This window comes from Ceratotherium simum, chromosome 10, assembly GCF_057802395.1.
Source record: "Ceratotherium simum simum isolate JZ-2026a chromosome 10, ASM5780239v1, whole genome shotgun sequence".
NCBI classification, from domain to species: domain Eukaryota; kingdom Metazoa; phylum Chordata; class Mammalia; order Perissodactyla; family Rhinocerotidae; genus Ceratotherium; species Ceratotherium simum.
The window spans coordinates 4,026,641-5,180,073 of NC_141909.1; the positions used below are offsets into that span (position 1 = coordinate 4,026,641).

The window sequence follows — 1,153,433 nt, forward strand, 5'->3', positions numbered from 1 at the left end:
GTAGTTTTTAAAAGTACCTATCTGTAAAGATTGTTTAGATTAAAAAGTGAGATCATTCGTATAAGTGCTTAGAATAGAGACTAGCTCTCTGAAAGCTGTTAATAAATATTACCTATTGTTCTCTGTGTTATTTTATTTAATTTGGTCATTATTTGATAGAGTTTTTGTTGATCCTCTGCTCCATCTTTCTCCTCCTTGCACCTACCTAAGGGCCTTTTATAACTTTATAAAAATAGATCTTGACTATTTTGATTCTTCTTCTGGATCAAGATGAAGTTACAGGGACTGGATTTCTCTCCTACCTGAAGCAACAGAAGAAATAGTCAAAAATATGAAACAGGGTTTTCTGACATTGACTATCAGTCAGCACAGGACAGTGACTCTTAGAGATGGATAACAGACAGGGTACACTCTGTACTTGCCACACTGACTGCCAGGAGAGAGCTCCAGCTGCAGAGGAAGACAGCGAGTGCCAAGAGGAACCTGGCCGTTTCCCTGAGTTGAAGAGATGGAGCTGAGGATCCGTAGGACCCAAAGTGGATGGAGTCCCCCCTGTAAGGTACAGGGAGAAGAGAGCTGCAGAGAAAGAGAGAGGAGAGAGAGAGAGCTCCGAAGATCTGCAGACGGCTCCCCTCAAGTCTTCAGCTGAGGGTCATTGTGTGCTCATAAGGAGACTACCCCCAGCTGGGGAAAGAGCTTCCTGAAGGGATCAGGGAACGGTCCCTGGAGCTCACACAAGGCTGGGAATAGCATGTGCTCCCACCGGCCAGAGAGAAAAGTGCTTAAATTCCTGGGGCATCAATAGGGGACTCAGAGGGGTCTTGCTTGAATAGTCCTTAGCCCTGGACTAAAGGCTGCTTTGGTCCCACTGAAAGCAAGACCTGAAAAGATCAAACTTCCTAAGTAGCTTGATCATGTCCTAAAACGAAGCCCAAGGACATTTATAGGAATATAGAAATATCCATCACAGACAAGATACATGATATCTGCCATCCAATACAAAACTATGTAAAGAAGCAAACAAACAGAAACAGATTGAAAGCAGATCTGAAACGGACACAGATGACAGAATTAGTAGATAAGGACGTTAAAAGAGTTGTTATAACTGCGTTCTATATGTTTAAGAAACAGGACAAATGGAGCATGTGAGAGGCAGAGACTCAGAAGATATAAAAATGACTCAGATCAAACTTCTAGTGATGAAAACTACAATGGCTGAGGAGAAAAATATACTAGATGAGATTAGTACCAGAGGAAAAGATTAGTGAACTTGAAAACATAGCAAAAGAAACTACCCACAATGAAACACAGAGAGAAAAAAGACTGACAAAAAATGAACAGAGCATCGTTGATCTGTTGGACAATTTCAAGCAGCCTCACATATGTATAATTGGAGCCCCCGAAGGAGAGAAGAGAAGAGGAAGAGCAAAACTATTTGAAAAAATAATGTGCAAAAATTTCCCAAATTTGGTGAAAAACTATAAAATCGCTGGTCCAAGCAGTGCAACCAACGCAAGCACAACAAAGCATGAAGAAAGACACCAAGACACATCGCAATGAAATTGCACCAAGAGCTCTCTTAGCCAAATTTTCAAAGTTTTGGCACGACCTCAAATAAATATTTCAGTTTTGTTCCCTGAAGGCAGCTGGTTCTCTTTGTTTATTTAAGCCCGTTGTGAGGAACTTGCGTCAGGTCCCAAGGCTTGATTGGGAAGGTCATTCATTGTCCTCAGTGCTCTTTGGGCTGAACACAAACTAGCCCCGGACATGTCTGCAGGCATTTCAAGTCTCTTCCTCCTTCGTTTGGGGTTCTAGGACTATCCATGTCATTCCTCCATCTCTTCTGGCTTCCTTCCGCCTGCCTGGGGCAACTTTGACCAAGTCTCTGTCTGGATGTCTTCTACAAACTGAATTCCAAAGGGCCTGTTCTGATATTCCTGCTTGCCTGAGGTGGGCAATCGTACACACCAACCCTTCCTGTCTACGCTCCATAGAAATTTGCATTACTTTTTATTTTCACTTTCCTGCTCCTGGCTGACTCACCTTTTTCTCCTGGCTGTTGACAGACATTGTGAGGTCAAAAGAAAATCTACAGTCACCTTAACTCTACTCAGGGTCGAGCCTGTAAAGATCATCATTTTTTTTCCTTGGACATGATGAGTTTTATTTCATAAGAAGACTTTGCATCCGCTTTTCCCTTCATGTGGAACCCTCCCCTCTGCATTTTATGGGACTGTGGCCTTTTCATCCCTCACATTTCAGCTTCAATGGCCTCCTTATATCAAGTAGATTCCACTGTTATTCTCCATCACAGCACCATTCTTTCCTTTGAAAACCTTATCACGTCTTGTAGTAAGGCCCAGTTTTGATGGAATGGTATCTTTCTCTTTCTCTCTGATACGTAAGAAGTGGTAGCAGGGATCAAAAAGTCGGGGGAATGGGGCCAGGCCAGTGGCGTAGTGTTAAGTTCACAGGCTCAGCTTTGGCAGCCCATGGTTCGCTGGTTCAAATCCTGGGCACAGACACACACGACGCTCCTCAAGCCATGCAGTGGCAGCATTCCACATACAAAATAGAGGACAATGGGCACAGATGTTAGCTCAGAGCCAGTTTTCCTCACCAAAAAAAAAAAAAAAAAAAAAGTCATGAGCCCAGAATGCTGCACGTCAGTGTGTGACTTCACACCACCAACTGATATTGCCCCGTTAGCCCTGGGAGGGTATGCTGAGAGAACTGCCTTCCTTGCACCTTCTGAAGCACAGAATGGGAAACTCTCGTCAATGACACAGATCACTGTCACACCACCGCCTCGTATTTTACCCTAGATGCAAACCAGTGAATATGTTAGGAGGCCCTCAGCAGCATGCACGGAAGTAATGGCCAGGTGGAGGGCTGCAGGGCTGTTCGTGCCCTTTTGAAGGTTTTATAAGTAAATAAAGTTGCTTTAATGATAAAAAGACAGGATGAGGCTTGCTGTTCCTGGAATTACTCCCAGAACACACTATATAATGGAATGAATGAGTTTGTGAGTTAAATGGAGGAGCCATGAAATTCTTGGATAAAAATGAAATGTGTCTTGGTCTAAAAAGGGGGGAAATGCCCTTTCCATGGTGCCATAAAGGAATAAAGTTTTGGCATAACTAATGAAAATAAATTGTAGTCTTAGAGAACATAAAGAAAAATATATGTGATTAGTAAACTTAAGAAAATACTGTCAGTGAAAGAAATTTTCATATACTCATGATTTTAAAATGCAATAAAGAATGATTTGGTTATGAGGTGCAGGTAATTTGGTAATGATAGAATGTGCTAGGTGGGTGATTTATTTTGCATTAATTAGAAGTTAGGGATTATAAAAAGACATTATTATAAACAAAGTGCTACTTTAAAAATAGCTCAGTCATATAGTTCATTACTTAACTATAGATTAAGAACTATTTTCATTGCACTTATGCGCTCCTGGACACAGACAGTAGATATGTTTTTGGCTTCATGAATTTTATGAGGATATTTTACTCATCAATTCTGTTTTATTATCTTCAACATATACATGTACATTGAACAATCTGTACGTGTTCAAGCAGTCTGCTATTAGGCCTCTCATCTTCTGTAAGGGGCATTTAAATGTGTTTTCTTTCCTTTCTTCTTCCCTTCCTCCCTCCATCTCCCCTCCCCCCCCCCTCCCTCCCTCCCTACTCCCTCTCACCCTCTCTTCCTTCCTTCCTTCCTTCTTTCCTTCCACCCTTTTTCTTCCCTCCTTCCTTCCTTCTCTTTCTCTCTTTCTGTGTCTCAAGCAAATTTGTCCTCCTCTGTAGTGAAATAATGTAAAACACTTAGATAACTTCAGAAACACAAGAACATTATATTTTGGAGGCAGGCGTGTGAAAGCACATGCTTCCCTACGCTGAGGAATTCTTCGAAAGAGAAAGAAAAATCCCAAGAGTGAAAGAGGTTCATTTAACAGTAAATTTAATCAAGAATAAAGATCAATAGTGGTGAATGTAAAAAGAAAAAGATCACTTATTGCTTATAATTTACAAAACTACACAGATGAAGCATATTAATAAGATTCCTCATAAAATAACACAGAAAAACCATGGAAGAGATTTTCAAACCCTTTGAAATCCCTAATTGGTTAATCCCTGAGAGTTTAGGGCTATTTTTCCAAGTTAGATAGATGAGGAAATTGAGGGCTTCTATGACTCGAGGCCATGAAAGGAGCCAATAAAGGGTAGAACTTGTAGTCAACAGAGCTGTGCTCAGACCCCAGAGAGAGACAGCTTTCCCAGTTTACAGAAAACAAAACAGAACAAACCCATTGCTGTTTGCTGAATGACGGGTTCAGCTGACATAAGTATTTGCATCAGACAGAGTCTGTTTTTGCTCCCTCCACTTTCTCCCACACAAAGCACAGTGCTTGGCACAATAAGTGTTTGTTGAAGGAATGAATGAAGAGAACAAACAGATAAACAAATAGGCCTCTGAGAGAATATCCTTGTGTGTTGTGTACACTCGGTTACCAAATGTTCCACCACAGTGTTCCCAAAGAGAACCTGATCACGTAGGCAAAATCAGAAGACCAGGAAATGAGTTCTTTGACAGATTAGCACTGTGGCCCATTCGAATGATCACTTCTGATACTAAGCCAGAAGGAGCTGGCGATTCTACTGGAAAAAGGGTATGCCAGTGAACACAGCACTGAATCTGGGCTTCTCATTCTTCCCTACTCTACTTAATAAAAATCATTGTATTCTGTGTTTATGGACTAAGCAATAACACTGCTTAATAGCAAACATTTCCCATTTGTTTCTGCTTTTCAACCTCTCAAAGTGACACCGGCAGCAAAGAGCTGGGGACTCCTCTTCACTTGGATCTGTGGGTTTTATAGTTAAGGTTGCAACACATGAAAATTTTTGTAAACAGCAAAAGTTTAATCATTGAATACACTGATCCCCTGCTCCCTTTGCCTGACTTTCCTGTCTACTGCCTGGCATGGCCAAGTACGCTGAATATGAGCATTTCACACAACATTATTTTGTCAACCTAACGATGAATGCACAAAAGACATTACCCATGCCCCTAGATGTCTCTGTCTCTGAATGTTACCCTGATCCAGCCATCTTCATCTTGCTGCGTTCTTCAGATAGGATTAGCTGCTGCATTAGAATTGAGTAAAGCCAGATGGAATTGGACTGAACAGATATGCTTCAATTATGTGAGCTGGCACCATGCTTAAGCTTCAGACTGGTGAGACCAAGGAAATACTTGAAGGGCATTCTTCCTCAACATCTCTGGGTGAAATACTTTGAATAAGAAGAACTTTATGGTTGGTTGCAAATCAGAAAATATACTTGGAGATCAACAGAAAAGCCAATAGCGAGCCACAGAATTATGAAAAGCGTGGTAAGTCTGCCAAAAATCGAAATTCTCTCAACAAGATCTCCTACTTCCTTTGTCAAGTGTGAGAGTTTCTTTGGCTATTAAGATCAGGAAGAAAGCCTTCAGCACCAGCGTTTTTTGTCTTCAGGAAAGAAAAAAAGAGAGAAAAACTTCAGTCAAGATAATGCCCCTTTCTGGGTTGAGAGTGCACAATGTTGATGAAGGGCGTTTCATTTTATTTTTAAAAGTTTTCAAATGTGAGTAGGAAATTTTCAGCCCGTCAGCTTGAATTGTTCTACTTATTTACAGCAGCATTAAATTGGTACATTAGTGATTTCCATTCTTGCTTTGCAATAGCAGAGTACATTTCCAATTATATTTGTTGTAAACATCTCAATCTATTATTACTAAAATGTTTTTTAATGCAATTTAATTTTTAAAAAGTCCACTCAACCATGATGGAAGAGGTTTATGCAGGGGAGGGGGCGTGTTGAAAAACCAGACAATGAGAGGGTCATACAACCCCCGAAGGAGAATCGCAGTCCTAGATCCCTCTCCTGAAGCTTCCTCCAGTTCTTTCCCTTCATCCACTGGCCTCTGACCTCAGAAATATGCCATCATCAGTCACAAGAACAGCTTAAGAAAATCTGTCCAAACTTCCAACACCCCTCCCAATTACTACAGAATTTCTCCCTTGTGGTTCCACATACGAGAACTTGCTCCCACCCCTGGAGCTCATTTGGTGACCTGGGCTGGTTCTAGCACAACCAAGGCTGCCCATCAGGGTCTAGTCAACATCGATTCTCACTCTACTTTAGTTAGATGGAAGCTAAGCACGATAGCCCCGGTTTCATGTAGGGATCCCATTTCAACAGATCTGGGCTTGAATGTCGACTCTGTTCTTTCCCAGCCTCAGTCAACTTCCATCAATCACCAACAATTACTGAACACACTTAAGGCTTCTCTCTTCAGGTCCAGAACCAATGACTGGATATTAGTTTTTACCCCACAGAAAATGAGGTTTGAAAATAGTCTTTTGCTATTTCAGGTCTCGGGCTGAAGTGCCATGCAGAGGCTGTCAGAAAGTCCCTCACTTGTCCAGGCACAGCGTGTCCGAGGCTTCTGTCTTTCTGGTTCTTGGAGCCCTGCAGGTCTGACCTTGTCCCCAGGCACAGGCTTGCTGCCTACCGTCATCCCATTCTTGCCAGATCTGCTGGCAAGGGCTGCGCCCTGTTTCTGAGTGTGCTCCTCATGACAGTCACAGGCACAAAGTGATAACTCTGATGAGGCCACCACTCCCTTTTCTCTTCTGCTGTTGTTCTGTCTTCTTCTCATAACCTGAGCCTGAAGTTGGATTTCAGTTTGATCCTCACCTTTGAGTTCATGTGTTGGGGATTTGCAGCCCTCCCCTGGATCCACCGGGAGAGAAAGGCTCCACTCCCAATCATGATTACCCACAGGGCCAGTTCTCCTCTTCCCTGGCCTTGTCCTTGCGGGAATCCATAATGACCCTTAGTATATGGGTTTTAGTCAAAGTCTCCTCAAGTGTAAAAAAAATAATCTATTCTCAATGGTGGTTGTAATAATTAAATTTGGTAGCACGTGTGAATGGGCCTAACACAGGCCTGGTAAATGCTGCACGATTGTTTTCTTATTTTGTTTCTGAGCACAAATTGATTAATCGCTAAAACACTTAAATGCTAGACGTGGCAATATTTGACTCATTGTAGACACTAGATTATCAAAGATGATTTTTTTAAGAAAAAGGATGTTTACATGAGCACAAACTGTGACTTGCAGGTCCGAAAGCAATATGTGTTCTCCCTTTGTAGAAATTCAGAGGACACCATGGTGCCTTGAGCGTCCGGTGCAGGGACACCAACTTAGCTGCATTTTAAACACTGCGACATTTTCTGGGAACAGCCTGGGTCTCAGGATATCTTTTTACCCTGTTTCAATTTTACACACCATTAAAATTGTCCCCAAAAAGGCTGGGAAGAAGGAAAATAAACATGATATCAGGATAGCTACGGAAACAGAACATCAGACGGGTACATGTGGCAGATCCCAACTGCTGAGTGTCCAAAATTCAGACAAAGGGGCAGGGATTTCTGTCTGTTTTATTCAATGCTGTAATGCCAAAACCTATTATGGGAACTGGCATAATCAACAAAGATTTGTTGAATGAATGATATGCATTTTACAAGGGGTCAAGCAAGCCTTGGGGGACATATTTTAAAAGCACGATTCAATATTGCCTGAGTCTGACCTTCAGGTTACAATGAATTAATTACTCAAAAATGTTCCCCTTAAATCTTAAAAAAAAAAAAAAGAAGCAAGCAAAAACTGATATTTTTTTCTTTTTACGATTTCTATTTTCATGTTCAAGGCTGGTACTTTGTAACACTATCTGAATGAAGTCACCGCCACATTTAAAGGACAAGGTCAATTGAAGGGAGAAAGCAGCACAACAATATTCATAAAAGAAAATAGCAGTATTCGTATCCATAAAAGCAAATTTTAATCCAATAACTGACAAGGGAGTTGGAAATGCAATGGCTATATGGTGGCTAATGGAGAATTCCTATCTCCATTCTTTGCTGAATGAACACATGGATGCATTCATCATTTTTTCCCTCAAAAATGAATGCAATAAAACAAATGAGAGACCTAATCTTTATTTCAAGTAAATGAAAAGAAATAGGCTGAAATCTACTTGGTTCTCTGAGAAAAACAAAAAATACAAATGAGGTTTATTATGAGGCTTTTGGAAACTAATGATTGAAAGTCAGCTATAGGAATGCCCTTTGACTGCATACAGTTTACCAATGCCATTAGCAGAAAGCTCAACCTTGTGTTAAGTTTCAACTTGGTCTAAAAGGGGGTACATTTTCTGCAAAGATTTGAATATGCTGCACATTGAGTAAAAGTGTGTGTAGTTTCAACTGCCTGTGGCTTTATCCTACCCCACTCCCATCTGTTTTTTGTAAACATCTCTGAGCCACCATTTTGGTTCAGTTGGATCAGCTGCTGTGAATAAGGGTGGATATTCCTCTGAGCCATGAGCACAGACTGCACCCCAGATACCAATATCCTTCTTCTAAATGCATGCATATCCTCACAAGGATGTGTGTGCAAATCTAGGAAGGTATCAACAAATATAAAGAAAATAAATGAAAAGACGTGACTTAGAAGAATGTCAGACCTCTATTGTCATCTTTGACTTCCATCTGAAGTCCAGATGGAAAGAAACATCTGTTTTAGTGCTTACAATTTCCCTTCCCACCTGCCTCTCCTCTGCCCTCACCAGGCTGAGACTTTGTCTACCAGCGGCTGTGGGCAAATCATGTTGCTAAGGATCAGATTCCTCGTTATGCAGCATTCAGTAGAATGACCATCTTGTGTACAAGGAAAAGCCGCCCCAATTCCATGTGTTACTCACGTGAATCCCACACCATACTTTCTTGCTGTCCTACAGAACACTTTTGATTTAAAGAACTTCATGCAGCCTCACACAAAGAGAGACCATTGAGGTCCATAGATGTTCATACACACACCATAAGCCACAAGATTGGCCTGTGCGCACCTTCCGAGATTCCCAGGCTGCCCTTCCCAGGGACTTATCTCATTATGCTCCCATCCTCCTCATGATAGTATTTGCATGCACAACAGCATCTCAGGACTTTGCATGTGTTATTACTGTTCTGAATTAGAAGTAACTGAACTAAAGCTTATCTGTAACTAGATTTTTTTTTAAGTTATTATGTAGCCAAAGAGAAGGGAGAGAGAATTATTTAAATCCACAGTATAAATCATATGTCTACAGAATCTTTGGCTAAGAGCTAAAAATCAATGAAGAATTTATGAAAAACCAGAAAAAAAATTAAAAAAACACTTCTCACACTTTTGGAATAAGTATGCCAGACAAGAAATACAATTATGAAAGAAATGGTTGGAAGACTTTTTACTACAAAAATGTTATTCATATAAAAGATGAAAAGCAACATAAATGAAAGAGAAAGAAAAAAATAATAAGAAGGATGTTTACATCAAATAAACCGTATAGAGGATGAATACCTATAATAAATAAAATTGTTCACAGATACAATAACATTACAAAGACCACAGTAAATGAAAAAGCCAAGGATATGAATGGAAAATTCACAATGGAATATAAATAGTAAGGAGAAAATGTCTATCTTCCTAGTTATCAAACAAATGTAAGTCAAAGCAAGACCTGCAACTATTTTGTCCCTGTTTTTTTTTGCAAGATAAAATTGCACACTGTTTGCTCTATTGGAGTATTGTTATCAACATTAGGTGGTAGTACAAACTGACACTACTTCCCTGGTGAAAGTAATTGGATAATATTTCAGTGCCCCAATTTTTCAGCCAATCTCTCATTCATTCAAGAAATATTGAGCATCTATGGTGTGTCAATGATTCTACCATGTGCTGAGGATTCAATGATGGACACAATAGATATATTACTGCCTTCATAGTTCTTACAGTTGTTTTAAGGAAACATATTAAAAAATAAAATAACGTTTTCAAGAGTTAGGGAAGCACAAGTACAGTGTGTAATTAAACTGGATTGCAGGTTGGGGGAACAGATGCCTTAAATCAGCGAATGAGATGGGGCCATAAGCAGATAACTGGTGAAAACCTGCATTACCCGGATAAACCAGGACACATGGTCACCTCTGTCATAGAGGATTTAACCTGTCTGGGATCTGGAAAAGTTTCCCAAAAAAGCAATATTTCAGCTGAAGACCAAAAATTTGTGTAGAGCACAGCAGGTGAAGAGGCAAGGGAGAAAGAACATTCCAGAAGGAGAGCAGTGGGATGGAGGCACTAAGGTAGAAGGAAGCGAGCTGCAGGTCCAGGAGGCTCATCCATGATGAGTGCGGGGGAGACTGCAGAGTCCAGGAGGGTCTGGGTCATGCAAGGCCTGTAGGCAACGCTGAGAATTTGCTACTTTATCCCAAGAACAATGGGAATTCATCTGGAGGGGATTAGCAGAGAAGAGGCAAGACTTCAGTTTATAAAATGTCTCTCTGGCTTCAATAAATATAATATTGGGGGCAAGGAGGGAAGGAAGAAAGTCTATACCAGGATTCCAAGAAGGATATTTTTGTAATATTCCAGATGAGACCAGATGATGATGAGAGGTAGTCTTAAACTGAAGTATAAATACCCTTTGAGGTTCACAAAAGTTTTTCATGTGGTTTGGGACCATATGGCCAGCTATAAGAAAACCATTTTCAAGATTCTCAAATTCTTGATGTAATCCTTCCTAAAACTGACCCGCCTCAAAACAGGCCCACAGTTTGTGGAGAACAGAACCTAGTTCTCCTTTCCCACCTCCCCTTCAGCCAAGGCCATTTCTCAGAGAGGAACTTGGCTGGTAACTCTTCTGGCAGCTGGGGAAATGAGTGCCCCTGCCCAGAAGGGAAGCCTGGGAGGCACTCGACATCATCCATTGCAATCCACTCCTTGCACCACTTGATCTGCTCTCCTAGCCTCATCAGTTCACCCCACTGGGAAAGCTCCTCCAAGGTTCTGGCTGGGCTTTGCCTTGGAAATCTATCAAGAATCAGGTTTGTGACAACATGGATGGACATTGAGGGCATGATGCAAAGTGAAATAAGTCAGAGGGAGAAGGTCAAATACCGTATGATTTCCTTCATTAAGTAGTAGATAATAACAACAATAAACAAACACATATGGACAGAGATTGGATTGGTGGTTACCAGAGGGGAAGGGGGGAGGGAGGAGGGTGAAAGGGATAATTGGGTTCATGTGTGTGGTGATGGGTTGTAATTAGTATTTTGGTGGTGAACATGATGTAATCTATGCAGAAGTAGAAGTACAATGATGTACACCTGAAATTTTTACAATGTTATAAACCAATGTTACTGCAATAAACAAAAAATTTAAAAAAAAAAAAAAAAAAGAATCAGGTTAGTGTTATAAAATACAGGTCACGTCACTATAGCTGGTCATAGGGCTTCAACTAATACAAATCACCTCCCTCCTTTACTACTCATTCTAGATTCTCTTTAATCTTGGCCAGCATCTCTTCCCCTTCAAGCAGCTTACCTGTGGACCCAACCATCGTTCCTAAGGAGCTCCAGCCCCTTGTCACCATTCTTTTCTTAGGCTGTGGCTGCTGTCTTTGTTCAGTTACCATCAAAATTGGAAAGGGGTCTAGCAAGACATGCACCAGTGGATCACCTGGTACCAAATATATTTTTTACCTACTTCCATTTGTGATAGGAGCCCTAGTTCCCCCTGATGATCATGGTCAATTAACTTAATGAAGATGGTGGCTCTTTTCCCTGCCTGCTGGTCTTTTGGCACAAGGAGCTTGAAGCGACTGGGCAGGAGGCATAGCTGAAAGTTTAATGGGACTCGTTATGTGGATCATGATGGAAATATTCCACCTCTAAACCCACAGAGACTAGAGTATCAGGGGCAAGAACAAATTCTCCAAGAAAGTCACTGGGAGTAAGAGAAAATGGGGCTACTCCAGTTTCCACACTTTGGTTCTTGGACTCATGTATTCTACCTATTGGGGACATAACACCTTATAGTGGTATTTGATTTGGAGAGTATGATATGTAATGGAGAATGGTGTCCCATTATCACACGGTATTATCTCTAAGTGTGCACATTAGCTCTGCCTTCAAGAGGTCCCCCCATTGCCCTATCAGGTCAGCAACCTTGTGGGTGGTGTGGTACATGAGAGGACCACTGGATCCCATTGTACATGTTCACTCCTCAGCAGTTTTGCTGTAATGTGGGTCTCTTGGTCTGACACAATGTGGTCAGATGACTAAGCTTCTGCAAGTCCTTGGAGGGTGGTGTTGGCTGAGGTCCTGCAAGGTAGGAAAGGCAAACTCATAGCCAGAATATATATCAATGCCAGGCAATACAAACTGCTGTTGCTTGCAGAGGAATCAACTTTCTACTAAGAAGCTAGTCATCCTCCTCATGGGTTGGTGCCATACTAGGGAAAGTTGACATCAGTCTCCATTGCTGTCAGGCTGGCACTCTGCAGCAGCAGTAGTCAGTTAGCCATGGAGAAGGGAAGACTTTGCTGGTGGGCCCAATGAAGCCTCAATTCCTGACACCATGGTACTTCATTCATGAGCTCATTGTGTCAAAGTTAAGCTAGCCAAAGATAGCTGCTGGCTGATGTCACCTGGCCAAGCCGTTCTGTCTACGTGGCTGTTCGGTATTTCTTCCATGCTGGCTAGTCTCTGGTGGACATTAATGTGCAATGAGAAGATTTGCTTAGTCTGTGACCATTCCCTTAGATATATCTTCTGGCGTCTTCCCTGGACCTCCTTATATGCAATATTCCTATCTTTTTCTTCCAGGTCCCTGGTGCAGTAGCCAAGCTACTTGCCACTGCCGATGAGTCCCTATAAATTCTTGCCTTGCCCACTTCTCTTTCTACACAATGTGGATAACCAGGTAAAGTACCTGAAATTCTGCCCATTGCAGGAGTTTTCCCTCACCATTGACTTCTAGTGCCATGCTAAAAGGGCTGTACTTCAGTAGCAGTTCATTTTCAGCCTGTGCCCATGTACTGAGCTGACTCATTTTCCTCCCAAACAAGTTATATAATATTTAACATTCTCAATATCTAGTTATTAAAGGTACTTTGTTGGCCAATTCTTTGCTAACTTAATTATCATGCATTTATTGCATTATGATAAAATTTTACTTCTTAAAAATTCTAGAATTCATATTTTGAGCAAATTTTAGTCTTTATTATTCAACAGAGACTTCACATTCTGTTCAAGTATAGTGCCTTTTGGTGAACTTTGGGGAAGAAAAGCGAATTCATTCAGATCTGTCTAGATGCAGACTCCATGACAGGATTAGACATGCGAGAGATTGATTGGGGGCGGTGCAGGAAGGGGTAGGGGGGAGGGAGAGCACACAGACTGTGACACAGGCCTGATACCTGTGAAAGGAGAAAGGAAAGGAAGAGGGATTGGGTAGGAAGAGTCTTGGACTACAGTGCAGTTCCAAGAGAGGGTTGGCCAGGTCAGTGGGGAGCCCTGAACCTTCCCAAACTGGGCAATTGGAGGAGTCTGCCATCATTATGGGAAGAGCCTTCCGGGTTTACTCGTTGTCTGTGAACAGCCTGTGAGAAGTGACTGTGCTGGTGGATCCAGAAAGGCAGCAGCTGGGAGCATAGATTATTCAAGCTCCCCGCAGCAGGAGACCAGAGGGGCGCGTTTTCACGGCGACCACCCTGCTGTCCTGCAGCAGGACGCCTTCACTGTGGCCTGCATGTGGACTGACACCAGGAGAAACAGCTGTGCTGAAGTCAGGCATCAAAATCAGACACACCAAAGCTTCGCAGATTACAGAAATGCTTTCTTATTCTTACCAAAACATGAAAATTAAAATTGAATTTCAGTGAATGTTAAGATTTCAGGGAAGATTTTCCCAGAATCATGTGATGCAGAACCTAGTACTATACTTTCCTAGTGATTATAGGCAATATTAGCACAAAACATTTGTTTAATTTCTGAAAGACTCCTAGCTTCCCATGAATTATTTGTGCAAACCCACAACTGTTCTGCCTGCATATGAGATCTTTGCTGTGTCCTGCCCCAGATCCTCTTCCTAAGTTGATCAAAGCATCCTATGATTGGAGAAAGTGCATGTCCTGTGTTCTGTTGACTTCAAAAGGGTAAGATTGTCCTCTAATCACTGGGGTATCTGTTAAAGACTCATTGTAAGTAAACATTTATGAAGGTACCTTGGCATGTAAGTTGCTAATTTTAGCCCAAACAGAGTTTCATTCTTTTTTTTTTTTTAAAGCAGTAGAAACTTTCACTCTGCTACACACATTTTCAGCATTCAAAAATTATTTTTGAAGGAAGGAGTAGAGCTCAGGGGTAGAGCATTTGACTGCAAAAAACTATTTTTGTGATCTATTATTCAGAAGAAAGTGGGATTTTTCTCACAGAATTATTGAGGGGTACATCTTATATGTCTTGCTTTAGGGCATTTGTTTTGTGCTCATAAAGACTCCTATTGCTCGGCTCACAATCTTCCAGTTGATGGTAATGGAAAGTCTTCCTATGTTTTAAGTGGAGACTAAGTGCTTCCTCTGAATAGATAATAACAGTGTAGGTCAGAAAGAAGAATTATGCCCACAATAAAACACTAATAAGCCTCAGGAACTATTTGCCTTTACTTTTTCAAGTTGAAATTGCCTTTTTGCATCAAATACCTGGTGGCAGGTACACGTTTTAAGCTTGAATTAAAAATAATAAAGAACTACAGAGTTTTGTAAACACATTTAGAAAAGTCAGCATAAATTCAAAACATAAGTCCAAAAACAAGCAGAACAGAAAAATAAATAAATAAACTAGCCCCAGACTGAGGTTTCTTTATTTGAAGTTCTAGCTTCTAGCTGAAATAGTACATTTGGTGGATGCAGAAAAAATTAGACGTGGGAAGAAGGTCCTGGCACTTTTCTAAATCTTCTCATGAATTATAACTATAACACTTGAAATGGTACTAAATTATGTTGGATGTTGTACTTTCCAAATATGAAGGAGATGATCTTTACGTCATCTAGAAAGAAAGGTTGGTGTGATGGAAGGATCGGGTCACCTTATTCCCAAGGGGCTTAGAATACTTTTCCAGTTGTAAGCTCCTTGACTATATCATACCTTACACCTTCTTGAATCTGTTCCGCCTCCCGGCCACGGCCAGTTCTCCTTCCTAAGAAGGTACACACTCTCTTTACTGTGGCCACGAATTTAGGGCAGGTTGGGTCCAACTGCAGTTCTTGTGGTGGCTCTTTCTCAAATTAAGCCAACCCAGGGGGCTGACTCCCTTCTTTAGAATTGAGTTTAGACCAGGGCATGTGGTCCAATTGCATCCAATGATGTTGAAGACACATCTGCTGGAAGATTTGGGAAATATTTCTTTGATCCTAAAACAAAACCATCAGGGAAGTAAAAAACGATTATAATCATGCTTGTGATGCTTGGGTTCATGGCAGCTACCTTGTAATCATAAGGAATACTAAGCTGAGGAACAAAACGAAGAACGAGAAAAGCCCAAGAAAGTGATGCAAAAAGAAGAAGGGAATCTGGGTCCTTTTTGACCCGGAGGAACTCATTAGACTGTTGAGCGATGGCTTTCATATCAAAAGCAGGAGTCAACACTATAGGTCAGTGAGCTAGATTCTGCTATTTCCCACTTCTGCTATTTTAAGAACTTTCAACAGTTCTTAAAATAACCCCGTCTATGGAGAGGCACTACTAAATCCTGATGATGAAACATCCCGGGGACCCCAGGATCCTTTTAGGGGTTCTGAGAGTACAAAACTACTTTCATAATAATGCTAAGACAGCATTTGCCTTTCACTCTCCTTGTATCACAGGGCACAGGTGGAGTTTCCCAAAGTTTGCATGACTTGCAACATCACAACAGATCCAGCGCAGAAGCGGATAGGAGAATCCAGCTGCCTTTCATTCTGCCAATCATCTAAGAGATTTTTTTAAATGTCAAACACTGTCATTCTTATCAGGAAATATTTTTGCTTTTAAGTTATTTTTCATAAAGATGTATTATTTATGTTACCATGTAGTGGATTTCTAACTAATTGTAAATAAGTTCATAAATATTTAAAATTTTTTCTAAGCCCTGATTTCTAATACAATAAATATCAGTAGATACAGTCCACATAAACAAGAGCTTTTTGGAGTTCTCAATAATTTTTTAAGGGTGTAAAAGAATCTTTAGACAAAAATATTTGAGAATTGTAGACCAGATGTAACCTTTTGTTGTTGTTGTTGTGAGGAAGATAAGCCCTGTGCTAACACTTGCCAATCCTCCTCTTTTTTTGCTGAGGAAGACTGGCCCTGGGCTAACATCCGTGCCCAACTTCCTCCACTTTATGTGGGACACCGCTGCAGCATGGCCTGCCAAGCAGTCTGTCGGTGCGCGCCCGGGATCCAAACCCGCGAACCCTGGGCCGCCACAGCAGAGCGCGCGCGCCTAACTGCTTGCGCCACGGGCCGGCCCCCAGATATAACCTTTTTAAATGAAAAAAACAATCTTAGAGGTCATCTATAGCAGCTCAAGACCCTCATTTGACAAACAAATACTGGCACCAAAATTAAGATGCTCAGGTTCTAATGGGTACTTACTGCTGCCTAGGACCCAAACTGGGCTGCTCCAACCTCCTTGTCTCTCTTCTCCCCGGTGCCCCTGTTATTTGTGGTAAAGATGTTGGCGTTATTGTTGGCTTGTGTTTGGGGTGACATTGGTTGAATTTTGTCTAACCTCCTGGTCATGCATAGAACCTGGTGTGTCTTTGCTCCAACATATAACAATCACTTCTGTTTCTTTTTTTTTTATTTATTTATTTTTCCCCCCAAAGCCCCAGCAGATAGTTGTAGGTCATAGCTGCACATCCTTCTAGTTGCTGTATGTGGGACGCAGCCTCAGCATGGCCAGAGAAGTGGTGTGTCGGTGGGTGCCCGGGATCGAACCCGGGACCGCCAGCAGCGGAGCGCGCGCACTTAACCGCTAAGCCACCGGGCCAGCCCAATCACTTCTGTTTCTAATGACTCCAAAACCTATGGGAGTTCTGATAATTGACTTGATTTCACTTGAAAGCCCAGAATTTGGTGAGGATTCTCTTTTTACTAAAGTTTAGCCTCCAGATCTGTTCCATTTCTAGCTCCAACATTTGAGGCCATCTCAAAGACAACAGCTTTCAGAAAAAAGGAAAGCTTGCCAGTGCCAGCATCTGCCTCCTTCTGGAACTAGAACTGACCTGTAACTAGCATCATTATAAAATTCATACCAATTTATTCCTAGCTATGAAGCTAATACAGAGCTGTAATTTGGATAAGTTTGTCTGGTATTAATTAAACTAATTAATGTGATTATTAGACTCAGTTAAAATACTTTTTAATTTTACCACACTGTGACTTCCTATAGATTTAGAAGGAAAAAAGAAATAAACTGATTAACACAAAGAAAACAATAAGGAGGAAAAATGCTAGGCCCCAAACCCCAGTGCTTGGATTCCATTCCCGGTCTTGCGCACAGACACCTCAGTAGCCACCAGTCTGCAGTCACCACTGCATACTCAGCATGTGTCCACACTGATTGCATGGGACTGAGAGAGAGGAACACTGGTAGAGAGGCTGATTTGAAAATAAAAGAGATACAAGAAGTATGAGGTGGAGCAAGCTTCAGAAGAAGAAACAGGACCAAAGTGACACAGTGACTGTTGGAGAAGTACAGAGAATCTCTTTTTCTCTTTATCTGAGCAAAAGAGTGAGTGGGAAAAAAAATTTGGAGGTAGAAGAAATTTGCAGGATTTTATTTTTGAAAAATGAAACAGTGCATAGTTCCAGGCCTCATGAATAGATACTTACTTTGATTACGAATACTTAAACCATGATTAGTTATTTCAGTCTTGGGATCTAGTATCATTCTATTCATCTGCTCAGCTGTATTGAACACACAGTAGGTATTCAAGAAGCGTTTTTTGAAAGAATAAACCAGTGCTTGTGGTAGGCAGAATGATTGCCCTCCTCTCCGAAGATGTCCACGTCCCAGTCACCAGAACCTGTGGATCTGTTATCTCAATGGCAAAAGAGACTCTGCAGATGTGATCAAGATAAGGGCCTTGAGATGGAGAGGTTACCCCGGATTATCCAGGGGGCCCAGTATAATCACAAGGGTCTTGATAGGAAGGAGAGGGAGACATAAGAGAGTGGAAAGGAGACGTGAGGATGGAAGAAGTCAGAGTGATGTGACTTGAGAAGGACTCACCCCGCCATTGCTGGTTTTGCAGATGGAGGAAGGGGACAATAGGCCAAGGAATGTGGGTGTCTCTAGAAGCTGGAGAGATACGGAAATGGATTCTCCCCTAGAGCCTCCTGAAGGAATGCAGCCTTGCCGACACCTTGATTTTAGCCCAGTGAGACCACGTCAGACTTCTGACTTACAGAACTGTTAGATCATAAATTTAGCCACTAAATTGGTAGTAATTTGCTATAGCCACCATAGAAAACTAATACGGCGTTCAATAAATATTTATTGAAATTGAACCAAATGAACTCTCAAATATGTAATATATGATACATTAAATATATACGGAGAGAGAAGAATGTTAATGCTGGAGGTTCTGGTTATTAAGTTCCTGAACTTCGTGTTTCAGGGAAAAGACAAAAGATGGGACTCGATTTTAAGATTCAGAAAGGAAAATTTTCCCAATTATGAAACACTGCAACCAAGCTGAAGAAACATTATGTACCAACTTCTTTGAAGCATCTCGTGGAACAATGTTCAGAAAAGACAAAATATTAGATGGGACATAAAAATTACCACATTTCCATTGCTTTAATATCTTTTTTGAACTTGCATTTTATGCAGCACATTACAGTGATTTAGAGTCCATTTAGTGGCTTTTCTTTTGTAATATATTCCTTAGGAATCCTGACTCCCCTTTTCTGGTTCCTGACTCCTCTGACTAGGTAAGCCTTTGCTCTCAAAAGCTGTGTGTGAGAAATAATGGTTTTCATTAATAAAATTATTTCATAAAATAGAAGGCATATCTGTCCTCCCAATTTATGTGTCTGACAAGATAATGGAGGGACACTACATTTTTTTTCCAAGATAATTTTTATAAATCTAATTCTGATACACGGTCATAGAAACTCAATTAAACATTGAAATCTATATTATTGTAAATGCTTTCCTTAAACTCCTGAGAATAGGATATTACTAAAAACCCTTAATTTTTTCTAATAGCCAAATAGCTCTACTGCTCTATGACTAGATTTGGAAAAGTAGTACAATTATTTCTTTCTGAAAAAACAAAGGTATTTTCCTTTATTATCCTTTAGTTTCTAAAAATAGACTGGAATTAAATGTCATGTACCTTTGGAATTCACTTTATAAATACACTTGGTAACTAGGAAACTCACATTGTCATTATTTATAATCTAGGAATTCTTTCCATGGTAACTATTATAAGGTCACAATTATGGAGCTGCAATGGAGGCTAAGAAGCTATGTAAGAATTCACCAAAAAAAGCCAATTCACAGGAGGTGGTGATGCCTGATGTCTCCATTACCCAGATTAATGAGGTGAGGCTTGGATTTAAGCAAGGGGCTGCACCTACAGTTCAGCTTGGTCTTCTCTGCCACAGACCTTCTTTCGGCCAAGAAATGTTGTCAGCAGTACCAACCCTTTCATTTCACAGCCCTTGGAGACTCTGCGTACCATTATTTATAGTGTTTTCTCCTCCTTGAGACATCATGTGTAGGTTAATTACATTGGCACACAGTAGGGCTGCCAAAGCCCAAGAGGTCAAGGAGAAGTGGGAGGCGGCCTCCGCCTGAGGCTTGGGCTGCGCAAGTTCATGTACCGTCTTCACCACGTCCCAGAGCCTTGCTAGGCAGCTCCCCAGGGAGCCCAGGTAGGGTTTTAGGTATTTCGCCTTGAGCATCTTTACCATAAACATTTTCGCCACATAACTAATTGGCCCTAAGGCAATTTTGCTGTAAAAGATAAAATAACTGGTTGACAGTTTGGTTTGACAGTTTGGTTTCAACTAGAAAATACAGTGATAAAACTTACTGGAAGTGTGAAATAAGAGAGTGAAAGGCAGATTGCACCCTATGCTAGAAAATGATAACATAGTTTGCAAATCCTTCGGTAAGCACAGCCATCCTTGCCTGGCAAAACCAAAAGTTTACCAACTATGGCAGATACAAAAGGTGGCTAGTCATTTACAACAGTCTTCGAGAGCGTTGGTTATCGATTCTTAGCTAATTTAGGTACAACAGCTTGTGCTCTGATGCCCTCTTTACCAAGTTTACTGGCAATGTTAGAAATTTGAGGCAAAAAAAGAATCAAGCTCCTCCTCCTATCCCCACACCGCCCCCTGGCAAGAAGAAATGGTTACGTGATTCCTGATGAGTGTAAATTTCTTGAAAATGGTAAAAATTTTTTGCTGTTTGATAGTGTAGAACATGATGTGGACAGAATTTTGGTATTTGGCACAGAATCTGGCTTAGATGATTTGGTGAAATGTAAGGACTCGGCATGTGATGGGACATTTAAGTGTAGTCCAGATATACACTACATGTTTCATTATGTCCCTTTTAATGTCTCTCTTTTATTTTATTTTTCACTAGTTTATCTTTTAAGACAAAATCGTCTTATAACAATTAGTTATACGGCAAAAATGTTTGCAGCAAAAATTCTCGCAGCAAAGACGTCTATAGCAAAGATGCTCAGGGTGAAATTACGGACACACCTCGGGAACGGGTCCCAAGGAACAAGGCCTTATAGTCAGCTTTTACTCAAACCCCACAAGAGGTGGAATCAGCCCTAAGTAGCCACACAAATAACACTTGCTCCGAGATGCCTTCTTAGTTTGTACTAATGAGGGACACGACCTCCTATCATTAAGCTGACAATCTTTACAGTGTGTCGACATCTACCCTAACCCATCCTGAAAGTGGAAAGAAAGTTGAATTAGGACAATACAGTGATGACAGACAACAGTCGAGGAAGATCCAGGTGTCTAAAAATGATAGAAGAGTTCTGCTTTTCTTACACCCAGATTTGTTAGGAAGGACTTAACCCCCATTTTTTGTATAATAGTAAGGAGAAACAATGGTGTAATCAAACACTATAAAGAGAAATGATGTGAATTAAGAATTTAGAGAATAAAATTCATTAAAATAAAGCTCTCATAAATGCCAGAAAAACATATAACCTCAGAGACGTCTTCTTGGGGTGAATCACATGTTCACGAGATTCGTTCACAGAATTCCATAAAATCCACAGTAGCCACCTGGTCCAGGTTGGCCTCACTAAAGTCTGTTACTCAAAGGACAAGAACCAGCAGCTTAAATAAATACTAACATGAAGAAAGGGAAATAAGCACCACTTTACTCATGATTAAATAGTAACAAATGGAAATGAGATGCTATTTTTTTTAACCTATCAGATTGGCAAAGACTGGAAAGTCAATATTTCAGAGTGTACAGAAGATGTGGGCCAACAGATGGTCTCACTTGCTCTTGGTAGGAGTGAAAATGGGTGGAATCTCTTTGGAGAGCATTTTGGTAATATTCAACAAAATGAAATGAATATTTACTTTGACCTAGCAATTTTGCTTTGGGAAGTTACGTTAGAGGCATATTCTCATATCTGCATGAAGGCCTGCACAAGAATTTTCCTTATAGCATTGTATGAAGTACTAAAAGTAGAAACACTGTAAATGTCCATCAATAGGGAATTGATTAATTAAATTATGGTTTATCTAGAAAGTAGAGCTATTTTTAACAACAAGATAGATAAATCTGTGCAAATATGGAAATATGTTCAAGCTACGTTAATTTTTTAAAAGATGCACAACAATGTAAAGGATATATTCCCATCAATGTCACAAAACAAAGGAAAGGAAAAAAATATATACGTACAGATATTCATTTGTTATTGGTAATGTTTTTGAGTGGATTCCGACTCCTAGCAGCCCTGTGTAGAGCAGAGCAGAACCCTGCCTGGTCTCTTTGCACCATCCTCTCACCTTCCGGCGCTGTATCAGACAATGCTCCACTGCTATTCACAGGGATTTCATGGCCAGTTTTTTCTGAAGTGGGTGGCCGGGTCTTTCTTTCTAGTCTGTCTTAGTCTGGAAGCTCTCCTGAAACCTGTCCACCATGGGTCACCCTGCCGGTTTCTAACATACCAGTAAGTGTAGCTTTCAGCATCACAGCAACATGCAGCCGCCACAGTATGACAACCGACAGATGGGTGGTGTGGCTACCTGACCGGGAAATAAACCCGGGCCACGGCAGTGAGAGCACTGAATCTTAACCGCTAGACTACCAGGGCTGGCTATAGGTGTTTATAGACCTAGAAAATTCTGAAAGATACATAAGAAACTGTTAACGTTGATTTCTTTGAAGATGATGATTACAGATCCATGAGAAAGATTTCTATTTCATTATAGTTCTACTTGACTCTGTGGGGGGAAAAAGTGTGCAATATACATGTGTTTCTTTGCATTGTAAAACTAATTAATTAAAATTCCCCACTTACTGATGAAGCATGCCAGCGTATAGCTAAAAGGAATAGTACAGTTAGGGGGCAAATTTCAAAAACTGTATATCTTGACTCATTATTATTAATTTTAATAAGTAGCCAAAGAAAATTATTTGGGGTATCTGTTATAGAAAGTTATACATATGTCCACCGAAGATTTGTTTTTAATAGCAGAATAACTTTACAAATGAAACAAGACAATTACTTTTGGCCATGATGAAGTAACCAGGACCAGAACATCCCGCTGGTATAAGTAACAACAAAACTGCGCAAAATAGAGGAAGCAACCATTCCCAGCTGTCAGACAACAGGAAGTGTGAGGCTGTGTTCCCAGGGAGAAGAGACGCACACGTTCGTCCCAATCACCCTAGTTGTCTGCCTAGAGGCCCTTTGTGGACCAAAGGCAGAGGCGTGGAGCCAAGTGAAGCGGGGTGGGGGCTGCTGAGTGGCTGGAATTTGTGGGCAGAACACGAGAGAGAAGGAAGCTATGCAGTGAAAGAGCTCTGGAAAATGCCCAGGATCCCCGCAAGTCTTTGGGCAAATCTGAAGCTGTCTTTGTGTAGGGTGGGACTCCCTGGGGCCTGGGAAAGGACAGCTCCGGGAAGCTGGGAGCTGCAGCATGCTGGAGACAGAGGTTCCAGCCAGCCAGAGAGAAGATGCAGAATATCCAGGGCATTCCATCCTAGAAAGACCGCGTCTTAGGAGAGGCTACTCTGGCTCTGTCCTACCACATTTTAAAACAAACCTTGAAAGGATCAATGTGCTGGGAAACACCAGAGATTATTCCTACAATATGCTACTATAAAGCTGTTAACATGATGTTGAAGAAGAATATTCAATAATGTGAAAAGATACTGTCTTAGTCAGTTTGGGCTGCTATAATGAAATACCGTAGACTGGGTGGTTTAAAGAACAAACATTTATTCCTCAATTTCTGGAGGCTGGAAGTCCGAGATCAGGGTGCCAGCACGGTCGGGTTCTTGGTGAGGGCCTTCTTCCTGGTTTCGTCCTCATATTGCCTATCCTTGGTGTGTGCACATAGAGAGAGGGATCTTGAATCTCTTCCTCTTCTCATAAGGGCATTAATCCCATCAGAGGATCCCACCCTCATGATCTCATTTAAACATAATTACCTCCCAACACCCCATCTCCAAATACCATCACATTGGGAATTAGGGCTTCAACATGTGAATTTTGAGAGAATCTATTCAGTCCATAGCAGATATTCACCATATTATATTAAATAAAATGTGTGTGTGTGTGATAGAGAGCTGGAAATACATAATCTGAAATGCTAATAATATTTATGTCCGTATTTTCTATAAGGTCATGTATAAGAATTTTACAAAAAAGCACCTGTTTTCTGCTTTAGAGTCTTCACAAATGTTATTTCTTCTCCCTGAAATACCTCGTCCTCATTAGTCAGTAGAAAATGCACATTAAAACCATGTTCCAATCATTAGAATAGCTACTTCAAGTCTGTCAACAAATAATTGTGAGTATGTTGATTCATTGAAATTCTCATGCATTGCTGGTGGGAGCATAAAACGGTGGAACCTCTGTAGAAAATGATTTGGTAGTTACTTAAAAAGTTGAACATACATCTGCTCTATAACCGAACAATTCCACTCCCAAAAGAAAGGAAACAAATGGCCACAGTAAGAGTTATAGAAAAATGTTTGCAGAAGATTTCTCCATAACAGCCCAGACCTGGAAACAGTGCAATATCCATCACCCTCTAGACACCACATCAACATCGAGGGAGGGCGACTCTGGGCCTCAGAAGCCTGGGGGCGGGAGGGTGGGGGGTGAGGTAGGACTTGTCATTATCTAATTTTTTGCACTATTAAAATTGTTTACCACGTGCACATATTTAATTTGAAAATATTCAACTGAATATAAATTGCCCACAGCATGATGAAGCATATGCCAGAGTTCAAGTGCGGAAAATCGTACACTTTTACACTATGTTTTGAAGACAGTTTTAAATTCTCATTGGGTCAGCAAATTTATGTCTAGAAATGTATCTGAAGGATAACAAGAATGTCCTTTAGAGAGCTATTTATAATAGCGAAAAATTAGAGGCAATTTAAATACCTCAAAATAGGGGTTTGGTTGTGTCAATTATAGCAAATCCATATGTGTACTACCAGGAGCCACTCAGATAACGTTGAAGAAGAACATTCAACAACATTCACCATCTAGTGTTAAATAAAGACGCGCACACGTGTGTGAGGTCAGGAACGTCATGCTGTGAAATGCTAACAATGAATATGTCTTTATCTTCTGTAAGAACATCTCAACTTTCCAAAAGGCTTGTCTTTTCTGCCTTAGAGAGTTCTTGGAAAGCTGTGTCCTGATGACGATACACAGCACTGGCTCCCACTCAACCTTCAAACTCTCAGCCTCAGTTATCTGCATCCAGGCCTTTTCTGGAGTGGTCCCCAGCCCTGTGCTGCCCCCAGCAATGTCCTCAGTGGCAGCTCTGTGTTCCTCACCCACATACCACTTCTTTCCATTTCCAATTCTGCAATGACTTATTTAGTGTCTGATTCCCTCCCCACTCTCTTTTTTTTTCTTTCTTTCTTTTTTTTTTTTTTTGAGGAAGATCAGCCCTGAGCTAACATCCGTGCTAATCCTCCTCTTTTTGCTGAGGAAGACCGGCTCTGAGCTAACATCTATTGCCAATCCTCCTCCTTTTGTTTTTTCCCCCAAAGGCCCAGTAGATAGTTGTATGTCATAGTTGGACATCATTCTAGTTGCTGTATGTGGGACGCCGCCTCAGCATGGCGGGAGAAGCAGTGCGTCGGTGCGCACCCGGGATCCGGGCCGGGCCGCCAGTAGCGGAGCGTGTGCAGTTAACCGCTAAGCCACGGGGCCACCGCCCCTCCCCACTCTCTTTAGGCAGAGGGTGGGGACTGCATCTATTTGATCACCACTTGTGTACCCAATATTCAGATTCATGCCTGGCGCACAACAAACACACAACACAGACTAGTCGGGTGACTGAAGGAAGAGACAAGAGAACAAAGCTCTGTGTAGTGGGGTTGGGGGTGGGGTGGTCACAGTTACCCATACTGAAACTCACATATGTCAAAAAGAAAAAAGCAACTTTATTTTATCTGTAGCAAATCTGTCTTTTTCACAAATTCTTCCCACTTTGGAGACAGGTGGGTGAATATAATCCAGTTTGCTGTACTCAGAATGATCTGACAATTTGACCAGACTCTCTGGGCCCCAGCGCCCCTAGAACACTGACTGGCCTATCTTTGATGTTCAGTAAATGTTCGTGAAGAACTGCAATTAGCCTGTTTTGAGCAATTGCTCAGTTTTTCCAACTTCCTCCTCTTCCTCAGGTTGAATTCCCAGAAGATGGTGGGATGCTGATGTAACTTGTGGTGTTTGGTAATGGGGTCACTGGTCCTTGCACTGTCTCCTGTCCCCTCATTTCTACAGAAATGTTGCTTGTCCCCTCAAATGATTGGGGTTCTGGGGAAGCCTACAGCCGTAGGCTTGGTTTCAAGCCTGGTTTCTCCTCTTGCAGCACTGGGTCCAGGTCTTTGTGTGATGAATTGGCTCCACCTTGACCCTTGCTAGACTACACATTCCTTGAGGACAGGCAGTGCTGTGCCTGGAGCCCTCGGCTGGAGATCTGTTGTGTAGCTCCAGGCTGCAGGCTTATTTCACTTCAGGGCAGGCTCCTCTGATAGACTCAACTTTCTCAACACTGCCCAGGAGCATATAGGGACTTCTGGTCCCTTCCTTTCTTGGGAGTGCTAGTCCAGTCTCTGTCTCTGACTAACTATGATGAAGCCCCACGCAATCAGTGCATGGGTACCTTACAGCATAATCTTCTTGTTAGGTCCTGCGGTGAGCCCACTCAGTGGTCGTTTTCTCAGTGTTTGAATGTATAACAGGACTGACATTTTTAGTATTTGGTAACACCCCACGTCAGGTCCTCGTCCTGTAGGATAAGGACTATCAGTGGGGATGCTCTGAAAGTGCATCCCTGGTGAACGATATCACCTCCTAGGGTGGGGATAGGACAAGTCAATGACACTCTGAGGATACTTTGTACCCATTTAACTTACCAGGCTGGCTCCCAAAAATCCCACAGCCTGGAGGTCCTGGAGTATGCCGGTAGACTATCACAAACTCAATCCCATATTAGCCATAGTTGCAGCTGTAATTTCATATGTGGTAACTTGCTGTGCAGTTCAAGAAGACCTGAGGTATGTGACCCTCAGGGCCTCAGCCAGCACATACAGTGCCTGACCTCCAGCAGAGATTTCCACACAGTATCACGTTGGCAGAGGGGCCCACATTAGGAAAGGAGGTGTGATAGTGGGACTGCAACCACGGGACCCACTGCTCATACCACATAATGCCCACAAGAAGCTACCGGTCAAATGGAAGGTTGGAATGGCCTGCTTAAGGTACAGTTGGAGAACCAGATTGGAGGCCATACTTTTTGAGAACAGAGCACCATCTTCCAGGATGCACTGTATATATTTAACCAAAGGCCTTTCAATGATGTCATGTCTTCTGCTGGAAGACTATCTGGCCCTGAGAAGCAAAGATTGGAAGTGGAGTGGCCTCAACTGTCGTCCTTCTGAACAGCCATCTGAGAGTGTTGTGGTTCCTGTCCCACCAATCCTGGCTCAGCAAAGTTAAGGTCCTGATCCCTATTGGAGTCTCCCTTGGTCTGGGGATAGACCACGATTCTGTTGGACTACAGGCTCTGGCTGCTGCCAGGACACCTTGGTCTCCTTGTGTCCAAAGACCAGCAGGTGTGAAGCGAACTCACCATCTTGTCAGGGGGGTTGCACCTGACCACTGGGGGAGGCAGGGCTGCTATTAGGCTAAGGAGGCAGGGAGAATATGCACGGCACCCAACCAGCAATTGCCCAGTTTTGACAGTCAGTGGTGAAGCAAAACCACCCTTTCTGAGGAAGGGAATAATAACCAGGGGTTCACAGCTTTCAGGCATGAGGATGAGAGTCATGTCCCCACAGAAGCCACTGAGACCAGTGGAAGTGGTAGCTGACATGAGGAGAATCTAGAATGGATAATGGAGAAGGAAGATACAAGTATCAATTGTGGCCTTGTGGTGGTGAGGCCTGTAGGTCTTCCAACCTCCTTCTCCTAAGTTTCTCAGGAGAGGAGAGTCTTGTTGGGATCTTGGTATGAATGCAGAACGTATGGGAAAAACTGGACCTCAGGAGCGTAGGGGTGGACAGAAGTGGACACACAGCTGCACCATCTAGATCTCTTTTCAAGGAAGGACTTCTTGCCACTAGTTGACAGACAGCCTTCGGCTGTCAGCTCAGAGCTGCCTCACTCAAAAGCCCAGCCCTCCTAGGACAACTGACATCAACCAGCTGATCTTGGTGGGGAATAACAGCCTGTCTACCTCCGTTCAACGTGGGAAGACTGATGTGCCATATACATTCCAGTTCCCATGAACGCAGCTGAGGCTCTGCTGGGGTGCCTTGGAATTCAACATCTCATTCCGCCACACTCCTGCTTCTCCTCCTCTCTTCACAATTGTTGATCCCCAATAAATAACTGACATCTCAAACTCCATCTCAGCATCTGCTTCCAGAGGACCCAAATTATAAATCCTAGCCAGGAAGCAGAGCAAATGGCTTTCTGCTTTCAACTGCCCTTGTCCTAACTCCCAAGATTGGGACTCCAGGGAGGTCAGGACACACATGTCTCATCACCTACTCTCCTTACCTGTTGACTTCTTTCTTCTTTCAACCCCTGGGAAGCTAGAAGAGATGGCTTCACTCCTTCTACCTGCCCCACTGACATTCCTCTATGTCCCAACTTCCTCCTTCCTGAGGTGGCAGCAGCCACTTTCTGCTTTCTCTGGTGCTATCGTGGTAGAAATCAGGCCAGGAGATACTATTTACAAGGAAAAGGAATTTGCTAAGTATTTTGAAAATGTTATACTTGTTACACAAAAGATGAGGAAAATGAAGAATGCCCCTAGTGGGAGACATGTTTCTCCATATTGTATGAGCAGGGCCACTGATAGCTCAGTTCTGGATTCTGTCTTGAGGCGTGTTTGTGTAACAAATAGCCTTGGAAGATAGAGGTAGTACCTCCTTCCAGAGCAAAGGGTAGGCTTGCTAACAGCCTTGGAAGACGGAGATATTGTCTCTCTCTGGAGCAAAGTGAAGACTGGCTTGTTGTCCAATGTAATAGATTTGGGCTCCTCTCCTTAATAAGGGCACCTGCTGTGAGTGCCCATCTGTATTGCCCCTGTGGGACATGGGGGCAAAGGAAACTGATGCCAATAGGTGAATGCTCAAGCTGCTTGCTGTGCTATGAATAACAAAATCTTCTGCCTCTGACCCAGGAGTCTTGAACCTTTTGCCAACGTCCATGACACTGTGCCATTCTAACTCGATGGCTTGTAAATACAGTGGAATCTCAGGCCCTTCACGGTTCTTAGCAGCTCTGACGGAGCCCAGAGGCCAGCAATTTTGGAAATAGACACTGAGCCACCTGTTTCATCAAGTGTGGACACACTCTGTTCTTCTCAACTTCCTTCGATCTTGAGCATCACTTTATTATGGCTCATCTTGAGTGTGGCTGGTTATTTCATGGCTTCTGAGGCTAGCTGTTGTTCTGTGAGCTCCGTGAGTCTTCCTGTTTGTCAGAGCAGACCCCCATTCCAAGAACCACCTTGCTTGTGCATGGCTCTGCTGGCAGCTCCACATGAGGGCTTCAGCCAAGTAGCAGCAATTCAGTGGAAGATTACACGGAGTGGGGAGAAAGGCAGCCCCAAGTCAGCTCTTTGATCCAAGCATAGATCAAATAAGTTTTCAGGACTCTGCCAGGGTTGGTCAAAAGGAGAATATCTCAAAGGGATCTGAAGTCTAGGAATATTTGTCTGAATCTCACAAATAGAACATGTTCAATAAGAATTTGTTGAATTAATGAATGAATTAAAGCCAATTATTGTCTTTAGACATAACACAATTTTAGTCTCTCAGCAATTTTATGGAGAAGAACAAAGGCAACCTAAAGGAAAGTGAAACTTTAGTCTATAATATAGAGTGTGAGTTGGTACATGATCAACAAGCAACTAGGATCACTGTAAGGCAAAAGGATACAACCAGTCTGTGGTCTCCAATTTAAAAGTTAGGACAACATGAGGACACGAGAACTGCGTTGGCTTCTCTGTTCCTTTGATGGTGTTGAAAATTGTATCTTTTTTTTACATTTTTTTTAAAGATTTTATTTATTTATTTATTTTTCTCCCCCAAAGCCCCAGTAGATAGTTGTATGTCATAGCTGCACATCCCTCTAGTTGCTGTATGTGGGACACGGCCTCAGCATGGCCGGAGAAGCGGTGCGTTGGTGCGTGCCCGGGATTCGAATCCAGACTGCCAGCAGCGGAGCGTGCACACTTAACCACTAAGCCACGGGGCCGGCCCCTTTTTTTTACATTAACATTAACTTTCCATGACTAGTAATTTGACTTTAAAATAACATCCTTAAAATAATTAAAAGAGTGATTATAAACTAAAGCATTATATGGATGTGTATCTGAATATTTTTGTAATGAGAAGGTTTACTAAGTTGCAGTATCAGATTGGCTAGTGAAAAAACTGTGGATAGAAATCACCTGTTAGAAAAACAAATGATACAATGAAAAAAGAATGGGAAGGATTATTGTCTTTTACTTAAAAATGAGCTATTATAATACACAACTTCCTAACATAAAATTTATTAAATTAATGAAACAATTGTGACCTAATTACCTTATTGATGACTGAACAATCTTCTCCTGTAAACTCATCCTGCTTAAATTTTGGTTGTTTCCCTATTTGCAAATAGGTAGAGGATACGCTATTCCAATGCCTGGGTCACAGTGTATAACATTTTAGAGAATAAAGTCCTTATGATGGTCCCTATTCAATCTAGCAAGGAGAGAAGATACAATAGATGCATTGTAGGAGGAAAAACAGATGTTAGAAGATATACCTTATTTTTTCCTTATGTGTTAAATTTAGATTATAAATTATATGTACAGTACAAATTCCAATGGCATGTAAGCTTTGATACAGTCACAGACTTTATCTTAAGGCTTAATTGCACTGGATAAAATGAATGGAAGGAAAGATGAACTGAACTCACCATGTGCGTGTGTGTGTGTGTTTGTGTCTATGTGAGTGCTGTGGTATGACTGAGTCCTCCCCACAGTTGTGGAACCAGGTCAAAAAACTTTTTTAGATGTTCACTTTTTAAAGCATTCCTCTATGAAGGCCAAAGATATGAAGGGCTACATCTTCAAAAAACACCTGAACACAAACTATCAAACAGCAGAAAATTAAATTAATCCAACAGGGGAGACACTAGTGTCCCCCCCACACAAAAAATGTCATTTAGTATGCATCTCACCAACAAACCCTAATCTCTTATTAAGTTACAGATTTAACTTATAATAGGTAAAACTACTTGAGAAATTACAGAAGATGTCGTGCTGCCATTCAGAGGCGCCTGATTGCTTTATTTAATCAACTCATCTAGTGAAACTGAAGAACTCGTGGAATACAAAGGTAATAGATACCCTGGTGGTCAGCCAAGTAAGGAGACCTTCCCATGTGCCCTTGGGCATGAAGCCCAACTCCCTCCAACACAGTCCAATCAAGACTGTTTCCTGCGGCCCCTCTGTTTGCCAGGATGGATAAGTTGGACAGGGAGGATGTGAGCTCATGGCCAGAATGGAAATAAAGGACGACAGTGTTTCTTTTGTTGTCTCTGCTGGACTTTCCTTGGTAACATCTCTCTCTCTCTTGCTCTCAGTATGTACACATGCACACAGGCATATGTATATATATTATACATACATATATATGTATTATATATACATGCATATGTATTGTATATGTCTACATACATGTATGTATATATTATCTGTATACATACCTATATATGCATTATATATAGCTTATAGTATTATATAATATAGTATAGTATTATATAGTATTATATAATATGTATATATACATATATATGTACATATACGTACACACATATGTATTATATATAGCTATTTTGTATCTGTGCTTTACAATTCCAAAACATCTTCACATATATTACTTAGTTTATATTTTTGTAGACACCTGATTTGGAGGATGAGACAGACATCATTTTATTTGTTATTTATAATTCACCCACTAACAAAAGCAAAAACCCCAGGAACATGTTACATGCCATAAAAAACTTAGCAATAAGACTGAAAATAATAAGACAGAATGCAAAGATAATCAAAAATTTTATTGGATAAACAAGACTGAGGATGTCAAAAGGATTGAGTACAAAACTTAATAGCCAAGAATTTTAAGGTTTTTAAATTCTCACTGCCTAATGAGAGGAGACCATAGGAAATTTTGGTTTGGTTTGGTTTTCCAGACAGAAAACTGAGACACAGGGTGGTTTAGAGATATTTTAAGGTCCCACAACCAGCAGGCATCTGACTCTCAGTTCTAACCTGGGTCTCCAGATTACAATGTTTGTGCTCTTTCCACCAGATCCTGTAGGAAGACAGGCTTACTCAATGCTGAACAACTAGTTACTAGTTTAGGTGAGTCTACTCCGCCCAAAAGAGCAACCATCTGAGTCTTGACTTTATCACAGTCATTCCAATCGTTTAGAACGTCTGCTAGCTCAAAGACAATCTTTATACAATTGAGTTGGCCAGGGTAACAAGCATCGATTGTGATGATGGCCAAAACGGTGATTGGGTTGGGAGAGCCACGTTCCAATTCGTGGTTGATGAATAGACAGACAATATGTCTACACTGAGGAAAATTTAAATGTTTTAGTGGCAAGAAATGCTTATTCTCTCTGGGCATTGCTGATACCCAAGTAGCTACTGAAGAATTCGCTAGCAGGAAGTCAGCAAACGGCAGCCACCTGTCTAGTAGACAGGTGATCTACCTCGAGCATTGCTGCATGTGGCTTTACGTGGGATAAACATGATGTTCCACACATGCATAAAGAACAGCCCCATTGGAGTATGTCCGTTCATTCTGCAGAAACTGGTACAGGTGACAGGGACCTGTGGCGTGCCACATACCAGGATGCTGGTTTGGATGCGCCGGATATGTGTTGGTTTGGAAAACCAAAGCACAGAAAACTTAACTTGCTCACCCAAGGGCTGAACACTTTCAGACTGGGATGTAGCCAACAACACAAAGCAGCTTCCAGCTCATTCTCCTCTGCTGCAAGCACTCGGCAAACCACACACTCCCTCCACAGCTGGTGACGGGTTTCCATCAGGAATGATTTATCACTGACAGCACTCAGGTTTTCCTGCTGTCAGAGTACTTCCCCAAGCCTAGAGCAGGCAACCAACCTTCCTATTAGCAGCCCTAACTCAACTATCTTTCTATGCCTCTCCATATCTTTCAATTAACTCCAACCGAATTCCTCCCAGAGGATCTGACTTCAACTGATGTGTGGCAGAGCCACTCTTTCCCTGAAAATACATTTTTATTCCTAGCTCACTAGAAGTCGATTCTTATTTGGTTTGTTATTTTGTTCAACACAAATTAGAAGGAGTCCTTGCATGCATGAAACCAATTTCCACTGGACATCGAAATTGTCCTCTTTAAGAGGCAGCCACCATTAAGAGTTCAGCAGCTATCATCATTCTCTTGAAAGGAGAGCAGTTTTGTTGTAAAAATCCCTTTTTTCATCTTTTAAGAACTGTATAATTTTTATCATCTACAGAAAGACTCTTGTTGATTGTGCATTTTTCTCCTTATGCATTTACAGCATTGAAAATCAAATTATATCCCTCTTTTACCTTACAAATAATCATAATTTATTTTTGTATTAATAACAAAACCCTTAACAGTGTTTACTTAAGTGTATTAAGAATTTATTTCAATATGTTGATACAATTTTAAATAATAATTGTTCCTATAATAACCTGGTGTTATTTTATAAAGAAAATAATAAACTTTATTGTTACAATATTTATTGGCATTTATCCTGTAATTCTTTCTCCAGGTGACATCATGGTATGTTAGGGCAGGATATGGGAACAAGGGCGTAAAATGAGGTCACAGCTCTGAACATAAAATCAGAGAAAAAAATATAGAGGGAAAGAATCCAAAAATTAATCTTGTTTGTGTCAAATAGTGTGAATAGTAAGTGACTCGTGTTCTTTTTTCTCTTCTGATTTTTCAGTGAGAGGATATTTTATGGTGAGAGAAAAGTCTTCTTAAAAATTATGCTTCGTTTGTCACCAATGAGAGCGTGTCAGTAGACGCAGGACCATGTAAAACTGACAACACATTTTGGGGAAACCCTTCAATAATGTAGCTGTAATTATCCACAGAATTTTGTATTACAGGTTATGCACTCAAACATTTATGCTCTTTGGTCTCCGTGCCAACGTGCCTGAAAGTCAGCCACTCCCGCTCGGGATCTGCTCTACCCAGTCCCAAGTCACCACCCCTTAAAGTTTTCCCAACTGCAGGCAAAGGAGCGGTCATGCAGCTTCGCCACCAGAAATGTCTTCACTGTCCTGAGCTCCAACGTCTCCCCATTTCCATTTTGTGTTCACGTGGCCACAGAAGACAAGCCCAAACCACCGCCACCTCAGAGCTGTTCGCATCTCTGAAGATAACCTCCAGTTCCCCAATTCCTTCTCTCTGTGTATTGAATGATTCAAAACTTCCCCACTACACTTTAGTCTCTAATCTGAACATGCATCTACAGAAGCTTAAAATGCATGAAATTCCCTTTTATACTTCCATCGTAGGTAGGCAAAGGCATGCAATTTAGTCTCTGCCAATCAGATGTGGCTGCCTGGGATTTGACGTGGAAGCAGACGGTGGGAGAGGCAACATGGTAGAGCTGTCTCCCTCTTTCAGTATTTCTCTCTCTCTCTCTCTCTCTCTCTCTAAATCTCTCCATCTCTCTCAATCTCTCGTTCTCAATATCTCTCTGTCTGTCTCTTTCCTCTCTATCTCTGCAGAGGTAGTATCGAGTTTCCAGCAGAGAGAAACACTATTACAACTGCTCTCCTGACCTGCGCTGGAAGGTGTAGTTTTAGGAATTGTTTCTGGAAGCTTTAGCCTCAAGCCTGGCTTAAAGCTATTCCAATGATTCTGTAAACTGCACAATACGCTCTCACTAAATTGATTTATTTTACTGAAATCAGCAGTAATCAGTTTCTATTGCTTACAAATGAGGACTCTAATCAGTAATTCTCTAAGGAAGAGCTTCCCAAATTTTCTGTATTCATGGCACCCTAAATGCCTCAGTATTTTTTTCACAGCACGCCTAGGCCAAAAGAAATATCTAATAGTATTTATTTATTAAATATTTACTTACACTTAATATTTATTAAGCAGTTAGGTTCAAACATCTTAAGTATTTTTATCCTAACAGCTTAGTTGTCATTCAAAAAGATAATAGACATATATTGAAACAAATCTATTTCACTCTCAAAGAATCGCAGTTACTAAGAGATGTGTATGCCTCTTGGGCACTCACAACTTGTCTAATCTTGGACTGGGTTGAAAGAACATTCTCTTTTCCTGTTCACATTGATGTTCATGTAGAAATTTCTTTTTATCACAGCAATAGCCAAAAATCCAGCTTTACCAAGATGTGATGCCGTTAAATGAAGTATAACATGATCTAATGTTGAAACTGAATTACTTCAAGCTGGTAATTCTTGAGATGGCCAACAGATGTGAAATATGGCTGTATTTCCCTCATATGTGCAAAATATTCTGTGTTTCCCTGGGTTCACTGTGACTCCCTGGGGACACCTAAGCACACAGTTTGAGAACCACGGCTCCAGGGTAATTTTACATTTCATCAAAATGCGTGATACAAGATAATATACAAAGTAAGATTCGTTCATGTATTCAGTAAGCATTTATTGAGTGCTGCTCTCTGCCCGATGCTGTACAACAGCCCAGGATGTGAAGATGCATAGTTCCTGCAGTCAAGGATCTTAGAGGCCATTGAGAAAACAAACATTTGCAGACTCTCTAATACAGTTAAATTTTTATTTTTATGGAAGTATGTGAAAAATGTATTGGGAACACAGGAAAAAGAGAACCAAACTCTACATGAGAATCAGAAAAGGATTTATCAAAAAGTCGACATGGGTTGAGACACGAAGGGCGGGGAGAACATTTGCCTGTTGGAAAGCTGGAATGAGGGCATTCAGGCCTGGGAAAAGCTACACAAAAGCCAGCAATCATAGGAAGCTGGTCTGCCATGTTCAGGGATCACAGTTGGAAGAGGGAGAGGCAGCCCTGAGACTGAATGCCAAATGGGGGCCCCGGCAGGACTGGTCATGCGACAGGTTTCAGACGATAATCTGTGGATGATGGTGCCACAAGAAACTGTGAGCAGGACAATGCTATCTGGTTCTCATGATGGAATGATGATTAGAGACATTTTGGCATTTGGGAGTTAGATTGGGAAAGAAGGGACATGGGGAGGTGATACCAAAGCCAAGAGACTACTAAGGAGGCATAATGTGGTTAAATCACAAAAAAAAAGAGACACGAATGGGGCTTTCTTTTTATGATGGAGGAAGAGAGACAGATACTAAAGAAGTAAGAGAGGTAAAATACATCAGGTGGTGATAAGTGCTAAGGAGAAGAATACAGGAGATAAAAGAGATACAGATGCTGGGCGGGAGTCCAGAATGGGTGCAGGGTGAGTTGCAGTTTTAATAGGATAGCCAGTGGTCCTCACCAACACTGTGACATCGGAGTGAAGATCTGAGGAGATCGACTGAACAGAAGATGCGTGGAACATGGGAAGAGCATCGCAGTGGTTCTTAACTGAGCATGATTTTGCTCCCGAGGGGACTTCCAGCTGTGTCTGCAGACATTTCTGGTTGTCACAACTAGGAGAGGGGTAGCTGCTGATACCTAGTGGGTAGATCCCAGAGATGCTGCTAAACATCCTACAATGCCCAACAAAGAAGCATCCGGCCCAATTTGTCAATAGTGCTGAGGTTGAGAAACCCTAGTTAGAGGGAGAAATTAGTGGTGTCAAGTCTTGAGTCATTCCAATAGTTGAGAGAGGATGAGTGTCTGAACTGAAAATGTGACAAGGAGATAAAAAGCAAAGGCTGTATTCGCAAAAATGTTTACAGAGTAAAAATCCACAGAATTAGGAGGTGGTTAGACTCGAGCTATACAGAGAAGGCTGGGTTTGGGATATGACTCAGGTTTCTGAGAAGAGCAGCTAAGCAAATGGCGGTGGTGTTCATCACAGCAGGGAGCATGCGAGGGGACTACCTAGGGTAGGGGTACTAATAAACTTGACCCTCTTGCAATTCCTTATGCCTGGTAGGAGTTCAATATCTGCTGAACGACTGAAAATTGATTTTGAAGGTGTTCGAAAGTCCCAGGTGGAGATATTGAGTGGCGCTGCCCTCGGAATCCACCACATCACAACGTTTTCTTTCTTCATATCAGTGATTAAAGGAGATTTTTTTTTAATACATTTGTTCACTTGTTTATCGTCTCCCTTCCTTCTAGAATGTAAGCTCCATGGATGTGGGAATGTCTACCTTCTTGGTTACCACGTCCCCAAATCCTAGAACTGTGCTTATTACACAGTGGGTGTTCAACACATAAGTATAGAATGAATGAATGGATGGATGGGTGCGTATATACATACCTATATACATACATGCATGCACGCATAAAAACATGTGTATGGAACTCAGCAAAGTTCTAGCATGGAAATAGAAATGTTGGAGTAGGTATTGCATGTGCTTTGGTTATGGTGATGATTATCTTGGGAAAACATTAGCTCGTTGAAATGAGAACCAAGCAGGGAAACCAAACCAAAACTGGGAAACACCCATTTGAAGTCAAGGGAAGGAAATGTTTGGAAAGGAGTTAAAGAAGGAGCAGTCAGAGAGGTAGGGATAAAACAAAACAAAACAGCTGGAGAGTGAGGAAAGCACCCTGGGAAGGAGAAAGCATTGGAAAGGGAGTGAACTCACGGTAGTGATGCCATAAAACATTACAGTACAAGGAGGCATGAGAGACGCCTGTTTAACCTGGCCAAGAGGAGACCATCGGTCACATGAGAAAACATTATTCTAAGCCTGTGACCCTCCTGTATACGCAGCTCCCTAACCATGAGCACAGCCCCGACCGGAGCCCGACCCTACAAGGCCCTGTCCGACTCCAGCCCCATCTCACACTCTCCTCCCCACTCTCCCCGCTGCAGGGTCTTGGCCTCTTTCATCCCCCACCCTGGCCCACATTCTACTGCATTTGCACAGGTTCCGTCCTCTGTCTAGGGTGCTGCTCCTTTGCCCAGGAGATTCCATTCATCACCCTCAATGATCCCCTCTCAGAGATTCCTGACCCCCTATTGCAGTTTCTCACATCACCATCGTACCTGGCATTCAGTAGGCCCACAATAAGTAATTGTGAAATAATTTAGTGGTGCACAGGGAACCCAGATCATGATGGGTTAAGGACATAAAGACAAGGGAAGGAATTCGAGAAGGCAAAGTGAACCATTCTTTCCGGAAGTCTGATTCTTTAAGAAAACGAAAGTGTGAAGATGCTAATCCTCCAAATATGTCTTCATACAGTGCATCTTCCTTCATCTTGTCCTCAGAGATAAGCATCAAGAAATGCTGTAGAACTGCCTCACCCAGTCCCAGAGATTAACCAGCAGTGAAGCCTATTCGCTGAGCGCTTTCCATCCCAGTCCCAGAGAATAACGAGCAGTTAAGTCCTATTCGCTGAGCACTTTCCATCCCAGTCCCAGAGATTAACCAGCAGTTAAGTCCTATTCGCTGAGCACTTTCCATCCCAGTCCCAGAGATTAACCAGCAGTTAAGTCCTATTCGCTGAGCGCTTTCCATCCCAGTCCCAGAGATTAACCAGCAGTGACGCCTATTCGCTGAGCGCTTTCCATCCCAGTCCCAGAGATTAACCAGCAGTGACGCCTATTCGCTGAGCGCTTTCCATGTGCCGGGCAACCAGCTGCACAGCACGACGTGACCTCGTCTCCACCGCAGCCCTGACGCCGCAGCCTTGCTGCGTTTCTGAAAGGAGATGCTGTCGGATCTGTGTGCCATTGTCTTCTCGGCACCTGGGAGAGGGGCTGGCACAGACTAGATGCTTAAGAAGCATTTGTCAAAAGGAAAAATAAATGACGTGAACAAATGAAGAAATGTGGCTCTCAAGAGATTGAGCAATTTGCTGAAGGTCTCGCAGCCAGTCAGTAAGACAGCATCTACACCGTGTCTCCACGAGGCTGCTGGGACACCAGCTCTGATTTCTTTACCCGCTGTCGACTGCTGGTGGTCTGGCCTGAGGCATTCTAAGCTTCCAGGGATCGTGCTCCCTGTGTGAGGGCTCCCCACCCGCCCCTTTCCTAATGTATTGTAAGATTTCACCTATAATCTCCTCCCCATTCTCCAGCTCCCGTGACTGTAGAAGATCCGTGTTCTCTCTGTAGGTGACATGAGGGCAACTGAGCAAGAACCAAGGGTTCCTTTTAAACCTAATGAGTCAGGCGCTGCCATCTTCAGGGGGAGAAACTAGACCCACCCCTTCTGCAGGCTGCCTCTTTTGTTCTTTCTCAAGAATTCTGGGATCAATAATTCAAGGAAGTCATCTCCGATCCATCACCGGTTTTCACCTTCTCACAGATAAGAGATTATTTCCGGGGACTATTGATTTCAGGATGCTTGAAGAAAGACCGAGTGTTCCCCTGTGTGTGGGGGTGGAGGGCTGTGATTGTGAGATGGCTATGTATGTAGGGAAGTTTCAGAGCACTTGAAAATATAAGCATTCACATCACCCTGTTTTCATATATGCCTTGCAAGCATTAACTCTATATTAAAATTTCAGTGCTCAAACTGGTAAGATCAAAGGTTCCTTGTTATGTAACCACAGCAAAGCTCTTGTCCAGGCAGTTAGTGAAAGCACGTCATCCTATAAGCCTGTTAAATATGATATAGACAAAGTATAGAAAATGCTCTGCAGGGAACGGTCTTATGCTGATCCCTTTAGGGATGATTGAGATGAACTAATAGGTCTCTTTCATGTCTAATTTATATGATTCTAATTATAGAGTCATTTTCATTCCTGTGGTTACTCTCATCTGCCAACATAAATGTGCTATACTTGTGACCCAGCCAGCCCTTCCTCTACACTGCAACTCTCTCTTGGGTCTTTTCTCAAACTTTGATATCAATCCTTTTAGGAGACATTTTGTAAATCGCAGACTTCTCCAAAGCAACACTGTACATTTAATAGAAAAGGAAGAAATCCATGAGAGAACTCTCTGTCTGCGACAAGCGTGAAAAATGCTTATTATGGGTAAATAGAAGGAAATGATACAGAACCTCAAGCCAAAGGAATGTGGTGATTTCCCCATGGAGTCTACGATCTTGTTCACTGGTCATGACTGGATATGATGTATCAAATTCACATTAAATATTTATGCAAACACCTAGTATTATTGCAGAGAGGATGGAGTATGTTCCAGATCTAAGACTTTTGGTGGCCTTTGCCTCTCCTGAAATTCAGCTGATTTCAAAATGGTTGCAAAAGAGCTCCAGAAAGAACCATGCAAACCATGGAATCCTCTTGCTTGCCCTTAGGTTGGGGCAAGCATGTGAGGAATGCACGTGCAAATTTTGGATCCTCTTAGGGCAGATATGCTTAACCCACAATAGCAGACTGTGAAGAGAACTTCTGAAGCCTGCAGAGTTTGCTCTTTGCTCTCTCTAATCAAACAGTAGAGGAGAGAACAGGGCTGACAGATAAAAGAGCTCAGAGCAGGCTGCAGACCTCCTGGACGTCTTATTCCAGACGCTGGATCCCTGGGAATGTGCTTCCCAGTGTCCTGCAGGGCCTTGTGGGAGAGCCCTGTGTGCGAGGAGGAGAGAAAGGGATGAGCTGAACAAGGCGGTGGGCATTTCTGCAACGGGTTTCCCTTGATTTTGTCCCATTTTAACTTAGTGGAGTATTGAAATCCATCACTAAGGTGACCACATGCATATTTACCCACATTGTCTTTGTTTTATTTACCCTTCCGTAGTGCTGTTGTCTTTATTCTCCCTGCAGAGGCTACACCATGTTTCACTGTGTTTGATTTTCTCAAAAGACTTAAGCAGTGGTGGTGGTGGGGGGCTCGCAGACATAAATATTCAGCCTTGAAAATCCGCACTAATCAATTTCCCTATGTCGTCTGCACATTTTGGTTAGTAACAGATGAAATTAACTCACCAGGCAATCTTTACAGACACACTTTCATCACTGGAGAAATTTAAAACAGTATCTTGAATGCTATACATTTTATTACACAAAGGCACTACATCCAGATGGGTATTTCTGTCTAAAGTGTAGCCTGACCTATTGAAAAAGGAAAGAAAACAAAACACTCCAGCAAAATAGTTTTAAGTGTGGCGGGGTTCCTGGGGCCCATTAAAGCAGTCTGTCTCAGCAACAAAAGATGGAATCAACACAGAACAGGATTGGAATTATGCATGTCATTTATAATGAACCTCATTATACAAGGGGGCCTCGTGCTATCATGAAGCCCGGCAGTTTACAATCTTATTGCTATTCAGCTTTGAACAACGACAAAGAAAAAACCCCACCCCATGTCAGAGCTAATCTTTTTTAATGCTCACAATTTTGTATTGTTTGTATATTTCCCTCAAAGAGAATTTTCCTGCCATGTTCATTGCACTCAGCAGCTTTGCATCCTTCACCTCACCCACGTCTAGTGTCTCACTTCCACTTTTCTTAAGAAACACTAAAGAATTCCACACACCGTTTTGCTTCTGAGAAGTAAGGGCACAATGGCCACCCCCACAGTTCTAATCTGGCATTATATTTAGAAACAATAAGGTCCATTTACCATTCCACATAAGCCTCTAATTCCAGCAGGGGTGTTTATGTGACTCTCCTTGACAGAATTACAGCTGGTGCACATTATTTGGCCCAATGCTACGTCGTAGCTGTTTGCATGGCTCCTAGGTTTAATAAGACTATTCACCATCAAACCCTTTTTCTACACATTTTTATTACTCCTCAATAAATACAGAGGGAGATTCTGTTTGGGGCACGCATATTTCGAGGCATTTTGGGGCTATTATTTTTAAGCATCAACTCATAAATTCCAGAATATTGTTTTAAATGCCTGAGCATTTCATCCTGGTGTGGCCCTCCATTCTAATATAACACCCTGGAGACTACACATGTCTACTTCGAACTGTTTACCTGAGATATTTGTCAACATCATTTATTTATCTGCACAGAGAAGAGTGTCATGTTAGGGCCTGTGAAGAGACTGCGAAGAAATAGAAAAAATAACCTTTGTTCTGGAAGAGGTATTTGTCTGTTGTGTGTTTAGGAAGGGGGAGAATCTACCCGGGGATCTCAGGCAAAGACACTTAAAAAGCCAGGAACCATGAACTGAAGATGAATACAGTGAAGGGGGAACCTAGATTTCCTCTGTTCTTTCTCCTGCCCTTTCTTCTTTCCTCTCCTCTCCCTTCTATTCTTTTTAGGCAGAGAGTCTGTGATATGTAGGTTTGGATTCCAGCTCCATTATTCACTAGCTGACTTTGGGCGCGGTGTTTAATACCACTAAGCCTCGTTTCCCTCAGCTGTGGAATAAAGATAATAACAGTTCCTACTTCATATGTACGTTGTTAAAATATCGTTCACGTGAGCCGTGTACATAAATCACAGTGATTTGCTTCGTAACAACCACTTCATAAATGTTAGCTATTATTTACATTACAGCTTTTCTTTTCAACTTATACCCACTTTAATGGAATCAATGAGAGCACTAAATTGAAACTTGTGTGTTGTGGTAAGCAAGGCAAGAAGGAAAACTATGTGTTACAAGGTTCTTATTATCTGAATCATTATTGCAACAGTGATCAGAGACAAATTAGAGATCAATTTGGAGACAAGTCAGCAATCACTGAAACACTTATGAAAACACAGGAGGATATTAGGTCATAAAAAGGAATGAAGTACCAATACATGCCACAGCTTGGAGGAAACTTGAAAACATGATGCTACACGGAAGAAGCTGGTCAGAAAGACCACATATCGCATGATCCCATTTATGTGAAATATCCGGAGTCGGCAAATCCATAGACAGAACGCAGATTAGTGGTTGCCAGGAGCTGAAGACAGGGAGACTGAGGAGTGAGTGCTACTGGCTTCAGGGTTTCTTTTTGTAGTGATGAAAATTAGATAGCTGTGATAGTCACACAACTCTGTGATTATACTGAGAACCAGAACTGTACATTTCAAAAGACTAGATTTTATGGTATATGAATTATATATCCAATAAATCTGCTATAGAAAATGTATATTGGACAGAAGAGGGCCAAATTCAGAATTCTGAGACTCTTACTAAAGATCTTTTCGTGGTTTGTTAGCTAATGAAATATTTAATGTTTTTTTGGTGTGGAATTTATTCAACAGAAATAAATCCAAACAGCAACCAGCACACACACACACACAGAGGACATGTGAGGTTGCAATATTTCTGGAAATGCAGGAAGTGTCTGCTAACCCAAAGCTAATACGTCTCTAGGGTAGAAATGTGAACTAAATCTGAGAGTAGATGATTCTTGCCTACCCTTTTCTCAGAAACTACCCTTCACCTTTATTTGCTAGCAAAATTCTCCCAGTAAAGCAAGACATCTAAATAAGAAAAATCAAGATAATATCATGAATCATTTTAATAATGTAAAGCGTTTGAATATCGAGTGTTCATAAAGCAAATGAAAATATTTAGAATTAATCACCACAATTTTTAGCACTATTTAACAGTTAGAAATTATTATTTTAGAAACTAAATATTAAATAGAATTTAAAAAAAGATTAATAACAATAGGAGTGTTTCATTGAAAGTTAGAGTTATGAGACTTGTTATCACAAAACTTTTATCTACTCAAATAAGATCATAACTTTTTTGGAAAAATGTAAAAATCAAGGCAGTAAGATTTCAATCATTATTGATGACAAGGGTTTCACATAAAATTGTTTTAATAACTTCATTCGAAATTCAATATTTTTGAACTTAGTAATGTTTTCTGGTGATGTTGGGGAGCTGCAAGGAATGTCATCTGAAAAAAAAATCAAACCTTATTCTTGGAAATGGGAAAAATATTTTAAAGGGAAAGATTTACAATAAAATCATATTGGATTTTGTATAGATGATATCAAAATAAAAGTATGGAGAAAATCTGAAGTTTCAGCCAAAATTTAGAAATACTTGTACACATTAAAATTCGACAACATCAAAGTCATGATAACTACTCCTGGCTGTGCCGTAAAAGATACAAATTAAGTCAGTCACTTTACTGTTAGTCCAGGTGAATCTCATATTTCTACCGTATGCCAAATGAAGACCTGAGAAAATTAAGTATTATCTGAAGAGATAAGAATTTAAATAAGCAAAACTGGGAGAATATTTGGATGTCGACAGTAGTACAGTAGGGCTGGAGGTGCAAAAACTGTTTGAAAGTTATATCAAAATTTGTGCATTCCCTTTAACAGTAATTGAATGTGGAAACAGTTAAACATTAGAAAATAACTCTTTTTGAAATTTGACTGTAATAAAACTCATTCTGAAAAAGATGTTACTTTCTTTGGTATAACGAGAAAGACATGTTTTCAGTTATAAGGCTAATCTATCTATTCCTGCAAATCTCCTAGGATTGAGAGTGATCTAATTGATAAATTAAGTCTACAAATGAACAGGACATACCAATGAACGATGTTTGTGACTTTGATAACAGAGCTATTTAATACGTGTAACCATTAACTATATAACTGAGGCCAGAACATATTTTGAGAGTAATTGCCATTTGCGCAAAAGGATCTGAGAGAGTATTCGACAGCAGGACAAATAACATGGATGATAATATAGATTGTCTACTTCCTCAGGCTACAAGTCATCTAATGACCATCAATTCAACAGAGTTGTCTTTGGGAGAGCTTGATACAAGTGCCTATGTCAAATCATGACAAAAACTGGGTCATCATTTACCTGGTGATAATAGTGTCGACAAGATTACAGAAACAATTCCTGAATTATCAACAAATAATTTGGAAGTTAAGATGATTTTAGAGAAAGTTATGGTAAATATCACATGGAAAACATTTTTTAAAATATGTGTAATTTAATTCAATTAGTTAATGGATAAAGGAGGATATATTTCTACTTTTTGGTTCATATATTGATTCATATACATATATGATTTATATGATCAGAACAGTTATTAAAATTTTTAATATCACAAAAAAACACCACTTTTTCCAAAGGGATATAAAACAACTGAAGTAAATGAGAGCTAAAAATTAAAAAAACCAAAATTAGCTTACATTGTAGATTTAGTACAGTTCCAATCAAAATGCCCATGGGAAATGTTTGGGGGTGGGGTTATTGAACTGAGGTTTATCAGAAAGATCAACCATATGAAATTGGAGAGTAAAATTTTGAGAAAGAAGAGTAACAAAGGGCATTTTTCTCTGTACGCACAGCTTTAATAAATAGTCAAATCACTTTGGTCCTGGTGAATGGATCAGTGGGTTAAATAAATGAATTAGAAACACACCGACATATTGCAAAAACAGTAAATAATAAGGACTACAACATGAAGTTATGAAAAACAGCAGAATTACATATTACATTTTTCTGAAACAATGTATTATTTTTTTGAAGGGAAAATAAAACACAGAAGCAAATTGGAGTCTATCATTACATACGGTGGAAAATTCAGGGGGAATATTTCTCTGTTCTCAAGATGGTTGAGAATTTTATAATCACAAAGCGATGGAAGAGAGTGTGATGGATCAATCAATACAATCAACTACATAAAAAGCTCCTCTATTTCATAAATAGCATAAATAATATTAATAGGTAAACAACAACTTAGGAAGAACTGCAACAAATAAGGCAAACAGTAGCTTAACGTCCTTCATACATAAAAATGGGTATAAATCAATAGATGAGACAATAATACGTCTAGGAAAAAAGTTGGTAAAGCCTGTGAACAGGCAGTTTATTAAAGAAAAAGCGTGTAACCAGTATATGTTAAAACATATTACCTTTGCTTTCAAATTAAACAACTTTTTCTATCATGTTAATGACATTTTTTCCCTGAGGATGCTTATAAAAATATAGTGTGGTTTACTATGTCTTCCCACTGCAAAGTTACCATTTTCCCCTTTGTAAAAAATAACATCCAGAGATAATTTGAGATTATGTAAACGCCTTGTATCTCACCATATTTGGGGTTCTACTTTTAGCGTCCAGTGATGATTTTTGCTTGAAACAATGTTTACTGTGGTCTCTGCCAAATGAGGATTTTCTATGTTCATCATTCTTTCTATATTTATTAATTGGAATTCTACTGAAAGGTCAGATTTCTCCATTAATAGAGAAACCTGGCAGACACCACCACCTATGGTGTCTACCAAATGGTGATTTTCTATTTCTATCTTGCCTGCTACATGTATTAATTGGGACTCTACTGTGAAGACAGATTTCTCCATCAGTGGAGAAACCAGGCAGAAGCCACATTAACCAAATGATCAAAGCTAACATCATCAGTAATGAGGAAAATTTGCGTATGTTTCTAGGTGTGTTGCACCAAGAACCTAACATCTCTTTTGTCAAGAATACAAAACTGAAATTTAGTTATGAGAGAATATCGGGCAAACCAAAATGGAGGGATATTATATAAAATAACTGGCCAGTAGTTCCTCCGAAGTGTCAAGGTTTCGAAAGACAGATGGAGGAAATATCTAGATTAAAGGAGATGAACAAAACGGGGCAACTAAATGCAGCCAACATGTGATCTTGAGTTATATTCTGGACAAGAACATGGACCTTAGTGCAACAGTTGGTGAAATATGAATGAAATGTGTAGGTTAGATCACAGTATTGTACCAACATTAGCTTTTTTTTTTTTAATTTTTCTATGTTTACTGTGGCCACCTAAGATGTTATCATGGAGGGAATTGGGGTGAAGGATATACAGGAATTCTTTCTAGTAGTTTTGAAACTTTTAAAGTGAGCAATTATTTCAAAATTAAAAATAAAAACAAAATTTTAAGTGGAAATGAATGTATATCATGGGTGTGGTGGGGCTCTTTAATTACACGATTTTTGAAAACATTCTGTTGACATACTTGAAGACACTTATACTGCTTCACTGTTCCTCCACTTCACACCTCTGGAAAACTGTCCTAAAGAAATAACCAGAATTGCAGGCAAAAAATATATATACATGACAAAAATGTTCATAATGGCATTCTAATTTTCATATAAATGCAATATACTTATATAAAGGCTGCCTTAGAAGCAACAAAAATTGTTTACCTGTTATTTGAGGGCGCGATATTTGGGAGCTTGGTGGGATTTCATACACAGGGAGATCCCAAACTAGACCAAGAGCTTCAAAATAACACTGATCCAAAGATAAAAATAAGTTGAAAGTGTTCAGATACATTTCATAATTAAATAGATCTACTGTGAAGTTAATGTGTTTAGATGAGTCTTGTTACTTTAAAAAATATTACACACCTGGAAGAGGGAAAAGATAGCTGCTCAGACTTCATGATGACTATTTGCGGCTTTCAGAGCTTCTTGGGCTCCTCTGAACGTTAGAAGGACTGATGTTAGAAACAGAAAAACAACAGGGTCCGGCCTGGTGGCTTAGTGGTTAAGTGCTTGCGCTCCACTGCTGGCAGCCCGGGTTCGGATCCCGGGCGCGCACTGACGCACCGCTTCTCCGGCCATGCTGAGGCCGCATCCCACATACAGCAACTAGTAGGATGCGCAACTATGACATACAACTATCTACTGGGGCTTTGGGGGAAAAAAAAAAGGAGGAGGGTTGGCAATAGATGTTAGCTCAGAGCCGGTCTTCCATAGTAAAAAGAGGAGGATTAGCACGGATGTTAGCTCAGGGCTGATCTTCCTCACACACACACACACACACACACACAAAAACAAAAACAAAAAAACCTGCATATTTTTTACATAGCCTCTAAGCAAAGTAACTGCTAATTATGACTATGCTGTCCAAGAAATTGAACCACTTCATAGTCATGATACATGGAAAAGGTTCATGATACAAATGCAGGTTACGACATACACTATACTTAAATATTTGGTGTGGACGCATAGATAGACTTATTAAGGAGAGATAGATAGATAGATAGATAGATAGACAGACAGAGATAAATAGATAGATAGATAGACAGAGACAGCCACACCACACTGCAGTGGGGGTTGGGGATCCAGGAAGGCTTGAGAGTGAAAACTAATTCCTATGGCGATCTGAGCCCAATTTTTTGACTTCTTATCTAGGTCATGTTGACTGCGGGTCCTCTGCACACAGGTGTCTTTCAAGAAGTTCATTCAGGGAGGTGGACAAGGTCTGCTTGCCTTTGATATCCCCCCTTTTCCTGTTACATTGCCCCCTCCGTAGGATTCACATATTGTAGAGGAAATTGGGACTCGTGTGTCTGCTCTGTGTAGGTCAAGCTCTTCCCCAGGAAACAAACGACTTACTCAAATGGTGAAATTGAAGGGAGTTGAACAGAGCGACTCTTTTCAAACATGAAGCTGAAAACACGTTGGTTTAGAGAAACCACCCAAGGATGGGAAGTCATTCTGGTGTTAACAATTGCAGAACACCCTTACAGTCCCCTGGATTGACGGGCTCAGAGGAGGGAGTGGTGTCCAGCACCCGAGAAGGTAACTCCGTGAAGCCGACAGGAGCCGTGGTCTGCAGTGGAGGGACGCCCCAGCTCTCCCAGATCCGCAGGTAGGGCACGAGGAGCAAGAGCTGTGCCTCCCTCTCCACCCCCCCTCACTTCCCACTTGAGAAGTAGCTGACCCACTGGGCGAGGAAGCACTCCCATGGCTCCATCCAGGTCAACCTCCAGGCAGAGGGTGGGGCGGAGGAACGCAGAGAGGAGGTGTCCTGCTCAAGGCTGCACCTACTTCTAATCCTTTTGATTTTCCTCTCTCCCCACCTCTGCCAGAGAAAACGGGATCCTCACCTTTTTTTTCCTGATTATCTGGAGAACCTTAACCCACCAAGGCACTGGGTGTTAAAGGAGAAGATGGTGGAATTTAGAAAACTCTTCTCAGGGCAAAACAATTATGAAAATGCCCCAAGGAACCGAGAAGCGGGAATCACGGACCCCTCTGAGCCTGAGATGAAGACAAACAAAATCCTTCTCTTTCTCAGCAGTGTCTTATGGGGCACAGATTCCCATTTTGAATGTCAGAAGCTGAATCTTTCTCTGGGCATCTCTGATATAAAATCTTAACTTCCTCGGGGCAGCCGTGTACTTGGAGACTACAGAGACTGTCTCATAGACGAAAAGGAAAGAAACCCAACACATTCATATTCGTGTGGTTTCAGACTGTTCCTCCTGTTTCTCTTACAAAGGAAAAGAAAGAACTAGAAATAAAATCGACAAATTTATATTGGTTCTATCTAACTGATGGCATTGTGAGAAATTCTTACTTTCTTGTTTTATGCTTTTCTTTTTTTCCAAAATTTTCACAGGGAATATTATTTACTTTTATAATCAGAAAAAAACATCTTTTTTTCAAAGTGATCAGAGTCACCTGGGGTGATAGAACACTGAGTTAGAGAGGGTATATTGGGGGAAAATGAAGTAAGTCTAAGTAAGAGGCACATTACCTCAAAATTCTTTTCATTGATAAATTTTGATCTTTAGAGGCACACATAATTATATTATACTAGCTTTTTGCAGATTCACGTTTTCCGAATTCTGTTATAGCTTTACCTTTTATTCAGCGTTGCTAGTCTTCAACAATTTATGAGACTTCACATGCATATGTTAAAACATATCTTATAAAATAAAATTGCTCTTTTCTTTGGAACATCTGTCTCCCTTATGTGGCAGTTATAGGGCAATTTCCTGGGAAATTTATTATTAGAACAGGAGAAAAAAAGGAATCTCAGGATAAACTATGGAAATTATGATGTGTAAGGCATGATTAAGAGATAATATGCCCTCCAATGCTGGAATTCTGAAAAGGCTTTTTTAAAAATTTTCTTTGCTTTTATGCAAATAATTTGAGCTCACCTTTTGCCTCAGTTTCTCAGGATGTGAGTTCGAATACATGTTCTAAGACAGACAAGCATGAGATAATATTTGGAAATTTAAAAATATTATGATATCCACTTTCTTTCAAAAACTGTCAGTTAAATTGATATTTTCTTCAAGACACCATAACAGGCACCAAATTAAAAGGCAGTTTCTGCAAGAAATTGCTCTGTATCCTTGAGCTTTCACTTTATTAGACAGCAATTATAGCAACTACCCAAGAATTTACTTCTTGGAAGAACTGAGAGGCCTGGCCAGCAATTGTTGTTAAATACTCTTCCTCCCTCCCTCCCTCCCTCCCTCCCTCCCTCCTCTCTCCCTCCCTCCCTTCCTTCCTCCCTCCCTCCCCTCTCCCTCCCTCCCTTCCTTCCTCCCTCCTCTCTCCCTCCCTCCCTTCCTCCCTCCTTCCTCCCTCCCTCCTCTCTCCCTCCCTCCCTTCCTCCCTCCCTCCTCCCTCCCTCCCTTCCTTCCTCCCTCCCTCCCTCCTCCCTCCCTTCCTTCCTCCCTTCCTCCCTCTCTCCCTCCCTCTATCCCTTCCTTCCTTCCTTCCTTCTTTCCATCTCTTTCTCTCTCTCTCTCATACACACACACACACACACACACACACACACACACAATTTAATGCCAGCAAAGTGCAAGGCACTATTCATGATAAGAATTATACTTTTGAATATGCCTATTAATCAGATTTGATAGAAACAAGGACATATAAGTTTAGAGCCTGAACAAAAAAGTTAAAATTTTTCTGATTCTTCCTAACATGCTACATGATCTTGAGTACGAGCCATACATCTCTCTACATTATTATTATTATTATTATTACTACTACTCAGATGGAAGCCAAAAAATCAAATGACTTCACTTTAGTGTCTCCAAGGATCAAATATTTAATAAAAGTAGAATATATGGTCAAACCTGTGGTGACACACTTACCTATGTGAAGGGGACAAGCTGCAGAGATGAGAAAACAGGAGGGATCAGCAGAGGGACATTTCCTACTACCGAGGAGCAGGTAAGGGTACTGAAGCTTATCACACGAACCGCTAGTGAAACCAGTCTGGATTTTCAAAATTAATTTTGCAAATGTAGATAAGGAATTATATATCCAGATTAGATTGGGCCACACTTTTTATATTTTCCTGACACAGAGGGATATACTTGGCTATTTTTTCTAGATAAAATTTTTAGAAATCCATATCTCTTTAAAATTTATCTTCTGAGAAAATAAATGAGTTCTATGTAGTAGGGTTTTATTTTTAGTTCACTCTGAACTATAGTAAAACCTTTTATGCAAAATATATCTTCAAAATGTACCTTTTTGGGAATATTAGTTAGTTCTTTGAAATGGGAATTTATGATTAGTTCAAAGTGAACAGGCTATAGTTTCTTTTTCCTGAGAGATCCTTTAAAAAGCCTGAGAAAAGGAGTTCTGGATTTTTGTCTAAGTACAATGAAAAACAAAATAAAACTTCTTTCACTATGTACAATCAAAAAATGCAAGTTATTTGTCCCATGGTGTCTGATCTGGAAAATCCGTTAGCCGCGGGGCATTTTCGTTCTTTGAAGTTCATTACACCAGTAGAATAACACATAATGTAAGGAATGCGCGTACAATGTGGAGAACACGCGCATATAAACTTTTATTGAGCTAATTCCCTTCATTAAATAGAAGGCGCTTTGAACCGCTGGGTTGACACCTGCGGAGTAATAAGCTTCGCGTGGACTGTATTATTTCTATTTGATGTTTAATGTTTCTTGGAATCAGTGTGCATTTCTGAGGTTTTGACTTTTGAGGTTAAACCTAGTGCATTTACAGCGAGCTGAACTGGGAACTAGGAACGACCGAGCTGTTTTAAAGCAGCAGTGTTTCAGACCCCGCCTGTCTTTCTGGACAGTCAGGCTCGCTCCCCTTCCCACCCAGGGAAATTGTGTTCCTCATGTGCAAGCACACTGCTCTCTTCCACAGATAACTGCGGCGGGCGGCCTGGAGAGCCTCTGCTCGCAGCCAGCCGCACGCTGTGGAGCGGGCCACCTGCCCTGCAGAATTAGGGACAGCCGCCCTGCCAGGGAATCTGTTTGATCCTTCCAGCATCTCTGCGACGAGCACTTTTGAAATATAAACATTCTTAAAGGAAGCCTCTGCGAAGGCCTGGAGGAGCGTACTTTTAGTGTTGAGAATCAAAAAAAAACTAAGACCTCTCCCTGTCTAGACAGAATGGTACTGTCCCAGACAGAGAGGTCTCCACAGGCCAGACAGGCCATGTAGCACCGCAGTGCGGGGAGTGCCGCCACGCCCCGGCGTGAGGGAGCGAGACGCCGAAACAGCTGCAGAGTCCTCGGGTCATCAGCAGGACCCGGCCGGGCGGACAGCGTGTGTGTGCGCGTGTCTGTGTCTGTGTGTCTGTGTGTGTGTGCGCGCGTGTGTAGTTCTCTGCGTGAGGCTCCTTTCTTGTACACAAATTTAGACACAAGCCGGATGCAATAGCAATCCACGTGGATTTTTAAATCCTATAACTGCAAAGAGCAAATTTTTTTGAGCCCTAGATTATTTACAATGGAAAACAAAATGATGTTTTGATATTTTATTTTAAAATCCATTTTCAAATGGAGAATTCAAAAACTCAGAATTCAAACAATTATGTAGGCAACACTTAAGTTTCCTTGGATTTTGTGTTCTAAAGAAAAATGATTCAGAATAAATGTTATTGGGAGGGAGTATATTTTTAAATCATGCCTTGATAAATTTCACACACACACGAAAACAGTTCTCCTCATTTTTATACCTGGTTCACTGCTACAAAAGATGGTGATTACCTGGGTTCTCTGTGGGGGTGCCCTGTCTCTCCTGTGTCACGGGCACCCATTTGTCATTCCAAGCAAGTGTTGGGCATTAGTAGACCCGAGAAAAAAACCTGTACAGATTTTGGGTACATTTAGTTCTTAAGGGTCTTACTTTGCTACTAGACACATCCCTTATTGAAGACCACAGGAAAAAGCAGTTAGTCCCTTTTCTGATATTTTTCTGCTCTAAAGAACACAGCAAAATGACTTGGCTTTAACCAGCTTGTACTACGTGCAGGTTTGGACATGGAGAAAAAAAGTCACAGTGTATCTCAGCATTTATTCTGATTGGTGCCTATTAAATGATGCAAATTGCTTCCTCTGCTTACAGACTAGTGGAATTAACTGCCTTTGTCTAGAGGTGACACAGATTAGAGAAACACTGCCTGAGATCAGGCTATGGACTTCAGCCAGAGTCCCCAAGATGTTCACTGCTTCGCTTGAAACATTGTAGAATTTTAAAATATAAGATTGTAGATATTTCTGTCACTGTTATTTCAAGGTTCAATCTTTAAACTTGATGGGTAGGTGAATTTTACGAAAGATACCTCATAGGAAATTTTTCAGAACTTGTCCTTGTTTAAAATAGTTATTGTGTTGCCAAAAGTGTGAGCAGGAACAGAGCAGTCAGCCCATCCGCCATCCTACTGCTCTGTCCTTGTGTCCACGGACAGGAGATAGACCAGAGTCGGCTTTGGTGGGAAGGTTACCTGCCCCCCAGCAGAGCTGGAGGCAGTGAATGAGCCCATCTTCAGGCAAACACAGGTTATCCAATGCAAAACATGGAGAAACTGGTCACTGAGGTTTGAGAGCCATGTGGGGTCCCAGACTTTAGCCCACCAGCAAGGTGGCCTCTCAAGGTTCTAGAGGCGGTGATCAGTGAGAGGGTGAGCAGAGATTCCACACCGCATGCCAGAAAGCTGCCTCAGCTGGACCTTAGTCCTGAGGAACATGCTCCTCCTGTCCTTCCTCAGCCTCCTTCCACTCCCGCCCCACGTGGCAATCTGTGTTTTCCCATGCATTGTGGCTGGTAGCCTGCCAGTGGGGTCTACGTCTGTCATTTTTCACCTGCCCTTGCGGAATCTAGCCGAGGAGGAGCCAAGAATTTGCTTGCAGATAGCCAAACGTACTAAGGGCTCCCCAAACTACAGATGGCCGCAAACAGCCCAGAGTCCATTTTAGCCTGTTTTGTGGAGTCTGGATATCTGGGCCAGCACTTAATTGTATGCCTGATACATAACCTAAAAAGTATTCTTGCCTAGAGATAGGTTACCAGAATGGGGAAAAATGTGAAAACAAACAAAATGATAAAAATAATGAAAGACCCCAAATAATAGCTACATTACACAAATCACAAGGCAAGTCGTTATATTGAAATTGGTCCTCCAAATACTGGTTTGAAAGGTATAGAAAGGTGATACTTGACTTAGAAAAGCTGAAAAATTGGTTTCTTTGAATTTTGGTCAACAAAATTTAAAATTATATTTTTTGATGTTTAAATATTTAAGAAGGATATTTAAAAATATTTTAGTAGAAAAATATCCATTGTAAAAATAATTTTCCACAGACAGGAAACAATTCATCTACCAGGTAGTTCTGTGGAAATGTTCTTCAATACTCTCTATATAACATTAATAAATATTTTTCAACTTTCAAAGCTGAATTCATCAGCTTCGCCCAACCTTCTTTCTATTCTATATTCTCAGTCTTCACTCATTGAAGTCACCATCCAGTGGGGGACGTACACAAGAAACCTAAGGCATTCCTTGATTGCCCCTCTGCATCTGCTCTCTGTAATGTCATCGATTTTGGCTAGTTCCAACACTAAATATCTGTATCGTGCTTTCCCTCCTCACCATTTCCAAGAGCCTTTTGATTGGTTTTCCTAGACCTCATTCTCCTCTTCATTCCCTGACAATTTATCTTCTCTCAAGGCTACCAGAGTGAATTTTTTTTAAACCAAATCTAATCATGTCATTCCTCTGCTTCAGATCTTTCAATGGCTCCAGATTGCCCTGAGATGAATTCAGACCTTATAGCAGAGCCAGCGAATTTCATGATCTGCAACCTCATCTCCTAACACTAGACCTCCTGAGCTGCCGGGTTACAAAAATACTTGCTATTTATTAAATGAGCCCCATTTTTTCAAGTGTCTGAGAATGAACATGCAGCTCTTATTTCCCAGAATGTGCTGCTTCCATTATCCACCTGACAAAACTCCCACCTCTTATTTCAAAACTCGGATCTGCTATCACCTCCTCCAAAAAGACTCCTTCACCTCTGCAAACTGAGTCAGGGACCTACCCGAGTTCGTCACACTGAGCATAGTCTCCTTCAGCCATCATTGTCTGCCCTTCCTTTGGAGCGCTGTAAAAGTAGGCATGTTTGTATTCATTGTGATCTTCCTGGTGTTCTGCACAGTGCCTGGCACATAGCAGATCCTCAGTAAATATGAGTTGAGTGAATGAATGGACAGGGGCTCTCTCAATAAATGGTTATGACTATATGAACATGGATTTTGGAACCATTAAGGTGCCAAATATGATTCATCATTGTACAGTTCAGGTTAGGCCATGTGATCCTAAGGTTTTGATTTTTTTTCCAAGCAGTTATTCTGTATTTAAAGAGTCTCAGGCCTAAGATAATAAATGATATGGAAGTGCAAATGAATTTTAGATAGAGTTGCTGGACAGGGAGGCCTCATACTGAAGTTGAAAAACATAGGCCTGGAGAATAACATAAGACGGGCCTCACACAGCAGCCTTGGCCAACTAGATGACTTTAGTCAGATCAGTCAACCCCTTTGAGCCTCCGTTTCTTCATCTATGAAACGTGTCTGTAAAGTTTATATATACAATACCTACACTATATGGCCATCTCCTCAGGTAACAGTGAGAGTGCTTTAAAGAAATCAATATCCAGCTGTAGCTATTCTCAGCTTAAAAATTTCTCATTCCCAACAAATCGTTCACTGGATCTCAACTTTTTCCTTTAGATTCTCAGTTTCACCGAGTATGTTTTGTTGGATGTTATTCTTCAAATAGCTAAGCATCTTTATGTCTCTCTTACTTTTTGTCTAAATCTGGCATAGTTTTATATTGTTATAATGAGTATTTTATTTTTCTTAACTTCATATTAATTATCTATGATGTCTACATACACATTTTGAAACTAAGTCAATGTTTATAAGCAATAACCAATAATATTGAACCAGCGCGTATCTCATAAAATCTTAAGACTCATTGAAACAGTCACCAACATACGAAATGTCTCAATCTAACAATTTAACATTTCTTTTCCTTTGAGGCTGATCTACTATGCATTTAATTACCAATAATTGCCCACCAGGTATAATATGATGAGGTAAATATCAATAATTAGTAATTGTGTAAGACAGGTTAATTTTTTCTTCGGAGAGATTTATTTCTAACTGTTTCTCCAGTGTGTAGCAGTTGAAATATTACATAATGGATTTTTATTGATTTTTAGCTGAACATTGAAGATGTACAAAATACATTTCCATAACTTTGATTGTCATGAGTTTCAGAGCGTATTGATTGGATTGATGTAATATGTTTGTTTAGAATATTAATGTCATGAGAAGAGAAAATGCATTCCAGCAGATAGATGTGACACACTGCATTGAAGAAGAAGGAGGAGAAGAAGGAGGAGGAGAAGAAACGTTGGAGTTCTAATGCCAGACATCAGCCTGATTTATGTTGTGGTTCAAAGAACCACTCATCTCATACCCTCCTGCATGCTTCTATGTAACAAGGGCGCATCACGCCAATGCTGAATAGCCTTATCCTTCTTCCCTTTTAAATGAGTGAGACCATAAAGCAGCAATTGCCTCTTAATGTGTTTGTGGAAAGAGGACTTAGGAAAACAGAAGATAAAGCTCTGATTTTCACAACAATTAGGTAAATGATGCCTTTTCACCAGGGTCACTTGCAGAGAAATGAGTCTTAGAAGTGAGTTGCAAAAGGGGTCCCAGAGGCCGAGTTATGTATGGCATCCTTTTTTCTTCCTGAGAGAGGTCTGGAAAGTTCATTCAAATGCAAATGGCATTAGTGACAAATGTAGTGTTAATTTATCGCAGAGACAATTCTGGCTAGATAATTCAGTCCTAGGGACTGTGTTTATATCTGAAATAACTCCACCTCGGCAGAATCAATCCAGTTACTATAGCCATTTCGGAAAATAAATCAAATTGAATATCGTCAATCCAGTCAGTTGCCTGCCTATTGATCTGGAGGGTTGGAAACACAGAACTGATGGTGCACAGCCCGTAGGACTGCAGCTTGGAGTCTTGGTGGAAGTAGGTTTTAAACTAAACCCTAGTGAATAAGCACTACCTGTTTCCCCTACATAGTGCACAGGGAATAGGCAAAAGGCAAGAGTTTTGGAGTCAGATAAGATGAGAGTTTGAATTCTCCCTCTTCCATTTATTAAATATATGACCACAGGCAAGTTGGTTTATTCTCTTACTCTCATGATCTATAAAGTGGGATAAAGAGACCTAGCTCACAGGATTGCTGTGAGGAACAAGTGTGCCAAGTTACACTATCGCTGTTCACTACCTGAGGACTTCCGCCCCCCTTTTCCCCAACTGGGGGCTCTTCTTCACTTACTGTTGTTCTGTCAGGAAGGGGGAGTGCTGTAGAGATTTTAAGGATTATTTTTAGGTAATTAATTGTGGATCTTAAACAGTGGCCAAACAAATCTTGACTCTTAACTCCCATTACATACAAATATTAATTCCTGGTGGATAATATATCTAAACGTGAAAGGTAAAATAAATACACTTTTTAGAATACAACATAAGAAGATATCTTCATGACCTTGACTAGGAAAAGACTTCTTAAAGGGGCCCACCAAAACACTAATCATTAAAAAATGATAAATTATACCACATTCAAATTAATAAATTCAGTTCACAAAAGAAACCATTAAGAGAGTGAAAATGTCATCTGCAGAGTAGAGAAAGATATTTTTAATTACATATGTTACACAAAAGACTTGTATCTGGAAGGTGTAAATAACTCCCACAAATCAATAAGACACTGACAAATAATCCAAGAGAAAGATTGGTTAGAAAAGTCCCAAAAGTCACATCTCGAAAGAGAATATCCAAATAGCTGTCGCACATGTGAAAATGTGCAGAACTTCATGATTGACGAGGGAAATGCAAAGTGGAGCCACGGTGCAATGCCGTTACACGCCCACCAGACGACCAAGTGTCGGTGAGGAGCCGGAGCAAGCAGTGTGCAGACACAGTTAGGGAGAGGGTAGAAGACGTAATCACTCAGGAGACTCTTTGCAACTCCTGCCAAAGTACAGTATGTGCATCACCAGCAATTCCACACCTAGAGATGTACCCAAAGAAATGCATGGGTAAGTTGACCAAAAAGTATATACAAGAATGTTCATAGCAGCACTGTTTCTAACAGCTCCCAATTGGAAACAATCCCAATGTGGCATATTCACAGAATGGATATGCTGTAGCAAAGAGAATGAAAATTCATTGCTACATGCAGGGCCACGGATACATTCTCATAAGCATAGTGTTGATCTAAAATAAGCCACAGCAAGAGTATACACTGTACTTCACTCCATGTATATAAAATTCAGAAACAAGCAAACTATTCTATGGTGTTAGAATTTATCTTTGAAGGGGAGCAATGAGTGGAGGGGGCATGAGAGAGACGTCTGGAAATGCTGGTAATGTTCTCTTTCTTGATCTGGGTGCTGGTGACATAGACATGTCTACTCTGGGAACTTAACCAGCTGTACATTATGATTTGTGCACTTTTTTTAACGTGTACTCCAATAAAAAGGTATTTTTGTAAGTTTTTGGTGACAACTTCTTGATGAAAAAAATCCCTGAACATAAAACACAATGCATGTTCATTATCAAGAATTTGGAAAATGTAGAGAAAAAAGTTAAATTCATCTCAACATCTACTACTCTGTGTGTATACAGTTTGTATTTTGACATATTCCTTTCCAGTGTTTCTCCTCCTGTTCATACGTGTGTGTCTGTGTAAAGCATAATATCCAATATACAGCGTATCAGTTTTTAACACCTGCTTTTCTTACCTAACAGTGTGTCCAGGGCACTCTCTCCTGCCATTAAATATTCTTCAGGATACTTCAAAAGCCTCCCCTCTCCAGACTTGGCCTGCTGCTGCGCTTAGTCCATAGGCTTGACTATATGTGCTTTCGTCTCATCATTGCTTAAACTACACAGCTGCTGGAGCCTGGAGCTAAAACTGCGTCATTAAAAACAGATCAATTTAGACCTAACAGGATCTTACCAACAGTCTTTGGCAGTGGGTGGCCCTGAACCCAGTATTACTTAATATTGTCATTGTTGGCCTGGATTAGGGGGCCCCTGCAGCATCATCCTCAGCAAGGAGCAGCATCAATTGCATGCAGATTGCATCCCACACCCGGGTCCAGTTGCTTGCTCGTGTGCAGCAGTTGGCATGATTGTGCAACAGGGACGCTCCACGGTCAGGGAGACATAGGTCAGGGCACTAACTCCGTGACTACCGGCTGTGTGACTCTGGCTAAGTGATCTGAGAGTCAGGGACTCTTTACCCTCCGGAAAATGATAATAAGTCCTACCTTGTAGTACAATGTATGTATTTACAATAGTACAGAGCAGAGTGGGCATATAAAAAATGATGGAGACATTAAAAGAAGTAATGATCAAGTCACTTCCTTGCTTACAAACCTTAGAATCAGCTCCCTAGCACGGCAGTGAGGTCTTCACACTGTGTGTTCAGCCTCCTCTTTCACTAGTCTATGGCACCAAGACTTGTGTACCAACCGCCCAGGGTGATCTGCGGGTTCCTGAACACATAATGGCTCACATGTTTGTTTTCTATCTGGAAGCCACTTTGCGCTATTCCCTGCCCCCCTGACACCAATCCTCACCCATTTGCTTCACTAATTTATACTCACCCATATGTTTTTATCCAGATTTGCTCTCTCATCATAGAAATGTTCTCTGATGCTGCCCCGATCTCAAGCCTTGTAAGAGACCCCTCCCATGGATTCCTATGGCCCCCTGGATTTAGCCACATCGCAGGAGTTATCACATTGTACTAATGTCGCCTGTTTACCCTCCCGGCTCTCTTTCAGACAGTAAGCTCCCCAGGGTAAGGTATATCTCGCTCATCCTTATGTCCCCAGGGCCTGGCACAAGACCTGGCAAATAGCTGCTGCGCACAAAATATTTGCTAAGTGCTTGACTATATGTTGCATCTTAATTTCAGTGAGAAATAGCCTCACAAGGTCAAAGAGCCTGGAAATCAGAACAGCCAAGTTTTCTCTCCCCTGGGCACCTACATGGGAAACCAAGTCACGTCAGAAGGATTCTGGAAGACCTAGAAAAGTCAGAAGAATCTAGCATTTAGAGCCCAGACTGAGGCTTCTCATGCCCCCATCTGACTACATGGACGGGATAGTTTTCTTTTTCTGATATTTTGTTGTTAGTGTATAGAAACACAACTGATTTCTGCATGTTGATTTTATATCCTGCAACTTTACTGAATACATTGATTAGTTCCAAAAGGTTTTGGTTGAGTCTCTAGGATTTTCTATACGTAAGATCATATCATCTGCAAATAACGGCACTTTTACTTCTCCTTTCCGATTTGGATGCCTTTTATTTCTTTGTCTTGCCTAATTGCTATGGCTAGGTCTTCTAGTACTATGTTGAATAAGAGAGGTGAGGGTGGGCACCCTTGTCTTACTCCTGATCTTAGAGAAAAAGCTTCCAATCTTTCACTGTTGAGTGTGATGTTAGCTGTGAGCTTCTCGTGTACAGCTTTTATTATGTCAAGGACATTTCTATACCCAATTTGTTGAGAGTTTTTATCATGAAGGCATATTGTATTTTGTCAAATGCCTTTTCTGCATCTACTGAGATGATCATATGATTTTTATCTTTCATTCCATTAATGTGATGCATCACATATATTGATTTGCATATGTTGAACCATCCTTGCATCCCAAGGGTAAATCCCACTTGGTCATGGTGTGTGATCCTTTTAATGTGTTGTTGAACTTGGTTTGCTAATATTTTGTTGAGAATTTCTGCATCCATATTCAACAAGGATATTGCTCTATAATTTTCTTTTCTTGTAGTCTTATCTGTCTTTGGTATCAAGGTAATGCTGGCCTTGTAAATTGAGTTTGGAATTGTTCCCTCCTCTTCAATTTTGGAAGAGTTTGAGGAGGATTGGAATTAATTATTCTTTAAATGAGATGATTTTGCTCACAGGGAAAAGAATGCTTTGAAGTATTTGAATAAAGCTCTGACTCTCTAAACAATGAAGAAGCAGTGTCTACCTTTGTGTCAGTTACTATAATTTTGTCTGTGTGTTGATAGCCCCATCCCTCCCCTACCATCATCCTGACAAGTTTTCTTCGGTCATGTGATCTTCTACTACTTTGAAGTTAAGTTTTGTAGGCATGAGAGCTGGTCCGTTTCTTTAAATTGACTTTCTATCTCTGCTCTGATATGTGTTTATTTCATAGCTGGACTCTCTAAGAAAAATATTCATTCTTTAAGGTCCAAGTTATTGAAAGGCACCTTCTTGAGAGGTACCCATTATAGAATACAGCTTATCACTGATTTTATAGTATGAATATTATATGGTATAGTTGTGATATATGTTATGGTTTCCAGCCTGAAAAACTTGCAATCTGACTAAGGTCTGAACACATGAATTAAAAAAAAAATTAGTAGTAATTTATTATAAGACTTAATCGTGAAGCAAAGAGCTATTACAAGGGTGTTTGTCACAGTGTTAGTTATTTTAGTAAAAAATATAGAAATAACCAATACTTAAATTTTTAAATTATAATGAAGTCTTTTGCTGCTACTGAAATTATACTTTCGAAGATACTTACTAATGTTTCTAAGGATAATTTATTTGAAGAAGAAAAGTAAAGAGGACAAATTCAAAATAGAAGGTCATTATCTGCTATTACTGTGTGAGAAAAATGACATGGATATTGGAAAAGAAGGTGTGCTTATGCTAGAAAATTTGTGTTTAAAAAATTAATCACAGATCTCTTCTCATTTTATTTATTATCCTTATCAAGGTTTATCTTATATCTTTAATACTGGTGAGATTTTTCCTAGCCTGTTATATCTAATTCTGGGTTCCCTGGCAATTTCAAGAATTTGGAATCGATTCAGAGAAGGGCCAGTATGGTGGGTGGGAGAGCAGGTTGTAGAGTCCCACTTTCTACAGGTCTTAAAAATATGACTATATATTTGGTTTCTCTCTGTCCTGCTCTTAGGTTTGACCTTCTCTCAGTATATGAAAATTCCTCAGTATATGAAGATTTATGCGTTGTCCATTTGTGAAACTTTTCTAGGAAAAAGTGCTTTCTAGGCAACTTCCAGAAGGCATTAAACAATAACAGGATTTGGTTTTGCAAAGAATCTTGAAGGTCTAGTGCAACTGCTGTCATTATAAATGGGGAAACCGAGGCACAGAGAGTCTAGGGACTTGCTTGGTACTTGATGGCAGAACTGTTTATTCTGAGTGTCCTTTTCTGTTTGCCTCTGCCGATGATGGCTTCCCTTGTGTTTGACATTTAACCTGCAGGGCTGTTTGGGATAAGGCTCTGCCATTTTCTGCCTCCTTGCTGAGTGATGCTGGAAGGCACACAAGACAGCAAGAGCTGACCGATGAGAGACGGACGCAGCTAATTCTCAGTGGGGTCGAGCAAGGTGGGCCTTCCCAGGGCACATTCCTGGGCAGAGATTTAGGAAGCAACACAGAAAACTTCATGGAAAGTGTATGTCATTCTTAAAGCATCAGGTTTAGCTCTGACTTGCCTGCATTTTTGATGATTTATATTTATTTTTTTAGAATTCTGTTTATTAATTTGACAGGCTTTAGGAGGAGACAGTATAATAAATATAGAAATAATAAAAATATATTTAGAAACATAAATTGACCAAAATTTATCATGTTTTGGTCATTTCAGGGGAATATTTTCAAGAAATTCAGTTCAGAATTAAATTTGGGAAATAAAAATATTACGCTAAACATTTTTGTTTGACCAGGGGATATAATATGATTGTTAAGACAGCTTGACTAAAGAAAGACTATCTCTACTTTGCTTTGTGTTAACTACCATACATTTGATATTTTTCCTTACGAGTCTCTAAATCACAGTGCACACCGTAAAACAGGCATCACAACACTCTCCCCGACTCCCTGTATCCTTCTCTCACCATTAGTAAAATAAAACTCACAGTCGAGTCTTGGATCTTCAAAGGCTGGGTGTGGCTATTGGGTGAAATTGAATGTCATGTTATTTGTGGGAGAAAATTGCCGTTTTCCTAATGAAAACTTGGGAAGGGACTCTATCACCTGCTGTCCCCACCCTCCTGATGGCGGCAAAGCGGCGGGAGGCTTCGCTGGACCCACTGCAGTGTGGGGCCCGGGACACCCTTCACCAGCTCCAGGGTTGCACGCTTCCCTTTCTTTCTCTGGAAAACCCATTTTTGAGGAGTTCAAACGACTGCCGCTTCTCAAGGCTCAAAAGGAGCGATGCAGGTATAACTTACCTATGTTACTGCGTGAAAGGACCACGTGCTCACCTGCGCATCAAATAAAATGGGCCCTAACGGATTTAGCTCAAAACAAAGATCAAGAAAAAAATCTGTTGGAGTCCTTCCCTTCACCTTTCTTCAGTTTTTATATTTGAGTGGAAAAATCAATACAGCTGAGGGCAGCAGGCTGGAATTATAGCTCATCCACCCTCCTTTGCTATATGCAAGATGTCATATGACTTCTATATTTGCTTTGCAATTTCCTATCATTAATCATTGATTCCTTGTTTATGTGATCTTACTGTGATCCACATCTTTGTAAGCTCTTTGTTATTTTATATCTGAGTTGACTTAAGTGAATAATCAGAAAACAAATTGCTGCCTAATATTGTCTCAAGATGAACTGAGAATTAAGGTCTGGAAAGAATGGTCCCTGGTGCGGCTGGGATATCTTCCATCCTGTTGTTTGTATAAATGCGTGAGTCCTTCATGCTGAGATGATGCTCATGGTTGTTTGAATAAATTACTCTGAACCTGTTGTCCTTTCTACCATGAGGATACATGCAATTTTTTTGCTTGTGTGTTTTTCTGCCCTGTGGTTCCAGCAGTGGCCTCTTTAGAGAGATGTCTACTATTTCCCACGCTGGCCCTTTCCTTGGTCTTGTTCTTGTTTTTACTCCAAATTTTTTTAATGTGTTTTAGTCTGTCTGCTACATACTAATATGTGTGTCCACTGGCTGTTTCATTGTAACATTATTTCAAGATGTTTCACCATATCCTTGTCTTTCTGTTCTCTGCCCATATTGTTTCTAATTTCCCTACTGGAACTTTCCATGGTGTCCAGGATAGTCCTGGTTCTCCACCTGTTGTCCTATTATCATTACCTATAGTTCCCCCTTTCACGCTGAAAAGTGAAGGCAGTGAAAATTACAGTGGTCTCTTTACCCATAAAGTCATTACTTGTCCCGGATTTCATATCCACCTTTGGAGAATATTTCAGGGAAAGCCTGATTGGGTAGGTACCTAATTTAGATCCATCTTCTCCTGTCATGTATGAAGTCATAAAACAGGGCCAGATCCTGAACCTAACACCAATCAGGATGCGTCTAAATGACAGACAGAGTGGCAAAAATATTTTAAAGTCCTCTAAACTCTTCTGGTCATTGCTATTTACTCAGAAGCTGCATATGATTCTGCACTTGTCAGCAATGATTACTGTAGTCTTTATTTTCCTCCTTTCCCCAATGCATATTTATGATGTCTGCACATACTGTGTACTAAGCACTGTTTTAAGCATAAGTCTGTCTCAGTGACTGTACTGGATAAACTCCCTACAGTCATGGTGCTTATTCCAGGGGTTGGAGGTAGAGCCACAAAATGAAAAGTTAAATAACGAAACAGAAAATCAGATAACGTTAAGTCTTGTTTAAAAAAAGAAAGAGTGATGCGATAGAAACTGAAAGTTGTCACTGAGAGTATCTTAGAATGGAAGACCAGAAAAGTGTCCTCAAAGAAGGGGGCATTTAAGAAGAGAACCAAATGGTATGTGGGTGCCAGTCATGGGAAGATGTGTGGAAAACACATTCCAGGCCGAGGGAACCCTGAAAGCAAATGTCCTAAGGAGGAAGGAGCTTAGCATGTTTGGGGAACAGGAAGAAGACCAGTGAAGCTGGACGTCACAGCAAAGAGGACTAGCGTAAGGGATAAAACTAGAGAGAGACAGGGGCCAGGTCACTAGGGGGTAGGTCACGGCAAAGAGCTCAGATGCATCTCTAAGTGGGTGTTTCACATGGTCTCGATATGCCATGATATACATTAAAAAATATTCTCACCAGTACATGTAGAACAGAGTGAGGAGGGCAATTAGAGAAGTAGGGAGGCCAGTTAGAAGTCTCCTATACTCTCCAAGGGTAAAATAAAAAAGCCTGGGGCTGGGGTGGATATAGCAGAGATAGGAGAAGGGAACTTATTTGCTGTGTCTTTGGGACGTAGAGTCATCATGACTTGCTGAAGAATTGGATGGAGGAGGTGAGAAAGGACGATGAATCAATGATGCATCCTAAGAACTGGCTGTAGCAACTGGATAAGAGAGTAGGTATCTAGAGTAGTAGATAATGGTTGGAAGAAAATGAAGAGTTTTATGTTGTTATGATAAGTTTTGAAGCCATGAGATTTACAAGTGGGGATGTCAAATGGAAAGTTGGCTGTTGGTCCACAAGCCTGGAGTTCAGGGCAGAAGAAAAAGCCAGAGATATAAATTTGAGAGTCATCGGTATATTTGTTGTTAGTGCCACTGAGTGGATTCTGACTCCTGGTGACCCCGTCTACAGCAGAGCTGAACCATACCCAGTCTTTTTGTGCCAGTCTCTTACCTTCCAGCAGTGTATCCCAGGATTTTCATGGCCAATTTTTCAGAAGTTGCTGGCCAGGTCCTTCTTCCTAGTCTGTCTTAGTCTGGAAGCTCTGCTGAAGTCTGTCTATCATGACTCACCCTGCTAGTATTTGAAATACGGTGGTGGTGGCATAGCTTTCAGCATCACAGCAACATGCAGCCACCACAGTATGACAAGCAACAGGCGGGTGGTGTGGTTCCCTGACTGGGGAAGGAACCCAGGCTGCAGAGGTGAGAGTGCCAAATCTTAACCACTAGGCCACCAGGGCTGGCTCATTGGTATATACATTGTGTTTTAAAAAGTCACTTCACAAAATTGGATAATCTAGAAAGAAAGCATAGTGAAGAAATCTCGTCCAGACTCAGCATTTAGAATTTGAACAAAGGAGACTGTGATGCAGAAAAAACATGACAGCAGGTGTCACAGAAGCTGAGAGAAGACATGTTTCAAGAGGTACAGGGTATTCATATGTGCTGAAAGCTTCTGAGAGGCCTGGAGAGACAAGAAGGAGGTGAGACCTCTGGATCTGGCAGCACCGCCACCAGTGGTTACGAGGGAAAGAACAGCTTCCAGGTAGAGGCCAGAGCCCTGATGGGAGGGAGTTCGAGGCAGAACAATAGGTGAGGAAGTAGAAACAGTGGCTCCAGCTTCCTTCAGGAAGCTTTGCTGTCTGGGGGAACAGAGAAATGGGGTTTTTATTAGATGGAAACAGGAAATGAAAAGAGGTTTTCTGTTTTTTAATAAAAGAAGCCAGAACACATTTGTGTGTAGATGATAAAAATGATCCAGTAGAAAGAGAAACTGATGGTAAAGGAGGAGAGATGATGGGGTAGAGAAGAAATAGGCAATTGGCCTTTGAAAGGAAAAAGGACACTTCATCCTTTGAAACCTAAGAGAAAGCAGAGAGATGGGAAAACTCCAAGCTGTTAGGCTGCCAGAGTTGGTGGTAGTAAGAGGGAGTTCCTTTCCATTTCCTTTTATTTTATTAATGAAGTATGAGGCAAGATCAGCAGATGTAAGGTTTGGGAGGATGTTGTAGGGTGCAGGTTCAGTATGGACTATTTTGATCTGACTGTGACTTCTGAGATGACCTTGTGCCTGTACTCAGGACTGGTTGGACCAGGAGCCATGTGTGCTATGATTATACCATCAGGGTCTCTCCCAGTCACGGAGCTTAATGGTGCTTTGCCCAGAGGCTTGTGTGCTCGAGAACAACTCTCTGCAGTCTTGGCCCAGTCTCCATTTCCAATATTTTCTCACATTTCTCTATTTCACTGTGTCTTTCTTATTGTTCTTTCCTCTTCTTTTCAGCCTTACTTTTTCTGGGCCTTTATTCCCATCATTTTCCTGGTTTGAATATTCAAATCCTACTTCTGCAAGGGAAGTGGGCCAATTCTTTTCATCCCAGTTAAAACCATACCTTCAAGATGACACCTTCCTGATCACATCCATCTCCTTCTCCAATCTGAAATGAGTGAGTTCTGTCTTGGGACACTCATAGAACATTCATTCATTTATTCATCTATCTATTCATTCATTCAACAACATGTATGGATCATCTACAATGTACTAGAAGTATGCCAGGTAGGCTCCAGGAATATAGTGGTGAGCAAATTGACCTAGTCTTTGTCTTCACGCAGTTTACAATCTAGAAAAGGTGCTATGGTGGAGAAGGTACCCTCAGTAACTTTATCCCCTTATTTTTACCTGGGTGAGCACCATCCATTGTCGACTTCAGTTTTTAAACTTCCTTGCAGCTCGGTTTGGCATGTGAATAAGTTCTAGCCAATAGTTTATAAATTGAAGTGTCCTGTACCATTTATGGGATGCAATCTTAAAGTGAGGGAGCATGCTTCTTTTTGTTTTTTTTTTTCTTTTCTGTTTCCTCATTCTGCTGCTTGGAATGTAGTGTCGACTCCTGGAGTCGACAATACGATGGAAGCCAAATGTTGAGTTTGATTAGCATAAGATTCTAGAAGAACACTAGGTCCCTGGCACCTTCAGATTCCATTTGCCTCTATCCAGCTCTGCACTTTTAGAATAAGAAAGTACAGCCTTGTTGATTTAAACCACTGGAATTTCAAGTTTTCTGTCACACACAGTTGTGTTGAATTAAAATAAGGTCTAACGACTAAAAACTGCAGGATGCTCCAAGAACGTATAATATAATCCAGTCTAGTGACTTAGAGGTGTTTTTCCAGAGTAGTAGACTTGGAGTTGAGATCAGAAGAAAGATCTGGAGTTTAATACAGCTGTGGAAGAACAGTATTCCAGGTGGCGGGAATAGTACCAAAAGACGCTAAAACAAGACAGAACGCAGCGTGTTTAAAGATCCAAAGATTGTGGCGTTAACTGAGTAAAAGAGCAAACGAGTGGCTCAGTGTGAGCCTGGAGTGGTGGGCAGAGGCCAGATTACTCATGACGTAGCTACAGTGAAAGTTTTGGTCTTTATTCTAAAAAGAAATGGGAAACTACTTAGAGTTTTATGCAGATATTTCAATGATCAAATCTGTGGAGCTTTAAAAATATCTCACTGGGGCCGGCCTGGTGGCTCAAGCGGTTAAGTCTGTGCGCTCCGCTGCAGCGGCCTGGGGTTCGCCAGTTCTGATCCCGGGCGTGCACCGACGCACCGCTTGTCAGGCCATGCCGTGGCGGCGTCCCATATAAAGTGAAGGAAGATGGGGACGGATGTTAGCCCAGGGACAGTCTTCCTCAGCAAAAAAAAAGAGGAGGATTGGCAGATGTTAGCTCAGGGCCGATCTTCCTCACACACACACAAAAATATCGCACTGATTGCAGTAGGGAGAACTTACTGGAGACGAACAACAGAAGGTGCAGGCAGAGCGTCTGGGAGGCCAGCATCACGCTATTCGCTCCGTTTGGGAGGAGGAAGCAACGTCCAGAAAGAGTGCACACCCTTGAGTAGAATACGAAGGGTCAGAGGCTTCTGGCTTCATCTGGGTTCCCCTTAGATATCTGCATGCATAATTTACCTCGTCTGCTACATTACGGGCTGTATTTTATACATCTTTGTGTATTCTCTCCCACCCAGCAGAATGCCTTGCTCACAGTAGGTTCTCAATACGTATTTATTGATTTAGTTAACGGATGGATGAATAAACAATGGTTGTATAATTCTTCCCAAAGGAATCCAATGATGCTAGCAGAACTTGCTAGAAAGATCCTTTGAGACTTGTTTATTTGCCAACTTTGTTGATGTTTGTAGCTAAGGCAGCATAATCTGGAAGAATAGGTCTGATTTTGTAAATTGATTTGCCTGTGAAAATAGCCCATCTTACGGAGTTACCAGTATGAGCAACAGGGATGGTGCAAGCTGTTTTCTGGCAAACAAAGCTTCTGAAGAAAAAAAATATAACTTTAACCTATTTGCTCTTTTGCAACCATGTAGCAATAACTGTAGGAAGCCGTGGCTTTTTCTCCTTTGTAATAATGTAGGCTTGAGTAACAAGTTTTGAGTAACAAATGATTTCACTATGTCTGGTTAATTCTTAAGTGTGGTTTATCAGTTGATTTAATGCTTTTTACAAGCATCAGGAAATGAATAGAGAAACAGAGAACCATCTCCATCACATATTCCCGGAATTGATAGTGACTAGGAGAATCAAATGTTCTGTGCTTAGCAATAACATTCCTGAGCAGTGCTCTAACCTCAGGGTGAAACATTCCATGGAGGCTCAGAAGCCCTGAGTGGGACAGAGCCACGTTCAGAAGAGCACATGGCTCCAAGGTCAGGGAGACCCAGATGACAAATGGAAACAAGAATACATGCAGACCACCATTCAGGAGCTGCTGAAAACAATGCTTTTTAAAACAATTCATAGTTTACTCCAAATTTTAAGAGCTCATTCAGCATTTTGAATGATGGTGTTCTCACCACCATGTTCGTAAAGAAACGGGAAAAGCCAGGGAACCAACCAAAGATCTCCAGTAACCATGAAAATATGCGTGAGTCGTAGTACTTCAAGTTCAACAGTTAAAGATCAGGAGGAGTTGAAAGATACACCAGGTGGTTTCCTGAGAGGTGTGGAGGGATGGTGTTCTTCTCCAGCAGGTCACTTTATTTTCCACTTACATATAATTATTGACAGCCTATCAAGAATCAATTTGTCTTCAAAACTTCCTGCAACATGGTAAAATACACGATTTGAAAAGAAATTGCATTAATGTATACATCCTCTCCATCTCTCTCACTTACTCTCTCTTTCTCACACACGCACACACACACACTCTCAACAAATAAAATTTAGAAAGTCAAAACTTTATTAACCATTAAGCTCCCAGTTATTAATCAGCAAATTTAAATAATATACTAAAAATTATCAGAATAATTGTCATCCAATAAAACTAATAAATACTTCTTAAAACTATAGGTCAATTTGGAGGCTATATCATGGTTTTTTTCATTGCACGATTGCTTTAGCTCTCCATCTTACTTTGTGAATGTCAGAATTAACTCTTAGCCATTTTTTAAAAAATTTGTGACTACACAGATGTGGTTTTCCTCCTTTCTGTAAATAATTTTGTTTTAATTCTGAATGCATTATAAAGTCATTGTAGATACTTTAGAACAATACATAAGGATATTAAGAATAAAATTACCTGAAATCCTATTTTGAAGACTTTCTTCTATATTCCGGAATTTTTTTAGTATCCAGATGTATATTAGTTGAGATAACAGTGAGCACTGATTGCACACTGTATGTCAGGCACTGTGGGATAGACTGTACTGGTATCAGTTGATTATTCATTCAATTCTGCATGAATTTTGCAATTTTTATTGTGATTTTTTAAGATTATACCATATATTCTTTTCCATATCTCTAAAAATTCCTAGTAAACATGATTTTTAATGCCTGTTGCTTTTATGGGATGGATATACCATGGCAGGCTTATGTAACTGAAACATTTGGATGTTTCCAATTTTTCCTTAGTGTAAATAATGTAAATGTTTTCATTTACTGTAATTGTATTACAATATTACTATGATAATGAAATCAAAAGAGTTACATCTTTGATATAAATCCTCATATGTGTTTCTGATGGCAGAGCTAAGATAGATTCCCAGAAATGAAACTTTGCTGGGTGGAAGACTTGGAACATTTTCTATACACAGCATTTTTTAAAGGGGAATTTTCATAGCAAAAGATATGTTACTTTGACCAGATTTGCCTTGTTGAAATGCAAGTTAAGGACTGAAAATCAGTTAATTATTCAGACCTCCCCGAACAGGCGAGCTGAGTGATTTGGAGCCCCTAGCCCATTGGATATTTGCTTCTAAGCCTGCTCTGGTTTTATTCAAATTTCCTACGGGAAGTGAGAAAGATCAAAAATAGTGCTCACCATTTGATGATCATTGATGACCGAGGCATACAAATGCTGTGACAATCTTCAATAACCAAGGCCCACGAATGCTGTGCTGCTCATGAGTTGAGTGGAAAAGTGGTGAGCCAAGCCTTCCTGTTCAGCAGCAGCTTGAATGGTGCCAATGGCAGCAGGAGTTTGTCAGGAGACCCCTGCTGAGAGGGAGGCAGGCATGAGCCGGGGACTGGATGCCTGTGAGCCAAAGCCACGGAGTCTAGTACCTAACAATGCTCTGCTTTCACTCACTAGTCAAGAGGACGATGTTTCCAGGTCCATTCCCATCAAAGCAAACTAATGCCCACAGCATTTGGTCAATATCCAGAGAATATCTCTCTGACTCCCCCATTGAAATCTCATGAGTACCTTCCATGGAGAGAGCCAATTTGGGGGCCATGTGGAAAGCCCCCGGCTTAGTAAATTGCCGACAACATCATCTTCCTTCTCTCCTTTCTTCCTTGAAAGTAAGAACTCTGGTGTTTAATATAGGACCACTCTGGGCCTTGACCAATGGCCTGTGTGCTAATCTGCACATTTAGGATATCTATTGGGTCCAGAGAGAGCACAGGAGCAATGGGCCACTTTAACAGCTTGCGGATTCTCTGGCACCGTCGGAACTTGGCCAATTTGCGTTGATGTAGCAGTAAATAACTCACCCTGAGAAAGGGTTATGAAGAACACGTCCAGGTTTCTGAGTAGTTCAGACTAGATTTGGGGTCTGTGGTTGCCTGCCTCAGGAAGATAATCCGATCCTCCTGTGTTACATCATCAAACACTCCCAGGAGCTCAAATAATGCTATTGATTTGAAGGATCTACTCCAGGTAGAAGTTTAAGACTTACCATAAGCCCACAAAAGGATCTATTGGAAAGTTTACTTTGTGAGGAGATAGACAAGAAATGACTTTCCATTCTGCCTTGGAGAACATGCACGGTGCTAGTGCGACAGAGGCATCGCAGGCCCGTAGTACCACGGCCTCACTGGAGGAGAAGGACGGGTGTAATGGACCAGGAGTAGGCAATGTGTCTCCAAGACCCAGGTTGGGCCATGATCTTGGGAAGGAGACAACCGGGAAATCTCAGGTCTACTCTGTGCAAATGTCTGCTCCAAGAAAGTGACGCTCCACGCAGCACCCGATGCTGAGATTCCCTCTACCTTTTCCTTGCTAATTATTCAAACTGCTTATCTTAACCCCTGAGTCGTGAATCCCCAGCTCTGAGATCAAACTTTTCCACACAGTATTTGGAGATCTGAGCGGGCCCCAAGGGTCTTGTTGTAGCCATGCTTCTTTGTTTCCTCTTGTTTTTTCTCCAGCTGGAATCTCTATGCCTGGAGTTTCCAGGCATTGGTCTAAGTGTTACACCCTAGAGTCTTGTAAATCCTATGTCGTCTACCTTCCTATCTTGTTATTAGGCTAACCATTCTGAGCTCCGCTTCACTGTACTAGTCAAGTCCTCCTTACATCCCCTCCAGTTTCCAACATATTCCTCAGGTTGTGATGTCTCACACCCCCCACACTCCCTCCAGCGTGGCCTGAGCAGCAGGGAGGGTGGTTCCTTTCTCTCTCAGTTACTGTCCAGGTCAGAGACAGAGCAGCTCAGAGCCTGTGCTGAGGTCTGTTAGCCTAGACAGTCCCTTGTTGCCAAGCGGGATCCTCCCCATCCCGTAGGTGCCAAATGCCCAACCCAGGCCTTCCTATTCCAGACGTGGACTTCACACTCCTTCATGTTAAACCACAGCTTGCTGCATAGGGCCCAACGCTGCAGTGCATTGAGGACTTTTTTGGATCCTGATTCTGCCACCCAGTGTATTTGCCGTCCCTGTACTTTTGGGACTTGCATCTTTGATTAATATTTTCCCTCTTTGCATTAAGTCATTGATTAAAATGTCAAATAGAGCACAAACTAAAGACTGTGAACTTCCCTCCCTACCCACATTAGTTCATTAACCAGTGACTTTTGGGTATGGTTATTTAACACGTTACTGATTCTCTTCCTCAGCCAAAGCTGCAGTCACCATGGGGTGGAAGCCACATCCTCCATCTTTGTATTCCTAGTACTCAGGAGAGTGCCAAGCATGTGGCAGTCACTTACAAATAGATGTTGGTTGGATAAGATGCTTGTCAAAATGTTTTATTTTAAATTTCATCTAGTCTGTCAGGATCTTAGAAAAGACCCTGTTCTAGCTGACTGAAGTCCCACATAATTGCTCATTAAAACATTTGCATGAAATTTGAGTCTAGTAATCCTGTCCAGGAAAGAAACCATGCTATCACGGCTGGTTCTTCTTGACCCTCCCTGGGTCGTAGTTATCGGTGTTTTCTCTTTAGGTGCTCTCAGACCGTTATTTTAATAATCTGTTCCAGGGATGTACTTTAAATTCACCAACCTATAGTTTGCCTTAAGTGAATCTTCTTCTTTGCTGTGGTTATTGAAATGCCATTTAACCACTTTTGTTTTCTGCAGTCTTTCCTTCCTCTCTCTGCTTTTCAAAGATCACAAAGGTGTTTCAGCAATCACATTCATGAAGGTCTTCCGGGCCCTGAGATTTTGTTTAGGGCACTCAGACAGTCTACCGGCTTTACGCACGTCGGGTTTCTCGTCTCCTGACCTTTACCCCGAGCTGACCTCCCATTTGTATCAGTATATCATTACTTCTAAGATTATACTCACGATAAAAAAGAGAATGAGAGAGAGAGAAGGAAGGAGGGAAGGAAGGAAGGAGGGAAGGAAGGAAGCCTTTTTGTCTCAGCATTATCTTGTCTCTGAAAAGCAGAAATTTGTATTGGGGTTATTGGCTCGAAAGGGGTGGAGGGAGGCCTGTGGGGAGTGAGGAGTGGAGTCAAGTGTTGTGAGGTTTGGGCCCAGAAGAAAGGATATTATGCAGCTAGTGCCAAGCTCCTTTTCCACCAGACAGGGACTAGGTTTCATTTTACAGAGGGAAACATTTAACAAAGACTGCATTCTTCCGGTCACATGGGCATACTTTAAAACTCACATTTATTTCTTACCACAGCCACCCAAGCAATCTGGGATCCCACACAAACGTGCAGTGCCTTCTGGAGAGGAAGTTTCTATGAATATTTTAGAAACAACAACAACAAAAACAAGAACAAAAACAAAACCGGCTGGAAGAGTCTGAATCTCAAAAATCTCAAAATTCTGATAAATTTTGAGACCTTCTAGAACAATACGAACATTCTCCTTGGTAGGTCAATAAGATAACTCACTCTTTGAAACAATAATGCTCTGTTTTTCTCAAGTTGAGGAACTAAAATAATGGAGAAAGTCCCTGGTCCTAATTTCTCTAAACAGACAAAATCTAAAAAGCATGTGGCTGGAGTCATAGTCGGGTAAACATAAGCAGGATTGTGGAACACACAGGAACCTCCAACTTGCTGGGCACTCATATTTTCCTTCATTCCCTGAAGAATTGCTAAACCCAGCAATTAAGAAGAGTAAACACCAATACTTTGCCTTGAGGGGAATTGGGGGTTCAAGCTAAAATATCTAAGAGATTTGAAATCTGTGATTAAATACAGTCTTGGTCTTAAATGTCCACAATTTTGTCTTTGTCATCGACTTTCCACAGTAACTTCTTTCTGAATAGCTCTACCTCAGGTTACCGATTTAGCTTTCTTATGTAATAACCCCCATAAACGACCACTTGATCAACTGCTCTTCATTCATGTTTTGTTTTTCCAGTCTTCTCAATTGGAATAAATGAACATATGACTTGACTTTAACCTATTTTTCCTTGTGCTTAAAACAAAAGAGCACAATGTTACGTATGGATGCATGCATTTGTTTAATTTCAATCCCAAGGACCTCACCAATGGGAAGTAGGAGGTTAATCAAAGTAGAAAAAAATTCTTCTCACCCTTTGCTGTACCTATAGTCAATGTGCAGCAAAAATAAAAATGGAACAGTGATATTTTGGATAGTATTGTCTTTACTGAAAGGCTAATTGTGGTTGTATTTCAGAGAAAGGGAGATTACTAACAATATGTTTCATAGTACAGTTGATTCTCATTATTAGCAGCACTTACATTCTATAAAGTCACCATGAACACAGAACTAGCCAATTCTGAACTATTGCTCCTAGAGGAAATACAAGGTTACGTTCCTGCGAGACTTTGGTTAGGACGTTTTCACCAACCGATCAATTCATACTTTTGTTGTATGTGTGTTTCTGTTTCAAGACACCCTATGTAATATATGTTGTTGACTCATTAACATTGAGCTCACTGCCATCAGCACTGTAACTCAGCCTGGAGGAAGCTTGTCTCACACATGTCTGCTCCGTGAGGCACGGCACAGCCTTCTCACACTTGGGAGCATGGACAGCACTTCAGCACTACACTTTCGGGCCATTTTAAACAGCGAAATCAACAACAAAAAGCACAAAATGTGAAAAAAGCACCAAATACCACAGAAAGGACCCTTGTTTACAGCATGAGAGCTGAAACAGGAAGGCAGAGTGTCACCTTGTTAGACCTCAGCTGGGAACATGCACATTGGGTGGCTCACATTTTTGGCCACTCTGCAAATGTCCACAAATACCAAGAAAGCACCATGAATATGGATGAGGTTACAAATAAATTTTAACAAGCAGGTAAATTTGCAAATATGGAATCTGTGAATAACGAGGATCAATTGTACTTCTGAAAGAGTCATCTAAAGCATTTATATCCTATATTGATATATTCTTTTCCCAATACTGACACTGTCACTTCTGAATATTCACAGCTTCTTACTTAACTTTCTCTTCCTAGACAATCCTTTGGAATTAAAAAAAAATTTTCATTCCCACGAGCAGTGAATGAGGGTTCCCTTTTCTCCACATCCTCTCCACCAGTAGTTATTTTTTATCTTCTTAATTATAGCCATTCTGACTGGCATGAGGTGATATCTCATCATGGTTTTGATTTGCATTTCCCTAGTAATTAATGATGTTGAACATCTTTTCATGTGCCTGTTGGCCATCTGTCTTCTTTGGAAAAATGTCTGTTTGTATCCTCTGCCCATATTTTGACCTAGTTGTTCATTTATTTGTTGTTGAGTTGTATGAGTTCTTTATATATTTTGGAAATTAACCCCTTGTCAGATATCTGATTTGCAAATATTTTCTCCCAGTTGGTGGGTTGTCTTTTCATTTTGTTGATGGTTTCCTTTGCCATGCAGAAGTTTTTTAATCTGATGTAGTCCCATTTGTTTATTTTTTCTTTTGTTTCCATTGCCTGAGTAGACATGGTATTCAAAAAGATACTGCTAAGACCGATGTCAAAGAGTGTACTGCCTATATTTTCTTCTAAGAGTTTTACGGTTTTGGGTCTTACATTCAAGACTTTAATCTACTTTGAGTTAAGTTTTGTTTATGGTATAAGATAATTATCTACTTTCATTCTTTTGCATGTGGCTGTACAGTTTTCCCAACACCATTTATTGAAGAGACTTTCCTTTCTTCATTGTATGTTGGCTCCTTCGTCAAAGATTAGCCATCCATAGATGTGTGGGTTTATTTCTGGGGTCTCAATTCTGTTCCATTGATCTCTATGTCTGTTTTTGTGCCAGTACCATGCTGTTTTGATTACTATAGCTTCGTGGCATATTTTGAATTCAAGGAGTGTGATGCAACCTGGTGCAGCCACTATGGAAAACAGTATGGAGATTTCTCAAAAAATTAAAAATAGAAATACCATATGATCTAGCTATTCCACTACTGGGTATTTATCCAAAGAACATGAAATCAATAATTCAAAAAGATTTATGCACCCCTATGTTCATTGCAACATTACTCACAATAGCCAAGACATGGAAGCAACCCAAGTGCCCATCAATGGATGAATGGATAAAGAAGATGTGGTATATTTATACAATGGAATACTACTCAGCCATAAAAAAGACAAAATCATGCCTTTTGCAACAACATGAATGGACCTCGAGGGTATCATGCTAAGTGAAATAAGCCAGACAGAGAAAGACAAGCACTGTATGATTTCTCTCATATGTGGAAGATAAACAAACACATAGATAAGGAGAACAGATTAACGGTTACTAGAGGAGAAGGGGTAGGGGGTTGGGGCAATAGGGGTAAAGAGGAAGATATGTATGGTGACAGATAAAAACTAGACTATTGGTGGTGAACACGATGGAGTTTATACAGAAACTGAAATATAATAATGCACACCTGAAATTACACAATATTATAAACCAATGTGACCTCAATTAAAAAAAAAATTTCCTGGGGCTGGCCCAGTGGTGCAGCGGTTAAGTGCGCGCGCTCCACTGCTGGCGGCCCAGGGTTCGCAGGCCCGGATCCCAGGTGCGCACCGACGCACCGCTTGTCAAGCCATGCTGTGGTGGTGTCCCATATAAAGTAGAGGAGGATGAGCACAAGTGTTAGCCCAGGGCTGGTCTTTCTCAGCAAAAGGATGAGGATTGGCATCGGATGTTAGCTCAGGGCTGATCTTCCTCACACACACAAAAAAATCCCTGGTTATTACTTTCCACACCCAGCCTCTAATTCACTAGGGACTGTGTTTTTTTTTTGTTTGTTTATAATGAGTAAATTCCATGATGGGAAAGGAAGCTGTGGCAGATGTTGTCAGTGCCCCCTACTCATATCTCCTCAGCCCACCCCAAATACAACACGCAGACATGCTTGTGGCTTTCTTCGACTTTTTGCCTGAGGACATTCTCTGTCCAGAGGAATATGCTAGACCCATAGAGGGCAGACCATGCCTCAAAAGTAGTTGAATACGGCTGCAACTCACCCCTTGGTGGAACGATTCCAGGGTGGCTTCTCAGCGGAGTGTGCCCTGATGCCCACAGCACTCACCTGCGTGATAGACCCTCCCACCTTTCCTGTCTCAACACCCCAATCTCTGGATCACCTCTCACATTAACTACTTTTATTCAAATCCTAGAATCAGGTTCTGCTTTTATGGCAACGCACGCTAAGGTAGAAATAGTTTTTCTGTGAACCCTGATGGAACAATTTGCATTTCTGCAGAACAGTTTGAGCTCTAAGCTTAGAGACACAGCAGAGCCTTCTGAAATGGGGTCCCCTGGACACCAGCCTTGCTTCTGTCCCTGCCTAATTCCTTGGCGCCTGTGTTCGTTTCCTAGGACTCCTGTAACAGATAGCTGCAACCTGGGCCACTTAAAGCCACAGAAATGTATTCTTTCACCATTCTGGAGGCCAGAAGTCTAAAATCCAGGAGTCAGCAGGGCCAGACTCCCTCTGAAGACTCTAACGGAGAACGTGTTCCAGGCCTTTCTCTCAGTCTCCAGTGTTGCCAGCAGTCTTCGCTGTTCCTTGGCCTGTAGACGCATCACTCCAGTCTCTGTCCCCATCATTACGTGTGTGTGTCTGTATCTTTCCCCCCCTTCTCATAAGGACTCCAATCACTGGATTAGGGCCCACCCTACGACTGCGTGTTAACCTGATTACATCAGCAAAGACCACATTTCCAAATAAGATCACATACACAAGTGGTTGGGACATGAACATATTATTTTGGGGACACAGTTCAACCCACAACTGTTCCCTAGGTCCCTTTTCTGCAAAATGCAAGGGTTTGGTGAAGAAGCTGGTGTCTGAGGTGCCTTTAGCTCCTGAGTTCTCTAATTTAGACTGCAAAGATGAGTGTGACTTTCATTGCTGTTGTTCTTTTACTCTTTACTCTCTTATCTTCCCATTATCACCACAGTATAAGTCCAGTTATGGTTCGTCTAAAAAGAAATACACATATAATCACATAGTAAAATATAGATAAAATAAAGCATAAATCAAATTGATGTCTCTTAAAATAATTATTTTCTCAACCCTAAGCATGTAACTTTCTAACTCAATCTAATAGACTCATTTAACATTTGTAAAATATTTTGAAAGCGCTGGGTGAAAGTAACAATTACTAATGACACAAATTTCCTCAAGGACAGTTATGTTGCTGAAGATGTCTTGCTCAGGTGCAATCAAATGAAAAATTCACATCAGAATTTTATCTGCCCGGGACTAGAGGTGGGTTTGCAAGGTTCAGAGTGCCTTCCACACCGTTTAATTTCTCCTGCCAGGGCACATGTACTAATAGGGCCTACGGTCTTTTATTTTTCTCTAAGCTATAACGTATTCTGTACAACTACAGTACTGTTGACTGGAAATTAAAACAACAGGTATAAATCATATCATTTACCCTGAGGAGCTAAGCTTTAGAAAGGCCAGTCTCCTTGAAGGTTGTTTTTTTTCTGATTGCTTATTTTGTAAGACTTACTTTTTTTTTTGTTCAATGTTCTGTTTATGCTACAGCAGCCAATGGAAATGAAAGCAGATTACCCTTGGAAGGAGGTACACAAGTTGTTTACTGTGCTGTGCAGCACAGCCTTGCGAATATCCACTGAAAGGCAAGAAGAGGCTGACGGGGAAAGAGCTGGACCCCCTGAGCCCGGCCCCAGCAAAGTCTGTGAGACTTTGGTGACAGGAAGTCACATGTGGTGTCATTTTCAGCTGCTGTGAGAGACAGATGCACCCAGATCAATATCACTGTCCAGTATCAAAGACGTATTGTTGTCTCATCAGGCATTTTTAACCAAGGAGAACAACACAGCTCTTATTCCAGGGGACTGGTAGGGGCCTCCAGAGTCTTCCCCCTTTTCCTGGTCAGAGGGGAGGATACAGGCTTACAGGTGATTGAGATTCTTATATTTGGAAACCTCCTTCAGCTAAGAGACATTACGGTCATTTTGATCTAGTCGTATTGCTTGCTGGTGTCAGCGTAGAGTCCGTAAATGAGCCAATGACGGCAGTAACCCTTCCGACAGTTTCCGACTTTAAAGAATAGTGAAATGGTTCATCTGTTCTACGTATTGTTGAAGAAACTTGTCATCATCCCACCTGTAGCATTCGTGCACAATTTCAAAATGCTCATGAACTTTTTTCTCAAGATAGACAATTAAATATTAGGCCCCTCGATGCTGGGGAGAGTAGAGGGATGAACGAGACGCCTGCTCTCAGAAGTCACCCAGGCAAAGTCAGGGGGAGAATTGAGGTGATCTACTCTGAAAGAAAAAGAGAGATTGGTTTTGTTTTTCTTTTTGCATCAGCAGGATAATCGGCCCCATTTTCTGCTTCACGCTGTGGGTGAACATGCAGTTGGACACTGCCATCAGGACGCTTTGCCACGGCTTTTGTATTTGTCACCAGGTGCCTCTCCTGTCAGACCGCGTGGTATTAGAATGCGCATGCAAAAGGAATGGGATGTTATAAGAGCATTTCATGGTGCCTCCAACATCATTTGTACAGGTATTTCCACAGGTGGTAGGAAGAGTCGTATTGCCACATGCCTGGAAAGTGGGAAAGCAGCAAAAATTTTTATATGCATTTTAAGAGCTGGAGATTAAATGACATCACTGAGGTCATCCCAGGGTGGACACAGTGAATGTTTGCGAAGTTCCTACTCACTCTACTGCCCACACTGTGAACCAAACAGGTATGGGGCCAGCCCAGTGGCATAGTGGTTCAATTTGGTGTGCTCTGCTTCAGCGGCCCGGGTTCATGGGTTTGGATCCCAGACACGGACCTACACCACTCATCAAGTCATGCTGTGGTGGTGATCCACATACAAAATAGAGGAAAGATTGGCACAGACGTTATCTCAGGGGCAAGCTCCCTCACCAAAAAAAAAAAAAAACACTATGGTCATAAGGCAACTAGATTCAGATAGAGGACAGCTAGCTCTTGAAAGATCTGGGCTCCAGAATCAAAAATAGACATATTTTTCTTATGCAATTGGAAACTTTTCAGTAACTCACATTATGTTCCTTAATACGTATCTTTTCATGACCTACCTAGGCTGTTGACTTATTTTGGTGAAGAACAAATTTAGAAAGCAAAACTGTGCAGGAAACATTATATCTGAGAGCGATACCCATGTGCTGAGGTATTGGCTTTTACTGCCTTTCTCCTGGTGTCATCACACTCTGCAGAGTGCTCATTATCATAATGTTTCCATTTTATTACAAGAAGAATTTCTGGTAAGAGAAAAGAGGCCAACAGTTTATTTAATAAGTAATAAAAATACATTCTTAAGGACTGACTTTGAGTAGTTCAAGGTTTCCAACCTGAACTAGAAAATGGGCTTACATCCAGCACCTGCTAATAATGTCCCCAAAGCCTAAGGCTCTAGTGAACAGATATGCCCAGGACATAAATTTGGGTGCCCATTAAAATATTTTAAATTCCCCAAATCTGGAGTTTAACCGTTGACATACTCTCATATCACATCGTCCGTCCAGTGACTTCTTCTTCAGAGAGCCTTTAAATGTTAGTTAATTAATTAGATAATGTGTTTGTGCTGTACCTTTAAGTCCAATTCACAGTTGCATCTGGCATATGGTGCCGAAGGAACTGTCCCAAGACACTGCTGAAATGCACAGAGCAGCACGGAGGAGACCTTCCCATGTGACCCCGTTCCCTGCAGCGAATTAGCAGAAGCACAGAGGGAGTGCTGTCTAGAAAGGAGAGATGCCACATGTGCCTCTGAGCTCAGGAGAGACTTGACAAAAGGAGAAAATGTGTTTTTCGTCTTTCATAATTAGCCTTTGTAAATAGGTAAGGAGTTGTTTTATTTTGCTTGAAAAACCATACTGTTAATTGGTTCATTCACTTATTCGTGAAACAAACACAAACTGAGTTGAACAAGGGCCGGAGATCATGCTGGCGGCTGAGAGCCCGAGGTGGGGAAGCCCAGCCCCTGCTTGCCACAGAGAGGCCAGGGAGAGGGACGACCAGGGAGCCATCTGAACAGAGCTGGGTCTGTTTTAACAGACCTGATACAGTTAGACATACAGACGGACGCCATGGAGAGCTGCCCAGGGCGCCCCACAGGACAGGATCCTTCCCCCATCGCTGGGAGTCCTTCAGCTGGAGAGAGCTGCTTTGGCGAGATTTTAGCCCTGTCCTGTGGCAGCCTCTGTCTTAGTCCATTCTGGCTGCTGTGATAAAAATACCAGAAACTGGGGGCTTAAACCACAAACATTTATTTCTCACCATTCTGGAGGCTGGAAGTCTAAGATCAGGGGGCCAGCCTGTTCAGGTTCTGGTGAGGACCCCCTTCCGGGTTGCAGACTGCCACCTTCTCATTGTGTTCTTTTGGTGGAAAGAGGATGAGGGAGCCTTCTGGGGTCCCTTCTGTAAGGGCACTAATCTTGTTCAAGAGGCTTCCACCCTTATGACCTAATTACCTCCCCAAGGCCCCACCTCCTAACACCATCACACTGAGGGTTAGGACTTCAACATATGAATTTGGGGGGGACACAAACATTCAGTCCATGGCACCTCTGTCCAGTGACTGGGCAATGAAGGCATACGATGACTCAGCCCCCAGCTCTAATTCCCAACAACCGTCAAGGACCGTTCCGGCTCCAAACCTCCCTGTGAGATCAGTGAAGTCTCTATTGCAGTGGCATTGCAGTTCAACATCTGCACAATCCTGCCTCCTGACTCCCTGGTGGATGCTGTTCCCAACTGCTCTCCCCAGTATACTTTCTATATGCAAATGTGTGTCTCAGAGTCGGCTTCCTGGGGAACTTAACCTATAAGAGTCGCATCCAAGTGCAGCCCGAGAATGCAGCAGGCCGGCCAGCTATGAGGGCCATCACTCATGGGACACAGAGGACAGACAGCCTATGGCAGGCAGCAGTGCTGCAGCTGTGAAAACTGTCACCACAGGTGATCTGGGCTGGAGCCATGGTGGGAGGGAAGTCACGGGCAGGTGCATTATCTTAGGTGTTTCAGAGGTTCCTGGGAGTGGTAATCATAAGGACTATGGAATCCAGTGTTCCCTGCTGAGGGCTGTTGGCGTGTCAGAGCAGTGGTTCTCATCAAGGGTGTATTTTGCTCCCCAGGGGATATTTGGGAACATAAGGAAACTTTTCAGTTGTCACAACTGAGGGGAGAGAATTGCTACTGACTGACATTTGGCGGGTAGACACTGACATTTGCTGCTAAACACCCTCCTGTACACAGGACAGTCCCCCAAAACAAAGAATGATCAGGCCTCAAATGTCAATAGTGCCAACATTGAGAAACCTTGCATTAGAGAAAGACAATGAAAGGCTAAGAGTGGGTAATTTAAGGCAAGAGTGGAAGTTAGAGGGCCTCTGTTACGGACTGAATGCTTGTGTCCCCCAAAATTTGTGTGTTGAAGCTGTAACTCCCAATGTGATGGTATTAGGAGGTGAGGCCTTTGCGAGGTGATTAGGTTTAGATGAGACCATAAGAGGGGAGCTATGATGGGATTAATGCCCTTGTAAGAAAAGGAAGAAACACTGGAGCTCTCGTTCTGTCATGAGAAGGCAGCTGTCAGCAAGCCAGGAAGAGAGCCCTTGCCAGGAACCCAGTCTGCCTGCACCTTGATCTTGGCCTTCTAGCCTCCAGAACTGTGAGAAATAAGTGCTGTTGTTTAAGCCCCCAGTCTATGGTATTTTGTTGTAGCAGCCTGAGCTGACTCAGACAGCCTTCTCAGCAAAATATAAAGAGATTATCCTCTTCTTTAGCTGGCCAGCAGAAGAAGCTGAGAACTGAGAATCAGACAGCACCTTGTTGTTAGGGTAGTGGGCCCAAAGGAGACTGAATTCTCAATCCCAGTAAATCTCCTACACCATGCTTACGATGCAGATTTCAAAACAGTGGAGCCCGGAAAACTGGGTCAATGAACTTGGAAATCTTGACTCCCTGGGCACCTGCCAACCCTCTATACCTGCAGAAGTGGCCATTGCGTCTCTGTGAAAGGCTAACATTCTCACGTTGCTTGAAGACTGTGCAGTGTCCTCTGTCTTGCAGACACGCCCACCAAGTACTCTCAGAATGTGTCCCCACCTCTCCAAATCATAGTATAGCCCCACTAGGGAAGGGTAGCCTCTGCTGAGGGAGGAAAGGGACTTTACAGGGAGCGAGCCACAGGATCTGGCCAACATTTTCAGCAGAAGCTAGAAGATATGTAGGGATGGATTCTGAGGATGCTAAACATGGTGGGGGCAGAACATTGAAAAGGAGAAGGGAAAGTCTACTGATTTGGAGACTTCTATAATACAAGATGTAAGGCCTTAGCGAGGACCACGGGAAATGGTGCTAAAGCTGTGAGGGCTCTTGGACGCTTGGAGAAAGTGATGGTTCCCACTAAGTAAATTTGAATGCTGGAACTTCCATGGAAGATGATGGGAGCAGGGGAAAAGTTTCAGAGAAGGGGCTGGGCTGTGTACGACCAGCTGACTGAAGTCTGGGAACCAAGTGTCAGAAGTAGGAGTGACTGGCTTACCACTGTCCCCAGTGCGTCCTGGGAAGTTGTGTGTTCCATTCCTGTGACTCACTCTGTGAGTCTGGACACCCCTGACCTCAGAGGGTGTTTCCACTCGAAGGTAGCCTTATTCCATTTTAATCGCTGACTGCTGCCCAGTCCCATCCAGTTCCCCACGCTAAGATGCCCTGGTTTTCAGCTCTAAATGTTGCAACAGAGATTATAGAGTGTGTAGGAGCTCAGAGGGAAGTGAAGTCACTTCAGCAGGGGGACTCTTGTGTCTTGGGGTAGGGTGGCCATATAGACTAGGCAATACATGTGCAAAATCATTGAGTCATTAAAAAATGAAAGCCTGTGATTGATTTTTTTTTTTTTAAATGGCTCAATATACACCTGTGGTGGGGACGGAGGCACGGATTATACACAAAGTGAAAATACTACAGGTAAGCAACGATCTGAGAAGAAGTCAAGTTCATGTGTTGAATAAATGAAAACAAACAATGAAGGAATATTTTTTTCACGTATCAAATGGCAAAATTTTAAAAATGAAAAAACTCAATACAGATAAGAGTTCTGTGACATAAGGTTCTCATCCACTCCTGGGACATGACTGGTATAAGCTTTAAGGCAGCAATCTAGTACAGATATCCTTTGATTCAATAATTACTTAGCTGGGAACTCATCCTATTGCAATACATCTAAATATGAAAAAAAAGCTGATGAAGAAATATGTTTATTGGAGTTGTTTACAAGATGACAAGGGAGAACAGTAGAGGAAATATTGACACCATATTCATCTATCTATTAAGCAAAATACTGCACCGTCTGTTTAATGACTATGTAAATGTTATAATAATATGGAAATATAGGTAGAAAAATATTGAAATAATATGGTAAGTGCTTGAAATGCAATATCAAATGTAAAAAGTAATACAATGTGGAGACAGTGATTAAAATTATATAAAATATTTGCTTAAAGATAGGTAATTTGTATCAAAATAGATACTGTTTTTCTGTTATGTTAGTGTTAGAACTGGTTTCCCTGCAGAATAGTTAAATATTGCCCAGCACACAACTGACCCAATAAAACACTATTTCTAAAATATTTTTCTCAATAAAATATGAATATAAATTAATAAGCACACTATCCCCTTGCTGTATATATAATTTATATAGTTATATGCCCTATACAAAGGCTCCTGGCTTTGGGGACTTACATCCAGCCCAGAGGAGGGTGCCTGATTCTATTTCCTCCTGCCCAGTGGGAGGAATTTACTGGAAGGCAGGCTCTGGGAAGGAACACAGTGGGGGTTTCAGGCTGCTGCTCACCCAGGGGACAGGCCTGCATTTATTTGCTTTGCAAAGGAATTCCATGAATAAAGTGATTTGACCCCTACCCGTAGATGACTGTGTAGTCAGACAGATCCCCCTCTCCTGGATATGGGGCTTGAGTAACTGCCTTACCTGCTGTAAAATGGGGATGTGTACATAAATCAGACGTGGCACAGGGTAGCCTTTCTGGCTGGACTTCTCTGTCTCTTCTCTTTCCCCAGCTTGCCAGCAAAGATCCTGTTTCCCTGCTCCAGTTCTTGGGTGAACAAGCCATGGAGTACAAACGCTGAGGGCAGGTGTTGGGAAGCTGATAGCATAGATCTTCCCAGGTGCCATGACCTATGAGAGTAGGGGCGGGAAATGGGAAAGAACAGGATGCAGTGATGTTGAGACTGTGTATCCACCTGCTGCCTTGGAGAAAGAAGGAAACTAATGAACATTGTTGTGTTTAGCAAGCACTGACTACTCTTTAGCTGCCTTTGGAGATGCAGCTTGATGACATAGTAACAGGACATGGACCTCACGGAGTTGTGGTGAAGATGGGGAAACAATGCACATGGCACCTGTTAGGTGCCTGGCACCTGGCAGCCGCTCCACAGATGTCAGTTTCCTTCCCCATCCCCTTTCCTGTGAGACGGACAGGAAATAGGGAAACACGGGTGGGCTGGTGATGAGCTGCGAGATTGAGAGTGGGTGTGGATTGGAGCAGTTTTCACTTGCTGGACTCCCATCGTGCTAGGAGGTCATTTTTGGAGGAAAATGCTAGGAGGTCATTTTTGGAGGAAAATGGTAGAGCGAGGATGCTGAGGAAAGGGTGGAAGTTGCAGAAGCAGCCTAGGAACGGGGAAAGGTTGCTGACCAGGGTCACAGAAGGACAAGGGATGACAGGCAGGATGGTGAGGAGCTGAGGATGAGAGCAGTGGGGTCGCATCCCTTCTCACTCGAGCCCCTGTATTTTCCTCCATTTTGAGGGGCTCTCTGGGAGCCCCACTGGGAACCCTGTGTTGGTTTGTGCCTGTGCCGTGCTTTCGTGCATTCGTGGCTGCTTCTCCATAACTGTACAGGAGGTTTCTCTTTAAGGAGATGACAAACGGGGTCCTGAGCCAGCCTCTGACTTGCAGGCTGAGGCATCATTTCAGCAAAGAGTTGAATGAGCAGGACCAAGTGCTGTTTGTGCCCAGGACGCCAACTGGAGGCAGCGTTTGCCCCTGAATTAAGCACAGAAAAGTGAGGGCTTTTCCCTCCAGGTTAGGAGAGGAACAGGAAGCTCTTTTCTGGGCTGGCACATGAGGTGTCTCGGGGGATCCTGTCATGGGTTCAGGTGCCTGGAAGAGATAGGGCCATGCTACCTGATAAGGCAGTGCAGCCAGCAGCCCACTCGGATCCCCTGGGCTGGGAGGCTGCAAAATAAACAAGCCGTGGAATAAACAAGCAATGAGAGCTCATCAAGGGGCTGCAAACTCCAGACAGTCAGAGGCAGCCCTGCCTCCCACATACTGCGGGGAGAAGGCTACAGGCTTTGCCTGAATCCCTCCCTTCAGCCAGCTCCAATTTAGGCATTCTGAGACTGGTGACCCACATGCTTTGAATGGATTTTTCTATTTTTGCCACTGCCTCTGCTGCTGCCAACAGATTCTAGCATTTTCTACTCTTTTTACATCTCTTGCTGCCTGGATGGAGATGAAAACATAATACCCCAGGCCCAGGCTGTTCAAAATCAGGGCACAGGAGAAATTGGAAGAACAAAGAAACAACATATTTTTGCAGTGTGTTATCCTTTCTCTGCCAGCCAACGACACTTTGTTATGTCACTTCGGGAGGGGGGTTATTTACTATAAATTAGCATTTTGGTGACATTACTATTTCAGTGGTCTTTAAAAAATTAACCTGCCTCTTGCCCTGAAACATCAGCTGTAGAGGTATTGTATACAGGACAAATGTACAAGGACACACACGGAGGCTTTTCCTTCGTGAAGGCGACTTTTAATATGTCTAACTAAAGTTGACTTAAAGAGGAATATTAACACTTTACAGCAAAGCTTAGAACAGACATAAGGATTAGAAAACAGACACTATTTGATGAATCTGATCAAGGAGGTAATGAGTCAAGATCATTTTTCAGTAGGACCATCGCTTATTTGGCAGGAATGTCCAAAACATGACATCAGGGCTCCACGCCCTTCAGCTGATGCAGGTCAACTTGAGGGGTCAGGGCAACGGGGTCCAGAGGGAATCAAGACACCTTTTTAATGTCCCCAGGGAGCTGCTGTGCATCAGAAGCCATCTACACACTAAATGATGGAGAAGACAAAACAAATCAGAAGTGTTCAACTTAGAATTTGTGAATTTTTTCCTGCCTTCCTTTTTTCCTACCTAGCTTGATATCTGGCCAAAAATATGTGCTGGAAATTTGCTTCTCCAGTGAGTGGATAAACAAGGGAATGCGTAACTTTGTATTTTCCCGTCTTTCTCTTCTTCCTTGTTGGTCTTGTTTGTCTGTTATGACATAGATGCAAACATCTGCACAAGGTTGCTCTTTTCACTCCATCTTTATGTCACTTACGGCATGGAGAGCAAGACCTACTATTTTGATAAATCTCTTCGTCTGGGGTTCTCCTAACACCAACGTTGCTGTTATTTAATATGTTTAGCATCTAAGTAAGAAGGTGAAGGCAGAAATTATACAAGTGAGCTGGTGAAAAGGGCCCATTTGGAGGCCAAATCCTGGGAGATTCTGGGAATGAAACAGCATGATGAGATGACGGTTCACACTGGGGTCTGCAGATGGGGTCTGTGAGGTTAACAACTGGAGGAGGAGTCACCGGGTTGAAGAAATTGTTCCAAAGTAAGTTTGGCTCTCAATTCCAGAGCCTTGGCCATTGGCTAATAAGAAGAGGTACCGTATTAGTTTCTGGGGCTGCTGTGACAAAGTACCACAGACTGGGCAGCTTAAAATAACAGAATTTATTCTCTCACAGTTCTGGAAGCCAGAAGTCCGAGGTGAGGGTGTCAGCAGGGTTGGTTCCTTCCGAGGCTGTGAGGGAGAATCTGGTCCTCCTAGCTTCTCTCTCCTAGCTTCCGGTAGTTTGCTGGTAATCTTTGGTGTTCCTTGGCTTGTACACGGTCCCTCTCATTTCTGCCGCCATCTTCACATAGCGTTCTCCCTGTGTGTGCATCTATGTCCAAATTTCCCCTTTTTAAATGATGTCAGTCATATTGGATTAGGGCCCACCCTAATGGCCTCACCTTAACTTGATATCCTCTGTAAAGACAATCTCCAAATAAGATCACTTTCTGAGGTTTTGGGAGTTAGGACTTCAACATGTCTTTTTTTGAGGGAGCACAATTCACCCCATAACAGGTGCCAATGAAAACTCGGCTCTGCCAATTTATGCTTTGCCCTAGTGACATAGTCTGTGTCACTTGTTTATTGTGAAGAAGCTGCTAAGGCCACTGGATAGAGCTTACTGTATAATCAAGAAGAGCTTAAAAACAGCATTAAAATGAATTATTTATTCCGATCTTTCATAACCCTACTTACACGAGGGGCATCTATTGTGATGCTAATTAGTTTTACCGGCATATAGTTCTTGGCAATAAAAGGTCTTGTACGTAATTAGTTTGCATGAAAAAAACAACCCTGGCAAATATTAAATATTTAATAACGAATATTTAATAATTCAAAATGACTAAATATCATACTTGACCAGAGAACGTACAATCCTCGATTCAGAGTGTGCCAACGGTATTCAGGATTCATAAAGCAAACGTGAATCTGTTGCTGTAAGTCTTACCTGGAACAGGCTGACTGGCCCTCTGCAGTCCAGCTGCGGGGAACCGCCTGGTCCCCTGAGTGGCTCCTCCCTAAAGCCGCCTCAGAGCCTGCTCCTCACAGCCTGTGCGCACGCAGCATGAGAGGAGAACGACTCTGGTGCTGCTTCAACCTGATGGCAGGTGTGAGAGCTGCTCGCACAAACCTGATCAGCATTTTCAGTTTCACTCAGGGCCCCTGAGACAGAGGCGACGTGTTCTGCCAAAAGTTCAATTTCCTAGAAATAATCTTTAGGAAAGTACTTTGTACATTTTAAGCCGTGACACAGATGGAATTATTTTACTATGATTATTGTCATCATCATCATGATTACTTCTTCCAACATGACGAGCTTTACCTCCCCGTGTTTGCGTGTTGCCGTGTTCCAGGCCTGGGCTGGCAGACAGCTGTGCAGACACCATATCCACACGACTCCCAATGACCCCTGTCCCTGCATTCCTGCCTCTGTAGCCCCCTGCCCTGAATGTGGCTGGGCTTAGCCACATCTCCGAATCAGTAGCACGTACAGCAGGAGTGTTGCCTGCCACCCCTGGGGTCAGGTTATAAACGGTGGGACTCTCTGTTGCTGCCTCTCTCTCTTCTCTCTCTCTCTGTCTCTTCTCAAGTACTTGCTCTCATGAAGCTAGAAAGGCCCATAGGACAAGGGGCTGAGGGCAGCCTCTGGCCAACTGCCCTCGGGGACCTGAGGCCTTTGATCCCGCACCCTTGAGAGTGAGTTTACCACATAAGTGAGGTTAGAAGAGATCTTCCCAGGTGAGCTTTGAGATGCCTGCAGATCTGGGTGGTGACTTGACTGTAGCCTGAGAGACAGCCTGAGCCAGAGGACCCGGTGAGGCCATGCCGGGGTTCCTGCCCATAGGAACTGTGAGTAATGTACGCTGTTTAAGCTGTGTGAGGGACTGAATTGTGTCCCCGAAATTTGTATGTTGAAATCCTAACCCCCATGTGACTATTTGGAGATAGGACCTTTAAGGAGGTAATTAAGGTTAAATGAGGTCATAAGGGAGGGTCTCTGATCTGATAAGACTGGTGTCCTTCTAAGAAGAGAGAAAGACAGCAGGGATGAGCATGCACAGAGTAAGGGCCATCTGAGGACACTGTAAGAAGGTGACTGTCTACAAACTAAGGAGAGAGGCCTCGGGAGAAAGCGAACTAGCCAACATCTTGATCTCAGACTTCTGGCCTCCAGAACTGTGAGATAACAAATTTCTGTTGTTTAAGCCACACAGTTTATGGTATTTTGTTATGGACACCCCAGCAGACCAATACGAGCTGCTATGTTTTGCGTGATTTGTTATGCAGCAATAGATAACTAATAGAAGAGTCAACACACAGTGGATTCGCATTCACTCTGGACTGGGAACAAGATAGCACAAGACAAAATCTCTGGCGCTTAAGAATCTCACAGTCTGTGGAGGGAGACCAAAAAGTAGGATAAAGTAAAAGAGCTCAAAACCAATGAAACAATCGCGTTACTGGGGAGAGGGGCAGAGTGTAATTGGAAATCTGGGTAGGAGATGCTTCACCCTGCCATGAAAGAGGAGGGGAAGATGAATCCCACCTCCCTTAGGAATGGCAGCTGAGAGGTCATGTGAAGGATGAGTAGAAGTTCCAGGAGCTGAGCGGGGCGGAGAGGACAGTTTCTGAAGCAGGAGCTGCTTGTGAAGGCCTGAATGCAAGAGAGAACATCGTACCTCTCCCCTGCCTGCTCTGTGCTCCACAACATGCTCAGCATTACACAGCCTTTGCTGTTTTGATCCTCCTAGTAGCCCACTGCAGTTGGTTCTGAAATTATCTCCATTTTGTATTTGAATACGAGGTGGCTGAAAGAAGTTGGCTCAGTTGCCTAACATCATAGAGCTCATCACATAGTTGCCAAGATCCACACTCAGGTCTGCAAGATGAGAAGAGAAGCCATCCTTGGAGGATACCAACTTCTCAGAAGTCAGATGAAGGAAAAACCTCGGAGAGAAACTGAGAAGGGGCAGTATGAGTGATGAGAGGAAAGTTAATGTTGTCCCAGATTCAAAGGAGAATTGCTCTAGGTTGGAGTAGTATTCGTGGCCAAAGGCAGGAGAGCTATCAGGTAAATTATGGGCTTTGGGAAGTGTTCGGTGATGAGCTTCAATGGTTTAATAAGAACAGAAAAGAGATTCCTATCCAAAGAGTGGGAGGTGAGAAGTGGAGACCTTGACCCCTCCTTCAAGAGGTTCAGTTGTAAAGTGAAGGGGGAAAATAGGGCAATAGCTAGGTCACTTTGTGGTAAATTCTGCTGTGCAGACCCTTCCTTACCTGATTCCTTCCCGTCTGATGTTAGAAATTTAAGTCAGCTGGGTTTTGAATGTCCAGACATCTGCATGCTGCTCTCTTTGAACGTTTTCTTCCTTTTTAATTGAGCCAGAATATCTCTGTGAAGCATGCCATCAGACTTTGACTGTTAACTAGCCTATACATGGGAAAAGTGCTAAAATTTAATGGGGAGCATCGAGAGATCTGATTATAGTCTGTCTGTATATGCAAAAGATACCTCAGAGCACATGCTCCCTCCAGCAAGGTCCTCCCAGCCCCACCCAGCCCACATGTGGGGGAATTCGACCCTTGTGCCAAAAAGATGGTTGAACTGGAAAAGACAGACTTCAGAATTTCTTGAGATTTTGATTTTTGTAAAATCCTATGAAGACTCACTGAGCCAATCTTGGCCCAGGTGTTACTTAACCCCCTTACCTTGGAGAGCACCTATGAAGCCAATGACCTTTCCTAGGATTCTCCAAGCTAACAGTATCTTTGTTTATAATTTGCCTTACCTTGGTATCCCAGGGGGTCATGCTTATAGGGGACAATGATTTCTGGAAAATGGCATATGCATATGCCCACACACTCAATTTGTTGGACAGTGAGAGATTGAATCAGTGCGTGGAGCAATCACCGAGGTAAGGTCTTAAAGGAGAGGAAGAGGGCTAAGGAACAGAGCAGGAGGCATGACTAGCCTTGGACAGGAAGCAGGAGACCAGAGAGATCATGAGAGGAGCAGGAGGGAATGACTGATGCAGACACGTCTGTGCTGGAGTGGGTCATAGTTAGGGGTCCTGCTCCATCTCCGTTTGGTAAAAGACACACAGATTTAGGTGATGTTGAGCTCAGTTGTTAATTTTCCAATCGTGAAATGTGGAAATTCAGCAAGGATCCTGGAACATTTGCACACCTTCTACAACAGAATGTGCCATGCTGTGGGGGCACTGGGCTGACAGTCCAAATGCAGCACAACCTTGGGCGGATGCTGTTGGCTGTGGAGAGGGGACTGAAATATAGCCACTACAATATAATGTTGAAGCAGTGAGGGGAATTTTGTAACTATCAGAACGGTCAAAAGAGACATAAGATCTTCTATTTGTAAATTGTGACAACATAAAACTGGCAAACTGCCCTGAGAAAGTTAGAGAGAGCTTGTGTGTGCAATCTGACCGAGAGACCTGCAGTGACCCCAAATTAGCTCAGCCCAGACTGCCCAGGCAAAAGTAGCCACGGGGTTTGCCCAATCACATAAGGCTGTTATTTCTCTACATAGTGTTTTTCATGAACCAACACTTCTCCAATAATTCATATTTCTATTTACTGTCTGATGGATCGGCTGTTTGTTTTGTTGGTCTCTGTCCCCAAGAAAATGTAATCTATGTGACATCAGGGCATTGTTCCTCTCATTCCCTGTTGTCTCTCTCACTCTCAGAACTCTGCCTGAACTGTTTGGTGCTGGTCTGTGGTAAAATGCGTGAATGTGCCCCCTATCCCTTCCCACCTGCCTATTCCCAAATATTTTTTCTGTTCTGCCTGTGGAAAGGGTGCAGGGATAATAAGGCAGATCGAACTTCTAATTATACCATTAATTTGCTTGATTATTTTAGGTAAGTGTTATAGGTTGAATTGTATCCCCCCACAAAAAACATACGTTGAAGTCCTAACCCCCAGTACCTTAGAGTGTGACCTTAGTTGGAAATGGGGTCATTGCAGACAGTTAGCTAAGATGATGTCATACTGGAGTAGGATGAGCCTCTAATGCAATGTGACTCTTCTTATAAGAAGATGGCCATGTGAAGACGGATGCAGAGAGAAGCCACCTGATGATGAAGAGAGAGGCTGGAGTGAGGCAGCTGCAAGCCTAGGAATGTCTGGGGCTTCCAGGAGCTGGGAGAGGCCAAGGATTCTGCCACAGACTTCAGTGGGAGCATGGCCCTGCTGATGCCCTGATTTTGGACTTCTGGCCTCCAAACACGTGAGCGAATACACTTCTGCTGTGTTAAGCCCCCAGTTTGTGGGACTTGGCTCCAGCAGCCCTCAACACTCACACAGCAAGTCTCCTGACTTCTCTAAGCCTCAAATTCCTCACCTCAAAAATGACGCTGATAACTGTGTTGCTAAAAGAAAACAATGAATCAAAATTGAAAGAAGACCTTCATTAAATTAATGCATATACCACACTATGTTTCATCTTTAAATTTCAGCCAATTTGCCTCTTAAAACAGTGATAGATTGATCCTTGCAACAATTTTGCCACTAACTGGTGCCCAGCGTTCTTGTCTTTAAAACTAGTGCCGGGACGCCGACCCTGCTCATCTTCATTCACCCACACAAAGATGCAACAGCTCTTACATATTTCATTTATTTTTGATTGATATCCCATCTACTTCCAAAATGGATTTAAGGCAGCTTACCATCAAAATACGGATACAGGTTTTATGCATTCCAAGCCTGATAGCACTGCACTGACAAGACAGTAAAACACATGATAAAATATGGTGATGTGGGATACTACATGCAGAAAGGGTGATAAATTTTTGTGACTCATCTATGAAGACGTATCTTTCTAATACTATGTGACTTGGGTTCTTTTATTTATTTCATCAATTTTGTTCTCTTGTTTTCCTAGCGATTTCTAGGAATGACAAACTGATCATGGTTTAATACAAACTGTGAATCTTGTAGTCCCCTGTGTGTGACTTATAGGGTAATGAACGCTGGGGGTGGGGTGCATTTTGAAGACACTCTCAGTTTTTTCTGTCTTCAGGCAGTATTTTGTTTGATTGATCGGTTACAGGTCACTCATCAATTTCTGTTTGGTAACGCAGGCGGCATGCATAGTTCTGTGTCTGTAGATCCACGCTGCAGCACTGCTCTGTAAAGCAAGACAGGGGAAGGCTGATAACTAAGAGTTTGGGCCTGAAGGAGTAAGGGCATTCCCCTCTTTATTCCCTCTTTTCCTCCAATGCCTTCAAGGCCAACTTCAAGTCAATTGTCATTGATCGTTTCACATTTTTTGCTTTCAAATTTTTCAACTAATTAACCAAACATTACTTTAAATTGGCATAATACCTTATAGTTAATAAATTGTTTTCATTTTTAAGTAATTATCTTTTTGTATGTGTGTGCAGTTGATCATTTCAACAACTAGAAGACCACTGACTTCTCCCAGCCGGCTCTTTCAGGAAGTGGAAAAGCTGACTCCGGGGGCCCACTCCTGACTTTGCCCACTCTATCCGGACACCAGGACCCACGGGGGAGATCTTTGACTTCTCCTTGGATCTATCGTGATGTGTATGGGGAATGGTTTGGGGGCAAGGATCTCTTACACGCTCATTAGCTTCAGGAGACAACCTTGTTGGGTGTTCAGTAAGTGGAAAATTCACCTCAATGAACCATCTCTTCAACAATAAGTTTTTTAGAAACATGTCAAAATCTCTCAGGTTAAGGGAAGATGACAGAGAGAACCCCAGGAAGCAGCATGTTTGTCTGTTATGGGGAAAGAATGCTGAGTTATGGACTTAGGTGGCACAAGGGGTGGCAGTAACCTTTCCCCGAGGACAAGAGGAGCAGGGCAGTGTAGGGGAGGCAGACGTGCTTCCCTTGGATGAAAGTGGCAAGATATGTGATTTGATTCTTCCCTCCCTTTTCTCAAAAATCAACAGATTTTAGAGCCTGTTTGTTATCAACTGACTCTGCTAAATGGAATGCACAGATTAAAAATAAAAAGGCAGGAGAGACTGCATCTGGTACTTTCACTGTGAGCATCTTTGCTGTAGATTTCCTTCCTCAAACGTTTTTAACCACATAAGTAATTGGCCATAAGACAATTTTGCCATAAAAGATAAAATAACGGGTTAATACAGCCAGTTATGTCTATCTGCTTGATAGAAAATACAGTGATAAAACTTCCCGGAAGTGTGAAACAAGAGAATGTCAAGGCAGATTGCAAACTATACTAGAAAATGATAACATAGTTTGCAAATCCTTCGGTGAGCAATCGTTCCTCCCACTCACCAAACCAAAACTTTGCCAAGCTATGACAAATATAAACGAGGCAGCTAGTCATTCACAACAGTCTTCAGGAACATTAATTATCAATTCTTAGCTAATTTAGATACAACGGCTTGTTCTATAATGCAAATTTGTCAGCTATATTAAAAGTTGGAGGCAAAAGAAGAATCAAGTTCCTCCTCCTGTCCCCTCCAAAAAGAAACGGTTATGTGATTCCTGATAAGTATAAGTTCCTTGAAAATGGTAAAAAAAATTTTGCAATTTGATAGTGGAGAACATGACGTGGACAGAATTTTGGTATTTGGCACAGAATCTGGCTTAGATGATTGGGTGAAATGTAAGGGCTGGGCGTGTGATGGGACATTTAAATGTAGTCCAGACTTGTACTATATGTTTGATTATGTCTTTTTAACATCCCTTTTTAATTTTATTTTTGTTATTTTATCTTTTATGGCAAAATTGCCTTACGGCCAATTAGTTATGTGGTAAAAATATTTGCAATAAAGCTGTCGACAGCAAAGACGTATCCGGTGAAAGTACCGAGAACCCTGATCTGCCTTCCTGTTGCATCATCTCTGATTTCTGCTTTCTGTCATGAACTCCTCTATCTCCCAGTGTCAATCTTAATGGATCATCTCGAATATATCTTTCTTTAGTCTCTTGAGGGAAGTGCCAGACATGTTTTCCCATTTTAGGCTGTTAGTGGGATTGATTGACCTTGCTGCCACAAGCGTTGTATCCAGTGTGCTTGGGGTAAATATGGGTGCCAGACTGGCCTTGTAGCATCAGACATTTCCTTACCACTGTGTGAAATATAGACTTAATGGGACTGGGCAGAAATAGGAGGCCAGACACAGGTGAGCCAAAAATTGATACAGGGATCAGGGACAGGGCAAAGGAGAATTAGACCTAATGAGTACCTGGCAGCGTAGGGGATATTTTATGACTAATGCTAAACTTCAATTCCATCTGTCATTACAGGACTTCAGATTATTTTTTCTCCTGTGAATGTGTCTATATGTTGTGTTGGGGGAAGTATGTCTGTACGTCTATGTGTCCTGAATGATTGGGAGACCTGAATCGACTCTCATATTCACTTTTCACAGGTACAGTAACTAGTTCATTTCAACTGGGTGAGTGCCAGCACCTGGGATATGAAGGTATAACTATCACAGAGTCTGTGCCTTAACTAATATTTTGCCTATTGGGCATGGCTATAGTTATTTGTTACCGAGAGCAGTTTAGGTCTGCAAATGAAGGGAAAAACTCTTATGAATCTGGGTCATGTTAATTACGTAGACAGTAGCATCTAAGACTTCTACTGAAAGTATGTTAGAATTCTGTGGCCAGGTAAGTAGTTTGGGTTGGAGTATATTGCAAGAGAGTCTATAATGAAACGTGAATTAAAGAACAGTGGCCTCTTATAGTGATGAAGAATTATGTAAAGTAGAAATGTAAGAAGGATTATGGAAGTAATTGCATTTCTCTTTTTAGTTTTCTTGACACCCCTGTGTCATATGGTCATAGCACTCTTCCTCATTTACCTACCTCTGAGTAGACAGAGGGGTCTGGATCTACCTAAGTACAGTAGCGACTAGATATATCAACAAGCTATCCATTGCCAGCTAGTGAGCAAGTCATATTTCATAGCTCTAATGTGATCAGAGGCTACAAAATTTAATCAAGGGCTACACTATTTCATGCTTGTGAGGCCATTACTTTGAAATATTTTTTTTCTTTTGAGCACAAGAAAAGACCAGTACTTACATTGGATTTTAAACCAATAATATTGAAATATTTAAAAGAACGTAGATGAATCTTGTAATATTGATTGGAAATCTTAATCTTAAACCTGAAAAAATTTTGCAAATGGCAAGTGAAGAACGAAGTTGTAATTAGTGTGTTTTCTCTGCTTTCTCAAATAGAAGATTGCTAGCGGGTGGCAAATGCATCGTGCCAAGTCAAAGAAAGAAAAATATTTCAATTATAATTATTACCTTAAAATTTTATTTTTCTGAATTATTTTTAAAGCCAAAATATCAGAGTGATACTAGATTTAGTGTAAGGTAATGAAGTGTGATAAAACTGTCCAATATCCTGTATCATGTACATTTTGCAATGGAATTTTCCAATTTAGTGCTTATAGACCTCATCTTTATAACGGAGAATACCTAAAGGGGTTCCATGATCAAGTAATTAGAGGAAACACTACGTGTCATGTCTTATTTCCCTTTTGGAAAGTCATTAAATATATTTGCAAGTTAAAGATTAATAATTCCTTTAGTAAAGAGTCATTAAAAATGGAATCATTGCAATTAGGCCATCATCACACAAAAGGCCAAAGGCATGTCTCTATATCTTTTTGTTATGAAACTTGAATTGGCACACAGATTATTGAACTGCATTGTAAAGGGAAACAAGATATCCTCAGATACTCAGAAAATGATGCCTATGTAGTAGAACTGTTTAATTTATACATATTAAAACAGCTTTGTCACCATGTCATACAGAAATCCTAAAATTGCTTTTAAAACAATCTCTTTGGTTTGTAATAGAATCCATAATTTCTAGGTGTTGCACTCCCATGGTGCATGATTTGGCACTCTTCAAAATTGGATTAATTTTCCCCTTTATGATATCACTTCAGATGAAAAAGCAACGGCATTTACCCACGGGACGCAGTAATGCAGGTGGTGAGTTTCTCTTTTCTCACCACCTTATTGGGGACCCCAGTGATCACAGGGAGAAAGCAGGTTAGACCCGGTGTTTCATGTTAGGCTGTGGTTCATTTAGCCTCATGACACCCTACAGTGGAGTGAAGAAGGAAGGCAGTGTGGGAGAAGATATAAAATACTCGCATTTTATGTTCCTCGATTTCATGAATAGTAATAGTGTTATGGGTTGAATTATGTCCCCCAAACAGATATGTTCAAATCCTAATCCTCTGTACATGTGAATATGACCTTATTTAAAACTGGGGTCTTTGCAGAAGCAATCATGGTAAGACGAGGTCATTAGGGACCAGTGTTGTAGAAGAAGAAAACGCCATGTGAAGGCAAATTGAAAACGAAGATCATATTAGCTTGAAGAATCCCAGGAAAGTCTATTGGCCAGGGAGAACACCGTGTGACGACAGAGGCAGAAGTTGGAGTGAGGCAGCTGCAAGCTAAACAACACCAAAGATTCCTGGCAAGAACTAGAAGTTCGGAGAGGCACCATGGCCCTGCAGACACCTTGAGCTAGGACTCCTGGCCTCCAGAACTATGAGTTGATAAATTTCTGTTATTTTAAGCCGTTCAGTTTGTGGTAGTTTGTTAACAGCAGCCGTAGGGAACCAACACAAGTAGCTAGTGGTTATCTTTTTTACTATTTTAGGCCAGTTGCTAGGCAATTTCCATGCTTTATTCCTTACATCTGCTCTGGCAATAGGTCTATTATCTCCCACTGTACGGATAACAGAAAGTTTTGATTGTCCTGGAGCAGCAGCATTAACATTACCTGGGAAACTGCCAGAGATTCAAGTTCTCAGGCCCACCCCAGACATATGAATCAGAAACTCCAGGGGTGGGCCCAGCGCTCTGAGCTTAACAAGATTTCCAGATGATGCTGGTGCACGATCAGGTGTGAGTGCTGAAGGTCTGAATGTTCCAGAAGGGACAGAGGAAAGATTTGGATTCAAGTCTCTGTAACTCAACAGCCCGTGTTCCTCTTGACAAACTGGGTACACACACACACTCACACACGCCCACACACTTGCATGCAACTTCACATTCATACACACTCACACACTCAAATGCAACCACACACAGCCAAACACACTCACATACACATAAACACACACACTCACACACAACCACACACTAATACATAAACACACACACACTCATACCTAAACGCGCACACAGCCACACACACACAACCACACACACACCATCACACACACTCACACAGAACCACACACTCACACATAAACATGTCTGAACACACATTTCTTTAAAAAAAAAAAAAGAGAGAAAGAAGGAAAGGAAACACTCGGAAACAGAGAAGAAGGAACAGCTTTGGTGGCTTGTTCATTTTCTCCTCCAAAACAGCAGAAGGCCAGGAGGACCTCCACTAGTTTCTACTGTGTCCTAGAGGGTCGGGCACTCTGTTATGGCTTCAAAAGAGTTTGTAGTGATCACCGTTGTTTCTGCTCTTGTATATGGCAAGGCCAAAGGCTAAACGACAAAGTCCAAGCAGCCTCTTCCTCTGAGAAGAAGAATGAATTCATTTACGATAATTTGTTTGCCTTTCTGTACTTTCCTCAAGGATCTTTGTTTATTAACATGTCGACTTTATTTTGCCTAATACAAGCTTTCTTTCAGAATATTTTCACCTGCTACCGTATGAAATATTTAATGATCCTGACTCCATCTTGTGAAGTTTAAAGCATTTGCAAGACAAACAATTCTCGTTTTCTAAAGTCTTAGCACCAAGGTAAAGCAGCCAATATCACTTGCTGACCTGGGAACAGAATTGGAGGTAGAGCACATTTTGTGACTCAAATAAGGTCTTTTTTCTTCTGCTACAGGCATCAGATAACAGTGTTCAGCTAATACGCTACAGACTTTGATATAATATTGGTAATATGATAATTATATCAGAAAAGCCAATTCTCTCCCCTGTGAAAGGAGCTGAGTGTACTGCTTGGGAGTTTTCCTGCCATAAAACTTGTGGGAGCTTCCAGGGACCCAGGGAGCCCCAACTTTATCTGGTTTACAGGATCACCTCTGCTCGGATGTATTTGTAGTTCAGGAGTAAGCATTTCAATATCCCTGACTGGATGATTTCTAAGATTTCTTTCAGTCCTTAATGCTTTATAATTTTGTTCCCTAATCAGGGACTTGGAAGAACCGAGAGTTCTGTTTTCCTAGCTTTTGGCTTTGCCAATATCTTCCCCAGCCAACACCCATCTAAGAAACATTTATTAGGAGGGATTTAGGTGGAAGTATTATAAGAAAGACATGTTTTTGTAAAGATTGTCTTTGACAATACATTGACCCAAAGCACAAAAATTCTTTTGACTCTCAAGTTGAATCAAAACTGTGCCTCCCTCCCTCCCACCTCAGGACTATCTTCCGAGAGTTCACAAGATTTCCAGTAGTGGGTCCCTGGAAGTGCAGAGAACAACTGCCCTTAAATAGCTGCTGATCTTTGTATCATTAATTTCCTGCTCCAAAAACTGAAATGCCTTATAATTATCCAGCTGTAGGAATACATAAGATGGTACTAAATTTTGCTTAAGTACAGCTTATTGCTAAAACGGAAGCCAAAATATATAATTAGGTTGGCATTAACATTCAATAGCTGTGCGATCTCAGAGTGGCACAATGGCTGGGACGTTCGTGAAGGAGAGGCAGTCTGGATAATGTAGCAGAAACACTTATCTAACAGTGTGCCCTCCCATGCCCCTGTCATAGCGCCAGCATATTAGTCCTATTACCAGTCTGCGAGTATAGTAGGATTCCACTTTGCAGCCCCTGCCAAAAGAAACAGCCTTCCCCATCTTAGGAGCAAGTGTCTGCACACGTATATGAAAGAGAAAAGTAATGAGATTACAGTGTTTCAGGCTGAACTCAGTGCAAAAAAATAGCCCATCTTGCCCATTTACATGAATAAACATCCCACTATTCTTCCCAGAGGATGTTCACAGGGCAAGGGTCACGATTTTCCATAACGAATTCCAAGAGAACTCTTTAGACCAGGAAAGCAAAGTGGTTGCTTTGACCTATCGCCTACCCATAATCGTGATGAAAAGTCGCTGGTGGTTTTGTGATGAGGATGTGTTTCCCTTTCCAGTCATGATTTTTAAAACTCTGCGGTGTGGCTGTCAGGCCAGTTTAGACACTCCAGCAAGAAGAAAGTAAACATTTTCTGCTTAGAAGTTGCTTAAAGCACAGGGCATATTCTTAAGAAACAAAATGTTATTGTTAGTTGTTAGAGGCTGTCCAGTATTTAAGCTCTTTTGATCTATAAAAGGGAGGGTTTCAGCCATGGTAGCTTGGGAGGAAAAAATCCTAATTACTATTAATGAGATTCATTATCATATGGAGTCTCCCAGCAATGAATTTTAAATGTCCCTTGTCAGTTTTTCCATCAACATGGCAGGGAAGAAAACATCTGCTCCAGGATGCCCATGGAGTTGCATTCTTATTAGCTGATATGGATAATCTATTTACTTTTGGACTTGTCATGTTGGTGAACAAGGGATCAATCCTTCCTTCAGATCAATTTTTCCACGAAAAGCTAAAAGCTAGGATATTTGTGTGGTATGTTTTTAAAATCATATATTAAAAATAATTGAAAGGATTTAACTCTAATTGCTTTTTTCTTCTTTTTTCAATTTTTTCCTGTTTGGGCTAATACAAGTTACCCTCATTGTTTCTTGTTATCGGATGGGGGAAAACCCTACGCTGGTATATTTCAGAAAAATCAAGTCTTTCTGTGAACAACATAATTCCAACTCTTTATTGGAGGCTTAATAAAATCTTCCTAGAAGTTACTATGTGGAAAAGTGATGCCCAATAGAAATAGAATGTGAGCCATATACACAATTCTAAATTTTCTAGTAGCTACATGTTAAAAAATAAAAAGAAATGTGTGAAATCAGCTTTAATAATATATTTTATTTAAGCCAATAGATCCAAAATATTATGTCAACATATAATCAACATAAAAATTATAAATGACTTATTTTACTTTCTCTTTTTGTATTCTGCACTTACACAGCCCTTCACTACCCACATTTCAAGAACTTGACAGACTAATGTGGCTTCCACAATGGACGGCGCTACACTCCTGAGGAAACGCTTTTCTCTGACTCTCGTTTGAGAAACTGGAAGGCAATGATTAATTATACCTCTTTAGATGAAATGTTGTTTGCAATTATACTTCTCTAGAATAGGTTAAATATCTTACAGCTTTTAAGTCTAACTTTTCTAGAGTTTAAATGATGTGGCATTGCTAAAATACAAACATATTTTTTAAAAGATAAGGCAACTAAATGCATTAGAGATGAATTTCAATAGTCAAAATGGCTTCCACTCTTTAGAAATACCTATATCTGGCCAAAGGTTTCAGTAGATGTAAGACAATTTAAATTTTTCACGTGTAGAGACAAATGATTTTTCACTATTTATTTATATTGCATATGGAAATAAAACAATTTAAAACAGTAAAATGAAGTGTTATTTACAGTACTTTTAATTAGCAAACATCTGAAAACATGTTCATAGGAAAAGTACAATAGCTTTTACTGCTCTTTATTTTCATCTAAAGCCAATGTAATTTTTTAGTATTGTTTGAGTAGACTGCACAGAATCATTGCCCACTCTGGTGACCCGACAATTTCACTGTCTGTAGTTCTTGTTGGCAATGGCCAACTGTTTACACAACCAAAGGAAGCATTTTCAATCAGTGTAAACATTTTGACTATCTTGTTTATGTTCCATATTATTCCCAGCTGTGTGGGAATCAAGAGTATGTTGCATGTGAAGAAATATGTGACAGTCTACCTGGAGATGTAAGGGATATGAAAAGTTGCTTTTGACCACAAGGCAGAGAATGGCCCATCCCCAGTGACATCCGCATAGAGCACACGGTCAATGCTGGCAGGTCCAGAGAGGGCAGCAGTCTCTCCCTCTGTGGGTGATTGGAAAAGACTTTTGGGAGAAAATATGATTCGATGATGAACAGGTCTTGGTAACCTGGAAAGGAACAGCCTCCAGGCAAGGGGAACATTTGAGGAAAAGCAAATGAACATCTGTTGCCACATAATTTTAATAAAAAGATAAATAAGGTAAAACAGTGATAGTCTCCTTAAGATACGGATTCATAGGAAATTTCCGTATACTTATTTAGGCAGCGATACAGTAAGAAGACTGGTTCCAAGATACAGTAGGACGGCCTCTCCTCAGGATGCCTGAGTATTGAAAGAGGAATCAAAGAAACAGGAAAAAAAAAGTTGCAAAAGCTTAAAAATCTCCTTCTTTATCCTTTGTCTTTAAAACAAGGGTCTTTTACTTGGCATTCATTCGTGAACTGTAGAAGTTCAAGACCAATATTCAGTAACCCCTAGGCATCATTTTTTATCGCCAACATCTTCATTATTTTTAAAGCAAACACAGAAAGGAAGAGAGTAGTGATGTAGATTTTTAAAAATTGGAATAAGTGGCTACTTGTACTTGATACAGATCAGTGTGGGCTCTGGAGCTGGGTATATGAATTTGAATCTTATCTCTGCCACCTACTTGGTGTATGAACACAGGGGAGATGCTGGAGATTCCCGTGACTCTTCTTTTCTTATCTGTAAAATGGGGGTGATGATAGTATCTACCTCAGGGTTTTTTTAATAGACTTTTTTTGTGTGTGTATGAGGAAGATCAGCCCTGAGCTAATATCCGTGCTAATCCTCCTCTTTTTGCTGAGGAAGACCGGCTCTGAGCTAACATCTATTGCCAATCTTCCTCCCTTTTTTTCCCCAAAGCCCCAGTAGATAGTTGTATGTCATAGTTGCACATCCTTCTAGTTGCTGTATGTGGGACGCTGCCTCAGCATGGCCGGAGAAGCGGTGCATCGGTGCGCACCTGGGATCCAAACCCAGTCCGCCAGTAAGCGGAGCTTGCAAACTTAACCGCTAAGCCACGGGGCCGGCCCTAGACGTTGTTTTTTTTAGAGACGTTTCAGGTTCACAACAAAATTGAGCAGAAAGTACAGAGAGTCCCCATATGCCCCTGCCCCCACATAGACACAGCCTCCCCCACTATAACAGAGTGGTACTTTATTACATTTGATGTGTCTACAGTGACACAACTTTATCACCCAAAACCCATAGTTTATGTTAGGGTTCACTCTCGGTGTTGTCCACTCTATAGGTTTTGACAAACGTATATAGATTTATTTTTAAGATGAAAAGAAAATATGCAGGCCCGGCCCTGTGGCTTAGCAGTTAAGTGCGCACTCCGCTACCGGTGGCCTGGGTTCGGATCCCGGGCGCGCACTGACACACCACTTCTCCAGCCATACTGAGGCAGCATCCCACATACAGCAGCTAGAAGGATGTGCAACTATGACATACAACTATCTGCTGGGGCTTTGGGGGAAAAAAGGAGGAAGATTGGCAATAGATGTTAGGTCAGAGCGGGTCTTCAGCAAAAGAGGAGGATTGGCATGGATGTTAGCTCAGGGCTGATCTTCCTGGGGAAAAAAAAAAGAAAATGCAACAAGCTTAGAAAACTACATGGCAGAGATTAAAAACTTAAAATGTTGGGACCAGCCCGGTTGTGTAGTGTTTAACTTCGGGCACTCCACTTTGGCAGCCTGGGGTTTGCAGGTTCGGATCTCAGGTGTAGATCTACACACTGCTTATCAAGCCATGCTGTGGCAGCATCCCATATAAAGTAGAGGAAGATGGGCGAGGATGTTAGGCCAGGGCCAATCTCTTTCAGCAAAAAGAGGAGGATTGGCAACAGATGTTGGCTCATGGCTAATTTTCCTCACACACACACAAAAATAACTCAAAATGGTGTCTATTATTATTGATATTATTAATTATAGCAATATATTTTTAAATCATCTTTTGAGATTGATATAATGTATAGTATTATATATGTATTATATAATACTATATGATATATTATACATTTTATATATGTCTTCAGAAACTGATAAACAGAGTCTCTGAACTCAGCCAGACACCGAACACTTTTTCACATAGAGCATCCTAGGGGATTGGATTTGGGAATACACGCTCTGGGAAATAGCATATATTAGGTATGACTCCAAGGTCTGAAGTTTCTAATATTCTGGCTGACTTTCTGTGTGAAGGGCTTATATTTTGGGGTCAAGGATTTGTATGTCTTTTCAATCACACAGAAAGTATGATTTGCCTCCTCTGGGTAATCGTAGCTTCACAAGGAAGGATATAATCCCACAACTGGAAGAGGTCTTGAACAGACAGAGTTGACTCCCAGGGACACACACCAATATTTGTTGGACTAAGATTCCGAGCAGTTAAGAGTTTCATTGTGCTGGTCTACATCCGTGGGACAACCCCTGAGAACATAAGCTGACTAATGATGTTAGCCTAGATCATAAAAACAAAGCTTCAGAGTTGGGTCGTACATCTCCCCACACCCACCACTCAGGCAGCCCCACAAGGACATCCCATCTCTGGATTCTGGTCCATTATTCTTGAACAGATACACATGCCCAGTCTCCCGTAGTCCAAGGGCAGTGCCTACTCTTGACCTTCTAGGACTGAGCCTACTGCATTCTTACTGTTTTTTCAAATCAAGTGTTTCTTAGAAATGTACTAAATTTTCTTATGCTGGCTCTCACATGCTTTAATTATGGGGGTACTAGGGAAAATCATGGATCCATTGGAATTTTTCAGGCATGTGGGGTATGACCCAGGGTCCCTGGTTGTACCTGATGAGAGAGAGCATCTACCCAGCCCCTTAATTTGAGGACACAGAGAACCAGCAGTGGGCCCTTTATGGTTATTCTCTAGAAGGCAACCGGCCAAGATCTGAACCCAGCTCTTCTAACTTTTGGTCAGGAGCACTTTCTCCTCCATGTTCTCTGACCATGGTCCAGTAGAAGCAGTGAGTGCATGAACCTGTATTAGCTTTCAGTTGTGTGTAGTATATTTTATGGTAGTCTAGTAGTTAAGATTCAGCTCTTTCACCCCTGGGGCCTGGGTTCCTTTCCCGGTCAGGGAACCACATGACCCGCCTGTTGGTTGTCATTCTGTGGTGGCTTCATATTGTGATGCTGAAAGCTATGCCACCAGGATTTCAGATACCAGCAGGGTCACCCGTGGTGGACAGGTTTCAGCAGAGCTTCCAGGCTAAGACAGACTAGGAAGAAGGAAGTGGCCACTCACTTCCTAAAAAATTGGCCATGAAAACCCTGTGAACAGCAGTGGAGCATTATCTGATGTAGCACCGGAAGGTGAGAGGATGGTGCAAAAAGACTGGGCAGAGTTCCCTCTGCAGTACACAGGGGCCATGGGAGTCAGATCAGCTCCATGGCACCAACAGGGTATATTTTAAAAATTTGTTATAACTATTCCTTTGTAGGCCTTTAAACATTCTCTACGTATGATGTTAAACACTACCTCATCATTAGAAATGGCAGAACTATCCAGATTTGCCAATATTGAGGTGATTACTCTTGCAAATATCTTTACAGAACCATAATTATGTGCCTAGCATTTAAGTGATTTTAACAAGTTTATAATCATTATTGGTTTCTGCAGAGAGCCTGTGACCTACAGAGAATATGAAAGCAATAACTTTTGTCAGGTGTGCCCAGGTTTCAGTGGCAGGATTGGGACAGAATGCAGGTCACAGCCCAAGAGAAAGCTGTTAGCTGTGCCATCCTTTCCCATTCTGGATGCATATTTTCTCATTCAGGGTTTAATGTGTATTTGTAAATACTAATATGTATTTACTGGCTTCAGGTAAGTTTTTCTTTTAACCTTAGAATTTCTGTGCCTCACTGAGGGAAGCCCTAATGTATCACAGAGGCTTGATTGAAGTAACCTTCTCTACCAAATATGATGCATTCTTATTTTTCCTGTGTGACTGTCAGCTTCAATCCTTACTTCCCGACTCTACACTCCATCAATTCCAAACGGTTGCAGTTTGCTGAATAGCCTGTGCTGTTGCTGCTTCTGACATTTGTATCTGCTGTTCTCACTGCCTGAGACCCTCTCCAGACCCTTTGTCCACACAGAATACTCTGCTCATCCCTAAGACAGAGCTCAGCACAATCTCCTCATTTCCTCTTCTCTGAAAACCTCTCTCCTCCCACCCTGCGATTGTTAGCCACTCATCTTTTGTGCTACACCAATAGGGTAGATATTTCTGTTGATTTTTCTGTTATATAATGTCCCCTGAATTTTGAGTCTGTTTCTTAGTCATCATGAGGAGAGAACTTTGTTTGAAAACACCATCAAGATACACACAATCAGAAGTGACAAACTGAGTGACACCTACACACGTTTGGTGCAGTGCCAGAAGTACATGCTTTACCATTTCTTGGGTAAATTAAAGAGATTCACTCTCATCACATGCACTTCTATGGTTGGATATTTTCGTGTTGTTTCGGGTACTTCTATCTTCTTCACTGCCTTTGTTTTTTTTCCTGGTTCATTTTCACATTAATAGTTTAATTTTTAAGAGTTCTGAAACAAATGCATACAATCAGTGTGTTACTATTCAAAGCATAAGACCAACTTGTAGATAGTTCTCCCAGGAAATTTTAACTCTAGGAGGTACTCTGCTTCTTCCATCCACAAGGCTGCTTCTAGTCACATACATTATTAGCTTGACGGAAATTTATCTAGTGACCTGTTGGGCACCAGGCACTGTGGCTTTACATCACGTAGGGAATTAGAATCTTGTTAGTAATGATTCTAAAGTATTTTTTCAAGTCAATGAAATGACAACAGCATTGATAAAGTTAAAAGAACATTGAGAGCAGTGATTATACCTCAAACATGTGCTATAAAAAAAATCTTTGTGAGTTAGAATATAATGTAGTAGATTTGTCATTCATTTCCATTCAGTTATTTGGAAGTGAAGCACTTTATATATATCTCTATCTCTATCTATCTATCTATCTATCTATCTGTCCATCCGTCTATCTATCTATCTACTATCTATCATATCTATCATTATCTATCTATCTATCATCTCTTTATCTGAAACAAAAGATCATTTGTGATCTTTTGAAGTATTCAGAACTTTCACTATGTTACAAATGGCAATTTATCTGTGTATTTAAACTCAAACTTCTCTGGACAAACATTGTAATTTTTTTCTTACATATAGTAGATTTTATTTAAATGAAAGTAAACACTTTAAAACCTTTGCTGGTAGGATTAGAAAATACCAATGACTGATAGTTCTATTCAGCATTTTTCTTCCCTCACTTATTTTCTCGCCCATTTGGAGTCTCATCTTTGCTGCTCTTAAGGCTACACCAACATAGCTCTATTAGAGATGTTCATGCTGTCACAGCAGGAAGAAATCTCACCCACAGATGTTCAGGTAGATCAATACTCAGAAATTAAGGCAACTCCAAGAAACATTAATAGGTAACAAATTTGTTCCCTTTCTACATGATGATGATAATTATTGATTAGGCTCATTGTCCTCCAAAGTTCTAAATTCAGTTGAGAACAAATAGTGAAAGCTTTTAGAAGAGTGGGCTTGTCAAATTTCTCTTTTTTGTATATTTAATGCTGATATGTGACACAAATCTTAACATTATATATTTGACCACAATCTTTGCTGATTATTTTTATTGGTGTTTCCATTTCTTGATTATTGATTTGGAAGAGGTTTCAATATGTTACAGAATTTTTAGCAAGCTGGTATCATTATCAAATTAATGCCAGATACCCATCTGGCAGCAGAGGGCAGATCTGGTTTCAGGGAAACTGGCATGAAACATGTTGAACTAATAAAAAGGCAAAATGCCAAAAAATAGTGTAAGAAAGATAGCAAGAGACATGAGGAGAAGGAGGTAGAGTCAGTAAATTTATGGAGGTAAAATTAGCAGAAATTGGTAGATCTATTGGGTACACAGAGAAAGGGAAAGGAAAGAGAAAATAAAGGTTGACTTGGTGAGTCCTGGGCCATGTCCTGCCTTAATGGAATTCTAGGAAGAGTGGGCTAGGGAAGGCTCAGAAGGAAAGGAAGAAAACGATGAGATGGATATAACTCATGGTCAGAGACTCTAAAAGAAGCAACCATTTAAGACAGATGGGTAATTTTTTAAAATCCTATTATATCACCAGTGAACTTGGTGAGAAAGAAAATTGGGGAGGCTGATGATAAAATTATTTCTCTAAAGAGTTCAGTTTTTAAAAGTCAGATATAAAAAGTAAAAAGAGGGACACATAATTGAGAACTGTTGTAGAAATGTGGCAACCAGCACTTACTGCTAGGAAGGGAAAGATAATGGCAGTGAGCTCGCCTGTTGAAACGCCATGGATAATGATGACAACAATGAGATAACATTGACTCTGCACTTACAAGGTGCCAGGCACCATTCCGAATGTGTGAAATGCATATTCTCCATCCTTGAAGAGCCCTATCAGGTAGCGCTGTGCTTATCCCTAATTTACAAGGATGAAATAGAGCTGCTGGTGGAGAAATGATCTGCCAAAGGACTAACAGCCAGAGGAACTTTGTAAGAATGCTCAGAACAAGAAGTGCTATCAAGATCTGCAAAAGCCCACAGTTTCGGTCAATGTTCATAGATGACAGAAGGCAAAACTGCTCCTCTGCTACTTTTTGCTTCAACCTTCTCTGATGGCAAGACCAATCTTTCAAGTGAAGCCGGGAGAGCTGACATGGAGCAATGGGAAGCGGAGTCGCAGATAACTGAGCAGGTGATAGGAGAGCGCAGCTCTCGACAGGGATTGAGTCTCCAGGTCCAGACGAATTTTATCCCAAGGTGGTCAGAACTTCAATGTGTGATTACAAAAGCAATTTCAGCTATCTTCAAAGAATCTCAGAGGAAGCGAAAGGGCGAAGCCATGAGTGCTGGAAACTTCAAATAGACATACTTGGTGACATGTCCTGGTAACACTGTAGAATGAATTATTAGAGGATAGATTTATAAGCCCTTGGAAAAAGAAGGAATGATTTTTAGGAGTTAGCGTGATTCATTGCCAACAAGTCATACCTCATCTGCTTTCTGACGCTTTCACTAGACTGGCAGCTTCTGGAATGACACGGACACAGTGGATCTGGGTCTCATCAAAGCAAGTGACAGAGCCTTCTTTAATATGTTTGTGGAAACACAACAGGATGACATGAACTGACTGAAAGTTAAATTAGATGAAATGTAAAGTAGTGAATAACTATAAAAAAAGAGTGGTGATTAATGTGCTGATACCAACCTGACAGGAAATTATTAGCAGCAAGCCAAAAGGTTCTGATATGATTAAGTCCAGTCAAAGGCTTTTATCGCTCACTTACTTGAAGGCACAGAAAACATGCTTGTCAAATTAGTAAGTGATCTAATGATGGGGGAGGCGGAAATCTACTATAGCAGATCTGCATCAAGATTCAAATAATCCAGACGTGCCACTATGAGGCTAAAAAGAAAATGTCAGAAACTTCTTCCACAGAAATCTTTCAAAGCAAGGTAGATACCCATCAGTTCAAAGTTGGTAAGGATTTCTGCTTTTACCATGGTGAAGTGAAGCTTGCGTTCCTCTTCTAAGAAAAAACTCCAAAATAAGAAGCAAAACAGAAACAAGTGAATCTCATCTTTGATGAAACAGAAAGAAAGAAAGACAGAAAGAAAGAGAGAGAGAGAGAGAAAGAGAGAGAGGAAGGAAGGAAGGAAGGAAGGAAGGAGGAAGGAAGGAAGGAAGGAACGAAGGAGGAAGGAAGGAAGGGAGGAAGGAAGGGAGGAAGGAAGGAAGGAGCAAGGAAGGGAGGAAGGAAGGAAGGAGGAAGGAAGGAAGGGAGGAAGGAAGGAAGGAGGAAGGAAGGAAGGAAGGAAGGAAGGAAGGAGGAAGGGAGGGAGCGAGGAAGGAAGGAAGGAAGGAAGGAAAGAAAGAAAGAAAGTAAGAAAGAAAGAAAGAAAGAAAGAAAGAAAGAAAGAAAGAAAGAAAGAAAGAAAGAAAGAAAGAAGGAAACAAGAAAGAAAGAAGGAAAGAAGGAAGGAAGGAAGGAAAGAAGGAAGGAAGGAAGGAAAGAAGGAAGGAAGGAAGGAAGGAAAGAGAGAGAAAGAAAGAAAGAAAGAAAGAAAGAAAGAAAGAAAGAAAGAAGGAAACAAGAAAGAAAGAAGGAAAGAAGGAAGGAAGGAAGGAAAGAAGGAAGGAAGGAAGGAAAGAAGGAAGGAAGGAAGGAAGGAAAGAGAGAGAGAAAGAAAGAAAGAAAGAAACAAGAAAGAAAGAAGGAAAGAGGGAAGGAAAGAAGGAAAGAAAGAAAGAAGGAAAGAAGGAAGGAAGGAAGGAAGGAAGGAAAGAGAGAGAAAGAAAGAAAGAAAGAAAGAAAGAAAGAAAGAAAGAGAAAAGAAAGAAAGAAAGGAAGAGAGAGAGAGAAAGAAAGAGAGAAAGAAAGAAAGTAGGAGGATAGTCTGTCAAAACTAATGGATATTAAACATGGAAGGTGGACACCTGTGGTCTCAGATCCCAGAAAAGATCTCAAAGTCCCTTTCTTCAAAGTAAATGGCCATCATGAGGGCCAGGAGCAAACTCAGGTTCACAAGGTGGGATGAAGGTGCTTGGGCTGGCCCTGGGAGCTTCCCCAAAATGAGTTTGGTTCTGAGGAAAAGTAGCTGAGAGAGGGACCACACAAACACATCATGGTGATTTAGATCTAACTAATTAATAGCAAACACACGAAAACCATCATGAGGTTCTGTTTTTGGCAAAGTCCGGATTGGCAAAGTTCAATACATTTTGTTAGCTAACACACTGTGGTGGCAATGGTGTCATGAAACAGTTGTTTCATACTTTACTGGATGGAGTATAAATGTCAATAACATTTAAGGAGGGCAATTTGATCATGTATCAAAATTTGAAGTACACATAATCTTTGATTCAACAATTTCATTTATAGAAACTTATTCTACTAATATATTTACATGTGATGTGAAAAACATAGCATATAAAGTATAGTTAGTTCATAACCCGAATATAAGATAAATATCCATTAGTCCATACTGATATAAATAAGTGATTAACAAATAAATAAATAAAGAAATAGGAGAGAATAGACAAATCTATCATGCAGAAGGATTCCAAATAATTTATGCAGCTTCTTCATCCTCAAGGAGCATTCCTCTCCATTTTACAGTGGAGGAACCTAACACTACCTGAACCAGGTGATCAAGGTCACCATCAACAGTGGTAAGTCATGTGGATAGTATGTGCCTGTGACACAATGTAATAAAAATGGCACTTTCTCTCTGATGTAATCCTCCTGAAAACCCATAACCCCAGTCTAATCATGAGAAAAACATCAGACAAATTCCACACAGAGGGTTTCTACAAAATACCTGACGAGTAGTCCTCAAAATTGTCATAGCCAAATACAAGGAAAGTCTGAGAAACTGTCACAGCCAAGAGGAGCCTCAGAAGACATGACAGCTAAAAGTAATGTGGGATCCAGAATGGGATACCAAAATAGATAAGGACATTACGTAAGACTAAGGAAATCTGAATAAACGTTTTGGGCTTAGTTAATAACAAAGAATTAATATTAGTTCATTAGTTGTAACAAGTGCACCGTACCTAGCATAGGTGTTATTAACAAGGGAAGCTGAGTGTGCTGGTATATGGGAGCTGTCTAGTATCTTCTTAATTTTCCTGTATTTCTAAAACCTTTATAAATATAAAATTTATTAAAATTAAGGAGATGGGAAAAAAGAGAAATCACAACATAACAAAACCTGTGAGATGCAGCTAACTCAATGCTTAGGAGGAAGATTTTAGCTTTAAAAAGTTACATAAGAATGAAAGAAAACTTCAAAGTCAGTGATCTAAACTTCCACCTTAAGAAGATAGAAAGAAGATCAAATCCAAACCAAGATAGTAGAATTAAGGAAAAAGAAAGAATGAAAATCAATAAAATACAAAAAGAACAAACAATCGAGAAAATCATCATTGAAACAAAAGCTGGCTTTTTGAAAAGATAAATATGATTGACAAACCTCTATCTAGATTATAAAGAGAGGGATAGAGAGGTCTTTTCATGTCTTTTTCACGTTTATCTGCCATATTTTGCCCTTTGTCCCTCGATGTTTAAGAGATTTTTATGTATTAGGGATATCAGCTCTTTGTCTGAGTTATTTGTTTAGAATATTTTCTCCTAGTTTTCAATAACCTTTGCTTATGGTGAGTTTTTGTCATGAATTTTTTTTTATATTTTATGTAGTCAAATTTATCAATATTTTCTTTTATTGTATCTGAATTTTGAGTCACAGAAAGCTTTTCTCTACACCAAGTTTAAAGAAAATTTACCCATTTTTCTTCTAGTACTTGTATAATTACTTTCATTATATTTAGTTTCCTAATCAATTTGGAGTATATTCTTAAGTATAGTGTGAGAAATGAATCTAATTTTATCTTTTTCCAAACGGCTACTCATTTGTCCTAGCTCTATTTATTAAGTTCATCTTTTCTCCAGCAATGTGAGAAGCCCTCTTTGTCATATACTGAATTTCCAAATGTGGTTGATCTAATTCTATACTTTATATATTTTTTCCACTGATCGATCTGTCTATTCGTGTGTCAATACCATACTGTTTTAATTATAAGAGATATATTGTATGCTTTAATATCTAATAAAGCAAGCCCCCCTCACAGTATTTGTTTTTCAGTGTTTTTGTAGGAATATGTGCATGTCAGTTTTTCCATATGAATTTTATCAAGTTGTCTAACTATAAAATAGCATGTTGGTATTTTTACTGATACTTCATTGTTTTTATAAATCAACCTAGAGAGAACATACATCTCTATAGTGTTGAGTCTTCCTATCCAAAAACAGGACTGACTTTCCATTTGGTCATGTCAACTTTTGCAAATTTCATGAACGCTTTCAAATTTTTCTCATATACGCTTTGCATATTTCTTGTTACACTTGCTTCTAAGTATTAAATTCTTTATTGCTTTTGTAAATGGAACTTTCTCTAACTGCTTATTATTTGTATATATGAAGGCTATTGAAGTTTGTATGTTAACTTTATATCCTACTACATCACTGAATTCTTTTGGTTTTGAATGTCTTTTTGTTCGAGTTAGTTTTATCATTGATTCTCTGAGGTTTTACAAGTATACTGGTATTTCATCTGTAAATAGAGAAAATTTTACTCTTTTTTTTACTCATTCTCCTGCCTCTGATTGATTTCTCTTGCACGATTGGTTGGTTAATACCTCTAGTAAGATATCAAACAGTAGTGGACATAGTGGGCATCCTTACCTTGTTCCTAATCCTAGGGGAAATGTCTCTAGTATTTCTGGAATTCTCCCCATTAAATAATGGTGGATTTGGGACTATATCCACATCTATCTCTATATCTATCTGTGTGTGTGTGTGCATGGTATGTGTATCCTTATTAAGAAAACATCTTTCTATTTTCTTGAGTATTTTTACATGAATGGGTGTTGAATTTTGTTAAAGACTTTTCAGCATCTATGGAGATTGAGAAGAAAAATGAGTTAGAATTAAACAAATATTTTAACTGAAGGCATCTCATATCTTTTAATTTAAAAAGAATCACTGAAATCACTAAGAAAATACAATAAACTGTTTCTAATTTAAGAAAAAGAATTTTTTTTTCAAAAATGATCTTCCAGAAGTGTGCCAGTGAACACACTTTGGGAAACAACGACCTTGTTGATCCCTGTCCTCCTTCCTTTACTTTATGTGTGGATAAAGGTTGTCCTGCAAAGGTTAACACAATCACTAGTTAATGTTGGTCAGAATGGAAGCCTGCACCTCAGGACAGTTATTCTCCTGGTAGGCTACCTCTCAAAGCCATTTCCAGGAATTTTATTATGAGGTCCCCTCAACCGACCTCTCACATCACAGGCCCAGCCAATTGGTATGACTATCTTCAAGATCAAGCTATCTGGAGAAGGCAGCACATCATTATGGAGGTACTGAGCAGGAGAAAGGAAAGAAAGGAAGACTTCGGAAATACAGAGAGTACTGACGTTTTGACAAATTATTTTGCATGTGTTTTCTTTATTCCTTGTGTGTTACCAAGATTTATATATAGAAGTTAGAATATGTGAGAGAAGGAATTTTTTGGTTTGTTTCTTTATTTTTCTTCTTCCCAGTGGTAAAAGAAGCAGTATAGAGGATAAAAATTCCATAGTCAAGAGTGTGACTTTTTATGAATTGAATTCCAAGAATAGAATCCCCACAACTGGAATTGAACAAAAGGAGCCACAGGAAGAGAAGGAGGCACATTGGCAGTGGCTCCCATCAGTGTCTGTCTGGGCTTTTAGCCCACTGTTGGCACATCTTCAAGGCCAACTTTGCATAGCCTTCAAGTCAACAGGTATGTTAAAGCTGCAAGCACCATGATTTGCTTTTTCCTGGGAGGATTTGTTTGCATTGTCCTTCACTCTCCAAATAGACATCGACATTTTTACTGTCAAAGCTAAAAACCCAGTTTTCCTTGTCATTTGGTAATATCCCCCAGCTTGTATCAGTTGTCTTAGGAAATGCCACTAAAAAGTGCCAGACCAGGTATGCAGTAATGAGCAACGTCAAATAAAGGCAAAGCCGCCCCATATCTGCCATTTTTGTCTTTGCCATGTATCATTGACCTTGCATTTTCATGCACACAGAAATAAATTTGATTTGATCTTCTACAGATTTGATCTTCATCTATTCAGAAGAGCTCCAGGATTTAACCATGGTGCACAAAGGGCGTACTTTACAGAGGTATAAAGATAACATATTTACCTTATTATGGCACAAAAATGGCCATTTTATATTGTGGGTTTTGTTACTTTTTTATTGCAGCAAAATCAAACATTTTGTTAAGCGTCCACCTCTGGTCTTCAAGGTTTGCTCCTCTCCTCATCCGCCCTTCTCTGCATAGAGACCTGCCTGTAGAACATTTTGCCATTGACTCAAGGTCCCAAAGTTTCCCCTGACGCCTTGGACTCTGGCTCCAATGCGGTCTCTGCGGTCTTTCAAATCCCTTTGGACTAAGTTTGTGTCCACTGTCTGCTGGCAGATTTATTCTGAACCTTTAGGCTTAAATGTATTTTCTCAGGAAAAGTCAGCCATAATGTTGCATTAATGGAGATTATTCGTTTAGGTTGTGCAGGATTCTTTTCTTCCATTGATGTGCATATTTAGTTCCCAGTAATGGTGAATTATGTGGACAGATTGACATAAGAATAGATCCCTTGGGCTCTATGTGTAGAGTACATTTGTTAATTGTACTTTAAAAAAAAAACAAACGAATATCCCGCAAATCACAAAAAAGTTAAAATTACTTTGGAAAGAAAGGAAAGATTTTTTGCTGATGTGGGAAGGATCTGGTTTGAGAGGATGCCAAACTATAGTTCTCGAGTATTATGGAATGTTTTTTCCTGTAAGAAGCATTCAGGAAGAATTGCAACATTAGTTGTTCCAGCCTCCTCGTTTCTCTCCCAGCCCCTTCTTGCCATGATCTCCTCAAGAAAACACCGGTCTCTTTGTAGCTACACTGCTTGTGACGGGAAAAGGTGGGTCTCCTCCACCCGCCATAGGGCGCCCGTTTGCAGACACAAATGTACACTAGCTGTGAGCTTACCTCAGTGGAGCCTCCTTTGGGAAGATTTCTCTTGTGTCCTTTAATTGACTCCAGTGACTGTTCCAACCAAGGATCTTGGCTAATTTAAGATACCTTCCCTCATATTTCCTAAAATTTGTTAGTTCTCAGCAAATGGCCAAGCCTCCAGACTTCCCCTGGACAGCTTGTTTACCTGCCCCATGCTGCCTTATTGTCATTCTGATAAACTTGAGCTTGTGAGTGACAATTTTACATAGCACCATACATACAACATAGAAACAATTTTTGACCAGAGTCCAGTCAGCATCATCCTGTTCTTTGTATGGCACATTATGTTACGTTGCAGTTGGCTTGCATCTCATACTCTTTGGCTCAGTTAAAACACATGAATAATTTCCATCACCAAGTGAATGAGCACTATGAGAGTCAGGTCTGCTCTGAGAAGGTGCACTATCTCACGGAGGCTTCCTCAGGACTAGATAACCTGAACCGGGGTGACAACCTGCACAGATGGTATTGGCAGCTGTGGGAACCAGGTGCAGATTTGGATGGGCTTCAGGAGGTTGACCGTATTGTTATGACAGTGTGCACACTCTCCAGAGAGGGGCACGGAGGAAAGAGGAGTGGGCAGGAGTGCCAGCTGTCCCTCTGGTGTGCCTGGGTTGGCACACCCCTGATGTGACCTTCATGTCACCTATATAAAAGGCTGGCTCTGTTAACATCTCTCCCAGCCATGAGATGTCACAGGAGCTACACAGGCACAGAAAGTTAAATAATCATCAGAAGCACAGGAAATAGTAAACAAATGCTCTTCTCTCCCCCTCCCTGCCCCCGTTTCAATTAGAGATGTAAATATATTCAAATACTCTGCCTGATACACCCTAGGGTGGTGCTAAGAATTTGCTGCCCTAGGCAAGATGTGGAAAAAGAGCCCCAAACTCACCTACCCCCTCACAGCTTACAGACCCTCCCATAAGAGTCACTAAAACATTTTGCTGCCCTAGGCAACCACCTGCTCTTCCTGTAAAATCCCTCCCTGGCACCACTTAATTCATCTCTGCCGGTAGATCCATATCACACACAGACAATCTGTGGTCAGGAAAAAACAATCCAAATGCATTCTGATATAAAACAGAGCATCTACCCCAAACTGCACTGCCCCTGTGCTCCTCTTGTTAAACCATGCATGTTTAGTTCTTTGCATTACTATTATATTTTCTTTGGGATTACAGTTCTAGATAACTGGTTAGGAAGAAGGAAAGAAGGATGCTTAAATTAGATTTTTACCAGGAACAAATTTTATCTGTTTCCCTTCCCATCTGACCCCTTCCCCAGTTTTCTTATTATTGTGTGTGTCACATATCCACTCCAATTTACCTGGTCAATCACTACACAATTAAAAAAAAATCCTTTTGAAAAAGGACAAAAATAATCAAATGGTAGTGATTGCTGCATAGACTAGTCTCTTGGTGTTAATGTACACGCTATGCGTCTGTGATGCGTATACAGTGTTTGTAATGCCCACCACAGACATTTCTGGGGTCCAACTCAATAATGCAAACTGAGCCTTCACATCATTTGTATAAATATTATAAAGTTATAAGTCAAGCCAGTGAACAATTAAATAAGACATATTCTGTCTGCCTGCCTTGACATATATCAAAATAATGACCTGAAAGGCCAAGTTTGAATTTAGAATTCTCAGATTCCTTGAACATCTGAGCTAAACCGGAAGAAGCGTGGATCCATGGCCTAGCCCCTCGCCTCCCTTCCTACAATTGGGCCTGGGTGTGTGCAGGTGGGCACCCAGCCCCCAAATCCAGGTTCCATCCACTTCCCACAAACAGCACTCCGTTGGCTTCCCGAGGTCATGAGGGCCCCTCAGCAAGATGGACGGGAATGTGCTCACGGCCTCTGATATAAACTCAAGACTGTTTCCTCAGGAGTCGCAGGCTCCTGGGTGTGCAGTGTGGACTAACAAGGGAAGCGTGGCTTCAGAGGGCGTGTCCCTCTGGTCCATTAGGCATCTTGCCCCTTTAGAAGGGCAAGGCCAGAGGACGAGCAGAAGCAGGACTGTAGAGGTTAAGGCCCAGGACAGGAGGCTCCCTTGCCCAGGTGTGAAAGTGACACCCATGTGGCCGGTCGTCTTGGGTTGATCTTATGAACTTGGCTCTAAAAACAACACTGGCCACACACTTCACATTCATTATTCACTTAGTCTTTACAATCCCTGCCAGGTGGGTGTTGTGCCAAGCAAGGAAACGGACCTCGGAGGAATTAGTTCATACAACTAGTTAGTACAGAGTAAGGACGTCCCCCAGCCTCGTTTGAGAGAGACCTGTGTGCCTCCCTCTCCACCACACCCCGTACGTATGTCAGGGACTTGGAACACATCCTATAAAGATGAAAGGGGCACGAACGAAAGCCTGCAGTTGATTCTGATAATGGTCCAGGAAGGAAGATAAAGTATTGGAGAGTCGGGAACAATAGATGAAGGAGGGGTTTGTAAATGAAGACAGAAGAGTAGGCGATTAACTGTGGGCATCCTCTCCCAACAGTGAAGCTGTGTGGCTGGAGTGAAGGAGATACCCAGCCCTCCTTTGAAGGCAGGGCCAGTTCTGTCGCTCCACCAAGTGTCCTCAAAGGGGCCCTCGCATCAGCATGAGCACGACTCGGCTTGACCCGTCCCCTGCTTTCTGCTCCCAAACTCCTCTAGCCTGTGCTTTCGAGGGGTTTAGGAAGCCAGGTCAGACACTTGTTTTACAAATGATGATGGCTTCAGAAAGCGGTTTATGACCTCTGTGATGAGCTGATTTATACAGGAGGCTTCTCTTGTCTGGAAACTTAACACCCCGAAGCTCCATGCCTTTCTGAAACGCCCTTGCCTTGTATTCTGATATGGCTGTTCAGAGTCATGTTCCAAACCCTGGAAGTCAGGGGTTGAAATGACATTTCCCAGTCCAGGAGCCTCCTTCATCACGTCGTTTGGGCAGCGTTGCTATAGTAACCTCTAGCCTGTTTTATGATGCCCTGATGGTTACCCAGCGCATGACAATGGAGAAAAGGTCAGGTTACAAGGCCAACTGCCACTGTCCAACATCCTGGGTGACAAACACCTGATTTCCCAGCACAGAGTGGTTTCAGTTGCTCGGGAAGGGGGGAGAAGCACAACGTCACAAGGCAACACAGGTTTGCAAATATCTATTGCAAACATCATCAAACAATCGTGTCTGAATTGTGCTTTTGTCTTCCTGAGGTGTTGAGTCAGTTCCCTATTCTTCACAACCATTATCCTAAACTGTAAATGTCGGAAAGAAGAAATACAATCTGTGAAATTATTCTTTAGTGTTTAGATGGAAAAATAGACACAGTGGCTGAAAAACACCACCTTCGTTTTCCATCTGCCTTTTTGCATAGCAGTATCTCCCGTGCAGCAGGAAGCAGCTCGACCAGCACCAGTTGGTGGAGCTGCGGGCAGACGGCTCAGAGTTCCAGGGAGGTGGGGGCAGGAGAAGTGAAAAGCACTTAGAGGTGCAGACTGGTGCGAGGGCATCCAACAGCATTTTAATTGCCACAAACAATATTTGAATCAAAGAAAAAGTTTGCATTGCTTCTTTAAAGTTTAGTTGACTCAGAGAAATTAAGAATATTACAGTTATGGTCGAACCATCTGGTTCAGAAATAGATCCATTCTTTGATTTTAAAAGACCACAAATACTCCATACTTGAAGTGTAATATTTATGCCATTATTATTGTGCTGTACAACACAAACAGGAAAGAATCCTGATTAAATTTAATGTGAAAAAGATGACCTGTTTGTTTGTTGCTTACATCGTTTTTACGTCAACAGTTTGATATCATGCAAGACGAGCAGTTTTGTACATTAAAAAAATCTAGGATCGTTGTGAAAGCAAAGTGATTGTTAATTAAGGGTTGAAGCAACAACAGAGACACATGCTTATGACTCACGCAGGTCAAAAACAGATTATGAATCTTGAAACTATGCATTGATTATTTGATTTTATATGATAATACAGCACACACTGTCTCCTAAATGCTCCACCGACGATTCCCTATGATTGCGTAGGAGCTAACTAGCTGTAGGCTCTCAGGGCTGCTTCCTATGTATCAAGAAAATGAGGCATTGGGCATCGGTGATTTTTAGCCTCCACTGCATTTTAGGGTATATTTACACAAAATACACATCTTAATGTATAACACAAAACAATTTTACAATTTAATACTATATATGATAGTTTGGTGTTGTAATTTTGCAACCGAATGACTTCCCATCACAGAATCCTCCCATCAAATGGTTGCATTTTTATAGTTGGTTAATGATGACACAGCCCAGGTGGCAGGAAGGTGTTGTGAAGGCTCCTGAGGGTCTACTTTCTGGAGGTGTCTGGCAGGCAGCCCTTAAGCTTCACTGCTCAGCCTTCAATTTCTGATCAACTTGGAAACATGCCCAGTGAGTGACAATGGTGAACAGAAGTTCAATGCTAGGAGTAGTTTGAGCCACACCGAGGTGATTTCCACGCTCTAAGTCGACCATTGTTAGCGCTGTTTTCTTGTTATGACAGTTGTCCAGGACTGATGTGTCTCTATGGATCCAAGGCACGGGGATCATTTACCTTCCCCCGGTGCTGCTCAGCTAGCACCATCTCCAAAAAAGAGGAGTCATCCATCCACAACTGTAGAACCCTCGGATCTTTTCCATGATGCCCATGTCCATACACTGAGGCTTTGAATTACAGCTGCTGCAAGTCTTAACCAAAAACTGGTGGAGGCATTTGGTTTTCCTACCATGATCTCTGCTCTTGCTCCTCTTCACCCATTAGCCTATGGCACTGGCTTTGAGGCTGGCATAAACATAATAAAGAAAGATGGTGTAACCTCATTTGTGCTGTCTGCCAAATCTCTCTGGTACCCCCACTTCTGAGTACCTGGAAGCATCACACTTTCCAGATGGAGTGGCCATGTGACAGTGGTGGCTGGTGAGTTATGAGTTATGTGTCCTTGTCCTTATCAGGCTGAGCATTCAGTCACTGTAATGAAACACCCAGAAGAACACACCTCCGTCTGCCACCTTCACAAGCAGTGTTCCTGCTCTCCGCCTCAGTTGCAGAATGAGGACTATGCTCGTATGAGAGGACAGCCCCAGATAGCAGGTGACAGACATGTGGAAGGAGAAATAAACTGCTGTCATTAAGTCTCAGACTCCTGGGTTGTTTGTTACTGCAGCAGAACCAAGCATTACCCTGACATAGACTCTATGAGGTCGTGTCTCCTGTGCACACATTCACGCTAGTGATGAGCTACTCCATTCCTATGAAAGTCTTGTTGGCTATCAGTCTCTGCTCTCATCTCTTCTTTTGGTAAGAATTTCTGCCTGTTTTGACCAGGACTTCAATATTCACTACTCTAAAAATCTTAACACAAATTGGAGCTCTTTAGGTTTAAAACTATTTAATGTCAACATGAGAACATACAACTCAAGTTGTGGCTTAGTTTTCACAGTTAATTTTTCTTCAAGACAGTTTCACGTGATAATAAATACAGAAGAGATCTTAAAAAGACTGGTGGCTTTTGATTTCGAAGATGTCTAAGAGTTTTGGTGGATTGTCAGATTCCAAATCGGCCCATTCCCTTGACTCGGTACATTTCATGCTTTCTGGTATGTGCTGAAGACACCTTCTCATGGTGGTAAACATTCACCTGGTGTCCTCTCCCCTGCAGCCCCTTTCTATAAGGCTACTTCACTTACTGCAGCTGGTTCTCTGAAGAAGAACTAGTTTGGAGGATGAATGAAGTATTTTTATTTCAAGGCATCAAGGATAAAACTTGTACATTTTATATGGAGTTCATCTAAATGTCCTGATGGCATCATTTCCTGAGCGTCTCCTGTGTTCTAGGAGCTGAATTAAGAGCTTTATATGGGCCATTGAACCTTCACAGCACTCTGTGAGACAGGAGTCAGCACTGTTCCCCATTTCACAGATGAGGAAAGAGCCTCAGAAAGAACAGGCACGTTGTCCAAGGTTCTATACCTGGTAGCACCAGGGGAGGATGTTTGGAATCCAGGTCCATTTGGACGCAATCCGTTACTTTTCTAAGGACCTGTGTGGGGACCTGACAATTCACAGAGGTGGGAAAGCGAAGACCACCTGGAGACCTAACCGTTGGGAGAGTTTCCGTAGTTATCCAACCCAAACTACAAGGATGGAGGATTGCTTTTCTCCCTCTCCATCACCAGGAAATTTAATTCAGAGATAATGGCGGGGAGGGCGTGACTGGGCAGTGAGAAGAAAAGTTTATCCAATTGCTTTTATATTCAAAATGGATTATTACAGACAATGGGAGAGGAATGTGCCAAATTGAACCAAGTGGCAGAGTTGGCTCCTTTTAAACATACAGACATTGAACCAAAACCGGCACTATCTTGCTCTATTTCTGAATTTGAAGGTGCACATATGTAGCTGACATTTAAGCCACGTTTTTGTTTTTTTATTTCACCAAGAGTTGAGTTTTTCCCATAAATTTACAAATAAATGGAGAATTCTTAATAAACTATAAAATCCAATTACTGCAAGAGGTTTTAAAAGTGCAAAATGTAGTCCTGAGTATGAGAATTTAATGTTCTTTCCAAGGGCTGGAATGATTTTAGACTCACCCCAAGCAGTTCTCAAAAATAATAGCCCATCTGACTATTCTTGTTAGTGACCATCAGTGGCATATTATTTTCTCTGAAGTCATTCTGTCTAATTCACTTTAGGTATCAGTAATGGGCACTTTCAAACTGTAGCCCAAATGGAAATGATGATCCGCTCAGCCATGCCATAGTGGGAGCAAGACAGAGCAGCCTGGCTAAAGTACAATTATCTAAATACACTCCTGATCCTAGTCTAATTTGCAGGGGCATATGTCTATTTTCATTTTCTCCCGAGATAATCCCGTAAGACAAAGCTTCTACACTGAAGGAAAATTCTACAGTGGAGGATGAAGGGGCCCAGCTGGGCACTCAGGATTCGCCTATGGGGTAGCAGGCTCCATGTCAGGGCTCCGCTCTCCTAAGCCCCCAAATCCTGCAAAGGAGAGAAGGAAGCCCAAACGCTCTTTATCTAGCTCCTACTCAGAGTAGGAGGTGTCTAGCTAATTATCAGCTTCCTTTTGACTAATTCATTAGAGAAACAAAGTAACGCTTGCGAAATCTGGGAGGCAGCTTTGTTATGCTCTAAGAGGACTTGCTCATCAAGACAATTTCTACAAGGTAGAAATAAATACAGATAGACCTAAGACCTTCAAAATAATAAGGAAAAAAAAAGATTGGGGTAGGGGTTTGGAGAAAGGAGAAGAAATCGATTCCTTTGTACTGAAACAAAGCAGAAAAAAAATTGTTTTGAATTTTCATCTCTGCACAGTTGAGTTCTACATAACAGTTTTGGTTTATTTCGCAAAAGGGATCACTTCTCGAGCTTCTGCTACGTTTTGGAAGTGAAGGAAACAGCCCTAAGTGAGAGGATGACATTCATTTGTGTGAATGGTAACAATTGGCATCCGATTCTCCAACGCAAAGAAAAACCATCTCTTTACTGAGGCTCTAGTTGACTAACCAGAGGTGAGGTTGAGAAGATACCGTACTTTTCTCACTAAAATGTATTGCAATTTAAAATTATGTTTAGTGATGCAGAAGTGCAACCCAAGTAAGTATGAGCCAGGTGGCTTATGAGAGAAAACCTTGTGGCCATCCTCGTTTCCAGAGGCTGTTCTGCAGGTCCCCCCACACGGGCTATTTCTGCTAATGCTGTGTTCTCTTTGACTGACTTCTTTATGCAAGCGGAGTGGCAGAGACGCCAGCGTGACTCACACCAAGCTCAGCAGGGGATTTGCCATTCACGGGGTGAAAATTTAGGTCACTACAGCTACCTGTGCCGCCTACAACCAGCTGCCACCCAACAAACATTTAAAGAGATAATAGTTTCCAAATACATACAAAGTTGAGTTTTCTACCTTCTACCAACAGAATATGCAGCACAGATAGCCAATAGCCAGCCACACACACACACACACACACACACACACACACAAATTAGAGGATGGGTAAGTGCATCACAATTTCCCTTTACTTTTCAAATCTTTCCAATTCAGTATTATTTTCCATTGCTACATAACCAAAGGACAAAACACACATCTATCACGAACAACTTCTTATGGCCTTGCCTCTCGCTAGAACTCACATGCTGGGAGTGGACAATCTGGGAAGGACATAGGGGATAGAGTTTGAAAACCTTTGAGATAATTCTGATATTCCAGCCTCTCAGCCATTGGTGATTCTTTGTCTTGTAAGAATTAGTGTTCTAAGTGAATAGCTCCCTAATACATTGAAATATATACTGACGAACTGATGCAGACGTCCCCTCCTCTTTCTTTTTGGTGATGAATGAAGCACTGCTGGGTGCAAAGCAATCCCCCAGACTAAATCTACACGGCAGCAGACAAATTTTTGGCACTTCTGTTAAGACAAACCACTTCGTGTTCTGACACGAAGTGCATTGGTTTTATTTTCCACCTGAAATTCCTCGCTTTCAGAACATTGTCTTCTACCAAATAGAAAAGAGTTTTGGTTTTTAAATCCTTTTATTAGTCCTTAGTGGAATAGTACACAGGATAGCTTATTTTGATCATCTTGATTGCCTTGATCTAGTCATCCTAAATGCCTTCCTCAGTGATAGGAAGGAAGAACACCTAGAGACACGGGTGTTCTACACGAGCTAGAAAAAGAAAGAAGGGAATTAGGGAATCAATTCCACCTTGATTCCCAGGCCTGAATCCTGGCAAAAAGAGAAAGATCACCATATTTTGATTGCCAACAGAGAGCACGTGCCACATCTGTAGGACGGGGCCCAGCACCACACCGTGTGGCCACCCCATTCCACCATAACTAACTCTTCCACAGGCTCTTGAACTGTCCTATCAGGTCAGCAGCTTCAAGGTGAGCGGGTATGTGATAAGACGAGTGAATTCTATGAGCGAGAGAAAATTGCTGCACTTCGTTTGTGGTAAAATGAGTTTCCTAATCAGAAGCAGTGTTGGGAAGTGAACAAGGACCCTGCTGACCAGAATAGGACGTAGTCCTGAGGTATGATGGGGAGGTAGACTGCCAGCCCTACTAACTGAAAGTGAACAACCTCTTGTGGTCCTTATCTGCAGGTTTGGAGGAAAAAAATGCATCTGTCATGCCAATAACTGTATACGAGGTGCCCGGGGTGTGCTGATTTGCTCTGACGATGAAACCACATCTGGAACAGCAGTGGTGGTTGGAGTCACCATTTGACTAAATTTAGGATAGTCTGGCGTCAGTTTCCAAGATATGCACAAGCCAAAGAGGAGAGGTGAATAAGCATCTGGTAGGAATCGCTGTCCCTGCTTCCTTCCAGTCTTTGATCATGGTACTAATCTCTGCAACTGTGGCAGAAGAGTGATCTTGCATTCTTTTCCTTTTCTTTCTTTCTTTTTTTTTTTTTTGTGAGGAAGATTGGTCCTGAGCTGACATCTGTGCCAATCTTCCCCTATTTTTGTATGAGGAACATTGCCACAGCATGGCTGATGAGCAGTGTGTAAGTCCACACCCGGGATCCGAACCTGTCAACTCTGGGCTACTGAAGTGGAGTGCACGAACTTAACCACTACACCACCAGACCTGCCCCTGTTTTCCTATTTTATTTAGTAGAGGAAGAGACCTTAATCATCAAGTTGAAATTAATCTTCCAGGGTTTAAAATATAGCTACTTGAAGGATATGTGGTTTTTAGAAACATTTACTTTCTTTATAAAATGTCTTTTCCTTGACACTTTTCAGTTTTTTGATGTGAAAGTTTTTTGATAAATCTTTCTTCAAGTCTGAGACCTTTTCTATTACTATGCCTCCAAATATTTCCTTAGCCCTATATTCTCTTAATCTCCATTTGTAGTTTATGCTGGACTTTTCAAATCTATCCTCCATGATTTTAGCAGTTTTTTTGTCTTGTGTTCTGGGTGATTTTTCCAACTCTATTATCCATTTTAATAATTCCCTTTTCAGCAGGATCTGTTCTATTACTTATCTCCTCTGTTGAATTTTCATATCAATTACTATATTTCATTTCCAATATTTTTCACTCAGCTATTTTTCATATATCTGTTTTTATTTAACAATTTTCTCTTCTTGTTTTAGCAATATTATTCCCTCCCACAACATTTTATATATTTATTTTAAATATCTTTTTTAGGTTGACTCGTTATTTCTATTTTCTTTGGTGTGAATTCTCCCAATAATCAAGTCTGATGACTGACCTTCATAACAGTGGGCTTCCTTGTGCTCCTCGTCAATTCTGCCTGAGAGTCCTGTCTACACAGCAGATTTTTCCTGCTCACGTCCTTTGCTCCTCAGCCTGTTTCCCCTGCTTATTGTACACCCTGAACCATATCTTCTTTTAGGAATTCTCAGCCAAATTGCAGGTTTCCTCACCTATCTGCAATGCTGCCTAGTTTCCGTTATTGCACGGTTGTCTCTTATTTTTCCATGAGACATAGACAGTATCAAGTTTCTATCTGCGATGTCGGATATACAGGCAGAGCTACTCCAACCCCAATTCACTCTCATGGAGCTTATTTCCCACCCTTTGGCTTCACACAGGGAGCTTGGTCCTGGTCTTCCACGGTGCTTATCACCAGCTCTTGCCCAACACTGAAGCTCCAGCCCCCAGTGTTCATATCTAGACCTTGCTTGCATGGATGACATGCTTCAGGTCCTGCTCACCTCTCTCTCTGGTCCTGATCCATGGGGATTTTGCTCTTGTTTTGGAGTAGAGATGGGCACAACTGTATATTTCATTTATCCTTGTTTTTTACATTTGGAGAGGAACTGGGAAAAATGGCCCCAAAATGTCATTTTGTATCTATCCAGTTTTCATTTATTTTGAATCAAGGAAACATTGAACCAACTAAAGTGAGTTGTATAAGTGGCTGACTCTATGAGGTAAATTGAAGTCAATTAATTTATTTATTTATATGGTATATTTTTCAGCACCCATGATATGCCAGACACTTATTATTCTTCAGGTAACAAAGATTCAACAGACTGTAATCAATAAACACAATTCAAACTGACTTAAGCCAAAAAGAAAATATTCCATTTATATCATTGAACGTCTTTAGGAATGGCTGGATCCAGAAACTCAATCAAAGTCCTCAAGTCTCTGTTTTGCATATTGGCTTTGTTCTTGCATGTTTGACTTTCTCTAGCATAGCAGGAAAGACCTCCTGGGAATTCCAGAAATACATGGCTTTATTGCACAGAAAGAGAGAGAGATTCTCTTTCCTAGAGCAATCACTGTGTTCAGGGGTGTGCAGTACTCAGTTGGCCTGGGTTATTTTATTCTCTCAATCTCATACTCTCTTCGTCCTTCTGAACAAATACGCTTTCTCCGAAAATGCATTTCTACATCTCCTTTCGGGTATATACCTTACCTAGTTTATTGTCCTATGCTTATTTTCAAAATGTATTTTTGAACTTCTTTTCAAATATGTATTTTATTTTGTTTACAGTTTTTTCCTTATATTTCAAAGTGTATACTCGGATCACTTGCTAAATGAATATTATCAGTCTTTGCTTTTAGTATAAGGTTCTCCTGCCCTACAATCCCACAGTAATTCCTGGAAAGATAAGGGCTGGAGGGTGGTGGTCTTAAGCTGTGTTGAGGTATAAAGAGAATTTGAAAACTCGATGTGTTAAGAACTGAGGACCTGAGGTGTGAGAATCCCCTCTTTTCGGTGGGGGGTGAGTCACCCTCACTTCTTCCTGTGTGCGGACAAGTAAACCACAAAGCAATGATTCCGAGTTTCTAGGACTGTGGTCTTTTCCACATTAATGGAGCCCTGTGATACACAGATCTATTAGGTACACAGCGGGCAATTCCTGACAGTCTCTAGGCAGACTTAAGAAGTAGCATCTGACTCAAAAGGCAGAGTCACTTGTCACCTGGAGCGTCAATTACAAATCATCGCAGGGCAGGGTGCAAGTGCAGTGACACACATTCGGAGAGCTGGGAAGACGAGAAGAGCCAAAGCAGGCACCAGGAGGGGCGACCTACTCCACTTCTGCAATGTCAGGGGCGGCTTTTGGAGGAGGGGGCTCTCAGCCCCTCAGAGTTTCCATCTGTGATTGTTGCCAGATGCAAGGAAAACGTAAGACATTTGCAAAGCACATCCCTGGCACATCCTAAGTCCTCAATTTATGGTTGTAGACATTAATGAAATATTCTTTAAAACACTGGGCATATTTGTGGTAGTTATATGGGAGAATTTCTCACACTTTATCCCGAAGATGAATCAGAGCTTTTCTCTAATATACAATCTGGTCTCATTTCTATTTGTTTTATTCTCAACAGGCCTGTGTTGTGGGGAAGGGGAGGTTTGCTTAATTAGAGAGACGTGTGCAATTTTGGCTAGTGGTTAAACATGCCCTACAGTGGGGCTCATTCCAAAGTTAACAATTATCTCAGCACAATATTTACCTTATCAGGGGGAGTTGCACTGTCTGCTGGTTCCTTCAGTGAGATCTCCTACTGAGCCGAACTCAAAACAGTTGAGCAAATGTTAGCTCTTCAGAGAGCAGTGCTCCTGAGCTGGAAAGTGATGGAAATCAAGGTCGTGTCCTGTGATCCTTGGATCTTCACAACGACACCATCTCATCCCAGCTCTTCAGGTGCATGTCTCATCTTTCCAGTAGGTTGTGTGTACACCTACATGTTTTTTGTCCAATTGTGCCAGGCAATATGGTAAAGCCCTGGTCAATTTCCTCTGCTAAGAACAAGTGAAATTTTTTGAAAACATTACCAAGAGGTGACTACATTGACTATTTTTATTGATTATTTTATCCAAGTATTTGCCCAACTTATACTTAATTTAGTTCAATGTAATCACAGTCCTAGGATGTGGGGCATATGGCAGATCATAATTGAGATCACTGTGAAGCTACCAGAGAAAGTACTTGACAAAATCATAGCCACGGCTGTGTCTTTAACACTGATCCTATAAGCAGGATCAGTGTTATACCTATTATACAAAAGCAACTAAGACCTATAACTTTCCACCTGACTTCTGAATTATTTTAAGATGAAGGAGGCCAATCATCAAATTGCTGTCCCCTGTTTCTAAAACGTTGAGATTTCTTATTTCACTACGATACGCTGAATTACAGACTGAATGGTGACCATGAAATCTTATGTAGATCTACAAGCTGTCAGCCCCTCCACTGACCCCCCGAAGAATGAACCTCTCTCTCCCCCCGGTGAGGGCCCAGCTGTGGAGGATACAAGAAAGTATGGCAGCATAATACTTCTCCGGAAGAACTGAAAACCTAGATGAGAGATTTATGGGCAAGAAGTAATTAGAGAATAATACAATTTAGTAGACAGTCAAGCACTTAACCGACTATAAATATGACCAGATTTATGAGAAGAGGTGTTTAATGATTGCTGAATAAGAGAATAGCCTTTTTGAAAGAAGGCAAAATTGAGTTGGATGTGAAATACTTCTGTTCCATATATATTATTGGGCAAATAATTTTTGGCAAAGCTATGCATATTTTTAATATTAATATTAAATATTTGCTAAAAATTTATATAGAGTCATGCATTTCTTAACTACAGGGGATATGTTCTGAGAAATGCATTGACAGGCGATTTCATAGTTGTGTGAACACCACAGAGTGTACTTACACAAAACTAGATGGTGTAGCCTACTACACACCTAGGCTCTATGGTACTAATCTTATGGGACCACCATTGTATACGTGGTCCATCGTTGACCAAAACGTCATTATGTGGCACATGACTGTACATAGGTGTAGCTTTGCCAACAATTATTTATGTACAAAATGCAACAGAATAAAACCCTGCCATACAAGATAACTTTGTTACTCACACATACACATGCATACACACTGACACAGTGCTGTATGTTCCAACAACACTGAACTATTTGAGCACTCAAAAAAATGATGTGTTGCTTCAGAGTTTTATTGTACTAATCCTCAACCTTCACTGCACAGATACATCACTGGGGAGCTTTAAAAGTTACTGCTGTCTGAAACAATGAAATTCCAAATTTTAGTGGCGGGGGTTAGGACCTGTATTTTTAGGGCTTCCAGATGATTTTAATGTGCAGCCAGGGTTGAAACACATTGTTTTGGGCAAGCTCCTGCCATGCTCTCTCTCTCAAATGCCCTCTGTCAAAGTTTTATTTTCTAGGCGAGCCCCTATTGACCCTTCAAAGCCTGTCACAGGGTTAATCTTTGCAATAAAATCTCTGCTCTTTCCATCTTCCAAGCTGCTAGTGAAGAGAACCACTCTTTCCTCTGAATCTTCAGCGAGAGGAAACAACAGGTGTATAGATTGTCACCACCAAATCAAAGTAGGTGAAATCCATGGAGCTCTGGCTGTGTAAGAGCTGGGACAACTTGGAGGCCTATCTCGAATTTCTGAGTCATTCTTGGGACCCGGCTGAAGCAACGCTTTGCCAGACTTTCTGCACTCACACCTCTGCTGACCTTCTTACTCATCTCTCTCCCACTTTCCTTCCTTCCATGTCTCCCATGGGAGTGCATCCTTAATAAATCACATGCATCCAGATCCTCGACAAAGGGTTGATTCTACAAGAACCTGACCTAAGACATACATTCATAATAAGTATTACTTATTCCAAGGGTGTGTTGGAGCTGGCTTTCACCAGCTCCCAAAGCAAATTGTGTACATCTTGTCTCAATTCTTCATTCAGTGAAGTCTTGTTGGTAGGTTGAAACCAGCCATGGTGGAAGTGGTTATACCATAGAAATTAGCAACTGCTATAAATCAGGGCTGTTGTTTTTTTCTGGAGAGCTACTTGTTAAACAGGTACTAGTATACCACTGGTTTTTACCGTGGCTTTATTACCAATGAGTAAGTGAATAAGTAAAGCATATTTGAACTGGGTTCCCCAAATTCTTTTTTACTTACCTTTTCTCTTTTCAATAAATATCTGGTTCTACAGCAAATTCCTAAATTGTTTCTGCCTTCCAAGCTTACCTCATCTTCCTCACAGATTTTATTCAGCTGGTTCCCTCCGTCTTCCCCGCATCCAACTTTCCTGGGATCCAAGTTCTAATCTTTGGCTATCCACATGGGTCCTCAAGAAATAGCAAATAATGCTAATTTAGCATCCAGGACATGTAGAATTCAGTTATGCTTTGAGAATGCCTGGCCAGATGAAGACAGATATTCCATGGAGGCTCGAGCTGTGCTTTAGACCCTTTCCACAGGATCCTGTAGAGGTGGCTGAGGACAAAGGAGTTCTCCTTACAGGCACTGCTTGCCTCATGCACCACAAGGAGCCATGCCCCAGGAGAGTCAGCTCCTCCTCAGATGGCTACCTGTTTACGTATTGGATCCCTGAGAAAGGTTCGTGTGCTCCTATGGAGTGTAAGAGCATGGTGGGCTGAGCATAACAGAAAATAGATGAAACTGTGCCTGAAAACTCAGCTGTATTCAGAAAAGCAAGGGTTAGGGACCTCAGCCATCTGCAGGATTCTACACGAATGTGGCATGTATATGTGTCCATAAGAGCTCTGTGCCATCTCCTCTTGATAAAACTTCCCAACACTGGCAACGCCTTCTCTGTATCCTGTGCTACAGAGCTTCCAGAAAGTTCTTCATGACAATAGGATATGAATGGCACAGAGAGAGTGAGGGTCTAAAGAATAATATGAGTAGAAGCCATGAGAATAGGTGTTTGGTAAAGGAATAGGTGAAATAAGTGGTTCAGTCATCCTTTTGGTAGCAGATGCAGAATAGAAATGCAATTCGTGAATCCAGAAGATAAACCAGAGCTCCCACTTCCCAGATGGAAGGCTCAGCACAGAAGGTCAGGGCCAGAGGTGGAAAGATCCTTGTATCATGGGGGAGGGACTTTGGGACTTTTTAAAAGGCCTAAGGCCTTAGTCAGAGGTAGGAAGTGACCTATCAAGAGCAGAAAACCAGCCCACTCCCTAGGACCTTCCTACAACGAATTAGAAGCTTGTTTTCCCACATCATCATTTCTCCCTCTCTGCCGGATCATTCTTATCACCATCCAAACATGAAATTATTTCCTCCAGTTTACCGCTCTGGCTACTTCCCAGGAGACAAAGCTTCCTGCATTTTCTCTGTTATTGTCTCCCATGCCCCTTCTGTTCTCTCTTGAACTCTCTCCAGTCGGGCTCTGACCCCACCACTCCACTAAAAGCACTCGGGGAGTTGCTCAGGGCTTCCACACTGCTGCTCACAATGAACAATTTGTGGTCTTGGTCTCTTTCAGTTTCCAGCAGTATTTGACACACGTAATTATGCCATCCATGGAAAAAGACGTGCTGGTTTTTCTCCCACTTCCAAGGTTTCTGCCTCACAGTCTCCTTTGCTGGCTGTTCCACGTCACTCCAACCTCCTACTATTGAGGTGTCCCAGGATTTTGTTCGTGGTCCCCTTCTCTTCCCTATATGAATACCTTGATGACCTCAACCAGGTGCACACCTTTAAATACCACACATACCCTGAGGACTTCCAAATGCCTGTCTTCAGTCCAGACCTCTCCCCTAAACCCAAGACTCACGTGCCGCTCAGTATTTCCACTTGGATGCCTAAGAGGCATCTTGAATTTAACACGTCCCAAAAGGAATCACTGCCTCCCAACACACACACAGACACACACACACACACACACACCCCTTTCCCTTACTTTGGTCTTTCTCATCTCAGAACACCATCTTTCCAATCTTTCTATTTTCTCATCTTTGACCTCTCCTTTTGTCGCACTCCGTAACCTGATCCATTATGAAATCGTGCTGGCTTTACCTTTAAAATATGTCCAGAATCTGACCTCATCATCTTCACTGTGACCGCCCAGATCTAATCCACCATCACGTCACGTGAAGATTATTATGGCAGCCTCCTAACTTGGCTTCCAGTGTACTTTCTTACCCTCCTACAGTACATTCTCAACACAGTGATCAGCACACGTGTCATTCCTCTGCTCAAAACCCTCCAATGGGTGTCCATTTCTCTCTGAAACCAAAGTCCATGCCACGGCCGACAAAGCCTTTCACGATCCACCGTCGTATTTCCCTGATCTGATCAGTCTCCCTCACCTACTGCAAACCTCACCAGCTTCTTTGTGGGTCTTCAAACCCAGCAGCAGGCTCCCTCCTGAAGCTTTTGCCCTTCTCTCTGTGCTTGGAACCTCTCCCAAGTATCACCTTTTTGGTTAGGTTTCCCACACTATTTAAAGTTGCAATCCTTCCCCATTGGGACTGTCACTATCACTCTCTGGTTCTCTCTTCTCCCTGGGATTTATTGCCATCTGACAAATTGTATAAAAGTTCCCTTTGATTCCTGAGTTGGGGTGCTGAGTTTGAACAGCAGGAGATAATGCATTTATTTGGTGTTTTTATTTGGTGTATTTATTTGGTGCCTGAATTTCAGATAGCAAGTAACAACAATTTAGATAAGAGATTTATCCAGTTATCTACTTGTGTATGTATAGTTTCCAAGTTTGAATAGCCAGGGATGCTTACTAAGTTTGTTTACTTATTTTGTTTATTTCTCTCCCCAAATTTGAATATAAATGCATGGATTTGCCTGTTTTGCTCACCGCAGAATCCTCTAGAACAGTGTCTGGCACAAAGCAGACATTCAATGAGTATTTGTTGACTGATGGAAGGAAGGAAGCAAGGAAGGAACAAGAAAAAACGAGACATAAACTGAACAGAGATGGAGGTGGGGGTTGGGGTGGAGAGGGAGTGTAGTCAGAATAGATAATACATTATATCTCCTCCAACCCTGAAATACTGGGATTCAATGATTCTACCCCATTATTTCCAAAAACAAACAACAATTCTGGCCCCAAGAGCAGGTATGAAACACAAATGTCCTTTACAGCCACAGGTCATCTCTGCACAACTCCATGCGCTTTGATGGATTCCCATACCATGAGCTCTACCTTCTGAAAGTGACATTTTCTTCTGCAGCCACCCTTGAAGCAGGGTGGCTGTGTATGCCGTGGGTCCTCCATAGGCTTACCTGTCCAGACCCTGATTGTAAAGCTTGTGAATGGAGAAAACAGCCCCTGCAAAGTTCTCCTTTCTCTGGGTGATGACAGAGGCTGCATCCCCAGGTTCACTGGCAGCAGGGGAAGCAGAGTTCCTGCATCAGGCCATTTCTGTGATGTGGTTCCAGGAAGTGATGGGAAGTTTAGTGTTTTCCTCTTAAAGCAGTCTTCACGATGATTTTTGATCTACCTGCTTTTCTTTAATAAACTTCTTTCTTTTTTGCCTAAAATAGCCAGAGAGGGTTTTGGCTTTTTGCGGGTTAGCACCAGCTCTCAGAGGGAAAAGTTTTAGTTTCTGTGATACTTCCTGATTCCTCTGGTGAAAAAGGAAGGGAAGTAAAGTTCCTGGTCATTAGGGCTTTTAATTTTGCTTTGAAACTTTAGAGATTGAAATGTTTGAGTTCCTTTATAAATTATTTAACTGCAAAGCGCGTCATCTAGACCAAGCTTTCTCAGCCTTGTCGCATTGACATCTTGGGCTGGGTCATCCTCTGCATGGGCTGTCCTGGACACTGGACGATGTTTCCCAGCATCCCTGGTTTCTACCCACAGAGGCCAGTAGCACCCTTCCCCCATCTGGGACAACCAAAATGCCTCCAGATGTTGGCCAATGTCTCCCCAGGGGCAAATCGCCCCCAGTTGAGAACCACTAATCTGGAGACAGTTGAACACAATCTCCGTATTTTCCCTTGCCATGGTAGGAATCCAGAGGACGGGGACAGAACCAGGTACCTCATTCCTTAGATGTTCAGAAAGAATAATTTTAGTCCAGGGCCTTCTTTTTTTGACATATTAAAAATAAAACAAAACACTTGCTATGAATCATATATATTCTAAATTGTTTTATTGCTTAAATTGGTATGATTTAGTTAGTCATCTTTCTGCTGTAAGAAATGTCACACTTTAATGTTGCACATCATTTCTTGAAAGGCTTAGTTGGCTGTCTAAGGCTAAAATCAGTGGTGACACATCTGGAAAAGTATATACCTGTGGGAAGGTGGTTATATAGTATGGGTTTTTTCTCCCAAATCAAACTTTGTTTCTATCAACCTAGTTTTCCTTGGGCCATGAAGCTCTGTTAGTTTCAAGTTCACGTTGTGCTCTGCAGTATTGATCATTCTACACTTTACATTTCTATAGTTTTATTAAAGCCATTTATTTGTAATAGTAAGGTAGATGAGATATTTACAGCAGTTTCATTTTTGAAAATACTATGAACACGTATTACAAATCTAATAGACCATAACTAGAATGTTGATTTGTGGAAAATCTGTCATTAACACAACAGAATTACTAATTTTCCATCATAGCTGCTGAGATAAGCTAGGGCTACCAGCAATTTTTAAAGGTAAAAAGAAAAAAATTAAGAAAACTATTGTTACTATTATAAATAATTGATTATCATTTATTACAAAATAATTACCTTTAGGCAATTATCACTGTTAACAAGTGATTGCTTTGGGATTATTGCTTAATTACTATTAAATAGCAAAGTACATATGGCATATGAAATTCATTGTTTATTATTATTTTTACAAGCACAGATGGCTTAGTACAATCAGGAAGACTAATGGAAAGTAATCTTTTTTTAATGTAATTACCACATGAATATGTCAAATGAATTTTTTGCTTTGTTAACATTATAATATTATTTAATTAAGATGCTAAGGACAGTATTTTTTCCCACCTAACTAGACAAAAAGGAAAAGGAAAAGATATATTAAAGATATTTTTAAAACTTTATTATAAAAAAATTTCTATTTCATTCACATATAAATCACATTGGTGCATCTAACCTTGCTTTTATCTTAGCTGAAAAAAATGTGTTTAAAAAATCTTATAACTCAGTGACAGTTCAGTATATTGTACAACTCTAACGGTCTGTATCAAAATAATAAAATACATATTGTGGATATGTGTATAGTTTTGGAAAGAATGGTGATGAGAAGGAACAAGGATAACTGTGATGATTGCCAATGCAGCAGAGAATTCAGATTTCTGCAGGTCTTTTTTTTGTGTGTGTGTGAGGAGATCAGCCCTGTGCTAACATCTGCCAATCCTCCTCTTTCTTTTTCTTTTTTTTTTGCTGAGGAAGACTGGCCCTATGTTAACATCCATGCCCATCTTCCTCCACTTTATATGGGACTCTGCCACAGCATGGCTTGCCAAGCAGTGCGTCGGTGCGCACCCGGGATCTGAACCAGCGAACCCCGGGCTACCACAGCAGAGCACGCGCACTTAACCGCTTGCTCACCAGGCTGGCCCTCTGCAGGTCTTTATTAGACCAATATGGCTACTCACAAAGATAACATACGATTCCACATCTCCTTTTTTTGTTGTTTTTTTCCATGAGCCAATCTTCCTCCTTTTGCTGAGGAAGATCATCCCTGAGCTAACATCCATCCCAGTCTTCCTCTATTTTATATGTGGGACACTGCCACAGCATGGCTTGATGAGCAGCGCATAGGTCCACGCCCGGGATTCGAACCTGTGAACCCTGGGCCACCAAAGTGGAGCATGCAAACTTAACCACTACACCACTGGGCTGGCCCCTCGACATCATTTTTGTAAATAAAGAACTGATAGTATAGAAACATAGTTGTTAGATGGACAGATGAAATTTTTTAGTTTTTTTGGTGAGGAAGATTAGCCCTGAGCTGACATCTGTTGCCAATCCTCCTCCCTTTTGCTGAGGAAGAGCAGGACTGAGCTAACATCTGTAACCATCTTCCTCTATTTAATGTGGGATGCCGCCACAGCATGGCTTGATAAGTGGTGCGTAGGTCTGCGCTCAGGATCCGAACCTGCTAACCCTGGGCCACCAAAGTGGAGCGTGAGAACTTAACCACTACACCACTGGGCTGGCCCTGGACAGATGACTTTTTATAGGGGGATTTCTGTACCACCAATATCTGCTTTCCAGAGACTCTGAAACCCTCCTTGCATTCCTCGTGATAAAGCCCAACTTGAGCTTTGTCCAGATCCAAACAAAACCACATGTGGGCAGAAAATAAACTGGCACAGATGTGGAGGCCTGAGGGGTCTAGGGAGGATCAGGATTTCCCAGAAGGGCTGATTCACAGCAAATCTGGGGGACTTAGGGACTTAGCTAAAATTTCTGTGCAGACCTGTGTCATCTTGGGCACAAAGTGGCCTTGTGTGAAAACACAAATGGTCAGCTGACTTCCTGTAGGTTGTAGGAGGATGCATTTGGTCAAAACTGAATAGTTGGCTGGAAGTATGGATATCATATCTGGTCAGAATTATTGCTTTTGGCCACAGATGACTGCAAGATGATGATACATATGGTTATTTCCAACTCTAACACCATCAGTATTGTCATCCCCTAATATGAAGCTCAGATCACAAACAACATTTCATGACTCCCCAAGCAGATCCTGAATGATGCCGAGGGTTCTCCCTGGGGACACACACACCATCCATCCCAGCCACGCAGGGAGGGGCCGCTCAAGAGGAGCTCTCCAGTTCCAGCACCCAGCTGGGTTGGGATCCAAAGCCTGATTTCCAGCTCACAGTTGTGACCTTGTTGGGATTTGTGGAGTTTTCTCTCCCTGTTGGACACATGCACTTCCCTCTACTAAGGCAGTGCCCAATTGCCAAAAATGGTGTTCTCTGGGGGAACCCATCCTTCCTGCTTAGAGGCAAAACACATACACTACTTTCAGAAAATGAGAGAACTCACAGCTGTGTGGCCCTCATGGCCTGTCCCCAGGGTGTTGCTACCCTCCACCAATTCACCACTAGGTCCCCCAAGCTAGCCGCTAGCTCACCACCAACCCACATCTCCAAGAGGAAGGACTGCAGCATTCACCAAGATTCGCTTCTCAGAAGATCCAGCTTCTGGGACAAGTTGGAGCTCACTTCTTTCCCCCATGCATAGCTTTGTTTGCCCAAGGAATAATTTAAAGTCTCATATGATTCTAGCTCAGGCCCTTGTCAATAATTATAGGCAAGTCACAAGATTCTACCTGCTTTTGTTCTTTCCTCCACTCTACCATGAGAATCAACTTTCTCAAGTGCACCTTGAAAGACGTCATGATCCTGCTCGCAGATCTCCAACAATCCCCATGCTACTCCTCGGTGGTTCTCAAACCTGCCCGCACATTAGAGTCATCTGGGGGTCTTTTAAAAACTACCTAAACCCAGGTCACATGCACATTCTCACATATCTAAGGACAAGACAGCATTCATTCTGTCTGACTTTAAGCCCTACGATTTATTCAGAAAGTCCCACTAAACAAATAAAACTTTTTTTTTAACCTATAACTGTCTATTAGAGAAATGATAAAGAAGAACCAGGCAGAATAACCAAGGTTGTTTTCTTGATTCAGGAAATAAAAAAAAGGAAAAGAGAAGAAAGGAAGAAAGAGAGAGAGAGACAGAGAGAAAGAGAAAGCAAGTAAGCTACTAATGACTATTGGGTCATTTAGGCTGCTCTGCCAAAAGTCATCCATTCCAATTAAGCAACTTTATTATACTATTCTAAAGAAAATTATGAATTGTTAACTTCAATAATGCAAAAAGGCCTTCAAATAGACGGGTTTTGGTCAAGAAGAATAAGTGAGAAGCCCCATATACCAGACTTCACTGTGCTTTGACTATAAAATGAGTGTGTCTATACTTTATATCCAAGTTTTCGTTGTGTGAAACGTTAAGAGGCCCACCTGGTAGATATTAGCCCAACTCAAAATGTTTCCCAGTTATTTTTGCAAGTTTTTTGAGAACTTGTTGTTGTCCAGAAGCAGCCCTCCATGGTCTTCCCTTCCCAGCTTCTGGTCACCCTGTCGCTGCATCTGTGGCTGATGATTCTCTGAGTGCTCCTCTGCTATGTGTGGCTGTGTGATGAGGCAGGGACCAGTACAGTCACACAGGACCTCAAAAAGTGTATCCTACTGCCCTTGATGACATGACATGCATCCTTATTGCCATACTGATTGCAAGAATTCATTCACAACTCAGATGTACCCACCCAAGCCTGGAAGTCTCCCCCACTGTTGTCTTGGATATTGGCTGTCCTTGAAAATGCCTGGCTCACAGGCTCCCTTGAGAGGTCCGAGCTAGGGCCAATGGCAGCAGCATTGACCTGGATTTAGCCCTCACCCTCAGTCTGAGCCCACAGGGTTAGGGCCAAACACTCCATCGTTAGACCCACTCCAGGCTACGCCGTGTGGTAGAGTCTGGGCTGAAGCCATAGGTCTCACAGAGAAGAAGAATTTCCATCCTTGTTTAATCCAATAGCCTCTCTCATTGCCTACAAAAATTTATCAAATCTCTAGAACCATTGACCCCAATCAATTATAAAATGTTATTAAATTGTGTATTTTCCAAAGTGTAGTCAGCACTATCCAATAGAACTTTATGTAATAATAGAAATATCCTATATCTGTGCTGTCCAATATGGTAATGACCAGCCATATGTGGATACTGAGCACTTGAAGTGTGGCCAGTGTAACTGAGGAATTATTGTTAATTTAAGTTAATTTAATTTAAATTTAAATGGCCTCAGTGTCTCGTGGCTACTATATTGACAAATAGGTCTAGGTTATTCAGTGGTCACTTTTTGATAGATAGGTTATTTGTCATCTATAGAATTAGGATTATCAAATCAAACCCATCATCCAAACGTGCTCAAACTGTCTTTCTAAACCATGGAGCTGATTGCCATCAGACCATCTTAGGAGTTTTCCTCAGATTCTGCAGTGAGCCCTCTTCTGTGAAGTCCAAACTTCTTAACATAACATTCAAAGACTCCAGAGGCTGGCCCCAACTCCACCTTGCCTACTTCACTTCGCAAGACTCGTCTACGCAACACAATTGACCCTAAATTAAATTCTTTGTTGAATGAGTTGACCCTGAAATAATATAATCTTTCATCCACCTATTTATTGAGAGTAAGACCAAAATAATTAATATTTATTGAGGTATTTCTTTGTGCCAGGCACTGTGTTAAGTAATTTCATATATTTTCTCTTGTAATCTTCATAGTAATTCTACAAATTAGGTACTCGGAGCCTACTCTTACTACTAAGGACACTGATCCTCAGAGAAATGACTTTCCCCTAGTTTCCACTATTAACTGATGGGACGATGAGAATGTAAGGTCCTTGGAGGGGAGGGTCCTGCCTCCTTCCCTCTTTCTTCCTCATCACCTAGAATAGTATCTGACGCAGAGTGGACATTCCATTGATGTTTGTTGTTGAAGATGTGAATCAGGTTTCAAATCAGCTCCATCTTCCTCTAATATACACGTGTTCTTGACCACAACCATACTGCCCCACAATCAATTGTTTTGAGTCATTTGGAATTTAAGTCTCTTTAGAGCAGAGATTGGCAAATTTTTCTGTACAGGGCCAGATATCAAACATTTTAGGCTTTGCAGTTTATAAGGTCTCTGTCACAACTGCTCGACTCTGCCATTGCAGTGCAAAAGCAGGCATAGACAACAGGTAAATGAGTGAGTAGGGCTGCATTTCAACAAAGCTTTATCTGCGAAAACATTTTGCAATCAAATCCTGGCAGCGGCTGGCTTTCACCAGCAGGCTGTAAGTTGCTGACCCCTGCTAACTATTAGCAAGCGGAAAAGTTACATTGCTTATTTAACATGAAGCTGATCACATACTTTGCAAAATCACATCCAATAATCTTGCATGGCAACCTCAGCCTGACGTTCTTCTCCTCTTTGTCATCAAAATGTCATCAGTGAAGTATTTTGTATTATTTCTTCTTCATTTACATGACTAGAATAAGGATCTTTTATTCTCCTGCATAATTCCCTTGCAATCCCGTTGGTGATAAATACCCCAGAGGCCAGGTTGAAAGTCACATCCATTAATAAGGGTAATCATGTCTAATAGGAGCTCTGAATCATTTCCCAGAAGCAAGGACACAAACGGAATTTCTGCTTGCTCCAGATCTCAGATGCATGCATTCCATAGCTGGGCTGTATTTTGCCAGTGAGATGAATAAGTGATATCCAGACTTTAGAAATATGGAATCCGAGGATGACTTTTAAGATTAATTTGAACAATGAATGAAAATCAGAAGTTCACACTGGATATGGGAAGGAAGCAAGAAGACTGTTTCTAAGTGTGGTTGGATGTTGACATGATATCAGCTAGATCTTATAATAATACTTTAGTGTGGCCATTTCAATTTTTCATTTTTTCCTACATTATTTTATTCATGTTGTTGGAGTTGACCTTGAACTGATGGGAACTAAGTTCAGGTTTCAAAAATAGATTCAGTTGTTAACCTGCTTTTGTTTCAGCTTGGTGAACTTCTACCGGGATCTGTCCACACCTCTGAGTACCTGTGCAGATGTTGTCTATGATGTGAATCGGAGCTCTCAGGAATCAGCGAATTCCAGCAGGATGTGTCCCAAGTATGGTGACCAGGCTGTTCCAAGTCCACTCTCCTGCAAGCTTGTTCCTGGTCTAAAGCAGTCATTTGTGACTGCAGGCTCGAATGCCCCTGGTCAGGCAGGTATGTGAATGAAAGAGTGGACCTGGCCTTTGCTGAACAACAAGGAAGAATGGCGGTGAAGGGAAGCAGCTGCCTCAGGCTCTGGGTTAAGGAGCGGTGGAGTCCTCGACAAGAAGCCAACAGAGGCCACTGGAACGCAGCTCCTGCTCATTGCTGCCTTGAAGAAATGTGGGCCCTGGGGTTTCAGATCTAATTTTTGAGAATTGTTGTGACAGTTCCCAATTTGTAAGTATCGGTAACTCTTCCCGTTTTTCTCTCCACGAGGAAAGGGCCAGCCGCATCTGGTCCCATGGTCATCTGCTTATGGTGTCTACTTTAGTTCTTTGAAGGCTGCTGAAGTTTTAGGGGTCTTCCCTCAATTACAGAGAAAATAATTCTGGGATGTGGTAATAAAGTCATTATCAACAGCTATCTTAAGGGTAAGAGCAAATTAAGAGGCTCTAGCAGTAAAAACTGTAAGCAGAGAGGAGGGAAAGCCCCAGTTATGGGTGTCACCATCCTCACAGAGAGGCCTCGCTGGTCCAGGGCGGAAGTACGAGGGGGGGCCCTCACAGCCTGTGTCTCAATATCGTCAAGTGATGCACCAAGATGGCATTGAATAAAAAATGTTCTATCCTGGCTTCCCTCACAAATATACCTACAGAGAGGCAAAGTGAACAACATGCGCAAATCTACAGTTTTAGGGAAGGAACGTCAGCAAGCTATCAAAGACGAGGTAATTTAATCAGTCTTGTGAATGTTGGAGTAGCTTTCTTCTGATACGGAGACATCTTTACTAATGGAAATTTCCTTTACAAAAAGGTAAAATTTATGCTCTATTTTTAGGCAGTTAGTGGGAGGTAAAGAGCTTCTCATGTGTCTGCTGGTTCTCAATTGCCTTTAGCTCAAAATAATCCATAAGCCAATGAGGCATATTTGGGGTGGCATATTCTGGTACCCATCATGAGCAATGTCAGCCGAGGGGGTGTTTTAGGGATGGAATGTTGTCTTAACAAGCTCCTTCTAATCATAAAACCGGACTAGTTAAAGTTGGTTTTACAACAAAATTCTAAATATAGGAGTTAGTTTCACACAGAATAGTTTGATCTAGTCTTTAATGCATTGTTTTCTACTTATTATACCCACAAAGGACAAAATAACTATGAATGGGAGATGTGGAAAGCAGGTTGTAAGTTTGGGGTGTCCTTCAATGGGGGCAGTGGGCCCTTGCATGTTCTCACAACGAGGCATTTATCGCAGTGGATTCATTCCAGTCCAGGGATTGGCACTCAGTTTTCCAGGGGGCCCTGAAAATTTAATTTGGCAGCACATGAAAACTCAAAGCGCTGATAACTGTGGTCTTGTAGGAGGGAGAACTTGTTGGCTGGGAGACAAGGGGCAAATGAAAATTATTCACTTTTTGGATTGTGGCCCTGTGTGAGTTAATTACCTATTTTATAGATAAGTAATGGAATGACTAAATGAATGAAAACAGGCCCAGCAAAGAGACTGATGTGTAGCAAGCCAATTTAATATCTTAGCAGAAAAGCATTGGTAATACCAGAAATCACATACCCTGCCCTGTTACCACAACTCCACAGGCCTCCTTGGATTCCTAGCTAAATGGGAAACCAGATGACAGGAGAAACTCTCTAGCAATTTTCGCTAGAGAGTTCTCTTAAATACAGTATCTGGCGCCTTGCTATGATCAATGCTGTGCTGGTGCCTCCTAGTCAGTGAACGTGCTCAGCTTCTGCCTCTTCCTGTCCACGTGTGTGTTTACCAGGAATCGCGTGTGTTTCTGCCCACACCTCTCGGTGTCAGTTGTACTTTCACTACAATTATATAATGTAATTAACTATTGTGAGATTACATTCAGTGAAATAGAAGTATAAATAGTTGTTTCTGTGAAAAATGAAGTTAAATTATTTGGGAGGATTTGATAAAAGCAAGCTTTTCTCTTTTTTTAGACTGTTTTTCCTAATGGACGTAGATTATGCAGCTGTAAATGCTAAGGAAAAAATTCTAGTGCTAAGTTACCTGAATTAAATTGTTTCATCAGAACTAATAAGTTCTTGATCTGACTTCAGGAAATAAAAACAGGAATTAACAGACAGTCCACTGTTTGTTATCTGTGTGTTAATGCAAGAAACACCATGGGGGTCCAATTAGTGGAGCCATTAGCAAAAACATCCACGTGACTGAATGTATATTTATATGTTTTAATAAATTTAAATAAAATATTTGAAGTATGTATGATTCATTTGTATAATTTTCTGAGTTAATCTTTTTTTTTTTTCAATTAACCAGCAACCAGTCACATTTTGGAAGGATGGTAGGATTTCCAATGTATCGTCTCAAACTTGCATAGTGACCATACAATTAGGAAAAGAAGGTTTCCCTGGACGTTGACAGAAGTTGGAGGGTACCAGCTTCACATGTGGGAACCACATCCTTTCCTCAGATGGGGTTTGGGTGCGGCTGTACTTGTCAGCTCTGTCTTCTCACTTGTCTTTAACCTTTCCTCACTTCCATCTCTTTTTCAAAGACACGTGCCTTCTTCAAATAATCTAATTCCTTCAGTTCAGTTAAGGGAGCCCTCTCATTTTCTTAAAGACACTTTGAACTAATTCTGCTCTGAACCATCAAGTCGGTGTAAAATTTCACTCTAGAAAGGCGATCTTTACCTCACTCATCTGTTGAGTTCTCAGAGATGATGCCTCAATGTAATCTTTCCTGTATCCTACAGATGTCAGTGCATCAGTGATGTGCAAAAACCAATAACTTAATGTAAGATGTTCTTCATGTGACTTGCCCATGTATTTGACCTCTTTTCCTAGCCCACTTTTTGAGTTAATATCATAATTATCTTAATTTTTAAAAATCACCAATATATAGTTTGGTATCCCTTACCAAAATCTTAAAGACTTAGGAATCCCATATGGTGAGTGTGTCTAATTTCAAAGATAGAACAAGAAAGAAAAAAACAGAACTACAGCAACAAAAGAGTTTTCTTATCCTCATCACCAGTATAGGATGTTTCCAGTTACAAAAGACTTCTCGTATGTGGAAATCTTTATATGAAACTCGGATGGGAGGCCAGAGCCCAGGTGCAAAGCTAACACTTCCCCTCAGTGTCAGTTGACTTTGGACGAGTTATTTTATGGCTCTGAAAATTGGCATTTGATCTGTAAAGTTTTTAACCATGCTGTATCTCAGAAAGAGAACCGAGTAGTCAAAACTAGCTTTTAGAAAAGGCAGACTCTCATACTGGCTTCCCATCTTCCCTCTTCCAAGGCATTTGATCGTGCCTATCACCCAGGAAGATATTACGTGAACAGGTCACTCCACCCCTGACAACACACTAATTTTAATATCACAAAACAACTGAATAGTGGGGCCATCTTTTCTAGGCCACAGGAACTTGCCCTGCAAATGGCCCCATAATTAATTTGCCTGCAGTACACCCGTTTGGAACAGGAAAGCTGCCTGCCTAGTGCAAAAACTTGCCTGCCCCTGGTGTGATGACAGCCACTTGTTTCAGCCTTAGAAATGTGCCTGGAATTTAGAAGATTTAGTGACAAAAATAGTTAGCTATCAGAATGGATTCAAAAGTTTCCTTTTCATAAAACCAATTCATTTAAGGCACTTATTTATGAGCATGTCTACACTAGCATTCTTTTTTTACTATAATGTCAATTTTAATCTATTGTTAATCCAATGAGCACTAAAGAATATACTCAATTCAGCAGACATTTATTGATGACTTTACTGTCTGCCAGGCACGCCGCTAGGTGCTGCTGAGAAGCGCAGGATGCATTCAAACGGCAGCCAATCTAGGGTGAGAGGTGCCAGACCTGTGACTGGACAGGTGCACAAATTCCTTCCTCCTGTCCTCCTCCCTCCCTCCTTCTGTCCCTTCCTCCTTCCTCAACTTTTTGTTTAGTATCTACTGTGCGGCAAACGCTGAGTATATGCTGGTGAATCTGTTAGATATACTCTGTTTCGTAGAGTTCACAGTCTGATGGAAGAGACAAACAATGAATAAGTAAAGAAAATTTAAAGTGCCCTTTTAGGCTATTACATACAAGGAGAATATTGAACGCCAGCAGAATGACACTGTGTTCTGCAGGCAGATGCTAATTGCACAGGAGCTGAAAGTCGTGTTGTGTCCCCTTCACCTTTGTTCGATGGCCTCAGATCCCTCTTATGCTGAAGCGTGGCCCATCACAATGGCTCTTGGTGTGGTGTAGTTGGCACTTTCTCTTACACATTCTGTTGCTTCAAACAGAAACACTACTATCTTTCTCACCCCTTTCAGGGGAAAGTTTTTTTTCATTTGACCTTCCAAAGCATTCTATTCTGTGCAGATGTTGGTGGCAGGATGTTAGAGAGTTCCCTGGCAAAAGAACAAGTCTGTCTTTCTAACAAAAATAAACAAACAGCCAAATGTGTAGGAGAGGCAGGGTTGAAAATAGCCCAGGAATTTAGTCTATCTGGCTTTTATTAGAAACCTAGCCTTCCTTTCAGGACGGAGTCGGTATTATTACATGTTGGAATATAGTTCTTCTCTTTCTGATGCCATGGGTTTGGGGGCAGAATGGTTTTTCTCTGGGACACAGGCCCCCTCAGGGGCCCTTGTTGACCTATCAACAGTGTGAGACCAAAACAGGCAGCATCTGAGAAAAAATCTTATACATTAGGCCCTATAAGTCTTTCGTATTTGGGTTGTTTTTCTCCGAGTGATAACCTCAGAAACCAATCCAGAATAGATTTTGGAAACAGTATGAAAAAGTCTAACAGAAATCCATCACCCCTTTCCACTCAAATAAGAGAGTAACACTCACAGTTGTGATTTACTGAAATGGCAGTAACGAAGGTGACCATAAGTTGTATTCGGAATGACCCAGGTCTTAGGTTATAGGAATTGAGGGAACCATCTGTCTATCACCTCTGACCACAAGAAAATGACAGCAGTCTCTGGCATTTGTCACTGCAGAGTTTCTCAGTGTTTTCATGTAGACTATCTCATTTTCTCAGTGTTTTCATGTAGACTATCTCATTTTGTGCTTCGAGATGAATTTTCACTGTGCTCCTGGTGACATATGTCAACAGTTTGAATTCAGATACTTTGAAAAACAAACTGGGCTGAATCGCACCGGAAGATGTGTCCTTGCTCGCCCACTTTCTCTTCTCTCTCTCCCTTTCCTCCTCCTTCTTTTTCTCTCCCCTCCCTTCCCTTTTGAATGATGACAGGTTCCCATCTGTCAAGACAAATCAATACTGAAGAGGGGGATGACCAGGGTGGGGAGATGACTGGTGAACCCCCACTTAGGGACCTGAGGCTATCATGAAAAACTCTCTGGACCCCCCAAAACGGGGTGACAACTTAAGGACAGACAAGGCATGGTGAGGTTAGACCCTAAGTTTTCCAAGATTAAGAGAGCTTATTTTATTATAAGAGTGATAAGATGACCATTGTAAAAACCAGACTATACTATAAATTATAAAGAAGGAAAAATCACTAGTAATCTCTTAGGAAAAAACACTGCTAACATTTTGATATTCGCTTCCAGATTTTTTCTGTTTGCATGTTTATATGTATAATTTTTAAACAGTTATGTTATAATTTAAAAAATTCTGTCTTTTTAATTTTTTCCATGCCAATAAATGTACATGTGTTATAATTTAAAAAATTCTGTCTTTTTAATTTTTTCCATGCCAATAAATGTACATGTGCTTCCATCATTTTTAATGCACACATATTGTACATATCTACAATAATTTATTTAATAATGCCTCAATTAATGGTCAGTTAGGTTTCTGATATCTCTATTAAAAAGTGATATTGTGAACATTCTCGCATATATATTTGTACATTTGTCCTCATTCATTTGGATCGATTTCTGCCGATGCAGTTGCTGGGTCAAAAGTTGCTGACAATTTAGATTCCTCTGGCCAGATGGCCATCAGAGAAGTTGACAAACTTATAGCCTCACAAGAGGAACATGTGCTGTGCTCATCCCAGGCGGGTGGGAGAAGAAGATTTGAAGGGAAAGACGAGGAGCAGCGTGGATCTTCTAAGTGCTCTTCTGACTCAGTGGCCTTTCTTCTGCCTTCTCAGGACACATCTAACACTAGTTTTTCTTCAGGACTGGCCTCATCCAGAGTTGCCACCAACGAAAGAAGTCTACTCTGTTCCCCCCAACTTTTCACAGATTTAGTTATTATCGAGAAAAGACTACTGAGAGATAAAGTGGAGGTGGAAAGGTGTAAATGACTTTCAAGTGCTAGCTGTGTGTGAGCAGGGAGAGGGTCATGGGAGTGATTGGGTTAAAATAGGAAGCTGTGCAAGAAGTCAGGACATAGACCCTGGGATGGGAAACTGGGAAAGGTTGCCTCTGGCCCGGTGGGATTTAGTCCTATTTTTGTTTGTGAAATTGCTCAGTTCATCTCAAGCAACTTGTCCAACAATCACTATTTTACTCAGCTCATATAATTTGCATTGAAAAAGAGTCTGGAAAGATCCACACTAAACTTCATGATTTTCTTTTGAAGGGTGAAATGGGAAGGACAAGTGTGAACTTTTCTCATATTTAAATTTTTAAAAGTGCTATTAGAACTATTTTAAAATTTATTTTGAATTTTATGATTTTATATATTAGAGTAAATAATTCTTGATTGAGTAGATGGAATTTTAGCTGGAGGAGTTATTCTAGGTCTACCATAGTGAAACCTTGTGTTGGAAAGAACAAGAATACCAACAAAAAGGATCTCTTGTTGAAAAGAACAGAAATAAAAATAAGTCACTGAGGTAGAGATGAACATGTGTGTTCATTTTTTCCCTCATATATCCCACAATAAACAAATATATAGTAAGCACCAAGATTGGCCAGGTATCTAGGGACACAGGGGAATAAACATATGAAGTTCCTACACCATCCATTGAGAAAGGTCAGATATTATTCAAATCATTACATATCCTTCAGTATTACAAAAGGCGATGATTATGGCTAATGTTTTTTGAGCAATATGACTATATGTCAGACACATCTTTTTAAGTGCTTTGTGTGTATCATTTTTCTTTATCACAACCACCTAAAGATTTGGGTATGACCACACTGTACAGATGAAGGGGCTTAGGCAGTAAAAGGTTAAGTAATTTGCTCAAGGTCACATGACATAGTTAATCAAATCTGATATACTATCAATTGTAAGATATATCATGATTTTATGTACTATTAAAAAAAGTGCTACCTATTAACAAGAAAAAATGTCATGGATTAAAAGGCTGATTTTAGAGATATTAGCATAGGGAAAAATGTGCATCTTACGTCCGATGAAATATGGGAGTTAGCAAGTGTTTAGAACTGTAATTTGAATACCGGGTCTCCCGTTCCACAACATAGACACTTTTGAAATTATACCATTAGATTATTGACCACTACTCAACATTGAGCAAATGATGCTTGGTACTATAGGAGTGCCTAAGAATATTATTGTATAGGAACTTTCACTGAGGATGAGTCTGGGAGCAAGGACAGGGTGAGTTAGAGAGGTACTCTTACAGAAACCCATCATTGACCTAAACCCAAAGATTGAATAAAAATAAGCTAGGAAGAAAAATTAATAACATTCTCTTTATGGACAGGAATATTGTGCTTTAGAAGAAACAGAAGTAATCCAGACAGGTGAAAACTGAGAAATGGGGTGGGGATGTGTGAATATGAGAGTGGGGAGGTTGGGAGAGATGCCATGGGGGGATTCTGGGAGAAGATTCTGAAGAGGAAATTAGGGGTCAGAGCCTGCAAGGCTCAGTGGAACAAGGTTAGGATTTTAGTCATATTCTGAGATAATGGGAAGGTGTTTAAAATTTTGAGAATGGCATAATCAGATTTGTGTTTGAAGAGAACAGTCATTTCCGGTAAGTGGTAAATTTCTGGTAAATTCCTTCTCCGGTAAGAAGGAATTTTGGGGGCTGGAATGGATATGGGCAGAGCAGTGAAGAAGCTATTATGTCCTTAGAACTGTGAAGAGAATGCCTCACCCAACAAATGGCACGGTGATTCCACTATCAGGACTGGGGAGTCTGCACTGCTGAGTGGTGGAGCTAAGATCAACTCAAAGAATGAAGACAAATATGGAGGATTTTAAAATCCAAGCCAAGGAGTTTAGACATTGTTCATTCACTCCACAACTGCAAGAGTCATCTTGAAACCATGAAGGGAAGGCCAAGAAAACTGAAGACATCTCAGCCCAGATACCTCTGAGCCTCCACACCCGGTCAGTAACTGCCCATCTCAAAACTTCTTCCCTTTTTGGTGAAGCTACTGAAGTGCTGTTGCTGTTGCATGAACCCTACAGTTTGACCTGCAGAACTGGATGAAAGATAGAGTCATTCGCTGAGAGAAGAACATTGGAAAGTGTATCAGCGTGGTCATGTAGAGGAGGGCGAGCATGCCAGAGACAGAGCAGGAACAGCCAAAGAAGTGGGAGAAGTCCCAGGAGACTGTAGTGTCATGGAAGCCACCGGAAGAAATTCTTTCAAGAAGGAGGGAGAAGGTCAACTTCTTCTGGGCTTCTAAGAAGTCAAGTTCATTAGTTTTTGAAGAGTAGAGGATCCTGGTAACTGCTGAAAATATGCCTATTCCATATTCATCTCCTCCTTCTTTCCTAACAGAATCCACTTTCATCTGAGTAGGTATTATGCCCCCCTGGCACCCGGGAGTGGCCATGTGATGAGGCCTGGTGACAGAGTCTCCCTGTCCATGCAGTTTTCCAAAGATTTTAAAGGCCACACTCGGCGTTTGCCCTTGTCTCTTTCCCTTGCTCCTAGAAGCCAGATGCATGGCTGACAGTGGAACAACGATCTTGCAACTGGCAGATGATCATGAAGACGAAAGCGACACTCAAAGAATGGCATCACAGCAAGATGGAGTCGCCTGGGTCTCTGATAGTATCATGTAGCCAGGCACATGTCAGCCCTGGACTTCTTCCTACATAAAAATAATTCCATAACAATTGATAATTCCTTTAGGCCAGTATTTACTCTGGTTTTCTGCCATTCTCAACCCTGCACCATCTTAAGCGACGCGGTCACCTTAGTGAGAACAGTTTTGTTGTGATGGGGTGACACCCGACTGGTGGACTGAAGAGTGAGTTGACAGAGGTTACATGTTCGTGGGAAGATGGTCAAAGAGAAATAGCTGAGGAGACCAAGGGGCCCAAGGGAGTTTTGGAAGGATATTTTTTAAATGAGAAACTTGGGAATATTTAAATGAAGATGAAAAGGGCCCAGCAGTGAGGAAGAGGATGAATACATAAGACAGAACTGATAATCATACTCTGTGATTACTAAGTAGGTAAGAAGAAATGAAATCCAAAGTGCAGGGGATAGGCTTTAAATTCAGTAGAACAATTCTTCTGTGTAACCAGAGAGAAGCAGGAGGGAAGGTGCGACGCTTACAACAGTCTTTACAAATAAACAATAAATTATGACTATCCCTGAGGGAAGGGATGTCCTGAGCATCACTGGCAGCATGCTGCATAAGGAGAAGAGCCTGGAGTTTTGGTGATTGCCTGGGAGGCCATGGAATTACTGCAAGCAACAGTGATAAAAGCCTGCACCAAGGTGGTCATGGTGTAACCAGAGAGGAATAAGAATGAGATTTTAAAGAAATTTTAGCTTTATGACCTAGTTTCTTCAGATCTCTTTTATTTCCCTCTAAAAATCAGCCAAAAGGTAATATTAATTGCTCTTTACTCCCACTCCGACTTCTGGGCACCAACCTTACCCCTATTTTTGTAGGTTCTCAGTCATTCAAGTCTCAGCTCAAATGCTACCTGACTTCTCTGTCTTGGCCACTTGGGGGTGAGCGTGTCCTCCTCTGAGACCCTCACCTTATCAGTAAGAATCTGTTTTACATTACCTCTCTTGTGTCCCTATAATTTCTTTCTTGAATTATAGATCTATGTTCCAATTTCATCTCCTCCATGAGATTATAAAACCATTACCTCCACGTGCCATCTTTCTTCTCCATCACATGCCCCTGATCATAGCCCATTGTGGTACTGCTGGGTTAGCACTGTTCCGACAATTGGACATGTGCTTTTCAAAGGGCATGTTGACTGCGTGGTTTGGATGTGAGAGGAGAGAGATTATCCAAGATGATTCTTAGATTTTGAAACTGGGACATCAGAAGATAGTTGATCATCACTGACAAGAGGGAGAGAATTGGGAGTATGGTTTATGGAGGGAAGATAATGAGTTTCTTTTCGGCTTGGCTGAGTTTGGGAAGACTTTGATGCTAAGCAGAAAACTAGAATTCTGACACTGCATTGGATGACTGCAGGCAGGGGGACCAGCTCCCGGGCAGACAGAGTACCTGGTTTCCAGCCAGACAGCTTACCTGCAAATCCAGGTGAGGCCAGGCTGATCTCACAACATTTCCCAGTCTGATCTCTCTCACCCTTCAAATGGAGATGATCAGGAGGGTAAGAAAACAAAACCTTATCTCACAGGTAGAAATGAAGAGGAAATAAGATGAGTTCTGTAAAAACACTTTTAAAGCTTTATAAAACTTTTCGTATGTCAGTCGTTACTATTATGAAATGTAAAAAAAAAAAAAAGATTTCCCATGAGAAACAAAGTGAGCTCTGAAGCCAGGTGCCATCTGTAGTGCCCACCTCACAGGCTTGTCCTTAGGATTAATAAGTTAATGCATGTAAATTCCTTAGACAGTATCTGGCACATGATGAATACTCAACAAATAAGAACAAAAGACCTCCCACCATGCCCGTTGTTATTCTAATACGGGTCTATGAATTGAGTAAGAATGTGGTGGGGAGTGTCATTGTATAAAGTCTGCTGATTAAATAAGACAATAAACATGATCTGATGGGAAATTTCCTCAAGTGAGTTATTTGGGAAGAAGCAGATCTCACCCACATGGTGTGTTTTCTTAGAGCCAGCCTTAATTAGAGTTCAAAATCTCCCATTTCCCTCATATGGCTCATGGAAATATGGCCCTGTTGTCTCTCTCTGAAGCTAAGGAAAATGTTTTTCTCAATCTACAAAGAAGGCAAATAAAAGAAAAGCTGGGGTGTGGCAGAAGTTCTCTGTGCTCACTGTTCACACTCGTAATTCCCTCGTGGAAGAGAGAATTCAGAGGAAAGGGCCTTCCTTTTTGGTTTCTGATTCTATTTTCCAGAATCAATTTATTTTACTATAGGCAGATCCCTGAGAAAGCACGCAGGGGCTATGAGCCAAGGGGGTGCAGGGAGAGGACTGGAGAGGAGGCTTCAGGATACTGAATGCCAGGGATTATGGCCAGCCCGCCCTCCCCATTCTCCCATTCCGCAGTGACAGGTCACCTGTAGAAAAGTTCTCCTCTGCACACTGAGAGTTTGCCAGATTCAAATCTTCAAATTAATAACAATTTAGATGCTTCCAACATGAAACCTCTCATACTGAAGCAGTAAGTGAAGATCAACTTGGAGTTAGCTGTCCTTGCGAGCTCTCACCTTCAAACCAGAGAGTTGGCCCAGAGATGTTCTGCTAAATTCAGCCTTTGAACGGGAGGCCAACCAAGTTCCTATGTGGCCAGATGAGTAAGTGTTGGCTGCAATGACTTGTTTTGCCTGTAGTGATCTAGAGAGACTTCAAATTTCGATTGGCTTCAGAAAGCTCTGCCCTTTCAAATTCACTATTTCTTTCACAGCCTTTCTGTTGTGAGCAGGAGATAAAACAAATAGTAACCTTTGCTCCCTTCATCTGAGGATCAATGTTGCTAAAAAAGACAAAAAGCAAAGCAAAGCAAAACAAAACAACTCTAGGCAACCAGTTCTTAAAAGAAAAAAAACAAGATTTCCCTGTTAGCAAGGCATCTGCCCAGAACACTTGATCGTTGCAGTGTATGTGTTTGCTGCTTTGCGTTATGACTCAACACATGCTTCTGGGATGAGATTCCTGTGAATGTGATAATTGCCTCAAAGTCACCAGATTTTCAAATACAATGCCACCCTGCCAGTTGCCTTCCCTAATGTGATAGTTAATTTTATGTGTCAATTTAGCTGGGCCACAGTGCCCAGATCTTTGGTCAAATATTATTCTGGATGTTTCTGTGAAGATATTTTTTAAGATAAGATTAGCATTTAAATCACTTTGCGTAAAGTAGGTTACCCTCCATAATGTCAGTGGACTTCATCTAGTCCGTTGAAGGCCTTAACAGAAAAGAGACTGACCTCTCCAGAGTGGGAGGGAGTTCTACCAACATCCAGACTTTGGACTCGAACTACAACATCAACAATTCCCTGGTCTCCAGTCTGCTGATTTTGGACATGTCAGCCTCCACAATCACTCACATTAGCCAATTCCTTAAGATAAATCTCTCTCTCCCTCTGTGTCTCTCTCTACATGTGTATATACATATATATATGCACACACACATCTTATTGGTTCTGTTTCTCCGGAGAACCCTGACTAATATACCAACCATGCTATGATCCTCTATTTCTTGCTTTCACCTTAAAGACTCAAGGTAGACATACTGGGTAGGGTGGCCAAACCAGATTTAACAAATACAAATACAGGCTGCCCAGTTAAATTCGAATTTCAGATATACAAGAAATAAATTCCTAGTATAAAAATATCACATGCAATACTTGGGACCTACTTATGTTAAAAAATCATTTGTTGTGTATCTGAAATTCAAATTTAACTATTGTCCCGTATTTTCTCTGGAAGACTTCATCTGAGCATCGCTATGGATGGAAGGAGGGCCTGGTTTGTTCCTCTCTGTGTTTACAGTGTTGTAATCTCAGCTCTTTCCTCCAGTCTTTGGGCTTCCTCTTTGGGTTTCAACCCTGGGATGAAGCCACCACCCTCCTTGTTAGCCCCTCCATGTGCCAGCCCACTCACTCTTGTTGCCTCAAAAGAATGAAGCTCTGGAATGGTTTCATCATATATTCTATAAATTAAGATCAGGAGGACCACTTTCGTTACAATAGCGTTGTGGATAAGCTGTCACTCTATTTCTAAGTTTGGGGAATCCTTTCTTAATCTGAATAAACCTGTGCTGTATCATTTTCCTTTTATTTCTAAATGTCTACCTGCCTCAGTTCTGCCCCCATATGACTGATAGATCCTTTTGCTCTCTCCTGGGAATGTCAGTGGTGTTTTTCTGGTATCAAAATCATAATAGAAGAGGAGTTATGACTCAGATCTATTACTAGAGGTCATCTCGTCTCATCCTAGACCATGAGTAAATGTGTGTGGAACGAATAAGGGAATGACATTATTTAATTTTGTAGGTAAAAATAATCATAAATCTTGGAGTTAAAAAGTCCCAAGGCATTATTTATGATAACTACTTGTCTAATGTTCATTCAGCCCTTTCACTATCCTCTCATCTGAGTAGTAGTGAGCCATTAATGACAGCTGATAATTATGACAGTTATTGTCTATTGGTATTTACCGTGTTCGAGGCACAGCAATGTTAAGCAGGAGGTACTAATTTTATGGCAAGTTTATATGTGAAAAAACTGGTGTGTACAGGACTCAAAGCTTCTTCAAGCAACTCAGTGAGTCCCGGGTACTGGGACTCAGGCCACTTTGACTCCATGCCCCTGCAGTTCCCATCAGCTTCTCTAAGTCGTGTGCCTGAGCTCTTCCTGAGCTGAGAAATCCTTATTAATGGGCATTTTTGTTTTTAAAGTTCTTCTCGAAGAGTGGTTCTCAAATTCTCCTTGATTTATAGACTGGAGATTGAAGAGTTGGTGAGCAGTTTTCTCAGATGTATGCATTTGGACAGGTGAAGCATCCTCAAAGTACAAGTGTCTATGAAATCAGTCAGTCAAGGGCACTGAATTTACATAAGGGTCCCATTGCCTGCTTGGGTCTGAGGTGGGTGTGGGGTTAGAGAAGCACACTACGTGCTTCCACTCCATCAGGAGCCTACAGTTGATGGAAACAATTCTCATTCACTGAATCATTTATTCACAAGTAATTATTGATCACCTATGATGTAGCATCTGTCAGCTAAAAGCATGGACTCTGGACCCAAATCTCTTGTGTCTGAATCTTGGCTCAGCTACATACTAGCAGTGTGAGTCTAGGCAAGCGGTTTATCCTCCTGTGACTGAGTCCCTATCTGTCAAGGGTGTGATAACTTCACTTACCTCATCAGATTACTGTGAGGATTAAATTAGCAAGCATATGCAAAGCACTTGGTGTGGCCCATAGGGAGAGCTATGGAAATATCTGTGGTTGTGGTTGTGTTGTTGTGTTCCACATGTAGTCCTAGACAATGGGGACACATCTTGTTTACAAGATAGACAAGGTACAGGCCACTACGGGATTTATTTATTGCTAGGAGGACAGGCAAACCGTTAAACAAACGACTATGCAATGTAATTCAGGTAATGATAAATGCTATGAAGACAGATAGACCAAGGTGAGGTAAAGAGACGGTGGGCAGGGTCTTCTTTATAAAAGGATCAAGGGGCCTGCCCGGTGGCACAAGCGGTTAAGAGCGTGCCCTCCGCTGCGGCGGCCCAGGGTTCACACGTTCAGATCCCAGGCGCCCACCGATGCACAGCTTGTCAAGCCATGCTGTGGCGGCATCCCATATAAAGTGGAGGAACATGGGCATGGATGTTAGCCCAGGGCCAGTCTTCCTCAGCAAAAAAAAAAAAAAAAAAAGAGGAGGATTGGCAGATGTTAGCACAGGGCTGATCTCCTCACAAAAAAAAAAGGATCAGGAAAGACAGTGACTTCGAGATAATCTCTGTAGTCAAACATATAAATGGCCCAGAAGTCCCATGCCAGGGCACTTCCACAATTCATGGAAAAGTCAGCAAGGGTCTTCTGGAGGGATTTAGATGGGTGAAGAGGACACAGCTGATCTGCTTGGGAAAGGCAAGCTGAGGGACATGTGGGCAGTGTGTTGTCTAGGGGCCATCACAGGGAAAGCAAGCAGGCTGCCCGGCCCAGTGGCCCCAGTGCACTTTGTAAAATAATGGAAAATACTTCCAAGTAGGCAGTGCAGAGCTAGGTTATAAACAGTCTTTTATGGGGCCGGCCCCGTGGCTTAGCGGTTAAGCGCCTGCACTCCACTACTGGCGGCCCGGGTTCAGATCCCGGGCGTGCACCGACACACTGCTTCTCCGGCCATGCTGAGGCCGCGTCCCACATACAGCAACTAGAAGGATGTGCAACTACGACATACAACTATCTACTGGGGCTTTGGGGGCGGGGGGGTGGGGAGGAGGAGGATTGGCAATAGATGTTAGCTCAGAGCCGGTCTTCCTCAGCAAAAATGGGAGGATTAGCATGGATGTTAGCTCAGGGCTGATCTTCCTCACAAAAAAAAAAAAGAAAGAAAGAAAAATAAACAGTCTTTTGTGAAACATTCATGTACGAAGCAAGTGAGTACAGACTTGCTGTGGTGGGACACAGTAAGGGTGTTGAGGACTTTATGTGGTACCTTAATGTTGTTCTCTAAGGCACAAGACTGGGGGCGTGCAGCCTGCAGTCACAGGGACAGCCAGGAGGACGTGGCCCTGGGAGCCCCAAGCTTCCAATTTTGAGAGAAATATGGAGCCTGGGAGATCCGAGAGGGAGCATCTCACATACATCGTATTTCGTATGATGAGTGGCGGGTGTAGGAGAGGAGAAAGTTTTCTTCGACCTCTTAGGATACCTGGCTGGATCTGAAAATTAAACCAACAAAGATAGATTAACAGGATAAAAGCATACAAATTCATTTAATATAGGTTTGACAAGAAATTTTCACATATTGAAGTGCATGGAGTAGCTACTCTGGTTCAAACCTGATCCAGCTTGAACTAAAGAAACCTGACCTAGGGCCTATCAAACATGTATCATATATCTGCTGTAACCATTAAAGTAAAGAGTGCCTTAAACATTATCCTGAAGTAAAACAATGCGCTCTTTTAAGACAAGAGTGCATACTTCCTCTCCCATGCCCACCAGTATCCCACCAGTATTGGTAACACCTATATTAGCACTCCTGAAGATAAGTTCCCTTTCTGGGACATCAGGGTCATGTTGATCTGCTAATTTGCAACTGAATACCTCTTTGGAACTTTGATGAATATGTATCCTGGGTATGTTTAATGTATGTTGTTTCTTCTAAAGACGTACGAAACTGTACTGGAAACCATGCTTCTCCGGAGGCTTTCTTCCTTCATGGAAACGGCCTTCCCAGGTTATAATGCTCAGCTTGGGTCAAGTAAAAGTCACTTTATCTCTCTTATCTACAGAGTGGTTATTGGTTATTTTGCACTGATGGGTTTTACATGACACGGGAGCCTTCATAAGGAAAGAAGATATGAGGAAACAGACTTAAGTATTTTATGCTAAATTTGATGAAAAGTGGACAGTCGTGGAGGAATATGAAAGGTGAAGGAGTGTGAGGGACATGTAAGCTGTTTGTTAGGAGTCTTCTGGTGTTTCTTTGTCTTCCATGCTAAGGATGCTCTTTCCTCTGGGAATAGAGGAGGCGTGTCTTACTGGAGGGTTTTACGACCTACCACAGGGAAGAAGGCCAGGAAGGAGGTCAGAGTGACCTCAAACTCCTTCAGTTTAAGTTATTCAATATGCCACAGTGCCACATCGTGGGGTAGCCTGTCCTGACCCCATCATGAGGTTGGTGCTTACTTGGATGTGGGCGGATGTCTGTTTTCCTTTTCCCGTCATTGATCAGCAACAGGCCAGTGATGAAGGAGAGGATGGACTAGAAGAAGTGGAGATGAGTGAGCAGAGAAGGGAAGAATGAGAAAGAGGCTAGGGAAGGATGGGAGGGGAGAGAAGAGGGGATGCAGATCCCAGAGACCCCAGGAGAGCCTGAACACTTTCTACAGGGTCTACAACAACCAACCACTCTGTTTACTTTTGTACCATCAACACTGTCCCATCATCACCCCCGCTTCCTTCTTCAGAGACTGATTTTTTTTTTTTTGGTGAGAAAGATTGGCCCTTAGCTAACATCTGCTGCCATTCTCCCTTTTTTTGCTAGGAAGATTGGCTCTGAGCTAACATCTGTGCCCATCTTCCTCTATTTTGTATGTGGGATGCCACTGCAGCATGGCTTGATGAGTGGTGTGTGGGTCTGCACCGGGGATTTGAACCTGTGAACCCTAGGCCGCCGAAGCGGAGTGCGCGAACCTAACCACTGTGCAATCGGGCCAGCCTCAGACTAATTTTTTTTAAGTATTTAAATTTTTATTCTCTGGTTTTGCAGAGCTGGAAGGAGGGAGGGAGCATTTAAATGTGGCTTCAGATCCTTCCCTGAAAGTCAACCTTCCTGGAGGAATCTCTCTCCAGGTTGCTTCAAGTCCTGAGACACAAAAGCCTCCTTCAAAGCTGATCAACAAGGCCTCAGTTACCCTAAACAGACAGTTGAGTCCCCCTCCTGGCCCCCAACAACTGTCAGGATATAGCAGCCCAAGACACAGAAGTTCCAAGACCAGAGAGAAAACAAAATAAACTGCAGCTCTGTCTTCTTACTGCTGGTGGTAGTAATCCTGAGAGGTGAGTCGTTTCTCTCCAGAGAGCCCTCAGGTGCAGAGGCAGCATGTCCCCTTCATGAGAACGGTGTCAGGCCCAGGGTCTGCCTTCCCCGAGATCTCTCTGTTAGGAGACCATTGTGTACCTTCCAACTGTGAGGATTACGTGGAAGAATGCCCGCTCTAGAAGGATGCTGCTGCCTGTGACCAGCTCAACACTGTGATGAGCAGTCAAATACTTTGCAAAGAGCTCTGAATTCCTGCTAAAACCAGTGAAATGGATAGAAAGGAGATGCTTTTATTCTCCTGGGAACGGTTTCTTCCTGCTTCAGTTCTTAGTCCTGCCTCAGTTACAGCTTCTTCTCACCTCCCTCTCACGCTCTTTTCTTCCTCTCCTAGGAGGGGGATGCTCTGGGCAAGCTGGAAGTGCAGCAGCCCTTCAGGGCGTGACCGGCCACTGGAATATTGCTCTTCACGCTGATTGTCTTTATTGAGCTCTATTCCAGCAGGCCCCTGCTGTGTTACCGCCCAAAGGGGGGGTCGTCTGCCTGCCTCAGACATGCCAATAGTCAAGAGGCAAGATGGTAGGGGGCAAAGGGCTTTATTACAGCTTGCTAGCAAGGGGGAAGATGGCCGCCTAATGTGGCAAAGAACCATCCTACAGAACAAACACTACAGGCCAGTTATATAGGGGGCTGGTCTCCGGGTCGGGGAGGCATCTGGTCTCTGGGTGCGGGCATCCAGCTGATCTCCCGGTGGGGGCAGACATCTGTTCTTAGCTCCTGATAGTTTTTTGTTTTCCTGGATATGCATCCGAGGCTGGACCAACACCATACACCCTAATCTTTCAGTTGCCATTGATGATGGCTATCAGCATAGACTCTCTGCCCAGAGGTCATCACATTCCTAAGGAACTCAAGAAAACAAAGTTTGTCACCTTAAAGCAGCTGGGAGGGGCCGTAAAACCTACAGAGCATGTCTGTGGTTAGTTAATCAGAGGTCATTCAAAGTTATAATGAGGTTTCTTTTCTACAATATGGCTTCCCTTATGTCAACCTTGTGTTGAGCTGGTATCTATTGGAACTGGTTAGAGGTATCCGGATTTTAAGTGCATCTGATCAACTTCAGGCTTTGGACTCCACTGGGGCAGAGAGGTAGGAGCCAGCCTAGGAACGCTGTACTTTGGATCTGTATCAATACCCCTCCCCACTTCTTACAACCCTCATAAAATTCACCCTCAGAAGATACCTACCTTTAATAGGAAGACAAATATCTCATTTCCTTCCAGAACTTTCCCCACTGGTTTGTATTCATCTGGGCTTCTCTTGCAAAGCTGAACTGTGCTTTGAAAATTCCCGGAGACCTATTCATTCTGCTCTGTGTACCTCACATTTGTTCCTTCCGTGGTAGGCTGAGGACTCCCCTGGGGTCCTCCGGGAATGTTATTCTGTTTCTTGCTAGACTCCTTATTTGGTTGTGTGAGTGTGTGTGGGTGTGTGCGTGCGCGCGCGCGTGCGCGTCCACGCGCATGCATGTGAGGTTTCACACAGCAGGTACTGTTTGAGTACTGGATGGAACACTTCCATGAAAGGATTCCTGAAGGAGTACTAATTGTTCTCTTCCTTTTAATTTTTTTTAAAAGAATCTTTGTTTCTGACATAATAAGAATTAGAAGATTTCATTTTTCACTGAAAAAAAAAAACCCTTCCTGCTCCAAACTACCTGCTTTGGGTTTCTAAAAGAGATTGGAAAGGCCAGGAAGCACGGTCCAGTTAGATTTGATGCTGGAGGGCCCAGTCCTCCTTCAGAACAAAGGAGCCTTCGATTTATACCTCTGTAGGCTGATTTTAGCAAGTTCAATCTTTCCATTAACCCCTGGTAGCCATAATGACTTCCTAATACCGGTTAATTAACAAATACTGGTGTGCCACCAAATGGATTCCTGGGAATGTCTTTGGTGTGGTCCCTAGTCTGCTAAAATGAAGTGCAGGCCCCTCCTTTGTTTTCCCCACCACTTTCCTTGTGGGCTCACAGCACTCTGAATCTCAAATGAGCTGCCTAATTAATCTCCATGACTCTCCTGTGGGATGGGAAGGGCCTGTCCATTATCTTCACTTTGCAGATAGCAACAATTTACAGGGCTTGGCCGAGGTCACAGGAGAATTAGCATCTGAGCCATAATAAAATTCCCAGTTCCTAAACCCCTCTCCTCTTATCCTGTTCCCTAGACAACATCGTTTCATCCTCTTGGTATAAAATCAGTAAATGCAGCCGGACCATTTTGTGTAGTAATGAACTACTGTTTGGTACATGTGACCTAGCGGCCATGGGGGCTTTTAGAAATGCACAACCTGGAAAGGCACTAAAACATGTTTATTTTTGGAATATATCTACAGAACGGCTTTTAGACCCTATGCACGAATCCATCTCCATGAAAGCAAAGTCATTCACACAAATCACCAAACATCCCGCTCAGGTATTCCCACGCCAGGTTCAAGAGAACATGTTGTCCCTCAGGTGTTTTCTTGCTAATAAAGTGTGGGTGAAATGTTTTGAACTCATTGTGTGCTGCAATGATTGCAAACGAGGTGACCTGCACATGTGTTTTCTTATGTAATTTTGTTTGATGTCTTTCTCAGTGTGGTTAATGGTTACATTGTGGTAAGAGACATCTTTCCCCACATCACAGTAGGAGACATCTTAATAGCATTGCATCCCTGCAGTACAGCTCTGTATTTTTTTAGAACTAGATATCTGACAGGAAAGGATATAAATCCAAGTTGTATTCATTCAATTCAACGAGCATTCATTAAGCACCATCTAATGACAAGCCAGTGCCAGGGGCTGTGAATGGGATCAGAGGGAGGCAAATTTCCCAGGGTGACTTTCAGGTGACCTTTCCTGTATGCTCATTTGAAAAATCAGAAGGTGATAATGATCTCTTGATTCCCTCCAGCTCAAATGTTCAGGAACACTGTGATCACTTCAGATACGTTTATCTTATTTTGATGTTCAATTGACGGAGACTCCTAGGGCTAGACTCCCCACTCTCCTGTTAACAAGTAAACAAGTTCTTAAGCAGATTATGGGAACTAACTAATGAGTAATTAGACGCCTTTCGTAAAGTCACTAGAATGGAATCCCAGGGTGGACCCTGGGTGAAGAGAGAGTTCTTTGATAATGCAAACACATTCTTTGGATTGCAGGTTCCAGCTGGGCTTCTGGATGGCAGAGCAGGGAGCTTGCTTTAGAGATGGAGCTGGCGGGAGGAGGGCGTGTTGGACCCCATGGGCTGTTATCAGTTAGGACTATCCAGGTGGGATCACTGGAAACACCGAGGGAAAATTCTGATTCTTCTCGCATCTGCTTCAAGAATGACAGCAATTTTAATATAGAGATTATATTATTCTATACCTTCAGGCTTATTATCAACTTGCAGCACTGAAAATCTTTAAAATTATTATTAATGCATTTGCGTCAATTATGAAAGAAATATGCATTCTTTACATGTAGAAAATTGCAACCAATAAGCGGCATTCCATTTATCATGCATTTAAATTCTAAGACATAATGAATAGTTCTCCTGATAATTATCAAAGCTGAATGTTTATGGAAGAAACACCCTCTCTATAAATCTTAAAAATTGCATATCCTTACAAGTGAATCACATCTCAAAATTTGGAAATCATTGCAAACATTTATTGACTATTTAAAGCTGACAAATGGTAAACAGAAATGTCATTTCTTTCATTAGTACTAGAAAAAGCACCCGCGTCCCCCCCACCAAAGTCTGCTGTTCCCTTTGATGAATTGGTCGATTATTTCAAACAATATCATTGCACAAATAGACATTAACATGAATGATGGCGGCATGTCACTTCTTCGGAATTGCATCAGGAGGTATGTGTATGACAGCTCACACGTAGCTCAGGCCTATATTTATGCAACAAGAAAATAGGATTTCTTCAATGGATCACTTCATCACAGGTGACGTACCTATCTGAAAGACATCCTCATGTCGGAATTGGCAGACTTTCTCATGCATAACTAACCCGTATTCCCACGAGTACTGAAGGGCATGATTAATCAGTTGAAAACAATTAATTTGTTTAGTATGTCAAACTCAAGAACAAGCCACAAGATTTATGTTTTACAGGAGACTGCACTTTTTCAACGTTTAAGAGAAAAACAAGAAAGAAAAGAAAAACGAGAAAAGAAAAGAAAAAAAAAAGAGAGGAAAGAAAGTCAACGATGTTTTCGATGGAGAGACTCACAGAGACCAAAAGTTCTCAAAGAACATCAAGGCCAACCCATTATTTTACATACGAGAAAAGTGAAGCCCAGAGGTGATAATAACTGGCACATTTACAGAGTGAAAATGACACCTAACAGACTCTTAATAATACTCGTTCCTGCTGGGGGAGACTGTGGTGAGGGGTTGTCACCCAGGCATCTCAGGTGGCATCAGATGGTGGCACTACTCGGATGAAGTCACCATGGTCAGGGTCTTGCCCTAAGCTTTGAACTCCTTCAAAAGCAAATCTGTCAATATTTCCACGATTATTTGGATTCAGGGAAACTGATATAAATGCCAAAATATTAATTCAAAAAGGGAAATATTGGGGCCGGCAAAGTGGCATAGTGGTTAAGTTCACGCGCTCCACTCTAGTGGCCCAGGGTTTGCAGGTTCGGATTCTGGGCACGGACCTACGCACCGCTCATCAAGCCATGCTGTGGCAGGTGTCCCACATAAAGTAGAGGAAGATGGGCACAGATGTTAGTCCAGGGCCAATCTTCCTCAGCACAAAGAGGAGGTTTGGCAACAGTTGTTAGCTCAGGACTAATCTTCCTCACAAAAAAAAAAAAGAGAGAGAGAGAGAAATATTGTGACTTTTCATGTCCTCTACACAGAGTACTCCCATTCTTATATCACCCTTATGACAGGAGGCCTCCTTATAATGCCTGAGACATTGAGTGAATTGGAAGGCTGTATGTGAGCATAGAAAGGGCCAAGGAAGGGAATGGTCTTAAGGTGGTGACGTCTGGTCATGTCAGTTTTACCACTGAGGGCACTGCTTTAGTCATGAGTTAAATCTGATCACATCACTGCCTCTTTTCCCTGAATAATCATAGCAAAACTCTGGCTCTCTGGACTTCCTTTATCAATAATCCAGGCTGGTTTTTTCACAGGTGATTTCCAGAAAAGGTTAAATAAAATAGATTTGGTTTCACTTGATTGGATTTTATTTACAATTTAATTCTCCTCCTTGAACCAATCACCTTGGTTGGAGTTCTGGGTGTTGTCTTGATAAGGATTCTTATGGGACCTTGTCTCTTCTGCTTGTTTGCCACTTCCCAAAGAAGAGGCTCTGAGGGCCCACCTTCCTCAAAATCCTGGGGTATCAGACCTTCCCCCAGCAAACACGACTGCTGTTGTACCTGCTGGGAACAGACGACAGGAGTGTTGCCCTCTGTCTACATGAGAGGGGACTCTCCTAGGACCCATGCTTGCCAGGTAAGGCCAACATCTTTCTCAACTGTTGGCATGTACTGTGCCCTGCTGGGGTGGGAGAAGCTCCCCAACTCTGCACCCCTCTTGGCTACAGATGCTTTCCTTTCTTCCCCACAGGGTTGCTGGACAACAGGAGGCAGAATTAAATCTTGGTGGTATTTTTACTCAGACTCAACGTGTTTTACTCCCTCACTGGACTTAGAAATATAATCAGTCATCAGAATTATGCAAGCATGTGTTAAACATTTTGGTCACTTATTAGCAGATAATTTCTTAGTTTATTATCAAATATAGCAAATAGTATTTGTCACATCTGTTTTTGGTTATTTTTTCTTAGCGGCAGCCTTAGGCCAATTCCTAGGGTAATGGAGAATGAAGAATACCTGACCACTTCTCCTGGGAGGGCCCAAATGAACCTAGTGTCATTGGGAATGGAAAAGAAGAGAAGGCAAGAGATTATATGGGCAGAATTCCGACAGTAACTAATTGGACGTAGCAGACAAGTGAGAAGACCATATCAACCTGATTATGGAAACAATGATCAAGAGAAGGGTTTTATGGTTAAAGAAAGCTTTGGGAATTGGGATAATTGTTAGGTGTTTATGATTATTTCCTGAACTAGACTGCAATTTCTCTCATAGCAAGAAACCTGTCTTTTGAGCCACATAAAGGGGACATCAAGTGGGTCATTGCCCATGATGGCAATTTATAAGGAATGCCAAAACATCCCTGGGAGATAGTGAGATGGAGACATTTTACTCTCTACAACTTCTCTTTGAAAGATTCCTGTACATGATTAGAAATAATATTTTGATAAAGTTCCTTGGATTGGTTATGGGAGTGATTTCTTCAAGGGGAATGCTAGCGTAATAACATATAATTGCTCAACACTCTCGTAACTTCAGGGCTTTTGTTCTGTTAAGTGGGCTTACAGGTGTGAGGGTTTCAGGCGCTTGGCCACAGCCCATGCACCATCTCAGTGGTCCTTTCTTTTTCCATTTCTGTCGTCCCTGTTCAGTACTCAGCCTCTCTTAACATGTGTCTAACAAACATTTTTAGCCTGAGGGACCAAATTGTTAGCCTAACAGGTGCTCAAATGTTTCCATCTGGACTTGTTTGTCCCTTTATCTGTCCTACCAGAGCTTCCAAATAAATATCAATAATCAATATGATTTATAATAAATATCAATCATCAAAAAATACATCAAATAACTAAGAACACAGGCTGCCTGGCTAGGAATCCTGACCCTACCACTTGCTGGTGATAACGGTTGTGGAATGTTGGGCAATTTAATCAAACTTTCATTGTCTCAGTATTCTCATCTTTGTAAGGAGATGTTCAAACTCATCTCACGGGGTCGCATGAGGATTAAACGAGGTAGTGCACATAAAGCCCTGCTAATAATTCCTGCCACATAGTAATTGCTCAATAATGTTAGTTGTCAAATGTGCTCATTAATAACAACTGGATACCTATCATTCTCCCGTCATCTATCCTCAACACTGTGGACATTGATAGTATTTCAGAGTTCACATGATCACATTTCCTCATTGCAGTAGTCTTAACAAATAGACAAGGGATTATGATTCTTTTTTAACAACAGACCAAATTGGTGATAGGAAAGGTTGAATGACTTGCCCAAGGTATATGTGGTTTGGTCTTCTATAAATGAGCCAAGTGATATTTTTCCCCATTATATTTTTTAAAATAGCTGTTCATCAATCTGCATAAATATCTAATCCATAGAACTTCAGAAAGTACAACAAAACAGGGTAAAAAAGTTTAAGACTAGGGGCCGGCCTGGTGGTGTGGTGGTTAAGTTCTTATGCTCTGCTTCGGGGGCCCAGGGTTCACGGGTTTGGATCCCAGGCGCAGACCCATGCACCACTTATCAAGCCATGCTGTGGCAGCGTCCTATACGAAGTAGAGGAAGATGGGCACATATGTTAGCCCAGGGCCAATCTTCCTCAGCAAAAAAAAAGAGGAGGATTGGCAACAGACATTAGATCAGGGCTAATCTTCCTTGGAAAAAAAAAAGTTTAAGACTGAACACTTCATGTTGATATACAAACCGAGGTCTGTGAGATTAAAAAACCTCTATTCTTAAAAATGAAGGGATATGGTAAAAACTGCCAAACTTTTAGAGATTCTCTCACAAGAGAAGCCAGCTTGTCTTAGGGAGCATTTATGCACATTAGGAAAAGGCATCCCCCAAGACATCTTATGATTTTGTTATAAGATGACACTACTACCCTACACTGAGAAACGTGGCAATGAATATGCCAATCTATAGTGTTTATAATGGGAACCCTGTCCCGTGGAATGTGGTCCGACGATGTGCTGCCCAGCACACACCACTGCAGGCAGCAGCCCTGAGTCCATGCCCATATAGATCTGCAAAGGCAGGAGCCACCAAGAGGAGCTGCCCACACCCGAAGACCACAATCCCATATGAAAATGGGCCTACCAATTTCTAGTTGTGGCTGCACAATGGCAAAGTGCTTATTAAAAGTTATTCAGTGGGTTATTCTTCCTCCTGCATGTGAATTCTTGGTTACATCTCTTGGGGCATCTTAGCAAAGCATCTCTTGGGGCATCTTAGCAAAGGTATAAGTAAAAATGATTTTTTTTTTTTCTTGTGAGGAGGATCGGCCCTGAGCTAACATCTGCCAATCCTCCTCTTTTTGCTGAGGAAGACTGGTCCTGGGCTAACATCCATGCCCATTTTGCTCCACTTTATATAGGATGCCGCCACAGCATGGCTTGCCAAGCGGTGCGTCCGTCGGTGCACGCCCGGGATCCGAACCGGCGAATCCCGGGCCGCTGCAACGGAAGGCCCAAACTTAACCGCTTGTGCCACGGGGCCGGCCCCAGCAAAGGTATAAGTAAAAATGCTTTAAAATCAACCTTATCTTATAGTAATTTTGGGTGACCTAGACTTATTATTTTCATGACTTGTTCAAACTCTGTACAAACACTGGAAATATTTTTGTAATGACCATGGTTTTTCTTTCTATCTTTGCTTCCTTCTTTCCTTCCTTCTTTCTTCCTTCCTTCCTTTCTTCTGGAATTTAGAGAACGTTGACTTTTGTCTACCTTTTTAATCTCAAGAGATCCATTATATTGTTAGAGATCCCAAAACTTCTTTTAGTTAAACTAATATCATGGCAAGGTGCTTTTAAAGACCTTACTTAAAGAGTTATTATGGAAATTTCAAAACTATGAGAAGTAGAGAGAGAAGATAGCATAATAATTTCATATACTGATCACCTAGCTTCAGAAATTAACTTGAGGACAGTCTTACTTCCTCTATAACCCTACCTTACCATCTATAACCACCCATCCTCCCTGATCATTTTGAAGCAAATCCCATACATCATACAATTTCTGCCATGAATATTTCAATATGTATCTCTGAAAGACAAGGACTCTTTCAAAATGTAACCTCAATACTATTATCATACTCAAAAATTAACAGTAATTCCTTACTATTATTAAATATCCAGTGTTAAATTTTTCTGATTCCCTTTTTCCATCTTACAGTTTCTTTGATTCAGAATTTCCATAAAGGTCGATACATTGAATTAGTTGACTTATCTTTTAAATCTCTTTTAATAAATATGTGACCTCTCCTTTTTTCCTTGCATTTTATTTGTTGAAGGAACTAGCATGTTTATCTTGAAGAAGTGTTTACAGTCCACATTTTGCTCTGTACCTATTGTGTAATTTCTTTGAATCCTGTATTTTCTGTAAATTGGTATTTAGACCTAGAGTTTTTTGTTTTTGTTTTTGTGAGGAAGATCAGCCCTGAGCTAACATCTGATGCCAATCCTCCTCTTTTTGCTGAGGAAGACTGGCCCTGGGCTAACATCCATGCCCATCTTCCTTTACTTTATATGGGACTCTGCCACAGCATGGCTTGACAGGCGGTGCAACGGTGTGCACCCCGGATCCGAACCAGTGAACCCCGGGCCGCCGCAGCAGAGCGTGAGCACTTAACTTCTACGCCACCGGGCCAGCCCCCTAGACCTAGATTTTTAATGAGATTTGGATTATGGTTTTATTTTATTTTACTTTTTATGCAAAAATTCCTCATAAGCAGTATTTCCTATTTCTATCAGGAAGTACATGATGTCCAGCCATTTTCTTTTTGTAAAAATCGCTGCCATTGATAATCTGCCTAGAATTGATCAAAAATAACTCAGGGGCTGCAAAATGGTGATATTTTAATGTGATCATTCCTTTTTTATTTATTGTCTATAAAAAATAACTTTCTCTCATCTATTATTCAATTACCCTGAGGTAAAATTCTTACAGAAAAGGCAATGTAAGTGCTTGATTATGTCTTCTTATTCACCACTTTTCAAAATGTTGAGTTATTTTCTTAACATCCTCTAAATATGACCGATGAGATTTAAGTATTATTATAAACACATGAATTAACATCTTTGATGTATTTCAATTTATTGCATTTATCAATCTTAAATTTACATTCAAATTTACACATTGTCGGCTAGTGGGAGCCTCTTGAAGGTGGCTCCTGAATTCTTTGGTCGTGGTGCAGTAGTCTTTGCCAGCATCTTGATTTCCAGTACTTGACTAGCCCTCTAGCCATAAATAGCTAGAAAAACTGTACAAAATATATGGTTTTTCAGATACGTTGCAGACAAAAGGTAGCACAGGAATATAATCCTTGACAGGGATATAGTCCACATAATGAGGTGATCCCTCGATTCCTTGGCTTTCTGCCTGGGTGATTCTTCTGGATCATGGCCCACGAATGGGGAGCCCAAACAGAGCATGGGGCCTCACTAAGGCGAGGTGATAGAGATCAGAGTTCAGAGAGGCTGAGGTTGCTGGCTCAAAGGCAATTTCATAGGCAATGCACACTGGGAATTTGTGGGACAGAATACTGGAGAGCAAGGTGCTACATAGAGAAAGAGCTCCAGAATCACCTCTGAGTATCCCCCGAGTCTTTGTCTGAATATTAGTCTGAACTAATAATAGGGTAAAGAACAACTATTAAGGAAAGATAACTATCAGGGAACTACAAACTGAAAAAGTTATGAGGTTTCACATAGAGCTGGGAGATATTTCAGTTCTGTCTAGCCTGAGTGGAAAGACCTTACTGCAGACCCAGGACATTCAGTACAGGCAGACCTTGGAGACTGTCTTGGAGACATGCCGGTTCCATTCCAAGGTCCGTGCGGGACCTTGGAGAATGCGGGTTCCATTCCAGACCGTCGCAATAAAGTGAATATCGCAATAAAGTGAGTCACACGAAGTTTTTGGTTTCCCAATGCATAGAAAAGTTATGTTTACACTACATTGTAGTCCATTAAGTGTGAAATAGCATTATGTCTAAAAAAACAATGGGCATACCTTAATTAAAAAATACTTTATTGCTAAAATATGCTAACCATCATCTGAGCCTTCAGTGAGTCATAATCTTTTTGCTGGTGGAGGGTCTTATAAAAAACGCAGTATCTGTGAAGCACAATAAAGTGAAGCACAATAAAACGAGGAACAGCTGTAGAGGCTCCAGAGAGGCCATACCTTAGGAGTGAGGCTGAAGGAGCCCTGGAGAAAAGCTAGTCTAAATCCACTCTGACAAAGCCTAAAAATACCCTAACAAAGACTTATAAGGGTTGCTGGGCTCAAATAAATTACCTTCCAGAACAAAGCCCAGTGCTCTTGAAAGGAAGGCAGGAATCTAGACACTGAACAATATTGATGATGTCAAGCATCCAGTTAAAATTACTAGACATGTAGAGAAGCAGGACATGTGGCCCACGACCAGGAGAAAAATCAAGTTAACAGAAACAGAGCTGTGCCTTCCTCATTATCAAACCTGAAGATTCAATTTAGTTGCGATCTTCATACTTGCCATTGTGTTGCATGAGGCCTATGACCTCTCCACTCCATCCTTGGCTCCTGTAACACCAGACATGCCTAGTTACCCACTACTTCTACCATCCTTTCTTATTCCCCTTTGCTGGCTTTTGAGTAGGCCTTATTCCTAAATGTTAGTCTTTGTGTTTTTTACTTCTTTTGCCTCTTTCTGACTGACACTACAAGTTCTCTTGGACAGTCTCATCTACTCCTATTCCTTCAACTAAAAATTTGTTTTTCAGAAGCTTCTACTTTTATAATAATAAAAATATTATACTAATTATTATACTGTCTACATGCCTTAGACTTCATCAAACATTGTTAAGTACATTATTTCCTTTGATTTTCATGCAACTCCTGTGTGATGGAAAATTCAAGAACTCCTTAACAAAGAATGACTTGAAAGGTCAGTGAGATTAAAGTATTTGCTCAAGGTCACCTGTCCGGGAAGTGGTTTGGCACAACCTAGAATCTAGGATTTCTGACTCCTTATACTATTCTCTTTGCAAATCTGTATTTTCCTAGAGTGTATCCTTCATAACCCACAAGGACTGAACACACGGTAGATTATTAGGTATTCAATAGTCATGACACTTGCTGCTAAGAAATTGGCTGAGGCATTCATTTAATTTTAAATAGGAAAGTCTCCTTTTTGGGCAGTGATGTGTAGACAGAGTTTCTTTGAATAATGTCTGTAAATGGACTGAGGCAAAGCCTGTCAGGTGATTCATGCATCACATTGACATTCTTGCGAGTCAGATTGCACAACATGCTTTTGACTTTCTCCCTCTGAGCAATTTGAACTATTTGTGCTCACATGTCCCATCATGGAGCTATGTGCCCATGTGGATGTTCAGTTTCATTATAGACTAGGGTTCTTATCTGTGTGGAAACAGGCAGGAAAGTCTAGGGTAACTCCAATATCAGGCGTTGGGTTGCTTACATTTTGAATTCATTGGTATTCACTTTCTTTATAGGGAGCCCAGTGCCTTACATAACAAGCATTTGCCAACGGTGATGATAGCTTCCTTATATAGTTCATGCCCCATCACGGTAGTTAGGAATGTTACACACATTTTCTTCCCTCATCCCAGGAATTTCTAATATGCTCTTTGATGTAATCCCATAGTTTTTGTTTTGATATCTGACCTGGAAAATCAAATGGTTGGACACATTCTGACTTTTCTCAGTTTCCCTAGCACATTCAAATACGGGTCAAACTCAGTGGTCCTCAGGAAATAAATATCCCTCCTCCCACCTTCTACACACACATACACACACACACACACACACTCAACAATGAAAACTAAAACACAAACACACACACAAATAAAAATGAAAAACACCCTGAGAAAACTAAGTGTTCATCGAAGCTCCTTTCTGTCCAGATCTATTTTATCATTCACAGTTTAAAGGCAGTAAGGCAAACCTTATGTCAAACTAGTCTAATAGCAATATTTTAATGACTGCCTCTGTTATGTGTGTGAATCTAACACACATCTTTTATCTTCTTCAGAGTAGCACATATGATTGCTTACTTAAATTCTGAATAATAACAAAATTAAACTTGTGTTGTTTTCAGAGGAGAAACAAATTTCATATTTATAGGTATTAGCATTTTAAAATACTGTAAAACTTAAGTATTAGTGTCCTGTGCATATAGTGTTTATTTTAGTGGGGATGAAATAGTATTTTGTAACTTTATGTTTTTCCTTCTATGTAAAAAATATATACTTGTCAACAGAAAGTGAAAGTAACAGTTAAATGAGGAAGGATCAGAGAAAGAGTAAGTTGGTGGTGTCATTTCCGAATTCCGTTCACCTTGTGCCTGTATTGTATAGATAGCTCACTACAGTCAAAGTGTTGGTTTCTATTGGCTGTTGAGTTCCCTGTTACATTGGTCTCACACTTCATCACACCAGGGCCGTGCTCAGTGCTACCCAATTTTAAGTGTTTCTGTTTTCCTAATGTACAATCACATACCATGTCAATAGAATGTGCCTGGTGACAGGCTGTATTTCCTTTTGCAAATAGCCTAGACAAATGCAGTTCTATATGTTTCTTGCCACCTTGAAGCAATTAGATTTAAAATGGAATATTAGAGCTAGTTGTGTCAATTAAGTTGGCATGAGAGCAAGATAGGGTTTTGTTGACTCTTGTTTCTAGAAAATACACAGAGTTGATTTCACTAGAAAAAGCATTTACATCAGCGGTTTAATAAATAGATTATTGTGGGTTTGTTTGCCAGGATGCTCAAAATTTAAAGTGGAAACGGGTAATAAAATAGCACTATATGAGTCCCCAGATCTTTAATCGGGATTTTCCATGACCTTTGGCAGCACACACAGAAACTTTTCATTCTGCAACACTGTAGTGACTGCACTGTTTTATCCATCTACTTAGAGCTAAGGACTTGATAACTGTCCCAGGAATTCTTCATGGGGGTATTATTATCGCCATCTTATAAGTGAGGAAACTGAGGTTCATATAATGCAAGTAATTTTTCCAAAGTTAGAAAGTGAGAAAGCAACAGAGATGACTCATTTCTTCAAAACTCATTTGTTCCTGTTTTAACAATCTGCCTCTCACTAGGTTATTCTACATTTTTAAAAGATGGTCTCCTATGTTCATTAGTGATAAGAATGCTTATTCTAAGTCACATGAATATTTACATCAGGTTTATAATAAGTCAGTTTATTTAGCATGTGTGAGTTCTGTTGAAATGATTCTCCATTCAAAGGGAGACTGAAGGGCTCAGAACCAGGAGTCAGAAAACTGGGTACAGAGCTGTCAGTGGCCATCACTGCCTGATGGTGTTCTGTCCTTGTATAAGCCTCTTAGGTTGCTTCGACATAGTTTCTTCATCTGTGTAATGAAGGAATTAGATAACATAATCTCTATGATCTTCCATTGCTACATTTCTGTGATTCCATATTGTATCTCTTGACTAAAATGCATATTCTCTTTCTAGCTCTACTGCTTGTCTACTTCACAATTAACCAGATAGAATAGACACAGGTTTTGGTTAAGTAAGGTAGTATGATCTATGGGGATTTACCCCTGGTGGGCACAAGAATTGACTTTTAAGGGTGGCCCCAGAGAGACCTCCACGTGTCCCAGAGAATCCCCAATCCAAGGATGACAGATGGCCCACGGTCATATGGATGTTGCTTCGCTGCCTCCAAAACTCCACCAAAATGGATTATGTAAGTTTTTCTTTCTGATTTTCTGAAGAACTTACATAATGAAAACTTGGTTTTAGCTGTCTATTTCAAAGTAATAGATTATTTGGCTGAAAACTTCCCTCAATGCTGAAAAATAATTGCATTCAAATCAAACATTTAAAAGAAACAAAATGTTTTCTTCTACGCTGATCTGATATCAACCAAAGGAGCAGTGGCTCCTGTTTCCAGTACCCATTTTATTTCCTTTCAATATATTGATGTCAAATAAATATGTGGATTTTAAAGTAAATGTGATGAAAATGTTTAAGTATTTTATTGCTTTCTAAAAATATGTATATAACTCTATAGACTATATGTATTGTTCAATTTCAAAATCTGTCTTGATTCATTTATTTAATAAATATATGAGTAAATAAGTAAATTTATTATACAAGTGGGGAGTCTCACTCAAATAGGGGTTTCATAATGTTCTCAGCCAGATTGCGAATTATAGACTGCAAACATTTCAGTCTCCAAATTCTAGTATCAGTCAGGATAGAGGAGGTTAGACTACACTGTGGTAACAGACCCAAAAATTTCAGCTCATGTGACACAAAGTTTTGTGTCTCAGTCATGTCCCAATCTGTCTTCCAAATGTGTATACCCAGGATTCTGTTACCTTAAACACGTGGGAAGGCAAAAACAGAGAAATGTACAGAGATTTTTATAGTCAGGCTACGAAGTGGCTTCTGCACGTATCCCATGGGCCAGGATCTGGTCACATGGCATCACCCAATAAGAGAGGCTGGACAACGTAGTTTTTGGTGTGCCCAGGGAGGGAAAATGAGATGGGATTTGGTGAAAACACTAGCATTATGTCTGCTAAAATTCCTTATTCCAATTTAGCATGATACTCCTTGGCAATAACTCTCGAGAAAAAACAGACAAATATATTTTCTTCATGGCCCACAAAACCAAAGGAAAACTGAAGAACTGAAATTGCTTAAGAAGATGGCAAGACTGCTGAAAAAAAAAATTGTTGAACGACCACAAAAATTTTTCTTAAAAAGTTACCGTTTGTGAACTCAAAGTAACTGGCTCCTGAAAGTCAACAGAGGGCACCAACATTGATGCTTCTTCAGGTGTACTCCTTTAAAAGCAGTTATGCTCCAGACTGGGGAAAACTTCAAAAGGCAAATGACTTTGCATCTTCTAAATATAGTTTACAAGGAAAAACTGATAGATAGTGAGGGGAGGGGACACCAATACATCATACAATATTTAAGTGATATATCAACCAATTGAAATTGTGGATCTCATTTGGATTCTGATTCAAACTATAAAAAATGTGACATTTATGAGAAAAGTAAAAGTTCATACACTAACAGGATATTTGATGACATTAGGAATTATTAATTTTTAGATGTGATATTATGATTGTTTCTTTTAAATAAGCTTTTATTTATTTTAGAGATACATACTGAAATATTTAAACATGAAATGATTTGGTGTCTAGGATTTTCTTCAAAATAGTAGGGGAGAGGACTGGGCGGGGGCAGAAATGAAACCAGACTGACCTTGCATTGGTAATTTTTGAAGCTGGGGTGTGGATACGGGTACATGAGGATGTGTTTTATCATTCTGTCTACTTTGTTAATGTTTATTATTTCCCACAATAAAAAATTTAAAATAAACCCCCCCCAAAACATAGTATTTTATTATTAGAGGATTAATTTTTTTACTCCTGATTGATTGGCTCTTTTTTTATATCTCTATTTCTCTTCCTGCGTACTTTGCTTTTTTTTAAAAGTGTTTCACTCCTTTCACGTTGACTATGGTTTTATCAGACTCATCTTTAATGATTTTGGTAGAGAATGAAGATGTTTCAAAATGAGTGCGTGCAGCAGAACAACATACAGGATTTACCCGTCCTGAAGCTGCCCGACATAAAGAATGAACACTGTCCCAAGAATCCAGGATGTGAAAGTGAGGCGCTAATTGATTACCAGGGTGGACTCAGTGGCCATGGCCAATTAAAGACTGTTTCCCTCTTGCATCACTTCCTGAGCATCTCCCTTGAATTTTCATGATTGCTTGGAAAAGATTAAGTTCCCTAGCAACAAAGGGTCACTTTCTGGAAAGAGTATTAAACTACTTAGTTTAGCAAACTTGAGAGAACCTCCCTACCAAAAACGAACTTTTATTCCCGACCTAGCAAATTGTGCCAATTCAATTATGTTGAGAAATAGTCTTCTCAGGTTATTTTGGGTCTTGCTTCCAGTCCTGAAGTTCTTGAGATTAGCTGCTGACTATCACCTAGAACATTCTCAGGACAAGATTCAGCCATCTTGCCAGTAGTCCCAATAGTCTCTCTTGGTTGTCCCAATTAGGCCCAACTGTTGACTTTCTAAAGAAACAACATTGCTTTTTTTTTTGGTTCAGCACTCTTTATCAAAGGAATAAATCTTTATTTTTGGCACTTTGAGTGAAGGAGGAAGATTTATGAAGTTACAGCTCACAGTTTAAATCAAACCAAATGCTACCTGTTTTCCTTTCCAAGTCAAATTTCTCTCTCTCTGTCCTAAATCTGATCACATTCCTAAAGGATAGCACCTAATCATTGTATTGTATTTCAAGCCCTTTAATTGAACCACAAATTATTCTTTGAATATGAGGAAAGCTATTTTGATGACATTTCAGTATAGGGAATATGTCTTTCAATGTTCTGTGATCCTTTCTGATTGAATTTCCACTGTATCTTCAATATGATTTTTTAAAAACCTGTTGTCAGAGAAGAAAATCCTCCATGATCTGGTCATTCTGAATGTCCAGGCTTTTCTTGTTACATCCTTCCACTCATTTAAATGACTTCTAATGTGTTGTTAGATGTCTTGTAACGAGCTCATAAAATGCCCTTGTGAACTATTAAGGTTGGAGTTTCACTTGAAAATAATGCCAGAATTAATTCAAGGAACTTGGAAGAAACCAATTAGCTTCCTCAAATCAACAATCCAGATTTGCAGGTAGTGTTCGGGGGATTCTTGATAATGAACACTTAGCAATATTGATCTAGAAAACTCTTTGTATTACTTTGAATAAATCCCATTGGCTCCATAGACAAGGAAGTCAAACTAAATTTGGCAACTACTCAAACAATAGGAAAGGAGATTGTTCTGTAAACCTACTAGACTTTTCATACCCTTTAGTCAATCAGTCACATAGAACGTGTCTACTGAGTTTTCACTTTCTAAATAATACGTAGAACAAAATGACATTATTCTGGCTCCAAAGGACTTTAAGCATTCTATATAGAATATAAAAAGTTGCAAAATCAGATTATACTGTGCCTGGAGACTTACATGCAGAAGGAGTATTGGAGTTAAGCTTTGGAAGAGTTGAGAATAATGGATGATGAGAAAAGTAGTGGAGTAAAAGATCTATGTTGGGCGGTAATTAGATAGAAATGTTGATAGATGAGAGTATTTTTTAAAACTTTGCAAGTGAAACTTTGCAAACTGAATGTGTGAATCAGATGATCATCATCACCTTTCTTTTCTTCTATACGACAAAGGCGTCAGTTTCTCCTGAAGGACATCCGCATCATTAAAGGTAGAGAACCAGAAACAGTGAGAAACTGAAAGATTCTCGTCGATCCTTGTGGGGTCCACTCACTCTAGCTGGTTCCCATTGGTCCCATCTTCCCCACTCCATTTCATTTTTCTCTCCCAACTGTCTGCTCTGCTAACTTCAAGCTGCAGCATCAGATCTTGGGGAAACGGTCGCCCATGGAAAGTTTCACCAGCACCCATAGTTGCCTGAGGTTAAATATCTAAAATAAATCCTTTGTTATATATAGTGGTTTATTATATCCTAGTGACTCTGCCTCCTTGACCGAACACTGACTCATTGAATCTCCAGGTCTCTTCTACAACCCTGCATTCACTTTCCACCTGGCGTTGTCGCGTGACCTTGGATACCACCCAGAGACTAAGCATTGCTTTCTTTGATCAGCCAGTTGGGAGAACTAACTGAACAATTGTCTTGTGACAGTCGCTCTGCTAGGCACAGGGATACAAAGATGAATCTTTAAGGAGCTCTAGTAAGAGAGACAGAGATGTAAAGAGAAATATTTACTATGGAACTTCTAAATCTTGAGCTTTATACCTCTTCACCTTGAGAGAGCCTCTCCCAACGCTATAATTTGTGTTTCTCCTTACTTTTTTAAACAGCTTTATTTAGGTATAATTGACATGTAATAAACTACATACATTTAAAGTGTATAATTTGATAAGTTTTGACGTGTGTATGTATCTGTGAAACTATCAAAACAATCAAAATAATGAGCACACCCCTCAGCTCCTAAAGTTTCCTCACGTTCCATTGTAATTCTATCTGCCCCTCCCTGAGTCCTCAGGCAATCACTGGTCCACTGTGTGTCACTATGGATTAGTTTGCATTTTCTAAAAAGGTAAATAAATAGAATAATACATTTTGTACGTTTTTGCCTATCTTCCCTCAGCATAATTATTTTGAAAGTTATTCATATGGTAATGTGTATCAATAGTTTATTCCTTTTTATTGCTGAGTAGTACCCCATTGTATGGATATACTGCCATTTGTTTATCCATTCACCTGTTGATGGGCATTTGGGTTGTTTCCGGTGTCGGGCTATTGCAAATAAAGCTACTATGAACATTCATGTACGAGTCTCTGTAGGGACATCTGCTTTCATTTCTCTCGGATAAATATAGAGGAGTGGAATGGTTGGATTATATGATAGATGTATGTTTACATTTTTCAGAAACTTTCAAATTTTTTTCCAAAATGATTATATCATTTTACATCCCCAACAGCAGGGTATGAAAGTTCAAGTTCCTCTGCATCCCCACCAATACTTGATATTATCAAGCTCTGTAATTTTAGCCATTAAATTAGGTGTGTAGTGGCATAATATTGTGGTTTTAATTTACCTTTTCCTAATAACTAATTATGTTGAGCATCTTTTCATGTACTTATTTGCCATTCATATATCTTCTTTGATGAAGTATCTGTTTAAATTTTTTTCCCCCATTTTTTATTGGGTTATTTGGTTTCTGATTACTGAGTTTGAGAGTTTCTTGTATATTCTGGGTATACATCCTTTATTAATTTGTGATTTGTACCTCTTTTGTATTTATAATCTCTATTGTTCTGTGGGATAAACTTAGGATTATTATATACTCTTAATGAATTGAGCCTTTAGAGAAATGACTTTCTTTATCTCTGGTATTCTTTGCTCTGAAATCTACTTTGTCTGATATTAATGCAGTTACTTTATTTTTATTTTTATTAGTTTTAGCATAATGTATTTTACATACTTTTAATCTATTTTGCATCTGTACTTAAAGTTCATTTCTTTTATGCAGTTTAGAGTTGGGTCTTGGTTTTTTGTCTAATCTGACAATCTCTATGTTTTCCTTCCTCTTTTTGTTTTTTCTCCCCAATGCCCCAGTACGTAGTTGTATATCCTGGTTGTAGGTCCTTCTAGTTCTTCTATGTGGGACACTGGCTCAGCATGGCTTGATGAGGGGTGAGTAAGTCCATGCCCAGGACCTGAACCAGCGAATCCCAGGCCATTGAAGTGGAATGTGTGAACTTAGTTACTACCCCAAGAGGCTGGCCCCCAATCTCTATCTTTTAATTGGGGTATTTAGAGCATTTACATTTAGTGTGATTATTGACATGGTTTAAGCTAACCATTATGTTACTCGTTTTCTATTAGTTTCGTCTGTTCTTTTATCCATTTTTCTTTTTTTTTTTTTTTCCTCTTTTGGATTGAGTATTTTTTAGACTTCTACTTCATCTCTTATGTTGGCTTATCAGATAACATTTATATTCAATTTGTTATTTTAGTGGTTTCTTTAGGGTATATAGTATACATATTAAGCTTATCACAATAAAACATCCATGATATCATACCACTTTACACATGCTACAAGAATCTCACAATAGTATACTTCCATTTTTCCTCTCACAATTTTTGTGCTATTGTTGTTATACATTATATTTATATCAATGTTATGAACCCCACAATACTTTGTTAATTTTTTGTTTATTTAATTTTCTTTTAAAAAGATATTTGAAATAATAAAAATATATTCTGTACTTATCCATTTAATTTTAATTTCTGGTGCTATTTATTTATTTATGTAGATCCACATGTCAGTCTGGTATCAGTTTCCTTCAACATTTCTTTTAGGAAGGATCTGCCAGTGACAGATTCTTTCAGCTGCTTTTTTTTTTTTTTTTTTTTTTTTTAAAGATTTTATTTATTCAGTTTTTTCCCCCCAAAGCCCCAGTAGATAGTTGTATGTCACAGGTTCACATCCTTCTAGTTGCTGTACGTGGGACTCGGCCTCACGTTGGCCGGAGAAGTGGTGCCTCGGGGCGCTCCCGGGATCCGAACCCGGGCCGCCAGCATCAGAGCGTGCGCACTTAACCGCTAAGCCACGGAGCCGGCCCTCTTTCAGCTTCTATATGACTGAAAACGTCTTTATTTCAGCTTCATTTTTGATAGATATTTCAATCATTATTGAATTCTAGATAGATAGTTTCTTTTTCTTTCAGTACTTTAAAGATGTTGCCCAGCTGTTTTGCCACTTGCATTGTTTCTGATAAAAAATCTGCTATCATTGTTTGTTTTTCTCTGAATAATTTGTCTTTTTTCTCTGGTTGCTATTACACTTTAAAAAAATCACTGTTTTTGTACAATTTGATTATGATGTGCCTTGGTACAGTTTTCATCATGTTTCTTGTACTTGGGTATGCTCATTATTTTGATTGTGTCTGTAGGTTTCTTATCTTCATCAAATTTGGAGAATTTTTAGGCATTGTATCTCCAATTTTTTTTTCTTCTTTCCCTTCTTCTCCTTCAGGGAGTCCAATTACACATATTTTAGGCTGTTTGAAGTTTCACAGCTCAGAGATACTCTTTATATGTATTTTTAAATTCTCTTTTCTGTGTTTCATTTTGGATGGTTTCTATTTCTAGGTCTTAAATTTCGCTAAACTTTCTTCTTTATATCTAATCTGCCATTTATCCCATCCAGTATGTTTTTCATTCCACACAGAGTAGTTTTCATCCCTAAAATTTAGATTTTGTTCTTTTTTATATTTCAAATACATGTACTTAACTTTTTGAATATATGTAATACAGGTATAATAATTGTATTAATGTCCTTGCCTGCTAATTCTTGGATCTGTGTCATTTCTCAGTCAATTTCAGTTAATTGATTTTTCTCTTCTTTATGGATTGTATTTTCCTACCTGGTAATTTTTAACTGAATGTCAGATATTGTGAATTTTATCTTGTTGGGTGTTATAAATTTGTGTATTCCTATAAATATTTTTCAGCTTACTTCAGGGATACAGATAAATTGTCTAGGAAACCATTTGACCCCTCCTTTTACAATTTGTCAGACAGGATTGTAGTAGTCTTCAATTTAGCCTAATTATTCCCCTTTACTCAGGCAAAACTCTTCTAAGTACCCTACCCAATGCCCTGAGGATCACGAGGTTTCTAGTCTGGCTGATGGCAACAGGCATTGCTCCTGGTCCTTTGTGAGTGCCAGATACTGTTACCTCTAATCTTTGGGGGATTCCTTCCCAGCCTTGGGGAGTTTTGTCACATGCATGTGAGAAATTACTCATTAATCAGCTGAATCTCTGAGGTGGGCTTTCTGCAGATCTCCAGAGTTCTCTCTCTTTGCAGACCCCTTCCATTACTGTGTCCTGTAAACTGTGGTCACTTTGGTCTCCCAGCTCCTTTTCCTCAACTCAGAAACCATCTAGATCCACCTCAGCTCCCAATTCCTGATTTGTGGCTTGGAAACTCTCTCAAGGCAGTAAGCTAGGCAACTTTAGAGCTTATGTCATTTGTTTCCCATCTCTCAGGGATAACTGTCCTTCATTTTCTGATATCCTGTGTCTTGAAAACAATTGTTTCATATATTTTGTCCATTTTTTGTTTGTTTTAGGTAAATCCAGACCTTGTCCTTCCATCTTGGACAGAAGCAGAAGTCCCATTGGGTACTTAATGTTGTATTAATAAAATTGTATTCATTTTCTTAAAAGTCCACCTCTATCCTAATGCATTAGCCTCCATCCCCACAAACCAGCCCCCCCCCCAAAAAAAAAACCTACAAAACCAGTGAATAGACTGTGATCTAACATGCTAAGTATAGTAATGGATGAATATCTTGGTAGCCTCTCAGACTGTTCGGAAATGGATGACAAGGGCACGGTGTTGGAAAACTTCCCAGAGAAGGTCACCCTGGAGTTGTTTCCAAAGAGCAAATAAGAGCGAAGATGGATGAGGAAAAGAGAGTAAGAGGCAGAAGGGAAAGCTAAGGAGAACCTAATACTGCCCTCCGAGGCCTTATTTCCTAAGAGGCAAATGCAGTTTATTGTAAAAAAGAACATAAGAAAATAAACATGTCGTGTATAGCCTGGCATCTTTGTCAGGGAAAAAGGAAGGGGAAGGAGACAGTTCACTTTAATTCAATTGACCTTTCCAATTCTTGAAACTATAGGTCATTTTGAATTAATGTTATGTGGCAGACAACCACTTAACTCCTATTTTATACAGTAGGAAGAAGAAGGAGAAGGAAAAGGAGGAAGAAAAGTAGGAGAAAGATGAAGAAGAGAAGGGAGAGAAAGTAAAAACCTCAGCCTAATTTAGAGCACACGAATGAAACTGTTCCTTAAATATGAGAATTGTTCTCCATCAGAACCAACTTTCCCACAGACTCTGCTCCAAGTCATGAAAAGACAGTGAATTTGCCTCCCTCAGTCTTGCCTGTCTATAGGCTTTTCCCTCAAATACCACCTGGGTTACTGTCAGGTTGTGTTACCTGGTCTCCCCATCGTTTTTCTCAAAGACTTTGCACACCTTCCCTTAGCACAGAATTGGAGTCTCTGAAACAAAGTGAGTCCCATTGACTGGGGACGTTCCGCTCCTCACTCACTTTGCTCTCGCTGTTCTGTAGCAGAAACAGATTTTCTCTTTCCTGTTGACAAATGAACTCTTTTTGCTTTTCTGATGTTGGTTTACATGGTGGTTGCTGTGTGCTGACTCCTTTTATAGAAGCAGGAACAGAAGAGAACAAGGGGAAAGAGTTGTAGGAAAGAAGCCCCCAAGAGAATAATCACCTGTCCCCTTTCATGCTGTGCCATGTTTGATGCTCCTGGCTTCCTGCTATCTAAGGCCCAGAGGAAAATGCAGACATAAGGTGTCAGCCTCCTTATTTCAGAAAAAAAATCCCAGGGCATCGCAGTGTAATAATAGGTCTTATTATTCCTTAACATTTAATAAAGCCCACAGTAATGGATGCTGAACATATAAGAAGCTGGTGTGGTGTCTGCTTTTTGAAAAGCTGAAACTCAAAAGAGACCAGAGCAGGCAAATTATACAGATGGACAAAGGATTGAAGAAAATAGGAAGGAAGGGAACAGAGACAGATGGCCAACTCCTCGGATCTTTTTTTCCTGCAAGACAATTCTTCTGGTTAAGGACCCCAGGACATTCTGAAAGGGATTTTTTTCCTTCTTTTTTTTTTATTCCATGTGCTTGTTTGTATTTAATCAAGGTTTGCCGTAAACAGTGAAGCCAAGCTTCTCTTAATCATGCTGGCCATTAGGGGGTATAAATACAAAACTCCTACTTAAAATTACAACTCTACTTTGATGAAAAACCTTCCCAACCCACTCCATTTTACATTTTTCCCATTGGTTTTCTAAAATAGGACTGGAAAGTGCTAATAGACTGTTTTGGAACTCAGAGTTCTTTGTGGTTTTCTAAGTCTCTTTAAAAAAATCAGTGCTCCTTACAGCCTTATCACCACTAATCAGGGCTTATGTGTGACTGGAAAATTAGAACCTTCACACGTGGCAGGCAGGAGACACAGAGGCAGGTCTCAAAGAGAAAACATCTAAACAGTGATGTGATTACCAGGGACAGAATATTCCCCTGTACCCGTGTGGTTCTGGAAGTCATCCAAGTTATTAATAGCTGTGGTGACAGGACTGTACATTATATTGTTTCCTCATCGAAGAGAACGGAATGTTAGGCGGTGGGGATTGTGACATGGAAACTATGTGGCTTGGCTCTGTTGTGTTTTATTTTCTCCTTTTGAGGGCTTTCTGCCCTCTGTACTTTTTACCAGTGCTTGTGGGCAAATATCTTCGTGGATGATGAACAAGAAATGACCTCATGGAAACAGTCTGGTGACCCACAACTGATTTAAGGTGCATGCGATTTGATCACCCTCCAATGTATACAGAGGGTTGTGAAGTGGCTTGGTTCCCCTAGTGCTGGGTTGATTCACTGAGAGAACAAATCTGGACCTCTTTACTCTGAATCATTGAGTTGAAATGCCTGTCCCATCCTAGGCTGGCCTCAGATTTCCATCTGGTCAAAAAGAGGGCTTCTTCGCTGCTACTGAGGTTGACATTAACTCAAAAAAGGGAGCACAGATCTGGATGGCCCCAGATCCCACTCAGCCTCTCAGACAAAAGCCAACTCTGGGCACAGACACACAGTTAGTGCTCTGGGCCAGGTCAAATGAAGGGATGAAGGGCACCACTACATAAATATATATATATTTTTAAGTCTGAGCTGGCATAAAATAATTCACTCCTTCATTAGTTGTTAGTGCATTTCTTCATTGTTTGTTCAAAGGGACATTACCTTTTGCATCCAGCACACAAAATTTGAGAATTTTTGCAGACATTGTATAAGACTCTACATGAAGCTATCTCATGAGCCTTCATTTCCTTCCGCTTCTCTCAAGATTTGAATGGCACATGGCAAGCTGGGGAGGCACTCTTCTCTCCTCTAGTTTTAGAATTAATTTATTGTTCTCTCCAAGTAACCTATTCTCAAATGGCTAGATTTTGATGCTTTAAGCACCAATGCTGCTGTTCTCTCACTCAACAAGCCAGTTATGTACTCAAGACCTGGAGGTCTGGGTTTTTTTGTTTTTATAAACCCTGGGGCCACCATAAGCTTACCTTAGCAAATGCTCAAAAATGTCATTGATTGAGCTAAGGCATTCTCTTTGGAATTATTATGTATGAATTCATTCACTTTGGGTTTTTTTTTCTCTCAGAATAATCAGGAGGAAAATATTATTACCGACAAAACAAACATAATAAATTAACTTGAAAAAAGTTATACTGTCCAGCTAGTTCAATTTCAATTTTAATAATAGTGTGCGTATTTAAGATATGCAATGGGACAGTAGCTGAGGGTCTTTGCAATTGCTTTGATTTCAGGATCCTCCTAGATTCCACAGAGACTCGTACACTAATTCTTTAAATTTTCACTTTACAGTTCTTGCCAGAGTTTTAGATTTCAAAGTAGCCTTCACAAGTGTGGCCCCATCCTAAAAGAAATGTGCATTTAAGAGCCATCGTATCCTCCTAAGTTCCCCACATGGTCCAGTTAAATATTCTTTTCTATTCAATCGTATTTTAAACCCTACTTGCAGTTTTGAAAAGATACTGTTTGACTTTGACAAGCTCTGGCACTCTGAATTCCTTGTATATCTTTGTCTTTTTCCTTGGGCTTGCTTGAGGCAAGGTCTAAAACTGTCAAATCAGTAGGGGGAGGGCTTCATTTCCAATTTCAAATCATTTTATTTTCATCACTCAAAGAGAAACGCCATGTCTTGGGGATAAGTGTCAGTGACTACTTTGAAGAGGGTAAACTCATGTTTCTAGCAAAGTTAATCCTTGAAGTCACTTTCATGTTGTTGATTTTTTAAACTTATATATATATATTCTTAAAACTGACTATTACCTTGAATGAGTTTCATTCTTCTCTGACTAGAGACATGCCTTTTCCTCCTTTAGGATCTACCATCACTTTTATGCTTTCTGCTTGGGAGAAAACAATCTTTTGGCTATTATATCCCATTTTTTAAAAAATGTCAGTTATTCTATTATGATAAGAATCGCAACATTTTAGAATTATCGTTTAGGAATTTACTATACATCCTCTCACCTCTCTGTCCCCAACACACACACACACACACACACACACACACACACACACACAAAAAAAAACGCAAGCTAACTACTAAGCCAGGACTATCACCTAGATTCCTATAGTTCCAGGCCGGTGCTCCTTAAGAATGCATGGATATCAGACCCTTCCACTCTGCACATCATAGTGGCTGGCCTATTAATTTTATCTTTCCTAAGGTAAAATAGAATAACAAATAGGACACATAGTTATTCTTTTTCTTTCTTTACCTCAGGGCTGTCTGAAATCACTTAAGAAAAGCAAAAGTTAAGTATTCTTTTGCCATTTAAAGAGCCACTGATAGTTAAGTAACAAAGCAGTAACTCTAGATGAAAGAACTAATATTTTCACAGTTCACAAACTACTTTCACATGTACCATCTCATTTAATGTTCACTCTGACTGTGTATGGTAGATGGAAATATTACCCCTCTTTTATTGTTGAGCATGTTGAGGATCATGACAGTTGAAAGAGTTTTTGTGTTGAAACACTTGTACATGGGAAGGCAGTATATTCTGACACCAAATTCTACTTCAGTTAACTGGATTTATTTTCTTCTTTCTCTTTCCTTCCTTACTTTCCTTCTTGTTTTTAAAACATAATTTGAATTTCACCATCTTTTCATAAGTCAACATAATCTACTCACATTACTGTGATTTTGTATGTGTTTGGAAACATCTGATATTCTTAACTTATGCTTTTAATCTACCGTGCTTCCTAATTGTTTATTGATGTTTTATGTCCTGCCTGTCTGTTATTTAGTTGGATTAGTTTTCCTTTCCAGGTTTGAAATTTTTCTTCTATTTGTTTGAAGTGTAGACTGTCTATATGATTTCTTGTAGTGTTTCTCTTAAAATTTTAATAGAAAAGCCCCAAATTTGGTCAATGGGAGCCCTTTCAAGCCAGCTCCGGTTTTGTGTTGACATGAGAACTTCCTTGCATCTGATCCAAGAAGCTGTTCCAGGCTCACCACCTAGTTTCTCTGCCTCGCTTGGAAACCTAGCTCTGTGTGCTAGGAGTACTTGCTGCTAATAGAGTTTATTATGTCTAGGCCCTTTCAGGGGATAGAGCTGGGGATTTCTTTTATGTTTTATTCTGAAACCTCCCAATCAAACCTGAAACCACAGAACTCTTTCTCCTCTTTCCTCATTCTGCATTTGTATCTTCCTTCTCATCTGGTTCCCAACAACATGAACACGTTGCCCCATTTGATCAATCCTACCACAAAAACAAAACAGTTCAGAATTATTTTAATAATATCATGTTATCAACAGAGTTGCTAAGTAAAGTTCAAGACTTCTCTGAAGTTCTTTCTGTATTCAGACTATATTCTAGTAAAGATGTACAGTTAAAATACTTGTTCACAAGTTACCGGAATTAATTCCTTGATTGTATATGTTTGATTGGTATTTCAATATGCATCTTTGTTGATTTGTACCTGTTTGTATTTAATTTTAGAGTTTACTTTTTATTATCTTCATTACATTTTACTTTTTAGTATGTAAAGCACTTAGATGTGTCAAAATTATATAAAAAGGATACTCAGAGATTTATTATTCCCAATTCTATCCTTTCAACCCATTTCAACCAATCTTCTATCACATTTTATTAGGTTTAAATTTATCTTATTCTTATTTCCCTTTTGTTTCTGACATAAAATATAGCCTACCTCATATTTTTTTTGCAGTTTGCTTTTTTCATTAAATGGTGACTTTTGAAATAATTCATACCAGTTGGTAGAGATCTTTCTCATTTTTGTATAGATGCATTTTTATAACTTTTTAGTAACTTTTGAATGTTTGAAAATCTGATAAGTAGAAATTGTATTCTTTTTCCATTCTTAAACTTGAAGCAACAGTAGTAACAATAGCATGCTCCTGCTGAAGTGACCAGTTCTCTCTCTCCACAAAGTAGATCCAACCTTTCCTGAACCTTGTGTCCACCTCTGGATGATTTTTATTCCTTTTCTAGTTCGGTCACAACATGATTCAATATCCTGTAACCTATGAACTCAATTTTAAAATTCATTGCCACCGCTACACTCTACATAACTGAGTAAGGGAAAGAAGATAGGAAAAATATGAAAAATTGGAAACTCCAAATTTTCTTATTTTCCTATCTATCTATATTCGTATATCTATTCATCTGTCATTACTTTCTTTCCCTTCCTTCCTTCCTCCCTCCCTCCCTGCCTTCTTCCTCCCTCCCTGCCTTCTTCCTTCCTCCCTCCCTTCCTTCCTTCCTTCCTTTTTTTTCTTTCTTTCTTCCTTCCTTCCTTCTTTCCTTCCTTCCTTCCTTCCTTTCTTTCTTTCTTCCTTCCTTTCTTCCTTTCCTTTCCTTTCCAGCTATCATCTTCCACTAATATACATAGATATATACATAGTAAAGCAAGCAAGATCTGTGGATAGCAAATTTAGTCCTCATTCTAAGCTAATTTGATATTTCTGAACTGAGTTTTATAGCTTGCCTTTTCTATGACCTCCCTTGTGTTCCATTTGCCCCCAGCCAATCCCATAAGTAGCCAGGACTCTTTGCTAGTGGAGCACCCAGCTCTCAATTTTTGAAAGGTCTTAGAATCCTGTATGTATAGTGTTGTTGCACTCTATAATCTATCTTACACCACTGGAAATGCCTATAGTAGGATATGACCTATAAGAGTCCTCTGACTCCAGACATTCTTATTCCTACACCATTGTGTTTTCCCATGATGATAAGGACCAATGATTGCACTTGTACAGAATCCATTGTTGGTCTGGTTGTATAAAGAATCTGCCATAGTCATGTGACGTGCATTAGTGGAAAAGTTTCTTCCTTGCATCTAAGACCACTAAATTCCTGGAGCCCAATGTTGACATCACAAGAACTTTGTGTGTATGCTATTAGGTGTAAGGGTAAGTTCCCATTCCCATTTTCAATCTGTGGATTCTTTACCCATGTGTTCTGGCTGTGGGAGAACTGGCATCACATATTGGTCTCTGTTTTAGGAATTTAATTGCATTTTATAGGACAACACTCTTTCCTCACATGCTGCATATCAGTTGGTGTCATGACTAGATTTCCAATAGAACATCTCATCATTCTTCAAGGAGGTGCTGCTTCTGGGTGATGAACGCCAGTAAATCCCATCAGTGTCAGTCAATTGCCTTATTTACTTTCCTGTAAATTGAGGTTTTGGGTCAATAGTATTTTACGTGACACCATGATGCCTATAAGGCATTCTGTAACCTCATGCACGGTGTTGCTGGGAGAAGCTTGACAAGAAAGGACAACAAATCCGTAAACAGAATAAATGTCAGTTCCAGGGAGGATAAATCTCATCCTCCATGACAGAAGAGTTCCATTTTAACTGAGTTTCCACAGATAAGTGGCTGCTGCCTAGGGGATCATACTGAGTGCTCAGTGTTGGTATCACCTTCTGGCAGATTGGGCATTCAGAAGTGCCAGTAACCAGATAAGGCTTGGCGAGAAGTCCATATATCAAGCCATGCTTAATAGCCATCATTACTGCCGTGGCCATTTTGCTCAAATGTCCTTGGAGATAGTCCTTGGGATGGCTGAGAAATGAGGTTGACTGACATTCATAGGGTGATCTCAATTTATGTAACACCTTCCAAAGTGAGTTATTTTGGTAAATATTCACTAAGCGGCTCAATTCTGAAAGTTCAACTTTGTAATTCTGTCACTAACCTCCTTGTCACCAAACCTCCTGATTTTATGTTTTCCAAGTCCCAGACTATCTAGCCAAAACATTAGCCCTTGCCCATGAATTCATATAGATCCCTACCTCTCACTAGCTCACCTTCTAGGATATGGACAAGATTTGTCTGTCCACTAGGATGATTTCACTAATCCTTGTCCTTTTATATTCTAATATGGAGACAGAAGATAAACTAAATAAAGAGGCACGATAAAACATGTGTCAGATGGTGATAAATGTTACAGAGAAAAATAACACATAAAGGCAAATGGAGAGTGTGGAGACATGGCAGTTATGATCAGGTTGGTCAGAGAAGGCCACCAAGGAAAGCAGAAAGAAACAAGAGTTGGTAGAGGAGGGTGTAAGATTAACTTGAATCCCCTTACAGCAGTGGTTCTCAATCTTGGCTGCATCTTGTAATTTTCTGGGAAGCTATACAAATTCTGATGCCTGGGTTCCACATTTAGAGACTCTGATTTGATTAGTCTGAGATGTAGTCTTGGTGTTAGGACGTTTGAAAGATCCCAGGTGATCTTAATATGCTGCCACAATTTTGAAACACTGCATTACAGGGAAACTCCCTGAGGTGAGTTTATCCTAAGGTCTTTAGGTGGGATAGGAACAGTCTCACGATAAAGGATAGAAAGAACATATCTTGCTAGCAGGGGATGTTCAAGGGTTTGGGGTCTTTGGGTACACAGAATAACTAATTTCTCCCATTAATCTCAGTTCAAATTCTTTGAATCTCATGTTTTTGCAACCAATGCCTTAGTCTTAAGAGTGCTGTGAGTCTGCAAACTCCAGACTTATGACCAAATGCTGACTTTTTACTGCGTCTGCCTCACAGCCATAAAAGATAAGAATTCTTGAAGACGTAGAAGCTCCCCGGTCTCCTGACTATGCCATGAGCTGAGAATGAACAGCCCTGAGCTTTTCGTTTTCTACGTTGTGATCACTAATACACTTGAAAACAACCAAAGAATCCACAGCTATCTTATTCCTCATCTTGCCATGCTGATCTATGACAGCAGCCATGTAGCCCACCAAAGCTTTTCCTTCATTGGGCACTTTATTTCTCACAATTCCAGGGGATAATTTAAGTATCTCCTTCACCACTGGATACCATGGACTACCAGTATCCCATCCTTTAATGCCAGCAGAATCTTTGCTGCTTTCAAATCTAACTAGGTCAGAAAAAACATTTCAAACTCTCATTTCCCTGCAAGTCTGTTGTCTGCAGCTACCTCTGGTACCAATTACTGTATTGAAGGAGGTTCAGGTGAAGAAACAGCCAACTGTAGCTAGTTTCCCCCAGATTTTTTTACAGGATATTAAATGGCTTACAGAATCTTTGGGTGGGCCAGAGAATAGTCTCTAGATCATGCATTAAAGATTTCTGCACTCCAAAACTAGGCTGCGGGGGAGATGCTGAATTTGACAAAATCAGGAAGATGCCTGCAGAATCAAAAAGTAGCTCCAGAGCCATCTCCCCACCTGCCAAGTTGGAAAGCGGTCCCTAAATTACCTACTAAATACTTATGTCAACATAGTTCTACTTGCTTCAATGACTGTTCTTCGGGCATAATTTCTTTCTTTTGTTGAAGTCACTGTCTTTCTTTTCTCTGATACTCTGTGATCCTTGATTGTGCTTTCCTCTTACGCTGAGGCAGGTAGATGTTCTGCTGAATTTGTTTGTGCTGCCACCTTAGGGAAGGTGTGAAATGTGCAACTATGGTTTCCATTTGAGATTATTTTCATGGGCAGCTGGGAGGCTGAATGTATGACCAGATGATGCTCCTTCTTGACTAGTCTGAGTGGCCCCAGGATTCCTGATACCCAGGGCGCTGTCTTTCTCTCTGAATGAGCCTTTACTTGCGCTGATCCTATCAATTCTGCATGGCCAATAGTATACAAAAGGGAGATGTCTTGCATTGTTTTGCCTGGCTTCTCCTGCTGGGCTATCCCAGTTAACCCCTTCCAGGTGGTCCTGGACCGTATGTGTGTCCATGGAGTGCTGTGGAATCTGCTCCCGCCGTTGGCAGTGACGCTCTCCTGCATACAGTTTAGGCTGTGGTTTCCTTTTGCAACTCCATTATTACTCTGTTCTCCTTTTCAGGGATTTCTCACATTTCCTGGTCCAACAAAAGCCCTAAATCGTGATTTAAGTATTAAAAAATGTTTTTTATATTATTTTTAGGGATTTGGGATGGGAGCAGAATGATACCATAAGCGCTGTAGTCTGATACCTTGAAAACTCTTTCATTCATTTATGTGTTATTTCATTTGTTCATCCATTAGTAGTAGGTTGCTACATTCTGTGTGCCAAAGATTATTCTAGAGTCTGAGTAATACCAAGATCTCTTAAGTCCTCATAGTTTAGTGGTAATGACAGATATTAGGATACCAGTTGACAGGTGCTGTAGTGAAGGTATATGCGGAAGACTTGGAGCCCTTGAAAAGGAAGAGTCATTTAGAAGAATACAGATCATCTGAGTTTATTTCCCATTTCTGGGACTTTCTACATTCTACACAGCAAACAAGACATATACTTTTCTCTTCATCCTATACCTGCCCGTTTATGTCTCAGTATAAACACTATTTTATAAAATACTTCCATCACTCCTTTAAGTAAATTAGGTTTGTCTTTAGATTTTTGTAATACCATGCTCTTTGCCGTCATAGCACTTGGCAAGATCTCTCTCTCTTTTTTTTTTTTTGTGAGGAAGACCAGCCCTGAGCTAACATCCATGCCAATCCTCCTCTTCCTTTGCTGAGGAAGACTGAACAGGACCACGTATCCAATGCCAAATATGCTGAGGAGGAGCTTCAGAAATATATGTTTAATTTTGAATAAATGAACCTGGTGTTAGGTGTTCTATCCATAAAATAAAAGCATCTTCACAGAGAAAATTTCAGTGGGCTTCTCTGTGAATTTGGTACCAAAATATAGATAATAACAACAATAAACAAATACATAGGGACAGAGATTGGATTGGTGGTTACCAGAGGGGAAGGGGGGAGGGAGGAGGGTGAAAGGGATAATTCGGTGCATGTGTGTGGTGATGGGTTGTAATTAGTATTTTGGTGGTGAACATGATGTAGTCCATGCAGAAATAGAAGTACAATGATGTACACCTGAAATTTTTACAATGTTATAAACCAATGTTACTGCAATAAACAAAATATAAGTTTTATTTTCCGGTTGAAAAAATACAAGTAGCAGGTGTTAACTAACTGGGTCTCATTCTCTGCTCACGACTAGTCCAAGGTGAGAATGCAATGGTACTCTTCCCACTGCTCTCTCTTTGCCTTCCTCACTGGCTGAAGAGAGGAAGAGGAGGCTCAGCTCTTTGTCAGCTCTACACGTCCAAGCAGACCCGGGGACAGCCATGCAGCAGGAGGGGGAGACACTGCCTTCACACACTGCTGTCAGTGCTGTGGTATCACCTCTCATCAATGAATTATCCACTTCACAGTCTGGAGTGAGCAGTGAGCGGAAGCGTGGTGTCTGACCTGTTTTCTTGTAAAGGCCGTAAAGAGGAGAGGATAGAAAGAGACTGTAGGTAGAGGTAAAATAAAAACCACAGGAAGGAGAAAGTATTCAAGAAGTAAACATTGGTCGGATCCTTGGAGGCGTGGCTTTCAATTTTGGAATATTTGTCACACTGATTTATTTTCTACTGGTATGTTTCTCGGGGTAAAAGATTCCATTATGTTTTCTCATTTAGAGATGGTACCAAAGCAGAGACCACATGTCAACTGAATTCATCCAGAGCAAATTTGTTTTCGCTTCATTTCAGCTGGCATTAATGGCTTGACAGGAGCCATGGGAAGACTTGTTCTTGATTAAGAGATGAAAATTCAAACCAATTCAGTGTTAGGTATAACATAAACACCTGTAAACAAATTTTAGTTAGAAGTTTTGAACCAGGAATAGTTATAAATGAAAATATCAGTATGACTTGAAACTAGCACAAAGCAAACTACTACTTAAATACTGAGAGTTGTGCTGAAAACCAAAAACTAGTGACATATAAGTTATATCTGTAAAAATTATCACGTGTCAGACTGTCACAGCCCCCCAAAATCAGAGTGGGAGTGCAAGCATGGGAGACGGAGCACAGTGATGACTAGAAATTCTCCTGCAAAACCCAAGCTGTTGTGAATGTGTTTTCTCATGAGTGTCCCTCTCTGAAGTTGGACTTAAAGTGTATAGAAATTCAAAGTTTTGGTGGATACTTCTGCCTAGAAAGACGTTTGGAATTAAGAAGGGGCGCTTCCTATGGGAGCAGGGGGAGTGAGTTATGGGTTTCCTGGTCTAATGCAGATTATAACTCTCTGCACTCAGTTTTACCCACAGGAAAACTTTTGGTGACATCGTTCTGCCAAGTGAGCATAGAAGATGGTTTGAAACCTGTGAGTCATGATTTCTTTAGCTTCAGAATGATAAAAATGGAGACATCTTTAAGGAGGCATATACACTGCAATTAATAGCAAAAACCTGTAAGCAATACAACTGGGGTGAGGCTGTCAGAGCCATGGGGACTTGGTTAAGGAAATTTCATATTTCACATACTTTTAAGGATGTATCTATTACAGGGTATTAGATTGTGACTCTTTCTGCCTCAGTTTCCACTAAAAGCCCAGAGTGACAGTGTTGGGGCACCACAGTGAGTCTGAGACCCTCTCTATAACCTGCTTCCTGTCACCTGGGCCCCTCAACAAGATTAAAGGTACAATGAGGGGTCTTAGAGAGGATCCATCAGGAAAGACTGATGGAAGTCCCCATCCCCACCTTTGGGAGGGGTTTGGGATGCCTGTAGCTTTCCGTGCTGAGTCTAGTGAGAGGAGCTTCTCGAAGATCCCCAGGGAGCAGGGGGAAATATGTCTCTGCAGTGGGGAGACGCAGAGCCAGTGCCTGGCTCATGCCTAATGGAACTCTGGCGGGGGTGTGACACCCCTGGGGAAGCCTAAGGGGCTGGAGTTTACCGGTGCATGCTTTAGAGATGGGGCCAAAGAGTGTTTCTGCTCCCGGGCCGGCCTGCCCTGCTGGGGTCGGTGCTGTATGGGGGTTCCCCCAACACTAGGTGTGGGCCACGCGGAGGGAGCCGGCATAGGGCACATCCAGAGCAGCGCTGCTCACATTTCTGCGTGCACATGAATCACCTGCAGGTCGTGCTAAAACGCAGACTCGGCCTCAGCAGGTCTGGGAATGGGCCCCCAGGTGACGTCATTGCCGCTGAGGGGCCGAGAGCACTGTCTGATGGAGTCTCCCGTAGAGAGCAGAGAGATCTCAGGGAAGAGAGGCATTCCTCCCGATGCCTCAGTCACACAGCTGAGTTCTGGCCAGTGGAATGCGAGCAGAAGGGACCTGAGCCACTTCCAGGCGGTGGAGACTGCCCCGTGTACGGCTCCCTGCGTTGGTATTTCCATCCACTGGCCAAACAGGAACATTCCAAGGACCAGGAGGAGGTTGGGGTCAGGAGATGGAAGGACCCTCAGTCCCTGGATGACTGCTTGGGGTCAACATGCACAGGACTGTGACTCAGGGGAGAAAACTAAATAGAAATCTAGGTTTATTGTGTTAAGTCACTAGATTCTGTGGTGTTTATTAACACAGCCTACTTGAGTTATACAGGTAGGCAGCGTAGGAGACTCAAGACAGTAAGACAATTGCTCACCTGGGCCCAGTGCCAACTGTCAGGAGTAAAACTGGGAGATGTAGCAACTTGTACCTCTAATGAGTTTTTCCTGTGGGTTACTGCGGGCAAACTGCTGGCTCTTGAATGCTCTGAGCACCAATATTCTGTCTTTGTAGGATTTACCTTTTCATCTGGGGCTGAAAGGTGAGTGTTCCTGGTGATCAGTAATGAGACAATGTCACCTCCAATTCCCTACTTCCTTACCCTTGATGCCTTCAGTAGCCGAGGCCATTACCATGTGGATTTCCTGTGGCCTCTCTTCCCTTTTCCTAGGGAAATTTTCTGGCTTTTTGAAATATGGAATGTTACCTTTTTACAACAGCTTCTAAGCCCAAGGGAACGACAACAGGTCTCCAATTGCAAAATTTTCTGAAGAACTGTTTCCCCTACAATGCACATGTATGTACAGCATACTTACATGAAAGCATGTCCAAAAAGTTATTTTTGTAACATTAAGATTGATTATTCTGTTCAAAAATAATGTCGATGAACCATAATAAGGACTCTGTTGGGTGGACCTGCCCTTTTTGTTATCACACAAGACCCAGTTTGATTGAATTCAGTTTAATAGATCCCCCAAAATAGGTTCAGTAAGGAAGCGCCTCTTCAGAATGTGACAGAATTTATATACTTTTCAACCAATTGTTTTAGATCATGGACCTCCAGCCCCTTTGTTTGCTGAAATCTTAAAAGATCAAAACCTCAAATTGAATTTGGTTTTATTCCATTTTTCTTTAGAGCTTTGATCTCCCCCTTGGAATTTATCAATAGTTTCATTCTTTTCCATTTTCTTTAGACTTTTAAAAACTAAGTGGTGACATCAGGAAAATGTCATCTGGGCCAGCTCACAAGCCTTCCTTTGAAGCAGCACATGTTCCCCGGGGCTATAGCAAAAGGCAAGCTAGCAGATACGCCAGGAAGTCTGTCGATGACTAACTCAAAGGAAAGAAAAGACACATTTGATGCATTCCTATTATAAAACAACAATTGAAATGAATGCATAGATTTATTCACCTTTAACATTTTCTTACGAGAAGACATCCAGATTTTCTTCTGCCATTGTAATGATCTGCTAAACTACATAAAATCCGGATTATATTGTGTTGATGTCAAAGCATACAAAAATGATATTTTAGGTATAAACAGATTTTTTAAAAATCTGAGAAGTGATCTGAAAAATTAGAACAAGTGATAGAGATGTACCATAGGCATCTAATAAGACTTACCCTTTGAAAAAGTCATCTTTAAAGTTTTACAAAGCATCCTGGATTTTAGAGAAACTTACTGAAACCACAATAATGGAGCATCCCAGGGGTCTGCAGTACTTAGGTAAAGCGAGAAACTACAAAGGTAATTCTTTCCAGTCTGTAACTCAGCATGCTACAACCGTTTGCTATATGGGTATCTTTGTAACTCACATGGGTAGAACATTGTAGTAGAATTTATTTGATAAAGTCACTACTTATGAATAAGATGTAAAGGAAGGAGAATGGGGGTGGAGAATATATTTTCAGTTTTTTGATAGCAGTGCTGCTGTTTTGGGAAACCATGAGCATCGTAGAGAATTTACCATTGTACAATAAATAGAAATATAATTGCTTCCATCTTCATTACATGGATTTTTATGTGCAGCTAAAAACGAATTGAAAAATGTAATGAAATTACACTAAACTTTTACTTGGAACACAGGCTTTTTTTTTTTTTTTTTCCAGCTAATTTAAGAATGTTTTTTGTTGAAAATTTCCTGATGAGAATTAAAGTAAAAATAAATCCTACTAACGTCTAACTAAAGACATACATTTAAAAGTTGGAAAAAAATTAGCAGTGCTGAGTAATAGGCAGTGGGTGAAATGTGTCCCACTGTAGAATGTTATTATATAATAACCTCATGCCCTTTATTGTGATGTAAATTGAGTTTGATGTCTGGCTAGAAACTGACAGCAATAGAACTTTGACAGAAATTTATCCATCCTTCTAGACGACGAAATTCCTAGTATATTTTTTTGTCCAAGTTATGTAATGTTCATATGTGAAGTTCATTTCAAATCTAAGATTTTAATTGGTTGTTGCTTTTATTGGATAGATTTATGTAAGCATAATTCTACTAAATTAGATACCACTCTTTAAGAATAGTAACGATATATTTTTCCACAGTAGAAAATATATTTTAAATCATTTTAACCCACTATAAGTATTTTGATGGTAGTTTTTAGAGACCTCTCATAAAGCATTTTTTAAAAAAAGCAGCAAGGTTGGGCAGTGTTGGAACATAGGGTAATAATTCATACCAATTATATTGCTAAACATAAAGTCTCAGGCTCCATAATATATCATAATTCATACCTATGGTTTGATAGCAATTAAAATACCATCATTAAATATATTGCAAACATACATAATTGTTGAAATCTTGCTTATGTGGAATAACATTCAGTGCTTTATTATCCAGAACAGTACCTCTGTTCATTTTCTTGACAATGTTGTAACCATTAGAGAACTGTTCTGAGAGTACCTTTACTACACACAGACTCAGACATTCTCTCCTATTATTAGGACTGTTCAGGCTGTTACTACTTTCATGGCTATTAATGCTTTTGAGTCTCTGCTGATTTTTCTATCATGTAAGTAGAACAGATACAATCACGTGGTCCTAGAGTAGTGATTAACAGAGACCTGAAATCTCTCTGCACTGTGGAGAAAACCAACAACTGAACACTAAGACCTTACTTAGGACTTAGGAGACTCTGTTCTAGAAAATATTCAAGGGATTTGGCTTCTAGCTCCAGAAGGTCGACACACATAAGATGAGACAAAGGGACTACTAGACAGATTATTCACCATTGATGAGGCTCATGGTACTTCCAGCAGGTGATGGTCAGATTTGGCTGATGACCATACAAACCCTAAACTGTGACCAGGTTAACAGAGTAGAGAGGGGTGTAGGCTGGACCCACTTGTGCTCAGATGCTTCCTTCATGGGAGCTTTCCCTGTAATAGCCTTCCATCACAGTTTCACACAACTATGTATCCCCAAAAAGGTCACTGAATTCGAAGTTTTTGAAGATATATTTTGATAAAATAAGTGGAAAATTTCTGTGTATCAAGTTAAAATGGCATGGACTTTGGAACTGTAAATATGACGGTTCATATTCTGATGGGCTACTTAAAGCTCTGAGCTTCCATTTCAGGATCAGTACACAGATGATAGTAATTACCATGGAGGTATGAGTTAGTGTTAGGATAATATGTGCAGAGCACCCAGAACAGTCACAGCAAGTGCTTAGTGCACATTTGAAACAAGTTCTCACCAGGTGCCATGCTTGAACAGTTCACTTCTCACTCTGGAATAAATAAATATCCTGTGTGTGTATTGGGGGGGAATCCAGTTCAAACTTTTAATTCAGCCAAGGTCATTAAGTGCTTACAATGTGCCAGGCATGGCCGAGGAAGCCATGTGTGCTGAGGAAAGTTGATTTCTTCTGTTTAGTGGCTGAGGTTAAGAGGTCAGAGGTCAGGGAGATAGGGGAGAAAGAGGCAGGAGTGGGGCCTGGTATCGGTCATGTTGCCAGTTAACCAGCATTAACTGTGTCTTCTTATTTTCTGTATCCTGATGCTTTGGCATCTGAGCCTTGCTGATCCTGGAGGAACTGCCCCTCCCAGGACTAGTCAAGTCCTAGGGATAGTGAACAACTCCAATCAACCCAGAGCCCACACCTCAACCACCCCCTTTATTGGTTTCTTCCACTCCAGGCCACTATCCCCCTGCCCAGGGCCAGGAACCAGATAAGCAGAGACAGCCCCTGCACCCCAATGTCCTCTGAAGTTATTCAAAGCTGCCAATTCTATGCCTGGATACCCTGCCTTGCCCATTCCTTCCCATGGAAACCACAAAAGAAGCTTCAGCCCACTGGTTCCCTCACTCTTTCTGCTTCATGACCCACCCAGGTGCTTCTCACGTGGCTTCCCCCTGGCCTGGCATGGGACTTGTGAGTTTAACAAACTATCTTTTCTTTTTTTTTTTTCCTTCTAGGAGGCTCCTGCCTCCTTCTTCTTTTTTTTTTTTTTGTGAGGAAGCTCAGCCCTGAGCTAACATCCATGCTAATCCTCTTTTTGCTGAGGAAGACCGGCTCTGAGCTAACATCTCTCCTTTTTTTTCCCCAAAGCCCCAGTAGATAGTTGCACGTCATAGTTGCACATCCTTCTAGTGGCTGTATGTGGGACGCGGCCTCAGCATGGCCGGAGAAGCGGTGCGTCGGTGCGTGCCCGGGATCCGAACCCGGGCCGCCAGTAGCGGAGCGCGTGCACTTAACTGCTAAGCCACAGGGCTGGTCCCACAAACTATCTTTTCAATAGCAGTCATCGCTTGATCTGTTGGCCTATTATTATTCCTAAATAATAAACATGTTATTCCTAAAAGTCACACATGCATACATGGTAATTATATCTGAATAACCAAAAAACCCTTATTTTAAAGCAAATTACCAGAGCCTAAAGCTTGCAAATTGCCGTGAAAAGAACATATGAAGGGAGGCTGGATGAATGAGATTGTTCACCCCTCTATTTATCTGACCAGTACAGAAGCATTCATGGAAAGCAACAACAAAAATAAATAAAACCACAGAAGAACATAGTTGTACCCTTTTATTGGCACAGTAATTTTTCAAAGGCTGGTATGAATAACAAATTCCAAGTAGCAAGATGCGATGGTCTGATGCCACAGCTCAGAACTTCCCAACAGCCAACAGAAGCACATCAATAAACAAGGCGGTTGCATTACAGGAGGGCTGAGGATATACAGCAGGTGAGCCATGCAGTGGAGCTCTGAGAGGACAGTCGTCTTGGAATGCAGCATTGCTGCTGGAACCAGTAAATCTGAGCGTGCTTATTTGTACTGTGTAGACCTTTGAATAGATATGACCCTTGCACACCACCCGCTATGAATTTGAAGTTGTACGTGTTTAAGTGAGTGCCACATAATTTCCTGTAACCTATGCTGAAGCCAGAGATGAGATTTAACTAAAGAGCTCACAATCCATGTATCCAGAAATACAGGGCATAGGAAGGAATTGCCTCCTAACCAATGAATGAAATATCAAACACGGGACTCAATCCACACGTTTGCAGGGTTGACACTGGCGAAGCTAAAACAGCAGCATAGACTTGAGAGCTTTAGGTACTTTAGGTTAAAAAAAAGAAGTATGCAGGGAAAAAATTGTAGAAACGATTTTTTTAAATCTGTATTTTGAAGAAAGGGAGCACCACCAATTGCGTAAAGTTATAAAATACAGTAATAAACATGTAAGTAATGACTGGGTTTGCAATTCCAATAAAACACACATCCCTGCAGAGACATGAAACATACAACCTGTAGAGTGTATCAGACTAAAATGACTGCAGTACTACAACAGACATGTGGTGGGACCATATAAAACCCACTGTACAGTGTGGATCCCTCCCTCCTCCACCAGTCTCTTTCCCTCTCTCGCCTCATCCCACAATTTTCCCAGCCTTTCTCTTGCTCCCCAGGGGTAGCATGGCCCTATAACCATGGAGCCTGAAAATCAGAGTGTATCCCCACAGAATGGGTAAGAAAGAGCACACACACACACACGGAATCTCATGTATTTAACTTCATTGTCCTGTGCTTGTTTGTGTAAATGTGTGGCGAGAGCACCCAGCCATATCAGAGGCAGCCTTCTGTCAATGCAGCCTGGAATCGCTAGACAGTCCTATTCTGCGAGTCTGCAGTCCGGGCCACATCAAATGGTGGTGTCCCAGAACTCAGAAGGCAGCCGGCTGCAGGAGGCCCCCTCAGGCTTCTTCAGAAGAGTCGGCTTCTTGCAAGGAGGTGGGGGAGGCGCCCTGGGCTCCGGGTGGTGCAGGATTTGCTGCCAGTCTTCTCTCTCCTCGCAGAGCTTCCGCCTCCAGTCCAGGAGCTCCTGCAGGGCTACACTTTCATTCTGCGAGAGCCTCAGCTGATGGATTACCTGCGGGAGGAAAGAGGGAAAAGAGCGGCACCAAATATTGTGAACAAGAGAGAAACATAATAGCAACACCTGGATGCCAAGGCGCTGGACCAGTGGAAAGAGAGAACACATGTTCGCTATAAAACCTCCCGGCTTTACTCCTCGGGAAATGGCAGCCACCTAGGTCAGCTGTGAACTGCTGAATTAAGATGATGAATGGAACAAAACACTCAGGATGGCTACACCAGTTAACATATGATATACCTCCAGGGAATACAAGAAAGAATCAGATGTCCGTTTGCCCTTTGCCCTCTGTTATTACAGATATTCTCATGACATCTTGCACTTTCTCTTCATTTATCACAATTGTAATTCTGCATGTAATAGATGCTTCTGGATTTCTCACTCCATTCTAGGATCACTCCTCCATCTACGCACAGTTACTAGTCAACGTCTCTTAAGGTAATGTGACCCCACTCTGACCACCATGCATTCACCCAAGGCTGGACCCCTACTCAGGAGGGCCCACTCACATTAGTGTTAGCAGAGGACCACAGTAACATCGAAACTGTCTCCAAGAGTTAGGTGTGGCAGGGACAGCCAGTGAAATTTCAAACAAGCTCAGTGGAGGCAGGGTAGCCACCGCACTGGGGTGTCAGTGCACGCTCGGTTTTGCAGCAGGATCTAAACTAGCAGCTGGTGTGCTCTCTCAGACCTTGAGCTGGCAGAGATGGGAACTTTAAGGGTCTTTGCAGGAGAGCATCAAAACGTGCAACTGGGGCCGGTCTCGGGGCCTAGTGGATAAGTTTGGCGCACTCCACTTTAGTGGTCTGTGTTTGGTTTCCGGGCGCAGACCTACACCACTCGTCAGCTGCCATGCTTTGGTGGTGACCCACATACAAAATAGAGGAAGATGGGCACAGATGTTAGCTCAGGGTGAATCTTCCTCAGCAAAAAAAGAAAAAGAAAACCATGCAACTGTTTCAGCTACTTCCTCTCCCTTTCTTAGGGTACCCAAAGACAGACACCCTGAAGACTGAGCTTGTCCCCCCACGGCAGCTGGGGCACTTCAGGACAAGCAGGTTGCATTGCTGTGGGCTCCCCCTTCTGCCAGCAGCCTGTATTCTGTAACAGCTGGACGTTGCAAAAACCAATTTTTCTGTCAATTCTAAAGTGAGTATGCTGGTTTAACAAAATGAGATTCTGGACATCAAAATGGGAATACCAGGGAGAATTCCGAGGAATCAAGATGGCTCATCCCACCCCCAAAGCACACACTGCTGTGTCCAGTGCCCCTTCCATCCTCTCCATCGAAACAAAGAGAATAAAATAAAGCAGGACAGAGCGGTTGGCTCTAATATGAGAAAAGTCACTTGAAGGCAGACAGGGTAGCCAGTGTTCCAGGAAAATTCTAAAACCGACACCCTCACCTGGACGCCCGAGCCTATTGTTTACTCCAGAAAGAAGATGTTAAAGCCTAGAATCAAGGAGATGGGCAGAAGGTTGAGACACTGTGTTAAAACACAGAAGCCGTGGAGGTCAAATCCATGTCCAGAGTGTATAAGTAGATTTCTGGAGCTGGTTATTAGCAAAAGAAGTTCTCCCAAATTGAGTTTATAGACAACCAGAAAAAAGCCCTCAGTGTGATTGTCCAACCTCTGCAGTGACCTCCAGGCATCCGCAGAAAGTGGGCTGCTAACACGGGACGCCCCCTTAAAGGGAACTCCTCTAGTCTCTAGGACTGTGGCAGAAGGACCTGGGGATGAGACATCCTCCTGCTGGGCAGACTCTTGTGAAAGCCAGATTGCCTCTACTGTCAGGGAAGTGAGCCAAGAGAGGGAAGTGGAGGGTGTGCATAAAAGTTACTTACTTAAGTCAACACTTGAGAGTGCTAAATACGCACCAGGTACTTCTCTAAGCACCTTACAAACATTAAGTCATGCAATCCTCCTAAGGACTCTATAAGGCAGTGTTAGCATTTTACAGATGAGGAAACAGAGAGGTTAAGTAATTTGCCCGAAGTCACATGGAAAACGGTGGAACCAGGCCGTCTGGCTCCAGAATCCGTCTTCTTAACTATTACTCTACAGTGATCATCATTTACTGAACAACTGCTGTCCAGGATCTGATGTAGGCTAAAGACCAAGGTCCCTACATCATCTTCCTTTTTCTTTTTCTAAATGAGATTTGGTGAAATCTTTATGTTTCTTCCACTAATATATTTCAGCTCTTCTATTTTCTCCACTAGTGTATGTTGTGGTGATTACATTTAGCTTCAGTCTCATTTACTCTACGGATATTCAATATCTGTACATACGTTTCTTGGCAAACATTCAGCATATAGGAGCAATCTCTGAAAAATACTGTCACTGGATTTATTCTTATGAGAGAATATTTAATTGATTGAAGAATACTTCTATCATCTCAGTTGATCATATCCCCAAAACTTCCTTGAGATACCACCTTTTTTTCCTTTTATTTATTTTTTTTTTTGGTGAGGAAGATTGGCTCTGAGCTAACGTCTGTGCCAGTCTTCCTCTATTTTTTTTGTATGTGGGATGCCACCACAGCATGGCTTGATGAGCAGTGTGTGGGTCTGCGTCCGGGATCTGAACCTGCGAACCTTGGGCTGACAAAGAGGAGTGCATGAACTCATCCATTATGCCTGGCCCCCCATCTTTCTTAAGTAACACAACTTCATATTGATCTATTGAGAAAGAAAACAGGGAACTTCCATATCTGCAAAGGATGTTGAAGGTCATGGCAGGTTACTGCTCCCACTGTAAAAATGAGAAAAAGGGATAAATTACAAAAATCATATATTTAAAACATCAGACAGCTCTGGCAAAATTCTGGATGGAGAGAATCTTTCTGAGTGAACAGATAATTGCCAGTTGCTTTTTTTTTTCTCCAGGGGACTGGTGCCAATTCTGAGTTCTACTGTAGGTGTAGAGGGCCCTTTCTAGAAGAAAGAAAAACCATACAATATTTTGCAGTTGCATGAGACTAGAGACACAAACTGGAAACTTGAGGACCCTCAAAGGCACGGTCATTTTCCCCAAGAGACATTTGTTAAGTTCCTCAGCTATCTGAATGATAGTGCCTTAGGCCAAAAGCCTATAAAACCCAAGTGGAATCTCCTACAATGACACAGGTGCTTCAGAACAAAAGTCTGACAGGGGAGATGATAGTCGCAAGCACCTAACTAGTCTCGTCTTCCAGACGTGCAGATTCTGAAAAGCTACCACACAGCGGGACAGCGGGGCCAGGAGCCCTGAAATGCAGAGCTGGAGCCACTGTAACCTTCAGTCAGAGGAGCAAGGACCTGACAGGCTCTCAGTCACAGTGCAGCAGGGCGCAGCCTGAGGATCAGAGAACTGGGGGTGGACTGGTTCTCCAACGCAGCTCAATTTGTGATGGGACTGAGGTGGTCATCCCTGGCCTTCGCCTCCTAACAGAGGACGGTAGAATCCTCTTGGGGAGAAACCATCACCTATAGCGTCTGTAGTTTGTTTACACACAATGCTGACCATGTAATCAGAAATTACTAACCATGTGAAGATACAAGGAAATTTACCAAAAGATAAAACAGATTCACAGAGGATTCAGATTTAGAGTTAGCAGGTAAAGACTTTAAAATACCTATGATTAAATGTTTAAGAGAATAGAGAAAAAGATGGGCAAATAGAAGAAATAGTGGAATAGACATAATCATGAGAGCAGTATGAGAAGTGGAAACAAGATACAGGACGTGGCAAAGCAATCTTGTAAGAGGTAAGCTTCCAAAACTCGTGAATGCCATCAATACGCACATTTCACAAGCTCAGCAAACCACACAGAAGACAAACACACACACCACCACCACCTACAGGAAGACACAAGGTAGATCACATTAAAAATGCCCAAGGCCGAAGACAAAGAAAAAAGTTTTAAAAATCCAGAGCAAAAAGACACATTACCATCAAGGGACAACAAGGAGAATGACATTTGACTTCTAAACTGAAACACTGGAGGCCAGAAAACAACGAATCACAGGTTAAAGTACTAAAAGAAAGGAATTCAACCTAGAACTCTATACTCAATAAAAAAACCCTCAAAAATGAAAGTGAAATAAAAAATTCTTGGACAAACAAAAATGACGAAATTTGCCATCAGATGTCTTGAGTCTCTTGTTTCAGAGTGAATGAAAATGATCCTGGATGGAAAACTGGAAATTTAAGAGAGAATTAAGGACACCAGAATTAACTCCATGGCAATATAAATTACATGCTTAAATGTCTTATAGACTTTAAATCATGTGTGGAACAAGAATGCATGCCAACAGCAACTGTGAAAGCTAGGAGGGGTTTATGGAGTTTAGAGGTTCTAAGGTCCTAGCAGTATTAGAAAATGGTAAAAGTAATAAAATCTGTAAAGATATAATAAGGCAGGGATGCACGTTTTATTCTTTAGTGAAACGATGAATAGAATAGTGAGAGAATGTATAATTAACAAGTTAATATGAGGGAAACGTGACCTAATAAATATTCAATTAATCTACAAGAAAGCAAGAAGGGTACAAAACAGAATATAAAAATAGAGGGCAATTCCTAGCAAAACAGAGTAAAGCATAAAATAAAAAAATAAAACAGACTCCAGATCTCCTCCCGGAAGTTGGTGTGGCTCTTCTACAGATGGACGGCACGTGCTGGATTGATTTTCGTGCTGGGGTGTTCAACAGACAGTACAGCTCTGTCCTCATTCCAAGCACAAATACATCCATTCTCTACTTCTTCCCAATCCTAAACTCTCTGCAGCAGCTTTTCATAACCACCAAAAGCATACACCAGGTGTGACCCTCTGCTAAGACCTTCATGATAGGAACAGATTTACAGATTGAGTCGCTTCACAGAAGCAGTGCCAATCTGCTGAGCGACTTTCAGCGGCTGCTGATCTGAATTAGGCTTGTAGGGAGGGATTTTGACACAAAATGTCCCAAATCCCCTGAGTCATTGCTTTACTGTTTGAAAAAAATACTCTCTACCCTTTCAAATATTCTCAATGTTTACTAAAAATATCTGAATTCTCAAGTACATTATGAAAGGTGAAACTTATACTCACAAACCATTAGGAAGCACTTTCTTAATGAGGATATCGATGTCTTGAATAATGTGGTGAGTACAGAAGAAGGCCATCTTTGAATCAACAACCAAGAGCTCTCTCTGCTTCCTTGATGAGCAAAAATGTGACTGATGTTTGCAATAATCAACTAATGCTCAGAATAAACCCTTTCATTGACAGATCCCATAGAACTTTATTGTCTATTATGTAGATTAATAGGTATTGAGCAAAATCTAATAGGTGCATAAGGATGGTTGCCAAAATGACATAAATGAGATGCTAAAATATTAACATTATGATCTTCATTTTAAAAAAACAAAGTATCTTCACAGGTTATGTCTTAAATGAACATTAGAATTCTGTGTAAGGATATATGATAGGTTATGTTCAACATAATGAAGTTCAGAGGGCATTTTAAAATTATGATCTGTGAGACAATAAATAGAAGATCAGAAGATGAGGACAGTACGCCCTGACTAATGATGTTTAATCTGCTTGATTTAGATTTATTCAATTTATTAGACTGTGCGGCACAAGAATCATATTTGTCACAGATAGTTAAAGAACTTTAATATTTTAGAACAGCAAACAAATGCAACTATGGGTGTTATTTCAATGGTGGTCAAGTAATATATAAGCAATAAAAATAAAAAGTCTTTACAATACTATTCAACACTCTAAAAACATCTAAATCAGTGTTTCTCCATTTTTAAATTTTGTGTCCTATTGGTAACAACAATAACCCTCCCAGCTTCCTTTACCATTATTAGATATTTCACAATAAATTAAATATTATCATTAAAAAGGCAATAATGATTTTGTAACAAAAATTTTAGTTTTCGTATTGAAAGGGAACCATTTCTTTTCAGAAAGAGAAGAAATGACCCTGGGGATTAGGGATGCTCCTGGAAATGTGAGCTTGGGGTCAGCTGGCTTCACACCAGGACTCATTTACCCTGATTTGTTTGTAGGATAAAAGATGTCATTTTGGTGTCTTTTAACTTAAAGCTTATTTTCCATTGCTTTGAAAGATATAACTCCACCCCATGTCACCACTTCAGATAGCTAGTCACTTATTCATTTTCTTTTCTGGCATGTTTTATATGGCAGTGTTTGCACACAAAATCATTATCGTTCAGAACCAGAAGGCAAGTAAGTGTTCAAGTGGAAAAGTAAAAAGTGTCTGCACCTATGAACATTGGGATGCCTACACCGTACCCTCTGTGCTCCTTGAATCTGACAGATGTCCCGCTTTGAAAGCAGCTGTTGGACGTGCAAAACACATAAGTATCTTAATCTGCTGCACATGGAATAGACATGGAGCAGGTCAAAAAGTTTTTTTTTTTTAACCTTTTTCTTCTTTTTAGCCATTTACTTGGGAAAGGGGGCTATATGGAGGAAGGTCTGGAAAGACTTCATAGAGGAGGTAAACTTTTGATCTGAATTTTGAAAAATGAGATGGTCCTCAGTTGGAAAAGGGGGAAAAGTAGGTGGAGAGACGGGTTTCCACAGGGCTTGATGTAGACAAGTGCCAGTGATGACATTAAACTTTTTTTTTTTTTTGTGAGGAAGGTCGGCCCTGAGCTAACATCTGCCAATCCTCCTCTTTTTGCTGAGAAGGACTGGCCCTGGGCTAACATCCATGCCCATCTTCCTCCACTTTATGTGGGACGCCGCCACAGCATGGCTTGACAAGCGGTGCGTCGAGTGTGCGCCCAGGATCTGAACCGGCGAACCCTGGGCCGCCGCAGCGTAGCACGCGCACTTAATCACTTGCACCACCCGGCGGGCCTCGACATTAAACTTCTGTAACAGAGAATCACAACAGAGAACCACAAGGACTTTGACGCTGGTCTAGGCAGACACAGTTGAAAACTCTGCACTCTGAAGTCGGAGTGCCTGGATTGGAATCCTCAAGTTGCCACCTAATGGTTGTGTAACCTTGAGCAAGTCTATCAGCCTCCTCATCTGTGAAGTGGGATCACGGTAATAATCTACCTCAAAGGGACAGGCGAGGATTACTTGAGTAACATGCGTGGCTACCGGAAAGAGTACGTTAAAAAAGGAGTGACTGCCGTATAAATGTGGGCTATTAGGATTTTGTTAGTGTTAGCTCTTTGACTTGAGAAAATCCCTACACATTGCTGAATTATGATTATCCTGATGACTAAATCAGATAATGTTAGATGAAAGCACTTCTCACAAGTTACGGCCCTATATAAATATAACATCGTCTCTTCCTTCATTATTAAAAAGAGGCTCGCAAAATACTGAGCAACACACTGGATTTATAACATAACTGATCTATACATGATTTAAAACTAAAGAAAGCTAAACAGGAAGGAAATGATGGAAGGTCTGGAGGTTGTTTTGAATTTTAGGAGTAGGATAAAAAAGGGCATACACAGATTTTAGTGAGTAATTTAAACAACTCTTAAATGCAAGTTTCTGAGATTAAGATTTGTATAACATATTTTCAGGGGTCCTCAAGTTCTTGGGACAATCAAAAATTTTTTGCATTTTTATTTTCATAGTATTTTTTAAAGTAATGTAATCATGCTTTGGATCATTTGAATACCGACTTTTTAAGCTAGTGCTCAGCGAGACTTCATTTTCTGCCTTTGTATTTTATTTACAAGCAGATTGATACAAGTAGTATTATTTATATTGTTATAAGTTAATGAGAAAAGAGTAGGTGGATTTACTATGCAAATAAGGCATTCTCCTCCAAGAAAATGCTCAGCGGTATTACAGCACAGGGTAGCTTCAAAGCTTGCTCAGCAGTTCAAATAGAAAAAGTCGATTCTCACCACATGAAAAAACAATTCTGAACTACGTGTGCTGATGAAAGTTAACTAGACTTATTGTGGTGATCATTTCGCAATATATACAAATATCGAATCATTACGTTGTACACCTGAAACTAATATGATTATATCTCAATAAAAACAAATAAACAATCAAAAACAAAGTTCTGTGTCCCTGAAAAAAAAAGTGGTAGAGACTTGGGTTTAACGAAGGGCTCAAGATGGCAGAAACGAACCGAAGCTCATGGAATCTGCCTGAGCCAGTACCACAGTCAAATGTTCAACAGTAATTTCATTTCAGCTAAACAAAATTATGCATAGCATGAATGCTGTAAATTTTATTTTTGCTTTTGTAGTTTTTTTGTTCTGCTGTATTTGTAAATTTGCTTTGGTTTACAGCTGTAATGAGAGCTAAAAAGATAAAGAGATTTTATGTAAAAATGTGTGTATATAGTTATTAACATTATAATGAAATAATTAAAGAAATGTGAAGGGTCAAGGAGAATTTCTTTTTCATTTAAAAAGCATCATATGTATTATGCAAGCGGGAAAAATGTTGATCTATGTGGGTAAAATTCCCTGTGGGTAGAATAGTTACTGCTTGACAAAACTAAGGGTGTCCTTTAGAGTGCAAAATGAGTAAATTAATCTCTACCCAGCACAAAGCATACAGAGCATGCACTTAGAGAATTTAAATCGAGCTGGTATGTGAATACCTGGTTGCACATTTGAAAGAGGGGAGAAATGTCTTCACAACTATTAGACTTGTAGTTTTATTTTTTGTAAACTCAGAGGCAATTGGGCACCTCACCTTTATCAAGGTCAGGGAAGGGAAACTAAGAGAGTACCTTTATATAATGCCAGACTGACCTGAACAAATTCTTATACTTGAGATGTAGTTCACACTTCACAAATTCAGGTAAGGCCCTTTCAAAAACTATAAAGCATTGGGGACTTGCTAAAAATGCTCTGCTGCTCTGAAATCACATAGGGTATGGGTAGTCCCACATGCATTAGTTACTCTGAATTCAGACATGCCTTGGTGGGTTTGAATGGCTAGTGAGTGGGGCCATTGAAAGAGAGTGGGACAGTCACCATAGACTTGGGGATGGCCAAAGACTGCAATGTTTTAGGTAATCAAATGAACTTATCCTATGCAATGGCCCACATGTTTGTGTCCCCCCCGAATTCACATGTTGGAATCCTAACATCCAATGTGGTGTTACCTGTAGTTGAGGTTTTGGGGAGATGATTAGGTCATGGGGTGGAGCCCTCTTGAATGGGATTAGTGCCCTTATAATAGAGACCCCAGAGAGCTCCCTCACTCTTTACATCATGTGAAGACATAACAAGAAGTTTGTGACCTGGAAGAGAGCTCTCTCCTGACCATGCTGGCATCTTGATCTCAGACTTTCAGATTCCAGAACTGTGAGAAATAAATTTCTCTTGTTTACAAGCCACCCAGTCTGTGGTGTTTTGTTATAGCAGCCGAACGGACTAAGAGATCCTATACCCAGAATTATTATTTTTGGATGGCATGGGAAAAAATGGTACTATTCTATAAAAGATACAAGACCCAGGCTTCTAGCAAAGGGCACAGGCTATCGCACCCGGGATCCGAACCTGCGAGCCCTGGGCCGCAGAAGCAGAGCGCGTGCACTTAACCGCTACACCACTGGGCCAGCTCCTATTCTGTGATTTTTATTTTTAAACTTGACATTCAAAAGAGATCTGAAAGCTTCAGAGCTTAGGGGCAACTTGTGATTCAGTATGAGAAAGCAGAAAGTCACAGTCCACAGTGAGCTGGCACAACCTGACCCTTCAAAGAAATTGACAAACGAATCCATTCCACAACCACGCAAGAACAGGTAGTATCACTCGAGCCACCCCGACGTGGGCTGCACTGAACAGGAGCTCAGCAGTTTTAATTTACCACTTCCTGTCAGTCTAGACCACCTAAAACGTGGCCTGGGTTGCACCTATTGCCCCACGTTCTCTTTCCTGCTCTTAAGGAAGGTTTACCGAAGGGAGAAGCTCAGCCTTCTATGTTCAGTAAATAGGTATGCCTCTGAACAACCCACTCAAGCTCCCAGCACGTGTGAGCAGATACATAAATGACTGTGGTCCAAATTCAGTTCCCTGTGGGCTGGAGCACTCATCCTTGAACAAAACTCCTGCAGGTTTGTAACAAGAAGATTCCTTCATTGAAACAGGAATCCTTAGAAAATAGTGCTACTTAAGACACTGGCGATTACTACCCAGACAACTCAGTACGGGGGCTAAAAAAATAGTTTATTCTGTTACTGAGACAAACTTGCTGATTTGATATTTAGAAATTCAATGCATGAATCACGTTTCCATTTCCCCACCTGGGTTTGTAAGGTATTTTGTGTCCTCTAACCTCCAGGAGGTATCAGTTACATATGAAGACAGAGTTTGATAAAGGGATGTAAAGACTGAGTTCATGCAAGCTCTATATCTAAAGGGGGACATTTATAATCAGTTTGCTTACTTTCAGGGGTTAAAATCCACTAAATCTTTCACAACCTAGAGAGAAATACAACATGAAGTAAAGGCTTAATGAGGTTTATTACTTATATATCTATTGACTAATTTTCAATAGTTTCCTATGGTGTCATTAATAGAGTTCTAGGAGATGAACTAATTAAAAAATGAGAGATAAATTTTCTTCACTTCCTGTGGCTATGCATTTCTATGAATAGTATTAATAAATGTAAATTAATAATTTGCTGCTGATTTTACCTTAAGTCTTTCCCTTCTAGGATAAAAATAGCCTTTGTTAAATAATTCATATGTAAAATCATGTTGCTGTGCATTTGTCACAGAATTGATTTTTCTATTGACTATTCACCCAAAGGTGAAAAGAGCCATTTACTGACATTTATGGAAATTAAAAGAGAGAAGTGTCTTGGCTGACTGAATAGTGAATATTAGTGTTTCAAATGCAAATACCATTTCCACTCAATGCTAACAAGATGTTGAAGGAAAAAATATTAAAAAACGAAATTTTAAAATCACAGTTTGTAAAACCAAAGTCTACCTAAATAGATGCTAAAGATGTGGCATAAAATAAAATGTGGTTCAAACAAGTCTTTGATTAAAGGGTTGTATACTTTCATACTTCTAAAAAAAAAAAAAAATCAAAATGATCTGAAAATGAAAACAGCATTTCTGGTTTGGACAGAAAAGAGTTGATCCTTCCTAATTCAGAAATAGTCATGTATATAGCAATCCGGTTAAGTTCATTCTTGCTATTTTGTTTCCTTTGTTGCAAAGGATTAAATAAAGGGAAAAATATCCCTTCAAAGGCAATTAAAAGTTCTGTTGGAAACAAGAGTAGCTATACCTGGACAGCAGGCAGGGAGGGAGAGGAGGGAGGATTTTAATTTACCTTATCTGTACACTTTGATTTCTTTAAAAAATTAACAACGGCTCTTTACTTTTATAATAAGTAATATTATATTGGAACACATTTAATATAATTTAAATGGACATTTATTTGCATTTTGCAGCTGATTTTAAGTTCATAGCTATGAATAAAAATAGACTCTGGTGAGTGAATGTGTTTCTTCCTATTAATGGAGAGTTATAAAATAGAAATTTATGATTGTACTGCACTTCATGCAATATAATTAATTTGTGACATTTTAGGATATGGATTTTGTATGAGCTCTGGTCTCTCACCTCAATTCATTTTAAAAACATGGCAGTATCAGTATAAGTGACTAGTAGATTGTAACTGATAACATATATTTAGAGTATGTTTATAGTAATGACACATTATAGTAATAGGAACATATGGAAAAATAAATCTATTACATTGGAAACAAAGAAAGTAAGAATATTATAATTCCTCTTAAAATATTTTTCTTGGGATTATATGGGAGACTCACTGCAAATACCATGAGGTATTATTGAGGACAATTAATCTACTAGATTTTATCTCTCCAAAGAATAAATCTGTTCATCTAATTTACTTGTTCAAAAATCTTCAATGCCAACACCTTGTCCTGGCCTAAACAATTAAGTCCACACACCTTAGCATGTTACAGAAAGTCCTATATTTTCTAGCCACACGAATTATTCCAGCTTCATCATCATACATTCTCAAGTACAGTCTATATGTCAGTCCAATCAGATGGACCCAGGACGCCCTGTGTAATTATATTTATCTTCTCTACAACAGTCCCAGTTTGTACACCCAAATATAGAACCACCTGAGGTTTCCAAGGCTCATTTCTAGCATCATCTTCATGATATTATTTTATACTCTTAAAGCATTTTCATATGTTCTTATTCAGTAGATTCTCATAACCATGTGAAATAAGCAAGTTAAGTATTCTTAGCCTCGTTTAATAGAAGCCTAAATTCATCTTTAAAGCCTAAACTCGCTTGCTGATAAGTGATACAGTCAGAATGCAAATTCAAGTACATTGAGTTTAGTTGACCTTATTAGGTACTAATTACATTACCTTCCACGAAGTTTTCCTTGTCTGCTGATCAATTAACTAATGTGCTTTACACCATTATGAAATGGAAGATGCTGTGATGAGTTCTACAGAACTTAGAAAGAATCACACAACATGACCTGCTCCTTCAAGAGGCTTCCATTCAAATTGAGCAACAAGACATAAAAGCATAAAGAGTTAGATAAGTAAAGAAGCTTAAACAGGACATGAACACAAAAATGTCACAAGGCAGCACAGCTTTAACTGACGAATGAGCTATATACATAATTACTGTTGTTGGAGTACAGAGGAGACACGAGTCAGTTCCAAACAATATGACCAAGAAATTCATATTGGTTGTGGATTTGTTCTGGATGAAAAAGATGAGCAAGACACAAAGAGAAGAAAGGACATTTGGGTGGAGCGGTATAAGGAATGGTGTTCATACTTTTGTTCACATCTATATTTACAATTACAAAAAATACAAGAGAAAGAAAATCACCATGCGATGGGGTATAGGATTTGAACTTGCAGCAGAGCTGTGACTAAGTCAGAAAGGTGGGAGGCATGGGTATGAAAGTGAGGGAAGCCAGGATCAAAACCATGGTAGCCAAGTAGTCCACAGCCTTCGGAGAATGGAGGATCCTAGTGGAAGGACATTTCCCCCACTTGTTCAGTTAGCTAGTGTCTTAATTTGCATTGTGATGTAGGACACAGTTTACCTGCTAATTTATTAATTTCTCAAACTATTTTTTCCAGAAACAACTACAATCTGTGTGTTATGGTGTTAAATATAACTAAATAAGAATGAGGAAAATTCATTTTATGAAACTGGATTCTAATAAAACTATTAACCCAAATCCAAATAGATTTTAAAAATCAGCTATGATCAGCAAGGCGTAGAGTTTAGCGACTCCTCTGGCCATGGAATTTACTGCATGGGGGAAAGCATCTTCTTTGTCATCAACCTTGATTCTCCCTCTAAAATTTAGTTACCAGTTAGAGTCACCCACTTGAGAATTAGAGGTAAGAGAGGCAATTCTTCATAATCATTAAATGCACCAAAAAGGGCCTAAAAGTACGAAAACATTTCTCAGGGTCCCCAACTTGTTATAGGGGACTGACTTTGTCCCTGAGGAAAATTAAGTCCATTGATTTTGAGGAATTTCTGAGAGACCAGTTGTTAAGAGTTACAAGCTTTGGTTTTACATAAATATGGCTTAGCTGGAGTGCTATTGGTCATTATTTTGTATCAGAATGTCTGATAAGCAATATTCCAATAATTCTATCATTAGAAAATATGAACAGGCATGATTTTTGCTATTTTAAAGAATAAAGATTGCTAAATAATGGAGGCTAAACTTAGTTAATTAAGTACTATAAATAATAATGCTCAGCAGCAACATGTAAAATATTAATCCAAATAAATAATGAAGAGGTACTAGTTAGGGTTTTCCAAGATGCTATAACAGGAAAACCACAAATACCAGTGGCTTGACACAAAAGAAGTATATTGCTCACATTGAGGCCAAAATGGGTGTTTCTGATCAGTAGATGATCTTCCATGTGTCATGAGTGTATCTTGCACCTTCTTGGGTCTTAGAGTATTCTGTTTCCAGCTTTTGGATGGGAAAGGGCATAGGAGATCAAGCAAAGGGAGGTTTATAGGGATCAAGCTTAGAAGTGGCTCACATCACTCTAGCTCCCGTTCTATTGGCTATATCTCAGTCACATGACCACTCCTCATCACAAGGGAAGCTGGGAAATGTAGTCTAGCTATGTGCTTAAGAAAAAGAAATGGATTTGGTGGCCACTGTGACCCTGGGATCATTTACAGTGTCTTCAAGACATAGTCATCAAATTGTGCAAAATACAAGTGCTGGACAAAATAGCAAAGAGGAAACATGTCAGGAAGGGTTAGGATGGAAAAGAGACAAGATTTTGCCAAAGTAGGCAACATATGAGAACAAACTTTTTAATCAAAACTTCTTTCCAAAAATAGATAATAAAAATCACCTGCAAGTGTATAAAATTAATTTAAATCCACTTGGGCTTCAAAAATCTAGGCTTTTTATATCATTGACTTCATGACACTTCTTTCCAATATCATAGTTCATCTCTTTTAGAACCTATTTCTGACAGAGTTAGTAATACAAAATGACAGTTTCAAATAATAACATAATCAGAGAAATCAGAGAAGAATCAGGTCTACGAGATCTGCTAAGGTCATAAAATAAATTCCTTCACCAATGTTAGCTGATTACATTTCAGCACAATGGAAAACTTTCTGTGCGTCTAGACTGAATTTTGCTTTCACAATTGTCAGGCCACATTAGTGTCCAGAGCACTATATTAACAAGTCAGGATATGGGGGGCCCAGGTCCCAGGTGTCTCTCTTCCAATGCTCTGTTTTCTTGAGCAGGAAAATAGCTATTTGTCTCATATTTTCCACTTACAGAAAAGGCAAACATTTACCCTTTAATTCGATTCTGAGTTGACCAAAGTTTCCAAACCTGGTAAATGGTTTTGAAGAAAGATAATACAATAGAGTCATAATTGATATTTCACATTCAGCCTCCTGCTGCAGTTTGTAAGGTAAAAGTCTCCCTTTTCTAGAATTAACACATAACTAATGCTAATTTCAGCTTCTCTTCATCTAAACACCTAGTAATATGTAGGGTTTCCCCATTCCAGCCACACGGGCCATCTCGCAATTCAGGTGTGCTCCTGTCTCAGGGCCTTTGCTGTCCCCCACCTGGAATGCCCTCCCCTAACATCAACATAGCTACCTCCCTGACTTCCTTACTCTGTCTTTGCTTAATGAGGCTTTCGTTGACTGCCTGATTGAAAATTGCAACCCAATCCAACCTTCCTCCGCATCGATCTTGTCACTCCCAGCCCTGCTTAACATTTTTATATGATTTATTTCTTCTCAGGATATTACACATTTTACTTTAATATTGTTTGTTGTTTGCTTTCTCATGCTAGAATTTAACTTCCACTAGAGCAAGGATGTTTGTTTTATAGACCAAGGTGCCTAGACCCGTGTTTCACACAGGAAGGTCCTCAATAAATGTTTGTTGAATGAATGAATGAACGAACCTCAGAAAATTCAATTTTATGCAATACACTTTCTTAGAATTCAAAATACTATACATATATTATTATATGCTTTAAGTTGTTTTACACATTATGCATAAATACTTGTATATAATTGTAGAGCTGTATACATTAAAATCATGTATATTGTTCTTTACAGGCAATATAAGAGATCATATGCAGTCATTTTCATTGCGTGTGACTTTCATATTACATGCCAACTTTAGAAACTATCATCATACAAAATGTGACTTTAACACCCTTCAAGCAGTGATGCAATTGCCTGCAACCCTATTGACTAAGTTTGTTGGTATATACACACATATTCTTTTTTTTTGGCTGAGGAAGATTTGCCCTAAGCTAACATCCGCTTCCAATCTTCCTCTTTTTTTTGTATGTGGGCTGCTGCCACAGCATGGCCACGGACAGACAACTGGTGTAGGTCCACGCCTGGGAACCAAACCCGGGCCACCGAAGCGGAGTGCTCCAAGCTTAACCACTGGCCCACTGGGGCTTGCCCTATTGGTCCATTGTTAACACGGGGCTGAATGAAAATATTTGACAGAGTTAGGAAATATTTTATCAATCTGCTTCTCTTTATTCATCTGAGGCTGCTACTGGTTGTTAATTACATTGAGCTGGCAATTTATTGAGTGCTTGGTGTTTGGAATATGAAAATGATTAAAATGCATTCAATGCACCCTCTTTGCCCTTGAAAGTCTACCAGGGTCTGCACACACACATGATTATAACACAACAAAATAAGTTGTATAAAAGAGACATGCATTATAGACTTATAGGAATCAATTTACAGAGGCCACTATTCTGCTTGGAAGTGGTGCTCAAGGAAGGCCATCAAGAGGAAAGTAATATTAAGGAAGCGTGTGGAAGGCCAGAGATAAATGTGAACAGTCCACCTCTGGCAATGTACTCAGCATTAGAAGGAAGTCAGAAGCATGGTCCTACGTTGTAAACGGTGTGGAACAATTGTTATCAGCCCAGAAAAATGTGAAATTACACTTCTAATTTACACTACTCTCAAAAATAAAGTCCAGGTAGCTTAAACTTCTAAATGTGAAAACCAAACCTAAACTTTAAAATAAAAACTGTGTGGGAAGATATCTTTGTGACAGCGGGGTAAGAGAGAACTTTTATTTTTTTTAATAAGAAAGATTTTCTTGAACAGGACAACAAAAGCACAACCCATAAAGGTAAGGATCAATCAGTTTCACTATATTAACATTACAAATTTACGTGTGATAAATACATAAGGTGGGCCAAGATGAAGTAAGCCCACTACAGCCTATTTCTCTCACTGATTATAATTAAAACTTTGGATAAAATACACAAATGTCTATCTGAGGACTCAGAAAAGTAAACAAAAGGAGGTGAATTGTGGAGGGAATCAAAACTTGGAGAATGAAGGCAGAGTAAAGTGCTCAGATTAGAGAAAATGAGGGGAATTCAGTGACCTGCTGTGAATGAGCTGCTAAAGGAAGTGCTTCAGGCTGAAGGAAATGATACTAGAAGGAAACTCAGAACTCTAGGAATGAAGGAGAGCCAAAGAAATGGTGAGTACTGGTATAACAAAAAGGACAATTTTTCTCCACTGAAGTTGTCTAAAACATGCATGACTGTTGAAGGTGAAAGCTACAACATGGCCCAGGAGAAGATATTCAATGTATGTAGATGCAACAGATGTGACAAGTATGTAGATGTATGTAGATGCAATGGATGTGACAACTATGTAGACGTATGTAGATGTAATATATGTGACAACTATAAAGTATGTAAGATCAATAGTGGAGGATAAGGGAACAATATGGTTGACTATAAACAGACTGAAAGCTAGGTGTGCATATATTACAATCATTAAATCAACCACCACAAGATAAGACATATAGCCAAAATACCAACAGATAAATTAAAATGGAATCCAAAAAAATATTCAAACAATCCAAGAGAAAGCATCATAGGGAAACAGAATAATGAAAGTGGTGATAACAAACTAGAAAAAAAAAAAATAAAACTGCTAGACCTAAATCCAATCACATCAATAATTATACGAAATGTAAATGGTCTGAACACACCAAAGAGAACACAGAGACTGTCAGACAGGGTGAAATAAAGAAAGACTCATGGAAGGCTCATCTATCTGCCGTCTGCAAAAATCCCACGTTAAACATCGAGACACACAGGGTAAAAGTAAAGGGAAAGATTTCTTTGAACAGGAGAGGGTAAACAAGTTCTAAAAAGTTCTAAATTGTGGTGATAGTTGTACAACCCTAAGAACTTACCAAAAAAAGTGGTATTGTACACCTTAAAGGTGTGAATTGTGTGGTGTATGAATTATATCTTAATAAAGCTATTTAAAAAAATTAAAATGATGGAAAAAATATACCTTTTAGACAATGATCAAAAGAAGATTGGAGTGGCTATATTAATTTCAGACAAAGTAAACGTCAGAAAAAGGAATATCATCAAGAATAAAAAAGAAAATTACATAATGATAAATGGATCTACTTTTCCAAGAAGGTGCAATAATCTTAAAGGTCTGTGTACCTAACAATAGAACTTCCAAGTATATGAAACAAAACCTGACAAAAATTGAAAGGAAAAGTAGATAAAGTCACAATTATAACTGGAGACTTTGGTGCTCTTCTCTCAGTATTCAATAGGAAAAGTAGACAGAAAATTAGCCAGGATATAGAGAAGTGAACAATACTATCAACCAACTTGACCTAACAGATATTTCCAGACCACTCAACGCAACAACGGCAGAATACAGATTCTTTTCAAGTGCACATGGAAATTTCACCAAGATAGACCATATCCTGGGCCATAAAACAAATCCTAATATATTTAAGAGAATTGAAATCATATAAAGTATATTCTCAGATCATAATGGTATTAAACTAGAAAGCAATATCAGAAAGATATTTGAAAAATTCCCATGTATTTGGAAGGTAACAACATTGATCAAAGAGAAGGTCCTAAGAGAAATTAGAAAATATTTTCAATTGAATGAAAATGGAGGCAAAACATATCAAAATTTGTAAGATGTAGCTAACACAGATATAGATAGAAATTTATAGCATTAAATACTCTTGTTAGAAAAACAGGAAGGTATCAAATCAATGATCTATGCTTGCTATTTAAGAACTAGAAAAAGAGCAAATTAAACACAAAGCAAGCAAAAGGAAGTAAATAAAAAGAAGAGAAATCAATGAAACTGAAAATTAATAGAGGAAATCAATAAAATCAAAGCTATTTTTTAAAAGATCAATGAAGTTGATAAACTTCTAGCTAGAATGATTAAGAAAACACCATAAGCAAAGTGTTTGCCGTGTATGCAACTGGAAGGAATATTACCTAGAATGTGTAAAGAATTCCTACAAATCATCAAGAAAGTTTCGAAAACCAGTCAGGAAATAGCAAAAGGATGCATTGGACTACCAGGTCTGAGAATGTGGGAAAGCATTCCACACACCAGGGAAATGTCAACGAAAATCACAATAAGATCCGTGTTACCCTTATCATATTGGTAAACAAATAAAATGACTCATTAAACCAAGTGTCTACCAGAAAAAAATGGGAAACATTCCCTTCTAGAGGTGTATAAATTGATTCGACCATTTTGGGGAGTAACTTGGCAAAGACTGCAATGGTAGAAAATGGTGCATACCCAGAAACTCAGCATTTTCATTTCTAGGGGAAACCTCTGGCAATTTTCTTTTTTTCTAATTACGAGTTGGGGGCATGTGCAGTGGTTTTCATTGCAGCATTGTTTGTAACAGTGATAACTTGGAAACTTGATTTTGATAGCTTTCTATCCCATTTTATCACACTGTAAACATATTTTTCTTAAGAAATGTCATGAACATACATAAAACTTACTTCTGAGAAAAGTTTAAAATGGAGGCAGCATGTTTACACCTAAAGAATGGGTAATATAATTGTGTGTGTGTGTGTGTGTGTGTGTGTGTGTTGAAAGAGAGTTTATAGAGACACCAGCAGGCATCTATGCTAATCCCCTGGCTGCTGTAACCTGTAGCCCTCTTGTGCAAGTTTGAACATAAACGCTGTATTGTCGACGAGCGTCCAGCATCATCTCCCTGCATCTCCCCTGGAGATGGCTGGATTAGGTTTTCTGTGGACCAAGCGAGACAACTCCAACTGCCTTGCGCAGATCTGGAGGAAGACAATCCAGCTGCCAGAGGCACTGCTGCCCCCTGGGGCCAGAGGCAGCAGGTAGGGTGGTACCCGCCCTTCTAAATGGGCTGGTGAGTCCCTACTGCCCTTCCTCTTCCAAGCGGCTTGCTTCCTGTTGAGTTTGCTGAAGGAATATGAATGATTGGGGCCTCAGTCCGTGCCTGTGCCTGTCATCCGGAATCTCCCTTCTTACTGCTCCCTTGGTCATCTCGACCTTCGGGCTTTTACATTTAACCTTGAGCTAATACTCAAAAGAAAACAACCAATAAGACTGAGATGTATTAAAATGGAAAAAAAGAATCCCACTTCAACAACAAGAAAACAATTTGCAGAATAATCTGCACGGAGTGATACATTTATTACGCTTTAAAACCATGCAAAGCATCAGTTATTATTTATGGACATTATATAATTTCAGGGTACAACTGTACTCGGTAAAGGTGCAAAATGGATGGAGGGTTATGCACTAACTTCAGGATGAGGTCCAGCTCGGCATGGCAGGCAGGGATGGGATCAGGAATTGGAATATATACTTCTCTAAAAATATGGTGCCAGAGTAAATATGGTAAAATGTAAGATTTATTGATGTTGGGTGTTTAGGAATCACTGTGCTTTTTTCCCTAAGTTCATAATATTCCATAACAAAATATTTTTGAAAATCACGTACATGACATACTTTATCAAAATCTCAGATAAGTGTTGGGTCCTGCTGATTCAATCTAATCTCCAACATATTACAGATAGCATCTACTATGTTCGAATCAGAATTGAGGTTCAGAATATGGACCTTGAAAAAAAGAGTACTATAATAATAACAGCAAGCAGTTTTTTGAGCACTTATTATATTGCAGGCAGCATGCTTGATGTGTCACATATATTTTTTTTAATCAATCTGAAAAATAATTACTACTTTCTATACCCACATGTTAAATAACAGATATGGGATTCAAACCTAGTTCTTTTCTTTTTTCTTTTCTTTCTTTAATTTTAAAAATTAAATTACATTAATTCATATTGAAATGCTTAAGTCAACTAGAATTTATAGTTCACCCCATTTTGTCAGTTGCATTGCCACTCCCTCCCTACATAAGAGTGTTGGCTGACTGCAGCTTTCCCACCTGGGAGGGGAGTATGCAGTCATCACAGAACCTTTTTCCTCTTTAAAAATACAGCCGCAATTCTGGTTTCTCATTCTTTTAATATTTCTTAAAGTTGAATTCTCCTCATTGATAATAGTCAATGTCTTCACTAGAAAAATACTATGCATTTGAATAAATTTAGAATATACATACAGTGCAATTTTGTGAAGGAAAAAAATACAAAATATAGAATTTGTTTTTTATTTTCCAAGTTTCTATATATCGATATAGGCTATGTCCCTTTTCTGTTGAAAACACTGCCATTTAACTCACACCATCAAATTAATTTACTGCCTTCATTTCTTGCACATAATATGGAAGTCACGAGTGGTGCATACTGATTTCCTGAAACCTCAGCTGTGTGAAAGAGCATTCTGTGCTAGATCTCCTTCTGTTTGTAGCCTATAAATGAAATACATATATATTCCTTTTGAAATAGTTATCTAGTTTCTATTTTCTACCATGTGGTTTAGAATTATCCCTCAATGATTAAACTAAATGTGTCTACATTTCGTTATTTTATCTGACACACTGTTTCTACTCTGTGCCACAATATATTTTAAGCAGTCCATGTGACAAATAAAATGAATATAGAAAGAAGGCATTGGGTTTATTTGGTGTACTGCAACTCTTCATTTTGTTGGTATGTGACATTACAAACAGGTTTCTTTGATGGTTCAGTAAAACAAACCACATAACAATTTGTTTCTTGATGTGGATCAATTGCATATGGATTAGGTTTATGGTTTTCATTGATGGCTGGGTTAGGAGTGGGCTAGGTATTTATTAAGCTCTCAGGTGCTGGATTTCCACTATTTTATCAGAGACCATCAATGATTTCTTACAATAAATAGTTGAATATGATATATTAATAATAACTTTTGATGCTCTTAAAAAAAACAAAGAATGTAAAAAGAAGTTTGCCAAGAAATATGACAAACGCCCACACTGAAACTCAAAGATCGTAAACCACACAATATTATTGTGGAGAACAGACAGCTGAGAGGAATAGAATGGCATCAATGAAAGCTGAGAAAGCTAAAATGAGAATGTAAACACAAATAAGCCGTGCGCAAATGAAAAGGAAACATCTCATTTCTCAATGTCAAGAGTGGACCCCAAAACAGATGTGTAACTAGCAATTTTATGCCAAGGGCAAGCTCTAAGCATTCTATTTCATCCAGCCCCTCCTGGTACCCTCCTGCCTTCAGGACCCGCCCTCCTGCTCTGTCCATGTTTTTGCTCTATTTATAATCCATGGGCTCTCTGTGTCAGGTTACCCAGCCTTCTGAGTCAGCAGAGGATTGCAAATACAGCAAAACCCTAAGAAGTTCATTCTGGGCTGGAAGATGTTCTCAGTGTTTCATTCACTGCGGAGTCTTTCTCCACTGACTTACTTCTAAGGTATCTCATCATGCCAAGTGATCAAAATAATAATCAAAATGATTTTACATCTCATAAAATGGCAAGTTGATAAATGGCATATTATTTTTATAAATGCTGTCTAATTCCAAAACCAATCTGACATCGCTTCTATAATCTAAGAAATTCCAGATTTGAGTGCTGGGAGGTGCCACAAAGCCCCCCTCCAGGGCCAGTGTGTGGAATCCCAGGATGTCACACATTCACTGCTGATTGTATTCATGCCTGAGGGCTGCAGAAGGTCATGAATATTTGATCTTGGTTCACAGCAGGGACCTACCAAGCCTTCTATATAAGGACCATAAATAAACACAGTCACATACACGATATGGCTAGTGTCTCAGCTGTCACTATTTTCAAATATTTTGAGTGAAATTAATTTTTACTACTTTCATGTAAAGTCACTATATCTTGCAAATTAATACAACATTATGATGGAGTATAACACAAACTACATTTTCTATATTTTGTACTTTGAGGAAAGAAACAACTACTATTTATCGAAGTGCTTCCCCTATTAGAAAATGTTTTACATCTATATTAAGAACAGTTTGTACATTTTATGTAAAAAATATTTGTTCAGATATAATGTGAATTTTATGGATAATAACAGTAAAATCAGATTAGTGTGTCAGTTAAAATTCTTATTTGCCCAGTAATGGAAGCTAACTCTGGACATCTTAACAGGTAGAATCTTTGTTGGAAGGCAAAAGAAAGACATGAAGTTGGAAGGAAAGATGTGGCATGGGAGGAACCAAGGAGGAGGTAGTGGCTGGCAGTAGATATTTGCTGATGGTGGTGCTCAGGGCAAGCTACCCCAGGAGGCACCACTCTGATATGCGGATTATTTCGAGCAATAAGGACTCAGAGAACTCAGGAAGAATATTTGAGTTTCCCCTCCCAAACTGCCTAAAGAATTTAAAACAAAAGATCTGTTTCAGGAAGGAGTTATTATCATGATGGCTGTAAAGATAATGTAGGATAGAAGTTACAATGGGAAAGGCACCAAGCCCCTTTTATCAAAAACTCTATCTCTCCCTGACCACATTATCTATAGATGACCCTGAGAAGAGTTGTGAGGCAAACATTTGCATTTCTATCTCCATGTGAGTTGTCTTCTTGCCCTCTGAGGTCCCAGACCACTACCCACCCCCAACACCTTCCTGGCCTTTAGCTACAATACTTAAGCAGGCAGCTTAGACAGAGGGACGAGTTGCTCATTTCTGAGTTTCTCCCATGTATACATGTTATTAAACTTGGTATGATTTTCTCCTGCTAACCTGTCTTGTTGATTATTTGGCCAGCCATAAGAACCTTAAGGAAAAGGGCAGAGGGAGATTCTTCCTCTCTCCCGACACTGACTAACATCTACTGCAGCTGGAGGGAGCCACCAGTGCCAGATGCCTTCTCTATGGTGACAGCTATTCTTCTTGTCCCTTCCATTACACGTCTCTCACTCCATAATCCATGGTTGATAGACTGAGCCCACCTCACATACATGTGTCTAGCTCTCAAAGGAGGGGAGGATAGGGAGTCTCTCCCCTCATATTTTCACTGTGGTAGGTGAGAAACTTAAATATGTGGCTGGCAGTTAGAAAACCAAATCATAAATGTCCACTATGGCTACTTAGATTTTTGTCTTGACCAAAAATTCTTCAAATTTTATGAAAAAGTTGGATCACTCCTCCATTCCTTTTAAGGAGTTATGCTAAGTTTATTTTCAGAAACAGGACATACGATCTTGACATCCATTCAAAGAGTGGACTCTGAATTTTCCCTATGATCTTTGGCAAATTACTATATCTATTTCTTATTTTCTTTATCTACAATAATATCCATTCATTTTTATCTTCCTTAAAGGGATTTTAATAAAATCGCTGATGATGCTAATTAAAATATAGACATCTTCAGAGAGGGTTTCAATTTTTAGTCAATATTTAATTTTACTGCTACATGCCCAATCAGTCCAGAACTGATTTTATAGAATTTCTATTTAATTGCATTAGTAGAAAATCTAAAATGCGATATGCCTGTATGTGTCCATACTTCCTCTATAAATGTCACACAAGAGGCATTTATGCTGAAAGTCGTGTGGCCATCAAATGCAGAGTTTCACATAACTCTTATGGCTTCTCAGCAGCGAGGAATGTGTCGTACCATGAGAATGCCCACACTTTTGCGTGGAAGAAAATGAGTCTGGTTTTCCACTTCCTTCAAAAAGTGCACCATGAGATAATGGGAGGCAGGGATTGTCTGCATTTGAAAACAAGACCCTATTGAAAACTGGGAACAGAAAATTATTCCTGATGACCTTTCCCATCACTCCTTGCTTCTTGGCCAAATCCATGAAAGATCAGAGGAAAAGTTACAGAGACGCCTATTTTATGCATCGTCTTTCAAAGTTAACCCTATTCTCTATGAGCCACATTGTAGTGGCACCCCTGGAAAGGCTGTCAGACAGCCTATCATTAGAACGTACAGGAGTCAACCCTGTAATAAAGATCAAACCAGTGTTCATCACAAGTAGGTTCCCCTGTGAATTATCTTAGATAGAGCGTCTGTAATGCTTACAAGGTAGAGTAAATGCATCTCTAAGGAACAGAGGGGAGATGAGGACAATCTATTATCGCAACCAATCAGCGTTTTCTTTCTATTTCAGTGTAGATATATCAGTCTAAGTGATTTCAGCAGATTGCTTCCTGTAAGATTTAGTTTTAAGATTAAAATTATTGATTTTTCTTACTACCTCATCAGTGTTATTTAGAAAAACCTCAGCTGATAATACGGCCACGCCTACATAATGCCAAATATTCAGGTGAAAGCTGATCGTTAGCTGGATAGTTGATTTCATGGAAACATCTGGATACTTGACTGAGTTTTTAAAAGATTTTTATGTAGATATTTGACATAACGAAAGTTGTACCGTAACTTCATACAAAATAAGAATTCTGTTGCTATACTTTGAATATACTGATGATCAAGTCTTCGATGTATTGTTGTTTGTGCACCATCTTGAACGCAAAGTCAAATCTTGTTGAAGATAATTATTGAAAACAGTACTTCAAAATTCAACATAAAACGAATACTAAATTATATGATATAAATCCTTTTTCTTTCTAAAAACACTAGTGTTTTTTTTCTTGAAGTGATAATCTTTTTCATTTTGGTGAACTTTTTAAGGCCAACTACAGAAAGCATATACGCAAAATCACAGAAACACATCGAAACACAGCTTTGCGAACTGTCATCTCACTTTGATTCTACAGTGCTCTGATCAGATGTTACATTTTGCATGAATCTGGACTACATGGAATTTGGAGGTAGTAACTGCTATGTAATGGTCTACAATAAAACCACAGGTGCTTCAAGCGTTTTACCCCCACATTGTCGTCACTTCAAGTCCTCCTAGCTTAGCTGAGGTCAAAGTGGAAAACATATTAACACCATTCAGTAGATTTAATATCATCGCCACCAGACAGTGATTTTAAAATATCACATCATAAATTGTCTACAATATTCTATTTAAAACCACTTATTAATTTTTATTTGTTTTGGACATTCTTCTTCTTTGTTTTTTTAAACCAGCAGAAAACTGGAGTCAGCTAAGACAGAGGAGAGAGAAGAAGGTCAACCTGGAGAAACTTAAGGCAGAGATGAGAACAACTGCCTTCTCTAGTCCAATAAGAAAAGACATTCTTGGTCAGACCCGAATGAATCTCTTGTCCCCGTTTAATTTCAGTTATTACTGCATTTGTGAACTTCTAGGGTCATTACCTGAGTGGTGTGACTCTCCCTGTGTCTCTGAAATGATGAGGTCCCTGTGCCACTCACAGACAGCCTGGAGCATCCCTCCTCTTCAGGTAAACCTATTGAGGTCAACACAAAGTAGCAGTTCAGTTGTGTGTCCTTTCCCCCGAATGAAATAAGTTGTGTACTTATTGTGATAAACTAAAATTGTTGTATTTCATGGATTGAAATGATCATAAATAAACACAAATAATAAATTTTCTAAGGAAATATAGGACTGTAAAGTATTGCTGCAGCTCCATTTAATAAAAGAAGAAATATACTGACAAAAGAGATAAAATGATGGTGAAGAAATACATCATAACAGCACAAAAGTGAGCACAGGAGTATTGGAGGGGAGAAGGGAAACTCTTCTAGAAACCGAAAATTATTTGACGAAGCATTGATGGTGGAAAGGGAAGCATGTGGACAAAGGAGAGAAATGGGTTCCCTGAGTGGCCACAAAAGACAGAGTTTGTATTCTATTTTTGGGTAGCAGGGAGGCAAAGAAGGGATTAGAGGACAGATAAGACATAACTAAGTATATGTGTCCAATGAATTCTATTGACTCTAGTTCACTTCACAGACAAAGGGAGGGAAGAGATTGGGTGGACTTTCATGAGGAAAATGTCGGGGTAGCTGCCCATTCACAACAGACCAATTCATAACCAACTATATAGGATAAATGGTGGGTTTGAGGAAATTTACACCCCCTCCCAATAACATAGAAGTACCTACGAGGCACCAAAGGATTTTATTAATTATCCCTCATTATAGAAGCAGGGTTTGTCAACCCCAGCACTGCTGGCATCTTGGGCTATATAATCCTCTGCTGTGTGCCGTGTGGCAGTCCTGTGCATTGTAAGATGTTGAGCAGCATCCCTGGTCTCCACTCTAGATGCCAGGAGCACCCCCCAGTTGTGACAACCAAAAATGTCCCCATACTTTACTCAATATCCCCTGGGAAGCAAAATCACCCCTGGCCGAGAACCATTGTGAGAGAGGGATCAAGTGGCTTATTAATAAAAATGGAGAGATAAAAAAATAACTACCCACTGGAACGAGTTCAACTCGGAGAACTTTCAATCCTGAAGTGATTGCTACTCTCATCTGAAATCATAATTAGCCAGCATGGTGTAATTGATTAAACATATACATGATTTGTAAATTAAAAATCATTAGAAATCACTGCACGCTTTTCAAATTATAGGAGAGAGTGAGTTCCTCAGGGAAGTCCACAAAATCCTTCTCAACATAACAAGGCCTCCCAATTGATTTTCCTGTTACATATACAAATACCTTGGTACGGAGAGGATGGCTTCATCGAGACGGGGCAGACTGGGGCCAGCACCTGGAAACTCACACCTACAGATGGGGGTCACGTGCTGGAGAACGGGTCATAAGCAATAGCAATGTCTAAAGTCGGCTAGGGGAATATTGAACTAGAGACTGTGGTGGAAGGTGAACGAAAGGTTCCAATCAAGCAGTCAGTGTCAGAGTGATCTAGAGTCTAAACAGGTGGAAGGGAGCAGGGAAATCTAAGATCAGGCACAAGGTGGAATTCCAGGCAACTAGATCAGCAGATAGTCAGCAAAAAAATGGGGATCCGGGTAGCAGGGCATGGCAAAGGGTTTGGGATTCACAAGGAGGGGTGTCAAAGGTGTGGGAGGGACAAAGGGTGATTGACAAGCAAGACGAATGTCCACTTCCAGAGAATGTGGTTCACTGGACCTCTTACTGAAACTAGGAATCTGAGAAGGGGAAGAAAATTGCGATCCGTTTTTCAAAATGAAATTATAAATTAGAAGTTTGCTCTCTGAATCAAAACAGAAACTTCCTTGAGTGAGGATACACACTCAGAGCCGAATCAATAGCATATGGTATCAATTAAATAGGTTAAGAAATATTTATGGTCACCCTCTCAATAAGGCACTGGATAATACAATGAAGAATAAAGAAAAGTCTCTACTCTCGAGGAGCTCAAATTTAACGGGGATGACACTTAACCAGAACACATGACAGAACGATTTAAGGGAGTACAGGTGACACTGAGCAGTATCTTGGAGAAAGCAGGGATTAATTCTGATTGAAGGGGTTAGAGGAAATGTGATAGTGGAGATGCCAAAGGATCTGGGCCTTCTAGGATGAGAGGGGTTTTGAAAGGTGAAGAGGGTTGGAAAGGGCCAGCGTGGCTGAGAGAACAAATAAGATAAGGCAATGATGCGAGATTGCTCCTCATCCAGGGTCCAGGGGAGGGGCCTGTATGAAGGTACAGCCAGAGGGAACCTGAGGATGTGTTGGAAGGTAAAGCAGACCAGGTGTTAAAGCACTTTACATAACATTTCACAGCAATTTGACAATATTTTGTAGGCAATGGGGAGCACCATAGATTTCTGAGAAGGGCTGTGACACCATTTAACCTACCTGGTAAGCTAAAAGGCATTTCTTATCTGTTGACTAAAGAAATCACCGGACCACAGAACCTGTGGCAGGGTCAACAGGATAGGGACAGATGGCCTCCCTTTGGGGGAGGTGAATGTGTGGGATGGAGAGCCAGGTGATGACAGCGGGGAGTGAGACGGAAGAAAGGGGTAGCAGAGAAACTGCATGAATAGTCCCTCCTCCTGTGAAGGAGGAGGTGAGGGGAGTAGCTGGGATGGGAAGTCTGCGGTGGACTACATCCTTCATGGCGTAGCAAACAGGTGCGGGAGCTCATCATGGCTAATATGCCAAGGGGGTGTGAACTGGAGGGAGTAAAGTAACAGCAGGAGGCATCGAAATGGTAAGGAGGTTAGAGGGCAGGATATTTTTTTTACCAACAAAATATTTTATTTTGCTGCCATATTGAAAATAGTACTTTTTAAAGGCAAATGATCTAAAAATGACACCAAAGGCACAAACTGTGAAAGAAAAAAAATGGATGAATGCCTCTACTTGAACATTAAAGATAAATATATGTTAAAAATATCATAAAAATAAAATTCAAATTAAAAAAGAACAATACAGAACATTTAAACACACTGAATAAAAGGCTTTTTTATTTTTGAAACATCCTACAAATCAAAATAAAGGACTTACCCTCAGATTTTAAAACATGGGCAAAGGATATGTTTAGAAAGTTAAGAGAATATAAATGACCACTAAATAATAAACATGTTCATTTTCATTAAATATTCAAAGAAATGTACATAAGACTACAATGACTTACCCATCTTACCTATCAGGGTAACAAATATTTCAAACCTTTTTATTTCAGAAATTTCATACACATATAAAAGTAAAGAGAATGTGTAGTGAAACACTGTATACCCAGCACCGGGCTTCGGGATTTTCATTATTCCAATCTTGTTTTATCTATTTCTCATTATCCTTTTAAAAAATTCCAGCAACTATGTCATTTCACCTGCAAATTATTGAGCATGTGTTTCTCATGCAGCTGAGGGATTTCCTCATGCTGCTAAGGGGAACACTGTTATGCAAAGACCTCAGAAAAGCCCCAAAGTCTTGGGGTAGAGAATTCCACTGTGCATTGCCACAGGGTTGAAGATTCCAGACAACGGGGAGACATTTAAGGTTAACCTGGAGGCCCCTATTTGTTGACTTCCATTGGAAGGTAGGTTTCCATCACTGAATGATTGCTGGCACATAATCATGAACTTGCTCTAGTTTTCTCACCGCCACTGCCTTCCTCCCAGACCAGACTCTGAGGTGACACTTCCCAGCTTACACAGTTCTGTGCCCCTTCCTCAACATATTCTTTCTATGGCACCAACAGTGTGCCTCAAAGTGCTAAGCAGGTCCATTTGATAAGAAACCTTCATTTGAAAAAGCCACACTTGCCCAAATTACAGCAAGGGCCAAGGTCTTCTGAAACAGTACCCACCCTTCCTACCCCCAGATACCCAGCTCTTCTGCTCAAAGAAAGCATGCCGAGGCTTGGGGAAAGTCATTCCCCACATGATGATCTGAGTCACATAATTGATACCGACACTCCATAGAACGGGCTGCTCTTCGCTGGAGCTTGGCAGAGTGGCAGTCAGGAAGTTGTCAGCCTTGAGCGAAGGTCCAGGCAGAGGGAGGAGGCTCTGCGCTCCCCTTGTGTAGTGGGTGCTGCTGAGAGCTTTAAACTAACCCTTCCCCAGGACGCTCAGGAGGAATGGCTTCAGGACATTCTCCTCATTGGTTATGGTGTGGATCCAGCCCCTGAAGGTCCGTGAGATTTGTAAAGTGATTTTTTTTTTTTTTTTTTTTTTTTGGTGGCAGAGAGGCCGAGCCCCCCCTCTACATCGTGTCTCCATGGTGGATCTCTGGGGGGGGACCCGGGGTGTAAAGTGATTTTGAAAAGTAAAACTCTGAGATCATGAAGTCTACAAGAAGAGCCCAATGTGTTTATTTAAAGTCTTCTAAGAAGAGAAGAGTGGTGCAGACTGTGAAAGGTGGGAGACACTACATTTTAGGTGGTTAACCAGGTCCTCAAACTCCCTGTCATTTCGTAGGGACCCAAATTTGTTTACCCAATAGCAACGAGATCTGGATTCTCTTTTCATGTCCTCCCAGCTTACCAAGTGCTCCCTAATCTTTAAATCCATGCCTCCCCTGGTTTCTAGGAACTTGGACCTCTGTATCCTCCTAGGTCTTTGACTGTCTATTCTGTAGCTCCACGTCTGCCCTTCTCAAGGTTTATTTCTCAAAGTTTGGCACTCTACACGGTTTTGTGGTCAGATTTTTTTTCCCTCATTTACCTTTATACTTTTTTCTCTGATGCTATAAATGATCCCCATTTCTCCAGTTTTCTTGAAACTTCTGCCTCTTCTGTCTTTCCATCCTGGAACCCTTGCCTAAACCCCAAAACTATAATCGTCATTTCTGTAGCAATCATCTGTAGCCAGACATCCTTCTGGGCTCTTGAACTCCAAATCCAACCCAGGAATTGACCTCCTCTTAGAACTTCCATCTCTCTGTTAAACGGTGAATGCTTCTCCCATCTTTAGTCTCAAGTTCTTGGAGCCATCTTTCACTCCCTTTCTCTTGTCTTTATACCAATACACTCTTGCTGGGTGTACACACACTGCGAAGGCTCAAGTGGAGGAACATAAAATTGGAACTCCCAACTTAAGTTTTTTTCCATTGTTCACTTTAAATAATGCAATCAGGTAAATTTATCCAAAATAGTAGATAGTGCCCCCTCCTAACAAGGACAGCCCTTTCAGAGACATTTTGTCTTGGCATTCAATGCCCTGTACACTCTTAACACTTTCTTTCCTGTCTTATTTACTTACCCATTCCATGAAAGCAGCCCATTCACACTCCTGCCACAAAGACATGGTACGGTAAATTTTCTTTGGGGAAAGATGTACCCTTCTTGTCTGAATCCTACTCGTTTTGAAAATCCCAACCTCCACCATGAAGTTTCCTTAACTACCCCAGCCCACAGGAATCTCCTCTTCTATATGGAGGCAATAGAGAATCATTATTTAGGTGGTTGGTTTGACATCTGTCACTGGCTGCCCTATTTGTGACCTCTCAATATGAATTGTCAACATTCTATGTATTTTCCCTGTTCACACAAAGAGCATACCATGAGTTGCTTAGATTTCCTATTACTCCCCATGCATTGCACATTGCCTGCATGCAACTGGTGCTTAATAAATGCTTTGATTGACAGATGTGCACCTGGTTTTCACTAGGCTTCCTCCTGCCATTCTGCCCTTTATATTATTTTGAATCCTCCAACCTAGGGATAAAACAGATCCTTCACCTGAACTCACACATATATCCTGAGTTCCATTCACCCCAGAGGCTCCAAACTGTAATGTCTGTCATCACCCTGAATACCAGTGTAGGCTATCAAAATCATACACATGTTTGACTATACACATGTGTGTATTTGGGTCTATGTGTAAATAACTCATAAGGCATTGATTCTAGCATTACAGCCTCTATGGTCTTGGAGAAAATTCACTGCCTTGCACTTCACCTACCTCATATATATGATTTTGGGGGTTTTTTGGATAAATCCTCAGGGATCTTCTGGCTCTAAAATATCTAAGATTTTTATGACAGCTGCGTATAGGTAATGTTTATTGGGCACTAGTCTTGTCATACTAAATCCTCAATCAAAGGTAAGTCCTTTGATTATGCCCATTTAACTAAATCAAAGGTAAGTCCTTTGATTATGCCCATTTTTCAGATGAGAAAACTGAGAACCTGAGAGGTTAAGTAACTTTCTCATGGTCATGGGGTTAGTAAGCATCACAGTTGGAGTCTGAACCCAGGAAAACAGGAGTAATGTAACACTGCTGGGAAATTCAAGTTGGGAGTACCAATGTGGTGTTCCTCCACTTGAGCCTTTGAAGGAGGCTGTGTACATCCAGAAAGAGAATTGGAGAATGTATTGGTATAAGAGGCAAGAAAAAGGGAGTGAAAGATGACTCCAAGAACTCAAGACAAAGGATGGGGGAATGGTACATTGTTTTTTTTTTTTTTGGTGAGGGAGATCAGCCCTGAGCTAACATCCGTGCTAATCCTATTTTTGTTAAGGAAGACCGGCTCTGAGCTAACATCTATTGCCAATCCTCCTCCTTTTTTTCTTTCCCAAAGCCCCAGTAGATAGTTGTATGTCATAGTTGCACATCCTTCTAGTGGCTGTATGTGGGACGTGGCCTCAGCATGGCGGGAGAAACAGTGCGTCAGTGCGCGCCCGGGACCGAACCCGGGCCGCCAGTAGCGGAGCGCACGCACTTAACCGCTAAGCCACGGGGCTGGCCCGGAATGGTACATTCTTTAACAGAGATAAGGAAATGCAAAGTCTGCACTTCAATCCAGCCATTTTCAACCCTGACTTCTCAACTACAGTGGAGGAAATTTAATTAAATGAAGTCCAAATTAGAAATTATTTAATATGGCTTTAAAATATTTTTTTGTGTGTGAGGAAGACCAGCCCTGAGCTAACATCCGATACCAATCCTCCTCTTTTTTGCTGAGGAAGACTGGCCCTGGGCTTATATCCATGCCCATCTTCCTCTACTTTATATGAGATGCTGCCACAGCATGGTTTAAGAAGCGGTGCGTAGGTGTGCACCCAGGATCCCAACCGGTGAACCCCAGGCCTCTGCAGTGGAGTGTGCACACTTAACCGCTTGCGCCACCGGGCCAGCCCCTTTAAAATATTTTTAACTAGAAGGAGGAGTGGGGAAGGGCTTTCTAAATGCCTGGGGAGCTAGTTTTATTTGCAAAACTACCTTCTGTTGCTTAAAATAGATAATTGCTCAATATTCCATATTGTCTAGTGAGGGCTTGCTTCCTCTGGCAGGTAGCCTTTGAGTCAGACAACAGTGTGAATTCCAAAGAAGCTAGACAATTCCCATAAACAAAGTGATGTGGTAAAACACACATTTGAATATATTTCATGGGGTCCAACCAGAGGTTCCAACCATTACCAATGGTCTGGATCTATCTTGAGCCATGGCTGATGAAAGCCATTCTTTGATGTTCCCCAAATCAGTGTGGTTTGGTGTTCCAATGGTGCTAAGTTCAATAGGGCGCTGGAGTCTATGCAGAGCTCCTGGTTGCAGATGGTTTCACTCAATCCTTCCCTGTGAAAAGCCCTTTATCTCCACAGATAATCCTTACTGTGCACTGAGGATAAACATAATGCAAATAAAAAGAAACAGTCTTCACAGAAGATAAATGTAAAATCAAATATAATGACTGTATTCTTTAATTGCCATTTTTCCTGATGCCCAGCAATAAAATGTATATTCATTGAGCAGTAAGAAAGAAATCATCCTGAACATAAAATGGCCTAGTTGGAATCTTTTATATCTATATTTTCCACAAAATAAACATCTTTATATTCACAATATTTTGTTTGATATAACTAAAACGTTCTTACACTAAAAACTGTTCTCTAGTCTAATGATAAATAACCACAAGTCCAAGGAATAATTAAGTATACAAAAAAAGATCTAAGTCTGTGTTCACATCAGTAAAAGGATGGCAATTAAAGTAAGTGATAGCTATAATTACCCACATATAACTATATTTCAGCAAATGAACAAACAGATAATTATTTCTGGGAAGCAGAGGTAGCATGCAGATACTGGCATTCAAGAGAGAAATCGTTTCCTAGAAAATAACACTATTTCTGATTCAATTAGAACTTCAAGTTATTTTAAATATTTATTTCCATCTTGTGCCTTCATTTAGAAAGCACATTGAGTGTACGTTGTGAATTATGAATCAGGACTAATAACTGCTTTAAGAATTATAATGATCATGTATCCCTCATATGCTGCACATGTGTAATATTTGTTCAATTTTTAACATACTGACTGGGAAAAATTTTCTGACTTGGCCCCCTACATAGGACTTACCGGTTCATATGTAATATGCAACATTGTTTCAATCAGTAAATATTTACCTAGTGCCTAAGAGTCGAGGGCATTGTGCTGGATATTTTAATAATCTTGGGAAGGTTTCAGGAACCCAGAAGTTTATGGTATTCACAAAGTAGATCAACATAAACATGTCAAGTTGCTTTGAAAGATTGAAATCCCAATTGAAATAATTTTCCTTTTATGTGCATAACTCTTGAGATTTTCAAGTTGCCTTCAATGAATGACAACAAAGAACCAGCTTTATTTTAAAATCTGTTCCCTAAAAGCATTTAAGGGACAACGTATGTTGTAAATCTGTGTTCTAGGATTTGAACGTACACTATTTGTTACATGCAGAAGTTTAGAAGCCCAATATTCCCAGAGACGTCATTTTATTATTAATTTCAGGGTCGTATTCCACAGAAATTTCCATTTTGGCCCAGAGGATTTTTTTGTTTGTTCTGTTGGTTTTTGGTTTTATTTTGATTTTTAGAGTAAGACTCACAGTTTTTGTATTAAGTTTGCTAGGACCATTTCCCAAGTCATAGCTTTTGCCTTTTGACTCAAAACACAAACAAATTAAATATTTTGGTGAGGGAACTTTCTATTTTCTCTTTCTTTGTGGTAGGATATACGTCATCCAAGGTGAGAGGCCTGTCAGGTGGCATAGTGGTTAAGTGCGTGCACTCCCGCTGCGGCGGCCTGGGGTTCAGATGCCGGCATGCACTGATGCACTACTTGTCAAGCCACGCTGTGACAGCGTCCCATATAAAGTGGAGGAAGATGGGCGCGGATGTTAGCCCAGGGCCAATCTTCCTCAGCAAAATGAGGAGGATTGGCATGGATGTTAGCTGAGAGCTAATCTTCTTCACACACACAAATCCAAGGTGAGCTAGGGAGGATGGCATGGAGTGAAATTTTAGCAAAAGTGCTGGGTATACAGCCATTTTTCTAAAATATTTGTGTATTCAGTTTTGATCATTCTAATACATTTTAAATTCCCTTTTCTGTTTAGTGTTTATCCTTAAATATCCCCAAATTGCAACTAAAAAAGGAATTAATTACCTTCTTACTAGATATATGCAACCTTTGTGAAATATTCTTCTATTACACACTTGATGGCTATTGCTGTTACTCAAGTTCTATTTTTATTATTTTAGGAATATTCAATTTGAATATAAGGGCATACAATGTTTTTCTTATTTTTACCTCCTTGCAAAGGATTATTATCAGAGATTTCAGAAGGCAATCTTTTTTTTTTTTGCAAGGAATATTTGTCCTGAGCTAACATCCGTACCAATATTCCTCTATTTTGTATGTGAGTCGCCACCACAGCATGGCTGCCAATGAGTGGTGCAGGTCCGTGTCCGGGAACTGAACCCAGGCCACTGAAGTAGAACGTGCCGAACTTAACCACTAGGCCACAGGGCTGGCCCCAGAAAGCAATCATTTTTAAAAAAAGATTATATCTCTGTATTTCTAACCATACACATACATCTGAACATTACACATTAACATGGAAAGTTTTACAAAATGCCTATTTTAATCAAGTTGGGACAATATATCATAAACAGTGTTATTTTAAGGGTGGAAAATTGGGAGATAATTTTAATATCTAAAAAACAGGGCTTGGTTATTTTAAATCATGGTAGTCCTATATGATGGCACACTATGCACTGAGTACAATTAATGGCTAGCTGTAAACAATGCAGATCTATATTTGTTGACTAGAGATAAATTACACGATATTTCCAAGGGGAAAAAAAGCAGATTATTAAAACTATATGTACAATATAACTCAAACTTTATGAAAATAAAACCAAATATATAAACTATGCACAGAATATTTGTATGAAAAATTAAAATTCTACACTGTGGAATATTAGACATATTTAGAGTATTTCTAGGTAATAGAATTGACGGTAGTTTTTATTCTTTCTTTATCCTTTCCTATGTTTTTCAAATTGTCACATAGAGCATGTGTAATTTTTATAACCTGAATAAAATTATAAATGTCATATGAATAACAATATATTTTTTAAGAAAGCTGCTAAAGTCAGTGAAGAGAAAATGTTAAGAAAGGACAATATTTTGGGATCCTGGGAGCCCATATCACTCTTTGCTGAACTTTTGTGTGTTCTTAGTAGTAATAAATATTGGGTAACTGCAGTTCCTTTTTCTAGATGTCTCTCTTGCTGGTTTAGAAAAGTTTCTGCATCTTACCTGTGTCATTACTTTCCCTTACCCTGCACCAAAAAGCCTCCGCCTTGTGAGTGGAATACTTGTAATCATAACATGTAATCCCTGCTTATATGGGGGGTAAGCTTCAGAAATACTTTTGGGATTTTTCCTGTGTGTGTGTGATTAAAACAATCTTTTTTTCTGAGTGCCGACAGAACATTCCCACATGACTCGAGAGACTTTAATGCTAAGCTTGAACAAACCCTGCCCCCACCAACTACCCACCTCCAGACTCATCCCAAATAAAGTGTGACTTATGATTAAAATTCCCTGGGCTAGTTTTTATCCTATATCCATTCTCCTCTTCCTCCTTGATAAATCAGCAATGGACACCTTTGGTCAGCAGTATGCTTAGCTGAAAACCTACATCAGCACTGACGTTGAGGGCGGCCAGAGACAGGATGGTGAAGCCCAAGTCTCTGATGGCCATGAAGTTCCACAGTCCAGGATGCCTAACATCCATTCTGAAACCTCCCTTCCTCTCTCTTCCTCTATTTTCCCCAATATTTTTAAATTGTAACTACCACATAAATCAAGGAATAGAACATTGTCAGCTACGCAGAAGTCCTATCATTCTGTCTCCAAATCACTGTTGGCTCTTTCTCCCCCAAATGAAGTCACTGTCCTGACTTTTGTGGTAATCCTTTCACACAGCTCCTCATCCTTGCCAGCCAGTCTGTGATTCTATAGGGCCTGTAGTAGAATCACGTTGTGGTTTTAATGTTCATTTCTCTAATTACTAATGAGGTTGGACTCTATTAAAAACTTTTATTTTGTTGCTTATTCATGTATCCTGTCCAATTTTCTATTCAGTTGTCTTTTTTTGTTTTGAATTTAAGGAAATTCTGAATATAACCCTTTGTTGGTTAAATGTGTGAAAAGTATTTTCTCCCTATATATATATTCTCCTTTATGGTTAGCACTCTTTTGCATCCTGTCAAGAACTACTTCTTTCTTTTTCCACCTCTGAGGTAAAAAAGACATTCTCCTGTGTTTTCTTCTATAAATTTTATTACTTTACTTTTGACATTTAGATCTATAATCTACCAGGAATTGTTTTGAGTGTAAAACATAAGGTAGTTTCATTTTTTACTCACTTAGATAGCAATCAATTACCCTTCCCCCAGTGCCCTACAATGCCAATGTTGTCATAGAGTAAGTGGCTATTTATGCAAGCTGGGAGAGTTTTAGTTCTTTTTTTCTCCTTTTTTTTTCATTTCTATTCTCTGGAAGACTTCATGTAACATGGGCATTATTTCATCCTTAGAATTTTGAGAAAACTTACCAGTAAGCCATTTGGGCATAGAGTTTTCCTTGTAGGAAAGTATTCAATTACAATTTAAAATAACTTAATATTTATGTTACTATTTAGCTTTCCTATTTCTTTTCTCCACTTTTGTTAGTGGTGTTTTTTTTTTTTTTTTGAGAAATGTGTCTGTTCATCTAGATTTACAAATTTATTTTGGCATAAAACTGTTCATAATATACTCATTATTTTTTAATTTCTGCAAGGTCTGTGGTGGATCCCCTTTTCCATCCCTAAAATTGGTTATTTGTGTACACTTTTTTTATTTCTCTATCAACTTTGCAAGAGAATTATCAATTTATTAATGACTCAAAGATGAAGTTTTTCAAAGAACCAACTTTTGGCTTTGTTGCTTGTTTTATATTTTAATTACTCACGTTCTTATTTTTATTTCATCTTTCCTTCTATTTTCTTGGTGTTCAATTTGTGGTTCTGTTTCTAATTTGTCGACACTTTTAGCACCAATTTTTAGCCTTTCTTCTTTTGAAATAGTATATTTAAAGGTATAAATCTCCATGATTTAATATATAAGCAGTTTCCCATAGTTCTATCATATTTTGATTGACATTAAAAAGTTTTTTTTGTGATTTCTTCATGCAACTATTGATGACTTAGAGATGTCATTTTTATCTTCCAAATAGATGAGAATTGTTGTTGTTTTTAAATACTTGCATGCTATATCTTTTCCTTTTCTATTCCTTTATATTCAAACTTTCAGTATCCTCATGGTTTACTTGTTCTTTAGAAAGATTAGGCTTTAAAATATTGTGTTAATCAATTTATCTTTAATGTGAACTTACACTAGATGAGAGTCTTTTAAAGTTTAATGTAATTCAATTAAGTTTAATTATTTTCATGTATGCTTTTACATCTACCATCTAAGACCTTTCTATTTGTCTTACCTTTCAGACAGTCCTATTTTTTTCCTTTTTTGCCATCTTTTGGGTTGATTGACTCATTATTTTATTCTACTGTTTCTATTAGTTTGGATATTATACACCCCACTACTATTCTTTCAGTGGTTACCTTTGAAATTATAACCTGCTGGTTTGATTTATCAGTGTATAATATCAAATATCGTTTTTGCCCTCTCCTGACTTCACTACTTTTTAAAAATTGTTCTTTATTCCTTCTTGTATCTCTGAGCATTCTGGGTCTGCCCATGTTTAATTCTTTCAGTTTTTATTTTTTCTAAAAATATCCCTAACTCCCCTTCATTCTTTTTTTTTTGTGAGGAAGATCAGCCCTGAGCTAACATCCATGCCAATCCTCCTCTTTTTGCTGAGGAAAACTGGCCCTGAGCTAACATCCATGCCCATCTTCCTCCACTTTATGTGGGATGCTGCCACAGCATGGCCTGACAAGCAGTGCATCGGGGAGCACCCAGGATCCGAACCCGGGCCCCCAGCAGCAAAGTGCGCACTTAACTGCTATGCCATGGGCCGCCCCCCACTTCATTCTTACAGGAGTTTCCTTTTATTGTTTATAAAATTCTAAAGTGGCAGTTATTTTAGTTGAGCATGTTAAATATGCACGCTTGGTTTTTATTTTACCAGTGTTTCACTATGATATGCCTGGGAGTGGTTTTCTTTTTATTTATTCTACTCAGCCTTTGCAGTTTTTTTTTTTTTTTCCACAAAAGTCACATTTACAGACAGAAAGAGTCACTCTTATTAAATGTGCACACCTATGAATCTACAGGAGCACATGACACATGTATTCCTGTTTGTCAATAGTACCACATGCCCCTTTCCAGTGTACTGTAGTCTGAATGTTTGTGTCCCCCCAAAATTCATATGTTGAAATCCTAATCCCCAAGGTGATGGTATTAGGAGGTGGCACCTTTAGGAGGAGATTAGGCCATGAGGGCTGCGCCCTCATGAATGGGATTCATGCCCTTATGAGAGAGACCCCAGAGAGCCTCTTCTGCCATGTGAGGACACAGTGAGAAGTTGGTAGTCAGCAGTCTGCAATCAGGAAGAAAGCCCTCACCAGAACCTGACCATGCTGGCACCATGATCTTGAACTTACAGGCTCCAGAACTGTGAGCAATGAATTTCTGCTGTTTATCAGTCACCCAGTCTATGGCATCTTGGTACAGCAGCACGAACGGACTAAGACAACAGTCCATCCCCTGCCCCTGTAGCCAGCCTCTGGCAACCACGTATCTGCTGTCTGTCCCTACAGTTTTGCCTATTCTAAAATGTCATATAAGTGGAATCATACCTACAGTCTTTTGATTCTAACGTTTTTCACTTAGTGTGATGTGTTTGAGATTTACCCATTTTGTCATGTGCAATTGTAGTTCATCATTTTTTATTGCAGAGTTTTTCCATGTGCTAGACAGCCTGCAAAATGGCCCCTGATGAGTCCACCTCTAGGCACTCACTGCATGTGATCCCCTCCCATCGAGTGGACCAGATGAATAACTCGATTCCAACAAATGGAATGTGACAGAATTGCTGGATGTCTCTTCTGAGACTGGTCTGTGTAAAGATTGTGACTTCCATCGTGAGTGCTCCTCCTTGCTCTCTTGTGGATTGCTTGCTCTGGGGGAAGCCAGCTGTTCCACTGTGAGGCCACCCTTATGGAGAAACCCATGTGAGTGAGCTGGGAAGCGGATCTTCTGAAGGCTGCCAGAAGCCACGTGAGTGGTCCTGAAAATAGACCGTCTTCATCAAGTGTCAAGATGACTATAGTTTTGGCCAACAGTTGACTGCTGCCTCATAAGGGACCTTGAACCAAAGGGCACGCAGCTCAGCCACCCCCAGATTTCTGACCCACAGAAACTACAAATTAATAGCCATTTGTTGTATAGTATTCCGTCTCTAAGTTCTGGGTGTAATTGTTACACAGCAGTAGATAACTAATACAACCCATTTGCCAGGTGAAAGACACTTTATTATTTCCAGTCTTAGGTGATTATGAATAAAGGCACCATAAGCATTTGCATACAGTTGTTTGTGTGGACACCATTTTCACTTCTCTTGGGTAAATAGCTAGGAGTGGGATTGCTGGGTAATACGGAAAGTGTATGTTGACCTTTATAAGAAACCGCCAACTGAAATCTGTTTCTTGATGCTTGCATCAGTATTGGAAAATTCTCTAACATTTCTCACCAAATCTTTTCTCTTGCTCATCTAGTCTCTCTTCTTTCTCTAGGATTCTAAGAACCCTTTTCACTGTATCCTTTCTGAATCTAAAGCATTTTCTGGAATTTCTATTCTTCTCTTTGGCTTCTTTGTGTCTCATCCTGGATATTTTCTGATTTATCTTTCACTTTTCTCATTTTTTTTAAATGACTGTCTAATTAAATTTAAACTCATCCTCTATTGTACTTAATTTTATGACTGTATTCTTCAATTTCAGAATTTCCATTTGACACGTTTTTATGGTTTCCCATTTCTGCTGAGATTCTCATTCTTTTATCTCCTTGGGCATAGTAAACATACTTTAAAAGTACGTGCTTTTGAACGCCAATCTTTTGAGCTCCCATGGATATATTGCAATTGACCGCTATTTCTGCTTGTAAGTTTTCATCTTATTTTGTGTTCTCATGTGCCTGGTTCTTTTGGACTATGTGTTGAACATTGTATTTGCAAAATGGTTTCTTAGAATATTTTGAAGCCTTGGATGCCGTGATTGTCCTTCAGGATAGATTTATATAAACATATATACATACTTCTCCTAGGTACCTGTGGGCCTGTCTATCCTAGAGGACCTCAGTCCAACTTCAGGGAGTGAGATGATTCACAGATGAGCTGTGGTTTCTGGTTCTGTTTCATCTGACCCTGAGGATGGATACGTCAAGCCTCACCTCCAGCCTTGGCAGCCCTAGACTCTGTCCCCACAATCCTAGCAGGCCGTCAGAAGCACAGCCTGGCCTCTCAGCTGCCTTCTGTGGACTAGGCAAGTGCCCTGAACATCCATCAGAGAAAAGCCTAGAATATAGGCTTCCTTGCTTCACCTCCATTGCCTAACATACCCCTCCTTCAGTCCCTTCCCAGTATTTCGTGGTTTTGATAGTTTTCCAGTGCTTTAAATCAGATTAAACAAACAAAAAGAAATGTCTTGTCCAGCTCTTCTGGATATTCTCTGAAGAAGATTGGTCCGAATCTTCCTGTCAGCCATTACTACAAACTCTGGGCTTCTCTTATGTGTGAGAGAAGTAAGCTAATTGTGTAAGCCACTATTAGTTTTTGGAGACACATGATCAAGCCAATTTCTAAATGATACATTCATTGATACACTCAAATTAAATACTTAAAACCAGTTTGGTGCTTACCATGCCTTCAATATTATTTTCCTTCACATTTTTTAGGTATGAGAAGAAAAAGATTTTTTTTAAATTAAAAATATTGTTAGAGTATCCATCTCCTCCTTCTACTCAGTATAAATCTCATTTTATACTGGTTCTCATTTTATACTAGACCAAATACCTCAGAAAAAGTCAGCTAACACCGAACACAATTTTAATTCTTTAACTTAACCAATAGTATGTTGACAATGTGCTCTACAGTGAAGTTTCATAGTTTATATTCTATTTTCCAGTTTTTAAGCCTACTTCATTTTTATGTTTTAAATTCTTTCTCTCTTAGAAAGTTGATACAACTTAAAACTTCTGTCTATTTACTTCTGAGTTTAAAAAGTGCTTACCATTTGAGAAGGAATTTCCATTTTCAGCAGTGATGGCACTAGAGAGTGAATTAGATAATTGAATTCCATGGTTATTTGCATTTCTATCTTGAGTCTCTGATGCAATTTCTGATGTACCAGGATCATCTCGGCTAGTTAGGTTCATGTTAGTTTCAAAACCTAAAATAAATTTTAGAAAAGATTATTCTTTTCTGATAAAATGTACTGAATAAGTTGAATAAAATATTAGAAGGAAATAACACAACTTATCAAATTAAACACTAATTACATTTGAAATAATAATAATCCTTAATCAAATCTATGGCCTACAAAATATTCACCAAGTTTTGCCACAAAATTGTTAAACATAATAAAAAATACTAAGTGGTGATAATCAATTTCATAATTTGTTATTTTCAAACATATCTATACAAAATTTTTGATGTCACAGGTCAAATAGCTTGCTATTATAGTACTGTCCATCTTGAGAAGGCTACTTCCTAAAAGAAGTGTGGCAATAAGTATGTTTCAGAAGTTTTCTGAATTATTAAATTAAGCAGAGCTGAGGCAATCTTATAGCTTTGAAAAAAAAAGAAATATATTTCCAACATTAGTATAAAATGTATTCTCTATTTAGGAATGCTAAACTTCAAAACTCTACTTCCACATTCTATACACTAACAAAATTACCAAAATGTGTACTACATGTCCCACATCGAGTGCTTTGAGATATACGAACATAGAAGCCATTGTCCAAATTAACCTGAAGAGCAAAATGAAGACTTTTTAAAACTATGTGGTAGTAATAAAGTAAAATATAGTGAATGCTTGGGTTTGGAACGATGTCTAACTGAGGTAGATTTTTCCATAATCGCTGCATCCCCCCAGGCAGGGTCTACAAGTGACCAGAGTGTGCAAAGCAGGCACAGCTGTCCATCCAGTGTCAGGCAGGGCCCTCTCCACCCCCTTCCCCCGTCTCCCGCTACTTGAGTCAGGCTCCCCCTCCACCTGAGTCTGGTTCCCCCTCCACCTGAGTCAGGCTCCTTCTCCACCTGAGTCTGGTTCCCCCTCCACCTGAGTCAGGTTCCCCCCTACCTGAGTCAGGTCCCCCTACCTGAGTCACATTCCTCCTCTACCTGAGTCAGCTTCCCCTTCCACCTGAGTCAGGCTTCCCTCTCTGCCTGAGTCAGGTCCCCCTCTATCTGAGTCACATTCCTCCTCTACCTGAGTCAGGTCCCCCTCTCAGTCTGGCTGGGCATACCTAGCATTGGCTCTTGCTTCCCTAGGGACCTCAAAAACAGCTCTAAACTACTGGGGGATTTTGCTCTATGTCAAGGCTACGCCTGGTGCTCTGCTCTTGGTCTGTTGGTACAGAGCGGATTCTGGCTGTTGTTAAGTTAGGCCTTTTTGAAGTTTTAGGCTAACGAATATTCAAAAGAGATAATAGGCGTAATTGGTTTCCTTATACTTTACATGTGGCAGAACAGTGTATCTGTGATTCCAAGTAGGGGAGGAAGGAGAGAGAAGGCCAGTCAGCCCTCCAGAGCTTGTCTCCCAAGGCTGGTCTTGACGTGAGCCTTTCTAACACTTCCTCCTGGACTTTCTCACTCCTTGCCCTTGAGACTTACACTCAGAGAGCACGACAGGCCATGGGTATTTATCTGGATGCTCCATATTGACTCCAGTGCCGTGGTATGTGCATGCCCTCTGCCTGCAATGTCCTCTTCTCTTATCAACCTGCCTCTTCCTACCCGCAGTGGGGGATCTTGTTCAAATCACCGCAGTGCAGTGACCACTCATTTACGAGCAAAGCACGAACATCATAGAGAGGAGCCGGGTTTGCCCAGACAGGAAGGTGTGATAAGGTTTAGCAGTAGAAGATGCTAGATAGTTAGAATGAAGGCAAAATGAGCAGGGCTTTGAAAACCAGGTGGAAGAGTTCTATTTAAATGTTCTAGTTGTATCCACTGTAGCTCCTGACTCCTTGCACTTAAAAAACAAGCAAAGAGTGGGCCGGCCTGGTGGTGTAGCAGTTAGGTTCGCATGACCCGCTGCGGCGGCCCGGGGTTCGCAGGTTCGGATCCCCGGCCTAGGCAGATGCACTGCTTATCAAGCCATGCTGTGGCGGCGTCCCATATAAAGTAGAGGAAGATGGGCACGGATGTTAGCCCAGGGCCAGTCTTCCTCAGCAAAAAGAGGACGATTGGCAACAGATGTTAGCTCCGGGCTAATCTTCCTCACAAAAAAACAAAAAAAACAAGCAAAGAGGCTTTGGCAAAGCCAGCATACATAAGAACAGTGGCCACAGCGAGGTCAGTGATCTTAACCACCTTGGCTCTTGACAATGAGCAATTAGCCCACAGCCTGGAATGGAAAGAATGTCTGTTCTCCTTGGTCAAGTCTATTTTGCCTTTTTTAATCTTCTGAAAATTAGAAAAACAGGTTTGATTTTAAAGCTGTCTAAAGACACAGTCAGCTGCTTTTATTTCTTTAAGATTTTTTTCATTCTTTAATTCAGTTGTTAATCGAGTGCATACTATGCGCCAGACGTTGTCCAGGTGTGGGAGGTGTAATAATCAGTACAACGGACAGGCAGCTTGGAGCCGACCTCTTGGGAACATGATTGACAACAGATGAAAAGCGGATAACTGGAAGAGGAGGAATCCCAGCTGGGTGGGCAGCAGGGCTGGGCAGCCAAGGTTTTCAGGCAGTGTGAGTCAGGGAAACATCTCTAGGGGGTCGCATTTAGGCTCAGAGAAGAAAGAGGGAAAGAAGGGGCTGTGTAGAAAGAGACCTCCCCACATGGGTGAAGACCCTGAAGCAGGAAAGGGCTTGCCTTTTTCAAGGAGCTGGTTAGGAGCATCCTAATAAGTCAGGCATGCGGAAGCAGGGGGCAGGTGAGAAAGGGGAGCGGGCATATGGCCCAGGGCCCGGGGGGCCACCGTAGGGGGAGGTGGTGTTTTGTTTTCAGCGCAATGGGAGGTGTGAGAAGCAGGGCATACGGGGACAGTCCTCTTTTGTCTGGTGCTACAAGACTCAACCCTCTGAGACATTTGTTGACTCTTGGTATGAATATTTGAAGCTAGCTTCCCTCATAACTGATTTCTATCTCTTAAACAATTGATGCATTTAAATTATAGTCAAAACCTCCATTTTTGCTGTTAAAGTTTATAAAATATTCTCATATTTCCAATCAACAAATTAGAGCCAAGAAATGTTTTTAAATTGGTCATAGAAGTAAGGCTGTGATCCTTACATTATCCACTAAAATTTTCTCTCTGTTTTTATCTTAAAAGCGTATGTCTACTCAAGGATGGCTCTGGATTGGAATAAGGGAACAAGACCTTCTTAACATAAGACATAAGAATTAATGGCCAACCTAATGATAATTATTCACATTGCTCCTACAATAATTACCACCTCCTCAGTGTTTATTACTTGCTAACACCCGGCTAGATGTGGGAGTTGTCTTAGCTCTTGTTTTCATAACATTCTGAATAGTTGTCACGATTACGCCTATTTTCGAGACGAGGTCATTGAGGCTTGGTGAAGTTAATCTACGTGCAAACATTTCACAATGAGGTGGTGTTGCACCTGGATTCAGCCGGTCTCCACTGTCCACCCACAGTCACCCCTACGCTTGGCCCCTCTACGTAGCCTTCCCTTCTTATTTCACTTGCTGATATAAAGGAGAAGGCAGCTTTTTTTCTGTGGCTCTATTTTATCACCCGAGCCTCGGTGGTAATGAACTGGGAACCACAGGTTGAAAATTGTACTCTAGCCACTGAAACAGAGTTGTGAAATCAATATTGGTGTCCCCAGTTTGGAGTTATCCTTATTCACAACTATTAACCGGCGGCTACTTGGCTTACTAAATGCTGTGTCAGCCTCTGCTCATAAACGCCCTTCCTCCAAGTTAAATGCAAACACGTAAAAGTGTCTGTGCCCCAACTTGTTAATTTCTCTATTCAGCCCCAATGAGAGTTAAATGTAAAAACTCAATAATTTGATTTTGCTGTAAAGTGTCAGTTTAGTGCACAAATGGTTGCAATGTTGTCAAAAATACACCCATTACCCTGTTCATAGGTATTGAGGAAATTACAAGAACAAGTCAAGAGGACACTGGCATTAAGTCTGAAGATGCCTTAGTTATAAAAGTGTATGTGCAAGATGCATACTTTATGGAGAATTTCAAAAGGAATTATTCAGAGCAAATAAAGTATCAAGCCTGTTCATGCCTCCAAGCAGTGGCCATCAGGGTTCTGAAGGCAAAGAAAAGTCAGTCACACCAAAAGGAAATATTTGAGACTCGCAACAAATCTAAGCAACCAGCAGAGCAGTGAGTACTGTAAAATCCAGTATGACGATTCAAGGTGTGTCGGAGTCATTTTGTATCCTGCATCTTGTGAAATCAGTGGTTTGTGCAGCTCAGTGGCATCCTCTTGTTGGGTGCTTCCTAACACCAGTTCAGTCAAATACCCGGGATGTTTTCTTTTAGCCTGTAAACAGGATTTCTCTGTGCCCCCTGCCTGGAGCTGTTTTTACAGGTACGGGAGAAATGAATCACACTGGAATCTGACTCAAAGAGAAAGTCTTGGCCTTTGCATTAGGATATGATTATTAAATACAAGTATGCAATGTAGGCACATTTAAGTTGAATCTTAGTCTACTGAGAGAGTTCTAGCAAATATCTAAATGTGAATACAAAAAAAGAAAAATTCAGTTGTCCTGTGTTAGTTTTTATATAACTAAAATATCACACTGGGGGGGTGTGATCCTCTGAAAACTGGTTTTCAATAGAAGGAGCTATTGCCCACCAGAGGACATTTGGCAATGTTTGGAGACATTTTTGGCTGTCACACTGGGGAAGGGGGTGCTCCTGGCATCTAGCCAGTAGAGGTCAGGGATGCTGCAAACACCCTGCAGTGCACAAGACAGCCCCCCACAACGAAGAATGATCTGGCTCAGAATGTCAACAGTGCCAAGGTTGAGAAACCTGTTTTTTTTTTAATTGAAGAATAATTGACATACAACATCCTGTTAGTTTCAGGTGTACATAAGCTAGGTCAGATCACGCCGTTTCTCCACGACCCTCCAAGACCTGCCTCCCTGCTCGTCTCGGCCTCATTTCCAACTACCCCCTTTCCACATGCTGCCTCCGCGTCCTCCCGCTCAGCCTCTCCTTCTCCTGGGGAGAGCACGGGGGCTCTGCACTTTGTCCAGGCTCCACTCACACCTCCCCTCACAGCAAGGCCTTCCAGACCACCTTCTGGAAAACAACTCCCCTCTCCCCGCCCCAGGGCAACGTCTGTCCCCAATCCCTGCTTTAGTTCTTCTGCCTGGTCCTTCTCACCACGTGACACACTGCATTTCACTCATTGGTTTATTTTCTCTCTGATCCCTCTAGAATCTTGGCCCCAGGAGCTCAATGAAGTCAGTGCCCAGAACTGTGCCCATACAGAGTAGGTCCTCAATAAATGTTTGTTGAAAGAAAGAGAAAAATAGAATTTTTAGAATTAATGAATAACAGAATAATTGTACTCTAGTCTATAAAATAGAATTCATGAATGATAAATGAATTATTACAACAACATTGCTATAGAAATTTTGTTTTCTAAAAGGAGCTACCGTTTTTGTAACTAAAAGAGTTGACAAGTTTACTAACTAAAAAATTCATGTGAATGACTATGGAGAAATCAAGTATCACATTAATAGTTTTTCCCCATTCACGTGAGATTACTGGAAACATACGAAAGGATTTTCAGTGTTAATAATATGCCTTTGAGTTCTAATCATTACTTATTTAAAATTACAAGGTAAGGAAAATTTCACATTGTGTGAGGTGAAAATTTTCTACTTATTCAAAGGGTCAGAGCTGTTTGCTTCCCACCCGAGTGTTAACTCGTGGAAGAAGGGACTTAGGGATGTTTGAATTGTATTCCTCACCCATGATGTGAGATTCACATGTTCACTGTTGTCCTACCAATTATCATCGATAAATATTTCCTTATTGTTCTACCACTATGCAAGCTCCATACGTATTTAGTTTTTTAAAATCTGACTTTACATGGCTTTACAATCTCTAATGCCAGGAAACTATAATCAGTTTGGTAACCGCTAGCTCTGGAATCTTGTGGCTGGAGATGAGCAGAGGCAGGCTGACCAGGAGTCTAGTGAGTGGAGGTCCAGCCCCCACCTCCACTTGCAAAGGCCACTTCCAAGGCCCGAGAGGGAGTCAGTCAATGCACGCGCAGTTAATGCTTGTGTACCTGGCAGCTTTTCTAAATGCATACTTTGCTTTGATTTATTTTCTCATTTTAAATAAATGTTCACTTTATTCCCTAAATTTTTGTCATTTTTATTCTTTTTCTTAAAGAAGCCCCCCCACCCCCCCGCTGGGACCCCAGTTGCATAAGCTTCAATATCTGGATAAAATGGAACTTGTCCCAGGCATAGAGGGGTCTAGCAGAAATCTGTCTGATCAAATACCGCTGGGGAGTCCGCACTCTCTGGGAAATGAACCCAGTGAGAAACCACAGAAGAAGGCTACGAGGCAACATAACCTGGGGCTCTCATTGATACTGTTCCCGATGGCCACAGTTGTTTCACACAGATCCTCAGGGTGATGTCCAAGGGGGAGAATCTGAACTCCCTCCTAGTCACAGGTTTTGCAAGTTCACCCAGATAAGAGAGGTGTGAATACGTTCCTGTAAGGTCATGTGTCTAGAAGAGGAAACGGAGGTAGGATTCTGTTGAGGGAGAGGAGAGGTGAAACAGAGGCTAAGAAAAGAATGCAGATTCCTCAGGGGAGGAAAGAAGCTTCTTACTAGGAAGAGGGAAGTTTCCTTGAATAAGTTTGGGCGAGCTAGAGAAACACAGTGAGCATAATGAGTGACTTCGAGAAGTGCTCACTCCAAATCAACAACTAGAAGAAATGTGGCAAAGGGCATCGTGGTTGGTCCCTCCCTGGGAAAGAGTAAGATGTCCTCGAGTTGGTGGCCACTCTGGGGGACGCATGAGAGCTGGACGTAGAAGGGAGAGTGGTGAAAAGAGAGCAGACCACAGTCCTCCTCCAAACGGGGAGATTCCTGCATTAATTCAACAAGTATTTATTAAGTCCTACAAGGTCTAAACTTTATGCTAAGATTTAGCTGAGAGCTTTGAGAAATGTATATCTAAAAGAAATGATCCCTCAAATGCTTACATTCTAGAGGGGTGATAAGACACAATAAATGACAGGAATGTATGGTACAAACTGATAAGCACGAGAAGAAAAATCACAGATGACTGTACAATTATCTTGGGGGATTTAGGAATGAATAATCTGGAAGAGTCATTGTGGGATTCTCATCCTACTCAGTTGAGTTAATGTTGGCTGTTTTTGTATGTTAACGCCTTCAACACATAAAATGCCAACACGTGTGGGAGCCACAGCCAGGGTGCATTCTAACGGGTGCCTTTTCTCAGGCTTCTGGGTGGTGACTCAACTCAAAAGGTGATTGCATTCAAGGTGCCTTCAATGCAAATGCTAAGGCAGCAGAAGACCAGGGGCTGAAAGGAAAACTGCAAAATGCCCCAGGAATCTACAGGAGAGTGGGGGTTGGGGGTGGAGTAGCAAGGTGAGCCTTTGGGGTGTGGGCAGGAGGAGAAAACACCGGATTCTAAAGCAGGGACAGAGTGTGGAGAGGAGGACGGAAAAGGAAGCACAAAGTGTAAAGCAACAGAATCAGAACTGAGTGAGAGAGAGAGAGAGAGAGACACGGGGGCGGGGAGAGAGACACGGAGAGAGAGAGAGAGAGAGAGAGGAGGGAGAGGGAGAGAGAAAGGGAGGGGAGGGAGAGGGGAGAGAGAGAGACACAGAGAGAGAGAGGGAGAGAGAGACAGAGAGAGAGAGGGAGAGGGAGAGAGGGAGAGGGAGAGGGAGAGGGAGAGGGAGAGGGAGAGAGAGGAGAGGGAGGGAGGGAGAGGGAGAGAGAGAGAGAAAGAGAGAGGGAGAGGGAGAGAGAGAGGAGGCTGGCTCTGCCCACAGCTCTGCCCTGGGAAGTGGGAGACATTTGGAGCTTATGCAGCATCACACGAGTGGGTTCCAGCAAGTATTCTGAGTAAGGGCATGACATGAAGAAGACTGTATTTTTAAAATGTTATCAATCTAGCAAAAAAGGGTACAGCTGGATTCGCTTGGAAGAGAGATTAGAAACAAGAGCAGAGAGAGTTTAGCCTGAGGCAGTGACAGAAGGAATGGGGAGTGAGGGCGTCAGCTCAGTTAAAGACCTTAGAGCTGAGGGATTAGGAGTAAATTGGGACCAGCTAGGTGCCAGAGATGAGGGTGAGTTTGAGGCTGTGCATGTTGACTTTGAAGTGACAGCCACATACACAAGGGTTAAACTGAGTGAGAATTATTTGAACAAGAACATTTCTTAGGACTGAAAAGAAAATGTCTAGGAGAGACCTGAGAATCTACTTCTTCCAGAAAAGTGATGTTCCTATGGGTAAGGAGTCAGAAGGCTAAGCACAAGAGATAGTGGATACAAACGGGAGGAGCCTTGGAGGGGGCAGCACGTGTGGCTGGGGGTGGTGGCAGAAGGGAAGGGCTTCTCAAAGCAGAGGGAGGCTGACAGTACCAAATGCCACAGAAAGGTCAAGGAGAATGAGGAAGGCATGAGCCATGGAGTGTTTCTTTAAGAAGAATGCTTAAAAACATCATGTCTTTCTTAGTTACCTTAACTTGAGATAATTTTAGAGTGTATTTTGGAAATGTATGAGAGAGAATCCAGGTTTCAGTAATGCAGGAGAAAAACAAACTATAGCTGTTGGACTGATTTAATACCAAGAGTGCTATGCAAGGCATAAAAAATGTGAAAATACATTTTAAACTCATTACTCATGCTGGCTATAATTCATTCTGCAACTCTATAGGAAAATTCCTCTTCAGAAAGGCTACTGCAGTGGGGAATGTGCTTGTTTTTTCCTATTTGGCTTTAAGGAAAAGTACAAACGCTGAGAGGGGTGCCTGGCATGGTCCTGCTACTTCTCAAGCTCTCGTTTCTGAAATTTAGAAGTTACAGCTAGACTGTGCTCGCAGATACACAGAGACAGTGTGTAATTAAACTTGGATGGGATCTCTTAGACCCGAAATCAGCATCTAGTCTGTGTTAAACCAAATCTAGTTTATGTTACAAAGAAAAAGGCCTTTTAAATCTCTGATTTTTCTAAAATCTATCATTGAACATGAGGAAGAAACACAAATAAGGACTTAGAAAGCACTCCCAAGTCCCCCTGCATTCTGTAATCACAAGCTTCTAGGCAGCGAATTCAGCTTTTTTCTCATATGTGATAGCATTACCCAAACATTCCGCATATTGCCTCTGAGAAAGACAAACATCAACTGTAAGGATTCACATAGACCCAGTGGCTGATCCTCAACTCAAATAAGAAGAGGATTTCACATGCTGGGTTGTGTAACGAGATACAAGATGTGAGTAGAGTGCTGTATTATTAAAGAAGAGATGTGTATGCTCACGAAAGGTGCATGCTGGATTTGTGTATTTTTTGAACAACACAGGTCTAATTGACCCTAAATCACGTGAACTTGACTTTACCATCCCTTTCCAGTAGTCGCAGAAATGTATCAAAAGAGGGCTTCACTGTCTATTAGTAACAGAGAACTGGAAACAGAACACTTGGTTCCCACGCGATTACTCCTGTGACACAGCCGCGTCCCACGATTACACTTCTCTAAGAACTGATGACTTGAGAAACAGAAAAATATAACACTGTAGCAATTGGAAAGGATGGGTGGGTTGAGAAAACACAATTGTCCAACGTCCTATCACCTTAAAAGGCTGGAGCTGGCCCCCCACATTCCTTCCTACTTTTTAATAACCACTATGAAACAGCCGCTCTTGATTAGATCAAAATTCCTCTTGAACTTGTGTTTTAAGCATCCTTCTGTGGCAGAAAGTGCCACACACACATATCCTCTGGGTTAAGTAGGGTAGAATGGAAATGCTTCCTTGTCCCCTCCTCTTAGCTCTTGCCACCCACTCCCCTGCCAAGTCTAAGGAGAGGGTTTGCACTTGAAAACACCAACTGAAGCAGGAAATAGAGTGATATCTTCAACAACATATGTGCTGAGCACGGGAAGAATGTATTGATAGTAAAGCTAAAAAATGACTGTCAGTATAAATAAGGTTTTCAGAACCTAAAAATGCACAGAAAATTATGCTGTGCCAATTTTCTTCTAAATTTAACTAACTGGATCCTTTTGTGCCCATCTAGTCTGTCCCTGCCATAATGGGAAAAAATCATGTCAATTCCTTTCCTTTGCCTGTACTTGGGTAGCTTGTCTTTCCTATAATTAGCTGAATATGCACACCTAAACAACAAGCGGGCTGGGCCCAGAGACCCTTTCCTCATGTAGAATTTCACAGGTCATGCGCTTATTTATGTTGCTGTTATTTTTGTATTTTTGCATGTCCTACATGCCAGGCAGTAATGTAAACCCAGGAGCCCTGGAACGCAGCACCTGCAGAGCAGCACTGTTGGTCTGGGCAGCATAGGCTTCAGTGTAGGTCAATGGTTCCTCTTCACTATCTCTGGAAAGCAAAGGCGGAGAGGATAATATTCCTGCTTTTTCTTGGGGAGCATTTAGTATCTGTGACACCTGCATGGTGTCACGTGGATGGTAAGCTAGTGATGTCTATCATGTGAAAAAAACAAGACAGGGTGGCCCCTATAACACTTTTACCAGTTCACACATCCTTTCTCAAGTGAACAACCAATGCCCAGCAGCAGATCCCTTTAGAACAAAAGAGTATTTATTTATTTTTTTATTTTCATGAGATTGTATTGACTTTATTTTGTATCTTTGTATTTAACCACTTTTATAGATAGCTAGTCATAGAGTCCCTCTTGGACTTTTAATAGATAAATTGCTTTAAGAATAACTACTTCAGTCCATAAGAAAAATATAAGCTATGGTTGCACCATTTCAGCGACACTAGCTTCTGCTCCAGTCTCAGCATGCTGTTCTGGTGCCTTCTGGCCATCTCCATCTCCACCACCAAAACCCCAGCACAACTAGAGGTGTGGCTGAATCCCCGGCGTGTCATACAGGACAGTAAACCTCTAGCCGTCAGCATTAATTTCACTGATGCACTTGCAGCAGAGAAAGTCAGAGAGAACCAGTAAAATCAGCAAAACTGAAAAAACAAAAAGCAGTGGTGTGTGTTGAGTCTTTTCAAAATCCTTGTTCAGAACTAAGCACAAAATTTACCCACTGAAAATATTTAAACCCAAGGGCACAGGCCAGAACCAAGTGGAGCAGGTGGGAGCCACACACCTTATTAAGCCTCTTGCCCTGTCAACACTTGACGGAGAAGAAACAGGGCAGCCCTGGGGCCAGGACGGCCAAGACAGAGGGTGGGCTTGGGGACTGTGGAGGACTTCAGGCAGCAGTCGTTTCCAACCGGCAGGGAGATACTTCAATATCGTAACAACCGTGTGGCGGTGCCCTGCACCAGCCCCCCCGCCCTCAGAGCTGGCTACTAGCCGGCAGCTCTGAGGCCTGAAAGAATAAATAAAAAACATCCATGTAGACTTAAATCCTTGTCAGAATTCTCCTCCAGCCACACGGACTGTTTCTTTGACAGCTCCCGTGATTGCGTCCTTCACCGGGAGAGGTAGGTGGGTGGGCGTGACTAATGCCTTGTGCCTCCAAATCAATCGCATGTGCGTGTGACTGACTTTCCCTTGAGCCGTGGCAGTGACAAATCTCAGAGTTGATGTCAGTGACTCAGAGAGGATGAGCAGCTGGGACATTGCAGGCAAGGCCACACCTGTGTCTCAAGTGGGTTCTCCAGTCACCCAGTACAGCAGGAAAAAACCGCCCAATGGCCACCAGGTGGGGGGCTCCGCTTCTCATACACCCCACAACTAAGCATTTCTCATGCATCCTTTTTAAAGTATGTATGTTTACATGTCAGTGAACATAGAAAAATTTTTCCAAGTACCCTGGTGTAGTTATTCCAAAACGTACCCTGATTATGGCCTCACACCCTGGAATCACAGACAGTGCAGGCTGGAGCACGCACTGGCCTCCAGCAAGGGGAAGGGCCTCCACGCACGCTACTCTCTCTATCCTGTCGCTTTCGTCTCATCTCACCCATCCCTCCACATAAATCCTACCTTCTAGACCAGTGTTTTAAAGGACATATTTATGGGCTAGGAGATCAATTTAGTGGGCCACGATAAACATTTAAAAATGAAAGAGAGCAGAATGAATTGAATAAAAACGCGGGGTTTCACAAGCATTAAGGGAAGGTCGTTTTTTGTGAAACCCGAATATTATCTTCATGTAAAACGTGTTTCTCGTTGCCTGCATACGCTGGATTTCTCGTGTTTCTCTGATGTGCGCTGCTTATGAGCAAACCCCACATTTTATTTTTAAAATCCATGCAACTTAATACAATGCCTGGCACAAAACAGATCCTTAATGCATCTTTTGAATAAACGAATAAATGAGTGAAGCTTGCCCTTCTAATTTAAGGATTTTTCCAAACCTCTTTGAAAACTTGAGGCAAATAGAAACACAAAATATTATTGCTAGTTTAAGCACTTTGCCTGAAGTTAACCTCTGATGTTTTACGCCCTGAAAAGAACCACATGTCTTGGGGCCATGTCATAGAAGGACTGTATTATCTGAAAAATGGAATATTTCTTCTAGAACCATTACAGACAGTTCCTAGGATGGATTCAATCTTCACAGCAATGGAAATGCTCTCTGATTAGCAGGTGGACCACCTCGCTGGGTTTTCTAAAGGCCATCAGATTAAAAAGACATTTGTATGATCCCTCACCACTGTACACAGGCACAGTGCCTCCGTCCTGAGTCACTATCCCCGCCTCTGTAAATCAGACGAGATTTCAAGTCTGGGGAAGTGAGCAGAGGAGACCCCCCACCCACACATCTGCAACAACACCCATGAAATTAGACAATTTAGACAATTAGAGTTTACTGTCCTGCGTGACCTATAAGTGACTCAAGCACATCTCTGGTTGTGCTGGAGTTTCTGTGGTGGAGAAGGGTATGGCCAGAAGGCACTAGAACAGCATGCTCAGACTCAAGCACAAGCTAACGTCCCTGAAATGGAGCAGCAAAGATTATATTTTTCTTAAGGACTGAGGATTCTTAAAGCAATGCATCTATTAAAAATCCAAGAGAGACTCTATTACTAGCTATCTGTAAAGGGGGTTAAATACCAAGAGACAAAATAGAGACAAGACAATTCTCATGCATATAAATAAATCAATCAATACTCTTTTGCTCTATAGGATCTGCTGCTGGACATTGCCTGTTTACCCAAGAAAGGATGTGTGAACTAGCAGAAGTGTTATGAGGGCTAATGTACTTTAAATTAGTCTTTTGGACTCCTAGATGTGCCCTCCATCCTGCTGTTAAACCCAACTGGGGTGGGCATGATGTAGTCCATGCAGAAATAGAACTACAATGATGTACACCTGAAATTTTTACAATGTTGTAAACCAATGTTACTGCAATAAACAAAAAATTGAAAAATAAAATAAAATAAAATAAAATAAAGCAAAAAAAAAAAACCCAACTGGGCCCTATCCAGTTGGTGATCTCACCTGAGAACTGGAATTAAGCATAAGTAACTTCAACAAATGCATGTGACTTCAGGAAGTAATTTAATGGCTGCGAGCTTTGGTTTGCTTTTGGGTAACGTGGAAATGCCTGGGTAGCGATAATTTTCACCATTGCTTTTCTCAAGTCTTCTCTCTCTCACTCACTTCTTCCTGGATCATCCATCTTTCCACATCAAAGGAGAATAATAAAACCAAAATCCAAAACATGCATATTTGCCTGGGAAATACCCCGATGTTCCCATTGTGCATATGTCAGTTGTCCTTTTTTATAAAGTGAATATTTCTTCTGGAAGAGTATGTTCTATTATGAACCAGAGTTTTGGGTGCGAAGAAGCTTTTTTGTAGGTTTTTCAGGAACTTTGGGTAACGCACAAATTCTCAGGTGTCATGGTACCGTGAGGGTTGCCTTGTAAATCTCGGTAATCGCAGATCTAGCTCATGCCTGTCATGGTTTGGGCCCTGCACATTTTAGGACCTAGTCATCTATGTGAGGAGCACAATGAACAACATTGTTTACTTTATTATTATAATTAACATGTATTATTAAATTGCAATTGGCCAGTAATTGCAAAGGTACAGTGCCTAAGTATGAACATTGCAGATTTCAAGAAGAAACCAGAAAAAGAAAGAAATGAAAACCGGAGTAGAAAAAGGCCTGAGAAGCTTCCCACACAGTGGATGCCAGGCGACTGATGGTGACTCATGGAATGAAGCACTGAGTAAAGTGATATTGAATATAACTAGCTCTTGGGTGGTGTGAAATTTTCTAGGCTAATCTGAGGATTAATCATAAAAATGATTCAAGTCGGCATAAAGGACCTAAACACTGGTACGTAATTAAGAAATAGGTTTTTCTCTTCCAAGACTCTTAAAGAGGGAGAGAACACAGCACCCATCCAGCCCGTCTTGAGGAAAACATTGCATGCACCACGTCGCTTCTAAGCGTTTCTTCACAAAAGGAAGAAAACCCTAGGATACTGTATTATATGGCAATAATGAGATGCAGATAGTCAGGAAGGTCTTTATTAACTTGCTTAAGGAGAGCTGCTGAGTGGCTTACAGGATAAAGCAGTGCATTTCTCTCTGGAGCCCCCAGTGGGAGTTTCATTCACAATCCAGTATAGAGACACACGATACACAATGGGTGCCTGCTTTAACGGGTTGATAGTAGGAACAATATTTACTGGTTATGAAAGATAATCCACTTCTGAAAAGACTGCCTTTTTTTCAGAATCCCAGGTACACTAGATTCTTCTTCTGCTGGTGGTGCCTTATAGAACATCCCCCGGGCCTCTCTGCCACAGTTAGCTCATCTCAAAGATGATGAACTACACAAGACACATATCTCTTGTCTGACTGGCATGCTAGCGGCTGTAGATTTACAGCCAATATCTTAAGGTAATTTCCCAAGATAATTCATACTATTCAAAGGGTAACTTTTTGATCAGGTTGATCTAAATATTTAATTGTCACAACTCTCTGCTTGGTTTTGCTCCTGGGTTTCAAAGAATAATGAAGAAGCACGGCACGGTAGAGGCACCGTGGTCACGAAAACAATGAGTTTAAATTCTCCTAACAAATGTTTATTGAGGGGCTCTGAGTATGGATCCTTCACTAGTTTTTTATTCAGCCATGTTTCTAACTTTGCCATTATCTATAGCTCTGTTTCTATAATCACATAGTTTATAAAATCATGAATTTCTGCCTTTTTTTTTTTAGGAAGTTGCTATAGAGACACATGATGAGGGCTTTTCTGAGTGTGTGTCTTTCTCCTGTCCCCATCACGGTGGCTGTTGAAAACCCCTGCTGACCATCTGTGCAGCTCTTCGCATTGTCCCTGGGACAAGGTGAGAAGTCACGACACCTTTACTCTCTGGCTGGTACTGAACAGGCGTCTGACACCACATTAATAAGGCTGGAGCTCATATCCTACAGAAGTAACTGCTTCCTTAAGGAAAAATGAGCAATTTGCAAGTGAATACAACTTCAGTGTGTGTTTATCAGTAATTAGGAACTCAGTTCCCAAGAAAACCTTAGAAAAGACAAAGTAAAGGAAGATCGAAAATGAGGCCACACTGTTTTGAATGTGAGGAGTTATCCTGGCCCCACCTGTGTGCTGTGGGTCCCTGTCATTAGAGAAGACACATTGTGGGACAGGTGAGCAGAAGGGTTTTGTAGAGAAGGTGAGGACAAGAGGAGGAACAGGTGGAGAGGCACAAAAGGACTATCCTCTCAGCTTAAAAAGAACGCATGGATGTCCCTCAGGAACATTTACGGCACAGGAATAAAGCTTTAGCTATACCTTTTTCCCATATCTTTTCCTGGTAACGAGTTTATATTTAACTTCAGAAAAGAATTACTCTCTGAGACAGGGACTTTGTATCATTTTAAAATTTTAATTGTTTTTGGAGACAGAGAATGGCATACGAGAGAATCTGGGGTTTGGGAGAAAGGGGATGTGTTTGATTCCTGACTCTGGGACTGATTAGTTTCTGTGATTATAAGAAAATCTTTTAATCCCTCAAAGTCTCAGATTGCTCATTAGCAAATGGGGATGCTAACACCTGCTTCCCTCATCCTGCGTGACGAAGAGAAACAATGGAGATGATTCAGGGCCCTGTCATGAAGCTTCCAGGTGGAAAGCTTATCCTGCTCTCATTCCATGCAAGCCAAGTAGTGCCTTCTGTTCTCTTTCCTTTTCCTTCAACATTAAAGGCGTTATTCTAAAAGGACCAGGTACCCTGAACTTGCGTGTCTTACCACACATTGCTTCTTCTGGCTGCCACGCCCATCCTCCTACCTCTGCACCTGGGACCTCCCTCCACGCGTCCTCCTCTGCCACTCTTCCTGCTCACCTGCCAGTCAGCCCAGCGGGAAGCTCTCCTAGACTCTGTGCAGTAACTCACTCCTTTTCTGGGCCACTACCCATACCATCTCGTTGCAGTGTGCACACCTCGCTGCAGTGTGCACATCTTGTTGCAGTGTGCACATCTTGTTGCAGTCCCTTCGCTTTTCCCAAGTCACTGACATTTTGTGAGAACCTGACAGTCTACGAAGCCTCTCTCCGCAACGAGGTCCACGCATACCCCTGGGGTTCAAGTGCCACTTAAAGCTCAGTTATGGCTCCACCAACGGTGTATGATTCCAGGCTAAAGCCTCTCTCCTCTCTTAGAATTTCATTCATTGGAATTGGGTGGCCCTGTCTGCCTCCTACACTGTCTGCGAGAGGGCAGGGGCAACCTCAGAGTTCGTTCTTTCTTTTTTGATTCCCAGGAGCGAGCCCTGTGCTTACATTAAGCAAATGCTTATTGGATGACTATATGGGAGTCAGCCCTACAAGTTAATGCAAGTCCAGTTTACAGGTCCCTGGTTGCACAATTTCCCTGGGTGAATTCTTAGGCAGAGAGAAGGTGCTGCACCAATTGTGAGCAAAATGTCCCAAACATTCACAACAAATATTAGGCATTTTTTAAAAGTGTCCAATTAATATAGAAGACAAAGAGCTTTATGCTCTTAACATAGGTAAGCTTGGCTACTGATCAATTTATTAACATTGAAAGCTTATTTCTAAGTGGAGATGAACTAAGGATTATTTCCATTGGACATTTAGGGAATTAGAAACACTGCAACGTATGGCTGCAAGTTCTAAACACAGATACTCTCTGTTACCGCAGAATGACCAAGAACTTGGTAAAAAAAATCCTTTTCTCCAGAGAGAAATAGTCTCCTTATGTCAAAGCTCGGGGTCATTGGCATGGCAAGGGAAAAAACTTTACACAGCTTGTCCTTGCCCAATATCCACTTAGTGATAAATGGGAAACTTGCTTCTCTGGGGATGTTAAGCTTGTCTTCCCAAAGGACTTACTCATTTGGAAAATGAGAGAAATTTAGTGTGGATTCAAAATGGTTCCAGAATGCAGAGGAATGCCTTACTTTCACAGGAGGGAGACTTTTCTGTGAGGCAGGAATGCAGACAGCAACACATCAGTAAACTATGTGCTTGTTCTGTCCACACCCTTTATAATTTTCATGGAGCCTCAGGCCACCACCCCCTACAAATAAATCACCACAGAGAGAAAGCGTGTGTGTGTGTGTGGGGAGTGAGAAAGATTAACAGCTCTGCACAGGATAAAGTACTAATGAGCCTGCATATAGGCAAGAAGCCTATGGCATGTCATGTTGAGATTTGCATAAAGCAGACCAATTTCTGATCCTGCAACCTCATTAGAATGCGTCAGAGATTAAACAAAGATAGTGTCGAAACTTCTGTTTCCAACACAAGGAGCAGAGGAGGGCGATTTACAAACACTGTCCTTGAGTAAATCACAGATTTCTGCCAGTAATTCCATGATATTGCAGTGATGTTAAAGCATTCTTCTTGTTACTAAACAATGTATAAGTAACTGTACTTAATTTGGCATAGAAGTGTTTAAACCTTGTAACATATTGACTTAAAATGCAATTGTATGTCTTTTGGAATGTTTATCTTTCATAATTAGTTCTCTTTGGATGTAATATTTAGACATTCACACCTCTTTTTGTAGTAGAAGCAGTTGTTCCACCAGCCACCCAGGTCAGGGGCTGTCCTCAAAGCCCATGTGCAAGATCTTGCAGGCCAGTGTTGTTCTGGTGGAATGCTAACCCCTGAGAATTATTTTGCTTATATCATGAAAAATGATGCCCTGATTTCCAGAAGCAGGCTCCTGTCATGAGCAGCAGTCTCATGTTGGTGAAGGCTGAAATGGATGGACTGATTTGTACTAATAAAAGCAACTTAAGAATAAATATTTTATTTCTTCTAAAGGACTTCTATAACAGAATATTTATAAATATTTACTAATAAATTGATTTGACATGGGGATATACTTCAAAATAATCCAATGGTGGAGGAGGACACTGGGAGGGAGAGCAGACAAAATAGGATTGGCCATGGAGAGAGTTCATTAATCTATTCTCTCTACTTTTGTATATGTTTGAAATTTTCCATAAGGCCAACCTTAAAAAGAATTTTTTTAAACAAATGGCCTCATGTAATAAAAATATCATATTGTAAAAATTAATTTATATAACATGCTGATTTAAAAACTCAAAATATTCTTATTTAGAATGTTTATGCAATCAAATAAAATATTTATAATTAACAGTAATTTCCATTTGGCTTAAAGTGGTTCTTATTAAGTACAAATGCCACAAGGGCTAAATCTATCAAATATATATATACATCAAACTGATTTTTTTTAGGTAGGTTTTCCATCAAATAAGTATTTAATAAATCCCTACTATATGGAAAGAAATATTGTACATTATTTTTGTTGATATCATTTTTAAGTATCTATTTATATCTTATAAACTAAGGATGCAGAGTAGCAGAAAATAATGAAACAATTTTTTGTAAAAATATTCTGAAAATCAGACTTTTCCTTAATTCAGCCTGCTCTCCTCCACTTTCTTCTTCAGATTTCTGAGGTGTACTGCATTTTTGTCAATGTCCTATCATTCTGATCTTTTTCAATGAATGAAGAATAACATGCTCATTTTATTTCATGTTCTAGGTAAACTCAACCAGACGCTGTGATGTCATTTGGAGCAATGGAGCACCCTAGTGGCCTAAACAAGCCAATGAATCTCCCCTTTCATTGGAGTTAGGTCTCAAAATTTTGAAACTAAGCAACTAGAAATAATCAGCACAATAATATTAGTCATATTATAACATCAGATAAAAAACATTTTGTGAATGAATGGGATAACTGTATCTAGAAAGGCATAGACAATTAAACACTTAGTCATTCTTAATTTTAAGGATCAAGTGGCCTCCATTTGGTATTCCAAAATTATATATATATTCCTATGATCTGTAAAGTACGTTTGGCATTTTTGAGATTATGGAACAGTTTTCTCCAACCAAACTGTATGACTCTTACTTGTTGCAGCTCAGGTGAGCAAATATGAATTTTTAAAACTTTCTCCTCTTTGGTTTTTTTCCTTCCTGTCCTAGGCACCATTGTGTAGGTGTCCCTCTGGTGACAGAATTACTGCATTCAAGCCATTCTCTGTCTCTCATGAGCAGGGTGACTTTGAGTAAGTCGATTAACCTCTCTGTGTCTTGGCTTTCCCATCTGTAAAATGGGGATAATAGTAGCAGATACCTTTTAGTCTTGTGAGAATTAAACAGATGATTAAAACAATGCCTGGGGCATAGCAAGCACTTAGTAAGTTACTTGCTGCTAATGTTACTCCTCTCAGGCTGCAGTCACATCCATCATCTGCATGAGCACATTTGGCCTACACGTGCATCCCAGACTCGGAGAATTTGTGTAGCTTTTATGCCACAAATTGAATATCCAAGAGTCTACAGAAAATGAACTGTTTTGAGGAATGTAATATTTATAAAATGCTACATCTATGTAGCATTTTATATATATGTATCACTATGGAATAGTGATGGGGTAATTACACGCCAAAGGACCTCATTTCTTATGCACACCTCACCGTACTTTATATTTTAACTGGAAATACCTACAGCAGGGTAATAATGAGCAGTTTAATCTCCTCAAGGTCACTTTCCAAACAAGCGAGGGGAATATTTTGCGCCCTTCTGCAAAATTTGCAGTACGATTTCCCCACATCACAACCGTACAAGAAATGATCTGTAATTAATTTAGGAGCCTTGAGGGTGAATTGGCCACCCTCTGGATTATTTGGTAAGAAAGCTATTTCAAGCGAAAATAGGAATATCTTTAAATACAAAGAAGGTAAAGCAGAAAATTTTTCAAGTTAAAAGGAAGAAGTCTCAAGATTATAATAAATCGTTAATAACAGTCATTTAATTCATTCAGAAGGAAATGGATTATTGGCTTCAGGATCAAACTGTGTAAACCTTAGTAATCATGTAAGCAGCTCCAGTGCTGAGCTCCAGCGTGAAGACTCCTTTTCCTTTCTCATCTTATCTTTAGCCCGCATTACATTCTAAAAGAGTAACCCGTGTGATCCCATGAGAACATGTCGTTCACTCTTGTAAACTTATTTCCCACGTCAGAGACCATCAAGAGTCACACAGTTCTCAACTGCAGAGTCAGAACTCCTGGCATCTGGTGTGTGGGGATGACCTGGTCTCATATTGCTAAGTTTTCTGTTATTACAGCTACTATGTTGGGGCATAAGTTGCCAATTCATGTATTTATGAGAAAGTCATAAGTGGCTCAAACCAATCTTTTCAAATTAAAAAGTGTTTTGTAAAAGCCCACAGTAGCAAAATAGAAGTTTTATAATTTTAGAGTTGAATTAACAAGGTAATACTTGAGGTTTTGATATGTGTTTTCAAATGGTCCTGGTTAAGGCCACCATAGGGAAATATAATTAGCAAATTCCTGCACCATGCCTGGAGGCCTCACTGTAATTCTCAGGATGCTCTGAATCCTAGACTTAGGGATTTCCAAATGATGAGGCCTGTCCAGAAATTCATTTCCTTCACTTTCTTGAATACAGCTAGGAAGAACTCACCCAATTCCCATCTATAGTAAAATGAAGTTTATGAGGTTTTAATAAACTTCGAGTTCTAACAGCAAATATTAATTTGTTCATTTAATGCTTTTCTCTTAGATTCTGCTTTGTTTCTTTGAATGAAACATATGACTTGTGAAATTCAAACATTCTCCTACTTACAAGCACAATTTCATTTATTAAATTAAGAAGACATTGTTAGCTAAACAAATAATTAGCTTATTTGTCTGAAGAATAAATAGGGAGTAGGTTATTCATTCACTTGCTAAGTGTTCTTCGTCTTGACCTACTTTTCACTTATTCAGATGGCTTTCTAGATTTTCTAGAGTTTTTGTACCTAAAGTAATTCTCCTAATCAAAAGATGACAGCTAACGTATTTATGTATTTTCTTTAGGAGAAAGAGCAGGTTAATGAGTACATAAAATGTTATATTACACGTGAAAATTTTATTGCCAGTCCTACCACCTGCCCCTAAGGAAGGTATTTAACCTCTTGAAGTTTCCTGTCTCTGTACAGTGAAGATGTTAATAGTTGCCATCTACCTCAGGTTAATGACATCATGACTGAAGGGACCAGTTACAATGTCCTTAAAGAGAGGATGATTTATATTAGTGTAATTCTTCCCCCAAATACAGAACATTGGGAAATATCTTGGTTTAGTAGAAAAGCCTTAAAATCCTTTATGGAAGATGACTGTATTCTTTGTGATTATTAAGAGAATCTGCCAAAATAGCACCTTTGGCACAAAGGCGACCTCATCTGAACGAAACAGCATGTGGTTAGCTACTTACAAGAGATTAGTAAAAATTCTTAATGAGGATTTTTTTGCTTGCTGCTTTCTGCTTCTATAGGGACACAGAAATACATACATTTTTATACAGGCAACAGTCTCTGGCTGCAGCAGCCTCAGGCTGAGCTCACTTGAGTGGACTAACTGCAAACCGTGCCTTAGGCTGAGTTGCTCAATGAGGAGACACAAATAGAACAGAACAGAGTTACAAGGTTCCTTGGGTGGTGTAGGGACAGAAGAAAAACCATTTATTCAAAACAATATAAAGGTGAGTGGTAATAAGTGTAAGGTGGTAACTGAATAGGTAATCTTCCTAGATACCAGGAGTGGAAGTGAGATGGACAGCAAGACAGAAGAACACTCAGGGCTTAATGGTGAACTGTAAATCAAATAGGAATCACAACGCAATGCTACAAAAATACCATTTCATGTTCTAAGGAAGTATTATTAGGAAAAAGAAATCAGTAGCTAAAATTAAATCTTGCTCTATCTTATGACTTATTGTCATAAGAATTTATTAAACCCAGTTTTAGTGCTATGCATTTTTATATCATAAGCCTTTATCTGCAAAATGGAAATATTCTTATCCACTTGGCCACATTGGTTGCATAAGATTTTATTTTAAGTTATCGCCTCTGAATGACCACTACAATCACCTCAAACATTATTTTAATTATACATAGTTATATGTGTATACGTCTACGTCCATCCAGTGATCGATTGCTCTATCTATCCATCTATCTTTCCTTCCTTCCTTCCTTCCTTTCTTCCTTCCTTCCTTCACCTACATATCTATCCAATTATCCATCCAACTATCCATCCATCTATCCATCCAACTATCCATCCATCTACCCATCCATCTACCTATCCACTTACCTATCTATCCATCCATCCATCCATCCATCCATCCAACCATCTACGTCTCTCTCCATCTATCTACGTATCTATCTGTCTATCTCAATGTGCAGAAGGGGCATAAGTGTCGATTCTGCTTACCTTCCGGTTCCCTGATTCTTCTCCCCACCGCCGACTTCCGGAGCACGCTCCTTCCCGAGTTAAAGAGACTGGTTAGCTCGTCCAGAGGGCTGCCGATTGGTCTGGAGTTTGGGGGGCTGTAGGGGACTGGAGAGGAGGAGTTGGAGTTGGCCTTCCTATGGTCGGCTCTAGCTGCCTTCCCGGGGGAGTAAGGAACCTTGGAGAAAGAGCTGCACGGCCCCCCGGCTGGAGCAGAGTTGGGCTTCTGCTGCCCCTTGGGCAGATCTGGGTTGGCCGCCCCTTTCCCCGCGGTGGGCGCGCCGGGCTCTGGCGGGAAGGTGAAGTGTGCGGGCGGCCGGGGGGCGGCGGCCGGGGGCGCGGGCGGGGGCGTGGGCGGCGGAGAGACCTTGTGGGCCCCGTTAAATACCGGGAGGCCGGGGGACGCGGGCCTGTCTCCGTCCCCTTTTTGGTTTTTGGAATACTGCGGAGACAGAGGGCTCGAGCCCTCGGACTGCACAGGGTACTTGAGGTTGGTTTCCAGGACGGGCAGCTTTTTCACCTCCAGGGGCGTCAGGGGCGACTCGTCGGACGCGGGGGAGCAGGTGACCGGGGTGGGCGGGAACACCAGGAGCGGGGGCCGGTGAGGGAGCAGGTTGGGGAAGGGCGCGGGAATGTCGCACGCGTCCTTGCAGGGCCCGGGCGCCTGGCCGCTCCCGTCGCCGTCCTCCAGGGAGATGGGGTTCCGACCGTCACCCAGCAGAGGGGGCGACGCGGACGCCGAGGCGCCCACCCCCGCGCCGCCGTCCTCGGGGGGCACGAAGTACTTCATCTCCTCGTACACGGCCTCGGCCTGCTCGGGGCTGCCGGCGCGGCCCAGCATCTCAATGTAGACGGGCTCGGCCTCGGCCTGGGGCGCGGGGCGCGCGGGGACCCCCGGCACGGTCCCCGGGGCGCGCTGCGGGCCGGCTCTGCGCCGCGCGCCCGCGACCCCCGCCGCCCCCGGCCGGCCGCCCGAGATCTCCTCCGAGGAGCCGCTGAGCTTGGTGGTGGGGCTTCGTTTTGGCTTTCGAGGAGGAACCTTTTTCACGGTGCTGTAGTCATCACTGTGCGGTCGGGGCCGCGTGAGAACTGAGGAGGGCACAAAGAAGTGATGGGAGGTGTTAGCGAGACCCCAGGGCCGCACAGCCACGAGGACCGGCGGGCTCGGGCGGCCCTTCCCCGCGCGGCTCCTGCGCGTCCCCACGGCGAGGACCAGGCCTGCATCCCCCCGCCCTCCAGGATCCCGGCCCACCCTACACTTCACAGGTCTGCCAACAAGAAAACGAGCTTTGATCTAGGAGCTGGAGGACAACTTCCAGCACTTAAGGAAGACGTAAAGGGGACAGCGAGGTGGCCCAGGGTTTTCAGACACCTGCAGAGGGGAAGGGCCTGGCCATGCAGCGGGAGGGGGCGCTTCAGATCAGCTGCAGGAAACTCTTAGACTTGCACGCTTGGGGCCTGACACAGGTGTGAAGTGTGTATTTGCTGAACTGATCCCAGGCTTTTACAAAGGAGAAAACAGAAAGCTAGGGAGAGCAAGCAGGTTAGCTAATTTGTGGCATATGCATGCTTCCTGTAGGAAATGCATAAGCTTGATTATTAAGATAATATAAAATGAACAAAACAAAATATCAACAAAAGCACCTCCATGCATAGAGAGATTTTTTTTTTTAAAGAACTTTGTTAAAATGATGCTAAGGGTGAGTTTTACAATTAATCAGTATATTTGGATCCTTAACAGAAACATGTATTTAACAGGGAAATCAAGAGTGTAACATTTCACTAAGAACTTCTTAAGTGGAAAGCTCTTAAATTGAAAAAAGGGAGATATTTAGAAAAACAAATATAATATTAGTAAGAACTAGTTTTGAAAGAGGGAGAAAAAACTACTTAAATATGACTCTAAAACAATTATTAAAGGTTAGGTTTAAAAGAAAGAAATTCCAAAAGACGTCTTTTTCTAATATATTTTTACTGTAAATTGTAATAGTGTTTTTATTAAAAAATAATTTCTCTGGAAACTGAGATGTTAGTTTTAGAAAATTGCATAGTTTTACTGAAATATCTAAACTTCTCAAAAATCTTGACCTATTTTACTAATTTGGCATTTTACTAATCTGTAGGAATTCTTGATATAAACACATCTAAATTTGTTGAGTTCCTGGGTTAACTAAGGTAGCCAGGTTTTTGTCTCACTATGGCTGCATATATGACAGCAGTGTCTGTTCCCAGTTTTGGGGAGACAATGAAGTCTAATGGTTAAAATTGAGGCTGTGGAGCCAGATAGACTTGGATTCAGATTTTAGCATGACCATTCATTCATTCATTCATTCAACCATTCATTTAGTAGTGCAGTCAACCAGTCTTCACTGAGACACGTTTGTGAACACTAAGAAAATGTATTTCTCTGTATACCTTCCTCTGCCCTAGTGGGGAGTGTCAGACAATAAAAAAAAGTAAATAAAACAAATGAGTAAATTCTAGGGCATGTTTCAAAGTGATACATGTGATGAGGATCAGGAACAACAGACCACAAGGAGGGGTCACAGAATTGTGTGTGTGTGTTTGTGGGAGTGGCAGGGGTGCAAATTGTAATTTTAAAAGAAATCTTGGTCAGATCTCACTCAGCTTCAGTACAGTCGTGCAGAAAATGGTGACGTCAGTGATTATCTCGGGGAATGAAATAGATGTTGTATGCAAAGTGCTCAGCTCAGATTCTGGACGATTGTAAACGTGAAACAAACGGGAGACATCCAAATGAGAATGGAAAAGAACAAAGTTAATTTTCTAACTCAATGGGCATCTTTGTAAGCCAGTATTATACAGGGTTCCCAAAAGCAGCCAACTTTTAAGAATAGAAAATACCAAAAATGCACAAGTCTGTAATTAATAAGCATTATTCCAAAGGCTTTCCAGGTGCTGAAACACAGCCGCTCATAAGCTTCTCCTAAAAAGTTAATGAACCAGGGCCGGCCCTGTGGCTTGGCGGTTGGGTGCGCGCGCCCTGCTGCTGGCGGCCCGGGTTCGATCCAGGGTGCGCACTGACGCACCGCTTCTCCGGCCGTGCTGAGGCTGTGTCCCACATACAGCAACTGGAAGGCTGTGCAACTATGACATGCAACTATCTACTGGGGCTTTGGGGGGAAAAATAAATAAATAAAAATTAAAAAAAAAAAAAGTTAATGAACCAAACAAATTTTTAACATTAGTATTATAGAGATGTTCTGAAGATTTGAATAATTTAAAGGATTTGTGGCAGATTGTATTTTCCAAAACTGGCTTCAACAATATTTTCAGTCCCACATGCTCTTCCAGAACCTGGAAACTGGGAGGGTCTCTGAGACTGCTTCCAGTGAAAAAAATATGGCAAAGCGGATGCCGCCTACCTTCTGAGGCTGGATCATAGGCAGTACAGCTTTTGCCTGGCTCTCACTGTCTTGGGACACGTCTTGGTGGCCCTGATCTCTACGGGAGAGTTCTGTTTACCCTGAAGCAGCCAGGCTGTGGAGAACATGTGGAGGGGCCACACAGAGGTGAGAGAGATGACAGGGGATCCCATCTGCTCCAGCCTTCAGCTGTCTGGGTTTTCCCAGCTCAGACACCAGAAACGTAGTGAACTGAGTCTTCAGATGATTCCAGCTCCAGCCACTCTCTGACTACAGCTGTGTGAGAGCCTGCATGAGAAGGGTGTAGCACAGCCAACTAGAGCCCAGCCAACTACTAGAACGTAAGAGAGAGATAATGATAAAATCATCATTGTTATTATAAGCCACAAAATTTTGGAGAGGTTTGTTGTATAGCAATAGACAGCTCATACAGATATTGGTACCTGGAAATAGAGTGCTCCTACAAAAAACTTTGAAAGTGTGGCAGTGACTTTGGGAAATTGGAGGAGTCTTGAAGAGGCTGTTAGCAGAAATAAGGTGATCTTCAAGAAAGCTCTTGGTGAGGTTTAAAGGAAAGTGAGGAAGATGTTGGAAACTAGAGGAAACATGGCCCTTTTTCTGCCATTGTGGAAAGTTTAGCAACACTGTCACCTGCAGTAATGTGGAAAATAGAAGATACACTTAAGGAACTGGATGATCTAGCTAAGGAGATTTTTCAGGCAGAGTGTAATAGCTGCTTGTTGGATTCTTCTAGCTGCCTATAGTAAGATGTGAGAGTAAAGAGATAAGCTAAAGAAAGAACTATTAACTGTAAAGAAGCCAGAACTTTCTGGGTTTGAAAAGGAAATGGTTTCTCACTGCTAGACTCCAGATGGCAAATAATTCTCAAGTTGAGAAATGACTTCCAAGCCAAGATGGAATCGGGGGCATTTCCAGGAAAACATTATCTAATGATGAAGCCAAGATCATGACTATGAAACCCTGTACTTAGACTTCAGTAAGATTTAAGGTGGTGCTTCATGGACCCTTTCAAGGCAACAAAACCACAAGACTCCTAATAATATCAAGAGTATTTCTCCACAGAAATATTGCAGAAAGCCCAAAGTAGAGAAGAGATTATATTAAAGAGATCTGTGGATATGGCTTTTGACTAATGGAGTGGGTTATAAATTGATTCACAAGAAACTCACAAAGCTTTTAAAGGAAGTGTATCAGCTTGCACTGAAAGGGGCAGAGTCAGTACAAAATGAAGAGGCTTTGGTGCCTAAAAATGTTATGAGCAGGAAGCAGGCTGAGAAAACTACCAGCCCCAAACATGTCACCTCTTGTAGATTAGGAATTATAATTCAAAGGTGAGTCAGGATTCCAGAACATGCACCTAGAAGCCATGGAAAATCATTTCTAGGCACCAGAACTAAATCCTAATCAAGGCACAAGCAACACTTGCCCAGGTGTGTTCAGAACTGCTCTGTGTTACTGCCTGCTGTATGAAACCTGACTTCTCCCATTTCAAACAGGAGCATCCTACACCTGTCCTTCCAGGGTATGTTGTCTGTGTGCGGAATAGGTAACCTGTCTTCAGAGAGAAAGGGACATACTTGAGGAGCTGTCCACCTAAGGAGCCTTACCTGAGCAGCCAGGATACCTGGATCTGACTCAGATGATGAGATTTAGAGCTTGGGCCTGAGCCTGATGTGATGATAGGATGAGGCTTTGGGGAGTTTGGAGGAGGGGTGAGTGTATCTTGTTAGTGGGAAGGAAGTGGATTGTTTTTCCCAGAATGTGGACTGAGACAGATGGCATTTTTCAAAAATTGGCCACAACAGTATTTCCATCCAATCAAGAGGTGGAGTCTATTTCTCCTTCCTAAACTTGGATGTGCCTTTGGGACTGCCTGACGGATAGACTGTGGTGGGAGTGATGCTGCATGACTTCCAAGGCTGGCTCATAAAAGGTAACACAGCGTCCATCTGGTGTTCTTTTTCCTGGAGCATGTGCCTTTGACACATTCATTCTCCATGTAAGATTCTCCAGCTACCCTGAGGTTGCCATGCTGCACAAACCATGTGGAGAGACCACCTAGAAATAGAGATGCCCAAGCAGTCCCAGTCCTCAGATGTCTGAGGCACCAGACATGTGAGTGACCAGCTTTCAGATGATTCCAGCCACCACTTGCAGCTTCATGAAAGATGTTCAGTGAGAACCACCCAGATGAGCCCAGTTGATAACCAGAACCCTAAAGATAATAACAAAATGACTGCATTTTATTTAAATCACTAAGTTTTAGATGAGTTGTTAAGCAACAGTACATAACTTATATGATAGTCCCTCAAGGTTTGCTTTAGATGCAATGAAAACCTTTTTTGTATTAAACTATTATAAATAAAAGTAGCATGGCTTGCTAGGCGGCAGTTGAGAGACTGGCCTCTAGTGTCTGACTGCTGGGTTGAAAGCTTGGGTATGTGACATGGGACAGTTACACCACTGCTCCCTAAAACTCAATGTCTTCTCTATAGAAGAGTCATGATGATAGTCCCAATCTATTGGGTAGTTCTAAAGATTGAAGATACTTAGCATAATGCCCAGCACATAATAAACACTTGATACATGTCAGCTATTATCATCATCATCTTGTTATTACTACGCAACTGGAAATTAATTATGAGTGATAGGGTTTCTTAGAGTGTGGTCTGGGGTTCAGTAATATCAGATCACCTGGGGTGCTTTACTAAGAATGTGGATAGTGCAGTTTCCTGTCATACTCCATAAGTGCTAAATTAGAATCTCTCAGGGTGGGAACTAGGAAGCTTAATTCTTCATAAACTAAAATTAGAAAACTACAGTAGGAGAATTAAAGTCTAATTTGATTTTATGGCTATTTCTTTGTGTGTGTGTGTGTGCGTGTGTGTGTATCCACACAAGCACTTGATAATAGTTCATTTTCAAATATGGATTTAAGAGCTATTAAAAATGAATTTACAATTTCTTCTAAAAATAACAGAGAAAATCAATGAAACTAAAAGCTGGTTCTTTGAAAAGATAAACAAAATCAATAAACCTTTAACCAGACTCATCAAGATAAAAAGAGAGAGGGTCCAAATAAATAAAATCAGAAATAAAAGAGCAGTTACAACTGACACCACAGAAATACAAAGGATCATACAAGACTACCACAAACACTTATATGCCAACAAATTGGAAAACCTAGATGAAATGGATAAATTCCTAGAAACACATAACCTTTCAAGACTGAATCATGAAAAAATAGAAAATCTGAATAAACTGATTATAAAGTAATGAAATTGAACCAGTAATTTAAAAACTCCCAAAAAACAAAAGTCCAGGATCAGATGGCTTCACAGGTGAATTCTACCAAGCATTTAAAGAAGAGTTAACACCTATTCTTCTTAAATTATTCCAAAAAATTGAAGAGGAAAGAACATTTCCAAACTCATTTTATGAGGCCAGCATTACCTTGATACCAAAACCAGATGAAGATATCACAATAAAAGAAAATTATAGGCCAATATCCCTGATGAACATAGATGTAAAAATCCTCAACAAAATATTTGTAATATGAATTCAACAATACATTAAAAGTATAATACACCATGATCAAGTGGGGTTTATTCTAGGGATGCAAGGATGGTTCAATATCTGCAAATGAATCAATGTGATATACCACATTAACAAAACAAAGGATAGAAAATCACATGATCATCTTGATAGATGCAGAAAAAGCATCTGAGAAAATTCATCATCCAATTATGATAAAAACTCTCAACAAAGTGAGTATGGAAGAAACGTACCTCAGCATAATAAAGGCCATATAAGACAAGCCCACAGCTAACATCATGCTCAGTGGTGAAAAGCTGAAAGCTTCTCCTCTAAGATCAGGAACAAGACAAGGATGCCCACTCTCACAGCTTTTATTCAGCATAGTATCGGAAGTCCTAGCCACAGCAATTAGGAGGGAAAAGGAAATAAAAAAGCATCCAAATTGAAAAGAAAGAAGTAAAACTGTCACTATTTGCGGATGACATGATACCATATATAGAAAACTCTAAAGACTCCACCAAAAAATCTATTAGAAGTAATAAATAAATTCAGTAAAGTTGCAGGATACAAAATTAATATACAGAAGTCAGTTGCATTTCTATACAGTAAAAAGAGCTATCAGAAAGGGAAATTAAGAAAACAATCCCACTTACAATTGCATCAAAAAATGATAAAATACCTAAGAATAAATTTAGCTAAGGAAGTGAAAGACCTATATTCTGAAAACTATAAGACAATGATGAAAGAAATTGAAGATGACACAAATAAATGGAAAGATAAACCATGCTCATGGATTGGAAGAATCAATATTGTTAAAATGTCCATACTACCCAAAGCAATCTACAGATTCAATGTAATCCCCATCAAAATACCAATGACATTTTTCACAGAACTAGAGCAAAGAATCCTAAAATTTGTATGGAACCACAAAAGACCCTGAATGGGCAAAGCAATCTTGAGAAAGAAGAACAAAGCTGGAGGTATCATGTTCCCTGATTTCAAACTATATTACAAAGCTATAGTAATCAAAATAGTATGGTACTGGCATGAAAAACAGACTTACAGATCAATGGAACAGAATAGACAGCCCAGAAATAAATCCATGCATATATCCTCAGTTAATTTATGACAAAGGAGGCAAGACTATACAATGGGAAAAAGACAGTCTCTTTAATAAAAGGTGTTGGGAAAACCAGACAGCTACAGGCAAAAGAATGAAACTAGACCACTATCTTACACCATACACAGAAATAAATTCAAATGGATTAAAGACTTGAATGTAAGACCTGAAACCATAAAACTCCTGGAAGAAAACATAGGCAGTCAGTTCTTTGACATTGGTCTTAGCAATATTTCTTTGGACCAGTCTCCTCAGGCAAGGGAAACAAAAGCAAAAATAAACAAATGGGATTACATCAAACTAAAAAGTTTTGCACAGCAAAAGAAACCATAAACAAAATGAAAGGCAACCTACTGAAAGGGAGAAGATATTTGCAAATCATACATGCAATTTGCAAAGATTATATCCAAAATATATAAAGAACTTACATAACTTAATATCAAAAAGACAAACAACATGATTAAAAAATGGGCAGAGGACTTGAATAGATATTTTCCCAAAGAAGACATACTAATGGCCAAGAGGCACATGAAAATATACTCAACATCACTAATCATCAGGAAAATGCAAATCAAAACCACAATGAGATACCACCTCACACCTGTTAGAATGGTTATTATCCAAATACAAAGAAATAACAAGTGTTGGTTGGAGGTGGAGAAAAGGGACCCCTTGTGCACTGTTCATAGGAATGTGAATTCGTGCAGACACTATGGAAAACAGTATGCAGGTTCCTCCAAAAATTATAAATAGAACCACTATATGATCCAGCAATTCCACTTCTGGGTATTTATCCAAAGAACATGAAAACACTACTTCAAAGAAATATGTACACACCCATGTTCATTGAAGCATTATTTACAGTAGCCAAGATATGGAAGCAACCTAAGTGTCCATCAATAGTTGAATGGATCAAAAAGAGTCTTACTCAGCCATAAAAAAAGATGAAATCATGCAATTTATGATAACATGGATGGACCTAGAAGATATTATGCAGAGTAAAATAAGTCAGACAAATACAAATACCATATGATTTCACTTATATGTGGAATCTAAAAACCAAAACAAAAGAACAGACCCAGCCCTGATGGCCTAGTGGTTAAACCTAGGTATTATGCGGAGTAAAATAAGTCAGACAAATACAAATATCATATGATTTCACTTATATGTGGAATCTAAAAACCAAAACAAAAGAACAGAGCCAGCCCTGATGGCCTAGTGGTTAAACCTATCACCGGGTTCATTTCCCAGTCACAGAACCACACCACCCATCTGTCAGTTGCCATGCTGTGGCAGCAGCTCGTATAGAAGAACTAGAAGGACTTACAACTAGGATATACAACCATGTACTGGGGCTTTGGGGAGGGGAAAAAAAAGGAAGATAGGCAACAGATGTTAGCTCAGGGAGAATCTTTCTCTGCAAAAAATAAAAAAAGTTCTCATCACAAGAAAAAAAAATGCATAAAGAAAAACCAAATGAACAAACAAAATAAAACAGAAACATACTCATAGATACAGGAAACAAACTAAACTGGTGGTTACCTGTGGGAGGAGGGGTTGGGAGGGCAGGTAAAATTGTTGAAGGGGATTAAGAGGTACAGACTTCCAGTTATAAAATTAGTAAGTCATGGGGATGTAATAATGTACAGCATAGGGAATATAGTCAATAATGGTGTAATAACTTTGTATGGTGACAGATAGTAACTAGTCTTATTGTGGTGATAATTTCATTATGTATATAGATATTGAATCACTGTGATATACGCCTGAAACTAATAGAATATTGTATGTCAATTATACTTCAATAAAAAAAGAAATTAAAAAAATAAGGAAAGAATAGTCTTGCTGGATATGGAAAAAAAAGAATTTTCTTAATTTTTTTTAGTCATAAGATATATGGGTAAAACATTTGTGACTAATTGAAAATGTGAATGAGATGGGTTCAGGTAGACAGTTCATGGTCACAGGACACATTTAGGGCAGGTCCTGGTGGCATAACAGTAACTTAAGGGTTAAACCCCTCATTCTCAAGCCACCACTATTTCATAAACTTGACTCTTATCTGAGCTACTATGCAATATCTAGTGTCATCTTTAGCTTCCGTTAGGAGATAAAAATTTTCTTGTACAAAACTAAGGAATGTCGAGTGCCTTTTAAGTCACCATTTTCACCAGGACACAAGTTATTTGGCCCCATTCTCACTGAGAACAAGATACATACATATGTAATTTATGAGAAATAAGAAATGAAAAGCTCGCTCATCAAGAAAATATTTGTATCTGTGTGTGTATGTTTCCTTTGTATTCCAGTTCCTCTGGTGTGATTTTGCCTAGTTTCAGAGCAAACGTAGGGCCCAGCACAGGACCTTGGACATAAAGGATGCCTAAATAAACGCCAGCTGGCTGGAGCTACATACACGAGTGCATGTAGTGTCGATTTACGACCAGCTACAAATTGGACAAAGGGTTTCTACTGAGCTGTGATATATTTCAAGCTTGTTATAACATTTTTTTTGGTGGGAGGAGTCCATTACCTTTGCTCCCACCCCATCGTTACCCATTGGATGGCACCCCACATGCCTAATGGCGCTGAAATGTTCTTCTCGACCCTTCCCTGGTTCCCAACAGGGGTGAACCCTCTTCTCTGTTCCACACCCACCCGTTCTCTTGGCTATCACTCTGCTTTTCTCATAATGTTTGCCCATTTTTCTCCCCCACTGGTCTCCAAAGCCCTCAGGGAGGAGCCAGGATCATGGAATACACTTAATTTGTGCTGAATGGATGTATGTGTTGTAAGATGAGAAACATGCCATGGTGTTCTCCTGATATGTCCAACGTGTGCCTGTTGGCCATCTATATATGGCCAACAATCTCAGGACAGCATTCATGGGAGACCTAATTTCTGCCAAATTTCAGGTGATAGAAAAAAATATTATAAAGGGACTTCTGCTAAACATATGCTGGCAAACCAAGTCTGGCAAATCTCAAGTGTCTATTTTGAACCCGGCAAATTGTGCTCATTTTTGATTTATTGATAAGAAGCTCATTCTGCTTTAATGGAAGCAGCATAAAGAAATATATTTCTATAATATGTATTTACTTGTCCAATAAATATTTACTGAGTGCCTACTATGTGCCAAGGGCTGTTCTAGAATAAAGATATAAACAAGACAGTAAAAAAAAAAAAAGAAAAAAACAGAACGTTGTTTCCAAATTAGGCACAGAGCTGACCATTCTTGTATTTGTACCTATAAACTATGTTTTGTTGAGAATGGAGTTGTACTGTAATTTTTTAAAAATAATTATGGGATTCCCCTAAAATTTATATGGAGCAACAAAAGACCCCGAATAGCCAAAGAAATCCTGAGGAAAAAAAGACCAAAGCTGGAGGTATCACACTCCCTGTTTCAAAATATACTACAAAGCCATAGTAATCAACACAGCATGGTACTGGCACAAAAACAGACACACAAATCAATGTAACAGAATCAAGAGCCCATAAATAAACCCACACATTTATGGACAGCTAATTTTTGACAAAGGAGCCAAGAACATACAATGGAGAAAGGACAGTCTCTTCAATAAATGGTGCTGGAAAAACTGGACAGCCACATGCAAAAGAATGAAAGTAGACCATTGTCTTACACCATACACAAAAATTAACTCAAAATGTATTAAAGACTTGAATTTAAGACCTGAAACCATGAGACTTCTAGAAGAAAACATAGGCAGTATGCTCTTTGACATTGGTCTTAGCAACATATTTTCAAGTACCATGTCTGACCGGGCAAGGGAAACAATAGAAAAAATAAACAAATGGGACTACATCAAACTAAAAAGCTTCTGCACAGCAAAGGAAACTTATCAACAAAATGAAAAGACAACCTAACAATTGGGAGAAGATATTTGCAAACCATATATCTGATAAAGGGTTAATCTCAAAAATATATAAAGAACACATACATCTCAACAACAAAAAAACTAATAACCTGATTAAAAAATGGGCAAAAGACCTGACCAGACGTTTCTCCAAAGAAGATATACAGACGGCCACTAGACACATGAAAAGATGTTCAACATCATCAACTATCAGGGAAATGCAAATCAAAACTATAATGAGATATCACCTCATGCCCGTCAGAATGGCTATAATTAACAACACAGGAAACAACAAGTGTTGGAGAGGATGTGGAAAGAAGGGAAATCTCATACATTGCTGGTGGGAGTGCAAACTGGTGCAGCCACTATGGAAAACAGTATGGAGATTCCTCGAAAAATTAAGAATAGAACTACCATATGATCCAGCTATCCCACTGCTGGGTATTTATCCAAAGAACATGAAATCACAAATGTGTAAAGATACATGCACCCCTGTATCGGCTTGGCTTGGCTATTATTGCTTGGCTATTATGCACAATAGCCAAGACTTAAAAGCAACTTAAATGCCCATCAAGGGACGAACGGATAAAGAAGATGTGGTATATATAAACAATGGAATACTACTCAGCCATAAGCAACGATGAAATCCAGCTATTTGTGACAACATGGATGGACCTTGAGGGTATTATGTTAAGTGAAATAAGTCAGAGGGAGAAAATCAAATACCATATGATCTCACTCATAAGTAGAAGACAAAAACAACAATAAACAAACACATAGAGACAGAGATTGGATTGGTGGTTACCAGAGGGGAACAGGGGAGGGAGGAGGGCAAAAGGGATGATTAGGCACGTGTGTGTGGTGATGGACTGTAATTAGTCTTTGGGTCGTGAACATGATGTAATCTACGCAGAAGCAGAAGTATAAAGATGTACACCTGAAATTTATATAATGCTATAAACCAATGTTACTACAATAAAAAAAATTATGGATTCCTTAAGATGTTGCTTCTAAGGGATGGGCTGCTGGAGTCTGAAGGAGGATGAGTGTGGAAGTCACATCACAGAAGGGGGAAATGATGGAGCCTAGAGTGTCCGAGAGAAACCTGTCCTCAACCACTTCACCGTCCAGTCATCACTGGGTTGGGAGACAGCCTGCACCTTGAGCAGAGAATCAGCTCTCCAGAGGGACACTCAAGCGGGGAGCGCTCCAGCAAAGAGCAAGTGAAGCCAGGGCCCTGTTCTTCCTTTCCTAGTCACTATTTGCACAGAGCAACCCCAGACTTTTAAAAAATAGTACTTTCAAATAGTTGGCTCTACTTTGTTAATAGTTTGCAAACAATTGTTAACATTTACTGGCCCATAAAATTGTTTCCAGCTTTTGAGGCACAAAAAGTAGTGAAAAAAATGAGCCTTCCATCCTGCCTCTCTTTACTACGACCATGTTTATTGGATGAAAACCTATAGGAAGGGCACGTGTTCATAAGAACAGGACTGGGCTCAAAGATACCAACTGTAATGTGACCCAATTATTGGTTTCTCTAAGATCCTTGGTCCCCATTCTCCAATCCGATCTCCTGTCACTCTATAACCTCTGAATCGATTAGCAGCTTTATTTGTAAAAGAAAAGAATCGGAACTCGATTTTTCAATCGGTCACAAGGAATGGCTCAGATAATAAACTGAACTCAGCTGTGGTCCTTTTTCTTATGAAATCAAGGTTCACAGAGCATTTTAAATAGTGATGCAATTTTCTTCCTATCTTTTGCAGAAGAAGGATAATTTTGTGACATGTAATATTTAGTGCAAAAAGCTGAGTATTGCTCCTGTGGCAAAAACATGAAGCATTTAGAATCACTGCTGTCTGGGAGAACTTCCTGTTATGACAGGAAATTCCACGCCTGTGGCTGTTGAGCACCTGGAATGTGACTAATTTCTGAGGAACTGAATTTTAAATTTAAATTTAAATTATTTTAAATTTAAGTAGGCACACATGGCTAGTGGCTACTGTACTGGACAACACAAGTTGAGAATGTACTAGAATGGTGTAGTGCTGAGAGAAATGTCTAAGGTGCTACAACTGATTTCGCTTCTATTCTCCTCGGCCACCTTCTGCTCCTGTCACAAAGCCATAAATGGGACCAGTGCCACTGCTGATGGCTAGATTGTCACATATGGGTGTAGCCATCTTTGTCACATTACGGGTTAGAAATCTTGAGCACTGACGACCTGAGAGAGTAAGTCTCTTCACTGGCTCCTGATTCCTAATGCTACAAGACTAACCAGCACATCTATCCAACTAAGCAGATTAATTTGCTGATTCTTAAAGACGCGACGTAGAGCACACTCCCGAATGCAGGAGTTCATCTCCAGCGCAGGAGATGTGGTGCTGGTTGTGCAGCCATCAGGATGTAGGAATCCTGTATTGTGAGAACGAACGCATAATGCAGACTGTAAAAAAGGAACTAATTTATCCACTCACCCTTTCACAAGCTTCCAAAATATGAGTTCCCTGGGGTGGGACTCAGTGGGGGAGACACCTACAGACAACTTAGAGTCACATGTGAGCTGAAATTAGCTTCCAAGAACCTAAATTTTTCACAAAAATCTTGCAAGTCTAAAGATACCACCTCATGTGTTTCAAACAGTGGGCCTTGTGATTCCCCATAGTAAGGAATCTAAAACTTTTACATCTGCGGTCTTTCTTACTTCCTCTTCATTAATCTTTTTTTTCTGTCATTTTCTTTGGTATATATTTTTATCTCCTTTGGTTCTTGAGTAACTTTTTTTTTAATTGACATTTTTTTTGCTGCCCATCTGAGAGAGCCCAATTTTATTCTCAATATTTTGTCTCCATTCACAACGTGTGACTAGTTGGCACCTGATAACCCCCAAATCTCAACTCCAGGGCAGTGAGTCTTTTGAGGTGCACACCAACAGAAAGTGTTTTCAGACTTTACAGGCTATTTTGAGGCCTAGTTATCTAAATTTACAGAGCTCGTTCAAATTTGGATGGGGCTCCATCTCATGTACACTGCAGTTTTCAGTCTTGTTTCGTATTGGTTTTTCAATCTATGATGCTATCTTGAGTCTTTGTTTCACATTCTCCACATCTCATTAGTCTTAGCCTTTTAGATACTATTCTTCCTCCTCCCGCATGCCAAAAAAATCTTTCTTCTTATTTCAGTCACCCCTTTTTCAGATCTGTACCATAAATCTAATACAGAGTTCTAAAAGTAATAATGAGGGAAATGCTGTTTATTCTACTTTCTCGGGGAGTGTATTTATGATCTGTGTAGACTGTCAGCCTCTTTAAGTTTGCACAGTCCATTGGGAGGGTGCCATGTTTCTCTGGAGCCCTGTTCTAGCTTTGTCTCTATGTTCACATTTACATCCACCTGAAGACCCTCCTCTAGATGATTTCCCTATTGTCAGTTCTCACCTTTCATTGTCATCCTTATTACCATGACACTAAAAACACACACTTGGACTCTTCTCCCCCAAATTATGAATTTCTCCTACATCTCCATCTAAGTATTATTGTAACATGACACATATCTTACAACAGTAACACTGTTTTTAGTAAAAATTCTCCTAAAGATCTATTCTTTCTTAAAGATACCAATAAAAAGCATTTTTGAAGATATCTGGGGTCTACTCATTGTTCCAGGCTTCTGGCCCATGGTCTTTCCATGTCTCCATGGTGTCAGCCATCTTTTCCCAAAGGTGAGCTGATCGCTTTGCTGTGCATTTGCATTTTTGGTTCACTTATTTACCAAAGGAATAGTGTTCCATCCTACGTTCAGAAAATATTTTCTAGCGAAACCTATGCAGCCATTTCTTTAGAATTTCAACCCTCCCACCCTTCACTACCACCTCCTACCACATGTATTTTTCTCTGTGACAATGATCCTCTAAAATACAACCTGTGTCTACTTGTTTATTGTGTTAACTAACATCTGTCTTCTCCACTAGAATGTAAAGCCCATGAGGGAAGATAGCTTTGTTTGTTTGGAAGTACTTCCTCTATTTTTCATAATTCTAGAAATTAATAATTAAGCAATAATAGTCACATGAACTAATCTATGAGAGCTCTGATTGAGAATAAGCTGTGATTTACTCTTTTTGGCATAAATATTTGTAGACCACCAGTGCAGAAACTTTTGTTGTCTGGTCCCAAAAGTTTCACGGACTGAATTTCACCATGACCTGATTCTCCTCTGCATGAATCGTTTCACTTACCGCATGATAAAGCAGCTTTACTTTTTTTTTTTTATAATTTTATTTATTTATTTTTTTCCCCGAAAGCCCCAGTAGATAGCCGCATGTCATAGCTGCACATCCTTCTAGTTGCTGTATGTGGGACGCGGCCTCAGCATGGCCGGAGAAGTGGTGTGTCAGTGCACGCCCAGGATCCGAACCCGGGGCCGCCAGCAGCAGAGCGCACGCACTTAACCGCTAAGCCATGCGGCCGGCCCAAGCAGCTTTAATTTTTAATTAGATTGTGATAACAGGGAAGCCTGATAAAATTTTTTAGCTTTTTAATTAGTGAAAATTTACATGGATTAGCGACTGACTTGCTGAATTGTTCTGGTTTGAGGCTCCTCATTGAATGTTGAAGTTGGGATGGGAGTTAAGGAAATAATATGTAAGTAGCTTTTCCCTAAGAGGCTTAGAGAGTTGAATAAATATTATTTATATTTAATGATTAAAGAGCTGTCAGAAAGCCAACAATTGGATTTATTTCTTTTAAAAATATATTAGGGCAATCATACTCCCATGGGGCCCTCAAAGACCAAAGTCAGAGCACCAATAACCCAACAGCTTCCTCCTTCCCAGTGGCTAACCTTCACTCGCGGATTCCTTAGCTGCGGCCCACAGGCAGGCGCTCACTGCCTCATAGGAGGCGCTCAGCCGCGTGGTGGGGTCCCTCTTTGGCTTGGGTGGAGGCTGTTTCCGTGGTGACGGGAGGCCACTGCTGTCATCCAGGCTGAACACCGAGTGCAGAGAAGGAGACCGGGTGGATGGGCCAGCCAGGGACTGGACCAGGCCGTCCACTGCCATGGGGACTGGGACGGAGCTGCAGTGAAAATGCCTGGGTCCACCCTTGTCTTCAGCTCTTGGGGGGAACAAAACACAAACAACACTCCACCAGAGAGGCCCAGATGCATTATTCAGGTGGTAACAATGAACCTGCTGAAGCGGACATCATCACAGCTTTTTGGTAAACAGCCTTCCCTGCCCAGCTGGAGGATGTGTATGCAGCTCTCTGGTGCCTGGCGCATCCAGAGAGAGCTGCCTATCCTTCCAGCTCCCGCTTTATGATATATAAGCACGTTGGAGATTCATCATTATGATTTTTTAAAAATCTCACACAAACGCAACACTTCTTAAGGAGTGCCACATTTTCTACCAGGCATTCACTGAATGAATTTTTCACACTCTGATTATTAAGCAAATCAAGAAACCAGAATTTCAATCTGAATGATAATTTCTGGGAAATCCATCTTAATAGAGAGGTACTGATGCATCAGATGCTGGGAGTTCATCATCATTTCCCCTTGCAAAAGAGTATATACTCCACTTAAAACTATCAGAAATTTACATTTTGGATCTTTCTCTCTCCTCTTTTTCCCCTGCCATTTAAATTCCATCAGCAACTATTTAATTATGTGCAGAATTATTATTTTTCTTCTGTTGCTCCATCTGGTTGCCCAATGCCAAGTGAACTGCTGCTATTCAATAAACAAATACACAAATACTTCTTCACTTAATTTTATATTAGGCAAATGAATACATAATCAAATTGAGAAATTGGGGTGGCTGTTTAGCTCCAGCAGAGAAAATAATAAATATTATTCTGGAATTCATATAAAATTAATAGTTATCTGGTTTGAAAAATGCCTTCTGGCTTCACATGTCAATGTAATCATGTACTAGCGAGATGCCAATGCAGTCACGTTACAAGGAGTCTCCGAGCATTTGTCTTTATAATTATATCTTTGCGTGGCAGAGCAGCAACAGGGCTGGGATCTACCACAAGGCAGAGCCAGACACCCATGTAGAAAATGAACTAGCTGAAGATGAAAGCATGGCACTCAGTGGATAATTTGTTTTCCCTGTAATGTTTAATTACAGTTTTCTGTACAAAGGGAATTTTTCAGTGTTTAATCACTGAGATATCTGAAGTTAATTAGTGAGAGACACATCACCATTTCCACTTTAATAAAAAATCTTTTGACATAGGCAGTCAAGGTGCAGGGAAGTCATTTTCAGTGAGAAACAACTAGATATTACCAAGTTCCTATGGAAAAACAAACATCTTCCTGGCAGCAAATTAGGATTCAAAAGACCTGGGTTCCTGCCCTTCTGGAGAGGGGTGTGAATCATAGGTGTTCTCATCATTCACAGAGAGGAAAGAGCCATAAAATGGAGAAGGACCAGGTTGCGCTCACGTTTCTATTTCAAACTCAGCATCCAAAGTAAACTTTAAAGTAAAAAGCTTTTCCCAAAGGTATCCTAATTGGCAAAGAAAATGTGACAGTATACTAAAGGAAATATAATATATAAAACCATTTATTGATTTCGCTACTTTTATGTTTCCAGAGTGGCTTCTCCATTTTTTTCAAATTTCCAGAAGTTTCTTTGACTTAGCCTTATATACATGACATTTGTATAAAGATGTCAAGAACCTAGCTATATATTTTTGCTAAGACAGAAATACTAGATGCCTTAAAACTTCATGCTTGAGCTGGTAAATGATGCAAGCATTGTAGGTGAAGCAATAATTATTTCATATAACTAAACTAACACAGAGAGCACCTATTTCATGAAAAGGAAGCACAGGAAAAGCATCCTTTTAGACTGCTAGGAGGTTTCAAGTAACAAACCACGCATGCATACATGCTTGTTCCCATAACTACTGTCATATTTGATTGAACTTTGCATTATGGGCTGTCAGAATTTTCTTGACTTCATTAGATCAATTACAGAGGTAATTAAAATTGCAGACTATCTGTCTTTACCTTCTGTTTCCTTCCTCTGGCTTGTTCCTGGCCTCCAGCTTCTCTTTGTGGTAAGTAGCATTCATTTCGTTCCTGAGCCGGTCATTTTCCCGGGCAATGTCCGAAGCGTTCTGAATGACCAGGGCATCATAGGTCTTCAGCCCCATGTCCTCTGTAATCTGCAGAAAGCTGTTGATGGACGTGACCTCTTGTTGTCTGATGCTCCTTTTCTGAAGCAAGTGCTGGCGTGCTAGAAATCCTCTTATAACTTCCACAAAAGAACACAAGCTTGAGTCAGTAAGAGGAGCAAGAGGGAAAAACGCAGGCACACACAAGCAAAAGTCACAATACATATATGTCTGAGCAGCTATAAAAGAAGACACATTTAACCCAGAATAAGAATTTACTAAAGCCTTCTAATCTTGTGTTAACAAAGATATCTAAATTCAGTAATAATAACACTAGAGTCAAAAATCTTTAACCTGAATGAGATTGTCCAGGTAACATTTATAATAAAGCTTCCACGCTTCTTTTGGTAACACAGGCTGGACATTGATGGACTGGAATAAAATCAATGGGAAAGAACTAGGTTCAAGCACCAGAGAATTCTGGGATGTGGCTGCAACTGGACCATTTTGGGATGCACAGATCAACTTTCATTCTATCAGATTACAACAGAAACATCTGAGGCTCCTGGAGTTAGTCTTCGAAAACATCATGCTTGTATTGTTAATAAGACTGTGATTCAACTCCTAGAAAAACTAACATTGCATTTAAGACTGTGATAAGAGATTGTGTAGAAGTATAGAACATCCTTCCTGCTCTCCCGGGAAGTAGGGCTAGAAAAATGTGTAAGAACCGGGGAAACAAGTAAGTGAACACACTTTGAAACTGCTATTATGTCAGTAACAAATGTGAGGCTTGAGAATAAAAATAATGACCACCATTTAAAGGCACTTCCATATGTTAGGCACTTTATTCTATCATTTAATGCCAAAACTAAATGATAATTAATATATCATTATCTCCATTTTGTACCCAAAGAAAGAGAAGCTTAGTGAGGCTAAGAAAATTCCTCCAGGTAAACACAACCAATGAACGGTAGAGCCAGGATTCAAATCTCTACGCTTATGAGGCCAAACTCATTGCCGCAGCCTCCGACCATATAGATGTGGTCTCAGCTCTCCAGAGAGCAGACCACCAACAGGGAAATCCTACGGAGGCATATTTGTGATCAATGTGAGGAAGAATTTTATTTGATTTATCTTTCATTGAGGTAACATTGGTTTATAACATTATATAAATTTCAGGTGTACATCATCATATTTGGATTTCTGTATAGACTACATCATGTTCACCACCCAAAGACTAATTGCCATCCATCACTGTACACATATGTCCTATTACCCCTCTCACCCTCCTCCCTCCCCCCTTCCCCTCTGGTAACCAACAATCTAATCTCTGTATCTATTTCTATGTTTGTTGTTGCTGTTGTTTTTATCTCCTACTTATGAGGGAAATCATACGGTATTTGACTTTCTCCATCTGACTTATTTCGCTTAGCATAATACCCTCAAGATCCATCCATGTTGTCGCAAATGGCAAGGTTTCATGTTTTTTATAGCTGAGTAGTATTCCATTGTATATATATATACCACATCTTCTTTATCCATTCATCCGTTGATGGGCACTTAGGTTGTTTCCAAGTCTTGGCTATTGTGAATAATGCTGCAATGAATGTAGGGGTGCGTGTATTTTGACGCATTTGTGTTTTTGTGTTCTTTGGATAAATACCCAGCAGTGGAATAGCTGGATCATATGGTAGTTCTATTCTTAATTTTTTGAGGAATCTCCATACTGTTTTCCATAGTGGCTGCACCAGTTTACATTCCCACCAGCAGTGTATGAGAGTTCCCTTTTCTCCACATCCTCTCCAATGCTTGTTATTTCTTGTCTTGTTAATTATAGCCATTCTGACGGGCATGAGGTGATGTCTCATTGTAGTTTTGATTTGTATTTCCCTAATAATTATCTGTATATCTTCTTTGGAAAAGTGTCTGTTCAGATCTTTTGCCCATTTTTTAACTGGATTGTTTTTTTATTGTTGAGATGTATGAGTTTTTATATATTTTGGAGATTAACCCCTTATCAGATATATGGTTTGTAAATATCTTCTCCCAATTGTTAGGTTGTCTTTTCACTTTGTTGATGGTTTCTTTTGCTGTGCAGAAGCTTTTTAGTTTGATGTAGTCCCATTTATTTATTTTTTCTTTAGTTTCCCTTGCCTGATGAGACATGGTGTTCGAAAAGATGCTGATAAAACCTATGTCGAAGAGTGTACTGCTTATGTTTTCTTCTAGAAGTTTTATAGTTTCAGATCTTACATTCAAGTCTTTAATCCATTTTGAGTTAATTTTTGTGTATGGTGTAAGATAATGGTCTACTTTCATTCTTTTGCATGTGGCTGTTCAGTTTTCCCAGCACCATTTATTGAAGAGACTTTCCTTAATCCATTGTATGTTCTTGGTTCACTTGTCAAAAATTAGCTTTCCATAGATGTGTGGGTTTATTTGTGGTTATTTATTTGATTCTATTCCATTGATCTGTGTGTCTGTTTTTGTGCCAGTACCATGCCGTTTTGATTACTATAGCTTTGTAGTATATTTTGAAATCAGGGAGGGTGATACCTCCAGCTTTGTGCTTTTTTCTCAACATTCCTCTGGCTATTTGGAGTCTTTTGTTGTTCCAAACAATTTTAGGATTCTTTGCTCTATTTCTGTGAAAAATGTTGGGACTCTGATAGGGATTGCATTGAATCTATAGATTGCTTTAGGAAGTATGGACATTTTAACTATATTAATTCTTCTAATCCATGAGCACGGAATATCTTTCCATTTCTTTGTGTCATCTTCGATTTCTTTCAATAATTTTGTTTTATAGTTCTCAGTGTACGAGTCTTTCACCTCTTTGGTTAAATTTATTCCTAGGTATTTTATTCTTTTTGTTGCAATTGTAAATGGGATGGTATTCTCAATTTCTCTTTCTGCTATTTCATTGTTAGTATATAGAAATGCAACGGATTTTTCTATGTTGATTTTGTATCCTGCAACTTTACTGTATTCATTTATTAATTCTAATAGTTTTTTGGTGGGTTCTTTAGGATTTTCTATATATAAAATCATGTCATCTGCAAATAGTGACAGTTTTACTTCTTCCTTTCCAACTTGGATCCCTTTTATATCTCTTAGGAAGAACTTTCTAACAATGAGCACAGGGTATAAATGGATCAGGGCATGTTCTGAGAAAAGGAGTTGGCTCCCCATCCCTGAGCATGTTCCAGAGGGGAAAATGGACCCCTTTCATGGATACTGTGGACAGGTGCAGGCAGAGGAATTCCCATGTGGGCCTTTGCACTCTAAGAGCCTTCCCTTCCAACTCCAAGTTTCTAAGATTAGAAGGAGTTGTTTGCTTTATAACAAGATCTATAATTTCAATGTGTATAGCAAAGACACTTTATTCTTGTCTGTAGGGAGGAGGGGCATCCTGTAAAACATTAAGTGCCTTAAAATATTCCACGGCTATAGAAGAATAAATGTGGGTTACCTACAATATTCACTTTGATGCCTTTACTTGATTACAAGGTGGAAAGCTGAACACAACTCTCCACAATTATGGCTTCAGAGGCAAATAATACGCAGACATCTAAAATGCTTAAGGTTCTTTTTTTTTTTTTTTTCAGATGGCAATACTAAATGTTTAGTTACTCTGAAATGCGGTTGTATTAAGTTAACTGTAAAACAGTCATGCTGAACTAATCTTTTTTTTTTTTGTGAGGAAGATCAGCCCTGTGCTAACATCTGCCAATCCTCCTCTTTTTTTTTGCTGAGGAAGACTGGCCTTGGGCTAACATCCATACCCATCTTCCTCCATTTTATATGGGATGTTGCCACAGCATGGCTTGCCAAGCAGGGCGTCGGTGTGCGCCCGGGATCCGTACCGGTGAAGCCCAGGCCACCGCAGCGGAGCGCATACACTTAACTGCTTGCGCCACCAGGCTGGCCCCTGCACTAATCTTAAGGGGAAAAAATTAAACAGTAAAAGGTACAATCAGACCTCCAGAAGTATAAAACGTGGAATAAAATGCAGACGTGTTAACCATGTGGCCGGCACATTGAGAGAAAGAGGCAGAACAACTGAAATCAGCCTTCTCACTTGTTCATTCTTGTTACATTAAAGAAATTGAGACACTGATTTTGGAAGGGTGAGGTGAGGGTATATTCAAGATGTTTAATCTCTCGGAATAAAGGGAAGATTAATGTGGCTGTGCCAGACTCTCGAGACCTCTTCCTCCAGCAGAGCTACCCCTGCATTCACATGCACCCGGGCATCTGTGGTCCCGGGGGACTCCACTTACTCACATTTCCTACAGGCAGCCTTTTAAAACTCTTTAAAAATGTTACACCAGTTGCTAAAAATTGATATCTTTAATAAGAGACAACTAATAGAAATAAATTTGCTTCCAACAGATATTGATACTTGTTCTCTTTCTCATGATTTCAACAGACTGCTTTTATAAAACTCACAGCATTCAGGTTTTAACAGACAGTTTTCATCCAGGACAAAATAAACATATATGGTCGGAGAGAAACTCTGTTAGGAATAACTTGAAATTAAAATGATTAAATTTAAGACTAAAAGTTACAGCTTTTGTCCCCCCAACATTTACAAAGAAAAAATGAGAACTCTTAAAAAACTGGAAATGACTCCAGATTATTTAAATTTTGAGTAAATTTCATACTAGCAGAAAGTATTGAAGGAACTGTTTCAAGAGACGTAAAAATAAAAATCAATAATGACTGCTTTGCATTTAAGAGCCTGTAATTTAAAAAATGCTTTTATGTCCATTATTTCATTTGTGCAATATGAAATTATGGTTTTCAACTTAATGTCATGTTTTTTAGACCAGTCTCCATTTTATCTTTAGAGGTGAAGAGATCACTAGAGTTCTGCTCATTTCTTCTGTTTCAGGTCAGTAGGACACAGCAACTTAATCTTCGTGAATAAATAGAAGAGAAATGTCTAATGAGCACCCGTGATGGAAGATGGGGCACATATTCTTCTAATTAGAGCTAAGGAGAATTTCTGGGAGAATCTGATGCCCTGTTCTGCGTCCCCGTAACATGACGTTAAGTGGGACTCGCAGTTGGCCCCACAGCTCCGGCGCTAGAGCACTGGTCTTGCGAGTGGGACCCTCCGTCCCACGTTCAGCTGAGGCTGCAAATGCAGATTCTGATTCCGGAGGTCTGGGGCGTGGCCTGCGACCCTGCATTTCTATCCAGCTCTCAGGGGACACTGAGGCTGCAGGTGCTCAGATCACAAGGCGGTGTGTCGGGCTGACCACACACATAGGAATTGCAAAGGCAGTGGTCCTAAACAGACCTGTGAGCCCAGCCTCTCCCTACACTGATGAAGGACGAAGTTAAGGAGGCCAGATCATCACAAGCCAGAGAGAAGCAAGAGTTGCCGAGAGGTGGGGGTGGGCCCCCTCTGTCACTTGAGCCTCCCCAACCGCCCCTGACCTCCACGCTGGTGAAGGGCTGCAGGAGACCATGCAGAGCCACATGAGTCTGGAGTTTGGAGGACACGGTGGACAGTGAGGCCTGAGAAGGCCGATGCTGCGCCGTCAGTGGCTGCTGGGCGCCGAATGCATGGCGGCTCTGCTGGGAGAAGCTGCACCTCTCAGGGTCCCAGAGGGTGGTTTTTTGGCACCAGATGTGGTTTTCAAGAAAGAGATGCCTGCTTGGAGTCATATAAAGAGACTTCTTCTTAGAGAGCACCCCCGCCCAGGCACGGAGTGTTCGTGGGTGCCCAGTGACTGACTGGAAATTATAAGCGACTGTCCCAAGGATAGGTCTTGCCAGTTCTCAGGTGGGAGCCCAGGGGAGCACTGAAATGCTCCCGCATATGCACAGAGCCATTTAACACCTGTCCGCCCACTGGAGAAACCCAATGCCAGGTCACACTGGTGCCAGTCAGACAGAAGAGCTGCCCTGCCCCCTCCCTTCTCCGGCATCAGCCCTGGAGGGTCTGGGGGCACCTGAGTAGGTAGGGGTGAGAACCACGTGCACTCCCCACCCGTGGGCCTGAGACGGCGAAGAGGGACGCTTTAACTGGGCATGAAGTTCTGAATTTTGAGCTTTACTTGGACTGGACTTGCTAAATTCTGAATGGACTGTCTGAGGGACTAGCCTATAGCAGGACTTTTTATCATCAGAAAACGATGAGACCTCTGGAGATTTCACAAGGGGCCCGCCTGGACAGGTCCCACAGGGGCTCAAATGGACAGAGGCTTAAACCGATTTCTGCATCCTATGAGGTGCTCTTGTTTTGTAACAGTTTCAAATATCCCAGAGGGCTAAGCTCATTACAGTAGGTCCCATCTAAAACTAGCGTGAGGATGAATTTCTCCTTATTTTACCTTTCCTTAAATATTTTATTCATTATATATATGTAATCTAATTAAATTATTAAGCAAATTAAAAATCTATTAAGTATATATGTTTTATGTGGGGCATAGTTATGATTTTTTAAATGTACCCATTTTTGACAGTCACTTGGGTTTTTATAGGAAAAAAAATTCTAAATGGAATCTCTCCCCTAGTTAAAAAGAAGTAGATGCTATCTGCTATCAAAGATAATTCTCCAAATATTAGTATCACTTCACAAAGGAAAAACAAAGTCAAGGATTTTTCCTAGGCGTATGTAGAATTATATAAAATGTGGTCTGGCTCATTGGCCGTTCCAGTCCTCCAGACCCTAGCACACCAGTGGTGCCGACCGAACTGGCCCAGTTGCTGCACCTCCGTGCCGCATGGGGTTTTCCCACTGAGGCTTCAAAGGTGCACTCTGCTTGTCCTGTGCTCCTTGAAAGGATCAACAAGCATGAATATCTGCAAGGTGGGGGGTGCATAAATTGTAAGATATGAATATCCCCTCTTCCAAATTGTGGTTTAGGTGGAAATTTGCTATAAAATTCCAGATAGAAAGACTGCCCAGTAACGCAAGCGCAGTGTCTGCACACGGAGATTTAGAGACGGGTAAAGAGCAAACTAGGCCACGGTGCTTCCTCAACTCCCAAAGCTGGTTGCCTGGATGCGGGGTTGTGGAACGGAGGCAGCGGTCCACGATAATGTAGAGCCCATTGACGTTAAACGTGGGGATGCGCTAACTGATTCTGTATTTACAACTCAAAAAAGCTCAGAAATGTTGGTGTGTAATGGTTACCTTTTTGGCAGGTGATAATTTTTCTCTGCAGCTGTAGGCACAAATCATTGAGCTGGCCGGCATGCCAGTATTTTAGAAACACTTTTCGGACACCCATCTACAACACAAACAGCAGGAAAACATTTAACAGCGTGAAGATACCAAAATAATGATGAGAAAATCATCAGGTAAGAGATAGTTCCAGAAGAGGATTAGAAGGAACAAAGCTAACAAAATGAATTCCAGTACATCTTCCTTATCTTTTTTTAACACCATTACATGTAATCACAATCCCGAAGGTTTTGTTCTAATAAGTATGTTTGCTGTGTGTACACATGGTCACTAAAGTTTGCAAACGCCTACATACTATAGCTGAAGAGGTTGCACCATGCAGTGCAGAAGAGAAACATGGGCCTCAACTCTTCGTGGGAAGATAAAACCACCCCATCAGAGAACTCTCTATTCCAGAGCTGGACTCTCATCTTTAATTGGTGATCCTTTTGTTTCCTCAACTCAAAGCAGGGAGGATGAGTCAACAAAAAGGAAAACAAACAAAAAGACCAACAATAACCATAAAGCTGACCCACAAAATTGCTTCAATTATTTTTTCCACTACACCATATATTATTATAAATTGAATGTTTATACAGCTGCAATTATGGAACTGTAGCACAAAAGAAAAACACCTGAATAAAGTTGTCCATGAGCAAAAATCTTCCAGATGCTTGCGTAAACAGTGCTGTGCAATGAACACTCCTCTCTAGAATTTTTTAAAGGGAATGTCAACAGGTTACCAAATCAGTTTCTACGAAAGGCTCTAGTGGCATGCATCTAGTCTACACGTGCTGCTGCTGAGGAAGACGGCTGCCAAAGAAACGCTTAAAAACACATAACAATAAGCCATATCCACGCATTTTAAAAATAATTTTCTTGTGTGTTCTAAGTATTCACAGAACTGTGGTAGGTGTGAGGAATGCCCTTCACAATGTAAGTGCTCACAGTCTCTTAGGGGAAGCAAACATAAATAAGTTCAGAAAGCCTGGTAAATACAAACATAAAGTGCTGGGGAAGCTCTGAGGTGATATTCTGTTAGAAAAGAAAAAATACTGCTTAGGCAAACCTTGTGATATGTTCATAATTATATTCTTAGCACTTGAGACAAACACCATTAAGATGAGAGGAAGACTAACAGGTGTGCTCCCAAGCATGAGCTGGGGACATTAAAACGATAACACCCCACAGCCTGTGTGATACATCACAATGACACCCGAAGCTTGCCTGCATGTACACACCATTAGGTACTGGAAAGGTTTATAGGTTAGACTTGCCTTGTCTTCAGAGTACTTGGCCAAAGGTGGTTTATGAACCTTTTCACATGGAAACTGAGTTTACTCCAAACATATTTCATCACTTCCCATCTTTCTATCTAACTCTTCCCTTAGCCATGATCTGTTGTCTTAATGAAACACACAGTTTTGTAAGAGATTGGGACCTGAGTCTTGCATTATGGCAGTCAGCCTAGTTAGATCAATGGGGAAGCTCTCAACTACTGTCCTGGTCCAGAGACCCCTGGTTGACTAGATGTCCTGCCTCATTTAGTTTTCTTTTAGTTGGTTGAAATTTGAGACAGTTCCCTGGGTGGGTGGCTGTAGAGAGTTGTTACTTTTTTTCTCATCGTATTGCCATTCTCTGTCTCTAGTTATTTTCCATAATTCATAGTCTTTTTTTTCTCCCTTCCCAACTGCTGACTTCTTTTGGCAGTCAACAGGAAGAACAGTTGGTACTGTCTGTGAGCGCTGCAGAACAAATCTGTGAGACAGGCACTGGGAAGGAGGGAGCATGTCATCTCTCTGTTCATCACTGACTGTGGTATGTAACTCATTGTGGGAAACTAAATCCCAAAGGCAAAATTCATGCAAATCTGGGTTCCCAAATGAAACTCCAAAGGAGTGATAGCCAACAAGACTACACAGTGCCTGGAATCAGTAATGATCATTGGGGGAGCTAATACATAGAAGGAGCCCGACATGGGGAGAAAAGAGCTGGATTCGAGTTCCACTCCCTTAAGTAAATGGAGACGCTGGCCAGAAAGGGAGTCGGATAGGATGATCTCTTACAGTGACATTTCTAACGGCCATTCAAAAAACCAAAGTAGGTTTATCTTCAGAATTGTGCTAGATTTTGGGGATACAAAGGAGGACTCTCTCCTCAAGGAGCTCATAGTTTACTGGGGAAGATCAGCAGTGAGCAAATGCAGCAAGAATACTTGCTCAGTGCGACGACAGAGTTACACCCAAGGACCATCAGAGAGGAGGGGGTGATCAAGGTGGGATCAGGTAGGATTCACTGAGAAGTATGTTATCTAAGCCATTTAGTCTTGATGGATAAGCAGGAGTTTTCCAGGGTGTCTAGGGACAGTGGGAGAAGATGAATGTGGGGTAGAAAAGCTAGCACGTGAAAGGCAAGGAGCAGAAAACAACAAACTGCCTTGGAGCACAGCTGTGGGGAGTGACGAGGAAGAGTGACGGGGAGGGAGAAGGCTGCGCATGTACCTGGTGGCAAATTCGTGCAGAGAATTCCAGGAAAAACGTGGACATTGCCCTACGAACAACGTGGATACACTGGAAGATTTAAAGAAGATCTGACTCAAATTTTACAAAAACAATTTTTGAAATTATATTTAAAATTTACAAAGCTGCTTCTTAAAACTGTCTGGAGAATGGATTTTTGGGTTTGGCTTTGGGAGGTAGTTGGGGAGGCAGGAAAATATAATCAATCAACAATTTGGGTTTGGAAGATTCTACAACTGCTGCTTGTCTGCTGGCCAACTCCTATTTATCTCTTATGACTGAAATCAAACCCCATCTCCATTATTAAATTTTTATACCCATTTCTCCACTTCCGGTAGGGCTTTGATGACTTTCATTTGTGTTCCCAGAGCACCCTATGAATGATTCCTTATTATTCTTATATTGCATGGCATATTTGCCATTATACATATATATAAAATTATATTAATATTACTATATATTATATATGTAAACACACACACACATCTTCTGAAGAATACGAAGATATATTCTTAAACTTCACAAGTGGTAGGGATGTGGGGAGAGGTGATTCAGATTAGAGACAGAAGATGAGGTATTGGGAAGTCCTGGTATAAGATGAGTCATAGAAACAGATAATAATGTCTTCAAGGATGAAAATAACGTATGATGACAATGAAAACATAGGCCAGACCCTGAAGTTATTCAGCAAGCTGGGCATAAGTCATGGAAGTCTGTAGGTGATAGAATAAATGATGGAGGGAGTAAATGTAAAAAGAAAAGTGGAATGAAATTGGTCCATGAATGATGTAGACATAAAACTTAAGGTTGGGGAGCGATGATTCAGCTGACCCCCTCCCCCACCAAGACAAAGAAAGTGAGAAAAAGTGAAACCTCATAATAGAGTATTTTCAGGAAATAGCCAATTTTCAGTTCATCTATGGAGGCTAAATTAGAAGAGGGGTAAATATGGATGAAGTGGATTTTTTTCACGATATATTAGAGATCTCATAGGAGTCGATAGTGGGTAGTTAAGAAGTGATCTGAGTGTTGCACGCTGATTTGCATGTCAGGCCAGACTTGGAGATAGAAAAAAGGAGTTCTGCTGGGAGCCATGGATTGGGATAATGACAGAGGAGGAGCAGGGTGGGAGCACGAAACATAGGACGTGTGCAAGGGAAGGTGGAATGCAGGCAGACACATGTCACGGTGGGAGCCAGAAGATAGGCCAACTCCCAAAGCTGCTGGAGAGCTTTTGGTGTGGCTGTGCCCATGAAAACTCCCCCTGTGGAGGTAAAATCAAGGGCTTTATAAGTGGGGAGGGCTTCCGGGCTTCTGATTCATTGGACGTAGGAAAGGCTGGAAGTATGAATCTCCATTGTAAGTATCCCGCTAAGACAAAACTAAAAACTTCATGGAAATGACTCGTTATTGTGCTACCATCACATTCAGATGATTAAAAATTTTTTTTCATTCCACTATTTGGTTTTACTTTACAGTTATCCAATGGACTAATTTATTTATTTATTTATTTATTTTTTTGTGAGGAGATCAGCCCTGTGCTAACATCTGCCAATCCTCCCCTTTTTTTGCTGAGGAAGACTGGCCCTGGGATAACATCCGTGCCCATCTTCCTCCACTTTATATGGGACTTCGCCACAGCATGGCTCACCAAGTGGTGCTTCGGTGTGCGCCCGGGACCTGAACCAGCGAATTTATTTGTTTTATTTTTTATCATACAATTTATTTGTGGATTGGCAATATTTGGAGATGCCCATTGGAAATTTTAACATTTGACTTTGCAGGTCTTTTAGAGATGTCATGTGTGTAGTAAATGTTTCTTCTCTCCTTAAAGATCGAAATTAGCCATTTAGTAGTATTTTGAATTTATTCCTCAGAAAATATTCTGGATAATGCATTTTAGTCCTCAAGTCCTCTGCTATCACTGACACTAAGGACTAGTGGGGGCTTAAATCTGGGAATCTTTCTTTATCAGGAAAACTCAGACAAGATCAGATGAATTCTAAATTTTCAGGGATTTCCATTGTCTGTTAATGATGTTGATCAGGAGAAAAGTGTTGGCCATTTTAATTTTTTCTATGGAATGAATTCATGTGAAGTTACTCAGTAATCAATGCCTTAGTGTGCTATATCAAATCCAACAAATTAGGGTTCATCCAAATGAGACCAAATGTTCAAATCACCTACATTCTTGATTTTAGCTGCATTCTGTTATGAAAAGAGTTTCTCACAATGAGAGAAAAGGAGAGGTTGAGACGTTCTCCTACTAAGCCCTCTCCCGGTGCGCTCTCTAGGCGCAGAGTGTTCTGATCTGATATTAAAATGTTAATGTCATTCTGACTCCTGTAAAAGTAAACCATCTGTGAATTATAGTCATTGCTATTTTTATTAGAAAACCAGTAGGATTTTTTTTTTGAGGTGACAGATTTTAAAAGATTAAACAGAATTGTCATTGATGACTTCCAAAGCTTCAATTACCGCCACAGTTTTCAGACTTTTTTAGAGGAGTAGGCTGCGGGAGCACAGACAGCTGCTGGAATGGCGGTTGAGATGGAGTTTAGACGGCCTGAGGCTGTACTAGAGAGAAAGAGCAAGTCACCTGTGAAGCTGCTCTCTTCTCCTTCTCCTCCCCTTCCTCCTCCTTCTCCTCCTCCTCCTCCTCCTCCTCTCTGATTGCTGCTTCCAACCGCAGAGATGCAGAGACAGAGGAGGGTGGCCAAGTTTGCATATAGAGGTTGCCCTCCTGTAGAGAGGTAGGGGGACCTGCACTCCTGGTTTCCATGGCAATCCTGGGATCTTGCAGGAGTTACACACTACTGGCCTCGCCTTTTCAGGAACATCCCCCATTCAACCACCCCTCACTGTCTGGGAGACCATGGGCAAAACTATCTTCAGAGTGATCTTTCTAAATATCAATCTCATTCTGTTACTTTCGTGCTTAAAATTATTTAATGGCAGGTCATGATTTTCAGGATAATGTTCAAACTCTTGAAATATTTACTAGACTTTTTATAGTATGGGTCTTTTTCAATCATTCAGTTTTATCTATTCTCAAATCATATAATATTTCTTGCTGTTCCAAAATAGGAACTTGTTTTTCTCCTCTGGCTTAACATATACTGTTTCTTTTTTCTTCAATACCTTTCTCTAAATCATCTACTGGATAAACTCCTATTCAACCTGTAAAACACAGATGGCTTGGTGAACTCTCAGTTTAGTGTGTACCTTATAATAATGAATTCATTATAATAGCATATCTATGTCAATAATGTACCTTAGATATCTCTCTATAATACCACTGATTTCTTGGTTTTGTCATTATTTGCATACCTGTCTGAATACTCAACTTTGCTGTGAGATATTTGTAGGCTGGGATAATGTTGGAAAAATATGAAGTCATAAGTTACATGCATTAAGTTGAAGGAAATGAAAGTAAATGACATGATAAAATGGAGAAGGCAGAATTTCAAAGAAAGAGATTATAATGGACACTAGCTATAACATGAACTCAGATGTTAAAAAATTAATCCACTTTAAATAATTAAATCTTAAAGAATTAAATCTGTTTAAACCACTTGAATTCATTCATTTTATAAAAATGCACCTAATGCAGTTCAAGAAAACAGGTGTTAAATTTTGTACTTCTGGTGCCACCACATTTCTGGTATATGATTATCACAAACCAAAAGCTAGAACTCACCTCGTCCTCTAATTCTTCACCTGCTCTTTGACTCACCTTGCACATTGCCTCCAATCTATCAATCTTCCAGAAACTTTCAATGATTCCATGTTGCCCATAAGCTAAAATGCATACTTTTGGGTTAAGCATTCAAAGCCCTCCATAATATGATCTTTATTGATCTCTGAAGAGCTAACACTTTTACTCCTCTAAAAGAGATGCTATTTACTGTTATTTTAACTCCCCACACACTCCCCGAGAACAGAAAACCAATGTGAGACTTCTATAGACACCAGCAAGGGCCTAGAGCATTCTTATGCAGAGAGTTCTCATTGACTGATGTCAGTGTTATGTTGACTACTATCCCTTTATATCCATGTCTATAATTATTGGAATGTTTCATTAATAATTACCATAGATTCTATTTTAATGAGAAATAGTTTACAGTAAATGAGTATTTTTTTGCTGCAAAAAATTTTATTATTACTGAGAAGAAATTAATCTTTAAAAATTTTCATCTCTCTTGATCTAAAAAAATTATCTTTGTTCTAATAAATACTTCCCATTTAAAGACAAAATACATAATATCATAGTTGCATTAAAAGTAGTCATCTTCCTTCACTATAATACTAGCGTTCCAAAAAAAAGCCCTGGTATCTCTTAAAGTGCCCTACCCATGTAAATCTGCTCCCAGTTTTTTAAATCTCTTTATTGATGATGATGTGAACGATATATTGTTATGTGTTTTGATGTCTTCATCACTCTCCCACCTGACTTGTTTTCCTTCCTGCTGTTCTGAGAATGTCACTGTACTCCTTTAAAACACTGTTCTTTCTACTTTTACCATGCAAAGAGCTTTCTGTAGCTACCACGTAATCTCTTCCAAACAGAAACAGCCCCCGAACTCCAGCATTTCCACATGAGTGCTATGAACAGTCCTTCACTCATTCCTGGTTCTATATATTTTCAGATAGCTCTCAGGTACATCCTATCTTAAATCATTCCTGATTTTCCTTGTCTCACATTTATTCATCCATCTATCCTATCATGTGGCTGTCTTTTCCATCTATTCACTCATCAGTCATTCATCTGCCCACCCATCTACCCATCCATCCATCCATCCATCCATCCATCCATTCATAAATCGAACATTTGCCAAAGGCCTTCCTGATACCAGGCACTGTGCCAGGCTTTAGGACCTCAAGGATGAATAGAATGCGGTCTGTCCTTTCAAGAAGCTCAGTAAAACAACCATTTAACTAAAATTTATCTTCTCCAGGCTGAATTCCCATATTTCCCCCATTTGCTTGTTTCTTTCATTAAGTTTCTAAGGATGATCATTATTGTGTGTGTATATTTTATTATTAATATTTCAATATTTTACATTTTCATGGTAGTTTTAAAAAACTACTAAATAGAAATATTCTAATGTTCAGCCTGGCTCTGAATGTACTTTTAAATATCCTCTAAGGGTACATTTATACTAAAATACAAGTTCTCTTTGTTATAAATAGACTGTTCTTGAAGTTTAACTTCAACACAGAAGAGATAATTACAGCCACACAGATCTAACAGAGTACCGCATATTCTGGTATTTGAAGAAGGTGGTTTGGCTCAAATTACATATAATTACAGGTTAAGAAAAATTCATTACTCTTACCTAGAACAGTATGACCCATACAGCAAGCAGTGATGAATAAAAACTACTATTTTGAGCTTACTAGTAAATTACTCACTATGTGATTCTATATATTATTTCATTATGGAAATCATATCGATACGGTCAAGAGTGCTTAAAGAGCAAATCTCTTCCTCTCAAAGTGACACATTGTGAAAAGCAAACCAAAACCAAACCCAAGCAAGGCTGATTGGCCTCAAAACCAGAGAGGAAAGTGCATTGGATAAGTCAATGTATTCATTTAAGGAGCACCTTTATTCTCTCTTCTTTATAAAATAGCCTCGATAATGTCAATAATAATCACCTGCCCCATGGAATGTGTATGTTATAAATGATTAAAAGCAGCATAAACATAATCACAGCTCATTGTACCTACTGGGGCGTGTACAGACACATACACTGGTGGCCCTTCCACCACCAGCATCTGCCAACTTACTGCCAGATATGTATTTTGATGTTTGCTTTACTTCTAAAAATAGGTATACTAATGGCACCTCATCCTGGGTGTCTGATCTTATACTGTTCATGATACTAAAAAATACTTACATAGCTTTCCTAATTTTTCCAAATATTTGTTCTGTGGTGTGTTCATGTTCGCTTTGAGACTTATCTACATTTATTTTTGTGAACCATCTTCTGCTTTCAACAACTAGAGGACTGGGTCTTTTCCATGTTTTAGAGTTCCACACATATTTTGTGCAGCAAATTCACACTTGTTCATAAGAGCTTGAGCATAGTCCTGACCTAAACTAATAGGTTGGTTTTATAGGAGATTCCACTCTTCAAGTCAATACAACTTAATAGGCCCACTTGTCAAAGGCCACCATGAGGTTCTCTCCTGTCCCTTCACTGCCTCAGCTACCCTCTTTGTTCCGTCTCCCAGGGCTCTGTCTCATGTGGGCTACTATATCAGTTTGCTAACTGGTTTCCCAGCTCTATTCTTACTCTTCAACAATACATTTTTTCATATTTAAAGCATGAATCAGATCATGTTCCACCTCCTTTCCACTGTACTGATAGCCTCCCATTGAACTTAAACTAGAATGTTGAGCTTTGACTTACACCAGGTCCTGCTGACTCTGGCCCCTGCTTGCCTCTCAGTACCCATTCTCAATGTGGTGATTCTGCCCCCAGAGGGTGAAATTGATTCCTGATCAGCAAAAACACCTTTAGCTATTACAAGGTTTGTGGCATATAATGGTGCTTAATAAAGGCTTGTTGAATGACTAAATAAATCAGGAATTGGGGAAAATTAGATTGATAAATAAGAGATGGAAATGGATTACGCACAGGCATAACCACCCTTTTTTCAGTCATTGTTAAGAGACACATTTTGCCAAGGAGGATTGATCATTGAAGGGCCACAACCATTGTAATAGCTAAGACACTTTTTTGCCCCCCAGTACTAAATTCTTTAGCGATTCTCTCATTAATTTTTCTCCTTAGTGGAGCAATAATGAAATAATAAACGTTGACAAACACAGCCCTACAGCACCACATCTCGCCTTCTCACCAGGTTCTCAGGGCTCCAGCCACCCTGCTCCCATCAGTTCCCTCAGGCTGCCTTCCTCTCAGGGTCTTGGCACACACTGCTCCTGCCCCCAGACCCCACCTCCCTGCCCATCACATAACTGGCTCCTTCTTGTCCTTCAGATCTCAATCTACATGTGTTTGTCTTGGAGATGCCCTTCATGACCACTGCCCTGTCTAAACTAGTGTTCCTGTTGGTTCCCTCCCAGGGAGGATCCTAACCTGTAATTATTAGTTGACTGTTGCTTCTTCCCACTGGACCGTAAGGCCTGTGGAAGTGGGATGTGCCATTAGTTCTTAATATCGCATCACAACTGCCTTGTGTAACTTCAGGGACATAAAGGGGCTCCATAAATGCTTGTTAACTCCATCAATCAACCAACCTGGAGTTACAGGAAATTAGGCTGATTTCTAAGACACGAAAGTCAGATTAGGAATAGGCATAGCCAGTTTTCACTTAGCAATTTTTAAGTGCCAGATATTATACTAAGCCTTTTGCATAATGAAACCGAGAGGAAAAATATAAAATTACTTTACAGGAGAAACTATCACACATGTCAGCAAGGCTTGACTGTGGATACTTTCATTTCCAAAGAGAAAATGTGACAACAAGTGGGAGGTTTGTTCATTCATTCATCCAACAAACGCGGGTAGAGTGTCTACTCTGTGCCAGACCCTGCAGGGATGTGATACTGAAACACACACACACACGTGTGTGAAAACATATAAGAAAAAAAGGGATGAAATATTTGCCCTCAATGAGGTTCAGAGTGAAAAGGGAGTGAGACACACTGACCAAGAATCAAATGTCTGTAATGTTATTTTTAAAAACTGAGTGAGTGAATACACATCAGACATTTGGAGTCATTCTCTCCGGGGAGTTCAATTATGGGTGATCTATTTTCTTCTTTAATCTTCCTTATTTTTCAAGTTTCTCATCAAGAATGAATACTACTTTTATGACAAAAATGTGTTAAAATATATGTGTATGTAAATGTTTAGTACAAGAGAAAAAAGGAAATGAATATATATGCATATATATAGTAATTCCCAGTTACAATGCACATAGTACCAAGAGATACTCTTAGATCCCTAATTTTTATTATTTTCAACATTAATAATTCCAGAGAAAGAGAAGCAATATGAGAATTTTATAGGCTATTTTCTGGCTGGTACTTACAGTTGATTTATGAAGTGCTCCTTGAGTAATAAAACAAAGGTTATAAACCATTAGTTTATTGTACTAATAAGAGCCAAGGGCTCTAATACAATTGTCTTACCTTAGAAGGTGTAAAAAAAGGTGGAGGGTGCTTAAAACTGTAACAGTTTCTTGCTCTTACTTTTATTATCTTTTCTCTACTGTACTATTTTAGATTAATGAAATAGTAAATCCTTTATCCAGCTGATTTTATTTAATGTTATGGTAAAAATGTTAATCTTGCAATTCTTAGCACTGTAAGAGTGAATCCTTCGAAGACCATATATTTTACAAAGACATACAATGAAATCTAGGCCATTCTTTGAAAATTATGGTAGAAGATGATATAGAAAATAATTATTGTAAATATTTTTTGTTAGTGAATAAACACAAATAGGAAAAGTATATTTCGTCAAAATTTGGGGTTTGTCTTTTGTGAGTCACACGCACATGCACACAGGAGAGTATGCCCACATGAAATATGTGGGTAGTTGAGATGAAGTTGAAGTTCTAATTTCATTTCTAAATCCTGTCTGTATAATCGTGAATAAGTCACCCAAATCTTCCTATGTCTGACTCCTCATCCTTAAAATGTTAGAGGAGATGTCAAATCTCTCTAAGGTTATAATCTAAATTTCTCCTTCCACGATTTCCAGTAACAGATATCGTGAGCACCTTCTCCAAAGGGTCCTCACAGGACACTCTCCTTCCTGCCCACTGAGCTCCCCCAACCCCAAAGTTCTAGAAATCTGTTAGAAATGGCAATGCAACTGTCGCTGTGAAAACTTTCCTAAGTGGGGCCAGCCGTCCCCAGCGCTGACTTTCCTGGGCTCGCTGCGAGCCTGTGTTCTGAAGCGGCACCCCTGGCATCGCAGGAACTGACTCCGACAGATTTGTGTCTCCATTCGTCATCCCTCCAGATGGCTCCAAAATGAATATAGCATTCAAATAACTACACAGAAGAAACCGTCCTATAACCAGTTGATTCATATAAAATGTGTGAAAATCAGATTATACCATTTATTTTTCCACTTAGAATTAGTTTCAAAAGTTTTCACTTTACATAAATGACATAACAAGGCAAAGCACGCATGTTCCACGGGCCGAAGTACCTGCCAGTCGCTTTCTGTAGCTTCAAGAATTCGGGGCAGAAAGAGATTGATTAAATGCTCATAGTTCTGGAGGGATTATTTTCAGTTACCTTAAACTAGGACTGAATGAAAAATGTATATATTTAGATAAATAAAATACCTGAATAATTAAAAAACAAATATCAGAAGGTTAATAACTAGTGGCTTGGGGCCAGCCCGGTGGTGTAGTGGTTAAGTTTGTGTGCTCCACTTCAGCGGCCTGGGGTTCTGGGGTTCGCAGGTTAGGATCCCGGGGATGGACCTACACACTGCTTATCAAGCCATGCTGTGGCAGCATCCCATATAAAGTAGAGGAAGATGGGCACGGATATTAGCCCAGGACCAATCTTCCTCAGCAACAAAAAACAAAAACAAAAAAACCCAAAAAACTAGTGGCTTAATTAGTTTGTTTTCAAACTATGACTTAATTCAAACCATTTGGATTTTTTTCCACATACGAAGTAATTCACAGACTCTTTGTTTCATCAAGAAAAATATCTGGTGAGACAGAAAACAATAATGGAAGTTAGTCATGTACAGTCTACTCAAATCATCTCAAGAACCTTCCATTCCTCTTCAAACAACTTACTTAAATTCTGCCTTGAAATAAGGACAAAGCCCTGACTAGTCCACCATATTTTTAAATATGTTATTTCACAAACATAAACTAGAAACCACCACCAAGTGGGACTCCTTTCCAGCCACCACCTCGTCCTAATCTTACTTCACTTTTCTTCAACATAAGACCACCTTATGTCAAAGCAGCAATGCTGAGTACGTTAAGCAAATAGCAACACGGATGAGTCTTCCAGTGGTTACCAGTTCGAATCACGTGAAAGAAGTCTGCAGATTCCTTTGAGAAGTAAGGGCTAGTGGTGTAAAATACACAATAGGTGAAGTATTATTTGAAAGCAAAATAGCTTTAGACAAAAACAGCCAGTGTAATTTACAGTTTTTTCACAAATGCTTAAAATAATTAATTTCACCTTATATAATATTCTACTTAAAGTATTTATGTAGCAGTCACAAATTCTAAAAATCATTTTTAGTTACAGAAGTAATGTATGAATACATTTGTCTTCTAAACATAGATATAAGCTAAAATTCCATTTGACTATCATCTCAAAACAATTAACTAGATATTACCACTGTTAGGTTTTTGTTGTGAATTATTCCAGATCTTAAAGATTCTTAAATGTCTATGTCCCCATGTGAAATATATACTATGGTTTGGTGGTTTCTTACTGACAAAGACTCATTTACTGGCCCAGCATATACACACGGAGTGTCCACCATGCATGTTTCTCTGTCCTCTCTGTTGGAGACACAGCAGTAAACTCGACAGATGCAAATCCCTTCTGAAGGAGCTCACATGCTAGTGGAGGAGAGATAATCAACAACTCTGTAGAATATGTGCAAGCTAAGGAATAAGAATAAACCAGAGAGAAGGAGCAAATGCTGCAGGGAGGTGGGGGTGCTGGAAATTTAAAATATGGTGCAAAAGCATATTGAGCAAAAGCATACTCATCCCCCGTTCCCTCCTCCCCTTGGCAAAATATGTGTACTTCAGTCAAGTGAGTGTAACCTCATGTCCACCGAAGACACTTTGAGCTAGTCCCCAGGAGCAAGCTTCGGACCCACAATTTCAAACTATTTATTCTCTGAGCACGAGGGAGTTGGTTAATTATGTTTTCAACTCTCCTCGTTGTTGTATGTGTGCACTCGCTGCAAGGAACTTATGTCTTTTTATCTGAATGTATTTTAAAGCAGTAGGTAGAATAACGAAAGAATAAATCATGGACTGAATGGGCCACTTTATGTATTCAGAGAGAGGAGCCATCCATCATCACAAAGGAAATACCAGTGTGAGCAATATGGTAATAAATACCAATATGAGCAAAGACTGGCATACTGCAAACTGGGTGGATTTACTAAAATAGCTTAGTAAGACTGTTCTCAAACCGCCTTTGCTCAAGTGGGGAATGTGAAGCGAGTATTACCCCGACTCGCATCTCAACCAGCACCACCCATGAGTTGTCTCCACCCGGGTAAAAACCAGCTCTCAGCTCTCAGAGCTAGGATACATATCAACACTATAGAAAGTCAAACCCTTCTTCACTCCATTCCAGTTCTTTTTCTCCCTCTTCTCTTCCTTTTCCTTCCCTCCCCTTTCTCCTTCTCCCTTTCTTTTCACGATGCAGTTAGGAACTGGAGACCAAAGGTGCTGTGCTATTTAAGGGTCAGTTGGCTGACAGTTTGGGTGAGAAAGATTCTGATGAGCATCGGCCTGGGCCTGCAACAGGAAGCAGTCAGCTTTGCTTTTCCTTCATCTACCGGGTAAATGATAGACATAAAAAAGACACTCACTACAACAAGTAATCTGCTCCGACTAATAAAGGAATATGTAAGTGCCTTTGATCAAAGCTCCCACTGTGAGGCATAATCTGTGCCTTTCAAGTTCTGTAATCCGAAGAAAAGGAGTTTAGATGCTTACATTAAAAGATATAGATCAAGTTAAATGCAGTGGAAAGAACATGGCACAGCAAGACCCAGATGCTGGTCTCGGCAAAGTGGCCTTCTATTGAAACTAAATATTAACTGCAGCCAGTATTTTGATCAGTATGCTGATCTCTAAGACTCTATTGACTCATGTCTAAAATGAGGTCATTACTGCCCACCCTGCCTACTTTCCTTTTTCTGCAGAGTTGTTATGGGGCTCAAATGGAATAAAGCAAAAAAAAAAAAAAAAAACTATGAATGTTGTAACACATTCTGTAGACAAGAGAAATCATTATTCCTGACATATTAAAAGTTGTAGTGCCTCACATACGGACTCCAAACCCACAACTCCATAAAGAATAAATAGCTCGCCTGGATTGGTAAACAAACACAACAGCAGGGAAGATCAAATGTCTCCCCTCATCTGAAACAGGGAATGCGGGTGTTCCCCACCACTCACAGCACTGCCACAGCGTACAAAAGTATGGCAACTATGGACTTAGAGTACCACACTGATGACTCAAAGGCTTTCCTGCACAGGGGCTGATTAATGCTAAGGAGAGAGGGAGAAATCTCACATGATTGCCAAGACTCATCAGAGCAACAATAAAAGGAATATATTTTTAGTTAAGAGAACTGATATCCTAGCTAACACTCTATGCACGTTCACACAGCAAGAGATGACTCCAATCCCTTCTGTCTTCTAGCATTGCTTTTAAAAATACGGAAAAGAATAACGATTAATTCACGCTAACCATTCAAAGCCAAAGGATGAACATCGACTGCTTAATAGAAACATACTTCGTAACTCTTAGCAATTTGGGAATCACGCTACAGACACAATAACCATCCACTAGGTCCTTACTGTTGCTTCAGTCAGACATCTATTTAATCCTTGTCCTGACTAAACACCCAGAAGAGAGTAATAGCAACTCTTCCTGTAACCATCGACACATTTCAAACTAACGCTGTGCTTTTAAAACTGAAGAGTCTAACTTTCTAGGACAGGAATACATGATTTTTTTAAAAATTCTTTTTCTGTCTGACTTGCAAAAATAAAGTGAAATATAAGTAAGCCTTATTTCTATGAATTCAATGATTTCCCTTACAGGATAAAGTATACGAAAGGTTACATCTTGGAGAAGCTGAGCACAGCAGCCTTTCCTAGACTGCTGGATATGGAACACACAAGCACACATGCTCAGTGAATGAATGAATTTCTCTTTTTGGTCTCATATTTTCAGCCTCCTTTGGGGAGTGAAAACATGAGGGCAAATGGACTTAGTGCAATGAAATAGTAGTCCTGTCCCATTTTTTATTTTGATGCACTTTTTCAAAAAGTCTCAATGTGTGTTTCAATTTAAAACCACCTTCAGTTGCAATTTCAGGTTACCTAGCACGCACAGAAATGGGGAAGGAATGACGGCCAGTGGGCACCAGCTTGTCTCCCAGCCACCTCCCACGTTCGACCCCATACTCTACCCAGGTGTCTCGGAGGACTGACAGCTGGTCAGGTATTGTGGTTGCTGCCAGGCACTTTCTTAGTGGAAGAATTATTCCAGATTCTCTCACTTTTTTCCTACAACTCAAGCTTCTTTCTCAACATTAATAGAAAAATTATTCTCATCTGAGTATTCTTTAAAGGAAAAAATACAAGAAAATCTTAGTGTTACGTATTCATGAACCACTACTATCCAAATATTTACTTGAAAATTCCAGCAATGATTCATTAGAAATGACTTCGGTTACCTACAAGCTCGATTAACAGTTCTATACGTGAACCTACATCTTATGTCACTGACCGAGAGTGGTTAGCTGACATCATTCTGAGTTAGTAATTCCTCCTTCTTCCTTCTTTTTTTATCCAATCTTTCAGCACGGATGTGCATCCATGACCACACAGACTGTGGGAGCCTCCTCCTTCAGACTGTTACTTAAAGTTCAACTCCATTATTAGTTAAAGAAAAAAAAAGAAAGAAAAGGGGGAAAAGATAATAAAGAAAGAGATTGGGTGGCACAGACAATTAAATCATTACTCATCAATGCTGAAATTCTACGTTTTTAGTTCTCTGTCAAAAAGGATGAGCGAGCTAGTGTCAATCCAGTATTCTCTACCTGTGTCATCTAGATTGGGCCACTTTCAGACAGATTCAGCAATTCTGAACATTCTGTTTGTGTCATTTCTGACGTGAAGCCCTTGTTTTTGGCCTCTCCAATTGTCATACATTTTCACTTACAGATGTTCTCCCTATCATTTTTTAAAATAAGATTCACGTCTGCTTTCCAGTAATTATTCTGTCTTGCCAAAGCTATAAGCCACCATGCTCTTTGCTGCCTTTTGGTTGTTTTATAGGTAGACACTTCCAATAATTCCTGGTGTTGTGGACTTCATTGTTTCTCATTATTGTTCCAAGATTACCTTCTCAATTCTTTTAAGTTTCAAATCTCCTCTTCCTAACACTAGTCTCAGAGGGCGTTCTGATGTTGTTTGAGGTAATAAACAAAATCCACAACTGCGCCCCACTGTTTGTGGGGAGCATTTATCTCCCTTGTGATTTGTCTTGTGTTACTTCTTCCTTCTGGAAGTCCCGCTATCCCTCGGGTGGGTCCCTGGACTCTGCTAACCAAGAAGATCACAGAACGTAATTCAACGTTTCCAATTATGAAGCTTTTGCCATTGAATGAGGTTGAAAGCACAGTGACATTTTCAGTGTGTGGTAGGAGAGAAGCAAAAGAGAAACAGAAAAAGGGGCCTAAACAAGACGTGGCGGGCCCGGGAAGTCCTAGTCTGGGAACACGTGTGCGATCTAGCTAGGAGCCAAGAAATCAACGCTCAGTCCTCATATTTTGGTTTCTCTGACATCAGCTACCTTTCAGATACTTCAAAAAGCTTTATGACAAAGTTGAATCTGAGACATGGGAAAACTGAATGCCCCTTCAGGATTTTCGTCAGCACCGTGAAAGGAGCCATGGCTTCCCTCACCTGTTAGCTGTACGCTCCTAAAGCCAGTAAATTAGAAAGACTGATGTGTTTCCAGGGAGAACACTCAGTGTCTCACCCTGCCAAACACATCAAAGCAATCTGTTTTTGCCAGGGAGACTGGCGGCTCCCCACAATGACTCAGCCACTTACCTAAAATCCTAACCCGGTCTGTTCGTAGCCCGTAGGTCACTAACCTGCCAGCCTTGTAATTTACACTGCTGGAGGACAAGTCGACATTTCTCCTCGGCAGACAGTTTCTTCTTCTCACCCCGGAGTGTATCGGCCAGTGGTTTATACCTGTGAAAAGCAGCAGGGACACAGAAGCCATGACTGAATTTGTCAAGCAAATGATTATAGTCCACAAGGTCATCTTTTTTACACTGTTTCTTAAATTTTCCTCCAGTCTCACTTTATCCCGCGAGTCACCAAATCTCCATCCATTGTGCATTTAACATTGTACAACTGTGAAACAACCATTATCTTGTACAGGAGAAATTATTTTAAAAATGAGTCAAATATATTTTTCAATCCTTTAACGTATGTTTAACACTGTCATGGTGTGATGCAAACCGTTTATCAAAAGAAACTTTGAAGAGAAAGAAAATCTATTAGTTTACATTTAAATACTTAGAATGCTCTTAAAAATACACCTTTTAACAAATTACAGCATTCTTTATTACCATGTGAGAGTGAATCTAGATGAGTTAGAATCTATAACAAATATAAAAATATCCATAAGTTTTGCTCAAGTGGAGGCAGAGCAGCTTCCTCCTCATATATTAGACATTGAGTATTTTAAATCTTCTAGAAGGAAATTTTACTTTTTTGGAAAATTTCTCTGAATAATTAACTTCCATTCCCTAGCTGATATTCATGGCAACATAATGGTTTCCTATGGATTTTTAAAACATGCCTTTCAAAATTACATCACTCATTTTAAAAAATCTGCGTCAAATTTCCCTTTACACTTATGTATTTAACCTGACATATAAGCAAAACCGCATTAGAAGGAGAAGAAAGAGGAGGAGGAGGGGGAGAGAAAGGAGTAAAAGAAGGAAACAGCAAAGGTCTATGCAGCTCTGTCTGGTTGCATTGTGTGTTTACGGTTCTCACGTTGGGCTGCTCTGGGAACTCAACATCAAAAGTTAAATCACCTAAGTTTCCTGTAAAATATCTTAGCTTTTCATCTAAAGTTTGTTGCAGCACATTTGGCACCTTCTAAAATGAATTCCTTGTTTACTTAGGGCAATGAAGGAAGGAAGTGCATTGCCTGCACATCTTTATTTTCCACCCTCCCTCCGAGCAACCACTGAGAGTACTGGACATGTCCCACTGACAGCCACACCGGATTTACACACACTTCTTTATTTCTGCAAGTGCTGCAGAGAAATGTGGTGCCCGGCACGTGGGCCAATGCAGCAGTAACTGTGGGCGAATAACATAGACTGAGAAAATATACCTTGTTGACTTTTTCAGTAGCAGACATTTATTTCCTTTCTTAAATCCTTAGCATTGTCACTGAAAATTTAGCATATTATTTTTCCTGGATTGAGAGCTGTCATAATCTTGCTAGCCATGAGTCAGACAAAATAAATACATCAGCATCAGCAACAACCCTTCCTTCTCATATATAGATTTTTGCTCACGTATCAAACTCAGGGTACAGGAGGGTGTAAAAATAGCAAGTAACAGAGACTGAACATGAAATTGTAGTGCCGGAGGCGAGGATATGAAAAATCTTGCTCATCATTTTGATCACACCGAATGGACTGAAATGATCTATGGTGACTGAAGTATTCAGTGATTTCACTCTTGGTTATAAGAGGCAAGATTGTGATTTCCTACCCAGCAGGCACAAGTTGGTATCTATTTGTTTTTACTGGTCATATTGTAGTTGCTGCAGTAAAAAAAAAGGTATTTCCAGGGTAGAACAGCGCAGACCAAATGGGTGTAATGGAGTATGTGTGTGTGGAGGGTCAGGAACTGGGAGTAAAGTGTGCAGGGGGCAGTGGGGTGGACTGCCTAAAAGGTTATGGGCATCCCCAAAAGATGCTGGTGCATGGCCTCAGTGCATCGGTGAGCAAACAGGGATTATGTTTTATAATGTTTGAGTGGTTCAAAGGTGGCAAACTGTACAATGTCTTCGAATAGGAAAGGACCTGGATTAGGGATCCAAACACAGCTTCAGGTTCCAACTTTGCAGCAAATTTGCCATGAGGCCCTTGGCAAGCCACTCAGCAGGTAATTCTCCCCTCTCTCAGTACTGCATGTTTGTGTTTCTCTAGATGTGACACAAATTCTATGTTGTATCATAAATACTAGTTTACTTCCTATCTGTCCTCAAAGTGTGTGAGCTTCCCCAGGGCATGGAGTCAACTTTGCATGTTCCATGGAGTCTGCTGGATTGCCTTTGTATGGAGCAAGTACAAATAAACGGTGGGAGGCCAGGAAATTGGGCTAGGGGGATGAGAAGTAACATTTCTCGAGCATTGAATGAGAGCAGGAATGTTTCAGATGTCGCTTCCTAGGCTCCTCACAGATGTAGGAGGTCTGTATGATAATCTTCTTTTAATAGTGAAAAACCGGATGGTCACAGAAACTAAGTCACTTGTTCAAGTCCACACAGATGGTGTTATGGGTTGAATTGTGTCCCCTCAAAAGAAAAGTGAATGTGACCTCATTTGGAAATAGGGTCTTTGCAGATGTAATGCAGTTCGGATGAGGTCATCAGAGTGGGCCCTAATCCAGTACGACTGGTGTCCTTATTTGAAGAGGATAATGCCATATGAAGACAGAGACACTCAAAAAAATGTCAGGCGACAACAGAGACAGAGAGTAGAGAGATGTGGCTGTAAAGGAAGGAACAGCAAGGATTGCGGGGTACCATCAGAAGCTAGAAAGAGGCAAAGAAGGATTCCACCAGTCTCAGAGGGGCATGGCCCTGCTGACACCTTGATTTTGAACTTCTGGCCTCCTGAACTGTGAGAGAGTAAATTTCTGTTGTTTTGAGCGTCTTGGTTTGTGGTACTTTGTTAGGGCAGCCCTGGGCCACTCATACAGATGGTAAACGTGGCTGAGCTGAAATTTGAACCCAGGGCAATCAGACACCAGAGGCAATCTCTCCATCACCATCGCTATGGAACTAAAAAGCCCCCTCCCCCAATGGTCGCACAATGGAAAAGGAAGAGATTGAACACGAAAGACTGAAAAGGTAAAACATCAGCAAATCAGACATGCAGAGAGAAGTCCTGGTTCTCTGACCTTTGGGTGACTGGGCCTCTCTTTACCAGCGAACTAGAACTCCTAATGAAACAGACTCATTCAAGCACTGGGGAAATCAATGCCGTTCTACCACTTAGCCAGAGTCACACGATGAAGTGAAATCACTCAAATTATCTTTTTATTCTCTTATAATTGTCTCATTCTGGAACCTTGTTAATTATCATGGCGAATTGAATTGACATAATTCACATATCTGAATACAGTATTAACAAGTCAGAACAAAAATCTTACACTTGGTGTTTTTCTCATTTTATATTGTTCTTTCGACACCTAAAATGGTATAATTCTGACATTTCAACCGAAAAGACAAAAACGTCAGCTTAGACAGGGTGAGGTACTCTATTTTAGTGTAATTAAAAACATCTTGTCTTTTGGAATGTGAGTGTCACCTATAGGTGGTGTCCCTGGTCTATCACTGCACTAAAACACGATCCCACAGAAACTTCAATCTGAGACCAAATGGTAATAATGAGCCTGGAGCAGTACACGGGTCCTGAGCACAGGTGTGACTGAGAATGGGACTTCTCACCTCTCATTCTCCATACCCTCCCAGCCTCTGTTGTCCAAGACCAGGTCTCCTGGATCCACTGAAGATCCCTATATTCAGGCTGACACCTGCCCTGCATCTGAGATAAACCAACCGACTGTAAGAAGTAAATGTTCACTCTTACAGCTAACCCACTCTCATCTCATCCTGGTTTGACATGAGGGAATGAATGGGATCTAGTTCCATGTCCAGAATTGGAGTCCTGTGGCTTATTTATTTGGACTCATTCAATCCATCAACTGATACTGACTAAGGAATATTGACTGAGCACAAAATATGTACCGGCAATGCAGCAGGGAACAAAACAGGTGAAATTCTTATATTCTATGATGGGGATAGAGAGACCAAAGTGTAAATGAGGAAGGATGTCAGATATGACAAGAGATAGAGAAAAACAAAGCAGGAAAGGTTTCACTGTGAGCAATAGCTGATGGCGAGGAAGGAAGTAGTGGCAACCTCTGGGGAACAGGAATCCAAGTGGAGGGAACAGCAGGTCCAGAAGCCCTGAGTGGGGGGGGGGGTGCATGCCTGTTTGAGGAATATCAAGGAGGGGAGTGTGGCAGGAGCAGAGCAGGTGAGAGGAAAGGTGGAGGAGATGGATTCACACAGCTAAGCACAACAGGGTAAGGGGGTGGATCATGCAGGTGACTCCAAGGACTTTGGCTTTGACTCTGAGAGTCCTGGGGGCAAGAGTTGCTAGGTTGAGAGCGGGCAGTAGCGGAACAAGCCAGAGAGACTCTCTGGAGGCTCCTCCGACAGCCCAGGACCGAGCAATGGAAGTGATAGGAATTCGTTGAACTCTGTCCATATTTGGAGGTAGACCCAACAGGGTAGACCCAACAGGATTTTCTGATGGATTGACGTGAATGTGAAGGGAAGAGATGACGACTCCATGGTTTTTAACCTAAGAGACTGAGGATGAAGCTGACATTTACTGAGATGGAGTAGACCGGGAAGAGTAGTTATTTCCCAGACTAACACTGCACAAACAGAAGGGAAATAGTCAGTGCACCCGCAGAGAAGCAAAAAGGAGAAATGCAGGTGGCGCTCCTGAAGGAGGTATCGAGTACATGTCGCTGATGCCCCCAAACCAGACTTACTGCCTCCCGGTTGCCAATGACTCAGCTGTGGTCAGTTTCTTCTCTGCCATGACCTTCTGCCTGACTGGATACCACAGTACCTACCATTTAGGAAGGGGGGTCTATTTCCATTACGGTGCTGAATATTCAGTGCTCTCTCGGGGTTAAACCTAAAGCTGCGTTAGATGCTCCATTTGCCTCACTTTTCCTGTGAATGTGTCTCTGATGGCTTTCCACTTCCCCTTCTTCTTGCCAGTCTGCAGCTTAAATTGCCAATATATAAATGTGGGGTTTCTATCACAGTTACTGAAAAATTCTTTAAGATGCACACTGTTCATTAAGTACTTTCTCTACATCAAAGATTCAAATACAAAAACTCTCCTCATTACACTCACAGCATCGGGAGTACAATGACACAAAAATAACAGCAGACATCACGATACCTTACAAAATTATAAGTGAAAGAACCACATCAAAGGTTGTATTCATTTTGGGGTCTCTATACTCTCTCTCCTTTTTTTTTTTTTTTTTTTGTGAGGAAGATCAGCCTTGAGCTAACATCCGATGCCAATCCTCCTCTTTTTGCTGAGGAAGACCAGCCCTGGGCTAACATCCATGCCTATCCTCCTCCACCTTATATGGGATGCCGCCACAGCACAGCTTGACAAGTGGTGTGTCGGTGTGTGCCCGGGATCTGGGCCTGCGAACCCCGGGCCGCCAAAGTGGAGCGTACGCACCTAACTGCTGTGCCACCTGGCCGGCCCCGGGGTCTCTATATTTTAAGAGTGATAGAGTGAAGTAGAAGAAGAAGAGAAAAGCTAACAATTGAGAAATGTAAAGTAAAACCTAAGGAAAGGGATGAAATAAATATTTCTCTTTTCAAAAGTGATTGTTCCTCCTAGTTTTAAGGAGAACTTTACATCCTATTGCTTGTAAAAGAGCTTATGCAGTGACCATATAATTCAGGTTAAACATAGTAATGACTCAATTAACTACTTTCAGAAGACTACCATGAAATAGTAGAATCATTTCCTTAGAAAAAGACAGTTATATATGTCAAGCTAATATTTAAAAAAAAAGACAAAACTCAGATGCAGTTTCTCTGGAATTGTTTGTTTGCTGAATATTGACTTCACCTCTTCATTCTCAAAGAAAATTCTGTTGTGAAAGTTTCAGTCCCGAAATCCCTTAAAATTTAATTCTATTCAACAAATATCTATTGAGCACATATTATGAGTGAGGTATGCTGCAAAAAAATGCGTAGCTTACCAAGATGTGTTCTAATTTCACCGCATATACTCATATATAAAGCATGACTTTTTTTTGGCCAAAATTAGATCTCAGAAAAGATATGATTTTCTTATTGCAAGACCTTATGAAATTTCTCTTATTATGGACAATTTTGATTACCTGGTTGAGAACAACAAAATAATTTTTGGGGAGAACCATTAACCTCCTCATCCCTCAGGAGGGAGTGGATAATCCACAGCAAGAGGAAAACAGGATGTGGCGGGAGCTCTCTGTTGGAGGACTGATGGAGAAAGACAGGCTGGGAGGGCGGAGGAAGGAGGACCAGGACAGAGGATCGGGACTGCGCCTGCGCAATTTCGGAGCAGCCGAGGGAAGACAGAGTTTGAAAGGTGGTCAGCAGTGCTAAACGTTGCCGAGAAGTTAAAGCATGTCAACATTGAGAAGGGGCTGCTGGATTGGTGGTTGGGGAACCAAGGGCTATGCCAGAGACCCAGAAGAAACCAGGTTACCAGGGCATCAAGACATTGGCAGAGGGCGGAGAGGCACAAGTGCTGGGCTCTGGTGGTTCACGACGTAAGTAAAGGAAAAAGTCAAAGGCTTGTGGGTGAGACAGAATCAAGAAAGTTTTTTGGGTGTTTTGTTTTTCAGAGGCAAGGAAGAAGCGACAGAGCTTCCAGGCAACATTTGTAGAAATATACAAACCCTGCATTCTATTCATGCTTATTTTTGTGTATTTCCATTTTTTTCCAGATTATTTTGTTCATTGCTTTGTAGCTCCAATAGGATGAGGATGCAGTTTCTTCTATAACCATTTCCTTGATATTTTCTCCCAGGGCACCGCATGGCTTCTCTACCTGGCATGTACGTCACCGACGGAGCTGTCTGGCCATGGTTAAATAGGGATGCATTTTACTCGTTCTATGAACTTGCCTGGATTTTTCATTTTGCTCATCATATTCATGATCTCACAGTAACCACAGTGCAGGTGCAGAAGGGTGATTTTCTAGCTATTTGGGGCTAATTTCCAGCATTCAGAATGCTGAGTGGTGGGTTGATCGTAACAGCTGCCTAGCAACGGGACTGACATACATCATGAAAATAGTGAGAAGTACGAAGAAAAGGAGCATAAGTGGGCTTGAGAGAGGAATAAAATCTATTTCCACATAGAGAGTGGGGGAGGATAAGAAGGAGAAATGAGACACAGAGAGAGGATTTGCAGAAGAGCTTTTCAACTAAAGAGGAGCACTTTTTTTTTTTTAAAGAAAAAGACGTGAAAGCAAAGAGATAAATTTGTCAAAAATCTTCTAGTTCACACAAAAATCTATTGCGTTCTCTAAGTGCGCACATTCTTTCTCTTCTTCCGTGACTTTTAGGGCTTAAAAATCCCATCCACCATCGCAGGTTTCTCCAGCTTTCGCCACCTGAACTGTCTGTCCTCTAGTGCATTGGCTCTGCTACCACACAACCTCCCCATGCCCACACAGCGGAATAACCCGCACTGCTCAGCGTACCACATGGAACCTTTATCCTGTGTACCTGCCCACTGTTCTGTCTTCTACCAGCTTCCTACAGGTCCTCTGCATCAAGCCAATCAAACCACTTCTGATCTTCTCACATTTCTTTGCACCTGCTGTGCCCTCTGCCTGGAGCTCCTCAGCCTGAAACCACTGGAACACACCCTGGTGTGTTCCCTTATCTCCACCACCTCTTCCTGTATATTTACAGGAAGGGGGCATTAGCTATACTTTGCAGTGGCTTTTGGGTCTCCTGGAGTGTTCAGGCCTAGAATTTGGTCTTGAGTTTATTTTTACATCTATTGGAACTAATATTCGGCCAATCAGTGCTCATCAGGGTCTCCATGTAGCTCTGTTAAGGGAAAAAGAAGTCTTTACATCAATACTGTGACAATTGCAGGCCTACTGCTTGTGCCGCTGGTCAAGACTGATTTCTCTTCTCTTTCCAAATTATGGAGAATAGGCTGCTGCCATCTTTAGAAACATGGGAACAGCATTCAAAGACACTGTGGCATGTCACATTCCCATGTACTTCCTGGTTAAGAGCCCCTAGGAGTGAAATCCTTGGGATGAACAAGGCAGACAGTGACAGAAGAGCTGCCCCCGTGACATCCCTCCATAGCCCCACGCAGGTTCTGTTGGGGGCTCAGTGACGGGCATAGTTAATGACATCCCTAACATCTATGTGCAATTCTCTAGAGTTGAAAATGAAGCAGAGAAGATGAAAGGGAGAGAGGGAGAGAGGGAAGGAAGAAGGAAGGAAGAAAAACCAGGAAGATTTCTAAAGTGCCTGTAAATTCCAGGTATGATGTCATGTTAATGTTACTCCATATCATCCCTGAACGCTCACAACAACCACAGAATGACATTTAAGGAAGTTAGGTGATAACTTCAGAGTTAGCTTATAGTAGAGCTAGAATCTTAATCCAGGCAGTAGATTCTGAGACTAAAATGGCTTCTACTAAATTAATATGGGGATAAAAACAGACATTTGTTTTTGAGCTTGAAAGGATAAAGGAAACCATCATCCAGAACCACATATAAATGAGGAATATTAATAAGACAGGAAATGGAAAGAGCGACGCCATGCTATTCCCTTAAATTCCATCTTCTAAATCAAGGTTATTTTCTCTCTCTCTTATTGCAGTGGTGGTTGTTGCTTTTGTTACTATTATTTTAATACCTTATTATGTTATTGTTTTAATGCCATCACAGCTGTATTTATTAGGCATTTATCTATTAAGACTCTAAAACATAGAATCCAAAATTGAAACTCCATGTCTGACTTTTACACCACCCCTGGTAGAGACCCAGAGGAAGAGAAAGGAACTAACATGGAGGAGTAAAGGGAATTCCAGAATTCCTGAGTAATTACTGGGCCAGCTGAGAGTGCTTCACGGAACCCCTTGCCCTCCATCTAAAATCCCCAGGATGATTTTTCAGCTTTCACTGTGTGAGTTCCACTGGAGGTGTGGTGTTTTCGGCCAGCACAGCGAAGGTGGGGGGTATGAATGACCACATCCGAAATTCGTCCACTTTCACCACAGCCACTTCCTTGAAAGCCTCTCATTTCTAAGCCCATGGCAAAGCAGACCGCCTGGAGATGCAGCCTTAATCCTATGGCATTCATTCATGCACTTCGTGTAATTAAGCCAGGGGGCTCTCATCCCAGACAATATGGGAGCTGAATAATAAGAAAGAATGCTAAATTATACCTCAGCTCCTGGGATTAGCCAGTACCACCATGCAGATAAAAAATGAATTCAGAGCATCTGCTAAGAATTTACATGACAATGCTCTCAAGTTCTCTTAAAGCCCATCCCAACATTTCATTTTAATTGTGCAATGTAACAACATTCTATTTATTCAATAAATGGATGAAAGTGAAACACTAAATTAGAAACGTCCCAGCATGAAATATGCCAAGTTCCATGTCCTGAGTGGCCTTTGCAACACGTACCATTTATTTTAGCCAGGTTTGTACTGGCTTCTAATTCAGCCCTAGGATATTTTTCTACACAGAAACTCCCTCTGTGCATGCAGAGCACTCCAGAGCCATCTACCATAGGGGACATTTAAAACTGTGCCCTCTTGAGGAACTGAATACGTGATGGGGCTGAAATAAAAGTCTCAGGCAAAGGAGCCAATCCTGCTGCTTTCTGATCTCGTTACACACGCCCAGGAGGATGCTGAGCGCAATCAGTGCGTATGTTCAAACTGATGTGCTCTCGTCCTTCCTCCTCCATGCTTTGCAGAATATACTGGCTGAGCCACAGCCTCTATTTATCAGGTACAAGAAGAGCTTGTTTAGCTAAACTGAAAAGAACAGATGTTCATTTGTTGTTTGGCCTAAATAAGAGACTTCTTCAAGCTATGCGGTTTAAGTAAAATTATCCCATTCCTAAAGCAATTTGCTCCTTAACCAAATAGTCACCAGGGTCAGTCTGACCTCCTATCTTAGAGTAGGGACAGGAAACCAAGGCAGATCAATTTATTTGTTAGAAATATTTTTTATTAGTGTTTTTTCTCTCTGTTAAATAGAGAAGGAAATTCTTCTCCTTGGAAACAACTAAAAAGTTTTATGGAGATTGGTGGCTAATGCCAGTTTTTTTTATTATTTCAACAAGTTTATGTCTATTTCAGATATTGAATTAAGTCACTTACCACCATGTGAATCTGCCATTCAGAATATCATTGTCATTACAACTGGTTAGCAAATCACGACAAAGTTGAGAATGAAATTACTGTGACCTCCAAAGGAACAGGCTGGTACCGGACCTGGATCATACTATTTCACAGGAATGAAACTTTCTTTTGCACGTCTATGTTTGAAAGTGTGGGACAAGGGTTGAATCAAGACTTAGGGTTTGGCATCTGAACCTAATTATGTTTTTTAATTTTGGAAAGTATTAATTATTTTTTTAAAAAAACACTTTATTAAGGTATAATTGACAAACAAAAAGCTGTACATATTTAATGTATTGAACTAGATGCCTTCAGAAATAAGTATACATCTGTGAAACCATCACCACAATCAATGCCATAAATGTAACTATCACCTCTAAAAGCTTCCTCCTGCTCTCTTTATTTTTGTTTATTTTTTTGTGATAAGAACACTTAACATAAGACGTACCCTTTTATCAAATTTTTAAGATTACAATACACTATTGTTAGCTATAGGCACTAGGCTGTATAGCAGATCTCCAGAACTTACTTTTCTTGCAGAACTGAAACTTTGTACCCTTTGACTTTCACCTCCCCATTTCCCATTCCACCCAGGCCCTGGTAACCCCCATTCCATTCTCTGCTTCTATGAGTTTGATTATTTTAGATCAAGATTCTACATATAAGTGCGATCATGCAGTATTTGTCTTTCTCTGTCTGGCTTATTTCACTTAACATGAGGCCCTCCAGATTTATCCAAGTTGTCACAAATGGCAGAATTTCCTTCATTTTTAAGGCTGAATAATAGTCCATTATAGGGCCGGCCCGGTGGCTTAGCGGTTAAGTGCACGCGCTCCGCTGCTGGCGCCCCGGGTTCGGATCCCGGGCGTGCACCGACTCACCGCTTCTCCGGCCATGCTGAGGCCGCGTCCCACATACAGCAACTAGAAGGATGTGCAGCTATGACATACAACTATCTGCTGGGGCTTTGGGGGAAAAAATAAAAAAAAAAAATAGTCCATTATACATAAATACCACATGGGAAGTATTAATTTTAAAATACAGTCAGTCATTACTTATAAAGACAAAATGGACATTTGTGTGGTGAGTCGTTAAACATTAGCAGTAGTGAATTCTAACATCACTTAACTGAATTATGTCATCCGAGCCAAGAAATGCAAGAAACATGGACATTTTAAGAACATATTATCTTAATGAAAAATTTAATGTAAAGAATGAAATTTCTATTTTTCTTCAATGAAACACGTTAAATATAGATACATTACTTTTGAGGAATATAACAGAGATGCTTTGATAATAGCGAGGGATAATTAACATTAAGAATTAGAATCTGGGGCTGGCCCGGTGGTGCAAGCAGTTAAGTGCACGTGCTCCACTTCGGCGGCCGGGGGTTCGAAGGTTCGGATCCTGGGCGCGCACCGATGTACCACTTGGTAAGCCATGCTGTGGCAGCGTCCCATATAAAGTAGAGGAAGATGGGCATGGATGTTAGCTCAGGGCCACTGTTCCTCAAGAAAAATAAAAGGGGAGGATTGGCATAGGATGTTAGCTCAGGGCTAGTCCTCCTCACAAAAAAAAAAAAAAAAAGAATTAGAATCCACTACACTTATATTAAGAGGGAAAATAACACATGCACCTAATCGTCCTACCAAATATTGATTTCTTTGTGTGCATTTTATTTTTTTGGGGGGGGAAGATTAGCCCTGAGCTAACACCTGTTGCCAATCCTCCTCTTTTGCTGAGGAAGATTGGCCCTGGGCTAACATCCGTGCCTATCTTCCTCTAATTTACGTGGGACACATGCCACAGTGTGGCTTGATGATCCGTGTGTAAGTCCACGCCCAGGATTTGAACCCACGACCTCCGGGCCACCAGGAAAGGAGAGTGTGAACTCAACCACTACGCCACCAGATCAGCCCCAAAATATTGATTTCTTATTGTCGCTATTTGAAAATATTGTCTGTACAGGTGCAAATGAGAAAAGAAGCATGATATTTGAAATATGTTGGAAATTTACTAAGTATATTATCACTCACTGATAGGTACTAATATCTCTAATGAAAGTTTTAATTAAAAGAAAGTCATCATTAAAATTGACATTAACTAGAATCCTAAAGGAATAAATAATATGCAAAATGCTCTTTCTCTTAATGTCCATTAACACACCATACACCTTTGACAGAGCACACACTTCAAAGTTCTGGTTCCTGTTTATTGTTTCTAGCTCTCACATGACTTCATTTGATAATCACCCATTAAGATTAACACATGTACAACACTCTGCTTGGTACTGGAAGCAGTGGTGAACAAGACATCATCTTGCCTTTGCACGTCCTTTCAACAGAATGTTGAACATTGTCTGGCGGACCCTTGGGGATTACCTACTTCGATAGAGGTGTGATCTTTGATTACTTTGACTAAGCTATTTTACAGCCCTGTAGGAAGAGAACTTAAGCGGTAGAAAACTGCGAACAATGCAGATGATTCCTAGCCAAAGCAACACCAATGATGTTTGTCATGGCGGTGCAAATAAATTTTGTCAGTAGAGAATATAAATCTCTGCAAATCAAATTTTCATTTGAACTAGTTTTAACACCTTATTAGTTTCCTCTTTTCATAAAGAGCTGAATAAAATCTTTGATATGTATTCATAATATATTTGTATGATAGTCATGATTTTACTTTTTTGAAAATTATATTTTACCATAATATGATGTGGAAATCGAGAATTAGTAAGGGATAACTTAGCATTCTAGCAATAACCTAATCCAATATACCCTTCAACTTCTGCAATCCAGTTTTTGTTTTTTGTGCACACAACTTTATCAAACATCACGTCATGATAGTTAACAACACTTTATGTGTCAAATCCAATAACTACATTTCATGGCTTTTCCTCCTGCCACGTGTTTGTGTTTTCATATAACTTGATGCTTCTGTAGCAAATGAAACCATTGACTCATCCCTCCTTGAACAGCCTTCTCCCTGGTTGCTGTCCCATTCTTCATGTTTCCCTCTCACCTGTCTCACGGCTTCTCAGTCTCCATTACAGACGTCATTGCCTCCATCCTTCTACTAAATCTATGTGCTTTTCAGCATTTGCTTCTTGCTCTCCTGGAATGTCTTCTCTGAGCAACCTCAAACACACTTAAGGCTATAACTATCATTTATAATTAGTGATTTTAAAACTTTCTGTATGTGAAACACAATAATCACTTTCCTGAGCTTCACACCAGTACATTGAACTGCCTCCCGGACAGCACAGTTTGGATCTCCCAAGCACACCTCAAGACCAACATGATCCACCCACCTCCTCCTACATACTCTCCCTTCAGTCCTACTCCATGGGCTCTACCATCTATCCACCTCCCTACCTGGAAACCTGGGAGTCTGTCAAGACTAGTTCACCAACACATCTTGATCATTTTACATCCTATCCATCTCTAAAGTTTATATCCTTTTCTTCATCTCAATTAAGTTCCGTCCATAAACCCTCAGCCACTTCTTTCTTGATTAGTATAATCAATAGTCTCCTAAATATACCTGCCTTACCCTAACTAGTCAAATTTTTCACACTGTTTTGTTCAACATCCTTCAGGGATTCCCCATCTTCAGCATATGGTCCTAGTTTTTTATGGACTACGGGCTCCGTCAGGCAGTCCTCACTTTGTCTTTTCTTAGTTAAACGTCTCCCAGCCATGAGGATCACGAACTCCTGCCATGCTGTAATTTACTGAACTCACCATTCTCCCCATTGTTGTGCTTCTGCACGTACTTGTGTGAACAACCGTTCTTTGATTTCTTTTCTGGTTAACTCTAAGTGGTCTTCAAGCCTCAGTTGCATGTCATCTACTCCAGGAAACCTTATAAATCCCTTCCCTGGGAGCCTACACTGCCTGATCTAGACACTGCCTGCATCCTCTTCTGTCTCAGCATGCCACCTTGTCATTTTCTATTTTCCCAGCTTCTGAGACAGAGAATAGTCTATACATTCCATATTTTTATCCCTAAAGTACCCCACGGTATCTGGCGTGTTGAAAACATTCAACAAGCTCTTGTTGAGTGAGTACATAAAAGAAGGAAGAGAAGAAAGGAGGTATAAGAGGAGGCGGGAGAAAAAATTTTAATGATTATTTAAATATTGTTTTATATGTGAATATAATTCAATCAATAATATTTATATTTATTTATAAGGCAAACATAATTAAATAACATTATTTAATATTTAATATTATTTTAGCAATAACTGAGGGACATTGTTTTGCTGATGACCATCCACTTATACAAACATGAAAACTAGTGATCATACCCTCACATAGCATATTTTATTAGCCATCAAGGAAAAGCACAGCAATTTCATAGCAGTTAATTTCTTATTTTTATTTCTAACTTATATTAATGGGTACTGGCCATTTTTGTACACTGGCACCTGGTGGCTGCCTCTGAGGTCAGAGTTGGCGTCAGGTTTCTCACTGACCCCCTCACAGCGGTGAAGAGGCTTGGTTGTGTTAGTGCCCTCAGTCCCCAGTGAAGGGAGCAGACGGGTCACGAGGAGAAATTGGCAAGGCTGTCTTTCCTTCTCCAGGGCACAGTGCCCTGCCAATTGTTACCTAATAGCACTCTTTTCCTCCTATTCATCTGGATTGTTTAAAAACTTTTACAAGTACCCATTTTTCTTCAGATGTGTCTTCCTTTATACTTTCAGATTGGGTGATATTAAAAGAAGCCTGTGGCCAATTTATTTAAAACCACTTTTAAACCAACTAAAAGCCATCTAAAAACAGGACTGCTGAGTAGATCAACTTCAGTGAAAATGACAAAACGGATCCAGTTTTTTGCCCAATGTGTAGTCGTCACTCAGCTAGCATTTAGGTTTTTATAAGAGGAAAGTATTCCATATGTGGCTGTGGACTCAGTGTGTCTGGTGGGATGAGGTGAGTTCAGGATCTTCCTACATCCTCATTGTGAACAGGAACCCAAACCTATGTTTATATGTAATGCATAATATATGTGTTGCTATAGAAAGATATATCCTGCATACGACCGTAGATCTGTATTATGAAAGGAGAAGGAGATGCAAGCTATGACTTCACAACAGTTTAATCCCCAGACTTCCATCTCATTCACAGACTGTTGCAAAGATTTGGTGTGATGCTGATGCCCTTGACAATCCTCTCACACTGTCATAAATGCCACCCACCAAGTGCGAGATCTGTACCCTCTAGAGGTTTCTCAGGAACCTGCCCTCATCAAACATTTACGTGCTCACCCACACCGTTGTGAAAATGACTCTGGCCAGCATTAAGTGGTGACTCTCCTTTCAGTATTCTTCAGAGGGCATGGTGTTCTTGACCTTTCCCTTGTCTCTTCTTGTTTGTCTTCTTCTTAATGTATTTTTCAAAAGTTATCGACTATCATTCACGCCTCAATCTACAGTTTTTCTCCTACCCTCAGTGAGTCATTCCCTAATTTAGAGATACAGTGGACAACTTGTATTCCCTATCTCTGGTTCTTTCTGATGCAGAAACCCTTTTGGTCACAGTTTCCACAGCCTTCATATTCCCATGACTTTTCTGACACTGTACTCTTTGGTTTTCATCTACAATCCCAGCCATAATCTAGTGACAAGCCAATATACATCTTCTGCCAGAATTTTCTCATATTCAATAGCTTATTAGCCTTCTCTACCTCAGCATATCATAGGTACCTGAACCACCATGTCCAAAACCAAACTCATTTTCTGCCCTTTGACAACTGTTTCTCTGCCACTATTATTTATCTCAGTTAAGGACACCTAATAGTGACCTCAGGCACTATAGTGAAACTCAAGCTCGACCTCTGGAAGTCATCTCCAGTTTTCATCTGTCTGAAGCCTCGTGTTTATAATCACTAAGTGATGCTATTTTCACATTCAAAATGTCTCTTTTTTCCACATCTGTCTTTTCAGTCCATCCAAATTCACACTGTTTTAACTTTAGCTAAGATCATGTTCACTTAAAACCTAATTCCACTTAGCTGCTAGAAGTAGTTCTTAACCAGAGGAGATTTTGCCCTCCTAGGAGACATTTGGCAAAGTCTGGAGACATTTTGGGTTGTCATGATGTAGGGGAGCTCCTGGAATCTAGTGGGTAGAGGCTACACATGCTGCTAAATATTCTACAATGCATAGGTTAGCCCACCATGACAAAGAATCATCTGGCCCCAAATGTCAAGTGTCAAGGTTGAGAATCTCTGTGCTAGAGACATCTAGCTCAGGGGTCAGCTACTTTTTTCTGTAAAGAGCCAGAGAGTAAATATTTTAGGGTTTGTGGGCACAACTACTCAACTCTGCCTTCGTAACACGAAAGTAGCCGTAGACGACATGTAAACACATGACCGTGCTGTGTGCCCATGAAGCTTTATTTAATAAACAGGCTGCTGACTGTTTTTGACCCCACAGGCCGTAGCTTTCTGACCCCTCATCTAGCTTAAAGGAAAACAAAACCACACTATTATACTGTTTTAAAAATTTATTGCTTATTAGCGACAGGATAAATTCCAAGTTTTGTATCCTAAAACACACAGGTCTTGCCTTCTCTCTCCTCTCATTTTCTTTGCTTGTTCTCATGCTCTTGCAATGAGCACACCTCATGGTGCTTCTCACCTCCTTCCCTTTGTTTGTACTAGCCTTAACTGACCTCATCCTGGAGTCTGATTCTAAGTCTGGGATTTCCTCCATCATCTCCTTCAACGAGCGTATTTCTCATCATTGCTCAAGACTCCTCTAGGAATTTCTTTTGAGCAAATTCCATGAGGTGAGATAACAGGCCTGACTTCTAGGCTCTGATGACAGCCGCAGTACTATCATCTTACGCGTCTATTTCTCCAACTTAACTGGGAGTTACTTCAGACTTGGGCAAGACTTATTCATCTTTGTATCCTGGACACTTAGAATGGCCTCGGGTAGTTTGTAGGAACTCAGTATTAATTCCAATGAATAGCTTTGATAGAGATGTCTTTGAGCTTTCAAGCTTTAGGTCTTTAGAGAACACTTAGGTAAGATTTAGGGCAAGAAATAAAATACCCCGTAGAGGTAAATAGACTACAGGCATAATATAACATTTTACTTTGCTAGATTTTATTTGTGATTGCTACTTTCCCTAATTTTACATACTTCAATGAACGATGCCAAGCAAGTGTTTCTGTAGCTTCATATGAAGACTTTATATTTTTAACTAAATGAATAAATAATGTATGAGAATCCTGAGGAGAGAATGTACAAGAATGATATATATGGCTTATACTTTCCAAGGCCTGTCTCAATTGGGACTTTTGTTTTGTTGTTTCTTTGACACAGATCAGTTATTGCTAGTGTGATATTATATATCCCTTGACCACTGAAATGAAATGGAAATTGTACACAGTAAAGGCCAGAGATTTAAGCCAGATTTAAGCAATTAAGATTGTTTAAATCTTAATTTTTTGAGCCTTATTCCCGACATGATAAATGTCTGATAAATGGTTACAGCAATACTTGCAGGTAATGGTTGCTGTAAAGGTTTCTGAGACAACATATGAGAAATGTAAGTGAAGAGTACTTTTTAAAAGCGTATCCCTCTATCCCCGTTACTTATAAATTTTGGAAGTACCTTAAGACTTATTTTATGTCTCAGGGTTTTCCCGGGTTAAAGCACTGATCAATAAGAGAATGGGAGATTTCCTGCCAGCTCTGAAAATTCTACTTTGGGTAAAGCAGGTGGCATTTTTTTCTTGAGCCAAAGAATTTTTTGTTTTTTGGTCCAGGGTCGGGGGCAGAATGTTCATAAGTCTGTTCAGAACTCTGCACATAAATATGCATTTGTGACCATTTCGGTCATAGAAGCTTCCAACCCATGAATTCCCTAAGAATAAGAATGAAAGTTATCAGCTTCCTGGACAATTTCTAACGTGCTTAATTTTAGCTTATTTAAAATCCCATGCACATTCAAACAAATATAGTATTCGCCTCCACTTCCTATCCAAAACTCTTGTCTAGCATCATCATTTTATGAAATACCAGCTGCTCTATGTTAATTTTTATACAGAGATACAAGTGTGTTTAGGAAAAGTTGGTATACATAATCTGAATAATCAAAAGAAAAAAGTGTACCATTATCCAAACTATCAAAATTCATCTTTAAAAAATACGAGCTTTCAAACAATACTATCATTTTAGGAAGTTCTCTGTTGTAAGAATAGATTATAGGTGCTCACAGGATAACCCAGGAACAATTTAATAGATAAAGTACCCACCTACCAGGAAACCAATAAAAAATAAATTCACAGATTTCTACGTTCAGTCAAGATGGAGGAATAGCAACTGGTTTTACCCTCCATGCTCAAACAACTTAAAACTGGACAACATATGTGAAGCAATGGTTCTCAGGGCACTGGACACCAGACAATGGAGGTCAGTGACCCCTGAAGGACAGGAAGCAAATGAGTTAAGCCCTAAGACTGCCTCAGCTTACTTCATGGGTGGAGTTCCAGGCTGTGGCCCAAAGAGGGATCCCAAGTGAAGCCTGAGGATCTCCCCAAGTTAAGGAGGTGGCACTGGGAGATGCGAGATAACAAGGTAGCTTGAGGTCACAGAGCAGAAAATCTGAGAAGAGAGAGCTGCACCCAGAGAAAATTCCGTAGATCTCCAGAGCCCCCCTCAAGTCTCCAGCAGAATATTGATCAGCATATGCATGTGAATGAACTACCTAAGTCCCAGAAAAGAATCACCCAAATGGAGGAGAGGTAACTATACCTAGGGCAAAGACAGGAAGGAATTAGGGTGTTCCCATCAGCCAGAGTGAAAAATTCCACAATTCATGGGGCATTGCTCTATATTAGTACTATGAAACAATTAACCCTAGACTACACACTGGGCTGGTTCCATCTAACAAAGTATGAAAGCAAAACCTCAAAACAACAAACTATTTCCAAACAACTTAATTGTTTTCTAGACCACATTAAGGAATATTTATAGAAATACAAAAATATGTACTACCTGAAAACATAAAGTTCATAATGTCGGGTATCCAATTAAAAATTCCCAGGCATGCAAAGAAGCAGAACAATATGATCTATAATAAAGAGAAAAATTAATCAATCAACATTGACCCAGAAATGACAGATAATGGGATCAGTAGACTAATAGATACTAAAAGAAAGATAAAATATGTTAAAGACATGAAGCATTTTTAAAAGATCCAAACTGAACTTCTAGAGATGAAAACTACAGTAACTAAAGCAAAAAACACATTGGATTTGATTAAGTGTAGATTAGACATTGCAGAAGAAAAGATTAACAAACCTGAAGACATAGCAATAGAAACTATCCCAACTGAAACACAGACTAAAAAGACTGAACAAAAGATGAACATCAGTGATCTGCACTGATCAGTGACGAGCATCAGTGACCTGTGGGACAACTTCAAGTATCTAATATACACATAATTGTGGTTTCTATATGAGAGGAGATAGAGAGGAGGATAGAAAAAAATACTTGATGAAATTATGGACAAATTTTTTACAAATTTGATGAAAGCTGTAAACTCACAGATCCAAGAAACTCATAGATCCAAGAGGCTTGATGAACCCTAAGTACAAGAAACATGAAGAAAACTACACCAAGGTGCATCGTACTCATATTACTCAAAAACAATAAAAAAGAGAAAACCCTAAAAGTACACAGGAAAAAAAAAGACAAATTGTGTACAGAAGAACAAAGTTACCCCCAGCAACTGATTTTTTCTTGGAAAAAATGCAAGACAGAGGAGTAATATCTTTAAAATACTAGAAGAAAAATATGTCAACCTAAAATACCTTAACTCATAAAAATATCTTTCAAAAATGAAGGTGAGAATGTCCAACATCAAGAGTGATCTGTAATGTAAACTATGGACTTCAGGTGATTATGATGTGTCAATGCAGGTTCATCAGCGGTGATAAATGTTCCACTCTGCTGGGGGATGTTGATAATGGGGGAGGCTGCACATGTGTAGGAGCAGACGCTACATGAGAAATCTCTTTATCTTCCAATCAATTTTGCTGTGAACCTAAAAGTGCTCTAAAAATAGACTATAAAAAATAAATAAATTGAATTGAAAAAAAAATGAAGGTGAAATAAGCATAAGATCCACACGCGCACAGCTTGGAGGTGAGCCATGGGTTCATGGAAAGCTTTACTGCATCACTTTCCAGAGCTCCTCCTCCTTCCCAGTTTCACAGCACTTTCTTCTTGCCTGGTCTCTCCTTTCCTATCCTCCAGCCTGAAGTCTGGGGCTTTATTTACCCCTCTTCACTGTGCAACCCCATGACTGCGTCTGCATCCGGGGTGGAGCTACAGGCTGACAGGAAAGAGAGAAGGTCATTAGGGGTTCACCTTGCCCTCTTGGGACCACTACTCTTCTGACTGGGGAGGAAGGCTCTGCTCCCTCAGAGAAGGAGGTGCCTGTGGACCTTCTGCCACAGGACTGCTTGGGATGGGGCATGAGAGAATGGAGCAAATGAAAAACAGTGTATTTCCACACGCTTGGAGATTTACGAGGTTCATGTCCTGCCCCTGGAGCCTGAAGCAGAGAGCTTCCCCTGGAGCTGATTCTGTTTGCACCAACACCCGCTGCTGGGTTTAGAGCTGCCTGGATTCCAGGCCAGGGGATACGGGGAAAAAAATGGCAAACTCACCATCAGCTCAATGGTGCTGTTTAAACAAATAGAGGGAAATTTATATTAAATTTATATGCTTATATTAGAAAAATATAAAAAATATATGTGCTTATATTAGAAAAGAAGAAAGGTTTCATATTGCTAATTGAAACTTCCACCTTAAGATTGTAAAAAGAAGAACTAAATAAACCTAAAGCAAGCAGAAGGAAAGAAGTAATAAAGACAACAGCTGAAATCAATGAAATTATTAGAACAATTGTTTGAACAGAAAACAATCGAGATAATCAAAATCAAAAGTTGGTTCTTTGAATAAATAAACAAAATTGATAAAACTCTAGCAAGACTGGTAAAGAAAAAAAAGAAGACACAGATATTAGTATCAGAAACAAAAAAGGAGATATTATCATAGACCCTGTAGATATTAAAAGATAACAAGGGAATGCTACAAACAACTCTGTAGAGATAAATTTGTTAATTTGGATGAAATAGAGAAATTCCTCAAAAACCACAAATTACTAAAATCCAACCAAGATGAAATAGGCGACATGAATATCCCTAGAACTACTAAAGAAATTGAATTCATACTTAAAATCCCTCATATAAGAAATCTCCACACCCAAATGGTGTCACTAGCAAATTCTAACAAATATTTAAAGAAGAATTAACACCAATTCTACACAATCTTTTCCACAACATAGAAGACGGGACACAGTCTTAAAAAAAAGTTTGGCAATTAAATATTTAATATATATGTGTCTTCAGAATCTATAAAGAACTCTAAAAAATAATCAACCCAATGAGAAATTAGGCAAGACGTTTGAATAGAAAATTTACCAAAAAAGACATATGGCTAGCTAATAAGCCCATGGAAAGATGCTCAACATCATTAGTCACTAGGGGAACGCAAAGTAAAATCAACTGAGATACTAGCACACATCCATCAGAATGTCAGAAATGAAATGACTGGTCAAACCAAGCATTGGAGAGGATATAACTGGAACTGTCCTAGCCTGCTGGTGGGAATACAAAATGGTTATGACCATTTTGGAAAACAGCTTGAAGGTTTTTAAAAAAGTTAAACATACACTAAACACATGCCTCAGCCATTCCACTCCTATATTTTTACCCCCAACTCCACCCACAAATGAAAACATGTCCATAGAAAGACTGGTACCCAAATGTTCATAGTAGCTCTGCTTGTAATAACCAAATACTAAGAGAACCTAAATATCTATCAACAGGTGAGTAAATGTATAAAAGTAATACTACTCATTAAACTATAGATATCCCCAACTATATGGCTGAATGTCAAAATTATTATGCTGAGTGAAAGAAGCCAGACAAAATAGTATACAATTTATGATTCCATTTGTAAAATATTTTAGAAAATGAAACTAATTTACAATAAACAAAAGCATATCATTGTTTGTTTGGGGATGAAAAAGCAGGAATGTATAAGAAGGTGAGATTACAAAAGGGCCTGAGGAATCTTTTGGGAGTGATGGATATGCTCACTTCTTGACTGGTGGAATGGTTTCTAGAATGTAGGTTTATGTCAAAATTTGTCATTTTTTTATAATTAAAAAACAGGTGCAGTTTATTGTGTGCCAATTATATTTTATTAAAACTGTTAAAATTTTTAGAAATAAATTCACATTCATAAAAATAAATTAGGGTACCTTAACAAAAAATCTGTTCTGCATGCCTACAATAGAAACCAAAGTTCTCGCTCCTTCTGATGTTTAGTTTGCACATTAAGTAAACACCAGAGGAGTATCTCCTTTCGGTGGAAAAAAGCAAGGGAGATGGATTCAGATGAATTGAGTTGGAGATTTTGATGGGAATCACAATGTAGCTTGCATAACTGCTAGAAGATAAGATTACCTAATTCATGGTTTGACACTGTCTGGTCAACAGCAAAAACTATTAAATAGTAGTCATTTGTATTTGAAAAGTGTTACTCTTTTTTTGTTGTTGTTGTTTTTGAGGAAGATTGGCCCTGCGATAACATCTTTGCCAATCTTCCTCCTTTTTTTTTTTTCTCCCCAAAGCCCCAGTACATAGTTGTGTATCATAGTTGTAGAGTTGTAGCTCCTCTATGTGGGAGGCCACCTCAGCATGGCTTGATGAGTGGTAAGTCTGCGCCCAGGATCCGAACTGGCGAACCCTGGGCCACCGAAGCAGAGTGCGCGAAATTAACCACTACACCTGGGCCGGGCCCAAAAGGTGTTACATTTTTGATGTTACAGTTATAAAAATATTTAATGGGTCAAGATTATTCTCAATAGGATATACTGAAGGGTAGAAAAAACAATGCCTGTTATTTGGTCAGTGGGTTCGTAGCTTTTCAGTGAAATTTGGTCATAATACAGTTTAGTCAGTTGGTGTCCTAAGAGTCAACTCATGTCCGAAATGGCCACGTTTCTACACATGCCTGCAGTTGTGTATTGGTTTAAAGTACATGAAAATATGTATCTCTATATCAAAATTTGTATCTCTATATTTTTTCCTTCCAGGCTTAAGTAGATACCCCTTACATCTGAATAATGGGACAGAGATTAAAATGTATCCTAGTGGAAATAACTTAATCTTTTTCTTAGTATTTTTGAGTAATTTTAGTAAAGATCACCAAATTTAGATTCCATACTATGATATAAAGATGTTCCATTCTTTTACCCAATACTAGTACTCAACATTTAGCAATCATTAATGTAAAACAAATAGAAAACAGAAATATGTAAAAATAATGCATTTGCATACCCTGGTCTACAAGAATTGCAAAAGCACTCAATTAGCTAGTGTAGTTAAGAATTCCTTGTACACAGTAGGTAATCCAAAAATATTTGTGGAAGAAAGGAAGGAAAGAAGGTGAGACTAAGGGAAGGAAGGCAAGCGAAGAGAAGAGAAAAGGGAATGTGTGTGTGTGTGTGTTTAATGACACAGATTTTATAAACATTAACAGAGGCATAAGGAGGAATAGTAGTCCCTGGAAAATGGCCAGCGATAATTGGAATTTTTATTCATTATTTCAAGAACAACAACATAATTATTAGGCACCAATCTTGTACCAGGACGTGTGTTAGGTACTGGGATCACAATCTGAAATAGGAGACTGGTATGTATCATTAAGGTTGCATCTAGATAAGATTGTGAGAAGATACTGTAGTATTGTGGGAAGAGCAAGCTCTTTATTCCAATAAAGATCTTTTCTATTCCAGTAAGAATGAGCTGGAATGGGAAAGATACCTTTAACGTTGCATTTCTAAGGTGCATTGTAGCATGGCATATAGAAATTAAGCATTCTCAGTGAACATGCACCATGAGAGTACTGACCAAGAGGATCCTGTATTGTGAAGTTAGTGAGTCTGAGAAACAGGAAACAGGACTGGAACACAGCAGCTGCTGTGAGATGAGACCTTCAATCAATCGCCATCAATAAGGGTACTGGCTTGGCTTTGGGGGAAATGTGTGTCCTGTTACCAGAATGTGTATGATTGCTTTGGAGTAATGTTCAAAGCATAATAGAGGATTAGAAGTCAACATATAAAAGTATCTAATTAAACGGTGCTGAACTAACTCAAGTGTGGGAAGATGATTATGGCATCGATGTTGGTCTTAACAATGGGGTGTATCAGGCGTAGAAAATAGTTTATCTTGTTTCTATCCTATATCCTGCTCCAAATACATCTTTCACTGGGACAAGACCAGTAGCATTTTTAATAGCTCTTGTAATGACTCCTTTTAAAAAGTCTCTTCCTGATAATTCTATAAAAGTCAATCTTGAAATCATGTGTAGATCATCTCTAATGGAAAATGTATAAATATAACTTTCTTTTTTACTATCTTGTTAAATAATCATTGCTTTACTAAATCTAATGTATAAACAATTACTTCCATTTATTGGCTTTGTAGAGATCTAATAGAAGTTCCTTCACAAAAGCGAGAACTTGATTTTGATGAATGCCACGTTTGGTATTTTAGTTCTTGAATGTTCTTGAAAGTTCTAGTTCTAGAGTCTTGAATTCATTGTTTTGAATATATTAAAAGTTTCTTCCTAATATAAGTTAGTCCATTTTTGACAGCAGTGGAGAAAATAGCTGAGATCCTGTACAGAAATATGTTGGGATTTTTTTTGTCATAAATGGAGAGAGATTTGTAGGAATATTCATTTAAAGTTTAAAAATATGTTGTCATCACCATATTTTTAAAACTGGATTTTTTTTTTTTTTGGTGAGGAAGATTAGCCTTGAGCTAACATCCAACGCCAATCTTCCTCTTTTTGCTGAGGAAGATTGGCCCTGAGCTAACATCCATGCCCATCTTCCCCTATTTTAAATGTGGGACGCCTGCCACAGCATGGCTTGATAAGTGGTGTGTAGGTCCATGCCCAGGATCCGAACCCATGAACCCTGGGCCGCCAAAGCAGGGCATGCACTTAACCACTACGCCACTGGGCAATAAAACAAATTACTTTTATTCCAAAATTGAATTCTGCTAAATGTAGAAATCTCTCTTTCATATAATATAAATATATACTTATTAAATTGCCACAAAAGTAAGTTTTCAACTTTAAGTAGTAGGGTCTTACAATAACATAGTTGTGGTAGAGGATTCAATGAGTTTATTGTCGAAATACTGTAAAGTGGTCAGCTCTAACTGTAAACTATTCTTAGTTAAAAAGAGCTTCTCCCCTAAACACAGATCATCAATACAGTGTCTATTGTGATTTGATGTTTTTATTCCCAAAAATATTTCTACCACATAAATTGATCCTCCACCTTTGCCATACCATATCACAGAGAGTGTTTTTAGTTAAGACATCATTTCAAAGAACAAAGAAAGAAACACCACATGATGCCATTTTTAAAAATCAGTATAAGAGTACTAATCCATGCATTGTTGTATAGTTATCAAATTACTAGAGATTTCAGAGTATGGCTGAAGAGTGTTCAGTGTTTTTGGGGAGTGAGAATATTATTATACTGTGGCAAAGGCAAGACTGAGATTATCTTACACTAAAGTCTAAATGGCTACCCTAAAATGGAAATATTTAGGCATAATTAAACCAAACATTTTAAGCTGGCTAGATAATGACAACTATTTTGGCCCACTAATGCATCTTGTATAGGATATCAATGAATACTACATCTTGGACACAAAATTTAGAGCTCAACTATGAAACTACACAGAAAACTAAAACATTATTCATCCATGTCTTAGTTCATCCAACAAATGAACCTACTATGTGCATACAGTAAGAAGTTTTCCTTCACAGAGCTTATAGTCTATTGGAAAAGACAGAGATGAAAGATTCCTGGTAATGAAATGCAATGAGACTCACAAGAAGAGAAGCGCAGGGTGAAGACAGTTAGAGTGACCAACGTCCTGGTTTGCCAGGGACAGTTCCAGTTTATTCCCATATTTTTGTCAAAATTATTAATAGTGCCCCATTTCATTATAAATCATGCTCTGGTTTGGTCAATATACTCTACAGTCACCCTTGTCATTGGCAACATAAAATGTTAGATGCTAGAATAATTCTGCCTGTAACATACTGCTCCAGAGACTAGGGATAGTTTTCTAAATTTAGTGTATATAAAGTTAGTACCCAAATAACCTTATGTCTATGATTTACTCATTGGATCCTCAATGTCAAGATGATGAGAGACTTAGCACTGAATTAGTGCAACATATGAGGTCTGAATTAGTCACATCCATTAAGACAACTACTATGGACTGAATGTTTGGTTCCTCCCCCCTTCCCCCCAAAATTCATATTTTGAAGCCCTAATACTCAATGTGACTATATTTGTCAATAGGACATTTGGGAGGTAACTAAAGTTAAGGAAGTCATAAAGGTGGGGCCCTAATTCAATAAGACTAGTGGCCTTATAAGTAGAGACACCAGAGAATGCTCTCTCTTTCTCTCCCTCTCTCTCATTCTCACGCCTGCTCTCACTCTCTTGCTCTGTTTGTGTGCATGCATGGAGGAAAGCCTATGGGAGCTCACAGTGAGAAGGCAGTCATCTTCAATCCAAGGGGAGAGCGCTCACCAGACACCAACCCTGTTGGCACCTTGATCTTGGACTTCCAGTCTCCGAAACTGTGAGAAAATAACTGTGTGTTGTTTAAGCCCCCAGTCTATGGTCTTTTGTTATGGAAGCCCAAACAGACTAATACAATGACTGACTGCTCATACTGTTATGCTGAAGAGTCCCCAGCTCAACCAAGATGTCTGGAACCTCTTTAGCTAAATCTGAGCCAAGTAAGAAAATGGAAAGAAGGATTCAGAAATAGTAATTTAACTTATGCATATGGAATTTTGGACATTTAACTTAGAAAGGCAAGATAATCAGATTTGGTATTTCAATTCCTTTGGAATTGAATATCTCTGGACTTTAATTTAGAAGACGTATTAATCTTTGAACTTTCAGTTTTCGCTGGGAACTTAATAATGAAGAAGATTTATAGCCAAATCTGAGGAATATCTAGGCTACTGGGATTTTATTATTTGAATTGCTCTTTTGCTTTATTTTAACATTTTCATTTATTCTGCTTGCAGAATCCCTGATGGACTCAGTTGGACAATGTGTCAGGACAGGGTCTGGGATAGGAAATAGAAGGCATTTACAGCCCTGAATACAGAGTGGCCTTGAAATCAATTAAAGTAATGCATTGTCGGCCCACTTCAGAATCTTTGGGTGCAAAATCTATACTGCTTATCAGTGTTCCCAGAAGGATACACAAAGAAGCAGTGCAGTGCTCAAGACAATGGCATAAAGAATGTTCTGAAAGACTACAGTTATGGTCTTTGACATCTGTAGACCTGAGGGGGACATCAGGGGTATAGCCACCCCCTCTTGTTATTTATAGGTTCACTGGATGACTCCTTTGGTTCCAGAACACAAAACACTGCAGAGAGTTAGCCGAGGAAACTTCCTTTTTTTCTTTCTGATGTTTCCTTAGAGATGGAGGTAGGCTGACACTTGGGGTCACCGTTTAATCCTCACACTTCATAAGGGAAGATGAAGTGACTGACTAATTGACAATTTTGGTGTGAAAAACAGAGCATTCTCAGCTGTTTATTAACAAACTGCTTGCAAAGAAACAGTTGTTTCCTCTGCTCTTCCGGGCTCCGTGCCTTACCTGCACAGTCTCCCCCATGGGGCTGGCTACCTGAGTCCAAACTGTCTGTAACTGGGGTGTAAGTCTGCCCAATTCTGAGGTTTTTGCAGGCACTTTTGCCTCTTATACCAAGCAATGCCCTTCAACCTAGACTTTATGTGCAAGAAAGGTCACATTTTGATCATTTTTGTCTTCTCACTTTGGTCAAAAATTGGATAAGGAAAAAAATGATATCGATTAGGTTTCCTCAAAGATACCAATGATGACCTGAGGTTCTTTGTAGACTCTGGAATTATTAAGATCATTTAGATATAATGAGTGAAAACTATCACATACTATTGGTCACATTAAGTAACATTGTTCTTCTATAAACAAAATTAAATAATTTATAAGTAATGAAACAAACGACCTATAGGTAATTGTTTAAAATTGGCTTGGCCCTGAAAGCAAGGTCATTTTGCAATTATGTTTTGCTTGACATAACTTACAATTAAAAACATTAAGACACATCACTGGAGGGAAGCCCAGATAAATCAAATGATAAATAATAAGATTCAGAATTCTGGGATTGAATTTTTCAATACCCTAAAAATTGTATTAAAAATACAATGCAACTGTCAAAATATTGACTTCACTTGGAAAATAGCTTTCTGCCTATTTTCCTGGAATAGCATTAGTCACCCTGATTTCATTTGTTTCATCTTGAATGCTTACTCAGCTGGAATTATATATTCGTTTTAAATCATTTAGACTGGTCAGTTTTGGGTATTGCTTCCAAGGTTGTTAGAAAGTTATTAAAGCCTTTTTTTGTTTCCATTTTTTACATTATTTTAAATGAAAATGTGCAGTTCTCCACTTTCAAGGATCACTTTTCTTACTCTTCTCTGAGCTAAGTTTTCAGAGGTCATGATTGGTCCATCTGCATTCCATCGCCCAGCTGCGTTGTTGCCGTGGCATAAATTGAGAAGATTGAGTATGGGAACAGCTGCAGTCTATGAAACTCAGTAAAATGAACAGGACCGTTTTTCACGGAACAGAACAAAGATAATCCAGAGGGACGGGTTCAGCGCTGAGTTTTAGGAATGTCCAGGGATTTCTTTTCCCCATTGATGACAGTGCTGTTGTGGCATTCCTGTGCCTGCGGATGCCAGTGACAATCAAGCATGAAGAGATTGCACATCAGAGTGAAAAAAGTAGAACGGTGCCAATATCAGTAAGAATCTTGCCATGTGGAGGGGTTAAGAACAGCCCCAGGGAGGGGATGGGAGACTGTGGACCAGTACCTGACTCCTTGGGACCTCAGCGTTCTCAACTATGCAACAGGAACGCTACTAACAATAAACTCACGGGAGCGTTATGAGGATGAAATGAGATAATGCCTATGAAGAGCTCAGCGCAGTGCCCAGGCTTAGTCAGTACTGATAAATGTTATTTAAGGCAAATTGAAATCAAAGCTCTGGGAATTATTAATTAAATAATAACTAATAGCTGTATAATGAGAGTAGTTACCTAAAAAGGTTATTCTGAGGAATAGAATATAAGTACAAAGTGTAGATTTAGAGCTCGACCCACGGCGGGTACACAATGATCGCCAATGATGATGCCCCTGCTGCTGCTGCTGACAGGGACTTCCCCAGTCATAATGGCACTTCAATTCAGTACAATGCTTGTATAAAATAAGAGTGAATGCATGAAGAGTGAAGAAATGGATGTGAATGAATGAGTGAATAATTGACCATGGGAGATCATATAGTTTGTTAGAGAAGAAACTAGGATCTAAGCCAGATTATGAAACTACAAAAGCAAATATCAAAGTCATCTTTCATTATCTGTGGATTTTTTTTTCCAACTCTGTCAGAAAGGGGGTGAATGAGGGCCGGCCCCGCGGCTTAGCAGTTCGGATCCCGGGCGCGCACCGACACACCGCTTCTCCGGCCATGCTGAGGCTGCGTCCCACATACAGCAACTAGAAGGATGTGCAACTATGACACAGCTACCTACTGGGGCTTTGGGGGAAAAAAGATACAAGGAGGAGGATTGGCAATAGATGTTAGCTCAGAGCCGGTCTTCCTCAGCAAAAAAGAGGAGGATTAGCACGGATGTTAGCTCAGGGCTGACCTTCCTCACAAAAAAAATAAATAAAAAGAAAAAATAAAAAAATAAAAGAAAGGGAGTGAATGAGACTACATAAAGGGTTAGCTGCCCTTGGGTCAAAATTACCCCCCTTCTGTTTATGCCAATAAAGTGTATTGGAACATTGCCTCACTCATTCATTTATATACTCTCTATGGCTGCTTTCTGCCACCAGGCAGAGATGGCCGGTTGCATCAGAGACATTATAGCCTGCAAGCCTACAGTAGTCACCATTTGGCCCTTTATGGAGCGAGTCTGCAGATTTCCAGAGTAAATTATGGGGGAATTTATGATTCATATTCCACTGGGCAGTGTAACAAATTCCCAATAAAAATATACTTAATAATGTTTAAGTTGAAATGACTTCCAGAATTATTACTTATGTCTCTCTCTCCTTATATTTAATTGAAAAGTAACAACTCCTCTTCCTATCCTAACATCATTAAACTTTAGACAATCAGACAATCCTGCAGAAGGGTTTTAGCAGAAAGAATATGGTTAGACTTCGCAAAGTTACCCTGAAGAAAACTTATGCTTTGCCAATTAAAGGTTTTAGAATATTTAATAGCTCCTGAACTTCTTCACTCACATTTCTCTTAAAGCTGTATTGACAGTAACTGGCCTCACTCCCATGTAACAAGGAAAACTTTTAGAAGATTCCAACCCAGATCTGTAACTCTGCAGATTCCGCTTCGTCGGGCGGCCGCTGCCCGTTAGTTTAATCCAATAAGCTGAAGTACGTCTTCTTTCATCCCTCTCTGCACACCCAATTTAATATCCTGGCCGTGTTCTTTCACAGCTTGACCTTTCAGCAACAACCGTGTCATTTAAACAAGCTCAATGATTCTGACTATTTCTAACAGGGATCTCATCCAGTAGCAATCTCAAAACACAGATCATGCTCCTTCACCATGCCAAGCATAACACCAATCCCTGGGGTGATTTTACTGGACAAGCCCTTCTGTCTTCTCCAAATAAGGTCACCTCATTAGAGGGTCAACCTCTCCCTGTAGTGATGTTGTCCTACTCTCCCCTGCCAACCATAAATAAGCCCGTAGATGAATGATGATGGGCATGACCCCTAAAAGCTTGCCACCCAGGATCCAGAGTTAGAGTCCAAAAGATTTCCCCCCTAAATCTGGAAGAGGATGAAAACTTAGAGGGTTAGCACCCCGAGAAGAGTAGAGATACACATCACTAAAATCTGGCACAGATTACCATTGAACATCTGTGTTAATTATAATGTCACAAGCCTACAAGGTATTAAAAAAAGCTTTGGAAAATGATGGTATGGTACCCTACAAGTTACAAGGCATGGTACCAACCTTTAAGGACTCCTCAAAAGCATTTCTTCACTATTGACTCATATTATTCTTTCCTTCAACTCTATAATTTGGAAAAAAATTGTGATGGTATTATATTATTCGACACATTGAACTCACATACACTTACTGGGGAGAGATGAAATAATAGCAATTGATATGAATAGGCATGGCTGTGGAAGATTATTGTTCTCAATTACTTGCATATTCCCCCTTTAAAAGGATGTGGTAGCTTGTCCCAAAGTTGGCCACTGTCAATTGCTTCCTTCTCACTGAAAAGATCTGGGCTGATCTGCAACTACTTTGACCAATAGAATATAGGGAAAGTGATGCTGTATTAGTACCAGGCCCAGCTTTCAAGAGGACTGCAAGTTTCCTTTCTTGCCCCTTGGAACCATGAGCCGCCAGGTAAGAAATACAGGCTACTCTGCTGGAGAGAGATGCCATATGCAGGAACACTGAGGCACCAGACATGTGCGTGAAGAAGCCATCTTGTACATCCAGCCCAGCTAACACCAACCTCTTCTTCTATATGACTGCAACTGTTGGAGAAACCTCAAGGAAGAATTGCCCAACTAAGCTCAGTTAACCCAGAACTGGGATAAATAATAAATTTCTGTTTTATGCCACTAAGTTTTGGGGTGGCCTGATACACAGCAACAGATAACTGAGCCAAAAGTGTACACATTGCACTCTTTGTTATGTGTTTTCCAGTACCTCCTGTGAGTAGGGCACTGCTCTACTCTATTGATGTTGGTCTTGGCCAAGTGACTGCCTTTAACCAATGGGACAGAAGGGAGCGACACACGCCACATCTCAGCGGAAGCTGTAACAACCATTGCCATTTCTCCTCTCCCTCTTTCACAGAAAGGGCATGCCCTAGATCTGGGCTCTTTAACTCTGGGGCCCATTATGAAAAGAGACCCAGATCAGAGCTGATTCCAGCTTAGGTGTGCTACTTCTCAACCACAGTCAAATGTAATGTAAGAGACAAATAAGCCTTTGCTGTTGCAAGCCACTGACTTGGGATTTTATATTCTACAGAATATATTGGTGAGAACTGTCTTTACAACACCATCAGAAAAATCTCACAAACTGAAGCATCAAATCAACATTAGAGAAAGTTATTGAAATGGGGAGCATATCAGATCTTTCCTGTTGAGTTTCAGAGTCTGGATCCAGAAGCATGATGGGTGACTGGCATTCTGCTGGAGGCCAGGCATGCAGTAATACCTGTCCCCTGTGCCAGGAGCCCATCATCTAGTGTGGGGGAAGCACATTTTTTCTGTAAACGGCCAGAGAGTAAATACTTTGGGCTTTGTATGCCAAGAGGAAACATTGAGGGTATTACATATGTACTTATATAACCAGTTAAAATGTAACAACTTAAAAATGTAAAAAACATTCTTACCTCTCAGGTCATACGAAAGCAGGGGGTGGGCCAGATTTGCCCTGTGGGCTGTGGTTTGCTATCCTCTGGTCTAGTGGTTGAGATTGGCACAATAAATGAGTATTTCTGGTGTGATCTAATGAGCATATAATGAGTGCATTACACAAGGCCTTTTTGAAGCTTAGAGAAGAGACACAAACCAATTTGGAATTTTATGAAAGATTTTCCAAAGGAGAAGATGCCTCAGTGAATCCTGAATATCAAGTAAATGTCACCAAGTAAATGGAGAAAAAGGTGGAAGGGATGACATAATTACACGAACAAAGCCACAGAGTTTTTTAAACCACATGATATGTACATGTAAACTACATTTCCTTCCATTAGCACAAGATATCAAATAACATGAACACAGCACCAAAAACTTCCCAACATAACTTGTCCCGTTTTGCTACTTATTGACACCTATAAACACATATCTACAGACACAGGTATCTTAGCCAGCTCAGGTTGCCATAACAAAATACCACACGCTGTGTGGTTGAAACAACAGGAATTTATCTTCTCACAGTTCTGGAGGCGGGGAAGTCGAAGACCAAGGTGATGGCCAATTAGTTTCTACTGAGATCTCTCTTCCCAGCTTGCAGATGGCCAGGATCTGGCAGTGTCCTCATATGGCAGAGACAGATAACATGCTCTCCGGTGTCTCTTCTTATAAGGACACTAATCCTATTGCATCAGGGCTCCACCCTTATGACCTCATTTAACCTTAATTACCTCCTTATAGGCCTAATCTCCAAAGACAGTCACATTGGGGGTTAGGGCTTCAACATATGAGTTTTAGGGGGACACAATTCAGACTATAGCAACAGGTCATCCAATTACGTATCACGATTTTTACATAACAATTTAGTTCCATTGTTCCTCTCCTTCTTCCTTATATATCCAAATTTGTGAAGTCTCTCACCATGGGAGACAGGATCTTACATCTTTATCATTTCACTTGGAAGCTATTGACGCTATTAGGAAAAAAATTCAACAAGCATACTTCTACATTTAATCAAAATAGGATCCTCTCAACTAAGGAAATTCTCTAGTTTCAATTAGGAAGACTCAGAATGATCGACAGTTATTAAAGCCAGGATACCACGAAATAAATTTGCAATATCATCACGTCCGCCTACAGAATCCACAGAAATACCCATTATTCACATTTACTGTCATGTTGGATTTCAGAAAAAACAAATGCTACAAATATGTAGGTGCTTGTTTCAAAACTGGTCATCTTTTGCTTCTTTGTCCACTATTTTTGTGGTAACCATATTCCTTTTTGTGTACTAAACGAAGTAATTTGTTTTGACAGGTTTTTATCCTCTAACAGTTAAGACAAGGTGATATAAATAGAAAATAAATATTTTCCATAGGAACAATACATTCTGTTATCTAATATTTTGGCAACCAAAATTTCTATTAAATTGCACCTCTAGGCTTTGTTTATATAATGATGCTTGATTGGCTGGGGTAATTTCAAAGTTCTGATCAGCTTTCTGAATAAATATCAAATTATGTTATTTCTTGATGTGACAATATGTGGATTGTGTTTTATTCAAATTCTATAGAAACTGGTAATCTCTCTATGGATTGGTATTTTTTATGATAATATTCCAGACTGGCGTTTTTCATTTAAGAGAGAGGGTGACAAATTTCCATTGAAATAAATTAATAATTTCATTTCTACTGATATGTCATTGCAAATAAGGATGATAAGTAGAAATCACATCTCCTTTCAAGTAAGGGGCTAGTGAAAGAAATGGAAATATTTACCAAAAAGTATCATTTCCCATCTCCACTACTCTTTTAAACAAATAAAGTACAGCTATGGTCTCTGTTATGCAGAAACATTACTTTAAATTGAAGAACCATTAATCTCCCAATGCCGGCTTCATTCTGAAAACACTGATTAAATACCTACAATGCACAGGCATTGTGACTGAATAAGAGATGGTCCCTGCCTGGAAGTCATAGTCTAGGAAGAGAGGCATACATATGAAAAATTGTACTTAATTTTAAAAGACATTCATTGCATATACTATTTTAACACAGGTTAGTCCTGGTAGAGTATATATATTAAGCTAGACTTGGAAAAATACAAAAAACAAAGGTTAAAATAATTTTCTAATCATTATCATATAATATTGTATACATACATACACATGCACACACTCACACAGCCATGTTCACCACCCTTTCCTGGGAATAGAGCAATTCAGATAACTGCTTGTAGTAGTCGGGAAGATTCACGTAGCTACCAAAAATTATACTAGAGAAACATTGATGGACCCTTTAATGCAACGCTTCTTTGATTCCACGATTTTAGGACATTGACAAAATAATGAAACAGAAGAAAATGCATTAAATGCACTTTAAAAAAATATTCATACAGAAAGATCAATCCTGTTTCACACCCAATACAGGAATCCATTAACAGTGCTTCTCAAACTTCAAGTGCATACAGATAACTTAGGAATCTCAATAAATTTGTAGATTTTAAGTCAGTAAATCAGTAAACGCCTGAGATTCTGCATTCTCAACAAAGTTACTTTGATTAACAAGCATCCACACACTTTCAACCCTTGGCTGGGAAGAAACAAAACAAAACAAAGACATTGTCCCCAAGGGACTAGATATTCTAGGTCAGTGGTTCTCGAAGGGTTCACATGCCAGCGATGTCAACATCACCTGGGGACTCATTGGAAAGGCTAACTCACGGGCCTCTCCTAGACCTACTGAATCTGAAACTCTGGGGGTGCTGCCCAGGATTCTGTATTTTAACAAGTCTACAGTGATTCAGGTGGGCACTAATGTTGGAGAACCTCTATTCTCAGCGATGCTTGGGAAAGGAGCTACTACTGCTGACCGAACTATAATTGATCCAGGCCTGTGACCTTCTGAGACCATATGCTACTAGCAGATGACATCACCTGACCCCTCACCACAAGCGAAATCGGGGCAGGGGTGGGTCCATGGATCCCACTCCCTGTTGACTGTCACTTAGAAGGTCTGGGGTGAATCTGGGAATCTGTTATTTTAAACTTGTATATGGGTAGTTTTTAAACTCATTGATGCAAAGACCACTTGTACTTAAATGGGCGAGAGGCATGACTCTAATACCCAAACTATAATGTGTGGGAAATATGTATACTCTTTAATAGGCCAAACCTTTCTAAAGACCACAAACGGATTTCCACCACGGGAACAGAAAGAGGCAGATCCTTGTCTGATGCCTCTTGATGTACAATAAGCAGTGATGGGACACTACTCTCCTAACCAACAAAAGCACACAGGAATTCTTATATTCAGGCTTAATGTATCCCTACGTAATGCCCAATTTTGCAGTTCTTCCCTACAAATAGGAGACAGTCTGTCTGTTACCTCATTAATAAGCATCTTTGAAGTTTTTAAACACAAATATTTTGTCTATCTGAAATATATATTCTGCAGGTTAAACAAATCCATTCTCCAAATAATTTATCCTGATATGTGGCTGGTTTTATCTTCTCTCTTCTGAAGATCATCTGTCAGTCCTTTTAAAACGGATGGGTCAAATGAACTCAAATGATGTTTATTTTCTTATTTTGTATCTTTGTGAAATTTACCAAAATACACAATAAAAAAATGCTACTCCTTTATTCTGGAAAAAATTGTTATAAAAATTGAATGTAGAATTTTAGCTATAATTTAAATATTATATCCTGTGTTCTGAACTAAATATTTCCAACTTAGTGATTTAAGTTTTTTGGTTGGTTTGCTTTATTTTAGTTTTGCAGCTCCTTCACACTAGTGGTTCAAATTGAACTTCCAGTCAACGAAAGTCTTAAAATCTCTTTTTTTAGATGAATGATTTGTCAGATTTTTTCCATACTATTGTTGTACAGTTAGTTTTTAACCATAAATGCTAGTTTTTGTACTTGTAATACTGATATTATTTTATATCGATATTATTTTTAAATTTCATATTTTTTTTCTAAGATTGCCAAATACTTTCTGGTTTTCTTTTTGCCCACCCATTTTCACTTTTTGATTGCCCAAAAACAGACATTCTCATTATTTTCAATAGTGGCTGTATTCTAATAAAACTTTATTTACAAAACCAAGCAGTGGGCTGCAGTTTGGCAACCCCTGATCTAAAAAAGATTTTGTTCTTAGATATATAGGAGAAAATAAACAATATATATATTATTCTGTTAAATTACAACTTTTATGTAAACATTATATGCAACAATTTTGTAAATCTTCAAATGCAAGGAAGTCCACAAATTTAAAGGAATATGAAAATGGTTTTCTAGCTCTCATCTTCAGTAAAGTTTAGTAATTTTTTGCATAAGCTTTATCAGTGCATTTCATTGTTTCCCAGAGTATTTTGTTTACTCAAGACAGAAAAATATGAACGATAAAGGCAATGCCAGAGAAGAAAACAGAAGATCCTTGTTACAATATCATCAGTCTGCTACACCAAACAGTGGACACACTGTTTCAAGAGCAGAATTTACCTTGACAGAAAATCCGAGAAGGAAAGCCGAACAGGGTATCCGTATCGGATGATCTTCACCATCTCCAGGACCCCAATATATTGTAGCTGAGCAGACACATAAAAATTATCAAAGGTATCTGGCAGCTTTGAGTTATTGGGCTTGATGCAATGAATAAAGTGTGGAGTGCACTTCTGAAGTTTTCCAATAATATCCGTTAGAGATTTCTAAGGAGAGAAGTAAAACCAAAATGAGTCTCCAAAGAAGACACTGACTGAAAATAAAAGGGAGTTTTTTAATAAAAATATTTATCTTCAATCCATGACTCTTTTATTTATCATACATTCTGTGCGTGTGTGTGTGTGTGTGTGTGAGTGCGTGCACACGTTTACTTTTCTCTGAAGTTACTCAGGTCGTCAAAAACAGGGAGAAATTCTATGTAAACCCTCCACAGTTGATATAATCTAAGTTTAAGTTTTTGAAATCTGAAAACTTCACTAACCCTGAGTTGCGATGCAATGGTGACCGGGCCTCCCCGTTCCAGTCTTTCAAGAAATGTAGAAGTTCCTTTCTTTTTTAATAACTGTAATGGAAACAAAAAGAAAAAAAAAAAGTGAGAAGATTTATTTCACTAAATTCCATTTAGAAGAAAAAAATTAACCCTCTCATCCATGTAAATTCACTTACTGGCAGATATAGATTTAAAACAGAGTATAAAAATCACTACCAAATGATTTTCTGTAATGGTGCTGTAAGTTGGGGAAATGGACATGTAAAATATCAACCATTACCGCGACCTTTTGAGTGCATGGCTATCCCCATCAGGTAACCAGTGTAATTTGAGAATAGACCCAGATCTGGGCTCTTGGCGGTACAGTAACTCACCCTGGAATCCTGGTTGTGTCACTCATTGTAATGTAGCTTACTCTGGGGCAAAAGGATACTATTTTATGTTACAAAGATTGTTCTTTTAACAATCATTGTTTTGTTCTCTTAACTACAGTAAATTTCTTATCCAGTTTTTTCTTTCCTCTCCTTTTCTTCTTCTTTTCTTTTTTTAACTACTAAAAGGGGTTAGAAAATTACCTGTCTGAAAAATTACAACAAACTGTTTTCTTCGATAAGTAATTATGTACAGCTCTTAAAAAAATTCATGTGTAGCAAAGATTAAATGATAATGGAGATAAAAGAATTCGGTGGAAATGAGCCGATGGGTAAAGAAATAAAGGGCAGAAGGTAATTAATTAAATTCCACCAGAGGTTAAAAGGACCTCAGCCACTAATGTACTGTTACATTTCACAAAATCATACAGACTTAGACCAACATATCTATTGATCCAAAATCATTTATGTTAAAATAAAAAGGTCTTGATAGAAGAAAAAATTCTGATGAAATATTCTTGTCAATTTGATGCTATTGCTATCATGGCAAGAGCTCATTTCCTTCCATTAAGATGAGCTGTCAAACTGAAATGATGAATTGTAACTGACAAGAGAATGTCAAATGAAGCAATTAGTCCAAGATCAACCTGTTTTCTACAAACACAAAGCCAAGTGTGCTGCTAAGTTACAGTGTGGGTAGACTTCAACCTGCTGGGCACAGGGGTGGATGAGCAGGGATGAGTGCAGTTTGAAGAGAAGCAAGGAATGGGACATTCAAGGAATAATAAAAATAAATAAATCTCCATCCCTTGAAACTGAACACTCAATTTCCCTTTCTGGGTGGAGGAACTACTGTGAATTATCTCCCCTTTGCAGCCCTTTAGGGAAAAGACTAATGGCATCTGTGCCTGGTAATGTTTAATAATTAAGGTTAAAAATTACAGTTTAGAGGTGTGTGGTGATTTCTTGCTCTTGATTTCCAGGATGATTGAGAAAGAAAGGGCCACAAGCTTCAGAGAAACCCTCTGGAATAGAGATCTTCCTTACAAAGGGTAACCCTTTGTCTTTTTTATGTAAAATATGCCATTTTGTATGCAATGAGATTGAATTCCTGTGACCATCCAGTGCTGGAGGGTCTACTGGCTAAATACACACACAAACACACTCACACACACTTATTTCTAATATGTTATACACATTTCTACACTCTTCTAAAATAGAGCTGATTTTAATTATGCTTTTATTTTAATTGGTAAGCTAAAATGCATTCCAGCAAGCTACAACAACTGAATTCCTAAAGTTGATTGTCTTGGATACCGTCCCAATCATATTTCTCATCTTGTGTGGTTTGAATAGAGGCAAGCAAAACAAACTGGGTTACAATCAGGCACTGAATTCTTAAATTTAAAACACTTCGGTTTGAAACAACTCTTTACTGAATTTTTAGTTCTATTTTACAAATAGTCAGAACCTTTAGGTTGTAAGTACAACCATACTTGTGGGGGACAAACACACATTTAAAAATTAGTATAATACAAAAGTAAGTTAAAAATACACAAAATACACAGTGAAAACATTCTAGCATCTGAAAAATACACTATGTCTCTAAGAGGAACTACAATGTATTGTTTAGAGCCCTAACTTCTGAAGTGATCAATGTCAACAGAATAAGGTGGTGAAGGTTATTCCCTCCACACCTACTGTCTGTGAAGTTACTTCCCATTCATCACCAAGACAGTCACGGAGATGAAACACAAACAGGATGCCGCACAGACAACCAATAAAATTGCTCATACTGTATTTGCTGCTGTATGTTCATGCTGCTGTACTTTCCTGTATGGTTCCCTCTCTCTTATGGTTATACTTCAGGTAGGGCTCCTTTTCATTAATTTTTTAAATTAAAATATCAACTTTTCATTCGTATTCAGAATTGTGCTTTTCTTTTTTTAAAAAAAGAAGCAAACGTGCTAAGCAAACTTAAAAACAACCATAAAAGAATCATAAAAACTCCTACCTTGCCAAGTTCTAGGTAATTCCTGTTTTCTCCAATAATTGAAGAAGCTGTCATTTTCTTACTGAGCAGGGCAGATTTACGTCCTCTGAATTTAAAAGAAGGATAGGGAGAGACGAGGGATCCCGTTTGTGACAGTTTTGATTGGAACAAATGATTGATCACGACATTTTCACTAGCTAGGAAATAAATAAATGAATATGGTAAGTGGCATTAAAATCATTATTTACATGAGCATTAGACTTACTCCTCATCTAAGTGCTTCAACCACTAAACGCTCTGAGTGGAAGATATAATTGAGGGGTCTATCTTTCTCTAGGCCCCTCTTTTATTTTCCCCACTATTAATCATACCATGTGATGAATTCTGATCTTCCTCGCCCTTGGCAGAGAGTCCTGATCCCAGGTGCGCCTGTCCTCCACCTGAGCACTCGGCCCTTGGCTCTCTGAGCGGCACTTCCTACTCTTCTGGTAGTCGGAACCAAATCTTACCTGCTCAGGCCTAAGGGGCTTCAGTGCATGTGACCAAGTCATGAAGACATGGTTTCTGTGAGCAACTCCCCACTCCAGCAAAATAACTACCCGGGCACACACCTCCCCAGGATCTAACCTGCCTCAGGGCAGCATGTAAAGATCTGGGGGAGAGCCTGTATCATGTGGCTGTCTCGGTTGTTAGGGCCAAGAAGTGCCTCTTTCTGACCCAGTTAAGCCACAAAGGTAAAAGCAAGCTGATATATTTTAGATGTTAGGTTACACAAATTCTAATAATCCTGGGCCCATATTCGTCTCTTGACACCTCCAGAAAGAAACTGGAGCATGGATGAATGGATTTTTGGTTACAAATCTGAACAGCATAGTGAAAACTATATGGTGGTTAAGGATCTAGATGGCACATTTCTTGTGTTACCTACATCTGGATGTAGACATTTTTTTTTTTTCCAGGAAGATTAGCCCTGAGCTAACACCTGTTGCCAATCCTCCTCTTTTTTGCTGAGGAAGATTGGCCCTGGGCTAACATCTGTGTCCATATTCCTCTACTTTACGTGGGACGCCTGCCACAGCCTGGCACGATGAGCAGTGTATAGGTCTGCACCCAGGATCCGAACCTGCGAACGTCAGGCCGCCAGGAGTGGAGAGCGTAAACTTAACCACTATGCCACAGGGCCGGGCCCCCGGATGTAGACAGTTTTTAAGCCTCGGTCTCTTTTTCTATAAAATGACCATGACAGTACCTACTCTGAGGATGACTACACGATTGAAATGTGAAATAACGTGCATAAATCCTTTAGGATCATGCTTAGTCCACCAGATAGTTCGCATTGTTTACTAGCAAAGCAGTTTCGTTTTTACCTTTTCCACACGCAGATTATTTTGCTTGCCCAGGCTAATATATTTAGTAGCTAAGCAGACAAGGAAAAGTCACTACCCTAATGAACAAACAGGGAACTAGGGAGAAGTGTCAGAAAAGGGAGACACAATTATGGAACGCAGGTAGGCAAAAAGGAGCTCTGTGTTGGGTTGAAATTAGAGGTATCAAAGTAAATTCATGATTTTTAATCTATAGCTACAAATATATATATATATTATTTATATCCATATCTTAAATTTTCTAGTTCTGAAAAAGCCTAAAAGCAATGACACCCCAGTAGAAATGAGCTTTCCAAGCCCAATGAGCTTACTGTTTCTTAGATCACGCTCCTGTAAATGAATCAAGCCTTCTTGGACACATGGCCTAGTCTAAATCGGAGGCAAGGTAGACGATCCCAGAACATTTGGGAAGGCCGTAATGTAAGGAAATGCTAAAAAAGATCATGAGAACCTGTCAAGAGGACATAGGAGCTATTTGAAGGGCTCTCACTGGCCACGTCTTGGGCAATTTTAGCATCAAAATAACGATAGTAGAGGGGCTGTCCCAGGGGCATAGTGGTTAAGTTCACGGGCTCCACTTCAGCGGCCCAGGGTTTGGAGGTTCGGATCTCAGGTGCAGACCTATGCACCGCTTATCAAGCCATGCTGCAGCAGTGTCCCATATATAAAAAGTAGAGGAAGGTTGGCACAGGTGTTAGCTCAGTGACAATCTTCGTCACCAAAAAAAAAAAAAAAAAGATAAAAAAAAACGATAGTAATGGATTATGATTCACTGAATAAAATAAGAATCCACGAGTCCATACTGGTAACAAATTAATTAATTAATTAATGAGAAAGGGGAGTTCTTATAGTAGAATGTCACTGTAGAAATGTCACCGTTGATGGGAAAATGGGGTTAGAAAATCACAGTTTTGCAACCGTGAGAGAAATCAGTGATTTAGGCAAGAATCATTCATGTATGCAAAACTAATGGGCGAAAGTTTGATGAGGAAGAGAATATTTACATTGTCTCAAAGTACTTCCTTACAAATTACTTATCAACGACAAAGAAAGAACAGTGACTTTCGACTAGGGACGCCCAAAAGATGCCACCCTAACAAAATGATCACAGTTAATGTCACCAGTGATGTTTCAAAGGGTCATCAGGTACCTCTGAACATGATGAGCTGAGGACACTCCATCATGTTGTGGGACTCCTGCCAAGAACATGAAACCTGATGCCAATGTGAGGAGAGAGCAAATAAACCCAGACCGAGGAACATTCCTCCAAATAATGGACCTTCAGTATTTGAAGATATTAATGTCATGAAAGAAAAAGAAAAGTCGAGGAAATGTCCCAGATTAAAGAAGACTAAAGGGGAATGGCAACTAAATGCAGCAAATGAAGCTGAACTGGGGGAAAATCACTACGAAAGGCATCAGTGGTATAAGTGGCCAAGTTTTATAGGAACTCTGGATTAGACATTAGTATTGTCTCAATGTTAAATATTCTGATAATTTTTTTTGAGTTTGCCCCTATTGCTTTATTTGTGTTTTAAACAAGTGACTAAAATAAATAGAGTAACAAAAGCAGCTACACTGCCCCCAAATACCAAATACCCCAGCTTCCGTGGACTGCTGTCTATGGCGGCCAACCCCTTCCTCCTCCTGGTACCACTGACCACCCCCCACCCCACACAGGACAGAGCTGATCGGGTGAATGGAGGAGGGAGTCACATTGGGGGTTAGAAGAAGGGGCCTGGGAGATGGGGATTCTTTATATAAAGAAGAAACGCCTACTAAAAAAATAGTCCAAAAAGTGTAAGAAAGTCTATTTTAATCCCCCAAAAGGCTTACAAAAAACAATAAAGCTAAAAATAACCAAAGATCCCTTGTACAATCCCGAGGGAAGGGGCAGGAACCGGGCATTGCTGGTGAGAGTCACAGTGGCAACAACCTCACAGCAGGCAGCAGCCCACAGGACAGGCTGAGCCCAGGCACCAGAGGAGAGATGAGCACATGATGGACAGGACATGTTATGTAAGATATGTTATATAAGATAATGTCCTTGATCTTAGGATACATATACCAAAGTATTTACACATAAAGACGCAGGTGACATTCTCGAATGGTTCAGAAAATATACGTGCACACACACACATGTGCACACACATAGATGGAAGGAAGGAAGGGCAGAGGAAGAGAGAAGGGCAGGGAGGGAGAGAAAATGATAGAGTAAAAGAAAGGAAATGAAAAAAATGAGTCTGGAGAAAGGACACACTGGAGTTCTTTGTATTAATTTTGCAACTTTTCTTTACGTTTGAAATCATTTCAAGACAAACAGTTAAACAATAAATATATAATACCATGGCCCATTTCAAGAAATAAAAAGTAATTATATTTATAGCAAGTAAATCTATGGATGGAACCACAGATAAATAGTGTAACATGTTATTCCTATAATTGGGAAAAAAGCCTTCAATAAATCTATAGGCACTAGACATAAATATGGACCAAAACATGTAACTGACTGGTTTCTATCTTGTCTCAGAATCATATGGTCAGGCTGCATGAAGATATAGGACTAGTGTCATCCTGCTGCCACAGGGAGATGCCATCATGCACTGAGAACCTAACATTAGAGCCCTGACCACAAGCTGAGCAAATGGGAGGTGACAGCAGGTTCCCCGGGACATAAAAAGAGAAATTCAGCCATCCTTTTGCCTCTTAGAACCTGATAAAGAACCCCTCATTTTGCCTTTCTTTCCTATTACAAAGAGTCACTTACTGCCACCCATTTCTTCATGCCACAATCTATACATGTTGAAATGGGAAGCATCCCTCTTGGGGGTCTATAAACATGGCATCAGGTGGGTGTCTTTCAGCCAGTAAAACGGGATAAGCTAACTTAGGTGTGCACAGTTTATGAGCAGGTATGCAGAGAGGTGTGGAGACAAAAGACTCAACAGCTAACAACATTACTGACAGGAAATCTTAAATCTTCCTATTCTTATAAGCGGACTTAATAGTCTGAATTCTGACTCTCTTTGCCTCTTTCTGAGTCGAGTAGACTCTATTCCTGGTCTCAGGCACAGATGAGAGCCCTTGCTGCATCTCTGCACGAGCCGCGTCTCCAGCTACCTGCTCTCGCTCGCTCAGGCGTCTCGCAGACACACCTATGCTTGTTCGGATCCTACAACAGACACAACCACCTTCCTCAGCTGGAACTTTTTGATGATATGATGATTGAATTACATACTGTAAGCAAAGTACTGAGCAAACTACCCTAAAATAGAAATTATTATTATTACCTATAAGTTAACACTTACTTTTAATAACTATTTACAGCATCAAAACAGGCCACATATTCGTAAAATACTATTACAACTTATGCATCTTTTTCTTACATGATAGAATGGGTGAGCAACTACGGCCCATGGGCCAAATTCAGCCCACTGCCTCTTTTTATGAATAAAGTTTGATTGGAACACAGCCAGGTCCATTTGTATTGTCTAAGGCTGCTTTCTCATTATAACAGCAGAGCTGAGTAGTAGCAACAGAGACCTTATAACTCGCAAAGCCTAGAGTATTTATTCTCTGCCCTTTATAGAAAATGTTTGTCATCTCTGGTGTAAACATATAAAGCCACATTGTAAATTCTGTTCTCTTGCTCAGATGTACCTATAACCTAAGGTATTTAGAATAAAACAAGATTCACTTGTTTTCTCTTGGAACTTGTTAGCAAGTGTACATGAAAGAATGACTTCTAAAACACAGGGCCTCTATTAAGATAAGCAGAATTGCAATATCGCTAGCCATCATATTCTCATTCAAAATATATATTCTATCACCATGAATACAAAAATAAAGAAAAAGGCATTGCACCAACTTCAAAAACATGCTATATGTTAGATCTTCATAAAATATATATTAAATGGAAGTACATTATAAATGAAAGTTCAAATAATTGAAAACTAGAAGGAAGATATTTCTAATGATAATCAGTAGGATCAATTATTTCAATTCTTTCTTTCTATGTGATATTATTCCAAGTCCATGTTTTTATCATTAGTCTCAGGGTTTAAGAGAACTCGATAACCGTAAGTTCTGAGAGGCAAACAGAGTAATTCCTCGTGAAAAACAATGTATTGCAACTGTGCTGCTTGATTTAAGGTAAATATGTTCCTCAAACCAGAAGAGATACAGATGTCTTATTTCCAGCTCAAAGGCATCCGACTATTTCACGAAGGGCTATCATATGCTTCTTTTCCCGGGAAAGATAAATGACTCTATCTCGTTTACAGCAACTTGAAGCACAAAAGATGATACGTTATAATTCACTGAAAAGGTTATTAGGAAAATTAGAATCACTGCAGAATTGCTATTAAGAAAATAATTACTAGAAAAGATAGAAATATATATACTGATATATATACATAATTATACTAGATATAAGTGTAGTATATAGTTTTACATATAGTATGGAATTATAGATATATGTATATAAAGTCCTATGGTTCACTAAGTAGATGAAGCCTATAAATTTATATTGATATATACATATATGCATGTAGGTGTGTATATATAAATTTGTATGCTCCTTCTACTTCGTGAGCATTAGTAGTACATAAGAATAAAATACCACCCTTAGGTGTGCTCCAGAGTCATCTTAAGTAATGAAATTCACCCTGCTGTGGCCTAAATAACTTTGGAAGCCATATTCATCTTCCTTAGTCTTCACAAAAGAGCTTTTTTATATTCATATCACTAGAGTGGTAAAGGTGTTTTGTATTTCTATCTGCTAAAAGCTTAGCTAAATTACGGTTTCTACTAGACTCCAAATTAAATTGTAACCAATGTACAGCGTGGCAAGATCCATTCCCTATTCTTCTGGGCATTAGAATGCAAAAGATACTTCAATTATCCCTTAGCTGGTGGCATATTTTATAGGACAACTTTCAGAGATAGAGAAATAAGGAATGTGTGACATTTTAACCATGGGAGGGAAAAACTCACTTTTCATTACAAATAGAAGATTCTGTGAAAGAGAGTCTTTATTTTTTTCAATTGATCCAACCGTTTCATACATTACCTATAATAAAAGAAAATAGCATAATTACTAATGATTAAACATGACCACAAAATGAATTTCCTTTATAGGATAACTTGACTCATCAGAAGTTTTAAATTATTCATAAAAGAAGCATCTTTAGGTCTTACAGTTCACACGGCATGCAAATTCAAAGCGCCATCTGCGTGCTTTCATTCTGCACATTAAACAGGGGACACTTCTCCTGTTCTAATGTGTGAAGCCCTCCCCTGATGGTGAGGTTAAGAGAAAATGGTGGGGACTCACATTCATGTAGCCCCTTTATTCTTAAGGACGCTAACCTGCTCAGAAAACTCACCAACTCAAGTAGAAAGACTGTGACACCTTGGGAAGGAAGGGCGATTTCAGTTTGAGAAATTCAATGGTCTCTCTCTTAAAAGGGACCTTTTGGATCTTTTAAACAGTTACTCTGAAGTCTTTAAAATGAAGAAAACATGTGAAACAATTAATTCTGGATTATTCACAGGACAGTTTTCTTCCCTATAATTTACTGACCAATACATTTAAATGACTTTATTGCCTGATGTTCTGGTATTCCAGTCTGGCCTGGGAGACTTGATCTTTGAAGACAGACATGTCTTACTGCCTCTCTTGGTCTCAGCTAAGCGTGAACTCCCAATGTGGTCCTGAGAAGTCGGATCAGCCCTAAGGTTTATCCACTTGATTACATATTCATTGTTAAATATGAACCATTTTTACATACTCTGGCACAGTTGTTCTCAACCAGGGCCAATGGTGATCCCCAGGGGACACTTGCCAGTGATAGAGACATGTTTGTTTGTCACAACTGGGGAGTGGGTGCAGGGGGATGCTACTAAACATCCTACAGTGCACTGGACAGCTCCACCATGAAAAATTACCCGGCCCCAAATGTCCATAGTTTTGGGGGTGAGAAACCTTAATCTAAAGATTTGGCTTCTCTGTGTCTTCTTATAAAGGGACAACGGTGCCCATCGAAACCACGGAAGAGAAGTCAGAACACATTCTTCTAAGCCACTCTGGATCTATGTGGACTTTGGCAAGTCGTTTCATGTCTCAGAGGTGATCTTGTCATGCAGAGTCCTCCTCTATATGGCTCCATTCTACAATTCTAGCCTACTCTCTGCATGGGAATCTGATGATTCTGAATCACACACACACACACATGCACACACACACGAATGGACTACCTGCTTTTCTCCTAATACGTTCCTTCCTTGTCTGTCTTTGCTCCTGGTATGGCCTTGTTGTGGGATGGCCCTTCCTAACCCTGCAGTAAAATTCTTATGGTTCCTTGAGGGCAGTGACTATGTATTGCTCAGCTCTGTCTCCCTGCAGCAACTAGCAAAATGCCTTGTCCATTGGGCACATTCAATAAATATTTGGTGAAATGAACAGAAAGGTTTTGTTATATTGTCACCACACAGAGCATAACATTGTGCTGTCCTTTTTTATTTTTCCTCAAGGAAGATTCGCCCTAAGCTAACATTGCGCCAATCTTCCTCTATTTTGTATGTTGGTCACCGCCACAGCATGGCTGACAAGTGGTGTAGGTCTGTGACTGTGACCCAAACCTGTGAACTTGGGCTGCCAAAGCGGAGTGCACCAAACCCAACCACCACACCACCAGGCTGGTGTCTGTGCTGTCCTTTTCAATTTAAGATCATGCTGATGAGGCTTTCATTATCACAAAATCATGTGTTTTGGAAAGTTCTCATGAACGGCACCCTGATTGTACTTGGGTACCTAGAGAAAAAGCTGAAAGTCTCCAATTAAAACTAAAGTTCAAAACTTCCCAGTGGGAGACTCCAACTGGCCAAGTTACCTAGAAAAAGATATTTAACACAGACACACAAGTGCAAATATTCAACGAGGGCAATTTGATGTTTGTAGAAAGCACAGAATTTAGCAAACATTATTTTGTATAAAATTACTGGATCCTGAAGCAGGTCAGCTTATTTTCGGGACAGCGGGCACACTACTTGAGCTCTGTGAGTCTTTCATCATGTGTTAAACAACATTCTGCAAGGCCCTCCAACTGTAAGAGCTTCTGACCCTCTTCATCAGATATGCATGACTACAGTATTGACACGATCTGAGTTGACAGCTCAACACAAGTATTAAAAACTACCCAAGGGGCTGGCCTGGTGGCATAGTGGTTAAGTTTGCATGCTCCGCTTCAGCAGCCTGGGGTTTGCAGGTTTGGATCCCGGGTGTGGACCGACACACCACTTGTCAAGCCATGCTATGGCAGCGTCCCATATAAAGTAGCGGAAGATGGGCACAGATGTCAGCCCAGGGCCAATCTTCCTGAGCAAAAAGAGGAGGATTGGCATCGGATGTTGGCTCAGGGCTAATCTTCCTCAACAACAACAACAAAAAAAGACTACTCAAAATAACTTAGTTATTTTATCATAATTAGTATAATAATGCAAATGACTGAGGATGTGTTATATAAAATTGGCATTAGTGGAATGTCAACACATGGTTCCAGATGTTTTTGTTTTTCCAGGTCCCAAATGTGGAATCAAGTATTTCTTCAAGGAGCTCTTGCATATTTTAGTGACAAATTGAAATTAGAGACCACCATCTAGACCCCAGAGGTACATAATAGCACATTATTATTCGGTTAGCCAATGTTTATGGGAGTATTCAATGGACAGAGCTGAGAGACACACACACACAACACACACACGCATGTGTGTAGACATACATACACACAAATACTCATGCACATATTTTTTTAATTTTGTTTTTAATTTTAAAGATAAAATACAACCTGATTCCAAATTTGGGTTTTTTAACCATTATAACTTCCTCAATCCAATGAAGTTTGATATTGGCCTTGTTACAGGCAATTTGAAAATCTAAATATATGATATCCACTCATGCCCATTTATTATATCCATATATAACCTGCTCCCATCACCTTTAAATATTTCTTAAACTTTTAGAAAGTTTAAGAGAGATCCTGTGGACCCTTTACCAAGTTCCCTCCAATAGTAATATCCTGCAAAACCATCACAACCTGGATGCTGACACTGACAGAGTGAAGATGCTGGATATTCACATCACCATGTGGATCCAGCATGTTGCCAATTTATGGACACTCTCACGTCCCCAAAATCAGTTGAACATATGGGTGGGAGTCTGTCTGCATTTTCTAATCTGTCCCCTTGATGTATGCGTCTACCCCTTCACCTCTGTCTTGATTACTAAGGCGTTATAATAAGAATTTAAATTAAGTAGACTAATTCCCCCCACATTATTCTTCTTTATAAAAATTCTTTTAAGTTTTCTAATTTCTTCACCTTTTCATATAAATTTTAGAATAATATAGTCTGTATCTCTATATCTAAACAAAACTTGGCTGTGATTTTGATTAAACCTGTGTAGCAAGTTGAGGAGAAATGACTATTTTACTCTGCTGATTATTAGTTGACTATTCACTGTGTTGTTAATCTACGAACATGACATATGTCTCTCTTTATTTAGATTTTTGATTTCTTTCATCAGCATTTTGTGGTTTTCAGCATACAGATCCTATACATGTTTTGTTAGATTTTTACCTTTTTGCATTTTTACAAGGGATTGGAAATATTAATTTCAGTGCCCAATACTAGTACATAGAAATACAATTGATTATTTTGTGTTCACATTGTATTTTGTGACCTTGCTGAACTCACTTATTAGTTCTATGAGTTTTTTCTTTTCTTTTTTACTTTTTTTGGTAGATCTTTGGGATTTTACACATAGGCAATCGTGTCATCCACAAATAGGGACAGATTTATTCTTCCTTTCGAATATGTCTGCTTTGTATTTCGTTTCTTGCCTTCTTGCACTTGCTAGAACTTCCAGCACTACGTTTAATAGCAGTGGTGAAAGCAGACATCCTTGCCTTGTTTCTGATCTTATGAGCAAAACATTCAGTCTTTCACTATTAAACATAATGTTAACTGTAGGATTTTTGTAGATACTCTTCATCAAATTGAAGATGTCCCCTCTATTCTTATTTTTCTGAGTGTTTTTGCCATGAACAGATTTTGAATTTTATCAAATGCTTTTTCTGCATCAATTGATATGATTATGTGATTTTTTTTTTCCTTCTTTGGCCTGTTAATATGGTGGATTACTTTGATTGGTTTTCAAATATTGAACCAACTTTGCATACCCAGAAAAAAAACAAATTATTCATGGTGGATAATTCTTTTTACATATTGTTGAATTATATTTGCTAATATTTAAAAGTATTTTTGCATCTGTATTCATGAGGGATATTGATTTTTAATTTTCTTTCTTGTGTGTGTATATACTGTTTTTGTCTGGGTTTGGTATAGGGGTAATACTAGCTTCATAAAATGAATTGGGAATTGTTCTATTTTCTATTTTCAGAAAAGATTGTGTAAAGTCAGTGTTAATTTTCCTTTAAATATTTGGTGTAATTCTCCAATGAAAACCATCGGGGACTGGAGTTTTTCTTTTGGGGGGATTTAAATTACAAATTCGTTTGTAATAGGTTATAGGTCTATTCAAATGATCTATTTCATATTGGGTGAATTGAGGTAGTCTGTGTTTTTTGAGGAATTGATCCACTTCATCTAAGTTGTCAAATCTCTATGTGACAGTTATTTGTAGTATTCCCTCTGATCTTTTTGTTGTCTGCAGGGTCTGTAGTGATATTCTCTGTTTTATTCCTGATATTAGCAATTTGTGTCTTTTTTTTCTTTGTCATTCTTACTAGAAGTTTTTCATTTTTATGGTTATTTTAAAAGAACCAGCTCTTTCTTTCATCTATTTTCTCTATTTTTTCTGCTCTTTGTTATTGCCTTCTGTTGGCTGGCTTTGGGTTTATTCTGTTCTCCTTTTTCTAAGTTCTTGAGGTGGGAGCTTAGATTATGATTTCAGACTTTCCTCTTTCCTAATATATGCATTTGGTGCTAGAAATTTTCCTCTTGGCACCATTTTAGCTGTGTCTCGCAAATTTGATATGTTGTACTTTCATTTTCATTCAGTTTGACATTTTTTTTGCATTTCCGTGAGACTTCCTTTTTGATTCATGGATTTTTTAGAAGGGCATTGTTTAGTTTCCAAGTATTTGGAGATTTTCCTCTTACCTTTCAGGTATTAATTTCTAGTTTGATTCCATTATGGTAGGCAAGCCCCCTCTGTAGAATTTTAATCCATCTGAATTTGTTTAGTTTTGATTTATGGTCCAGCATATGGTCTTTCTTGATACATGTTCTGTGGGTACTTGAAAAGAATACGTATTCTGCTTTTGTTGGTTTAAGTGTTCTATAAATGAGTAGGTCCTGTTGGCTGATGGTGTTGAGTTCTTCTATATTCTTGCTGGTTTCCTATGTAGTTAGTCTATCAGTTGAGAGGAGGCTGTTGAAGTTTCCAACTTAACCTTTTGTTTTAACTGGCTTCCTCTGATGCTACTCAGCAGGGGAGGGAGGCACACAGCTTCGTTACCGCCTGGGGGGGGGCTGGCGGGGGGGAGTCAGGTTCCCTGCCCAACCTCCTCTGACATAAAAGAAGTGGGCATTCCCATTACTGCTGGGTGGGGGCAAGAGTTCTGGGTCTCCACTGGGCCTCCAGTGACACTTTCCTGGCTGCAGGGTGAGCAGGTGGAAGGGGTTGACATGCTGTTTGTACTGCATCCTAAGTGGCCTCCACCAACTGGCTGTGGGGACAGGGGAGCTGTGGCCAGGTTCCCTCTGGGCAGTGGCGAAAGTCCTTACCCCCCACTAGGCCTCCTCTGACATCCTGCTGCAGCAGGGAGGTAGGGTCATGATAAAAATTCAGAAACTTAGCACAATATTAAAATCTGAAACATGTCTAAGTGTTTCAAAATTGTACACACTAAAAGGAAAACTAATTTTAATGAATGTAATTAAAATTTTTTTTTGTTTTCACTTTTTAAAAAAAATTTATAGCAAATGAGGGGGCCACGGCTAAAAAAATATTATAATCTGGACTATGATAACTCACGTTTTCTTTTTGTCCTACATGAACAGGAGAGCTTGAAGTCAATTTTGAGAAAAAGATGGAAATAGAAAATCAAAACTCTAACTCAATGGTTGCTCATGTTGAATTCTTGATAAATCCTCACTGTTTATGGAAAGATGTCCACCTCATCCAAGAAAATCCTTCTATATATGGCAAATTTCCAGGTGCTTCCCACTGTACTTTTCTCCTCACTTTCTGCCACTCTGCTCCCAAATTCCTCTCTTGACATCAATCCTGTCTTTCCTTTTAGTAAATTTCTTTCCAACTTCTCCAGCTGCCAATGCCAAGTCTGTTTTTCAAGGCCCAACTCTCTGGGAGGCATCAAGCCATAGTGGAAAGAGCACCAGTTCGCATGGCTGGGTTCCTTGTGGGTTCCAGCTTCAACAAGTCCCAGCGCCAGGTAGGTAACGTGGGTCAAGATACTGAGACTTCATGACTTCTCATCTACAGAACATAGGAGGTAATGTCGTCCTCTCTGTCTCTCTCTGTCACCATCTCTCTCTCCATCTCTCTCTCTCTGTCTGTCTCTCTCAAGATAATTTTGAAGATAAATGAAAAAGTTTGTTAGTACCTAGCTTTGCATAGCACCCATAGTTTTCTAATCAATGTACCTGCTTCTAATGCTTACTTGTACCTTCTTCTCAGACCTGTTCGAGAATTTTTTTACATTATTGACTTGAGAAGAACGCATGGAGTCACCTTTCTCAACAATTTTGAGGCTGCTAAATGGGCTGCCCATCCGAAAAGGAGACTCTCATCCTGTACCTGTAATTTTATCCGCAAAAACTCATTTATTACTTTACGAAGGAATTGCTTCCACATAAAATTAGCCTCCCTGGAAAGGTAAGCACATGACCTTCATCAGCCATCTATACCTAAGCATCTGGACTTCACCTAGAGCAATGGCCTCTAGGAGGCGGAGGAGGCGATAACTCCATAGGAAAGAAACCACAGGAGCTACAAAACTTAGTGGGATGAGGCCACCGGGTTCCCAGGCAATTCAGAGGGAAGTGAGCCTCAGAGCCTAGTTAAACGGATAGGAGAGACATGACTGGCGCTGCTGGAGCAAGAGGAAGCAGATTTAGGCAGAGTCCTTTCTAGGTCATTCCGGACAGCTGTCTGCTCACAGCCCCATCCTTCCTTTCCTTGCTGTTTTGTTATCGGGGGATGAAAGGAGAAAAACATGAAAGTCACAAAAGATAGAGGCTAAGGTAAATGCTTTCCATTTCCCCTCTGTCTTTACAGAACTGAACCTCAGATGTTGGTTTTCTTTTCCCTCTTAAGGATTAGAAGATAGGATTCACACTATAAGTGACAGCATTCCTCATGCATGTAATAGAGAAATTTATATGCATACAGCCCAATACAACTCTTTAAGGAAACTGTCACGTATTCAAAGATTTACTTGGGAATGATTCTGTTCAATAAAATGACTCCAAAAGAAACTTAGCATTTTGCTTATGTTTCAGCGGTTAGCAGTAACATCTGAGCGCTTCAATGTGGTGCCAAATGAGGAGAGCAGCATAAACTAGGGAGTAGGGCAGCAGCCTGCTTCTTTAGAAGAACTTGCTGTGACACTCCAGTACTGCAATAAATACAATTATAAGATAAATTATGTTAGCTATATACAAAAAGGGATTATAAAACTTTCACCGTGGCTGTGAATCACATTTCATGAATTTCATGAAGATACCTATTTTCCTGGGTCCACAAAGAAAAGTTGCAAAATACCAAACCACATGCATTTTCTTCCGAACTGAAGGCTGTCAAGCTCATGCTTGGCTAATCACCAAGGAAACCGAAATCCGAAGGTGAGAGAGCGCCACAGAAATAGCGCTATCCACCATTACTGATTTTAATTCCCTGAATTCAGAGCAAGAGCAATTGGCTTCCTCCACCTCGATAAAGAAGGTGCTGTCATCTTCCAGAGCTGGGGGCTTGGTATCTGCAGTCTCAGCCCCCTCCAGGAGCCTGGCACACAGTAGGAGGGCAGCGAGAGGTTGTGGAATGTGTGCTAAACTGAGCACCTACTCTGCAGCTGATACCTTTAGTGTTTCTGAAAACATGGTTCGCAGATTACCTGCAGGACGTTCTCTGGTGCTTAATAAGCATACACACACCTTAGACCTCGCTCAGACCCCTTTGTTCATCACTTATAGGAGTGGGGCCAAGGAACCTGCATTTTTAACTTGCTCCCCAGTTGATTCTGGTGCACATTCAAGTTTGAGAATAATGGCTCAGGTACTAGTGACTTATGATGCTCTGTGAACTCTGTCCTTCTCTGTCATACTGGCAGGGAATAGGGGAGCCCAGGGACAGAATTTGCAGAGGATAAATATTTCTTGGACATTTTATATATAGAACAACTATTAGAGCAGATATTGGCATATACTAAAATTGATGATAAGTTTAAAATGAGAATACATTATAATTATATGGTTTCCTATAGGCAAAGGTGTCAGACAAGGGTGTATTTTGTCTCATCTGTTTAATCTGTACGCAGAACATATCACATGAAAAGCTGGGCTAGACTCAGATGAAGGAGGAGTGAAAATTGGTGAAAGAAATATCAACAATCTAAGAGATGCAGGTGACACCATCCTATAGGCAGAAACCGGCAATGATTTGAAACCACTTCTGATGAAAGTGAAAGAAGAAAGAACCAAAGCAGGACTGGATTTGAGCATCAAGAAGACAAAAATCATGACTACAGAAGAACTACACAACTTTAATGCAGACAATGAAGACACTGAAATTGTTAAAGATTTTGTTTACCTTGGTTCAGTCACCAATTTAAATGGAGACTGCAGCCAAGAAATCAAGAGATGATTGAGACTTGACATGGGGGGAGTAAGGAAAGAACCTAGAGACCAAGGCCAAGATTATCCATGCCCTCATATTCTCCATCACTGTATACTGGTGCAAAAGCTAGACAGTGAAGAGAGCTGACAGGAAAAAAACTGATTCATTTGAAATATGGGGGTTGGATGAAAGCTCTAAGGATATCCTGGGCTGCCAGAAAGACGAACGACTGGGTCCTAGAGCAAATTAAGCCTGAACTATTGTTGGAGGGAAAAATGATAAACCGAGGCTGTCCTGCTTCAGGCACATCATGAGAAGGCAGGATTTTTTGGAAAAGACAATAATGCTGGGACAAGTAGAAGGCAGCAGGAAAAGAGGAAGACCAAATATGAGGTGGATTGACTCCATAAAGGAGGCCACAGGCGTGAGTCTACAGGAGCTGAGTAGGGCTGCTGAGGACAGGATATTGCAGACATCACTTCTTCATAGGGTCGCCAGGAGTCAGAGGCCACTTCATGGCATGTAACAACACTATAATTATTCTTAGGCTAAACTTTCTTTCTTAGGATAGTTAGCATTTTGTAAAAAGCTGTAGAGAAAGAATTTTCAAATAATTTTATCTAAGACCATAGCAATAGAACCCAGTACTTTTCAAACAACTCCAATTATTGTGCTGCCCTATATAAGCCAAATATAGTGCCAGAAACTTTAGGAAAATAAAATGAATAAAAGTGTGCTAATGTAGAAAGGGCAATGGGCCAAGGGTTATGAAGAGGGCTTTATTTTAGTGTCCACCTATCAACCTACACAACACTTAAGGGACCCAGGCTGCCATAATTAACTGTGGGAGCATGAGATGTCAGCGTCTCTGAACCTCAGTTTATTTATTCAATCGAATATTGAGCTGGTGCCAGTTCACACTAAAGTTTAATGATTTTACTAGCACTGCCCATCAATAAAAAATTATTTTAAGGGATGGGAACAGGCTACAGATGGACATAGTAAATGGGCATGAGTGGATACCATCTATTTAGATTTTCAAATTGCCTGTGATATGACTAATAGCAAAAGTTAATAAATACAGTCTTCATCAAATTGAGGACGTTATCAGATTTAAAGACTACATTTGGAAAAATATCAAGGAAAACAGCTAGGACTGATCTTTTAAAAATATTTCATAAAATATAATGCATGTGCATTTATAAAATTTTGAAAATACTAAAAATGATAAAATAAAAATTACCTCTAATTCCTTTTCCCAGAAAAAGCCAATATTTTCTCTACCTACCTACCTACCTACATACCTATCTATCTATCTATCTATAATCTATCTATCAAATCTATTTTTGTATATGTGTGTACTTTCCAAAGAACAGGCCTCTGCTGCACAGTGTGCTGGGTAATGCCTGTCCCATTTACATACAGCGTCGGCTCTCTGATGAATCCCTGCCCTTGTCCGCGCCACGGTCCCTAACCTGGGCCTCCAGCTAGGGCTGCCCCAGGAGGCACTGGCAGAAGACTGGAGGGCAGGAGGCGGGCAGAAGAAAGGTAATTCCCTTCTTCCCCAACAGCGCCGAGTCTCCTCCCTGGCTCCACCCTCATCCTACAGCCCACCCTTCGTGGCCCCAGTTCTCCTGGGGCAGGCTGCCCTGGTTCCAGCCCCCACCTGCTGCCCTCAGCTCCCAGTCCATTAGTACTGACTCCTCTGTGCCTCTCTCCAGCCTCAGAGGAGGGGGCTGCTGACACTGGGGACATGTCATTCTCTGTCCCCTGTCTGTCTCAACTGTTCCTGTGGAGCCCATTCCCCACACTCCCTTCCTTCTTGAAAATTTGGTGTAGCTTCTTTTTCAGGCTGCATCCTGACCGAGCTCCACCATTCCCAACTTCTCGCTTTGTCTATTCTGGTCTTGGTGCCGACAGCTCTGATGCTTCTACCGCTCCATCGCTCAAAAAAGGACAAGGGCAGATACCGTGTTCACCACTGTTCCAGACACCCGAAGAAAGATAAGGAAGCTCTTGAAAGCATAAAGGAAAGCTAGGAGGAGGACGCAGGGCTTATGGCTGGAGACAGACAAAGTGATAAGAACTATTCATTCTAGAAAGACTGAGTGTGAAAGAAGATATCATCGAAGCCTATAAATTGAATCCCGGGGAGAGAGCAGAATGGATCTCAGCATACTTGCAGATGCACTGCCTTACAGGTTAGAGGAAGAAGAAATGAAAACAAATAGAGCATTGCACCCTAGGCTAGAAACGTAGATATTACAGCTCTTCAATTCTTCATTCAGGCCAGAATCAGGAAGCGAACAGAAAAATGTCTGAGTGGTAGAACCACGGTCTTATATTAGTAGGAGAGCCTCTTGCGGCACCACTCAGAGATTCACTGCTTTGACTTCATATGTCTTACCCTTACCTTGCTAAGACATTATCCACAATTTACATATAAAACACTCTGTTAGAATGAGGCCATTTCCTACGGCATGCACGCTCTACCGTACAATGCAATATGTTAAGGACAAACCAAATTGCTAACTATATTATCACATCATTAATGTAGTTCTTATATGGAAATCTATATTTCCATGTGTTTGAAGTGCTAAAAGTTAGAGTTTCTCTAAGGAAGCCACCCTCAATGATACTTTAGGCATTTCAGGATATCCCAGATTACAGCACAAGTAATTTACATGTGTTTCTGGCAGTATTGATATTTGATTTATATATACGTGTGTGTGTTTATCTATCTATCTCTATCTATCTATCTATCTATCTATCTATCTATCTATCTATCTATCTACCTACCTACCTACCTACCTATCTATCATCTCTGTATCTATCCTCTGTCAATCCTGGTCATCTAGTGGTTAAGATTCAGCACTCTCACCAGAGGCCCAGGTTCATTTCCTGGTCAGGGAACCACATCCCACACTCCCTCGTCTTTTGGTTGTTATACTGTGGTGGCTGCATGTTGCTGGGATGCTGAAAGCTTTGTCACTAGGATTTCAAACACCAGCAGGGTCACCCAGGGTGGACGGGTTTCAGCAGAGCTTCCAGACTAAGACAGACTAGGAAGAAGGACCTGGCCACTCACTTCCAAAAAATTTGGAGGATGGTGCAAAAAGACTGGGCAGGGTTCTGCTCTGCTGTGCACAGGGTTGCCAGGAGTCAGAATCCAGTCAACTGCACCAACGACAACATATCTATCTATCTACTGTATTTGATTTATACACCTACGTCTATATCTATGGATCAATTGATTTATTACTCTCACACCAATCTGAGCACACAGTAATGACTGCTTTATACAGCAGGCAAACACAGCTATAAGCACTTTTACGTAGCTTCTTTCACCATCCACCAAGGCAAGAGGCAGGAGGCTTCATAGGACCTCTCACACACTTTGACATTGTCCCACCAGTTAGAGAGACTGTGAACTGGTGATTGACCCCCAGTAAGTAGCACAAGGGCAGAAACAGGCAATATGATGGGGGCGGGAGGGAAGAACAGCCCCCGCTGCAATGGAATGGACTGTTGGGCTGTTCTGTGCCAGCTCTTGAAAGTGGAGAGCAGAGAACATATTATTTTTGGTGAACTGCAAAGGGTGTGTTTCTCGTCTGGTCCACAAACCAGAGTTATGTTACATCCTGCCCAAGAGGATGCGTGGGAGGCTGGAAGTAATGGAGCCCAGTGGAGAGAGTCTATGTGGAATGAAGACCAGGAACCAGGGTCCTGGGGGGAGCAGCCAGCCAGGCGAATCAGCATCACCTAGGTCATAAGAAGGACGTCGTAGGTTCCCAGGGGAGGAGTGTCTCAGGGGTACGTGGAAGCACCCAAGCGAGAGTCTGCCCCAGACATCGAAAAGCGTGGTGTTCATGAAACCAAATCGTGACAACACGAGAGGAGTCAGCACAGAAAAGAAAGAAAACAGGACGCCCAGGCCACTGTACAGTGTCTTGTCTGTGGCTGAGGCATGAGAGGACTTAACATCCAGTTAAGTTTGTAGTTCTCATTATTATATAGGACTAGAAATTCCTCACTACTGCATTGAGTCTGTGAGTGCCGATGAACGCAAATAAAGCACTTTCTCTCACTGGAGAGACCAGAAATATCCCCGGAGCTGCCTGAGTGTTTATCTGGTTACCAGGAAAGGACCGTCCGTGCTGAATATATTTTAAAAAGCAGTGCAAGCCAAAAATAAAATTGAATCCTGATTACATCCCCTGAGTTGTGCATGTTCAACTACCAGGTACATGAAGAACAAGGGCGTTAAAACAATCTGGAAGATCTGATTTTTAAAAGAGAAAGCAAAGTTTATTCTTCTACCAAGGAGAGATAAGCTGGAAGGCAAAAATGTTTAAAAGAATGGTTTATGAACAAGTGACAGAGAAAGCAGCCATCACTGCCACTAGTTTAGGTCTACTGCGAACAAGTCAAATCAGAATAATCACACAATTTTGAGGAGTGTTATCAGAGAAGCAAAAAGATAAATGAAGTAGAGGGAGTTAGCATTCCTTTAAGTAAAAAGTCATTCATTCCTTTGTTGGTAACTAGTACTTATTCCATCAGTTAGAGTTGGGAGACTATTGGAGTAACCCAAGAGAGTGAGGGGGCGATGTGAATGAGCGCGCTGGGATAAGAACAGGAGTATTTGGGTTTGAGAGATAAATAGGGGATAGAGTAGCTTGTATTTGGTAATTAATTGGGTTTCTGATTTTACCATGAGTTGAAAAGGGGGACAAATATGGAAAATCAGTTGTATTTATTGATTTACTTCTTAAAGTAAGTTGAGAGGGAGAGAGTGTGTGGAGGTAACTAGGGAACTTAGTTTAGGTAGCATCTGAACCTGTCGAATTTAAGATGTCACCCAAGTAGAGACATTAGAAAGTGGATGTGCAGGTATGAAGCTCGCAGGAGAAATAGTTAGACTGGACATTCGGGAATCATCTCATACACGAAACTGAATCACAAGAGGATATAAACTCCTAGGAGGAGACGTAAAATATTATTCTGAGAAACATCAATATTTATGGAATGGAGGTAAATTCACTTAGTCAAATTTATAATCCCTTTCTCCCCTATGTTATTTACATGATGCAAAATACAATCCCTAGAAAAGAGGCAGTTGGGATTAATGGGTGATAAAAATGCAAAACTTTTGAGATACACTCTTGAATTCAATAGGTCACATCTATGATGGATGTAAAGATTGGACTTGAGCAAAAGAAATGAGATCATTTTCAGCAAACATAAATGGGTCTGATAATTTTCCTTGCCTGGTTTCAGCTTTCTGTCTGAGGTTTGCTGTAAAGAGTCTCAATTTCATGAGTAGTGGTAAATTGATCTCTATAGCATCAGTATTTATAAGCAGAGGCTTCTATCTTTTTACTTTTCCATTAAGTGATTCCATCTAATAGCTTTGCTTGCTTTCATTTTGATTCACTTAAAGTTGATAAACACTAATTAACAAAGAAAGTTATTATGAGTACATAGTATTATTGCTAAGAGTTCTTATCTAGATATTAAGAATCTGGATGTGGACATTGCCTTGAAATGTACATATCTGAAATTTATGAATACACCTCGTTGGCCCTTTTAAGGAAAAAAATACCAAACAACTAACTATCAATATTCTAGGAAATCTGAAGTTCCTTATTTACAACTTTCTTTCAGTCCATGAAGATACCAGAACCTATTACAAATTTAAAGAAACAGTAAGATTCCCTAAATGAGATCCTGCATTTTCTCTTCCTAACAAAAGCATGGGTAAGAAAACGTTCATCATATCTCCTACAAAAATTTATGCCAAAGGTGAAACTGACATAAGCAACAGAGTACCAGGAGCCTGCCGGAGTTACTTCTTATTTTTCTAAAAGTCTGCCCAAGAGGTGAACAAACACAGATGTAAATTAAATTCTTTCTGTATGGGTCAAAATATCTTTGCCAAATAACCTTTATTAGTATCAGCTTGGCTTAGACCAGACAGATTTCATTGTCGTGTCTGGGGTGTTTGCCTGGAGAAAAGAAAGAGAACTAGATGGAAGGCTCCCTATCGATTAGTCCATCTCTTTTTTCTTTTGATTTGAAGGTTTACTTTCAGAGTCTTCTTGGGCACCTGGTGTCTCCCGCAGATCTCCGGGGGTGAAGGCCAGCTGACAAGCTAGAGAAAGCGTTCCTGACACAGGTGGAACTGGGAAATTGAACTGGCCAAGATGTACCCACTGCATACATGTTACGTAAACATGTCTAAGGGCAAAGAGGCTGGCTTTCATCTGCATGTCACCTAGAGTCTATCACACTATCAATGAGATAAATATCTCTACTTCTCAAAGGTCTGGGCGACAGCATAAATCTAAACAGATGCATTTCAAACTTTATCCAACAATAAGGGTAGATCATTTTCAAGGAAAGGAAAAAATATCAGGTATTTTATAGACTGGCCACAAATCAGTAACATCATTCTTTTCTCCACATCACTTCTATCAGCAACATTTTAGTAACATAGTTTCTGTATAGGCCTGTGGAAATCACTGACATGAACCACAATGATGAGGGTTTCGGTGTCTGGGATTACAATTTATCCACAAGGATTGGTTTAGGAGGGTGGAAAAGGAATCCTGATGAATACAATCAAAATCTACCCACAGAAAGACATCTAGGAGCACATTATATAAAAGGGCTATAAATTTCATTCTGTCATAAAATTACATGTAAGAACATGTATATAAATTGCAGAGAATGCTTTAATTTTCTTAATGGAAGTAATATTTAAAGGATCTTTTAAAATCTGCAGTAAAATTTCACACACCTGTATATTCGATTAAAATATTAGTCATAAAGCTAAATGGTAAAGAACATAATTTTCTGCAAAAATGCTCTTTAATCAAGGTAGAGCTACTCATCACAAAAACAACCTGTATATTCAGTGAAAAACAGAATGTCACATTAACATAAGTTAAAACATTTATCTAAATGTTTTCTCTTTTAGTATCATAGTTTCCACAGATGGAGAAATATCTCAATTATCTGCATTTATCTTCCACTGAAGTCTTTCAAGTGTGATAGGAAGAGCAAGAAAATATCATACTGTAGCTTCAGTAGTTGCACCTTCCCTGTCATCTGCTGAAGCGATATTAATAACATTGTGATAAATAAAAGTAAATATTCTAACGTGACTGATAAAACACTGCTTTATGCAATGTGAGCACATTTATAAGAGATAAGAATTAACAAATTCTTATCTCTTATAAGATATAAAATATCTTCTATATCTTAAAATATAAGATATTTAAATCTTATATTGTTAAATGTGAGATTTCAGCACCAGCTTAATTTGAGCAAGTCAATTGGGTTCCTAATATTCTCATCTGAAAATCTAGCCAGTTGATTAGATAATTCCCAAAATATTTTCTGGTCTTCAATATCTGCGATTGATGAGTTCAAAATTTTGCTAAATACGGTGGTATTCCTGCACTGAAAGACCTTCAGCCACTGTTGGGCAAATATGACTCACACATTTGCAGCAACATCTCAAAATAATCGTTACTTGCATTTATTGCCTGCCCACCACTTAACCCTCAGAACAAGTTTATGAGGTTCATAATTATATTCTTCTTAATTACAAACCTCATGAGTGTGTCAACTGAGGGTCAGTGTCCTCCTCAAAGTCACATCAATGGAGCCCCAGTGTGCCCCAGCACATCTTCTCTTTCCATACAACACATGGATTCTATGACTATAAACAATAAACACTAAGAATTTCACCACAAACCGTGGTAGAGAGAGAAAAACATATGGGACTTGAGGAAAATGAAGCATGGTATTGTGACCTACTAGCCTGTAGTGGGTTGAATAGTGTACCCCCAAAATTCATGTCCACCCAGAACCACAGAATGTGACCTTATTTGGAAATAATATCTTTGCAGATGTAATCAATTAAGTTAGGATGAGCTCATACTGGATAGGGTGGGCCCTAAATCCAATGTCTGGTGTCCTTGAAGAAGAGGAGAGGACACACAGAGACACACAAGGAGAAGACCATGTGAAGACTGGGCAGAGATTGGGGTGCTGTGTCTACAAGCCAGGGGATGCCGATTGCTGGCAACCCCCGGAAGCTAGGAGAGAGGCTAGGAGAGGAACAGATTTGTCTCAGAGCCTGCAGAAGGAACCAGCCCTGCTGACACTTGATTTTGGACTCTGGCCTCCAGAACCGTGAGAGAATCAAGTTCTGCTGTTTTAAGCCACCCAGTGTGTGGGACTTCGTTATGGCCACTCCAGGAGATTCACACATAGCTGTACAATCTTTGGTGAATCATTGAACTTCACCAAGGCTTACTTACCTCGAAAACTGACATAGTAACTTTTATACACAAGGTTGTGGCGACACTTTGTGAATCAGAAAATGCTATGCAGGCATCAGGCATCATGACTGATCAGGGATGGCAGGGATCAATACAATCTGGATTAGGTCGAGAACTTGATCCTTGGGCAGGTGGATAAGACTTGGAAAGAAAGAGGAAAGCAGCATTCTGGGTGAGGAAAACCACCTGAGCACAGACAGAGACGAGAAATTGCAGGGGCCACTCTCAAATGCATGAAACGTGGAAAAGAAATTCTACCATGTTATAAGTTAAAACTACTCACTTCTCTTCTAATCCGTAAATGCCAAAGCAATGAGCATTTACATTAGTTTCCTAGGGGGCTGCTGTCACCATCAACTGGGTCCATCAAAACAAGAGAAACATATTCTCTCCCAGTCGTGGAGGCCAGAACCCCTGCACTCCTGGAGGCTCTAGGGGACACTCCTTCCTGCCTCTTCTGGCGTCTGGGGGCTCCCGGCATTCCTTGGCCTGTGGCTGCATCACTCGGATCCCTGCCTCCAGGTCACACAGCCTCCTTTTCTCTCTGGAACCTCCCTCTGCCTCCCTCTTACAAGGATACTTGTTTTTGGACTGAGAGCTAACCCAGATAATCCAGGATGACCTCCTCATCTCAAGATCCTGACACTAGTTACATAAGCAAAGACGCTTTTTCCAAATAAGACCCAATTCAAAGGTTCTGGGGATAAGCATGTGGCCGTATCTTTTTGGACCCACCACAATACTTAAGTGTTTGAGATGAGAAGGAGGCTAAAATATAGACACATCATCTTAGGTAAGAACAATATTGTCAACTGATATGTGTAAACCATCAAAGCCGGTCATACAATGGGACACTTATCTGAGATCCAAAAAGAATCACTTCATGATAAAATAATCAAACAGCTTTTTGACAAAGATACGAGTAGACAACAAAGGTCAGATATGTATGTCATATATTTTATAACTATTAATTTTGACCTATATTTTCATTAATTTAATTTGTATTACTTCAGATTGCTTTACTATCTCCTAATCTATTCCCTTTTCTCACATTAAAATTTAAGAACTTCAAAATACTATTTCCCATTAGAGTTAATTCAGAATCACCTTAATGAAAATTCAACTTTCCTAAGAGCCACTAAGGTCTTTTTCCAAATCATAATTCTTCTTTCCTTTGAGATTCTTAATTTTAAAAGCCAATAAAATCAGATAAACTTCTGAATTTAACGCTTATCCGTCATTTAAATCATCAGTAGAAGTTAAAAGCAATTCCTAAAACAGGTAATCCCATATATGATTTAAAACAAATAATAACAACAACAAAACACAACTCACAGCCTTCTTTAATTCAGTTTCATGCTCATTAATGAGACTCTGTTAATATTTCATGCACAGCCTCTTCCCATTTGCTTTAAAATATTTCTGTAATGGAGATTGAAAAATATACCAGGCTCCTATGAGTAATGAAAAATTCAAATGTGTTTAGGAAAGATCTTCAGCTATAATTCAAATAACGTTGCTTAAACATTTCTAAAAGGACCTCTGAGCCTCTGCTCCAAAGCAGATTCAGAAGCATGGCAGGGTCTTACAGTCAGAGTAGAAGAGTCCGATGGGAGAGTCCATCCTGGTAGGGCTGGATGTCAGTATCACCAGCAGTAATGAGCATCCTTCCTATGAGATGTAGTAAGTTTTCACTAACAAAACCAGGTAAACCAGTCACAGAGGAGCAAGTGGTCGTGAGAGAGACTCTCCAGCCCACCCATCTGGCCAAAGAAGAGGCTACAAATCAACCCAAGAACCCCAGAGCCATTGAGCTCTCCTTTGGGTTCAACTTTATCATCAAAGAGCTATTCAAGAATGCTCATCCTACTGTCCAAAATAGACCCTGTATGCTGATTTTAAACCAATTAACTCTTTGCTACATCTCTTGATTTATAAAATGCAGAATGTGCTGCTTTTCTTGAAAATACAATAGTTCAAAATTTAAGTATATGTAGCTACAAGTGATGATTAGAATGGCATATGGCTTGACATATTGCCACAAATTACAGATAATCTATACTGTAACATGTGAATGAGTCCTTAGGGAGTCCTTGGGCTAAGACTCATTAGTATATCTCAGTGAAATGAAAGATTTTTATAAAACCACAAAATTGACTCCAGTTATGGAAAATCCTGCTTAAAATATAAAGATGCTTTTATAGGAAAATTCATGATTCCACAGGGTTTTGGTGCAGTGGCAACTAGTCAAGTGGCTTTCTCTGCTTTGCTTTATTGCTGTCAGAACTCATTGAAATAATTATATTCATCCAAACTATTAGTGGTTTTTTTCCCCAAATTTCTTAAAACAATTGAAATTGACATTTTATTAAGTGCCTGTAGCACAATTTTTTAAAGTAATCATAAGTAATTAACAACCAAAATATTATTCCAAAGCTCAGCCTCTTTCAGTTTAACACAATTAGCATTTATTGAACATCTAATGCATCTCCAAGATATAACACAAACAGACTTATAAGGTAAGTCAGGTTTATACTGACTTAAGAGAGCTTCCATGAAACTTATACCTTATTATAATTTTCAACTAAATTCTATGAATACAATAAATGCTTAATGTGAAGAAAATATAAATTTAAAAATCTGAATACAGGACTAAAAGATTGCTACTCTTATAAAGGATTTGTAAAGGCTAAATCTCTCAAATATAAACGATAGTAATGCTTTGGGAAAATACATGTATTTTTAGATTTATATATCTATATGTGTAAAAAATCTTCCACGACTTCGTCTCCACATCCATTAGCCACTCAACCCATGACATGGCACCACCTACTGTCACTTCTCACAAGGTGCCCTCTGGCCTAACCGTCCCATGCAGGTGCACGTCCTGTTGACCCTGCCTCTTCCTCCTTTTCTATTGGTTTCCATGATTCTTGTCTTTCTTACTAACTTCTTTTCTCCCTCTTCTCCATGCTCTTTCTGGGTGAAATTATCAAGATACACATTTCCAAAAATATGACTATGTATCTAAAAGCAACCAACCTCTTCTAGCCCAGCATCAAGCATTTTAGCATCCTCTTGGGATTTCCATTAAAAACTTCAAATCCAAAACACCTAAAACTGAATACCTTTCCTTCCAAACTGCCCCATTCTGCAGGATTTCCTCTCTTGGTTGGCAAAAAAACCATCCATTGCTCAGTGTGGTGAGAAACCTTAGTGTCATCTCAAGCTCTGCCTCCTCCCTGGCTCTGCACGCCTGGTCAGTCACGGTCCCCAGTCCTCTGCCTTATGACGCCTCCTCTGCACTCCACGGCTACCGCTCAGATGCAGTCCTGGCCTGAGGGTTTGCACAGCCCTCTTACTTCTTTCCCAATGCATCCTATGTCATGTCATCTTGTTTCTTACTTCACCCCCCCACCCTGTCTAAAAACATCTGATAAGTTAAACTGTCGAGAGGACGAAGTCTTGAGAAGCATCTGTGTATTTATTCATGTTTTGGCCAAAAACAACCTTTTTAGACTTTTTGCCCACCATTCTCTATAGTTTTAACTGAACTTCTTGTCCGATTTCCCCAGTACAATGTGGGTGGATAGGGCGGAATGGTATGGAGCGTTCACCTTAGTTACCTTCCGGTACTTAGCTGTTGGGAAGTGGGAAAGTTATCTTTCCCAGGCTCCTCTGCAGCTAGGGTCTGATTGCTCCGTAGCTCCCATCTGTCTGGCACTATTGCACAAAATGTAGCGGGTGGAAGTGGTGGGGGCCCCACTCTGCTGTTTCTGTGTTTTCCCTCTTGAGCATGTCATGAAGGTGTTTGTTTTTCTCCGGCAGTGGAGATCTCCAGGCCCAAGCACCGACTTCTTCCATGTTGAGTGCCAGCGCACTGGCATTTTACTGCTAGAGGTGGTAGCAGTAACTGACAGTCAGTACCTACGGCAGCAGCTTGTCAATTTGGCTGTAGGTTTCTTTCTTTCTTTTTTGTTGAGGAAGATTGGCCCTGAGCTAACATCTGTTGCCAATCTTCCTCTCTTTTGCTTGAGGAAGATTGTTGCTGAGCTAACATCTGTGCCAGTCTCCCTCTATTTTTTGTATGTGGGATGCCACTACCGCATGGCCTGATGAGCAGCATGTAGGTCTGCACTCGGGATCCGAACCTGCAAAATCTGGGCCACCGAAGCAGAGCACGCAAACTTAACCACTTTGCCACGGGGCTGGTCCCTGATGGTTGGAGGCTTCTTGATCAAAGACGAGGCCCTAACTATGTTGGCAGCCCTGTCCTTTGGTGTGATTTTAAGGTCACTTTGGAAGGTTCAACATAGAGGTTCTCAACAGTTACTTTCCTGCACTAAAGATATTTTCTGCTCAAACAGCTTTGGTGGATTCTGGCTTATGCAACTGAATCCTGAGGGACACACACACCAATCACTTCCTGAAGTCCATGTCTTTACTGGAGGCCTGTTCCTTTCATCCTTACTGAGTTCTGACTCATCTTTGAAGGCCTAGGTCACATTTTACCTCCTCTATAAAACATTTCTACACTTTTTTTGGAGCCAAATAATTGCTTCCTTCTCTGTGGTAACATAGAAGTTTATTAATATTACTAATGTTTTTATAAGAAAATTATATAATAACTATTTGTCAATTCACCTTTTCCTTATTTGAAACTGAGATATTTGAGGGTAAGGAATATGTTTTGCTCACCTTTGATTCGCTAGAGCTCTGGCTTTGGCATATAGCAGAGACTCAGTAAACATGGGTTGAAATGAACTGAAATACACCAAGCGTGAGAGAGTGACTAGAGATTTCACCCTTGAATATGTAATTTGTACTAAATGCCAAATGGGGGAAAAATCCAAGGGCTAAAAATTCAAAGGTGGAAGATATTAACTGTAGATGGGAGAAGGATTGAGGACAAGTGGGATGTGGATTTAAGCATTAAAAGATGGATCAACATTCACTTTGTGAAGAAGACAAGGAGGATATTTCAAGCTTGAGTGTGAGGGGCTTTACGTGGGGTGGGAGGAGATGCAGGAAAACAGTGAGTGGATTAGAAAAAACGACTTGAACGGAGGTTTTGTATAGGGGGGATTGTGCAGATAAGTCATGGAAAAAATGATTGAGATCAGCTTGGAGAAGCCCAATCTGAGCCTAGCCTGAGGAGTGCGGAAACATTAACAGGTAAGAGTTGGTCCTTGAAGGTTTTGAGAAAGAAGCACCTTTGACAAAGCTGGTTAGGGAATCGACAGAGATCTGACAGTAGCTTTCTTTTCTTGGGTTGATATCCTTTAAGAAAAATAATTTAATACTAAAAACTATATTGAGGGTAAGCAAACTCAGGTGTCCAATGTTTCTTTAGGTGATGAAAATGTCTCAAAGTTCATAGCAGAGCTCTTTGTATTAAATCCGGATCTCTTTTCCTCATATGAAGTTAAAATTCTCAGAATATTATGAGAAGGATCATACTGCATGCTTCACCACCCACATTCTGAAGATGTGAAGCCCTTACCAGGCTAAAAGAAGATAGCTTAGAAAAGTAAACTTTGTGGGCTGTTCACCCAGCTTTCATTTATTAAAATAATAAACTCTAAAATACTGAAACTTTAAAGCTTGTCCCTAAGACCTTCGGTCCATTAGTGCATATCATAAATTATGTAGTTCCTTTAACTCACCCTTCCTGCGTAGTGCATAACAGTGAATGCTGTGCCTTGATCTTTGAGGGTGACGTTCCCATTCCCATCCTTCATGGGGGAATACACTGCATTTGTGTTGGAGGATTCTAGGAGACTTTGTAGCTTTTTAGGAAGATTTGGTTCCACTGACCAAATCATTTGAGTTTCTTCATCCAATAAAGAGAGAAATCCAGATGGCTTCTGAAAGTTAAGAAGAGAGAGTTTTTTTCTTCTATTACTCAATTTAGTATTTTTGTTATTGTTCATGCATTTATTTTTTCATTATGTTCATACAAGCATTCGGAAAATGAATGTCTTTACTTTTACTACACACCTATTTTTGCTCACTGTTGTGTGCCCACCACCTAGCAAAACCCCGATGTAAAGTAGGCCCTCAACAGTGTTTATTGATTAGAGGACTGAATAAATAAATGAAAGAGTCTACTTGAATGTCATTAAAACACTGGAGTTATTAAGAAGTATATGGTCATCTTAACAAGAAAAATAAAATTTCTGACTACAGAAAAGTTGTAATTTTTCTTGACCTAAAACTCATATTGAACACTTTATACTTATGGTGGGATAAGTAACTTATCAAGAAACAAATGATGCTGTGTCATAAAAATTGCGGCAAAATCCCACTCGGCAAGAGGTAGAAATGACTCTATGATATTCCAATATTGAGACTGAGGAAAAAGAAAGTTTGAAGCTATAACTTGTAAAATTCAAATTAGAAGTCTGATAGTTTATAGCTGCCAAACAGGGAAAGTAAACTTATATAGGAAGCAACAATGTAAAATTAATCTCATGTGAAGAACTTCCCACCCTCTGACACTGCATCCCCTGACATGGAACATCATTCTGCCCACAGCATTTACACATCAGGTGAATAACTTTTTACCCAGTGTTGTGTGGTTTATCTTCTCTTTCCTAGGAATGCTTTTCTGTTGACACATCAAATCTACCTTGTAAACTAAGGCAACATATTATTTGTTTACATTATTCTGTCATATATCTTAATTCTTCACATAGACTCTATACTTTCAAAAGTGTGAATACCATAAGAATAATTCTTCTCAGGAAGTGAAGAGCTGTATACTGGCCCCTATAGTGATGTCACTTTGTATTTTGACCTGAGGTCACCAAACCTGACCACCAGAGGCCTTTCACGATGTCATTTATTTGGCCAATCGAAAGTCATTGCTTCGTGCTAGTTGTTTTAAGCCTTTTGGAGACTCCTGCTCCTATTAAAGAAAACTCAAAGACTATATACACTTGTCTGAGGGCTGCAAAAGTTTAATCATTCTGGTGTCAGCCCAGAGAACAAAGGTTGAAAGAGCCAGCCACGGGGAGGACCTCCACCTGGTGGGGGCTCACGCACCAGAGGGTGCCCTACTGGAAACACTTGGCAACTATGGTGGCCATCTCCAGAATGAGCAACCTGATAGCCTCCTTTGCGAGGAAAAGGAAGAAGAACTAATGAGGTGGAGAATGGCACTAGGAAGGAATTGGGAACGCCTGCAAAAAGTGAGTTCATCCATCTCAGCAAATTACTGAGATCAGTAATACCTGGAGATACTTTGTCTTACCAACACAAAAATGTTTTTCGATAAGGAAATCTGGAGAACAAAGTCCAATCCGGGGAATGTTAGCCCAGCAAGCAGTTCTTCTTGGTACATCACAAGACTCTCAGTGTGGCCAGGAACCCCACAATGAGGCCCCATGAAGAGCCCAGAGGTGAGAAAGTAAAAAAATATATAGGTATGCTAAATGGATGGGAGAGGCCCTACAAGAAAACAGTCAATGTAAGAAGTTTGCTGAGGACTGGTCCAGTCTGGGATGCTTTAAAAATCAGAAATTCTTTATTTCAATTTATAGCAACCTATTTGTTGAAGAGTAAGTAAAACATTGATATTATAAGACCAGAAGTTGTTCCTTCATCTGTCAATTTGATCATGATGTCATGACACTTCTCTAGATGCTGTTACCCTTACACACATCCATATGCAAATATACAGACACGTGGTAGAGATAAATGGGGTATTTAAAGGCTGTATGCAAGCGTGTCCGTATTTCAGGGGCAGTGACAGACCCCCTCTTTGGAGATGAGCATTTTTGATGAGGCCTTTAATGGATGTTTCAATAATTCAAAGACAAGGCCCCAATTAGTATAAGAGAAGGGATCTATTCCAAAAAGAGCTAAACCACCCTGCTCCAAAAGCAAGATGACATTTTCCAAGGATGGGGTGGTTGGTTACCAACAAGATATTTTTTAAAGCATTATAATTTGTATTGTCTCCAAAATTTTTAAAATTCATGTGTGTAATGCTTTCTGGATGTTTGATATAAAGCCAGGAAGGAATGGTGGTAGACTTGGAAAACTTACTGAGTGTCTGAAGGAGGAAGTAGACTTGGAGAAATAAGACATAAAAAAGGATTATTGGCCTTCAATTCCTTCGGAAGTGAGGGCTTTGAAGAGACTGAGTTGTTCTCCTGTATGTGAAAGGTTATCACGTGCAGTTTTACCTTAACAACAAAACGTAGCAATGTTGAGAGCGCAACACAACGTACTAGACGCCTGGAGAATCTGGTAAGGATCTGGATTGACGCCCCTTCAGGGAGCTAAGGCAATTATATGTTCACTGAAACATAAATACGGCCTATGCAAAAATGACAAACGTTTGTGTGTAGTAGAGGGTTATGGGTGCCGGACAGGAAACAATCAACTTGTTTTGTTTTGTAGGGTACACGCTTGCCTGGTATACAGACCTACATCTTTCACCCTATACTTGATATGTCTTTTCATTCCATTTTTATGGATATCAAAGAGAAGTAGCAGCCAAAAACGTCCACTCTCAGTTCCAGCTCATACTGATAAGGGTCCTACTACTGAAATGACGATTCCTAAGAGGAACCTTCAAGGATGACAGCCACAGAGACAGACGTAACTTCATCCTGCTGACCCCTGTGTAGCAGTCAAGACATCACAGCCAGAACCAGGGCGGAGGCGGCTGAAGCTCCCTGTATACAGTTAAGTATATATTAGCGTCAGTTTAAAGGCATTTTTAAACTCTAAATAGATAAATTATATACTATATGTGTATGATGAGCGAGGGCTTTCTGGAGGAAGAGGGCTTACTTTGTAAATGAAAAAAGGAACGTTGAACACTTGGTAGCAAGAAGAAGAGTATTTTACAATATTAGGAAAATGCATGAAATAAAGTAATTTGTAAGTCTATATTTATAGAAATAAAGGGTATAAAATTAAGTACTATGCTCTCAATAGCTGAATGGTATCAGTTTTAAATCATGTTCAAGTGTTTGAGACATCATGGGTAAATCTATACACAGTCATGCGTTGCTTAACAGCGGGGATACATTCTGAGGAATGCATTGTTAGGGGACTTTGTTGCTGCGCTGACACCATAGGGTGAACTTACACAAACCTAGATGGTGTAGCCTCCTGCACACCTAGGCTATATGGTACAATCTTGTGGGACCACCATTGTATATTCAGTCTGTCGTTGATCAAAACATTATGTGGCACACGCCTGCAATGTCTTCATGTATATCAGTAGGTTGAGATTGCTGTTTACTTGAGAGATTTTTGCTTATACGATAGAGGTATTGAGGCAAAGATTCTTGCATTGTGAAGTAGAGGCAAAGACAAGTATGAAGACCTGCAGATCCCTAAAATTATATGTATGTATATATATTTTTCTGCCAATTTTTCCATACTTAAATTTAGAAACTTTGAAGATAAGTAAAAAATATTCTGTTGAATTTGTTTTATGACATTTTTAGCCTTAGATATTATTTTATAAAATACTAATTTTGTACATTGGGCATTTGTAACCATGCCAAAAGGAGAGTTTTAGCAAATAATAAATGCTGAATTTTTTTTTACAACAAAATGATCTGATATTTCTTGTCCTTTCAGTGAATTGGTAATCCTTCAGATGCCCCTTCAGAAAAAGGTAACTTGTGCTCCTCAACCAACTTTGAAAGATTATAAATACATTGCAGAGTCTCATATATAAAGATATCTCAAAAACAAGGCCCTTGAAAGGAATTCTTTGTCTTCTGTATATTTAAACGCATGCATCCTGCAAAGTATCTAATTATGGTATATGAATACCTGGAAAAAAAAATCCAAAACTCCAGTCTGGTTACCAGGAGAATAAGCTGTTTCCATGGTAACTCCCTCTTGTACACATTCTGTTTGCTCCTGTAGAAAAAGCACTTCATTGATATAGTGGTGCATCTTCTCATTGGTCATGTTGACACAAAGCTGTTGTGAGGAAAAAAGAAAACAATTCACAAGATAACTTGGCCGTGCAGATCCATTCATATGACACAGATTCAGATTGGTGAAATACTGACTCAAGAACATTCGACACCAATTAGTCTGCTGAGATAAAGCATGACAGTATTGCCTGAGAAGTCAAAGTAAAGTTTCACTTGATATTGTTGACTTCATATGGTCTGATTATTCAATTTAAAATGAGTATGTTAAAAACAACAAGAAGCATAATTACAACATTGACTTACAAATTTGGAGTCTAAAATATATTTGAGTATTTAAATAATATTTCCAAAAGGAATTTAGAGTTGGGCTCTAGTCAACAAGCAAAGGTAAAAGCTGGGTTTACCATGAGATCCCAGAGAAAGGACAAGCACTTCTTGCCACCTCATTTCTGTTGCACACCCATGATGGGCAAGGGAACACGGGGCTTCTTTTAGAAAAATAACTGGTCTAAGCATCACATTGCAGAAAATATTTTCTTTATCAGAAAATTTTTTACATTCTTCCAACTGTCAACTTTTCTCTTTTCACAAGACATTCCCATCAGGAAACAAATATACTGATTTCTTAATCTCAAAGTTTTAATTTCTTAATCTTAAAAATTATCTTAAAATATTAAAAAAGGAAATAACCCTAATCTAACGAAAATGAAGTCTTACTTCCACTCTATGCTACTCTCCTACTTTTCGGCTTTCTTTTCTAACAAAAAAACTCAGAGAGATGTCTTATTATCTCAAATTCCTCTCCTCCTCACTATTGAAACCACTCCAGTAAAATTTTGCCCCCTCTGCTCCACTAAAATTGCTCTTGTGGAAGTCACTGCGACGTGATGTGTGCATTTCTAAATCCAGTGTTCAGTTCTCAGGGTTCATTTTCCTTGACCTCCCAGTGATATCTGACAGCCGATCCCTCTGCTTCCCTGGGGCACTGCCTCTACCGTCTTCCAAGACATCACACCCTCTTGGCCTCCTACCTCCCTGGCCACTCTTCTATCTCCTTCTCTGACTCCATGCTGAGCGGTCCAAGGCTCAGTCCTTGGTCCTCACATCTTCTCTATCTGCTCCCTTTCTTCATGAGCTCCTTCAGTCTCACAGACCATCATGTTCTCCCAGCTGCACCTAACCACTATGTTATTCTAGGTAAAATCCAAAAAGCATTTTGAAATATTTAGAATTCAGTAACTCACTGAAAATAATTAAAGATGAATAATTTATATAAATCAAAATAACCAACAACAGTTTTTAAAAGAAAATCAGATCTCATTTGCAAAGGGAACAATATCTAGGATTATATTTAATGTAAAATGTGCTGTATTTATATAAAGAAAATGCCAAAGCTTTTGTAAATCATGCAAGACTGAAAAAGTCACAAGAGAAGAGAAAGACCACCCTAGGTTCCTCTTTTCCAGGTACCCACATTCTTCTCCAAGCCCCGTGTCATCATAATACCTGCTAACTAAGAGCTCCTCCCAGACATTCTTGTTCCTCTAATAGGAGCTCATGACTTCTCTCTAGCTCATGTAAGAGCATCCTTTATGCTCCAGCTTCCAATCAGAGAGACAAGTAACCTTCTCAAACGACCAAGACCAGAAATGCTTTAATCCTCTATCCAGGTGTCTGTGCTTGCCCATAACGGTGTCGCTATTAAGGAATTAAGAATAACATGCACATAGAAGGAAAGAGCCATTTTCTCACAGATCCAGCTATTTGGGAAGATGGAAGTTTATGGGATGCTAGGGACATGAAGAATTCTCAGAGGGAAACATTTTCAGGGAAGAAGCACACATATCAGAGTGCAGGGCAACGATCAGAACACAGAGGGAGTTCATCCTGAGACGAGGTTGGCTTGCTGTGAAGTCCAGTTCTCACTTCTTGACAGGGCCAGAATTTTGTGGGTAGGTGCAGACAGCTCAAACGTCTTCAGAAAGGGGGTGACTGGAGAGTGACAGGACTGCGAGCACGGGCTACTTTGACCGAAGCAGGGGTTGGAGAGCTGAAAATGTAGAGGCTCTTAGGACCTAATCTAGTCAAGTTATTTCAACGACGAACATATAACAATATTTCATTATTAATATAACAGAGAATAATCGATATAGTAGAGATATACCAAATAAAATATTTAAATAATAACTATATTAAAAATAAGATCTAAATACTACATATTGACAGCCAAAAAAATAATTCTTAGATCCAGGTCAGAAAATGATGGTCTAATAGTTTTCCTCGAATCTCTGCTTCATAATAAAAAACGGTTTCTGTAAATGCAGTGATAAATGAATGTCTGTAGATTGAATATGCTTCCTTACTGCATTCTATTACAAAATAAAATCTAAATTAAAAATAAAATATGAACCCCGGCATATTGCTGCTATCTTAGAAGTCACTTTAAAACCTAAAGAATTTGAGAGAATTTGTTTAAACTTGGAATCCCTCTTTGAATCATCTTCTTTTTCCTACCACTCCATCCATGATCTCTGGAATTGCTTGAATTTTCTTCCTTCTATCTGATTTGGCCAGTAGTTAACTAGAACTTTTCCTCTCTGCCCCTTAACAACTAGATTTCATGAGATATACACAAAGCTGGAAGTTCTTTAAATTTAAAGCTAAATGTTTGTTGAACTTGCACTTTTGTTGATTAATTCTTTAAATACAAAAATATTAAAACTATAGTCACTTCAGTTGAGAACATATCATATAGGATATCTCTTTACATGCTTGTTTGTTAAGGCAAAAATAATTTGAATGTGGATACAGACCAATAAGTTCTGCACATTATAGTTGGCAAAGGGAAGGATGGAATTCAGTATTTACATATCATGTGAAAAATATTTCCTCCTTGTAACTGAGAAGTCTAGTACATTCATCTCCTTGTATCCTTCCATCAAAACTAAATGATACCAGCAGATCAATATCTGTGTTTGTCTTCTTCTTCAGTGTATAAATCTCCAGGAATAATTCTGGAAAGACAAACCATTTTCTATAAAACGGTGTAGCATCTGTCCACAGTAGTATCCCCACTGTGAAAGGAATACATTTATAGCCACCCTCATTTTAATCATAAATGACACTTATTTTTCCCCTCATTTTAGGATTATCTAATTGAAAATACTTAGATGTGGATGTCTCAGACCTACCTAATATAATTCTCTTACCATTTTCTTTCAGAATAGATTGCAGCTCTGTAGTTACAAAAATTCCTTCCGATGACAGTCTAAGTCCTCTTGCTCGATTCTCCTGCTCTCGACTGGGGTGTAGCTGACCATCTCCATATATATACACCCAGCTGCAGTGTTTTGACTGACTCGAGCGTTTTTATAACAGAAAATAGGTATTGTAATTGTTTTTGTTTACTGATATTTTATTGAACTGAACATTGGCTTCACTGAGTTGATCCTCTGTTTTAGTCAAAATGGTGATACCAACTGCGAATGTGGACAAAGCCACCAGTGTATTAGAAAGAGTAGGAAGGGGTTAGAATATCAGTCCTCTTTTTCTTCCTTTTTTTTTCCAGGAAGGTCTAAAGCAATCTGCCAAACTTCAGCTAACAGAAAAAGGATTTGGCCTGTGCTTTTGACAGAACAACTCAATTTGTTCCTCTCCTGGTCAAAACGATCGTAAAACATACAGCTTCTCCAGTGAGCTTTACATGTTTAAGCTGCAGGATTGGATGGTACTTTGTGACATGGGGTGATCCTTACAATATATCTGAATCTTGTATTGTACATCATACTCTTTTTATTCTGGAGGAAAAAAAGAAGTAATTTATCAAAATCCCAGAGGGAAAATTCCAGCTTGATGTGTAACACTGAGTAGCCTGTGCAGTGATTTTTGACTCGTAGCTTTCACGACAGTGGTGCTTTCTGAAACGGAATGTGTATTTGTATTTCTAACAGCGGAGAGCCATGCTGAGTGGTAAAGGGAACCACTGGGAGCTTATGCAGTTCGAAGGAGAATGTTTTTCTAACTCATTTTGAAGTAATTGTGTACGTTAACATTTTTGTACCAAAACAGTTTGCCTTTCCCTATTCTAAATTGTTCAAAGCACTCACTACTTTAACCAAAGTTAAAATATAAAAGTGTGCTCTAGCATGAACTTCAAAATTGCCAGCAAATGCAGCCAAGGAGACTAATACAATCACCCTATGTCAGGATGAAAATCAGAAAAATGTGTCCCACCTACCAAATAGCCAAAATCATGGCAAGAACATGCTTATTCATGATGTATTTTCACTGAACTGTCTGTGTTGTGTGTACAGATGTGAGTGTGTGTGAAACACAATCAGAGAAAGACACAGTGAAAGATTCTTATCGGCAAATTAGTTTATATATCTAGAAGCATAAATCTACAATAATCGAGAATATCATCAACTTCAATGCAAAATAATCACTATTTTTACTTTTTAACTCTACTCATCAGAATCATGCTGGGGTTTCATTAAATTTCCAGGTATTTCTTGGAGAGACTTGAATGTGGGTAAAAGGCGAGTATTCATAGACGATAATGAACAATTATTAAGTACTGCTTAATTAGCATGCACCCTTCTCTGATTAAAATACATGCTTTGTACATTAAGCGCTGTGGCTAAACGGTTTAATAATAAAAATTGAGCACTCCTTGAAAGCACTCTTTAGTAACAGAACGTGATTGCTTATCCAGATGGCCTATCATTTGTATTAATGACAAACTTAATTTCTTGAGTAAATTTTCACCAACTGTTCTCCCTTTATTTTTATTACTCAGTGAAATGTATCCGAAGCAAAAATATAACAGAGCATGACATATACATCACAGAATTAAAGGAGGAGATTAATTAAAGCTGACTCCAGTCGAAGGCAGAGCCCCAGGCGTTAGACAGTGATTCGCAAGCCTCCTGCATGTTGAAATTAACTGGGGGCTTTTTAAAAAAGGCTGATGTCTGATCCTGACCCCAAACCAATTAAATCAGAGTGGGGCCCAGGCGTTGATATATTTTAAAAGCTTTCCAGCTGATTCTAATATGTAGACATGTCTAATAGGTAGACAATGAGATAGATGGTGGAATAGAGCATACACAATCGATTAACTGATTTGCTCATCAACTAACATATGTATATATGTATTTATGTCATACATTTATAAACGCATGAGAGAACAAGAGTGATGTTCAGACATTCAGTATTTCTCAAATATGTTCAGCAGAACACTCAATGTGTGAGATGCCAATTACTATGGTCTAAAAAACAATAAAACAGAAGCCTGCTGGAGAAACACTGATCTAAGCTAAGCTAACGGGCTTCTCTGCAGGACTTCTCTGGGCCTTTACCATGCCAAGTGTACTGTGAATCTCCAACTTACCTTTTTGAAGAATGCCTATGAAACTGCTATATATAGTTTTGGGCAACAAATCAATTATTCCTGATTTGAGCCCATATTCTGTAAAACGGCAGGTGCAGGGGGTTGGTGAGGGGACAGTATCTCTCTAATCTGTTTCAGCTTTAAAATTCTAGAATTTATTTTGCCTTCTTTGAATTTCTTATTACTGTGGAGCCTTGCTTCTCTCTACCCTTGTTTAGGAAATGTTGTGTTTACTTTCTCTTAGCACCATTTATCTCAACCTGGATAGTCAGACACCACTATCTCTGCCAACAATCTGATATTATTTAATAGAGGATGCTGGTGCCCTGGTGCAGTGTGGGTGGACTGCTGCCCTTGCTGACTCCTACATCAGGAGCCTCTGTGGGCACACTGCACTGAGTGCCCACCCGGAGCCGGGCCCGTGGTCCCGCAGGCTTCTGTTTTCCTCTGTTTATTGGCTTTGTGGGTTTCACACTTTCTACTCCCCTCTCTTCCCCCCTCCCTTTTTTGGTGGATTATCACTTCTTAAAGGAACCAAACATACTTTCCTCCTCTGGTTTCCCTTTGGGATTTTAAAAGCAAACTCTAAGTAATAGGTTTTAAGCAAATATAGATGGTAGTAACTTCACAGGCATAAAGACATCGTTTTTGTACAGATAAACACTTTCTCTCTAGACAACCTTTCTTTTAGTGATTCTGTTACTCAGAGCACATAGATTCATAAAGTAAATCCAATATTTTAATGGGTTTAATTCATGTCTATAATCTCCTTTAACATACATAATCACTACTTTGGGATTTGAGGGATTGACCGAAGGGATCAGCCAACAATAAACCTATTGGCTAAATTTATTGCTCTATTCTACATAATAATATGCTAACATCAGGATTGGAAAATACAAATGAAAAGAAAAAAATTTTAAAAATATTTTGGATGACATCTTGTACATAAAATATATCCTTAGGTTAATACAGAAGCCATGCCCAGGAGTTGGAAACATAACTTCTGGTCAAAATACTCTAACTTTAAACTTTGGGCACTATACCATATTGTTCATCACTTTTTAAGGAAAAATGAGTTTGTTTTTTCAGCAACAAACCCCAGCTTAATCAATATGCTTCCTTTTTTTCATATTATTTATTAATGTAAGCCTAAAAACAATGATTAATATAAAATTTCTATTGAAATAATTATTCTTTTTTAAATAGTTGTCTTTATCCAGGATTAAACATGAAATCTGGAGGTACTGAATAAACCACTGACCCTGGAGGGCCATGGTCAGCAGGAGATAGAAACTGCACAGCACGGAGAGTGCTGGGCTCAGGTGCCCGAGGGTATGCATCCAAATTTCCACTTGGCCACACAAAGGTTTCTGGGATATCCCTTCACTTTCTGAGAGAGGTGCTGCAGGAGTTAGAGATCATATAGGGAAATCATCTCACTCCTAGTCGGGCTCAAGAAATTGTAGCCATTACTGATTATTAACAGAAAACTAAATAAAACCATATTCCTAGTTAGCACATTTGGGACTTTATATCTGGACAGCCACTCTTGCAAATTTGAGCTTTTTCCTGGTTAGCCGCCATTAATTCAATTCACTCTTTTCTAAAGTGACCTGAAGTATATTTTCAAATCCATTAATTCTTCTTATTACTTCTGTAACATTTCCTTTCAATCACCCTGGTACTCTACAACGAACAAGATAAACCTGCATTCTCTAACTTATTTATTCATACTTAAGCCGATTTGGTGAAATGCTCTGCTATGGAAAAGATAATTAATAGAATAAATAACGTTTGTCCTACAAGAAATACAAGCAAACATACTCCTGAATGGACAGTAGTTTAAATTTATAAAGTGTATACTAATAAAAATTAAAGTCTAGCTTTCAAAGAATGCTTGGTACTGGAAATAGCACAGATCATTGGCTCTGGGACCAGATTCAGGTGTTGTGTTCTCCTCTGTGAATTTCTTTAGCTCTAAAATAGTGATTAACTTATAAGGGTTTGAGGAAAAAATGTCATGCAATGTACAGTTTACATGCTCAAAATTGCTTTCCTCTGTCTCATTTTTTTATTTCCTAAAGTTTTCAAAGCTTGTTACCTGAAGAAGATCTCGAAGCATACTATTTTAAAACATAGAATCCAATATTATTGTAAGAAGTACATTAAAATGGCAACTCATTATTTACTTGCTCTGTTTGTTTTTCTTTAGAAACATGAGTAGCACTATACTAGGGTTCTGCTATGTAATGAAAATAACTTTCCACATTCAAATTTTTCTTAAACTGTGCTATCAATAGCTTGATGAGTTCCTGAAATGATTTCAGAGAATTCAATACCATAGAGCAGAAAATATTTTAAGATAGGGTTAGATATTTAATGTATGTATGATTTTGGAATTTAAATGTGAAACAACTTAAAATAGCAAAGAAATATTTTATTATATTCCTAGATCAATTCAGTGAGCAGTAAATAGATCAATTTTGATACCTAATAGCTATTAGAACATACACTATGATTAAAATGATGTCAGTCCTTTTATACTTAGGGCAAAAAGAGCAACCTTTTCCTCATTAAGTCTTTCCCAATCCTTCTCGCAGGATATCCAATTAGAACTGGTCCTTCCTACTTCTGCACCCTACCTATCACACCATAATGTCTGGGTATTTCTTAGTGCCTAGTACAGGGTCTGGAACTTGGTACACATACAAAAACATTTGTTGAATGGATGAACCACAGTTTACCCTGACGCAAATGAGCCAGAAAAATAGATCTTCTAGGCACTGCTAATATACTCTCTTACCAAGCAGACTGGAGCACTCTCAGTTTTCCCATCTGTAAAATGGGATAATCCATGTGAAGAGTACATGGTATGAATTAAATTAATGGTTGCTAATAGATTATTTGATTTATCTTTGTATCATACCTAGGCTGGTGATTTCACAACTAAGGATTTTATGGTATTTTTTGAAGTTGAGGTTGCCATTTTATAATCCCATTTCATAACACTTTAGAAGTCAAGGTGTCTGGCTTTTCCCAAATTCTTTGAACACTTAGCCCAGCCTGACTGAGCTGTTGTTCATCTGAACTTTCTAATAAATCTCACTTTTTATAAAAGAGTTTGTAAGCAGAGAAACATTTTCTTGACAATTCTTCTGAAATCAGCTCAGATGGAGCCTAGCTTGAAGCTAGGTCATACATCACAATTTTGTCTTCCACAACAGAAGCTTTGACTTTGAACAAATGTGTTCTCCCTCCAAATTCTCTATATTCTTATAGCAGATTGTTGATATATAATTTTACTAGACTCCATAGCTTCAAGGATTTCATTACACATAGCCGCATGTTATGTGTCTAGTGGGGAATTTGGGAAGATTATTGGACATTAAATCACTAGTTTCCACTATTTTGTTCTTTGTGCCTTTGGTAGAGATCTGTAGCATGCAGAGCTTTGCAATAACATGTTGGGAGAGGAAATATGCTTATATTTATTAATATAATATTTACATAACCTCAATTTTCATATTCATTTAAAATAGTATATTATATAAAATTTTAAACATATTCAACAGTGAAGAGAATAATGTAATGAGACCCCACCTGCCATCAACCAACTTCAACAATTATCAACAATTACTAACTCATGGCCAATTCTGCTTTATCCATTTCCCTCTTACCCTCAAAGCTAGACTCATTTGAAGCAATTCTCAGACATTCTGTCATTTCATTGGCAAATATCTTAGTATAATTCTCTAAGATGTAAGGACTTAGAAAATACACCCACAATACCTTTATCATGTATAATTTCTATCAACAATAATTTTTTAATTTCAGCAAATATTCAGATTTCACATTATCCTAATTAACTCATAATTTTTTTATACTTAGTTTAACAAATTAGGATCTACATGCCCTATATTTAACTGATTTACGTATCTCTTAGATCTCTTTTAATCTCCTTCTTTTACATTTTTACCATTGTATTTTATATGTTAAAGAAATCAGGTCCTTTGTCCAGTTTCCCACATTCTGGATTTTGCAGAGTACAGCCTCATGGTTTATTTTATCATGTTCCTCTGTCCTCAGTTCCTGTAATTAGCTCAAGAAATTTCATTATATTCAGGTTTTCTCTCTTCCCTTCCTTCCTTCCTTCCTCCCTCCCTCCCTCCTTCCCTCCCTTGCGCTTCCTTCCTTCTCTCCTTCCTTCCTCCCTCCCTCTGTCCCTCTCTCTTCCCTTCTTTCTTTCTTGGCAAGAACACTTGATATGCATCTTGTGTACGTTGTCTCTCTTTTCGTAATGTTAGCAGTCATTGATACTTGTTGCCTAGATTCATTAGCTATTAGAAGCCATAAAATTGATTTGTTCTAATTTCATCATTCATTCTTCATTTATTTGTAGTGATACAATATCAAATTATATTCATAAATTAACTAGAGAGGATCGGCACCTATTTAATATCAAGCCTTTCTGTCTAGGAATGCAGAATGTCTTCCCATTTGTTTAAGTGTAATTCTGTGACTTTCAGGAGCACTTTGCAGTATTCCTCACAAGTTGTTTAGTTTTGACAATGTAAATGTTGTCTTCTTTTCCAGTACATTTTCTGAAAAGCTATTTTTAAATTATAGAAAAGTCATTGGTTTTACAGGCTGATTTTACAACTTGCTCCTTTTTCAAGTTATCTCATTGTTCATAGTAATATTTTCATTCTTTCTTTTGAATTTTCTAAATATGAAATCATCTCTGGAAGTAGAAATATTTTTACCTCTCCTTTCCAATTTTTATGCCTTGAATTGCTTTCTCTTTCCTAACACCACTGGCATTGCACTGTATAAGGGGGACCTTTGTCTTGGCTGTTATCTTCCTACTTAGCGAGCCTTATATACTTGGAACTCACGGACTGTTTAATGCTGGAGAGTAGACTGGAGAGGCTTCCTTTCCTTTCAACGCGTTAGGAGATATCTTTACAGTGCTGGAGAGATAAACTTTACATAATGAAGGAAATGAGAGTTTATGAATTTAGGTATTACATTACAGAGAGTGAGTTGGTAATAATATAATTAATTCATTAATCAGAGTGGTAAACTCACAGCCTCCCAAATTGTACTTTGGGACTCACATTATTTAGTATGCCTTTTCCATTGAAGCATCAAATTACTACTGTTTAGAGTAAATATTTTTTACTCTATAAATGGTCTTTATTATAATATATGAAATAGTCCTGAATATAAATGATTCATTAAAAGTCAGAGAAAACAGGATTAGCATTTCCTATTAGCTGAAACAAACTCTTATTTAAAATATCACAAGCACCCATCTAATCTTTTAGAGTTACTTGAGGATTTTGAGGTTGGAGATGCTGATGTTTTGAAGTGCTTCTTAGTATCTTCTCAAATTGTCCCTATTCTCAACATCTGTCAAGCTTCTTACGGACGGACAATTGTCAAGAAACACATACATTTATTCCCAACTAAGGAGAAGCACTAGGAAACCCACTATGAAGTGTTTTTCTTAAGAGTTTATTCTTTAAATTTCAATTGAAAACACGTGTTAAGCTTTTGTTATATACAAAATGCTGTACTAGACAATTTCAACCCTGCAGGAGTTGACATTCTAGCAAACAGCTAATAGATGGGTCAATGAACTCAAAACAGAATAAAATAAATACTTATAAAGTCACTAATATTCTTTGGGGTTTGACTTTGAACACAATTTGCTACACATTTTGTTGAAAATTTGCAACAATAAAAAATGAGGAAGTTCACATTCTGTTAGCAACTCAAGAATCTAGAATATATATCATTCAAACCAAAGGCCTTTAAAAAGTTCACATTCAAATTTAGGAATTTGCTAAATCCACTGTAAAATAAGATTTAGATTAATCACAAAGAAAATAATTTTATTCTTTAAAATAACTTCTAGTTCCTATGTGCACAATAGCCAAGCAAACCTACTAAGAAAAAGGTATATCTTTAAAAATGTATACTTTTTTCATAATTTAAGTCTAAGAATTGATTTGAGATTTTACCCACAAATATCTAAAATGAGTTTTGGTATTTTCTAGAGACTCATTCTTCAGATTTGAAGAAATGTCATTCTTTGTTATATAGAAATCTCAGGCTGTGAATATATTCTAAAATATATAATTAAAATATTTAGCAGAAAGAAAGAATAATAAGGGATATACGTAATTGTAGTAAAATAAGTAAGTTCGAATAAGAAAATAACATGAATGTTTCACAGATGTCAGCTGTCAGCACAGACATGATAGATAACTGTGCCCCGTGTGGAGCAGAGGGTTGGGAGGCTGGCCATAGTAGAGGGCTCCACAAGACACCATTCCACCTGTGATTGCTGCCCGTCACTCACCAGGAGAGGGAGAAACCAGTCAGACTCATTACAGACACGAAAGCACACATGTTTTCTCAGGCAAAAATGTAAGGAATCAATACCGCGGCCAGACAACATTCAAACACTCGCGCTGAGAAATACATCACAAGTTGCCGCCGGCAGACCTGTGCGTGTTGTTGTACATCCCACTGGTCACTCTTTTAACTGATCTCTTCCTTATGTCCATCACTATTTTTCTTATAATAAGCAATAAATAAATAAAACCACGAAGTCCTCCTTTTTCCATTAATCCATGGACACAAAAGTATAAAAGGAGGAGAAATCTATGGTCTCCTTGGTTTTATTTCATACTAGACTTTTGGTAAAGTTTTGTAAAGAACATGATTCATGATAATTCACTCTGGATTAGGTGAGTCAGCATGATTTAGCATCTATTCACAGGGCTGTACCACATTTTTAGAAAAAAATAAGGCTGAATTTTACAAGGTTTTCAAGTGTTCCAATTTACAACAGTAACAGCAGCTATCTGCCATTTCTTAAACGTGTACAGTGAGCTAGAAATTGACACAAGAACCTCTATAGTAGTAATCTTGTTCAATCTCACAACCCTTTAAATCTATTGTTAACCCGATTTTACAGACAAGGAAACCAAATCTCATTACAGAGTCTTCATCTCGGCCCAGACAGCTCTGCTAGTAAAAGTCACAGAACTGGGTTTCAAGTTCATTCTATTTATGACATTCTCAAGGCCTCAATTTACAATGACGCCTTACCTGGTGTCATTAACCACCACGTTATCTGCATTAAAATAGAGCTAAGCAAGTTACGTAATTATTAAAAGTTCTCCCTGAATACTGCGTAGTTGTAATTCTTTATGTAATAAAGTGCAATTAGATTTTCTGTCTTTCCATCTGTACCTTTTTACAGGTTTATTTTTCGTTCTCTGCTTGCTAAGGCAAGTTCTATTTCTACTCTCTTCTTTAACACTTACTTTTTAGATGTATTTAACTTGATTAAACTATTCATATAGTACTATTAAGATACCTAAAGAATTTAGTACTTTTCAAAGTGCCTTAAATTGTAAATGGATTAAAAATAATCAATGCCTCTTCAATCTATCAATGATCTATCAGTCATGAATTTCCCATGGTTACAGGTATGAATGTCATATAAAGATGAATCTACAAATAACAGCATTTAGCATAAGAGAGAATTTCCATTCTGGTTTTGGGCCAAGGATTCTGAAGACTTTTGCCCTGATTTCAAATACAGATGCTCTCCGTCTGTCTGACCCAGTTGAAATAATATTTCCACAAGCACGATTCACGTCTTCATCTAACATTATCTTTTAAAACAAGTGCCTCTGTTTAAAAAAAATGATTATGCCAGTTGTTTACAAGACCACATAAAAATGAATATGTCCACAAACTAGGTACATTAATTTTAAAACAGAATGGCAAAGTACTTATTTTAATTCTGTGATTGTAAGTAATTATGCAAATAATCTCTATTGAATCAAAAAGATCTAACTTACTAGTTGAATAAAATCCATCAAAATTTACAAAATTTCAAAAGAAACCCACTTACTTGTTCAAATTCATTCTTTTGAAATTCTTCAAAACCAAAGATGTCCAATATTCCAATATCCCACGTCTGTGTGCTGAAATGGAACAATAAAACAGTGAACAGACATACTTGAAGTTCTTACATGACCCCCTGCCCATTGCTACTTCAGGTCAGAGAAATCCAGCCACTTAGCATGTCACTGCCCATCTGAAGTAAAAACATGGAAATAATTATCTTAGAGTCTGATGAAAAACTCTGAAAATAAGGAGAAAAGTGTCCTTTTAATGCTTTGATTCAAACACAGATACATTAACAAAAACACATTGATTTATAAGTTTAAAATGGAACAATACATGGGTGATTTAAGATACGCCTCTCCAAAACAGTCCTTGTGTCTGTCTCCTTCAACTACACTTGCTTTCTCTGAAGGAATCTGCACTGACCAGTTAGTGGTTCTCACTAGATAATTGAGCTACACAAGCAGTAAGTCAAGCAATTCCTTCATCACACATAAGTACAATACAAGTAAATCACAACTAAACCATGTGCATGTTCTTTGATAGATCAAATTGAGCTGCTTCAAAAACTACATTGTAATCTTCCTAAAGGAATTCTTATAAATAAAGAAGAATGAAGACTGTGAAGCTTGCATGTGAAATTGGAGACGTCAATCTAAGTACATACTTCTTTTTTCAATGTAAACTATCACTCTTGGAATCTGCCACAGTCTTGGATGGTCAGATTACAGATGTCAGAACCCTCATAGTGAGTGAGGAAAGGAGGAAGAAAGCCTGGTCTGTGACAGCAGCCCTGACAACCTGGGTTCTGTGGGGATGGGGGGGCAGCAGGAGGAATGTGCAAGAGGGTGCCCCTGTAAAGAAAGCCCCAGATGATTCCGGAATGCTGGTCGCCAGGAGGGCGCACATCCCACCCCTTCCACATTGCGCGTCTACATCATCAGCAAGACAACTACCGTCCTCATTTTCTGCCAGTGGGTGTGACTGTGACGTTCCATTGTCATTATGGTGCTTAGGGTTTCAAAGCCACTGTTCCTCTTGATGAAGACGTTTCGTTGTTCTTGTTTCTTCTCTACTCAATTTGTGCAAAGTGCAGAACCACATTGGCAACCAACTCCCTTTTTGTACCTGTATTTTGTTTTCACAATTGGTACATAATCATAATACTTTAGGGTCTTTAATATGTCACTTAAATGACCTTTTTTTTTAAAGGTAAGAGTAACGATTCTATGATATGCTATCTCTAAGATTCTTTGCTGTAGATGCTACAAATATGAGCTTCATAAGTAGGAGGAAGAGTATTTTAAGAGCCTTTAATGTAAACGTCACACGGCAAAGAATATACAGCAGGGAGGGAAAGGCAGAATCAGCCAATGGATATCTCCAGGTAACTGATTCAGTGTTTTAGAAGAAAAAATAAAGTCTCACCCTGTGTGCCCAAATGAACTCTATGTGGATTAGAAAGTTGAATGTTAGGACAAGAAACAATAAAAATGTACAAGAAAACAAATGTGACCATTTTTTCTGCTTTCAGTTCTAGGAAAAAATTTTAAAAAATTTTAAAAGTATGATTACCCAAATACAAAATTCTTTCGAAGAATAAATAGTACAAATAAAATTAAATTCTGTTAGAGGTATTATTTTAAACTGCATTTCCACATTCATTTCTTTTTTCTTTTCTTTTTTTGTTTTGTGAGGAAGATCAGCCCTGAGCTAAAATTCGTTGCCAATCCTCCTTTTGTTTTTTGTTTTTTTGCTGAGGAAGATTGGCCCTGAGCTAACATCCATGCCCATCTTCCTCTACTTTATACGGGATGCCGCCACAGCATGGCTTGACAAGCGGTGCGTCGGTGTGCGCCCGGGATCTGAACCTGCAAACCCCGGGCCACTGAAGCGGAGCCCATGCACTTAACCACTTGTGCCACTGGGTCAGCCCCTGCCACATTCATTTTTAGAGATTTTTTTCAGCCTATTGTTGAAAAACCTGTACGTCCAGTTATACATCATCTTCCATTCATCTGTGCATCCTTCCAGCCTGCTGTCTTTATAATGGGCACAGAAATGTTGGGAATGATGTTCACTCTGTGGTAACAATGGTGCTGAGGTTTAGGATGATTTGCTGCTTTGTTTTGAGAGGGGTGTGTGTGTTTCCCATGGAATGAGCCGCATCGTTTCTCTTGTAGGAGCTTTAGTGACGAAGCTTGCCAGGTTTTGGAGTTGTTCAGTCTTGGGTAGGAATCCTGGTTCAAATAATTCTCAGTTGGATAACTTTGGGCAAGTTACTTAGAGATTTTCTGAGCTGCAGTCTCAACATCTATAAAAGTAAGATGAGTAATATTTGTCCACCTAGATGGTTGTTACAATTAGAGGTGATGTAAATGAAGTTCTAGGATAATAGCTGGTATAGTATACAGTGTTGACACTTGTATACACATTATTATACATATACAGACTCAGCTGGTATACATATTCAATCACTGGAACTTGCCTTCTTGAAAAAATAGTTGTTTAAACTTGCTAGAGAAATCAAGAGGATGGCTATTAGCAGAAATATAAATGGCTAATAGGCATATTAAAAATGTCAATCTCTGGGCCAGCCCAGTGGCATAGTGGTTAAGTTCTCATGCTCCACTTCGGTGGCCCAGGGTTGGCAGGTTTGGATCCCTGGCACAGACCTACACACCGCTCATCAAGCCATGCTGTGGCGGCGTTCCACATACAAAATAGAGGAAGATGGGCACAATGTTAGCTCAGAGCTAATCTTCCTCAGCAAAAAGAGGAAGGTTGGCAATGGATGTTAGCTCAGAGCCAGTCTCACAAAAAATAAAAAAATTAATTAAGAAAATGTCAATCTCATTAAAATTGCAAGCGAAATAAAAATTTTAAAAATTAGGGCGAAAAAGATATTTCCATACACTTTTGTTGGAAGTTTAAATTGGTAGAGCTTTCTTAAAAAACAATTTGGTTATGTGGCATAAAGCTTTGAAATGTTCATATCACTTGAACCAATAATTCCATATATAGGAATATATACTAAGACAATTACCAGAAATGTCATTAAAGAGTTATGAACAAGGATGATCATTGCTATCTTAATTACAGTAACAACAGCAAAAATTACAAATATTCCACACTAAAGACACAATTAAATAGCATGCACCCTATGATGGATTAATTTAGTGAAACTGCCCAATATATAAGGTCTGTATAAAGAATAACCCCAACAATATATCCAGAAGACCTACAAAGAAACACAGTCAGCCTGAGAAGAGGAAAGAGAGAGAGTTTTGTTTACTTCTTTTTATTGTTCTGCATTTTCTAAGGTTTCTATAGTGAAACACTATTATTTTTATGAGCAGTAAATATTCAATTGATGTTTATAAAGACACTATGAAAGCATGGGGAATGTCCTTGAATAACAATAAGTGAAAAACTAAGGCTGGAAACAAAATTTATACCTTTCATATACTTATGGTTACTTATAGTATAATTTTAACCATGTTAAAAAATGAATCCATGACACAGAAAAAGTACACCGTATGTTAACAGTAGGTGTCCTGAAGGGTAGACCGAGAGGTGATTTCTTAATTTTTTAAATGTTCTATACTGGGTATTATAATACTCTTTACCATTAACCTCTCTTTAAGAGATACATGATTAAGTACATGTTTTCTCTGAGTTGGTGGAGGAGAGGACAAGATAAACTTCAGTGCTGAGAGGAGAGTGGAGCCCAGCAGAGAGGGCGGAGAAGGTGTCTGGTTTTCCAGGGACGGAGGGTGCAGCAGAGACCTCGAGAGTCAGGAGAGAAAGAGCAGAGCTGCTTCCTGACGGCCACTTGCTGGTCCCAAGTATGCAAGCTTCCCGCCAACTCATCTCAGGATCTCCCTCTCAGCCTCCCCTCTCCGACGCCCTGCCTGAACCCCAGCTGGCCTTGGCGGCAGCGCCCCTATAATTACAGCACATAATGTTGGTAGAAGTCAGGAAAAAGGGCAAGAGCTATCGGTGACACGACGTCACCGCATACGTCCTTCCCCTTCTCATAAGGATGGCGACTTTGTGTTGACCAGCTGAGGAAGGATGCTGAGGCTACCCAGGCATTTGTGGGTTAGCACAATATGTTAAAAAGATTCTGGTTCAGATTGGGGAAAGTAAATTATTAATTAGTAATTTAGAGTAGCATAAATTTGCTTGAAAGAGCACTCCTTTTAAATGATTTTTTTTCACATTTTATAGATACTGGTTTCCAAACTATATCTGGTTACAAAATAAAAATGCTATTAAAAAAAAAAAACAAAGAGGGGCCAGCCCTGTGGCACAGCGGTCAAGTGCGTGCGCTCCGCTGCTGGAGGCCTGGGTTCGGATCCCAGGCGCACACCAACGCACTGCTTGTCAGGCCATGCTGTGGCGGTGTCCCACATAAACTGGAGGAAGATGGGCACGGATGTTAGCCCAGGGCCAGTCTTCCTCAGCAAAAAGAGGAGGGAGGATTGGCATTGATGTTAGCTCAGGGCTGATCTTCCTCACACACACACAAAAAAAAAGAATGGGAAGGAAGGAAAAACTATTGTCAGGAAACAAATTAAATTCAGGTTTAATGCATTTTAAGGATTACTTTTGCAACTAATGACAAACATAATGTGTTCATTTTTTCAAAAATCTCTTTCTTCATTTATGATGGAATGAAATATGCGTCTATTATTGCAATAGCAACCTTGGCAGGAGGGTTACAAGAACTTGCAGCCAGCAAAATGCCCACATCGTATAGCAGTCAGCATCGCTGTCATTTCTCTTATCGATATCTTGACTGACATTACACAGGCATTTAACTCAACATCCAATTTCTAGCAAGGAGGATCAGAGGTCATCTGATCAACCATGATTCAATCCTATAGGCAAAATTAACATATTAATGAGATGGTCTGTTTTACTTCAAATTCTGCCTTAGAATTCTTCTGTGGGCTTCCCTGATAGTTAACAAAACTGTCTAACTTGCATTATTTTATTAGTAAAATACAACACCTTTTACATTAGACAGAATATTAAATGCCAAGGCATCTGTCTGGTTCTGATTTTGTCTTCCATGTGTGTAGGTATGGATAGGGGAAACGTCCATGTTAAAGAGAAGGTCTACCCTAGAACATGGATGAACTAAATTTATTTGGGCAGAGAGGTCCAGTGGTATGTAGAAGTCAGGTTCTGTCCTCAGTCATCCTGAAGCATGGAAGTTAATTAGAGAGTATTTACTTAGTTTAGGAAATAGCTGAATCCTACTTGGCACAAAACCCTTAGATTGAGCCAGAGACGAATCAGCCTCTTCAGTGGATTATTGACTGGTAAGAACCCAGACAGGATAAGAACAAAATATGAAAGCATTCCAGACTTGAGCAATCTGGCTGTCCAGACACACTGCCCTGGGATCAGGTGGACTTACACAGAGGCTAGCAGTGAAAAGTCCCTGGAGTTGCTGGGCTATGCTATGTCATTCACCAACCCTTCTACCAATACACTGTAGAATTTAGTTAAAATAAGTTTTGTTTTTGATTGGCAAGGTGCACACCTATGGAGGCTCACTCTGCCCATCCCATATCTGAATCTCACAGGGTTTTCTCTGGTCTGTGAGAGGAACTTGGGATGGAGAGGTGTGACTCAGGATTGCGTACTTCTGGGAGTTCCTTCCTTTCATTCTTTGACCAAAGACAGTACCTGAGGGTTATTGCTTTCTGACAACAGGTGAGAAATTAGGGACAGAGTTTGCAGTTGCTGACAAGGTGAGCTAGAAGCTGAGTGAAGGGAGAGGGTGATGGCTACCGAAGCAGCCGCTGCCTCCTTCCATCCTCATGATATCATGCATATTGACTTCGTTCCTAAATGCAATCCTTTGTTGCACTTCTTCCCCACTGGAAATATAAGTTAGGAAGTGAAAAACTGGAGAACCCCTTGAGATGAAAATTGCAGTTAATTAACCTGGATATACAAGAAAATCCTGGGATGAGGGTGAAAACAACAGCTAACATTTTATTGAGCACCGTGTACCAAGCACTTTTAGAAGCATTTAAAATGCCTCACCACATTTAGCCTTAACTATCCTACGAGATAAGAACAATAACCACCTCCATTGTACGGAGGAGAATACTGAGACAGAGGTTTTAAGTTTCCAAGGGCACATAGTGGCATGAGATGGATCTGGGACTGAACCCAGGCTGTCTGACACCAGCCCTGTGTCCGCGGGCCCTGTGAAGTCCTGCATAAAGCTGTTTCCAATTACTGGTCCTGTAAACAAGTCTAATTCTGAACTACAGAGGAACCAGGAAGGGAACTCTCCCTAGGAGTCATAGGAGTATAAATAATACAAGATCCCTTAAACCCTTCTTATCAGTGAAGGCTAAAACTCACAGCTGAAAAGCATTAATACTCGGTACTTTTAATAAACATATGTCCTTAGTCATCATGAGCCGCATTTATAACAGTGATGTATATGTATGTTTTGTTACCAAAAGCATCTTAGAAACAAGAATCAACCTACCACACAATTTATTTTTTTAAAACCATAAATAATATTTAGTTTATATGAACTTTTACATTCCTAGTTTAAAACAGCCCTCATTTCAGAACAATAGCAGACTATTTAATGACATCACTGCTCCACCAAGTATTTTGCGGTTATTAAAAGTGATCGTTCTGAAGAACAGATGGAAATATGGATAAATAGCTATCGCAATGAAAAGAGGCAGATAGCAAACTGCACGCACTGGAGGTGGAGCAACTGGAACCCTCTTACGCTGCTGCCGGCACCGTAAATTCGAAATTTGGAACATGGTTTGGCTTCATCTCTTAAAGCTAAACACCCGCCTGCTGAATGACCCAGAAATTCCACTCCTAGTACATTCCATGCACCCAGGGGAGTGAGGGCGTGGGTCCACTAAAAGACACGCACGGGATATTCACGGCTGCTTTATTTATAAAATCAAAGACTGGAGACAACCCAGTGCCCATCGATAGTTACATAACTAACTAACTGGTGGTATGCCCGTACATGTTTTTACAAAGGAGTATCACTCAGGAATAGAATAAGAACGAATTACTGCTGCACTCAACATTCTAGATACATCTCACATACAAAGCATTGAGGAAAAGAAGCCAGGCATATAAACGGTGCAGTGCGGGAAGGTCGCCTTCCAGAGTCCTGGATAGATTCTACATCTCAGTCCATGTGGAAGTTATGTAGTCATGTTGCGTATGTAAAATCCATTGAACTGTGTACAAAATACGTGCATGTCAGCTATGTTATACCTCAATAAAACAGTAAAAAAAATGTATGCTCACTGGGATCACAACTATGCATAGGGACAGAGAGATTATTAGTTGAATATTTGTTACATGAGAAGCACTCAAATGCATTGTTTACTTTGGTACCGCTGAGTCTAACATGATGTTAGAATAGTGACCCTTCTTACGGTTGACCTTGGCTATTGCAAGAGGCTCAAGCCCGTTATTAATATAAAGACATCACTAAGAAAGACAATTATAAACAAGATATTTGAGTGATCCAGAGGTTAAGGAAGAGATGGAAATGCAGTCCTCAAACAGTCGAACATAATTACAGCAGTATTTATCCCATTATTGTTTTCATTTATGTTTGAGATTTACATCTATCCTCCTCCCACATTTGCTGACTCTTGGCAACCACCTACTGCTCTTTGAAAGCAGAGCTGCCTTTCTTGGGAACGCCTTCAGACCAGTGACTTTAGTCTCTCCAACAAAAATAAAGAGAAGTAAGTTCTTGTGTTCAACCAGTTATCTGGATAACTGAGTCAGAGAGAAACTAGGGGGAGGCTCCTCCTTGTTGACATGTGTCAGTATAAAGAGGGGTGATGGATTTCCTTCAGAGCGCACAGCAACTACAGAAGCACACCATGTCTGAAAGCTTTCTGAAAAAGCAAAACACAACAACCACAACAAAATGAAATCAACTCAGCTGTAGGTTACTCGTGGTTTATCTTGCTGTCGAAAGTCAGCGACCAACTATATTATTCTATATGCCATACAGTAACAAGTAGTGTTATATCTATATGCCTCTAGACTAGGATCCTGTATCATTGCATTTGGACTATCTTTTATAAATCAGCAACTGTCAAAATAAAAACCTATATGAATATGCAGGAATTCTGTAGCTTATTTGTCTTTTCAAGAAAATGTTTATTTCAGTCTTATATCAAGAAGATACCCCTCCTTTCCTTTTGGTCTGTGTCAGCTGGTAGATGACTGCGAGACAAAGTGCAGCAGCAGGATTCAGGACTTGGGTCAGGCTGATCCAGTGTGTTTGGGAGATCCATGCCATGAAAGGATCCATGCACATCAAACAGAAGACAGGCTTGAAAGCAGAGTGAACTGTGAAGGTGCATTTCCAGTTCATATTTGGCTTTCAACAAGCCCGAGGTTCAACAAGCCCGAGGTTCAAAGAGAAAATGGTGAGTTGGGGTGTACGGCCAAGGACAGTCAGGGAATGCTCAGGACAAAATGGGGGGAAAGTCAAAACATCTGAAACCCTATTAGGTGGATCTGGTCTGGAAGGCAGAGTAAAGGCAAGATCCCAACATGGGTGGGTAATCCAGGTGGGTTGGATGGGCATAGTTTTCAGGACGCCATCAAAACACTTCATCTGCAATTTTCTGTGATATTCAGAGAAGAGATTTTTGTTATGATACTAATTATGAGGAAGGCAGTTTCCCCTATGTGCGAATGCCCTATGTGAATGGGTGGACGAGTGCCAGCAGGCACATGCTACTCTGCACAGAAGGCCAGGCATGGCAAACGCTTGTGGATGGTGATGGCGACGGCGACAAGGCAGAAATCAAGACTCTTCGTGGAGTTCTAGACCTTATCCGGAGCTTGGACTTGTCAGTGTAGAGCCAACGAAAGAGGTGAGCTAACCTAGGTCAAGGTTATGAGGATTTACAGGTATTATCTGATCTGCAGCCTTTAAAATTCACCTGTTAATAATGGTACTACCAGTTCTACTAAGACTCAAGGATCCATTGAATTTGACACATTTTAGAATAATTTGGGCTGGGAAGGACCAATTTAGAGCTCACCCATTATGTCATAAAGTAGTGAGGCTGCATTTGCAGAGAGAGAGTTTCCATGATAAAGCATGGTGAAGACACGTGGAGCTGCCAGCTGAGCCTTAAGAACAGGTCATTCAACTTAGTAGGTATTTAAGAGAATTCCTAGAACAACTAACTCCTGGTGGTGAAAACGTGCATGGGCTGATTAATCCTCTTTTGTCTTTTCTTGATGTTAGACCAGTGCAGTAAGAATGCTATGACCTGAAACCATGAAAATTCTAGAAGAAAACATAGGCAAACTGCTCTTTGACATCAGTCTTAGCAATGTATTTTCAAGTACCATGTCTGACTGGGCAAGAGAAACAACAGAAAAAATAAACAAATGGGACTACATCAAACTAAAAAGCTTCTGCACGGCAAAGGAAATCATCAACAAAACAAAAAGGCAACCTAACAATTGGGAGAAGGTATTTGCAAACCATACATCTGATAGGGGGTTAATCTCCAAAATATATAAAGAACTCATACATCTCAATGACAAAAAAAAATCCAGTTAAAAAGTGGTCAAAAGACCTGAACAGACATTTCTCCAAAGGAGACATACAGATGGCCAACAGGCACATGAAAAGATGTTCAACATCATTAACTATCAGGGAAATGCAAATCAAAACTACAATAAGATATCTCCTCACGCCTGTCAGAATGGCTATAATTAACAAGACAAGAAACAACAATTGTTGGAGAGGATGTGGAGAGAAGGGAACTCTTATACACTGATGGTGGGAGTGCAAACTGGTGCAGCCACTATGGAAAACAGTATGGAGATTCCTCAAAAAATCAAGAATAGAACTACCATATGATCCAGCTATTCCACTACTGGGTATATACCCAAAGAACATGAAAACAGGTATGCATAAAGATACATGCACCCCTGTGTTCACTGCAAGATTATTCACAATAGCCAAGACTTGGAAGCAACCTAAGTGTCCATCAAGGGACGAATGGATAAAGAAGATGTGGTATATACACACAATGGAATACTACTCAGCCATAAGAAATGATGAAATCCAGCCATTTGTGACAACATGGATGGACCTTGAAGGTACTATGTTAAGTGAAATAAGTCAGAGGGAGAAGGTCAAATACCATAGATCTCACTCATAAGTGGGAGATAAAAACAACAACAAACAAACACATAGCGACAGAGATCGGATTGGTGGTTACAGGAGGGGAAGGGAGGAGGGAGGAGGATGAAAGGGATGATTAGGCACGTGTGTGTGGTGATGGACTGTAATTAGTCTTTGTGTGGTGAACATGATGTAGTCTACGCAGAAATAGAAGTATAATGATGTACACCTGAAATTTATATAATGTTATAAACCATTGTTACCACAATAAAAAAAAATTACAAGGAAAAAAAAAAAGAATGCTATGGGTAGTTGTGTCAACTGCTGGCAATAAGAAGTGACGAAAGACTCAAAACAATTGCTTTGCAAATTGAAGAAGTCTATGGATAGTTTCTCACTATTTCAATCTGTCAATTGAAAAGTACAGTGAAGCTTCACCACACCCTTCAGTCTGTCAACAGTTAGGAGTGTAAGACATGGTGCCTGTCCTAAGCAGCTTTCAGTCTATTTGGGAAGCACCGAGCCGGGAGGGGTCATCCTCCGTTTTCGCAACAGTGAATTACTTGCAAACCAATCCTTGCAGAAGATCACTAGCCCATCAAGGCAGGCAGCTTTGGATCCTGTGCTCCTTCAGCTTTTTACATTGGCTGTGGAAGAGTTTCTCAAGGGCATTCTCAGGTCTATGGTCAACTAGACCTGGATGCTCTTATCTTTGGTTCAAAGCTTCTCAGAACAGTGTGCTTTGTGCCTCTCCAAGGCAATGTACAGCTCTTTCTTGACCATAGGAAGCCCTTTCTTGAAAGTTTTTATTTGTTTTATGAACTTCTTGGACTAATATTCCACAGAACATACTCTGGAAAACATGTCCTAGTGTAAAACACCTTATTCCTTCCGTGGTTCTGATGCAAGATTCAGATGGAGAAATGTAGTGGAGGAAAGGAGAAGGAGGGGGGAGAGAGAGGGAGAGAATGGAGAGAAAATCAATAGTATATTTGGCATTTGTTTCTAGAAAAATGATATTGATATTTCTCTGCATGGCTTCTTTATTCCATACTTGAAACCAATTTAGAAAATTACAATTTACCTTTATTGTTCTGATTTAGTCTTTGGACTTCAGATACACACAATTTTCAATAAAAGTCCAAATATTACTGGCAGTCTGGAGGAGAATATCAACGAAAAAGGGTTTTTTTTTAAATTGTCAAAACAAAAATCAAAGAACATATGACATTAAATCATTTTGACTTCAGCTACCCCAATCAGAAAACTGTGTTCTGGGGTAAACTACCAATTGGTCCAATTTACCCAACAAAATATATTTCAAGAGCACCAGATATTTGGGTGTGATTGAGGTTTTCCAATGTACCCTGACTAGGAATCACAGACTCCTAGTTCTTGAAGCCAAAACTAAGCCAGAGAGATACGTAAGCCAGGCCTCCATCTGTAGGAAAAATGAAATGAGATTACCACAGTTTTAGAGATTGAGAGAATTAAAATTCACAGGACACAAATGTCTTACTAAAGATTTCGTTAAGGATAAGTGTCAGGCTTAGAATAGGACTCCAGATCTCCTGCTTCCTATTACCCTTTTAAAAAATTAAAACCTAGCTAAAAGACAAAATTACAATATGCATAAATTAACTACCATGTACTTGAACATACACATACACACACACACACACAAAATATGAAATACATAACCCACTAGCTATAGACTACAGGAAAAAGTGCTGGTCCATTGTTCACTTATCATGCTTCTCTCTTTTTCCAGATTTATTGAGATATAATTGACATACAACATTGTGTATGTTTAAGGTGTACAACACGAGGATTTGATACTTGTATATATCGCAAAATTATCCCACTTTTCTTAATAGAGTTCCTTTTCTCTCTTCATAGTAACTCTCTTCGAACCCAAACTCCCCTTTTTATGAGGTTCTGACTATTTAGGATTGTAAAGAGTACTTCTGGATATCTTTGCAATTTAATAGGAAGTTTTGAAAAACATAAATCTTTATTACCCAAAGGTTTAAGTATTTACTACCCAGAAGATGATGGAGCAGAGAGTTTGAAGACATGGGAAGGGGCGATCATCTCAGAATCTCTCAAGTCACTTGTGAAATGGAGAGCCATTTTTGTAACAATCACCTTCAAATGGACATATTCATGATTTGTGGCTCAAAACAGCAGCAATGGAAATCACGTTACTTAGATAACGACTCGTAGCAAGTGGATGTTGCTGGGTAACCAACCACCCCAAAATTCAGTGACTAAAAACAATAAGTACTTATTATGGTCCATGAGTCCTTTTGTTGGCTTGGGTGGCTTGGCTGGGGGTTGGCAGGTCTAGGATGACGTCACCCAAATGCCGTGGGGTTGGCTGGCCATTGGCAAGCTAACAGAGTGTCCCTCATCTTCCACAGGTGAGCCTGGGCTTATGCACGTGGCCATGAGAGGGATCTGTGACAGGAGATTCATGCCAGGCCTTGGCATTGGCACCTCATCATTTTTGCTGTATTTTCTTGGCTAGAACAAGTCACAAGGGCAGCTCAAATTCAAAGGGAGGGGAAACAGACCTCTTAATCTCTTGATAAGAGAAGTGTCAAAGCTGTATTGTGTTGGGCATGGATTCAGAGAAGAATAAACGATTGGGACCATTTTTGTAAGCTACTAACACCTCTCCTCTTGAGAGTGGCTTTTAAATAATTCACTTACTGGTTCATTCACCTTTTCAATGAATATATACTGAGCACCTAGTTTTGCAAAGCACTGTGCTAGGTGCTAGAGACCCAGATACAAAGAACAGAGAACAGTCTTGCCCTCAGGGACATATCCATAGATTGAAATCAAGAAATCACATATATTTTAAACAGTTAATTTTTTCAATTTAGCTTTAAAACTATGCTTTTTAAAATCACTCTTCTGACAGTTTCAATGTGGGAGGCATTTTTGGAAAAACTCAGGTTTTAAGTCTGACATAGTGGAGTTCATACTCCAATCCATCACTTCCTGGCTCTGTGACTTGGGCCACTTGCTCTGAACTCCAGTTTCTTTATCTGAAAAAGGGAGAAAATAATACCTACCTCTTGGTATTAACTGCAATATTAACTGAAACAACCCCTGGCTCAAAGCCTCTTTCATTTATAGGTAACATCTAATAAATGATAACCACAATAACTGCACCCTTACCACGTATCACATCTGCACACATACAGAAGCCAGGCTTGGAAAATGCATTTTTAATAAGACAGTATGTGAAGCAAGAAAAGTTAAAAGCATGGAGCTGAGAAAAACTAAAAACGTCCTTTAGTTGCAAAGCACATCCACCTCTATTAGAAAATTATATGCGAAAAAGGCAAACAATATTCAAATTAAGGTTCTGACATTTCCCTCCTGGTGTTTTCTTCAGGGAGGAGCAGGGTCACCAGGAGCCAGAAGGGGACATTCTGCTCTCATTTCTGAACGGCACTGCAGCATTATTTATTCTGGCAGAACTGTCACTGTGCTCCAATGACAGGCACAGAGGAGCATAATAAATACAGATTTGGTTAACTCTATTGAGCAGGACAGGTTATCAGCGGGTTGAAAAGAGGCCAAATACATTTCCCCAGTTAGAAATGAAACAAGACAGTGGGCATGGCCAGCAGGGCAAAGAATTTTAACCTTTGTGTAAAATACACAAGCTTCAGCCTCTGTACTCTGGGGTCAAGACAGAGCTGGAGAAGCAGAACGCTAGAAGGTTTTTATTAGCCTTATAAATCACTGAATTTCTTACACATTTTATTGAATCTATTTGGCTCTCAAATAATATTTGCAAATCGCATTATAGTCATTATCAAAAAGGAAAAACAACTACTGTTTGATACTAAAAACATCATATTCTCATAGATCTGACAAATCTCTTTTTTCTTCCATCTCCTAAAAACACATACTTACTGGAAAAGTTCTTTACTGGAAATAGTTCTTTATTGGTTCAATAAGCTGCACTATTCTTGAAACAATTTCTCACATTATCATGATTAATATTTGAATTTAACCATTATTGTGTGCATAATATATGGTAATTTTTATAATAAGGGGTAGTAAATTTTAACCATTATTTTGTATTTATTGTGTAGTAATTTAAAATTATTTTTCAGTATTATAATATACACGATGCTTTGGTAAAACTCTAATATTTTTTATTCCTCTGGATGCTTCTATTTGAAAAAAATAGATCTCACAAAATAATGAAAAACAAATGTACAATTACAGAGAAAAGGTTCTTAGCTCTTTAGGAAATTATTATACATATGGATGTTTTGGTAAGGAAATGGAGCAGAAGGAGAATTATTTAGAAAGCAGGTTTTGTCTCAGATATTTTACTAAATTGTGTAGTTTTGGTTGTCATGGCAATAAGCACCATGATTTAAATGTCTATGCAGAAATAGAAGTCACTCATACTATATTCATAAGAATCAAAGACATCTCATTATTTAATGGGAAAAAACTCCCCAGTTTAGATGAAGCAGGGAAATACATGGTGTGTCAAATTTATTTTTCTGACAAACTGCTTGTTATTTTATCTCTGACACAACATAAAGACAAAATATTTAGAACTAAACAACAAAGGAAGAGCTACACATATAACGTTTAGAATGTGCTAAGAAGTACTTAGGAGACACTTTATAGACTTGGGGTCAGCAAAATCACTGGAAAATATGAAACAAACATTCTACTCAGAAAGTCAGAATAAAAGATAAAAGAAAAAAAATCAAAGAAAGTCAAAATAGGGATATAATAAAACTGTAGAAATTAGTACAACAAATAACATAAATGTGAGAAATGACAACAAAACAAAAAAATTGATCTTTGAAAATAATTCTTATAGGCAAGTTTCAAGGAAGACTTATTAATGACACTGCGTCAAAAGCCTAAAGAAAGAATACCAGGAATGTAAAGTTGTCAAACTACAGCTACAAGAGAGATCAAGGGATTATAAAACAAAGCTGTGATTTAGTTGGTGAATACAGTTAAAATCTTCAAGTGGACAATTTTCTAGAAAATATAAATGACTCAAAAAAGAAACAAAATAATCTGATTAGACTTATAAACTTTAAAATAATTAATATTCAAAAGTCAACCCTCCCTCTATCTCCCCCAAAGATTTTAGGGATTTCACCAGACATTCAAGGCACCTATCATTTTCATTTAGCATAAGCAATTTTAGAGAGAAGTAAAACAGAGAAAGCAACCCAATTTACTCTTAACATAAACTTGACAGCAAAGGATTATATAAGAAGACAAGAAATAAAATCTCATCTCACTAATGAAAATAAATGCAAACATCCTTTATAAAGACTAGAAAATTGAATCTAGTACATCATGACCAAATAGAGTTTTTGCACTATAAACGAAAAATTATTCAACATTAAAAAATGTACATCAATACAATTTACCACATGAATAAAGAAAAGGAGAGAATTGCTACAATAATCCTTACTTATTAAGGTAAAGGAAAAACAGATAAAACTTAGCATCCATCCATGGTTGAAAACACTCAGTAAAGATTGTGCACTGGAACTCGAAGTAAGCAGACTACTTAATGCAAATATTTAGAGATATTACATGAATTTGGAAACAAGACAAGAATACCCACTATTACCATTGTACTGGCAGTGCTAGCCAATGCAATAAAATAAGAAGAAGAAATAAGAGATATAAGAGACAAGGAAGAGAAAAAAGACAATTATGATTATTTACATTACAAAATAGTAAGATATTCCACAGGAAAATTATTAGAACTAATAAGAAAAGTCAGCAGGGTTTTTAGATATAAGATCAACATATGAAACTCAACACTGAGTGTCCCAATAAACAAATTAAAATGTAATAGAAAAATATCACTCATTATAGCAACAAAAAGTACAAAGAACATAGAAAAAAAATCAAATAAAAATGTGCAAAGAAATTGATAAAAAATACAAACATTATTTAAGGAATTAAAAAAATACCTGAATAAATAGAAATATAGATCATATTTTTGGAAGAATTAATAGCCTAAAAGCACCATTTTTCCCCATATTAATCTATAACTGTATTTCTAGTAAAAATCCCCAAAGAATTTCTTTCTATGGACTAGTCAAAGTGGTGATAAAATTCATATGCAAAAATAAAGACCCTGGGACAACCAAAACAAATATGAAAAATAAGAACTTATTATGAGAACTTATTAAAACAATATATTATGGATATAGTTTTAGTCAGACAGATTAAAAATCAGGAGGGGGTGAAAAAGCATTTCTAATAAATGGGGTATGGATAATTGAATATTTGACTAAAACTATAAAATTATATCAATTCCTCATATAAACAAAAATAAATTCAAATGTATTGAAAATCTAAGGGTTTTAGGAAAAAGTGTAAGATGGCCTTGGAGGAGGAAAACAATGTCTGTGACGAGGCCCTGAAGTCAGAGTGCTCTGTATAACTGAACAGATCTCACTGTCCAGCTATAGGCACATCACCACCACGGTGGTCAGAACCTGTTTCACCACGTTCAACCTCACTCGTAACCAGGGAAATGCAGATTAATACTCTCCCTATAATTCTGCCACTAAATACACACCCCAGGGAAAATTCTAAACATGTATCTCAGGAGACATGTACAAGGATGCAACACTCTGTAATTGAGAAAAAATGGAAAGAGTCTTAACTATCCATCAAAAGGGAAGTAGATGAGGATATTGTGGTTTCTTCGTCCAGGGGAATTAATGCTGCAGTGACAAAGAATGAATTCGCTCTTCAGGTATCAATATAGTTAAATCTCAAAAACCATGTGGAGGTAAAAAGAGAAGTGCAGGATAAGATGTTTTATCATAGCATTTCTTTAATTCTTAATGACTCACAACGTTATCTACTTGTTACGAAAAACTTTTATACAGACAAATAAAAAACCAATTTTAGAACATTTATACAGAATTAATGATATTTTTGGCTATCAGGAGTGAAGGAGAGGAATCCACCTATGTTGATGAACAAAAGCAGCTTTAGCTTTTGGCTGCAATTGTCTATTTCTTTTATGTTAATAAAAATCTGAAGCAAAAGTGACAAATGTTAATGATGTTAATTCTAGATAGTAGATAAGTGAGTGACTTGACTATAACTCTTTGTACTCTTCTTGACTATGAAATCTTTTCCCCCAAAAGAAAGATAGTTAATGAAGAAAGACATCATACATTAAGCGGGAAACAAAAAAACCCGGGATAATAAGTCTATTTTCATTTTCCCACAAATGCACAGCAGGTGTTTTAGTATTTCTATGAGGCATTTGGGAATTAACAATATAATTCACTTATTAAGAATTAAATACTTTACACTATAATTAATAAGATAATGTACAAAATATCGTTTTTACAACTCTTAATGACTTACAAACTGATGATCTAGAGTTTTAGATTATCTTTCTTGAGGATATGTTTTTGATTTGTAATATTCATTAAAGAGCTTAAGTCTTCATAATCATTTCAATAAGGTCTGAAGGGACAAAGTCGAAACGAATAAGTAAACATTTGGTTTTTAACTGGACTCATTTAAGTGTTCAATTTATGCTAGAGAAGCAAGTTTCACTTCGTTCCCAGTTTTGCATCTGGTCAGTAGAGACAGATAATTTCTATTACCTTTTTTGAACTTGAACAGCAATTTATAAAGTACATACCAAATGAGAGAGAGAGGGAATGAGATTTTACTTAGGATTCTCAAATGATGTTAAATACATCATATGGTCAGATGTTTTCTTGGGGAAATTAATTTCCAATTTTATTATCAAAATAACAGTGAAAAAACATTTAATTTCTAGATGTTTTCTTCTTAATTTGCTTTCCTATCACCTAGTTTACCAGTTAGATCATTTCCTAACTTATTTCAGTCTTGAAAATCTGAGGGGCATTGAAAACTCTCTCTCAATGTGAGTCCTTGAGTGTTATGGGTGAGATGTGTGTGGTCTGGCAAAGATATTTACATGAATTTTAATATTCTTCTGCTTTGCAACAGTCACTGAGCCCCGCCCTACCCCCCGCTGTTGAGAATCACCACAGATCATCTCGTGAATGATGCCGGTAGTCTCAAAGACCATACAACACTTAAATCTGGAGTTAGGTAACAATTATAAAGTTCCGTTCTGTATTTGGGGGGTGGGGGGCATATATTCTGAATGCATACGTTCTGAAAAATCATGTTGCTTCCTTTCAATAAAATCTTTCCCAACCATCTGACTCAGGAAGGAGGGGAACGTTGCCTACTTTAACCCTTCCTGTTGGAGGGGATGATGGCAAGCCCTCCTCCAAAGCGGAGGTGACCTGTCTGTAAGGCAGCACAGCAGGGGGTAACTAAGTTGTTATGCCCTTTTCAGATTTTCAAGTCCCAGCAATGGACAATTCTCATCATCTGGGATGCTCCCAATGGTTGCCACCCTTGGAGGAGATCAGTCTTCAAACTTTTAACTCACAGAGTTAACCTGCCCAATTGATTTCACTTCCTCGCAAAAGATAAGACAAATTATACTTTTTAAAGAATGATTTGCAACTTTTATGGCTACATTTCAGTCCTTTTAAAAAGTCATAAGTTGCATGCATCTGACATTTAAAAAAGAAGCCCCATGGTTAAATAATTTAAGAGCAAAATAATCACACACACCCATGCATACACACACACACCTGATTTGAATTTTAGGCTTAAGCATCCTGTGAAACACGAGGAGATGGTGAACCCCTGAAAGGGCCACAACAGTGCTATGGGCCCCTGAACCTCTAGGCACACAATGCATTGCTAAAAATTGATTACACTTTGATAAAAAAATAGTATCCTAAAGTCTAAAGCATATTAATACACGTCCAATTGTTACTGTATTTAGTAAGCATACCAAGGGTTTCACGGTAAAGATGGGTAACCTTTGCTGTAGAAGTAATGACAAATGCACAGAAAGCAAAAAAACAGCCTATGGATGGAATTTGAAAACTTTCGTAGGATGTTAGGTGAAGTATTTATAGGTGATCTGTGCAAATAGTGTAGGTACAAATCATAATCCCGAAGATGTTTTTAACAGCTTGCCTGCAGTGCAGCAGAAAGATGGTCCTCCCTAGTTCCATCATCAGGTCCCCTAGAGCACTATAAACTAAGTTTCTGATTTTCTGTTGCTAATGGACAAGACCCTTGAAAAAGACCTGGTTATACCTGATAATCTACTAAAAATAATCTTACAAAATAGATTAACATGCTTATCATCATATTAGTGTTTTAAAAGTTATGTTATTTATCTATTAAGAGGCACCTCAGAGTTTGTTTTTAAGAATTATAGATTTTATTTAAATTTAGAAAGAATTTCTAGTTAAAAAAACATCAACAACAAAATGATTACAAAAGAATACTCTGACTTAAAAATCCTCAAGAACTACCAGGAGACTATGAGTCACATTGAAGGTATTAATTCAGAATTTATTAATTTCTTTAATCAACAAATTAGAGTCCAGGTACATGGACTTTTTTTTTTTGGAGGGAGGTCTATTAATCTTCATAAGTTATATGGAAAACTGTGTGTCTGTGTGTTTATGCCATTTATTGGATTCTCAGATTGGACCTTGACCTAAAGAAGGTGGAGGTACACTACAACATTTCCTAAGTATATTACATACTACCTGACAGCATCAACGAGAGACAAATGGAAAGAAGAAATTTGGCTATCACTTCAATATAAACAGCAAAAATATTCTCCTCTGTTTAAAATCCTTGGAAATTCAACAAACGTGTGCATATACACCACTAAATATTCAAAACTAACAGTATACGAACTGAATTCTCAGTAGAACAAAATTGAGAATTATCAAATGAAAACGTAAATCCTATATGCACTTAACCCAGTAAATTCACTGCACTTTCCTTTCAGAGCATCAAGTTAAGCCTTAGCCTCTCTGCCACTCATTAAGACAGTCTTCACACCATACAGATTCCCCAAAATTCTGATGTGGGGTTTCTTTTGTAAACCAGCCTGCAGGATTCTTCAATGCTATCATTATCTTTTCTCTGTATGAAATATTTGTTCCCTCTAATTAAGAAAGAATAGCAAGTTTCACCTAATGAAGGAGTGCAATTTTTCTGAAGATGAATATTAAATTGCTTGTTGTGATCTTATTAGTGCAGATCTTCTATATTCACTGAGATGCTAACATTCTTTTAAACGTTGTCAGATGCTGGAGAGGAATGTGCTCGCCTGATACACTGATGGGACCTTAAATTGATTTCTTACTGGACATGTTCTTTTTTCTCATTTCAGAGAGTTAGTCATTAGTTGTGAGACACTGGGAAGCTGCTTCCACTGTTAACATCGCCATCTTTACAATGACCTCAACAAGACGGTTGGGGAACACATGGGCCATTTGGTAAATGTGCTGATAGAAATCTTTCTGGACACCTAGGACATTCCATACTGATTTACAAAACCATTTTCCTTATAATCAAACTATGTGAGTTTAGAAACAGGATAAGATGTAAAAAATATCCTACTGATGATTTCAGAAATTAAATCATTGAGTTGATATGTGAATTAAAAAAAAAAACTTTTAAGGAAAATAACTTCAACCTCTCTTTAAAACAGTCCAGGTTTCTCCCTGATATATCTGTTTACTACTTCCTCCTGTTATTTAAACCTTATTGTGGTCATACTGGATGGGAGAGGGAAGATTTTAATAGTCTGATAAATTTCATAAGCGATATTTTTTTCAACAGCCTTCTTTCCTCTCTCCATAATCAACCTCAACCTATAGATTGAAGGACAAAGACTCTACACAGTGCCTCTGGCATGGTGACCCCATGCCTCCCCGGATCACTTTCATATTTAAAGCCTGAAGCCTTCATTCCAATTTGACATCCTTCTCACACATGTTCCCAGATGCCCACAGTCCCCATCTCTACAGAGCATCTCTGTTCATCCAACGCTTCCTCCACTTCATAGCTGGTCTCTTGGTACAGGTACCACTTACTCACCTGTCCCGTTAGGATCTGGTATCCTTCCATGGGATTTTTCCTCAGGGAGCCCCTACTGATCAGGAAATATGTTTTCCAATGCATGGGGACCTTATTTTTGCAATTATCAAAGACCACAACCTGTGCTCTGGACCCTAGTCAGGCACTCTGCAAACCGGTCACAGGTGTGTCATAAGAGAAAGGGAAAGAGCACAGAAATTGATCAATTCGAATCCATTATCGCTGCTTATCACAAAGCAAAACTGAGCAAATGTAGGAAGCGCCCCTTATGTCTTGGTGGTGTAGGTGAAGAGCAACATTTCTATTTCGAAAGAACAAAATATTTCCTCTATTTGCTACTCTCCAATTCAAACAAGATTACTGAATCAAAATTAAATGGAAGTGACGGACTACATCTCGGGTTCCCAGCATTTTGTCCCCTTGCACTTTTTACAGCCCTCCCTCTCCTTGGATACACTACCATGGACCAAGAAGCCTTCTCTCCAGCCACAGCCACCATAATTTTCCTGGAGCAACCATCCTCATTGAGTCAGGCACTGTGCTGACAACTTCACGTACAGCATGTCATTTATCCTCAGGGAACCCCGGAAACAAACCGAAGTTCTCCAACCAGGTGTCAAAGGAATAGGCGGGGATACATGAGAACTCACAATGAAAATGAGCTGAAATAAACTGTAGGTTTTGGTGTCAGAAGACATTTGGAGAACTATCCTAAAGTCTCTACGACTCACTGAACTCGAATGTAATTAATCACACAGTTTTTAAATGTTTATGTTTAGGTCAACTAGAATATTATAAGAATGTAATACAATATAAGCAACTGAAGGCTCAGTGATGAACCAAAAAACATCCATATGTATGCTTGAAACTTAATTTATTTACTGTATTACACTTGCATGTCAAATTGTGCCTTCCAAAAATGTGGATTTCAGAACATGCAGACAGAAACAAATAAATGAATGAAGGAATGAATGAATGAATAAAGTATTTATTCAATACCCCTCTATTGGGTTATCTCTTAAACTTAATCTTTTTATAACTCTCAATCTACTTATTCTTGGGGTGTTTCTAACAGTAAAAAGGGAAATGTTAAACAGGTTATATTTCTCAGATGTCCCCATATATAAACCATTGTATTCAGAGCTCATGATGAAAATGAGTTGAAATAAACTCTAGGTTTTGGTGTCTGAAGACATTTGGAGAACTCCCCGAAAGTTTCTATAACCTTTCTGCCTGCTCAAGACTGTATTAACTTGTGAGTGCCTCTGCAGTAGTCAAGTCTGCACCAAAATTCTGATGAAGGTGTCAATTCAGGAAAAATAATAATTTTAAATTTAACTTTGATAATTAAATCTTGGGGATATAAGTGTTGCATTACGAAACAGGTCAAATTTTAGAAGTTGCAAAAATTATTTATCATTTTTTTGAAAACAAAGTATTATTCATTATACTTTAATAAGAATCTCTAACCATTTATCTTATTTCAGAATCACACAGATAATATCCTTTATAAAAGTTAAGTACAGCTTAGAGCATATCTTTTGTTCAACAATTATAAAAAGTGAGTAACTGAAATGTCCAATACGCCTCAACTCACTGTCCCATTCCCAATTCCTTCTCGCCCTCAACCCAGAGACTCCTGCTCAAGAGGCACACCTGGGAAGGTGTGGGGTCTCAACCCATCTATGCTGTGAGCCTATGTCTAACGCGCTGCCCAGAGCCATGGGTGAAGGTGGGAGCAATGAGTGCAGGAACGAACGCCCTTCTCACATCTCGGGACTGCAGGAGGAGAGGGCCAGCAGAGGGCATCCACGAGGGAGCCACGAGGGAGCCGAGAGAAAGGGTCGGGATGGCTCTTTTCCTCCCCGGGAAAGCCTCCGGGTATCACGACGCTGAAACATCCCTCTCTTTGTTGTTCCTGCCCCCATTTCCCACGGGAGCTGAAGGCACAGTCTGCAAGCTGAGTGCAGAAGCCCACCTCACTCCCTTCCTGGAAGGCAGTCCGCTGCCACCACAGGCCTAACTGGGGGAGACAGAGGGGAACTCTTACCTTTGGACAATCTCTGTTCAAATACTGGATATGTAGGGACTTAAAGATTCATAGAATTGTAATGTATTTAAAACCTAATAAAAAAGTCTTGGGACCAACATATGTTTTCTCCCAGGGCCAAAAAAATACTATCCTCATTGAACACATTTTAAAGGAAAGTGAAACAGAAAAATACGTGTTTTCATCACACTGCAAATCATACTTGATTAATATAGTGGTTTCTTCAAAATAAGTAATAATACCATTACACTTTTGAAAAGTTGTGCACAATCCTACTTATAAGGTTGATGCAACAACAACAAAAAAACACTTTTCTCGTGGCCAACATGATCTTGTTCATAATGCTGCCTTTTCAGATCAAAGGTAAATTTAATCTCTCCCTAAACTACCTTTTTCAAGGGTTTGTTTAGTTTATTAAGGAAAAGAACAACAAATACTTAAGAGCAAGCCTTTCCATTTTGAATGTTATATTAAAAACAGCCAACCAATATCACAAAATTATTTCTATAATAATGAGGCAAAATAAACCATGGAAGAGTAGAGACATTAAGGAAAATTTTTCAGAATCCTCTCCATGTCACAAAATTTGTTTTTAAGGTGATGTTCTGAGACACAGTGCCTAGACCCTGGAAAGGATCGTATTTAGAGCTATCGAGAGGTGCTTTGATAGAGAGAAAGGAGTTGCCAGTCCTGCAGTTCCTACATTATATCTGCTCTCACAGACAGACAGGTGATTGAATTCGCTTGGGAAGCAGGGAAATCGTAAAGCCCAGGATATTGCTCTTTCCTGATCAAATAGGCTAACTCAGTGAGGAGAAGACATGCTGGCAATCATCTTAACGATTCCTGAAAGGAGTGATCAGACCACAACCCCAACGTTGTCTGACTGCAATGTATGGAACGTCCGAGGGACGATGTCTCCTTGGGGAGATGGGCTGTATCCCCAGGAAGGGCCTGGACAGCACACCTCTGGATTCACTGAGGAAACATGGGCCAGTGAAGAAAGGAAGAGGAGGTCAGCGCCTCCAGTGTCCTTAGTGGCTGCCAATTTCCCACATACGAAGTTACAGGAATCTGTGCATGGACCTCCGCATGGTTTAAACATGGAGTATGGTGACGCCTCTGCTCATCATTAGGTGTCAGCTGACAATTCACAGAGGAGTTGGGGCCAAAAAATACTAGTAAAATCAGATCAAACTTAACCGCTTTATTAGTTTTTCTCTAGAAATGATTTGATATTATTTAAAATCATATTTTAATAGTTAAATATTATCAATTTAATGTGAACTGATAGCAAGTTAAATAAACTACGAAGGTATCCCGGGTATGGATGGGTTCAGCTCTACTTTCTGGAAACACTAGGAAAAAAGACCCAAATCACTCAGAATAGGAATCCCAAAGCCTACATACTTTCTTGCATCTGATGGGCCTTTGTCTTTCAAGTCTGTTGACTCTAAATAGCATTTGTTAGGTGGAGATGCTCATTCGCAGTCTGGGGGTTTCCTTTCATGGAGACAAGCTCCACCAGCTGTAACTGTCCTGGCCCCTGCTAGGGTGACCTGTTCCACAGGGGAGTGTGGGAGGAGACGGGGCAGGCTGGCCCAGAGCTGCCCTTTGCTGGCTCTCACAGAGATGGAGGCCACCCCTGCTCCTCCAGGCTGTGCACGGGCCCTGCCCACCTCAGTGCTGACTGGGACTTGTGCAAGACAGTCTAACTCTGAGAGCAGTAGTCAGAAGCAGCTCCCTCTGAGTAAAGCTGTGTCCTCTTGTGGCTGCTGTATCACTCAGGGAATTGGTATATTGGCTCCCATGCGCCTTACCCTCGGTCTTATTTCTCAACTGATTAAGAATCAGACACGTGAGTGCTATTGGGTAATCCCCCCAAAAGCCCATGCAAGCATTGAGCAAAGTTGAACACGTGGGTATTGGAGGCGGTGGGAAGGTAATGGCAGCAAAGGAGGTGAGGAGATGGGGACGAGACAGACCAAGAGTGCCGCGGAGGCGGCTGGCAATCTGTCAGGGAGCCAGGAGGCCAAGGTGAGGTCAGAAAGAGCGGAACTGTGCTTGCGTTACAGTAGATTATAAAAATGCTTTATAGTGGTGACATTGTTACACAAAGTTAAAGGATATACAACACCCTTTGCTTTAGAAGTCAGAAGATTATAGTTTAGGAAAAAAAAGGCTCAGAAAATAGTTAACACTATAACTGATTCTCATGGAGATTCTCCAAGGGAAGAACATTGAAAGGGAGACTGAGGGAGCAGCCTACGGTCCACGCTTCAGTTTCCTAGAGTCGTTGTTTCTTCAACAATAAAACATGTCGTTTTTAGCTGTTGAACAAGATTTCTTCTGAAGGTAATTAATATGCACACACTTTGTGAACAATAAACTTTTAAACAAATAGAAGGCATTATATTATTATTATTATCATTATTCCTTTTACCTGATTGTACCAAATCATTCTCAACTAAGCGTCATAAATAAAGTTTTAGTGTATTTCAATTTCTGCAGCGCCCTGACCACTAAGTGTGGCCCTTGAATAAAAGCTGCCTTGCTGGTTGGTCTCCAGCCTGCGGCATCAGCACAGGCAGCCTTCACAGAAACCAAGACCACGATGGGCAGCAGGCTGGTAGAGGTCCACACATTAACCTTACTGACTCGATTCTGGCTAGGCCAACACGGCCAACGCTTTTGCTCATCTTAATTAACTAATGGTCAGCTTCTCTTGCATTATATGCCAAGATTTTCATTTAGAAGTGACCCTATTTGGAATCTAGATATAAAAAAGTAAAATCTTTTTAAATCCAGGAAATGAATGCAGCATTCCAAGAACAAATATTTCATCTGCTTCAATTTCACTTGTTATCCCTTTATAACTTGTTAGTGTATATCTTATTCACATTTATTCTCTCCTCCAAAATTTACAAAAAAAATATAATGTGAAAAATAATTCCTATCAACATCAAGAGTGCCTGCCAAACTAAACCATAGGGATATATATTTTTAAAATAATCCTTTTTTGACATGATTACAAAATTTTGAAAAAAGTAAGAATTCATAAGCAATAAAAGCCTATTCTAAGTTTATCCAAATTTTGAGACCTTTCTATGACTTAGGAAATGGGTCTGTAAATCTACAAAACCTTAAGCTTTCCATGAATTTTGATGAGTTAGAAATATTGCAAACATAACCTTTCTTTGCGTTATTTTAGAATTTAAATTCAGGTTTGGGTGACCTACGGGAGAAATAGAGAGGAAAAAATGGGAGTTACAACTCAAATAAAAATACTGTCTCTCAGAATTTAAACTTATAATACATCAACTCACTTCTAGTTTCCCGTTAATACTTACCCTTATTCATTTACTTAGTAAAGAATTTTAAAAGATGAGACTAACATCATGAATTTATACATTGACACAGTGGCAATATTCTCACTGAAAGGGAAATAATGTGTTTCCCAAGGTTTATGTTTGTATTTTTTTCTATGTGTGTGTTTAGTCAAAAATCTAGACTATGCATAAGTTTTTCCAATTATATCAAGTTAAGGCTCTGTAAGATTTAAATGTCAACTGGAAATTTTCTAAAAGTTTGTATGTGCAGCTAGATTTATATATTAATTTTTTTACCGTCAACTTCAGCAGACCTGCCAATAATTTTATACAATATTAATGTGGTAGATTTAGCATATTAGTGTCATTCTGTGAATATTCTTAATATTTAAAGAAAAATCACAAATTAACTGATAATAAGAAATAATAAGAAAATCAAGAATCTTCACCATAGCAAATACTAAAGTATATCTTCTAAAATATAGATAATGCTATACCTACCCTCAGAAAACAGACTGTATATTGAATATGCTGATCAATGTGCTGTGAGATTTTATGTGTATATTTTAATGAGAATTATAGTATCTCTTTGTCCTTGAGATCTTCTGAGATGTCTATATTTATTTAAAAATTTTCCCATTAATACATGTTAGTTCTAATGTTTTCCAAGAAACCTCTAAAGGCAGCAATTTTCAGGAATTTGGTGAAGAATTCTATACGGACAACAAAGAAATTCTCAAAAGGTTTCATTCAAAGACAAGCATACGTGTGAAGACTTCTGGATGCGATTTTGCTTTCAATGGCTTGCTCAAGGTCATTATTAGTGACAAGAATATTAACAAAGTTTTCCATTCACAAGACGCTATGGAGATCTATAATTTTTAGATGATCAAATAGCCCTGAAAAGCTACTGCTTAAAGATGATTAAGGCCACATGTCAAAACAATTACCATAGAGACCCTTCATCAAATAATCGACAAAATAGGTGAAGAAAACAGAAAGAATTACTGATCTGAAACACATCATCAAATTGGTTCTAAGAGAGACATGGGCTTCTCAACAAACTTAAGTGCTTTAGATATTCTTGGACTGTCTTCTTCCTGATTTATAAATTTTTTATACTCCTTGGTACTCAAAAAGCCATATATACCTCCAGTCCAGAGAGAATACATTTGCATTTCTATGCATGAGAGATGATTTGATTAATTCATCAATGTGTGTGTGTGTGTGTATGTGTGGAAGAGGGGTCTAAATCTCTAAAAAATAGTCAATAAAACTCACAAGTAAAATCACCTTGTTAAAATGAAATGCTATAATGATAGTTTAACTTATGGGTCAGTCTGCACTGTGAAGCATCTTTAAGAGGTGAGCCTTTTTAAGTCGGCCATGATAGGAATAACATTGAGGACCAGGGTCCATCCATCCTACCTGCTGTGCTCATCTTGACTGTGGAGGCAACAATTCACAGTATTCACCAAAAAGCTAAACAAACGACTGTACAGGGACTTGGCCAGGAGATCCCGGTAAAATTCAGCCATCTCTATAGTGTGTCGTCGTGTGATCATATCTCCTGGAATAGTAGAAAGGAGAGGAGGCATAAGAACAAGGTTTCCTTCATTTAGATGCAAACAAAACTGCACGTCCTACTTATCCTCACACATCCATATACACCAAAAGATGTTAACAAATATATTGTGGCTATAATAAATGAGGTCTCTGTCAGTTATTACATAAAATGTTTCCCTCACATGAGTGCCGTATACATTGCAATTTTATTTGCTACAAATGTTGACCACAGCTTTTAACCTCAAGCAGGCTGTGTAATTTCCTTTCAGTTGGGGAACCAACTCTTTGTAGGGCCCTCTTAAAAAGTTTTCTGATAACAGCTCACTAGCTTAGATATTGAATCATCCCCAAGGCATTGGCTAAACCTGACCATCTGGAAAATTAGTCATATTTTAAATATTTTCAAAGAAATGGTTTAGCTAACCAAAACGTGAGTCTGGAGTTTGGGAACAAGATCAAGACTTAAGGTGGAAATTTTTATGTTATTATCAAAGAGATGGTGGTTGAAATCTTGAGTGATAAGATACTTAGGAGAGAATAGACTAGAGAAGAAACCAAGGAAAAAATATGTGAGGATGATTTGGAGTTGAACTTATGACAGCATTTATGCTAGAGAGTCAAGAGGAAATGGGAATCTAGTATTCATATTCTATGGCCTTGGCCAACCTGGCTAACCATTGCAACTCAGGCTGAGCAGGGAGTTAAGTAATAGGATGATGACCATGTGAAATGAGGGTTGAGTCAGTTGTCATTTAGTGGAGGTACAGATAAGGGAGAACTGCTTCTGAGACAGGCTGAGATAAAAGGAAAAAACAAAAACAGCAGGTAATGAAGAGTCAGGGAGCTATAAGTTCAAGGCCATCAGGATCAACAACACACGGTGGCAGTGAAAGCAGGTGTGCCATTCATGATATTCCAATTGAGGTCTCTAGAGTCAAGAAGATTGAAGGGTTTTAATGGGTCACGGACAGGGCGGGTGAGTAAGGAGTTGAGGGCAGTGTAAACAAAAAGACCTGCATATATTAAATTATGGATATTAATGCTGAGTTCAACTGTTCTTTAAAAAGTCATGAGATATCATAATGCATTTGGAGAACCTCAAGAAATGTAATGTGGTTGGATGCAAAGGCAGTGATGGGAAAATGGCTAAGAATGAAGCATAAAAGATAGGTATGGCTCGAATAATAAAGGACCCCCTATGCGATCCTAAAGTGATGAGATTTACTCTAAAGGAGTTGGAATATCTTTGAAAGATTGTTATCCATGGAGGAAAATCATATTTGCACTTCAGAAAGATTATTCCTGAAGCAGTGCGGAAAAAAGGTAAAATGAGATAAGGCCAGAAAAAGATTAATGAGGATGTTCTTGCCATAATCTAGGGAAGGAATGATAATTAAGGCAGGGGCGATGGAAGTGACGAGAAGGCGGTGAGAATGAGAGAGATTTATGGAGTAGAGCTGGCGGGTGTCTGATCTACTCAACGCAGAAGGAGCAAGAGGCATCAAGAGTGACTTTCGGGCAGCTGAGTGGATGATGGGGGATTCATGAAGTTCAGGCACACGGAAGAGAACTCTAGAGATGAGGCAGAAATGACAAACCACACACCTGCAAGTAGGTCCAATAGAAACAGCAGGCAAGAATAGTGGTGATTTCAAGAAAAAAGATCAGATAGATGGTGAGTCTTCAAAATTACAATAAAGAAGAAGGTTGGTAAGACAAGGATTTACAGTGAATAACTGAAGAGCATGTAGGAAAACCACCCTCCTTGCCCATTGAGTAGAGATGTGCATAGGATAGGGATGCATCTTGGGAGCCAAGTAGCATTAGATTCTAACTCCAAACATGCCATTTGCTAGCGATTTGATATTCAAAGTTACTTAACCTCTTTGAATCTTAGTTTTCTCATCTGTTTAAATGGAAATAGTTATGCCCGCTTCATAGCGATTTGTGAGAATTTAAAAATTCCAACGTTTATGGCACTTGGCACAATTCCCATCAGTTCATAAGTGCCCAATAAATGGCAGCTATGATTATGACGGATGAGGTAGAGGGAAAAGGACGCTCTTTGTTGAAGAGGGCAGCACGGCACCACAGACGCAAGGGACCAATGTTTTAGTTGAATAAATCCTCTCAGATTGATGATTTTATTTGTCTAAAATGACTGATTAGCTAGAAAAGGGTGACCAGTTAATCAAAATGGTCTCTCAAGAGTATAAAGAGTTTACAATTAGAGTCATATCAAGTGACCAAATGAGTTCATAATGCTTTTCTCATTTGGCATTCAATTCATAGAAATAGCTTCACTAGGTGGGGAAAGGTGAGGTTGTATTTATTTTCCATATTTCAAAGAAGACCACAAATTGTGCAAAGGTGAAAGTCAGAGTGTAGAAACACTTACCTTTAAAATATTGGCTATCGGTTGTTAAAGCAGACACCAGTTCATCAGCTGATACTTGTAACCATCCAGCCACTAAAATTAAAGCAGCATTGAAAACATAAAGTTAGTATATATTTTTTGACAGTGAGAACATTGTATTTCATGATTATAATTTACAAGTTTATATAGACCCATTAGAAAAAGTGTGTATTAAAGAAAACTAAACTACCACCTTAATTGTCAAATTCAACTAGAGAAATAGCTTTAGTAATTAAATGGTCAATGAGCTCGTGGGGCTCCTGCATTAAATAAAAAGAGGGCTTTTTCCCTCCTTGCCCACACTCCTTGCCCATACACATGGCCCTGCATGTTTTTTCCCAGTCCTTGGTTAAATTACTTTGATATGAGGTGAAGATATGCTGGTCATTGACAGTCTGTGGTTTTAAGGTATTTTGAAAAAAATCCGGCGGTGACTAACAAGGCAACTTCAAAGAAGAGAGAGATTTTTGGCAAGATCTTTGAAGGGAAGTAAGTATATTCTGTTTAAAACGTTCAGCTAATAACATGCCCCGAAAATATATCGGGTGGCGGGGGTGGGGGCGGAGAATACTTAGAACAATATAAATAAACCCAAGAATGTGCTGAAGAATCAACGCTGTTAACGTGGTGGGCAGCATGAGAACATAAATGCACATCTTGTTATTCATTTCCATAACCATTTATAAGAAGGAAGAACAAAGTGGATACAGCTCTTTTTTTCCCCACCGCTCTCACTGAATTCTGCTCCGGAAGAGTTTATGCCACTTGGCTTTTCTGTACTGTGTCTCCATCTACTGGCAGATCTGCAAAACTGCACATCCATGAGATGAACGTTAAAAGGTCTGTTCCACTGACCTTGTCCCAGAAGCTGGAGGTCAGAAACGAACGCAGAGTCGGCCTCAGTCAGAGCAGTGAACCGAACGTCTCCGATGTGTAATATCGCTGCTAGAATCACAAACAGATTCTCCACCTCCTACGCATTTTACAAATAGAGAAGATGAATAGGATGGCTTACAAGAAAGATTAAAAGACAAATCCTTCAAAAACCTAAAAGTAGGTTAAAAAACTGATGTGCGCCCCATTAGTGAGGCTGTGATTTTTCAGATACCAAATGTTAGAAAAGAGAACTACCAATCTCCAGCTCAAAATCAAAATCTCATAATTCAATGCACATTTCCTCTAAATCAGTTGTTCTGTTCCTCAAACAAAAGAGAGTAAGGAAGTGATGTTCTGATATAAATTAACAGTTTCTAGGTAATTGTCATAATGAAAAGTGAATCATTGTGTGATGATGGTCAGACTGCCTGGACGTCATTTGTGAGGTCAGACTTCACATGTGTCCTCCCAGGGCTAACACAGACGTCACAGCTGCTGTGTCTGCTTCATTAGAGAACGTATGTGATGGTTTCCATCATCCACTTATCTCTCTCATGAGATAAACTGATGTTACAATTATAGAATTTTTCACTTCTGCTGGCAAATTAAGGGAGGTGTAATACAAACAACTATGCCTAGATAAACAAGATGTTAATTGTTTTTTTTTTTAAGGTATTTTAAGGACAACAGAAAAAAATGGATATTGGCAAGAGCTATCTTTGAGTGGAAAGTAGCAGGAAGTATGAGAATGTTTGCTGAAAGAATATCAGAGAATCTGGAACTCAGCATAAAGAAAGAAATTAGAAGCTTCTGCACAGCAAAGGAAACCATCAACAAAATGAGACAAACTGGAAGAAAATATTTCCAAATCATTTACCGACAAGGGGTTAATTTCCAAAATACATAAAGAACTCGTACAATTCAACAACAAAAAAATGAACAACCCAACCAAAAAGTGGGCAGAAGATATAAATAGACATTTTTCCAAAGAGGATATATAGATGGCCAACAGGCACATGAAAAGATGTTCAACATCATTAACTATGAGGGAAATGCAAATCAAAACTACAATGAGATATCACCTCATGCCCATAAGAATGGCTATAATGAACAAGACAAGAAATAACAAGTGTTGGAGAGGATGCAGAGAAAAGAGAACTCTCATGCACTGCTGGTGGAAATGCAACCTCGTACAGCTGCTATGGAAAACAGTATGAAGACTTCTCAAAAAATTAAAAATAGAAATACCATATGATCAATCTACTGCACTACTGGGTATTTATCCAAAGAACATGAAATCAATAATTCAAAAAGATTTATGCACCCCTACGTTCACTGCAGCATTGTTCACGATAGCAAAGATGTGGAAGCAACTCAAGTGCCCATCAAGGGATAAATGGATAAAGAAGAGGTGGTATATATACATACATTGGAATACTACTCAGCCATAAAAAAGGCAAAATCGTGCCATTTGCAACAACATGGATGGACCTTGAGGGTATTATGCTAAGCAAAATAAGTCAGAGAAAGACAAATACCATATGATTTCAATCATATGTAGAAGATAAACAAACAAACGAGCATACTGTTCTCACATAAGGAGAACAGATTGGTGGTTGCCAGAGGAGAAGGGGGTGGGGGGAGGGTGAAAAGGGTAAAGGGGCACATATGTATGGTGATGGATAAAAACTAGACTATTGGTGGTGAACACAATGCAGTCTACACAGAAACTGAAATATAATGATGTACACATGAAATTTACACAATGTTATAAGCCAATATGACCTCAGTAAAATAATTTTTTAAAAAAGAAAGAAATTAGACCTTAAATTTGGTTTTGGACAGTCATTTTGTGCCAAGAAAGAAAAGTCAAGAAAAAGCGGTAAGTTAAAAAGTATACTCCTCTAGAATCACAAATATTTAGTATGATGATATCAGTAGTAAAATTGGTTAAGTTCCATATAGGGCAAGTGATATAACCTTTTAAATTCTCATTTTCCTAATACATAATTTGGGAATAAAAAGTTCCTGCTTGTGGAATTTTTACTAAGAACAACTGTTATTTGCTTTATAAAAATACAGTTGAAACAATATGGTCATTGAGACTTCCATGAATTTCCTGCAGAACCTCTAGTTTTCATTATAAGGTATGATTTTACTATCTTTAAAATAAGAGCATTGAAAAGGATGATCTCTACAATTTTCAGGTATAACACTCTATGATTGTGGCATTACTTAAAAATGTTTTGGGTAACCCCTAAATCACAAATTAGTGCTTCAAATTTATGCTTGTTTGAATAATATTTTATCTCTTACACTACTTGACAACATTTTCCCCCCTTTTGAATAAATCCAGTAACTCCTTATTAAATCTTCTAGCACCCTATGAGATAGGTACTTCTGGATACACAGCCAGGAAGACTTGTTCCATCCTCAAGGATCTTACAGTGCAGCGGTGGAGACAGAACTGTGAAAACTGTCCTTAATATGAATGACAATGTGGTGAATACTATGACAGAGGTAAAAACAAACTGCTTTGTGAGCAGAGGGCAGGGCTGCTCTTCTGTGCCCACCTGAGCAACAATCCCCGGCCGTCCTGCTGGCGGTGTTGATGGAGGGCGGAGGTGGAGGCACCGTTATGAACAGACCTCCCAGGACAACAATCACGTACAAGTCTTGATCCAAGGGCCTCACCAGCCCAGAAATACCTTCCTTCCAATCTTATTGGACATAATCTATCCCTCTTAAGTGAACTAAATTGTCACCATCCCAGTCACCCCAAAGGATCAAGATAAGTGATTACCTCCATGTCTTTTGTTAGAATGTACATATTTCTTTTACCAAAAAGGCTGTTAGATTTTCTATTAGCTACCTTAGGTAGAATGTATATTTTGCTCGCCTTGCCTTTCAGGTCAATCATGGATTTTTAAAACCCTTTCCAAGCAACTGGTACTTTGGTAGAATGGTTCCTTACCCTACTCTACTTCCCAGTTTCCTAGAAGGAAGCAGAAATTTCAGGCATGGAGGAATGGGAAAAAAATGACAAAAAGGACAACAGTAGCAAGTGCAAAGACAGAAAAGTTCAAATGGGTAGACATTAATAAAAGACAGAAAGACAGAGATTGGAGAATCAGAGCAAAAAAAAAAAAAAAAAACACAAGATACCATATGATTGCACATTCCTAGAACTCCACCCTCTCAGTGGGCTGAGGGTGGAGCGGAGCAAAATGCCCAGAGCTAAGTCACTTAGGGTGAAGGGTGAGTCCCCATCTCCTCAATCCTCTGTGTTTGCCACCTTCCCATCCATTCCCACCCACCCGCTGCCCCAGTAGCCACATCAATGTGGGCAAGGGAAAAAAAGAAAGACCCAAATCTATCAACTTATTGGTTTAAGAAAAAGAAACGAAGCATATTGAGATATTTGACTAAATCTGGGTTCCTGAACTACTGGCATATCAAAGTTACTCACATGATCTTATATCCATTGCTAATGAGGAATTGGCTGTAATTCAAAACAACACCATATTGAATGAGGGGGGAAGAGAGAGGATGCAGAAGTGAAAGAGAGATTTGTGGGAATGCTGAGAGGTCTCCCAGCTTAGATCATTTCACGTCTCTTATTTACCGGACCTGTGCTGTTCAATTCAGTAACCACTAACCACACAGGTCTATTTAAGTTTATTAAAACCAAGAAAAATTAAAAATCCATTTCCACAGCCTCACTAGCCACATTCAAGTGCCCAGTTGCCACACGTGGCTAGTGGCTACCATATGGTACAGCGTAGACCCAGAACATTTCTATGATCACAGAAATTTCTATTGGACAGCAGAGGTTTAAACATTTTAAATTGTACTTTTCAACTTCATAATGCTTGCAGGTAGTTGGTGATTCTTTAAGGATAAACAAAGGGTTATATTGTTCAGGAATATATTTTAATAAGGTGATTAGATTAGTTTTAACAGTGATTCTTAGCGGTAAACAGTTCCTTCAGATCTGCCAGTTTTCTCTGGAGTTGGTCAGTGTGGGGTTCTTTGATCTGTTTTGCTCACATGGGTCCTTTAGGAAAAGGTCTCTGTGACCACCCTCTTGAAAACAGCAAACAGTGGCCCCTCCTATCGTCACTATTTGTCTTCATAGTACCTGTGACCCTGAGCCCACTGTTTATGTCTATGTCCCCTCTAGAATATAAACTCTAGGAGGCGGAGATTGGGGCTTGTTCTCTGCTGAATCATGAGTGTTTGCAACAATATCCGGAATTTAATAGGAACTCAGTAAATGTTTTTGAATGAACAACTTTTATAAATTCGTAGAAGGCTGGTTTTCTCAGTGAAACGTTTATGATATGACTCACCAAGTTACTGAAGCCAACTACGTTCAGGGCTTGTTTCAAAACAGTGAATTTCTCCCTGTTTAGAGAATGCTCTGCTGTTGACAGATCTTCTTGTAGCGTCTGGTTCAAATACCTGTTAGGATAACAAACACATGGCATTATGGCTTGGCCTGTAGTCAAACTCCAGTGGTTAAAAGTCACTTCGGCCATATTTGGTCTCCAGAATAATGGGAATCACCTGGACATTGTGTACTCATGTGTTTACGAGGCTTTGGTACATAATAGCATGTGATGTTTCAGGAAGGAAAAAAATGTTCTTGCTGTACCAGAACATATTACACTGTTTCATCCATTTCTCACCTTAGCTGCACCCTTCCTACTGAAAGGAGAAGGTCACAATGTTTTACGTATTTCATATAGAAATTTGGCAGGTCCTACCGTATGCTTTGTAGTAATTAATATTTGTATTAAAGATTTTTAATTTAGAGTAATTTATTATTTCTTCTTGTCGATATCTTTTAATTATGAGGTGGCTGATTAATTCATTGATTGGTTCCTTTCGTTCAACAAACACATAGGAATCATCTACCAAGTACACAATACTGCAGGTGAGGATATAAAGATACAGGGCTCATCTCTGGAAGCTCAACAACAGCGAAATAATGTCCCCTGGGGTAGAGACAAGAAAAGATGGAGCTAGAGTATAGTATGGAAGTAGAATAATAAAGATGAACACAAGGTGTTCGTAAGTGTGCAGGAAGGGGACCGAATTCAGATTGGATGATGAGGAAAGTCTGTGGAGGAGGAGGAGGCTTCCATTCCAAGGGTTGACACTTGAATTAAGAATTTTCCAAGCAAAGTCAGGACTTAAGAGCATCTCTGGAATAGTTAGCAACACGTAAAAAAGCACACAGGATTGACTGCACATGACATATATGAGGAACCCAGGTATATCAGCAAAATTGGAGCCTAAGGTGAGAGGAGCAGAGATTCATGAGGTTGGAGAAGTAGCTAGAGTTTTGTACATCTTGCAAAAGAGCTTAAATTATGTCTTGAAAGTGATGGGCAGTCAAAGAAATGGCATGATCAGATTGGCGTTTCAGAAAGAACATTCTGGTAGTCCAGTGAAAGATCACCTGGAAAGAGATGAGGCAACTCAGGGTGCAAGGTGATCCAGTGAGAGATCAGCAGTGGTGAAGAAAAGAGGAAGAGATAGAGAGGCATCGAGGATGCCGAATTGGCAGGATGAGAGGACAGACTGAATACGGAGGGAAGAGAGAAGAGACGCGTTAATGATGGTTTTCAAGATTCTGTCTGGGGAAACAGGATAGATAGTAGGTTAACTCAGCCACAGAATATTCTCAAGGGGAGAAATACATATTTTGAGAAAGAAAGTCTTACATTTTCTGTTAGTCATGTTGACTTTGAACTGCTTGTTAAAGTTCAAGTGGACTTCCAAGAAATAATTGGCTATAACGATCTGAAATTCAGAAAGACAAGAAAATAAGATCTGGAAGTCATCAACATGCAGATGACTAAAACCACGTGAGTGGATGAGCTCACCCAGAAGGAGACTGTAAACTTTTAGGGGTGAAGAAAGAATTAAATGTTCAGGAAGGGAGGAGGACAATTAAAAGAAATCAGAGTCATCAAAACAAAAGGATAACATATTTTTAAGATTGAAAGTAACAGAAAAGTGATCACAGAAAGAAGGAAATGGGTGGTGTGTGGGGTGGACACAGACTGCAGCTGGTGGTATGGAGTGGGTCTGTGAGGACTTCTGTCTCCTCAATTTGGCTGCGAAGGGCAGAAGTAAAGCAGTCGAGCAGCTGGGTGGGAAGTGGGAGAGTCTTCAGAATGCTTATATGCTGAGATGGAAGCCCATAAAGACTGGATAAAAGACTAAAATGAAAGTAGTGGGGGATTTTGAAGAGAAAGAAGTTGCTGAGGAAGGAAGAGGGTGTGGAATCCAGAGTAGAGTGGAGGGTGTGCCTCCCACTGCAGACGGTCCTGGGTAAGGTGATAAATATGTGTCCAAAGGCCGGTAGCATCTTGGGGTGGGAGGGAATGGGCATAGAGGAGCCCCTGCTTTGTGGCTTCGGTTTTTCTAGGAGAGAAATTAGTTGAGGTTTAGACGACTAAGTGAAGTCGGCTTGAGGAAAGTCATAAGAATCTAATGGGGAATATCTTAAACTATAAAATATGCTTTTCTATTCTCAAACAGATAAAACTAATAAATAGATAAAAGGAAAAGATCATAGCTCTGATTTCTTGATTATTTTTTCCTGATGTGAATCCCTTGAAAGTTGACCATCATGTGTGCAACATAACCATGGCATTTCCAGATGTTTTTAACACATGAAAATAGGTAAGAATGACTGTGGGTGATGGGTTACAGACTTCCCTGTAGACTAGCTCAAACTCCGGGGATGTTATCCCACTAATCTCAACATAGTGGTAGAAAACCACCCTAGATGAGTGTGTACAAATGTGTCATCTGACTGAGTTTCCAAATTTGTCACCTATTAATTAATGGTCCCACAATTCCCAGTATTTAAATCTTAGAACTCAATATTCAATGTCTTTTATATTATCTCTTTCATGACTCAAAATCATATACTTATAGATCAAACAATCTGTTTTTTAATCATCTTCTTTTAAGTCATGTACAACTTGGAACAGTAATATTTGGCAACATATAGCTATCTCAATGTCCAGAGTCAGAAACATCAGAGGCTGTCATTTGTTGAAACAAGAGTTATTACTCTTTTATTTTTAAAAGATTGGCCAATCAAGGGAATGCTCTAGATGTTGTTTCTACCACGGAGTAAAAGACTGTAACATGTGGGCTGTATAATGTTAAAAATTACAGATGGATTAATACTGTTTGACTAATTCTACCTGAAGGGAAAGGCAGTGGGAACTAATACCACATGTCAAATCCTCGACTGGATGCTTTAGAAGCACGTCACACTGATCGTGAGAAGAGGAGCTGTTATTGTACCCCTTTAGGGTGTAAGGGAACTGAAGCTTGTTTAAGGTCTCCACGCCAGTAATCAGCCAACCACCACACATCTGTCCTGACCCTCCAGGGCTGCTCGAGCTCAGTTACAAGTTTCCAGCAGGGGAGACGGGAGGCGGAGGAAGATTGAAGAGCATCCCAAGGCATCTTCCTAAAGTTAAAATTTTGCTTGAAAATGTGGGGGGAGGAAATTTAAGTGTTGGAATTATTATAAAACATAGATATACTTTAAATAGAATGCAAAGTCTCATGAAGTTTTAAGATTTCATAGGATATTACACCATTAATTTACTCTTTTCTGACTCAACTCTGTCCTTGAAATGGAGGAGCTCCCAGCTCAGCAGAGCCTCCAAGGCATACTGCAGAGTGCATGCTGCCTCTCTGGGTATGGGTCTCTGTCACTGAGGCGAGGCCTCCAGTGGAATGCCCAGATGTGGTGGAAGCATCTTAGACATTATAATGGAACTCAGGGATGGTTGGGACAACAGGGAAAGCCATCGCATTGCATGGTGAGGCATAGTAAGGAATTTGACAGTCTGGATCCTAATTGAAATCGAAGAGACACAAATATACATTTTAACCCAAAACTCACTGCACGATAATAAGATAGGCTTAGCATGAATGAATAAAATCCTAAGGATTTAGTTGTTGCAAACATTAATCTGATCAAAGGCAATATGTAAATTTAGGCTGCATTAACGGTAAATCCAGAGATACTGTCATTATCATCATCATCATCATCATCATTACGAATATCACTTTTCCTTGAGAATTTGCTATATACCAGAGTTTTTACACAAATCCAAGGATGCTCTAAGAACCTAGAAGGAGGTAGGCTTCAACGCTTCAATGCTTCAAGTTTCTAATAAATAAACTTTCTGGATAGCTATGCCCTGCTTTTAAGGTAGTAAGTTCCCCAGCGTTGAGTAGATAAGCTGAGGCTATACAGACATTTAAACAGGTTTATTGAAAAAGAGATTCAAGGATCAGAAGCTAGGTTGTATTAGAAGACCTTATTGAATGAGAATATTTATGCTCCAAGCTACCTTATTTTAGTAAAATTTTGTGTCACTTCACATCAATAAATTTCAGTGGTGTGATTCAACTCCTTATGCTTACACTCCAGATGATAAATGGCGCATGCACACATGTGTGAGTATATTGGACACATGCGTGCATATGCCAAGCAATCTTTTACTTTAATTTAAGAAACGTCATTGGTACATATCAAAACTCTGTAGTCAGAACAGCACATCTAGCTCTAATAGGACTGTGGATAATTCTGTTTACAGTCCTATCAAGAAGCAAATGATTTGCACCAAAGTAAATTAAATGATGCAAAATTAAAGATTTACTTCATTAATTCAATAAATCTTGGTTAACATTGTATGCTGGCTCCTCTGTTCAATGGTGGAGGAAAAAAATGAAACAAGAAATTAAGTGAGGAAGACGAATAAAAACAATAAAAGCACACCCTTATTTTTATCATGTGCTAAATGTGGATTATTTATCGGATAGCTCCATTGTCTCTGAAACAGGCAGGGTCAAGCTGATTCAGCAGGGCGATTATATAAAAAAGTAGAGAGCCAGCCTTGATGGTCTGGTGGTTAAAGTTTGGTGCTCTCACCACTTCGGTGGCCTGGGTTTGGTTCCCGGGTGTGGAACCACACCACCCGTCTTTCAGTGACCATGCTGTGGTGGCGACTCACACAGAACTAGAAGGACTTACAACTAGGATATATAACCATGCACTAGGGCTTTAGGGAGGAGGAAAAAAAAGGGGAAAATTGGCAACAGATATTAGCTTAGGGCGAATCTTTCCCTTCAAAAAAAAAATTAGAAAATTTAGTTATATAACTAGAAAGCTATATCCATCCTGATTTCCGAAAATAGTAGAAATATTCTACCAAGGAAAAGAATCAAGTCACCATGTTTTTCTGAAGAGCTTGTTGCTCTTTTCTATGAAGTCAGCCTTCTTTAAATGCTCTTAGGTTTCACTAAGGAAAAAAGGACAAAAACACTGTAGAAATCAAGTAGTCCCATTTCACAGAAATTTTGATAAAGTTGTTATCAACTATATAAAGTTATGTTTTTAAATAAGTGAAGAGAAGATTCTTGACCTTAAATATTGGTTGAGTTGGTAACTAAAAGGAAACCTGTTAATAATGTTTCTCAGCAAAAACCCGTCTCCACTGAGTTACTGCTCATTCCTTCTCTCCGTTATATTTTAACCAGTTATTTAACCATGGTCATTTCTCCTTGAGGCAAATTCTAGGAAAAATAACTTTCTAGGTTCTTAAAGTGACAAAACACACAAAATTCCTGATTGATATGAAAAGTGTCACTTAATGACGTTTGTACTCAACAGGCATTTAATACGCAGGGACGTGCTAGGCAAAGAAATAGACCCCGGGGAGAGAATCACACAAAGGCTGTGGTCTTTGCCTTCATGATGCTCATCATCTAGACACCAACGCCATCTCACGCTCCAAGACCTCCATGATTTGTGTGTCATTTTACTTTCCGTTGGTTAACTTTAAATCTATTTAATTTATTTTTTAATCTCTCCATGAGTTAGTTTAAAAAGTCCTAAGAAAACAAAGTGGAAAGAGAGAAGGGATAGAAGACAGATTGAAAGAATACGTTCATAAATCTACAGGGGTTTTTTCTAGGTCATGGGTTTATGATACCTTCCTTTAATTTTTTGTTCTTTTCCATATTCTCCAGTTTTCCAAAAATCAATGACTATTATGTATAGTCAGAAAAAAAGATCTCTATGAAACTATGAATTTCAAAAACTTGGAGCCTAATTCTCTAGAGGGTCATCAAGGTTGTTGTGTGTATCAACAATCTGTTCCATTGTATTGCTAAGCAGTGTTCCACGGTATGGACAGACCATGGTTTGTGGAACCATTCAGCCTTTTGAGGGATGTCTAGGCTGCCTCCAGTTTTGGGTTATTATAAATAAAGCTGCTATGAACATTCATGTATAGATTTTTGCATAAATGTAAGTCTTATTTTCTCTGAGATAGATGCTGCGGAGTGCAATAGATGGGTCATATGGTAGTTGCCTCTTTAGTTTTATAAGAAACTGCCAGGCTCTTTTCCAGAGTGACTGTACTACTGTGCCTTCCCACCAGCAAGGCATGAGTGATCTAGTTTCTCTGCATCCTCACCAGCATTTGTTGTTATCATAATTTGTTAGATTAGCTGTTCTGAGAGGTGTGTATCGATGTTTCATTGTGGTTTTACTTTACATTTCCCTAATGGCTAATGATGGTGAACATCTTTTCACGTGCTTGCTTGCCACCTTTTTATCATTTTTGTTGAAATATCTTTCGTCCATTTTCTATTTGGATTAGGATACTTTTTTTTTTCAACTGTTGATTTGGAGAGTTCTTTATATATCCATATATACATCTTCCAACATAGGTCAGATTTATAGCCAAAATCAGGTGTGTGTATGTGTATGGTATGTGTGTGTGAGCGTGTGATGTGTATGTATGAATGTGTGTGTAAGTAGTGTGTGATACTTATGCTTTGTGGCAAAGAAAAACAGATCCTAGAATAAGTTTCTTAGGCCACCTGAGAACATATGGATAAAGTGAAGACACGCACTAAATCACAGGAGGATTTTCCCTTATTAGTGGGAGTCCACACTGGGAAACTCCTTCAGAATGTGCTACAGAGAGGGGCAAATTAAAAACGCTACCCCTCAGCCCGTGGCACCACTCTGACATGAGGATTGGGAATTCAAGGTGGCAGTGATATGATCTGAGCATCAAATACAAACAACAACCATTTGCAAAAAACTCCACCATGGAATTTCAAGGGCCTGTGTCCTTCTCCAGGTACTGGTACCTCCAGTCTCACAGTGGTGCTGGGTACATCAAAACTGCAAACTTGCAACTAATAGATGAATAAGTCCTGGAGATGTAATGCACAGCATAGTGATTAGAGCCAACAACACTGTACAACAAACTTTGAGGTTGCTAAGAGACTAGATCTTAATTGTTCTCATTACAAAAAAGAAATGATAATTATGTGACAGGATAGAGGTGTTAGCTCATGCTAGGGTGGTAATTATACTGCAATACATAAATGTATCAAACCAACACGTTGTACACCTTAAACTTCTACAATGTTCTATGTAATTGTATCTATGTAATTGTATCTCAACAAAAAAATTAATTAACTAACAAACAAACAAAAAACTGTTGCCCTGCCCTCGTTCATCAGGCATGTTCAGCGAACGTGAAATGACTCTTGCGTGCTTGTGTGTGTGTCCAGGGCACACTGGGAATGAAGGCTCACATACAAATAAAAGATATTACTACTTAAAACCACGTGCATGGCCCATTCATAGGCTCATAGGCTCAAAGAAGACAAACACGATGTTTTGCTCAGTATTTTATCTGCCACATAAATACAAGAGAACAATGTCTTCTCTATTGTGAGCAAAGCTGCCTTCTACTTGGGGATGTTTAATATGTAAACAGAAACCGGATAAGGCAAAATCAAACAGTTGGCATCAGTCAAGATAGCACTGTGTACTAGTTACTAACGCAGATGGTACGGTAAACTGCTGCTTCCTGCCCACCCGCCCCCACCTAGCTCCTAAAAAGGAAATTCTTTTCTTTATTGTTTTTAAACTATCTGGAAAGTATTAACTAATTTTAAATCCCCCCTCTAATGGAATATGAATAAGATTTTTTATTAACCACAGGTTCAGATACATAAATCTCCACCAATGAAAATATTAATACATTAGCTGCAAACTGTTTTGTTTGGAAAGAGGAAACCCTGCCAGTGGTCTTCAGGAAAAGAACAGAATCCATTTAATAAATTACACATTCAGAAAGACTTCGGGTCTTGTGACATTCCCAGAATAGTTTGTCCATATTTTTCTAATCAGTCAGAATATTTCTTCAACACATCTGGCAGAACAAATTCTAAACTCTCGCCATCTTTCAAATACTGAATGCTTATGGCCAACTAACTTGTTTCTTGAGGATGTCTAATTCGGAGAGGTGAGGGTGGAGACACAGGAACACAGTGGCCTCATCCTGCATGAAGGGCCCATGACAAGAGTTTGGGGGTCTGAACCCGAGTCTGCACCCCGTCGCCGAGCCTTGTGTTCCTCTGGCAGAGGAAAGGGCACCTTTTCCTTCCCACAGAGACACAGAAAACCTGCAACATTTAAATGAGCGAACCAGCGAAATGTGGAGAAAGGGCTTTTACTCAGAGTGTGTGGCCTGGTCTGGCCTTCACGAACCCGTTTAACAAGCCAAGGCCTGGGGGGCTCCATCTGCCAGGGGTGGAGGAAGGGCTTTCTGTAATTCACACCAAATCTAGCTCACACCAGACCCGCCCCAGCTCTGTACGTGGGGAGGGCAGCACGTGCCTATACATAAATATGCTTCAGCCAAGGTTGAACAGGTGCTAAAATCCTCCTCAGGGGAAGTCCTTATGAAAGAGCATTGTGTCAGGGCCTGCCCATAACACCATGATGAAGGATAAACTTAAACATAACCCTGTGTCCTAAACACTGACTGAGGTAGGCACCTGCATTGAAACTCCCATTACGTGTAAATACCACGGAATATGCCTTTCACAGGCATACATGCGACACACGACCATTCAGTTACTACTGATGAACATGTTGTTTTCCAGTTTCTTCTGGGACCCACCCATGACCTTGCATCAAATGATTATGCAGTCTCAGTATGCGGACAATACCACGCTAATTATCACCTACAAATATATCAGGCAAACTCTTTCAACTTGATAGGTCTAAAAGAGAATTTTTATTTCCTCTCCAATGAATTATTTCTATTATCCATCCTATCTCCTTGTCCTTTCTTTCAGTTTCACCAAGTTGGATAGTCACAATGTCTAAGCTACTTTTTCCTCCTATACTGTGTGGAAATTTGCCTAATGGGGTTGATTCTTCACTCACAACGAATCTAAGAGATGTACCTTCCTCTCTACCTTCCCCACAGCCTCCAGCATCCAGAGATCAGCTTAACTCACCTTACAGCCAGGGGCTGAGGCGTTCTCCATTTCCATCCCTTCAAATCCCCTAATACTGCAGGAGCCTCTGTCTCCGGGTATCCAGCGTATTTTCTGCATTGCAGTCAAAGTTCTCTTTTTAGAATGTAAATTTAGGGAACTCACTTCCCAAATCAAAACCCTTAAGTGGTTTTCCATTGCTCTTAAAACACAAACTCGCCAGCATGGCTTGCGGGGCCACATCGTCAGCCTCCACACTGTGGCTTCTGGTCTTCCCAAAGCCCTTCCTCTCATTCCCTTTGAGCTCTCGCCCCACCCTCATCCACCTCTATGCCCTCAGTCATCCTGTTCTCTCCACCGGGAACATAATCCACACACATCCAAACCTCACAGAACATTCTGGATAGGTCCTGTCTTTCTTTGCATGCCATTTTCTCTGGGAAGTCTTGTAGGCTGGGTGTCCTTGCTCTGAGCTCACCAAAACTCTGCACTTCCTCCACAATATGCTTCATCAGACTCTCTTAAAATTGCCTGGACATGTATCCCCACCCAAAGGCAAGGCCACCCTCAAATCCCACCCATATGGAGCACACCAAGTAGCTGTCCTTGTGGATTGAATGAGTGTATGCACGAACCCTGTATCAGATTAATCTTCCCAGATTTTACTGCCATCATGTCAACTCTCTACTCATAAACATTTCACCTAAATAATCAATTCCCCTACATGTTTTCCAAGACTTCCCATAACCCAGCCCTACCCCGTCAAACTAATCTTATTTTGTTGTACCTTAGTGCTGCGTCCTCCCCTCTACTATAGCTGGCCACCATGTGGACTCAATATCAATCGATCCTTTGCTCCTGGGCAATAGTCACCAGGATTCTCTTCCTGCCCAGCCAGACCCATGCACCAAGGCCAGATCAAGCTACACATCCAAAACAAAACCTTCTCTGACTATTTTAGCCATACTCTCTGTGATGGTTAATTCTATGTGTCGACTTGGCTGGGCCACAGGGTGCCCAGATACTTTATTATTATTTATTGCTATTATTCTGGATGTGTCTGTGGGCTGTTTCTGGATTAACATTTGAATTGGTGAACTGAATAAAGCCAATTGCCCTCCCTAATTTGGTGGGCCTCATCTAGTCAGTTGAAGTCTTGAACAGAACAAAAAGGCTGACCCTTTCACAAACACAAGGGAACTCCTCCTGCCTGACTGTCTTGAGCCAGGACGTCATCTTTTCCTGTTTTCAGACTCCAGCTGAAACAGCAGCTCTTCTTGGGTCTTGAGCCTGCTGGCTTTTAGACTGGAACTGACAACCATCGGCTCTCCTGGGGGTCTCCAGCTTGCTAACTGCAGGTCTTGGGGTTTCTTAGCCTCCATAATTGTGTGAACTAATTTCTTGTAATAAATCTCTTTATAGATAAAGATTTATACCGTTCCCCACTTCACTTGTTCATACATTTAAATATTTAACAGTTCTTATTTAACATATAAAAATAAAATGTCACCAATTTGATTCTTTGTGGATGGAGATCACGTCTTAAAGTTTCTGGTTGATTCTAGTAAAATCTAAGTCAATATTGGGTGTATGGTAGGTTTCAGATACACCTGAAACTCTCCATATGTCTCTCGAAGTTTCCATACACACCTGGTTCTGTTTATACCTGGTTGGTTCCCAATATACCCGGGAGGCGTCATACGTAGCTGGTTGATAAATAAGTAGTGAACACAAACTCCTCTCTTTTCCTTTGACCAAAGACTGGCAAAAGCAAGTGAAAGATCAATGCCATCAAAGTCAATCATTCTTTTGCCAAAATTAAACCAAAACAAACCAAACCCCACAAATACTAGAATGAAGAATTTATTGGGGAAATGTCCCGATGAAGAAAGCCTAATATAAGAAACAAACATGCAAATAAGTGATCAGAGGTGATAAGCAATCCCTAAACATACTGCACCGTTTTTTTGGGTCAAAATCCTTCTACATAAAAGAACATTTGCAGAAAAGGCCCAAGCGTTACATTCTTTTAGGAGTGGAAGGACGGAAGTATGACAAAAAGGAAGGGAGGGAAGGAATGAGGAAACAATAAAAGCTTTAAACAGGAATATAAATACTATTTCACTTAGTTAGTTTGACGGCCTTTCCTAATAAGATAATTACACAAATAGCAAACTTAACCTTCACTGAGAAAACTGCAAGTCCACACGTATACACAAAGACACACATCCTGTGTACGAAAGCTCAAGTCCTGCCATCATTATAGCACCCAAAAATTATGTTAATAAGAAACATCAGCACCTCTATTTTAACAAATTGGGATTTTCGTAAAGAACTTAAAATGAGTAAAATAAAAATATACTGTATCTATAATTTTTAAAAGATTTTTAAAATAAAATTCAGGAAAATCTCCTTAACCACAATACCTTATTAAAATGGAGATTGTACCTAGTAGACTTGCCCAAGACCAAGTACGCAACTGATGAAGTCAGAAATGGGATATCAGAACTGGTTATTTCAGGAGAGATTCATAAATGAAATTAAAATAAATACCCTAATTTTTCTTTTTGCTAAATATCAATTCTCATTTAAAAGCTGAATGAAAGTGATTATGTTAGGACACATAGACACAAACACTCCTTTACTCATAATTAACCCTAATAAAATCAAGAAAAAAGGGATGGAAAATGTGGGTTCTACTCCAAGACCTATTATTCTATTGCACCTCTTTTTGTCCCTATTTTTGAATATTTTCCAGTAGACTATGTCTGCTGGACCTGTCGTTGTGACTATAAATATGCTATATGTGTTCAAGAAAATTATATATCATATAAAAATATGTCTCATATAATATTAGAACATAGAATTTTTTAAACAGACTCAAGATAGTCTGAAAGAAAAATGAGTGGAGGGAAGTCATTAGCATTCAGAGTAAGCTTTTTATTTATTCTCAGTTTACACTAAACTTCTTTGAACTACTCCAATATTTCTACTAAATGTGTGCTAAATTTAAACTACTTCTTGATAACAACAAAACACTATGCATGAAATAATAAATGGAGTTCAAATAATGGGTTAACAGTCCACATAAAGCAGTCCCTAAACATGTTGCATTGTGTTTTTAGGTCAAAATCCTTCTACATAAAAGAACATTTGCAGAAAAGGCCCAAGAGTGTGGCCTAAATGCTATTATATCTTTACATTTAACAATTAGCTGAAAGTCAACAGTTCTGAAGACATTATCATTAAGGTCGAAATGACGTGCTTTAGCTCCAGATGTGAAACTCTGATTTTGAGATGTTAATACAAGAAATCCAAGAAGTTCCACAAGAACATTAAAAAGCACTAGTTACAGAGAAAGTACTGAATCAGTAAAAAATGTTCAAGACTAGTTTCTCCAAAGATGGATTCTGGAATCCTCAAGACCAGCAGGCAAGGCTATTCTAGTCTTAATGTGTTAGCAATCTAGAGGAATAATTAACAGTCTGTTTTAACTTTTCCCTCAGATACTGAGGGAATGAAATGATATTCTGATATTCCAGCAGAAATCAGATCACCCTTTTACTATCACTACTATTACTGAAATATTATTCTTTATAGTTTTCTAAACTTATTCCACTTATTAAAAATATTAATAAAATAAACCTATAAGGAGAAATATAATGAAGCTCGGATGCATCTTCACTACCAAATTTATCTTCGATTTTCAAATCTATAAACTGTATATTTCCTTAGAAATAAGTTTAAATGAATTTTTGGTACTATGGATTCTTTAAACATTATACAAATCCCTCTGGTAGCTTCTTTCAGCCCAATCTGCTGCTTCTAATAACTTTAGTATTTTTTTTAAGGTATCAAACTCTTCAAAGAGTTAACCCTGAATCTCAGTTTTTATGAAAATAAAAGCTTCTAAAATTAGGAAGATTAAAATCAGGAGATATTTACTTTTGATTTGTTAAGGAATCTAAAACTTGAAGTTGGGGAGGAAAAATTCAACTACACAAATGAACTAGTAAAGTTAAAAATCACAGTTGTTGGTATTAAAAAAAATGAGAGTGCTCATGTCCTATTCCTCCTTTCCTCTCCAGCTTAAACAGACGACAGTCTTGGGCGAGTTGTATTTAAGAATAAAGTGTGCTGGTCTCTTTGATTTTTTTTCATCTCCTCTCCCTGAATGATGTTCCCATCATAAGCACTGCAGCAATGGGAGAAAGAAGTCTAGAGGAGATGGGTACAAAGAGGAGAACGTCTCTCTATATGTCAAAAAACAGACAGCAGCCTGCACTCAGCTTTGTTTTTAGTCCTCTGGCTTAGAGCCTGAATCAGCTGATTTGCTAACAACTACTGTAAATGTGCTTCTCACTTCCCACTAATCTCCATTTTCAGATAGGAAATCTCTTCCTGCTGAAATTGAAAATCTCCACTAAACGGACTCATTCACACATTTTAGCCAAAGAGAAAACAAGATCCATTTTAAAACATCAGATAATGTAGGACATTTAAAATGTCGATGACATTATGTTTAAACAACTGTACTATATCTATATAATGATCTAGATCAGGAAATTGCTGTTAGGTTTAATGACATGCTACTCAGTTATTTTGCATTTCAGCAACTACTATATATTCTGACATAATCTTAGTAAATAATATTCTTGTAGTTAAAGCAGAAATTTAAAGGCAACATTTTATCAACCATGATTTAATTTGCCCAGCATAGGATGCTAAAAATACAGTGCTTATGTTTGCACAAAGGGCACTCATAAAAATGTTTTCATACGTTACCTCTTTGGGGACAGAATATTTTCTTTCATTGGACGGACATTCCTATCATGACAGCAAATAAACCAAGTTTTGTTTATTCATTAATTATTCACTCTATCTCTAGATGTTTAATTTAATACCAATCACACTTTCTTATCAGGGCCAGAGGGCTGAATAAATCAGAGTTCCTAGCCCCTCATTACTTACTCACTAATAGGGAAGATTTTAAACAAAAACTGAGACTATGAAAATTGCTCTAATAGCGGTAACAGTGTTACAGTAGGTCTATGCTGCTTTGGTGAATCAGAGAATCTTTATAAAGACAGACTTGAATAAATTGTACGCTAGTGAGAGACAGCGTTCCATGTTTTCGTTAATATAAACTGCTAATTTAAGATAGGAAGGCTTCAATCAAGTAAATGAAAATACTGAGTTTCTACTTGTGCCAAAAATTGTGATGATTGGGGATTCAAAGATGAACGAGATACAGTATTTGTCTAGAGACATCATCCAAGTCAGCAGGAGAGGCAGAAGTATACAGATAAAATTATAGTAATATAATCATGTTATATTATGTAGAATACTACTATATATAATAGCAGGCATTATTTAATTATTAAGTCTAAAAGGCAGACCAATATTTAAGAAGGTGAATGTTTTGTTTTTTTAAATATTGAAACGCTGGTGCATGTTTCAACCAACAACTGGCTTGATCAGAAACTCTAAATGTGCATTTCAATTAGAAATGGAGTAAAATGTTAACAGTTCTGTACATGCACTTACTCTGATCTGCATATTCTCTAAGAGGCTTTATAATCTTGAGGATTCTTCAAATATTATAAAAATCCCTTGTCTAAGGGAGGTGAACTTAGAAGTAATGCAGATACTTAGAGGAAATGTGATTGTAATAGCAATTATATTACGCAAGACAAAGAAAAGATAGTCAAATAATCGAGTTACTATGTGAAACAATAAATGAAGGATTTAAAAAGCCAATCTCTAGTCATAGAAGAGGTAATACAAAGCACTATCCCTGATACACAGACCCGTTGGCCTCTCTGGTATTCTTTGGAAGGTGGAATTGAGTATATTACAAACTCAAAACACGGTATATTTACGCCAATTAATCCACAAAATAGATTATTGGATGTATGCATAATTGAACTGACTTCTAGATATTTAAAAGAATTCAAAGTTAATTAAACAAAATTAATTTGCTTTGAGACAAGAAGAATGTGTTTGCAGTACCCAAAGCAGTAAAACATGATATGTTAATTTTGAATTAATTTGAACTTTCATAGCTGCAGTGAGCTTTTCAAATCAATACAAAGAGAAAGGGCATTTCTCCAACTAAATCAATGTTTGGGGAACATTCTTTAAGAACACATAAGGGCTAATGGACATGCATGTCCATTTTCTGGCTCCTTCCTGCATTTTCGTGGCTCACTCTTTTCATGGTGATTCTTCCACATCTGGTGGGATCTTTCTCTCCAGTATGCTTTCTGAAGAGGGAGCAGGCAGGCAGCAGGGACTCATATGGAGGGCAGGGTATGACAGTCAGTCCATCCTCAGGTCCCACCGCCTGCAGTGACTCCCAGATTCCACAAGAACCATGCATCAGGCACCCACAGTGGGCCTTGTCCAGAGCCCGTTCTCCTGGGAAGCTGTGCGTACCGAGCATATCCATATCCTGGCTCACACTGAGGATAAAGGGCAGTCCCCACCACAGAAATACAACAGGAACGTGGCCCAAGTTTAGTGAAACATATTACAAATAATTCTTCTCACGAAAACTAAGTAGAGGTGGTCTTCTGTGCAACATAGGCCAAAATACCTGAGTTTTACTTTATTCTTAAGGGATTCACTGTGAAGAACTACTCACTGTGATGGCAGAATCTTGTCATCTTAATTCTTCAATCACTTAAGTGTCCTCTGCTGTTTATGGTGTTTAGGGTCTCTTTTGATTAGTAATTTATTTTGCAAAGGTTAGCAGTAAGTAGCACTTTCACCGTGAGGGTTTATAAGTACAACATGTGGATTATTTTACCAAGTTAACACATTTGACATAGGAGACAACTGAGAAATACAATCAGTCATCGTTGCATGATGTTCTGTTTACCATGAAATATTTAAACAGGTGAGATATTGCAGCATGCCTAGGACAGACTGTTCTGTACCTGGATATCACACACACAAACAGATACATGACCCAATAGGTTATCAACAATAGCATGACATCACTATGTGTAATGCCACCCAGCGCCTTCAGTTGATATTGATGCTTTGAGTACCTTATTTCAGATAAAAGTGTTAGATTAATCTATCTAAAAGCTAAAGCTTCTGGATTATCTATCTGTAACAATATTCCCAAAATAAGTACAGAAGTATTTAGAATTTGTCAAAATATCAAGCTATAATCAAATTTAGTAACATCCATTTCCTGGGTAAATGCAAAGATGCTTACAATCACACATGTCAACATGGTCTATTCTACATGCATGGAGAGCTCACATATCTTAAAATGACCTAAGACCACTGTTTACTCTGGATTTATAGTAAAGAGAAACAGAGTCTCTTCATTTCTTCAGACAGGAAACATATCATTAGCAAAGAACACCTTGCTTAGTAGACTCCTGGGACCATGTGCACCGGAGAAACTGACCACATGCCTTCAAAGGGATAGCTGACATCTCACTGAGTAAGGAATAGTCCCTGGGCCACCCAGCAGAGACTGGTACCCGAATCTCAGGGGTTTGGGGAACTTCGGCTTATTCTATTAACCAAGGGGCTAAGGTCCACATGGGGAAGGACCGCGGGTTGTTGGCCCTAGAAATTACATAAAGCTGGACAATCAAATGGCTGCTACCTCAGTGGGAAGGACATCGTAACATATCCGCCCGCAGATACAGACCACAAGGAAACATATCTGGGTAGATTCTGGGTGGGCAAATGTCTCCCCCAGAGAAATCATACCCGCGCCAGCACTCTTCTAGTTTTAGGCTTAAACTTAGACTACATGTGTCCTTAGGATATTTTAACTAAAGGATTAACATAAAAATGGTCCCAAACTGGTAACACTCCTGGGGCATTTCACCAAAGCAAACGGACAACAAAGAAATGTCTGTGGAAGACGAACCCTCGCCCCAGGCCACACAGGATTCTCCCAGCAGGGCCACCAGGGACACCAAGTCACACCCTGAAGGACAGACACAGGGAGAAACATTGCTCTCTGAGCAACTGCCAGCAGACACGAGAAAGAGCAACAGCAGAAGCTTGAGAACTGCAGATAATACAACGATTGGTTATACACGGTCTAACGAGCGTGTTTAAGACAACTAAAAGAAGTGGAAATGTGAGAAAAGAACAAGAAACGATATTTAAGAAGAAGCAGATTTAAAAAGAACAAAGTAGAACTCTTAGAAATGAAAAAAAGTCACTGAAATTAAAAAGCAATGTACGGGGCCGGCCCCGTGGCTTAGCGGTTAAGTGAGCGCGCTCTGCTGCTGGCGGCCCGGGTTCGGATCCCGGGCTCGCACCGACGCGCTGCTTCTCCGGCCATGCTGAGGCCGCGTCCCACGTACAGCAACTAGAAGGATGTGCAGCTGTGACGTACAACTATCCACTGGGGCTTTGAGGGATAAATAAATAAATTAAAAAAAATTTTTAAAAAAAGTTGAGATTTCTGTTTAAAAAAAAAGCAATGTATGCATTAACCATCACATTACTCACTAGTCACAAATAGATTAGGAAACTGTAAGAAAGCACTGCAGAAATTACCCAGAATAAAGCACAGAGAGATACAGAGACGGCAAATATAAAAGAGAAGGTAGGGGAGGAAAGATAGAACGAGAAAGGGCAGCATGCATGGAAAGGGAGTTCCAGAGGAAGAGAAGAGAAAAAAGGAAGAGAGAACATTCACAGGGATGATGGCCGATAATTTGTCAAACTTGGTAAAATAAATGCCTCTGATGATTTGCAAATTGAAGTCTCAAACAGAATACATAAAACAAAATTCATATCTAGAATCATTGCAGTAAAACTAGAAATCTATACACACACAAGCATGCACATATAGATAACAATGCTTATTTATCCATGCATTTTATCACATAGCTCCTACATGCCAATGATGGTGCCAGGACCTAGGGGCATTAAGTTAATTAAGTCATGGTCTCAAGTCTTAGGATACTTGCTTTCTGCATAAAGATAGCAGTGTAAACAATATACAACCCATGATGAATTCCACAGTAGACATATGCACAGAACGTAACGGAGTTCAGAAGATGGAGGGACTACCTGTGACTACAAAATACAGAGAAAGGAGTCAGGGAAAGCTTCTAAGGATAGAGATGCTCAAGATGAATTTTTAGAATGAAAATGTTTTCTAGGTGGAGAAAGTGAATCCACTCAAAAGGAAGAGTGTGAAGGCATTCATTCATTCGCTTATTCATTTGCTGATCATATTTGACCAGATTCATGAGGTGTATTGCTACTGGTGGACAGAAGATTTGGTGAGATTTGGTAGGAGATTAGTTTTGACAGGAATAGAAAGAGATATAGATAAATAAATTTTAGGCAGATGAGAATGCCTTAGAGCAATGGTTTTAGAAACTTTTCCATCATGAAACTTTGAATCCAAATCTTAAGGAATTCCAATATATAAAAGAAGTAAAAAAGAGCTGCTCAGATAGAAGAGGAGATGTGTGTATAAGTGTGCACATTTGAATAAGTGTGTGTTTATGCTCACAATTGGAGCCCTATGAGTCAGAAATCCCTGCTCTCACGACTGCATTTTATTTGTGAATGTCTTTATCAGGTTCACTCTCATTCACAGATATTTTACACTTTAGCAGCATTGTTGAAAGAAGTATTTCCATTTGTATATTTTATCTAACTAGTTATGGCTGGTATATATGTGATCTTTTTATTTTTGCATATGTTTCTTTTGTAACCTAAAACTTTACTGAAATATACTTTACCAATGATTTATTGGATTTTCTGGGTGGACAATCATATTATTTATAAATAATGGTAATTTTGTCTTATCCTTCTTTTTTTTTCCCCCTTTTTTCTCCCCAAAGCCCCAGTAGATAGTTGTAGGTCATAGTTGCACATCCTTCTAGTTGCTGTATGTGGGACGGCGCCTCAGCATGGCTGGACAAGCGGTGCGTCGGTACGCGCCCGGGATCCGAATCCGGGCCTCCAGGAGCAGAGTGAGCACACTTAACTGCTAAGCCACGGGGCCGGCCCCAGTCTTATCCTTCTTGATAATGTTTATTCTCTTTTGTTTTCTTCTTTTATCACAATGATTACAACTTTAAAATCAATGTTAAAAAGAAACGAACTATTTCACAACTAAATATGATGTCTACTTAGGACTTAAATAATTTTTTTCTTGAAATATTCCTTTTACTTGTAATTTAAAAAAAAAATTTGGGAGTTGACTGTTACTGTCTTTGGCACATTTTGAAATGATCAACTGATTTTTCTCGTTTTGTTTATTGATATGATGTATACTAATAATTAAATTTTCTAATATTGATCACTGAGTATCTTTTAATGGACTGATAGATTCTATTTGCTAATGTTTTATTTATGCCTCTATATCTACAAGTCAGATAACTATCTATTCTTTTATTGGTATATCTTTTAATGTGTGGATAGCATAGATATGTTGGATTTTTAATTTTTTAAAAATTTTTGACAATAAGGAAAGTTTTAAAAATTTTGAGAGGAACCTAGAGCCAGCCAATGCATCATTCTCCAAGAATGTGAAAATAGCAATACTGTGGCATATTTACTTCAGATCTTTGTTTTTTACAAAAAAATTTCACAAAGTTAACATCTCCTTGTATAACTACTTTCCTTCCTTATCAGATGCAATAATTATGATCAATTTTGTTTCTATCTTTTTAGTCTTTGAAAAATTTTTTTAAATTTTACACGTACGCACCTACAAAATACATAACGTTATTGTGTGTATTTAAAATCATATAAATATATTGCATGCATCATTCAGCAAATTGCTTTGCTAACTCAACTTTAGATTTATAAAATCTATCCTTACATATAGTTTAGATTCATTTATTTAAATTGTTTGAAAATACTTTACTATGTCTACAATCTGATTAATGTATTCCTTTCTTTAAATATGGTCATTTATTTTCTTTTCCACTTATTTACACGTTTGAAAAATATGTCAGTGAAGACCCAGGCACATGTGTTTTTATGCACGTACGTAGGATGCCCTAAGCCAGAGTTTCTCAACCTGGGGACAGTTGACATTTGGGGTCCAATGATTCTTTGTTGTGGGGCCGTCCTATGGAACGTAGTGCATTTTGAGCTCCCTCTGCCTCTGCTCACTAGACGCCAATAGCTCTTCCTCCCCAAGTGACAGCAACTAAAAATGTGTCCGGATATTGCCAAGAGTCCTCTGCGGAAAAATATCGACCTACGATGATATGTTATACACATATGCAACTTTACCAAATATTGCCAAATTGTTCTTCAGATTGGTTGCACTAATTTAAACTCTCCTCAGGAGGGTGTGAGAGTGCCTAGCTCTTTGCATTATCTGATTTTTCTTATTGCTGCAAATGTTTTCATCGGGAAATGGTATCTAATTACTCTTTCAATTTGCATTTCCTTGATTACTTGTGAGAATATGCATCTTTTTATATGTTTATTAGAACGCTGGGGCTTCTCTTCTGTATATGCTGTCATCCGAAAAAGGAACAAAGCATCTTTCTCATTCTTTAATTTCTACCATGGTTTAAACAATTTTCTGCTCTTTGAAGGTTTGAAAGTACATACTTAGAATCTTCCCAGGCATGGCTCCTTTTCGGGATGGAATTAGTCTGTTCTTTCTATGGTTATTCATTTCCTTTGATTTTTCATTTCTCTTAGAGTCAATTTCAGATCTGTACAAAGGATTTTTATTTATTTAATGTCCCTATTTCTGTAGTTATACCCTTTGTTTCTATCACCAATGATCAATATTTAGTTCTGTGGTGACGTTTTTGTCCATTTGCCTTTACTTCTGTATTTAGTTTCTAATTTTATTACTCTCTACAATTTCTGAATTTGGGAATTTATTAAATTTGACTGTATGGCCTAAGATATGCTCAATTTTTAAATAAGTATACCATAAGGGTCTGAAATATAGTATCGATAGGAAAGCACACATTTTGGTATGAAGCTATCATTTTTACTATAGGCAATTTAAGTTGAAAAGTAAATTCAGCTTTAGGCCTATTCCTTTTCTACGAATTTTTCTTCACAGTCCTGCTCTTTGTGTGGTCCCTCTCATAAATTTTAAGTCTAACAATCTGTCCACATACATGCTTTTACCTAACAAACTACTCCATTCTTCCTTGCAATTATTCATACGTTCAGTTCTTTATACACGTCACAAGTCATTCTTTCCTTACACGTTAACATCCACTCCACATGACTTATCCAAATGCAAGAATTTCCATACATCTAGATGAGTGCCACATTGCTGTTCAGATATAAAACGCATGGAATTAGGCATATTAATAGCTGTATTAATATATATTTTATATAACATTTATGTAGAATATCTGATATAATTCTATAATAATATAACATCATCAACAACTATATGAATGCATATGTTGGAGTCACAGACGATGAAGTGTCTGGCACTTGCATAAGCCTTTCTTCCCTTCATCCTCAGAGCCTTTCCTCACCTCCAGGCTGACCCCATGTTCTTCTCAGTTCTTTTCCTGAAGGCCTCAGGAATTCACCCTCTTTTCCTCTCCTTTTCAAGCTCTTTCCATCCCTCTATCCTTGGCATTCATCCTCTCTAGGATTGGGGAGAGGAGAAAGCTCTGAAGGCAAGCACACAGATGCCTCTTTGAAGGAGTCGCTGCTGAACACTGAGCTGAGCAGAGACAAGCTGGGGGATTGCAGCAGGGATTTCTAAAACAAGAGACTTGGGAAGATAGAAAGTTCTAGAAATCCCACAGAGAAGCTTCAGACATAGCCCTTCCTGAGCAATTCCCGGCCACTTTACTGAAAATGTGTCTGGTGTAAAGCAACATGGTGGCCAGAGATCTCACAGCATTGAGGGCATGCTCAGGTTCCGGTCTGACTTGGCTTCTGACATTCCAGAGCTTAGGTCTGTCTGCACTTTGTATATTTTCTCACCAATGGAGATGACAGGAAGGCCCACCTTGTGGGGTTGTTGTGAGAACTCAGGTTGGTTCGAATTTCTGTGATGTGCGCAACACTTTCCCACCATGGCACCAGGGAAATGTCACATCCATCCGTTAGGTTCGTTTCATACAGCAGAATACTTGCCCTGTCTGACTCTACCTGGTCTCAAAGGAAAATTTGTGAAAGTTCAAAAACGTTGTAAAGTATAAATACATTTCCAGGTGAGATGGCCTTATCTGAGAATCAACTCAACAAGCTTGAATTTTACTTTGGTTTCACAGAGAACCTCTGGAAGGTTGGCACCTGCAGAATGACAGCAGTTGATTTGCCTGAGACAGCAGCTCACACTAAAGCACGTTAGAATCCCGTGGCGGCGAATCCCCACGTCCAGGTCGTTGGGACCAATTATAGCAGAATCTCCAGGAAGGATCAAGCATCAATAGGTTTAACACTCCCCAAGAGATGTTGGAAATCACTACTTTAGAAAGATCTCTCTTGCTGTTGTGTGGAGGAAGGCAGAAGAGAGATAAGATCCTGAAGTGCAAATATAATTCATTACTTACTACCTCCCCACTTAGGAAAATCATTGGTATTTGGGCACAACACACTCATTTTCTCTGTGTCCTTTCCTTGTGTTATCTCTCCATCTGGGACATTCTCTCTCTCCTTTATTTGGAGAACGCTTCCTCCTCCAATCACGAGGGCATCACACTGTCCAAGATGTGTTTCTTGGCTGAGGTCCACGGGAGGATTTCATTTGTCATATCACACTCTAAGGTCTACGTCTGTTTATGGTTCTTTTTCACACTAGGACTCTGGAAATTCAGCCACAGGTTATTTTATATCTTGGTATTCTTTTTTTTGGGGGCGGGTGGTGAGGAAGATTGGCCCTAAGCTAACATCCGTTGCCAATCTTCCTCTTTTTGCTTGAGGAATATTGTCCCCGGGCTAACGTCCATGCCCACCTTCCTCTATTTTGTATATGGGACATCTGCCACAGCGTGGCTTGATGAGTAGTGTATAGGTCCACGCCCAGGATCCAAATCCGCAAACCCCGGGCTGCCAAAGCATAGCGTGCAAATTTAACCACTATGCCACCAGGCCGGCCCCAACATCTTGGTATTCTTAGCCCCAACACAATGCCTTTAACCTAAACAGAACTAGAATCTGAAATAAATTATTTCTGTAGTATGTTATATTCTTATATTATTTAGCACCAGCAATTCAAAAAGTGTACTGATTTTGAGTTGGAGAAAATTTCTCTCCAGACATTGCATTAGAAACATCACTCCTGTTTTCCTTCTGTGTGGCCACATTAGGCCATTGGTCTCCAGATACTTGCTCTGTGTGTGTGCTCCTGCCCCGTGGACCTTTAGACTCAGCCAGTATTTTTGCTTCTCCGCTCCCTGCGACTTGGCCCTTTGCAGTCACCCCACGTGCATCTCTCTGTTTGAGCCCCTGCTTCTCACGTCTCCCACAGCCAGGGCACAAAGCATCCTCAAGTGCTCCTGGAACTCCTTAGTCAGATGTTCAGAATGTTTCTCACGCTGTAACTTTGACAGCTACCTGCCCATTGCTTAGAATTCACACACTTCTACTTTGAGCAACTTTAGAGCAATGACCAACCCTTATTTTTGCATCCTCAGAAAAGCACATTGTGCCTGTGATATAGGAGATCATGTCTACTTTTAATCAGTGAGGAAAAGATGAGTGAAGTCTTGGGTCTCCTTGGCCCGCAGCTTCTTGACGGCTAGTCTTCAAGACTCCTCCATTCTCTCCTCAGTATGCCATTGGGGCCCTCAGTCAGTTTCATTTTCAAAGAGCTCTGTGAACACGCAATGCCTGAACGATAACAAGGACGTCTGAGGGATGAGCCGTCCGAGCAGGTGGCTCTGAGTGGTGGACGTCAGAGCAAGGTGGCTGCAGCAGAGCCCAGCGGTGGTGGCAGACGGGACAGGCCCTGTGCGTGAAGCCAGGAGAATGAAGCCTGTTCTGCCCTCCAGGGGAAAGCACTGGGAGTTTTCAAGGGGCATGAGCAGTGATGGGATCTGACTTCTACTTAGAAAGAGCACCATTACTGCACAGGGGGATATGGATTTCAGTGGGGGCCAGTCAGTGTGAGCAAGGCTGAAGAATTTCAGGTAAGCAATGATGGTAGCCGAGCCCAGGACTGTAGCAGGGACATGGAGAGAGGCAGCCAGGTCTGCTGTGTAGGTAGGAGGCATGGCCAATAGGACTTGCTGGTGCATGGTGTGAGAGGGAAGGAGAAGAGTTAAGAATACCATTTCAGGTTTTGGGGTGAGGGGAGATGCCATTTACTGAGGCAAGGAAGACTTGGCGGGGGAACCAGATTTGGGAGAGAATCAAGATGATCACCCCAAAGCGATTAAAAACTCACAATTAGAATTGTACCACCATTTTTATTACTCTCATTTATAAATCATCTTAAGCACCCCCTATCTCTGATCCTACCAACAACCACTCAAGATCGTTAATATCGCCTCTACCTACAAGTCAGTATAAGGCAGGGTTCAGAGAGGGATCACACAACCATCAAGTGTCACTTGGCTCGTGAATGGCTCAACCCTAGTTTGTCTCTCTGTTACAGTCTCTCTTCACTCCACTGTTATCTCTGAGAACAAACGCACTATAAGAACTTCATTGTTTTAAAGATGAGACAAACATCTTAAAAGATGCCACAGAGAAACTGGTGCTACGAGAGCACTGTCATTTCAGCATCAAGGGCACCCGATTCATCACATGTCAAAGGTCCTTGAACTCTGGGGTGCCTTTGAGTGATGCTCAGCTAAATATGCGAAAGGATGCTGTTTGCTTAATTCTGAACAACAGAGTGGCAGGAGAACACAGATACCAACAAACCCACACCCCTTTGCTGGAAAGACAAGGACAGACCTTTGTAGGCTCAAAATGTGTTTTACTAGACACCAAGAAATCATCAAGGAAAGAGATGTCACATTCAGATCAACGAAATTCAGAAATCATTTATTTGCTGATATGAATTAATATGAAAAATTCAAGCTGAATACCTCAGGGTGTGATAAACATATTAAAATAGATCTGAGGTGTTGAACAAAACCCACTAGCCTTCACGGAGAGCAGGATGTGTGAAATCAGAGGTGCGTTCGTCGGCCAGGCCATGCTGCTGAAGAGAGCCTACCCACACACCCCAATACAGTTCCCACTGAGTCCTCTTGTGTGACAAGGAGATGTCCTGGCTCTGTGATGCAGAGCTTGGAAAATGTAGCATTTATAAATCAATAAGCGACGAAAGTTTGAGAATATCACTCTACTAAATCTGATTCTAAGTGATTCCAATAAGATACAACTGAGCTGAGTAGTAAGAATTTCTTCCTATTGAAGTTCAAGCATCATCGACCCTTCAACACACAAGGGGGAGAGAGTGACTCTCTGAAGCACTTTATTAGTAATGATCACTCAGCAGTTTGTACTTGCAAAGAGGAAGATATTTGTGGAGTAGGGGGTGGAAGCACAATTAATGACCTTTCCCGTGACTCAAACACATGGGCTGGGCTCTGCTGTGTTTCTGGAGCTCCCTTTAGATTGGTGTGACAGGAAGGAGCCAGGTGATGGAGGAGATAACTGCACTAGCTCACGGTATCTGAGGTCCAATTTACGTGGCTGTGAATTCTCACCACACTTCACACATCTTATCTGTGGGCTCTAGCTGGGCAGATTGATGGAGCCGAGTATCCTATCCAAATGAATTTTTATGTATATAAACATAGAGATTACTGAGTATATTTTAACATATGTTTTGACTCTATGGCCCTAAACTGATGGTGGAAGACAGCAGAAACCCTTTGCTTCCTCCAAGATTCTGTAAGGAAGTTTTATGTAGCTAAAGCAGTTCAATAACAAAAGAGATGTCAGTGTCAGAACAGATAAAACGAACCAAGTCTGAAAATAAACACCCTCAGGAGCAGTGCTGGAAAGCTCCGGGTTACAGTAAATAACCCAAACAAGCACAGTTGTGGCATCATTTTGAAAATCTTTTTTATCTTAAGCACAAACAATATTTTTGGGGATAAGAATAAGACATTCTCAATGACTTTAGTTAAACTGATACTTTCATATATTCCACAGTGAACAAGTATTTACTCAGAACTTATTCTGTGCCAAGAACTATTCCAGCCACTTTCAATTCCTCAGTGATTTAGACAAATATCCATGCTGTCATAGAGCTTAAATTCCCAGGGAGGGACAGACAAGGCACAGCAGACAGCATAAATGAGTACAGCACCTTAAGGAGCCGGGTGCTGTGCACAGAAGCAATCAGAGCATGCCAAGAGGGCTTGGGAGCACAGGGTTTGGGGTTCAGGTGGCAGTTCTATCAGGGGCTCACTGAGAAGGGGGGATGTGAACGAAGTCTTGAAGAGGTAAGGAAGTGAGCCAAGGTAGAATCTGGAGGAAGAGCATTCTAGGAAGAGGGACCAACTAGAGCAAAGCCTAGAGTGGGGATGTACCTGGGGTGTTCACGGCACGAGATGGAGGCCACGGTGGCCAGACAGGAGCCACAGGGCAACTAGGAGGGAGGTCGCACTGCGAAGGACCAGATCATTCAGAGCCTGGGAGGCTGTTGACGGGTCACCACCCTCGGGAAAATAAAGGAAAACTGCAGGGTCCACAGAAGAGCACTTCCAAGAATCGTTCTGACTACTGCTTTGAGGACTGGTTCCTTATGGGGATGAGGGAGACCTGTGAAGATGTACGCCGTCATCCCAGCAAAGCACAGGAGTGACTCACACTGGGGTGGCAACAGTGGAGAAAGTGAGAAGCAGAGGCAGGCTGATGGGTGGCCTGTGGTTGTGAGAAGAAAGGCGTCAAGGAGACTCCAGGGAATTTTGGTCTGGGTGACTGGAAGCCGGGAGCTGCTGGCGGAGGAAGGAGCAGGTCTGGGTAGGGTGGGCTCATCAGGAGTTCAGACTGGGACATGCTCATTGGAGATTTCTGCTAGACGTCCAAGTGCTTAGGGGGACATGTAAATATATCTTCATATAAGAATTTGCTTTTTGTATCAGCTCCAGCAGGCAAATGTTTTAATAAGCTAATTCCTCTTACGGCAACCAAGGCCACACACTGGTGATGGAAGACGGGAGGATTCTTTGCTTCCTCCGAGACTCTGCGAGGAAGCTTCATGCCACTGAGAGAGTTCAATAATAAAAGAGATGCTGCTGTCGGAGCAGACGAAGTTAACAGCTCACATACCGATGCCCATACCTAGGTTCCAAAATCAGAGCGTGCAAATGCTAGCTGGGGAAGATCTGGCTTAGGAGTAATTCACACAAAATATAAAATCTATGCATGTTCATTAACCAGGAGGTTAACGGGAAGTCCTGGCGTGGCAGCATCCACAAGCGAAAAATGGAGGAGCCCCAAGTGCTTGGCCTGAATTCTGAGAATTCCGAAACTGCAAGAAAGAGCAGGAATTGAGACAGCGGAGGGTGAAGGAAAGGCTGCAGGCAGAAGGCTTGTGGCAAGAAGCCTGACATATTGGGGAAGTGAAAGCGAGAGGGCTGGGGGCCCAGGCGAAGGAGGTTGGGGGGAGGGGGCTGGCGGGATGGGTCAGCACGGACTGGCTGGAGGTCAAGTTTCTCTTTCCTTCTGCATCCTCACTGCCCAGGCAGCGCCACGCTGGGAATGAGACCCCATAACGCTCAGCAATCCGCCGAATCCGGAGCCCTCCCTGGCTGTAACCCCCACATTAGCTTCCGCAACCACTTGCTATGAAATAATTCTCCCGGAGTCAGAGACTCTTAGCAACAGTCTCATTTAGTTGCACTGTCTTCATTTTATTTCCAGTTCCTGTATCTCTTCCCTCTTCCCTATGTCTGAATGTCTCATTCCTAACCATACTCAACTGCGTTCTGCGGTCAGGCAGCATCCTCCCAGTAGGACACCCAGGACCAGGACTCCAGAGATCAGCAACTGTAACCTGTGCCCTCGGGCTCCAGCCTCTCCTGGTATATTAGAAGTCCCTTCTCTGAGTGCTGCAGTCCCACTGTGGCTCCTTTTCAAATATTTCCACAAAATTTTTCACCCGTTATTTACACATCAACGTTTCATAGGGAGAACTGTGAGGTGTTTAAGAGAGGCCTGGACACAGCCATGGCTCCTGAGCTCAACGCACGTGATTGTGGGTGATTCACGCAACCCTGCCTTGTGCTAGGCTGGGCTGGGGGTAAAGTGAGACAATGTATGTCAGGTTCTTAGCTTAACTCCCTTCGTAAATTCAGTGCGGAACAAATGTTGGTTATTATGATTTTAACTGTGCTTCCCACGTGCCTTCATATCGGGCTGTGGATTTACAAGAACAAAGAGCATTAGCTTCAAAGTGCTCATTCTTATCACTTCGTGGAATGTAATTTTAGAGTTGTGTGCACTCACATAAACATACATGTTTTATTGTAGGATTTTACATAAATATCTACATAATGTTATCAGTTTCAAAACTCATCCTGTAATAGACACAGTGCATGTGTGGTTTGAACCTAACAGAATCCACTTGGGGAGACAGATGATTGGGGACAAATCACGCATTCCGAAATCTTACTGAGTTTATCATCTCTTGTGATTAAATAAGTGCAGGTTTTTAGACATAAAGAAAAATCTCTACCTTTTCTGCTTTAGCTGTGGTACAGAAAGACAAAGTATTTGAAGCATTTGAATTGATTTTTTGCCTCAGGGAAATATGAAACAGGAAGTTTTCCAGAAGTGTTCAACTTCTGCCTTAGGTTGTACTTTTCTGTCTCTCGGTAATGTGACACTCTGTTCGTGTGCTGTAAGGGACAGCAGAGAAGCCAGGCCCTGGGGCCCAGGAGACACCAGCCCGAGACCTCTCAGGACACCAGCCCCAGCGGCAGCCCCTCGCCCCCCACCCAAGTTTCCACATCAACTCTCAGTCAACCTCACGGCTTCAAAAAGGCTGTGTTGATTTTCATCAAAAGATCCAATTAAATTTAAATAACTGAAATAAGTAATTCATCACAGTGACATGATGAATCAACATCTGGACTCGATCCGCAACAGAAGCTCAGGAACGTCCCTGGGCAGAGCTGCACTGACGTGGAGACATATACAGGGAAAAAGACTTCCCGAGATCCCCGTTCTTCCACGTGAACTGAAGCTCTAACGCTAACTCATATCTTTTGCATAATTATTACTTCAGTTCTTCTCATAGGACTTCAGTGCGGAAGAGCCTCCTCTAGAAACAATAATGATACCAGCTGGTCCCTCTGCTGCACTTACCAGGCGGGCGCTTCCCTAAGGGCTCACGTGGCAGCCCACACAGTCCTCACTCACAATAGTGCTCTGAGGGTGGCCCTGCTTCACAGATGAGCAAAGGAAAGCACAGAGAGGTTGCACGATTTTCCCAAAGTCACCCAACCAGGAAGAGATGAGTCTCGATTTAAACGGTGTACTGCTTTCAGCAGTTCACATGTATGTATCATTGAATATTCATGACATGCAAAAGACGGTCACCCCACACCCAGGACACAATCCCCCTAAATGTCAGCAAGTGTAGGATTTGACTTTATAGGCTACATAGTTGCAATTTTGCTAACAGCTGTTCATGTGTATCATTTTGGCAATGTGGTTATATCAATAGGACAAAGAACAGCATCTTCTTACCTTCCACTGTGCCTGTCTATCCTATGCTTGCTGTGAACTACAAAGGAAACTTGGGGGACCACTGGGAGAGGGCACATGGAAAGAACTGATAAGAGATATTTTTGTGTCATGTCCGAGAAAATGGAGACTGGTCACTGAGTCAGTAAAGGGAGGAAGCCAGGCTGGAGCAGAATGGACTTGGACATTGGGTGATGGTTTACCTTGTCTCTGAGGATGACTCACGTGGCAGTCCTGTCACAGGGAGATGGTCACTCCACTCCTGACCCAGAGGAAGGCCTGGTGAACGTAGCAGTGTGGGGCTGCCAAGTGCAAGGGGCAGAAGAGACTAGCAAGTGGGGCTGGGAGAGAGAAACAGCACCCACCGCATCGGCTCGACATCCATGGGCAGACGGGATGGGTAGAGGGTCCCACCCGAGCGTGGATGCTGTTTGCCACAGGGCAGGTTTTGGGAAGAAGGAGACATTTGCACACACACTCACACACGGACCTGTGAACGTGTCCCTCTAAAATGACAGTGGAGAAGCAAACACTTGAGAAGACTGTGGCCTTTCTCTACAAGTTTCAATAGTGAAGTGAAGGGACTGTCCTCTAAGTCCACGCCTGTCTAGTGTTTCTATACAATTCTTCATAATTTATGATGCAATACAATAATTCTTATTTATAAGGAAGAAACTATTTTAAAGGGAGAGACAACAGAGACAACAGAGACAGAGAGAGATTGAGAGGGAGGGAAGGGCAGAGAGGGTCCTGCAGGTGGGTGGACCCTGCTGTCAGACACAGAAGCAGATGTGGAGGTCATTTTCAGTGAGTGTTTGCCTTGTGGTCCTGAGGCAAGATGAGTCTTCACCTCAGTGAGCAACATAAGCACTGCCATGTTTTCAGACATACACAAACTGGATCACACAAGCAACAATCCCTTATCCTAAACTTTTGGTGATGAATATGTTCTGTTATGCACATATATGAATATATTCATATATAGAAGAATATATTCATATATATTGTTGGGGGGGATTTTGAAAGTTAATGTGATGTTTATACCCCCAGTGGGGTTGGGGCAGCATCTCCTTAATCAGACTCTTTTCTAAAATTTGTTGCTGAGGAAGATTCGCCCTGAGCTAACATCTGTGCCAATCTTCCTCTATTTTATATGTGGGTCACTGCCACAGCATGGTTGACGAGCAGTGTAGGTCTGCACCTGGGATCTGAATCCGTGAACCTGGGCCAGTGAAGCAGAGCACGCCAAGCTTAACCACTATGCCACAGGGCTGATCCTGAATCAGACATTTTAATTCTGGGGAAAATCATATGGATTTTCTCAATAACTGAGATATATAAAGATTATAAAAACATATCAATTCAGGTTCAAATTTTGCTTCAAATGAGTCCAGGTTGTGTTAGTTTTTTTACACATACATGAGTCATAAATAAATTTTTGGTTTTCAGAACTTTTGGGATTTGGGGACTGTGAATAATCAGTTGAGGATCTACACTAAAGTGCTTTAAGTTCGTAATAACTCACTCATAATAACCCTGAGAACGTGTTACTACATCTAATTTACTGATTGGGAGAGCAAGATTTACAGCATTTAACTCTCCCCTAATACAAGAGTGACTTTCTATTTTCATAACTGTAGGAATAGATGCCGCTTGACCATCTAGTTTCAAGGGAGTTCACCTTTTTCACTCAGCAAAAACCAAGTTTTCACTTGACTGATACCCAACTCCACCCCTAAAAGCCGAGACAACGATAAATAGAATCTCAAAGAACATGTTAACAATCCCTTCTTCTAAATTTCTTAAGACCTAGCCAGCTCTGTCACTTTGCATCATCAAGGAGACTTCATTTGATAAGACAGAAAAACAATGTTTATTAAAGATTTTCAAACTAGGGGGTTTCACAGTTAAACTGGAATCTACAAAATGCTAATCTGATGTGGGCGTAAAGGGCGAGGGTGAAGAGGTAGGCAGATAAGAAGCTGTGCAGAGAGTGGGGGTAGCAAGGGCCTGGCCAGGGAAGGACGAAGATATCAAGATGGTGAGCACGTGGTGTTGCATTTAAGGAGCAAAGATGTGCGAACCTTCGGGGATCATGGTATCCTCTTTTTGCACGGGTGACTGAGAAAATGGACACAATCAAATTGGAACATCAAGGACCAGAAACAACACTCTGAAAAGAGTGTAATAGTCTGAGTATGCTGATAAAAGATATATTTTCATCTGTTTTCCCCAAATCATAACTGTGCAGACAGTGGCCTTAGCATTTATATGTCAGAATACAGTGTAAGGTTTTAAACTACAGGGCTAGCCATCACTCCCCCCAAAAGGACAAATGGCTTTCAGTCGTAGGAGGCTAAGCACTTGGATTCTGGAGACAGACCACCAGGTTTGAAATCATTGTGCCCTCTCTTCTTTTCTACATGGCCTTGGGCAAGTTATTTCTCTTCTAGGTCTCAGTGTCCTCATCCATAAAACAGGCATCATCTTAGTATTTATCTCAGAGAGTTATTAAAAGAATTAAATAAGATAATCCAAGTAATTATTAAGCATAGTGCTTGGCACTCAATAATTTAATGAAACATTTAATGCACTCTTAAAAGGTAGTTTCTTGCTTATTTTTATGTGCATGTCCATATGTTTTTGCATGTTTATTTATGTGTGTGAATGCACCCTCAAAATTTTAATAATGCTACTATTGTCAAAAATTAAAAGAAGAGTTGAGAAGTTGATTTTTGCAATAATTTTCTTGCTGTGGTAGAGGCAGTAAAATTTATCTGTGATGCAAATTCATTTACTATATGGAACAATTTCAAAACTATTCATACAAATAATTGAAAATTGAACAGACTGGAGTCCAAATATCATTTCTACTTCATGCTGGTTAGTCAACCAAGTAACGATAGCTCTCAGTTACTCCACATGCAACATGAAGATATCAATTACAACCTTCCACAATTACCATGAGTAGAGTAAAACACGTAGGAAGTGCTCAGCCAATGAGAACTAGTATTAATTTAAGAAGTATCACAATAGCAACTACAAAACCAATAACAACAAAAATAGTAGATGTCACCATATAGTACATGTCAACCACTTAAAGGTATGGTAGAAACCTGAATTTTCAAGATATATTCAGATATCAAAATTCCCATATGCTAGCTACTTAATAATATTGTGGATTGGGTGGATCATAGTGTTGTTTTAACCTTTAATCCCTCAAAATTTTGGGAGGGGAAGATATATAAAACCAAAATTAGGGGCCGGCCTGGTGGCACAAGCGGTTAAATGCGTGTGCTCAGCTGTGGCAGCCCAGGGTTCGCCGGTTTGGATCCCAGGCGCGCACCAACGCACCGCTTGGCAAGCCATGCTGTGGCAGCAACCCATACAAAGTGGAGGAAGATGGGCACGGATGTTAGCCCAGCGCCAGTCTTCCTCAGCAAAAACAAAAAAAAAGAGGAGGATTGGAAGATGTTAGCACAGGGCAGATCTTCCTCACAAAAAAATAAAAAATAAAAATCAAACCAAAATTATACCGAAATGTATTACAGTCTTTATTTGTAGGCTTCCTGAAATAAATTTACACTATTAGTGGTCTCGTGTATGGGCAGCTGTTTGACCCAGCTAATTGGAAAATCAAGGTGGTAAGCTGGGCCACAATCACTCAGCAGTGGCAGAACTGTGACTGTTGCCCAGGTTTCCCGACAATTATGTTGTGATGTGGGGCTGACACTCCCTCCAGGTGGCTGGGGGGTTGGAGCATAATAGAGTGGAGGGAACAGGCTCCGTGTGGCTAGTGTTTAATTGTGCCCAGCTCCCCTGGCCCCATCTTCACTTAAATAGCTCCCCCCTCTACTCATGGGCCAAATATCCCCCCTCTCCCCTTGACTCTGGGGTGAGGGACGGGCCTGAGGCCTAAGCCGGGCCACCAAGACGGCCTCTTTGAGAGAGAAAAGCTTTGCTTCCTCTCCAAAGTTCCTAAAATGTGGAATGTTAGGGCTGAGTGTGTCACGCTCCTCTCCGTGTTAGAAAACATATGCAAAGTAAAACAGATGAGTGTGGGTGTGTGCACGTGTGTGTGTGTGTGTGTGTGTAAGAGAGACAGAGACTGAGAGAGGCAGCACTTGAATTCCTGGATCTAGTCATCCCTGTGATAAGCACTACTTCTGTCTTCTCCAGTTACGTGACCCTTTCAGTCCTCCTCCTTTTTCTTTTTTCCCTAAGTGTGTCAGAGGTGGGTATCTGCCACTAGCAATCAAAGAGCTCTGATCAACAGGAAACCTGAAGCCAAATATACCTGAGGTTGGAACCCTGCTCATTCATGTACTAAATTTACCAGCTAACTATCTTTGAGTAAGTTACATATCTGGGCCTCAGATTTATGATAAATACAACTTAGGCTACCCATAACTCCTCTGTAGGGTTTTGAAGAGTAAAGAGGCAGAGCACGGTGCCTGATGTCCACGTGTTTTTCCCTCGCTCCTCTTTAGGGTGGACGTAATTCAAGAATGGAAGGATATGAGAAAGCCACTGACTGACTCCTTCCTCTTGGCTTTCCGCAAGTGAAATTTACCTGCTCATTTACACAGGTGATCCAACCCCTCTATATTTTCAATATTATAACCTTCAGCTAGGGTAAGGCAAGCTCTTGTAGTTTTAAAAATTTTATTATGCTACTGGACAAAGAAATGACCCAGAATTGCTTTTTTACAGTAGTTAGAGGGGACACACCTAGAATGTGATAAGTTGGTTTTGCTGAACCAATTTTAGATAAAAACACACACATACGTTGACCTTGCGCTTTCCCTTCCGCTTTCTTTAAAATCTCCTTGACACGAGGATGCAAAGGCAGCAGGTGCCATTTTATTGACAACATTGCTGCAGAGACACTAGGATTAAGGCTGAGAGCCAACAGGACCTGGATTCAGATCTAGCTCCTGGCTGACCTCTGTCTTAATGTCCTGGTCTATCTAATGCAGATGCGGTAGTGTGCCCTCTCCTAGTTACAGCTGAAAATTCACCAAGACAAGGGAGATGAGCACTACGACAGGCTCTGGTATATGGACAGTGCTCCATGAGTTGCACCTATTACAATTGTGATTGTCATGTCGATAAGTAACAATAGAGACAGTTAGAAATAGATTATAAGATCTCCTGTCTCAAACCTTTGTCTTGGGATCACCGTCAAGCTTTGCTTGTCTAAAATGTGTGGGCAAGTAAATATTTTATTATATCACAAAATTAGGAGGAATCACCCTCAAATAATATTTAAGTTTACTCTTACCTTTTTTAAAAAAATTGTGTTAGACTTTTTCAGATTAAGCTCAATGTGCATAATAAACCCTTAGCAAAAAATGAACTTTTGCTGACAGTTAATTGCTGCACTTCTGCTGTGACAGGTGTACCCCAGGCAGCAATCACAAGTTCAAATACTCAGTGAGTCAGAGTTTCCTTTCATTAACACACAAGGTTAGAAACAGGTCACACGCTCTGAGTCAAACCATTGCTTGCCTTCAGCGTATAATTCGAAATCTGACCTTTACTGAAAATGTTATGATGCAGCACCACAATCATTTCCATCATTAATCAATATGAAGGGAGATTAGGAATAACTTCTTTGGATTTTGGAGCCCAAGCATTCTGGGACTAAACCCATAAAAGCTGTTTAAAGGAGGTTGAAGATCAGCAATTAATGACTACTTCTAACTTTCATTAAAGCTTAATTCCCGTGAACATAAACAACATTTATTCCCTAGATGTCATGTTAATATTACTTACAAAAAAACATTTGAAATAGAACTTGAAAAACAAACAGCCAAGAAAAAAACCCAGTAAATCATAGGAAGAACTATAAATAAAAAATAAACCTTTAGTGACGAGCATTTTTTTGTTTGTCTGACTTGTGGAGAGTGCACCATCTAGTGGGAATTCTCAATAAATGCAATCTTATTGTCACTGCTCAAAATGTTCAAGACCTATAGACATTTTTTCTTGTTGTTGTTTTAACAATCTGTACAGGAAGATTCTTATGCCAAGTGTTATAAATACTGTTTTCACGCAGTTTAGCTATAGGAGCTGATGTCTGTATCTGTACCATTTATATTCTAGAGTTGAGCAAGCGTGCTCTCTGCTTATTCTAGGTATTGTTCCAATTTCACAAACAGGAAAGTATTCTTAGGTGCATTTAATGATGAAATAAACCCCCATAAATTTTCATGTGATACTCTGAAAACCTTTAGCTTCAAAAACAGAGTCAAAGTTTTAAAAAAACACATTTGCAGTTTTAATTATAACAGCATTAGTTACAATAATGCTTTCTTCTCTTTGGAGTTCTAATCACGTAAGAACATATACATATTGAGTATGCCTTCAGCTCACAGGTACTGCTACGTGTCTGTTTTACGTTTCATGCAGGTAATGAGTTGTTATTAATAAAGAAGAGAGAAGCTGCATTTGAAGGAAGCAGGCTTGCCTTTGTAGTGTTTGCTTTAAGACTCAACATATTTCATCAAAATTTCACAACAAGCTGTAATGTGGAATGAGGATTAAATAAGCAAAGGGTTATTCAGATGGTAATGTTGGGGCTGATTTGTTCTATTTAATAGATACATCAATATCTTTTTTAAAAAATCAGATAAGTAGACGTGATAATAACAGCACTCAATAATAATGTTTAAACGTGTATATATATACAAATATATATATACTTATATATGTATACAATTACATACGTATAGTGATCTTCTCTTTACCTATGAATACCGATGTTACGGAGACTGAGAAGATTCATCAATTTGTGGAAGGTTATAAAGCTAGCAAGTTCAGATTTATACTACTGATTGCCAACAAGCCAAATAATTTCCAAAATTATGGTATTTAATATATGTAATTACTAAACAAAAGGTTAGACCGCAACCCAAGTTCAAATATCATACAAATATAAACTCCTCAAACCTTACCAGCACTGTAAAAGTGAGAAGACTCACCTAACACAAATCACAAAAATATTGTGATATGCAATACATTATAACTTGCAAAACAGCTGGTTTTATCATTAAAGAATACTTTGTGGAACTCTCATTGTACAAATGTTCCAACTGATGTATTTATGAATCTAGAGTGATGCTATATATTTTTACTCAGGAATGTTGTTTTGCGCCCCTTAGGCATTTATAATACATTTTAATAAAACAACTTCTTTGTTCAAGGAAATTGAATTATTCATGATTTTGCTGAGTTCTTTCCTGTTGGAGCTTTTCACAAAGCAATTCCTGACTGTTTGACTTTCTAAACAGCCTAAGTGATTCCAAACTCTCTTTTGCAAAGAGAAATGAAGGTTAGAACCAGAGCTCCATAAAGAAATGCTTGTTTTCTCCCATACACTCCCACACTTCAAAAGACTGGTCCAAACCACAGACCAAGAAGTTTAGTTCTTTCTTGGAATGGTAGATTAGATTATTGCATTTTATTCCTCAGTGGCTCTATGTTCACAATGCCAAGCACACATGTACACATGTGTGGGCACAGACGCACCCTCTAAACCAATGATCTACTATAAGCTTTGAGCTTTCGCTCGTAAGAAAGATTAGGAACAGAGAAATCCAAGACTTTTCCCCACAGGCTATCCTTGAAGACCTAACCCATAGTTCCCAATCTGACACTTTTCCTCCCAGGAACATGTCCCATTAGAAACGTTCCACATAGAAAAATAAAAAGTGAATCCCAGGTAATGGTGTGTTCAACACTCCTGTTGTAGGAGATACTTCAGTACAAGCCTCTGAGTTTGATTTCCTCCTTTAAAAACAAGATTTGACAAAAACATTTCTAGTGCCCTGAGAGCTTAGAATTTCTTTTTTTTCCACCACTTTTGCCTGGGCTACTGTGTTTGAATAGTAGCGCTTTCTTTTTCTTCTGAACTTCTGTTGCTTAGGGGACAAGAAATCCCAAAATAGTCTTTCATTTTAAATAAAACACAATTTTAATAGGCTTTCTCAACTTCTTGACTACTTTCCTTCTACTTGACATAAACTCTATCTATATTCCTGAATGTAATATTTTCAAAGATTTGAAAATTTTCAATTGAAATATTGAATTGAAATATTTCAAAGAGTTGAATGAGCGTGATTATAACGCAATGGTAAATTAGGATACAGCCACTTCATCCTCTTCCCCTGGCCGTACACCTCACCGTCATTCAACCTCACAGCAATGGTGACACAGAAGCTGTCCTGTCACTTCTCCGACAAGTTCAGCCCCATTCAGACCTCATTGCCCCTGGAAACCCCTCATCTCTCTAGCTCGCACTCAAGACCCCCACTTCACAGTCTAAGCGGCTTCCCCACCTTCACTCTCAAAACCAGCTTGTCTGGTCCTCGAGCCACACTTCTCTTCCCCAAGCCTTCTTTCATTTTTCTCACAAAAGTTCTCATAGATTATGAAAATTCGTGCCATTCTCCTTGAATCCAGTAACGAACACCCAATAGACTATAAATCAGGTGTTAGATATCTGAAGTAAATCCTCGTCTCTTTCAGTGTCTAGTTCCTCCATGCCCTGCCGTGAATTCACTGGTAAGTTTGGTTCCCTCTTGCTCCCTTCTCCCACCCCCTTCTCTTCTGAGCGGGATTTACTCTCATATTGTTTTGTTCTCATCCTAATCCAAATCTGGACCAATCTTTGTGAGGAGACACATTGGATCGGGCAGTTGGCACACAATGAAACGCACACAATGCAGACATTGTTCAGCTCACACTTTATGACCCCCTCACCTCCATCACCATCCTATGCCCACTGCCTCCTCATTTTAACAAATGCTTTCTGCCTCCAGTGCAGAAAATCAGCTCCTCAGTTTACGTGTGTTGCTCTTTTTAATACATTAGGTAACCTCATCTATTACTAATGATCAATAATTGCCCAAACAATATTTCCCATTATTTCAAAAGACTACCAAAGATTAGGAATGCATAACTAATGTTATATCCAAAATACTCAAAAGGAATATAAAACCTTACATATGCACAAATTTTTTTGTTCTAATCTGAAAACTAGGAAAACAGAAACATAAGTTATTACACACAAACAAAACTTCACCTAATCATTAAATAAATGGTTATAACCCTATTATACAGATGTTTCTAAACTAACAGTGTCCAATTGTTCTTTTTTGGTCACCATTACTTCTTTGAAAAATAAGAACATTTGAAGACTGCTAAAAGGCAATCATAACTGAAGACAGAACTACCAGATAGAAAATACACAGTCACTTACCGGTGTGCACATAAATTATTAAGGTGAAGTCCATATTTTTCTTCAGCAGATAACCCATCCATCAACAAGTAGAAAACGAGGAAATTGCTGTGGCCAAGAGGTTGTGAAACAAGTCTAGATTTCTCTAGCATGTATGTATAAATTCTGGCTGGTTAAGAAAAGAAAAGTGATTCTGTTAAATGACATTATTAGTTTCATTTCCACAAATTTAAAAATATTAATTAATTACAAGAGAAAATAATGCAACTTCTTTTCAAACACAGACGTTTTCTTAACAAAATTGACTATTTTCTAGAGCAGTTTTTTAGGTTTTCCAGATAAATTAAGCAGAAAGCACTGAGAGTTTCAATATACTCCCCTCCCCACCCAAACACACTGTGTCCCCTTTTATTAACATTTGCATTAGTGCAGTATACTTTTTAAAATGGATGAACCAATATAGATACATTATTTTTAACTAAAGTCCATAATTTACGTTGGTGTTCACTCTTTGTGTTGTATAGTTCTATGGGTTTTGAGAAACTCATGATGTCATGTATCCACCATTGTAACATCATACAGAATATTTTCACTGCCTAAAAATCCTGTGTTCCATCTATTCATCTCTCCTTCTTCCCTAATCCCTGGCAACCAATGATCTTTTTACTGTCTCTATAGTTTTGCCTTTTCCAGAATGTCATATAGTGGAATCAGACAGTATGTAACCTTTTCAGATCAGCTTCTTTCAATTAATGATATGTGTTCAAGGTCCTTTTTTGTCTTGTCATGGCTTGATAGCTCATTTTTATCAGTAAATAATATTCCATTGTACGAATGTACTACAGTTTGTTTATCCATTCACCTATTAAAGGATGTCTTCGTTGCTTCCATTGTTTGCAACTATGAATAAAGCTCCTATAAACAATCATGTCCACATTAGGTGGACATAAGTTTTCAAATCAGTTGGGTAAATACTATGGAGCAAGGTTCCTGGATCACCTGGCAAGACTATAATGAGTTTTGTAAGAAACTGCCAAACTGTCTTCCACAGTAGCTGTACCATTTTGCATTCCCACCAGCAATGAATGAACATTCCTGTGGCTCCACATCCTTGCCTGCACTTGATGTCGTCAGTGTTCCTGATTTTAGCCATTCTAGTAGATGTGTAGTGGTATCTCACTGTTGTTTTAATTTCCAATTTCCTAATGACATATGATGTTGAACATCTTCTTGTACGCTTATTTCCATGTGTATATCTTTGGCGAGGTGTCTGTTCAGATATTTTGTGCATTTTTTAAATTGGGTTGTTTGTTTTCCTATTGTTGAGTTTTAAGACTTCTTTCCATATTTTAGACAATAGTTCTTTATCAGATGTGTCTTCTGCAAATATTTTCTCCCTGTCTGTGGCTCCTCATTTCATCCTCTTAGCAGTGTCTTTCACAGAACAGAGTTTTTAATTTTATCAAACTCCATCTTATCAATCTTTTCTTTCAAGGACTCTGGTGTTGTATCTAAAACACCATTGTGAAATCCAAGGTCACCTAGAATTTCTCCTATGTTATCTTTCAAAAGTGTGATAGTTTTGTCTTTACATTTAGGTTTATAATCCATTTTGAGTTACTTTTTGAGAAACATCTCTGTCTTGATTCATTTTTTTGTATGTGGATGTCCTGTTGCTGTAGCATAATTTGTTGAAAAGACATTCTTTTTCCATTGAGTTACCTTTGCTCCTTTGTCAAAGATCAGTTGACCATATTTGTATGGATCTATTTCTGAGCTCTCTGTTCTGTTCCATGGATCTGTGTGTCTGTTCTTTCACCAAGACCACGTTGTCTTGGTTACCACAGCCCTACAGTAAGTCTTGAAGTCAGGTAGCACCAGTCCTCCAACTTTGTTCTTCTTTGTCAGCGTGTTGGCTATTCTGGATCTTTTGCCTCTCCATATAAACTTTAGAATCAGTTTGCTGATATGCACAAAATGACCTGGGATTTTTATTGGGATTGTGTTGAATCTATAGATCAGGTTGGGAAGAACTGACATTTTAACAATATTGAGCCTTCCTACCCATGAACATGAGATGTCCCTCCATTTATTTAGATCTTTGATTTCCTACATCAGAGTTTTGTAGTTTTCCTCATAGGATCTTGTACCTATTGTGCTAGATTTATATCTAATTATTTCATTTTTTGGTGCTAATGGAAATGGTGCTGTGTTTCTAATTTCAAATTCCAAATGCTCATTGCTGATATATAGGAAATCAATTGACTTTTGTATATTAATCATGTATCCTGCAACCTTGCTATAATCACTTACTAGTTCCAGGACTTTTTTGGGCTATTCTTTTGGATTTTCTACAGAGATAATCAGACAATTATCTGTGAATAAAGACAGCTTGATTTCTTCCTTCCTAATCCATATACACTTTTCTTTTCTTATAACATTAGCTAGAACTTCTGGTAAAATATGGAAAAGGAGTGGTGAGAGAAGATACTCTTACCCTATTCCTGACCTAACACAGAACTTTTGTGCACAAATATAATCTGAAACAAGACATGTCCTTGCCTATAACACAGGCATTGAAAGAAGTTTTAGATTTTTCTTGATTAATGTCTCACAATTTGAGAGTACCAGTATTTGCTGTGCTATATACGTCAGTAGACATTGGTTATAAAGTGCTCTGCTATAGACACTAGCAAGTATTATTATCACACAGATCAGAAAGGTATACGGCCACACTATTAAGGACCAGAAATATAGACAATAGTCTCTTACTGCTGGAAACACTGGAAGAAACCCACAGCAGCAAAGACAAATATGACCTGAGTTTATGCAGGTACAATTTAATATATATAAAGTATGTTAGGAAAGTTTCAAGACCTATACTGAGATTACAAAAAGGACCTAAATCATGGTTTATAGCATAGTGGTAGGTAATGAAACAGATACTGCAACAATAAAGTTTGCATCCCAGGTAGGGAGTGAGATAGGTGATGTGTCTGCAACATAACACATCCCCAGTGTGAACAGTGTCCAGTCACCTTCCTAGTTTATTGTGACCTCACACATACAATGGTAGGACTAATACCTAATATTGATTATTTTGGTCCTCTGCCTTTAAACATCACAAAAGCAAACAAAAAATAACCTACATCATAAAGACATGTTGAAATTTCTTTCATAGTAGCTGAACAATGACAGAAGTATGCAATATGGGAATCACAACCTCAATTTTGCTTCAGAGCTAAGACTGGCAATTCAGAAGCTAGTGCTAATTAGAATTTATGGCATGCTGAAATTTATGACATGCTGAAAATCCTATTGTTTCTGGAGCATTCTTTTTATTTGAATTTAGGTTTATTTTTATCATTATGAATGGTTAGTAAAAAAATTATGTATGAATTTCAAATGCAACTGTGAATTACTGTAGTTTCTCACTTTGAATTTAGAATTCATGGTCAATAATTTTTTTGGATCAAAAGGTAGCAGTTTGTAGGAAGGCAAATGGATCTAATTACTCTCTACATTTGAACTATAAACAACATCTCGTGTAATGAATCTGCTAGTAATTATTCTAGAGTCCAGCCTCTAAAAGCAAAAATGTGAAGTCTCTCAATTTTAATTTTATACAGAAAATCCACTTGAATAAATGTAACCACTATTACAGTGCTTCGCCTCTTGTAAATTTAGTAAATGGTCAATTTAGCCAGTGAGAATGACTATCAGTGCTAAAAGAAAATCTCGAATATTCCTTATGAAGAAAAGTTGTCTTATTAGACACCTTTTTAGAAAAGCTGTTGTAAGTGCATAAAGACACTCTCTTTCAAAATATCCCTTTAGTTAGTGGTCCAAAGGTGATGTTAAAGTTAGAACAGGGTGGTATAGTTTCTTTTCCATTTCTGCATGAGTATTTAATCAGGTGGTAAGTATAAGTTGAGGTCTTAATTATTAAATTTTCTTTCCTTTTTTTTCCATCTTAAGAAAATTATTTGCTGAAAATATTTTCTGTTTAATATTAATATTAACTCTGAAATAACTAACTGCTCAAGAGAATATTTTTAAAAATCTATACACATCTGAAATAAACTGCCACTAGTCATTCCCTTCCATTATTTTTTAGTCATCACCTAAAGAAAGATCAGGTGAGAAGGGAGGGCTGCGTGGTGAGCTTCTGACCATCATGCTTCTACACTCAGAGAAAAGGTTGACACCCACCTGTCCCAGCCAATGTGCAAACTTAATTTGAAGGAGCATTCAAAGTTAATCACATTCCACACCACAGAGTGACTTCAATACTTTTCATCTAAATTCAAAAACAGTGTAATTAGTCATCACCCGAGTTAGCTCATCTCCAGCAGTGAATAAAATTGCTGTGGATTAGCAGGATTCTGATCAGTAGGATTAAAATATCTTGAAGGAGCTTTTAGATAGAAGAAAACACAAAACAACCAAAAAATCAAATTTCCATGAGACTCTAATACACTTCCAAATGGAGAAAATGCAGGCCTTTTTGTTGTGTCTGAAATGAAACTATAATAATGGAAAGAAAACAGCAGGTTTTCAAGTTAAAGAGGTTTTTGACTCATTCATGCAAATGTCCACAAGCAGAAAGAAATTTTCTGCTAACTGATTTCTTGACTTCTCAAGACTCGTATGTTTTAAATGTTGTATGTAAGAAATATTCTTGACTAGAAATATACTTAGAATTCTCTATCTTTCCAGAAATCTACATAAGAATATGTTTATCAAAAAGTTTTGCTACTGTAAAAACATATACGTTTGCAGATTATATATGACATAATGTAGTGTAAGTGCCTGACATTAAGCTTTTGATTGCCAAGGCATCCATTTCAAAGACACCCATCTCTAATAAACACATTGCCAGCTATACAACTAGATAAAGAGCCAGGCCGCCCCCTCCATGACGTTCCCCTTTAGAAAGCCCTGGGTGACCTGGATAACTGACCATTTGACCGACCTTGCTTTTCCCTCCTGCAGTTCAATTCCCACTCTTACGTTTTAAATTCATCAATAAAGAATAAAGCCGAGAAACCCTCGCCACATGCCCTCAACACCAATAAAGGCAGAGGCCCAGGTCTAAGCGCTCTCTCTCTCTCTCTCTCTCTACCTGCGATCTCACTGTGCAGCCCTGGGTGTGCTGTGTACCCTCCAGGACTTGTGAGTAACAATCCTTGTCTTTTCAAAGTTCTATGATGGTTGTTGCTGAGGTGTGTCTTGCAATCATAATAAGAACCACAAGGGCAGGTCCAGCCACAACATTGTCTCCGATCAGGGAAATGTCTGTGGGGGCTCACTGCAAGAAGTATGGGCCCATAGGTGAGTGCCCTCAGGCATTCCTAGCCAATGGCATCACTGTTGATAGGCTGAGACCAACACAAAACACATAATATGCAGTATAAATATTTATAAAGCTATACCAATTTTTGTTCAATATGAGATGAAATGGAGGAAATAAACCTTCTTTTCCTTTAAGAAAGATAAATGCCTCCCTCCATTGTCTTTCCCTTTGACTTCTAGAAACATCCAGCACCCACTCTCACCCTGCCCCATGCATGTAGTTATAAAAACATGACCAGTTTGGATCTCTTCCCAGAAAGCCCCATCACGCCTTCATTAGCAATCACCAAAAGCATACTATTGCTTAATCAATATAGCCAAATAGTCTCCCTTTCACATGTATGCATCTCTTTTGACTTCATTCTTCATGATCATTAATGCTAGGGCTGGTGTAAGTGAAGGGCGCCTCATCCAGGAATCGAGACATGGTTCTAGCCGAATCTGACATTGCCAGTCTCCACATCCCTTGTAACTTCACTTTCCCAATCAGTAAATGTGGATGAAGAGATACAAAGGTCTCAGGCTTCCTGTGGCAGGCCTTCCAAGAGGAAGGAATCACCATCTAAAGCATTACCTGTACACCAGGCACCGTGCTAGGTGCTCTTCAGACACTGCCTCATCTAAATTCTGTTGCAGGTCTTCTCACATTTAAACCCAAGTAGTTTACCCCCAAAGCCTAGGCTCTTTGCACTGAAAGATGCTGCTCCTCAAACAAGACGAGATCAATCAAAGCACTCTGAGACTTTTAAAAGAATGTCCAACTGAGAGTATAATACTAAGGATAACTGATAATGATAATAATGAAGACGAAGACTGTCTTCTGGTGTGTTTATTTAAAATCAAGATTTGAAAAACACAGGGCAAAGGCCCTGATCTATTCTTCATCTCATCTGTGTTACCTCTAAGGTTTAGGTTTCCCAAGTGGACAACATAGCCTCGGCATACCTATTGGGAGACATTTCTGATTGTTAGCAAATTTCAATTTCCACCTCAATAGATGCGGGTGTCTTTAGGGCACGGAAAAGACAAGGAGCCAACTAGTCTTCACCTCCCACCTGTGGGCTATGGTCCTCCTCCCTGTGTAGACCCTTCAGCATATTTCTGCTTTGCCCATCCCTATGCAATAAAGCGGGCACTGAGAAGTAGAAAATGGTTCTATGCTTAGCATGCACAAACTGCAATTATGAAGAGAAATTGGCTCTAATTTAAAAAAATAATCCAGGGTTAAATATTGGCAACTTTCCTCGTCTATTTCACACTCTCAACAATCCGTGTTCTTTGCTGTCATGAATGAGTTCACGATGGCTTTATACAACTTCCTCCCTGAACTGAGTAATGACTGCTTCACTTTATTGCTACTTTACATCAACATTCTTTAGATTCATTAATCCAACAAATACTTAATCCATGCCTACTATAAGCCAGGGGAGACAAGGTCTCTGCCATCAACAGACTTATGTCCTAATGGGAGACACAGACAACAAACAACCAGACAAATAATGAAAAGGACACTTTCAGATTTTGACAAGTGCTCTGGAAGAAATAAGGAAGGAGACGTGATCTAGAGTCAACAGAGCTGGGATTAAGGGGCACTTTAGAAAGAGGGGTTGGGGAAGAAAGAGGGGTTTCTCTGAAGAGGTGACTTGAAAGGAGACTAATACAGTGAGTGACCAGGCCATACCAGGAGAAGAGGTAAGAGACCGCCAGAAAGCAAACGAGGAAAACTCAAGGCTTAGTCTCATATATCTGAGGAACCTAAGTCCAGGGTAGCTGGAGAACAAGGACTGGGCAGGGGATACGAGAGGACTTTGCAGACCCAGGGCAGAGTGGCCCTCGTAGGCTGTGTTCAGAATGTCACTCTGAAAGAACTAGGAGCCAATCCTGGTTTTGAGCCAGTGACTGCCAGGTTGGAATTGACATTTTGAAGAGACCAGCTAGGAGCTACCTGGATTGAGAGGGGAAGTAGTTGAAGCATAATCACACACCTGACAATAATGGTTGATTTAAATTTCTACTGAGCTACCAAAGCATGTTACCTTTTTAGTTAACACGTGTGCACTTAAATGAGGCAATGACGTGAATAAAAAAGCAGTTCTGAAAACCAGAGACAAAGTGAGCTGGGTCTGTGTCCTTTGGAGGGAAGGGTGTTATGAACTAGGCTACACTCAGAAAATGTGGGAACACCGAACACCACTGAGAGCCCTCTAGAGGAGTAGAAACCAGAGAGGGAGTGTTCTCACGCACACCGAAACAGACGACATCACAACTGTTGGGTGCTCCGGGATATGAGACCAATGCCCAACAGGATGGCGACACTGAGACAGGAGGGACTGCCAGGAATACTGGGGGTGAGAGAAATGGGATGAGGCAGGAATGAGCCAGCATATCCAACTTCTCTTATAGTGATTCACCTGAACCCACAAATGGTGAGTCCTGGGAGAGCCCGAGTGCATTACAACAAGCAAATAATCTAGGATATAAATTATCAAACAACAGGACAGGCAGAGCGAGTTGAGATCATCAACAGAATGGAAAGAAGTAACTTTAGTCTCCAAAGACTTCAGGGAAGCAGCCTGCAAGGTTTTTGAAGTTTTAGTTAATAGTCTTCATATTACACAGTCTGATACTTTTCAAATCTCCAGCTTATTTTGTTTTTATTAAGAGTGTACAATTCCACAATAAAACAGTTAGGAAAAGCATAAGAAATCTCAACTAGTCTCAGCATTCAGGATGTTCTAAAAACCTTCCATAACTTCCATTACTGAGATGTTCTTCAAAGTTCAAGAAAAAGCTATTTCTCCAAATGGTGAGAAAGGGGGAATCTCAGCTTTGAAATGAAAGTGAAAGAAAAAGATAAAAGTGAGTGACTTAAAGAGCAATGTTAACACAGTCAATACTCATGAGAACCCTAGGAGAGTGGGGCACAACTATCCCCATTGTACAGAAGAGGAAAGTGAAGTGTAGAAAAGTCAGGTGACCTGCCCAAGGACCAGGAACTGGAAAGGAAAAGAGCCAGGACTAACGCAGGCAGTGTGGCTCTAGGGCCTGCACTCCCACCCACTCCACGGAGCTCAGGAACTCAGGAGCCTGCCAACATCATCTTGGGACCTACCTGGATACGTTGCTGATGTTGATGGATCGAATGGGTACCCACACGTTCTGGATGCAATAAAGCATAACTTTACCCACTCTCCATTTCTACCAGTCCTTAACAAGTAAGCTTCACAGGAAAAGGGAAGAAAAGGAAAAAATATCCCAGAAAGAGACCATCCCCAAGGTAAACATACAGGACAACAAAACCCCACGTTTCCCGGGATGCGGTAAACTTCTAAAAGTCCTTCAGTCAGTACTTAGGGAATAGTATTCTCTTCAACATAAATACCCCGGAAAGGGAGATACTACTATTACCTGACAAATCATCTGGTTAGTAGCTAGATTTACCTTGGATAAATAGATTGTTGCAGTTTTGAATGTCTAGTTGCCAAATGAGGTTTGGGACTGTGAACCACAGTATACTGTGCTATGCTAAGTACACTAGAATTGCGCTGCATTCACAGCCAACCTAGCTTAAAGTGGAGAGGTAAAAGACAGTGCATTTTAGGCCAATTTGCAATCACCTTCTCAGCACTGTCTTGATCCTTTTCACGGTGAGAGGCAGCTATGGTAAACCATTTATAGGTTCTATTATAAGACTGAGAAACGGTCAACTTCAAAAGTAGTTTATCTCCAATTAAATGAAACAACGCTGAAAGGAACACAGGAGAGCATCAAGTCTGGTCTCTTAATGCTAGAGTTGGGAAGAGAGGACAAGGGACATGCACAGGGCCTTCCAACCCAAGGGCCAAGCTGAGATTCAGCCCAGAAGCCCCTTTCCCGCTACGCTGAGCTGCCTAGCATGAAGAAGGCTTTGTGTCTGGATTTGTGGTTCACAAGAAGCAGGTGACTTGTGAAGAAATTAAAAATAATACAGAGCCAACTGAGAAAATCTGTACCACCTATTTTTGAAGATTTATGAACAATAAAATGATTAGCTGGTGAAAAGAACGAAGGAATACATTATATGATTCTACCTCATCCATGCATATTCTACAAGACCATTTTGTGCAGCATAAAAACACTTGCATACACACTAAAGTGAATGACAACCTTATATTTCTGTCCCCTTAAAAGACCAAATATGATCTTGATCATAAGAGAATGAACTGGGAACATGGCATCTATTACAGTCTCTGCCATTAACTTCATAAGTGCACTTGTACCTCATCCCAGGTAAACCCCTTTGTACTCTCAGATGAAAAATATAAGTCATTAGAGATTCAGACAACGATACCTGAAAATTACCTCAAGCCTCAAATGGAAGGCACTGGATGAGTAAAAACGAATCATCATCAGCAAAGTCTTCCTCATATTTATAACTTAACCTCCCATACACATATCTATGGGGTGACAATAAGATGTTTTATAAGTCACTCAATCTCGAGGGTGCTGGTATATACACCACGGAACCTATAGTGACTATATTGTTAAATAAGTCATCAGATGGGGAAAAATACTGGGCTGGAAGCCAGACTAAAGCATTATTTATTAAGTTTTCTTCAAAATAACTAACAATTCTTACTTTTCTATAGCTGGTGTTCCGTGAAACTGAGCCTTGTATTTTCTGGATTACAATTTGTGGTTTCGTCCCTGATTAAGGAGTTGGCATTAAATTATAAAAGTATAACCAATAGTATCAATAAAGGAAACATACAGCATCCATCAACCTTAAGATGAGTAAGATAATACTCCCTGTCCAGTAAAATCATCACAACTATTTTGTGAATGTTGATAAAGAAGGAAACCTAGACTACCATAAAGCATAAAATCAACCTGTAACCTACATTCATCTGACCTAGCTTGAGGTGTAATCACCTTACTCCAATTGGATTAACTACTTTAGTGGACACATATAATTCAGAAGGCTTGTACAGGGGACTGATTTGAGTGACTCATCTCTCCTTAAAAATTATGTGAAATAATTTAAATCTATACCTCTTACTTTTCTTTCAGAGAAGGAGTCTCTGCAACAGACGACACAACCAGATGTGTCACATTGACCTGTACCTTATTAAAGTGTTCAAGGCCTGTTTCCAGGGGTGATGATGATGCTTGTTCTTGAACTGAAAATGATTTTGAAAAGTAAAGACTCACACAGTAGATCTCTCCTTCTTCTCTGTGTGGGTTGAATTGTGTCCCACAAAGAGACATGCCTCAGTCCTACCCCGAGGCCCTGTAACGGTGACCTTCTACAGGGGATGAGGTCAGACTGCAGGGGTGTGCCTTCCAGATCTGCGCAGTCCCTACCTGCCCAGCCCCCCCGGTGTTCTTGCACTCATTCTACCTCATTCATGTCCATTTTCTGCCTGGTCTCTGTGGTCTAACCCTCCCATTTTACAGATAACACTTAGAGAGTCTATGTGGTTTGATCAAGGTCACAGAAATAGGCACAGTGTGAGGATCGGGCGTAGGAGCCAAGGCTTCTGGGGTTTGAGGTCAGTGTGATAACATCAGCTTCCCGGGCTCTTTGGAATCTAACAAAGACCTACAAATACCCAGAGCTTTCAATCCACTATTCCTTTACAGCCCTCACGACTTCTTACCCTACATTACGTTACTTCTGTGTGCTCAATTGGCCCTATATCCATTCATTCACTCAGGATTTATTGAATACTTGACTCTGCCAGACATTGTGTTGGACCTTGGGGATACAGCAACGAGCACAAATTTACACTCTGGTGGGGAAGACAGACAAGGCTTAGCTCCTCCACTATCCTACAAGCCTTTAAGGGCAGGACTCAATCCGATTTACTTTTGAGCTAACACCCAACACAATAGTATAAACATGTAAGTGTCCAATAAAACATAGAATACACTTTTTTAAAAAAGGTGAAATCATACTGGAGTAGGGTGGGTCTTAATATGAACAGTCCAATATGACTGGTGTCTTTATAAGAAGAGGAGAGAGACACAAGAGAAGGCCTTGTGACAAGGGAGGCAGAGGCCAGAGTGATGCCTCTACAAGCCAAGGAACACCAAGGATTGGCAGCAACTTTCAGAGGCTGGAAGAGGCAAGGAAAGATTCTCTCCTGGAGAGATCCAGGAGAGCACAGCCCTGCTGACACATTCATTCCAGACTTCTGGCCTCCAGAACTGTGAGAGAATACATTTCTGTTGTTTTAAGCCATCAAGTTTGTGCTGTGTTGTCACAGCAGCTCTTGGATACTAACACACTCTCTGGCATTCTCATATCAACCCTGTTTATTCTACGCTGACAGGCCCCAGGGGCCAAGAAACGCTATCAGTCACTCTTTTAGACTCAGAGCATCTGATCTACAGTTAACAGAGTGCTTCATATGTGGACTTGGAGAATGGGGAGCACAGGCAGCATCTTCAGAATGATCTAGTCCAAGAGTCCCAGCTCGGGTAGGACTATTTTTAGCACTGTCGGTATCTCCTCTTTCATCCTGCTTGAGCGCATTCAGTGTTGGGGTGAGAAAGCATGTCTCCAACAAGAGGAAGTAAGGTGGAAAGTTCTTGTAATTAATTGAAGATACTCCTTCTCTGGAACATCTACCAACTCTTGACGGTACTCGTAATAGATCTTTGTCCTCAGGACCCCTTCCACGTGGTAGTGAATATTGGAAGCCACTTGTCCTATTTCCCTGTGTCTTTTCTTTTTCAGTATAAATGTTTTTATTCTTCAACGCCCACTCCAAGGACATGACACTTGAGCTTTCACACTCCTAGGAAACATATTCCTTCTATTTTTCCTCTTAGACACAGGAAACAAAGAACTCCGACCTCTTCAGACCGCGCGCCCCCCCCCACTAATGTTTTAGGCATCACGTTTTTATTCATGCAGTCTCATCTAGCACTGGCTGTATTTGTTTGTTTGTTTATTAGCAGTTGTTTTATTCTTAATTTAAAAAAAAACATAAAAACAATCACCAAATCATTTTGCCAGATTTTTAAAAGAACACAGCAGGAAGCTACCAAACAAACAAACACAGGTGACACGGACTGGATTAAGGGTGTTAATTAGGAGAACAGAATGCAAGGAAAAATTATATGGAAAGTGGAGGAAGGGGGAGACTGCCCATGGAAGCCTGGACTGCTGTTTTCCTAAGAGGAGAATAAACCCAGTTATGCTCCAAGTGTACTGAAGTTGTGCTCACATCTCCTTAATGATTCAGAGGGCATTTCAGGACCTGAGGTGAGTCGTGTTCATCTTTATGAATATTTATTTTCGCTGTGTCACAGTGCGCTGCCTGCAGACGCTGCGTTGAGAGGCGTTTGTGGGTTTGATTATGCTGAGCGGCTGGGACTGCGTGCTAACAGAGACTGCTGATTAACAGAAGGCTCCATCAGTAAGTGTTCACTGCAACGTTTTCTCGTTTTTTTATATATGTATATAATTCTTTTCTAAATTAACATTCCTGGAGAGGACATGTTAAATTCTATCCAGAAAAAAAGTAAACAAAATTAGTAATGGATAAGACCTTCAGTTATTGGATCCTCCTCTTGGTAAAGGGAATATTGAATCAAAGGGAAAAATGTCATGCGAGTGATACACGATTTCTCCTCCAGGCCAACTGTGCATGAACCTGAATGGCCAGCCCCTACCTGGGTTTGGGCTAGAACAGCGCCTCTTGAACCTCACTGTTTGTATGAATCACCTGGGGATCTTGTTAAAAAGAGTCCCCATCAGTGGGTCTGCAGTGGGGCCTAGGATTCTGCATTTCTCACAAGCTCCCAAGTTATGCTCGTAGGGCTTATCTTTGGGTCAGACATTGGAGTGACAAGGGGCTGGAACAGGCTGCTTCTGGAACTTCCTACAGCTAGCTTCTCTGGCTCCCACCACCGACCCCGAAAGCTCAGGGGGAACTTTGCTCATAACTGAAGCATCATGTTATGAGCCCTTCCCTTGGAGAGACGCTCTCACTGGGGTGTTTTAACACTAAGACGTGAAGACTAGAGTTTGTGCCTCAAGACATTTCCCCTCCAGGGTCTTCCTAAAACAGTAGACCTTCAAATAGGACTCTTAGCCATGGATTAAAAAAATAACTTTCCTATTGCAGAATCTCAGCCTCTAATGTCAACATCTAAAATTATCTTTTCCTACTCCTTTTATGCATATATATATATATATATTTTTTTTTTTACCAAATTTCATTTAGTAGTAATGGGATTTTGACATACACTTACTGCAAAACATAGGGTTTTTCTTTCTAAATTATGGTCAAAACTAACTTTTGTTTCCTGAAGAGAAGATAAGGTAATCTGAAAATGCCAAATAAAATGGATCTCTTTCAAAAATCATTACAACTAGCAATTGTGTGCTGACAGTTATTATAAAAGTAGATTAGGCATTCCACCTACAATTGTATTTATATTGTTAATTTGTATGGACAATCTGTTTTGATTAGAAAGATGTAAAATCCTAGGTGAATTTTAAATTAGTTAAATTTTAAATAAGAGGTTTTCATAAAGAACACATTAAATATTTAAACCAATAAGAAACAGTTCTGTTTGGGTTTAGTTGAGTGATCATTTTGATGTTTTGATTTGTTTTAATTCAATCACTCTAAAAATATAGATTCAGCTTTATTTGAAATAGATTTCAGTGTGTGTTGTATGAAGAAATTATATACTCAAGTTATAATTTATTTTAGTTTAATTCATTTTTATGTTCAGCAAGTATGATTCATTTCAACTATTTTTGGTTTGATTCCATATTACATAGGTTATACAATAATCATCTTGAAAAGGTTCACTTTCATTTCAAAATATCTTCAATTCACAATACTTTTAGAACTCATAACCCGATATCTCAGATACACACACATACAGACATAGACACACACACAGGCGTGCACAAAACGCCCTGTGGCTGCCATGCTTGGTGATGCTCTGCCCTCTTCTGGCAGCTCATGAGATCTCCCTTTGTTGATTTTAAACTTACCTCCAGTTAAGTGTTTTTTCCTCTCGCAGAACTGTAGTTCAAAATACTTTATGAAGCAACTGGACAGATCGTTAAGAGTTGTCTTGGCATGTCCAAAGGCTTCTAAAATGCACATGACCTGTAGTAAAAGAGAAACATTTATTGAACTACTTATGTTTTTCCATGGAATTGGAGAGTAATAGCAGAGATAGAGGGAATATGCCATCATCTAAGAGGTTCTCTATGGATCATATAACACCATGTTGGATTTTTGAGGTCACTCTTTCCTCAACCGCAAATGACTAGCATCCTCTGTCCCAAACTGCAGCTAATGTTAATAAGATCATGATGGACAGAGACTTCACTTCACTCACTTTGCCTTCCTCTCAGTGTAAGTGGAGGAGGACATTCTCCACACACATACACACACACACACACACACGCAACTCAACACATGTTATTTGAACTTTTAAACTTGAAAAGAACAGTAGAAACGTTTTTGTGGCTTTGGAGGGGAGGAATTAGACTTAATATAAGCAATAGTCAGAATTTCTTTTAAAAATAATAAATGCACTTAAACATTGGCTTATCACCTCCTCTTGAAGCCCTATTTTCTTGCCACACGTACTCCTCTACCCTGAGCCGCAACCGTCCCTCTGCCCTGTTAGTGCTCCATGCCACCCATTCTCTCCCACAGAAACGGGAGTAAGGATAGACGAAGCCGTTTTATCCAGTGTGTCTTGTTTCCGTGTGCTCGCTTTCACAAGTGGGGAGTTTGCCGCTTAAAATGCCCTTCATAAATCTCCTCAGATCAAACTGGCGTCTGAAATTCTTTCTTGACATGTTTCCTTAAACACTGACTATAGAACAAACACCATTTCTTCTCACAATTGATTGTGTCTGAGATAATGATAATGACCAAGCAATTCTCCAAAAAGTATGAGAATCTAGAAGGTTCGAAGGTGTTTTTCTATCTTTCAAGATATGAATGTTAAGTGCACTTCCTGCATCTGCCACAAGAGGGAGCACAATATTTGATACACTGAGTTGTTCCTTATAATCTGGTGACAGTATTTTTTGAGAATTTTATTCTAAATTTAAAAACAAAATACTTTGCTCCTACCTTTCAATTTTCTGGGGACTGCTAGATTAAAACATTCAATTAACCTGGAAGTAGTTTATATTTCGAAAGATTATAAAACAGCACTTTGATTCTAATCACAAATCAAAAATGTTAAAAGTTGTGGTAATAGTGAAATATATTAAAACGTTGGTTTTTTGAAGTTCATACTTCTGAATCTTTACAGAAATCCTATGCTTTAGGTCTTTTTATAATATCCTAATTTTAAAGATCATAACAGTGAATTGATAGTGATGGCAGAAATGTTTTGTGAAAAATAATATGAAACAGTATTTATGAAGGTCCTATTTTTTCCTTCTTTTCCAATAATTTAATATTAAATATTAAATAAATATATAGTGAAATTAATAGTGTAATTAGATCACATTTTAAACAATCATAATACTATATTAAACAATTGTTTAAAAATTCATAAAAAGAATTGCAATGAATTTTTTAAAATATTTTGGCTTCTAGTTATTTTGGTGCTGTATCTGATAATACATTGTTTTTTTATTATTATAGAAAAGGGACATAAACAATAATTGATGACATGTGTCCAAAGAAGAGGTAAAGAGGAATGCAGGTGCTTTGGACTGAGAAGTGGCTGCCCCAGGTCCAAGCTCTGTTCATGACAAATTATATAACATTGAGCAGGTTTCATGAACTCCCCAAACCTCATCTTCTTTATTCTGACACAGGATCAACTCCCTCAGCAGTTACCAGTGTCAGATGTAAGAGGTTCTCAGATTGGTGCCTGCACATAGAAAGCAGTCAGTTAACAACACAGATTAATTTTATGTTTGTTAATAACAACAGAAAACATTTATATTGTGCTTACTATGGGCCAGGTACTATTCTAAAGTTTTATATATATAAATATATTTATTTATAAATTAGATATAATTGTTATATACGTATGTGTATGTGTTTATACATATATTTCTTTTAATCCTCACAACTAGTGTCTCCATTTTACAGAAAAGGAAATTGAGAGATCATGTAACTTTCCCAAGGTTCAGAGCTTGTAAATAGTGGAGCTGGGATGTGAACCCCAGCACCCTCTCTGCAGAGCTGGTGTGTCTCATCACTGCAGTACAGGGCTTTTACTGCTAGAAAAACAGTCAAGACATATAAGGTATAAAACTAAAACCATCGAGCAAAATATACTCACATGGCATTCTGTCACTGCGCACTGCTGGCCCATAATTTAAGACTAACGTACTGATGACAGTGAAATAACAGTGGCTTCTATCTTCAATTAGCCACTTGACTAATAGGTGGCACTCAACAGATGTGTTAAGAGAAATATCGAGAAAATGCAAAACTGGTATGATTCCACAGTTCACCTTGACTTTGAAAAAAATAATGAGAATGTGGTGCAGTAAAAAAACTTTACATAAATGTACAGGCAAAAGATGTAAGTATATATTTCCTCAGTACGTACTGATTCAAATTTTATTGACACGATTTTTTTCTATGTCCGTCATATGGTGTTTTTTCTAAAAAAATTTAATAGTTATCCTGCTAAATTGCTAAAAGTTATGTGCAATTATCATAGTAGTAGTTAACCTTTTGTATTTTTTAATAGTAAAAACCTGTGGCCTCTTCAATAAGAACTAACAGCTTAATCAAGCTGACCACATTACTCTGCTCTGTGAAAGCAGTTGCTCAATAAATGTTTATTTCAGTAATTTGAATGGAACTGAATGTTTCTTAAAGTTGAAACTCATCTGGGCCAGAATTAGTAAAAAGTCCCAGGCAGCTTTTTTTTTTTTTTTTTTTCCCAAAACATGACTTTTCTGTTCCAATAAACCTATTGCCATGGAAAATCCCCTGCTCCCACAGTGTGAAATCCAAATACAGGGATTAGAAACAACGGCCTTCGTAACTGACCTTAGCTGCTCTGAAATTGCACAGGGAACAAAAGCAACATTTATGGTGACAGGATTCAAACCATCTGCCCCTCATGGAAAGCACATCCGAAGCCCACAGCAAAGGCAGAGTGTAACCCATGCAGACCTTTAAGATGGGACAACTGAGTGAAAGACTAAAATTCTGAAGCATCACGGCTGTGCTTCCCTTAAGACTATGTGTATCACCTGCATAAAATCACCAGAAATCATCTCTGGAGCTGAGCGCTGGGCTCTCCCTCACCTTCCAGAAGCCAGCTACACGTCCTTCTCTTCCCCTCTGCACCCCGTCCTGGAGAGAGAGTACCGCTCACCACGGCAGCACGGAGCTTATAAACGGCCAACTTGCTCCCAAACCCCTTCATTTTGGTCTTTTGCTCCTCACGCTCCAGATTATAATCTTTAATCTATAAATCTTCAATTACGCCATCAATGTAAACCACAAGGAAAGTGCGCTCTACTCCTCAGCCTCTGCACAATTCTCACGATTGGCCATCCCAATACGTCCTTCCTCTTATGTCTCCACCCTTCGTTCACTATTTATTCTTTGGTAACTGCTGATCAGAGTAACTGATCAACGACTGTTCTTCTCTCACACTATACTAGGGTCCAGGGCAAAATTGTCTGGTCTAGCCTCATCTAGCATCTCCCGATGGGAGATCCCTGTGTGTGTATGTCGGTTGGGCACATGCCCCATGAGGCAGCATCCTGCACTGTGTCTGCCAGTGTGAGGTCTCACTGTCTAGTCCGGCTGAACCAGCACTCTAATTCAGCTCACTGGCTTCTCTCCTTTCACGGCGGCCACCTAACAGAGGTTCTTTTCATCTCATTGTGCACTGAACTTCAAGCCTTCTACTAAACAGCTCCATATACCAAGGATGCTCTTTTCTACTCATCTCCTTAATTAGATTTTTCTTTCATGCAGGAAATACTGGCTTGTCTCTTAAATGTACATAATTTCACCGAACCTCTGTGATGTTATAAAGATTTACAGTCTATTCATAAATTTATCCAATGACTGTATTTAATTCTCACACATACACTTGGACTCTGTGCAAAAACTGTGGCTGGGCAATTTTCAAGAACATCTTGGACACTGAATGATCTTCATGTGGATGATAATTTAAAGGGAAACCAAAAAAAGTTTGGTTTGTGAAGTTGAAGCCATCCCCAAACCTGGGCAGTATTACTTCATGAGATTAGAAATCTCTTATTTATGACATCCTTAATTTGAGAAATGAGTAAAACAAATGAATTAGAAGTAGTTTTGCTTGACATTTGCATTGATGTTATAATATTGATTCCCAAATGCTAATTGATTTGGAAGAGTTAAATCTATCTTATCCAAAGAAATACAGCTAAGAATGTATTTGCTTAAGCTAAAATGCATTACATAAAGTAATCTGGAATGCATTTTAGAAATTACACAGCCTGCTCTTTCTCAAAGGATCATTTTAATAAGCGATTGTTTTAGTCTATAATTTACAGCGGGGACCACTGTTCTTTATCATTACAGTTAAGCCAATAGATCCTGCTATTCTATTATATAACCTGAGTCTATTTTATAACCGTATTGTTTTATAAATTCTCTAATCCTTAAGTGTCAGTAGTCAGTGTATTACAATATCTGAACAAAGAAGTTAGTTTATGCTATTCTTCCCAAGTTGACCCGAAATGTTAAAGTATTTTGAGCTGTGCTATAGAATTATGCAGGTGCTTGATACATAGTGTGAGCTCAATAAATGGTTAAGAGTTAAAGTCATTAATGAACATATATGATACCACAGATACATTGCAGAATTGATTGATTATGCATTCTTCATAGAGAGAAAAATCTCCATTATCAGGCATAAGCTTGGGAATCCATAAGAGCAGATTTACTTTTTTAAGGGCTTCTTACTCAGAAGTAGAAAATGTTTGTATAACAATCTATACATTAAATATAAGTTCCTCTCATTCTAAATGAGGAATCTGATACTAAAATTTCCAGAATATTCTCATGTAAACACCACCATGGCAGAAGTAACTCTGCCCTGTGGCTATGAGATGAAGAGGGCAGGTGACACAAAACCAAACACAAACAGCACAACAGACATCATGCAACAGGTTTTCAGATATTTAACGTCTGGGCTTTCAGATGGCATTGTGGTGGGGAAGGATCTAAGATAACAGCAACTATTTTTATTCCAATGCAGTCACTTTTAAATGTAAAACTGCTGAATCACATGCAGGTGTCTTTCTGCAAACGTGTTTGCAGTGAGGCCTGTATGGGGGAGGTTCCGGAGGGGCAAGCTGTGCAAATTTGAGACTGCATTGTTTTATTTGCAATACCTCACTTTGAAATATGTGTCAAGACAGAATGTGTACGGGTACAACATGACCTATGATATGTACGACGCATTTTTTTGGTCAAGGAAATGATATACATATATGGACGACATTTTCTTGAGTGTTATACAAGAGCATGTTGATTTATTGTTATCAAAACTTATATTCTTCTTGTGTGTGTGTGAGGAATTGAACATAATTTTTGATATATAAGTTTAATGATTTCTTGGCCTAAGAGATAATTATTAAAAATTTTGAACAGATACATTTTCCCCAATTTCCACCAAAAAAATAAATGATGATTATTTAAAAAAAAAAAAATGAGAGAGAAGGAGAAAATTCCCACTGTGTAACTAAAGGCAGGTAAGACAGATTCAAGAAAACAACAATTTTGGTTCTATAAATCACACACACACACAACACAAAATTTACAGGGTTCTGATTACATACAAATGGTTTATCCACATTAAATTTATTTGATAACATCAGAGTCAGTTAATTTAGGTTTTGCATAAATAAATATTTCCTAGATGTGCTAAAATACTGATAAAGTTTTTTCCTGTAGTCATTCATGCATTTACCACCTAGAAATTGAGCCCCTACCATGTGGCAGGCACAAAGCAGTATCTCTGAACTCAGGGCAGCCACTTAATAGATATCGTTGAATGAACAAGACCTCATGGCCTAGTTTGGAAGGGATACATGTTCAAAGGTGGCTTCAGCAAGAATAAGAGAACAAGGAAGCAATTCTATAAGGCTGGAGAAGAAAACAATACCATCCTGAAGAATGTTGGGCCATGCTGACTTACTGAACTTGATCCAAAGGGAAAGAGAGTCATGCAATGGTTTAGAGCAAGGGAGTTATGACACAACCTGCTAGTAGTTCATCAAAATCAACGGTTGAAGCTGAGCACGCAGCTGCCTAGGTAGAGATAAGTTCTAACTGCACAGCTAAGTGGCTGAGTCCAAGCCTGTCACTGCGAGCAGAAGTGATGTACCTCCTCCTTACAAGATGCGTCTCTCCCTGCTCTCAGGCTTCCTGTTCCCTTCCTCTGAGCTGCAATGCAGATGCCTCACAGTGCCCTGGGGAATGACAGAGTAATGCGATAGAAGGAACCTGGGCTCTGATTGATGCTGGGGAGCAGAGCTGCCCTGTCAACCAAGACCAGCTACATGTACATGCATCAGAAGACCCTTGAGAGTGGGGGAAGCAAGGAAACACATTAGGAGACTCTTGAAGAAAATCTGGCAACAGAAGATGATGGTCTCAACGATAGTGATGATCATGGGCCTGAAGAAAATTGGATGGATCCTAAAGAGTCAGGATTGACAGGATATTGTGACTGTGTGGGGAAAAGAGAGAGGCTGGAGCCAAAGTGAATTCCAGGTTTCTGGCTGTGGAAATGAAGAAATGATTGTGCCACTTATTGTGTTGGGCCACCTGGGAGGAGAACACTGGGAGAGGGGAAAGAGTGAATTAAACTTTGGAGATGTCTTCAAGGCGCACTGTGGGATGTCCAGGAAGGCTGTTGGACAGGTGGGTCTGCATCTTAAGAAGAGGAGGATGAGATTAGGATGGTGAGAGAGAGCATACAGATGGGACCCAATCATGGGGCCCAGTGAACACCGGCAAGAGAAGAGTGTAGGACCCCAAGTCCCCTAAAGTAACAGGGCATATATAAAAGTCTCATTTTGTCTCAAGCTTAGAACAATCATCAGGAACTCCTATTACCCTAGAGTGATTTACTAAAAATGCTGAAATGTGGAGGCTCAGCTCTCCACACAGCTGAGAGACTCCCAGAGCAGCACACTTTTGAGTTCTGACCATTTTCTTGATTGGTTATTGATTGTCTTTCTGTCTGTTCCCTGCTGCGAGGGGTTCCCTCTTGTATTTGGAGTCTTCTAGTAATCCTTGAGTTTCTTCTTCCAATCTGCTGTGACCTGGAAACAACCTGTTAAAACTTGGTGGAACTGTGTAAAAACAAGAGAATCAGTCTCTGGATAAGCACCTGTAGGTGTCTCCTTGAGTAAAATTTCTGAGTTTTATTGTATGAAAATTTTTTACTTTATCTTAGCTGCTAACAGGTCTTTTCAGTTCCTCTCTGAATCCTGGCAGTATTTTAGGAAGACGAAGTAACAGGATAAGGTGTCTCCAAGAAAAGCAAGTGCTAGGGAATATAACTTGAAATCAGGTTTGGGGTTGAAGGTTTATAACCTGCTCATCAATGTCATTAAGGTTTACTGTTATCAATTCTTTTACATACATTGAAACTTTATTATCAGCTGTCAATAATCTGCCACAAAAATTGTTTATCGGGCCAATCCCCCAAAATGTACCTACACGCCAAAGTGGCACTTTCTATGTGAACAACAAAAATATCTAACTATATTACATGTTTTCAATCCAACTGTTCTGAGCAAACATAAAAAAAGAGTATGTTCAAAATATTTTTAAACATATACAAGAAAATAAACCTTCACTAGAATAATTTTAATTTGTACCAGGCCTCAATTTTTTATTTCCCCAAATTTTTATCAACTGATGGTCAAACTTATAGTCTATTAGGATATCCCCCTTTATTTTCAAATTACATTTTTCTTGGATCAACATATTTTCCAAGCCAAACAAGAAACTTACATGTTTAAATTTGGAATCAAATATAGGCCTGCTGGAGCCAGATCTACAGGTCAGGTGCCTCATTATTTGTTTGCTGGCTTCGGACTTTCCAGATCCTCTTTCTCCACTAAAACAAAACAGAGGGAGAAAACACAAGTTTACTGTTTTGGAGAATAGTAAAAAAATTAAATACCCAAAGATAATTCTTAGACGTGAAAGTGGTGAGAAAATGATATAACTTTGAATAAATTTACGGTATCATTTAACTCTTTCATTTGATTCACTCATCCCAAATATTTAGTGTATGTATATACATATATATATATATGTATATATACGTATATATACATATATATATATATATATATATATATATATATATATATATATATACACACACACACATATATCCTATATCATGAGCCCTATGGTGTTTTAGATGCTGGGACCACAAATGAATGTGATGCAACTTCTGCCATCCTATATCTTACAGTGTAGACCCACACATGTAGGTGAATTACAGCAGGAAGGCGTTAGGCTGAAAATAAAGACACCATCCACTTGCCCTCAGCTTCATAAGTGAAAGTCGGTGAGCTGGTCCCAAGGTGACAGCCCTCTACCGTGGAGGGGCATGTGTTAGAATCACACGGCCTGGCCTTGTTAGATCTTTCTCCGCCTTCCAGGAAAGACACTGCATCTTCCTTGGAAAAGTCATTACCTCTTTCTGAGCTTTCCTTCTCTTTTCTCCGAAATAAACATAAAGCATGCAGCTGCTAAAACCAAGTTGGTAGGATGGTCAGATGTGACTAGGCGAATAGAGTGCCTGGCATGCAGCAGATCCCAAGATGGCCTGTTTCCTCTGGAGGCTGCTGGCAGTTCTGACATCCTATGTTTTCCATTTTCCTTGAATCTGGAAACAAGCACTAACCAAATTTGCTATTTCTAATGAAAATACTTTTGATATTTCCCAAGCATACTTCATAACTTACCTAATTTCTATAAATAACTGTATTATATTCCTGACACTACACAAATTTTAGGGTTAACATAAAATTTCTGTACAATAATTACTATACCAAAGTGGTCTGAGATAAAATAAGGTTTCTACTGCATCCAGATGGAATACTCATAAAAACAGTCTTTATTCATCTAATAGCCAAAAAATTGAAAAAATATATAAAGCCTTTTAATAATGCTTTCTCGGGTTTCTCCCTTGAACATTTATTCTAATAAATTTGATTAAAGGGTGTTTGCCAGAAAAGAAGAAGCTGAAATTGAATTCTTTTCTTTAAGTCTCAAGTTGTTAACGAATGCTTCTCTTCTCCTCATCTGGGCTGACCGTAAACATTTAACCACATTCAGAACCACCACCAAGCAGCCTCAGGAGAGCTGGTGACAGCTACCCACACATAACAAGCAGCTCCTTTTCTGGGTTCAAAAACCTTTTCTTTTAACCTAATTTTAGAGTAGAAACAACCTAGATCTTTCATGGTGAAAATCTAATTTCTACCATTATATTTGTTGTTACAAAAATTCTATTACCCAGCAAAATAGTTTGATGTTTCATGAATCTTGTTTTTATAGAGATTTTGCTTGCATTCATGCAGGGATCGATCTTGAAAATACCATTTTCCTTTTGAAAATATCGCTTATTGTTTCAAATGAAACTTACTGCAGGCCTACCACATGCCAGAGTCTATGTGAGGCTTCAGGGGTACAGAGGTGAAAAGATACCGCTCCCTGTGCCATCTGCTGGGCATACTCTGCAGTAAACACTAAGTACATACATAATGTATAATTACAATCCCATGGGGCACAGCGCCTGCAGGTGAAGGAGCAGGTGCATCTCCTGGAGGGAACCAGGGAAGACTTCTGGATGAGGTGAGAGTTGAGCTGATTCTAGGACAAGGGGTAGCATAGATGGCAGCATTTATCCAACACTAAACACTCATCCAAGATTTCCCGAGCACCCATTGAGCAACCTGAAATGGACAGTGAGTCTAGAGTGGTGAATGAGGCTGACACAGTCTCTGCAGGTATGGAGACCCAGAGGAGTATGAGGGTACGGGGCTGACCTCGTGGTTAGGTGAGTCCCTCTCCTTTCTCCCCATCATTGTACTCACTCGATTACCAGATGTAGGCGTAGAGAAAATGATCAACTCTCTTAGCTAGCTAAAGTCACATGCATTTTAGCCATCTCATAAAATCTGAAAATGGCCACATTTCATTTAAATTTTGAGAATACAAGGAAATAAAAGAAAAAGTGGGATATGACAGGCTTGGCTCCAAAGGATATCAGGTTAAAACTAAAAATCTTAGTTCAACTTGTTCAAGAAACATTCCTTGATCTGAAAATCTAAGTCTATGATTAACATAGAAACTGACAGAGGATTTTGGGTTGTGACAATCATGGACCTAGACTCTGAAGCTTATTTGAACAGTCTTGCCTGCTGAACCTGTAAGCGACAGAGGCAGACCCTATATTGTTTATTTCACAAGTTACTTGTGTGTTCAGCATATAACATTAATTTAGGTTTGCTCAGCATACTATTAGGATAATGGATATTTGTCATACATGCTCAAACAATTAATTAAAACCATCTATCAAGGCCTTCAGGAAATTAAAAGTAAGACAGATTATGATGGACTCCAAACTCTCAGTTATAACCCAGGACAAAGGTCGGAAAATTATTAAAAACCATTCTTCAAGATGAAGCCTTGTGTGCTACTGGGGCCTAAAATTATCAGCAAAATAAGAAATAAAATTAAAATTTGGAAATAAAATTAAAATTTTTCTGGCCTAGTACTAAGTTATAGAACATCTATTCCAGGAATATTTGAGTTTTTGATCCACAATCCTAAAAATTATCCTTTGTAAATGCTAGTTATGAGACACAATAGGCACTCCATAAATGAATCTTTAAGCCATATATTTAGTTGAATCCTAAATTTACTAATTTTAATGATAAATGGAGGAAGCCATATCTTAGTCAATACAACCAAGCAGGTAGAGAAGTGACATGAAAACACCAATCCTGAAAGAAGAAAGAGAATGACTAAAATAGGCAGTCCTTGTGATCCCAGATTTGTTCTTTGATTCTGGATACCAGTACCAGGTGATACCCTCTTGAACCTTGAATGAAGAATTCTTTTTCTCAGAATAAGTGGTTGATACACGGCAACTTTAGCCTTACAAAATGTCCCAAAGGAATACTAGTTCTTTGGAATATTAACAAGTCCTAATGGAAGAATAATTCCATGAGCAAATACACATATAACTCATTGGGTTAAATAAAGATAAACAGGTTTCTTTACAGAAAGAACTTGCTAGACATTGTGAACTCTACAATAGGCAGATTCCCAAAGAATATGGATCCATTGGCTCCTCCAAGATTTGCTAAAGACCAGTGTCTTTCATAAGCCATGAGCAACAGCTGGAGTGCTCTGCTTTAGAATCAAGTGAATTCAATAAGAATTTAGATAAATCCATGGATTTGTGACTTTTATATTAGGGGAGATGGGGTGGGCTGTTGAAAGCCTCCTTAGGTTAGCAGCAGGAGGCTGGTAATGCACTGGTGTCTGGCTATTAGAGTGGTTCAGCCTCATTCAGGCTCAGAAGCTAGACTACAGGGCTCACATCCCTGACACACCATCCACTAGACCTTACGCTAACTAATCATCATTTACTAATTCATACCATTGGGCTCAAATCCCAGATTCATTATTTACTAATCATGAGATCCTGAACCAATTAGTTAACACTTCTAAAACTCAGTCACCTGATATAAATAATGGTGACAGTAATAATAACAACAATAATAATATCTGTCTTATAAGGTTGCTAAAGCAAAAAATAAGATAATACATGGAAAGCATGTAGTGGAGGGTCTGACACTTAGTAAGTTCTCAATAAATATTAGTTGATACTATTGTCAACACTATTATACATACCCCACAATCTTAGGATTAAAAAAGTGTTTCTCTCTTTTATCAAAGTCAGACCAGAAAACTCAACAGACAAAGCAGATGAAACTAGAATTGCTTGATTCAAGAATGGGAGGGGCTACCCCTCCAGTGCCTCTCTTACCCCTGGACACTTCCCAAGAAGTGTGAAAACTTGCACGCTATTTTGAAAATTAGAACACTGAAGTTTGCTACTCATCCGTCTGACCCTCCATAGAATTTGTGATCAAATCAACAATGTAAAAGTATATAAATAAATGCTTATTTAAATATTTAAATGTCCTGGGACTCGATCCAGGTTTCCATCCTCACAGTCTTTCATTTCACATTGACTTGGGTTGTGCAACGCTTTATTTACATGGTCAGTTTTCAACTAACAATACTGACGATACCTAAGGCAAAGCCATGAGTATTTACAGAAGTCTCCCTCACACTGAGGTTTGGCCTAATATAAAACATAATTCTCAATGCAGACTTCATTGTAATACCTAAATATTTCTTTACCCCTCTATTAATACATAATCATATTTCACTTCCCCTTGTGGCACACTTTTTTTTGGTGTGAAGAATTTTTGCTCCTATGTAACTCATCCTCCTGAGCATCGTAATACTTATGAGCTAAAGTCACCATTACATTTTTTTTTTTTTGTGAGGAGATCAGCCCTGTGCTAACATCTGCCAATCCTCCTCTTTTTTTGCTGAGGAAGACTGGCTCTGGGCTAACATCCGTGCCCATCTTCCCCCACTTTATATGGGATGCAGCCACAGCATGGCTTGCCAAGCGGTGTGTGGGTCCGCACCTGAGATCCGAAGCGGCGAGCCCTGGGCCGCCGCAGCAGAGCGCCCGCACTTAACCACTTGCGCCACCGGGCCGGCCCCACCATTACATTTTAATAAAAAATGACTTTGGGTGTATAACTTTGGTGACATACGAGCAAAGGTAAGTACCTAGCAGCAGGTGGGAAAACACATTTACAAGGTAAGAAGCTATATTTGGGGCAGTACCACCTCTTGGAGAACTGTGGTACAACTTCACTAATATGGGGTGCCTTTCTTTCCCTGTGTTTTCTGTTTGAAAGCAAAAGCACTCTGGTTCTAAGTTGTAAATCTTCAAAATGAATTGAGTTTCAGGTTAAGTGTGTCGATATTGATCCAGCCACACCTGGGGCTATTTCTAATAACAAAGATGTTTCTCCTTTGTAAGGAATCAAACGTACTTATTGCAAAGACATCCTGGACTGCAAACTGCTGAGGAAGTAAATAAACGTAAACCGTAAGGAAGGAGGACAAAGTTAACGCCAAGCCCCAGGGCAAACCTGAGCATCTGCGCTGGGGTGAGGGGTGGTTCACCTGAGAATGAAGCACTGGGGCCGCTGCTCCTGGAAAAGCTGGTGAAAGGCTCTCTCCGCGCAGGAGAAGATGTGAGGGGGCAGAGAGGAACAGGGCTGCCCCGTGCTGCTGAGGTACAGCTGGGAGACCTGCAGGACAGCGCAGCAGAAAGACAGAAATCTCTGTGAAAAGGCTTCAGGATCCTTTACCTCATGCTGCAGTTGACTTATTTCCAATACACAGAAGTGAAGAAATCTCTAATTTTGAATCTCATTTATAACTACAAAACATTTGCAACATTATGCCTTTCTCATCACATTTTAAGCATTCATAATGACAAAACAGCAGCATACATGTGATCCTTTGTTACTTGGTTCACAGGCTTTAACTTATTCTCCTGGCTTTAAGAAGAGCAACTTACAAAAATCCAGTTTAATAGATATCCATGAAGTAAACTAAAACTGTGGTAATTTACATCAAATACAATTTCTCTCAGCAACATTTAATTCCAGTAACATAATATAGCAAGGATTTTTAATTTGAATACAAGGCAGTTGCAGCTAAAATGTATGTGAATTTACAAATTTCTCAGAAAAACAAAATTTAATTAACCTGATTTTAGTGACACAGTGATTTATGATGATTGCCATGGTGATTCAGTGCCCGTATTTTTAGTCCTTTTGAGATTCTAGTGAATTCCATTACATTAGAATAAAAACTAAACGATAGGAAGACTTCTGAGTCTTGAAGAAATATCAGACAAACTTAATTTTTATTTTACAAAATAACTGGCCTGTATCTTCCAAGATGCTCCACATTGAAGATTAAGGACCTGGTGGTTCAATGCACCGTGTGACGGTGGCCTGGATCTTTGGCTAACTGGGCATTACTGGGATAGTAGGAAAGAACTGAAGGAGGCCTCTTGATTACACGAGAGCAGTGCATCAGTGGTAATTTCCTGATTTTGATGGTTGTATGGAGGTTACACAGGAGAATGCCTTTGTTTGTAGGAAACACACAACCCACATATTTCAAGGTTGATGGGACAACACGCCTGCAAGTTATTTGAAAATGGTTGAGGAAAAAAGTCGTTTGTACTATTTATCTGCAAATTTTCCATGAGTTTGCAGTTATTTAAAATCATAAGGGCAAGAATTTTTATAAGTAGAATAAATGATCTACAGCAACAATAAATAGTTGGATGAATTTCAGACATAACGTTGAGTGGAATCTATCAGATACATAAGGGAACATACTGTAAGATTCCGTCTACATAACCGCTGCGCACGCTCTGCTTTAGTGGCCTGGGGTTCTCAGGTTCGGATCCCCGGTGCGCACAAACGCACCGCTTGTCAAGCCATGCCGTGGCAGCGTCCCATATAAAGTAGAGGAAGATGGGCACAGATGTTAGCCCAGGGCCAATCTTCCTCAGCAAAAAAAGACGAGGATTGGCATTGGATGTTAGCTTAGGGCTAATCTTCCTCACACAAAAAAATAAATAAATAAAAGAAATAAAAGTCAAGCAAAGACAGAGGTGAACAGGCTGTGCGTCTAATCAATACATTACCAGTATTTTATAAATGACTCTTACAAATCAATAAGACCAACTGGAAATGAAATAGAAAATTGGCTGAAGAATATAAATGGAAAAGAATGGCCAATAAATATGAGAAAAGATGCAGAAACTCTCTAGTAACTAGAAAAATGCCATATATACTTGAAATTTTTGTATTTTTAATTATTCCAAAATTAAAAACAAATATTAAAAATAATTAATGATAGTGATGTATACATTATAATTCATAAACCAACTAAGAGTTTTAGCCCAGCTTTTTTCTCTTGCAGGACAAATATCTGGTTTTTTTTAAACTTGGTACTAAGACTATTTCACTTCTTCCGAAGTCCAACATGGACCTAATATAACTTTGACACAATGCTTTTAAACTCAACCTACTTTGTCAAATCCTGCTGAGGATTTCATTAGATGTTATAAACAAAGAGAGACAAGAGACCCAGGAGTGTAGATGGGTCCTATTCTGTTTCAAACCTGTTTGGGGTTACATATTCTCTTTAGGCTAATTTTTACTAGAGATTAGATGTGGCAATGGATCTTAAGTGCCTAAATAAAGTTTTTTCATGATGATCAAACTAATAACCTTTCTCAGCTTCCCTTTCTTGTAAATCTCCTTTTCATGTGCTATTAGAGTTTATATTATAGAATATTCTATTGCTACCACTTGGTAATACTTTGCTTGATGCTGACTCTATGCTGTATAAGTAATGTAAATGTGAAATAATAATATTAATAATGTATTTTCTATTTAATTATTTCTATATAACCTTGAAGAGTTTCACTCACGCAGTTCTAGTTTTATGAGTGACTGACAAGCTATCTGACTTTATATTGCTTATCATTATTATTATCAATATTATTGCACATTGTTATTTGGCCCAGCAAATACTGTCAGGGTCAGCCACTTTCCTTCCCACATGCCTTCTCTCCACTTCACCTATTCTATCCTCATCTGCATCATTTGGGAACAGGAGGATTCTGGTCTGTGAGAATTTTAAGTGCTCTGTTTTAGCTCATAATGAGATGGCATCTCATCAGCCTCATTTGGGGTTCTCTTTGCTGGACTCTGGTTCCATTGGATAAGGTCCTTCTCTATGGATCATTTCCCTCACTTTTTCCACTGTGCATGATGCCTCTAAATAAACTGCCAAGAGATTACAGGATTCTGCTGCATTCTGATTTCTGAAGCCAACCATGCAGTTCCATACCTTATGAGAGGGCCATTCACAAGGCCCCAGTGTCAGGATCCTGGTAACCTGTGGAACCCCCCTGATGCCAAGGGCTTGACTTGGCATAGATGGTATGTTGGTTTCACACTAAAGTATAAGTCACTCTACTTGCCTGACTAGATTTTCTACTCATTATTTATATACCTGTATATAGGTGACATATTCTGAAAAAAAATGTGCTCGTTTTTGCACAGGATCAAATATAATTTAAAAAATATGTGCCTCTGGGCTCAGCATTTGTGTCACTGAGAGTAGTCTGTCCTGCATTTGCTCTGGAGTTATATGACCTGGATTTAAATTTGTCTCTGCCAATCATGGAAGGCTTTGAAAAACGTATTTAATCTCCTTTAGTCTCAGTTTATCCATCTGAAAAGTGGAAATAATAATTCTTAGAGGGTTGCCTTTTGAGCTAAATGTGATAAGTAAATCATATTTATGTGTACTGCCCTTTGTAGCAGGCCTGCCATGTAATAAAGCCTAAAGAATGCTAGCTACCGTCTTCCTTCCCAGCTCTACTCTTCCATAGTTAATAAGCCCTGCTCAGCCACTCTAGCTGCTTGTCAAACTCGAACATGCCTGGCAATGGGAATATTAGGAGACCAACAGCAAGTGGAAACTGAAATTAAACACAGCCCTAAGCCTGGCATATTACACAGTAGACGCCATATTACACAGCGGGAGAGCTTAATCTCACTGCCAATTAGAGGCTGAAAGGAGAATGAGTACTGATCAGCTTTGTATCATGTGTACTCGAAAATACAATCTTGAGAAATTATCTCCAGGTATTTTATCCTGAATGGTGTCACTATTTTGCACATCGAGATTTCAAGATGATGCATCTTCGGTTTGTAAACTCCACAGTAGAGGTAACAGTAAGAAAGATCTGAGAAAGGTCTCGATATTGATGTGTGAGGGGCCAATGAATATTTACTGCTGAAGTGTTTACTCCCATGACATTGATTTGTTCACTGGTTTCCACAGTGATATAAACATCCAAGATGTTCATCCTTTCTGATCACTTCTTCACCAATACATTAGACCTGGTTCTGGCGGCCGCCATCTTCCCTGTCATTGCTGTCTCCCCACCCCCTCATCTCCCTCTCCCCCTCCTTCTCCTGTTATCATCTCCTTTGCTTTCTACTCTTTTTCTACCTCATTCTTAAACATGGTGCAAATCCAAGAAATCTTACAAAATGAAATATCTATGTGAATTATTCCTAATCTTGCACCCAATATAGTATCTCAACATTATTTCAATTTAACCTCCAAAAACTTCATATGTTCACCTGAACCTGGTTTTTCCTCATGAATTTCTTTTTTTTTCATTTTCTTTTTTGTTATAGACATCCTTACTCTCCCAGACTCGCAAATTCAAAACCTGTGTCTTCAGCAGACCTTCTCCTCTTATTCATTCCTCAAATAAAATTACTCTGTGGATATTTCTTATTGTCTTTTCACAGACTCACTCAACTTCTCTTTCTGCCCACTCCTAGAGCCCCCATATTAGGCCCTGATAACGTTGCTCTTGGATTAATTTAGTTTATACCTATTTAGTCTTCTTGCCTAAATGTCTCTTTTTCTCAAACTGATGGTAACAGACTAATAAACACTATTTGTATCAGACTTGTTTTTTTATTCCCAATGTTTCTTTATTTTCTACAAATAAAACCCAAACTCTCTAACTTAGCTTTATAATCTAGGCCTAAACCAGATTTTACTTATTCAACTTTTTGAACTTCTCGCTGTTATCAAATTACTCTGCGCATTCGTCTACATGGTCTTATATTTTTTCATCTCCATAATGTGGCTCTAGACAATTCTCCAAAATACACCTCCTCTCCCCTCACCAGAATCCTACTCATTCTTCAAGACTGAAATTCCTTTCTTAACCTGATACCTGACACTTGTCAATTAATAGTGTACCCTCTATCTTGCTATTACTGCCCTCAGCTACAAGTGAAGTCTGTGATTACTTTTTTACCATTATTTATGTTTTGTCTCTACAATGTCTATGCAGTTCTTAAGTACAAGGAGACTCCTACTTAGCATCCCTAAATATTGAATACAACATTATATTTAATCGACTCAATTAATGTTTGTTGATTTGATGAAGCATTCTTGTTTCTGATCATAAGGTTACTTTTTTCCTAAAGCCTGTTCAGAAATACCTGCCAACTTCTCTGTTTTCTCCTTCTCTACCTCTTCATGCTTAAAATGAGTGATGTTATTTGCCTTCAACATAAATGGGAGGCACAATAATGAACCCTTCCCTTTGGTTATACTTCATTTAGAACTGTCTGCCTCCTGGCCCAGTAAGTGCCACTTCTCTCAGTGACTGTTAGCATCAGATCAACACTGCTTACAGCAGCAAGCCATCTAAGGGACAGGGCTGCTTGCTGTCATGCGTTTATATTAATCTCAGAAGGAAGTTTGCCACAAAGGCTGTTCTACATCCATGATCAATGACCTGCTAGAAATAAAAAATGAATATTGTGCAAAGGCCTAATATAACACAGTTAATGGTAACAAAATAAAAGTGAGACTCAGATGGTGCAAGTGGAGTTTTCCTTTTTAACATGAAACACAGAAGTCATTCTCCCAGTCTGTACAATCTTACAGATATGATCATACTCAATGTTCTATCGTCTTCTTTTATTAAACCAATCAGGACGGTATGAAACCAAACAAAAAATTTATCATTTAAAATAATAAACATATATATAGTTATAATCAATAAACACACAAAAAGAAATGAAACTTTCTCTTGTGTGCCCCATAGGACAATAAGATTAATTGTAATGTGGTTGAGTATGCAAGTAGCTGGTTTAAAATTACACGGTACAGATATTACTACAGAGGATGCCCACTGAGTCAACCTAAAAATTAAGTCCCTGTATCTACTTAATAACTATAATTTTATGGGTTATTACTTGTAGAACAGGAAAGTAAAACTATTTGAGTCTACACAATGTATGTGAATTCCAAAAGCACTAGACACTGTTAAATTTCATTATGAAGTGTAAAAAGTGGGTAATTTTACTATAAGCTTTATATCAGTGCATATTTTACCTAAATATATTTATTTTCCTCTTACATTCTATGCCAGAGTCAGTTGGAAATGATGGATATAAAGGATGATACCTATAATTTATATGTTGCAGTCACCATTTTAAGTTTTAATGAACTGTTCTGACAAAAATCCTCAATGCTTTATATCTTATTTCTACATCAGTACAGAAATATGTCTCTTAATGTTGCTCTCCTTATCTCTACTAACGTGTATTTTCAAAAGAACTGCAAATATAACATATTATTTGAAGCCATAAAACTGCCATACTGTTGACACCCTAAAAACAAACCACAAAATAACAAGTGTTTTCCATTACAATATACAATTTAATATGACAGGTAATGCCATACTACAGCAATTTATTGTGTTAAATTTTCCCTAACATTTAAAATTTTACCTCTAGAGCCATAGAAGCATTTAAATAGTAGTTATACCTGTATATATTTTTTATTCAATTATTTAAAACTGACTTTTGCCTCACCATAAGATTCTTGTTGACTCTACAGTCAAACGCGACACTGTAATATAAGCCAGGAACAATTCATCAGAAGCTAACTTTAAATAGCATGTGTTCCCTCCCCAACCCCTGAAAGACACTTACAGAATTAAATAATAACACCACAGAATTCCAACCAAGCTTAGACATTTGAAGGTAAATGATCTTCTGACACCAATGCAATAAAAATAGATATGGCCTATTTTATCATTTAGCTATAATGCAGTAACTGGTATCAGACTATCTCACCAGGAACAACTGTAAAAGCTGGATAAAATACAAATTAAACATCTAATTGGAGGCCTCCGAAAATCACCAAAGCAGCTTGGACTGCAGGGATAGAGATCTTGGAGAATGTTCTTCCTCATAACTTCTTTCTCATCAGACATGATCACTTTGCTGAGTAAAGCTCAGAGGCCTCATAGAAAGTAAATGTAAGTGTCTACAAAGCTAAGCAGAGATTTCGGCAGTCTCACACTGCTGGGGAGACACCAGTTCAAGGTCAGGGCTCAGTAAAAAGGAAAGCCTAGATGGACATCATCCCAGCTTCTCAATTGAGACCTGTAAGGGGGAACGCCTTATGCGTAAGGACAAATAAAAAGTAAAGGGGCCTTAACTGGGTCAAGATGATCTGCCTATAATTTATGCACCCACTAGAAGAAAAAAATCAAAACTTCTTCAGAAGAAAATAACACCATCCCAGCTTCTATAATGTTTTATATAAAAGGTTTGGTATTCAATCAACATTTTCCAGGAATGTCAGTAAATACATCCATGTAATGGAAAACCAACGAACAAAAACACACATACTAGAGACAGACCCTGATATTAGTAGATATTATTATTAGATTAGATTAGAACTATTATTTTCTAGTATTAGAGTTATTAGATTGATAATAATAATTATTATTATTATGAGAGTTATCAGGCACATATTTTAAAATAAATTATTAATGTATTCAAGAAAATAGGTGGCTAGATAATGAATTTCACCAGACAATTGGAATCTCTGAGTATAAAATGGAAATTTTAATATCGAAAATATAACATAACTGATATCAACAATTTAATAGATGGTTTTATCTGCAGAGTCGAAATAGCAGAGGAGAGAATTAGTAACCTGGTCAGTCAGTATATCCAGACTGTAGATCAAAGAGAAACAAATGTAAAATATAGAAAAAAGTTAAGTTTATCTTTTTATAGTATTCATACAGCGAAGAAGAAATCACAATAGGAGAGAGAATATCTTAAATTGAACAATAAATTGTGAAATATCAAAGATGTAGCATTATGTGAAGCTGTGTTGAAAGCAAAATAAAAAGCCTCAAATACTTATTTATAAAAGAAAGGCAGAAAATCAATGATATACCTATACAACTTAAACAACTATCAAATTAAACTCAAAGAAGGTAGAAAGAAGAAAACAATAAAGATAAAAAGCAGAAATCAGTTATAGAAAATAAATATACAACAGAAAAAAATTAAAAGTCAAGATTTTTGCCTTTGAAAAGACTAATACAATTAATAAATTCCTAGAAAATTTATTTTAAAAAGTCAGAGAAGGCATAAATTACCAACATACGGAATGGAAAGAAATCACTCAAAATTATACAAAATTAAAAAAATTTCATTATGAATAATTCTATGCCAAAAACTTTTAAAGATTAAATATAATGAAGAGAATCCTTGAAAAACACAATTATTAAAAACTGACACAAAAAGAAATAAAAATCAGACCAGTCCTATATGTCAAATAATTAAAACCAAAATTTAAATATCTCATATTCCTTTTATGGGTCCAGCAAAATTTGGATAAAATAAGGTACAACAAAGAAAAACCATTTAGTTGCCTGGAATAATTTTCCAAAAGAAATTTCTCTTTTAATTTTGAGAGTCTCATAATTAAAACGGGCAAGTCATTTGGAAAAATGTATAAATGCAATATTATCCTTTCTTATTCCCACTGCTTTAACATCATAGAACTTTTCCACAAAGAGTCATCATGTTCAAATAAGGACTCTAAACCAACTGGTCTTGAATTAGTCAAGAATGCATGGAAAACATAGTCATATATATTTAATTTTAGAAGTCTGTCTAAGTGACTACAATCATAGAAGAAGCACACATTATAAGTGTAAAGGAATCTTCTGATAAAATAACTTTCTTTTTAGTGTTGCCTCAGAATAAATCAAAGCTATTATTATGCAAACTCAATTTAGAACTTTCTGAGAAGGTTGACCTTACCTACTGTTTGGTTTCTCTTCTTAATCAGTCATTTGATACAAATAGGTATGCCTGGTGAGTGCTACTCTACATTATTAAATGATATTTTAAATTTTATACTCACCATAGTGGAATAAATTGGAAGCTCTTTGAATGGGTTAACAAGCAAGAGGATATCCCCAATAAAAGTCTGTTAAAAGAAAAGGATACAAATAGTTCTTGAACCATATAAATAGCACTTTCAAAATTAAAAATCACTGTGAAAAATAGAATAAGTAAAAGTCAATTTACTATTTTGAGAATTGTTTTAAAAGCTTGTAAACAAAGAAATACAAATGTCAAATTCAAATAAAATAAAACCAATAGGCTTGTTCCATGGAACACATAAAAAGTTAAATGATTGAAATCTAAGAATTTCGCATCTTAAAGGGGTATTGTGAGAATCAGACTGAATATAAAATATAAAATTAAAACACACGGCAAAATATGCTGGAGGATGTAAATAGGGAAATGAGTTCTATGTTGCCACAGAATAATAATAAAATGCATAACTGAAAAGTTAATTAAGCACAGAGAGCAAATAAAGATACTTTTTTCAATTAAAGAAGGACCAGTAATGAGATATAAAGGTGCAAAGAACAGATGGAACACATAGATATCAAATAATAAAATGATAGATTTAAACCCAAATGCATCAGTAATTAAATCAAATGTAAAGCCAATAAATACTCTAATTAAAAGGCAAAGATTACTAACTGGATTAAAATACTAACTCTGTGCTACTTTAAAGAGAAACACTTTCACTATAAAGGCGAATAAAATTTAAAAGTTAACGGATGAAGCAAGATATACATGCAAACAATAATAGCAAAAAAGGTAGTTTAGCAATACTCAATTCATAGAAAATGTGCTTTAAGGGAAGAAGCAATACCAGTGATAAAAAGGGACATTTCACAATGATAAAATGATAAATCAATCAGGAAGATACAGCAATTCTAAATTTCTATGAGACTAAAATCTAGCATAAAACATATGAAGCAAAAACAGCTGTAAGGAGAAAAACATGAATTCATAATGATAGTGGGGAATTTTAACAATTTTTTCTTAGTAACTCATGAAATAAGCAGAAAAAATTTTGAAATAAGTAATTACCAAGTTGATCGATTTATTTATACAGAACACTGTTACAACAACTACAGAATATACATTCTTTGAAATTGAACACCGACTAGTTTCACTACCTTTAAAGGATTTTAGTTACACAGAATATATTCTCTGATCATGGTAGAATTAAAACAGAGAGGAATAATGGATACCTAGAAAATCACCAAATGTTTGGAACTTATACATCTGCAAATACCCTATGAGCCTAAAAAAGGAATCATAATGCAAATGAGAAAATATTTTGATTACAACATATTATAACTTGTGAGATGCAACTAAAGGTATACTTGGTATGAAAATTATCACCTGAAATGCATATGTTAGAAAAGAATAAAGGCCAATTGTTAATGATCTATGTATCCATTTCAAGGAGCTCATCAAAATATATCAAATTATGCAGAAAAAAATCAATATAAGAGCAAAAATTAATGGAATATAAAACAAAATCCAAAAGGTGATCCTTTGAAAAATCTAATAAGATAGATCATAACCTAAAAAGACTGACTGAGGAAACGAGAGGAAATGCACACACTACCAATATCAGAAATACGACATGTATATAGGGAGATCCTATATACATGAAAACAGATGAAGAGGATATAAGGAATCATATTTTAACCACTAAGTTTGGATATTTAGATAGGTGGACAACAATCCACCATCTCACCAAAATGAACACAATAAGAAACAGAAAAGCTAACTAGTTTTTTCTCTGTAAAAGAAATTGAATCCATGTCTAAAGACCTTTCCACAAAGAAAACTTCAACTTCACTGGTGAATTCTTCCCAATGCTGATGTACAAAATAAACAAATGTTATAGAAATTATTCCAGAAAATAACAGAAGAGGGAACACTATTTTAAGAGGGTTGCATAAACCTGATATTAAAGCCTAACTAGTATATTTAAAGAAAGGAAAATTACAGGCTGTTCTCTCTGATTAAAATACATGCAAAAATCCTGAACCAAATATTAACAAATTAAATACAGTAATACATTCAACAGATAATATATTTCAACCAAACAGGCTTTATTCTAGCAATTCAAGGTTGGCTTCTTACTAGAAGATCAATTTTGTAATTTATAATACTAAGAAGTAAAGAACAAAAGTCATAGGATCGTCTCAATAAATGCCAAAGACAATTTAATAGCATTCGATGTCCATTCTTTATTAAAAATAATAATTTTGAAAACTATTAATATAATGGAACTTCCTTAATCTAATAAAAAGTAACTCCACTTGTGGCATAGCTATTGCAAACAACTTGCTTAATGATAAGACATTGAAGGCTTTTCTCTGGGATTGGAAATGAGACAAAGATGCTTATTATTGTCACTTCCAGTCATCTTTTTATTGACAATCCTAGCCTGTGAAATGATGCAAGAAAAAAAAAGTAAAGCAGCTATCAAGATTTAAAAGAGAAAAATAAGAGTTATTATTTGCAGACCATATGGCAACATATGCAGAAAATCCACAAGAATCTCCATATAAATTAATATTTACATATGAATTTAGCAAGTTTGATGGATAAAAGATGAATACAAAAGATCAAAATTGTATCTCTACATATTAACCACAAATAATTAGATAATGAAACTTGATTGTTATTTTCAATAATAAAATAACATTTATTATAGCACCAAAACTTGAAAAATGCCTAGAAATAAGTCTAATACAAATGGGCAAGACTTCAAAAAACGTTTCAGAGAAATTAAAGATGACCAAAGCAGGGATATAACATTCCATGAAATGGAAAATCAAATACTTTAAAAATCTTAATTATTCCCAACTAATCTATAGATTCAATGCAATACCAACTGAAAATTCAATTGAAATTGATAATTTGACTTTAAAATATATATGGATCTACAAGAGTCATGATTAGCCAAGACACCTTGAAGCACAAAGTCAGAGGACTTTCTATATATTGAGATTTATTTTATAGTTATAATGATTAGGATATTTTGGCATTGGTTTATAGACAGACAGACAGATTCACACAATAGAAGACAGGTCCTAGAGGCAGACTCACTCCCCACGGTCACCTGACTTATGACAAAGGTGCATTGCAAGGCAGCGGGGAACCCACGTGGGAAAATAGTAATCTTGACCCCCTCCTCTGTAACCACTGTGAAATCATTTCCACACTGGTAACGCACCTTAAATGTTAAAGTTAAAACAACCAAACTGCAGGAGGAAAATATAGGAAAAGACTATCATGACCAAAGCCAAAATTTCTTAAGCAGAACACAATAAGCACTAACCCTAAAGAACTTTGTAAAAATTACAAACTTCCATTCATCTAAAGACACTATTAGAAGTCTAAATTGCAAGCCACAAACTGGGAGAAAATGCTTCCAATACATACATCTGACAAAGAAACAACATCCTGAATATATAAAAACCCTACATGACAAGAAGAAAAAATCAAACAATCCATTTACTTTTAAATGGCAATAAAATTGAACAGGCACTTCACAAAATAAGATAATCAAATGAGCAACAAACACATATTGGTCAACATCATTGGTTACCAGAGAAATTTAAGTTAAAACCATAACGGGATACCATTGCATAACTGCCAGAATGGCTAGAATTTGAAAAAAAATTAATAAAATAAATAATACTGATCATGCTACATGCATAAGACTGTTTATAGCAGCATTATTCATAATAATCAAAAAGTAGAAACAACTCAAAGGTTCCTCAATTGTAGAGTAAATAAACAAGTTAGGATATATTCCTATAGTAGCTTATCATACAGGAATAAAAATGGATAACTGTCACCACAAACCACAGTACAGATGAATATCAGAAACATGATAATGAGTGAAAGACAACAGAGACAAAAGAGAGCATACTGGATGATTCCTTTTATATAAAGTAAAAATACATATAAAATGAATCTATAAACGTAAGTGCCAGAATCTTTTGTAATGATTAGAGTATACTGGGGAAGGGGCTTCTTATATTCCATTTCTTTATGAAGCTGCTGGTTACATAGGCATATTCACCAAATAAAAACTCATCAAGCCATACACTAACGAGCTGTGCATTATTCTCCTCATATGTTGTAATCCAAGAAAACATTTACTTAAAAGAAGGATTGGCCAGTATTTTACAGCCAAGTAAAGGAGAAAAGAAATAAAAGTGAAATAAATGAACCAAAGGGGAACCCTATTCGTGAAGTATCCGAAAATTACTCTTAAATTCCAGAGAAGAAAAACAAAGAGAGAAAGTAGATTGAGGAATAATTGAGAAATCTGCTAATTAAAGAAGATGAAACACTTTAAAATAAAATCAAAATACCTCTAAATTGCATTTTCTACTGAGATATAATTTTTATATTGGCCTAATTACTGAAGGAATTTGAGACTGTTTTTGAAAGTACATTCTGTAATAAACAAAAAATAGTTTATAAAGATGTGATTTGAATGTCAATGACAGTCATAAAGTACGAGTTTATATAGGTCTATACTATATTCTGAAGAGAGTATTTTGATGAAATAGAACCTTTAAAATATACCGCGAAGAAAGAATTTTTTAAATTGTAGAAACCTGGAGACTTCCTTTAGTCCATCTTTCTAATATGTTACTTATTTTTCAATAGCTTACACGTGTTAAGTGCTCAGAAGGGTCTTCTAGATTGAGCGGAATGATACGGAACAAGGCGGCAGGTATGGCATGGCATATCGTAGATGAGCCTTCAGAGAACTAGGCTAGGGGGCAGTATTAGCTTGGGAAAAATGTGTTCATCTACATAATTGCAAATATTCTTGAAGTGAGAGAGACTTCAACTTCTGACAACAGCTTGTCAACTTTCGCCTCTTGAAATGCTCTTAGAAAACCTGCTACATCCATCCAACCGGGTCACCTTGAGGGGAATATTAAGTTAGGTGGCTGAGATGAGCCAGGCTCCATACTTGGCTAATCAGACGTTATAGGAGCTCCTGTATTTATTTTGCAGGTTTTTTTCTCTCTGAGTCTCAGGTTCTACTAGTATGTCTGTAAAGAGAATATCGTCTACATGCTTCTCAGCCATCCATGAAGAGATCTGATGGCACATTCTATTCTCTCTGTTACTGTGGACAATAATTATTCAGGGAACACAGTGCCTTTATTCTGTGCATTTCCTAGCAAGCAAGTGTCTCATCACCTGCAATTCATTTTCTCTTTGACAGTTTGGGAACTTCCTACTGCTACAGACTCTTTGGAAACATCCCAATCTGATATCCAAATGGAATGCTATACACTTAGTTAAAAGAGCAACTTACACATAGTTTTGAAAGATCTTATATAACAAATCAGACTATAGCGAAAAGAGATGACAATCCTGGTTAAAATATTAATTCAGCTGAAATATTTTCTCTTGGCTTTGATGGACCTCGGGGGCAGCAGTGGAGGTTGTATTCTGTGTATATTTTGAAGGTAGGGCTGACGAGATTTGTACTAAAGTCAGATGTGGGGTATGGAAGAAAAACAAGCATCAATACTCTTACCAAGCACATTCGACTGAAAACTGGGAGAATGGGGTTGCCATTAACAGGGATGGGAAAAACATGAAAGGAATATGTAGGGAGGGTGGGTGTCGAGATCAGATGATAAGACTTGAAGATTTTAATTTGTATATGTGGGGAAGGAAGATTTGCTTTTATTTCCAATTTATCATGGACTGATACTTTTGCAAAACACAATAAAAATAAAAGTGAAAAAGACAAAGACATACAAAATGCAAGCCCTGATTCTTATTAGATTTAACAGACAGAAATTAAAACTTGGAATTGCTATAAGAGTTTCTAAACACTTACTCTCATTACAGACCGTAATAAAAAGTTCACATATCCAATGATCCACAGAATATACTTTGAGAAGCACTTATTATTAGCAAATCAATAATGTTTAAATTGTTTGTCTATCCATTACTCATGAATTCAAATACCATAACTTAGAGCACTCATCACAAAATTGATCCTAAACAATTTAGCTCTTCAATATTTCAAGTATAGAGAAAAAGAAAATCATGTCTCACACAGCGGCAAATGTATATTTTACATGAACTTAAGCAAAGTAGGGAATATTAAATCTGATTACCCAGATAGAGAGAGAAACCCAGCAGCAAGATGATCTATGAAGATGATCCACTGCTTGGAGGAGTTAGACCCATGACTCTGATAAACAGGTAGGAAGTATTTGTCATTTAAGATTAGAATCTGCTTGGCCAGGCCTCATGGTGAGCAAAACCAGCATGGCTGCTCTTCTCACTGAGCTCAGAGTCTAACACAGGAGCTAGACATTAATCAAATTACCAATGAGGCATATAATCACAAGCGACGAGAAGTACTCTACAGAAAGACTGTCCACAGTGGCTTAACTTGGAAGATCTGGGAAGGTTTATTTAAAGACTTAAGAATTTTTGAGTGGGAATTTATAAAGCTAAGTATTTCATGGAGGTAGAAAGAGAACTTTAGAAGAAAGAAAAACAGTCCAAGGAAAGTCTCTGATGCAGGAAGGAGGTCAATGACCGGTGGCTGAGAGTCATCAATGATAGCATTTGGGGCCAGATAGTGAATAAGAATTATAGTCAGCTCATGAAAAATGAGAAGCCATAGGAAAGTTTTAAGACTGGGAGTTTCAAGATTACATTTGTTCTTTACAAAAATTACTCTAGTTCACTGTGAGATCAGATTAAAAGGGAATGAAGTTGCCTCTAGAAAGTTAGAAGGCTGCTGGAGAAGGGATGACGGTGGCCTTGATGAGGATGGTGGCCACCGACATGGAGAAAGGTCGATTAAATGGATATTTGGGAGACAAAGCCACTTAAAAAGTGTGAAGGAAATAAAGGGACTCAAAAGTATTCAAGCAGTGGTCTTCTGATAATATAATTAAGAAGGTAAAAAGAAGAAGCAGCAACACAATGCTGGGAAAGGGGAGACAATGGAATAAAAATAGTATACAAGTAACAAGGCAGTAAGAGAGACCAAAGGAATCAGGTTTCACCACTTTATGTCAATGATTCAATTCCATTAATTTTGATAGAACTATTTAATTTTAAGTGTATTTACAGTGGCAGGCAATTTATCCAAGTATTAAGATGTTGCATTGAATTTTCATAGGCTAATCAGCACCTGACAATTTATTACTTGTAAGGAAATCTCAGACTTCACATTTACATGAAAATTACTTAATCAATTTCTCAGTAGACTAGGAAAAAAAGGTGTTAGCAAAAAGGAATAGCAGACGTGCATAATCAGATTTCTCTATAGACATTCTGATTGAATTGCTCTGAGTTGAATATAACAAAATCAATGAGAGACAGAGACAGAGACAGACAGAGAGAGAGAGAAACAGAGAGAGACAGAGATTGAGATTACATGCTGTCTAAATTGTTATGAGTATTGGAAGAAACAACACACATAAACCAGGATAGAACCACAGCAAATCACTTCTCCATGCTGTTTCTCAACTGTCATATATTTGTATCCTATTATCAGAGATGTGTGTATAAATTATTTACTTTACAAACAAAGATATCTCTTGAAAATTTAGGGCAACAATAGTTTCTCTATTCATGCAAATAGAGAGGCAGTCCATGCATAGTCAACTTTTCCTCTTTAGCTTCTTTTTCCAGATCTAGCAGGTTAGGATAAAGTAGATGAAACAAACAGCATTTTTATAAGTGATTTGCAGGTCCTGCTGGTTCTAGCAAGATCTTCTTCCACAGCAATCAGAGAAAGAGGAAAGTTGTCTACCCTCAGGGTATTAACTTTGACTTAACTCTGAAATGTGGATCTTTGCTGAACTTGACTTATAACTGAACCAGAAGAATGAAAGTGAACTCTGAGAAATCCACCTTAAGCTGTCAGCACGAGCAGAAGCAACAATAGTCCTTTACCTGTAATAGCTGCACCACTCAAGGGTGAAAATATGCAGCAAGACAAAAGCAGTGCCAAAGGCAATTTCAAGGGCACTTACGTATATCTGATTGTTCCCAAAGCGCTTCTGAATTTCATAAAGCAGGCTGCCATCGTTGAGCTCACTGAGCGTTGCTAGGTCATCGTTTGGAGCGGGAGGCATTAGCTTGACCTGGGGAAAAAATAAGTAAAATCAATTCTAATTGCTTTCCAATCAACTTTCTTCACAGTTGGATGTTCCAATTTCAATGACACGTCAAAAGTTTAAAGACCACATGAGCTCAAAACTTTATTATACGATGAAATGGTTCACTTCTAAGGAACAAAAGATTCAACAGCTCCAGAGAAACGTATTCAGGGGAGAATTTCTGCTCTATACCCATGAGGATGCACACACACTCACACGCATTTACACACACACCCGAATGTTACCTTACGTCCCTCAAAGTCATTAAGTCTGTCAAAATCATTTCAGCATGTTGACTTTTCTGAGTCTCTACTTATGATTTAGCCAGCTCTGAACTGCGCAGTCCTCTGTAAGACCGGCAGCCGAAAAGCTCGCGTATTTGCAGTGTTTCTGAAGCTAAAGCAAAACTTTCCGTGTTCTCGTGTTACGGCTGTTGGCGTGGTTAGGGAAGCAGGGTGCCCGGAGTTCGGTTTCTGCGTACGTGGAGGAGGAGGCCGGATTTTAACAGTAGACATTAGAATTCTGGCTCGTGATTTTTATTCTGCTCTATGTCACTCTTAAGACTAAAGTAGCCGTGAGATGAAGATAATTCTGTCACAGAGAAAAAAACGCTTTCCTGTTCAATTTAATATAGAGTGACAGAGTCTAACAGCTAGGCAATGTTTCAAATAAAACAAGCATGAATTTGGGTTATTAGATGAAAATCTATCATTTACAACTTAGAAATGGGCATTGTTTAATTTTATGTACATAAGATATACCCTGAAAAGTAGACATTTGATATACTAGGCCAGCTTTGGTTTTCTTATGTCAAACATGGAGGAGCGAAAGAACAAGAAGATTCTTACCTATGCCCCCATGAGTTCAGACGCCCATAGTGAATTTTCAGTAACAGTAAGTTTATGTGTATTATTTGCATTTGTGTCTGTATTCTATATTTGTATTTGCATTTCATATTTGTATTATATATTGTATTATTGTATGTATCATTGCTAAATAATTTGAACTTAAATATTACCGTTTACCAGCTAAATGTTTATGGAGTGAAAAATATTGCGCATTTTTAAAAAAACTAAATTTAAGACTATTTCTCTGACATTAGTAAATATTTCACAAATGTAATCTTTCTCACGAGTTCATAAATTCAGGTCATTGTTTTCCCAGACTGTTTCTAATCCTCATGCATTAATAACAGAGACTCAAATTCCTTACTAAGAATCTCAAACAGTCAGAAGTGGTTTGTTATGTCTTCCAGTGGGAAGGATGTCTCGGCAGAGGGCTCTCTGCATTGGAGATACAACCACTTGTATAAGCGGGAGACATAATATTCCAACAGCAAGATGTTTATTTATTAAAAATTAATTTGTAAAATATTCCAGACGTCAGAAATCTCAAGAACAAGCCTCTCCTCTCCACCAACATGCACACTCAGCCAGCACCTCAATTTTGTTATTTTCTCTGTTTTTGCAGCATTTAAAAGAAACGTTTCAAAATATCTTTCAGAATTAACATGTAAAGAGCATATAACATAGTCTTATCAAAATCAGTTGTTTAACTTTGGGTTAGAGGCATAGCTTTATGGCTTTGATACTGTCATAAACACTTACTTAAATCATTCAAGAGTGGTATCCCAACTGGTACTTGTTGCTGATTAAAATAGACGTCGCAATGTTCCAGGTCTCCTAATATTTTCTGAGTTGTCAAACTCAATTTGGGGAATGTGTTACATCAGTTTTTAACTTTATACACTTAGTTCCACTTGGAAGAGTCTTACAGGCCCAAAGTGCCTCCGAGACTGACAGCTCAGCCAGGGAGGACCACCTGGCCCCTCGGTGGGGTACCCAGCAGTCTTCCCGACCCAGGTGGTTTCTCATTCTGTGTTTTTCATCAGTCATGCTAATTCAGGTAAAAGTCTTACACACTGATTCAAGCTTCCCTACTTTGAATACTGGAAAATTCAAGCTCATCTAAGTCTAAGAAATCAATTATTTGTATTCTTCTGGGGGAACGGTGTTTCCATCCTAGTGGTATGCCTTTCTCTCTGTGAGATCCTGAACATTTTTCTTTCTTAACGTCATTAAGTCAGTTTCAGTTCTCTTATAAAATAGGATAAATAGTGGCAGGTCCCTCTGAGGTGGCTGTGAGAACTAAATTCCTGTGGAGGGCCTGGCACGGTGCCTGCTCTGCGGATAAGTGTGCAGTAATAGGATGCATTGTTACGCAGTTCGTCAAACATCTTGAAAGGACAGTGGACACTGATGGACACTTTCTGCCAGCTTCCCTGAAGGCTGCCTTTGGAGGATGGAGGAGGCAGGCCATTGTGGAGGGCACTGACCTGTCTCTGCTGCTCTCAGCAAAGACGCTCAGCTTCCCTGAAGGCTGCCTTTGGAGGACGGAGGAGGCAGGCCGTTGTGGAGGGCACGGACCTGTCTCTGCTGCTCTCAGCAAAGACGCTCAGCTTCCATCTGCTTTAGGAGCTGGACTCCTCTTTCATATATTTCTATTGGGGGAAGGATCGGCTGCTAAAGTTTAAATTCATTGATACAGCCAACATCCTTAAGTAGGAGATGCAGAACTTGAGGCCCAGAGAGGCCAGGTGACTTCCCTGGGATTACACAGATAATGAGTCAGAAGTGGAAGCTGGGATAGTAACCATTAGGTAACAGCGGAGAAACTCTAGCAGATAATGAAGAAATCTGATAACGTATGTTCCATAATTTGCCTTTTTTTCTTGCTCACCTACTCTTTGCCAGCATTATACTAGTGGTTTAGTACAAAGAGGGAAAAAGGGATGTGGTATTTTCCCTCATAGTGTTTACAGTCTACTAGGGGAGAAGTAAGGACATAAAGAAGAAATTACAACTACAAAAAGTGCCATGAGGGCAAAGCCAGAATGCTCTGAAAAGAGAAAAATTGCACTTTCAATCGGATGGTCTAAGAAGTCCTCCTCGAGGAAGTCACCTTAAAGTTGAAATTGGAAATAATTTCAAAAGGCCGCCCTTAGGGGTGTGGGAGCAGACGGGAAAGGCGCCACGGTGGGAAGGAGATTGGCGTGTGGAGCACCGGATGTTGGCTCGTGAGCTGGAGGGTGGAGGCCGTGGCAGCAGGCGGTGCTGGAGGAGCAGGGGAAGCTTGCAGACCATGGTGGGGGCCTCTGCTGAATTCCAAGGACCATGGGAAGTCACGGAAGCAGTGAGGCAGAGGGCTGACAGGAGCTGCTCCACACGGAGAACGCGATACCCTGGCAGCTTGTGGAATGAAAGGTGGAGGTGCTGAGATCAGCCAACAAGCTCCAAGCAACGTCAGCCCAGCGAGGGGCCTGCGGAGAGGAGGGCAGATTGGACGTAGACTTATTTAAGAGAAGGAGGAGCTACCATGCTCAACTGTGTGCTACTAAATTGCATTGGATTTATGACTTAGGATTAATTTAGACAAAATCGAAGGTTTACTTATATTGACAACTTGACTGTACTCCAGGATCACAGACTTGAATGATTGCCTTTAGATACAAAAGTAATTTAGAAGATAAGTGCAAATGGGTAAGTATGTATTTTCTAGAAATAAACACTACTGGCAAACGTCTTTTTATAGAGAGATACATAAAAGGGAACTTTCATCATCAATTTAAGGATGGATGTAAATATCTTTTCTTTCTAATGTCTTTGCAAACATTTCCCAAAAGTACAAAAACTTATAATTACACATCACACAGATATGCACCCCACAAAAACTAATAATGTTAGTAATACACATATATATACCTATTCATGCATACAAAAATATGATATAAGCCAATAATATGATTGCAATAACCTTGAACAACGCAAGAATAAGACAAAAGTCGCCAGGAAGTTAGCATACATATTTAACTCCCAAAGCAATCATAAAAAGGGGAAAAATAAAGAGCAAGATTTTTTTTCTTTAGAAGTAATGATTTTTACTAAGATAAAATTCTTCTTATAACCACATCTCTAAGGAGTTCAGTGCAAATTTCTTTGTGCATATTTAGAAAAGGCATGCATAGCACCAACAGAAGGCCCGCACTTGTTCCGAGGACCCGGAAAGAGCTACTGCAAACGTCTCTTTGGTATTCTTGAGGATTACCATCTATAGCGGCACAGCTGTCGCATGGGTTAGAGAAAATACTAGGCTGACAGTAAAAATGTGAAGACTCCCAGCCTGTTTGTAGTAAGGAAATGTGACAAATACAGGGTAAGAGTACATGAAAGGAAGAATTCCTTGCATTTACCATCAAGATTCCAAAATGATCAGGAGGGAAGCTTTGACAATCCATCTTAAGCAGGGTTATCAAAGGGACACATTCTTTATACAGATTTCAAAAGCATTGTGACAGCTGATAACAAGTAGAAAAAAATGTCTGTGAATATCTTAATGTTACAGTTGTAGGCTCAATAGTGTACATTATCAATGTCTATCAAACAATTATAACAATCTTTAGAACAGAGACGGGAGAAATATGTAAAAAAAAAATTAACATCCTCTCTAGGACTGACCATAATGGTTCTTATGAAGATATACAAATATCCACATATCTCTCTCTCTCTCTATATATATATATATTTCCCAAAGGAGAGATCTAGAACACAAAACAGACATAATCCAGGATAGAAAGTCAGGAAGAATTTAGGAGAAATGCTTTGAGAAAAAGGGAATTTCAGTTTGGAAATATTCTGAATCCACTGCTGCCTTGTCTCCGCTTGTCTGCACCGCTCTGAGTGCTGTTGGCTTTACTGTGTTGTTTTGATTGTTTGTGATTTTTCTCCCTGAGACATTAGTAATATATGTCCAGGGACTAGAAGTCCAATGGGTAAAAGAGATGATCTGACAAACAAGACAAGAACAAGACCTTGAGCAAAGGTGGTGATGGATTCAGAAGTGAGTAGGAGGAAAGAGGAAATTAGAAGAAGCATGAGGTAACTGGGATGGTCATCACAGAAAAAGGGGTGATAATCTGACAAAATACTTTACTAAGCTTTCCAAAGCTTAAGCCTATCACCATGGTGGGATAGCATTTTCATTGTTTCTCTCTGCTTTTGTCATTCCGTTAGGTGTTTCTTAGATAGTGAGATTTATCAGGCCCTTTCACTTATTCCTCCTTTGCTCGGCTGAGGATTTATGCTTTTGTGTACAAGGATGTTGGCATATCTGTTAACTACAGGAGGAGAATTTTCGCCAGTCTCCGAAATCCCTACGTGGCACGTGCAGCCATGGAATGCAAACTTTCCCTCCTATTTATAGAACTGTCACAAGTCAGTGGGGCTCTGGAAAATGAACCGGGAGCTTGTTGTGCTGTCTCCCAAGAGCACTGGAAACAGAGTAAAAGACACTTGTGATTCTAGGCAATTTGCTTAACTTTCTTTAGTTTAAGTTTGGTCAGTTTAAAACTCAATTTGAAACTTGAGTGTAAGTTAAGTATTGAAAATGGATAATAACTTGCTCACAGTGGTATTTTGAGGATTCAGATAATGCAGGTGAAAGTATTTTTAAGCTTTGAAATGTTAATCAATATAAAGTATTATTTTGTATTATTATTTTCAATATAATTGATTATTATTTAAAAATAATCTGTATTTACGTTGAAAAAAATAAAACCCGGTTGATGTGTTAATTGGAATTACATGAATTAAGAGCAGATAAATTAGTGAATAGAAGGCTTGACCACTCTAGCAAAACCTAAGGTACAGTCTATACAAATAACAATAAAAATAATAAATACATCTTATTGAGTTTTTATTCTGTTCTTGGTAATTGTGCCGTCATTTTATAGCCTTATTGTCATCTTCATAACAACTGCAGTAGGCCAGTACTATGTACCCATTTCAGAGATGGGGCTTAGTGAGGTTAAGGAACTTCCAGTATCAGGAGCAGACCTGAACCAGAGCAAATCTGCATGAATGTATCATCCTTTCTCTTTACTCCAAGGCTAACGTGCCTTCACTAAGCGCAATAAAAATTTGAACTGAATTTCAAAATTGAATTAAATTTAAATAAATACATTCTGAAAGGAATGAGAGGGAGGAAAGGAGGGAAGGAAGAAGTTAAGAAGGTAGGAAACTAGAAAGAGAATGGACGAAGAGGGCAGGACAGGAGAGAAGGGGAATGGGAGGGAAAACAGAACAAAAAGGGGCAAGAAAAGAGAATGTCTTGTGTATTTCTAAGCAACTTAAGAAAAAATCTACATTCTCAGAGGTATTATAAAATCGGATGTTAATTTTGGTAATCATCAGAACCAAAAAAACTTTAAATCAAGCCTTGAATATTCATTTACACAGTTACTATTTGATAAGACCTACATTTCACAAAAATGAAGGAGAGAGACTGCGGTTTTTGTTTCAATTTTTAAAAAATGTTTTACGTTATGTATTTCTCTTTAAAATGTCAATCAGAACTTGATTGCTCTGATGAGCCTATTCTAAAGGCCTCCTGTGAAATGTGAGTGTATATCCAGGCCGTGGACGGTGCTGTTCTTCCTCTGGGGAGAATCACCTAGGCACCTCAGGGCCAAGACCGCACAACAGCATGATGCACACAATGGGAGATGCGGGCGAGCACCATATAGGTAATAAAGGAACATTATGCAGATAATGTATGAACAGAAAACCTAAATAACAGCCACTCCCTCTTTAATAGCAAATAAACAGAACATGATTACAACTGCTTTTAATGTCTAGGATACAATTACAAAGAACTTGTATTAAAAACAGAACAGTCATTCTACAAGGATTACACTTGACATTATGTTGTGAATGTCCTCTCATTTTTTTTTTTAAGACATTATTTTTTTAGAGTGGTTTTAGATTCACAGCAAAATTGAGAGGAAGGTACAAAGAGATCCCATATACCCTTGGCCCCACACAGGCATAGCCTCTCCCATTATCAACATCCCCACCAGAGTGGTACATTTGTTACAATTGATGAACCTATACTGACACATCACAATCACCCACGGTCCGTAGTGTCCGTGGGGGTTCATTGTTCGTGTTGTACGTTCTATGGGTTTGGAGAAATGTATAATGACATGTATCCATCATTATAATATCATACAGAGTGTTTTCACTGCCCTAAAAATCCTCTATGCTCCACCTATTCATCCCTTCCCACTTCCCCCCCAACTCCTGGAAACCACTGATTTTTTTTACCATCTGCACAGTTTTGCCTTTTTCAGAACGTCAAATAGCGGAATCATACTGTAGGTAGCCTTTTCAGATTGGCTTCTTTCACTTAGTAATATGCATTTAAGCTTACAGGAAGTTCAAAGGACCCTTAAGAAAGTTAAGAAAAACTTTGCATTAAATTTTACCTAACATTCAATTTGCCTACTGCTATGGACTGAATTGTGTCCCCCCAAATTTATATCTTGAGCCTCTAACTGCCAATGTGACTGTATTTGGAATAGGGCCCTTAGGGGGTAATATAGGTTAAATGAGGCATAAGAGTAGGGCCTCAATCCCATAGGACTGGTGTCCTTTGAGACACCAGACAGTTGGCTCTCCACCTCTCCACCTTGTGGAGACACAGCGAGAAAGCAGCCATCTATAAGCAAGGAAAAGAGCCTCCAGAAACCATATCAGTTGGCACCTTGATCTTGGACTTCCAATCTCCAGAACTGTGAGAAATAAATTTTTGTTGTTTAAGCCACCCAGTTTGTGGTATTTTTTATGGCAGCCTGAGCCAAAATGTCTTTAAAATATTCAAAATTAGATACAGTGAAATAAAATATTTTCAAGGATTATTCTGACATTTATAAAATTATTCTGCCATTTATGAAACATAAAACATAAAAATCATTTATTTCCATAGGAATGATAACAGAAAATACCTTAATTTCTATAATTCCAATATCATCAAAGTGATCTCCCATAACTTGGGCACTGGGGCACACAAAGACACACACACACAATACACCAACACAGTTACTTTTAAAGAAAAATGAGTCTTAGTGATTGGTTTGTCTTTCTTCTTCTTATGTAAAATATTTGGATATTTGAAGGAAACAAAAAACAGTCTACTAGTGATATAACTGGAAATACTCAGGAATTAACATATTGGCTGAGACTTCATTCCTGGTATGTAAGTCAAGAATGTAAAATTCAAACCCTTATAAAATACAATAGCAGTTATGTTTGTTAATGGTCAGTATAATAGCATAACAGTTTATATATGGAAATTTTAAACAAAATATTAACTTTTGCACTCATTAATTTATCTTTGGAAATTAGTGGGTGTTTGTTCTTGAAATGTTGGATTTTGAAGCATGACAATAGGAAGCAATACTAGCATACATGCAGTAAGGCTGTAATTACCTGCTCAGGTTTGGTGGGGCCAATCACGGTGGCATTTTCAGGGGCGCTGTCCTGAGATTGTCTCTTGCACAGACCTTTTGTTGCATCTTTGAACATAATGTCTTTTTCCAACAAACTGTCTTGCTTGGCAATTGGCAACATCAGTGGACTGCTACAGGAAATAATCAATACTATAATTAGTCTTATTCTAATGTTGCCATATCAATCAAAAATTACCACGACAGGACAGCTCGGTATAGAAAATTGTTTTATTCAGATAAGAAAGAGTTTCTCAACACTGCAGGGAAAAAAAAATCAATGGAAAATCTGTAAACTTTTCTATTAGCTACAAATTTCATTCAATTTCACCTTTAAAAGAAAAATATATTCATTTCAACTTGAGAAGAAAATGTTTATGAATGCATATACTACTGTAATAGACAAATCAATAACCAATTTAAAAGCTAAGATTGAAAAGCATGACTGAAGCAAGATATTTAAATGTAAAAATGAATTGCAAACAAGTGAAGGCAAAATTATACAATTAAATTAAATATTATTCATATAGGATTTAAGATATAGAATCATGGGCAATGTTTAGAGTTTGTAATGACATAATAATAGAGGAATTAGACACACTTAAGGATTGTAATATTACAAGCAGAATAAGTTTTATTACTTTTTTTTTGGTGAGGAAGAGTGGCCTTGAGCTAACACCTGTTGCCAATCTTCCTCTTTTTGCCTGAGGAAGATTGCCCCTGAGCCAACATCTGTGCCAATCTTCCCCTGTTTTTCATATGTGGGACGCCAGCACAGCATGGCCTGATGAGCGGTGTATAGGTCTGTACTGGGGATCTGAATCCACAAATCCCGGGCCGCCAAAGCTAGCGTGCAAAGGTAACCACTTTGCCATTGGGCCAGCCTCCAGTTTTATTACTTTTTACAGCTCAAACTAGGCAAAAAAATAAAATAAAAACTACTTCATTTTTTTATTTCTTCTATAGACATCATTGCCTCCATAAAGCCACTATTTCATGATAATAAAATATAAACACATGTTTATAAACTAAATGTTTAATTTGCATTGTAACACTTTATTACAGTAAGATTTAAAAATGTATTTCTCTAAATGTTACTATGCAAGCAGAAATATATGTGTATTTAATCAAGTGCAATATATATAAACATAATTATTTCATGTATTCTACAATAGTAGTTGTGATTCTAATTAAAGCTTAATGCACTTTTTCAGATTTAAAAAATTCAGGTTTATTGAGGTATTATTTACATACAGTAAATTCAATGAATTTTGTCAAATATATAGTTAGTTAAATATATATATATAGTTTGCATAACCCACATACCCAGCAATATGTAGAATTTTTATCACCCCCAAGTGTCTCTTTGTACCCACCCTTGGGAGTTAATTATCTCTGCTAGCCTCCTACTCCTTGGAAGCCCTGATGATTACTTCTTTCACTACTGTTTTGCCTCTCCCAAAATGTCACTTGCAAGGGGTCATAGAGCACGTAGACTTTCGTGCCTGGCTTCATTTACCTAATGCTTTTGAGATCCAATCATGCTGCTACATATATCAATAGTTTTGGTTTTTATTGCTGAGTAGTATTCTACCGGAGGGTGTACGACACTTCACCTATCCATTCAGCAAACATTTGGGTTTGTCCAGTTTTTGTCAACTGTGAATGGAGTTTCTAGACACATTTGTGTACAGGTGTTTTTGGAGACCTACTTTTATTATCTTGGTTAAATACCTAGGAGAAATTCCAAATTGTTTCTAAAGTGGCTGTACCACTTGGTGTTCCCCAGGGATGCAGTGGCATTTCACATCCTAGCTAGTTACTTATCTTTTTTTTTAATCCATTCTAGTAGGTGTGTTAATAGCTTCTCCCTTTGGTTTTAATTTGCATTTCAATGTGCTTATAAATAAGCACATAAGAATCTCTTCTCTGGTAAAGCACAAGTTCAAATTTTTTGACTGTTTTTTATTGGGTTCTTTGTTGTCAGATTATTGAGTTTATATATTCCGAATTCAATCCTTTATCAGATACGCAGGTGACAAATATTTTCTCCCAGTCTGTGTCTTATCTTTTCATTTTCTTAACAGTGTGTTTCAAAGAATATTTTTTTCTCTTATGGTTCGTGCTTCTTGTCTTATCTAAGAATTCTTTTCTTAACCCAAGGTCAAAAAGGTTTTCTCCCACGTTTCACTCTGAAAATCTTACAGTTTTATGCTTTTCATTTAAGTCTATGATTCATTGTGAGTGGCTTTTTGTGTATGGTGTTATATATGAGGTTCACAATTTTTTCATATGGCTGTCCAAATGTTCCAGCATCATTTTTGAAACGAACATCTTTCCCCATCCAATTATCTGGACACTTTCGTTAAAAATCTATTGACTGTATATGTGTGAGTCTATTTAGGGAGACTCCATTGTGCTCCACTGATATAATAATCTATTCTTACCCCAATATTACACTACCTTGATTAATGTACCTTAACAGGCAGGCTTGAAATCAGGTAATATGAGTCATCCAATTTTGTTTTCTCTATTCAAGGTCATTAACATTTTCATATAAATTTTAGAATCTATTTGTCAATTTTTATAAATATGCCTGTTTGGATTTTGATTAGCATTGTGCTCAACTGATAAATCAATTTGCTAGAATTTACATATTAACAATGTGGAATTCTGTCATCCATAAGCACAGTATATTTCTCCATCTATTTTGATCTTCATCAACTTCTCTCAGTATTTTGTAGTTTTCGGCATTAAAATCTTGCAAATAATTTGTTAGATTTATTCTGATGTATTCCATGTTTTTATGCCATTATAAATGTATTTTTATTTCAATTTCCAGTTGCTGACTGTTAGTATATAGAAATACAAATGATTTTGTAGATGAAGCTTGGTAGGGGAGAAAAAGAGTAATTTGAAGGGCCTCTTTCAGTAACCACGATGTTGCATTGTTTTCCAGCCCATCTCTATGCTGTCTTCCTGCTGTACAATGGTCTAGGAAAGCATGAAGAAAGAGAGACTAGTGAAGTGGCTGCTTTGGTCCAGGGCTGAGGGAAAAGCAAGAATAACTAAAGAACACGTTTGCAGAAATGTGAAGTCAGCTTCACTTCCTTTGAACTCTGAATGATGATGTTTTATAGTGTTTCAGTCAATGAAGATATTTTCAAGTAAGTGAGGGGGTGGGGGAACATATATTAAAAAGAGGCAGCATAGAATAGTATAGCTGTAACAAACATAATTTTTTTTTTTTTTTTGGTGAGGAAGATTGGCCCTGAGCTAACATCTGTTGCCAATCCTCCTCTTTTTGCTGAGGAAGACTGGCCCTGGGCTAACATCCATGCCCATCTTCCTCCACTTTATATGGGACACCTGCCGCAGCATGGCTTGATAAGCAATGCGTAGGTCTGCACCCAGGACCCGAACCTGCAAACCCAGGGCCACTGGAGCTGTGCACATGAACTTAACCACTATGCCACTGGGCCAGCCCCCAAGCATAACTTTTTGAGTCAGAAAAACTACAAAGTATGATGCTTGGCTCTGCCACTTTGGGCAAGTCATATAACCATTCTGTAAAGCCAATCTGTAAAAGGGCCCATAGTGAGGGATTACTAATATAATGCACATAAAGGACTTAGCCCAATGACTCTGGTAATAACCAGGCAATAAAATTAGCTGCTTTTATTTGTATATGTCCAGAACTGAGAAGTTTCTAGGATTTTACTCTACTTACTTACAAGCAAATTAGTTAGTTGTTACTATTTCAAGAATAGGTATAGAAGACAAGAGATTCCTAGATCAGAGACAAAAGACTTCATTACTCACGGAAAACCCAGCGTGTTGGCACTGGTTATCTTTGTCCCGTCCCATGGGGAAGTATGAGGGGTAACACAGGGAGACCTGAATAGATGCCGACACATGCAGTGTGTTCTGTTGTAGGAGAGAAACCCGGCCAAGAGTCAAGTACTTTTTGAGCAAGCAGCAAACATTGCACTAAGTAGCAGATAAGCCAGTGCTCCTCCCTTGCAAGTGAGTGTTGTGGTCTCCTTGAGCTACTTAGTGCTCTGTATGACTAACTACATATGCCTTGCAGTCTGACAAACTGAGCAAGAATGTGGAGGATGCTCAGAGCCCACGTCAGACTGTCCGTCCCAATGGTTTAGTTATTATTTTAAAAAATTCACTATAAAAAAGGAATGCTTATAATGCTTATAAAAATTTCATATCCAGACCTGCTTGAGTACCATCAAGTGATTAGATATTCCTAACTCCCAAGGAAGCCTTATGCTCTTCCATGAGCAACTTTGGAACAATGCCTGCCTGCTCTAACTTGTATTCATCATTCCTAGAGCTCCCAAGAGTGTGCCCTAGGCTTCTTTGACATGAGAGCCCTTCCCATAAGTGGTTTCCTTATATTTTCTATAATTTGAGTGAACTACTTGCAAAACATTTTAATAATTATATAGCATTTAATGTGTGACACTCTCTGTTCTAAGTACTCTACACATATTAAGTCTTTATTTGACAACAATGCTATCATAAGGTATGCACTACTTTTATGCCTATTCTATAGATGCATAAACTGAGGGCCAGAGAGAAGAACTTGCTGTGGACACACAGCGAGGCAGCAGTGGAGCTGAAATGTGAGCTCTGGAGCTTGAGTTCTTAATCCCATGTCACACTGCCTACATCTAAAAATCCACCCTCACATCTATCACAATACTTCATCCCTTATCTCCCATTATATCAATCATCTCCTTTTTCTGCACTGTCTGGAAATTTAAAAAAACTAAAGAGAGGTTTTGCATATACCAAATCTTTTGAGTACAAAGCAATTTATAAAGCAGTGGTTTGATTGGTCAGGTAGAAACTAAAAAGATAGTTTATGAAATACATAAAATCACCAATTATGAAGTATTTCTAAAAGGAGGAAATAATGAGCTTACTAAAATAGCTGACATACTCCTTTCATAACTCAGATCTAATCGCAGTGCTAATAGCAGCCTCCCTGAGAGCCACAGTTGGAAAGAAGACTGGTCCAGGGATACACTGACCTCATTCTAAGTCAGTTTCTATCTCGCGTTGGCTACTAGCTGACCTTCTGAGGCCTTCAGAATCTCTGGGCCACTTCTTCGCCTTTGCCAAATGCAGTACTTAGACTAGCTAATGTCGAAGTGCATATCAAGTCCTACAGTTCTATGAGACTAATACACCATCTGTCTTCATATACTTTTTCACCTGTATCTTTAAAAATCATTTACAGACTCAATAATACCATAGGTTATATAATCTAGGATCTTACTAACAATAATTGCAAGGAGCTAGTTACAAATACTCTCTTCTTGTATAAGAAAAAAACCACTGTAAATAGTACAATTGGATGGAATGGCAACATATTAACTAGTCATGTACAGGTTTTCTACAAGAAAAATGTGAAACATGTACCTAGGCTGATAGCTTGTGATAATGTTTTAAATATCTATGGAACAGTTTTTCTTTAGGTTTCTATTCCACTTTTTAAATGAAACACATTTTATCAATAATCATTAAAAATAGCATTCACATAAGCTGACCTCTATATATTTAAATTTTAGCTGATTATACATTTGTAGAATATAAACATGTATGAAAATGCTATTTTTCTAGTAAAAGGAATAATTTTAAAGTAGTCACAGTGTTTATTTTAATACTGATTAAATGTTTATCAAACATAGCAAAATATTTATAAGATTAATTTTTTAAAAACAAATTGCAATTATGTATTTAGAGCAAACACTCAATAAAGAAGAAACATAAAGGATAAAAAGAATATGGCAAATGCTAGTAGTTTCATCAAAAGTGGACTAAGGATGAAGAGGAACTTAACATTCCCCTCTTCTCAGCTACACTTCACAGAAGCTTCTCTCTGACTCTAGACTGCTGAACCCCCTCTTAGAGCACTTACTCGAGAGCACTTTCAATTGTAAATTCTCTCTCTGCCCCTTTGAGATGTAAATCTTTTCCCAGCCTCTTGCCTGTCTTACAACCCAGAATGTCCTTCCCAAGGACTTGAGAGCCATCCTGTTGAAATGTAACCATCAAGAAAGACAGAGCTGCTGTCTCCCGGTGTCTATGGGAGGGTAGGAGCCTACCTTCCATAAGCGCCAATTAGCAAACTCAGTGGCCTAATCACAGTGACCACTTACATCCTCCAGCACTTTTCCATCAGCTCATCCACACTAAAAAGCTCTCTGGCCTTCTGTTTCACAGTCTAATTCAATCTCTCTCCTGTATTGCAGTACTCTTGAATAAAGTCTTTCTTGCATCTTTAACTTCTCTGGTGCAATTTTTCTTTGACACTAATGAGTGATGTTTTTCATGCTTCGATATGTTTTTCTGTGCTTTCTAAATTTTCCTCAATGAGAAAACTTATTTGATTATAAAAAAGAAATTAAGGATAGAAATTTATCAGTGAGAAGAGAAAAAATAGGATTAAAATAGTATATTTTCTAAAAGAAGACTTTTGCTAAGGCAGACTCCATAAACATAACGAAAATGAAATAGCCATCATCCAAGCGTAGTTTAGATTAATGCAAGAGAGATAACTTTAGCCTGACTGTGGAAAAAATTAGATGGGACTGTAGCAGCAGACAACTAATTTCTGAGCTCTACTGGATTTATTCAAGACTTACTTATTTCTATAAACATAAAAAGCATTTCATGCAGAGAAAATATGCCTGTAGGAACTGGGATTTTATTTCTGAAAATGGAAACAGGAATGTAATAAAAGAAAACTAACGAAGGCAACAATTATTGCCCATTATATCTGAAGCAATTTGAGAATACTATAGAGAACAAATAAAATTGACTATCTTGAGACATATTATGCAAACAAGAAAAAAATCTAATAGAAACAAATGGCATATGTGACTCAGTGATTTTGGTGGTTAAAGTAATGGACTGAATAGATAGTTCTCAATTTTAATCCTAGGAACATAGCTACATAAATTATTTATTATACGGAATTTGGGATTTTCTGCATCTATAAAATAAGATAATGATCCAAATATTAACATTGAATGAAATAGTTCTTGGAGAGTTTTGAATTAATTGCTACCTTTGATCTCTCAAAAATGACTTAAGTTTTCATAAGAAAAAATATCTACAATTTAAAAAACCATTTTGGTAAAATATTACTTATGTCTAAAACACAAATAAAAATATCAAGGTGTCACTTATGGTTGAATTGGAAATTATATTGTTTTTAAGACATCTTATATTCATCTTAGTAGTTTGCAACAGATAACTGCAAAGAAACGAAAAAAAAAAATCTCCAAATTAAAATAAGTTCAACCCAGCAGCTCTATTCATATATGAAGGGAGGTTCTGAACATGTCAAGTGTTACATTTACTAGAAGTGACTCTCTAGCATGTATTTATTTTGCTGAATAGGTATTTAATGAACAATATTTATAAGACACAACATTATCATTCATTTAAATCAAAGAGATGTTTAATAATTTACTGCATTTTTCAGACTTTTTAGTAAGTAAATTTGATATAATTTGATAAAACTTGTTACTAGAGCGAGCACCAGAACACACACACATACACACACACGCACACTGAGTCTATACAAGAAGAGAAGAGAATTATGTGTGTATGTGGTGGTAGAAGGAATAAACTGCCTTGAAAGGTAGTGAGTTCCCATCTCTGGAACTGTTTCCAATATAGAAAAAAATGAATAGAAATAGGCATGCCTCTCTCTCCCACTACCTTCACCCTGAGTGAGTCTAGTTCTCAAGCAACTTTGGAAGGCCAGTGAGTTGTCCAACAGTGTTTGAGGGATAGTGTAAATGGCTTAAAATTGGAAACCAGATTAAACGGTCTCAATGTCTCATTATGTCCCTGTATTCTATGACATTTCTCTCTGTCCTCTAAGTAAATTCTTAGGGAATTGACAGATAGCTTTATCAAGACTTTGTAATTACATTTTCAGAGTTTTAGCAATGCAGTCACAATATCAGATTACGAAACAGGCTGGATGTCTTGTAGAACTTATTACTAAAAGAAAGAATTTACGTATATCAAATGAGGTTTTAGATGCAAAAGCCCTTTATAATCAACAAGGGCAATATAAAAACATGAATTATTGTCCATTTAATTATTTTCTTTAAAACATTAATCTGAAATGAAACCACACAAGAAATTTTTTCCCCCTGAGGAAGATGTGCCCTGAGGTGACTTCTGTTGCCAATCTTCCTCTTTTTGCTTGAGGAAGATTTGCCCTGAGCTAACATCTGTGCCCATCTTCCTCTATTTTGTATGTGGATTGCTGCCACAGCATGGCCGCTGATGAGTGATGTAGGTCTGCACCTGGGAACTGAACCTGGGCCGCCAAAGTGGAGCATGCTGTACTTAACCACTATACCATGGGGCCAGCCCCACACAAGAAATTTTATCCCAGAGTTCCCTGATTCTACACAAGTAGAAAATAAGTTGCCAACTAGGACACTTTTAAGCTGAAAGAGGCTTTATTAATAATTATGCCGGGTAAACAGCCATAAAGGAGGATTGGACCAAACCAGGACATATGGTCACTCTAGTTATAGGAAAGTTAACTTCTGATAGTGATGAATTAAAGTGTTCTTCAGGTCATAAAAAGCCATAGGAACTTTGGGACACACTAGAGAGTCAGAGTGTTAACATTGCTACAACTCCCATTTTATAGAGTCAGGTAAGAGAATGTACAGTCTCAGCTCTACACAGAGGAATTAAAAAGGGCTCCTTCATGGAGAAGTGACTAGAACATGTTCTATTTGATGTCATATTAGAGCTTTGGGTTAAGCTAAAAGGTATCAGCACTGGGTCCAGGCATTCCCCCAAGACTTCCTAACAACAGAGGCCAAGAACAAAAATTGAATCCCCCCAAATTGTGTGATGCTATCATGGCACACTCGGCAGGCCTGAGTTACGTGCACAAGGGAGGTCAAGATCCCATGTGCACTAAACCCTCATGTCTCCATTCCCAAAGTACCTCCAACACAGGTAGTACCTCCAATACAGGTAGTGGCCAGCTCATCACTCGTCTTTCTTCGGGGGTCAGATCTTGGGTCAATACTGCCTCTCCAACAAAAGTTTTACATTTGCCTAATGCTATCTGTTTCTCATTCTCTGAAGATTTACCACTTGAGATCAACACTCATTGATTAAGCAGAAACTTTGAGAACAATCTCAACTAGGAATGTTTCATGTTTTGTTTTTTTCTTTGTGTTAAACTAAGACAGAACCAGTTAGGCAAAGATAAGCAACAATGGATTTGTTGTGCATCTTACAGCCCAATCATAAGGCATGATGCTCCGAGGTGATCACCAAAGTCAGAGGTATAACTAAAATCGCTTTCTTTAACTGCAGCTTGCATAATAAGATTTCACTCCAAATCCCTTTCCTATTCAAAAGGGGAAGAGTCTCTAAATAAGACACAGTTTCCTTTTTTTAATGATAAGTGCCAATATTTTGAAATGGACTTACATATTATTTCTTTCATACATGAAGCTAGCATAAATGAAGAATGCTTCTGATCACTAAAATCATTTCTTAAACAGTAGAAATAAAGTTCAGTATACAAACACAAGGGCTCTGGTGGAACTGCTTTGTATGTTTATATATCAGTGCTCGTTTTCACGAATCCCTCTGGGTGACACGCTAATAAAATCCAGACCTCTCACTACCAGCCACAGCTTCCCTGACATCTACGACAATAGCACAAGAACTTCCAAATGACCCCGGGAGTCTGGTTTGACTTTATCTCAGGTGATGTTACTTTACAAAAGGGTCATTGAAGCTGTGCTGATTCAAAAATGCTCAGATCATTCAGGGTCAGCAGTAAATTTACAAAAAACAACTGCCTCATAGGAGTAACCAGAGATGTGGTGTTCAACAGTAGGAGCAAGGAAATTAATGGCTGTGTGCAATTGTCCCTAAGGGTCTTAGATAAAAGTGCACTTTTCAGTGCTTATCCAAGCGTCCTGGTCTAAATTACAAGGAGGCATTTCCACAATGAATGTCTTTATGTATAGTGTTTAGGCATGGGTCAAAGGCGATCTCTCTCATATGTAAAAGTTTTTAGATCTACATGGCAAGACTACGCATACTCTAAGGCTACGGAGATGCTCAGACCATCTTCCCAAGACTGTTCCCGCCTTAGGCTGGAGAGCATGAACAAAGAATCCAAAGATTTGGGTTCTAATTGCAGTTGCCGCTGACTAGCTATACCCTTAAGTCTGTCACACTTCTGGGCTTCTGTTTCTCCATAAATAAAATGTGTATAATAATGTCTATATCCATCCTAAGTCATGGAGTTTAAATGAAGATCAATGGAAATGGCAACTGAAATTGCTTTGATATGAAAATCATATTTATTTTCAATTGAGCAACAAAGGCCATAGGAGAAATCCTTCTGTAGCCACAAAAGTTGGCTTGCTTTTGAATGAATGCCAGGTGAGCCTGCTTCATAAAATGTGGCCCTCTCAAGGCTTTCCACAACATCTACTGGAAGCCTATTGTGAGTCTCAGGTTTTACTAAGGTCAAGAAGGACACATTGCATAACTCATATTGTGCCTCTCAAAAATCCCCAAGGAGAATTTATCCTCATCAGTGGCCACCTGGCTGAAATTACCCTGTGATTTCCACCCCCCACCAGCCCCTTATCCTTGTGGCCCTCTGTCTGCTGGATTCTGCCTCCCCCCCAGATTTTCCCGTCCAATGCAGAGTGGCATCTTCTCTCCAACCCAAGTGCCAGATGACTCAGAAGCCCTGGAGACCCAGCTCCTAAACAACCTAATCAAAGGATTCACCCAACCAAAGGTGGTCTCAGCTGCTTAGAAAATAAGATTTTTCTCCATATGGTCATAATAAGTTTTAAAGCAACAGGCTGAAGGCCTAATTCTATTGTCTCAGTTTATAGCTAGAAGGCATTTATTCTTTAGATGATTTTGCTAATAGTTCACAGATGAATGAAGAACATCTTTTTTCTTTTTGTCATTTCTCAAGCCTTTACGTAGTATTACAACGAGTCAGATATTGCCCTAAGCACTTTGGAAATACGAACTCAGTCATGAAGAACAACCCCATGAGACCAGTATCATCTTCATCATCATCATCATCATCATTATCCATCACCATCCTCATCGTCATCACCCTGTCGTGTACTGCAGTAGAGTTCTGACACTGATCACCTAGAGTTAGCACAGACCTCACAAGTTAAGGGCACCATCCCCAACAAGGCTGCCCCCACTTCAGATGCCAGTCACAAGTTTGGGAATCTCCAGGCCACTGCACTTCTGACCAACAATTACAAATTCAGGGGTTCCTACAACCCCTCTCAGGTTTGATAATTCACTAGTATGACTCACAGACCTCAGGAAAGCATTCTACTTACTATTACAGCTTTATGATAAAGGGTACAAATCAGGACCAGCCAAACAAATAGACACACAGGGCGAGGTCTCGGGGGGGTTCTGAACACAGAGCTTCTGTGCCCTCTCCCCACGGAGTCAGGGCATGTCACCCTCCCAGAATATTGATGAGTTCTCCAACCAGGAAGCTCCATCAAGCTTGTCCAGAATTTTCATTGAGATTTCGCTACGTAAGCATGATTGACTCACTCATTGGCCATGTATTTGAGCTCAATCTCCAGTCCTCTTCCCCTCCCTGGAGGTCAGGCTGGCTCAAAACCCCAGTCCTTTAATCACATGGTTAGTTCTTCTGGTGTGACCAGCCCCAGACCTGAGTCACCTTCGCATAAGCTCAAGTGCATCCAAGAGGCTCTTGACAGACAAAGATATCTCTATCAGGGGAATTCCAAGGATTTAGAGTTTCCCTCCCAGCAAGAAGGGATAAAGGCATGGCCAAATTCTTTATTAGACAACACCTACATTTTACACTTGAGGAACAATGTCAGAGGAAAAATGTCACAAAGAGGTGGAAGAAATTGTCCAAGTCACAGAGCCAGTAAGTGCAAAGCCAGCATCTGAACCAAGGTGTGTAGCTCTGGGGTCTCTGTCCATAATGACCACACCACATGGCCACACAGGTAATCTCAGGGAGTTGTTTTGGACACTCAGAGTGAGCAAGGTCAAAGAGTTTGATGGATAACTTCACAGATGGATGGAAAATACGGTCCCATGTTGGTCTGTCTTGACTTGCAGCTCTAGGTGAAACACAGATCGATGGGCAGCAGATTGTATTGCAAGTAACCTTCATGTTCATCATTTCTGTGGAGGGAACTTCTTCCTGATTACAGACTGTCTTCTCAAGCTGTCACATTGAACACTCCTTCTAAATTGTTCCACACCTAAAGCTGACTGACCATCATGGGGAAACTCAGATCAGCAATTTCCTCTTTAAAGCCAAATTAGAAGTTTTAGAATTACAAATAAAAAAATGAGCTCCTTTCTCACTGAAACAATATAATATTGAGTACGTGCATGTGACAGGAGTCAAGTTACTTAAGCTCTGAGACTCAGACAGGGATGTATAAAATGGAGAGATAGAAAGGATGTATAAAATGGATAGAAAGTACTTCCAGGTGTTGTTTTGAGGATTAAAAGAAATTTTCCATATAAACCACTCTGCATAAATCCTGATGTCTGGTAATAGCTCCCAAACTATCATTTGTTATCATTGTTGTTATTATTAATAAATGAAAACCCAGGGTTGTTTAATGAACTACTCTACTCCACTTAGGCATTATGCAGAATTTTTGTGGATTCCAACTCAAAGACTCAATGAAATAGAATGTTAGAGACAAAAGTTGGCACCTATCAAAACTTCTCAGTGATTACAAACCCCAGGAGAGCATTTCCACATTCAAACCCCAGAGGGCATATTCAGCAGCGGCTGTTTCATTAGCCGCAATAACAGTGAGTGAGGCACTGAGATACAAGTAAGGACAGAAAAGTCAGCACAGGGAGGAGGCCCCCAGCCAGCAGGAGAGAAAGAGCAGAGTGGGGAATAGCAGTCAAGTATGACAATAGTTGTTGCAAATTTAAAGAAGAGAGGAAGCCTAAAAGCTTTACAGATAGAGAACATTACAGCCAGAAAGACCTTTGGAGTTAAATATAACCTGCTCATTTTGAGACATGAACTTGAAAGTCAGGCAACAAATAGAGACCTTAATAATGTTCATTGGATAGAAGATATCTTAGAAAACATGGACTATAGGATAACCTAATAATACAGGAATTTCCTATCGATTAAATGTTTAACCTAAGATAGGCAGTTGCTACTAACAATGGGGCACAGCAGAAGTGACATTTTCATGCTGGCTAAATCATGATTTACTGCAAAAAAATGCTCACAGAACAGGGACCGGTGGCACAAGCGGTTAAGTGCGTGTGCTCCGCTGCAGCACCGGTTCGGATCCCAGGCGCGCACCGACGCACCACTTGTCAAGCCATGCTGTGGCAGCGTCCCATATAAAGTGGAGGAAGATGGGCATGGATGTTAGCCCAGGGCCAGTCTTCCTCAGCAAAAAGAGGAGGATTAGCAGATGTTAGCTCAGGGCCGATCTTCCTCACAAAAAAAAAACATGCTCACAGAACAATAAATATGAATTGATAATGGAAAAGAAATTTGACTTGTTTGCTGAGATATTAGAAAGGGGAACCCACTCAATTATTTCTTAATATTTTAGCTAAATATATTCTGGGAAAATGTAACAGAAACATCAACTTTAGAATGAAAAGAAATAGGATGTTGGGATTAAAATTGGTGAAGAAAGATGGGCAAGCATAATTCAGATGAAGTACTACATGGTAAGTCTTCCAAATGAGGGCTAGAGATAAAAGGTGGAAAAGGAAAGATTTATTGAAGAAAAACAATAGATTACACAGAGAAGAGGTATGTGCTTCTCATACCAATGAATATGCACTATTCTTTCTTGGGCAAAATAATGAAATTAAAGGAGCAGTAAGCTTCATCAGAATGCTTGCTCCTGACTGGAGCAGAGGAAGGCTGACCGAATATTTCAATCTGTTCTCACTCTTTCCCCTTTTTCCTAGATTTTTTTTTGTTCTGTTTTAATTTCTCCTTTACCTCCCTAAAGCTGAGGGACTTCTAGAAACAGCTGGAAGACCAGGCTTCATATTTAAAATTCAGGTTATCAAACCATTCAAGAATGCACTTGGTTTAAATCAGTGAAACTTGCACTTTCACACAACAGCAGCATTTATTCATTTTAAGGAAGGAAACAGATTGAAAGGAAGAATTTGCAGAAAACTGCAGCAATGTCAAGGAGAGGAGAGAGACAGAAGACCCACCCTCCCCAAACACCAGGTCTAAACCACTGACTCCCAAACAACTGGTTTGTGAAGAAATGCTGCTTTGTAAATGATGTAAGAGATTTTTAAAAGAAATACATTTATTTTTCTTGTGCATTATATCAATTCTCTGATTCACTTCATATATGTTCTCTATCACAAGAACGGCATGTTGAAAATGTCCCAAAATGTTTCAGTAAATTTGTTGTCCAAGTCAATGATCATTGTGATATTAAATACACTAAAATCAACAAGCCCTATTTTTTCCTCAACAATACGCACATTGATTAGCTTTAGAGAAAGCTTTGTGCTTGTGATTTTGTTTATAAACAAGTCCTCAAGTGTCTATATTTTTCCTTCTGATACTAAAACAAGGTTTGAAAGAGTAGATTATAAAAAGTATACTTTTCTGCATTAAAACATTACTTAGTTATTTCATCATGTCTATTTGCTCCTGGTTCATATTTATTTATAATACTATAAAGACAATGAAAATAACCAGACAAAATGCATCAAAATCATGAAGTATAAGAGAAAATTTACAAATGTATTTAGTTGTTAAGCAAGCCAAGTCTACTAGTCATTTTTTTCAAAGAGTTAAAAAAAAGCCTATTATTATGATTGAGTTGTTCTTTGATTTAATTTTCAATTCTATCTCTGAGGAAAGATAACAGTAGACTACAATGAAAAGCAGGTCAAAATTCAACATAAAACTTATTGCAAAGTTTCAAAGCTTTACTCAGAGTCAACAAGGGAAAAATGTAATTAAAATAATTATATTTCATCTTGTAGAACAAATAAGTCATTGATTCATCTGTTTAAAACCTGTCAGCAATATCAAAAAAAGTAAAAAGTACTTTTTCAGGTAAATTAGTTGTTTTTGTTTTATTTTATTATTATTTTTTTGTGTGTGTGAGGAAGATTGTCTCCGAGCTAACATCTCTTGCCAATCTTCCTCTTTTTGCTTGAGGAAGATTGTCACTGAGCTAACATTTGTGCCAGTCCTCCTCCATTTTGTATGTGGGATGCCGCCACAGCTTGGCTTGATGAGCAGTGTGTAGGTCTGCACCCGGGATCCGAACCTGAGAACCCCAGGCCACTGAAGTGGAGTGCATGAACTCAACCACTATGCTACTGGGCCAGCCGGTGTTTTATTTTTTAAATAAAGCAGAAAACAAAAACGAAACTATGGATACATAGAGAAGTTAATATTTATCCCAAATAACTTATTATGAAAGAATTTTGTTTTAACTCAAACGCTAATTCTGCTTACATGTTAACATCTCTACTTGGAAGCCCAGAAGATAATCCTAAAAGTAAGAAGGAATATATTGAGTACTGACTTTAATATCTACACTTGGAAGGTAAAATTCTTCCATAGCAAATATTTGTATTACTCCTCTTGTTCCAGTGAGGCCAGCAGTATAGTCACATAAAGAGCAAGGTCACAACATTCTCATCATTAATTTCAGGTCACATGGAATGTATCTTAGCATTTAACCACTTCCTGACTCGACTCCAACTTTTGTTTCTATGGCTTTCTTCCTTTTTCTCCCATATCAATGTGATACCATTTTTTCCCACTTGTGAAAACATGAGAGGGATAATGCGGCATAGGTGAGAATAATCTGGGTCTGATCGCAGGGCTATAAATCTTGATCTGTCATTGCCCAGCTCTGAGATCTTAGGAAAATAAGAGACCTTTCATAGGGCTTTGAAGACGGAATAAGATAATCCATGAAATTCTTAGCATAGCATCTTACATAAAAATCAAGCTCCTTTACAACACAGTTAAAAAATCAAATGCAATAATGAACACATTTTAGTTATTAAGTAGAGGTCAATGCATTTATGCACAACTTTAGCCTCTGAATTATCTAGAGTAGTTTTAAATTAAAAGTGTTTTTGAATGCCTGTGAGGGGACAGGCTCTGAAATAAGATTTTTTCCCCTTTGAGCTCACTTACTATCGCAACAGCCTTGTGATACGTTCACTGGAAATATCTTTTCTACTTCCCAGGAAGGGAAATCGAGTTATGCTAATTCTGGGCCTCTCTACACCTGTGAATTGGACAGAATTCTCTGATGGATGAATCTGGGGAAAGTGTCTCCTTAGCTTCTATCTCCTTTTTCTTGGAGCGAGCCTACCTGCACAGAGCACTATTTTTCCTCTTCCTACCTTTTGTGAGCCTTGTCTGGGATGCCCCTCATTTGGGAGACCTGATCTGGTTTACAGGTGCCTTGGAACTAGTTGGTAAAACTGCTTCATAATGGGAAATATGTATAAACCCTTTCAGCTGTCACATTCAGTTACGTCCCCTGATGTATCCTCTACCACTGATTTGATGTAATTGGCCTCCATCTTCGCTGTTTGATTATTTCTCAGACTGTCCAGAACCCAGATAGTGCTATTTATTCAGGGCACCCTCAAATATTCCAATATTAAACATAATCTTCATTGCCAAACAAGAAACAGGTTCAGAGAAAGAAAGTAATTTCCTCAAGTTCCCATGGCTTTTATGTAGCAGATTTTATTTTCAACTTGAAATATTTTTTCTTTATATATTTATTTATTTTATTGAGATATAATCCACATAGTCAACATTGCTTTTTAGCATATTCACAAATTTGTGTAACCATCACATCTACTTCCAGAACATTTGCATCATGGCCAAAAAGAAAGCCCATATCCATTAAGAGTCACTTCCCATTCCTCCCTCTCCCCACTCCTGGCAACCACTAATATACTTTGTGCTTCTATAGATTTGCTGGTTCTGGACATTTCATACAAACTGAATCATACAACACGTGACCTTTTGTGTGTGGCTTAATTCACTTAGCATAATGTTTTCAAGGTTCATCCTCGTTATAGCAGGTGTCAGTATTTAGGAGACATTTTAGACAACAAGAAATCATTAGTTTTACACTTTAGAGAAAAACAAATGAATATTTGTATTTGCTACTTTAGGAAATTTAGCTATTATGACAGTCATTGGAAACCTTACATATCAGTTTAGCTAAAGATGTGGAGTGTGTTTAAAATATTTTCTTTGGTCTCATGGTGACAAATTGATCTAATAATTGAAATAGTAATGTTTGAAAAAATCAGAGGGTTTTCATAAAAGTTTGCTAAACTCATTATTGTAAACAACTATTTTTTGGTACATATGTTGATATACAGCTTCAATTTTCTAACTTTTAGTTGAGAGACAGACAATACTAATTATAAAATGACTGGTGACTAGCGCGGATGACAAAGAAGAATAATTATCTCTTCAATGAACAAGGTCTGTGACTCTATCATTCTAGAAAGAAGGCACTTACAGCTTAGTGGAAAGTGCTGGGAGATCATGAATGATCTCTTCATATGGCTCCTCTTGTGCTAAGGTAGGAACAGATAAAGGCTCCTTCATTTTTTCCTCCCAGGCAATTTCGGCTTTCAGCAGCATTTCCTGGATATACGCAGATGCAGCGATATCTACAAGAAAGAATAAGAAAATCAGAAAAAGTGGGTGAGGATAGCACAGAAAATATTTACTTTCAATAATTCTGAGATGCTTAAAATTATAAAATTTATCAACACATGAAACAAAATGAAAAACATTAAAAGTTTATGGTATGAATAAAATTGCAGTACTGCCATTTTAAAACACTATCTTGTTTTACATCAGTGACATATTTAATTACAAATGAAATGAAAAAATATAAAAATAATATTCACTGAGTGGTGATGTGTGAAACGTAAAATCATTGAGAGGCTAAGCTTGAGAGAAGTTAGTGTCATTTTATTCTCAGGGAAACTCTTCCTTCGTCTTGGTGAACATGAATCAAAATGATGGCAACAGTCACGCCTTCCCAATGACTGGGCTCTTAAAAAACATGTCAGAGGATCCTATAAACAGTCTACTAAATGGGTAGATAGACAAATAAATACTCAGTTGTGCCATTAAAACAGTGGATCTAGCCTCTCTCCATGATCTGTTTTTGTCAATCTAAAATATAAATAATTACGTCAACTTACAAATTGCACATTAACATCGACATCTGAGCATATTTGGGCAGGAATATAGATATGCATTAATCAAATTTACAAATTACTAACAGTGAACCTGAAAATCGATAAATCCTAAAGAAAAATTCACATTAATAACAATTAAGAACCTAATGGAGGCAACTGCTCCTTTTTAATCCTCGTGACTAAACTGCATGACCACCTGTGTCTATAAATTTGAATTATGTGGCTTTACAGGCTGGATGAGGTAATTCAGCTACCACGGCAGATATTTATGCCATGATTGCATCATCATTTGCCTTCGATTAAATATATCCGCATAATGAGCAGGAGACAGCTCAGTTTCCTCACCTTGGAAGATCATTTCTGTCCCACCTAACAGCTACACCTCAAACTGCTTTTATCCCCCCAATTTTGTTCTATGTCCATTCCAAATTCAAGAAACACAAAATAACAAGAATATAATATATTATTGATGATGATTTTCATTTGCTCAGTCATAATATGGGTACCTAGTTCACTGTTCTCTGCACTATTGTTTTTGTCTGATTCATTCTTCTGGCTGTTGGATGGGATGTTGGTATAGCTTGCATTTACTTGAAACCTCTCACTGCACTACAGCTCTTTGTGCCTTGTGTGTGAGAAAAGTATTTTCATTCAATCAGCAAATGTTTACTGAGAGTCTAATATGGTCCCATCACTGTCTCTCATGCCAACATGGCACAGAAAAGGGATTATATGATGGTAGACTTTGCATGACGAACATGGACAAAAAGGTCCGAGGTGACCAGGGCTGAGTCTAGACCAGCAGTTTAGTCATTCACTGGGGCTCTAGGATTGTCAATTGTCTATTGCCTTGGATGTCAATTTTGGCACAGTTGACACTAAATCTAAAAGGTGAAACCCGGGAGTCCATGCAGTCAAGAGTCAATCATGTCTTCCCTTCTCTGGGAAAGAAGCCAGGGATATGAACCTGAAAAATGTGATCTCCTGTTGGAACTAGAGGATGTGACTTGTATTTCTCAATAAAAACATTTTTGAAAAAAGATGGAAAAAATCTATAAATTTCTATTTACTCTTTCATTAGGCATAATTTTGTAGATAATGTTAACATTAGCCTGATTCTAAAGTTTGAGACTATTAAGCTATCTTATAGTTTTATTTGTAATCTTCTGTTGGAAATCCCTCATCCTGTCTTAAACTGGAGGTTTACCAGGTAATCATACTCCTATAAGTGCATCACATAAGAGATCTCGGGTGTAAAGTGCTTGTAGGTTAGTAGAGGCATGGCAACAAGCAGAATAAGTAGAATTAAGTTATTCAGATCAATTACTGCCTTCAAAACTGTTATTTTTTTACTTATGTTAGACTTTTCTCTTTGTTATTTAGAATTCTTTTATTTTTAATACACCAAAAATAACACAAGTAGTAACTTTGTTGTCAAATTTAAAAGCTAAAAAATGAATGTGGCACCCATTTTTAAAATAACTATATGAATATATAAAAGAACAGTGGTAAAAAGAACTCTAGAAATTTTCCAAAAGATATCTGTTAAAAAAAAGTAACTAAGATTTTTAAAGTTTTAAATTAGCTTGAGAATATTAGACTCTATTTCTTGCAGTTTAAATATCTGTGCAGAAAAAATACTATTATTGTTTAAAAATATCCTAATGAACAAGCATGTATTTGGTATGATGAGAAACTAGCTAAATAACAGCAAAAATATATTTTCAAGTAAGTGACACTGCAGGAATCATTGCCCTGGAAGTTTAAAACTGGAAAAACCAATCGCACTGAAGTACAAAGGGACCCTATCCACTTAACTGCTCTCTAACACCCTCTTGTCACGGAGCGGTGCATAGGAGTCTGTGAATCGTGCTTGAACTGCGGTGGTGTTCACAGGGCTTCTCAGGAGAGGCCGACTCCCATTTCCTAGCTATGCTCACGATGAACGCCTTATACACCAGGGGAAGGGAACAGGAACCGTGCATAACCCACCTGAGGCCTTCTCTTCATTGCAGTTCAGAAGGTTTGGATTCGCCTGATGCATCAAAAGAAGTTTCACCAGGTTTGTCTGAAACATTAAAGATAATTGACATAGAAGACACGGTGCTGAGTACTGAAGGCTCATCAGTAAATAACAAACAGTCGTTGCCTCAAGGGGCACTTCCGGTCTGGTGGAGTGAGAACGCCTTAGCAGAACCTAGCAGGCTAAAGGCTTTTTACTCTGCTCATTTCCAGGTCCTACTTAAAAAATGACAGACATGCAAACTATCTCAGCAAGTAATGTATTCAAAACAAAAATTACTTCTCAAATGAGGGAGAAATTACTGAGGATTTGAAAAGTTTCACTTAACACTTTCCAGGTTTATTTTAGGGTATCTTATGGGAGGAATTATATGTTATAGTGTGTTTTGTTTTGTTTTAATTTAGCAATTCATGAACACTTATGGATATCGTCCATTCATTCCAGCACTGTGGACAATATGAACCTAAAGTCACATTGGAGAATTAGAAAAACTTAATCTCATGTTGTAGGAATGAAGCAATTTGATGAAAGACTAATATATTTTTAATATTTTATTATAAAATATATCATACTTATAAAGACTATATATAATGTATATGTACCGTTGAGCAAGTAATGAAATAAATTCCACTGCACTCAACTTTTTAAAATGTCATTCCCTGCATCTTTGTGTGTTCTACTCCAAAATTATCCTTCTTCCTATTTCAAAGAGGTGACCACCATCATGAGTTTTGGGCTCACCATTACTATGTTTTCTTTATGTGCTTAGACCTTACATGTGGAAGAATCCCTAAACAACATATTGCTTAGTTTCATCTGTTGATGACATTTAGAAAAATGAAATCCTAGTGTATATAGTTTTCTGTGCTTTGCATTCATGGCTTAACATTGCAATTTTGGGCATCCTCAGAGGTGAGGGGTTTAACCAAGTTTCATTCATTTTCTTGGCTGCACAGAATTGCATTGTACAAATATATCACAATTTATTCACCTTCTCTCAGTGAAAGCCATATGCAGTCATTTATTTGTTTTTATAAATAATGTTGCTATAAATATTCTAGTTTATATCTCAGTGCACACATGCAAGAGTTTCTTCTGGATGTATCTACTTAGTACATATAAAAGACAGTAAGTCTTGAAAAAGTCTCTAATTTTCTTGTTCCTTTTAAAGATAATTTTGTCTCTCTTAGATATTTTGCATTTCCGTATAAATTTTAGGATGAACTTTTCAATTTCTGTAAGAAACCCTGTAGGATTTTGATTAGGATTTCTTTAAGTAAATAGATACTGTGATAGTTTTATATGGCTTCCTTAGCAAATGACCACACACTTGGTGGTTTAAACAATAAAAATTTATCATCTTAAAAGTCTGTAGCTCAGATGTCTGACACAGGTCTCACTGGGTTAAAATCAGGGTGTTGGCAGCACTATGTTCCCTCTGGCTGTAGGAGCAAATTTATTTCTTGCCTTTTCCAGCTTCTTGTCTTGGCTTGCAGCTCCTTCTTTCATCTTCAAACCAGCGGTGTTGTATCTCTGACCATTTTTTCCATAGTCTCATCTCCCTCTGACCCTCAGCCATGAATGGTTCTCTGCTTTTAAGGACCCATGTGATTACACTGGAACCATCTTGGTAATCCAGGGAAATTTTCCCATCTTAAGATCCTTAGCTAATCACAACTGCAAAGTTCTCTCCCTTGTCACGTAACATATTGACAGGTTCTGAGGATTAGGGTGTGGACATCTTTGGGGGTTGCTATTCTGCCTTCCACAGATATCCTCATAATATTCACTGTTTCAACACATGAATACGACTTACCTCTCCATTTAATTAGGTCTTCTTTAATTTCTCACCACAGTGTTTTATAGTTTTCAGTGTAGAAATCTTATACATCTTTTGTTAAATATATTCCTGTATATTTTATGTTTTTAATGCTACTGGAAACAACCTTGATAAATTCAATGAATGTTTCTAGCTTTTTAATTTTGGGGAGATTCCTTTGGAAATTTTATTCTCCTTTCTTCTGTTCTAACTAACTTTGTCTTTCATTTCCATTTCTTGGTGTATCACATTGATTAGAATGGGACTGGCTTTTCCAATCTGTGGGTTTTTGCTTTTGTAACATGTGCTGTGGCATTCTCCACCCATGCGGAGCTTCATGTCCAGGAATTCCAACGTATCTCCCCACCCATCAATTATTGCTCTTGTTAGTGTTCTCATTATAAAATTAATTAGCTTTTAAATAGTCTGCCCCATTGCTAGCTTTCCTACAAGCCCGTTCAAAATCAGTGTTTGGTTTTACAGAATACAAATTATTTCAGTAACACTTAAATCATGTTACAGGAGAGTGCTTATATTCAGAAGTTTATTTTTATTTCCAAATATATACAGTTTACTAAAGAAAGAGAAGTTCTCTTGAAATCTGAAAGATGAAATATATAGAGCAGGTTCCCAGGACATTAAAATAGGTACAAGAGTGAGTTTTGTGTTATATTAAAGATCTGAGAGATTTGCTTGCTTTTAAATCATAGAGAAGGAAGAAAGGAACAGAGGAAGGAAAGGAAGCAGGAAAATAAAAATGGAGAGCAAGAGGGAGGGATAAAGGAAGGAAAAGAAGGAGAAAAGAAAGGAGAAAAGCAGAAAGAAAAGAAAAAAAGGAAAACCAAAAATTAGGTAAGATTGCCTTTGTTTTTCACAAATTTGAAAGAACAGCAGTAAACCTAAAAGCTGTTATATCTTTGCAAAAATGTCAGACTATCAGAGAGTCCTTTGCATTTCTAAATTCAATTCACTCTTTACAGAACTCCAGAGAGAAACCTGTGCAATCACTCAACAAACACCGCTCTCCACAGCTTCAACTGTAACTGCAGAAAGCATTAGGTCATAAAAGCAAAATGTTTCCTACGTGAAAACATTTAGCAATAAAAGTAATTATATTTTATTTCAAGCCTATAAAAATAAACATTCGTGTGCAGAATGAGGAAGCTTCTCTCACTTGGGGAATTCCTTTCTTTTTGTAAAGTCAGTATTTCCCATGCATTTCCAATTGGAAATCAGTGAAGCACATCACAGAGCTAAACTAAGCAGGCCAGTGCTCATTTCAATTACTGGACTCTAGAACATTTATTTTAACATCACAAAAGATCTTTAGGTAAATTAGGTAAATCAAATGCAAATAGGTAAGAGTGTGTAGCCCAACAGGGATTCATCTCCACTATTAAAAGAACTTTATAATCACCACACCTATCAGAGGTTACAGTGACTGACATTCTGTGCGTGTGTGTGTGTGTGTGTGCGTAAAAGGAGACCCTAGATGGCTAACAGAAAATGTCTTTAAGCTGAAATCTAAATTTACACAAGTTACTGGATATAGACTTTACTCATTCTTCGAATAGTTTTATTTCGGTTTGGTTAAATTTAACAAAATTAATTCCTTGGTGGTCATTTAAATTACCTCTTTAAAAAGTTAAAAAATAGCTATGACTTTTTGGAAATAGTTGAATTTCTGGTTCAGAAACTGAAAGAGACTCTTTCACTTAAGTTAATAAAGGGAAATTATAACGTTCAAGGTCTGTGGGAATTCAGAATTTGTATATCCTGTGCTCATTGGTACACACTCTACATTGCAATGAGTAAATGTCTCTAACTCAGAACCGCCTGAAGGATTTCAGATCTAAAATATAAAAACGTCTAAGACATTGTTAATATTAACTCTATTTGTGATTCAACTGTGATTTCTCATTAAACAAATAGTTCTGCCTTCATCCCTCAAAATACATACTTTCTAATCCCACCAGTACTCTGCACAATTGTCCTGTTTCCTTCTGGAAATATGCCTCCTTTACTTCCCTGCAGCAGCCTCGTTCTCCTACGTCCATTCCTCCTCAGACTCCTCTAATGGAACATGTTTTGTACTATTAAACATGGTGTTACTCACCGTACTTTGCCCTTGGTTGAACTCCCTTTCCATTGTGCACGATTTCTTAGAGTAATCTATCACAGATCTCCATGTCCAGCCCTACCCAATACCTTGCACGTGCCCAAGTATCTCCTGGATATCTCCATGAGGACTTCTCCCACAGACCAACCAGTCTCAAGGTGTCTGCTCACTCACCCACTCTTCACACATTTATAAGAAAGACAAGCGTCTGCTAAACTAGGACGTTCCTTGACTCTCTGGTGAATAACTGGTAACTGAGGGGCCAGCCTTGTGGCATAGTGGTTAAGTTTGGCACACTCCGCTTCTGCAGACCAGGTTCACAGGTTCGGATCCCAGGCACGGACCTATACCACTCATCAGCCATGTTGTGGTGGTGACTCACATACAAAATAGAGGAAGATGGGCACAGACGTTAGCTCAGGGCGAATCTTCCTCAGCAAAAAATAAAATAAAAAAAAATAAATGGTAACTGAGTACTCTGTGTCAAGGCCTGTACTGATAAAGAAGTAGACGTCATACCTGCCCTCGGTTCTCACAGACTAGAGGGTGATACGGACAAACGAAGAGACAATTCCAACACGTGTGATAAGTGACATGATGCGGGAGACACAGGGTGTTACATATGGTGGGTGAAGGGAGCCATCTGACCCAAATCCGAGCGACATCTCAGTGCAGTCCTGCAAGGTAAGTGAGATTTAACCACTTACCAATTTCAGGAACAACAAAGAATATGAAAAGGATGTACATGGTGGTATATTCCAGAAATTGCAAGAAGTTCAGTATAGATATATCCTCCAAGCTGGTGGGGGGAGGCAGGAGAAATAAAACTGGAGAATTAAGCAGAAGCCCAGGCGTGTGGGGCTCATAAACTGAGTTATGGAGTGGGTATTTCATACTGATAGCACTGGAAAGAATGTTATGTTGAAACAGTTTATTAGGTTTGCATCTGGAAAGATTACCGTAGCCGCATAGCTGAGAATGGAGTGGGGGAGGGGCAGGGAGATCTGTCAGGAGGCTGATGGGTTAATCCCAATGTAGACATGCTGATGCACTGGACGAGGGTAGAGACAGTGAGGACACACAGATTAACTGAGTCTGTCACTCTTATAGCTCAAATAGCTTAAAACCATTTACTAAGTAGAAGCTTGTGAGCTCGGTGGTTTATTAGTCATGAAAGAAGGGAGAGAGGTAGAAAAAAGGATAATGCCCAATTTGGTGATGAGTAAATGATAAAACAGAGAAGAAATAACAAATTGGGGATGGGGAAAAGAAGATGATAATTCCCTTTGTGCAGGCTGATAGAGGTTACCCACTGGGAGTGATCCTCGTGGGTCTGGGACGTGGAGAGAAACGAGAGAAGGCTTGGGAGCCGTGAGCATGTAGAGTATTTGAAGATGCAGGTGTGAAGATTCCCTAAAGACATGCAAACATCGAGCAGACACGGAACCGAGGATAGAGCACTGAGTTCATCAATATTGTATGCTCAGAGGGGTAGGAGGAAAACCAGAGAGTGCATTGATTTTTTTCTAAAGCAAAGAAGAAATATTTGAAGGAAAAAAAACTCTGAGTATGTCTCAATTCTTATGTACTTTGGTAAAAATGCATTTGAGAATACAAACAACTCCTCTGAACATCAAAATATGCAGGATGTGTGATACAAAACATTTCTGAGGGAAAAGTATTTAGGTTTTAGCATTTGTACGATTATTTTCTCATCTTTTGTTGTAGTATTGCCAATCCTATTATAACACTAAAAATATGTACAAGGCTAGAATCAAATTTTACTTTATGTCCAACTCATCAAATTTTATTTTTTGTACAACTCGTGAAAGAATTGCAAAATCAAAAGATTTATTGCTCACATAACTTATTCAGTTCCCAGTTTTAGACAAGAACAAGCAATTCTTTTTTCTCACAGGAAAAGTTAATATATTTGTAAAAGGAAGTTTTAAAATATATATGCCACCCCAGTATAAATGTCGATAATAAATAATGTCACAAATGATGAACTATCTTCTCCATAAAGGTATTTATATTTGTAAGATATTTATAAGAAAGTGAAATTTCTATGAATGTCTCTGAGAATGCCATTAGTCTGTCTAAAATGTTAGAATTTCTAAAGCTTTTTATTCTGAAATGAAATACGTTTATTTACAGTAAATTTCTTTAGTTATAAATCTCCCATGCATATAAATTTATATTCAAATAAAGCCTGTTTCTAAAATATCTTTTCCAAAATGAATAGTCAATAGTATTTTTAAGGGTGAACAGTTTTTAAAAATAATTCTAGATATCATATGGGTATTTTCTTGACAAAATAATCAAGATACAATTTACTTAAAATTTTCTATTAACATAAATCTCTTAGTAATTTTTTTAGTCTGAATTGGGGAAGAATATTTTGGTTTTGATGTCAAATATTCTAAGAGAAAACCCTCACTGTAGCTCTCAGTATTAAAGCTTTTCTTCTAGCTCTTGGTTGATGGATTTGTCCATTCACTTCCTTCAGTTACTCTGCTGGACACGGGGAGAGCAGGGTGGGCAATGCAAATAAAGTTTCTGCTGTCTGGAGCTTATGTTCTGGTGGAGACCCCGTTCAAGTAGGTTTAATGGAGCAAAATAGAAAAGGCACACTATCTTCAGACCCTATCCTTGGTAGTAAAATGTATAAGGATTTAGAAAATACTGAATTAATGGCTAGTCATTTTCTGAGAAGCAGAGGATAAAGTTGAGATGGTTTTTAAAATCGGCCTCATTGGCACAGTATAAATGGCCATGTCTGGAAAATTTTCTGTTGGACATCTGTTTGTACAAATCTAGCAAATGGATCAATTGACCAGGACACATGCACGTTGACGTTCACCTCTCTGACCCATTCGCCTTCATCATTCTCAACCATCTTCCAAGCTGTGTAAAAATCTCCCTTTTAACAGCAGTTTATGGTTCTCATTGATTGAAGACCCTGGGGGCCAAACTCTATGGCAGAAGAATTAGTGAGGCTTGTTATGTTCACACCGCCAGCGAGGGGCAGAGCTGGTGCTCAGACCCAGTGAGGAGGAAGCCATGGGGTCCTCAGAACAAAGCTGGCTTCATCGCTTAGTGGGGCAGAATGAAATATAGATGTGTTCGTATGGGGGGAGTATCTGGGAAATAGAAGAAAGAATAGGGAACCTAAAAAAAAGAGAAATATTGTTTTCAAAAGTTGGGGTCAAATATTTTGCAGCTGGTTTTGAAAAAAATGAAGCAATTGGAAAGTGTGTAAGTTACTTATCATTAATAAGTGATGAGTGTTGGAAATGTAGCTAGTATACTGCAAAAGTAATAATAAAAACATCCATCTCAATTACTCTGTATCTTGTGAAGTAAGTGCAGCTGTTGAATCATATTTCCATATAAGTTCATGACTATGTTCTTCTAGGCTGAAAACGTTAAGATTTAGAAAACCCGAAGTTTGAGAAATTTTTCTAATGTGACACGTAATGGGGTGAGAGTACTGATATCCACCAGTTCTCTCTGCCTTATTAACCAGTGATTCCTCTACTTGATGAATTTTGTGTGATGGGAATCTCTAGGAAGCTTTATGAAGGAAGAGGCTATTGTATTGGGCCTGTGCTCCTTATGTCACCAAGGCTTGGCAGGCATCATGCTTGGCATATATGTTAATCATTAATCATTTTTTTATTGTTAAATGTAACTGTGTAAATTAAGGTTTTAAAAAATCGACTTTCTTTACTAAAACCAATTGCAAATCTTTTTACCACATAGCCAACCTGTTTTATTAGTTTAACATATTCATTAATCTTTTGTCATGGTTATATAAAACATGTCTCTTTCTGTGACACAAATTTTTTCTGACTCTGATCTTGTCTTTTAACACTTAAAATATAATAAAGCTCAATTATAGGCACTTTAAAAATGTAGTTTCTTGGGTAAAAGTTTCCATTTCTGCAGAGCAGGTTTTCTTATGGACCCCTGAAAGGTCTATTCCTTATTTTCACAGAGACCTCTCGACCTCTGAAACTATAGGCATACTTTTTGTGTCTGTGCATTTCTGGGAAAAGGATCAGTATCTTCACCTGATTCCCTGAGGGATAAAATTTCTGATAGCCACTAATTCTTTCTGCCTTAATCAGTATAGCTTCTAGGAAGTGGAACAGAAACATCTAGATGTTCATTTAACATATGAGTCATAAAAAATTGGTTATGTTTAACATGCAGAACCAAAGATAGCAATAGATACTTTAAAATGGAACCGTTATGTAAACGCATATTCATGTCTCCTCTGCCCTGCATGTGGGTTTCACGTGAAAATAACCATAAATTAACTTCCTTTCACCACTCTTTATCAAACTTTACAAGGCTTTTAGAAATAAGTATTTTTTCTGAACAGAAGCAGTTGTTTTAAAACACACCAACTTAGGCTGGTTTCTTTCTGGTCCTCCTTGCTAATTACAATAAACCCTGGAAATAACAAGCAACTCTGAAGAGTGGAAAGAGGAAGGTGAACTGGCTCAGGATCCATAGAAGGGAGGAATCATAGAGGTGCAGGGCAACCTACGTCCTCCCACCCGATAGAAGAAGGCATATCCAGACCTGGTATTTCCCAGCCTAACCCAGCAACAGAAGGGGGCCAGGTACATGCATCCCCCATTCAAACCATGTCCCTGTGACAAATTTAGGTGAGTCCAGCACCATGACCGGCTAACACTAAGTGCCATGGCAGGCACTTTTCTTCCACTGAGCCTGACTCCCCTCCCCCACGACAGACGAGGATGGCTGGGAGGAGGCACCTGCAAGAGAGAGCAAACCCCCATACGCCCCCAGCCCTGGAAGTCTTTTTGTCCCTGTGGAGAATCCCCTGATCCACCCAGAGACTTGGGATAGCCTGGCTTAGGGAAACACTTTCCACCCCTCTGGGGGCACCAGAAGGAACCAGTGGGAACCCCAGTGGCACCAGATGAATCAAGCAGACCAAAATAATACCTCAAAGGGTCTGAAAATTAAACTGTTATTGGAACCACAGCCCACTCAAGTAGACAAGGGCCTGCCTGCTAAACTTCAACTGGGTGACTGCCTGCTAAAACACAAGATTTGTATAGGACCAAGATCCTTCTAGCATAATAGCCAAAATATCCAAGATAGGATTAAAAATCACTCATCATACCAAGATCAAGAAATCATCATTTGAATGAGAAAAGACGAGTAACGACATCAACAGCAAGATGAATCATGCTGGAATTATCTAATGATGATTTTAAAGCAGCCATCATAAGAATGCTTCAACAAGTAATTACAAATTCTCTTGAAACAAATGAAACATGGAAAATCTCATCAAAGACACAGAAGTTATAAGAAAGAACGAAATGTAAATCATAGAACTGAAAAATTCAATAACAAATAAAATACACCAACTCGTACCAAATATTTCATTTGACCTGCAACCAAATAAAACTAAAACCACATACTAGGTTCTGATAACAATCACTAAAACATCTAACAACAGAAATAGTGACATATTTAGTCCAAGGTATATCTTTAAAAAAACATTGTTAAATCTAGTCCTATTCTCCTAGAGTTCATTATGTTATAAAAATCGTTAAAGGGAACCAATTTGTTACTCTTTGAAATGATATCTGATCCCAAATCTAAAAGTCCAATCTGGAAAAGTGAAAAATTGGGTAAAATGAAAGCCTCAATCCATTCAAGTTAGGTTAGTGTTCTGTTATATTTTACCAAGCTATCACTCACTTCCAGATTTAGCTCCTTCCAGAAGCAATCTCTGACAATAATGGGCACATTTTGATAATTCACCGATTACCATTTCTTCAGCACAGGCAAACAGGTTGTGTTCTAGGCAACAGTACTTGCTTGTATGTTCTCTTTTCCATTTTTCACCCATGAAAAAACTTTTCACCCAGTGTATCCCAGTATGCTGCTGTGGTAGAAATGGAGTACTGATGTACTGATGGAGTACTGATGTATTGATCCCCCAATACTTCAGTAGTCTAGTGGGACCTGTGGACCCTGGACACCTCAGGCCAATGACTTCAGCTACCTGCAGCCTCGTCCCCTTAACCCATCCATTTGTTTACTGGTACACTCACTTGCTAAAAGCACAGTTTGGGGGTTGTTAATAGCCTGTTAAAAATAATTATTGAATGAATCTTTTTCTATAGGAAATATTCTCAAAGCAAACAATGTTTTATTAGTGTGAAAGACCTTCCTCAAGCAACGTGCTTTTTAAAAAATGTTTGAAATGCAAACGCTTTCAATTCTTTCAACAATTACACTACTCAAATTTTATGACAGATATTTTGCATACCAGTTAGGATCTAAGAAATTTAACTTACCATAAATTCAATGAGTGTGATTGTTACCCTAAACTAATGTTTGGAAATCAACAAGTTTAGCTGCAATCTCCGTATATACGTAAAACTGAGTTATTTTTCATACTATTACTACTAAGACTTCTCTGACACAAAATATTATACATATTTTTATAAATTAATTTTAATATTAATTAATTACTATGAATATTAATCACATTCACTCATACAAATAATTTAAAAATAAGTTTGAGTTTGCTTCTTCTTCATAATATAATGCTACCTAGTAAGAAATTAATTTGTGCAATAGTAACTCAAGATGTATTAGCTATAGCCAAAAATCAATTCAGAGAAGGAACTCTGCTACATACCCTTCATTCATTAAAATGAAATGTAATTTGTAGAGAAAAATAAAATATAAAATATTATTCTGCTTTATATCTACTAACTGTAGAAATCAAACAGAATTATTATAGACTCAAGTAATTGTAGGTTATAAAGACTATCTAATATTAAGAAAATAGCATTAAGTCCATTCTATAAAGAATGTTTACGTTTTGATTATTTATCCAATGATTTTGACTATAATATACAGAGTCCTGAGGAATGTGTTTTGTGTATCCTTCTAAAAGTAAATGTTTTTTTCAACCATCAAAATATTTGTTTAGTAAGATGATGTCATTAAAAGTCAAATTACATAATGATTAGTACATGATTTTAAATAAAAACAAAATTAAATATGAAATGATGCATTGATTATAAAATGATTTTTTAAAAATAACTCAAGAAATCATTTTACCTGGCCATATTTTGCTGCCAAATGGAGTGGGGTCCAGTGCTGATTATCTACTGTATTGAGGTCTCCGCCATGTTCCAGCAGAAGAGATACCACCTCCTTGTAGCCACTTGCACATGCCATGTGTAACTGCAATGAAGAAATATTTTGTTATTTAACTTAAAAAGAGCAGTGATATCAATACAGTTTATTCAGTGGTTTAAAGAGAGCTATTTAACAAAGTATTAGATCTAAAATAGAGAGACCTTTAAAAAAAAAACATATATGTAATTTTATTTATTTGGTACAAGTGGATGCCATCATTCTTTGAAAAAAGGCTTATGGATTAATTTTTCACTGTTTTCCTTCTGACTCTGAGAACGTGCACTCTTTCATGCAATTTCTATTTCCCTCTCTAGTCTCCCTTTCTACTATAATCTGAATACTTTAAAATACAAAATATAATAATTCAATATTTTACCACTTCTTGACCCAAACTCAAATATGTTCTGACCAGCTCTAAAATCCCAGCACTGCATTTGGTGTTATAGGAGGGGGACTCAGAGATATAAATGACAACAGGAAATATGACCACTGTGATGCTTATACACATGGAAAAGGGTCAGGAACACTAGGAAAGATTAATTAATCCTGACGGGCTCTCACATGATTACATAGCCATCATTTAACATTCTCTCAGTTTAGTTTCCTAATGCAACCTGAGGTCTAGAAATGAGGCCTCAGGAACGACAATGATGCGATCAGAATTTGGAGAGTTTTTCAGATTTTTCAGATGGGGGAATTCCTGTTTCTAAGGCAGCAGCGTTTATTTTTAAGTAAACTATCAGCACATTCAATTTAAATTAGTTTATTAAGTAACTACATGATTGATTTTGTAATCATAATAATTAAGAAGAGGAAACTATAAGGAAAGGAAAAAGAAAAACTAATTTAAAAGTAGTAAAACATGACTTCTAGGGTTTGTAGCTTGGAATTTGGTAGCTCTCTTCCTTTCCATTTTTATTACAAAGACAAAATTAAAGTCAAAAGGCTTATTAAATATATATATATATAGATAAAATTAAGCAAAAATATTTGCTTTCCTACCTCTGGACTTAATTACATCTTCAATCTACAGTAATACTTATATGTTTATTACTTGTACTTTCAACTACACTAGAACAACAAATATATTCATCTAACTTAAGGCAAAAACGTTAAGAGATTAAGTTTCATACCAATCTTCTCATACTTTGTTACATACAGAATTCATCTAATTAATATTCTAGTGAACTTTCCCAAGAATAATATATCCACAAGTATTTTAGAGAAATGTAATTTTATATGCTTGTTCTCCTAGAGAACTAATCTTTCACCTGCTTCTAAATTTATTCAACTATTGAATAATCAGTCAATGATTGGCAGGTTATTCTGTGCCATATGCACTAACATCTGGATCTCAGAAGATTTCCACTTTTAGTATAAAACTACAGTAAGAATGGGTCCATCAGCTGATTAGCGTCTGACACTAATGATGTCAACTTCACAGGATCAGCCTCTTTACGAGTAGATTTGCTTTCCATGCAGCAAAAATCCGGTTCCACCATTTAGAACTTAGCCCAACCCCCAGTCAGTCATCTCATGCCCTGTTCCCAAGGTAAAGACTAGAAGGAAAACAGTCTTGGCTCACGTAGTAGTAAAGCTATCCAAATATGAATTACCAGTGGTATCTATGGAGGCAGGCAAATTTAATCTAATTTCAAAACAAAAACAAGACCCTGCCTTTGAGTACTTCCACATCATCACAAAATATTAGATTTTGTTAAAATCATCACAACAACATATCAGGAGCTTAGATACCTTCATTCTATCGGCAGTCGAATTCTGAATCCATAAGCAAGTCACTAGACCCCATGGAGTACAGTTTCTCATCACTAAAGTTAGCCTTAGAGTTAAAAAAATAAAAAGTCTATTTTCTGAAATGGAATTTATACTTCTACCTTGTCCTGACTATGGCTGGAAGATATCAGGTGCCAAAATGTGAGTATTTACCATTATGGTGTCTCAGAATTCTCCTCTCCTGCTATTTGATGAGGTCTTCCGAGAAACACAGAGGTGGTAGTTGTTTCTGTATAGAGCTAGTAGCATACTTTAAAGCAGAGTTTTTGTGGAAAATGATCACACTTTGGAAATCACCTATCTAGTTACAACGCAGGACGAGACATTAGAGTGGTTTCACAAACACTATGCATAACAGTTATAAAGTATTTTGTTTATTCTGTACAACCTTTGGTACAGTTACCATGGTCCTGATTTTGCAGCTGGAAAAGCTGTAGATTAGATAATTTAGGAGCTGGTCCAGGGAAGCACGGTCATTGTGGTCTGAAGCCACTTCTGCTCTCGCCAGTGCTGACATTTTGAAATAGCAAAGGAAAGTGGACATCCGAGTTGGCCAGGCTAGGATGATACTGCAATATTAATGCTCCTAACAAACCCTGCATTCATCCCATAAATTTATGTTTTAAAATACAATTTTTATTCTTCCTGTAAGCCTCCCCCTCCTTCAAATACTAATCATGTATTAAAATGTTCATCTCTAGAAGATGCACACTATTTACACACTTGCTTCAGCTTTCCCTTGGCACACCACCCAGGTAGGCAGAGCGGTGTTCATTAAGCTTGGCTTATCGCCTTCTCGCATACTTTGCAAAAGCATCACGAGGTCCTGGCATTTTTCAGATATGAAAACACAAGAGAGTCTCAGACTCCAGGTAGAAGTCTGAGGCTTGTTCTAGCGAGATCCTCTCTAAGACCACCACCTCCTCACTCAAGCAGTACCACAGGCCCGGGTGAAGACAGAGAACAGGGGGATTTATTTTCACTTTATGCATTATATGCTACTCACTTCATAAAAAAAGAATTATTATGTCATTATTAATTTAAAACTTATTTTGCCTAAATATATTGAATATTTTCCATGCTGTAATGAGCTTCGATTATATAACGGCTAATTTTGAGGGCTCGCTGTGTACTAACTAGACAATAGGTTCAGCGAATTACATGCATGGTCTTGTTGGACCTGCTTGTCCTACACTGTGGGATCTACTATTACCCTAATTTAAAAGAAGAGAAAATTATGACTCAGAAAGTTTAGGAAACCAGTAAAAATCAGACCCAGGAAGTGAGGGAGCCCAGGATGAGCACTGAGGTCTGTCCAACTGCTTTACCACCGTGTTGTTCTTCTGCACCATCGTTTTCCAGGAAACCATAGTATACCATCATATGGAGCATCATAATTGACATGAGCAATTCCTAATTATTGGGTATTTATGAATTTTCCATTTTTTGATATTAAAGAGAAACTTTTTGTTGATAATCACTGTATGTGCCTCTCTGATTATCTCCTTCTGATACATTCTTAGAAATGGAATTCTGATTCTAAAATAATGAACATTTTTCCAAATTATTCATGCATACTGCAGCACTGAGTTCCAGAATGTTTGTATCCATTTACACTCCATCCAGTGTACGAGAGAACTCATTCTTGTAGACCCTTAGCTTGTCTGGTCCTCCCTATTATTTATTTCTAAAATGATTGCAAATAATTTGAATGTATTTAATTCCCAACAATGGGCTTCCTTTCATATATTTATAGGCTAATTGTATTTTTTCTTTTGTGAATTGATTCTCATTACTATTTAATTTTGTATTGAGAGATGGTCATCTTTTTTATTAATTTCTACAAACTCTGCATATTTTAAAGATATTAGCACTTTGAAATACCTTTTGGAAATATTACTTCTGGTTTATTATCTGCCTCTTAATTTTGCTCATTGTTTGAAGCATAAATGTTCATTTTGATTTCTGTTGTAGTCAATGATATCAATATTTCCCTTTGTCTTTTCTCCTCATTTTTATATTGGAAGGATCTTTGCCACCCAGGCTTAAGTCTTTTCTTTTGCATAACGTGGAAAATAGGTGCTAATTATTAAGTCTGTTACTCACCCTTGTATCTGTGCATCTCATTTTTTTAAAAAAATCTGGGTGTAAAATTTAAAATACATCCCCATTGGATCTGCTCTTGTTTAAGGTCTGTGACCCTGCCAGTCTAAAGCTGGATGATCACTGTGAGGCTAATGCCATATTTTGATGAAAACTGTGTTAGCAGTAAACGAAAATCAATCTCGAGAAACAGCCATTCAAATACCTAGGAGGATTGGCGCAGATTTTTAACCACTAATTTCACATTTTCCTTGATCTATATTTGTATCTGAATGCTAATAGAGGATTTTTCCTATCAGTTTTTTTCCCCCCCAAAGCCCCAGTAGATAGTTGTATGTCATAGCTGCACATCCTTCTGGTTGTTGTATGTGGGACGCCGCCTCAGCATGGCCGGAGAAGCGGCGCGTTGGTGAGCGCCCGGGATCCGAATACGGGCCGCCAGCAGCGGAGCGCTTGCACTTAACCGCTAAGCCACGGGGCCGGCCCTTCCTATCAGTTTTGACTCAAGTGTGAAAATTATATATAGATATACATCACATCTCAAAACAAGACCATGTATGTAAATTTGAAAATATTTGTCCAAAAACTGCTTAGATGACTTTTGCCCTCTACCTCAAGACTGAGAGCATAATAGGTTGAAACTGGAGATAAAATGAGAATGAAAATGGACGATTTTTGAAGAGAACTGCCAAGGTGTTAGGAGAGTCCAGTTTCCCCTCCCACGGTGGAGGGACGGACCTGAGTCCCTTCCTGATTTCAAGTCGAGAGAGACTGGCCTCCTAGACCATTGAGAGAAGTTACATGTCCTTGGCAGTTTGGTGGAGATACAGTGACTGGTTTTGATTCCTGCTTAGTGAAAGTGAAGGGCAAGAGACGGGCTCCTCCTTGCTTTGGTGTGCAATGAAGGGGAGTTGTTGATACAATGGGATCCACCTGCACACTGATGAGTCTGCAGGAGAAAAAGAATATATGGAAGATTTTCCGTGGACAAGCTGTGTTCATTCTTGGTTCTCTATCAGAGGGACGCCTGCAAGAGCAAGCACGGCCAGCAGAGAGAGGCGGGGGTACCGTCAGATTCCCCAGAGCTGAGGCAGGTGTCAAGGACATGGGAAGAATTGCATCCACCCAGACCTGGTGCAGCCTAGAGATTCCCATGACGGGGTGAGCGGCGGTATCGCAAGAACTCCCACATCCTTGCGAGAGAAGGAGTCAATTTCCTGCCCAGAGAGCATGATATCATCACGCGGTCAAGTCAAAACCTTCCTGCTCTCATTGCGTCTCCTCTTGCCCCTCTGTCTGCTCCTCTCTTCCTCTCCTTCAACTTCAGCAACATCCAGGAGTGGAAATGGTTGACCAGGCCACCCTCCCTTCCGTGGACTTCCTAATCTGACACAGCACTACGCTGGGAGCAGGTTCATGATTTAACTGAAATTGGGATCCTTACCACCTGGGCCCACTGGCCCCCACAGGATATGTGGATAGAATTCACAGGGTTTGCAAACTTGAGTGTGAAAATGGTTAGTTTTATTTTTTTCTACCCCCTAACTGAACTTTAGCAAATTCTTCAGTAATGACATAGGCAGCACACTTGTGATATTAAAGAAATCATAATATTTTCATATCATGTTGCTGTTGTAGCAGATAGCTCAGAATATTACCCATGTTCAACTCTACTCTAAAATCACAGTAATTATTAGATCTGTTACATAGTGCATTAATAAAGAAGAACATGAATTACATATCACAAATTTAATTTTAATATTATGATTACTATGTTTCAACATAATTGGCTTTACTTGTAATTCTAGGCACCATTTTTTATTACATTAAAAACATTATTCTGACAAGGAATCCATGACTACATCAGATGGCTAAAGGGGAGTAAAGCATAAAAAGATAGTGAGCCCCGACTTCACACAAGTTGGGAGTATGAATTTTTATATGGGTCCAGACAATCTAATCTCTAAATTCAGGCCATGTGTTGTGACATAATGTAACCATAAAAGCGTTACTCCATAAAAATGACCAGAAAACTGATGGCACTGGCTAAGTCTTCATCTAGAAGTAAGGAATGAACCAGTACTAGTGAAATACAAAAGGGAGACAAAAATAAAATTGCTTGATATTTGCATCTCATGAATAATTCTTTTCCAATTATCTCTCAAGGCCAGATGTGATGTATCCAATCCTGTGCCAAAACAGTAAAGAACCAGGGTCTTCAGAATATATATGCTAGTTATAACAGTAGTATTTTTAAACAGTAGTTTTTTTTTTTAATAATTTTATTTATTTATTTTTCCCCCAAAGCCCCAGTAGATAGTTGTATGTCATAGTTGCACATCCTTCTAGTTGCTGTATGTGGGACGTGGCCTCAGCATGGCTGGAGAAACGGTGCATCCGTGCGCGCCCGGGATCCGAACCCGGGCCGCCAGTAGCCGAGCGAGTGCACTTAACCGCTAAGCAACAGGGCCGGCCCCAAAGAGTAGTTTTTTTATACACTCAAACTTAGGAACTCATTTTCATATGCTCTGTAACATGACTTTTATTGGAATTGTATCTTTTTCTGAGGCTTTTCTTTTCATTTAAGAAGAATATTAATGTAAACTAAGTAATCTTTTTAAAAGAGCTATATTTGGTTATTTGATTGCATATTCTAAAAAAGGAAGAAAAAGCAACATAAAAACCATCTTACTAGAAGTTTATTCCCATTGAGCTTTTTGTTGATAGTTTCAGCTCTTTTGCACACACAATTTAACAGTGTGGGAAATTACGCCCAATTTTGAATAACGAATGACATTCCAACTGAGGATACAGAAATCCGTCTGTGGACAAAAGTGTCTCATTGTTATCACAACAATTGACAGGAATGCACAATAGACACGCACCTTACAGAAAGACAACTCCAGGGATGGCAGTCATTAACATAATAGACTAACCAATGCAGACATGAGAATCAAACTGAACAGCCACTTGCTGAACACTGTAATCTTCAAGGGATGACTTCCTGGCCTCCCGTTCACTGCTACTTTCCTTGTAAAAAGCTCAAAGATGATCACCACAAGATTTAGGCATTATAGAACAATTATTTGCAATATTTATGTTCTCTATTCAGTAAAAAAATGTCACAAGGAATGCAAAATTGAAGATGGCTGAAAATGATAGCAATTTATTGCTTTGTATTGATTCTCTCCATAGCTTCTCTTCTGAAGTATGTAGGTCCCTTTATTTAGCAGTGATTGACATATGTATGCTGTTTTTATTTAACAGTGATTTTTAAAAAAATATAAAGTTGTAATATCTTCTGCCAAACAAAGAAACAAAGACTCTATTGGGTTTCTACTATGTGTTAGGCATTATTTGCATTACGTACGTTAAATGAACTGTTAATTAAATAGATCACTGCAATCTGGATTTTTACCCCACTACCCCACTGAGACTGCCCTAGACAAGAAGACCAACGACCCCCACCTTGGTCCCAGAGCCAACTGTTGTCTCCATTTACTTGAAGTCTCAGCAGTATCTGATAGCTGATCATTTCCTCCTCACTGTCACACTTCTTTCACTTGGCTCTGGGGACATCTCATTTTCTTGGTTTTCCTTCTACCTCGAGAGTTCCTCCCTCCCATCTCGTTTCTGGATCTTCCTCTTTTCCTAGGCTCCATGGCTAATCCCAAATCCTCTTTCCTTCTGTATCAAAATCAATTTCATCCAGGGACAAGGCTTCCAATATCACGTATACGCCTATGTTCCCAAAATTCTCTCTTCAGTCTAGACATCTCCTGAATTCCAGACTCCAATATCCAACCACAAACTCAACATCTCCATGTAGATGGCGAAGAGGCACTTCTAACTCGACATTTCCAGAACTGACACTGGCCTTCCCTGCTCTAAGCTCGTTGTGTCCTCAGCTTTCTCTGTCTCACTGGATGCCAACTCCACCACTCCAGTTGTTCAAGGGAAATATACTTGGAGTCATTCTGAAGTCTTTTCTTTCTCTCACAGCACATTTCCATCAGGAAAACTGAATGGATCGTTTGTACTGAAATTAGCCGCTTCTCACCAACTCAACTTCTAGCACCTTCTTCTGAGCCGCACCACAGCTTGCCTGGATTACAGGAGAAACCTCCCAACTGGCCTCTCAGCTTCAGTCTCACCCTCTTACTGTTCATCCATAACACAGCAGTCAGAGGGAGTCTTTTAGAGGGGAAGCAGGATCGTGTCCTCTCTTCAGAACTTTCCAATGTCTTCCCACCTCACTCAGAGTAACTGCCACAGTCCTCACACAAGCCCACAGGACCCTGTGTGATCTGATAGCAGTTACCTCTCTCCTCTTCTTTCTTCACCTCAGCCACACGGGCATCTTTGCTATTTCTCAATCACACTACACCTGCTCCTGCCTCAGGGCCTTTGCACCTATCACTGTTCAGCCTGGAATGCTCCTCCTTCACACCTGCAGTGTGTGCAGACTTCTTTCAGGTCATTACTCAAACCCCTCCTTGTCAGTGAGATCTTACCTGTCTACGTATCCAAAATGTCAACAAAACACCCAGCATGTCCCTGTCTTGCTTTATTATTTTCTCCTTTGCATTTATCATTATTAACATGCTATATATTTAGCTCATTTATATTGTATATTACATGTCTTCCCCAGTGAAATGGGAGCCCATAAAAAAAGGACTTTTGTGGTATTGTTCATTATTATTTTGTTCACAGGATATGGTCAATAACTATTTCCTCAATAACTTAATTAGAATGTTTTACCATTTGAATGTGTTATTTTTCATGAACTCTAAACATGCTTTGTTTTCTTTTCTTATAGCTTGGAGCTACATTTTGATAGTCTTCTGAAACTTATATCCCAAAGGCCAAAAGCAATATCTAGGAAGAGAATTCCATCTAGATGTCTCAAGGCACTTAATCCATGTTTAATAAATCTAAAAATTTGTCAGATCTCACAAAACTCCTATCCATTAGTTCAATCACTTTCCCCATCTACTGTGTTCAGCCTCACGCTGGATCTTCTCCATGGAAGAGACTGAATCACGGGTTCCAACCCCTTCTATGCGTGCCGCGCTTCAGGGCTTCACATTCTCTTCTGCTGCCCCAGTTTACTCTCTGTTTTGTTTTCCCCTGAATCTTAATACATTTATGTCCACATGATTAATTTTAACTTGAGCATGCCCAGTCCAGGTAAATTTTGTGGCTCGATAGGGCCAATGTTATTATTTTGATGATTAGACATTATGCTTACATTAAAATTAATCCAAATTTAACTGTTCTGTTTTTAATTTACTGAAGCTGTGCCTGATAGTGATAAAAAAAGTAATAACAGGAGTTCATTTGAATTTAGAAATTCATTCACCAGAGTAAGTCACAGTTTGTTTTGCTTAAAATTAAAATGAAAACATTCTCCTATAAGTTCCATCTCAAAAATCACATTGACAAAGGAGTGCATAAAAAATATTCTAAATCTGTAGGAAAAACATACATAGAAGGAAGGCTTGAAGAATATATATCAACATATAAACATTGTTTGCTCTGGGTGGTGGCATAAGTGATTTGCATTTTCCTCTTTGCATATTTATGCGTTTTCCAAAATTTCTACAATGAATATGTATTACTTTTGCTATCAGGAAAAAAAGACATTATTTAAAAGTTAACTATATCCAATTCTATGGTTTAGAAATCAACTTAAAATCTCTATTTAAGCAACATTTCTGAGTCAGGTATATTAACTTACCAGAGTAACTCCTTCATCATTTTTCTCGTTAACATTTCCTCCACTTGATAAGAAGTGTTTTACATCTGTTAACATACTCATTGGCCTCTGAAGCTTCATCTGGTGCAGGGAGGTCGGATCCACTCCTAGAGAAAAAGGAGCCTTTCAAACAGAATGTAGAGATGCTTCTCAGCGGCTGGGGCTCAAAACTTAGTTTTATCTCATGTTCTTTCATTATTTTCTTCTTTGAAGCCCCTCTCCCACTTTGAATTCTCAAAGTATCTATAACTGTTTCTCCTGGCATGCATTCTAATTCCAGCGAGAGTACGGCATTGAATAATTTCCTCCTACTGTATCCCATAGATGTGACACAATGCCTTAAACATGGCAGGCTCTGGATGGATATTGATTTTCATATAAATCATCAATACACACTGCCCAAGTATCTCTAAGTAGTTGAATTAAATTGAAATGAGTTATAAAGATATAGTTTTTGTTCTCTATGATTTTCTGGCCAAAATAGTTGCTGCTAAAAGCCATGTAGTATCCTGGAATAGAAAAAGGGCTTTAGTGGAAAAATCTAAATAAAGTCTGTAGTTTAGTTTTAATAGTATCGTACCAATGTCGACTTCTTAGTTTGGATAAACGCGCCATGGCTGTGTAAACTGTTCACGTTAGGGGAAGCTGGGTGAAGGGCACATGGGAACTCTTTGTACTATCTTTGCAACTTCACTGCATATCCAAAATATTTTCAAAATAAATTTTTTAAACAAGATGTTCCAATTGATCATTTCATGACTATTAATAAAGAGAAATAACTAAAATTGAGTGAAGAACTGATAGTCTGACTTGACTGAGGTGGGTAATTTATTTATAAAAGGCTCAGGTCTGCTCACCTCCTGTTTATACCTCTATTCTGCTTTTATTTTAACCCCAGCTTTCACGATAGTGTAATCTTCACGGTAGCTTATATCTCTGCGTCTATGCATCCCCTGTTCCTAGCGTTGGTTCTAGGACATACTAAGTATTTACTAATCCACCTTATTCCAAGTGAAAGTAATAATGATGATGATGATGATGATGATGATGATGACATCTCCCTCTTAGCAAGTGTTTGCTGTGAACCAGCCACTATTCTGAGCAGTTTCTATCTCTTATCTGATTGAGTCCTTGCTGCAAACATGGAGAGAGAGCATGGCACAGCGGACTCAAGCACAAATGCTGGAGTGATCCTCCTGGCAGTGCTGGGTCTGTGGCTGACTTCCCCAGGGCGACTTAGGGAAAGTTATTTAATCTGTCTGGTCTTCTGTATCCACAATCACTCAGATAACAACATATATCCCAAAGGAGCAAAGCTATAGGTAATCTTTATAAGACTGTCTACACGGCAGAGACCACATTAGCATGCTGCCTCTGTGCTGTCGTTTTCCCCTTAGAGCACACCACGTCTGCCTCACTGCATAGCTCATTCTTGAAACCTGGATGAACACCAGAGCACAGGCGCTCAGGAGTCAGCCTGCCTGGGTTTTAGTGCTGTGTCTTGCACTCAAACTATTTGTGCCAATGAGGCAGGTAACTCTGCCTCAGTTTCTCCATTTGCAAAAAGGGGCTGATAGTTCTTGTTTCACTGGTTGTTATGAGAATGAGTTAAAACACATAAAGCAAATAAAACAGTATTTAGCTTGCAGGAAGCACTCAATAACAGTGAGCTGTAATTATTAGCCAGCCTTCTGCTACAGGGATTACATGCCATTCATTTAAGGCGGTTTTCTTTGTAACAAGGAGGCAAGGAGGAACCAAACAAAATAAAGCAAAATGCAATATTTGAATAACGTACCCTGTTCAAATACTCTATTCAAAGCAAACCCATTTAGTAGAGACATGAAAGAGGAACACCGTTAACCATACCTCAGCTTCTGACCCATCCCACTCCATTTCAGAACTAACAGACTTCCCTCATAGGCGCATTTGAGGTTTGTTAAGAACCAACTAAAAGTGGCACTCTATTCGTATTTTTAGGGTTATAGAATTTGACATATGAGTTAATTTTGGAAAATATTATTTCTCAGATGTCAGTATTCGATTTTGCACATTGAAGTAGCAGAAGAATCTGATGGTTACTCTATTCTAAGGTTACATCGTTGTGTCAGCTTTGATAATGTTGCAATGTTTACTGAAGCGGTATGTATCTTTTAGAGAATTATTTAAACTGTAATTAAAATTGAGTGATAAAAAAAGATTGGGCTCAAAGATGAAAGACAGAAATTAAAACAGAGAGGTTAGACATCACTCATTTCTGACTCATTTACAGGACAACACATTATGGGAAAACAATCTATTTCTCGTCACTGTTGTGAAGATATCAGAGGAGAATATTATGAAATTGTTTTAAAATAATTTTTAATCAAATACGATACCAAATAAAGTGTGATTTTTAGATTTTTGTTATATGTTCAGGAAAAAAATCACTATTTCTGGTAATACAATAGAATGGAAATTCCCTCTCTTTTTGGTCAAATTTCTTAAGCTGCTCCTGGAAAAACGGCTATAGCCCGTAATAAGTCTATTTCATAATGGATAATGGGCCAATCCTCTCTTCTTAAAAAGAAATTAAGTTTTATTTTCACACTGTTTTCTGAAAAAAAATTAATATAGGTCCTGCTTAGATTTATTATTTTGACAAGAATTTGGTAATTTCTTTGAAGTTAGGAAATAAGAAACAAAATCATTTACCTGAAATTCACAAGTTAGTACATGTAATATTAATTACTATTGTCTGATTACATTTGATAATATCAATAGATGCCTGTGCAAAACAGAAACTACATTAACACCTCAAGTCACTATCAACCCTATCTTAACTTTCCTTAACTGTCCCTCATAAGGTAATATTGTTTTGTAACAATTCAGCTTTTCCCATTCTCCATTACGCATTCTGCACTGAGGGTGCTCTATGCTGCTATTATAGATAATTTTATCATTACACTGGCTATGATATGACCCATCGCACGATTTTAGCACAAGATTCTTTAAGCTCCTAGAGTTGCTCCAACTCCAATTTTTCTCTCCATAGTAAGCTTCCTAAAAGATCCAAGACTTGAAGGAAGCAAAAGAGTTAAGCAGGCAAATAAATAAAGTTGGTCTAGCAAAGAGAAATAAACACGTTCAAGCCAAAAGAGTGCTGTGACCCTCTACTCCATTCCTCCCCCGACCCTGACCACAGGCATAATGTGGGACTGTCCCAGGCAAACTGGGATGCACCGTCACCCCAACAACGGTGATTCTGAAGAGGCTGGTGCAGGGACAGCATTTTGAGTGAACTTTTAATAAGCAGAAGAAAGATACCAGGACATTTGTGGACTGGTTAACCTGGAGTCTTCTGAAGAAGGAATAGGGAGGGCTGAGACTGCAGGCAAGAAGACCGGTCTCCAAGGCTGTCCCAAAATAGAACAACGAGGGTTTTAACTGAGGCAGTAACAGCAGGATTGGCAAGAGAGATGTGTGTATTAGACAGATGTCAAGGAAGTAGAATCTGTAAGATTTGGTGACAGTTTGACATGAGAGGTTTAGAAGAAGAAAAATGATGTTCAGATTCTTGAATTCCTGGCTGTCATGGTAAAAAGGAACATAGATAGAGTAGGAAAGGACAACAATAAGTTCCATATTGGATGTGTTATTTCAAATTGTCTGATATCCAAGTCAAGATACTTAATAACACTGCATGTACTAGGCTGAAGGTCTTGAAAGATATCCAAGCTACAGGAACTTTTTTGGGAACAGGCAGATGGTAACAACACAAGGAAGAGGGTGAGATAAGCCAGAAACAGTGTGGAATGATGAAAGAAGATCCTCTGAGACAAAGCGCTGGGAACCACCAACATTTTGGAATCCATGGTGTCTGGATGCGCAAGTAGTGCACCCAGAGGAAAGGAAGCAGAAGCTCAAAGAGAAGGGAGGAAAACTGGAAAGATCCTCGCAGGTGAGAGTTTTCACAGGAGAGTGTGATCAAGATCTTCCAGTGTCACAGGGACATGAGGATATAAGAAGACAGAGTGATCACTAGATACAGGACCAAGGAGGCAATGGTGGTCATTGTAGGGACATTGCCAGCGGATCTGTAGGGGCCGAAACTGAACTTCAGTGGGCTGACTGAGAGAGATTAGGATCTCAGGAGAATAAATGTGAGCTACTTTTCCTTAAACGATGGATTTGAAAGGAAGGAGAAAGGGCAGTGGGTGATGATGTACATAGAGCAAGGTAAAAAGGTTTTGTTTTATTTATTTTTCAAGGGCTTGAAAAAAATCTATGCATATATATATGCCTTTTTCCCATGGTGAGCATTTATCCTGGACCACCTTGAGCTCTCTCCACAATGCTTCCTTTCCTCGCTGGCTCATTTTATAATCCATTGTTTTCCTTCAATGCCAGTTGGTTTGCCTCGCACTGGAGATTTAACATGCATCAAACGCTCGATCAGCCTCTGTGGTTGTCTCGTTTTCCAGCCCGGGAAGCTCAGGTGTTGAGCCGAGGTTAATTGCTGTGGCATGGTGTACAGTGTATGTCGGCGGTGACAATACAATTAGAACTTGTGACCAGCGATTTTCTATGTAATCAACTTGCTCACGACCTCACCTGCTTCCTGCCGCATGTGTCCTGATGTGACAGCACGATAAGTACTCTGATTTGAAACTGTACGATGCAGAGCAAAAATTCAAGGATCATAACCACCTAGTTATAAGAATGCAGCGCTGAAACACCGAACACCAAATAATAATAAAAATCTCATCTCAGAATATTAGAAATTTCTAAGGACATCAGCCCATGCTGTCACAGCAGATAACTCTCAAAGTGCACCAACAAGGGGACCAGGGAATAAATCGAATTAGACAGTATTTACTGGAACTATGGCAGCTGATACACATAAGTAGGAGGGACACTGGCAGAAACAGAACCAGATTGTGAACAAGGTGAGGGAGGGGCAGACGGATGGGAACGCAGAGGCCAGTGCAACAGCAGTGACGAATGGAAAACAAAATTAAAAATTTAAGAGATATTAAATTGAATTTGTTCCAGCAAACAAGTATTTTACAAACTGATTGTGACAGCCATCGTCATGACAGATTTTCTCCTAACTATTCAGAGTCAGCCTCCCCTTTTTGTTCTTAATCGTTTTTAAAATCAAACTCTCAAAAGAACGCACTTATTTTTCTTTACATAGCACAGATAATACTGCTTTTGCAAACACTAAAATTTCTTAGCAAACAAAATCCTTTAATGAGTTGCAAGGTTTATAAGTAATATTGATTCTTTTGCAAATAAAGACACTTAATTTTAGTTTCCGGAGAGAAATGTTCCTTACTGTGGCTATTAGAAATTCAGAACAATGAGAGGAGCAAGAAACAGTCTTATAGAACTGGCACAGCTAAAGAAAACACGGCCAAGTCCTTCATGCCAATTCAGAATTGTGCACTGCAAGTCAAGTTTTGCAAAGGTCCAAATAATAAACTTCCCAACAGTGGAATGTGCATACTTGGAGCATCATTCATTTTAGAAGTAATGGAGTCTGTCTCTAACAAATCACGGCAGACAAGATGTGAAGAAAGTGCACATCTCTCATGTAGGCGTGGGGACAAGGAGTGAGGGAGACGCAGAGGGAACCACTGACCACACCACACAGCCCTGAGCCGCTTCTGTCGCCCAAGCCCTGACTGGGTGACCTTCAGCCGCACAGCTCTGCTCGCATTTTCTCTAATGAAGATAACGGTACTTACCTTGCTGTCAGAATTAATGAGACTATATTTTAAGAACTCATGGCTGCTGAGTACTAATTATTATTACTCCAAGCCATCCTCAGAATAAACCTTTGACACAAGCAATCTGGAGGAGGCAAAGAGCATAGTGAACAAAGGGGCAGATGTGAGGCTTTTCTTAGAGGCAAGAAGGATAGAGTCAGAAGCACAGTGTGGCTCTTGGAATTCTAAATATTTCTCTGACAAAAGATCATACTCAAAGGGATTGGAATTCCTTTGTTATTATTTATACCTAAACAACAGAAAGGAAAATAAAAGAAGAGGCACAGATCTTTAGTTTAATACCATGTCAGCCTCAAGGTTTCATGTACCTCCCACTTTGCCAGTGCTGAACTTACTCACGAAATTATATGCTGGGGCTGTGCAATTAAACGTTCTTCATCAGTGAACACATGTTGGGGGCTCAGCCTCATCTTTTCAGGCTAGCACCATGATCGTGGGCCTTTCTTCTGACAACGTTTGTGTTTGCAAGTGTCACTAAGAGTGGGTGTTGGGATGCTGTGCAAACTGCCCTTGACTTAAGTCTTCACTTACCTGCATGGAATTCTTGAAAGGACCATCCGCTCCTAAGAGAACACACTTCAAATGACCTCAGTCTCATTAACTCAAAATTCAATTGTGCTGGTTCACTTCCCTTCCCCTCCCAGTGGAGAACAGGTTATAATTACAAACCCAGTCCTGCTAATTATGGATTTTAGATGCTTGTTAAAATGTTCCTGCATTTTTGGCCTCTAGATTTCTAGCGGCTTGCAAAACTGCATTGACTAAATCAACAACGCATTGCAGTAGGAACAATGAGATGCTGTACAGAACCATACCTTATTTGACACAATCTAGGGAAACTACATCACTCTGAGATCATGTAAGCACGCCTGAAAATATACATGCACTTATAATTGTATCACTCTATCTCCTCAACTATCTTTCTACGGATTTTCAAAGCATCAGCGCACCATTTTCATCCAGATAGGCCAACAGGATAGAGCTTGATTCCGTCCCTTCCACGGCATAATCCAATGGGATGTTTCCATTGACATCCTGCAGAAGGACATTGGCTCCAGCCTGTAAGTGAAAAGAATAAATACGACATTATGTATATGTTACAGAAAGCTGACCAGAATTTTCCTTTCTGTCTTAGCTGGGAAACAGACCAGAAAAGTTTATACTAGATACAACTCTGCAGAATCACGTAGGAAACTGGAATTAATTTTTAAGACAAATATATGAAATATGTTGTGAGAAACTTTGACGATCTAAAAATGTTCAATGGACTCTTGCAAGACCTTAGCCCCAACTGTTTCCCCCCACCCCTTTTTCTAAATCTTAAATATCCAATCCATGGCTGCTGAACCACACACACCTCTGTGCTGGCTGCCCCATAGCCTGTTTTGTTTCTGACACAACAGAAGTGCCCCTGCCTTCAGAGAGTCTAAATGGCAAACTGTTGTATGAACTTGGACTGATCTTCCCCAAACTGTCCTACTAAATCTTTAAGCACCTTGCTCTCCATAGAAACTCATCTGAGAGCTGTTCTCATACTGCGATGTTGTAATGAAGGCTGGGGCTAATGTCTTCTGGTTGGCTTTTCTCTTTTCAGAAACTGTTTTCTAACAAAAAACATAATCTTTAGACACTAATGGATGGAGTACATTAAATATGGCTATTATACATCTTTTAGCTTCAAAGGCCTTCCATCAAGGGCCCCACCTCTGAGCATGCCTGCTCTTCCCTTTGCCCAGCCCAGCTTAAATACAATGATAGATGCGACTTTGCTCTTAAAAAATTGGTCACATAAATTGTCACCATTGCTCCACATTCTTTAAGTAGCTCCATAAAATTTATCAGGCATGGTTTACATCTCTTCTCCAAGGGCACGGCATGAACATGTACCCATTGCCCAAGATTTCCTGTATGCCTCCCAATAACATCATTAAACTCAGGTCAGACAAATGAAAGCCTCCCCCTGTTCTTTTTACTGAATAGGAGTGTGTGCTGCAATGTTAATGTAGTTAACATAGTTCATATAATAGACAAATTCATAACTTTACATAAAAAGTATGTCATTCATAATTTTACATATTAAAATGTGGGCTTTACCTTTTATTATTTTATATATGTATATATATCTATATATGTAGCTTTCCTACACCTAAGCAAGTCTGCACAGGTTTTCCACAGGACTGCTCTAAATATATTATAAAAACAAAATGAAAAAGTAGGTCAAAGTGGTAAAATATTCCATATCTTAATATTTGCCATCCAGATAGGCTGTGTTGCCTATCTCACCATCTTGAGTGTACTACATTATATTTTCTACAACCATATAAAGATACTCCTTTATTTGAACAGAACAAGTTATATATTTCAGATTGTCACTTACATAAGGAAAACACATAATTTTAAGGTCCTAAGGACTTCAAATTATCCTCCTAGTGCATTGAATTTTGGTTTAGTTATTCAGAGTTTGAAAAGAAATTACTTGAGGCAATATTCTTAAGTCGACTTTGCTAATGATTCCTTTCCTTTTATCTCTAACCACAAGAATGAGATGTTGCATACCTACCCAAGTATCAATTGTTAAAGAATCAATTAAGACACAGAACTACAGAGTGTCATTGCTGATTTCAATACTAATAGGTGGGAGATAATCAAGTCATTTTTTTCCCCAATGCAAAAATGTTCCAGATAGAATCTTTTCTATGCCAAACATCTGGCACAAGGTGACAATGAACATAATTAGGAGCCATGTATCATCAATAACAGCAAAAATATATAGGAGAGCAACTTGTTGTTGAAGGTGGTGCACTTGGAGAGAATATTTTCTATTCTTTAAGAAGTAATGAGCCTCTTTCAAAGAAAGTCTGAAACGGAAACATGGTGCTGAATATTTTCACTGGGTTCATTCATCGAAATTGAAATAGTCACCTACTTGTCTGTGCTGCTGAGTTACCAGATATTATTCCTTATATAAAAGTCGGACTTTCCTAGGGGCTGGCAAGTTCCCTAATAATGATCCTATCTTATTCCTCTTTATATTCCCAACACCTACTACATTGCCAGGCACATATTAGGTACTAAAAAAGATTTATGGAAACAAATTAAGGAGCCAAACACTGAACTTAAACTAATTATTAAAAATTGAGGCAGAGTTATAATTTTCCTAATAATTCTTTTAAACTAATTTTTTTGACCTTTATTTTCAAGAGGGTACACATACAGTTACAAAATCACTATACGCATAGCTATGGTTCCTGCCTTTACTCTTTCCAGACGATGACATTTGTGAAAGACTCTTTCTTTCCTTTTTTCTCTCTCTCTCTCTCCCTCCCTTCTTTCTTTTTCACCAACGTCCAGTGGTGCCCCTGCTACGGCGGCCCTGGAACTCTGCCCCTACCACCCTTGGTCTTGGTAGATGTCCCTAGACAGGCTGAGCCATGTGTAATAAGAACAGAGATCTTAAAGGATCTCCTGAGAAGCTCTATTTCTTGAATTAGAATTCTGAAACTGTACATCAATTTTAAAAAAACCCCACCATTGATAAGATCCATGGCTGATTATCATTCTTAGTCTAACTCAAGCACTGATGTGCAATTTTAGTTGTTAATGGATCCCCCTGGAAATAAGGAGCTGATGACTTGTAAAGCAGGACTTTTCCTCGAAATGTCAGAAGACCTCTCTCAATACCATCAGATGGTCTAATTTCTAGCATACACAAAGGGAAATGGTCCTTCGGGAACTACTAGCCATTATAAGGTATTATGTTAGTATTTTTTTTTTTTAATACTTTGAACCACTCAGGAATATAAAATGTATTTTCTCAGTTTTGTGAAGTGACAGCCAACAAATAATTCAATTCAACAAAAATATCACTCTTGACATTGTCCGTTTTTAATATGAGAATTTGAAAAAACATGTATTCAAAAATATAATTTTTTCTCTTCCAAGACATGATATTCTTAAATATCTTTTTTTAAAAACGTTCTTTTTATGTTTCAAATTTCATTTCACTGATGTGAACATCCTCTACATGATTTTTCAGCTATGCATATAAAAGCCAGAAAAAAGTGCTCCCGAACTGGTGCACATGTTAATTACATCGTTTCCTTGGATATATGTCTCAGTACTTTCAGTAAAGAATGAGAATGCCAACAGTAAACATTAACTTTAATTTTCTCTTGTGTTGGTGTGTGCGTTTGATTGTATGCACCATTGTTTTATTTCAGGGAATGAGAAATAGGATGAGTTAAGGGTTTTAGACTAGATTTTCCAATACAGGACAAAGAATATTCAAGCCTGCACTTATTTTATGAGACAGAAACAATTGCTTTAGCAATCACTAAAAACTTTATAAATCTTAATATTTTAAAATAACTGAATGCTGTAATTTATAAAAACACATGGATTAGGAACTGTGTGTGTAACAAAGATATCGAGAGTAAAAGTAGATGGAGGACATATATACTTACCCACGATTCAAGAAGACTAATTTATATTTGGTACCATAGACACCCTAAGCCCTAAGAGGGTGTGTGTATGTGTGTGTGAGAAATATCTTCCTAGTTTACATTCCTACACTCAATCACCAGATGTCAAATTTTTGAAACTGACAGTAATTATTATCCTTTGTCTCACTGAAAAAAGAAATTCCAAATTAAGAAAAACTTGCATCAGTAAGAACAGCTCAATGAAAATGTTATCGTTGTGCAATATAGACTGTGAGGCAAGTCCTTCAGTTTGGCTTCAAGAAAATCAATCAATCACAGCATGACTGGTTTTCATCAAGAAAAGGAAAGTAATCAATGTTATATATGCAAAATCCACAGAAACTCCAATACTTTCTTTTTTTTTTTTTTTTAATTTTTTGTTTATTGCAGTAACATTGGTTTATAACATTGTAAAAATTTCAGGTGTACATCATTGTACTTCTATTTCTGCATGGACTAAATCATGTTCACCACCAAAATACTAATTACAACCCATCACCACACACATGTACCGAATTATCCCTTTCACCCTCCTCCCTCCCCCCTTCCCCTCTGGTAACCACCAATCCAATCTCTGTCCATATGTGCTTGTTTATTGTTGTTATTATCTACTACTTAATGAAGGAAATCATATGGTATTTGACCTTCTCCCTCTGACTTATTTCACTTTGCATTATACCCTCAATGTCCATCCATGTTGTCACAAATGCCTGGATTTCATCATTTCTTATGGCTGAGTAGTATTCCACTGTGTATATATACCACATCTTCTTTATCCATTCGTCCCTTGATGGGCACTTAGGTTGCTTCCAAGTCTTGGCTATTGTGAATAACGCTGCAATGAACACAGGGGTGCATGTACCTTTGCAAATTGGTGTTTTCAAGTTCTTTGGATAAATACCCAACAGTGGAATAGCTGGATCATATGGTAGTTCTATCCTTGATTTTTTGAGGAATCTCCATACTGTTTTCCATAGTGGCTGCACCAGTTTGCACTCCCACCAGCAGTGTATGAGAGTTCCCTTTTCTCCACATCCTCTCCAACACATGTTGTTTCCTGTCTTGTTAATTATAGCCATTCTGACGGGCGTGAGGTGATATCTCATTGTAGTTTTGATTTGCATTTCCCTGATAGTTAGTGATTTTGAACATCTTTTCATGTGTCGGTTAGCCATCTGTATATCTTCTTTGGAGAAATGTCTGTTCAGGTCTTTTGCCCATTTTTTAATTGGGTTGGTAGATTTTTTGTTGTTGAGATGCATGAGTTCTTTATATATTTTGGAGATTAAGCCCTTATCAGATGTATGGTTTGCAAATATCTTCTCCCAATTGTTAGGTTGTCTTTTCGTTTTGTTGATGGTTTCCTTTGCTGTGCAGAAGCTTTTTAGTTTGATGTAGTCCCATTTGTTTATTTTTTCTATTGTTTCTCTTGCCCGGTCAGATGTGGTGTTTGAAAAGATGTTGCTAAGACCAATGTCGAAGAGCGTACTGCCTATGTTTTCTTCTAGAAGTTTCACAGTTTCAGGTCTTACATTCAAGTCTTTAATCCATTTGGAGTTAATTTTTGTGCATGGTGTAAGGTAAGGGTCTACTTTCATTCTTTTGCATGTGGCTATCCGGTTTTCACAACACCATTTGTTGAAGAGACTTTCTTTTCCCCATTGTATGTTCTTGGCTCCTTTGTCAAAGATTAGCTGTCCATAGATGTGTGGGTTTATTTCTTGGCTTTCGATTCTATTCCATTGATCCGTGTGTCTGTTTTTGTGCCAGTACCATGCTGTTTTGGTTACTATAGCTTTGTAGTATATTTTGAAATCAGGGAGTGTGATACCTCCAGCTTTGTTCTTTTTTCTCAGGATTCCTTTAGCTATTTGGGGTCTTTTGTTGTTCCATATAAATTTTAGGATTCTTTGTTCTATTTCTGTGAAAAGTGTTGTTGGAACTTTGATAGGGATTGCATTGAATCTATAGATGGCTTTAGGAAGTATGGATATCTTAACTATGTTAATTCTTCCAATCCAAGAGCACGGAATATCTTTCCATTTCTTTGTGTCTTCTTCAATTTCTTTCAGAAATGTTTTATAGTTTTCGGTGTACAGATCTTTCACCTCTTTGGTTAAGCTTATTCCTAGGTATTTTATTCTTTTTGTTGCAATTGTAAATGGGATGGTATTCTTAATTTCTCTTTCTGCTACTTCGTTGTTAGTGTACAGAAATGCAACTGATTTTTGTATGTTGATTTTGTATCCTGCAACTTTACCATATTCGTTTATTACTTCTAAAAGTTTTCTGGTGGATTCTTTAGGGTTTTCTATATATAAAATCATGTCATCTGCAAATAGTGACAGTTTCACTTCTTCCTTTCCAATTTGGATCCCTTTTATTTCTTTCTCTTGCCTGATTGCTCTGGCTAGGACTTCCAATACTATGTTAAATAGGAGTGGTGACAGTGGGCATCCTTGTCTGGTTCCTGTTCTTAGAGGGATAGCTTTCAGTTTTTCACCATTGAGGATGATATTAGCTGTGGGTTTCTCATATATGGTCCTTATTATGTTGAGGTACTTTCCTTCTATACCCATTTTATTCAGAGTTTTTATCATAAATGGATACTGTATCTTGTCAAATGCTTTCTCTGCATCTATTGAGATGATCATGTGATTTTTATTCTTCATTTTATTAATGTGGTGTATTACGTTGATTGATTTGCGAATGTTAAACCATCCCTGCATACCTGGAATAAATCCCACTTGATCATGGTGTATAATCTTTTTAACGTATTGTTGTATGCGATTTGCTAGTATTTTGTTGAGGATTTTTGCATCGATGTTCATCAGTGATATTGGCCTGTAATTTTCTTTTTTTGTGTTGTCCTTGTCTGGTTTTGGTATCAGGGTAATGTCAGCTTTGTAGAATGAGTTAGGGAGCTTCCCCCCCTCCTCAATTTTTTGGAAGAGTTTGAGAAGGATAGGTATTAAGTCTTCTTTGAATGTTTGGTAGAATTCCCCAGGGAAGCCGTCTGGTCCTGGACTTTTATTTTTGGGGAGGTTTTTGATTACTGTTTCGATCTCCTTACTGGTGATTGGTCTATTCAAATTCTCTACTTCTTCTTGATCCAGTTTTGGAAGGTTGTATGATTCTAAGAATTTATCCATTTCTTCCAGATTGTCGAATTGGTTGGCATATAGCTTTTCATAGTATTCTTTTAAAATCTTTGGTATTTCTGAGGTGTCTGTTGTAACCAATCCTCTTTCATTTCTGATTTTACTTACTTGTGCCTTCTCTCTTTTTTTCTTGGTGAGTCTAGCTAAAGGTTTGTCAATTTTGTTGATCTTTTCAAAGAACCAGCTCTTGGTTTTATTAATTTTTTCTATTTTTTTGGTCTCTATTTCATTTATTTCTGCTCTGATTTTTATTATTTCCTTTCTTCTAGTGATTTTGGGCTTGGTTTGTTCTTCTTTTTCCAGTTCCTTTAGGTGCATTGTTAGATTGTTTATTTGAGATTTTTCTTTTTTGAGATAGGTCTGTATCGCTATAAGCTTCCCTCTTAGAACCGCTTTTGCTGTATCCCATAAATTCTGGCATGTCGCATTTTCATTTTCATTTGTCTCCAGGTATTTTTTGATTTCTTCTTTGATTTCTTCGTTAACCCAGTCGTTGTTCAGTAGCATTTTGTTTAATCTCCATGTATTTGTGGCTTTTCTGATTTTCTTCCTATAGTTGATTTCTAGTTTCATACCGTTGTGGTCAGAAAAGATGCTTGGTATTATTTCAATCTTCTTAAATTTATGGAGACTTGTTTTGTGGCCTAATATGTGATCAATCCTGGAGAATGTTCCATGTGCATTTGAAAAGAACGTGTATTCCTCTGTTTTTGGATGGAATGCTCTGTATATATCTACTAGGTCCATCTGTTCTAGTGTGTCGTTTAAGGCCAATGCTTCCTTATTGATCTTCTGTTTGGATGATCTATCCGTTGGTGTAAGTGGAGTGTTAAAGTCCCCTACTATTATTGTGTTACTGTTTATTTCTGTTTTTATGTCTGTTAATAATTGCTTTATATATTTAGGTGCACCTACATTGGGTGCATAGATATTTACAAGTGTTATATCCTCTTGTTGGATTGTTCACTTGATCATTATGTAATGCCCTTCTTTGTCTCTTTTCACAGCTTTTGTTTTAAAGTCCATTTTGTCCGATATGAGCACTGCTACCCCAGCTTTCTTTTCATTGCCATTTGCGTGGAGTATCTTTTTCCATCCCTTCACTTTCAGTTTGTGAGTGTCTTTAGGTCTGAAGTGTGTCTCTTGTATGCAGCATATATATCGGTCTTGTTTTTTTATCCAGTCAGCCACCCTATGACTTTTAACTGGAGCATTTAGTCCACTGACGTTTAAAGTAGCTATTGATAGGTATGTACTTACTGCCATTTTTTAACTTTTTTTTTTTTCTCAGTGTTGTAGTAGTCCTTCTCTGTTCCTTACTTCTTCTATACAGAATTAATGGTCACTTTAGTTTGACCTCTGTCTGAAAGCTGTACTCTTTAACTCCCCTCCTCCCTCCTTTTATGTTTTTGATATCATATCTAACCTCTTTTTTGTGCATTTGTATCCATTTCCCTCTTATCATGGAAATAGATAATTTTTCCTATTTGTGGTCTTCTCTTTTCCCCTTAAATCAGTCCCTTTAACATTTCTTGTAGCACTGGTTTCTTGGTGACAAACTCCTTTAATTTTTGCTTATCTGGGAAAATTTTGATCTCTCCTTCCATTTTGAATGATAACCTTGCTGGGTAGAGTATTCTTGGCTGTAAGTTTTTTCCTTTTAGCACTTTAAATATATCATGCCATTCTCTTCTAGCCTGTAAGGTTTCTGCTGAGAAATCAGCTGATAGCCTTATGGGGTTTCCTTTGTATGTAACTTGACATTCTCTTGCGGCTTTTAGGATTCTCTCTTTATCTTTAATTCTGGACATTTTGATTATGATGTGCTTTGGTGTGGGCCTCTTTGGGTTTATCTTGTTTGGGGCTCTCTGTGATTCCTGTACCTGGATGTCTGTTTCCTTCCTTAGGTTAGGGAAGTTTTCATCTATTATTTCTTGAAATAGATTCTCTGCCCCCTTGTCTCGCTCTTCTCCTTCCGGGACACCTATAACACAGATGTTAGTGCGCTTGATGTTGTCCCAGAGGTCCCTTAGACTGTCCTCACTCTTTTTAATTCTTTTCTCTTTTACTTGTTCACCTTGGGTAATTTCTTCTAGTCTTTCTTCCAGCTCACAGATCCGTTCTTCTGTATCCTCTACTCTGCTTTTGAGTCCCTCTAATGAATTTTTCATTTCCAGTATTGTATTCTTCATTTCTGATTGGTTCTTTTTTATATCTTCCATTTCTTTGTTGACATTCTCACTGGGTTCATCTATTCTTCTCCCCAGATCAGTGAGCATCCTTAACACTCTTAGTTTGAACTCTCTGTCGGGTAGGTTGTTCATTTCTGTTTCACTTAGTTCCTTTTCTGGGGTTTTGTCCTGTTCCCTTACTTGGAATGTATTCTTTTGCCTCCTCATTTTGCCTCTTTCCCTGTGCTTGTGTCTATGTATTAGTAGGTCAGCTACATCTCCTGCTCTTGGATAGGTGACCTTATGTAAGTGATGCCTTAGGAGGCTTCCAGTGTGCTTCCCTCAGTTCTCAATGTTACAGGGGTGACCCCTATGTGGGCTACGTGTGTCCTTCTATTGTGGCCTGTTAGCTCTCCCTATAGGCGCCCAGGGAGGCGGAGTTATGCTCCTGGCCAGCTGTTGTAATGCTCAGCTGCTTGTAGTTGTTGTGGGCCCTTCAGTCTCTTTATCAGGTGTGGGGAGCCCCAGCACAGTTGGCTGCAAGTTCTAATACCACATTTGTGTTGCAGTATTTCTTTTAACTGAGTAGGCCCCCAGCGTGGCAGGTTGTTAGGCTCAGGGCCTTACAATTGCTGTAAGCCTCTAGCCTATTAGGTCTCTTGTCAGCTCTCTGAGGATTGCAGTTGGGTGGGGCTGTCCTCAGGCACAGGAGCACCCAATTGTTTCAGGCTTTGGAAGGTGGGGCAAACCCCCTCTGTGGGTCTTTGAGAAGCACAAGTCTTCTGCAGCTGACAAGCCCTGTTGCCCACAGGTCCACACACACAGTCAACACAGTCCTGCCCCGCATGAGTGCCCCGACCTCCCCAAGCGGACCCAGTCTCACCATGGCGTGAGCCCCACACACTCCGCCACCACCCCACACTCTCCACCTGCTCCTTGTGCACACCCTGCCCGCTGAACTCAGCTCAGTTGCCAGGCTGCAGAGAATCCAGTCACCAATCTATGCAGGCCCACACATTGCCTGAGGGCTTGTTGTTGGGTGGGGCCAGTCTCTAGGGTGGGCTGCCTGCACTGGCTGAGCTGGATTAAAACGGTGCTGTATTGGGTGGAGCAGACCCTGGGCTAGCAGGCCTCAGGGAGAACTCCAATGGCATCTGTGTCAACACGCCCACACCAGGCCACAACAATGGCCGCCGCCAATGTCCCAGTCCCTGGAGAGGTCCCACCCCTCACCGAAATGCACTCAGGGCCTATTAGGTGAGTCTCTTGTCACCAAAGCACTGTGCACCTTTCTTTCTGGTGATTTTAGGATGCTTTCTGAACAGGTGAGTTTGTGCGCGGGCCCTTTAAGAGCCAGTTTTAGTTTCTTTGTGAACCGGGTTTTCTGGGGGTGCTCCCCAATGCTTTAGCAGCAGGCACAGTCAGATATTATGCCGCTGGTCTCGATTGTGCTGGGTCCACAAAATGCCCACAGCGGGTCCGCTCCCCGGCTCAGGGCCCCGCGCCTCCAGGGAGGCTGCGGACCTGTGAGCTGCTCCCGGCGGCCGTGACGCTGGCGACTTGTGAAGGCGGCGTTTTTCCTCTCCGGAAGGGAGAGGAAAATCCTACCCCAGTTAGGATTGTCCGTTGTTGCAGGAGTTCCTCTCATCCAGTTTTCAGTTCTGTCTGAGGGGTAATTTTTCCACGAGTAGTTGTAAATTGGCTGTGTCCACGGGAGGAGGTGAGCTCAGAGTCTGCCTATGCTGCCATCTTGACTCCGCCTCTGTCTGAAATACTTTCTGAATTGAGGACTGGATAGTCCCAGCCCAGAGCTCTGAGCATATTTCCTCCCTAATTATTCAAACTGGAAGGCCACTCAACTTCCAATTCGTCATAAACTATGTTCCTGGAGTACTGGAAATGGAGCTCAACCATATCACCCCCCCAAAGAGGAATCCTATTTACTACATATCAAATGACTTATGGACAAACAAGTACACATTTCCTCTAAAGAAACACTTTATTGGTTTACTTTATGCAGCAGTTTAGTGTCAACAAATATACTTCATTGTTTCATTTAATAATAATTCTCTAACACATTAACACCGTATTTTTAAAGAGAAGTAACTAATGGCATTTTGATAAACAAATACCACTTTTTATATGCTAACACTTTTTGGTAACTTTATATTTTGATATAATTTCAAGTTTACTCAAAGTTGCAAGAGTAGTACAAAAAAATCCTGTATACTTGCTACAGGGTTGAATTGTATTCCCCCAAAAAGAATTGTCGAAGCCCTAACCCCTAGTATCTGTGAATATGTCCTTATTTGGAAATAGAATCGTTGAAGATGTAATCAGCTAAGTTAAGCTGAGGTCATATCGGAGTAACCTGTATGATGGTGTCCTTATAATAAGAGGAGCATTTGGAGATAAACACATAGATAGGGAGGGCAGATGGCCATGTGAAGATGGAGGCCGAGTTTGGAGTGATGCTGCCACACGCCAGGGAATGCCTGGCGCCACCAGGAGCTGGAAGAGACAAGGAAGGGTCCTCTCCTAGAGGTTTCAGAGGGAGCATGGTCCTGCCAACACCTTGATTTCAGACTTCTGGCCTCCAGAATTGTGAGACAACAAATTTCTGTTGTTTTAAGCCATCCAGTTTGCAGTACTTTAGTATGGCAGCCCTAGGAAACTAATACTTTACCCTTTACCCAAATTCACCAATTATTTATATTTTTACCCTATTTTTGCACTCTGTCTCTTTTATTTCTCTTGAATCACTTAATAGTGAGTTGCAGGCACCAAGTCCTTTTCCCCTAAATGTTATATTATGTATTTCATAAGAACAAGGATATTTTCTTGCACAAAAGTTATTAAAATCAGAAAATTTAACATTAATAAATGCTATTACCTAAACCAGAGTCCATGTCCAAATTTCATGAATTTTTCCAATTATATCCTTGCTAGCTATTTCCCCTGGCTCAGGATGTAATGCAGGATCGCCTGGCGCATTTACTTATCCTTTCCTTTAGTCTCCTTCCATTGGGAACAGTTCCTTAGTCACTTTCTTTAAGACCTTCTCTTATATGTCCTCACAATGAGATTTTTCACAGGAAAACCACAGAAGGGATGGCCTGTTATCCCCACAGCATCATATCAGAAGGCACACGATGGCCTTGGTCCCATCACTGATGAAGTTAACTTTGATCACTTGGTTAAGGTGATGTTTACCAGTTTTACACTGTCAAGCTGCAGCTAAGAACCCCTGAGTTCATACTGGTATCAATAAACAAATAAATACCTGAATATAGGGGAAAAGAAAAAGCTCCTCCTTACAATAGAATACCAACTAATAAATGTAGAAGAAATTACCATTCATTATAGTAGTAATTGATTCAGATGAGAGTCATCAAGGGATGCTAAACTTGAGTGAAGGTTTGATGAGGAATAGAATATTTACATAGTCCTCAAATATCCTGCCACAAAATATCCCATTTAAATATAAAAATTCTGGCATCTAACATGTTAGGAAAAACAGAAAAATTCTGTGAGTGGATGTTTCGTGCTTTTGAATTGTAGACGGTTTCTCTTCTTTCTGTAGAAAATTTTATATTCATGTGCTAGCAGGAAAAAATGATGGTTACCCTACACTAAATAGAGCACACAACCAATTATTTTAGGTCAAAAAGCATTTTGCAAACTGTTATTTTAATGACACAGGGAACTGTTCTGTGAGACCAGAGATTGGGCACCAGAGACGGCCTCAACTCTTTCTCACGTCTTCCAAATGTCCACGTCATCTGGACCCCACGCTCTCTCCACCCCACCATTTCCCCTGGCCTCTGGCTCTCTCTCCCCTGCCCACACCACCTCCTCGCCGTCCCTCACACGTGCCCAGTCCCCACTGACCTTCACTTGCTGGTCCAACCGCCTGGAATGCTTTCCCCCTTTCGCATCTTGAAAGGGCTGCTCCTTTACAGCCATCTTCCTAGAATCACTGATCTAAAAGTCCCCATTCCGCCCCCCCATACCTTCATCACTTTACATCACCTTGCTCTGTTCTAATTTTCTTACAATGACAATTATGATCCAATGTCTTAAATACACATCTTTACTTACTGACAATATCCCACACTAGATTTTATGCTCCATGAGAGAAACTACTTTGTTATTGTTATATCTCTAGGATCTAACACTGGTCTAGTACACTCTATGTGCTCAAGAAGTAATTGTGAGTGAATAAATTAATAATAATATTAAATTATATATTTGTATATATTTTATCACTGAAAATCTTATGTTAGAAATTTTGATTGTGTTCTTATAAAACTTTCACATGAATACTGAAAATTGAATTCTATATAATTTTAAAGGGTCACAAAATATATTTCTTTTAATATTTTCAACCACTTTAAAATGTAAAATTTTAGCTTACAGGTCATATAAAAACAGTCAGTGGGCCGGGTTTGGCCCAGGGGGTATAGTTTGCTGACCCCTGGAATAGAATAATGTATAGAATGTCAAATATAGATAAATACAAGCTGTCAAAGTCTTATTTGAAATTTGAGCGCCATTACTTGAATTTATTTTTTTTACCACCTCTGTTGAGATATAATTGACATATACCATTGTGTAAGTATAAGATATACAACATGAGAATTTGATAAACATATATATCGCATGATGAAAACTTTTTTAAATTAGCAGTTTTAATTCTAGGAAAAGCTATCTATTTCTTAACACGTTTGTGGCTATTTGTATTTCTTTTCTAAGTTATCTTTTCAAGTCCTTTGGCTATTTAAAAAATAAATTGGGGTCATGTTTTTGTCAATATTAAAAAGTGCTTGTAATTTTTTAGCAACAACTCTTTGGAGGAGAGAGCAAAAATCCTAACAATCAATGTACTTGGAATGCTAAGTGTTCAGGCATGATAAACCATAAAAGGCTAATACATTTTCATTATGTTCTTTTCAAATATAATCATCAAATACATTACATAAATTGTTTTATTTAAATTTGAAAATCTACATCAAAAATATTTTATAATATATTCATATCCTAGGAAGTTTGAGGGTACATTAGCATATTAATGTCTCTGAGAAGCCCTGCACTAAAGAAACCAGTTAGATTGTCCCCCGATTTTTTCAAATTCATTGACCAATAATACCCCATGTTTGAGAAATGCAATAATATTCACTGTTGAACTATTCATGGAGTCTTGTATTAAACAAAAAAAGGTGCTATCCTACAAGAGATGCACATTCAAAGGAAGAAAGAAATATTTAGATAAGAACAAGAAGTCTAAACATGGTTTCTTACATAGAAGAAATCCACAAAATTTTAATTAATTATTTTCCACTATCTTGCATTCATTAAGGTAGGAACTACCTTTTGGTGAGACTATTCGAAAATGGAAAATGGAATATTATAACTCTGAGAGCAGTAGAATACAGACATAAAGAGCAATGGGATGTTTGAGTTACAGGTGGTAGGAAACAGGAGAGAGGGGAAGGGAAATTCATTGGCATAAGGAAAAGAGATGAGGTTTGGAGCCAGAGAAGCCTGGCTCTGAGTGTGGGGTACTGTTCACTAGGTTTGTGACCAAGGGCAAACCATCCAATTCTGTCCTTCAGTTTTCAAAGTGGAGCCAAGTCTTAGTACTTATTGTGTATTACAGTTATCTTCAGTCTAAGCCCATTCAGTACTCAGCCCAGTGCTTGACATGGAGTAAGCTCTCAATAAATTGTAGCTACACCAAAGGAAATGGTGATAAGAGAAAGAGTATCATATTAAGACAACCATGAACTATAGTCTATTAAATCACCCATCCTTCTCAGCTAGCATAGTTTTTGGCTAAGCTCAAGAATGCAAATCTTGAAAAGAATGGGATAGAATGAAATAATTGGGAAGAGAGAGAGAAATTCAGCCCAGAGCTCCTTGAAATATTGAAGATGGGCGATTGGGTTTGATTACTTCCCTTCTTCCCATCACTTTTACTATATAATAATATATAATATATAATATATTTGACAATACCAGCAATCAGAAAATAAAATAATTTTAGTCAAAGGCAAGAAATACTTATAAAATGTCATTCCCAGGATATGCAGGCCCAACAATGTTATAAGTTTCAAGTGCAGTATCTGTAGCAGACCAGAAGAAATAACAGAATGCCCCTATTATTACTGTTATTGGGAAAAAAAAAACAATGCAACATGCACTTTGTAAATCTGTTTCTTAAAAACAACCCAGATATAACAAAACACATTTATGAAAGATTAAGGGGAAACTTGCAGGTACCTCTGAAAGAGATCTCCAAAAAATGCATCCAATTTATTTATTTCCAGGTAACTTACTATTTAGGTTTTTGAAAGTCTATCTTGTAGCCAGCGACCCAGGAAAGCACTACAGAACTTTCTCTATTGCTTACAACCAATCATAGGAGAGTGAAAAGAAAAGTTTCTCACAATTCCTCCCTGTGTCTTCAAGGACAACCTCCAAAGAACTGCTACACCTTCAAAGGAATCAGAACAAAGGCAGCAAACTGCTTTTATAAAAAGACAGGCAAACCCGTAAGAGTCCCCTCAAAATGAAACCTAAAATCACTGAAGAAAATGGATGGTAGATAATGACCCCAAAGGGCAACCGAATGCAGTCAGGAATAACAGATGCACACGTTCTTGTGAAGTACCTACCCTCCCTACCCTGCATTGCTTTACACTCTTTATTATTGTTGAAATGGGCAATTTGTAGGAATGCTATTTTATAAAGATCATTTAGAAAGCAACCCCTCTCATTCTGAAATATTTATGCCACCAAAAGGAAGTGGTGAAGAAACTCTTAAACATCGCTACCCCAAACCACTGACTTGCAGTCTCTTTCCCCAAAGCTCAGCTGAGACATCACAGTTGAAAGCCCCATGGAAGTCAGGGAGAGAGGCTGTCAGGTAGGGTGTGCACCAGCAGAAACCTGTAACAGGATGAATCACCTCTCATGACCACCAGTGAACAGGGCTGAGAAGGAAGGACCCACTGTCTTGGCACAAGCTGTCCCTCTTGCACTTGAGTCAAACCAACCAGAGGACTGCTGAGCTTCTACCTGCCCATGATCATGAAAACTCAGGGAACTGGAACTGAAGATTCACGCATCTCCAGTCTCAAGCAAAGACTTTCCCACAGGTTTCCATTATTTCCATTATTTAAGCAGAGAGGAAAAACTAGAAGCACATAACTTTCCTTTGGATTCTAGATTTTTTGGCAGATAATGTAGGAGGCAATACCATTGGGAAATCCATTTATTCATTAAGGAACTGTGTATCAAGCCCTTGTTATGACTAAAGTATCCTTTGAGATTTTAATGATCACAAACTTCATGATGAAAAATTTAAAGCCTGTATCACAACCATTTAAAATTTTATAACAATTGAAATTATATTGAAACACATTTTTACAGTTCCCTCTGTAAACGTCCTGAGGTCAATAATTATTACTCTGGGGGCACATAAATATTTCTGTGTAGCACTGCTGCCATGCTGGCTAACAAACCACGTTAAGAAACAAAATATATAAGAAAGACATGGTAACCACAGAAATCTAAAATGACTCGGGTGTCAATAGCATTTATAGTCATATTAAATAAATCTCCACATATGGATACGGCAGAGGTTTGATGTGATGACAAGGGGAGGGTGGGCACATGGCAGACTGTGTGGCTCTAAGGGGGCTTGGGAGTGTGTGAAGAGATGGCTGAATCCCCATCTTCCAGACTGAAGATGAAAAACCAAGGGGTAGCAATATGAATGAAATAGACATAAAAACCAGAAGAATCACCTAAAAGAGTTGAAAGTGGTTGTATCTGGGAAGAAAAATTCTAAGGGAAGGGCAGAAGGGAAGGGAATGGCTGAGTTTCACAGGGATTCCAACAAGCCTTGTAATACTGTCTGGCTTTTTAAAATACAGGCATGTGTGATAGATAAAAATCTAAAGTGAAAAAAATAGTGGCATGCATGAAAATACTTATGTCATGAGACATTTATTGCTGTAATCATGAAATGATGTGATTGTAGTATCATAAAAATAGAAAAAAGTAATGAAAATTTGTGTCAAGTACCTAAAATAGGATAATAATTAATGATATTCATATGATGCAACTGCATATCATTAAAAAACATGTATGACAGAAAATTTTAAGGCCTGGAGAAATGCGGAAAATGTGTATAAAAAGACAGGCTACCAAGATATATATGTATGGTATCATATAAATTCAGTATGAATTTTACCTGTGAGGGAAGTGGGAGAGGGGAGAGAGATGGATTAAGAAGTACATCAGAACATAATCAGTGATTATCCGTATGTGATGCAATTATTAGTGATTTTTAATTTTCTTCTTTACATTTTTGGGTGTCTTTCAATTTGCTAAAATAAACATGTATGATATTTATATTGAAAAAATATTTTTCAAAATAAACAATGAACAAAACTATGAAACAAAATGAAAACACACGGCCATTCTCTTGGGTCCATGGCAAGTTTCAAATCTACTAAAGCCAAAGATGAGGAGTCAAACTTTAGACAAGTCAATGATTATCTGCCGAGCTAGCCTGAGTAACATTTGAATCAATTAATGGCCAGAATATAATTAAAGGTCAACCATCCAATTAAAAGATACAATTTTGTAAGCGGGTCTATCGAGTAAGTGCATCTGAGAAAAAGCTAAGGAAAGAAATCAAGGGTTCCAGGTTAGTAAGGAGCCCGTATTTAACCTGTTGGGGTAAATTCAACATCATTTCAAGGTATTGCACAAGTCACTTATGTCACGTTTCCTACTAAGCCACACGTTTCCTCTCGCAGGATGGTTTTGTGTGAACCACACGTCTGTACTTAGTAAATATTTATTGACTAAGACCTTACATGAGAGATCCTACCCTCCTACCTCATTAATTGCTCATTCAATTATTCTCCAATATCGGTATGTTTACTCTACTTTTTAAAAAGCCTATTTTTCTCATCTGAACACTCCATATCGCTCTGAGAAAATATAGCCTTTTCCAGGTCTGTTTACCAACAAACTGAAAATACGGGCATTTGATATTTTCTGTCCTTTAATACTTTGCACTAATGGGCTTCATGTGTGATTCATCTCTAGCACTTTATGGTGCCGGCACCTCTATTTCTTTTTCTTTCTGTAGTCTAGAATATTTTATTACAGTTTTAATGTTCCAAACTGTAATATTTATGTGCATATGAAGAGGAAACCACACAAAATTCAGTATGTCCTTACATTTGAGCTGGGGATGCAGTTTGCAACTTTCTGAGATGTGCTTCTTCACGTTTGAATGACGAGCTGCTGTTAAATTTTAGTTCTCCCATTGCTCCAAGAAAATTCTTAAGGTATTTTTCCCCTTGACTTTCAGGACAATACAAGCTTCTGGTTTGCCTTCTAAATCTGGCTTCTCTTTCTCAGTCTTCTTTGCAGCCTCCTGTTTTTCTAACAGTCTTTTAATAGCTTTACTTTGGACCTTCTTTCAAATGTTCTTTCCTTTTTCAGACTTCACATTTTCATGGGTTGATCTCATTTACTTGAGGGCTTCTGTTACCGTGTGTGTGCAAATAAGACATTTCTCTCTCTCCTGAGTTCCAGGACCAACTGCCTCCTAGACATCTCCAGGTGGACATCTTCCACAGATCCTGACCTTAATACATTCAAAAAGGAACCTGGCCCTCTCACATAAAAAGATTTCTCCACTGGTGTTGGCTTTCTTGGTAAATTGCACCATCCCTCCCAATTTCCCCAAAATAGAAAGCTTGGAGTCATTGTTAAATTCCCTCCCATTCTTTAAATCCTACATTAAAAAAAATCAACACTACTAATGATTTCACCTTCAAAATATATCATCATCGAAATATATCATCATATATCAAAATATCATCAACATTTCCTTCATTCCCATCACTCCCGCCCTAAGCCCACGATCACTTCCCAGGGTTTTATGGAATGTTTTCCCAAAGGCAGTGCCTCCAGGTAGGTGCCCCTTGGATCTTACTCCACTGCTGCCCAGTGTCTCTTAGACAAGGTCAGGCACTCCCTCATCTGAGCTTCCACAGTAGCGTTTATCTACCCCATCACAGCCCTCACTGAAGCTAAGACTTGATGCACAGCATGCATAGAAATATTTACATAAATATATTAATGATTATACACTAAAAAAATGAATTAGTGCTTATGCTCATTTTTTACTTTCTCTACTTCACAAGAGTATCAATATTTAAGGTCAGAGATCTGTTTCTCTCGTTGCTTGTGTATTCTCAGGAGCAAGCACGGCACCTGGCACATAGGAGGCCCTCAATAAAGAATGTGTTGAATGAATGAATGAATTAATTAATTAACTCACGTTAACCAGACGTATTTTTGAAAATAGTGTTTCCATTATTATCCTGAGTTTGAGAGGAAGATTCATGACTTACAACTTATTGAGGACCGATTTCTTGTTCTAAAATATTAACTGGAATTTATACTACTTCAGAGAATAGAACCTATGAGAAGTAGGTGAATTTGACTTCGATGGGAAAAGATTAAACCACTGAGGACCCAAAGACCATTGCAGAGCAGATCTGTCAACAGTGTTCTTTCTGCAAGGGGAAGATGTGGGATCCTCTCCAAACCAGCCCCTAACCATTGTCACACCTGGGACAGCTCAAGGAACTCCTTAAAGGAGATAAAGGGACAAGATCTCTGCCAAACTCTAAAATCTCATAATTCTGTTCTATGTTTTTGAGGTTTCCTTTAGCATTTTAGTATTTGCAGTTCTTAGATGAGGATGCAGAAGTGGTATAAAAAGAATAAGACAAAGGAGGTGTTCAAGGTGTTTCCAGTTTACTTGAAGAGTCCAGTTAAATTTACAAAACAATTCCCATCAGCACCAATCAGCACAGGAAGACAGTAGATACAGAGAGATGGTAGAGATAGGGACAAACATGAACTCTGGAAATAGACAAACCTCAGGGGAATCCCAACCCTGAAACTTCACTGGCTGTGTAAACTTGGGCAATAAGATCATTAAGATGAGGTGTCATCTCACTTTGAGATGAGACTGAAGTGGATGTCTTTTAAAATGTTTTGTTGTTGATATTTTCTCCTTATCAGTCACCTTCCAATTAATTCTTCCTAATCCCAGATTGAAACTCTCAAATGTTCTATCTTTACATATTTTCACTACCTGTTAAACTCTACTCATAGGTGGTAACAGAGATGATGACACTCAATTGTGGTAGAGATGACTCCCCACACAGTGAGGTGGAGGTGTCCTTTCTCCTTTCCCTGGCTTCACTGATAAATTTTGTCAGCTTTTAACTGCATTTGATGGCACACTACATTTGTTAAGACAGTGTTTTTAAAGGTGTCCATGGTCGAATATGTTCGGAAAGGCTTGCGTACTCTCTATGCCTCTTAGAACTTCATAATGCATCATGGCATCCTCTGAATGTGGGGAAGGGTCAGGATGAGATGAGAACTAACTTGTCCAAATACTTTGGGCATTGCTGAGGTAGACAGTCAAGTTCCAGGCGTGGTCAGTAAGGATCTATTAAGACGCACCTTGACTGAGGACGCCCGAAATGCTTTTCTATGGTACCCCTTTTATTTACCACTTTAATCATTTAAGAATGGAGGCAGGGGGTAACTGCCTCCCCATGGATGGGGGCAGCAGGACAGGTGAGGGTCAGAACTGAGGAAGCAATTCTAGAACCAATGTTTGCTGATTCTGAGAACCAGCTACAGGGTGGGAAAGCAGCACTTTAGGCTAGACCTATTTCTAACAGTCCCTTAAGAGAAGGAAAACTATATGTTGGACAATCTTACAGCTGTTGGAGCTATTTTGTGTTTCCTGACAAAGTTATCTTATTTCTACCACCAACCCTGTAGTCATACAGATACTGCCATCAAATGCCTCCCTTGCTTCTTTTATACTTAGATATTAAATTTACGGATTTATTCCATTTCTACTTCTTCTTGGCTGACAGAAAGTCCTTAACGATAACTGGATTTTCTTTGGCATCATTTTGAATTGGCATTGTTTTTCATTTACTTTCTCAGGCCAAAAAAAAATTATCTTTTACTAGATATACTCTTTATTCCTGTATACATGCCCACCTGACTTAATAGTCTTTAAAGTTTTAACCCAAAGTCTTTACAAAAAAGTCTTCAATTATTACAGAAAGGACTATAAACACTTATGACTGCCAAATTCTTCCCCCGAATGTTTTCTTTTACACTCAATATGCTTAGGGCAGTAAAACTGAATTAAATTTAAATATGTCTTAGTTCTATCACACTTTTTCCCACATCATTTCTTTCATGTGACACGCCCTCACTTTCTCTCTCAGTTTCCAGGTAATGCAGATTGCTGCATTTCTCCTGAGTCTTAACTTGCCAACGACTTAACAAACAGTACATAGTAACATGTGCCTACCAGACCAAATATCAGAAATATAGGAATGCTAATAAAAAGGGAATAGTGTGTGTGTTTTATGCAATAGTAATCCTTGCTCCATCTACATAAAAACAACTAATAATTATTCACACTTCAACACTGAATTCTAAAATTCTGTTAAAATATATGCAAGTTATACAGTTCTTAAAGTAAAATCTTCAGAAGGCTTAGATGTACTATTTTTTTCTTTAACAGAAAAGAAAACGTTAAAAGAACATAGTCTACAAAATCTGTCAAAGAGTGATTTTCCTTTGGCAAGTCCTGGCTGGAGCTTTCTGAATTAAATTATATATATATATATATATATATATATATATATATATATATATATATATATAAAGTATAGATCTCATAATATCTTCACTGAAAATGATAAAATATCTCAAGTGTAAATTATGTAACATATTTCTATGAATATTAAAATACCCAAATCTGGCTGTTGTAATGGATACAATATTGAAAAAGAAATAAGGGTGTCAAGGATCTTGAATGAAGAAAAAGATATTACACTAAAGCTTCAATCAAGAATATGCACTATTCTGGGTCTGATATTTATGAGTCCGAAAAAATAAGTGCATAGTTTGCACTATCCTGGTATATAGTAAAATGCTTTTAAAATAAGGTTTAAAGATTGAATGTTTCTTTAAATTTAAATGTGAAGGAATTTCAGATTTTGTGGAGCTTGATTTATTAACAAACATCACAGTCAACTCCCCAGGATGAGTTCTGAATTGAATAAAAAATACACTGTCATCCACATCTACCAGCTAATGTGCCAGACAGGTCTGCTCTTCTAATGGAGTCGGAAGATGAAAGAGGGAACACTGATGACTGAAATCGAAAGACCCGCCTTTCTCCCTCTGCTCATGAACATGCGAATGACTTGATCCTTTTCCTTTCTCTTTAGCTGAAAATATTGCATGAGAATCAAACAACCTCAGAACGAAGCCGTCCTGATAACAGTGATCTCTTACAGAAGTGGCACAATTAAAGCCATTGATAGTAAAATAAAAACTTATAAACACGCTCTACCTACAGGATACACAGCTAGGACAAATCTGCACGGGACACTGGTCATCGACTTACAGGGAATAAAAAGTGAGAGAAATACAACTTAACCGAATGTTAAGGCATTGAAGCACTGACATATTAGCAGGCCTTTGGGATGTGGCATTTCCCTCGTATTAAGTAGTTGCATGTAGTCAGATAGTGCAGTGCATCGGTAAGGAGCACTAAGAAAATATTGAAACATAATCATATTTTAAAACTAGCTTTACCATAAAATCAACTGAAGTGTGACTTTAAGAACTTAGATGACAGATATTTTTGATCTACCTATACCTTCCAACCATCAATACTGTGTTGGAAACTCCCATTATAAATTATTTTCCTGCATTAGGAATGGAATATTCCATGGACAGTCAAAGATCAAAATCTCAAAGCACTGCTCTCATGCTGAATTTATCACAAATATAATATGCTTGGAAGTGAGTAGGTACTTCACTGATACTGGTTTAATGTAACTTCTTTCTCTCAGAATTTTCTTGGCAATAAATAATCTCACAAAAATGCTTTTATTTTATAGGCCATGTTAAAATATGCATTTTTTTTCCGATAGGTAGAACTCATTTTTTAAGTTACAGGTTTCTGGGAACTTTCGAAGTTAATATTAAAAGTTAAATGTATTCTTATATTTACGGTAATCACTGTTTTAGAAATTTACAAGAATATCTAAGACAACTGTTATGGCATTCTATTTCAATATTTTCATTGTACCTTAAAGAATAAATAAGCAAAGGGCTATTGTATAAATTTTTGTATAGCCTTTCCAGTTGTCTATTAAGCCATCATATATATTTATTGGATACAGTATGGATACCATGATATCAGCTTTATAAAAATGCCTACAGTATATCTATATACAACTACAAATACATATACATATATATAAAGTGATCATATGACTACCTTATTTTCTAAAAACAGGACCATATTAGCTGTACTGTTTTATAACCATCTGCCAGACTTGCTCCATCGCTCATGATCATGATCACTCTGGGCCAAACTTCCATCTCCCCTCACCTAAGCTGCAGTAGTAACCTCACAATGCTAACAGCATCCATCTCGACCATCCAATCCTTTCCCCCCTCACATCAAGGGAGATCATTTCCATGTGACAATTTGACCATGTACCCACCTATGCTCACTTAAAACTCATCATTGGTTCCCAGTACAAGTTCCCCTTGCATCTGATTGGGTCTCAGTTATCTCTCATTCTCATTCCTCATCATGCTCTTTTCACTCTCTCCAATCATCGACACTGGCCTTCTCTCAGACCTGCTCCTTCCCATCAAGGAGTCCTTACACAAGCTGTTCAACTGTCTGGAACGTTCTTCCTCCTCTTCCCCCTGACTAACACACCCAGCTCATCCTTCAGATCTCACCTTGGTGATCAGCTCCTCAGGGAAGGCTTCCCAAACCTTCTGTCTATCACATACCCTCATTTCCCCGGTCAGACCAAGCTTGTAAGTCTTCTTTCACTTTGTGTGTACTCCATAGAGAACAATCTCTCAGGTAGCAATTTCATGGTATTTCTCGCCATTCAAGATACTACTGACTTACATGCTAATCACTCTTCCTTTGGGATTCTACAGTAGCCACTCAGCCAAAAGAACTCACATAGTATCTACAACTCACTAGTTTTTTTTGGTGAGGAAGATTCACCCTGAGCTAATATCGGTGCCAATCTTCCCCCATTTCACATGTGGGTCGCTGCACTGTCACAGCATGGCTGACGAGTGGTGTAGATCCATGCCCGGGATCTGAACCCGAGAACCTGGGCTGCCGAAGTGGAGAGCACTGAACTTAACCACTAGGCCACAGGGCCAGCCCCTACAACTCACCATTTTTAACTGCAGGCCTTATTCATGCTGTCATCAAATACAGAGGACAGTGGTCCATTCATCAATATCACAAAGTTTAATTTCTACCTGTACCTTTAGTCAAACATGGGCCACCCCAAATTCCAATTAGAATCTTCCTCCTCTGAATTCCACAACATTTGACAGATTGACTTACTCTGGTATTCAACGTTGTTGGCCCTACCTACGTGGAAATGAGACTCACTCCATCTCTTACTACTTTATAATTGCATCTTTTTATCTAACCCTGTATAGCTCTCATTTAAATGTGCTTCATCCTCACTTCAAGTTCTCAACAGAGAGGCCCCTTCTATGTATTTTATACCTGGTCTAGCACCACCTATGTAGAAGGAGCATTCCAAATTAAAGGCCAGCCATATTGTATAATGACTCGCATGCTATGATAAGCATATGGGGGAGATGTTTCATCATTCCAAGCTGTTCTTGAATTATAACGGTGGAAGCAAGCTCAGAGTGGGAAACGAAGCATAGCAGAAATGCTACATGATTTTTCTCTTTAAGTAAATATTTCCAGGTGTATTTGACCCTACAGTAGTAGCCCGCGTCCTATGTTAAATTCTGTAGAGCACAGTCGCATAGCCTCCCTCAACTAGAGCTCTGAACTTGACTATTTTCTCAATTCTTCCAAGGATTGCATTTCTAGGAATAGTCTAGAGGAATAAGCCAGTCATTTTATATGACGAGTATCTTAGAGCAGAGCATTGTCTTAATTCTTTTGCTGAAATCTAGTTGGCAATAGTTAGAAAAACCTCTCAATTGACTGCATCTAGTTGAGAAAGAGCCATATTCGTTGACATCTGTATAAATCCTCAGAGGTTTCTGTATTTGAATTTATTCTGTTGCTCTCATGGAGGAAATAAAACTGATAATTATATTCTACGGTAAAAAGAAACCTCTTAAATTACAAACTATTCATCATTTTTAAGTGTGAGAAATTGGAAACAGCTTAAGTTACCCAAAAGAATTATAGCACATAAACTATGGAACACTACACAGGCACTAAATACATGTCCGGGCAAAATATTTAAGAACATGGAAAAATTTTTCAATTTTAAAAGAAGCAATACGTATATAATATGAATCCAAGTTTTAAGTATGTGTTACATACACAGCCACCCACACACACACAAAGAGAACTAGGAGGACATGTATTAAAATGTTAACATTGATTTCTTAGACCAGTGGAATTGTGGGTGACTTTTATTATCTCTGTGTTTTTCTGTGTTTTCCAATGCTTCTTAAATAAATATGAATTGCTTCTGTAATTAAAGAAAACATCTTACTAAAACAACATTCAGAAATTAAATCTAAATGCTTTACAATATTAATGCAAATGATTAAATTTTAAAAATTATCTTAATTAAATACAGATTTAAAAGGTTATTTATCATAAAAAACACTTTTGAAGAGGGAATATAATTTACCAAAAACAGGAGCATAAATAAATGAACAGGATAAACCTAAGAAAGTTTCCTTAGACCTGGGGCATATCAGAGATGTGTGTTTCCCAAGCTTATTAAACCCAGGAAAAACCTAACATGCCCACGTTTCTATTAGATGCCTATGAAATGTATATAACGTAGGTATTTCTCTTTTCTTCAAAGAATTTTATGTAAAGTTATAGAAATGCCATGAAACATAATTTTTGAGTTTATGCTTTTGTATTTAAAGAGTATTTTTTCCCTCCTATCAGAAAGTAAATCAAAAAAGGAAAATCTTAATCATCAACAGTGGAAGTCCTTGAAAATGTTGACTAATGACACAGTATGTCACCATAAATCAAGTTAATGTGTATGCTATGTGCAAACACAGGTCTTTCATCTTCCTGCATAAACAATTTATATTGCATAAAGGAGTGAAATAAGCGAACCCCAGGACCAACAGAAATCATGCTCGAAACAAAACAAATTTATTTTCAGGGATTGTGAATATAGTGTTTCATGCCATAAATATAACACAGAAGTAATTGAAGCACTTCCAAATGTGTTAGTATTCTAACATTAACATACATGATTGAGTAAATTTCTGCATATTTAATATATCTTTACAGAACAGACTATTTTAAATTTTTGTCCATAGTATTGATACTGAGTACAGCGATGTGTCATTGACCATGGTCTACTTCACTTAATAACTTAAGTGACAATGTTGACAATCATGATAAAAGTGCCAAAAAAACAAGAACAAAAAAACAGAACTGAAGAACACAGAACTGAAAAATCAAGGCATTTCTTAAAAATTACTTTAATTTTTTCAAGTTAAATATACTTTCACTCCAGTCGAAAAAAACACCAATCATAAATACTACAAGAATACTTGATTTTTTTAAGGATATATGCTTTGAATTTTATTTCACTTAGAAGAGAAAAATCACTGACTAGAAAGACACATCTATTCTAATTCAAAAACTGTTAATTTGTTCTTAATAGTTATGTTAAGGTTAAGATGAAGTGATATATTTTTTTCTTCACAAAAAAACTGGTAGTAAAGTGACAGGTGGTACTAAGTTAGTATCAGCTGATAAATAAAATAAATACATAAACATTTGAGTATTTTTTTCAAGTATTTTTGAAGGATTTGCACTATGGTCAACAGGATTCATCTATTTACATATCCAACAAAATTACAATCGGCATTTTCTCTGTACGATTACGTAGATGAGCCCTCTGACCCCTGAGTGCTGCTCCATATCTACTATCAAAACTTTCTTCTCATTTTAACTCTTTATGATACAGTAGGAAGTTAGAGGCATCAAGCCTAAAGACTTCAATTTTCTCAGTGAAGTTGAAATCATTATCAAGTGCTGAGAAACAGATTAAATATTGTGCGTATGGTCATTTACATAAAAAGTTGATAATGAGGCCAGGTCTTCTGCCACAGTTCTTATTGGCAAATCAGACTTATCTTGAAACATTTGCCTTTATAACTCATTTTCTAGGGAAGAATATAACTCTCTGAAATAGCAGAGTACCCTGTGTCCTAATATTTAACAAATCACAGTCAGGAGCAGGGTAATTTATAACTCAACAACATAAAATTTTTATACTAGTATTTAAGCCAGGAACAGTCTAAGCAACTAATGAGTGAAGTGTTGGAATGATTTAATTTTGATCTATCACCTTAAGCCACCCAACACAAAGACAGCAATGTGTTTTTGAAATATCATTCCCTATTTCAGTTATGACAGAATTGCTGCATTCCTGCAGTTGCCTGCAGCACTCATTAAAATGATCTAGTTTCACATCGCCCATTAGACACGGTCCATGACACACTCCATCCAACAGGCAGAGAAATGACTAACATCATATGTTCACACACAAAAGGCCAAGGATGGAGAAAACACTGGCTGCCATTTCCAGTAATCATCCCATTGTTACTGAGGTGTAATAATGATAAAGATATTGCTGGGCCTCCCTTGGTAAATAACTCTCCATGTGCTAATATTTCCTCCCACACCTTCTGATTTCAAGGACTGAAAATATCTTAAAAGATCTCCCAGTAATACATAATAGTAATAATTTAACAATTCACTATTGTCTGTCACCCCTTTAAAAATAAAACAATTAAATGCCGTTTTATCTTTCAGTTTTCTATTACTCATTTCTCGAAATTATATATAATAAATACCCCTTATAGTAAGATTTATTAAATGGTTCCAGGACATGGTAAGTATCAAATCATATCCTTCCCAATTTTCGACAGGAAAGAAAAAAAGTCTAAGATGATTAGTCAGGAACACAGATAATCATTTTCCCCAATACAAGCATCATACAATGTCTGACTCAATCAAATTATTTTCCTTTCAAAATAATAAACACCAAAATAAAAGCAATTTGTTTCTTATGGTTCAAAATGCAATGGACTGTTAAAATGCGCAGATTCATCACAGCTTTAGAACTGCTAAAAGGACAAAGTAGCTTAGCAACTGTGGCCACATTGGAAAATTAAATGTGAAAATTCAGATCTAGCATGCTGCAGAGAAATGCAAATCTTTAATCCAAAGTCATATCAGAAAAGAAGTGAGACTTGAGCAATGCTATTTAGAAACCATTCCCTACAAAATCACATGGTACAAAATAGCAAAGAAAAGTCTATTGTTCCTCTCTCAGCAGGCAAATGATTGAGTAGATTATGAGGGTATCTTACAAGCATTAATTCAAGGCATAGATGCATTGATACAACATGCTATAAATATATATATATGAACACGATGAAATAAATATGAAATCAACATTTTCAAGAGAATAAAACCTGACATGGTTTGAGTTAATCACTTTTTAGCCTTTCTGATTTATTCTTGAATAACAGACAAGCTTCTTAAAATCTGCAAAATAGCAAATTACCTTGGAATTATTTTAAAAAATAGAAAAAATTTTGCATTATAGAGCATTGGTGTTTGAATATGGCACAAATTAGAAAATATCTTAAAAACTGGAGAATGTAGAATGAAAATACAAAATTTATATATGTGAGATGCTCAAATAATCAAAAAAATAAGGTAACAAAGAAAATTGTCAGTGGACAAACTGTAGAATTATAATGTATATAATATATAATTTATATTTATATAATTATATTTTAAATATAAAAAACTATAATACATTAAAATATTATTTTATTGGCAGCCAAAACATTTAGATTTGGGGATTTTACTCTACTATATAACCTCTCTGATATTAAATTTCTTTATATAAAAATAAAGATTATATATTCATTGTATTGCTTATGTCATAGAAATACTCTACAGACCCAGTGAGATATTTGTGAAACTTCTAGGAAACTGCAAAGTTTTATTCAACTATATGATGGAAATTGTGAAAATAACGAGACTTTTTTGTGTCTTCATCTTGAAAACATCTTGTAGAAATCTATCATTTTTGACCCATCCCAATTCCTAAAATATAGTGGGTTTAGATGATTTCTATTTCATACCTATAATTTAAAGATTGTCAATTGTTTTGCTTAGTAATAAATATATAAATAAATAATGAATAAATAAAATAGCTGATCCTCATTATTCACAGATTCCATATTTGCAAATTTTCCCACTTGCTAAAATTTATTTGTAACCCCCAAATCAGCACTCATGGTACTTTCATGGTCATGCACGCATATGCGCAGAGTGATGAAAACTTCACCCAACATGCACATTCGCAGCTGAGGTCCAACAAGCCTTCTTGTTTAGCTCTCACAGTGTAAACAAATGTCCTTATTCCAGTCTATTTAGTGCCACATTTTTCGCATGTTTGAGCTTTTTGTCGGTGATTTCGCTGTTTTAAATGCTACTTAGTGTCATGCAGAGGTGCCGTCTAGTGTTTCTAAGTGCAAGAAGGCTGTGAGGAGCCTTAATAGAAAATACATGTGTTGGATAAGCTTTGTTCAGGCATGACTTATAGTGTTATTGGCCAGGAGTTTGATGTTTATGAATCAACGATATATTAATAAGGTGTCTTCAAGCAGAAACATGCATGAAACAGTTTGTACTGCTGTTGATGAAAATTTTGTGACCAGAGGCTTGTAGGAACCTAACCTTGTATTGCCTCTAGGAGCAGTGGTTCAAAATTCACTAATTCAGTGTTTGTGGTGACTTTATAGAACATAATGACCACAAATAATGAGAATCAACTGTGTGTGTGAGATTTCCAAAATCTCGCCTCTACCACTATTATCTGGCCTTTAGGAGGTAGATTAGCTTCTCTGCATATCAGTCACCTCACCTATGAAAAGCAGAAAAAGCTAGCACATACGAATTAGGATTTTGTGTAGACTACGTGAGTTAATAATTGTAAAGCGCATAGAAAAATGCTTGACACATAGGGAAAGCTGTATAAAAGCTAATTATTAACATCTGCTAGAGTTTTGTAGCCCATTTGACAAAAGTGCTGACAACATTCACAGTAGCTATGCCTCCTCCAAAACATAGAACATTTGTGATTCAATTAAAATTGCAATGTTCAAATGCTGTTCAGTATATGATGGCAACACACTCACACATCTCTACTTAACATAAACTCACAATAAATATCTTGCAAATCAATGAATTTTTTTATAGATAATGATTTCCTGAAGAACTTGAAAAATGTGATTCAAACATATTTTTTTGTTATTTTTAAACTCAACCCCATGCCTGTCACATATGCTAACCTTCTTCTTCATCTAAGCAAACACAAATTCCAACCCTCCAGTTCTCAGGCCATAAAAGTAGAAGTCATCCATGACTTCTGTTCTTTCTCTCAAGCCCTAAATCCAATCCCACACCAAATACTGACAACTCAACTTTCAAAACATCCACATGTCAGCCACATCCCGCAGCCTCCACCTTGTCTAGCCTGGGTGGTGGCAACAGCTTCCTGAGAGTGTTCCCTGTACACGCACCCCACTTGCCTGTTTGCAACCAGCAGCCAGAGTGATCTTCTTAAAGGGAAGTCAGATCATGTCACTCCTCCATTCAAAACCCTTCAAAGGCTCCCCGACCACCTGGGGTAAAGTAGATGCTAACGTCCTTGCAATGGGCGTGGTTAGCTCCCCTCACTCTCTGACTTCATTTCCTGCCCTGCCCTCATCCCCTCCATGGAGCTGCACTGGCTTCCTTGTTGTTCCTCACACACAGGATGCTGCCACAGAGCTTTGCACTTGCCATCCTGTCTGCCCAGCAATGTTGCACCCACATTTCCACCAGGATCATGGCTCAATGGTCACCTTCTCCATGAGGTCATTCCTTACTCTCTACCTTTCTTCTTGTCCCCTCCAACAATTCTCTTTAGTTGACTTACTAGATATTTTACTCATTAACGTATTTGTTTTTTCCTGCTTCTCCTCAGGAGAATGTAAGCTCCAAGAGGCAGAGATTGTTGTTTCTTTTGTTCACTGCTGACCATCTTAGTCCAGAACAGAAGGCACTCAAATATTTATGGAATGAATGAACATCCACAGTCTCTCTTACTCATCAATAAGCTTTGGAAAATGGAAAGAATATTTAACATGCAGCACTAAACTAAGTACAATGGCATTTAATTCTGGAAGTAAAATAAATCTCTCTTTTGAGATTGTTGGTAGGGACATATTTCTATAGTAATTACAATTCTTATAACAATATATTTCATCAACATTTATTTAAAAGTAAAATATTTCTGTGGATGAATGATGGGTTGGATATAACATGTTGGTAATGAGGCTACTCAGACTTGCTTAATCCATTGATCAAACTTCTCAGTGGTACAGTTCCATCGCTTGCTTCTGCTTGTTTTTGCCATTATTCTATAATGTAAAATGTCCTTTTTTCACTGTGTAGCACCTAGAACATAGTAGTCACTCAATAAACATTTCCTGAATGAATTAATGAAGAAAAGGTAGTTTCCTTGAGAGCAGGAATTCTGTTAAAAATATGTAGTGATCAATAAATATTAGTTAAATGAATGAAGATGGTGATCAGTAAATGAAGGTCACTGAATAACAGTAACTAGCAGATACATCACTTTGTATATGTGGTCAGATTATTCCATCATGTGATAAAAAGGGCACTACAGAACCATGGAAATGTTAATAATTTGAAAATTATAGATTTAAGTCTATGTTCATACATGAAATAACATCAGTTTCTATTTCTCAATTCTGTCTGGTAAAGAAAAGCAACATCACCAGAGATTGAGACCATTTCTGTGCTGAAGCAGCACTTTTTCTAAGTAAAAGTATAGAATGAGTAGGATGAGGAATTCTAGAATCTGTAAAAAGATGAATGTGACTATAAGACAGTTTTTATTAGATATAAAATGAGTTAATAGTGGTGATATTAAATTCAGGCTGACTTCCAAAAATTTCCCTGCCATTCCTTCACTCATTTGTTCATCTATGCTTCCACCAAGTATACACTGAGTGTCTATAAAGTGCTGGAGCCATTTTAACAAATAGCCATGTATGCACCAGCTAGCCACTTCTGTGACTTGCTGGAAGCTAATTATTAAGTGTATGCCTAATCTGGTGCCCCCTGATGAACACCACTGATGTTCACGACGTAAAGAATTATTGAATATAAACCAAATTGTTCCGGGCAGAAGAGATGTTTATTATAAAGGTAACTGGCCATTACTACAATTGAGTTATTTCCATGGGAACAAATAAGAGTTCAGAAATTGTATGAGATGAAAACAAAGGTAAAAGTAAATTATTATTTAGATAAGCACAACATACATGAGGTGAAAGATCAAGGAACACAGGTAATGTGTTGACGATCCCAGCAGCAAGTGGGGAAACTATCAAAGAATAGGGGGATAAAATGAAAGCACAAAAAAAGAGTGTAGAGAACTCACTTCATCATAATGGAGCTATCATTAAGTCTGATAATGACGAGAAGGTGTCCCCAGTCAGTAACACAATTTAGTACTACTTTAAATTGTTATTCTTTTTCTAGGCATTTTTTCTGGGGAATGAGATTGGTGCCAGTGCTTATTGATTTCCTTTGCAAGACACTGTTTAACCTCAACAGGAACAAGGCTCAAGTATGTTTCCTCAGGTATTCAAAGAATCACAGGGAAGACCCAAGTAGTTTACAACTACATATCTAATTCATTTTGATAATTAAAATTGTCAATTGACACCTAATGCACTGGTCCTTGTAGTCTGCTCTAATCCTAGCTCTGGTTATAAACATGCCTCATTCTTGTCCTCAGGGGGTCCAGGTGGTTTGCCACTTCTAGTTCATCAAGGATATCTCTGATATTTATGCTATCTGTGATAACAGTCTCTATATACTGAAGGGGAGTCATTTGCATGTAGTTATAGCTACTGCACCTTGAAATCACTACCTTGCCGTGTACTGAGCTCTTCTCCGGGATGACCTTTCAATATTTGATTGTAAGTGTCATAGGAGATGCCTAGATCAGAACTCAGTGCAGCCTCTACAAAGAAGGTAGATCCTCCTGCCCTGTTCCATCAGAAAGAAGAAACTGAGACATTATAGGATGAAGGAAGGAAATCATGGCTGGCAGTGGAACTAAGAGCTGACAGACCATGTCTAAACTCAAGAAGGTGAAGTCTTCATCCAGCAATTTGCACTGAGGAAATGGAACAAGGATTTTAAAATTTGAAGCACAGCCACATGAATATTGGTTCCTGAGAATAAATAAGCCATTTTGCATACAAGAAACAAAAATAGAGAGCCTATTTTGGCAAAGCCAGCCCTGGTGGTCTAGTGGTTAAGATTCGGCACTCTCACCACCGTGGCCCAGGTTTGTTTTCTGGGCAGGGAACCACACCACCCCTCTCTCCGTTGTCACACTGTGGCAGCTGTGTGTTGCTGTGATGCTAAAAGCTATGTCACCAGGATTTCAAATACCAGCAGGGTCACGCATGGTGGACAGGTTTCAGTGGAGCTTCCAGACTAGGGCAGACTAAGAAGGAGGACATGGTCACCCAGTTTAAAAAATAATTGGCCATGAAAACATTGTGAATAGCAGTGGAGCATTGTCTGATACTCCACCTGAAGGTGAGAGGATGGCGCAAAAAAGCACGGTTCTGCTTTGCTGTCCACAGGGTAGCTAGGAGTCAGAATCCACCCGATGGCACTAACAGCCACAAATTTTGGCAAAGCCTCAATGTAATTAATCATAATTAATTACATATTTTGGAGAAAATAAATGCAGATGGACCTTGAATAGTTCAGTAACTTTACTGAATTCTCAACCAATATTCAGAAAAAAATAAATCAGAACACAGGAAAACCACAAAAGCTATGAATCTAACTTTTCTATCCTATTCTCACTTAATTAAAGCAGCAACTTCACCCACGTCATCCAGGTGTTGAACTATCAAATTGCATATCACACAACTACTATGGACCAAGCCCTTTCTTGTTCTATGAGTTCTGAGAATTCTAAAGAGTTCAAAGTTGATGATTTTACAGTATCACTCATAGGTCGTTCAGTTTCCTTCTGTGATGTGTTTCATATTTTCCTTTAATATTAAGCGAATCCCATAGCCATTGTGCTGAATTGTCAGTTTAGTTCCACTTCGGCTCAATATCTATGAAATGAAGATTTGTTCTTATAAATGAGTTAAGTAACTTTCCATGTCTTTTCCTGTAGAGTATTAGCCCTCTGAATGTTTCTATTTCAATCTACATAATCTTTATTTCCTTTGTCTTTCCTAATTAATTTAATATAGCCACCATCTACCAGAATTTGAAAGAAACACATTTCCAGTGATATGTATCTCTACTGTAAAAATAAATAAGTATACATATTCTTGAGGGACAAATCAGAGAAAACTAGACAAAATTAAACCTCTTACAAGATTAAGGAAGTCTCAATTTACAGTCTTGCATCCTAAAATGCTTCTGCTTATGATTTTAAAAGGGGGGAAGAAGGCAATGTAGTGAGATTCATTGCATCTCCTAAAAAGACATCTTCAAGTCCTAACCCCTAACATCTGTGAATGATCTTGTATGAAAACAAGGTCTTTGCAAATCAAGGTAAGATGAGGTCATACTGCATTAAGATGGGCCTTAAATCCAATGACTAGTGTCTTTATAAAAAGAAAAAAAAACAGAGGGCTATTTGGACACAGTGACTCAGGAGAGGAGGTAATGTGTGACGGAGGCAGAGACTGGAGTGACACACTTATAACCAAGAAACGCCAAGGATTGCAGGGGTCCCAAGAAGCTGGAGAAGCCAAGGAAGGACTCTTCCTTAGGGCCGACAGAGGGAGCAGGGCCCTGCCAACACCTTGATTTCAGGATTCTGGCCTCCAGCACTGTGAGATAATAAATTTGGCTTGTATTCAGCCATCAAGTACATGGTAATTTGTTATAGCAGGCACAGGAAACTAAGACGGACAGCATGGCCCATGGAGAAAGGACAGACTTTGGACAATGATCTTGAGTTCAAATCTACAGCTTGTTTTTTGGCCTATGGCAAGTTGCTTAATATCTTTGAGCACCAATTTGCTTGTGTGTAAAACTATGAGATCTTAACATGAAATAATGAATGTGAAAACCCAGGCACATCATAGAGAATCATTAAGGAATTAGATTACTTTTACTAACAAAGGAAAAAAAGCAAATCATTCATTCTTACTCTTATATTCCAGTATGTTTTCTAAAAGATCCTGAATAATTTCTTAAAATCTTTGTTAGAAATAAACTCACCAGAAAAAAAATCCCAATCCCAAAATAATTAAAATACAGTGCGAGGCTCAACGTCAGGGCCTAAGCAAGAGCAACAAATAACTCGAATGATTTTTATACTTAAAGTTTTCATTTTCATGTACGCAATGTTGTAGACACTTCTTTGTCAGATGTAAACAAGAGAAGAAGATTTAATATAAGCTATATCTCCTCATTATTGTATGCCTAGTTGTCTAAAAATTAAAGAATGAATTGAAAGAAACAGCAATTATCAAATCATTTTAGTTAGGACTGACTTGCGCAGTGTTGAGGCCTGTAATGTCCAAGAAAAAGGCAAGAGGAGTAGAGATTGGTATGATATCTACACAATTAGTTTTATGGACTATGTGACTCACAACTTTAGTCTCTAATTATCTTATAATTCCAGGCGAATAAGTGATGACATATATACACATTTTTTCTCAACCAAAGCATTACATATTGTGAAATATCATTAGTTAAACATGTAGCCTTTTATATGCCACCAAATCTTCAAATGGTAATAAACTGAATTGCTTTACTTACTAACACAAGCAGCAGGACAATATCAGGGTTATCACACGCACAGGCAATGTGCATTGGCGTCCAAAAGTCTTCATCCTGGTGGTTGACATTGACCCCTCTGTCAATCAGGATCTCTGCAATGAAGGCATTATCATACCGAGCACACTGAAAGAAAAAAAAGGAAATATACTATCATAACAAACTATGATAAAGTTTATTCAAAATTTCCATGGATAGAAAACTTCAATGGCAATTTTGGAAGTTGAGAGGCAGAGCTAAACTGGGAAAGAATGCATTCATGCTCCCCAACTAACCTACAAGTGAAGGGGCCTAGGGAAGAGTCTTCTCTATTTGTGGATAGGATTAAGAAAATCTTGAACTACTTATCAGAATTATCTTTCTAAAATACAGATTTGATCATATGATCCTACAGCTTTAAAACATGCATAGCTTGTCAATTACAAAAGAATAAAGTTTCGCCATTTTATTGCATCTAACAGACAAGACCCTTCACAGTCTTTCCAAACTCATCTATCATCATTCTCATATGTAGCCTTCACACTAACTGCATAAGACAACCAGGAATTCCACAACATGCCATCCTGTGAAAGTTAACTGTGGTAACTAAGGAATCTTCTAACATAAGTTTTAATGATTGCATAATATTGTATTTTATAGATATTTCATAATCCACAAAATCAAACTCTCCAGGAGCTTATTTTGTTCTTATTTTTATTTACTATTTATAGTTAAGATTCATAAAAATAGTATATGTATAAGTCAGGGCTGGCTCCATGGGTGTACGATCTATAAAGTTGTGCTTAGAAGGGTCTTGAATTTGGCTTAATGCTCTGCTGTCACCATCTTGAATTTTTAATAATTTTTGGAGTCCCACATACTCTCTTTGCACTGGGCCTTACAAATTAGTCCTTTATAAGTCATTTTCATATTTATATCTATAGGCTACATTAATGTTAAATGCAATTAGTAAAATCAGTGGAAAAAAAAAAAGACCTATTATAGGTCAAATGTCTACCAGTGAAATTTCTGTGTTGAAAGATATATGCTTTTTATAGGATTTGAATGCATAGAACCAATTTCCCTCCCAAAAAGAAGTACCAATCAATACTACCGCCAGAGGTACTTTCATATCAATTTATTTACCCACGTATTCATTGGATAGTATAATTAAAAACAAATCATTAGAGGACTTCCACTTTTCAGTAACAGGGACCAGATTTACATTCCCGCCTGAATCAACTAAAACAAAAACAAAACCCATAGACAAAATAACGACCTCTGAGAAGTGGGAAGAAAACCAGCAGCCCCACTGTTCTGTGGCCCCAGCTTACTGCGTGGGGGCCGTTCCCAAGCTGCAGCACAGGAAGGACAATCCCAGGCAACTAGGGCCACTCACGAGCAGACCGAACTGGAAGTCCAGAGGGACCAGGTTGACTAGAAGGCACAGGGCAGAGCAGCAGAGAGCACAGAGCTGCACAGAGAGAGAATTCAAACACCTGCGGAAGGCCCCCTCCAGTACCCAGCTGAGTCATGATCAGCACATACATTCTAGGACACCACGGAAGGCCAGGGAAAGAACCCCCTGAAAAGGAAGAGGACTCAGAGCTCATAAATTGCCAGAAATAGTGCCTATTTCCACCAGCCAGACTGAAAACCTCATAACTGATGGGGCATTGGGTAGAGTACCAGACATGTTTTGTCTCCATGGTGGGGACACTTTAGCCTTAAACTAAATGTTGCTCTGTTCCCACCTAAAAAATATTAAATTTAAGTTCTGAAAGGATCTGCCCCCAAAACAGAGTTCAAGATTATTTATAGAAATACAAAAATGTTCATTACCCAAAAAGGCAAAATTTACTATATCTAGCGTCCAAGACAAAAATTACCAGATATACAAAAAAAAGCAGAAAAATAGGACCCTCAATGAAAAGAAAAAATGATCAGTGGAAACCAACTCAGAAGTGATACACCTGTTAGAATGAGAATCTGGGTATTGAAATTGTTGTATTATATATTATAACTATATTCCATATGTTCAAAAAGCTAGGGGAACTATTGAACATAGTAAGCAGAGAAATGGAAGATATTAAAAAGGCTCAAATTTAACTTCTAGAGATGAGAACTACAGCAGCTGAGATGAAAAACATGCTAACGGGTGGGATTATCAACAGACTAGACATTGGAGAAGACAAGGTTAGTGAACTTGAACACAGTGATATAAATCACATAAAATGAAACAGAGAGAGAAAAATGACTTTAAATAAATGAACAGAGCATTAGTGTACTGTGGGAAAACTTCAAACAGACTAATAACTGAACAGATCGATAGGATGGAAATGGGAACCACATGGATAAATGCATGTTTTCTTATTATTTAATTATCTTTAAAATTAGTAATTAGAAGGCAACCCAATTTTAAAAATTAAGCAAAAGATTTGACCTGATACTTCACCAAAAACAAGATATATGAATTGTGGTTCACAATCCTAACATAGTCATTGAAGAATATTCATATCTTTCTCCATTCCCAGAGAGTCTCAAGAATGTACAATAATTACAACGCAAAGTCATGGTGTGAGTTCCATAAGGAGGAACGTGTGAGCAGGCTTCGGTCTAGGGATGCAGGGAAGCACTTGGGACAATGGCTAACATGAAGTTTGAGGGATTAATTTCAGTTTTGAACTAAAATCTTTGTGCATCTCAGGTTTCAAGTCAGTGTAACCATAACAAAGGGTCCCTACCATCAGGGCCCGAGGGTATGAACTCTGACCCTACTCACAGTCTCTGCAGGTTTGGGCGCAATGACTGATAAGGTAAGAACCAGAGTGTGAAAGCTCAATAAATCCGTTTTAGGATCTGGGGCCTGGATCCAATTTGTTTTAGGAAATTCATACATGAGTAATTCTTATTGCACTCTCTGTATCTTTTTGATAGCTCACTGCATAATCAACAAGGATGTGACCTCCTCTTCTGTGCCTGTCGAGATATCCTCAACCCGCACATCAGGAATCCACATTTACAATTCAAAGCTACGTAGGGTTTGGCTTTTCAGGGTCTTTTACCAAAAAAGAGTTAATTAGACACAATGTTGAAAGTGATATCAGTCCCTCTCAAGTGATGTAATTTTTAGATTCACATTTCAGAAGATTATGAATAATAATTTGACAGCAATAAAGACCTTCTAATCTCACTTGTCTGAAAAGATTATGATGGCTGAACATTCCTGTTACAAAGCTCTTACAATATTATGGTTAGATAGTAAACCTAACTTTCCCGGAAAGAATTTTCTTCAAGCTAGCAAATCCACCTCCCAAATCAGGTTGTTCTTTATGACTGTATCCAATTTCTGGTAACACTTTATAGCACCAGAAAAATGGCTGAACTCCCACTTTGTCACCCTCAACAGAACTCTGACACCACCAGTTGTCTCCGCCTGAAGACTGGAGCCAAATCTCTCAGCTCTTCATGTCACCATCCTCTACCTCTCAAAGGGCCAAGTGGGACTAGCTATATCATTTGTGGGACCCAGTACAAAATGAAAATACGGGGCCCCTTATTCAAAAATTGTTAAGAATTTCAAGATGGTGACAGCAGAGCATGACACCAAACATGGGCCCTTCTAAGCACACAGCCCTGTGTGACTGCAGGAGCCACACGCCCAGGAAGCCTGCCCTGAATTGCCAGGCCCCTAATCAACCTGCCTTCCAGGTTCCCTCATGCTCACACATTACTCTTCCTTCCACCGAACCTCTGGGACCCAGTCCATTTCAAATAAACTCTCCTCATCTGGAAATGTCCAGAGAACCTAAATGGAAATCTGTCTCCCTGGAAACACCATCTTTCCTGAAGCCTTCCCCAGTGTAGATAAAATTGTTCTCCCGTCAGACCCTGAAAAAGCTTGGCTGTTTTCTGAGCTTACTCTTGATTCTTCTAGAATCACTGCACATTCACCTCAATGTCCTTCTTTCTAAGATTCACTCTACCTTATGTTCTACTCTCTTCTCCAAACCTGGTCACTGTCCTCTTTCATCAAAGCCTTAGGGACCATGATCACAGCCTTCACTCCAACCTGAGCACCATCAACTGACGAGGCATCAACAACATTGGGTTACTCACCCTATGTGAGAGCTTAAAATATCTCCCCTGCAGTACTCCAGTAATCTTAGCCTACGTTTGACTTTAGTCACCCACTCCCCCCAGCTTGCCATCACCAAGATTGGCTGCACTTTGAAATACTAAATTCTAATATCCTGATCTATCACCAAAATATTTCAGTTTGCCTCCTTAAACATACTTAGAGAGCAACATGATGAATAGCTCCTTCCTACAAGACTGTTCATGGAAGGGACTAGGATTAGAAAGTGACAACTAACACTTTCAACACTAACTCAGCAGTTCACAGCTTCTCTGGTAATGCATTCTTTCACTCATTTTTAACTGTTTCTAAACAAAGGTGATATTTCTCAATGTATAAACCCAATACAATGTGCATTATTGATGCAGTTGAAAAGACTCTGAAAGCCATAGAAACCAAATGACAAAGAGAATTTTTAACTTAAAATGTGTTGTCTTTTCCCTATATCTTGTCATAAGAGGTATTTTATGTTTTTTAGTTCTTCTGGTTGGCTAAAGAGCATGTCCTGAACAACACTGAAACTCGCTCTCGCAGAAAATCAAAAGCTCTATGAACATTGAGTTCACACATCAAATTCCATGGTTCATGCATGAAAGTCATCTTTTGATAGTTTTTTTTAAACTAGGGTCAGATCTACTATACCACGAGTTTTCTCAGTGTTTATATATTTCCAGTGCAAACTTCCCTTTTACCTCTCTGTGTTGATTACAAAGCCATTGGGCAGAGGAGCCTAGCAAAGAGGTACTGGAACAGGATCCAATTTGCTCTAGATATCATCTACTGCGTGGACGTCCTGTGCCAAGCATAGTTCCACTAACAAACAACAAAGAAAATCATCTCTGAACTCTCTTAAAATTGGGGGAGGAGGGGAGGCAAGATGATTTACACGATCAATTTGGATTAGCCATTGTCCATTTTCTAGTCCTGTTTTTATGGGTTCTCAAAACTTGTCTACAACCAGAGAGTGACAGTGAGAGAGAGAGAGAGACAGAGAGACAGAGACTGAGACCAAGAGAGAGAAAGGAGAGACAGAGAGACAGACACAGAGAGAAACAGACACAGAGACTGATAGAGAGGGAGAGAGAGAGATTTATATCAGTAGCAAAATGAATTTAAATTTGTTGCAATTTCAAAATTTCTGACATCCCTCTGGAACTTCCATATGGTCCTTTGTCTTCAATGCCAATCCCACAGGTCATCCTTTTCAGCCTGTGCTTGAATCTGCGAAAAACCACTCCCACTTCTCTGCCACTATACCACACTGAAGGATCATATTCATTACAGTGTCCTCTTGAACATGCTCCTCATCATTTTTGCTTTTCATGTATCATCTCTCTGGTAAATATTTGTACTCCAGATTACCTCATCATAGATAAACTCCCCAGAATACTCTGAGATGAATTATAGACATTATTTCTTGCATTATAGTTATACTGACCTGCATTCCAAATAGCCATAGCTTCCAGCCAATTGAAGGAGACTCTAACTATAAAGGTCAGGTTATTACTAAAGAGATTCAGATGTACCACTGATGCATATTCAGAAATTTTAAACTCCTAACAAAACTCTTAATCTTTTAAGTAAATGTAAACTCTGCTCCTTTAGCTGTAGCGCTGGTTTGCTTTACTGTGAATTGCCAAGATTTCATTAGGCAACACTATATTCCAGGCACTGTGCTTGGCAATGTATATGTAAAGCTCGATGACACAGTAACTACCCTTGAGAAAGAGACAGTACAGCTGAATGAGATTGAGGGTGCAGAGAGCATTCTATGGAGTCACAGCAGAGGGTACCCAACAGCCTGATAAGAATTGGACAATTATGTATGGGAACACAGGAGCTGAGTCTTGAAAGACTGGGGGGACAGGGGTTGAGACATTCATAATCAATGAATAATTAAGTATTCACTGAGGACCTACCATGTGCCCAGTGCTGTGCCAAGCCAGAGGATTGGTATTATGAACTAGATATCATCCCTAAATCAACAACCTACAATCAAGGGGGTGACGCAGTCAAAAGAAAGCTAAGATGGACGAGTCCAGTGAGCTGTGGGGCCATCTCAGGGCAGCACCCCAAAGTAGGAAACAGCATGAACAATACCCAGGAGGGATGAAGATAGCCATTGTGGAATTACATGTAATCTGGCACGTCTAGGGAGTCAAATAAATGATTAGAGTTGTTTAAGGAAGGCCCTTCTGAGTGGATGAGTTTCGCGCTGCTCTAAGGGAGAACCTTCCTTGGTACAACACTCCACTTCTCATAGAAAGATTCTGTACCAGTGGTTTCCATGCTAGTTGATTGAAAGTCTTCTTGGAGAGGCACACAGTTCTAAGAATTCTGTGAAAAATTCCTCACCTGCTGGGGCTGCCCTGGTGGTACAACAGTCAAGTGCACCTGCTCTGCTGCGGCGGCCTGGGGTTCGCAGGTTTGGATCCCCAGGACGCACTGACACACAGCTTGTCAAGCCATGCTGTTGTGGCATCTCACATAAAGTAGAGGAAAAAGGGCACAGACGTTACCCCAGGGCCAATCTTCCTAGGCAAAAAGAGGAGGACTGGCATTGGATGTTAGCTCAGGGCTAATCTTCCTCACAAAAAAAAAATTCCTCACCTGTCTACCTTTCACCTGTAAGAAAGTGTTCTGATTCTTTATAAATTGAATTCTTCCATTGTTGTAGAGACAAAAAAAAACTCTCACTGGTAACTTCACTAGCGAATGTTTATAATTGATGTTGAATGAACCAGTTAGTTCTGTGTGGTATATTTACTCAAAAATGGAAAACTCACTCCCTTCAGTTTCTGGTGGTTTTTCAAGGATCTTCACAACTTGCTCTTCTGTTGCCTTTTTACCTCCTAAGTCATGCACATGAGTATCAATAATAAAAACACACCCATAGTGCAGAACAAGGCTATGATTTTCATCTAAGACTCAGCTGGATACTATACTAATGATCTAAAATCCTGGACTTGGACTTTCCAGTTATGGATGCCAGGATTCTCATGGACCAAAGAGATACTGGATTTTAAAAAGTAAAACCTAGTCAGGAATTTGAATATTAAATCACATGCTTCTAAAAAGTTAAAGGGGTCATTGTTTACAGTCCATGGCGACTCAATTTCCTGCTTTCCAGCACTTTGCAGCATCCTGCAGTCTCTCACCCTCAGACATCAGAATGGTCCAGCTCTCTCTCTCACTGACATCATCCATTCACTTCCGTATTGTTCCTTCACTCGCCTGTCCACTTCCTGTTGCACCATCCCGTATGACACCCCCCACTTCAAGGCCCCCAAGAAACTTCCCAGAAACAGCCCCTATAGAGGTCATATTTTCTTCTGCTATGACTAATTTTCTCACCAGAATGTACCCCTGTAGCCTCTGCCCTTTCTACTCCGGGAAAGCAAAGGAAGGTGGAGTCATGTGGTCGATGCCCAGACCCTGTGGTGTGGTGGGCAGGGCAAAGTGTGGGCAACTTCCACATATCGACTCTTCTTGTTCTTTAACACCTAGGCAGTTTTAAAAATAAGATAGTTCTTTAAACATTTTCTCCAGAGTCCTAACATTCTGCCTCTTTTCAAAGTGTAATATTTTTCTGCTTAGTTGTAAAGACTTGAAGCTATTGAACTGCCACTACCATATAAATTACTAATTATCTGTGCTTCTTACAGCTCCCGAGACTTTAGAGAGACTTGAGGGAAGCCCAAAGAGTAGCCCAATTCAGAGCACGAGATTTTCTTGTAAGAGTAAGAAAGTGATTAAAACATTGAGAATTTAAGCTTCCAATAAAAACATAGTCTTAACTCTTTTTGTATTAATTTCTTTTATTATATGAAACATACATGCTTATTATTTAAAATGTTCAAGCAATTTGCAAAAGGAAAGAGTAAAAATTAAAAGAGCTTGTCCCCTTTCCCCAACCTGAGTCACTGTTAAAAATTTCATGTCTAGTTTTCAAGATTTTCTCTGCTGTTGAAAAAGATCCTTTCTCCTTCTCCCTCTCTCGCTCTCTCTCTTTGTCTCTCTCTATCCATCCCTATCTGATAGTACTCTACGTACTATTCTCTAGCCTGCTTTTGATATTTACCAATATGTCTTGGACACATTTGCATAGCTGTTGTAGCTCAATATCTTTAACAGCTACGTGGAATTCCACTGCTTAAATGATTGTCTTTATGTTAAAACTAGAATTCACCAGGTAAAAGAAAAAGTATTTTCTATTTCTACTTTAGTTCGTTTAAGTTTCGCTATGGTCTGCTGCTGTCATAGCATAGAATCAAAATAATTTGCATTTCCTACTCCATTCAAGAGGGTTTGGTTACCATCAGGAGCTCCTTCTCAATAGTTCATTTATTAGAGGTCATAACATAAAACCCCAGACAGCATTTTGGCAAAACATATGTGATTCTGTTTTCAACTCCATAAATATCATAATTTCTTCCAAAGAGTTAATGAGTTTTCCTCTCTATTGCCCTCATGAGACTAAATTCTTGGGGTGCAGATATTATTTGTTGTCATTATTTCCCTTCTGTCTCTAATAGTACCTGACATCTGCCATATGTTTGATACATGAATTATTTAATTAAAGGTAGGTAAACAAATTCAGATGTATTTGTTGAAAATTTATTAAAAAGATGATAAAACTAAAGATTTTATGTGATGAAAAATATTAAAATCTGTTTCTCAAATATCTATCTGTAAAACAGTGGGAATTACCAATGACCAACATAAAAGTTCTCATGGCACTTCTAAGAGAAATGTCCTACAGAAATCTATACCTAAATTCAGGTACTCAATGAATAATAATTGAGTTAAATAACCAAAACTCCGGGAAATCTCAACAATTTCCACAGCTTATTCTCGATGCCCCACACAAACACATGCCACCGTTTTCTCAAAGACGTTAATCTGAGAATATAGAATTAGAGCTTCGGTGCTGATAAAGCATCAGCTTCATAACACAGGCTGCTCAAAATGTGGGGCAAACAGCAGACCTACTCAGATTTGGCATTTTAGATGGCTAAATTGCCTTTTTCAGTACCTAAGGCATTTTGAAACCCTGTAATTTTGTCTCTCTGGCAAGCTGCAATTTTTCATTTGTTTTTATTTACTCAGCAAACCCAGAAAAAGGAGACAGCACTGAGCACACATTCCTTCAGCCGTCACCACGTTCTCTCGTATGTATTCCAGTTTCATCTTCCCCTTCATCTTGGTATCACAACCTATGGCTAAAAGTATCAAAAGGCAGTATATTTGCATTGGATGGAGAGTTAATGAAGCGTTTCCCATCTACCTTATCACTTTAATTTTCTCATTTCTTTTTTAATTCTGACCCTACCATTTCTGAACCTTTATACTCTGTCACCTGGGCCTAAAATAACCAACTTCTCATTAACCAAAGAGATCCTTCTATCCTCATAGCCCATTCATTCATTCATTTATTTATGATGTATTGAGTATTTACCATGCGTCACATGCTAACAATATAAAGAATCTAAGGCAGTCATAGTTTGTGAAAATTCAGTCTAGCACAGAGAAAAGGCACATACACTAATCCACTAATTATAATCCATCATGACATCATCTATAGCAGAAGCAGGGATCATGTGTTATGTGATCTTGGATAAAAGGGTAATTAAAACTGATCAGGAGGGTCAGGAAAGGCTTCAGAAGTGATCTCCAAAGGTGGGGAGTGGTCTCGCTATTTTCCTCTTTCGCCAGCATCCTCTCATCCCTCTTCCATGTCTGCTTTAATCGGTGGTTCATTTTTCTGTCTCCTTCAGAAAACTAAACTCCATAAGGGCACAGAACGTGTTCTGCATCTTTGCATCCCTAATGTGTCTCACAGCAACAGATATTCATTAATTAAGTAGTTACTGCCTTAACTTACATACTCAACTAATCTACTGAGCATCTACTAAGTGCCGGGCACTCCCCGAGGCATTGCAGATATAATGGTGATATATATGGCACATATAATATGAAGAAGTGGCAGGCTTTCTCTCTTGCTCTCTCTTTCTCAATCTCTCTCTGTCAAACAGTCACACACAGTAATAATACATTCCTCATAATATCAACAACGAATTGACATGATTTGTTCACCAGAAAAGTATGTCTTCCACTAGTCAAATTGGAATGATGATGTGTTCTCTGAAAACTTAAATGAGCACCTTGTAGGAATCACCGGGAACACACCGTGGAAAAAATATGGTACAATTATAGTCAGAGGCAGAATTCAATCTCCAGTACTATCTACTACTATGTCAAACTGGCCGAAGTACTTAATCCTTCTATTTCCCAGTTTCTTAACTAGTAAAACAACATAGGCATATTCCCAACCACACAGAGCTATTGTGAATATTAAAAAAAACAAAAAGTTATTTTATATAAATCATATAATTTATATGAAATTGCATCATAAATAATACAACATATTGATCAATATCTAACCTATCAAAGGCACTTTATGGCTTAAAAGTAATTTTCATATCTATTTGATCATCACAGTACGTACTTTGATATACGGTTCATCACAGTATGTATTTTGAATACAATAGTCCAGATAATATCCCTATTTCACAGATGGGAAAAATGAGCCTCTGTGACAGAAGTGAAAGCAGCTGGCATGTGATCTATTTCTCTCCTGTCATCTTCTGACTGGGGACATAGAGGGGAGAGTAGACACTCCCAAGAAAGAGGGCAGGGGCCCTGAGCTGGTCTCCTTGTAACCGTGCTGATTACTGGGCCTCCTGGTAAAGAGATCAGTGATATTGGCTAAGAGGAGAATCTTTATCTATGGAAGGCTGTTGGCCACAGGTCCCTAGTCTAGGATTGCTTATCACCATCAAACCTAGGATCTAGTGATCCAAGCCACCGCCCCTTGAAAATATCATGTAAATCATGCAATGATCCGAGTATAAAATGGAGAGGTTTCATAACTAAAACACTCCAGAGAAGGAAAAGGAATCTAGAAATCTCTCTTTCCGTCTCAGTCAATGCTGGATAGAAATGGCTTACATTCTTCTACTGGTCTCCTATCAACATCCCGAGTTGTTTTTCTATTCTGCTGAGTGCATACTATGACTGCCTGCACCGCAGGTACCCTGAGCCTTTGGTAGGCACACGTTTCTCTTGGACGCAGTGGTTCTCAGCCTTGGCTGTAAATTAGAATCACCTGGCGAGTTTTGTAACCCACCAATGTTCAAGCTACATCTCAGAAAAATCGTCAGAATCTCTGACAACCTCTGGAGTGGGGCCCGGGTTGGGAGGCAAGTATAGGTATTTTATAGCTCCCAGATGATTCCAGTGTGCAGTCAAGGCTGAGAACCTGTGCCAGGTTAGGGAGCTTCCGTCTGACTGAAGCACAGCCTCCTTTAACATAACCCATTCGCTGTAACATGAAGGAATACAACATTTTTTAAATCTTGGTAGACAATTCTAAGTTAGGTTTTCATGTTATGTTAATTTTGGCATTTTTCAAAATCAAGTTCTAATCTCTAAATTAGTCCTAAAGATCACTAAATTGAATCATTATCGATTTCCCTTTTACTTAATTTTTGCCCTTAACTGAACCAGCAAAAATTTCTTGCACATGAACCTAATATAATTTTCTTTATTTATGTGGTTATTTATTTATTTACTTAATCATTCCCTGTTTCATTTCCAAAAGAATGTAGGTAAGTTTTATTCACATTTACATGAGCAAGGCCACAAGCAGAGTATAGTAAAAGTTCATTGGAGCAATAAAGACCACTTGCTGAAGTAAAAGAAAGGATGATTGCCTGGGACTCTGTAACTGATACAATATTATCTTGCTTATTTGCTGAATACTATTTATTTTCAAAAGCAGCTTCTTTGGGTCAGAGATTCTAACTCCAATTGCTAGAGATTATTTACAAACCATAATGCAAGTAATTAATAAATATTAATTTATCATTATCCAAGCCTGTTAATTTGAGAGACATCATTGTTCTGATCATCATCTGTCAGATGCACGTTATGCTACTGAGTTTTGAGCCCATAACTGAATCTCCATCTCCTTGGCATCACCCTAGGCTTGCACTGGTTGTTACAGTTCTTACCAGATGGAGCAGGGACCCTCCTGAGGAAACGGGAGTGTGCGGGTCTGCCCCCTCCTTCAGGAGTCGAAGAGCTGAAAGAGCACAAGAGGAGAAGGGAGTTACAGCACATCCTCCTTCCACACCCCGAGCTCAAAGTTGTAGCATTTCATTAATACCTAAAACGCCAACAGCTGTGAAAGCCAAAGAAGATGCATTAATGGCTGTCGGACCTTATTTCATGTACCTGCAACTGGCACTGTTTCTCTTCACAAAGAAACTCATTCCTCGGTTTGTCAATATCTTTACCTATTACAGCCGTGCAAATTATTTGGAAAGGGGAACAAACTTTTATAGTTTATTATTTCAAAGTGCCTAGTTTATACATCCTTTACAGAACAAAACATTAAACAAATAAAGAGAAAGAAGTTATTTCACTAGGCTCATTTAGGCATTAGTTCACTTGATTTTTGTTTTTTAAATTCGTCAGGACCCGTTGGTTTAAAACAATAGAAGTTTACACTTTGCACGTTACACTTCCATTCATGCAATTACCCCTTGGCAGTGCTTACACCATCTCACAAAGCACTATGAGGCAAAGCCATTTATATCTAAATCAGTAATGTCAAATAGATCAAAATATATGCCAATTATCAAAATAAATGCACAGTTGGAAGGTGACCTATGTTTCCATTAGAACAGTGAAGGTGAATTCGTTAGTACATGGAACGGCACGGGCATTAGGTGACTGATGGCATTACATTCTCTGACTCCTACGGGGGCTCTAAGATCAGCCTTATGGAGAGGCTCATTAATTCCCCAAAGTGCTACAGTGGTTTCCACTGTTAATAACAATATCATAGTTTTAATGAAAAGCCACTAATGTATATTCCACAAAAATATAACTAAAGCAACAGTTACTTTTTTATTCCATTATAACATAGAACTGTACAAAATCGCTCAGATTCAAACTCATATCTCCCTGAGCATACTGTCTTTCCTTTAAATTTCTCTATCACCTGGAATGTGACCTGAATGTACCTTCTTTCCTATGACACGCAAATCTTTTATGCATCCCAATATCTAGTCTGTTACCATCTTCCCAAACTCTAACTACATATCACAGAGGGCATCACGGGTCTTGGCAGATATGGTTACTCCTGCAGTTTCCTCTCTGGCAGGCTGTCTCTTCCAAGATGCGTGCACTGGGTGTGAAGAGAGAGATAGATCAGCCCCTCCAACATGGGAGTAACGTAGTGTGAGCAGAGACAGCCCACACCCAGCCCAGTATGCCCTCCATACGGCCTTTCCTGAAACCCTTATCCAAATCTCTCTCCCCAGGGAAGTCAGACGCATTCCTGTTCTCTCAACCAATGGCAATACTTGGCCTGGCTTCTTTGATCTTACACCTGTGCATTCCAGTCTTCTCCCAGAAAGCAGTTCCTAAATAGAAGCAAGTCCACATCTATTCATTTACCAAATGACTTTCCCTTGATGATTTCTTTCTTCAATTAAGAATTTAATTCTTTTCACAACCTAGATTCTCCTAAAGTCGCTGGTTTGTTACAAAAAACTTCTCAAAGGTGGCGATCTTACGGGATCAATTGTAACCTCACATCACGTGGTGTATCCATTTGCTTGCTGGGTGGCTTCCTTCTCTGCCATTAGGAGAAAAATCCAGGAAGGTAAGGCCCTTGTCTTTCTTCTCTTCACTGTGTTTCTAAGAACCATCCTGCTGCGTGGTGTGCAGACGCTCTCTCTCCCTTTCTCCTCTTCTCTCTGTACGTGCATATAATACATGAAGGCACTTCTCGCTCCCTCACATACTTTTTACCCTCAACTTTAAGAAGTCATTCCAGACATCAGAAAGTCCATTAAAAATGTTTACCAATGGGTTCCTCAGAAGATAAATAGGACTTTTGCCCTAACATCTTTTTTTAGCAAATGAAATTATTCATCTTGCATTAACTAATATCAACACAGTGCTTTATAGTCTTTTTAGCAAAGCACTTGCACAAGTCTGATCTCCCTACAAATAGAATGTGAGGCAGATGACATTGTATTAGTTCAAACATTAGTAAAATGCCACCACATGTCTACATACAATCCACCATGCACATGCGTAGTGAATTACACATAGTATGAACCAGTGAAACGTTGGCCTTGGGGTTAGATAGATTTGGATATGAGGCTTGTATCCACTGGGAAAGCCACTGAACTTCTCTGTGCCTCAGTTTCCTGTCAGTAAAATAGTGGACAATCGTTGGATCACATCATGGGGTATTGTGAGAATTAAATGAGATAGCACATGTAGCATGCTTATCATGCCTCCTGGCACTGGGTGAGGATCACTAAGTTATTTCTATTAGTTTAGTTACTATAAGTCATAAAACCCTATAATAATATATCATAGGATCCATATCTTAAGGCTTATTCTAAATTTTCTCAAAACCTTCTGATTATTAAATGTTGAATTTAAGTGTAGAATATAAGCAATGGAAATTTAGCAATATTCACTTGAAGGATGAGTGTGCCACTTATCAAGCAGGGAAAGGTGGTGAAGAGGACAACATACAGGCAATGAAGAATGATGAGCATGGGGGAAGTGAACAGTCCCTCACAATTGGAAAATTGTTATGGCTTGGAGATATGTGTCGTGGAGGATATTGTACATCACACTACAGGATTTGGGCATCATTTTGTGGCGAGTGAGGAGGACCATAGGATTTTAAGCAAGGGAGGAAAAGATTCACTAGATAAGTGCTATGGACTGAATGTGTCCCCCCAAAATTCTTATGCTGAAGCCTAATCTTCAATGTGATGATTTTGGGGGGAGGGCCTTTGGGAGGTGATTAGGAAGTATTGAGGGGGGTACTGAGAGTGGAGCCCCATGATGGGATTAGCACCCTAACAAGGGGATGAAGAGACCAGAGTCTGCTCTCTCAGCCACATGAGGACACAAGAAGAAGGTTATTTGTAAACCAGGAAGCTGAACATCAATACCAAGAGCCCAACCTGCTGGTGCCTTGATCTTGGACTTCCCAGCCTCCAGAACTGTGAGAAACAAATTGTTGTTTAAGTGAGTCTATGATATATTTGTTATAGCACCCTGAGCTGACTAAGACAATAAGAGAGGGCAGCACAAAGGCTTGAAGGTGTCTCTTGCTCCCACTCTCTACTTAAATTCTAAATGGAGGTTCAGGCTTAGTCCAGGGGGGTTGCTGCAATGAAGGCGCATGGCTTTGTTGTTGAGCATACAAAATGGAGTAACCAGCCTGGGATATAGTGGGAATTGGAGTCACACTGCAAAGGGAGGGGTTTACAGTAGCATTGACAGCCAAGGTGGGGCCATCAAGTCCAGGGAGACCAGTTTATAAGGTAGAGAACATGGATGGGTAATCTCTGCAGGAGCAGAGTGGGCCTCAGTGGTGCTGGTGAATGCCCAGGGATGGATGGAGATGGAGATCTAGACCTGGATCTAGATGTCTAGACGGATAGATGTCTAGCTGGATGGATGGATAGATGGATGGATAGACAGACATGCATATATAAATTTATTATACATTTTACTGATACAGAGGCTGTGTAGTCCACAACTTATAAATAATAATTAAATATACAATATTCATTGTTGTAAATTCCACACAGCCAAATGATTCTCACAGGATGCTTTTGACGATTTTTGCTGAACTATTGTAGCCACAGCCAATCTATGGTTACAATTAGTGACTGTGACCTTGATATTTTGTGGATATTTTCATTGACACTCCTGAGTAAGAGCCAGGGGTCAGCAAACATGGCCAGCAGGCCAAATCCAGCCCTGGCCTGTTTTTGTATTAAGAATGATTTTTACGTTTTTAAAGGATGTGTAAGAAAAAAACAATAATAAGCAAAACAAAAAAAGTCAAAGAAGAATGTGCCGCACAGATTGTATGTGCCCCTAACATTTAAAATAGTTACTATCTGGCCCTTTACAGAGTAAGTTTGCTGACTCCTGAGTGAGATTAAAGTGAAACAATGAAGTGTGTCAGAATGTCACTCATTTATCAATGACCTGAGCAACATCTTTGCTGAATCAGACAACAGTTTTTGAATCATGTAATCATATTTCATCACATTTTTTTGTGATGTTCACAATACAGTGACTACTGACACAACACATTTTTAACCTACATCATTAACATTTTCTCCATCACTTCTTTAATCCTACACAATCAATAAGACAACAAATCAAGCCCTGATTTGTAGGAGTTGCCAATTTCCATGGTATAATTCTACCATCATGAGTGATCTCAAGCCCCGATGTGATGTCACTGAACCCAGACGTGGGAAGAGATGTGAAGTACTACACAATTATGTGGCATTTCCACCCCACAGACACAAGAGATGTAAATAACTTCAAGAACATAAATGAGAGAAAAATGTAGTGAACAAATTAGGAAGTGATGAGTTTTGAGTATTTATTACCTTCGTTTTTGTTTTTAATACAATCTACTTCATCGTAGGTATATAATTTAATTTTTACTATAGGCTTTGTTTAACTGTTTCACAACCAACTCACAAATTCCTGAAATTTTAACAAATTGGCTCTCAGGGGCTGTCAGGGTAAACTCTAGCACACTACAGAGAGCAGCCACGAGGTGGGTGAGAACATTGTCCAAGAATGTCCAGGAATGAGAATACTACACACAGAACTTCAGAACTGCCTTCTTGCTGCAGTGATACAGATGAATAAGCCCCAACTCTTCCTGCCTTCATCTAGCCAGACATCAGCCAGATGCTCGGGGAAGAAGGACGGGGCAACCTGAGCATTGTTTTTCTTAGATAGAAGGGCTATTTTCTGAAAGGGCTGTTTACGTTAGCAGATAGAACTAAATTAGAACCACAGACTGGATATTGACTGATTTGCCCCTGGATACCAGGAGAGGAGACTCAAGATTAAAACAAAATCAACTATTGACAAAAGAAACATGTTCTTCACGTACACAAATGGTAGTGTGAGCTACCTTCTATGCCTCTGCTAAGGGTTAAAAACCAGACACTCTAAGGTATCTAGATATAAAGATATATGAAAACAATGCCATTTGCATAATAAGTCATTTATAACAAAGAATTTTGAAAAATAAGGGGGCACATCTTTAAAAAACTAACACACACTGAGTGCTTTTCTATGTATTTAGGGTCTGACACTGCTCTAAGAACATCATGTGTAGGAATTACTTTAATTCTCTCAAGTCTATGGTACAGATCCTATAATTGTCACCGTTTTGCTAATAAGGAAACTGAGGCTCTGAGAGATGAAGTGACGGCCCCAAGCCACACGAGCAGCACAATGGATCTTGAATGCAAGTGTGGGCAGTATAATCCAAGGACTGTGTTCTGAACCAAGAAGAGCCTCAAGACACTTTCCGTCTCACGTCACAAGAGAATTGAAGGGACCGTTCAACTCAGGAACAACAGCAATCACGATCTATTTTAATGCCCTTATAATTACTAATTTTGTGGGAAGTTGTCCAAATATAACTTAAAATACTTTCTCCAAAAAGGTGTAGGTTCACAGCAACCTTGCAAAAATATGATTCGAATTGCCAGTCAACTGAAATGGCACCACTGCTCTGAGGCTTTCTGTTACAATAAAATCTGCAGGGAAACAGCCTAAGGAAAAACAGCCATCTGGGGACCAAATAGAATAATGAAGCTCAGGCTTCCTTTTCTAGTGTTACTGCCTGGCACTGATTCAGCATGTATTGTATATTTGTGGCTTCATCATCAAGCTGCCACAGAACTCCATCAGGATGCCTGTGTGGGGGGCATGATGTGATATTTAAAAAGAAACATTCAGTTTCTAAATCTTCAGCTATTGGGGTAAAAAAATGGATGAAAATATATCATAACATTTTGCTAAGGAGCTTTAATGGAATATGCAGCTGTCTCCACTATTACCAACAATAACCAAACCCAAGAGTCCACCTGATAATCAGCATTTATTTTAAGTCCCTAGATACTACTGTGATTTATCTGTGTTGATGATACACACCACACTGATGATGGTAACTTGATAGCAACTTGATGGCAGTGAGGGCTTTGGCCATCATCTGAGCTGGTGTGGTCATGTGATGGGACAGCAATCTATGCTGACTACTCCCACATATTCTCATGATGAGAGTGGGTCTGTGTTCACAGAGATTTTACATTTAAAATCAGCACAGGAAAGCAAGACTGAAACTAAACATAACCATGGGTTCTAAATTTTTTGTACTATAAAGGCATTTTCTAGAGAGAGGGTAGGACAAATATTTAGTAAAATGTTAGCAATTAGTAAACCTAGTTGAAGGGTATATGGGGTTCTTTATATTATTTGCTCTACTTTTCTGTAAGTTTGATTCTATTTCTAAGTAAAAAGTTACAATGAATAACAATAAAAAATCAAGCCAGGGTCATTTATTCCTGAAATAATAATAGAAATATCAATGTTGGGACTTCTAAGAGTGTAGATGTAAGAATTTCCATAACAATCGACAGTCCTCTAAGAAATGTTTTGAAAGGTTTACCTTATCTCATCAATATGTCAATAAAGGGAAGCAGAAAGCAGAGAGATAGAAATTATGTTATCAACACTACAAAAATGTCTATTTGCACAGTAATGCATATAACTTAACATATAAATTTCCTACCCAACATAGAACTCAAATTTTAAGATGTCTAAGAATAACTTGAAGATTTTTTAAAAATAGATTTTCTTAGTTCAGTGCTTCTCAACCTATTTTTCATTATTTTCCACCTGTCCCCCTCAACCTCCACCATGAAATTGTAATACCACAGGCATTCTGTGTCTCCTTATGTACTGTGCCCCTATGAAGGGCAACAAACCATTATTAAAACCAAAATTTTCCTCCCCCCAAAAGCAACTTTTCCACCTTCGGGGGCTATTTATCCCCACTTTAGAATCACGCCTAGTCCCACCTTCAGTTACCCTGATTCAGTAGCTTGAGGATGGAATCTAAAACTATACATTTTAAGGAAACACTCCAGGAGATTCTTGTGCAAATGGCCCCCAGAGGAATTTTGAGAAAAACTGCTAGGATTTTACCATCTCAGAAAATTACCTCTCAGTGCCTCACTTAGAGCAAGAAAATTCATAAGTGGCAGTTAAGAATCCACGGCAGATCTTTTAACATTAATTTGCCTTTGAGAATTTGGCCCCTACTGTTGTGTATGCCACAGTATCCCTCCGAACACACAATTTATTCTCAATAAATATATACTTAACCAAACCTACCTAACATGAATCTTGGTTTAGTGGAGCAATCTGAGAGGAGAAGGTCAAGGTTTTAGTGGATGAGGAGGCCTCAGGTTAGGACAGAGCCTGATTCTAGGGCAATGATTCTTGACATTTACTATGCTTTAGAAAGACTAGTGGAACTTAAAAAAATACAAATGTCACCAAATTCTTAAATTCGGTCCATCAAGGATGTGCCCATCTATCTATATGTTTTTAAGATCAAGGCACCTCATTGATTACAATACTGGGAACAGTGGGCAGCAGTGGAAATCAGTATCCAAATGGCTGTTTAGCTTGTTTCCACCCCAGCCTGGCAATGATCATGAGAGGGTCTAATAGGTTTTGAAACTCACAGTGAGCATCTGCCCGAAATCTATATTCAGGTGAGTTGCTCAGTCACACCTTTAGGGGTTTCTTCTGAATTGGATCAGGCCCACATGCATCAACAGGACACTCAAGGATGCTACAAGCCATTCTCCTGGAAAAGGAGACCTGTGAGGGTGGGGTGTGTGGTCAGGGCTCCAGACTTAGCAAAAGCACTAGAGACTTATCAGCTAGGTGCACATCGGAATTAAGTGGGCTCAGTCTCTCTTAGCCACACTGCCTAATGGCCCAAAGCCAGTTAAGACCAATTTCATAATACTTTGCAATAGGTTTAAGATTTCTGCTTTCCTACCCAACTGGGTCAAAACTGGATCTGACTAAAGCCTGGCGGTTCTAAGCCTGAGGTCCAAGACCCTGATTGCCAGGCTGACTCAAATTCCCAATCCCAGCCCCATTGTGCAGCTATGACTAATGCAACAAATATCCAGTGAGTGTCTTTTATGTGCTAAGCACTATTTTAGGAGTTGGAGGTGTAGCAGAGAAAAAATCCTGCCTTCATAGAATGTATAATCTAGTGGACATCAGTGGGTGGAGAAGACAGAAGACAAACAAGAAATAATGGTATAGTGGAGGGATTTGTAGTTCTCTTGAATCAGTGGCTGAATATCCTGAATCTGTTTTTGAAAATTATTTGTCATTTATCTCTTCAAATACTGCTTGTAACCCATTTCTTCCCTTTCCCTCTGCAAGGACCTTACTGACATGTAGATGAAAAAGATATTCAAAAAAAGGCTATTATCAAATTCACCTGTTCTATAGAATTTCTAACATACTATTGCCTGGTGGGAATCGGGAATGGCCTCTGTCTCTAAACCAATTCTAAATCATTAATGCTCTAAATATTCCAGAACATACCTAAAGTGACAGTTTTATAACATAAACTGAATTGCATCATATTTCTTCAGATCTTGATATAGGAAGAGTAAATCCAGAATGTACATAGTATAAACACATGCTTTATTTTTTATTTGCTCTCTCTCTACAGACCACTGTCAATTTATGTTACCTTAAAATGCTCTTTTTATATGCCACAGCATTGCACTAAATATCTTTGTAGGAAATTGGATGGCTGTATTTGTGTGGGCTTCATTCTGCACTCTTTATTTTATTCTTTCATCTACTTGTCTATTCTTGGACCAATGATCAACAGTTTTAATTATGATAGCTTTCCAATAAATATAATATCTCATCTTATAATACTTTGGTCTATTTTTATCTCACTGAAGAATTCAAGCATTTAAAAAAAATTGTCCAGCCTTTCTAGCTGTCTTCAGTGAGTCAGCTGACCCAAATTAGAAACTGCCAACCAGTTTTCAAAAGTGGTTGTACCATTTTATACTCCCATCCACAAAAGTGTTCCAGTTGCCCCACATGCTCACCAATGCTTGATATTGGTTATTTAATATAGCCAACTGATGGGTAAGAAGAGATGTTTCCTTGGGGTTTTAATTTGCAGTTCCCTGATGAGTTATGATGTTGACAACCTTTGTATAAGTTTAGCGATCATTGGGATATTTTTTCCTGTGTTGCCAAACCCAGTTTGTTACCCAATATTTTATAGTATATTTAAGTGTCTTATTGGTTTATAGAAGTTCTACATTCATTGCATATGGTTGTTTCTCCTTTATTTCGTTAATGTAGAAAATCACAGTAGTTTTCAAAAGTTAAATCAACCTTGCATTCCTGAGGTTCAGGTAATGGTCTACTTTGTTTCCTCAATGGTGATTACATGATGCGTATTTTTTGATAAATCATAGTTGCACATTTTTTGCAAATTTTATTGTGTATTTTATTTCATACTAAAAGATTAGAATGAAAAATTTGCTATATTACTGTTGAAATAGTGAGTACTAACATTTCAAAGTGCTGGTTACTAAGTAATAACTATTCTTTGGTAAATCAACCTCCTACAACTAACATCAGTGAAAACGAAAATACCTATCCAAGAGGGAAAAGGAGCCATGAGATGGCAAACTTCTCCTTCATTTCCCAGGGCATTTCTCTTATCAAAAAAGCCATAACACATCCTTATCAAAACCCCAATGCCCTCTTTTGCAGAAATGGAAAAAGTGATCCTAAAATTCATATGGAATCACAGGGGACCCTGAATAGCCAAAACGATCTTGAAAAAGAAAGAAAAAGAAAGCTGGATGATCACACTTTCTGAATTAAAAACTTACTGCAAAGCTACAGTAATCACACCAGTGTGGCACTGGCATAGGATAGACATATGGACCAATGAAAGGGAATTGAGAATTCAGAACTCATAAACCCATACATCTATGTTCAACATATTTTCAACAAGAGTTCCACATCATTCACTGGGGGAAGGAAGAGTCTCTTCAACAAATATGATTGCAGGACAACTGGATATCCATATGCAAAAAAATAAAGTTGGACCATTACTTCACAACATATAAAAAATTTATCCAATGTAGACCAAAGACCTAAGTATAACATTTATAACTATAAAATTCTTAGAAGAAAATTTAGGTGTAAATCTTCCCTGCCTTGGACTTGGCAATGGTTCCTTAGATATGACACCAAAAGCACAAGCAAGAAAAGAAAAATATAGATCAGTTGGACGTCAACAAAATTAAAAACATTTGTGCATCAAAATGTATTATCAAGAGAATAAAAAGACAACACACATAATGGGAGGAAATTTTTGCAAAGCATATGTCTGGCAAAGGTCTAGTATCCAAAGAAATCTTACAAGTGACCAACAAAGAAATAAAAAAAAAAATCGGCAAAGGACTTAAATAGACATTTCTCCAAAGAAGATATACCAATGAACACCAATTACAGGAAAGATGCTCAACATCATTAATCATTAGGGAAATACAAACCAAATCAAAACCACAATAGGTACCACTTCACACTCACTAGGATGGCTATAATAAACTTTAAAAATAAAGAAAAGTAACAAGTGTTGGTGATGATGTGGAGAAATTGGAACCCTCATACACTGCAAATGGGAATATAAAATGGTCCAATGTCTGTGAAAATCAGTTTAATGGTTCTTAAAAATTAGTAGATTTTGAAAAACCTAATATCTAATATTAATAATCTATTATAATAATAATATTAATAATCTAATATTTAATAAAATATATGCTTGTAGAAAATAGATTACTATATGAGTTAGCAATCCCACTCCTAGGTATAAACCCAAAAGAATTGAAAACAAGTACTCAAATACTTGTTCATGAACGTTCATAGCAGTACTATTCACAATAGCCAAAATGTGGAAACAACTCAAATGTTCATCAACTGACCAATGGATAAACAAAGCATGTTATAGCTATACAATGGAATGCTATTCAGCCATGAAAATGAATGAAGTACATGCTACAACATTAAAAAAACATTATGCTACAAAAGAGGTTATATATTGTGTGATTTCACTTATATGAAATATCAAGAATAGGGAAATCCATGAGATGAAAAGCAGATTAGTGGTTATCAGGGGCTGAAGGGTGGGGGTAATGGAGAGTGACTGCTTAATGGGTGTGGGATTTCCATTTGCGGTGATAAAAATGTCCTGGAACTAGACAGTGATGATGGACGCACAACACTGTGAATGTGCCAAATGCCACTAAAGAGTACACTTGAAAATAGTTAAAGTGGTAAATTTTATTTTAGATGTATTGTTATCACAATAAAAAGCCATAATCCCCCTACTGTGATGCTCTTAAACTTTACATCCTTCTTAAACAATGTATACTTTATTATAATTATGTTTTCTTAAACTATATTCAGAGAAAAAATGTCAAATAATTTTATTTGTATAAATCCTATTTGCATTTTTTTAATAATTCTGAGGTAGGAAGAGAACAAGTTTGGGGGATAATTAAGCCTTCTTATTTGTATACTATTCATTTGGAAATTTTTTCTCTAGTGTGCCAAAATAAGTATGTCTAGCCCCAGGAATAACCGGTGAGAATAATTTTGAATGCATAGGTATAGTTCCTGGTCACATCGAATGACTCCATAGAGCTGTTTCAGGCCTATCAGCACCATGGACACCAGTTCTTGTGGTTTTCGACTCAGCATCCAATAAACCACAAGCTCCTTCATGTTACCTGACCCTGCAATTCCCCAGCTTCCTATTTCACCCACTATCTTTCTTTTCGAGTCTCATTCATCAGTACATTTTTCTTTTTTATACTCAGACAGATGCCCCATTAAGCATTTATAACTGTTGTCCCCAGAGAAGCTGATGTACAAAAATACGTACTGTGTGACACTTTAAGGAAGAGAGATAAATGCTGCCCCTTAGGAAATTATCAATTCCAATTTCAATACTTGCCAGAGGCTTCAGCATTCAACAAAATCAAGTGAGCCTACACTTTACCCAGATGCTTATGACCACAGAAGCTGCCAGAAAAATCTATCTATCAGTGTTAGGTCTTCATATGAAAGAACTGCCCTACAAAGGCAAAATCAGCAATATTTAACGTCCTTGCATGTTGAATACTTTATTTTAGTTAACCAATTTTCAGTTTGTGGCTTAAACGTTTTTTAAAATCCGATATGATGGGCACCAAGTTACACTGACGAATACCAAATACCTCAGGCAGTCTCAGAAGCGCTGAGGACATGTCTGTTTCCTGAAAAATCAAGGAAATATAGAGCATGCATGGTGGATGTCATTCTGTAAAGAGTAGGTATTAAAGAAGAATCTATTCCTGGTATCCAAGTCTAATTTAGCTTAAATCTATATTGAGCATTTACCTTTGATTCATGATGTTTTTGTTTAAAAATTCATTATTAAATGTGAAGAGAAGGTCAAAAAAGTCAGAGGCCAGGATAAAAAATGAGTCAGGCTTCAGGGACATTTCAAATGTTGTTATGGGAAGCGGTGCCTTTCAATCAACCTAAAGACACTAAATATAAATCTGCTTTTGTTCTGAAAGGGGCACTTTCTGTGTTGTCACCTAGTCAACCTCTAAACCAAGGTCTTGTCCTGTGTAGAGTATACTTTCCTGAAAGTTCAGAAATGTGACAGTGGTAATTGTCTCGGCTCTTTTTCTAGACAATTTTGTATTCATTAAATATATAACCAGCTATCAGTGTGGACTGCAAAAGTCACCTCTCTTCAAACAACAACAAAACATTGGTTTAGCTAGAAGTTGGAATGACTAAGGAAGAGACAGAGACTACTGAATAAGTACATCTTCCATCACTTTGGAATCAGGATGAAATAATTCCTTATAAAAAAAAAAAATAGTGGGGGCCGGCCCGGGGGCATAGCAGTTAAGTGCTCGCCTACAGCCCTGGGGTTTGGATACCGGGCGAGCACCGACACACCACTTGTCAAGCCATGCTGTGGCGGCGTCCCCCCTAAAGTGGAGGAAGATGAGCACAGATGTTAGCCCAGGGCCAATCTTCCTCAGCAAAAAAAATAGAGGAGGAGTGGCGACAGAGGTTATCTCAGGGCTAATCTTCCTCACACACACAGAAAAAAACAGTGAGCAAAAATCTAAATGACCAAATGGTTTGTGCTAAGTCTCTCTCTCTCTCTCTCACTCTCTCTCTCTCTTTCTCTCTCTCTTCCTCCCTCCACTATTTTTCTACACTACTCAGAACAGACCATGCTGGTCTTCTGGTTTTCCTTCTTAATCTAATAGGCAAAAAATTGGCAGATCACACACAAAACAGATCATTTCTATAAAGAATGAATAAATAGAGTCAAACTCTTTCCTGAGCCTCACAATTATTTAGGTTACATAAGCATCTATTCTGCTCAACACTTTTCTGAAAATACATAGAAAATAGAACTATGGTGGTTCCTTGCGAGTCTGGATGCTGTAAACGTTAAAGGTAGACTCCAATTTGGACACGTGAAAAAGCAAATTGAAAAGCCCATATAAATAATAATATGTTAATATGTTGCCATGTTAAAACTAATTAAAACCTACAATTATAATAAGAATTGCAATTTTATACACAGAAGAGAATGGTGACTCAGGACATCTAACAGTGCTTAGCTACCTTACAGTACAGCAGCTACTGGCCTTAGCTTTGGGCCTTAGCAACACGAAGAATTGATGTACCTGAACTGGAAGTCCCCCCTGTGCCCCAACTTCCATACCTTCTCAGAATGTGTCCCTTGGGCTATGATATTATTTGTTAAACAATGTTTTCTTTTAAAAAAGGAATTCCAAGAAAAGTTTTAAATCTTTTCAGGAATAACTGTATATTATAAATATTAATTTGTTATTAACACAGAAGTGGAGTGAGTTGACATTTGTCCACATGGATGTTGGTGAAACCCAAGACAGTACTGGAGGCAAACTGTTACGTAAATCTGAGATTCACTGGCAACTTTAAGAGAGGAACTTAAATAAAGTAAATAAACAGCATTTATTCTATTTTAGGAAAGACTTTGCCCTTCTGGAAATCAGTTAAACACCTAACTATATTTAAATGTACTTTTTTACTTTAGATTTACTAATCCAGCTGCCACTTGATTAAGTCCTTGGCATGAAATAAATCTCCCTGTGATTTCTAATGCTCTTCTGGCCTCATAGCATTCTCATCACTTTTTGGCTATGCAGCAGCATGTTGGGTACCACACCACCCAGAGGAAACCACAAAAACCCACAGGTGGAAGGAATGTGTGCTTTGAAAAAGACCTGTAAGAAAATCTGATACAACTTGTTCCCCCTTCCCTACTGTAAGTCATCCAAAAAATATTGCTACAAATTGATTTTTTTCCAAATTAGCTCATTATCATCCCCATTTGTTAAATAATCCTATCTCATTTTTCTTAGACTATAAGTTCTTTACCATATACTCAGTTCTAACAAACACCGTTTTATAATGATTATTTAACCAATGTTCAGAATTTCTACCTGACACATATATCACTCATCATTGCTTCAAATTTTTGTCTGCTGTGTTCAAATCGCAGCTCCTGAGGTTAGGAGAACTTCCATTTTTGTGCTAGACTAGAACATTGTATTTTCAAATAATCAAAAAGAAATTTTTAGATTATTATCACATACCCTAGGTTATGAGAAAAGGATTTATAATAAAATTTCTGTAGAGTTTCTATATGTGTAATAAAAAACACTTAAGCCCCAAACTAAGAAAAAGATAATTTTTTTAAAATTATTTCTATTGGATCAGAAAGACTTAGCAATTTTGAACTATTTAATACATTGGAAGCTAACAGTGAAGATAGGCAGCTGGTTAGAAGATTAAGGGATTAAAGAGTGAGTTGAAAGAAAATAGACCAGTGACATCCCTACAGAATTAAGAATCGAGATGACATCAAGGAAGCAATGAGCTATAGAGATAGAGGAACATGTAAAATGGTACAGCAGTTGAGCCAGTGATAGAACTAGCAGATTGCACCTCGGAGAAGATGAAGAAATGGATGTTCCATCAGCAAGTCCAACCAGAGATGACAACAGACAGAAATGGAGGAATGCTTGGAAAATAAAGCCTTCAACAAACAAGAGCCCATACATACATGGTAATTTACAGCATGATTACGTGAGTGTGAGTGTGTGTGTGAGTGTGTGTGTGTGAGACAGAGAAAGAGAGAGATCTAGTATTTTGTGCCAATATGATTATCTTAATTTCACTGATTACCATCACTCCTGATTATCACAGCAATCAGTTCAAGTAGTTTAATTAAAAAATTGATGTAATTATGTAGAACAAAGTTTACAGAACATATGTAGGAAAAAAATTATGTAGAACAAAAGGTGACTGTCTTCTATTATTCAGACATACTAATTACTTCAATATATTTCACATGTTGACATTATCCTTGGTATACATGTGTAATATTCCAATCTTATCCAACTTGCTTATTCTTTAAAATATTTTTTTAAATTTTCTTTTTCCTCCCAAAGGAGGTTTGTTTTAATATAACTTGATTACACAAAGAGTATCTTCTAGTTGCTATTTTAAGTAGACATTTTTCCTTTGGTTTTATGATAAAGATGTAAAAAACTAAAAAGGTGATTTAGGATCAACACTGAAAAAATTATTCACCGAAAATATATTTGTGAAATAAGAATATAACCCATAGCACGGATAAAAGTTAGCACGGATAATAGGGGATATTTGTAAATCTGTTGTGATGAACTGAGTTAATTGTCTAATTTTAATTTTTCAAATTACATATCACTACTAAAATAAGAATGAAAAAATTTATGCAGTGAAGAGCATGATTTTGCACATTGGGGGCGATACACATCGGCAGCAGAACTTTCCTTCAAAGTTAACACTGTGAGCATTTTATAAGAGTTTAAATACTGTGAATTATAGTTAATTTGTTTAATTCTTAAAGGTCCTTTTTAAACTATTTAGCAGTTAAGGCCATTTAATATAAAACAAATTTAAGGAATTTATATTAAACAGAAGATTTAGATTAATGAAATAATTTTTAAATTAATTAATATCTTTAGGGATGTGGAATTCAAATGATGAACAGAGGTCAGAGTGTGTGTGTGTGTGTGTGTGTGTGTGTGTGTGTGTGTGTGTCATAGAAATGGAGAGAGGAAAGAGAGAAATATAAACACGGGTCTTTATTACCAGGCTTCACTCATGGAGAAGACACAGTAGTATGGGTGGTGGGCATACTACAGAGTGCCCCCCATAATCCCCACCTCTGGTGTTCATGTTCTTTTAGGACTCCCTCCCCTTGAGTGTGGGGAGGACCTGTGACAGCTTCTAGCCACCAGAATACGGCAAAGTTGTGGATGTCAGTTTTGTGACTCAGTCTTGCCAGTAGACCCATTCTAGAGACTGTTCCAATCTAGTCTTGTAATTGGTCATGCTGGGAGGCCATGTGGCAAGAAGCTAAGACTGGTTTCTAGGACCTGAGAGAGTCTGCAACAAACTGGGGCCCTCAGTCCTAACCTACAAAAAATGGATTCTGCCAACCTGGTCTGCTTAGAAGTGGGTCTTCTCCAGGAGAGCCTCCATCACGACAACAGAGCCCACCCATGCCTTGACTGTAGCCTTTTGAGATCTTAAGCAGAAGACTCAGCTAAGCCATGGCCAGACTCTTGACCCACAGAAACTGAGAGATAAGAAGTTTGTGGTAATTTGTTACAGAGCAATAGATAATTAATCAAGCTAGCCCAAAGCAATTCATAAAACAAGTATATGAATCCAAGAAAAAATTAATTTCATAATTTTTGAGTATCTGTGGAACAATGTTTTTTTACCATAATGGGGGGAGAGAGGGAAAAAGAGTTGCATAGAAAGGTTTCTTGGGGGCGGGCCCCGTGGCTTAGCGGTTAAGTGTGCGCGCTCCGCTGCTGGCAGCCCGGGTTCAGATCCCGGGTGCGCACTGACGCACCGCTTCTCTGGCCATGCTGAGGCCGCGTCCCACATACAGCAACTAGAAGGATGTGCAGCTATGACACACAACTATCTACTGGGGCTTGGGGGGGGGGGATAAATAAATACAATCTTAGAAAAAAAAAGAAAGATTTCTTGGAAGGTTTTTGGTTACAAAATTTTATTTAGAGGAGAATATAGCAGCGATTGAGAGAATAGAAGAAAGCCTTATTGAGTGGAACCAGTGCCACGAAGTCAGAGAGGCAAGAAAATGCAATATGCATCTGAAGAACCATTGAGAGAAGAGCCAGAGCAGGGGGCATGCATTGCAGTGAAATTAGAGATGATAACAAATACAGTGAGATAAAGTTACAAAAATCTTAAAACTATGCAACATGGAAAGGGGTCTTCATCCCACTGCAAAAAGGAGGTAAGTTTCTGAAGATGGGAATGACATTGTAAGTAGGATCTTTTAGGGATAGTACTCATATGTTAGTGTGCATGATACATTGGAAGAAGCAAACAGTGAAGGCAGAAACACCGGGTAGAAGATAATTATGATCACTCAAGAATAGTGCAGGTCAGTGAAAACTCTGACCTGGCCAACTCAATCCAGAATAAGGATTGCCCAAACATAATCGTTATGACAATATGGTTGTGGCTTCTAGATTATTTCAACTTTTCATTGTGTTCAAGTTATGACTGAAAACAAAGAAATTATAGAGAAGAGTCAATGGGATTGCATATATTCTGGAAGAGCAATTCTCCACCAAATAGAAACTCAGGGAAAAGAAGGAATTTTGGCTAAAAACTGAGTCAGACATCTACATGTAGCCCTTCCAGTTCTTGGGCAGGAAGTGAGTTTGGCAGTAGGAAAAAAATGTAAATAACTTGCAAAATAAAACAGCAGGGATTTTCATTTTAATCATTGTTGTGCAAAAGAGCAGAAAGAAGAGAAAAAGAATGAAAGGATGAGAGAGAGAGAGAGATGGCTGAGCAATTGTTGACAATCTCCCAGATCTTTCCCCAAGAACATTCAAAAATCTTGCATAAATGCATTTTAGTTTTGTTTTGCACTGTATCCATCTTATGAGGGACTTAAGCTGACCTTCATATTAACAAAACTTGAGTCTATCTTGTGGAAGGCACTGGACACACTAAGCCGAAAACTTAGGATTTTAAATAACATTTGGAGGAAACAGAGGGAGATGAGCTGAGAGCTGGATCATGTACAGACTGGGTAGAATCACTCAGGCAAGGACATAATTCCTTATATTCTGTGAAAATACAGGTGATATTCTCTGTCCCCATTGCAAATTGTTAGATAAAGAATCTCATTTTGAAGATTGTTTCTATATCATACTATTCTCACTGTTCCTCAATTAATTGGTTGTTTTCTGCTAGAAACAAAGTAACTAGAAATATGTTGGCTGTGGTGGTGTCTCAGGTATTGTGTGAGCTCTCCTGCTTCAACTTCTTTGCTGCTATAATGTTTTTATCCTTCCCATCTCAGGGACTCTCTGTACAGTGCATTCATTCACTTTGTAAGAAATGACAGTTAATAAAAAAAGAATAGGTAAGAAAATAGGTTGTCTGCGTTTGACAGATAAGTTTTGACAATGCAAGTTTATTGAATTCTTACCACATGTGATCATTGCAAAGATAATCAAAAATGTCTATTCCTCACTAAAAGATCTTTCTGAGTCATTCACGTAAAATGATTCATTTAAACTATTGCAATACAGTCTTGATAAAATTTTGAGCTCTTTAAAATTATTGATTTAGTTAGTATGATAAAAAAAGTCTGATTGTGACATTTAAAGGCAAATATATACACACTGAGATAACTAAATTTACAATTAACTAAATTTACAATTATCCACAATGTATTTTTTGAAAGTTCTTTGTGATAAAAATTATAACATAAAATTTAAAAAATAAAATCACCGACTGTGACTTAGGGTTAGCAGTTTTGAAACCCATATAAACTATGAAAATGAAACTCAACTTGACTTCGTGTCATATCAACAATCTATGTTCTTAAAGCTTATAACCTAAAGTTTTAAAATTGTCGTGGTATTTTTGTCAATATTTTAATCATATCTTCCGTGTAATAATTATGAGTTGCAATAAATATAATGACAATATATATTTACTATGATGCCTTGATAGATGAATAATAAGAAAACTACCATTTAACAAGTATTTACCCAATGTCCAGTCTTTACAAGTCTCTAAGCTGGTATTACCTCCATCTAACTAGTAAGATCCCGAAACTCAAAGACGTTCACTTGACTTGCACGATGCCGTCAAGTTATATAAACACCCAGCACAAGCTTCATAATTCACAAACTACTGATTCCAAAACTTATCATCTTTGCTAAAATATATTTTCATGAAGCACTTTGATAAAGATACAATTTTATATCTTTTCTCCCATGGCCTCTCAAGTGCTAACTGCATGGAAAGTTTGGGAGAAAGGAGGGAGGAATTTTTTAGGAGACTGCTCTCTGCTTAGATAAATTTCTACTTTTGCACTGAAAGTAATTTATATCTGAAGTTAAATCTCATGAGAGATTTGATCCTGAGATTTTCAAGCCTTCTGGAGCAATTCTATGGCAGCCTACAGTTCCAAGTCAAGCGTGCAATTCTTATGGTATAAAGAACCTGGAGAATCATGCTACGATAATATTGCGAGAAATTTTAAAGATCAAGCAATCCAAAAATGTACAAAATCATAATAGTAAATAACAATGAGAATTGTAGCTTATACTTACAAAACTGCAAATTCATATTCATATTATCTATGATGGAGGTACTACTTTCTTAGATCAGTAAACCATGGCACTGAAAGTTTAGTTAACTTGTTCACTACCTCCCAAGGCAGCCTGTTCTGAGTACATGAAATCACTTCCTTACATGCAGCTAACTTCTGTTTCCCTGTAACTTTGAACCCTGGCCTTCTCTTACCCATCGGATCCCACATGAAACAAACCTAAGCCACATAAAGAAGAAAAAGGTATAGGAGTAAGTTCTACATGGGAATACTTCAATGCGCACAGCTATTCTGTCCTATTTGAGCCTTCTCTTCTCTGAACCAAACACCCTTCATCCCTCTGCCTCTTCCTCGTGGAAAATGGATTTAGGTTCCTCACTGCTCTCAAGGTCCTGATGGGCTTCTCTGCATTTAACTGCACCAAGGTCACCAAATTAAATTATGTTAACCCAGGCCTTCTGCCTTTCTTGTTTGAAAAACTGTACTTCTATTAATGCAGACTTTGATTTTATTAATTGGGAAGGGAGAGCACTCATATCACACTATAATAACAAACGACACCACCCAAATTAAGTAATTAATATTTTGGAATTTACATTTCCCCTTATTAACTTTCCTATTGGTGGATTAAGTACTGTTCAAATCCATCAAGTTCTTTTTGGATTATCTTTCTACATTCAATACATTCAATGTATTTTCCACTCATCCCAGCTACAAATTTAGGACGTACAGGCAGCCCGCAAACAATTGGTTTAAAATGGATGAAGAGCAAACTCCCTGGAACAGCACAGAGACTGATTTTCCTGCATTTGGTAGATCAGCTCTGAAGGAAGAAGTGACCAGTGTGGTGTGGTTCAATGTGAAGAAAACATCAGCACAGAACACACAGAAGAGTCTGTGTGATTACAATTATCTAGGGCACCAAAAACCTGAGGTGAGAGCCCGGCCGGGGACTAACCACAACCACCTTTGCCACAGCTGTTTACCAAACTCCTAGGAAGAGGACACTGCAGGTAGTCTACTAATCTCTGACAAGTGGCTTGTAATCTAGTTGTACTTTGCTGTGTATACATTTATACCTAAGGTAACTCCTTAGTTAACTTCATACAATTCTTCCACAGTGTGGAATCAGTCATTATAAATGAGTTTTTGTTATCGGGCAAAGTGTGAAGTGACATAACTCTACTTAAAATTTGAGAATAAGCAACTAAACCAAGGTTGGGCCATATGAAATAGGCAACTATTCTTGGTCAGAAATGGTTGACTGCTGGAATTTCATAGGATCAACCTACAGAAGGGGTCAGCCATGAGATCCATATGTAAGATCAGAGGGACCAGCCCAGGCAGTTGGGGTAAGCAGCCATCTTTACAGGACAGCATCTGGCCTTGGATGCTCCTGTCTGGTTGTATCACTCACTGCACATGGCTTCCATTGCCTTCACAGCAAATCAGCTCCATCCTGGGAAGCTATTCCAGCCCCCATTATACACCATACCTCTCCTCACCATCATTATCATCAAGCACTTGAACATCCAAATCACCTAAGACAAACAGCTGTCTGTTCTCTTCTTGATAATTTCCAGCATTGATTTTATAACATTTCAGGAAGTAGGCCTTAAATAGGTGAAAATAAAAATGTAGGAAATTATTTTCATGCAAACATCTCATTGTATCTCAACGTGGTTCTTCATTTGGTTTTGACCCTTAATTAGCTTTCGTAATAACTTCACCCCTTCTTTCTGACTCAGAATTGTAATATCTGAGAACTCAGAATCTGAGATCTGACTTAACTCCATAGCTCTTGGTTCAGACCCTGACCACATCTGGGGACAGTGTGCAGTATCTCACTTTGCCTCTCTTTACATGTTGATAGCTGTTCCTACTCTTTCATTCCTGCCTGAATCTTGATTCTTGATGGACATCTTATAGCCTTTTATCTTAAAAATCTCTTTTATTCTCTTTAAGAAACAACAAAAAGGCTTTTCGGTGTCCTTGAAAATGCAAGAAGCATTTCTCGCAGCAAGTGGCACAACTGATGGATGGTCCCACCTGCTGCGCCCAAATCACACCAACACCATGTTTTTCAGAAGTTGCCCCCAGCCAAAATGATGGAGGCAGCAGGAGTACCAATGCAGGCCTGTTCCTGCAAGATGTGGGGCTCTCTGACAGACAACTCTGACTGGAGAACTACTCATCAGCCTCATGGAGAATATTCTTAGAACAGTGTTGCATCCTGAAACTTTCCCTACCCATTTTTCTGCATCCTTTGCTGGTGTTATGGGCTGAATTATGTCTCCCCAAATTCATATGCTGAAGTCTTAAACCCCCCAGTACCACAGAATGTGACTGTATTTGGAGATATGGTCTCTAAAGAGGTAATTAAGGTCAAATGAGGTCATTAGGGTGGGCCTTAATCCAATCTGAGGGGTATCCTTCTAAGAAGAGGAGATTAGGACACAGACACACATGGACAGAGGGATGACCATGTGAGGACACAGCAAGGTGGCCATCTGCAAGCCAAGGAGAGAGGCCTCAGAAGAAACCAAACCTGCTGACACCTTAATCTTGGATTTCTAGACTTCAGAACTGTGAGAAAATAAATGTCTCTTGTTCAAGCCACGCAGCCTGTGGTATGTTGTTATGGCAGCCCTAGCAAACTAACACAACTGGGGGCTCACCAGCATTGTGTTCTGAAGGCTCTCCCAGTCTCCTTTAAGTTCTTTCTTTTTTTCTTCTTGCTGGCGTTTTCCCCAAAATCTCTTGCACATCTAATCTCATCTTGGTATCTGCTTTTCAGGGGACTCAAAGTAACATAGGATCCTTGAAATGAGAAATCAACCAAAACACACCTGTTATGGACTGAACTGTGTCCTCTCAAAATTCATATGTTGAAGCCCTAAGCCCAAATGTGACTGTATTTGTAGATAGGACCTATTAAGGAGGTGATTAAATGAGGTCGTGAGGGTGGGACCCTAATCCAATAGGACTGGAGTCTTTATAAGAGACACCAGAGAGCTTTGGTGTAGATGATACGCAAGATGGCAGCTGTCTGCAAGCCAGGAAGAGGCCTCCCCAGAAATGTTTTTGCTGGCACCTTGACATGGGACTTCTGGCTTCCAGAACTTCTGGCTTTCCATTGCATAAGCCACCTAGTCTGTAGCATTTTGTTATGGCAGCCCAACAAGATTAATACAACACCTTTCCTTCTTAAGATAATTCCACAAGGTGAAAAAAAGAAAAAATCCTCTGTAAGTTGCACCTAATTGTCGTCCAGTTCACATACTGTTTCTATTTTTGGAGAAGGCAATCCATCATAACTTCTTCAGAGTTTCCAGATGCATAAAGCATGTTACTCCCTATCATTCATCCCACTTGAAAAGGAAATTCAGAGGGTGAACACAGGGGTCCTGAATTCTTAGGTTTAACTTCAAGCCTTATATTTCTAAAAGTCAAATTGGACATAAAATTGTGTTTATGATCTTTATTTTATTAGAACAAGAAAGTAATCTTGTTTTCTTATAGAATCAGTTTCAGTTGAGAAGGAAATAGAGGCAATTGTCTAATCTATGTTGCCCCAGTGTATTCAAAATGGCTTCTAGAATCACACAGCTTGAATGAGCTGAAATCATAGCCTCTTATATCATGCACCATTTCTGCACGAAGCAGCTCATTTATCAGACACAGATTTCTTGCTTGTAGATGCTTCCCATCAAAGTTTGGTCATGGATTGTAATGTGCGGGTATTTCCCTTTTAATTTTTTTCATATTTCCAGACATTGCTAAATCAATCAGTAGTGTTCTGTGTGTCTTGTGCTCAGAGGCTGCTATAGTCCAAGGAGGAAGGAAGGGAAAAAAGTTTTCTACTATGAACCAATCACAAGCCAGCAACTCTGCTTGGGACAGAAAGTAATTGAAAACATAATCCTCTGCGTGAATTGCATAGAATAGGGAAGATAAGACATTTATATCAAGAATTACATTAGAAGACTGATATAAATAAGTAAATACTAGATCCATGGATAAAATGCCTATGGGAGTACAGAGGAGAAGTATTATTCTTTCAGCTTAGGAAATCAGGGAAGATTCCTGAAGGAGGTACCATTTAATTCAGGCCCTGAAAAGTGAATAGAATATAGACATTTTAAGATGGAGAAAAGGATAAGAGACAGAGAGGAAACTGACAGAGGCAGGAAACCAGCCATTATATTCAAGGCATGGCAACATTTCTGTTAGACCAGATTCACCATGTTCTCCATAGGGATGACCAGAGCATTTGAGACAGGACAATTATTTTTGTTTGTCACTGTCCCATAGATTGCACAATATTTAGCATCTCTGTCCCCTGAACAGGGAATTTCAGTGGATCCCAAGAGTAACTGTGACAAACATGCCCAGCTGAGAACCACCAGAATCTAACTAAAGCTTTTCAGCAGGCATCACAATCACCTGGAGGGCTTGTCAAAACACAGATTCCTAGGCCCACTCCCAGAGCTTCTGATTCAGTAGGATTGGGAGGGGGCCCGCTAATCTGCCTTTCCTACAAGCTCCCAGGTGAGGGTGATGCTGCTCTCCCGGACCACTCTTGGGGCGGCATTATCTGTGGTGTACAAAATAGAGAAACGGAGAGTAATACTGGAATGATAAAATTATGGAGGGCCATGAACGGCAACTAAGTTACAAGGAGAAAAAGTCTCTGAAGACAAATGCCTAACTGCATTCTTACTATTCCATTCAAAACTTAGAGAGAGAAACACAAAGCAGCTGCATGGCTTTACAAATCTCCTATGACCGTTGGGTGGGAGGGTCAGAGAAAGCCTCTCTGATCAAGTGACATTTGAGCAGAGAGCTGAAGCAGGTGAATGAATGATTCACGCAGAATCTAGATCAAAAAGTGCAAAGGCTCTGAGCCATGAGCAGGTATGACATTTTTGAGGAAAGGTAAGAAGGCCAGAGTGCCTCAGGAAGAGCATGTGAGAGGGAAAATGGGAGAAGACGAGATCAGAAAATTGGCTGGAATAGGACAGGAGAGGGGGCAGATGTTGTAGGGTCTTCTTGCCTGTGGCAAGGACTCAGATGTCATTCTGAGTGAGCCCAGAAGCCACTGAAAATTTGTAAGCAGAGAGGGATAAAAATGACTCCACTCTTTGTCTTCCACTCCCCATCTGACCCAGGAGCACATTCTGTTGGCTCTACCTCCGAAGGGCATTCTTAATCTGACCACCTCTCCACTTCTGCAGCCGCTCTCCTCTAAGCCATCAGCATCTCTTGCCTAGATTATTGCAATAGCCTCCTTGGTATCATGCTGCTTCTAACCTTACCCCCTACAGTCTATGTACCAGCAGAGGTAGAGCCAACAGAATGTGCTCCTGGGTCAGATGGGGGTGGAAGAGAGAGGAGTCAAGAAAGACTCCAAGCTGTTTGGCATGAACAAACGGTAGAAGGGAGGAATTCACTGAGTTGGAAAGGTGGAGGAACTGGTCTTGTCAGGGAAAACCAAGAGTGTGAGGTGGGAAGGTTTGTACAAGATGCCACAAGGCCGTGCTGTAGAGAAGTCTGACATCCAGGGAAAAGGTCTTGGCTGAGAGTAAAAATTGGGGTTCACAGTGTACACGTGGCACGGGATATGGTTTCCTAGAGAGGGTAGGTAGATAGAGAAGAGCTCTAAAGTCTTAAGATACTAAGGTGTTCAAAGTTTGAAAAGTTGAGGAGTATCCTGCAAAGAAGACTAAGACGGCGGGACCAGTGAGGTCCATAGAGAACCAAAAGAGAGAATAGGTCCAGAAGCCAAGTGGAGAAAGTCAGTGGAGAAAGGAGACATGATAGAGGATGTCACATGTGGCTTCTAGTCGACTGTGATGGGGACTGAGAAATATCCGAAGAACTTGGCAACAAGGAGATTGCTGATAAAAGCAGGTGACAGGTTTGGTGGAATCATTGGGAGAAAGCCTGATAAGAGTGTCTTCAAAGAGACAATGGAGGAGAGAAACAGGAGACCATGAGAACAGACAGCTTCCTCTGAGGAGTTTTTTAAGAAAATGAAAAGGAGGCGGTTCTGTTTCACTTTGCTTTTTCTTTTTACTTCAGAAAGTATCACAGTCTTTTTCTTCCGTGGTAATGCTCCTGCACTGTGGCTAAGGAAGTGGGCAACTGCAAGGACACTCTCGAGAAGACCAGAAAGAGCAGGTCTAGTGGGTGAGTTTGAACCTTGTTATCAATGGGCTGCCGTACAAAACAGCATTTATAAATGTCTACTTCCTAGAAATTGTGTACTGAAAAATCTCAGAAAAAACTTTGATAACATATTCCATTCTGTCCATTGTTGCACACACTAAACGACTTCTCTGATCTTATAAATGGCAAATCTACATTTTCTCTGTAAAACATTTTACTCTGGAGTGCACTATAGTCATTCTGTCAAAGGCAAAGACGATCTACAGATTGTTTTGTGGCTGCACTGGTGCACTAGGCAGCAGTCTGGGCCTCTGACAGATTGTGCCTTTTTGCTATGAAAATTACCAGTCCTTTTTTTCTCTTTTCATAGACTGTTCCAAGCACGATGAATCAGAAAACTCTTGGTTTATACCAGCAGCAGCCACACTCTCTAAAATTTGATGGATCGGAGACCTGAGCTGCAGCATTAACCCAGGGAACTAAAATGTTTGTTTTTTTCAGTTTCAATTTAATCATAACTTGAGAGTGTGCAGAGTCAGAAATTACAGACTTCATGTTCTGCCATTAATTCTTATTAGACATTTACCTTAGTCAGAAGACAGTGGGTCTAAGAAATAACATCATACAGAGCAAGCAGCTGACATAGAGGAGGAAGACTGTAAAATTATGAGACAGTATTTTACTGTACATATCAGAAACCACCACCTGCCTTCCTCTTCCCTAAAATATGAAAACTACTGGGTTAAAAAAAATTTTTTTAATGTGCTTTTTAATCCAGTGCTTCCCTTCCACACTTCTTCTTATATTCATGTAAGAAAATTGATCTTAAAAAGTAAGTAATAGGGGCTGGCCCGGTGGCGTAATGGTTAAGTGTGCCCGCTCCACTCCAGCAGCCCAGGGTTCGCAGGTTCGGACCCCAGGCATGGACCTGCATACTGCTCATCAAGCCATGCTGTGGCAGGCGTCCCACATATAAAGTAGAGGAAGATGGACATGGATGTCAGCCCAGGGCCAATATTCCTCAGCACAAAGAGGAGGATTGGCAACAGATGTTAGTCCAGGACTAATCTTCCTCACCAAAAAAAAAAAAAAAAAAGTAAGGAATGACACCTAAAAGATTAGTTTCTACCTTTGTGCTCCTGTTGTCATATTGCCATTCCTTTGGATGACCAGAAAAAGCTTTAAATCCCTGTGTCAGAGAGGAAAGGGATGGCAACGTCCACATTGGGAATACAGAGATTCATAACTGTCCAGAGTGCTCATCTACATTTGGGTAAGGTCAACATCCCCTCTTTCATATTTCAACTCCAAGCTCTCTGCAGAGCACTAAAGGTCTCTGCAGAGCCATGCCAACCTCCCCCACCCCAATCATAACCAAGTGCCTGCAGTTCTAGAACATTACACTCTTTTCCAGAATTTCAGGCCATTGATCAGCTTAGCTTTAGTTTAGTTTCCTGACTCAGAAGAGCCAAGAGATGCCATTTCCTTCATCCTCTGCACCTCGCACTCTGCTCCGAGCCCACTACCCCCACCACCCACCTACCTTCTCCTCTAGACTTTAACTACCGACAGCCTTTGTTTGCTGTAGCCCTCTCTCCTCCTACCAGGCTGCCGAGACTAGGCTCTAGTGCTCTCAGTATCCCCAGTTCCCAGCCCACTGTTGGGCAGACTTGAAAGAATGAACCCTTAATTTTGAATGAACGAGTGAATGAATGAATGAAATGTGTTGAAGGTTGATATGCTCATGTCACCACACACTAGGTGCTATTAAAATCTATTTGTAAAAACTAAGAGAAGTAGAATGACATATGCTGACAACGAGGAGGCTGACGTGAATGAATACTGGTTCAGCAATAAGAAAAACGTCCTGACTTTTCATGTATATCATACAAGATCATCAGGAAAAATAATTTGCTCTTTAGTTGATTATTAATTCCAAACACTCATACTGACCTCTAGGATGTCAGATTTGAGAGCACGTGGTGACCAAGCACTCACAATCATCCACTACTTATCCATTGACTTGACTTGACCGAACTCTACTCAGCCTTCTCTCCTGCCTGCAGGCCCAGACTCCTTCACATCCTCGTGTGTAAGCAAGCACTAAGGTGCCGAACGTCTTCCCCGGACAGCTCATTCCAAAGATAACCCAATGCAGAGAGGAAGATGTCCTGCTAACCCACCAATCACGCTGTCTGCTCACCCCACCTCCCGGCCCCCCTCCCACACAGCTCCTGCCAGTCCTGCTTCCCCAGCCTAGAAAAGAAGAGCCTTTGTCCACCTGACTCTGCTGCTGGCACCTGAGGTCGGAGCGCTCTCCCTATTGCAATAGTCTCTTTGAATAAAGTCTCCTTACTTCAGTCCAGATTTGTTTTTATTTGTCAAGAGGCTCTGGGGCTAGACTACCTGGGTTTTAATCCCAGGCTACCATAACTAGCTGTGTAGACTGTGGGCAAGTTGCTTAATGAATCTAAGCCTGATTTTAGACTTGTTCTGGGAACAGAAAGCTACAATGAGGCTTAAAGAAGTTAGTCCATTTAAAGCACGTAGAACAGTGCCTGGACCACAGTAAACCCTCCATAAATCTAACTCTCACTAGCACCCTGGGAAAGTCTGTGATGGCTAATTTTCTGTGTTAAAGTGATGAGGCTATGGTGCCCAGCTGTTTGGTCAAACGCCAGCCTATATGTTGCTGTGAAGGTATTTTTTAAAAGTATTAACTTTTCAATCAATTGACTTTGAGTAAAGCAGATAACACTGCACAATGTGAGTGGGCCTCATCCAATCAGCTGACACCTTAAGAGCAAAGGCTGAGGTTTCCAGAAGAAGGAATTCTGCTTCAAGACTGCAACATAGAAGCCCTGCCCGAGTTTCCTGCCTGCAGATTCTGGACTCAAGGCTGCAACATGAACTCTTACCTGAATCTCCAGCCCACCGGCATGCCCCACAGATTTCAGACTTGCCAGCCCCACAGTCTTGTGAGCCAATTATTTAAAATAAATCTCTCTCTCCACACGCCCCACACATATATGTACACATACGTGTGTGTGCTCTTCTGGTTCTTCCTCTCTCGAGAACCTTGACTCATACACAGTCTCTGTGCTAAGAATAGAGATAGAAATATTATGAAGTTCATTAAGGCAGGAAAAGAAAACATACTTTCTTATTGTGCCTTTGGTTCAGCTTTCCTTTTTGCCCAGAATATCTTCTCCCCTTTCGGTATACTTCAGCACTAAGCATAGTGTGTGGAAGACAGCAGAGGTTCTGTAAATGTTTGCTAAATAAATAAATGAAAGATGAACAAATAATGATCCTTTTCTTGCGTAGCACACACTGCAGGGGAAGATTTGTTGTTGTTAGTGCCACCAAGTCATTTCCAACTCTTAGTCTTAGTGACCCTGTGTAAGCAGAGCGGACCCTGCCCAGTCTTTCTGCAGCATCCTCTCACCTTCCGGAGCTGTGGCAAACAGTGCTCTGCTGTTATTCATAGGGTTTTTGTGGCCAGTTTTTTAGGAGTGGGTGGCCACGTCCTTCTTTCTAGTCTATCTTATTCTGGAAGCTCCACTGAAACCCATCACACCATGGGTGACCCTGATGGTATTTGAAACCCCGGTGGCATAGCTTTTAGCATCACAGCCATATGCAGACACCACAGTATGACAACCCACAGATGGATAGCGTGGTTCCCTGACCGGGACATGAACCCAGGCCACAGACATGATAGTGAGAATCTTAACCACTAGACCACCAGCTGGCCCTAGTGGAAGATACCAACATGTAAACAAGTGATTATAAACTCAAGGAATTAGCACTGGCAACACAGTGGAGGAGGGCATTAGTCTTTCCTGAGAATATCAGAGAAGGTTCCACTGGGGAGAGAAAAGGCTCCCTTGGAAGAGAAAGATGGGAGAATGTTCTAGGCAGAGGGAAAAGATCGAGCAAATGCACTGCAGACACAGCAGTAAGAAAGTGTGTTTCCCATCTTTGGGGTTGCAGACCACGAATTGTCCAGAGTCCAGATGCATTTCCATCAATCCACCGTCTCCCCCAGGTACCACCTGGGATCAATGGAAAGTAGTTGACCTGAGGCAGGGAGCGAGCTGCAACCACAGAATTAATGAGGAAAATGACCATTTCTCCCCAGTCACCAGGGAGAGAAAGTGGCTTCAGCATAAGTAAAGAAGAAATTGATTCTCCTTGAAAATACTTTAAGAAAAGTTCTGGAAGGGAGGTTCCAAACTCAAGATTTTGGACTAGATCCTTTCCCAGTGTTTTCTAACAACATGATTCAATCCTCTGCATTCATTAAAACCACCGTTCAAAGAATACATCTTTTCTCAGGAGGCCTGGATATTATGACCACAGGGCTGCAGAGGAGGTCAAGGGAGGGAAGTGCTGGGAGGGGTGGTAGGGAAGGGAGCTGTGGTTTGGGGGGGCCTGGAGGCAAAGAGGGGCCAGGAGGAGGGAGTGGAGCCTTATGCTCTTCACACTCAGTAGACTTGCAAAACTCTGAAAGCAGACAGGACTTCTCTTGAGGCAGAAGTGAGCCGCGTGGAGGTGGAGTCCTGGCTCAGGGTCCCTCCTGCACCACCACCCACCACAGCTTTGGGCTGGAGGGCCATTTGCATCCTGGAATATGGTGATGGAGGGATCAGATGTGCAAATGTCCTCAGAAACAGTTGCTAAATGGCAACCTGTGTACCAGGCGGAAATTCGAGCGTCAAAAGTCCTACCAACAAGATTAGGGGAGTCAGGAGGGACAGGATGTTCGGTGTCTGAACTTTTCCACTGCTCACAGCTTGCTCTCTGCTAGTCCCACCCGTGTTCTCATGCTGCTGTCTGAACGGCCTCCTTTCTATGCCAGTTACAGTGCGGATGGAGCAATTGGCTCTGACATTTCAGGGTCACACAACTTTCCAGGTGGAAGAGGAGTTCAAATTCTCCTCCTCATTTACACACAGGAACACACGACTAATGCAGAGTCACCCTAGCTAGAGTGAGTATGGCATGAAATCTGAGGGAACAGAATGCAGCGGTTAACAACTTACACTCTAAGTTCAGACACGTGCGAGTGTGAATCCCAGCTCTGTCCCTTATTAGCCCCCTGATCTACAGTAATTTATCTAACTTGCTTAAACCCTAGTATCCTAATGTGCAAAATCAGGGCAGTATTTGTATGTTCTTGTATCAGCTGGAACAAAGTCCCACAAACTGGGGGCCTTAAAACAGCAGAAATTTATTCTTTCACAGTACTGGAGGCCAGAAGTCTGAAATCAAGGTGTCGGCAGGGCCACGCTCCCTCTGCAGACTTTGAGGGGGAAGCCATTCCATGCCTCTCTCCTAGCTTTTCCGGGCTGCTGGCAACCCCTGGAGTGCTTGGCTTGCAGCTGCATCACTCCAGCCTCTGTCGTCAGGCTCACGTGGCTGTCTTCCCTCTGTGTGTTTCTGGTCCAAATCTGCCTCTCTTTTATAAGGGCACCAGTCATTGGGTGAAGACCCACCCTAATCAAGTGTGACATCATCATGACTTGACTATACCTGCAAAGACTCTATGTCCAAATAAGGTCATAGTCACAGGTTCTGGGTAGACAGGAATTTTGGGGGGACACTACTTAACCCAGTAGAGTACTTCATAGGATTATTTTGGGGATTAAATGAGACAATGCATAAAGTATTTAGGGAGATGATTGGCACATATTATGCAATATATATATATAAAACTATATATATAACATATATATGTGTGTGCTATATATACACACATATATTATATATAAATATATATAAAACATGCACATTGTCCTAGCAGAAAAGGATGAATGAAAAGTTGCTCAGCCAGGTTAATGATGTGAATTTTTCCCTTTCAATTTGTTTCCAAAGGTATTACCCAATTTCTGTTTCTCTTCATGTCATATTTATGTTAATGCCCTGAGCTTGTGTCTATCTTCAATCTTTTTACCTTCTACTTTATTGTAATTTATAACATAATTGCCCAAAACATTCCTAAAACTATGCTTTTATTCCTATATATTAAAACCCACTGTGATTATCTTTGAATTACATGCCAGTAGAGGTCATTTGTTAGCCACTCTTTACTGCTCCAATACTATCTCTTAATTCCCTTTCAAATCATAATAGTAACTAGCATTTATTATGCATGTAGTAATACACGACAGATGTCATTTTAAGTTCCTGGCATAGATTATCTAATTAATCCTCAGAGCCATTTATGAGAGAGGTTCACCTCTGCCTCTTAACCTTATTTGCAGGATAGGGAGGTGCGGCACAGAGAGTGACCTGGTTAGGGATGCACAGCTCCTAAGTATGAGGGTAGGGCCGGAACCCGTCACCCAAACTGCAGAATTAGAACCCTTGATGTGAACTCCCAGCAATGATTCTGTGGTGATGCTCTCCTAGCAGACAGCTGCTTTTCTCTGCCTCTCTTCCTGCACCCACGCTGATGTTCACAGTCAAAAAGTCCCTTTGTCTCAACCTACCAAACTCTAAGACTCTTCCACAGAGCAGTTTCAGATTCATCTCATCCCCACCTCACCCTAATGAATGCCCACTGCAATTCCTTTTATTTATTTTTTTATTTTTTATTTTTTTGTGAGGACTAGCCCTGAGCTAACATCCTATGCCAATCCTCCCCTTTTTTCTTGAGGAAGACTGGCCCTGGGCTAACATGCGCCCCCATCTTCCTCTACTTTATATGGGACGCTGCCCATGCATGGGTTAACAAGTGGTGCGTCGATGTGCGCCCGGGATCAGAACCTGCGAACCCCAGGCCACCGCAGCGAAGCGCGCACACTTAACAGCTGCGCCACTGGGCGGCCCCTGCAATCCCTTTTAAAGATTTTATTTATTCAGTTTTTTCCCCCCAATGCCCCAGTAGATAGCTGTATGTCATAGGTTCACATCCTTCTAGTTGCTGTACGTGGGACTCGGCCTCACGTTGGAGAAGTGGTGCCTCGGGGCGCCCCCGGGATCCGAACCCGGGCCGCCAGCATCAGAGCGCGCGCACTTAACCGCCAAGCCACGGAGCCGGCCCTGCAATCCCTTTTAAATGGATCAATTTCTACTTTGTTTTATAAAGGACAGCGTATCTTTCCATTGAGATTATAAATGCTTACGAAGCACATTTTTTTCTCGACTTCTTTTCAATTACTCTCACAGTACCTGGTAAAGCTGTGACTACCTAGCAGGCAGTTAAAATAATTAATACTTCTTGGGAATATGAATTTGGTATTGGTGAAATATTAAGCCACTCATTAAATTCATACAGAATGCCTCAGGATTTAAACGCACTTAATTCCAACTCTTTATGATTCTATAACTGCTTTTGAAATGGGCGCCTTTTATTACCTAGCAGCTGTTACCTATTAATTGAAAGCATCACAGTCCAATGAACACAGCTCTGTGAAATTCAAAACCGCCTAGGGTTGCTGGATTCAGCATGTACACGAGCTATACACATTTAGCCTTCCAGATCTCTGATGCAGACGTGTGCCTGGAGCTGAAAAGCTCATCCTTTTCTCTAAGATCTAGAAGCATGTCTTCTAGAAGTGTGTTCCTGTGTCTCAGAAAACATCTCAACTGAGCTACATCTTCCCACATCCTTTCCCTCCTCTGCCAAGTTAGAGGAATGGAATCATTCACAGTTGGCTTCCTGAGGTGTCTGTTCTCATATTATTGAGAAGTCAACAAGACAGGGGTGAATCTGATAAAGCTGTCATTTCCCTCCCTTTGCCTGGGCTTGGTACCACTTTAGAAAATGCAAGATGCAGACAACAGCATACTGCTGTGTCTTTTCACTGGGGGTTTTCTTTTTCTCTGTTTCTTCCTTAAAGACAGGATGATGCTTTATATTTGCTTTACAACCTCAAATATCTAATACATGAGACATTCACATTGGTTGAATCCAACTATTTTGGGAGGGTCTACTTACATTCTGTGTGAAGTATATATTCCTAATTTTGAGTTCTAGAAATATTTATTCTTGTAGAGCACTTAACACATATGACACCCAGTTATGTTCATAATAAATATGTGTAGGAAACCAGGGCTGGGTGCCTACTCAGTGGATTTGAGCACCATTTTAAAGGTGGCAGAGGCTTCGTTTCAGTTTCTATAGGGTTCAGCTTAAATCCTCTTATTGACTGTCACATTTTCTAACTGCCTATTAGTGCAGCTGGTCATGGGGAGGTTACAGAGAGAGAACAAGGCTGCCTACAGTAGAAACCCACAGCCACCACTGGGAAACAGCACCAGAGCAGATGGGTCATCTTCATAAAGGCAGCATCAATTAAATGGTAGCAGTGAAAAATTATAATTGGCTGCTTTTTTAATACTCTAGATACTAAAAAATAAATAAAAATAAATTTTAAAAATTTAAAAAGATATAAATATGTGGTAACCAACTGCTTCACAATGTTAACTTCTATGCCAAGCTTGCAAATGCAAGGAGTAGGCCCGGCTCAGTACCCACGAGCTCTAAGTTAATAGGCAGTCTCATTTCATGTTTCATGTAAAAACACTCAAAGAATATATGAAATGTAGTCTTTGACCCAAGGCTACACATTTGGGGTTGGGGGTTGTTAGGAGAGAGAAAACCTGGTCCTAATGATTTACTTATGAATTCTTAAGTGAGGAGATGCTCAGCCTATCAATAGATCATTCAATATATATTGAGCATCCACTTCATTCTAGGCATATTCTTAGAGGGCTCTGGATAATATAGCAACAGTTGATACTTCCCATAAATTATTTAGGGGAGGTAAAACCACTCACACTTCACAAATTTGCATCTAAATCGACCAACATCAAGATTTCGGGGCCAGAAGCCCAGGGTAATGGTGATGACATTAACTGAAATAGAGAACAGAAGAGGAAATTTTGGTTTGAGAGGAAATGGGGATAGATATTCAATTTTGTGTGTGTGTGTGAGGAAGATCAGCTCTGTGCTAACATCTGCTAATCCTCCTCTTTTTTTTTTGCTGAGGAAGACTCGCCCTGGGCTAACATCCGTGCCCATCTTCCTCCACTTTATATGAGACGCTGCCACAGCATGGCTTGCCAAGCGGTGCATTGGTGAGCACCCAGGATCTGAACTGGCGAACCCTGAGCCGCCACAGCGGAATGCACACTTAACCGCTTGCACCACCAGGCCGGCTCTGATATTCAGTTTTGAATGTGATAAGTTAGAAATGTAAGCCATCAGAAAGATGGGGTCCAGAACTCAGGAGAAAGGTCTGGACACGATTTGGGAATCATTAGCCTGGGTGAAGGTAGATGCAATGGGAAAAGGTGAGGCCTTCCAGGGAGGATGGGTAGAAAGAGAAGAGAGTTAGGGTCAGAGCCTTAGACCATGGACCTTAGACCTTAGCCCTCCGAGGAAACTGGGGAGCAGGGGTCTCAAAGGCAGGAGAAGGAAACAGAGTCTCACATTGTTGTAACTGATATTTTCCTTTTTTCCTAAGAGACTACTTCGAATTTTAGGTTAAAATGGAGATATAAGTGAAGTTTGACTTTATGGGTATGTAACTACATTTAAAGTACTTTGTGTGGCTAAAATAAAACCAAGACCTCAGCAAATATTTGGCAAATAAATTAATAAAGAAATCCTCTGAAATTGTAACAAAAAAAGAAGGGGGTTGCTGATCAGGGAAAATGGATGAAAAATGCCAGAGCATCAAGAATATCTGTCCTTGCCTTTGACCATTCCCTTGACAGGGAGCAGAGAGCTCAACTGGACAAGAGGAAGAAAGAAATCCAAATGGCAGTAGAGGCCAGTCAACGTGTGGAGTTGACAGTGTAGCTCATTTACCATCAGACGTCAGCTTGACAGGTGAAATGTTACATGTTCTTGCCAGAAAAGAAAAACAATTTAATAAAAAAAATTAAGAGGGTGAGAAGAGACTTTTGGAGGTGACGGGTAAGTTTATGGTCTTGATTCTAGTGATGGTTTCACAAATACATACTTATCTCCAAACTCATCAAGTTGTATGTATTAAATACACACAGCTGTGTGCATGCCAATCATACCTCAATAAAGTAGTTAAAAAAAAAAAGAAATCAACTTGAAAGACAGTACAGTGCTGTGAACACAATATGGTTTCCAAATGCAGGTAGACGTGAGAGAGTAATTAACTCTTCTAAGGCTCAATATCCTCACCCTTATAATGAGGAGAAAACCCTGCCTACTGCCTATGGTCATCAAGAGAATTAAGTGACTTAAGTCACACAAAGCATAGCCCGTGCTGAGTCTGCCTGCAAAATGCTAGATAAGAAAAGCATAATGAAGTCACTCTTGCCATTTATATTACTTTCAGTAGGAACATATTGTAACATATTGTGGACTAATTAGCAAAAACTGACTGATATTTGGGAATAGCAATTCTAACAGAGGAAATGCATTCCTATTTAACTTTTCTCTGCAAGTAGACACTTCCCCTCTCTCTCTCTTTAACTCTTCCACTGTCTTTCTCTTTCTGTCTCTCCCTCTCTCCTTTTCTTTTGCATTGTATAACTCAAGAGAGTTGAATTAAAAGCCCAAAAAGAAAATTTAGAACAAATTTTTCTTTTTAGATGGAAAAGAATTGTTGAACACATTTTAGACTGAGGCAGTATATTAGAATGACAATTACACACTAAAATATCACCAACTCCTAGAAGAGAACAATAAAGCGTCCAAGATACTATATTTACACTAACAAAAATGCAACATTTATGAAGTTCACCAAAAATCCTGAATTGCTTTTAAATGACATGCTACAAGACTTAGTGTCAATAACATGTTGTCCTTTGAAAAAGTTTATTTGATTCTTTATACTCAGTAAGCCAAAAAATGTACTTGGAAATAAGAGATAAATTATTTACACAAATACACAATCTGGAAAGAGTTAAAAAATAACTTAAATAGAAAAGGTTTGCTCTTATGGTGATATTTTCTACGTCTAAGTTATATCAATATGTACATGTGACTATTTGAATAGCTTAAATGTAAATGAAAATATGACTACCTACCATGACTAAATGAAAACTGTTTCCTGGATACATTTCTAGAAGTAAAACATATGCTAAATAGGTTATAATGCCTCTAAAGAGATTGCTTGCCTTTGCAATGCAATTTAACTTCTTAAATTTGCAAGAAATTAATAGTTTTCTTCTGATACAGTGAGGTACATTGGTACTCATGTGGGAGTTTCCAAGGTAGATGAGAGACTCAAAAGAAGTAATAGATATAACCACTATTTCATATTTGGGTCAGCTCCAAGGAAAGAATAAATATACCATCTGCTACGGACTGAATGTTTGTGTCCCCCCTAAAATTAATATGTTGAAGCCCTAACCCTCAATGTGATGATATTAAGAGCTGAGGGCCTTTAGGAGGGAATTAGGTTTAGATGAAACCATGTGGGTGGAGCCTCCATGATGGGATTAGTATCCTTATAAGCAGAGGAAGAGAGACCAGAGCTTCCTCTCTCCACCACGTGAGGACACAGTGAGAAGGTGGCCATCTACAAGCCAAGAAGAGAGTCCTCACCAAGAACCAAATCTGCCTGCACCTTGATCTTGGACTTCCCAGCCTGCAGAACTGTGAGAAATAAATGTCTGTTGTTTAAGCCACTCAGTCTCTAGTATTTTGTTATGGCAGCCTGAGCTAAGACACCCTCTGTGGACAAATATTTTAATTTTACATTGCAATAATGTACTTAAACTGTAATAATTGATTAGAAATTCAAACTCTTTGAATTCTAAGGGTCGTTCAACTATTTCTTCATCATTTGATGCTAATACTGACCTTAGTTATTGAATATCATCTTTGCTTCCACTAGCAATAGAAACTATTTTTGAGGAGTAATACAGTTATACAAGTTGTCTTTCTGAGGACATTCTTCTCTAACAATCTTCAAATTTTTTTGTTATTTCTATCAAGGAGTAAACAAGATAGTGTCTAGAAAGGATTTATTACAGTTTATTGCACACAGCAAAAGTGCAAAACACTGCGTGTGTGTGTGTGTGATTTTTTTTCTGCTTTCCGTTGCCCCTCTCACTTTGAATACCTTATATTGGTCATTACACCAAGCAAAATGTGGAACTTCACTATCCAGTTCTTGCTCTCCATTGCAATTCAAAAAACAAACAAACAAACACACGAAAACAATGTTTTCAATAAAATCCAACTCAAAGTTAATCCTGGATTATTCAAACAAAACAAAAAATAACTCCTTGCTTCTTTTGGATTGAAAACTCAAATCTGACTGCTTCCTTAGATTTTAGTGTCTTTATATCAACATTCACATATAAACAACCTGCTATACACAACCCACATTCATTTACTCCACTTAAAAATATATGTTGGGGCTGGTCTGGTGGCATGGTGGTTAAGCTTGGTGTGCTCTGCTCTGGTAGCCCAGGTTCGCGGGTTTGGATCCCAGGCATGGACATACACCACTTATCAAGCCATGCTGTGGCAGTGTCCCACAAACAAAATAGAGGAAGATGAGCATAGATGTTAGCTCAGGACTAATCTTCCTCAGCAAAATAAATAAACAAATAAAATATGTTAATGTGTTCTTGCCAGGTACTGGTGGTTAATGAAAGATTTTAATTATAGGCAAGAAATATGAGTGCCTATTTATCAGATTATATTATATTCCATCAAAATGGTATCCGTGTATACATGTGGAATAATTTCTGTGAAGGCAAACTGAGGACAAACTGTACTCTAAATACTATACAAAAATTTTAGGCTAGGAAATCAAATAGTCAAGAATAAGGACAAAGGAGTGGAGAGGCCATGCCAACCCATTTCTGAAAACTTTGAGTCACATGTGATCCTTTTTTTTACTTTTTTATTTTTTTGTGTGTGAGGAAGATCAGCCCTGAGCTAACATCCGTGCTAATGCTCCTCTTTTTGCTGAGGAAGACCAGCTCTGAGCTAACATCTATTGCCAATCCTCCTCCTTCTTTTCCCCCAAAGCCCCAGTAGATAGCTGTATGTCATAGTTGCACATTCTTCTAGTTGCTGTATGTGGGACGCGGCCTCAGCATGGCCGGAGAAGTGGTGCGTCGGTGCAGGCCCGGGATCCGAACCCCGGCCGCCAGTAGTGGAGTGCGCACACTTAACCGCTAAGCCACTGGGTCGGCCCCCGATCCATTTTTTTAGTATTTATTTTTTATAACTAATTTTACCCATAAGTCCTTTTTTTCACACTGGATTTCTCTGGTCCATTCATTCTCCCATTCTTATTTCTCCTCCTGTCCTCAATCTTAACTGACAGCGATAGCTCATTCATCAATACGTGTATGACGCAGTAAAAGTACCGCCATAAGCTTCATCACCACATCTCCATTTAGCTACGTCTTTTCTCCCACTGCCCTAGACTGGAGGTTCTCAGCCCGCTCTGTGCACCAAACATCCAAGGCATCTTTGAAAACTGGCTCCACTCCAGACTGATTGAATCAGAATCTCTATGGGTAGGGGCTAGATGCTGGAATTAAAAATAAAATCTCTCCTGATGACGTTACCCTGCAGCCAGGGTTGAGATGGTCTTAGCTAAACCCAGCTCTCCACTCGGGCGCCAGCTCTCATCAGCGTCTGCATGCCCAAGGACCTTGTCCAGCAAGTTTCTTCCCTTACTCAGGTGCCACCAGTTTTTCCCTCTCCAGTGAATCATCTTTTCAGCATACACACATGCTGTTATTTCTCCCATCATTAAAAAGACCTCTTGATTTCTCTTCCTACTGCAGCTACCTTACCATCTCTCTCCTCTTTACATAAAACTGCTTTAAAGAGCTATCTTCTCTGCGTCCATTTCTATTTTACCACTCTGTTTGGAACTAAATCCATTCAGATTTTTGCTCTTAACAATCCACCAAAACTACTAACCTTCACATTTCTAAAAACAATGGTCAGTGCTCAGTCTTCACCTCAATTGACCAAGCAGCAGCCTTTGGCATAATTGATACTCTTTCCTCCTTGAAATCTCTCATCACTGAGCTCCCAGGAAAGCACCCTTGCCTCATTTTTCTCCCTTATTCTTTGTTGCTCCTGGTGGTTCTACCTCATTTCACTGAATTATTTATATTGGAGTTTACTGGGACTCAGTCTTTGGACTTCTTATATTTTTGTCTAAACTCCTTCCCTAAGTGATATCATATAGTCTTTGGGCTTTCACTACCATCTACAGGCTCATGTGTCTCAAATTTATATCTCCGGCCAGCCTGACACCCCCTCTCTTATCCTGACCTCCCTAACTCAGATAATGTCATTTCATTCTTCTAGTTGTTCAGGCTGAAACAAACTTGCCGTTATCTCTGAATCTCTCACTCTCTGTGGCAGGTAGGATTTTGGTTCCATGATTTTGCCCTCTGCTGTTATACATGTGAAAATGTTATATTATCTGGGGAAAGTGAATTAAGGTGGCTAATGAGCTGACCTTAAATCAGAGAGATGATCCTGGATTATCCAGGTGAGCCTAATGTAATCACACGACTGAAAGTGAAAGAGGAAAGCAAAAGATTTGGTCAGAGAGATGCAAAAACAGAAAAGGAAAAAGGAGAAATTCGAAGCATGAGAGGGAGACTCAATCTACCATTGCTGATTCTACAGATGGAGAAGGGGGCTATAGGTCAAGGAATGCAGACGGCTTCTAGAAGCTGGAAAATCAAGAAAACAGATTCTCCCTAGAACCTCCAAAAAGGAATGCAGCCCTGATGGTACCTTGATTTCAGCCCAGTGGGAACCATTCTGGACTTCTGACCCATCTAAGATAATACATTTATGTTGTTTTCAACTACGACATCTGTAGTAATTTGTTTGGCAGCAATAGAAAATTAATACACTCCCCATCCCCAGTTCATCAGCATTTCCTGCCAGCTCTACCCTAAAAATATATCCAAAAATTGACTATTTCTCACTACACTCTTGTTCCACTTTGGTCCAACCACTGCCATCTCTTGTCAAACTTACCGCTAGAGTCTCCTAACCAGTTACCCTGCTTCTGCCCTCAGAGTCCTTCAGCCAGTTCATATTGCAGCAGCCAGGCTGATCCTGTTAATGCATAAGAGATACCAGGTTTCTCTCCTGCTCAAAACCCTTCAATGACTTCAACACTCACTAAGCACCACAGCCAGAGTCCTTCCCATGACCCTTCCAAGCCCCACATGGTCTGGCTCCTCATCTTCCACCCTTTCTATATTTATTCATCTGCTGCCACCCTGCTAGTTCCTCCAACAGGATGGGATGCTCCCCTCCGGGCTTTGTACTCACCTGCAATGCTCCTCCCTAGACATCCATATGGTTAACTCCCCGCCTCCCTAAAGAGGCCTTTCTTAATTGTGATTTATCTACTACACCAGATATTTAACTTTATCTTATTGTTTGTGGTCACCAACGCTACAAGTTGGTCATAACAGTAGTAGAGATTTCGTCTGCTTCATTCACAGCTGTCTGGCCCATAATAAAGACTCAATAAATATCTGATGAATTAATGCACTTTTCTCATGAAATACGCCTCTTGGATTTGTTCTCTTGTTCCTATTCCGACTGCTACTATCCCAACCCAGCTCACTCTACTAACATTGAAATTTCACCATTGCGTTTTTTATTGGTTTCTTTGATTCCAGTTCTATCCTCACCCTTCAATCCATCCTACAGATATATATACCTGGTTAAGCTTTGCTAAAAAGCATTTGTAGCACATACATTTCCTTCTTAGGAATATACCGTGGCTCCCGCTGCATTCTGCTTCAAGACTAGACCTTGAATTATCCTCAAGAATCTTCTCTACTTAAAACCACCTTGGCAGCTCCTCTCCTCGCTTTATGCTCCTCGCAGACAGATCTCCACGTTTGGGCTCTCCCACCTCTGCGCCGCTGCTCACCCACGCTGCTGCCCGAATGCAGGGTTTTCTTCTTTCCCTCTTTCAAATGTCTAAGCTTTAAGCAACCGTCAAGATCAGAGTCTCTCAAAAATCACCTTCCCCGGGAAACTTTGCCCAACTACTCCAGTTCCACCAGACTTCATTTTTACTCATCAATTGTTTTCTATTTTATCATGACATTTTTCCCCTCTCTCTTCTTAGAGTGTAGGTTTTTTGAGGACAGGGTTCATATCTCTTTCTGCTCTTTGGTCACCCAAGTGACAGCAGAGTTCCATGCCTAGAGCAACTGCTTAAGAAGTATTAACTCAGTTTGTGTGACTTCGATGTTTTCCCAAAACATTATAATATTTTGGGAAACATTGTAGTATAATATATATTTCCTTTTGGAAATACAGCTTCCTCTTGGTCTCTGGGTTTATTATTTTACTATTCTTAATTTCTTTGTAACCCTAACTTAGGCATTACTTGTCTTGCAGATATGTTACACAAGAGACTTTATAACTTTGCAAATAAATTGTTTTTGTTTCATTACTTGTAAATCAATATAAGGCTTAAATCTAAAGGCCTGCATTCTAACTCAGGTTTGCTCCGACAACGCTGCTGGGTGAACTTGGATGAATCATTTCACTCTTTCCCTCAACACCACTGGAAGATCCTGGGATGGGCAGGAGGATGCAGTGAACCTGACTGACAGTGTCCCTGCCTCTCGATGAGCTTATAGCTTTACAGAGGGGATGGCCATTAAATGAAGAGCTACAAGTGATAAGAGAATAATAAAACGGGAGACGAGAGTGCTTGGGACAGCTTTCCAGAGAATGTGGTACATTGGCTGCATCTCAGTGCGTTCATGAGTAAAATAAGAGGATTGGACTAGATGATCTCTTATATACTTTCCAGCTCAGAGATTCTCTGCCACTGTCATTGCATTTTAAGAAATAACAATCTCAGAACTTCTCAGAGTATTCTAGTTTGACTAGCAAACCCACACAAAACCATGAAAAGAACTACTTTAATCTTATTATTATAGCTATTATTGTGTATAATGTGCTGACAGTTTTATTAGATACAGATCCACAATCCCTATTTGAAAGTTTTGGGACCACATATGTTACTAAATTTATTATTTTCCGAGATAGAACAGGTTAAAAAATATAAATACTTCAGGGATAGTTTTACCATTAAATGAGTTACCAAAAATCTGGTTTTCAGAGATTCTGATTTTGAAATCTGGTTAATGGAATGTGAGTCTTTATTCTTTGCATGCCTGTTTTAGACTAATTCAACCATTGGTTTTAGATGCAATTAAGGTAAATTAATTTATATTTGCTTCTTTGAAGCTTTCTACATTTATACCTACAGCTGGAAAGTTTTTCTCACATTGGAACTTTGGAAGGTAGATTCTAAAAACAGAAACAGAAAAATTAATACACAAGAATACAAGAATGGTGAGAAACAATAGTCTTGTAAAGACTATTGAATTTGGATTGAGTATTCTTAGTAAAATGAGATAGTAAAAGCCAGCCAACTACATTTGGTTTAAGCAATAAACCAATTGACTCTAATATGCTGAGAGTTTTGGGGGAACTGACTTTACCACCATGTCTATCCGTATATGAGATAATAATTACCGAATTTTGCAACACAATCTCATCATCAAAATTAACAATTTCATTGGAAAAAGCAGTTTCATTAACAACTTAAATAAACAATTCGAAAGGGAATCACTTGCTTTTCAGGAAGGTAATTCTTTTAAGAAATATACAACAATTTAATCAAAATTTTGCATTTTTTTCATATTTCCTGGGAAATGAGACCTTTAACAGTGTTCATTGGAAAGAGCATTTTTTTCTTGAATACTTCAGACAGTTAAAGCCTCTATTATTTAAAAGAAGTTCCATCCCCCATTTCCCCACCAAAAAAACAAGCAAAAAACATGAAAACCACATCAGACACATTTTTGTTGTTGTTGTCGTGTACCTTCTTTGTCATCGTGGTGGATAATTGCATCCTGTATCATGTCAGCAAGGTTAAAATGAACTTTCTGATTCTTCCCACGTTTCAGCTTCTTCAGGAACCCTTCCTGCTTCTGAAAAGCCTTCTCTCGTTCATAATAGGCTTTGATCTGTTCACAGCGCATGCGCTGCACCAGCCGCTGCCGTTGGCCAAGGGGAAGGGACTCCAGCAAGCACTGGTCAATTTCCATTTCATGGGATCGAAAAACATTACATAGCTGAAAGCAACCTGAAAGAAAAGCAATGGGAAAGTCACCAGACCTATTACTCCAACCGTGATCGTAGCACTACAGAGCATAGCTGATTTTCCATCACCCATCACACAAGTAGACTCTCATTCAATCCTCCTTGTGCTTGACATACAAAGGCAAAGCCCCCTTTACAGACTGGAGGGAATTGATGTCTTACTCAAGATTGCGTGATAATAAAACAAAGAATAGAGTTAGATACAGATGTGTGGTTTTGCTCAAGATAGTTACTAACAATACATCCTTTCTTTCTTCTTTAAACCTGCACCAAAGGCCTAAATGTTTTATCACTGTGTTAAGCTCCTTCATTTAATTGAATAATGCTAATTAAACTTTGTGTGTTAAATTTTTGCAGAAAGCCATTCCATGCCTTTGAGAACACCCTAAGAAAATTGGTTTTGCATACTATGATGACTCTGCTAATCTAATGTAAAAGAACATATGTATGCTATCAATTGTTCATATGACACAGTGATCCTTTTCCACCAATTTACTGCTAAACACTTTTCCTTGTGATCAGTCACTTTCATTTCTAAGAGACCTCATGATGGTTAAGTAGAAAGATTGAAAGATGGAACAGAGACTTTTCTCTTGGCAACTCAGTATCATGGATACTGTGTTACTATTGTGGTCTTGGTCTTAATATGGTGATCACCCAATTGAGTTCTCTGTCCTGACGTTGAAAATATACACCATCTTTCAAGATGCTATTTCCTATAAACACCACCCAAAACATCTGCAATGAAATTGTGCAAACAAGTATATTTACTACTAGGTTAAAATTTTGCTATTGGCAGAAAATTGTTAGAGCGCTGAAAATTCTAGAATCTGGCTCGCAAAAACAGGTTCAGATAAGTGTATATATGTGCTTCTCTTAAGATATTTATGATGTAAGTCTCAAGCAAGTAAAGTAACCATACATGCACAAAAATATGGTCGATCAAATGCCACATCTGGAAAGATCATGCAGTAAGGAGATACTTCATCTTTTGAAAGGTGCCCTATTCCTGTCAAAGGGCAGCAAGTTGTGACAATGCTACTTCCATTTCTGTTGCACTTGATACTTTGAAAATCTTTATTCTATGACCACCAGGCATGACCGTCCCTGGTTTGCAAATAAAGAAATGTTCCATAAATGTTCCGCAAAGGCTCGAGAAAAAAACAAAAGACAGTGATTCTCTACAGCCGGATATGTAATATATATAAGGGAGGAAGGGAGAGCAGTAGTGTTGGGGAATTTTGTTTTAGTTCGTTAGCATTTAACAATGTTTTAGAATCACATGCTTTTATAACAGTCTTCGTAAGTATTTGTAAGAGCGACGTTAGAAGTATCAAATAACTACACATAAAATGTTCCCTTTCCAATGACCTAAACACATAGAGACAACAGTGATTCTAAAATCATGACAAATTGCTGTGAATTATGTTAGTTTGATAAAAGCCGTGATCCCTACCACAAACAGATTATCTGAGAGCTTATTAATAACGGACAGGAAATATCTTCTGCTTTCAAATCTGTTTAGAACACTACACCAGGTTTGATTAATTGACTTTGATGCTTGTGACAATGTGACTTCTGTGACTGTCCTGGTTTGTCGGTGGGTGCCGAGGGAATCATCGGAGCCACTGAAAAACCCAAAGAAGTAAAACCAGTGACATCTCAGAGTGTCACGTGCTGATTAGCATGTGGTTGAAGGTGGAGGATAATCTAATAAACACAACAGTCCTCCAGTTTTTAGCTCTTAAGAAAGATCGCATGGTGAAATTTTCAATTAACTTTTAAGGAGTCTGCAATGACAGCTCATAATTCATTGAGCAACCCTCTCAGGCTGTCAAAAAGGAGTGCTGATGGTTGTTCACAAATTAATTCCCTTATGATTTGGAAAATCAGAAGCCAAGCTGATTTCAAATTAAATTTAAAATCCATACATGAATAAAATATTGATTTTTAACATATTTTCTTGTTAAATAATTCTCCAGGCTTTGATTTTAAATGGTCTAAACTTTGATTTATTTTATATTCTGAAAATGTCTTGGGCACTGTGACATCCTTTTTGTCATTTAAAGCATATGGTTCCTTACCTACTTCCTATGGTGACTCAAACTACAACTTGGTTAAATCAGTTAAACATCCTGGGCAAAGACTATTACATATGTTTAGTTATTTTCTCATGAGAAGTGGGTAATTCTTGATGCTATCTGCTTCAGTTACATCTTGGAAGTCTCGCTGGAATATCCTCTCCTAAATATTTGTTGTTTCTGATGCGTGTAAAACCTTGATTCCCCCAGGCGGGGTAGATGCAGTGGTGTTCTGAATCTGTCTGCATTGACTCAGGAGAGCATCTCTTTCCGGCTCTGGGTTTAGTGACATCACATTGGTAGCTTGAAATTGGCTCTGCCAGAGCTGATTGTTAAAAATTTACGAGCGCCCTACTGGTAGATAGTAATGATATAGTCTTGTCATTCAAAATTCTACAGAAATTTTATTGTTTCCTTGATCACCATTTAACACTGTGAAAAAAAAATAACTTCTCAGCAACAGCACCCCATGTTAGGAGAACGTTAATCTTTGTAAGAGATAAAATCCAAAATATCAGTGGCTCCACACAACAGAAGTTCATTTCTTGCTCAGATAAAAAGTTAAGATAAGGGCTGATTGGTGAAGGCGATCTTCCAAGCAGCGATGGAGGGACCAAGGCTCCATGATGCTCTGGCCATCCTTGACATGTGGCTTCCACAGTCACTGTGCTCCTAGGCATCAAGCTGGCAGAAGGGACCAAACACAGTAAAACACATGTGGGCATTTTTTTCTGAGCCAGGCCTGGGAAGCTCAAAAATGATGTCTACTTAAGTGTCGAAGGAGAAGGGAGGACTTGTTTCAGCTAGTCCATCTCTGCCACAACAATGAAAATACGCTATTTCACTGTAACGTGTGTCTTTGTAACACTAATGAACTTATGCATTATTGTGAGAATGAGGTCTATATCATATTGCAGTTGTGTTAGTTCATGTGGGGTTTTTTCTGGGCAAAGAGCCACAATAGTGGGAAAGAATTGCAATCTGTATGGGGAAGAGCTCCCAGCTCAGTAGCTGGGCAGGCAGAACCCCGTCAACCCTACTCCAAGACAACTGGAAACAAGGGCCTGCCCGGGACTTGTCCTAGAGGAGCGAACCGACCCGGCCAGTTCAGACTCGTCTCTGTCCTGCAGCCTTAACCACCCCCCTGTCCAGATTACCACCTGTGGTATTAATTACTGTTATTCTTGGTGGCTGGTGACAAAGTTCTAAAGGTTTTTTGAGTAGACTGCCTCAAAACCAACTTCCCCATAGCGCTGTTGTTTTTATTGTGCTGTCTTACAGATTAACAGCAGCACACAGACGTGACATAGCTGATCCACAGAACATATGTTACACCCAAATCTATACTAGTGCTATTTACTAAGATGCTTATACCATATATTTCCTTGTTTATCTGTAAGCCCCATAAAGGCAAGAACTGACACTGTTTTATCCACTGCTTATTCTCAGCACCTAGAATAGTAGATAGTCCATATTTTGTTGTTGTTGAATGAAATTGTTTAATGGTCTATTAGATTGCTGGCAGGAATATCACATGTATTACTAGGAGCTGATCCAGCACTCAACCTACAGTTGATAAATGCTTTTTCCTTTTGCCCTTACAGACAGGCACAGTGACACCATACTTGTCACCTAATTGTTCTTCCTCACATTATCTGGCCTGATCTAGTGTAGCCAAGTTTACCATTGTGCTGGATTTCTTGATCTACAATTTTACTCTTTTCTTGGGGGGAGGGGCATCATATATATATGGCTATCCTACAACTCTAGATAGAAATTTACAGACATCTACCATAGCCAGAAGTCCCTGCTCAGCAAATGTGCATCTCCATATGACAAAAATCGAGAGCCAGCAAACAAAATACATAAAGGGAAAAGCAAAGATCTCTATTCAGAAATAAATATGCAACATCTAGTAAAAAAATTAGTAGCCCCATGCTTGAGTTTTGCAGGGCCCTACACACTGTGCCATGACCTCAGGACTCCATATTGTAGCAAACTAGAAAGATAAATAAAGTTAAGAGAAAAGGGAACTAGGAAAATGAACTCCTGAAATTATCCTGCAATACAACTGCCAGAAATGGCTTCACCTCAATTAGAATGAAAATCTTCATGGGGCCTTGGCACACTCAATGTAGGAGATTTTTATGCATATCTCTCCATGACTGCTAGATTAAACAGGCAAAAAAATTAGTAAGAACATACATAATTTGATCTAAAGTACATTTATAGAAACTTGTACCCAATTTTCAGCGAACAAACATTTTTTTCAAGAATTCATGGATGATTTATGAAATTTACTATGTGTTAGGCCAAAAAGCAAAGCAAATTTCAACAAATACTGAAGAACTGAAATTACAGACATTTTCTTAATGCAATTGAGAACTAGATATCAACTACAGAATTAGAGCCACATATCCCAACATGTTTAGAAACTTAAAAAGCTGATTCTAAATAAAGCACAGTTTAAGGAAGAAAACATCATAGAAATAATGAGCTTTTAGAACTAATCATTGATGAAAGAAAGTTCACATCAAAATTTCATGAATGGAACTAAAAGAGTTCATAGAAATGAATTTATAGCTTTAAATGTATATATTAGAATCTTAGAGAGGCGGAGTCAAGATGGCGGCGTGAGCAGACTCTGAACTCACCTCCTCCCGTGGACACAGCCAATTTACAACTACTCGTGGAAAAATTACCCCTGAGACAGAACTGAAAACTGGATAAGAGGAACTCCTGCAACAACGGACAATCCTAACTGAGGTGGAAGAGGCAGAGACTCCCTTCTGGAGAGGAAAAACGCCGCCTTCACAAGCCGCCAGCATCATGGCCGCCGGGAGCAGCTCACAGGTCCGCAGCCTCCCTGGAGGCGCGGGGCCCTGAGCCGGGGAGCGCCCCCGCTGTGGGCATTTTGTGGACCCAGCACAATTGAGACCAGCGGCATAATATCTGACTTTGCCTGCTACTAAAACATTGGGGAGCACCCCCAGAAAACCTGGTTCACAAAGAAACTAAAACTGGCTCTTAAAGGGCCCGCGCACAAACTCACCCGTTCCAGAAAGCATCCTAAAATCACCAGAAAGAAAGGTGCACAGTTTTGTGGTGAAAAGAGACTCACCTAATAGGCCCTGAGTGCATCTCGGTGAGGGGTGAGACCTCTCCAGGGACTGGGACATTGGCGGCGGCCATTGTTGTGGCTCCGTGTGGGCGTGCTGACACAGACGCCATTGGAGTTCTCCCTGAGGCCTGCTAGCCCAGGGTCTGCCCCACCCAATAGAGCACGGAATTAATCCAGCTCAGCCAGGGCAGGCAGCCCACCCTAGAGACTGGCCCCACCCAACAACAAGCCCTTAGGCAACTTGTGGGCCCACATAGATTGGTGACTGGATTCTCTGCAGCCTGGCAACTGAGCCGACTTGAGGCGGGCAGGGTGTGCACAAGGGCGGTGGCGGAATGTGTGGGGCTCCCGCCGTGGAGAGACTGGGTCTGCTTGGGGAGGTCAGGGTGCTCACACAAAATGCTACTGAACAACGACTGGGTTAACGAAGAAATCAAAGAAGAAATCAAAAAATACCTGGAGACAAATGAAAATGAAAATGCAACATGCCAGAATTTATGGGATACAGCAAAAGCGGTTCTAAGAGGGAAGCTTATAGCGATACAGACCTATCTCAAAAAAGAAAAATCTCAAATAAACAATCTAACAATGCACCTAAAGGAACTGGAAAAAGAAGAACAAACCAAGCCCAAAATCAGTAGAAGAAGGGAAATAATAAAAATCAGAGCAGAAATAAATGAAATAGAGACCAAAAAAACAATAGAAAAAATTAATAAAACCAAGAGCTGGTTCTTTGAAAAGATCAACAAAAGTGACCACCCTTTAGCTAGACTCACCAAGAAAAAAAGAGAGAAGGCACAAATAAGTAAAATCAGAAATGAAAGAGGAGAGGTTACAACAGACACTTCAGAAATACAAAAGATTATAAGAGAATACTATGAAAAGCTATATGCCAACAAATTCGAAAATCTGGAAGAAATGGATAAATTCTTAGAATCATACAACTTTCCAAAACTGGATCAAGAAGAAGTAGAGAATTTGAATAGCTCAATCACCAGTAAGGAGATCGAAACAGTAATCACAAACCTCCCCAAAAATAAAAGTCCAGGACCAGATGGCTTCCCTGGGGAATTCTACCAAACATTCAAAGAAGACTTAATACCTATCCTTCTCAAACTCTTCCAAAAAATTGAGGAGAGGGGGAAGCTCCCTAACTCATTCTATGAAGCTGACATTACCCTGATACCAAAACCAGACAAGGACAACACAAAAAAAGAAAATTACAGGCCAATATCACTGATGAACATCGATGCAAAAATCGTCAACAAAATACTAGCAAATCGCATACAACAATACGTTAAAAAGATTATACACCATGATCAAGTGGGATTTATTCCAGGGATGCAGGGATGGTTTAACATTCACAAATCAATCAACGTAATACACCACATTAATAAAATGAAGAATAAAAATCACATGATCATCTCAATAGATGCAGAGAAAGCATTTGACAAGATACAGCATCCATTTATAATAAAAACTCTGAATAAAATGGGTATAGAAGGAAAGTACCTCAACATAATAAGGACCATATATGAGAAACCCACAGCTAATATCATCCTCAATGGTGAAAAACTGGAAGCCATCCCTCTAAGAACAGGAACCAGACAAGGATGCCCACTGTCACCACTCCTATTTAACATAGTAGTGGAAGTCCTAACCAGAGCAATCAGGCAAGAGAAAGAAATAAAAGGGATCCAAAATGGAAAGGAAGAAGTGAAACTGTCACTGTTTGCAGATGACATGATTTTATATAGAGAAAACCCTAAAGAATCCACCAGAAAACTTTTGGAAGTAATAAACGAATATGGTAAAGTTGCAGGATACAAAATCAACATACAAAAATCAGTTGCATTTCTGTACACTAACAACGAAGTAGCAGAAAGAGAAATTAAGAATACCATCCCATTTACAATTGCAACAAAAAGAATAAAATACCTAGGAACAAACTTAACCAAAGAAGTGAAAGATCTGTACACCGAAAACTATAAAACATTTCTGAAAGAAATTGAAGAAGACACAAAGAAATGGAAAGATATTCCGTGCTCTTGGATTGGAAGAATTAACATAGTTAAGATGTCCATACTTCCTAAAGCCATCTATAGATTCAATGCAATCCCTATCAAAGTTCTAACAACATTTTTCACAGAAATAGAACAAAAAATCCTAAAATTTATATGGAACAACAAAAGACCCCGAATAGCTAAAGGAATCCTGAGAAAAAAGAGCAAAGCTGGAGGTATCACACTCCCTGATTTCAAAATATACTACGAAGCTATAGTGACCAAAACAGCATGATACTGGCACAAGAACAGACACACAGATCAATGGAATAGAATCAAAAGCCCAGAAATAAACCCACACATCTATGGACAGCTAATCTCTGACAAAGGAGCCAAGAACATACAATGGGGAAAAGAAAGTCTCTTCAACAAATGGTGTTGGGAAAACTGGATAGCCATATGCAAAAAAATGAAAGTAGACCCTTACCTTACCCCATACACAAAAATTAACTCCAAATGGATTAAAGACTTGAATGTAAGACCTGAAACTGTGAAACTTCTAGAAGAAAACATAGGCAGTACGCTCTTCGACATCGGTCTTAGCAACATCTTTTCAAACACCACGTCTGACTGGGCAAGAGAAACAATAGAAAAAATAAACAAATGGGACTACATCAAACTAAAAAGCTTCTGCACAGCAAAGGAAACCATCAACAAAACGAAAAGACAACCTAACAATTGGGAGAAGATATTTGCAAACCATACTTCCGATAAGGGCTTAATCTCCAAAATATATAAAGAACACATGCATCTCAACAACAAAAAAACTACCAACGCAATTAAAAAATGGGCAAAAGACCTGAACAGACATTTCTCCAAAGAAGATATACAGATGGCCAACAGACACATGAAAAGAAGTTCAAAATCACTAACTATCAGGGAAATGCAAATCAAAACTACAATGAGATATCACCTCACGCCCGTCAGAATGGCTATAATTAACAAGACAGGAAACAACATGTGTTGGAGAGGATGTGGAGAGAAGGGAACTCTCATACACGGCTGGTTGGAGTGCAAACTGGTGCAGCCACTATGGAAAACAGTATGGAGATTCCTCAAAAAATCAAGGCTAGAACTACCATATGATCCAGCTATTCCACTGTTGGGTGTTTATCCAAAGAACTTGAAAACACCAATTTGCAAAGGTACATGCACCCTTGTGTTCATTGCAGCGTTATTCACAATAGCCAAGACTTGGAAGCAACCTAAGTGCCCATCAAGGGATGAATGGATAAAGAAGATGTGGTATATACACACAATGGAATACTACTCAGCCATAAGAAACGATGAAATCCAGCCATTTGTGACAACATGGGTGGATATTGAGGGTATAATGCAAAGTGAAATAAGTCAGAGGGAGAAGGTCAAATACCGTATGATTTCCTTCATTAAGTAGTAGATAATAACAACAATAAACAAACACATAGGGACAGAGATTGGATTGGTGGTTACCAGAGGGGAAGGGGGGAGGGAGGAGGGTGAAAGGGATAATTGGGTACATGTGTGTGGTGATGAGTTGTAATTAGTATTTTGGTGGTGAACATGATGTAATCTATGCAGAAATAGAAGTACAATGATGTACACCTGAAATTTTTACAATGTCATAAACCAATGTTACTGCAATAAACAAAAAATTAAAAAAAAAAATCTTAGAATCAATGAGCAAAGTATCTGATTCACAGTTAGAAAAGAACAATAAAGAAGCCCAACAAAAGAAGACAGAAGAAAATAATAAAATTAGGGTACAATAAAATAAGGAAGAGCAAAGATGAAGAAAGACATGAGAAATGGACAATATCTAAAAAAATATAACTTACTGAAAGTGTCTCAAGAAGAAACAGAATACTTAAATAGATTTATAGTCACTACATTAGCTAAATTAATTGTTAAAAACTTAATCACCAAAAAGAAAAAACTGAACAAAAAACACAGACCAAATGATTTTACAGGTCTTTAAGGAATGGATACCTGCATTTTCCCCAGTTCTTCTAGAGAATAGAAATAGATGGAAATTCTCTCAACTCATTTTCTGAGACTAGCATAACGTTGATACCAAAACCAAATGAGGACACCACAAAAAAGGGAGTTACAGGTCCATCTCATTTATAAATGCAATAAGTATTTGTAAATATTTAATATTTGTAGATATTTAATATTTGTAAATATCATTTATAAATACGATAAATACATACAAAAATACTTGTATAAATACAAGTGCAAATAGCCTATGTGCATATTAGCCAAATGAACCCAGGAGTGTGCAGCTTGTCAGTGAGATGAAAGGATGGCTAATTTTAGAACATCTATGAATGTAAATCACTACAATAAATTGTTTCAAACTTAGAAAAGGAAGCCCTCTATCATTCCCTCTAGTCTACCTCAAAATAAAGGTTTTAGTCAGCATACGAAAAAAAAGGGAAAAGAGGGCCGGCCCCGTGGCTTAGCGGTTAAGTGCACGCGCTCCACTACTGGCAGCCCGGGTTCGGATCCTGGGCACTCACCAATGCACAGCTTCTCCGGCCATGCTGAGGCCGCGTCCCACATACAGCAACTAGAAGGATGTGCAGCTATGACATATAACTATCTACTGGGACTTTGGGGGGAAAAAAAAAGGAGGAGGATTGGCAATAGATGTTAGCTCAGAGCCGATCTTCCTCAGCAAAAAGAGGAGCATTAGCATGGATGTTAGCTCAGGGCTGATCTTCCTCACAAAAAAAAAAAAAAGGAAAAAAAATAAAGGCCATTAAATATGGGTATGAGGAGGAAAAAAATAAATTATCACTGTAAACACTGTTATCTACATAGAAGGACCTTCACATTCTATGACTCAGCTGTAGAACTGATAGTCCAGAATGTGGCTCAACACAAGTCAATACACACACAGGAGAAGAAAGCTACATTTTCAAACCTAACAATAGATGTGCGGCCTCACTAATGTGTGGAAAAATTTAATATATTTCACACTCATTTGATTGACAAAGTTGATAATGTTGTAACATTGCTATTAAAGTGAAAATTGGAAATACTGTGTTAAATTTAAGATGTGTTTCTCCCACAACCAAGATATGTATTCTAGAAACCTCTTAAAAAATGTTGCAGCTAAAAATAAACAAATACAAAATAATCTAGCATGCAACAAAAAAGATGAAGAGTAACAAAAACCAACTTTGTAAACAATCCTCCCTTATTTTTGGAGGAGAGAGGTCTATTTGCCAACTTCTCTCTTCAACATTGTGGCATTGGTAGATCAATGGAACAGAATAGAGAACTAGAAACAGTTCCACACAAATGCAGCCAACTGGTTTATGACAAGATGCAAAAGCAAGTCAATGAAGAAAGTCTTGTCAACAAACGACACTGGAGAAATTGAACATCCGTAAGGAAAAAAATGAACCTCGACCTAAACCTCACACCTCACACAAAAATTAACCCAAAATGGATCAGAGATTTAAATGTAAAGCATAGAACTAGAATACTTTTAGAAGAAAGTAGGAGAAAATTTTTGAACATAGCATTCTTAGGCTCGACACTAAAACATGGTTCATAAAAGAAAAAAAATTGATAAACTGGACTTTGTCAAAATAAAACCTTTGCTGTGTAAAAGGCCCCATTAAGAGGATAAAAAGAAAAGCTACAGGCCAGGGGAAAGTTCTTGCAAACCATATATCTGACTAGAGAATCATATCTAGAATTTATAAAGAACTCGAAACTCAACAGTAAAGAGGCAAACAGTCCAATTAAAAAATGGGAAAAAGGGGCCGGCCCAGTGGCGCAAGTGGTTAAGTGCGCGCGCTCTGCTGCAGTGACCCGGGATTCACCGGTTCGGATCCCGGGCGTGCACCGACGCACCGCTTGTGGAGCCATGCTGTGGCGGCGTCCCATATAAAGTAGAGGAAGATGAGCATGGATGTTAGCCCAAGGCCAGTCTTCCTCAGCAAAAAGAGGAGGATTGGCAGATGTTAGCTCAGGGCCAATCCTCCTCACAAAAAAAAAAAAAAAAATGGGAAAAAGACATGAAGAGACACGTCACTGACATAAATGGATGACAAATAAACACATGAGAAGATGTTCAACATCACTAGCCATTAGAGAAATGTAAGTTAAAATCACGATAACATCTCTCTACACATGTGTCAGAAGAGCTAAAATAACATTAGTGACAATATCAGATACTGGTGAAGATGTGGAGAAACTCAATCTCTCACCATTGCTAGTAGGAATGTAAAATAGGACAGCTAGTTGGGAAAATAGTTTGCCAGTTTTTTGAAATATGTACATCACGTAGTAACATTTCTAGGTGAGATTACGTGGCTCATTGTGACCATTCAGGATGGTTTCAGACATGCTGAGGCCAAGGCAGGTTGCAAACTACAGAAGCAAGCATGAGAAATGTTCCTCCGCAGGTGAGCCCGTCAGAGGGATCTATCCTGGAATGTGGTTAGGCTACTGTCTGGTGCTCAGTCAGCTGTCCCCATGGAGCACCAACAAGAAGACAAACAAGAAAATTAGGATACAGTGCCTGTTTTGCTCAACTGTTTTTTTTATTATTGGTGGGTATGTTTTTGTACTTCATGAATAGACCTCAAAAGGCTGGGAATGGAGTGAATTCTGGTAAAATGTTCAACATATTCTAGGTGTGACTAGAAATAAATGCCTGACTGTCGTATTTTTCCAAAGAAAAATGAATCATTAGAATGAAATAAAATTAAGTGTTACAATTTTCCCTGTGAAGGGAAAGAAACTATACTTTATCATTTACCAGCAAGAATGTATATTTATCTGAATCTATGAGGATGAATTATATGTCAATTACATCAGCTTGTATTTGCAACTTAGGGGATGGTTTCTATCAAAGACCTCAGATGTTCTGTGTATTAGTTAGATGCTCCTGATGCCCCGCTCAGCGCACCTTTCCTGGCTAGTGCACCCATCCCCAGCTGCTGGGAGTGCTGGCTGGTAAGGATTCAGAGCCGTTCCCTCCTCTGGAGAATTCCCTGCCAGGCTCAGTCTCCCTGGGAAGCGAAGACTTTACCCACACGCCATAAGCCACGGTCACTGAATGACCTACACAGAGGTACAAAAACATGTCCCCTTGACTCAAGAGGTAACAACTTTATGGTGTGATTTACACCCCAGAGCAAAGTGAATTGGGATGAGTATAGACCTTACCCAAGACTACATTGTCTGTCTGCTTTTTTCTGTTCTATGCCCTGCTTCCCTCACTCCCTATAGGTTTTCTCAATGAACATTCCCTCTATATATTATCATGTGCTCCTGAATTCCCCTCTCAGACTCTGTTTCTAGGGGACACAATCTAAGATACATAAGATTATATACATTTATTTTAATTTTGTATTAATTGTCATGGTTTACACCAAAGGGAGGATTTTTTTTTTCTTGGATGCAAAAATTTATGCAGATTGAACATACCTAATGATGTAGGTTTTCAAAAATTGAAAATAATAACAGCACAAGAAATAACAAGACATACATGCAAAAGAATGAAGTTGGACCCTATCTTCCAACATATACAAAAATTAACTGATAATTGATTAAAGCCTTATATACTTATGACCTAAAACTATAAAAGTCATAGAGGAAAACATAGAAGTTTCATGACATTGGACTTTGCAATGATTTTTTAGATATGGCACCAAAAGCACAGGCAACAGAAGCAAAAATAGACAATTTGGACTAACTTAAAAACTTTTGTGCATCAAAGAACATAATCAATAGAGTAAAAAGGAAACCTGTGCAATGGTAGAAAATATTTGTAAATCATATATCTGATAAGGGGTTAATATCCAGAATATATAAAGAAATCCTGTGACTCAACAATAATAAAATCAAATAACCAAATTTAAAAGCAGGCAAAAAGACGTTTCTCCAAAGATTATATGCTAATGCCCATCTATAAAAAGATGCTCAAAATAACTCACCATCAGCAAAATGCAAATCAAAACCACAATGAGCCATTACTTCACACAAATTAGAAGGGCTATTATCGAAAAACAAACAAAAAAACATCCAGAAAATAAGAAATGTTGGTGAGGATGTGGAGAAATTGGAAATCCTTTGCATTGTTGGTGGGATTGTAAAATGGTGCAACCACTGTGGAAAACAGTACAGAGATTCCTTAAAAAATTAAAAATAAAACTATCATAGGATCCAACAATCCCATTTCTGAATATATACCTGAAAGAATTGAAAGCAGGATCTCAAAGAGGTATTTGCACACCTACATTCATTGCAGCATAGTTCAAAATGGCCAAGACGTGAAGGTAACCTAAATGTCCAAGATGGATGAATGGGTAAAGAAAATGTGGAATATACATACAGTGGAATATTATTCAGCCTTAAAAAGGAAGAAAATAGGGCCAGGCTGGTTGTGTAGTGGTTAAGTTCGAGCACTCTGCTTCAGTAGCTATGGGGCTCACAAGTTCGGATCCTGGGCGCAGATCTACGCACCACTCATCAAGCCATGCTGTGGCGGCATTCCACACACAAAATAGAGGAAGATTGGCACAGATGTTAGCTCCAGGACAATCTTCCTCAAGCAAAAAGAGGAAGATTGGCAACAGATATTAGGTCAGGGCCAATCTTCCTCACTAAAAAAGAAAAAAAGGCAAAAAATCCTATCACATGCTATAACGTGGGTGAATCTTGAGGACATGCTAACTGAAATAAGCCAGTCACAAAAAAACAGATACTGCATGATTCTACTTATATGAGTGTCTAAAGTAGTCAAATTCTTAGAAACAAATTAGAAAGCGGTTTCCAGGGGCAGGAGAAAGGGAGAAAGGGGGGGTTGTTGTTTAATGAGTACAGAGTATCAGATTTTAAAGATGAAAAAGTTCTGAGATCTGTGTCACAACAACGTGAATATGTTTAACCAACTGAACTGTACACGTAAAAATGGTTAAGCTAGTAAATTTTATGCGTTTTACCACAAGAAAAAAAAAAGTGGGGTAAAAAAGAGAATAAGACACAAGGGGCTGCATCACAGGGGTTTTAAAAACATATATACATAGTTTAAGGATTTCATAAGAAATGTAGTTGCAAACTTATTGTTTATCCCACTTTGTAAAAATGTTTGCTGAGAACTCTGAGAGGCTAGAAGGTAGTTGTCTGGGAAGGAAATTAGCATGCTTACACACAGGTGTAGCACACGCACACACATTTATATCTATGCCCCAACAACTCTCCCAGAAGAAGCTTTATTCTCAGAATCAATTGTTATACCATGCTTCCAGAGTTATTTTTTACTGCATACGCAATGACAATGAAACAAAGTAACAAGGAGGATTTTCAGAGACAACGGTATAATCAGCTTCAATGTACTCCCCCAGAGCCTAAAAAAAGAAACCCTCCGTAAGCATTGAAGTTTTAAAAAGTGCCAGATGTTAACATCCTTGTAATCCATCTGCAAGCCAATATTCCTCTCTGTGGAGCAAAAACTCAGACAAAGAAATAACATTTGGGGAAGATATAAATGTGATGCCCTAAAATATCTCAGGATTTAGATTCACAACGCCTGTTTCATGTAACCCTGCATTGAAACACTTCTCTAAACAATGGAGAAATAAACTTAAATAGCTTGAATTCTTCTGAGGAAAATCAACAATATTTTTCATCTCACTGCTTTACTGTCTTCAAATTTTTTAATTTGTGTATCAAGTGACCATTTCTTGGGTTTCCATCCAATTATTAGGGCATGTTTTTCTAATGAGAGAATGTTAAAAATGTTTTCTTTTTAAATTAAAATGGAAATAAAACAAATATACATGACATAAAAGTTACCTGCATACTCTAAAGTATATTTGTTTTTTACACATTAATCCATACTTTTCGACATTTAATATTTTCCTTACAATATTTCTTTAATAAAAAGTGATTTGATTATGATAAAGAACTTTTCAGTGGCTGTAGATTTACAATCATAATTCTTTCCAGAATTTGTTTCAGGGTAACAATAAAACCGAAGATTGTCACCCTGAGGTGATGTTGCTGGCTCATTATCCAAGTGGACCCACATGTCTAGTCAAATATATGGTTGATGGAGGGCACCATGTCACGAATGCTCTGTCCTGTGTCATAGATGCTTCCAAAATCACATCCATGTGCTAATGCACCGCACAATGATTTACCTTGATATGTAGAGCACTGAATGACCAGGCTCCTTTTCAGACACAAAACAGGCACATTCAGGATCTGCAGAGCCTGGTGATTTGGAGCCCCACCTCTGGATATCAGTTAGCTATTATCTTATCAGAATCACACTCAATGAGAATTCTCTGGAGAAGTCTAGTCTCTTTAAGATCAGAACTGACTGTTCTCAGATGCTTCAGTTGGCATGCCATATTGCTGAAATCAAACCCTGTCTTTTCCTGAATGCCCCTGCCTTTCTAAACACCATGCTCCCACTACGGCGTGTCCTCGAGATTTGGAACTGCGATTGCTGCCCTGTCCATTCCCAGAGAGGGCAATGCTATAGAATTAAAACAGTCTCGGATGAGCTTGAATTCCCAGGGAGCTCAAGAGAGAAGCTCTCTTTCGGTTCATAGTCAGTAAAATAGATCTAGACCCTCTACCCCAAATACACACTTTTGGGCGCTTGAACTTCAAATAATCTTCTGTTCTGAATCCACATCTACACGCTTCATCCTTAGTCAAAATCTTCAATTCAGGTTGGAAGAGACTCAGCTCACTCTATTCTCGCCAGACAGTGTTTTCAATAGACGACTTCCCTGGTGTTCAGGCTGTCTCAGAATGGGATCCCGCCACTTTCAACACACCAGTTCCCTCCCAAAGAAAGAGAAGCCATGGCTGGCTCCGTGACCCCACCAGTCAATCACGCAGCTTCCTGAATGCCTTCAGTCTGCCTCCTGAACCCACACTGTCAAATGAACATTGCGTTATTTCATGTACAAGACCAATGAGCACATGCTTTACATTAACAGCTCCTCTTTAAATTCCTTTTTTTTTTTTTTAATTTGAAAGCTTGTGTATATGTATCCACGCAACTCTAATTTCGTGGCTGTAAATAAAATTTTTTAAAAATTTCATTGTTTTCCTGAATCTTGCAAAACTTTTTGTTTAAAACGTTACCTTGATATAAAATATTTGAAATTTGACATTATTTTGATATAAAAAATATTTCAGTCCTGAAATGGGCTGAGAGAAAACTGAATTTCACATTTAATATTTAATTTTGTCCTTATAGAGTCTGGTTTTTTCTCCCTTTCTTTGTAAAGGAAAAAATTTAGGGAAAAGTCAGATGCTAAAATTTTTGTTTTACTTTCTAGGTTAAGAAACTTTCTAGGTTATAGTTTGTGTTTTTAAATGATTTCCACCGCTTTGCATCAATTTGTAAGACATATTCAGATAAAAGACATTCTTCAAGGTCAATTCAAGACCCAATGTCAGAACAAAAAGTACAATTCACAGATAAGCATGTCTATGTCCAACATAAGGACCCTCCTTATCTGAAGTCTTAATTATTGCATTAAACACCCTTGGCTTTAGTCTTTTACCACTCCACTCTGCTGGGGAAACTTTTCAAAAATAAAATTTGTCTAAATAGTATCCCAGAATAATGGTATAACAAATAAAACTAGTCAAATTTGACGAGCCCATCAATGGGCTCCACTTTGCCCATTGAAGATTTCTGCTAATTAGGGCCCCATACAAACAGACCAGCCTTTTACATGTCTTCCATCTTCATTCCTGTCTTCCTGCTCCTCCATTATATGCAATCTGAAACCATCATTAACTACCTAGAGTAGCCCATTATTTCTTCTGGAAGCACCCTCCTTCCAAGCATCACCTTTCCTCTCTCACTTCATGTGGTCCTAGTGGGGTTATTAAAAAGATTGCTCAGATGAACTGGCCAAAGGACTGGAAACATAGCCTAGGTTGAGCCCATCATAATGGCCCATACACTGAGGATCAATGACTAGTCCTCATTTGGGGATATAATCCTAGTGGGGAAAATTCAGGATCCTTCCATGAGATTTGATAGATGGACACAGGGAGATTAAAAAAAAAAAAAAGACCCTGTCTTGTTTTAATATCAATCTACTAGGATGTATGTATGTGCTATCAAAGCTCATGTCTTCTGAGACAGACAGAGAGAGACAGAGACAGAGACAGAGACAGTGAAAATAATATCCAGTTAAAATCCCCAGATCCCAGATCCAGCGGTACCTGAAGCCAATTGAATGTAGACTTTCTGGGTATAAGGGCCATTTTCCAGATATGAAAGCCAATAAATTCCCTTTTGTGCTTAAACCATTATGAGTTGATTTTCTGTCAATGGCAACCAAGTGACTCATATAACTTACAAGTCCATGATGATCTTCTCTTTCTTCCCGTAAAGGACATATCCCTTTAGCACATCTGCTTCTTTTCTCTGCTGCCTGAATGTATAGCTTATTTTCACAAGTAGAAGAAAGGTTTAAACTTTTATATCATACTGAATATTTATTATATATTTTTTATTTTAAAATAACACATTCCAAATTTCAGAAGGCTTCATGGTATGTGTTCCATATGTGCTGTGCTGAAGATGGATGACAAAAACTCCCCCTCGTCAATCAATTCTCAGTAAACAAAGTATTCACTGAACGCCTCTGTGCCCGTGGATAGGAACTGAGACATAAAAAAGTAGATGTTAAAGTCCCTGGTCACAAGTAGATAACTATACGGTTGAGAATCCACACACATAAGAACAAGTTGAGGCACAAGGAAAGTCAGTATTGTGTGCTTCTCACACCTCACATGCCACCACTGATCATTCCCAGAGAGTGCTAAAGCCACAGGACCAGACAGCACATTCCTGGAGCATGAAAGACCAGGTTAACCCTCGTCATGCCATTAGAGCCCAATGGACCCAATCCTTGAATTTTAATTTTTCCATATGAATGTGCCCGACAAATTGATGTAGAAGCGTTTTCCCGTTGTGAAATCATGTTCTCATGATTAAAGGGACACTTTAGCCAATGTTCTTTCGTTCTCTTCTCCCCATAGACCATACACCCCATGGAGGAAGGGACCAGCTCCAGTTCTGCTCACAAGTGCATCCACAGAGCACATCAAGGGGCCTACCATGTTAAAGGACTTAGGAATTCATTCATTCATTCACTCATTCAAATATACTATTAAGAACTTTGCTACATGCAAAGTTTAGTATTTACACACTTGATGGTTACAAGTTTAATCAGTCGCTGCTCTGCACTCACATTGTTTATTAACTAAGATAAAGACAATAGTCACTTAAATATACTTAGCTCCAAAGGAGAACAGATAAAGTGCTAAGTTAACTTAGAAGTAAGCAGAATTTAGTACTTGGAGAAGGTTATGATTTCATGGCATTTGACCTGAAATTTGATAACAGGTAAAATTTTGAAATTCAAAGATAAGAAAAAATTTCTCAATTTTAGACTCAGAAAAAAAATAGAAGAAAAGCAGCAATCACAGAAAAATTGGAAGCATTTGTGGAGTTCAGTTTGACAGAAGGATAAATCAAGGTGAAAAGTTGGAAATGAAACTAAAACAAGAATTGGAATCAGAATATATCTGAGATAGTGAAAATAGTTTTATCATTTTTAGCTCTGCCATATCAGGGAGCCATTGGACTTGTAAACAGCGTTACAATCAAAATAGCGGAATCCATCAAACATCTGGTGGCTTATAGAGCAGCTGGTGGGGAGACGCACAGGAGGGGCACAGTCAAGACACTTCACACTAGTTCAGGCTTAAGGTTATGAAAGTCTGAACTGGAGCAATAAAATGGAAGGCCGGGGAGGATCAGAGGGATTATGAGAAGAAAGAACTGTAAAGAGAGGGTGACTGACCCCCGCTGGGTGACAAGGAGGAAAGTGGAGTCTGAAAGGGGAGTGAGAGATGCCTCTGAACTTTCCAACTTCAGTGACTGGAGTGAAGGAGACACACTTAGTAGAAAGAGGACATATCTCTGATTTTGGAAGAGGGACAAATAGATGTGTGTGTATAACTATGATCAATATCTATCAATTAATCCACTGATATGCAGCGGTATATGTATTTATCTGTTAATTGGCAGTGCACCAAGTAGGAACTATCCAGTGAAAAACTGGAATGTTTTACAGATATCAGCAGTATATAATTTCTTTAAACAAGCTGTAGGCTTATGCAGATAAGCAACAAGTCTCACCCTGAATAACTACTATATATTTAAAAACTTTATGTAAAATGAGGAAAAACCGTAACATTTGATTTCAGAAGGGGTGCATTTGGTTATTTCTAAATGATATCAAAATTATAAATATAGTCTCTTTTTGACAGATTATGTCAGTCACAGAACATTTTAACGAGATGATGCTGATGCTAATCACATCTTAATACTAATCTATAAATGACACAGAGCGATATTAATTGGTTAATCATTAATTAAAGCAAGGCATGAGCACTTCCCTTGATGTACGGATTTTATTTTCATAATAGTATTTCCTAACTTAATATTGTCCTTTAACACAACATTTTCTTGGCTAGTTTTGAATCATAAATGAACAAAAATGTTTTTCTAAATATAAAATAGGGTTATACGGCTTATCTGTGTGCCTCTGAAATCTCTGGACGCGTGATCAAGATTAATTGAACAACACAGAAAGACAAGAGTGCAGAACACTATGATAAGCGTGGATGATAAAACTCAAATAAATTAAAGAAATCATGTGCCACCAAATAAAAAAAAAATAAAAAAAACAAACAGAAAAAGCCCCTCCTCTTTCTAATTTTCTTCTTTCTTTTCCTGGAGCCACCACTTTCTCCTCACGCAGACTTGGGATCACAAACTTGGGATTCGGGAAAATACGGAGCCCTGGTAGACGGGTCACATACAGTCAGCTTGAGTCTTGGGCAGAGCTGCGGCGTGGCTGGGAGTGAGCACTTGACCTTGAAAATACACCGAAGAAGGGCTTCCTGCCTCACTCTTGAATCCTCACCTCCCTGTGCCCCGTGGAAGGGCTCCTCACGCTCTGTTCAGTCTGAGCTAGGAAACTAGAGTCACTGATTGTGTGTCCTCCGTGCCTCCAGCTTCAGGGAGCCGGCCTCCGTCAAGGTGGGGGCATTCAAGGACAGATAGAGGTTACAGGGTGAGATGGAAAGTGTTGAGCTCCACTCTCATTTTTGGGCATATCCATTTTTCCCGGGTCCCCCTAGATCTATCATCTTCCCTGTGACCTCATCCCTGTTGATCTGTCTTTCATGAGTCAGTGTGTTGGCGCTGCAAAGGCACAGCTGGTGAGAACCGATGCTGCAGGTCTTTTCCCCAGAACTTTTGTAGGTAAATGAGACAGTGCTCCATACTCCATGGGGGGATTGATGGGGAGGGTGGTGTAAGGAGGCCTGAGGCAGGGCAGGCAAGATGGAGGTCTCTGAATGTGGAGAAACACATTGGGGCCTCTAAAGGATACAAGGAAAGAGGCTACAAACTAAACTATACATGGTTTAGAGATCATTTTCAACAAGAAAATTGTTGTAGATACCAGAAAAATAAAAAGAAAAACTGTTAAAACGTGACTTCAATAAAAAATATTAATGATGGTCATTATGTGAACTGATTACTATTGATGACTCATTTTCATTTATCAAATATTGTTGTAATTGTCATTAATGTGTGTCCAATATTATTAATGTAAGTTGGCTTTAACACCAAACCAGGTTTGTTGTATGATTGGTCGTTCTTTGCCTGTCTACATCTGGCACAAGTGAGCCCTCACCGTGAGGGATACAGGAAAGAGCCAGTGTGGACTGCAGAGATGGATGAATGTATGATGCATGAAGGGAGGACAGGAGGGAGGGATTATTAATGGATTGACTGACTTTCACAGAAAAACCTGTGAAGTGAATAAGGATGACATTATCAGCTACATTTTTTAAATGAGGACGTCAAGTACCAAGCCCTAGAGAAGTTCAGTGATTTCCCAAAGATGAAGAAAACTAGAAAATAGCTGAGACACCCTAGGATTGGCCCAAGTGGTCCTGTAAGTAACAGCTGACGCTCCCCAAATGGTTGTGGATGGTGCATGCTGCCTGCATCACCTGCACTGGCTATACTTGTAGTCATAGTTCATACCAGCAGAGACTGCTGGGAGTATCTTAAACTTAGTGTGCTGGTACATCACTGGTGCCATGCTTTATGGATCACAGGTGAGATGAAAAGGGAGAGGTTAAGACTTGTCTAGGATCCCATAAGAATAGAAAAGGCGAGGCAACCTGTGGCCCTGCACTGATTCTATTCGAGTGCCCTGTGGAAAGGGTGTAAACTCAGTCCCCAAAGCTAACCTAATAGGTAAAGTTGTTCAGAGTGAGGAACGATGAACAGAAATTTAGGAACAAGTCAACCTTCGAATAGTTTTCTCCCCTCAATGATACTCCCTAGAATTGACATTTATATGCTTAAACTATGAGGCACCACGAGGCACATCCTTCGTCAATTTCATATTTGTTATCAACCCACTTGGATGAGTGACTTCCTCTTTTTCTACTAAGAGCCTGAATGAAGAAAGCAGCCAATTGATTTCCACAAAACCATTCATTAATTTGTATCTGTCTGTCCTGTCACTCCTCATTTCTAGATAATAAATAATTCAAGCCTCTTTCATCTTTCCATATTCAGAAGACCCTGAAGCTCTTTACCTTTAATTTACTCTTCCCTTAACCACTTCCTATGAGCAAAAGACTTTTTTTAGCAAACTAAACAAAACTGGGGTCAGTACTCAGAATGCACCACTGATTCACATAACGTCATAATTTCCCTTTTGCATTTTATCATCTTGCTTTAGAGTGTAGAACAGCTCCCGGTTGGCTTTTTTAACTACAACTATCTGTGGAGATGACATATTTACGGAACTGTCTACAATGACCTCTAGATAGTTTTCTGAAGATGTAAGTCAGTTTAAAACCCAACGGTTGGGGCCGGCCCCAGGGCTTAGCGGTTAAGTGCCCGCGCTCCGCTACTGGCGGCCCAGGTTTGGATCCCAGGCGCGCACCGACGCACCGCTTCTCCTGCCATGCTGAGGCCGTGTCCCACATACAGCAACTAGAAGGATGTGCAACTATAACATACAACTATCTACTGGGGCTCTGGGGAAAAAAAAAGGAGGAGGATTGGCAATAGATGTTAGCTCAGAACCGGTCTTCCTCAGCAAAAAGAGGAGGATTAGCACGGATGTTAGCTCAGGGCTTATCTTCCTCACAAAAAAAAAACAAAAAACAACGGTTTAAGAATCATTTAAATAGACTCTTCAGTGATAGGATGCTTTCTTCTCAGAAAGGAAAACATAATTCATCTGTGGTTTGAAACAGACATTTTCAAAGCATGGCCCAAAAAAGGTTGTTCTCACATAACAATCACTCTTAAAACGTGATATTATAGGTACTATTCTAGCATGAATTTATTTATGACAATTGGTGAAAACCAAAGTTTCCTTTACGTCAAGGCTCTTCTAAATCTGCATTGTTATCAGCATTATCATCCTTGTTGTTATCATTATTTTAATTTCTCAAGTGATTGGACAATGTTCAAAGATTAGAAAAAAAAGGGTCCCAACACATAGCCTTTAATGACGGCAAGTGTGAAGGCATCGATGGGTTTGAGTTTTCAAAGATGACAAGTAGATATGGTGAATTAAAAACTATTCAAGTATTTCCTATCTTAAGAAAAAAAAAAAACTTTTTTGAGAACCATATCTGTCCACCAATTGACCTTTATCTTCTTTTCCTTTTAGAAGTCAAAGCTTGTCAGTCTCTGTGCTCTCAATCCCCTCTAATGACGGATAAGTCGCCACAGTTTGAATTCCTCTCCCGCTTCTCCATTGACACTGCCTGGTGTCCACATCACCAAAGGACTCCTTGTCCGTGGTCCCAGTGGACCCTCCTCAAACCTGTAGCCTCATCTTGTCACATCACGCCAGGCTGCTCAGCAGACCCGGCCTCGTGAAACTGCGATGATTGTGTTCTTGACTGAAAATCTCTGAATTCCTCTGTGAACTCCTCTTCCTCTATCTGCTTTTCAGAAGTTTCTGACCTGAGCCATCTATTTCCTTGCTGGCTATTTCTTCCTGTACCATGGCTTAAATAAAACCAATATTTGAATGTCCCCACTTCTATCTTAAATAAGCATCTGTCACCTGAGCTTCAGACCTGTCTACAACTGCATACTGGGCAGCTCTCCTTGGACATCACAGAACTCAACATGTCCAAGCCTGCCCTTCCTCCTCTGTTTCACATCTGAAGCTTGGCGGAAACACCATACACACAGTTGCTCCAGCAAAAATCTAAGGGCCAATCTTGAATATTCCCTTTCTTTCATCCTCCACAACACCTAAATCGGTTCTAAAGCCTAAAGTTCCTGGTACTCAAGTCTCTTTCAAACTCATCCACTTTTCTCCATTCTCGGGTGACTCACACATGGACTCCCCTTCACCCAGGTGTGGGTTGTCACAAGAGCCACCCAGCTGGCTCCCACACTCCACTGCCGCTCCCCTCCTCTTGCTCTACGCATATGATCCTACTAACGCAAATCTTTGCTAGCCACTATTACTGTTAAAAGACCTTAATGGATTCCAATGACTCTCAGGAAAAGTCTAAGCATGATTACACAGCATATGTAGTCAGGTCCTTCATGATCTGCACATTCAGGTTCAGGAAGGAAGAGCATAGATCCAGTTTGGACAGCCCGAGTTTGAAGTGCTGATAGGATACAGTGGTCTGCTGCGTTTTGATCAGGTGGACCCAGAGATCCAGACAAAAGCAGGACCAGAGATATTATCCTGAAATCCATCCACAAAGATGCTGGAGATTAAATAATTAACATAAATAGGACATGTATAAAGGAAAAGAACAAAGCAAAGCACAGAATTTTTCACTAATCAGACAATAAGTTCTGTTAATTCTATGTTATACTAAATATCTCTCATATCAGATCATGCGTCATCATCACGATTGCCTCCATCCCGATTTAAGCTGTCACCTAGCCTATTCTCTTATCTGCTTCCCTTTTCAATCTTTCCTTTAATCTATCCTCTATATTGCTACCAGAATGACAGTTCTAAAACACATATCCCATCATATCCTTCCCTTCTCAAAATCACTGAAAGAACTCCCTCACATGATGAATAACATAAAAATTCATCATATGTGTCCAAATATTGCACAGTGTCCTCCTTTCTCCATCCTTTTCTTCATCCTTTGAATGTACCACAAACTCACAATGCCGTGTTTTATACAGGGCTTCTCCTCTCCCCAGGTTCCTCATCCACTGGTCATCAGTAAGTGCCCCTCATCCTTAAATGTCTTTTCACCCACCTGAGAAGTTTGGTCTGGCTCCTCGCACCCTCCCCATGGCAGAACAGGCGCCCTTCTCTGCCTTCTTTCCTAAGACTGACTTACAGAAATGTATTGAAAGTGTTTATCCACTTTCCAATCTCCCCTCTAGATTGTGAATTTCTTGCAGAAAATAAATTTATTTATATATATAAATTGAGTGCACAGCATGATGTCTGGCGTGAATGAATTATTGAAAACAACAGGGTAAGTGGAAAGACTGAGCGAGGAACTTGGGAGGGCAGAATAAGTCGGAGTCACAAGGACACTTTTGCAGGAAAGCAAAATGGGGGGAGACTTGAGTTAGAGATGGTCACTGAATCAAACTAGGCAAATATTTTGAGATAAATGGGGAACAAAAGAGAGTTTGATGTTTCAATGAAATAACGATGTGGGAGGTAAACTGTAGTAATTGGGTAGCAAGGCATTTGAGGGGCACATACACCAATAACTTTTTAAAGAAGTTTGGAAGTAAAGGTAAGTGGATCTACAGAATATTAGCTTGAGTAGAGAAGAACATTGAAATAAAAGGTTGTATTGACTTATGAGTTTGGGAAGTATTAATAAAATGTTAAACAGCAAAAGTTAACTTCTGAGAGCCTAGATTCTCTGAATTAACAATGCAAAACAGGCTTATCCCTGCCACAGGGCCTTTGCACTTGCTGTTCCTGCTGCTTGGCACACTCTTCCCATAGATCTTCACATCCTGGCTCCCTCACTTCATTCAATCACTTAGAGGTCAATTCTCAGGGGAGCTCTTCCCTTAAACTAAATTGCTGCTCACCCCATTCTGCTCCCAGGTCACTCACTAGATCTTTAAACTCCTTTATTTTCTTCACCTCAGTTGCTGCTACCAAAATTTTTTATCTACAGCTGTTTGTTTACTTGTTTGCTCTCTGTATCACCACTAGCATGGGAATTTCAAGATGGGAGGGATGTTAGCTGGCTTGACTATCCTTGTACCCTTAACCCTTAGACTAGTACTTGGAAAAGAATGGGGACTCAATAATACTTCTTGAGTTAATTATAAATACATGAATGAATTAATGAATGAATGAGACAGATGAAAATGAAATCAACCTAATGTATCCAGCTCAGTTAAGTTACCATGGCATGATTATGTCCCTAAAGTGACACTAAGTGTGAGTCAACCACTGAAAGCATGAAAAGCCCCCTTTCATTCACCAGACAACCTACAGAAAGAGAAAGTATCACATTAGAGTATCACATTAGAATAACAGATGTCAAGTAAGGACATGGATGTGGAACTCTACAGATATAATGACAAGCCTTTAATAATGCAACGTCAACACTGTAGCATACACAAAGATAAATAATTGGATGAACCAGTGGGACACAAGTAGCCATGATATTCCTAAGAGTCTTTGTAAAAGTAAAATGTAGAACAATGCAGTCAAATATTGAACAATAGACATATAGATGCCAATGAACACTCAAAACAAAGACAAAAGAAAAGAATAGGAAGGCTGTCTTCAGTACATATCCAGAGAAATATCAATATTTCCTAATATGAAAGGTTACATAAAATTGATAAGAAAAAGAATAAACAATTCTAGACAAAAATGAGAACAGATATGAAGAAATAGGACTAATAAAAACGGGGAAAACCCCTTAATTATTAGTAAAATAAAATTAAAGCCTGTGAGAAATTATGTTTCAACCATGAGTTGACTACATTTGAAGAGAGAGAGCATCCAAGGTTGGCAAAGATGCAGGGATGTGCATTCTCTGCTGGTGGTGGGAAGATGAACTGCTATAGCTTATCAGAAAGAAATCTGGCATTTTCTACAACACCTAAAACTGCAAATGCTATTTGATTCAGCAATACTGCTTTTGTGAATCAGTACTCTAGTAATATAAGCCAAAATACTAAAATATAATGTGTTAATGCCTATCAAAAAAGGAAGAGTTTATAAGGAAATGGTTTAATAAATGCTACGGAATATTACTTAGCTATCAAAAAAAGAATACTTAGATATATCTTTATTGGCCAGAAAAGATGTCTTTGTTGTTAAGAGGAAAAAAAGAACATCTAAGTTAAAGGTACATATTTTGGAAAATACAGATGATATTTAAACCCACAGGAATAGATGAGGTCAACCAGGGATTTTGCGAAGTGTCAGGGCAAGCTCTAAGGAGAGAAAGCTGGCAATGAGGTGGAGGAAAAGTTACCGCGAAAGAGGAGAACAATCCCAAGAATTGTAAAAGAAGAGGTGGAAGTCAAGTGAGAAATTAACCAACATGAGGAAGGACTAGTGCCCGTTGGATTTTGCCACATGAAGGTGGTTTAACTAAAGTGGATTCGGTGGAGTGGTGAATGGAGCGATTTGAAAAGTAAAAAAAGGAGATGAGGGCTGGAGATCATGTGTATAGGCAATTTTTCCAAGGTGTGACCACGAAAACAAAGAAATGGGGTCGTGGCCAGAAGGAGATATGAGGTCAAGGGGGACTGCTTGATTATCTGAAGTGGGTCTATGAGGCCGTGATGGAAATGGTGCAGTGGAGAAGAGATTGATGCTGCGGGAGAGAAAGGGATAACTGAAAGAGGGAGACAAGAGGGCATGGAGTCCAGGGCACATGGGCTTTGGATACAAGGAGGAACAATTTATGATTACAGAACAGAGAGAGCAAAGAGGAATTCCTATGACTACAGCTTCATAGATTTAATGGTGGGAAGATGCAGGAGTTTTATCTGAAGGTTTCTATTTTCTCAGGGTGGGAGATTTAAGGGGTCTCTGGGTTTGAGCAATCATTACTACTGAGGAGACATGATAAGAGTGTGGGAGAGTGTTACCTGTCTGAAATTAAAATGAAATTAGTCTGCTTTTGTTCTGACGTCTTCCTTCAATGATCTGCCAACTGCTTTGGTATAAGGACAGACAAGTAGGAAAGCTGGGTTCAACTTGGGTTGGCATTTGTCACTTGAGTGCAACATTGGGAGATGAGGGGAGAGAGGGGAACGGCTTCAGTGATGGACTGGATCTCGATGGGGCAAAGAGTGGGCTAAGGGAGAGGGAGGGAATCGTGGTGCCAATGTGTGGTGTTTCAATGAGCTTGCAGAACTGCTGCAGTGGAGGTTTTAAACAAGTGAACGGCATGTACAATCGGTGAAAGATCGGGGAACGCATTTTAGTGGAAGTAGCATTTATGGGAATGAGAAAATATAAGGTGACCTTGGTATTGTAAAATTTGTTTAGTATGAAAAATAGCAGGCTTTCTGGTATAATTCATCCCAAATGCTATGAATGAGTTAGCAGTTCTGGAGTATATTCATTTTAAATAACTTTAACCTTCCTCCCACTGCAAACAGTGCTGGCCCAGACCCACACACTTAGAGAAGAAATGATCTAGAAGAGATCTAGGCCAGGCACAGTCGTGGCAACACTTTGACTCCTAAGGCACGTAAGGGGATTGAACAGGGCAGCCCTCAAGCTTCTGCTCCAATTTGTCGGGAGTAGTCAAGAAGTATAGTTCTAAGGTTTCACGTGGCACTAAAACTCTGTGAGCCCATGACTCCCCCGAGTCCCAGCTCTCATTTCTGCTTGCACCTCTGCTGAGGCATCTGACCAAGTTCACATGTAACTCTCACTGGGCACAACTCAGAGATGACCCCTCCGAGATACTTCTCGACCAGAGATACAGGACGCATCGGCACTTTCCATTGTGGCGTTCCTAAACTTCCCTGCTATGTCTGCTTTCACAATAAATTGTTACACTCTAGTTTTTAACCTTTGTGTATAAGATATACAGAACACACAGAATTGAGCCAGTTCCCACGGAGTCAGAATGGAATGTGGGTGGTGATATGGGTCTAAGCCATTTCTTTCTCTGAGTATTCTCTCTTACATTGTCTTAAAATTTTGTTTTCCTGATTGTAAAAGTAAAACATGCCCATTGCAGACAATCTGAAAATATAGGATAGTTTACAAAAGTAACTAACTCCATAATTATAAATAGTTATATAATTATATTACATATTTAATCATTCATAATTAATATATAAGTACTTATATTTTATATTTATATATAATTAATTATAATTACAATTAATATTATAATTATTATGATTATAATAACAAATTATTCCATAAGCCAGAGTGAACTACTGTTGGAATCTGAGTTTCGAACTTTCAGTATATACATGCTTTAACATTAAATAGTGAATACTGTTCTAGATGACTAAAAGTTCTTTGGAAGCATTCTTTGTCGGTTTCCCAACATCCTGCCATAAGGCTCCCTTTCTAGGATCACTCGCGATTCTGTGGTTGCATGTTTCAGAAGCTCTTGCTCTGGCCCTGGAATCTGACCCCTTCTTGCCCTGCTGCCTGCTCTGGAAGTGGACGTGGTGCAGCGATAAACCAGGGTCAGAATGAAAAGACAGGCATGTGGAGGAAAAGGAGCTCACTCGAGGATGGAAGGGAGGTGAGAACGTGGGCCAATTAACCTTGCCAATAGGTCACCCAATATAAGGGACAAGGAAACATCTTATGCGTCAGGAACAGGTATTAAACTGTGGATTATGATCCTCATCAGTAAACCCTTCTGATTCTGTAAATGCCCTCATTTTTCCTTCTATATTCTGTTCATCCTTCAAGATCCAGCTCAAGACTATGAAATGTACCTTGACTAGTGGCACACAATGAAATATAATTTCTGAACTCCTTGAGCACATTGTACCGTTCTGCCAGACAAGTTGGCATTTGACAATATTCATGCTTCTTTTCCATTTTATAGATATCGCCAAACACAGAGCTTAGAACACGGTCAGATCTTTGGTGAGTAGTTGGTAATTACTCTGATAAATTCATCAAGAACATTGTTTCCAGGTATTTGGAACATTTCACTATTCATTAATTTTAGATTTCATCTGGATTGTAAGAATTATCTCAAACGCTTCCATTGACCAGACATTATCACTTCTAATTTTCTGAAATTCTAAACTGAAATAATTCAGCTGAAACAAAAGTAATGCAAGGCAAGAAAGGGAGCCTCATGTAATAGTAGGTGACCAACTGCGCCCTGAACCTCCCAAGTCCATGTCACTCTGTCCTTTGGTGCTTTTGTGCATGCGCCATGGCTGCCTGCCAGGTGTGTTCACGCCACCTAATGAGCACCCAGGTTCCTCGTAGAAATGGTGCAGAGGGTTTCAGGAATTTCCTCTGCAGAGGCACAGACTGGAGAAATAATGACATTCTGCTAGTGCAGCAAAACATGAGGGGCAATACCAAAATCAGCCAAGACTGCTGCCCTAGGTATATTTAACCAGGATAATAACCTCAAGATTTCAGGAGTTAAAACAAAAGACTATTCTCATAATTCCTAAATATGCTGCATGTCCCCAATTCTTATTGATTAATGAGCTAATTTTCAAACTTACAAGCTGATTAGTGTATCCTTTTTGGAGTTAAAATTGTCCTGCAAACCAAAAACATGCCTCTTAGGGGTGTGCTGAAGAGTAAGGCATTTTTATCTTCGTTAATCATGGCGTTTTAATTCCTTTATATATTCCCCACCAGAGACAAGAGAAAGGTAAATATTTTCTCCTTCTTAATTATCATTATTTTTTCAGTGTCCTTTAGTGCAAAACCCAAGATCCATCTAAAACATGTGTGCCCTTAAATGTAACATTGTGATGTCCTTTGCCAACAAAACCCTCATCCTAAGAGGAAACCATTTTCTACAAATGTCATCTGTCACTTTAAGACAATGACATAAATGTACAGAAGTTTTCAGAAGTGCTAGAGGAGAAAAAAATGTATATCTAGCAAGCCATTTTTGCTATAAATATGTCTCCTTGTTCTTTAATATCATCCAGAAAAGGTTTAGATGCAGCTTTCATCTAGCTCAGAAAATTCTGCTAATAATTCAGGCATTAAAGAAACCCTTGATGGACCCAACAGAAAAGCCAATGACAAACTATTTTTCATCATATGAGCATCAGTGTGGAGCATTTGGTACAGATGTCACTAAAGTCCCTGAGCACTGCAAGGTGAAGGATGTAAGGACAAAAGTTTACAGTCAAGGATGATCCTAAAGATCAAGCTTACAACCTGAGCATTGAACATAGGCTGAAGCAGTAAAAATTGAGAGTAAAATAATGACTAAATCGCCTCAGCCATATATTAACAAACTAAGTTTTTATACAAACATTTTAGTAATATATGCTGATACCCAGAAATATCCTTATAAATTCCCTTTTTATGATTGCTTTTTAAAAATGCTGTGTGTGTGTATCTTTTCTTTGAAAAGCTAAAGTTTTAAAGATTTCTATATGATCCGCATTTGGATCACACTGGAATTATTTCAGAACCTGAAATTAAGAGGAAATACATTTAGCAAGTAATCAAAGTCACCATTCTATGTCACTCATCCAGATGCGGCACACCAGAAAACCTGCCTTAATTTTGGCATCTGCATAAAATAATATTTCAAGAAGACAAATAACCATATGAGCAAAAAATGAAGCTTACTTACAGCACTTGATAAAATGGTAGTGAGACATCCTTCCGTCTCAGATAGAAATCTTGCTACAGGTTCCACCGTTCTCTTCTGCTACAACTGTTGTCCCCGGGAAATGCATTATTTAGAGCCCTACTCAGGTAACAGTTTACCTGAGGATGCATTATTGAATCGAGGCTCTGTTCCATGATCCTGCAAAACGCTTCAAACTCATTCTCATTCAGAAGCTGGAGTTAAGATGAGCCTCTCGGTGGGTCTGGAGCTGCCACTGCTGCACGTGCTATTGTAGGGCCCTTGATTGACAGGGCTCCTAGTGCCACAATCCCAGGAATAGTCAGATCTAATTGGTGCTCACATGCAGCCACATTCTGCCGGCTCCGAAGTGTGCTGCAGTGCGGCGCTCCCGGTCCTGCCTTTTAATGGCTTTTCAATCGCTTTCAAACGGCAGCAAACTAGCTGATGAGTGGGCTGGAGGGAAGCAATTGAAGAAAGATCCTAAATCTTATTTGTGCACATTGTCCATGAGCCAAATGTGACCAGATTCTTAGCTGGTGGCAGAGCTGATTATTTTTAGTTGCTACCAGTTGCTGTGTATGAATAGGAAATTGATATCAGGATCTTGAAATAACCGTGTCTTAGAATCAGAGGTCTTTTGATCTGCTTCTAGTAATGAACAAATTACATTATATTTCACAATACATCTTTTTTGGTGGTCTACGCAGAATGTAAAACTCAAAGTATCCACAAAAAGCTTTTGGTCTGCATAGCTTTACAAATTTAGGATTCTGCTACCTCTGCAGATTGCAATGAATTTCACTGTACAACTGGGTGAAGTTAAGCTTGACTGAATTGGAATCAGAAAGAAATACATGGTCTTCAAGCGTTATTGCAATAAAAATAAATATCATGCTCATAATGCAATAGCCATGTTAGCCAAAGATAAAGGTCATAATTAAGTCACTTACAAATGCAAATTAATATTCTTTTTTGCAAATTGATACCTTTTTATGACAATCTTCTCTGAAAATGAGTTGACATAGTCAAGAATTTGTGTTTCAGATTTTGAGGGCATTGGAAAGGGAAATTTGAACAGTATATTAAACTTGCACGCCCTTCTATAGTAGAAGCCTAGGTCTTGGATTCCCTTACTAAGCAAAACTGGAACAGGTGTGCGTTTATTAAACATGAAGATTGTAAAACTCGAATCTATGCAACAAAGGGCCATGCCTTCAATTTTCACTGAGGAATCATTCTAACCATTTCAGCTGTATGATGTAGAAGAGCAAGCTCAAGGTTCAGGTCAGAACGGCCTGAGCTCAAATCCAGATCCTACCACTTACAAGAGTGTCAACTTGGACAAGTTATTTAACTTCCTAGAGCTTCAGTTTCCTCATTTACACATGGGAAGCAAAATTCCTAACCTTTATCCTGAAAGTTAGAAAAACGCATATAAAAAATGTATACTGAAATTTTAGTTTATATTGTTGATGTTCAATAAAAAGTTGCTGTTAGCATTAACAAGGAAAAAATATTTAGCTCTACATCGAATGACTACATTCGATGTATAACTTGTTTTCCCAAGAATTAGAATGAGGATTTTCAGCCCTCATTGGTAATGCATATTCTTCATTTATTCGTTCATTACACTATTAATTGTTGAGAGTCGTTGTTATGCAAGTCACCATATTAAGTGCTTTTTAGGAATAAAAATATGTCGAAAACATAGCCTTTATATACAAGGGATAGATAGTCGATTATTTAAGATTTCCTTGTGTGTTTCAAAATGTTCCCTAATAAAAGTGTAGGAGACAACTATTTATAACTATTTTCCGACAAAGAGCAGCGATCTTCCCTCTCACCGCAGTACAAGTCTCCATATACGCATATAGCAACTATGAGTTAACATGAATGTTGTCAGTGTCTCTTCGGGGAAGGTGCTGTCTATCTAGATATCCCTATCCCCTCCTCTTAACATAAAGGTATGTTGTCTACATACCTTCCTTAAATAATTGAATTTCTTAGTTTTCTGCATGCTTCCATATAATACATACTCAACAAACGTCTTAAGAGAACTGTGTTCTATGACACCATTTACTCGTTAAAAGGAAAAACATAATGTGTGAGAGTCATGGAAGCATTGTGTGTGCTGGGTAAAGAAAATATGTTATTGAAAATTGATTGATTTGAGCCCTAAAAATTTTTATTAAGTAACTTAAACTCTGCTTTTGTAAGAACTCTGGCCAAAGTCCCTTATGAAAATTAACATCTCTACTCATACTCATGGGCTCATTACTGTATGTGTTTATTATTCATTTACTCATTTATGCCATAAATATTTGGCAAGTCATTATTTTTTGCTCCTAGAGATACCCTGGGAAAGATGACTTCACCCCTGCCCTCAAAGTGCTGGCAGTCTGGCAAAATATAGACAATTAACAGAGCTAGCACAATGTAGTGTGCTAGAAATTACAAGACAGGAAATGTAGACCTCTAAAACACATATAGGACAAATATCAAATCCACTTTGAGGACGTCAAGGAGGCTATCCCAGAAATTTATTGTACCTTCATGAAAACACTTAGAATCTGTTTCATATGCATGAACTGTATATACATATAATTCCCCCAGCTTAAGAGGTCTTCTTATGTTTTGTCTCCAGAAACCACATACTCATGCTGAAAACATTGATAGAATTATGTTTAATCACATAGAAATGCATCTTTACATTTTTCATCATTATCAAACAAAAATTTGTTTCTAATGCAGGCATTAATACTGAGGGAAAATAATTTTGGCTCTATTAACTTCACTCCCTTTATAAAATAGAAAAATAATGATAATTTACAATTGGTGAAAATTTCTTGATCTCTGCCCGTCCCTAAGAAACTCAACTCAGTGTTAGGACATCCCACTGATCATTTCAAGGCTTGAGATTAAATGTAATTTGATAATAGTAAATGAATCTGATATATTAAATATAATATCACAGTTGGTGTTGATAGCAGCAAGTACAGACCTAGATTAGATTATATATACTGTTAGTATTTTATCTAGTTTGCAGAATATGATCATTAAGTACAAACTGAAATCATGCATCTGAAAAGAGTTGTTTTTTATTGCTACAAAACTTACACACGAATAAAGCACAAGTATTTTATTATATTTCAGAATTATTACAAAGAACAATTGTTCTTACCGAATGTCACACACAATATTTCAAAAGCAATTTGGAATAATAAAGAAATTCCTTTTTCTCTTTTATACACCAAATGGCTTCTCACTATTCACACTATTTCTGATTAAAAAAAAAAGCAACTTTTTTCCTTTTAAATGTTAGTATCATTATACACCAGATTTCTCCAAGTGAGGCTGAATTATTTCCCAGCCAAGAAAACAAAAAGGAAATATGAAACTGCAATTTATTCTACTGAGAGACAACCATTTAAAACTCATACACTTGCTTATTATTAAATATCTCTAAAAATGGGATATGTATGATACACGGCTTCAAAATACTTTTTCTATTGAAAGCTCACAGGTGAGATACTACTTCATTTAGACCCCTGCTTGAAGGGATCTATTATGCCAGTCTTTTCACAGATAATTCCTAAATCTAATAGTTCTGCATTTTTTTCATATTTGATTAAATAATGGAATTAAAACTCAAGTTTACAAACATCACTAGTTTGGGTACGGTGCATATACATAGCAGGTTACTATTAAAATTCCAACCATAAATCACATGCACAAATTGTTTGCAATGCCAATTCAAGCTCTGTGAAGGGACAACTTTGCTTTGGCTCTGGGAATAGATTGAGGCTTATAACCATTACATTTTGATGAAGCAAATCACAGATAGATCTAGGAACTTTGATCCACCCCAACAAAACAGCTGGGAATTAAGTTTCTAGTATCACCTGTCACAAATATTGAATGCTTCCCGGTGGATGGAGTCAAGATCTCTCCTGGGAGCAATATTCTGATTTAATAATTTAGGGCCCTACAAGGCTTACAGGGTCCTTTTCCTTCTGCAAAGAAGAAAAGAACTAAGTTGGCAAGAAGAAAAAGGCATAAATAAACTCAGTTCTTGCTAGAAAATCAGTCTCACTGGTTGTCCCCCAGGTGTCTAATGACCAGGATCAAGCTTGCCTTGCCTGATTGATCAGATTCCTGCCTCTCTGACCAGGTCCCTTTCCACAGCCTGCCAACTGTTAGGGTCAACCTTGATTTCAGCCAGTCTATTAAGCCACTGGCTATCAAATTCAAGACTCTTCACCTTCAAACAGCCTCACAAGTCTCCTACCAGAAAAAGTGGACATTTAACTTAGATGTAGGCAATTGTGACGTGAACAGAGGAGGGAATTTATAATATAGATCTGCATTGCTGGAAAGAAAGCAGGGGTTAATGTGGACCACCCTCTCTGTGTTAGCAGTGAGGATGCTAACGCAGCTGAGCACTGCTTTAGTGCCTAAATGTGAATATGTAAAATAAGAGCTGGAAAATACTCATCAGTGTTTAGACTGATATTTTCATAGAACAGCAATGTAAAGCAAAAAATGAATGTAATTTTAAAATTGCTTCACAAAAGATTAAAACTTGCTGTTTATACAATCAATATAGAGGAATACAATAATATAGGTATAGATGTGCATTAATATGGAATACACACACACACACACACACACACACACATATACACAGCTATATGGAATGGTCAAATTGCTCCATAATGGCATCTGGTTACCCACATTCCCTTTGTGATTTTTTTCTCCCTAATCAAAATAAAACTCTTTGAATTCCAATGAGTATCAATTAAATTAGGTGTCTAGGAATGGAAATTTGTAAAACATTTGCAAATTTATTCACTTGAATATTAACACCACTTTGAAATCTCTCCAGCATACGTGTTACAACTATCTAGGATGACTTGCCCATTTTCAGATATTGTTTCATCTCACCAAAGTTTGACCTTGAATAAGAGTTTCCATATCTTAACTGTAAATGAGAAATGGACAGGGCCATCCTGGTGGTGTAGCGGTTAAGTTCACCCACTCTGCTTCGGTGGCCCGGGGTTCATGGATTTGGATCCCGGGTGCGGACTGATGTACCACTTGTCAAGCCATGCTGTGGCAGTGTCCCATATAAAGTAGAGGAAGATGGGCACAGATGTTAGCCCAGGGCCAGTCTTCCTCAGCAAAAAGAGGAGGATTGGTAACAGATGTTAGCTCAGGGCTAATCTTCCTCACAAAAAAAAGAAAGAAAGAAATGGACAGTGCTAGTTTATGTCTGTATGACTGCACCTAGGTTTGTGAGCACATATGTAATATGGGTGCATATATGCAAATAATTAAGTATTCTCTGCCTTGTTCTTCAATCCATTTGAGGGAGTAAACAGCTTTCTGTCCCTAATGGGAGAGGTAATTGCATGAACTTTCATTGATGATGAAGGTAAGTATAGAGATTAGTGATGGCTTAACAGAGAGCGAGAGTTGAGAAACACTCAAATCGTTGGGCAGATCTATCCACAACCGTCACCTAGAAGACAATATCTGAAGTATTTCGATGACCTAAAAGATAATCTCAATTTTCCTGAAAAGGATGAAAGGAATTTTGAGGCAATTAAATTTGGAGCCTCTCCTTCATACTTTCCCAATTAATATACATTCCTCCAAAAAAATATATCTCTTTTGTTGAGTCGTGTCCTTATCAACAATTTAACCACCCATGCACTTATCTACATACACACTAAGTTACTTACTCAGTTTTTATGCATTCTTTGAAATTCACTTTGAGTCCATTTAACCTACAAACTCTTGTCAATTTCTTTTGGCCTAAATTAGCCCTAGCCTTAACAGAACCCTCTCTTCACTTTTCTGTGTACAGTCAATCCAGCATCTGATAATACAATGCTTTGTATTTGTCTTTAATTGTATCATTTGGGGAGACTCTTTCCACTTAGATAATTAGTTATTTGAGATGTAGACCTTCTACTGTCTCTTATTACCTATGAAGTCTAAAACATCAGTGAACATTCAAGGGCCATCAAATGAAGAACCAGAGAATTAAAACTGCTTTAAAGCATCTTCTAAGGCACATGACACATAATGTTTGGAGGAATATTTTGTTAAATGCAGGATTATTTAACACTTGGAAAACATAATTTACTATACTTGAGAGAGAAGGAGAAGAGGAGAGAGATGGAGTGGAAGATCAGCACTTCTTCACGTGAGCATGTAGGTACAAGCAGACTTAGTCTATCTGCTTTTGTAATATTCCCTGCCAAGGCTTCCTTAAAATGGATCATAGGAAGACTTGTGGGGAAAGTTTAAATACTGATTACTTACTTCTTCTAAATTAATTCCCTGGTTGCAGATGCCACTTTGGACTACAAGGATAAAGTGTGGTCTCTAGAGAAGTCTTTGAAATTTAACAGTATTTTTAAGTGATATGGAAAAAAATGTACAGTGACATATTCAAATTCACAAATGGTATTCAATTATTTCCCAAACTTAAAACTTTTTGGATAAGTTGCAATAGCACTCATTGTTGGGAGACAGTTCTCCATAACTATTTTCTCATGTCTACACAATCTAGGCTGTTGGGGCAAAGAGCACTGACAACCTTGGTTTAAGGATGGTTGCATAAAAACACGCCTTGGAAGCCAGAGATAGTGTATAGCTTTGAGGAGATTTGGAGAATTACCTCCTGTAATTCTCCAGCTGTAGAAGGACTCCAAGGCATTTGTTTATATTTCAGGGTGATAAAGCTGGAGATTTTCTCCTCTCCTCCTCAGAGAAGTTTTGTTTACATTCTCTCTCTCTCTCTCTCTCTCTCTCTCTCTCTCTCTCTCTGTGTGTCTCTCAGGGAAGACGGCAAGATGTGCCAAAGCCTATAAAAGCTTAGTTTTCTAATTCCGTGGTTCCTCTCCTGTGCTACAACCTACTGAACATACAGGGTAATATCAGTCTTTCACTGCATTGTTTTCTGGTGATTGGGGCTCAGGAAATCAGCACTAGAATGCTCTGCGAATAGAAAACAGTCTGTTTTCTGACCCATGAACCATGACCTCATGTTTCTTGTCAGAATCTCCCTTCTGTCTCTTCCCCTCCCATCTCCTTTCCTCCCTTCCTCTCCTCTCTCTCTCTCTTTCAGTCCCCCCACCCCACCCTTTAACATTCCTATGAATGATTGGAGGTACTTCTCAGAATGAAGCAATAAACACAACTAAATTCCACCTACGAAGGGTGCGGCTAATGTAACCCTAGAAAGATGGTACATCCTTTCCATCACTGAGCCTCCTCCAGTGGATGACCGTTTCACATCAGTGAATATGCTTGGATATGAATCTTGTCTCTGCTACTCCCTAAAGGTCAGACTACCCATCTGAGGTTCAAACTCCTCAGATTAAAAATGGAGACAATAATACCTATTGCACGGGGTTCTTATTCAGACTAGGTACTCAACGAGTGTATTTCCAACCATTATTTTCAAAACATTTGTGCACCCCTGATGGTCTTAACCTAATGCTATCTTTATATCAGTGAAAATATTTATTACGTGATTTGCCTGGAATGTATCACCACCCTTCGGTACAGCCTTGCAGGTATCAATGACTAGCAAAACCCATTCAGAGTAAATTTACTCCATGTTTACCATGGGCCAGGCACTAAACACATAACTCAACTTCATAGAATTCTATCAACCTTGGAAATATTTGTTATGTATTGTACATATGACAGTTACAAATCAGACCTAGGCAGTGCCCTGTGGAGTTTGCAAAGATTATAGATCAGGAGATAGGAATTATAGAAAGACTATGCATGGTATCATGAATGCATGGTATTATGGGGCAGACAACCAAAGCTTGAGAGTTTGGAGCATGTTTCTGAAGAAGCAGTACCTAAGCAGACACTTGAGTAAGGATGGAAAGAAATCAGGTAAAGGAAGCTGGCAGAGGGGGTGTCATGGGGATGTTCATGACATGCTCAGATAAAAAAAAGTTTGGCATGACTAAAGGAGAAGTACTTGGAATGGCCAGGGGAGAGGAGAGTCTAGAGAAGTCATCGGAGGCCAGGTTGGGGGCAAGGGGGCAGGTGGTTCTATTCCTTTTCATGAATCATAAAGAGACACAGGGGAGAATGGAATGCCAGAGAAGAAAGTGATTAGATTTGCAACTTAGGAATATCACTGTGATTGCTTGAAGCAGGAGATGAGAAGGAGGGGAACTTGTTGGAAGCTGTAGAAGGACTCCAAGGCAGAGGTGCTGGTGGCCAGAGCAAAGGCAGTGAGAGGGGAGAGCAGAGAGCATGTCCTTCCCCAACCAAAATATGAGTTCCTCCACTGTCTATGTCAAAATCTGCTCCCTGTATTTCTGTTTTCTTCTTTATAAGTCTTTCTCTTCAGACCTTCCATCTAGCCCTTTCCCCAGTGTCCCATAAGTGTGGACTTATCTGACCTAATGTGTTATTTCTTTCATTTATCTCATGCCATCAATCCAAGAAATATCTCTCCTCTAGAAGCCAAAACTCCAGAAGTTCCACCCACATAACTGGCATCAGAAGAATGAGTCTGGGATGCCAGAAACAAGTTACTTGAACTACTCCTCTCTAGCATGTTTCACCGCTCTTTCCTCTCTTTTTCAGTGTGGCTTCAATCTCAAATATCAGAACGGTTCTAAAAAGCAGATAGTCAAAAAACTAAATGCCTGTAGTGTCATTCCCCTTAGCATTTCCAGAGTAAATATTCAGATTAGTTGTAAAAAATAGGTAAATTATGAATGAGCTTCTAAGTGAACAGTTTTAGAAAGTGACTTCGAATTTTTCTTAAAGCTTGATTTTATATAGCAAACAATTAAAAAGTGCTTATTATGTGCCAGGCACCATTCTAATCACTTTATAGGTATCAATGCACTTAATCCTCCAAACAGACCTATGCTAGATACTATTATCTTTTTTTTAACAGATGAGGAAACTGAGGCTCAAAGACCAAACAAGATGTCCACGATCACACAGCCATGAAAGCACATGACCGACTGACTCACCAAGACATTCAGGCCACAGCGTCCATCATACTCTTAATCACCAGCAATATCACCTCCTGCTCAGTGGCCAAGCCATCTTTTTTTAGATTCTTGAGCACACAAGGGACCCTCATCCCTTAGCACATACTTCTCCTTCTATCTGGCACATTGTTTACTGCCTTTCTCACCTCCCAACCTCCTTTGTATGATTAACTCAACCCTACATACTACATATATACGGAAGGAGAGAAGACAGAAAAGGAAGATGCACGTAGAAAAGACCTATAGGGAAGAAAAGGTGAAGAAGGTAAGAAGGTGGGTAAAATGAGGGGAAATAAATGATCAAGGATCAGAGGTGGGTGAGCTGCCTCCCCTTCTCTTTGTTTAGGTGAGCTGCACTGATTTATTGCTGCGATGCTTCCTGATTCTGCATCCTATTCTGGTCCTATGTGGGCTTCTTCTCAAAATGCTAATATGATGCTAATACAGTGATGTTTACTCTTACACACTAGAGTATCCCTCATGGCCGACATTGCAACATGCGGGGTCAGTCAACCATAAATGTAAAGAGAGGGGAAGTGTTAAGAAAAGATTTACAGACAGGAAGTAGGAATTTACAGGGGGAAGAGGGATACATTTTTATATATGGGTTTTAAGGGGGTAGGGAGGAATGAAATTTTAGAGTCTTATGAAGTAGCTAAGTATAGCAACTTTAATAAACTTTTAAAAAATTTGCTAAGATATTATAGCTGCTAGCAATGATATGTAAGCTGTTAATATTATAGAATTATTTCCAGAGCATAGAGGATCTTGATATACATCTCTAGACCTCAACATGGAGGTGTTAATTAAGTGGTTGATGGTAGGTTATAGAGGGATGGGTGTGAAGAAATATCACTGAAATACAAGTCTCACATGAAACTGATAGGAGATATTTTAAGGGTATCAAATATATAACTCTTCATTTACATGAAGTTCAAGAGCAGGTAAAACTAATTTATGATGATAGAAGCTTAAAAAAGTGGACTATTGACAGGAAGGGAACACAAGGGAACTTTCTAGAAAGATAGAAATGTTTCATATTTTGATCTAGTTGGTGGTTACACAGATATAAAAATATAGAGATATACAGATATATAAAGATTTATTAAGCTTAGGATTTATGCATTTATTGTATCCAAATTATATCTATTTTTTTAAGTGTCAAAAAAAGTGACATAGTTCCTAACACAGCAGCAAGAGGTACAGTAAAAGAAGGACTTCCAAGGCGTCTAAAACTATGGTAATTCATCCTACATTCATTCATTCAACAACCATTGGCTGACAGGCTACTTATTTTATTCAAATGCATACATATAAATATGGAACAGTCACTGCCCTTAAAGTGATTTCCTAGCTCGATAAATAGGCAATTATAACACAATACGGTCAATGCAAAGGTAAACTATAGCAAAGTGTCATGGAAGCACAGAGGTGTGTGTCATTCAGGGAAGAAGAGTGCATACAAAGGTGAGAAAAGATTGTTCCCAGAAGGAGACCCCTCCAGCAAAGGCAGCATGCATTAAGGCTGCTATAAACCAATTGTTTCTTGGAACATTTTCACTGCAGATAAGAAGTGGCTAGAGTTGAACCTGTAGAGACAGACAGGGGCAAATCGCAAAAGACATGGCACATGGTATAAAGACCTTCCTCATCAAAACCAGTTTTATTTAATCTGGAATCCCACAGACTCTCATTGACTCTCAGCAGAGGGTCCATAGCTTTTCAAAGGAGTCACTGAACCCCAAAATTAAGACCTCCCTTGAAGCTGATGGAGAGTGGTTAGCAGATTTTAAACAGATGAGTTAAACCATGAGACTCAGTGAAGGACAGATTGGAGGGAGATAAGACGGGCAGCAGGGAAGTAAATTAAAAGCTCTTATAATAGTCCAACCAGAGATAATGAGGGCTTGAAATAGAGTCGTGGTAGAGAAGACAGAGCAGACTGGGTAAATTCTCAGGAAGCAACAACTGAGATTGACAGGACGGCAAGTGAGACGCAGCTTTGAGATAGGCAGGAAGCTAGATATGAGTTGGGAGCATGGTCCCTCCACCAGGTGCAGCATCCTTATTACCGGGCAGTGGCTCTTCTGATTTGCAGGACTCCCCCCAACCGTGACCGAGAGTAGCCCCAAGCCTCATTATACCCTCATTTGCATTGTGGCGGGGGATCACGCCATGACAGTTCCGGAGATGCTTATGTAAGGAAAAAATCTCCCCCTCTCGACATGGGGGTGGAGACAATGCCCTGATTGGTCCACATTCCAAGACCCTCACCGGCCCCCAGAACTCTACCTTCCAGAGCCACCGACCACCACCGCCTTCAAAACTTCAGGGCAGTTGCTCACCTCCAGCCTGCCCGCCCCTCTCCTTGGGGGCGTACTTTCCCTTTGCTAATAAATCCTCCTCTGTTAAAACTTCTGCTGTGTCAGGCTCTCAAATTCCTTTGCGTCTGTCGACCAAGAACCTGGGACCCCACCGCACCAATCCGACCTGTGCCAGTGACTTCTTGAGAGAAGAAGGAAGAAAAGACTGGCCACCAGTTTCTGAGGCTTGTGTGTTTGGTGAGGCCATCAGTAGGATCAGAGAGTACAGGAAGAGGGAGCAGAGCGGAGGAGAAGGTGTGGTTAGGGAAAGGCAATAAATTATTCTTTGGGGATGAAAAGTCGAGGTAATGCCCACAATAGACTAAATAAGTGCATGTAGGAGGTGTCCAAAACATTTCGCCCTTGGATCCCCAGAAAACCATCATTTGTTAATTCAACAAATATTTATAGTGCTCTGCTGTGCACAGGCCCTGTGCTGGTGCAAGGTGGAGTAGACATGGATTCTGGTGTCTATTCATTTCTCCTTTTATTTATCCCTTAAAAACTATTTTTATGGGGTCTGTGCTATGAGGCAGGGCACCAAGTCCTGAGGTCCGACCAAGGCACAGATAAAAGTCCATGCCTGGGAGTAGCTTACAGTTGAAGCAAGGGTATTTGGGCTTTTGCAAGAGTAGATTGATGAGCACCATAGAAGGAAGGAGGAAAGTACACAGATGCACACTGAAGGCCTCTGCCCAATCAGGGGGGCAGAGAAGACTTTGCTGAAGGGAGTTATGTAAGCTGAAATCTGCATGATGAAGAGAGGTTGATGAGAGAAGGAAAGGGCAGGAAAGGTGGATCCAGTCTTGTGGTTTTCATGTGGTCCCCGGACCAGCAGCATCAGCATCCTGTGGGAACTTGTCAGAAATGCTGATTCTGTAGTCCCATCTAATGTACCAGATCAGAATCTCTGGGCTGGGCCCAGCGCTCCCAGGACCTAACATGACCTCCTGGTGATTCTGATACATATTAAGTCTGAGAACCACGGCTCTAGGCAATAAACAAACAAATGAACAACAAAAGAAAACCAGCACATCAAAATGTAAGAGAAATGAAACAGAAACAGGTTTCATTCAAGTAAATGAAGACGCTTGGGTATGGCTGGAGCATTGAGGATAGAATGAGTGCGCTGAGAGATGATGCTGAAGAAGTAGTCAGGAACCGGATGGCAGGACAGTGTGTAGGGGTGTGGAACCAATAATGGGGAACAATTCACAGGTTTCAAGCATTTGAATACAATGGACTGAACGCACTTTAGACAGCTCACTTTGGCTGCAACGTGGAGAAGGTACTGGGGTGGGGTACACTCGAGGCAGAGAGATCACACAAGAGAAGAGGTGAAACAGTAACTGTGGAGAGGTGATGATATCCTGAACTCAGGTTGTGACACTGGGATGAAGAAGATTAGATGACATTAGCTTGGGATTCTCCATTAAAGCTGGAGATATGCAGACCCTATGTGTGCGTAAGGACATGGGTATAAGAACGATCCTAGAAAAACTGTTTGCAGTAGCCTCATATGGGAAACAAATCATTTCTCCCCCAGTGGAATGGGACAATTCTGATATATACAATAAATCTATAATATTCAACAGAAATTTAATGAAAAAACTATGTCTTATTAAATAAGATTCAATGCACAAAAGAGCACATTAGGTAATGTAATGATATAAACTAATATAAATTTCCAAACAGAGTAAACTAAACCATACACTTTTCTGGATTTTTAAAATTCACATTTAATAAATTTTTAAAAAGGAGGAAATTAGGCAGCCTCAAATCTATTGAGGAGGGGGATTTTACAGAATTTGGTGTGGATTCATTGGGAGTGGGTTTGGGAGACTGCAGAAGACAAGGTCACCGTGGCTGCCTAGGACACTTTGAGGAGCAGTTTGGGGGCTACAGACATCAGGATGAGCTCGGTTTCAGAGATGGTCAGTTTCAGTCTGGCTTCTTGAGCTTTCAGGGAAGTACTCCAGCAGGGAATGAGTTATTTGGATCTACATAGCTCTTGGGAGGGCTGCCTGGATTGGCAATGGGCATTTGGAATCAATAGTTTACAGTCATGTGTCACATAATGACATTTCAGTCAACGACAGACCACATATACAGTTGTCTCACAAGGTTAATACCATATAGTCTAGGTGTGTAGTAGGCTATACCATCTAGGTTTGTGTAAGTGCACTCTACGATGGTCACACAAGGATGAAATCACATAACGATGCATTTCTCAGAGCACATCCCTGGTGATACATGACTGTGTAGGTATTCTTTGGGATCCTGGACCCAATTCCAATGTGTTGAGGTGGGAGGCTTCCCACGCAACACCAAGTGATTCTTCAGACACCACCTGAATGTTCTACTGTTCAACTCAATTCAACTCAATTCGGACACTATCTACTTGGAGATAGTGTCGGACTCCACAGGTTGAGGGTTCAGTCTTACAAGACCGCTTCCCCTTTCCCCCCCTAGTTCAGTTGCCAATCACGAGTCCAGGTTGTCACCTGTGCTTCTGACCAACCGGCTGTAAATCAGAGGTTCCCAGGACCCCCTCATCAGGTTTGATTAATTTGCTAAAGCAGCTCACAGAACTCAGAGAAATATTTTACTTAACTAGATCACTGGTTTATTGTGAAAGGATATAACCCAGAACAGCCAGATGGATGAGATGCATAGGATGAAGTATGGGGAAAGGGCTCAGAGCTTCCATGTTCTCTCTGAGCTTGACACTCTCCACAAATCTCCACATGTTCACCAACCCAGAAGCTCTCCAAACCCTGTCCTTTTGGGTTTTTATGTAGGTTTCATTTATGACTGATTAAATCATTGTCCACTAGTGATCAATTCAACCTCCAGCCCCTTTCGCCTCCCTGGAGGTCTGGGGGTGGGACTGAAAGTTCTAACCCTGTAATCACATGGTTGGTTCCTCTGGCAACCAGTCCCCATCCTCAGGTGACTTCTAAAAGTCACCTAACTAACATAACAGAAGACACTTTTATGGGTTTCATCACTTAGGAAATTCCAAGCATTAGGAGCTCCATTCCAGAAATGGGGATGAAGACTAAATACGTATTTCTTATTATAAATCACGATATCACAGATACGACAGCCACGGGTGTGGCTAAGATCATCAGGGAGGGTGTGTCAATCAGAGAAAAAAGTGCCCTAGAGCCAAATCCTAGAAGTGGGGATGCCACATGTGCACAAACAGGAGGAAATAATAGACACCAAGAAATATGGAAGGAGGGAGAAATATTCTCCCGTGCTCAATTAGTTTGGTCTACTTATCTTAGATCATACATACTCCTTTTGCACATTTTAGATTTCTTATTTTTCCTCCACTAAACTAGGAATTAAAATTTTAGCCTTATTTATCTTAGAATCTTCGCTGTTTGGCACATGGCTGTTTAGTTAATACGTTAATAAAAAAACTTATAGATGGTAGACAATTAAGATACAGTAGTAGTGGTGTCTTTATTCATAATAAGTTCAGTGAAGCAGTACTTCATCTTTCCTCTGACATTTTCCTGTATTTCCATACTCTCCTAAGGATATAAGGAGATAACTGCTTAGGTCCTCACAGCTCTTGCTTTCTACATTTTTTCCTTGCATTGAGTTACTGATGGATTCTGATAAATTTCCCAAAAAAATAAATAATTCCTGAAATAATATGACATTTAGTCTGCTTAGAGCAGTAAGTAAGGAATTCAGATCCCGCACAAAGAATTTCATGGTTTTCTAGAACCACATGTGGCGTCAGGGGCAAAGAGAAGAATCTCCAGCGTAACTCACTGAGAGATTGGTTTACACAAGAACAAGGGAGAAAGGACAGCAGCCTACAGTTGGATTCCCAAGTCATGACCATAGGACCCATCACCAAATGGCTAAGACTGAGCTAAAGGAGAAAATGGAATAGATGCTATCCAGCGTTTTCTCAACTGTCAAAAGCATATACTAAAACAGTGAAGAAATTAGAATCCCCAGGACAAACTGGGGTTACTTAGTTCAAAACATTTCTTTTTGTTCTGAATGACTGCTAACTGGTTTTGTTACTTAGACATAAAATGCAGAGAAAGTGAACAAGTTTTCTTCTTAATGTCTATTATATTCAGCTTTCATTTGAACATGTTATTCTTCAAATATTCAATTTAATAAATAGTTATTTAAAGACTATTATGTGAAAAACCTTTTCCTTAAAGGCTAACTTGGATAAGATGATGAACAAAAATGCATGAGTCCTCAAGTAACTTATAATTTCTTGGGGGAAGGAGGGTGGACAGGAAAATCATTAGCTAAATTTGGCACAACTGTTTACGCTAAATCAAAGTGCTTTACCCAGTGCTTTGGGGGCACTGAAGAGAGAGTGATTCATTCTAATTAGAGACATAAAGAACTGCATTTGAGCTGAGCAAGGAAGATGGATAAGGAAGTCCAGAATACAGAACGGTATAAACAGGTCAGGAAAGAAGGAAGTGCATGCTTTATTTTTATGATAATAGATTGTCCAGTATGGAGGTAGAGAGTTGTAGATTAAGTTGTTCAGAAACTAAATGCAGAACAATCTGAATGCCTCTGGCAACCACTAATTTTTTTTTGGATTTGCCAATTCTAGACATTTCATAAATAGAACCATACCATATGCGGCCTTTGTGTCTGGCTTGTTTCACTTATAGAATGTTTTCAAGGTTCATACATTCTGTAGCATGGGTCAATACTTCATTTCTTTTTATGGTGGAATAATATTCCATTGTATGGATATACCACCTTTTGTTTATTTATTTCAATTGATGGATTTTGGGTTGTTTCCATTTTTTTTGCTATTATAAATAATGCTGCTATGAATATTTATGTACGAGTTTTTGTGTACACATCAACCCTACAATTTGTTTCTTCTTTAAGATTGTTTTGGCTAGTCTGGGTTCCTTACATTCACATACTAATTTTAAGCTCAGATATCAACTTATGCAAAAAGGCCAGCTGTAATTTTAATAGGGATTGCAATTACTCTGTAGACCAGTTTGGGGAGCATTGCCATATTTCCAACATTAAGTCTTTCAATCCATAAACACAGAATGCATTTCCATTTGTTTAGGACGTCTTTAATTTCTCTCAACAGTGGTTTGTAGTTTTAGATGTACAAATTTTGCATTTCTTTTGTTAAATTTATTCCTAAGTATTTTATTATTTTTGATACTATTTGTAAATAGAATTGTTATCTTAAATTCCTTTTGGGATAGTTCATTGCTAGTTTATAGAAATACAATTGATTTTTGTTTATTGATCTTGTATCCTGTAAAACTTGCAAAACTCATTTATTAGTTATGTTTTTATATGTGTGGGTTCCTTAGGATTCTATATATACAAGATCATGTTATCCCAGAATAAATCATTTTACTTCTTTCTTTGCAATCTCAATTCTTTCTATTTCATTTTCTTGCATAATTGCCCTGGCTAGAACCTCCAGTACATTATTGAATTGAAGTGATGAGAGCAGACATCCGTGTCTTGTTCCTGACCTTAGGGATAAAGCTTTCAGTGTTTCACCATTATATACGACTTTAGCTGTGTTTTATTCTTTTTTTTTTTTTTTTTTCATAGATGCACCTTGTCAGGTTGAGGAAGTTTCCTTCTATTTCTAGTTTATTAAGTGTTTTTATCATGAAAGGTTGTTGGATTTTGTCAAAATTTTTCCTAAGTCTATTGAGATAATCATATGGTCTTTGTCCTCTGTTCCATTAATACGATGTATTACATTGATTGATTTTCATGTTAAACCAACCTTGCATTCCTGGGATAAATCCTACTTGGTTATAGTGTCTAATCCTTTTTATATGTTTCTGAATTTGGTTTGCAAGTATTTCATTGACTCCTTTTCTTTTTATATTCATAAGGGGCATTTGTGTATAGTTTTCTTGGGATGTCTTTGTCTGGTTTTGGTATTGGGGAAATACTGGCTACAGAGAATGATTTGGGAAGTGTTCTTCTTCTGTTATGACACTAAGTTTTGAGGGTATATTGTTACACATTAAAAGCTAACTTACATGAGCACAAGCAGCAGATATGTTAACTAATTGGATGTCAAGAATTAAAGAGAGGGAAGGAGTGAAGATGAATTTTAGAATGTCTCAAGCATATCCAGAAATGAGGGCACATTTGGATGCAATCACTCCTTTACATATTTCCAATGTTTTTGCAGGCAGAATGTCAAATGCAGAAAGATTATGTAGATTTTCCCGGGGATACAAATGTGTCCTACTATATTCAGAAAAAGCCAAAAACAAGTATTTTCATCAAATTTAATTGAACTTCAGCCATCCTTAAACAATGTGCCCAAATTGCTCTCCTGACCCTTAAGTGTGTCCATAATCAATCCCTCCTTTCTAAGCTATAAACATTATTTTACAACTTAGGTCAAATTTACTTGTTGTGCCTTTCATCTCAGCTCCACTATCTAAATACTATATCACCTTCAAATTTGCAGTGCTATTTCTTGCTTCAGAGTCTGTCTTGGAGTAATCCCCTCTCCTCACCCTGGCTAATTCTCTACATGTTGCATCCTAGTTTAACTTCAAGACCTAGTTAAACAAGAACTAACTTTTCTTGGTTTATTTTCTCGTTCAGTGGGAGAGGCAGGGTCTACTAACGGAAGAGCAAGAACATGAAACAGGCATCACTTCTGATGACCTACATTTAATTTCCCATAGTCTGAAAGGAGGGGGTGAGAATGTAATTGGAGAAAGAGCTGTCAAAGATCAGCCCCATCCCTGCTCTGCCCACCCCGCCAAGCTCACTGCCTCACATCTGATAGGTGGGGCTCCTTTCTCTGAGCTTCCCTGTATGTGGTAGGGATGATCTTAGCATCTATCACTTGATATACCATTTATTCATTTGCTTGAGTTCTTCTGTGAACTCCGTGTGGGCAAGGATCATGTTTTACTTGACATTTTAACCCAGTCACAATACTTGGCACATGTTAAATGTTACATCAGTAAATAGTGAATTAGTGAATTCTTAAAAGTGAAGGTATTCATCTGTCAAGATCGTGCAGATAGTAAGTTATCTCATCAATGTTCAGTGCCCAAATATGCCATCTCATGGAATCTTATATGTTATTATATTGATAGGCTTCAGTAAAACTTTGATTTAAGTATATTAGTACTTCTTTTTCTGGCATCAGCACCTTATCTCTGTTTTCTTTTTTCTTCTTCAAGATTCCTTCTTTCCTTAGGCATTCATTCACTCACTGAACAGGCAATGTGAAAGACACAGGAGTGTAAGATGAATAAAGGACAATCTGTGTCTGGGGGGAGCTTCAGAAGAATCAACTAAATGGGCCATTTAAAACATTATAATGTCCATATCTTAGTCATAAACTAAAGCCTACAATTGATTAAAATATCTACAAAGATGCACACACATGCACGTGTACATGTAGAAATTAAAGAATACACTTTATCAGCAGTTCACCTGCCTTCTATCTCACTCACCTTAACATATAACTAGAACAGGAAAATTCAGCAGGAAAAGATAATTTCTGTTTGATGCCTTTTGCCTATTATGTTTATTAAGTGTTATGCCTAAAACCAGCAGTTTAGAGTCGTGGGTTTCAATTTGAGCTTGGCACAATGTGCAGGTAAGATGAGTATGGCCCATTTGTTTGCTTTCCCAGAGCCTCCATTAGCTCACCTGTTACATGGTATAGAAGACCATCTGCTGGACTTTTGTTAGGTTTTGTAGAGGGCAGAATGTCAAATGGAATATCTGAGTCCCTAAATCACAGACGTGATTTATCTTTTCAGTCATCACTTATTACTAACTCAATTCCTGGACAAGCACCAACATTATTTATTCTGGTTTTATGTTCTTTAAATGGCCTTAAAAAAGCCTTCCTCATATAGGAATCTCTAAAGAGTGTAGTATTCAAATTTTACAAGGCTCTTGGTGAGGCAGATGGTGAAACATAAAAGTTGTTCTGATTTTAAATTGAACTCAATCCAATACCGGCTACATGTCATTTTTCTAGTAGTTCCAAATTAATTTCTTTTTCATTTGTTTCAGTATGACTTCCAACTTAGAATTTTTTAATGACTAATTTGATTCATTGAATAGGCATTTTTTAAGGTCTTTTCCTTTTTGCCTCTTTTCTGTGATTTAATGCAGGTGAAAACAATAGACAAGGTCCACCACCCAGGTCTTTGAAACTAGAAGGCTCTAAGATGTTACTATGCCAATGTCTCCTTATATTTTATGCTGACTTACTCTTACTTATGGATAGCTAAATTATGTGGACTTTTAGATCATTGACATGATACTTCTTTCAAATTTCGGCAGAAGATATGGCATTATTTTCAAAATGATATATGTGATACCTAATGGATATCTTTAATTTTTAAAGTTCGTGTAAGAATTCATCATTCAAAACATTATGGCTTTTGTGCCATGGAGGGCTTTTCTATCATCCTTTTTATTAAAATGAGTCAACTTAATTTTTTATTGAATCATCTAGAAATGAACTTCCGACAGATCTTTATTTATCTGGAGGAAAAAAAAATACTCTAACACAGTAAAGTTGAAAGAAAAGGCAAATGCTGCTTTTGTTAATCATCCTTCAATTCTGTCTACTCAGTTGTCTCAGCTTTTCTCCTTCCTTCTGCCTCAAGGTCACCTGTCCCCTGCGAGGACAGTGCTCAGCCATTTGCTTATCAGAGCCTCTGCCAGATCCAACAATACAGAAGCCAAGAGTGAAGCAAATATAACAAGGAGGATTTACTATGAACTGCAATGTGAATGCAGCTGAAACTTACATGCTTACACAATTTCAACATAGAGCACCTCCATCAGCATCTTTCCGTGCGCATTTGAAATCTTCCTTAGACACTGCAGCTCTGTACGCTCATTCACAAACCACTGCTGGTGCCTTATCTGTCTATTCCACCAGATGAACCAACATGCAGGAGGATTACAAAAATAATAAGAGTACTCTTCCCCACTAAACACTTACAGTCCCAAACAGTTTGAAGAAAAGTCCAAGAAAAAAACTTCTAGCACAGCATAACCATTAAAAGGGAGTCCAAAGAGAAGAAACGGCTGAAGCAGGCAAATGTTAGTAAGTTTGGTACATTACATCAAGTCCTCTATCTAATACCACTCAAGAGTTGGAAGGTACATTACACTCTTACTACACAGGTTAAGACCAGTCCCTGTGTTAAGACCTTTATGTACATCCACTCCTTTAATCCTCCCCAAATCCCTGTAAACACATATTATTATTACCTCCATTTTACAGAGGAAGAAGCAATGCCTAGAGAGGTTATTGTTCAAGGTCAAACAGAGAGTAAGCTCTGGAGACCCGTTTCAGGCATAGCAGCCTGTCCAGAGCTTCACATGAACTTTATTCTGCTCCTACTAAGTCATTTCCGACTTCTCCCATGTATTTAATTAACTACACTAGAGACCTTATTTGTATTTAATATACACAACTTTCTAGCAGACAATGCAATTTCCTCTCCAGCACAATATTTTTCTCTCCAGTATTTCTTCATGTGTCTATCATTTATCATTTCAGATTACTATTAGTGCTGTTAATTCTAGACCATCTGTGTAATGATATAGTGCAATTTCCTGAGACTTCTAGTCAAGAGTATTTATCTTCTTAGAATGTCTATCAGCATTCCTACTATTTTTCTACAGATGGTAGGGACCATCAGAGCCTGTATTAAAAACAGAGAAAGTATGTGTATCAGATTCGGTTCAGACTTCATAGCATATTTTTTTTTTTAATTTAAGACAAGGAGGGAGAAGTGAAATTTCCCTCCTGGCAAACACAGCTGAAACTTAACTTCAGTTATGTTCATTGTGTTCAAGTCCTTCTCTGAACTCCCTCTAGTGTTTGCAGTTTAGTACTACATTTACTCACCAGCTTAATGACTCTCCAAAATCGCTTCTTCACATACTCATTCGGCTGACACCACTGGGCACCTGCTGCGGGCCCAGCGCCACGAGGGGATGTGCCGCTGAACCAAACAGAAGTGGCCCCCGCCCTGGTGGAGCCCACCATCTCGCGCCACGGCAGGCATTAAAGACCCGGGTCATTCAATGGCCCGAGAGCATTCCCGGCCATCTTTCCTTGCTCTGAGCCCCCTCTGTCTTTGCACCCACTTCTAGCACCTTGTTCCCAGTGAAGAGCCCACAGCTCTCTATGTTGCAGAATCAGAAGAATGGCCGGGCCTGGTGAGTACAAAGCCCCTGGAGAAGGACACAGAAGGAAGGAGGAAGAGTCCTGAATGCTCCACAGCTCTCTGCTGAGGGAAGTTCCAGTAGGCAAAGCAAAGAGGAAACAAAGGAGAGTTGGAGAGGCAGAGCTAGTCCGAACGTTCAAGACTGGAGGGATCAGAGACCCAGCTCCCCTGCCGGCTCATGGTGAGGTTTGCATGGTCTGGCTGGTGAGAGGGACTCAACCTGCTTTCTGGGAAAATCAGAAAAAATAAGGTAGTGAGGAGTGTGCGGGGGTCACACAGTGGATCCCTTTCAGTGTCCTTCAAAGGATGAAGATCAAGAATGTCTTACACTGATTACACTTCTCACACTGATTTTGGGTACGAGGGTGTAATTTTTTAAATGTCATTCCCTGCACAGAGTGAACAATGAGTTCAAGGTTCATTCAGATATGTATATATGTAGATAAAATTTGTGAAAAATGCTATGAAAGTCAGGAATAGGAAAATATGAAAAAACAAACAAAAAAAATGTTATTTAATGGAGGGGGAGGTGTTTCTGGCCACTTTGGATGAGAAGTGGCTTTAAGATGAGTCGTGCATGATGCGTAGGTGTTAACTAGGGCAGGAATTCCTGGGCAGTGTGTAAAGCATGAGCTGTCCATGAGGCAGGAAGGATAATGGCAAATTATTGATCGATGAGCCAAAAAAATACCAATGTGGCTGCAGTGGGAGAGGAAGTGGGAGGTTGGAGGCCAATCAGGCAGGCACTGCAAATACCTGGTAATAGGCATCTAATGTATCTCAGTAAACACAAGGGCATGTTTAGACACTGCCTTAGGCTGCCTTACATGAGTAAAATGTTAATGTGAAACTTCCAAACCAGTGATGGAAACTAACATCAGAGTTTCCAGAAATCTGCCAAACTGAAAGTGATAATTATCCATCGCTTGAATTACAATGTGCTGTGGGAAAGAGGTCCTGACTTGCTGAGAAAGTCAAGAGAAGCTTAATGATGTTTACACTGCCTACTTCAAAAATGGGCTGTTTTTAGACAGTCTGAGATTGAGTTGAAAAAGAGTACTTTAAGATCAGGAAAGTGTGGGGAAAGGCAGAGGAGAGAAGAACGCGGTAAAGCCCACATGAGAAGAAGAGCCAGGAGTTTCAGTGTGGCAGGAACATGGAAGCCATGAAGGACGGAAGAGGGTCACGAGGTGTGTGATACCATTGCATTGCCGAGCAGCGCTGGAGAACACGCGAGCATGCTGAGTTCAGCCCCAAAACGTTCCATGGGGGACAGTGAGGGTGTGGGCTTCCCTTCTTTCCACACCAACACCTCTAGGAGTCTGGGGACCAGCCCTCCATCAGAGAGATATTAGAACACTGTGGGCATTAGAACATTCAAAGGGATTTTTTTCTTCACATAGAGTAAGTCAGGTGAGGAGTATTGCTGTTAGATAAATAAAAGGAAACATTCTTAGATATATTACTAAGACAGGCTCCTTAGAAACATAGGATCTTGGCACTTATGGCTATATTTAGCTTCAAAGTATAATTGTTTCACAGGAGTCTATACTATGTCAATGAGTCAGTCCTTTAAGAAATGAGATTAATATGTAACTATGATATAGTAACTACGTAAGTGTGACATGAGATTATACATGTAACTATATATGTAACTATGACACATGTAACTATGATAAAGAATGCAAAGACTTTGCTTTCAACCAGAACCCTATTACTACTACCAGATATGGTTTGTTTCCCATAGAACAGTCCACTGATAACTGTTGGATAAGCAGAAATGTTTACACATGGATCCTATGTTTCAAAAGTACCTTGTCCTGCTGGGGCATTTCAGATCCATTCATCCAGCTAGACATCAACCAAACCATCTATAAATGTTATCTTCATTTCCTCAGCCTTATTATTGCAGTCTTCTTTCAAATATTACAGTTTTAATCCCTCCCCAGCCTCCCCTAAAGAGAGTTTCAGAGTTAGCTCCTTGGTACAGGGATCTTTTTCACCAAAATATCCCTAACTTCCCTTAAAAGGCTACATACACATGGTATAGGCAGTCAATACATTTATTGAATTTATTTGTTATATCAATCACAGATCATTAGTGATTAAGAAAAAAAAAGGAGGGCCGGCCCCGTGGCTTGGCGGTTAAGTGTGCGCGCTCCGCTGCTGGTGGCCCGGGTTCGGATCCCGGGTGTGCACCGACGCACCGCTTCTCCGGCCATGCTGAGGCCACGTCCCATATACAGCAACTAGAAGGCTGTGCAGCTATGACCTACAACTATCTACTGGGGCTTTGGGGGGGGGGGAAAAAAATAAATAAAATCTTAAAAAAAAAAAAAAAAGAAAAGAAAAAAAAGGAATCTATCAAAGCTTGGCTTCAAGACAAGAAAATAGCATGAGAACATATGTTAAATTTCATCAGAAGGTGGATTAACTGCTTTTGTCCCTTTAACCCAATACGATCATAGCCACTGAACCGCTAAATATAGCTAAATATAGCTAAATATAGCCAGTGCTGTGCAAAATAAGCCATTCAAATGAACCTACAATGAGAGAAAATTAACAAATTAATCCGAAGATGTTAAAAGCATGATTTAAAAGCAAAGAATGATAAGAAATTTCAATTTCAATTTAAAGACATTGACCAATCCAAACATCAGTAGAAGTTAGTCATTCAAATATTTCAAATCAAAGATTCAACATCTAAAATCATGAAAAGCCAACCCCTAAAGATGTATACTAAATAAAGGAATAATAGGAGCAGGCCCAGTGGCACAGTGGTTAAGTTTGCACGCTCTGCTTCGGCGCCCCAGGGTTCGTGGGTTCGGATCCTGGGCACAGACTTATGCACCACTTATCAAGCCATGCTGTGGCAGGCGTCCCAAAAAAGATAGAGGAAGATGGGCATGGATGTTCGCCCAGGGCCAATCTTCCTCAGCAAAAAGGAATAATATTATACATTAAGACTATGAATTTTTGCCACCCTTGGCTCAATCTTGAAATAAAATATAACTAATCTCAGAGCCAATTAGCAATTTCGAACACATGCACTATCCCTAATAGGAAAACAGTCCATTTAATGCTTCACGGATCGACTACAGCATTTTAGGATGATGTAAATATGTCCAGGATTTTCTGTAATTAGCGAAATTGGCTGTTTCCCTCACCTCTTCATCCCCAATAGTCATAACACACACCAGATCCAATTGTCTCAGCTAGTTTTTAGGCAAGATGTTTCACCATATTGCACAATATCCCCTTAGAATATACCTTCTTAAATAAATTGTTTATAAGTTACTTTAAATTCTAAATTCTAAATTCTCATTTATAAATGTTTTCTGCAGACACTTTCTTTCACTTTCAAAGTGCTAGTTAATCAGGGCTTCCCCTTGCTGTTTGAAATACAGAAGAAAATGAAAACTGGAAATTCTTCCAGGGTCTTTCTCTTTCAGGGTTCCCTCAATTGAGAGTAGGTTTTTTCCACACCTGTGTTTCATTCTCTCTAGGTTTGCCCACAAACTCGGCAGGAAGTTTTTGGTCAACAAGAGAAAGTTCCAGGAGTAGAGATGGAAAATGGATTCCATTGGTGGTGGTTTAAAAATGAAAGTTCTTCTAAAAATATTGAATTATTTTCTCGAAAAAATACTCCTCAGTATTCTCCAGAATATCATAGGACCAAACCATCCGTTTATAATGTGGCCTTCACTTAAAATTGTAAAATCAAGACAGAATGATTTCTCAAAAGCTAGACCCTAGGCCTAAGTTACAATACAGCATGTAATTTTTTCTCAGATTCTGTGACATTTTAACATTTCAGCTTATTAGTGACATGTTCTGTGACTATTTTGGTTTTTGAAAACTACTCTTGATTGGAGGAAATTAAAATGTTGCCAAAACACATCAAAACTCCTACCAATTTCTTAAAATCTAAACAGTGTTTCAAGATTGCAATTATATATAAAATGACTACCCAAAAGAACATCAGGGAAGTGAGAGTTAATGAAAGTATTAATAGGCTGGAAAGAAGTAGACATCTTAAAGATACTGATAAAATGTTCTATGCCTGTGTGGGTAGGAAGGATCAAGACCACCAATTAAAAAGTCACACTTTCTCAAAATGACTTAAAGGCCAAGTAACCAAACACTTAGCAGTGTTACCCTAGTTCCTACCTGGCATTATTCTAAATGGTGTAGGAAATACAAGGACCATGGGGCCACGGTCTGGGATGCAGGAGAATGTGTTCGAGGCCTGTGGGTCTTTGGGACTGTCTCATAATTTCTCTGGTACACAATCTCCAAAAACGCATTATACAGAAGAGCTTAGAATCATCGTGAAACTTGAAAAAGTTATTATATTACTATTATTAACAAATAAATAAGACTAGTCCCCAAACTAACTTCTAGATGACCATATGATTTACAGTTGTCTAAATAGGAAAGAATTATTTTTCCCTTTTGTTTCCTATATATGTGACAAAAAATGATGTCCCTTCTCATTTGAAAAAAAAAAAAGTCTTTTATGATGGAACCTATTGAAAGTTCAAATAATTTACTCTTAGGATGGAGTGTAGCTACAATAAATAGCAGAAAATTCTCGAACTTAGGTATTAGGGAGCTTTCTAATTTTCCATTTTTTCACAACACAGTCCAAAGTCCATCAAATACTAGTTTCAAAAGCTTATCATTCAGTTGCAATGCTCGATGGGATTCACATCTCCAAAGGGAAAACGTGTGTGGAATGGAAGCACATATTCACAATTATCTCTGACCTTCCTCTCAGAAAAGTGCTCTTTTTTCCGTAAAGTTTCTATATGGGTCAAAACACCCTACATACTGAGTTCAAAGTCGTCTAAGAACCACTCAAGTAAAAAGGACTTCATATTACATTTTTTTTCCTCTCTCCATATTTCTTTCTGTACAGGAAAAAAAGAAAAAAAGAAACCCTCACAGTGAAAAATGTGTCACAGATAGTTACCCAGTCGTCAAAAAAAAAAAAAAAACCCCGTTTTTTAACAAGACTTGCTAGAAAATACAAAGTTGAGAATGGTGAATTACTTATAGAAACCATATTAAAATGACTGAACAGCCAGCATTTGAGGCAAGTGATTTTACCATCAGAGATCTGTCACGGGCTACGTGAACTAAATGCCCCAAAGCAACTGGAAAAAAAAAAAACAAAAGCGGCCCTGCAGTTGATACAGTGGTCGCTGAGTTTCAAGTATTTTCACTTCAAAGTACTAGAATTTCTAACAAAGTCAAGTCGTCCCATTGTGACAGAGAGTCTCATGGATCATTTTTTCTTCACTGTTCGCACTTAGGTTTTCAGCTTTGCTACTTATTCCCTCCTAGAGAACTATTTATAAATGTCGTAAATTTTATAGTGCAAAAATTTCTAAAGATGATTGATGGGACTTCAACAAACACAAAGTCCTCTGGGTGTAAAAGTGTCCACAGTGTAGTATTAATAACACAATGTCCACAAAAGAAAGCCATCGGCTGCTTACCAGGCAGTAGACACTGCTCTGTGCACCTTACACACATTATGCTCACAGCTCTAGGAGGCAGGTACAATGTTATAATCACCCCCATTTCAGAGGACAAAGCTGAGGCTTGGAGAAGTTCAGCAAATTAACCAATGTCAAAGATTGGTAAATGTCAGAGCCGAAATACAAACCCAGTTCTGACATCATCGAAAACTCTTGAGCAGACTCTGTTCACCAAGCCGCCACCTCACACTTTCTCAGGGCGATGTTGCCAGAAATTCTGCATTAGGATCAGAGTACTAGAAAATGTAGTCTTAGAAAATCAAGAATTAGGGTAAACAGGAGTAATTAGAGAGGTGCTGACTGTTCAGCTGAACAATTTTGTTTGTAAGAATAGGTCCTGGGAGCACATCTAGCTAGAGACTATCCAAATGGATAGAAACTGAGAAAATTTCCCCAAAGTTTGAATAAAGTCTGCTATAATCACAAATGGATATTCTTTGGTTGGCTTTTCTTTCATTACGTACGAGGGTGTGAAAAATCAAAGAAAGAGCCTCATTATATTTCTGAACTCTCCCAATACAAAACTGGAAAAATGTGGATAGTTTTGTGAAACAATTAGAAAATTTTACTCACTGGAGTAAGGAGCAGTCTCGAGCCAAAAGGAACCGTAAGCCTTTTAATCCCCCAGGAATTGACAGAAGTTTCAAGGAAGGCATTTGATTTTTTACACCATTGAGTGGGATTTCAGTTAATTTTATTCCTTCACCAATTCCAAACACACTTACTGAGCACTGACTATGTGTTAGATACTCTTCTACATGATATATCTCTGTCTTAGATAGAAGTGGACTGGGATCTATGACTGACACTTGGGTAACAAATTAATAGCCTACGTGAGCACAACCCTTGTTGTTTTCCCAAAGTATTTATGAAAAGGAAATGCCCACATGAGGAGTAAATAAACCACAGATAACTTTGTTCAATATTGCAATTGTTCATATTCACTGATTTTGTTCTCAAGGCAGAATATACGTCAGGCCAGCAATACTGTCTTAGGTTCCAGTGAGTAAAACAGTGTGAATGGAGATCATAAGTGTCTCTTCAAATCACATCAGAAACCAACACATACTTGTCCGTTCCTGTCTGTTTCAGCATTAAAACCATTTTTTTTCTATGAAATAGCAGGTCCAGCAACAAAAAAATGGATGCTTTCAACACATATAAGATAGGAACAGTTAAAAAACAAAATTTTAAAATCCTCAAACTATGTCTTTAAAAAATATTTTTTGGGGGCCGGCCCGGTGGCGCAAGCGGTTAAGTGCATGCACTCCGCTGCGGCGGCCTGGGGTTCGCTGGTTTGGACCCCTGGCGCGCACTGATGCACTGCTTGTCAGGCCATGCTGTGGCGGCGCCCCATATAAAGTAGAGGAAGATGGGTATGAATGTTAGCCCGGGGCCAGTCTTCCTCAGCAAAAAAGAGGAGGATTGGCATTGGATGTTAGCTCAGGGCTGGCCTTCCTCACAAAAAAATATGTATATATTTTTTCAAGCTTGGAAAGACAATCCAATTTTGGTTTGTTATATAAATTTGGAATTTAATGAAAAAATTATGGAAACATAGACTCTTTCCAGACAAATTGATACAAATGAGAATTTTACTAACCCTGTGTTAGAGATGAAAAAGCTAATATTAGAGTAAAACAAAATTATTTGTTCTTTATCAGCATTCAGTGAAAAAAAATGTCACAACTTGCAGGAGAATCTAAACATGCTCTAAAATCTCAGTGAATTTGTGCAGTGTCCTAGCCTAGGTTTAATATGTACACACAGACACACACATACTCACACTCACTCACACACTCACACACTCAGCCACTCCAGTGTTTATTTTGGAGAGTGCCACAAAATACTAACACGAGACTGTCAGCTCCTTGAGTCAGAGGTCCATGTCTGATTCATTCTTTGCCCTATCACACAGTGTCTGGAACATGGTAGGTGCTCAATAAATATTTCCAGGATTAATGAATAAAAGTAACACTGATATTGATCACTGCCCCCTTTTTCATTTCTCTCACTAACGCGGCTATCTCCGAAGTGCTAGTGACTAACCCCGCCAGGACTAAAAGCGGCACTGAGTAAACGCCCGGTATTTTCAGAGATAGAGCAGCTGTGTCTCTGGATAAGGAAATGGCAGACTGTTCAGAAGGAGAATCCACTCTAAGGTAAAGAATGTAAAGGGCTGGAAAGAAGGGCCATCTTCTTACTCTGCATCCCTATTTGGAAACATATTTATATAGTCATAAGAATATAAATAACAATAACTCGTTTTCCACTTTAAAACCCTCCCATAGATACGGAAGACTCAACAATGGTTATGAAATGCAGTGTAATTTTATCCACCTTGACCACGACCATATGAAACTGCCATTTTTGTAGGTTAAAAGCAATCTCACACCAGCAATTTCACATGCTTCAAGCTGCTCACAATGAAGGGATGACTGATAGAGATGGGAAGGTGGAGGAGAGAACGACAGCACAGGAAGGGCTGGCAGAGCAACACTGTATTTGATAAAATGGGGCATTAAGAAATACTGTCCATGGTTGAAAGAACAATAAATACAGGGTTATGTATGTTATACATGTATATTCAACTGAGGGAGAGAAAGGGAGCTGGAGTACATCATAAATGAAGGTACAGGATGACGTAACCTTTACCCATCACAGCAGGACATCAGTAGACAACGTCCAAATGAAATAACTGCAGTACTGGTATATTGTTAGGAATCTGGAGGTGACTCCCTAAAGAACTAAAAACAGAAATAAGTATGGTTGCCTCTGGGGTGCAAAACTGGGTGAAGACAGATATGGGGCAAGAGAGTATAGGTTTTTATTATGAGCCTTTCAGTATTATTTGGTTTATTTTAACTGTGGTATGTACTTTAACACATTTTTGAGGGAGTAACACAAATGCCTAACTCATGAGCTTGCTGTAAGTACTGCACGTAGTGAGATAATGCATATCAAGGACTAACAGCGCCTGGCATATAGGAAGCATTAATAAATGGTGGCTGTTCCTTTTTGTAAAGTCGTTGTCAAGGTTGAAAAATTCAGACAATCTAGACACAATAATCCCACAAAAAATACACCATATTTTGTGAAAACAAAGAAAGATGTGTGCAGTTTCAAGTTGTCTTATATACATTATAGAGTCATTTTAAATGTACGTTCATGTGCTCTCAAAGAAGAAAAGTAACTGTTTTCCACTACGAGCTTCAATCGTAGGTTACACATAAGACTTTGCTGAAGCACATGTAACTGAGAAAATCAGCTTCTTTCCTTCTTTGTTTTTCAGAATTTGCCAATATTTCCTTTTTTAAATTATGATTTCCCCAGAAAGACTTTCAGAATTTAGATTTTTTTTTTAGTTTTAATTAAAGCTAAGATTTTTAAAGAGAATGATTGCATTGAACTGAGCTGAATCTAACTATCAAAAATCAAAAACAGAGACAGAAAACAAAACAAAGAAAAAAGTTTGACAGTGAAATAAACACATTCTAAAGTGAAGGAAGTTAAAATTTGTAAAAAACGCAGGGTTAATTCTGCACGGGTTTTCCCTCCTCTCCTAAAAGGAAGAGTGAACTGGAGCTGACCCACTTACCACAGTGTGATGAGGCTCGACAGAAGGAAAATACAACCTTTGGAAAGCTCTCCTCTGCGTCTTCTCAGCCTCCGCATACAGATCTGGTCCACACTCAGTGTCTGAGAACCCCTCTCCCCTCCCCCACACCCCCAGGCAGCTGATGGGGCCGATTCCAGTAAGTGAAAGCCTGACTTTTTTAAAAAGTCATTCTAGAAAACAAAGCAGCTCAGGTTGACCTAAAGGCAGCCCCAAATTCAGCCCCACAGCAGTTGGTCACTGTTCTTTCGTGACTGTAATGCAGCTCTTCAATTAACAAGAAGGGAAGTCTTCAGTCTGCTCAAGGTAAGAAAAAAAATTAGAGACTTGAGCTTGTAAAGAACTCTGAGTGGTGTACTACTTTTTATCTCTAGAAACACTCAAAGTAGCCAGTGTGATGAACATCAAAATCAATACAATAAATAAAGGTTTACCAGTCAGACGTGTCACACAGAAAGAACTGGAGGGGACTCAGGGAAGGGACGAGGAGGTGTGACAATCAGCAGCTTTATTTATTGAAGGATCAGAGGCTGCTGAGGGCCAAGTCCTTGTTTTGTGTCAAAACACTGCCCAGCAGGTGGAGAGGGGCTTTGGCAGCCTAGTGATGAGGGAGCCCGAAGGCTGGCCAGTGTCTGTGGGGAGAGCCACTCGCTGTTACTAGAGACGCGATTAGCCTGCCTCTAAAGAATGTCACCACCTTAACTTCAGTGGTTGTCCTCATCACTAGGCAGCCTAACCTCGGGTAATATTCAAAACTGTTTTTTAGGAAACTTAAAAATAAAAAAATTAATCTCAAGAAGAAGCTCTAAGTTGTGCCCATATAACACACATCAGATCCAGACTTTTTTCTAGTCATGTGGGGATGGGGAGATTTGACCTGACTCCATTAATCCAGTTTTGTGGAAGGAATTAAACAAGACTACCAGTCCTATAAAAAACTGAAGAAAAAGGCAATGTGAACTATGATTTTCCAATATCACAATCCAAGTTTCTGTGACTGGTCACTGAAAGAAATAAATATCTAAGTGTAAAACAATTAGAGTTAGTTAAAAAGTAGAGATGAAATGCACAGGAAGAGTAAATTTTCAAGAGAAGTCAAGTTTTGACATTTCTGTTTCAGAAATATTCGGGCAGTCAAAATATCCATGAAATATATAGATTGAATATATTTAAGAGAGTTCAAAGTTTGAAAAGGAATAAATTATTTTATTTTATTTTTTTTTGTGAGGAGATCAGCCCTGTGCTAACATCTGCCAATCCTCCTTTTTTTTTTTTTTTTTTTTTTTGCTGAGGAAGACTGGCCCTCGGCTAACATCCGTGCCCATCTTCCTCCACTTTATATGGGACGCCGCCACAGCATGGCTTGCCAAGCAGTGCGTCAGTGCACACCCAGGATCCGAACTGGCGAACCCCGGGCCGCCGCAGTAGGGCACGCGCACTTAACCACCTGCGCCACCAGGTTGGCCCCAATTATTTTTTTTTTTTGATATATACAATTCAGAAGTCACTGTGGCTTACCTTTCAGCAAAAGCAATCCATAACTGATCATAAAGAAGCAAGAAAATATTCCTCTTCCTCAACGTCTGTGAGTCGTTACATCACAGAAAATTTGATTTAGAAGGGTGCTCACTAACTAGTGATTCAATCTCCTTCCCAACATAGGGATCCCATCCGGCCTGTGCTTGAATATTTCTATGGAGCTCACAACTGTTACATATCAGGCAGGTGATGGTACCTGACCTACCATTGGCTCAGCAACACAGGGCTAGTGGAGCGTAAGAGAACTAATCCAGTGACGAGGGTTGTGCCAAAGCATGCAATGACATGTCTGGGCATTGAGTTCCAGAATGGTCTGAAGTGTTCAGCACCCAAGTGTGCCATCAGGGGGACAGATAATGGGAATTCCAGTATAGGTAAATCGGAGCCAATCCTCCAGTGTACAGATTCCAACATATTTGTTAAAATATGGCAGAGCACTAATCACCTAGCTAGGGAGGAGAGTGGCCGGCAAGAATAGAAAAAACCAGCTGGGATTCAAGAAGTGGCTTAATTAGTCAGAAGGTGAGGGAAACAAGCATGCATGAAGGTGGGGAGAGAATGTCAAGGCTTTCTAGACAAGATACTCCTGAAGCTGAACAAGTTTGATAACTCACTCATTGCAGTGAGGGAGAACACATACCCAGGGAATTGTGAGCCATCTCAGTAAAAAGGACTTATTATAGGGCTTCGGCATTAGGTAATCTGGAGTAGGTTCCAGGAAGCAGAGCTTTGGATCAGATGATGTCAGGACATTGGGTGAATTCTATGATCGTTAGTGCCATCGAGTGGATTCCGATTCCTGGCGACCCTGTGGACAGCAGACGGGAACCCTGCCCGGTCTCTCTGCACCATCCTCTCACCTTCCGGCACTGCTATTCACAGAGTTTTCATGGCCAATATTTTTGGAAGTGAGTGGCCAGATCCTTCTTCCTAGTCTGTCTTAGTCTGGAAGCTCTGCTGAAACCTGTCCACCATGGATGACCCTACTGGTATTTGACCAGTGGCATAGCTTTCAGCATCACAGCAACACACAGACACTACAGTGTGACAACTGACAGACAGGTGGTGTCAAAACAAAACCTGGGCAGGGGTGGTGAGAGAGCTGAATCATAACCACTAGACAATCAGGGCTGGTTAATTCTGTTATTGGATGTCAGTAAATCGTATCTCTTAGGAGGGAAGACGAGAAAAAGGCTAAAGCTGTAGTTGATCTGAGTGTCGCTTATGTTGACCAGCATAGCGGATGTTGATTAATTTCTGTGGCCTGAATAATGTTCATGTTTTTGTCTGTAATCATACAGGACAATGGAGGGATCTCATTCCTGCCCTGATCTACCATAGACACAGAGTGTCTGATGTTGGTGTTTGGCAAAATTGTTTATGTTCAGCAGAAGAATAGCACAGCCAAGCTGTGTGTCCCAGGCAGCTCCTGGATGGCAGGGCTACTTTATTCTTCTCAGAGGGTAGGTGGGGTGAGGTACTTCTGCTGGACAGGAGGCCCGACTCACTGTCCAGCACCGGGGAGCCATGTGGGAGCCCAGGAGACATCTCCCTGCAGTAAAATTCTAAGTGCAACTTCATCACAGACGTTTGAGGGGTAGTGGTGATCTCTGATCTTGGGGGCCTGGGTTGGTGGATTCATAGATAGGGTCTGAGGAAGGCAGGGTCTGGGGCTGGAGCTATCAACTCCCTCACTAGCTAGTCCAGTCCACGTTTGTCCAGCGTTCTAGGTAACAACTTCCCAGGGTCATAGGTCAAAATATGCTACTATGTAAGCCAGAGTCTGTATTCCTCACTGTCAAAATACACAGGAAAACCATTTATCTGCAAGGCTTCAGATTGTAAAGAACAGATTGTACATTCTGTCATTAATGGTGTCTCGATGTGTCCAGATCAAGGAAACCCTGTGTTCTCAGTAGCAGCTCATGCCTGTCCCTGTAGCTCCGTCCCCAGGTAACGTATTCCCAGAACCCTTTACCAGGACTCTGAGTTCTGTTGGATAACCCAACTCCAGCACTCTCCCTGCACCTCTCATAAGCTCAAATCATACCAGCATTAAAACTTATGTTTTCATCTTAAATTCCTCTAAAAAAGTTCCTTGAAAATTTTAGTTTATTTTAATCCCCCTATATGTTATGTTCATACTAAATAACTGATAACAAATTTTCCCCCAACATGAGAATTGTCAGTCCATTTCTTAAGTTTTATATTCGCCCTTACTTAACCACGCTTCATGTATGGATAGGTTTCAAGGGAGAAAATATGACCCTATTAGATAACATTGAAATAATAGTATAAATATGAATTTCCTTGTTACAAAGTGAAAGCTGTTCTATTCCATCCATGCTCACTAGAACTAGCAACAGAGGGATCATCAAACTAGTTCAGTTTAAGCATAACTCTATGGAGAGACGGAGTATTTTATTTTGAAGGAACTATAGTTATTATTTCCTCTGGAAAAGAGTACAATGACTCACAAATTCAAACAAATGAATAATTGTATAAAAGTCTTCAATTTCACCTGCAGTATACTTTGTTTCTTGATTAAAAAACAACCTTTTGCCATCAAATCCTATTGAGAATAACCCCATGCTGGTAACAAAGCATCGATGATAGACTGAATCCCATGTAGTAAAGAGTAGCAGAGTACGCCACCCCAAAAGATGACTGTGGGAGTTCAGGACACGCCACCCCACTTTCCTATGTCGACTGTTCTGAGCTGCGGGCACTTGGAAAACAGCAGATGCAGGGAGAGCCTTTCTCCGAACTCTTCTATTTGCCTAGAGACAGATCCTCCAAAAGGAACTCAGTGTCATAAATCCCCGCACCCCAGAGTTCATGAACCAGGGAAGACTGAGTCTTGTCACAGGAGAGGAGGTTAGAAGTTGACACCACACCCAGACACACTTTGTCACAAACTATCATACCCCCCATCTATTCTTCTGAGACCCCGTTCCTCTTTCCTAAAAATCATTTACCCTCCCCTGAGAGGCCTACACTCCTCTCACCTTCCCCTATTACAAAGCATTTAACCCTGAATTGTAAGCCACTTCGGGGAGTGACCCATTTTTCCCTGGGTATCTCCTGTGTTTACATGAGGTATACATGTTAATAAACTTCTGTTTGTTTTTTTCTTGTTAATCTGTCTTTTATTACAGGGGTCTCAGCTGAGAGCTTGGGGGATAGAGGGAAAATTATTTTTTCTCCTCTACAATAGCTAACTACAGACACACACACACACGTACACACTCTGCTCCCTTAAAGGTTTGTTATGTCTCAAAAAGTGGGTAAACATCTTTTCTCTCTTATTTTTTATTTTTTAACTCAAATGCTTCTATTCATAGAGTGCAAATATTGGCAGGTTTATTGCTTTCCCTTAGAGCCAGAAAAGTTCTCGTGAGTGTACCAGTAAAAGGAGAGAAGACAGGATAAGCTCTTTCTTTTCTTTTCTACACTCAGCCATGTTATACTCAAAGTCAGGACCTTTTCCAAATTTGCTAGAAAAAGACAGAATCAAGAGCCAAATAAAAGCCTATTTAACTTCTTTTTATTTGAAACTTCAAAGTAGGTCATTTACACAGTGAAAAGGACAGGGAAGAAGAAAGAGAAAGCAGTTAACATACAAACGAAGGCTCAACAGCAGTAAAACCCAAATCCAAATACTTTTTTTCTCTAAAGCGCATTGTCCAGTATTGTCAGGAAAAATAAGTCATGAAATTGGTTTTGTTGTTATGTTTCCTTCCAATCATTATGAAAAGCCATTGACTGTAAGCTAAAAATGAAAAAGAAAAAGAATAGCCTAGCACTCAAAGTGAAAGGATGGAGACATTAACCATTTATGAACCTGAAAACCAGATTTTTTTTTCTCTTAAAAGCAAGTGAGGGCCGGCCCCGTACCTTAGCGGTTAAGTGCGCGCGCTCCGCTACTGGTGGCCTGGGTTCGGATCCCGGGCGCGCACCGATGCACGGCTTCTCCGGCCATGCTGAGGCCGCATCCCACATACAGCAACTAGAGGGATGTGCAAATATGACATACAACTATCTACTGGGGCTTTGGGGGAAAAAAAAAAAGGAGGAGGATTGGCAATAGATGTTAGCTCAGAGCCGGTCTTCCTTAGCAAAAAGAGGAGGATTAGCACGGATGTTAGCTCAGGGCTGATCTTCCTCACACACACACACACAAAAAAAGCAAGTGAATCAATATTTTCTGTTGAAGTCAATTTTTAACTGTTTTCAATTACTGGCTGTTCTTTCTTTTTGTTTAGGAAAAAAACTTCTGTTCTTAACAACTGACCAAATTTCATGGAAGACTGAAGTTCTAACTCATCTTAAAAAGTATTTTCATGGGGGCGGGTCTGGTGGTGTAGCAGTTGAGATCGTGCGTTCCGCTTTGGCAGCCCGGGGTTCACAGGTTAGGATCCTGGGGAAGGACCGACTCACTGCTTGCCAAGCCGTGCTGTGGTGGCATCCCATATAAAGTAGAGGAAGATGGGCATGGATGTTAGCCCAGGGCCAATCTTCCTCAGCAAAAAGAGGAGGATTGGCATCGGATGTTAGCTCAGGGCTGATTTTCCTCACATACACACAGAAAAATTATTTTCGTGGCTACAGCAACCCAGGTCATGCTTTGGGGTGCCTCATCTCCCCTCAAGTCAAGGCTTCTCAAACTGCAATGTGCGCAGGAATCACCTGGGGTCTTGTTCAAATGCAGACTGGATTCAGGAGACCTGGTTAGGGACCTGAGACTGCTTTTCCAACAAGCCTCAGATGATGTCAACGCTGCTGGCCCACAGACCGCAGGGTACTAGAGAATGAAGTGAAAAATTCCGCAACCCATGACCCACACCAGATTCAGTTTAAGTACTTATATAGCAGGGACTGAACCTCTTTATTTTTAACAAATTCAACAAATGACCATAACACACTGTATCAGTCCCCTAGGGCTGCTGTAACTAAGTACCACAACTGGGTGGCTTACAACAACAGAAACTCATTCTCACTGTACTGGAGCCTAGAAATCTGAAATCAAGGTCTTGGCAGGGTTGTGCTGCCTCTGAGGGCTCTGAGGAGAACGCTTCCTTGCATCTTCTGGTTTCTGGTGTGGTGGGCAATCCTCAGGCTTCCTGGGGGGCAGATGCATCCCTCCAATCTCCACCTCCATCTCCACACAGCCTTCTTGCTTTGGTGTCTCCTCTGCCTCTACATTGTCACATGGCGTTTCCCCTCTGTGTGTCTGTGTCCAATGTTCCTCTTCCTATTAGGACAACAGTCATTGGGTCAGGGCCCTCTACCCTAGCATCACCTCGTCTTAACCAGCTACATCTGCAAAAACCCTATTGCCAAATAACGTCGCATTCACAGCTACCAGGGGTTATGACCTCAACATATCTTCTTGGGGACACAACTCAACCCAAAATGTGTGCACACCAAAGTTTGGGATCCACTAAAACTGTGTTTCTCCACACTGATTACTCATTAGAATCACCTGGGGAACTTTCAAATTTACACCAATGCTAGGCTCTAACCAATTAAATCTGACTCTCCAGGGGTGAAACCAGGCATTACTATTCTTTAAAAACTTCTGAGGTAATTCTAGTGCCTTGCAAGGGCTGAGAATCACTGTGTAAGACTCAGATTTTACAGCTCTTTGTGAAAATGTATAACATTTTAAATGGAATGTTTACATTTTTTTCTTAGCATGCATTGGAAAAAATATACTGGTAATTTAGTGTATGCTAAAAATATGCTATTTAGAAAACACAGGCTTTTTGATATTTCTCTTCAAGAACCCAAAAGTTTCTCATCAATATGATCGCAGGTACTTGATGATTTCTTTGAATGGGAATAATATAGATTATGAAATAGTTACTTCTATAGATAGTCATTATAGACATTTAGAAATAAAGGTAAAGAGCTAAGGAAGAAGGTGCATTTGAGAGAATTACTCTGAAGAAATTTGAACTTGAGAAGTTAATCTGAATAAATTCATGATATCTTAACCCCATTTTCAAGTCTATAATATAGGACTGTATTTGGACTACTGTCTCCAAATTGCCCCCAATTTTCCAGAGCCATGATTTCAGAAAACACTTGGAATGGCTTATAAATTTTTAAAATAGATAGATGCAATTTCTGGATAAAAATTAAAAAAAAAGAAAAGAAAGAATGAGGTGTTAAATACATTTAGTCAGACCCAGAGCCCTAGAAAATACTTTGAAAAAGCTTAAATGATGAATATTGGGTGTCATTTGCTTTTTTGGGTTGAAGACAACTCTATGTTGGTATTTGCTTTGTTGTTATAGTGATTCCTGGCTAAACTAATAACGATTTAATGAAATAACAAATTTCACTGTGTTTATTACAAGATGGTATAAAGTAAGGAGCTAAAGAAATACTGGTACATGATAATCCAGAGGAAAAGAAATAGTGTATGAACGAAAACACAAGGAGCTAGTAAATTGAGAGAGACAGCATATAAGACGTGGAATGTATCATACTAATATGGAAGTGTACCAAAACATATTAATCAGGTTAGTAATAATAAATCACACAAGCTCTTCAATAGGAAAATGTAAGGATAAAGAAGTCAACATGTGGTTTTTGTAAATCTACAACAGGCTTCATCATCCAAACCAGGACCCTTGAGAGGGAAAGAAATTACTATTGATAATTACACAAGGACAACAGCTACAATCAGGGACTGTCCCCCAAACCTGAGATGTGTAGTAACTGTAGTTTTAATCCAGTCTACCACTATTCTTGGCTTCTCTTTACCTGCCACTGCCTTAGCCCTTGAAACACCTTTCTTTTTTTCTGGGCAAGGAAGATTCACCCTGAGCTGACATCCGTTGCTCATCTTCTTTTTTTGCTTGAGGAAGATTCACCCTGAGCTAACATCTGTGCCAATCTTCCTCTGTTTTGTATGTGGGATGCCACCACAGCATGGCTGGTGAATGGAGTAGGTCCACGCTCAGGATCCGAACCAGTGAACCCGGGCCACCCAAGCAGTGCACATGGAACTTTAACCATTTGGCCATGGGGCTGGGCCCTTGAAACACCTGTCTAATGTCTTTTCCATGATCAAACACGGAAGAGTACACGTTTAGTCAATATCTATTCCAAAATGTGTACACAAAATACATAAACACTAAATCATTTTATGAGTAAGAACGAGCTAAATTATGCTGTGATGAAATCAACCCCAACCCTCAGTGGCTGAAAACAACCAAAGGTTACTTGTCATCTATGTGACTTGTCCATCAGAGGTGAGCAGGGGGTCACTATTCAGCTTATTCTTGAATACTGCCAGTCATCGTGTGGGAGGAAAAAGAGTGCCCAAGGCCTCACACCACAAGTAAGTGAAATGCCCCGGAAAAGACACGTAACACTTTCTCTCTCATCTCATTTGCCCAAACTCATCACATGGTGCCACCCAACCACAAAAGGCCTAGAAAGTGCAATCCTACCTCGTGTCTGGAAGAGCTGAAGTGGAACCATTTGCAAATATAATTCAAGACTACCATAAAAATGTCTTTGTAACTCAATATCTTCTTGAACCTTCCTCTTGTTATAAAGATCTTTCTAGTTTTGGGGTGTATTGTTGTCATTTTGGAAGGAGGCAGGCTATTCGCTTTTTCTCTTTTCTTCAGTATGTTTTGCTCTCTGATTTCTGTCTTGCTTTTTATTGTTTTTTTAACGTTCTAATAAACGTATGTAAGTCTGCTCCTGCTGTAGGACAAAAATGCTGCAGAACAAACCATATTTTACATATGTCACTTTCTGTCCTAACTGGTCTACTTAACACTTAGCAAGCAATGATGCATGTCTGCACAATTTCTGTGATCAGTACAGCCTGGGAAATAGCCACATTTGTCAAAGTACAAATTAGGAGATCTTCTCTTCCCCAAACAAGCAAAGTGGTGACTATAACACACAGGTAGCCTTCCTTTCCTGCTTGTTAACTTATTGAATCCTGGAACAATTCATCCATCTCAGTTTACAGACTGAGTCTTGGGAGCTTAAAATAATTTATTGAATATTAGGCATTATTATAAATAGCAACTAAATTATTGCTCCATCTTTGAATTTATTATAATTTTTTAAAAATAATTATTTATATTTTTATCTAAATATAAATCTAAGCTCAAATAAATCTAATTAATGACTCTTAGAATATCTTCCTAGTGGTTTACTATTAGTCTTAGTAAACATGAATTACAAGGGAAAATTAATAAGTTCTTGATTATAACTAAATAACAAATTTGTTATAGGGCTAAGGAGAGGAAAACCACTGAATCTTGGACTTTGCCTTAAATATATTGATAAATTGTACCTCTATTGGACAACTTCCAAGACCAGAATTCAATCTATTATTACTCTTTAAATAAATAACTTAAAAAATATTAAATTAAGTGATGAGTAATAGTAATAATTGTTACAGCTGTAAGTCATAGAATTTTGTCCCAAGTTGCTCTAGTAAACATATGCGTGATTTCAAATAACGTTTGATCAGAAATCACAGACATTACAAATAACTTTATCCAATTATATTTATTAAAATTGATCCACAAATGGTTTCAACAGAGAATAAATCTCAGAGATTCACTCCTTGCTTTGGATACTTCATTTTTAATCTTTTGATAATGTCTTCTCAATAGGATTTTAAAGCATTTTTAAATTAAATCAAACTATAGTTCAATAAATGATGTGAAAAAGCAAATTACCAAAAAGTGTGATTCCCCTTTTCCATAAAGTAATGGATATCTTAAGCGTAAAATAATATATTTTTGTAAAATAACATATTTGGATGGATAGGCACCAAAACGCTGCCAGTTATTGTTCTCTGCCTGGTGATATTGACAACATGAATTCCTTTATTTTTCTTATCTTTGTTTTCCAAATTTTCTACATTGTGCCAGAATCAGCTTTGTAATTTAGAAAAATTACAGAGGAATTCAAAATCCAAAAATGAATAAATTATTATCATTAATCATTCCAACACTTTATCAATGGATCTATTTTCATTTCATTAAATCCTCTTCCATATTTGCCCACATTAATGCAATAATACATGATACAATTTCATTTAAAATAATTGTAAAATTAGTTTCTGTGAAAAAGTAACAAAAATAAAATATACCACCTTTCTGACTATTCAAAAATAATGCTATATCACTTGATTATAATATTGCAAGTCCATTATGCATACTTGTGGTGTTCATACCGAAATATGAGGTTCAAATCTGCAATGTACTGATACTTTAAGCTTTAGCAACCCGCAATAATGTTATAATTGTGTATCAGGGTAGCCATTCTGTCTAAGTAAACTCTCTTCTAGAACCCTTTGCATCTGAATACAGGAATTCTGAGTGAACAACGCTATCAACCTTGTCAACTTGATATATGGGTCCTTTTTCCATCCCCAGGATGATTTACGGATATTCTCCAAAAAGTGGCTCTTATATTACATCCTGAGTACCTTCTTTGATCAAAAATATGAATAAAATAAATGTGTACAAAAGAAATATCTACATATATTTTTTGAAAAAAGCAGAAATGAAAGCAAGGCAATCACTACTGCTCCTATCATTTTGTTTAAAACGTAATAGCCAAAACACCATACAATTTCACAAATCCTCAAATATTATTTCTTTTTGAATGTTTTCTTTAATATTCCAATATTTACTCATATACTTGACCTATAACATTTTCTGAATCTAAAATATCAATGTTAAAGCTGAATATTATAATAATATTGCAATTTAGTGTTTTTTAAAAAATGATTTTCCATACACGATCCCATTTGGGGTGGATGATCTATAATTCCGGGAGGTCAGCAAAGAAGGTGATACTTTCATCGTTCTTCACCTGCCCAAACCATTCATAAACTGTTAGGCAATGACTCCACGCAATAATGCCTAATGCAAGCTTCTGTCTTCCTTTTGTATGAAAGGGTCTTTATCTCTACCTCCCACCCCATCCCCCTACACACCCTCAAATCCTTTATTTGGCCAATATCTACTCATCCCTCAAGATTCAACTCCATCTTCACATGACATGGCAGCCATCTCCAAAACAGTATACGAGGATGCTTGGCAATTGTCCCTGCTGTCTCTTCCCACAACAGTTTCCTAGTATTTACACTATGAATTGAAATGTTCTGTTTAAATCTTCCTTGTTCCCCTGGTTGGGTTTGAGTGTGCTGGGGGCTCACTAGGGGTGTGTCACCTGCCTCTCTAGTTGGAACATCCTCCTTCTCCTTTAGGATCCTCCAGTTCAGAAGTTTGTCTACTTCACTTTGTACTTCCAGTATCTGTGAGAATGCCTCGTTTAGAATAGGCTGAAAACGTAGATGTGGAACTGGACAGAATGGAACCAGACTGAGATACAAGGTCAAGAGTAAGGAATAGATGACTCAGCGTGTTTAATCACTGAGTTCAACATATTTTCACCACATTCCATCATCTTTTTGAATCTGAAATAGTCACAAACCATCAAGTGAAGGCTCTGAAAATCAAACCATCTTGATGAAAAGTACTGGGGAATCTGAACTAATTTATATAAAAAAATTTTCAAATTAGGAAAAATTCTAGGTCCTCGCCTTACCCCAAAATGGCTTTAATGGTACACAGAAAATATATTATTGAATGTATCTAAATAATCTACAGTTTCTCAAATGGAAACAATTAATATGTGTTAGTTCAATAAACTCACTGGGAATGCTGGAAGCATTCCCTTGATTCTAACAGTGCTGACATACTTTGCCTGCTTCATAATATTGCCTAGCGCTACCCTGTGAGAAAGAGTGGAAAGAGAGGAAACCCTAGTGGGACCGTGATAATAAGAAATACGGGTGATATATACAAAAATAGGCAAGAAGAAGGTGGAGGTTTATAGGTAGAAATAAGACACCTCAATTACTGGAAAACATCTTTCAACAAGAATTAGATAGTAATAGAGTTTGAATATTTTGTTCAATTTAGCTTGCACATTATATGCGTATGTCATCTGTATACGATTTAGGGTCCTGACAGTCCAAAATCTCTAATGATATTTATATTACCAGGATGTGCTTCTCCCTTTAGAAATTTGTACTAGGTAACATATACTTCGTCCTTTTTACCGTATGATTTTAGTGAATCGTAATACTCTTAATAAGTTCTTGTTTCTCTTTTTACTTATCTAAAATAGGTACTCAAAAAATGATGCCCCAAAATGATTACTTTTATTGTATTAATCATATGCATCCACAGGGGAATTATATCCTCATCCAATATAAAGTTAATTTAATTAAAATATCTCTCACATCTTCTGCTTACAGAAAAAAGAATTTTAAATTGTATTTTAGAAATAAACGTGTTAAAGACATACATCAATTCAAATACACGTATTTTCCTCAATATCTTTGACCGTCTAAGCTGTCTAAATGTTAAATGTGTCTATATATTATTTTCTGAATTGCTGAATTGTACAAAACAAGTGGTTACTCTAGGAGAAGTTTTTAACTGATTTCCTTTCACTGGATGCCCTCCATTCCCTCTTTAAAACATCCTGATCCATGTTGGTGACACCCTGGGTACACACTGCCACTAATCTGGTCTCCATTTGGCCCAGAGAATTCCATTCCCACCTGTAGAAATGTGAGCTTACCAAGAGTGAATTACCTTTGGTCCCAAATATGAATGTGCCATTTGTACTTGTTTGTATGGTTACAAAATTTAACTAAATAAACAGATGGACTGAGTACAAAAAGAGTTATTACTATGAAAACTAAGCTTAATACTTTGTAAACACAAGGTTGCTCAAAAGAATACTGTTCAATTAGTTGGAAGATAAACGATTTAAAATGATTTAAGGGAAATTCCTAAAACCTAGGAAGACTCTGCACTCAAATTGTTGTACACGTGTCTTTCAGTTCTAGATTAACCTGAAGAATTTTGAACCTAGAAATCACAGAGAAAAAAGACAACTGGACTGCCAGTCTGTGGACTTGTACTCAGGAGAGCCCTACATCAAAGTTTCATGTACACATTTACATTTAAGTATTTCAGGATGTGCAAACCATAGCATTAATTAGAACTCCTTTATTGATATTGTTTTAATATTTCCTGACGTGAGTGAATTGTTCCAACTAGAGAGAAGGCCATTCCAGGTAAGAAACAGCAGAGGCAGCAGCCATTGTCGGACGTGGTAATGAGCCCGTGAGATGCAAAGATTGGCTGATGTGCACCCAGGGTGTAAGGTGGTAAACAGCCAGAGGCTAATGGGAGAGGCAGAGAGGGGAACAGTAGAGTCTTAGGTTATAGGTTGAGCTTATAAAAATCTAACTTTTAAATTAATCTTTCCTTATTCACTTACAAGTTTATAAACTGTTTACAATATTTGAACACTTTCTGTTTTGCTGAAGTACACACGAAGTTACTTATTCTTTCTCAAAGAAAATAGAAAATAACATTACAGCACCTATTTTTTTTAAACAGTTTTATTTATTTATTTATTTATTTATTTATTTTGTGAGGGAAATCAGCCCTGAGCTAACATCCATGCTAATCCTCCTCTTTTTTTTGCTGAGGAAGACTGGCTCTGAGCTAACATACATTGCCAATCCTCCTCCTTTTTTTTCCCCAAAGCCCCAGTAGATAGTTGTATGTCATAGTTGCACATCCTTCTAGTTGCTGTATGTGGGACGTGCCTCAGCATGGCCGGAGAAGTGGTGCATCGGTGCGCGCCCGGGATCCGAACCCGGGCTGCCAGTAGCGGAGCATGCACACTTAACTGCTAAGCCAAGGGGCCGGCCCTACAGCACCTATTGATTAGAGCTTTCTGTGCCATTCTTTAAAAATACTCATTGCTTTTATTTCAAATAATTATTTGATATACTTATGTAGAATATTTTCTAGAATGTTCTTTCTCACCTTTTCCCCATACCTACTGCCCTCTCTTTCATAATTAGCCATACCTCCTTTATCCTGTAGGGGCTAAATTCAATAACGTACAATATAAAATATTTATTGCTATTGGCTATTTATGTTTTGTACATAATTCAGTTCCCAAGTTTTTGATAGAATCGAGGGATAATTTCCTCCAAAAACTCAATCTCAAAAGTTTTATTGAAATCTATTTGAATAGCAAAAATCTGGATAGAGAACACTTACTTAAGAATTACTGCACAATTAGATATTTTAAAATAAATATCTAAGATAAACTAATAATGTATATTCATTTAAAATACTTCTCTGCTTCTCTCTTATTTTTTTTTAGCAACATTGTCTACCTTGTGAAAGTTCTATTGGCATGATTGACAGCCTTGCACACAGCCAGAAATTGGAGAATTCCAGTGTAATAAGTGTGCCTTTGGTCACTCTATCCACCTATGATCAAGTGCCAGAGGGCTGGTGGCTATAGGGACAAATGTGCTCAAAAAACTCTTTTCTTTTGCTTATTGTTGTTGGTAGCGTTGTTTTGTTGTTGTTATAGCACTATTACCATAATTCAGTAACATTGTGTGTTAATATGTATTTATAATCTAGCCTTAAAAAATCAAACCACTTATAGTTTCTATAGGACAATACTTTCTCAAGTTCACTCATTTAACTCAAAAAATTAACAACCAGGAGCTATGCTGAGGACTAGGAATAGAGAGAAATACAAAATGTTGCCCTCGCCCCTATAGAGACTGCAGTCTAGTAAAGAAAGATATAAATGTAAACAAATAGATATGAGCTTGGGTTATAAGAAGAAATTTCAGGAATCTAACTAACTTAAAATGTTATCATGAAAATTCTTCAATTTATAGTTTTATGTTTATCTGTATAGACAAGCTATTTGACTCCTTTTTATTATCTATATTTTTAAGAGTTGAACACTGACTTATTATGTATTTCAATTACAGGATTTCCCACTCAGGAAAATGTAAAATCAGTCAATTTCATATAGATCCCTATATCTATAAGTTATCATTAACCATCTCAAACCAAACCACAAAAACTCCAAGTTACCTTACTGATGGATAGCAGTCATTTTAAATATTGGTTTGAAATATTTGTTAGATGTCATCTATTAATTAAAATGTTCAAACGAGAGGCACGCATCTTAATTCCTGTATAGCACTCTCTTCTTTTGGAGATACCCCAAAAACTTGCCGTTAGCATTTATAGGAATTCAATCAGCAGCATTAATCCTCTATCTTTAATGTGTATACAGATTGGCTTCTCTTCTAGGCTCCAACTGACCGTCCTTTGGGATTATCCTTGTAGATACTAAATTTCTAATAACTTCTATTTTTAGTTATTAAGCTTGTCCCAAAGGCAATGGTGATTGGTGGAAAGACTCCAAGAGACCTAGGCAAAAGATACAAGCTATGTCACATCAATGAGAATACACAAACTTAACTGCAAATAGAGAACTTCGTGGGGCATGGGTTACCACTGCAATCCCAGGTCCCAAGATGCCCAGAAGCGCATGAGGATCCCATTGGGTCTCTCTCTCTTTACCTCTCTAATGGTTGGTGTTATATCTACCTGTGCTTTCCCCTAGCCCCCCAACTCCCACTACTAACTATCCTGGGCATCATGACTCTGTACTCCCTGCTTCCCAAATACAAGTTACTGGCAAAGAACAGTCCTCAGCACATTCCTGAATGTTTCCTAATACCCCAGAAAATCAATCCTCAATTCTGAGTGTTACAGCTCTTGACACATGACAGCACAGGGCCTTCTGAGAGCCATTCCAGCACTCAACAATATTTGATTCAAGCCTTTGGCTTTGATGACTTTCTTGGACATGATTTTTTTCACTCATTACATATCTCCTCAGATATGATCCTACTATTGACCTCCAGCCCTGGTAAAAGATCCGGACCTTTCCCCTCTGCTCCAGCCCCGCAGAGCACAACAGGGTAAGAGAATTCACCATCAAGCACCCCTTCATCCCAGTGACGCAAATGTTGGGGACAGGAGAGGGTGGGTGTGTCAGTCAGTGCTTATCAGGAGACAGAGCCACACCAGTTGGTGTCTCAATGGAATTAGACATAAAGAATTGATAATTAGACATCCAAGGACTGAAAAGATAAAAAGGAAATACTAAGGTATCAAGCAGAGGTGGCAACTGCAAGATGCAGCTATGACTCCCGGAGTTTGGGTAGAAGCTAGGTAGAGGATGCTGGAGCTGAAACTGAGGTCTCTAGAGAGGAAATACTGCCCTGCTGGCATGTTGGAAGGAGCATGAAAACGCTGGAATAATAATATTGTAATATGCTCCCGGGAGGAACTGCCAGAACCAACATTTCTATTTCAAAATCAACCACACAATTTTGAAAAGAATATTAACATTTCATTCTAGGACATCCACTTACATAAAATTTTGTAGCCATTACCTATGGAAAACTCAAGTGTTTATACCTTGGTTTCAAATAGATCCTTGTAATGTTATTTATCCTCTAAACAGAAGTATCTATATTATAGCAGAAATTAGTTTCTTTGGGGCTTAGGAATATAAATTACATTAAAAGTGCAATTGCAGAGTGATTTAAATTGTCTCTCAATCAATAGACAGATAATTTTTATCATTTTTGATAGAATGCTTTTTCCTGCCACAGAGATGACTTAGATGATTTCCATATATGCAAAATTCTACACATGCAAAAGGGTGAACATGTTTGCCTATCAATTATGTTTTCTAATAAATGTCAGTTTTCCTCTTAGCCCCTAAAAACAAAACTTTGACTCTTACTATGTCTCTAATCATAATTATACATAGCCAGTGTCCTCAGTCTCTATTATCTATGCCACAAAGCTTTCTAACTGTTTCCTTACTCCAAGACATTCTCCATAATAGTTCCCGAATAATTTTTTAAAACTCCAGTTCCTTATGTCACAGCTTTAAACACCCAAACACTACAGCAAGGACTGGCAAACTTCTGTCAAAGGGCACATAGTAAATATTTTGGGTTTTGAGGTCTGTACAATCTCTGTCACAAAAATCGCAAAAGGAGCCCTAGACAATACTTAAATTAATGGGGGTATCGGTTTGCCAATAAAACTTATTTATCAAAAACAGATGAAGGGCAAGATTCTCAATGGAGTCGTACAAGCAAAGACCCATGGGCCAAACCCAGCCCTTTCTATATGGTCTGCATGTGTCATCCATGCACCGTCCATATGGCCCAGGGCTGCTTTCACACCACAAGGGCTGAGGTGAGTAGCCACTTGAGACAGACTGCATGGGCCACAAAGTGGAAGCCGTTTACTCTCTGGCATTTTACAGAAAAAGTCTGCCAGCTTCTGCTGTAGAAAGAAAGTCTAAACTCCTCTGCTTAGCGCATAAGGACTTCAGGATCAGGCTCCTGCTTACTCCTGCCAGGGCCCTCTCTGGACCCTACTTTCTCACTCTGCCAAATGCCTGCGATGACCCAATCACAATTCTCTGCCTATTTGTGCAAGCTGTGACTTTGTCTTCCCTCCTGCCGCGTTCCTCACCAGGGCGCATAAATCCTACCCAACAATCAGATCAGGCACAGATGTCACCTTGCATGACAGCTCCCTAGAAAGCTATCCCTAAATGGACTTTAAGCCTACAGATCCTAGACTCTCCTAGCTCTAACACAGCATTTACTAAAACACGTTATTTTGTAATTGTGTGTTTACCTACACACTGTGAGCAGCTGGAGGGCAGTAGTTTGTCGTCTTGTTGTTTTACTTGGTCTCTCCAGTGACTCACATCACAAGAGTTACTATCCAATAACTAGAGGGAGCAGGAAGGAAAGAGTGAAGGAAGTAAGAGGTTAGGTCAGGAGGACGGGAGAAGGGAGGAGCAAGGAGTTAGAGAGAAAGAGAGAGAGGGAGAGGTAAGAGGAGAGGGAGGGAGAGAGAGAAAGAGAAAGAGAGACAAGGGGCAGGGGAGAAGCAGGAGGAAAGAGAGGGAAAAATGAAAGGAGGAAGAAGGAATGGAGGGGAGAGAGGGAGACAAGGGAGGATAGAGCAGAGAGGAGGGCATGATCAAGGAGACAGAGCAAGCTAAGGAGAGGGCCAGGGTGTTAGAGAGGAGGGTACAGAGTGGGCGGCAGAAAGAGGGGCAGCAGCGAAAACCACTGGGAACCAGCAGGACAGGGAGGAACAAGGGGGAGGACATGCGGCGCCAATAATACAAAGAATCTCTTCCATTATTTACTGATTAAGTAATTCTTTATTCAATATTTTACACGCAGTCTTGCAGTTTAACCTTACGATAACTCTGAGAAAGCAGTATTTCCCCATCTCACATATGTGGAGCTCAGGCTAAGAGAGAGGTGGCAAAATCAGTATTTGAACCCTTGTTGTTAAGTACAATTCATACGGTCTCCAGAAGAGCAGGCGGCAGAGACCGCACCCTCTCCTTCTAGACAGGGGCAGCGTTTGTGCTGGTGTACGCAGCTGTCACAAATGGCTGCCCCAAAGAAAATCTACACTTCCCAGCATGCCTTGCTGGGAGAGGTGATCAAGTTATGACGGATGGGACAGAAGTTGTGGCAATTTCCAAGAGCTCCCTTCCTTAATAACCGGCTCCTGCTCTTTGCACTCCTGTTCTCTGTCCTCTGTACTTCCTGTTGTCGAAAACATGGGTGCCAGGGACTTGGGCCAAGGGAACCAAGGCCACATCCTGAGGACAGCACGGGAGTGAGCTGCTCCCTGAGGGACCGGGGCTCCGAGCTGCTGCACCAGCCCAGGCTGCCACCTCTGGACTTGCATGTGACAGAGCAACAAACCTCTGTCTTGGTTAAGCCAGGCTAGTTTGGGGTTCTCTCCTGCATGCTGCTGAATCTAATCCTAAATAATGCAGAGAGAGAGAGGGAGGAAAGAGGGATCCATAGAGAAAATAATTTTATAATCTTCTCTTCTAGCAAGGAAATTCTTCACAGGAAGCAAAATAGCTTTTCTATACATTTTTGCTCCATCTAAATTGTGTCTATCCGCTGGGTTGCTTTTTTTTTTTTTTAGCGAGGAAGATTGGGTCTAAGCTAACATCTGTTGCCAATCTTCCTCTTTTTGCTGAGGAAGACTAGTCCCGAGCTAACATCTGTACCCATCTTCCTCTATTTTGTATGGGGGTCACCGCCACAGCATGGGTTGATGAGCGGTGTGTATGTCCTCACCCGGGATCTAAACCTGCAAACCCTGGGCCACCAAAACAGAGCACACGAACTTAACCACTGTGCCACCAGGCTGGCCCCTGCTGGGTCATTTTTTCAGTCTTATTTCTCTATTTTCATTATAAGGCTTTTAAAAAAATTTTAGGAATTGTTTTGGGCAGCAAAAGTTCATATGTTAGACTGCTTGCTAGAAACTTCTTTTTAGGTTCTGGCTTTATTTATTATTCACTGCATACCATCTCTGGGTCAATAATTCATAGTAGGGCAGACCCTAAGGAAAATAATACTTTGATTACAAAATCCTCAGAACTTTAAGAAAAATATAATATCATTACGCCGTTTGAATCTACCATAAATCCTAAATGCAATAAGATTTTAAGGTACGATTTCTCAGAAACTATGTTTATAATGTTCTGATGCTGGAGCAAAAAAATACACGTGAGCTAGAAACATACACTCAACACACACAGTCATAATTATGATCATGCCACAGGACCAAGAAGAAAGCAAAGGAGCTGGGACACGAAAATGTCACAAAGAAGCTCACGGTGCTCTTAGTGATGTATATGCGGACCAGTAGTACCCATATTCTGAAGTTGAATGTGAAAAATTCATGGGCATCAGGATGCCAGAGGTTTCGTTCCAACCAGACATCTTGGTGGAGAAGTTGCACAGATGGACGTTGATGAGCCCTGGTGAGAGCACTGGCAGCTCTCTTAGAAAAGGGATGCTTTACAAACACATGGAACCAACCCAGCAAAGACAGACATGGAATCATGGGCCATGTGCCTTGTTTATAACACGCCTTTTCTAAGAGGTCATTTCCAGTCTTAAAGTCTTCAAATGGGCTTCCAGTCCTGGCAGCTGCTTTAGTATTTTACTTTGTATAATAACTCTTGTTTGAGTTTAAAATAGGAAGGTGACACGGATTGCAATTAGAAAGTGTGTTACATAAACAAGTTTCTCATTACGTAGCGTTCACTTTTCAAATGGCAGTTATACACGGCATTGGTAGTATTTTAATCCTTGAACTAAACCAGTCTCTAGTCATACACACAGCACCTGTTGTGATTAAATACTATGTTTCACAAACTGGAGAAGAAGAAATTCTTGGCAGGAAAAGAAAGAGTCTCTCATTCTCTCTTACAATCTCTCTGTCTCACACAGGAACATTTATCAGGGCCCCGACTGCGAGAAGGGAGAAAATTTTAACTTTAAGTCAGCTTAGAAATATTGATGATTTTCTGACATTCGGCATTTTAAGTCATTGAATTGAAACTTTGTTGAGAATTAAAGTGATCTAGGTCTTTCTGTTACATAAGAGTTAACACAAAAGTCATCAGGCCCGTCAGAATTTTCACCCAGTGGCAGAGGAAACACTCTCTTCACTGAGCACATTTAATGGTTCAGTGGGAGATAAAGTTAATTTTAAAGTTTATTTCATGATTTCCCATCAAGGAACCTGCATGCTCAATGAAATAATGATACTAACGGGATATTTGACTTTTGCAACTAGAACATTCTCCAGCTCACTGAGAGAGAAGAAGTCAAAGAACTTTACCCTATTTCCTTGCTTTGTCTAACCACGGAACATTAAGGGAGTTTCCTGAATTCCTCTGGGACTTCAGAGAGCTTGGAGTCAACAAGAGACATAGCCATGGAGGACATCCCTCACAAGCCCAGCCAGCTGTCGTCATATTCAGGAAAAATCCAGGTAAGCAAAACACAACCAGGAGCAAACACAACAATGATGGCTACAGCCTACGGGCAGGGCCCTTGAAAAATACAGAACTTGACTTTCCAAGACTGTTGGTGACTGTATATTTGTTAGTTAGATTTTTCTCTCTTTTTTTGAATGGAGAAATAGTGTGTACTGGTGAAGAACAGAATATGAAAATTGATTTGCTACTACCCCTGCACCCTTGAAGGATGATGGGGGGCAGACACCTCTACGTGATCTCTCACCTCCTCGTATTCCCAGATCACAGTGTAGACAGTTTGACCACTTTGCCCGACTTTATTCCTTGTTCAGAATCCATCGTCATGCTACCCCTGGTCTGTCTGACTGACTCCTGTTTCCCACCAGATAATTTTAATATGCAGTTAAGAGACTATAAAGATCAAAACAGTAGAAATGTTGCATATGCACATTATGTCAATTAGATTTTTTTAAAAATATACGAATGAGTATCTGAGTTTAGGGATAAGCAGCATTTTTAAATATGCCCTACTTGAAAGAAATTATCACGCTTTAACAATGTTACTCTTTTCCAATTATGAAAGTAACTGATATTTGTTGCAAAACATATTAGTCAAACTAAAAAGGTGAGAAAAGAAAAATCATCCATAATCACACTCCTAGATAACCACTGTGCTGGATTAGAAAAAAGCCCCAGCTGTCCCTCTCTCTTTGTAGCAGGTTTATACCCCGCCCGGCCCCCTCCCGCCCTGGGGCCTCTGACCTGCCTCTCGGGAGGTAGAAGCATCTGGGGCTTGACCGACCTATTTTCTTTAACCGATGGGATGTGAGAAGAAGTGACAGCATGCTACTTACAGGCAGAGGATAAAGGAATCCTGGAGTGTTTCTGCCTGCTCGCTTAGGCTTCTGTCTCAAGTTTTCATGGGAAAGAGTGGTCCCAGACAGTAGCTGTTTCTTCAGCCTGGGTCCCAGGAAGAAAGACTCCTGAGACTGAGCCTAGCCCCGTTTGCTTGCAGAGGACAGCCACAGCCCTCAAGCAAGCTCATCAGGCGATAAAGGCTTGTTATAGGCAGACACGAGGTTTCGGTGATGTTTTGTTGCTACAGCAAAAGCCGCTCAGTGAAACCACTGTTACCAGCCTTCTAATGCCCCACCCCCATTTAATTTAGCAATCTTAGAATGCAGCTTTACTGCTGATTTTTAAAGCATGCCATTAAAGTAAAGGTCATCAAATTCAAATTTTGAGAAATACAATCAGAATAGTAGCAGTTTCAGCAACTATGTCACAAAAAGAGATAAAGGAACTTAATGTTTTTACATGGAGGGGGAGGACCTAAGGCGAGGCAACACAGAAGAATTTACAACAGTCAAAGCTGCGAAAATATAGAATGGGCTGTCTTATTAGACAGTGGTCTACCCAAAGGAGACAAAGGAGATGAGTTCAAGTAGGGACTAGATGAACCCTTGTCAGGAATTTAATTACTGGAATTCATGCATCACTAGGAAGGCTGGAGCAGAAGATCTTGACAGCTCTACACATTCCAAGTTTCTACTCTTTACTTATAATTACTTGGAAGTTTGAAATTTTTTCTTCCAAATAAAACAAATGTCACTTGTATTTTAAGTTATTAAACGATATAGATTACACCCAACAGCTAGTGAGAGTATTCTACGGATTACAGGCCTTACAAAAACGTCAGTGGTTATGAAGCTCAGTGCAGCATTAAGAAAAAGGTAGTAAAAACGACGTAGGTGTTGTGTTAGTGATCGCTTATACGAAAACTTCTCTGTAGCCAACTCAATTCCATGAAGACTTACCCACAAAACACATATAGGAACTTGTAATTAGCCAACTTTGTTTTCAAAGATATAACCACAGATTTATTACTTGGTTTTGTTTTGAAGTACACACAGTCTATGGCCATACCACCCTGAACGCGCCCGATCTCCTCTGAAGTACACACAAACCCACATGCACACAGGTGCAAGGCTGCAAACCACAACAGTGCACCTGCTCTGCTCCTCCTTGTCCTGCACATTTGAAACTTTTAAAAATATTTTTTACTCTCAGTATACAACTAATGAAAACCTTAAATTATAGTTCCCTGCCACACTCGTGCTTAGTCTTTATTATTTTAGAAATTTCGTCAATCAGTTTCAATATCATGATGTAAACGTCTGCAATCCTTCTCACTTTGGCACCGCTTGTTTTATTTTTTCTACTTTCCACAGTTCACCAACCTTGACGATTTTGTCTTTTCTTCCTCCCGGGGCTAATCGTCAGCTCTGAGCCGTCCTCTGAGCCCCTGGCTTTCATCTTCTCTGGATCTTCTTATCCTTAACCGGTGAGCCAACTCCTAGACTTCTACAGTTCACAGAGATTCAGTCATCAAAGAAGTATTTTCTCAGAGCCTGAAGAAAAAAATAACGGGAAATGCAGCACAAACTACTTGCCTGTCTGTATCTTTTTTTTTTTTTTCCTATTGCCTTAGTAATATTAAAACCTAAAGTAATCAGATCTGGATTTACTCATAATTACTTATACCAAAATGACAAAATTCTGTCATTGCCACCTTAGACCTCCTTAGAATGTTTTTGATAAAGGCTTTGTCCTTAAAGGTAACTTTGAGCAAGTGCCTAACAGACCCAAGAGACATTCTAATTCAAAATAATGGCCATCTCAAAGGAAAGCCCTAATCTCCGCAGAGAATCACTGAAGAGTATAGCTGGGAAACAGAGTAAAGGAAATCTAGATCAGCAAAGAGGCAAGGCTCTTAGCCACAAGGCTACCATTTATAATCAGGAACAGATTTGGTCATTCTCAATGTATCTTTTTTTAATTTTCATAAAATCCTGAATTAAAAAAGCCTTCCCTATATTGTTATCTAAGATATATACATGGACTTGGTGTAACCTACAAAGTATTTCAAACTCTTGTGTCCAGAATTGGCAAACAGTAAGAAAAACCAGTCTTAAATGTTAACTTTCCAGGCCCATTTGGCTTCATTGGGTGTTACAACAAACATTTAAGGAAGAATTAATACCAATCCTCCACAAACACTTCCAAAAAATGGAAGAGGAAATGCTTCCCAACTCATTCCATAAAGCCAGTATTACTAAAACCAGGTAGACATAACAAAAAAAGAAAACTACAGACAGGTATTTTACAAATACAGATATAAAAAATTCGCAACAATGTATACGCAAATGAAATCCAGAAACATAGAAAAAGGATTATACACCATGACCAAGTAGGACTTGGCCCAGGAATGCAAAGTTGGTTTCACATATGAAAACCAGTCATTGCAACACACCATGATTATAGTGTAAAGGACAAAAAACACACGATCGTTTCAATAGACACAGAAAAGCATTTGACAAAATCCAACAGCACTCCATGTTAAAAACACTCCAAAAACCAGGAAGAGAAAAGAACTTCCTCAACCTGATAAAGGGCATCTACAAAAAACCCAGAGCTACCATCATACTTCATGGTGGAAATCTGAAAGTTTTCCCTCAAAGATCAGAACAGGACAAGGCTATCTGCTCTCACCATTTCTATTCAACATTGTAACGAAGGTTCTAGCCAGGAAAATAGACCAAAAAAAGAAAGAAAAAGCATCCAGATTGGAAAAGAAGAAGTAAAACTGGTTCTATTCACAAAAGACATGATCTCGTATATGCAAAATCCTAAGGAATCTACACCAAAAAAATCTATTAGAACTAATAACTGAATTCAGCAAATTTGTAGGATCCAAGATCAACATACAAAAATCAATTGTATTTCTATACACTTACCATGAACAAATCAAAATCAAATTAAGAAAAAAGTCCTATTTACAATAGCAACAAAATAATGAAATAATTAGAAATAAATTTAACAAAAGTCCAAGATTTGTACACTGAAGCCTACAAAACATTGTTGAAAGAAATTAAAGATCAAAATAAATAGAAAGATAGTCCATGTTCACGAATTGGAAGCCTTAACGTTGTTACAAGCTACAGACTCAGCGCAAACTCTATCAAAATTCTGGCGGACTTTAATGACTTTTTGCAGGATGGGATCCTGGGAGTGGACCTACACACTGCTCATCAAGCCATGCTGTGGCGGCATCCCACATACAAAATAGAGGAAGATTGGCACAGATGTTAGCACAGGGATAATCTTCCTCAAGCAAAATGGGGAAGATTGGCAACAGATGTTAGCTCAGGGCCAAACTTCCTCAGCAAACAAACAAACAAAAGAATAAGCATGTAGATCAATGGAATAGAATTGAGAGTCAAAAATAAATCCCTACGTTTATGGTCAGTTGAATTTCGACAAAGGTGCAAATAGGGAAAGAACAGCTTTTTAACAAATGATGCTGGGACAACTGGACGTCCACATGCAAAGGAATAAAGTTGGACTCCTTCCTTATACCATACACAAAAAGTATCTCAAAATGGATCATACATTTAAATCTAAGAGATAAAACTATAAAACTCTTAGAAGAACACATAGTGGTAAATCCTTGTGGCCTTGGATCAGGCAATATTTTTTTTAGATATGACACCAAAGGCACAAGTGGCAAAAGAAAAAAGTAGATAAGTTGGACTATATCAGAATTTAAAACTTCTATTGTACAGTTGATACCATCAATAAAGTGAAAAGACTACCCACACAAGGGGAGAAAATATTTGCCAAACATATGTTATAAGGGACTGGTATCCAGAATACATAAAGAACCTGTACAACTCAACAACAACCCAAGTAAATAAGGGGCAATGGATTTGAATAGACAGTTCCGCAAAGAAGATATACAAATGGTCAAGAAGCAAACGAAAAGATGCTGAACATCATTAGCAATTAGGGAAATTCAAATTACAACCACAATGAGATAATACTTCACACTCACTAGGATGGCTATAATCAAAATTCAAACAATACTAGGTGTTGTTCAGGTTATGAAGAAATTGGAAACTTATACATTGCTGGTGGGAAAATAAAATGCTACTGTCAGTTTGGAAAACAATTTGGCAGCTCCTCAAATGTTAAAATCAGTTACCATATGACCCAGAAATTGCACTCCTAAGTATATACCCAAAGAAAATGAAAACCTACATCCACAAAAAAACTTGGACCTGACTGCTCATAGCAACATTATTCATAATAGCCAAAAAGTGGAAACAGCACATAGCCCCATCAATTGATAAATGCAAAAATCACATGTGGTATATCTGTACAGCAGAATACTACTCAGTGTGGAAATGAAGGAAGCTCTGCTACATGCTACAACATTATAACATTATGCTAAGTGAACTAAGCTAGTCACAAAAGACCACAAGTGTATGATTCTATGTTTATGAAATGTCTAGAATAGGCAAGAAATCTATAGACACAGAAAAGTGTATTAGTGGTAGCCTAGAGCTGGGGTTAAGCATGTTGGAATGAGGACTGATTGCTACTGGGTATGAGGATTTTGGAGGGGGGAGAAAGGTGATAAAAATCTTCTAAAATTCATTGTGGTGATGGTTGCATAACTGTGAATATACAAAAATTGTTGAATTGCACACTTTAAAGGGGTATACTTCATGGCTTGTGAATTATATCTCAATAAAGACGTTAAAACAAAAGTTGACATAGTGACATTGGTTCCTGTTTTACTGTGGTCATGACACAAATTCAGAAACCTTGTTTCATTCACCAAGTGTTCTTCATTTGATTACATAAAGCTTGTAAGTGCCATGAGTATCCACTTTCGTGGTTCTCTTGGCAGTTTTCAGGTAATCACAAAATATCTTGGGGCCGGCCCGGTGGCGTAGTGGTTAAGTTTGTGCACTCAGCTTTGGTGGCCCAGGGTTTGCAGGTACGGATGCTGGGCGCGGACCTACGCACCGCCCACCAAGCCATGCTATGGTGGCATCCCATTACAAAATAGAGGAAGGTAGGTACAGATGCTAGCTCAGGGCCAATCTTCCTCAGAAAAAAAAAAAATCTTTACATCCTTCCCCACGCCCAAATTTTGTTTTCATGTTTTCAACTGTCTGTTGGCCATTTTTACTTGCAGTTTTTGTGGAATCTCAATGCAGGTGACAAATCTATCTTGTCACCTTGGCTGATAAAGCTACTCTCCTTTATCAACTCTCATGATCAGTCAAGGAGTCTTCTTTTCTCAGGGGGCCCTGGATCCAAGCTCTGAAGTTGGCATCTACATTTCCCTTTCCCTTCATACTCACTCATCAGGTTTTGTCAATTCTTGATTCCTCTCTTAACTGTCCTTCCCTTTCTACTTCTACTCCCATCATGCTGATTCTTTATCTTATTATCTCAAGGCAAGACTATTTCATGTGCTCCTTACCTTTTCTCCTGCCTGTAGTTTCTCCTCACTCCAACTCATACTAAAAATGAATTCCGAAAATCTCTTTCTCCGTGGAATTTCTTGGCTCAAAAATAATATTTCCTCATCACCTCTAAGGTTAAGTTCAATCATTTGGTATTGAAAAGCCTCCATATCCTGGCCACATTCCCACGTTTTTCCAGGTCCTTTTCAGGTCTTCCATATTCATTATCCTTCTATCCTAATCAAATTGCTCTAAGTACCAGCCTGAAACACATCTGATGGCCTCCAACGCACATATCTGTAAGATAATATTTTGCTCCCACTTTGAAATGCCTCCTTCCTAGTCTGCACCTATCTATTTTATCTCAAGTTAGATGTCCACTCAATTAAATATTTCTTTCTCATCAGCATAGTGAGGAGAGCCTACAATTTAGGAAAACTCTTGAATCTCAGATCTACCACTTGTGTTAAGGTTCAGGCAAGTAACAAAACCACTCTACATTTTAATTTCCTCATCTCTAAAATGGGAATAATATCATCTACTTTAGGGAAAGTTTTAAGAATTAAATAACATAATGTAGATGAAGAACCCTACGTGATACCCAAAATATATTTAGCACTTAGTAAGTGGCAGTCTTTTTGTTGTAATTGTTCTTGTTGTTCATCATCAGAATCAGAATTATTTTCTCTTCTAAATAAAAATATTCTGGATTAAATATGCTACAGTTCATATCTATAAAATTATGACACTGGATTTTTTAAAAGAAATAAGCGCTTAGCCTACACCCCTACACCAATGCTTTGTAAATCATCTGTGTGAACGACTTTTTTTAAAAAAAATTAATTATGGATTCATATGTGGTCCTGCAATGGAAATCAGGATCTTGAAGAGATATCTGCACCCCCATGTTCATTACAGCATTATTCATAATAGCCAACATATGAAAACAACCTAAATGTCCAACAACAGATGAATGGATGAGGAAAATACAATGGAATATCATTCACCCTGAAAAAAGAAGGAAATCCTGCCATTTATAACAACCTGAACAGATGGACCTAGAGAATATTATGCTAAGTGATATAAGCCAGATGCAGAAAGACAAATACTGTATGATCTCACTTATATGTAGAGTCTAAAATAGTCAAACTCACAGAAGCAGAGAATAGAATGGTGGTTGCCAGGGGCTGGGGGTGAGGGAAATGGGGAGGTAAAGGTCAAAGGGTACAAACTTTCAGTTCTGCAAGACAAATAAGTTCTGGAGATCTACTATACAGCATACTGTATATAGCTCACAATACTGTACTATACACTTAAAATTTGCTAAGAAGGGGGGCCAGATCCATGGCTTAGTGGTTAAGTTTGGCATGCTCCACTTCGGTGGCCAGGGTTTGGTTACTGGGCGTGGACCTACACCACTCATCAGCGGCCATGCTGTGGCAGCAACAGACATACAAAACAGAGGAAGATTGGCATAGATGTCAGCTCAGGATGAATCTTCCACAGCAAAAAAAACCCAAAAATTTGCTAAGAGGGTAGATATTATGTTAAGTGTTCTTACCACACACAAGCACAAATAATAACAATAATAAAAGGGCAGGAGGAAACTTTGGGAGGAGATGGATACGTCCATGGCCTTGATTTTGGTGTCAGTTTCAGGGGTGTACACTCATCCCCAAACTCATCGAATTATATACATTAAATATCTACAGCTTTTTACATGTCAATCAAAAAAAATAAAAATAAAAATGTGTGGTCCTGTTAAAGTATGCAGCTCACACCACTTGCAACACATTGCAGAGGTCCAACAACACCCTGTCTGGTCGACACCAACGAAATGAGTCCCCTGATCAGGCAATTGGATGTTGCAGCAGTGCCACATTGTTCTAAATATTTCTAAGCACATTCTGTCAATGCCTGTTCTTATAGACCAGTAACAAAAAAAACCTCATGGACCAGCACTGGTCTATATAAGCATGCCAAAAGAGTTTCACAATCTTCCATAAAGCCATTTTTAAATGCAAGTACCCTAAGAAGTTTACATAGAAATGGAACTCATCACAAATAAATAGTCACGCCCTTAACATCTGCCTCGAAAGATGCGCCAGTATGCATTGTGGCAATGATTTTAAAATGAATAATCCCTTTTCCTATTCTTCCTACCTGTTCTTATGCTCTCTGACACCCGGTGTACCTGCTAGGGAAGGGTGACTTGAGTAAGTAAATCTAGAAGGTCTAGTTGATTACAGAGTGCAGACTCAGAAATGCCACAACACATGATCGAGTGAAGTTGTATTTAGAAATGTTTTCTTTGTCTCCTGATATTCTGTTTTGAATAGGCTTACTAGCTTCATAGCAGAAAAGATACCATTATTCCAAAAGTGACTTTGTACTTGATTTACTTGATTTATCTGAGTAGATTGTCTTATTTATTGATTTATTTGAATGGCTTGCCTTGTTTAGTGTTTTGAATACGCATTTGTCCCTAGGATGTGTGTTCACAGCTCTGGATGGGTTTACACACAAGAAACAGGTAACAGCACTTGCACTGGAACAGATACATGTGCAGCTCAGTACAAACTACAATGAGATCTACAGCATCATGTTAATATGCTAGTGCCTCGGAATAAATACCAGTGTAGGACCACAGCTTTAGGTCACAAAACAAAAGGGAAAACATTTTATAATACCTAACCTCAATTTTACCTAAAACGTTTGTATCTTTTCATAAGAAAAATCAGTGGATCCACACGTAACTATTAGAAAGTCATAAAAGTATTCAGGCAGTCTTGCTTTAGTTTACAGAGTTCCATTTTATTGCCCAAGGAGAAATGCATCGTCAGCAAGGGTTTTGCCAGGATCTGGCAAACGTTGCCCTTGGAAGTCTATGCCAAGAGAATAAAAGCAAGCAAATATTGGTTTCTGTTATGTAAACAAGTCATGCTCTTCTGTTCTACAAGTTGAGCTAATGGGAAAGTAGACAGCTCTTAGTATGTACCAGTCCCCTGAGCTTCAACATGTTCTAATCTCAAACTGATTATGCCTGATAAATTTATTTTGTTAATACAAACTGTATTTAGCCTTAGATAGAGACATCCCAGTAATTACCACATCATAGATAGATCCTTCCCTGTTCTATAGCGTTCTCAGCAACGTTATGGGGTAGACAAAGCCTAGTATATGTATTATAAATAAGACAAGAAGGGAAGCAAATCATATCCATTTTATCAGATTAGTGGAAATAAACCATTTATCATAAAAGGAATACATCGACCAAATTCAAGACACTTTCTACTTAGAATAACACTGTATAATAACAGAGTGCTAAAAATGAGTTCTGAACACAAAAAAAAGTCATGTGAATAAATTATTTTGATAAAGCCTGATCATAGGCTTCTTAAGTATTAAAATATTGCAACTTGTTTATTTTTTCACTAATTTGGACTATTTATATTTTATACTATTCAATGCAAAATGTAACTTACAAATGTTATCTAAAAATAAATACATACACACAATGACTTTCACTTACATTCCCTAAAAGTCATTTCTCAAAAGATGTTAATCTTAAGTGAGCAAATAAAAGCAGTTTAACATCAAGAGCACATAACTTAAAATATTCATCCCAAATGTAAAATTCTGCTTTAGATATCCAAATTTAAATAAATGGAAACAAAAATCAGTGTTACCTGAAATAAGTGCAGAGCGTATATAAAAAGCATAAAATTCCCATAATATACTTAATTTTCAAATACTGTTTTACTAGAATATCCAAAGTAAATATTTAATATCATATTCATCATGTCTATGTAATTAAAAATGTGGTTTCCTACCAGAAATTTTATCCTGACAAATTTGGCTTGAGCGTATTCCTGTGTACAACTGAATCAATTTCACACTTACTCACCTCCCTTTCTCTGGGAGGTGGTCCATTCATTGGTTTCATATTGCCATAGCAACTCTGCAACATGGTAACACACCAGCCAAGCTCTGCTGTTCAAGTCCCAGCATCTGGTGAACTGCCTCACGCAAACAGAAAAACTGTGCCTTTAGGGATGGGTCTTTTCCATTCCTTCTTAGCCTCATATTTTCACACTGATATTTTAATTCCAATTAGTGATAATTCAACACTAGAAAAGCAAGGAAATCTAAAGTTAATTCTTACTGCTAGAGAGTACATTTTGGTGCATATCTAAAATTTTCTAAAAGCTCTAATGAAAAGAACATGAGCTAACATGTATCACCATTGGTAAGGGTGTTAGAGGGCCTGTAGTTTATCTTAACAATTTTTAAGTAACTAATTTTCAGGTTGAATATCTAGCCACAACATTATACTTTCAAGTAAAAGGCAGTTCTCTAAAATTAAAGCTTTTGATTGCTAATCACAGAAAATGTGGTGGAACCGCACCTTGTTTTTCTTATAGGATCTTTCTAGTAGAGTGGTATGCTTTGCGTTAGTTTCCTAGGGCTGCCAGGAAAAAGTGCCACAAACTGAGTGGTTTAAAACAAAAGAATACTATTCTCTCCTGGTTCTGGAGGCTGGCAGTCCAGAATCAAGGTGTCAGCAGGGCCACGCCCGAGGGGGGAGTCTGTTCCACGCCTTCCTCTTTGCTTCTGGTGGCTGCCACCTGCCACCAATCCTTGGCCTTCCGTGGTTTGTAGCTGTGTTACCCCAATCTCTGCCTCTGTCTTCACACGGCTGCCTTCCCTCTGTGTCTATGTCTCTTATAAGGACGCAGGTCACGTTGATTAGGGCTGCTCTAAGGACCTATCTTAATGAATTTCATCTGCAAAGACCCCATTTCCAGAAAAGGTCACATACAGAGGTACTGCGGGTTAGGACTGCAACAGAGCTTTCAAGGGACACAATTCAACCCACCATAGTGCCATTGAGGGAACGTACACAAAGTGAAGAAAAATCCAACATCTCGTCCGTCCACTACTTCATTCTTCTGTAAGGACAGGCAGCCAAACGTACTCAACTGTGCTCGCCAATATACAGACAAGTGAGAGAAGCGGTGGTTTAGTGCCCAAGGGACGGGACAGGACACTGTGGAGTCAGCACTGTTCTCTCACACATCCCTGTACTCGAGGGCATCACCCCGGGCCTCTGTAGCAGGTCCCCTGGGGGAGCTGTAGGGGGCAGCAGGAGCAAGAGGGAGGAGACAGCTCTGCCAGCGATGCTAGGAAAGCTCCCTGAGGGCAGGTGCATTTATCATCCATTGGTGGAAGCTGGGGTGGGTGGAGTGGCTTTGGCTGCACAACAGTGAATGCCTCCCTCCCCTCTTCACCTCCCTCAGACACAGATTTCATCTGCAAACACTTTGTAGACCCCTCCACTGTGCGCTTCTCTCCTCAGCTGCAAGTCTTCTGCAAGAACACTCTGTTGAAGGTCCCTTCCTCAGGACACCCAGTCAGCAGAGTTAGCAGCTTTGCCCCTTGATTCAAAGTGGGGCTAAGGAAGCGTCACTCCATCCAAAGTGGAGCTAAAGGATGCCTGTGCTCATGCTCATGCTAAGCCCTCTCCCACACATGAGAGGGCAGAAGAGCAGGGAGACTTTTCCTAGAGAAAAGTTCAGTGGCAGTTGGGAAGCCAGCAGGAATCACCAAAGCCAATCTGATTTTAAAGTCACATGGGTGAACTTGGCCCAGTGAATACGTTGAGTAGGAGAGGAGAGAATCCACAGGCATATGAAACTCTGGTGCCATTATCTCTGCTAGGAAAATAATTCAAGCTCTCTTTGTGGAAAACTGAAATCACAATATAATTTTTTAAATTTTATTGCAAAGCATCTAATATTTGGAATCCTTCTTTAAGAAAATTGAAAAGGACTTTAGTTTCTTTCTGCCTTTAGTTGAAGAAAAGTACACCAAAAAGGCCCAGAGAAGGAAGTGAAAAAAATAAAAAGTCAGAGTAACATGACACATGACAGGGCAGTATCACAGAAGACAAACTGGGAAAATTTCAGGAAGAAAGGATAATGCCTTAGTGGACAGTTTCTGTAATTTGTTGGCAAGTCAAGGCAGCATTGATGTGGATCCATGAACAGAGTATAAAATAAAGAGTATTTGCCCCAAATTGCAGAGACCCCCAAGGAGCTTCATGGGGCTCATCAAGGACATCAGAGCAGTGGCTTTGGGACGTGGGAGGCTATCAGTGGTGACACAACTCAGGTTCAGAACCAGCGCCAAGGGAGATGGGCTCCAGCATAGCGACATGGTTTCAAACCACTTTTCCTCTTCCTTCTCAGGGCACTAGAGTGGTCAGCAGCAGACTACATGAGGAAGGGAGGGAAGGACAGCAGTGCAATGGCACACTCCAGGGGGTAGCTGAGAAGCCGTGCTATGAACACACACAAGATGCCTCTGGAGAGATGGCACAGTCTTGAAGTAGAAACAGAATATCTACAACTTGGGGTGGAAACAAAACTAGAGAAATACCGTATGTTATCAACACCATACCCCCATATTCCCACCGTGGGAACAACTCAGCCTGGGATAACTCAGCATGCCAATAGATAAAAGACAACATTTCTGCCCAAAGCTATTCCCAGCATAATTTGAGAGAATAAAACAGTAAGCACGAAATTACAGTAAATTATGGTTAAATACTATGACGGATGTAGACAAAGGAAGTATTCTCTCTAAGGCTTCTAATCCAGACTGGTAGGCTCACAGAAGTTTCCTGGGGAGGAGACACAAGATCTGAGCCTTGAAGGGTGAATGAAAGTTAGCCTGGCAAAAGGAAGGCATAGACACGACAGGAGGGAGGAACTAGGTCATGAGGGCATATCACAGTGCACAGCTGTAACATATGTATATACTGGAGGATACGCATTTGAGGATGTGTTTGAGAATACTTAATTCTGCTATAAAGACAAGGTACACAAACAGGTTAGATGAACTCATAAAAAGAGATCGGTGCAAACTGCAGGTAGGCTGGTAGTTTGTGAGATAAAGGCAATATGCACGGGATATGTTAGGTATAGCTTATGCGTAAACAGGAAATTGCAACACAGGCAGAACTGAGAAGAGAGTTAGTGAGCTGGAAGACATGCCAAAGATAGATGGAATAAATAGAAATAAAATATGTTTCAACAAACAAGAATGTTGTGTATAGATAGTAATGATGGCAGCACTAAATCATTATCTTGTCGCTTCTGGGCTGACAGCTCTGTCATCCAAATCTGACCATGCACTGGTGACACCTAGTATGTTCCCATTCTGGCTCGATATGTGCCTGGCTCAAGGAAGCACAGAAAGCCCATGTTTGCTCAGCAGACTGATAATCAAGTGACAGCTGTAGCCAGGTGAACTGCTCTCCCACAGAGGAAGCACATGGCACTGGCCCAGGGCACCTTCTATCCATGGCCCCTGGCTCAAACCTCAGTTCGGGTGTTCATGACATCATCATCATCATCATCATCCTCATCATCATCATCAATGTCCCAGAACTCAAGTAGTACAGTCCCTGCCTGCCTAGACCCCATCCTCTACATATTAACTCACTCATCTCTTCCCCTTGCTCCTGTTGTGTGTTTTAAATTAAATTAGTAAACAGAGTGATTTAGACATTTTAATTTGATGTGTGAGTTTTTCTGTTCTGCATTCTCTGGGATAGCCTGGCTTGTACTGCATTTGGAAGCTACTCTTGCATCAGGATTATTCCCCAAACAACAGTAACCATAAGGAAACCACAGGAAATTCAATGTGCTTAGAATATGAGGTGTTAGTTATGGAGTGAGGAGAGATAAGTTGAGAAAAATAGGAGTCAAATCATAAAAAGCATTTCCTACAAAGCTTAAGGCTGAAGAATTTATCCCCTAGGCAATGCAGAATCATGGAAACATTTTATAGAGCAAAAATATGATGATGTGTGGGATAAATCTGAAATAATGTTGGAGAATTAATTGGAGAACCAGACTAGAAGCAGAAAGGACGGTTATGATGGTACTGCATAATTCCAGTAGGAAAATAAAGACGACTAAATGAGAGTCATGACTAGGATTGATCAGAAGGAAACAGAGTCAAGAGATGGCAAGTGGGCAAGACCAGGCGATGAGAGATTTAACAATGAAGCATCCGAGTCACAGCCAGCAGAGCTAGTCATTGCTATGTGGAATAAAGAAGCAGGAGCAGATTTGGGGGGCAGAGGATAGGGAATGAGTTCACTCTCAGACCTAGGCAGCTGGAAGGACCACAGAAAGAGGTCCACTAGGCAGTTGAATAGATGAGTTTGAAACTTAGAAGAAAGACATGGGCTGAAGATGGAGATAAGGAAATTACCAGGTATAGTTGCAAGATGAAGCCAAGGGAACAGATGAAATTACTCAAGGGGATTGTGTAGCGTGAAAACAGATGAAGATGGAATAGATGGAGTTCTTTAGAACTTCAATATTTAAGAAAATTATTGATAAAAATGAGTATGTGAAGGAAAGCAAGGAGGAGCTGCTCTATCAGAGGTGACAATGTTATTTCAGTATTACAAAAGCCAAGGAAGAAGTTTCCATGAAAAGGCACAAAGCAAAATGTCAAATGTTACAAAACATGGACATCCTGACATTAGTATTTATCAAATGCATAAAACATTAGGTGCATTTTTAATCATGCATGATGCCTGTGGATACAGTATTTCTCTTTAAGATGCATTCTCAAAGAACAAGGTAACATTTCTGGCAAAGAAGAAAAGAAAAACAATGTGATTTTTTTTTCCCGAATGCAATAACTCATTTTCGAAGCATAAGCAGGGATTCAATAAATGTTTTTTAATCGAAAAAACAAATTTAGAAGAGAGGGATAGCTCTGGTAAGTAAATAAAGACAAATGATGATGATTACTTTCCTCTTTCAATTTAGCTTATTTCTATTACAGATCCACAAACATTATAATTTAAATAAATCCCAAAGTGCTATAAATTATTCAATATTATTTGCTTTAATTAAAAGTCATGACAGAACACAAACGGCAGATCAAACATCTCCAGCTTGCTTTTCTACTTTAAATTTTGTTTGTACTCCAGCAGTCAGAGGAAAACTATTTTTATACTTTCTCTAAAGAAAAAAAGACTCCACTTTCAGGTCTACATTAAGTGTTAAGGTGTTAAGTCTACATTAAGTGTCAACATCACTTGGAGGATCATTTTCTGACATGACTTGAGCATTCATGCTCTGTGTCTTTACCCATAAGTGATATCTGAGTTAGAAGCTCCAGGGTATGGTGGGGCTGCATGACCAGGCGACTCAAAGATTTTGTTCTTTCCAAGACTGTGTGCACAGCTGCCAAAGGGCTAATGCCACAGGAAGCAGCACCGCAGCAGCTATCTCAAACAGCAGATGGGGGAGGAATGGTGTCGCCAGTGGCTAAACTGTCCCCAAGGCCTGCTGTCTCCCCTCACTGCTCACACGCTCCCCTTCTTCTTGCCCCTCAGCAATCTAGGCCATGGGTGCCCAGAGACAGTGAGACGGTCTGCCAGCCAGCTGGCCCTGTCAACATCACGGACACGACACAGAGCTGGATTCAGTTCCAACTGCACAGGAGACCATCAAAGACAGAAATCCAGGGTACCCTGCCCGGGGAGGGCCCAGAGAGTCTGCACTCAAGTTCACTGCAGGAAATGTGGGCGCATAGTTATTCCTTCTATTTTGCATTATTACTAAAATTAGCTTCTATTTTAAGTCAAATTTGTAATTTTTTTAAATTAAGACTTTTTTTTTAGAGCAGTTTTAGGTTCACAGTAAAACTGAGGGGAAGGTACAAAGATGTCCCATATACCCCCTGTCCCCACAATGCATAGCTTCCCCCATTATCAATATCCCCCACCAGAGTGCTATATTTGTTATAACTGATGAACTTGCATCGACACATCGTAATCACTCAAAGTCCATATTAGGGTTCATTCTTGGTATTGTACATTCTATGGGTTTGGACAAATGTATAATGACATGTATAAACCCTTATAGTATCATATAGAGTATTTTCGCTGCCCTAAAAATCATCAATGATCTACCTATTCATCCTTTCCCCCCCCCAACCTTTGGCAACCACTGATCTTTTTACTGTCTCCATAGTTTTGCCTTTTCCAGAATGTCACAGAGTTGGAATCATGTCGCCTTTTCAGATTGGCTTCTTTCCCTTAGTAATATGCATTTAAGGTTCATCCATATCTTTTCACGAGTTGATGGCTCATGTCTTTTTAGAGCTGAATAATGTTCCATTGTCTGGATGTACTACAGTTTATTTATCCATTCACTTATTGGAGGACATCTTGGTTGCTTCCAAGTTTTGGCAATTATGAATAAAGCTGCTATAAACATCTACATACAGGTTTTTGTGTGGACATACTTTTTTTAACTCCTTTGGGTGAATAGCAAGGAACTCAATGGCTGGATCACATGGCAAGAGTGTGTTTAGTTTTGTAAGAAAGAGCCAAACTGTCTTCCAAAGCAGCTGTACTATTTTGCATTCTCGCCAACAATGAATGAGAGTTCCTGTTGCTCCACATCCAAAGATTTTTTTTTTTAACTTTTAATCACTTTCTAATGTCTTCTAGTGTAGTAGGAGTTAGGTTGGGTGTCTTTTTTTTTTTGCTGTTCTTATATTATTTCCATTATTTCAATATTCTCAAAGTTTCCAATCTCAGACATCTATCAGCATCAGTCTTCTTTCCCCTCTTCCTACTCCTACCACCTCCCCAAGATCATTTTCTTTCTATCCCCTAAGGACTGACTTCCCCTCATGCATTTGACATAAAATCTAATATGCTCCATCATATGTTCCATTCTATCTATTTACTTACACATCAAATATTTACTAACTTTCTCCTCCATGTATTTTGTATTGGTTTCCTACGCTACTATAACAAATTATTACAAACTTAATGATGTGAGACAACACAAACTTATTATTTTATAGTCTGGAGTTCAGAGTCCAAAATGAGCTTTACTGGGAAAATCCCAGTGTTAGTGGTGCTGTGTTCATTCTGGAGGATCCAGAGGACAATCTGTTGCCTTGCATTTTCCAGCTTCTGGAGGCTGCCTGAATTTCTTGATTTCTGGCCCCTTCCTCCATCTTCAAAGTCAGCAGTGTAATGTCTTCTAATCTCTTCCTCTGACACCCCTGCCTTCCCCTTATGAGGACTTCTGGATTATATTGGGACCACCCAAGATAATCCTCCCATCTCAAGATCCTTAATTTAATCATATCTGCAAAGTCCCTTTGCCATGTAAATTAACATAATCACAGGTCTGGAGATTAGGAAATGGACATCTTTGGGGAAGTATTATTCTGCCTACCACATATGAGAATCTAACAATCAAAACACTTTTCAAATTCCTGTCCTCAGCAATATTGCTGTCCAGTTGGAAGATACTGCTGTGAAATATATATAATTCAATTTTTTTCAGAATCATAAAAGTGAAGCACGTATTCAAGTTGGAAAGGGAGGGGTGCCAGGGTATTTAGAACCTTCTGGATAGTGGGATAAACAAACTGATTCTCAGTGGATGAATAATAACCAGTTGCTTAAAGAGTAGGGTTAAGGAATGAGCTGAGGGTTGAGCAGTTTGTGTAGGGAAATGAGAAACAGTCCTTCTTTGATGATCTAGGAAGTGTGAGGAGGAGAGAAACCAGAGAGAAGCCTGGGCAGTGGGTAAGCGTTGTCTCTTCTCATTGCAGAGCAAAGAAGTTGGGATTTCATTTTTAGGAACTGGAGAGCACTTGAAGGATTTAAGCAGGAGAATGCTCTGTCTCTACAGTAGATTACTATGGCAGCTAAGAGTGGATGGATTTGAAACTAGAGACAGAAAAACTAGTTGGGTCACTGTTGTCCTGTCAGGGTACAAGGTAAAGGCTTGAGAGAGAAGCTGGACACTGGGAATAAAGTGAGGAAATACATTGAAGCATACTTCTGCTGTGACGTTGCTAACACCAAGCACGAGTACCTACAGGAGGAGAAACTAACTGGCTGGAGCCGGAAGCTGACGAGGGGAGTGTGAGTAGCCTGTGGACCGCTGCGTTGATGATGTCAATCAGAAGACCCGGAGAATAAGGACAGAGTTGGTAACAAAGAAAGACACTGATCATTGATTTAAAAGTTATTCCATGAGAGTTCCCTGACCTGCTGCCTTCCGTTCAGAAGGGCTGAACACAGGGGCCTCACCGGACCCTCCGCTCTCGCTTCCATAGTTTCATTTACACAACGTACAATCCATTTGCACTCCAAGTCTTTTTCCTGGATACCGAGGAGAGACTATAGTTTCATGAAAAACTTGCCGGGCTCATTTGTTTGAGGTTAAATTCAAACTTGGCTTAGTCTCTCCATGCTTTCCCACCTAGGCTGTCGCTGCATCTTCTCTATGTCCAGACAACTCTTGTTTAAAAAGTTCACATAATGGATAAATTAACCAGTGATGTGACCCACATATTTATCATAATTTATTGCCTTTTTAGAATTAAAATGCTTCACATATCTGCCTCTCTTATCACAGAATAAGCACCAACAACTCTTTATTGAATGTCTATAACGCACAAGAGAATTAAATTGAGTCCTGAGGATAAAAAGGGGCACAAGAAGTAAATGTTTTTGAGTACGTTAATAATATTCAAAGATTCAATTACAAGGTTTTCAGAGGCTAAAAACCCACTAATTTTATAAGTAATGAAATTACTGCCTTCAGTTAGATTGTTAAGCTACGGTTACTACTGAGCATAAAGAAGTGCTGTGGAAATATGCTCTGGAGGTGGATCTGGGTTTTGTTTTGTTTTGTTGTTGTTTTCTCTGAAACACAGAGACAATAAAGCCTGCCTTATTGGGTCATTGTGAGAATTAAATGAGATAGTATTAACAGAATTCTCTGACTCCTAGGAAGCTCTCAATATAGGCTAATTTTTCTTTGTCTTGTGCAAAGAGCAAACTCTCTAGATTCAGACAGAAAATGCAAATGCCTTCTAAGGCCAGGAAGGACCAAGGATTAGTAAAAGAATCCAGGTGAAGGGTCAAAGGAGAGTAGAGAGTGGTGGCCGTGAGCTAGAGAATGCCCCGGTGTCTGCAGGGAGCACGGGACTGCTCCTGCTGCTGGTGGTCAGGTACGCAGGGCGACAGAAGCCTGGGCCCACGCACCCCACCAGGCTGTCTAAGGCAGTCATGTACAATCACAGGGCTCTTGTGGGCGCCACCTCACTAAAAAAGAAGTTTATTCTACCTCGTTCAGAGAAGAACAAAGAGGTCTCTTAAATTTGCCCTGACATGCCAGGCTGCAATTTCTGCTCTAGAGTTTGTTTGCACTGTGTGTTAATTATAATAACCTTCAGTTAAATATACGTAAAGACAAATCATGAGACTATCTAAGTCTTCATCTAAAAGTTGAGATGTGTTTGGGAGGGGAATGGTTAGGGAGAGGGAAGAAGCTTAGCTATAACTGCTTTTATTTATTCAACAAGTGTATTTTCAGTATTTATTATATGTCAGGTACTATGAATAGCACTGGGGATTCAACCATGAACAAAACAAATTCTCTCCTCAGAATATAATTTTTTTATGGAGAAAAACACTCAATAAACAAAGAAATGTCTCTACAGCATTAAAAAAGTATAAAATTATAGGCTTACTTAGATACCATAAATTCTATAAGATAAAATACTATTATACTAAAAATCATATTATATAAAATATAATTCAATATAATTCACTATGAGTTATCTTATGCCTCAAAATATAAATAAAGAAACCTTTGAAGCTGAGGTCTTCTAGCCCAAGAGAAATTTTTTTTTTTGTATTCTAAATGTTTTTAAGACAAGTAGATGAGCCAAAATTCATAATTAGAATATGTAGTATTTATTTTCTTGTTAATAGCTATAGGACTCCCAGTTTATATGACCCCAGAAACACATAGCAGAATTTACAAACATACGTTAGGCAATATTAGTTTCTCGAAAGAGCTCTGACTTCACCAGAAGGACGGGAAATCTGTGTGAGGAGAATGTAAAATCTGACCAAACAAAAACCAGTTGACAGCAAATAAATTGGACCCAATAAGTAATCATCATACCTTATCATTTAATCTTTGCAAGAAAATAGACAGATATTCTGGGCCCTTCCTAGCCAACAAAAACAACCATTTAAAACCCTGGTTTCTATTATAGGGTGTACTTGGCACTGGGATGTACTGTCACAGGGTAATGGTTATTCTGATTGATTACTCTCGATCCTTTTCCCCTAAACGAAATGAATCATTGTTGACAAAGTGTATGTAGGTGAGCACATGTGCACACACCAGCACACATACACCACAATCACACATTTCCAGCAGAACTTGGCATCACTTGTGGAAATAACAAGAATACAATTTAGTCTTTTACAAGTTTCCAATGAAAAAAGATCGATTTTCAAAATTGTAGCTACTTACATTTTTAAATGAGATTGTGATAGGGAATTGAAACAAAGCATAATTATAGCATAAATTAAAGAATAAAAGTTCTTATTTGGTAAGAAAGACATGGGTAGCTCTTTATAGACATAAACTGACTATAGATGTTAAATACCATCCTTCCACGTCTTAATCTCTCACCCAGGTTCTGTTTTATTAATATTTCTTGTGCTGGGCATGGAAGGAACCACGTTAGGAATGCCTAGGAGCTATTACTTGATTATTAACAGCAATCTGTGCGCTCACCCAAATGGCATGGAGGAGCAGGATATATGTAAATATTAGATAACTTTTCTTTCCTGCAAAACTGTATTTTTCTGTATAAAACTGAATCTCTTTTCTGGTCATTCCCTTTTCTTTCTTTTTCACCCTATAAAAGTATTTTAACAAACCAAGGATAGCCAAGAATAAGAGTGAGAAGTACAGTCACGTGCTGCATAACAACAGCATATACACTGATGGTCCCATAAGGTTAGCACCATATAGTGTAGGTGTGTAGTAGGCTATACCATCTAGGTTTGTGTAAGTGCACTCTATGATGGTCACACCAATGCGGAAATCACTTACCTGATGCATTTCTCAGAATGTAGCCCTATCATTAAGCAACGCATGACTGTACAGTAGGTTGACAAATCTCCAAGTTCTATATGAAATTATATTGCAGTTGGCCTGGTGCCAGTAGAGCTTCCTCCCAAAATATGGAAAATAGGACCTTGGTAAATGTGCACAAGAAGAAACACATGCGTTGGGATTCCTTGCCCATTTTATTTTACTAATCCATACTGTACAACTAGTTACAATAATTAATGAATTCCCAAGAAACTCTCTTTGCCCATTTTGGACCTAAAAGACTGAGGTGGGCAGCTGAAGTGAGAGTATTTATTATGGTCCCCATCATCACTGCTGCTGCCTTCACCATCAACACCACCATGACATCACCATCATCATCATCATAATCACATCTTGATCATCATCATCATCATCATCCACATCATCATCCTCACCAACATCATCATCATATGCAGCTGCAGCGTTACAGCATGGTACACTTGTAAACTGATTTTTATCATTTGAATACATCATTTTCCTCAAAACAAGCTTGCAAAGTAGACCACAATTTTTGTAACAAACTACCTCGTGTATTTCACATATGAAGAAAACTTGACCTCAGATAAGCGAGGGTATTTAGGGACTTGCCCAACACCTTCTATTTGAAGGTAACCAATCAGCTCTTTAACCTAGAACTTGGATGACTCAGTGCTCTTTTCTCAAAACCATGCTGTCTCTTGGAAAGTATAAATGAAGTGGTATCTGAACTAGAAGGGATGGTGACAAGTTTGAAAGATCAAGATCCAAATTAGAAAAGGAGGATGGGAATTGCCCTCATGACTCAGTCTGAATACTGAAGAGTTCCACTTATTTAAATTCTATCTGTTGGTCAAAGCCCTGCTCACCCAGTCTTAAGCGACCTCACCCACCTCAGCATTTCTAGGGCAACGGTTGACAACCAATGCCTAACTGTATCATTGTGCACTCCTTCGTGCATTCCATTTATCAATTTTATCTATAAGCTCTTGGATGACAGACACCATGAGGCCTACTTCTTTATTAGTACTGTAGTACACTGTGTTGCTCTTGGAAATGACCTAATAAAGGTACAGTAAATGGCTAACTGAACATCCAAAAAGGTTTGCTTAATGGGTGTGAACAGTGGCATGTGACTCTCCAGAGTCAATGGTGCACACCTCTTCCCAACTCTATGTTCAGTGACATCACGTCAGTAGACTGAAACCAGCCATGGTGGAAGTATTGATACTTTGGAAACTAGAAAATGCTACTATCAAGAGCCCCTCTGCCCTAGAGAGGACCAATTGTTAAACATTACGGACACTACTGCTTGTAGACACAGGCAAATTGATATGGGCTCAGTATTCATCAGTCCTGGATTTTGTTCTGAGCCTGATATGAGCTTACTAAGCAATTCTGAGCCAGCTCTGATTTCTGTTCTCTTCCTTTATCCTGGAGGAGGGATAACATTTACTACTTATCAACCTCACGTGATTCTCTCTCTTGAGTGATTTGAAAATCAGTTCTGAAATGTGTACTGCAAGTACAAACTTCTATTATTTTGGTTATACTGAGAAACAAAAATGAAGTGAGAAGTGGAAACACAAGTTCCCACCTCCACTGGGGGGTCTGTGTTGTATCAGTGTTGTGATGGGAGGAACGGAGACTATGACTCTCGTGCATTTAAGCTGTCCAGGCCTCAGTTACCAGTATATGAGTTATACTCAGTGAGTATCTTCTCTGCTAAACTTTCAGAAAGGAAATGAGGAAAATAAATATTTAGCACTGGTAAAGTGCCAGCCAACCTTCATAATAAGCTACATTTGGGGCTGTGTGTGTGTGTGAAAGAGAGACAGAGAGAGATTGTCTCTAAGATAAATCTATTCTCCAAAGCAAGTACACTGCTGCATCGTAAACTCTGAAGTTCTTGGATGTAGCTTCAAGGTCCTCTTGATCTTGTTTCAACACCCTTAAAACTAACTGCCCTAGAAGAGCTTATTTTCAGAGGAGTCCCCCAAGAGTGCAGTTTCAGTTTTCTTATGACAAGAAACCAGAACAGAAGATGGATAGCTGCCAGCTGGGCCCCATGTGCTCAGGATGCAGCCCTAAGGGCTTCTGGTCAGAAGTGGCCATTGCTGCCTCTAGAACTCTCAGTCATCCAAATGCCACTACTCTAAGCCACATCTAGGTGGTCCCTGACCTCACTTTTGTCTGTGCCTCCATTTTCACAGACAGTCAGAACACACTCAGGCCTGGGTGTCTTGTAACCACAGGGGCCTGTACTCCTGCAGCAAAATGGTAGCACAGCACAGGTGAAAGGAAGTTGTGCCATCATGGCCGAGGGTCGAATCTCACCATCACGCCAACCTCTACCACCCGTACTTGTGTATATTGAGAGATTAACATGTGGCAGACCCCAGCCGCACATTTTCACATTTGGTCCTCATGGAAACTATAGGGAGAGATCTCCACTTCACGGGAGCTAAGAAGGTTGTCCAAGCACACAGAAAGTGGCAAACCTGGACCTCAAATTCAGCTCTGACTCATTGTGTCCGGGTCTTGGTCACTGCCATGTGCTACCCCAAGGTGTAAACCAGATTCCCTCCCTCTTCCACTTCTCCTTTTATCTAAACATAACTCAATAAGTCCTTTTATTCTCACCTAACATCTAAGGTTTTAGATGATTGGGAAACCTCTAGAGACTTATGCCTGATCAAAGGAAGATCAGTTGAGAGCAAGAACTGATCTCCACATTCAACCTATAATAAATTAGATCACAAATTGGAATATTAGTTTAAACATACTATTACACACAAATGCTTTAAAACTACTAAAATCTAACATTGTATAGTATGGGATACAAAGAAAAAAAAAAACCTAAGTAAGGAAAGCGTCATTCTCTTTTAACAAAGTATATGCTAAGAAGCATGAACTGAAAGGAATCAGTTTGCCTGCTACATTTACTTTGATCAAGTAAGAGAATCTGGGATTCTATTTTGCTAAAATAAGATCTTATTTTACAAAGGTATATTAACCTTAAAATATGCTGAAATTACTTACTGGGTATTATTCTACATTTTTCAGTTGCAATAAATATAGATGATTGTAATTGAACTTGAAACACTTGAAAATTTCTCTTTCTTCATACAAACCCTCCTAAGGAATCATTCCTTATTTTATTTACCCAATAATTAATTTCCTTATCCTTACCAAATATTCAGTTGATACTTTCCATAAAGAGAGGCTTGTGATATTTGATATTGAAAAATGCTTTTTATTAAAACAAGTAAGCATGGTATTTCAAACATCTGATTTCTGTGGAATACAAAACAATGTTTTATCTGTTCACATCCATCTTCAGGTTGATGTTAACGTACTCATAAAGAAAACATCACATCTGTTACTTAATAATAAAATCTTGATGTAAAAATCAAGGGCTTGTTTAAAAATTAATAATGGCATAAAATGCAGATGAACTTCATCATAATTTCCCTGATTCACACACTTACTCCAGTTATAGAAAATTGTTTCTTAAGAATATTATTAAAAATTACAGGAATAATCAATTTTCTCTTTATTGTTATGGAAAATGTTCTGATACCTAGTCAAAATATCAATAGTCACATTCATATAAACTCCAGTGTCTTTACTATTTCCTGGAAATTTGTAGATAAGCTTTCAAAAGGAAGACTTATCCCAAGGATAAATTTGCCTGTTTAATTCATTTCAAGAAATACTACAGAATTTGAGACACTGAGGAAACTCATAGAACCAGAAACCCCAATAATTATTTTGTTAAGAAATAAATATTAATTATTGAATCTAGAATATCTGAATGTTTACTATACTTTTATCTCTATTTTGAAGTATGTTTAAAATTTTTTCACGGTAAAATGTTCAAAAGAAAGATGAAAGAAAATGTTGAACCCATGACCTTTTAAGCATAAAATATAAAGTATGGAACAAAATAGCCTAGTAGTTAAATTAATTGTCTATGGAATATTACAGTGCATCAAAAGATGCATTCCTTATAGAATATTGTGTATATATCTATACTTGTTTTACTTCATTTTACTTTACATTCACTTTTACTTTTACATTCACTTTACTTTCTAAGAGTGGCTCTTCAGAAAGAGACTCTTTACAGCGCTCCCATTATGATGAATATGGGAACAGGTGGAGAAACGGAGATGGTGTATTCCTACCAGAAGAAGTTATACTGCAACACAAAAATTATTATATTTCTCTTTTCTGTGAGTGGCAAAAAAAATCTCCAATTTTCTAGCCTTTAACGGAACTGAGCCTTTGAACATAGCAGTTTAGAATCACACAAGTTCTAAATAATTTGTTTCTTGTGGAGAGGAACTGTCAGGTATACCAGTCACCAAGGTCCTTCAAGGTGTTCCTTGGGCATGCCAGGCTCATTTCTTTTGGATGACACCTTCAAGTGCCACCATTAGTAAAATAAAGGCTTTCTCCAAATGGACAAAACAAAATTTTTCCAATATCCTCATTTTACACAAGAGCTACTGTTATTTAATTGTTCTACAAAATACTGGCTTTGCCACAAAGTAAAATCCATAAAAATAAGGCATTTAAAATTCATATTGCATATCCCTTTGTATTTCTACCATGATGTTGACCACTGCATGACTATGCATATATGAATATGATATCAAATATTTTGCCACCCGTGCCCATCATGACAGTCCAGTGTATGTAGAATCAAATTCAAGAGTTGTATCAGAAAAGGGATGAAGTTAGTCCCATTATTACAAAAAACAAGCTGATCATAATCCCTAAAATTTTGAATCTTTTTCTTAAGAAGGTTCTGTTGATGACGTACACTTCCCCTATTACACAGCTATTAAATTTTAGCGATAAACACTGCTTGCATAATCTTGCCATGTAACTATCACCTTGCAGTGACACAAGAGATGTAATACTCTTTTTCCAGCTCACGCCTCTTCTTCATCCCCTTGAAAATTATGCAAGTGCAGAGCCAAACAAAAGCAAGGAGAACGTACGTGTATCTCCTCCCACTAGATTATTGGTGACAAAAGATAAAATAAAATATTGATCTCCTCTCTTGACTGAGCTTTCTAAAGTTTGCACCCATCCTCTTCTTAGCTGTGGACAGAGCAAAACCAAAAATTGATTACCACTCACTTCGAGGTCTGAGCTTCACGGATCTCCAACAGCTGACTAGTTAATTAAATACGGTAACAGAATCCCAGATTAGAACTTTCTTCATAAGCATGTCATTAATAAAGCCATTTTTCAATGTAAGAAACATCTGCACATAACCACCATAATATTCCTTCTTAACCATAGCATTCCATTCACTACTTGACAGATCATAAGTTATTTGACCCACAGGGAGGCAGATCATCAACTTACAGCTCTTTGTCCTGGTTTCCTGGACAAAACACGAAATTTAATACATATTTTAGGTCATTCATCATTCATTTGCTCGAAGGAGAAAATGCCAGCTTTCTAAGAACTGAAAACGGAAAGGGGAGAGATGCATGCAGATTGCCGTTTGACCAATAGTAGTGAAATGTGGGCCGGTTCTGCTCTTCAGTGTGCATTCCTTCTTAGACTCATAAAAAAGCTTACTCTTCTGCAAAACAGAGATTGAACATTTATTTCTCTGTGTAGCATGTAAATTATTAATATTAAGAAGGATATTTTCTTAGTCTTTAGCAAACACTGACCAAATTCATTTCTCTTAACTCAAGTACAGAACATGAAACACTGGAAAACAATTTTTCTGCTAAACGACAACTCAGCATAGTCTTTTTTTTTTAATTTGGCAATGTGGTGAGAAAGCTGCAGGTGAGGCACCAGGCTGGGAAAGGCGCCAGGGTGAAGGCAGGGGGCACGGGGTGGAGCCAGGAGCAATGAGACATGACTTGATGGTGTGTCCTTTTCAGTTGAGAGTACTAAAAAAAAGGAAAATTTAAAACTTATGTACATTCTTTTTAGAATTTAGATCAAATATTCTTACAGACACCAGGGACCAGATCCAGGTTTGGGACTGGTGCCTGGGATAGCATAAAAACCAGCTTCACATTGGGGTGCCATGTGAGACTTTTTTATTCATTCCACAAATAGATTTTGAGTGTTCCAGCCACTATGCTAAGGACTAGGGACAAAGAGATAAATAAAAGGAGAACCTATCCCTTAAGACCTTAGACTGGAGTTGGACAGAGGCAAGTACACCAGTAAGGATCCATCCTGACAGGACTTCTCCAATTCTTAGACCGAGAACGATAGCCTTCCCTGGAAAACATCACCTTCCTGTCCTCCAGCTCCTGGTACTTTCTTTCCTTCACAGCTAAGCTTTCGTAAGGAGTAACCACTACTTGCTGTCTCCCTTCATCACCCCAACACTCACTCTTCTACCCGCTGCGTTCCGGCTTTGTCCGCCCTTCCAGCACCCGCACATACCGCCAGTGAAATTCCTCATGCCAAAGTCACCAACGACCAATGAATTGCCAAAATAAAGTATCCTGCTCACTTCTCACCAAGGATGATTTGCCAATTTTAACATTGACTTTTCTTCCCACAATACTATATTTTTCTGGTTCTCTTTCTAAAATTTGACTACTTCTCATCTCCCTTACAGTTTTTCTATTCTCCCCACCTTCTAAATACGGTGATTTCTTCTGATCCTATCTTGGCCTTTGTCTCTTTTACACTTTCTATCTTTATCTACCTTCAAGGATTAAATTATCTCCCACATTTAATGATAATTTGAGCTATTAGAAAGAGAAAGGGCATGAGATTTAAAGTCAGAAATCGCAGATTTAGCTACAGAATGTCAACAACACTATTTGTGTTGATGGACTTGGGGTTAATTTATTTGGGATTCCATTCCACTCAACCCCTCTCAGTTTCCTTATCAGCAAAATGAAAGATTTAGATTTTAAACATTTCTTACTTCCTTAATTTTTTTTATAACTATTCATTAAGACATTCAATTATTCATAAATATAACAGAAAAAGTGAAAATCAGAAATAAGAAAGTCAAAAAGTATAGTTCATATGACAAGTTTTAGATTTCCCTTCATTAACTCCTCTTCCAAAACTATTGCCAAGTAGTTGAATTAACTGATTTGCATCCCAGATTTTCATTACTAATGAGGCGCTGGATAATACGTTCATTTTCCCCATATGTGAATGAGAAAATTAAGACATACAGAGGTTGTGTGACCTCCCCATGGTTGCACAGTTGTTAATGTTACTGCTGAGATTCAACAGCCCTACCCTGACTCCAGAATTCATGGGACGTAGCTTCAAGAAACAAAAGGATTCAATGCATTTTGTATTCTAAGCTGTTTGCTGTCTCTTGGAACATTATTATCAAAATTTTTCTCCTCCTCAGCTTCAATAATTTAATAAACTCCTCCTGCTGTGAAAGTGCAGTGTGGTAGCTGCAAAACTAAATCTCTGAGCTATGACAAGTGAGTTGTAATCTTTTGATTACTGATCCCAAAGAGGTTGCATTAGGACTGCAATTGTTTCTCTCTTCTCAGTGACCCAGTTGGGGCAAAGCTGAAGTAGATCATTAGGGAGTTATTCACTAACTACTCTCACTTGACCTACAACATATATTCTGATGCCCTTGGTTCTTGTAAATTGCTGAACCTAGCAATGTCCCCGTACTCAACAAAATTTAGTACACACACACATGATAAACATGCTGAGTTCCACAAAAGTGAAGCTTTCTTGTACCAGCCCTGACATCTCTACAAAGATTCCTATTGCAAATGTTCTGGAGAGAGAGTATCAAGGCAAATCAAACCATTAATCCAACATTAAGTAAAACCCTGGAATGTGCTTAGGATTTTGTCAGGGCAACTGCATGTGCAGAAAAAGAAGAAGGCATGATTCTAGCCTTCAAAAACTGAAACTCTGGTAAAGTAATACAACTCTTGAATACTGTCTTGACACATAGTCACCTAGAATAGAGACTATGTATCCCCGTGTCTTTTTGCAGCTAGCTGAAACCATAGACTAAATTCCACCCATTGGAAGGTAAGAGAAAATGACAAATGCAATTTTCAGGAAGTAGCCTGAAAGGGAAGGGGCACGCCCTTCTCTCCTTTCCTTCCTTTCGATAGCTGAAATGTAAGAAGGATCACTGAAGGTGGAGCTACCAACTTGGACCCTGGGAAGCCACCAGATAAGGATCCTGATCCACGATGATCATGGGGCCACCAGGCCAGCCCCAGTTTGTGCATGTTAATAGATTAGAGAGAAAAATAAATATCTCTATTATTTAGGCCATCGTCATTTTGGACGTTTTTGCTACTGTAGCAAAGCCTTTACTTAAGTAATATAAATGAAGAAAACTGAGATCTGTTGAAGCTTGGAGGGTTCTTTTTCCACTCCTCCCATTCCCTCTTTGCTAAGGAAAAGTTAAGAACTGCCAAGCGCTGTTACTTAGACCTATAGAGATTTGTAGGCTACAGTTCATAAGCCAGTGAGGAGCACAGACTTCTCCTCCCAAATGTCCTTTCCCAGAAGCAGAGCGAGTAGAGATTCCACTTTTCCCACCTTTACCCTTCCTAAATGGAATTGGAAAAATGGTTATAATTCCTACACAAAGAGTTAAGAATCTCATATTTGGACATTCAAGGAAAGCACCACGCGTCAGCTACTCTGACAGCAGCACCACCCCTTTTTCTTGCTGCATTCTGCTACTGTTTCAAACCATCACCAGATACAAAACCTCCATAAGAAGAAATCAAATGAGTGTGGGATGTTCTGAGCACAGGACAACTTCTGGAGATGATGAATATTACATCAACAATATAAATCTCTTTCTCCAGAAGCTATAGGATAGTCAAGATGAAACTCTCCACTTTCAATAAAAATATGTAGAAATGGTGGCCCAAGGGAGATAAACGGCCTCTGATTACAACGGTAAAAGATAACACTAAATAACATCCCTGTGTGAAGACTCTCTCCTGAATTCCCACTGGTGTAGCGGAAGCAATAAGTACCATTATTAGACACGCGCACAATACATGAATACGTGAAATGTAAAGCCAGAACTGAAATGCAAAAAAGGAATCCTAAAAATCAGAATGAGCAACAGTTCAATTACTGAAAAATGATTATAGTAATTAGTTTGAGCTCTAACACTCTCAGTAATATCCAGCCTATCTGAGCAAACATAAATAAAATATAGTTTCACAACCGTACAAAAATAAGGGGGTGTAGGGCAGGAAGCCACGTGAAATCTCCAGGAAAGAAACAGTCCCAGTACAAAAACCAGAGAATCATTTGCAGGATCCTGTGTATATCTGATTAAATATATCCAGTTGAAATCAGTACCAAAAAATCTGCATTTTTTTAATTTAAGGGAATTTTAAATTCAAGGAAGTATAGATTCATTTCTATGGGAAATAGAATGTCACCGCAAATGGAAATCTTTTTTTTTTCTGATTAACTGCTATTCAGTAGAAATTGTAGTGTTTTGGACACAGGCTACACATGAATCTACACAGCCATCAACCATGGCAAAGACCTCAGGTTAGAAGGGTTTGCCTGGGATTGTATTCAAGGGGCTTTGTGCCTACACAAGAGAATCTGCTTATGTGGCTGCTTCACTTATCACAGTCGTCACAGAAAGTTTTTCTTTCACATAAACTCTGTCTACTGAAATTATTTCTTAAACCACTTATTTTCATTCTTATGGGGGAGAGGGATATATTTCCCTATTTAGGCAAATCAGAAACACCTGTTAGACTTTTTCCAAGGGTACCCCTGTCCCCCCAAATATTCTGATCCACACTACCGTGACCCATGCCCCACCACCACCTTCTCCCCACTCATGATTCTGACTGATGCACTATGATCATTTTACAAGTGAGTTGTTACAAATGAGGGCTTGCTTTTTGCCTCAGGGTGCTTGGGATAGAAAAACTATCATGAACTAATGCCTCCAAATGTGGTGTCATAGAAAAATCAGTTCTTAAGTTTTGTCAACTCCATCTCTGAAATCTCTCTGCATCTGGAAATCTCTCTTCTTTTCTGCCACTTGAACTACCCAAGTGGTACAATGGGGGAAAAACTGTAATAGTTAGCTATTCCTTGTTCTTGACTCCAATAGCCCCCAGCCCATCCTGACACATGAATAAATCATAATTTCTCAAGGCATTGCTCTGATCATGTCCGCTTAAATTCCCTAAAATATGAAATGAGTTGTACATGGAATGAACCAAACTAAGAGGCTGAGGGCACGTTTCCTAAAGATAGCCAAGTCTGCCCAAGGCTTCTGACCTCTCCTGCAAGGAGTTAGGGTCCAAATACAAAGTTAGAGAGAAGAGTCCACACAAGACCACCCTCACTTCTCACACTGACTGAAAGTTCATGGGGTTTTCCCAAAACCACCCTCAGGCTTGAAAATTCATTAGAAGGACTTACAGAACTCACTGAAATGTACTACACTCACAGTTATTACACTTATTACAAATAGCGTACAAATTAGAACCAGCCAAAGGAAGAGATGCACAGAGAAGACCCTGGGAGGACTCCACTGCAAGCCTGCATTGTGCTCAGGGACACCTTATACTCCCAGAGTCAATGTGTGGCACACTCAGCATATTGTCAAGCCAGGAAGTTCACCCAAGCTTTGGTGTTCAGAGTATTACTGAGGCTTCCTGAGGAAGGCATGACTGATGATTTATTGCCCATATGGTTGAACTCAGTGCCTAGGTGGATTAATAGCCAAAGGCCCCCCTGCAAACTGTATGGTGGTCTTTCTGGCACAGCCAGTCCCCACCCTAAGTCTCTCTGGTGTGGTGAGCCCCATCCTGGGTCATTCATCAGTGTAAACCATCAGATGTGGTTCTAGCGGCCCACCAAAAACTAACCTCACTAACTAAGACACCCGCATCACTTGGGAAATTCCAAGGGTTTAATGGTTACCTCCTAGGAGCCAGGAAAAAGACCAGACCTCTCTTTGGTTGAAGCCAAATTTCTTACTATATAGATTGCTGCTATCTATGTAGGCCCCCTTAACCTGACATGAATGGCCCTCTCCACTGCACAACCTGAGTCCCTCTCACCACCACTCCCAATCAATTTCACCAGACAACCATGCTTCATTATTTAAAAGGAAAATGAAAGTCATTAGATGCAATCCCTTCATCTTTCCACCAACAAATCTGTAAATCAACCTGCCCCTGTACCTTCTTTTTCTTCTTCTTTCTCCTTCCATTTATAATGAAGCAAGTATCTCCTCTCACGTTAAAGGCCAGCTGTCCTGTTCTCTGCTGCTCTGGATCACAGTCTCTTCCATTTTTCCAGGTGCCTCACTTTCTACATGAGATCCTCTTTATCCCGCATCTTCATTCTATTCCTTCCCATAGGATCTGTCCTCTTGCATCTGTCCTCTTTAGAATCTTTTGTTTTAGAAACTCTTTTCCCATCTCTTCAGTTACCACTTCCTCTCCTCATAAACAAGCAGTGAGTTATCTTCTCACTCTGCATCCCTCTTCAACACACTCCAGTTGTGATTCACCACTCTGCCCAAACAGCTCTTCTTAAGGTTACCAATAAACCCCATGTTGCTAATGCTGGTCCTCATTTGACCTGACCACTGAGAGGGATTTTACAGAGCTAAGTATCCCCCCTTCTTGAAATACTTGCTTCTTCTGGTTTTCATAATGCCACGTTCTTTTAGATTTCCTTTTACTTTTCTGGCCTAAAATTCCTCTGTCAGTCTGATCTCTAAATGCAGGAGTTCTTCCAAGTCTAGAACCAGCCTTTTTTCCTCACTCTTCTTGGATGCTGTCAGCTCATCTGCAGCTATGGTAAGTAACTGTCAGCCATTGGCTGATATTCTACTCCCAGGCCAGGCGTCTTTTGTGAGCTTTGTGAAGCATAAACACACCACAAACTGAGCTGCTGCTTCCTTCCTGCCTCCCATCCCCATAAGCAGTGCCTCCACCCACCAGCCGCTCAGATGAGAAATCTGCTGATCTTCCTTATGACTTCCTCTTCCCCCAAACCCCACTTCAAATCTGTCCACACAACCTATAAAATAGATCTCTGCCATGTAGCCCCTTCTCTCCACTCCTGCCACACGGGGCTGCAGAGCTCTCCTTTGTCTGGATGACTCAGAGGCCCTCTACTGCACATTCCACCTGCTCTTCTGTCTCCTTCCGACGTTGTCCAGACTCCTACCAGAGAGGTCTCTAACTTGGTCATATTATTCTCTTGTTTAAAACCCTTCCGTAGCTGCACACTGCCCTCAGAACAAAGATACCAATCCCTAACACGGCTCTAAAGTCCTGCACACTCTGGCCTCTGACTGTCCTTCTACGTTCATCCTCTCCCTCGCTCTGGCTTTCTTTTACTTCATTGAAACCACCTCACCAAGCCAACTCCATGTCTGTACACATGCTACTCCCTCTTCCTGAAAGGTTGAGTTTTGTATGGACAAATACTTTCTAGGCCTAAAGCAGTGAAAGAACTCACTAAAGAAAAGATCCATAACTATGAAGGTAATCAAATTAAAATATCTCCATTTCAAAAAGACATCAGGAACAAAAGTAAAAAATGAAAAATCTAGAAAATATTGACAATACTCACAAAAAAATGAGCAAAAGAATTAAGACCCAAATGATAAATGAGTAGACAATTATCCAAAGTGGAGATACATGATTAACAGTCATTAAAAATGTCAAACCTTGCTATTAATTAGAAGCACAGTATAACAAATATGATACAATTTTTTATTATAATTTAAGATAAACAGTAAAAGTTAAGTTTTATTGTGAGCTAGGCACTTAGCTAACATTTAGTATATGGTGGTAATCAAACAGATACATTCTCTGCCTCCATAGAGCCTATACTCTAGCAAAGTGGAGACTAATTAACCAAATAACCATATACAATTGTGTTCGTAACATAATAAAACTAAAAAGCTATTTTTGAAAATCAAGGTTCATTACTAAATGAAATAACATAGGTGGATATTTGATCTATTCAAATCTAATTTCTCTAGAAGATACGACGCTAGAAATAAAGAACTGGTCCTACAATCCTATCGCACCATATAATGAAATAATCATTGTCCTGTTCTTCTCTGCAGCTTTTAGAACTATCCTTCTTCCCTTTTACTCTCTCTTTTTTTTCAGTACATCTCTTATTTTTCTTTTCTTTCTTGGCCGTTCCCCCTTCTACTGACTCCCTATATGTGGTTATTGTATTTATTTGGTTATTGTAGTTATTTTTAAAGTGGGCTCTCATCCTCCTGGCTCTTCCCTCTCTAGGATATATCCATCCATAGAACTTGTAAGTGACTTGGAAGCAGCAGGGATAGAAGAATTTGCAACACTATCTGGGGGTCTGTGCAGCAGGAAATGCAGAGCTACATCAGCACTGAGCTCACTTTGGGAGCAACAAGGAATTGGGAATGTGAACCCATGTGATCAGTTAAGAGGCTTACTTGGGGGACAGCAGAAAATTTGGGGGAGAGATGTGGGGTTTCAGAAAATTCTGGTGAGGGAGAAAGCAAAGGAATAGTCTTCAACATGCCACTGCTCTCTCACTGTGCTCTAATCAAGGAGACCTAAGAGCATACAGGCTGCACCATAAGCAGGCTGTGGGAATACTCAACCTAGCTGAAATCGACATGAGACTGGTTCTGTTGACCAAGGGTCATCGCAAGAGGTGCTTGCTATTCCCGCAGAGCTATAAATGAGAACCCTGGTGGTTAGTCAAATCAGCATTAATTAAATAAACTTTATTCAAAATGGGTTGGGTATTTTTTCAGAATCAATTATAACTTACTCTGCCAATTCAGTAATGCACTCCACAATTAAGCATCAGGTTCAAGGAAAAAATGCCTTGAAGATGACTAAACTGGGGTCCACAGTCTGTCCCTGATGATTCATTTGATTTAACCCAACATCTTTAGTCCATGTGCATGGGGAACATTACTAGCTCTAGCTGAGCCAGGAGCTGACCTGGCGGGGTTTTAATCAAGGAAATACAAATCCAAAATAAATACAGAGATCATTTTTCTTCTCCACTGGAATATTTGCGAGCTTCCAAAAGAGAGCACTTTATTAAGTTATGAAAATAGGTTTAATGTGGAAATATATGATTTCCAGATTGACAGCTCAACAAATGAAGAAGTAAAGTATTTAATGCAGAACGTGTTCTCTTCAAGGATCATGGATGCTGGAGTGATAAAAGATTGCATGAATATCTCCCTGCCCTCAACTCTATTGACCTAGGTGAAGAGATGAGAATCAAAGACCAGAACAAAATATATAAGAAAATATTCATGATAACAATGAATAAATATAATGTAATGCATAGTTACTTGACAGTTAAACTGTGGTCATTGTTGATGGCTGGTGTTGGCCTCTGGAAGTGGAGAGATATTTCAAATTAGGGTGGAGTAGTAATAAAGGCTTGCTGGAGGAAACAGTATTTAAGTTATGTTTTGAAGGATTTGGAAATGTAGAGAGAAAAATATAAGGAGATTTTTAAAAATATAGTGGCCTCCTTGAGGACAAAGAAACAATAATTTGTGTGAGGCAAATCCCAATCCCTTGTTTTTTAAATTAAGGAAACATAGAGTGAGACTAGTTAAGTGCATTCCTTGCACACCTAGTACACACCTCGAGTTAAAGTCTGCCTTCTAGAACAAGGCTTTATCCATTCTACCATGGTGCTCCAAAGGAAGAGCTGGCCCAGACAGTGTCTAAAATGCAATTCCCTACTTCTGCTTTGCTAATCTTCTCTTTGGTCTTAGAGTTTTCTCGGACCTGAGATATTGCTCCTGAGGCACCTCTCCTGACCTGGCATCCTAGCCAGGTTTAAACCCTTGACTTGTCTTTTTCACTCTCTGCCTTACCTTCTCCTCCTTTGGTTAAGGTATTATCGTTTCTTTTCATCCCACGTCTTCTAAGAAGAAAGTTAGAAGCTGAAAAAGAGAAAGAAAGAAAAAAGGAAGGAAGGAAGGAAGGAGAGAGAAGGAAAAGGGAAGAGGCAATGAAATGAGATGAGACGAAATGGAATGAAATGAAAAAAAGAGAAAGAAAGGAGATTCTATACTGTCTCCCAAATCTCCTTTCCTGACCAATTCCCATCCTCAGTCCCTGCTTCTCCCAGGCATGGAATATAATTTAGGGAGCTAACATTTCCTAGTTAATACAAGAATTTGCAGTTTAAATCTTGCGGTGTTTATTCAAGCGGGATGAATCCACGTCTTCTCGCTTTGTTAGTTTCTTGTCTTATTCTTGGTATTGGACCTAATGTTTCTTGTCTTAAATTCTATCCTCAGATCTTGATAAACAGCCTCAAGTTGCACCATCTGGCCAAAAGGTTAACTATTTGTAGGGTCTGTCTCTTTATGGGATTTCACCCTTCATCTCATTCACAATCCTTTCACTTAAAATAACATATAAACAAGAAGCTGTCAGATATGGTAAATATATATAATAATTTGGTTCCATGAAGCATTACTTCTGCTTAATTGCTTAAAGCTTCACATCTGAAGGTGCTTATTACCTTTTTTTTCTACTTGTCTTGTTCACTGTAATCTTACTTCATGATTCAGTAGATACTTGGGTATCCTACGGTTTCTAATTTCCCATGTGTCAAACTTAATGGAATCAGGTCCCAGAGAACGCACTGTCACTGTAGTGAGGTGTTTACTTCAGAGACACATGGAATACAAGGGGATGCTAAAACAAGGAGCATATTTTGGAAGTCTATAAACAGATAGAAAAACTAACACTCTCAGCTTCAAAGAATCCTTCCATTGGCATACTGTTAACACAGAGGTTAGAAAAGCCAATTAAAAAGAACTTTTTTTTTTTAAATAAGGTAGGCAAAACAAACAGGCTTATTACTGAACTAAGATTTCTATGTTAATAATCCTTACACATGAAATGAATACATTGTGAAACTACCCTCTCATGTTCAAAGAATCCTTTTAATAGCATATACTCTTACCATGGAGATGTTAGAACAGCCACTCTACACAGATTGATGACTCATATACAATATAATTCAAATTGCCATACTATTTTGAATACCTACAGGAATCTGTGCTAAATGATTTCTTTAATGAGCGTGTATGGAAATAGAAAATTATAAGCCCCATATTCTTTGATTCAGCATTTACTCAAAATTGTAACTGAAGGTAGAGGCTACAAGCATTAACTATCAGTTTAATAAGGAAGCATGAAAAGAATTGAGAGGTTGTTGACAGGGAACTTGACGAAACAAAGCACACATTTATCTGTTACACCTTGTTAAAAAATAAGAAAAAAGTTGTCGACATTTACATCCTAGTTACCATCAAACTCAAAGTGACTCTACACTTAATCTGTAACTGATCACTGTAAACTTGAATTTCTAGAGAAACTCTGTTTGTAATGGGAAAAAGTTTTCCTATAAATATTGAAAAATATGTTTAAATAATTTAAAAGTTCCAAGGACTATATTTATGAGTGCTTGTTGTAAGAAGCTATATTTGTTAGAAATTTGTCTTCAAAAGTTGTGCTTGTTCACTTAACTTTATGAGCCATTTTGTCGTAGAAGGTTGATTTTATCCACCAACCTCATGATAATTAACTTACCATCTGTGATCACAAGGTATTTTGTAACTCTATCCAAATTTAATAACCTGACATTAATCGTCAGTGAGAGAAGAAGATGGCACCTTGTAATGGCTTTTTCCAAGATGAGTCTATTGCAGAAAGAAGACTCGAACACGGGCAGTTTGACAACAACTTCATACCCTGACACTACACCGGTTCTTCATGAAAAAAGTGATATATTAGAGAGAAATATTACTAGTAGAATCAGCAGCATGATGACTGTGAAAGGAAGGCAGAAATAAAATAGAATATTCACAGGAATGGACTAGTTAATGGAACACTTGGACCTAAATTCAAATTTAGTGGATTGAGGAGTAAATGGGAAGTGAGAAATTGGAAAGAGTGTGTAGATTGTATTTTTGAGACTAAGATTCTTCCTTTCAACTATATAATTTAAAATTTCACTTATACAATTTATTAATACAGCAATATTATTTCAGCAATCATCTTGTTTGTTTTACCCACCTACATTTTTTGAAAGGGTTTATTTCAATGCAATTAAACGATTAATTTATCAGCATTTGGGGGGGAAATGTCTCCCCCAAAATTGTTGCCACAAACATAGCACATTTTAAGGATCACTTAAATGTTGTTGACATCATTCTTTTTAAAATCCAATACAAACAGAAAGATCATTCTTTACCTATCTGAAAGTTTTCTACTTTTAAGACTTTTATGCTTTAATTTTAAGTCAGCATTTTTGAAATTTCCTTATACATTTGTATTTAACAGAAATTCAAGTACTACCAAAAATTTAGTGAATCAATAAATTTTATAGAGGATTTCTGATGCAATAGTATGTATAGTCTAAAATTTTTATCAGATGTGGCATCTGTAACAAAGCTTCTAGTGTCCAAATCCCCAAAAATTGCAACATATGCTTCTAAGAAAAAGAATAAAGTGTCTGTCCGATTACTGGTAATCTTAAAAGGGTAGGAACAGCTGCCAAAATCATTAGAGACTGGTAATCCATGTGTGTCTTTTTTGAGAGAAACAATCTGTAATTAATTCTGCATTCACCAGCTGGTGTCACTCCTGCTCGCCCCCCCAAAAAAAGAAATCAGATGTAGGGAGATGAAGAGCAGCGTCTGTTGCCAGACTTAAAAAAAGGAAAAAAAAAATTGGCATCATTTGCTCAAGCAATACACACAGAAAATGTGTAAAACGAGTGCAAAGTAATTAATTCTACATCATTTAGGTTACGTGCAATACACTCATTGAAGGAATCATAAATGTCTGAGATTTTAGTTTCTTGTTAAAGCCTCTTTAAGATAATTAGCTTACATAGCATGCTAAGCAATCATGCAGTGATTCATTGAGTAGATGTTCTCCACAAAGTATTAGGCCACTCAATGTAATGAAAAATAATATTATGGAGTTGGTGCTAATATCTAGATCAGTGGTTTTCAACTGGGGTGATTTTGCTCCTTAAACATTTTGGCAATGTCTGGAGACATTAGTAGTTGTCAAGACTAGGGTAGAGGGGTTGCTTCTAGATCTGGGGTAGACGCCAGGGATGCTGCTAAACACCCTACAAACACCCTCCAAAACAAAGAATGATCTAATCCAAAATGTCAATAGCGCCATGGTTAAGAAACCCTATCTAGACATCTAGATGCTAATGAATTTACCACTTCACATTTCTCTAGTGATGCTTCTAAAAGATCAGAAAACATCAGTTGGATCAGGAAGGGCCTAAAAGTTACACAGCCGGCCACCTGATGGCAAGGCCGGTATTGGAGGCCAGGAGGTCAGAGCTCATTTGTCGTACAATGCTGCCTCTTCAGACGGAAAGTTCAAACCATAAAAGGCTACTGCAAGGTGGAGACAAAAAGCCATTCAAATGTGCATTCAAATGAAATGATAAAACATGACGACTTGCCCCCATGGTCCAAGGACTGAGAACAGAGGCAAACTTCACAAGATTTGGTAAACGATATTATTTCATTAATTTCATTATTTCCATTATAAACAAATAATGCCCAACACCTGATGATTACTTCAAAGTTGGCAAATCCAAACAATTCAGCCATCACTTTGGTTGCTTCTTGACATATATATTAAGTAAGGCTATTTCTGAGGCAATAACGCTCCACCATGGAACAAATTCAGGAGATAAGCTAATGAAGTGGGGCAGGCTTGGTGTGCCCCATCAGCGCTCACTCACATTCCATCTAATGGCGTCCTAAGGTGATTGTGATTGTCATTATGGTGCCCAGAAGGAATGTCTGTGCCTGTTACCTGTGCACCCTTGTTCTTACACAGGACCCTTCCTCTCTGTTATTTCATTTCTGGATATGAACTAGTCGTATCACAGTAGTTTGATTTTTTAAAAAAAGGTTTAAAAATGTAAACTATAGGGCAATCATTTTAACTTGAAATCAGAAATAAATAAGCAAACTGACATTTAAAATCATTTTCATATTTCCAAAACTAACTTGTATGTAAAATATCCACACCCTTCACAACAACTTTACATCCAAATCCATTTACGTTTTTTCCTCCTATATTTTACCACCATCTCAATCTCTAGTTCATCATTTCACCCATATTTGTCATTTATCTCATCATCAATGCACAGTCCTTGGTGCAGGCATTATCATCTGGGTGCCACAGTCATCTTTCATAGCAGAGGCAGCAGCTGAGGCAGTCGTGAACAATTGGGTGGACATGGGGGAGAGTGAAGGTGTCTCGGAAGAAGAGAACATAACACTAGCACAAAGACACAGAAGTGAGGACACACACCCACGTGTTTGAAATAGTCATGAGCACAGGGCAGCTATGTAACTGGCAAAGTTCCCAAAACTGGGGACAGAAGTGAGACATGACCACTTAGCTGGGATGTTGCTGAAGGCTTCATGCAGATGACTGCTCAAGTCCATTGCCAAGTGGAGATTCTTTAACCCTACTAAATGTTCACATGAGGAATGTAGGTTGAGGCCAGGCTGTGAACAGATTTGACTATTGGGGTGAAGAGAATGAATAAGATGGGTGGGCAGTGAGAAGATACTGAAGGCTTCGGGCCTACAGAGTAATGACCAAATTGAAATCTCCCCCGTCAATCTCCCATCTATCCTAGAGTCACTAAGGAGATGAATCAGGTGGTGATGTGCAGCATGGATGATAAGTTCAGGAATATCCCAGGAGACTACCAGCCATATCACTGGCATTCCAGAAGTAAAGCCTGATACTGGGCAGTGGCAGTGAAAATGGAAGAGAGGGAAAGAACACAGTGATTTTGTGAGGAGAGAAGAGATGGGATTCACGGTCTAAATGGATGTGATGGAGGAGAGAGAAGACTCAGATTCACTGGCTCCATTAATGAGATGAGGGAATTCAGGAGCAGGTGCAAGTTTAGTCAGAAAACTGAATTTCCTTTTAGATAAGTTAAATTTGAGGTTCATGTTAACCAGGCAAATTCCGACGCGTTTTTCAACTCTCAATCTCTATCTCCTCTGTGAAGACTTCCCTGACTTACCTCAATCAGACCTGAAGGCTGTGTCAGCATTACTACCACGACACCTGCAACCTCTTTCCATCCTAATATTCATCTTACTAAGTCTCTGCTGTATCTCATTTTCTATCTTTAATCTCATCCTCAGCCTAGGTAACTCCTTTGTAGAAAAGATTAGGGCCTTTCTTTGACACTCTTCGTTATGGGTTGAATTTTGTCCCCCCAACAAAAAAATACATAAGTTGAAGTCCTAATGCCCAGTACCTCAGCATTTGACCTTGTTTGGAAATAGGGTCATTGCAGATGTAATTAGCTAAGATGAGGTTATTAGGGTGGGTCCTGATCCAACATGACTGGTGTCCTTAACAACAGAGGAAATTTGGACACAGAGACAGACAGACACAGAGGGGGAATGCCATGTGAAGATAAAGGCAGAGATCTACAAGCCAAGGAACACCAAAGGAACTGCAGGCTCACCTCCAGAAGCTAGGGCAGAAGTGTGCAACAGATTCTCCCTCACCATCCTCAGAAGGAACCAACCTTGCAGATGCCTTGATCTTGAACTTTTAGCTCCAGAACTGTGAGATAACAAATTTCTGCTGCTGAAGCCACCCAGTTTGTGGGACTGTGTTACATCAGCCTCAGCAAACTAATACACTCAAGAAAAATTTAATATTAGTATATTCTTAGAAATTATGAGATTCAAGAACTGGACTCTCCTGAAACACAATTTTAAATCCATGAGGAAAAGAAGTAATAGATATTAAATGTAATATATTCATTTATTGAATCATTCAATCGGTAAACAAATAGGAAAACACTTGCAAGAGGTTTGCTTTCCAACACATTATTTGGACAACATAATTCATAGAATTCATTTCTTTCTGAATAGGGAAGAATCTGAGCATCTCCAAAATTGTGGCCCAGTTCTGGGCTACATCAGAGCATATTAAAAACACTCTCCTTTCTAGTATATCATCAGTAGCTGTGCAAAATAGTTTCTGTACTTAGATTTGTTATCATCTTCCCTTTATGACTTTGATTTTACTTTTACATTTGGAAAATAATAACTACTTATTTAGCATCCTTTGAACACAATGCTGGATATATTCTATTGAGGAGAAAAAAGGTCAGGAACATTGCAAAGAAACATTTATATAAATCTACATCATACTTATGTTGTTTGAGATTAATAATAATGAAATTGTGTTTAATGTAAATTTAGAACAAAGTAGAAAATATACACAATAATAGCAACATTTTCTGAATGTGTAATGCTCTTTTCTTTATTTTTCCCACATTCAGATTTAGTTGACTACTCACAGAAAGGAAGAACCACTGTATTTACAAAACAGATCATTAAATATAATTACATTTACAAGCAAAAGTACTTAAGGTCCCAACTACCAGGCTCAGAGGCAGATTATCAGACATAAAGAGGACAGTTATCAGTGTGAATAGTGCTATTTACCAGGCAGCCGCACAGAGGTGAGGGGAGCAGGCAGCATGCAGACACCTAATACATTTATATTACAGCTGATCAGGTTTGAGATAGAAGGAACCAAAAAACAAGATTCCCCTCCTCTAACAGATATCTGTGTTAGAAATAAGCTTTACAGATAATTCAAATAAATTGGAATCCATTTTAAAAGTTGCAATTGTTTGCCCCACTTGCCACCCAACATTGAAATGCAAAAAATAGTTAATACACAACAAAATCTTATCACATAATCTTACTTTATTATCTATATAACATAATTGTATCTTTCCTGTAGGCATCTCATAAGACCCACAACACTTGCACAAAATCTCCCCATCTACCCCAATGTCATTAACCCGCCCTTTCCCTGAATTTCTCTAACACTGTCTATTACACTCCTACTGGGACAGAGTCACACACTGGCTTGCGCTCTGCCTGACCCCTTTCATAAGCTCATTTCCCTGCTCTCCATCTAGATCATGAATTCCAGAAGGTCAGAGAACAGGTCTTGTGCTGTTTCTATCTCATACTTAGCACAATAGGCCATAGACACTCTGGATAAAAGGAGAAAGGGAAGGGAAAATAGAAAATGGAGGAAAGGAAGAAAGAGGAGAGAGAGGAGGGAAGGTGGGAGAAAGGAAAGAAGGAAGAGAAAGGAAGAGGGAGGAGCGGGGGGAGAACATATGCAAGATGGGAATTGTCCATTACACAGAGTAATTTGAGTCCACTGGCCCAAATCCTAATAAATGCCAGTCCTCTGCTGTAGAGAAGTGTCAGAGCATCTGCTGCTAATTATCACTGGGAGAGAGAAAGCTTACAGCCGCTACTATCTTTGCTTCTGATAATATACACTTTTATCATATTGAAATCTCACTTGTCCTCTACACTTCAAATTGTATGTATCCATACCACAGAGCGTGTTAACAGTTTATTGACTTAAATGTAACTAAAGAGAATTTCAATGTATATTATAATTTAATAGATGTGTAAAAATATATGAGAGTGTCAATAGACTTAATTTTCTCCTTGACAAATACCAATTTTGTTCAATGGGCCATATTTCATTAATCCAAGGTATCAAGATTATTAATTTCTCCAAATGAGTACTTATTGGCAAGGTTCTAAAAAAATATAAGAAACTCAAATTCACAACACAGACATAAAAAGTAATTTCTAATACACAAAGAGCAGATATAGTTTGATTACATCTTTATTCACACACACAAATTAGATTCTTTTAAGATGACCTATGATTTCATTATGATTACAATTGCACATTTTTATGTATTTATTATATATAGTAGTAATGTATATAGATATGTGTGTATAGAGTGCATACTCTAGTTTTGAAAATTACTTTCACATGCATCATTTCATTTGAGTCACTAAAACTGAAGCAGACCAGACAGAGCTTATGATACACACTTTATAAATTAGGACACTGTCACACAGTGATATTAAATGACTCGCCCCAGGTCATAAAGAGGTAGGGAAAGAGGGAAGAAGAAAGAAGCGAAGGAAAGAGCAATGGAAAGCCAGAGAAAATGAATATGCAAAAAGTTTTATACTCAGGTTTTTTATTTCCTCAGTGACAATATACTCAAAATTCTAGTGAGTTGTTACCTTATAGACTGATGGTCCCCAAGTTATAGTCTCAAGGATAAAAGGTAGGCTTCCTGTAGATACGGTTTATTAAATCAAATTCTTTATTAAAATAGAGTTGCATTAAAATGTACACGTGCTTATCTTTTCAAAACTTGTACTTTCAGTTTATTTATATAATGCCAGTAACTTCAGTTCCTTCTTTTAAGAGGAAGAGGAGACAGGAGAGCCACTCCCTAGCACTTACTTTGAACTCCACAAATGGTCGTCCCATGTTATTTTTACATGATGTCCATTTATGAGATAGCTTTCGTAAACTCTTAAGAAAACATTTGGACTTTGGGTAAAAGTTGGATGTTTTTGCTGTATAGGTGTGTGTGTGATATTTTGCATATTGCTTATTTTGGTCAAGTAAACCTTATTTTTACATTGTTACATAAATAATGTGTACATTATTTACATTGTTCACATTTGCGTATGATCTCCATTTAAGTATCCAATTTGCTTATATACGCAATACTTTTACACAAGCAAGAGAAAAACTCAGTGCAGTTAAATTCACGGCCTGAAAGAAAGAGAAGAAGGAAGGAAGGAAGGAAGGAAGGAAGACAGATTTCTATCCTACAGAAAAAGTCACCAGCCTGTTTTATTTTCATAAAGCAGGTTGCACTCCAAGGAGAGAGCTGGCGTCCGTACATTATCATTGGTGTGTTACAAATTGTTATTGGCCACTGACCTGGAGCCATCTGCTTCGCAAGATTAAACTATTCTGTGCTCACCTGTGTGAAATCTGGACTTCTTGTCTCTGGTAGGATGATCTTGATACACATTTAAGAAATTTATTATGTTACTGATCCCTTGAGAAAATGAAAATGTCTAAGCAGTAGGACTTCCTTTCTCTATTTTCTTCAATACTTTTAAAGCAGCATCTACTCCAAGATGCTTAGGAATGGTGTTTCTTTTTTTAAGTGTGTCAGTTTCAGGACACATCACTAAATTTATGTCCATTCTTTGGCCTGATAGAGGTTTTTAATTCTATCCAATTGTCTTAGAAAATTAAAATAACCATTGAATTTCTAAAGCACCTTGAATCTGACACTCTTTTTTCCAATAAGTACCCCTTCCACTGTAATTCCTGCTTCTATAAATCAACATTGTTCTGAACTAGGTAAGCTAGAACTCTAAAGAACGTCCCATAAAGCATTATTTACTATGGCTTATGATTTTGCACAACTTTTTTTTTAAGTATCTATCCTTAGGGGTTACTTCTTCCTTTGTTTTGACTTTATCCCTTTTCCAAGTAGTAATTATTCATATGGAAAACAGGTGCAATTGTCTAAGTCACATTGTACACGGTGAAGGGAAGCTATAATTTAGAGCTAAGAAATACCTCTCTGTTTAAGAAGTAGAGAAACGCTTTGAGCAGGATATTTAAGGTTACCCTGGATTTCCCTGTTTGGGGCTGTGAGTTTTTCCTGCCCCTCTTGAAAGGGAGTTATACTGGGAAGACTCTAATTCATCCTCTGAACTCAGGACATCTAGACGTCTCAGGAGGATGCTCCTCCCATGTCTGTTTGAAAATCCTTTGATGGTAAGCTCCTGTTTTAAGATCATCTTTTCCTTTCCTTGGAATTATTAGAGCCCAAATTTATATTAAATTTTGAGGCATATGGAGTATGCCTTAAAACAATCTCATCCCACCCCTCCCATTGGTCCATGATCGACTATATAGAGATAAAATAGGTATAATAGTTTTTCTACATGAAAGGTACAACATTCTCTCTACCCTTTTCCAGGGTAAACCTTCCCAAGATAATCTTTTCCCATTGCTCTTTCTAGGCTTTAACCCTTCTAGCTTATTTCCTCTGTATATATTCCAGTTTGTCAAATCCTTAATTATACATGACTCCCCAAAATGAATACACTAGTCTAAATGTGAATTCATCTACTTAAGATATTAGACACTAGTCTTCAATTTCAATGGTCTATCTGCATTTATTATGGTGACACTGGGCTTATTATGTTGAGCATTCATCAATCAACACCCACATATTTATTCCAAATGTTCTGTTGTCAAGATATGCCTCTGACATTCTCAACTTGTGCCCTTGATATTTTGAATCCACCAACAAAGCTTACAATTCTCTCTAATAAATTCCCCCTTGTTATTCTTGGCCTAAAATGTCAACCTATCAAGATCTTTAAAATGTTGATCTATATCATCTGAAGTATTTGTTTTCATGACCCAGACCTTCCCTGCTAGGTATACATCATACGTACATCTGTACACACATGCATCTAGGAGGCATGCCAGGACTCGACAGAGCAGCATTATTCATAATATACCCAAACTGCAAACTAAAACCCCAAAGCTCAGTAACAGTAGAATGGATAAATACATTTTGGTATACTCACAAGAAGAAATATATCTAGCAATGAAACTAAATAACCCACAGCTCATGCAACAAACATCAATGATTCCATTCACATAAAGTTCACAATCAGACCAAAGAAAACTACAGTGTTCAGGGATGCATAGATGATAAAACTACACAGAAAACCAAAGAAATAAATACCATAAATATAAGGACATAGGTAGTGGAGTTGCATACAATAGTTTCTTTCTTTTTTTTTTCGCTGAGGAAAATTTGCCCTGAGCTAACATCTGTTGCCAACCCTCCAGTTTTTTTTTGCTTGAGAAATATTAGCCCTGAGCTAACATCTGTGCCAATCCTCCTCTATTTTGTATGTGGTTGCCACCAAAGCAGGGTTGATAAGTGGTGCAGGTTTGCACCTGGGATCCAAACCCACGAACCTGGGCCACTGAAGCAGAGCATGCCAGACCCAACGACTATGCCATAGGGTCAGCCCTGATAGTTTATTTCTTGATACACGTTTACCTTATGATAGTTTGTTACGTGTGCATTTATATTATATGCATTTTTCTCTATGGATGTGATAGTTCTCAATAAAAAAAGATTAAGATTAAATTAAAGGAATTAATTAGAATGACTGTCCTATAACCCACAAACATTCTAGGTCAGAGGTAGTGAAGGTGAGAGTATTTCAGATGCTGTTTGATCATGGCATTAGCCCCTTTCTCTTCTCATTCAACTGCTGTATCTTGTGGGAGCTTTATCCATAGGCTAGTCTCTGTCATGATAGCAACATGGTTGCAGCAGGACAATGTGGAGAGGGAGAGGAAAGAGAGAAAAAGAGAGACTCAATAATGGAAGAAAAGGCCTGAGCCACACTCAGTTGGACCACATTCTTAACCCTGAGAAATCATCAGTGTAAGCAGAATACTATTATGCTGATCAACCTAAGTCACTCACGGTCCACTTCTGGAGTTTATTTTGGGTCAATTTCACCCAAACCATGTGGTTACTATGCAATGGGGAAGATAGTGAAATGAATAGTGATTCATATGCACATAAACATAATTAATCAACATACCCACACTTGAAGACAATGTTATGGAGGGATACAAATCAAGATGTAAAGAGTAGATTTCCATAGAATAGAGGGAATACAAATTATTTCATTATTTTCTTTTGGTTAATCTGTACTTTGTAATGTTTTTGTAACAATCACATACCCCATGTCTAGTTTCTGTATGAGTGTGACATCTACTCACGAAGTACTCTTCAGGTTGTACCTGTATCTTACTGGTCTGGATGCTTATCTAGGACAATCCTCTACTTATATTTCTTCCTGCAATTATCAGATCTCTCTGCCTATTTTTTCAACTATGTCTCATTAAAGTTGATCTTTGATTGTCCAATGCTGACACTAGTCGATTAAATATTTTGCTCTAAAGGCAACCGTGCACAGTTCAACCTCTCTCACCTCAGCCAGGTCCTCCTGTCCACAGATATGGGTCACAGCTGATCAGGGCAATGAAGCCTTCTATCAAATCCAAGAAAGTCTGCAGAATGCCTTGTCAAAATCAAACTAAACTCCAGTCTATCAAGTGACATCAGCAGTGCAGTGGAATACGAAGCTCCAGCCCTTGGTCTCCCAGAGAGACAGTAACTTAACAAAATGGACCAAAATGCCTTTACTCCAACTCCAGAAACCAGTTAAGTAGTTACAGTAGCCCATGCAAGCATAAAGCCAAGAATATCTGCATTTAAATGGGTAAGAAAATCCTTTGTGTTCTATCCACAGTTGCCTTGCCCCCAAATTGGCACAGCTCAGCATGATTGGGAGAAAATTCTCAACTCATGCCATCTCCCTCAAGAGGAAAAAAGAAGAAAGGAACACACATGCGGTGTTCCAACTCTTGGGGGCCACCTGAGGGACTGGGTTCTCTTGAGCCTTGCATGGAATGCTGACAGAACCAGCAGACTCTGAATGCCTGGGGCAACTGAGAACAAAGAGGAGCTCAGCAACTTGCTGCAGCGCCAGAGGAACTGCAGCACCACAAACAGACACCAGAGGTAGCAAGAGATTACAAGCTCCTGAAAAAGAAACAGGCTAACCTCTCTAGTGGGGAAATCATACAGAGAAGATGTATCCCCACAAAAGTTTAAGAGGCTCCCAAAATCTCTAGTGGGGCTGATTGGTGATGATTTTCCCCTGTACAAAGCCAATCCATAAAGACTGGGAGAGATGGCTGTTTTTTAAAGTGCCTAAGTGTCAGCAAAGGAAAAAAAATTGCAAGGCATAAAAAGAAATGAAGAAATATGACACAATCAAAGGAACAAAGTAAATCTCCAGAAACTGATCTTAAAGAAATGGAGATCAATGAAATAACTGACAAAGAATTCAAAATAGCCACATTAAGGAAGCTCAATGAACTTAATGAGAACAAAAAGAGACAAAATCAGGAAAATGATGAATGAACAAAATGAGAATATCAACAAAAAGATAGAAACTAAATATAGAACCAAACAGAAATTCTGGAGCTGAAGAATACAAAGACTGAATTGAAAAATTCACAAGAGAGGTTCAACAACAGACTTGATCAAGCAGAAGAAAGAATCAGCAAACTCAAAGACAGGTCATTTGAAATTATTGAGTCAAAGGGGCAAAAAGAAAAAAGAACGAAGAAAAGTGAAGAAAGCCTAAGGCATATATGGGACATTAAAAAAAACATCAATATACTCATTATGGGAGTCCCAGTGAAAAAAGGAAACGGGGAGAGCTTCTTTGAAGAAATAATGGCTAAAAAGTTCCCATTTAAGGAAGGAAATGGACACCCAAATTCAAGAAGCTCAATGGATTCCAACGAGGATGAACCAAAAGACCCACACTGAGACACATAATCAAACAACAAAAGTCAAATACAAGAGAGAATCTTGAAAGCAGCAAGAGAAAAGTGACTCACTATGTACAAGGGAGCTTCCATAATATTATCAGCAGATTTCTCAGCAGAAATCTTACAGGCCTGAAGGGAGCAGGGTGATATATTCAAAGCACTAAAAGAAAAAAAACGTGACAACCAAGAATATTATATCCAACAAAACTGTCCTTCAAATACAAAGGAGGCACAGACTTTCCCAGATAAACAAAAGCTGAGGAAGTTCATACCACTAGAACTGCCTTACAAGAAATGCTAAAGGCAGTCCTTCAAATTGAAATAAGAAATGCTGGCAGAAAAAAGAAGACACATGAAAATATAAAGCTCTCTGGTAAAGGTAAAGGTAAATATATACTCAAACACAGAGTCCTATAATACTGTCACGGTGGTACAGAAATCACTTTTAATTATAGTATATAATTTAAAAGACCAAAGCATAAAAAATAACTATAAAACTATGTTAATAGATACACAGTATAAAAAATGTAATTTGTGACATCAAGAATATAAAGCAGAGGTGGAGGGAGATGTAAAGGAGTAGACGTTTTGTATGTACATGAAGTTATTATCAGCTTAAAATAGATTGCTATAACTGTAAGATACTTTATGGAATCCTCATGGAAACCACAAAGAAAATATCTATAGAAAATGTGCAAAAGAAAACCAAAAAGGAATATAAGTATGTCACTATAAAAGATCAACAAAACAAAACAGTAGGTAGCAAGAAAGGAAAAGAACAAAATAACTACAAGATACACAGAAAACAATTAACAAAATGTCAATAGTAAGTTCTTCCCTATCAGCAATTACTTTATATGTATATGTATTAAACTCTCCAATCAAAAGATGCAAAGTGGCTGAATGGATTTAAAAAAACAAAAACAAAATACAACTATGTGCTGTGCACAAGAGACTCACTTCAGATGTAAGGACATAGATAGGCTGAAAGCGAAAAGACAGGAAAAGATATTTCATTCAAATGGAGACCAAAAGACAGCAGGAGCAGTCATGCTTATGTCAGATACAATAGATTTTAAGTCAAACATTGTCAAAAAAGACAAAGAAAGAGATTACATAATGACAAAAGGGTCAATTTTCCAGGAATATATAACCATAATAAATACATTTGCACCTAACATCTGAGCACCCAAATATATGAAGAAACACTGACAGAATTTAAGGGAGAAATAGACAGTAACACAAAAGTAGCAGGAGATTCCAATACCTCATGTGATGGTTAATTTTATGTGTCAATTTGAATGGGCTATGGGGTTCCCAGATTAAACACTGTTTCTGGGTACATCTGTGAAGGTGTTTCCAGATGCATTAGGCATTTGGATAGGTGAACTCAGTAAAGTAGTAGATCGCCCTCTCCAATGCGGGTGGGCATCATCCAACCTGTTGAGGGCCTGAAGAGAACAAAAGGCAGAAGAAGGAGGAATTCTCCCTTTTTTCCTGCCTCACTGCTTCAGCTGGGACATCTCATCTTCTTCTGCCCTTGGACTGGGATTTACACCATCAGCTCCCCTGGTTCCCAGGCTTTTGGACTCAGAATGAATTATACCACAGGCTTTCCTGGGCCTTCAGTTTGCAGACAGCATTTTATGAGACTTAGCCTCCATAACCACATGAACCAATGATCAGCATGAGCTGATGAAAAATCTTCTTTCTGTCTTGTTGGTTCTGTTTCTTTGGATAATGCTGACTAACACATTCCACTTTCAATAATGGCTAGAACAACCAGACAGAAGATAAACAAGAAAAGAGAGGACTTGAACACTATAGACCAATTTGTCCTAACAGACATCTACAGAACACTCCACCCAACAACAGCAGAATACACAATTTTCTCAAATGCACATAGAATATTTTCCAGGATAGATCACATATTAGGACATGTTAAGCCACAAAAGAAGTCTTGCAAATTTAACAAGATTGAATCATAACAAGTATCTTTTCTTACCACAATGGAATGAAACTGAAAATCAATTGTAGAAGAATAATTGGAATACTCTTAAATATGTGGAAATTAAACAACTCACTCTTGAAAAACCGTTGAGTCAAAGAAAACATCACAAAGGAAATTAGAAAATATCTTGAGACAAATAAAAGTGAAACACAACACACCAAAACCATGGGATACAGTAAATCAGGACCAACAGGAAAGTTTATAGCAATAAACACCTACATTCAAAAAGAAGAAAGATCTCAAATCAACAACCTAACTTTACACACCACGGAACTAGAAAAAAAGAACAAACTGAGCCAAAAATTAGCAGAAGGAAGGAAGTAATAAAACTTAGAGTAGAAATAAATGAAAGAGAGAATGAAAAAAAATAGAAAGAATTAATGAAACCAAGAGTTGGTTTTTTGAAAAGATCAACAAGGTGACAAACCTTTAGCCAGACTAAGGAAAAAAAGAGAAGACACAAATAAAAGAATTAGAAATGAAAGAGGAGGTATTACAACTGATGCCACAGAAAGAAAAAGGATTATGAGACTACTATGAACAACTGTATGTCAATATTGGATAAACTAGTAGAAATGGATGAATTCCTAAAATACACAACACACCAATACTGCATCATGAAGAAATAAAAAAATCTGAGCAGACCTATACCTAGTAAGGAGATTGAATTAATAATCAAAAACCTCCCAACATAGAAAATTCCAGGACCAGATGGCTTCCCTGGAGAATTCTGTCGACATTTAAAGGAGTTGCCAGGGGCAGGGGGTAGGAGGTGGGGAAAATGGGTGATGGTGGTCAAAGGTCAACTTCCAGTAATAAGGTGAATAAGTTCTGAGGTTGTAATTTACAGCATGGTGACTGTGGTTAACAATACTATATTGTACATTTGAAAGTTGCTAAGAGAGTAGATTTTTAAAGTTCTCACCACACACATGCAAGACTGTAACAATGTGAGGTGATGGATGTGTTAACTAACCTTATTGTGGTAATCATTTTGCAATTTATACATATACAAAATCACTATGTTGTATATCTTAAACTTACACAATGTTATATGTCAATTATATCTCAACAAAGCAGGAAAAATTAAAATTAGAATTATCATATGATTCAGTAATCAATCCCACTTCTAGATATATATTAAAAAAGAGTTGAAAATAGGATCTCAAAGAGCTATTTGCACATCCATATTCATTGCAGCATTATTTGCAATTGCCAAAAGGTGGAAGGAACCTAAATGTCCATTGATGGATGAATGGATAAAGAAAATGTGGTACATATATATGGAATATTATTCAGCCTTAAGAAAAAAAGGAAATCCTGTCATACGCTACAAAATGAATGAACCTTGAGACAGTAAGCCACCAACAAAAAAGATAAATACTGCATGATTCCACTTATATGAGGTTTCTATAGTCAAACTCACAGACAGAAAGTAGAACATGGTTACCAGGGGCTGGGGGCAGGGGAGGGCGAGGGAAATGGGATGTTGTCCAATGGGTATAGAGTTTCAGTTTTGCAACATGAAAAAGTTCTAGAGATCTGTTGCACGACAATTAACACTACGGTACCATACAACTAAAAAAGGTTAAGACGGTAAATTTTATGTTATGTGTTTTTTCCCACAATAGAAAAAAAACCTGACACCAAATACAGTCAAAAAAAATCAAACTAAACTCTACCATAAATTCTTAGAACTTAGGAACTTTAAAAATTAATTCACCTAATTTTGTAGATGAGCAAAGTGTATCATTAATTTTAACTGGTTTCATTCAACTAAGTAATCAGATTAGTTTACAATGACTTACTTTTGTGAACTATTCTGGCTCCTTATGTTTTCCTAAAGGTTTAAAAATTGCTTGTGATGTGTGTGTATGTGTATGTGTGTATATAATACATACAATTTATTATTTTTGATGAGAACCTATATACCAATTTATCACTTCTAGGATGCTTTCTGAAGCTCAGGACATGTGACTTACCCCAGTTCTTTAGCGTTTCTAGAATCCTCCCTCATGTCCCCAGATTACTAATAGCACTCACAAAACCACATTTGCAGTTCTTTCAGTATCCTGCTGTGGGATTGACTTGAGGCTAACCTGAATTCACTTAAAAGAGCTAAGTGAATTTTTGTTTTAATTTCCTCACCTATCTTGGGCTTTAATCCAAGATTCTGATTTGTTTTCCTTTTTAAGCTCATCCTCTGATAAAGAGGATGGGGACCAAAATTATGATGAATAGATCCACTTTTATATTATCTGTGCTTTTTATATCATCAGTCTGAGCAGAGGTTGACCACTGGCTTGCTCTTCTTACTCTAAACATGACCAAAATAAGCCTGTTTATTGTCTTGAGCATTTTTTCAAATGTGCACTCATGCTGTGATTTAATCCTGACATTCCTCTTATGGGTTCATGGGACTCGTTTTTATGTTGCACGGACACTTGTCCCATATCCACCTTGTGCACACCTCCTGGCTAAATGTCATCTCATAGGTGGCCATGGGAAGTGACATGACATTTCTATGTGACTTCTTTTGCATTCTCATAATGATAATATGTGACCTCAAAGCCGTTATTTTGCTTTTTAGAGTCTCCCATTCCACTTACACTATATCTGATTTTATAATTTCTGTCCATTAGGCTATAATTATCTTTCTTCCTAATACTTCAAAATCCACTCTCCTATGGTCTACTATACACCAGACTATTTCAACATAAGACAAACTAAGATGGTAGAATTGTTTTTTTCCTAATATTTTTATCATATATATGTCACCAAGTTCTTATTTATTAATTAGAATCAAGTCCATCATAGCACTTCCTCTCATTATTTTGATTTGGAAAGAATAAGCTTGTTAGAAGGCTATTCAGACTTTTTGTTAAGTAACCCAGACTTTCACAGAACTTTCAGCAAAAGTCTTACTACATTGAAGTCTCCAAGACAGGACAACAGCACCTGAAATTTACAGAGTTCCTGCTCAGTGGTAAACCCCGAGCTAAGCAGATACAGAAAACTTTATTTCATTTAATCACACATTTAGCTCTACAAGGCAGGCACTTTGCTTACCCCATTCCCCAGATGAGGCCTAGGAAGGTTTGTTCATGTTTTCATGGTCCCAGAGAAGAAGCAGAACTGGAATTCCAACACGCGCCCGTCCACCTCGAGTTCACCCTCTCACTGACCATTTACGCTATAAAGCAATTTCCTGCCTCAATGCCTCTTTTATCATCTACATTAGGAAAACTCTATTTATCATCCTTAATTACTTTTCATGTACCTATAGCTTCAGCAAACCCCTTCCTGAGAAATGACATGTCTTAGGTTCACTCCAAAAAACTATTGTTTCTTTCTACACAATATAAAATGAAAATAGCAAGCTAAAACCTACATAAAATATTTTCTCAGTATTCTGTTCTACTAAATTTCTTAATCCCTTATGACAAAGTTCTTTTGTCTTGCTCTTGCATTTAGTTTTAAATCACTGAAATAAATGTAAAGTTAATGACTCGCTGTTCCAAATCATAAAGATAAAAGTCATATTAATAGACTTTTTAAAAGAAGATTTGGGAGCTCATGAAATGATTTCTACCCAGGGACTCCCAACCACATATTACTGAGCTGCTTATAACCAAGAATCTAAATTAGAAAGAAAATGAGTAAGTCTGAATCAGACTTTATCATTCTTAAAGGAATTATTTAATATTTCAAATGTGTTCCTAAAAGGCATACAGAACCACATGGTGGCGGCTTTAACCTCCCAAGTTTATTTTTAAAATATTAACCAATTTCAATAATGAAAGTAAAAAAGAATGCATTCAACATTTTAGTTATGGAAAAAGAGGGTATTCAAATGCTGATTTTTATGCATAATTCAATTCATCTTATGAAAATTCGAACATCAAACTCACCATTGTCCACACCTTCAATCATATTTTTAACCAAAAATGCTCACAGTGATTTTTATGAGGACTTACCTGACTTATTTTACTTACATTACTTATTAGTAATGATGTCTATCATGGTCATTATTTGTGGATTAATGAGAAGCATGAAAAACTTAAGAAATAAACACAAGCTATCAACAATTTGAATGAAGTCTGAGTTATGCCTTCATTTTTTTCTTCCTAAAACTGAGTAAATCTACAACATAATTTTTATACTCCCAGTTTTTTCTGCTATTACAATTATTTACACTTCAGTTTCCACATATATTACATTGAATGTGACCTTCAGGTCCCATTGTTCCTCTGGACCAGGCTCAGCAAACATTTTCTGTAAAGGGAAAGACAGTAAATATTTTAGGCTAAGAGGGCCATAGCATCTCAGCGGGTTACACGTTCTTTGCTTTGCTTGGTTGTTTTGTTTGGTTTTCACTGTCCTCTAAAAATATAAACAGTATGTTTAGCTTACAGGCTGAACAAAAATAGGACACAGGTTGCATTTGGCCCGAGGGCTGTAGTTTCTTCTCCCCGGCTGCAATGGTTTTCTACATGAACTTGTTAAAGAAGCAATTTCTTTTTTCTCTTAAAAAGAAAGAACCTGGATTTTTAATTAGTGATAAAAGCACAGGATTAACAATCAGACCTTTATGCAAGTCCTGATCTACCGTAAACTAGCAGTGTAACTTTGAATAAATGCCTTAGTCTCTCTGGGTTTTCTTTTCCTTATCTGTGAAATGAGCAGATTATTTTCATGGGAGGGAGGCTATAGATAGTCAGAAAGATTAACAGACTAGGCGCTGGGGTGATGGGAGACAGGAAAGCTACAATACAAGGTGAGATAGGGGCTCCATAGGGGCTCCATAGGTTCAGAGCACAGGGAGCTGTGGGAGATAGAATCTCCAAGGGCATTTATAAGCATTGCAAAGGCAAAAGGCAAGCTGCCTTAGTATCCATTCACGTAACATCTACCAAACCTAGACAGTTACACAAAGAGGAAAAAGGAAGTAGTAACCACAGCACAGCAGGAGGTCAGACAGTCAAATAGAGCAGGTAACACTAAGAGTGGAGCACAAGATGTACATGCAGTAAGGAGAGGTCAGAGAGGGACATCTATGGGGTGTGCGTGTTTGGGGAAGATGTCCTGGATTTGATTCCAGCTGAGCAAAGTGAGAAAAAGGACATTCCCAGCACACAGGAGAATGAATAAAGTCTAGGCATCAAGAAATGCGAAGTTCCATGTGGAGAACTACAAGCATGTTGCTGTTGTCCAAGGTAGAAGAGGTGAGTCAGGAGAGGAGGCTGCAGGGTGGGCAGGAAGGGGTCAAGAAGGACAAGGCAGGTCATGCAGAAGAGCACGTGCTGCACGCTGTGGGTTCCAGGAAATCATTGAGGTCTTTTCAGCAAGAGGTCTCATGGCCAAATCTGCATTTGAGATCAATCACTCTGGCAACTATAAGACTGGATGTGAGGGGGCAGACTACAGCAGGAAGATGAATTAGGAAGCCATCCCTCAGCCCTGGCAGGGGGTGATGAAGCCTTGACTGAGGGCAGTCATAAAAGGTCAGAATCGAGAAGACTAATCTCAGCAACATTTATAAGATAAATTGTAAAGACTTGATGACTAATGGGAAATGGGAAGTGGGGGAGGGAAAGGGAGGAGTGAACGAAGCAGGAGACTGAGGACGGTGCTTCCACTACGGGGGCGGGAAAGAAAAACCAGGAAAAACAGACGCAGGCTTGGAGAGAGCGACAGAGATTATGAACTCCAGTTTGGACATATGAAGTGAGATGTGGTATGGGCCGTCCAGGTAAGGTGTCCTGCAGGCAGACACACAGGTCTAAAAGTACAAAAAGAAGTCAAGACTAGAGACACAGATCCGGAGCTCAGCCACACGCAGGTAGAGAGTGGAGGAGAAACCTCATGCAACACAGGAAATAGGAGAAGCAGAGGCCCAAGAGGAGAGCACAGAAGAACCTGCTCGAGGAGATGGACAGGAGAAGCAAACCCAGAGAAGGAGACAGAGATGATTCAGGCAGCTAAAGGATGAGACATCAGCTGTCAAATGCTGTCCGGTGAGAAGCACAGAAAAGCGGGCAGTTTCAGTAGCATCGTCTGAACAGAAGCTGGATTGCAAAGGGCTGAGGAATGAACTCTAATGAAGTGGAGTGGTATAGACAACTCTACCCCAGCTTCCCATATCTACGGAAACAAAGACATTGCAGAAATCATGGCTATTTAAAATAAGTCCTCTAATGCAATTGTACACAAAGTATTATAATCCTGTGAGGGATATAAAATAAATCAGTTGATATGATCCCGCCACTTAAAGTTTACAATTTATTGGAAAGCAGCATCATTTTGTCTACATATACTTTTAGTTACAGTTAGATAATATAAATCTACACTTCCTTAGAACTAATGGTGGGGTTAACTGTCAAGTCTTCCTAGTTCCTGTAATCAAACATGAGAATAACCAACTAAGAAAAATCTTTGCAGATTCCTATATAAGACAGGAAAGAGGCAATTTTAGGTCGGTGGAAGAAGCTAAATGTGCACTCTTGAATGACCATCGCACTGTGGTTCTCAAAGGCAGTGCCTGTGAAAATCACTCAGAGCTGGTTGGAGGGAATGTCCTGTGTCCCAATGCAGGCTCTGATTCTGTAGGTCTGGGGTGGGCTGGGGAAATCCACTCTTAACAGGCACCTCCAGGGCATCTGGATTAGTTCAACATAGTCTAAAAGCGTTGACTGAATCCTTATTGAGTGCCACGTCCCTGGCAGGCGATTGGGATGTGAAGCTGAAAACAGACTTGACAATGTGATAATCACCCACCTGTAGGAGAACTCCGAGGAGCACCGAATTTTGCCTGGGGGCATCCATACAGACAGAATTCAGTGATGGGAAATGGGGAAAGGGGAATGAATGACCATGCCTCCCCTGCATCCTTGGCAGAGCAGTTGTGAGGATGAAGAAACATCTTAGGTGGAAAAGCAACTTAGGACATGGTCAGAGGTTGTCACTGCGAGCGTCTCACCTTCTAAGGGTGAAGACACGCGACTGCCTATGGCTGCTTCCTCACCTCAGTGCACTTCAGGTGAAAATCATCTTTTTCTACTGCCTGGCTTATTTTCTTTTAACCCACATGAGTAAATTGTACGCGTTTTTAACCTAAAAAAGTAATTTTCATTTAAAGGTTTCCTGTTCTCTAGACATGCTCACTCTTTGCTCTCTGGAACTCTTAAAGAACAATGTGTTATTCCTAGTACAAAGAAGAATCAAGAAGAAAGGAGTGGCCAGAAGAAGGGTTGGTAGAAGGAGAACCACACAGAAAGTGGTGAGGAGAGGAGAGAGAAGATCACTGATGTAAAAACTTAACCATCTATGAAGGTTTCACCTGTGTGCCCTCCTTTCAAGGGGAAATTTTCAAACCCCAACCTTCCCACATGACCGACACTCCTCTTTGGTGGATAGAGCAACGCCTGGTAACCTTGCCAAGATCTAGCTCTCGCCCTTGAAAAACATGCTTAAGTCCTCTGGGCCTCACTTTCTCATTTGTAGTAATGGGAGCTCGAGCAGGTCATTTTACAAGTTCCTTTCTGGCTGGAACTCATTGCATGAACATGTGCTTTCATGGGCCCGGACTTGCCCTGGTGATATGATCCCTCAGATACACCTCTGAGGTGTTCAGCTAACCAAAGACTCAAATTTAAAGAAGTATCATTTTCAAGTATCCCAGTTCCAATACAATATCTTTTCTCACTTATACAAATATTTTCACACATTTAACAATCTGCAAGCTCTGTACATACATACAAATACACACATACATATATATTAAGATCACATATGGATTACATGTATGATTACGGTTTTATGCAACAGATTTTATTTTCTGATTTCTTAAGGAGGAGGAAATGTTTCTATGTTTATTTAGTCTCTTTCAAGAACCTTCACATTCTGCAGTGGGCTCACATTTAGTGGACATTCTCCTTTATCTGCGGGAGTACTGGCTTACCCACAGATCACGTCAATGGCCTACCACAGAGCTACTGCAGCTTGTATGTGCAAGCTTTCTCAGAGCAGAGGAAAAATAATCTTTAAAGTATTTATTGCACATGTAAAATAAAATAGTTCAGCTATTTTAGTATATACTGAACAAATCATTTCACTCCCCCAATTCTCATAGGACACAGATAAACTCAACCATTTCATTAGGCCCTCTGGATGAAATTTTATTGATTAAACTTATTTTTCCTTTAGTAAATAAATATCACACTCTGGATGATTTTTATAGCAAGTAATATATCCCTGGGGTATATTAATACTGTCTCTAAAGCAATGCCATATATTCTGGTGTCCAAAAAGTCCATCAAATATAAACCTCATATGCTCACTCAGGTTGATCACACGTGATAAGGGACCACAGCTGTTACTGTTAAGTACATGTCACAGATGCTTGTATAATTTTAATAAACTAAACAACTTCACACAGACAAATAGACATGTTTTGGAGGACACTTAACCCAAGGATGACAAATTACCTTCAAAGCCTTTAAAAATATCCAAAGCAAAATTTAATTTATTCTGGCAGCTCTGCGGTGATCCCACAAAAAGGAAGCTTGATGGCCCGGGTGTGTCTATGGTTACCCCCTCCTCAGTCTTGTGGGTTTGATTTTAGGATCTCATGGATGACTTTGGGGTGCCTGATCTTTCTCTTGATTCTAAGTGAAAATCTCTAGGAGATGCATAGATAGACTACAGGAGCTTCATAAATACCCCCAAGAACCCATGGTAAACATGTGCAAGACATTTTAACCTTTACCAGAACACAGGTTCCAGACATTTCATGAGATCCTCCAAGAATGCCACTACTCACAGAGGATGAGCACTTCCCCAACCTTCCCCACTTGGGAGAATGAAGACCTTCTCTCCTGCCTGCCTTTCTGCTCTTTGACTCCTCTGGCCAATTCAGAGCATCTAAGTTTTACTCAGCCCTGCTTAGCCCAAGACGATCCCTCCTCCTCCAATGGCTAAATAATCCTTCCAAGCGGCAGACGATTCGCACACAATTTAAATGTCTTTGGCTCACTCCCTCAAAACAGAGAGCTGAGCCACGAGTGGGTAGTCATGGCTTTTCTACAAATCACAGAAATGCTAACAGAACTTGATGAAAATCATCTCCCTTACCTTTCGGGGGCGTAAAGGCACCAATTAAACCCAGTACTTCCACCGACCTAGCTGGTTCTACTCAGCCCGGGAAATGGGGCAGGGGCTGCGGAGACAGGAAGCCATAAATGAAGAGCCCCCGGTGGCTACCAGCCCGCCGACTTTGCCCACCACGTAGTTGCTGGACCTCCAAGACAATGGAGCTGACTTTGTCCGGGGGGGTCGCGGTCCCGGGTCAGCAGGACCAGCGGAAGAGGCAGCAGTCCGCAGCCCTCCTTCACCCCTACATCTTTGTTCTCTGAAGTAGTCGCTCTTTTTCATCCCCAGAGAAAATGAGAAAGAGGACAAACCCCCCGCCGCCCCCAAGAGTGGTCGTGTAGGTGACGGCGCCGCTCCTCCCATCTCCCGTAGCAACGAGAGGCTTCCATGTCACTCTAAACGGCCAGTTTCGCCTCCTCTCCCAGGCTAGGTCTCGAGTTCAGAGGGCTTCTGTTCTCAGCTCGCGTTCACACACCGCCCCGCGACCATGTCCGGGGAAGAGACCGCCAGCCTCCTCTCCACGCCCCCCTCTCCACTCTGGGACTCGGTGTGGGGACCTGGCGACGCAGGTGCGAGCACCTTGAACCCTCCCGGAGGCTCCAGCGCCGCGGGGCAGGGGAGCGTCTGCATCCCGCCGACCTCCAGACCCGGAGGCACAGCTGCCCGGCCAAGTGCCCCGCGCTGGGGACCGCGCACGGCGCGCCGCCGCCGCCCCTACCTGCTGAAGGCTCTGCGGGAGCAGGGTGCCGCCGGCGGCGCGATCGCGGGGTGGGCTCCGGGTGCGCCCCGCGAGGTGCAGCGGGAGCGCCGGTGCGCGGGGGCGGTGGGGGCGGCGGGTCTCCTGCGCCGGGGCCCTGGCGCGCTTGGGGCGGGTGCGATGCGCGCAGCCCGGCGGACGGGGGCTGGGGACCGCCGCTCGCCAGCGGGTGGGCTGCGCTCGCTCGTCCGCCGGAGCCGCGGCGTCCGCGGCAACCCTCGCCGCTCCCTGCGCGGCCCGCCGGCCGCCGGGCTGGGCTCCAGCTCCCAGGGGCGCCGCTCGAGCCGCTGCCCGCCCTCGCCCTGCGCCTCACCCTCCTGCCGCGGTCGGGGTGCGGAGCCCGCCTGCCTTCACTCCCGCCCGGGTGGCCCCTCCAGGTCTCCTGCCTCCCTCCTTCCCACGCTCTCACGCGTCGTCTGAGACCGCGCCTCTCTCTCCCCTTCCAGCTCCTCCGATCCTCCCCTTTGGTTCTCCCGCCTCTCGCTTTGCTGCGAGTCTAAGAATGGGGCTCCCTCTTCAAACTTTTCCGTCCTGACTTCTGCAAGAAGCGAGGGAACAGGAGGGGAAGGGGGTCCTCTGCGCAGTGACCAGGAGCTGTGACCTGGAGCGGGCATCCCTCTTGGGCAGTCCGACCAGAACAAAGGCCATCGCGGGGACTGTGGCAGTTGTCACCAGATGAGATGAGTGACTCTTTTTAAAGATACAGAGGCCATAACAGTCCTTCCCCCTCTGGTATTTGAGAGCCTCTGAGATTCTGAAACCTCCAAAATCTGAACTTCAGCGTGGGACCAGGGGAACGTGCCAGGACAACCCTTTCTCTAGGGAGCTGCTCTCTGTAGCAGTTTCATGGCAAAATAAAAGGCTTCCACCCCCACTCCCCAAATTCTGTTCTTGGTTGGGTCTGTAAACATGTTCCACTGTCCATATTTTGCCTTGAAGACTATTTGCTATATTAATTCTGGGGTTAATGTGATACATGCATACATATATGCATATATATACACACACACACACATAATAGTATATAATAGCAGAGGGCCTTGTCTATAACACATACTCAATAACTGCTTATTCAAATGAGTTTATAACCATATTAATTATTGGATGTATCTGAATTAATCATATGATACATGGGTACATGAAAAATAGAGAATCTAGAATTCTCTGCGTGGAATGTAAATTTCATACTTAAATGACATCATACCACTGCATGTTCAAGAATGGATTAAATAATGATTCTGAGGTACTGTTTTAAATTTCATTTATATTTCATATTTATCTGTGATTTGAGATATATTTGGTTAATTTTAAGATAGAGTCAATTAAATGAATTAATTTACCTTATAATTACTATGAGACTGTATGGAGACATTTTGCATACATAATGTGACAAGCAGAGTCCCAAGTCAGATTTAATTCTTATAAAAATAATTTACAAAATCATTGAATTTATCAAAGCAATTCAACAATAGTACTAAGAATAATGAAGACAAGAATGAATGACTATGAATTAAAAGTAAAATAAATATTTTAGCACCTAATTGTTTTCTTGACATTTTATACGTTGGCACCAAGAAATAGAAATGGGCTGTGAGGAATATTACCCATTTCTATGTTTCTTGTGCTGCCTGTTATGTGAAACTATTCTATTTCTCTCTATGTTGTAAGAGTTCTATAGTCAAAGAACCTTGCACAAATTTACCTTACCAAAAGTTAGCTCTGGTAACCAGCACTGAAAACTCGACAGACCTCAGACAAAAGGTGCCCTTTGAGACACTAATGTGGATTCAGCAGGAGAGCTCATGCTTTGTATCACTCAAGTGCTTATATTTCTCAAATTTAGATTATATATTTGATATATGCTTATATCTACCATATATCTAAGTTTCTACATTAGCAGCTTATAAGAAACCAAAAGAAATATGTGTAAAGAAAACACCTATAAATGATAAACATCATGTTTGTATTCCACCTATTCCCGTCACGTTCTGCATCATGTAGTCATCGCAGTGGCTTCAAATACACCACTGACTCTGATAAGGTTTTAAAAAATGATTTGACTAGCCTAACATATAGGCAATATATTATTAATAATGTCAATATTGGTTCAGTTCCCAAAGATAATTTCTCCCTTTAAAGTGAGACATAAATGCTGGTTTGCCGTTGGCCAGCACTCTGTTTACACGGAGACCTCCAACTTTGAAATAGTCATTCTTTTGCTAGCACTGAAGCCTGCATTATCCAGCTCTGGCAACCCCGTGAGGAATGTGGTAGTAAGAGGAGATTGCCTTAAATAGAAACCCCAGAGAACGCGGACACTTTCACATCTTGAATTAAAATTTTTGTCACTTTTGAGAGCATAAATTATTAGCTTTATCTTATGGAAAGGTGTGTGAAGTGAATTATTTTTATCTTATTACACTCTTAATCTACTGTGCCTTTTATACACCTTTATCAAATAAATTGGAAATTTAAACATGGAAATAAAGTAATTTGCTAATTCTTAACAGTTATTTGGGAAACAGAGACATTCATTGCCCATAAAACAATACCTCTAGATTAAAGTCATGTCCCTAAAAGTATTGGCATGTGCCAGAAAACAGAGAATTTCATATGCGTTATTGGGAAATACAGCATCATTTTTTTAAAAAATGCACAGCTATAACTCCTGCTTCACAATTGGTATAAAAGTCTAGTTCCCCTATCTATTTGCTATGGACTGAATGTTTGAGTCCCTCCAAAATTCACGTGTTGAACTCTTCATACTCAATGTGATGATGTTAGGAGGAAGTGCATTTGGGAGATGATTGGGTCAGGAAGGTGGAGCCCTCATGAATGGGATACGTGTCTTTTCAAGGAGAGACATGACTGATTTGCTCTTTGCTCTCTGTCATGTGAGGATACAATGAGAAGACAGCCTTCCGAAACCCAGAAGATGTCCTTCCCCAGAACATGACCATGCCGGCACCCTGATCTCAGACTTCCATCCTCCAGAGCTGGGAGAAGTAAATGTGTGTTGTTGATAAGCCACTCAGCCTATGGTAATTTGTCCTAGCAACCAAACTGACTAAGACACTGTTCTATCAATTATTGAGAGAGGAGTGTTGAAATCTCCAACCATAATTGTGAATTTTTATATTTCTCCTTGCAGTTCCGTCAGTTTTTACTTCAAGTGTTAAGAATTTAGTGCATAATGTTTAAAATCACGTACTCTTGATGAATTCATCCCTTTATCATTTTTGAAGGGATCTCCTTTATCCTTAGTAATATTCCTTGAGATGAAATCTACTTTTTCTGATATCGATATGGCCATTCTAGCATTCTTTTGATTAGTGTTAGCATGGTATCTCATTCTATCTTTTCACTTCTAAAATATTTGTGTCTTTAAATTTAAAGTGTGATTCGTTGGAGCAGGTCATCGAGAGGACATGGTGCCTGGTTAACCTGCCAGCTGGCAATTTCCGGGCCACACGAGCCTCTTCACCTCTTCTCCTGTCCTTGAAATGTATGACCACCCACCATTCCCACAGTAGAAGCCACCTTCAAGGACGCAGCCTTGAGAGAGTAATATGTTGTTGAGACCATCTGGCCTGAATATGTGAGTTAGCCCATTAAGACCTCTCTATAAACTTTGAAGATTTTGGTGGGTGGTGTGGAAATCTACTCATCTTGCGGCTGCACTAGACAAGCCTCTAAGTTCGCTGGTTTATTACACCTGCCACCTACCAATCTAGGGTGGCCCACCTCTTTCTTTCCTCTCTCCTTGCCCCTCATGTATGGTGGACCAGTTTCAGATTTCACCCCAGAGAACTCCTGAGGTTGCAAACCAACATTAACATACATTAGTTACCATGGAGACACTAATGTCATTTGTATATGCAGAGCTTATTGACAAAATGATGAGGTTTAGAAAACTTCAGACATTGTGTAGTGGTTTTTGAGACCACATATGTGGTGTGAAATCTATTTATAAATCTAGGAGTTGTTCATGAAAGTGTTTACAATTTTATGAGTGTAAGAATGATCTGGAAACATTTTTTAGTTTTAAAATATTCTTACTTTCTAGAGCATAACTGTTTTTCTTTTGATTTATATATATGTAATCTTGAATTTCTGATTACCCATTATTCTTGTCCCCTCACTCCTTTTAGTTTCTAGCAGTCAGTAGGGCATTGATCAATGGTCCTGAAAACCTCTGAGGTAAAGAAGATAACACATTTCTGCTAAATTCCCTTATTAAAAGAATGCTTAGTGCTGCCACAAAGAATAGAGTACAGTTTACGTTAAAACTATTTCAGTTATATCAAATGGTGGAACACTGAGCTCCTTTTCACTTTATCAGACAACTGGCAGATTGCTTTCCTGGTGTGAGAATCAAGCTTTTAAAGCTGTGACACCACTGGTGTGTTTATCACATGAGCTCTGCAGGCAGATACGTCTCATAAAGCCACAGCGGCTCCCTTTCCTCCCAGGGTCCTCATTCTGTCCTACATACTCATCTCCTGGGTCTTATTACCTTAGACGTATCCCATCCAGGCTTTACGGCCACACAGATTCTGATTCCAGTTTAATTACTCCCTCAGTTACCCTATCTTTTCATATAAATAGACTTTTTACACACTGAACTAAAATGAAATGCATTTCCCAAACCAAGACTCTGAGCCCTGTTTTCATTTCTAGTGAAACTCCTTCCCAGATCCACACTGTCATATTGAAACCGATTCTGTCTCCAACTTTGTGAAGCCTGCTTAAGCTGTAACTCTGTGGTTCATCGCTGCTCTGACACCGGTATTTTACTTGTTATTATATTGCTAATCTACACTAGGCAGCCTGGCTCTTTTCCATTTCTCATTAGTGCTGTCTACATGTTTTTAGAGATATGTTTAAATGACCAGGATAAGTGAGTATGCAACCTTACTACAATTCCAACAATTCTTGACAATTGATAGATGTTTGTTGATTTTTTTGTTGCAATAAACACTTTCAAACAGCTGAATCTGACAGATCTAGTGATTTAAGTAATTATAATGTTGCTTCATGCTAATTAGATAAGAAAGGTGAGACATTCGTTTAAACTGTTATAATTAACATTATTTTCTAGTAGCCAAAGTGGCTTTTTGTTTCTCCTTGTAGTTTTTTTAAAAATCTTACATCATTTATAACTGAGTTCAATAGGATACATTGTTTACGATCATTACCATATTATATCATAATTTTGGTCTTTTAGAATTTAAAAGGCAAAAGTTTTAGATATTTATTTTTAAATATCTTGAGCTTTAATATCCCTACCCTACCTCTACCATGATCTTAGAGTCTTAGGTGATCCCAGAAGCTCACACCGTGAGAGTCTATCTCATCTTCTTCCAGCTTCCCCAAACACATAGCAGACAGGCACTTCAACTACTCTTCCTGCACTCCCTAGTCCTGCGAGGCAGGCCGGGAAATGGCGGCATTCTTGCTACCTAGCACCCATGTGCACCAACAGGAAGCACAGGCACCAGGTAGAGGAGAGGCCATCCTGAGAACTGGTTCTGAAGTTAAACATTTGAGGAGGCTTGGAGGAGCGGGCTGGGAGGGTCATGTTAGGAAAGCAACAGCAGAAGGAAAAGTAAAGGGAAGCAACAAGACACTCAGCAGTCTGCTCACCTTCTGGATTCTGCTTCCTCTTTATTATGGAGCCATGAAAATAAGCAGGCAGGTTCAGTGTCAGGCTGATTGTAAGTAGGATACAGTCTTGAGTAAAAATATCATCCTTCTCCTATTAAAAAAATTCTTACTGTTACTAGCTGAAATTTCTTAGCAACAAATTCTTTCCTTCCAAAAGTTAAAAGAAAATATTTAAAAACAAAAATGTTTGAAAGCCTTGGAGCTGATCTATGGCATGGAATTCATTTTTAATCAGTGTAAATGATGCTACAATGTCTTTTTCGTTTGTTGGAAAGTCATGAGAAACCCTTAAGGGACGGTAGAAAAGAAAAGATACCAAAGGGTGGAAGGAAGCTGAACAGAGACTGGAGTTTCCTAAAGCTGGGTTTTCTGATTCTATCATTTTCCTGTTTCTTCTTAGTCAAGAGACCACGGTAGATAGAAGTTCCTCATGAAAGCGTTTCACATCTACACGACTCTTGGAAAACCACCTCCTGCCTGAGGGCTGATGCACCAAAGGCCAGCTTGATTCTCAACCAAGGTCAGGCCTCTCTTAACTGTGCTTAAATCTTAAATGTGAATGCCAGTTTGCAACTGAGACCCAATTTGTTTCAATGTTGAAATCTCTGTAATCAATCATTTTGCTTTATTTCAAATCAATTGTGTAAATGCCATCACCTCCGGGCATTTTAGAAATTTCTTTGTACTAGAAAACATTTGCCAGAGAAAATGAGGCACCGTTTCAAATACATCTCTCGAGACCAAAGTGGTGTGTTTTCGCCATTAGATTTTCGTGTGGTTGCTCTTTATTCCTGTTTTATTAGAAAATCACTAAGAATAAAAGCAAAAATGTCTTTGGTCTCTGAAAACACAATGTTTAAGACTTGAATTTTTAACAATTACATCTTGTTTTTTTAACAATACGAAGAACAATTATGAGGTGTGGTTACTACTTAACTCAACATTCTCAATTTGGTTCCATCATAAAATGCATTTTAAAAATCTATATGTGTGTATATATTATATATGTAATTGATATATATAATGTATATTTATCTCAAACATAACCTGTTTATGAACAGTATTCTGAGATATCTATTTATTTTTATTTATTCTTCTCCTCTTTCCGAAAGAACATAAGATAGCTTACAAGGAGAAATATTATAAAGTAAAAAGAGGCAAATAGGTTTAAAATAAAGACAAAAGCCAAGTAGAAGCAAAACCATAAAATGAGAGAAGTAATTGGTACACAGCACTGTCTATTGTAAATTACATCTATAATAATGGCATCTATAATAAATAATTGATTAATAATATAGTGAGCATGAATGGCCACTAAAGCTGGACCCCACAGTTGTTTCAGTCTAAGCAGTAAAAGTGAATGGGAATATAATCTATTTCTACATTTGCATTTTTCACAAGATAACTATATACTGTTTGCTGTGGAAAAGGCATACTTCCTTTTCTTGTTATTTTGGCCTAGGAAAAATAGCTTCCACAGGGCATTTTCTTTAGAGACACATGTAACAAAGTTTGTCTAAGAGGCAGTGTTTCAAGAATGATTATAGCTAATTTGACCTATTATGATACACGGGTTTAGAAAATGTTAAGCATTTCAGGATAGAATGAACAAAATAACAATTAACATTTGTACATTACTAGATAGCTCACAAATCACTTTTATATACAATAGGCCTTTTAATCTTTCCTTTCTTGAAAAACAGTGACTATCTTTATTCCCATTTTCTGTATGAGAGTAATAATAATAGAGATGATTGAGATGAATAATAGAGATAAGCTTCAAGTTCTTGAGCAGCTGACGTAATTGGATGAGGAAGGATTTAGGACTCAAATTCAGATCCCATGATTCCAAATTGTATAATCTTTTCATTTACTTCTCCTGAAATTGAGGCATAAAGTTATACTTTTATTCTAAACTTATTTATATTTTTGGTTTACATTATAAGGTTTTTCTTCTGAATTTTGATCAGAGGTAAGTACATCTCAAGGTATTGAGAAGAATTTCACTAGCACATAGGGTTTATCCAAGAAATTGTCTAGAGTATGAAAAGTAAGTTAAGTGTTTCCTGTCTACCAAGGTGACTGAAGAGACTGTTTCTCAACCTTTAACGTGCAGAGTCACCTGGGAATCTTGTTGAAATACAGATTCTGGTTCAGTAGATGTGGGGCAGGGCCTGACTCCCACATCACCTCATTTTCCATCATGCCTCATGGATCTCTGGAGTTCCCCCCCATCGGCTTATGTAGACCTTTCCATTTACAGATTTTAGTATAAAGTATCTCCTTTAAGAATTTCACAACAACCTTGTTTGTGTGTAAGCTTTGAATTGCTGTTATCGATCTTATTTACCAATAAACCTGAATCTTTCGAGGAGGTCAATGGGTGCGCAGAACCGTTCAGCTGGCTAGAGAGGCAATTATAAAGTCACACCAAGGGTTGGTTTTCTGATTCCAAAGCTCTTTCCTCCGTGTCACCAACACCCCAGAGAAAGTCCTGTGACACTGTCTCATGCACTGTTATCGTGGGACGCTGTGCATCAGCGAATGCAAGAGTTGGCCACGTGGCGCGGTGGTGACCCTGGCTGTTTGAGAAGACTCGGGCAGCCTCTGCTGCAGATGTTCCAGCTCATCTCCTTACAAGACAAACCTGCAGAAGTACCGCTTCGCGGGTGTGCTTTCTGGACTGTGCTCTCCCCGAGGACCCCGACAGTGGGTTAGAAATGTGCTGGCTCCAGGGGACTCATTGTTTCAAACCCACCTCCCAGTGCACGGCCCTAGCAGCGGCAATCACCTCACTGCCCGCATTTCTCCTCCTGGCACTCTTCATTTGGCCTTTGTTCAACTTCATCTCTTCCCTCACTGCCATTTAATGACAACCTCAGTCCTTCCTTATCTCTTATCTAACTTTGATTTCGCCTCCTTTTTCCTCTATTAAAGCCACATGAGAGGAGAATTTCCTGTATGATTAGCAAAGCAGTCGAAAATACAATCTTAGGTGCTTATTTTTTCTTGTGGGGAAAATGCAATATGTCAGGGGCTTTTCTTATGTTTTTGTTCTTTAATCTCCTCTTTTAAGTTTTACCACCTATGTGATTTTCTTAGGAGATTGCCTGCGTCACGGTCAGAAGAATGTGTTGCGTTTGGCTGATTGACGCTCTGGGGAGAGCTGCACCTCGGGTGCCATCCTCACATGGTATAGCCCATAAATGTGGAGGGATCGTAATGAGGCTCACAGGATCATTTCACGGTGTGCTCAAAAGGGGTGACTGCCGGTAAGAGAAACACTATAAATTGCAGTGAAAAAACTGCAGTGATATACAATAATAGCAAGGTGATATTCCCATCCAGAGCTGTGGGACTCTTCTCGGAAGCCCACGCTGGATCTGGTGAGCATCTCCTGACGTCCATAAGTAATGTAATTAAAGAATACAGCTTACAAACGAGGTCTGTCATCACTAAAGATTTAGAACAGGATAACTGCATACTACAAAATTGTCTTTTTTTCCCCTCAGTTCATCCAATCTGTTAGTATAACAGGCATTGAGGATACAAAAAAGAATAGCACAATTCTTTGCCCAAAATAACCTTAACAAAGTAATTTTATTAAAAGCAAGAGCAACTATATATATTTTATATATGTATGTATATGTGAAGGTATATTTGTATAGATACACACATGCATATACATGCACATGTATGTGATGGAGCAACTATATACTTGTATATATACATACATAGTTACATACACACATATATGTTTTAAAATATAGATGTTATTATTATTCAAGTATTGCATGGCCAATAGATCAAGAGATGACTCATTGGAAAGAGGAATTGTTATACTCACAGATCCCAAAAGGAGGGAGCACGCCATGCCACACAGGGCCCCATGGGGAAGCACCAGGGTAGGTCAGGCAGCAGAGACAGCAAGGGGAAAACATGGGCGAGAGCCTCTATTATGGTTTCTACAGGAAGGAATGGAGGAGGCAAGATAAGCAGATTTAGGATTGGCTAGTGTGAATAATTCCAGCACGCTCTGGGGTATACAGTCTGTTCCTTAGTTGTCTGGTACCTGGCCCTGAGGTGATTAGGGCAGGGGAATAATAGGGGAGTGTAACAGCCCTATAAAGGAGCTGGTTGGGGTGTGGGCTCTAGATTGGTTGGTTTGCTTCTGAAAGGCACACCTACTTACAGGCTACAGGCGAGTGCTTTACTATTTCTAGGAATTGGCTAGTCCTGGGAAGGGTGGTCCCTCCAGGGTAATCAGGACTCCAAATCCCAAAGCATCAAAAATACAGAAATTAGGGCCAGCCCCATGTCTTAGCGGTTAAGTGGGCACGCTCCACTACTGGTGGCCCGGGTTTGGATCCTGGGTGTGCACCGACGCACTGCTTGTCTGGCCATGCTCAGGTGGCGTCCCACATGCAGCAACTAGAAGGATGTGCAACTATGACATACAACTATCTACTGGGGCCTTGGGGAGAAAAAGGGAAAAAAAGGAGGAGGATTGGCAATAGATGTTAGCTCAGGGCCGGTCTTCCTCAGCAAAAAGAGGAGGATTGGCATGGATGTTAACTCAAGGCTGATCTTCCTCACAAAAAAAAAAAAATACAGAAATAAAAAGGGATGATCAATACAATATATCATAGATTAAAACATTCATGTAAAAGTTTCTTTCATTATATATAACTACAATAAAAGATGCTAACAATTATGCTTATAAAGCACTTTCACCAATAGTTTCTCTCTTGATTGATGTAAAATCCTGCAATGAAGATAGAGAAGTGTTATCCTAATTTTACAGAAAAAAGCAAATATAATTTGTTTTTCTTTAAAATGTAATCTCTCTAGTCAAAAACACATTCCAAATGGGTTAAACATTTGACTGTTAAAATGAAATTATAATACAACTAGGATAAATTATAGATGCATTTTATATAATGTTGAGTTTGAAGATTTCTTAAGATAACCACTGTTTTAGTTATCTATTGATGCGTAACAAATTGCTCCAAAATTTAGCAGTGTAAAACAACAAACATGTATTATCTCAGTTTCTGTGGCTCAGGAACTGGGAATGGCTTAGCCCAGCTGTTCTGACTCATGTCCTCTCAGGAGGCTGCAATCAACGTGTCAACCAGGACTGCAGTCATCTCAAGGCTTGATTTGGAGAGGATCACTTCCAAATTCACTCATGTGGACCTCTCCACAGAGCTCCCTCCTGGTTTCTCCTCAAAGGGCGAGGTGGGGGTGGGGGCAAGAAGGAACCCATGACAGAAACCACAGTTGTCTAGTCTTGTAATCTTGGAAACGACATCCCATCACTTCTGCCGTGCTCTGTTCATGAGAAGTGAGTCAATATGTTGAGCCCGCACTCAACAGGAGGGCCTTACACGGGCCAGGGATCACAGAACATCGGGCCACCTTAGAGGCAACAGACCACACCACACAGTCAGGAAGCATGAAGGAAAGAATGACTGTTCACGCTACCACTTCAAACTGTTATATGTCTACAGGTTTAAAACTGTAGGATACACACAACAGACTGAAAAAATAGAATAGGTGACAGAGAGCTTCTTAGTGGCCTAGATACGTAAAGAGCTCTTCACAATCTAGATATGTAAAGAGCTCTTAAAAATACAAAATATTAAATTAAAAAGAAGCGCTCCCAAGAGACTAAAGGGGAATCCAGAAAAGAAGAAATTCTTATTTCCACCAAACATAGAGGAAAAAATATCCAAGCATAGTAGCAATTAAATGTCAATTAAAAAGTGAGATGATACTTTCAAATATCAGATAGGTAAAAATTAAAAAGACTTAGAAGATCCAGAAAAGACAACGGTCTTCACGTGTACTACTAATGGCAATATAAATTGGGATAACTTTTCTAGAAAACAAGTTGCCAATAAGTATAAAAAATGTTCATACACTTTATATAGAAATTCTCATTCTAGGCATCTAGCATAAAAAGATAGAAAACATTGCTACAGATTCAGCCATAAAGATATTTACCACAGAATTACTTGTATTAGCAAGCAAGTGGAAACATTGTAAGTATTTAGCATTAGAGGAATTACATAAATAGAAAAATGACCCCCTCACCTAAATAAGGAATGAAAATGGGAAGATTCTCTTCTAAGTCAGAGAATGTTCAAAGAAGGCACCACAGCTCACCTCCAGGACAGACACTGCTGAAAGCCGAGCTGTTTTCTGAAAGTAAAAGGGAGACACTCAGCTCTGCTGTGGAGGGAGAAGTGGGTGAACATGCAGAAACGGAGGAGAAGGGGAAGGAAGAGAAATGCTGAGAAATAAAGCATGAAACTGAGCCTTTAAAAAAATTCCTCAATCAAGACATGCATTCAGAACAGTTATGTCTCATGTTAGTAGTTAGGCTATTGGCAGTGCAGCAAGGTGAACCCCTCCATCTCCCCAAATCTTCAGTCAGTCACACACACCAATGCCTTACGTGATGTTTTTATTAAGGTAAACACCTGACATTCATATGTGGGTCAATGTGGTACAGACAAGGGGACCTTATGTGAGACAGTAAGAAGATTCTGAGAGAGAACTGATTGAATGGAAGCCTGAACATGGAGTCAGGACTGATGGTGAGAAAATAACACCCTAGTAATTTACAGAAATCCTGGGGAGGGCATTGAACTGTCTGCTATCTATGATGCGGGGATTTTGAGCCAATCTTATCTACAGCTTAGAAAATAGGCTGACCCCAATTGCCATTTCCATTGACCAAATCATAGAACTTTGTGCAGCCTTATAAATGAAGCTTTATAAGAGTGTGAAATGGCAGAGAAGGCTGTCTAAGCTTTATTGTTTAGTGAATAAGCAAGTGCAGAATAGTATAGCTCGTGCTGTAATGTAATCATATACACACTTTTATACATGAAAAAGAAGATGTAGAATATATTTAAAAAAATGTTAATAATGGCTATCTGTGTGTGGCGGGGTTAAAGTGATTTTTATCTTCTTCGTTCGTCTATATTTTATACAATAAAACGCAGTGCTTTCATTCTAAGGCAATCAGATATCCAAATCCTTGGTCGGCTCTCTGTGTGTTTATATGTTGTAGGTCAGGCTCCCAAGAAGCAAAGCCTGCAACAGGGGTCTTTCTTTAAGTGATTGACAGCTCTTTGCAGCAGGGGAGTAAGGCAGCAGTACAGGGCAGGTGGAAAAACGAAGCCAGAAGGTTTAGGCATCGCAGGCATGCAACGTCATTCCCACTCTCCCTTTAAAACTAATTCTTGCATGGCTGTTAAAATCCAAAGTTACAGGATTTAATTCACATGAGTAGACATTCATGTTTGGTTCAAACTGTTTTTGAAGTTTTTTTCTCTGTGAATGGTAATTTAAAGACCCACTGGATAATTTGCAGGGTGGGAATCCTTCAAGACTTTGCTTTGTCCAATGATGCCTGTTTTCTAACACTTTGAAGGAAGTGCCTTGGATAACCTGATATCAGGTTTAATAAAGTAGACTAATATTTTCCCCATGAGAATGATAATACCATGATACCGTCTACCTTTGTTTGGTGATAACTGAGGGTCTCATACCTGCTTCTCTTTACCCACTTGTCCAAGGCCGTTTTGTATCATCCTCTGCTCTTGCCCATCAAAGTACAGTGAAACTATTTTATCCACTTGTTTGGGCCAAACACTTGAGAGTCAACCTGGAGCCTTCCCTCTTGTGCACATGTAATCCACGTGCAAATTCTGTTGCTTTACCTTCAAACCGCAGGCAGCATCTACTCATGTCTCATCACTTCCAGTGCTATCATCCAGTTCAAGCCGTCGTCGTGTATGACCTGGGCTGTGGGATTAGCCTCTGAACTGGAACCTCTGCTACTTTTACCCTCACTACAGTCTGTTTTCACACAGCAATTAGAAGGATCCTTTTCAAATCCAAGTTGAGTCTTGTTTCTCCTTTGCTCAAGCCCCTCCAAAGCTTCCCATCCATTTCAAAGTCCTCAGTGGTAACTGTCCTTATCCTCGCCTCCTGCAGCCCTCCCCTTCTTCAGGGAATCCTTGGGGTCCCTTGAGCTCTTCCATTTGCCCTTCCCTGGTATCCCTGTGTTTCCTCTGCTCATTTCCTTGGGTCTCTGTCTAGATGCCACATCACCAGAGGCCTTCCCACTCACCGTATTCAATCTTTCTCCTCTCCTCTGCTTTATTTTTAAAAGGTGAGTATCCTCACTTGGCATATTTTATATTAACTTCTTGGATTTCTGTCCCCCAAGATAGAAAGTAAGCCCCACAAAAGCAGGAACACGGTCTCTTTTGTTCATTTCTGTAGTGCTAGTGCTCGTTATTTTTGGTCAATTTCTTTTTGAATGAATGAATGAGTTAATAACCCACAGATATTCCCTCCCATTTACTCCACTGTAAGGAAGCAACTCCTTTCTTTGAAAATTAAGGACTTCTCTCCTCTTTCCCTAAAACTTGAGAAACATTTACTACAGTGCTAGTACTGCCATGCTGGCCCTGGGGAGTATGGGAAAGTCCTCTTCCCTTTACTTAATCAGCTTTTTGAAGTATAAGAGTAAAGCTCAAAACCTAAGCCTTAATGGAGGAAAAAATATTCCAACAATTGACATTTTTAACAGCCCTATTGACGTATGATTGATATACAGTGAACTACACAACTTAAACCTTTGTCGTGTATTCCCGTAGGATTGTTTATATACCTGATCATGTCATCTGCAAATTAACACAGTTTTTCTTCTTTTTCCAACGTGGATGGCTTATATTTTTCTTTTTGCCTTATTGCACTGGCTATAACCTTCAGTACAACACTGACTGGAAGTCATGTCAGGGAATGTCTATGGAGATCCTAATAACTCGTATGTTAGGCATGTGAAGCTGTCTCCCGGTTCACTGATGCTCTCGGTGTTTTGGGGCCTTTTTCTCTCCCTCCGTTTTGTTTTGAATAGTTTCCATTGTTGTGTCTACAAGTTCAATGATCTTTTCTTCTGTAGTTTCTAATCTGTTATTAAAGCCACCTAGTATATTTTTCACGTTAGACATTGTATTTTTTATTTTGGGGAGTTCAATTTGGGTATATTTGTATCATCCACATCTCTATTCAACATGTTCAGTCTTCCCTTTAGCTCTGGAATATGTAGAATACAGTTATAATAACTGTTTAATGACGCTGCTTTCTAATTTTGACATCCTTGTCAGTTTCAGTTTCAATTGATTGATTTTTCTTCTTATCATGGGTAGAATTTTCCTGTTTCTTTGCAAGCCTGATAATTTTGGATTGAATGCCAGATGTGAATTTTACCTTCTGCATGTTGGACATTGCTGCATTCCTATAAATATTCTTGATGTTTGTTCTGATATGCGGTTTCGTTACTTAGAATCAGTTTGATCTTTTTAGGTCTTGCTTTTAAGGTTTGGTAGGGGACGGGGCAGCATTTACTAGGGTTTACTATTCTCCACTACTGAGACAGGATGCTTCTGAGGATTCCACCCAATGCCCCAGGAATAGTGAGGTTTTCTAGTCTGGCTTGCAGAAACAGACTCTATCTGAGCCCTGTGTGAGCTTCAGGTACTGTTCCCTCTAATTCTCTCCATTAGCCCTTTCCCCCACCCGGCAATTCCTCACATCTGTGTGATTATCAGTACTCTACAAAACATTCAGTGGGGACTGTCCGCATGTCTCCAGAACTCTCCATGTGCTCTTCTCCAGGATTCTCCCATGTGAACCCTTGTTGTTAACCCAACTCTCAGCTTGGTTTTGTCAAGCCAAGGAGTCTGTGGCCTCTGCCTAGTTCCTCCTGGTTCACTGCAGCCTCAGAAGGCTCACCTTGTCCCCATCTCTCAGGATCATTCTCCTTATTGTCTGATGTTCAGTTTCTTAAAAATCATTGTTTCATACATTTTGTCCAGTTTTCTAGTTGTTTAATGTGAGAAGGTAAATTCAGTCCCCGTTAATCTTTTTTAACATTAACCAGAATTTGATCCCCTGTAATTGACATTGTCCAATCCTCAGCCTAGATGAACTTTCCAAATATTTTCCAAAAGCCCCAACTTCTACATTAATACATTTTTTCTATTGCAGGACTTTGTAAGCTAAATAAGACCTTGGCACTGAATCTTTTTCTTTTTGTCTTTAGAGCTTGAGAAAGTATTTGATTTTAGCCCAGGCTCAAGTTCAAAATTTCTGTTTCCTCATGCCTACCATTCTTCTCTCCTTTTGATATAAATGGAAAAAAGAATGCAAAGATAGTCACAGAAATCTATAATTCTTCAGCAAACATTGCTTTTAAGTAGTACTTACATGTAGTATAGTAAATCATCACTTGAAGACATTTAATGGATCGTGGACTTCAATCTTGTCACTTTGTAATCCTGTTGCCCTGATCATATTATTAAACTTTGTCTGGGTCTCATTTTCCTCACTTGCGAATTTGCAAAATTATAAGCAGCACAACTCTCTGGGGGATGTAATGAAGATCATTTGAAACAGTGGATACAAGAGGCCTTTGAAAAGCAGAAAGTGAAATTTTATTGTATGTAGGGCCACTCATATATCTTTACATTAAGGAAATTTAAAAGCACCCTCTCTGAAGAAGAATCATAACGTGGCCCCCAAATTACTAAAAGGTCTCCTTTTGGGATGTACCATCACTCCAAAGCACAGAGCTTGGCAAACAGATCTTACCAACCCAACGCCCCCAACTGCTAGGCACCCTGCTGCAGGGCGCAGCCGTGCACCTTAACAAGAGTCCAGGTGGCTAGGTGTACCAGATGCTTCTTGAGAATGTTCCTGTTATTCTACCTGTGTCTTTCCAAGACTAATACCTGCTTCTTCACTAAAGCTTCCTGCCTTCTCTGGACCTAACTCCATGCAAGTCTCTGTCTCCTCTATCTTTTACTTCTTTTTCTCCAGAGGTTATTCTCTGTCCACCTATAAATATACTCAAACATGTTCATGAAATTGTCTCCCAGTCTCTGGCCACTACTACTAAGTTATCACTCTCTGCCATTTTTACTCTTTATAATTTAACTCTGTGTGTCTTCTACCTCATTTTCTGTTCACTCCTCAAGCCACTGAAATATGGTACTTGTCTCCACCACTTCATTAATACCACACTGGCCAAGTTTACCGATAGTCTCTATGTTGTCAAATCCAAGGGATGCTTTTCTGTTTATTTTATGTGATCTCTGCTGCCTCGTGACCCGTGAGCCCTTCCTCCTTCCTGAAAGTCTCTCCCCCGGTCTTGGTAACAGTCCCCTCTCTTTGTTTTCTTTCTTCCTCTCTGCCTGCTCATCATATTTATGGATTTCTCCCTTCCTGTTCCTCCTTTAGTGCTTATATTTGCAGGATCCACTCCTTGCCTTCTATTGAATTAAGTCTTTGTATTATCTTACTTTTTCTAAAGTCAGATCAGTGTGTCCAATTACTGATAATCATTTTCACTTAGATACTGTCCCTCTAAAAAAGCAGATTGCCCCACACAGAAATCGAATCATCAACCTCCCCGCCTCCTGTCACATCCACCCCTTAATGGTCCTCTGTTCCCCTGAAGGCACCATCACCATGCCAAAATTTCACAGCCATTGTCCTTATTCAATTAGTCAACAAATCCAAGTGATTCTGCATCTTAAATATATCTCAGATCTTTATATTCTGATTCACCCCCCCATTACTAGCTTAAATCAGAGTTTTTTCACTCTTTGTTTAGATGACTATCATAGTTTTTTATTAGCCTTTCTGTCACCAGTCCTGCCCACATTCATTCATTCCTTCATTCAGCAGATATTTATTATTGACTGCTCAGTATGTGCCAAACTTCATTCTCAGTCATGGTCAATGCAAACATGGGCCTTCTCTCATGGAGGTTTCATTTTAGTGGGGAAGGTGGGGGAGAGGGTCCCAACACAAAGAGACTAACAACCAACAAGCAAAATATCAGTTACTGGTAAGTTCTATTCAAAGAGCTTAAATTGTATGGAAAGGGAAATCCCCTCTAAAGAGATGCTATTTAAGATCTAAGTAGCATGAAGGGATCAGCTATGAAGAAAAGTGGAGGAGGTAGGGCCAAGATCCTCTACCATTCTATCAGAATTATTTTTCTAAAATAAAACTTTGTCACACCATATCCTTCAATGTACAACTCTTCATTGTTTGGCTTCTGGTAGAGTTCAGGTCAAGCTTCTTATCTGAGCACATGAAGTCCTATAAACATGGCTCCTGTAGGCCTCTCTGGCCTCAGTAGTCTCTGTCTTAGTCCGTTTGGGCTGCTGTAATAAAATACCGCAGACAGGGTGGCTTATAAGCAACAGAAATTTATTTCCCACAGTTCTGGAGGCTGGAAGTCTGAGATCAGGTTGCCAGCATGGTTGAGTGAGGGCTCTCTTCCAGGTCACACTTTTCTCTGTGTCGTCACATGGCTCTCTGGGGTCTCTTTTATAAGGCCATTAATCTCACTTATGAGGGATCTGCCCTCCTGACATAATCATCTCCCAAAGCCCGCACCTCCTAATACCATCACCTTGGTCATTAATTTTTCAACATATGAATTTTCAGGAGACACATTCAGATCACAGTGGTCACTAATGCCTGTTCTTTATTTCAGACCTAGGCAACTGCTTGCTGTTCCTGAAATTCACCTTTAGTCATTGCCTCCATTTCTCACACGTTCTCTTTTCCTCTCTAGGAAGTCACTCCCCTTTTACCAAATGTATAAACGTGTACTGAATGAGTCGGTAAATTTGCAATCACTACGGCTGTGTAGTACTAATTGTTCCCTACCCTGCCCACAGCATACTTTGGGTTAAGTCTTCATTATCTGGAATAAGCTGGTGATAGATTCTGTACACATTCTTAGTGGGAAGTTAATCCAGCTTCTGATCCCTAGAGTTCCTATGAATACCACAATAAACATGCCTAATATGATGAGAAATCCAAGTGTAAAACTAAAGTTGAAACTCATGCAGGAGAATGATTGAATTTATATTAATGGACAAAACAAAATATAATGTAGCTATTCTTTCTTTTTGCTCTTATGCTTAAACTCCAATGAATTTTTAATATTGCTATCATAAACTTATATATACACACAAGTACAACATGTAGATGTAGAGATATATTTACAATGATACTAACCTAGTGTTCAGGTTCAGACATAAGGTTATCTTGGTCTTTATTATACATGAACCTGGTCTTATCTTCCTGTTTAAATAAAATGATGAAAACCATACATCCACTAGAAATGTACTACTTAGGCTTTTGTTCTTGAATATAAAAGAGGTAGGACGATTGTTATGGGCTGCATTGTGGCCCCTCCCCCAAATTCATACATTGAAGCCCTAACCCCTAATGTGGCTAATTTGGAGATAAGGTTTTCAGGGAGGTAATTAGAGATAAGTGAGGTCATAATGGTGAGAATCTAATCTGATAGGACTGGTGTCCTTATAAGAAGAGGAAGACACACCAGAACTCTCTCTCCACCATGTAAGGAAACAGCCGGAAGGCAGCTGTCTATAAGACAGGAAGAGTGCCCTCACCAGAAACCAAAATTTCCAGCACCTTGATCTTGGTCTTCCAGCCTCCAGGACTGTGTGAAAATAAATTTCTGTTGTTTAAGCCACCCAATATGTGGTATTTTGTGATGGCAGCCTGAGCTGACTAATACAACAGTATAAACCAACTGAGCAAAGTAAGCTATAATCTAATGTTGACCCTTGCTATCTAATCATCCTGAGTACAGATGGCATTTTAGACTTTCCTCAGTAATCCCCTCAGTGGACATTTGAAGGCTGTGTGGGGTGAAAGGGTTAAGTAATGTTTAACCAGTATGTGTACTTAGTTCTTTTTATCTCCCTGAGACTTATTAGCACTCTGAGTATCAATTCACTAAGAATGAATAATACCTTGAATGACATCAGCTTCCGCCAACATGTAGAGGTTACCATGGTAATGGAGAAAGTTTTTCAGAGCACAAAACAAGTACCATGCTTGATATATTAGTCAGCCAGGGAAAACAGTCGCATATAAGCTACAGCATTCATTCAATGAATGGTCATTTATGCAGCATGCATGTTAGCAATTCCGCTGTGTTTTTCGGAACATCAAAACTTTGGCAGTTGAATTGAGAATCTTGGCAGATTTACAAAAGTGGTAACACTCATTTTCAGAGCCTAGTTTTTTGTTTTTGTTTTTGTTTTTTTTTCATTTTCTATTTCTTGGAACCCATATTTTCAACAGGTTCACAGGGTTTCTAATCCAAATGCCAAAGTGGAAGTTCTCTACTAGGGCTCAACTCCACTGTTCACTGTAAAATCAGCAGTTTTTCCTCCATCTAGTCATTTAGAAATTATGTTTTTTGTTGTTAATTATATTTGGCCTTTTCTTGTACAATGTTTTATTATACTGCCATGGTTTCTACATATTTCCTTAAGATTTTAAATTTGCACAATTAAAATTGTCTGGTTTTATTAATTATTCTTAAATTCCTCTTAATTGCTCTTTTCAAAAAAGGCTGCAAAACAAAAGAAAAGAATGAACTCTAGTTAAAAATACAATGACCAATCTGATCTCATATGGTCAGATGTAGATTTTATTACAATATGTAGAAAAGGATCAATTCCTTCCCCATGAGCAGATTACTGGAAAAAGGAAGTAATCTTTAGGAACCAGAACCAAAACAGGTTCTCTAAAAGCAAGGTAGGCCAACTAACATTATTTCCTTTCTTAATTATGCTGTTATACTGATGGTGCAGACCAAAACCATATAGTGATCTTGACTTTAGCAAGCCATTCAACAGGCTCTCCTATGACTTTTGTGCATAAAATTCCCAAATCCTAGTTCTGGTAGGAATTTCTAGCTCTGTGACATTCGCAGCAGGTTGAAGCCAGGTTTCGCAGGGTCCAGGCTACACACTGAGTCTTCAGTAAGAGGACCAGAAAGTTGATCACGCCAGCAACTCTGACAATAAAACTAGCAACACGTGAGAGTGGCATCAGATGGTCAGGTCTGCAGAGCAGAATTGGGTTTGCAGGAAGTCACTCCATTGATATACCATCTCTCTGCTTTGGACTTGGTCATTACTCAAAACTTGGAGGAATGCAGAGTCTTCTGTTTCCCCACCACATTATAGCTAATAGTTAGTGAAGGAAATGGACCTGGAAAACCAGAAGTGATTGTTTCTAAGCAGTCTTGAAGTACCCACATTGAGATGGATATCGCTGGACTAGACACGGGACCATGCAGTGACTTCTTTTCCTTAGAAATTTATTTAGTTTGCAATGAACCAATTCAAGTATTTTTGTCAGGAATGAAGAAGGGCCACAGCCTTTAGACTTCAGTCACAAAAAAAGTAAGTTTCATGAAAGATTTCACACAATTATATGTTTGGACTTATCCAATTTTTCTTTTTTTAATCAAAATGTAGTGACTCTTCTAAAGTAATGATTGACTTGCTGGAGTTGTCTGCCTTCTTCTCTGATTGATACGCCCATAGTCAACTCAGTTTTACTTTTACCAATCATTTAATTTTTAATGTGGAACAATTTAAAAGAGCTTTGATGACCCAATTACTCTGATTTTAATTTTGCAATAATAGAGCCCATTATTCTACATTTATGTGCAAAAATCATTTTGAGAGTTAGTAATTTGTTTTACTTGAAGATGAAAACAAATGAGGTAGAGTAATATTTTAAGGAGATCACCAATACTCTGTGTAAATGACCTGTCTTATATTTTTGGTTACAGCACACTTAACTATATTCAGCTCGGAGTAGATATGGCCAGACCACAAAGTCTGGTTTCAGTTCAAGGGCTGACAACAAGAACAACTTGAACTTGGCTGTGGTTACTTTCACTTTGTATTATAATCAAACTGGTTGATACGTAATGCAAAGGATCCGTGTAGATCTGGAATACATGGTGCTGTGTGTGAGCTTTTCGTGGCTCCTCCCTCCCTCACAAATTCTTACCTGGTACCAGGTAGCACCTGGAGTCCACAGGGAGTGGGGAAGCCCCCAATTCTTTATGACCGGGAATCCCAGGATCACTGGGAAACTGCAGGCATTGCTGCCTTTTCAGCCACTGTAGCTGCAGTTATGGATACAGATGGCAGATGCCCAGCAGCACTTACTGGACATTTCTTGCCGCATTTGCACAACTTCTGTATTCAGTTCTTCCTGTGTCTTAAGGCCTGCTCTCCTTGTCAGAGAAATGTTCTGGATACGGTCTGCCATAGCCATGACACTGAGAAATACTTCAAACCACTGGTAATTTAAAAACTGAGAAATGAGTTAAACTACTACTCATGAAGCTCTCAGGATATATTGATAAGGCAGACACTATACAGAATAAATTGTGGGGTGGAGAAAAATCACTGCACGCGGTTTCCAACTTTCTTTCAGAAGAAAAGTAAGGTATTGCAAGAATCTGATAAATGTCATGATGTCTCTGACATACGTCAATATCCTGGGTTAACAGGAGTAAAAACAGTGTTTGTAAATGTGTGCCCTCAGCTGCAGCGTGCTGGTCATGGGCATACTCTATGGTTCCACAGGTCTGCTACTTAAAATCAGAGAGTCCTGGTGCAAGTAGCTAAAACTCTCTGTGTCTCAGTTTGCTCTTCTGTAAAATGGGCATAATGATAGCAACTGCCTTGTAAGTTTGTTAAGAGAGCAAATGAATTAGTACAAGTAAAGCCCTCAAGCATGCCTGGCGCAAGTTAAGTATGTGAACTAGTACCATGATTACTGCAGGATTCCTGGACTCTACAAAATAATCTTTAACCTCTATACATTCAGGTTGAATTCCACTGCTATCTATTTATCTACTACTGAAGACATTTTGATTTTCACTGGAATAGTCTCACTTTTCTTAGCTCTTCCTTTTTGAAACACGTTGAGTGGAAAAGACCACTTGGTTTTCTCTTTCTGAGTTTGGGCTGCCATAGACTGTCCTGGTAGAAGAGGTAATTAGTGAGCAGGTGGAGGCTTGGGAACTTCCTGAAGTGAGAAAATGGAAACCAGAAATGAGATGAGAACTCCTGAAGGTAAATGCAGAGGAAAGGCCATAAAGATAGCGCAACTCGTGTGCTCCTTGATCATCTAGTCAGCTTTTAAGGTCAATGGCAGCTTCCTAAAGACTCAAATAATACTAATAATGACAATAATCATAACAGCAACTGCAGAAGCAGCAGCACTACCATGCACTGGTACTGTTCTAATTGTACCAACAAATGTGCCCCACAGTTCATCCTCCCCCTAGCAGCCACTATTGCTAATTCTCTTTTTTTTTGGTGAGGAAGATCAGCGCTGAGCTAACATTCAATGCCAATCCTCCTCTCTCTCTCTCTCTCTCTCTTTTTTTTTTTTTTGCTGAGGAAGATTGGCCCTGGGCTAACATCTGTGCCTATCTTCCTCTACTTTATATGGGAGGCCACCACAGCATGGCTTGACAAGTGGTGCCTCGGTCTGTGCCCAGGATCCGAAACTGCAAACCCCGGGCTGCTGAAGCAGAGCAAACAAACTTAACTGCTATGCCACTGGGCAGGCCCCACTAATTCTCATTTTAATAATAGAATCTGACACAGAAAGAAGTAACTTGCCCAAAGTCACACAGCTTCAGACTGGGGTAGTTAGACATCAAGTCCACATTCTTAAATAACGCCCCAAACTAACTCCGAGTAATTACTTGAAATTGACAGGCACAACAGGAATTTTATTAGAAATCCTAGAGTCATTGATGAAAAGAATCTCAAGATGCAGTGCTTCTGTAGACACATTGCTTAGCCTTCTAAATAAGATATAATTTGAAAGTGCATTTAGCCTTATTTAGAAGCAATAATTTCACTGTCATGCTTTAGTACTTGTTTCACACAAAGAAACAAAAATAACTATTAGAGAAGTTTAGAATAGACTTTATGTTTCAAAGTAAGAATAATGCAATTGCACACTTCCGCTTTCTTCATCATCACTCTTAAGATATTTATAAAAAGGACTACTGCTTTCAGTCGTCTAAGAGAAGCTGTTAGTTTCTGGATCATAAACAATCCTCCACTAGGGATTTATTTATAATTCCACTCACAGATAAATACAAAGTCTTTTGTCTTAGATTGACTATTTTTGTTGTAGCAAAAATAGAATGAAGTTTATACTGTCCCAGTTATATAATGCAAAACGTTTTCTTTTCCTTGTTATTGAAATTACTTGACCATTGAAAGGATGAAAATAATCCAGTTATACCTGTGATCATCTGAATAGATTTTAAATATCACCAACTGCATAACAGAATCATGCGTTTCTTCTTTTATTAAATAGCTATGAAATGAGTACATAAGTACTCATAAGTGGTAGACTTCTTGGATAAACATCTTTAGTGGGAGAGAGAAATAAATAAATAGAGAAGAACATTAAAATTTTTGTTAGGACTGGGAAAGAAAGAAGGAGACAGTTGTGACAGAGATTATCTACACAGACTACTTTGGATGGGTTGATTAGGGAAGGCCATCTCCATTTGTGAATTAGATTGTGAAAAAATATTACATTTCTCAGTGAGAAGGATAAATTTCATTCACGTGGTCTAGTTTTAACTTACCAAAATAGTTTTCAAATATCAATAATTTCCAGATAGTCCCCCAAAACAGGAACCAAACACACTTTAAACCCTTCCCCTTCTTTTTTTGGCTGCTTCTACTCAGAATGGTTCATTAGAAGAGATCCGAAAGAAATCCTGTCCACCCACTCGGGTCCCAAAGAAGCACGGACTTCTTTGGCGTGTGTTGTGCATAGTGTCCATGAGAACGGCTTCAATTCATCGTGAAGCACTTCTTTGGCTTCTTTCATTTCAATAAAAACTTTGTAAAAATTTTAAGACGGAACTTTGAAACATCAAGAATGCTAACTTGAAATTGGTTTCACAGTTTTTTATCTGATGGAGATCTTCTCCCTCTTAACTTAGGCCCAGAGTTCTAACCTTACCTGTCAATCATTTGGGTCCCTGAATAATACCTATGAATATTTTAGAGACGTGCCCAGCTAATAATAAGAAGGAAGGGTAGCTATGTCCCTCCTATTCCAAAACATGTACATTTGCTTTCTTTATTATAAAACATGAGCCCAGATATCTTCTATTTACTTTCTATACTTTAGTTACAATCTATTTACTTGGCATGTCATTTTAGTTAACAGTTAATGTGCATGCTGAGGAATAATTTTGAAAGTTAAATATTTGATCACTGCTGGAGACCTGGAAGATTTAAAGATCTTATGTTCTGGAAAAAAAGCAGCACCAGGCTGCTTTCCAGACATTTTTATACAGTGAGTTGTATGCCCATGTTGATTCCTAAACTGAGCCTATTTATTTCCCACATATTATGAAAAATGTTTATTTTTTTCTGTATTATTATATAAGCAATGAATAAATAATGTAAATATTTGAGAAAAAGATTAAAAATATAATTTTGTGTATCTCCAATACCCATAAATAATTATTATAAATATTTTGGCGTATATTTTACAAACGATTCCCTTACAAATTTGGAGACATAATACTCTTACTAGGTGTCATTTCTTTTTTCACTTTAAAATATATCACCACAATTTTCCCATATCTTTAAATATTCTCCAAGAAGATAACTTTTAATGGCTTAGCAAACATTTTTGACTAAAAAAATCTGGCTGCAGAATATTCTATCTCATGAATGTACCAAAGCTTATATTTAACCATTGTTCCATTGTTTGACGTTTTTGCTGCTTCCAAATTTTGTAAATAGAATGGGGATTGCCATCTTTGTTATATAAAGTCTTTGTATATCTCTAATCAACTCCTTCAGATAAATTAGAAATATGACTATAGAATTTACAATGCATTTTATATATATGGCCAAATTTCAAAAGAAAAGGTTGTCCCAGCTGACGTTCCCCCGGCAGGAGGTGAGAATGTTTACCCTCATCCCTTTTACAGAGTCTGGTTTTACTTTGCTGATATTTGAAGGACATGTAATATTTGTAGGAGAGGAAGATACATGTATTTGGCTATGTAGCAGAAATTTAAGATTTGGCAAAGCAGTGCTCAGATAAAATTCATTGACCTGACTACTTATGTCATTAAATAAGAATGAATTAAATTAAACTAAGGCATTTCTTGGGAATTTAGTAAAAACATATCAAAATAAAACAAAAGAGAATGTAAGAAAAGAACTAATGATATAAAAACAAAAAGCAATAAATTGGAAATTTAAAGTTAAAAAGAGGTTAAACAGAGATGGAAAGCTAAAACTGGATTCTTTGGCAATGATTGTGATGGACTGTCTCTCATCCACTCCAGGCGACCACCACCACATCCCAAAGTCTTATTTCCATTGCCGAGGAGAATGTTGGAACCACATTTCCCAGCATCCTCTTCCCCATAGAATTTCAGATCTTCTAGCCGACCAGTAAGAGGGTCTCACTCTAGATTTGACAGGCCAGGGAATTACACGAGAAAGCTGCTGGCAACACAAGGGCTGAGTGAGGATTGAAGAAGCTTCAACAGCATAAAAAAGATAGCACAGCAGTATATGAATATCTTACAGAGTGAATAGAATCCAACATACATGAAAAGAATAATGGCCGCTCCAAAAAGGGATTTACTCCAGGAATGCACTGGTGGTTAAAAATTAGGTGAAATATTGATATAAATCAAAATAAAAATACTATCTTGTCATTTCAGTTGATACAGAAATGACATTTGAAAAATTCCAACACCATGCCTGATTAAAGAAAAACATTTTTATAAAATAGGAACAGTTAAATATCTCCTTACTGGAAGAGAAGAACACGTGTAAAACAAAACCAAAAAAACAAAACAAAACAAAACCCTGCATCCTACTTAAAGGAGAGATGCTAAAAGCAGTTTGGTTTAGCCCAGATCAGGGCAGGAAGGCCCCCACTGGCTGTCACTTACTAGTCTGTTCAGGAGTGCTAGTGAATGCAGACAGACGTGAAAAGAAAAAAACGTAAAACTAGAAAGGAGATGACAAAGTTCTTATCTACAGGTGTATAACTCTGTACCTAAATCCAACAGAATCACATAAAAAAAGCTCCTAAACACAAATACAATAAATACAATAAAAACTCTTAAATACAAGTCAGAAAGTGGTTGGGTCCATTAATGCAAGCTCCCCAAAACACTGTTTATTCTTTTTATTTTTAATTGAAAGAAAACTATCAGATTTATAATAATATCCCCCAAAAGGGAGGGAGGTTAAAATATCTTAATAAACTTAACAAGAAATATGCAGCATATGTTGGGGAGAATTTTAAAAGTATACCTACTCACAGAGAGTAAAAGACAAAAATGAAGAAATATTGGCCACTGGTATGAAAGAAAATGGCAATTTTCTTTCAATGAAAAGCGCATGTAAAAATTGACAAAAAAAATTATAAACAACTGAATATAAAAGTAAAAAGGGATATGACCAATTAATACATAGGAAATAATTAAAATGCTGATTAATGTATGGAAAGATGCCTACCTTTACTAACAGTAAGAAAAATAAAAATAAGAGTAACAATGAGATATGAGTTTTCACTATTAACAAAAGTTTAAAATGGAGTCAAACTCCAGATTGACAAAGTGAGGAAACAGGAACTCACAACCCCACTGTATCTGGCACTGCTGCTGTGAGTACAAATATCAGTAGAAATTTTAGAGAAAATTAAAAAAAAACAATCTACCAAATTTTAAAATTATATACATTGTAATTATAACCTGTGACCCAATTCTTATCTTAAAAATGTCAAACATGAATGATAAACAGGGAACTGACCAAAGTTTGCAACCCAAACATTTCAAAAATGGCTTGCTTGGTTAATCAAACCAACCACCCACGTTTCCTACCGCCCAGGCAGGTCTTTTTCTGCCTCTGAAAAAGTTGCCAGAAAGAGCAGGGTTGGACTCCTAGTTGTTTTTCATTAAATTCTGCACTACCCTGTGCAAAACCAAATAGAATGGGTGTAGACCCTTAGAAAAGCTGATGACCAATCCTTGCAAGAGTCTTACTTTTTTTTTTTTTTTGGTGAGGAAGATTGTCACTGAGCTACCATCTGTGCCAATCTTCCTCTATTTCTGTATGTGGGACGCCACCACAGCATGGCTTGATAAGCGGTGCATAGGTCTACGCTCTGTATCCAAACCGAGAACCCTGGGCCACCAAAGCCGAGCACACAAACTTAAGCACTACGCCACCGGGCCAGCCCCAGGAGTCTTACTTCTGCAGTCTCTGTCACTCCCCCACCCCAGAAGTGTGCACCTCTGCACACATCATGGCATCCATCTAGCACACCCCAGCGGAAAGGAAACGATGGCCTTTCACTCATCCGAATTGACCCTTTCACCCTCAGGATGCTATTCTCTTTGGAGTCTTCCAAGTCCTCAGTCCATCAATTATCCCATTCTGGCCTGCTTTTCAACAGCTTTCTCTCTACAAACCATTTTTTTCACTAATATTTAAAATTACTAAGGTCTCTCTTTTCTTTTATCAAAAAAAAGGAAAAAGGAAAAGAAAAAGAAAGAAAAATGCTCCTCTAATCCTCCTGCTTCCCAAGCTACGCAGCAGATAAACTGGAAAGATTTGTCTACTACCCTCACTCCTCTGCTCTTAGGAGCTCTCCCAGCTAGAGGACCGGCATCCTGCTGCTACAGGACTATCTCACTGCATCCCAATGGCCTGTGAACTTGTCTCTCTCCCTCCATCCACTGCACACTTCTTGAGAACAACTGTGTACTGTGTACGTAGTTTCTTTGTACCCCTACTACCCTACCTGGCACCTATTAGGTTCAACATAAATGTTAATTGAATGAATAAGTGGATAAATGTATGGTGTTTGGATTCGTTTACTTTGGCAAGTATCCATTATTACTGAAGACAATATGCAATCATAGAAGTGAGTGTTGACTCTGTAAATAATCATAATCATTTAAGTATAATTATATGTAAATTATATATGTGGTATGAATTATAATACTGTCATAGAGCTCATTTCTCTGACCTTTTAGTGAGGTCATTGGGATGTAAATGCTCATTGATTTTTCCAACTTCCCTGAATTTTCTCAAGTTGTTTGTTTGCCTGGAATTCTATCTCCCTTGTCACTACTCAAAATCCTCCTTTCTCTACAAGGAACCCCAAAGTTCCACCTCCTCTTAGATGCTCACCCTCATTTCTCTAGCCATCAGTGATCAGAATTCTTTCTAGTTCCATAGGCTTTTGTTTCTTTATATCATTTCATCACATTATGTTGTTTTCATATATGGAACAGCAACCTCCACTGGCATGTAAGTTCGTTAAGAGCAGGCTATATACTGCTTTCTGTTTTATGTCTTTCCAGAGTCTATTGGAATTCTTTGCACAGGGTAGGCACTTAATGAATGTTATTTAAATTAAGTGTTGGGGATTTCAACCTCAGAATCACCAAGTTAACAGAAGATTCTCAATTCCAACAGTGCTTTCTATGCAATGTTTCAGGAACTGGGCTAAGCTTTTTACGGGTGTTAATTCTTTGAGTTCTCACAGCAATCTTTTGTATAAGTATAATTAATATCATCATCTTGTAGATTAGAGAGAGAAAGTAGCTTGCCAAAGTGTACATATCTGATAAATACTGTGATCTTAACCACTATGCTATATACTTATGATAGTTATATAATGGCGATGGATTTTTCCCTGAGGTACTAATCTGTTAAAAAAAAAAAAAGAGAGAGAGAAAGAGAGAGAGAAAGAACTTTGTTTTCCTCTAGGTAATTCAGTTCAGCTTATTTTATCTCAGTATTAAAAGGTGTTTTTAATCTTTGAACTATATTGAATTTAATTTTAAAATTCAACCACGGTTAATTTGATTGAATTTTCATAGATATGTATGAAATACATGTCTCTGTGTGTGTGTGTATATATATACACACATATTAAATTTATATATAAAATATAAACATATGTTATATAAAATATTTTAAATTATATATATTATATATATAATGGATAATTAAGTCTCTAAAATAAACCAAATTTATTTCAAGGATCCAAAATATGTAATGCTGCTTAGATGTGTAATTACACCGACTGAGTGGTTACAACTCTCTTTGAAATGCTTATTTCCCTTCACTGATGGGGTTTTGACTCTGGAGGTGATCAGGCAGTCACCTTGGCTCTCTCTTTACAGATGATCAGTCACTTAGCCTCTCCCTAAGTGACCAAGGACACTTCTGCTATTCTGATGAATCCTTACCAAGGCTTTCTCATCCTCTGTCTCCATGGAGCTACCTATGGGATCTCCAGACAGTGAAGGATCCCCTGCATTCTAGAACACACATTCAGTTTGGTGTTGTCAGGGCAGTGTTCTTTTCTTGGTTACAGAGAAGTGATTGTCATTTTGCATAATTGCCCCGGGGTGGAAGGGCTCTGTTTCTTATCACTGGCCCTGTGTGATCTGAAGACGCTATAGGGTGAGTCAGTGATGGACCCTTGGAAGCTGTGACATGGCCCTTTCTGCCCACTGCCACCACCCCACCTGTATAGTGAGACTTTTTACTCCTCTTGATCTGATGTGCTGCTGAGCCCAAAGTTGGGGAAGGCTATGTGGCAAAGGGGAAGTCAGCACAAAACAGTAGATCGTCAGAACCTCCCAGGGAGATATTGCAGCTTAAATGATACATCCTAGGCTGTCCTGAATAAAGTATGAACACTCGGCTCCCTAGATCTGTATCTGCTTTATTGGGACATTTTAAAATACCCTATTCATTGATACCGTGATTGAATACCTTTCTCCACTCTGGGAACTGATGAGAGAACCAAGACAGTGGCCAGTTTGCTGTACCCCACAGTGGTGTCACAGGTTGGTCTCTTCAATGGCCTGATTCTCCAGGACTTTATGTAGTGTCCTCCCACTCTCACTCTTGGCTTGGCCAAGTGACTTGCTTTGGTTAATGGTGTTTAGCAAAGTGATGCAAACAAAGGTTTAAAAAGCTCAATGCTTTGGGTCTTGCTCACTTCTTCTGCCACCATCATGAGCATGTGCCCAGGCTAACCCGCTGGAGGACAACAGGCATGTGAAATGGAACGGAGTCCATGCAGCTGAGGCCATCCTGGATCAGCCACAGCCATTTGACTCCAGACATGAGCAAGGCAAGCTGAGACCAGAAGAAACACCCAGCTGAGACCACCACCTGCCCACTCATAAGCTAAATGTATGATAATTATTTTAAGTCATCACATTTCAAAGTCATTTATTACTCAGCATTGTTATGGCAGAGATCATTGATATAACTGGGAATGCCTTTAGCACAAGGATTTCCTCTTATTATCTTATCTCAAATTCAGCATAGAGTAATTTCTCCATAAGTTATTTTGCACAGAATTTGTGTATGTATGTCCTTGTGTGTTTCACTAGATGGGAAACTCCTTAAAGATACAGATTCTATTCAGTTCGCTGTTGCAGCCTCAGTGCCTGGTACATAGTAGCTGTTTAATATATTTTTGATAAATAAATGAATTTACGAATGAATGAGAGAAAAGATATTCTTTGCATGTGGGCAAGAGGAAGAGAACTGTCTGCTACCACGCTGGAACAACAACAACGTCATTCTCCTTCAACTGTAGGTCAAGTAGAAGGGAGTTGCCTGCCCCACCCCTGGCCTTTTGAACAGAGGGGACCCTTCCTCATGGTGCTGCAGAGATCCCAGAGTGACTTGAAAGTGAGTGCCAGAGTTGTCCCTGCCTCAAGTCCCAAGGCTACTCTTTTATTTCACAGTAAGCCCCTGGCTACCAGATCTTCTTGCTCTCTATTTTATTCTATATATCTATTTCTGCTTTTTTCTATCTCTATATCTATGTCTCTCCATATGTGTTTATGCAAAACAATACAGAATAGTAAAATAAATTCCATCATCCAGTTTGAACTATTATTAACATTTTTCCACTCTCGTTCCATCTGCCTCCTCACAGTGAAAGCAGATCCCAGACATCATCACCGCTTAATCTCTGATAACCTTGCCACATTCTTGATGTTCCAAATAAATTGCCTTTTATAAATCTGCATTGGATTGATAAGTAGAATTAAGGAGCAGAGTGGAAGATGTTAGTAATGTTACATGTAGTTTTTCCATATAAAAAACATGCATACAGTGGATTTTTTTCACCTCTACTGTCCTCAAAGATAACTGAAGCACTTTAGAATCTGCTTATTTTAAATCTTAATTCATTTCAGTAAGAACAAAGCAGTTAGTAAGGTTTTATGCTTGACCTTAACTGACTTGATCAACTCTATTTAAAAAGACTTATAGGGGCAGGCCTGGTGGCGTAGTGGTTAAGTTCACATGCTCCTTCTGGAGGCCCGGGGTTCGAGGGTTTGGATCCCACTACTCATTAAGCCATGCTGTGGTGCCATCCCAGATACAAAAAGAGAGGAAGATTGCCACAGATGTTAGCACAGCGACAATCTTCCTCACTGAAAAAAAAAAAAAAAAGACTTATAAGGTAAACCTGTCAACCTAAAGTCAAGATCATAAAATAAAGGTAAAACATTCTCAATAAACTTTTATTTCTAAAGATCGAGGTGCTTAAGTGGTCAGAGGCCTGTACAAAGAGTCAGAAATTCTGCACTCAGGTCATAGGCTGACTCCTCAATAGCGAAGTATTACCCTGTTACCTCTCTCTATGGAAATGTCTGTGTTAGTTTGCGAGGGCTGCTGTAACAAAGTCCTGAACAAAAGGAATTTTATTTTCTCACAATTCTGGAGGATAAAAGTCTGAGATAAGGTGTCCCGAGGCTCTCTCCTTGGCTTATAGATGGCTATATTCTCTTCCCTGGGTCCTCACATGGTCTTTCCTCTGTGTGTGTCTGTGTCCTGATCTCCTTTTCTTATAAGAAGACCTGTCATGCTGGATTAGGGCCCACTCATATGACCTCTTTTTACCTTAATTACCTCTTTCATGAACCTATCTCCAAATGCAGTCACATTCTGAGGTACTATGGGTTAGGCTTCAACTTATGAACTTAGGGGGGACACAATTCAGCCCATTACAATGTCCAAACCCAAAACATTGAGTTGTTGTGAGATAAATTAGAAAATATTTGCAAAAGTTACTGGTAAGCCATAAAGTACTGTACAGTATGTGTTTATTATTTGGTCATAATGCACCTTGTAATCCACCAGAATTTATTTATGTGAGCCAAGTATATTAAGTGCTGAGCTAGCTACTTTTGGAATCACTGTACTTTAAAAATTTATCATCTTACGGAGCCGGCCTGGTGGCGCAAGCCATTAAGTGTGCGTGTTCCGCTGCGGCGGACCGGGGTTCGCCTGTTCGGATCCAGGGCACGCACCGATGCACTGCTTGGCAAGCCATGCTGTGGCGGCATCCCATACAAAGTGGAGGAAGGTGGGCATATGTTAGCCCAGGGCCGGTCTTCCTCAGCAAAAGAGAGGAGGATTGGCAGATGTTAGCACAGGGCTGATCTCCTCACACACACAAAAAAATGTATCATCTTAGAGAAATCAAAATTAACTCATATTAGGTGAAAGGCATATAAACTAGTCAGATTAGCAATAGCTGCAAACTTGAGTATTCCAGTCCAAAGAACGGAGCTCTCTGTAAGGCCAGAGGGGTGGCATCTGAACAGTGTTTTGATGGAGAGTTAGGATTTCATATGGTGGGATGAAGAAGTGAGCACATGGTGTCACTGAAGACTTATTGTTTTCTTGGTATAGAATGAAGTCTGCCTGGACCCTACACTCTGCAGAGAAGTGGTGGGAAATAAAATTAAGACAGAGGTGGATTAAAGGAGACTTTAAAAGCCTGGCAGGTGAGTTTTGGGATAATGAAGAAAGTATGTCTAAGCCTTAGATGTAATTATTTCTACATCAATGTGTTCATTCTTAATTTAACTACTTCCTAATATTAAAAATAGAACACACAAGAAAACTCTTCAGCGTGATAGTTATATCTGGATATAACTTTTTTTTTGGTGAGGAAGATTGTCCCTGAGCTGACGTCTGTGCCAGTCTTCCACTATTTTGTATGTGGGATGCCACTACAGCATGGCTTGATGAGCAGTGTATAGGTCGACACCTGGGATCTGAACCCGTGAACCCTGGGCCGCCGAAACAGAGTATGCGAACTTAACCACTATGCCACTGGGCCAGCCCCCTGCTTTATTCTCCTTATTTTCTTTTCACAATAATATTGGGCCAGTGTATTAGTTATCTGTTGCTGTGTAACAAATTAACCCTGAATCTTGGCAGTTTAAAACAACATGTGTTATCTCACGTGGTTTCTGAGGGTCAGGTACCCAGCAGCAGCTTAACTGGGTGGTTGTGGCTCAGGCCCTCTCAAGAGGTTGCAGTCAAGCTGAGGTGGCCGTCATCGCACGTCTCGGCTAGGGCTGGAGCATCTGCTTCTAAGCTCACTCACATGATTGTGAGTAGGCCTTGGCTCCTCACTAGCTTTGGCCAGAGATCTCTGTTTCTTGCCATGTGAGACTCACCATAGGCTGCCAGAGAGTACTTAGAACATGGGAGCTGGCTTCCACCAGATCCAGTGGTCTGAGAGGGAGTGAGAGAGAGAGAGAGAAAACAGAAAGGGATGGGGAGAAAGAGAGAGAGAGAGAGGAGGGCATTCTGCAAACCAATTGGGGGCCATCTTGGAGGCTGGCTGCCATAGCCAGTCATAATGATATGCTGTAGCTTTAAAAAATATTAGCTTTTGTCAATATTACATTGAAATTTGTTCTTTATATTATCAAGGTGAAATGAGTTTTCACCTATTTCTTTTCATCATAAAAATAACTCAAGGATAAAATCATTTGGGAGTTATGTTTGTTGTTCAAACACCTTCCTTTGTGGAATTAATTTTAAGTTGAGTATTTGCATTATCTTGAAGTTTATCAACCAAAATTAGCTACTTTTGTAATTCTGTAAGTAAAATTTCAGGTATAGAATAAATATGAGGTGTAGATACACAAGTGTGGGGATTAAAAGTACACCTGGGGAAGAACTCACTTTTAGCAGTCCATTATAGAAGAGGCAGATGAAGAAAAGATTGGTAAAATACTCAATAATTTTTTACGTTAACAGAATAAGATATAAAGCATATTTAAAGACTAGAACACAAATTAAGATATCTAAGGAAATTTAAACATAAACTCATAATGCAACTGATGTTTATTATTCCTAGTACTGATGACAGAAGCAATTAAGATGGGTAATGAGTGTTTTGGTTATACTGGTAGGAAGTGTCCTGAAGTGTTAGTTCAAGGGGACAGATGGAGAATTCAAGATTTCCTGAAATGAAATGGAAAGCAAAGAATCTGGAGCGATTGTCACTTTTAACTTCTTGGATGTGAGATCTGAATTGGATGTCAGGCACAAACACTACTATCCAATATAAATAAACATTTTTCATGAGAAAAATTGTAAATTACATTTCTCAAAATATACAAAATGAAAAGAGAATAAATTTGAAGTTTCTTGATTTGTGAAAATTAAGAAATAAATGTGAATAGAAAACCATCGGTTCTCTGTCACTGTTGTTTCTGAAAAAGATAAACTGTTGAGAGCTCTGGAACCAATAATTTGTAAGCTTCTGTAAATGATCTCCCAGCATAGGTGACTAATGAGTCCCATCAGCCTTAGAAAGGTGCAAATCTCCATACTTAGGGAAAGAAGCCTCAGATTCATTTGGATAGCAGCAATATATACCGAGAAAAATGTGAGCGTATATGTGTGTGTGCGTGTACACACGTGCAAGGAAAGGATCAACCAAGGCAACTTTGGCGTTGCATATGGATACGGGATATAATTTAACCAGGAAGCCAAATTTTATCTAAATTTATAAAGCTGGTCAAGTGTTTGTTGATTCAGAAGCACAACCGCCTTTCTTCCCTGTTAATGGCAGAAACGGGGGTCACGTGAGGACGTGTTTACCATCACAGAATCACTGAAAGTAAGGGGGCTTCACTGCAGGTCGACTTCTACTTCTAACTGAGGAGGCTGAAGCTTACCAGCAGAGCTGCTCATGGGTATGCGACCTAGACAGTTGCACAGGGCCACACACTTAGAAAGACCAGGTGCTTGGCTTAATGCTGTTCTGTCACTGCCATGAAATTCTTAATCAGTTTTGAACACAGGGCCCCTCATTTTATTTTGCTCTGGGACCTGCACACCCTGCAGCCATTCCGGGCACCTGGGTTAATGTGTTTCTGTGGTTGGCACAGCATTAATAGTGACTGGCTCCACCTCGTGCCTACATGCCTTGGGTGGGATCCTCAACTTCTCTGTGCCTCTGTCTACTCACCTCTAAAATGGGGCTGGTGATAGGACCACTTCATAGGATTCCCCTAAACTAATGTGGGCAGAGTGCTCATCACTATGCCTGGCATGGGGAATGGCATGCACCTCTGAGCTGCCCTTTTACTTTTTTGTTGCTGTTATTGTGGAATTGTTCAGGAAAAAAATTCAGTCCAGACTGCCAACAACCCTGTCCAACAACACTCAACTCACCAAGTTGCACATGCAGAAGTGACAAAACCAATCAATCAAAGACAAAGAGTTACCTTTTACACTTTCAATGAATAACTGATTTGACTAGTTGGTCATGTACCTTTTAGACAAATCACATACATTATATTTAAGGCTGTAAGAACTTAAAATTAGTCATATCAGTGGAATACAGATAGGCATTTGTTCTGTTCAAAACAAATACTGACCATTACTAATCCACTCATTACCCAATTATGGGCTATCCCGAACATAGGAAGGAATAAGCCTTGGGGTTTTTGGAGGAAGGTTGAGGTAGGCAGTAGGAGGTGACAGGGGAACAGGAGAAGTGAAATTGATAAAAGGTATGTGGTGGTATGGAGATGAAATTGCCCTCTGTATCCTTCAGTAGTAATGTTTTTGTTCAATGAATCCATGGACCCACTATCCCATTAAATATCCCCACGTGAGTAATCTAGGTATTCCCATTTCCTTTGGTTCTCAATTCCAAGGAGATAACATTCATGGAGACACCTATGTTTTTGTGAAATAGTTAAAGAGTAAGCTCAAAGTCCTTATAGACTGCTCTGCACATTAACAAAGAGTTTATGGGAAAAATTTCATGTCCAATTTGAATACATAACAAGACATTACTTTTTGCTTCTGTTTGAAGGGTAAAGCACATTTAGAGTTCACCTTCTTTAAATACATTAATTGTCAAGGTGCAGGTTAGTAAAAAATAATATAGTAATTAGATATACCATAAACCTGTGTGTCTAGGAATTGTGAGTTCAATTTTTATACGAGATTTAAAAAAAAAAATTTAACTAATTTGAATCATAATATCAGCCAATTTGCACACCCCTAATATGATTCTTCTCTGGCAGAGAGTAACAAAACAGACAGCCAACCTAATGGGAATGTTGCATATAATGAAACTCGAGGAGGGTCATGAGTCCCCTGGGTGACAGGTGTTATTAAAATTTGAAAGGACATTATTGTTACAGTTGGGCAGGGAATTTTGAATATTGGTGTTGCAGGCCATTAAGGCCATCTGTCTTGTACAATGTGCCTAGTGATATTAAAGAAAGTGGGAATAAGCTGTTATATATTTGAAATAAGGAAGAATACTTAAACCACTTACCTTGAAGCACATGCATTCTCAATATGATGCCATTTCTGAATTTCAAACCCTGATTCTGCCTATACACAGAATCAACTCGTTTTCCTCCTTCCTGTTCACATCTTTCCAATATTTTCAGGTGGAAGCCTCACATCTAGAGATAGGAATGCAAATTGCTCATGTTCTGAGTCTGAATCTATCATTTGCATGCAATTAAATAATTCACATAATATTCTGCCCTTGGAAAAACATCCCCTGAAAAATATCTTCACCATTTTTTCCACTACACATAAAATATTGAGAGTGGAGGATTCGTGTAGACTCCGTTCATTTAAAATATTTTCTAAGCAAATTCTTTTCTTCCTCTGATGTTCACGTTCCCGTATCTCTCAAATTTTATCACATCTTCATGTCATGGAGGTCCACTGAATATCATAGAGTTCATCTCTGCCTACTTAGAATTCTCCAGCTTCATTGGCTTGACAGACGGAAGGATTACGTACACCTCAGGGGGTGATGATTCCTTGGGTATAGCTGAAATCACACTGGATTTGCCCACCCTTCAATTGCAAACTCCTATCTATTTTGCAATCTAACAAGTCTTTTCCAGCACTGCTGCTCACGGCTTTCTAAGCATTTCCCCTGCTGATGGACTGCGATCTGGACTGCTAGTCCCTAGATCTATTAACTCGAATTATCCAGGCTAAACATTACCTTATTATTTCCCATGTGCGTTTTTTGACTTCTTTTGTTCTATTTTAGATATTAGATTCCTTTCCTTGGTGGTGCTTACAACACTTTCAAAATTGAGATCAGTTCAGAAACAACAAAGCAATTGCTGTTTGTCCTCATTTGCTAGCCAACAATAAAGAAGCATAATAAATTCAGTGTGATTTTAATCCCCACAGGACTTGGTTAGTAAATTGTCTTGAAATCAGTACATCCTAATTCCATTGAATTTGTCAGTGTTTAGCTCTTCCATACTAAGTAGTTGTGAACTAATTTCAGTTCTGTAATCTAATCTATCTTCTTACTTACATAAAATGTACCACACATGGTGAGGTAGCTTGAAAAGAAGAATTTTGTTTTTACCTTGAATGGTACTTTGCACCATGTTTTTGTGAAATAGTGAAAGAATGACTTCAAAATCCTTACAGATTCCTCTGTAAATTAACAAAGAGTTTAGGAGAAAAATTCTGTGCCAAAAAGGCACCAACTTGATCAGGCTTTGTGTTCATTTTTAGTGTTTTGCCAAGAAAACAGGTGCTGAGAAGGTGTGTAATTAAGCAAAATACACAATGGTATCTCTGAAGAGCCACAGCATAATTAGAGTACGAGGGATTTCTGTTCCCAGCTCCTCCACACTAAATTTGGCAGGCTCTGATGTGTCCAGAGTAGAGTGGGCCAGCTGCAGATGCACCTGAAAATGGGGCTTTACCAGGAAGAGCTGAAGGAAAGGGGAAAGCTTAATTTGGAAGTGAAAGCTGAGAGAAACATAGTTGCCTTGTATATGTTACGGTGTCCTGCTGTAGAAAAGAGATTATGCTTAATCATGTGTTATTTCAGGGGACAGAAGACGAAATCCACAGGGTTGCAAAAAAAAGTGGGGAGGAGATCTAATAACTAAAGATATTGAATAAACTGGAATGGACTTCCTTGGAAGGTCGTGAGCTCCCCACCATGCAGAGGCTGTGTGGACACTACCAAGCTCCTTTTTGCACTGGGTTGGTAAGATGTGTGTGTGGGGTAGGGGGGCAGGCGGGTGGCGAGGGGACTTGTTTATCTCTGTGATGATTCTCTATTGTTTTGTCTCTTATGTGAAGTTTAGAAAATTATAAGTAGACATGGAACGCATCAAAATAGAAGCACTGACAGTGCCAAGAGATAGGTACTCAGCAGAAAGAAAAAGAATTGGAATGCCTTATTTTGAGCGTTTCTCATGAATTGTTCTTTGTTGTGCATTTGGCATCTATACCTCAAGTGTGGAGACCTCAGAAGCCATTTCTCAGGAATTAGTGTGTATTAAAGGTGGTTCTGATCACCAAATTCCAATGTGTGTGTGAGGGGGTATTTCCCCCACACCATTAAGCAATTCTCAGCCACATCTTCTCAGTGTCCTACAATTCAACTCAATTCTGACACTATCTACCTGGAGATAGCACCAGATTCCACAGGTTAAGGGTTCAGTCCCACAAGACTGCCCTTCACTTTAGATGCCAATTGCAAGCCCAGGTTGTCACCTGTGCTTCCAACCAACAGGCTATAGATTGGAGGTTTTAATGACCTCTCTTTGGGTTTGATTAATTTCCTAGAGTGGCTTGCAGAACTCAGAGAAACATTTTAATTACCATATTACTCTTTTACTATGAAAGGATATAACTCAGGAACAGCCAGATGGAAGGGATACATAGGGCAAGTTATGGGGAAAGGGTCTGGAGCTTCCATGCCCTCTCAGATCTTGCCACTCTCGCCAAACCTCCAAGTGTACGCCAACCTGGAAGGTCCCGGAACCTAGCCCTTTTGGGTTTTTATTACATAGGTATGATTGATTAAATCAATGGCCATTGATGATTGATTCAACCTCCTGTGGGTCTCCTTCCCCAGAAATCAGGGGGTGGGACTGAAAGTTCCAACATTCTATTCTTGGTTGGTTCCCTTGGCAACCAGCCCCCATCCTCAGGTGCTCTCTAGAAGTCACCTAATTAACATAACAAAAGGCACTTTTATGGCTTTCACTATTTAGGAAATTCCAAGGGTTTTAGGAGCTCTGTGCCAGAAATGAGGATGAAGACCAAATATATATTTCTTATTACAAATCACAACATCACAGTGTATCATAGCCCAGGCATATGCTTATCTCTACCTAACTCAACTCCCCTTAAACCAGCATGTGGCTTTAGGTGACTTGCGGAATGAACCTAAAACTAGCTGCATGCATCAGCAAGATGAATGCAGGACCCGGATTCACAGCACCTGTGCAAATTGTAAACCCCGGAGAAATGTATGCTTATGATGAAATCAGTAACTCTGAGGAAAGATTGGTGAGTCAGAAGTAACTACTTTCTAAAACAAAGATGCAAATATAGATTTTGACCTTATATGCTATTCATCTGATTATAACAAAGTGATTTGGTTACAAGAAAAAGGGCTTAAAGACAGTTTCTAATCATAACAGACACTATTAACTCCTCCTCCTCCGATATAGTTCCCTCTGAGGGACATGTGGGTTACATGGCTGGCAGCACCTGGTGACATTTTCCCAGTTGTCAGAACACAAAGGGACCCCTGTAACTAATTGGCTGCCCAGCTGGCCTGGGCCTGTAGCTCAACTCATCATGAAGACAAACAATGACAATCAGACATGCCTTTTGGCAAGGCTTTGATGGGGACAATCTCAGAGCGTTTCTTCTGTATACAGACTGATTCAGCTACTGGTCAGAGCCCTTTACGCTTGTAGCCTGAAAGCAGCCATAGACAATATGCAAGCAAAAGAGCATGGCTTTATGTCAATAAAACTTTATTTAGGGACACTGAAATTCGAATTCCATGTAAATTTCATGTATCATGAAATATTCTCCTCCTTTTGACATTTTCCCACCATTTAAAAATGTACAAACCATTTGTAGCTTATAGGCCACACACAAAAAAATTGGGAATTTGGCTTGTAGGCTATAGTTTGCTGGCCCCTGATCCACCATGCTAAAAAAACTACTGCCTTCTTTTAAAATAGTTTTTGGATATGATATGGCCATTTTCAATATTCAGAGATAATTGTAGTGATTATGATATCCATTGTGTACGCTGCTGGAAAGGTGGTTTTTTAAAGCATATCCACAGAGCTTATTGAAGAGTGCCATGATTGGTTGTTGTAGTTGCTGTTCAATGGTCAGGTCCATGACTACAATATGAACCTTAGCCTCTCTCTTACAGCCTACACGTCTGTTACACAACCACCCTGGCTCCTGGAGACTGCTGGGTTGAGCATAAACATCCATGCTGTGCAGATAAGAAAAGCACAGTTTCATTTAGGAGAATGGAAATTTCAAATTCGCAAAGTCCAAATTAATTAGAGGAGTGGACAATAACCCGTATAACAACAAAGAAGCTTCAGTGGTAATTTTTGATCCCACAGAAAATCTGAGAATAGTTTCCCAATCTTGTTTAAGTAGAATCTGTTAACTGCTGAAGGCAGTGTGATAATGGCACAATTCATTGTAGACACTGTTTATTTCCCCAACATTGGCACAATCCGTGAAGGACAATGGGGGCTTTCACTTATTCATAACTGTTTAGAATTAGGTAATGGAAAGTGACAAGGTTATCTAAACACAAATTCAATGTGAGCTTAATCTCATTCGGTTATAATGGGAATTTCAGCCAGGAGCTGGTCTATGCTGAAAGACACCTTTTTCTAGGGCCGTGACTTTTACTCCCATCTCTGATTCAAATATCAAAGAGACAGAAATTAATAACTAACCACATCTACAATAATACATGGTTATGTTTACAAAATAAAATGCCCTAGGTAAAAAAAAAAAAATGCAGAAACTTCACAAAAATATAGAGCAGCTAGCATTTCTAAGCAATGTAGAGAAACTTGAACGTCAAATAGAACCAGTGGTTCATCTGCTGACAAATCAGTGTCATCCATCGAAGATTCGGGATGGGGATGAGAACTGAATCCATTCACAGACAATTTATTCAGTGGCAATTTAGACCTGAGCCAGTATAATTCTATCTCAAAAGACTCCAGTCTTCTCCACCAATGGCAGAAGTTCAAGTTGAGCAATATCCCATTTCCAATCACAAAGCAGCCTGGCTGAGATAAATGCTTATTAGTTTTTTTCCAGAATGCTTATATTTTTGCTTTTCTAAATTCTTACCAGTATCTGTTGGCACAGTTATTTACTAACTCTCTTCCTTTTATTATATTTCTAAATTTCATGCATCTGTCCTACTTTAAATTAAAAGAAAATAGAATCTTATGAGTTTTACTGATAAATCAAATGTGGACATTTCTTAGTCTTGAGCAGCTACACAATGCAGTGGTCAGGAGTGGAGGAGACGAGGAGACGATAGGTGAACAAGGCAAAATGGGAATGTGATTCCAGGAGCAGCTTTTGTCTTTCGATGAGAGGTGTTGAGAGCCACTCATACAGACAGAGTATCCAAGAGTTAAATCATAAGCCTCACTTTTTATTTTTTGAGGAAAATATAACTGTTCACCTTTGACGCAGTCCGGTTTTCAGTTTGCATAATGGCAAAAATGTAAAAATATATTTCAGTATTAAACCATTTACTCAGTTCACTTGAGCATCAAGCGGTATGATCAGTCTACACCTGGACCAAATTCCCCACCTTGTGTTGCAGTTATGTTGGTTGAAGTCTGTTTTATGTCCTTTTATACACAATTTTGTATTTTTTTATTTATAAAATTAATAAGATGATATTTTAAAACATATTATAACATTTTAAGAATCAAGACCATAATTTCTGGCTTAGAGGGCATCCGTTTTACTCACTCATGGAGGAAACATCCCACAGCATTCCCTCCGAAGCCTCAGCTTGAGCTGTGCCAAGGTTTGGGGTGTTTCTAGTTTAGGCAGCAACAAGTTCCACTATCGAACATCTCTAGTATTTAATGGTTGTTTCATAGTAATTGAACTTTTTTCACCCTCTGTCTCTCAAGACTTCATCTAGAGGTAGAACACACATAGCAGCATGTCAAATGTCGCAGTGTTACAACTGGCACACGTCTCCTCTCATTAGATGCCCTTTGGATTTCCCAAGAGAGAACGCTTGCCTAAGTTCAGGCTCGTTGTCTGTGGTTCCTCTCCTGGCTTTTATGACACATCTGTCACTTGGGGTCTCTGATTTGTCCTCAGACGATGTTAGTAACTTGTTCAAGTTCCCATAGTCAATAAAGCCAGAGCAATGTCCAGAACTTGCCTCTATGTTTCATTTTCCAGAACTATGTCTCTTAATCTTGGATCCTGAGTGTTTTTGACTTGTCATCCCTAACAAAAACCAGTGTTTTACTACTAAGAAATGTGTATGAGAGGAGGGGTAGGGGACAAAGTGAGCAGTTTACCAGTATTGATCACTGCAGCATGTAATCTTTGAAAGCAGGAGATACAGTTACAGTATGTATAGAAATAATTGCTATGTGTAAAACCCAAGAGAATCAAATTAAACATGATTCAAAGAATGCTTGAGTTCAGTAAGGAGACTGGTTAAAAATTTATATACATATGATCACTAGTTTTTCTATATGACAACAATAAGCAAAAAATATTCAGCAAAAAAAAGCTAAGTTAAAATAGAACAAAAATATAAATCAATTAGAAACAATATTAACGTTAAAATCTTTGACCAATATTCTGTGACATTGATGTTACACATTTTTCTAGAATGAGAATTCAGTAGAGGCATAAAAGAAGAGTATTAAAAATAAAAGATATCGATTTTTGCCCTACTAAAACCTATACATTTCCCACAATTCCAATAAAAATACCCGTGTTATTTTTTCTAAAAATATACAATATAATTCTGAAGTTATTCTAAAACAATACACAAGAAAGAAGACAGAAACAAATTAATAAGACACATGCCCTAAAAGATATCAAAATATATTATAAAACAATAAAACCTGAACTAGAAAAGACACTGGATTACTGGAACAGAGAAGATATTCAGAAATAGTTCTGAGTATGTTTAAGAATTTAGCATATGATAAAAGTTTTATTTCAAATCAATAGAGAAAAGATAGATTGTAAATAAAGTTGTAAAAACTAGGTCATTTGGGGAGAAATTAGATGCTTATATCATCTTTATACCAAAATAATTGTAAAATTATTTGAAAAATATATAAGTTGATATTTACATACCATTTTGGTAGGGAAAAGACTATTTAAGCACCACCCAAGATTAATGGATTTTAGTACTTAAAGATTTAAACTCCTTTATCTATGTCTCTCATTGCAAAGAAAACCATTAAGAAAATAAAAATATATTTATATCATATACAAGGGACAATGAATTAATACTTTTAATAAATTTAAAGCTCTTTCAAATCAATGAAAAGATAGAAAATGAGCAGCAATCATCTATAGAAAATTATGTGAAGAAAACATACAAATAGCCAAAAAAATAAAATCTCTAATAATAAAAGAAGTTCAATAATGAGATACCATGTCATACTTAAAAAATTGTGAATATTTTATACTTTAAAAACATCTAATTCTAATGACAGTGTGAGTACACTGGAATTTTTATACATTGTTGGAAAATTAGTATTGTATTACTGGAGCTGAATATACATCAAAGACAACTGAAGGGTATTACTCTTTGCCTCAACATTTATTTCTAGAAATATATGCTAATGAAATAATAAAAACTCTTCACAAATTTCTGGGTACAAGGATGTTCACTGAAACATTGTAAAGGTGAAAATTTAGAACTAAAACAAATGTCCAATAATTCTAATTTTTATTTATTTATTTATTTTTCATTTGTATATCATCTTTTATTTTTATTTTATTTATTTATTTTTTTGTTTATCCTGGTAACACTTGTTTATAACATTGTGTAAATTTCAGGTATACATCATTATACTTCTATTTCTGCATGGATCACATCATGTTCTCATGTTCACCACCCAAATACTAATTACATGTGTTATATTTATATGATAGAATAGTTTGCAACATTAAATAATATCTTAACATATTTCCAAGCAAATATTCTTTAACGATATATCTATGCAGAAAAACTAGGTTCAAAAGCAGTCTTAAGTGGGATCTCCCACAAGCAGACACACAGATAAAGATTCACATGAAAGCAATTTCTTAGGATGTTTCCAGGAAAAAGCAGCGATGGAGTAGGGTATTGGGCCCGGAAGGGAAGAAGGCCAACCAAGGTTGTGATATCAAGCAGAGTCGCAGAAGGTCACTTTAGGGCAGTCTTGTAGGAAGCTCTAGACACCATGTACGGTGCCCTGAGTTGTCCCATTCAGATGTAAGGGGGTTGGAGCTTGTCTACTTCCTGCCCCTCAGTCACTAGTTATGGCTTTCTCCAGGGGAACTCATAAACCCGGGTACCCATGACCTCCCGGCACTCAGGCAGAGCAGCATCCAGTAGGCTGAGGGCAGTCCTATGCCAGAGAAAGAATGTGACCATTGCTGGAAGGAAAGGCAAATTGGGAGCTGATGAGCAAAAAATGGCAAAGGAATCCAAGGGTATACGGGGCAAACACTGATAGAGTCTGCAAAGCATAATATACATGTGTCCTGTATATATTCATATATATTTCATATACATTCACACATTTTTCATATGTGGTATATATGAAATGTTATATGTATATATATAAAAAAAAATATATATATATAATGTGCTATATGTGAAAGCACCATTTGTTCAATAAATTTATTGGGTATCTATTCTGTGTGAAGCACAGTTCTAGGTGTTCTGAATAAGTATATTTAAGTGTGATGTACATAGAGAAAGATATATAGGCATATGAGTCTTGGTGTTATGAGATGGTTCTTTATTTGCTTTGCTTTTCTATGTATTTTGTAGTAAAACTGATGTATTTTTGTGACTATAAATATTTTGTCTTTCTATATATCTACAGCTTTAAAAATATTCACTCTTTGAACTAGCAATTTATTTTAATTCTAGGGATTTATTCTACGGAAATTATCAGATTTTTCTTACAAGAATATTAATTGAAGCATTACTCATTAAGGAAAAATTGGAAATAACTTAAGTAACTAACGCTTTGAGTGAGCCTCTTCAATTTGAACATTTCTTTAAGAAAAACCTAAGTAGTATTTTGTTGTTCCTGAAATTAGCCATTAAACCCATTAAGGCATATGGCTATTTCATGTTTCACTAGATTAAACCAACTGAGACCCTTTAGCTCCTACAGGTATAGAAATACCAGTGAGTTGTTTGAAGGGCAATCAAATTAGAATTGAAAGCCCTAGATTTCTTATTTCTTCTGCTACTTAAAACTGCTTAATAGGTCTTCCCTTTCCTCCTCCCTCTCCTTCCTGTGCTGAACAACTCAAGCCTAATGCCATTGTGTGGGCTAAAGCAAGGGGGTCACCTGTCCCGACAGTGGAGAACGGGCAGCCAGCGTGGTGGCCCAGAGGAGGCTCCGAGCTGGAGAGCAGTGGTGGGACTCACTTGGGAGGGAGCTGTCTGTCATGGAGGGTCAGCCCCTGTGGTGGGAAGAAACTGTCTCCCTTGAGGGGTGGCCTGGTCTGGAGGTTGAAGCCCAAGCAGTTTGAGGAAGGCATTTGTGTAGGGAAAAGGGTAGCAGTGGAGACAGGAAATTGGCAATATATAGGGAGAGTGACTAAAAAAGTAAATATCTTAAGGATGATTAGAATGAGGTTTTTTTTTTTTTTTTTTTTTATTGTCAGAGAAGGGAGTTACTAAAATGGAAAATGAGAAGACTAGAATAAACTTTTATGACGTTGGATTGGAGTCGGATGTATTAATGTGAACTCATGCCTTTCAACGCGTGTAGCTAGACATAGGAATAAATATAAATGTAAATGTGTGTATTCCTCTAGCTGTCTCCCGAGAGACAGTGAGAGTAGTGGCACCCCAATGAGTGTGAGAATGAGCAGACCTACTACTGCCCATTTTCCACCATAAAGAACCAAGGCTCTTTGAAGACATGGTTGGCTTCAGGGCTGGAGCAAAAAAAATAACAAGATGAACCTGCAAAAGCTTGTTTTGCCAGAAGGAAAGGAAGTGCTCCAAGCATGATGGAAATGTCAAAAGGACACAGAAGCCAGTTTGAAGGGACTGCACTGGTCAACTCAAGGACAAGTGGAGCACTGAAAGAAATAGTAAGAGAGATAGATTACCACCCACTGAATAAAATGGAGACCCTGAGTACATACAGCTAAAAACAAGTTAATAATTTGAAAGCATGATGAAGAACCATTTACATATTTTCAAAGTATATCCTCACAAAATATGTACTGATGATAAAGGAGAAAAGAATAGTTTAGCAATGGAAAATCCTGGAAGACACCACCTTACTCCATGATCAAAGTGAACACCATCAGTATGGACACATCAACACTGTGTGCCACTTGCAGGATGGAATGAGAACAGTGTCACTTCTGCAAAACTCCAGCCGAAGACCCATAACCGGAATCAAATCATGAGTAAGTATCAGACAAATTCACATGGAGGACTACCCTGCTAAATAACTGTTGTGTAATCTTCAAAAGCATCAACATCATGAAATTCAAGGGAAGACTGAGGAACTTTTCCAGACTGAAGAAGACTAAAAAGACGTGACAACTAGCTGCAATGCTTGCTTCTGATCCTTCAATATCAAAGACATTATTGATACAATTGGCAAAACTTGTACGATGCCTGAGGATTTTAAGGTAGTAATACACCAATATTAATTTCCTTATCTTGATGCTGTGTTTTGCTTTGTATTTTCCTTGTTGGAACACTACAGTATTCAGGGTTGATGGGACAATGGGTTGGCCCCTTACTCTCAAGTGGTTCTGGAAAAAGAAAGGTTTCCTTGTACAGTAATTTTAACTTTTCTGTAAAGTTGTGATTGCTTCAAAGGACAAAAGAAATGCTTCTTTATACCTTGTGTAAGTTCTTTAACCTCCCTTAATTTTGCTTTCCTCTTTTGTATAGTGAAGAAACAAATATGCATATTTGATATTTGATAGGAAAATGCATATGAAAACACTTTGCAAACTGCAAAGCATTATTGAACATAAGTTATTGCTGTAAATAATAATGATAATAATAATATGCTGCATGAAGGAAACCATTCACCCATTGTTCCTTCTTTCCTCTATTCCACAAACAATTAGTGAACATCATTGGTGTGAAGCGTTGTGCTGGGTGTGGAAATGCGATCTCAAACAAGACATACAGGAGTGTGAAGTACAGTGAGGGGGACAGAATAAGTAGATCATTTCTCCGGGCAGTATGTAAGGGCTATAATAAAGCAACCTGCAGGTTTTGATGAGAGGGCCGAGCTGGAGCACATAAATTAAAATGCCGTGTCAGAAAAGGTTTATAAAATCATGATGCTTAAATTGAGTTTTGTAGGATAAGACATAATTTGAAGAAGGGGAGAGAAACTATCTTAGGTGGAGCCAACAGGATGTGTGATCCTCAGCGTCATGAAACGTATTTGGGGAGCCCCAGGGAGTGCAGTGGTGCTGGAGTGAGCCGTGTCCACCAGAGGGGAGGAGGAGGCGTGTTTACATGAGACAGGTGTATAGGAACTCGCCACGAAAGGCACCAGATTCTAAGCTAAAACTTACATGATTCCTTAAAAAGAATTGGTAAGAACTGATTTTTCAGTAGAACGAAGGTCTTGCAGTGGTGCCAAATAACTCATCTCAGTTTCATCAGCCTAGAGGTAGAAAATCGGGTCGTGTTGTTTAGCCTCACATCACTGCCTCCACCTTGGGATACTGGGTCTGTTCACTGTCACGGGGATTATGAGAGGAGATAAGATTTAGACAATGAAGAGTTCAGGCCTGGAGATTCTGATATTGAAATGGCCGTGGGGTCTCCAAGTGAAGATATTAAGTATTTACCCCCTTTACTGAACCTGCTGGATTCTCAAGGGTGCAGACAGCCCACTCCCCAGTAGATTCGCTCAGCAGACCCAGTCTTCCTGGCTCCTGGGAGGAATTCAGGCAGGCCCATAGCTTTCCCAGGCTCTTTCGGTCACAAGTGCAGTCTCATTTCAGCTTTTAAACTGTCCTTGCTAGGATCCAATCAAAATCCCAAGCTCTCATCCAATTCAAATTTCTCCCTGTCCCAGCCCTGGCACGCTTAGGGCTTGGAAGCCTGCAAAGGAGGAAAGGCGTCTGGCTGGCTGGCTTCTTTCTTCACGGTCTCTCTTCCCTCATCTTCTGCTTTCCACATTTGACTTCACTGGGGTGAGGCCCAGGGTGGGGAGCAGATTGGGGGATTGACCCCATCCTATCTAGTCCCTGGTTATGACCTGGCACTGGTGCCCTGCAGGGGTGATGGATGTGTTGTGTGGAAAACTCACTTTGTCTTTTTTTTCAGTTGCCTTATTTCCTGGCTTTCCCGAATATCCGTAGATGGGGTCATTCAGTTGGAATTTGTTTGGCTCAAGTCTCTTTTATTGATGGTTTAAAACTTACCATTCCACCCTGAATTTCCTGAGGCCCATCCTTCGGCGGCGGGGGGTTCTTTCCTCCTCCAGGCACCCTCTTTTGAGCGGGATCCCTTTTAAGCTAACTCCAAGCCAGCCCCCATCTGCAGAGTTCACATTTGGTCCCCGAAACTCAAACATTTCCTCTCACCGTGACGGTATTAGCTGCTCCCCACACTTTGCTTCCCAAGCATCCCGTTGGCAGCTCCACTCCTAGCTTCTTGCCTTTAGACTTTTGAGGTGTGCGCCAAGTATCAGTTGCTCTGTCTCACACTCCAAGGGCAAGTGCCAAGTCCCCCAAAGATGCTCTTAGAGCCCCCTCTCATTCAATGTTAGGTGAGAGGAAGCCTACCTACTCTCCCACACAGGTAGAGAGAGAAATGCCATAGGACTCCAACATTTCCTCACTTTCTGATATCTTCCATTTCATCTCCTTTTTATCTACAAGGTGGATGATGGACTGGCAGAAAATCTTTACAATCTCCAAGCATTCCTGTTAACATATGCATGTTCTTGGCAACTGTTGCTCTTGTGTTATGCTTGGAGTTTAGGGCCTCTGCCAAAACCCTGCAACATCCTGTTTCAATACATTTGTCTGGCCTAGAAACATAGACCTGTGGGCCAATGACCCAGAGAAAATGCTTGAATCTGAGAAATCACTGTGACGTGCCTGTGACCACTCAAGTGTTGGCATTTGTCCAGGAGTCCTAGAAAGACTATTTAAATTCTTTTTATTTTCTGTCTTCATCTCTGGTTAGATGCCATCAGGTAATCACCAGTTGTTAACTAGGTTAAGGTGAAATCTAACCAGGTTAGATATACATTTAGCATGGGTAAGCCAAGGAAGATATAGAAATAGCATTGCACACGCACTCACTCGCTCACACATGCTTTGTAAACTAAGCTCTATACTATTTTATTTACCTCACACTCCATCTAAAAATTAAAGGCTTTCTAATCCCTTTCGCTTGACAGGCAAGAACTAAAGAAAGGCTGCGTCTGTCAGCAGAACAGCATCTCTGCTGGCACAGGAAGCATAAAAGAGCCTGGGCCCCATGCCCGCAGCAGCCGCCAGCTTCCCAGCACCTGGCTCCTGTGCGCAAGCACGTGTGTTATGTTGGTGACACCACATGTTGACGCAGCAAACTGTGAGCTCGGCTCCACCAGCGAGCATTCTGTTATTTGCTTTTCATAACATGGGAAACAAAGACAAGGGGATTTTTTTCCTAATTTTTATTTTGGTTTTATTTTGAAATATGTTTATACTTTTAGAAAAATTGGAGAACAATATAAAGACTTCTCAAATAATCTTTAGCCGGATCTACCAATTTTTAAACAATTGCCACAATTTGTATTTGTGTTTTTTCAGACTCCTTGAGGGTAGGATGGATGCATCAGGCCCCTTGAAACTTTCATATTTCAAAGTGTATTTCCTAAGAATAGGATATTCTTTTATGTCATCACAGTACAGTTATCAAACTCAGAAGATTTAACCTTGGTACAATACTTTCATCTAATCTACCATACACATTCCAAATTTGTCGGATGTCTCAATAATGTTCTTTGCAGAATCTTTTTGTTTTGTTCTGCTTGTCCTTAAGTAAAGAGTCCAGTAAAGAACTCCTTCGGGCTCCCTCCTGTGTCCTTTTGACATGTCTCCATAGTGTGTGTGTGTGTGTGTGTGTGTGTGTGTGTGTGTGTTTGATTTGAGCACTTTCATGCTTTGTGGTAGGATTGTTATTATTTTGTTGTTGAGGAAGATCAGCCCTGAGCTAACATCCGATGCCAATCCTCCTCTTTTTTGCTGAGGAAGACTGGCCCTGGGCTAACATCTGTGACCATCTTCCTCTACTTTATATGGGACACCGCCACAGCATGGCTTGACAAGCAGTGCATCGGTGCGCGCCCGGGATCCGAACCGGGGAACCTCGGGCTGCCGAAGCGGAGCGCGCGAACTTAACCGCTTGCGCCACCGGGCCAGCCCTACCAAAAAGTGGTAGGACTTTTTGGGGGCACTTTTAGATTCATAGAAAAATTGAATTGAAGGTACAAAGATTTCCCATATAACCCCTGCCCTCCGATAGGCACAGCCTTCCCCGTTTAATGACGTGTATCCACAATCGTGGTGTCATACAGAGTAGTTTCACTGCCCTAAAAATCCTCTGTGCTCCTCCTATTCATCTCCCTCTCCCCCTTAACCCCCGTCAACCGCTGATCTTTTTACTGTCTCCATAGTTTTACCTCTTCCAGAGTGTTATATATCTGGAATTATGCAGTGTGTAGCCTTTTCAGATTGGCTTCTTTCACTTAGTAATGTGCATTTAAGTTTCCTCCATGTCTTTCCATGGCTTGATAGCTCATTTCTTTTTAGCACTGAATAATATTCCATGTGTGCATGAACCACAGTTTATTTATCCATTCACCTACTGAAGTATGCCTTGGTTGCTTCCAAATTTTGGTGATTATAAATAAAGTTGTTATAAGCATCTGTGTGCGGTATTTAACTTTTCGCTCCTTTGAGTACATACCAAGGAGTGTAACGGCTGGGTCATACGTTAAGAGTATGTCTAGTTTTGTGAGAAACCATCAAACTGTGATCTGAAGTAGCAGTAGCACATTGCATTCCCACCAGCAGTGAATGGGACTTCCTGGTGCTCCATGTCCTCCATGGTGTCAGTGTTCACAACTTTTTATCCAGTCTCCTGTTGATGGCTTATTTCCTTCCTTGGGTTGTTTTCAGTTTGAGGCTATCATAAGTAAAGATGCTGTAAACATTTGTATACAATCTTTTGATAGACATATCAACTCATTTCTCTCACAGACGCCACATTTACAAGTGGATATTATCTCTGGGATGGGAGAGAATAGAAATTTTTGCATTGTGAGCAGCCTTAGAACTGCAAATTGCTGTTGTCTAAAGGGGCAGGGTAGGGAGGGGTTGTTAAAATTACTTATATATCCAACCTTGAGTGAAAATGAAAACTGCTGCTCTCCTGGTCTTCTATCTGTAGTATTGCTTTTGGAAATTAAGACTTCTAATCTATTATATCTACAAACAGATATTGTTTGTATATATGCAGCCTAATGATCTTGTATATTAATTTTTCAACTAGTCATATTAAATTTTCTTTTCATATCATTTCATCTAATATAGTCAGTTCATTCTCTTGGATTTCCCCCTATCATTTTCAAATAACATTGTGAGCAAATAATATTATGTTTTAAAATTTTATTGGACTTTTCATTTTCTCAAATAAATTACTCTAGCTAGCTGCCTTCAAATAATAAAGAACAACAATGGTATTTGGTGTTCTTGATGTTTTTCTGACTTCAATAAAAACATTTCTTGGCTTTCACCATCAATCATTATGCTGGGTTTAGGTTTAAGATATACACTTGTAAACTACTAATTTATTAAGAGCTTTTATCAGGAATGACATAGAATTGTATCAATTAGATTTTCAGCCTCAGTCAAGGTGTTGTTTTTTGTCCTTTGATAAATTCATATGTTATAATGTATTGATTTATTTCTAAGGAGAAGCTATTTGCCTATTTTCTTAAAATTTTTCTTTGGTAATTTCTTTTTTAGATTTTAAATATTTTCTGAGGTCAACTTTAGACATTTTATTTTTGCTAGATAATCAAAGAGCTATTAGCTAAGCAAAGGAAAAGAGCTCGCTGAGAAAAGTAGAGTTTTGGCCAGCATTTCTAGCAAAGGAAATTTGCATAGCAGATCTCCATCAAATGATTCTATGATGTATTTAAATAACAAAAAACTAAAATAATTTTATTCTTTTTTAAAATTTACCTTGTCCAAAATAGATATTACTAATTCCACAAATATTTGCTGAGCTTCTTATATGTTCCAAACACTTTTCTAGGCACTGAGGATACAGTGGTGAATGAGGCAGACAAAATCTTCCCTCAAAATTCTCCCCTCGTCTTGGAAGAGGGTGTGAGCCCATGTGTGCTGACCTAACATGATGGGGTATCCCCACACTCCATTTACTCCTTGTGCAGAGCCTTCTACCACAGAAGCAGCTCCATTCAGAGTGTCTACCTCAGCTCTTGAATGACTGTCCTCAGTGTTAACAATAATAAATAAATATTGTGAAAACCAACCAACAAGTCTCCCCGGACCCTCTTTTTATTATGCTGTTTTTGCATGATTTACCACCTGGTAAATCATTATTATGTGAGCATTGTGGTATAAATTGTCTTCTCATAGTGCATGTATACTGGTAACAATGATGACATGTTTTTATGCAGTGAAAAGACTTTCAAGTCTAAATGAATCACACCACTCACTTGTCTTTAGCATTTCTCAAATCAATAAACTTCTGTTGAATTATCACTTAGACATTTTCTTTAAAGTATTCTGTAGCAGAGATTTATCTAAACTTATGAAGTATTTTTTGAATCAGTTTATAAAAAGGGTTGATGAACCAGGGAACACCTGATCAGCGATGTGCAAGTCCAGCAGGTTTGCAGAGGTGGACACAAAAACAAGAACGACATATCCACCTTGGCTCTCCCGGGAGACCAAGAAGGCAACACAAAAGCTACAATAAGCCTGTTGTGACTGTTATCAGTAAATATCTTAATTTTGTATTGTTTAGAACACATTGTACTAAAAATTGTTAAAGTCCCACATGTAAGACCTTTAACAAGCCAGGTATTTGAAATAGCAATTACAAAATAATTTTTGAAAAAGATAAAAAAGAAATACTTTAAACATTAGCGTGTTTCTACTACTGGATAAGATATCGCTGTCTTCCTGTTCACTTGAGTTTAAACAAAGATTTTAAAGTGTGTATAAAACATCCACACATCAAAGTCTAGCTCCTGCAATGTAATAAGCTCCTTTTTATTCAGAGACTGATAAAGCTTTGTTAGATTGGCTGGACTTGCTGTCTCATGTGAAATATATTTTAGTTCAACACTCTTTACAAGCTGCAGAAAAAAACAGGGATTTTATCATAATCTGTCTGGCTGTAGCTATTAGTTTTTTGTAAACCTTAATCCAGAATTTAGCATCTATTTTGTCCCCTTAAAATCAAAAAAGATAAGAATTGAAAAGAAATGTAAATTTGATTTATGGTATGAAAGTCAATTATTGTTTTATTTTTATAATGTATTCAAATTCTGCATGGAGAGGAAGCTAAATTCTTAAAGAAAAAGCACAGGCATAGCTTCTTAAATTAGTAAAGATCTTACAATATACAACTTCCCTCTAATCAAGAATTGATTAGATTTGTGTGTTAATACCAAATGATGTTCTTAGTCAACATTTGAATACTCTTTTCATTTTTATATGGTTTTACCCTTTGGTTCTGCTTATATTTTTCTCTGAATTAAAAGAAAAAGTATTTGACAGAGACACAATGGTCATTTCCTGCTATTAATTTATTAAGGCTAAACATGAGTCAGTTCCTCATAATAGGGTGAAGGTGTTTATCCTTAGACAGTGCTAGCAGAGCATGGGCCAGCACAGCAGTATTTCCTTACTGGTGGCCCAAGAGATGTGAAGTAGGTTATCGTTGGGGGCAAAAAGATTTAGAGATCAACTCTGCTGGGAAATATGGAGTAGAAAATGAATCAGATGTACTTTGCAGGGATTTCAGAGGGTGCGGTGGTGTAGTGGTGGGAGGGGTCACATGCAGGTTCTGTGTCTCTCCAGACTCTTGCTCCTCGGCTCTAAACTCAGCCGGGGCTGAAGGTATAGCTGCACAGAGAATATGCAATCTGTTGGTTAGAATCTTAGCAAATTTATTCAAGGACAAACTTCCTTATGGAAAACCAGAAATTAAAGCTTTAGTCACACAGCAATGGAAACCATCAACAAAATGAAAAGGCAACCTATGGAATAGGGGAAAATATTTTCAAATGGTATATCTGATAAAGTGTTAATATCCAAAATATATAAAGCACTCATACAACTCAATAGCAAAAGGACAAACAATCCAGTTAAAAATAGGCAGAGCAACTGAACAGACATTTTTCCAAAGAAGACATACGAATGGCCAACAGGTATGTCAAAAGGTGCTCAACATCACTAATTCTCAGGGAAATGCAAATCAAAACCACAATGAGATATGATCTCATTCCTGTTAGAACAGCTATTATCAAAAACACAAGAAATAACAAGTGTTGGTGAGAGTGTGGAGAAAAGAGAACCCTTGTGCACTATTGGTGGGAATGTAAATTGGTGCAGCCACTATCGAAAACACTATGGAGGTTCCTGAAAATATTAAAAGCAGAACCACCATTTGATCCAGCAATTCTACTTCTGGGTATATATTTGAAGGAAACGAAAGCACTCTCTCAAAGGGATATCTGCACTGCCATGTTCACTGCAGCATTATTTACAATAGCCAATGCATGGAAACAACCTAAGTGTGCATAGATGGATGAATGGATAAAGAAGATGTGGTATACATATGCAATGGAATATTATTCAGCTACAAAAAAACAAGGGGGCATTATGCTAAGTGAAATAAGTCAGACAGAGAATGCCAAATACTGTATGATCTCACTTATATGTGGAATCTAAAAAACCTTAATTCACAGATAGAACAGATTGGTGATTGCCAGAGGTGGGTGCCAAATGGGTGAAAGGGGTCAAAAGGTACAGACTTCCAGTTATATGATAAGTAAGTTCTGGGGACGTAATGTACAGCATGGTGACTATAGTTTGAAATATTTTATTTCATATTTAAAAAGTTGCTAAGAGAATAAATCTTAAAAGTTGTCATCACAAGAAAAAATTCATAACTATGTGTGGTGATGGATGTTAACTAAACTTATTGTGGTAATCATTTCACAACATATACCTATATCAAATCATTATGTTGTACATCTTAAACAAATACAATGTTATATGTCAATTATATATCAGTTTATATATTTATAAATAAATAAATAAAGCTTTAGTCAATAGAGAACTTCTAAATCTGACATCCATGAATTCAAGATACTTTGTCAATTGAAAAAATATATATCTATGTTTCTCTTCTTCAAACATTGAACATAGTCATCAAAAAATAATTACTGTGCTTTCAATACAAAGGCAAGTTTAAATACAATATAGATAACGCAATCACTCCATATCATTTTTTATTAAGATATAATTCACATATCTAAAATTCACCCCTTTGAAGTGTACAATTCAGTGGTTTTAGCATGTTCAGAGTTGTGCAATCATTACCACCATCTAATTCCAGAACATTCTCATTACCGCAAAAAGAAACACCCTACCCATTAGTAGTCACTCTTCATATCCTTCTCCCCTTCGCCCCAGACAAACACTAATCTACTCTCTGTCTCTATAGTGTTGCCTAGTCTGGACATTTTATATAAATGAAATCACAAAATATGTGGCCACAAATTTTATACTTTCAAATGGACTTAATCCTGAAGAAAAGAAAGATATCATTTTGCTTCAGTTCACTGTCATACTATTATTTTCTTTTAAAAAGTTGTATTATAAGTTAGTGCATGAATAAGAGATCCTTGGGTCAATTGGCTAAAAGCATACATGGTGATGATGACAATCCTTTAAATTTCGTATGAAAAAAAGCTATCTGATCATTGATTGATCTTCTTATTTCATTCCTTTCTTTTAACCCCAAGTATTCTAAAGCCATCCTGAGGTGGCACTGGTGAATCAAGGGCAGTTAGGTTTACAAGTTTTCCCATCGATTTGATTCACTTAGATGGTTATTTAAGGTTATGCGTAGGTAACCAAAATCAGTAAAATCAAATTACTAATAAAATTAGGTTACAACATGTTCTGTTTAAAAAATATGTTTATTTTATCTTTACTGGGACTAAGTATTGGAAGAAAGCAATTTCTTCCGCCTGGTACAGTGGGAAAATTATATCTGAGAACCATGAAAGTCCCTCAGTGCAAAGGGAAGAATTGGACAATGACTATAGTAGAATAGTTACTACACAATGGCATACTTACTCTATTCACCCTGAGAATGAAATAGATGTGGTCAGAGTAAGTGCAATAGGGTGTAATATGTTATAAAGAAATTCTGCGCAGCAGTAACCCTCACTGGCCATGAGGGGAAGAAATACCTCTCTCCCAGAAACACCTCCTCATCACAAGTATCGTTAGCCCAGTCGGGAAATTTCCCTCTTCAACCCAGAACCTACTGATGTGAACAAAGAGAATACAAGGGCCATGCCTCCATCAGAAATATAAAGAAATAAAAATAAACAACAGAAACGAGTCAGTCTTACTTCTGCCTCAAGCCATCCCTTTCTCTTTTCTTCACCGTTTCCTTCACTCAAGTAAACTTGCCCTGTGGGAAAGGAAAGCCTAGCAGATTTGAGTTAATGGCTTGAGTTATGCATGAGATTCTATCAACCACAAAATATTATCCCCATTGGTGGGCTAGAATGTAATTTTAATCACTAATTTTTTTATTACATTAATATGGTGTCTCTAAGGGGCAAATAAATTACCCAAGGCAGAGTTCTATGGGATAGTTGTTGCTAAGTGCCACATGAGAGCACTGGGCGCCTAGAAGAAAGGAGAGCCCCAAGAGTGGAGACATCAGGAGACGAAGACTTATTTACTCTGTTTCACGCATATCTTTCAAGCCCCAGAGACTGTGCTTTGCTCTGGGCATACAGGGACGAGCAAAACAAAATCATTGTATTTAAAGAACTCAATCTAGTGAATGGCGGTAATTATCCCCAAGGATAGTATAAAATTTAAAAAATAGGTGTATACAAAATATTATGAGGGTGGATTTAAGTTCATATGAATATTGGCACCAGGCCTGAGTCGTGAAGAACGAGTTAGCATTTAGCAAGGAATCAAGAAAGTGGAGGAATTGCTAGAGAGAAGAAATCACTTACAATGTAATGGAGAGAAAATGTCAAGGTCAGAGAAACACAATTTAGCACACTTGAAGCTGCATAAAATGTACAAAGTTAGAAACAGAGAGGCAGGCAAGGGCTACTTCGTCACGGTCTTTTTTGTGCTAATAAAAGGAGTTTGTAGATTATCTGAAAAGCAAAAGAGAATCCATTGGAGTAATTTATGGAGAAAAGCTTTATAACCTGACTTACTTTACGTAAGATAAGTACATAAGTTGTCATTTTGGCAACAACGAAGAGGATGCACTAACGCAGTCCTACACAAAGTGCGGCCCACTGGCCTGCTGCCAACCTGGGAACTGCTCATTACTAGTCCAAGACATCACGCATGTAATCCACCAGAGTGTAAATCTGCTACTTCATAACATACTATTTAGTTCATCTGGTCTTTTTTTCAGTAGAATTTCTTGAAGAAGTAAACAACGCGTTGACCTACACTCTGGATCCAGCTCCTTATCTCTTTGTGGACCATCACTCTGGGTAGCACCGCTTAGAGGTTAGATTATAGTTTCCCTGCTGAGCAATAAATGTCTCTGGATGGTAGATAATTGATTCCATAGGGCATCATCAGGTGTGTCTTGCTCATTATTTCATGTGCTACTCCTAGCACCGATCCCATCACATAGTAGGTGCTCAAAAAGAATTTGCTAACCAATGGATGGGAACAAGCCTAGAGTGTTGGGACCTGTTATAATGCTGTTGAAATAGTCCAGAAAATAATGACTTTCCAAACCAAGGTGTTGTTCATGGAGATAGAGAGGAGGGAAAAGTATGGAGATACTTACAACTTAGAATCAACCAACACATGGTTAATCAGAATTTTCTGGATGAGTTATATCACAGTGTGATCTAGAGAGTTGCTTATGAAATTTGGCTTGGAGGATGGTCTGGGTGATGGTGGCAAATTCCTAGATAGATTATACAGGAGGATTGTCAGGGTTTGGCTCTTTTTAGGTGGAGATATCAGGTTTATTAAGAAATCATGGCTTGCAAGATATCAGAGATAGAGATATAAATGTGGAGCTACCACCATATGCAGAGAGGGCAGGAAGGGGATGGGACTCTGAAGAACACTAAGATTAAGAGGAGTGCAGGTGGAGAGTAGCCTAGACAGCAGACTAGGAATGAATTTTTGTAGAATTATCAGGGACATTGGGAAGGAATGGTGTTACAGAAGAAAAGGATAGAGAAAATTTCAAGAGGAAGAAAATGGTAAACAGTAACAAATGTCCCCTAACTCCTCATGTACCGTACAGTCATTTTCTATTGCTGAGTAGCAAATTATCACAAATTTAGCAGTTTAAGGCAACACTCATTTATTATCTCAGTTTCCATGGGCCAGGAGTCTGAGCACAGCCTCACTGGGCCTTCTGCCCAGGATTTCACAAAGCTGTCATCAAGGTTATAATCACGGCTGGGCTGTGTTCTCATTTGGAGCTTGACTGGGGAAGATCCACTTCCAGGCTCTTCCAGGTTATTGGCATATTTCATTTCCTTGTGCCTACAAGACTGAGGGGGCTCCTGTTTTTCTGACTATTGTCTAGGGTTACTCTCAAGACCTTGAGGCCCTCACCATTCCTTGTTACATGAGCTTCCATAACATGGCTGTTGGCTTCATCAAGCCAACAAGGAGAATCTTTCACTCCAGCCTGCCAAAATGGAATATGACATATTGTAATGTAATCACAGGAGTGACATCCCATCACTTTTGCCATATTTTGTTGGTCAGAAGCAAGTCACAAGTCCTGCCCACACTCAAGGAGGGGGATTACATAAAGTTGTGACCACGAGGAGGTGGGTTTCATTGAGGGTTACCTAAGAGTCTATCCACCACATTTGATAAGGCCTGAAAAGGACTCAGTGTATTGATTTATCAGGGCATCACTGGACCCTTTAGAAGAGTTCAGTGAGTTGGTAGGGACAAGAGGCAAATTGCAGTGAATAGAAGAGAGAATGGGGAATGAAGAAGTGGAGACAACGAACATAAACAGATGCTGACCCATGAGGGGAGGAAGAAAGGAGGAGAAGCCAGGGCTTGTTAGCACCCAAGGGACAGAACCGTGTGGTGTTTGTGTTGGATCCTTACTGTAAGCTCAGGGTCTGGTAAAGAGCAGCTGTTAAGTAAGAATTTGTTGAATGACAAATTCAACAGGGTGGTTAAAATTTGGAGAAGTATTTTTATTGTCGTTTGAGGTGGGACAAACTTAAATATGTGATTATACAGAAAAGGAGAGGAAGAGGTTAAGGACTTAGGGGACAGGGGAATGTTTGGGGGTCAAGAACCCATAGGGAATGAGGGCGATGGCATGCACGAAGCTGCTGGAAGGTTGCGCTCTCTCACTTTCTCACTCGCACCTGATACCCTTCCCATTTCACAGGGAAAAGAGCAACACCTGCAAGAGCCCTTCCTCGAACCAGCAACACCATGTCTCTCGACGCCCAGCTCCTGTCTCACGTTTCTGTGCGCTCTTGCTCCCAAGGATGAACAGGCTGTGACCCTAGCAAGGTCACCTCTCCTCTGGCTGCTTTCGTTCCCTCTCCTCGTCTCAAAGACGTCATGCCAGTACTTCTTGCCTCCTCTTCTCCTTCACCAATTTTCCTCTTTTATGGTATCGTTGCCATCAGTACACACACGTGCTTTAATTCTCTTAACGGGGCAAAAAGACGAAGACAAAAACTAAACCTCGATTTCTCTCATTTCCACCCAGTTGTCTGTTTCTCCTCACAGCAAAACCCCTGGAGACATTTTCCTTCACTCTCTGCAATAACGTATTTACGCATTTCATTTGTTTGCTCACCTAAATTTTTTAATCAGGATGGTGAAATGAGAAAGAAAGTCATCACATATATTCCAGTTCACAGTTTACACTGTGAGGGAACTGCAAGGATAAACATGATTACTCTTCTTGAAAATTAACTTGATTTAGAAGGAGATGACTACGACCACCTGCTCTCTATTTATCCGGAATCCTGAAGGGAACTCTATTCACCGCAGCAGCTCGGTGGACTTGCTCTGTTTGGGCAAGAGGCTCACCCTAAGAGCTGGCACACATCTAGCAGTGACCGGAACAGCGTGGGGGGGTTGACTGAGCAGAGTGCAGCCCCCGCCAGCTCCTCTCTTGGTGTTGAGTCTCCCTGCTCTTTCCCCAGACCCGTTAGGACAGGGACCCCGTGCTTGGGCTCCTCTGTCTACAGAGAACTAACGCTGCTAAACTGCAGGTTTTAAATCCTCAATGTTAGCTTGTTTTCCTGGCTTCAGAAGGCTTGTTTGCCTTTCTCTTTTAACGTGATGCAATGGTTTTATTTAAAATTTGATTTTAAATTAGATAACAGGCTCTGGTTTCTCTGATGCTTGCTTGCCATTTGCATTTTCAGTGTGGTTCAAATTTGGCTTGCTTAAATCTGCTTTCCTTATGTGGCCCAGATAGGTTATTGCAATGGTACATTGCTTTGGTACTTCCTTTAATTTTCTCTTTCTCCTCATTTCGAGTACGTAGCCAGGATTTGTAATTCTTTTATCAATTCCTCCTCCCGGGATTTTGGCTGGGATGAAAGCAAAGGCAACTGGTCTCTCTCTCTTTTGTAAAAGCTAAAACCCATTGAAGAGGTTACCCTGACTTTTTTGGAGGGTCTTGGGCAAGAGGAATGCCTTGAGAGCCAGGTAGGGGGAGTCCCAGAACACCTGGAAGGGGACCGAGATCTATGGGTCCTGAGAGCAGGGTCTCCTGCCCGGGGGCTCTCTGCCTCAATGCCTCCTTGCTTGGGGTATAGGCGCCCCTGCAGGTAGCAAGACTCGGATGGAAACCGTGTCTGCATACCTAGGGAGGTGAAAATGTGGGTCCCCAGCATCTCCAAGCAGCACGCCTACTGGGCTCAGGGGGCCAGGAAGATGGGTGGGCCGGCATGATTCCGGCAGGCTGGTGATTAGAAAGGCTTCCCCTTGCCTTGATGCTCAATGAGACACTGGATATACTCACAGCTCAGGGCCTGAAAACAAATGAAGTTGAATTTTCTACTTTCTGCTTGAAATCCAATTTTTTCATATATATAAATATATACCTTGCTGACCTGACTTTGTGAATTGAGATTCATATCAACTACATTTATAAAAAGATTTGAATTTTGTTGATTTCTGTGTTCAACATCCTACTTATGTATACTATTTTACTCCTAACTTCCACTTTTTTAAGCTACAGACATGTTTCTCTCAGGATTCTTTTCTTTTCTTTTTTCTTTTTTGCTGAGGAAGACTCTCCCTGAACTAACATCTGTTGCCAATCTTCCTCTTTTTGCTTGAGGAAAATTCACCCTGAGCTAACATCTGTGCCCATCTTCCTCTACTTTGTATGTGGGTCGCTGCCACAGCATGGTTGACGGGTGGTATAGGTCCACACCAGGGAACCGAACCCGGGCCACTGAGGCAGAGCGTGCTGAACTAAACCACTAGGCCATAGGGCCGGTCCCTCCCAGGATTATTTTCTTGAATAGAGTTTAATGTTCAGTGCTTCTGTCTGTCACTATCTCAGACAACAGAAAACAGGAAGAGGGACAAGGAGCACAGATGATTTTCATCATGAGGAATCTTAAAAAACTGTTAAAATAATAATTGCAATCATATAACAAAATAACATCTACTCTTTCTAAGTGGCAATCATTCTTAACAATGGTGTGTGTCTTTTAAATTTATTTATTTGCATGGGAACACATACACGCATACATCTTAATGAGCTTGCACTACATTTAGTTAATGCTCCTTGGACGTATTTCATGACAGCACACCAGACTCATTCTTTTATTTATTAGCTGCCCATTATTGATTATTGTGTAAAATGGTTGTTCTTTAATTTATAGTTCCATACTCTTACTGATGAGAATATAGTTGTTTCTTTTCTTTGTGTTTTACTTTTAAAAACATCTTTGAAGATATTTTTGTGTGCACCTGTATGAATAGATAAATCTAGAAGTGGAATTCCTGGCTCGAAAGATACATACATTTTTTATTTTGATTGCTTTTGCCAAATCAACCTCCATAAAGCTGGCTCAATCTATACTCCCACAAACAAGATTTAAAAGCACACAGGTGGTGTGAATTCAGGCCCCATAGCAATGGGAGGGACAACGTGTCGTTGCAGATGCATTTGGGGGAAATATTTTGTGTGTGCTTTTCCCAAGGCAAGGTGCTGGCTTACCTTTCTGGATACTTGGTTTTGAAAACTAAGAACTTTTCGTATTTACTTGGTGCTTAGCCATGCATTTAAAAAAATGTCTGAAAGTATTATCCAGCATTTTTTCAGTATTTCATGATTGGAATATTGTTTAGCTTTTCTGATTGGCCATATTGTCAGATCTCAAAGCCTTGTATTTTTACTTTTTTTCTAATGTCACTTTCTATACACAAGTTGTGAATTTTTATGCAAATTTATCAGTCTTTCATTTGATAGCAAAGGTTACAACTGGTGATATTTCTATTGGCCAATGTAATATTTTATAAGACTAGAATTAGACAAGAGTTATGGGACCCTTGTCTTTATGACTTGGGGATTTTTCTTATTGCTGCATTCACCTAAAATTATAGAATAATATGCATGATTTAACCTCAGAAAACACCTAAACACCCAAATGTGTGTGTGTGTGTGTGTGTGTACATGGGTGTAAAGTTTCTAGTTGGAAGGAAACATAAGAAATTGTAAAAATATCTTTATTAAAATGGCATCAATATGTACTTGGCTATAATTTCTTCTTGGCTCCAATGCATGTCAGTTTAAATCTCCAATTTCTTTTACAAGTATAAACAAATGTCTACCAATTAGACAAATTTCATCCTGGACATTTTGACTACTGAAAACTCAACTCCTCATCTATTTAAATTTGTATTGAAAATCTCTGGAGTACTATAACTCTTGATCTTGGAAGATGCACACTCAAATGTAGTACCAACACATCCTAAATGTAAAGCTAAATTGATCTAAAATTTTCTGTGGCTGAGAAAACATGATATTAATGTAACAAATTTACAAGTGGGAAATCAGTAAAACTACTGAGTTACTGCTTATCCGAGTGCCAAGCAATCTAACCATGTGATATTTTTAAAGTCAGATCTGCCATTGATCTGTTGAACTGACCAAATTGGTGGTAACTAGCATTTTAAATCAAGACCCCTCATTATACGACTGAAGCTTTGTGAATACCTTAAAACCAGAAGCTAAGTTTTCACATTGCTAAATCAATTAACTGGTCTATTGAGGAAAAGAGACATAGAAAAAATACGGTGATGTCGTAGAAATCGAACAAGAACGTGATGGACCAAAGTTTTCATCATCTGGGAAGATGAGTAACATAACACGAAAGGAACAAAAGACCTCTAGACTAGAAGACAAATCATTTTCTGTAATGATAACCTCTTCACTGGAAATGCGTTCCACTGACAGTCTGCAACTGATCTTCTACCCTTTGGCTATATCTCAGACTTGGATTCACTTTAGAAATACGCTATGTGAAATGAAAGGGCTCAGTAAATTGAATGACATTATGAAGCTGTAAATGATGTCCCTACATAAAAATCCCTCAGCTGTGGAATTAAAAATCTGACAATTATTAAGCCAGGAACTTTACTAGTAAATTAATGAATAAAAATGCTGCTTTTAAAGAAAAGGTGTATAATTTAATATAACTTGAATTTAACCGAAGGAAAAAAGTGAAACTAAAGAAATTTTTGAACTTCAGATAAATGTTCCTTTACCACAAGAGATATGGATTTATAATATAATCTATTAATGATAAGCAAAAATTATTACAAAAATATTTAAGCCTTTGGAGTCCTTCTCTTGGCTTTTTAAAACTATGTTTCAATATCAGACAATATTGATTAATTTCCTGGTAGAAAGAAAAGGAAATTAACATCCTTATATTTCTGTCTATGCCCCTCCATGAAGCTATACTTATTTTTATAACTTTACTGCTCTGGTAAGTTTATGACAGGCTTTTTTCTGATTCAAAGTTCTCTGAATTCTCACAGGTAATCAGTCTTATTCGTATATTTAAACAATTGTTATGCTCATTGGCATTCTTTTTCGATAGCTTCTCTTATTCTAAGTTATATCACTATATCTGTCTTTATCTATCCCTCCATCTATCTATCTATCTATCTATCTATCATTATCTAGAAAGGTACTTTCATCTTTAGTTGGTGTGTATGCAGTTATTTGTTTCTCCAAAACGGCCTCTAATTACTATAAATACTAAATGTTTCATGACTGGTTACTTTTTCTTCCTTGTATCATCTGCCTTTATTGTTTTATTAGATGTTACAAATTCTAAAATAGAGTGTCAAAAATCTCGCATCTCCTTTTTTCAGAGTAGCTTTTTCTTGGAGCCCTCTGTTTTCCTCTTGTTTTCTGAGCCCTCTATCTGCTACCTGTCTGTTATTATTTTATGTTTCTTCATCATTACTCCAAGAGGAATTACTACTTCCTGGATCCAATTATCAATTCCATTTTGAGGAACTATCCCTTATTTTCAAACAGCACATTCTAAAGTGAAGATAAGGAGGAATAAACTTTCTGAGTCCTCGTAATCCGAAAATTTCTTTGTTTTAAAATTTTATTTCACTAAAAGTCTTGCTGCAACAAATTCTAAGTTTACAGTTTTTATTATGCACAAATCTGAAGGCATTAATCTTTTGACCTGAAGTTTTTGTTGTAACCAATGGGAAATCCTGATAATTTTCTGATTCTCACCCCTTTGTGGTGATTTTTATTCTGAGAATTTTAGGAACTTGTCTTTAAAATTGGTGTTCTCAATTGTTACAATGATGTACTTAATGTGATTCCTTTCTCATTCATTTTGTTGGACATTTGTTAGTCTTCATTTATCTATAGACTCCTGACCATTGGCTCCGGGAAATTATTTTGTGTTAGATTTTTGACCATTTCCCTATTTTCTCTGTTCTTTCTTTCTTGGAATAATTTCTCTTGGAATTATTTTACATATTGCTTATATTTGCACTGATATTTTCCACCCTTTTGATTTTTATTCCATTTTCTAGGATATCTCCTTGATTTTGAACTCCCATCATTGTTACTGAATATTTTAAAATTTTCTAAATCATAGCTTTAATTTCCAAGTGTTCTTTTGTTTTCAATTTTTTTTATAGTACCTTGTTCTTATTTTATGGATGAACTTTCTTCTGAATCTCTCTATAGACACTATTTTTTTTTCTCTCTTTGGGTCTTATCTATTTCCTGGAGTATCAATTGCTTCTATGATCAGCTGTTTTAATTAATCTTGGTGTCTTTCTTATCACAAGAATTTCATTAAGTGATCCAGTGGTTCACTTAGGTTTGAGATGGGAACAAGAAAAGCTGCTTGGAAGCTCTATTTGTATGTGCAAGGCTTGTCAACTAGCAGCCTTGTCTTAGGTAATTATTCAGGGAGCAGGAAAGTAACTTGGAGGGCTATAATGTGAGCATCTTTCTTCTGGGGCAAATTGCTATGGAAATGACCTATACAATGTTTTGCCTGGTGGGTAGATAGTTAGGTGCTGAGGAGAGGTGAGGGGCTAGTATTAACTGACCTAAACCCAGACTTTCCAATAAACAATCTTATTTTATGCCCTAAGCCTCACCCCAGTCCTCTTTTGTAGCTGGTATTTTTGAGACCCAGTGCTCTCTTGGGTCATCTCCCATCTCCAGACATCTGCAGATGTCTGCCTCCTTGTCTATAACCTACTCCTTTTCTACTCTAGACCTTTGTTAGTCAACGTGTGATCTGTGGAATGAGGCATGAGCACCACAGAGGAGCCTGACAGAAATATAAATTCTTCAGACTCTCCCCTGAACCTACTGAATCAGAATCTCTGGGGTGGCATTTAGCAAGTTGTGTCTTAACAGGAGATGTTTTTAAGCACACACAATTCAAGAACTTCTACACTGGACAGCAGATTCCTCATCTCCACTTCGTTTTTCTCTCTCCTCCAATCACGTTCAGACTTCAGAACTTATGGATTTCTCTTGTCAGACATTTCCTCCTCTTTTCTTTATTGTGTTTTCATGACTGAGGTCCCAAATATATGTGTCTAAGGGACAAAGTAAATAAAGTTAATGAGTGAATTGGCTCATTCACTCGTTAGCATGACAGGCACGGGGAGTGAAAGGGATTAGGGAAGCTGGAGAGCACAGGCCTTCACGTAAAGGCTGTGGCTGCCACGTGATCCACTCTGCCCAGCCAACAGCATCCAAGTAGGAATGTGAGATCATTGTTGCCAGAGCCTCAAGTTTTTCCCACATGGGGGTAGGGGTGGAAGTAGGAGGTGATTTCCTAATTCGAAACATTGTGCATACCATCAACACAGTTTGTGGGCCACGCCTGTAATATTTTATTTATATCATGTTCCTTCTTTAGTGTTATTTTAGTGGCAGCTTGGCAAGAAAAAGAGATGAACCCCTGTTGTGAATGTGCCCCATTTAAGAAGTATCTTTCTGTTCCTAGTTAATATTTTTTTTTTGGTAAGCACCTGAAGGTTTTCTTCTTTAATTTGATCCATACTTTCAACTGAATTGGAAATTTTCTACAGTCTTTCTGTGAATCAACAGTAGTGAACGATGGAGACATAGAAGTCAGCGACTTCAGAAATCCTGCCCTTTAAATTAAGTGCTGTCTGTTGTCTCTGCCTTGGTGATTGATTAACAATTGGATTAGAATGGACCTTGGACTGCAATGAAGATCCAGAAGACACTAAAGTCAACAATGGTCCTATTGTTCCTTCCTGTTAGCAGTGCTTGGGTTAACCACCATATTGGATTCTCTTTTATCATTTACAGTTTTCCTCCTCACTTGAATCATCTGGTAAAATGATTCCAGATATTTTCTTTTTGAACGTGCACGATTTTGTCTCATCTTCATTTGTTTTAGCATTACTGCACTTCAGGTTTTATATCTTTTACTCCCACTTGCAAAGCAATTTTCAAGCATTAACTAAAATTCAACACACACTTCTTTTTGCAAGACACCTCCTCATCAACACGAAAACTGTCCTCTAAATGATTTCATCCTGCTCAGGAATCATCAGGAAATTCTCCACTATATTTCCTGTAAGAAAATGTTTATGTTCTATGTTTCTTATGGACGATTTTGTACCGATGGCTCATTAATGGACTGCACGAAGATTTCATGTAAACGGCTCTCATTTCAGAATCATTTATAGCCTGTGAAGGCTGAGTCTCATCATTTAAGAAGTGAAGTAATGAGGAATCTTGATCATTTTCTCACTCATCATTTTCATCTGATGGTAAACTCGAATCCTGATCAGTGAATGATATTGGGAGGCCATTGTTATCAACATCATGATGCTTTTCTTCAACAAAATGCTTTTCATGGCCTATGTTTATTTGAACACATGATTGCTATGTACTAAATTTTCATTTTGAATCTCTTTATGTACCTTATCATCATAGTCACAGAACCTACTTTATCTTTTACAACATTTTTATTGAAATATAATTCATATACATAAAATGTACCCTTTTAGAGTGTAAGATTCTGTGTTTTTTAGTATATTCAGAGTTGCACAAAAATCACCATAATCATAGTTTAGAACATTGTAATCACTCCCCCCAAAAATTTCATATCCATTAGCATCCACTTCCCATTCCTCTTCCCTCTGGTCCCTGGCAATCATCAGTCTTTTTTCTGTATCTATGATTTACCCACTTGGAATATTTCATATAAAGGGAATCATACAATATGTAAATTTTTCTATCTGGCTTCTTTCACTTAGCATAATTTTTTCAAGTTTTATCCATGTTGTAGCATATATCGTACTTCGTTTCTTTTTATGACTAATAATATTGTTATATGTATATATCACATTTTGTTTATCCATTCTTCCATTAATGGACATTTGGGTTGTTTCCACTTTTTGGGTGTTATGAATAATGCTGCTATAGACATTCGCATACACATTTTTTGTCAATATAATTTTCCAATTCTCTTGGGCATACCTAAGAGTGGAATTTCTGAGTCATATGGTAATATTATGTTTAACCTTGTGAGGAACCACCAAACTGTTTTCAAAAGTGGTTGCATGTTTTTACATCTCCACCAACAATATATGAAGGATTTATTGTCTCTAAATCCTTGCCAACACTTGTTAATATCTGTTTTTTTAATTGTAGCCGTTTTAGTAGGTGTGAAGTAGTATCTCACTGTGGTTTTGATTTGCGTTTATCTGATGACTAATGATTTTCAGTATCTTTTCATGTGCTTATTTGCCATTTGTACATCTACTTTGGAGAAATGTCTGTTTAAAGCCTTCACTCATTTTTTAATTGGGCTGTTTGTCTTTTTATCATTGGGTTGTAAGATCTTTTATATATTTACATACAGCTCCTTATCTGGTATATGATTTGCAAATATTTTCTTCCATTCTATGGATTTTCTTTTCACTTTCATGATGGTGTCCTTAGAAGCATCTGTTGTACTTAATTAATATTCTTTTTTCAAATATCAGGAATGGATATAAATTTTTACTACCTGCTTTTTTGCTGTCAAAAGATTTATTTTATATCGCTTATGATATCCCAATGTTGAATTAAACTTGTATTTCCAAGATGAACCTAATTGATTATGGCCTAATTTTATGTATGTGTGTATATATATACATACATTATATCTATATCTATATCTATATATATCTATATATCACTTTTGGTTTATTTGCTTGTTTGTGTTTTGCCTCCTTGTTCTGACAAAGTTTGAGGATAAATATTATCTTTATGGTAATTAAGGCTTTGTGTTCCTAATATCTTCAGATATAAATATTTAATGCATTCTTATTTGGTGCATGAAGAAGGTTCTATATTGGCTTTCCAGGGCACATATGGCCCACAGACATGTCCTGTTTGGCACACACGATACTACAAACATTGGGACAGCTCCCATAAAAATGGCAATTCAGTTTTATTTGAAAATCCTGACTGGGAGTCCCTGAGCTCATATTCCCACTCAGCAACAATCAGGGGCTGCTTCCTAGTTTCCCTTTGAGGCAGGTTTTGTGGGTTCCAGATTGCTACCATCTTCTGCAACGTTGATCCTCATTCAGTCATTGACATTATGTTCCTGTCGCCTGTGTAGATCTGAGTTTGTAATCTCTGGAGTAAAGGTCAGAACATTTATATCTTCATTGTAAATTTGTTCTTCCATTTTGTTTGCTCTTACATATTTTGTAATACTTCTTTATAGATCCTATTTGCTATGTGTGTATGTGTGCATGTTTGTGTGTATGTGTTTTGAATGGGAGACAGATAAGGTACTAGACCCTTTGATAATTTTAAGGCTACTAGCAGAAATCTGCAAGACATAGAGCATAGGAGGGAGGGATTTTCTCGATCTTTAGTGGTCAAGGGGGTTTGTCTGAGAGAGGTGACTGTCTCAGGTGTTGAAGTTTGGTTATCCCACTTTAAAGAAGAAGAACCTGATTCAGAGGAGATAAATTACTTGGTAAAAGCCACAGAGATATGAAGGGATAGAGCTTAGGCTTATTTTACATTTAGCCAAGAGTCACTCTTTATTTTTGCAATTTGGATAGCAATTTTAACTCTTTTCACTATTTTAACAAGTCTCTAATCTATTTCAGAATACCAAGCTCCCAAACCACTCCCTGGATATTTTAAGAGTCATTTTGACTAGTTTTACTTTTCACTAGCATGCAAGTGAAAACATGTAGCTCAGCTAACAAAGATCTATTCTAATTTCTCAGTTCACTGACTATTCTAATTACCCAAAACTTAGCACCATCTATTCAATACCCTTCATTGAGTTGGATGTAACACAGGATGTGTCTGTGTGTGTGTTATACATAGAGTTTGTACATTTAATAAGTAAGTTCTTCCATTAAACAGAATATCATGGAGTCTTGTCAACCAGGCACCTTTCAAAGATATATGTATGCCACTGTCCTCAAAAGAAGTTGATTTATTTTTGCAAATAACACTTACCAATAATTTTAATAGCCTATATGAAATTGCTCTTACATAAATACGGAATGCAGCAAATTGTTTTACACTCAGATGCACCCCATAAATAATTATTTATTGTGTCTTTCTGAAATTGTGTTATATTTATATTCATTTTCGATGACTGATTATAATAAACCAACACATTAGCTTTACTATGTATGGCTTTAAATTATATTAAAAACATATATAGGGATTTCATTAATTTAAATAAAGCCATTATCCTATATAAACTAATTTGAATTGAACTGCCTTTTCTAAAAGCCAAAGAATTCAATTATAAAATACCTATTTAAGGCATGATATAATTCATTCTCAATATCCAAGTTAAAAAAAAATTAATGATAAGAAGAAAGCAACTGTAATCTAATATTTTATCCTGGTATATGGACAAAATGATAATAAAAGTGGCGGGGAGGGTTTGATGTAGTTTATGTTGCTCAGTCTCACTTTCATTATTCTGATTGCCCAGTAAAAACTTTGCAGTAGTGATCTGCTCATCAGAGTTGTTTCTGCTTAAAAGAAAAGTTTTGTGGAGAGAAATCAAGCTTCATCAGTGACAGCTTTCTTGGTCACCCAAACAGAGAAGGACACTTAGAGTAGTGCTAACCTGGTATGATCACTCAATACCAGGTCTGGTGCTCATTTTTGCAGGCTCAGAAATTTGGTTGTTAATGCACCTGGATGTTATCATGTTCCAGCATACAGACATCATTGAAACTCAGACTTACATAAAAATATAACTACCAAGTGAATGGAATACTTGGGTTCCCTGATTATCAGTCTTGCCCCAAAGATGGGACCATACGAAAGCCAAATTATAGCCAGAGGATGTACGGTCCTAACGGCTTTGGTCAGCATGCTATGATAATGGACTGTATCATTTACTCTTGTGTTACACCGATGTCACTAACCAGATAGTTACTTCATGAGCCATGGCCTTCTTCATCCATGTGAAAAGCTTAAATACTTAAATATTTTGAGGTATCTTAAATACTATTTAAGGTAATTTGCATAGCCACTCGAGGTTATCATTTACTTTTGTATTTAATTCCCGATATTCTTATCACCAACTCTCGTACAGCTTATAAATATATTGGTTTATACTTCATTACTCTGTATGAAAATTTTCAAGTTAAATGAAAACTGGAAATTTTAAGGAAGATACAGTTTTCATCTTTTCACATAAAATATACATGGAAATTGTTTAATCAGTTACTTATTGATTTAGATGACTTAAGAGTTTAGAATACAAGATGTTCTGAATATAAAATATTTTGTTCAGATGCTGGCCCGGTGGTGTAGTGGTTAAGTGTGCGTGCTCCGCTGCTGGCAGCCTGGGTTCGGATCCTGGGCACGCACTGATGCACCGCTTGTCAAGCCATGCTGTTGCAGCATCCCATATAAAGTGGAGGAAGATGGGCATGGATGTTAGCCCAAGGCCAGTCTTCCTCAGCAAAAAGAGGAGGATTGGCATGGATGTTAGCTCAGGGCTGATCTTCCTTACAAAAAAAAAAAAAATATATATATATATATATATATATATTTTGTTCAGTCTTTTTATCTGTAATGGTTTTTTATCAAGCACAAAAGAACATTTATTTTTTATAAACTTTCATATAATTTTCAGAGTAGATAAGAAGCATCAGAAATAGCATAAGTATTTCAGCGACATTAGGACATCAATATGTCTTAAATTGAATCTGTCAATCAAAGCAAGGAAGAGGATTCATGCATTCATATGACAAATATTTATTGAGCTTTGCTTTGTCTCAGCTACTAGAAATATAGAGATAAGTAGATATAGCCCCTGTTCACAAGAAACCTACAGTCTAGTAGGCCGGGGGATATGGAAAAAACACTTATTTTATAGGAAAGTATTTGCCTAAGTAAAGGTATGTATAAATTGCTGGATGCTTTTAAATATGAAAGTTTTAGGTTACTCTGGGGCCGCCTAGAAAGGGTCCATAGAGAGAGCAGCATCTGAGAAGAGATTTGAGGGATAAAAAGGAAATTTTCAAACTGACAAGTTGCATAGGACCCCCAAGCCAAAGGAAGCATCATCTACAAAAACAAAATTGTGAGAGTATTTGGAAGATTCTAGGATCTATAAGTAGTTCAGTATGACTGGATGAGAAGGACAATGGCAGAATGTAAGACTGGACAAGAAGGCAAGAGGCCACTTCATAAAGGGATTTGCAAACTCTGGAAAATATTTTAGAATCTTATAAGAAAAGAGGAAGTGCTATTCTTTACTTCAACTTTTAATTTTGAGAGAATAGTTAGGTTCACATGCAGCTGTAAGAAGTAACACAGAGAGATTCCATGTACCCTCGACCCTGTTCCCCCCGTGCTACCCCTGGCAAAACTGTTTTTATACTAGGAAAATTACTTTGTTCGTTATGTGGAGATGGACTGATGAGAGACACAGAACGTGTCAAGGAACCATTTAGGAGGCTCATCCATGGCCCAGGGTACAGAAAATGAGGGCCTAGCCTACTGTCATGCCAGTGCAGATGGAAAGGGAGGAAATGGATTTGTGAGGCATTTATAATGAAAAGTCCCAAGATTGAACAATTGACTGGATGCTAGGACCAGAAAGAAAGGGATGTAGAAGACTTCCAAGTGAATGATTTGCCAAAATAGAGTATAGAGAAGGGGGAGCAAGTCAGCGTCAAATGCCAGTAGGTAAAGTAAAACAATTGATAATTATATAATCATATAATTATCAATTAATTAATTAAATCAATTAATTATATAATTAATTGATAAATATATAATTAATTAATTATAATTAATTATATAATTAAATATATCAAATAAGTCATCAGTGTTCTTAGAAAGAGCATTTGGAGGAGAATGACTGCTCTCTCTCCCAGCCCAGCCTCTGGGGAGAAGAGGCTGCATTCCCTTTGGCCAATTCCTTCACTCGTTTATGCTTCAGACCACTTCAAGCTGGCTTCTTGTTAAGTGGTGAATAGAGTGTTTAAAGTTATTAGATAATAATAGATTTATGGACCAGGAATGTGAGAATTCCTTCCTAAGAATCATGTCTTCCTTCTGTATAGTTCCCAAAAGAGATGCACATAAAGAAAAATGGAAAATCAAAGTCTCTCTGTAACATTAATTAATCAAGTGCCTGCTACTTAGTTCTAGTATAAATGAAGTGGGTGGTGGAATTTGGTTTTAAGGTCTGAACAGAGGGACTCCTTGCTGCTAAGCCAAACATAAACTGTCTAACCAGCTCATCACCGACGTACCGAGGAGTGGACAGCCCTGTCTATGGGAGCTCTCCTGTAAAACAAGAGAGAGAGGGAGGAAGAGGACTAACTCTACAGCTGTTGTGGCTGCTGTCCTGGACCTGGCCCTTGACGGATTCTGCAACAGCAGCGATCAGATCGGAAAGACTAGATAGCTCACAGAGGCCATGACCTCGGCACCTACACTGAGCCCTCTTTGAAGTGTATATAGATCTCTTTGAAGCTTCTTGCCAGTTTTACAACTCAGGAAAGTCTTTCTCCAGGACCTGGGAGCTATCCGTTTGAAATGCAATCATTAAAGAAGACACCACACTCATCCCCCAGTTTCCAGCTGGGGTTGTGAGGTGGGGTTGGGGGTGGATAGGAGCCTAACTTTCCGTAAATGACAATTAGCAAACACTGTTTGCCTAGTCACAAGAACCAACCTCCCTCTAAGGTCCTCCAGCACTTTCCACTAGCTCACCCCATTACTTAGAAATCCATCTTTTATTTCAGCAGCCTTGGTTCAACCTCTTGACCCTATCGTATTAATCTTGAATCAAGTCTTCCTGCCTGTTTAGCCAGGTCCGGTGTAATTTTTCTTCATCAGTTGTACTGAATAAAGCAGACTCTTAAGTGAATTTATTTTCATGTCAGGTGAATGAAACATTTATTTTAGAGCCCCAGGTCATGGAACCCACCAGTACCATTACTTAGAGAAAAAAAACCTATGTGATACATTTTAATAAAAGTATTTATTATGACTAAAGTTCAAAACTCATGAAGTATTGTCCAGCATAAATTATTAAGTGAGATAGTGGTTTAGTGGTTTAATTGTCCTTAAAATTTTAAGGAGAGAGAACCGAGAGGCTTGGAATTAAGCACTTAACTAAAATTTAAAGGGAAAAAATGTTTCCGTGTTTTTAAAGTTTCCTTTTGAACCTGTTGTATTTCTGAAATCAATCCTGCTAATAATACTGTTGGTGACGTGTAAAGTGCGATGGTGCAGCACGGGTTCACTGCAGCAGTTCTCAGTATTGAGAGGAGCTTTTGAAATCCTCATGCCAGTACCTCACTCCAGACCCATGAAATCTGATGGGCTATGGGAAAGGACAGAAATGGGGACTGTTAATGCCGTCTAGGCAATTGACCGAGAACTACAAAATTACGGTGCAGTTTCTGAACCAGGGCTTTTCAAACCTTAATGTGCATCCAGATCATCAAGGGATCTTGTTAAAATGCAGATTCTGATCAGTAGGCCCAGATTATCTGCATCAGGAGTGGCCTGATTATCTGCATTTCTCTCAAGCTTCTGGTGATAGGGGCTGCTGGCATCGCACTTTGGGTGGCAAGGTTCTAAACGCTAAGTAAGGGGTTTTCAGCCTTGGCTGCTCATCAGAGACACCTGGAGAAGTTGAAATAATCCTGATGCACTGGTTCATTGCCAGAGACTCTGCTTTTAGTTGGTCTGGTCTGGTGTGCAGCCTGTACATTAGGGAGGCTGCGGATTGGGTCCACCCCTTGTGAACCAGGACCCCTGGCCTTCTCGTGATGATGCAGAACTGAGTGTAGACCCTGGGGGCCTGACAAGTATGGCACTTGTCCCAGAGACCAGACGTTCTTGGAAACTTCCCGAGCTATGCCTAGTGATAGTGACTGGGACACAGTGGTTCTTTTGGAGAAGGGCGTTCAGTCGGAGAGTGGAAGGATGGGACAGGTCCATTTTGCAGAGCTCCTGACTGAAGGGTGCGGGAAGGAGGCCTCACCTGAGAGAGCCAAGCAAACAGTAGGGGCAGGTCTCTGGAAAGAGGAATCCCTTTGGCTCTGCTGGAGCTGCGAGCCTAGAATCCAAGGGGAAAGGAAGAGCAATGGGCTTCCTCACCCTTGATCGGCCTCAGGGTGTCCAAATCTCCGACGGCACAGCCTTCCAGATTGATCCAGAGGTAGCCGTTGACCAGCTTGTGGCATCATGACATCCAACGGGCATAAACTCTGAACCCTGCAGTTGTTCGTGTGCTGCAGAAATGAGTCCACACATGGGCACAGCCCGACAGCACTGATGCGGATGCCAAAATATAATGAGTGGCCTTGGAGAAAACTGAAACCATGGAAGTAGTGTCTATGGTGTTATGGCTGTGGGCCAGAGAGCCTCTGTCCAACAGCAGGGGGACATGTAACAACCTGGAACGTTGTTCTTTGTTAATAAGGATAGTTAACTTTTATTGGACCATTCCTAGTTGACAGACAGTGTTCTAAGTGTTGTGCATATGTTATCCAAGTTAGCCACACGAGTACACTACGTGATAGGTACTATATCCTTTTTGCACACGTGGAAACAAGCACAAAGATGTCTTATAGCTTCCCAAGGTCACACAAGGTCACGCAAATGCCGGCACCAAGACAGCTGTCTTCAGAGGGTATAGTATTGAGCATCATGACCTCATGCCTCATAAGTTCATTTCCGCCCTTCCCTGCAAAAGTCTAGCCATTTCTAAAGAGAGGAATTAGTCCATAACCAAACTGCTAGCAATGGCAGTTCTTTCAATACCGCGTAACTGGAAACTGATTGCAACCCTTAATTTCACATTTTTGTCACTATACCTGGGACTTAGAAGGCAAACATCAGAGCCTTCTTTAGTTCATTTTCCTGTAACAGCTGCAGTTCCAGATGTTAAGTGAATTTTGGTTGGATTGCTCTCATGTGAACACTGAGTGCTAAAAACAGTGTAATTGGAAGCTGGAGTTAATTACTAAGACTTGAAAATTTTTAGAAAGGAATGCTGGAAAAAATGTGTTCTTTAAAAAAAAAGACATTGTTAGTTGGCCTCAGCTTGCAGAATTCCTAATCAGCACTAAGAAATATTTTCTGGGTAATAACCTAGGTTTCTTTTAATAAATAGAATTGTTGTAAATGTTTTTCAAGAGCTGTAATACTCTGGGTTAATGTAATATTCTTACATATAAGTCATAGTAAGCCAGTGAAATATTCAAATTCTTAAAGGCAATCCAATATTATATGTTTTTCATGATAAATTATGAATTGGAAGAAATCTCAGATTTTATATATTCCACCTGCCTTCTGGCAGTCAGACTATTGGTGGTAAAATTGAAAAAATGAGCCCCCTTTTATTTTATAGATGAGAAAGTCAAAACCAAGAGGCACGGTTGGCTCAAGGTCACACCACTTGTCTGGGGCAGAAAGAGAATTAGAATAAGAATGATGCAGAGGTTTCAACTCTAGTCCTAATTTAATAAATTAGCAATGAATTGGCTGCCCAGGGCGGGGGAGGCGCTGTTTGATGAAGGACTCTGATCCCAGCCCTCACTGAGGCTAGTGCGGTGATTGATTGGTAATGTCTGCAGTTGTTAGGGGTGTAGCAGGAAGACTGCGTCACTAGCCCGTATTCCATACCTCCGTCATAGGCATGCTGCCAAACATAATCAAAATGTAAATTCTGTTTGCGTACAGAACAGTGTCAGCCAGAGTATGTCACTGAGTAAATCACGTGATGCAGCGTAAAGCTGGCACAACTGGCTGTGAGCTAAGGGGGCAGGACGCAGCACGAAGCAGACCGCCAAGGAAGATCGCCTGTTTCCTGGGATGTTTCTGAGTTTTGCTGTGGGCATATATGAGAGAGCAGTGGGAGGGCAGTAAACAGGTCTAGCCAGACGGCGGACAAGTGCTGAAAAGCAAATAAGAGAATGTCTCTTTGTGAGTGCTTTTACAGGTACTGCAAGGAATTGTATGATGTAAGTGTGTGTGTTGTCACCCCTGGGGACTATTCTAGTTTTGTTCTGGTCTGCTAAGCCCTTCAGATATTCCATCAATAACTGTAGTATTTGAAAGTGGGCCCCAAATACACACAAACCTTAAAAACCCCTGATCTCTCCTACTTCCAGGCATGAGTGCTTCCCCCAAACCATTCTCCTCATAACCTACCTGTGGGTTTATACCTGCCTCGGGCCACTGGCTTCAAAGTTTAGCAGCCACTTGAGAAAGCGGCATCTTTCCCAGCCACTAACAGACTCCCTTGGTGAGCTTTGTAACCAAAAAGGAAGAATGAAATTAGTGCTACTCTTTTAAGCTAAAGAAGACTAAAGAACTACATTCTTTACTCGGGCATGTGCTCTGTTTTTATTTTGGCTTTAGAAATCTGGATCTATTAAGTACAATTGCTTGCAGTCACTGGCAAGTCAGTGTCTCTAAATACAGTGGTGAAAGCCACCTTCACCAAGATGAGAAAAGAAGAATTATGCTTCTAGTGACAAAAGCTAGTGTGGACTGTCAAATTATTTGTAATTCTAACAATGATTTCCAAAGAAAGTGACCATTTTTAGCTGAAGTTTTAATGTAATAAATGCTTTATTTTAATACCACTCTCCCATACCATTTTAATAAGCAATTGTTAAAAGAACTGATTAAAAATTTTATACTATTTTTAATATAATTAAATTGCTCTACAAGGGTGAACAGTTTTTGAAATTATGAAAACATTTCTCATTACTACTGAATTATCTGAGGTTTATCTGGGGGTGAAAATGTTAAAATATATAATTTACATGACAATGTTTAAAATGTTTTACTTTCTAATAAAAAATTATCCTGAAACAAGTCATGCCATTGCATTTTGATCATACCCTTGAATCTTAAATAGCTGTAATATGAATGAAAGATTTTCTGTGAGTATCTCCAGCAAATAATTCTATTCTCCATTTTAAATCTAACAAAAATCAGTCTAACTTCACCTACCAATGATAGAGAGGAAAGGAGATAAAATTAGATTGGTGGTCACAGCCGCTTGTGGGAAGATGAATGAAATAAAATAGAAAAATAGTCCACCACAATTATTAAATCCTTATTGTTGAGGGGTTTAGAAGGATGTAAATGAGTTCAAAATAATAGGAAGAACAGAATCATTTTTATAAGTGAATTGCTTAAAATTACAGCACTGATTATGAAGACGTGTGATTCTAAAATAAAATGACTTGAATCTTTTCATATGATTCCACAAATAGCTGCTCTATAATAGCCCACTGAGCTCAGCATAAGATAGAAATATCCAGCAGCCAGAAAAATAAACTTGTCTGTGCAGAAAAGTAAATATTTCATAGCAAAAATAAATCACAGAAATAAATAAATTTGACACATGCACGGCACGTGATTTTTATGTAATCTATACTTGTAAAGAGATATTGGAGCATTTGGGAAATCATATGGCATTAAGATATTTCAATACATCATTTAATATAAATGTCAATGCATTTTATAGCTCACCTTCATTGTGTTAATTTTAACAGGATTTTTCTGAAATGTGATTTTTTTGTCTTTAGTTTAACAAACCTTGTTTCCAAACTGAAGTCACGAACTCTGTGCAAGACAAGCCGTCAAGGACAACTAACAATGTCTGGGGACATTTTTGATGGTCATGTCTGGAGGGGGAGGAGGGCAGTGCCGCTGGCATCTAGTGAGTGGAGGCCAGGGATGCTGCTAAACATCCTACAACGCACAGGACAGCCCCCAACAAAGAATTATCCCATCCAAAGTGTCAATACTGTCACAATTGAGAAAACCTGCTCTAACTGGACTACAAATCTGAATGGAACTACATAAAATCTCTCAAATTCTTAAAATATAAACCAGTTCTCTGGTCAGTTAATGAGGCTACAGCTTACTTAAGATACCCTCTAAATATACTTTGCAAATTAGACAGTAAAGATTTCAAGGGAGAAAATTTTAGAGGAGGATGTGATAGTTGAGGAAATAAAATTGTATGCATTTTACATCCAATTTTCTGACTGATATTACCTAGCCACTGTAGTTCACAGGAAGTGAAATTGTCCTCCCATTAAAGTAATTACTGTGGAAACAATTCAGTTGAGCAATATAAAAGGACACTTCTGTTCTTAGCCTTAGCAGCTCCACCCAGGAGGGATCCTACCCTGGAGCCCCATCAGGCTTCAGAGGAAATCCATGTGCTGTATAGTCCATGCCATTCCTAAATGACTCCTGAGTTGTTTTTTCTTCTTCCCAAGCAAACATGGCTATGTATCCAAGCTTGAAGAGTAGGACAAAGATTTAATCCATGCTGATGTTCTAGAAAGTACAACTTCTCAGAAACACCTGGCACTGGAGTATACTATGATAGAGCCTTCAATGCACCAATCTGTTTAACTGAAAACTGAGGTCAAACTGTTCCCAAGTCCACTTTAGAGTGTGTGAATATTATGTATTTACAGATCTGGGTTATCAAATTGATACTTTTTTCCTTATGCATGTGTGGTGAATATGTAGAGTAGGTACTAAAATTGAAACAGGGTGGGGTTTAACTCATTGACAACTAATCATAACAAGCCAAACCCCATAAAAGCATAAATTAAAAAACTGAGGGAGGTTGGCCCAGTGGCATAGTGGTTAAGTTCACGTGTTCTGTTTTGGTGGCCTGGGGTTCATGGGTTTGGATCACAGGTGCAGACCTACACATTACTCATCAAGCCATGCTGTGGCAGCAACCCACAAAATAGAGGAAGATTGGCACAGATGGTAGCTCAGGACCAATCTTTTTCACACACACACAAAAAAGTTGAAACTGAACTTGAAAAACATAGATATCACATTTCATTTCCTTAAGGTTGAATTGGTTGTTGCCATACTGTCTCCACCCACAAGGATGGAATTCCTAGTCAAAATATCCATTTACAATATGTAATCTGTGTCTATAATTTGTTGTTAGTGCCATCAAGTGGATTCAAACTTTTAGCGACTCCTAGCTACCCCGTGTACAGCAGAGCGAAACCCTGACCAGTCTTTTTGCACCATCCTCTCACCTTCCGGTGCTATATCAGACAATGCTCCACTGCTGTTCACAGGGTTTTCAAGTCTAATTTTTTTGGAAGTGGGTGTCCAGGTCCTTCTTCCTAGTCTGTCTGAGTCTGGAATCTCCATTGAAACCTGTCGACCAGGGGTGACCCTGCTGGTATTTGAAATACTGGTGGCATAGCTTTCAGCATCACAGCAACAGGCAGCCACCATAGTCTGACACCCGGCAGGTGAGTGGTGTGGTTCCCTGACTAGGAAAGGAACCTGGGTCAGGGTGGTGAGAGCACTGAATCTTATCTATTAGACCACCAGGGCTGACTGTGTCTATATTACCCACTTTTTAAAAATAACAAAACAAAAAACCTCAACACTGATCTTTCTCACTTAATAAATTGATTAATTAAACAATTATTTTTAATGGTTAAGAAAATAGATGTTGATACCTGGGATAACTGAAATCCGTAGTAAACTTAAGACTTGATTTGTACTAATAGTTTCAACTCTCCCTCTTTCTAAACCTTTCGGAAAACAAGCTGACTTGAAGAGTTACACTCAGACACCTCAGTGTCAAACACTGAATGACTTTTGGAGAATGTTTCCTTTCTCAGATAGAACTTACTAGATAATAGTCATTGAGATATTTCTAGAAAAATATCAGATACTTTTCAATATGAGATATGGCACAGCCCAAAGAAGGGCAGTAATTGATGTTGGACTCTCCAATTAAAGTCTCAGGATAATGAGATAGTTGGTGTTGAGGAAAGATCATTGCAGATCAAAGCAAGAATGAAGATCTGAGCTCTTGAGTCAGGGTGTAGATACAGACAAGTTGATTCTAAAATTTATACAGAAAGGCAAAGGAACTAGAATAGTCAAAATAGTTTGAAAAAAGAAGAATAAAATTGGAAGACTCAGACTACTCAATTTTAACTCATTATAAAACTACTGTGATCAAGACAGTATGGTATTGATGAAGGAATAGATAGATACACAGATCATTGAAATAAGACAGAGAACAAAACAATTCAATGGAGGAGGGATAGTTTTTTCAACAAATAGTGATGCAAAAATTGGATATCTGAATGCAAGCAAACAAACAAAATTGAACCTCAACATAAACCTCACATCTTATTTTTAAAAACTCAAAATGAATGAGACTATAAAAGGTAAAACTATTATTTTTCAGAAGAAAACATAGAAAAAACTTTTGATACTTTGTTGTAGGCCAAGAATTCTTAAATACAACCCCAAAAACATAATTGATAAAAATAAACTAGACTTCATCAAAATTAAAAATGGTTACTCTGTGAAAGACATGGTTAAAGAAATGAAAATACAAGTTACAGGTTAAGAGAAAATATTTGCAAATTTTGTGTGTAATAAAGGACTTGTATTCAGAATATTTAAAGAATTCCCTGAAGTCCAGAGTGAGAAAAATAAGGCCAATAAAAAATGGCAAAAGATTTGAACAGGCGCTCTACCAATGTATATAGAAACACATGCAAAGGTGCTCAACATTTCTAGCTATTAGGTAAATGCTACTAAAATCATAATGAGATAGCACTACACATCTATCAGAATGGTTAAAATGTAAACAAATAATGAATGAATGAATGAATGATAACTAACAACACAAAATGCTGGTGTGGATGCAAAGCAGCTGGAATTCTTATACACTGCAGAAAATGCAAAATGGCACAGCCACTCTGGAAAGCAGTTGGCAATTTCTTAAAAAATTAAACATACACATATCCTGTGACCAGCAATATCACTCCTACAAATAAAATTATGTTCACACAAAACCTGTACATGAATGTTGACAACATTTCTATTCATAGTGGTCAAAACACAAAAACAAAAACACAATGTCCTCTAATCAGTGAATGGATAGACAGACTGTGGTACATCCATACAATGGAATACTATTCCCCAATGAAAAGGAATGAACTACTGATACATTCAAAAATATAGATGAATCTCAAAGGCACATACTTAGTGCAGAAGTCAGTCTCAAAAGGTTACATATTATATTATTTCATTTATATGACATTCTGGAAAAGGAAAATCGATAGGGATGGAGAACCAATTAGTGGTTGCCAGGCACTGGGGTAAGGAGAGAGTTTGTGTATAAAGGGGCAGCACGAGTGAGTGTTTCAGGGGTGATGAAACTGTGCTGTATCCCAATCGTGGTAATTACACAAATCTACATGTGTGTTAAAACTCATAGAACTGCACACACACAAAAGTCAATTTTCCTTTATGTAAATTTAAAAAAAAGAATATATGTGGCAACCAAATGGTTAACTGGGTAGTTTGCTCAAGTGTCTCACCCTATTGGCCAATGGTTTGGGAAGCAGTGTAGCTGAGTGGATTTTCCTGATGTGTAAGATATGAGAGATAGACTGCACCTGGCTAATTTAGGTGAAACCTACAAAGGGCTTACATTATCACCTCATCACAAAGTGAAAAAAAATTTTCCCATTTCACTTCTCTTTAAAATCATGAGATAAGGTCGAGGAATAAGTCTAAATTGGATGTCAGAATGTGTTAGCATCCTAATCTCCCTTTCTATAAAAGAGAGAGCAGAATTTGAGTTTAGAGCCTTGTTTGATGGCAGCATTCCAGCCAAAACTGAGTAAAACTGTTTTATGTGATACCTTCAGCTTATTGCATGCACAGACAGGGACCTCAGGCAGCCCTGAAGCTCGGGTTTGCCATGACATGATGCACCTGGGAATTGACCTTGGCTTCACTTGCAGGCAGTAAACACCTGAGAATGCATTGGGAGTTTCCTGCACCAGTTATTTGTACCTGACATGCAATGACATATGTAATTGGGGTTTCCAGAACACTTAGTGCTGTTGGACTAACTAAGACGGCATTAAAAAAAAAAAAAAAACTTTCAGAATAGAAAACCTAAGCTACTAATCCCTGACAGAATTCTCAGAAGCACTGGGAAATTTTGTGAGATCTGACAAACCCATATATCTCCATTTGTGAATTTGCCGAGTTGTCTTTTGTTTTGTATAATACCCTATAAAATTTCCAATCCTTGGCCAGTAAACAAAATTTTGTCCTTTGATCATGTCTGTAACTGTCTTTCTTTCAATGGTACCACTATCAACCTGGTAACAACAATAAACAATGACCCTTTTCCTTTGAGTTGGAGATACAAGATTTCTTTTTAAAATAAATGAATTTAAAATAGAAAAGCGAATGCATTAAAAAACAAATGTTAAGTAAAAAATAGAACTGGTGTTACATAAATATGGAATCAGAATTCCTTTTTTTAAATCCTGTATTTAATTCCGGCTAGCCATGGAATATTAGGCAAATAATTTAAATTCTCTAATACTCAATTTTGCCATCTCTGAATTGGAGGTAATAATGCTTTTTATCTTGTAAGACCATATGGACAGGATTAAACAAGGGCACTAATAAGTGCTGGCTGGGAGAACTCGCCCCCAGACTGGTTCTCCAGTGTAGAACAGATAAAGCAAGCTTCCATCTCTTGTTGAGCACATGCTTCCATCTACTAGGTATTTGGTAACAATTCATGTTAAACCATCACCAATTGAAACTGTGGATTATATTTTAATTATTGAGATTTTGGAGTATTTTTCCATATAGTAATACATGTAAAATAAATGGCTCATAATACTTTGAGGAGAGAGAGAGAGAATATTGCTAGCTTCCAGATAAAATGTGATGTAAACCACACTTTGAAGTGAGGCTAACACCTGAGCTCTACGAGAACGCTATGAAAACAAGGTAGGTTCCTGGCTTTCCGTTCAACTAGCCCCCAAAGCATGAGAATGTAGTAGGGAATTATTGGAGCACCCCACTTTCCTCAAATGGCCCAGGGAAATCAGTGTTTTGCCTAATGCTCTACAATGCTCTGACTCTTCGCTCCACCTTACCACTCAACTGGCCTCCAGGAAAAGATGTATCCTCTGTTGGATCAATTCAAGGGTAACAATCGGAAACTTCTGTTCAACGACAGATGAAGAATATTCTCTCCTTTCTTAAACCTGAGGTAAGTGAAAATAAAGGAAAAAAATCTACAAGCCCATTAACAGGAAGAGATATGGGTATGGTGCTTTGGGGGCAAGTGATCTGACCCAGTAACTGGAAGACAGAGAGTAGACAGAGAACATGTGATTGTGAGTCAGGCTGGAAAACGGTCTCAGAGGGCAGAGGCAGAGCCAACCTGCTGGACAGAGCCCGTGAGAGGTTTCAGGTGTGAGAAGAGGTAGGTAGATAAGGAGACTGAGAGCATCTCTCTAAAAACCATACACAGGAACAGGGGTTCCAGTAACATCTAAAGCATAAACAAGACAAAACAAATAACTGTTGGAGTTATTCTCTGAAGACATTTTAGGTGCAGAGCAGGGAAATGGAGACGGTTTTACAATCACAGAATAACGATGACCCATTTTCATATTTGAAGGTCCTGGCTCTTTTCCAATCATCACAGAATGAACTTTGTCAGTTAACAAGCCCACCAACAAATACAGAGTTCTATTCAGTTTTCCTATCACCTTTTTCTTTGATGTGAACAATAGAGGAACCAGTTATTTTAAGAACCCCTGTAATATGAAGGGGAAATCCAAGATGAAAACAAAATGGCCCAGGAAGATCACTTAAGGAACAGAAAATAACAACAAGAAATAAAACTTTAATTGGGAAATGCATACAATTCAAGAAATGAAAGAGGAAGAAAAAGTGAGAGGAAAAGATAAGTGACATAGACTATCAATACAGGAGGTACAAATGATAATTTATAGAGACTTCCACAAAAGAGGGGAACAAATAGTCAAAGAATGACACATGACAATTTCTAAAGCTAAAAGGCAGAGGAATTCAATAGGAAGACAGCACGGGGAATTTAACAGAACCGCAGTAGAGGATGTCAGGGCTCATCACTCCCCATGTTATTCCTTTTCTCCTGGACGTACCACTGAGACATGCATCACCGCATATGCCCACTGCTGAGTCACCGCTGTGAGGGAAATAAGAAATAAACCCTTGTTGTGGTAAGCTGAGATTTGGGGTTTTTTTCCAGCAGGTCATGCACTGTGACTAATACAGAAATTGGTATCTTGACTTGAGCTTCTGCTGCTGAAATAAAAATCTAAACTATGTGGCAAAGGCATTGCGATGGGATGGTGGTGGTCAGGGAACAATCTGGCAGGGTGGATTGCAGGAACTGCATGCTGTGCAATGGAAAAACATTTGGTAAAATATCTGTAATGCCATGGACCTGGGAGAAAGGTTGGAAAACAGAATGTAAGGATGTATGTGGATTGCAGTGGACTGCATTTAACCATATATTGTAAGAAAGAAATGAGCTCAAGAAAGAAATGGAGAGCAATGTGCAGGAGGAAACTGTAGGAATAGGGAAATTCCATAAAACTGGGAGCCCTGAAGGATTAGAGAAGACTAGCTTCTAGAACAAAATAGCAGGAAGACCAAAAAAAAAAAAAAACAGGAAATAATGCAAAGGACCATTGGACGATTCACAGTGGGATGGATAAATAAATACATTGTAGTGTTTTCAAACAATGGAATATTAAATAACAATAAAGAGGACTAACTACCACTACTAGTTAGGCGTGGACACAAGGCAGGAGTTGGGGGTACTAGTAATCAGTGTTGACCAAAATAGATAGAATGTGAGCTACATGTGATTTAAAATGCTTAGTAGGCACATTTTTTTAAAAGTGAAAAGAAACAGATAAAACTATTTTTATACATTTTATTTAACTCAAAATGAAATCAGTATAAAAATTATTGGAATATTTTATGTCTTTTGTACTAAGTCTTTGCAATCAGTCATTTTTACATTTACAACTCTCCTCAATTCAGACACTAATTTTTCAGCAGAAATTCTTGATCTACACTTAGATTTTGTAAATTTTATAGATAAAATGTAGATTCACATACTCAAGCTGTTCCAAATATACTTAAATGTTGTCCAATAACTGAACTGATTACCAGCTTCTGTGAGTGCGTTGTGAATGCTCCACAGCCCCCAGTGGCCAGCGGTTGCTGCGGGGGACACGGCAGTTCTACAGCTTGGTCCAGGTGGTGGTTACAGGGGTATAACCATTTCACTTTGTAGAAATTCCCCCTGTACACTGATAAATTTATGCCTTGTACATGTATGTTATCCTTTAAATTAAAAAAGAATTTATCGCTTTGGCAGTAAGCCTGAGAGTGAGAGACATTGAACCAGGAGATCAATTCTTTTTCTTTTAAGTGCTTCTGCACTGTTTGCTTTCCTAAACATATGTATAGCTTGACATTCTCTTAATTATATTTTAAAAGGCTTTTCAAGTTTTTATTTCATCCCTGCTAATGAGATGAATTCAACCCATTAAGTTTACTCTGAGCCATACCTCTGCCCCGAGTTAATTCACCCGATGAAACAGCTGGGATTGAAAAACCTTAACGATTCAGTGGTTTCATCATGATATATACGTACTTAGCGTACTTGATTAAAAGGCTTTTGAGAAATAATAGCTGCTATTATTTTCTGGTTTCATCTTTTTCCTTCAGAATAAATGTATTTAATCCTCACAACAACCCTAGGAAATAGTTACTAGCATAATCCCCATTGTCCACAAGAATGAGTTGAGGCAGAAAGATGATGTAATTGTCACACATCTGGCAAGTGGCAGTGCAAGGACTCAAACTCAAGCACTGAGCACAGGGATGCTTACCACTCGGTTAAACATTCGCTGAATCCCCTTGTGGGGTTGCAGTATTGTATCCTCATACAGCCTAAAGTATTCATTGATGTATACACACGCATCCATTCTCTGTAAATATTTTAGTATAGTGGAAACAGAAGTAAAGTAAATACGAATAAAATCATTCTGATTCCTTGCTGTGCTCTGCACATGGCAATTCAAACAATAGCTCGCTCACTTGTCACAGCCCGGCCATGAGCAATCCTGCAAATGTTCTCTCTCGCTGTCCAGCTCTTCTCCACCCACGACGGTAAAGCAACTGGTGTGGTCACCCTGCACTGGACTTGGCAGGTGCAAGATTTGCTAACACTGGCCAGTGCCCTGCCCTGTCACTCCAACACTTGTCTCTGGTGTGTCCTCAGCTGGTCTTCCCACCGGCCTGCTCCACATCATCGCTGGCCTTGCTCCTGCTTGGAATCCGCTTCAGTCTATTTCAGATTTCCTCAGCCTTGTTGTCTGCCTGAGAAGGTGGCTGACCATTTTGTTATTGAAGAAAAATTGCATTAGCTCTTTCGTATGTTTTCAGAATAGAAACATAGGATACTCAATACCCTTCTTGCCAGTAGAAAATCCCAACACCCTCTGTCCTCTGTGTGCTCTCATGGGATGCATAAAAGCTAGGATTTCTAATACATCCCCTTTCCTGCACTTTCCCGAGAGTTATCAGATGAATGCAATGAAAGACAGGACCCCATTACTCAAACTGACGATAAGTAATAAACAAAACTCAGGATTCAGAGAGTCTGCCTCAATGATGGGAATCTGGATTATCTAAATAAGTTTCAAATATGTGCTTGTCTCACTAGTTCAGGGCAAAGAGGAATTTTCAGGTGTGTGGATGACAAGTACACAAGATGAGTTTAGCAGAGCTCATAGACCTGCATTGCCTTTCTTATGGGATGAGTGTAAACAGTAAGTCTTAGGCACTCAGCATTTGCTACTCTGATTACTGTGCAGTTTGTTCTTCCCAAAAATAAAATTCAAAGATTAATGAGAAGCCCCTTCCAGATTTATATTCTAAAATTGACAACCCTCTTTGGTCACATTTATGCTGTATATACACTTTCCATGAATATTGTTGCTGTAATCGATGAACCATGACAGGGAAAAAAGCAAAGTTCACATTGAAATTGCTTTTCCTAGTGATTCAGATGGACTGTGAAATAGTACTGTTAAACACCCTTCTTGTAAAATGAGACTGCTGACTGTTAATTGCTCCAGTGATGAATAGGTAGCTGCTGGCTGATTCCACAAAAATGAATTGGTCTCTTTCAAGTACATTTTCAAAACCTTCTTGGGTTATGTGGGCCCTCAAGGATTGAGGGAATAAATACTTTTTTTCCAGGAAATAAAATTTTAAAATTTTAATGCCATAAAGACAGCCTGCCATATCCATCCAAAGAATAATTTACTTACCTTAGTAAGAGCACAGTTATAGTCAGTAAGTCCACATCTGATTCTAAATTATACCTTTATGTTGTAACCAGCTTCACTCTCTAAATTTGGGATTATTTTAAAACAAAAATTGTTAAAAAAAATTTGAAATTTGAGATGTGCATACATATTGAATAAATGGCTATTTCTCAGAAACATTTCATTACTTTAATTTGAATTTTGAACTGGATCTTGGGAAAAAATTTCAATTTTGAACTGGCTCTTGGGAAAAAATTGTGCAATGTGTGTTTGTTTCCAAAATATCATGCTATACCTCTTTTGTATCTCATTTCTTTTAGGTCTCAAGTGGTCAATTAGTCCATATATTTTCTAATCTGTGCCAATCTCTTAGAGGGAGGGCTATGGCATTGGGTGTGAGTACCGATAGGTCTAAACGGCCATCTTTCGGGCTCCATAGTCTGCCTTCAGTGACTGTGGAGGCCTCTCCGAATGAGGAAGACGGCACACTGTGCATTAGGGGTGTTCTGAACATCCCCCAGGCCGGTGGTTCTCAACCTTGGCTACACAGAAGAATCCTTTTGGCTGCTTTTAAAAAATACTAATGCATTAATGCCTGGGTCCCATTCCCACAGTTTCTGACTGAATTGGTCTGCAGTATGGCCCGGGCTTCAGGAACGTTAGAATCCCCCACAGGTGAGTCGAATGTGCAGCCAGGGGGCAGAACCCCTGCTTATCACACCACCCCTCAGAGCTCAGAGTTCTGCTCCACACGCGTACTCCCTCGTGTGATTTTTGCAGTACACCTGAGAAATAGTTGGGACAAACCATATCATCTGCTTTTTAACAGAATGTGAAACTTGGCCACAGAGACTTTGGGTTCCATAGCTGATAGGCACAGAGCAGAGGCTCGGGTCAAGGAGGAGGACTCAAGGTCATCACGTCACACTTGTTCCTGTATGTGGAGGATGACAATGAGGGAGGTGTCATCTACCCAGCCTTAATTATAGGTTAACCGTCTATTACGCATGAAGAGCGAACTTCCTTTTTCACTTTAAGACCCATTTTTGTAATTTTTATTTTTATTTTTCTTCACGTTTGTCATCATTAACACCAAATCCATTAAAGTCATGGACAACACAAAAGAAGTGAAGGAGTGTTCAGTGAACATCCTCTTCGTTGTGTTATTTTACATCACACCTCTGCCTTAGCTGAATACATTAACATCCCAGCAAAACAGCATTAGCAGGTATTAATTCAGAGCAAATATGTGGACACTCTACAGAGAGTGTTATTATTCCTAAATTTTTGCTGTTGTTGAAATGCCTTCTAAGTATATATTTTTATAGCTATAAAAACAGTTGCCTAATAACGTGCCACGCGGGATGTTATTGTCACCTCCATTTAGAGGTAAAAATTGTGTAGTGTCAGTCTGCTTGTGACTCTAAAATCACCATCTTTTCATTATAATGTGCTGTCTCTCTGGTGTGTAGGTGACATTTCTGACCTACTGTTGGGAGGGCATGCCCTGGGAGTCTCCTCCCTAGTGTGGACGGATTTGTGGATCACTCCATGTAAACTTCCTTCCCTTGTTTTGTCTTTAGTTTGCCTTTCTCATAATTCCATTTTTAAATTGTAACTCTTAATTTTAGGTTGTGAATCTGCGAGAACTAATGGGTGATTTGGGGCAAGTACTTTGCCCTGTGTGTGCATATGTCCCCACTCTTAGAAAATGTGGAAAATAATACACATCCCAAAGATTGTTGCAAGGATTAAATGAGATCATGGATGTGAAAGTGTCTAGCAAAACACTTGGACCTCAATAGGTGCTCAATGAGTGTTATTTGAAAGCAGTCAGTTAGGGTCAGTTCAATTCAGTAAGGCTGGATTAGGATCATCAGCGTTTGTGTTTGCCATATGTATTTTACTCTCTTGTAAATGCAATTTATAAGTCTACTTAAGATTTTTGTCCTGTCTTACTGATTTTGTATCTACCACGAGAAATTTATGTAATTCTGCTACATGAATTTGGCTCTCCAATGTCAATTCTTCTGGTAGTACTCTATTCAGACGCATCATTTATGTACTTCATGATATTACAGTATCGTACTGGGTTTTAAAAGTATTCCATGCTGTGCGAAAGACCTAATTCTGTGGCTTTCTTTTCGGTTTTTTAAGAGAAAAAGAAAACCTTTGCTATGGTAGTAATTAACAACTGGTACTTGGATGACACCAATGAAAAGTTTACCCCAGAACAGCTGTAGCTTCTGTGATACACAGCCCAGCTGTCCCAGTGGTATTTTTAGCATTACACTCTCTAAATACAGGAGGCAGGAGTCAAAATATAGTTAAAAGATAGTATCATTATGGAGATTCTAGGAAGGGAATTGAGCTTCTTTCTTTTTCTTTTTCTTTTTCTTTTTTGTTTTCTACAAATAAGTAAACCATAATACAGTTGACAAGTGTACCTTTATGGCAGGGTCAATAAATAATCACCAAGATGCTCTTTTGAAAATTGAAATCTTGAATATGCCTCCGGTAGTCTCATTTCTACTCGAATCCTGTAACAATAGTCTAAAATTAGGACCATGATCATTTCTAGTAAAAGAAAAAAATCATGATGATAAAATTACTATTTCTTAACAAGAATGTATTTATTGAATGCTTACTAGCTGTCTAACATTCTTATGAATCATGCAAAAAAGACTCTATCTCTGTTAAAAAAAAACCACTTTACTATCTAGTTGGTAATTTAGTTTTAGTGAATAAAGCAATTAAGAACAAAATAAAATGCTCAACAGTGGGGAAAATATTTTAATATACAAATATATTTATTTAATTTGTGATAAAATATTTGCATCAGCAGAATTACTAATGAGTGAACACTTCTGCTACCTCAATCCTTCTCCCGTGCACACAACGAAGACTCATATTCTACAGTTACGTAACATTCAGACCCAAAGTCAGCCTTTAACCAAGCCAGGTGATCCATTGTGAGGCTAGGGGAGAAGCTGCTCCCAAGGCCGGGCCTGGAATTCCTCTGACATTCCAGTAAGCACCACAGGCCCACTCTGAACATTCCAGGTTGGCCGAGCCTCGGCTCCAATCCCTGCCTCTTTATCTGTTCTCATGAGGCTTGAAAACAAAATCTTACTAATTCTCTATTGGTATCATCCAATTTCAGAGCTTTAAATACTACTTGTTTGTTGATGTGTCCCAAATTTATATCTAAGTTCAAACTTTCCCCCAAACTCCAGAAACTATATGTCCACTCATCTACTGATCCCTCCATTTAGAATCATACTGGCATCAAAAACTTATGTCCAAAAGCAAATTTCCATATTTCCATTGACGCAATCTCACCCCCTAAATCTTCCCAATCTCAGGCAATGGCAACTCTATCCTACAAGCCTTCATTCTTGAGTCTTCCCCTCCTCTCACACCCTACAATCTTTCTAGCAGTAAATCGTGTTGCCTTTTCTTGTTATCCTCATGGCCGATTCCCTGGTCAAGCCTGCCATTAACCTTGGGTTTGATTACTGTTCTAACTTTCCTCCTGCTTCTGCCTCAGCATCTCTATGGTATATTCTCAACAGAGCCATAAGTGTAAACCTACTAAAACAGAAGTCATATCTTGTCAGTCCTCTGTGCACAACACTATAAGAGATTCCCATCTCAGAGTAAAAGCCAAAATCTTTTCCCTCTCCCATAAGGCCCTGTATTCACAGGCTCCCCATTGCTTGTGTGACCTCATCTCCTGTTCTCTCCTCCTCATTCTCTCCACTCCTGGTGCCCAGTTCCCCAAACACCCTGGGCACCCTCCACCCAGCACTTTTCCACTGACTGCTCCCTTTCTGCTCCCCCTGCCGTTAGCCACATGACCAGCTCCCTCATTTCATTTGTTTTTAACTCAAAAGTCACTCTCTCAGTGAGGCTTTCTGTGTCCATGCTATCTAAAATGTCAATGCTCACTTCTACTCAAACTCTAACATTTCCTCTGCTCCTCCTCTCATATATTTTCTCCTGAGCATGTATTTACTATTACATATACTGTGTGCTTTATTTATTCAATTTTCTTATTGTCTATCTTCCCCACTGAAATGTAAGCTCCCTGAGCAGAGATTTTTGTCTTGTTCCTCACTGCATCTCCCAAAACTAAAACAGGGCTGACATATAACAGGCTGTCAATTAAAATTTGTTTCACAATCCTATACAAGACTTTAAGCATGAGCCTTCAAGGGTTGTGGTCTGGATAGCAAAGCATAGGATTGTGGTTTTATACATGCAACACCAAAAACAGCAAGTCAAGAGAGTACATTTGACTCATACTTGAATCCACTCATGTGATCAGTTAACTCAATAGCCTGTAGAGACGTAGACTGTATATCCCTTTTCATGTCTGAATATTTTCAAAAATATCTGCAGCTTTCATGAGATATTCATTAGATACCTCTTATAAGTGGAAAGTAGAATGGTGGTTTCCAGAGCCTGGGGAGGGGGGAAATGAGGAGTTTCTTTCAGTGGATATGAAATTTCAATTATGCAAGATGAAAAAGTTCTAGAGATCTGCTGTACAACATAGGCTTGTAGCTAATACTGTACTGTACACTTAAAAATTTGCGAAGAGAATAGATCTCATGTTATCTCTTCTTACCACAATAAAAACAAAAAGCATGTGGAGCAAAGTATTACATGGATTTGTCTCCTATGACTTTAGAATCACCTTCTCATCAATGAGAGTTTCTTAAAAATTATTTGGTTGGTCGGAGGAGCAAAAACACCACCTTCCCTCAGCTGGAGACTGGACATACGAATATACAGTGGCAGCTCTTGCGGCTAATGTAGCATCCTTACAAAATAAAAAGGCACAGTGGAGTTCCTCACTGCCAAGAGCCCTAAGCTGTGACCACTCCTCAAATGGCTGAAGAAAGTGTTTGGTGACCTTCTTAGGAGCATCTTACTGCCTGTTGCTCAGGAGATGTGTTAAATCCTAACAATGAGCAGTTGGTTGCCCGCACTAGGGGTCATCACACCCTCCTGGGAGGATATTCCCTTCTACATGACCCCTTCTCTAGTTTCATCTGTAGCAGAAGAACAAAATCTAATATAAGCACGTGGTGGAGTCCATCAGTACTGCAGGAATCACTCCCTGGCTGCTGATCACTCACAATGAGGAGCTAGATTGAAATTTAACAAATGCCTACCAAGTTCCATTCTGTGGAGATGGGATCCAGCACCCGCAGAGTGACTGAGTATTCCTTGAAAAGAGGGCCCATGTCTTTTCCATTTTGAATACTGTGAGGCTGACATATATCTTGCATGTACTCAAAAATTATTGTCGATGGAGTGAGAGGTGAAGCTTTTAGAATAAACTATTGCATTTCAACTTTCCATTTAATATTTTAAAGAAAAGCTGATGTGCCCCCAAGGTAAGCCGATTAGAACAAAGCAAGTGAGCGAACCTCACCAGTGTATCTGTCAGCTTTACTTACACTTTCTCATCCAGGAGCTATATTGTTAGTTCCTCTGTCAATATTATATTGATGAAGAGGAAAGCTAAATTCATCTTCCTGTCTTTCTTTTTGTTCAGGCTTCAACTCAGTGATTCTTCAATTAACTAGACCCAACGACAGGACATTTTTACTACCCTATTTCCTGTACATCGAAGTTCAAAATATGTCAGATCCTTCCAACAATTTGTCTTCTTCGACATTGGGTAGTTTTGAACATTTGCGTATATTACTATGGACATAAATGCCTTCAGCAGAGAGACCTCTTAAAGTCACCAGCAAGAGGTTAAATGCATCTGTGGCTCTGTTTTGACTTTAAATATAATGGCTCTCAGAGGATTATCTAAGAAAGAGGTGCACTTGACAAAGACTGAGTTCTCTTTTCCATCTAACAAATTGCCGAAGCACAACGACGTTCTTTCTCCTCTGGTAATTATAGAATTCCAGATGCTTTGAAACATAGCAGAATGAAATTTGGACTCTTTAAATACAGAATTATATCCCCAAAGGGCAAGAGGAGGAACTGTGATCACAGATAATGCATTGTTTTTTGGCAGAACCATACCAAATTCTCCAGAGGAAGAGTTGTGCAATTTCCCTCTGCAGACAATTGTAATGCTCATCTGTCACTTTCAAGAAAAGTAGAACCCGAATGCTGCGTCTCTGGATCTCTTCTTGTTCTGTTATCTTTTGACAGGGAAGGCACCTGGCCTCTGTGCCTTAGTGTTGAAGGTCATCCTTTATTTTCACTGCAGCCTTTGCTTCCCCGCCTGAGATAATCCATAGTGACTACTGGATTTATATCAAACCAAATGGATTTAAAAAGTATTATTAACACTACGACCTCAAGAGACTAAAATGACAATATTGAACACTAACAATATTCAAAGCTTTCTATCAAAATGCTTTATTGAATGTTTTTTTCTCATTATTTCTTCACCAATTTTTTTACCAATTTTTGTATGTTTTCATTTAAAAAACTTTTGTCTTAACCTCTCTGTGTGCTGGTCCTGTTCTTTCACTTCCAAATGCTTCTTCTCTCCTTTACCATGCCTAACTTTATCTATGAATACTAGCCAAACATCTCTTCACAGAACTTTTTAAAGAAATAGATTCCAATTTGCTGAGATCTGAGAATGTTCCAAAAATATCTTATAACTTATCGTTTTCTTCCTTTGTTTACCATACTACTAAAATTGCACTATTAGATATTTATTTTTTGGGTTAAATGCCATCCTCACCACAAGAGCATTATTTAAAATGTAAAGTATAAGCTTTTAGTATTGTTCTAAAAGGATAAACTTTTAGAACACTGTGGATCTGAGGGGGGAAGTACGATGGAGAGGAAGGAGATTGCCACTTATTTAGTGGATATTCTTCTCTAGATATGTTTGTATCTATTCTTATTTAATGTTCAAAACAACCCATTTTATAGATGAGTAAACCGAGGTTTAGAAAATTTAAGTAACTTGTCCTAAAAAATCATCTGATGACTCTTGGGTTCTAAGCCTGGTCAGTAAGGGTACAAAGGAAAATGCTGAAAACCAGATTCAATCTCTTCAGATTCAGTGTTCCCATCAGAGTAACTGGCTGATTTGTCCAATTAAATTAAGATTACAGGCACAAAATCAATTTGCATTAAAGACAAAGTGCATGACAAGAATGACTCTGAGTTTTCTCTGTTCAAATTAGCTGCTTTGGCCTAATCGGTAGGAAATACAGTGTGGGAGAGCATGTTCTTTGGAGTGGTTTACACTTGAGTAAATTGACAATTTTTTCACTTTCTAGTTGTGTCACTTTGGAAAAATTACTTGATCTTTCTGATAAAGTAAAGGTTGTTTTGAGAATAAAATGATTTGAGAATGAAGAATAAAATGGGAATAAATACTCTTATTAGAATACCTGGTACAAAGTATTTACTAAATATTGCAAGAATAATATAATAATAATAATAAAATAATAGAAACAGTGATGCTAGAAAGCCTAAGAAGAAAGGAAAGGCACTGCCTCCCAGATCTTCCAAGCCTGTAATCATGGTACAGTTTGAAAAACATAAAACAGAAATCCTCATGTAATGTGAAGACATGAAGACATGTATTTTTACTATTGCTTTTCTTTGTTTGTGTGCTGTGTTTTTACAAAGACCTTTTGCAGTGTGTAGTTTAAATGGACTTTAAACCTAATCTAGGGTTTGTTTTTAAAAAGATTTACACCTCAGTCATCCCCGTCAAACAGGTGTGGGTCTGCTGTGTCCCCACTGGGGTTTCACCTGTTGCTTCAGACAGCCAACAGCTGAATACAAGTTGCAGATAGAAACACAGCCCCGCCAGCTGGTGCCATGACTAATTGACAGAAAGCAGTATTTTGGTTATGCATGTTCCCTTATACTTGGGAACACTCCGAGTTGGGTTTTGAACCACAAGGTCCTCGGTTTCCCTTGAGTGAGTACCTTACTGGAGAGCTGACGGTTGTCATCTGCTTACAACAGAGAGGGTGGGAGTTCAGTGCAATGAAAGCTGGTTCCAGGAACTGAAAAAGAGCAAGACTATGGTGTTAGAGAAACTGTTGGTGGCTACACACAACCTCTGCACTCTTTGGATCGCTATGACTGTACAAAGGAAGAGAAAAGACCGTGAGACCAGGAATATCTCTGAAATGGGTGCGGCGGGGGAAGACAGTGACTCTCCAGGCAGAATGATAAAGTGGGCCAAGTTTGACTCGGGTTCGCTCCCCAGTCATCAGAGCTCTTCACCCAGTTCTTGCCTCCCCAAACCCTCTTGTCCTGGCCACCTTCTACACTCTCATTTTCTCCCCTCCAACAAATTCTTCACATTTCTGCCAACTTTTTCCTAAAACATATGTATGATTGTCTTCTGTCTGCTAAATAGAAACAACAGTTCCCCACTTTTCCTACAAGGTTTAATTTCACTCCTTATGTGACGTGTAAAGACTTCCACAGTCTAAAAGCCACCTCACTTCCAGCCACACCCCCATCACTCCCTTCTGGCCACACAGACATAGACACGTGGGGCCACTGGGGGGACCCAGCTCCTCTGACCTTCAATAGTCTCTTTCATATGGATGAGCAGCTATGCCAACACCACCTGTTAAATAAGCCCTCCTTTTCCCACTGAACTAAAATACCACTTTGGTCTAATGGTTTATCTCACGAATACTGGCTGGGCTGTATTTCTGGATTCTATTTGGTTAAAATTATTAGGTATACTATTTGATTAAACTAATCTATTTATCTATCCCTATGCCAACACCATATTGAGTTTGATTCCGCTGACTTTGTAGTATTAGCTGACATCTGCTAAGTAGCTTTTAAAAGAGTTTTCTTAGCTATTCCCAAAGATTTGCATTTTCATATGAATTTTAAGATAATTTCATCCAATTCCAAATTGGGTAAAATTCTGTTGGAATTTTAATTGTATATTTCATTAAATTTACATATTAATATTGGGAAAATGGACTGCTGTGGTGTAAATATGATTGGCTTTTTGAAAATGTCAGAAACATCTTAATTTCTTTATTGAAGGCGTTATTCATTCTTTTTCAAAAAGGACATGACAAATCAAAGTGGCCATTTCAGACATCCCATAGCTGTTTTGTCTTTTTATAGCTTTTTTGAGAGCATGAAAAGAAAGATAAATGTTAAAAGGAAATATTGGTGGGGAACTTCTGGGTAACTGAGGTAATGGCAGTCACTTAAACCTGAATCACTTTATTTATTTATTTATTTTTTTTAATTTTTTGTTTATTGCAGTAACATTGGTTTATAACATTGTAAAAATTTCAGGTGTACATCATTGTACTTCTATTTCTGCATAGATTACATCATGTTCACCACCAAAATACTAATTACAACCCATCACCACACACATGTACTGAATTATCCCTTTCACCCTCCTCCCTCCCCCCTTCCCCTCTGGTAACCACCAATCCAATCTCTGTCCCTATGTGTTTGTTTATTGTTGTTATTATCTACTACTTAATGAAGGAAATCATACGGTATTTGACCTTCTCCCTCTGACTTATTTCACTTTGCATTATACCCTCAATGTCCATCCACGTTGTCACAAATGGCTGGATTTCATCGTTTCTTATGGCTGAGTAGTATTCCATTGTGTATATATACCACAGCTTCTTTATCCATTCGTCCCTTGATGGGCACTTAGGTTGCTTCCAGGTCTTGGCTATTGTGAATAACGCTGCAATGAACACAGGGGTGCATGTACCTTTGCAAATTGGTGTTTTCAAGTTCTTTGGATAAATACCCAACAGTGGAATAGCTGGATCATATGGTAGTTCTATCGTTGATTTTTTGAGGAATCTCCATACTGTTTTCCATAGTGGCTGTACCAGTTTGCACTCCCACCAGCAGTGTATGAGAGTTCCCTTCTCTCCACATCCTCTCCAACACATGTTGTTTCCTGTCTTGTTAATTATAGCCATTCTGACGGGCGTGAGGTGATATCTCATTGTAGTTTTGATTTGCATTTCCCTGATAGTTAGTGATTTTGAACTTCTTTTCATGTGTCGGTTGGCCATCTGTATATCTTCTTTGGAGAAATGTCTGTTCAGGTCTTTTGCCCATTTTTTAATTGGGTTGGTAGTTTTGTTGTTGTTGAGATGCATGAGTTCTTTATATATTTTGGAGATTAAGCTCTTATCAGATGTATGGTTTGCAAATATCTTCTCCCAATTGTTAGGTTGTCTTTTCGTTTTGTTGATGGTTTCCTTTGCTGTGCAGAAGCTTTTTAGTTTGATGTAGTCCCATTTGTTTATTTTTTCTATTGTTTCTCTTGCCCGGTCAGATGTGGTGTTTGAAAAGATGTTGCTAAGACCGATGTCTAAGAGCGTACTGCCTATGTTTTCTTCTAGAAGTTTCATAGTTTCAGGTCTTACATTCAAGTCTTTAATCCATTTGGAGTTAATTTTTGTGTATGGTGTAAGGTAAGGGTCTACTTTCATTTTTTTGCATATGGCTATCCAGTTTTCCCAACACCATTTGTTGAAGAGACTTTCTTTTCCCCATTGTATGTTCTTGGCTCTTTTGTCAAAGATTAGCTGTCCATAGATGTGTGGGTTTATTTCTGGGCTTTCGATTCTATTCCATTGATCTGTGTGTCTGTTTTTGTGCCAGTACCATGCTGTTTTGGTTACTATATCTTTGTAGTATATTTTGAAATCAGGGAATGTGATACCTCCAGCTTTGCTCTTTTTTCTCAGGATTCCTTTAGCTATTCGGGGTCTTTTGTTGTTCCATATAAATTTTAGGATTCTTTGTTCTATTTCTGTGAAAAATGTTGTTGGAACTTTGATAGGGATTGCATTGAATCTATAGATGGCTTTAGGAAGTATGGACATCTTAACTATGTTAATTCTTCCAATCCAAGAGCACGGAATATCTTTCCATTTCTTTGTGTCTTCTTCAATTTCTTTCAGAAATGTTTTATAGTTTTCGGTGTACAGATCTTTCACCTCTTTGGTTAAGTTTATTCCTAGGTATTTTATTCTTTTTGTTGCAATTGTAAATGGGATGGTATTCTTAATTTCTCTTTCTTCTACTTCGTTGTTAGTGTACAGAAATGCAACTGATTTTTGTATGTTGATTTTGTATCCTGCAACTTTACCATATTCGTTTATTACTTCTAAAAGTTTTCTGGTGGATTCTTTAGGGTTTTCTATATATAAAATCATGTCATCTGCAAATTGTGACAGTTTCACTTCTTCCTTTCCAATTTGGATCCCTGTTATTTCTTTCTCTTGCCTGATTGCTCTGGCTAGGACTTCCAATACTATGTTAAATAGGAGTGGTGACAGTGGGCATCCTTGTCTGGTTCCTGTTCTTAGAGGGATAGCTTTCAGTTTTTCACCATTGAGGATGATATTAGCTGTGGGTTTCTCATATATGGTCTTTATTATGTTGAGGTACTTTCCTTCTATACCCATTTTATTCAGAGTTTTTATCATAAATGGATGCTGTATCTTGTCAAATGCTTTCTCTGCATCTATTGAAATGATCATGTGATTTTTGGTCTTCATTTTATTAATGTGGTATATTACATTGATTGATTTGCGAATGTTACACCATCCCTGCATACCTGGAATAAATCCCACTTGATCATGGTGTATAATCTTTTTAACGTATTGTTGTATGCGATTTGCTAGTATTTTGTTGAGGATTTTTGCATCGATGTTCATCAGTGATATTGGTCTGTAATCTTTTTTTGTGTTGTCCTTGTCTGGTTTTGGTATCAGGGTAATGTCAGCTTCGTAGAATGAGTTAGGGAGCTTCCCCCCCTCCTCAATTTTTTGGAAGAGTTTCAGAAGGATAGGTATTAAGTCTTCTTTGAATGTTTGGTAGAATTCCCCAGGGAAGCCGTCTGGTCCTGGACTTTTATTTTTGGGGAGGTTTGTGATTACTGTTTCGATCTCCTTACTGGTGATTGGTCTATTCAAATTCTCTACTTCTTCTTGATCCAGTTTTGGAAGGTTGTATGATTCTAAGAATTTATCCATTTCTTCCAGATTGTCGAATTGGTTGGCATATAGCTTTTCATAGTATTCTCTTATAATCTTTTGTATTTCTGAGGTGTCTGTTGTAACCTCTCCTCTTTCATTTCTGATTTTACTTATTTGTGCCTTCTCTTTTTTCTTGGTGAGTCTAGCTAAAAGTTTGTCAATTTTGTTGATCTTTTCAAAGAACCAGCTTTTGGTTTTATTAATTTTTTCTATTGTTTTTTTGGTCTCTATTTCATTAATTTTTGCTCTGATTTTTATTATTTCCCTTCTCCTACTGATTTTGGGCTTTGTTTGTTCTTCTTTTTCCAGTTCCTTTAGGTGCATTGTTAGATTGTTTATTTGAGATTTTTCTTTTTTGAGATAGGCCTGTATCACTATAAACTTCCCTCTTAGAACCGCTTTTGCTGTATCCCATAAATTCTGGCATGTCGTATTTTCATTTTCATTTGTCTCCAGGTATTTTTTGATGTCTTCTGTAATTTCTTCGTTGACCCAGTCGTTGTTCAGTGGCATTTTGTTTAATCTCCATGTATTTGTGGCTTTTCTGATTTTCTTCCTATAGTTGATTTCTAGTTTCATACCGTTATGGTCAGAAAAGGTGCTTGGTGTCATTTCAATCTTCTTAAATTTATGGAGACTTGTTTTGTGGCCTAATATGTGATCAATCCTGGAGAATGTTCCATGTGCATTTGAAAAGAACGTGTATTCTTCAGTTTTTGGATGGAATTCTCTGTATATATCTACTAGGTCCATCTGTTCTAGTGTATCAGTTAAGGCCAATGTTTCCTTATTGATCTTCTGTTTGGATGATCTATCCATTGGTGTATGTTGAGTGCTAAAGTCCCCTACTATTATTGTGTTACTGTGTATTTGTTTTTATGTCTGTTAATAATTGCTTTATATATTTAGGTGCACCTACATTGGGTGTGTAGATATTTACAAGTGTTATATCCTCTCGTTGGATTGTTTCCTTGATAATTATGTAATGCCCTTCTTTGTCTCTTTTTAAAGTTTTTGTTTTAAAGTCTATTTTGTCTGATATGAGTACTGCTACCCCAGCTTTCTTTTCATTGCCATTTGCGTGGAGTATCTTTTTCCATCACTTCACTTTCAGTTTGTGAGTGTCTTTAGGTCTGAAGTGTGTCTCTTGTATGCAGCATATATATGGGTCTTGTTTTTTTATCCAGTCAGCCACCCTGTGCCTTTTAATTGGAGGATTTAGTCCATTGACGTTTAAAGTAGCTATTGATAGGTATGTACTTACTGCCATTTTTTAACTTTTTTTTTTTTTCCTCAGTGTTGTAGTAGTCCTTCTCTGTTCCTTACTTCTTCTATACAGAATTGATGGTCACTTTAGTTTGACCTCTGTCTGAAAGCTGTACTCTTTAACTCCCCTCCTCCCTCCTTTTGTGTTTTTGATATCATATCTAACCTCTTTTTTGTGCATTTGTATCCATTACGTTCTAATCATGGAAATAGATAATTTTTCCTATTTGTGCTCTTCTCTTTTCCCCTTAAATCAGTCCCTTTAACATTTCTTGTAGCACTGGTTTCTTGGTGACAAACTCCTTTAATTTTTGCTTATCTGGGAAAATTTTGATCTCTCCTTCCATTTTGAATGATAACCTTGCTGGGTAGAGTATTCTTGGCTGTAAGTTTTTTGCTTTTAGCACTTTAAATATATCATGCCATTCTCTTCTAACCTGTAAGGTTTCTGCTGAGAAGCCAGCTGATAGCCTTATGGGGTTTCCTTTGTATGTAACTTGACATTCTCTTGTGGCTTTTAAGATTCTCTCTTTATCTTTAATTCTGGACATTTTGATTATGATGTGTCTTGGTGTGGGCCTCTTTGGGTTTATCTTGTTTGGGGCTCTCTGTGCTTCCTGTACCTGGATGTCTGTTTCCTTCCTTAGGTTAGGGAAGTTTTCATCTATTATTTCTTGAAATAGATTCTCTGCTCCCTTGTCTCGCTCTTCTCCTTCCGGGACACCTATAACATGGATGTTAGTGCGCTTGATGTTGTCCCAGAGGTCCCTTAGACTGTCCTCACTCTTTTTAATTCTTTTCTCTTTTACCTGTTCACCTTGGGTAATTTCTTCTAGTCTTTCTTCCAGCTCACAGATCCGTTCTTCTGTATCCTCTACTCTGCTTTTGAGTCCCTCTGATGAATTTTTCATTTCCAGTATTGTATTCTTCATTTCTGATTGGTTCTTTTTTATATCTCCCATTTCTTTGTTGACATTCTCACTGAGTTCATCTATTCTTCTCCCCAGATCAGTGAGCATCCTTAACACTCTTAGTTTGAACTCTCTGTCAGGTAGGTTGCTCATTTCTGTTTCACTAAGTTCCTTTTCTGGGGGTTTGTCCTGTTCCCTTACTTGGAATGTATTCTTTTGCCTCCTCATTTTGCCTCTTTCCCTGTGCTTGTGTCGACGTATTAGGTAGGTCAGCTACGTCTCCTGCTCTTGGATAGGTGACCTTATGTGAGTGATGCCTTAGGAGGTTTCCAGTGTGCTTCCCTCAGTTCTCAATGTTCCAGGGGTGACCCCTATGTGGGCTACGTGTGTCCTTCTATTGTGGCCTGTTAGCTCTCCCTATAGGCGCCCAGGGAGGCTGAGTTATGCTCCTGGCCAGCTGTTGTAATGCTCAGCTGTTTGTAGTTGTTGTGGGCCCTTCAGTCTCTTTATCAGGTGTGGGGAGCCCCAGCACAGTTGGCTGTAAGTTCTAATACCACATTTGTGTTGCAGTATTTCTTTTAACTGAGTAGGCCCCCAGCGTGGTAGGTTGTTAGGCTCAGGGCCTTACAATTGCTGTAAGCCTCTAGCCTATTAGGTCTCTTGTCAGCTCTCTGAGGATTGCAGCTGGGTGGGGCTGGCCTCAGGCACAGGAGCACCCAATTGTTTCAGGCTTTGGAAGGTGGGGCAAACCTCCTATGTGGGTCTTTGAGAAGCACAAGTCTTCTGCAGCTGACAAGCCCTGTTGCCCACAGGTCCACACACACAGTCAACACAGTCCTGCCCCATGTGAGTGCCCCGACCCCCAAGCGGACCCAGTCTCTCCACGGCAGGAGCCCCACACACTCCGCCACCACCCCACACTCTCCACCCACTCCTTGTGCACACCCTGCCGCACTCAAGTCGGCTCAGTTGCCAGGCTGCAGAGAATCCAGTCACCAATCTATGCAGGCCCACAAGTTGCCTGAGGGCTTGTTGTTGGGTGGGGCCAGTCTCTAGGGTGGGCTGCCTGCCCTGGCTGAGCTGGATTAAATCGGTGCTCTAGCGGGTGGAGCAGACCCTGGGCTAGCAGGCCTCAGGGAGAACTCCAATGGCGGCTGTGTCAGCATGCCCACACCGGGCCACAACAATGGCCGCCGCCAATGTCCCAGTCCCTGGAGAGGCCTCATCCCTCACCGAGATGCACTCAAGGCCTATTAGGTGAGTCTCTTTTCACCCCAGCACTGTGCACCTTTCTTTCTGGTGATTTTAGGATGCTTTCTGGAACGGGTGAGTTTGTGCGTGGGCCCTTTCAGAGCCAGTTTTAGTTTCTTTGTGAACCGGGTTTTCTGGGGGTCCTCCCCAATGCTTTAGTAGCAGGCACAGTCAGATATTCTCCCACTGGTCTCGATTGTGCTGGGTCCACAAAATGCCCCCAGCGGGGGCGCTCCCCGGCTCAGGGCCCCACGCCTCCAGGGAGGGTGCGTACCTGTGCACTGCTCCCGGCGGCCGTGAAGCTGGCGGCTTGTGAAGGCGGCGTTTTTCCTCTCCAGAAGGGAGTCTCTGCCTCTTCTACCCCAGTTAGGATTGTCCGTTGTTGCAGGAGTTCCTCTTATCCAGCTTTCAGTTCTGTCTCAGGGGTAATTTTTCCACGAGTAGTTGTAAATTGGCTGTGTCCACGGGAGGAGGTGAGTTCAGAGTCTGCCTATGCCGCCATCTTGACTCCGCCTCTCTGAATCACTTTACACATCCTCCAAGAGACTCTATGGATCACTAAGAGGAATCAATAGAACCACACAAATATTATGCCTTCAGCAAAACTACATAATGGAGAGAGCACAACAAATTTAATAAAAATTACATGACAGAGCTGAGACCAATCATATTAGTCATATCGATATTTTAAATTTGGTTCACAAAACAAAAGCCAGCTACAGGCCACACACAAGAGCCATACCCAAAACAAAGTGACTTAGCAAGGCTATAGCTAGAGGATATGGAAGATACTCAAAGCCAATGGAAACAATGAGAATGTAGGGGTGGCGATCCCCACAGCAGACAAAGTAGAATTTGAATCAAAAACCTCACCTGAAGCAAATTAAATACCATTTAATCATTTTAAGTATTTTGTATTAAGATATAAGAGATCTGAATACCCATGCACTAAATAACATATCAACTCCTTCATAAGGCAGAAACTATGGGAGACGTGAGACAGACAGAAACACACTCTTGGTGCAAGAGATGTTCAATGGACAAAAAATATGTAAGAATATTAAAGGCCCCAAGTGCAATTGTAGATAGCCAGACACTTTTTCCACCTATTAAAAAAAAATCCCACAAGAGCAGAAAATAAGGAAATGCCACAGTGATGGGTACATGTCAAAGGGATAAAAGAGCCCCCAGTAGCCGAAGATGGAACAATCTGAGCAACAAAATAGAGTAGCATCCGCTTATAACCAAAGTCTAAAGAAAATGTCCATGCGTCCATGTGATATAAATAAATAACTATATAAGCTAATAAACATGGGAGAAGAAACACATCTCCTGTGCAGAAGAATTTCTAATAATTTATGTAGATACTTTACCCTTTAAGGGATAACTTCCCACTCCTTAGGTGTGGACTGAACATAGTGATCAACTTCTGAAGTATACAGTACGGAAGGGGGTAAAAAACAGACTAATTTTGCAGTGCAGAAATCTGACAAACCCTACTTCAGCCAGGTGATCAAGGCCAACATTGACAGTTATAAATCATGTTGATAAGATGTACTCTCAATATGATGTGATAAAAATGGAACTTTATCTCTATGGTCTTTCTCCCGATATTCCATAACTGCAGTCTTATCATGGAAAAAAAAAAAACAGACCAATCCCAAAAGAGAGGCATTCTACAAAATACCTGAGTAACACTCCTCAAAACAACCAAGGTCATCGCATATAAGGAACATCTGAGAAACTGTTATAGCCAAGAGGAGCCTAAGGAGACGTGACAACTACATGTAATATGGGATCCTGGATGGGATCCTGGAGCAGAAAAAGGACATTAGGTAAAAACTAAGAATATAAATAAACTATGGAATACAGTCCGTAATAATGTGCCAGGACTGGTTCATTAATCATGACGCATGGTACAGAACATGTGAGAACTCTTGTACTATCCTTTCATTTTTCTGTAAACCTAGAACTGTTCTAAAAAAAGTCTGCTAAAGAGAAAAAAAGGTACAGTGAATCTGAACTACTGAAGGGTTTAGATTCCAATGTTGTGTTTCCCAGTTTCCACTAAGGCATTTTTCAGGATTTGTTGCTACAAAGTATGACAAGGTTTTTTGCTTTGGGGGATTTTTTTGGTCCATAATAGATAAGGTAGAAGGTATATTTTGAAACATCTCCTTTAGAGCAAAGCGTGTAACTGTTCACTTGCTTAAAAAGGCTTGCCTCATGTGAGGCTGTACCCTAAAAAAATGTTTTGTTATTGTTGGTGTGTACAGATTTACTACTATTGGTGGCCAGGGAGTAATTTGGTGACTTAAAAAATAATAAATGGAAGACATTTTTACTGGCATGTCATACTAAGTCATGTAATCAATGGCTTATTTTATAGCAAACCACTAAAATAAAGTGCCCTCTACCTAATTGAACACAAACATTGACAAAATGAAGAGACATGTTTTCCTGCTGCTTCTGCCTTATCTCTTTCCTTCCTTTCACAGACAAGCTTACTGAATGAAGTGAATAAAGTGATCTCTATGTCTCCATGTCCTTATCTTCCCCGCATTTCTCCATCCACTGCAATCAGCCTGATGCGCTGGCAGGATTGAAACTGCTCTCACCAAGGGCAACAAAGACCTCTTGATTGCTGAAATGTGTTGGAAAGTGTTTTTCTTATCATAGTCAATCTTGTTAGGACGTGGTATCACTTGTGTCCGAACCACAGAGCTAGCAGGGCTCAAAGCAGGATGAACGTGACAGCAGGGAGACGAAGTAAGGTTGTTTCCACTTGAGCTTACTATGGAACTCATGCAGAGCCATGCAGAGAATACAAACACCACCAAGGGTCCAGGTGGACACAGAACCCTTTCGCCTCCCCAGGGCCTTTCGGCAGCCTGCAGGGAGTTCCATGGTCAGTGTAGCCTGCCTGGGCCGGAGAAGCCCAGAACTCAGACTTGGGACTTTTTATCCATTACAGGCTGGAGGAGGAATGCCATGGCTGCACACCAAGGCTCTTCTCACTGTGCAGTTGACACACCTCCCTTAGTTATTTGTTTCTGAGCCAGCGCCTGACCAAGGCCTGTCATGTGTATGTGCTCTGCCTCCTAAGGATCTTCTCGGCCCATCTACTTTTCCCCTTCCTCTCCATGACTCAGAGTTCAGGCCCTCTTAACCAAATTTCCTCGTTTCCTCTCCCACCCTGACAAACAACTTCTGCAGCACTGCCAGCCTCATCTTACAAGTAAAACTTATGATACCACTTTCCATTCAAAAATAAATCAATCATCTAATTCCCATTGCCTCCAAGATGAATGTTAAGCTCTTTAACATATCATGTGAGGGTGTAATCTATAAGAATGCCGTTATCTTTTCTGGGTAGATTGAAACACTCCTGTTACTTGATGCACCCCCCCAACACTTAATCCCTTTTAGAAAGCCTCACCACTTTGTACTGTAAATCTCTGCATGTAGGAATACACAAATAGCAGAATTTAGCTGTTCAAGCGAGTGTTAGAAGGTCTGTAGGTTTAACCTTAAAATTATTGAATGAATTGTTGGTTGAATTAATCTGACTGCTTGAAAACCTTTAGAATTATAGATATCATTTGATAAGAATAACCTCAGCAACAATATTTAATGAGAACTGACTAAGTGTGAGATTCTGTGCTGCTCGCTAGTATAAGATAGAAAACATAAGACCGCTGACCATAGGAGCTCTCAACAGTCTCACTTACATATAAATAACTAATTTCTAATCAAAATGATGAAGCAAATAAGCACGATAATAAAAACATGTAACATTTACTGAACACTCATAATGGGCCAAGCTGAAAGGCATTTTACATATTTTATTTCATTTAATCCTCACAATTATTTAAGGTATAAATCGTTATTAGCCCTATTTTATAGATGTGGTAGCAGCCATGGGAAGCCTCGGTCGAGTTCCCAACTTATGCAGCCAGGAAATGGAGATCTGGGATTCAATCCCAAATCCGGTTGATTATAAAGCCTGCCCTTTGAGGAGAACTTGTAGCATAATTTTGAAATTGACTTAATAGTTATACTTCATAACTACTGCTAGAGGGACATGGCGAGGAAGGAACACCCGATGTTTGAGTGGATATAACATGTGGCCTAAGTTTGATAATTTTAGTTGTAAGAAAGACTGTGCCCGGATTTTCTGCTCCCATCCCAGGAATATTCCTTCCCGTGTCTATGTTCCCCACTGTATTCAGGGGCTGGGAGTCTGAAAACTACATTTCTGGGCTTACAGCAGGATGGTAACTTAGATTCTACGGCTGAGAGGCACTCACTCGGGAAGCGGAGGCAGAAAGACCAGCGGCAGGCAGGTGTGTGAGCTCACAGCCACGGACAGGAAGCTGCCACCCGAGCACGATCCTGCAAATCCCACTCAGTCCTGCAGGCGGCTGAGATGGTCAGTCCCGTGTCCTTCCGTTTCCCGCCATTCTCGACTCCTTGAAGCTAGGGGCCGCTTTCCTTTATATCCACTCTCCTAGGCTTTCTTACCGTTTCCAAAGCTTTAATTCTCTGTATTAAATCCTTTCAACTTGAAACATTTAGAGTGATTTCTGTTTTCCTGACAAAATCCTCCTTGATACTCAGACCCCGTATTAGTTTGCTGGGGCTGCAGTAATCGAGCGCCACAGGATGGGTGATTTAAACAGCAGACATGTATTATCTCACAGTTCCTGAGGCTGGAAGTCTGAGATTGAGGTGTCCACAGGGTTGGTTCCCTCTGAGGGCTGTGAGAGAGAATCTGTCCCATTCCTCTCTCCTGGGTTTGTAGACAGCCATCTTCTTCCTGTCTGTTTTTGTCACATGGCGTTCTGCCTGTGTATGTGTCTGTCTCCAAATTTCCCATTTGTGTGAGGACACCAACCATACTGGATTAGGGCCCACGCTGATGATCTCATTTTGACTTGATTAGATCAGTAAAGACCCCGTCTCCAAATAAGGTCACATTCTGAGGTACTAGAGGGTTAGAACTTCGAGATATGAATTTTGGGGGAAGACACAATTCAGCCCATAAAAGATCCAAAATAACAGTGACTTAAGCAGGATGAAAATTGATTATTTTTTCTACAATCCGGGGGTGTTGTGTCCACAGCTGGTTCACTGCTCCATAGCATCCTCAGGTTGCAAGCTCTTGTTTCTCTGCTGAGCATGCTTATCTTTCCTAAATTCACCTCACAGACCAAAACTATTGCTCCAGCACCAGCCATAATGACTATATTCCAGCTAGCAGGAAGTGGTAATGGATAAAGAAAAAAGTGGCAAAGAGCATAAGTAAGCTATCTGTTAAGGAAATTTCCCCCAAGCTGCCCACAACATTTCTGTTTACATTCCGTTGCCCAGAGCCAAGTCAAATGGCCACAGCACTGTTGTGTGGGGTGCTGAGTGATGTCATCTTTGTTCTGAGAAGCAGTTAACCCAGTGAAAACTTGTGTTACTCTGAAAGAAGGTGCGAACAGATATTGGAGGTGGACTGGCAAAGCGTGCCACACTGAGAATATTACAGAATTATAGGCTGTGGTTCCTCCTTTTGGATGGGGAGTAATAATGAAAAGACTGAGGAGATGTCGCTTAACTAGGCCAACGGGAAAACTGCCTAACCTGTGGATTGCATCAAGACCCCACTCATTTCTCAAAGCAAGATTTCTTCTTTATAAAACAGCTTTGGATGCAGTGTTTGTGTTGAAAATGTTGTCGAAGGAAGACTCAGAGGCAGAATCACTTAGAAACAGAGAGAAAATGTTTTATTCACAAAAACTTATAGGAGAGGGAGACTTCAGAAAGACTGACTTGTCAAACATAAAATGCAACCAATGTTTTTAACAATTGCAAATTACCAAGCTTAGTAAGTTTATATGAGTCTGCTCGTGCGGGAAAAACAGCAATTCTCCAGCAGTTATGATATTCACAAAGACTATGATGTACATTCAGACACCGGCATATGAAAAATCAGGAATAAAATTTTTCGTTAAGTTCAGATTTATGCAAAATAGTCAAGATTTTATTATTTGGGGTACCAGAACCCATAAGCGTGTTCTGTTATTTTTGGTTTATTCCAAGGTACACAGTATTTTTTTCTGACCGTTGTGACACTTGACATTCTTTGTCATCTCAGAAGCAAGGCACAGCGTCTGTTTCTGCTTCCACAATGTCAACCCAAAATGTGTAAGTTCTTTCCTGTAGGCTTCCAATTTTCTTTTTCTCTCCTTGGCAGCAAGTACAAGATATCAAAACTGATCTTTGCTTTAGAGATTTTAAGGCTCAGGTTGCCTTTCTTTGGCCTTTAGGTATTAGGATATTAATATTATATGCCCTCCTATTCTCAATTTCCAAAGTGGCCAGCATTCACATGTCACCTGCTGCTCTGCCATCACTGGTTACCTCAGCATTGTAGTCATTTCCTGCTGTTTCTCAGAAGGAACTAGAAGGAATGAAGGCACCAGGGAGAAGGAGGGGCAGGCACAGGGCAAAGTGTTGTCCAAAAACCCAGAACTGGTAAAACAGGAAGTCCGACTCAGCGGCAATTAAATGATCAATTTCTCATTTAAAAAAGACAATGCATAAACTGTGTGAGCCTGTGAGATTACGGTTGTTGCCGTTCCTGAGAAGAAAAGCTTTCTATTCTTAGCCGCTGGGGAAATGGAGAAGCAGGCAGTGGCATTGCACCCCATCTAGTGGCGACACGACGGAGAAATAAAGCAGCCTTTTGTGCTCACAGTGAAGGACCAGGCTGGGAGTGAAGCCAGATTCTCACATGCTTTCAACTGTTCCCTGTTATACATGAAGCCCCCTGGAAAAGTATGGTAATTTTTTTAAGCCACGAGAGTATTAGTCAGTGCACCTTAAGACTGATGCTTAATGAAAAAACGTATTTCCTCGAATATTTAAATTAAATGAGAGAGAATTTTCATAGGTCATTACAGCTCACGATTAGCTCATATAAATCATCGCTTCCTTTTTATTGCACCCCTTCCCTCTTCTCAGAAGAAGGTAACCTTGATGTAATTTTCTAATGCGGGAAGTTAGATTTCTAGTCAGTAACCTTTCACTATTACTGGTCAGTAACCTTTCACTATTAATAGTGTCTGTATTAAATGGTTCATTGTTTGTTTAGGAGCTGCTAAAGGCTTACGCTTTTAAAACAAGGAACAGAATATTAGGAATGTTCTGCAACTTGGAAACTGTTATTCAATCCTGATTTTTTTCTTACACACTCCAAGCAAATGATTGATTTATCCCTCAAGACAATCTGGCTAATGAAAAAGAACCCTTAAGATCACTCCAATTAACTGGTAGCAGCTACACAAAGCACTGTGTTAAGAAATAGCATATGATTAGCTGAAAGCAATTTAGCCAAAGCAATTTGGCTTACTGCGATGGAACCAAAGTAAGATGTTCAACATAAAAGCCTAATTGAAAATGAATATTCTTCCAATGATGTGTTTGTCTTTTAAGTACGGTGCTCCTTAAAATTATTTCTTAAAATATCTAGGTGCTATGAAGAATTTTGGGGGGAGGATTTCCACTTTATTCCTTCCTAATTTACTTTTTTAAAATTTGTATTTCTTTATTAATGCTTTGCTGTCTTTGCACTAGCAAAAATGTGAAAAACTCCAGATGCCCACACACTGAGAATTGGGAAGTCTTGACAGTGATTATCTCTGAGGTCATTAGTATTGGGATGAGTTCTTTGGGAGGGGAGGACAAAATCTATTAAAAATAGAGCTAAATCAATAAGAAAAATTATGAAAAAAGAAATTGAAGGTATTGATAAAGATCTGAAAATATTCAAAGGCGGGAAGAGTCACAAAACTCCCATGATGCACTAAAAGTATCACTATTCAAAGGATATATGTGTGTTAATTATTATCCCTAACATTATTATTTTGACTAACTTACCCTGGGGCCTAGTTCACACTTGGCTAAACAATATTGATCAAATCACCTATGAGCACATAGGATGGACTCAGGCCCCAGGGCTCAGCCTGGAGAACAATTAAATTGATCAGAGATATCAGCAGTTACTGGAAGGGACAACTAAGTTCGACCAGAGGTGAGAGGGTCAATATGCTCACCTGCTAGAAAATAAATCATATTTCTATAAACAAACAGAAAATGTTTGAAGAGCACATCTTGTCATCATCATACTGCAGTAAAAATAACAAATCATAAAGAATCTCCCCAAGCTTTAGCCTTTAGTAGGGGAATATAATTTAAAACAAAATCTTCTTCCAACCCAGAAATCCTCGCCACAAAGTCAGCAGAGAAACAAAACAGTTTTATTGTTGAGTAAGCATTAAACCACAATGTGATGCACATAACAGGTAATTCGCTAAGAGAAGACAAAGACAGAAAGAAACCTCACCCTCTTATGTAGCCAAGCAGATGCAACCCACTACATACACCTTCTGAGGATACACGCTAACTAGTCCTCAAGTAACAGGACTTGACAGCACCATTTGTCCCGCATAGTTCATCCTAAAGCCACAGGGGAATTGAGGTGACCATCGGTGCTAGTTAATTGGCTTCACACAGAGGAAAAATAAACTCCTATCTTTATGCTAGGAGACAGAGTTGCTGTCTTTCTTGATGTTACATCTCACAGAGATGGCTCCTGGCCCTTGAGAAAGACTTTCCAGGGTTGTCAAACTGGCAAGTTTAGCTTTTAAAAAGATTTGCATACATTTTAAAGAGACAGAGAAAGAATTTACAAGTTTTCTAAAGAAAATGCTCTAAGAAAAGGGAGGGGAGACGCCTCTTCCCTTATTGGTTAAGGCAGAATTAAGCCTCTCCTTTGTACGTTTTATTGGCCCTCACACCTTCCGCTTCTGCTTGTTCTCACAGCATCACCACTGCTTGCGCCATCCTGCGTCTTCAGCACCAGCTGGTCAGCTCGGGATGCTCGTCTCCTCCCTCTGGGAGCCTGCCTTCAATAGTACCCCTTCGCCCCCACAGTGTTTCCTGCAGCCACCTGGCCTTCTCTTCCTCAGTGGCTCTGGCACCCAGCTGCCAGCTCTCTGCAAAGTCTGAAGTGCTTTAAGACAGCTGTTCTCACACAATTTCACTTGATAATGCTATTAAATGATCTGCAATTTCCTTTACGTACTTCAGTATAGACAGAGTCACGCGCGTGTGTGCTAGATGCCTTTAGTTCATAACTGAACAAGGGCTGTGAGTCAACGATGGAAGAATCATGAAACAGACTCTGAGGTGGGCCATTGAAAGATCTGGTCAGGAATCCAGACTCCAGAGGGGTATGACAAGCCCTTCCAATAACACCGTCTATATCCACACTCGAGGATTATTAATTAGCATGAGGGATGCCACAAATAATATTTCATTGGAGAAATGAGCCATGTTCACGCTATATGGTTGCTAAAAGCAGTTCCAGACATCTCAACTCTTCCGTGATCATGTATAGTGATGGTGAGTGAGTAGCTTAACCTTCCAAAACGGTGCCAAAGCTCTAAATCTCTGGTTGATCCTATGACCAAGGACTTCAAAAAATTGGGTTTATCCTACTTTCAGAGAATTGTTGAATTTGCGCCTGAGTAAACATTTCATGCAAACTACTCATTGATGTACCTAAAAGAACAGAGCACTGATTGTCTGACTATACGGCAGAGTATAATGCTCGCCTCTTTGTAGCACACCTTCTGCTCCAAAGTTTGCTGGGGGAGAGGAGGGGACCTCCGATTGTTAGAAACTACTGATTCCTAACAGAAAGGATATGACAATTGTGAATCACCAAGCTGACTTTTGTCAGTTTCCAGTGGGTGTATTTCTGTCTCAGAAGAAGTTTAATTCATTAAATAATGAGACAAATGATTGGATATGCCAATACAAGACACTAAAGGTAATGAAACCAAAATCTAAGAGGGTAAATAAAGCCTAAATGTTTTCTAGAAAAAAATATGCTAATAATAAATAAATGAAAAAATAAACGTATATAGAGAAATAAAAATGATTCCACACATTTTGAATCCACCAACAACCTGAAATGAAAATCTGAAAAGATAAATTGGTAGGGCATTTTTCTTTTGAAGCTGCTTGTTTAAAAAAAAAAAATTAAATGAGTTGAAAATAGCTGAGCCTATGAAATAGACGAAATTCTGAATTATAGTTAAATTAGGTTTTTCTGACCCTCATTTCCCCCTATTGTTTCTGTTTTATTAAGAAGATATTTACATACAATAGGATGTATAATTTTATGTATACAGGTTGCTGAATTTCAGTCACTGTATAAAATCCTATTAGCTAGTTTGAGCTGCAAACTCAATTTCTTGGGCAGAGGTTCAAGTCTCAGTCAGATATTTTGTCCTTGACTTGTGCTTTGAGTCTGTTCTTGGTATGTGTATTTCGGTCAGAGACATGGGGAGGTAAATTTTAGACATCAATTCTTAGACCCTCTCCGTTCAAGATTCTCTGCTCTCCTCAACAGTCATGTTTTAACCAGCTCTTTTCTGATTTCCTAGAGCAGAAGGATTCTGGATTTGTCCACATGTCCACAGCTCCCAAAGAAGTTTCCTTATATACGTCTATGCCCCTTCTCCAAGCAAATGTGCACCTCCCACAGCATTCTGTCTGCCTCTCTCCACCCTCCACAGCTTCCAGGCAGTTGCTTTTGTACGTTTCTAGGTTTTATAGTTTTTTCCTTCTGGGGCTTTGTCTGATAAAGACTTAGTCCATTTTAGTAGAGGTGTAATAGAGACTTCTGAAGCAAAAGTTCTCTGACTCTCATTCTAACAGTCAATTCCCTTCCTTATCAGAAATTTTCAAAGGAGATGATACACACACTGAAGAGGGAAAAATAAGCCAAGTGCATATATGCTAAGCTTCTTAATTAAGACATGTAGACAGTTACATTACTTTACCAGTTAGCCTTTTTCTTTGACTTTTAAATCCAATAACAGAGAAGAGAGAAATAATTGTCATTATTAAATTTGTATGGTCACAATATTAGAAAATAAATAATATGTTTTTAAAATAGAAGTTACAATCTCTCACAAAGATTATTTGTCTCTAGAGAATGCAAATAATATCACCTTTACATCAAACTTTTGTTATCTGAATTGTGACTTATGGGAGTCATTTTTATTACTAGCTTATTGACATCCAGTGCTATTGAACTGCTAGGTAGACACAGTAGGAATTATGTATATAAGAAACAACACAAAATACTTAACAAATGCTTTGCAGGCGTTTTAATTCTCTCTATTTACTTGAGATGTGAAAAATATTTTCCTTCTCTCGATAAGACCTTAGATAACATATAATGAAAGCGCCTCCCTCTCTTTACAAACGGGCATAATATAGAGAAAGAAAGTGATGTAGCGCAAGAAAGTGGAAATTGCACAGCTTTCCAGATTATCTTAAGTTGGAAATTATGAGGGGCTTCATTCCTTTAATAATTAATTTCCTCAATCAAGAAACTGACACTTTTTATGAGCAAACCATTGTGCTAGCGATGGTAACAGAAAGTGAGTAAGCAGAGACAGCCCTTGTCCTGATCAGCATTAGCCTAGTGACAGAGGCACACTTGGGCTGTAGATGATTGCCACACACCACGGGCAAGAACTGAGCTGCATGTTTTATAAACTTATCTCTGATTCCCACATCAGCTCTGTACAGATTACTCTCCCTGTTTTCAGACCAAGAACTGAGACTCTTGGAAGTCAAGGACTCACTCACAAATGCATTTCTCAGATTAACACAGTTGGAATTTAAACCAGTTCTCTTGGACTTCAGGTGTCATGCTCCTGTGTCGATGCTATGCTACTTTTCAAGGTAGTGTTATAAGATCCATCAAATACGTAAAAATAAAGTTCTGCGTCATTTCAGAAGGCGTATGCAACTCCAAATGGAGAGAGATGCAAAATCTTCATGGCAAATAAAATGAACTCCTAGACAAACAGGCATACTGGTATTCAATTTTTAATTAGTCAAAGAAAATAGAGTGATTCCACTCCAAATGCCATTTCAGATACATATATGCTTCTCCACACTTCTTAATTCATAGCATGTAAGTTCAAAGAAACATGCGTGGGTGAAGATTTACCAAAGGCTTTTCTTAGTTAAAGAGTAAACTTTGCATGGTCCTTGAAATCTCAAATATGTCCTGGACTGTCACAGTGTTTTGGTCTGGTGCATTAATTTAAAAGAAAATTGATGATTTGGAACTCCAAGATAAATATGAATCATTAAAATTATAATATTTCTAGATATTACCAACAATCATTGAAATTCTCTATTTTATAGAATATTATTAATACAATTTGCAATACAGAGAAATCCGTTTACTGCTAGTAATGCATGGCTAGTCCAGTTCAAACAAAGCTAAGTGAAATTCAGCGAGGCTGCCTCAGGCTCAGCGTCTATTAAACTTAATTCATTATTAAACTCAAAAGCTAATTAGAAATGAAAAGAAAGAGGAATGTAGACGCATTCTGTACTGTGAATTGAAGCAGTTCGGTTCAGGAAACAATGTGAAGGTAATGATCATTTAAGCTTGAATGGAGCTTCGCCTCAAGAACTTCAATAGGACTCGCAAGTGTTCAATTTAAAGAAAACGTTTTGTGGTTATTCAAAGGGAAGACGATGAGCGTCCCCCAGACTCGGATGCCCGCTCACAGACAGGAGGACGAGTGTGCTGGGGGTGGGGTGGGGGGTCGGGACTGATGGAGGAAGGACCAACCTGCCATCCCGCGATTTCTGCAGCTCCTCGTGGATAGTGCAGAAAACAGTCCATTAAGTCACTTATGGAAAGCCATCTTATCGTCACCTTTACTAAACTGTTTGAAAATAGAATGGTGAAGTCCTTTAACAAAGAAGGCCCCTGGGACTCTGGATTTTCACATTGATTTCATGGGAGAAGATAATTGAAACACAAAGGAATCCAAATCCTCCCCCCCACCCCCCGCCCCGTGTTGCAGGAGGAGGGTGGAGAGGGAGAGGGAAGGCGAGGAGACGGGAGACCCACTGCCAGCGACATATATCAGGTGGCGCGTGGGGCGGCTGGTTCCTAGACAGCGGAACAGAGATCTGAGCACAACTTCTGTGAGGAGGGTGCCTAAGACGACGAGAGCCTTTAGCCCTGAACCGGCACTCTGTGCAGTCAGTGAACTCATCTCCCACCTTACAGAGAAAGTAAGGTCTCTCAGGCATAATGTTCCTTTTTCTTTTCTCCCCTTGCCCACGGCATCCTCTGCCTTTAGATTAGTCCAGCCTGTCTCAGAAGAAGCGATATCTGAAGCTATCTGATCAGTCAGTTTACACTGGGTGCCCAGCCTCCCACCATCTCCAGTGCTCCTCTCTTCTCCGGATCCGGGACTTCAGCCTGTGTGCAGGCCCCAGGATGCCCCCCAGCTACTGCCCTTGTTTCCCTTTCATCGTTGAATTGCTTGAAAAACTAGTCTTTTGTCATCAAACTGCTTGAAATAATATGCCTTACATCTGTTTCTCCCAACTCCCACCCGGGACTCAACGGCTGCAAAGTGACTTCATACTCCAGCCTCACTCACAGACGTCTCCCTCTTCACACGCACGTCTGTGCTCAGCCTACCGGCTCTTGGCACCCGGTGCCATCCTGGTGGCAGCTCCCGCATCATCTCCTCCCTCCTGGGACCTCGATCCTCTCCTCGAGGCCGGTACCGATGCTGGGAAATTCTGTATTTGTAGCTCTACGGCCCAGCGAGTGTGGGGAATGCTGATGGCACCAGGACCCTTTGACTGATGTTAAGGTAGCCCAGTCCACGCTGGGGCAGCTCGACTTCCCAGAAAAAATTTCCTGTTTGAAAGAAAAATTGGCTTCAGATTGAGCCTAGTTGTGCTCTCTGGAGGTACACAGGGCAAAACAACTAATGTTTTTTAAAGAAAGCACTTAGACTGTAAGAAAGGTAACTCTCGTGTGTCCCTCCACTAGCCCTCCCCGCCTAATTTTCCAAGTCTTTTCTCTTTTCCTTTTTTTCTAGAAAAATTGGTGTAGTTGATAATGCACCCACAGTGTTACTCATCCACCTTTTCTTCTGTGTATATCTTTGGATTAAATGAATATTACAGCTCTCTTCCTGGAAAATTTCCAGGACAAAGTGACTAAAAATAAGGATAGTTGACCCCATGCCCTTACTCCCGAAGCTTCACTTTCATTTCCACCAAGGAAAACTCTAAAACTCCCTTGTGTCAGTTACAGTGGCTTTTTGTGTGGTCTTGCAAGAAACCATTCCATTATTCTCTGACATTGAAAAATCCCCCACTGTTGGTCTGAATGTAACCTTTTTGAGGCTGGATTTAACTTTACAGTATTTAAAAGTCTCTTTTAAACTGTTGCTAGCTCACTGCATTTCTAAGTAAGCGTTAGGATCTACAGTAACGAACGACGTTGGAAAATGGACCAATATGAGAGTCTCATCATCATTATTGACCTCAATTGAGCACAAACAGCCTGCAGGGCAAAGCTGTGAGCCCTGAGCACAAGAGTGATGGGGCAGGAAGCTTAACAGACTCCGCACTCATCAGGGCTCACGTTCCAGATCCACTGCACTGTGGTCTGTGTGACCGTGGATGAGATAACTAACTTCTCCGTGACCCCATTTCCTCATCTATCAAATAGAATTAATAACAGCACCTGCATCACAGAGTTGTTGCAAAAATTAAATTAAATTTAAGAGAATAAAAACAGAAATTACACGTTAGAAGAAAATCTTTGCAAAACACACATCTGATAAAAGACTTGTATCAAAAATATACAAAGAACTTTTAAAACTCAACAATAAGAAAGCAAACCATTTAAAAAGTGGACAAAAGGGACAGCCCCAGTGGCCTAGTTGTTAAGTTCGGCACGCTCCACTTTGGCAGCCTGGGTTCAGATCCCAGGCGCGGACCTACACCACTTGTTTATTAGCAGCCATGCTGTGGTTGTAGCCCACATAAAAAAAAGACAAAAAGAGAAAGATTGGCAACAGATGTTAGCTCAGGGTGAATCTTCCCCAGCCAAAAAAACAAAAACAAAAAAAGTGGTCAAAAGATCTGAACAGACGACTCACCAAAGAAGATATACAGGTGGCAAATAAGCATGTGAAAGATGCTCAACATCATGTGTCGTGAGGGAAATGCAAATTAAAACAATGAGAGAACTCTACTTACCTGTTAGAACAGCTAAAGTCTGAAACACTGACAACACCAAATACTGGCGAGGACGTGGAGCGACAGGAACTCTCACTCATTGCTGGTGGGAGTGCAGAATGGCACAGCCACTGTGGAAGACAGTTTGGCAACTTCTTACAAAGCTAAGCCTAGTCTTACCATATGTTCTGGCAATCATGATTTTGGTATTTACCCAAATGAATTGAAAACGCATGTCCACGCAAAATGCTGCACACAAATGTCTATAGCAGCTTTATTCACAATTGCCACAAATTGGAAACAACTCAGATGTCCTTCCATAGGTAAACAGATACACGAACTGTGGGTCATTCATGCAATGGAATATTATTCGGCAGTAAAAAGAAACAAGCAGTCAAATTACAAAAAGACGTGGAGGAACCTTAAGTCATATTACAAGTGAAAGAAGTCAATCTGAAAAGGCTAAATACTGTATGATGCCAACTAGATGACATTCTGGAAAAGGCAAGACTATGTAGACAGTAGAAAGATCAGTGGTTGCCAGGGGTTCAAGGCAGGGGTAGAGGGAATAGAAGACATGAATAGGTGGAGCACAGGCAATTTTTAGGGCAGTGAAAGGATTCTGTATGATACTGTAATGGTGGCTATGTGACACTATGCATTTGTCAAAACTCACAGAATATACAACACCAAGAGTGAACCCTGGTGCAGACTGTGGATTTTAGTTAATAATCATGTGTCCATATTGGTTCATTAATTGCAGCAAATTTACCACACTAATACACTATGTTAGTAATAGGAGGAATTGGGGTGGTGATGATTGGGTATATGACAACTTACTGCACTTTTTGCTCAATTTTCTGGAAACCTAAAACTGTCTAAAAATTGACTATTAACTTTTTAAAAATTAAAAATTAGATAATGTGCACAAATAGGCTTAGTGCATGACATATATAAATAGTTTAAAAACTGAACGGAGGTAGACAGTAAGCATTCTATATAGATGTCAGAATATATCACTAACCACTTTCTGGTAAAAAGTCAGAGATAGGAAGAGATTTCTATAAAGCCTGGACCAACTTAGGACGGAGCCTGTCCTCCAACCTCCCCCTCTCCAGTCTCTCCCTGCCATCATTGCCTCCCTTTGCCCCCGACTTTTGGGGACTCTAAACTTGCCAAAGTTCCCAGGTTTGCAAACCATTTAGTACAACGCAACAGAAATCCATTTCCATCACTTAGGAACAGAGTAGAAATTGTGATATTGCAAACTTTCATTAGGAGTTGAATATGGCTTCAGGAAACACTAAAAGGGCCTGGTTGGTCTTTTAACATTCTTCCAGTTGGTTTCATCATTTGTGGTGTTTCCCTATCTATTTAACTGCATTTGAGAATAAGGCTGACCGTTCACTTAGTTGTTCTAGCGCCTCCCTCTAGTGGTTATGCTCAAGTACAACATCTCAACCAGGCGAGGGCAGGACACTGCTGCCTTGCCAGAGCTGAACACTTTGTGGGGTTCTTTCCAAATGAACGTAGTGTGCAGTTACGTCATTTCATGACTAGAGACACGTATGAATTTACAAGTGACCTCTTGGGAGCCTGGCCAGCACTCCCCGGTCAAGCTAGCATGTATCTCTGATTTGATGTGAACTTCACCTCTTTGGTGTTCCTCAAAAGGCACCACTCCATTCCAACCATGAGAAAAGTATCAGACAAACCCAAACTGAGGAGCATCTTGCGAAACACCTGCCCAATACACTTCAAAACTGCCAGGGCCGTGAAGACAAGGAAAGTCTGAGAAACTGTCACAGACCAGAGGAGGGAAGGAGACGTGACAACTAAATGCAATGAGGTGCCCCGGACTGGATCCCGGAAAGAAAAAGGGCGGTAGTGGGAAAACCAATAAAATTTTAATAAACTGTGGAGCTCACTTAATAGTAACGTACCAGTGTTGGTTTCTTGGTTGTGACAATGCAATGTAAGTAGCATACGATGTTGACAATAGGGCAACTGGGCGAGGGGTATATGGAATTTCTTTTTCTCTTCCTCCCTGCCTGCCTTCCTTCCTTCCTTCCTTCCTTCCTTCCTTCCTGCCTTCCTGCCTTCCTTCCTTCCTGCCTTCCTTCCTTCCTGCCTGCCTGCCTTCCTTCCTTCCCTCCTTCCTTCCTTCCTTCCTTCTTTTCTTCTCACTCCTGCCTCCCTGTGCTTCCTTCATTCCTTCCTCTTCCTCTCATCTCTTTTGACTTCTTTTTTTGTGGGGGGATCTTTTTAATTTTCCCCTCTTGTATAGAAATTTCTAGTTTCTTTACATTTCATTACTTGACAGCTTCCATATTTTTCACTATCAGGTGGCGTGCTGGGAAATGCACGGTCTCTCACCACGTGTGCAAAGGTGGTGATCCACCTTACTTGAGACAGATGTGGACAACCCACTCCTCGAGTTAACACTAAAACAGCAGCTGGGATTCCAATTAGGTATAAATTTCGTAAATGCAAATTGCTGTAGCTTCCCAGGCTCTCACAAGTGGCTGGACATCCCCTCCTGGTGATGCAGCCGCTCGGCTCGTGTGGGTTAAAGGGAAATTACACTACTGCTGCATTTCCTCTCCTGGAATGTGGTGAGGCAGATCTCTGGATGCACAGACCACATCCTAGTTCCCTACGGGAGACAGGGATTTCAACACTAACGCAGGCCGTCTTCTCTGGAGGGGTTTACTCAGGCTGGGTGACCATGTTCCAAGGAGGTAGAGGGGATTTCTCAGCAGGCGGGACACTGTTTAGAAACGTCTTGTTCCTTTTTTACTGTGATTTTTGGACTCTAATCTGGCAACCCTGTTGACTCTGAGGTTTACAGTCAAGAAAAAGATTAATCAATTTGTCTTAATAGCCAAGGGAGCAAACTTGTCGTGTTTGTGTGATAAACTTATCTGAAATGCAAATAAAAATGTGGCTGTGTTTCATTCCCTTGTGAATCTCCACCCACACCGTCCTGTCCATACTGAGTGTGGCTCCTAATCCCAGTGGGTGATCAGGGACCCCAACTGTGTGTTCCCTGCCTGACGAGACCCCTTGGGAGGATGTATCGTTTCTCAGCATTTAGAGGGAGGCTGTGTCAGGGCCGTCCTGAAGGATGTGGGCAGAGCTCCCATCTGCTCTACTTGTCCCCAGCACACACCTGCAGGCTGGTCCCATATGGACATCTCTTGGCCCCAGAAGGAATCTTTCCCATGGACACTTTCTCATCAAATTCCATCTTATTCCTGGAATCTGATCTCCTGATTCCTGGCTCTGTTTCACTCCTATCAGGTTAAATTTAGGGCAACTTTCTGCTCCCCTGCAGTTCTTGCCCCAGCTTTTCCTAAATCTTGGAAGTACTTAACCCCCAGGGCAGGACATAGTTGGAGCTGTTGGTCTTCTTTTTCATTTGCACTACTGGGGAGAGGGAGGCATCCTTCTGGGACCTGAAGAAGAGCCAGCATGGTGTTCCCAGTCCCAGAAGGCTGCTTTCTCTTTCTTTTGCTTTCTTTTTTCTAGTCTATTCAAGATATCTTAAAACAAAATGACAGATTTCCTCAATCTCCTGCCAATTTAGCTTTCAGATCTTTTGCTAAAATAAAACCTCTCTCTCCTTCTTCTGAATTCTAATTCAAATCCCTCTTCTTATGGGTGTGTGTGAGGATACGGGTACGCGGGTCTTTTGAGCAAAAGCGTTTAGCACTATAATGTGTCAGGCACTGTTGTAGATGTTTTCACATGTTTATTTATTTCTCCCAACAACTCCCCAAGTGTCACAGTACTGTGACCCCCAGACCTCACGTGATGAAGCTAGTGAAGAACAGAATTAGGATTTGAGGTCCAGGGGTGGGTCCCTAGAGACGTGCTCTTAACTGCCATCCTCTACTCCTTCTCTGCAGTGTTTTCAAGCAGAACCACTTCATAAGTTTTCGGGCCCAGTGCAAAATGGAAACGCAGGGCCCCTGGTTCAGAAATTATTATGAATTTCAAGATGGCAACAGCAGAACATTGAACAAAGAACAGGACTTCTGGAGTGTGGGACCCTGCACTACTGCACAGGTCGCATGCCCAACAAGCCAGCTCCATCTATGGATCCTCACTTGTAATTGTGTGTGTGCACGTGTATTGGGCTACAGTGGATATCAAGGAGAAGGGCGATTATTATTCCCATCTAAGACAGTGTTGTATCAAAGATACCATCCTGATTTTGATCCTCGTACTGTAAGATGTTAACATTTGGGGAATATAAGTGAGGGTATAAGAGATTTCCTTGTACTGTTTTTTTCTATGTTTTTAAATGCCTGAAATTATTTCAGAATGAAAAGTCAAAAGTTCAAGAACGTTTAAAGCTAAGTGAAGCTGCGACCTCAATGGTGAATAATTTCCTCCATTCTCCTGTACTCAATCCTTCCCGTTATTCCTTCTTTCATCACCATTGTTTCATTTCAGACGCTGATGGTTAACAGGCTGAATCCTCTTTTTTGGCTTCTGATAAGCAGAGCGGAGTCAGGTGTTAGATGTGGTACGAGACCACTGACGGCGAGATTGCACAGTGACCACGGTCCTGATCACTACATGCCCTGGTCCTCATGGAATTTCACCACTTCCTACTCAACTCCTAAGAAGAAGACTGTTTGGCTGGCTGTTAGCTTTCATCAAAGTTATATACAAAAAAACCAGTAGACTTAGTTTTATACAAAAAATTCTCATAAAATATCTTCTACCACTATAAATACAAGCCTAAAGATAATGATATAATCAACGTTTTCCTCTGAATAGTCTAAAATGGATTTTGTGAGTTTATCCATTCATTTGTGAAGAAAAATTATTGCCTTTATATAGATGGAAAAAGTGAGACAGAGGAACGAATCAACTGGGGGCGCTGTAGCAGGTACATCTTGTTTTCGTATCGTTGATCTCGTTTGTTTAGTCCTCTAAAATGACAAATTAATTAGCCATTGGGTGCTCAAAATTGGCAGTTCAGTATCATAACACCATAGCAAACATTTCTTCATCACGCAGAGCTGCCCACTCCATCTCAGTCCGTTAGTTCCCATCTCTGCGATTAGTTTTAAATACAGTGTGTGATTGCAGGAGGGCCGAAAAACAAGATAAAACAAATGCCTAAAATCTTTTCACATGGCCAAAATTAAGTGTGCAGAAAAAGTCTTGTATATTCTAAATGCATCATTCTAAGTGTTGCTAAGAACCATACTACTGTAAGATTGTAAAATAAATCTAAATAAGCAACAAATCTATCCTCATACTGCCTTTGTTAATATACTTCTATAGTTTTATTTTGTCTTTATTTTTAAAGTGATCTTAAACAGAATTTCATTTCATTATTTTTTAAATAATGAAAGACTTAGCCAACTTGGACAATGGCAATAGTGAAGGTGAAGAAAGCAAAGACAACCTCAAACCGAGCTTAAAAGAAAACTGCATTCGCTTCTTGATGGTCTAGGCACGGCTGAGCAGGGATGGCTCAATCTTTGGAGTTGCTGATCACCCCCTGCCAGCCCTTCAGCCCTGTGCCTTGCCCACAGGAGAAGAGGAACCTGAAAAGAGAAGCTGCTTTGACATAAGCAAGACTAGAGATCAGGGACACCCCTTTTAATCATGATTAATTTTTAAAAGTTAATCAAATTTAAACAGATTTACGAAATTACGTTATAAAAATGAATGTGCACACAAGTAATCAGGAGCAAACTATATTTTATAATCCCCAGGATCCTAGCCCAGGGTCAGACAGACAACATGGCTGCTGCGAGTAGAGCGGGGTCTGCAGCAAAGCAGAAGGTGGTTGCCTGGCTGCAGTGAGGAGACGAAAGTTAGACCAGTCAGTTGTTGCCTTGAATAGCCCAGTTCTGTTGGATTTTCTATAAATTGTTTATAATTCAGAAATCTTTTTGGCAGTATTAACTAAAGCTGAACATATGCATATTCTGTGTCCCAACAATTCCACTTCTAGGTATAGATCCAACAGAAATATGTATATAAGTTCCCTGAAATATTTTCAGAGAATATTTACAGAAACATAACTCATGGCAGCCCCAAACTGGAAATATTTCAAAGGCCCTCAATAGTAAAATGGACAAATACATTGTGATATATTCATAAAATGAAATTCTATTCAGCGGTGAACGGGAATGAACCACTGTTATATGCAGCAGTGTGGAAGAATTTCATAGACAAATGGTGAGCAGGTGAAGGCAGATGATGTGTACAAAAGATTACATTCTATATGATGCCATTTGTATTAAGTTCAAAAAGGCAAAATTCTTCCTTGATGATGGAAGTCATAATGGCAATTACCTTTAAAGATGGGGAGCAGTGTGAAAGACTTTGGGGTGCTGGCGATGTTCCATATTTAGATTTGGGAGGTGGCTACAGGAGGATGCCCATTTTGTAAAAATGCATCACTAAGCTGTACGCTTGAGGTTTGCATTTTATTGCATGTATATTATATATTACCCTTCAATGTTTTAAAATAAAACATCCATATTTCTGAAAGAAGCTTAAGTGTCCTGTTTATGTAATGATTCTAGATTTTTATATTAGAAAACAACTCAAAAATCGTAAAGCAACATAGGAGGCAAACCAAATACATCTGTTGGCTGCACGGGTATGCTGTTCTCCGGTTTAGAGCTTCTCTTCTAGGGCAAGGAGGTCTTTAGAGTAATATTTTCTGATTCATAATTCAAATCACAAAAGGACTTATTAACTTCTTCTATCAGTGAATTGCTGCGCCCATAACAAACCGTGCCGGGAAGACCTTCTCCTTGCCCAGTGGCTCAGAGAGCGGAGTTGGTTTGTCCAGGTGCCGGCTGGAGCTACACAGTATTTCACCCTGGATGTTCTGCTAACGCGCTCAGCTCCCACACAAGCGAACAATTTAAAACCCTCAAGTAGTTATTTATCACACCCTTGATTTGAAATTTAAGGCATAAGACTATCTGGATGGGGCCCATACACTCAAACCTTAGAAATGTTCTGTTGTAGAAAATCCCAGTATAACATCTTTTTTCCCTAAAATAAATTGGGGGAAGGATGGAGGAGAGGGCACTCGGGCAGCTAACACTGCAGAGGAGATCCCCCAACCCCTGTGTTGCCCCAATCTTAATTCTATCTGGATATCTAAATAAATTCTTACTTAACCAAAGCCTACTTTTCCTCACAATTTCACACACGAGGAAGATAGGATTCACATTTTAACGCTGGCTTAACCTGAAAGTAAAATAAGATTTAAGCATATTTTATGTGTTTGACTTCTACACCTGCTGACAAAATATGCTAAGTCATTTAAAAAGCATAATGGTGCAAGCTGCAGATTACAGCAGCTTAGTGTGCAAGCCTAGTGTCATGTAGTCTTATCTTTTTGTTCACCTTATGCTTTAAGAAATATTTAATTTATATCTTTATATATATAGTATCGATGTGAACAAATCCTTTTTGAAATATGTAAAATATTCATGATTTCAAATATTTTATTGCCATATCCTAATGCATATTACTTTATAATATGTTACAATTATGCACCCAATTTTTAAAATGACATTTAGTTATATGGAGAGAAATCCAAAGATGAGTGGTGTTAGAGAAACTTGATCAAAGAATGAGGCCAAAGGCCCTGGAAAGTGTTATTCGGCAATCCAGGTAGCAGCAACGCTAGGAAAATCACTCACTTCCTTCTAGTACTGAAACTCCTACTCCAGCTGTCACTTCTATTTTAACTATCATATTGTAAAACAAAATCAATTGCAGAATATATTTTATTTAACCTAAAAGCCAAAATTATAGAAACCAGAATTTTAAACAAAGTTTAATTTTAGGCACAAAATACAAATCATTTTCTTTGTTTTGACAAGTTTAATCTTTAAAAATATTCTAATGTAGATGGGGGAAAATTAATGTAGACTGGGGTCTAGTCTTCCATCTACTGTTTAAACTGAGGAAGTAAACTGTTTAGCGAAGTAAACTCTTTAAACTGATGACATTTACAAAAAGACAAGCAAAACAAGGGAAATTGATGTTATAAAAGATAAGTATTACAGCATTCTTAAATATGATTCTTTATGAAATGAAAATGAGGAGGGTGTCTTCTGGCATACTGTAATCTTTATAACAAGCACATGGCATATAACATACTTCCGGATGCCAAGAACTTTAAACCTCAACTTCTGTAAAGCTGTTAACATGAGTATTTTTTAAAGGCTGGGATATGTGAACTACAGTAGCAGCAGTTTAAAACAGAAGGATAGGAAATAAAGGGAAATTATATTACATTATTATAAACGTATTCATTAACTTCTATTGGAGATTTTATTTTTATATAAGAACAATTATAGTTATCTTTTCAATTAATGCTTATATGCATGAATTGGAATTACCCTACATTAAAACTTTCTGAAGTAACTGAAATCAGCTATAAAAAATACACATAAGCGCAGACATGTGAGAGAAATTATTTCCCTCTTGTGAAAAATGTCTGGGAGTGTTTCATCAGGCAATATATAATATTAGAGATAAAAATTGCGAACTTGAAATAAACCAAAAGGACTTAAATAGTATATTCTATTTTGAGTCCAATTGTTTAATACGGTATTTAAATTTAAACTTTTAATTACTTTTTCATGTATAGAATGCAAGATTTCTATAATATTTTTTCTTTTTGCTTTCCACAATGTTAACTGAAAAAGGAGAGGGACATATTTAACATAAAAATAGAGGATGAATCCTGAGATCTCCTAAAAATGTCTTAATGTCCTACAGACGTGGGCACTTGTTCCATTGTATATAATGGAACACCATTTTTGAAGAAATTAGTACCGTCCCTTTGAATCCTGTGCTTCCTCCAGGACAAGAAGCTATGACTAAGTTGTTCGACACGGCATTACGATGAAAAGTCTTTCTAATTCTATCTTTCCTAAAATGGGCTCTAGTTCTTGTAATTCACATGACACCCTTTGGCTGTGGTTGTCTGTTAAATTTCCTGTTTTGGTCTAGTTTCAGCAAACCAAAACAAATAGCTCACAGAAAAGGCTATGGTAACTACTTTTGTTTTCCTTTCGGTGTTTCCAGTTAAATGTTTTCTCCTTACAGGTTCAGAGAAAGGAAGGAAAATAGCCACAAACAAAGTGTAAGCAGGTCACAGAAGTTTCAGTGCGCCAAAAAACGTGCCATCTCCATCCCGGGAAATTTTAGCATCTTCACGTGGTATTGCAAGTTGGAGTTCATCTCCTTCTTCCAGCTTTGCAATGCCTGGAAAAGAATGATTTACAAGAATTTTAAGTGGTTGTACAATGGGAAAGGAAAAAAAAGCATTAAATAAAATTATTTTGTTTAGGAAAAAAATGGTAACATAGGCATTTGTACTTCAAATTACACCGGTGGACTTCAAAACCAGTTACTGTCCTACTAGCCCAGCCTAAAAGGCATAGCACATCCCTTGACAGAATATTATATAGTTAAAAGTGGTTTAGCTTCATTTTATTGACACACATACACACTTATGTATATACTGTATAGTCCTAAATATACTTTTAAACGTGCCCATAAAATGTGTAAATTATTAAAAAGTAAAAACAAAAGACCATTTATTAACAAAGCACATCTGTTGACAGAGTCCAGACAGTGGGATTAGGAGTTATCTGGATTACTTTTTCTAGCCTTCTATATTTTGTGTTTCCTTAAATGACCATATTTGTCTCCATAATCAAAAGCCACAATGTAATTAGCTTCTCAAAACTGACCAATAAATCTACCTGTGCCTAATTTACAATGATGTATTTTGTGATTCAGGACTACAAAACACAACGCAGGAACTACACTCAGTATATCGGGTAATTCCTGACCCCACCTTAAAAGGAAAATATGAAGGAAAAGAAAGAGGAGAAAAGGGGAGAGGAGAAGAAACAAAGAAACCAACAAAGAAAATAGTATCTGAATTGTCAGTACCCCCAGCTAACGATTTAAAAAGTAGTTCCATCGTTTCGTTAACATATGGTGAAAATGTATTTACACGAACACATCTCTGTTAACATCTATTCTACCATTACGCTCAATGCAGCTGGATTTCCTCGGGCGACAGCCCGTCCATGTTTATTTACTGAACACTCACGATGTACCAGACACCTTTCTATACACGCAAAGAGCAGAGACAGTGATCAGAATGACAAAAGATTCTGTCTCCAAGGATCTTGCTTTTTTGTAACGGACCAAGACAGACAAAAAAACAAAACAAAACATAGTTTTAGGTATTGTTAGGGGTAATGTGTATACTTCCTAGGATTGGCAAAGCATTTGATGACTACATTAAATAGTAAAAAAGAATTGGAATTTATTTGTTGAATACATTAGTCATTTTCATAGAGATAGATAATCTAATATTTTGACAAATAACACAGAGTGTTATTATTAACTCTCAAAATAAAGTCACGTGAACCGACTAGTTTTTAAAGTGAATTCTATTTAAAATTCCAACACTGAGTTATTGGTTATTTCAATTCTTACAGATTATAGCAATCAGCTCTAACTTTTTCTTCAATAAACATACTCAATTTGTCAATGAAATAATGTGTAAGATTCAGCTGTATGTATAAAAGAGGTTCCTTGGTATTATGTTGGGCTTCTCAAATGGACTATTTTAATTTTTTTCAGGTTATTATGGAAGTGCTTTATGCACTTATACACTAATGTGTAGTTTTTAATGATTTTAAATAAAATTGCCCTGGAACAGAATAAAATTGCAAACTTGAAATTTCCTAGAGAACGGTTCTCGTATATAATACTAAGCTAGTATCACTGAGAAATATCTTAAAGGTGTTGATGATTAGAATATTTGAAAAAGAGTCTATTGGAAAGCTATAAGTACTAATGAATTTAAATACATAATGGATTGGAGTAGCCTTGCCATTTATAAAAAGTTTGCAACACCAAAAACTAGTCACCACTGGACATAGGGAAACATTTCTTTATGAAAATTAGGGAATTCCAACTTAACAAACTTCCTCATCACCCCATTAGAGCTCTTTTTGGCTACAGATCCAGAATGACAATCGTCTCCGTTATTACGAACTATTTTTCTTCCTGAGTTATTGTGCATCTATTAGTAAACGTCTTTGAAATATACTTCAAATTGCACAGCCAATCCCCAATCCCGTGTTTCACACTGTCATTCATAGCAACATCTGCAACTGCAGACAGCCCTCAGCGTTTCTGACACAAAATGAAAGTTGTGCTGGTAATTACAGCCAAAGTAGACCTGACATGAACAAAGCCCGCCCCTTCCCTGTTCTCTCCATGTCTTCACTGCCCCAGAGATGAAACGCAGGCTTGCTCCTACATTTTCACATCCCAACGTCATCTCTCTGGTGTCCATTTACACCAGATGTCACCTGTATGAAAGTGAGAGAGAGGACATTGTGCAACTTGACTTCACCCACAAACCAGCCAAGGGTGTCTCTTTTGCAGCCCGTAAAGAAGAGTTTTGGAGGCTCACACTCTGGCATTAGACCACTGCTTTAAACCAAGTTCTGCAACTTAGTAGCTGTTCGACCCAGGACAAGCGGTTGAAGCGGTTGCCTCTCTGTCTCAGAGTCCACCTCCCTTAAGCGGGGAGAATTAAATGAACAAGTGTAGGTTAAGTGAAGACAAGGGTGCTTGGCACATGGTAGTCATTCTCTTATTATTCTATTATTATTGTTGTTATTACAAATTAAAGAAAATACAGCTTAGAATTGTTATCGGTGTTGATTGCTATGAAGTTACTGCCCTTTCTAAATGTATATAAAAATGATAAAACTATTAGCAATGATTTCATCTGTGTCAATTAAAACGGACTAGCTTATCATTCAAGATAATAAAAAGCACACAGTTTATGAGGACTCTCTTTCTATCTTATTTATATAGAACTATTATTTACCAGCTGAATAACAGGAATTATTGGGTAGTGTTTCAGGCATATTTTGAATACATCGGAACAAAGTCACCAGACTCAATTCATCCCCAAAGACATGGACTTTTTTTCTCTGTATTAGATGTCCCATGGCAAAGGTGTTATCGGTGTATAAAACCTGAGAAACAAACCAAAGAACTTTGTCAGAAGTGAGCACAAAATGGGAGGCACTGGACAGCGTGAGCAGAATTAGGGTTGGACCTACCTGACCATATATAAAAAAGTAACCGGTTTCTTTGACCAATATTTTATTTTCTCTTTCTTCTAGGGCTCTTCCTCTTTTAAAGCTGAGAAGCCACGGAACAAACGTGTAAGCTCCTACAATGAAGAGAACGATTTATAAGAAAAAAATCTGGGAAAAGCAATTTTTCACCTCCACTTAGTTACTAAACTAAGTATGAAACTTGGAGGAGAATTTCATGTTTAAAAAAAGAGGAAAAGACGAAGAATCACAATACTCCATTGGTTTCTCAGCCATCATTTACATATTGACCCGGGCAATTATCAGATACAGGAACTTGAGGGCAAAACTTCATATGAAATGTCTGGGTTTATTTTTATTCTTCTGTATTTCAGCAATTTTCATAATAAAGTCTCGTCTGGATGGCAGAGTTTGAGGCAAAGAATGGACAGATGTCTCTGAACAACACAGTAATAGAGATTTTCCAGTTTTTCTTTGGTTCCCAAGAGGAGGGAGTTAGTATGTGGAGAGTTTAGCAAAGGGCATGAGGAGGAAGCCCCCTCTCCAACATGGCAACAGAACAAAGCTTCAGGAGAGCCAGGAAAGTCACTAAGACACCATATTTACTAGGAGATGGTCAAGGAACCTTGTGATGATGGTCTGTAATATTCAAGTTGGAGTGGTTTCTGTTCAATATGCTAATTCTCCTCCACTGTCCCTCAGACTTCACTTAGGAAGTGACAGGGAAGGCACTGTGCTCAAGAGTTGGATGAAGGGCAGAGAGAAGACAGTGGCTGCAGAAATGAGTAGGTGAGAGGCGACCAAATCTCGGAGTCAGAAACTCGGTGCTTTTGGACACCAACAGCCAGGAAGACAGTATAAACACTCCTTTCCCAAGAATTCACAGTGTAAGCTCACCTTTATGTCATGTAAATATTGGAGAAAATGGTGAACCCTGAGGCTAGATTAGGAAACGTGGGGGGTATAAATAAAATGCTATAAAATAAATGAGGAGAAGATTTGAGAAATGGCAATATAAGGAGAGAATAGTAAAACGAAACTGTGGTAGTCTAAAATCATATAAAAACGTTCCTATATAATTGGTAATGTTAGACCACACGTGTCCCCAAGCTTCACCTTGGTCATAGCAAAAAGGGAAATAAATAATAAAATTCAGAGTCCACAAGATGGTAAGCCAGAAGCTCAAGAAAAGAACAACCTGTCCAAGATTGAGCTTAAAGGAAATTTTCCCGTGTGGATTTTCAGAAGGGGGCACCTAGGATGTGGTCGTTGACAATGCTTTCACATTCATAGATACAATTAAGTGTATGTGCCTTCTTAGATAGTGCCCCCAAGGCGAACCTTTCATGTTTGAACTTTTCCCAGATAGGATTCTCAAGGGAAGAACATAAAACAAGAACCACATATTTTCTGAATATTTCTGAGGAGTTAAGAACGCTAGGTGATAAAACAAAGCAAATTACACTGTGAATTCAAGTAAAAATGAAACAATTCCTTAAGGCATCCCTCCCAGTCCACATCACCATGGACAGAGGGAGGCACTCTGTGAAGGAGAAGGAGAGAGGAAGGCAGGAGGAGACGGATGGGTGTGTGAAGAGACATCAAGATTTTCAGCACAGGCTCGTGCCCACTCCTCTCATGGGCTCCCAGGAACTGCCCCTGTCTCTCACAGGGAGTGAATGCCCCTCAGAAGGGGCAGGCCCGACCACCCCAATTCGCTCTTCCCAAAGAAAGTCTCTGGGAAACATTTTCCCTTAAATGAAAACCCTCCAGTGCCATACTGGATAAAAATAATCCATGAATAAAAGATCTCAATTACAAATAACAGAGGCAAACTTAACATCGCCTGTTTTTATACATCATTTCAGTGAAAAGATTATAACAACGTAGTTTTAAATTTTGTTTAAATATCATGTGCCCAAAGAGTTTTTTAAAGTAGAGTGCCAAAAATATGAGGAAGAATTAATATCATGGTGGTTGTTGTTATAAAACACAAACTGATGACTCTGAAGGCAATTACTGTGACGGTGGTAATGATAACTTATTTGATGTTCTGACCAAAGAGGGATTTTTTTCCTTTCAAGACAATACACATCTTAGACTCTAATTTCTCTGAGTTAAGGGATTGTTTATGTTTGGTTCCCTGCTATTTCTCCAGGGCCTAAAATGATAACTGGCCTACAGCAGACATGCAGCAAATATTTATTGAATTAACTAATTCAACTTTAAACAGAACTTAATTCAAAATGGCCGTCTACTATGCAATTAGTCACAAACATTCAATTGTTTTTTAAAAGCATTTTGCTACCTAGTTACCAAAACTCTGGGAAACAAAACACCCACCATCATAGAGGTAGTAGGTACACTTGAACTGAAGTAAAACACATAATTCTGAAACTGCTTGTTTTATATTCTAAAAATTTTTTAAATATAAAAATAGTTTTATTAAAAAATATATTTTTGCAATACCTTTAATTGATTTCCTATTTCTTTACACCATACTTAGCTCTATAAAATTGGTGATCCAGTTCTTACCAAATTGCACTGCTGTATTGTCATAATAGAAAGAAAAACAAGTAGTCATTAGGTTTATATTCTTATTTTCTCTTGATATTTTCTTTTGGTATTTTATCATATCTTTCTGGAAATATTCTTATTAAAGAGAGAGTACATGTTTACTTGTTTTCACGTACTGTTTGTATTTCTCCCCCACCGCACACACACACCTATATACACGTACACACTTACACTCCATAGGGCCAAGGCTATGAGTGTGCTCTAGTCATAGTGGAAACCCACATGCTAAGAAAAGAGCCTAGCACGTGGTATGCACTCAATAAATATGTCCTGCTGAATGAATTTTAAATCCTTTAAGTAAACAGGCTAAACAATAAATTAAAAGCTAAAGTAATTATAAAGTTAAACATGAATATTATAACATGTTTCTACATCTTATGTAATTTTTAGCATGCTCACTAGACTCCAGATAAACGTTAACAAGAAAATATGCATGAAATGCCTATTCTGTGGAATGCGTTTCTAAACTAGCACGCATCCCTCCTTACAGTAGATATTTAAGAATTTGGAAGTAAACTCCAGGAGCATTAATGCTTATTTTATTAGTCAACAGCTAAAAGACAGAGGTACCTTGATATATAAAGTTTGAACTGCCCAACTCCATTCAGCTTTAAATACTTGATGTATTTAAATGTTTTTGAAAACTTAACAAAATTAATATGTATATTACTATGTGAAATTAAATAAAAATAATGCTGCTAGTATTAATATGTGAAAATAATTTACATGTATTTCTGAAAATGTCTGCTCTTAAAAGAGTAGATCTTCCCTCTTCTGACATATATGAAAGAGTTGTAGATACGTTTCAGGATGACAAAGTTTTATAGAAAAATTAGATATATTTCACTAATATATGTTTTTTATTCTATTTTATGAATAGGAAATTTCCTTCCAAATATTTATACTTCTAGTGTTACCTCCCTCAATAACTGACAATAAATGCTAGAGAGAGCAGCTGTCAATCATAGCTATCACATTTGGTCACTTCTCTTGATTTTCTATTTTATTATCTTAAAGGTGCTTTAAGTAGTTTTAAGGAAGAAGATATTGATAACACCTTTTTAAACGTAGATTAGGTAAGCCTATTCAAGAAACAGTGACTTTTTTTGTTAAAACAAATGTGGTTTGGTATTGAAATCCACAGTAATCAGATGCTTGATTCTGTGATGAGGTAGGGTTAGGAAAATCAACAGGAAACAGAAGCCAGCCAGGCAGGGCCATGCAGGTTGAGTGATCTGAAGGGCAATGGGACAGCCCTGCGGAGCTGTGAACAGCGGAGGGAAATGACTACATCTGGGTTTCAGAAATATCACCACCTGGCCACCAGGTAAGAAAAGGTGAAAAACCAGAGGCAAAGAAACCAGCCAAGGTGAGGGATGATGGTGGTTTGTACTAGGATGGTCACATGGGAGTGAAGAGCAATAGATTAATTCAAATTATATTTATGAGGAATAATTGATAGAGTTTTGAGATTAGAACATAGAATTAGAGGGAACAGTCAAGAATGACACCCAGAATTCTAGACCAAACAACTTAAGACATAGTCACTCACTTACCAAAACAGGGAACCTGGAGGAAGAAGAGACTTGGGGAAAAGTTCTAGAGTTCAGGTTGAGATGCCACCAAGATATTCAGGTAGAGAAGTAAATAGACAGAGGTCTATATAGGCTTGGAGCTCAGGGAAGTGATTTTGGCTATATTTAAGCCATCAGCACATAGATTAAATGACAAGATAGGAGTATTTAAGAACACCAGAGACATAAAGAATGAAGAGAATGAGACTCTGAAGCACATCAATATTGAGGAGATACATTTAAGAATAATTTGCAAAGAAGTTTAAAAAGGAGTGGCCAAACAGGTAGGAACACGGTTAGAGAAACAAACTAAGGGGAGCATGTGTTTCAAGAAGAAGGGAGTCACCCAGTGTCAAATGCTATTGTGAGATTAAAGGTAAATCTCATCATTGCCTCTATGAAATAATTACATTGAAAAGTAAAAATAAACGAGAGACTTCCACCAGCAACATGACTCTGGAAACTACACCTCTCCTTTTTTACCTCCTGTAAGTCATATGAAAGAGACAGACAGATGCATGTTCTTCAAAGTAACTGCCAGGGCTGCCAGAACCACGGAGGCCACACTGAGGCTGAGTGTAGAACGGAAGAGAAGAAGCGACAAAATGCTGAGGGGGCCTGGCAGTGGCAAACTTCACAAGAAGCCAGCAAAAAGCGCCTTGCTAAAGGTCAAAAACCCCAGATACATACAGAACCTCCTACAGATGGACAGCCCAGGAGAAGAACCCCATATACACACAGAACCCTCCTACAGACAGACAGCCCAGGAAATTTCAATGTCAGCTAACAGAACTTGGGAAAGTAGGAGGAAAAAATGAAAACTCATTTAAGCAAAAATAAAAGTAGAAGTTTCAGAAGGGAAAATAGGTTTTGCACAAAACAAAATGAGATGGAAATAAAGAAAGAGTTAAGAATTTGAGAAAAAAATGTAGAACTATAGAATATAGAAGACAGGTAAAGAATTACCGGCATATACATAATCAGAATCCTGGAAGACAAAATAAACAGCAACAAAAAGCGAAGCAGAACAGCACAACCGCTTAGAGCTACTACAGACTGAAAGACACACCAAGCGCCAGGGAAAGTTGATTCAGAATAGTTTCAGTAGTTTCTTATTGCTGCTGTAACAACAAATTACCACAAACCTAGTGGCTTAAAACAACACACATTTATCATCTTTGAATTCTAAACATCAGAAGTCTCAGTGGGCAAAAATCAAGATATTGGCAAGTCTGTTCTTTCTGGAAGCTAGAAAATCCATCCCTCACCTCTCCAGCTTCTACAGTCTGCCTGTTTTCCTTGGCTCGTGGCCTCTTTCATCTTCCCAGGAAGCAAGCACATCATTCTGAACTCTGCTTACATCACCACATTGCCTTCTCTGACTCTGTCCCCGCTAACTCCCTCTCACAAGGAACTTTACGATTACACTGGGCACATCCAGATAATTCAGGATAATCTCCTCCAGTTCCTTATCTTTCTCACATCTGCAAAGTCCCTTTTGCCACATAAGGTTACTCACAAGTTCCAGGAATAAGGGGGTGGACATCTTTGGGGGGATATTATTCTATCTACCACAATAGTTAACCCTGAGATATATAGTAAAATAAGGATTGAATTTTTAAGGTTAATAAATAATTCTTTGCGTAATCAGACAAGAAAGTGAAACTACTTACGAGAAGAAAAATTTCTTTGACCTTAGTTTTCTCCAAAGTGCATATAGCCAGAAGGCAGTGGAGAAATTCCCACAAGATACTCAAATAAAGGAAGGGTAAACCAACAATTTCATATCCAGCCATCCTTAAAGTATAAAAACTACAACGAAACAGCTTTATCAATGCAAATATTTAGTGAGCACTGTTCTCATGTGCCCATTTTGAGTAAACTAGCAGGGAAGGAAATTCAGCAAACTAAGATATAAATGAGGAAATCACAGCAAAAAGACTTGCAGTGGGTATTGAATATATTTATCTGTAAAACCAAGACAAAAACACATGAAGGGAACACTTCGACACAGAAGAATAAAACAGTTTTATGTCATGAAAATGTAGAAATTATATAATTAACAAATATAGAGAAGTACAGGAGGAAAAATACGGATAGTAAATTTCATCAATTGCCTCATTTGTTAACAGCTGGGTCTCAAAGGATATAAATTAAAGTTGACAGATCAAGTAATACAAACATTTTAAAAGTACATAGGTAAACATCAAGAAATATAACATTAGTATCCAAAAAATATATGGTGGAGGACAGGAAGGATAGAGAAAATAAAGACGAATCATACTAATTTTATCATAGACCAGACTAGACAATCAATAGATATTGTCCATTGATATAATTATAGACGTCAGAGTGGAAAATGGCAAAGTAGAAAGCTCAAAGAATAAGTCCCTTCACTAAAGCAACAATTAAGCTGGCAAAAACTTATAGAATCTACCTTTTTGGATGTATGAAACCTAATAAAAAACCTATTGAAACCAAAGGAATGCTTAAGGAAAAAAAAAGGCTGTTAAATTTCAGGAAGAAATCATTATAGTATTTTTGCTTATTCACTTATATTCTCCATTCTTCAGGTTGGCAGCAGCCATGGAGATGGTGGCCTGAGTTCCAGGTGGCACCTTTCTGGGGCCAGGGAAAACAATACTCACTTTGTTCTCAAAACATTGTGGCTATGCATTTTGATCTGTTTGGAGGTTCCCTTCAGATGGCAGCAGCTCCTCAGGCTGATGTCAATCAAAAGCTTTAAAGACATAACTGTAGCCACCTGGAACAAGGGATAGCAGATGGAGCAGGTAACAGAATGACAAAAAACCTGAGAAGGAGGCAGCATAGGGGGAAGATATTTGAAGGAATGGGGAATACACCAAGGAATCTGTAATGCAACATACACGTCTAGAGTCAGATGCTCAGAAAAGAGCCAAAGAACCCTAAAACTAACACCTCTAGTTGATCTTTGGTCTCTGCACAAGCAGGAGGGGAAATCTAAGGCAGAGTTGCTGGAAGCCTGGCTAAATGATGAAGGAGTACTCCAGCTCAGAGCCAATCTGCTAGGAAAAGGTAGTATTTTTATGTTTTTTTTGGTTCCTGGTATTTAAGTAAATCTGTCAGGATTAGGATTGGAGATAAAAAAAATCTCTATAAGGCTGACTGTAGAGATAACAGAAAAAAGACTTCAGTGACTACACAGAACAAGGAACACAGTGCAAAAATATTTTGGAAAATTTAATAAACAAATAGACAACTGCAGCCCTCACCAATCAACAATAGCAAATGCTGGGGATGGGAGAAAATATTATTTCCAGAGTTACTATATTGTAATATTAAAATTGTCCAATTTTCAAAGAAAAACACAAGGCCTACAAACAAACAGAAAACTATAGACCATTCACATGAAAAAAAAATAGAAATTGGCAGAAACCATTCCTGAGGAAGCCCAGATACTGGAATTACTAGACAAAGACTTTATATCTTTTAAATATGCTTAAAGAGTTAAAGGAAACAATGCACAAAGAACTTAAGAAAACCAGACGAATTATATATGAACAGATAGACACTATCAGTAAAGAGATAGAAATTATTTTTGAAAAAAGGAAAAGAAAAGAAACCAAATAGAAGTTGTGGAGGTGAAAAGTAAGAGCTGAAATAAACAATTCACTGGAGAAGTTACACAGCAGGTTGAGCAGGCAGAAGACACAACCAGAAAACTTGAAGATAAGACAATTGAAATTATCCAGTCTGGGGACCAGAAAGAAAAAAGAAGGAAAGGAAGTGAACAGAGCAGAAGGGACCCGTGGGACACCACATGCATTATCAGAGTCCCAGAAGGAGAAGAGAAAGGGACAGAAAGAATATTTCAAGAAATAATGGCAAAACTCTTCCCAACTTTGAAAAAAGAATGAATCTACACATCCAAAAAGCTAAAAAAATTCCAAGAAGAATAAACTCAAGGAGATTCATGTCAAGACACATTATAATTAAGGAGTTGAAGAGAAAGTCAGAATCCAGCTAAGAAGCAGAATTACCCTACAGGAGAACAAACTGAGAAGTCACATTATATGTGTAAGAAGAGAGATTTCAATTTACTTACATCAGTCCCTTACATCAGGCTTAGTTCAGCCTCAAGAAAATTGCCTCAGCCCATGATTCTCCCATGGAGGGATGGTGAGATTGGAGTGTGTGTCTGGCCTCATGGCCTCTCAGAGTGCTTTCTGTGGTGCTGGTTTCTATCTCGCCTCATTTTGAGTGCTGAACCACCATAGGAGCTTAGTCCCATGATACAGTTAAAAACAAAGAAAAGAAAACAGCATCCCCTTATAGCCAACATTTTTTTTTTTTGCATGATTGTCGAAAAGCAGAGAACTGATGCTTTTCCTCCAGGAGGGAAGGAAGGAAGCAAAGGGGGCCTCGCTCCTGGCCTTAGAGTGGCTAATATCAAGCACTGCTGGCCAGGGAAAGTGTCTCCCGGTCAAAATCAGTCTATGAGAACGAGGAGGGGTAGCTGCTTTTTCAAACACACAGACAACAAGGCAAATTTATAGGGAACATGAAGGAAGAAAACAAATCTCCAGTAAACAATCTGAAAGGACTAGCTCCAATGAGTTGTAAATCACTTTCAACTCTAGCATAAAAGTTAAAAGATAAGAGAATTATAACTAAAATAATTTATTAATAGATATGCAATATAAAAAGATGTAAATTGTCACACCAATAACAAAGTGTGATGGCGAGAGAAGTAAAAATGTCATTTTTGTATGAGATCAAAGTTAAGTCGTTATCAGCTTAAAATAGACTATTATAACTGAGTTGTTTTATGTAAGTCTCATGGCAAACCAAATAGAAAACCTGTAGTAGATACACAATATTTAAAAAGAAAGGAATCAAAGCACATCACTGCAAAAAATAACCAAGCCACAAAGAAAGATATTCAAGAGAGGAAGGAAGAAACAAAGGAACCACAAATCAGCCAGAAAATAATTAACAAAAGGGAAATAATAAGTCCTCACTATCAATAATTACTTTAAATGTAAATGGATTAAATTCCACAATCAAAAGGCATAGAGTGGCTGAATGGATTAAAAAGAAACAAAATCCAACCATATCTTGTCTACAAGAGACTCATTTTAGCTTTAAGGACACACATAGGCTGACATTAAAGGGTTGGAAAACAATATGCCATGTAAGTGGTAAACAAAAGAGAGAAGTGGCTATTCTTATATCAGACAAAATAGACTTTAAGTCAAAAACTGTCACAAGGGACAAAGAAGGTAATTATATGATAATAAATGGATCAATTCATGGAGAGGATACAGCAAATATAAATACATATGCACTCAACATTGGAGCCCCTAAATATATAAAGCGAATACTAACAGATCTGAAGGGAAAAATAGACAGCAATACAATAACAGTAGGAGAATTCAATACCTCACTTTCAACAATGGATAAATCATCCAAAAGAAAATCAATAAGGAAACAGAAAACTTGAACACTATAGACCAAATGGACTTAACAGATATATACAGAATATGCCATCCTATAGTAGCAGAATATACATTCTTAAGTGCACAAGGATAATTCTCCAGGATAGATGAAATGTTACGGCACAAAATAAGTCTTAACAAATCTAAGACTGAAATCATATCAAGGATCTTTTCCAATCACAATGGTATGAAACTAGAAATCAATAACAGGAGAATAAGTGGAAAATTCACGAATACATGGAAATTAAACAGCACACTTCTGAACAACCAATGGGTAAAAAAAGAAGTCAAAAGGTAAATCAAAAAATATCTTGAGACCAATGAAAATGGAAACACAACATACGAAAATTTATGGGATGCAGTAAAGCAGTACTGCTAAAATATCCATGCAAACTAGCATTTACATACTGTTCAAGGCTTACTGGCATCACAAGGCCAACCCATGGGTCCAAAGAGCGAAGCACCCAGATAAGCATCCCTGGATCGATGGGGAGCAGCCACCACACCAGAAAGATCATAACACTCTGTGCAATTCACATTCACAGTGGAGTAGCAGCTGCATCTTTTTGTGTGATTTGGAGCATTTTCGTTTTTGGCCAAATGTGTAAAACAAACCTTTTCCAAGTTAAATTTTTTCAATTTTATCTTTGGTCCTTAGGGTCTTCTTCTGGCTTTATTTTAATTCTTAGGAAACAGTTTGCTGCCTATTAAAAGTTGCAAACATACGACTGGAAAATTGCAGAGCAATAAATAACAATAGAATTTCAAACAGTTTAGTATTTGTGTTACATTTAGGATAATTAAAGTCACATAGAAAAATACAGATGCGAGATAGCAATCCCAGAAATCATTACAAACACCAATCCAAATTCATTATCTGGACTCCTTCTTGTTTCCCCATCCCTGCCCCCAGCTTAACCTCTTGACACTTCTGAACTGCCTTTTGTGGTTCAAAACCCAAACATTCCCTTGCCCCTGCTTGCTTTATTTTTCTCCATAGCATTTAATTTTATCATTCTACATTTTACATGTTTGGAGGTTTTTTTCTGTTTTCCCCTCATCAGAAGGTAAATTCCATGAAAGTGAGGAACCATGCATATTTTATCCCCCTGCTAAGCCCCAGTCCCCACACAGTACTAGAACATTGCATGTTCTTAACCAATATATGTAAAATATAAAGCAATAATTTCATACTGGGGATTTATCATACAAATGTTATATTTATTTAATATAATATTAATAAATATCAATAAATTAATTAATATAAAATGTTATAAATATTAATAAATTAATATAAAATGTTTAGGATATGTTCAGTTTTATCTTCGTCCTACTGTGATTTCTACAAACTAATATAATAGGAGAATTAATATTTGTGAAGATGATCTTGAGTCATTTTGGAAGTGAAAATGATTTCTAAATAATAAAATATTGAATTTGGTTTAGTGTTGATTTTGTTTTATCTATGTCAAATATTTAAAATTTCTAAGTATTAGTGTCTCTAAGGCAATTCTGTTTGTTAGGTTATTACATTAGCCTAAATATTTATTGCCTAATCATTTTGAATAAATTCAATTTTACTATTTTACATCTGATTATAAGAAGTTTTGAGGCAGAGAGTTGATTTGATATGAAGCTTGAATACAGCCTTTTGATTTGAAACTGACAAGTGATTGAACTGGACTGAATTCTAAGTGGAAAAATTACTGGGACTATTTTTACCTTTTCGTATAGTAGGCGTGTCACTGTCTGCAATAAGTTGCAAGCAGTCTTGGGTGACTGAAAAGCAAAAACATATCATTTTAGTTACTTGAGTAGAAATAACAAGGGAACTAAGATGACTGAGAACACAAGGCTACAAACCCATCTTTCCAGTAACATGGAATCAATTATACTTTCTACATAGCTTACATATTGTTCTTCAAATTACTTTATGAAATTTGCCCACAGATTATAATATAACTTACACTGGAAATATAACATGTACTTGAAATTCATGTTTTAGAAAAACTCTATATGCTGTTGAAATATGTAGGTATATCATCTTTACAGTTTTAACCTAACTTGCTTTAAAATGTTACACCTGTATAGAAAGCAAGTTTAGTCATTGTCATTTGTTTTTTGGGTCTATCAAACACATGAGCCAGTTAAACTATCAGATTATTCTAAAACAATTTTCTGTTTTAAAAAATCTAACATTAAATAATGACTCACTAGTACTGAAAACACTTCTATTAACATTACTGAAAATAATTAAATAATTGCTAACTTTTATTGAGCTGATATAAATCCAGGCAACTTCACAAAAATCCTAAAAATTACGTTTTAGAAACTAAGTCTTGGAAAGTATAAACAATTTGTTCAGTCCCCAGAGGTGGAAAGTGACAGAGCCAGAATTTAACCACGCCTATTTCACTCTGGAGCCAAAATCAGGGATTTGGTAAAATATTTTGGACAAAAAAGAGAAAGAGAGATAGAATATCTTTTAAAAATAAAGTGGAAGATTTCCCTGAGACTGCATAGTCAGTAAAGCTTCTGGGAAGCATCCATTCAAATCACATATTACTTGCAGCATATTCCAGAGAATATTCAAGGGAATAAATATTCTGTTAAATACAGAGACACGCTTTCAAGTAATAAGCAAAATAAGTACACCATCTGCAGGAAAAGAATGCAAAGCAGTAAGTATCTATGAAAAATAGGAAACGTAAACCTAAGTGTGCCTATTTTAAGTTAAGGAAACATTAGTTCAGATTTTTTATTATCTAGCAAGTATTTTATTCAAGTTGAAGTAATACTTTAAAAACATGCTTTTCAATGTATACATTTTAAGAGCTTGACACAGTGGATAATTCCTGCTTCAGCTGATTAATTGAAAAATTTCTAATATTTAAAACGTGGAATAACAGATGTAATAATTACATGATATTCTGAAGCCATGCAAATGAATAGGCCTAAAACGCACACTGTTAAAGGTAGCAACCACATGAGAAAATCTGTTAAAAATTTCCCTTGGTATTTAAATGTGGAAATAAAATGTTAAAAACTGCAACTCCTTTATAACCTTTATAACCAGGAGACTTTTCTAACACATTTTCATGATAATCTGATCATTTCGATAGGAGTAGAACATTTTGGTCTACTTTGTGATTCTTTTATTCATCTGTACACAACAGCAGCCATGTCTGTGCCACAGGGAAAATGTGACTCATTAGTGCAGTTACTATGGCAGACCCCGTGTCACGGAAAATATGTAAAAGCACTGTAACAGCAGAATAGCTGTGAATAAGGGCAGCTTGAAAGAAAAGAGTAACAAAGCAGCCAAAGTCTGAAGGGCAAAATATCTAGAGTAGCCATTTTAAACCTATTTTAAACGTGTTCTCATTTTTCCGAAAAAACTTCCTAAGGAATTACTCCTCACGAGGCACCATGACAAGTTCTGTGGGGAATGCGAAGGTCAATCAGAGCATGTAAAGCTTTAACCTCTCCTCCACACAGAAAAAGAAGAGGATGCTGATAAAAGTCAAAGTCAAATTTCCAAATTTTCCATCTTTCCTTTGTCATATGTGTACACGTATATCGTAAAGATTAAATGAGATAATGCTTATGAAACATTTAGTACTATACCTGGTACATAAGTGCAAAATCAATCTAGGATATTATTATTAATAGTAGTGCTAACATTTTTGTTCTTAACAGTATTAAATAATAAAAGGACACTATGAGAGCATGAAGACCAAATGAAGCTGATAAAGAGACCAAAGAAATACCAGAATACATAACTTCCTATTGAAATTAATCCTTTCCCTGACTGTTTCCCCCAAACTCATTCAAACCCAGAAGACTTACATATTCTACTTAGACAGAAAGAGGTTTACCTGAGTGATACCTCGACACTAGACACTACCAAGCTGATATGAAGGTACCTGAAATTTTTTTTTTTTTTTTTTTTGGTGAGGAAGATCAGCCCTGAGCTAACATTCATGCTAATCCTCCTCTTTTTGCTGAGGAAGACCGGCTCTGAGCTAACATCTATTGCCAATCCTCCTCATTTTTTTCTTCCCCAAAGCGCCGGTAGATAGTTGTATGTCATAGTTGCACATCGCTTCTAGTTGCTGTATGTGGGACACGGCCTCAGCATGGCCGGAGAAGCGGTGCATCAGGAGCGCCCGGGATCCGAACCCTGACCACCAGCAGCGGAGCACGCGCACTTAACCGCTAAGCCACGGGGCTGGCCCGAAGGTACCTGAATTTTAACCTCTGCAGCCCAACTAAAACTTGGCCGCAAGCTACACGTTGAAAAACCATAGTCTATTCCATCATGTAGTAGCAGGAATCTAACTTTTAGAAGAAAATACACTAGGGAGAGAAAAATTTATTTCAAGAAATACTCTTCAGAAAAGAAAATAGGATATTAAAATGACAGTTCATTCACAGTGTTTGAAAAGCAGCACTGAAGTTAGTGCTGTTCAGGAATTTTCCTTGTTCCAGAGAAAGTCACTGGGCTTTTCAAGGAGTTTTGTTGGAAATAAGAACAGGAGGTTCCATCCTGGCCTCATCAGATGCTGCATAGGCCTCGTCAACATTATCGGTGTTATCTACCTCTTTTACCTCATTTCAACTATTCCTTTTTAGGAAATTTGACATCTATTATCAACTTATCTCCAGTTCAGTATTTTAGGGATCTCTTTCCAATTCAACATAGATCCGATCTTGAACTATAGATTATTGCTCACAAAAAGTGAGCCAAAAAAGAGAAATATGGTTTTTTGATATCTCCCAATAGCATAGATTTTTCAACCACAGGAGTTTTGAGAATGCATAGTCTAATGTAAGAAACACAATATTGATAACAATTGTAATATTAATTGATTGTGTTTGGTTTTCAAAAGTCTTTCACACATCTTTCCCTCTAGGACAATTGAAGGGAATTACATAAGAGTTTGAGAATAATTTATCCCTTATTTTTTGCTGAGACAGTTTCGCCCTGAGCTAACATGCTCTGCCAATCTTCCTCTTTTTTTGTATGGAAGCCACCATCACAGCACGTCCACTGACAAGCGAGTGGTGTAGGTCCACGCCCAGGAACCGAATCTGAGTTGCCAAAGCACAGCGTGCTGAACTTAACCATTAGGCCACTGGGGCTGGCCCAAGAATGGTTTATTTTTTTAACTAAGCAAGGCAATAGCATACATTAAAACTTTCTGCATCTGATGGAGGGACATCTATTTCTAAATCTATATACTATATATTAAAATGATGTGTGAAACACAGATAACTAATCTTGTTAAGTATGTTTTACAGCATAAGAAAATTGACTCAAAATATTAAACTTTGTGGAAAATATTTCTAAAAACAAAATAGTATATTGATGACAGAAATAGTTTACAAAAGACAATTCCTAAAATAAAAACTCTTAGAACAAAAATAATTTGCTATTGCTCAATATTTGATATAATAAAATACAACCAACTTCACAATTAGAATGGAATTTAAACATTTTCCATATGGAAAACACTTTGAGTTTGAAAGCCACCTTTTTAAGTGTAATAGTCAAATACCATTTAATCAGGAGAACGGATTTGAAAGTTTATGGGATTGCTCATATCTGTTGTGTTATTTTCTGTGTTGGGACCAAACCCTTTCAAATTGGAATCTGGTTTATTATAAATTGTTTCAAAAAAGCTAAATCTAACATAAACTACCACAAATAATGCAATTAGTGCAGATTATGCATGGATCTTACCAAAAACATCGCACATAACTCTTTTTCCATCACATTTGCCCTATCCATATGACCTTTACTTACTAATGCATCCCAGTTTTTCTCGCTCATCTATTCAAGAAGCTTCTTCCAAGCTCTTCAGTCTGGATGAGATGTCCGTCCTGCATTTCCCTTTATCTCTTCTTTCATCTGTCGTTGTCCTTGTTGCACTATACGTTCTTAAAGAATGAGGACTCTTTGAAGGTGGTGCCTCTCCTTCATTTCATATACCTTATCGTTCGGTTTATGGAAGTCATGACAAATGTAGTTTGATTTCTCTTGAACTAGTTTTGAATAAAAAAATCACTGGCTGGAAAAGTTTAATTAGGAGAAATCTCTTAAAGATCTAAATATTGACCTAATGCTGGACATAGATTTATGAAGAGATTGAAGCAAGCCTGGTTTTGGGATAAACATTTCTACTGAAATGGAAATACAAGAATTCAGGGGTTGAAAACTGGATTATAAAGTTTTATTTGATCAGCAATAAGCAGTTTGCCTTGAATGGTTATTTATAAAACCAATGAGAGTTTTAAAAGAATTTCTAGAGAGCTAGATTGAGAAGTATATATTTGACCAACTACAAAATAGAAAAAAATTAGGAATTCTTAATCTTGAGAGGGGCCTGCCTGACACATTGTGCTTGACAAAAATCATATATGTGTCTATTTGTAGAATGAGATGCCATGAAGGGAGAATGAAACCAAAGGTTCAGCTGTTGACTGGTAATCAATATAATACAAGGATGATTTGGTCTCAAATGCAATTATATAAATGGAGCATCCAAGATAAATAGTGAAGAAAAACTTTACAGTTTGTGACTAACGACTATATGTGTTTGAAGGAGAATTAAAAACTAATAATAAAGACCAGTTTTCAATTCTAGGGAATTCAAAAAGATGGTAGCACTAAAATGGTCTTGGGGAAGTAAGAAAGGGGTCCTGGTCTTTGGGAGGGCTTGGAAAGGTGTTGATAAAATAAAATAGAAATAACTAAGAAAAACATTTGAATTGAAGATTTTCTGCGTGTGTGTGTGGATGTGTAGAGAAAGAGCCTTAAGCATTAATTGGATACTGTCATGTACCACCCATAAGGCAATTATGTTCTATGCCCAAAGCAATGTTGGAGATGTAAAATGGTAGCTGTTTACATAGCCTCACAAACACTAAGAGTAAAAGAAACCAAACAACAAAAAACACCATCTTCATCTACTGTTGTTTCATTTTACAATTGAGCAAATATGTTAATTTAAAATTGCTAATTTTATAGTTGAGTCGTCATTTCCACAGGATATGTTTTTTCTTTTGCTATGACTTCTTTACATTATTTTAGAATAATTCGCCTTATTAATGATGTATACTCAGAAGGCACTGGATATCAGTTAACTTACCAGTGAAAAACACTAGCTTCATGACACAACATGCAAACATGCCTGAAGTCAAGGAAGGTAAAACCAAAAATAGAAATACGCCTGAGAGTCTGGTGAAAGCTACCAATGAATGGCACAACTGGTTGCTACATCTTCAATCTCCCCTTGCACATTTCTATCTGGATGCCGTGGTGATACTCAAACTCCACATGCCCGCAATCTATGTCTTGATCTTCCTTACATACATTCACCTCTTACTCCTCTATTTTCTCTCTTAGTGGATATATAACCATCATCTAAGTTCCCCAAGCTGGAAACTTTATAAAGTTGCCTGATCCCTTCATCCTCAATCTTGAAATCCAACTAATAATCAAGGTCGAATGGTTTGAATTTTTAACTTTTGTTCAATTTAGATTCCATCTCTCATTCAACTCATTCAACAATTTTATTGAGCACTGAATCTATGTCATATATTGTGCTAGGGAAAGCAAAAAAAAGGAGACATCATTCCTACCCCCGTGAAGCTTACAATCTAGTGAGGGAAAGATATGAATTAATATCACAAAAACAGAATTAAAATTGCAACTGTGAGAGAGAGACAGTGCCCAGACATTTGATCCAATCAGGAAAGCTTCTCTGAGCAGTGACACTTGAACTAAAGTCAGAGGAAGAAGGGGATAGAAATATTCCAGACAAAATTAATAGTCATGAGTATACATAAAGGCTGATGCTGGAGGGGCACAGCAAGTGTGGCTGGAGGGGAGAGAGAGAATGATAAAAAATGGTAAGATGAGGAACATGGTAGCCCAAGTTCAGATCTTTACCCTCACATTCTTGACAATTACATTAGCTTACCAAGTTGTGCCTCTTCTCCTTTCTACAATTCCTAGTCCATCACTTGCATTTCCTCCAGAATTATCTTCCTAAACCCAAATTTTATCTTGTCCTTTAACTCCTTCAATGGGTTTCCCTTGCACACAAAACCCACGTCTACCTTCACAGCCTCATGAACTCTACTCTCCCACCCCCAGGTGTACTTAAACACACCTTCTCAGACCAGGAGGTCGTCTTCACACTTCCATGGCTGTATATCTGCCATTCCCTCTGGCTAAACATTCCTCACCTTTCCATCTGGGGAAACCCCATTCATCCTTCAGGGCTCAAATCAAATATAAACTCTTTCCCTGATCCTTCTAGCTAAATATTTGATACCACTACACTTTGTACATACATTGAAATACATTTCACTTTACATATTAATTGTTTTTATAACTGTCTCTCTCCCTAGACTGTGAGTCACTTGATATTAAGGACCATCATTCACAAATTTGCACAGTGTCTGGTTTACAGCAGACTAAAAAAAAAAAAAATCTGTGGAACAATTTAGAAAAGAAAATAGACATCATAACAACATCCAACTTTTCTAAATAATTCTTAAAAATCCCATCCTTACATCCAGTTTTATAATACATATTAAATCAAATTAAATTAATGCTTATGGAAAACAGGTTCCATTAAAAAAATCTATTTCCAAGATATCTGGACCCTCTAACAATAAATCTTTGGGTCCATGGTTATATGGAAAACATTTTCCATAACAAATAATCCTCAATAATAAGTTGTTGAATCTTCATCCATAGAACTGTAGCATGCTATAATATTTTTTAAAGTAAATGGTTGTGTATCGTTTCTGTAAAATTTCTTGCTCTTTATTTCCCAGAAGAAGCTCTAGAGCAGCAGACAGAAGAGTTATTGTCACTTTCCTCTGTCTGTCTCAAACAGTCCAGCCACAGGAGGAGAAAGGAGAGCAGAGGAAAGCCTGAACTTGTAAAAACAATCAACCAATCAACACTGGCAAAAATCCAAAAATTCAGAAGTGTAAAGGGATAATTAAGGTGTTGGCATGTGTTGTGCCTCTTCCTCCCACCAGAAGGAGGCCTCTCCTCATATTTTTCCTGTTTCCCACACCCTGGGATACACTCTCCTCTTACTCAATTCCATTCAACCTTCAAAACCCAGCTCAGCTCTTCTCCACCAGGGTCTAGACAATCTTTCAGTGTGTGATCTCCACTGCTAACATTCTGTGATTCCATAACTAGATGTCCTTCTCATTGGTAATAATATTAATAACAGTCTAGGCCTCTCTAAGACCCAATATTTTTTCTCAAATCTGGTGTCTTACTTGAACATTAAGCACATACAGTTTGCATAATCAAAAAAACAATTTATAGTGATTAGATAATGAATTAAAACCTTAGTTCTCAAACCAATTAGCTGTTTAATCATGAGATTGACACTTAATTTTGAAATATTTTTTCTAATCTGTATAATGAAAATAACAACATCTATTTCATAGTGTCGCTGTGAGAATTTGTTGAAGTCATAATTTACATGTGCTTTGTAAAGGCTAAAGAGCTTGCTACTTTTCTTATTGTTACTTTATTATCTTAAAATTTACATTAATTTTGTTTAATTTCTCCAACTAAATATTTCGCTTACTGAACTGAGGAATTGACTATGTCTGGGCTTCAATTCTTTCATCTAAAGTGAAGACAATATGCCAACCTAATAGGGTTATTGAGAAGGTAAATGACATCAGAGACCCACAGGGCCTAACCGAGAGCTTGCACATGGAACATACCCAATAACTTTGTTTCTCTCTCTCTTTTTCTGTATATTTTGGAGTGACTACCTCAGAGCTTTGCACATTGGGTGTTTCCTCTATTTTGAGAAAAATCTGTTTCATCTCTAACTCTTCGGAATTGGTAATACCCTTTAAGAGAAAATCTTACCACAACTAAAGTGCAGCTGCCCAGTACAGCTCTTTTAAGTAGCAATTGACCTACAAAAAGCATAATTACACATTAAAACTAATAGTATCCGTTCCTACAGAATTATTAATGAGAACACATCCCTCAACATTCTGAATTTACTTTTAAAATACCTACCCATATCTGCAATATTTTTTTAAGTTGAAAGAATAAAGAATTATTGAGCTTTCAAGGAGAAGGTAGAAAGACTTACTCTGGCCTCCCTATTTAAAACAGAAACACACCCTCTTCCCCCTCCCTCACCTTTCACACTGCTCATTCTCTTAACTCTGCCCTGAGATTTTCACATTTTCAATATATTTACCATTTTCTAGTATAATAATTTACTCATTAATCATGTTTATTATTTTCTGTGTCTTTCCACCTCACCGTAATGTAACCTCTGATGGGCAGGAAATTTTTATCTGCTTTGTTTTTTGATCAAGACCCAACACCTAGAACAGTGCTTGGAACATGGCAGGTTTGTGGAATCAGTGGAAGAGACACAGCATCACTTTTGGCTGCAGTGATTGACTCGTTTCCTAGCTCTTCTATTTCCCAAAACTTTAAATTTGACAAGAACAGGGTTTAAAGATTTGGTTGTCAGGTCACTATTTTCATTTTAAATACTTTTTTGAAATTGGACAGAAGCCAGCTCTTGCAACACTGATTAAAGAGTCTCTCGCTATGGAAGCAGGGGAAAAGAAAAATAACAGTCAGGGAAGATTCTGGTCAAAGATCACCATGACAACATCCAGCTGTTTCTCTTCTAGGAAGGTACACGCCCTGACTGGGTAAGAGGCTCCAGTTAACCTAACTTTGCTATAAATTGGATGGTTGACGTCTACATTGCATGCTTTCAACACTCATTTTACAGCTTTATATGTTACAGCTGAGCCAGAAATGTCAATGAGACAAAGACTGAAGGTTTCAGACCCTCAGACATCCCATCTTTCCTTGTAAAGGAGAATGACTATGCATTTCAAGAAAGAAGACTCAAAAATAGTATTGATATTTTTACTCTTAACAACTAAAAATGTCTACCCCAGAGAAATACTTAAGTTACAATATTAGGTGTTAATTTATGTACACTGTATTCGAAACTCTGACATAAAAAAATATTAAATACAATGTGGTGTCCTGGATAGTTCCTGGAACATAAAAAGGACACCAGTGGAAAATCTGGTGAAATTCAAATAAAGTCTGGAGTTTAGTGATTAGTTAAGTCCCAGTGGTGGTTTCTTAGTTGTGACAGTTACCACGGTAGTGTCAGATGGTAACATAGGGGGAACTGGATGAGGTGTATATGGCAACTCTCTGCACTATCTTTGCAACTTTTCTGTAAGTATCAAGTAAGTCCAAACTAAAAAGTTTATTTAATAATGGAGAAAATATGGGCCGGCCCTGTGTCTTAGAGGTTAAGTGCGCGCGCTCTGCTGCTGGCGGCCCGGGTTCGGATCCCGGGCGCGCACCGACGCACCGCTTCTCCGGCCATGCTGAGGCCGCGTCCCACATACAGCAACTAGAAGGATGTGCAGCTATGACATACAACTATCTACTGGGGCTTTGGGGGGAAAATAAATAAATAAATAAAATCTTTAAAAAAAATAATGGAGAAAATAACTAAGTATATTGGTGAAAATCTTATAATAAATACTTAGTAGATAAAATATGGGTAATTTTTCTGGTCTTATTTTTATATTTCTTTGAATTATTCATGTTTTCACCACTATTTTACTATTACAATTGAGACAAGTATAATAAATATTATCAATAAAAAATTATTTTAGTCTTTCTATAATCTAAAACACATGGATTTCTAATAACCTCTAAATTCCCCACTGAATAACAAGAGAGAAAAGACAAAGGTCACCAGATTTTATTAATAAACTGTCTTAATTCAGCAGGAACTGATTTGAAAGACTTCATTTTCTTGGTGGACTCTAAAGATGCTTATCTTTAGGTTCTTAAAATGAATAGAATTATAGTTAGTTGAGGGTTCAAAACATGAGTCATCATGATTCCATTTGTAAAGAAATTCTAGTACATAACACTTTCAAAGCCATATCACTTTAGTTATTTTTTTGATTGGGAATATCTCCAAATACACTTATGGGCTTAAAAGTGAATTTTTGGCTAATATGAAACAATTTGGCCATTCTTTGATCCTGGATTTCCCCACATTTCTGTTTGTTATACTATTATCAGAAATTATCTTATGAAACACATGAAACTTAATAAGACTTTCATTTGAAACACAACATAATTAAGAAAAACAAAACTGGAGCCAAAGTACCAAATTTTAAAATTAGGTAAAAGCAGTGTTTACCCTTGGGAGGGCTGGAGGGAATACTAGGTGGGCGTGTGAGTGGATGGTGATGTCTGTCCCTTCATCTACTGCTGTTCAGTTTGTGAATATTCATCAAGCTGAATCCTTAAGATATGTGCCCTTTTCTGTATGTAAATAATACTTCAATTAAAATTTAAAAAACATTAAATAAAACCAGAAATCTATGAAAGCATAGTTAAAGAGGTTGCTGAGTATGGGAGTTTCTCTATGACTTTTCAGTGAGCCCAAATTGTGCCCCTACCAGGTATACTAAGAGGGTCTGAGGCAAGGGGTTCCCAAACTCTCCCCCAGACTGTAGTTTTGATCAGACTCATTGTTTTGTTAATTAGTTGTTTTAAATGTCAAATTAAAAAATTTCATAAGATGGCCTCTGATCAAAACCTGACAAATGAAGAAATATGGGAAAATCCCTCCCAAAATGATGCCAAATCATTCTATTTTACTTCATACTGAGCCCAAAATCGATCAACAAATATTCATAGAATAGCTACTGTATGCAAGTGTCATGATGAACATGTGCAAGAAGAAATAGGACGCAGACCACAGAAGTCTCTACCATTTGGTTGTACAGACAGAACGTACACAAATGAAAAGACAACAACCTTCCTAGGTGGTATATAATAAATACCAAATACTGTGCTGGGGAGATCGGGATGTCTAGCCCAACACACTGAAATTTAACTACAAATTGAATATACACACAATAAAATTGAAGTGCCTGGTGAAATTTGGGTTGGAATTATAGAAAAATAAGTTGGGTAACATTCTGGTGTGTTATTTAGCAATATTTAGCTATGAACTTTTTTGACATAGTTATAAAATGATGGCACATTGATGTTGAAGAACATACGTAGAAGGCAGAGTATTCTTTAAAAAATCTAAAATAATACATCTGTTAAGCATAAATCCACTAAATGTGTTGACGTAGCTCAAAAGTAAGCATGAGATCAAATGCTATATCATTTATTGAAAACTCTGTACATTTTTAACAGTTTAACAAGCTATTTGAAAAGGCCTAGATTACAAAATAGCAACAAAAGTTTTTAAATTAATTATGAAAGAATAGTGAAACCTATATAAGAAAAACTAAGTCTTACTGGGAAATTTAAAATTGGATATTTAATAGAGAGATATTAAACATCCTTGAATATATAAATTGAATAGTGTGAAAATTCATTTTCTTCTTCAGAGTTACAGTTTGTATAAAATTCCAACAAAAATGTCAATGGCTCTAAAATGTACATAGAAAATTAATAAATAAGAACATAAATGAACACTTTGAAAGTACAAGGCACAACCTAAGGTTTTTGAGTATTACCTAAAATAAATGAGAACAACTAGAATGGAAACAAAAACGAAAGAAAGCTGCATAGATTCAAACTGCATCAAATTTTCTCAATTCCAAAAAAATGACCCTACCATACAGAAAAAAAAAAATCATTGAGTTTCAGACAATCTTCTGGGTATATATACATTAATTCTGGAGGAGTGATAAACAAAATAAATTTTCCCTGCACAAAAGGATAGTGTCTGAAACAACATTCAAGCCAATTTCACTGACAAAGAATAGCAGATATTACCTGTCTCTAAGATTCTCGTCTTCAAACCTTCCATCTCGGATCTATGAATGTTATGAGCATACATAGAGAGAGATATAGAGATATACAGAGATATATATGTACTATGTACTATATATATACGTTATACATACATATATACTATATATCATATATACTGTATATATATACTATACATGTATACTATATATACAGTCATGTGTCGCTTAACGATGGGGATACATTCTGAGAAATGTGTCGTTAGGCGATTTCGTCGCTGTGTGAACATCATAGAATGTATTTACACAAACCTAGAGAGTATAGCTTACTACATACCTTGGCTATACAGTACTAATCTTATGGGACCACCATAGTGTATGTGGTCTGTCATTGACCGAAATGTAGTTATGCGGCTCATGACTGTATACTATATTAAAGGTTGATAAAAATCTGAGGCAAACCATGATAATGACAGTAGTGATTACATCTGGGCTTTGGAAACTGGGTAAATTTTGACTTCTTGTTTAGAATTTTCTGTTATTCTCCAAATTTTCTAAAAATAGAAGATAAGCTGGGGATATGTTTCATCAGTATACAATTTTTGGACACCATAAAAACACAAATATGTAAAAATATCCACATGGGAAGAAATTTAAAAATATTAATAGAGGATATTTTAGGGAAGTGGGCTTAGGAAATTATTGATTTCTTACTCAGTTCTTTACTTCTTAAATATGCTGTAATGAGCCTATATCCTCTTTGGAATGGTAAAGTTAAGGTTTATTTTTAAAACTAATATTTAGAGGCAGGGGACTACTAGCAGAGAAGGTTGAAGAAGATTGAGGCATCCTGATCCTACTGAACATTGAAGCTCATTATATTACAAAATTACTTAAAATATTTTATTTAATACAGATAAACAGAATAATAAATCAATGAAAAAAAAGTTTCAAAATAGATTCAACTATATATGAGGAACTTTTAATACAGTAAAATTTCCAACACAAACAAGTTAAAAAGAATCATCTAGTAAATTTGGTAGAGATATTTAGCAGCAGTTTGGAAGGAAAAAATAGAAGAAGAAAGGGGAAGTTAAAGCTGGTGTGAAATGAGCTTCCAAAATAAATGCCAGCAGGATTGATGAGTTAAATACCAAACTAAAACACTAAATTATAAAAAAGTCAAAGTAGCGGAAAATAGAATCGACTATTTAAGAGATTACAAACAAATATATTTTTAGCTTTGATGTATTAGAGAAAGTCAAAAGGAAAAGTTTGTCACATTAAAATACACAGATGCAAAATCTCTGTACAAGTTTAAAAAAGCAGCAAAATATTGTGAAAATATTTACATCAAAATTCTGATAAACGTTAATATGTGTAATATAGAATTTAGTCAAAATTATAAAAAATTAGGACAGGCAAATGAGGGAAGATATAATAAAAATTAGCAGAAGATAAAATTAGAAGTATCAAAATATGCGGAAAGAAGTTAATTCTTACTTGTAAACAAGCAACAAATTAAATTTGAGATACTGCTTTACAACTACAAAAGTAGCCAAAATAAATTTTCAAAGATAAAATGCTGTAAGAATGTGGAGAACTTGTACACTCTCTTTCTGACTGCACACATTTAGAACTCATTTGGGAAGCAATATGGTAACAGGTAGCAAGAGTGATGATGATGTTCATCCTCTTTAGCTCAGACATTCCATCTATGGAATTTATATTGAACATATCATTCCTCAGAAACAAGAGATCTGCACAAAAATTTTGGCATGTTCCATTATAGCCAAAAAAAAATGGAAATGATCATATTAAATAATCGTATGATAATAAACTAATATAGATGCATGAGAAATTACTTAGAAATAGGGAAAATGCTTATGGTATAATAGGTGAACACAAAAATATACCATAGTATATATGCTGTATTTTTTCAATTATGTAGAAAATGTAGACGATCAAATGCAAAATATGAAAATAATTGATGTGTTAAAGTATAGTAAAAATATGAGTGTTTCCTAGTTTAAAAACGTTTAAACCTAATTGTTTCTGATAATTGGCACACAGATAGAAGAACCAGATACAAAAAATTACGGTTTTATAAAATAAGGAAGAATTTTTTTCATGAATAAAGCATTTACTGAAAAATAAGCTTACAGTCAGAGTATCTAATGTGTGTGTCGAATAGCACACCTCGTCTGTGTCCTTCACGTGCTTCTCTTCAGTACAGATGTATGTAATGATCACACGCGCTCTGCTTTCCTCCAGGTCACTGTGAAGGTGAAGGAAATGGCAGGTGGGACAACACCTGTCCTACCGCAGGCCTGCCTGGCACATTCGAGGTGCTCAGAAACGTTCTTTCAATATAAAAGGGAAACGATACCAAGGATTTGTCAAATTGTGATATTAGAAAATGCAATGCAAATGCTCTTGTTCGTCTTTGAAACAAAGGAATTAGAACTAAGCATTTTGGGAGGCCTCACCAAATCCGAGGTTTCAGGAATCTGTAAGATTCTGTGGAATAAGTGGAACATGAAGAAAGGTGGAAATCACTCAAGAAGTACTACAAGAAGATTATAAATGTATGGATCTTCTGGAAAAGCGTATGTAAAAGAAAATTTTTTAAATTAGAGTGTGTGTGTATAAAATACACTGTATTTAAAGCAAGAAGCAAAATAAAGCACAAACACACACCTGCTCCCACTACGACCTTGGTTTCACAGCACACCAGGCAGGCCATGCTTGTCTCGAGCCGGTGTCTACGGCCCAGGTAGACAGAATCTAATTCTGTGCTAACATGTCATGCTTTTTATCGGAGTGATGGACAATGCTTCTGACATACGGGTGAACTACCTATTGGAGGAAAAATATGTGCCCCATTTTTTGCTCCTTTATGCTTAATGTATGGCACAGGCAAATATTTCCACCCCCAAAATCTGCTCATTGGAGGACAAAACTGCTGTGCAGCCTATTAAATCTGCAAGTGCTCTGGCTTTGCCACAAAGTCACATCTGGTTCAGACGGCAAATTGCACTGTCTCTACGTTATGTTCAGCTCGCGCGCCCCCAAACCGGATGCGGTCCTCCACACCTGTGAACGCTGAGATCCCCGACTCCTAAACGCTTCTGTTCCCCAAACCTACCTGTTTCTTCTGAGTCCGAAACGGCACGCTTACTCCTGCTGCTTTGATTGGAGTTGCTTTCTCCTAGAGCTGGTGGTGCAAAGATGCCCTAAGAAGAGAAAAACCCCAAGTTATGGCACAGACCTCTGCGGTGGGGGAGGCAGCAGTGCGGGGAGACTCGTGCCTGGGCTGCAGCTGCTGCAAACTCACTTTCAGTGCGGAGGTGGCAGCTGCAGCCTGCCGCACAGCTGCCCGGGGGGCTGCTGCTCCCGCGCGGGGCGGGCCTGGCGGCCGCTCAGCGTGCTGCGCCTGCAGTTCCTCCCGCAGGCTCCCCAGCTCCGTTTGCAGGGCGACCACCCGGCAGAAGGACACCACCGTGAGGCAGCAGGACAGCAGGGCCAGCAGCAGGGGCACGGCCAGCAGCTTTCCATCTTTGGAGAGGCGGACAGAGGGGCTTTCCTTCTGGGGGAGGATGGAGACACTGTCCTTCAGTTTCATTTCTTCTCTTCTCTTAAGGCAAGAAGAAAGGCGTGACTGCTCCCCTCGTGTGGAGTCATCCATCTCACTCCTTGAACTTTGGAGGTTCGGGCCTTTAGAATCAGTGACCACGGGGAATGGATCATTTCCTGTTATCTGTGTTTGTTGATGTCCTACATTGACTACATCGCCCAGCGTGGCTCTCGCCCTCAGGAGAGTTCTCCCGAATTTTCTTCTCTCTGCCCCGCTGCATCTCTGCCCTACTGTACGCTAGGTCTTCCTGGCATTCGCCCTTCTATTCGATTGCTCAATCAGTCTTCCTCATTTCACTTTCAGTTTTTGTAAGAATTTTAATGACATCTCAAAACACTCATACACACACGGGCCCCTTAAACCCACTGATTTGTCGGAACCTCGGGTTTGGGTCAGCACACTTAAGGGCACTTTTAAGCCGTGCAGTGTTTAAGGAGCTCCCTCTTAGGCGTTCTCAGAGAACTGGGTCTACTTGGGGCCATGTGGCTTTGTAGGAAAGGGGAAAAGAACATGAAAGTTCCTGCTGGTGTAATAAAAATAATGAATGTGAGGTCAGATAGCTAAGTGCTTCAGTATTGAACTGTACTCAGCTGGAAAGTGATTTATTAACAGCCATTAAGCAGGAAACAAAATGAAGTGTCCTTAAAGGAGGCACGGAAGTCCGCTGGGGACTCTTCTCTTTATTGTTATCTCAGCAATGTAATTAAAAGCATGTGGCTAAACTTTGGAGACCTATTTAAATTAGATACGGGTGTGTTCTTCTACGGGGGAATGCATTTCCAAGGGAAACTTGCTAATCATTTCCTTCTGGGACTCACTGCTAGGGAGTCCGTCCCCCACAGGACACCCCGCCCCAAGGAGCGGTCCCACCTCTACTGTTCCCGCTTCTGGAGCTTCAAGTCCCTGCTCAGTGTGATGCTGTTTCGAGGCTAATGGGCCTTATCTCCAGCTCCAAATGCCCCAGTCCGGCCACTTACTGCTCTTTGCTAAAGCAGCTTATCTACCAGTCCACAGTAGGTTGACTCTGCCCCAGTCGAACTGCACGCAAAACGACCTGACTCAACCCAGAATCACTTCAGTTTCAAATCCCTATGGTTGGACGTGGTGTTGCTGCCTTGTCTTGATGGACGGCTCCTGGACATTTCCCGGTTTCTGGGTGCTTGGCTCTCAGCACCTACATATTGAGCAAGGAGCTTACACTTCAGTGATGTTACTGAGCACTTGCCGAGGCCTGGCTAAGCACGACTCCCCCTTGAGCAAAGACTGCAGAGCAGGAGCTCTATCTGACCCCACATTTCTATGCCATCTTCAAAAGAAAGTTACAGAAATGAGGTAAGTAAGGGTAAGGCCTCCAGGGAGCGAATCCTGGCTCCACCTCTTACTCTCCTTGGGCAAAGTATGTAAACTCTCTGTGACTCAGTTTCCTCATCTCTTAAATGAGATGATAACTGTCCCTGAGAATTGTAAAGAGGCGTACAGGAAAGTAGAACAAACTATATTTAAGATGCTTCCATTTTTCATTCACAACATGAAATATATTTCATTCATTCATTATATGAATGAAATGTTTCACTCATTCATTACACGAAGTATTTTTCATTGTTATAAACAGTGCCATGATAAACATCTTTGTACGTGTCTCCTGTAACATCTGCAAAGGTTTCCCCAGCAGACACCTGCTGGAGAGCAGGCACAGGGTTACCTTTACCACGTGTCACCAAGTCCCCTCTGATGAGTGCCCGTTTCCTCAGTGTCTCACTAAGCGTGATGTCGTGAGACTTATTCATTTTTACCTATTGGGATTGTTATTATTTTCCTTTGTGTCTGCAAGTTCCAAGACTCTTTTAAATGACCTTTAAAAAACTTAAAAAAAAAGTAAAAATTTTTTAATGATTACCTTGGTCTCCCAAATTAGCTGTTCTCTAATCTCTCAGGTGGAAGTCTTCTTCTGTGAGTGAGTATGCAAAATCTTTTGAATCAGACATCATGTAATACAAGTCTTTTGTCATAGTCCTATGTTTCCAGGTCAATCAGGGTGACATATAAGAGATAACATTCCAATAAAAAAAAAAGAATTAGTTTAGGGATTGTATTAAACCCTTCTGACTGAAAGTAATTGAAACTCACTGAGATTATGTGAGTGTATATTAATATTATCTATGCACATACAGAGTAAGAATTCAAGGCGGTGCTGGAAACCAATGACTCTTCCTTCACTCGGGACACCTGTGGCTGCTGCTGCTTTCTGTGGGTCAACACTCTCCTACTTCTGACGGGCCACTTGTCTCCTACTCTGCTGTGACATCTCTGAAGAGAGAGGGAATAATTTGACCGTTTTAGGAATTACCTCTGCCTTGGTTGCTCTATTGGGCAGAAACCTTCACGCCCAACCATCTCAAGAGACAGCCACCCAGCAGCCTACGTGCAGGCCATTTTAAAACAAGTACCCCGTCCTGGATCAAGCAGGGGGCAACCCTGAGCACAGAGAGGGCTGGTGCTTCCTCCACAAAAGGCAGCAGGCCAGCCTCCACCCGACCCAGACCTGAGGCAGGCACTCATTGCCATTTGCGTGTCCTCCACGGCGATCACACAATTAAATTTGTCTGAAGACAGATCGAAAACTAAGTGGCATTCATGTGCTCTTGAATTTCTTATTAGAGGAACAAAAGGAAGTCATTACTCCGTAAATCAAAGATCTGTTTCCTGCAGAGGAAGTGGTTTGACAATAATTTAACTGAAATTCTGTTAAACAAATAGCATGTTCACATCCACTGAACAGCTCACCACACAAGTTTATCCAGGGAGGAGAAGCTACCCTCCCTGAGCCACAGAGCGCTCTCTGTCAGTATGTAGCTACTTTTCTACCCACTTCTTTTTCTCAACTTCAGTGTAAAACACTCTCCTGTAACATAGCTATACCAAATTTAATAAACAAATTGAGATGTCACATTCCTGTCCCAGCCACTCAGGGGTGGGCAGATAGGAACACGTGAGGGTATATTTGAAAATAACTTCAGTGATGAGTTTATCCAAGGGACTGAACCACAGCATAAAACGAACACCTACTCTATGACTGCTTGCTTCTTATACTGACAACCTCAAAATATTCAAAAAGCTTATCAACTTCTGGCTTAATAGTATCATGAAGAATTAGCAAGTTTGGGAAATCTCTCCTATACCCCTTTCTTTGAGGAAAATGAGTCTTTCATAAGGATTTGGACCACTCAAGCATGGAGACAACAGCTCTTCTAAATATTCGGATGTACCTAAAAATAAATCTAGGTGAAACTGGCTTCCTAACGTGCTCAGAATATGGAAAATAGTTTGATACAAATAACTATTAAATTTCAGAAAAAAAATCATGTTGTTTTCTGGCAGAAATAGATATGCAGTCGGTTGCTATTACAGTTATAGTGAAATTTGATTTGGAAGGCTGAATGCTAAACACCATGTGGAACTTAACTGTGGAATAATATGTGTTTAAAATTAGACAACTCTGGTCATTCCTTACACAAAAAATAATGTCAGTGTCTGGCAATGCTGATTTCTCTTTCTTAATAGTTATATTAAAAAGAAGAGTGTGTATGCATGTACTGGAGGTTGATTTTTGTCACTGTTGGAAAAAAATCCACTTTTGTAAGAACTCAGTTTCATTTGTGAATCTGTCCTCAGTTTGTTCTGTAACTGCTTTCAGATTTAATTCTCTTGAAGAAGTGTTTGTGTGTGTTTTTAAGAAATTTCTGTTTACTTCAATACTATTTTCAATGAGTGCAATTTAGTTTGTCATTCTTCATAATGTTTACAATATTTTCGTTGGTATTAAGATGGATATGTGTCAGTCCATATGATCACCTACCTATTTCATGTACATGAATGAATTTTTCTATTTTACACACACTGACACCCAGGGACACTCAAATAATACCTGGTCAGATTTGACCACCTCAAAAACGTTGGGAGAAATGATAAAGTAATTCTACACATGCAGGAAATATTACTTACAAAACTCTCTGCCTTTAAGATTAATAAAGCACAGTTTGCGAACATTTTTAATGATTTATTTGACTTTTTGTTTACTAAATGCGAGAGGTAAAATGATGGGAGTTAAGAGTGCAGGCTCTTGGGGCCAGCCCGGTGCCTTAGCAGTTAGGTGCACGCGCTCCGCTGCTGGTGGCCTGGGTTCGGATCCCGGGCGCGCACTGACACACCACTTCTCCGGCCATGCTGAGGCCGCATCCCACATACAGCAACTAGAAGGATGTGCAACTACGACATACAACTATCTACTGGGGTTTTGGGGGAAAAAAAGCAGGAGGACTGCAATAGATGTTAGCTCAGAGCCGGTCTTCCTTAGCAAAAAGAGGAGGATTGGCATGGATGTTAGCTCAGGGCTGATCTTCCTCACAAAAAAAAAAAAAAAAAAGAGCGCAGGCTCTAAAGTCAGACATACCTGTATGCCCAATTTTGCTTCACCATCTTAACAGTCTTTCCTGCCCCAAATCTGGAAACTGATTTTGGTTAGATGTCCATCTTCGTGGGATGCTGACCAAACGCACGCTATATCCTAACCACTGCAGTTCAGTCCCGGGGACTCCATCCACATCGCCCTTGATTGCCAAGAGTGGGCAGATAGGGAAGTTTCTAACAATCAGATGTGAAAGGTGGTCTCTCATGAGAAAGAGTCCATCATCTTTAAAGAGAAACAATAAAAAGACACTCTTCTTGCTCTATCACATGTCTACACATGACAACCTAGAACTGCACCAAATGCTGTGATACCCAGGCTGAGAGGCTGAGGACAGGAGAGCAGGATCATGGAAAAAAACTGGGTCTCTCATGGCACTACTGTGCTGCTAAATTAATCAACTCTTCGTGTTCCCTCTCCAGGGACTTCTTATATTGAGTAATACTTTTTCCCTATTCTTTAGGACAATTTGAGACAAGATTAGACGTTAATGCATCCAAAGACATCAAAACTAATTCTGCTGGCTTGAGGATATTTATATTCCTACAACCAAAGATCTTTTCACAGAACAGTTTCAAATGTCCTTTCAGAATTTGTCCAAATGTCCCCATTTTTAAAACTCCAATGTAAAAAGAACAGGTCAGCATCCATCACTAGAAAAAAGAATTCATTCACTAAGAAGAGTATTATTCTGGTTCTGCTACAAAGTTATTTTTTGATAACTTCAATTATTTAGTAGTGTTAGGAAACTTAAGAAAACAACATCTTTAAAAGTGCTCTCGTGTGGAGCCGTGTTTAATGGATCTGTCTTTTCTATGTGGAACCAGAATAAATTCAGTCACCTCTTTCAGAAAGGAAAATATGAAACCAGAATTGTGGGTCTTCCTGTAAGGAGAAAATCCCCTCAAACGAAAGAAAAACCACGGGGGAAGCCCAGAGTATTCTGAGAAAAATGCAGTGTGAGTGCATCTTTCTTCTCTTTCCTACCAAATCTGAGTTACCTGTCTTCTGTGAGCCAAAACTACTATGGAACTGGAGGCAGCCACAGGTTAGGGAGACTGTCGGTTCTACCTGGCCCCAGACAGAGAAAAATGATGTGAGGCTTTTTCCCCCAAAGTAGGATTTACAGTATTGTATCTGAGACCCAAGGCTCAGTGGATCTTGGAATGAATGGGAGAGCAGAAATCTGGACACCAGGCAGTGGTTACCATGAGCCCGACACGAGGTGCCCCGTCTCCTTGGCGTCTGAGAGTGCACCAGGGATGGAGATGGGTAGTTAGTCCTCCGTCTCCGAGGCTGGCAGAGTACAGAGGATGAGAGGAAATGGAAGCCTCTGGATGCCTCATCAGTAGATGGCAAGTTTCTCTGCTGGTACAAAGCAGGCTTGTGCAGTTAGAGACGACGACCTGATTTCCCGCCAGCTGGGACGAGACGGCACCAGCTGAGCCATCAAAGAAAACTGCTGAGAGGTTTAGGAGATGTAAGCAGTCACAGAAAGACAGAGAACACAGAAATCCCCCTGCACATACACAAAACAGAGGTGACAGACAACTTGAATTTTAAAAATTAATACAGGACTTAAGAAGATTCAACTGCAGAAAGTTTTTTTAGGAACTAAAAAGGATTCCCATAATTTTCCAATTTAACAGTTTAACAGATGAATTGAAGAAACGGATGGTCACTTCTGAGCTCTGAAGGACTGGTTTGCAGGCTCAAGTAGAAGTAAAACCTCAAAACACAGAGTAGAGACCTAACATGCAAAAGATAGGAGACATACGGTGGTGGTGGAGGAGATTAAAGAGACTGTGATTTTAAAACATGCAGGAAAATAGAAAAAAAACAAAAAACCTTTCTTAATCTATGAAAGATCTGAAACTGCAGTTTGAAAGTGCTCACCTAGTCTAAGGTGGAAACTCAGACCCAAGCAAGGCCTGAAGAAATTCCTGAACATAGCAAAATTTGTGAGATAGGCAGAAAATAAAGAATGTCAAAACTTGTGAGATGCAGCTAAAGCTATTCTTACGTGGAAAATGACAGCTTCGATTGCATATTTTATAAAAGAAGAAAGGAAAGCTGTGAGCTGAGCACGCAGTCCACAAAGCCCTAAACAATTGAAGAAGCAAAAGTAAATTAAGCTTAAAGAAAACAATTTAAAAAGAAGAGAAGAAATTAATAAAGTAGATGACAAGAAACCACACAACAGAGAGGATAAAAAATTTGGTTATTTGAAATGGCAAACCTGGGGCCGGCCCCGTGGCTTAGCGGTTAAGTGCACGCACTCCGCTACTGGTGGCCCGGGTTCGGATCCCGGGCGCACACCAACGCACTGCTTCTCCGGCCATGCTGAGGCCGCTCCCCACATGCAGCAACTAGGAGGATGTGCAACTACGACATACAACTATCTACTGGGGCTTTGGGGAAAAAAAGGAGGAGGATTGGCAATAGATGTTAGCTCAGAGCTGGCCTTCCTCAGCAAAAAGAGGAGGATTAGCATGGATGTTAGCTCAGGGCTGATCTTCCTCACAAAAAAAAAAAAAAAAGAAATAGCAAATAAAATAATTTGTAGGAAGACCAAAAAAAAAAGAAAGTACAAATTTACAGTAATAGAAATGAAAAACGGGACATTTTTAGAGCTATTACAGATCCTAAAAAGATACTAAGAGGGTGTTATGAACAAATTTTTGCACTAATAATAAGGGGAAATAAGACTATACGTACATTTCTTTTGTGTATAAGAAAAATGAAATAATGAAGCAGAGAAAGCAATTGCCAGGTGAAGGATATTCACCATTCACTCCTTGAATAATGTTCTAAGCGCTAGGGATACAAAAGAAAAAAGGAAAGAAAAATTGAAAACTCTTGCTTCATGGAGCTTAAATTCTATTGTGTAAGATCATCCATTTCAAGCAATTTCAAATTTTATTTAATAAATTTATGCAAAATAGTTTCTTATCTGGTTTTCAATTTCTTTTGTATTTGTCTTTTTTAAATTGTCTACTGATGATTTCTTTCTTTCATGACAAGATAGCTAAAACTTATCTGTTTTGTTGTTGTTGTCTAAGTAATCAGCAGATGGTTTTACTTATTCTCTTTATGATTTGCTGCATTTGACTTGTTTGTCTTGTTGTTCTTTATTCTAAATTCTTCAGTTGAATGTTTAAGCATTCATTTCCTTTCTTATTTGATATAAAAATATAGGTTATTAAATTTCCTATGAGCATTGCTTGTAAAATTCAATCATATTTGATATATAATGTATTTAGTATTAATTTTTTTAAAAAATTTGACAGTTTGGTTTGGATTTCTACTTTGACTCACAAGTCATTTTACAAGAGATTTGTTAATTTATTTTAATTTCCAGGCATTTTTTCCATTTATCTTACTAATTTCTACTTTATTGCATGGCATTATAATTTTCTCTTCCTATTTGTATTTATAACATTTAATTAGAGTTTCTTTGTGGATTAATAATGTTGTCATTTGTGTGAATATAACACAGGTACTTGAAAAGAAGGTACATTGTTACTAATTTTATTATTTGTCTGCATTGTCTTTATTTTTTTGTTCACACAATCTGTCACAGACTAATGGATTAAAGTCTCCTACAGCTAATGTTTTCCTGTGTATTTTCAGAAGTTTTTCCTGTGGTTTCAGCTTTATGAACATTGATGTTATATTATTTAACAGTATATTATTTAGTGCAAAGATATTCAGAAAAGAGAGGAAGATAATGACTTATGTCTATCAAAAAGAGGTTTTTTCCCAAAGGTATAAGGAACACTTACAAAATTTAATCAACATTAACAACTCAGAAAAGTAGTTTTTACAGGCTCCTGTGATGGATAGTTTGTGCAGACTGTGAGAACAAACTATCTGGTGGAAGCCCATTTGCAATGTGATTTTGTAGCTCTTCCTAGCAAAAGATTTCTCTATTTTCTTACCCCTGAATCTGAGCTGACCTTGTGAATTGCTTTGACCAGTAGACTATGTTAGATATGACGCAGTTTTAGCTTTCGCTCTCTTGGATTGCTTCCCTGAGACCAGTATGTAAAAAAGTCAGTATAGCCTACTGGGGGTGGGAAGACACACAGAGAAGCACCAGAGTGTTCCAGCCAAGAGCCAGCATCTACTGCCAAATGTGTGAGTGAGGCCATCTTGAAATTTCCAGCCCCACATGGCTGCCAGAGGTGTGCAGCCACAAGAGTGATTTGAGGTGGGACCAGCAGAAGAAGCTCGTGGAAAACCCACAGAATCACAAAAATAATAAATCATCACTGTTATAAGCCACTAAATTATGGTAGTTTGTTACTCAGCAATAGATAACTGAAATATCACATTCACCATTTAAAAGTTAATAATAATAGAAATCACTACAAATAGATGATCAAAGAGTTGTTTACTTGAAAATGTAAAAAGAGATTCACAGATGAATTTTGAATCAAAGAGGTATGCAAAACTGCAGTTAGGAACTACCTAGAAAGCGATGAGAAGGAAAATGGTTCATACTCAAAGATAGGGGCCACAGCAAAGGCAATACCTAATAAAAAATATTACAGCATTGAAAACAAAGCTTTAGTCAAAACATAATGATATTCACAAGAGTCAAATGCTCATCTGAAGAAACTAGAAAAGGAATAAAATAAGCCAAAATAATTTAGAAAATGAATATTAATAAAGATAACAAACATTGATGATTAATTGTTAATTATGTATTGCTAGTTAGGATGTGAGCAAAAGGTACTCTTTTGAAAATGTAAAATAATAAAAGTTGTTTTGAAAACCAATCTGATAATACCCAGTAACACTGAAAACACATACATATTGAAATTCAACAATCTTACTGCGGAGAATCTATCCATGGGGAGAGAATACAGTAGAAAAAGGCATATATATGGTCTCAAGTAAAATTAAATTTCTTTATGTTTAGTCCTCTATCTGGAATCAGTGACTTCTCTTGCGTTTTCTTGCTACTTGAAATATAAAGCTAAAGACTCTCCTGTTCTCAAATTGTTTCATTACCAAGTCTGATTGCCCAACAGAAATACAAATTTTATATGAAAATTTGTAAAAGCTGTATTAGACAACTGTGGACAGTCATAAAACATGTTTAATATGTAAGAATTTATAAATTGTACTTATTGTTAATTACTTCTGAATTGACTGCATTTGAAATGAACTTGCTGATTTTTTGTCTATTCCTCTTAAATATAAGCCTCTTTGTTCTAACACTGGTATAAAAAAAAGAGAGGGTGATTTCCAGAATTCTAACCAAAAGCATAATCTGTTATCTCACTGCTACAGCTGTTTACATACTTTAAACTGAATAATGAGCTCCTAATAGTTTCGAAAATTAAACACAATCCAGACCCACACTCAGGAGAAGCAATCGTGATGCAGTGCAAAATTCATGTGAAATTTTCATTATTGCTTATCAAACAGCAATACTAGTAATAATTAACCATGGGTAACACATTAAATCAAATAAATAAAGTATTAGAAACTGTTCTCTGCTAGTGACTATTAAAATCTGTCACCATTTTGGAACACTAATCTTAAATCATTATCTCTAGACATTTTTTGTGTTTTTAAAAAATTGCGTTAAAATATACATAAAAAATTTACCACTTTACCCTCTTTTAAGTCATTTGTCAATTTCCTTTTAATATAGTTGACTTTTGAATTTACAATTCTCACTCCATCCCAGACAAGGAAACCTATTTCATCTTGGGAAACACCTGCATGTCACAGCTTGTGCATCCAGCACTGAGGACGCACACAACATTGCAGGCTTCAGAAGGCACCAGAGTGCGTGGAACAAAGTCCCAGCCAGCTCTCAGAAAATCTGGGTTCTAGTTACAGTTGTGTGACTCGTTTGGTCACTTCCCTCTCGGGTCTTCTCTTATTCTTCTGTAGAAATGTAAGGTCTCCTCTCCTCTACTCAGTGCAGAGAAAGGCATTTTAATCCCCAGGACCGTCCTTGGCCTGCAATCCCTCCTCTGGCCCTAGACTTTTTTTTTTTAATTGTGGTGAAAAACATAAAATTTGCCACTTTAACCACTTTTATGTGTACAATTCAGTAGTGGTAAGTCATTCACATTGTTGCACAACCATCACCACCATCCATCTCCAGAACTTTCTCATCTTGCAAAACTGAACCTCTATACTCATTGAACTAACAACTCCCCTTTCTCTCCCCTAGCCCTTGGTGACCACCATTGTACTTTCTCTATCTATGATTTTGACTACTCTAGATACTCATATGAGTGGAATCACACAGTATCTGTTTTTGTGACTGGCTTATTTTACGTAGCATAATGTCCTCAAAGTTTATCCATGTTGTGACATGTGTCAGAATTTCCTTCCTTTTCAAGGCTGAATAATATTCCACGTTTTGTGTGGATGCCTGTGATTAATGTAGGTGACCCTCATCCAATCCATTGAAGGCCTGAATAAAACAAAGAGGCTGACCTTCCCTCAAGTAAGAGGGAACTCCTCCTGCCTGACTGCTGAGCTGAGACATAGGTCTTCCTGCCTTCAGACTTGACCTGAAACATTGGCTCTTCTGGGGTTTTGAGCCTGCTAACTTTCAGATTAGAACTTACACCATCAGCTCTCCTGGTTCTCAGGCCTTCGGAATTGTACCGGAATATGTGTGTGTGTGTGTATATATATATATATATATATATATATATATATATCTCCTGTTGGTTCTGTTTCTCTGGAGAACCCTGACTAATACAATACCACATTTTGTTTATCCATTCATCCATCAATCATAGATGGTGATCAACTTGGGTTGCTCAATAATCAACTTGGGTTGCTTCCATGTTTCGGTTATTGTGAATAATGCTGCCATGAGTGTGAGGGTGCAAATATCTCTTTGAGACTCTGCTTTCAATTCTTTGGGATATATACACAGAAGTGGAATTACTGAATCATATGGTAATTCTATTTTTAATTTTTTGAGGAAACTCCATACTGTTTTCCATAGTGGCTGCACCATTTTACAATTGCACCAAAGTGCTCAAGGGTTCCAGTTTCTCCATATCCCTGCCAACACCTGTTATTAACTGGTTTTTGATAGTGGTCATTCTAATGGATATAAGTGACATGTCATTGTGGTTTTGATTTCTGTTTCCTTGATTAGTGATGAACAATGAACATGTTTTAAAGCTCTTTAAAAATTACTTCAAAAAGATAACAGTAATGCTAACTTATTTACAATGTGAAATAAAGCTATAGATAGACAGACAGTTCTTGTTCATTGATTGACAAATTTTCTCAAATAACCTCAGTCTTCCTCCTCTGTATCTCTTTTACTCTCACACTACTACCACACTCACAACACTTCTGACACCGGAAATGTGGAAGTTTTCCCCCATCAGCAATTCTTTGTGAAACCAGGTGGGTGTCCTATAATTTAACTCAATTCTGACACAATCTACCTGGAGATAGTGTCAGATTCCACAGATTAAGGACTCAGTCCCACAAGACTGCCCTCACCCCACTTCAAATACCAATCACAAGTCCAGCTTGTCTCCTGTGCTTCTCATGGATTGGCTGTAAATCAGAGGTCCTCACAACCATCTCATCAGGTTTGATTAATTTGCTGCAGCAGCTCACAGAACTCAGGAAAATTCTGTTTACCAGTACTGTTTACCAGTTTGTTATAGAGGGATGTGATGAAAGATACATAGGAACATCTGGATGGAAGAAATGTGTAGCACAAGGTATGTGGGAAGGAGTGCGGAGTTTCCATGCCCTCTCCAGGAATGCCACTCTCTCAGCACCTCCATGGGTTCACCAATTCAGAAGCTCCCCATACCCTATACTTTGGGGATTTGTATGAAAGCTTCATTAGGCATGATCGATCATTAACTCCATTTCCAGCCCCTCTCCCCTCTCTGGAAAAATAGGAGGTGGGGCTGAAAATTGCAAGCTTCTAATCATGGCTTGGTCTTTTTGGTGACCAGCCCCCATCCAGGAGCCCACCAGGAGTCACCTCATTAGAACAAAGACACTGCTATCACCTACAATATTCCAAGGGATTTAGGAACTGTGTGTCAGGAACCAGGGTCAAAAACCAACATATATATTTTCTAAATTATTTTTTTAAATAACATACATGCTAACATGAACAATGTGAAATAAAACTATAGATAGACAGACATTTCTTGTTCATTGATCAGCAATTTTTCTCAAATATGCTGATTCATATGCAAATACACTAGCAAAGCAAAATTAGAAGCTGAGTTGACGAGGGGATTTAGTTGCGTTAATTTCATAGTTATTGTTACCAACACATGTTAGCAAAATAAACCTACACCCTCTGCAAGGACACCGCCTGCTCTAACACCCACACTCTCTAGGTCACTGTCTCCTGGGTCATATGGGAGACTTACTGCCAATCTGACTTCCATTTTCTAAGCCCCCACTCCCGACCAGTCCTCTTTCTAATGGAGACATAGTTTTTCCTCTGGATTTGTTAGTCTCCTCCTATGGACCATTCCATTTTTTAAGGTGATTTTGCATATATTTAATCTATTATAGTTTGTTCTGTAGTATAAAACATAAAACCCAAATGCAATGTACAATCAGATGAAGATCCAGTTTCAAAAAAAACAACCTCAAAGACATTTGGGGAGAAATCGAGAAGAGTTGAATATGGATTGGCTACTTTGTTGGTAATGATCTTAGGTGTAATATTGATATTGTGCTTATGTGGAAGAATGTCCTTATTCTTAGGCAATGCATGCTGAAGTATTTAGGGTAAAGTGTCGTAATGCTTGCAACTTACTTCGAAATAGTTCAACATAAAAGAATAGATACATGATGGATATAACAGATTGACAGACAAATGAAGCAAATATGCAGAAAAACATAAGCAAACTCTGAATCTAAGTGACAAGAGAATTTTTATCCATTTTACTATTATCTCAACATCTCTGTCTGCAAAATTTTGTAATCCCACTAAATGGAACAAAAAGTCAATCACCTTTTTCTGTTTATAAGTTCTGTGGAAAGCTAACGTTGGAGGTGGCATCTCAGTGTTTCGTCCATGTACACAGCAATCCTTTTTCTAAAAATTAAAATGATGACACAAAGTTGGTGTAAAAAGTAGCTTTTTGATTTAGCCATTATTTCTTGTTTATAGCACTGCATTTGCAGTTGAGTTTTTAGCGTGAAAATAGTCCAGCTAAACAACTGTGCCAGCCTTAATGACACTCTCTTGCTTCTGCCCTTTCTTCCTGAAGGCAGATCAGCTTCTTTTTACTCTCACCCTTCAGAGTCTATGCCCATAGCATGCACTGTTGATTCTGGATTTTTAATTCATACAGCATCTCTGTCGGATTCCAAAAGAAAGGCACTCAGGACACAGACTGGGAAGACAAGGGGCACAGCTTCTGCCAAGTAGGGGAACCTGTACCTGCCACCCTGTAGGACCTCTGATGGGAGTGTCTGTGTGGGTACTAGAGACAAATGGTGTCTTTAGAACCCATGGAAAATGAACTCATGGCTGAACCTGGTGTGGAAGGAATGATACTGCCTTAGAACAAACTCTGGATTAGAATGGCCCAATACAGGCCTAAACAGCAAGCATTTCAGCAGTTATCACAATATACTGAAAATCAGAAGCACTGCTCCTATTGAAGTCAAATGGCTCTTGAACCATTCCAAGGAAGAGATTAGGATATCCTGACATCAGAACCATTCTCCACTCCATCATCAAGATTGACAATCCAGCCAGGTAGGTCAGTGAGAGCTGAGTCATATTTAATTTGATTTAGAAAACAAGGAAACGTGATGTTTCCTGCTCCCAAGTGTAAGGGAGTCATTCTCTTTCAGAGAAATCTATTCTTTCCCATTATAACACTTATTGTCTATTTGTATTGCATGTTTGCATGTGCATAACATTTATTTACCTGTTAATTGTTCATCTCCCCAAATTCCATGAAGGTAGAAGCTTGTCTGTTTTGTTTGCCTTTATAGAACCAAAATATAGTACAGTGATAGATGTACTGTAGACGCTCCATTCATTGAAAGAATTAATGCAATAAATAGTATCCGTTGCATAGGCTACCTGTGCTTACATATTGCCATATCTATATAATCAACAATTTAGGTTAGTTTATCCAAATGTGCATTTGTCTATTTATGAAGATTATATATATATTCTTCCATAACAAAATCTTAATCAGCATGTCTTAGGTTGATAGTATATTAGATTTCTGGTAATTTAACTTGTTATATACTTCAGTATGGCAAACATGATGTACGTGAATTAATCAGAATTAATTAAGGTTGGTTATTTTATAGAGTTATCTTGTCTGTATTACACCTTAGGTTTTGTAAGAACCAGAAAGATTATCAGAAATGATCTTTAATTAGCAAAATCGGTGGACTTCAAGATATGAGTTAGTGAGGCATGATATGAAAGGACCCACTGCGTCTGCACTTGCAAGGATAAGAAGCTGGAAAGCCCATGGTCCATGGTGCTTTGAAAGTATGGATCTTGTTAACCCTGTATCTCTCATTTCAAGGGAAATCCTGCTGTCTGAGCTGCTGATTCATGAAGCATGCAAATCCTGTCTCAAAAACATTATCAAATAACGTTGGAGTGACCCATTGATACAAGGTGTTAGAAGCACCAGAGGGCAGAAAAGGCACCTCTCCCCTCTATCCAATGTGGCCATGACTGCTCGCTAATTAGAGTCTGTGCACTTGGAGAAATTTGGTCTAAGACTCACTCTCATCGTAAATCCCACCCGGTTGCTAGGTGGAGGGGGTAGGTCTCATACACTTCTGCCCCTAACATCTAAAGAATACAGATATTTACAAATATAAGCAGATATTTGCTACAGCTGATGATCTAGCAAATAAACTGTTAAAGGGCCTTGAAATTTGAAATTCAATATAAGCTTTTGTGTTTTCCAATTAAGTTTAGATCCTTAAAATCTCAACAACATGAAAATACTTCTCTTACATTTTTAAAATACTCCTAAACATATTAAGTAAAAAATGCATGGTGGGGAAAATTGTGTATAGAATGCTGCCATTTCTCTAAGAATGAGTCAGTGAGAATAGATATAGATAAATAGATGAGGGACACATGTAATATTTTATAGGTACATATGTATGTATGTATGTATGTATATAATGACTGCTCTTTGAATGGCAATTTACAACTAAACTATTTTAAATATCTTTTCTTTGTTTCAGGCAAATTTACAAGGTGATCCACAACACCTCCACTTCTAATACCGTATCACTAGACAAGACTTCTTCTATGAACTAGGGGAGGGGAAAATATTTAAGCAATCACACACAAAAAGCCTCCCTCAACTTTATCTTTTCCATGTTAAGTATAACGAAACCCACATTTTTTCCCAAAGTTCCTCTTGGTTAAAAATCATTTCACTTATACTTTGGGTCAATATAATATATGCTAGTTATAATAAGCAAATAATTTTGAGTTCTATACCAACTAATGATCTCTTCCTTCTTTCTCCTCCCTACAGCAGTCTTTTTCCCTGACATGTAACTAAATCAACAGTTTAATGCACATACTGTGTGTGTTATGTATACAGTTAGATAACTTATACAGACAAATTCTATACCAACACCTCTCTATATATATATGTGTGTGTGTGTGTATACACATATACATATATACACATATATATACATATGTATGTATATTTTTATACATGCTCTCTATGGACTAATACTATTCACATTGCACTGTAACAGATTTTCTTCAAGAAAATATATCAGGGTATTTACCGTGGGTATTTTTCCAGATCAAAAAACATAGATTTAATTCCTTCTATAATTTATTCTATTATTTTCCACTGATGGAGTTTCAAACTGTTTTATAGGTTCTTTGTTTGTTTTGGCTACTACAAAAAATGCTACATTAAACTATAATTTTATCCATGCTCTCATCTAATTACAGTTTTAGGACAGACTTCCTAAAGTGCAAACACCAGGTTAAAAGTGATAAAACAAATCTTAAAGTTTCATAGATATATGCAATTTTGTCTTCAAAATGTTATAACAATTGGTAAACCTGCCAGCAACACTTCCTTGTACCCTTGCCAGGACAGGATCTTATCAACCACTTAAATTTTGTTCCTGTTAATCTTGAAAGACAAAACAGAGTTTTGTTCATACAGTGACGCCAAATTAAATTGTTATTCCAGCTATCTCTGAGGTGAAATGTCCTAATTCTATACTAATCTTACTAAAAATTAAATTCTATGGTTTTAAAATACAATCACCAACGAATCTTCCTAGAACTTATATGTTCGAAAAGAAATGTACTAAAAACGTTCATAGTGTCCTCCTCCCTTTTTCACATCTCCTTCTTGGGCAATCTGCTCCACGAATAGGCCAGTAACTCAGTAACGGAGCTGAGGGCATCTTTGGTGGCACCAATTACGGGCTAAATCCAATCAGAGCAGAATTACATCTGCTAAGAGACAGCAGAGATGTGAGACCATGTGACTCGAGAGCAAGCCAGAGAGAAGCCTCCTTCATTGGTTCTTTGACCAAATGGTCATAGTACCTTCTGCTTCTGTTGGCATTTTACAAAATTCATCACTCTTTCATGATACAAACACTCAACAAACTAGGAATAAAATGAAATTACCTCAACATAATAAAAGCCATATATGAAAAGCCCATAGCTAACATCATACTCAATGATGAAAAACTGAAAGATTTTTCTCTAAGATTAATAACAAAGCCAGAATGCCCATTCTTGATGCTTCTATTCAAAATAGTACTGGAAATCCTAGCCAGAGCAATTAGGCAAGAAGAAGAAATAAAACACACCCAAATTGGAAAGGAAGAAGTAAAATTGTTTCTATCTGTAGATGACATGATCTGACATATAGAAGACCCTAAGATTCCACCAAAAAAAAATGTTAGAACTAACAAATACATTCATCAAAGTCACAAGATATCAAATCAACATACAAAAATCAGTTACGTTTCTGTACAATAACAATGAACCATCTGAAAAGGAAGTTAAGAATACAATCTCATCTACAATAGTATTAAAAAGAATAAAATAATTAGGAATAAATTTAACCAAGTAGGCAAAAGACTTGCACACTGAAACTACAGAACATTCCTGAAATTAATAAAACAAGACACAAATAAATAAAAAGACATTCCATGTTCATGGATTGGAAGACTTAGTATCATTAAAACGTCCATAATACTCAAAGTGATCCACAGATTCAATGCAACCCCTGTCAAAATATCAATGGTATTCTTTGCAGAAATAGAAATAATCATCCTAAAGTTCATATAGAATCTCAAAGAATTCCGAGTAGCTAAAACAGTCTTAAGAGAAAATAAAAACCAAACTAGAGTCTTCACATATCCTAATTTTAAAACATAGTACAAAGTTACAGTAATCAAAACAGTATAGTACTGGCACGAAAACAGACACATAGACCAACAGCATAGTACAGAGAACCCAGAAATAAACTCTCATGTATAAGGTCAAATGATCTTTGACAAAGTTGCCAGGGCTACACAATGGGGAAAGGACAGTCTCTTCAACAAGTGGTGCTGGGAAAACTGGATATTCCCATGCGAAAAAATCAAGTGGGACCCTTATGTTACAACATATGCAAAAATTAACTCAAAATAGATTAAAGACCTAAACATAAGACCTGAAACTATAAACAACTAGAAGAAAGCATACAAGAAAAACCTCATAACGTTGAATCTGACAATTATTTCTTTTACGACACCAAAAGAACAGGCATAAAAAGCAAAAATAGACAAATGGGACTACATTATACTCAAAAACTTTTGCACAGCAAAGGAAACAATCAACAAAATGAAAAGGCAATCTATAGAATGGGAGAAAATATTGCAAACCATATATCTGATAAAGAATTAATATGTAGGATATATAAAGAACTGCAACTCAATAACAACAACAACAAAACCCTAAATAACCTGATTTAAAAATGGGCAAAGGACTTGAATAGACATTTCTCCAAAGAAGATATACAAATGACCAATAAGCACATGAAAAAGATGCTCCACGTTACTGATCATCAGGGAAATGCAAATCAAAACCACAACGAGATATCACCACACACCCTGTAGAATGGTGGCTATAAAAAACCCTGAAAATAAAACATTGGCAAGGATGTGGAGAGACTGTTACCCTTGTGCTCTGTTGGTGGGAATGTAAAAATGGTTCAGCTGCTATGGAAAATAGCATGAAGTTTCCTCAAAAAATTAAAAATAGAAGTACCATACGATCCAGCAAATCTCACTTCCTAGTACATATCCAAATGGATTAAAAACAGGACCTCAAAAAGATATTTGCCCACCTATGTTCACTGAAGCATTATTCACAACAGACAAGAGGTAGAAGCAGCCTGAACGCCCAGTGACTGATGACTGGATACAGGAAATGTGGTCTATACATATAACGGAATACTACATAGCCTTAAAATAGAAGAAAAGCCTGTCATACGCTGCAACACGGATGAACCTTGAGGACGTTACACTAAGTGAAATGAGTCAGTCACAAAAAAAGACAAATATTGCATGAGCCCACTTATATGAGGTATCTAAAGTAGTCAAATTCATAGAAACAGAAAGCAGAATGATAGTTACCAGGGGCTGGAGGAAACGGAAAAGGGGAGTTGTTCACAGGCGTAGAGTTACAGTTTTGTAAGATGAAAAAGTTCTAGAGATCTGTTGCACAAAAAGATGCATAGAGCTAACACTAATATACTAAAAATGATTAAGATGGTAAATTTTGTTATGTGATTTTACCACAATTAAAAAAAGATAATTGACTGGTGACAAAATAATGACTATTGTGAAATTTATAACATACATAGAAGCAAAATATATGACAAAAATAGCACAAAGGCAAGAGGGAGAAAAACATAAGTATACCATTTAAATGTTCTTAAATTGTATGTGAAGAGGTATAATATTATTTGAATATAAACTGTGAAATTTTAAAGAATGCTGAGAGAACTTAAAGACTCAAGATGAATATTTTTTTTCTTTTTTTTTATTTTATGTGAGGAAGATCAGCCCTGAGCTAACATTTGCTAATCCTCTTCTTTTTGCTGAGGAAGACTGGCCCTGGGCTAACATTCATGCCCATCTTCCTCTACTTTATATGGGACGCCGCCACAGCATGGCTCGACAAGTGGTGCATCGGTGCGCGCCCGGGATCTGAACCTGCACGCTTAACCGCTTGCACCACTGGGCCGGCCCCACAAGATGAATATTTTTAAGATTCTAACCCAAATGAATAAATAGTTCATCAGTTTGTAGGCTTTTTTTAAAGAAAGTAACATGCTGATTTCAATATTCGTATGGAAATGCAAATGATTTAGAGTACTCAAAAAATCTTGAAAAAGAATAAATGTTGAGAGTTTACACCAAGTGATCTCAAAACTTTCTGTGAAGCTTCAATAAGTAAGAGAGTGATACTGAAATAAAGATAGAGAAGTCAATGGAACAGAATAAAAAGGCCAGAAACAGTCTGTCTCTCTCCCCCTCCCCCTCCCCCTCTCCCCCTCCCTCTCCCTCTCTGTGGGTTGGTACAATGGCAGCAGAGGCTGCTACAGCCGCCTTGATCTGTTGTTGAACAACGAGTGGTTATAAATCCAAATCTAAAAATTTCCAAGTAATGGAAAGTCTAAACGCAAATGTCATCATCTCTCTCTCTTACTCGTTATCTTTATCGTAAATATGTTCATTTCTGCCACCTCTAAGTATTCAGCTAAGGAAGAAAAGAAAATATAAGAACTAACTTTGTCACCATTCTTATTGTCAGCGTAGAGGAGCTGACATTATTAAGCAAATAAAGGTGTGACAATCCAGTAGTAATGAAGGTTGTTGATAATGACCCAAATTCATTAATAAATCGCATTTAACAGAGAGGCAATAAATTGAATCAAAGCATATGTTGGGAACATGATTCTAGGTTAAGACTGTTAGCAAAGTGTTTCAGAAAACGGCACCTTGCTTGTTGTTACATGCAGAGTAAATAGTCCTGGGTTGAGTCTCCTCTTCCTCCTTAATACCTGTGGACTCTGCACTGTACTAAAAGGAGCCGTTCTTAAAAGGCGCCGCTCTTTGCCATGACATCAATTTGCGAATCTTTTTTACCATGATACTACATATCAATTTTATAACCCATGTGTATTTACATGAGCAGTTAACAGAACAAGCTCAGTTCTCTAGTTGAAGATTAAGCTCATTCATTCATTCTAATTTTGAACAAGGCTACAAACTTTGTTCCAAACTGTCAAGCGATAGCTACTCTACAAAGAGCTAAATAAAAGATCTCATTCTCTTTCTCCTCTAGGGACATCTTCTCTCATTCTCCCATCCTTTAAATTTTCATATTCCTCAGGTTAGGTCCTAGGTTCCCCTTTCCTTTTAGACTCTTGCCCTAAACATTCTCTTTTTTTTTTTTTTTACTGTGGTAAAATATACATAACATAAAGTTTACCACTTTATCCTTTTTTTTTTTTTTTTTGAGGAAGGTTAGCCCTGAGCTAACACCTGTGGCCAATTCTTTTTTTTTTTTTTTTTTTTTTGCTGAGGAAGATTGGCCTTGGGCTAACTTCCATGCTCATCTTCCTCTACTTTATATGGGTTGCTGCTACAGCATGGCTTGATGAGCAGTGCATACGTGCTTACCCAGGATCTGAACCTGCAAACCCGGGCCACCGAAGCAGAGCACATGAACTTAACCGCTACACCACCAGCCAGCCCCCTATCCATTTTTTAATATATAGTTCAGTGTATTAAGTACCTTCACATTGTTGTGTACTATCCATTCTTGTGGTATCACTGATGGCTACTCAAATGCCTACCTTTAGCCCAGATCCCTTTCCCAAAACTTAACAGCCTTTCAGCATCTCCTATTGGATATTATATCATTCAGGTTTCTCTTGGGTGCAAGCAACATAAACCATCTCTAGCTAATTAAATAGAAAAGGATTTTATTGAAAAGATTTAGAGTAACTCCCCAAATCTTTGTCTTTGGAAATAATTAGAGAATCATGCTTAGATAGATATATATATATCCTCTCCGAATCACAAGGCAATATTGGACCCATAAAAATACCACTGCTGTTACCACTGGGAACAGATCCTTAGCTTTGGATTTGCATTTGCATTCATACACCTGGGAACCTACTGCTAGAACCACAGGTGCTGGCGGCTCTGAACTCTGCATCTGGCTGCTGCTGCTGCTGCTGCTCGCCGCTACCGTCCACATTAGCATGCAATTTATATGGCCTTCCTTTTACATGTCACCAGCCTCCGAGTCTGGAGCTAGTGTGTCTGGTTGACAGTCTGCGTCATGTACAGAACCTGCATCTTAGCTGTGAGAAGAGCGTCCTATACTAGGAGACTGGCTCTGACCTGTCAGACGAAGAATTGCCAAAGCAGAGGGCAGGTGCTGGGCAGCCGAAAATAATGAAAAATGTTCATTACTTTGTTTTATAGACACTTTGAACTCATTATGAATGTAATTTGAACTCCTGGTATTTCTCCCAAAACCTTCTTGTGTCCTCCCAGTCATCCAGGTATTAAAGGCAGAGGTATAGAGTTATGCATTCTGTATTCTCCTGCATTCCTCCACATCAGTTACATCCCGAGTATATCTTGAATGCATCCACTTCTCTCCAGATCCACTACTATCATTTGAATCCAAGATTTTTCACTTAGAATATTCCTAAATGGTCTCACCCATTATAACAGTTTCATTGAGATACAGTTTACATGCAACACTATTCACCCCATTTAAAGGTACAATTCAATGATTTTCAGTATTTTCACAAAGTTGTGATATAGATTGATCACAACAATTTATTTTAGAACATTTTCCCACCCCAAAAAGAAACTCTGTATCCATTAGCAGTCATTCTCCATTTCCCCGCAATGCTCCTAAACCTAGGCAACCACTCATCTACTTTCTGTCTCAGTAGAGGTGCCTATTTTGGACATTGCAAATGAACGGAATCATACAGTATATAGTCTTTTGTGACCAGCTTCTTTCAGTTTGTATAATGATTTCAAGGCTCATCCATATTGTAGCATCTATCAGTATTTCATTTCTTTTCATTGTTGAATAACATTACATTGTATGGATGATTCCTTTTTTCTTTATTCAGTCATCACTTAAAGGACATTTGAATTGTTTTCACTTTTTTACTATTATGAATAATGCTGCTATGAACAATCGTGTACAAGTTTTTGTGTGAACACATATTTTTCAACTCTCTTGGATATATACCCAAGAGTAGAAATCCTGGATCATATGCGAACTCCATTTTTAACATTTTAAGAATTGCTAGACTGTTTTCCAAAGTGGGTACTCCATTCTATATTCCCACCAGCAATGTAAGTGTTCAAAACTTCTTCACATCCTCACTGACACTTGCTGTTGTCTGTCTTTTTGATTATATCCATCCTAGTGGGTGTGAAGTAGTATCTCATTGTAGTTTTGATTTGCATTTCCCTTATTACTAATGACATTGAGCATCTTTTTATGTGCTTATTGGCCACCTGTATATCTTCTTTGGAGAATGTCTATTCAAATCTTTTACCTATTTTTAAATTGAGCTGTCTTTATATTGTTGAGTTGTATGTGTTCTTTATATATTCTAGAAACAAGTCCCTTATCAGACATGTGATTTGCAAATGTTTTCTCTCATTCTGTAGGCTGTCTTTTCACTTTGTTGATAGTGTTCTTTGAGGCACAATTAAAAAAAAAAAATTATCATGCCCAATTTATCTATTTTTTTCTTTTGTCTCTTGTGCTTTTGGTGTCATACCTAAGAAACCATTGCCTAATCCAAGGTCACAGAGATTGTATCTACGTTTTCTTCTAGCTCTTTGCTCCATTTTGAGTTAATTTTTTATATGGTGTGATATAGGAGTCCAAATTCATTCATTTGCATGTCTATATCCAGTTGACACATCACCATTTGTTGAAAAGACTGCCCTTTCAATAATGAATTATCTTGGTACTTTTGTCAAAAACCAATTGACTGTAAATGTATATATTTAAATATATAAGTAATACATGTAATATATGTAATATATAAACTTACATATATAAATACATAAGTTTATTTATGGACTCTCAATTCTAGGCCATTGATTTGTATGTCTATCCCTATGCCTGTAGGTCTTGCTTACAGTAGCTTTGCAGTAAGTTTTGAAATCAGGATATATGACATCTCTGACTTCCTTCTTCTTTTTAAAGATTGTTCTGGCTCTTCTGGATCCCTTGCATTTACACACGAATTTTAGGACAGCTTGTCAGTTTCTGCCAAAAAAAAAAAAATTTGATAGGAAGTGTTTGATCTGTTGATCAATTTGGGGAGTACTGCCATCTTAACAATAAGAAGTCTTCCAATCCCTAAACATGTGATGTCTTTCCATTTATTTAGGTCTTCTTTTATTTCTTTCAAAAATGTTATGTAGTTTTCAGAGAATATTTTTTGCCTTTATTGCTAAATATATCCCTAAGTATTCCATTATTTTTGGCGCTATCATAAATGGAATTGTTTTTACTGTATTAGGGCTTCCATAACAAAGAATCACAAACTAGGTGACTTAAACAACAAAAATTCATTCTCACACAGTTCTGAAAGAGAGAATCTGAAATCAAAGTGCCAGCAGGACCATGCTCTCTCTCCTCACTTCTGATGCCTGATAGAAATCTTTGGCATTCCTTGGCTCGCAGCTGCATAACTCCAATCTCCATCATTGTCACATGATGATCTTCCCTCTGTGTGTCTCTGTCTTCACATACTATTCTATGTGTCTGTCCCTATGTCTTTTCTCTTCTTATTATAAGGACACCAGTCATGTTGTATTAAGGGCCCACTCTACTCCACTAAGACCTCATCTGAACTTACATCTTAATTACATGTGCAAAGACCCTATTTGCAAGTAAGTTCACATTAACAGGTACCAGATGTTAGGACTTCAACAATTCTTTTTGGGGTTCAAAATTCAACCCTCAACACTATTATGTTTGGATTGTTTATTGATAATGTATAGATATAAAGTTGATTTTTGTATATTGATCTTGAATCCTGAAACCTTGCCAAACCTCTTCATTAGTTATATTTTTTAGTGGATTTCTTAGGATTTTCTATATACAAGATCATGTCATCTGTAAATAGAGTTTTACTTCTTCCTTTCTGTTCTGGATGATTTTTATTTTATTTTCTTGCCTAATTGCCCTGCACAAAAGCACCAGTACAATGTTGAACAGAAGTGGCAACAGTAGACATCCTTATCTTGTTCCTGATCTTAGGGGGAAAGCTTTCAGTCTTTTAAGTATGATGTTAGCTGTATTTTGTAAACGCTCATTATGAGGTTGAATAAGTTCCCTTCTACTCCTAGTTTGTTGAGAGTTTTTCATCAAGAAGGTATGTCGGATATTTTCAAATGCTTTCTTCTATTCATATGGTGTTATGGACTGAATTGTGTCCCTCCAGAAACTCATATGTTGAAGCCCTAACCTCCAATGTGGCTGTATTAGCAGATAAGATGTTTAAAGGGATATAGTTAAACAAAGACATAAGGGTGGTGTTCTAACCTGATAGAACTGGTGTCCTCATAAGAAGAGAAAGAGATGTCTCTCCGTGCACTCACAGAGGAAAGGCCATGTAAGGACACATCTACAAGCCAGGAAGAGAGCTCTCACCAGAAACCGAGTTTCCTGGCTCCTTGCTCATGGACTTCTGGCCTCCGGAACTGTGAGAAAATAAATGGCTGTTGTTTAACCCGCCAGTCTGTGGTATTTTGTTAAGGTAGCCCACGCAGACTAACACAGGTGGTGTATTACATTAACTGACCTTCAGATTTTAAACCAATCTTGTATTCCTGTGATAAAGGCCACTTGGTCATGCTGCATAATCCTTTTATACGCTGTTGGGTTGAGTTTAATAGTATTTTGCTGAGGATTTTTGCACCTATATTCATAAGGAGATATTTTTGCTATAAATGATATTATTGGGATTATGGGCAAAATCTGAATGGGATCCGAGAATAAAATGTAGTAATGTATCTATGTTAATTTCTTGGTTTCAATGGTTGCATTTTGGCTATGTATGTAGGAGAGTGTATTTAGCAAATACACACTGAAATATTTAGGGATGATAGTGCATTAGCTTGGGAAGTTACTTTCAAATGCTTAATTAAAAGTTCTTTTACCATACCTCCACCTTTTCTGTAAGTTTGTGATTGTTAAAAATAATAATAATAATAAAGGGGTGGGTAGAGAATAAAGAAGGGGGAAGGCAGGCCAAAATTGAAAAACTACTAATATCTCCAGAGGAAGTGAGAGGTTAAAGTAGGAAGGAAAATTCAACAAAATGCCATAGGGCAGTTTAATCTCGAGGAAAGTCAAAAAGAGGGCTACTTTCTGTGCCACATTATAATTGAGGTGGATACTTCTCTCACGTTCCGGTATTATTACTCCTTTGCGTTTCTTTTGTCCATGTCTCAGTAGGAGATAAGAACACACTTTGCTAAAATGACCTTCATTTGAACTATTCCCAGATAGATTTGCCCTCAGCCTTTCTTCTCTTCCAGTTTTACTCATATAAATAAAAATTAAAGGGCAATGAATTACTCATTAATATACACATTTTTTGAATTTTAGGCTCTGAGCAACAATTATTCTAATAAGGGAAAGAAATTATACTATTAGAACACAAATGGTTTATATTTTACATTAGCTAGCCCTTAGAAAATGGAAGACAAATAATTAAAGTATGCACTATACATATATCAAATATGAGGTCAAATTGAGAAAAACTGATCTTCACAGGACAGTTCTATTAGGACCTATAAGCAGAGTGTCTAGAGCCTACAATTCTTCAAGAGCATATGACAATGCTTAAATGTCCCCCTCCCCCAAAGCTTCTATTCTTTCATTGGAAAAATGTATAAAACCTCCTTAGCCACTTACCTCAACAACCTGGTATTCTAGTAAACAACACATATCATGTAAACTAACCTTTTTGTTCGTGTTTTAGTTCTAAAAACATCCCTTATACTGAGCTATGCCCTTTACAATCACCTTAACTTCAATACCTAGACTAACTTTGAACTGCACACTGCAGCCTTTACAGGCTTTTGGTGATGCATGACACAGCAACGCAAATAGAGACTACTAGAATTTCTAGGGTTTTCTGCTCCTGCAGACATCTTCGGAGTGCAAAAGCATTTACATATATTTCCACTGATATCATCATATGGTGGAGTACTTGCTATATAGCAGAAATATTTTTCATTCATCTAATATTTTTTGAATTTCAGTTATATGCCCAAGGCAATGAGGAGAGATGGCAAAATTGTGCCCACCTTCACAAAGTTTACAATCTAGTGGGTGAAACTGTATACTCAGTGTCTGTTGTGTCTCTAATGCAAGATGCTAATGATTAAAATACAGGATGTCCAAATAATAGAGAATGGGGAAATAGAGTAATAGACTGGGAGGGACATTAACAAAGTTAAATCTGTTCTCATTCATCTCCAAGTTCACTGTTAAGTGAGAATTACAATTGTTTACTGTCTCCAGAGACTTTAAGCTTCCCCCATACTCTCCCCTAACCCAGTCTGTCCTGTGTTTAGAGGCCTGCATGATCTCTATAGAGGAGCCTTGAACTCACTGATACCCCAAGGAATATATCCTGGGAATAAAGGCCACGAAAAACACCAGCCAATATGTCACATTAATTTAAGTGCCTGTGACATCTCATTGGTTTAAAAAATGATAATAATAAGGATAATGATAAATTTTTTAAAGGTAACATAAGTACACAGGGAAAAATACAAGGGAAGAAATCACAGCTGGGACATGCTAACTGTCGCCCAGAGTAGACGCCCCATGGCAGGAGTTCTTGGGCTTTTACAGACGTGCCCTCCTGACTTGCTGGTCCTTCTTGTCTTCTCCTGCACCAGTTCTCCTCGTTACTGCTAGGCTCATTGATCTCATCTGACCTCTGCTCCACATGTGCCCTCTGTGCGTCTCTCTCCTCTGCTCAGCTTGAGCTAGATCCTGCAAGCGGCACATGTCCTGCAGAATTATTGTCTTTTTTTTTCCTGAACAGCGATTTAATCACATGGGTAACTTCTGATGTTTGTACTTTAATCATTGGTTTAGCGCATGTGTGTGCTTAACTTCCCTTCCAGGTTTGTTGCTATTCTAGGTCTAAACCTTTAAGAAATATAAAATATTACAGTAATTGCCTTTGTGCATCTTTTTCCTTCTTAAAGAAATGTTTGGGCTAAGTTTATCATCAGGGAGCACATTCTACACAGAAAATATATTTAGCATGACGATGTGCTCAGCACAGCGCTAGGTGGTGTGTAAGACAGCAAAGAATCATGTAGCAGCCTGCCAGATCTTGGTTTACTGCAGGAGCAAGACACACAAAAGGGAAATAGGATAGTGTGTAATAAAGAACTGGACCAGATATAATCAAGTATCAGAATACAAAATGCAGTGAGTGCAGCAGGTGTTCAGAAGGGGAGAAACTATTGTAGAGCCACCATGAGTTTGTGTCATGGGCTCGGGAGCCTAGCAAGGTGAGAGGACATTCGATCAAGGGGTTAAAGCATTGGGCGTAACCACAGAGAAGAGGAATGAATTTGATTCATGAAAGAGAAAGAGCAGATATCTTTTACAACATGGTGGAGTTTGTGAAGGACCCTATAGACCAAGAAGTCTGACTTTGAGCTAATGAGAAATGCAGTCATTAAACGCTTTCTGTAGGGAAAGGTATAGAGTTTTTCTGGCAAGTCAGAACAAGACCAAGATCGAGGAGTAGGATCAGTGAAGCTAGAAACTGGTTCATAGACTATTCAGTTATCAAGAATAAATGACAAAAAGGAGTGAGAACAATACTTGAATGTAAAAAGCATTCAACAAAAAGGTTAGCTATTATGAAATAACTTCAGGAACTGGTATGGTAGTAGTGGGAAGGTTAGAAAAATAAATCTTATTGGAAAACTAAACAGCAAGATTCGTTTCAAAAGTATCAGTTTAACTTTATGAGGAAGATGGCTCCCATATTTTTTGAGCTTTGGTTATTTGTAAAAGGCTGGAGAAGTCTTATAAGGTAAATTAACTTCCAGATTTTCCTGCAGGAACACACACAACTACTTTGAAAAATATATGATTTATTGCATAAAATTCCTAATTTTCAATTCATAGACAATTTTTTGAGTGTTCCCGATGAACTGGTCCATTTTTAGTTTCATTTCAATGTCTTAAATCTATCCAATATGAGTAAAAATTTTCAAATTGTTTGAGTAAATGAGGCAACATGTAGTTGTCCTAGATGGAGAACTGGAGACAGATCCAACTCCCAGCTCCACTCTGGGTAATCTTGAGCATGTTACCGAACCACTCAGCCTGTTTATTGTAAAGTTGGATTGCAAATCACTCAAAGATTTGTTGTGAGGGTTCAACGACATTAACACATTCTACACTTGAGCCTTACACTTGCAGGTATTAAAAAAATGTCTTTACCATCCCTTCCCCTTAATAAGATAGGAATTATATTCTCTAACCGGATGCAACTGTTCACGATCCTTAGGATGTAACAGAATGTAAAAGAAGAGTTGGAGAGTGAAATAGGAATGTGAAAAAACTATTTTTGAAAATAAGAAATAGTGATGTGTAAACTGCTTCACCCTGGGATTCAGGTTGGCAATGTTTCAGGGAAGTACATGAGAGATCCTACTTCCCACCACATCTACCCACGGTAAGATGGTCTCCAATTAAGTGATTCTTTATCTCCACTTGCAGGGGGCCATTTAAGGTTTGTCGTACATTTCCTATCATCCAACTGACACTACTCAAGCACGCAAGTCTCTTGTTAGGAAAAGCAAGCTAGAGACCCCTAAAGGCTGAATGAACACTAGGCCATTTTTAATCATCCCAAACCATTAATTCAATACTAACAGGAGGAAAAACAACAGACTTTTGTGAAAAGGCATTTCATAAAATCTGAAGGCACCATGACTATGAACAGTTAAAATTCACTCATTCCTAGATCATTTAACTAATCAAATGCTTTGGGGCCTATTCATTCACCAGTGGATATACAGAAAATATTTAATATGGCCTAAATTAAATGTGGGAGGATATGAGGAAATGGAACATAAACGTCTACTTTTTATCCACACCATTACTACAATAAAAATTAATTTCAGTACAAATTCAGGAATTTTATTTAACCATTAAGGAAACTTTAATGTCCTACCATATAACTTAGGTTAGTAGAAAATTTTTAAAGAAAGACTGAATACAAACTATCTTAAGACATTAATCAAACTTTTAATGTATCAATTTATTGCATATGTCAGTACAGAAAAATAGAAAGTATATTTTAAAAGAAATTTATTGTAAAAAAACAAATGTAAATGTTTGCTTTCCATGGTTAGCACATAATGTACTGTAACATCCAAACGAGTTACAAAAGTTTATTACTGCTTCAAATAAAATATGGCAAATAACAAAAATATGATTTACATTATGAAATTGGATTATTTTATCCTGAACATACTTAAATATGTTGAAAACAACTTGAATTTTCAGTATATGCTGTACTGACAGAAATTGTTATAAATTGTTAAACAACACACACTCATCCCTGTTACATATGTATATACGGCACTTTTTGTAAAAAAGTGTCTTATACATAGTACTATTTTTAAACTACGTTTTTAAGATACAAAATATAAATGGAGGTATATTTGCGCCATTTGGCAAAAACGTGTTGACTACTATTAGGATGAATGCATTTACTTCACCATCCAAATGAATATATTATTTCTCATTAGCTAAGATGATGTACATATATGCTAATATAAACAGAAGTGCTTTTCATTTTCTATCCTATTGATTTAAAAAATAGATGTCTGTGCTCTGCCATTTCCAACTTTACCTGAGTGATATGAAAATACGTAAATTTAAGTGGATAATCCAAAAGCATTATGACTAATTTTTTTCAGTCTTTTTTTCTGCATAATTGTTGTCAAACATAATAGGAAAAGCGGAGAGAAGAAAGGTCAGTGGAGGATTTCAATATATCTCAATCATGACCTAATTTAAAAAGTGACTTCTGTGACATCCTTTTTAAGTTTACCTCATTTACTCCTAACCTCGAGGAAAGGGACACAGTAACAAAAACTACACTTAAGCTGAGCTTGCAAGATAATTTATATAAAATTGAATACAGTCTTCATTAATTCCACCAAACAAATCTAGTCCCACCTCAAACCAAATCTTATAAAATAAAAAACGAATATGAAAGCATCAGCTGGTATGAATTCTCAACAAGAAGTGCTACAATATAATCAATCTGTGACACAATAACAAAGATGGAAGGCGGGTAATTATCAAGTGTCTACAGTTCATCACGAAAAAATAAATTTAAGCTGCCCTGTGACACAATTCAGAATATCATTTTAATGAAAATATCAATTTTACCATCCAAGTATTTGCACAAACTTTGGGTGGCTGCAATGCCAGGTACTCCAGTCACTTTCTTTGTCAGAAACGCCTTCCCTTCAAGTGTTTCCTTCTGCACTGTTAGGTTTCCTTTTCACCAATCTCATCAGTTAAGTACTTCCTAGATGTACAGTTAAGAACAATGTCACATTTCCCTTCCCAGTTGTTTGTACCCATTTAGTAGTCTTTTATCTGTAAAAAATTATTTCTCCCCATATTTTGCAATATCCTTTTTAGGATTTTTTTTGCCATTTTCCCAACAATCCCTTTTAAAATAATGGATTTTGATCTAAATGAACTGTATCTTGCCATATTTAAAACCATTCTAGGATTTCCAAATTTCAGTAGCTTAATAACTTAAAATTCATTCATAAATTTCTATAGCTGCTCCTACATAAATGAGCCAGAAAGTAATGCACACGGCAGACATATTTCTATTCCCATTAAAAGACAGGTCCAAATGAAGGAGTGACTCATGAAGAAATCACATTTTATTAAGACCAATTGTTTTGGCAACAAAATTAGGTATAAATGTAAATGTCATGTAAATGTAAAAGTTAGACACGTTTTGAAAAAATGATGCCGTGGGCTTCATGGACCCCTGATAATAAGAGTTTGTTTTCTACCCTCTTCCCATCTAAAGAAATGGTCTCAAATACAGAAACTAGGAAAGAAAGATGTACGACAACTCTAGACCAGCCTCCTCTCTCTGCTGCAGAAAGAGAGGCTCCTTAACCTGAAGAAGAGAATGAAGGTGGAGATGGGCACAAGTACTCTACAACTTCTGAAGTCTTGGCTTAAAAAAAAAGATTGTTTATAAACCTGGAGTATTAAAAAAAAAGCAGCATAAGAACAAAAACCAATGAAGAATAAGCTTTTATACTTCATCAGCATAATATTTACAACTAAAGTTGATCAATTCCTCTGCAGTGTAGTAGTCTAAATGATTATATGAAAACATAAGCAGGTACTTTGTAAACTTCAAAGAATGATAAAGTCTAAGGTGTGCCATGTAAGCTCATGTAAGCACATTACATTTTGTTGTATTAACTTTTTTCTTTTTAATACATCACTATCTAGGATAGTCATTCTACATAGCAATGACTGACAGGATGAAAAGTAGCCTTTAATGGCACTGAATTTATACATACAAAATACACCTTCCATGATATGCATTACCAACTCTTTTTTTTAAAAATCATGATTTTTTTTTTTACAATAATTTATAGAAAAACATTATCCTTTAGAAATCATACTTGCTATAATTTATTCTTCTCTAAATACTGACATAAAGTGAATGATAAGAAGGTTATTTGGCAAAAGTATTTCTAGCCCTATCTCCATGGAAAGAGTTTTAAATTAAGGTCAAGATTATTGACCCATTATTTCTCTGCTCTAGTTGCTTGCACAAAGCCAATAAATATAGCTAAAATATCCAAAATAGTTTATGTTAAAGCTGACATAACAATGTACAGAGCTCAATTACATCTAATTTTTGAGGACTGCTTAAAACAACTTAGCACAATTATGTCTCATAGCTTATATTTTTTTTAAGGTAAATCCTGCAAGTTTTAAGGGACTCTTTTTTCCTAAGTAAGATTTTCCTTACTCTTCTATACGTCTAAATACTACTTCCCACTTACAGCTATTTAACTGTTAAATGTGGTAAATAGGTTCTGTGATAAAAAGCTCTCGAGTGCCTTCATTCCCACATTCCTAACATGTACAAAATAAATAAATAAGACTCCCTAAAACTGTCTTTTGATGCAGGAATTCTTCTATTTCATAGCAACTGAAACATTAAACCAAAAACATAGTTTTTTGCTTTTGTTTCTGTAACTTTTATTTTCAGAAAGTCCAATAAATGATATCCTGGCTTTAGTGGGTCGATATACCCAGATACTGAGACTTAAAAACCAAATGTGGGAATTTTTGTAAAGCAGTATGTACAATCGTAATGATAAGACTTCCTAATTTAATTCTTAAACAAGTTCTAATCTTCATTATGACTGGTATTAGTGGTTCAGCTGTGGACGTAAAAAATTGACAGAAGCTAAAATTCTCTTTGCCACCAAAATTACAAATGTTAAAAAGTTCAAATATGCACATCAAAGCTGCATTAAAATTCTAAATTTCTATTTTTACATGCCATGATCCAGACTGTACCTAACAAAAACAGGGTACGTTTATATTGGAAAATGGGGTCCCATTTATTTGTAAGAAAAAGCTGGATCTCAGCATTCACCAGAGCAAAATTCAATGGCAACCTGCACACAGGCCTCAATTTCACCTCTTGCCAAAAACAAAATAGAGTTCACATAAAAATAGATATAACCCAAGTTACCATATACATCAGTATATGATCAGTGCTATTTACATTAAAAACATTGCATTGCATAATTCAAGGAATAAAATACCATCATGCATTTCATTTCAACTTTTAAGGTGAAAAACACAACTACAGAACTAAGTTTGCTCACCGTGATTGTCCCAACATTTTCCAAAGAAATGATACCCAAAGGTTTCTTGTTTACATGCCTCCTTCCACACCTCATCATTAACCTAAGTGTCACATAGATTACACCACTTTAGCAACAAGAAACTTTTGAATATGCCATTGTACTGGCATATTAAAGATATGGATACATAACAACATTGAAAAGTTTGATGAAAATGTATGAAATAATCCCAAGAATTATAGTTCTTCAAATGTAAAAAGCTATTTGGATTATCTTAAAGGAGCAATGAAGTCCTCTCAAAGTTTAATGTCACTCTTCAGACAAGTACAGACATAACACACTTCTGGAAAGGAATATTCTTTATCATTCTGCACAAATTAAAATACAGTGCAATAATCAAAAAGAAAAACATTATATAATTGTTACATTGGATGAAGTTTTTGCCATTTCTTCAGGAGAATGACTCTTGATGACCTCCTTGATGAACTGTTCAAGGGCAGTGAAGTAACCCTGGCACTGCCATGTATCATTATGAGTTCCATCAGGAAAAATGGCTAATCTCTTAGTCCGAGATGGAGAGAGTTCATAAAGTTGCTTCATCATTACTGGTGGAATTAACTGGTCAGACAGTCCAGAGATGAAAAGAGAAGGCATTCTGCACTGAGAGATTTTTCTGTAGGACAAAAATTTATTTTTGTAGCACCATAAAGGAAGGTAACGCATTGGAAAAAAGGAAAATAAAGTGCTGGCCATATGTGGTATGCTTAAAAATGTGTTCTCCACCATAATGGCTGAAATCCTATGTGAATTTTCAGAAGCCAAATGAATAGTCACTGCTCCTCCCAAGGAACGGCCAAAAAGAAAAATTTTTGTTTTGTCAAGGTCAGGTCTAGTCATCACATAGTCTAGCACAGCTTCAGAATCTAAGTAGAGTCCTTCTTCACTTGCTTCTCCTTCACTTTTTCCGTAGCCTCGATAATCAACAAGCAAAAGATTAACTTTGAGGTTAACCAACATAAGCAATGCATTTGGTAACCTGTGACCTATGTTGCCTGCATTCCCGTGAAAATAAATTATAGTTGGGGAATAGGGTGAATTGTCTCCAGTGTATCTTATCAAAATAAGATTTAGACGCACTCCATCTTTGGTTCTGATGAAAATGTTCTCATGTGGAATACCAGTGGGCATGGGAACATAAAGGCGTGAAGAAGATGGCTGTTCTGGAAAATAAAGCAATACATCCTGGAATTTATATAGAATACCTGCTATCGATATGAATATTAACAAAAGTAAGATAATGCCTCCATACAGATGAAAAGTCACTATTAAAGGTAAAAGAGAAATACGGCAGAGAGCCCAAGACCATGAAGCCAAGGCTATTAGCCATCTTTCAACAAAGTTCCACAGCATCCAGGGCTTTTCCATTGTAGCTCTCTGTAAGTACCCTAAAGAGAAAGAGAGACAGAATCAGTAATTCAACATATACTTATTATTTTAAAAGTTAGATCCACGAAATAATAAATTATGGTACTAGCTGAATCCTTGGAAGCCTACATCAACCCATCCACAAACCGACTGCTCTAATTCCCCTAGTCCCTTCTGTTTTCAACAGCCTCCTTTCTCCCTCCGCTGCTATATTTATGAAACACAAATATTCGTCAAATTATATTCATTCTTTTTAAAAAGTGCTTATTTTTTTTGTGAGGAAGATCAGCCCTGAGTTAACATCCATGCCAATCCTGCTCTTTTGGCTCAGGAAGACCGGTCCTGAGCTAACATCTATTGCCAATCCTCCTCATTTGTTCCCCTTTTTCTCCCCAAAGCCCCAGTAGATAGTTGTATGCCATAGTTGCACATCCTTCTAGTTGCTGTATGTGGGACGCCGCCTCAGCATGGCCGGGCAAGTGGTGTGTCGGTGCATGCCCAGGATCCGAACCCAGGCCACCAGTAGCAGAACACACGCACTTAACCGCTGAGCCACGGAGCCGTCCCCTAAAAAGTGCTTATTTATTGCCAGGTATTTCATTCATGTATTCTCCTTGATATGACAGAAAAATAGGTTGATGCCATATTCCCAATATTTTATATGAAGGAATAGAGGCTCAGGGACATAAGTGGATTGGCCGTGGTCCCAGTTCTGCAGGTAGAAGAGCCCAGAGGCCAATACGCAGGATTCCAAAGCTCCTGGTGCACCCACTGGTGAGCTAGGTAGGTTGAGGGCAATTTGTTTTTTTATTGAGGTATAACTGACACAATATTATATTATTTTCAGGTATACAACATAATTTGATATTTTTATATATTGCAAAATGATCACTACAATAAGTCTAGTTAATATCTGTCACCATACATAGGTAGAAAATTTTTTTCTTGTGATGAGAACTTTTAGGATCTATACTCTTAGCAACTTTTAAATATGCAATACAGTATTATTAACTACAGTCATCACGTTGTAACTGGAAGTTTGTACCTTTTGATCCCTTTCACTCACTTCCCACCCCCTGCCTCTGGCAAACACCAATCTGTTCTCTGTATCTGTGGGGCTTTTTCTGAAAGATTTCACACATAATTGAGATCATATGGTATCTTTTTCTGTCTGACTTATTTTGTTTAGCATAATTAGCATTTTAACAATATTAATTCTTCCAACCCGTGAGCATGGAATATCTTTCCATTTATTTGTGTTATCTTCAAGTTCTTTCATTAATGTCTCATAGTTTTCAGTGTATAGGTCTTTCACCTCCTTGGTTAAATTTATTTCTAGCTATTTTATTCTTTTTGATGGAATTGTACATGGGATTGTTTTAATAATTTCTCTTGCTGATAGTTCATTATTAATGTACAGAAATACAACAGATTTTTGTATACTGATTTTGTATCCTGACACTACTGAGCTAGGTAGATTGAGGGCAAATTTTATTAAAGAGGTAGTTATTAAAGTCTAATCTAACCTATCAAGACCAACCTGATATAATTTGTCAATTTTCTTCTTCACATTATAGAAAAAAATTATAACTAAACAAACTAGGATAAGAAATAAATATCTTCTATCTGGAGGTTTTCACAGCTAAACTTAAAAAATTATTTACATTAACCACTGAATTCTAATATTGTATTATTTTAAGAAAAAGTTTAATCATTTGTCTTTCACATGTGATTAAAAAGAAATTTTAGACTGCTAGTGTAATGAAATATGCAAAATCTTGTATACATTCCTTACTGCAATTCATACCAGTGAGTCAACACAGAATAAGGCCATAAACACTTGGGGGATAAGTCTGAAACAAAGATACAGCAATTGTCCTTGAGAACCAGAGATAAATAAAGAAAATGACTTATTGGAAAAAAAATTTTTTTAAATATAGCTGAAAAATATAACTGAAAATACAGAAGGAAAGCTATCAAAAGTCAATTTTTTTATCAAATAAAAAAAGTTTATGCATGTTGTCTTAAGGCAAAAGAGGGGAGATATAAGTTCTCTCACACAGTAATCTACTTATATATTTACCAAGTTTTAAAAAATATTAAATTCTCTTTTACTAACAAAACTATTATAAAGAAGTTATTCTTAAATTTAACAAATAATTTTTAATGACTGATTTTTAAAATTTTGCTGTATGTCATAAGCCAATAAAGGTGACATTTTAGTTCATCGATTAGATTTAAACACTGAAAAAAAATCATAAAATCAAGTTAAATTAGATTGGTTATAAAGTCAATGAGTTAGAAGATTTAACAGATTTGATTTTTCACTATTATTTCAAGAAACATATTTTACTATTTTGCTAAACATAGACTTTCACATTTGAATTCTTGTTCAAATGACTCTCTTTGAACATAAACCAACAGCATAGCATTTTTCTGAAGTTTCTCAGAAATCAACACTGCCACCCAGTTGTAGCAACTTTTATTACAATGAGCACTATGTTAAAATAGAGAAAAGCAAGTAGGCAAAGTAAAACAAAAATCCAAGCTTAGAAACTAGAGAAGCTCAATACCTGAGCATTAGGTGTCAGACCTGGTTAAAAACCAGACTGAAAGAGGCTGCACTACAGCACCAAACAAGGCAATTACACTGAATCCTGAACAAATGCTCCAGGTTAATAATCAATGCCTTTTATAATTTATGACTGCTATTTATCAACAGCTTAAATTAGATACGGCTATTCTATATCCCTTTTTTGTGGTGGGTGTGTCTCAAGAAAACATCTGGTCACAAACTTTTCGTCTAATGTTTATATAATTTTATTTTTACTTTTTTTAAATAAAGTGATATCTGAATGATTTTCATTTGTATCCAGAAGTTGTATTGGGGAAATTTGAAAACAGACTGGCATTAACTTTGTACATCAAAATAAAAGAATTTTTGTGTAATGATTAGGATTAAGAAGGTTTGGGATATAAAATACAAATAAGCACTGCACTATTTGGAAAATAAGATACCATTTAAGATATTTCTTTAGTGAAAAATTTTATTGTTTTTTTCATAGTCAAGCCAATCATGTATGACAGAGGAAACAGAGAGATGAATAACTCAAACATCATTTATCTGGCTATATAGGAGAAAAAAACACTAAAATTCCATCACCCTTCAAGTCTGCTCTACTATTTGCTGAATAATCTTTATTCACTTATTTCCAGTCTGAATTTCCTTTTCAGTAGAATAGGAATTTAAAACAAATGCCTACATGTAAGGCTGGTCAGCAATATCAAATGAAATTAATTAAAAGAAGCATTTGTAAACTGCTATAGATACATTAACTTTATTTGCCTTCATGACTAGTATTTCTGGCTATACTACTACGTTCTTAATCATGTTCCCCCCAAATTAACAATATCAGAATCTACCATGCACCTACCTATAGGACAAAAAATAATCTAGAAATTTGATAAGCGCATGACAGAGCCCTCCGATAACCTAGATAATTAGGAGTGAACTGACTCAATTTTCAAATTAAAGTTCTTATAAAAAACTACTACAATACGAGGATAAAATATGAAGCTCCTAATATACGCACAAGGCATATTTTGAAAGTCATACACACACACACACACACATCTGTATAGATTAAATCTGTATAGTTATAATTTTTAATTATTCAAACTTTGAAAAATCATCTTTTTATTTAAGTAGCCTCTTTCATTTCTAATTTCAACACACAATACTGAATTTAAATCTATAAGGCCAGGGACTGTGTTTCTCTTTTTCACTACTGAATCTCTACTGGGCAGTATACCACTTCACATATACTGGACCAAAATGTTCTTTAAATGAACAATCCAGCAATATATCTGAATTATTAGACTTCTAAGAAAACATAACTATATTCTGAACACTGAGTATATATGTTTAAGACTAGACATCAGAAAAATGGCATATTTGAGTCCATTATTGGTTAGAAATAACATGGATTACACTTGCAGTTTTCCACAAAGCATTCCTGAAAAGTCACCTTAACTGACTTTGTGATAAACAAACATTATCTTTCAATGGATTGTTAAACTGTGGAAGTCAGAATAAAAGTCAATTTATTCTGAGGAATATCAAATATAAGTCAATTTTAAGGATAGGTTAATAGAAGCTGCCCTGTGAGTGTGTGTGCATGTCTTCTCTTTAATACTTTCCAGCATATTTGTGGTTTAGAATGAGACCTCCACTCACAGACTGCTTTATTTATTTATTTTTGTGAGGAAGATTAGCCCTAAGCTAATATCTGTTGCCAATCCTCCTCTTGTTGCTGAGGAAGACTGGCCCTGAGCTAACATCCATGCCCATCTTCCTCCACTTTATATGCAGGTCGCCTGCCACAGCATGGCTTGATAAGCAAGGCGTAGGTCCGCACCCAGGATCCGAACCTGCAAACCCCAGGCCTCCAAAGCAGAGCGTGCAAACCTAACTACTATGCCACTGGGCTGGCCCCCAGACTGCCTTATTTTTACCTAACCCAATTTGCCAATAATTTCTGCTCCCTAGTCTATATCATATCTCCATGCTCTTAAAAGAACTGGAACAAGCAAACTTAATATAGCAAGAATTTTTTATGTACTGAATTTGCTTAAACTATCAGCAAAGTAAAATTACTAGCCATCTCCTGAAATGTAAAAACAACTTCACGTAGATCCAGATGTTATGAGAGTCAATGAAAATGAACACTTCCTCTAATACATTCCACTGCACAGATCCTACAGCTAGCAGTATAAAAGTTTTTATTTATTTTGTCAATAAATTAGTGTGAGCAAAGGGTTAACCTACATGAAAAAAAATGACCTCTGGTTAACCTTCTAACACTGTTTCCCTGGAAACTTCATAAAAGTGGGATATCAGACAAATTTCTAAGCAACATTTTGTGTGGTAAACTTGACCCCTACTGGTGAGCTAAATCTAGATTAAGCAGACAGTGAGCAAGACTACACAGCCTATCGAAGTGGGAAGTATCAAGCGGGGCTTCTCTAAGTGGGATATGACTTGTAATTGGTGTGTCCTTTGCTGAGTCCTGGACGCCACGCCCATGTACTGTTACAAAAGATATTGTTTCCTGTGGAGCATGAAGCAGCTAGGTGATGCCTGCTCCCCCATGTGTCATCTTTCACTCAGGAACAACACACCTGATGCTGACATGCTGGGTCTTCTACCCCATCTCTTTCAACAAAGTGGAGAGAGGCTGTCACCAAGGGTGGTCTACCGGGTCTTGTGAGTGTGAACGTCCAGCTGAACCCAAGACCACTGCTGCTCATCACGCAGACTAATGGAGGCAATTAGTTATCCCTTGAAGTACATCCAAGGGGCAAAACATTTACGAAATGTGTTGTCATTAGAGATGGATTATTTGCCGGGTTCTTCTGCACACTGAAATGCATTTGCTGATAACATCTGAGCATGATAAACAATCAAGAGAACCGGTGAGTTTAATATACTCAAAGTTAAATCAAACTTTATACTAATTAGAAGGGTTGTTTAGAAGGAAAGAACACTAGACCTGTAGAGCATAGAAAATTAGTCATCTAATATCTTCTCATCTTCCATGCTTCTTCTACATTAGTATGTTTTAAACCTCATGCTTACATCTGAAATATCTGACATTCCTATTTCTCAATTCTGCTTTTTGCTATGCTATCACACCAGCTCTCACACGTCAAATGTCTCTAAACCCCGTATATCTGTGGCTTGAACCAATGCTCAGTAACTCCTCAACCACTATCTGAGAATCTGATGCATGAGCTCTCATAACGATCTCTCATAAAAAGTTAACCTCGCTTGCTAATAAACCCAACGGATTTTTCTCAATCCACATTCCAACACCACATCCCTAAGTGGTTCTAAAACACTGACTCTTCCTCAGGTTCCAGCATACCCAAATTCCTGTGTTCCGCCCTCTGACCTACCCCTAAATGCCGGCATTTTCCAAGGTCCTGTCCACTTACCTGCTTTCCCTCAGCAATTTCATTCTTTCTCATGGCTTCAACTATCATACCTGTGTACAAATTGTTAACAATATCTACTCCATCTACAACCTCAATTTATCTGTTCCTTGAGTACCTGATGCTCCATTAACATCTCAAACTTACCTAAAACTAAGCACATCCTCCTCCTCACCTAATGCTTGGCATGCTTCATATTAATTATGAACAAAAAAGCATGACGTGTAAACAAATACAATTTTTAAAAACACAGGATTGATTCTGGGACTCAATATGTAACAATATGTAAACTGAAATTTAATTATGTGTTATAGTATCAAAAGCAGACACATTAGTATAACATGCACAGGTCTTGTATTTGAATTAAAAAAAGTCAACCTATAATTTTTGTGCTTCTTTTAGATGAAGTGGTTAGAGGTGTCACACTGATATTAGTAAGCAGTTCTCAAAAAACAATCTATTGAAAGCATGATTAATTTTTATCATAATGTATAGACAAAGTAGATATAATTACAATTGTTTTCCTCTTAAAAGAACAGTTCTGAAATGCCACCAACATCTTGATACACTATATAGTGTAGGACTTTGATCATATGAATGCAATCTGATCTTTATAGGTCTTGTGATGAGCATCTGGAGAATTTTATGGTCCTCATTAACTTGTTTTGTTCATCTTTAGTGCTCCATATGCTTCCTGTCTTTAAATATTAACCCATTATGAGAATACAATAACCAATTTAAGACTAAAAATAAAAACAATTTAAAGCCGTGAAGCTGTCAGAACCACCACGCTAGCTACAGTGTTAGCTGAGTGCTAAGTCAACTGAGGGAGTGATGGACACACTCATCTGATCTCCATTACTCACCTCATGGGCTCCCTCATAGATGTCCTTGAAGGACCGCAAATGGTTCCATTTCTCAGGAAAAATATCTAAATAACTATTCTATAAGCTGATGCTTAAGAGAGATCAATAGTGAAGTTATGTCAATAACTCAATGATATGAGTCCTCAGAATACAACACAAGGCGTCAGCGGAGCTCTCAAACAGCCTGGACCACTGACTGAAGCAGTCCCAAGGTTGGTTTCCCAGCCTCATCAGCTCCCAATGCATTCTACCATGCTATTTAAATATTAAAGACAATGCCACAAATATATGCAAACATCTGCTATATGAATCATAGTGCTCAGGCACTACAGACTATTTAAAAAGTATAAAGGTATAGTCCTTGTTCTCAAGTAGCTCATGACCTACTCAGGAAACAGACATGGACATGGATAACCGTTCATGTCTAACATAAGTTCATTTAATTATAGAAGAGACAAAGAAAATCAAAGCAAGATCACCACTGTCCTTAAATATAGCAAATGAAAAACAAAACCTTAACTATATGTCCTTCATAACATAATTTTAGTAATCTCTGGATTTCATCATGCTTGATTACTTATAGAAACCAAGCGGAATTTTATGCAAACTTTTTACAAAACAGGACAAAGCACAACTCTAGGGTTAAGAATTTCTCCTATTTCCATCAAACAGCTGTCTATGCCACTTATTTTTATTCATTTAGCACAATTACTCACAGGAACTGGGAGTATTTAAGCATAATCTAAATAAACACTTGGCAAGAATCATGTAGAGGAAATTAGAGCAGCTGAACTGGATGAACTTCAAGGTCCCTATTAAATCTGAGATCTTTCCATGGCAGTGGTTCTCAAAAGGTGTTTGCAGACTCCTGAGGGTCCCCAAGACCCTTTCAAGGGGTCTTCGAGATCAGTATTACAGTTATACTAAGACATCATTTGCCTTTTCACTGTTTGACATTTGCACTAATGCTGCAAAACCAATGTTGGGTAAAACTGCTTGTGCCTTAGCAAGAATCAAGGCAGTGGCACCAAAATGTGGAGTCATTGTATTCTTTATTACCACAAACTCCAGGAAAGGGAAGAAAAATTAGTTTTAGTTAAAAATGTCATTGAATAAGCAGTAAAAATCACTAATTTAATTATATCTTAACCAATGAGTACGTATCTTTTTAACATTTTGTATGACAAAATGGGGAGGACACAGAGAGCACTGGTGCTGCGTTCTGAAATACACTGGAGCTGTGAGCTGAACTAGCTGCTTTTTATAGGTGGCACCATTTTTACTGAAAAAAACAACTCACAAACCATTGTTATTCAGACTTAGGTGTTTGGCAGACATCTGGAAAATGAATGAAGTTGCCAATAGCTTCCCAGGACTTGAGACTTTTCCGATGGAATCATGGTGGTCATATTAACAAACATGATTTTTGATAACCTATTAAATGTGTCAATATTTGGAAGAAATCTACCAAACATGGCAAACTAGTATTTTCCAAACGGCCGATCAATGATGTCACAAAATCAAGCATGGGTAAAAAATTCATTATTAGAGAAATCAATGGATTTTAATGTAATAGAGATGAAAAGTTCTTTGATTTGGGTTTCATATTCCATGATGTAACTGAGCTTTAAGAAACTATCACCTGTTCAGTATTGGAGAAATATCAAAGAATAACCACAATTATCTGAAAAGACTAGTAAAATACTCCTCCAATACTTACAACTACAAATTTGTGTGGGCCTGATTTTCTTCATATAGTTCACCTAAAACAACCTACCATATGAGAGTGAATGCAGAAACATGATAATCTGCCTGTTTTCTATCAAGTCGACATTAAAGATATTTCCAAAATGTAAACAATGCCATACTCCTAATTTTTTTGCAAAGACAGTTGTTAATATGTAATGGATTTTTTATTTTTATTTTTAAATGATAAAGTTATATACACATCTTCCTGGTTTTAAATGATAGTTATACAGAGATCTTCCTGGACTTACAATGGGGTTGTGTCCCAATAAACTCATCATAAGTTGAAAATATCCTAAGTCGAAAATATATTTAATACACCTAACTTACCAAACATCATAGTTTGGCCTAGCCTAACTTAAACACGCTCGAACACTTACATTAGCCTACTGTTGGGCAAAATCACCTAACACAAAGCCTATTTTATAATAAAGTGTTGAAGACTTCCTGTACTGTATTGAATACTGTATTCAAAGTGAAAAACAGAATGGTTGCATGGGTAAAAAAGGTGGTAAGTGTATCAGCTGTTTACCTTCGTGATCACATGCCTGACTGGGAGCTGCAGCTCCCTGCTGCCGCCCAGCATCACAAGAGTATCACAGTGCACATCACTAGCCTGGGAAAAGACCAAAACTCAAATTTCGAAGTACAGTTTCTACTTGAATGTGTATCGCTTTCACACCATCATCAAGTCAACAAAGCCTAAGTCGAACCAATTTGTCGGAGACCGTATGTATTTTATAAACTCTCAGTTTTAATTTCTAACACAATAAATATCTCTATATAGCCCACATATACAAAAACTCTTTGGAGTTCTCAATAATTTTTAAAAATGCGAAGGGATTATGAGACCAAAAAGTTTGAGAACCACTGTTCTATACTGCCTAACCATATAACCTTTTGCCTTCTTCCCCAGAGACTTGTCTCCTTCAAATTAAGAATGATGTACTACATTAATTTAAATCTTTTGTACATTATAGTAAATACAGGTTACTAAAGCTTGCTAGATGCTGGAGGAGAATTATCTCCAATAAAAACACCTAACACTCTTCAGGTTCCCAAGGACCATAAACATACAACAAGCTTTAGAGAGACAACCTTTCAGCCTGGGAGAGGGCCCAGTATCCCCCTGAGCAAGGCTTTTACCCAGTAAGTGCTGCTTTGCACATCCTCAGATCACTAGCCAAGTCCACATTTAAATGTGGGGACCCGTTTTTTATCACTTTTTTACTTTGGGTCTGAGTTTCTACATTTGTAAAAGGAAGCAGTTACCTGAATAATCTGTAAGGTCTACAAATTCTATTTTACAGGTGACAGAGAAAAATTAAAGGTAGAGTTGGAAAATAGGCACTAGATTATAAACAATATCGTCTTTACTAACTTCTACTATACTAGAAGGTTATTTGACTTTTAACAGTAATTGAAAAGTTAGTAAGAAAGGTAAGTATGCACCTAAGATTAAAAATAGAAATCTCAGATGTGCAGCTGTAGTGATTTTATATTTCAACTGACGTTCGTAAAATATTTTATTCATCATACACTTTCAGTGTCCTTCCCAGACCACTATTGTCAAAGTAATATATTTTTAAAGAGCAGACAGTTCAAGTTGTAGAAAATAACTCCAGTCAAACAATCTTTACATAGAACAACAGACACAGTATGTGTCAGGAGTAATTCACGGGAGAGGAGAAAGAAAAGCCGGAAATAAACATACAAGGAACTGTCATGAGTTTCCATAAACTCTAGTGTTTTTTCTTTATGTTGTTAATGGAACTCACGTTATTTTCTCCAATAAAAACTAACGCCAATGATGGCAAACAGTACAACAAAGATTAATCTCAAGTCTAGAGGACCAACCACCTCAAGCTGTTCCTTGTCAAAGAATATTACTGCTCTCCCTCTGAAGTTAGTAATCTATTCAGATCAGTTCTTTATCCAGAAATATTTTATCCAAAAATTAAAAATAAATAAAAAATAACTACTTAAATATACCAAGAACTAAAACTCAAACTATGGGAATAGATACATTTTAATTATTATTGCCCCAATAACTAACAGAGTAAATCGGACAAATATGCTATTTTCTCAGTCACAGATAAAATTACATTTTAATAAAGGAAAAAACTCTCTCACAAAAAAATATTAAATGCTAATTATTCTAATAATTTTTAATTGCAGAAGTTTACATTATATTGCAGTGTATACTGATTTACTAATTGCAGTGTATATTGATCCACTAACAATTAAAAGGTCTTTGAGAATTACAAAACATGTTTTACCCACATACGATTTAAATATGAATTCCCTAAAAACAATTTGACTAAAGGTTAACCAATTATAAATACAATTAAAAAAGTCCTAAGTCATAAATGTACTATTATTTTTAAAGGCCCCCAAGTCCATCTTAAATTGATAATTTTAGGAAAAGCTTATTTAAAAATAAAAACTGCTCATACATTAAAAAACAAACCTACAAGTGACAGAACAGCATGTAGTTTCAGGAGAAAACTGTAAAAAAGTGGAAAGCAAATTCATGTGTCCTTCCTAACATCTACATCACAGGGGAAGAATGAGGATCCCCTGGTGCTCATTAAGTACCTCGGGGGAATTATAGCTTCCAATCACATTTCAAGTAATATAGCACTCAGATTCAGCCTTGCTGCAATATATCTCCTTTTCTACTAAGCACTGGGAAGTTAAGAAACCATGCCAGCTGTACAGCTGAAATGAAAACACAAATAGCTGCTATCAGGGTGTTGGAGACACCACAGAATGAATTATCTATTTCCCTAATGGTTACCCACATGTCATCAATAATGAAAAAGTGTGTATTAATAGTCCTATGGGACAAATGAACAGTAACTGCCTACGGAGATGTTGCATAGCAATTGAATAGTTCAGAGGGCATTTTAAACTGGAATTTAAATCTGCTTGAGCAGATAAATCTTTAACGTTATACTAGGCAGCAACAGAGTACCATTTTTGTGCCTTCCCCTTCATTTGAAGCATGGAAGACTTGGCAAACAGTCAACCAAGATGACAGATTATTGTTGCTATGGAAGCCAATCACAATTTGTTCTGAAATTATAAACATCTGTAAGAAATAAAATGCTTAAAAAAAAACAAAAAATGGATCCATAAGACTAAAAATGCAAATAATGCTAGAATTAAGTGTACAATGATAAAATCCAGGGAGTTTCCAACTTATGAAGGCGTAAAGTTCTAAATACTTTACTATAAATTAGATGGATGAAACAGAGAATTTATTTTCTTATAAAAACAATGCTATAACATTCTCAGGCTAGCTCATAAATGCATCTAGTTCGTGTCCTGGAAATCTTACACCTTTGCAATTCCAGTACAATGTACTGCTGTAGGAATTTAGACCTATTAGAAATGGTAACAAAGAATGTAATAATTTATTATGAAGTCTATCATATGAGGGGAAAAAACCTTAATTAGAAGAATTAGAACCTTTTTTAGGTCTATTCTTAAAACGGTTTATAAGGGCCTCAGACATTCCTGAGGTGATTAAAAAAGAATTAGAAAGATTTTAGAATCTCTGAGTAATAACTGAGTTCTAAATAAATAAAAAACAGAATAACAGAAATAGATTCCTCTGAGTAAGTGACAAGAGAGGGGAGATCACTGAAAAATACTAGGTTGGCCAGTTCCCTGCACCCACCACTAAGTCATACTGTGAACCCAGGACAACCTGGTTAGTAAATCCGCGCATGTGGATGCCAAGGAGCCTGAGGGGTGCCTGTGAAGGCAGGTGGTGTGCCGAGATGTGTACCTACAGATGTTCACACGCTGGCTTAGGTTCACCGTTCTTCCGTTCCTCATTCCAAAGTGACTATCAACGGGCAGTGTGGTGCAGGGGAAAGGAGAGTGTTTTCGGGCTTGGTCTGTTAATAGCTAGGTAGCTTTTGCCAACTCATAGCCTCCCTAAATATATGTTTCCTCATACGTAAAAAGGGGATGAAACACATCATTGAGAAACTGCTGAGATCAAATGTCATACAAAGTATGTTAATACAGGCAGCTGCTTCTATGCGACAACACGTAAAGCAGCTTATTACCTACTAGAGCAGAGTAAGTCAGAGTAAGGACAACTAGAAGTTCTACCACACTTGGATTAAATAACGGACGAGACGCACCGGAGAATACCTGAGTACTTGCACCAGGAAATAATTAGGGCAATGCCTTCCTTTTCTGTCAAAACCCAGCTCAGACAGCAACTCCTTCAGAAAGCCTTCCTGGACCTCCACTCCCTACTGCCAGCCACACCACATTCCGCAGTCTGTAGAAATGTACGTGGTGGCACGTACTACCAGAGTGTAATTCATTGCTTTACACAGACTGTGAGTTCCTGGACGACAGCGACTTCATCTTACTCATCTCTGTACTTTCAGTAGACAGCAATGCCTGGCACACAGTCAGTCTCCAGTAACAACTGCTGAACTGGGCAGTCTACGTCTTAAGTAGGACAATTATGACATAACACTAGACCAACAGTCACCAGTTCCTTTGCCAGAATAAAATTTAACCTTTTAGCAAAAGATACGTGATTAACCCGAGCATGCACGTAAGAATTAACCCATGCTAAGTGGAACCAGGAGGGGATCAATGAAAATCAAACACCCAAACTTAGAGCCCATACCCTCTTGCGTCTTTCTATTCGGTTACTGTGACACAGTAAACGCATGTCACAGGCATAAAAGGCTTTCGGCTATGACACCCTGAGTGTTAACACCAGTAACGCATTCTGCAGAAAACAGCTGTTGACAAACGGACTTCCACTGGACGGAGCGCTCCCGCGCTGCGCCCCGGACACCCCGGGCCTCCCGCCCCGGCACCCCAGGTGCGACCCCGCCGGCGCCGCGGCCAGACAGGACGCCTCCACCCGCGGACCCGGGCCGGGGTTCCGGCGCACCGCTCGCCCGCGCCGCGCGGGACGGTTCCTCAGCACGGTGCGTTCACATGACCGGAGACGCCCCCGACAGCGCGCTCGAGGGCGGCCCAGGCCCCAGTCCCGGCGGCTCCCGGGGCCGTCAGGGCGCGGCGCGCCTCAGTTTCCCCCACGGGCGTTTGCCGGTTTTCCCCCCGCCCGCAGGCTGCGGAGCGGGCCCGCCGGCCGCGCAGCCGCCACCCCCGGGCGGCGGTCCGGGTCCCGGCCCGAGGCCCCGCCGGCCGCCCCCGCGACGCCCCCGGACTTACTCAGACCCGCGCGCAAGCTGCGCAGTCGGCCGCGGACACGGAACCAGGCGCCGCGCAGCAGCTTCCCCCCGCGCCGCTTCCGTCGCTCCTCATCGTCCTCCTCCAGCCCAGGGGCCGCCGCCGACGCCACGGTCTACCCCGGAGCTCCTGGGCGCCGCTCTCGGCTCCTCCACTTCCGGCCCACGCTCGGTGTAGCCGGCAAATACCCCCGCCGGCTCCCGCATCACCTGCCTTCCGCCCTCCTCCCGGGAGTGGGAACCCGGCCGCCCTCCTGGGCATGCGCAGAAACCGCGGCCAGCGGAGTCCCCGCGACGGTGGCCCGGACGGACAAGATACCTTGGCGCTGGGCCGCCGACTCGCGGGTATTGACCGAGAGCACGACTAGCGGGGCCGAGGTGGGCTGCCCCGCGACTTCTCCGCCCTCGGAGCACCGGGAGGCCTCCCGCCCCGCATTCCAGGCCCGGGAGTGAGAGCGCGGAGCCCGCCAGGTCTCTCTGCGGGACGCAATTCTCGCAGAAGACAGTGTGCCTGCCTGATAGGATTGTTAAGGGTATAGGGAGTGAGTTCCAGTACTTGAGGCGCTTCCAGAACTATTTTTCTTTTTTGATCTTCTCTGGACCTAGCCGTCTCCTACCGCTATCAGAGGGGACCCTCACGGGCGGATGCAGGTGTTGTGCGGTCCGAACCTTAGAGGATTTAGAGGGCCCTTTTAAAGATTTTATTTATTTATTTTTCCCCCAAAGCCCCAGTAGATAGCTGTATGTCATAGCTGCACATCCTTCCAGTTGCTGTATGTGGGACGCGGCCTCAGCATGGCCGGAGAAGCGGTGCGCGCCCGGGATCCGAACCCGGGCCACCAGCAGCGGAGGGCGCGCACTTAACCGCTCAGCCACAGGGCCGGTAGAGGGCCCTTTTAAAGAAAAAGAATGCAACATTATCTTATCTTTGCAAATTTTCTCGAAGCACAAGACCACGGGAACATCGTTAGGGGGCCCCCAGGGCCTTGGAAGTGGCCATTCAAATGGGCCTCTGAAGTTTGAGCTTCATTAGCTTCCCTGTCATCTCCCCTGGGCACCAAGTTGTACTGAACTGTTAAACTCATACTCACAGCAACTCTAGCAGATACTTAATGAAAAACTCTTGATTCTCTTTGAACCAAGCGTTGGAATGGCTGAAATACGGTGGTAAATTGGAGGCTGGGATTGGAATCGGCTTGGACTTGGTCTAGTTTCATATTCATGGTTCCTCTCTTATCACTAATACAGTGTAGTATCTGACATTGCAGGAGCTCAGTAGATGTTGAACAAGGTACAAGTGTACACAGACAAGTGCCCTCTCATAAGATTGGCACGTGGGGGTCCTCTAACTTAACACCATCGGGTCCTCCTCCAAGGTAAATTGATAATTAAGTTGAATAGGAGGTAGAGAAATTACTCAAAACAGTATCATGTGACTTTACAACTCCGTAGGTGATTTCAGAGAAATATTTAGAAAACTCAGGTGTATTAGACGTACAAAGAAGTTAATTGAATGTTATTGGGCTAGAAGGAGCCCTAAGTCTAGCTCTGCTACAAACTTGTGCTGTGAATTAAGTGTCTCAGTTTATACAATGAGGTTTTTGTAGATTAGAGAATCCCTAAGGACACTTAACAGCTCTAAAATGTTTTCTCAGAGCCTGTTGCAGCAAAATTTCACTTTCATTTTAAGGCAAGAATATTTTATGCTAAGAGGAAATAATTCTAAAAGTTGTTACCCCCACCCTTTATGAATAATTTCTCAATTCTTGGTGAAGAGGACAAGCCATAACAAAATATTGGTAGAAATCAACAGCGTCTGGAACGTAGGAACAAACTGGGTTTGTTTTCATTTCTCAATCCTGCATACTTAGCACAATTACTATATCATAGTAGGTGCTCAAGAAAGGTTTGTTGAATTACTTTATTTTGGATCCTTGAACAGATACTAGAAGAGTCCATAGTTGATTTCTGGGCATGCAACTGTTTGTTTATGTATTATGAATTACAAATTATGTATGATTATGAATTATGTGTTATTTCTGCATTAAGAGACAAGAACTCACATCACAATTGCACCATCATGAAAAACAAATAGGAAAGGACAGCCTTAAACAATTTTGCAAAAGCTTATATTTCCATTTAAATGAAATAACAGACGTTTTGGGAGGGAAATGTCCTCTTCTCCCCTGGGCTCCTTCATAACCAACCAGCGAGATGAGTGTTGGTACCACTGTTTATATACAGGGAACACAAGTCTGAGAGGCTGTCCCTCGCTAACGAGCAGGCCAAGCAGAGAGGGGGCTCAGGCTCATGGTCCCAGTGAGAAGCCAGTGCACAGTGTTCTTGGGTCTCGCTCAGAGACGAAATCCACTCTCGTGGGTCTGCTCCTTGCAAAGAGCACCTGCTGCGGCGGCTAACGGGAGCAAGTTTTTGTAGTCACACTGTAAGCGGCGCTCCCTCGGGTCCTCCGCAGCCTTGTAAAGTGGGCGGTCCTCCCAGTGCCCACCCCGGCCATCACTGCGCTTGCGCACATTATCCCCATGACGTCATCCCCCCGCAGGTGGCGACTGCGCCTGCGCCCGCAGCAGCTGGCGGAACCGGCTCCTTGGGCTCTGGCTTCCGGTTAGGTGACGGCGCCTGTGGCCCCGGGTCTGACGCGAGGTTTGTGCGGCGGCTCGGCCGGGGAGGGGCTCGGAGTCCGCGGAGCGGGCAGAGGTGAGGGCTGGGCCGGCGGAGGCTGGGCAGGGTGACAAAGCAGGAGGCGGCCGTCTAGCGTCTTGCCAGTCCAGCAAATGCTTGTGGTCTAAGAAGTTAGTTTTCTTCTTCGTGGACTGAAGGCCCTTCCGTTCCCCCGCCCGCCGGGGTCGCAGGGGAGGGCGCGGACCACCTTGGCGACCGCGCCGCGGCGGAAGCCGGGTCTTTGGTTCAGGGCTCTTGATCCAGACCCCCACCCCCGGGGCGTGGGGCGAGGGGACTGGAGTTTCTCCCGCGTTTGACTCTCGAGAACCGTGGTGGCTGCTTTGATTGCGTACGGTCTGATTCCGACGACCACCCCGCCACTGGGGACGAGAGGTGACGAGGTCTGGCCAAGGCCGGGATTCACCTGGGGTCTGTTGGGGGTTTGGGGGCGGAGGAGTGGTGAGGACCCCTCCCGTGATTTTGCAGGATTTTGTGGAGTTGGAGGGAATTGCTTTATTTGTCTTCTTACGCTTTGTCTTTCGTTAACTTTCTACATCCCACAGCCTTCTGACCTTTTCTTACCGCTAATTTCTTTCTGCCCAGATTCTCCCAAAATGTCACAAAGTGCAGGGGAAGGTAGGCTACTGTAAACCCTGTGTCTTGTCAAGAGTTGCAGGCTTCGATTGTACCGGTCACTTTCTCTCCAATAAAAGAGCACTGAAACATCTCCCGTATTCACTTAATGCAACCTTGCTAGTGGGTTCGGTTGTGTCATTTCAGGACAATAAAGGCAGCAGCTGAATGGATGATGAGTCACTCTTGTGAACTAATTACTTGTACTCGTTCTCTTGAAAGCTTTGCTGATCGTTATCAAAAAGTGGTGTCCCCCCTTCTTATTTGCTTAGTATTTTATTTATATGTTAAATGTCGCTTAGATCAACAAACATTATAGTGTTAAAATTGATCAAGGACTCACTGAATGCCGGTACTGTGTTAAGCACCTTCTGTAAGTTATCGGTTGTCATTCTAATTTCTGCATGGTTATTAACCTCATTTTATGCTTAAGGAAACTGAAGCTTAGTAGTGGCCCCATATCACACAGCTGTTAAATGTTAGAGTCCACAGTTGAACTCAGATTTATTGGACTCCAGAGCCTGTGCCCTAACCACTGACTTCTTTGTTTTGTTTTTTTGCAAATCAAAAACATCAGATAAAAACCTCAGAATCCAGAAAATAAAAATAGCATATAAAAAGTAGTGGAAATCCTAATATTTGACTTTCTATACAATTTTAATAAGTAAAAATATTTAAGCCTATTCATTTTATGCTAATTTTGTAATCCTTGTTATCTCTGTAACACTTTATGATGCATGTGTATCCACATCATTGCTTAGATTTCAACCTTGTTATAAAGTAATTTGAGTCTTTGCCTGGGACTTGAGGGAAACTGGGACTTTGGGACCATATAGAATCTACAGATAGATCAGAAACTGTATACTAATTTTGAACATTCAAAGAAGTATTTCTTAACATACTTCATTTTATATACATTATATATAAATTGTAAATGTAATGTTATATGCCATGCCGTACCAGCTTGAGGGAGCCTGTTTGGAGATGTTGGACATTGAACATTCCTAACCAGGTGGTACAGTCAGTTATGCAAATGAGACAGAGTGAGGGGAAGCAGTTACTGTAGTCAGAGATAAAAGTCTGAGGAACGGGGTCTCTCGTGGGTTTATCTTTTGGTCTAACCGACTCAGTAGTAGTTGGGTTTCCTTTGTCAGGAGTCAGACTGAGAAGTGCAGCATTTTTCCCCATAGGCCACCAAATGGCTGCGTGAAATTTGCCTGGTGCGGTCATAGCTGCTGAATGTTTTTAACAAGACTGAATCCCACCAGGGGTTTTGGGTGTGTGTTTGTAACTAGCTCCTGGCCTTCCCTAGTGTGCTTTTCCAGGAACTCAACTCCAGGTATTCAGGAATTCATTCAGCAACCAAACTTGGTGCTGTTGGCACGAATTACAACACAGTTTCTGACCTCCAGAGACTGACAGCTTAGTAAATGCGGTGCCGTTATTGGCCATTCGATTTCTTGTACTAGATGTTAGATAATGTAGCCTTGTGCTGATAGTGTGTGCAATTGTCGTTTGTTTGCTGAGGTGGAGAATCTCGTGGTCTCTATGCTACATGGCACCCATTCACTGTGAATCTGCTCTGACTCTGCTCTCTGGGTGACATAAGATGTGCCAGAAGGTGTCTGAAACCCCAAGATAAAACAAGGTTCGTACTCCTGGAGCACACATTTTTACTTGAAACCTTTTTTGGAAAAGTTAATTTTAGTATTACGTAGTTTAAACTGTGTCAACGTAGCTCTGACATCTTATAGATTCTAATGAAACCTGCCTGAATATCTAAAACTTCAAAGAAATTTCATACTTGTAGTGACCACTTGAGGAAATATTCTAGACCCTAGCCCAGCAAGGTACCCATTATCTCCTCTCTGACCTCAAAAGATACTTCAGTGAAAAGCTCTGTCTCGTGACATTTTACTTTGTTTTATTTTTATTTAAGCACTTAGCATTTTATAACTGGTTCCCATTACATCCCTTTTTCTTTACAGAATGTATGCTCTCTTAAGGCAGAAAACAGACTGTGTGCCCACAGCTTGGTGCTTGGCTCATGTGTAGTCAGTGAGTGGTTGGGGCATAACTGGCCTGGGAATAAGAACAAAAAAATGTATGAATGAGTTGCAATTTATAAAACTGTAAGTAACTATGATAAAATAGAGTTAAAAGAGAGGTCAGGTGAGGACTTCATGGGGAGGGTATTTTGAGTCAGGTTTTGAATGTCGAGTGATTTGGCACAGTGAGGGGTTAAGAAGCGACAGTAAGCACAGTCATAGGCTTTCTTTGGCTGGAAGAAGAGGATGCCTATTTTTTGTGAAAGGCCCTGTCTATGTAGGAGTTCAAACTTCCTACCAAGCCAGATTTCAATTCAGTGAGCTAGTGATTTGTTAAAAACATCTACTTCAAAAAGTTTTGTTTCTGGTGCTGTGTGGTCGTCTGACAGAAAAGGAGGCGAAATAGAAGGAGAGGCCTTACCTCAGAAGCCCAGAAATGAAGTGAATTGAGGCTGATTTGTTTTTCTGTTATCATTAGCAATATTCTTTTGCATTATGTGCTGAATAATTAAGGAATGGAATAATTAATTCAATGGAAGTTGGAATTTAGGGAGAAAGATAATTAAAAGATTAATTTCAGTGTTGTAAATATAGGGAATGGGGCTGGTGATACTTTTGATAATAAATACTAAATAGGATTGAAGTAAAAGAGTTGATTTTCATTAAATGTAGAGGTTGAAAAGAGACATCGTTTATAGCATTGGTCTATTTTCATTTAGCAAATATGAATAAACATTTATCATGAACCAGGCACTCTCTGAAGGTCTTTACATTAAACATTAATTGTGTTTTATCTTTTACTTAATGTTATTCTCTTTTTGCTTTATTAGTTAACCCAGAGGATTCACTATCGCTTCTATGGCTGCCTCACAACCTTCACAGACTGTTGCATCGCACGTTCCTTTTGCAGATTTATGTTCAACTTTAGAACGAATACAGAAAAGTAAAGGACGTGCGGAAAAAATCAGACACTTCAAGGAATTTTTAGATTCTTGGAGAAAATTTCATGATGCCCTTCATAAAAACCAAAAAGATGTCACAGACTCCTTTTATCCAGCAATGAGACTTATTCTTCCTCAACTAGAAAGAGAGAGAATGGCCTACGGAATCAAAGAAACTATGCTTGCTAAGCTTTATATTGAATTGCTTAATTTACCTAGAGAAGGAAAAGATGCCCTTAAACTTTTAAATTACAGAACACCTACTGGAACTCGTGGAGATGCCGGAGACTTTGCAATGATTGCATACTTTGTGTTGAAACCAAGATGTTTACAGAAAGGAAGTTTAACCATACAGCAAGTAAATGACATTTTAGACTCAATCGCCAGCAATAATTCTGCCAAAAGAAAGGACCTAATAAAGAAGAGTCTTCTTCAGCTTATAGCTCAGAGTTCAGCACTTGAACAAAAGTGGCTTATACGGATGATCATAAAGGACTTAAAGCTTGGTGTTAGTCAACAAACTGTATTTTCTGTTTTTCATAATGATGCTGTTGAGTTGCATAATGTCACCACAGATCTGGAAAAAGTTTGTAGGCAACTGCATGATCCTTCGATAGGACTCAGTGATATTTCTATCACTTTATTCTCTGCCTTTAAACCAATGTTAGCTGCTATTGCAGATATTGAGCGAATTGAGAAGGACATGAAACACCAGAGTTTCTACATTGAAACCAAGCTAGATGGTGAGCGTATGCAAATGCACAAACGTGGGAATGTGTATCAGTACTTCTCCCGAAATGGATATGACTATACAGATCAGTTTGGTGATTCTCCACAGGCAGGTTCTCTTACACCATTCATTCATAATGCATTCAAACCAGATATAGAAATCTGTATTCTTGACGGTGAGATGATGGCCTACAACCCTACTACACAAACATTTATGCAAAAGGGGAACAAGTTTGATATTAAAAGGATGGTAGAAGATTCTGATCTGCAGACTTGTTATTGTGTTTTTGATGTATTGATGGTTAATAATAAAAAGCTAGGACGTGAGACCCTGAGACAGAGGTATGAAATTCTTAGTAGTATTTTTACACCAATACCAGGTAGAATAGAAATGGTGCAAAAAACACAAGCTCATACTAAGAAAGAAGTAGTTGATGCTTTGAATGAAGCAATAGATAAAAGAGAAGAGGGAATCATGGTAAAACATCCTCTGTCCATTTACAAGCCAGACAAAAGAGGTGAGGGATGGTTGAAAATTAAACCAGAGTATGTAAATGGACTGATGGATGAACTGGACATCTTAATTGTCGGAGGCTATTGGGGTAAAGGTTCACGGGGTGGAATGATGTCTCATTTTTTGTGTGCTGTAGCAGAGAAACCCTCTTCTGGTGAAAAACCATCAGTGTTTCATACTCTCTGTCGTGTTGGCTCAGGTTACACCATGAAAGAACTGTATGATCTGGGTTTGAAATTGGCTAAACACTGGAAGCCTTTTCATAAAAAAGCTCCACCAAGTAGCATTTTATGTGGAATAGAGAAGCCAGAAGTGTACATCGAGCCTTGTAATTCTGTCATTGTTCAGGTTAAGGCGACAGAGATTGTCTCCAGTGATATGTATAAAACTGGCTGCACGTTGCGTTTTCCACGAATTGAAAAGATAAGAGAAGACAAAGAGTGGTATGAATGTACGACTCTGGATGACTTAGAACAGCTTCGAGGGAAGGCATCTGGGAAGCTTGCATCTAAACACCTTTATGTAGGTGGTGATGATGAACCACAAGAGAAGAAGCGGAAAGCTGCCCCAAAGATTAAGAAGGTTATTGGAATTATCGAGCACTTAAAAGCACCTAACCTTTCTAACATAAATAAAGTTTCTAATATATTTGAAGATGTGGAGTTTTGTGTTATGAGTGGAATAGACAGCCATCCAAAGCCTGATCTGGAGAACAGAATTGCAGAATTTGGTGGTTATATAGTACAAAATCCAGGCCCAGACACGTACTGTGTGATTGCAGGTTCTGAGAACATCAGAGTGAAAAACATAATTTCTTCAGATAAACATGATGTTGTCAAGCCTGAGTGGCTGTTAGAGTGTTTTAAGACCAAAAGCTGTGTGCCCTGGCAGCCTCGCTTTATGATTCATATGTGCCCATCAACAAAACAACATTTTGCCCGTGAATATGATTGCTATGGTGATAGTTATTTTGTTGATACAGATTTGAACCAACTAAAGGAAGTGTTCTCAGGAATTAAAAATTCTATTGAACAGACTCCTAAAGAAATGGCTTCTGTGATTGCTGATTTAGAACATCGATATTCCTGGGACTGCTCTCCTCTCAGTATGTTTCGACACCACACCATTTATTTGGACTTGTATGCTGTTATTAATGACTTGAGTACCAAAATCAAGGGAACAAGATTAGCTATTACAGCCTTGGAACTTCGATTTCGTGGAGCAAAAGTAGTTTCTCATTTAGCTGAGGGAGTGTCTCATGTAATCATTGGGGAGGATCATAGTCGTGTTGCAGCTTTAAAAGCTTTTCGAAGAACCCTTAGGAGAAAGTTTAAAATCCTGCAAGAAGGCTGGGTAACTGATTCAATAGACAAGTGTGAGTTACAGGAGGAAAACAAATATTTGGTTTAAAGCTAGCTTTTCTAGTGAGGAGAGCCTCTGATCTGGCCCACTAGTTGCAACAGGTTACCTTTTATTATCTCTTAAAATTTATGCTTAAACAGTATTATTAGATATAGGAAAATAATAGTTTTAACTTTAGAGATAGAAAAGACAATGGCTCAAAGCCAAGAAAGAAAAATTCTTTTACCACTGTAGTATATGATGATTTTTATAACCAAGACGAAATAAGCAGTTTAAAACAAGCGTTTATATAATATCATTATAGAAATCTAGAATTTTGACTCAAATATTAATAAAATACATTTAGAAGATTTTAGAATCATTAAAAGTATTGACGTAAACAGGGTTTTCTGAAATCAAATCAAAATTTTAATAATAGTTTTTATCTAATAAAAACATTGCAAGAAAAAAAAATTGTTACAATTGGACTTGTAACATTGTGTCTTTTAAATTGAAAATTTCTCTTTTAAGTGAAATGTTGTAAAATTTATTTTTTAAGGCGAAGTTCAAGCTCATGAATAAGACCTTGTTAATGATGTCATTAGATAAATTAGGGAAATTGGATGGGCTTAGTGGTCTAAAAACTTAGATAATTTGATTTAAAAAAAAAAACTTGCAATTTTAAAAGTACTTGGCCCGTATTTAATTCTTTTTCTAAAATAAAGCATGTTTTAAGGAAAGTATTTTTATGTGAATTCATACTCCAGTATAAATAGTATTCACAAAGAGTGTTTTTCCTAGATGTAATGCATTGAGTAGGTGTCAAAATGGCCTGTGTATTATAACTTTCATTATAGAGAAGTAAATTGCTTTGACTATTTAAAATGATTTTTATCCTTATGTTATTTAAAGTCAGTGTATATAGTATATATTACGTCTGGAATTATATACCAAATTTTGGAGTATAGCCTATACATTTTGAAAAATGTGTGTTTACGTGACACCATTGACTTACTTGGAATTTGGTACCCAAGGAACTGTGTGTAGATTATTTGTAAGTAATTTGAAATTTTATCCAAACAGTGGAACAAATGTATGTAATTTTGTTATCTTTCTTAATTTAAATAAAATATTTAATATACTATTAAAATAATTTCTTACAATTTATTTATTTATTTATTTATTTATTTTGCTGAGGAAGATTTGCTGCGAGCTAACATGTGTGCCAACTTTCTTCTTTTTTATGTATGTAGGTCACCACCACAGCATGGCAGCGGATGAGTGGTGTAGGTCCACGCCTGGGAAGTGAATCCCAGGCTGCTGAAGCAGAGCACACCAAACTTAACCACTAGGCCACAAGGCTACCCCGCTATGTTTATTTTAAAACAGTTCATAGTAGTTATTTCAGTCAGATAGATGTTATGGTATCAGTATAATTTTTGACTGATTCAAATCAGGTTCTTATGTAAGGTTCTTTGTATTTCATATTACTGAATGAACTTTATAATGTCTATTGTGAAAAAATACAGAATAAATGCAAATAAGTATAGTGGGGGGACAAAGTATGTAATTTTACCACCAAAGTTGATAACATTTACTGTTTTGTTATTGATGGTAAGGAAAGTGCAAAATACATATTTACAGTGTTAACAAATAAGTATAAAACAAACTATAAAGCTTCATCTGAGTAGCTTTTCTCACTTAATACATTGTGAAAATATTTACAGGTCACTAAAATATACCTACATCATTTGTAGTTGCTGCACAGTATTGCATTGAATGTGCTGTCATTATCCAGCTAGCCCGTCGTCATTCAACTTTCTGGTTATTTCACCACCACCCCCTTTTTCTTTTCCTGCTGGACATTGTGATACATCTTTTACATAGTCTGTGTACGCTAGTCCTATTTGTTTCTTATAAACTCAGAAATGGAATTGCTGATTCAATGTTGTGTATTTTTTGGTGACTTGATATGTGTTGCAGAATTCTGGCAAAAATGTCTTAGATTCTTGACATCTTTCTCATCTCTAAATGTTAGAGAGTTCACTTTCTTAGTACTGGACCTATTCTCTGTTTTCACTCACTCCACATGTATTCTCATCCTGTCCCATGGCTTTAAATTTGGTGATAACTCCCACATGTTTTTAGCTCTGATTTTTTTTGCTGTACTCCAGTTCATATATGTAACTATCATATAACATCTCCACATGAAGTCTAATGGGCTTCTCATACATAATGTGTCTAATCATAACTATTCCTTTTAAAATTTTTATCATAGGGCCAGACTAGTGGCATAGTGGTTAAGTTTGCGCTCTGCTTCAGCAGCCCAGGGTTCACAGGTTTGGATCCCCGGCATTGACCTATGCACCGCTCATCAAGCCATGCTGTGGCAGCATCCCACATACAAAATAGAGGAAGATTGGCACAGGTTAGCTCAGGGACAATCTTCCTCAAGCAAAAAGGGGAATATGGGCAACAGATATTAGCCCAGGGCCAATCTTCCTCACCCCCCAAAAAAAAATTTTTATCGTAGAAGAAATTTAAAATGCAAAACAGTGAATAGTGTAATGAACCTGCATGGATACATCACCTAGTCTCAACAATTATCAATGATTAATCTTTTTTCATATCTACAGACCTCTAGATTATTATGAAGTAATCTTAGATCACACAATTTCATCTACAAATATTCCATATAGAACTCTTGATTTCTCACACGCACTTAATGCTCTTTCCCAGTGTTCCCCTTCTCACTAAATAGTGCATCTATTCACCCAGCTCCTCAAGGTAAATACCAGAGTCGTCCTGAACTCCGTCTGTTCTCTCCAATACAAAGCAAATCTTGTGGGCTAGAACTTTCAAATATGTTCAGAATATGACCTCTCACCACTTACCAATGACAACAGTCTACGTCCCTATTACTGGACTTCAATGGCCTCCTCGTTGGCCTTCCTCCTTGTACTCTTGCTCTACTACTCTCTTCTCCAGAACAAGTTTTTTACTTTCAAAGATGCAAGCCAGATCATGTTATTCCCCTGGTCAAAACCACTGAATCCCTTCACTCCTAACTCCCACAGTCTTTAACATGTCCTGTTGGACGTGGACCCACATTATTGGCTTCAGTTAGCTCTCTGTCTTCAATTCCTGCCAATTACCTGCCTTGCTCACCACATTCTGATCTGTTTGCTTTTACTTTGAACCTCATGCAGCTCGCATGTTTTCCCCCATCTACATCCCCAATACTTACTATCCCTTCACCTGGCTTTATTTTTTCCAAGGCACTGTTATTTCCGCCTCTTTATTTCCTACCACTAGAAATAACTCCACGAATGAAGACACTTGGTATGTTTTGTTCACTGCTGTAATCAGTACTCAATAAATAGTCATGGAATAAATCCTCTGAAGCTGACTGAAAAACCTACTTTGCTCTTAGTCTCCAAGGCCGTGGGTTCTTGCCAGAAAGCAGGAGATAATTACTGTTCAAGAACTCCTCCACCTTCTTCTGCATCCCAGATGACTTAGAACTGCCCTGAGAGAGCGCATTCATACCTTCTCTGAAAGTCAGATGGCTGCTCTAGCTGCCCCATACTCACGTGCTTTGCCTGGGATCGGCTTATACAAGGTTGCTTTGGACCCTTGGAATTCTCACTTTTGGGGAAATAGTTTGAGTGTAGCTTTAAAGCATCTAATATGGAATTCTTTCAGCACTAGGGCTATTCTCTAAACAACTGCTACCGTTCACTTTCAACCAACATATAGTAAGTTCTTACTCTCTTTGATGGTCCTTTGGGTGAAAAGATGAATAAGGCAGTCTCTGCCCTCAAGGAACTCACAGTGTTCTGAAAGATAAAGATAATTGAAATACAAAAGAAAAGTGTTTTCAGAGTTAAAGTCATGATGGGTTGCCCTGGAAAGCCATATGCTGTGGTGAAAGGAATACAAACTTTAGAATCTAGTCATCTGGGGGGCTCAATTCCAGTTCAGCCACCAATTATCTGTGTTGTTTTGAGCAAATCACAAGCTCTTTGAACATTAGTTTCTAGACTTTCAAATGGAAACAGCACCTATCTCACCCACAATGTTTGAGGACAGAATTATAGCACCCAGCATATAGGAAGGGCTCTCCAGCTTTTATCTACTGCTCTTACCCAGGACTCCCCAGTGGAGGTTAATTAATACCATAGGGGTTAGTAAATGATAGGTCCTGAAAAGATAAGGAGAATTTCATCAAGCACAGTGGTCTGGAGGGTTTTCCTGGCAGAGGGAAGATTCTAAGTAAAGGCACAGGGAGTACAAAAGTGTGAAGGATATTTATAAGATATTCAGATTTAGGTGTGAGGGGGAGATTAGGTAAATAAATTAGGATAGCTTTTGAAAGATCTTAAATGCCACACTACAGAATATGGGTTGTACCTGGTGCTTAAGAAAAGTGAAGGATTTTAAATGATGTTTTAGACTCCTGTCTAAGGCTAATTTCTTGATTCCCCCTGGCTTAGTTTGAGCGGATGTAATGAAAATAACATCAACTGGGAGGCTTCCATCCCAGACAAACATACCATCCCACAACAAACATTTATTTCTCCCAGTTCTGGAAGCTGGAAGTCCACGATTAAGGTGCCAGCAAAGTTGGGTTCCTGGTTTACAGACGGCTGCCTTGTTGCTGTATCTTCACGTGGTGGAGAGAGACGGAGATCTAGTCTCTCCATCTTCCTGTAAGGGCACTACTCCTGTCATGGGGCCTCCACCCTCACGGCCTCGTCTAAACCTAATCACCTCCCACAGACCCCACCTCCAATGCATCACAATGAGGATGAGGGCTTCAACAGAGGGATTCTGGGGGGACACATTCAATCCATAGCACCCCCTTGCCTTTTTTAGTTGTTCACAAATACATCTTCCAAGCCGCAAGCACTGTTCTAGTTCCTGGGCAAACAGCAGTACACAAAATGGGCAAAATTGTCTTCCTCTAGTTTACAATTTAGTGGGTAAGAGCAGAAGGAGGATAATCAGTGATTCCTTCTTTCTCTGGTCTCTGCATTCTCTCTTACAGACTGTTTCCCTCAGCACTGAAACAACCCTGTATTCTTTTACTGATTTTTCTTTTCATACAGAAGCAGTTTTAAAGAACTGTCTAAACTGCTAGTTTCATTTCCAGGCTTTTTACTCTTAAAATTACATATATAATTTTCTTATAAGGTCTTTGACCTCTCTATTGCTACATCCCATCAGTGTTAAGAGCTTGTTGAAGATTCTATTAAGGGAGCACAGACACTTAGAGAGCTTCCATCAAGAAGAAAAGATAATCCTTTTCTGAAGAAATGTGCTTGGAACATTGAAGGAAGACGGGAACACCCACCCAGGAAGCCAGCTTGACCAGGTAAACCCTGATGATTCCTGAGTGACATGTCCTGGGGGGATTGCTTTTAAAGGAACAGATAATTACTTTGATACTTGAAACATTTTGGAGCACAGAAAAAACGTGGAAGTTTACCCAAATCATTTCTTAGGGTTTCATAACCTTGATACTGACACCTAACAAATAAAGCACAGAATTGGGAGCAACCAGAACTTTCATACATTGTTAGTGAGAGCATAAAATTGTGCCACTTTGAAAAACTGGTAATTTTAAAATAAAGTTATATACCTACTCTGCGACTCAGAAAATCCACCCCAAGATAACTACACAAGGGAGCAAGGCTGCCTGGGTGGGACTCTCTGCTCTAGGTGGGCGAGATCCTCCATTCCTTCCTTTGTAAAATGGAGATACCCTCCCCACACTGTTGTTAGGAGGACTAAATGAGTTGAAATACCTAAAGCATTTAGAATAGAGCCTGGCACATGGCAGGCCCTATAAAAGTGTTAGCTGTTTTTATTTAATGAGGAGTGTATCTTTACTTTATCTCCACCCATGACTGTCATTGCTACTACCTACTTCAGATTCTAATAACCTGAAATACTACTGTAGCTTTCTATCTGCTGTTCCTGAGTCTAATCTCCCACGCTGGTAGGGTGAATGAAGTTCAAGGGAGCTGTGTAGAAGAGCAGATTAAACTCCCCAATATCCAACGAGGACAATATGGACATGGGAGATTTGAGGGGCAGAAAACAGAAAGGACACATGCAAGAGACGACTGGTTGAGAAAGTAAAAGAAACAAAACAAAGAGAAGAAAAACTGAATGGAAGTGGGAAAACTGAAGAGAGAAAAAAATGAAGCAGCACGGTACAGTGGAAATTGTGTTGATTCAGCAGTAAAAATCTGCATTCTAGTCCCAGATCTGACCCTTTAAAAGGCCACATAACCTCCTGCACCTTGGCTGTTCAGGAGAGCATAAATGTGATGATCTCTGAGATCCTTTCCAACTCTAACATTCTGGTACATCCAAGAGCCATTTGCTGCTAACTAGACCTCATGTTTTAGTGTGCCTCTCATTTTTGATGAGAAGCTGAGCTAGTGTGATGATTTGGTTGGTACATGGGATTGGTGGGCAGCTGATGGGGAGATCCAGAGGAGAATTATGACATTTGATCTAGCAGTGGCTTTTCCAAGGAATGGCTTCTCATTTCCAAAAACATTTTGCTTTGGACATATGAGATTTCTCTATCTTATGTAAATAAAATTATCTTTCATAGATTTGACATTTTTACTAATCTCTAACATCAATATAAGTATGAATGAACTACTTGCTAAACAAATGCACATGAAGAGAAATCATCTTGCCATTCTTCCAACAATGCAAACATGCTTCCTATCAGATTGCCTTCGCTAAGCCCCTCTTACAGAGAAATTTCTGTATACAAATTCAGGAGCAGCCACTGCAATTCCAGCAACCTCTATCAAAGTCAGTATAGCATGGTGATTAAAAGCCAAACCTTAACATAACCCTGGAACAGGGTTGTTGCTCAAATAATAGTAGATGTTGTTTTTATATCAGTGTTAGTATCCTTTTTGTTATGCAATAAGACAAATAAATGAACCCAAACTCATGAATTCTTGAGAATTTCAGTTAGTTGAAATTTTGTTATTCACTTTTAGTTAACGATTGTAAAATTCCTGAAGCTCCTGATAGTCTTAATGAACAGCACTACTGTTTCTTAGATTTTTCTACTTGCTGATTAAGGAATCTGGCAGCTACTATGAATTTATGGTATATCCTTTCAAGGAATAAAAGTAAATTGAATCCAGTGAATAATACAGGCCTTCAAATTCTTACAAAATATGAATCATAATATTTAAGGGCAAAAATACCATTCAGCACTATGCGTTTCCTAAATTTCATGCTTCACATAATTTAAGTAAGTAAGATACATCCTTTTCCTTATGATTCTAACAATGGTTTTTACAATTATTGGAGCAAGAGTTTTGGGAGGTTACAGTCCCAAAAGAAAGTAGGAGTAATTGTGCTAATTTTTTCCCTCCATTTCATTCTGTAAATTACTTCCTTTCTCCCAGAAATTTGGTGTTGTTAATAGCTGCAGAGGGTGCTGTGAGTCATGTAATTTGGTCTTAAGTGACAACAGGCAATCTGTAATGTGTTTAGCTTTAGAGTAGAGCATCATTTTTCAACTGATAGTTTGGAGACCTCAAGAGTTTACAAAGATGTTTCCATCTAAAGTTAGTAATTGTTTTAATATCTTTGGCTTTTTATATGAACAGATAACTAAGATAATTAATTTTCCTTTGAAAATGGAGTCATTTGAAATTCTCCGAGTGAAAATTAAGCAAGCACCGCTTGCTGGCATGGAGGTTGGGGCCGTTATTTAGTTTCAAATTTTTTTTATTCTTAGTTGCGTATAACTTCATTTTTCTCATAATATATCTTTAGTTAAAGGAGGAAAAATAAGGCACATTAAAATTAAACAAAATAATAAAGAGCATTATAAGTAATATTACACATACATATCAAGATGATCACCAGATTAATATTGTATTCATCAGATCAAAATTTCTATATATCATCAAGTTCCAAAGTTCTAGCCAAACAATGTTAAACAAAAGATAAGCTATATTGACAACCATTTCCAATTTTCCCTTTATTTATTGGTAATAGAACATTATTCACAACCCCAATGTATTTTTTTTTAATTTTATTTATATTTTCCCCAAAAGCCCCAGTAGATAGTTGTATGTCATAGATGCACATCCTTCTAGTTGCTGTATGTGGGACGAGGTCCCAGCATGGCTAGAGAAGCGGTGCGTCAGTGCGCCCCTGGGATCCCAACCCGGGCCGCCAGCAGGGGAGCGTGAGCACTCAACCGCCAAGCCACGGGGCCGGCCCCCCCAATGTATTTTTTGTAGAGTAGTGCTTACAAAGAACAACTCCATTCTTTCTCTAACCACTTAGAGAAAAAAAACTACAACCATTTAAAAGAAATAATCCACTTGATTTTTTTGAAGTACAATTTGCAAAAATTAAAAATCAGGAAGTGAAAATATTTTTATACATTCTTCATGCTACAACAACTAATTTTTAGCATATATTTTAATATACAATAGGTTCCCAAATGTGATATGGTGTGCCATTTTAAAATTTCTTCCAATTATTCATAATTCATTTAAAGACAATTAAAATGAATTTAATTATTAAAAAAACAAAAATTGGACTTATATGTTATGAATATTGTTCCAGTTTCTATTGCCTCAGAGCCATCTCAGCAGGAGGCTAAAGTAAAAAAGGTCTTATCTTGCAAAGACCTGTTGTGTGGCTTTTGTCCAGCAGAGTGAACCCCACTGAAATCCTCAGGAGACGCACAAGGTTCTTGAGAAAATTATTTCAGCAGAAACACTACCAGCTTGGACTGAAAGAAACAGAGCTCCTTGTCACGGATCCTATTGCTGCAGGAAACTGAATGTTGCCAACAACCAAGAGAGCAGGGAAGCAGATACTTTCCCAGTTTAGCCTCCAGATGAGAACGCAGCAACTGATAACTAATACACAGTGCGTCATGCTCACCTCTCTCTGAACACTTCAGTGATTAAATAAGGTAATGTATGTCAAAGTGCTCAGCAGTGTTCAGCAAATAAAGAAATACTTCCTCCTCCTCCTTCTTCATTTGCTCTGTAAGACCTACTGGAAAAAAGTCCAAAGTGATTGTAATACATTTATAACCTGACCTCAAACTAATTTTGCAGTCTTATCCCTCTCTGCCTAGCTAATTCCAGCCAGACTGACTTACTGCACTTCACCCTTTCTACTTCCATGAATATCCTGCTTCCTCTTCTGGAATACCCTCTCTGAGGGCATCTGCTATGACAATTCTCAAATTTCTAATCCGATTCATCTTTAAAGCACAGCTTATATGCCATGATATTTTACCATATCATAATCTACCTATCTGATATTATCTTTTGGGTTAGCTCTTTGAGGATATGAATAATGCTGTGTGACTCTTTAATGCTTCACTGTGTCTTGTGTTTGTTGAATGACTCATAAATACATTTGGAATATAACCTCACCCCTTCTTTTTTGAGACATTCTTCTTTCTCTATCCACTGTGTCACTGTTCTTTTTAGAGATTTTATGCTGGCACATATGAAATTAACAGTGTCCACTGCTGAAAAACTTTCTGCTGGAAAAAACATACCTACAGGTATAGCTCAGTAGTTAAGAGCATGGACCCTGGAACCAAAGTGCCTGAGTCTGAACCCAGACTTCCCTACTTGGGCAAGTTACGGAACATTGCTGTGCCCTAGTTTCCTCTTGTATAAAACAGGATAATAGTGGTACCTAGTTTACCAGGTTGTTTTGAGGATTAAATGTGTGTGTGTACTCATGCATGTGTGGATGTGTATTAGAACAACGCTTAGAATACTCTTTCTTGTCAGTTATTTTTGTATATAATATGAGAAGAAAAATAGTAGGTGCAGAGGTTCTGTGATAGTAATCGCAGAATGTGAATTGGAGAAAAGAACTGTGTTTGTAAGGGAAAACCTTGTAACAGGCATTATCAATCTTTTTTTGCCCTTTCTTCTACACAGTGGTTCACAACAGGGGATGATTTTTGCCCCCCAGGGCTTTGGCAACATCTGGAGACTTTTTGGTTTTCAAGACTGGGATGGTGTGACTGGCATCTAGAGGGTAGAGGCCAAGGGTGCTGTTAAACATCCTACAATGAACAGAAAAGCTCCCCAGAACAAGTCATTATTCAGACCAAAATGTGAATAGTGCTGAGGTTGAGAAAACCTGTTCTAGAATCTTCCGAAATGTAATGAGAGGAGACATTATATTACTTGTGAGTAACTCCTTTAGACCGTGCATAATCACAGCTTTATTGCAAGTCAGTTTTTCATTCATAAAACGAACGCTAAATCCTGCTTACTTCCTTTAAAAGGGTTAGTATGTGGGTTAATTAGTGTTTGCAAAGTCCTTTGAAGATGTAAAGTCCTATGTAAATGCTATTTATTATTAATTACCATTTTGGAAGGCCTTTGCTGTGAGCTTCCCTGTTCACCAGTACAGCCAAGCCTCAAAGACCTGAGCAATACTGAATTATTTTTGATAAGTTGGAACGTTTATAATGAGAAAGATAGGCATCAGGGACCTAAGCCAATTTTAGATAGCTGGGATATGACTGTATATAAATTAGCTCATTATGATCAAGAAAACTATAGATTTTGCTTTGGGATATGTTTGCTAAATTAGAGTAAATTTCTTCCAATTTTGCAACACTATATATAGCAAGAGAGAGCAGTAGCAAGAATCCATAATACCACTTTAATGATTATGAAGAAACAGAAATAATTCATAGAAATAAATTTCTATTACTTATGTTTATAAACTGATTTTCTTTGGCCAATGAGTCCTTGTATAATTTGGACTGTGTATGATAAAATGAAGACAATAAATGATTTTTAAAAACTTAAAGAAACCAAGAAACTGAGTATAATACAGTATGCTTTTTTTTCGAAGTAAGAAGTGTAAATCATGTCCCATTAACATAATTAAGTACTTTGACACTACAAATGTCTTTAAGTTTCGATATAGCTCTTGAGCTTACCTAATGTGATATTTTCCTCTTAGGGCACAGAGTCTAACCTCTAGATTTATATAACCATGTTATCTTTAACTCAGCATCAACCTGGATAAAGTATGTGTTGGTGACATACTGGGGTAAATCTGGGTTGGCTACCCTTGTCGAGGCATAAGTCCAAGCTGTGGGATTTGGCTTGGTCAGTTTTTGGTGAAATGTATTTGCATGGATGAATCTGCTTCATGTCCATCAACAACATCCATTCCTGGGTACCTCATTTTGGGAGTGAAATTTAGAAATAGGGAACAGCGAGAGAAGAATTACCAGGGAAGCTTTAGAGTCTGACCAGGAAAATTTTCAGAGTGTAAGACAACTTTTTTCAAATCCAGAAGAACTGACATGGGAAGAGGGAATATTTTCTCTGCTAATGTCTTCAGGGTGAGAATAGGAATACTGAAATTGGGAAGAGGCAGATTTCTCCTCAACAGGAGAAAGGAATAGCAGACTAACTGTGGAATGAGCTACCTTAGGGGCCGAGTTCTCTGTTGTACAGGAAGCCTAGCCAAGGTGGCCATTTCCACTAGGTTCTGCAGAGCGTGCCAACAATCAATGGGAGGTTGGAACACATGGCCTTTAAGGTCTCATCTGTTCGTGAGAACTTGACTATAATCTGGTTGTCTTGTGCTTTCCTTTACTAACTTTCAGCGTCTCTCTAATTAGACCAGGCTCTCTTGACAAGCCAGAGTCTTACTGTGGAAACTTTTGATTTTCTAAATTCTATGGCCAGTTTCCGACAGGTTCTTTATCTATTATATCACCTTAGCTTCTTTGCACTGTTATGGTGTTATGATCTAATCCTACTTTCATTCACAAATTAATTCAGCACTAGTTTATTATTTATACACCTTCTATGTGTAAAAGCATGATGCTTGGTGCAGGTTCAAATACTGTAGAATTCCTACCCACAAGGAGGTTGTAATGTAGAAGGGCAGATATGATGACAGTAGTAGGTAGTGTATTAAACTGATCAGAGTAGTAGAAAACGTGACAAATGTTTGTATTTGAAAGAGATCTTTCCTAATTGAGATGATCTAGGGAAGGAAGTAGGATTTGAGTTGATACCTTAAGGAGGGAGAAGAATTGGTTAAACAGAATCAGAAAGGAGCCTCTTGCTGCACCATCAGATCATTTCAATATTTTCATCTGAGGTGACATAAGCTTTATAGAGAGATTTCTTTTGTTATTGCACATTCTCACTTCCTCTCAAAAAATTTTTTTTGGTAATTGGTAAAATGTGTTTTGGTTCTAATGGATTAACTTTATAAAACTGGACATAATACCCTTAATCCTTTCTCTTTTTAAATGTATAATCTGTTCAGTTCTCTATTAGAGCTATGTTGAAATATATAACACATCTTTTTATCCTCCCCAGCTTGTATTTTGATATAGTATTTTTTACTCTCAGTTAACACCTAAAAGGCAATATGATGAGCATTATACTTTCCACATATCCTCCCCTTCTCCCATTTTTTTATGGTTGTCATATATCTATCATTACGTACTGTTCTGTCATTCTTATTTCCATATTTTAAAATGTTTCAATGGTCATTATTTTGTCGGAGTTTCTACAGTCATTCTTGATGGTTTGACACTTGTTTTCTGTGAATTCATCAGGTAGAGTTTATGGAAACAATATTCCTAAATTCTTACATTTCTGTAATAGCTTGCCTGTGACTGTTATATTTACAGTTTAGGTAAGTGAAAATAAAATCATAGGCTCACATTTTCTTTCCCTAAGTATCTTAATATGTTATTCCATTGTCTTCTGGCCTAAAACATTGATGTCTAAAAGTGTGATTATTAGATTATCTTTTCCTTTTAGGGAACTTTGCCTGGATGCCAAAAGAAATTATTTTTAAAATGTTCCAGATGTTTTCCTAGACTATTTCTTGGTATTGAGAATTCAGTTACTTCTTCTAGGTGCACAGTATGACCTTCCAAATGTGATTTCAAGGTTTTTATTCCTTGAAATATTTTCTTGTATTATGTTCTTGCCTACTAAGTTATTCTATTCGTTAAGTACTGCTGTATTGCTTTAGTTTCCCCCTTTGAGACTCCTATTCTACATATGTTGGTTATTCTTTATCTTCTATTTCTCTCAGTTTTTACAGAATCCTTTCTATCTCTTTCTTGATTTTTGCATTATGTATTTATTCCAAATGTTCTTTTCTATCCTCTGTTTTTTTTTACAATAATTTCTGTGATTTCTATTCTTTCTTATGTTCCTTTAAGTTTAGACTTAATTTCTGAAATCCGTTTATCTTTTATTTCACAATCTTTTCTGAGCAAGCTGAGCTTTCCATGTTTTTCTGTTGTTTAGACATCCCAGTACTGATCTTTTCTAATTTTGATGTACATTGCTTTTCTTCCATAGATTCTATTGTTTTCTTAATTTAATATAGCATATTTTGAAATATTAGATTACATTTTTTTCTCTCTTTTGTGGCCATATTCTTTAATGTCTTCCTTTTCTGTAGAATGTTATTCAGATTTTTTTTATTCAATTTTTCTTACAATATCTTGGTATGGGTTTTGGCTGCAGACCTTTTATGTTGCTAGCATTTAAGTAAATTTGTTTTCCTATACTTTTAGGAGAAAGTTTCTATTTAGGGGATGGAGTTGGGTGAAGATAACTTTGTTAACTTTACATTTTTGGGGTTCCATCTTTGTTGTTTCTACAAAGTACTATAAATACGATCTTTTCATGTGGCCATCTCTCCAATACTTGATGCTCTCTGCCTCCTCTTTCCCCCTCCACCTAAACTTTCTGTTTTCTTTACTGCCAGTATCCCAGGCCAAATCACTGTGGATTGTATTCTCTCACAGATCTTCCTCAGTACAGGGCTCTGTCCTTTACTCATTTCAGAGCTCCTTAATGCCTAGGCTTCTTCAGCTCGGTCCTCTTGTACTCCTCCCCTTGTACTCCAGTTTCTGTACTCCACAGAAACTCAAGCTTTCTAATCCTCCTTCTAATTTCAAACCTTGTTTTCAGATCCTGCACCCCAAGTGGAGACTCCTTTTTGGAGCTTGGTAATTTCTGTATTTCTCGCCTATGAGAACCATCAGAAGTCCCCTTGCCTTCTCTCTTCTTTGTCTAGCACAACTGCTATTTCTACACAGCTCTTCTTATGGTAATTGATTTAATCCTGTCCCTTTATATTCAGGGGTTAGCAGGGATACTTTCTTCCTAGTTTTATTGTTGTTTGTTGTATTTGTTTTGTTGGTTATTCTAGTGGCTCTATCTATTTTTATGAAAGATGCAAATAAGATTTAAAAGCTATGCCTCTTCGGTTGTTGTGTCAATCTTGCATTTCCAGGAGAGACTTTTTGATTCTTGCCTTTAACAGATTTGTTCTCTAATGTTTCTGAATTAAAGGACTATTGAATTGGAAATTCACCCTTTCCTGGAAAAAATTACTGGCTGTAAGTTTCCAAAGAGTCTTAAGAAATAAACTATTTCTCTTCCTTTTTAAACATTTACAAAGCGGTAAATGTGAATTGTTCTTGGAGGTCCACGACTGTACTGTAGGAGATCAATTTATAATGTGAGGATATTTTACTATATTTAGAGCAATAATGATGAGATACCACCTTCGTTTATTTACAATATCTTGCTTTCAGGAGTACTGCAGCATTCAAAAATGTCAATCGTATATTAGCTCTTTGTATTTTAGCCTTTCTAGAGGAAGTTAGGCAGGGAAGCAGAAGTGTAATCTGGATTCCTACATTTTCTCTCTATTCTGTCAAAGTTTTAGCATCTGGCACTCACAAATAGCAGTTAATTGTTTGGAATCAAGAACACATGTGATTTTAGACACTATTGACTTATGTGGCTCTTTCTTCTTGCTTGGTAATTACTTTATTTGCAGAACTATTAGGTTTTTTTTTGATACCGCCAACACTGAACAGATTGGAAAGAAGGATTTATTTGTTCTCTAATTAAAAAAAAAAATGTCTCCCATGAAACGATTTCAAATGCATTGAATCCATTACAATACTGCCAATTTATAATGTCTAACTACAGAGGAAGGAAAATATGACCCCAAACACTAGGGAAATAGGAGTACAAAGAGAAGGCAGCTTCATTTTGCCTCTCACCCTTAGAAATCCCCTCATATTATTTTTCCTACATCTCCTCCTTTCTACTTCCACCTATTGGGGAATGACCATTTAAATAAATCAACCATGTTATTGTTCTTTCCTTAAATTTACCATAATAACTACTAACTTTTGTCTAAAATATCTCAGTTTATTAAGAACTTCAATGCGTACTGTCTCATTTCATTCTCACAATAATTCTGAGAGATGGGTATAATTATGTTCCCTATTTTGAGGAGTAACCTAAGATTTATTACCTAAGATAATAAACTACAGAATTCCTAAATGGTCTTTTTTCTTTCCAAATCATTTTTCAATTGCCATCAGATTTTTCTTTTTAAAATACAAATATCTGCATTGTCTATAAAATTTAGTCCAAAATCTTTAACATGACATAACAATCCTTATAAAGAGCTACTGTTCATTGAGCGTTTATTGTATGTTAAGTACTGTCCTAAATGCTTTACATATATTACTGTTTCACTTAATCCTCACAACAAAGCAGGAGGAAGGGGAAACAGAGGCACAGACGAGTTAAATAACTTGCTCAATATCAGACGGCTGGTAATGTGTGGACCCAGGATTTTAGCTCAGCCACCTGCTTCTCCATCTCTGCATTCCCCAGTGTGTAAACACACTCAATATTTCAGTCAGTTTATGCTCTGTCCCATTCTTAGATTCCAGTTTTTTGCATGCAAAATGTCAATTGTCTGAGTTTCTCTAATAAAACTGTCCCTTAAAATTTTAGTTAAATTTTATCTCTTTTTTTGTTGTTTTTGTAAATTTTCTGAACTGAAAATTAAATATATGTCACTAACCTTGGTCCTTTTTGAATCCTACCACAGTGTTAATCCCATCAAAACCTCTTGTCTTCGTCAGCTCAGCTGCTATAATAAAATATCATGAACTGGGAGGCTTAAACAACATAAATATCTTGCTCATAGGTCTGGAGGCTGGAAATCTGAGATCAGGGTGCCAGCATGGTCAGATTCTGGTGAGGACTCTTTTTCTGATTTGCAGTTGGCTGCGTTCTTGCTGTGTCCTCACGTGGCACAGAGAGAGGGAGAGATCTCTTGGTGTCTCCACTTATAAAGGCAGCAATCCCATCATGAGGGCCCCACGCTCATGGCCTCATCTAAACCTAATTACCTCCCAAAAGCCCCACCTCCAAATACCATAACATTGGAGATTAGGCCTTCAACATAAGAATTTGGGGAGGACAGAAACATTCAGTCCATAGCACCTGTTATTGAAAAATGCTATTTGTATGTTCACCCTTGGTAACATGGTAATGGGCTTGAGAGTTATAAAGAACTCTGCCTCCTGAACATTTACATCCAATGAGATACAAATTATGAGCTGAAATTAAAGGAAAAGAAATGCATACTAGACTAAAACAGCAATTATTTCCTTAGCTAAATACTAAGAGTTGCGTCCGGTCTTTAAAGAGGAAGAACTGGAAGTTAATTTTCAGAATCCTATCATATAATACCCTTAGAATTGTTCTCTCTATATTTTGTATTGTTTCTACATAGTGAAGTGTGTACGCAGATCATATTCTAGGTTGTGCTTTTATTCTCTTCATGAAGCTTCAACTTAAAGAAATCAATTTACTATTGTTAATGTGCACATTTCCTCTGGTTTGGTCCTTACATGACTATCAAAGTCTAGATTATGTTGTCCCAGTAAGTAAATCCAGACAAGCAGCATACTTTATTGCCTGACTGCATGCTACTTTACTACAATATATTTCTCTAGATATGCTGTGAATTGTTTATACAAATTGTTATTGTGTCCTCTAGATGATGTCTAAGTTGGTGTCTGTTTATTTCATTAGATTGTAAGCTCCTGGATGGCAGAGATACATCCTGCTATAACCATATTCCTTCCCAACCATAATAAATAGTATAATGCCAGAAAAAAAAAAAAAAGAGACTTAAAAATAATGTTAGATTTTTTTTTCAATCTAGAAAATAGGATTCAAAACAGTACTTGGAAAATATTATGAAGGAACATAAAACAATAGTACGAAAGGAAGAGAAATGAAAGGGAATGTTATACACAGAGTATAAAAATTGAGTATCACTAATGACAACAGTACAAGATAGGTATAAAGCTTTAGTAATGAAATGATGTGGTCCTGGTACATGACTAAGCAGACAGATCAAGGACCCAGAAAGTCCAGAAATAAACCCAATTATATGTGAACTTCAGTATATAATAAAGGTGTGTTTCATGTCAATGGGGGAAAACATGGATTATTTGATAAATAGTTTGGTGACAACTGTGTAGTCATCTAGAAAATACACAGTCAATTTGGACCCCTCTCTCCTTGCTTAAACCAAATATATTTCAGGTAAACCAAATATTTAAAAGTAAGAAAATAAAGCTGTACAAATAATAGAAGCCATACAAATAATTCAAATTTAGAGGAAGGCTGTTTTAAGCATTGAAAACAAAAACAGAAGCCAGAGAAGAAAAGATTGCTAAATTTTATTTATAAAATTTATAAAAATACTCTGCAGTAAACACCATAAATAATTCAAAGGAAGTGACATGGTAGGAAAAATATTCATGAGGAAATAGTATAAAAATGACTTTTTTCTTTATTGTATGAAGGGCTCCTCTAAGAAAGAATATCAACTAGATAATAAATAACAAGTACAATTATACATAAAAATGTTCAAAAACATAAAAGGATAGGTCAAAGAAAACAAATAGCTATTAAACTTATAAAAAGATATGTTCCTCATCCATAGCAAAGACAAACTACAGTTGTATTTTTCTTTTTGCTGTTTTTTGCTATTTTGCTATATTTCTTTTTTGTATTTTCTTTTTAAAGTTATATTTACAAAATTTGCAAACCAAAACTTTGATAATATTTTCTGTTGATGCGAATGTCAAAAAATAGATATTCTCATGCTTTTTTGATGCAAATATTTGTATTATGTATATATTGATTCTCTGTGGGGCAAATAGCAATAGCTATCAAAATGTAAAATGCATTTATACTCTGGCCAAGTTATTTAATTTCCAGGGACTTATATTACAGATGCTGTTACACGTATACCAAAGGATGTATTTACAAGAATAGTTACTATAAAATTACACTATAATGAAGGCGAAGAAGTAAATGTTAGCAGAAGTTTGGTTAAATAAATGATATTACATCAGCCTATGATAACATGAAACTATTAGAAAGAATAAGACATTTTTATGGATACTAATATGGAAATATCTTTGCGATATATTCAGTGGGAAAGAAAAGGAAGCTGCAGCACGCTGTGTAGAGTCCTCTACCACCTGTTTTCTTGTTTTTAAAGGGAGGTATGTACTAGTATGCTTATACATGCTATCACTTCACTTCAGGACTACACAAGAACTGTCAAAATTCCTCCTCTGGAGAAGGAAACTGGGGGTCTAAGTAGATGGGGGTAAGAAATAGAAGTTTCATTTCTTTACACTCATTTGTGCCTTCTAAATTTTGTACTATGTTTATGTACTATCTATTGACAACAAGGAAAGACCGACAGTGAAATACCTGTTCACGCTCACAACTATAATCGCCACTGCCCTTAATGTTTTTCAATATCCATGCCGTGTCACCACTCAAAGATGTAGGAAATGTTATTGCCTTGCTTCTGTGGCTGTGCAGAACCATCCTTCCAGTAGAAAAACTTAAACATGATTTTTGCATTGATTTTAGTATTGAAAAACTATATTATATTTGATTATTCAGTATGTAGAAATAAAGTATTTTAAAATAAAAAGGTTTTTGTTTATTGAGAAAGACTCAAATGTACAATGCCACTTTAAGCACATAGAAATTTTGTTGGAATTAAGGGATGTTGTCTAATTGAAACAGCCTGGATTAAGAAGCCTTGACTATCTTCTTCACACATTTTTGTGATTAAATTTACCTGGCATTCATGTTTGGTATTAGAGCCAAGCTAAATTCAAACTGTGTTTTGTGTTTGTTTTTCAAGAATGAGTACTAATTCTAACAACTTGTCTAATCACAACAGAGACCTGTCACTTTCTGTCCTTGTTGTTATTTCACTGATAAGGAACACACTTGGATCTTGGTCCTTTTGTTGTAAACATAGATAAAAAGATAAGATCTGGAATGTCCAAAATGGATACTCTAGATTAATGATGAGATGGAAGATTAAAGAGCACAGTGTTTGCCAAATGGATTCAGTCTCCACTCAGCAGTGCTGTCTTTCTCTGACCAACATCACCAGAGGAAAATCCTGTGGAAGATACAGTTTCGTCCTCCGTAGTGGATCTCAAAGCGGCTGTTCTGCAGAGCATCTTCATTCTCCCTTAAAGTAAATTTACTAATTGAAGGAGTTTCCCTTTTTGTATGGGAAATCTCAATGTAAAATCAGCGTAAACTTTTTTCAGTAGAGAAATTTGGTGATGTATATCTTATAATATTGTCTCCAAAGAATAAGTTCATTAGAAGATAATCAGCAAAATACTTTTTCAGACAATCTGTTAACAGCCAGGCACAAACGCCTGCCTTGGTAGTAGCAGCTGCCAGACTCATGATTCACTGAACAGGACAATGAATTTCAACCTTATTTGATTTTGTTAATTAGTGTAAATGAGATCACTGTAGGAGCAGTTGCTAATTATCAGTTACCCATCAAATACCTGACGGGAGAGGTGGAGATGATACGCATAATTTTAATCTTATTCATTTATCTGAACATAGTGAGAATGAGGGAGTTACATTTTTCATGATCTAGTTCTTGGTTAGCATCACTCTTTAAAATGAAATTCTGTATGTATGGAAAGTGTATGTGCAAGAATGCTCATCACAATATTATTTGCAATAGGAAAAAAACTGGAAACAATCTAAATGGTTAAGTAAAATAGAATACCTCATACAATGTTATGATAGACAGCCATTAAATTATTGAGGAAGAAGATTTAATAACATGCAATGTATGCAAAATGATATATACAGCATGCAATTTTTAAAAAGCTTACTTTAAATGCATAGAAAAAAAAATAGCCTTATAGATAATCTATCAAAATATGAACACCAATTATATGTTAAGTGCAGTTAATTATGAATGCCTTTTTTTATTTGTGTTTTTCTGAGTTTTTCAGTACTTCTACACTTAGGGAAAAGTTCCAGTAAAATGAAATTAGTACGAGCTTAAAAATGAGACACTGAACATTGAAACTGGACACTGAAATGAGAAATCTTATTTTTTTCTCCTGGTGGAATTCATAATATATATCCATTTATTTTTCTCTTGGCTAATTTAATTTTTCAGACATCTATTCTTTTCTAAGGATTCCCTCATTTATTTCACAAGTTTTTACTAACAGGAAAACAGGAGTTATGTTTTATTCTAATTGTAAATTGTTAGGTATCATCTAGTTCTAATTCATTGATGGTCTTGCTGACACCAAATAGGGGCAGGAATGTCATAGACCTGAACTCCGGTTCTTCTCGTCCTTCCTGCTGTGAAATCTAATCACATTAGATTGACTGGGCCAGGCTACTGAATAGAATACTACGAAAATGAGCCTCACATACACATTCTTTCCCTACTTTCTTTAAACAAGGAACTGATTTTGTAGTACTATATATCAGAATAAAGTAAGATAAGAAGTAAAAATTCATGAGCTGTCCTTTGTATAAGCGAGAGGAACTATAAATTAGGAAGTTGGCAGCATATATCAAATGCATTGTAACTGAATCATGATTCTTGGTTTCTTCAGTCTTCTCTCAGGAGGCTTTAAGATGAGCTTAATGACCAGGTGCAGTTTAGCATTCTTATGTAAATAAAAAAATCTAGCTTGTAGATCGTGACTATTAAGGATAAAGAATAAAAATTAGAAGAGAGAGCAATTAGAAAAAATAATGGCTCGGGGACTGAGAAACTGTAGAATGTCATTTGCTGGTCATGGAAGATACCCCTCTGTTCATCAGTGATCTCTATCACCTATTCATCATTGTCTCCTCTTCAACACTCAAATTATGCTTCAGTTTCTCAACATGAAATCTTTGTTCTAATTGATAGGCTTCCCACTGGCCCATTAGTCTATCATAAACAATTTCTAGAAGAAAGACAGGAAAGATATATGTATTATTATTATTTATACCCTTGCGTGTGTTCACAGATTTTGAAGCACCCTTGACCCATCCCTCTGCCTAAAAATGTCCGTCATGTTTTATGTGGCTCATTCAAAACTCTTAACCTGCTCCATACATGTACACCCTCCTCTAACTTTCCCTTTCTCTGAACCCCTATTGTGTTTTTGGCCTAAGCCAAATAACTTAGTACTTTAATCACTCTTTATCTATGGTTATAGTAGTCTTAGTAGATCTTCAGGAAAATCCAATCTCTTACCTACATTTTTAAGGGATTTTTCCCAACTCACTTATACTTTATAGAGGTATATAGTAAATGCCTATTAGTTAATTGACTAGATACTATTGTACAATTTTATATTTATACTTGTATTTTTGTCTGAGTAGTGTTTCAATAAAAACAGTAATTGAGCCAAAAACTTGGTAAGTATATATTGTCCCATAAGATTGCTGAAGAATAATTTATGGAACTGAGCATTTCTAATGGATATTTAGAAAAGAAGAAACTCCATGGAGGAGCACTGGTATCTAATTTCAAAGGAAAAAAAAGTCTGGGCTAACAAGGAATCGGCAGAGGGACTAAAGTTAACTCTAAGAAATATGCAAAAACGAACTGCAGAAATGAGATGGTTTAGCACGTGTTTGGGGTGAAACCTGGGGATTGTTAGTGGCAGGAAGCACCTGCTACCGCTTTTAAGATGTGTTGGTGCAGTGGTTGCACGCCTGGACTCTGGAGCCTGTGTGCCTGCATCTAATATAGCTGCTGGATGATTTTGTGCTGTTAGTGACTAAAAGAGCTGTATGACCTTGGGCTGTTAACTTAGCAGCTCTGAGCTTAAGTACACTTCTAGGTAAAATTGTGATAATACAGGACCTACCTCACGGGATTGTGGTGAAGATTAAATGAGTTAATATCTGTAAAGGACTTAAAATAATTGCTTGGCACCAGGGACAGATAAAGTCTTGTGAGGCCTGAAGCTTGTAAAATTTTCTGACTTTTTTATAAGAAAATTGAAACACAAATTAAGAATACAAGATTAGATATGAGATCAAGTGATGTCATTGAGAAAGGCAGAGAAAAGACCTCAAAAATCCTCTCCTTCATAAAAGCAACAAGAACACCGGCAAACTTGTCAAAATCAACTTTTTGTTAGCACTCTAGTAATTAAATGAAGGCTTACAAAAATGCAGGGGATGTTTATTAAAGAAAAACAGATGAATTTTGGAAAGAGTGGCGAGCTTTATGGTATTTTGACCTGCCTTGTTCACATTCCCTCTCCCTAATTCCACAGCTCCCTTGAAAACCAGAATCCTCCAGTGACAGTGAAAACTAGCAGCCTATAGGGAAAATCGGCCTCCCGCAATGATAGTAAAAACCAGCATCCTACAGCCATGGGGGTGGGGGTCAGAGAGGCTTAGAGTTCTTTAAAGCTCCTTTGTCAGCTTGTCATTATTATCTATCTGGCAGTTTCCTGAAAACCCAACTGTAAGGCTTATTTTAATTTTATTAGACTCAGAGATGGTCCTGGGCAAGCAGCCTTTTCCCTGGGGACATTGATGGAGACAATCGGGGCAATTGTTTGACATCATACCTGCCTGAGCTGAGATAACGTTGGAACAAACTATAAGCTAACCAGAAAACTTAAAAGGAATAGCAGGGAAAGTAAATGTCCATAAGGGCAATTGAAAAGCTCCTACATATTCCTGGGAGTCTGGAAGGTCATGTCCATACTCAGGGCTGTACATATGCTCAGGAATAGGACCTGAGAAGGTCCCAAGTTCCCACCTCCAGCTGACCTTGAGGCTCTGAACAAGCAGGAAGTGAAGGCTAAGGCAGAGTTGTCAACGCCTGGCTGAGTGTTGAAGTCATGTTCCAACACACACACACACACACACACACACAAGGCCCCAACTCATAAGAGACCTCTCCTAAAGTAAAACACTCTCAGTTCCAGCTTCGTCCTTGACCCTCTTGGTTTCTTTGAAAGCATTTCTTCCCTTGGGTGTATCAACAGAGACTTGACTACACAGATATGTCAGAAAAAAGTAATGAGGGAAAATGGGAGAACTACATGTATTGGGCATCCTCCTATATTCCAGGCACGCTACATTTTATACAAGTAAAATAGGAAAACAGAGTATGATAAAAAATTGTCACTTACTATTTTCCAGTCTTTTAAATAGAAGTGACCATAAGGTTTACTAGGTAGAGTGTAGTAGACTTTTGTACCCTTGAAGACTGTATTAAGTGATTGGTGTTATGCTTCAAAATTTCTTTGACTAAGAAGATGAGGAGAGATGTTGAAGGGGATGGGATCTGCAGTTGGAGCCTGCAGGCTCATGGAGAATGGGCTAGAGGAGAGACTCTTAGAAGACTCAGGTTGGCTTTGGAACTGGGGAGTGAAATACGTGTGAGTACATAACTTTCCTTGTCCTACTCAAGGTAGATGTAGATGAGAGTAGGTGCTGCCCCAGGCTCATCTAGATGTAGATGAGAGTAGATACTGCCCCAGCAAGATGAACAAAATTTTGTAGAGTTGCTTCCAAAACTATTTGAGGTGGTTTTGTCCATATTTTACAACAGAAAGAAACTGAGGTTCAGGGAGGTTGAAATCTTGCCTTACTGTATGGAAAGGGAGAAAAGAGTAATGCTATGGTGGAGAAACCCATCAGGCATTACCTCAGCCAGGTGATCAAGGTCAATATCACCAGTGATAAGCCACGTTGATAGCATGTACCCTAGATATGATGTGATGAGAATAGCACTTCATTTCTGTGGTCTTTCTCCCCAAAACCCATAACCCAACTCTAAACCCTAAGAAAAACATAAGACAAACCCCAGTAGAGGGACATTCTACAAAATACCTGGCCAGTGCTCCTCAAAGCTGTCAAGGTCATCAAATACAAGGAAAGTCTCAGAAACTGTTACAGCCAAGAGGAGCCTAAGGAGACGTGATGACTAAATGTAGTGTGGTTTCCTGATGGGACCCTGGAACAGAAAAGGCATTTAGGTAAAAACTAAGGAAATTCAAATAAAGTATGGACTTTAGTTGATAATAATGTATCAATATGGGCTCATTAATTGTGAAAAATGTGCCATACTAATATAAGATGTTAATAGTAGAGGAAACTGGGTGTGGGAACTCTCTGTGCTATCTTCACACCTTTCCTGTAAATCTAAAACTATCCTAAAGCAAAAAAGTGTATTTAAAAATTATGCCTTAGTATATGGTGGAATTATTGTTAGTATATGGTGGAATTGAGATTAAAACTCATGATCTTTGCATTATACAAAGGTACTGTATGAGTTTGCTAGGTCTGCCACAACAAATACCACAGACTGTGTGTTTTAAATGACAGAAATTTATTTTCTCACAGTTCTGGAAGCTGGGAGCCCAATATCAAGGTGTTGGCAGGTTTGCTTTCCCCTGGGGCCTCTCTTCTTGGCCTGTAGATGACTGCCTTCTCGCTTTGTCCTCCCGTGGTCTCTCTGTGCATGCATCTCTGGTGTCTGTCTGTGAGTCCAAATTTCCTCTAAAGACAGTCAAGTTCTGAGGTTCAGGGAGTTAGCTTCAACTTACGAATTTGGCAGGGGGACACAACTCAACTCATAACAAGTACCTTCCAAATTCTGGGATACAACCATGTATATTTAAGAACTGTCTTAAGTATGTTTCCATTTTACATCGAAAAACGGATGGACAATACTTTTAACAATGCAGTGTGAAAATCTTGGTTGGCACCGCAAGTCCCTGCTTTCCAGGAGCCTTTGCATTTCCCGTGAGGTCCTGCAGCCTCGGGCTGGCATTGCCGCTCAGCCCCGAATCTTCAGACCCCATTCTTTTCTCCTTTCCTTCTACGTGTGTGCTTTTCTCCCCCTGCCTTTCCCTCTCTCATTTTGTCTTTTATTCTCATCTGGTATCTCCTTGCCTGTACCTAGTGCATCTGAAGATGTTCATTTCTCCTAATCCCAGCCCACTTATTTTGCAGCCTGAGTTGCAAACTTTTTTTTTTACTCTCTTTAAAAGTCAATATGTACCTGTAGTATAAAGAAAGGTCTAGAAATTTCCATGACATTTTTATGATAATGTAAACTTTTTTTTCCCTCCCTATTCTAGGTCTGAATGCCAATCTAAAGATTCGCTATCACTCATTTTTAGTGTGGGCTAGAGGTGGTAGTAAATGGGTGTGATATTTTTATGCTCTAACTTTTTAGAAATTATAGCTGCAAGAGAATGTTTTATAGGAAATATAAAAAGGTCAAAAGATTTAAAATAGTCAATAATAATTTGAACTGAGGAATGTTTTAGTTAAGCTTTAAAGTTATGTTATATAAATAAATTATATGGGCTTGAGTGAGCTGTAAGATTTCCCTAAACATCTAAAGGATTTTCAAAGAGGGAAGATGTCTATAATTAAAGTGGTAAATCTTTAAATAAGTGGTAGTTAAATTATGCAGAAGCTCTTGAAGAACTTGCTGGAAATAAAGATGAGGCAGAGAGGGTATAAATAGGTAATTATATATATATTTAATTATATATGTATAAAAGTATATATATGTACTTTTTGTTTGGATTGGTATACTTTTGAGACATTAAATATATTAAATATTAAAAAAACAACTACAAGTATATTACACATGTGGTGACAAAACAGATTAAATATCTTAGAATCACGGAGTTCTAAGGAGGTTTAGCAATCAGGTAAGTTCTTACTTTTAATTTAATAATAAAAAAACCGAGACCTAGAGAGATTGTATACATTTCTCAATACTAACAAACATATTTGCAAACTTAAATGTGTTCTATCTTATGAATACAATTGTCAAGTGAAGCAAAGAGAGATGCAAATAAATTCAGTTTGAACTTGTGACTAATTTTATAGAGAAAAAAATCAATATAAATATTTCAGTCCTTCCTACTCCTCTACACAAATACACAGATGTGTACAGATTCTGTGATGTTGATTTGCTCTCTGGTATTAGCTAACTGTAGGAGATTCAAGATGGCTGCATATTCCTTGAGACTTCTCCTGTCCAGCGCAAGGGTCTGTTTCTCCTTCCCTGGACTCTTGGCTGGCCTCTGATGGCTTTGACTAATAAAGTACGGTGGAAGTGATGCCACGAAAGTTGCATGTCTAGCTTTTAAGCAGGCTGGCATCTTCCATCTTGATCTTGAAACCTGAACCATCATGTAAGATGATCAGTTGCTCTGCTGAGTAGACCATCTAGATAGGCCCTGAAACTGTGGAATGGGAGAGGGGCCCAGAGGAGCTCAGTCTTCCAGCCACTGCTCTGAAGGCACCAGATGTCTAACTGAAGACACGTGGGCCCCTCAAGACCAGACTAGCTGCCAGCTGAATACTACTAGTGACCTCAGGCAGTGCCTGCCTCAATTCCTGGCCCATGAAATTGTGAGATGGAATGAAATTAATCTTGTTTGAAGCCACTAGGTTTTGGGACAGTTTATTATACAATAATAGGTACCTAGAACTTCAGGAAGAGATATAACATTTTTCAGGAAATGACTGTTTTTTATAAAATACAATCAACATAACTCAGCTAAGTATATTAAGGTAAGTCAAAATATAATTGAGAAATACTCACACCCTAAGATTCAACCAGAGGCCGTCAGAGACCCATTAATGCACACAGACACAGATTATTCTTGTCCTTAAAGTCCAGGAAATAATTGTGCTCTAGATCCTCGCTGCAAAAATTGTGGTCATGTTCTAGCACCGAGAGTCTCACCTGGGAGCTTGTTAGAAATGCAGGCTCTCTGGCCCCAACCCAGACCCCCAAGTCAGAAGCTGCATTTTAACAAGACCCCCTGCATTTAACAGGAATGATTCATATGCACTGTAAACATTGTAAGCACTAATCCACACTGTTTTATTAGAAGGAATGGGAGTTCATATAGATAAATGTGGGAGGAACATTCTTTCTTAATTTTATTTCAGAGTGCCCATTATTCTAGAATGTTTGGACTGTGGTTGAATCTAAAAGGCAAATTGTTCACATTCATTTTTCTCTTCCTTGTTCAATAGTATTGATTTCTAGTTTTGGATAACTTTATTTTCCTCCAATATTGGGATGTTGTTATATGCAGAATTTCTTCAAATCAGAAATATTTAGGAATAGGAAAGTATACTTTCAAATTGGGGCATGCATCATATATGTATTTAAATTATAGCTTAATTAGATAAGTAAAATATATAGACCCTTTTATCAGTTCCTTGAAAATAAATATTTTACAAATTAGGCTAGTGGGAAAATAGATCCAACAAAAATATTACAAATGGAATAGTTAAATCAATTCAGGTTTCTGGTGCTAGAAAAAGGTGCAGCAGATTTGGAAGGCGTGTAGAGCAGAATGACTAAATTTACTGATACAATAAGGTCAATTCCTCTGGCTAAGCTGGTAGCCCAATTGCACGCCCCACATCAAAGGCATCCTGGTCAGGCCCCAGGGGTCATGCTTTTGACATCTTGTGGCTGTATTTTCTTCTCTTGTTCTTGCTGTTTTAATATTCATTGATTTGTAAGCTTGTCTTTAAATAATTCAGCAAATAGGAATAAAGAGCCTGTTACACATGGGCACTAGTATTACAACAATAAGATACTGTGCTTCCCTCAAAGAGTTCATAGCTGTGATGAAGAAAAAGTCAAAATCAGGCCTTGGCATCCATGGGGTATGGAGAGACACAGGATGAAAAGGAGAGCATGAGAGAGACATCTAATCCAGCCTTAGAGCTCAGGGAAGAATTTTCAAAAAGAGTACAAAGAAATGGTTCAAATTTGGGGGCCTAGAGTCAGAATGCCTGGGATGGAAGTCCCATTTGTTACTGTGGGGAAAATGCTTAGCCTCTCTTGGACTCAACTTCCTCATCCATAGAATAGGAATATTAGGATCACCCACCTCCAAGGGCTGTTGGAAGGAAGAAAGAAAATACAAGTAAAGGGCTTAGAAATGTGGCTGGTCAGTAGTAAGTGACCAAAAATCTTAAATGTTAGCCTTAGTCAATAGTGTTCTTCCAGGCTCAGGGTGTAACATGTCAGCAGTTTAGAAGTACACCCACTGGTCTTGCCACACCGTGAAGGAATGTGTGAGCAGACACAGTTTGCCCGAGGTAAACTTGTGAACCAGAGTTGGAGTTGGTTCATCTGGCCAGATGCCCTGCTTTACTGCTGTCAGACCAGCTGCTTCCTCTTCTGGAGCGGGATTTTTGGAGAACAAGTTTTTGTTTTGTTTTTCACCGTGTTTTCCTCGCCTTTGAGCGCAGACTAAGTATTTCTCTCTGTTTCCTTTCTTCCCGAAGCAGAAGTTCTGAACTCACTCTGATTTCACATCATGTTACCTGGATTCTCGATCTCTCATTTTCTGGATGCTGTCCTGAGTAACTGACATTAAAAAAAATACACACACACAAACACACACACACACACACTGCCTGTTATAGACCTTCTGGTTCAGAAAAAGCTTTATCATTTTTTATTCCAATTCCTAACTTGTGCATTCTCTAAATTGCTTCCAATCTCTTTAGTATTGCATATTCTTTCATCACATTGCAGTTCACCAATGACTCAGTGTAACTGTGGAATACAATTTATCTAGTACTTGCTACCTGTTTAAAACACTGGTTTATCTTTATTGCTTGGACTCCACCTTGTATTTTATTGGGTTATGGTACACTCATGGATAACTACTGGTCATAGAAGAGACTCTTCTCTGTTTCCTTGACTCTTTTCCAATAACCAAAAGGTAATTGGAGTACAAATGAATATTCCTGTTTGCCAAATGTTTCTTTCATTTGGAAACAAGTTTATGGTGACTTTGAGAGTTTCTGCTTATTTACTTTCAGACTTAGAGGGTGAGGTTGGAATTGCCAGGTGGAGAATTATTAGACGCCCTGCCTTAAGTTGGTTTTCTCTGCAGAGGTCACGTGTCCATCTTTAAATACTGATATAGAGTTTGAAGTCCTAGTCATGAAGGTACTAGAAGAATTGCTTCATCTTCATACCTAGGTAGAAACTTGCATTTTAGTGCAGATTTTCCTCATCATATTTTTTGTGAGTGCTTGATGTGCTCAACAGGAAAAGACGAGACCCATGAGAAGTAAAAACTGGACTCCACAGTTAACTCTCTTAAACAGACTGGAGGAAAAGCAGCCCAGAGTCTCATACAGTTTCCTGGTGGGCAGTAAACTCCTCTGAAGTGGAGAGGAGTGAGTTGGATGGACCCTGGGATACAGATTGGTCTTCCACTATGGGGAGAGGCTTCCAGCAGGCCCACTAGGAAGTTATGCAGCCCCAGGCCACTCAAAGCTCTTTATGAGAAGGAAGGTTGGAGAAGAGAGGACTAAGGCCCCCCTGAGTGGATCTGTAAAGCTCTCCCTACCCCATTGAGAACAGCATGTTCTCTTGGCTCCATCCCAGGTTCTGTGGGAACAGGGAGCGGGCTGACTTTCCCCACACTGCTTTCCCAGCAGCCAGCCTGGTGACGGGCACAGAGTTCAACAAACATTTGGTGACTGACTGACTGACAGGAGGAATGGGACTCACCACGTAACAAGGACATGGAAACCTGGAGCAAGACAGTGGACTAGTAGTAGAGTCAAGCCCACTGGGGCAGCAGCAACAGTACCAGTGGCAACACTGGGAAGAGGAAGGCTGACTAGGCCAGGTAGGGACGGGCATCCACAGAAAGAAGAGAGGACTTCCAGTTCCTGAGATCAGACTCCAGTGGCCATCTCGGCCATCTTGTTTTTCGAGGATAGGGAGGGTCATTGAGGGTGAGGGAGCAGTGTGAGTTTGCCTTGCCATCTTTTGCTGTTCTCTCGGGATTGGTGTGGCCTGGGGAAGCCCAAGTTACAATTCAACTGAATTTCTACCACGTCATGTGATACATCATTGTTTCCAGCAACATCTGTTATCACCCAAAGTGAACTTTATGTTCCATCCCTTTTTTTAAGTCTGACTGAAGTGCCCCTTCACTCTACAAGTACACAGTAATTGTAAGGAGTAGATTTTACTCTTTGTTGTATTTCCACATGTTGATGACTGATATAATCAGTTCTCATTTGTGTGTGAAAAGAAACTCAGGGAGGAAAAATAACTGAAATCTGTAAAAGCATGGCTTAAGTAAATTGTATAAATTGAGGTATAAATCTGTTGATCAAGCCATATTATGGTAGAAAACACACCAAGGAGGTGGTTCCAGTGTGAATCACAGAAAAGATTTAAAAAAAGAGGTTTTTCTTCATCAGAGTTAATTAAAGGTGAGTGATAGATATTCTTCAACAGACATTTATTAAACACCAACTGTGTACTAGGCACAGTGTAGCTGCTGGGGATTAAACAGTGGTCAAGACAATGGGAATGTTAGCCTTCATTGCTCTTACAGACTTAGAGGAGAACAGAAAAATAAGCAGAGAACCTGTAATAAAGTATGAAAGTATTTGGACTGGGGAAACAGAGTTGGGAAAAGGCTTCCTAGAGGAAGTGGTACCTAAGGTGGGGAATGGTGACGAATGGGGTTGGGGCTTGAGCAGGGAGATGGAGGGTCTTGGGCAAAGGGAACAGCGTCAGCGGATATGGTTGAGGATTTTACTTTTATCCTAAGGGCAATGGCAAGTTAACGATGGATTTTAAAAGGGAACTACTACAGTCAGTCTGGCTTGCTAGGAAATTCTATCTGGCGCCAGTGTGGAGAATACATTGGGAAGGAGTGAGGATGGAGACAGGGTTCCCTGTTTGAAGGCTGTTTGTTGTTTGTCTGTCAAGATTAAAACGGGCATGCCCCAGGAGCTTGAAGCCTCGGTCTAGGGCATCACCTGTCTTTAATTAGTGTCTGTTTTCTCTAACATTAACACGCAGTTTTCTTTCCATTATGTTCCAATAGTTGAATATTTTTCCTTTTTCCTATCTCTCCATTGGCCTTTAATGAAAACAACCGTATCTGATATTGCTCAGCCTCACAATGTGCAAAGTCCTGTGTGTTCTTGTTTGATATTCACAACAATCCTTTGAAGCAGGTGATTTGCATGCACAATGCAGTTTGAGAAACACTGTTCTAAATCTTTCAGAATCCTTCGCAGTGATCCACAGTCCTGCGACCCAGCTACCTCAGTCGTTTGATGTGCTAGTTACATAAAATGCAAATCCTCACACTCCGCCAAAAACGTGCCGAAGGAGAAACTCTGAACACAGGACCTAGACCCTGTCTCTTTAGAAGTTCTCCCTACAATTCCGATGCACATTTGGATTTTGACCCTGACATAGGGAAAGGGAAAACGCCAACGTCTGCTTTAGTTTCTGTGTTGTCGTTTGTGTGCCAACAAAATTGTCCTTCTCACAGAATATCTGCAGTGAAAACGTTGCAGAATTAGGTCCCATTTCATTTCTGAATATATTTAAAGTGTCATTCAAATATGACTTTAAGGATATTTTGCAAGTATTGAAAAACATTTAAAATTTCTCCAGGCAAGAACATCACATAGGATCTTTTGTGTGATAAATATCTGTCTTTAGACTATCTCCTTGGCCTTCAGAACTTTAGCTATTCACATAAAAATCAGGGAAAGCTCTGATGCCCGCTCAAATTCATAGCTTGCCTGACTTTTTAAAGTAGTATTTAACCACAGAGTTTCATAACGTGCAGATACTAAATTCAACTTGTGGAAACTCAGTGTTTTAAAATTTTCCATTTCTAGTAAACCATCACATCTGAGGTTTTTCACATCAACAAATGAAAATGAGTAAAAAATGCACAAAGGCAAATGAAATGTGGTCCTGTTTGTTATTAGCTTCAAAGCTGGATATTTCAGTATGAGATCATTATTCTGCTGCCTTTTGTATGATCGAGGCCATGATGCTTTGATTCCCTGCACTGGGGTGTTTGCACACGGGGCTGGGTGATAGCGTTCCCTGAGGGCCACATTTGTCTCCCATTCAGGGCTCACAATGCTACTCGCCTCCCACTCGCATCACAGGGAACTACATGCTCATTAGAATTGGGCCATATTTGTAATGAAAGAGGAATTTTGTTTGGCATTTGAAGTGTCTGTGTTAATACTCTAAGCTTTAGTATTATATTGTGGGTAGAATAGTAGTTCCTGTAGGAAACTAAAGCGATTCTATTGTAGGGGATTATTTAGGTGGAGACGATGTTAGGTTTTATTAGCATGTTTACTCTTATGCTCACACTGCGTAGAGTGGATATCAGTTTGGAATGCTTCATACACAGTTTTGAGGATCTACTATTTCAGCCAAGATGATTCAATATACAACTGGAAGTGAGCCTTGCAGAATTTCAGAGGGTTTTCTGACATTCCCATCACCACTCCTTCCTACCTGCTTAGTTACAAATCTAATTCCCCTTTGGGGTCTGTGTTCTGATTTCAGATAAACATGAGACCACCACTAGGAAGGAAGGCAGTGAGCTTTAGGAGTCGTTTGTAGCTTACTGGGAACGAAGTGTCCGGAGTAAGCTTTCCTCAATGGCAAACACACACAGTGTGGCAGGAAAGACTAGCTGTACTGCAGCTCATGTTCTCCATCCACAGTTTCCCGTCGTAGCTGGGAAGCAACTGCCTACCCACAGTCTAAGGTCTACACTTCCCAGCATGCGAGTGTGGTCATGTCAATAGTTCTCCAATAGAATGTGAGTGCCAGCGATGTGCAGTGTTTCAGAACCAAGGCTTTCAGAAGCATACTCCCCCTTCACTTGCTCTCCCCTCCTGCTCTCTAGAGTAGCCGCAGATGGAAGGAACCTGGATCCTGAATGAACACAAGGAGGAAAGACGCCTGGTGAATGGGAACGGTCATCTGGGACTGTTTTCTTGATTGAGAAATAAAATTCTATTTTGCTGAGCGATTATCCTTTGAGGACTATGAATCGTCACAGTTTAGTCTCTCTTTATTAAAATGAAGAGAGTGACTTGGAGAGAAATGAAAGCACTGCAGGCAAGCGACTCTGCTTAGAGGGAAAAGGTGAGCGTGGGGATCCCAGAAGTGGACTTCCCCTAGTCCACACATTTATCTGAGGCTGGTCCTCACTTGCAGGAAGTGCTATCATGTTTTCTTTAGATATTATGTCATTTTTTTTTGTCTGAAGTGTAAATAGTAAACTAATTTGCTTATTTATCCATTTATTCAGTAATAAAATATTTACTGAATCCTACTATGTGCCAGATCAACATCTCCTGGGGAATAGGGGAGAATGCAGACAAGAAAAGACCAGCCTCTAGCCCACAAGCCCTTATGACCAAGGCTTGGGCCAAAGGAGTTGATGAAGGGAAGAGAGGTGTGTGAAACACATGATCACACCGCAGAACGTCGTACGTGCTCTAATGGAAACATGACCAGAACACTGTGAAAGCCTGACAACACGTGGTTCTACTTCAAGGTAATGGGGAATGACTCACCCACTGCCAAATTCCAGTGCTTAGCATGAATAAATCAGATAGTTTTATGACTGAGGATATTTTTACCAAGCAATAAAATTAAAAATAATTGCAACAAGTGGATAAAATTAGAATACTGAGCTTAAAATACTTGGAGATATTTTATAAATTAGAAATCAGAGAGTAGATGGTGCAGAAGAAGGAGGCTATCGATTGCATAGAGATTAAATGATTAGACTTAACTAGGACACTGAAGAAGGACATGCCCGTGTCATGAGTTTCTCTCCACTACTGGCCAGTGGAAGTTATACAAATAAATAGCAAGAATGCACAGAAATGAAATTCATCTTTGGTGTCATGGGTTTTATTAGCATGCTTCTTCTATTATCTTCATAACTATATTGTCTAAACATCTGTTTGTCATGTTTCATACCAGATTTTGAGGATCTAGCAAGATGTCATGTATGGGTGAAAGTCAGCTACCTAACTTGCATAATTTCTGAAAGCTCATTGACACTCCAATTACTATCTAAAGAATTATTCTCTAACAAAAATTCTATCTAAATGTTTATTTAGTGGGATATTCAGTTAAATTTAAAAAATTGAACTTTCCCAAATAAAATTCTGTGATGCTACTATTACATAAAATTGGATGCCTCATCACTAAATTATATATATCCAATATTAATAAAATGAAGGCACTGATAAAACAGTCAAGATTTTATGGAAATATCTGTTAACTCAATTTCTTGTGTCTCCTTTTTGCTTATCTACATGTACATGAGAATGTAAACTGATAATTAATGCTTACATAGAAGGACGAAATGAGAGAAAAATACAAAGGAACATAGAGTAGTTACACACATGCAAGTGAAAGCTTTATTGTATGTTAGTAATTCTGAATATAGAAGATGTTTTATCAGAAAGTGAATGCAAGACTGACACTTTATGAGTAAACCTGACCTAGATATGATGAATCAGATAAAGACCTGAAATGTCAAGCTAAGGACACTTTCATTTTACCCCCATTTAAGGGTCACCTCTATGGAAATTCTGATTTTGTCAACCTGGCTCTAACAAACACGAATATACAGACTAAAGGGCAAGAAGGGAGTGAATTGTTGTGGAAATCTTGAGTGTGGTGACCAAGAATATGCAAGGAAGGTTGCCATCCTATGGCCAGGTAAGCCAGAGGAACGAGTGCCCCCTGTAGAGGGCAGCTAATTTGGAGAGGAAAGAAATGTTTTTGTTGAGTCTCTACACTATGTTTCATGGTACCCAGGAGATTTTCACACACTGTCTCATTTAATTCTCCTGTGGCTCTGCAGGGTAGACTGCACTACCCACTCCAACTCAAACCCAAAGGACATGCTCTTTCTGCTGTGGTGCATGTACTGCAAGGGGGGGACTCCCAGAAGTCATAGAATTAATGGTACCTACTGCAACACCCACGCTTACTAAGACTAGTGACATTCATGGCATTTTAAGGCTGAAGGACAATTTAGTTTATTTAATTCAATAATGTCACCTTACATTTATCCATCCATTAGCAAATCATGTCAGCAATACCTTAAAAATATATCCCAAATCCCCCCACCTCCACTGAGACCACTATTTCGAGCTACCATCATTTCCACTTGGACTACTGAAATGTCATCTAATTGTTTTCCGCCTTGTACTCTTGGCTCTTTAATGTCAATTCTTCACGCATCATCCATGATGATGTTTGCCAAAGGTAAATCTGATTGTTCTCCTCTGATCAAAATTGTCCAATGATTTTGCATCACACACAGAGTAAAATAGAAAATAAAATACAAATCGTTACCGTGGCCTCTAAGACACTATATAGAAAGTATCAAGACATCTCTCTGATCCCATTCTTACATCCCTTACACTCACTGCTCCAGCCTTTTTACTGTTACACAGACATGTCAAGCATGTTCTCAACTTAGAGTCTCTGTAGATATGAGAGAAATGAGAAAAAAAGATAAGACAAAGATTATTCTAAGATTTTTGTTCACAGCAACTGAGTTAATGGTTATGCCCTTTATTCAGATGGTGAAGAGGTAGTTTCCTTTTAAAATTTCATTGGCAAAAAATTTAAACATAACCACAGTTAGAAAGAATAGTAATGTAAAAACCCACATACTCATCACCCAGCTATAGCAAGCATCAACTCACCAAGATCCTTGTTTCGTTTGTACCGTAATTTCCTCTACCTCCCACACCACCACCACCACTAGTGGACTATTTAAGTAAATCTCAGACTTTATATCATTTATTCTTGTTATCATTTATTTCATCTCATTTAATATTCATATCATAAGAAATCTCTTTTTGAACAACCACAATACCATTATCATCCCTAGGAAATGAATAATTTCCTAATATTATCAAATATTCATTTAATGTTCAAATTCAGAAAAGTAGTTTTGATAAGTCATGAGAATTAAAAGTTTTGCTTTAGATATTTTGAGTTTTAAATGATTGTTGGAAATCTAAAAAGAGATGTTGAGTAAGGAGGTGATCCTACGTATTTGAGTCTGGGGAGTGATTAGGGTCAAAGATATGAATTATGGAGTCAGCAACATATATACATAAGAGAGTTAAAATTATGATTTTGGAGGAGATTCTGAAGGAGTGAATGTTTAGGGATGGGGCCTGGAGGCATGCCAACATTTAGGGGGTAGGAGGAGAAAAGAAAAGTAAATTTTCAGATAAAAAAGTGAAGTCCAGAAAAGATAAGCGTTTTGGCCAAGGCCGCACAGCAGTGTTCACCGAGGCTAGAACTCGAACTCAGAGCTTTTTATTCTTCTTTAAGTCATTTCTCCAGTTTTATGATAGAAATTAAGGAACATATGTTTCATTTTTCAAATATCTGCTTGACTTCAAAGTGGATTATTCCAAATATTGACCTATTTCCATATTGTTATTAATTTTATTATTACTTACCTTGTTTGTCATGGACAAGAATACTTGTGTAGTCACAGAAAATATATCTCTTGTTCAGAGCCTTTGCCTGCAAAGGGATCAATTTCCTTTTAGGTAGGAAATAAGGTAACATTATGAAGCTATCATTGCCAAGGACTGTGAGTCTCCAGACAGGGAGGAGTGATTTCCCGATGTTAGAGAGTGACTCAGTAAAAAAAAAAGAACAAAGCTTGCCGAACCTCTTGAGAGATCACAATAACCTCTACACAACACTCCATAAGTTAGGACTGATCTAGAAAACCATCATTTCTTCTGCTTCTTGTCTTCTGTCTTGGAAAAGTGACACTGTTAATACTCATGTAACCAATTCAAAGCAAGGTTTTGTTAACAAGTAGAAGCTTATTATTTATAATCAGAACTTTAAGGGCAAGAGAGACTCAGAACAATACAATGTCAAGTGTGCTAGCACAGACACATTTGGGATCTCACAATATTCTTTTATTAATTTGAAGTTTAAGGTTGTATCATCTCACGGATTGTATCTTTTGAGGAAGGAAAAGTAGATGTGTGAACTTATGGTTCTGTTCGGATTTGTAGCCATGATGGCAAAAGATGGAAGACTGGCCAATAGGACCCTTACGTGGGCCCTTACATCTGGGGAATGAGAAGCCAGTGGACATAGAGAGGAGACTCACAAGGAAATGACAACCTTCTTTATTATCAGAAGCCTATTTCAATGAAGTCGTTGAAAGCATAAGTCATTCAGACATTACAAACCTGGAAATGAGTTAAGATATTGTGGTTACTAAGAACACTGATTATTAGCATGAAAGAGTTAGAAAAAGAAATTGTGACTTGGTGGTTTAGCCGATGTTTTCCTGAAAATATGTACTGAAAAATAGGAAGTAAGCCCCAGGATAGTGTCTGACAGAAGAAAAAAATCAATCAAATTTATTGGAAGAAATCAACCTATTTGGTATTTATATAACATCTTCCTTCTGACAAATTCAAATTAGTTGGCTAATAATATTAGATCTATTCCTCAGTTAAGTTAAAATGCTAATGGATAAAAAGAGGAGAAGAGCTTGATACTATCTGCAAGGGTTTCAGCTATGTGGCCATGAGAATAGACGTAACATAGGGGACTGTTGGTGCCAGACCTACCTAGTTGACTGGCCTGCCCTTGAGTGGGATGTTAACCCCTCTGAGCCCTGTTTCCTCCTCTGTGATGCTGCCCTTGCAGAGTTGTTGTCAGATTTAAAGTTAAAATGTATGCAAATGTATGCACATACATATCTCATACAAATGCCTGGCATATTGAAGGGGATTCAACTATTAAAATAATAAGTTTGGCCACATTTTGCACTCATTTGTCAGCTATGCCTCCTGAATGCTCAGGATACATACACGCCCAGAAGAGCAGCCCCTGTCTGTCCTGGTTTTCCTTGACTCTCGGTTCATACTTCTTCACGATGAGCCAAATCACATGAGAATGAACGTGGCTCTGGACTTGAGCAGCCAAATACAAGGAAAGCAAAACACTTCCATATGGTAGAATTTGAGAGTCAGGCTCTCACTCTATAGCCTAGAAATAGACCAAAAAGGGCCATAAATACACAGACGCATTGTGGATTTACAGAGACCACTAACAGGAAGTTAGGAGTAAATCAGGGCCACTTCTTGTAGGATGAGGCTGTGAGGGATAAGAGGCACAAACCATTACTTGATGATTCAGACAAAATAGGAAGGTGAGTGGGACAGGCTTACATCTGATAAACGTGTGTCCTCTATATTTCAATCACCACCATTGTGCAGGGGCACAGGTGTCCCCCGCTATGTGTTGGGTAGAAGTTCTGAAGCTTCCTGATGGTACTAAGGATGGTCTTTCAGTGTGGGTACCTGCATTGCAAACCAGCATCTGGAGAGCAAAGAAATGGGGAAATACACACAACCATTTACGGTTATGTCATTATTCCAGCTTCCCAATTCCAGGAAATTGTGGCTTCTCCTCTTACACATCTATATTAGTCAGGGTTCCCCAGAATACATACATAAATAAGAGCTTTATTATAAGGTTTGTGTACCTGATTATGGAGGCTAAGTCCTAAGTCCTGACGTCAGCAAGCTGGAGACCCACAAGAGCCATTGGTGTAAGTTCCAGTCCAAGCCCAAGTCCAAAGGCAGTTGAAGACCAGTGTCCCAGCTCAAAGACAGTGAGGCAGAGTGAGAGTCTCTCTGACCCAGCCTTTCTGTTCTATTCAGACCTCCAATGGATTGGATGAGGCCCACCCACATTAGGGAGGGCCAGGTGCCTTACTCAGTCTACTGATTCAAATGTTAATCTTATCCAGAAATGCCCTCACAGACACACCTAGGATCATGTGTGACCAAAGGTCTGGCCATGCCGTCATCCAGTCAGGTTGACACGTAAAATTAGCCATCACAATGCCCCATTCCTTAGTGTGACACGTTAGACTAAATTTACTACTTTGATTTTACTATTGGAAAGTTCCTTACATGTGACCCAGTCATGGAGTCCTTACCCTCATGGGATCCAAGAAAGAGATTCAGGGGTCTGGCAACTGTGTCTCTGTGTGTGTGTGTGTGTGTGTGAGATGGATATGAAAACTTTCCTAGCTTTCATACGACTTTCACACGTGTTCCTAACATTCAACATGTTAACCTAACATTCAACATGATGTGGTACAACACCACAGGAGATAGATTAGGGTCCTGGGTCGGGCAGAGGTGTGCCCAGACACACAGACGTCTTTAGCAGGAAAGCTAGGAAAGGAGCTGCCACATTTTCTCGCCTGGTATTTTTGGTCCTGACCTGTCTCCCAGATAGAAAATCCAGTATTTAATGAGTTAGTGATTATTAAGGGATGTGAGATAATTCACTAATATAACTAACTCTTAGAAACATGTCCCAGCGCTCCACTACTTGCAATTTGTTACCTTCGGGGGACAGGGACAGGTGCTTCACTGTCTTCAAATGCTCACGTTATGACAGATCTCACAGGTTCTAAGATTGTGTTCGGAGTTAAATCATGAGGAGTTATATTTTCTAAGCTTTTCTTATGAAATTCTCCCATATTCTTTTCTGAGCTTTCAAATGGATTTCTCTCTCACTTTGGCTCAAAGCTTAGCCATAGTATACAACAAAAACATGCTCCCATTACAGAACCGTAGACTCTGAAATAAAAATCTGACAACTAGTGGGAACTCATGGAAGGATTTTAAAAATATGTTTTGTATTTTCCTTAGTATTCTGACTAGAGATTATTGATTTTTTATATCGGTGTCTCCTCTTTGTTTAATCATTTTCTTCATTTTATGCTAAAGTATTTCTAAATAACAAGAGGAAAATTCTTTTATATCAGTAATTTAAATTCATTTTAATTTAAAAATACCATCTTTTAAATGTCACATTTATCTCACATTCTGCTTTTCATTACAATGTTCCCTGAAGCGTGGATTTTATAACTAAGAGAGCTTTTTTAATCATTATCATAAATATGAGGATGCTCATAATCACACTGACGTTGTCTTTCTGCAGATTACACAGCCTTTCAGAGCGTTTTCAGATCACGTTTAGTTATTCATAAAGCCACCCAGCGAGAGCAATAGCTCAGATGAATATTGGCTGAACGCATGCTTTGAGTAATATATTCTACTTTCTTTATTTTGTGTAAATGTGCAATTATATCAAACATCATGGCAAGGTTCATCACAACCTCATGTGACAGGAGCAATCCCTCATAGCTGCAGCAGGTGGCAGCATATAACATCACAAAAGCGCAGAATAGCCTCGGACAAAATCTAAGCCCCAACATGCTGTTCTCTTTCTTTTTAATGTGACTGAGCCCCCACTTTTTAATATGAAAATAACATGCGTGTATACCCTATCAATGAAAATAACTTTTCAGTATGAAAATAACATAGATAACATATACTAAGGATAATAACAATAAAAATAGCTAAAATTCATCCCACCATTCTAAGCATTTAATACACAACATTTATTTAATACTCACAACAACCTTTCTGTTGGTATTATTATCATGTCTATTTTACAGACCATAGAACTGAGGCAGGGACTTTGCCCAAGTTCTCACATCTCCTAAGTGGAGGAGGCAGGATTTTAAACCAGGCCATCTGGCTCCAATGACCAGTCTTTTAACCACTATATCATGTTACTTAGTTGTGCATAATGTAATAACTGATTAAAATTAAAAGTATTAGGAAAAATATGATGAGTTTTCAGAAAATAAACCCGAATATTTAAGATAATTGTTAAAGGATGGAGAAATTACTAGATCCTTAAGGAGCTATCCAGTAAGAAATAAAGAAATTAATGAATAAAACCAGAAGTCATTCAAGTAGGAAAGAAAATGGGATTTCAAGGAGTCCCAGAGTTAAATGGTGTGAATCAGAGCAGCCTGATGTAGGGCAAGAAAGGCGGCACGTGAGGGCAGGAGAAATGAGAGACGTTCGTGTGGGCACACCAAGTCTCACAGGGGCAGGCAGGGCCGTGGAGAAGGAGCTGGCTCTGCAGCATCATTGAGGGAATCCGTCTGTATTGTCTCCCTGTGCTTCACCAGTTCCATCTAATTCCAAGAAGATTTCTTCATCCCAGCTCGATCTGTGCTGCAACTAGATTCCATAATCCCACACTAGGGAAACAGGACAGAGCTTACAGAATATTTGTACCTATACTTTTTTCTTTGTGTGAGCATTAGGAAGAGTAAGCAGATTTACAGACGATCTTTTATTTATTGTTTTCATTTAAAGATTTCCTGACATATCTACTAATGTCTTCTCTCCCTAGAACCTTTCTCTCACCCTGGAGGACTGGCTATTCTCTGAAGACATCCCTCATTTTTGTCTTTCTCTGTATTTGTCTATCTTGTTTTCTAAAACCTGGAGGGAGCCCCTCCCTCCCAGGCCCCTTCCAATAATTGTTATCGATCTAATGTCAGTATTGACTGAAGGAGAGTCTGTGAGTAGGAGAAACAGGGGCAGGAGGATGTCGGAGAGGCTGGAGTAAATAGCAGCTCCTGTTTTAAAAGCAGTGCGACAAAAAGCCTTCTCTTGGCCTTGCCAACTCTGATTTAATGGTTCTTTCTCCAGCGCGATGATTGTAAATTTCTTGAGAGATGAGGCCACATCTTATTTAACTTTGAGTCCCTCCCACCTTATCTGCTAATACCTCCCACAGCACTTGGCGCCCAGCAGGAATTCAGTGACTGGTCGTAGAGGGTGGAGTGGTGCGAAGTCCAGTTCGTATGGCACCTCATTTATCCTGGCTGGACCTAAGCACCACTTACCCAGGTGTCTGAGCAGCCACGGGCCAACACGGAGGCTGGCCAAGCTGAGATCCAGCAGAGATCCTTTTTCTACTGGGGGAGAGAGTAAACAGCCACAAAACACGGCTGCAAAGAGAACAGCCAGGGGGTAGACGTCACAGTTGACAGAATAAAGAATACGCTCAGGAATGCTCTGCCGGCCCCTGTCAAAACCAGGAGGCACACTCTTTCACTCATAGACTGAAAAGAAGTAGAAAGATTAAAGCCCCCCAGGTGAGAGAGATCTGTCGGCATGTAGCACAGCCTCTCTCTGGGGCTGGAACGGGGGTTGAGGTAGGAAGATCGGCCTCTTGGAGGAAGTCTCGCAGAAGCTGAGCAGAACTCGGGAGAACCCAGCTATTAACTAAGACCACCTCCTAATACCACCACATGGGGGACTAGGATCTCAACCTATGAACTTTGGAGGGACACAAACATTCAGCCACAAGGCTCACCCAGGGAGGCACCACCCCTTGGAGAGGCACTGCTTCCTTTTATGATGCCGGGGTTAGACTTCTTGTGGACATGCTTTTACTAACCCTGTTAAATGTGTCTTATTCTTTTCTTTCTACTCATTAGCGTTCTACACTGTTTCTCTAACAGTACTCGAATATTCTGAGATGAATTTATATGTCCTTTAAAACTGAATAAAAATGCAATTATGACGAAAAGTAAAATACACTAAGCAAAATGAAGAATATAGATGCCACCAATGATATCACCTAAAGATAGCCACAGTGATTAAACGTGAGTTACAAATTGACCATACGTCTTTGATGATGTCTTTTCTCACTTAAAAATATTTTGTGCTGACAGCACCTGGGCCTACTGACAAATGTGAAACATCATTAAGAGTAGAATAATAATAACTTCTCTGAATACTGAAGTATTTTTGTCAAAAATTTGAATGTAATCAAACCTCTGTATCTAACTTTCAATTTACAGGATACACAGGAGTTAGAGGAAAAGTTAAAGGATAAGAATGCAATCAGCAAAATCGAGAATATGGGAAATTCTACATGAAAAAATACTTTTTTGTTATAAATTAAAATGACATAAAACAGAGGTAAGATTGTTACCGAGTAAAAGAGACATCAACAGAATGCAATGTTGGGACCTCATTTGCATTCAAATTCAGGAGACCTTTTTTTTAGACATTTGGGAAGATTTGAACACAGACTTGATGTTAGATTATATTAAGTAATTATTGTTATTTTTATGATAACAGACGTGTTAAATTAAGGAAACATATATCTGCTAGTAATACATAATGAAATACTTACAGACAAAATGATACACTATCTGAGATTTGCTTTAAAACATTCCAGCAGATAACTTGTGTTTCCAGCGATGATGGACTATACTCCAGCAAAGCCATCTGTATCCTCCAAAATTAGAAGAGCCACATGTAAAACAGCCCTTCTCACCTAAGTCCCCAATGCCCCCCCGCCAAAAAAAAATGTGTTCAGAGATGTCAGAAAGTAGCCAGGGCTGCCGAAATTTGATGGTCCGAGATCACTGAGAGAAGAGAAAATCACTGAGTGGAGCCTGACTTTCCGCGCTGCATCTCCCTGAGGCATTTGCTGATGTTTAAAATAAGCTGGACAAGGGGCTGAGAAACCAAGCAGAGATGCCAGCAGAGAGCGTGACAGCACTGCTGTCTACAGCACCGGGAGACTGAATTGAAACCCAGGCTACCAAACTAGCTAGGATTCAAGAGGCCAACTCCAAAAGAGAGGGAAAGCATAGAAAAGTGAGTTTGGCAATCTGAGTCACTTTCCACGTGGGGGATTTATTGGCTACTAAGAGGCTGGGAGAAGGAAAATAAGAAAGGAAAGCTAAGAGGCTGAGGAGTAAACAGGGCTTTTGTAAGTTTCACCAGCCTGGAGAAATGAACTTGAGTTTCAGGCTTGCCAGGGAGGAGGTGCCTTGTTAGACATCCCAGACTCCCAGCTGGGATACTAGAATGCCTGAAGGACTGCATCCTAAGAAAAGTGTAAACCAGAAATTGATCATGACTTTTAAAGTCTGAAACCCAAAACCTGCCTCAAAACCAGGAGGTATATTCTTGCAGCCATAGACTGGAGACAAAATGAAATCATGCCCAGGTAGGAAACATAGATGTATTTGCTGCAGATTGAATTAGGAGGATCCTTATTCCAACTGCTTGTCAAAAGCTAAGTGTTCACAGGGATACTCTACAAGTATTTATACTAAATATCCAACATTTACTCAACAATTACCAAGTATGTTCAGAAGCAGAGCAAAGAAAGAAGAAACGATAGATGCAGAACTACAGGTGATGCAGATACTGGACCTATTAGGCACAGTCCTTACAATAGCTGTGATTCTCGAGTTCAAGAAAATAGATGACAACATGGAGAATTTCACCAGAGTATTGAATATATTAAAGAATTCAAGGGAAATCCTCAATTGAAAAATACAGTAACTGAAATACATGGCTTTAATTGCAGATCACATTCAGCTGCAAGGAAGATCTGTCAGTAGAAATATCCAGAGAAAAATGATGTAAAATACAGAAAAGCACATAAGAGGCATAAGATATGATGAAAAGGTCTCATCTGTAATTGAGGTCATAAAGAGAAGGAGAGAAAATAGCGCAGAAATAATATTTGAATAGATAAGATAGAAACAATATTTCAAGAGATAATGTAAGATAAACTTTAAAAACTAATGAAAGACAGTATACCACAGATTAAAATATACCACAAATCTGAGCAGAATAAATACAAAGAGTACCACGTCTAGGCACACCATAGTAAAACTGATGAAGAACAGTAAAAAAACCAAAGAGAGGCACAGGTGTGGGGAGATGGATTGTAATTAGTATTGGGTGGTGAAGATGAGAACATGATGTAATCCATGAAGAAACAGAAGTATAATGATGTACACCTGAAATTTACACAATGTTATAAACCAATGTTAACACAATGAACAAAAAAAAAAAAAAAAAAAAGGAAAGAAAGAAAGAAAAAAAAAAAACAGAGAAAAATCTTAAATGTAGCAGAGGAAAAGACACATTACCTTCATACAGACAGTAGAACTTCCAATTGCTCTCAATAGAAATAACAGAATTTAGAAGATAATTGGGTAATTTCTTTGAAGTGTGGCAGGAAAATCACTGCTATTAAGAATTCTATACTCAGTGAAATTATCTTTCAAAAAATGAAGGTAAAACAAAGATGTTTCCAGAAAAAAACAATATTGAAATAATTTGTTGCCTGTGGAACTTTACTAAAAAAATGCTAAGATGGGTTCATTAGGTACAAAGACAACGACCACATACATAACGAAATTATCCCATAATTCTGAATACATGTTAAAGGAAAAATGAAAAACAGCAAATTGAATAAATATATGAGTAAGTTGAAATGAATATTAATTGTACAAAATAATAGTAGTAACATCCGCGGCATTTAAAGTACGTGTAAAATTAAAATGCAGACAACAATTACATAAATGGCAAGAAGAAGGGAATACGTGACATGGATTTAGAGTGCTCTGAGGTCTGGGAATTAGTGAAAGTACTCATTTTTCTAGTCATTTTGTAGTCACTAGATTCATTTTAATAAGTCAGGTGTGTATGTTGTAATTTCTACAAGGATCATTAAAAAAGGGCAAAAGAATGTATAATTGAGAAAAAAAGGAAGGGAGATATGAAATGAAAATAAAAATGTCTGATTCATCGCCCCCCTCCCTGCAAAAAAAAACAAGAAAAGACAAAAGAACATAGGACAGGTGGGATAAATACAAAACCAACAGTGGTACAGTAGATTTAAACCAAAATAAATCATGAATTGAAGACTTAATGTTGTTAAGATGGCAATATGCCCTAAATTGATATACAGATTCAACTTAATTCCTATCACAATTCCAGCTGCCTTTTTTGCAGAAATTGACAAGGTGGTCCTAAAATTCTTATGAAGAAGCAAGAGACCCAAAAGACCCAAATTGTATTCTTTATTTTTATTTTTCGAAAATAGTTTAAAGTATTTATTATATAGGTCTCATGCTTTTCTAAGTTTATTCCTAAGACTTTATAATTTTGTCAAAATTGTCAGTGATTTTTTTCCTGCTGTATCCATTTCTAGGTGCTTATTAATGACATATACAAAAGTGATTGATTTTTGTTTTATTGTATATAGCCACCTTCTCAAGTTCTTATTAATTCTAGTTATTTCACACTAGAGTCTTGCAATTTTTAGCTATGCAATAATGCCATCAGTGAAAGGATATAGTTTAATCACTTAATATAAACTGCCACATCAACAAGCTAAGGGAGAAAAATCCTATGATCCTATCAACTGAGGCAGAAAAAAGCACTTGAAAAATTCTCAGACTGATTTATGATAAATACTCTCAGCAAATTAGGAATGGAGAACTGCCTCAACTTGATAAAGAACATTTACAAAAATTCACAGCTTAAATAATATTTGATGAAAAACAATGAAATCTCACTACACACCTATTAGAATGGTTAATGTCCACAAAACTGACACCAGAGGTGAGCACCCTCTTCCTGGCTTAGATAGCTTCCTTCTTTCCGGGGGCTCACGTGGCCTTTCCTCGGTTCCTCTCCCTGGGGAAGGGGACAGCTCTGGTGCCTCTTCCTCTTCTCATAAGGGCACTAATCCCATCATGAGGACTCCACACTCACGGCCTCATCTAAACCTAATTGCCTTCCAAAGGCCTCGCCTCCAAATGCCATCACGTGGGGGATAAGGACTTCAACATATGGATTTTAAAGGTGTACAAATATTCAGTCTATAACAGTGTACTTGAAAAATGATAACTAGCTCATAATTACTATTGCATAAATTGTAGATGGAAAAGAGAGAAAGTAGATGAAGATTAAAAACTGGGCAATACTATGTCTTAAAAGGTCTTACTAAGGAACTTAGATTTTATTATATAAGTTATGGGAAGCTTTTGAAGAATTCTACATGGAATTATAGCATGGAACAATGTTTTAGGTTTATTCAGGTAGCAGTGTTGTAGATGGATGCATGATAAGGAATAGTGTCAAGCAGATCTTTGAAAAGTATACAATGAGAGCCCAAACCAAGGCAGCGTTTGGCAATGGGGATGGAGGGGAGAAAACACTTGTGAGATGTACAAAGCAAAATCTGCAGGACTTGGAGAAAACAGAACAGCAGAGAAAAGAAATGGAGCATAGACAATGATTCCAGTCTTGTACAACGGTGCTACAAACTCAACCTGGAAAGATAAAAAGAGCAAAAGAAGAAAATTTGGTCATACAGGAGGTTGAGCTGATTAAAGAATAGACATTTGGACTTGTTGAGTAGGCATTTAAATATATATATTTGGACTTGGAAGACAGCATTTTTAAGAAGAACATCATATAGTGTCAAATTCCAGAGAAAAGTCAGGTAATATAAGGACAAAACATTAACCATTCAATTTAGCCAATGCATAGTGCAATAAATTGGGATGCACAAGGTCCTTGCCACAGTTAACATTTTAAAACACATTCTAATTCACAGCCATGGAAGAAGTTCAATACATTTATCTAGAAGTGTATTATCTAGGGAATAATTGACTGAAAAGTAAACTGACTTCTCCCTACTCAGAAAGAGTAATTACTTAGGTAACACAAAAGAGGCTAGATACGTGATCTTAGACTCACTAGTATGTGCCTCAACTCAAAAATCTGAAGTGCTTAGATGTAGTTCAGTTTATCTTTCCCACTGTTTTAGCTTTTAACTCCTTAGCTAGTCTCATTCAAAAATAGATGAGACCAATGTATCTTCTAAAGGTCATAGCTAACATCCATGTGAAGTCTCTACAGTAGAGTATAAAATTCATGTATTTCCCATCTCAGCTGCTTGTCCGTCTACCTTTGCAAAAAATAAAAGTAATAAAATGGAAGTTAATTAAAATATTTTCTTGTTGAGCTTTTCTGGGTTTTCTTATTAAAACTCCAAATGAATATCTTTGATTTTTCTCAGAAAATTCTTTTCGATTGCCAATTCCCTTACTGGCTCAATGTGCACTAACAAACAGTGACCAATGAGACCTCTGAGTAATTTAATATCAAGGTGCCAAGCACATGGAGATGCCAGAGCCCCCTACAGGAACGCAATTACTTCCTCTGAGGATTCATCATTCTCAAACTGGATGAAATCTGTACAAGTAGAATTGCCCTTTCCTTGGGAAAATATGACTTTCTTTGCTGTTAATATTCTATGTACTTATATTAAATTAGAAGGAAAACATTATTTTGTCTGATCTGAAAACACTTTTGCTAAAAATTACTGGTGGTTTATATAGAAAAATAATGTTCATCCATATTTATTTTATTCAGTTTTGAGAGATTTTAGGGTACATGAAGCGAAGTGTTGGTAACTTTGGCTTAATTCATGTACACTCTGCTTTTGTTTTTCTTTGAGCATCTATGTTCCTCAGGGTAGGTGTGGTCAGCAATCTAAGGTGGGAAGGAGTTTTACACAATTCTCCCCCCAAAATCTTGGATTGTGTGTAGGCAAAATCAGTGATTATTATCTATAAAGCTCATTGCAATATGTAAGTGCATATCCAAGTGGTGTTTAACAATATCATTTGGATTACAATCTCTGAATTTATCCAAAAGTGAACATATCGCTCCATTATAACATAGGGGGGCAGGATCACAGACTCAGGTGTCAGGGTGCCTAGGCTTGAATCCGGGCTGTGTGCTCACTAGCTGACTGTCTCTGGACAGCTTACCTAGCCTCTCTGTGCCTGTCTCCTCAGTGTTAATGTACTCACCTCATGGCCATATTGCAATTGCTTAGAACAGTTCCTAGAAAATTACACGTGCCCAATATGTTTGTTATTCTTCTTTCTTCCCTGTTCGTCCTCTTTTTTCCTTTTCATATTGTTTTTACAATTATTGTGTTTTAACATTTGCTTTTTTAATGTTTAAAATATACTTAGGAAAAGCGTTGCAGTCTTAACCTATATGGAAATACCAAAGAGATATTTCCATTTTATTGGGAAGGAACTGCACTGTTGCAGGCTGAGAAGGAACTGCCTTTGTTTTTGCCACCACTCTTCTGGCACAAGGTAGTTTATTTCCTGGAAGAAAAGAGCATAGGGTTTTAGTTTTCTTGTCATTTTTGCTGAGCAGCAATACTGGTATTTTGTTCCTGGTTTATTTATGTTTTTTATTTATTTATGTTTTTTCTTCTCACCCCAACTTCCTTTTTGACTCTAATTTACTTGTCCAGGCTCAAAAAAATAAGAGGCTAAGAGTCTGTTTGGTGAGATGAGAGGCTGTTTCTTCTGCTTGATAGATACCAAGCATTGGTTGAGGGTACACTGAGCACATAATACTGGGCTAACCTCTAAGAAGCAAAATTTGAATAAAACAGTTTCTGTCTTCAAGAAGCTCCTAGTCCAAGGGGGAAGAGGGTTGAAACAAGCACAGTGAACCACATGGCAAATCCTTTGATGTAGGAATGCATGAAGAGCTGTGGGTAAGAGAGAGGAAGTTGTTTCGAGTTGAGAGAGCATGGGCTGAGGTAGGCATGAACACACCACATGCTGCATTTGGGGGTTGTCCAAGCAGAAATTGCATCAAACAAAGTAGACAGGCAGGAAGAATTTATTCAAGGCTACAGCAATAGGGGAGAGAGCCTAGCACCCAGTCTGAGCTCAACTCCACTGAAACCAAGGGCAGGGGGATTTTTAAGCACTGAATGAGAGGAAGAACACAGGCCGCCTGTGTTTGCTCATCCGCTTCACCCAAAGGAGAGGTAAACTTTCTTGTATCCTTGTGACAGGAGGTAGTTTTGCAACTTGGAGCAAAGTGTCCACCAAAGTTAGGCTCCTACCCTCAGAAAGAAATTGGGAGATGGGGGCACTATCTCCCTGAAGGTTTACACTTCAAAGAGATGGCTCCCAGGTCCTTGAGAAAGATATTCTTGGGTTCTAAAACTTGCAAGAGGCTTTAACAAGATTTGCATACATCACAAAGAGGCAGAGAAAGAATTTACAAGTTTTCTAAAGTAAATGCTCTAAAAGGGAGGTCAGCGTCTAGAGTAGGAAGAAGCCTGACTGAAGTTTAGTCAACTGAGGGAACGTTCAGGCTGCCTAGGGGCAGCATCTACAACGTAGAGCACTTGGCAGTCAGGCCTGGGCAAGCGACAGAAGTGAGAAGGTGATCCAGGTCATGGATAATCATGGGAGTCCTAATATGGAGTTCAGCTTCATTCTTTGGGAACAAGTAATCCTAGAAAGATTTTAAGCTTGGAAATAAAATGATCAATCTTATAAATTAAAAATGTATGAAAATTTGCATAGTTTTGTAAAAGAAGAATTGAAGACGATAAGACAAGAAGAACAAAAGAATATAAAAGGAATTATCTTGCTTAGTGCTCAAAACTCTGTGATGTGGGTGTTTATTATTCCCATTTTCACGAGATAAATTGGAGGCTCAATGTTTAAGTAACTTGTCCAAATGTTATATACTTAGTAAATGTGGGCAGTTTTAAATCTGGTCTGTCTCCCAACGAGCCCAAGAGCTTCCCGCTTGGCCATGGGGCTACTGAACCAGAGACCATCCAATAGAAAATGTTGTGTGTTTGCTTTGCGAGATATGGGATGATATGTGAATGGTGGGGTACAGTAGTTCTGGGTTTATGGCACTTGCCTGATTATGGAGGACTACAAAGTGAATCAGTATCAAAGTCAGATGGCTTGAGATGGACATCAACTGTTTCCGAGAGCATACTCCTGGGATCTTGGCCATCATAAGCTTCTTTTGGTTTCCTAGATTGAATGAGATAATACACATAAAACGGCTTTATAAACTGTGAAATCCTCAGAGATGAAGGCGATTACTTTCATGTTCGAAGAATATAAATTGTACGTAAGCCAGTTTCCATCTCAAGTGCGCTAGGGTGGATTATATTCAGCAGAGTCTCATCATGAATTATTTATGAAGCGAGGGATTACTTTCTGTTGTATTACTGTGGATTTTCATATTTTTCAGGCTGTCTGTGGATGACTTTAAAATCCTCCTTGAAATCCAAAAAATTGCCTTGAGAAAATAGCTATTTAAATATGCATTGTTTGGAATGTTTTATATTGCAAGTTACGGAAAACTCAACTCAAGCTATTTTAAACAACAAAGTTAATTTATTGGGTTTGAAACTTAAAATCTGGCATCAGGAGAGCAGTTACTTAACAACGCAAACAGCGTACTCAGGGCCATGTTTCTTCCCGACTTCCCTCTGCTTCACTCAATGTTGGTTTCATCCTCGCCCCACAGGGGCTACACAACTCCCACCACTCTCCCTTCCAGTCACTCCTTAGGTAACAGCAAAAGGCTTCCATGATTCTCGACCTTAATTCTCACACCACATAGTTCAGAAGAGGAGAGAGTGTTTCTCCCAATATCTTCTGTGGAAAGAAGAGGAAACTTCTCTTTCCCAGAAGACCTCAGCAAATATCTCCTCACATCTTATTGTTCTCCTTTGGCTACAGGTGTTTCCCTGAACCAACCGCTGTGACTAGGGAATGGGCTTTGTTGACTGGTGTAAGGCAATCAGCCCCCCTCCCCTTACCCCAGCAGCTGAGGTTGGCTCAGTCCTGCCCCAACCACATGGGCGCAGTGGTTCCTGAAGGATGGCTAACTGTGCTAGGAAGCTGCGAATCTCATTGTAAACTACCTTGGTGGTTGGTTTGCTGTGTTCTATTGGAAATATGCAAACTTCAATTCAGCCAATTTCACCAAACAGATCAATTTCCTTTGATATTTTTAAAAAATTACTTTTTGGGCCGGCCCCGTGGCTTAGCGGTTAAGTGCGTGCTCTCCGCTGCCGGCGGCCCGGGTTCGGATCCCGGGTGCGCACCGAGGCACCACTCCTCCAGCCATGCTGAGGCCGCATCCCACATACAGCAACTAGAAGGATGTGCAGCTATGACAGACAACTATGTACTGGGGCTTTGGGGGAAAAATAAATAAATAAAATCTTTAAAAAAAAAAAATAAAATAAAAATAAAAAATTACTTTGAAGTTCATTGGATCCTCTCTCAATAGGTTTATTAAAGATTCACTTATATTTTCTTCAAATATTCTATGGTTTAATTAATTGCTTAGTGTTTTGTTAGTTGAGTCAGGATTGTATCTGGAATCTGTTTTGGTGTAAAGTGAAGTGAGGATCCAAGAAAACTTTTTTTTTTGGTGAAATTGTCCAAAATTGTTATTACACTTTATGGAAAAGCTTTCCCTTTGTGTTGCAATATCTCCCTTAATTATGTCTTCTTGGGTATCTGTTTCATTTTATTTATTTATTGACCATTCTCTTGCCATAACTAAAATTTTAACTGTTAATTTTTTTAAATTTTTAACTTGCTTTTCTTTTAAATATAAATGCAAGATATTTACATGGTGATTTTTAAATCAAGGGTAAATCAATGGTAAGTAAGATAAAATCTTCCTTCTGTACCTGAAAACCCCTCATTTCATTCCCCAAAGATAATAATTTGTTATATTTCCTCTGGAAACATTCAGTGCATCCATTTATACACATATGTAAAAATACACCAAGAAGAATTTACCCTGCACACTTTTCCAAGCCATGATCTTTACATAAGCAATATCTGGAAACTATTTCCATATTACCAAGTAGAAATCAACTTTATTCTTTATAATAGATACAGCGTGTATGAATTTACAGATATGCCATAGATTATTTAACTGGCATTCCTTTAATGCACAGTTAGTTTATTTTTCATGCTTTTTATGTATTTTCAATCATGTACAAGTAAATTAATAGGACAAATCCTACAGGTGGATAGCTGGGTCAAAGAATACGAATAGTTTAAATTTTGGAGAGCTCAACTGCCTCCAGAAGAGGTCACACCATCACACTCTTCCAACAAGAGGGTGTGGCACTGCTGTGCCTTACACTTTCTCCAATGTCTCAAGTCAAGAAGTTAAACTTTGTGAACATGAGAGTAAAATATAATATCTTACCTTTTTAAATTTGCATCTGTGTAATTATATGTTTATAATATGATATTTTCATATGTTTCATATATTTATAAGCCATTTATCTTTCTTCTATGAACTTTCCACTTGTATTTTTTCCTTTTAAAAAAAAATTGGGGGGCTGGCCGAGTGGCGTAGTGGTTAAGTTCGTGCACTGTGCTTCAGCAGCCCATGGTTTGCAGGTTCAGATCCCAGGTGCAGACCTGCGCACTGCTTGTCAAGCCATGCTGTGGCAGGTGTCCCACATATAAAGTAGAGGAAGATGGGCACGGATGTTAGCCCAGGGCCACTCTTCCTCAGCAAAAAGAGGAGGATTGGCAACAGGTGTTAGCTCAGGGCTAATCTTCCTCACAAAAAAAAAAAAAGAAAAAGAAAGAAAAAAAATTGGATGTTGGTTTTTTCCTACAGATTTGTAAGAACGCCATAAATTTTGGTATTATCCTTTGGCCTGGTCTATGTGTTGAAAATAAATGTATTTCCCCAATTTCTGTTTCCCTTTCGACTTTGTTTATGGTAGGGTTTGCTTTTTGATAGTTTTTTCATTTTTATGAGCTCAAGTTTTTCAGTATTTTCCTTCATGCCTTCTGGTATTTATGTCGGTTTTCTTGAGCTGCTCTGACTATGTCACTCGCTTGATTGTTGCTGCATTATAGTATGTTTTAATATCTTGCCTCCTATTATTGTTATTTTTCAAAGTTCTTTTGTAGCTATTTTGGCCAGTTTACTTTTCCCTACATACTTTGTAATCAAAATGCTTAGCTGATTCCAACAAAAGTTCAGTTGTTATTTTTGTTGAGAATTTTTAAAAGCATAAATCTATAAAAGAGAGAGATGGAGAGAGGGCGAGAGAGAGAGAGAGAACAGAAGAAAGTAAATTATTTGCAAAATTTTGGCAGCTGGAAAGCAGACGTACAGTAGTAACTAATGTTGCATGAGCAAGAAACATTAATCCTGAACTAGAAATGAGAAAAGCCAAGAAGCAACCGGATTCACACAGCTAACCCGCCACAGGCTCGGGATCGGAGGCACCAGATCACCTCATAGTGGAGATCAGAGGCTACAACTGGGAGAATCGGTACCTACGTATTTAGATACCATACTTCCTTCTCCATGCTGGCAGAAAATACCCTCAGAATAGGGTGAAATAGAGATTTGCTTGCTGGGTCAAACCAGGCACAATTGAGTCTCAGAATGAGCTAATTATTTAAAAATACCTTAATAACTGTCTCCCTGCCTTACACTTGTTTTAAAAACCTTTTCCACAAAGCCCTCACCTAGCTCTATCATAGTGGATTGTTGGAGATGATACAGGCTCCCTGGGGCTTGAAGCTTATAACATTGGAGACCCCTACTATAGACTGAATGTTGTGTCTGTTCAAAATTCATGTTGTAGCCCTAATTCCGAATGTGATAGCATTTGGAGGTGGGGCTTTGGGGAGGTAGCTAGGGTTTTATAAGATCTTGAGGATGAGACCCTCACGATGGTATTAATGCCCTTATGAAAAGAGGAAGAGATCGGAGAGCTCTCTCTCTCCATCAGACGAGGACACAACAAGAAGGCTGCTGTCTGCAAGCCGGAAAGAGAGCTCTCACAGAGGAGCTAAATTTGCATGTTGATCTTGGACTTCCAGCCTCCAGAACCGTGAGAAATAAATGTTTGTTGTTTAAGCCCCCACTGTACGGTATTTGTTATAGTAGCCTGAACTAAGACACCCCTCTTCTAAACAATGAATACAAGATTATAAATTTTCAAAATCAGAGCACCATGTGAACACATTGGGGTTGCAGGGCCTGGAAGGGGCCATGCACTCGAGGAGTCTTGAGCTTCGTTAGCATCAATCTGTCCTCTGTGCACCAAATCCTGCTGGGGTTGTTCGCCCCTCTATCCCTCCTCCTCCTCGCCATATCTTCTTTAGGTTTACTAAATTATTTTCACTGTACTCATTAATTTAAGCCCAATTAAATATAATTTAAACAGGCCAGGCCTCATTTTCATAACTGAATTTTGTTATTTGTACTCTTTTATTCCCATATCATTGGAAAAAATTAAATACAACTCTGACCAGCAAGTTCTCTACACTATTCAAGATAGAATCTGTGATAGTTATTTTTAATTTCTTAACTAACTCTAGGCACTGAAGGAAACTTTCTCAGATAAAATTATATTAATGTCTTCAGAATAAAGAGACATTTAGGGAAATATATACAAGGTAAGATTATTCTAAAAGAAAACAAAAGAACCATAATTCTTTTTTGGGTAGCAATCAGTTCTTCTTCAAAATGTTGTTAGCTCAGAATTGCCTTTTAATAACTAGTATTCTTTTCCCATAATATACTTTGCATTGCAAAAATTGTCAGGATGACAATTTGAATGCTATTTAGTTCTTTCTGACTTCATCTTATTTATATATTTATTTATTTTTGTGAGGAAGATCAGCCCTGAGCTAACATCCGTGCCAATCCTCCTCTTTTTGCTGAGGAAGACCAGCTCTGAGCTAACATCTATTGCCAATCCTCCTCCTTTTTTTTCTGCAAAGCCCCAGTAGATAGTTGTATGTCATAGTTGCACATCCTTCTAGTTGCTGTATGTGGGACGTGGCCTCAGCATGGCTGGAGAAGTGGTGCGTCGATGCACGCCCGGGATCAGAACCCGGGCTGCCAGTAGTGGAGCGCACGCACTTAACCGCTAAGCCACGGGGCCGGCCCTTTCTGACTTCATCTTAAAGAAGGTTGCAAATCTCTGATCTAATTGCCTATTGATATTTTTGGATAAATTGATAAATTTCTGAGGTAAAAGGAATTTATAAATCATTCCTTTATTTTCTTTTTCTTTTTTATTTTTTTCCATGTGGGCTGCTGCCACAGCATGGCCACTGACAGACCAGTGGTGTAGGTCCACACCCGGGAACAGAACCCAGGCCACTGAAGTGGAGCATGCCGAACTTAACCACTAGGGGGCCAGGGCTGGCACCTGCACCTCTCATTTTAATGAAAGATTTCTGTATACATATGGTGTATATGTATAGTACATATACTCTTGGTATGAATAAACACCTACCACCTTTAATAAGTATGTGTAGAACCCACAGTGGTTTTCTGCTGACCAAGCAGTTCTTGATGCCTTCACGCTACTTAAATTTCTTGTTTCATTACTTCTCTTTTGTTGAACTTTCATTTTGACTCTTTCTCTCTTCTTATTCACTTTTCCTGTTTCAGGATCATATCTGGAAGTATTAAGTTGGTAGGGTCAGAAAGTTCATTATAGGTTCAGAAAAAGGGGAAGCTCTGGCTGGGTGGATGAGGAAAAAGGAAGCAGTATAGCTGGCCAGGACTGGGTGGTGGAGGTGGACAGGCAGGACGGCCATCCCCTGGAAGGAAACAGCCAGGGGCACCGTGGTGGGAGTAGACTGGTCACTGCTCTTCCAATTTTGTTTGATTGTGGACAATGAAATAATTCTTTTCTTCTTCTTTTTTTTTTTTTTTGGAATTAGACTAAAGTACTCAGAGTCTCTTCAGGGTATAAAACTAACAATATAATTTCCTTTTATTTTAACAGTTGGATTTTTCAAATGGTCTGTAGTAACAATAGCCATTTCTGTCCTGAGAAGTTTTACATGTATAATTTCATCTAATCTTTTCAACAACCCACAAATACTATTATTAGGTCCATTTAACAGATGAGGAAAAAGAGTCTTAGAGAATTTAAATATATATTCCAAGATTCACACAGCAGTGGAGGATGTACTCTCATCCAGGTCTTCTGATTCCAAATTGTATTCTCTTAATAACTCTCCTCTGTTGTGTGGGGGATCAGAATTGGCCACCCCAAAATATATCTCTTTGGTTAAGGACAAAAGACTCTGAAAGAAACTTTGAACTTCCCCCTAACTGCCTAAAAGAATTTAAGATAAAAGGCCTGTTCCCAGGACAGGCCATCACCATAGATAACTATGAGTACAGGTAGACTGGGAGGGTCCTGGCTAAGCCCATTCTTATCAAAGTTCTGTCTACCAAACATTTGCTTTTCCATTTCCCTGTGAATTGCCTTCCTCTGCCTTGAAGTTCCAAACCACTACCTACAACCTTCTCCTTTGTCTTGAACTGAAGATGATATTTAGGATGGCGGCTTTGGCCATTCTGGCAAGTTACTCAGTTTTCTTGGGTTTCTCTCATGTATACATGTTATTAAACTTTGTTTGATTTTCTCTTGTTATTCTGTCTCATGTCAATTTAATTCTTAGACCAGCCAGAAGGACCTAGAGGGTAGAGGAATTGTCTTCCTCCCCTACAGTTGCAAACATTCTATTTAACAGCAAAACTTTATAAATTACTAAGAAATCAAGGGAAGTTCCATTTGAATTAGCATAAGACTTCAATAATAGAATATTTAAAAAAAGAATGGAGTCATGTGGGGTGAAAGCTGGTTAACAAAGCATCACTGGGTAGTTATTTTTGGGGTATTTGCTTTATTGAAATGTTAGAGTAAAATTAATTTAGGAATAATGAATCTAAAATATTTATATAACTACTACTCCCATATTTTCATTTTATTACATAACTCACTATACATATATGAATCGGTTATTTATATGTTAATATTTCAATTAGTTTAATGTGTTTTTTTTTCATGTATATGTCTATTCCATATATCTTCTACAAGGTGTTCTATCTTGACCTGGCTAATTTGGCTATTTTAATGCTGATTCTCTTTAATGATATGGGACCTGATTATGGGGCTATTCCTGAAGTCATATAAAGGAAATTATCTGGGAAGACAGATATACAGCACCTAGTTCAGGGCCACACACAGAGGCATCTTTGAGAGGTAATGATAATGTCTTTTACTAAATTAACAACTTATATCCAGCATGCTGTGCACTTCTTCTGGCTACTACTTGATTGTGGTAATATTTCAAACCAACCCACCATAACATGTGTAAGTATCAAAAACTGGACCCACCTTGATAAAGTATTGTAGATATTTGACAATGTTTGCTTTATTGAGCTAGAAATTACAGATCTAATGGTATAATAAACTTATACAGGCTACTGTCCAAGAATGTTCTGTATTATATAAAGATTCCACTGAAAGCGTGGAGTAAAGTATAAAATCATTTCTGAGGACCAGGATATGAACAAACCGCTTCCCCAAACACCACATATTTTTGGACTTGCAATTTAATAAATGCCTTTGTATATGGGATATAAAACTGATGAGAGCTCTTAGTAAAATTAAATGTTCAATAATATTCTTTTCCTATGAGCAGTGAGCATTTTCCCGGATATTACGTGAGACATAATTTGCAGTGTGCTTTTGAGTGTGGGGTCTGCCAATTGGCAGCTTTCAGGAAATATGTGTCCTTGAAGAACAAAGTGAATAAAAATTATAGAGTGAGACATACCAATAGTGAAAACAATCCTGTGTCTGATTAATAATCTAATTATCACTTTATTATTGATAAAAGTATATCCTCATCATAGTGGATTCTCTGCAAATGAATTTTGAGTTCTATAAATTACATTTTATTCACTGACAAGAAAACAGATAGTATCCTGTTGTGTGAAATAACAGACACAGGAATAGCATATATTGTCAATAGGTCATCTGCTTTTGTGACTTAGTTAAAATCTTTTCTAACATCTGTTATTTTAATGATCTCACTCATCATTTCACCCTTGATTATCATTATTTTAGATATTTCCGTTTGAGACATTTTTTCCCTGACTATTTGACTATTTCTTTTAAATATCCTTTAAGTGTCATTCCTTAACTTGAGTTTCTTCCTTCAAGTACACACATATTTTATTTGACTTATAGAGGCTCTGTAGTTTATCCTTATTCCTTCTCCACAGGATTACACTATTTTAGAGAAGGGACCATGTGTTCCCAAAGCTCTAAATTTGCTGTTATGTACATCCAATAGGCATCAAAAAAATAAACATCAAATAAGTGGAAAACTGAGTTTCATATAGCTAACATATTAAGTCCAAAAGTGACATGGCATTAAAAATAGGAGGCATAATAGAAAAATGTTAATGATCACTCTTTTCCTAAAATATTAATAGGCTTTTAATCTTGTCCTTATCAAGGGCTTTTTTCCCTTTATAGGGTGAATTAAGCCTGTTCTTTATCACAGGATTTGACTAAAACTTTAATTATTGATATAGTACAACCTTATTATAACATAGCTCATTACTCAAGTCAGGTCCACTAATATATATTAAACACCCATTTTCCATTGGAACTATGCAAGGTGCTTTCTGGACACAAATTAGAAGCAAAAGACAAAACGTCACAATCTTTGGATTTTTTTAATATTTCCAGAAAACTAGTAGCTCCAAGATTACCCCTTGAAATATTATAATCACATATTGTATAAATCTGAAATGATATGGAGAGCTTATAACCTGATGGAGGAGACAGATGCACAGATAATTTTAATATTATATAGTTTTTTCTCAGTTGGTGACCTGTTCGGGTGGCACAGAATGGCACTCAACTAGGGTTCAGGGAGACATCACTGACCAAGTGATGTCATATCTGCATCTTGAGAGAGTTTGTATAAGCAACGAAAGTTTGGAAGATTTTTGGGGAAAAAGCCCACACGAGCAAGATGGATGTAGCGCGTGTATGGATGCAGAATTGTAATTGCTTGATATAGGAAGAGGGTGAAATGGCTGTAGATGAGGCTGGAAAGCTGAGGATTCCCTTACGTGTCTTCATTGACTTTTAGGCTTTGCCATGGTAAAGACTTCGAAATATTGGTCACAACCTACTAGACGTTGATTTCTTGATTAGATCAAGTCTGCTAGATATTGAGGCAAATCACCAGCATTGTTATAGAAAGCAAAACATCACACTACCACTCCATGTTTATACTGCAAAGGATAGACACCAGAACATAGGACCCTGAGAAAGAAATAGATTTTCTAACGGAGACTCATCCTTGTGGGAGAGCACCTGTCCAGGACAGACAGACTGATTGAACCCCACACTGACCAAAAGAGAGACCAGTTCCCAAGCCTATCACAAGGGATCTCTGTGGGAAGTCTTATTAAGCTGTAAATCACTCCTCATACCCCACCTCACCCCCAGTTCCCAGTGGGATCACAAGTAGAACACCTTAGAGATTTGAGATGGATTTTAAATCAATTTAACTTGAATTTCAAAGGACATCTGGTTACTATTAACACAATACCAGACTTAACGGATGGTCTTAACCAATGTTAGTTTCCCCTCATCACCTACCCTACCACGGTTGGAGAAGAGAACACTTATTAGCTGGCAAACTAAAATGACAGTAACTTCAAGGCATAAGCAAGCTGTGCATTTGATAATCTAGGTTTTAGGGAATGGTGTAGCAATTTAATGCATTATATGTCAGCCTGAAGTGATTTTTTTTCCCTTTACAGAGGTCTGCAACAATTTTTATTCTTAAAACTCATTCAGCAGGTAATTGTATCTATGCTGTTAACATCAACTGTTGACATACTGCATGATTAGGGCCCGTATTTTTCTTTTTTCTTTTTTTTTTGAGGAAGATTGGCCCTGAGCTAAATCTGTTGCCAATCTTCCTCCTTTTTCCCTTTTGTCTCCCCAAAGCCCCAGTAGATAGCTGTATGTCACAGTTGTACATCCTTCTAGTTGCTCTATGTGGGACGCCACCCCAGCATGGCCTGATGAGCAGTGTGTAGGTCCGTGCCCAGGACCTGAACTGGTGAGCCCGGGGCCACCGAAGCAGAGCAGGCAAACTTAACTGCTAAGCCACCAGGCCGGCCTCAGGGCCCATATATATTTTTTTGTGTATGTGAGGAGGATCAGCCCTGAGCTAACATCTGCCAATCTTCCTCTTTTTGCTGAGGAAGACTGGCCCTCGGCTAACATCCATGCCCATCTTCCTCCAGGTTATATGGGACGCCACCACAGCATGGCTTGACAAGCGGTGCGTCAGTGCGCGCCAGGGATCCGAACCGGCAAACCCCAGGCCGCTGCAGCAGAGCACACGCGCTTAACCGCTTGCGAGGACCCATATTTTAATGCCTTGTTTCTAACCTTGGTTATAACTTCCTCAAATCCAAGAGCCTTGTTTTATATCCCTATCTTTGCTATAATGTAAAGATGCTAATAATACTCCATAAATCTTTGGGCGTGGGGATGATGATACATCCACAAGAGTCTTGTTTTGCCTTATTTATCATTTTAAGTACTATAATTATTTTCCTGTTCCTCTTAGACCCAGATTTGGATTATCTTAAGAACTGGTCCTTGAAATTAAGACTATCTGGGAACACATGTGAGTTTAGCTTCCAGTCTGAGCTATAAGGGAATGGGACACAGTTCAGCTGTATTTTAATGGCATTGTGTGCTAAAAAGATACTTAGGAAAAAAATAAGAAGGAAATTTTTAGCTTAATCATGAATGGCCCTTAATCAGAACCCTACCCTCGGCAGGATGTTAACAGGCAGATGGAACAGACAATGCAAATACAGACCTGGACCTCATTAGAGGATAAAAGCAGAGGATATGATGTCAGTAGCAGACTGTGGGGTGCAGGATGAGAAAGCTCATGAAAATGAAGCTGCAAGAGGGAATATTGAGAAAAATGGCACACAAGCGAGGCCCCTCAGCAGGACAAGAACTAACAGAACGAAGACAGCGCCTTAATTTCAGCTGCCTCTCCAGATGTGCTGATTAATTTAGCAGGCTTCCGGTTTCACGAAATGGAAGTCAATGTAAATTAAAGAACATTTAACTAGGGATAATTAAGAGATTAATAATAATATTAAATAGGTTAGGATTTTTTTTTTTTCCAGATGCACGGACTGAACATTTTTTAACCATCTCGTATCTTTTAGCTTGGGAATACAATGAACATTTAACTTCTTAATGTTTTAGGAATATGATGATATTGAAATGAAGTACTCATTAGTTTCCGAAACGCACTATAAACTTTCATATTTCTGTTCTCATGCAGGTTGTTCCTCTTGCCTGCTGTGTCTTTTCTCTAAGTCTTAGTTCAGATGACGCATCCCGTCTGTATTTTTCTTTAATCCACCCAGAGAACATGAGTAACCCACGCTATTTATTCATAGGTATATGCATGTCTCTATTAAGGTCCTTTTAAAGTAACCCTAGAGTCAGTAATGTATGCTTCCTCTTCCTGTGAGGCCCACTAGGGCAGGAATGATGTTTTGTAGTGGTTTTGACTTCCCAGTGGTTAGTACGGTTAGTAAACTAAGAGCTTAAGAAACATAAGAGGAGAAACGCAAAGGTGAGAAAGTCAAGGTCTTGAACACAAGAGAGGCCTTCATGTCAGAGACACAGTGGACCAGCGTTATTTTATTGACTCTTGATTGTCTGCTGGTTGGATTGACAGATCCCCAGGTTGTGATTTAACCCTTTCAGCCTCCTTTCTCTGGTCAGAGAGGAGGGTCACCTAAGTGTGGGCTCAGAAATTCAAGTCTTGTGATGGGGACAGTGAATAGAGGGATTTGGGGATGTCCTTAGTGGTGGAGGGGAATGGGTTTAGGTGCAGAGAAAACCCACCCTTTATTTGAATCTATTCCTTCCTCATCCCCTTTCTGACAATCCCTTCTGGTTTCTCTGTCTGAACAGTTCTGATCACAGCCTGAGGCACTGTGTAATAAAATAGCTATTGGTTCCATTATGAGTAAAGAATAAGAACCACAAATGAGACATGGACAGCAAATAAAACCAAACCAAAACAAAGAAACAAATTTTAAACAATAATTGATAACATTTCAGTATGTAAGAGAATTTGAGAGAGCCTTACAGATATTTATGTAGTAGAATTTTCCTATGATTGCTCAAACAAGAACAAACTACTTTTATCATTTGTCCACATCAACCACTTTTGGCATCCTTTGCATTGACATGTATAATGAATGTTTGTATGATCTTTTAAGGCTTAAATGAGATTTTGCCAAAACCAAAAAAGTGCTCTAGTCACAGTTAGCTTTCCTTCATCTCATGAACTTCTGGGGCTGCAGGAAAATTCCTTCTTGAAGCTAGGTTATATTTCTCGTAGAATATTGAAAATGTACACACAAAAAAGATATAATCGTTGGGTGAACTTCTTCTTGGTGTTAGTAAGGTCATTCATTCTGTTGAATTTGCACTTATCTCCATCCTAAATTTAATAAACATCCAAATGTCGTTGATTGATCAGACACAAAAGACTACTTACTTTATGTTTCCATTTATATCCCATTCTAGAAAAGGCAAAACTCTAGTGGCAGAAAGCAGAACAATGTTTTCCAGAGGCTGGGATTGGCTGCAAAGGGGCGCAAAGGAAATCTTGGATGTGATGGAAATGTTGAATATCATGATTGTGGTGGTAGTTAAATGATTATACACATTTGGAAAATTATCAAAATTGTACATTTAAATTGGTCACTTTCATTGTAGGTCAATTATACTTCAATAAAGCTGATAAAATTTATTGATTAAGTTGTGTGCATTATAGCCTATGAATTTTCTAAGTCATGACTGCAATTTTCTTATATTTCAGAGTTATGTTCTGAAGAAATTTAGAAAATTCAAGTGTTTCTCACTCTGTTACAGACAATCTTATGGGCTACAATTGAGCTGAAATAAAATCAGTTTATAGATTAAGTAGTGGAGGATGGGAAAGCATAGGAGAAATGAAGGGAATGGGAATTAGTACAATCATTGCCTCATTTTCCGGGGTAAGAATTGATGGTATTATTAGTGCATTACCTTCCGGGGGTTACTGACTTCCAAAGCTTTGCTAGTTATGTTGATTGATTCATTCTTATTCAGTCATGGTGTGTGCATGTATGTGTGTGTTTGTGTGCATGTATGTGCATGGATGTACATACACTCAAGCATTGACGTGTAGTGGAAAAAATATCAAAACTAGAGTCCCAGTTCCATCACTTACTAGCTGTGCAACCTTGGACAAATCATTTACTCTTTCTGAGTCGTTTCTGAAAATGGGCATAATGGAATTAAAAATAAAATCCTAACACTCAATATTGTAAGAGGTTCAAGTGATATTGTTACTTTTACTATTGAAAGTCATAATGAAATGAACCAAATCCTATGAGTTTAGGACCTTGACATAGAGGTAGGTGTTGAAGGGTTTGCATGTTCATTGTCTCCGGCCTGCATTAGAACAGGTGGGAGTTACACCCATGTGGTGACACTGATATTGTCTGTCTTATTGTTTTCACAGCTAGTGATACATTTACTAATCTCTTCAATGACTTCATGTGTTGATCTCTGTGAAGTTATGTCTCTATCCCTCTAGATCTCTTCAAATAAACAATTAGCTTTATAAAGGATTATTAAAGAATGCACCAGTTTTGGATTCACATGAGCAGAATCACCAACAGAAAAATCTTTATCTCTCAGATGCTTCAGTTTGCAGAGTAAATACAAACATAAGAATGAGTATAAATATGAAATAGATATAATTTTCTATTTCTCAATCTAATATCAGAATACATTTTGATGTTTGCTCTGCCCTCCTTCCATTTGAAATGGCTCATGTTTCAGATAATTTGCTCAAATTAATACTTCTCATCCTTGCCCTTCTTATTTGGCCTAGAATTCCCTTCCTCACATGAATTTCTGGTGGATAAAAGCTTACTCAACCTCAAGCCCAACACTCACAGAACATCCTTCATTAAACTTCCTCTGGTGTGAGTAATCATAATAAATCTGTTTGACCCTCTATTCCTATGTGCTTATTTATACCTCTATTTATAGCTCTTTTATTGTTTTCTTGTGTTTTATGTTTACTTGTAAACATTGCCTCCTTATCCGTAGGTAAAATTTATTACAACTTACTTTTTGCTAGGCACTTTACAGGGATTACTAAATGAGTTCTCTACACGACCCCACGAGGCAGGCAGCATTTTTACCTGAATTTTATAAGTAAAGAAATTGAAGGAAATAGATATTAAGTATTTTGTCAATGTCTCATAGCTAGTAAACGAAGAAAAGATTCAAAAGATCAAATTGATAGCCCTCGTAATACGTGTATTTGTTGAAATATCTGTGCCCTTAGGTAGACTTTGATCCCTCAAAGAGCAAAAGATGCTTCTTCTTTTTGTCTCAAGTGCTTAGCACAAGACTGCACATAATAAACTCTTGATAAGTATTTGTTGAATGACTGAACGGAAATACGTATTTACAAATTTTGACACCCAAAATTTATTACTTTTAATAAGTAGAGAATATATTTGTATAGCAAATCAACAATGGATGATTAAATTAATAGGAAAGGGAAATTTAGAGATTTTCAAAAGAAGTGCAATGAAAAGTAAATGTAAAAAATGTTCATCAAAAATTAAAAATGAAAACATCAATTTTCAATTTTTACTTACAAATTAGATGTCAGACCATGCTAGGAGACTATCTTCTCACAAATGCCTGGCTCCATGAACAAAAGCAGCATGCCTTAGGGGTTAAGAACACAGTCTCTGAAGCCAGGCTCACTGGTGTTAAGTCCCAGCTCTGTAACATGCTGTTAACATCTCTGGGCCTCAATGTCCTCATCTGTAAAATGGGTGGTGATAGTGCTTTCTTCATAGGGTGGTCATGAGAATGGAGTTGATATTTGTGAAGCTTTCATAACATTGACTGGCACAGACTATGTTATATTAATGCTTGTTTAACAAGCAATTCTCATGTTTTCAGGAAAGACAAGAAGGACTCTCTTGATTGTTGACTGCCAAGCATGTTCTAGGTACACCACATGTGTTTACTTTATGTCATCTTCACAGCTCTGAGACAGCTATTGTAAGCCCCTTTTTAGAGATGATGAAACGACTGAACAAGAGGCCAATAATTCACCCAGGCCCATGTTCAGAGAAGGAACTAATGTCACTCATAACCTCATACACTAACATGACACTCTCCTTCAGTTGGCTTTCAACTTCTTGAAATTAGAAACCCGGAAATTTATTTTTGATTCCACACTACACATCATATAGTAATTCGTAAACTATAATTTCCAATAATCATTGAAGGAACACATATGAATTGAGTATCTAAAATAAATTTCTGTTTTTAAGAAACGTACAATGTACTTGGATAAATGTGATAATTTAGGATAAAGCTAATGATATAAATAAATTTGGAATAAATGCCAGTTGAATGAGAAGTGCTTTTAGGAGTTCAGAGACAATCCCTTGCATGCTTATTTAATACTTAATAGATTTCTATACAAGGTAACTCACTTCAATATCTATTTTCTTCTTCCCATCTCTGAGATACTGCAATTTGTTGTATGGACTTTCTTTTGTTATGGATTTCTAGGGTGGTTTTCATTGGTTTGCAACATTTTCAATGTTTCTTTCTCTGCATAGATGAAAATAGTATTGATAATATGGCCTTAAATACATCCATTTTCTTTTTTACTTCTTCAAAAAATTTCCAATGATGTTAGACTCCAGCAGGATTTGTGACACATGGGGTGAGACAGAACTCCCTTTTGTCTTCTAAGTGTCAGAAGATATGGTACTACTAAGCAGTCTGCTATCAATTACTAGGGGACAACAAGGAGGCAGTTGAGATTCTGATAACAGTGAACAGTCCAAGTTGACGTGCTCAATTTGAACAACTGTACTGATGGAAAGGCTGAACGAATGGGGCAAAGACAGTGACAGCAGCAACAGGTCATGTCTCCCTGAATACGAACATAGCACATTTGTGATGTGATATCCAAACTGTGGCCTGGGAGGAGACCCAAGGATCCTGCAGCTTGCTCTGGGCGATTCTCTGTTAGGCCGTCATCCTCGGGCATTGAGGGTAAGGAGGAACGCGTAGTGTATTCTTTGCACAAGTACTCCAAAGGCTGCACGAGCTCAGGATTTTAGAACCAAAGGGAATTACAGACCCTCACTTCTCAGAAGAAAACTGGAGACCCCAAGAAGTAAACTGACGTTCTTAGTCGTACACTTAGGTAATGCCAGGTCTGGAGCTGAGGCATAAAACGGGATGGCAATGATTCAAATCATATATTTATTCTGGATTCTGCACTGGCCCTAGTAAACATTATGCCAGGCATAGAATTGTTTTAATGATTTTTTTCCTCCATTTATCATCCATCTACCTGGTCTGCTGCCCCTACCCCCACCTCCTCCCTTCCCAGTCCTCATTTCCCCTTCTTGTATTTCCATTGGTTGAAAATGGCAGTACTAATTGAGGATTGAGACGCTGGCTGATGAGATAATACTGGAAATTTAATGTGGGGTTTTAGAAACTGAACACTCTCCTGTAGGCAATGAGTGGAGCTATGATTTGAAAAGACAAGGTGTAGGCTTGTTATTTGAGAGATTTACAAAGGGCAACACTGTCACCTGCAGATGTGCGGAAGGTAGAAAGAATACCTAATTCACTGGGTGATTTAGCTGCGGAGATTTCCGACCAGGGTGTTGCAAGTGTTACCTGGTTGTTCCTGCTGCTTATTAACAAATTCGAGAGGACAGGACTACGTAAAGGAAGGACTGTTCAACAAAAGTAAATCGTGATTTGCTGGTTTGGGAGGCTCCCAGCTCTTCAGATGCCAAACAACGCTAAAATTAAAAATGGCTTCGGAGAAAATATCTAATCCAGAGCACCGTCAGGAAAGCTGGTGTACGGATGAACTTGAGACTGTCACTGTGAAATGGCTTAGTTAAACCAGTTAAAGGTTGGGAAGATCAACCTTCAGTCAGACCAAGAGCCCTATAAGACGATGAGGAGTGTGCCTCACCATCCTCTCAATCAAACATTGAATTTCTGGGAAATTTAGGGGGGTTGTCCCTCAGGCCACTCAGCAGAAGCCCAAGGGCTTATTTTTTCTGCAATCTGGATGAAGTGTTGCAGGATTTGGTTCCTAGCAAGGGTGTTAGTCAAGTCGTTAAGTTGTACAGATTCCTTGGCAGCGCTGACGTATTTCTCTCTCTCCTACAGACTCCAAGCAGAGAGAAGAGAGAGACTGAAGGAAGTGAGTCCCTTGGCTCTGTCTCATTCTGTAAATGTTCTCCTTATATTTTTCTTTTTCTCCTCCCAGTAGACTCATGGGAACTCAGCCACTTTGCCCCGCTTCAAAAGCCAGCACCTTATATGTCTTCTTTGTTGTTGTTTAATCTCCTCCATGCTTGCTGTGGGATGGATCCCTACCTTCCCAATTGTCATTAATGCCCTAGGAAAGAAGCCTAGGGAGCTCTTTATTTGTAAAGATTTTACTGTCAAGCTCTCTGGAGAAAGAGGCAGAGAAAACAAACAAACGAACAAAAGTAACATGGGAGAGTTACAAAAGCTACTAAATTTTACACATTCTTAAGTCTACAGATAGACTGCTTTCAGTGTCTGATATCCAGAAGTCCATAAGCAGCATGTCTTAAAAAGTATTCTAGGACTTACAAAAACTCTGTGTTCAAGTTTAGAAGATTTATTTTTAGTAATATGTCTCAGAGTTTTTATAGGCAAAAGTTCATAATGTATTTACTTTATAAAAGTTAAAAACAGAATGCATATATAAGCTAATTTGAAAGAATATATATACTTACACATAAATTCTTCTTAAGCATACCATAAGCATTTATAAAAATTGTGGTTGAGTCATAAAACACCTATTAACAAGCAAATACCAAATAAAGTAAATTGTACTGTATATTCTCTGACGCCAATGCAATTTTATTAGAAATAAATAACAGATAACCAAAGGAAGAACTTATAAGTTTATAAATTTAAATATAGCCCTCAATTATGTGGACTTGCATTTCACAAAGCTGAACTGATAACAACACTGCTGAAGGCCCACTCTACCAAAGCAGAGAGTGACTCTGAGCCCCTGACGTGGCACCGTTCCCTTGGGGACACCAGCTGCCTGATGGCAAGCTGATTCCACTGGCCCATTTCCATCATAATGAGGCTCAAATACTTACTTTGAACATGGATTTGACTTTCATGCCTGCTGTATCTCTTCCAGGACTACCACTGTAGACTCATTGAATGCCTCAGTCTCTGTCATAGTATTCCATACAGTATTATTTCTGATCAAATATTTCTCTCCTTTTTTTTTAATGGCAAAATACAGAAAGCAATAGACTCATATCACAGCATTCATTCATGTTATGTACCCAGTTATTAGATGCAGCTGGCTCACTAACAATTCAGTTACAGTGTCAACTGGGAGAAAATACCTTGTGAGTGTGGGATATTGTCCTATAGGATGTAGTGTATGCATTGAAAGATCAATGAAGAAATAATGCTGTCTCTTCCATATACAGAATGTTGGATTGGGGAATCCAGGAGTGAAAGAAGCAATAGCACCTGTCACTGTTACACCTAAGGGCCCATACGTAAATTATCTATCTATCACCATGAATTTCTGCTCTGTCAGAAGTCTAGGGCCTAAGGGAGAGAAGATGCTTCACAGGACATAACAATGTTTCCACTGAGATTGTGGATTTGCTATTTTGGGTTCCTCATGCCGTTGATACAATAGGCCCCCAAATATTCTTCTGTCAGCTGGGCTTGTTAATCTTGACCAGCGTGGGGAAATAGGTCTGCTCCTGGCAATGTGGAAGAGGACGAATGTGTTAGAATCCTAGAGAATCCCGTGGGGTACCTCATTTCAATGTCATATCCAGTGGTAAAAGTTCATGGAAGACTTCAACAAGTCCATACAAACAAGACTATTAGGGGCTCAGATGCTGTGGAAGTAAAGATTTAGGTCTCCCACCCTAACCCTCCCCCAGATAAAGAACTCATCCAGCTAAGATGCTGACTGAGGCAATGGAAATGTGAAACGGGTGGAGGGAGAACACATTTTAAATGTCAATCATGATCTCTTGATAAATTGCAGAAACTAAGACTCCAGTAACTACTCCTATTTTCATCTGTTTTCTTAAGCATATATTTGTAAAAATTAAACAATTTTCTTTTCCCTTTTTTACAGCATAAATAAAAGGACTGTTAATGGAGATTAGCCATTTAATTAAGACCTTAGGTTATAGGATAGTAAGGTGGGATTATGACTGACCTGGAAGAGGAAAGGACGTCCTCAGAGATACGTACAGTGATTGATGGGACTATGGATTTCCCTTTTAAGGAGTGGGGGAGTGTAAACAAGGATGACACTGTTTGAAAGTACGAACATCCATGGAAGAGTATGTATGGATGTGGAGGATCTAAGGACTGGCCCTCAGCACACCTTCTTCTAGTGAGTCTTTGCAGAGACTTGAAAGCTAAAAGTTGCATTTCCCAGCCTCTCTCACAGATAGGGTTCTGAAAGTGAATTAAGTTCTTCCAATTGGATAAACTTCTATGAGATCCGGAAGGTGGAAGTTCTATTCCTGGATGTTTTGGAAAGCCAAGTCAGTATATATTTTCCTGGATGAACGGTCAAGAGTCCACAACTGCAACATTTTCAAATATTTTATCAGCACTCAACACTCTATATTAACTAATTTTATGCTTAAAATAGTTGGAGTGGTTCCACTTCCTGTAGGTGAACACTTACTGGCATAATTTTTAATGAAGAAATGTCAGAAGCACTCCCCTTAAAATAAGAAAGGAGGCAATAATGGCTGTGCTTACTATTTCCATTCACTATCAAGAGTGGAGTAAGACAAGAAAAAGTAATAATATGTAAGAGAATTGGAACAGAAGAAATAAAACTCATATTCTGCGGATCAGAGAGCAAATTGGAAATACCTGCTATTGACCATGAGAACGTCTTCTCCTAGGTATATCCCCTGATAAACTCTCATTCATGGATCCTAATGTTCCTGACATTATTGTTTGCAATTACACAGAATTGATTTTTTTTTTTTTTTTGCGAGGAGGACTAGCCCTGAGCTAACATCTGACGCCAATCTCCCCCTTTTTACCTTGAGGAAGATTGGCCCTTGGCGAACATCCATTCCTGTCTTCCTCTACTTTATCTGGGCCGCCGCCACAGCATGGCTCGACAAGCGGTGCGTCGGTGTGCGCCCGGGATCCGAACCTGAGAACCCCGGGCCGCCGCAGTGGAGTGTGCGCACTTAACTGCTGCGCCACCGGGCTGGCCCCACACAGAATTTATTTTTAAAGTCACAGATGTTGAGAGTTGAGAATGCTAATCTCTTTTTAACCTATCAGAGTGTAAATTTTGCACATGACAGATCATTTTATTTTTGTTCAGGCTCCTCTACTACTGGGGAAAAGGGAAAGGTCTTTGTATTTAGACAGCATATAGACTCCCTCCAATTTCAAATTACTGGTACTAGTTTCAACTTCACAGATTCTAGATTTAGTCCCTCTTCTACATTTAAATAGCACTGTACTGATGCATGTTTTTCTTTTTTCTGGCTAAAAATAGCCCTGCATTTATATAGAATAGTTTGAGGTTATCTTGGATTGTGGCTATTAATCTCCATCTAATAGTTCATGTGTCTTTTTCCACCTTAATGTTTACACTGAGAACATAACATTTTTGGAGTGCAGCTGGCAGTTCAAAAATAGAGTATCCATCACGTATTGTATTTTATTTTAGATAATACGTCTGAATTAATTTACTCTTATTAATGAAGATTAGGGTTGAATAGCCTATAGTAGCCATGTTGCATTGTTGACCCTATATTACGTTTTTATCTTCCCTAACCTTATTGTGCTAGAGGACCTAGCTAAAACAGCCAATAATACATTAGAATCACCACTTCCATCTGTGAGAGAAGAAATCATATTGCTGTTTAAGCTTGGCATCTCTTGTTCTTAGTGGGGATTTTCCCTCATTCTCCACTACCCATATCTGTATACACCCAATAACCACCTATTCTCAGTATTCCATACTATAATTTCCCAGCCCAATAACTGACTTTCCCAGACCCTGAATTGCACTCATACCTGGCTGGAGATGGGACTCCCACAAAGTCATTTGGTTGTGGCTCTAATAACCTCTCTATCCTTTGCTAATCTCTTTCTCCATGTGGGCTGGAGTATGACCAGTATTGCAGACTCTCAGGATCCAAGTTAATACCCCCTGGGAGTTCATGAAGCTAGGAAATTTTACTTGTCTGACTGATACATCTCAACACCTCAATCAGCCTCCTTGGATAGTGACACTGTTTCAGGACACATCTTCTGTGGTCTGGTGGACCAGAACTTGCAATTTTTCTTCCCAATCTTGCTTCCCTATGGAGGAATCCTGCTTGCCTGTGGAGGAATAGAGCTCCATGCATAATTTAGTGCCCCAAAATGAATCACCTTACTCTTGAGTTCCCAACTTTTCTCTGCTCCTATTTTTCCTTTTTATATACATACCTGCTGGTATCTTAACTCATTAGAGAACAGCCTGTACAACTACATAAGCCTCTTCAAATGGATAATAATTTTTTTCCTTAGTAAGGTCATATGCTAGTATATCTTCACAATTTCGTTATGAGAGCCTCCCATCATTCTTGAGTCATTTTCCCTTTGAAAGTCTCCTGCTGTTGGAACATACCTACATTTGCTTTTTGAACTTTAGAGACACCCTGAATCTTTCAATCCATTTGTTCAACCAAAACTGATGTTGATACAAAATGAATAAAACACTGTGCCTTTGAAGACTCACCCAGTTAGGTTAACAGGCAATGTAAGACAATGCCTTACAACATGAATTGGTAAGGGCTTGACTAGACGGTCTTAGCGAGTATATGAGGGCACAGAGGAAAGAACAGTGCAATCTGTAGAGGTTTTTAAAAGTGGGTAGGAATTTGCCAAGTACAGAAAAACGATGGAGCATTTCTGACAAATGGGGCAGCACATGTAAAAGCCCTGTTACATGAAAGGAGCTAAGTGTTGGGAGAGCAAGGAAGACATCGTTATGGCTGAAAGATGGTGAATGGTAGGGGAGTGGTTAGGAAGGACAGCAGGAGCAAGATTATGAAGAATTTCAGTTTTTCTGCTAGAGTATAAATCTCATCAGGTAGTAGGAAGGATCCACATAAGATTTTTCAACAAGGAATGCTAAAATCTGTGTTCTTGAAAAAAAATCCCTCTAAGATGTTATAATAAGTTTGGGAGAATTTTATTTCACTTTTATAGGATAAGTGGATTGAAATAACTCTTTTTGGAAGGCACCTAAACTCACTGCAGTGGTGGGTGGGTGACACTCACATACGTTGGGAATCCTGGTTCACATGGTTAATGAGTTCTAGATATTAATACCCCCACCTCTACTTGACTATTTCCTATGTCCATATTCACATTCTAAGTTCAGGCACAAATAGCAGCTTTATGGACAGCAGCTGAAACTGCATTTTAAAACTTATTTGGGACCATGGGAGAGATTGGGTTGAACATTTTCTTAACTCTGTAAGAAGTCTCTATATGATCCCAGCTTATCTTCCTGTGTTCCGTGGATTCTATACCAAGATGTGTTGTCGGTAAGTACGGTTTGACTATAGGAGCTACTTGTTCTCTATTGAATCACAAAGAGCTGTCACAGGGCCTAGAAACTTGTAGGCATTCATTAACCCTTAGTAAATGAATGAAAGAAACAAACAAAACAGTCTTATTGAGCCATAATACATCCTTGGCAAGCAGTTGATGAGAAGTCAAATAGGGAATTGTAAAAGTGATATAAGATTCTAACAGGTTCGTGTCAGGCTGGTATGTGGTAGAGCCCCGAATCATCCCCAAAACCTGTACTGTCAGAGATGAGGGGGATTAGCATTTAAGGTAGAGAAATGGTCTAAATCTGTGAACTAATTTAGAGTTCAAACACAAGTCTAAAGATTCCAAAAGGTTTTAGGAAAAGTTGACTTTCTATTATTTTTGTTTTTCATTCTTTCCTTCTTGGTTACATTATACTTTGTGTATATATATATATTCTCTACATCTCCTGAGTTATGGAATGCATAAGTACTTACAATGACTGAGGCTATAAAAGAAAAGAATAACCTGTCTGTAAACAAAATACAGTAGAGGATGGAAGGATAGGCAGTATTTACTTGTCCCTGGATGTCTCCTTGCTTTCTGAGTCTGATCCATCCTTGAAACAGTTAACGTTCCATCTCTTTTTCTTTTATTCATATACTTAGCACTAATTTAGCACCTGATATTTGCCACAAACTATGCCTGGGGTTAAATGAAGTTAGTTTTCTTCTTATGTGTATGTTTACCTTTCCAAATTTGGGTCTCCCACAGACCCAATACCTTGCCTCATCATAATTGTCACACAATAATTTTTTTATTGATTGTTTCTCTTACAGGGCAATAGAAAATGTGCAGGAAATGGCAAAAGCAAGATTCAGTCATTTTTCCATTAGTGGCTACAGCATTGTGTCAACTCAAGAGCAATGTCTTCCCCTACCTTGTATAAAAGGTGTGAGTGGTCTACATATCTTTCAGAGACTAGGAACTCAGACAAAAGTAGATAATGAGATCATTTTATCTATAGAAAGGCACTTAAAGAATATGTAGGCTTATTCTATGTTTTAATTATGAGAAACAAAGATTGAGAGAAGTTATAGTGATGTACCCCAAACCACAGATAGAATTGATATCAAAGTCAAGACAAGAACACAGGCTATCTTGTAAATCCAGTGTTCTTTTTGCAACAGTTTGTGATGGGTAGTGTTATATGGGATAATAATGTGCAGAACATATGTTTTCTATGACGTATATTATCGCAGAGTAGTAATTAATCATGTTCTTTCAAGCGTTTATAATTATAGCTGCCATTTAGTAGTCACTTTTCATATGTAGTGTACTTTATACTCATATCTGGCCTAATCTTCATGGCAACCTCATATGATAGACATTATCATTCGTATTTTATAGATAAGCGCAATGAGTCTTAGGAAAGTTAATACCTTTACCCCTGGCCATGCTACAGTTAGTCATGAAACTAACATCCTAATGCAAGTTTCGTGGAACAAAAATTCCCATGCCCCTAACAACTAAGCTACCCTCCTTGAGTCAAGCTCAGCTTTGAAATAAAGAGATAGGATTAGCCCATGTCTAAGGTTCCTTCCTACTTCAATAATCAATGATTTCATTCCAGATACAATTATGCAAGTTTTTGTGTTAAAAAACAATCATTAACTATAAATTAAAAATATTAGGAATTCAATATTATTAAAAGGTTTACTTACTTTTTTACCCCCACAAACTACAGTGTACTGATCTCGAAGCTCCTAGGTACCAAACAGATCTTTTTAGTTATCACGTAGAGAACAGAGAACTGCCCTAATGAGAATGGCCTACAAGTTGAACCCAGCTCATTTGTCCATTAACATTTTTACCTGGTTTTAATTGAAAGCATGGTACACCTACAATTTTCCTTTTAAATCATACAAGTATCATGCTGACAAACATTGATCTTTTCCAAAATACCAGAAATGTTTAACTTTAAAAAATATTCTGCCTTATTATATTACAGGGACAGCCAGATCTCTTTGCAGGGGAGCAGGTTATCCAGTTGGTTCATTTTCCACGCCCTGGTGTTTCTCTTTCTCCTACTTGTTCTGTTCTCTTTGAAAATGTTGTGCTCATTAGTATCGCCACTGCACACCGAGGAAAGGCAGAATTGAGAGAGGTTATTTTCTCCTGCCTGCTTCGAAGCAGCTGAGTAGATAAATAAGGCAAGTAAAACAAGGATCTGAGAGAGTATCTGATGTTTCTACATATTTATACCATTTCTCATCTACATCAATTTTAGAAATCTCTAGTTGAGTATTTAGCTGTATCTTCTGCAGGTTATATTTTCTGTAAGAAAATCAGAGCATAGCAATAGATAATAGGATCATTTAAAACCTTGATGAATTTAGCTTCTTCCACTAGTTTCCTAGTTTTAAATTTCTCAATAAAAGAAATACCTTCTGAGTATTCACTTACAAAAGAATCTTAATATTTTTGTTAGCTGTTATGCTCAGAATCCATGTTTCTCAAAGTGTGATCCCAAATGCCCTACTAGTCCAGGAAACATTCTTAGAGGCCTTCAGATAGTCTGTATTTTCACATTAAGTGTTCTGTGTCTTTAATTAAACATTCAATATAAGTATATTCTGGATCATCTGCATTACTGCCTGTAACTGAAACCCAGCTCTTTATTTCTGCTACAATAATTACCTTTGTGTTTAACTTCACTCCAGGTAAAGCATATGTAAACATTTGTGGTACACTGTAGGAATGAGGGTTTTACAATAATTTGAGAAAAGTGGTGGAGGAATTGAGCCACAACACATCTCTCACTGGCAAAGGCTGGATAAGTTCAAAATGACCTCTGCCATCACAGACATTATCACCTTCATACTGTGAACAGACGTATTTATCAACAGTTCATTGTCATTGAAGACTTTTTCTGTTTCTGACAGTGGCAGTGATTATAACATATACTCATGAAATGCAGAATTCGGTAATGTAGCTATGCAAACTTTATATTTAAGTAGATGATAGTACAGAATTGACAGTGAATCCTAATTAAAATCAACATTAGAGAACTTTTTATGGCAGAGTTACATTAAAGTGAGAAGTCTGATTAGCTCAAGTAGTCAAGTTTTAAAGTTATTAATATTTTATAAAGCATACCAATGCAAATAAGCATTTTCTATATTAGTATATTTTAGTCAACATGGGAGAAAATGTCAAAATGGAAATAGACTTAGGGAAAATCTTCCTTATAATTAAATCATATTCTTTAATGTTAAAGTCATCATTTGTAATTTAATTTCAACAAAATAATCTAGTTGAATAAATATTATTGATTTGAAATAAATCTATTTTTCTAGTTTTGTTTTCACTTATTTTATAATTTCTTTTGATTTTATAGGTGCATTGTAGTGTTAGGAGTAAGGAATTTATACCAGGTTGTACAGATTTAAGTCACTATATGATCAAAACACCAGGAAATTTTTATTTAAATGGAGACTGTACAGTATAAAGTCTGAGAATATATTGTTACATGCTTTATAAATGGTAACCACGGGTAGAAAATTTTCAATATACTAGAATCTCAGAACTGGAAGAGAGCTTAGATATCATCTACTCTAATTCCCTTGTTTAGGCAAAATGTGGACTCAGGTAGTTAGAACACTTGCCAAAGTTAATCATTCAATCAAGTAGTATTTCTGAGCACTTAACACCTAGGTGTTAAGTTAATGGCAGAGCTCTACCTAGAATCTACACCTTTTATGAGCAAGTCCAGTCTGTTTTTATTTCCCCGTGGGGTCTTTCTAAGCCTGCACACCAGGCAGGATGAAGCCCAGTGTCTTATGCAGGAATCAAAGGAATCATAGCAGCCTCTTCCATTCTGGGTTCTACGTCCACTAACATCACAATTTATTTTGAAGTTAATTGAGGAGGCTGAGATTTTAGTCTTAATTATAGAGAAAGAGAAGCAAGGGAATAAGTTAAAAAAAAATTAACCTCAGGCCAGCCATACAAAATGAACTGTGGCTCTTTCTTAACTAAAGACCACATTTTATTATTTTGATAGGGGGGTGAGGTTTCATTATCCTCCATTGGTCTCTCCAACTATGATGACAAATGACTAATTAATATGGAAATTTTACAAATTATTGAAGGTATCCGTGTTGTTTACATGCTCAGTCACTGGGAAAACAAGTACAAGGTGAGCTTGTTGTGTCAGAGGGTGTTGGGTATGAATGTCAAACTGCATTTACCATCAGTTCTCTATGCTCTATTCTCACTCATGTATCACCAGTATAATCCTAAATCCCTAAGACTTGGGTCCAAGGGTCCTTGAAAATGTTGGGTATTTCGTTTTCCCCTTTTCACAGTTAACAGGATAAATGGAAACTTCAAAGTCAATGTGTGTAATATTATGATGGTTTTTCTGAAAAATATCCAGCCTTGCTTTCATTCAAGGGGCTCTGATTCAGTGTGAGAATTAGGGTGAGAAGTTGTGACTTCTGGCTGGTACATTGAGAAAGCTCTTTTGTGGTTGACACTAATGCTGTTCACCAAATATTTCTGACTTTCCTTCATTCAAGCAGGGGGTAAGATGGCTCTCTGTGATCCCCTGGGGGTCTAAACCTGCAGTTGACTCTCTCAAGTTAAATTCGTAGTTTCTTTGGCTGAAATCTAGAGAAACAACTCTGATTAACTTGAGGAAGAAAGGCACTTACTGGAAGGATAGTAAGTAGCTCAAAGAAGTAAAAGAAGAGCTGGACAAGCAGCCTTGGGGAGGATGAGAACAAAACCTCTCAGGTGTCAGCAGCAAAACGCTTGAGCATCTATCTAGCTAGTTGGTTTTGAACCAAGAACAAACCCTGGCTGCACAGTAGACTCACCTGCTGAACTTTTAAAAAACACTAATGCAAAAACTATGAAAGAAAACTTAGGCCATCAAATTAAGGACCCCATGGATGAAATTAATTGACAGCAACACAAAGAAAGTTTTCTCAAGTCTAAATCTGGAAACTAATATCTAAATATGTGCAAGGAATTCCTGAAAATTAAGAGTAAATCAAAAGCAACCCTTATACAAAAATGAGTAAAGGATATGAAGGGATGATCTCTATTAAAAAAAAATCCTAAAGCTAACAAATGCATGAAGAGATACTCAGAATCTCTGATAAATATGGGAATGAAAAATAGAACAATAATACCCTCTTTGAAGGTTTAGAATGAAAAAAATTAACAAGCTGGATGCTGCCAAGGGATGTGAGCATATATCAAACTTCCTGCCTTGCTATTGGAGTGTGGACTGGTGCAGCCATTTATAAGATCAATCTGTCATTTAACCAAATTATGCACATAGCACAGTAACTCCATTCTTAGCTACGTACCTCAAAGAAATTTTTGCATAGGTTCCTAAGGGAGCATGTTCAAGAATATTCATTGCAGTGTTATTTGTGTTGCAAGGAGTTGGTTTCAAGTTGGCTGTCCATCACTGGGAGAAAGGAAAGTTAAATTTGATAGATATACACCAAGGAGTATTATGCAGCAGTTAGAAGAGGCAGTTAGAGGTGATGGATTAGATATATACATAGCAACATGGATGGATCTTAAAAGCATTTGCTTAGTGAAGAAAGAAACAACATAACATATTTAGCACAATACCACTAAGAGAATTTAAAATGCATGCATGCCAAATAAAAAATACATATTTTTTCAAGAATAAATTAAACATCTACCATAGAGTAAGAGAAAATATTTAGAATGTAATATGAAAATAAAAATATATAAAATAAAAATTAATGGCTGTACTCCACCCCAGAACAATTATATTAGAGTTTCAGTACTGGCTCTTCTCTCTCTCATCTCTAATATCTATTTCTCTCTCTCTCTTTTTCTGCTTATTTTTGGAGAGCATGATTAGAGGTGATTACAATGTACCATAAGAACTACTTATTGAACATAATATAAAATTTAAAAAAAGAATAAAATTTCTCCAATGGCCTTTACCCCTTATGAATGTCTTCACACAAAATTCCAATTCCCATGTGAAATAACTGATTACCTTAGTATGGGTAGTGTCTGAGCCCTTGAGTTCCTGAGATCAGAGCTCTACCTGACCGCCTACAGAGTGAGAAGAGCTGTTTCCCAGAAAAAGGATACTGGGCAGTCCAAAACCCCAGTTGGTCCTACAGTACCTAATACTAATTAGAATAGATGTTTGGAAGTTTCTGACTGCCAAAAGATATTTAAGATGAGATCTTTGATTCTAAGATGCTAAAGGTGAATTAATATATTGACAATTGATCCCTATAAATTTGGGATTCAATTTATCTCACCTAAAGAAATCATTAAGTATAATTGAGCACTTCACTTTTACTAAACTAAGTGCAGGGGATAATAAATAAATATATTTTAGATCTTGCCATAAGAAATTCCAGGTTAGATGAATTTCCATCTGTCATTAGTGCTACAAAATGTCTTAGAATGAGATATTTATCAGATTTTTGTAAATGATTAGGAAAACTGTCTAAGGGAATGATTTGTGTGTGGATTTTAAGCAAAAGCCCCAACATTTGCACTAAACTTGCCTTATGATCATCTTCAATTTCCACCACTGGATGGGACTCAATTTCCTATGTCCTCCTCTGGGACCTACTCAGACAACAATTTATTAATCATGACTTTGTGCAAAGCTCCATTTAATTACTGTGCATGTGTTCAAGTAATAGAAACATCTTTAGATCTAGAGTGATCTTTGGATTCTTATTATTCACATTTTTAGTTTTATATAAAAAACAAAAAGCAAAACTCAAGTCCAGAGAAATGAAGTCACTGTAGCTAGAAGGTGGGAGAGCCAGGGTCTCATTCCAAGCTTTTCACTCTGATGTCAGGACAATGTTACCCTTCTTTCCAGATTTGTCTCAACCAGTGAATGATGTCTTTCTGGTGCATCCATAATAGATGATACCTAGTGGTCCAGAATCTTGATGTCTGCACAACTGATAACAAAATGCTCTGCCACTTTATTTTCACAGCGTATTTGTTTAAAATTTGATGTATTAGTGATACAATGTTTTCAATCATAAGTAACATCATGCTATTGAGCCATTAAGTGCATTTGTTCCAATTTGCTTTGTGTTACGTATGTATGTGTATGTATATGTCTATGTGCCACATATACACGTATATATGTTTTATAGGTATGTATGTGTGTGGATATATATGTGTGTGTGTGTGTATATATATATATATATATATACACGTACATATAATCTTAAATGTCCAAAGCACTATTCTAGACATAGCAAATACCATGATGGAAGAAACATATACAATCCATGCCCTCTAGGAGTTATAGTTCAGGGGAGATAATTTCTATCAAAACAAGCAAACAAAGCAGACACTAATTCAGAACTTGATGTGGCTTAGGTGTTGGAGTGCTTTGTGCTCATACTTGTGTGTGTGTGTGTGTGTGTGTGTGTGTATGTGTGTGATTGAAGAGGGAATGTGGAATGGGAAATGGGATAAAAGAAGTTATATATTTCTTTTAAAATGGTCTTAGAAATTTGAATAAAATTATATTTGGGTGGATTTATATGAATATTTTCATATGAATACCTCTCACCTGCTGAAAATTATTGTGTTACTGTTAGGCTGCCTATGCAGGGGGCTGCCTTTTTCTTTTCCTTCCCAACATTTCTCACTCTACTCTAGAGCATAATTTACCAACAGATTCTACTCACTTTGTCTTTTATGAGCTTTTACCCTTTCAGTCTTTCATATGAAAGTATTTTCCCAACCTTTTCTAAATATGTGTGTGCTTGATGTTTAAGCACAGGGAGTTTTGGTAAAATACAGCTTTCTGATTGTAATGTATTCTTTAGTGCACCGGAAACTCTACACACAGGAACCTTATTGCCTAGTTGATTTCCTCTCTTGACTTCTCCCCAAGTTGTCCTCAAATCTGTGCTCCATTGTTGCCTGAAATGAACATCTCCCTGACTCCAAACAGCTCTTTATGCAAATTATTCCCACTTCCAGATCCTAAACCTTGGACCATTTTCCGAGCATGAGTCTCATTTGTCCAGAAGGCTGATGAACATTTCCACCAGGCTATTGCATAGCCATATATTAATTTTTCTGAGAGATAAACTGCCCCGACTTCTTCATTTATATCGATGCTATGGCATTCTTTGAGTCAATCAGGTTTAAGAACTTCAAATCATTTTAACTCATCTTGCACTTTTACTTCTTATATCCACTCAATCACCAGATACTTCTGATTCTTTCTTTGCAATCCTTCTTCTTGATCTGGAAAACGAATTGGGAAGTAAATTTGTGGTGGTACCCTAGGAAGGGACTGGTAGGTTGAGAGATGTATATGGGAACTAGCACTGGGAAATATTTTGGTTGGGAGCACCTGTACATAAGAAGATGCTTCATGTTTTGTTTTGGTTATGATTTGGGGACCTAGGCTGGAAACTTCACTCGCTTTTATTTGATCTTCTGAAAAATATTTTTGAAATTCCAAACACATACACGTGTTTTGGGGATACTTTGCTATGAATTAGCTGTTACATGTAACAAATCTCTAAAAATCATTTGAACTTCCTCTCAGCAGGCAGAAATCAGCTCTCTCCTTATAGTGGTGTGATTGACACCACTACTGCAAGCAAGGGTACACACCTTGAGGATCTGCTGCCACATATGAGCATGGAATGCTGCTTATACCCATGGCCAGGCCATGACTCTCAGGAGTCTTGTGCTTTGGTGCAAATTCCATGTTCACTTTATAAGTTTACAGAGACAAGAGACGGAGAGAAACCTGCTTCATTACTCTCATCCCTCAGCTCAGAAAGCATCTCCTTTATTAGTCCAGCTGCTGCCTGATTCTACGATCCAACAAGGTCATTCTATCTCCTCCATCAGCAGCTTTGGCAAAGTTAGGCCTGCCACAAAAATGTTCTAAAATCTGCTTTTCTGCCTCCTCTTTGGGTGCATAGAGGTGTATTCTTCGAAGACTGCAAATTTTAACATCACATATATTAGCTGCCTTTGCCTTCATTAATGCTTTCAGCCTTGAGTTCCATATTGTTTGATGTGAGCATGACATCTGGGGCTTTATTTTCATTTTCATTTGCTTACTGTGCCCTTGACATGCACGTACTTTAAACTTTTTCTGTCACTTTGTTTTGTGGAGTTTGTATAAATAATAGAGAGCTATTTCTGTTTCTAACAGAGATACTCCTTGTGTGATATGACATTTTAACCCATTGACATTTAAGTGATAAAGTTACTCTAAATCTTTAAATTGCACTTGTACTTAATAATATTTTATAGCGTTATTTTCTCTTCTTTTGCACTTTCTTTATTTTCATGGCTTTCATTTTCTTTTTTTCTGTGAAGTTGGAGTTTCCAGTATACTTTCCAAACCTTCTTCTTATTTTATAAGAACATATCAGTATTAAATAATTTTTGCATGTCCACCCACATTTACCTGCCATTGCCTCCCTGCTCCAAGAGGAAATCTTAAGAACACGTTGAATTTCCCCATCTCCTCTTTTCTCTAAGAGAGTCTAAAATTATTTATTTCAAGAATGTTGTTAAATTCACCCTTATTATACATCTTTCACTTTAAAAAGCTTTACGTAACAATAATTTTTCAAATTCTCATTTTCATTATCATCATCCCATTAATGTTTAACAATCTATTGCTAGATCCATTGTTGTCCCACTCTTTCTTCCTCTTACTGTTCCCTGAGGTGTCTGCTCTGATTCGATGGTCATTTCTTAGAATACTTGGGATATTGATAGATGGCGTATACAGACAGTTCTTCCGGGTCTTGTCAATGAAATAGCATCCATGTGAGGCAGTTCAGTAGTTGAGAGACCAATCACAGGAAACTGGTGACAAAAGTGCAGGAAGAGATGAGGCAGCCCGTTTATCAGCAATAACAGGAAGCAGCTATTTTCGCTAGGGCTGGAGGGATCAAGGGACAAGGTGGTATTGCCAGAACCGTGGTGGGAGCTAGAACAATAGAAGATACAGTCAGTGCCAGCAAAGGATGCAACCTGATGCAGAGAGGAGGAGGAAGAAAGATCCCGGTTTCTCCTTTACTCCTACTTGTCAGTCTCCCATTGGGGCCTCCTATTAGTGGAAGCTTCTGAGAAGCCAGCTGGCAAGGGGGCCTGAGAAGCTTGGTTTGAGGACACAGACCCTGGGAAAGAGCAGCAAATGGGCTTAAAGCCAACAAACCACGACCAGCCCAGGCAGAATACTTCCAAAGCTTTGCAATTCCAGGACTATCTTTATTTTCAAAAGCAGATGGATGCTACCTTGGCTTGCCACAGTGTTCTTGGTTCCAGGCCTGGTCTCTCCAAAGTTTATAATATTGTTCCACTGCCATCTACCTACCAGGCTTTTCCATAAAGAACTGGATTTCATTTTTATTATCTCATTTTATTTTTTCCATCACAAAGTGTGTACTATATTTTCTTTCTTCTTGGAATTCAGGAATTACACCAGACAGGCCTCTAAATTATCCTGAGACTTTTGGATGCCTTTCAAATTACAGAGTCAAACTGTTTTTTCACCTTTAGCTAATTTTCTACGTTATTTGGTCTTTTTTTCCCTCCTTCTAGGATTCTCATTACTCATGAATTATCTCTCCAGTATCTTTCTTCCAAGTCTTTTTTATCATTTCTCTCACAATTTCCATTACTACATTTTTGCTTTAGAAATTTTTTCCCACCTGTTTCTTGAAACAAGTAATAGACTTTCTAGACTGGGATTTCTATGAGGTTATGGTTTCTTTATATATTCAAACATAGTACTCAGCTAACACCAGGTGCTTAGTAAATGTCTGTGGATAAAAGAGTATATAAAGTAGTCAATAATATAATTATTTTCAGTTTACAGATTACAAAATATATGTATATAGATACAGAGGTATAAAGATGTGGCTATATATGTGAATGACTTTTCAAATATGAAAGTAATGCTGTTCACATAAACATTTGGATTTCTAAGAGGTACAACAGAGTATACAAACTAAATAAGACTCTTTTGCATAAAAGAAATCAAGAAATAATACACAAGCAAATATAGGCTTTTCAGTGTACTTCACCTCTAATTTCTTTCTTTTTTTTATTCAAAATAGGAAATAATGGTATGCATAAGTTTCTTGAACATTGTACTTATAGAAATATATGTGTTTCATGCCTCAAGTAATAGTAGAACAAAATCTTTTGAGTTCTATTTTTTATTAAACCATTTAAAATGTAACTCACTTTGTTTCTCAACTGGGAATGAGTATAATAATGCTATTCTAAGGAACAATTTTTTAAAATTACATACAGGAGACTACGATTTTAAAAGAGGAACTATACAATATTTTAACTATATTAATATTAAAGCCACTCATATAAAGCATTAGCCACAATGTACCCACTTACAATGAGTAAAGAAAATGGAAGCAATTACCTAAATATTGCAGACGCATTATTTGATTTATAAATGCATGTGTGTATGAGATTCTTAATCTTTTACTGTTAACTTGAATTCAGAAATAAAAAATATCAAAAGAAACTACTGTGTGTATCTCTTCCTTCTGAATTTTCTCTTTCATTTTATTGAATGGTAGAATGTGATACAGAACACTATTGAAAGACTTATTATAAACTACATCTTACTATTGCAGACAGTTTAACTGAGTCGCTGAGGTATTTCTATGAAGTGGTTTATTTGTTTATTTATTCATGTATTTATTTATTTAAAATTTATATGTAATAAAAAGCACAGACCTTAAGTATTCAGATTGGTGAGTTTTAACCTGAGTAACCATTACCCAAAACAAGATGTAGGACATTCCATCATCCCATGAAGTTCCCTTAGAGAATCCCCAAATGCTGTATTCTAACTATTATTGGGTACTGCAGTGCCCTTCTGGGTTTTGGTCTGTCCAGCATCCCTTTCTTTGGCAAACAATTCCTCCCACCCCCAAGCAGTCAGTGGAATTCTGACCTCAGCATGGAGACATCGCCCACAGTAATGTAAAAAGGGTCTCTCATAGTCAGGAGTCTGAGTCTTGTGGGAAGACCCAGAAGTAGTTAGGCCTATGGGGGATTTTCACTCTGATCACCATGCTAGAAAATAGTAGTTCCTACTCCTGGCTTCACATTAGAATGACCTGGGAGCTCTCAAAGAGACCTTTCCACAGTCAGGCTTCAGACTTCAGGCTCTTTGGTATTTCATTTTATTAGCCATTTTCCCAAGAGAGAAAATAATCAGGCCATGGCTTGCTAGAATGGGAAGGGAAAGGGAAGCAATAATAGCACAATAAATATCATTTATCAAAACTTTAAAAATGTTCCTTGCACCATGCCAAGAAGTTTAAGCACATTATTCCATTCACAAGTACCTTACAAGGTAAGTGTTATTATTGTTATCATCTCTATTTGACATCAAAGAAAATTGAGTCTTAAGGATGTTAAGTAATGTGCTTGTATTTATCATTTACTAACTGATGAAAATGGGCTTGAACTTGGTTCTGTTTGAAACAAAATCTCATGCTCTCACCTACTCTACTGCACTGCCACTCATAAACAAAATTACAGTGGATTTCCATGATAACGCCATATTTATTCTAACGGTTCTTACTTCATCTTGACAGGGAGAAAATTGAACTTGAAGTATGTTTTTCTCTTATAAAAAGACTAGATTACACAGTTAATTTTATGCAAGATAAAAGTGTAATTAAAAAACACAAACATTTTGTTGATGCATTTGAAACCTTGGATTATATAATTTCTCTTTAAATGCATTAGATTTCTAAATATAGCCTCCATAAAACAGGCTGGCTTCTAACAACATAACGCATCATAGAATAATACATCTTTAATACAAATGTAGGTCATTATATTTAATTTCCAAGTATGAATTTCTCTCATTGGCCATATTATCCCCAACATCAATAGTAATATTCACAGTAAACAACAGCAATGAAGTATTGGTTTTATGTCAGGCATTGTTCTGAGCAAGCCACACTGAAATCTCAGTCTCTATATATCACTCATAACCCCCAGAAAAGAAACAGCACTGTGTGTGTGTGTGTGTATTGTCGTTTAAGTTCAAGCTTATGAAAACAAGGAAATGAATTTCAGAAGCATACCTGGAAAGTCAGCATTGGAGCAAAGTCAGTGAAATCCGTGGAATTCCCCACATTGTTGTCCCTAGATTTTCCTCCCCAGCAGGGATGATGAACTAAAGGACACGAAGTCTCCATGGGATGGTGCAGCCTGGGTGTGCTTCCTCATGGAGGCCTTCCAGAAGCCCAACAGCAGGCAGGGCCCTGCCTAAGAGGGAAGCGCACTGGCCAATGCACACCTTTTATTGTCCCGTTTACAGTCCCTGCCCCCCGCCCACAGGGCTCCCCATCTCCCAGACCACCCTCCCTCTCGTTTGGGGAGTACAAGATTGTCAAAATTGTACAATCATTGCCTCTTTATTAATTTTGTATTATTGCCATGACCAAAAATTGTATTAACCAGGATATATTTTCCTTAAAAGATTTAGTTATTTTTTCTAGTTCTATTGATTCATATAATCTCTCTCAAAAAATCCTAATAAATAAAATATTTCCCAATATGCGTTAATGCATACAGAAGTTTTTAAAATCAGATTTCCCAAAGATAAACTTAACCTTACAATGTTTATTTTAAGACAACAATTGTCCTCCTGATTAGAATTTTCCATCAAAATCTACCCTTTATTCTAGGTGAATTCTATTCACATCAAGTCTTACAGGAGATATTTTATTTTTCCTTAATGATCTGTATTTTAGTATCTAAATGTTGATCCAATTCTCACTTTTTGTCCCACCTGACAAACTCTATGCTCTTTTCTGGATTTTCACACAAGGAACACTCAATGTGTTGCCTTCATTTAATTATTCTAGTACATTAGTGGCAAAATCATTCCTGCTTAAAGTCCACATAACTGATGACCTATGTGTGACATTAAGAAACCAAAAATCCTATCTTTTGTGAAAAGTCTAATCCATAATGATTGACATTTATTCCAACCAGCTCTAGAACTCATTTCCTGGGTCACAATTCCCAGGCCATCCATGCTCTCAATAGACATCCATTAAATCAATTAATAAGAGCTATGAGTGGGCGATCTATTTGTTCAGGCTATAAAACATAAAAAGCATTCTTTGAATTTTTAAAAATATTTTCCCTGATAAAACAGGCCTATAATTGGCAGCCTGAGAATCAGGCAGATATTTGGAAAATGTAATAATGATTGGAGATGACATGACAACTAATGAATGGCACAGAAGAACCTATTTACACTGAACCTTTATCATGCTTTTTAAATAATTCTAGATTTTCTTCTGGTGACTGAATTATAAAAGTTTAAGAATGTCGCCAAATATCACAGAACTTTGAAAACAAACATCACCATGATAGTTAATGAGGAATTGATTACAGTCTTAATTTTCAACTTATATATCCTCATTGTAAGGCAGTAAATCAGAATGAGCCCATCGTGTGTGGTGAATTGTGAGACTAGAACAAACAGTACGACATAAGCCAGTAAAAACAGGGCCTATTCGTGGGGTTTTCCCTACGATTAAAATAAAACAATATATGTGAACTTTGAATATATGATAAATTCATTTTGAATAATTGTAGTTTATTAAAAATAGTATACTTGGGGGCCTGGCCCCGTGGCATAGTGGTTAAGTTCACACACTCCACTTCGGCCACCCAGGGTTCACAGGTTTGGATCTCGGGTGCAGACATACACACCACTTATCAAGCCATGCTGTGGCAGGTGTCCCACGTATAAAATTGAGGAAGATGGGCACAGATGCTGGCTCGGGGCCAATCTTCCTCACTGCAATAGGAGGATTGGCAACAGATGTTAGCTCAGAGCTAGTCGTCCTCACCAAAAAAAAAAATAGTTTATTTGGGTCATTTTTCTCTGTGTCATAATGAATTTCTGTGAATTCTTGTGAACAAAGAACAGGTTAATTTGTTATCATCAGTGATCCCTGCAGTTTATCTGCAGAAAAATAGTGATCTATTTGATGGTGGTCCAGGCAGGCCACCCCAAGATGCATCATTCTGGTATGCAGATTATTTCCAGCTGAAGACAATAAAGGCTCAGAAGACTCAGGAAGAACATTTGAGCTTCCCTTCCCAAACTGTTTAAAAAAAAATTTAACATAAAAGGAAGGAGGGGGTAAGAAAAGCACCAACGAGCTCATCTTACCAAAATTCTGTCTCTCTGGCCACGTTCTCTATAGGTGGCCCTGTAAATAATTGTCTGACAAACGTTTACATTTCCCTCTCCATGTGAATTGTCTTCTTCTGCTCTGAAATCCCAAACCACTACCCGCCCCCAACACCTTCCACGCCTTTAGCTACAATACTTAGGCAAGCAGCCTAGACAGAATTACCAGTTGCTCAGCTCTCTGAGTTACTCCCATGTATACATGTTATTTAACTTGGTATAATTTTCTCCTGCTAACCTGCCTTTTTAATTATTTGGCCAGCCGTAAGAACCTTAAGGGAAAGGGTGGAGGGGGGATTCTCCCTCTTCCCCAACATATTAAACTTCCTAGGTTAGTCGAAGATCGTTGGCACTTGAAAATCTAATCATGTCATACATTGGAATATTTTAATTTAAAAGCACAGTTGGACATTAATAATGTTTACTCCTTTAAATATTCTTTTGTAAGTGACTTTGCTGTGTGTAATGGCAATAAAAAGAGAATAAGGCCAGTCTATACTGAAGCTATTCAGAAACAACTCTTCTGAGGATCATGGATCTAAATCAATGAATATTAAATAGGAGTTACCACTGGGAAGGGTCTCAGAATTACCTACTGAAAATATAAAATGGATGTAGGTTTACATAAAAAGTAGAAAATAGGAAATAAGGATACAAAAAATAAATTTTCTCTGATTTTACTTTCTATATGTCCAAATCCTTATGACCTGTGAAAACTCTAGATTAGAGGCTTTCAAATTCTTCATGTTTAAAACACTGAATACTACATTTTGTGTAGAGGCTCCTAACAAGGAAGATCTTTGCATGGCTCTGGGGATGCCCAGAGCATTGCCACTAAGTTACCCTTTTGTGGATGGGAGGCCAGGCCAAAGGGAGAAAGGAGGCTGACAGCCAAGAAAGAGAGATGGAGTTTAAGATTTGGAAAAGCTGCCTGTTGGTAGAGTTGACTAGACGCACAAAGTGGAGCCAGGAACACGATTTCCTAAGACCCACAGCAAGCAACCCAAGTTTGGAGTAAAGTTCAGTTAGGAACAAAGAGATGGAACAAGCTACTGGGGTTAGATTGACAGAGTGAGTAGCTACAAGATCTCGAGTTTCACGCACAGCCCAACTTTCCTTCATTGGAAAGGAAATTCACACTAATTTGGGCAATTGCCCAATAGATTGGCAACTGCCATAGGCGTTTATACTTAAGACATATATGCTTAATCTCTAAAGCAGACATCAACTGTAAGAAGAAATAGCAGCAAAAGTCCTTGTAAGACCAACCTTTCCCACTCCATGGAAACATTGACTTCAGTCAATTTCCTCAACATATAATCAAAACATTCTGTTAGGCACACTGATTTTGCTTTTAAATACAAAAGAGTTTGGGAGAATATTTACTAACATGTTGCTCATAAAAATAAACCTCCAAATTTTGTATATATATTCCCAGCGGGAATCTAAGAGGGCTGCTTAAATATTGTATGGGAAAGTCATGTGAAATCTCTTAAGTGCTGTATAATATAAATTAGTATTTCTATAATTACAGTAGAGAAAAGTCACTTTTTTTCAGGTTTCATTTCACTGTGCACTTTTAAAGTAGCGTCATCTTCCTATTAACCCATTCTTCTTATGCCTTTAATTTTTTTTCAAGAAAATCTCAATGTCAGCGTCATACATAAAGCACTCCCTGACTTCTCTAACCCAAACTGGCTTCTTCCTATGCTGAATTCTTTTTCACTATGGCCAGTATTACATAGTCTGGTACATAATTGCTGTGTTATTATTTCATATACATCCTTGTTTAGACTAGAATTTTTTGAGGACTGTGTGTATGATGGTTAATTTTATATGTCAACTTTACTGGCCACTAGGTGCCCAGATAAACATTATTTCTGGGTGTGTCTGTGAGGGTCTTTCCAGATGAGGCTAGCATTTGGATCAGTGACTCAGTAAAGTAGATCACCTTCCCGGTGTGGTTGGGTATCATCCAATCCATGGAGAGTCTGAATAGAAAAAAAGGCAGAAAAACAAGCAATTCACTCCTTTTGCTTCCTGCCTGCCTGCTTGAATTGGAATAGCTCTTCTCATCTTCTCTGTCGCTCAGACTGGGATTTACACCACAGGCTCCCCGGTTTTCAGGCCTTCAGGCTCAGACTGAATTACACCACCGGTTTTCCCGGGTCTCCAGCTTGCAGATGGCAGATCATGGGACTTTTCAGCCTCCATAATCACATGAGCCAATTCCTTATAATGAATCTCCTATATATATATCCTACTGATTCTGTTTCTCTGAGAACCCTGACTAATACGGACTGAGAGCAGGTTTTTTGATAATCATCAAATCTCTCAGAGAATGGCCATAGAAGATTCACTATGAATATGGAACTTTAAATTGAGGTATGGGAAAAGGTGACTTCTGGAAGAAATGTAGCCACATAGGTCAGTTTTTGCCTTTCTCCTGAAAAAAATACAAAAGCAAATAGGAAAAGAAGGAAAAAAAAAAAAAAACAGACTTTCATTTCTATCAAGACCACAGATTCCAAAACATGTTGAAGAGCTGCTAAAAGCAGCTAAGGTTGGGTGGAAGCCACACAGAAGGGGATTAAAAGAGGAAGAACAGAGAAGAGAGAGAGAGTACAGTAATATTGACATCTAATCTCAGAAAGCTTGAGCAAAAACACATTTCCTGAAGCTGAAGGACTCACCTGAAGTCACAGTACCATGCTGCTTCTTTACAATACTGAGAATCAAACCTGAAATGAGCAGAATTATGAGAACCAGTTCTCCTAAACCAAGTTTAATTGAGGGATGCTGAGGAGATGGACTATACTGACTCACTCAGATAAACCATAGTTGCTAGAAGCTATTTTGGAAGAGCTATTTCAAGTGCCATGACTTCACTGATATCCCTTCCCCAATCATCTACAGGAGGGCCCAAGAGTAAGGTGGGGCCAAAGTTGTTCTTTAGGGAGCCACTACCACTTGAACAAGGAACAATGACTGTCTCCCACCAAATAACTCACTCGGCCTCCTTGGAGAAGGGTGGGCAGTGGGACAAAAGGTCTGGAAGTCTTAGGGGAAATACTTCCACTTGAAAACCAAGGCAGGGCCGGCCCCGTGGCTTAGCGGTTAAGTGGGCACACTCCGCTGCTGGCGGCCCGGGGTTCATGTCCCACATACAGCAACTAGAAGGATGTGCAGCTGTGGCGTGCAACTATCTACTGGGGCTTTGGGGAAAAATAAATAAATAAATAAATAAATGAAAGAAAACCAAGGCAGGGGAAATTATCAACCCCTATAAGAATAATTACCATTATTCTTATTTCACTATGTTGTTTTATCGGCATTAAAATGGACTAAGAAGTGTACTTTTTCTTAAATCATGGAAAAAAGGGAACTACTATGTTTTGAATGCCTTCTAAAATCAAAATACTTTCATTTTTCTCATTTAATTTTCATCCTCACCCATCTGTATTATGAGAAACTTAGGTTTAGACAAATTTTATCTACAAAAATTATAAAGTAATCAAGAGCTAATGACAAGAATTGAACCTATGATGTTGGCCCTTGTAATATTCTATTCACTCTATTTTTCTGTTTCCTTCTACATTGTGTGAATTAATGGAGGACTTTCCTTATTTCAGGGAAACTAAGATGCCATCAATGAAAAATTACACTATTATGTTATATACCCCTGGGAAAGAAAATGCACTGCCAAGTAAACTATGATATGCAATAATAGGATGCATCTGATTATCAGAGATGTTAAAATATGAAAAAAAAAGTATTAGAGTTGATGAATATCTGATATATTTAAGCTAAGAGAAAATTCAAACTTGAAAAATAAATCCCACAGCTTTATATGTGAGAGAAATGATTGAATTTGAATTAAATTTGCTTTGTAAAAATACTGTGAATCAGTCTAGCCTTTTGATAATAATCACCCAAAGAATAGTTGATTGCTGATTGCTCATATACAGTGTGACTCAATTTCAGCTAACATTGGAAAATAGCTGAGTCATTTTCATTTGTGCATAACAAGAATGAAGTAAAAGTTAAACATTTAAATAAAATCCTCTCCTATCAATTACACACTTCCAGATACAGAATGGTTCTCCTTGCTAAATCTTGGCTTTCAATCAATATATTTTGAAAATTTTCCATTTTGACTCTTGTCTTAGTCAACTACTTTCAAGTTTCTTTCTGTTGACTAAATTTCAGAGGGTTTTCTTAAAAATGTTAAGACTGCATTTGCTGGAGAAGTTATGCCATGTTAAATATATGTTAAGTACAACTTCAAAGAGTCAGTTTCCTGCAGAGAACTCTATGAGAGAATAAGATGATATGGAGTTTAAAATGACGTTGAAGTCAAATTCTTTCTAGCTATTGTGATTTCCTAGTATAAGGAATTTTGGTGAATGCAGTCCTGGAGGTATGTGTGGGTCATCATAATGACACCTCACTTCCATCATTTCTCAGCAGACTGAAGTCAGCCTTAAACTGTAATGCATCTTTTCTAGAATTGAAACAATTATGGAAGAATATATAAATTCATAAATTATTGTCACAGTCAGTATGACATTGTACATTTCCGATTTCAAACCACTTTATGTGAATTTAATGTTTGTGAAAGTTGCTGATATAGTAAAGATTGTGTGTTTTGTTTATTTGCAGGTCAGTATAGACAGCATCAAATTCTGACAATTTAGTTCATCCATAAAGGAGCTAACTCCTTTAGCTCCAAGAAAATTATTCCTTGTTTGTGCCAACAAAATAATTTATATAATTCTTCTTACACAGAACTCAAAATGCTCTTAACTAATTCACTCATATGACATATCCACAAAAAATGTGGACTATCTTATGGACAGAACTTCTTAGGTTCAGAGAGTTGATTCAAGGGCACTATGGCTATATTTTAAGGAAGTAACTGAGTGGACATTCCCCCTAGAGTGAGTTTTCTTCTCAAGACATCTTAGTATATGTTCCTTCTATTTTGGTTGCCTCTTAAGGGGCTTTAAAGTATCCAGAATTTTTTAAAAGATGTGTATGTCTATATTTATAAAAATTATTGAAGCCTTCCTTCAGTCATGCTATATCATACAAATTACTGAACTTAAAACTTTACTGCTAATTTGGAAAAAATATACTTTGGTTCACTCTATGTTCCTTACAGAATGGAATTTCATATCTAGAGTGTATTCTGAAGATGATCCAGCTCCAGCCCAGCACCCTGAGTGACCACCCAGACATTCTGCTGGGTTTAGACATTCTGCTCTCCACACTACAAGGGTTCTGAACCAGACTATGCCCAAAAGTAAAGACAAATTTCCAAGATGCTGTCTCACTGAGAAGACTCTAGAAAATATCAACAGCGTTTTGTGATACATTAGGGGTCAGGAAAGCTATAAAACTTAAAACCAGCCACTGTTGGTTATCTCGTCCTTCCAAGAAAAGCAGAAATGCTGGTGAGAGAATTTTTGAGTGTCCCCTGAGGTCGCCGGCTATCTGTAGCCAGCCTACGGAAGCCCATGCCTGAAAACCTTCTGCCAGAGTGCCAGCCTGGGCCCAGAGTTAGCTTCTAGGAAGATAACACTCTAAGGATATTGTTCTCTCTGAACCCAGGGGGATATTAAATGCAGTAGGGCAGACTCAAACCATTCAGGAGAAAGGCTTTTGTATACAAACTCTAAACAGTTGGCGTCCTGGATAGAATAATCCATTAGGGTGTTGGAAATCAGAGAAAAAATCTGGACCTTGAATACTGACTAGACTTTGTCTGTTAGGGAGACTAACCAGGAAGGACTCTGCTACTTCAGTTAAAGCTGTCATGTCTGTTTTACAGACAAGAACACTGAACGGTACAGTGGTTCAGGATACTCCAGAGGATTCAAACTAACATAAGATAGTGCACTTGTCTCTAAGACCCTTAAATGGCAATATTAACAGATGAGAATATTAAAAACAATAAACAATGGTAGAATTTGTCCAACATGTGCATACAGGGATCTCCGACCATTCTTGCTGAGACCCTAAAACAGGGATAATTAAGATCAGATCATAAGGCTGGCATCAGAATGACAGAGATTGGTAATTAGAGCCGATACAAGTTGAGGATAGGAGCAGAGGAGATTAGGATCAAGTAGCTACAATAAATGGCTTGAGCACTCAACATATGTGCTCACTCTTGATGTTCACTGCTCTTCCTGGGCCTATGTTGAAGGCTGTGTGCTCCAGCACGATCCTCGGGGCTGAGGCTGTAGCATCCAGTGGTGGCTAAAGATCAGGTAGACCACAGGTTCTATCTTCCACCAACCCCATATCCCTTTGGGTAACAAACCAATCTCTTCTTGTGTAGAACTCACTTCACATGGCTTAGATAGCTCTGATTCTTCTTCCAGTCTTGTGCTGGAGTTGGGCATAACTGGGAACTGTTCACAAAAGTCCTGTATCCACCTGGTGTACAGTCATTATCAAATGGTTTAGCATTTGACCCAAGTAGGGCTGATCAGAATCCTCCAAGGTCATCTTCTGGAACAATCAGGAGTGATATGATTTTGATTTCCCTGGGCTTGTTAGCCAGGAGGATGATGTAAGCAGGAACTTCCTGTCTCCATCTTGGCCACCACATGAAGGCAGCCTGCCAGAGAATGAGATTATTTTAACGTCTGGGTACAATAGAGCTCTAGGACTGCCCAGCTGCATGCCAATAAATTCCTTTCACTTTGTGTAAGCTAATTTGTCTTGAGTTTATGTCACCGGAAACTAAAGGAGTCCTAACACAGAAAAAAAAAACAGTTAACCGCAATGACTCCATAACTTTGATATTCACTTTTCCCTCCTAAATTTTGTGCCACTTTCTCTTATTAAACTAGTTTGTGATAGGTTTTGATGATGGATGTCTACTTTGCTCCTATTGTCCGACTATGATGTAAATATCAACCCTGTCCTATATTTTATATCTAAATCTGTATTTCAAGTGTCTTGAGTTTTCTTAATGAAAGGAAATGGACTAATACTTCATGATGCCAATTAATTAACATACTAAATGGAGAAATCTATATGATCACTCCCACTCTTTTTTTTTTTTTTTTTGAGCAAGATTGGCCCTGAGCTAACATCTGTTGCCAATCTTCCTCCTTTTTTCCTTTTTTTCTCCCAAAAGCCCCAGGAGGTAGTTGCATGTCATAGTTTGTACATCTTTCTAGTTGCTCTATGTGGGACGCCACCTCAGCATGGCTTGATGAGCAGCGAGTAGGTCTGCGCCCAGGATCTGAAACCCAGGCTGCCAAAGTGGAGCGCACGAACATAACCACTACACCACCGGGCTGCCCTGATCACTCACACTCTTAAAAGTGGTTATCCATACATATCATGACTATATAGCATACATATGGCATTTATACTTGTTAACTTCCTTTATGAAAGAATATATAAGTGTATTGTAAATAACATTAACAAGAAGTAAAATCAAGGGAGTACCCTAACATCATTTTATAAAAGCACAATGAATTGCAGGAACACTATCTAAGCAGAAAATAACAACTTTCCTCAGTTTCAAACTAATGGAAACATATTTTAAAATAAAGGAATACAATAAGTATAAGGATGCAAAAAATGGACTTTTGTATTTTCAGCACATTTAAAAGTAGCGGAAAAGGTGGGACTATCTTCAAACATGACTATAATAGTCAAAATGTAAGACAGTGAGAATACAAGCTTATTCTTCACTTCAGGAGTGGTTGTTTTCTCATTTTAGAAACGTTAAATAACCGATGATGCCACAACCTTGTTAGAGACAAGGAGTGTAAAACAAAGCAACGCAATGTCAAAAATAATGTCTTGGAATAACTAGATGTCAGGAAACTGAATTAACCCAAGCAAACTGATGAAACCTGGTTGATGAGCTACCTGGCAGCAATTTCCTCTGGCTTATTCTACCATAGGTTTGCAACAAATCATTTGTCAACCACTATGCCCATTACCATAGCTATTCCTAGTCACTATATCTAGACTCTATCCAGGGACATTATTGGGCAGAATTTATAGCTCATTATTTTGAGTAGTATTTATGGTGAATCTGTGTGAGAGCTTCAGGGCTTCATTAAGACTGGCACGATTAGAGATTTTAGAATAAGGGAAAAGTTGTATGATGGTATTTTTTTTTTGGATATTTCTTTCTGTCTTCAGCAAATTCAAGTCTGCAAACACAAATGGTCACTTTGTAGAAGACATTACATTAGCTACATCATATAGACGTGAACAATAGACGGCCTTTATTTACAAAATGTCTGTGATTTAATTGAGAGCAGACATACACTCTAAAGCAGACCATTATCATATATTGCACACATATCCCACCCATTGTTTAAAGAAAACCCTGGACCAACATTTCAATATTGTGAGTTTCTGTATAAATCTGGGTTTGCCACGTCTTTTGATTCCCATTGTAAGGGATGCTCAGTATCAACTCAGAAATTATTATTCAGGATGCATAGCCCCTCACTCACACAGTCTTACAGGCCCTAGAGTGAATGCTACTGGGCTTTATTGCATTTCTATGACAAGAATGAAGAGCCCATGATATCACTTAAGGGATTTGAATGAGTTTCCCCAATTCCAGATTATGGGGAGAAAGCATATCAAGCCTCTTACTGATGCTTTGATTTATTTCAACTTGCTTTCTGTATCAGACACACAAAGAATAAATGTTAAAATATAGGAGTTCAAAATATTACCTTGGAATTATTAAGAGGGTAAATTTATGTGTTTTTTCCCACAAATATGTGCATCTGTGTGTGTGTGTGTACCAATCACCTTGGACATAGGTAATTACATATGGCTAATTATAAAAGTATTAGGTTTAAAGTACTTGAGCAGTCTCCATTGATAACTCTAACTCAGAAAGAAATGGCTAGGATTAAAACAATATACTATTATTTTGTTCCGACGACACTATTGCTCAAATTAGCCAGTAGGAATATGTATCATTGCATAATTATGACCTTATTTCCAGGTTCAATAAAATAATAACACTAATTGGAGGTCACAATTAGTGTTAAACTGTCACATCCTCTTAAGTTCTCAAGAACCACCCTTATCATTCCAGTCGCAAAGGAAACCATGCTACTTAACTAGCTTTACCAAGCATCTTTGACTTAACTCATTTTGTCAAGCAGCTTTGACTTAGAATGCCAATTTATTCACGACATCTGGATATTGGTCTTTTTCACCTTTGGTCTTACCTCTTACAGGACACTCCAATAAGTTTTGCAAATGACCAACTATTTTGAAATTAATTTTCATTAGGGAAATTAATGGGCCAATTAAAAAGCTCCTGTCCACTGATGCACCGCTTGTTAAGCCATGCTGTGGTGACGTCCCATATAAAGTAGAGGAAGATGGGCATGGATATTAGCTCAGGGCCAATCTTCCTCAAGAAAAAAAAAGGGGGGGGGGATTGGCATCCGATGTTAGCTCAGGGCTACTCCTCCTCACAAAAAAAAAAAAAAAAAAAGCCCCTGCCATTGAATCTTGTCTTTTTATCTACTAACCAGCCCTATGAAAAATGCTCTATGTCTTGAAAAACGCAATATATACAATGTCAATTTGGCAACTCACTCTCCTGGGATCTTTTGAAATTCAAGTAATAACTAATCGAAAGTAGTCCAGCCAAGCATAAATTGCCAGCGTAAATTAAGAATACTTCAATTCTCGTTCAAACGACTTATCATTGAAGTTCTTCTCCGGTGTGATTTACAGTCATGAGCCCCATAGCGACATTTCAGTCAACAAAACCACAGAGACTACCTCATTTGCACTGGTTTTAAATAATTCTTGCAAATATCTCTTTCGTACACACTCACAATATGTACAAACACAAACCCACTGATACACACACACACATCACATTTTCCTAATAGATATAGATGCTGTTGTAGCTATAGTAATACATACTTATTTAAAATACTATTTAATTAGTAGTACAGTTTTATCATTACATACCTTTTCAACTAACAAGCATTAAAATACAACTTGCATCACTGATGTCTGCCAACATTTTTGTTAAGTTTGGAATGTTTTAACAAAAACGCGTTTTCATTTGAGCTGAAAAGTCAGAAGAGAACTCACTATCCACAGACAAATGAGCTTATCCTCAATCCTGCAGGAGACTCTTGAATAAGCTATCAAAAGGGTGTTTGCAGGCACTTAGATAAGGAAGCCCGGTCACCAGGAGCCAACATGGCCCAGAGGAGAGTCAAGTTTCAGGCAGCCAGCCTTCTCTTCTTCTGCACTCTCATGACAGCGGGTTCACATCTTTATACTAATATCTACCACATTATATTGCACATCTACCACATTATATTGCACATGTTTTTTATTACTTATGGATCGTGAGTTCCCTAGGGTAGGGACTAGTTTCTATTTGCTTCTGGATCCTTAGTGCCCAGAACAAATTAGATAAGCCTGTATTTCCGTTATGAGCTAGTTCAGAACATAAGACAATTGCATAACGTATCTAAACCATACCCAACATTTCACAAGATTTTTCACTAGATCCCTGTGGCATAATGGGAAATATACTCCTTACAATAGCTCGCACGTGCACACACACACACACACACACGTTAAACCCTATGTGAAATCTCTCAACCGCTCTCCAGAGTTTTCAAGGATTAAGACAAAATAACCTTCCTGCAAAACAGTGTCTGTTCGATTCCTGCCCCCGGCCCCACAAGGCATGTGGCATTTGGAAGACAGGGCTGGCCTTCCCTGCCTCTCCAGCCTGCACTCCCTCGCTGACCTTGGTGTCCAGGCTATTCTGTACTACTTGCACTAGCCATGGAGCCCTTGTTGCTTTGCATACACCATCTCCCCTGCCCTTCTCCCCATTCCAGGTAGCTCCCTCCCATTCATTCTTCCAAATTCTGATTAAGCATCCCTGCTCCGTGAAGACGTCCCTATCTCTCCCTGCCTCTCATCGAATGCTCCTTCTTTGTCCTGTCATTGCACTTTGCACATTGTCCTTTAAATCTTGATTTACTTGTCTCCCTCACTAAATACAATTATCTTTGAAAGCAGAGGTTGTGTTTTATTTGACTTTGTGTCACCAGCACTTATTTTAGTTCCTAGCAGCAATATTTGTAGAATTAATGAATTATTTATGAGTGAATAAAGGCAAGTAAGAAATAAATTTGACTTAGGAATCTCTTGCTCCAGTGTCGGGGAGGATAATAATAAGATTAAGATAGGATAAGTGGGTGTAGAAACAGGCTTCGAGAAGAAAAAGTGAATTCAGTTCAGACTGTGTTGAACATGAGTAAACTGTGGAACACCTAGGCAGATAGTTAATAACATTTAGCAAATATTTATTCAGAACCTACTAATCGCCAGGCACAGTACTATGCATTAAGAGGAGTCACCTTGCTCAGGGGGTTATGTCCTCAAGCCCTCTCTCAGGCAACCAGTTGGTCAACAACTAAAAGACAGAAGGGTTCAGACAGCGGGGTTCTGAAGGCTAGACAGCTTGTAGAATAACCCCAGAGGCAAGTCATGCTCCAGAGCTTCCCAGGGATCAAACAGAGCCAGTTTGCAGGTAAGGATGCATTCTTGCCTAGCTCTCTTTATCAATGGAAGAGAGCTCCTTCCAGTTCTTCTCTATAATCCTGAGCACAACTGGAACTGCTATTGGGTTTTCTTCTTTGATTTATGTGTTTTTCTGCATCCAAACTTTATACACACAACTATTTTAAGAAGCCACTGTAAAAAGTTTGCAAAAAAGAAAGCAAAATACCTACCATCCTTTAGAAGTTTAAATTCTAAACACACACACACATGCATACACACTATAAAATACATGTACCATAAAACTGCATAAACATATTTGTTCAGAATGAGCTGAGCACAAATTCTATTTAATGTTGAAAGACGGGAGAGTTTTGGGATATTCTTGTATATTTCCGTCTTCTTTGAAGAAGGTAGTTTAGGATTATGAGGGCACTTCATCATATATAATGTGCTTCATATTTTCACATTTCTGATCTTCTGATAAATTCAAATGTGATTACTAAAGAACATTACTTTGCTCTATATTACCTAAACAAACAATTGCACTTTGTTTGTTGGGATATGTGAAGGGAATTTTGAGACTCATTACCTTCTCCTCTAATTGACCTTTTCTGCTTTGTCATCAACCTGATTTTCCATTTACCACAACACTGAATTCCCTACTCAAATTTGTGGACTTTTTCTTTTTTTTCATATTTCATCTTTCTCTCTTGGAAGAATCTTCTCTTCACCCATCATGGAATAAATTTAAGAATTATCTGAGGAGACAATATTTGTGATATTCTCTTAAATATTCATGAGAAAAAAGGCATATTTCTATAGATATCTTTATCATCTACTCTTTTGTTAGGTTTATGAGCCAATTAAATGGAAAGGAAATGTATTATTTTGATATATAATATTCCTTAACATTTAAGATTTTATAAAACATCAAATAATATTTTCTCATCTTGAAGATTCTATATTATTTAAATACTAAAACCTTTAATGTAGCTTGGAAATACTAGTGAAAAATTTGCTAGTCTTGAATGGTATAAATACTTATGAATGAATACAGAATAAAATATATCAACAGTTTTGATGATATATATTTTTTAGAGAACTATGAAGACACTCCACTGAAGATGTTTAAAAATGTAATCAACTAATAAGTCAATATTCTCTCCTTCTGTTCCTCCCTTTTTTCTCTCTCTCTCTGCCGTATTGAGTTCATTGAGTAGACACTAGCAGAATGCATGTACTACTAGAGGGATCAATATGTGAAATTCTTTTTTTAAAAGCAAAGACTTAGATGGTTTATTTTAACTCTGCATTTATTTAACACATTTACAAAAATAAGTTCGCATGGAAACATTAGGAATAAAATTCACAAGTTTACAGGAAGAGAAGGAAGGTTCTTTTTCTTTTTTCTCTAAAGGTCTTGGTAATTAGATTGTTTTTCTCATTTTATCTAGTTCCATTGCTGAATAGTTTTATTTAAAGTAATATTAAATAGTGATGATTTGTGGTAACTATAATGACACATATTATCTCTGTTTTGACTCATAAATGTATTAATGAGAGCTAATTTTGTTTTGCTTTTATATATAATTTTTATTATGATTTTAATTTAATTTTGATATGAGACAAAATGGAAAAAAAGATTCATAATTTGGTCACCCTAACACAAACATTGTCGACATGTTTTCAATAATAGGAATAAATATGCTCTTTTTTATTGATTTGGTCTTATGTAAACATTTTTACATAATTTTATGTGAAGAGATCTGCTGGCCAAATGTCAATTTATATATGAGAAGAAGTAGGAGATATAATGATATACCCTAGTGATAGGAGGCTCTTCTAGGAGATATAGTGTAATGAACATTATTAAAAATGTCTTGACCTCAGAAGGATTAAACCTGGAACACCCTAAAAGCAGTAGAATCTCTATTCAAGTGTAGTTTTGAATATGTAAACATAAAAAAACAGGAAATTAATTTCAGAAATAACTTTTTTTGTTAAAATATTTAACCCAATTCATTTCTAGAGTAACTGCAATTTCACATTAGGAAAAATGTTAGTAAAATGAACATTACTAATGGCATTTATATATTTCATCATATATATATATATAGATATAGATATTTACATACAATAAAATGCAAAGCTTTTAACTATACAGTCTGATGAATTTTGACCAAAATACACACCTACATCACTACTACCCAACTCAAATGCCCCCATCCCCATTTTTCAATTGGGTTGTCTTTTTATTATTGAGTTGTAAGACTTTTCAAAATACGTTCTGGACACAAGTCTTTTGTCAGAGATATATATAGTAAGTATTTTCTTCTTATGCGTGGCTTGCCCTTTAATTTTCTTAACTGTGTCTTTTGACAAAAAATTTTCAATTTTGATGAAGTCCAATTTATCATTTTTTTAAATTTTATGGTTGGTGTTATTTGAGTCCTAAGAAATTTTCACCTACCACAAGGCCATAAAAATATTCTCCCAAGATTGTTTTTTGGTCTACTATGTGTTTAGAATTTTTTTTAAGTTTGATATTTGAGTTTCTTTCTTTTTTTTTTTCCTTTCTTTTTGGCATATGGATATCACTTGTTACTATTTGTTGAAAAGCCTTCCTCATTAAAATACTTTGGAGCCTTTGTCAAAAAAAAATGGGCCATATATTTGTGGGTATATTTCTAGACTTTCAATTCTTTTCCATTGGCATCTCTCCTTATGCTAATATCACATATCCTGGTTACTGTATTTTTATAGTAAATTGTGAAACCAAATATTCTTTTCTACATTTTCATGATTTTTTTGACTATTCTAGTCCTTTGCTGTTCCATATATGTTTTAGAACTAGCTTGTCGATTTCTACAAAAAAAGACAAATGATATTTGACTGGAATTGCTTTGAATCTATAAATGAATTTAGTGAAATTTATTTTTATTGTCTATGTATATACATATGTATATTTCTATTTTTGGTGCCTTATTGCCTTGGGTAGGACCTAATGTATGATGTCAAATGGAAGTGGTTAGAGAGAACATTCTTGCCATGTTCCTGACCTTATGGGAAATTATTGAATATTTCATGGGTAATTATGACTTTAGTTGTGGTTTTTCATAAATATCCTTTAACAGATATAGGAAATTCCATTTAATTTGTAGCTTGCTTATTTTTAAAAACATTTTATCATTGGAGCTGGCCCAGTGGCCTAGTGGTTAAGTTCAGCAAGCTCTGGCTTCGGTGACCAGGGTTTGGTTCCCAGGTGCCGACCTACACCACTTGTTAGTTGCCATGCTGTGGCAGTGACCCACATACAAAATAGAGGAAGACTGGCAACGATTTTAGCTCAGGGCAAATATTCCTCAGCCAAAAAAAAAAAAAAAATTTATCAGGAAACATTGTTTAATTTTGTCCAATACTTTTTCTGCATCTTTAGATGATTATTTCCATTGCTCTTTTAATGTGGTGAGTTACATTGATTAATATTTGAATGTTAAAGCATTATTTCAGTATTTCTTGAATCAGCTCTACATGTAAACGTCTTGGAAATCCTGTCCACACAACAAGAAAAAAGTTAAAGAAAAAAAAAAAAACAATGATTTCTCTTGGCCCACAAGAAAACTGAGGTCACAGTGAGAATAGACACCTCAAAATCTAGAGAGACAGGCAAATATAGGGAATCAGAACTGAGATCAGCTTACCTGGAGCAGAATCTGTTGGAGCCATAAACTGGTAAGAACACTTAAATGATAACTTTGACCAAATGCTAGAGGTGAAGAGTAGGCTAGCATGAATGAGAGAGACACCTGGGGGTGACTTTCCTGGGGGACCCCCACACTTTCATAGGTCTTGTGTCCAGAAATCCCACCAGTGGTATATCACAGATATGGTGGATTATCAATCCAAGTATATCAATATTCGGTTTAAATGTAAACAGTCTAAACATCAGTTAAAAGGCAGAGATGGTCAGAGTGGATTAAAAAAAAAAAAAAAAACACACATGACCCAACAATATGTTGTCTACAAGAAACCCACTTAAAATTTAAAGACAAAAATCAGTTACAAAGGGATGGAGAAAGACACTATGCTAACACTAATCAAAAGAAGGCTGGAGCAGCTATAGTAACTGCAGACAAACACTTTAGAGCACAGACAGTTGTCAGGGATAAAGAGGAGGGCATTCCATAAGGATAAAGGGGTCAATTCTCCAAGAAGATATAACAATCCTTGATGTGGATCCACCTAGTAAAAGAACGTCAAAATGTGAAACTTTTGCTACCTCAGCAAGTATTTTGAGACCCATAAATATGGTTTATCTATTTCCTTTTTTAAAAAATGCGATCATCTTGGGGCCAGCCTGGTGGTGTAGGGGTTGGGTTCACACACTCCATTTCAGCGGCCCAGGGTTCATGGGTTCAGATCCTGGGTGCAGACCTACACATCACTCATCAAGTCATGCTGTGGCAGCACCCCACATACAAAATAGGGGAAGATTGGCACAGATGTTAGCTCAGCAACACAGTCTTCCTCAAACAAAAAGAGGATGATTGGCAATAGATGTTAGCTCAGGGCCAATCTTCCTCACCAAAAAGAAAAAAAAAGTGATCATCTCATGTGACAATTTTTCCTTTTCCTTTGGATTCCCTAATTCTATTTTCCACACATCAACTCAACATGACTACGTAAATGGACACCAACGACAACAAAATCCAAGGGCTTCATTTTTGGGGGTAGGTGTAATTTTAGAAATATTTTCACTCAATCTCTGAAATGTATTAATTTTACATTATATTTCAATTAAAGCCACGTATTAATTATAAAAAATATGAAATTTGCAATATAAAATTAAAATCATTGCAAATATGTAAGACACCAAGTTTATAACCTCCTGATGCCATCGAAGCTTTTGTTTCCACTGAGGGACCTTTTAAAGAATCACAACCTATGCCAGAAACTCTTGATTTTGGAGTAAACAGTAACAGTCAGTGTAGAATGTGTCAATTTTACTTTCATGAAAATGTAAATGTGGCTTAACATCATTTTTCTCTTGTGGCAGAAAACCCAAGCAAAACTTCGCCTTTGTAAACCACTAAAAAGTATGCAAATTTTGAAGGAAAATCACCAGAATTGTTTTCAAATAATGAGACAGAAATTTTTAAACTAGGAACAAAAATCAAACAAGATGTTTTTGAAAACTCCTTAACGATCATTTTCAGAATAACCTTAGAAAATGAATCTCAAATATCAGGGAAACTTTTGAGAAGGCCAGTGCTGTTGATACGTCCCAATTTACTTGAGGAGGGCACAGGATAAGTCAACTGGTATGGGATCCACACTTCAATTGCATCAAAGGAGGTATTTTAACAGCTCGAAAGAAAACAAATGGTTAACCAACCTGGAATTTAAAATTACAGTAAATCCAAGTACTAGCTTCAATAATTACACCATTATACTTGTTTTTGTTACTATATTTTTAGCTATGTCTCTGAAGACTTGAGTTTTACACAATTTTTAATAACATAGTTTAATTTAATGGCCCATTCTAGTACCCAGATATAAGCTATTCCAAGAAATATCCTTTTCTATCACATTATGATTGAGAGCATTTTGAAAACTGGGAAGCACTGCAAATATGGAGAGATGTACGATACAATGAATATTATCTGCATTACACGATATTTTACATGCAACTGAAAACTGACTATTACTGTTACGTTATCATCAGAAGTTTAAAACTGATTTTTGGAGCAGATTTGAGTTTTAGAAACATAAGTAGCGATGTATACAGTTCAACTTTGGACTACCTCATAAGGAAAATACAGACTCCTTTTTTTTTTTTCCCTGTTTCTGTGCAACGTAAATTCTTTGTGTCATTCTGGTCTTTGTGTACAGGGAATAGTGTGAGGAAGCTGTGTGTCATGTCTATTACAGAGTTCATGATAATGTTACTTAGAATTCTGGCAGACATGATAATGGTTAAAAGGTATTTGGGGCTTAAACATTTCAGCAAAATCTTCCAATATAACTCTTATTTTGGTATATTGAAGCTAGAGTTCATGGTTGTATGTTTCCATTTCAAAAAAGTACAAAAAACAAAATCAAGCTCTGGAAATGGGCTTCATGTTTAGTGAACTTGATGTACTATATAAAATCTGTGCTTTTCACTTATCACCTACTCCAAATCCTCTTCATTCTTTAGAAAATGGAAACATGAAGACAAAACTTCCACTGTAATTACTACAGATAATAGAAAAGACTCTTTTGACCTGTTTTTTGTGAGTGGGCTGCTAAAAAAAGTGTGTCTCTAAACCCAGTGCAGGGAAGACCCACACTCTTTGAATACCATACAGATATTCTCCTTTATCCTCCTAATTAGCTGGTAATGGACATGGCAGGTTCAGTCACCTAGTCTGTAGAATCTAGTTTTTCAGGATGATATTTGGTGTATGAAAAACAGGGAAAAGTAGCTTATTTCTATAGTGATTCCTGTTTTATTGGAACTTTTTGATACAGCAAGTCACTGCAACTCTAATTTCTGGCATACGCTAGCAAAACTTGTCATTGATAATACTGTGCGAGGATAGCACAAAACACAATTGCATAGAAACATCACCCTATTCACAATTGATGAGTTATTAACTCTATTGTTTTTCTCCCTCCAAATAATGACACTATGGTGAGTCAAAAGATGTATCTAGGCCCTAATGTGCTAAGAAAGTACCAAGAAATTTTAAGTAGTTCATTCCCAACAGCAAAGTTCAATCCATTATCACTCCACTTTTTCATTGGACACATTTGCTTTAAGTTATAGACAAGACATTGGGTCTCAAAGTGAAGAACAATTCAAGGGAACAATTCAAATAAATGAGGTTAAATTGGTCTCCTATTTATTCTGAACCACATTATCAAAGAACAATAAACCTAGGGAAAATGTGGCATTGCGCTGTGCCTGCATGTCCAAACATGTAGAAATTCATAAAGACTTGGAAATTTGATTGAGTGCTTTCTAGGTACCAGGCAATATTTTCCAAATACTACCTTCTCACAAAAGTTTTACGAAGTAAATGCCATCATGCTGAACCTGAACAATGAGGAAACTGAGGCATAGAATGGTTAATTGTCCAAGGACTTGAACTGTCCTTGTCTACCCCAGAGCACAAACTCCTAACCACCATGCTGTGTTACCTCTCCATGTCAAAGATGATTAGAATTTAAGACATTATGACAGAGCAAAGTAAACTTATTTCAAGTTTTGGTATCTTAAGATGGAAAATGCTAAATATTCTTACCAGAGGGAGGGAGTGAGGGGGATGTAGAAAAGTCAGAATTCCTTTTTCTAAAATAGAAAATGGCTAGGCAGTTATTTGTTAGTTAAAATCCTATTGAAATTTTTATTTAATTGAACTTGTCCTGATCACATAAAATTGCCTGCATAAATTCAAGCCAAAGAACCATCTGTTTTCTTCCTTTTTAATGACTTTGCCAGCATGTGTTCTTCCAATGTTTGTGCAGAATTCCCGAGAGACTTGTAGAGACATGCTCAGGAATGTCATGGATTACATTTGGAACACCAGGTAATACTTCATGTTCTGATTACTGTGAAGAAGCAAGAGGCTTTTTAATGGTGTTAGAAGAAAGGAAGATAAATATGAAAAATCAGCATAAGTTATTGGAGTCTCATGTAAAGTTAAGTCTACTTGACCTGACATGCTCTAAAATTCGGTGCAAACATAAAGTCTTGCAATCTTTGGTTTCAACTATCAGAAAAATATAACACAAAAGGTCTCGGTACTTTCATAAAATTTTCCTGGGGAAATCCATAATACTCTGTTAGATAAACTGGTTTCTGTGATTTAGTCTATCTTTGACCTACTTCTTATGGCATTCATCAAACAAACTCTTCTTATTCTCAGAAATGTGCATTAGACATATGGCAGGACTTTCAAAGTTAATTATAAAGAAGCGTTCTTGGTTATTTGGATTAAACCTGATTATAAACCCTCATAGAACTTTATACACAGATACATAAAAATAAATTATACTTGCAGTCATGTTTTACTTTACTATCTTTATATTTTTGTGTTTGTGTATCAACACAGTACTATGAAGCAAACAAATGTAAGAAGAGTCTGGCTTGAGATAAGAAAATAGAATCACATAGCAATGGAAAACAATCTGGGACTTAACGCCTGTGCTCAAGGCCATCAGGAGTGTGTTCAGCCCCCCGCTAGGGTCACCTGCCCTCTTGTTGGCCCTGATAGAGATTACAATAAGCAAGCCCAACTTTTTCACTGTGTATGCATGGATACATATATTTTGGTGTATATAAACATACTTTAAATGTACACCCAGCCATTTAGATATAAATGGGTGAGCAATCATTTATACTGTACCCTCTGTGATACAATCAACTTATATGGCTGTAAGTAAATATATTTTACTCACAATGTAGGACAATCTGTTAACTTTAATATTGTCTGTATGCCATTTAATATTTTAGAATACAAAGATGATGCCACAGCATCAGAAAAAGTGGATTGAAAGAAATTCAGTCTGCATGGAATCAGGCGTAAAAGCCATATCATAGAGTTATCTGTCATGATGATGCTTTTCCTGGTTCGATAAAACCTACCCTTGAAAGAAAGTGATGGACGGGGTTGAATCAGACTTTGTCCTCTTACCCTTGGAGAGGTAAGGATTAAGGGTGTGGGTGCTGGAGCTGGACTACTGGGTTCCAATCTAGCCTCTGCTTCTTTAGAGAAAGTTACCAACATCTCTGTGCTTCAATTCCTTCTTGTGGAAAATGGGTTAACAGTCACCTACAGACTTCTGCTGTACTCCTTCTCATTATATACAGATTTTAGCACTTCACTTACTGTTATTCTCTCCTGTATTAATTTTGATGTTTTCAATATCCATGTGGATAATCCCTTTTGCATCCCAGTCTCTTATTTTCTTGTCCTCCTCCTTGTTTCAATGAAGCACTCGCATGTTTGGAAATATAAATACATATTATGCTTTGTTTATAAAAATAGAATGCATCGTGTCATTAGAAGTGTATGAAAAGACTCATTCAGCCAGATATTTTTAGACACAGAATGATAAAATAATGATAGAAAAGAATGAATTATACAGTTTTTATATTTCCACAACCACAAGAGAGGAAAGAATTGAGGTGCAATTTGGGAAGATTCATACAGAGAAAAAGCCCTGAAATAACGGGGAAATGGTTTGTATGGCAGATAAACACGGATATATTGAACTTGAAGATTTCTCAAGATCATCTTGGGTACTGCTCATGCTAGTCATTCCTCTTGCTACAAGGTCTCAGTAGAGAGATCAGTGCCAAAAAACTAAATATTTGTGCATCACGTTGGCTCTGTTTTTCTCTCTATTGCATGCTGCTGTTGCCTGGAAAGACGCTCTAGGGAGCAGGGTAGGAGAGGCAACCATCAAAGTAGATTTCTTTTTGTATTGTTGAGTAAGCAGGGAAAAATCCAGTTGGGATGTATGGAAAAATATTGCCACAAAAGGAAATGAAAGCATATGCCAAGAACACAGGAGAAATGCATATTTCTGAAATAGACTTTTTGCAAAACCAAAATTACAATTTAGCTTCTTCATGTTCTCAATAAGAGAAATTATCTATGATAAAAGTACAGGTCATTATAGAGACAGTAAAAGCAAACTTGAGAATAGCTGGAATGGAAAATGTTAGCAAAGTTTAAAAAAAGCAAAAAGGCAAATGAGATGCTTTAAAGAACAGGTTTTATGTAACAGAAATTGAATTAGTGATTTAAAGAACACATTTGTGGACCAATCACAGAGAGGAGAGAAAGAAGATAAGTAGATGAAAGTTATAAGATAGGATATAAGATATTGGATATAATACATCCTTATACAATATACAGTCATGTTCTACACAACACCATTTTGGTCAACAATGGACCGCATATATGATGTTGGTCCCATAAGATTAGTACCTTATGGGACCTATATGGACAAACCTATATGAAATAGCCTAGGTCTATAGTAGGCTATTTCATATAGGTTTGTGTAAGTACTGTAGGGGAGGAAGAAATTTTCCTCCACCCTTCTAGGTTCTTCTGGCTGGTCTGAGAATTGAATTGACATGAGACCGATAAATAGGAGAAAAACAAACAAGTTGAATAGCATGTATACATGAGAGAAACCCAGAAGAATGGAGTAAGTTGCCAAAATGTCTGAAGCCCTTACCTTAAATACCATCCTCAGCTAAAGACAAAAGATGCTGGAGTGGGAGAATCAGAGACTTCAAAAGAAAGGAAGGCAATTCACAGGTAGGTAAGAAGGAGCAAACATTTGGAAAACAAGTGTTTGGCCACACAGAAACAGAAAAACATGGAGGGGAGCCCAACAAACAGGTTTTTCTAGGTTCCTCCCTGTCTACCACCTAGTTCAGGTCATGCCAAGGTGATAGCTCCCTTCCTGAGACAGGCTTTTTTTTTTTTTGTGTGTGAGGAAGACTGGCTCTGAGCTAACATCCATGCCAATCCTCCTCTTTTTTTTTGCTGAGGAATACCAGCTCTGAGCTAACATCTACTGCCAATCCTCCTCCTTTTTTCCCCCCTTTTTCTCCCCAAAGCCCCAGTAGATAGTTTTATGTCACAGTTGCACATCCTTCTAGTTGCTGTATGTGGGACGCCACCTCAGCATGGAAGGAGAAGCAGTGCATCGGTGTGCACCAGGGATCGGAAACCGGCCTGCCAGTAGCGGAACGCACGCACTTAACCGCTAAGCCAGGGGGCCGGCCCCCAGAGACAGGCTTTTTTATCTGAATTATTTTAGGCAGTTAAGGGGGTAGTAGCAAGAAAAAATTCTGAGTCTTTTGTTTCTTAAAACTAATCAGCCTAAAATAATCCTCATGTTCAAAGTCACATTCTGAGGTGGCAAATTTTGTTCCCCTTAGGTACACTCCGTGATGTTTGCACAACGATGAAATCTAAGGACGCATTTCTCAGAACGTTTCCCCATCGTGAAGTAAGGCATGACCGTATAAGGAAAAACAGAACAACTGAAGGAAAAGATGTAATCAAGCATAGAGAGGAAAAAAAGATTGTATGATGAGAGAAACATTATTATCTGATTTTGTAGAAGACGACTTACCAAGGCTGAAGACTAAATAACAGATTCACACTAGGTCATAATCAGGCGACCACTTTCCTGGCATTCACATTTTTAAAAATCAAATTAAGGTTATTTACAAAATAGTGCAAATAAAGTGACAGCATGTTTCTTCATAGTTATTTTACAAACCAGAAAAATAATGACATGATATCTACAAATGCTGAGTGGAAAAATTTTTGAACCAATTCTTCCATGCCCATCACAGATATTTAACTCATTAAACTTAGCTTCTATTTGCAGTTCCTGAAAATATTATTTGAAGTCTGAGCCACTGAAAAATAAGTCAAAATTACTAATATAATAGTGGAAAACAGACCTGGAAATTATATAAAAATCAAAGTTTTACCTGTCAATGTGATGGAAAAATAGAATGCTAATGAACAATAATCTTTAAAAAAAATCATTTATGTTGTTATCAAAGTGATATAGTTTATAATTCTAGATAAAACCAACAAATGCCACTTCAGGTGTAGGTTTAAGAAATGGAAGTGGAATAAGATAAACCATTCATTTTCCAAGACGGAAAAATATTCAATGTGAAAGCATATAAAGTTTGATTGAAGAACTCATTAGGAATGTGTAAATAAAGGTGATGTGGGAGATCAAAATTGGCCACCTCCAAATACATCTCTTTACCTGGATTATTTTCTCTGAAGGACATTTGACCTTCCCCTCCCAAACTGCCTAAAGAACTTAATATAGAAGGCCTGTTCCAGGAAGGAGCCACTACGATATGATAGCTGTAGTATAACGTAAAATAGATGCGATAAGAAAGGCACCAACAAGCCCATCTTATCAAAAATTGTCTCTCCAGCCCCGTTCTCTATAGGCGGCCCTGTAAAGAGTTGTCTGACAAGCATTTGCATTTCCACCTCCACGTGAATTGTCTTCTTCCCCTCTGAAATCCCAAAGCACTACCCCACAACACCCTCCTCGCCTTTAGCCGAATATACTTAAGTAAGCAACTTAGTCAGAATGATGAGTTGTTCAGTTTCTATTTTCTGAGTTTCTCCCATATACATGTTATAAAGCTTTGTTTGATTTTCTCCTGCTACACAGTCTCATGTCAACTTAATTTGTAGCCCAGCCAGAAAGGACCCATAGTGGGTAGAGGACAGTCTTCCTCTCCTTCAGTGACAAAAGTAGAGGCATAAACATGATGGGGATCTTCAACTAGCAAACAAAATATGGTATATCTAAAAGAAAATCAATTAGATGTTCAGCAAGAAAATATTGAACAGACTGATAAAACAAGATAACATATGTAAGTTCTTTGTCTCTGTGTTCTATTGTGTATTTTTATTTTTACTATCCTGTGTGTAAGTCATTGGGCTTCTTGAAACTATAGGTTTCTTCCAAAGTTTTGGAAAATTCTCAATTTTTATCTCTTCAAATATTTCCACTTAACCATTTGTCTTTTTCTCCTCCTTCCTTCTGAAATTCTGGTTTGATTTCTTTGTTTGTTTTTTTTGATGTTCTCACTCCTTCCTCCATGTCACTCAACTTTTTTTTTTAAGAGAGAGATAACAATATATTTTTAGCCTTCTATTTTAAATGAGTATTTTAGCCTAACCTCTCTTTTAAATTTTCTATCTCTTTGTCCATCTGTTCTGTACTCTGGATAATTTATTCAGATCCATTCTCCAGTACATTAACTTTCTCTTTTTAATTTGTTTTGTTTTAATTCCTGTTTATTGTTGAATATTGTTTCATACACTCAAACAAAACCCAGCACTTTGTTAAAATAATCTTTTATTTTTGTTAATTCAATCATCTTTAAAATGAACTGTTTCATTCTGTTTCATTTGTACTACTAGATATACCACCTCACCAGTACCCCCTCCCTTGCTAAAATATTGAAATAGTTGGAATATGATTTTATTTGTTTTTGTAATTTTTGTTTTTTATTTTACAAGGATACTCTCCATCCCTGTACACAGTAGAGTCAGAATAGGACAAAAGTTAATATTTCAAAACTTTGGGTTTCTGAGATCACTTAGAAATTATTGACCTTCTAATAGTAGGTAAAATAATTTAAAATATATATTAATTAATAATATATTTATATATTAAAAATACATATTTATATATTATATAAAATATATATGTATATATTAAAAAGAATATATTTTAATTAATTAAAAATATATGGAGTTTTCCATTTAAAATACTGTTAAGGAGAAAAAAGCAAAAACTTGGTATTATGAGTTGATTATGTCCACCTAAAAAGACGTGGAAGTCCTAACCCCCAGTATCTCAGAATCTGACTTTATTGGGAAATAGGGTATTTACAGAGGTAATCTAGTTAAAATGAGATCATTAGTTTAGGTCCTAATCCAGTATGACTGGTATCCTTACAAAAAGGGAAATTTCGGACAGACAGACATGTAGAGAGGGAAGATGATGTGGAGACATACAAGTGAAGATAGCCATGTTACTGGAGTGACATTACAAGGAATGCCATCAAACATCAGAAAGCAGAAGAAGCAAGGAACAATTCTCTGCTAGAGCCTTCAGAGAGAGCATGGCCCTGTCAACACCTTGATTCCAGACATCCGGCCTCCAGAACTGGTAGACAATAAATTCCTGTTGTTTTAAGCCACTCAGTTTTTGGTACTTTGTTATGGCAGTCCTAATTAGAGGACTAACACATTCAGAAATTTAGATTCTTTCCCTGCCCCCTGTTGGAAATTCTCTGTGTGGTGTTTTAATTGTGGATGATTATGTGTGTTATGTCACCTTCAGGAGTGGTGTTTCCTTCATGGGCAGAATTTTCTATTCAAAATGACCATGTTTAGAATATCAGAAAAGAACTCAAGAATGGTAGTATTTGCTTTTACTTCTTTCTGTAATTCCTTTTTTACTTCTGGCAGTCTACTCATCCTCGCTTGTTTTGTTTTTCTTTTCTAGGTCATTACCCATGCCGTCTTCGCTGTGCTCATGTCTCCTTCTCACTCTCTTTTCCTCCTCTTCTTTCCACTTCATTTCTTGATCTTGGTCAACGTCACTGTCAGCTTCCTACCTTCTCCTTTCTTCCCTGGAGTTTCTATCAGCCTGGGTGGTAGAGGAGGGGTGGGTGTGGTGACTGAAGCACAGGAGGAGAGAGCGAGGGACAACAGGGAAGACAGTGGAGCCTGATTCTCTCTTCAGCATATCCAACTGGCCACTAAACCCAACCCTTAAGTTTGTTTTTATTTTATTTTTATTTTTTCATGTGAGGAAGGTCAGCCCTGAGCTAACATCCGATGCCAATCCTCCTCTTTTTTTGCTGAGGAAGACTGGCCCTGGGCTAATGTCCATGCCCATCTTCCTCTACTTTATATGGGACGCCGCCACAGCATGGCTTGACAGGCGGTGTGTCAGTGCACGCCCGGGATCTGAACCTGCAAACCCCTGGGCCGCCATAGCAGAGCACGCGCACTTAACCGCTGTGCCACGGGGCTGGCCCCCAACCCATCCCTTAGGTTTTTAATTTTAGTTATTATATTTTTAATTTCTACGAAAAGTTCTACGTTAATATTTTTCAAATCTGCCAGTTAATTCTTTATAGTTTTTGTCCACATATTTCCAAGGTTTTTTTTTTGTTGTTTAGTTCATTAAGTATAGAGAACATAGCTATTTTATAGTCTACCTCTGATAAATCTAACATCTTGTTGTTTAATTTTCTCTCTATTAAATCATAAGGCTTTGCTTATGGAGTCTCTTTTCTTTGTGTTTAGTTATTTTTGTGTCTGGGTTGCATGTTTTACTTGACATTTTGTTTGTGGGAATATTTGGGGACCAGGAAGGAGAATGCATTTTTCAGAGAGGGTCTTCATTTGCATCTTCCAGGCAACTGGGGGACATGGAAGGCCAGGATCACTCCCAATAGCATTCTAGGCTTTATTCTGCATGGCTCCGGCATGCAAACCCACAGGAAAGCACTTGTTTTCTATATTCTTAGAAACAATGTTTCACCTCTTCCTGGTTCCAAACAAGTGATTTCTCTGCACTCCTGGGAGTGAGGAGGGGTTTGTGATGAATGGTAATTTCTGTTTATATTTATTCTGAGGATATAGCCCTTTGGGGTCCCAATTAATGGGAGAAAAATCTCCTATTAGACTCCTCACCTGGTGGGCCTGGGGTTAATCTGACCCAGCACGCTGTGAATCTGAAAAACTTTGATCACAAGTTTCCTGATTTGGCAAACGCTTTCAAGGCAAAATCAGTTTCTGTGCTCAGTTTACCTCTCTGGGTTCCCAAGTTCACTTAGTTTTCTGAACTGACAAATTCCACTTTTCATCCAGGATGAGGACAGATTGGAGCACCCAGCCTGCCATGTTATTGTATCAGAAACAGGGTCTTCTTTTGGGCAACTCAGTAGTTTCATAGGCGCAGTCTTTTCTTTGTCTTTTCCCCAGAAGGAAGAGCTTGAGCTGTTCAGTGTTGCTAGATAAAACGAGTATCACCAAATCAGGTGATCAGAACACAGTTTAATTTTTATTCTGTTTTTCAGCTTTACTGAAGTACAATTGACAAATAAAAGTGTCTATATTTAAAGTGTACACCATGATAATTTGAAATACATATAGTTTGTGAAACGATTACCACAATCAGGTTAATCAGGTTAATTAACATTTCCAGCCCCTCACATAGTTACCTTTCTTTTCTTGTAGTGAGAATGCTTCAAGTTTATTCCCTTAGTAAATTTCTAGTACACAACACAGTATTAACTATAGTCAGCATGCCATTCATTAGATGCCCAGAACTTATTCACCTTATAACTGAAAGTTTATATGCTTTTACCAGCATCTCCCCACCACCCCAGGCCATGGTAACCACCATTCTACTCTGTTTCTATTTTGTTTTTTTAGATTCCACATATAAATGAGATCATACAGTATTTGTTTTTCTCTGTCTGGATAATTTCACTTAGCATAATGTCCTCTAGGTTTATCCATTCTTGCAAATGGCAGGATTTCCTTCTTTCTCATAGTTGAATAATATTCATATTCATATATATATATATAGATGGATGGATAAAGAAGATGTGGTATATATATGGTTGACAGATACTTAGGGTGTTTCCATATCTTGGCTATTGTAAATAATGCTGCAATGAACATGGGAGTGCAGCTATCTACTCAAGATACCATTTTTACTCTTTTTAACAACTTGAATGAGATAGGGTTGTAGCTACAAGGAGAGCTCCCATCCAAGATAAGCAATAAGTAGTATTAGTTGAACCCGGTTGGGGGTGAGGTGTAAATCCATTTATGTACCTTCCTCAAATACTTCCCCACCCTGTGTGGTAGCCAGTTGGCATCCTTCCTCTCTGTCCTCTCAGATCCTCCTCCTGCTGTACATTCTTAAAGGGATATCTGAAATTCCAATCCTCTCAATGTTTTCTCTTCTGGGCTTTCTGATTATGTAAGGTTATGTTTATTCCTGTTCAAGTGCAAAGTAAAGAACCAAATGCCCTCTCCAATCCCTTCCACTCCTATGGTAGAATGTTCCAAAGAATGAAATGTTCAGTGTTCTAACTCAGTGTTTCTTCAAGGGATGCGATTGGCATTTGGATGCAATAATTCTTTGCATCCACGGCGCCATTAGATGCAAACCGTGCTCTGGGGCCATTGTTATAATTTAAAAAAAACAAAAAACAGACACAAAGATTTCCAAGTGCACTTTGGGCCAATACCATCCCCAGTTGAGAATTACTGTGATGAAAGTTATCAAAATCAGTTTAATTAGGGAGTGTCATTTCCTAATTCAAGGAGTGGTTGTTACATGTGTGTGTGGTGGTCTGAGGAGTGGGTGAGTTATTTTGGGAGGAAAGGAGGTACTATGAAGAAGCGATTTATGCTTGTATGACATTTGGTCAAAATTATTAATGTGTTCATATTACAGAATCTAGAGATAGCACGTGTAAGAGAAGATAGAACACCTAACGTGAGGTTTAGGAAGTGGTTATAGAAAGTAGAAGAGTTTTGGAGATCTGAGAGTTGAGCGTGGAAGTAAAAGCATCAGGAGCATATGCAATGCCTGGGAAGATGGTGAGCTGGACTGCAATAAGAAGAGAAGATTAAAATAATTCCCAGCAGCAAGCATATATGCATATACCCCTCCCTCCTCTGTTGCCTTTTATAGAGAAATTGAATAAAAGATGGAAGTGCTTTTAATTTCCTTTTGATTGATGTGTGTGATTTGATGTACATATTTGGAGGAGATGAGAGAAAAGCTGCACCAAGACTCACCTACAAGCATATTTGTTAAGCAAGCTCTTATTATTAAGAACACTAATGCTACTTTCATCAGCATTAATTATATTTTTGAAGACATGTCTTTGAAATTTAGAAAACCTCATATTAAGGCCATGACATTTATTTTTAGTGGATGTCTGTTCAAATAAAGACATAACAGGAAAAATTTCATTTGAGCATTTTCTTTACAGACAATGTAATGTATCCTTCTGGCAGGATAATTATTATTATTATTATTGAAACCTATGAAAATGACTTTGAAGTTTACTTGACCATTTCAGAAAAGTGATTATTTGGATTTCCTGAAATGAAAGCAGATGCTAGCTAGCACTTTTATTGTACACTTTATTTCTATATAATATGCCATGAAGAAATATTTCACTTAACTGAAATAAAATTAAATATTTAAAATTATGATGTGATATTTAGTAAGATATAAGAAGGCATTGCATTAACATAAAATATTCAGCAATATTGCTTGGCACATGCCTTGGTATTTTATGAATATTAAAATATTCATTTTATTTTGCATATTAAGGTTCTGGCTTTTGTCTCTCACTGTATGCATTTGTTGTGATTGATTTAGTAATATGCATCGAAATAGCACTAACAATTCTCTTAGTATAATACGAGGTAGTTACAGAATGATGATCAGAATATGTTGTATTATGTGGCATTTAGAATGAGAATGTTTTAGCTAGACTATATTGAAAATTAACCCATTTGTTTACAAACTGGTTGATGTTAAGATGCCCTATCTGTATTTTTTGTTACATTATTGAAATTAGTTGAAAAGGTATACACTCTAAGACTGAGCTTCATCATCCTTTACCCAAGTACACTGAAAGGTGCCTTTACTAACACATGCACCACTTCTCAAATATTGAGAATATTAGATGCTAAGTAGTAAAGTGACTTTTCTGTTTGCTTATAAACGGGTAGTAAAGTAATAAATATATTGGGTTCTAAGGAAGAAAGTGTTCGTCTTTTAACTTGTATAACACTCCTGAGCTCTGTCTGGGAGGAAATCAACAGCTTTTCAGAGAGCAATAGCCTTCCCTTGTTAGGTTCACACCATGTCAGAACGGGTCTGTTAAGCCGCTGGACAGGAGCACTCGGGAGGAGGAAGTGGCAGCAGCATGCTGTGTTTTCACAACATTGAAATTCTATCTTTTCTCTAAATTTTCATGACAGATCCTGGCAGGGGTGATGTAGAATGGAGCGAAGTATTTGCCTACAGCTGGTGAAAAGAGCTTAAGAGAAAAAAAGAAAACTTTAAACAGTATCCATTCCAGAAAACAGAGAGGGGACTTTGGGGCCATGCAGCTGCCCACCATCCGCTCACACATGGGCAACTGGGGACGACCCGCCTGCAAAGGGAGACACATGTCAGGCAACAAACACTGGCAGATGGGACCTCCTTAGAGGGCAAGGAAGATGTGAAACGAACAAGCTGCTCACAGCGCCATTTGTAGTCACCTATTCAGGCAATAAACTAACTTAAGATAACCCTGTGCTTTTGCAGGAATACGCTTATTACTGTCACAGTAAAAGTGGAATTCTAAAAGATTGCCTCTGGAAGAGGCAAAATAAATTAGATAGTCTGGAAACCTGAGAGCAGTTTCATATCTGGTAAATACGTTTTCCTTCAATTTGCTTAGCTTTTCTCCTGACCTAAATAAATGGCTCCTAAATTTCGACTTTATTGGTGTAACCCATCCTAAAAGGTACATGTCATATACGGAGACACTAATTAAAGACTATCCACAGTTGTATTTTGAGAAGTAAAGTCAATGGTATATTTTCTGGGGCCAAAATTGCACAGTGAATTTAGGCTAAAGGACATGGTTACGATGACTCTTAAGATCTAGGATTTTTTGTGTAGAAAAATATATAAAAATATTTCCCTAAGGTTTATTTCTGTAAAGTTTAAATCCAGTCTCTTCAAGGTAATTATAAAATAAGCTCCTATTGAATGATTTGTTATTGACAAAGGCATGAAATTCATAGTATTTAATCCAACAACTTCTTTTTAACAGATGAAGAAGTGGAGATTTATTGCTACAGACGAGAGAAAAGAGCGAAAGAGGAAAGGTGAAGCACACCGCCAGGAGAAAGTAAAATAATTAAAAGGAGAATAAAAGAAAAAAGAGGAAAGTGATCAATTGATCATACTGGAATAGGTGATCTAAGAAGCCCTCTGGTACAAGATTTTGGAATAAAATGCCACAAAAAAACAGCTTCAGGACTTAACTGAAGCTCAGGTAAACTTTCACGTTTTGACGTTGAAAAAAATTAGATTGCCAGAGTCTGGAAATGGGATTGGAAATACATCAACATGGAAGAAAAATAACCTAATACAGTGTGAAAAGATAGGTAGTTTATCCCTTTAAGTGGAGTAGATTTTTTTGCCAAAAGCATCATTTTACCAATTATCCCAGTTCCCATGAGCCAGTCTTTGCCAAGGACGTCACCTTCAGTACCAATTTGCTGCATTTGTGGTGAGTCTGACAGTTACCCCTCCCAGGAACCTCCTCCTCATTGGGCTGACGGTTCAGCACAGAAGAGCTGCCGAGATAAATACACCATGAGAATTAACTTGGACCTCACATTCTGGGTACCACATCCCTCTCTATATCCCGGAGACACTATGTTGCTTTAGACAACTTGAGCAAAATCTAGGGCAGAAAGTGTTCTAAATGTAAAGAATGGATTCATTGACTTGCTGGTTTTACTTCTACTCTTTCACAGCCCTGTAGACGTGTCTAAGTCCCAGAGAATTAGAGATGGTCTTTCCTTAATGCTGTCGTTGGCTATGGAGTCTTATGAATTGTGTGAATCCCTTGTGGATTTCTCGGTCATTGTTTTTGTAATGATGAATTGTTACATGAGTCGTGATTTAAAAATCAAGCCTCTAAGGATGCCTGAAGGAAATCAGTTGGTGGGTTTCAAGAATGCTATATGAGCATAAAGACCGTAAAACCTAAGTTTCAGTTGACAAGGAATCGGGATTATTTGGTTAAAATGTTGTGCATTGTTAAGTGAGATATCTTAAACTAACATCATTTTTTATTCATTTCAATATTAGGAACAGCCATGGGATTTTTCTTCCTTTATAATCTTCCTCTATAAACTTTTCTCTCTTATAAATGCTTCAAAATTAAATAACGTTAAATAGCAAACTCTTAATTATTAAAATTAAAATAAAGCAATGTTGACAAATACTATAATAAAAACAAATGAAAACTCAGACCCTGAAATCTCATGCGGTTCTCAGAAACACATTAGAAATCCAGATGAGTATTTTTCAATGATCATTCAAATGATAGTAAAAAACAAATAAATTTTCATAAACCACTGATGTCATTAAAGGAAGCTAGTTAGAGAAACATTCACCTAAAAGGTGTCACAAGGTTCTCACATCAGAGATTTCTTTTTCAGTGCTTGTAGCAGTATAATATATACAACTGAAGAGCATTATGGATGGTGGAGTTAACTAATTTTTATTGGCTCTTATAACTCCAATAATCTGGGATACAGAGAATGCATACACTTTTGAGGACTTACATACTAACAATAGAATTTCAAGGATTGCCCACACGAAAAATAAAGGCATTCTACCAGGCTAGGGAGACCATCTCTGTATGCCCCGAGAGCGGAGAGAACCTGCTTGCTGATCCTCACAGACCCGTGGAGAGGAAGGAGGACACCAAGAAGCAATGCCCGTGTGGGATGTCCGTGGACTCTCCTGCATCACCTCACCAGAGGTTTCTGTGGCCCAAGAACACCAAAGAGTGCTTGACTGGCTGCACAACCAGACCCTATGGACAGCTCTTTGCTCACCTGTGGACCAGGGGTTGAGGACCACATGGTCTGACTGTCCTGCGTTGGCATGACGTAAGACCTTTGGGCTGCGCCCCAATCTTGTGGAGCAGAGACCAGGGACAACTGAAGCTAGAGTCAGATATTAACTTGAACTACAGAAAATACAGTTACCTATGTCATCGACATGATACTTATTAACATAAAGCTATTTAAATATTCTCCTTAGAATACAAAGGAGTTCGGATGGATGGGCTGCCCACTGGGGTAACCTAGACTCACTTCCATGAATTAGTAACTTAGAATTTACTCATTTATTTCTAGGAAAATAAACACGCATCATCTCACACTCCTGTTCCTCTGGATCCCCAAGTCCAGAGTCCTAGCTTTCACTATTCCTTAAGGTAAAGGTATTGTCCAGATGGTATTGATTTTAGGTAACATTTCACTGCTTTTTCCCTTTCTAAAACCCAATATGATATCAGGAGTATATTACTGTTAGAAATTTATTTGGTGGTGTAAGAAAACAAGTTAATTATGCATCTGCTGTCCACAGTCTGAGAAAAAGTCTATCTGCTGATCCTTATAATATCTAGTAGCATAATTGCCCAAGGAATAGGGAGTGTTATTGGACCCAGTTTGTTTCCCAAGAGACTATGGGAAAAAATTATGATGCCTCTTTAGTGTCAATAAGGAAAACTCAGTATAACTGTGATATGTTTACGTTTAAAGATTGTTTTAATTTATAAGCTTTCCGATTAGGGGCTTGACAGCTGTGTTAGTCAGGATTAAGTCAGGAAAATAGAAACCCCAACAGTTTTTTTTACTAGAGATAATTTAGTACAGGATATTGGGTAAACAGGTTTTGAGGACTGGAAGACAAAGGGGAACTGGTGAGGTGCCACAGTGAGGGACATCCTAACAGCTGGCGATAAAAGAGGCTGAGGATTGGAGTTATTAGAACCTGGAACATTGGTTGAGAAGCCCAGTGAACTGAGACCTGGATGTCTGAGCAGGGATGTTGCCTAGCTAGTGCTGGCACTTCATGAGCTTGGGGAAGGCTTTGCTAAGCTGGGACCCAGAACTCTAAGGAAAGGGTGCTGGTCGACAGGTGTTGGAACCCCAGAATCTCAGACAAGAGCTCAGAGAGCTGGGACCCAAGAGAAGGAAGTGCCTCTAGGCTGGTGCTAGTATTTCTGCAAGGCATGATGAAGCCATTTTGGTAGTAAGGAAAATATGTGGAAATAGAACCAGCTGCTATTGGAACCCACAACTGTTGCCAAAGGGAAGGGTCATTGTTGGTGGAAAACTGTCAAGAAAAATAAAACCTAGGAAATACCAAGCCCCTCTAGCTTTCCCTTCTCCCTCTAGCAGCCCGTCGACATAAACTAACAGGAAACTAGCTGGCAAAGCAGCGCAGTTTGCAGTTTATCTCAGGCATCCCTGAGAGCAGAGAGCAGAGAGAAGGTTTGGAGGGGAAGGATAAAGCACAGCACCCAGCACAATCCACCATGCTGGAGACTCAGCATCCATGCACAACCATCCACTCGCATTTACAATTTCACACGGCAATGATAACAACTGCGTTACTGTGCGTCTAATAAGATGCAAGTATCCTTTATACAAAAGAAGACCTCTTGCCCTCTCTCCAGAAAAAGTGAGAGACACAAAACAAAACAGGAATCTATAAAATCTGTATCCCTTGAACAATTGTGTTAAAAGAAATCATGAGGTATTGGTTGCTGCTACACAATGTGGGCAGAGAGGAATCTGTCTAGGACCCAGGGATTCTCTGGGACATCTCTTAAAACTACCACATCATGTAGTAAAAGTTCATGGAAAACTACAGCAACCAAAGCAAGTCAGGGCCTCAGAGGCTCAGGCTCTTCAAGAATGAAGTTTCCAGGCATTCCATCAGTGAAAGAAACCCACTAGCTAAGGTTCCAGGAGAGGGTAAAGGGCACATGGAAAGAGTAATGGAAGAAGGACATTAGAAGCACTCAGTTACAGAAACTGGGACTGTGGCAGCAACTCTGAATCATTTCTTTCCTGTTTGTTTGATACATATGTGTTTGTGTGTCTATCATATTCTTGCTTGTTATCTCTTTATGTATAGCATGCGTATATATGGGTGCCTATCATCCATCTATCTATTATCTATCTACCTATCTGTCATCTATATACTAGATGACAGATATATTCTCTTCTTTCCTCGTATTAATTTAAATAAGGGTTGCAGGTGGTAGTAGGTAACTTTATAATTTAGTGTTTAAATTATAGAAGATTCAGGTGGGACTATGACTGAATTTAAAAAGTAATTAACATTGCCCCAGTGACAGGTACACTGAATAGTATTATAATGAACCAATTGATACACGTGTTTTGAGAGATGAAACCCTAAATCCCATGAACTCAACTATTAGTTAGGCATAAAAATGATAATACAGATGAATATTTATTGGTGTAAAAGATATTTGTGATATATTGTTGAGTGATTTTTTTTTTTTTTTTGGCACATAAAACCTTATGTAAGATTTCCATTTCATCCCATGGTGGTGGCAGATTTACTTTCTCAATGTAAACAACTGGAAAACTGGACACAATGTGAAACAAACATCTTTTCAGATATTGGAAAACAGGCAGAAAGGAGACAGTTGAGGGGAGCCCCACAGTTTCCCTGATTTTTCGTCTGGAGGAACATTCCAAACTCAGTGCAGGAGTGGAAACCAAGCAGAGCACAGTGGGCTCACTGAGCTGGGGAGGCAAGGATGACCTGGAAGGATAAGCAGCTGGAGTTAATAAGCACAAGTACCAGACAGGAGGGGATAAGAGAAAGGGGCATAAGGAGAAAGAACACCAGAAATTTACATAGGGTTTCTTTTAAGACTTTGACTGAAAATTCAGCTGCACCTGTGTTGTTGAAACTGTATGAGGGTGAGAGAGGAACAATTACTGTAGCTCAGCTGTAGCTGGACAATTCCCAGAGCTCTGAACAGGTGAAATGAAGAAAGCTCGCCGACCACCGGGTATTCAGCATTCCTGAGGAAGGGCTGCTTCTGACCCAGGCTTGTAAGCTCACAGCAAGGCTCACTTCCTTGCTTCTGAAGGTGTGGTGATGTCAGGGCATTCACCGTTGCTTGACACTTATTCTGGGCCTTGAAGTGGTTTGAGCACGTCACATATATTAACCACTCTACCCTCAAAACAGCTCAATGAGTTAGCCACTATTATTATCCCATTTCCCCAATAAGGAAAGGAAGGCACACTAAGGAGGTCCCACAGTTGTTAACATGGAGCCAGAATTTGTACCCCGCAGGCTGACTCCAACATCCTCCCTCTTGGCAACTGCTTTTCCCTGCCTGGAAGCAGACAGACCAGGATATTAGCAATGACTATTTCATTGTAATGGGATGATGGCTATTGTAAAATTTTCTGTATTTTGCTTTTATGTATTTTTAAATGTTTTTAAAATGAACACACTCTGATTTTGTAATAAAAGCAGATTTATTTTTAGCTAAGAATACAACAATAGCTGTGAAGAATGTATATAGGTGCAATCTTTTTAGAAAGCGATTTGGAAGTACGAATCTGGAACAAAAATAAGACTGTTCCTATCTTAGGTAAAGTTGGATCCCACTTTTTAAGTAATGCATGGTATATATCAATTTAAAGACTGAGAAGAGGATAGGATTATGAACAATTTTGATTATTTAATTTTACTTTCTGGGCTAATGTGTAAGGAAAACATATTAATATCAACTTTAACCAGGAAAAATGGTATTTTTTAGGCTCACATTACTTAGCTGGTAAGCTCATTTGTATAAATTTTTAGTAAGAGATTTTTAGGACAGTATTGTTTATAATAATGAAACCTCATGAGTAACCTATATGTCAAAAAATGAGATTAATTAACTAAACAATATAGCTATGCAATAGAATATTATAAAGACA

The 1,153,433-nt window shown here is 38.9% G+C and overlaps 4 protein-coding genes across 7 annotated transcripts; 1 reads left to right on the forward strand and 3 right to left on the reverse strand.

Annotated features, from left to right (window-relative positions):
- Positions 1 to 200,815: 200,815 nt before the first annotated feature.
- On the reverse strand, positions 200,816 to 751,600 carry MYO16 (myosin XVI). 2 transcript variants are annotated; one of them, XM_087435860.1, is made up of 35 exons: positions 751,519 to 751,600; positions 665,698 to 665,961; positions 621,933 to 622,003; positions 609,723 to 609,866; positions 573,766 to 573,874; positions 567,024 to 567,148; positions 557,306 to 557,431; positions 546,212 to 546,287; positions 543,526 to 543,679; positions 525,888 to 526,038; positions 517,438 to 517,548; positions 509,427 to 509,492; positions 500,733 to 500,860; positions 495,441 to 495,546; positions 487,463 to 487,580; positions 473,128 to 473,275; positions 434,237 to 434,348; positions 429,864 to 429,981; positions 428,991 to 429,062; positions 426,455 to 426,596; positions 398,444 to 398,516; positions 385,003 to 385,155; positions 380,865 to 381,065; positions 357,961 to 358,036; positions 351,602 to 351,777; positions 349,208 to 349,288; positions 348,727 to 348,932; positions 311,372 to 311,474; positions 293,932 to 294,028; positions 286,669 to 286,915; positions 284,491 to 284,762; positions 267,686 to 268,792; positions 244,755 to 244,913; positions 228,162 to 228,253; positions 200,816 to 202,160 (listed from the first exon to the last, which is right to left on the reverse strand). In XM_087435860.1, exons 1-35 carry the CDS (start codon positions 751,592 to 751,594, stop codon positions 201,933 to 201,935), a joined length of 5,688 nt encoding a protein of 1,895 aa, XP_087291986.1. In that variant the 5' UTR covers positions 751,595 to 751,600; the 3' UTR covers positions 200,816 to 201,932. The 2 variants fall into 2 exon arrangements, with proteins under 2 accessions (XP_087291986.1, XP_087291985.1); XM_087435859.1 differs by lacking the exon at positions 751,519 to 751,600 and adding an exon at positions 671,181 to 671,411.
- A 187,250-nt stretch (positions 751,601 to 938,850) lies between these two features.
- On the reverse strand, positions 938,851 to 970,708 carry TNFSF13B (TNF superfamily member 13b). Its single transcript, XM_004423167.3, has 6 exons — positions 970,139 to 970,708; positions 969,950 to 970,037; positions 954,676 to 954,732; positions 943,326 to 943,438; positions 943,088 to 943,238; positions 938,851 to 940,425 (listed from the first exon to the last, which is right to left on the reverse strand). The coding sequence occupies exons 1-6, from the start codon at positions 970,487 to 970,489 to the stop codon at positions 940,313 to 940,315; spliced, it is 873 nt and encodes a 290-aa protein (XP_004423224.1). The 5' UTR covers positions 970,490 to 970,708; the 3' UTR covers positions 938,851 to 940,312.
- Positions 970,709 to 1,004,266: 33,558 nt separating this feature from the next.
- Positions 1,004,267 to 1,019,321, reverse strand: ABHD13 (abhydrolase domain containing 13). The gene is made up of 2 exons (XM_087435861.1): positions 1,019,177 to 1,019,321; positions 1,004,267 to 1,005,370 (listed from the first exon to the last, which is right to left on the reverse strand). Exon 2 carries the CDS (start codon positions 1,005,348 to 1,005,350, stop codon positions 1,004,337 to 1,004,339), a length of 1,014 nt encoding a protein of 337 aa, XP_087291987.1. The 5' UTR covers positions 1,005,351 to 1,005,370; positions 1,019,177 to 1,019,321; the 3' UTR covers positions 1,004,267 to 1,004,336.
- A 2,472-nt stretch (positions 1,019,322 to 1,021,793) lies between these two features.
- On the forward strand, positions 1,021,794 to 1,029,225 carry LIG4 (DNA ligase 4). Of its 3 annotated transcripts, XM_087435862.1 has the most exons (3): positions 1,021,841 to 1,021,908; positions 1,024,033 to 1,024,153; positions 1,025,384 to 1,029,225. In XM_087435862.1, exon 3 carries the CDS (start codon positions 1,025,412 to 1,025,414, stop codon positions 1,028,145 to 1,028,147), a length of 2,736 nt encoding a protein of 911 aa, XP_087291988.1. In that variant the 5' UTR covers positions 1,021,841 to 1,021,908; positions 1,024,033 to 1,024,153; positions 1,025,384 to 1,025,411; the 3' UTR covers positions 1,028,148 to 1,029,225. The 3 variants fall into 3 exon arrangements, with proteins under 3 accessions (XP_087291990.1, XP_087291989.1, XP_087291988.1); XM_087435864.1 differs by lacking the exon at positions 1,024,033 to 1,024,153 and having other exon boundaries at positions 1,021,794 to 1,021,854; XM_087435863.1 differs by lacking the exon at positions 1,024,033 to 1,024,153 and having other exon boundaries at positions 1,021,823 to 1,021,908.
- The last annotated feature ends 124,208 nt before the right edge of the window (positions 1,029,226 to 1,153,433 follow it).

Coding starts and splice junctions, on each gene's coding strand:
- TNFSF13B (XM_004423167.3), bottom strand. CDS start 970,489: ATGGATGACTCCACACGAGGGGAGCAGTCACGCCTTTCTTCTTGCCTT. Junction 970,038..970,138: donor CTGCCACCTCCGCACTGAAA/GTGAGTTTGCAG, acceptor TTCTCTTCTTAG/GGCATCTTTGCACCACCAGC. Junction 943,439..954,675: donor CACGCCTACTATACGAAAAG/GTAAAAATAGTC, acceptor TCTTCATTGTAG/GAGCTTACACGTTTGTTCCG.
- ABHD13 (XM_087435861.1), bottom strand. CDS start 1,005,350: ATGGAAAAGCCCTGGATGCTGTGGAACTTTGTTGAAAGATGGCTAATA.
- MYO16 (XM_087435860.1), bottom strand. CDS start 751,594: ATGAAAGCCAGGGGCTCAGAGGACGGCTCAGAGCTGACGATTAGCCCC. Junction 622,004..665,697: donor CCACCACGATGACAAAGAAG/GTACACGACAAC, acceptor GTGCTCTTTCAG/CTCTTCGACTCCTGAAGGAG. Junction 429,982..434,236: donor TAGTTGGCTTCAGTAACTTG/GTGAGTCATATC, acceptor TAAAATGCGTAG/GAGGTGGAGAATCTGTTTGT.
- LIG4 (XM_087435864.1), top strand. CDS start 1,025,412: ATGGCTGCCTCACAACCTTCACAGACTGTTGCATCGCACGTTCCTTTT.